The 1,153,433-nt window shown below is 42.8% G+C and overlaps 15 protein-coding genes, 1 long non-coding RNA gene and 1 pseudogene across 43 annotated transcripts; 10 read left to right on the forward strand and 7 right to left on the reverse strand.

Moving 5' to 3' along the window:
* The first annotated feature begins 50,104 nt into the window (after positions 1 to 50,104).
* On the forward strand, positions 50,105 to 264,296 carry CDK6 (cyclin dependent kinase 6). 3 transcript variants are annotated; one of them, XM_006114476.5, is made up of 8 exons: positions 50,105 to 50,599; positions 53,470 to 53,961; positions 106,769 to 106,904; positions 145,790 to 145,957; positions 200,658 to 200,767; positions 236,429 to 236,479; positions 244,347 to 244,482; positions 247,766 to 264,296. In XM_006114476.5, the coding sequence occupies exons 2-8, from the start codon at positions 53,729 to 53,731 to the stop codon at positions 247,910 to 247,912; spliced, it is 981 nt and encodes a 326-aa protein (XP_006114538.2). In that variant the 5' UTR covers positions 50,105 to 50,599; positions 53,470 to 53,728; the 3' UTR covers positions 247,913 to 264,296. The 3 variants fall into 3 exon arrangements, with proteins under 3 accessions (XP_006114538.2, XP_075778480.2, XP_075778481.2); XM_075922365.2 differs by lacking the exon at positions 50,105 to 50,599 and adding an exon at positions 50,976 to 51,126; XM_075922366.2 differs by lacking the exon at positions 50,105 to 50,599 and adding an exon at positions 52,122 to 52,251.
* Positions 140,219 to 141,493, reverse strand: LOC149525429 (uncharacterized; annotated as a pseudogene).
* Positions 264,297 to 269,804: 5,508 nt separating the features above from the next.
* On the forward strand, positions 269,805 to 302,806 carry FAM133B (family with sequence similarity 133 member B). 3 transcript variants are annotated; one of them, XM_075922370.2, is made up of 11 exons: positions 269,805 to 269,990; positions 277,523 to 277,620; positions 281,622 to 281,700; positions 283,106 to 283,180; positions 283,341 to 283,373; positions 283,813 to 283,881; positions 286,316 to 286,411; positions 291,690 to 291,737; positions 297,862 to 297,957; positions 299,802 to 299,853; positions 301,543 to 302,806. In XM_075922370.2, exons 1-11 carry the CDS (start codon positions 269,967 to 269,969, stop codon positions 301,545 to 301,547), a joined length of 675 nt encoding a protein of 224 aa, XP_075778485.1. In that variant the 5' UTR covers positions 269,805 to 269,966; the 3' UTR covers positions 301,548 to 302,806. The 3 variants fall into 3 exon arrangements, with proteins under 3 accessions (XP_075778485.1, XP_075778483.1, XP_075778482.1); XM_075922368.2 differs by having other exon boundaries at positions 299,802 to 299,843; XM_075922367.2 differs by having other exon boundaries at positions 269,807 to 269,990; positions 299,802 to 299,849.
* A 4,648-nt stretch (positions 302,807 to 307,454) lies between these two features.
* Positions 307,455 to 324,089, forward strand: CLXN (calaxin). 2 transcript variants are annotated; one of them, XM_006114473.3, is made up of 6 exons: positions 307,476 to 307,865; positions 311,694 to 311,849; positions 313,489 to 313,593; positions 320,930 to 321,081; positions 322,064 to 322,168; positions 323,676 to 324,089. In XM_006114473.3, the coding sequence occupies exons 1-6, from the start codon at positions 307,808 to 307,810 to the stop codon at positions 323,724 to 323,726; spliced, it is 627 nt and encodes a 208-aa protein (XP_006114535.1). In that variant the 5' UTR covers positions 307,476 to 307,807; the 3' UTR covers positions 323,727 to 324,089. The 2 variants fall into 2 exon arrangements, with proteins under 2 accessions (XP_006114536.1, XP_006114535.1); XM_006114474.3 differs by lacking the exon at positions 313,489 to 313,593 and having other exon boundaries at positions 307,455 to 307,865.
* On the reverse strand, positions 321,096 to 332,452 carry RBM48 (RNA binding motif protein 48). The gene is made up of 5 exons (XM_006114475.5): positions 332,260 to 332,452; positions 330,313 to 330,503; positions 329,878 to 330,023; positions 326,143 to 326,711; positions 321,096 to 324,218 (listed from the first exon to the last, which is right to left on the reverse strand). The coding sequence occupies exons 1-5, from the start codon at positions 332,368 to 332,370 to the stop codon at positions 324,132 to 324,134; spliced, it is 1,104 nt and encodes a 367-aa protein (XP_006114537.3). The 5' UTR covers positions 332,371 to 332,452; the 3' UTR covers positions 321,096 to 324,131.
* Positions 332,453 to 332,552: 100 nt separating this feature from the next.
* On the forward strand, positions 332,553 to 376,723 carry PEX1 (peroxisomal biogenesis factor 1). 9 transcript variants are annotated; one of them, XM_006114471.5, is made up of 25 exons: positions 332,560 to 332,864; positions 335,095 to 335,241; positions 337,011 to 337,094; positions 337,309 to 337,423; positions 337,506 to 338,272; positions 340,281 to 340,400; positions 343,427 to 343,550; positions 343,832 to 343,941; positions 345,047 to 345,150; positions 346,516 to 346,648; positions 350,890 to 350,986; positions 352,850 to 353,020; positions 354,923 to 354,969; positions 356,751 to 356,940; positions 357,175 to 357,341; positions 359,988 to 360,122; positions 363,952 to 364,016; positions 366,161 to 366,303; positions 366,376 to 366,479; positions 367,889 to 368,065; positions 369,449 to 369,493; positions 370,371 to 370,601; positions 373,871 to 374,068; positions 374,706 to 374,836; positions 376,423 to 376,723. In XM_006114471.5, the coding sequence occupies exons 1-25, from the start codon at positions 332,742 to 332,744 to the stop codon at positions 376,502 to 376,504; spliced, it is 3,810 nt and encodes a 1,269-aa protein (XP_006114533.3). In that variant the 5' UTR covers positions 332,560 to 332,741; the 3' UTR covers positions 376,505 to 376,723. The 9 variants fall into 9 exon arrangements, with proteins under 9 accessions (XP_075778487.2, XP_075778488.2, XP_006114533.3 ...); XM_006114469.5 differs by having other exon boundaries at positions 332,562 to 332,864; positions 335,098 to 335,241; positions 354,815 to 354,969; XM_006114468.5 differs by having other exon boundaries at positions 332,563 to 332,864; positions 354,815 to 354,969.
* A 5,816-nt stretch (positions 376,724 to 382,539) lies between these two features.
* On the forward strand, positions 382,540 to 421,362 carry LOC102452200 (1-aminocyclopropane-1-carboxylate synthase-like protein 1). The gene is made up of 14 exons (XM_075922376.2): positions 382,540 to 382,772; positions 387,139 to 387,198; positions 389,886 to 389,956; positions 392,622 to 392,691; positions 394,298 to 394,364; positions 397,575 to 397,672; positions 399,935 to 400,012; positions 404,493 to 404,593; positions 406,464 to 406,550; positions 407,866 to 407,911; positions 410,404 to 410,545; positions 410,655 to 410,797; positions 413,315 to 413,468; positions 419,206 to 421,362. Exons 1-14 carry the CDS (start codon positions 382,635 to 382,637, stop codon positions 419,424 to 419,426), a joined length of 1,476 nt encoding a protein of 491 aa, XP_075778491.2. The 5' UTR covers positions 382,540 to 382,634; the 3' UTR covers positions 419,427 to 421,362.
* Positions 421,363 to 425,998: 4,636 nt separating this feature from the next.
* Positions 425,999 to 452,428, forward strand: LOC102451949 (protein lifeguard 2). The gene is made up of 11 exons (XM_006114466.5): positions 425,999 to 427,101; positions 427,434 to 427,666; positions 430,955 to 431,152; positions 439,795 to 439,873; positions 444,203 to 444,256; positions 445,926 to 446,016; positions 448,554 to 448,591; positions 448,677 to 448,764; positions 449,984 to 450,073; positions 450,985 to 451,032; positions 452,152 to 452,428. The coding sequence occupies exons 1-11, from the start codon at positions 427,085 to 427,087 to the stop codon at positions 452,308 to 452,310; spliced, it is 1,095 nt and encodes a 364-aa protein (XP_006114528.3). The 5' UTR covers positions 425,999 to 427,084; the 3' UTR covers positions 452,311 to 452,428.
* Positions 452,429 to 455,659: 3,231 nt separating this feature from the next.
* GATAD1 (GATA zinc finger domain containing 1) lies at positions 455,660 to 461,271 on the reverse strand. The gene is made up of 5 exons (XM_075922378.2): positions 460,915 to 461,271; positions 460,542 to 460,667; positions 458,648 to 458,707; positions 457,071 to 457,254; positions 455,660 to 455,944 (listed from the first exon to the last, which is right to left on the reverse strand). The coding sequence occupies exons 1-5, from the start codon at positions 461,098 to 461,100 to the stop codon at positions 455,754 to 455,756; spliced, it is 747 nt and encodes a 248-aa protein (XP_075778493.1). The 5' UTR covers positions 461,101 to 461,271; the 3' UTR covers positions 455,660 to 455,753.
* An 11,162-nt stretch (positions 461,272 to 472,433) lies between these two features.
* Positions 472,434 to 580,464, reverse strand: ANKIB1 (ankyrin repeat and IBR domain containing 1). 4 transcript variants are annotated; one of them, XM_075922380.2, is made up of 20 exons: positions 580,166 to 580,464; positions 554,787 to 555,056; positions 541,739 to 542,039; positions 527,568 to 527,750; positions 524,327 to 524,444; positions 517,706 to 517,914; positions 512,138 to 512,226; positions 508,886 to 509,030; positions 506,650 to 506,816; positions 504,496 to 504,584; positions 501,947 to 502,077; positions 493,675 to 493,809; positions 492,899 to 492,985; positions 492,742 to 492,808; positions 491,589 to 491,734; positions 486,595 to 486,773; positions 483,402 to 483,453; positions 480,215 to 480,308; positions 477,709 to 477,842; positions 472,434 to 476,700 (listed from the first exon to the last, which is right to left on the reverse strand). In XM_075922380.2, the coding sequence occupies exons 2-20, from the start codon at positions 554,972 to 554,974 to the stop codon at positions 475,951 to 475,953; spliced, it is 3,264 nt and encodes a 1,087-aa protein (XP_075778495.1). In that variant the 5' UTR covers positions 554,975 to 555,056; positions 580,166 to 580,464; the 3' UTR covers positions 472,434 to 475,950. The 4 variants fall into 4 exon arrangements, with proteins under 4 accessions (XP_075778495.1, XP_075778496.1, XP_075778494.1 ...); XM_075922381.2 differs by having other exon boundaries at positions 477,799 to 477,842; positions 480,215 to 480,326; positions 580,166 to 580,463; XM_075922379.2 differs by having other exon boundaries at positions 480,215 to 480,326; positions 580,166 to 580,463.
* An 83-nt stretch (positions 580,465 to 580,547) lies between these two features.
* On the forward strand, positions 580,548 to 634,185 carry KRIT1 (KRIT1 ankyrin repeat containing). 5 transcript variants are annotated; one of them, XM_075922382.2, is made up of 19 exons: positions 580,548 to 580,668; positions 581,186 to 581,353; positions 597,545 to 597,643; positions 599,484 to 599,608; positions 601,449 to 601,608; positions 604,116 to 604,208; positions 606,500 to 606,629; positions 607,695 to 607,938; positions 608,432 to 608,547; positions 608,965 to 609,108; positions 611,385 to 611,541; positions 614,664 to 614,771; positions 618,040 to 618,196; positions 620,247 to 620,398; positions 623,127 to 623,293; positions 625,781 to 625,868; positions 627,800 to 628,006; positions 628,341 to 628,457; positions 631,609 to 634,185. In XM_075922382.2, the coding sequence occupies exons 4-19, from the start codon at positions 599,507 to 599,509 to the stop codon at positions 631,675 to 631,677; spliced, it is 2,211 nt and encodes a 736-aa protein (XP_075778497.1). In that variant the 5' UTR covers positions 580,548 to 580,668; positions 581,186 to 581,353; positions 597,545 to 597,643; positions 599,484 to 599,506; the 3' UTR covers positions 631,678 to 634,185. The 5 variants fall into 5 exon arrangements, with proteins under 5 accessions (XP_075778497.1, XP_075778498.1, XP_075778499.1 ...); XM_075922383.2 differs by having other exon boundaries at positions 581,186 to 581,349; XM_014569233.4 differs by having other exon boundaries at positions 580,640 to 580,760.
* A 4,346-nt stretch (positions 634,186 to 638,531) lies between these two features.
* On the forward strand, positions 638,532 to 661,163 carry LRRD1 (leucine rich repeats and death domain containing 1). Of its 2 annotated transcripts, XM_075922385.2 has the most exons (5): positions 638,532 to 640,864; positions 643,166 to 643,364; positions 656,950 to 657,111; positions 660,306 to 660,426; positions 660,659 to 661,163. In XM_075922385.2, exons 1-5 carry the CDS (start codon positions 638,555 to 638,557, stop codon positions 660,837 to 660,839), a joined length of 2,973 nt encoding a protein of 990 aa, XP_075778500.2. In that variant the 5' UTR covers positions 638,532 to 638,554; the 3' UTR covers positions 660,840 to 661,163. The 2 variants fall into 2 exon arrangements, 1 of the variants encoding a protein (XP_075778500.2); XR_012902051.2 differs by lacking the exons at positions 656,950 to 657,111; positions 660,306 to 660,426; positions 660,659 to 661,163 and adding an exon at positions 650,263 to 650,773 and having other exon boundaries at positions 643,166 to 649,792.
* A 6,355-nt stretch (positions 661,164 to 667,518) lies between these two features.
* Positions 667,519 to 672,353, reverse strand: LOC149525430 (uncharacterized). The gene has a single exon (XM_089776704.1). It carries the CDS (start codon positions 672,292 to 672,294, stop codon positions 670,750 to 670,752), a length of 1,545 nt encoding a protein of 514 aa, XP_089632830.1. The 5' UTR covers positions 672,295 to 672,353; the 3' UTR covers positions 667,519 to 670,749.
* On the reverse strand, positions 667,519 to 672,868 carry LOC149525431 (uncharacterized). The gene is made up of 2 exons (XR_016348967.1): positions 672,350 to 672,868; positions 667,519 to 669,881 (listed from the first exon to the last, which is right to left on the reverse strand). It is a non-coding gene; the product is annotated as an uncharacterized LOC149525431 (long non-coding RNA).
* A 2,023-nt stretch (positions 672,869 to 674,891) lies between these two features.
* Positions 674,892 to 711,235, forward strand: CYP51A1 (cytochrome P450 family 51 subfamily A member 1). Its single transcript, XM_075922395.2, has 10 exons — positions 674,892 to 675,129; positions 677,045 to 677,143; positions 680,790 to 680,966; positions 687,992 to 688,118; positions 692,224 to 692,398; positions 697,126 to 697,245; positions 699,223 to 699,418; positions 702,292 to 702,387; positions 707,265 to 707,433; positions 709,579 to 711,235. Exons 1-10 carry the CDS (start codon positions 674,971 to 674,973, stop codon positions 709,755 to 709,757), a joined length of 1,497 nt encoding a protein of 498 aa, XP_075778510.2. The 5' UTR covers positions 674,892 to 674,970; the 3' UTR covers positions 709,758 to 711,235.
* AKAP9 (A-kinase anchoring protein 9) lies at positions 710,236 to 891,379 on the reverse strand. Of its 7 annotated transcripts, none has more exons than XM_075922389.2 (51): positions 891,151 to 891,379; positions 867,091 to 867,345; positions 848,169 to 848,213; positions 836,651 to 836,704; positions 836,061 to 836,222; positions 831,589 to 831,744; positions 828,999 to 829,190; positions 825,417 to 827,855; positions 823,133 to 823,346; positions 814,120 to 814,199; positions 811,388 to 811,526; positions 810,506 to 810,603; positions 805,969 to 806,077; positions 805,303 to 805,501; positions 801,034 to 801,130; positions 800,172 to 800,264; positions 796,324 to 796,692; positions 789,723 to 789,947; positions 785,491 to 785,631; positions 784,952 to 785,055; positions 782,143 to 782,342; positions 781,468 to 781,694; positions 776,590 to 776,752; positions 769,027 to 769,239; positions 764,996 to 765,034; positions 763,498 to 763,730; positions 760,087 to 760,206; positions 756,843 to 757,019; positions 755,929 to 756,033; positions 754,555 to 754,707; positions 754,122 to 754,301; positions 751,069 to 752,157; positions 749,569 to 749,715; positions 748,706 to 749,212; positions 748,190 to 748,253; positions 745,135 to 745,256; positions 742,001 to 742,192; positions 739,264 to 739,452; positions 738,836 to 738,980; positions 737,376 to 737,595; positions 736,131 to 736,281; positions 732,938 to 733,600; positions 731,180 to 731,394; positions 729,449 to 729,557; positions 728,241 to 728,426; positions 727,025 to 727,225; positions 726,369 to 726,601; positions 722,575 to 722,660; positions 720,379 to 720,502; positions 718,925 to 719,064; positions 710,236 to 712,304 (listed from the first exon to the last, which is right to left on the reverse strand). In XM_075922389.2, the coding sequence occupies exons 1-51, from the start codon at positions 891,196 to 891,198 to the stop codon at positions 712,261 to 712,263; spliced, it is 11,856 nt and encodes a 3,951-aa protein (XP_075778504.2). In that variant the 5' UTR covers positions 891,199 to 891,379; the 3' UTR covers positions 710,236 to 712,260. The 7 variants fall into 7 exon arrangements, with proteins under 7 accessions (XP_075778504.2, XP_075778505.2, XP_075778503.2 ...); XM_075922390.2 differs by having other exon boundaries at positions 823,145 to 823,346; positions 828,999 to 829,196; positions 891,151 to 891,378; XM_075922388.2 differs by having other exon boundaries at positions 828,999 to 829,196; positions 891,151 to 891,378.
* A 14,021-nt stretch (positions 891,380 to 905,400) lies between these two features.
* On the forward strand, positions 905,401 to 916,524 carry MTERF1 (mitochondrial transcription termination factor 1). Its single transcript, XM_006114456.4, has 3 exons — positions 905,401 to 905,523; positions 911,716 to 911,808; positions 914,420 to 916,524. The coding sequence occupies exons 2-3, from the start codon at positions 911,806 to 911,808 to the stop codon at positions 915,617 to 915,619; spliced, it is 1,203 nt and encodes a 400-aa protein (XP_006114518.2). The 5' UTR covers positions 905,401 to 905,523; positions 911,716 to 911,805; the 3' UTR covers positions 915,620 to 916,524.
* Positions 916,525 to 1,153,433: the final 236,909 nt, after the last annotated feature.

Below are 1,153,433 nucleotides of genomic sequence, written 5' to 3' on the forward strand. Positions count from 1 at the left end.
ACATTGGTTCTGGAACTAGAGTTGTTGCCACACTTTCCACCTCTCTGCCCCCTCCCAATCTGAACTGGTTTCCATCATATACAGGTTTACAGTTTGTGCCAGCACTCAGAGGGAGCCTATTGTATATGGGCAAAAAGTATCATATTTGAAAAGTGCAGGAGTTTATATAACAAAATATTTTGCTATGTTGCAAAGACTTGATAGAGTGAATGAACATTGTACTAAAAAACCTCAAGAGAAACTTTTTTGCAGAAAAAAAGTCAGGGTAGACATGGAGTCACTAAAGAGGGAACTTCTTCATTGACTCCAATGTGTCAGTGAAAAAACAAATCCGTGATCTTATTTCTATTCAAAGGGACTAGAGAAGAGGGCAGGCAGAGAGTAGTGACAGTTAACTTCATCATTAATCTTTTTTTTTTTAATTACCATATAGAAGAGCTTGCTTTGCCATTGTGTTAGCAAGTTTACTCTTATTTCAGTGGAATCACAGAAATATTAAATTAGTATTAACAGAGTAGTGAGCCAGGCCTCTACAGTTGTTTATAACCTAGGTGCCACATACATTCCAAACAGTTGCCAGGGTTACTCCATATTTAATTAGTATTAAGAAAAGAGGGAGAAACCATGGTAGTAAAATCCCACACAACTTGCTGCTGTTTTTAGTTAAAATATGCACCATACAGTGGCAGGGACCTCCAGGAGTCCTTTTATTTTTTTGCCCTGGTAGTCTCTGCCATCTTCAAAGCAGGATGTGTTTCTTTCCAGAGCTCTGCAGCACTATTTCATGTACGTGTCCGGAACATCACAGGGTGCGCAGTTTCTAAAGTGTTTCCCCATTTTTCTGGACCATTAGTAAGGGTCAAAGCTCACAACTTAGTTCAGATTTCCCACATGACTCTTATTGGTCTCGCAGGCTTGCCCTAATTCTTATTTTTTTAAATAGAATTGAAATAAACTCTGTCCCCTAATTATTTAGATTGGATTGCTGAGAAATCCCACTTCTGTGCTCCTGCCACCTTGGTTGCACCTTCCAAGAAATGCTAAAAGCTTCCTCCTTGCCTCTGATTGAGATCCTCACCTATCACTAACTACAGCTTGCCTTTTCTTAATTAGATCCATAAGCCCACAAAAGAAAATGTTACAAACATTGTTCTTCCTTCCTAGAGGAAAATCATGTTCTTAGTGTGACTGGGTGTTGTCACAGAAGACTCCTTAGGGAAGCTTCCTGGGGTTGACAAAACCAATGACACTTGCCTTCTTGCTCTTTGGAATGTCTCACCACCCTGTCTGGGTGAGCCAAATCCCTGGTCTCTCCCAACCAAGGCACCAAGCTGATATCATTGCTGCTCCTCCCCCTCCCCCTCCCCGAAGCAGTACAGACACTGAAACTCCTCAGGTCCAAAGAACTGCAGCTTTGGGCCCAGCTCACCAGGATATTACTCCCCAAATGGGACCAGAACCCCAAATGAATTATTTCGGTAAGCTCCCTTTAACAATGAAAGGGGGATGTATGCACTGATTGCTCCCCCAGGTAATTATTTACACTGGGTCTGACAGTAAATAAAAGTGATTTTATTAAGTACAAGCAGTAGGATTGAAGTGGCTATAAGTGAGAACAGGCAGAGCAAAGTAGATTACAAACTTAAAATAACAGAAAACATTTAACTAATTCTAACACAAAACCTTACTACAAACTTATTACAAACTCACCCCGAAACTGTTTTTGTTCTAGCCAAGCCTTTAAACCAGGGAAATTCCTTCACCCTGGGGTCTTTGGATCATCCTCTTGGGTGTGTCACGCAAGACAAAACAAAGGCGCTGCTAAGCTTTCCATTGTTTTATGGATTCCATTTTAACATGGAATGTTACCTGGCCAGTCAGGGAGGTCACATGACTTCCTAGGACCAACCACTGCTAAGATTAAAAGGGGCTATTTACATATGATTGCCCAGACATTGAGGCATCCCAGCACTGGAAACATACTCGATGGATTTCATTTGCACATTTTAAAACCAAAAACCATTCCCTACTCCATATAAAACTTTACACACAAGAATAATACATATACCAAAATAAGATATACAGACCCAGCAGATGAAGACATTAAGAGTGATGGGTTACTGAGATAATTTGTCCCAAGCATCTTCAAGTTATGCATATTTGTGTCCATAAGTTCATTTCATAATGCATAAGTCTGCCACACTTGGGAGCTCTTCTTATTGTGTTGATAATTTAGCAGCCCCAGAATCAAGAAATGATTCCAGAGGGGAAACCTTGTCTTCTACATATATAAAAAAAAATTTTTCCTTTGGGAAGACAGAATGACGTTGTCACATCACTCTGTGTCCCGCCTGCCTTCTCCCCTGTCCTCCCTCCCCAGTACAGCAGTAGGCAAAATCCTCCACTTGAGCTGACTTCACTGCTTCTCCTCACTATTTGGAATTGGTATTTTAAACGAAGCCCCTACTTCCCTTCTTCCACCCCCACCCCACAGTGCTTTCAATGCCAAGAAGCATGGCACAGTAGCCAGCAGACCCCACGTTGCAGCTGCGACAGCCAATGGCAGGGGCTGTGGTGCTTGGGACAGCAGCTCAGGGATAGGCACTAGTAGTGGGACTTATGTGCCAGCAGCAGGCTCTTGAGGGCTCCCCTTCCACCAGACTCTTGGGGAGCCAGAGAGCTGTGCTTGACCATCCGGAGTCTGGCTGCCCCCACGGAGACTCACTCCTTCCCAGCAGCTGTACTTACTGTGGCTGCCAGAGCACCCCTGAACCATCTGGGGAAGCAGCCCCACTGACTTGTCTGCTCCTTCCCTTCGACTCCTGGCGGGTGGACAGGTGGGCAGCCCTGGGCTCTGCAGGCAGAGCTGGGAAAGTGAACAGCACAGGAGGGACCACATGGAGGAGAGGATGAGGCAGTGCCCCCCATACTGCTGCTTTTCCCATCTCAGCAGGCTGCAGTGCCCTGGAGTGCCACATGCAGACCGCACACTGTAGTAGTTCGAGTCCGCAGGAGGCCATGCAGACTCACGGTAAGCCCTGAGTCCGGACCCCCAAGGCCTGACGGCCGGCTGGCCAATTAGCCATTCTAGTGACCTGCCCTGGTTTAGGGCCAGGCAGCCAGTTAACAGTGAAACTGTAGTCTGGAGGGCTCCCCTATAGTTCTGGGGTCCAGGCCCTGCGTTAGGGCCAGTCAGCAAATTAACAGTTGAACCAGAGTCGAGCGAGCTGCACAACAGTTTGTGAGCCCAGGCCCTGGGTCAGGGCAAGGCAGAGAATGAATAGTCACACAATTTGAAAAGTCCAATGGTGCAGGCCTGTTCACAGGCTAAGCCAGGAGTCAGGCCTCCTTGCTAGTGGAGAGCCGACAAGCACAGGGGATTAGCCCCACAGGGGGAATCTGCCACCCAGGGAAAGCAGTGGCGGGGGGACGCAGACTCTCCCTACTCCACTGCATCCCAGCCCAGGGCCCTAGTAGTGGCGGTGCTGCAGCCACTGGATCGGCGGTGCTCCAGGCTGTAACGCACCATCCAGATCAATGGGTTAGCAGGGCTCCAAGCCCAGCGCGCTGCCCAACTGACCTCAGCCTCCATGTCCTCAGCTGACCCAAGGTCAGCTGTGCCTGGGCCACTTCCCTGTTCCCTCTGGGGGCCTACCTGGCTCAGAGGTCGCTCCTAGGAGTCTGCTATGGATGGCGGTGGTAGCAGCGTGTCCATAGGCTCAGGATCCAGGTCTGATAAAGGTCCAGGCAGTCCAGCCCACTCAACTGAGCCCAGCAGGCACTAGGGGGATCCGGGTCGAACTGTAGGTACCGGCAGCGGCTCCCGCTGGCGTGTCTCGGGATCCCGCTCCAGCCACAGTCAGGGTGGTCTAGGCCTCAGCTCAGGACCTGGTAGTGGCCCGGGTGGCCCAACCAGGTCATCCACTGGAGAGTGGCGCAGCAAGGCCCTCCAACGCTGGGGCTGGGGGAGAGCCTCTGCCCTGCTCGGTGGCAGAGCCCTGACTGAGCTGGGAGCTTCTCTTCTTATACCCCCAGCCCTAACTTCCTGTTTCCTGTGGGCGGGTCTGGGTGATTCTGGCACAGCCCACCACGGGGTTTTGAGAGGAGTTTCCTCCTCTGTGTCAGCGGGAGGCCACACTGACTCACTACATACTCCCTGTGTCCCGCTGCACCCCAGGCAGGGAGGGCAGGCACCCCTGTGCCTCTCTTATCCCTGCCCCCCTCGCCAGACTGCACAAACAGGCCCTAAGGCTGCCTTCCCGCCAGTCTCCTAGCAGTGCCCTCAGGCAGCCTCCCCTAGTCTCCTCATACTGCCCTCAGCCTCCTTCCAGCCCCACTCCAGCCTTCTTGCAGAGTCCTCAGTCAGTCCCCTTAACCTCAAGCAGCTTCCTCAGAGCCCCCCCCCCCCACACCCCTCTCAGTCAGCCACACAGCCCAGTCTCCCTCAACACACAGAGCTCCCCAGCCTCCTCAGAGTCCTCAAAACAAGAACGCACATTTCCCCAACCTCCCTCCTCACTTCTCCCCCACCCTAGAGCTCTGAAGGGGAACCGGGGCTGGCATGGTCTCGGCTCTGCCTAACAGCTGGGGAGGGGAGCAGGCCGGAGCTGCCATTTCTCTGTCCGGCCCTCTCTGGTGGCCCGGGGGAGAACCAGGGCAGGTTATCCCCAAAGGGGGGGGGGGGGTTGATGAGTGTAGCAAGGAGGAGACACAGCCCCCTTGTAAGAGTTAAACAATGTCTAATATGGTGGAGCATCCAGCAGAGAAACAAGTAAAACTAGGCAGGGTTGGAGAGTGCTGTTCATAATGAAGAAATTTGGGGCAGAGTTTTAAAGGGCAAAATGGGGCTGGCTGCACTTGGAGCTATATTGTAACTTTTACAATCTGTAAAAGAGGGAGCAAGTAGCCTTGCCAGTTGAGGAGCAGACCAGAGAACCAATTGTGACTTAGACACAATTTCATACCCTACTCCCTACCTGCTCTTGGGAGGAAATAAATTATTCCACTCACTTTTGCGCAGCTGTATCCTTCCCATTGAATGCCTGGCCAGTGAGTAGGAGGGTGAAAATAGTCTACTCCAGCTCCACACACTCTACAGGCACTTCCTCCGCTCTTGCTTGTAACTGGAAGTATTTAGCAAGTTGTCTCTGCTCTTTCTACTGCCGCTGAAGTCACAATCTGAGCAGGGCTCAGTAGGGAGGCTTTATTTCTCCGTCCGGCTGAACAAAGACTGACATCATAGCCCAGAGATTTTCAACCTTTTTAAATTTGTGGATGCCTAAAAATAATTGACTAGAGGAAATTTTATTGACTTTGGAAATTTTAGACATAGTCTATGGCTTCCCATGGATCCACAAGCTACCATTTCAAAAACATTGGTCCAGCTCACAGGGACTATTAAATTTGCTCCATTGATAAGTTAAAAAGAAGCTTTGCAACTGCAGGTGCTGCAGAGTCACATGTGAACTGAGACACAAACTGGGTATTTTTAGACATTCACAGTAATGATAATACAGACTAAGTTCAGGCTTCTGTATGCAAAATCTCACATATAGCAAAAATAACCTGTCAATTATCATTTATCTGATTTCCTGTTCCTGAATTATCAGCAAACTGGCTTTGATTTTTACAAATACATTGGTAATTCATAACTGAGAAATGAACAGGAGTTGGTTTTTTTGCTTTTGTGAACTGTTCACCGGTCATCACAGTGTATAACTGATCACCTAAGCCCCCAGTGTTGTTCCTACATCCTGACTGGCTAAGTGAAACTGTTTAAAACAGGAGACCAAACAGAAAACACTCTTGTTTGTGTATAAATATACTTGTTTGTATGTAACTAAGATTCATTTTATGAAAAATGGCCATTTTGCCCCTGCCCTCCAGCCACCTACAGAAAAAACTTGCACAATGGTCCTGAACAAGGGCACAAACACAGAGATCTTCAGAATTTTAACTTCTGTGCACAAACACTTTTGTGCAGTCTTCACCCACCTCTACTGATGTCCATATAACTACAAGAGGTTACAAACAAATACAAAAGGCTTATCCGCACTACCCTGTCAATGTCCCTTGCATCTGAATGGTTGGACCACCTCTAAAGAGTATAAGCACTGTTACATTTCCATGATGATTCAGTCCTTGAACTCTTCTACAAGACTGACAAGGCTGCCAATTAGAGTGTGGTAGTTTCTGTGATGTCCACTAGGCCCTTGCCAAGAACCCTTATTCATTTGGCCATTGAATACACATCAGACAAGTTTCTGTCAACATTTTGTCTGTGCTACAGTTAAACTGTGAACTAGAAGCTATTATCGTTCCAGAGAGTCACCTTATCTCCCAATCAACTAGTCTTTGTCATAGTAGAAAGCTGTTCTGGATATTCAACATATTCCAGTAAAATAAACTAAAAAACTGCTTTTGTGTATTTTAAAAATACATTTTATATATAATATAATAGTTTTGCTCCGATTCTTGATTTTTTTTTAGCCGTCATCTGTACATGTAGATAAAAATGGATAGACAAAAGCAAACCACTTATTAAATTCTATGACACCCTGACCCAGCTTGAAGAGTTTTCTGATCAACGGAGAGGAAATGTGCTTTGTTACTCATGATTTACTTAGCTCAGTTTAAACTGGGAAGTGGAGAAACTATTGTTTGCCAAGACAGAGAAGATGACTTATGTCAAATACATCATATTCATAAACAATCTAGCTTGTATCAGCTTTGCTTTAAATACTTTTACTTTGATGGTCCTAAGAGTGTCCTTGACTGCTACCTCTTTCCTTCCTCTGCCCATCAATGTAAAAGCTTCATAGGTTTCAAATGAAGTAGGTATGAACACTCCATACTGAAACAGTCTAGGGAGGGAGAAGGGGAAATGAGCCAAGCAGAGAGTGTTCTGTCAACCCTGCTCTTCTTGGAAAAGCAGCTGATTTAACATCTGCAACTGCTGCTAACAAACACTTAAACTGTCTCTTTACAGCTTGGTTTTACTGTATGGTCAAACCATGACTGCAAATATTTCTATTTAACTAATTCAAGCACAATCTGATATGGTTAGTTGTGTCACTTTATTGCTGTTTTATCACACAGCTCAGTCGGGTCTTCTTTGAGCAGGAGGTGCAGTCCCAGAAAATTGCCAAATCAGAACAATCATAATTATTTGATTTACTCAGTAAAGCAATCTAGCAATTTATGGAAGCTAATCACTACTGAGAAATTATTTATAAAACATCCGGTTGCCAAGGGATTCTTTCTGCTTTATTCATTGAGGTTCCCTAGTTCAAAATCAGCGTCATACCATTTTCCCATTTTAAAAAGCAAATATTACCTGCACAGAACAGCATATTTAAAATCCCATCCTGCCTGAGAATAATGTTTTTTTTTACTGATATTATACTATGGGCAAAACTGTGTCCTCCAATATATCTGTGCAGCTCTTACCAAAGTAAATAGGAAGGTGGCAGCATTTGAAGAACAGAGTTTTGTCTCCTTCTGATGTACATTTATAACTCTCATTAATATGTGTAACACACCTTAGTGGAGAAATGAGGGAAAATATTAGAATCATAGACTGGAAAACTCAAGTTTTTGAATTCATGGTTCATCTGAACAAGCAACCCTCCTTCCCTTGAAATTGGCCATGTCCACAGAAAATGTCTCTGTAACTGGATATTGCTGTTTTTGTACTTTCTGGCTGTCAGTGAAAATAGAGGCATATTTTTGTCGTGCATTTCAAATTTTGATCTGGGATTCATCACATAGTGGAAGTCACATTCTTCTGGGTTTCTGACCGGCTTCATTTACCCCCTAAGCTATGCTCAAGATTATTTTGCAGAAGATATTTTTATTTATTGCACTGAAGAAGGTGGGCTGCTCTCTGAAATCATCAGGGGGGAAAAAACCCACAGCTCAGAAACTCCTCTCATTTGCACTGATGTTAATCCAAGGCCACTCCTGTAACTTGCTTTTCTCTAACTATCACTTTCCAGATTTTAAGAGGTAAATCTGACCTGTGCTATACAAGGGTACAGGGTAGATCATAACAATAGTTCCTTCTGGCCTTAGAATCAATTAACCTATAAGGATTGAACCCTTGATCTCTGTCCTAGATTTCTTTTAGCTAGTGGCAGCAGCATGGAGTGACTATATGTTTCTCTCTACTGACATGGCAAGAGAACTAGGCCACTCACCTTTGCACCTGACACAAACAAACTGCTATATGGAAATGGCAACCATCTCATTAGGAGACACCTCCACCCTGAGGGCACTGGACAAGGCGATGTACCTTGTGCATCATGGGAAGAGAGAAGAAAGGCTACCAGTATCTCCCCAGAAAACACATTGTGGGCAAGGGAGGAGGGGCGGAATCTTTCACAAGGCCTATTGTGCTGGGGAGTGGGGTTGTGTGACAAAGAAAAGCTGCTGGAGCGGGGAGCAAGCATTTAATATCTACAGGCAGTCCCCGACTTACGCAGATCCGACTTATGTCGGATCCGCACTTACGAACGGGGCTTTTCTCGCCCTGGAGCTCACGGGCAGCGGATCGCCACCCGTGTCCTCCGGGGCGAGAAAAGCTTCTCCCGGTCTCCCTGGTCTGCTGGGGGGGTCCAGCAAAGCCGCTGGACCCCCCCCAGCAGACCAGGGACACCTGAGCAAAGCCACCCAGACGGGGGGAGTCCCGCTGCCTGGGCGGTTTTGCTCCTGTCCCCCTGGTCTGCTGGGGGGGTCCAGCAAAGCCACTGGACCCCCCCAGCAGACCAGGGACACCAGGCGGCGGCTTTGCTCTGGTGTCCCTGGTCTGCTGGGGGGATCCAGCGGCTTTCCTGGACCCCCCCCCAGCAGACCAGGGGGACAGGAGGAAAGCCTTGGAGCATGCCCGCAGCGGGACAGCCCGGGCGCGCTTGGGCTGTCCCGCTGCGGGCGTGCTCCAAGGCTTTGCTCTCCATCACCCTGGTCTGCTGGGGGGGGGGGGGTTGCAGCTAGTGCCCCCCCCCCCCAGCAGACCAGGATTTTCTTGCCTACCCCTGGGGTAGAGTAGCTGGGGGCACCGCTCCGGACCAACCCGGCAGCACCCCAGCTGCTCTGCCTCAGGCGTCCTGATTCAGCTGCTTCTGGTCAGTTTCAGCAGCGGCTGAATCAGGACGCCTGGGGCAGAGCAGCTGGGGTGCTGCTGGGTTGCTCCAGTACAGCCGAGGAGCCGCGCTACTGGAGCAACCCAGCAGCACCCCAGCTGCTCTGCCCCAGGTGTCCCCAAGTCAGCCGCTGCTGAAACTGACCAGCGGCTGACTACAGGAAGCCCCAGGCAGAGTTGCTCTGCCCCAGGATTCCTGGAATCAGCCGCTGATCAGTTTCAGCAGCAGCTGACTTTGGGACGCCTGGGTTTCTTAAGTTGAATCTGTATGTAAGTCAGAACTAGCATTCAGATTCAGCCGTGGTTGAAACTGATCAGTTTCAGCAGCGGCTGACGCCAGTTCCGACTTACATACAGATTCAACTTAAGAACAAACCTACAGTCCCTATCTTGTACGTAACCCGGGGACTGCCTGTATTAAACAATATTTAATTCCTGTTTGTCCAAGCCTCTTGAGGTTTCCTCATCACTAAATTAATACATTGCAATTGTAAGGCTCGTTTCCTGTATGCTTTTCAAACATTTGATTATGGAAAGGGTAGATTACTGCCTGCTCTCATTGTTTGAGGAGGCTGTGGGGAGTGTCTATGGCAGAAGAGTTTTTGTTTACATTTGTTAATATGGTTTGATGGACATATTGTAGTGATTTATTGGGGATATCTGATGGAATGAAACAAGATCACATGATCTAAAAATCCAACTTCTGAGCATCCAGAGAGCTCAAAGCAGCACCTGCCTTCCAGGGAACTGGTCACAGGCAGCACCATTCTCCAAAGGAACATTTTCTTTCAATCTCACCGCCCTAGTCTCTCTCAAACCAAACCCATCAGCAACCCAGCTGCTGAGAGAGGGGAAAACTCATTATCACCTAAACAAAAAATCAGGTCCCTTTCTGAGAGAACTTGCAGTCTAAACAAAGACAGTTCACAAACACAGGAGCTTCATGTATGGCTTAGGAGGAGTTGGGAATCAATGCAAAGTAACGTGGATAAATAGTATTGATAAACATATATTCTGTTAATTTTTCAGTTTTTATTTTCACTTTGGCTGCGTCTATACTGCACCGTAGGACGAAGTATGATACGCAATTTGAGCTATGCAAATTGTGTAGCTTATTTCTATCTTATTTCAAAATAGCTTATTTTGTAATTTGGCGCTGTCTACACAGCACCAAATTTTGAAAGAAATCGCTATTTTGAAATGTCCCTTACTTCTTGTGAAATGAGGTTTACAGGGACGTAGGACTAGCATACCCGTTATTTCAAAAGATATTTCAAAATAACAGGTGCACTGTTGAGACACCGAATAGCTATTTCAGGATACCGAAAGTGTCCCGAAATAGCACCGCAGTGTAGACATAGCCTTTGAGTTTAATATTTTGGTCTCTTCATACATCTATTCATTAACGCTCCTCTGTGATAGACAGGAAGGCTAGCGTTTGGCAGACTTTTGGAAGAAAGTGCTTTAAGGCAGACCGGGTGGGGATATGTCGGATGGGGTCAGTGTTCCAGGGGTATGAAGCTGTGTTGAAAAAAGCCTGGCAATGAGAATGGAAGAGGAAACGAAGGAGTTGTTTAATAGCATAAGTTACAGAGACAAAGGAGGGATTGGGCAGAGATGGAGGAGGTATAAGGGGAGATGAGACTACAGAGGTAGATAGAAGCTAGGCTATTTGTATTTGGTGTCCCAACGTTTAAAATTGATGTGGAAGGTCAGAAGCTATTGTTTGCTTATATATGCAACTCTAAGAAGGGACATTCATTTGGGACAAGAAAATCTGTCCATGCCTGCTCCTGCCTCAGTTTATTATTTTACCGTTCACGATAGGCATCACTCTGTGCCCGTCTGTATGTAGTGTACATGTCATGAGAATCAGAGACACTTGCAGTATGCTAGAGGAATCTGGTAGGGAACAGGTTGGTTTATCAATTGGAGATGCTGTTCCATGTGCAGTTATGCATACGCTTTAAAATCTGGCTATGATTTCAATCTGCTGCTTGTGAACAATGATCAGCCTAAGAATTTAGAATAAATATCTTCAAAACCTCAGCTGAACTTGAGAATACTATTAACAAAAGCATTGAACTTCCTGTTTGCCATTTGATAACCAGAACACCCCCAGACTGTGCTACTAATGCTAATGCTTCAGTACTCTAAAACAAGCATCTCAGATGGCCCAAGTTTGAAGCTATGTATCAGCTAGGCCCTACCATAGATCTCGTTATAACATGATGCCCACTAATGAATAGGGGACAACTTCATAACATCAAGGACCCATAAAAATACACTAACAATAATCCTATGGCTTATATTGCAGCTGTTGGGGTGAAGGGCAACAAAACCACTCATTAGAAGCGCCTTTCTGTATGGAGAATGAAGAAAGGAGAAAGAAACAAAATGTCTCCCAAGATGCTTGGATGCCTCCAAGGTATATTTTTCCACCTTTTGAAGAACTCGTATGAGCTTCACCAACTTCAATCCACCATCCATGGTGGAAAAGCTTGAAAGCTCATATTCCTTCCCCCCTCCCCCCTTTGGACTTTTTAATACTATTTACAGACTGGGATTGCACTTCCAAATTCATTCTGGTATACTCCTTCTCCCAACCCCCATGCACATTCATATAGGGCTGGCCATCTGGGCCAATGTCAGTTCAGCTTTCAAAAAATGGAGGAGAAAAGGAGGAGGTCTGTCACCATGGATCATCTGGACATATTTCCCCTAGTTAATTCTGTGACATTGTATTCCTCAGGCAATGATGGCACTTTGGTCTCTCCAAGTCTTTCCTTCTGGCTCACAGTTCAGTTTCCTAAGGACTGAAGCGTTTTACTGTGAAGACTGTGGGCATAATACAGGGACATATCATTGAAAATTAATGGCCTGCAATATCGAAGTAGAGGAAATAATGATCCTATCTGCAATTAAATGTTTCAAAAGATATGTTATAAGAAAGTCACATGAACACACCCTTAGCTTTTAACAAAAGATAGGACTATGCAGCACTTTAAGTTTCTCTGTTCATGATATGAGGCTGTCAATTTATTTTTTCAAAAGACATAGTCTGACTGTTAAGTGTAACTTCCTGTATCAAGGTATACTTGGCCCACACTGGGGACAAAAGGGTTAAGACAGCCCTTTTCATGGCAAAAGCTGTGCTTCCTTCACTCCTGTGGAGCATGCTCCAACTACTGCTGCAGCATAAAAGGGATTAGCCAAGCTCAGTCTGAGCTGACTGCCAAGGAGGAAGGAAGCTCCTGGCTGGCTCTGAGGAGCAGTTGGGATCCTGGACCATGGCAGCAGGAGATGCTGAGGTCCAGGCAGGTGCTCAAGTACCCGCTGACACCCCAGACAGATTGCAGTTGCTACTCAAGGAGCCCAAAGACTCCTTGGACAATCATTTTTGACCGGGGGGCCACTCCAAAAATTTGGTGCATGGTCAAGGACCACACTCTTCCATGATATTAATGGAGGAGATGCGGGGTCTGCGATGGAGGTTGGGTGCAGAAAGGGTACTGCGAAATTGTGCTAAGGGTAGTGCGCAAAGCCTCCCCCTCCCCCATCTCTGAGCTGCATGCGGGGGCAGGAAACGGGGAGCCTGCCCGAGTCTCCAGTTGAGCCACAGGCCAGATCTGGTACTTGGATCATGGATCAGATTAGCGGATCCAGCCTACTGGCCAACCCTTAGACTATCCAGTATGTCTGCAGCAGTTGTCATGTTTTAGGCAGATCTCTGCTGACTTAGTGGTGAACCAATTAAGGCCCTTGGCTGGGGCCCAGGAAAGCACTGAAGGCTCAGGTCTCCCTATCCTGACTACCCCCTTATGGGGCAGCTCACCAATCCACCTTTTCCTGGGCCTGGCCATTGGGTCACACTTCCCTGCAGACCCAGGAGTCCTACTGACTTGGGCCATTGGGCTGCACTTTTCTGCAGCCAAGGAGAGTCCTAGTGAGCTAATGATGGGACTACTGCCCTTGCTCCACCCTCAGGGTGACTGGGTGTACATGCCTCACGCCACTTCCTCACCAATATTTATCCAGAAGTCATAGTGCATCTGGAGACAGGGTAACTCCCTTCTCATGCCTGATATAAAAATGTGGCCTTTTAAAAATAAGATTGTGCCTGTAAATTTTTAGCCATGTACTCTTATCACCCTATCTCATGAACAGATTACAGTAGTCCCATCAGAAAGGAAGGACTTTAACATGTGGGGAAACTTCCGTTACTTGTGAAATAGAATTCCCAAATAGCCAACAGTGGCAAAAAGCCAGTGGCAGTATACTGTGGCAGTCAGCATATCTGTTACATTTGAAGTATTATATATATTACAGTGAATACTTATCTTGGTGACGTAAAGAAAGGTCATGTTTCTTTTCATTGTAAGTTTTTCATGAATACAGAAAAGTTCCATGTTTGAGCAAAATATTCATCTAGTGTTTTGACTCTATCCCCTTTGTTTTGTGGGCAGGAGAAACGCACATGGTCTTTCGGAATCACTAAAATCTATAGATATGTACAGAAAACAGATGTGCCCAGCAGCTAGCACAAATGTGAGGGAAAGGTTTTCAGACTTTCTCTATATAAATTCAAAAATTCTTCTGACTGCCATTGACTGGCTGTGTGTTATTGAAAAAAAAAAAACATTTAACTTAATCAGTTTGCATACTAATAATAGAATTTCCCTAGAGCACAGATTCATCATTGTGAGATTTTTAATAATTAATGTTTGTGAAGTGCTTTGAGATATTCAGGTGAATAGAGCTATTCAAATGAAAAGTACTACTGGATAAAATTTTCAGAAAAGCATAAATCACTCAAGAGCCTGAAGGGGAGATTTTCAAAAACAAAAATCGCCATTAGGCACCCATCTCTCAATGAAAGTCAATGGAGTTTAGGTACCTAAGTCCCATGAGTTAGGAGCTCCTAAGTTATTTGGTGCTCTTGAATATTTTATCCATCATTACTTATCAACTTAGCACAATGGGGAGGGAAAGTAAGAACCTACAAAATTCGTTGGTGATGTAAGGAAGCAGTCACCTCCCTTCTATACTGCCAGCCCCTATTGGAAATGCAATGCACAGTGCACATTCCTGGCCCTTAAACAAGGGTTGATCCTCTCACAATAGCATGGGCACATAGGCTATGTCTACACTCACAGCTCCTTGTGCAAGTATGGCCGTTCTTGTGCAAGAATCCGAGGAGCATCCACACTGCCGCATGCTCTTGCACAAGGAAATTTACAGTACGGCGTGGTAAGAGAGGGCTTCTCTCTTTTTACACTTTTTTAACAAGTGTAAGCCCTCTTGCACAGGAGCTCTTGCATAAGAGGGCAGTGTGGACGCTTGGCAGGGATTTCTTGAGCAAGAAAGCCCTATGGTTAAAATGTCCATCAGAGCTTTCTTGTGCAAGAGAGTGTCCACACTGCCATGAGTGCTCTTGTGCAAAAGCATAGCTCGCACGTGGCAGTGTGAATGTTTCCTTGTGCAAGACCTCTTGCACAAAAACCCTTGCGCAAGATGTTCTTGCGCAAGAAGCCGCCAGTGTAGACACAGCCATAGGGTGGTAATTCTAGCCCTATAGCTTGTATGAACAGCCTATCACAGGGAGAAGAAAATAGACATATCTAGTATCGGACACTGGGAGGGTGGGATGTGGAGAGCTCCTATGCGTGAACTATTCTCCTCCACCTAACCTGCAATTCACCACCGTGAAATATATTTTTTGCTTTTCTTTTGGCCTTCATTGGCTGACCTTCTTTGGCCTCCTCTAGATTAAGCAGGCCATTGCAAGGTCAGCATACACGGACTTCCAGGACGATCCAAAGAGTCATTGCTTCCTCTGACCTTAAAGTAGGAAAGACGGAAACAAGCAAATGACTCTTCTGGAAGGAAAGAGAAAGACAATACAGCTACTTGCAGAGACTCAGAGTAGGTATTTATTCCCTTGTGCCTGTCTCCCAGACTGAGCACTCAGGGAGTCCCAGCGTTCATTTTTTACAGGTAGAGTCTGATCCCCCCAGAGGTCAGAGGAAGTCTGGCTGCTGCTGCTATTGGAGAGCTAACACCTCTTTACAGCCCTGGGGCTGGCTCCTCCACCACCTCCCATCAGCAATAAACTGCTCATTTGTTCTGGGTAGGGTTGTTTGTTGAGATGGAAGAACATTGTTCTTACCAATACAAACTCTGATGTGTAATCTACCTTTTCACTGTTTTCTTTCCCATCACTGCCAATTATCAAAGAAATACTTGTTTGAAAGCCATCTTCTCATCGCTATTTTATTAACTGACTCCAGAGTCTTCTGGATGTGGGATCATTATTCACTACTACACTTGAAATGCGATAGTGGTTCAGCTCCAGCACTTCAATGTAGACACTACTTACGTGAACAAGAGAGTTTCTCCTCTCAGTGTAGGTAGAGTTTCTCTTCTCACTGCACGTCCCTGAGGGGTTGTAGGCTGGCCAACAGAAAAATTCTTCCCTCATCCTAGCCCTGTCTACACTGAAGGTTAGATCATCTTAACTGCTTTGCTCAGGGAGTGAGGACTATTTACACTCCTAAGTGACGTACCTGGGTTGATCTAATTTTTTCATGTAGTCCAGGCCTAATACTAGCATAAAATTGCTTTTGCCGGTGTTGTTTATTTTGCTAGGAGAACCACATAATCTATACCAGAAAAAGTGTTCTTTATAACAGCTTCATCTCCACTAGGAGGCTTGCTGGAAGAGATATACCAGCAAATGTTTTCTACTGTACCTGTGACCTAAGTCATTTCTGAACCATATTACAGGGGTTTGTTTTGTATTCTTAATCTTTCCCAGAGACAGAGATGACACAACTCTATTGATTTAATGGAGTTCAACCTGCTTTTGCCAGTGGTGAATTTGTCCCAATATTTTCATCTCTTTATCTAGTTCAACAATGCAATAAATTATTCTTTCCTGGCTTGACCTATGAATATACAAAATGGAAAACTGGAACTCCTCCCCACCCCCATGTTATCTTGGGCATATATTTAAATACTATTCTATATACAAAAGTAGAATATATTTTTCTTTGAAATAGTACTTCCAATGTAATAGACTAATGTTTCAAAACTGTATTTCTTTTTCCAGCAACAACCTGCCTTTGTGCCAACTTCTAAACACCCACCAATTTCATTTTTATAAAGCTTAATGAATACTTGGCCAAGATGCTGTAACTATTGGCTTCTACCTTTGAGCAGAAATGGAAAAAAGTAGACACTAGTTAAAATGGGGGGGAAAACGCACAGCAAATCCAATGTTGCATTTTGCATTTAATGTAAAGGGAGCCTTGTTTTCATGGTGTTGCAGTTTTCAGTATTTTTAATCTCAAAGTGGCTGATCAATTTAAGGTAAGTGGCAGACATTTGGCCTAGTTCCCAGGCTCTGCTTTCCTCAGAGAAAAGAAAGGATTCAGTCAGACACACAGACAACAGGCATCATCGGTGGCTCTGCTCTCACATTCCAAACATTTTAGCACAGATTAAGTTAGAATGGTTTTACTGTTTACTGAAATCTCCTAGGTGTTGCATTTTATCCCCCTCTGGTTGTGGTTATCCAGGTTGAGCTTCTCAGGTCAAGCCCTCCATGAGTAAAAATGGCTGGTAGAGCCTTGAAGGGAAATGCACAGCATAGGTCAGGACTTATTAAAATGCAATTTCACCAGCTTATTGCAAAGTGTAAGTCCCCAAACAACAGGTAATTTAGCACTGAACTTTTTCCTAAGGCTCACAGCTGAGCAAGAGCTGTTTTACATGCATTCCAGAGGAAAAAGCAGAGATAATCTGCTTAACAAGGACAAAACCTCAGCACTTCCTATGCCTCAAAATATCCAACAGATATGTGTTATTTTTAGCCCTTTTTTCTTTGCTACAATAAGTATAAACTATAATGTGTTAATAAATAAGTCAGATTTGGCTTATTATATAATTGCAAAAATCTCTATCCCCTTTAAAGGTAAGAAGATTTTATAATTACAAGATATTCATTTTATTAGAGACAGATTTTAAATACTTAGGCCTCACATCCTAGAAATGCTTATTTCCACAAGTAATTAAGCATGTGAATAGTTCCTTCCTGAGTATGTAGTTATCACTTGCACAGTTTTTGCAGGTGTGGGATCATAACCATAAGGGTAAGGATGAGAACACTTTAGGAGTGTTTTTTATTGGTAACTTTATAGTGGAAATGCCTTTTCCACTATAACATCTTTTTTCAGTCAATGATAGCTTTATTTAAAAGGGAACTTTCAGGCTGAAATATCATAAGAACATAAGAATGGCCATACTGGGTTAGACCAAAGGTCCATCCAGCCCAGTATCCTGTCTGCCGACAGTCGCCAATGCCAGGTGCCCCAGAGGGAGTGAACCGAACAGGTAATGATCAAGTGATCTCTCTCCTGCCATCCATCTCCACCCTCTGACAAACAGATCTCTCTCCTTACCCATCCTGGCTAATAGCCATTAATGGACCTAACCTCCATGAATTTATCTAGCTCTTTTTAAAACCCTGTTATAGTCCTAGCCTTCACAACCTCCTCAGGCAAGGAGTTCCACAGGTTGACTGTGCGCTGTGTGAATAAGAACTTCCTTTTATTTGTTTTAAATCTGCTGCCCATTAATATCCTGTGTCTATTTTCAGCCCAAACGTGAACTTATTTTGTTTTTCTGAGGTTTGATCCAATTCAGTTTGGCTGCTATTATATGAGCATGACTTAATTGGTGGTGATTTTTTAAAGATATTTGACACAGTTAATACCTCAACTCATAAAACATGTTTAAAAATTCAGTCATTCCACAATTTAGTTTTATGTTTTTAATAATATCTGGAGGCATAATGATCCAGATGTATAAATGAGGACACTCACATCTTTAATAGTTATATAAGTAACGGAACTGAAATAACCTCTCCTCAATGTTGCTAGAGGCGTAGCATCTCACAGAAGTACACCAAGAGACATTAACTTGGTGCATCTAGGTGCCAATGAGTTTCTTAGAAAACACCATACATTGATTACACTGTCAAATACATTTACTGGGGATCCTGTCTCTTCGATTCATCCTTTAAAAACTTGAAAATTAAATGGACAAGCTGATTTTCTAAACAAATGAGTTAAAAACAAAGAGCTACATGTATTACACTTGGCTAAGAGATAGAAAAAACGGTGTTGACGTGGTAACAATCTATAAATATTGAATGGGTGTCAAGGAGCAGGAGAGGAAAGGAATTTCTTATGGTGGTGTGATGGGAGTGTATAGACCACACACACCAATGGAGCAGAGAAGGGGTTAAAGATAGACCCCAGAAGGAGAAGCAGGAAGTAGACCAGCTGAACTCAATTGTAGCTGCTGCTATAAAAAGGCTTTGCTTTAGCAGACAAGGAGTGGGGTTTTGAGAGGAAGGAAATTCTCCTACAGAGCCTGGTTTGGTTTTGAGGGAAGGAAGTTCATCCCTGATGGAAAGGCTTCGTTCTCTGACAGCTGAAGGAGTCTGCAATATCTGGTTCAGAGGCTAGTACAGCATGTGAACAAAAGCTGCCTCTAGTCAGCAACTGTGGGTTGTCGTTGCAGTTGTATAGAGCAATCTGTCCCCCAGTCTTCCATTGGGATAAGGCTGCAAGTTAGACATACACTGTGGCTGCGTCTAGACTGGCAAGTTTTTCCGCAAAAGCAATTGCTTTTGGGGAAAAACTTGCCAGCTGTCTACACTGGCCACTTGAATTTGTGCAAGAACACTGACAATCTAATGTAAGATTGTCAGTGTTCTTCCGCAAATACTATGCTGCTCCCATTTGGGGAAAAAGCCCTCTTGCGCAAATGTATTTGCGCAAGAGGGCCAGTGTAGACAGCTAAAAACTGTTTTGTGCAAAAAAGTCCTGATGGCGAAAATGGTGATTGGGGCTTTCTGGCGCAAAACCGCATCTAGATTGGCACGGACATTTTTCCGCAAAAAGTGCTTTTGCACAAAAGTGTCCGTGCCAATCTAGACGCTCTTTTCCGCAAATGTTTTTAACGGAAAAACTTTTCCGTTAAAAGCATTTGTGGAAAATCATGCCAGTCTAGACATAGCCTGTGAGTGATGCTTTAAGGTAAAATAGCTGAATGTTATGAAAGATATGAGTGTGTTTGTACCTCCTCCAAATACCATACTCCTCTCTACATCAGCAGGTTGCTGCTTGCTATGAAAATAAGAACATAAGACTGGCCATACTGGGTCCAACCAAAGGTCCATCTAGCCCAGTATCCCGTCTGCCGACAGTGGCCAATGTCAAATGCCCCAGAGGGAGTGTACAGAACAGGTAATCATCAAGTGATCCCGCTGTTATCTGTTTGCAGACCCTGACAAACAGAGGCTAGGGACACCAATCCGACCCACGCTGGCTAATAGTATTGATGGACCTAACCTCCATGAATTTATCTAGTTCTTTTTTGAACCCTGGTAAATTCCTGGTCTTCACAACCTCCTCCGGCAAGGAGTTCATGTTGAATGCTGACCTTTCCTTCCAATGGGGATGATCTTCCACAGAGTAGGATCCCACCATCTCTCCCTAGAACTTTATCTTATCTTGTCTCCCCATCTTATCTATGATAAAGTGTCTAGACCCCCAATTAAGGTGGAGAAGGATTTAAGAGAGCCCCTAATGACAGGAGGTGGATCATGTTGACTCTTGGCAATAGCCTTGCTCCAGAGAAAGTTCTCAAAGACAGAAGGTATTCAGCTGTGTAGAGAAAGAATCATCTTCCTAAGAATCCCTGAGGAAAGAGCACAACCCATAAGGGGAAGGAAGTTGAGGAAGGGACCTGGTTTATAGCACTAAACAAGAAATCCTTCTTCACACATGTGAAACTAATGATATATTTTTAAAAAAAAATTCATTTTAACAAACTTCCTTATTTCCACACCCCACTGTTAGAGGGAATACTCTTGGTGGCAAGTCTGTTAAATGGCACCAACTGTCCTCAGTGTAGGTGAGAGAGTCAGTCAAGATGGTATTTTTTCAGGTGCTGCAGGTAAAGTCCTTTTCTGTTTCTCCTTAAGACAAATGTATGCAAAAAAGAGAAAAGTTCAATGGTTGGTAGATAAATGCAGCTTCTGTCCCTGATATTCACGGCTCAATTCTAGAAGATCACGGGCATAGCATATGGCATACAATCCAGTTTACCAATCCTAGACCCTGGTTGTACTCCCCTGGCTTTGGAAAATGTTTTGCTGGGTGATTCTTATTTTCCTTTGGCTAGTCTGTGAAAAAATGTGTGTGTGTGGGGGGGGGGGGGGGTTATTCTTGTAGGGGAATGGCCTATAGCTTGTCAGGCTAATCAAAGCAAAGGGTTGCAAGATTAGATTTGTCTTGTCTGACTACTCCAGGCTCCTATTAAACAGGAAGCAAAAGAGAGGTAGAATGAATAAAGTATGGGCAAACATTGACACATTTTGGGGTGGGAATAATAGAAACATTGGTCCTAATTTGCACTTTCAATAAAACCCCTTCACACTGATAAAGTGAGGTAGAGCGAAGCAAGCTGATTATGTTCACAGATGAGGAGTGTTTGGGACTGGAAATTATGCTGTCACCTTGCTCTTCTCCACTGATGATGAATGTCTTTCATGATGAGGCAAAAGAAGATGTGATGGTAAATTCAGAGACAGTCTTACAGGAATGCTAAGGGTGTAGTTGTATGTTGGTGTTTGCCCAAAAATAACTACAGCTGCTGCCTATAATCTTTTACTGCAGACAGTAGATAGCACTGCAGCAACACCTGTTCCCCCTCTCCACTTGCTGGTTGCTGTTCTTATGCACAGAACTGAAAGAAAATTAGCACCTGCTCCTTGCAGCTTGTAAGTGCCCGGCAACTACAGTTCTAACATTGCAGGTTTCAAGTTGGGACCGTCAGTAGGAACTTCCAGAGGAAATTTCTATGCTGCTGCACTCAATCTCTGTATCTGAGTCAGGAACTCAGATTAGGGGTGTGTCTAGACTACAGGGTTTTGTCGACAAAAGTGGACTTTTGTCGACAAAACTATACCTGCGTCCACACTACCGCTGAGTTCTGTCGACATAACGTCAACAGAACTCAGCAGTTTTGTCGACGCTGGTAAACCTCATTTTACGAGGCATAACGCCTTCTGTCGACAGAGTTTCTGTCGACAGAAGGTGTTATTGCATGTAAACTGTCCTTTGCGTCTACACTACCATGTCGACAAAGCAGCTTGCTTTGTCGACAGAACTCAATGTAGTCTAGACGCTCTTTGTCGACAGAAGCCTGTAGTCTAGACGTACCCTAAGTGTATATCATGACATATCTCCACCTGGTTGTTAATGCCAAAGGGGCATAGGGTGTTTAAAGTGAAATGTGTTTTAACAGTACACAAACAGGTAAAAAGTATCCATCTGCTTAACATATTATATTTGTAGCTACAGCCCCTTGAATAAAGTCAACAAAACAAACATTACATGATTGCTTTATTTTACTGAGTACAGGGATAACAACCCAAAGATCTTTATTTAATCCCCAGTTAGGTCATTTATTGTTATTTATTTCTCGGTGGAACATGATGATTAAAGAGGGGAGTTGCGTTTCTCATTATGTTAAAGTTGAGTCACTTTAAGGATTGTTGATTGCAAATATCTGACCTAATCCCACATATAAGCATATTAGGTGACTTTATCTTGATTTCATCCAATTTTTTCATTAGAGAACTCCTATGACAATTCCTTCTTCTGAAAGATTGGGAACAGCATGATAGTTCTAGGAGTCTGGATCTGAACCAATAAGGCAGAATGTCTCTAACATCTTTCACAAAGATTCTGCAACATTTCAATCTGATTCTTGGGGATTCCCTGTCTAAGGTGAATTGTACTGTGTGTATAAAGGGTGAAATCTATATCTATGTACTTGTTTAATAGACTAAAAATATTTTAACAACTGCATTCCTTCTCACAAAGCCTCTCTGATTGGTCTCAAATAATTATATCCATATTTAACTCTGTGCTTTGGAGCCCTGGTTCCTCTTACAGGCAGTTTTCCATTACATTTATTTTAAAGCTATAAAGCATGACATTTCTCATGTGCCAGGTTACAATGTACACTTTCACAGTGATCTATAAACTGTATAAATAAATCTGCTCATAGAAATATGAATTACTTTTTTAAAGTGTATTATGGACAATTTAAAAAAACTATCCTAGCAGAAGGAGTTTTGAGGATACAGTAAAATGGTTTCTCAAAGCCTCAGTCCATTAGAAAATAAATGAAACAGACTATGATATTTGTTAATTGACTTTCTAACCAAAGTGTTGAAAGAGCAATTATGGAATTAAAATGTCAACTCTGCACTGTTGTGACCACATTACACATTGCATCATGTTTTCTGTCTGGAACTAACAAGTTGAGAACTTAGTTTTGCACATTAATAGAAAAAAATAAACTTTATCTAACAGAAAAGAATCACAATTAATTGGCCAAAATTGTTTAATCTTTGCTGGATCTCATATTTGCCTGTTTTATCTCTTTAATAAAAAGTGTATTCGCTTTTTTTAAGGACAGTTATTTCAGTTTGAGAGTCTCTGGTTCAATGTGAACTTGCAGATACAGTAGTACTCACTTGTATAAAGATTGTATAATAATTTCATCTGGGGAATACAATTCTTATAAACAGTCTGGCGTAAGGGGTCCAACTCATTCTTTACAAATGTTACTCCCTATGAGTTACCCTACAGATTAATTTAGTCCACTGTGTCAAAAATAATCCTTGCTAAAATTCTTTTACGGGTCATTTTATTAATATTATGTACCTTGTATACATTTTAATCTTTAGGGTCATATTATAAGTCATCCTAACGCAGCTTCCAAACTGTGCTTAAATGTGTCTGTAATTCATTGTTTGTGTAGCCTATAGCATTTGGACAGTTAATTATTTGATATGTGAAGATAGTTTGGTGGTTAAAGGTTTAAATTCTGTCATTTTTGCTCCCAGTCACATTCAGAAGTCATTTTTAAAAATTTGCTCATTCATCTTTTAATACGTTCATTCAGTTCATTTGTCAAAAATGAACAGTGAGCACCGTATTCAATTTTTCATTGTAGCATACTAGATGCCTTACCCAGCTTCAGAATAGGGAGCTGGCAGTGTGAGGGGTGTAGGAGTCAAGGCAGGGCCTTGGGGATGTGGGAATCTCAGGGAAGGAAACTGGAAATGTGAGGGGTCAGGGTGGAGGGTCAAAGATGGGCTCAGGGCAGGGGGCTGAGGATGTGGGGTCTGTACAAGAATGAGGGTTGGAGGGTGAGGAGGAGCTCAGGACAGGGGGTTGGGGTACAAGAATCAGGGCAGGGGATTGGGAGGAGGGGGATCTTAGAGGAAAGGGTGGGGGGCTCAGGGCATGGGGTGGGGGTGGCTGCTGGCTTCTCCCTGGCTGGAGTGGTGGGCACTGCAAACCCTGCCTGCTGGCTTGTCCCCAGTGTGTGTGGGGGAGGAGGGAGCTGCGCACCCTGCCTGCCAGCTTGTCCCTGGGGGTCCAGACCAGGGAAGGTCTGGAATGTGAGGACCACAAAGGCTGGCCCTGCCGGCACTCCCCAGCCCTAGTCTGGGAGGCAGAGGTGAGGACCCACACAGGAGCCCGAGCGGAAGCCACATAGGTGGGGGTTCTGGGTGGCCTGGCGGTGCTGGATGGGCTCAGGCTGTAGCTCCTTCTGAGGGTGGTGAGACTTTCCCCCCATCCATGTGTGCCTTCTCCACCCCATCTGGCATGACCTTCTTTCCCCCCATCTGGAAGGGCCTTCCCCCTCCCATCTGGCAGGGTTTTTCTCCCACTTGCCCCGCATCCAGCGGGGTTTTTTCTCTCCCTAGCAGGCAGCATCCATCAGGGGTCTTCTCTCCCCACACCCCATTCTGACAGAGGCTGTCTCTCCCTCTCCCATCCAGCAGGGCCTTTTATCTCCCCACCTACCTGGTGCCTTTTCTTCTGCCCCCCCCCCCCTTCACTCTTCCCCCAATGTGGCAGGGCCTTCTCCCCTCGTCCCCCATCTGGCAGGGCTTTTTCTCCCTCTCCCCCACATCCAGCAGGGCTTTTTGTCCCTCTCCAGCCCCCATTCAGTGGTACTTTTTTTCCCCCCACCCATCTAGCAGGGGCCTTTTCTCCCCCGTCTGTCAGGAGCTCTCTCCCCCCCATCCCTCCATATACCCAATCACAGAAAGGCCAGCTCTTGAGTCACAGATGGTAGTGACCCCACTTTGTTTTTGCTAGGAAGCCAAGATGCACACCTGTACATCTTTTAGGTGTTGTAGGATTGCTAATAACCACAAGTGGTCAAGATAGCTTTTTTGCTTTCCACTCAAAAAGTTGTAACTTTATCATCATTGGACCCTTAACAACATTCTGAGATATTAATTCAAAACTGACTCAGAGGGAAGAGAGATACTTACTGAAATACCAGCCCTTCTTGAAATACTCTGTCTTGGAGTATTGTATGCGAGTACTATCTCAGCTTAGGGTTTGAAATCTGAGGTGACAAGCCTGGGATGAACACTGACATAAATAGAGTTGGACAACATTGTAAAGTTAATTTAATGTTTACACTGTTAATGTTTAATTTAATCTTAGCAGAGAACATTGGAGATATTGTGAGAGCACATTCATAGCAATCTAAGAGTGTACTTAATGAAGACTGAGGCCTCTATGGAGGACATTGTTGAAACTCAATGAGGAGAGAATCCCCAGACTGCATGAGTGGGAATTCTGAAAAAGTTTAAGTGCAAATAGAGATACTCCCACATTTCCTTAAAAAAAGAGGCTTTTCCTAACAACTTGAAGTCTGATTACATAATACCTTTTTTCAAAAAGGATCTAAGTATGATCTCAGGACTACAAGAGCAATAAGGCCTGGGTCCTCACCTCAGAGTTGGGAAAACTACAGAAAGTTCAAATAAATGTAATATAACCTGACAGAGTTTGGTGCATATAGGTACCTGGATTTCAAAGAGTTTTGATAAGAAATTAATAAGGGAGCCAAGTAACCACAGATGCCAAAGCAAAGTGCTGGCATGGATTTAAAAACTGGTTTTGGAATCATTTAACCAGACAGTAATCAACAGGTTCACAGAGCTATCAGTAGTAGGATGTGCCAGGTGTGAGCACTGGAAACAGTGTTGTTAAATATACCTAGGGTTAATGACTAGCAGGAAGTTGTGGAGATTTAATTGTTGCCATTGGTTGATGTGGGAGGGGAAAGAAAGTGGAAATTATGAAATATTCCAGGTGGAATTAACTACATTGCACAAGGTGTCAAGGGGTGCTCTACTCACATCTGAAGCACATCCTTGTAGCCACAGCTGGGGAGTAGCTCAGCCAATATGACACCCTTAACTACAGCTGTTCACTTTGTTTCTCTCTTTCTTTCAGGACTCAACGGTTCCCTACAGCTTCTTCCTCTGGCCAGATCATGGTAGTTTCCTGCTCCTCCCTGCAGTCCCTTTCTACTCTTGGCTACCTGGCTTTATGCAATACACACCTCTTCCTGTCCAGGTGAGCTTCAACTTTTAATTAATCATCATCGCTTCCTGGTTCCTCCTACAGAGACAGTCTAGTTGGTTAATTGGCCACCTTAACTCTTTTCAGTGCTAGGTCAAGGTTAACATCTCATCACAGCTGGTCTGTATTTGAAAAGGATTGACGTTCCAGGCAGCCGATGAAATTGAACTTGGACCTGTAAATAGTAAAGCATGTTTTCAAAAGTAATTTAAACATCTTGTATCTGCTGAGGAAATCTGAACTTAGTGTCCTCTGAGGGAAAGAACAACAACTTAGAAGCCACAACGAAGTACCTGCCCAGAGCACATCATCAGTTTAAATAAGCAGATAGGTTGCTTGGGTATAAGTGGATGCTATGGACTACAAATGTGAGTTAGGGCCCCATTGTACTAGGCACAACACAAACAAACCATGAAATGGTATTGTCATTGGCACAGTCTCACCTGGAGTAAAGTCTCCTGTTCTGACAGGCTCAATTCAAGGAAGATGAAGTGGAGAGTCTTTTTTTGTATGGCAACTTTGAAGGTTGACATCCAAGGTTATCATCCACTTATGGCGTTCAGGAAAGTTTAGTTTTTTGATATCTTGTAATGAATCAAATCTGAATGTGTGCACTTGGTGACTACAAAAAACCCTTTGACCCTAGATCTACTCCACTGCCAAATTACAAAGTCTTGACACAAACCGTGGAGGTGTCAGAGTTCTTCAAACAAAGGCCCTGATACTTGTTTATAATATAAAGTTAAATGTACAAAATACAATGGGTGCTGATGCTCCCCTATCATACAACAAAATATAACTTTTTACACAAGTACATAATAGAAAGTCTTAAAATATACAACTCAGCTGTTTCTTGATGTACAAAGAGCATCTATTAAATTTTGGGTGTGACTGTAAAGTAAAATATAAACAATCTTACTGTGCTATAGGACATATACTTTTATATGACCATATACACTAGTAGGAGAAGATATAAACTTGGGGGGATAAAAAGGTAGTGAATGTTGACAACAATTTAAGACTTGAATGTGACATTCATTTAACTCAGGGACACTTTTGCGCCTATACAATTAATAGTGAGCCACTCAGCAATGCAGGGAGGGGGTTGAAGTGAAAAGGTTCCCTTTCAATCTATATTTCATGGTTTTCTTTAAGAAGTTGTCCTCTCTTATTTTGTTTAAATCACGGTTTCTTACAGCAGTCATTGTGCTACCTCTCCTCTCACTGAACTGACAGGATGGGTTTCAAACTATCTCAGCAGGAGACAAACACTCTGGAAGCCAAGTGGTAGGATATCTTTGTAATTGTTTGACAATTTTGATGAGGACAAAAGTGCTCCTGCAGGTTAGGAAGATGGATTCAACTACTATGTGGCCAAAACCAGTCAATAAACAGTTTGTCAAATTCATCCCTGGGGTAAAGTTACTGACAGTGGTGGGATGAAAACGAGAGTGAATTTAACACCATATGTCTGACAAGCCTATGTTAAAGGAATATTGGCCTTCAAGGGTACCCACAACTCCCCTCTGGCTTAAGAATCATAAGAAGATTTAAGAATCATAGTTGCTCACCACTTTGGAAAATCAGGGCAATTGTATGTTTTTCAGTAACTTAGATGTAAGTTTTTCCACATCTTAGAATGCATTTTTGTAAATATTTTTGTTTCCTTTTAAGTTGAACACACATGGAAAGGATTTGTGGGTGCAAGAGACACTAAGCTGTATTTGTGGTGAGACAGATGTCTTGGCTACTGTGGGAGATTTTAAAACAAATGAGTAAAATAGTAACCTATTAATGAGGCCTCCACATGCATAGATATGCATTGAATATTCTGACCAAAAAAGGGTATCACATCAATAAATAAAGTTATCTCAAGTAACTGCATGCTCGCCAACAATCATGGCCAGTGGCAAAACCTATTTGCATGTCCTGAGCCAAATGTGCATTACTCAGTCTGACCCTGGACTCAAGTTCCATTCACGGGTTAGTCGTTTTATCAGAGCTTTTATTGTAAACATACATTTCAATGGTACTACATATTCTTCGGAATTCAGGGGAAACATTTACATCTGTTTAATAGCTATGCACAGTAGCAGATTGGTATTGGCATAATGAAGCAAGCATGGGAAAGAACAGGAATGGATAAGCTACAAGAATATCCCAGTCCCAAGGTAACTGCTCTTGATGAACATATGACTGAGGCTGTAGATTACTGTATATTGTAACTAAACTAAGACCACGTAGTTCAACCTTCCTTTCCAGAGAGCATTGCACACAGGAGAGTGTACATTAATTAAAGGGACACTGACATATGCTTTTTAGACTTTTTCTAGCATAATCTCTTAGAATTTTGAAAATTGCTTTTCCAAAGTAACCCAGTCCTCCTTTAGTAACAAGACAGAAGGAGAAACTCATTAATGCAGCATTTCTCAAACTGTGGGGGCCGTGAGCAACTTAGAGGGGGGTTGCAGCTGGATTCAGTTTCTCAGTTGTGAACCCTCTCTCCCGGGCCACAAAGAGCAGCAGGGTGGCGGAAGGCAGCCACCGGCAAGCCGTGTAGCGTGGCCAGGACCACGGGACTCCAGGAGTGCAGCTCAGCTGCAGCAGGAGGCAAGGCGGCAGGAGTGAGGCCGGCACAGGAGCGGACGCACGAGGGGCTGGCCGGGGCATGGTTGCCGGGCGACCGAACACTTCCCCAGTTGGGAGAGGGCGGGGTCCCTCAAGCAGCAGGCTGGGGGATTGGGTGGGGGCAGAGGACCTGGAGGTAAATAAGGGCACATGGGGGTCAGACATGGGAGAGGAGTGGAGGACGGAGGAGAGGAGAGAGAGAGAAGGAACCAAAAGGATACAGAGTGGAAAAGAGGCACAGAGGAGAAAGAGACAGGGGGAAGGATCCTGAAGGGGGGAGGGCGTTAAGGACAGTAAATGCGTTGAAGGAACCCCAGGAGGGCAAGGAGTCTGGTGAGAAGGGGGGGAAGAAGCAACCTAGGGCAGTGAGGATGGGAGGCGGTCACACAAATTCATTTAGCATTTTAGGGGGGGTCATGGTATCACAAAGTTTGAGAACCCCTGCATTAATGCATCTGCTTCCCTTCTTCTTTACTTTTCCAGACATCAAAATTATCACTGATTTCAACAGGAATGTGCATGATTCCTTAAACAGTACTTGTTAGATTACTGCTAATCCAGAGCCAGAAGAGGGAGCACAGAACAAAACATTTGTGTTTATTTAGATGCCAGCAGGGCTGTATTTTCTGTAATTGTTCCGCAACAGAATTGTATAAAGACATAAACATAGTGGCGCCTAAATAAGAATTGTGTTTTGGTGCTCATGTCCTGTTGTGAAGTATAATTTTTCATACAATATTATTAGCACCATGGGCCTACTCAAAAGCCCATTGACTTCACAGCCCTTTGGAGCAGGCCTATAGATACTATAATATGATGTTGCCATCATATAGATACTATAATATTATGTCACCATATCTCACCACCATATTTAATAGATTTCAGTAACTCTGTTCATCATAATCACACCTGTTGGCAGGGAACAAGAGGAATTTCTCCTCTATGTCCTTCGACACCCATACCTTTAACCCAGCCCCCAACACACACACACACATCCCACTAATGTCTAGTAAGAAGGCGTCTTTAGCTGTGCCTCATCTGTTCCTCCCACTCTTCTAGTTTTGGCTGCTTAGAGAAACTAGAAAGGATTCTCACAGCTGCTGTATATTTGCTCAGCAGTCCCTGCCTGCCTCACAAGTGTTGGGAGTATACTTATAATCAGTACATCTCTCATTCTCCCTAAAACCACAAAGAATAAGAAGAGCACCAGTCAGTTATTGGAGCTCCACAAGAGTTCAAAGATGCATAAAAGGCTCTAGAACCATAGGGTGCATCTAGACTACAGGCTTTTGTCGACAGAAGTTTTGTCGACAGATACTGTTGACGAAGCTTCTGTCAACAAAGAGCATCTAGACTACATTCAGTTCTGTCGACAAAGCAAGCCGATTTGTTGACATGACAGTGTAGACACAAAGGACAGTATAGATGCAATAACACCTTCTGTCAACAGAACTCTGTCAACAAAAGGCGTTATTCCTCGTAGAATGAGGTTTACAGCCATCGACAAAACTTCTGAGTTCTGTCGACATTATGTTGACAGAACTCAGCAGCAGTGTAAACACAGGTATAGTTTTGTCGACAAAACCCTGTAGCCTAGACACACCCATAGACAGATTATTAATTATCTAGGATAAGCCACCATTTCTTTCTTAAGAAAAATAAAAAGGGTTTTAGGGCCTAGGCCACTGAATTCAATAATCTTTTGAGCACACCATTAAATAGGACAGAAATGTTGATTAAGAAGGAAGGAGGAATGAATTGGATGGGGGCCTGAGAAATTAAGAATTAACCACCCTACGAGCTTTACTTATATCAGTCATGGTCTTAGGAAAGCTTTAGTCTCCTTTGCAGATGGTCTGATTAGAGCCAGGTAGGAAGTGCCTATGTTTTGATCCGTGATAAATGATTTACTAGAGATAAAATAAGAACCAACTTCAGTCTTTGTGCAAAATGCAAACTGAATTGAATCAAAGGCTTTATTTTTTATACAGGCTTGAACATTTTGTTTTGTTTTGTTAATTGTCACACTTACCTGGTTCCTGGTTTCATCAGAAAATGAAGAGACCAAACTACCACAAGAAAGGTGATTGTCGTAGATTTTCTGAACCAACTGAAAATATGAATGTGTAGAAATATTCGTCTCAAATTGTTTGGTTGATTTCCAGATCAAAGAGGCTCTCAAAGCTTCAGGTATGTGACCCGACTACCTGAAAAAATGGAGACTTGTCTGAACTGAACCTACAATATGAATCATCATCTGTCACTGGTACAGATGCCCAGAGAGAGCTATATTGTTTTGCAGCTTTAATTTTAAAAAATTGCAATTCACCAAATTATTATTCGTCTGCTCCTGAAATATTCTACCCATATTACTACCCATAGTTTGCCCAAGAAATCTCTAAACTGTGGAGGATCAGAAAGCAAACTTAGTCATAGCAGGGCAGTGTGGTAGTGGGACAGAGGGGATTGGAAGTGGGAAGTCCGGAGCAGGGGAAGCAGTTAAGTGTTGTTTCTTGCAAAAGGCTAAATCAAGCCCACAACATAAGAATGTCCCCACAACGTTCTCATTCACATGAATGATTGATATATGTTTAAAATGTAATATTAACTCTGTGTGCAAGTATGAATCATGATGCATTAATTATGTCAGTGCCTATAAACTATTTAACATCCAGCTCTTCTTTTATCAAAGAGGACAAACCGGCAGGAGGGAAAAAGAGTCAAGATGGTAACGGGAAATGGATGGCAGTTCCTCTATACTGCGAGTGAGTTGAGGATAAGTGAAGTCTCCTAGGGTATGTCTACAGAGCAAAGTTATTTTGAAATAACAGCCGTTATTTCGAAATAACTTTACTAGTATCTACACAAGCCAACCGCTATTTTGAAATTAAATTGAAATAGCGGAGGGCTTATTTCAAACTTGGTAAACCTCATTCCACGAGGAATAGCGCCTATTTTGAAATTCCTATTTAAAATCAGAGCTGTGTAGACATGGAATAGAGGCTATTTCGAAATAGAGGGGCCTCCAGCCCTTCCCAGGATTCCCTGCTGACCTCTCTCGCCCCAACCAGGAAAACTCCTCTCCTCCCTGCCTCCCCGGAGCCCTTAAAGGGGTAGAGTCTGTGCCAGCTCCAGGCCTGCCAGCCCAGAGCCAGTACTCGCTGCCCCTGACCCAGTGGCCCCAACATGAGCCAGCAAGCCAGTGCCAGCCAGCCCTCCACTGCTCCCCAGAACCAGTTTGCCAGCTCTCAGGAGCATGGCAGGGGCCGGAAAAGGCAGGCGCCTTCCTGGTCCAGTGCAGAGATCAGGGACCTCATTGAGGTTTGGGGGGATGCCTCTAATGTTCATGATCTCTGCACTAGACAGAGGAACGCGGCTATCTACAGCCGGATGGCTGCCAGCCTGGCCACTAAAGGCCACATCCGAACTCAGGAGCAGGTTCGGATGAAAATCAAGGAGCTGCAGCAGGTGTATGCCAGGGCCACAGGGGGCAGCTCCCAAACTGGAGCAGACCCAGATACCTGCCCCTATTTTGATGCAGTGGACCACATCCTGGGGGCTGGGCCTGTCCATGATATGGGCACGGAAGAGGAGGAGGGGGGCCAGGAGCCACAGGAGCCCAGAGGGAGTGTGCCATGCAGCCAGGACCCCCAAGTCATCACAGCAAGCCTGTCACTGGTATTGTCCGAGGCCGGGGAGACAAGATGTGAGTGCCATCACTGTCCCCTTATGCGGGGGCAGGAGGAAAGGGAGACCAGGGACTGCTCGCATGGGCCTTGCTGACCACGGATCACACAGCAACCTGTGCATGTGCAGTGCCACCCCTGGGCACATGGCCCAAGCTGGCTGCCACACAGGGGCCGTTGCCTGTTACCCACACGCATGTATGTATGAAGGCACATGACGTGCTCCTGATCCCGTGGTGGGACACTGCAAGAAACCCTCCCTCCACGAGCCCCCTCTACACAGAGGCAGGGGACATCTCCCCCCCCCACACACACACAGACCCACACCACATACAACAAAGGGACATGGATGCACTCCCGGGCCAGCTCCCACTCCCAGGGATAGCAGGACATCCCGAACATGCCATCTGTGCTAGCACATTGGCTCTGATGGTGTGGAGACTTGTCATCCTCGCCTTGCAGATGGGGGCTGGGCTTCACCCACTGTGTCCCCAGGGATAACTGCCCACTTCTCTTGTTCATCCACAGACGCACCAGCTGAGAGTGCAGGGTGCACTACCCCACCCAGGACATCCTCTCACACCCGGGCACTCTGCAGGCTGACCCAGGCCCAAGAGGATTACCAGCGGCAGCACCTGCGGATACTGCGAGGCCTGCATTGCACTGGGTGTATGAAGACCTGCAGCTCCGGCAGGAGAGCTGGCAGGAGCTGCTTGCCCAGGGCCGTGCCATCTGCAACCATCTGCAGACCCTGGTGCAGAGAGTGCTGCCACCTGCCGCCCCAGCCCCTGCTGTCTCCCCAGCTACTGCTCCTCCTCCCACTCTGCTCCCCTTCCCGCTTCTTCCTCTCCACTCTCCCCTCCCCCCGGGGACGCTGAGACCCCTGCACCCGCAGTGCTGGGAGACAGGTGGGCTGGCAAGACCCCCAACCCCAATCCTCCTCCTTCCTCCCCTTGCCTTCCCCTTCCAACTCCCTCCTCCCAGGTTTACCCCTCCCCTCTCTCGCCTTCTTTCCCCAGTCTCACCTGAGTTTGTTGCCCCCCCCCACTCCAGTTTTGTTCAATAAAGAGAGTTTGTTTTCTTGAACACGTGTCTTTATTGTACATCAGGAAGGGGGATTAGGGAGGGATAAGTGGAAGGACATGAGGGTGGAATGAGGCACAAGCCCCCAGTGGGGCACACCAGGCAGACTGTTAGTTCTCCTCAGGGTGGAAGCTCTACCACAGGGCCTCCTGGGTACGGACAGCCCCCCGATGGGCCTCCTGGCTGGCAGTCATGCAGGGATTTGTGTACAGGCCAGCCAAATGCTCAGCTTCTGACATCCAGCCTGGCAGGAAAGCCTCCCCCTTCCACTCACACAAATTGTGCAGCACACAGCACGCTGCCACCACATGCAGAATATTGCACTCAGAGAGGTCCAGGCGGGTGAGAAGGCATCTAAAATGGGCCTTCAGCTGGCCGAAGGCACCCTCGACCACAGTGCAGGCCCTGCTCAGCCTGCCATTAAATGCCTGTCGGAAGGGGTTGAGGTGTCCCGTGTATGGCTTCATGAGCCAGGGTTGTAGGGGATAGGCCACATCTCCCACCAGGCACACAGGCATGTCTACGTCCCTGACCCCAATGTGGCTGTCGGGGAAGAAAGTCCCGGCATGCAGCTTCTGGCACATGGAGGAGTTGCGATATACCCACACGTCGTGTGCTCTGCCAGACCAGCCCACATTGATATCCACAAAGTGGCTCCGGTGGTCAGATACAGCCTGAAGAATGACCGAGAAGTATCCCTTCTGGTTGATGTAGAGGGGGGCCTGGTGTTCTGGGGCATGGATGGGGATATGTATCCTGTTGGTTGCCCCCCCCCCCCCGCTGCAGTTGGGGAAGCCCAGGGCACCAAACCCCTCAATGACTACGTCGACATCAGCAAGGTGGATGACTCTGCAGAGCAGCACTCTATTGATGGCCTTGACCACCTGCACAGGGACACACAAAAGTGAGAGTCGCTGAGGTGCCAGGGTGGCTGAGAGTCCTCCTTCCCTGCCACTGCCCCATGCCCCCACTCCCAGGAGCAACCCCCCCCTGCAATCTTTGCCACCTCGGGCAGTCCTTAGTGCAGGCAGGACAGAACAACCCCCCCCCCCCCAGGGAGGGAGCTTGCACCCCCATTTTTCCCTAGGGCAGCCCATTCCCTCCTTGCACACCCCCCTGGCACAGTGTCTGGAGATTGCCATACCTGCATGAGCACTGCTCCAACGGTGGATCTCCCCACGCCAAACTGGTTCTCTGTGGGTCGGTAGCTATCCGACATGGAGAGCTCCAGATGGCCACACACTTCTGGAGGGGAATGGCGGGCCTCATGTGCATGTCCCATCCCTGCAGAGCAGGGGTGAGCCACTCCCAGAGCTCCAGGAAGGTGTCCTTCATCCTAAAGTTCTGGGTCCACTGTTGGTCTCCCCAGTGCTCCAGGATGATGTGGTCCCAGCAGTTGGTGCTGGTGTCCAGCCGCCAGATGCGCTGACGTCCAGGAACTGCAGCTACTCCTCCACATACCACAGCTTAGATACTGCAAATGTTAAGAATTTAGGAGTCAGTCTCTGTTGGGATGATTCACCAGAAATTGGGGGCTTGGTTTTGGAGGGGGGGATTGTTTGTTTTGTTTTAAATCTCATAGTCTGGCCGTGCAAAATCTTAGTTAACTGCTTCACTGCAATTACACATTGTCAGCCAAATTTGTAGTTCCATCCTTCAGATTCTTTCTTTAAGAATTGTTGATTGTATCCCACACACAACTCATACACACAAAGAAAGTATCTGCAAAATACAAGTTAATCTGTAGTGATTAAAGTATTTAGTGTCTCACAGATGGATATAATGAATTCGCAGACAGGATAATCTTTGGGGTAAAACACATGCTTGGGAGTGTGGAGAACTGGTTTCAACTCCTGATTCTGCCATGGATTCCCTATGCAACTTTGGACAAATTATCATGTAGCTTCCATTTCCATGTTGTCAAAACAGGAATAATACTGACCTCTTTCACAATGATGTTGTGAGACATCATAAATGGTTGTAAAATATTTTTAGTTCTGTTGATGGAAGGTGATACTGAAGTAATAGAATCCATGTATGTATCATTGCATGCTGGATTCTGTAAACACCAAATATCTGTCAATTGTGGGTATTTCAAAGGTTCTTAACACCATAGGATCGATGGGTGATACATTTGTGCATTTGGATGCCACTGAATTGTATGTAGGAAGTTGCATTGTTTTACCACCTTTATTCGACCTTTATGCAAACAGAAGAGTGTGCATTTTTCTTGCTCAGCATTAAGAAAAAATAGGTCTATCTTATTTTGCTGCTAATGATTTTGCCCATAAGGATGAGTAAATGGAATTATATTTGTAAAGCAAAAAACGAAAGCTACTGTAAATCAAGATCACATTTGATGCAAAGAAAATGTAAAAAACTACAAGGTGCCCCATATTCAGTATAGGGAAATATGGTCACTCTAATGCTAATTAGCTCCAGTTAACAATAATGGCTGCTTCATCCTTAATCTGATGTGCAGGGTACTGACAGCTTGTCCTGGTGAGTCAGAATTGCTGTGTAGTTGATAAAATATAACTATAGTTGTTGGTTTCATTCCCAAATATTTTCTATAAATGTTTAGATTAAAGAACTGATATAACTCTTCCCAGTTCTGAAATCTTGTCTGCTGCAGCACTGCATCATCATCTTCATTTGTTTTTGAATAATCAGCAGCAAGAATGATCTTGTGTGAAATGTGAGTGAAATCAGTCTGTCCTTCTCATTCTTTCAGATCGTCATTCTGGTGAATGCTCAGCAAACATTGGCACTTGGTCTCATGGAGACTCAGACCAAGACCTTCAAACATAGGGGCCTAAAGCTAAGTTATTAAATAAGAGGCTTGATTTTTAAAGTTGGGAGGACTAAGCAGCTCCCATTGAAGACTAGGAAACTCCACATCTCCAGGAACTGCTGAGCACCTTGCAGAATTCTGCTCCTTTGACATATCGAACCTAAATTCTCCACCAAAGATTCCTTTTGACTTTAGTGCACCAATGATGTGTCGTGCAGCAAAGTGATATATATGTTTTTGGTGACATCCGTGCTACAAGTACATTTCCCACTCTCTCCAGCAGTAAGGGAAAGGGAGCACGTATTTATCATTATCATACAGTACCCAAAATATGATGGCTGTCTATCGACAGGTATAAGAAGCCTACCCTTGGGAGCTGAGAAACATATTAGAGACATGATATGATAGCTTGGAGAGAAGATGATAGTAACAAGACAATAGGAAGCATTAGAGAATGAAGGATGGGGCAACATCAATAATACTATGCATTTATTCAACAAGGTTAATGCGTGTCATGGTGGACAATTATGTATATTTTAAGATAAATAAATAGATGATTTAATGGTATAATTTCTTGCAGGTATCATAGAAGAACAATTCTATTTCTTTTTCTTCTAGCCCTACTTAAAGAGGGAAGAAACTTCTCCCAGAGGATTCACCAAAATACTAAAAGGAATGTACCTAGTACACTTTAATTTGGTCCTGACTGTCTATTAGGGAATCGGAGTTCTTGTCCCACACATTCTTTTTGTAATATCCCGGACAAGTTTTGGACAAGTCACTTAGGGTGTGTCTAGACTACAGGGTTTTGTCAACAAAAGTTCACTTTTTTTGACAAAACTATATCTGCGTCTACACTACCTGCATCTACAGAACTATACGTGCGTCTACAGAACGCAGCAGTTTTATCGGCAGCGGTAAACCTCGTTTTACGAGGAATAACGCCTTTTTTGACAGAGTTGTCAAAAAAAAGGCATTATTGCATCCACACTGTGCTTTTTCAAAAGAGAGCGTCTACACTCTCTGTCGAAAAAGCGGCTTGCTTTTTTGACAGAACTGGTTGTAGTCTAGACGCTCTTTTTCAACAGAGGCTTTGTCGACAGTATCTGTTGACAAAGCATCTGTCGAAAAAAGCCTGTAGACGTACCCTTAGTCTCTGTGTCTTAATTACTCCATTACTAAATTGGGTTTAACAATGTTAACCCACCTTTGGTAGACAGTTTTATAATTCTGGATAAAACCACATTCCTTGACCCAAAAGTCTCCCTCCACCTTTAAATACGCTCAGAATGTAAGCAATCATTTTGTGGCTGTATTTTCATAAACTTCCAACTTTCTCTTTGTTTGTGGGCTTGCCCTGTATTCTTCATTAACTTTTTTGAGCAAATGGTGAGCTATCACACTGCCAACCAATGCAGGAAGGGGGCGTGTATTGGCAGAGGTTAGGAGCTTTTCTGATGCTGGAGGCAAATTCCATTGCTGTATAATCTAGAGGACCTTAAAGCAAGAAACATTTCTTTTAACTGATCCCAGCCTTGTGCAGTGTATTTAAAGCAGCAAAGAAGAGGGTGGCGTTTGGGCTCCTACTTTCCTAGGAAGCTTGATGTAAAAAAAGGAAGCTTCAAAGGGACAACATTTTCTATGGTACTTTATGGATTTTGTTTTTCCCTGAGCATGGTTTGATGGGGAAAGGATCTGCACAGTGGAGCATGTTACGGGGTTATTTATTTATTTATTTTATTTAGTCACTCCTTCTGCAGTTTGTGGTAGTAAAGAAGTGATAATGGTAACAATGAGTGTTTTGCCTTTCAATAAAACCTTTTCAAATAATTAGTTTCTGATAAGCATCATGCTGTAGGTATGGAAACTACCATGGCTGTACAATAAATGTAAGAACACCTGCCATTTATAACTTAACTGCAGTAAGGTTTTCTGAGGGGCAGGTGTTAAAGCAGTGCTGTTATTCATAACCGTTAAAAGCTTTCAAGGACTGTACTACCACATATTAAATTATTTCCTTGAAAGAATACTGGTCCAAATTTTCCTTCAAATGTGCCCATGTAAATTCTATTGGGCTCAATAGTTTTATTTAAATTAACAGTATTAAAGATGTGTTTAAAAGACGGTATCTCCAAACATTTCATTGCATTCGTTAATACAGTGCATTATTTGATATAAGGGTCTGAAACAACTGCCACAGACTTCAGTGTGAGCCGAATTAGTCTCTAAGCCCTGGTCTACACTAGTGAGTTATTTAAAAATATCTCCCCTTATTTGGAAATAACAAGCAGAGTATCCACACTACCAAACCCATTATTTTGAAAAAATAGGCTGGTTATTTCAAAATAAGAACTCCTGCTTTCTTTAGCCATGGTCTACACTACATAGTTATTTCAAAGTAAGTGGTACGTCCACATTACCCGAAATAACGGGCTGGTTATTTTGAAATCTGTACCCCTGCTTTCCTCGGGAAACAAGCTTATTCAAAATAGTTATTTGGGGAGTTATTATTTTGAATTTAGTTATTTTGAAATAATTTCCTAGCATAGACATGCTCTAAATGACAAAAAAAGTTATATGAAATATAGAAAAATGAATATATTGTAGTATTCAATCACAGAATCGGCAACATGGGGACAGAGAGAGTGCAGGACTTTAGCAATGGAGGGGGGGAAATGGGAAGTTTTCAGATGATATCTGAAGATAAATGAGACAGAGGTCAGGTTTCCAATAGACTAGGAAACTATTTTGAAAGTACTAAATTCAACTTAAGAAATCCCAATTTAACAAATTTGAACTAGCATGTCCTCACTATGGGAAAGCATCAAAATTAGTCTGAGGCAGGCTCCATTAATGTGGATTCACTACCTCAGACATATAGCCCCAGGAAGCACTCCAGGGAACCGGCACCAGAGCGTCCACACTAACATTATTTTGAAATGACTATTTTGTAATTAGCTTTATGCCTCGTGAAAAGTGGGAGTTCAGAATTGGAATTCCACAGCTCATTATTTTGAAGTAACGGGCTTGGTAATGTGGTTGCACTGCTTATAAATTCAAACTTGGGGGAATTATTTCAGCATAAGGTCCTAGTGTAGATCAGGGCAGATACAGATGCAGAGGAGAAGTCTCTCCAACACTGGAGATTCTGTGTGGAGGGATAGTCACACACGTTTTTGTTTAAGGTGATTTTTTTCTTTTTTTTTTTTTTTTTTTTGCTGATGATACCAATATTGGATGTCTCTATAAAGTAAATTAACTTCTTTCAAAGGTTTATCAGTCATTTATTAAATCTGATTACAATATAGTAATTTTACCTCTACTGGAGGAATTATATTCTTGGGTAATCTTTTTTTTTCTATTAATACAATCTCTTCCGTGTATTTCTACTTCTCGGTGGTGTTACCATAAATGCACATGTATATGTGTCTGAGCATGTACAAGCATATGGATTGGGGATCTTAAAATAAATAATGATTTTGTTCCACCGTTATAAATAACTTAAATATTCCACACTCACATAGAGACCTACACAATCTCTTCCATTGTTATATAGATATATTTTATTATAATCCTTTCAGAGATAGCTAAAATGGGGTACACAGAGGTTGTTACTTGCCTGAGATAACATGGTCAGTTAGCATCGGCACCAGAGCTACAATCTTGAGGTTCTGTTATTTAGTTCTTTGTACTATCCAACAGGCAGTATCCTTTACAAGTACTATTACAAGGAAGAGTGTCAGTGCTCCAGTCCTAAAAAAAATTAAATACCAGAATGCACCAGAATACTTAGAAAAGTGATAGAAACCAAAAAAGTGCCAGAACAGCATTATGGTGCTCAAAAGATGTCCCAGAATGGCATTACAGCACTATTAGAAAATCAGCATTTACCAACAATTACCATCATTCAATGTTACCTGAAATCCCACATTTATTTCCTATTCTTAGTTAATTCCTACTCTGTGGCATCTGTTGGGAAAGTATGGATTTTTTCATAACTACTATACATTGTTCATGGTGCATCTTTTATTGATAATGTAACTATCATATATCTATCGTAGTATTTGTCTGGAGCATCTTTAACAGTATCTCTTGATGACTGCCATTTCAAGCTCAGAACTGAGTCTTCTAAAACAGGGGCCATAGTGAGGGTGAAATATACTAATAGCCATTTATAATATATAATATACTGCTGACACATTAGATAATTGTAATTGGTATAAACTCTTCTGGTATGCTGTGGATAATAAATAGCTTAAATACTTATACCTGGAATGCCTTTAAAATGAGTTACTGCATGCTCAACATTTGTCTTTTTCAATTTGTTCTTATACTGTAGACTTGCATTATATTTGCTAAACAGCTAAAACATGTCACAGCCTTAGGGGGTATATTGCTCTTATCTCGATGAAAAGGAATTTATGGATGTAATTTGTATTGATCTTAATGGGAGTTACACATGTAAATCCATGTGCAATGAGATGAGGCTATACACCATGGAATGAAGACTAAAGCATTTTCATCTGGAAAAAGCAGACTACTTCTCAGAATGACCATCTTTTTGTTTTAGGCAATGGTCAATAAAAATTCATAGCTGATAATACCAGATATTATTTTGGAAACAGTATCAAAATACTTTTGTATGTACATTATGTGCAATATTCAGATTCCAACCAATAATTGACCAGAGGTAGTGGGTTCTAGTCCACTGCACTGAAATGTGGAGAGAAAACGTAACTTTGTTCACAACAAAAACAGCAACAAAGAAAGTAAGAAAGTAGATGACAGTGAAAAGGATATGAAGTTTAGAGCAATTTTTACAATAAATTAATAATCCCAAATGCCTTGAAAACTAGATGAAAACTAGGGTCTACTATGGATGTAATCATCCTTTGAGTGTTCTAAGATATTATTAGAATGAGTAGGATAAATATACTTGGATTTAGGGGCCTATTTGGGGGAAAAAGTAGTAGTGGCTCTCCCAGCTCCACTCCCCAACCAAGGTTTTCTCAGCTGAGATACCAAACTGAAACAGATTTTCATACTGTAACCATCCTTCTCCTTTCTTGCATAATTTGAACAGTGGTGAGGTAGCTAACAATGTTGGTACATAAAATTAGACCACAAAGTCAATGAATAGGGATAGCCCACATCTCAGAGCTGTTGTGTCAGGCTCTCTGTGAACTCAGATAGACATCACTGGATTGGTTACACCAGATTCACACTTTGAAATTTATCTTCACAATCATAAAAGCTGGCATTCTGTAGAGCATAAGATAGCAAATACCCCCCTTGCAGAAAAAAATTCCAGTTTGTCAAACTCCTGCAAACCAGTCCAGCTCAGCCCCTTCTTACTGAAGTTTATCTACTGACATGCAGAATTAAACTGATTTCATTGAATTAGGGTTTTTTTACATATACCAGAAAGATAGTGTCTTTGTAACTGTTGATGCTCTAATGAGAAAAGCATCTCTATATTAAATAGTTTATGTCTTTTTCTACTGCACCTCAGGAGTCTAGTTCACTGAGCTAGAATCCAGTAGCAATATGCATTCCTTCCTTAACACTAATCCAAAATAAATTCTGTTTGTTTTTTTTTCAGAGTAAAGACTTCTTGTGTTGTGATTAAATATTCATTGCTTTATGTTCTATAAGAATCATTTAGTTTATTATGTGGGCAGTAAAACATTTATGATGTCCTTTACCCATTCAATTTTTTGTTTTGGAATACTTGGGTTTATATATATATGATGGCATCGGAAAGTATATTTTTGTCACTAGGTCTACACTACAGCTTTTTCTGATTTTTTTTTCGGAAGTGGCTTTTCCAAAATTTGGCCCATCTACACTGAGCCAAATTTCAGAAAATCCCCCTCTTTCAGAAGATCCTTTCTTCCTCATAGAATGGCTTCTGAAAGAGTGCCTTTGCACTTCCACAAAAAAAAGTGGAAGAGCAAACGCATTCCCTGGACATGGCAGAGTTTTTCTGGGATACCGGTGGTTTCAAAATAACTGTGCTGTGTAGACATACCTTTAGTGATATTAATGAGGCTTTTAAATGAAAATTGTATTATGTGTGCATGCACCTTTCACAATGAATTGTGCCCACATGAGGGCAGTAGACAGCTGATGGGGGCAGCAATGAGGTTGGTTGATATAATTTTACTGCATTTTAATACTTGTTTCTTATAATTTTATCTTATAAATATACTGGCTTTTTCATTTTTCAAGTCATATAAAAACAAACTGAATTTTGCCCCTTGTAAGCTATTGTGAATGTATATTACCCAAAATTGTTGTTATGGAATAAAGCTTATAAAGAGACACATAGTAACTCATTGTCTATATGTAGGTAGCAATCTTGATCAAGCTCTTAATATGTATTATTTGAAAGTAATTAGCTTTACTAATGTGTAAAGATTCCATCCACTAAGGATTTTTTTTGTTATATATAAAATGACTTACAAGTGGTAAATTTCATTTTTTTTATTCAAATGATTATACGTGCACATATAGTGCATATGTGTCTTTGTACTTAGGATAGGAAATACGTATAGTACATTGATAACTAATTTCCATATAATAAAACTCTGTTTTAATGGGAATAACTAAATAGCAGATATTATATGCTCTATCTAGATACAGGAATCAATTCACCAACCAGTGAAATGCTGTTTCTTCTGAGTTTTGAGTTTCAGCAGCCCATAATATAATTGACTTTTTTCCTGGCATTTAAATGTTTAACATACTTTAAGCAAAGTTGTTTTTATTCCATGTACTTTTATTTATGACTTGATATCAGATAGTGTGACTGCTTGTGTTCCCAGTGCATTTAATGACCAAGCACTCATTGACTTCAGCAAGGCAGAATTATGATCCGAACATAATCTCATTTACTTTTTTTTGGCTAATCTTGTATACTGTGATAAATAAATTGTTCTAGTCTTACAAAGGGTAATCTTCGTGTGATTCTGGCTTCAACCAAACACTTAAAGTGAAGCCCCACTCTGAAAAGTGACCCTTAAAAATGGCACTGGGATTTCCATTACTGATGGCTGTCAAATCAAATCTGTTCAATTTATAAGTAAAAACAAAAATGGCTTTACTCACTGCCAGCCCTGCAAACTCATCTTATAATTGATTTAAAATTAGGTTATTTCTCATTTCCACATCACAAACAATAAGGCTTCTGCCACTGGAATTTAGCTGGCAATTCTGTTGATCATTCACAAGTGAGAATAGAATCCTGCTCCCCTTCTTATGTGGATGTGTTTACTCTATGAAGCCAACATGAGTAAAAAGTTGTAAAAAGTTATCTTAGTCAGTAAAAGTTCTTAGGTAGCCCTATTAGTTTGTAACTTTAAAAACAATGAGCAGTGCTGTGGCATCTTAGAGACTAATATATATATCATGAGCTTTTGTAGGTAAAACCCACTTCATCAGATGAGTTGGAGTGGAAATTACACTCATCTGATGTATATATAACAACAGAGTATATATAACAGCAAAAAGCAGTTACCTATCAATTGTAAGATCAGTATTAATAACACTAATTGAGTTAGACTGGATATGTCCTATTCATAGCTTTTGAAGTATAAATCAATGGCATGGGAAATTGAAATCAGCTAATATGAGTGTACCCACAAGGATCAAGTCTGTTGAATGTGCCATTTTTATAGTAAAATTTTCAAAATAGAACTGCCCTTTAAAAAAAAGAGTATGATACCACAGTATGTTTCATTATACAACCTCATGTCAAAAAATGTTTAGGATGCTGCATGTATAAATCAAATTGAGATATTTTTTCTGGAAGATTTCTTATCCGTAAGTTCAAACATATGAAGTGTTTTATAAGGCCTGGGGCATGTTGCACATACATATTTCAGAAGAAGGTATACAGGTCTATAAAAGAAGGAAAGAGAAACAGAACGGGGTTGGAGGAATCTTATCCATGACAATTATTAGCAATGAACACATGACACATCAGACAGTGATAATCACAAGATAAGAGAAAACTTTAAAATCTTAATAAAAGTGGATAAAATACAAGGCATTTTGTCCCCCTTACATCTTTTGTAATATGTTGCTGCATGTTTGGCTTCCTACATCATGGTCTAGTGCAGCAGTTCTAAAACTTTTTGGGCTCTGGAGCCCTTTACATGCGTAAAAATTTATGCGGCGCCCCAGCGGTCCACTGATTGTATATGTTGTACCTATCGATGTTTCCAGTTTGTCAAGCTCGCGGCGCCCCTGGAGATGTCTCGCGGAGCCTTAGGGCTCCACAGAGCACAGTTTGAGAAACACTGGTCTAGTGGATAAGGCATGGGACGGGAGTCAGGAGACCTAGCTTCTCTTCCAGTTTCTGTCACTGATCTACTGTGTGACGTCAGGCAAGTCTCTTCACTGCAGTGCCTGTTTCCCTTCCTATTTTTTGTCTGTCTTACCCATTCAGATTGCAAATTCTTTGACACAGAGTTTGTCTATTATTATATACTAGCCCAGTTAGGAACCGTTGGTGATACAAAAGACAAGTAACAATAAATAAGAAGTTATTCTCTCAGGGCATGTCCACACAGCAGGGCTAAAGTCGAATAAGCTACGCAACTTCAGCTACGTCAATTGCATAGCTTAAACTGAAATAGCTTAACTCGGCACTGTCTATACAGGAGAAAGCTGAAGGAAGAACACTCTTCTTTTGACTTCCCTTGCTCCTCGTGAAATGAGGATTACAGGAGTCAGACTAAGAAGTCTTCCAACTCGACATTCTTTCGAAATAAAGACTTGTAGTATAGACGCGCTCTTTGTTATTTGAGAATAACTCTAGTTATTCCAAAATAACGCTGCTGTGTAGACATGCCCTCAGAGAAAAACATCCGATTATCCTTGAATCATCCATCACAAATAGTAAGCAGATAATAAACAATGCAAAACAGCTCCTTTCAACAGCAAATAAGGTATTCTCCAAATCTCATCTGAAGAAAAGGATAAGAAGGATGGCTACGTCTACACTGGCCCCTTTTCCGGAAGGGGCATGTTAATTTCAGCTATCGTAGTAGGGAAATCCGCGGGGGATTTAAATATCCCCCGCGGCATTTAAATAAAAATGTCCGCCGCTTTTTTCCGGCTTTTAGAAAAGCCGGAAAAGAGCGTCTACACTGGCCCCGATCCTCCGGAAAAAGCGCCCTTTTCCGGAGGCTCTTATTCCTACTTTGAAGGAAGGAATAAGAGCCTCCGGAAAAGGGCGCTTTTTCCGGAGGATCGGGGCCAGTGTAGACGCTCTTTTCCGGCTTTTCTAAAAGCCGGAAAAAAGCGGCGGACATTTTTATTTAAATGCCGCGGGGGATATTTAAATCCCCCGCGGATTTCCCTACTATGATAGCTGAAATTAACATGCCCCTTCCGGAAAAGGGGCCAGTGTAGACGAGCCCGATATGTGTAATATATGTAGTCAAATGCATTCATTAAAAAGATCAGATTTTTACTAGAACAAGCATGTAGGCATGGACTTATTTGTAAACATGCTTTTCACAAGGCATATTTCCTGGCAACTCTTAGGATTTGTGATTACTAAATCATAAGAAAGCAAATATGGAAAAATATCTGTGCATTGAAAAACATAGTATCATATTGTGGTTCTTTCTGCTAGAAAAAAACAATAGTTCCACAGTAGAGTTTATTTCTTCAGTGATGGAAAAATACAATTTGCTAAATATAAAATTATCAACAGTAAACAGAGATGCTGATTCAAAGAAAAATAAAATAGAATCATTGTGAAATTGGCTTAAGATACCTTAAACATTGCCAATTATGCAGTGGTTACATATATTCTACATAGAACAGTATTTCATTATCACATGAGAACTTATTAAAATATTTTGTGGATATGTTTATAAGCAAGTGTATTTTTTCTGAAAATATGGATCAGAGGAGTTTTAGTGTTCTGGTTCACTAATTATGAATGATCATACTGATCATATAATTATGTAAAATAATTTCATACTTATTTCAAGTCTCAGCAATATATTTTGTCTAAAACCCCACATTTTTGCTTTATGTCTACACTTCATTTAAAAGTAGCTTTTAAATTGTTTGTTATTTGTTATACAACTTCCCACACAAATGTATAACGCAGTTACTATTAAATTAAGAATTTATTATGTGAGTTCAACATTATCTGTGATAAAGTACTGAGTTAGGGGATATCTGCATATATAATAATTTTAAACAGTAGGTGTTTTATTTACCAAACCTCTTTACACTTGCAAAAGGTTATGTTGCTCATGATTTTACAATTTGTGCTCATGTATTATAAAATCTGACTACCAAAAGATGCTGCAAATAAACATGATCTGTTGTACCACATCACTTGATATGGGGCTATTCTGGCAAAATAATAGTTTCTCAGCTATGTAAGGGGTTTTCTAAGTACTAATGCCTAACTACATGTTTAAAAACCATATCATATTAGTTAAAATAGAAGATGCAGACTAAACAAAACTAAACCAGTATGAAACGGTTTAAACAGAGAACCTTATTCTCCAAAACCCTCTATTCAAATGTGTACTTTTGAAGTGCAAGTTTCACTCTGATTTGAATGTGGACTTCTTGTAACACCAAGCTCTGGAATCCCCAATAAAATTTTAGCTGTTCCCTGAACCAGTTAAAACACCAAACAAGCCAATGTAGCTTTCTTTCTGAGAGTCTTAAACTATTCATAGCACTTCTATGGTATTGCATGATGCCAGATTATTCAAATAAACTGCTGTAAGAGCATATTAATTCCAGTAATTATTTGTCACCTATTGTCACATCATCAGCTTTTTCATTGCTTCCAGCAAAACCTTAGAGACCTCATTTATGAATGTGTTTTGTAGTCCTTAAAGCAGCACATATGATTTTGAAGTCTTAGTTTTAAGGTGATTTAATTATATTTTAATGTATATTGATTATCAATAAAATAAAAGAAAATTGCCCCCACTGACATATCTTTCCATATAAGTTGTTTTTCAGAAATAGGGTTTCACAAATAAAATATTCATGGATTAAAAGAAAAGTAAGATGTGGAGAAAGTTCTCTTTTTTTCTCTTTCCTTCCTTTTTAGGAGCACCCCACGAACTAATTTTTCAGTACAACAAAAACTTTGGTAATAATTTGAGTAGACTTAGTAACTACTCTTTGAATTTGTTTCTTAGCAACAATATTTAATGAACTTTCACTACACCAGTGCCCAAAAATGGATGCAGATGTGTTTGTAATATAAATTAATGAAGAGATTTAAAACTAAAAAAGGAATATGAAATGTATTGTTATCTGGATTATAAAGCTTCCTGATTTTGAGAGACGAACAATACATTTTTAAATATTTGAAATCAGAAACACTGAAATGTAAAATGTCTCATGAAAAAGGAAAAGCAGATATTTTAGTAATATTTTCAAAAGCAAAAAATTAAACAGGATTATTTTTATTTCTGGAAATATATGCTGTTTTGCTGGTTCGTAATTTTTCCACAAAGCATGTTATATGAAATTACTTTATAACTTTATATCTATTAACGATTTAAACCGTCAAATAATTTTGCAAATTTGGACAAGTAGTTGCTTTTTGTGCTGCAATTTGTTTTGCAATATTGTCCATTTTTACTTGACTATTTATATCAAAATATATTTTGAAATTCTTCCTGAAATCACTTAGTTTTTAGGCTCATGAAATCTATTTAACCTCACTTTAGAGATGTGTTTGTATCATGGGAAGACTTCACAGCAGGATTCAAGGTAACTCAAGCAGCTGGCCTTATAGGTGGAAAGTTATACACACACACAATTAAAAAGTACCCCATAGTACTTTCAAAATGCTCTCAAACATTCCTCAAAATCCTATAAAACCAAGTATAATATAGCAAATTCATAATTGTATAGTATGATATAGAGGGTTTATTGGCATCTATTTAGAAGAATGAGTAACATATATTATTCCTGGCTTCCCCACTCATTAGTATTGGACCATCATAAATTCATGCAGGCAAAACATGTATACTAAACAGAGCAACCAAATATATTCTCTATTAAGTATCTTTGTAGAGAAAGCTTTGAGGATGGGTTTTGTGATGTGCAAAACTTAGTAAGGTAAAATGTTAAAATTGCAAATTTGAACACAAAACTTGCATTGAAAATGGAAAACATAAGGGCTTAAAGTTATCCCACACTGCATGTGCTGAATATGAAGTTGTATATGTAACTGATTCAATGCCTCTCACAGGCAGTCTTTATCAATAAGATCCCAAGAAAAACCCAGCTGGAATTTAAAGCTACCTTTCCCATGTGGAATCCACTAAGTAAGACAAGAAGCAAATACTGCTGCCTGTCCATCCTCAAAAGTGAATACTGTTACAATCAGAGATGTTGATTATGCCCTATGTATATGAATCTGGTCCAAAGTTTTGAAGTTGGAAAGGAAAACAAAAATATTAGCGTGCAAAAACTTGAAATATTAAAAATATGGAAACAATAAGCCAAGGCAATGGGCATGCAGATGTGATGAGATATCAATGTTCATGTCTAGAATTATTTTTAGAAAAAGTATTAATATGCATGTATTTGAATTGTATTCAGATTATCTTATTTATATATGCTAAAGTTTTGACATTTTTAACTAACTTTTTGGGTGTATGTAGTTCTACCAATTTTTGTCACTTGCTTTAGCAAGCAATCTTCACTTTAATTTAACAAAAACATTTGGGAATTTCCAGTTTATTAATTTAATACACTACAGTAAGAACACAAATTTGGTTCCTGTAAAACTTGCAATGTATGCATGGACTTCTGCAAACTCTAGTGCACAGCACATAAAACTTTATTTGCAGAAAAGTACCAGTTATTTGGCACAAAATTCCATTTCTCCTCCCAAATGAAATCAGGGGTGTTATGTGCATTTTTTTTCTCAGTAGCTTCAGTCAGAGTGAGGCTTCTAAATGTTCAGAAACAAGGATGGAACCTTGAAATTTATTTGCCCTCGTTTTTGGAATGAGTGGTAGAACCAGCTCCATCGAGCCTGATTTCAGCTGACAGCTGAGAGGACATGTGAAGTTCGTTTAAAAAAAATAATTGTGTGAATGTCTTTCTGTACTGAAGTATTTTAATTATATAATATTATGTACACAAAACCATATGTGCTGAGATATTTTCAGGACATAAAATATATTAATGCATAGCAGTGTGTTCAATGTCAATAACTTCATCACAGGATGACATCTGCACTATCTCCATGAACTGAATGATAGTTGTACCGTTGTCTTTCCAGCTAGCCCATCCTCCATCTCCACAAAAAAAAAAAAAAAAAAAAAAAGTGAGCAATCTTGGGTTCCAACTGGTTTAAGCGCCACATGAACTGATTCTCATTAGTAACTGAATTCCATAATTGTCCTTGAGGTTCTGTCAAGAATTTGGTGGAATGGATCAGCTGGGAGGGGAATGAAGATCAAGAATCCCAGATGTGTTTCCCAATCCTGAGAGAGTAGTTTGGCATCTGTTTTCTGCATTCTTGTGCAGCAAATTCCAATATTTGTAGGAATCGGCTTTATACAAAGTGCTCCCGGCAGCACTAAGCGTTCATTTCCCCCTCTCCACTGTAAGCTCTTTGGGGGCAGGGACTGCTCTTTGTTTTTGTCTTGTCAAGGTCAAACACATTGTGATTGCTTAGCGAAATAATAATAAAGCCCGGGCCATGCTTCATTTAGTAATATTTATTATTGGGTGTCCGTACCGCTGTTGCCTATGGGGCCCTTTGAGGGGCTCCAGCAACATAAATAATTATTATTGTGCTTATAAAGCACCTAGCAGAACAGTACCCCAGTTATGACCGGGGGTCCTTTGGCGCTGCCTCAGAGCAAATAAGAATCCTCCGAAGGTTTTTGCTCCCTAATGATGTCTCTCGCTTTCCCCCCCGGGGTGCATGCCTCTGGCAGTTGCGCTAGCGGCGACCCTTGCGGTATGTGGCTGCCTTTGGCAGAGGCACATGAAGGATTTCATTGAGTGTGAAGACAGAGAGCAGAGACAGAAAGCAGAAGGAGGCGGCTGCAGCCTTTGTAGTCGGGGAGGAATGCGGAAATGTTAAAGCACTATGTCAAACTTTTTTGAAACGGGGTCAAGTCACATTCAGCCAGCGTGGGAAAGCAAGGGGAAAAAAAGTTGAGGGGGGGGGGGGGCTTGCGAGCTGTGCTGCCGCCGCTGTTCTCAGAGAGAGCAGGAGCCGAGCGAGGCTACAGAGAGAAGCAGCGGCAGAAGGCGGCGTGGAGGGCTGGTTTCCGAACCCCGCACACGGGGGAGCCCTGCAGGACTTTGATCCGCTGCAGCCTGGCAAACGCGGGACTTTGAGTCACGCTTTTTTTTTTTTTTTAATTTTTTTTTCCAAGCGGGAGGGGAGGAGGGAGGGTGGCGGGCCGAGGCTGATCTGAATTAAAGCTCCCTGGGCAGGAAGGTGCTGCAGGAGGATGCGAGGGGAAGGCAGCAGCAGTAGAGCCGAGGAGGCGCAGTTGCTACCTGTGTGGCCCGGGGTGCTACGGCAGAGACCTGCTGGAAGCATCATGTGAATATTTATTACCCGGTTCGGGTCTTGGCTCGCGGGAAGCGAATGGGAGGTTTGCCTCCAGGAAGGTGACCCCCCCCTCCTCCCCCAGCGGGAGATTATCTGGGGCTCGTGCGGCGATCGGAGCAGCGTGGAGCGGACCAGGTAATTTGGAAGTGGCCATGTGCTTCCTCTAGTCTAGTGTTACTGCCGAGTGCTCCGCAGGCCCCCTTCCCCGCTGGGTGGCTTGCGGCGAAGGGGGGCTTCTCTGCCTCAGGCGGCGTGATTGTGAATCTGGGGCTTTGTGGGGGGCCGGCCCCCCAAGATGTTCATCCCTGGCGGGAGGGGTGTAATTGCTGCCGCCCCCCCCCCTTCCTCGCCTGTGTGCGTTCTTAGTAGGGGATGGGGGCAGGGAACCGCCGTGCATGTTCCCTGGGCACGAGGCTGGGGGGGCTTCACGCCTGTTTTCGGGTGTTTCCGTGGGTGGCTCCCCCCACGCTTCTTGTGGGGACAGTCGCCTGTGCCGCCGCCGCATGCATCCGCATGCATCCCTATTGGGCTGGTCGGGGGGAGGGGGCTCTCTGCACGCCTTCTCCCTCGGGGGTGCTTTTGTCCGTCCTCCGGCCCCATCCCGCAGCGTCCTCGCTGGGGAATTCGTGCGAGGGGCTTGCCCGGGCTCGCAGTCCTAAAACGTATGTTTCCAGAGGGTGATTCTCGGCATTCAGGGCTGGTGGGGGGCTGGTTGCGGGATTCCCCCGCGCGCTGTCCGGGGGGGGTTGATGGTGTGCCCCGCGGGCTGTCTTAACGGGGAGACTGGTTGGGGGTTCCCCCGCGGGTTGTCCTGTTGGGGGCATTGGCTAAGGGGTGCCCCGCGGGCTGTCCTGATGGGGGGATTGGCTGGGGGTGCCCCGCGGGCTGTCTCGGTGGGGGGATTGGCTGGGGGTGCCCCGCGGGCTGTCCTGGTGGGGGGATTGGCTGGGGGTGCCCCGTGGGTTGTCCTGGTGGGGGGATTGGCTGGGGGTGCCCCGCGGGCTGTCTCGGTGGGGGGATTGGCTGGGGGGTGCCCCGCGGGCTGTCTCGGTGGGGGGATTGGCTGGGGGTGCCCCGCGGGCTGTCCCGGTGGGGGGATTGGCTGGGGGTGCCCCGCGGGCTGTCCTGGAGGGGGGATTGGCTGGGGGTGCCCCGCGGGCTGTCTCGGTGGGGGGATTGGCTGGGGGTGCCCCGCGGGCTGTCCCGGTGGGGGGATTGGCTGGGGGTGCCCCGCGGGCTGTCCCGGTGGGGGGATTGGCTGGGGGTGCCCCGCGGGCTGTCTCGGTGGGGGGATTGGCTGGGGGTGCCCCGCGGGCTGTCTCGGTGGGGGGATTGGCTGGGGGTGCCCCGCGGGCTGTCTCGGTGGGGGGATTGGCTGGGGGTGCCCCGCGGGCTGTCTCGGTGGGGGGATTGGCTGGGGGTGCCCCGCGGGCTGTCCTGGTGGGAGGGCTGGGTGGGGGCGTGCCCCGCGGGCTGTCTGGGGTGTCCGTAGGGGGATTCCCCCCGCGGGCAGTCCGGGGGTGGGCCGGGGGCTGCTCCTCCGGGGCACGGATTCTGCCTGGAGCAGCAGTTGCCGAGGCGAAGGGCCCCGCGGCGCAGCAGGAACAGCTCGGGCCCCGGCGCTTGGAGCCGGAGCCGCACTGCGAGGCCAGGCCCGGCCCCCCGACCTCACACGCGCGCGCCGTGGGAGGCTCGGAGCAGCCGCTCCGCCCGCGGCACGCAGCGGCCTGGCCGCGCGGCACCTTCCTGCCTTCGGCGGGTCAGGCAGCTGCTGCTCCGGAGCAGGGGTGAGCCCCTCCGCGGGGGCATTTCACCTGCTAGCCCCTCCCCGCACCCCTCCCCCTTCACTATCTTGCTAGCCCCTCCCCTGCACACCTCCCCATCACTAACCTGTTAGTCCCTCCCCCCTCCCTCCCCATCAGTAACCGGCTAGCCCCTTCCCTGACCTCCTCCCCACATCGCTAACCTCTCCCCTGCACTCTTCCCCAGACCCTACCACTAACCTGCTAGCCCCCGCCTACACTTCTTCCCATCCCCTCCCCTGCAGTCCTCCTCACTCCCACCACTAACCTGCTAGCCCCTCCCCTACACTCCTTGCCCTCTTCCCTGTACTGTTCCCCAGACCCCACCACTAACCTGCTAGCCCCACTTCTGCACTCCTCCCTCCTCCCCTGCTCTCCTCTCCATCACTAATCTGTTACCCCCACTCCTGGACTCCTCTTGACCCACCATTAGTGACTTGCTACCTCCTCACCTGCAGTTCTCCCCACCCCCATCACTGACCTGCTACTCCTGGACTCTTCTCAGACCCCCATGACCTGCTACCCCCTTACCTAGTCCCCTTCCGTTATTGACCTGCTAACCCTCCTGGGATTCTCACTTCCCTCCCCCCACCCTCCATATCATTGAGCTCCTACCCCCACACCTGGGGATCTACCCACTCCCATCAGTGACCTTCTCCCTTCTTCTCTGGACTCTTCCCTCTAGCCATCTCCAACACTGAACTGCTGCTCCCTTCCCTGGGACTCTCATCTCCTCTGCTATGACTCAGCCCATCCTCATCCTGCTACCCTCTTCTATAGGTCTCTGCTCAGCCAACCCACATCTCCGACATATTGTCCCCCCATTCCCAACACCGCACTGGTACCTCCTGCCTTGGGACTATGTCCCATTCCCCCATTCCAAACGCTGAGCGAGTACCACCCTTACTTGGCATTTACTTGCTACTCCTCCTCTCCCTTTGTACCAACCCTGTAACCATATAGTCCTTTTCATGCCTTGCAATCCTATAGCATTCCACTTGCTCCCATTTTCTGCATCATATTGCATCCTTCAAACATCCATCTCATCAAATAATATATGTCAGTCTGTTTTTCTCAATTATGTAACCATGTAAAGTAATTAGTGAATGGAAGGTGCAGCAGTTGCATGTGACAAACAGGGAGGATTGATGCTGAAGAGGCGATAACCCCAGCACTAATGAACTTTTGGGTTTTGTCCCTTAGATCTGATTTCCCAGACAATGATCCCAAAGATGATATGATAATTGCTGGTGACTGAAAAAGAGAAAGCACTTTGGGGACTGTACTGAAGCAACACAGGGAGCAGGAGGGAGAAATACTTGTGCCTGCTTCTCCAGCAGTGCTGGCTCTGCAAGCTGTGTGTGCGGTGCATTTTCAGCATAGCAGATTACTAGTCAGGAAACAGCCAGTTCAACAGCTGGACCTGAGACACTCCAGAGTCAAGAGAAGAAGCAGCACCAGCATGGACAAGGACAGCATGGGCCTGGCTGACCAGCAGTATGAATGTGTGGCTGAGATTGGTGAAGGAGCCTATGGGAAGGTGTTCAAGGCCCGAGACTTGAAGAATGGAGGTCGTTTTGTAGCCTTGAAGAGAGTGCGGGTGCAAACAAGTGAGGAGGGAATGCCACTCTCCACCATTCGTGAGGTGGCAGTACTGAGACACCTGGAGACCTTTGAGCACCCCAATGTGGTCAGGTGAGGCTCTAGAGTGGAACCTATGGTCAGCTGGGGTCCAGTTTTGTTACATGATAGAAGGGTGGATTTGGACACTAATTTGAGTAGATGGATGGAATGAGCAACTAAAATGATACATGGAAAGTGATGTCAAGATTTTAGTAGGCAAGCATGCCACCTACCTGATATCACCTCATCCTTTTTCTCTGCCACCCACAAACAGAAACCCATCTCCAGAAGCATAGGCATGTGACATAAGTGTTTGAGTAGATGCGCAAGGAGCCACAAATACCCTTTGAGCCCCACAGGCACAACAAGCAGGAATGAAAAGAGATAACTCTTTTGTCTTGGGTGTCCACTCAGCAGATTTTTGGCACCCCTATTCATTATGAAATTGGCAGTGGGTAATGTGATGATCCCTCCAACTTTAGATGCACAGGTGTGGGAAGTTGTGCAATTCTAGTTCAGTGTGTTAAGCAGAAGCAGGAAAAGTGACCACTTAGGACTTCATTGGAGGGAGAGGGGGACTTGTAACCACAGATACAGAAATACAGTTTACAAGCCCTGCTTCTGAAATATCAAGAAAGGTACAAGGATTTCCATGTTGTGACTAGAAATTCTCAATACCCAAGCCTAAAGTTATTGAACAAAGGCTGCTTTTGTTATAAGCCTTTATATCTTTATGTATTCAACATTGTGATTTATATGACATGTCACTTTTGAATGGCTTATTAATCCTTGTTGGTTGTGCCTAGGGATGCTGGAAAACTTAAGGAAACTTAGAGGGAATTTTGCTGGAAATATTGTAGGAATTTGCTGTGAACATTGTAGGAATTGCCCTCTACTGTGTAATTGCTTTATTAGCAAATGGTCATACATTGTAAACTTATTGCATGATTGCAGGGCTAAGCGAAATCAGCAGAGAGTTTTGGAAAGTTCTTTTGAGCTATTTCTTTTCAAAATATGTAGAATTCATTATTAATCATACATTATGAACTTTAGCAAATGGACATTTTATAGGGGGTTTACCTGTACATGAGGGTGTGATACTACACTGATCTGCACTTTAGGTGAGAATGAAATGTAAACAAATACATCTCCGATATTTATGCATAAGCTCAAATAGTGCAACATTAGACAGCAAAATGAAGACAGTTCATACTTTTGTGATGCCAGATCTCATATAGGCCTAGGAAGCAAAAGTACAAGATGAAGAATACGATGTCAGCTCTGAGATTGTTTTAGGGTCTGGAGTTGAGGTTCCATATTGAAACTGCAACAGGAGAATGGAAATTAGGGCAATTGTTTAAATACAAAGGTAAATAGATAAGCTGTCATTCTCTTTTCCAAATGTTTGTGGCAGTAGAGTCTTATTACTCCAAGGATTTGGTAGGCAAAGGATTTACGTTCTAAAAATAACTTAGAAAATAATGTCTTTTTTTAAAATGAGAGGAAGGCTTTCCCTTACTGTATGTCTTTTAGATCTCAACTGGACTCCAAGCAGACACCTCATTGAGATTAGTGTGTTGTAGACTGGAGTTTATATATTTGTTGTTTCTGTTGTTTGGATAGTGACAGTTTTTTTATGGCTATCTAGTAATACAGAGGACTAGAAACTTAGTATACATTTTTCAAATGTGGGTATTTAAAGTTGAACAGCATATCCATATGGTGCTTAAACAAGTGGCTTGCTTTAAAGGTACTCTGTGATTGCACACTGTTTCTGTTGTAGGATTTGGGTGTGGTCAGAACTTCTAAAATTCAGGCCTCTTATTTTGGTGCCTAGGTACAGATTTAGGTGCCTTATTTTAGCCACTCTCCATTTGCAACTTTTGATCTTTGTTTGTTTGTTTACTTGTTTGTTTGTTTTAAATGAAAGCCTAGATGGTATAGAAAAAATGAAAATCCTGGAGATGCTTAAATATAAGACATACCAGTGGCATTTTTGTCCCTGCTGGGGTCACTCCATATACACTCCATATCCAGAAAGAGGGTCAGTTCTTGAACCTTCTAATTTTCATAAACCCTTTAAAACACTTTTGTAAACACTTTAACACAGCAAAATCACAGAGAGCAAAATGTCTGAAAAAGAGGGTGCAAATACAGACTTGTTTTGTTCAGACTAAAATGCAGAGCAGCCTTTAGTTGGTGTTTTACAGATGTATCACAAGTGAAAATATTTATAATAAGATCAAATGAATAATGTATCACGTCCGAGCAACAAGTACTTAACCATGTACTTTTGAATATGTAGTTTTAATAGAAATGTATCTGGAAGAATGTTCCAGGACTTAATTACATTTTCTTGAAGCCTGCAGTGCTTGCTGCAACCAGCATTTCAGATGCCACAGGTTGGGTCATTATGTACTAGTGAGTTTGGCACCTTTACCGCACCTTCTTTCCATCTGTGGAAGTAAGAAATAAAAAGCAAGTTCACGCAGTAATTCTTCTGGAATGGAAGAAATTCTATTTAAAAGCATACCTTTATTTTCTTGGTATCTTTTGAGTAGGAGGAGATTAAAGTATTGTTCTGGAGTATTTGAAATAATTTCCTTTTAATGAAGACTAACTTGTTTGTATAGGAAGGAACAAATATTTAAATGTTTTGATTCCTTTACCAAACATAGTAGAGGATCTTATAATTTCTTGAGATTACAGGATTACTTTTTTGTATTATGTAAATATATCCAGAAAAGAAAATGTTGAATACTAAAATCTGCTGTTTCACTCCATTGACCTGTCTGCACGCAATTATGAAATGTATTTTGTTCATTACAAATGTTGAGTATCTGAGAAACCAGTCTAGAAATGAGAACCTTGTCAGTATTCATGAATAAGGTAGTGAAACATGCAGCATTTTCACACTAGGATAAAAACTGCATCATTATCAGATAACTAGAATAAAAAAATTAAAGTAGCATTTAAAGTCAAGTATCATAGTGAATGGGAAATTTCTCTTTTTCAAAATAAGTGATAAATGAAAGTATAACGCAGAAAAGGGTGTGCTGAGCAATGAAATGTGTGAGTCATGAATTGTTCAATAAAACTCATGATGGCTGTATGAATCAGAATATAGACAAACTTCCAATAATTGTGCCACACATGATCAATGCACCTGAACAAATTTGCTTCCATCTGCTCGCGTCAGACAGTATATATCAATACACCCACAAATGATACAACTTTCAGTGAACAATAGAACTTGCTTTGTCTTCTTCCTCTTCCTTTGGAAACCCCCGTCGGTCCAGTGATGCTGATGTGGTTTTAGTGTGCAGGAATGGCCAGGTCATGGTGCCCTGCACTGAATGGGATTTTTCTGGCTGTCCCCATGGAGTGGAGGATGAAAAATGATTGGGGCCTAGGATGACCAGGTGCATGGGATGTCCAGGTAGACCTTTTGCTACATGAATTCAGCTGTCACAGATCTCTGTGGAGCTGGATTGCAGAAATGACAAGAGGTACTGTAGACTCAGGGTTATCATAGTGCAGTGGTCACCAACCAGTAGATTGGGATCTACTGGTAGATTTTGGAGCCTCTCACAGGTAATCCTGACTGGTTTGGCCAAGAGGTTATCAAGTGCCAGCACTTCAGCTGCCCCTCCCCCCACTGCTGTGCATCTCCTGCCCTTTGCCTTGGAGCTGCCCCTCCCCCTTGGGAGCCTCCTGCTTTCTGTGCAGGGAAAGGGACGAGAGGAGGGGTGCTAATGTCAAGGTGTCCCCTCCCACTCTGTATCCTTTCTCTACACAGCAGAGGGGGGGCACAACAGGACTTGGGATGGAGTTTGCTGGTTGCTTTAGGGAGTGGTCCAGGGTCAGGACAGGGGTGAACTTGCCTTAGCCCCACTGCACCACCACCAACTCAAGAGCCACCTGAATAAGCAGTACCCTGCTGGAGCCTACATCCTGAACTCCTATACCAGTCATGAACCCCTTCTTGCACCCCAAGTCCCTGCCGCAGCCTTGCGTACCCCTGCGTCCAAATGCTATCTAAGAGCCTGTACCTAGAATCCCCTCCTGCATCCCAACTGCCTGTCCCAAGAGCAGCTCAGAGCCCCTCTCACACTCCAGATCCCTTAATCCAAGACCAGAGCCTGCTGCACCCCAACCCTCTGCCCACGCCTGATGAAAGTGAGTGAGGATGGGCAAGAGAGGATGGAGTGAGTAGGGGTGGGGTCTTGGAGAAGGGGCGGGAAGGAGGCAGGGCAAGGGCATTTACATTTGAGGTAGATCTTGGATTGAACTTATATTCAAAAAGCGATCTCATGCTCCAAAAGCTTGGAGACAACTGTCATAGTGGTTTGGATTTCTTCCCACAGCCCCTGAAAAACAGTTTATGCCCAAGCTACTTGGCATTGGGATGGTAAAGGTTTTAACCCGGTTGACAGAAATGTCACAATGGGCTACACTTTTAAATAACCATTAATAACATTACAACTTTTTCTAACCATGCTGTTTTTTGCTAATTCAGCTTCTGTTCACATTGTTTCAGTCCTGGCTCTCCTTCTCCATATTTCTATATTGCAGTGCTGAATTTGTGACATCACAATTGCTTCTACTCCAACAGATTGTGAATTTTATTCTGACTTCACTGCAGGATTAATCAGAAAGGGTATGTCTACACTACCCCGCTAGTTCGAACTAGCGGGGTGATGTAGGCATACCGCACTTGCAAATGAAGCCCGGGATTTGAATTTCCCGGGCTTCATTTGCATAAACTGGGTGCCGCCATTTTTAAATCCCGGCTGGTTCGAACCCCGTGCCGCGCGGCTACACGTGGCACGGGGTTCGAACCAGCCGGGATTTTAAAATGGTGGCACCCAGTTTATGCAAATGAAGCCCGGGAAATTCAAATCCCGGGCTTCATTTGCAAGTGCGGTATGCCTACATCACCCCGCTAGTTCGAACTAGCGGGTAGTGTAGACATACCCAAAGAGGAGCTAGGCTCAAAATGAGAAAGAGTTTGCTTGTGTAGAAAATGTTCTCTCTTTCACATTTGCCTAGGTATGAAAGTTCCTCTGAGTCAAGACATTTTATTCTATTTTATTAAAACTAAAGAAAGATCTATGTGAGCAAATTTTGTCATGCATTGCTTTTAAAAAAAAGTATTTTGTGTATTAATAGCAATTCATAGTATTACAATTAAGTTGTTCATCTAGCCCGCTGTTCAGATAGGAAGATGAAATGCTTCGTTAAAAGATGATATATATAGTAGTTAAATCTGGCACAAATTAGTCTAGCACTTATGTAACTTACTGCTGTTCTATTTGGGGGGGAAATGAAATATATGTAGACAAAGGACAGACTTTGCCAGGAATGAATGACATATTAGATTCAGGAAATTCCTGTGTGTAAAACTGGGAGTATTACTTGCTGTAATAGATTTGTAAAAAAAATCTTCTTATGATCACACTGTAAAATGCAGCTCTATATTGTATTCATTTTACATTTTTCCTGCTATTAATCAGTGACTAGTTTTAGTTAATCAGGCTTCATGCTAGAAATATGCATTCAAAGAAAGTGCTACAAGCGAGGGAATACTCAGATTCCAAATGTTTTCAAGACAAATATATTTAACAGTTTTAGCAGGATTATGAATGTTCAAGGTCCTCAAGCAAAGAGAACATACTCACAAAGCCCTATATTTTTGTTTCTTGGCACTTAACTTTCCCAGAACTCTGGCTTTTTAGTATTGTTGGGAGTTAACGGGTCTTAAGAGCTCCAGATAGACAAATCCTGATTAGAATTTGGTGATCTGAAATGTGCTCCTGCTGTTAAAAGAATTGTCAAAATTCTGGCACCTTTAGCTTGTATTTACTGAATGCCTCAATTGCCAGCCTAACAAGGGCATTCAGCACACAAATACAGAAAATCTCATTTCTCTCTTTTGTTAGTTTCCAAGACATGTAGCCCAGATAATTGACTCCAGCTCCTACATGATGGTTTAGCCAGTTGGAGGCATTACATTATTCAATGACCTCCCTGTAATATGGAGCCAGTCTATAGGAAACCAAATAAGTATCATTCCTTTACTCTATTTGTACAATTTGACAATGGTTTGGGGGCCTTTTAATATTGTCCCAAAGGATGTAAAATATCAGAAGACAATATTAACAATTTTGTAGGCTATGCTTTATAGAAAAAAGCCAATGTTTGCTTCACTCCCTGTAGACAAGCTCAACATTTCAGAGGTATTTAATAGTCTAATTCCTGTAGCATTACAGTGTAATAGGACCATATAAAAATAGAGCATACAGCCTAACAATAAAAATATAACTTGAGTTTTCAGTGTCAAGTACCCTCGTTTAGCCTGATTATTGGCAGCATTCAGAACAATAATTCCCTTTGCAGGGTGAATAAAATTTTGGTTTTGTGTTTTTAATTCAAATGTACAAGTGGAAAGGAAATTTTGAAATATAGACACTAATATTCATTTTTTACTTCCATGGATGTTAATATTGGTTGGTAATAAATTTTAAACGACAGTCTACTGAAGCCATTCAGAAGTTGCATCAAACACTTTGTGTTAAAGTGCAACAGTTTTATTTTAGGGGGCAGTAGTCTCCAGTGAATTCTGTTTCCTTCCTTCCTTGCTTTTACTGCCAAACTAATGTTATAACTTAAAGTGTGCAATATCACTCCTACAGGTCAACATCATTCAATCAATTTATTTTTTATAGAACTCTGTATGTGATGCATGACAAGCCACTAACAATACAGAGAGATAAAATAGTAAATATATATTGTCAGAATCTGAGATTCTCAGAAGGCAGAAAGGGCAAAGTAATGTGCAAAGATGGAGGAAAGTAAAAGGAAAGGAAACTGAGATTTAAGAGCAGTCATGGTAAAACTACAAGGTAAAACATGGTAAAATTGCACATTCGTTTCAATTAGAGAAGAATGGAAGTATGAAATAAGAGGGGGGAGAAAATCAGTGGGATTCAAACTAACACCAAGAAGATGGTTTGTAGTCAAGATTTGAAGGGAGGAAATCACTTGAAGAAAGGGAGAATGTCCCAGATTTATAGGGTGAGGTGAAAAAGTGAGCCTTACCAACGCTGGAAGATTATATGGAGATGGAGAGCTGAGAACAATACTGGAGAAAGGAAGGGTAATCAAATCAGAGAACCAGTGGCTGTAATGTTAGTGAACCACTAAATGAGATTTTGGAAATCAGAGTAATTTTGAATTGGATCTGCAGATGGCTAGGATTTGAAGAAGTCTGAAAAGGTGACTAAGGAGACTAAGTTCCTGAAATAAGAGAATAACTTGGTTCAATCAGTATGAAACGCCTGTAGTTCTGATAATAGGCACTTAAGGGAGATCACAAATGAGCATCTAGTCTACCTTTGAGCATCATGTGCTTACTAATAGATTAAGTAAGTGATGCTTGAATAAATATCCGTGAAAAGCAGGGCAATATAATGCTGAATGAGACGAAAGAGGTTGAAGATGAAATGGTAGTTCAAATCTTGGAAAATCCACTCGCAGAGTTGAATACAAGCTTTCTTAAGTGAATGTTATTAAAATCTTTTTATTGAAAGTTTCCAAGGAGAACAGCATAGTGTCGTATAACATTTTCCAATGTGAGGGGTATTTTTATCTTGCACTCTTCATATGGTGAGAATGTAAATGTTTATTGATTAACCAACACTAATATGTGTGCCATAAAAATACCATTACTCATGTCCCATCCATATGTTGTGTTAATTTGCTCTCTTATACATTCTATCCCTAGAAATGAAAAGGTAACTGTTGGCCTCAAAATTATTTTTGAAATCAGTCTCCGACCTAAATAGCAACCAGCTAGTTATGTCCAGGTGATCACTTCAGATACCAAAATGAAGATTTGTCTGAATTATACCAATTCACTATTGTCAGTGGAGTTACACTTAGGATATATATTGTGCCTATTGTGTCTTGAAAGTAGTTTGGAACAACCCATTTGTGAATGCTGTTATTTTTTTACATCACACTAGTTTAATACAAACAAGTAATTGGTTTGGTGGTGGTGGAGCATACTGAAAGGTAAACCCACCATGAATTCATTTTAATGATTTAACAGACACAAATTCTACATACAGATGAATCATTACAAGTTTAAATGAAGCTTGTTCTAAAAGTCCAAATTCAATATTACTCAGTCTAGAATGTTAAGTATTTTGACAAAGACAGGAAGTGAGAAACGGGTCTATGTATATTTTTTTAAATTTGCTGTGAAGTTTTAGCTAAATCTTTTAATATATCTAATTGACACTCTGGTCACTAGGATAAGTGACTCAAGGTATCTGTTGCTATTTAACACTTCTAGGGAATTCCCCCCCTTGCCCAAAATTAGCTAATTATATACTGGAAATTTCAATAGATTGTTCACAGTTTAAGTCAGCATATTTCTAGGCGCTGTCTGTGAATGTAATTCTTAGCTGTGCTGATGCTTTTGTTTCTCTTCATCTTTGGAGCCAGCACTGTACTGTAAGGATAGAATTCTATTGCTATTTTTTTCCACATTTGATGTGGTAGTTTGCATACAGCTGCAGAGTAGACAGTTACCTTTGAAAGGAACATTTGGCTGCTTTAGTTTGATTAGAGCAAACCACCTCAATCATTTCTAGACCAAGAGCGTTTTTATTTTAACTTGGCAGGAGGAGTTGGGAATGTACTGACTGTACTCAGATATGTGGGGGAGTGGTAAAGGGGATACACAACTGATGGCTGAAATGAAACAGCCTTAGTGAAATTTATTTACCCAAAAAGAAAATCCACATAAAGTTGTTGTTCCACAGGTTTTAGGTTACAATACAAAAAAGCATTTAAACTGAAGCCACTGATGATTCCATTTTAACTTCCATTTTTATGGCAATGAATTTTAAGCAGTCCTTGTGAAAGCTCCCACAAGAAACTGTTGGAAATACTGTAGCATGATAACAAAGTGTTTTAAAAGCTGGTTTACCATAAGCTTTGAACAAAAAGTTAATTGGAAAAATAAAATTCAGAACTTGGAAGATTTCTAGTCTTTTAATTCTTAAAAAATACTAAAAGCCATAACACCAAAATTGCAGTAGAAAAATGTAACTACGTAACAATAGGTTCTTTTCTTACTGGATACACACACTTTGTATGTGTCCCATCCCCTGCTCCTGCCACATGTTATGATGCAGTTATGTCATGTCAGAGCTAAAATATCCCTGCTTGTAGCATTAGTATAAGATCCCATCATTCTATCATACTTCTAACTTTGATACTAAACTTTCTCTTCCCCTAAAGTAAAGAACAACTGTAGTATATATTGTTTACAGTTGCAGAGATAAATTACATTCTTAAAATTAGACTAATCCCTAATTTTGTTTAAATTTTCCTCATTGATGACCAAATAATTCCCCCCAGATCAACCTTTGTAAAATTCTAGAATGTCAGTATGTGCTTCCTAAGAAAGTTTGATGGGTTGACAGGGCATATCCTCCAAAATTAGTACTGGATAGAGTCCTTCAGAATGTGCAGGATTTTGTGCATTTGTGCTCCCAAACTGAGGCTTGTTTGACCAAAAACTCTCCCTTCAACCAAAAGGTATAGGTTGGTCTCCCATGTCAGAAACAGGTGGATCTTGAGCCAGCTGAATGAGCATAGCTGGCAATATAATTTTCATCCTCCTGAGATAGGAGGGGAGATCCACTGGGAAAATGGATGGATTTTTACATATTTTTCAGCTAAACCAGAAATCCAGATATAAAATTTAGGATAGCATCTCAGCCAATGAAAATCATTTAAGTCCATTGTCTTCAGCAATTTACACAAGCTGAAGATTTTGTTAATATAATCATAAAGTCCTAGAAACTGGAGATGGAAAAGATGCAGGGTATTCTGTGGGCTGTTCCATGTCATATATTCCCTAGTACAGTGTCCAGTGAAATTTTACATGTCACAAATTATTGTATCCCCAATGCTTCCCTTGAGCAACTATTCTACAATATACTAGACACCACATCTGGAAGTTTTACCTGATATTCAGGCAACTTTTTCCCTTTCTTAATTTCACTCCATTATCCCCAACTTATACCCCCTTTTAACACTTTATTCTCCCATTTTAGTGTTTAGAGTAATCAAATTTTTGAAAACTTAGATTATCCTGCCTACTTCTTTAGATATATGTACTAGGCTGCGTTTTTAATCTTTATGTCAATCATTTTAGCACACTAATCATTTGATGCTTTTTACTGACCTTTTAAATTGGTTTACCTTTCTGGTAATGTGATGCCCTATATTGAAAGCTGTTTTCCAGGTACAGTCACTCTAGAGTCGCAATTTGCCTTCTTATTCTGTAAAGGAATATTTCTGTATTTGTAGTCTGGAATTGTGCTAGCCTTTGTTGTTCCATATCACGTTGCCATATCACACTGCAAGCATAGGTCTAATTTGTTGCTCACTAACATCTCCAGGTCTCTTTCAGCATTAGTGGTGTCTGGTTTTCTCCCTGACATTGAGTATCTTTGACTTCCATTATTCCTCCCTCTCCCCCCCCCCCCCTCCAACCCCAGCAGTAGCTTGTGTTTTTCCAAATTGAACATTCTTTGTTCTGTCATATTTCTAAACATTCTAGTTTCTTTTATGTTTATCATCCGTGACAGTATTTGCAACACCATAATTTGCCATCATCCACAAATGTGCTGTTTATCCCATCTTCCAGATTTCTAATAAAGACAGTCGCTGTGGTTTCTCACTAGAAACCTCCCATCAACTTGATATATTGTTGTTTATCATTACTCTTTGCATAAGACCTACCAGAAAGTTTTCAATCCATCTGTCTTTGTTTGAACTAATTATGAGCGTTAGATTTTTGCAAGAGCAAAGTTTGGTAAATGCCAAGGCTGAGATTTTCAATGGTGCTCAAAGGAGTTAATTTAAACATCTAACTTCCTTCAGCCCCTTTGAAAATTCTGGCCTAAATATATCTCATCCACCGTATTCCACTTATCCACTAACTTTGTAATTTAATTTTAAACAACAAGCCAGCTTATCTGGCTATGCTTATTACCATAGTTCATGTTCTTATATCTTCTAGATATAAGAACATGAAGTCTTTCTCTCTCTCACTCACTGCTTATTTATTCTATTAAGGTGGATTAAAATCTCTGTTAAGAATGTCAATAATACAGAAAGAATGCTTTATCGAGAAGTAAAAGATAAAGATAGAAATTATAGGAACTAGAGGTGGGACAAGTTAAGATCACAGAAATACATTTGTCAGGGCCAGATCATGACTTTCTAACACCCTAAGCTATGTCATGAGAAAGGACCCGTACTACAAAAAAAAAAAAGAATTTATTATTTTCATTGAAAGGACATTGAATTTATAAACACAAAAGGTTTATGCTCTCACAAGAAAACAAGAGGGGGAGTATATACATTTTGTATAATTTTTATATAAGTAAGAAAAATTATCCTTTTCATATGGGTAAGTGAAAAAACATTTGATTAATTTTGTTAGGGAAATATTAAGTGTATCCAGACTCTCTTAAAAAAAAGTACAATTTTTTCTGCTTTATATTTTTGTCTATATTTTTGTCTATATTTAGAGAGAATCTTCTTTTTCCCATATCTCATTTATTTATCAGCAGATTTTGATAAAATTTTAAATAATCAATTTTTTTGTTTTTTTAGAGGCCATGGCTCTGTGTGGCTCCCGGAAGCAGTGGTATGTCCCTCTCTAGCTGCTACATGTAGGGGAAGCCAAGGGGCTCCATATACTTCCCCCAGCCCAGGTTCTGCTCCTGCAGCTCTTATTGGCTGGGAAGCACATCCAGTGGTAGCTTGTGGGAACAGTGCCTGCAGATAGGGCAGTATACAGAGCTGCCTGCCAGCACCTCCACAGAGGAGCTGAAGGGGAATTACCACTGGTTCTGGAAGCTACTTACGGTGAGCACCATCCGGTGAGCACTTACGGTGACCTCTGAGTCCCCATCCCTGTATTGCAGCCCCCTACCTCAGATCTAATCCCTCTCCTGCCCTTCAAATCCCTCAATCCCAGCCTAGAACACCCTGCTGAGTCCCAAAGCCCTCATCCCAAGACCCATCCCATAATCTATATTCCCAGCTAGAGTCCTCACACACACATACACATCCCACCACACTGCAAGCCTCTGCTCCAGTCTGGAGCCCCCTCACAAATCCCTCATCCCCAGACCCACCTCAGAGCTCTCACCTCTTCCGACACCCTAGTCCCAATTTTGTGAGTATTCATGGCCCTCCAGTTTTCATTCCCTGATGTGGCCCTTGAGCCAAAAATTTTGCCCACCCCTGTAGGTTAATTAGCTCATGCACTGACTTTTAGGGAAAATAACAAGGAGTTGGACTATAAGATATCTGACCAAAATAAACACCATACATGTCTGTACGAAATTCAAAAAAGCTTAAAACCAAAGTAAGTGATTAGAATGACTAACAAGGACACTTTCATGAGCCATTTCTGAAGCATGGTGGAATGACAAAAATTGCAGTTGTGATATCTGATTGTAAATTGATGTTGTGATATCTGGCTATAACTTTACCGGAAGTGGAGCAGTAGCAATGTATCTTAAAGAATGTAATGAGATAAAATTGTGTGTGAAAAAGATAGTGCTGCAAAAATCTGTGGAGGGGAAGCCGAGAGATTTCAGGACCCCTGAGCAAGGTGGAGGAGGCTGTATCTGTGCTCCCAGAAGGAGAAGGGCCTCAGGTGGAAGGGGTAAGGCCAGAGGAGCCAGACCTCAGCACCGCCCAACTGAATCATGCCCCATCCTCCCGCTAACCTTTAGCACTGCCCAGAGCATGACACACAGGGCTCTGGCAGCAAATTAAAGGGCCCTGGGCTTTGGCAATGCAGTGGCCACAGTAGCAACTCCCTTTTCCTCTTCCCCTCCCCCCTTCTGTTGGTAGGCTTGAATCGGTGTAAAAATCCCAAATCATAAAAATACAAATATACTTATTTGGTTGTTTTGCCAGTCTCCAGATCAGGAAAAGGATACTGAGTGTGCAGTGATAGAAACTGAAGATACATCTGAGTCTAATAAAAACGTAAACATGGGTGACATCAACTATCAATATATAAACTGGACTAATAAAGAGTAAGATTTAAAGAAAAGAGTTCTTGACATAATAAATAGTTGCTCCTTGGAAAAGCTAGTTCTAGAGTACAGAAGAAGAGAGAATATTCTTGACAAAATCCTTCGTAACTCACAGGAGTTGGTTTAAAAAAATTGAACCATTAGGGAACAGTGGTCACAATATTATTAAATAATGTATCTTTCGAGAATGGGATTATACAAAAAAAATGAGCACAGTGATACTAAACTGCAGAAAGGAGAGGTTTAAAAAATGAAAAAAGTACTAAAAAAGGCCCCAAAGTCAAAATTGGGGAATTAAAATGCCTAGAGTTATCATGGCAGCTACTTAAGCATTTCATAACATAGTCACAGAAGGCATACATATCCTTAAAAAATTAAACAAGAAGACTCTATAAAAATATATGGCTAAATTGCATGGTTAAAGAGGTTGTTCAAGTCAAATAGGCATAATTTTAGAAATAGAAAGACAGCCCAAATGAGGCCGATGGGCAAGAGCATAAACTATGGCCAGTACAATGTCAGATGGAAATTCGAATGGCTAATATGGAACTTGAAGAAAACACAGACAAAGATATGAAACAAATATAAAAAATGTATTAAAGTATATCAGAAGCAGGAATCCCGTGACTGAATCTGTGGGCATGGTGGGCTGCTAGAAAGCAAAGGATTCAATCAAGGAGAAAAAGGATGTTACAGAGGACCCTATTTCTTTGCATCAGCCGTCAGAGAGGTTGCTGGATTATAACTACTCCTCTGCCATTACCTCATTTTTACTATCTGAAAAGAATAGAGTCCATATGATGTATGCACTTCTAACTCATGTGCTGTCTCTAGTTTATTCTTGTCATAAAAAGGTAGAAGAGTATATGGTGTGGGCAGAAGGGGAGGCTATAGATTAGTTTCCTTGCTTTTACTTCAAGACCCAAAACTTCAGTATTCAGCAATCATTTTCATAGAATCACAGAAATGTAGGGCTGGAATGGACCTAGAGAGATCATCCAGTCTACACTGAGGCAGGCCCAAGTATACTTAGATTATTCCTCATTGGTGCTTGTCTAACCATTTCTTTAAAATATCCAGTGATGGAGATTCCACAACCTTGCTTGGCTAACTTGCACCCAGGAATTTTAAAATGATGTGGCTGAGGACCTCACTAGATCACTAATGTAACTTCTCAGTTAGTCTCTGAACACTGGGGAAGTTCCAAAAGACTGGAATTAATGTAGTGCTAATATTTTAAAAAGGTAAATAGGATGACCCTGTTAATTATAATCCCGTCAGTTTGACATTGATCCTGGGCATGATAATGCAGCATTTGATGTGGGACTTGATTAATAAAGACTTAAAGAAGGGTTCTGTAATTAATGCCAATTGGTATAGGTTTATAGAAAATAAATCCTATCAGATTAACTTAATTTTTTGATAAAATTATAAGTTTGGTTGAAAAACTTAATAGTGTTGATGAATTATACATAAACTTTGCAAGGCATCTGACATGGTACTATACAACACTTGGATTAACAAACTAGAAAGATATAAAATTAATATGGCTCAGATTAAATGGATTAAAATGTAGCTAACTGATAGGTCTCAAAATTTAATTGTATTTAGGGAATCATCAGTGAGCAGATGTGTTTCTAGTGAAGTGTTACAGGGATCTTAGCACAATACTGTTTAACATTCCCGTGAAGAATCAGTCATGACCCTCACCAACCTGTGGCCAAAAGGCCTAATTTAATCTTTGTATACTTAAACAGGGAGATTTCAAGTAGGATTAGAGAGGCTATTTTATCTCTGTTTGGGGCCTGATGCAACCACTGCGGCTGGAATACCATTTCCAGTGCTGGTGCCCACAGTTCAAGAAGGATATTGATAAATTAGAGACTGTTCAGAGAAGAGCAATGAGAATGACTGATGGAATAGAAAACACATCTTATTGTGATAGATTCAGAGAGTTTATTCTGGTTTAACAAAGAGAATGTCCAGGGGTGACTTGATCACAGTTTGTAAGTATGCACATAGAAAACAAATATTTGGTAATGGACTCTTCAATCTAGCAGAGAAAAGTAACACTTCAATGGCTGGAAGCTCAAGCTAGACAAATTCAGACCTGAAATGAGGCAAACGTTTTTAACTGCAAAAGTGATTAACCATTTTGAACAGCTTGGCGAGGGTCGTGATTGATTCTCTACCAGCAATTTTTAAATCAAGATTGCCTGTTTTTCAAAAAGATACATTCCCAGAAATTATTTTGGGGAAGTTCTACAGCTGTGGTCACCAACCGGTCGATTGAGATCAACTGGTCGATTGCGAGGGCTCGACCAGTCGATCGCGAGGCATTTGGGGCCTCCTCCATTTCCCTCCACCCCCGAGAAGCCCCACTATCTACCTCCAGCGAAAATGGAGGTAGTGCCGGCAGGGTGGATGTAAGTTCTACAGTTGCGCACCACTTCTGGGGATTCAGGAAGAGCGCAGGCTGCTCCCCTCCCTCAGGTCTGTGGTGTGCTGGAACTTGCGGGATGGTGGGTCCCCAGAGGAGGCGTGGGCCGGGGCTTCCCTCCTCTGTGGGAAGGGGAATTAGCTCCGGAGGAGGTGTGCACAAGGGCTTCCCTACACTGTGGGAGGAGGAGTTGGCCCCGGAGGAGGCATGTGCAGGCGCTTTCCTGCTTCGTGGGAGGGGGGAGTTGGCCCCAGAGAAGGCGCGCACGGGGGCTTCCCTGCACTGCAGGAGGGGGACTTGGCCACGGAGGAGGCGTGTGCGGGGGCTTCCCTCCTCTGCAGGGGGAGGGAGGAGGAGTCCTGGGAGAAGGCTGGTGCAGGGGACTCCCTGCCCCACTGGCAATCTGTCCCCTGCTGCAGAACCCTGTCCCCTCCCCACCCCCGGCACCCTGTCCCCTGTACCCTGCTGCAGAACCCCATCCCCTGCCCCAGCACCCACTAGCACCCTTCCCCAGGAACATGTCCCCTGCTTCCACCAGCACAGTTGAGGCCACATTAGTGAGGCTTGGGGGGTTTTGGGAGGAGGGTTTTTTTTTTTTTTTTTTTTGCATCTCCCTTGTGTGGCCCCAACTGACTTTTCTGTGGGTCAGTGACCCCCTGACCGAAAACAGGTTCCCTGCCCTTCTCATAAATAAAGACAATGCAGAAACTTTTTGTTTTTGACATAGTATTTTATTTAAAAATGAAGCCTGGCCAACAAACCCCCAATTGGGGTCAAGCCCCCATCTGGCCGCAGCATTATAACACTCCAGCACCCTCCCAGACCCTAGATCTGAGCCTATCATACACTGGACCTCTGCCCTGAGCCCCTCACATACCCCAGCCCAAATTCTTTCACCCTCACAGCCACAAGCCTATGGCTTGCTTAGTACCGCAACCCTCCATCTGACCCCAACACTCCCCAGCCTGGAGCCCCTCCCCAAGCCAGCATCCCCTTCTCCACCTCCTTCTGCATCCAGATTTCCTCCCAGAGCTTGCACTTCCCACCCCTTCCCACACCCAGATCCCTCTCTCCCACCCCAGAGCCCACACTTCATGTCTCAACCCAGTGAGGGTACGGCTAGACTGCAGGAGTTTTTCCAGAAATTAAAATAGTAAAAGAACAAGTTAAAAATTACCTCGAAAAGTTAGATGACTTCAAGTCACCATGACCTGATTAAATGTATCCCTAGAGTACTCAAGTAGAAGATTGAGAAGATATCTCAGCCACAAGCTACTATCTTTAAAAAGTCATGGAAGACTTGAGAGATTCCAGAAGATGAAAAAGGGCAAATATAGTGCCCATCTATGAAAAGAGAAATAAGGACAACCCAGGAAACTACAGACCAGTAAGCTTAACTTCTGTATCTGGAAAGATAGTGGAGCAAATAATTAAGGAACCCATTTGCAAATATCTAGAAGATAATAAGGTGATAAGTAATAAGTCAATAAGGGTATGTCTACACTCCAGCGATAATTTGAATTAGCTTAATTCGAATTAGTTAATTCGAATTAAGCTAATTCGAAATAACACATCTACACACAAAAACTAATTCGAAATAGCGTTTTTCTAATTCGAAATAGCACATCCACATTGAGTGGACCTCGAATCGAAGGTGAGGCTGGCCGGAATCAGTGCCAAAAGGGAATCAGGGTCGGACTTAGTATGTGGGCTGCTGCCTCAGACTAGCCGAGGTCTGTGTTTAAAGGGATCCAACTCCCCATCCTGGACAGACAGTTCTCAGGTTTCTCTGCTTGCTGGTCTACCTCGCTGTGGAACAGCAAAGCATTTGTGTCTCAGAGTGCTCTGCTTGCCCTCACTTGGGGCACCATGGCACTCTGCAACATGGAACCAGCCCTGCCCCCGGGTACTCTGCTGCGTCTTGTGGACACGTTGCCGGCAGCCTGGCTGCACTGTCTGCAGGCTGCCATCTGGGAGGACCATCGAGGGGATGTCAGGATCCAGGGGGCCCTGCGGGAGAGCTTCCACCCTGAGGAGCGCTAACAGTTTCCCTGGTCTGCCCCACCGGGGGCTTGTGCCCCATTCCTCCCTCTCGTCCTTCCACTTACCCTTTCCTAACCCCCACTTCCTGATGTCAAATAAAAGACACGTATTTTCAGAAATAACTCTCTTTATTCAACACAACTGGGGAGGGGGAATGAAACTGTGGGGAGATGGGGGAAAGGAGCTGGGAGAGGGGAGGGGGAAAACTGGGAGGAGGGAGCTGGATGGAGGAAGCATGGGGAAGGGGAAGCTCAGGGATTGGGATGGGGGTCTCCCAGCACGGTGAGGGAGGGGACCTCGGTGTCCCCAAGGAGATGGGGTGGAGGGTGCAGAGGTTGAAGTGGGGGTGTGTGGAGATTGAGGAGGAGGGTGTGGAGGTTGAGAAGGAAGAGGTGGGAGGGGGGCAGGAGTGGAAGGAGAGACAGTTGGGGGGGCAGCAGGTGCAGGACAGGCACAGGCCACCATGCTCTGCAGCAGGGCCTGCAGGTGACAATTCCTTGCTCAGTCCTCCGCAAGCTGCTCCCAGCGGAACTGCAGGTTTTTCCGCATCCAGGCCTCAACGGTGTGGTGCAGGGCTTGCAGGGCCTCCAGGTGCTGGTCCCAGTACTCCTGCTGCATGGTGGTGGTCCAGAGCAGGCCTCAGGTGCAGGAGCATGTCCCGGGCAGGGTGGTGTGCCCTGCATGAGCAGCTGGTGCAGCTGTAGAGAAAGAAGAGAAGTGGCCAGTTCTCCCTGGGGACACAGTGGATGATGCCCAGCCCCCTGCCCCCCACCTCTCTCGGGCGACGTGAGGGCGACCGTGCCCTGCACCGTCAGAGCCACTGTGCTTGCTTGTATAGTGTGGCCTGGGCAGGTGGGAGATGTCCCCTGCCTCTGTGTAGATGTCCTGCTGTGTCCCGCCCCGGGTTCGGGAGCGTGTCAGGTCTCTTCACACATGTATGTGCCTATTGGGCCACGGCCCCTGGAGCTGGAGCCACCTGCCCAAGGGTGACATGGCACGTGCACAGGTGGCTGCGTGATCCGTGGGAGGCATGGCCCACGTGCATGGTCCCTGGTCTCCCTCCCCACCTTCTCCCCCAGGCAGGGGCCAGTGCTGGCACTTATCTGGTATGGCCTCCCTGGTTGACCCTGCTGACTCCAGTGCTGGAAGGCCCCTCTGCTGCGCCCGGGTCAGGGCCCTCCGGTCCCGGTTCGCTGCCTCCTGGGCTGGCGCGGACCGCCCCATCCCCCAGGAGTTGGTCGAGGGTGGGGAAGTAGGGGCAGGTGGCAGCCCCTGCTGCGGCGCTGCCCCTGGTGGCCCTGGCATACGCCTGCCGCAGCTCTTTGACTTTCAGGTGCACCTGCTCCTGGGTGCGCCTCTGCCCTTTCGGGCCATGGTGGCTACACAGCCCTTAATTCAAACTGCTTAATTCGAACTAGGCGTTACTCCTTGTAGAATGAGGTTTACCTAGTTCAAATTAAGCGCTCTGGTATTTTGAATTAAATTCAAAATAGCGGTTTGCATGTATAGCCACTATTAAAGTTAATTCGAACTAACAGCTGTTAGTTCAAATTAACTTTGTAGTGTAGACATACCCTAAGGTATGTTCAAAAGTTTCAGAGGGGAAGCTGTGTTAGTCTGTGACTGAAAATTTTTAAAAAAATAACAAATAGTCTTGCAGCACCTTAGAGACCAACAAAATTTGTAAATGATATCATGAGCTTTCATGGGCACAACCCACTTCATCTTGTCAAACCAGATTGATAGCTTCCTTTGATAGGGTAACAAGCCTTGTGGCTAAGGGGGAAGCAGCAGATGTGGTATACCTAGATTTTAGTAAAGCATATGATGCAGTCTCACATGACCTTCTTATAAATAAACTAGAGAAAAACAACCTAGACGGGGCTATTATAAGGTAGGTAGAAAACTGGTTGGATAGCCATTCCCAGAGAATAGTTATCAGTGGTTCACAGTCATTCAGGAAGGGTATATCTAGTGGGGTCCCACAGTTTTGGGACCAGTTCTTTTCAATATCTTCATCAAGGATTTGGCTAATGGTTTAGAGAGTACACTTATAATATTTGCATATAGTACCAAACTGGGAGGGATTGCAATGCTTTGCAGGATAGGGTTATAATTCAAAATGAGCCGAATAAACTTCAAAAACTGAAGCAAATTCAATAAGGCCAAAATGTGAAGTATTTCACTTAGGAAGGAGCAATCACTTGCACACAAAATGGGGAATGACTGTCTAGGAAGTTCTGCAAAAAGGGATCTAGGGGTCACAGTGGACCTTAAGATAAATATGAGTCAACATATGGTAGCTATTCCACAGTTCCTACCTCTCCTTTGCATTCTGGGTTATGCTTCCATTGTCCACTGGGACCAAAACAGTGCAGCATGTGGTTCTGTATACATGTCATCAGTGTCCCATAATGCACTCATCTCCTCCCTTCCCCCACTTGAAAGCAATGGCAAACAGTCTTTTTGTGCCCTTTCCCCCCTGGTTATCTGTGCAAATGCCAAAGTAGAGTAAGCATGAACCCAGCATAGAACACGTTCAGTAGCAAATTACTGTGGTAATTATATTAACCATCTTGCAGCTTATGCTGCAGTATGTCCAAAGTGTATCCAGAGCTCGCTGGAACGAGGAAGAATCTCGGGAAGTCAGGAAAATACTCTTCTGTGGGGCACTTGAGTTGAGCAATGGCAAATGCTGTTGAAATTGGATCTATTGACACCATGGAATGCTAGTTCTGGTGCTGTAAGACAAGCACAGATTGGTGGGACCACATAGTTATGCGGTTATGAGACGATCAGCAATGGCTGCAAAACTTTTGCATGCGTAAGTCCACTTTCACGGAAGTTTGCAAATTGCTTTCTTCTGCCCTGATACACCGCAATTCCAAAACGAGACCTGCTCGAACAGTGGAGAAGCGAGCAGCAATAGCACTGTACAAGCTTGCCACACCAGGCAGCTACCCATCAGTTGGGAATCAATTCAGGATGGGGAAATCTACAGTGAGGATTGCTGTGATCCTAGTAGCCAAGGCAATCAATACCCTTTTACTACAAAGGATAGTGACTTTGGGAAATGTGTAGAACATAGTGGAGGGCTTTACCACAATGGGGTTCCCTAATTGCATTTGGATAATAGAATGCACATCCCCATCTTGGCAGCCAACCACCTTGCCAAAGAGTACATAAGCTGCAATGAGTACTCCTCGATGGTGCTGCAGGCTCTGGTGGATCACAAAGGCTGTTTTACTGATATCAACATTGGATGGTCAAGAAAGCATCATAACATGCGCATCTTTAGGACCCCCTGTTTCTTTAGAAAGCTGCAAGTGGCACTTTCTTCTCAGACTGGAAAATTACCATTGGAGGCTTTGAAATGCCAATAGTGATCTTTGGAGACCCAGCCTGCCCTTATTCTCATGGCTCATGAAGCCACACACAAGCAGCCTGAATCACAGAAAGGAGCAGTTCAACTATAGGCTGAGCAAGTGCAGAATGGTGGAAGAATGTACGTTTGTATATTTTGGAGAGAAGGTTTCACCATTTATTGACTAGGTTAGATCTCAGCAAAAGCAGCATTCCCATTGTTGTGGCAGCCTGCTGTGTGTTCCATAATATCTGTGAAAGCAAGGGGGAAAGTTTTATGAGAGGGTGGGTGGCCAACGCACAACATCTAGCCAGTAATTATGAGCAGCCAGACACAGGGTAATAAGGAGAGCACAGTGTGGCTTTGAAAAACAGTTTTTTGTGAATGGCCAGACAGATGTGACAGTCATGAGTGTTGCTCTTAATGAGGTGCCCCCTGCATTAACTGTATTTGCCTGTAAACCCTGCAAACACCTTCCCCTTCAAAACAAGCCATAAAGAGATTGTTGTTGAGGAATTATGTATTTGTATTTAGAGGACACAGGAAAGCAGGGACAGAAAAGAAGTTCAGGGTGAGAGCTTTGGGGGAGTGGAGGGAAAGTGGCATATTACAATCCTCCTGTGCAATAATCACAGGTGCGAGGAGGACAGCCTTGTACTCTGGGACACATCTCTGAGGGTTAAGAGTGAGGCTAGCCTTGACACACCCCACCTCACCGCAGCATTCTAGGGCCTCTGGGACAGGAGGCTATGGAACTTGGTGAGGCAAGAATGTGGGTCTGCATGGGATGGAGAGGCTGCCTGTGCATGTGGCTGTCCTGAAAGTCCAGCATGCATGTCATCACTTCTCAAGACTCTCTTATGGATCTTCACTTCGTGTTTCCTACATGCTCTCCTATTCTCATGCTCCGCTTGCTTCTCCTGCAGCAGCATATTCCTCTACTCACTTAATTGCTCCCTGTAGGTGGATTGCATTTGCTCCTTGAACATGTCATCTCTAGTATGTTTTCACCTTCATATTTGTGCTAACCAGAGAGCTGGAGGAGCCAGAGGAGTGTGTGCGGCATGCATACTGGTGCACCTGCTGTAACAAAAAGTGAAGAGGTAATGGAGACAACACCAATAATGAGCATTAGGAGGATACAGGATGGGTTAAAAAGGATTACAAGGGAAAACAGGAATGGCAAGGACTTGCAGCCAGAGGAAGCAAGAGATAGACCAGAGAATCGCACTGTCACTAGGAAAAGGCAGGTCTACGTGATTGGGGACTCCTTATTGAGAAGAATAGATAGGCCTGTAACCAGAGCTGATCCAGAGAATAGAAGGGTGTGCTGTCTGCCAGGTGCTAAGGCACGGGATGTGGAACTGAGGTTGAAGAGAATTATTAAGGGAGCAGGAAGGAATCCATTGATCATCCTTCATGTAGGAACAAATGATACGGCTAGATTCTCGCTGGAACAAATTAAGGGAGACTATGCTTGGCTGGGGAGGACGCTCAAGGAAATTGAGGCTCAGGTGATCTTTAGTGGAATTCTGTCTGTTCCTAGAGAAGAGCAACTAAGATGTGCAGGATTATGATGATCAATAGATGGCTTAGGCAGTGGTGCTATAAGGAGGGCTTTGGGATGTATGGTCACTGGGGGTACGTCTAAACTACATGCCTCTGTCGGCAGAGGCATGTAGATTTGTTTGTTCAGCAAATGTAAATGAAGCCGCGATTTAAATGATTGCGGCTTCATTTACATTTACATGGCTGCCGCGCTGAGCCGACAAACAGCTGATCAGCTGTTTGTCGGCTCGCCGCTAGTCTGGACGTTCCCCCTGTCGACATCAAAGCCCTTTGTCGGCAGCCCCGGTAAACCTCATTCCACGAAGAATAACGGGGCTGCCGACAAAGGGCTTTGATGTCGATAGGGGGAACGTCCAGACTAGCGGCGAGCCGACAAACAGCTGATCAGCTGTTTGTCGGCTCAGCGCGGCAGCCATGTAAATGTAAATGAAGCTGCGATCATTTAAATCGCGGCTTCATTTGCCTTTGCTGATCTGTCTAATCTACATGCCTCTGCCGACAGAGGCATGTAGTCTAGACACAGCCTGGGAGGCATTTATGGACAGAGGACTGTTCTCTCGGGATGGACTTCACCTAAGTAGGGAGGGAAATAGACTTCTAGGATGGAGGCTGGCTCAACTGATTAAGAGAACTTTAAACTAGGAATTTGGGGGAGATGGTTGGGAGATGTCCAGGTAATCTCTACGCCGGATTTTAACACTGAGAGGGAGGAAAACGAAGTAAGAAAGGATATAGCTGGGGGTAGGAGAATGTACATGAAGAGGGGTAGGGTGGATACCAGTCTAATAGGACATATTGGAGGTGCAATGTCCGTGCCAAATTGGGTAAGGAATGTGAGTGAGGCCAAACAGCAAAAATTAAGATGTTTGTACACCAATGCGAGGAGCCTGGGTAACAAAATGGAGGAACTAGAGCTATTGGTCCAGGAAGTGAAACCAGATATTATAGGAATAACAGAAACATGGTGGAATACTAGGCATGACTGGAGTACAGGTATTGAAGGGTATGTGCTGTTTAGGAAAGACAGAAATAAGGGTAAAGGTGGTGGAGTCGCATTGTATATCAAAGATGAGGTAGATTGTAAAGAAATAAAAAGTGATGGAATGGAGAAGACAGAGTCTGTTTGGGCAAAAATCACATTGGGAAAGAAAACTATCAGATCCTCCCCTGGGATAGTGCTTGGGGTGTGTTACAGACCACCAGGATCCAATTTGGATATGGATAGAGACCTCTTTTGTGTTTTTAATGAAGTAAATACTCATGGAAACTGCGTAATCATGGGAGATTTCAAATTTCCAGATATAGACAGGAGAAGAAGTGCTAGTAATAGTAATAGGGCTCAGATTTTCCTAGATGTGATAGCTGATGAATTCCTTCATCAAGTAGTTACTGAACCAACAAGGGGGAATGCTATTTTAGATTTGGTGTTGGTTAGTAGCGAGGACATCATAGACGAAATGGTTGTAGGGGACAATCTTGGCTCGAGTGATCATGAGCTAATTCAGTTTAAATTAAATGGAAGGATAAACAAAAATAAATCTGAGACTAGGGTTTTTGATTTCAAAAGGGCTAACTTTAATAAATTAAGGAAATTAGTTAGGGAAGTTGATTGGACTAAAGAAATTATGGATCTTGAGGTGGAGGAGGCCTGGAATTATTTTAAGTTAAAGTTGCAGAAGCTGTCAGAAGCCTGTATCCCAAGAAAAGGGAAAAAATTTATAGGCAGGTGTGTTAGACCAAGCTGGATGAGCAAGCATCTCAGAGAGGTGATTAAGAAAAAGCAGAAAGCATATAAGGAGTGGAAAATGGGAGGGATCAGTAAAGAAAGCTACCTTATTGAGGTTAGAGCATGTAGGGACAAAGTGAGAGAGACTAAAAGTCAGGTAGAGTTGGACCTTGCAAAGAGAATTAAAGCCAACAGTAAAAGGTTTTATAGCCATATAAATAGGAAAAAAAACAAAAAAAGAAGAAGAAGGACCGCTAATTACTAAGGATGGAGTAGAGGTTAAGGATAATCTAGGAATGGCCCAATATCTAAACAAATACTTTGCTTCAGTCTTTAATGAGGCTAATGAAGAGCTTAGGGATAATGGTAACATAACAAATGGGACTAAGGATATGGAGGTAGATATTACCATATCCGAGGTAAAAGCCAAACTTGAACAGCTTAATGGGAGTAAATCGGGGGGCCCAGATAATCTTCATCCAAGAATATTAAAGGAACTGGCACATGAAATTGCAAGTCCATTAGCAACAATTTTTAATAAATCTCTAAACTCAGGGGTTGTACCATTTGACTGGAGAATTGCTAATATAGTTCCTATTTTTAAGAAAGGGAAAAAAAGCCCAGGTAACTATAGGCCTGTTAGTTTGACATCTGTAGTATGCAAGATCTTGGAAAAAATTTTGAAGGAGAAAGTAGTTAGAGACATTGAGGCTAATGGCAATTGGGACAAAGTACAACATGGTTTTACAAAAGGTAGATCGTGCCAAACCAACCTGATCTCATTTTTTGAGAAAGTAACAGATTTTTTAGATAAAGGAAATGCAGTGGATCTAATCTACCTCAACTTTAGTAAGGCATTTGATACAGTACCACATGGGGAATTATTGGTTACATTGAAAAAGATAGGAATTAATATGAAAGTTGAGAGGTGGATAAGCAACTGGTTAAAGGGGAGACTACAGCGGGTCATATTGAAAGGTGAACTGTCAGGTTGGAGGAAGGTTACTAGCGGAGTTCTTCAGGGATCAGTTTTGGGGCCAATTTTATTTAATCTTTTTATTGCTGACCTTGGCACCAAAAGTGGAAGTGTCCTGATAAAATTTGCGGATGACACAAAGTTGGGAGCTATTGCCAATTCAGAAAAGGATCGGGATATCATACAGGAAGATCTGGATGACCTTGTAAATTGGAGTGATAGCAATAGGATGAAATTTAATAGTGAGAAGTGTAACGTTATGCATTTAGGGATTAATAACAAGAATTTTAGTTATAAGCTGGGGACACATCAGTTGGAAGTAACGGAGGAGGAGAAGGACCTTGGAGTCCTGGTTGCTTATAGGATGACTATGAGCCGCCATTGTGACATGGCCATGAAAAAGTCTAATACGGTCTTGGGATATATTAGGCGAGGTATTTCTAGTAGGGATAAGGAGGTGTTAGTGCCATTATACAAGGCATTGGTGAGACCCCATTTGGAATACTGTGTACAGTTCTGGTCTCCCATGTTTAAGAAGGATGAATTCAAACTGGAACAGGTACAAAGAAGGGCCACTAGGATGATCCGAGGAATAGAAAACCTGTTTTATGAAAGGAGACTCAAGGAGCTTGGATTATTTACCTTATCCAAAAGAAGGCTGAGGGGGGACATGATTGCACTCTTTAAATATATTAGGGTATGTCTACACTACAAAGTTAATTCGAACTAACGTCCGTTAGTTTGAATTAACTTTGATAGGCACTACACTAGCAGAGCGCTTAGTTCGAACTAGGTAAACCTCATTGTACGAGGACTAAGCCTAGTTCGAACTTACTAGTTCGAATTAAGGGCTGTGTAGCCCCTTAATTCGAACTAGTGGGAGGCTAGCCCTCCCCAGCTTTCCCTGGTGGCCACTCTGGCCAACACCAGGGAAACTCTATTGCCCCCCTCCCGGCCCCGGAGCCCTTAAAGGGGCACGGGCTGGCTACGGTGCCCGTGCCAGGTGCAAGCCTGCCAGCACCCAGCCAGCAGACCCTGCACCTGGCATGGCTCGAGCCAGCCACCCGATGCCCCCCAGCCCTCCCCCTCTTCCCGGGACCAGGCTGGAGGCTCCCGGGAGCTTGCCCAGGACCGCAAGGGGTGGGCACCCGCCTGGTCCAGTGCAGACATCGTGGACCTCGTCCACGACCTCTGCACTAGGCACAGGAAAGCGGCCATCTAGGGCAGGAGAGCTGCCAGCCTGGCCACCCAGGAGCAGGTTTGCATGAAAATCAAGGTGGTCCACTAAGACCCCCAACCCTGAGCCCTGAGCTTACAATGGCCATCCTGGGTCAGACCAAAGGTCCATCTAGCCCAGTAGCCTGTCTGCCGACAGCGGCCAACTCTAGGGACCCTGGAGGGGATGGACCGAAGACAGTGACCAAGCAATTTGTCTCGTGCCATCCCTCTCCAGCCTTCCGCATACTTCGGGCAGGGACACCACTCCTATCCCCTGGCTAATACCACTCCATGGACCCAACCTCCATGACTTTATCTCACTTCTCTTTAAACTCTGTTCTAGTTGTAGCCTTCACAGCCTCCTGCAGCAAGGAGTTCCACAGGTTGACTCTTTGCTTTGTGAAGAAGAACTTTCTGTTATTAGTTTGAAGCCTGCAACCCATTCATTTCCTTTGGTGTCCTCTAGTCCTTCTATTATGGGAACTAATGAAGAACTTTTCTGTATGCACCCTCTCCACCCAACTCCTGCTTTTAGAGACCTCTATCCTGTCCCCCCTCTGTCTCCTCTTTTCTAAGCTGAAAAGTCCCAGTCTCTTTAGCCTCTCTTCATATGGGAGCTGTTCCAAACCCCTCATCATTGTAGTTGCCCTCCCCTCTCCCACCCTCTCTCTTTCCCTCTCCCACCTCCTTTTCTCAGTCTCCCCCAGTTTTGTTCAATAAAGAGAGATTCTATTTTTGAACACAATTGTCTTTTATTTTGTACATCAGGAAGGGGGGCTAGGGAGGGGTAAGTGGAAGGAGGTGAGGGAGGAATGGGGTATGAGTCCCCGATGGGGAGGACTGGGCTGGCTCTGTGGGCTTCTGGGGATGGAACCTCTCCTGCAGCCCCCCAATTGTCCCCTCTCCCCAGATGGCAGCCTGCGGCAAGTGCAGCCGGGCTGATGGCCGAGTGCTGTGATGTGCCCAGTGTGGGTACTCCGGGCAATCCAAGCCAGGACTGCTTTGCAAGCACGGCACCCCTGAGAACTGTCTGTCTGGGGTGGGGGTCGGGTCCCTTTAAGCACAGCCCTCGGCTAGCCTGATACGGCATCTCCACGTTCTAAGTCCTCATCTGATGCCCTGCCGGCACTGCTTCTGGCCATCCTTAACCCCGGTTCAGGGTCCACTCTGTGTGGACATGCTAGTTCGAATTAGCAAAACGCTAATTCGAACTAGTTTTTTAGTCTGGATGAGTTAGTTTGAATTAGCGCTGTAGTGTAGACATAGCCTTAGAGGGATAAATACCAGGGAGGGAGAGGAATTATTTAAGCTTAATACCAATGTGGACACAAGAACAAATGGATATAAGCTGGCTAGTAGGAAGTTTAGACTTGAGATTAGATGAAGGTTTCTAACCATTAGAAGAGTGAGGTTCTGGAACGGCCTTCCAAGGGAAGTAGTGGGGGCAAAAGATCTATCTGGTTTCAAGATTAAACTAGATGGGTTTATGAAGGGGATGGTTTGATGAGATAATATGATCTTGGTAACTAATTGACCATTTATTATCAGAGGTAAATAGGTCAATGGAGGGATGATAGGAGTTACTATAGAGAACTTTCTGGGTGTCTGGCTGGTGAGTCTTGCCCACATGCTCAGGGTTTAGCTGATCGCCATATTTGGGGTCGGGAAGGAATTTTCCTCCAGGGTAGATTGGCAGAGGCCCTGGAGGTTTTTCGCCTTCCTCTGTAGCATGGGGTACAGATCACAGCTGGAGGATTCTCTGTATCTTGGGGTCTTCAAAGTATTTGAAGGCTTCAATATCTGAGATATAGGTGAGAGGATTATTCTAGGAGGGAGTGGGTGAGATTCTGTGGCCTGCACTGTGCAGGGGGTCAGACTAGATGATCATAATGGTCCCTTCTGACCTTAAAGTCTATGAGTCTATGAGTCTATGAAGGGTAGACTTTACAGGAGATAAATAGTGGAGCATAAAACCTAATTCTTAGCATAGAGGAAGATCTGTCCAAAGACAATAGGGATGTGTTATGTATAAAGCCACAGTTATGCTTTTAAGGGCCCACTATGCAGAAGTTACACCTCAGAGTTCTTAGGGGAGCAGCTGGACTTGGTTTGGTGGCAAGCATGGTAAAGGAAAGACCAGGGCTTGCGATTGCAGGATGGAGGAGATCCAGGCATAGCAGCAAGGCAAGGCAGGGGCTCATATAGTGACCATGTATTTGGCATAACCATCCACCCCCATTTACCAGTGAGTGCAACTTTCCCTCACTGTAGGAACTTGGGTCGGGCAGGAAGGGAAGAGGGTCCGGGTATGGTGCCATGGCAGGGGCTCAAGCTGTGCTTTACTGAGGATGAGCAAATGGAGGTTTACTGCTGTGGTATCAGTTAATAGCTTCCCCCTGCTTCGTCCAGGTTGCCATGCACCATATCAGTCTTTTCCAAATCAGACAAAGTGATATGGAGCAGATGCTGACTGAATGCAGCCAGAAACCTGGACCTTATGCTGCAGTGCTTTGTGTTGCAATGATACTAGACTACTTACTGCTGGCTTGGCATGGAAAGGTGTCCTACGGTGGAGGACAGAATAAGAATGAAAGAGTTCCTCTATGAGAGCCTCATGGAGAGGTGCAGGAAGGATTCCTGCTCTATTTCAAGACATCTTAGCAAGCTGTTCTGGGGAGCCCCCTGCTACGTAGGCATAGTGGCCACCACATATCACACTCAATTGCCTTAACCCACTTGTATCATGATAAAAAATGTGAACTCCTCAAAAGTGCCCTCCTCAACATCAGGATTAAGCAGTGAGACATCGAGGGAGGAATGGATTGTTTACAAAGTTATTAAAAGGTCCTGGCTGTCAGTGAGCTCAGATGTCATGCTCACCTGTTCACCATTCTCTTCCTCTTTCTCATCCACCCTGTCCTCCAAAACACAAATCATCCAAAGCACAATACTTAGTGGTGATGAGAGACATCAGCTACCCAGATATCTGTTGGAAAAATAATACAGCAAGGCATTGATTAATTCTTTGAATATACTGGAGATATTTTTTTTTATTTCAGAAGGTGGAGAAAGCCACTGGAGTAGAGGCTATTCTAGTTTTGATTTTCACAGATAGGGAGGAACTGGTTGATAATTTGAAAGCAGAAGGCAGCTTAGGTGACAGTGATTGTGGAATGGTAGCCTTCATGATGCTAAAGAATGGTAAGATGGAGAACAGCAAAATAAAGACAGCAGATTTCAAAAAGACAGACTTTAGCAAACTCAGTGAATTGGTAGGTAAGATGCCATGGGAAGCAAGTCTAAAAGGAAAAAATAATTGAAGACAACTGGCAATTTTTCAAATAAACATTAATAAAGGCACAAGGTCAAATTGTCCAGCTGACCTGAACAAACTTTAGACACCAAAGGAACAGAATGAAATTCAATAAGGACAAATGCAAAGTACTTCACTTAGGAAGGAACATTCTGTTGAATACACCCCAAATGGGAAATGATTGCCTAGGAAGGAGTACTACAGAAAGGGATCTTGGGCTAATAGTGGACCACAAGCTAAATACTCCGAGTCAAGAGAGCATAATTCTGTTGCAAAAAAAGAACATAATTTGGGATGTATTAGCAGGAGTGTTGTAAACAAGATATGAAGTAATTCTACTTTACTCCATGCTGATGAGGCCTCAGCTGGGGTATAATGTCCAGCTCTTGGAGCCACATTTCAAGAAAGATTTGGACAAATTGGAAAAAGTTTAGAGAAGAAGAATAAATATGATTGATGGTCTAGAAAACATGACCTATGTGTGAAGACTGAAAATATTGAGTTTGTTAAATCTGCAAAAAAGAAGACTGAGAAGGGTCATGATAAGGGCTTTCAACTACCTAAGGGTATGTCTACACTAGCCCCCTAATTTGAACTAGGGAGGCTAATGTAGGCATTCGAAGTTGCAAATCAAGCCCAGGATTTAAATATCCCGTGCTTGATTTGCATCTTCCCGACTGGTCGCCATTTTTGAAATTTACAAGTCCGGACTAACTGCCCCTGTCTACGCGTGGCAGGGACCCAGTATTTCAAATTAAAGCCCTAAATTGAACTACCTGTTATTTCTCCTGCAAGGAGGTTTAACAGGTAGCTTGATTTAGGGCTTTAATTCGAAATACCGGGTCCCTGCCGCGTGTAGACGCAAGCAGTTAATCTGGACTTGTAAATTTTAAAAAATGGTGACCGGCCAGGAAGATGCAAATCAAGTGCGGGATATTTAAATCCCGGGCTTGCTTTACAACTTCGAATGCCTACATTAGCCTCCCTAGTTCAAACTAGGGGGCTAGTGTAGACATACCCTAAAAGGTTATCACAAAGAAGATGGAGGAAAATTGTTGTTGTTAACCTCTGATGATAGAACAAGAAGCAACGGGCTTAAATTGTAGCAAGGGAGGTTTAGGTTGGACATTAGGAAAGACTTCCTAACTATGACAGTGGTTAAGCACTGGAATAAATTATCTGGGGACGTTGTGGAGATTTTTAAGAGCAGGTTAGACAGACACCTGTCAGGAAGGGTGTAAATCAGGGGTGGGGAACTGGGGGCAGGATAGAGCCCACAGCTTGCCTGGATCCAGCCCCCAAGGCTTGGGGCTCTCCCCAGCATTGGGGAGCCCACGCTGATTCTTCAGCCCCTGCCACTCCACTGTGGGGCTGGAGCACACACAATATACTAGTCTGGGCCCCTCAGCCTCTGGTGTGTGAGGGGGAACGTGGGGAGTGTCTTTCTCCTCAGACTTTCTCAGGGGCCACATCAGTGAAGGGTTTTGTGGGGGTTTTGGTTTTGTTTTGTTTTGCTTCTCACTTGTGTGCAGCCTCTGACTTTTTTCTGTGAGCCTCCAATACAAAAAGGGTTCCCCACCCCTGGTGTGGATGGTGGCGCTTGGTCCTGCCAATTAGGGTTGCCAGGTGTCCGATATTCACGCTCTTTGTCTGGTAAAAAAAATCAGAGAATACTGGACATGTGTAATGTCCAGTATTCTTTGATTTTTCTGGCTGCACACTGGACGGAAGCCTGGCGTGGGTGGGGGGAGCAGCTGGAAGGCGGGGCCACGATCGGTGCTAGGAGCCTATGATAGCGCAGAAGCCTGGCAGGGATGGGGGGAGTGGCTGGGACTCCCCTGCCCCCACCAGGATTCTGCGCAATCACAGGCTCCTGGCGCTGATCGCAGCCTCACCTCCCAGCTGGGACTCCCAGGCTGGGAAGCGGGGCCGCGATCGCTGCTCTGGGCGCATCAGAAGCCTAGCGGGGGTGGAGGAAGTGGCTGGCAGTCCCAGCCAATGCCCCTGCCCCCCCTCGCTTCTGACGCTGGGAGACGGCGCCGCGATCGGTGCTGGGAGCCTGGGAGTCGCAGCTGGGAGGTGGGGCCACGATCGCCGGTCTGGGTCCATCAGAAGAGGTTGGGGGAGTGGCTGGGAGAGACAGTACTTATTATCCTGTGCTCCTTTTTTTTTTTTTTTTTTTTGCTTGACCAAAATACCCTGTGTACGGTATTTTTGGGGGGACCATCTGGCAACCCTACCTGCCATGGTGCAGGGGACTGGGCTAGATGACCTTCCAGTCCTATGATTCTGCTCTATGAAAGTGTACAAAGCCTTAAAGTTGTTTTACCAGGAGCCAATTTAGGAAATAAATGCTTGTGTCCCTTTGGGTATGTCTACACTACAAAGTTAGTTCGAACTAACGGACGTTAGTTCGAACTAACTTTCCTAGGCGCTACACTAGCGTTCCGTTAGTTCGAACTAGGTAAACCTCATTTTACGAGGACTAACGCCTAGTTCGAACTAGCTAGTTCGAACTAAGGGCTGTGTAGCCCTTTAGTTCGAACTAGTGGGAGGCTAGCCCTTCCCAGGTTCCCCCTGGTGGCCTCTCTGGGCACAACCAGGAAAACTCTTCTCCTCTCCCCCAGCCCCGGGCCCTTAAAGGGGTAGACTCTGGCCAGACGGCACTAGAGTCAGCCAGCCCTGCCAGGAGTCTCTGCCCCGAACCAGTGGCCCCACCATGAGCCAGGCGGCCAGTGCGAGTGACACGTCCCCTGCCCAGTCCCCCAGCACCCAGGGGCCAGCCAGGGGCCGTAGACGGCGGGCGGCCTCCTGGTCTAGTGCGGAGGTCATGGACCTCATTGAGGTTTGGGGGCAGGCCCCCAACGTCCATGATCTCCACACTAGGAGGAGGAATGCGGCCGTCTATGGGCGCATAGCAGCCGCCATGGCCACCAGGGGACACAGGCGCACCCAGGAGCAGGTGCGCATTAAAATTAAAAAGCTGCGCCAGGCGTACGCCAGGGCCACAAGAGGCGGCGCCATTGCAGGGGCTGCCACCTGCCCCTACTTCACTGCCCTCCACCAAGTCTTGGGGGGCAGGGCGGTCCGTGCCAGCCCGGGGGACATCGAGCCGGGACCAGAGGGCCCTGACCTGGGCACACCAGAAGGGTCACCGCCAGCAGCGTCGTCCATGGAGACCGTACCAGGTAAGTAGTTTGAATTAAGTAGTTCGGGGGGGAGGTGGGAGGGAGACCAGGGACCGCGCGCGTGGGCCATGCCCTCCATGGATCACGCAGACACCTGTGCACGTGCGAGCACGTGCCATGCCACCCTTGGGCAGGTGGCTCCAGCTGCGTGACACCCAGGGGCCATTGCCCAATAGACACATGCTTGTGCAAAGAGACGTGACATGCTCCCGACCCCGGGGCAGGACCTAGCAGGATGATTTCCCTTCACATGTCCCCTCTACACGGAGGCAGGGGACATCTCCCCTTCCCCCCCGCCGCCCCGGCCACACTATACATAGCACAGGGACATGGGTGCGGTCTTGGGGCAGCTCCCAGTCCCGGGGAGAACCAGACATCCTGACCATGGCCTCTGTACAAGCACAGCGGCTGTGATGGTGCAGGACATGGTCATGCTCACGTTGCGGAGTTGGGGAGGGGGCTGGGCATCATCCTCTGTGTTCCCAGGGAGAACTGACCCCTTCTCTTCTTTCTCTACAGCTGCACCAGCTGCTCGTGCAGGGCGCACCACCCCGCCCGGGACATGCTCCCGCACCCGCGGCCTGCTCCGGACTGCCAGCACGGAGCAGGAATACTGGGACCAGCACCTTGGGGCCCTGCAAGCCGTGCACCACACACTACGGTCGTGGATGCGGGAAGACCTGCAGGTCCGCCACGAGCTGCTGTCTGAGCTCCGAGGGCTGAGCACCAACCTGCAGCTCCTGCTGCAGAGCATGGTGCCCCGTGCTGATCCTGCACCAGCTGTCCCCCCAACTGCTGTCCCTCCTCCCACTCCTGCTCCCCCTCCCACCTCTCCCTCCTCAACCCCCACAACCTCTTCCTCAATGTCCACACCCCCCACCTCAACCTCCGCACCCTCCACCCCATCCCCCCGGGGACGCTGAGGCCCCCTCCCTCGCCGTACTGAGAGGCGGTCAGCCCGGCGAGACCCCCACCCCTGATCCTTCAGTTTCCCCACCCCCTCCTTTCCCTTGCTTCCCCCTTTCAGCTCCCTCCTCCCAGTTTTCCCCCTCCCCTCTCCCAGCCTCTCTCTTCCCCTCTCCCACCTCCTTTTCCCAGTTTCCCCGAGTTTTGTTAAATAAACAGAGTTTCTATTTTTGAACACACGTGTCCTTTATTTTGTACATCAATAAGAAGGGGGGCTAGGGAAGGGTAAGTGGAAGGAGGTGAGGGAGGAATGGGGCACGAGCCCCCGATGGGGAGGACTGGGCTGGCTCTGCGGGCTTCTGGGGGTGGAAGCTCTCCTGCAGCCCCCTGATTGCCCCCTCTCCCCAGATGGCAGCCTGCGGCAAGTGCAGCCAGTCTGATGGCCGAGTGCTGTGATGTGCCCAGTGTGGGTACTTCGGGCACTCCAAGCCAGGACTGGTTTGTAAGCGGGGAACCCCTGAGAACTGTCTGTCCAGGGTGGGGGTCGGGACCCTTTAAGCGCAGCCCTCGGCTAGCCTGAGACAGCATCTCCACACTCTACGTCCTCCTCTGATGCCCTGCCGGCACTGCTTCCGGCCATCCTTAAGCCCTGTTCAGAGTCCACTCAATGTGGACTTGCTAGTTCGAATTAGCAAAATGCTAATTCGAACTAGTTTTTAGTTCTAGACGCGTTAGTTCGAATTAGCTTAGTTCGAATTAACTAATTCGAACTAAGTTAGTTCGAACTAGCGCTGTAGTGTAGACGTACCCTTTAGTTCTTCCTTGACAACAGTTGTACATATGGTAAGAGATAGTATGCACAGAGTGATGAGGGAGAATGACTGAGCACAAGGAAAGCAAGATGTTTGGGAAGCAAAATTTGATTCTTTTTTTGAAGGAGTGTTGGGATCAATCATTGGCCCCAGAGAAAAGACCGGGAGTTTAAAAACAGAGAATCTTTGGGCCGAAGAAGTAGATTTTTGAAGACAGAAGACATGACAGAAGACAGCATGACAGAAGAACCTGCCCATTGTAGAGAGGAGAACAGAAAAAAATCTGGTATTTGTGTAGCACAGGAAATGGGTTGGAGAATAAAAAAATGTCAGAAATAGGAACCATTGTCAGACCTTGAAGACTGGAATTGAGGCTTTTTATTTGTATTCTAAGTAGACATAACGCCATTTGAAGTTTCTGAGAGGCCATTTCCAGATGGGGTAAGCATTTGTGGGAAAATAAAGCACATTTAGGATATTGTTATCAATTCATCTCACACAATTTTTTTTAAGGCAGCATTAATCCTGAAAATTTATAGGCAAACTTTTCCAGTCAAGCAGTATTCACTTCCATTCATCCATCCATATGTGCAACTACACTTTGTAAATGCAAATAGCTGTAAATCACCTTAAATACTTGCACACTCAAAAGTGTTACAATTTACACCCATTATTTTATTTCACTTTCATTCTTAAGCAGTTGAAATCCTCTTCTGAACCAAGTTATACTTTTGGCCTTCACAACATCCCCGGCAACAAGTTCAACATGTTGACTACCTTTTGTGAAGAAGTTCTCCCTTTTCGTTTGTTTTAAACCTGCTGCTTATTAACATCATTGGATGACTCCTGATTCTTGTGTTTTGTGAAGGACAATACTGCAAGGCTACGTCTTGATTTTTACGTCTTGACAATACTGCAAGGCTACACTGGCATGATTTTCTGGAAATGCTTTTAACGGAAAAGTTTTCCGTTAAAAGCATTTTTGGAAAAGTGCGTCTAGATTGGCAGGACGCTTTTCCGCAAAAGTACTTTTTGTGGAAAAGCGTCCGTGGCCAATCTAGATGCGCTTTTCCACAAAAAAGCCCCAATCGCCATTTTCGTGATTGGGGCTTTTTTTCGGAAAACAAATCTCTGCTGTCTACACTGGCCCTTTTGCGCAAAAGTTTTTCGGAAAAAGACTTTTGCCCAAATGGGAGCAGAATAGTTTTTCCGCAAAAGCACTGACAATCTTACATGAGATCGTCAGTGCTTTTGCGGAAATTCAAGCGACCAGTGTAGACAGCCGGCAAGTTTTTCTGCAAAAGCAGATGATTTTGTGGAAAAACTTGCCAGTCTAGACACAGCCCAAATGTATACACTGTAATACTGCAGTGCTATGACAGTGCTTCCTTATTCGCTTTCTCCACAGCATTTATGATTTTAAAGACCTCTTTCTTCCTTAGTCATCTATTTTCTAAGCTAACCAGTTACCTGTCTTTTTAGTCTCGCCTCCTATGGAAACTATGACATGACCCCTGTTCATTTTTGTTGCCTTCCTTAAATTCTTTTCAGGGTTGGAGCTAGTGGAACTTGTAGGATCAAGCTCTGTGATAGAAACTCTCTCCCTCTTCCAGTGCATGCTATCCTCCTTTATTTCAAATTCTTCCTCAAAACTCACTTCTCTGACGTCAGTTACTACAGCATGTCAGCTAATATGCTGTCACATTAACAAACAAACATTGTAAGTAGAAACATTCCTGGGATTTTCTAGCAGGTTTTGTGTTGCCTCTCTATGTAGGCTCTATACTCCTGAAGGCCGTGGTCACCAACCAGTAGATCGCGATCTACTGGTAGATCTCAGGAGCTCTAAGAGTAGCTCTTGAGCCCTCTCTGAACTACGCGCCTGCGCAGTACATTTACATTAGATTTCCTCATTTGAGGAGCAGCTACTCACTGAGCAACAACACAGGTGAGTAGCTGCGAGGAATGGTGGGAGCTGGGAGTTCGGGAGGGCTGAAACACCCCAGCAAACTGACTGTGGCTTTCAGCTGAGAGAGGCTGCCCCGCGCTCCAGCTGATCGCCAGCTCCTCCTCTGCGCCTGCCCACTAGAGCTTGGTGCACCCTGACTGAACGTCGTGGCCAGCTGGCCGGGCAGCCACTTCTCATCCCTCCAGCCCGGTGCCCTGCGCTCAGCCCAGGGAGGCTGCGTCTAGCTCCAGCTGTGTTGGAGCAAGCTTCCCAGGCTGAGGCAGGATCGCAGATGCCCATCTGATGGACTGTATACGACTAGCAATCTCAGACTACAACCCAGACTTCAAGACACTGGCAGATACTGTTCAGTCACAGGTGTCACACTGTGACTTTGTTATTGGAAGAAAAAATATATAATTATCAATACTTGATTTTAGGTGTACAAAATAACAGAGAACAAAATGTATAATTGTAAATGCTTCATTTTACATTTAAATAGCATGAATTAAAAACAGACCATTTATTTCATAACTATAAACATGTGATTTTAATTTTATATATTGCATAATTTAAAAATAAACTGTTTAACAGAGTGTATAAGGGCTGCGGATAACAAGTGATGGACAGGAGAATAGAGAGGATGGAGCTTCAAGGAAGGGGCGGAGCGGTAGATCTTCGCCTGTTCTGAGACTTAAAAAGTGATCTTGGGTGTAAAAAGGTTGGAGACTACTGCCTTAAGGTGAGGGCAGTGTCTACTACAGTGTCCTCTGGAGCACGGAGAACACTGTTTTAAGAAATAAGTAATAATAAACCAGTTACATGGAGAATTTACAATAAACCATGTAGTGTTTGCACTAAACTAAGTTATCAGCATCACCTACATTTCTGAAGGTGGTCATTTTTCCAGAGACTTCATCTGGTTTCATGTAATTGCTACTAGATAGTTCCGTCAAATTCATTATTACTCAAGTATCTTATATGTTTTGTTTCTTACTCTCAGCCACGTAAAGCTCTTAAAACTGGCTTAAGTGTTTTGCTGACTTGGGATTGAGGCTAATAATCCCAATTCAGCTTTCATTAATGTCAATGGAGGGTCTGCTATTGACTTCAAAGGGAGGTGGATCAGGCATTTTGTAGTTGTTGTTGGAAAATGGGAGGGAATTGGATTGTTGGGATTTAAGTGTGGCTATAAAATATGCAATTTGCCAAATACCCTGAAGCCACTCCCTATTCAACTTAAAGAAATAAAATAGCATTCTCTGTGTATTTAATTGTAATATATTGCCAATTATTTTTTATATTTAAAAATGAAATGTGCACCTTATTTGTTTTAATTACTTTCTCTTGCTGGTTTCACTCCCTTTTCCCTTGTAAAATGATATATCTTCTCTTGCTTTATCTGTATCTGCAGCTCCCTTTTTCTTTAGTCTCTCTCCTTCCTTTCTGAAAAATTCACAGACCTTGCCACCCAATATAATTTAGAATAACTTGAAAATTCAAAACAAGAGTTCCAGCAAACTTGTGACAGAAGAAGGGTAGCTTTATCTCCATCTCAGGGACTGGACTTGTAATTCAAAACACCATTGCATGCAAAATCTCTATATATTTTAGAGTGCATATGTCTGTTTGAGAGTCCATTTGTTCAAGAACTGATGACCAAATTTTGCATGCAGCTTCCTTTTATCCTAACTTAAAGCAACGTCAGGGTTTGGTTGTACCAGGAAAACAGGAAGTGGGACTGTTTTCCATAATATGGAAAGGGAGGGGGCTGATCAGAGGAGAGTGATACTGCAGAGTGACCACCATCAGAAAAGTGGCCAACTGAGGAACGGGCTCCACATAGCCAGCCACCGGAGTGAGTAAGTGGCCCCCCTACTCCAAAGTGTGCCAGACTAGGGGGAAGCCCCCCCACTATCCATGCCATTGTGGCTCCCCAGAACCACCTTTAGGGCTGGGCAGCACAACTCAGCCCCTACCCAGACTGCTCCCACCCAAGGAGAGCCCCCTCCAAGAGCGACTGGGGGGTGGGAACCATGGCCCATCCCCTCTCAGAGGAAATGCCCCCCCAGAGGAGAGGCTGGGAACCATGGCCTGGCCTTCCCAAGGAGTCCTACCCCCTCTGGACCGGCTGCTGTGCAGTGGGCCAGCTGCAGGCCAAGGGGGAGCAGCTGGAGGCCAGGGCTGTCCTAAGGAACCCTGCGGCTCCTTCCACCAGCTACAGGGGGGACAGGAAGAAGCTGAAGCCCTTTCCCTGACCCCCCCTCCCGGGCTGAAGGATGGGGAATGGCTGCTGGAGGCTGGGATTGACCTGTGGAGCCCTGTCCCTCTCTACTTCCCAACCAGTTGCAGGGTGGGGGAGCACTGGAGGCTCGGATTGGCCCACCAAGCACTGTCATTCCACCCCTGGAGAAGCTGGACAGTCCTGGCCCCCGGGGAGGAGTTGCAGATAAGGGAGCACAGCCCCACCCCCTGGGAGGAGTCGCTCTGGAGCAGCGCCACACTTTCCACCACAGGCAGTCCTGGTGAGTTCCCCCCAGGCTCTGAGCCTCTTGCCCTGCGTCCTGCACATTCCACCCCTGACCTGACTCCTGTATCCCCACCCTCGTCCTGAGGCCCTCCATCTCCCTTCCTCTGCTCTGAGCCCCCACTCTCTGCCCTGAGTTCCCCCCACACCAGTGCCATGTGCCCTCAGCTTCCCACCCTCCGCGCTCACTCTTGCACCCTCCACCCCCTGCTCTGAGTCTCCCAATCCTTCTCGTTCCCTGCCCTCACTCTTGCACCTCCATCCCCTTTTTATTCTAGCAAAAGACAGACAAATTGCAAGTACTGTCTACCAACAAGCTCTATCTAATGTTTGGAACACTGTCCTTTTATTAATACAAACTTTTTTCCCTTCATTTTTGAAAAATACAATCATTTAAATAAAGCACATACGTTTTCCTTCTATATTACAAACAAACCCAAAAGCCATTACTTCATTTAAAGACCCGAGTAATGCTGGATATATCTTCTAGTATTATATATGGGCTACGTCTACACTGGCCCCTTTTCCGGAAGGGGCATGTTAATTTCAGCTATCGTAGTAGGGAAATGCGCGGGGGATTTAAATATCCCCCGCGGCATTTAAATAAAAATGTCCGCTGCTTTTTTCCGGCTTTTAAAAAAGCCGGAAAAGAGCGTCTACACTGGCCCCAATCCTCCGGAAAAAGTGCCCTTTTCCGGAGGATCTTATTCCTACTTCAAAGAATAAGATCCTCCGGAAAAGGGCACTTTTTCCGGAGGATCGGGGCCAGTGTAGACGCTCTTTTCCGGCTTTTTTAAAAGCCGGAAAAAAGCGGCGGACATTTTTATTTAAATGCCGCGGGGGATATTTAAATCCCCCGCGCATTTCCCTACTACGACTCATGAAATTTACATGCCCCTTCCGGAAAAGGGGCCAGTGTAGACGAGCCCATGATGTTTCACAAATTACTAAGCATGATTATTTGATTTAAGCTAGGTTTATTGCCCATCCCTTGTAGGTGTTGCATTTTTTGTCTCACCTTTTTGACTAACTCATGAATATGTAATTATTATCAATTTTCAAAAATCAGGAGTAACTGACGATTTAAACTGCTCAGACTTCATTAAGATCTGGTTTTATCTCTCTTCATAATTTTTGAACAGATGGGAGATAAGCAGCTGTAGATATTGCAGATTTTCGCTGAAGCCTGAATATAAAATGTAAAGTAAAGTTCGCAGTTTGTAACACAACTGCTTGATTGTGCATCATAAATGAATAAAACCTGAAATGTATTTTGTCCTTCATCATGCTAGGCATAACTGGGATTCAAGGATAATCTCTGAGGGTATGTCTACACTACAACGTTAATTCGAACTAAGCTAATTCGAACTAACGGATCCAGACTAAAAAACTAGTTCGAATTAGCATTTTGCTAATTCGAACTAGCATGTCCAGACAGAGTGGACCCTGAACCGGGGTTAAGGATGGCCGGAAGCAGTGCCGGCAGGGCATCAGAGGAGGACTTAGAGCGTGGAGATGCTGTCTCAGGCTAGCCGAGGGCTGTGCTTAAAGGGTCCCGACCCCCACCCCGGACAGACAGTTCTCAGGGGTGCCCCGCTTGCAAAGCAGTCCTGTCTTGGAGTGCCCAGACTACCCACACTGGGCACATCACACCACTCAGCCATCAGACCGGCTGCACTTGCCGCAGGCTGCCATCTGGGGAGAGGGGGCAATTGGGGGGCTGCAGGAGAGGTTCCACCCCCAGAAGCCTGCAGAGCCAGCCCAGTCCTCCCCATCGGGGGCTCGTACCCCATTCCTCCCTCACCTCCTTCCACTTACACTTCTCTAGCCCCTCTTCTTGATGTACAAAATAAAGATAACGTGTCTTCCAAAATGGAATCTGTCTTTATTGAACAAAACTGGGGGAGACTGGGAAAAGGAGGTGGGAGAGGGGAAGAGAGATGGTGGGAGAGGGGAGGGCAACTACAATGATGAGGGGTTGGGAACAGGTCCCATATGAAGAGAGGCTAAAGAGACTGGGACTTTTCAGCTTAGAAAAGAGGAGACTGAGGGGGGACAGGATAGAGGTCTCTAAAAGCATGAGTGGGGTGGAGAGGGTGCATACAGAAAAATTCTTCATTAGTTCCCATAAAGAAGGACTAGAGGACGCCAAAGGAAAGGAATGGGTAGCAGGCTTCAATCTAGTAACAGAAAGTTGTTCTTCAGAAAGCAAAGAGTCAACCTGTGGAACTCCTTGCTGCAGGAGGCTGTGAAGGCTACAACTAGAACAGAGTTTAAAGGGAAGTGAGATCAAGTCATGGAGGCTGGGTCCAGGGAGTAGTATTAGCCAGGGGGTAGGAGTGGTGTCCCTGCCCAAGGTTTGTGGAAGGCTGGAGAGGGATGGCACGAGACAAATGGCTTGGTCACTGTCTTCGGTCCATCCCCTCCAGGGTCCCTAGAGTTGGCCGCTGTCGGCAGACAGGCTACTGGGCTAGATGGACCTTTGGTCTGACCCAGGACGGCCATTGTAAGCTCTGGGCCCAGGGTCAAAGTGTAGGATCTTATTCCTACTTCAAAGTAGGAATAAGATCCTCCAGAAAAGGGCGCTTTTTCCGGAGGATCGGGGCCAGTGTAGACGCTCTTTTCCGGCTTTTCTAAAAGCCGGAAAAAAGCGGCGGACATTTTTATTTAAATGCCGCGGGGGATATTTAAATCCCCCGCGGATTTCCCTATTGCGATCGCTGAAATTAACATGCCCCTTCCGGAAAAGGGGCCAGTGTAGACGTAGCCACCCTGAGTTCCTTTCATTTGAATTACGCAAAATCAGTCTTCAGACATAAAGTTGTATTTATATTTCAAGAAACTCAAAAGATGGAAAGCATGTAAAAAGGAATGTAACTCTCCCTGAGGAAAATACTGTCTTAAAAATTGAAAACATTTCATAAGAAGCACATATATTTCCAGTGAATCAGAGCATCTTTACTTTATGTGCTGAATGTGGGCCTCATGAATGCTCTCAGCACTGTTATTGCATAACAGTGAAACAGCATTTATTTGCTCTGATGAGAGTCTCCTCAGAGCCTTGGAGAGAGGTCAGACATCCATGCTGAGATTACTGGATCTGTCTGTGACTTTCCAACTGATGGTTTTGTTATACTACTGACTATGGGATCTAGCAGGGGTGAATGGAATCACTTCAAAGAGACTCTGCTTGTTTCTTTCAGGGTATGTCTACACTACAAAGTTAGTTCGAACTAACTTAGTTCGAATTAGTTAATTCGAACTAAGCTAGTTCGAACTAACGCGTCTAGAACTAAAAACTAGTTCGAACTAGCGTTTTGCTAGTTCGAACTAGCAAGTCCACATTGAGTGGACTCTGAACAGGGCTTAAGGATGGCCGGAAGCAGTGCCGGCAGGGCATAAAAGGAGGACTTAGAGCATGGAGATGCTGTCTCAGGCTAGCCGAGGGCTGCGCTTAAAGGGTCCCGACCCCCACCCCGGACACACAGTTCTAAGGGGTGCCCCGCTTGCAAAGAAGTTCTGGCTTGGAGTGCCCTGAGTGCCCACACTGGGCACATCACGCCACTCGGCCATCAGCCCAGCTGCACTTGCCGCTGGCTGCCATCTGGGGAGAGGGAGTAATTGGGGGGCTGCAGGAGAGCTTCCACCCCCAGAAGCCCGCAGAGCCAGCCCAGTCCTCCCCATCGGGGGCTCATACCCCATTCCTCCCTCACCTCCTTCCACTTACCCTTCCTTAGCCCCCCTTCTTATTGATGTACAAAATAAAGATAACGTTTCTTCCAACATTGACTCTGTCTTTATTGAAAAAAAACTGGGGGAGACTGGGAAAAGGAGGTGGGAGAGGGGAAGAGAAAGGCTGGGAGAGGGGAGGGCAACTAACATGATCAGGGGTTGGGAACAGGTCCCAGATGAAGAGAGGCTACAGAGACTGGGACTGTTCAGCTTAGAAAAGAGGAGACGGAGGGGGGACAGGATAGAGGTCTCTAAAAGCAGGGGTTGGGTGGAGAGGGTGCATTCAGAAAAGTTCTTCCTGAGTTCCCATCAAGAAGGACTAGAGGACACCAAAGGAAAGGAATGGGTAGCAGGCTTCAAACTAGTAAGAGAAAGTTGTTCTTGACAAAGCAAATAGTTAACCTGTGGAACTCCTTGCTGCAGGAGGCTGTGAAGGCTACAACTAGAACAGAGTTTAAAGGGAAGTGAGATAAAGTGATGGAGGTTGGGTCCATGGAGTCCTATTAGCCAGAGGGTAGGAGTGGTGTCCCTGGCCTCTGTTTGTGGAAGGCTGGAGAGGGATGGCACGAGACAAATGGCTTGGTCACTGTCTTCAGTCCATCCCCTCCAGGGTCCCTAGGGTTGGCCGCTGTTGGCAGACAGGCTACTGGGCTAGATGGACCTTTGGTCTGACCCAGTACGGCCATTGTAAGCTCAGGGCTCAGTGTCGGGGGTCTCAGTGGACCCCCTTGATTTTCATGCACACCTGGTCCTGGGTGGCCAGGCTGGCAGCTCTCCTGCCCTAGACAGCCACTTTCCTGTGCCTAGTGCGGAGATCGTGGACGAGGTCCACGATGTCCGCACTAGCCCAGGAAGGTGCCCGCCTCTTGCGGTCCAGGGCAAGCTCCCGGGAGCCGCCAGCCTGGTCCCGGCAAGAGGGGGTGGGCTGGGGGGCATCGGGTGGGTGGCTCTGTGCCGTGCCAGATGCAGGGTCTGCTAGCTGGGTGCTGGCAGGCTTGCACCTGGCACGGGCACCGTAGCCAGCCCGTGCCCCTTTAAGGGGTCCGGGGCCGGGAGGGGGGCATAGAGTTTCCCTGGTGTTGGCCAGAGTGGCCACCAGGGAAACCTGGGGAGGGCTAGCCTCCCACTAGTTCGAACTAAAGGGCTACACAGCCCTTAGTTCGAACTAGCTAGTTCGAACTAGGCGTTAGTCCTCGTAAAATGAGGTTTTCCTAGTTCGAACTAAGCGCTCCGCTAGTTCGATTCAAATTCGAACTAGCGGAGCGCTAGTGTAGCACCTATTAAAGTTAGTTCGAACTAACGTCCGTTAGTTCGAACTAACTTTGTAGTGTAGACATACCCTCCGAGAGTTTCTGGTGTATGAGGCATGGCAACCTCACAAGAGTTAATGTGTGTCTGTTGATGTGTATCTGAAGCCACTTTTGGAGACTGTGAGGTGCTATGAGCTACAATACCCACCTTCATGTATTGCCTTCCCTCAGACCTTGATGGTGTTCTTGCTAACTTAGTGTATGACTGGGAGTGGGTGCTTAATACAAAACATTTGGCTTAAAATCATCAACGTTGATAACTGCCTGGCAAAGAAATCTTGTATTCTAAGGAACTAATAAGCGCTATTATCACTCCCTAAGTTGACAAGCTAGCCTATTATGAAAATTGTTTGCAATTTTGAGATCCAACAAGAATTAGCTCTTCTATTGGGCCCTTAGAAACAATCCTCAGTGAAGGTGAACAAACAGCAGCCGATCTAGAAAGAACAGAATTGTGCAGTAAACAAGACAGAGGTGAAGAGTCCATCTTGTCAAACACTTTTTCTTTAAAGTTAAACTCAAACAGCTGAACCTTTTAGAGAACTCGTTGGCATAGTGGATTAATGCACTAGCCTTTTCATCTCTTGGGCACAAATCTTGGCTTATGTTGCCAGTGAAAATTAGTTTGGTGGTTTCTTCTTAGTTCCTACCAGACATTTGTCTACAACACAAAACCACCATGCAATTTGGCACCATAGGCAGTCTTTGCTCAAGAGAGGCCCAGAACAGGGGTGTTGCAGGTCAGGACTGAAGGCAGAGTTTTGTGTTGAAAGCTTGCCTCGTCTGCCCACTGTATCGGACTTTAGCCAGTGCTATTTACTTCACTTTCAAGAGCACTAATTTCTCTGTCTCTCATACATACACACTTTTAAAGAACAAAAAACATCGTTTTGTAAAAAGTAAGCATTTTAAAGAATTTTTCCAAATAAAAAAAGGAGGAACACTGAAAAAAAATTATAGCATAAACCTCAGCTTGCAGATCAGTGATCACCTTATTATCTTAATAGTCTCCTCTGCTTCTTAACTCTCATTATTAAGCGATCTGTAAGAAAGAACATTGGCCAAGTCCTCTTGAAATGCAGCTATAGGAACAGGAGATTCTACTGCCCCACGCCCATGCAGTGGCTCCTGCATAGCAGTTGTTTCTGATCTCAATACAACTGCTAATAAATGAGCGTCTTCAGGGTTGATAACTTGCTCCTTCATGTACATGAAACTGCATGACATTTGGACCTACCACATGTAAGTCAATATCTGATGGTGTGTTATTCTATTCTTTTGTGATCCAAACCTGGAAGAGCTACATGACTCTTATGACTGAGTGGTAAGAAAGGAGATCATTCCTACCTCTTTCTTCTCCTAAATGCAAGTTTTAAGGTGGAGCAGAAGAGTCAAGGGTAAAATTTCCAAAAGCAACTAAGTCCTATTTTCAAACATGACTTAGGTGCTTACTTCCAGTTGATTTGCAATGAAACTTGGGGTCTTAAGGCCCAAATTTTAAAAGTATTTAGGCACTTTTATGTGCAACACAGCAATGCCCATGTCTCATTTTCTAAAGGGATTTGGACATTTATGCAGTAAACTGCCATTGATAGTCATTTCGGATGTAAGCTTAAGTGTTCGTATTGAAGATGAGATGTAGTCTCCTAAATCAATGAGGCATTTCAATGCTGAGTGCGCAAACACCTAAATACTTTTAAAAGTCTGGGCCAAAGTGCCTAAGTTACTTTTGAAAATGGAACATAGCATAGCATTCTAAGGTCACTCGGGTTCCTTTAAAAATGTATAACAAAGATGAGATGTGGGAGACTGTGCATCTGGTAGCTTCCCTTCTTTTGTTTATGTAGTCTCCCCATCACTGGTTCCTATATCTAGTTCCTTTGGCCAAGGATACTGAACTTTCTGATGCAGAAACAGATTCAAAGCTATGGAGGAGATGGTTAGCATTTACTAAGGGAAGTGAACATCAAACACTGAGCCATAGCAACATGTAGGTGGGAATGGAAAAAAGGACTCATGTGAGAAAGTACGGTACTTCTGCTTCCTTACTTGCTCTGTGGGACATGGCTTTTGCACTGCACGCTGCTATAATTCTCCTGTCCAGCTGTATAATACTCTTCTTCACTCGTAAGGTCTTTTACAACCATAAGCTTGTTATATCTAATTCCAAAAGGAGATTGATGTCTGTTAGCAGAGTCATATTATAGTTAAAAAAAAGAAAGAGAGAAAACATGACATATTAAAATGTAGCTTTTATTCACAGAGGTGTACAGAAATTTGGTTATTTAAAAATATGTTAAAATACTTGTTTGGCATGAAGGGGTTCATTAAGAGTAAGCTTTTGTAAACAAATTATATACCATATTACAGAAGAAGAGAAGATCTAAGGCAAGGATACTCTATTTTGGAAGCCCCAGGGGCCACAATGATACAGCACATGCCGAGGACCACAACTTGTGTGGTTGCATATATTTGCAAATAGCTTCTTTCACACTGACAGGCAAGAATACAAAGATTAAGGCAAGACTACACAACACGCAGGCCCCATTTCAATCAGTTCTGTTGATATTAATAAAGTGCAGTATTTACCTTATTTCCACCCATATGACAGTACTTTTAATGAGCAACGACAGTCCAGGAATTTAACTACTAAAATGCATATCAACAGAAGACCATTATATTGACTACTTTTTTGTTTTGGCTCCCACCTGCATGCCCCGTGTAAACCCAAACTGCACCGCGGACCACAAACAAATGGGCTGTAGGCCGCATGTGGCCCACAGGCTGTGTGTTGAGTAGCCCTGATCTAAGGCTTCTGCTGATAGTTGGGATCAACGAGTGCTTGTCATTTTTTGGTCTCAGTTAAATACGAGGTGTTAGACTCCAAGAAGTAGCTTGAGTTAAATATAGTGAAATCATAAGTTATTTGTAGAGTTGCCAGGTATCCGGTTTTGAACCGGACAGTCTAGTATTTGAGCTTTCTGACTGGGAAACAAATTGAGAAAATACTGGACATAGCAATTGCTATGTCCGGTATTTTCTAATTAAGTTTTTATTATTATCATGAGTATCAGGACGTAGTTGCGTACTGCCTGGCTGGTAGACATGCTCAGACTGCGTGAGCGTGTCTACCAACCAGGCAGTACGCAACTACGCAGTAAAGAGGAGGGGGGTGAGGCCGGGGCCTAGGCGGGATGGAATCCCCAGGACTGGACTTGCCCATGCGCCCCACTGGGACCGTGCTCAGGATGGGCAGCACTCCAGGATCTGCATGCGCCCGGGCTAACCCCGCTCCCCAGCAGCCGGTTCCCCCCCTTACTTCCTCCCGGCCAGCCCTGCTCCCCCCATCCTCTCCCAGCCAGCCCTGCTTCCCGCCAGCCAGTTCCCTTTCTCTCTCCCTCTCCCCCCCGATATCCCCCAACCAGCCCCGCTGCCCTCTGACCCCCTCCCGGCCGGTCCCCACCCCCGACCCTCCCCAATCTGAGATCAAGTGTTTCTGGTATTTTTTTTAAACCATCTGGTAACCCTAGTTATTTGGGCTTCCTCGCACATTTGTCAATAAACCTCAATCATGGTACTCTTGGTATTCCAGTCTTGTAGTGGTCCTGTGTGAACAATATCAACCAAATTGTGTGAGGGGTTTTTGCTATGTGGACAAAGCTTTAGAAGCTGGGTTGAGGACACCACCAAACTCTTTCCATTTGTGACTTAGTCCAGATTTAGGAAGTCTCCAAAATGCATTCTGTTAACAGATCAGTCCTTACCTCCCCTCCTTCTTCTGAAGTGTTTCTCACACTTATGCATTTTTACCATGTATAAGCTAAGAATGAAGTGTTCCTGTAGCTATTTTTCCAAATAATGAGAATAATACCATAACATTAAATTGTATACTCTTTGGAGCAGGAACCTTTCTTATTGTTCTGTTTGTACAATGTGTAGTAGTGCAATGAGTGAGGCTCCTAAGCATTACTGCAAAATGTATCATATAAATAGTCCCTCAGATGCTTTTGCCACAATATGCTGTTCTTTCATCTTCCTTTCAGCTATGTTTTAGGTAGTGTGCCACTTTTGCTTCCATATATGCCTGACAGGAGAGCTTATTGTGTTTAAGGATTGTAACGACTTCAGAGGCAAGTTAACTCATCCATGCTCCAGTTTCATGCTGGTGATTCTGACCAAAATATCTACTGAAATATCATCACCAGTAGTTCTCAGTGCTTGTGAGATATTGGTTACACTTTCACAAAATAGTGGCCCCCACCAGAGGTTATACAGGCAAAAGAGAGTCCAGCAACAGAAACCATATTTGCACCAGTCAGAGCAGAAGCAGCAGTTGACATGACAAAACAGGTCTTCCCCTTTTTAAGCTCATATGTATGGGCTGCAGAATAAAGATGAATTAAGATTACACTTTCAAAGTTGGATCTTGTGGTAAAATGATAGGGAGATGTGAGAGTTTCCCTTCACCATATGGTGTATGTAATCTGTGATAAAGAGACTGCAAAACATTCTCTACTTTTCTGTTCTCAGAACAAATTACCTCTGGGAAAAAAAGACAAATATGTTGCTGTGTAGTGATACAGAAAATATCCACATAATAAAGACATTGAACGTAGAACTGTATGTGTGTTCATAGAGTTGGCTCTTTTGAAAAGCAAGTCCAGTATTTCAAAGTGTTCTGATTCAGATCTGCACATCAGTGCTTCAACCGTTTCCAGCCAACTTCTTGTTAAATACTTGCAGGACTTCCTGTGGCGGATCTTAGATTTAGGCACTGCAAATAATGTAAAGGTTTCTTTTATAAGTCCAATAGAAGGGCAAGGCTGGTGTTTACAAAGTATTCAGTATGGAAATCCTGTATTAATTTATCTGGATATACTCCACTGAGGTCTATAGACACAATGTAACCTTTTAAATAAAAGGTGGCTGCATGCTGCAGCCCTTGCCAGAGTTGCAGTAAAATCAGGAAAAAATAAGCAGGAAATGGCTAGAAGGAATTACAGTAGATGGCAGAGTTAATCCTAACCATAGAAGGCAACTGTTATGGAATAACATAAGGATGCTTTTCTCAAAGTGAATATAAAAGGCTATAATGTGTAAATGAGGTTATCCCATCAATAGGGGCGCTATCAAGCAAGAGGGTGTACCTCAGGCTAGCGATCTCCTTTCAGGAGCAATTAACATAGACAATATCAGATGTTATTTTTATAGCATGAAAGAATTAAGCTCTGCTTAAAATTATCTATTTAGGGAGCTTTTTAGTTTGCAGAGGTAACTATACCCTGTTTAGTAATAGATATGTAGCCTTGTTAGTCTGGTCTAGCTGAAACAAAAAACAGGACTATGTTTACTACCTTCAGACAAGGGGCGGAGGTGTAGGATTTTAGGCGTTTTTAATTAACTGTAAAGCACTTTGAGATTCTCAGTTGAAAGATAGCATAGAAGTGCAAGATATTAGCATTGTTATTACTCTGTACAGTGATTAATAGCCACACAGGGTTGTCCCTCATCTTAAACTTGTCAGAGTACCTATTAATTTGATCCTGGTACTGTAAATGTATGTTAAGTACAATTTGTAAAAATTAAACAGTGTTGGTATTTAATTTCCCTCTAAAGGAAGCTTATATAGTAATATACATTGCTTCTACATGGGACACAGTGAAATCCTGTTTAAAAACAAACTGAATTACAACCCTTCAGTGGTTGGAAGGGCAGTTTTGCCAATGTATTAAATACCTGGCAAAAAAAAGGTGTTTTAATTTTTTTAAGTAAATGTAAGCAAACGCAAAGGAATCATACTGTTGGAAATATTTTCCAGTGTTTATATTCAGATGTTCAGACCTGTCTGGCTCCTCTCTGTTTGCATGTGTTGGGGTTATAGGCAGTCCAGCTACATTCCACATTGATTCATATAAATATATTGCAGATTATTAACTTCCAGCCAAATACCAGGGAATTTGCTTTTCAGAATGTTTAGTGACTTTTCACAAAGCTTATTTACTATACAGAGGTATGCATCTTCTCTATATTGCCCCATTAAGGGAATTATAACAAGAATAATATTTGTTCAGGGCTTTTGCTATTATAGCCAATATTAGCCTCATAAATATGCATTCTCATGTTCAACCGATAAAAGTTTATTCATATAATTAATTAAATAAAAATAAAAATTTCATATGGAGAGGCAGAACCTCTCTCTGTTAAAATTGCACCAAACTTCTATCCTATAACCTATATAACTTTGTCTCAGAAAATTACTGAGAGTCTAAAAACTGCCATATTTGCAATGAAAACAAAATAGAATATTCCCTTAAAGAAAATTAATCAAAAGGATGTTTAAATAGTAGGTAATCTAAAAATCACTCTGATTTAAAATACTAACTTTTCTCTATTTCTTTGTTTTCTTCTAGCGTAGAACTACTTTTTACTTGTCCTTTGAATTTACCAGACAGTTCAAGCTCCTTGGAAACTCATGTGCTAGCCGTGTTTAATGTACATAGTTGTTATTTAGCAAAGCTATTAAGATTTTTGTTGTGGGTCTTTTGGTGCACAATTCTGATCTGGTGGATCTCAAAATAATTGTTTTGCCATCGTCTATCATTAAAACAGAATTGTGCATAAGGGGCAATATCCTTAGCTAGTATGAACAGTTGCTGTTCTGTTGACTTTAGCAGAGCTACGTTGATTTATACAAGCTAAGGATTTGACCCTATATATTTGTAAGAGAATATCTTCCTTCTGTAGATTAATTAGCTTAGAAAGCACACAATGATATTTCTGTAATGAACTCCTAATACAGTAAAACTCCAATAGTCCGGCATCCAATAGTCCGGCACTCCTGATAGTCCGGCATCAAAATGGCAAGAGCCTAGTGAGTGAGCTTCAGAAAAAAATGAGTCACAAGGTAACAGCGGCAGCAGCTGAACTGAGCAAAAGGGTAAAAAAGGCTTAAAAAAACTAAAATATTACAGTATACTGTATACAGTATGTAAAATAAAAAGGGTTAAGAACACTTTATATACAGTATATAATGTATTCAGTATCAGGTTGAAACATTTCTGTATATAAAACCAGTTTATAGTACCTCCTGATAGTCCGGCATATCTGATAATCCGGCATCACCTAGGTCCCATACGTTCCGGATTATCGGAAGTCTACTATAGTAATCATCCTTGCATTCCAGTGGTGGACGCGGGGTTTATGAGAGCTGTAGAACCAAGAGCTAATATCAGCTCTTCATATGTAAGTTTGGTTGTGAATAATCTCAGCAGTCCCATTATAAAGCTGATTTTGATCCACCTTCCAACTCATAAAGAACCCTTTTGCTCATTTTTAGGTTTAAGTCTTATTGCCAAGTAGAAGATTTTCTGAACATTTTGCTTAAATGAAATAGGAACGTCATGAAACCAAAAAAGAGGAGAAATTGTTACAAAATCTCTGATGTTGGTCTTTGATTTCCCCAAGAAAATCCTAATACACTACAAAATATTAAACAGATTTTTATGCTGACTCGTGCAATAGGCAGTTTTCAAGCACAATAATCATTTAAGAAATTGGCAGTATTTGAAAATGAGACGTGATCTTTTGTCATTAAAGCTGTTAGAGGGATATATATCGGGCATCATAGAGAGAATTTTCAGTGCTTATCTCTGAATTTCCCAGGACTAATTTTCAAAAGTGAAAGGAAATGAAACTCTAGGTTGTGATAAAATTATTCCTCATCAAAATGTGCCTTTGGCCAAAGACATCCATTTTCAAAATGAAATAGATAAGAAGCCAAGTTTAAAGTTACTAACCATAGACTGTATAGGTAATATTTATTAAAGCTGGGGCCAGACCTCTATGTGGTAAACCAGTAAGAGCATCCAAGAGAGAACACTGCCTCTCTTCAAATCTTTGCATTTAAGCCTACTGTAAATGGAGATAATAAAATAATAATAATAAATATTTTGAGATCTACAGATGAAAATAGGGTGAGAAAGCAGACGAATGTACATAAAAGAATACAGAAATGTTTCAAAATGAGAAAGGGGGAGTATCTTAGTAGCTGTATTTTGTATATAAAAGTTTTTTATAAACTCCATTTCCTGACTTTCTTTCCTGTTTTCAACAACAATCAGTGCAAAAATATTGTTTCAGTAGGCCAGTAGAGAAGGAGAATGTGATTCTAAACTGAGAGATAAATCATGTAATGGTGTTTGCTGGAGAGATGTGGGAAGAAATTAACAGGTGCATAAAAGCAGTCAGCATCTTTTTTTCTCAAAAAAAGTCAGAGCTTACTTATGTTCTCTTGAAGAAGAATGAAAAGGGAGCAAATGTGGGAGGAGGGAGAGAACATGTATGCACAATCAAATCATTTTCTGTATTCGGTTAATTGTAAATGTACCTTGATAAGAACTGATCATCTCCTCACCTAACTACTACTCTATGATCATGCTATGAGGTCATAATACTTGTGATTTCAGAATCAAACATGAAATTTGAATGTGATGTTACAAGTAGTTGATTAAATTATAAAGAGCTCAAAAGATAGTCATGGTTTGCGAAGTTCTTTCTTCACTCTCATGTTTTATTACAAATGAAAGCATACACGTGTGAGCTGCAAGGTTCTACTTCACTGGTTTTTATCAACTTATCTCTCCTTTACTTTTCTTCCTTTCAGGTTATTTGATGTATGCACAGTGTCACGAACAGATAGAGAGACCAAACTAACACTAGTGTTTGAACATGTTGATCAAGACTTGACCACTTACCTGGATAAAGTTCCGGAGCCTGGAGTGCCTACAGAAACTATAAAGGTACTAAAGAAGGATTTTTTTCTCTTAATAATTTTAGGAAATATTAATGTGTAAACACAAAGGGCTTAATCATAAGGATCTTACTCAGGCAAGCTATCTTTTGCTTCACTGGGAATTTGCATGAGTGAGGGCTGAGTAAAAGCTGAATAATCGCCTTACTAGAGCTTGAGTTCTAGTCCACTGAACTGTGGGCCAGTAACTGATTAATATTTGTGCTTGTTTTCCTTTGGTTTAAATTTTATGCCCCACCCACCCCTGCCAGTTCTCCCCCCACACCTTTCATTCTTCTGTTTCCCATTAATCCTCCCAGATCTGCATTTGCCATTGGAAGTTATCAAATACCTTCACTTACAGTAACATATCCCATCAGTCTTCCGCTATGGCAGATTATTCCTTAACTGTCCACTTCAGGGTTATTTTAACTGTTCTCTAAAGCATCCGTTAATGAGCATCAGAGACAGAACACTGGACTAGATGAATTGCAGTTGCGTGGTCTGTTATAACAAGGCCTACACTCTCCTATCATTTTTTTCTGGTTTTTTACCTTTATTTTTATTCTTTTTCACCTGTTTGTCTTTCCCGCCCACACATAATAGAAAGCTACATCTAGTGCTCAAGACAGAGGGCTTTCATTGATGGCTCTGTGTTCCAGAGACTCTTGTGTTCTTGCAGCTGAGCTCAGTGTCACTGGACAAAGCTTAGGTTGGCATATTGCTACCCTATACATGTGAATCACTCCAATGGCCAGCTGCACTTCAAACCACTGAAGGAGCAGGAATGGATGGTGAGTGACCTTCAAGGAGCTGCCTACTGCTTTATTCATGGCAGCCTGTTTGTGGTGAGAGGAATGGTCAGAGTGGCTCCAGTGTCATGTAATTTTCCCTTCCTGAGGGCCCTTTGTAGAAAGGCCTCTCGTCAAGTTAGGTAATACTGATTTAAATGTATTTACCACATAGCTTTTTTTCCCTCTGACTGGAGGGGCCATAGTAAAACTCCATATCAAGGACTATAGTTTGAATCTGATCAAAATATTCAAAAAGATTAATAGAAGCAAAGGGATTGATGTTACATTTTCCAAATGCATGGTTATGCCTGATAAGTGTTTTGCTTTCTTCTGCGATAAGAAACCACATTTGCTTCCAAGGAAAGTTAATCTTGCTTCTGTACTAGTGATTTTTGGAGGTGTATCATGTTGTCTTAACCTGGCAGGACTCCTAGGGAAATAAAGCGGCAGGGGATGAATTGGGGAAGTGGAGGAAAAGAAGAGAAAATCGCTTATATATATATATATATATATATATATATATATATATATATATATATATATATATATATATGCGATATATATATACAGAGAGAGAGAGAGAGAGAGAGAGAGAGAGAGAGAGTTAACATTGGCAGCCTAAGTGACTTTTCGGAGCTTGGGTCTGAAATCATACACTTCAGATAGAGATCATTTTACTTATCAAAGCTACAGAAAGTGTAACTTCAGGCAGTTCCAGAAGTTTTATTTTTGTAAGCAATCTTCTTGCATAAATATGTTAAATTAAAAAAAAATGAAAACAGCTGGATTCAGTCTCACCAGAGGATTGAAAGGTAGCTCACATATTATAATGATATCTTGTTCTAATGCTTTTAGGGTTCTACCCTTGGCTGAGATTTTCAAGGCTGTTGAAAGAATTTGTTCATTTAAGCCTCATTAAAATGTAATTAATTAATTAGTATTAATAGCAATTGAATACCTCAACACCCCTACTTGGCTTTAAAAACCTCACTGTTTAAAATAATATTTCATTTAATCATATAGTAATAATATTTAGTTGCATGTATATTAATTCGTACAATTGTTCAAGGCAAATGGAAAGAAACAATATTGACCAATAAAATTGTGTGCCATTTTTCCAAAACCCTGGTTCTAGAACCACATCTGTAAACATGAAATTCTGCTTAGGAATTAAGTTCTTGTGCGGGCAATTACTGGTGTTGTTTGTGGACCAATGTATGGTTCTGCACATTGTTTATGATTGCATCTCAGGTGATGGATCATGATTAGAGCTCCATGTTTGTCACAGAGGTAGCAGAAGTCACAGATTTCATGACTTCCTGTGATCTCTGTGAGTTCTGCAGCAGCCCATGTGGCTGACCCCAGGTCTGTCTAAGCAGCTAGTCCCGGGGATAGCTGTTCAGGTGACCCTAGGGACTACCAAACTAGCTACTGCTTGAGCAGCTCTGCCACTGGAGTGACCCCAGCCCCCAGGGTTCCCTCCCACCCACTCAGCTGCTGCTGTCATGGCTCTCCCTTCCAGTAGTGTATCTCCTCCAAGATTCAATCAGGTCTCATGGATAGGTTGCAGACTATGATTTTGTGTTACTTGCCCATGACCTGTCCATGATTTTAACTAAAAATACCCATGGTTAAATAATAGCCTTAATTATGATAAGCTGGTGCTATAAATAAAGCATATGAAGGAGAAAAGTCCAGCCATTTTAAAATGAGCAGGCTAAGAAGTACTCACCAGAGCTGCCAGGGTCCCTTTCAAATCAGGCGTTTCAGTTGAAAACCAGATGCCTAGTAACCCTGTTCACATGTTCTGGTCCTACTGTGCATAGCCTATAAAAACAATATCATTAGAAGATGGTTAGATGTCATTTCAGTTCTTGAGCTAATGTAAATCAGTAGAGCTCCACTGGCTTCATTAAAGAACTGCCAATTTATGCTAACAGGCTCTTAGCACAAATATCTTTTCCCCCAATTTGACTTTTTACACAAGTCAAATTATTAAATTATTAAAATCAGATGCTGCTTTGTACTTCATTCATTTTATACCAGAGTCAATTTAGAATATCCTCCTCACAACCACCAGTGTAATGTACAAATAGCCGGTACTGTTGGATCATCTGCTCTAGGTCTGTGTGTGGTCAGCATTGTATAAGAACATAAGAATGGCATAGGGACCATTTGAGCTGACCAAAGCAGTGGACACCTTGAGAGCTGAGTTTTGCTCTCTCCCTTATACTACAGTAAATTCCATAGTTGTTAGTAGAATTATAGTTTATTAGTTCCAGAATTTCTTTGAGAATTTCTTTGAACTTCACTTAAATATTTTGTTGTGGGTTTTATATTTACTGTGTCTTATGAAGTTTGGATATTTGTTACTAACTGTATAAAAGATAAGTAAAGCTACTGACGATGGGTTTTTTTTAAATGAGAAACATTTTAGGTATAAGGGACAGTAATGTTTTAAGGAAGGTGCCCTGGTCTCTAACAGATAATGTAGATGTAGTTTTATGATTCAGAAATACCTATTTTTTTAAGAATCTAGGCCTACAAGTCTAAAACCAATTTATTTTCACAATAGCATAGGCAATTAGGAGCCTATATCTCACTGAATGCTTGCTAAATGCCTGTCACTTTTTGAAAATGATCCCAGGACATCATGCCACAAATTCACTCTATCCCTGAAAACAAATACAATAATTGCTCCTTTCTGCGAGCAATAATTGTGACTTTCACTCTGTGTTAGTAGCAAATAATATATCACTTCTTAGTAAACTGAAATAAAGGTATAGCTTCTCAGAAAACAAGCCATTTTCTAAGTTGTGCTGTGAGTCATTAGCCATCTGCCACAGAATACGCATGTATTCTGATCATGTTTGAGATGTGGAGCAGATGTCGTACAATCACGTGATACTTGAAAACAAGGTGAGAAATTCCAGGAATAAATATACCACCATGATGATGAAATGGCTGTAAAAAGAAGAAAATAATCTTCAGTGTGGCCTGTATGTAACCACATTGTTAAAAGAGGCTCCTTAAAATGTGTAACTGCATAAATGAGCCCATTCAAATGTGCATGTTGTGTGACATAAATAAATGCTTGATTAGTTGAATTTCTAAAATTGTCCTCCTAATATTCTATAGTAAGGAAAAAAATGAAACCTTGGTACATAATAGGGCAACATAAAATGATTTATTATTTTATAGGACTACTTTACATTGAAAAGTTTATTCTTTTAAAATAAGGGCTGTTATGCCTCCTACAATGGTAAGTAGGCTGGATAGATGGAGAGAAAAGAAGCATGAGACACAAATTGCAGATTCTAGATACATTGTTAATAATATGCATTCTGAGTAGTGCATACAGGAGAGGTTCCCCTTAATGCTGGTATAGCTAACTCTTCCCCATAGTGTAGCAGTTCCTACAAACATGGAGGCAAAACCATGTCTACCTCTGTCACACCCAGACAGCTCCTCTGGAGCCGCTGATGCTGTCCATAGTGTGAGGTCTGCAGTCCACAGCTTGCCCTCCTTACACTGATGGCCAAATTTTAGCTATGCTGGGAAAAAATGACTCTCTCTACAGTGCCCAACACTGTTGTAACTAAGGGCTGCTCTTACCTCTCAGTTAAGGCATTTGTACTATTAGCACCACAATTTGGACCTAATTTTTTTCTCTGAGCCCTGCTATTAATTTTTAAGTACCATGGAGGAGACATACTATGAACCTTAATTATTTCCAAATTCAAATACACAGAAAATGGGGGAGAGGGGGAAATCTCTTATTTCATGTAGTGCCCTATTCCAGGCCTGCCCAGAACTCTAATCACTTCCAAACTAAGGAGCACATATAAATGTGCAGCACTCCAATAATTTTAAATCGGTTTCCATTATAGTGTGATGTAAAGTCATCCAAGTGCTTCACATTTTTAATGAGTTTTCCAGTTTGTAAAGGAGTCAAGAAACTTTCCAATATAGTGAATGAAGGCAACCCACCTGTATTAATAATTTGAGCTTCTAAATATAATGAATTAGTAAATGTTGTATAAAGATGTCTACGAAATAATCACAAAATAAAGATCTAAGTTAGCAGTTCTTTCACGCTCAAAGCTCCCACTGACTCTAGGAGAGAGCAACAAGTGTTTAAGGACTTGACACATCATCTTTTGTAGTCAGAGCGAGGATTTCTGTTGATTTTTAAGAGCACTATATTGGAGACCATAACTCATCTTTCTTCAGCGAAATGATGGGAATAAAGAAATTGAATAGATTCTCAATTACAGTCAAAGGCTAACAGCCTTTGGAAACTTCACCAGCTTCCTTCATTGATCCTGCTTTCTGGTGCATAATTACATAGCATTGTGAATATTTGAAATAAAATTAAAGTAAAAACAACCTACCAAAACAAGACACTTCATTGCACTTACCTCTCCCCATGGGGAGAGAATGAGAGAACAAACGATATGTGACACTTTGTGATATTGTCTTGGGTTTGATTTTCCATTTTTGGTGGTGAGGAAAGGCTGCTGAGAAGGTGGTTTGATGGTCAGGGTTTTGTTTGTCTGACTGTCTTTTTAACATATGTCATGACGTGAGCACTTAGCACCTTGAATATACAGTTATTTGTATAGCTTACAAATAAAAAGAATAAAATAAATACATATATTATTTTGGCTATATTATTAATTATACATTTTACCTTGGTTAAAGTCCTCATAGACTTAAAACTTTTCAGGACTCCTTAATAGTGAAGGATTAGTAGTATTCATCACTCTATCACTCTTTCTGCTAGAACTGAATTATAATTTAGGCACAGTAAAAGTGTAGTACTGCAAACTCAGGACAACAGATCCAGGACTGCATTAAATGAATGTAAATTCAGGATACCATCATTGATTTCAGTGAAGTTATTTCAGATTCATACTAATGTATATAAGAGCAGAAATTGGCCCATTAATTTAACTTGCATGTTTATTTTTGGTGCATTAGGAGAATATAGTTTAATTTCTGTTACCTCAGTGGAGCTGGAAACTATAAATATGATTCAGGAAAGCTTCTAGCTCTTAATGTTCTGAATGCCACTGAGAGATAGGTAAACACTACAGTGATTTAATAGAGATTACTTGTGAAACTGGGATTTTTGTTGCTGGTACCTCACTCTACTAATAGTTGCTGCAAGCACTTCAATGATTCAGTTTGAGAGGGAAAGAGAATGCCCATAATTTATCAGCATTCTAAATTTTTTTTACAAGCATAGGCATGCACACGGGGTGTGCCAGGTGTGCCCAGGCACACCCTAATGTCTCGGGCCAGCTTGCGGCTGCTGGAGGAGGAGAGGGATTTGTGACGGGGCGCTGCAGACCCTCACTTTAAATTCCACGCAGCCATCAACAGGGCACTGTGGGGCAGAGAGCGCATGAGCAGCGTGCTCAAACGCCGCACAAGAGGTGAGAGGGGAGACACCCGGGCGTGGTGTGATGTCATGGCCCGGGACTTCAAACTGTGCAGCCCAGCTCCAGAAGGAGCTTGGGCCTGACTACAAATGCTGGCCAGTCCGAGCCAATTTTGCGCCCGGCAGCACCGCCCTTTGTGCACCCAGGGGCACCCCCGCCCGGCCCAGCAGCACCGTGCGGCCCCCCTGGCCCGGCAGCATCGCGCAGCCCTGCTGAGGCACCCCAGGCATGCCCCTACCCGGCCCAGCAGCACCGCGCAACCCCCCCGCCCCGAGGCGCCCTGGGGACGCCCCTGCCTGACCCGACAGCACCGTGCAGCCCCCTCTGAGGTGCCCCAGAGGCGCCCTGCCCAGCCTGGCAGCACCACGCGGCGCCCCGGGGATGCCCGGTTAGGGCCTGGCTGGCCTATAGCTTGGGCCAGCTCTGACTCCAGCCCCAGGAACTGGAAGGCAGAAGCCAAAGGTAAGGGAAGGAAGGAAAGGGGAGGGGAGGCGAAGGGGGAAAAATAAGAGGAAGGGGTGGGAGAGGAAGGGGCTTGTGCTGAGGGGAGGGGGGCAGGTCAGGAGAAGAAAGGGGAAAGCACTAAGGGACAGGGTAGAGGAGAGGCAAATGCCAGAGGGCCAAGTGGAGACAATGAGGAAAAGGGCAGGAGAGGAGGTGTCAGTGGGAGGAGGGACAAGGTGATGCTGGGAGAGGAGAGAGTAAGGGCATTGGTGGTTAGAGGGGGGAGGGGGAGGTGCTGGGAGGCTTGAAAGGAGGAATGAGCATGAGAAAGGTGGAGATGAAGCAAGGCGTCTGTGAGGGCATACGGGCATGAGGGGAATGGGGGCAGAGGGTGGTGAGGGGTGGGCATCAGGGAAAAAGAGGACAAAGGGGGCAAGGGCAGTGAAAGAAGGGGGAGGCACCAGGAGGGTGCAGGGGTAAGGGAAGGTGCAGGTGCCAGGGGATTCTGGGGTGAAGCAGAAGGGCAGACACCTTCAGGGGAGGGACCAGCACCAGAGAAGAGAGGCAGGGCAGGTGTGTAGAGGGAGGTGTTAGGAGAGGGGATGAGGAGGGGTAGCTCACATGATCAGAGTGGGGCTACTGGAGGAGTAGATACAGGGGGAGTGAAGGGCTGGTGCAGGGGAGCAGGTCGCAGGTGGTCTGAGGGCAGTGAAAAGGGCAGGAGTCAAGACAGCAGAGGAGAGTGAGGGGTACGGGGGCAGAAGGCACCAGGGGAGCTGATAGGACAAGGGGAGGAGGCATGGCAGCAGAGGGAAAAGGTAGAGGTTTTTGAGATATTTATTAATAACTTGGGTGCCACAGTGGCACATGAAAACAAGCCACATGAACTCAGTACTGATGCACAACACAAAATTCATTCTGCTCATGGGAGGAAACTCTTAGAGGGAACACTTCCCCCAGCCTCTCTGCCTCCTCCACCTCTGAGTTAATGTCACACACATTGGAGTAATGCAACTGCAGGATAGTTGCATGAGGGGAGTTTGGGGGGAGGGCAAACTAATCCCTATTGGTAGGAGGATGGTTGGAAAAGTCGTTGGGGGGGGGAGGTCACATGACACCTTTTACTTCTGGTCATGTGTCTATCTTGCCAGGAGAGTATTACCTACAGAGGTGTGGCCAATGGGGGTCAGGAGGCGTGGTTAACAGGGTCAGGGGTGTGGCTAATGGGGGTCAAATTATATTTTTAAAAAATTCTTTGGGTGCACACCCTAATGAAATGTCCTGCACATGCCTATGCTTACAAGCTATTTATCTCATTGGTAAATTAAATCAGATTATGATAGACCCTTACATGGGTATGCAGTGAGGTGGTCATGCAAAGAACCATCTAACCCTGTCCCCCTTTAGTTTTTGTGTAGGGATGTGTGGAGTCTATTCACAGATGAAGTCCCTGCAGATGAGGGAGATCAAGAACTTCTCCCACGCACCCCCCAAAGGCATACATTATCCCAAAGGGAGTCTGATGGAGGGAGGAGGAGGCAGGCTGGCACATTGTGAGGAAGGAGCAATCTACTAAGAATTCCTCATAAACATGTTTATTCTCAGATGCTGCATAGTTCTGAGAGTTAAGTCAAGTCAAATAACAGAAATAGTGCTCCAGTCAGAACTACCCAAAACTGATGCAGCTTGAATTCTGAATATCAAATACTCACCAGCAAAAGATGATGAAAACAGCCAGAAATGACAACTTTGGTTTCCTGGTTGCTCCTGGGGGGAATCAGAGAGAGTATATATATATAAAGTGTAAGACAGAGAAATGTCATTGAGGGTAACAATTAGATCCCACAGGGTGTATGACACTGGCTGGAACTGGGAGCAAGGATCTGGAATGAAGTCTGTCCTTCCTCTTCCACATGCCATTCTGAGTTTGAGGCCTTGAGAAGGGTGTGGAGTTGTTGGTAACACTGGTTTCCTGCCAGGATTGTGGGGTGTTTCACCATTTCTCTGCTGATTCCAGAGTCCCGCCCACTGGCTAAAATTCAGCTGCATTTTCTCTTTCTCGACATCCAAATAACTTCGTCCGGCTGCTCCACCCCTCCATCTCCAAACAGGGACTCTAGCTCCTCTTCCTCATACAGTAAAACACTTCCTGTTTGTGGGTTTTGTTTTGTTTTTTTGTTATTTTACACAAAACCCAAACATGACTCTACAGGCCATTCTGGACGTATGGAATATACTGTTATAGAAGCAGGTTCTGCACTGATTTTCCAGGATCCAGCTGTGGTGCTACTTTTTTTTACAAGACCTAGAAATAATTGTAAGTAAATTAGATCACCTGGAAGATGCTAAATTAGAATTACGTCCATGCTTAGGTACAGTATTACCAATTCTTCACTATAGACAAAAGCACTAAATAGAAGAGCTTCCATCCTAAGAAGAGAACTGGGAGATTTGGGCAGGTGTTAGTGGTTTGACGCCTCAGAATAGCCAACAGTCTCTTAGGGAACACTAAGAAAAGACACTATTGTGCATGCATGCTTCCCTCGGACATAAGATACCACAAAAGCATCATATACCCAAAGCAGAACTTCTACTCAGCTCTCTCCCTCCACCACCATTTCACATATTTACAGAACTTCTTCCTTTATTTATCACCATGGTCTATAATCAACATACGGTTCATGTTACTAGTGTCTCAGGTTTCAAAGTGAAATAAATTGAGCTTTCTTCCACTTTGAGAATATCCCCTTTTTAAGAAGTCCAAACAAAGACGCACATTATTAGTAAGTTAGTAAGCAGCTGCCAGAAAACAGAAAATTAGGAATGGAGTCATGAGTGAAATAATGGAGATACTGTTTGGCGCTTAACTATTTGTGTGACAAGAAAACACTTCTGTAGAAAAGTGGCTGCTTATTCTGTAACTTTGGTAAAGGATATCTGGTTTTGTAATATTTAACACTTAGTACTTCAGACATAGTGAGTCAAACCTTTTTGTGGTGTAACCCTATTGGCCTGCTTAAGTTACACTGGGGTGAATATGGCCCTATACTATTAGCATTACCTAGTAAGCAGTCTTTCATTTGATTTCATATACTGAGTTTGCAATTTTAAAAGGGGCAAATTACATAGGCTCAAACTCTCAGACCTAAACCTGTCCTTAATTGTTGAGTTTAAAACCTTATTCAGAAACTCACGAATATCAATATTTTACATTTTATGACTTCCTGTCTTTAATATTAAAGCTACACAGCAATGCCATTTATGTCAGTGAATGAAACCCAATTTAAAGCAAGTCACAATATTTGAAAGGTGGATTTTGAAAGATGAATGCCAAATTTTATATAAAAGTTTGTATGGTTTCTTCCCCTCTTTCCTCCATAACTAGACACTAAAGAGCTTAGGCCCGGATTCACAAAGTAATTAAATATGTGTTTTACTTTCAGCACATGAGCAGTCCCAGATTTTAAATGAAGCCAAACTAAAAGGCGGCTCAAAAGCTGATGCTAATAACTAAAGCCCTGCAAATTTGTGGATATCTGCTTTATATCCACAGGTCTCTTCATTCATGGATGTGGATACAGATATCTGTGGCTCATTTTTGTAGATACAGATTCAGATACACATTTTGTATCCTTGCAGGGCTCTACTAATAACATCAAGCCAAATTCATCCCTGGTTAGCTTGCTGAAGTCAGTCGTGTTAATCCAGAAAAAGATTTAAACTATGGTGGCTACAGACCCTTACTAATCACATGCTTAATGTTAAGCACATGCTTAAATGCTTTACTGGATCAGAGAAATAGCTTCCCTTGAAATATATGTGGAAGCAGCATCAGTGGGTAAGTTCATACAGCAAAAGTTATGCATGAGCTAGCTTACCTGAATTAGCTTGACTCCTTGACTGGCTAACAGTAGCAGTGCAGACAGAAAAGTACAGGTGTCTAAGTAGGATATACATGCCCACCACAGACTCTGGGAACACATATGGCTTGTACTACCTGATCTGAAACTCATACCATGTGCTATCTTCAGTGCTGTTGCTACCTGCATTGGCTAGATTCAGACTAGCTCAAGTGGTCTTCTCACAGACCTGGTAGGTCTACACAGCAAAAGCTGTGCCTGGAGCAATCTCCTGAATAGACAGAAAAACGTGCTGTAGTTTGAGATGGTAAACTCTGTAATGTAATGGAAAAGGGCTTGAGAGAACCACAGCAACAAAAATATCATAACCCAATACTCACTTCATTTTTTAAAACACCATAATTTGATATCAGTTTTTTGAGCCACAATAATTAGTGAACTTTAAAATTCACAAACATAAAAAGCTCATTTCTTTTTAATTCAGGTACATTCATTAGAAGCTAGATAGTACTTTGTTACCAAGTGGTCCCATTTGAATCAGTGGGACTGTTTATGGACTAAATAGCTAAATTGTTTTCACAATCTGAGGCAAAATACATGAGACCTACAAACAGCAATGTGGGGAAAAAATAATTGCCTCTAGGTACTTGTAAAATGCCCCCCTTCTTTGTGTCATGCAACAGGAAACTGCCCACTGTAGCTTTAAATTGCCAAACATAATTGAGAAGTCATGTTAGCCATCCCTTTGGAGTGTTTCATATTCAAGCCAATAAATTCAGCCTCTGGGCAATCTGTCCTCTGTTTTAGGATATGATATTTATGTTGCATAACTGTGATTTAGGAATTTCAAGTCTCCAAAATGTTACAATATTATGAGCATGGAAATTCAGAGTCGTTTTCTCTTTACTTTCCCTCCAGGAAAAGGGACAGTATAACGGCAACGTCTGGTGGTTTTTTTTTACTCTAGTTTATGATTCAGTCTAAAATATTCTTTCATTTGAAATTAACTTCAAATATTCCTGTTCTGATAAGTACAATATATATTTTGTTAAAGAGTGATTTAGAGAGAAATTTTGACAGCAGTATACTCCTCCTTTAACGTTACAAAGGAAATACTTGTCTCCAAACCTAGACTCGGCAGTTTAATGGAAATTGTTCCAAAAGAATAGGTAGGATTTTACAAATGTAAAATTGATTTAATGAAAGAGTGTACAGATGTCTTTCATGTATTTTAAATTAAAAAAGTCTAATTTGAGATTCAAGAAAGTCAAAAGTGATCTTTGAGCCATATGCTTATCATTACAGTAGTATGTTGTATATAGCTTTGTCATTCATTGAGAAACAATACAGACTAAAAAAGGAAAAGACATTTAAAAGCATGTAGCTATGGGAAGAGAAACCATCTTCCAAATAATGTTTTATTGTCATCTTATCTTCTCCATTGCTATGTTAACACTATGATTAGACCATGTCCCATTCTTCTTTTCGTTTGTTCATGTAATTCCTATTGAAATGTATGGGCACAGGAAAAGGAGAATGGAGGCCAAACTGTGTGGGCTATAGTGAACCAAAACTGCAAAGGGATGCATAATTCAGGAAGATTAAAATAAAAATAAACCACAGTTTCTTTTGCTTGGTTTTTGGAGCAGAAAGTCACAAAACAAGCAGAAAGCATCGTTCATTACTTCAAGTGTGCAGTATGCTTGAGGGCTTTAATCTTCTTCCCAATAAGAGGAACTGTAAACCCTGTTCTCCAGTCCCAACACCATCCTGCATTAGGAGTGCAAGCCAAGGCCCTTAAGAAAGTATTGGAGAAGTAACCGTCTGCCTTATGTTTGCATTTTGTTTTTGTCCAAGCGTGGTGGAGGTAACCACAACATCCTAGTTAGTGGAGTCATGCTTCTTTGTGACAGAAAACCAAGAACAGTCCTCCAGTGAGAATAACAAAAACCTACCCCACGGTGATTGATGAGAATGTTGTACAAGTGAAATGAGCTGGAAAGTCATCATCTTGTCTTTTCCTTTGCCACAGGAAAAGCATAAGAGAGATTTCTTTTCTTCTGTTCCTGATAAGAAGTCTAATGAAGCATAAGGAGAGGTTACACAGCATGAAAATGTATTACACCCAGCTGCTTGCTAGCTTGCAAAGCTGCAGTAAATAATACTGTTACTATGTAATAAACAAAAGAAAACAGCAGTCATTCAGTAGTGAACCTTAGCCTCTTTCATTGTTTTGCTAAATATACAGGGTTTTTTTCCAGTTCATTGATTAGTATTTTGTAATAGTGCATAGTTCTATATTGTATGTCCCTCAATGATAATGTTTTGTTAGTTAATACAAGAGAAAAAAGTTTCACTTTTTTAAAACCTGATTCAGTCAAGCTCTTAGGCATGCACTTCAAGATATCTGCACCTCCGAAAGTTCTAGTCTCAGAACTCTTTCAAGAATTATTACATTACAGAAATATGATTAATAGCTAAGAAGAGCTGTCCTTCCCTCTGTTCTAATCATCTATATAAGTAACACCATAACTTTCTTGTCTATCACAAATTATTTCTGTGAGACGTAATGGTGTGTATTGGTCACTTGCAATATGGTTTGAAAAGGTATTTGTTCCGTTAAGGTTATTCCTCCACAATGAGGTAATGTATGCTATAGGGGTGTGCTTTAAAAGGCTCTAATATGTTGCACGTTAATTCATTTGTCTATATCTTGCTGTTGCACATTAAAGGTTTCCTAGTGCACTGTATTGTAGGGCTGCACTATGTTAAAGCATAGTAAGGAACCTTTAATGCTTACCAGCATGGTCAACATAAACCAATTAAAGCATAACATGTTATCGCGCTTTAAAAATCACACTTGTGTAGTGCACATTGCTATCCAATATAGACAAGCCCTGAGCAATGTATTCTACAGACCACCTTATTCCATAAGATACTGTTCAATTGCATTTTTCCCTTTTAATACACTGAATGGCTACGTCTAGACTGGTATGATTTTCCGGAAATGCTTTTAACGGAAAAGTTTTCCGTTAAAAGCATTTTCGGAAAAGAGCGTCTAGATTGGCACGGACACTTTAACGCAAAAGCACTTTTTGCGGAAAAGCGTCCGTGGCCAGTCTAGACGCGCTTTTGCGCAAAAAAGCCCCGATTGCCATTTTCGCGATCGGGGCTTTTTTGCGCAAAACAAATCTCAGCTGTCTACACTGGCCCTTTTGCGCAAAAGTTTTGCGCAAAAGGGACCTTTGCCCGAACGGGAGCAGCATAATATTTCCGCAAAAAGCACTGATTTCTTACAGTAGGAAGTCAGTGCTTTTGCGGAAATTCAAGTGGCCAGTGTAGACAGCTGGCAAGTTTTTCCGGAAAAGCGGCTGATTTTCCGGAAAAGCTGGCCAGTCTAGATACAGCCTACGTGTTTTCCATATAGGGTTGGATTTAGTTTTTGTTTTATTTCTTTGGTCAGGTCTGTGAAACATTTTGTCACAACCTTCTCCCCTCCCCACCATTACGTACTCCTCTCCTGTGCTGTTCCTCTCTTTTCCTCCTGACCCAGTGTTGATTGCTGTCCTTTGTGCTCACACTGTGCACTAATGCAAACGAACAGCACAATGGGGTAGTGCACTCTAGAAGGGTATGATATCCAAAGCACACAAACATGGTGTGCACTAATTGATTAATGTGGCACTGGAAAATCTAAAGTGCCACTTATTTCCAGTTCTTAAGTCCAGGGTTATTAAAGAAAACAAGGCTGAGCCACAGCTGATGTAAATTGGTGCCATTCTATTGACAATTGAAGGAGCTATTGGTCATCTGAACTGCTGAAAGCAACTGCAGAGCTGGGTGACAACAAGAGCACCTCAGGGACCGCTCTTGGAAGTACTTTCCTATAATGAAGATAGCCTTCCCTCTATGATACTTACAATGAGCATGCCACTCAAACCACACCATTGCCACGCATAGAGATACCAATACATGTGGCACCATGTGATGAGTCTTCAAATAGCTCAACTGCACCATCACCATAGGCCAGTGGATCTTGATCCATACTTGGGGCTGGCATCCTCCGTGCTGCTGCTCCCCTCCTCTTCATCACAGTCAGCATTAGCTTATGGCAAGCTCTTGAGTGGTGTTAACCTCTCAAGAGAGAGGTCTTGGAGTCATGGTGGATAGTTCTTTGAAAATATCCACTCAATGTGCAGCGGCAGTCAAAAAAGCAAACTGGATGTTGGGAATCATTTAAAAAGGGATAGAGAATAAGACAGAGAATATCTTATTGCCTCCATATAAATGCACAGTATGCCCATATCTTGAATATTGCATACAGATGTGGTCATCTTATCTCAAAAAAGATATTTTGGCATTGGAAGTGGTTCAGAAAAGGGCAACAAAAATTATTAGGGGTTTGGAATGGGTTCCATAAGAAGAGAGATTAAAAAGCCTGGGACTTTTCAGCTTAGAAAAGAGGAAACTAAGGGGGGAATATGATAAAGGTCTATACAATCATGACAGGTATGGAGAAAGTAAATAAGGAAAAGTATTTACTTGTTCTCCTAACATAAGAACTAGGGGTCACCAAATGAAATTAATAGGTAGTTGGTTCAAAACAAACAAAGTTTTTCTTCACATAGCACATAGTCAACCTGTGGAACTCCTTGCCAGAGGATGTTGTGAAGACCAGGACTTTAACAGGGTTCTAGAAGGACCTAGATAAATTCATGGAGGTTAGGTCCATCAATACTTATTAGCCAGGATGGGTAGGAATGGTATCCCTAGCATCTGTTTGTCAGATGCTGGGAATGGGTGACAGGAGAGGGATCACTTGATGATTATCTGTTTCTGTTCACTCTCTCTGGGGCATATGGCATTGGCCACTGTCAGAAGACAGGATACTGGGCTAGATGGTCTGATCCAGTATAGCTGTTCTTATGTAAGCTATCTGAGGTAGTGCCGGTGAGCAGAGAAGATCACATGGGACCAAGGGATTGAGGGTAAATATGATAGAGAGTATGACTATGAGCTGGGCATGGGGGGAGAGAAAGGGGAAGTAGAATGATCAAGGGGGAGGTGAAGAGAGCAGAAGCGAGTGCTGAAATGAAAAAGAGAAAGGCCCAGAACATGTAAGAGGTAGGAATGAGCAGCCTTTTTGGTCTCCTTTCCACCCCACAGGCAAACTCTGCTATGCTCGCCTTCCAAACCCCAGTAAAACCATCCCCAATTAATCCTCTTCTCTCTAGACAAGGAGCCCAGTTCTTCCACACTGAAAATCTGTTGCTCTGGATCTATCTATTTTTAATTAAACACAAACACTGGGGCAAACTCTTAACTATAGTAAATACATAGAGCAACTTAAACTCAAGCAGCTGAGCAGTTCAGAGGAACCGTTCTCATTTAATTTTAGTTAGATGAAATTGTACATCAAAAATAAAGTCTTTTTGACTATTTCTATTCTTCCAATAACTCTGAAAATCCTGAAAGTCCGTAGATTTAGAACACCCTCCTTGAAGGGATCCCAAAGATCACTGTCTTTTCCTCCTTCAACTGCTTTCCTTAATACCCATCATCACTACCACCATCATGATACTGTGCATACAGGAAATTCCTTTTGCATATGCTGTCCAGTTCACTGCTGTTGCACCATTATAACTGAATAAATATCAGCCCATCAAGATACTTCACAAACATAAACTAATTAATCTTCACAGTGTCCCTGTGAGGTAGGGAAGTATTGTCCCTAATCTTTAAATGGGGTAACCGAAGCAGAAAGAATTTAAGTGACTTTCCCAAAGCCAGGTGACTCTGAGTATACATAGTCCATGTTCCTCCATATAGCCACCTTAGCTGTTTTTTTTCATATGGTAGTACTGGGCATGGTATCATGCCCCTGTATTTCCAGCTATTTGGGAATTGGGAATTGTATTCCCAGCTACATTGGGCATTGGATTGGATCCATTGTACAGACATTGGGGGGCATGGTGATTCCACAGTATTCTTAGCCCTTTCTCATGTAGAAAGCAAACATGAATTAGATTCCAAAACTAAATCTTTCCCCTCTTGATGCAATTGTCACTTGACTATCAGGTGGGCCTATCTTCTGATGCTACATTCCTTATACTTCAAAAAATGCTAGCTTGGGTAACAAGCAATTTTTATCCTAATGATTCTAGCTATTAAGAGAGAATGTCTTTGGCTGGAATTTTCGAAGGAGCCCTAGGAGTTAGCTGTCTGAATCCCATTGATTTCATATAAGAGCTGAGTGCCTACATCCCTTAGGCTGCTTTTTAAATCCTACTATTTTTTAAATAGTAATTCCTATTTTGCAGAGAGCAGTTGGGGAATATCCTAGATTTAGCAAGATACTGATTTTCCAAAACTTGGAAATACAACAACAGGATCAGTCTACTCAACATTCTTGAATCTACCCAAAGATTCAACATTTTTTTAAAAAGTTTTGACTGGGGTTTTACCAGTGGATGTTGTGAAGACCAGGATTTTAACAGGATTTTAAAAAAAAGAGCTAGATAAATTCATGGCGGTTAGGTCCATCAATGGCTATGAGCCAGGATGGGTAGGAATGGTGCCCCTATTTTCTGTTAAAAGTTAGGAATGGGTGACAGGGGAGGGATCACTTGATGATATCCTGTTCTCTTCATTCCCTCTGGGGCTCCTGGCATTGGCCACTGTTGAAAGACAACATACTGGGTTAGATGCGCCTTTGATCTGACCCAGTATGGCCGTTCTTATGTTTTCAGTGCTGCTTAGAGAATAGGGGACCTGGGCATACAAATCCCCTTGGCTGTTCTGAAAATTTCAGGCTTTGCTTTTATTTCTCAGACTATAAACAAATGTCAATATTTGTATTGGTCTACTGTAAGCAGTTCCAATAAGGATTTCTGCAGAAAGGTAGGCAATGTTGCTGAGGTATTGATACGCCAATAGAAATAGTAATCTGTCATAAGTCTCTGATGTATTTAAATAATTTGAATGCTCCACTGCATCTGAATCAATGTGGTCTAAGTTGTTTGTAAGCTGTTATTTTGTGTTCTAAGATTTTAGCCTTAGTTCTGATCATATTTAAGTGAGAATGTAGACTCAACTAAAAGGATGTTCCAGATTACCTGTGGTGTCAACTTGAATTTGCAGCTCTAGAAGATACATTTATAGATTTACTTTATTTTTTTCTTTTTTGCAAACTTTACCTCCTGAGTCTGAAGCTCTTTGTAAAGCATTTTTCTTGGTGTATGTGCACTTCATTGTTTCAGCTTTCTAATCACTGACCAGCTGGCTTGTTAGTGAATAGAACTGTGGGCCCCTTGCCATGTTTCATGTGAGGTCTTGGCTGGGTGGCCAAGCAGGCAGCCTGCAGCCAGTGTCAAAGCAATTCAAGAGGTATTGGCACAGCAGTGTCCCCATTAATTTCTGCTTGTCACATGCTGTCATGCAAGTTACACCAGAGAGGAAATGACCGTTTTAAAAAAAAAATAAAAAGCACGCTTGTGGCACTTGGTCCCCTCCAGACGTTATCCCTGAGGTTAAACAAGTGGATACAATTAGCAGCTATCCACAGACAGATGGAGGAAAGGAGAAGGCTAGATCTGGGCCCCACAGCAACGTGTCTTTCCTGTTAGTGAGGAGTGTCAGCTATCAACGTGTGCCATATTTTAACCATTAAAGGGGGTTGACTAGGTAAAAAAGAGCAATTACACCATGCAGTATCAATAATCCCCTGGAAAATAACTGCAGGACTAAATGAGTTCAATGGGGGTGGGGGAAGGGAGTAGACTTCAGTTTGTGTGGCTCATGAGGTGTGTGAGTGTGTGTGGATGTGGTGAACTAACTTGTTAGCTGTTAATAACTAAATGTTTATAAATTCTGGCAGCAAATATGGTAGAGCTTGCACTGAACTCCTCTCTCTGTCCTTCTGAACTGGTTAAAATGACTTGGCTCTATCTCTTCTACTTGTCTAAGATGAGTGATCTCTGACGGCATCAACAAGTCTTTACCAAGCTTTGCCATGAGTGATGATATCCCTATGTTTTTTCCAGCCTAGAGCTTTGGGGAAAACATGGACAAAACTGTAGAAGAGGAAAGGGAAAAAGCCCTGGAGGAGAGAATAAATTATAAATTAAATATGCTAGATGTATCCAAAAAATTTTTTTAAAAGATTAAAAGTATTAAATCCTGCCGAGCCAGTGACAGAGCAGTGTGAGTACACGTTGTTCTCCAGGTTAGCCCAATGACAATCTGGTTCCCAGCACAGAAGGAATGAGAAGCCAGTTACATCAGTCATCAGACGTAGTTTTCTTTATTAGAGAACTGACCAGCATAGGCACCTGAACCAGTGTGAAAAACGAACCTCAAAACTTCACATAAAACTCTGCCCAACTCACCAAACTTCTCCTGGTTTCCTGTTGACTGGAATGGTGTCTGTGCCAGTCCAGACAGTGAAGCGGGGCTGATAAAAACAAAATGTAGGGCCCTTTTAAATGCTGTTTGTTTGGGTTCAGAAGTTGAAAAGACCAGTATTCATGTGTTGCTCTCCCCCTCCTGCTTCCCTGCCATGCCAGCTTTGTGTCCATACCTGGTATGTTTAGAGAACAAATGAGGGATATGGTGAATGGGGGTTTCTAGTTAAACAAAAGGGCTGCGTCTAGCCTGGCAAGTTTTTCTGCAAAAGCAATTGCTTTTGCGGAAAAACTTGCCAGTTGTCTACACTGGCCGCTTGAATTTCCGCAAGAACACTGACTTCCTACTGTCTGAAATCAGTGCTTCTTGTGTAAATGCTGTGCTGCTCCCATTCAGGCAAAAGCCCTCTTGCGCAAATGCTTTTGCGCAAGAGGGCCAGTGTAGACAACGCGGTATTGTTTTGCGCAAAAAAGCCCCGATGGCGAAAATGGCGATTGGGGCTTTCTTGCATAAAACCGTGTCTAGATTGGCACGGATGCTTTTCTGTAAAAAGTGCTTTTGCAGAAAAGCGTCCGTGCCAATCTAGACGCTCTTTTCCGCAAATGCTTTTAACAGAAAACTTTTCCATTAAAAGCATTTGCGGAAAATCATGCCAGTTTAGACGTAGCCAAGGATGAAACAACCTCAAACAGAGACATGAGAAAGGTAGCACAGCCTCCTAGTTTTATGAGGCGCTCAAGGCATTATCATATCAGTGAAACCCCTCATGATCCACCCCACGGGCTCTAGAGCATTTACAGGAATTTTTAAACTAAAGCCTGGAGGAAAGCCAATAGGTTTGAACGTACCTTAGCAGAGGATTTAGTAAAGAAGGTAGTCTATAATCTACGAAAGAGGTGAGCATAGGAGCTGATAAAGAGCAGACTGGAGCTGAAGAGAAACAGTCAAATGAAAATTATCCTTGGGACATGATAGCACCAAGGTACAAAATATACAGGGATGACAGAATATGTTGTGCTGTTGGAGGAGTGGCCCTGTACGTCAGGGGTGGCCAAACTGCGGTTTGCAAGTTGCATGAAATGCTTTTACAGTTACAACGCGATTCATGGAGCCCCCACCTCATCCCCATTCTTGCCTATCAGATTGGGGTGGAGGATGAGGAGCACAGGGCTTCTGCCCTGTGGCAGGGCAGCGATGGATGGGCTTTTGTCAGACATGACTAGTACCTGCTGAGAGCACAATGGCACAACTTAAAGGTTTACCCTCCCTGCAATAGCTTGAGTCGTGCCCTGCCAGGCATGCCCCTGCTCTTTCCCTCAGTGGCCTCTCCTTGCAGCTTCCAGGTGTTAGCTCTGTATGGAGAGGCAGCAACAAACATCTGGAAGCTGAAACCCCGAGCCCTGGAAGGTTCCCCTTGTGATGATGAAGCCCTAGCATGTGCCTCCTGTGGGTACTGGCAACACGTGAGGAGGGGACCAAGAAGCTATGTGTCCCCCCCAAAAAAAACACTTTGAGCAAGAGGGGCAAGGAGCTAGAGCCTTCAGGTGGCCTGGGAGACTATCAAGCGGGGTGGGGCTGGTGCCCACAGCAGGGTTGGCTCCCCTTTCATTCATTGGCAGTGGCGAGGGAAAGCAGAGCAATGCGGCTCCACTCCCCAGACTCCTGGGGAGTGGAGCCGCAGTGGGAAGCACAGCAACGCAGCCAGAGGAGCGAAGCCACGTTGCTCTGCTTCCTCCCACAGCTGCTTGTGAGTGTGGGGGGCCCAATCCCTGTTGCTGATGCCAGGTCTCCTTGCTAGTCCCCTGGGCTGCATTGGGAAAAGAGGTCAGGCCTTGGGGAAGGTGACTGAGACCAATGGTGGGGAACCTAAGGAACGGGCTTTTTTTCTAAACGGAGCTTTTTTGAAAAAAAACCCCAGCAGTCTAGACGCAGATCTGTTGAAAATAAACCCTTTTTTGACAGATCCTGTATTCCTCAAAAAACGAGGTTTAAAAGATCTGTCGAAAAAGGGTTTATGTTCAATAGATCCATGTTTAGACTGCCAGGGGTTTTTTCAAAAAAGCTCCGTTTTGGAAAAAAAGCGGCGGCCATGTTTATGCTAATGAAGCACAGAATATTTAAATCCCTGCTTCATTAGCAATTTCGACGTGCCTAATCTACATCTCTCTGTTGACAGAGAGGTGTAGTCTAGATATAGCCAACGAGTTGAGCATCCCCAAACCAGGAACTAATTGGTAATAGTGACCATACTATAATTACATTTAACATCCTTGTAGAGAGAAAATACCAAAGAAAATTGCCAGAATAACATTTAATTACAAAAAAGGAAAACCACAAAAATGAGAAAACTATTCCTTTTGTTTTAGTTTTTGTTGCAACTGTGCTTTCAAATTGGTTTTTAATTAAATTGCATTTTTGACACAGGATTACCTCAGTCATTTTGTGGAAGTTTTGATCCATTGCAATACCTGCCTATTTCAAACAGAGCGAAAAAGAGGAACGGGTCACCCCACTAATATAATAGTTATCAACAGCTGCCCAGGACATTGCTCTCTGTAAATATTATCTTGGCCGGCTCGAGATCATCACAGAGTTATGCAGAGTTTGCAGTGGGGGAACAATGTTAATAGGAGGCTTGACACCAGGTAGTAGAGGACCATCAAAGCAGCCATGATAGGATCCAGAAGTCCTAATGAAAAGTTTTGTTTGTTTATTTATTTAGGCCCAGATCTATAAATCCTCTAAGAGCTTTGCCTCTAGTAGGTTTTTCTACCAGGCACAAATGGTGGAAAGTTTTATGGGTGAGAAAAGCAGTTGCAAATTACAAAATTGCTTTTTCCCTACTGTAAAAATATCACAACCAGACCAGAGCTGGGAAGTAGCCACACATTTGAAACGAGGCTTACAACAAAAGGATCTGGGGTCGGCTGATCCCCGTCTAGACTACTGCACTATGCCGACAATCAGCTGATTGGCACAGCACGGCGGCCATTTTGATGTAAATGAAGCGGCGATTATTTAAATCGCCACTTCATTTCCCTTTGCCGAGTACACTTATCTACATGGCTCCATCGACGGAGCCATGTAGTCTTGACACAACCTTGGATTCCAGCCTTGTCTCCTTTTTCCAGTATAACCTAGAGAACAGGGTCCAGAGTGGTAGGAATTCCAGTTTTTGTGATGTTGGGATAGAAGGCAGGGCTATATTAAGATCAAGGAATACTAGGCATGCGCATAGGTCCCCAGCTCCTAGAATCCCATGAATATATCTGAGTGTAAACATCCATTTTAAGAAGAGTGAGTAGAGGAATACTAAGGGTCAATGCATGGGGCCTGTTCCCTTAATATCACTTCTATTGGTAAAGCCCCTATAGCCTGTCAAAGGTGGTAGCTAGGAAATAGTCCATATCTAGAGCAAAGGTCAGCACACCTTTCGCAGAGCTTATGCCATCAATGCTCCCTCACTCTGTACTGGATCTCAGCAGTGTAAATACTATCATCTCTCTTTCTCGAGATAAAACTAGACATCGCAATTGCTCTGTTTACACAGAGGGATTAGAATATACACATCTCTGCTTCAGTGGGTATGAATTGAGCTTAATTTATGAACAGGGTCATGACAAATGAAAGGAAAAACTGCTTCTCTGTATTGCTAGCTTTAAAACATGTATCATTGAACTTAACAAGAAACAGCAGAAAAAAAACAGATGTCAAGTTTTTTCTCTAAACTTGCACAGTAGTGAGTTATCTTCAACTATCAGATACACTTTCAGATTATTTAATGGGGCTAGCAAAATACTATTTTTATTAGAAGTAAGTTTTGGAGAGATTTTTAATTTCATCAATTAAAGGCTGCTGTAGCTAAAAGATATTGTAAAAAAATACTCCTAAAAACATAAGAATTACATAAATTCAGAATTTTTTACTTGATTCTCATTTTCAGTCACAGCATATCTATACTACGTGTCAGCAAAACGTACGTTGCTTTGGGATGTTAAAAAAACATAACCCCGAGCAGCGTAAGTTTTACCTGCATAACTGGTAGTGTGCACAGTGCTCTTTTGGCAGGAGAGCTTCTCATTGACGTGGTGTTATTATGTCTATGGGAAAGCTATCTTCAGTCAACATAAAGCGGTTACAGGAGTGATCTTACAGTGGCTCAGCTGCATCAATACAGCTGGGTGGCTGTAAGTTCACTAGTATAGATATGGCCTAAGTCTATTTTACACCAGTCTGGCAGCATAAATGAGAATTGGGACCACTGTGTGCACTTTTGTGAGCATAAAAGTGCAAGTCATTTCTGTAGTCTTGGTATTTCTGCATGTAAGTGACCAAATAGTCACAAATCAGGCATTTTGCACAGACAAGTGGTATTTGCATGCACTATTATGTATTAAATATGTATCCACAATTCTGAAAAATTTATTTCAAAGGTGTATTCAACAACATTGTGTTTAGGGTAAACATTTTGTTTACTCTTAATAATAAGCAAAATACTCTTTAAAATATTGTTTAAAGAATTTCATTGCTTAAGATGTTTTAATTTTATGAAATTATAAAGGTATTTTTTTTGTTATTTTGAAAACAAATTAAATGTAGATCAGTACCTTATGTGAATTTTTCAAGATAGCATTAACAAAATTGACTTTAATAGGATTGACTCTTCATTATGCATAATGTCTGGAAGATTTTTGAAGGATCAGGGCCAAATATTTTATCATGAAAATACCAACAAGACCCTCAATTTTAGCAATGCTTGTAGGTACGCACTTTGAAGGGCATTTTCAGGTGACTGTTAAAGCTTCTTTAATCCATATAGTTTCCTAAGCCAAAGTATTTGGTTCAAAATACACTTATTTTTTCCTGTTAAAAGAAGTTCAAAATAAAGTTATCAGAATATATTAAAAACTATAAAATAACATTCACTAAACTAAATAGTTTAACAACATCCTATGAAAAGGTTAATCATGTCTTGAGTGTGTACAGCTCAAAGAGAATTATTTATGTACTTTTAAATATGTTAAATGATGGATACATTTGTATTAATTATAAATCATTCACTCTCTGGATTTGGACATGCATGTGACATTCTAAATATTAACTTCTCGTCTACAGTGCAGGCTTCTTCTGCAAGAATGGCCCTTCTTGCGCAAAAACTTGCGGAGCATCTACACTGCATGCACGCTCTTGCACAAGTAAATTTACAGCAAGGCATCGGAACAGAGGGTTTTTTGCGCAAGAGTTATTCCTCTCCCCATGAGGAATAAGCCCTCTTGCGCAAGAGCTCAGTGGGGACGGGCAACCAGGGCTTCTTGCACAAGAAACTCTTATAGCTAAAATGGCCATTAGAGCTTTCTTGTGCAAGAGAGCATCCACACTGCCATAGACGTTCTTCCACAAAAGCACCTCTCTTGCGCAAAAGCATATGGCAGTGTGGACGTGCTCTTGCACAAGACCTTTTGCTCAAGAATTCTTGTGCAAAACAGTTCTTGCGCAAGAAGCCTGCAGTGTAGACATATCCTGAAAGTGAATAAACTTCCCCCTTCTTTGATGTTGGTATGTTATTAGCCTATCTCTGTGTATTTTTCTTTCCTTGCTATTTCTAAGCACAGCATTTGTATTCTATAGAAACAAACATTTTATTTAATATGATAAAACTTGTGTATTTAACTAAACCAGTAGGTCAGTGGTTCAAATACTAAGTACATTTTCATGGCCCACATAATGAAGTTCACTGCAAATTCTGTGCCCAATTTTGCCATCCTTCATCATCTCATGTAGCACTCTGGCTGTGGGAGTAGCCCCACTGAAATCAATAGGATGACCTGAAAGTAAAATAGTACCCAAAGTGAATAAGATGAATAATGAAGTAGTTTGTGGATAAAGCTGTAAGAGGTAAGATGATAAGATCCCCCTCCTCCTTTTGCATGACCCACACAAGGACTGATTAGAATGGCAGCCCTTCTGATTTACCTGAGTGGCACTCCTCACAAAGGGGCCGGGCAGGGGGACAGAAAGTAGATGAGGCCATGGCTATGCTTGCCTCTGGATGCTGGCCAGTGGAGTTTGCCAGCTATATGGAGAAGAGAATGTTACAGCCCTGAAAAAGGTGTAACAAATTACTCTATTCTTTACAGTGCCACCAGGAGTTCTGGGAAGCCCCTATTGTGGTTTCTAGGACAGTGTGAGGAAATTAACAAAATAAATGTATTGTTCTTAATAGAGAGTTACTAATCATTATCAATTCCTGTGGGATTCAGTGTAATAACATTAATCACGATGGGGTATTTTGCTATTCATGTAATTCCTCAGGAATGCCATTGTTGTTTTTGGCATTAATTAATGTTGACTGTGTGTTACAGTGTTACCTTAGAAGTGCTGTGACCATTCTGTTTAAAATAGAGCTGCAAGACCATGAAACCTTTCAGTTTTCATTCCAGCACATGTAATGATCATTATTGAACATTAAAGCAATTTCTTGTTTTACCTTCCTGCATTACCTTGTAGGATCTTTGGGGTCTACGTCTGCTCCTACTGAAATAAATGGGAGTTTTTCCATTGATTTGAGTGGGAAGCAGGATTAGTCCATCTGTTAAATTCTAACACTACTGACTCATTACATACCACTTTCTAAAACACTTCTCCTTTGCTTATGTTTGTGGTCCTCTCTCACGCAAACTTTCCTACAGGACACATTCAGCACCCGTATGCCAACATCTGATGTCAAAAACAGGAGTGCTCCATTTCTATGGTATATAAAAAATATGAAGGATTTCCATCCTTGTAATATAAAGAATATTGTGCAGATATATGGAATACTCCAGATAGGGGCAGAAGAAGCATTATTTGTTTCCTAAGGATTACAGTATTTTTCCATACTTGAAGCGCACAAGTGACAAAAGGAGTAAGCAGGGCTAATGGAAAAGCTTCTTGTCACAGTTCTGTGCCTTAGCCTCTCTCTACACATGAAAGAGTCCCTCTACTGTTGCCCTTCAGTGATAGGACCAAACTTATCAATGTGCTTCAGGAAGCTGTTGTTTCCATGTTAGGAACTCAAATTCTGAAGATAAAATCATATCATCTAGTTCACAGGAATCAGCTGTGGCTTCACTTTCTTAGGCTATGTCTACACTGCACAGTTATTTTGGAATAAGCTATTTTGGAATAGTTATTCCAAAATAGCTTTTTGCAAAACAGCATGTCTACACTGCAGGGAAGCCTCAAAATTAATCTGAGGCAGACTTCCCTAATGTAGATCTCGATTTAGAGCCCCAGGGGGAATAACTGAGAATGGCCCTGGTAAGAGGCTATTTCGAAATAACAGCAGTGGAGCATCTACACATGTCTTATTTCAAAATAGCTATTTTGGAATAAGTGTTATTCTTCATAGAATGAGGTTTACAGAAGTTGGGATAAGCCGTCGATTATTTTGAAATTATTTCAGAATAACAGAATTGCTGTATAGACGCTCGTATAGTTATTTTTGAATAACAGCCATTATTCCAAAATAACTTTGCTGTGTAGACACACCCTTAGATACCAGTTTCCTATTTTACAGGAAAACTTCACCCTATAAAATAAATAGCAGTGGTAGGTATACTGCCTCTATGGACATGGGATGTATTCTACTGCCTATCCTAGACTTCCCAAGGTGGTGCAGCTCCCTGCTACGTCTTACTATGGCTGTGCCTATATGGGAAAAATCTAACCCTTAGATCTTTAGTATATTAATTATTTTCTTTCTAAGATATGTAATTATGTCAGTACTATGTACTTTTTTTGTCAGTCTGCACCACAGCTATATTTAATTCAATTTAGGGAACAAGGCAGTTAACTAGGAAGATAGATTAACCGTGCATTCATGCACAATGGAGTATTTCTTAGGTGCAGTTCAGAGGCTACTGATTTAGGAGGCCTGTATATAACAAAAACCATTCATTATATTTCTCTATTGTGTATTTAGGGCAATGGTAAATAATGATAAAGAATGCTCTGCAGCACTGACCTATCCGGATTGCTTGGTAACCTGGGAGGGACTTGAACAAAGTGTGTTTTAATGCAGCCAAATCCAAGGTCATATACCTGGAAATGAAGAACACACGTCACACTTACAGGATGGCAAACTGTGTTTTGGAAACCTCAGAAAGGGACTTATAGGTGGATAACCAGATGAACCCAAGCTCCCAGTGTGACAGACAGGCTGTGAGAACTAATGTAAATCGTGGATGTATGAGCAGTGGGACATCAAGTAGAAGTAGGGAAGTTGTTTTACTGTGGTGCCGAGGAGTGGGACTCACCCCCGCAGCACCTCACACTGGTCACTTGAAGAATCAGATCTCCCGCCTCAGAGTGCCCTCTGCTGGTCGGTATCTCAGCCTTTCTTTCAAGTCTTTTGCCTGCTCAGCCCCATGTCCCTGCCTGCCCACAGTGCCCTTTCCTCCTAGTACTGCTCTCTATTAGTACCCCTGCACTCTGGGTCCTCTCATCCCAGGGAACCCCCAACTCCCTATGCCCACATTGCCTCAGTAACCCACTGCCAATCGTCATCTAGCTCCTGTCTCAGGGGCAAACTGCAGTCTGGAATGGCCACTCATCATTGGCAAGGGATGTGGACCTGCTGCCATCTTCCATCTTGGCTGTCTCCCTGCAACTCTAGTACCCTCACGCCCTGCAGCCAGGGAGTGAGGTCAGGACAGAGCTCCTCAGCTCTGCCTACTTTTCTCCAGTGCTACTGTGTCTCAGGAAGCCTCTAGCTTCCCTCCTAGCCAGGTCCCAACTGCTCCATAGCTGGAGCAAGAGTGTCCTCTCCTTCACTCCAGGAGCCCTTATTTATATAGCCCTCATCTGGGCCCTAATTGGCTGCTATATGCCTCAGCTGCTTGCTCCACAGCCCCAGCCCACCCCTAAGGTTGGACTTAACCCTCATAGGGCCAGTGCAGGGCAGATATCCCCTTACACAGGTGTATAGCATTAGGGAGACCATCACTGGAATTCTGTGTCCAGCTGAGATGGCCACGCTTCCAAAAAAATGTTGACAAATCGTAAAGGGTTCAGAAGAGAGCTACAAAATGATTGGAGGTCTGGAAAAACTGCTGTATAGGAATAGATGAAAGCAGCTTAATCTATGTAGTTTAGAAAAGAAAAGGCTAAGAGGTGAATTAATAATGCTCATTACATACATACCTGGAGAGAAAATTTATGATAGTAAAAGACTCTTGAACCAAATAGACAATAGAGCAAGATTCAGTGGCAGGAATCTGAAGCTGGACAAATTCAGTGTCGAAATAAAGTTCAAATTTTGAACAAAAAACAAAAAAACAGCACTTTGAACAGTAAGGGTAATTAGAACAGCCTATCTAGGGATATCATAAATTAGCTGTCGTTTTACATTCATACATCAAGATCGGATGTCTTTCCTAAAGATATGACCCAGCTAAACCAGAAGCTATAGACTCGGTACAGTAATTACTATAGCCTGTGTGATACAGGAGGTCACACCAGATAAGCATAATGTTTTTTTTTCTGGCTTTATAATCCATGATATTTAAGTAGAATTTACTATGCACTTTATATGATCAGCTTTCAGAGATGCTGCTGGGGCGGATGCCTTCTTGGCCAAGATGCAGAAGACTGACCCAGAGACATCCATATGTAAAAGCTTGGACTCCCACAGCTTGAACTAAAGACCCAAGAGTCCATAGCTGGGGGCGTATCAACTCATATCGTCTGCCAAATGACACCAAGAGGACTTGTAACACTCACTCTCCCATGAGCTACCCTAGCATACACAGAGTAGTACTAATGGATGCTATGTAACCCACACACCTACTGGGTGTGGGTCACTGTCCCATGTAGGGGCACTTAGACCACTTACAGAGAGAAAGAACGAGTATGCTGTACAACAGGGGTGGGCAATAATTTTTGGCCAGGGGCCCCTTCAAAAATTTTTGCAATGGCCCCAGGCTGCCCCGGAAGGGCTGGGGCCCAAAATGGAAGGGGTGGAGTCAGGATGCTTCCAGGCTTCCCCACCCACAGACCATGATTGGTCTGGGGTGGAGGAGTACCTTTGTCCCCCCCTTCCCACTAAATACCCATGCCCCTGGCAGGGCAGGAAGAGGCTTTGCACACTCCCCCATCCCCAGGCCTATTAGCAGGGCTCGACAAATAATGCAATCTACCCACCCGTGGTAAGTAGATTGCAACCCGGAAGAGACGGGTTCGGCGATCTGTGCATGCGCAGATCGCCGGACAGCGCAGCTGGCGAGCGGGGCTCACCGCGATTCGGTGAGCCCTACCTATTAGGACTTGGGGGCAGGGGAAGCGCACAAAGTTTCCTCCACCCTGCCGGGAGCACGTAGCACTTTGAAGTTCTGCGCACACCTGGCAGGACAAGAGGAGACTTCATGCATTCCCCTGTCCCCAACCTCCAATTGGCCTGAGGGCGGGAAGAGTGTGAGGCACTTCCAAGAACTGCGCACTCCTCACAGGCTGGGGGCAGGGTGGAGGAAGCTTCATGAGCTCCCCCACCCCCAAGCTCTGATTGGCCTGGGGGGGAGGAGTGTGTGAAGCCTTCTCCCACCCTGCAAGGAGTGCACGGCGCTCCTCACAGGGCAGGGGTAGGGTGGAAGACACTTTGCCTGCTCCTCCCTTCAAAGTGCTACGTGCTCCTGGTAGGGCAGAGGAAACTTTGTGCACTTCCCGCATCACCAGGCCCTAATTGGCCTGGGGTCAGGGGAGCGGCAGGGCCTCCCCAGGCTGGATCAACCCGCTTGGCAGGCTGGATTCGGCCTGTGCAGGGCCTTTTGCCCACCCCTGCTCTACAGCCTTATCTGAGAACCAACTGACTTTTACAGGCTTATGCACTAAGCTCCAGAGGTCTGGGGTTCAGTTCGGCCTGTTGGTGTTCCACTATACCTTCTGTGTATTATAGGAAAATTCATAATATTATATCATTATTTAAGAAATATTCGGCACTCTTTGGGCAAGACATGCAACCCTTATTCATGTTGGTAAACATCTACTCAGGCGAGTAGTCCAATATATATCAGCTGCCTGGTAAGGTTTGCCCAAATAGGTGCTTTATGAATTTAGTAGAAAAATCAGGTGTAAAATGCACTGCATATTGGAAAAATTGACTTTATTTTCAAAGTCTCATTGGTTGGTTTAAGTAATATTGATTTTCAGTGGAATATGCACACACAAAAAATTTCCTCCGTGATAATTGTTTCCATAGCAAATTTCAATTTTTTATCTCTCTCTGTTTCCACTATAGGCTCGTAAATAAATATTTACATTTTTCTGTATGAGGAAAGTGTAGTTTTTAACTTTGCCCCAAAATGGTTCAATCATTTTTGCTGAATCTTAAAATAAACAAACAAAAAACAATACCTGTGGGTATAGACCAAATATATAAATCCTAAATTGAATGGTAAAAATGTGGCAATTATGGTCATCCTCTGAAAACAGGAGGTTAGAGTGGAAATGTGTATGCAACCTTAACTTTAGCAAGCACCTTGGCAACTTCTGTAATATGATCCGATGGTGGTAGGAATTGCAAAAATGCGGTGACAGATACTACTATAGTCTGTTTGCAAGTACACAATATCCTAGGAAAGATGAATTTATATACATTCGATAGATAATTGTTTATTACCCATAATAACTCGTTCTCCCAAGCTATCTGTCAGCACAAGTATCACCCTACTGTCTGGCAAGGTAGAGATTATAAGACTTTTCAACAACCTTTTGAAAGATGTTTGAGCAGCAATGTAAAGTATGCTATGGCCAGATGCCACAGGAAAGGTTTGTGGGAAAAAATAAAACAACATGCTACAATCTACTCTTTGAAGATGACAAGGGACCTTTTGCAAGGAATGTACTTTCATGTGCTTTGTGTGAGGTCTAGTACAGGAGTTCTCAGCTTTTTTCTTTCTGAGGCTCAACAAGCTATAAAAACTCCACAGCTCATTTGTGCTACAACAACTGTTTTTCTGCATATAAAATCCAGGACCCATGGTGCCATAGGGAGACTGGTGAAGCTAAATTGCTCAGGCTTCAGCTTTAGCACCGGTTGATGGTTTGGGGACTCAGGTTTTAGCCCCATGCAGTGGGGCTTCAACTTTCTGCCCTGGATTTCTGCCCTAATGTCAGCTGCGTTTTGTGGACCCCTTGCAGCTTTCCAGGGAACCCTGGATCCCTAGCTGAGAACTACTAATCTAGTAGATTGTAGAATCCCGTAATCACTCAGGTAAGAGTAAGAATTGGTAGAATAATTAATTGTGAAAAATAATCATTTAAATTTCTTTCTGATTTTTACCTTGATTTGTATAAATCTATTCACTATTTAGTAATTATTTATGCAAACATATGCCAAACATATGCCAAATTATGAATTGTTCATAAAACACTTGATTCAGTACATGGTGTATGACTGCTGACATATGTCACATGGCATTGTTTCTGCTCCCTGATTGAATGACTGAAAATTTAGAAGCAAGACAATAACAAATACTGATTAGCAAATGCCACTTTACTGACATGGACTCCTTCTGCTCACAAATGAGTTCAGGTAATAACAATATCTATTCCCCAAAGAGCTGTGTAAATAAATTCTATTCATGCATGTTTGCAAACAACAAGGAGCACAGGTATAGGATAAACAAAGAGTTGATTAGAATAAAAACTAAACTGGAATAAAAAAACCCAGAAAATACCCTGTATGGACAAATCTTGCTTTAGTTAGAAGATGGACTGAAGTATATGATATTTTTTCCTTCTTTAATTCATGTCACACTGACACTATAATAATTATCCACCATTTTTAGACACTTACAGCTTCAGGAAAAAAATTCCCCTTTAATTTACACTTTACTTGTGAAGTTTTTGTAGAGGGAGGTAATTCAAAGACATTCATCCATTTCTGGGTTTTAAAACATTCTGATGTCTCCTTTTTTAGTCCAGACTAAAAGAAAAGCATCTGATGTTTGAAACAGCAGATATTGCCTATAACTAATACTTGCAGAGCAGAATTGTCTTTACTGGGTTTGAAGGAGCAATGCAAAAAAATGTATAGGTGTTTGAAAAATAATTTTTGGCATGCTCAGTGAATGTGTAATTAGTTTACACACCTGGAAAAATCTGGGGCATGTAGAAGTGCCAGAAAGAAGGATCCTTTAGCAACCATTTTTCATATCCACTAAATTCACTACATGTACCATATCTCTTGATATGGAACTGAAATAAAATTTAGATGACTTAGACAAAAAATATGTACGGGTATGTCTACACTACCCCCCTAGTTCGAACTAGGGGGGTAATGTATGCATACCAAACTTGCTAATGAAGCCCGGGATTTGAATTTCCCGGGCTTCATTAGCATAAAGCCGGCTCCGCCATTTTTAAAAGCCGGCTTGTTCGAACCCCGTGCCGCGCGGCTACACGCGGCACGGGCTAGATAGTTCGAACTATGTAGTTATTCTGAACTATCTGTACGCCTCGTGGAACTCGCAGCACGGGATTCGAATAAGCCAGCTTTTAAAAATGGCAGAGCCGGCTTTATGCTAATGAAGCCCGGGAAATTCAAATCCCGGGCTTCATTAGCAAGTTCGGTATGCATACATTACCCCCCTAGTTCGATCTAGGGGGGTAGTGTAGACATACCCTATGTGCTTAAAGTAACCATGTGCTATAGTGACAAGGAGTCGTTATAGACTAACATATGTATTGGAGCATAAGCTTTTGTGGGTAAAGACCTACTTCATCAGATGCATATAGTGGAAATATCCAGAGGCAGGTATAAATATGCAAGCCAGAATTAGGCTAGAGATAATAAGGTTAATTCAATCAGGGAGGATGAAGCCCACTTTTAGCAGCTGATCTGGAGGTGTGAATACCAAGAGAGGAGAAGCTGCTTTTGTAGTTAGCTAGTCATTCACAGTCTTTGTTTACTCCTGAGCTGATGGTGTCAAACTTGCACATGAACTGTAGCTCAGCAGTTTCTCTTTAAAGTCTGGTCTTGAAGCTTTTTTGCTGCACAATGGCTACCTTTAGATCTGCTATTGTGTGTCCAGGGAGACTGAAGTGTTCTACAGGATTTTGTATATCGCCATTCCTAATATCTGATTTGTGTCCATTTATTCTTTTATGTAGGGACTGTCCAGTTTGGCCGATGTATATAGCAGAGGGGCATTGTTGCCACATGATGGCGTATATTACATTGGTAGATGTGCAGGTGAATGAACCAGTGATGGTGTGGCTGATCTGGTTAGGTCCTGTGATGATGTTGCTGGTGTAGATATGTGGGCAGAGTTGGCACCAAGGTTTGTTGCATGGATTGGTTCCTGAGTTACTATGGTGTGATGTATAGTTGCTGGTGAGAATATGCTTCAGGTTGGCGGGTTGTCTGTGGGCGAGGACTGGCCTGCCTCCCAAGGCCTGTGAAAGTGAGGGATCATTGTCCAGGATGGGTTGTAGATCACCGATGATGTATTGGAGAGGTTTTAGCTGAGGACTGTAGGTGATGGCCAGTGGTGTACTGTTTGTTTCTTTCTTGGGCTTGTCCTGCAGCAGGAGGCTTCTGGGTACACGTCTGGCTCTGTTGATCTGTCTCCTTACTTCCTCGTGTGGGTATCATAGTTTCAAGAATGCTTGTTGAAGATCTTGTAGGTGTTGGTCTCTGTCTGAGGGGTTGGAGCAAATGTGGTTGTACCTCAGTGCTTGGCTGTAGACAATGAATTGCGTGGTGTGTCCGGGATGGAAGTTGGAGGCATGAATGTAGGCATAGAAGTCGGTAGGTTTTCGCTATAGGGTGGTGTTTTTGTGACCGTCAGTTATTTGCACCGTGGTGTCCAGGAAGTGGACCTCCCGTGTAGACTGGTCCAGGCTGAGATTGATGGTGGGGTGGAAGCTGTTGAAATCGTGGTGGAATTCTTCCAGAGTTTCCTTCCCATGGGTCCAGATGATAAAGATGTCATCTATGTAGCATAGGTAGAGAAGGGGAGTGAGTAGACGAGAGCTGAGGAAGCGTTGTTCTAGGTCAGCCATAAAAATGTTGGCATATTGTGGGGCCGTGCAGGTGCCCATAGCGGTGCCACTGGTCTGGAGGTATATATTGTCACCAAATCTGAAATAATTGTGTGTGAGGATAAAGTCACAGAGCTCAGCCACCAGTTGTGCTGTAGCATCATCAGGGATACTGTTCCTGACAGCTTGTATTCCATCTATGTGTGGGATGTTTGTGTAGAGAGCCTTTACATCCATGGTGGCTAGGATGGTGTTTTCTGGAAGATCACCAATGCATTGTAGTTTTCTCAGGAAATCAGTGGTGTCACGGAGATAGCTGGGAGTGCTGGTGGCATAGGGTCTGAGTAGAGAGTCCACATATCCAGACAGTTGTTCAGTGAGAGTGCCAATGCCCGAGATGATGGGGTGTCCAGGATTTCCAAGTTTGTAGATCTTTGGTAGTAGACAGAATAACCCTGCTCGGGGCTCTAAGCATATGTTGATTTGTTCCTGTGTTTGTGTAGGGAGTGTCCTTAGCAGATGGTGCAGTTTCTTAGTGTATTCTTCAGTGGGATCTGAGGGATGTGGTCTGCAGAATTTGGTATTGGAGAGTTTTCTGACAGCCTCCTTTTGGTAGTCAGACCTGTTCATGATGACAACAGCACTTCCTTTATCAGCCTCTTTGATTATAATGTCGGAGTAGTTTCTGAGGCTGTGGATGGCATTGCATTCTGCATGACTGAGGTTATGAAGCAAGCGATGCTGTTTTTCCACAATTTCTGCCTGTGCGCGTTGGTGGAAGCATTCTATGTATAGGTCCAGACTGTCATTTTGACCATCAGGAGGAGTCCATGTGGAGTTCTTCTTGTGCTGTTGATGGGAGGGAATCTGTGTGTCAGTGCACAGTTCAGTGTTGTGTTGAAAGTATTCTTTGAGTTGGAGACTGCGAAAGTATGCTTCCAGATCACCACAGAATGGTATTATGTTTGTGGGGGTGGTGGGGCAAGAAGAGAGTCCTCCAGATAGGACAGACTATTCTGCTGGGCTGAGCGTGTAGTTGGATAGATTAATGATATTGCTGGGTGAGTTAGGGGTACCACTGCTGTGGCCAGTATGGTTTTAGACAGCTTACAGTCCTTTTTCCTCTGTAGGGAAGTGAAGTGTATAATTTGAATTAATGGAGATTGCCTATCTCCTAGAGCTGGAAGGGCCCTTGAAAGGTCATCGAGTCCAGTCCCCTGCCTTCACAGCAGGACCAAGTACCATCCCTGACAAATATTTTTCCCTAATGGCCTCCGCAGGGATTGAATTCACAACCCTGGTTTTAATCAGGCAAATGCTCAAACCACTGAGCTATCCCTCCCCTCTATGTAGTTCTCCTGTCTTATTTTAGTAAAGTCCGTTTCTATGGAAGGCTGGTTTTTTATGAAAGTCTCCAGATTGGAGAGCTCTTTTTTGATGTTTTCCTGATTGCTGTACAGGATGCTGATCAAGTGGTTCCTCAGTTTCTTTGATAGTGTATGGCATAATCTCTCACTGTGGTCTATGCAGTATGTAGATAGCAATGGAGTTTTCACCTTTAGTCCATTGGGTATGATGTCCATCTGTTGGCATTTGGAGAGAAAGATGATATCTGTCTGTACTTGTGCAAATTTCTTCATGAGGGTGGTGGATTTCCACTCCGTATGGCTAAATGCAGTGCCTTGCATGGTGTCAAGTATCAGAGGCTGCTTCTCCTCTCTTGGTATTCACACCTCCAGATCAGCTGCTAGAAGTGGGCCTCATCCTCCCTGATTGAATTAACCTCGTTATCTCTAGCCTGATTCTGGCCTGCATATTTATACCTGCTTCTGGATATTTCCACTTGACTACATGCATCTGACAAAGCGGGTCTTTACCCACAAAAGCTTATGCTCCAATACATCTGTAGTCTATAAGATGCTACAGGACTCCTTGTCGCTTTTGAAGATCCAGACTAACACAGCTACCCCTCTGATACTTGATACCATGTGCTATAGTGCTTTGCTGGATCAGCTCCTAAACTCCTAGAAGATTGATCCAAAAGCCATTGGGCTCTGGATCAGGCTATACAAGCACAGTGACAGAATATAAAACTTATTGATTATAACATAGATGTGTACACAAAATCATAATCACATTTTCCCCACAATTCTTCAAGTACAAAGAGAAACTACACAAACAGAAGTAGATTCAGTAACCACAGAGCTTGGCACTATGGTGAGGCAGTGTACCGTAAGGGGGTGTGATTTCTAAAGCGCATTAATGTGTTGCATATTTATCAGTCTATGTAGACTCTTCTGGTGTGCACTAAAGCACTCTAATGTAATACTATTTCAAACAGTACAGCATTAAAGCGTTCCAGCAGTGTACCCAGACCAATTAATGCACAAATGTTAACATGATTTATCCCTCTGTGTAGACAAGCCTTTGGATACATTATTGTCAGAGGCTCAACACATCAACCAGAACCACATTCAACAAAAGGTCTCCATTTTACATTTAAAGTGTGATGCACATGCAGGCTAATGGTTGACAGGGAGCATGGTTGATTATGGTGCCCCCCCCCCCATATGTAATTCAAAATAAAAACAATACTATACCGTAAAATCTCTTTTTTTTGTGTGTGTGTGTGCCCCTGCTTTGCTGGTGCCCTAAGCACATGCTTAGTCTGCCTATTGGGTAATCCAGCCCTGGCAGGGAGTAAAGTTAAAGATGTTGTGGTCACCTTTTTTGTGCATGTAAGTTTACACTTGAAATATTCCTACAGAATTTAATATGGGTGAAACAAATACATGTGTACAGAAATTATTCTAAAAGCCTCTAGAATATACTGAAGATTAATCATTTTTAAATGGTTTATTAAATCATTCTAAAGGATTATGTCCCAACTATAGAGACTAAATCCCAGAATGCAGTGACACTAAAAAGGACTTAGGCATTATGACAGATAACCAATGATATATTAGTTTCCTGTGTGATGCTGTATCTAAGAGAGTGAATGGGATCTTTGATTATGTATGATCAGTGGAATGTCAAATAGGAGTAAGGAGATGGTTTTGCCCTTGCATACAGCATTAGTGAGACCATCACTGGAATACTGCACTCAGTTCCAGTATCCATACCTCCAAAAGGATGTTGAAAAATTGGAAGGGTCCAGAAAAGAGGTACAAGAATGATTTGAAGCCTGAAAAACCTAATGAATATCAATAAAAAAAGTTTCTTTTTGACAATAAAAATGTTATAAAAACTGTCATAAAAACCTTGTGATTTGTGTTACCTAGTGCAGGGGTGGTCAATGGGTGGACCACAGTCCAAATCCAGACCACCAGACACTTTTGAACAGGCCCCAAAATCTTTATATATAGTAATTATTATCGTTGTTATTATTATTTTTTATTATTTTCCCTTGCATCTGGACCTTGACTATATCTTCACCAACAAATTTGGACCTTAACAAAAAACAACTGATTACCCCTTCCATAGTGTGTAGCATCCTTAGTCATGGACCAGGATCCCACTGTGCCAGATGCTACGCAAACATAGAACAAAAGACAGCTCTTGACATATTTTGTAAATTTTATATAATAGAATGAATATAAAAAGAAAAGGTTGACAGTGCCAGTTAGCTAAGATTTAGTATTCTCATACAGAGCCCAATCCTGTGCCCAGGGGAGTTAGTGCTAAGGCTTTCAGTGACTTCAGCTGGACAGGACCAATCAAACCTTTATTTAATGGGCTTATTTCTCCTTCAGTTATGTATTAGGTGGCTTGAGTCTCCCTTCAGTTACGTATTAGGTGGCTTGCAGAATAGCTGCTTTGCCAGCTTTGACAGGACAATTTGCGCTTCAAGTTGTTTTGAAGATTTATGGACATACCCGTATATACGCGAGTATAAGCCGACCCGAATATAAGCCGAGGCACCTAATTTTACCACAAAGGACTGGGAAAAAATATTGACTCGAGTATAAGCCTAGGGTAGGAAATGAGGCAGCTACTGGTAAATGTAAAAAATGAAGATAGATACCAATAAAATTACATGAAGAGATTGTGTATTAATTAATGATCATCTAATAGATCTCACCGGACAATAAACTTTACAGGCAGGGTTTTACCTTTTAGGACAAATTCAGTGCAAGTGCTTAAGATTTCTTGGTAGGAGAAATAAATAAATAAATAATGTTAAATATTAGAAGATCACAACACAGTCCTCAAAGTCCTCCCGCCAATCCAATGAGCCCCTGAAGGGACCTTTCCCAGGCCAGAGCCCCTCTCGGCTGCTCCCCGAGCCTCCCTGCCAGCGGCCCCGGGGCGAGGCCGCTGGCTCCGAGCAGCACCTGCGGGCGCACCCGCAACCCAAGCGGCCGGCAGAGGCTCCGAGCGCCCCGCGCAGCAACGGCCCCCGACACACGGAGCCCAGCCCTCTCCCGGCAGCGCCCCCCGCCCCGAGCGCCTCGGTTACCGGGGCCGGAGCTCCGGGCTCACGCGGCTAGACCCGGCCGGCGGCAGAGACGCGCTGAGCCCGCCCGCCTCAGTTCTCGAGACGCTGACTCGAGTATAAGCTGAGGGGGGCATTTTTCAGCACAAAAAATGTGCTGAAAAACTCGGCTTATACTCGAGTATATACGGCACTTTTCTACCCGAAAGAATTTTGTTTTATAATTTCTTTAACATGTAATGATCAGTCTTTACACTTCTGCTTCTCAATGACAGATAATTTGTTTGTTCAAATAAATTCAACTAGAAACAATCATTACCTTGGTAAGTACACCTGTTCAAATCAGCTGTGTCAAGCAACATCCTTTCTGTTTTATGTTAATAGGCACTTTTGTCTCTTCTGCATATATTCAAGTCAATAGTTATGCAATTTGCAGGAATAAGACTTTGCTTATTTGCCAGCTTGTGTTGATAACTATTGTTTGTGTTTAGGACATGATGCTTCAGCTGTTGCGAGGGCTGGATTTTCTGCATTCACACAGAGTGGTGCACCGTGATCTGAAACCACAAAATATCCTCGTAACAAGCAGTGGGCAGATAAAATTAGCCGACTTTGGCCTTGCACGAATCTACAGTTTTCAGATGGCTCTTACCTCAGTGGTAAGTTTCAAAATGCTATTTTTATCCTCAGTAATATGCTCTATTTCCTATGTTAATATAGTCAGTAGTTCCAGAGAATTATAACTGTGCTTTATTACTGATTATTGGCTCTGAATTACATAAGGACTGATTAATGAGGCTGAGATATGTACTTGTCTTTTAAGCATAGAATGGTGTTCTGGGAGCTCCCAAGTTATAATTCTTGTTATATTGACTCTATATGTACATAGCTTTGGGCCAGCCAATTAGGATATGGTTTTCAAACATGCTAACGTTATTTAAGAAAACAAGTCCAATTGTTTTCTGTTGGTGCTCTAAAATCACATTGGTACTTTGAAAAATCCCATACTTAGGGTTGCTATTTTACATATGCATGCACGTGGATTGTACTTCTTACTCCCATACTTTTCAGTTGTGATAATTAGTGAGTGAGTGATTATTAATGTAGATTAAACTGAAGATTAAATGTGCTACTAGTTTGGTTTTGTGTTCTGCTTGTTAGACTTACTGGGTAGGAATGGTGTCCCTAACCTCTGTTTGTCAGGGGCTGGAAATGGATGACAGAAGAGGGATCACATGCTGATTATCTGTTTCTGTTCACTCACTCTGGGGCATCTGGCATTGGCCACTGTTGGCAGACAGGATACTGAACTAGACAAACCTTTGGTCTGACCCAGGATGGCCATTCTTATGTTTCCCTTTGCCATCCTGAGTGCTATATTTACCATGACAGTGTCACTTTTACTTAGGACAAGAAAGATAGGATTTATAAGGAAAGACATTGAAAGTAATATCCATTATATTTATGTATTTTACTTTAGAAATTAATCCATTGATAAAAAGTAATCTGTTGCTATTTTTGCCCCTTTTCAAGCCAAATGGCTAATCAAAGTGGATGTTCCAGTTAGGAATCGAAATCAGTGATTAGAAATTGGTGATTAGGTATTTCTTTTGTCCAGTTTTGTTTATGGACAAAGTCCTGCATCTGTGCATACTGAGGGAATCAAATAGCAGGAAATAGCTTTCTTTTGCTCATAGCATCAAAGTCTTTTTAGCCTGCACCTCAACTCAGAAAACCTATCTTAAGCTTTTTTTCCAGAGTCAGATATGCTTTTTTCAGCCTCTGCTTTGGGCTGTCTCTCCTACTCAGTCTGTTCTTACCTGTTCACGTTTTCTGTGTATCCTCTCCCACACTTCCTGTGCCCCCGCATGGTTAGATTACTCAGTTAAACCCTCCATCCAACAGTGCTAGTTTGTGGACAAACTCTTTTAGGTTTTAACAAAATACAGGACTATGTAGCACTTTAAAGACTAACAAGATGGTTTATTAGATGATGAGCTTTCATGGGCCAGACCCACTTCTTCAGATCAAATAGTGGAAGAAAATAGTCACAACCATATATACCAAAGGATACAATTAAAAAAAAGTGAACACATATGAAAAGGACAAATCACATTTCAGAACAGAAGGGAGATGCAGGGGGCGGGGGGGGGGGGAAGGAAGGTAAATGTCTGTGAGCTAATGGTATTACAGGTGATAATGGATATCACATATGAAAGTGGGTCTGGCCCACGAAAGCTCATCATCTAATAAACCATCTTGTTAGTCTTTAAAGTGCTACATAGTCCTGTATTTTGTTTCAGCTACAGCAGACTAACACGGCTACATTTCTATCACTCTGGGTATGTCTACACTACCCCGCTAGTTCGAACTAGCGGGGTAATGTATGCATACCGCACTTGCTAATGAAGCCCGGGATTTGAATTTCCCGGGCTTCATTAGCATAAGCGGGGAGCCGCCATTTTTAAATCCCCGCTGCTTCGAACCCCGTGTAGCGCGGCTACACGGGGCTCGAACTAGGTAGTTCGGACTAGGGTGCCTATTCCGAACTACCGGTACTCCTCGTTTCACGAGGAGTAACGGTAGTTCGGAATAGGACCCTAGTCCGAACTACCTAGTTCGAGCCCCGTGTAGCCGCGCTACACGGGGTTCGAAGCAGCGGGGATTTAAAAATGGCGGCTCCCCGCTTATGCTAATGAAGCCCGGGAAATTCAAATCCCGGGCTTCATTAGCAAGTGCGGTATGCATACATTACCCTCCTAGTTCGAACTAGGAGGGTAGTGTAGACATACCCTCTTTTAGGTTTTGTTTTAAGTGTGGCCTCCTCAACTGTCTCTTAGTACTACTGATTTAAATGGAGGAGGGAGATAGTTATGTTTGTCCCAGGATATGAGAAAGACAAGGCGGGTGAGGTAATATCTTTTATACCAGCTTCTGTTGGAGGGAGAGAGAAGCTTTTGAGCTTACACAAAAGCTCTTCTTCAGGACAGAGTTTGTTCAATGAAATATATTACTCTTCAGCCACCCAATCTCTCTTTAATAAGGGAGTCATTCACACATCAGTTTAAAGAGATTTTATTCAGCTGATAACAAGATATCACCTGGCTTGTAGCAATATAATTAGTTAACTGCAAGGGCCCTACCACATTTGTAAAGCATGACAGAATGCTCTGGTTTCCTGCTTCAGCATGAATGAAGACAGAAAATTATATCATCATGTTATTAAACAGGAGGAAGCGTCTTCTGCATTTCAGACATGTGCAGACTGGCAAGTCACTGTTTTGGGTTTTTTCATGAATGTTTCTTAAAGACTGATTCGAAGACAATAGTTATCTTGCCGCTGATTTCAGTGGGGACTGATTCTGGCTCTTGGAAGTATTAAAGAAAGGGGTGGCAGTGGGCAGAGGGTAAGAGGCTCTCCTTAAACTTGCATAACTGTTGATATGTCAGCAGCTCATTCAGTCACAGCCAGTGTTCTCTATAAGCTGTGAGCTTGTGTGGCTGCTCAGGAGAAATTCAGATGTCACCTGGCTGATTAGCAGAGTGCCCAACTAGGTTTTGTGTTTCTATAGGTGGTTCACATTCATACATGCCTTGGTGTGCATAAAATTTTATTCTGCACATGCATGAAAAAAGTCCATACATTGTATAAAAGAGCTTTTTCATCCAAGCTTATAGCAATATAGCTCATTCCCAGCAATATGCTGGTATAATGGTGTCCACACAAGGGCTTCTACTTGTATAATTATTTTGATAAATCTTATACTTAGCTAAAAGAGTGATACAGATACACCTTCTTAAGTGTAGGATTAGCCTAACGTAATTGAAAACACTGCTTAGCTCCAAGCATAGAGGCAGTTTAGTGCCTTTAAAATCACATTGGCTGGCATGCTGTAACCTAGTGGGGACCCTTGTTTATAACGTGACCATCTATCATGATTATAAACATCATTATCCTTGTCTAAACTATGTAATTAATGGTGTTTAATACACATTACTTAATATGAGTTAGCTAACATATTAGTCTAAATGATGGACTTTATCTGTGTTTTGGTGATGTAATGTGTCATTTGCTATCTATTAAAAAGGAGTAGTCCTGTGGCACCCTCGAGACTGACAAAAAATATATAGAGAATCATGAGCTTTCGTAGGTAAAACTGTTCACTGATTCCATCCACGGGGAGCCTCAGGAAGTGGCAGCCGCTTCCCACGACTCCCTTTGGCTGGAAATAGCGAACTTGAGCCAATGAGAGTAGCGAGGCTCCATGGCTATGGCACCTTTAGATGAATAAACCAGAGCAGCCTGTTAGCAGCTTTCTCAACGTGGGCCACTTTGAGAAACATTGTTCTAGCAGTGTGTCAGTTAATAAAATTCCTACACTGTAGGGCTGTGTCTAGACTGGCCAGTTTTTCCGGAAAATCAGCCACTTTTCCGGAAAAACTTGCCAGCTGTCTACACTGGCCGCTTGAATTTCTGCAAAAGCACTGACGATCTCATGTAAGATTGTCAGTGTTCTTGCGGAAATACTGTGCTGCTCCCATTCGGGCAAAAGTCCTTTTGCGCAAAACTTTTGCGCAAAAGGGCCAGTGTAGACAGCTCAGATTTGTTTTGCGCAAAAAAGCCCCGATGACGAAAATGGCGATCGGGGCTTTTTTGCGGAAAGGCACGTCTAGACTGGCACAGACGCTTTTCCGCAAAAAGTGCTTTTGCGGAAAAGCGTTCGTGCCAATCTAGACGCTCTGTTCCGAAAATGCTTTTAACGGAAAACTTTTTCGTTAAAAGCATTTCCGGAAAATCATGCCAGTCTAGACGTAGCCTAGGGGTATAGGTTAGCGTATCATTCCTGTCTCTGCATCCTATTGCTTTTATGTGATAAAGGTACATTTTAAGAGCTATCACTGATCCAGTGACATGAGATCTCTGCATCATTTCTTTCAACAGAGAGCTTACAGCAAGATAAGCTACAAGAAACATCTTTTGAGGTATCAGATCAGTCCCAAGATACATCCACATTCTTTAGTCACAAAGGAACTCTTTAGATAGGACAAAAAGAGCTCACCATGAAAGTAATCCAGTAAAAAGAACTGATCTAGCCCTAGTTCATTGGGTGCTGCAAATGAGTAACTTCAAAGCAGTTTTTCAGTGACAGCCAGTTATTTCCACAATGCTAAAGAATTCTTCTGGCAGGTCAGTCTCCTGGGCATCATGTTGTCTTTTAAAGAAGAAATCTCTTGATACTTCGTCCAGTAAATGAATAAAACTTTCAGGATAATGTGACACATGTTTAGGGGGCAGAATACTAGTCCCAGCTGTGGGCAAACTAAAAAGTGATAGAGATCAGAAATAATAGTAGTAGACAGAATAATTCCTGGGCTTTTCCTCAAATGGGGAAGAATGAATCAGCCTTTCAATTTCTCATGAAGTTGGATTGTCTGTCTGATGGTCTTGGCTCTTGGGAGCATTTTGAATAGGTTTTGTGATAATAAGAGATGCAGTGAGGGTTGAAGAGAGAAGAGAGGTTGATATGGTTATGTAATTTTAGAGTTAAATGGGTAAGTAAATGAGCTGTTGCTTTTCTCTGTGGTTCAGAAAAATGGGCACTAAATTCTAGTTTGGCAACACTTGCCCTAGACAGAGGAGCAGGTCCACAACTGAAAATGGTAAGGCTAAAGTATAAAGAAAGAATAGTCCATTTAGTGTTCAGAATTGTAAATACGTAAGATTGCCATAGATAAAGGAAATGTGTATTAAATTGCTGGGTATCAGAGAGCGAAGTGAGATGAGCACATATAATTGTGATCAGAGCGTCTTAGCTCATCCTACTGCATATGTCGAAATTTTAAATAATAATTTAACTCCAGAAAAATTAAGCCAAACTGGAAAGAGTTTAGTGTTTGTAAAACACTCATAGTAGCCTTTTGGAAAGCTTGTGGTTTAGATTAGATGTCAGAGCTGCTGACTTTTTTCCCTCCCTGAAATGAAAACAAAATTGTTCTATTTTGCTATTTTTCCTTTTATGAATCTTATTTTTATAATTGCTCAAAGTTTGAGAGGGCGGAATCAGTTTCTCTGTTAATACACTAAATTGTTTATACTGAGATCAGCTGAAGAGACTGAGAAATTTTTAAAACCCAACATTTTCAGATTATGCTAGCGTTTTATTTGAGTATTTCTTCAGGATAAAGATTTTTCCATCCATTTCCTGGCAGTCAGTTCAGCACAAATGGTTTACAAGTCACATCATGCAGCAACTTGGATTTCATTTTGTTGGTATAGTGGCAAGGGAGCATAAAATAATTTTCACTAACTGGGCTTACTTTGTAAAAATAAATATATAAATTAGTTACAGCAATAAAAACATTAACAAAAAAGATAGAAAAAACACCCTATTTCAAAGAAGAATGAGTGCTTCTCTGTTTTCTACCAGTGTTACACTGTAAGATGCTAACCATCTGGTTAGTAAATAATGTGGATGTAAGACAGTGGTGGGCAACCTGTGACCCAAGGGTGCATGCGGCCCATTGGCATTCTGTGTGTGGCTCATGAGACATTTTGTTTACTGTTGACCACATGCAGGGTTGCCAGATTCCACTGGTTTCCATCCAGGTTATTTTTTTCCTACCAGTATGACTAAAGTGACGCACACGTAAAACAAGGGCATGTGAAATGAGGTACACGCTGATTGCACACAACATTGACTATGAGAGCCATGCACTCCCTCTGCATCCAAAGAGTTAGTATGGTTCAGTGGGCACATCCTGCAAAAGTCTAGATACACAAGCACAGTTAGTAAAATTACCCTATCCTGAGAGACCATCTTGGTTAAAATAATCTTGCAGCCCAATGAGATGGAGGGCCACTCATTTGGCCCACCCACTAAATTAGGTTGCCCATCGCTCATTTAAGCCCTCATCACAACTAATATATGAGGGTATGTCTACACTACCACCCTAGTTCGAACTAGGGTGGTTAATGTAGTAATTCGAAGTTGCAAATGAAGCCCGGGATTTAAATATCCCGGGCTTCATTTGCATCTTGCCGGGCGCCGCCATTTTTAAATCCCAGTTAGTGCGGACTCCTTGCCCACAGAGAGAAGCAAAAGCTTATAGGTTAATGTTATAGACTACATGCGTCTCCCCCCCCTCACCAGTAAATATTTTAGCAGGCTGGCCAGAAGCCCGGCTCAGTCCAGCTTGCACTGGGTCTGGGACCTTTCCCTGTTGAGGCTCTTCATTTAAAGTGTATTAGGAGCCGGGTGGACAGGTAGGCCGGCTCAGTCCTGGCTTGCTCCAGGTCCAGGACCTACGCCTGCTGTGGCTCTGCATTTAAAGTGTATTAGGAACCAGGCGGGCAGGCAACCCGGCTCAGTTCCAGCTTACACACACACACACCGCCCCGAAGAGCTGCTGCCACCCCGCCCTGCTGCCTCTGTATCTGAGGCAGCAGTGCGGGGCAATAGGCAACCAGTCTGCAAGGGGAACTGGTTTTTAAACTGGTTTCCCTTGAGGACCAGCTCACGCCTGCCACCCCATTTTGATAGAGAGGCAGCAGTGCGGAGTGGCAGGGGGATCCTCAGGAGTGGGGCCGGAGCACACTGACATATGGGAGTAAGTAGGGTTGTAGATAGAGCCATCAGGGCAGGTGTCCTGGGTCTTGCACTTTGGGAGGACTTGGGAGTTACCAAGGGGCCTGGCACCAGAAGCAGGGGTCAGGTCTGTCCCTTCACTCACAAGCAGCAGCAGGAGTCACAGGAATCAGAGTGACCCAGACCCAGTCTGCTCAGTTGCATTTCATCACAGTGGTGGGAAGACGAGTGACTTGGCTCCTGCCTGTCCCTCCCCCAAGCGTCGCAGATGGGAGTTGTGCTTGAGGGAACACTGCAGGGCTGAGGCCAGATTGCTCCACTTTTTGCAACTACAGTGAGTGCAGGGAAGGGCCTGACCCCTGTTGTCGGTGCCAGGCCATGTCACTCGGAGGGAGACGCTTGAGAGAACGGGTGCAATAGGGACAGGCCCAGAAAAAGGTAGGCCAGGAATGGAACAGGGGTGGGCAGAAGCATGGAGGGGGCAGAGCAGGAGCTGGGCTTTTGAAAGGGGCAGGGCCTGAGGCAGGGGGGTGTCCTAGGCCCTGCACTCCCAAGGAGATGGCCCTCCTTACAGAGCTCTGTGTAGCTGAAAAGTTCGTCTCTTTCATCAACAGAAGTCAGTCCAATAAAAGACATCACCTCACTCATATATGATTTGCTTCTTCTAGTCTTTCCTGTGGTGAGAAAATACCTAGTCTTGAACTTAGATCTCCAGTTCTGTAGCTCATAGCACTTCCCTCCAGTATTCCCAGCTGGACCTCAAAAGGAAAATGAGTCATGCATGAATGTCCAGGAAATCAAAATATGTGCTATTGAATTCTAGAATGCTGCTAAAAGAATGTGTGTATCCTGGAATGCAGTATGATTGTAACTAGCTGCTTATCTAAAGTTTGTTGTTTTCAAAATCTGCGATAAATAACAGTCCTGTAAATTCAAGACTCTCAGTTTCACCCACAAGAAGGTTTTAACTTGTATCGTGTAGTTATTGTCTCAGAATTTCCAGAACTAAAAGGCTGAAATCACAGTGCCAGTTGGAAGGACGATCTGCTGTCTTTTGGAGAATATACTTTAAAACTGCACACAGTGGAGATTTTCTTTTTTCTTCATAGTACAGTATCTTCATCTTCAGCAATATGGTAATTTCCCAATTAACCTTAGTGGGATCCGTCCAAAGCAGATGGCTTTTTTTCTGATTTTCTTGCCATACAAAAATTAGTTCTACTTACTGCTTTCATTTTCAACTAGGGATGTGAAAGTTTAACCAGGTTACCAGCTAACTGGTAAGAATCACCAGAAACCGGTGATGCCTCTCGGTTCCAGTTAACCAGTAACCGATGGGGGCTGGAGTAGCTCCCTGTCACGGGCAGGAGACTGTTCCTACTCCACAGGGAGCCTGCCAAGCCGCAAGGGCTGATCTCGTCTTGAGCAGCCCCGGTCTGCAGTGGACACAGGCCGGGGCTGCTTCGGTGTTGATAGCAGTCTCTGTCTACAGGAAACCTGGGCCCACTGCAGACAGGACCTGCTCCAAGGGGACTGGGGAGCTGGAGACGGTGGCAGTCCCAATCCCCATGGGGGAGCTGGGTGCTGGAAGCTGGTGGCAGCCCCAGGTTGGAGTGGCCCCTACCCCGGATCCCACTTTAGTTAGTTAACCAGTTAGACATTAGGCTAACCTAATATTTAAGCAGTTATCTGATTAACTGGGATAATACAACCTTATCTTCAACATCTAAGAAGTTCACTCAAATACGGAGCATCCACTTTACAACCCTGCTATACCCTCTACAGATTAGGTAGAGGCACAGAGGCTGCACAAGGAACTCTCTCCCTGTCTCTCCTGGAGGGTGCGCTGAGCTGGCCCTGAATAGGCAGGTTGAAAAAAGGACACACTGGGAGGTGATGACCAAAAGAAGAGCTAATGGATCCACGCTCTCCCAGATTCAGTAGTCTAAAATCCCTGCAGAGGTTGCAAAATCTACTATGCTAGCATATTTAGTTGCCAATGGAGGCTCCTATGTTTAAACTGCAGTCTCACAGCTGGCCCACGTGCTGAAGGGTTAAGTTCCAAGGATGTTAAAAAGCCATTAATTAGGTAACCATGTAACTGCTGAAAATCAAAGCAGTTACACACTGTGGGCTCTGCAATATAAAGCTTATACTGCAGAGCCCACAACACAGCTGGCTCCCCAGGAGCAGGGCCGGCAGCCATTGTGTGTCACCAGCCCCAGTCCCAAGGAGATACCTGCACTTTGGACTCTGCAGTAGAAGCTTTATACTTCAGAGTCTGTAGCGTGGGGCAGCAGCCAGCTCCCCGGGAGCCTGCCGGCCCCACTCCTGGGGAGCCAGCTGCGGTGCTACCTCTGATACAAAGGAAGTAGTGTGGAGCAGCAGCTTGCTCCTCAGCAGCCAGTGCATGCTGGGAGCTGACTTTTAAGCTGGCTCCCTTCTCTGCTCCTGGCTCCCCGCCCTGCTTCCAGGGAGCTGGCTGCCACCCGGTGCTGTGAGCTCTGATACAGAGCCAGCAATGCTGGTGGCAGCCAGCTCCCCAGGAGCGGGGTTGGGAGCCTGTGTGTAATCGATACAGTAACCAATAAGTTCATGCTTATTTGTTTTATTATTACATCCCTACTCCCTATCCCTATAGAGTTCTCCACAAAAAGCCCTGTAATTCAGGTTTTGTCCAGTAAGAGTTAATTTTCATAGTGCAGATACAGGGCAGCTGAAGGAATCTGGAATGTGTTGCCCAGGGAGGTTCTTTCCATTGCATGCACTTGATAATGAGAAATATATTTAGTGATGTATCTCCACAGTCATCTTAAAAATAAAAATCATTTTCAGTGAGCAAAACTTCTGGCTGACATTTATTTATATATATATATATATATAGCTAGAATGAGTACATTCATGTTGGCTGTTGTGGATCATGTGGCTTGGATGTGTACACAAAAGATAATGAAAAGAGTTGATTGTTCAGGTCAGTGACAGTTTTATCTAAGGCTGATACAGTGATATATATAACACACTCTTACAAATATAAACAACTTTGTTAAAAGAATGTTATTTAGGTTGAACAGTCAAGCATGCAAGAACTAGGAAATATTAGAATAAAGGTTGCATTTGCTCATATGCATTGTGACAGTCTTCCCAAAATCAGACAGGAAGTGCCTACATTTTCAAATGGGACTAGAGATTTTGGGTGCCCAACTTGAGAACCTTAAAGAAGTTGAAATTTGGCAGAGGACTAATTATATATACAGAGACAGTGCAAGCAAGCAAGTAAACATGAGAGAAGACGTTATTATAAACTTGTAATTTCAGAAATAGGTCCTAAAGTTAGTTTCCTGAGTATGGTACATATTTAGGAACCTAATGTAAGTGGCCTGATTTTGAAAAGCAGCAGCAGCAGCTTTTCAAAACCCAGCAGCTCCCACTGAATTTTTAAAATCTAGGCCATAATCATTAAGTCTGTTACTGCTTTCGGATCATAAAGCTTGTGAGTATATTTGTGATTTTTTGAAATTTTTGTTGAGCATCTTTCTTTACCAAATACGTTTTCAGACAAAATAACTATCATATTTTTAATTACCTACCTCCCAAGTTCTCGGTTCAGGGCTCTATGCTTATGCTGACCATATGTCCTGATTTTTCCAGGACAGTTCCGAATTTAAATACTCTGTCCCAGTGCCCCATCAATGGGCAGAAGGAAGGCAGGGGATGGAGCAAGTCATGTGTGAGGGCACAGAGGAGTGTGAGGAGAACTCAGGCAAAGGGTGGTGAGGGGTGGGCACCAGGGAGAAAAGGGGAATGAGGGCAGGGGCAGTGAGAGAAGGAGGGAGGCACCAGGAAGGTGAAGGTGACAGAAGATAGTGGGGGTGAAGCAGAAGGATAGACACATGGAGGGGAGGGTTGGGCACCACAGGATAGAGGAGAGAGGTAGGGCAGGTGGGTAGAGGGAGTTGTTAGAGGGGATGGTGAGGGGTAGCTACAGATGATCAGAGTGAGACTAGAGGAGGAGTGGATAGAGGGGGGAAAAGAAGGGCTGGTACAGGGGAGGGGAGTGAGAAGGGCAGGAGCCAGGACAGCAGAGGAGGCTGAGGGGTGCAGGCCAGCAGACACCAAGGGAGCAGACGGGGTGAGGAGAGGGTGGGAGACATGGCAGCAGAGAGAAAAGAGAGAGGTTTATAAGATATTTATTAATAACTTGGGTGCCACAGTAGCGCACATCTGAACAAGCACACATAAATTCAGTACTGGTGCACAAGACCAAATTCACTCTGCTCACGGGAGGAAAATCTTAGAGAGAACACTTCCCCCAGCCTCTCCCCCCAACTTAATGCAATGCAAACTGGGTTAATGCAATTGCAGGCAAGTTGCATGGCAGGTCCTATGGGAGCCAAACCCATCCCTATTGGTGGGTGGATGGTGGGAGGAGTTCTTAGAGGGGTCACACGTAGGGTTACCAGGTAGACCCTGCCAATAAACCAGACATACTTGATCATGCTGGGGGGGGGGGGACTGGCCAAGAGGGGGATGGAGTTGGCCGGGAGGGGGGAGGGCGGGAAGCAGAGCTGGTGGGGGAGAGGTCCGGGGGCTGCGGGGCTATCCAGGAGGAAGGGGGGAGGGAAGCAGAGCTGGGAAGGTCCAGGGGCTGGCCGGGAGGAACGGGGGTGGGGCTGGGAGGAAGGGGGGCCAGGAAGCAGAGCTGGGAAGGGTTGGGGGTCACGGTGCTGGACGGGAGTAGGGGGGGTCTGGAGGAAGGGGGGCAGGAAGCGGAGCTGGTGGAGGGGAGTGTAGCCACTGACCGCAGCCGGAGTCCAAGGGGCCGCGCCCCTGGCAGGCACTCCCTCGAGTTGCTAGTAGTAGCCAGGCGGGAGGAGTGTCTGGGAGCCACTCCCCCTGCCCGGCTTCTGCATGCAGCCAGAGGCTCCCAGCGCCAATCGCAGCCCCGCCTCTCAGCTGGGAGCCTCTGGTTGCATGCAGAAGCCAGGCGGGGGGAGTGGCTGGGAGTCCCAGCCCCAGTCCCCATCCCCCAGCCCACCCTCCCCCTCTCCGGGCTTGTGCACGTGACCACAGGCTCCTAGCGCCAATTGTGGCCCTGCCTCCCAGTCACTCCCCCACCCGCGCCAGGCTTCCGTCCGGCGCCCAGCCGGGAATTCAGAAAATACCAGACATTGCACATGTCTGGTATTTTCTGAATTTTTCTACCGGACAGACGGTGCAAATACCGGACTGTCCGGTAGAAAACCGGACACCTGGCAACCCTAGCATACAACATCCTTTATTTCTGGTCATGTGTCCATCTTGACCTGAGGAGTACTACCTCCAGGGGTGGGACTTCTTATGGCAGGGGTGTGTGGCTAACATGTCCCTAATTTTAGTTCAGAAAATATGGTCACCATATCTATACTTCTATTCCATTACAGCTGATATCATCATCTAAGCATTGCAGAGAATGCAGCTCCGTGTTTTGATTCAGTTCCAGGTTTATCTTGAAATGTAAAAAGTCAGGTTTATCCTGAAAAAAAAGCCAGGTTTATCTTGAAATCTAAAAAGCCTTTCAGTTAGCCTTTCATAGGAAGTGAATTACTTGCTGTAAACAAGCAAACTGGCTCTATGTGAGAATATCTGCTATGTCAACAACATTGCTGCATGGAAGCTGAAACTAATGGGGGGTATGGACTATGATCATTGTGCTTCTCCAGGCTGACTTGGGTATGTTTGCGTTAGTGTGTTACTCCAGTGCAAACCTGTAGCATAGATGCACCACACTGGTCTGAGTGAGGTCCACTCTAGCTTAATGAGCTGCCCAGTGCACCTACGTTTGTGCAGAAAAGTATTTGGTATAAGCCTCAGACACTGTTCCAAAAGTAAATCTATAATGAAATATTCTTTTATTTCCTTCTCTGTTGTTTCCCTTCATTTTCTTTCATTTCCTGGCAAGTACATAAGATCAGAGATTTTTTTTTAATTGTAACTAATGGTACCAGGATTGATTTATGTTTTTTCACATTGTTGTTCTAACATGTAATCCTTGTTGAAAGAATGGGGATCTGCTTTAACCTGGCTGGAAAAGATATATGAACTCAGGTTATTGTAATTTTGCCTCTTTACTATAAAAAATAGCTCAGCTGCTCTGTGGCCTGTCTTTTTACTATATTATGAAACTGTTGTGCAGTGCAGGAAAACATTGTTTAAAACTGTTTTTATGTTGTTTTTGCTTTCCATCTAGCCTCAGGCATAAGGACTACTTTTTGAGGTGGTTGGGATTAGAGTTATAAAAGCAATATGATTGTTTGATATGCTTTCAAACTGCTATTCCAAAACTGTTCCCACATCATTTTATTTTCATTCCTAAAATATTAAAGTAACCCCTGCAGGAAGCACTCAGAGCCTCAGTTTGTGATCATGTTGTAGCTATTAAAGATATGCAGGGTTGGGCCTAGTTCTTACTTGGATGGGAGATAGCCAAAGTGTTACAGGAAGTGATGTAGGTGAGTCATTACATGGCATTTTTCTGTCTGAATCACTGCTACTTCCGAATTCCCACATGGTGCTAAGAGGCACCGTGCTGCTGCAGGTGATATCTATAGAGTGGGACATATTAAAATTGAAGCACTGGCACTCTTAATAGAGGAGGTAGCCCTAATTTTCCTGTAGGTCCTGGCCAAATTCCAGCTTCAGAATTTACTGAAATTGAAATTCCCTTCTGTAGTTTCAGTTGGAGTTTATGCTTAGGGTTAGGGTTATGCTTATTCATCTAAAGCTTATGCTTATTCATCTAAAGCTATAATGCAGCTGTGTAGTGTTGCTAGTGGAGAATGCTAACAACTTGCATTTAATGGAATCAATGCTTTCTAGGAACTGTTAGATTGGCTAGTCCATCTCTGTGTTAGTTCAAGGCTCTTGTTTATTCTATATTGTCTAATGTTGTTTTGTCTCATTTTACCTGCATATATGCCAAGCAACAAAGGTTTTGTAGATTCCACTGGGAGACTTTTCCAAAGCTTTATATATCTTGCTGTCAAAAAGTTTTCCTGATATGCAACGTATATTTTTCCCTTTCTTAATTTCATCCCATTTTCCCCCATTTATTGTGGTTGCTCATCTGCAAGGCTGAAAACATAGGCCAAGGGCCTTGCACATCTGGGTAATGTAACTGGTTTTATTTACACACATACATCAGTCCTGGAACAACCTTACAATCAAGACCCTTTTGCCTGAGTTTGCACATGCCACTCAGAGGTAGAATATCCAAGATCTGAACCAGAGGTTTTGATTTAACAGTTCATCACATTAGCAGTAGTTTAGTACAAGCATAGATAGCGGAGCCTGAGCTTGGAAAGAGCTATACTCTCATAACTTATAGGGGAAAAAATTGCTTGTTCCATTCCTCACAGATTGTCAGTTATATATACAGTGATGGCCTGAACAGGTTTTGTGGCATTAAAGCGAAGGGGCAGAAGCCTCTAAAAGCCACTGACATTGCACCTAATAAACCAAAGTAATTCTTACAAAAAATGTAACATGAATAAACCTAGAAGACCACCAGTTTCAGTATCTCCTTTGAACAGAAATGGTTCTCTGGTGCCATGGAGTCTTGACAATAGTCCCCACAGCGCACATTCTACTCTTATCTTACTAAAAAGCAAAAATGCATGTTTTCTGTAGTGACCAATGCAGGGTTTGTTTTAGTTTCATTTTCACTTTCACCATTAAGGGTGGAGTATGCCACTGGAATAATGCAGGAGCACTAGTGTTGGCAGGATGCATTTCTTTGTGAATAATGAGGCTTGAAATGGTCCAAACAAGCATTTGATTTTATTTATTTTTTGAAAATCCACCTTTTTATTGATTCATTATGGCATGAAGATTAGTCAGTAATTGCACCTTTGTGAATGAAATTTAACTTTTGAGTTTTACTTTCACAGAAATATTTGTAATATGACCCAGAGAGAGAGAGAACTTCTAGCAAAGAAACTATTTGATTCCCACTGTGTTCAGGGAAACAGGACTTTATGTGCCTATTTTTTATAAATAAATGGAATTGCATCCAAGACATACCTGACTCTGTCATCAAGACTCCACATATTGGCTAATTGCTCATATTGGAAGAGGTAACAATATTACAGGTTAAAGACTATTCTATTTTTAGAAGCTATAGTACATCCTTTGTCTGTATATACAGTTAACTGAGCCAAAGTACTGTATATCCCATTCAAGTAAAGTTGCAGGTAAGGCTAAGATTTAGTCACAGGTATGTTTAATAAAAGGTAGGGATAGATCACAGGCAATAAAAAAAAAGTCCTGTCCAGAATGTGATTTTTTTCTAAAAATACCCCTTTACTAAATTTTATTTCAAAGTCACGAAATCCATGATTTCTGTGATTCCCCCATGGAAAAACTTGCAATCTTAACTATAGGTTAAGTGTTTTTGATAGGTCGATGAATCTGGTAGACTCTTTGATATATTACTTCCTATGAAAAGAAGATATAAGCTTGAAAACAGTAAGATGCTGGCAGGTATCATATGTTTAGTGTACATTCAGGAAATATCTCAGAGCTTCAGTCAACTGAAAATTTCTGTAATGGTGTGACATCATCTAAATACCACTACAGTGCCATACTTCTTGAGAGGATGAGAAAACAATATAGCTATGCCCACTGAGTCGATGGATAGGTACCAAAATGCCTCACAGTCCTCCCATATGATCCTTCAAGATGGCTACAGTTTTGTCATATTAGTTAGTTATGTCTAACTAATCTCTAGTTAGAAATAACAAAGGGTATTCTAGGACTGCATCTTAAAATACCAACCGCATCATTCTGGAATAAGTGCTAATATTTATCTTGTCACTTTTACTGAATTCAAAGCTGATAAACTTCCTGGAAAAGATAAACCATCTATTTTCTTCATTTTGGAATGTTGACATGGGTACTTCCTAGGAGGAATTTTCTTTCTTGATTTGTTTCAGTGTGTGGCAGATCAGTAGTTTTTCAGGAAAAAAACAGGGCTTTCTGCGTGAAAAGCAATTCTCTCTCGCCTTTTTTGTAGTGCTTTTTATTCTTCAGTGCAGTTTAGCCCTCAAAGTGCTGATGATGGGGCATGACTTGAACTGTATATTAGAGCTGATCAAATATTTTCAATATATTTGAAATTTTTATAGGAAAAAAATTGGTGAAAAAAATGCACATTTTGACCAACTCTAGGTATTAGACAGAACATCACTATTTAATATAGTATAATATGTAAGGAAAAATAAAATTAATAGCTGTAGATAGAATTCTATTCTTTGCATAATATTCATGCATTAGATGATGTCAATGCAATTATGAAGATACGTACTTCTGTCACCACTGCTGTAATTTTAATGGCAATACCCAACTCCGGGGATTACGAGTAAAGGAGTTCTTTTGGAACCATATTTATTTGGAGATAAATTTGGTTGATTCTTTTTATGTGCTGTAGGGATGTAAATGGTTAACCAGTTAACTGGTAAGCATCACTTTTAACAGTTATTTAATCAGCTTAATGGATGAGGCTTACTGGTTCCAGTTAGCCAATGGGGACTGGAGCAGCTCCCCACCTGTCTTGGGCAGGGAGCTGCTCCAGCCCTAGGGACCCACCACAGGAAGGGACTACTCTGAACAACTGTCTGAAGCAGCCCCAGTGCATAGCAGGCCCTTTTCTGCTCCACCGCGGGTGGAGCAGCCCTTTTCTGCAGTGGGAAGGCTGCTCCACGGTCCTCCCACCCATCCCCTTTAATCGGTTAGCTGGTTAAACATGACGTTTAATCGGTTAACCAATTAAATGGGAGTTTACATCCCTATTTTGCAGTGTTTCATCTAGCATTTGAAAGGACAAAATCACATATATTAAAATCAGTTTTGAAATTAGGACGTTTGCAAGAAAATATAAATATCATGGCTTATAATTTAGGGTAAGGTTGGTCTAGATGTTGTGTTTACATTAAGAATAAATATAATTCTAAACATGCAGAGGGGATCAGAAGTAGATATGTATCTTTCTTAATGTAATGGCATTTTGGATTTGCTTTCATTTTGTTAACATATGTATATTCAGGCTTTGTAAATAGGTTTGCCAGATGGTTTCGACAAAAACACCGGACACACTTGACATTACATCACAATCTACATTACATCTTATTTAGAAAATTCTGGACATTTATATTTTCTCATTTATATTTTCTCAATTTGTTTCCCGAACAGAAAGTTCAAATACTGGACTGTCCGGTTCAAAACCAGACACCTGGCAACTCTATTTGTAAAATCAAAAACATCTTTGGAAGTATAACTGCTTTAAAGTCTATATGAACTTGGTTGTTGTTGCTTTAATTGCTATTGCAGCAACCATGAAGTCCAGATCCCTCAGCTGGTGTAAATCAGCATAGTTCCATTAGCTATGCCAGTTTACATAGACTGGGTGATCTGGCCACTTTGTGCTTCCATTACTTTTACTTCAGAAGTTGAAACTTGTAATTAAAGATTTCCTTTTTTCTTTTATTGTCTTCCATCTGTAGCTTTTTGAAAGAGTACTCTTGCTTTGAAATACAAGGGTCTTTTTAAGTTAATAGACTCATGACTGGCAAGTTTCAGTGCAGCTAAGACATGGTTAGTTTTAAGTAATTCATGACATTAAGGACTATCTGCACCTTATGTAATTTAATCACTAGAAGAATTAAATAAGGAGGGGCCTGTGCGCGGTATCAGTTCTTGTGGGAAAATATGCTTCAGTGACTTACTGGCACTGGTTTTGGAATGTGGTATTTAAAAGTACCTTTTTACAGTGGGAAAGAATTTGGTCAAGAATAAACAGTCTGACCTTGTTAAATGGACCAAAGTCTGTACATAACCTAGTTCCAGAAAACTAGTTTTTACCAGTTTGTGAGGGGAAAAAAAGTTGTAATAAATGCAACTAGACTTTATAGAGGGGAAAAAATCCTGGGTATGCTGTAAAGCCAAAAACGTTCCTATAAAATTACAGACTTTTTCTAGGTCACTGCAACTTGGCCATATGCTATAAAAATTATTTGTACTGTAATTTATGACACATTACAAGCGGTGTCATATGCAGTAGCCAGATGGACCCATGTCATTTTAGGAATGAGAAAACAAGTTTCAACATAAAAGCTATTTGTACTAAATACAAATTTAAATACAAATGGATTTACAATAAAAAGGAATTTATCTTGAAGGTTTTATTTTAATTACAAAACTCAGTATCCGCACCATTTTGTTCATGGAGAGTAGTTTGATTTACAAGCCTCCTTATTATGTACTCTGCTCATACAAAAATGGTTATGACAAGAGGGATAAGAATCAGAACCAAGTAAATTTTGTGGATTAATTTCCGGCTTTTAGAATTGACTGAAGATTTTGCTCAAAATTAATTGAAGCACAAATATTGAAGTTCAGGTATGAAATTGTAGCTCCAATGAAGTCTGGGATAAAACTCCCTAGAGTGGAGCCAAGGTTTCACCCCAGGTGTTCATGTGCTGGATGAACAATGTGGTCACCCTCTGTGGTCAGATATTCAACTTTTCTCTAGAGCAGGAGTCTACCAATAACAGCAATGACCTTCAGAAAAAAATATCCATGTTAATATCCAGTTCAAGAACTCTTACCACAGAATTCTTGCAGACACTTTACAACATACAGTCCCTCTTTTGTTTCCAGTGTTAAAACAACAGAGTCAAAGTAACACATTAAACATCCCAAGGCTTGCATGTAGTACATTTTTAATGCATAAATGAATGAAAGGTCCTACCATATCTCAAGAATATGAAGACACTCTCCTTCTTTCCGAAGAACACCCTGCATACATCTTTAAATCATAGTATTAGCTAGCTGAGATCCCGTAACTTAGAAATCTGAATGTTATGAAAATAAAATGTGTCTAGTAATTCTGATTACCAGTTTAACTATATAGAGGCAGCAGTGTTTCCCTCTGCTGAAAAATTAAATTCAACCCACAACTGTACATAAGAGATAGAAAAATAACTTTAGACAAAATCAATATATTAAAGAAAAATATGCTTGTAAGAGGTAAGTACAGGTTAAAAATTAAGGTACATGTTACTTTGTGTCTTGACAGGCTTAAATAAAGAAGCCGTTATAAGTCAGAAAAAGTGGAGCATGCTCCTCTAAATGTAAACATTGTTTTCTGATTTTAATAGGAGATGGAAACGTATGGGAGATGGAGAGCTTTGCCTGAGCTTCCTGAATTCTCTTTTCTTTCCCTTTACAACATTACCCAAATATTCACGTGGCAGAGATTTCTAGAGTTTCCACTCTTCTGTGATAGAATCTGTACATAGTACTTTGGATTCACTACCGCATTATTCTTTAGTTTAAAGCCATCAAGCCCACAGAGTTGCACTGACTGGCCTATAACTGAAGTCATGGCATGATTAATTAGACTCTACTGTAGTCCAGATTTATGCCCTAATAAAGCTTCAATTAGGGTTTGAAGCTTTATTAGTAACTCACATAAAAACAATAACAAAAACCTCAGTTTAATTTTTCTTCGTAAATTTAGCTATTTTTAGGGCTTCCTAACCCTCATTCCTGAATTCCAGTTTCTTCTCTCCAAGGAGCCATTCCCACCTTCCATGTATCCAGGGTGGCATTAACAAGATGCACCTGCCGCTATGACTCCAGGCCTTGCCTTGTTTAAGAAATTCTATTATTGTAAATAAAACTAGCAGAAAAAAGGAACGAAACTCACTTTGAACCTGATAAATGCATACTAAATAAAGGAAACTACTAAGTTAATGGAAAAATAGGCAAATACTAAGGCTGAACATTTAAATAACACGAAGTCAAACAGTGTAAATGCTGAGGTTCCAAGGGTGCTAAATCATCTGATTTGCATTTGCAGTATGCTTAGTGAATACTTTGAAAGGGACTCTGCCAACTTTAAAAATATCACACTCCTGTGAACGTGTTTTACCTATCATTGTTAGAGATAACACCTAAGATTATTCTAACTGACAGAGATTAGAAATACATTTTCCACTGTTATTTTAGTTCATTTATATTGTGCATTGTCAGTTTGACTGTTTCCCTTATTGTTTGTGCAAGCATTTCACACAGCAGGGAGTGAAAGAAAAGAATTGTTGTTTAAAATAGGAAGATGTGACTGTAGAACTATAAAAATTGGCAGGCAAACTCAAGGAATGGCAAAGTATCTGAAACTGATTATGATGCATGTTTAAAAATTAGATTTGAACTTGAGCGTGTGTGCACCTTCACTGACCTTATAAATAGTAGCAATAAATTGAATCACACATTTCTATTACAGGCAGTCCCCGACTTACGCGGATCCGACTTATGTCGGATCCGCACTTATGAACGGGACTTTTCTCGCTCACGGGGGGGAGCTTCTCCCGGTCTCCCTGGTCTGCTGGGGGGGGTCCAGCAAAGCCGCTGGACCCCCCCAGCAGACCAGGGCCACCCGAGCAAAGCCGCTGCCGCCTCGTTTGCCGCCCAGCAGACCAGGGGGACAGGAGCAAAGCCGCGGAGCACGCCCATAGCGGGACAGCCCGGGCGCGCTTGAGCTGTCCTCCTGCGGGCGTGCTCCGCGGCTTTGCTCTCCGTCTCCCTGGTCTGCAGGGAGACGGGGAGCAAAGCCTTGGAGCATGCCCGCAGCGGGACAGCCCAGGCGCACTAGGGCTGTCCCGCTGCGGGCATGCTCCGTGTCTTTGCTCCCTGTCTCCCTGGTCTGACCAGCAGACCAGGGAGATGGGGAGCAAAGCCTCGGAGCACGCCAGCAGTGGGACAGCCCAAGCTCGCCTGGACTGTCCCGCTGCCCGCGTGCTCTGCGGCTTTGCTCCAGGTCTCCCAGGTCAGCAGACCAGGGAGACGGAGCAAAGCCGTGGAGGACTTGGGCAGTCCCGCCACCCCCGTCTCCCTGGTTTGCTGGGGGGGGGGGGGTGCAGCTAGTGCTCCCCCCCCCCCCCCCCAGCAGACCAGGCTTTTCTTGCCTACCTCTGGGGTAGAGCAGCTGGGGGCTGCCGGGTTGGTCCAGCAGCGCCGCTCCGGACCAACCGGGCAGCACCCCAGTTGCTCTGCCCCAGGCATCCTGATTCAGCCGCTGCTGGTCAGTTTCAGCAGCGGCTGAATCAGGACGCCTGGGGCAGAGCAGCTGGGGTGCTGCTGGGTTGCTCCAGTAGCACGGAGGAGTCGTGCTACTGGAGCAACCCAGCAGCACCCCAGCTGCTCTGCCCCAGGCGTCCCCAAGTCAGCCGCTGCTGAAACTGACCAGCGGCTGACTACAGGAAGCCCGAGGCAGAGTTGCTCTGCCCCAGGCTTCCTGGAATCAGCCGCTGATCAGTTTCAGCAGCAGCTGACTTGGACGCCTGGGTTTCTTAAGTTGAATCTGTATGTAAGTCAGAACTGGCATCCAGATTCAGCCGCGGTTGAAACTGATCAGTTTCAGCAGCAGCTGACGCCAGTTCCGACTTACATACAGATTCAACTTAAGAACAAACCTACAGTCCCTATCTTGTACGTAACCCGGGGACTGCCTGTATATATTTTAGAGCATTTGTTTGTCTGACTGTCTGTCCATCCATCCGTCTGTTCATTCAAGAACTCTTCCTAAACAATGAGTAGTCCTGTGGCACCTTAGAGACTAACAAAAAAATTATATATATATATATATAGCATCATGAGCTTTTGTCCTCCTAACCAGTAAGAGCTGGGACCCCCAGATTTGGCATACAGCTTCCTCTTATTAAAACTTAAAGCAAGTTAAGTGTTGGTTGTGACAGGAAAATGGGATGTGCCGGAAATGGGATTGTGTCTCATAAAATCATACAGAAAAGAGACAGAATCACCTTTGGGACTGCCCCAGCCCTGAGCCTCCAACCTCTGTCCCCCCCCCCCCCCCGGCACACTATAGGGAGGATGGGGGAGGTGAGCTCTGCCTCCCACCCCCTGGAGTCCCCTTTAGGTAAGATGGGTAGGCTGAAGCTTCCCCCCAGTTCATACAGGAGCATTGCTGGCTGTTTCGCTTCATCAAAGAGCGAGGGAACGCGCACAGCTTGCTGCATTCCAGTCTGGCTGTGGAGAGCAGGAGCAGATGAATCTGGACCTTCCCTATCTGGGAGACATGCACCTCCCTCCCCCAGCTATGCCTGCTGGAGCTGCAGCAGCCATGGAGAGGTGCTTCTCATCTGGCCCCAACCTTCTGTGGTGAGAGGGGACTGGGGGTATTCCTCTCTCCCCAGAGCAGCCTACATACTGAATACCTCATACCCAGCCTCACCCGAAAACAATGATTTAAAGGAAGCATGTGCATTTTTATTTTATTTTTCAAAATCAAAAATTGTATTAAAAACTTGAGCAGCGCCATATAAATCTTCTAGTAGTAAATAAACAAGGAATAGAAAATATTTCATATTTTAAGGATAGTGACCCTGGAGATTAATTAATATTGATTTTGGAGGTCTATGTTTTACACTTTCAGAGGTTTTCTTTATTATTACATTGACACCGTGTTTTTAATTTAATTTAATTCAATTTAATTTAAATGTAATTTAATTTTAAAAAGCTAAAGGAAAAAAATGAAGATAATTTAAATTAAACAAACAAAATGTGAAACTAGATATCGCCGTGATCTGTGTACAATTAGCCTCCTGGGTTTATTTTCTGTTTAAATGTTAGTGCAGTCATATCTCCATGACAGAGAAGCATCTTGAGCGTTTGGTGAAAAGGTATCACATTCTATTTCCAATGGTATGAATTACTGTGAGGACATAGCAAAATGCAGGACAATGTAGCACTTTAAAGACTAACAAGATGGTTTATTAGATGATGAGCTTTCGTGGGCCAGACCCACTTCCTCAGATCAAATAGTGGAAGAAAATAGTCACAACCATATATACTAAAGGATACAATTTTAAAAAATGAACACATATGATAGGTTGCATTTCAGGCCAGAAGTCAGGTTGAGGGATGATCAGAAACCTTGTTGATTTTGACATGCAGAGCACTATACAGCACGGGTTCATTTGCCCATCAACTGTCCAGTCTAAGGCCTTGTCTACACTTACCTGCACCATCGACCTACTTCAACTACACAGAGTCGATGAAATCAACATACACACCACGGCATCTTGTGTGTAGACATTTCCAATATCTTGGTCCTGTCTTTCGCTGCTCTGATGAATGCCTGCTTTGGAACCTGTTAATAACTGAAATTGAAATGTTTTTTTTTTAAATGAATGGAGATGCCTATCTCCTAGAACAGGAAGGGACCTTGAAAGGTCATCGAGTTCAGTCCCCTGCCTTCACAACAGGACTAAGTACCATCCCTGACAGGATCATCAGACAGAACCTACAGACCAAACTGGCTGTTTTCCTACAGATTTTCATTCTCACTCCCTTCCTCACAGTCTTCAGAGGAGAGAAGACCCCCTGAGAGTTCCTGTTTGAAGTGTGCAGGTCTTCTTTGGTACTTAAAAACATCCACATGCAGTTATTCATGTTGCTTGTCACTTCCAGGGTGTTCTTCATGTAAATTACATATGGGCTATGTCTAGACTGCAGGCTTCTTTCGAAAGAGGCTCTTTCGAAAGCATCTTTCGAAAGAGCCTCTTTCGAAAGATCGCGTCTAGACTGCAGGCGGATCTTTCGAAAGAGAAATCCGCTTTTTCGAAAGAGAGCACCCAGCGAGTCTGGATGCTCTTTTTCGAAGACGGCCTCTTTACATTGAAGAACGCCTTCTTTCGAAAGAGGAACTTTCGAAAGAAGGCGTTCTTCCTCGTAAATTGAGGTTTACCGCCATCGAAAGAAAAGCCGCGTTCTTTCGAAATAATTTTGAAAGAACGCGGCTTGAGTCTGGACGCAGGGGAAGTTTTTTCGGGAAAAGGCTACTTTTCCCGAAAAAACCCCTGAGTCTGGACACGGCCTTAGAGTTCTTCATATGGGTGTTTGTGGTCATTACTGGGATGGTAAATGGAGAATTCTGGGATGATAGAAGGCATTTGGGATTGTGGGAGGAGCTGACAGAGTTATGTTCCTTGTTATTTAACAATAGCACACCCCATCCAGCAAATATTTTATTTTATTTTAGACAGTGGCACTGGTTAACGCACACACACCTTATTGCTTCCCTCTCTGAATCTTCCTCCTCCAACTCATTAGCTTCTTTAACTTCTATAATTATTGCTATTTAAAGGGACACTTACAAGCAGAGAAAATAGGATGGGAAGGGGAGTAAGGATAACATAGCCAAAATGAGAAACTGAGACCATATCTTCACTTCCTGGAAGATTAACACGGCGGCAGTCGATTTTCTGGAGTTCAATTTAGCGAGCCTAGTAAAGACTAGGGATGTTAAAATACAAGGGGGGGGGAGTTGTAAACATGTACCTGTTGAAATTTTTAACTCCCACCTCCCCCGTTCCCCTGCTGCTGTCTCTCTATCAGAGGCAGTAGCTCAGGGGGACAGGGAGCTCTGCAGGAGCCGACATGCCCGGGGAGACAGCTTAAAAGCCAACTCCCCTCCCACATCAGCTCCCCCACCCTGATACAGAGGCAGCAGTATGGGGCATGCGTGTAACTGTGAGGATTAATCAATGAGCCCAAGCTTATTAGTTAACTGTGTACACAAATGCTAAGGTGCTGTCAATGCTGGAACTCCTACTTGCCACGAGGAGTAAGGGAAGTTGATGGAAGCGTTTCCGCTGTAGAACTCCCACTATAAGGATGGCGCCGAAGCTTGACTTGAGGTACATTGACTCCAGCTACGTTTTTAATATAGCTGGAATTGCAGACCTTAAGCTGACCTTCGGCTGTAGTGTGGACCTGACCTGAGGGAGCATTAGAGGAAGGGGCAGTCATTGCTAGAAATGAGCAGAAGGAGAATGAGGCTCATACCCAATGCTATAACCCATCATTTTTGTAATGCCTCTTCTCTTTGGAGCTACACAGGCCAAGGAGCCCTTTCAGTTTACATTTTCTTCAAATTTCCATTTTGTTTTTTGGGCAGAAGATGCCCAAATATTTTTGGAGAGAGAGAAAGCGTGTATGTGTGAGTCAAATACACACATACACGTTTAATATGTTCAAGCTGTTTAATGTTCTACCGTGACATAGCTGAGATTCTTTCCCAGTGAATATATATAATATTATACCTGGGATTTGCAATTAATGTCACAAACGACATGCTTGTATTCTGCTCTCTGGTCAGGGTGTGCAATGCAGGGAATCATCCAGCTAAACATAAGCCATTTTTTAAAAGTAGCCAAAAGGTATTCAGGAAGCTGTAATCCCTGCCCACATCTATGCATCCCTGACTCATTTCATGAATTGCGTTCTCAAGTCGCCCCACACGAAAAATCTCTTTGGTGCTTTCCATATGAAGATCATTTGGTGCATGAAAAAAAATCAAAACCACAGTCCCTTCTAACATCAGTTTTGATCACTTGCAAACTTTACTTGATTATATAACCATATAATCACATAAAAGTGCTCCTCGAAGGCAGTGCTCCCTCCCTTGCCAGTGACAAGAATGTGAATCATTACAAAAAGTTCATGGTCTACAAGGAGAAATGGAAGTCTACTGTCCAAACTCAAGGGACAAAAGCGCGCCACTGCCATTATCAGGGAACCCAAGCGTGTCAGAGTCAAAGGCATTTCTAAGACTGTGGGCAGGATGGGCAAAGGTGTAGGCACAGGTATTTTGAGTCATGAAGGCTACAAGGGAGCTTGAATTAGAAGCCTTTTGTGTTCTGAAAGTAGAAGGAATGGCTCTGTGTCAATGAATTAGTTCATTGACTCTTATGAGGAAGCTGATGCCGTAGCTGCATGTAGATGAAAAGTTTCATCGTCCCAATTTATTACAGAATCTCTTTCACATATCAGAGTAGTTAATAAAAATCTACACGTGTATAGTAACTGCTGGTATTTGCCAACAGTGAGAGATGTTGGCATCCAGATAGAATGATGCTCCCTACACCCCCCTGATATTTTTTGGATTTTTTTCCCCCTTCCACTGCTTTTCACATGAGGCTTTCTAATTAAAGGGGAAAGTAAATTAATTACATGAATATTAAAAGGTTACTTTTCCATTATTACATTTGGTCACCAATTGTCTAAGGAAAAGGAATGCAGGCTGGAGGGCTGCCATGCCTCAGCTCCTTTCTGTTGAGGGCCACAAGCTGAAGCAGTGATTGTGTATGACAGATTCTGGGAACAATGAGCCTGCGCACAGATCATCCAGACGGAGCATGCTTTTTCCAAATTATACCAACAACAGGGTGGCCTACAGGCAAACAAAACAGTTAAACAATACATAATAAAGTTTTTATTTGGTATTTCCTGTGAGACTGTGCCAGTTGCCAGGGAGTGTACTGTATTTTTCTTCTGCTGTATTAATTGTTGACCACAGCTGGCAAAGAACCAAACTATCAGGGACAGATAAGGCAGGGGGTGGGGGGAAATGGCATCTGGACACTAAAGCCTCAAGAGTACTGGGGGGAAAAAAAAGCACAAAAAATTACAGCATATATCTGGAATTTTCCAACTAACGATGTGCGGATGTGGTAGCGCTAGGGAAAAAGAGCCAAACTGAGCCTGCTTTGTTCACCAAGAGAGGCCCCCCTGTAACATTCCTTTTAGCTGTGCATATTTTGGCTTCAGTTGTGCAGTTTTAACTATATACTGTGTATGGAGCAGATCAGTTGTTACTGCTTGGATCTAGGGATTTTGTTGCAAGAAATAAAATGCCATCTTTGGAATATGCACTATTGTATCTTGTGAGATGCTAGGGTATTGTCTATTTTTAGATTTTAAATTATATCTGTTCAATTTTGAGAGAGGAAAAATTACAGTTAATGCAAGCCATTACAGCAACAGCTGCAGTTAGGAGGCCCTCAGTAGCAGAGAATGCTCTCTTTTTTAACTCATCAATGAAATGAGAGTATTTACAGTTATCTAGTGTAGAAAAGAGCCCATGATCAACACTAACACTTGGGGTAAAAATAGGAGGTAGCACAAACAGGCCAATTTGGTAAAGCCTTCTGCTCTTATTTATCAGTCTGGTAATTAAGTTATTAACTCCTTTTTAAATAAGATTGTTTTAAACTCCTGATTTCTTCTTATGTGCATTGTGGGAATTATTTAATATTAGCCTCTAGCAAAGAAGATAAATATAATAGGCTAAGTTTTATGTTGCTACAGGTTGAACCTGTCTAGTTCAGCACTCTCTGGTCCAGCAACATCTGGGGTCCGGCATGATTGTAGCTAGCCTGATGTCTACTTATCATGGATATGTCCAAGGTTCCCACAATCTCATCAGTTTGTTTACAGCCACCAGTCCTGGCTCTCAGTGTTCTGTGCTGTTATTTACTCTAATTTACCCCTGAATGTCTTTTAAGAGCCCAGTAAGCAGTGGAAGTGTTGGTCATGCGGCTAGACAATATTGACCTCCCGTGATTTGCCAGATTCTCTGGTTCACCACCTGTCAGGTCCTGAAAGTATCTGACTAGAGAGGTTTAATTTGTACTTTTACAGATAGTGTGCTTGGGGGAAGGTAAGATAATATTTAATATTGCTACTAGTATCTACAAACTAGAACAAGAAAAACAGAATTAAAGTTGCTCTGGATGGCATGTATAGGATGTATAGAGAATAGTTTGTACTGCACCAAGCAATGGTTCTGATTTGTGTTTGCAATTTAAGAAGTCTCCATTGTCATTGATTGGGACGGGGTTACTGTTACTGACAATGTCTATAGTGTTACATCCCCACTTCTTGGGAAGGACACTTGCTCCACTTCTGTGATCAGTGGTCCCTAATAGCCACAGGACAACCTGGCCCTGCTGGCAAAACTGTTTTTAACGTTATTTTTTTTCCTTCTGTGAGCTATAAGATGTGGAGGTTTCCTTTCCAGTGTTTGGTTACAATATTTTACCATCTGTTGGAGATGGAAATCTAACAAACATAGCAGCTAAAAGCATGCATATTTTAAATATAATACACACAGAAAACTATGTTAAAAGATCATTATTAAGGATACAAAGTCAAGCATTCAAAACTTAGAAAGCACCCATGTGCACTGCATGAGACAGGGATCCTGTAAACAAAAAACAAAACATCATGTGATCTGGAACTAACGACTATCACATTATGCATATGCAGAAAAAGGAAGAATTAAAGTTACACAGAGAACCTTAATTCTGGCAATTTCTAACTTTAGAATACTTGACTTTTCAATTTTAATACTTTTCTTTTAATATAATTTTTGTGTGTAATTTCATAGTTTTTTTAATAAAGCAAACTGAAAAAAACCAAATTCCATTATGTCAACACCCATCCTGGACATCAACAGGGCTAGCATATTGAGATCCATAGCACAGTCCTCTGCCACTAAGCTGAGTAACTGAGAAGTGCAGTGAGCTGTCTGTCTTGCTATGGCCCAGCACTAGGGAGACAAGATAGAAAGGACAGGAGTGGAGGGTAATAGGCAGCTATATAAGAAAAAGCCTTGAATATCAGGACTGTGCCTATAAAACTGGGACACCTAGTCACCCTATCCAGCACTAGTGTGCTAGGCTCCCTCAACTTCTCTCTCACACTTGGGGGCTACGTCTACACTGGCCCCTTTTCCGGAAGGGGCATGTAAATTTCACTAGTCGTCGTAGGGAAATCCGCGGGGGATTTAAATATCCCCCGCGGCATTTAAATAAAAATGTCCGCCGCTTTTTTCCGGCTTTTAAAAAAGCCGGAAAAGAGCGTCTAGACTGGCCCCGATCCTCCGGAAAAAGTGCCCTTTTCCGGAGGGTCTTATTCCTACTTTGAAGTAGGAATAAGAGATCCTCCGGAAAAGAGCTTATTTTCCGGAGGATCGCGTCCAGACTGGCACTTTTCTCCGGCTTATCTACAAGCCGGAAAAAAGCGGCAGCCATGTTAATGCAAATGCCGCGGGGGATATTTAAATCCCCCGCGGATTTGCCTATTCCAAAGTGCTACATTTGCATCCCTATTACGGAATAGGGGCCAATGTAGACACAGCCTTGGTCTGTAGAGGTAGAGTGGAATGGGATGCATTCCCAGTGAGTTTTGCTTCTATTTGCTGACAGCAGAGGAATGGTGAAACTTAAGAAAATTGTGTGTCCCATTCCAGGCGCTGGAGGGGAATACGCTCCAGTGAGCACAGAGTCTTCTACCCATTCTCCCCCACCCCCCAACAACATTTGACCTCTTCTGCCACATCCCCACCAACACACTCCTATCCTTTCTCTTCACCACCAAGGTTCCTTCTCCCAGTTCCATTCTTTTTGCCTACCTAGTCCTTGTCTCCTTGCCCAGTCAGTCCCATTTCCCTCACCCTGACTCCTTGTCCAGCCTGTGTGTCTCTCTCTCACTGACCTCAAGTTGCACACTTTGCCCACATTCACTCTCTCCACGGGCCCCTAGTCCTAGTCATCCTTTTGGGTCCCATTCTCAGTCTGCCCCTGCCAACTTCCTGGCATCTTGCCCCAGTCTCCCCCCTTCCTTATTCTTTGTCAGTTGTCCTTATGCACCCTTGTTCCTCCTCTCTCTTCCCCTTGCCTCAAACTGGTTCCAAGTTTCAGTGCCATCTCTCAACCCCTGTCTCCTTCTTCCCGTGCCTTACAGTCCCAGGCTCCCCTCTCTTTGGCTGTGTCTAGACTATATCCCTCTATCAGCAGAGGGATGTAAACGAGGCACTTCGAAAGTGCAAATAAAGTGGGGATTGAAATAGCCCGTGCTTCATTTGCATAATTGCGTCATGGCACTCTTTCAAACAAGCACCATTTTGAAAGTAAAACTGCAGTCTAGACATGGTTCTTTCGAAAATGGCAGACTTTTTCGAAAGATCCTGTACTCCGAGGAGTTTTCAAAAGAACCACATCTAGACTGCGGTTTTACTTTCGAAATGGTGTTTGTTCGAAAGAGCGCCATGATGCGATTATGCAAATGAAGCACCGGATATTTAAATCCCTGCTTCATTTAAGTACCCTCTATGTCCTCCATCCGCACCTTCTCCTCTGTATTCAAATCAGGCAGCTTTGTCCTCCACACTTCCTAGGTGTCAGCAAGTAGGGCCAAGGAAACACTTCCTAGGTGTCAGCAAGGCAGTCTGTAACTTCAGGTGCAGGAAAAGTCCTTCCAAGTCGCCTGAAATCCCTGACTGGAACATACTCAATGAGGAGGGAACCTCAGAGACTTTTGTCTGTTAAACTCTAACTAGTCTCTGTTGGACATGTGCTAACTGCAGTTTTTCAAAGGCTTATAACTTGGCTGAATTTGGGCACATTTTAAACATGGTGGCAAAAGGCATATAATGGATATTGAATGCCAAGTCCCTGCTCCAAAGCACAGAGCAATAGATTTAAAAAAACAAAACAAAAAAATCACCAGAATTTTTCAACATGAGTAAAATGTATTTTGTCTTAGGGTCATTCTTAGGAATGGCTGAGCCACTTTGGTTGAAATTTTCCTTCATAAATATATTTAAAAAAAGAGCCCAGGGAAGGAAAAATTTCAGCCTGATTGGTTTAAGTTTGGCAAAGTTATAAGCAATGGAAAGTAGGGCCTTAAAATGAGAAGTGACACAACACCTTAATAATAGGCAGCTCCCAGACCCATTCATGATACAGACACATGCAGTACTGTCAATTCTAGACCTAGAACAGCAGATTGATGAGAGCGCACTATATGAAGAGACCATTCATCTCTCTCCAGATTGGCAGAGCGCAGTCTGCCCTCCTCCCTCTCTCCGATGCATGCCACATGCACTGGGCCTGATTCTCATTTTCACTGAGGAGCTCCTAACTGTTCTGTAAGTGTAGTAGGGCCTTAGGTGGCTGTACATGTAATTTGTTCACACTTTTGGCCCACTTGAGACTGCCAGCATGATGTAAAAAGGCTTTAGTGTAAATGAGAATCAGGCCTAGTGACTGGTGATAAGGGTTTTCAGTGTCAGGCCTCATGAAAATAAGTCTGATTACTTCAACAAAGTGCAGCATCAAGTCTGTAGATAGGAACATAGTATATTTTTAATCTATAAGTATTTTCAGTCTATCTGCAATTTCCATCTTTTCTCAAGGGAAACACATCTGCCATATACTTGCAACTTGTATAGCTATTATCCAACAAGAAGTATATGATATGATATAATATAATATAGTACTGGAAAACAGTCCAATTAGAGTAACCAGCCAGGTTTCATTTCCTATGGGTGTGCTCTGTTGCTGGCCAGATAGCCAACACTTTCAAAATTACTTTGAAAAATAATTGATTATGAATTGCTGACCATAGGAATTGTGAGTAATCTAGTGTATAATTGCTTTAAATGTAATTGATTATTAATAATATTACCTTTTGTACTACATGTGTGAACTACATATATATGGTATTCCTGGGAACTACACAAAGGCTACGTCTAGATTGCAAGCCTCTTTTGAAAGACGCTTTTTCAAAAGATATTTTCAAAAAAGTGCATCTAGACTACAACCAATACTTTTGAAAAAGCAAGCCGCTTTTTCGAAAGAGAGCACCCAAGCAGCCTGGATGCTCTCTTTCAAAAAAGCACAGTTTGCATTACATAGCACCTTTTTTCAAAAGACCACTTTCGAAAAAAGGCGTTCTTCCTTGTAAAATGAGGTTTTCCGCAGTCGAAAAAACTGCTACGTTCTTTCAATTTACTTTCAAAAGACTTCGGCAGCAGTCTAGACGCAGGGGAGGTTTTTTCAAAAAAAGGCCATTTTTTTTCGAAAAAACCCTGTAGTCTAGACACAACCTAACTGTTGAACATCACTGTTTCCAGACGTATTGCCAGGAAAGAGAGATTACTAAAAAATGTTTTCAGAAATATTCAATCATGGGATAATATCCTAGAATTATATTTTGTAGAAACATTGTAAGTCTTTACTATACCCACTTTCAAAGGAAATTATTACACTGCCAGTGTCATATTTAAAAGAAACCCAAAATGTCCCTACTTTTGTTACATCACACTTCAGTAACTTATTGAAAAGATTTGAAAATCAATTTTTTTCATTACTTATGCTGTTTCTTTGCTTTTTGTATCCTCTCAGCTGGACAATGATAATAGGCTCACTCATTTCACCCTTATTTCTATCCAATTTCAAGTAAATTTTATTTTCACCTGCATTGGCACAATGCTGCTAGGTTTTGATTGCAAATCCTATACAAACTATTTATTTATTGTTTAAAAATGCTTCCCCTTAGGGATTTAAAATAAAAATTGATGATTAAAAAAATCTGTTGAACCTAGATTTTTTAAAAGTTTGATTTCACAAAAGCTAATTTGGGGCCAAATTTAGCCTGACTTGGTCCTTTCAGCCTTGCTATTGACTCCGTGAAACATTTTTTTAAATCTCGTAATCATTGGTGGAGAGTTTTGAATGGCACCTACGTAACCTACCACACCACTAACAATACTACTTACAAAATTACAAAACTTAAATGTTTTAATTGTTTGAATTTGTACTTTGTTTTCTAATAGTAGTACTCCTTCACTGCAGACTATCAACATCCAATTAAAGGGCACTGTTTCTTAAATAGGACTATGCATTAAAAAAAAGTATATTTTGAAGTAAAAGTATATAGAATTTCTTTTCATAAAAATAATATTTAAAACTATAGGGAGAACTACAAGTTGATTTTCTCTAGTTGTGCATCCTTGGGACCTGAATGGTGCCGAACCAGAGAATTTGCCAGATCAGAGGAGATCAATATTTTCTAGCGCCATTATAACACTTCACTGCTTACTGGGCTCTTAGAAGACATTTAGAGGTAAATTAGAGCTTGTCAAGGCTGTTCCCCACTCTAGCACTCCAAGTGCAGAAGGTGGGGTTCCACTTGGTCCTGCCTTGAGGGTGGGGGGCTGGACTCGATGACCTCTTGAGGTCCCTTCTAGTCCTATTATTCTATGATTCTATGATTCTAAGAGACCTTAAAAATACCTTGCCTCTATAGTCTTCTACTTGAAAGCTCCCAAAAGTCACAGATTCCCTGGCCTTGGGAGGTAGCTGCCAACACCAAGTGAAACAAAAGAAAACCCATTTCTTCTTGAACCCAGGAAGAAAGCAGTTGGACTTCTCACAGAGCAATATCCCCAAGCTCTTTTACCACAAGAAAGTGAGGAAAAAAGAGAAAAAAAACTGCAGTCTCCGATAGCTGTTTTAGGCATGCCTACACAGGCCTCCTATTACCTCCCAGGACACAAGAATCAAATCATTGCCTTAAAAAAGTTGATTTTATTAACAAAACAAAATGATATATTTGATAAAGCATACTTGGTTGCTATGTGTTACAGAGCAACTGAAAAAAGAACAGATTAAAACACAGAGAAATTGTATTTCTGCAATACAGGCAGTCCCCGGGTTACATACAAGATAGGGAATATAGGTTTGTTCTTAAGTTGAATTTGTATGTAAGTCGGAACTGGCTCCAGATTCAGCCTCTTCTGAAACTGATCAGCGGCTGACTACAGGAAGCCCTAGGCAGAGTTGCTCTGCCCCCGGCTTCCTGGAATCAGCCGCTGATCAGTTTCAACAGCGGCTGAATCTGGACTCCTGGGACAGAACAGCTGGGGCACTGCCGAGTAGGTCCCCGCAGGACCAACCCAGCAGCACCCCAGCTGCTCTACCCCAGGCGTCCCGCAACAAAAGCCTGGTCTGCTGGGGGGGGGCGCACTAGCTGCACCCCTTCCCCCCCCCAGCACAGCAGGGAGACCCGAGCAAAGCCGCACAGGCGGTGGGACCCTGCTGCCCGTGCTGCTTTGCTCCTTTGCCCCGGAGCAAAGCCGCACAGGCGGCAGGGTCCCCCGCCTCTGCGGCTTTGCTCCTGTCTCCCTGCTGTGCACAGCACCAGCACAGCAGGGAGACAGGAGCAAAGCCGCACGGGCAGCGGGGTCCCGCCGCCTGTGCGGCTTTGCTCGGGTCTCCCTGCTGTGCTGGGGAGTCCCCCCCAGCACACCAGGGAGACCCGGAGCAGCTTTTCTCGCCCCGGAGGACACGGTGGCGAGACCGCTGCAATCTGGGCGGTCTCGCCGCCCGCGAGCTCTGGGGCGAGAAAAGCCCCGTTCGTAAGTGCGGATCCGACATAAGTCGGATCCGCATAAGTCGGGGACTGCCGGTACAGCTTAAAATACAGTGTGGGGGAGGGGCACATTGACAGCACAGAAGTTTAATCAAACAACAAAACAAAGAAAATAACCTGATCGTGACTAAATAGACATTTCCCTATCTACTTGCGATATGTGCTTCAAGGTCCAGTCCATTTCCATACCCAGTATTCTTTGTAGTCATGGTAGTTCTGCCTGGTTCAATTTATCTTCTCCCCCCAACTCCTGGCTTAAAACTCACACAAAAAAACCCAGCAGGCAGGTATATCTTCCCATTCAAATCTCAAGACCATCTCCCATTGGCTCCCCTGCCTTCCTGTCAACACCCTTTAGCTACCTGAGTTTAACTCTTTAGTTACCGAATGCTGGCCAGCACTCCCCGTACCCATCACAGAGCTAAATAACAGCACAGACCACTGAGAACCAGGACTGGTGGCTGTAAACAAACCTTATGGGACTACGGGAAACTTGGCCCCACCCGTGATAAGTGGACATTTGGCTAACTAACATCATCCGGACCATAGATGTTGTCAGCCAGACAGTGCTGGACTAGAGATGTTCAACTTACTAGGTATATTATATTGAGCTTTCAGGCTTGAAGCTGTCTCCCTTTATTCATCGAAAACTTTTGTTGAAGTCAGTAGGGGTATGTCTACACTACCCCGCTAGTTCGAACTAGCGGGGTAATGTAGGCATATCGCACTTGCAAATGAAGCCCGGGATTTGAATTTCCCGGGCTTCATTTGCATAAGTGGGGAGCCGCCATTTTTAAAACCCCGCTGGTTCGAGCCCCGTGCAGCGCGGCTACACAGGGCACGAACTAGGTAGTTCGAACTAGGCTTCCTAGTTCGAACTACCGTTACTCCTCGTGAAGTGCAGTATGCCTACATTACCCTCCTAGTTTGAACTAGGAGGGTAGTGTAGACATACCCTAGAATATTACAGGTGTGGCCCTGTACCCTGTAATCCTTTGTTCAGCATGATTTGATAACTTAGCCCTTTAAAATGTGCCATGTTTTGCCTCAGATGAGTAGGTGAGGTTACCTCTGTATTTGCAGTATTTCCTGTATTTATTTATATAGAGAATACTTAGGAAATACTCCAAATATTAAGGAATCTAAAGCTATTGGCAAGTTTTTAAGGGTAACTATTATACACAAAGCCTTACATCTTCAAAGACAAGATGATAAATTGACCCACAATGACTGCGAGCAGCAGGACCAACAGCCTCACCGGGCCCGTAGGCAAGGTGGGGGATGGATGCTGCTCCACATTCCTGGATGGGGCAAGGCCTCATGAAGAAGGGGTAGGGCTGGGGCTAGGCAGGCCTCAGAGCCATCAAGAGAATGCCACACCTCCCTCCCCACAATCCCTCAGTGCTGCCCAGATCACATTGCGTGGCTCTCTTACAGCAGATTAAAGGGCTCAGGGCTCCATCTGCCACAGAAGTGGTGGTGGTGGTTGCCCAGAGCTCCTGGCCTTTTTGTATCAGTTGTCCTCTTTGCTCCCCCACCTGTCAGCGGGCCTGATTGGGGAAGGTCAGTAGGGGATCTCACCCTTCCCACGAAAACACTCACACAAGGGAGTTCAGGGGAAGGAAACCATCATGAAGATCATTACATGGGGATTCCTCACTTTATCCCTCCTGTGTGGTACAGGCTATGGGACCAATCCCCCAGCCAATGGATCTCCTGGCATCTATGCAAATCTAAGGTCTGTTTATACAGGCACTCAATGTCTCTCTCCTTGCCCCTGTTTCTCACTATTGTATCTCCAGAAGAACTATGCAATCAAGGTCTGCCTGGCAGCAGCTGCTGTGAGAATGCCCCTTACAAAGGATTTCCATTCCCAGTCCAGTCTGGTGGAGACTTTTCATTACATGCATGGATCCTAATGCCATGGAGGGGCCTGACACTTCCACCTCTTTGGTTGACAGAGGAGCAAAAAGATCTTTGCTCAGAGGGTTTACTTCTGGGCACACACCTTTGTGAGAGAAACAGTACAGACAAACCTCCCACTCCTATTATCACCATTTTAGGGAAAGGCAAAAAGAGAGTTTAAATGATTTGCCAAAGCTCATACAGTAAATCCGTGGCAGAACTGGCATTAGAATCCAGACGTTCTTGGTTTTCCTACTGAAGCCTGTGAGACTAGACCAGATCCTAGGTATTAATTTCAATCTGATTTATTTTCCTCTTTCAGATAAGGAATATATTAAAAGATACACATTTTTAAAGGAGGCATTTTTTGGAAAGTAGGTGCAAAGGTGATATGCGGAGGCAGCAAGAGAGATTACAGAGTGCAGTCAGCGACCTCCTGATCTATATTTATCTTCTGTTTTCTGGCCAGAGAGGCAAAATGGTTGAATCTCAATTATATTCTAAGTTCTCCCTTTTAGCAGCTCGCTGTTGGTAATTCAGTATGTCATTCCTCTAGCAAGGAGACCCCATGAAGAGAGAGATTGCTGCCACACCATCTCTACTCCTTGGCTAGCCAGAGAAAAAACATTTCTGCCTAAATTGGAAGCTTCCCCCTCTCTTGGAGGCTCACTGCTCATGTTTCACAGCCTCTGAGCCTGTAAGCCCAAAACCATTGGCTACACTTGGAAACTTTCATTTTTTTAGCTCACAGAGCACAACTAAATTCAGCCTCAGTGATTGCTGGAAACACTTCACATCACCATGGTTCTGATACCAGGTTTGGAGCGTGTATTAAGCCACTGTTCCTGAGCTGCTACTGAAGTCAGAGTCTGTCAAACTATCGCCTTGACAGGGAGCTTGGATTCAAAGGAAAGGTATTTCCTTTGTAGGCTCCTAGCCACACAGTATCCAATGGGTTAACAAAGGAGTTACTTTGGAGGCAGAAGGTCATTGGCGGCAATAGCAAAGACTTCTAAAGCCTGCCATCAAGAGCCTCTCACCCTGCATTTCCCACCCAGGGGATTGTAAACATTGGCTCTCAGCCACGGAGTTCTACAAAACTTCTCTGTGCTTGCAGCATATACATTTATATTTTTTAATGGAGACCGAAACACAGCAAGTTATTTCTGCATGTCCAGAGAGAGTGTTCCTGTTCAAATGAAGCAGAGGGGGGAGGGGGAAAGTGAACCAGTACTCATTCTGGAATTTGAAAACATAGAGATATGCTTGTTTAGTGGTACTTCACATGTAACATAGCTGCTGTTCTCAGGCAAACTTTCTCAACTCAGAGGAATGTGTAGAATGCTGTCACTTAATCAGAACCTAGAAGGGTTTCTTTTCTTTGCCATTGGTTAGTAACTAGCAATATTGTTCTTATCTCTCTGTCCTTTAGCCTGATCCAGTACCCTGGGATATGAGAACTAGTAACATGAAAACACTGTTACCTTGAACATTCATGTTTTTAAAGTCTCTTAAATTCATAGCCCTTAAACTTGGAGAAGGTGTGGTTTTTTTTATAGATTTGAACAAGAAACTTTATCCACAAAACACCACTGTAAAACATGTATCTTCACAGGTAGAACATAAAAGTGTAATTACTTTGGATTGGATTCTTAAGCGGTCTAGATCTAGACTGACGCTTACCATCAGGCTAATGAAGAAATTAACTATGGCTAACTTATTCAAGAGATCTGATTTAATGAAAATAATACCAAAAAGTAATACGTATAAACTTCAAAGTTATATTGACAAATAGCTGTGGCTGAAAATCTGACCTTCTTTAAAATTGTTAAAGTCTGCTAAATTTTCAGCTTCTGCATATAGCATCTTTTGTTATTTACAACTGAGCTTTTCTATTAGGTGCTTTAACAATCTTGTGTGTTTTATGACTTGGGTTTTGTGAAAAGTGCCATCCTGAGAGCACAGGGGAGAGAGGTTATCTCCACAGAACAGGTGTAGCACAAGGTCCCTATCAGTAAGCTTCAGCCCACTTCTGAAGCTCCTTTCTCTGGAGGGGCAGGAATAGTTCAGTCTCAACAAAAATCTACTAGCCTGGGCCCCCTTAGGCTCTGGTGTGTGAGGAGGGGAATGTGGTCTCAGTTGGAGGCCACGTCAATAAGGGGTTTTTGGGTTGGGTTTTTTTGGGGTGGGAAGTCTTTTCACTTGTGTGCGGCCCCCGACTGATTCTTCTGTGGGTCAGCAGCCCCTGACCTATAAAAGATTCCCCACCCCTGCATTAAATCCTTGGCTCCTCTGCTCAAAGTGTGAGTATGGGTACTAGCTTATGTCAATGAGGGTTGGGGCTGCTTGCACTCATACTCTAAGGACTGGACTGAACAACCAAATGGTACTATTTATGTACATTAATACATATTTTTTTAGTAAACACATTTTTGTTTCTGTTATTCACATTACCTGAAAATAACACATTTGATTGTATTATTTGTAAAACAGGATATTTCAGGAAGTTTTACTTTGTTAATAACAATGTAAGGGTTTTGCTCACAAAAGCTTGTGAAACTATATATTTTTGTTAGTCTCTACGGTGCTATAGGACTTCTCACAGTGTTTAAAGTTACAGACCAAGATGGCTACCCCTCTGATACTTAGTTAATGTAAGAGTTAAGGGCTGCTGTTTGACTGCCACATCTCCAACAATTATCATTCATGTAATACTCCTCTTTGTGATGCAGCATTGTATCCATTAGGTTTTAAATAGAATCTGCTGGATTTAACTTTGGATTTACAGCAGCTTTACAGTGTTTATAGTCCTGTGATTTATGAAGCTGTAGTAGTTTAAAGAGCTTGATTCACCTCTTGTGGCCCACAGATGGGGGAGTTGAGGTCAGTTTGCATTGAGGTCAGCTGCACACCAAGGAGCAATTGCTACCATGGGCGGCAGGTTTGTATAATTTTTGGTGGGGCTCCATTAGCCATGCTCCCTGGCCCCTGTTAGCCATGCCCCCTGGCCCCTTCTCCCCCCTGTTAGCCATGCCTCTGGAGATAACATGCTTGGGACAAGATGGACACATGACCTGAAGTAAACGGTGTCATGTCACCCCTCTCTCAAAGGGCTTTTCCCACCATCCTCCTACCAACAGGGATTAGTTTGGCCCCCACAAAACCCCCCTCATGCAACTATCCTGCTGTTGCATTTACCCAATGTGTGTGACATTAACTCAGGGGCAGAGGGGCTGGGGGAAGTGTTCCCTCTAAGGCTACGTCTACACTTGCGGCTTCTTGTGCAAGTACAGCCGTTCTTACGCAAGAACCCACAGAGCATCCACACTGCCCGCCTGCTCTTGCACAAGGAAATTTACAGTACGGCGTTGTACGAGAGGGCATCTTGTGCAAGAGCTACGCTCTTTTCTAACAGGTGTAAGCTCTCTTGCGCAAGAGGGCAGTGTGGATGCTCAGCAGAGATTTCTTGTGCAAGAAGCCCCTATGGCTAAAATGGCCATCGGAGCTTTCTTGGGCCAGAGCGTCCACACTGCCATAGATGCTCTTGTGCAAAAGCACAGCTTGCACATGGCAGTGTGGACATGTTATTGTGCAAGACTTCTTGCACAAGAACTCCTGTGCAAGAAACCGCCAGTGTAGATATAGGCTAAGAGTTTCCCCCCCATGAGCAAAATAAATTTTGCGTTGTGCACTAGTACTGAGTTCATGGGGCTTGTTTGGATGTGCCACTGTGGCACCCAAGTTATTAATAAATATTTTATAAACCTTTACCTTTCTCTCTGCTGCCATGTCTCCTTCCCTTGTTCCATCAACTCCCCTGGTGCCAGCGGCCCCCCCCCAACTCCTCACCCTCCTCTGCTGTCCTGACTCCTGCCCTTCTCACTGCCCTCAGCCCTCCTGCAACCTGCCCTCCTCCACCATCCCTTCTCTCCCTCTTGTGCCCACTCCTCCATTAGCCCCGCTCTGATCATGTGAGCTACCCCTCAATCCCCTCTCCTAACACCTCCCTCTACAAACCTGCCCTGCCTCTCTCCTCTGGTGCTGGTCCCTCCCCTGCAGGTGTCTGCCCTTTTGCTTCACCCCCAGAATCTCCTGGCACTGGCACCTTCCCTTACTCCTGCACCCTCCTGGTGCCCCCCTCTTCCCTCACTGCCCCTGCCCCCTTTGCCCTCTTTTTCCCTGGTGCCCACCCCTTCACCATCCTCTGCCCCCGTTTCCCTCATGCCCCTGTGCCCTCACACATGCCTTGCTCCATCCCCACCTTTTTCATGCCCACCCCTCCTTTCAAGCCTCTCAACACCTCCCTCTCCCCCCTCTAACCACCAATGCCCTCACTCTCTCCTCTCCCAGCATCACCCTGTCCCCCCTCCCACTGACACCTCCTCTCCTGTCCTTTTCCTCATTGTCTCCACTTGGCCCCCTGGCATTTGCCTCTCCTCTACCCTGTCCCTTGGTGTTTTCCCCTTTCTTCTCCTGACCTCCCCCCCTCCCCTCAGCACAAGCCCCTTTCTCTCCCACCCCTTCCTCTTATTTTTCCCCCTTCCTTTCGCCTCCCCTTCCCTTCCCTCTCTTACCTTTGGCTTCTGCCTTCCGATTCCTGGTGCTGGATTCAGAGCTGGCCCAAGCTATAGGCCAGCCAGGCCCTAACCGGGTGCCCCCGAGGCACCGCGTGGTTCTGCCGGGCTGGGCGGGGGTGCCTCCGGGGCGCTTCAGGGGGGCTGCGCGGTGCTGCCGGGCCGGGCAGGGCCATTTCCCACTGACACCTCCCCTCCTTCCTTTTTCCTCATTGTCTACACTTGGCCCCCTGGCATTTGTCTCTCCTCTACCTTGTCCCTTTGGTGCCTTCCCCTTTCTTTCCCCTCTCCCCTCCTCCTCCACACAAGCCCCTTCCTCTCCCAGCCCTTCCCCTAGTTTTCTCCCTTCCCCTCCCCCTCCGCATAAGACTCTTCCTCTCCCAGCCCTCACCCTCCCGTACCTTCTGCCTTCCAGTTTGCAGGGCCGGAGTCTGCGCTCCGTCCCCAGACTCCAAACTCTCAATTCAGCCGCATGGCGCAACACAGCGCCCAGCAGTTTTAAAATCCCGGGCCGTGACATTACGTCATACCCGGGTGTCTCCCCGCCCACCGGTTTGAGCACACTGCGCATAGCAGCAGCAGCCAGCAAGGGGTATCTCAGTGAAGATTGAGCACGGCAGGGATGGGCCGGGGCCGGGGCCGGGAGAGAGACGCTTTAGGGCCTGGGTGGGAGGATGCATGCAGGGGGCGGGGCCCGCTCCAGCTCCAAATATTGGTGGAGCCTGGGCACCACGAGCCCATACAACTCGCCGCCCATGATTGCTACAAAGGGAGCTTCCAGGCCTTTTGACACTAGGCCTCCTTTGGGGCCTTATTGTAGTAGAGCAGGTTTAACTTTCAGCCATTGCTCCATAAAAGCACCGTTGGCTGAGGCTTCTCAGGGATGTGCTGTGCCTGCCCTTCCCGTGGCTGGTTTGACAAGTCACCTTACCCAGTCAGCGTTGCTTACTTTGGAGCCTGTGCTGACTTTTCCCAGATCCCCTCTATAATTTCAGCCCCACTGTGATATCCCTTCTAGGCAGACTTTCCACCACCAAGAACACAGAAACCGAGTTTCCATTAACAAGAAGCCAGGGGAACCTGAGAGTGAACAGAGCTCAAAGCGGTGACAGGAGGGATTTATAATTGACTGGCTGAAAATTTACCTTTCACTAACTAATCAAACTTCAGATTCCTTCTGAATATTAACTCACCTCAAGTATTTACTTTGTCTAGATCAGGGGTGGGCAAAGGGCACTCTGTGGGCTGAATCCAGCTGCCCTGCCGCTTCTCCACCCCCATGCCAATCAGGCCCTGGGTACGGGGAAGTGCACAAAGTCTCCTCAGGCCCGCAAGACTGTGGTGGCTAGAGAGACACGACGTCTGTTTTAAAACAGCCACACTTATCTCTAGCTTTTGCAGGCCTTTAGTGGGATGGGAGATTTGCGTGCTCCCCACCTCGAGGCCAATAAGGACCTGGGGGCAGAGAGCATGCAAAATCTCTCGCATCTTGTCCCTGCCCTGCCAGGGGCATGCAGCGGCTATAGAGATACGCTGGCTGTTTTAAAACTGCCGGAATGTCTCACTAGCCACTGCACAGCTAGATTGTCCTGGAGACGAGGAGCGCACACAAGGTCTCCTTCCTCTGGGTGCCTAGAGGGAACCACCAGCTGTTTTAAAACATCTGGCATTTCTCTCTAGCGGCAGGGGAGGGAAGGGAAGACTTCTCGTGCTCCCCTACCCCAGGCCAATCAGGGTGGGAGGAAGCACAAGAAATCTCCTGGCCCAGCCCCTTCCACCAAGGCCCCATCCCTTCCAGGGTGGCCCGGAGCCACTTCAAAAATTTCTGAAGTGGCCCCCTTTTAAAAATTATTGCCCACCCCTGGTCTAGATGAATATCTTAATTGTACACATCAGTGATGATTATTCATTTCTAAATTGGAATTTTAATTTAGAGCTTAGAAACATTTCACCTAAAGCTTTCATATTCATCATTTGGGAATATTATGACAATGTTTTTAAGTACAGATCAGATAAATGCATATTCAGGTGCATGATTAGGCACATTTAAATGCACGCATAGTTTGTACATTCACTCCCTTTAATTTCACATGCATATTAGATACCCAGTTGCATACCTATGTTTGAAATTCTGGCCAATATCTATCATCAAATAGCTAGTGTACGTAAATGAGCATTTGTATCTCTTTCCTGTTAAAAAGCTCTTAGTCATTATCTCTAAACACTGGACTATTACACTTTAATTACAATAATAGCTAAAACATATGTCTTGGATAATATCTTCACCAGCTTTTTTTCCTTTTATTTAGAATTCCAAGCTGTAATCCTTTGCTTTGACAAAAAGGACACACATCCATTCAGTTTTCTAACAAAAATGTGCATTCAGTATACTTTTTCACTTTCACAATGAAGTGCTAGTTCAAAACTAGTCAATAACATTACAGTAGTTAAATCTGACAAGATTTTCTAGCTGATTCTTTTTAAAAAAATAATGTTTTCAAAAGCCAAATTCTGGTGTTTATGTTCCATTTAAACCTGTTTTACTTTCACACACAATGATCTTAGAGGTCCTTTTAAAATATTTCTTATGTTAGCATTCACTTTGTTTTTGTCTTTAGAACAGAAATCTTGCTACCCCTGTTTCTACTTCTGAATGGGTTAAATAACTGAGTGTTTGAAAGGAAATTCAAGCCAGTTAGGATGTATTGTTAGTGACTAGAAATTTTTTGCAAGTCTGGAAATTTCAATATATTTTTTTAATTCTGTAATTTTTTTCTAACTGTCTTCCCTCCCTCCCCGCTTCCTTCTGTCTTTATTTTTCTGATTTTCTCTATAGTTTGCTGAAAATCATAGAATCATAGAATCATAGGACTGAAAGGGACCTCGAGAGGTCATTGAGTCCAGCCCCCCGCCCTCAAGGCAGGACCAAGCTCCGTCTACACCATCCCTGACAGATGTCTATCTAACCTGTTCTTAAATATCTCCAGAGAGGGAGATTCCACCACCTCCCTTGGCAATTTATTCCAATATTTGACCACCCTGACAGTTAGGAATTTTTTCCTAATGTCCAATCTAAACCTCACTTGCTGCACTTTAAGCCCATTACTCCTTGTCCTGTCCTCAGAAACCAAGAGGAACAAATTTTCTCCTTCCTCCTTGTGACACCCTTTTAGATATTTGAAAGTTCCCTGGTTGTATGAAAATTGAGTAGGATGAAGGATTGTGACAAATGTTGAGATTTTCCCTACTTAGCATCTATTAGGAATTGTATAACCAGCTGGGTGGGGTTAGACCATTTTTCCTTGGGACTCTTATGTTTTTGTGCATAATTTGCTACTGTTAGAGACTGTTAAAGGAGTAGTCTATGGTGCCCTTATGTTTTCCTCTGGATTTGTTTGTTCTTTTAAGAACCTAAATAAAACACAGTGCCTCAAGAAGTGGGAAGAATTTTTCTTTATTAACCAGACTCTGAGATATCTGTTAGTGATGGGGGGACGGATAGCTCAGTGGTTTGAACATTGGTCTCCTAAGCCCAGTGGTATGAGTTCAATTTTTGAGGGGGCCATGTAGGGATTTGGGGCAAATCTGTCAGAGATGGTACTTGGTCCTGCTGTAAGGGCAGGGGACTGGACTCAATGACCTTTTAAGGTCCCTTCCAGTTTTATGAGATGGCATTATCTCCATATAAAATAATAATAATAAAAAAGATGATGAATCATAGGTCCAGTATGAAGCAGAAAGATAAATGCCATGACTTAGACCCTCCATTCTGGGTGGGACAGACTCAGTACAAGATCAGAGTGGGTAAGACAGCAAGCTGGCTTTACGCCACCTTTATATTCCCATGATCCTTGGGCTGGTCATGGGCTGGCCCAAGGCCTATGAACTACTTATGCCTCCAAGGCGTTCCATCCATGGGGATGTCCCTGCCATGTCCCCTTTCTCAGTAGGGACAGTAGGACTCACTTTACATCCCCTTGATGGGAATAATCAGGGGACTCAATGTGACCTGCTTTCTGCTGTCAGAGACAGGCCTCAGGACCCAATGCTATGTCTTTGAAAATAAAGGTCCAGATCCTTTGTTGTCATACATATGTGGTTGATTTCAATGGAGACATAAGGATTTATTCCAGCTGAGGATCTGGACCCATACATGTATTTTAATACACTATATTATATAAAGCTACTACCCTACTTAGTACTTCCCTTTAATCTAATATTGTAGATACTATTTGTTCTTAGTACCCTTATTTGTGAAGATCAATGTCAGAGACTTATGCAGGACTATGTAGCACTTTAAAGACTAACAAGATGGTTTATTAGATGATGAGCTTTCGTGGGCCAGACCCACTTCCTCAGATCAAATAATGGAAGAAAATAGTCACAACCATATATACCAAAGGATACAATTTAAAAAAAATGAACACACATGAAAAGGACAAATCCCATTACAGAACAGAAGGGGGATGTGGGGGGGGGGGGAAGGAAGGTGAATGCCAGTGAGTTAATGATATTAGAGGTGGGGAAGGGGAAATGTCTGTGAGTAAATAGTATTAGAGGTGATAATTGGGGAAGCTATCTTTGTAATGTGTAAGATAGTTGGGGTCTTTAAGTCCAGTGTGGAGAGTGTCGAATTTTAGCATGAATGCCAGTTCAGAGGATTCCCTTTCAAGTGCAGATTTGAATGTCTTCTGAAGTAGGATGAAGGTTAGCAGGTCATTGAGACTGTGTCCTGCATCTTATGGTGTTTGTTTCCTTTTAAACTTGTATATTTTTCAGTTGTATGATTGGTTGCTAGGATTTTAATTGTCATCCATGTAATTATCTTGGTTATTGGGCTTGTGACCCTGTATCAGTGTTTGGATTTTAGATCAACTTTTGGTGGTAAAACATTTGGCTTTTCTTTAAAAACAGAAATAAGTAATGACTGTTGTTATTGTAGAGTACATCTGTGTCAATGTCATTATGTTATTTCAGTGTTAATCTGCTGTTGCAGCAGTATGGAGATGCTGACCACTTACAGTTCCAATTTACTATGGAAATTAGTGGAAGTAGTGTCACAGGCTTCCATGGGTTTTGGAAGGCACTAGATTAGGTGTATGTCCTATTGTAGATGCTGTTTCAAAATCTTTATTTTTTGTAAAGATAGACCACTAAGCAAGTAAGGTTTCATTCAGTGACTCAGAAACAAAGGAGCTAGGGCACTCTACTTTTGATATCCGTATAGAATTCAAAAGAATTCTTTGAATTGTGCTAAATGGAAAGAGATTTCCTTGAATGAGTTTTCAGGTGAATGCTGTATTCTAACCAATTGTTGCAGCATTACATCATATTCAGAGCTAGCTTTCTTTTCTAGTAGCAGTTCCAGACAACTGTCAAATCCACAAAAGACTTTTGAGGTGAAAGCCACTATGTCTAGTTAAAGTGCTTTCCGTTTGTATTTGTACACACACACACACACACACACACACACACACACACACACACACACACACACAACGGATGTACCTAGAAATATTCTACATCATCATACCAGGTACTGTGGTTCTTCCTAGAAATAAAACACAAAATTCTGATTAATTTTGTGTGTAAAGCATCAAAGCAAATAAATGTCTCCTTTATTCTCAGTTTATCTTTCAGTAGTTACTAATGTTTATTTCTTTATTTTGAAGACACAAATGTTATAATACAAAAAATCAGAGAACACATTGAATTAAGAACTTTGTAGTGAGTTGTACGTAAGAACAGCCATACTAGGTCGGACCAAAGGTCAGACCATTTAGCCCCATATCCTGTCTGCTGAGAGTGGCCAATACCAGATGCCCCTCCCCTGTCTCCCACTTTCAGAGAAACAGAGGTTGGTTAGGGACACCATTCCTGCCCATCCTGGTTAATAGTCATTGATGGACCTAACCTCCATGACTGTATCTAGCTCTTTTTTGAACCCTGTTAAAGTTCTAGCCTTCACCATATCCTTTGGCAAGGAGTTCCACAGGTTGCTTGTGCACTAGGTGAAGAAAAACTTCCTTTTGTTTGTTTTAAAACTGCTGCCTATTAATTTCATTTGGTGACCCCTAGCTCTTATATTGTGGGAATAAGTAAAGAACTTTTCCTTATTCACTTTTTCTACACCAGTCATGATTTTATAGACCTCTATCATATCCCCCCTTAATCTCCTCTTTTCTAAGATGAAAAGTCCTAGTCTTTTTAATCTCTCTTCATATGGGACCCCTTCCAAACCTCTAATCATTTTTGTTGCCCTTTTCTGAACCTTTTCCAATGCCGATATATCTTTTTTGAGATGAGGCGACCACATCTGTATGCAATACTCAAGATGTGGGCGTACCATGGTTTTATATAGTGGCAATAAGATATTTTCTGTGGATATGCCTACACAGCAAAGTTATTTTGAAATAACAGCCCTTATTTCTAAATAAATTTCATAGCGTCTACACAGCCAAACCGCTATTTCAAAATAAATTCGAAATAGCGGAGCACTTATTTAGAATTTGGTAAACCTCAAAATAGCTATTTTGAAATAAGTGCTGTGTAGACACTTATATCGAAATAGGAGGCCTCCAGCCTTCCCAGGGTGCCCTGGTGGCCACTCCAGCCTCAACCAAGAACACTCCTCTCCTTACCTCCATCCCAGGAGCCCTTAAAGCGGTAGACTCTGGCCACAGTGCCTGTGCCAACACCAAGCCTGCCAGCCCAGAGCCAGCAGTCACTGCCCCTAACCCAGTGGCCCCAAACCATGAGCCAGCAAGCCACTGGCAGCCAGCCCTCCACCTCTCCCCAGGAGCAGTCTGCCATCTCCCAGGAGCCTTCCTAATGACTAATTTAGATCCCATTATTTTACATATATAGCAGTATATGCTTTTCATTATGCATTCTTTGTATTTATCAACATTGAACTTCATTTGCCATTTTTTTTTGCCCAGTCACCAGTTTTATGAGAGCCCTTTGTAACTCTTCATAGTCTACTTTGGACTTAACTGTCTTGAGCAATTTTGCATCACCTTTGCCACCTTGCTGTTTACCCTTTTGTCCAGATACTATAATAATACTGTATGTTGAACAGCACTGGTTGCAGAACAGACCCCTCGGGGGTGCTACTATTTACCTCTTTTCCATTCTGAAAACTGACCATTTATTCCTACCCTTTGTTTCCTATCTTTTAGCTAGTTAGCAGTCCATGAGCAGATGTTCCCTCTTAGCCCATGACAGCTTACTTTGCTTTTGAGTCTTTGGTGAGGGTCCCTTCTCAGAGGCTTTCTGAATGTCTAAGTAGCCTATATTCACTGGATCACCGTCATCTGCAAGTTTATTGACTTCCCTCAAAGAATTCTAATAAATTGGTGAGGCATGATTTCCCTTTATTTGACTCGTTACCAACAAATTGTGTTCATCTGTGTGTCTGATAATTCTGTTCTTTACTACAGTTTCAGTCAATTTGCCTAAATACTGAAATTAGGTTTACCAACCTGTAATTGCTGGGACAGCCTCTGGAACATTTTTAAAAAATTAGTGTCCCATTAGCTATCCTCCAGTCATCTCATATAGAAACTGATTTCAATGATAAGTTATATTCCATAGGTAGCGATTACATAATTCCATATATGAGGGCGTTCAGAACTTTTGGGTGAATGCTATCTAGTCCTGGGGAATTATTGATGATTAACTGATCAGTTTGCTTCAAGACCTCCTTTTAATGACACATCAATAAGAAGTGGTTCCTTAGCTTCATAACCCAAAAAGTGTGGCTCAGATGTGGGAATCTCCTCACATCCTCTACAGCGAAGATCAATGCAAAGAATTAATTTAGTTTCTCCACAATGGCCTTATCTTTCTTGAGTGCTCCTTTGTAGCACCTTGATTGTCCAGTGACCATAGTGATTGTTTAGCAGGCTTCCTGCTTCTGATTTACTTTTTAAAAAATTGCTTTTAGTTTTTGAATCTTTGGTATTTGCTCTTCAAAATTTTTTTTGGCCTAATTCTACTGTAATTTACCTTCATATATGTTTAGAAATACTGAGGGGAAAAATCCACTTACACATTCCCGTCGGTGAAGTAAGAATTACAGCCAAGAGTTACACTAGGAAAGATCCATTTATCTGTTCTGGCTTCTATCTTTGATTCAGTATCACCCATGTCGTCCATCACAGTGCCAGGCAGGTTGGCCACGATTAATATAAATCTAGTGTCAGTAACAGTTCTGGGAATACTGTGTCACTAAAAGGCCTTTGCATAGAGTGGACCTCCTCTGCAAGTAACCTGGAATTTTGGATTCAGCAATAAATTTGTAAACTGGATTATCAACATCCTTCCTCTGAATTGTCATTTTTACTCCCTGATCTTTTAAATTCTGAATAGACACTCTTCATTACCCTTCGCCCTCTGTTTCAAAGCTCTGCAGAACTCTGTCCTTGCACATGTCTCAGCTCTACTTCTCCCATACTTTCACTTTCCTTCTTCCCCTTTCAGGAGTTAGAAACAAGATGCCTTTTTGATAGAATTGTGACTGTTAATTGCTTCTACAATATCATCAGGAAGCTTCTTTCATTTATTTTCATTTGGAGATCATTTGGTATTTGAACTAAAGGAATCAGTGGTCTGTAGCCATTGGAATCAGCTTTTCTCCTGGCTTGTCTGGTGAGTGGGGACAAAATTGTGAATTGGTATGATGGGGAAAGCATTTTTACTAGATCCCAACCTACAAATTACTCTGAGCCTCTTTGTTCTTGGATGAATGGATAATGTATTAGTTTCATGCTCTAGTCCACCTGAGTATCCAGTTTCTGTGAGAGGACAGCTGGATGCAATAGGACAAAAGCCATTTGACAGGGAAGGGCTTGAATTCAACAAGAGGAAAGGGAGAAGACTGGGTGAAATTACAGAGAATCAAAGGGAAGATGAGTAGGGGCTTGTCAGGTTAGAGAAAATGAGGGAGGTAAGAGTAAGTGGGAAGTGGCAAAGTGTAGCATTAGCCAGGAAATCAGTGTAAGTGTGGTACGGGAGTGCTGAGTGGAAGATGCAGGATAGAGATGGGCATATGGAGGGAAGGCAGAGCCAACAGAGAGGAATTGGAAGGTGACACTGGCAAATGGAAAGGACCTGAAAGATCCTTAAAGAGGAGCTGATGAAGCCAAACAGGCTGGAAAAGACGGGAGGCAGCTGAGGAAAGGAGCTTGTTAAATCAGAGGCCTAAAGTTCAACAGTATCACTTCTAAATCTCTTTCTTCAGTTGTGGTCCCAACACTCCACTTTAGTGGTCTCAGGTTTAAAGGGTTAAGTATAGTTTGAGCAACACAGAAAAATGTAGATGCATTTTTTTATGCTAAAAATGTTACTTTATCAAGCTGCAATGTCAACGGTCCCTCTCTCTCTGTATGATAGAGCACTTCTCACTGATTATGTGGCTTACTTTAGCACTAAGACAGAGCAGTGTTAAGAGGAAGTGATGAATTAGTTGTTCAGCTTACCATATCCTGTGTTCAGAATAATTTTCATTTCTACTTATCTGTAAATGTTAATGGAATGTCCACAAATATTTGCTTGGTTTCTATGGTGAGAGAGAGTGAGTGAAATTCGGTGTCAAAACCAAACTACATCATACTTTATTTCTTAAAAGAGGATCCCTGGGCATGCTAGGATTATCTGTGGTTGTTACTGATGTGCAAGTTGACATTTGATAAAAGGCAATCATTTTGAGATGCATATCTTGTAATTCAAACTTGCACTTTGCAAAGTCTGAGATGACTCGGACCCTTTTATATTTAGATGGTAAAGATCAGTTTATGAAAACGCATCCCAGGGCAATAAGTTTCCCTCTCAGTATGAAACACTAAGATATTTGTCAGAAATGAACTTTCATGCCTTTTTTACAGTGCATTTAATAGGGTTGCCAGGTGTCCGGTATTGGCCCAGACAGTCCGGTATTTGCAGCCTCTGTCTGGTTAAAAAAAAAAAACACAGAAAATACCGGACATTTTATATTTTCTGTTTTTCATGGATGGAAGGCTGCGTGGGACATTCTTCCCCTGCCGTGTCTGTCAGAGGCAGGGAGAGCGGGGAGTGTGGGGATTTAAAGGCGCAGTGACTTTTCTTTTTGTATGGCCATTTTTTGTTTTTTGTTTTGCTCAACAAGTTTGGTCCCCCCCCTCTTTTTTTTTCTCAATAACTTTGGTCCCTTTTTTTTTTTGCTCAACCAATTTTTTCCTCACCTTGTTCGGTATTTTTCGTGAAAGTATCTGGCAACCCTAGCATTTAATTATTTAAATTCACAAACTATTAAGAACCAGAGGCTTCCTTCTCTATAGGTAGCTAGATAGACAGACAGACTCACATACACATACTTGTGTGTGAGAGACACAGAGGGGAGCAAAGTTTCAGAGAAGTGGGCCAGGCATTGATCATGTGGCAGGAGCAGCTCCCATCCTGCATATTTTTCCAGTCCTCTTTAAATAGCAGCATCTCCTCTGAGTGTACAATTCACATTGGTTCTCTGCAATAAATTGAGGTGTGTGGCAAGCAGGAAGGGAGCAGCTGCTGTATGTGGCACACTTCCCTGGGAAAGGAACTACAGTTCAGGGGGAAATTGTCACGGAGGTTAGTGCTGGTCTGACCAGCTTTCAGTTCTTTACCCTGCCCCGTAGCAGAGTTCAGTCACAGTGAGGGAGCCAATGGAATGGGAAACATCCAGTTCTTCTTCAGGTGCTGGGTCCTTACTTGTATTCCACTCTTGATACACATGTGCTCCATCTGCCTGATACTTGAGAATTCTAGCAAGTAGTGTCCGGAGGTCTGCACCTGCTCCCTGCTCTACTCGTGCTCCATGCTGAGGGCATAAGGGATAGTGCAGTGCAGATTGACACATTTCCTGTTCCTTCTTATTGCTGCATGGCTTGGAAAGGGTTCCAAATCCAATTAGAGGAGGTCCAGGACTCTCACACAAGCTACTGGACAGCCTGCAGCTTACAGGATTTAGCTGAATAGCACTCTTAGTCAATGAAGCCATACTGACACCAGAATGAACTGTGTGGCACACCCCAATTACCTGTACCTCTACTATTAATGCTTTGTCCTGATAAAGAGAGCCAAATTGTTCTTTCATGCTGCCCAAACTCCATGCAAGTAGTCATGGACAGGTCCAGATAACAACCAGTACCGTAATAAGGGCTGGGCAAGTGAGGCACTCACCCCAGGTGCATCATAATCGGGGTATACAGACACACATACAAATAATAAGCTGCAAAAGTAAAGAGTGTGGTGTGTGCTAACCTAAGGAGAGGAGTGCATAATTAATATTTTGCCTGAGCACAAGAATGCCTAGTTACAACCCTGACAACAACACCCAAGAGCCATCTGGCTGGATAAGGAGGCCAAGAGTTTAGACTTTATAGAAGAAAGCTGTTTGCTCTCACCAGTCTCTAATTTATAATTTCCAACTTCCAGGCCCTCCTGGCAAAACATGATTTTTAAAAATTATTCTAAGTTCCTGGACTTCTAAAGAAAAGTTACTCCAAGAGGATAGGGTTAAAGTTTGAGCTTATGTTGTTGACGGCTGTTTAGTTGCAGGAACCCACATTCCCAACTGGGAGAAACTCTACTGCTCTGCCCTCTGCAGGGAGCTGCTGCTGTAGCTGAGGAACGTTTTCCTCCCCCAGCCAGGCAGCTCCATGCAGGAGTCCTGAGCCCCTGTCTGGGTGGATCTCATTAAGCAGCTGTGGGGCTGTGCTGCCACACAGCTGAGAGGGAACACTAGTTATGAAGGATAAATAATTTCCTTGTATTTTGGGGGAGGCACTTGGATTTCAAGTTCAGAATCTGTGAGATTTGGTCTTGTTTCTCCTATTGATCTTCAGTTCACACTGCTCCTCCTCTTCTGTAAGGCAATTCCCCCACCTCTGTTAACAAAAAAAAAAAAAAAAAAAAGTAGAAATTCATGACTCTAGAAATCTCCAAATTTTTTTAAAGTAATTTTTCTTATCCCATGGTTTTCTCCACAAAGACCCTGAGAGACTATATGTGCAGATCAAATATTGAAAAACACATTGATATCATTAAACAACATATTTAAAAAGGAACTCCACCTGATTCAGCATATTGCTTGAGCAGCCTTTATTAATGGTGTTCATAATGGCATCCTGACCTCAAATTAAAGTTCTCTTTCGTTGGAATGAACTTCTGAGGGAGAGTTACCTTCCCTTGTATTTAAATATATGTTAGAAAAACATCCCTAATTTGGTACCAAGCAATCAGAGCAAATGATTTACACTAATTACATTATCCCTTCTTCTCTTCCTGTGCCAGTTCACATGGTCATGTATCTTGAAGTCGAAATTGGCACAGCGCAGCTTTATTTTGCACTAAGTTACTGAACTGTTTCAAAAATAAATTTTATGAATAGAGATCAAAGTGTGTAAAAGAACTTTTAGCAAATATGGCCACTTGTGTAAATAGCCTTGAACTTCCCTCCTCTATCCATTCAACACCTCCAGGTGCTAGTAGGGAAGGTAATGATTGTAATAAATGTTGTAGTTGATTTTGTTTCAGCAGGCTCCAACCAGCAAATTCAGCTGATTGCTTACATTGTTATTTCTGTTTAGAGAACAATTATATTGTTGTTATTTAAAACTCACCCTTGTCATATGTTTCTGAGTACTTGTCTTTAAATTCAGCACCCGCCATTTTAAATAACAGGTATTCTAAAGCTATTTGTTTTATTTCACAATTATTTATTTTTCTCTATATTTTTTAACTTTTAATTCCATGAGGCTAGAGAAACTCTATACTTTCCAACACACGTATTTTTATATCTCAAAATTAATGAGGTAATTATGAGACCCTGGGTCCCTTTTTACAATATTGCCTCTAGCAAGGGGACCAACGTTCACATTGGTTCCCTGGGCAAGGTAGATGGGGCTGGCTCCATGCTCCCAGAAGGCATAGGGCCTCAAGCAGAAGGGGAAGGTCTTAGATCAGCCAGCCCTCAGCACCACCCAGAGCATACCACACCAGACCCCCCATAACCCTTAGAGTCACCCAGAGCACAGCAATTTAAAGGGCCTGGGAACCTAGCTGCCACCACTGCTGCAGTAGCAGCAGAAGCAGCCAGGAGCTTTGGGCCCTTTAGACTCACTGGACCCCGGGACAGTTACTCCCTTTTCTGACCTTCCTCCATTGGCAGGCCTGGTCTATAGTTTAAAACTACAACATGCTACCAATATAGTGTTCCTTTAGCTGAAGATCTTGTATCTTTAAGGCTGCATTCTAATTATCCCAAGATGTAGGAAAAGAATCAAGCGGTGATTCTGGTTTCTCTTTGTGGGCCCAATTTGCAGTGCTCACATGAGCCCCTACTACAGTGCAGTACCCATAAGACACATTCCCATGGACAGCTCCTGGAGGCTCTGACTTGTCTTCAGATTAGTAGATTTTGGGGAGAGATTTCAGGGAAATTTTAGGTCAGCAGAATACAGGCAGTCCCCGGGTTACATGGATCCAACTTACATCGGATCCCTACTTACAAACGGGGTGAGGCAACCCCGCGCTAGCTGCTTCCCCCCAGCAGACCAGGGAGACGCAAAGCTAGCACCCCCCAAACCCAGCAGACCAGGGAGACGCGGAGCGGCTTTTCTCAGCAGACACCTCAGCTTGAGAATAAAGGACTGAGGGAAGTGAGGTGTGGGAGAATAAAACTGAGCTCTGGAGAAATGTTTGGCTAGAGTTTCCCCTACAATATGTACCAGTTCTGACTTACATACAAATTCGACTTAAGAACAAACCTACAGTCCCTATCTTGTACGTAACCCGGGGACTGCCTGTATATTTAACCAGGTTGCAATTTGGTCAGTACACCATATTTAATATTCTTACTTCTGGAAATAATGCCATGGAAGGTTTAATTGCTGTGAGTTGGGCCTAGGTTTTTTATTTATCCTTTAAATGGGTGTACAGTGCCTTCAAATACCATTATTCAGAAGGAATAATCCCAACACTTATGGGAGCATCTGGATTTTCCTTACTGGACTTCTAAACAATGACCAAGCCCAACCATCCTGAGTGTGTGAGACCTTAAAGGCTTAAGGCAATCTGAGATACTGGGCAACCACACACACTAGTTGGTATTTCTGCAGTTGAATGGTTCTCCTAATAAGTTCCTTTTTGTTTTACAGGTTGTTACTCTGTGGTACAGAGCTCCAGAAGTTTTGCTTCAATCCAGCTATGCAACACCAGTTGATCTTTGGAGTGTTGGCTGCATATTTGCAGAAATGTTTCGCCGAAAGTAAGGAATATTGTTTTATAATCATTGTTTTTAATATGAAAATTGTGCAGAAATGTACATTGCTACATGTTGTAACAGTATGCAGTCCAAGATTGGAAGCATGTTTATTTACAGTTGGAACTCCAAAAGTCAATTATATATGGTTTTGGGACCGGCTGTGTTCAATATCTTCATCAACGATTTAGATATTGGTATAGAAAGTACGCTTATTAAGTTTGCAGATGATACCAATTTGGGAGGGATTACAACTAATCTGGAGGATAGGGTCATAATTCAAAATGACCTGGACAAATTGGAGAAATGGTCTGAGATAAATAGGATGAAGTTTATTAAAGACAAATGCAAAGTGCTCCACTTAGGAAGGAACAATCAGTTTCACACATACAGAATGGGAAGCGACGGTCTGAGAAGGAGTACGGCAGAAAGGGATCTAGGGGTTATAGTGGACCACAAGTTAAATATGAGTCAGCAGTGTGATGCTGTTGCAAAGAAAGCAACATGATTCTGGGATGTATTAACAGGTGTGTTGTGAGCAAGACATGAGAAGTCATTCTTCCACTCTACTCTGTGCTGGTTAGGCCTCAGTTGGAGTATTGTGTCCAGTTCTGGGCACCGCATTTCAAGAAAGATGTGGAAAAATTGGAGAGGGTCCAGAGAAGAGCAACGAGAATGATTAAAGGTCTAGAGAACATGACCTATGAGGGAAGGCTGAAGGAATTGGGTTTGTTTAGTTTAGAAAAGAGAAGATTGAAGGGGGACATGATAGCACTTTTCAGATATTTAAAAGGGTGTCATAAGGAGGAGGGAGAAAACTTGTTCATCTTGGCCTCTGAGGGTAGAACAAAAAGCAATGGGCTTAAACTGCAGCAAGGGAGGTTTAGGTTGGACATTAGGAAAAAGTTCCTAACTGTCAGGGTGGTCAAACACTGGAATAAATTGCCCAGGGAGGTTGTGGAATCCCCATATCTGGAGATATTTAAGAGTAGGTTAGATAAATGTCTATCAGGGATGGTCTAGACAGAATTTGGTCCTGCCATGAGGGCAGGGGACTAAACTCGATGACCTCTCGAGGTCCCTTCCAGTCCTAGTATTCTATGATTCTATGATTCTATATAACCCAGGGTGGTGACTTCCATTTTGGATTCTTTTTTCCTGAGGAGTCTCTTTTTAAAGCCCTTTTTAAAACTTGTGTTTTCTTTTACAAAGAGCATGTGTGAACACTGTAACAAAAACATAACACCTGAATCCAGATGAGTGAGCTATAGATAAGTAGGGCTCTAGGGTCTATTGATAAAGGTCTATATTGTAGGATTCTGGTAATAATTTGTTTTGAGGAAGGAAAGACATAGCCTTCAAAACTATCATTTTACTTCTGGAGTTTGTGCTTTTTGAGCACCAGATGTTTGCTTGTAGTCATCTCTTGGCATACTTGCGATCTGGAAAGTCACTGTAATGTCAGTTTCTAGAAACAGAGGTAGGAGTTTTTGAAGAATAAACTGTTTTGACAATGTCTAAGGTAATGTAGGCAGTAATACTTCAGTGTAGTCAGAAATAAGATATATTTTGGCTGACTCTGTTAGATGAACTATCAGTATTTTTTTCGTGTATTATACTTATCTGATATTATTATCCCATGTAATGCATTTTGGATGAAAACCAGAAACTACTGCATGAATTAGATAGTGTTCCTGTACAGTCTATTGCTGATGTGCCTACAGGAACTTCATGCACCATTTTGCAACAGATTCGGTGAAATAAAAAGGATGTACATTTTAAATAAATGAATATGAAAATCTAAAGGAAAATGACTCACCTTTTGGAGTTTAAAACTAGTAGTCAGGGTTTTTTTTTTTTACAAATTAAAAAGGTGTAACCACAGTACAATGGCCTCTAGAAACAATCATGCGATAATAACAAAACTTCTTGATGAAGATGAATTTGTGATAAATGAAGTTCAAAATGCTAGCTGAAGCTTTGCAAAAGGATTTTGGGATTTCACTGCTTATTAATGTCAGCATATGGAAAAATATTTGTTCTTGGGCTTATTGCCTAGTCAAATGGCCAGAGAAGACGTATTACACTCCACCCTCTCTGTGTGTGACTCATAAATGAGAATAGAAAAACGAGAGAAAAAGAGAATGTGAATTTTAGAAGTTACAGTTAAGTCCTCCATTTCAGCCTTTTATACATTAACTTTTATTCCATACAAGGCTCATAATGAGACTGGTTTTTCCAGGATTTCACTTGCAGAATTAAAAGTTTCATTTTTGCATTAAAAACGAGAGTACAACATGAAAAGCAACCAAACAGGGAACATTTTATAATTTGCTAAATAATCTTTTTGTCGACTATTTTACAGTACTGTCCTGGATGAGAAATACTGTCTTGTATAAACTCTATACAATTGCCTTGTGTGAATCCTATAAATTGAATTTTCAATGTTTATGACACAGTGAGTTTTTTATAACTCTTTCTCCAAATCCAAAAGTCTAACATGATAACTTGAATTAGAAACAATTGTGTAAATTCAGATATTGGACTAATGGTACAAAATGGTAGATTTTTAGTAGAAATAAGATTAGATTTGAAGCAGGAGTTTGATATAACCAGGCTTTCTTTTGTCCCTGCCAAAGAAAAAGAGGGTCACTTTGACATTCTCAGTCTTAAATCTGGGAGACAGTCAAAAACAGTGTATGTCAGGAACCTGCCAAGTGTATCTGTGCTATCTTGTTTATTGGTAACATTGTGACTTTCAGATAATGATATTTGAACATGCAGAAGTCCAACATACTAAGACTCTTAGTCATATTAAACGACAGCGAATAGCACTGAATCTCTTCTCTGTGGACTGTTGCATTGAGTTAATTATGCAACAACCTTTGTATGATATATGTTGTCTTTTTAACATCCTTAATAGATTGCAAAAGAGGATCTATTCTACTTTGAAGGTGATGGCAATAAACTCTCAAATTTTGCAAACTCCAAGCTTTCCAAAACATTCAATAAGTGAAGCAGCTATGTCTGCTGAAAAATAGTAGTGAGCTTAGGTCACCACCCGTCTGCTTTTCATCTGGCATTGACAGAGTAAGAGTCAGAGAGTTGTTTGTAGTTTTTCAAGTTTACCTGTTGATCCAGCAGTCCAGCCATCTATTTCCTTTTGCCAAATCACCAGAGATTTATTTTCCATTCCTTCCCCATTCTCCTTTACTTTCACTTGAAAATATTATTAAACGTCTATCATTTCTAATTGATGTTCTGATGTTGTGTCTTAACTTATCAAGATTTCATCTAATATCAATTTAAATTGGGTGGTGTCTTGTTCCCAGAATAATCTCAAAAAAGTCAAGGGGTTATTTGTAATACAAGATGTTACTCAGCATGAATAAGACTATCCCACTCCACTGATTTCATTGGATCTGTTCTGGGAATAAGATACAGAAGCAGGGCTATCAGAATCTGGCTTGTAATGGTTACGGCAGCCCAAGGTTGTTTGTGCTTGGATTAGCAAAAGTATAGGCCTCTTTTCAGATTTGTGTGAACAAAATATAATTATCTGCTGAATCAGCCTGAATTGTTGATCAGTAATGGAGGTTTTTTTGCAAGGCTCCATTGGCTCGGGTTCAAGGATATACACAAATTTTAGTGCTAGGCCTGGTGTAGGTGGTCCAAATTGCAATGTCAATTAGAAAACATTTTTTCGTCATTTCAGCTGAAATTATCCAAAATGTTGCCATGGTGGCAGAAGTGAGCATGTTTCTGTAAAGCCTATTGTCAACAATAAAGTATCATGTAGTGTAACGCTAGCAACAAAGTACCATGCACCTTAACCTCAACTCATCTTTATCAGTACAGTGCTTATTGCTATTTTAGAACAAGTGTTTCAGTGAAAGCGAAGAAGGTGGTTGAAGATTCTGTGGCCTAGATGACCTGCACTCAGTGCAGCGCCAAAGGGGAGGAGAGGACAGAGGTGTACCTGTAACACTCTTGGGCTACGTCCGCATTGTGGAGGTATTTCAGGATACTGGAAGTATCCTGACATAGCTATTCTGCATCTTTAAAGCAGCCCGTTATTTCAAAATAGATTTCGAAATAACAGGCACACTATTCCGGCATTCCTGTAACCGTAATTCCATGGGGTTTAAGGGACGTTTCAGAATAGCGCTTTATTTTAAAATACCTTTAAATAAGCTACGTGATTTGCATAGCACAAGATGTGTAGCTTATTTTGAGGTAAGGGTGCAGTGTAAACACACCCTTGCGGGGGAAATCATGACCCCATTGATCTTAATGGTAAAATTCACAGTAACTTCAGTGGGGCAGGATTTCACCATTTTGTGCCATGACATTTATTGGTGGTTGTTGTGTGCTGTGTTATGAGTTGTTCTTCACCGAGTTTCCTTATTACTTCTTCCTATGTACACCTGTTATGGATTAACTCCTGGCCCACTGAAGTCGGAATGGGTTGCACGGTTGGCTCAGTGAGGCCAGGATTTCATCTGATGCATGTTGGAAACAGAGGAGTGGGATGAGTGGAGTCCATGTTCCTTTTTTTCATTTTTGACATGTGTCAGTAGTAACATACCTGGAGTCCATTTTTCCATAAGGTCCCATTTCAGACTCATGCTGGCTCTTTTGTTAACTGCATTCCTGTGCTTGAGAATACCTGATCACTGATTCTTCCCCTCTCTTAATGGGCGCTGCACTGTAGATATGGTGCTACTCGAGTATTTCAGTTTATTTACAGGCTTCTTGTGTCTTTCTGCATAGTCACCTCTTCCTCTCTTTGAGGATCTTTATCCTAAAACATATCTTTCTATATGTCCAATTCTACTTGGACAGATTTCTAAAATGCCATCCTGAAGCAGAGAGAGAATAGGGCAATCAGATGCTTTTAAAAATTGTAAATATGAGAAAAGGTGAAAGGAATGGAGAGAGCAAGAATTGAAATGATAAAAGAAAATAAGGAAAAGGAAGACATCTCTGCGTGATTATTGAGGGGAGAGGATTTAAAAAAATGCAATATAGAGCAGCCCCCTAGATAAAAAATAGCCATGCAAAAGACATGTCTACAAATTTGGCTCATGACCATGAATTTCTCTGTAAAATGGCAGGCCCCTTACATGAGGTTTAGAAGAAAACTGTTTTATCATGCAACCAGTTTCAAACACAAAACACAAGATAATATGATTTCAAACTTTACAGAGATGTTTAAACCAGCGTACCTCCTGGACCAAGAGCACAAAAACACATTTAGCAAGTATTCACTTATCTGTTTGGTCTTAGTTAGTTGTTGAAGGCAAGAAAATTTAAAAACAAAACTTTGTTTAAAAAAAAATAAAGGTGGACAGTGCTGCCAATAGCTGTAATAGTGCCGCAGCTCAATTTGCAACCTTTAAAAGAAGGTACGATACAGTTTTGGCCTGAGTCAGTTTTTGCCATTTTTGGAAATTATCTTGCTTTGTTACAAGAATGATTTAAGTGTTAGTGCCATAAAAGATCACCACAGACCAGAACAACTGTATTGGGAGAAGGCTTCATCCCCTGGAAATATTCAGTCAGAATTCAGACTTCTATATTCTGCACTTTTTCTTCTTTATTTCTCTGCCATTCATGTGCATATGGATGTGTGGGAGGCTGATGGTTTTTCCAAACCAGACCTAATGAAACCAGATTTTTCTTCCTCCCCAGACAAGTGGCCAGTCTATCAGAGAGCTTTTTTTCCCCCAGAATTTCTACTGGACTCTCATTAGTAAGCTTGGCTGAAACCAAACCCTATAATTTAACCTTTTGATTTCTCAGTCTGACAGGATAACAGTGACATCTTAACTGAAGCCCTATTAGCAGACAAAGAAAAGGCAGAAGTGTGCACTGGTCCATGTTGTTCTAGTAGGTTAACAAACAGTGTATTCAGCTAAATCCTAAATCAGTGGCAAAACTCCTACTGACTCTCGGTGCAGGATATATCCACATTAATGAAGGGGCAGAATGGCAGTCTGAGTAATGCTGAGGGTTATCATGCAGAAAAAGAGGTAAGAAGTCTCACGACAATGACATTTTCATTCAATTAGACAGGCTCTTTATAAAATATATAATGCTGTTGTTTAGTTCACATTTTCCTACTAGGCTTTGCTGGCTGATATTTTCTCTCAAGTGTCTACAGTTGGGCTGATTGATAGCCGTTAGTCAAATCCAGTAACCGTATCAGCCTGTGGTTAGAGATAAGTGTTAAGAGTGTGCCTGGCCATTCAGTTGTGGTTTTCCTTCCAGCTTCCAATCATGCCAGACTTTCATTCAGAGGAATAGATGCTGTGGGTAAGGGAAACCGTTGATAAACCATAGAAACCAAAAACTGTCACTAACCATAGCAAAAAAACCAAAACAAAACAAAACCTGGCCTGGGGAAGGGGGGGAGGGGAGGGGGAGGCGGCAGGCGGGGACCACTAGAAACTATGTGAGTGCAGAGTTTATTTGGATTTTTAAACACAAGTATAATATTGTGGTGGCTAAAGTAATGATGATTTTTCAGTGAAAATAAGAAGACTCAAACAAAGTGCCCTCCTGATGTTCTCATTGTCAAGTAAATAGGAAAGAAAGGAAGGAAGGATGGTCTTAGAAGTCCCTTTTCCCCCAGATGCCCAGTCACCTGCTAAGAGTTACTATTTCTGTCCTTGAACAAAGGATGACCAGCAGCTGTTTTCCCGCTAGGTGCTTTTACTTTAAAGTGGGGGGGGTGTCAGAATGAAGGTGTGTCAGAATAAAGCCATGAAGGAGGAGATCTGATTTGCCATGAGCTAGAAAAGGTCAATGACCATGGCATAGGGAGCCAGAAGAGGAGGATGACCTAAGAAGCTGGTAGGTTGTCAGACATGATTGGGGACATCTTTCCCCCTTTCAAAGAAAGGCAACAATTTAGGATGGGACTGGGGACTCCCAAGGGATCATGGCCAAGAAGTACTCATTGATACCAGCTTTGAATACTGCACCTGCCATCTGCTTGAGCTGAGCAGATCTGGAAAGTTTCCTACTGATTTTTAGGAAGCAGAAAAGAAATAGTAGTCTGATTTCAAAATGGTCTAGCCTGACTGTCACTCTTTAAAAAAGTAATTGTCAGAGGGAAAAAAATCATTCCAGCCTGTGACAAAAATTAGTGGAGAAGGTGTAAACCCTCTCCCTGTCTACAAGATGTCTACCCCAGATTCAAATATTTGTATTTGTAATTAGTACATGAACATTAAAATGAGGGTGTGCTAGTGGAAGAGGAGTTTGGTGCTGAGAGTCAGGGATTCTGATCTGTATTTGATGCAGCTTGGGACAAGCGAAAGGCAATGAAGGTGCTTTGTAGTCCCCTGTATTCTGGTGCTAGGCGGCAACAAGTTCAGTGCCAGCATAAATCACAGCAGCCTGAAAACTGCTCTAATTTACACGTACCTGCAAATGGCTATAAGAACAGCTGGAGGGAAAAGATTCTTTGACTACACTTTTTTTTTTTTAAAGCTGCAGGACCTAGGTTAAGAGGAACAGTAGCAAGTTCTATGCCACCTGGGGATTCCCCTTATGAAAGTGATTTTCTGGTTACTTTGCTTTGCCAGAGCAGGGAAAATCTAACAGAGTGAGAGTCTAGAAACTGACACGATGTGCAGGAAGAAGACTAGAGCTGAGAGAACTATGGGCTGTTGTACTGCACTGCTTCTCTCTCCGAAACTAGACTAAAAAAAAGCTTTGCTATATATCTTTGGATGTTGGCTGAGGGAAGTCCTATAGGATTTGTGTTTGACCCTTAATAGAATAAAACATGTATATCTACTTTTCTGTTTTCCAAGAAACTTCCCACAAAATTTATTTAAATGCCAGATCCATAGTTAGGATCCTTTCCTGCTTCACACAAACACCCTTAAAAGAGGAGACTTTGGCTTATGTTGTTAAGTTTCCAGGGGCTTTTCATACTTGAGTGTCGGGTCAGAGAATTTGAACAGTTTTCATTGAATTTTCTATATTGAATTTTCCAGAAAAAGTATAATAATTTCCCACCATTCATCACCCATTAAAATATATGTTAAAGCTCAGAAATGTATAGAATAAATGTGTCTCCTCTTTGCTTTTTTTCCTTTGCAAAAGCTTTGAACTGGCAGCTCTCCATGTGTGTTCACCAAAGTTCTTAGATGTTCTTTATATTTAAAAAAATCAGGAAATCTGCATCCAGAGACATGGAAAACGAAACAGATCTGTATAGGACCAGAGGATGGCAGGACTTTGACAGCATTTAAAGACTGCTGAGCAAAACATAACAGATCTCTGAAACCTTTTACCACCCTGCACCAAGTAAATATGTGTCTGAGCCAAAAGAACTCAAAGTGCATGAGAAAGTAATGTGGACTTTGATGCTATGTAGATATTTATGGAAGTATCTTTTTCCATAGGCACTGCACTGTTGTTTTGATCAAGCTTCTCTCTAGAGTTTGGGACCTTTTTAACCACTGTGCTCATTCCAGTGGTAGAGCCAGTCTTGGACGTCAATATGTTTTTTACCTGATTAATAACTACAGTGTTTGGCCATTAGATATAAATCCATGAGAGGGGTTTATTTTTTATTGTTGGGAGGAGCAAAAAATACTTATTATTGCAGTCAGTAGAATATGATTCCCCATGCAGATCCTTTCACTAGCCCAAATCATTAAATCCATAGGCAGGGAGAAAATCTCTATAAGGATCTCAAGCAGTATTCCTCCCATATAGTCATGGCATGGACTGTTGCATAGAATACTATGCACAGAAACCTGGCAAACCCTTGAGAACCACAGGAGGCTGGGGCCATCCATGTGACACACCTACACCCCTCACTCAGCTACTGATCTCCCCCTCTTGCTGGCCAGTGTTTTCCTCCATCCCCTGCATAGACCATAGCTCCAATGTCCTTTGCAGGGTCCAAAGGATGGTGCTGTGTATGTGCACATACCCGCTTACACCCTCATACATATTTCATCCTCAGGTCATGATCCATGCATGAGACTCTTCTGCACGCGTACAGTTCATACTAGCTCAAGATATTACCTACTCTAAGCTAAAAATTAACAAATTGTTGGAAATGGCATTGTTCAAATCATGTTAAGAACAGTTCCATTTTTAAGAAAATTTAAAAGCTATAGTTAAAGATTTTTAGGTGTCTGTAAGCCTATTACAAATATTTCTGTAATGTCCTCAGGTAAATTGAACAATACTTCTAGGTCCAGTGTTTTAGGCTGTTTACGGTAGAAGACTGTGGTATATTTTTGTAAGGGTGATAACTCATGCAGTGCTTTCACTATCCTGTCTGTTTAGTAGTCAGCTTAGTCTAATAAAACATAATACTTGCAGCTGGCCTTCTGACCTGTTTAGAAAGCAAACTTGTTGAAATAATAGTTTGTCTTCAGTGCAAAGTGTCAGCTGTTGAAAGTCACTGAGGGCATTGTTTTTTGGCACTAAGGCAATGAAGCAAACAAAAAATCTTTTTATATATATATATATATATATATATATATATATATATATATATATATATGGCCTCTATTACCATAGTATCTGAGCCATTCATGACATCTCAGTGAAATAGGGCAGTGCTGTGATCCCATTTTACAGACGAGGGACTAAGACACACACACACAGGGTATGTCTACACTACAAAGTTAATTTGAACTAACGGACATTAGTTCGAATTAACTTTGATAGGCGCTACACTAGTGCTCCGCTAGTTTGAACTTAATTCGAACTAGCGGAGCGCTTAATTCGAACTAGGTAAACCTCATTTTACGAGGACTAAGCCTAGTTCGAATTTACTAGTTCGAATTAAGGGGTCTGTAGCTCCTTAATTCGAACTAGTGGGAGGATAGCCCCCCCCCCCCCCAGCTTTCCCTGGTGGCCACTCTGGCCAACACCAGGGAAACTCTATTGCCCCCCTCCCGGCCCCGGACCCCTTAAAGGGGCACGGGCTGGCTACGGTGCCCGTGCAAGCTGCAAGCCTGCCAGCACCCAGCCAGCAGACCCTGCACCTGGCACGGCTCGAGCCAGCCACCCGATGCCCCTCAGCCCTCTGCCTCTTCCCGGGACCAGGTTGGCGGCTCCCGGGAGCTTGCCCGGGACCGCAAGAGGCGGGCACCCGCCTGGTCTAGTGCGGACATCGTGAACCTCGTCCACGACCTCTGCACTAGGCACAGGAAAGTGGCCGTCTAGGGCAGGAGTGCTGCCAGCCTGGCCACCCAGGAGCAGGAGTGCATGAAAATCAAGGGGGTCCACTGAGACTCCCGACCCTGAGCCCTGAGCTTACAATGGCCGTACTGGGTCAGACCAAAGGTCCATCTAGCCCAGTAGCCTGTCTGCTGACAGTGGCCAACTCTAGGAACCCTGGAGGGGATGGACTGAAGACAGTGACCAAGCCATTTGTCTCGTGCTATCCCTCTCTAGCCTTCCACAAACTTTGGGCAGGGACACCACTTCTACCCCCTGGCTAATAGCACTCCATGGACCCAACCTCCATGACTTTATCTCACTTCTCTTTAAACTCTGTTCTAGTTGTAGCCTTCACAGCCTCCTGCAGCAAGGAGTTCCACAGGTTGACTATTTGCTTTGTGAAGAAGAACTTTCTGTTATTAGTTTGAAGCCTGCTACCCATTCCTTTCCTCTGGTGTCCTCTAGTCCTTCTATTATGGGAAGTAATGAAGAACTTTTCTTTATGCACCCTCTCCGCCCCACTCATGCTTTTATAGACCTCTATCCTATCCCCCCTCAGTCTCCTCTTTTCTAAACTGCAAAGTCCCAGTCTCTTTAGCCTCTCTTCATATGGGACCTGTTCCAAACCCCTGATCATTGTAGTTGCCCTCCCCTCTCCCAGCCTCTCTCTTCCCCTCTCCCACCTCCTTTTCCCAGTCTCTCCCAGTTTTGTTCAATAAAGAGAGATTCTATTTTTTAACACAATTGACCTTTATTTTGTACATCAGGAAGGGGGGCTAGGGAGGGGTAAGTGGAAGGAGGTGAGGGAGGAATGGGGTACGAGCCCCCGATGGGGAGGACTGGGCTGGCTCTGTGGGCTTCTGGGGGTGGAAGCTCTCCTGCAGCCCCCCAATTGCCCCCTCTCCCCAGATGGCAGCCTGCGGCAAGTGCAGCCGGTCTGATGGCCGAGTGCTGTGATGTGCCCAGTGTGGGTACTCCGGGCAATCCAAGCCAGGACTGCTTTGCAAGCGGGGCACCCCTGAGAACTGTCTGTCCGGGGTGGGGGTCAGGTCCCTTTAAGCACAGCCCTCGGCTAGCCTGACGCAGCAGCTCCACGCTCTAAGTCCTACTCTGATGCCCTGCCAGCACTGCTTCCGGCCATCCTTAACCCCAGTTCAGGGTCCACTCAATGTGGACATGCTAGTTCGAATTAGCAAAACGCTAATTCGAACTAGTTTTTTAGTCTGGATGCGTTAGTTCGAATTAGCTTAGTTAGAATTAACTAATTCGAACTAAGTTAGTTCGAATTAGCGCTGTAGTGTAGACATACCCACAGAGACTAAACCCTGAGATACACTAGGGAGTTATTTCAAAATAGCCCTGTTTAGGTCAAATTAATAAGTGGAGCGTCCGTACTACCAAGCCCATTATTTTGAAATAATGGGTTGGTTATTTCAAAATCTGTACTCTTGCTTTCCTCGGGGAATAATGCTAATTTCAAAGTAGTTATTTTGAAATAGCGTTAGTGTAGATGCTCCACTGCTGCTAATTCAAAATAACTGACCTCCAGAGGCCTCTCAGAGCTGCAGTTCTGACTGCTATGACCACACCTGGCATCTCCACTGCTCCCCTTCTCCTGTGGAGCTTAAAACTCCAGGCAGCAGGTGAAGGGCTTGTGCATTATGGCGAACTGTGAAAGCCCCGTGTGACACATCAACATCTGAGGAAGCCTAATCTGAACTAGCTACTCCGTGCCGCGTGTAGCCGCGCGGCACGGGGTCCGAACTGCCGGCATTTAAAAATGGCGCCGGCTGGCTTCATGCAAATGAAGCCCGGGCAATTCAAATCCCGGGCTTCATTTGCAAGTGCGGATGACTACATTACCCCCGCTAGTTCGAACTAGTGGGGTAGTGTAGACATACCCTTACTGACTGTGAGGTGCAGATACCATGGTGCAGAGCATTATATAAATAGTTCAGACAGAAATGTGTATGTTATGCTGTGAACCACAATGCCAAAAGTTAATAGAATTTTGCCATTGATTTACCAGGAGTAAGGACTGAGCTCATCCTATAATAGGATACTAGGAAGAAGGAGGGGAATAGAGCAAAATGGGGCCCAAAGTAATGAAACATACTACATCTCACCATTAAAATACAAGTGAAACAAACTACTTACTTTGTACTGCGGCATTTCTGTAAATACTGTATGTCTGAAGTGGAGATTGCATTACAACCATAGCTCTGTGAGCAGCAGCTGCATTAGGAATTCCTTCTACTAACTTTTTTTCCTTTTAAAATAAAATCTTACTTTTTTGTCTTTGTTTTGATCATGAAAAGGATAATTTAATAAGAAATCACTAATAGATTAATGTGTTTAATAATGGTAGAGCTTCCTGTATAAGACACCGAATAGTATAGTGCTGCCATGTGTCAGTGCATGTCTGTGTGAGTAATCCTGCCTGTGTAATGTGAGTAGCAGAATTAAACAACACTGGATAATTTATTATTTAGAACAAAATTAATCTACTTTAAATTCTAACAAGCCTTTGAAAACTATATCAGTTTTCAATATTATCATTGTTGTAAAAACTTTCCAACCTTTAATAAGCATCTTAATTCTGTCTGCAGGTGTTTATTAATTCACAGTAAGCCAGGACAGCTGCTACAAATTAAAAGAATATTTTTTTCTTGCCATCCATCTAATTCACTTTCATGTCTTTTGAGGTTCAGCCTCCACAGTTGGAGAAAAAGTATAAGTTGAAATTTCACCTCCACGCATGTAATAGTTTACTGTTTAGTGCTGAAAATATTTTCTGCTGCTTTTTTTGTCTGAATAGTTCTAATCCTCTGAAAGAATTCTTTTCTGATCAGCAGGTTTTTGTTACAGGCAGATTTTGGTTTTGTTTTGCTTAGCCTGTTTGCAAAACCATGAAGGAAACTTTGTGCAGTAGGTGCCACTGAAGATTACCCAAGACAAAGAGTTTTCAAAGTTCAGAAGATGTACCTATTGCCCTGTAGTAGCAGTCGTCGCCCACCTGATCACGTGGTGCTAATAATTGTGTTTCCTACCCATGTAATATTTTCTTTCAGAACAAATTCTTTTTCCCCAGAATTTGGCCCTTTTTAGAATGTGTAAAACTGTTTTCTTTCTACTTAATATATCCTTTCAAATTTGAGAATTTGAACTTTTTGCACTTACGTAAATGTCCTATTTCTTAGAACTCAAATTTTATCACCTGTACAAGTTGTAGGTTCCTACCCTACTCTGATTGCAAATGACAGGAGGATTTTCCTAACATTTTTTATAGTAGATCCTATGGTTCATTTGTTCCTAACACTGCCCAACTCCGGAATTTCCAAAAATGCCATGACATCATTTAAATCAAATTGATTTGCTCTGTTATATGATGTAATGTGTGGATAACCATTCCCAGAAAGTAGTTATCAATGCTTCACAGTCATGCAGGAAGGGCATAAGGAGTGGAGTTCCACAGAGATCAGTTCTGGGACTGGTTATGTTCAATATCTTCAACAGTGATTTAAATAATGGCATAAAGATTAGTCGTATAAAGTTTGCAGATGATACCAAAGTGGGAGGGGTTGAAAGTGCTGTTAAGTATAGGATGAAAATTCAGAATGATCTGGACAAACTGGAAAAATGGTCTAAGAAAACAGGATGAAATTAAATTAGGACAAACGCAAAGTACTCCATTTAGGAAGAAACAGTCCATTACAAAATGGGAAAGGGATCTAGGAAAAAGTATTGCGGAAAGGGATCTAAAGATAATAGTGGAGCACAAACTAATGTGAGTTAACCTTGTAACATTGTTGCAAAAAAGCAAACATCAATCTGAGATGCATTAGCAGTAGTGGTGTAAGCAAGATACAAGAAATAATTCTTCCTCTGTATTCTGCACTGATTAGGCCTAAACTAGACCATTTTATCTAATTCTGGGCCCCACATTTCAGGAAAGATATGGACAAATTGGAGAAGGTCCAGAGAAGAGCAATAAAATGACCAAAGGTCTAGAAAACATGACCTATGGGAAAAGATTGAAAGAATTGGGTTTGTTTAATCTGGAAAAGCAAAGACTGAAAGGGGATATCAGAACAGTTTTCAAGTATCTAGAAGGATATTACAAGGAGGAAGGTGAAAAAATATTCCCCTTAACTTCTGAGGATAGGACAGTAAGCAGAAAAGGAAAATATTATAAAACACCAATATGAGCAAGTAAAGAATACAGAAAGTTAAGTTAGTGTTTGCAGGAAGAATTAAATCATATGAGTTTAGTTAACCATTCAAACCTGAAACTGCTGGCTACTAAACGATAATTGTAATTTAAATCAGTGTTTGGAGAGAGATGGGGAAATGACACAGACATAGTTAATCACATTGTTGGGGAACACTTTTAGTGAAAAATAGGGAGTAAAGCCTAGAGATATTAAAAAACATGTTTGTGTAAACGTGTAACTGCTGAAATTTTTAGTGGGGAAAGGGTCAGGTGGGAGCCGGTGCTTACCTGATACCTCCTCCACCCCACTACCTCTATCAGATGTAGCAGTGTGTCGGGGCAGGCAGGTATGAGAGCCGGTGTTTGTGAGGAGCAGCTTAAAAGCCAGCTCCCCCGAACACCAGCTCCTGCCTGCCCTCCTACGCTGCTGCCACTCTGGGGGGGGGGGAGAGGAGCAGTTGGCATCACATGAAGCTAGCTTAAAAGCCAGCTCCCCATGAGCATTGGCTCCTGCCTCCCCACCCCCTTTGCTGCCCCTGATACAGAGGCAGCAAGGGAGGGGGTGCATGTAACCAATGGGAATAACTGATGAGCCCAGGCTTATTAGTTAATCAGGTAAACAAGCACATGCTAACATCCCTAGTCAAATTTTTACTTCTACTCCTGGCAGGAACCATTCCGTTTATTACCTTTTTCCTATTTTCCTAGGTCAATTGTTTATGTACTTCCAGATCTTGGTTCAAATGCTGGTGCAGTTTTCAAGATGCCACAGTGTTGTCATGCTTACTGCATTAAGATAACCACTCCAAAAGCCCTGGAAATAAATCTACAAATCTTTTGGAGAAGCAGATGTCAACAGATAAGAAAACAGTGACGTATGTTATTAGGGAATACGTGAAGGACATTCAATCTATCAAGGCTCTTCCATTTAAAAAAAATAAGAATGTTAAAAGATTAATGTTAAAGCAACTCTGCTTCGGGAACAGATGAAAACACTGTAGGTTAGTGAGTACTCTGAGTGCAAATAAATTCTGCACTCATTATTTTTTGTCAGACATACTCTTTCCGCACTTTGAAATACTGTCCTTTTTTTTCTTTCTGGCTTCACTACCCCAGAAACTTATAGGGCATGTGCCTGTGCCATTTGAAGTCAGTGGACAGGCTCATGCAACCTTCATTCAACTTTGAGGGCATCTGGAATTCTGAAGTATGATGCATTAGTGAAAAACACCAAGCACATTTTTTTAGCACCCAGGACAAATTCTTCTTTTGCCCACCCCAATGGCAAACTGAAAAAGATTTTTTTATTTCATTTAAAATCTCTCTTCTGCTCTTCACTGTATTTTTACTTACTAACTAAATCTAAATGGGAGAATATCATTAATTTGTTTGTAGCACTGTACATTGCACTTTCCTTTTTAGTAATGCTTCCTTTTTAAGTAGCCAATCAAATGAAACATATTTCCATTACTTCATCTCCACATTTCTCATGATTAATGCATTATTAACCTTTACAATTCCAGCCTTATTGAGGTGGCCAGCCTCTGTGTTCAAAATCATGCATCTAAAAGTTCATCATCTCTAGAAAGAGAGATGCCTTCCTGTAGCAGAAACTTGGCAAACCTTTCATAACTAGCCAATTAGCCCGTCATAAGATGGGACTTTCAGATCTCTCCTCCACGTCGGTCTTTTCTCCTGAGCCTCCGGTCTCTAGCTCCGTGTCTCTCTATCTCTCTCTCCTCCTTCTCCTACTGCCTCCCCTTCTCTCTCTCAGCTCTCCTCTGCATTCTGCCTCTCTCTCCGTCTCTCTCTTTCTCTTCTCTCCCTTCTGCCTCTCACTCTCCCTTTCTCTTCTCCTCCCCCTCCTGCCTCTCACTGTCCTCTGTCTCCATCGGGGATGCACACTCGTCCAGGTCCCCCTCCCCCAGTCTGTACATCACCACCCCACGCCCCTTCGCCTCCCGCCATGGTGCTCAGCTGACTTCTGCGCTGCTCAGCCGGGCCACCGCACAGGAGCAAGAAACACAAACGGCCTCTCTCTCTCTCTCTCTCTCAGCTTTCGTCTGCCTCCTGCCTCTCTCTCCGTCTCTCTCTCTTTCTCTTCTCCCCCTCCTGCCTCTCACTTTGGGTATGTTTACACTACAAAGTTAATTCGAACTAACACACGTTACTTCGAATTAACTTTGATAGGCGCTACACAGGCAAACCGCTAGTTCGAACTTAATTCGAACTAGCGGAGCGCTTAATTTGAACTAGGTAAACCTCATTGTACGAGGACTAACGCCTATTTCGAATTAAGTAGTTCGAATTAAGGGCTGTGTAGCCACTTAATTCAAACTAGTGGGAGCCTAGCCCTCCCCAGCTTTCCTTGCTGGCCACTCTGGGCACCACCAGGGAAACTCGTCTGCCCCCCTCCTGGTCCCGGAGCCCTTAAAGGGGCACGGTCTGGCTACTATGCCCGTACCAGGTACAAGCCTGCCAGCACCCAGCCAGCAGACCCTGCACCTGGCACGGCACGAACCAGCCACCCGCTGCCACCCAGCCCTCCGCCTCTTCCTGGGACCAGGCTGGCGGCTCCCGGGAGCCTGCCCAGGTCCGCAAGAGGCGGGCGCCCACCCGGTCTAGTGCGGAGATCGTGGACCTCATCCACGACCTCCGCACTAGGCACAGGAAAGTGGCCGTCTAGGGCAGGAGTGCTGCCAGCTTGGCCACCCAGGAGCAGGTTTGCATGAAAATCAGGGTGGTCCAGTGAGACCCCCGACCCTGAGCCCTGAGCTTACAATGGCCGTCCTGTGTTAGACCAAAGGTCCATCTAGCCCAGTAGCCTGTCTGCCGACAGCGGCCAGCACTAGGTACCCTGGAGGGGATGGACCGAAGACAGTGACCAAGCCATTTGTCTCTTGCCATCCATCTCCAGCCTTCCACAAACAGAGGCCAGGGACACCATTTCTACCCCCTGGCTAATAGCACTCCATGGACCCAAACTCCATGAATTTATCTAACTTCTCTTTAAACTCTGTTCTAGTTGTAGCCTTCACAGCCTCCTGCAGCAAGGAGTTCCACAGGTTGACTATTTGCTTTCTGAAGAACAACTTTCTGTTATTAGTTTGAAGCCTGCTACCCATTCATTTCATTTAGTGTCCACTAGTCCTTCTATTATGGGAACTAATGAAGAACCCTCTCCACACCACTCGTGCTTTTATAGACCTCTATCATATCCCTCCTCAGTCTCCTCTTTTCTAAGCTGAAAAGTCCCAGTCTCTTTTGCCTCTGTTTATATGGGACCTGTTCCAAACCCCTGATCATTTTAGTTGCCCTCCCCTCTCCCACCCTCTCTCTTCCCCTCTCCCACCTCCTTTTCCCAGTCTCCCCGAGTTTTGTTCAATAAAGAGAATTTCTATTTTTGAACACACGTGTCCTTTATTTTGTACATCAGGAGGGGGGGCTACGAATGGGTAAGTGGAAGGGGGTGAGGGAGGAATGGGGTACGAGCCCCCGATGGGGAGGACTGGGGTAGCTCTGCGGGCTCCTCGGGGTGGAAGCTCTTCTGCAGCCCCCTGATTGACCGCCTCCCCGGATGGCAGCTTGCGGCATGTGCAGCCGGGCTGATGGCTGAGTGCTGTGATGTGCCAAGTGTGGGCACTCAGGGCACTCCAAGCCAGGACTGCTTTGCAAGCGGGGAACCCCTGAGAACTGTCTGTCCGGGGTCGGGTCTCTTTAAGCACAGCCCTCGGCTAGCCTGAGACAGCAGCTCCACACTCTAAGTCCTAATCTGATGCTCTGCTGGCACTGCTTCCGGCCATCCTTAACCTCGGTTCAGGGTCCACTCAATGTGGACATGCTAGTTAGAATTAGCAAAGTGCTAATTCGAACTAGTTTTTAGGTCTAGATGCACTAGTTTGAATTAGCTTAGTTCGAATTAACTAATTCGAATTAAGTTAGTTCGAATTAGTGCTGGAGTGTAGACATACCCTCTGTGTTTCTCTTCTCCTCCTCCTGCTGCATCTCTCTCACTCTCTCTTGCTGTCCTCCGCCTCCTCCGTTCTCCTCTCTGTTTCCTCCACGTCCTCTGGGTCTGCTCCACTCTCCTCCTTTTGAATCCGGAGCCCTTTCCTGACATCAGAGATGCACGCTTGTCCAGACCCCCACCCCTTGACTATTCCCTTTGGGCAGCACTGTTGCCTCCCGTCGTGGCACTCGGCTGACCTCAGCGCCGCTCAGCCGCCATTTGGGGTCTGTGCTCCCCATGCAGCACCCCTGTGCTGCATGGGGAGTGGGGACCCCAAACGGCCGCTTGTGCTGCTTGCCTCCGCATGGCGGCCCAGCTGAGCAGTGCAGAGGTCAGCCGAACGCCACGGCAGGAGGCAACAGCACCCCCCAGAGGGAACAGCCAGCGTTTCAGTGTTACAGCGTCACAGACATTGGGCCACTATATATATGATGAAGCTCAAACCATGGAAACCTCACCTGATTTCTGGTTTGGTTGCCAATCAGTAGGATTTGCCTCTCTGTTTTCATGTCTGTTCTCATAAGTAATATGCTCCATCTCTACTTCAGCAGTCTTCTGGGGAGCTAATGGTCTCCAGACACGTTTCTTACAGTTTTGGATCTCTTCTGTGCTAGACTTTGTAGGTACAGTGCTCATCACTTCACTGATTTGACTCCTGGAATGTCACTGACTATCAAGCTAGCTCATTCCCCTACTATCATCCATTTTGGGGGTAGACATCCCTTCAGAACACAGAGAGAATCCTCAGGAACGTGTGCTGCCTTCCCAGTTCAGGCAGCATTCCTGTGGGCAATGGGACGAACAGCTTCCTTAGGCAGAGGGGAGGCTTTCCTCCATGCCCCAATGTCAGGGCATCAGGCAGAAGGGGTCGGACTGGGGCTAGACAGCCCCTAACACCACCTGAAGAGTGTCACACCTTTCACAGACAGTCGTCAGTGCTGACTGGAGTGTACCGCACAGCACTCTGAGAATGATTTAAAGGACCTGGGGCTCCAGCCACTGTCACTGCAATAGCAATCATCTCAGTGATGTAACATCTGATCTACACTGCTATAAATGGGATTGGACTCAGGCCCAGTGCTATTTCACTTGAAAGGACATATATTGTTAAAATATTTTGTGGTGTTGATGTTAATGATCCAACTGAGAAAGTCAAGGTGGCAGACTGGTGTCTCTCAAATGTAAGTTTGGCTGTCATGAGTGCTTAATTTGTAATGAAAGAAGTGTTGAGGCTTAAGCAATTAGGAGCCAGGGCTCAAGCAATTTTTTACATTAATAACTGAGCCAGCAAGCCCAGAGGTGCTGGGGTTATAAACTGCCAAACCTAGAGATACTGGGATTAAACCCTGGCTGTCACCCAGCATAAATCAACCCCATGTCAAAGTCCGCTTTTTTACTATATCTATGAGGAGGAGAATGTATATTCCTTAAAACACCTGTGTAACTTATGATCAAGCATAATCAATTGTAAATGAAGTTAGTCCTTTCCATGTTGTGTCTTGTACTCACCCACCCAGAGCTATTATTAAAGGGAGAGAAGAGGGAGAAGTACAAAATTCTTACGTTTAAAATGAGAACTCAGAATTACACAACAGCTGAGGCAAGTCACTTGTGACTGGAAGTGGGTAACTGTCCAGAGCATACAAAGCTTTCAGCTGTGGCCTGATTTCAGAATGTAGTTCCAATGCTACTTTGCAGTCATGTTACTGATCAGAGACTGCAAGATTTTTTCCTCTTTAAATTGTGTGTATTTTCCCTCGCACATGCCTGAGTTTCTCTTTTCACATCTGAAATATAAATGCCTTTCTGGGATTCATAGAAGATGGAGAAGGACCCACTGTACATGGCTGGAGAGAGACCCTTCTCTTCATGGCTCTCTGAGAGCCCAAGTACTTTTTAATCATTTCAGATAATTTTTTATTATGGCTTGGTATGATTTGTGTTTAAATTCTAAAATGAAAATATTTCATTCATAACAAACTACAGCTAAGCAGGCAAAAATGAGTGTTTTTCAGCTGCTCACATTTTTAGACTTGTAGCAATTCTCCAAAAGGGGCCATATTTTGGAGTTGAATGCACTCACCCTAAACACACACAAATCATATATTGTTTGGATAGATGAGGTACAATATGGAGCTGTCAAGAAGGGCTTTAAGTCTGTAGTGGGAAAAACAAAGATACCCAAAATGAGAGTGTGTCTTTTTTTTCACAGTCCCAGAAACACTGCAACATGACCAGAACTACAGTTTTTACTGTTTACTTTGATTTCAACACTATAATGCAGTGTTTAATGGTCAAAGTGACCAAATGACAATGTAGTAAAAGATTTGTATTGGTTTTACATGCACAAGAATAGTTTTGAGAAATTATTAAGCTGTTTAGCATATAGCAAAAATGAGATATCAACATTTTACAATATACTAACATCAAATGTTTTCACGTTGCATACCCTTAAATGTCAAAATATCTTATATGGTTGCCAACCTGCCAAGATTGTCCTGGACCTACCAGGAAGTAAAGATTAATCTTGAGTTAAAGATGATTTCCCACCAAAATTGGCAACTCTAAAAAAAATGATCATAATAGTTTTCAGTATTTTCAATTGAAATTTGTTAACTACATCAGTCTCACGCTGAAGGTTCTACATGAGTAGTAGGAGATTGCATGCCCAATTTGTCGTGAGTAGTGGGTAGACATAAATGTATGTGAATTCCTAATGCTTCTCCATTTGTAAGCTTTTGTACATATAATATTGTTTTTGTTCTGCCTGATAAAAAAAATTTAATTTGTAATTGCCCATTACATGAAATATTCTAGAAACTAACTTTTTAATTCAGTGACATTTATTTACAGGTTGGTATTAGTGTTAGATATGTTAATAGCTTCATGTTATGAATATGCAACAGCTTTCAGAGAAAGAAGTTATCTCACAAGAAGTTGTGAAGACAAAATGCACAAATCTTTATCTCTGCTGTGAAGAGGGAAGAGCATGTTACAATTCTTACCAACAATGTCATCTACAATACAACAAACTATCTGATCCTGAATCACAACCAGAGATGCTTATATACTGTGTTGCATATAGTATCAGATATACAAAAGTATCTACTGAAAATAGATATTGGTGAAGGACAAATGGAGAGATTTGTGAGAAGTGCACTTGATTCTAATGGGATATGTAGCTTCTTTAACCATGTCAAGAAATCTGTCATCAAAACATTTGCTCATCTTTCCAAGGAGACCAAATTTAAGCAGAAGCAATCACAGCAGCTATCAGCCAGAAATTGTTTTCTGCACAGCCCTGTCCTTAGCAAGATAGAGAGGTGATGGTTCAATGGCAACTGTTCTTAGTCACACATTTGAACTTGTGCCTACATCCCTTTTCCATGTTGAAGGAACGAACGAGAAGAACGGACAAAGATGAAGTAAGGCATCAGCTGGAAATTCATGGTGCCCAAATCCATACACTAAGAACATGCAATAAAGAAATCACAGTGTACGTAAGTGAGGGCACTGCTGTCACATAAATGATGGCTGGAGACAAATTCCAAACATTTGAGGAATTGAGTGCTAAGTTCTTGAGGCAGATCCTAAAAGGATTTGACAAGGCTAATTCTGCAATCAAAGTTTTTGACAGATATGGCAACAGTGACTCTGCGAGAACTGCAAAAAGACAGTGCCAAACAGAAACTAAGTTTGGATGCAAGAGATAGTAGTGACTAGTAGATGCTCTGTGCCTCAATGAAAAAGGTTTCTAAACAAGGCATCCAGCAAGCTATCACTTGTAAAATTCCTCTGTAAATACATGGCTTAACATTTACCTGACAGTGTAGGAGCACACCCAACACAAACATGCCTCTGTCCTGGAGCTTTTCCAGTGGTGAAATGAAAAAGTCTATCACCAAAAGACATACTGAAGAAGTCCAAGACTTATACTTTGTGCAAGAAGAAGAGGACACCAAGATACTTCTGAATACTGTATGTACTAGTATGGCCTTTGGGTCTCTAGGGCTATGTCTAGACTGCAGGCTTCTTTCGAAAGAGGCTCTTTCGAAAGCATCTTTCGAAAGAGCCTCTTTCGAAAGATCGCGTCTAGACTGCAGGCGGATCTTTCGAAAGAGAAATCCGCTTTTTTGAAAGAGAGCACCCAGCGAGTCTGGATGCTCTCTTTCGAAGACGGCCTCTTTACATTGAAGAACGCCTTCTTTCGAAAGAGGAGCTTTCGAAAGAAGGCGTTCTTCCTCGTGAAATGAGGTTTACCGCCATCGAAAGAAAAGCCGCGTTCTTTCGAAATAATTTCGAAAGAACGCGGCTTGAGTCTGGACGCAGGGGAAGTTGTTTCGGGAAAAGGTTACTTTTCCCGAAAAAACCCCTGAGTCTGGACACGGCCTAGATGTCAAAGGAATCATAGTAATTAGTTCACTTGATACAAATGTTAGATTCTTGTTCACTACTTTCCAAAAAAAAAACCCACCAATATATAGATAACATATGGACTGAAACAGGCACTATTACCAGCATGCAATTTTATGTACTCGTGCCTGTCTTCTGCCGTATACTTCCTGCTTTATGCACATTAACAGGATGTGACTCTGTGTCATCCCTATTTGGTATTGGGGAAAAAAATCTGTGCTTAATGTTGTCAAAACAAAGAGAGCTTACTGCTTCAGAGATCTTGCCAAAATGGGAGAGAGTGACAGACTAGCTGCAATTTCTGCAGCAAAGAAGTTGGCAGCAGTGCTATATGATGAGAGCGAGAAAGTAAAGGAGTTTCAGAGACCTGAATTGCTTGCCTCAATCTAGCCATCAAAAAGAACAAGTCACTGGCCAAACTCCCATCATATGAGAGGATGTTTTGAAGAGCTTGTCAAAAGAGCATTTTGGCAAACAAAGATTTGGATGTCTTCACATGTAACTAAAAATGTGTAATGGAAAAATGTGAACTATGAACTACACGCTGTAATCTTCAAGGACACAATGGCATGTGAGTTTCTACAGGACCATCAGGGTCTCCAGTGGAGGGGGCAAGAGAGGAGCAGCCTGATGGCCCTTAAATTGCCACCAAAACCCCAGATGGCGTGGGTGGGACAGTACTGAAGGGCTGGCTAGAGGAGGCTAGCCTCCAGTTCCGCCCCGTCCACTTGAGGTCCCGCCCCTTTCAGAAGTTCAGAACCAGCCCCCACCCTTGTCCAGAGTCAGACAATTCTATCGGTAGCCCTTAATACCATATTTGTGCCTGTCCCAACAGGGGTTGCTTCACAATCAACTGTCTCTAGAACAATCTTCTCTGAACAGACCTTTGTACATGCCAAGAAATCATAATGATGAATAACATGATGACAATTATGTTGACTAGAAATCTCACCAGCATTATTAAATTTGTTAGACCTTGAGAACATACTAATTACTGGGTTTTGTTTTACCCTTTGAGGAGTTGTTGTGATGCTTTGAGGTAAAAAAGAAATCCAATTTTCTGTCTTAAAATAATACATAGAGTCATTAAAACTAACTGAAACAAATGGAAATATTGCAAAGTGGTCATGTTAATGTGTTGATGGTATAATTGTTTAGCCCTGTTCCTATAGTAACAGCACCACTTGACAGCTCAACATCATAGATCATCTTAAAGTACATATAATAAGCTTTCAAATGATGTATAATGTGCATGCGTATAGGAAGGGTAAATTAATACCAAAAAAATCAATGGTGTCTGCCATTTGCCTATTTGTAACATGAAACGAAAAACCAACCTGTGACGGGGTGTATCTACCCCGCACTAGGGAGCAGGGACTTGCCCTGGCCCAGCTGGCCAAAAAGGCCCCACCCCCACAGCCCTGCTGGGCATGCTCCCAGGGAAAGCAGGGTATAAAAGCCCTGGGAGCCACTCAGTGTGGGCGGACCGCCAGAGGGGAAAGAACTCAGTCCGGAGCTCCTGAACAGCCCCAGCCGCCGCCGCCGCTCCCCGCAGGAGCAGCACCAGCAGCCACAGGCGCAGCAACAGCAGTTCCAGGAACAGCAGCCCCGGCAGCAGCAGCAGCCTCAGCCACAGCAGCAGCCTTTGCCACAGCCCCGGTGAGTGAGGCCGTCTGGGAGACTCCTACTCGACAAGCAACACCCCGAGAGCGGAGCAGCGTGCCGGGAGTGGTAGGAAGGAGCCCAGGGCGGAGGATTGTGCTCCAGGAGCTCAGCGCCCTTCAGCCGGCATCCCCGCCGAGCAGGCAGCGGAATCCTCCACTGCCAATAGGGCCCTGGGCTGGGACCCAGTGGAGTGGGAAGGCCCAAGTTCCCCTCCCTCCCCACCCCACAATAATCCAGCTCCCCAGCAGTCTGGGAGGCTTCCCCGTGGACTAGGCCTCTAGGCCATAGTGACTCTCAGAGAAGGGAATGTGTGTGTGACGAGGCCTGCAGGGCTATATATACCCTAATAGGGGGAACTGTGTTTGGGACTAGGTCTGCAGGGCCTTATATACCCTAATAGAGGGAACTGTACTTGTGGACTAGGCCCTCAGGGCCGTATATACCCTGCTAGAAGAAACTGTGTTTGGAACGAGGCCGGAAGGTTGTAGGTACCCTGGAAGAGGGACATTTGAAAGGAAATGGGTCTACAGGCCATATTTGCCCTGCAGAAAGCAGGCACGGATCCCAACTTTGGAGCTTCCAGATCGTCGAGGGGACCCACCCCTCGACACAACCATATAATGTTTCTAAATCACAATTTCTGTAGCTGGACAGATTGCCCAGGAGATGCAGGATATCTTGACAAATTGCTTCTTTCCTTGTCATATTATGCTTCTCACATACACATTAAAGTTCCTAAACCTGCCTCCACAACTGTACTAGGAAAATTAACTTCCCGAATCTGCAGTCCTACCCTCATGGACTGCATCTGTTGGGCTGTATCCCTTTCATTTCTCAGTCTCTCTCTCTCTTTCTCTCCTCTGGGTCATGTCACCTCCTCTGGACTCCCTCTTTTAAATCTTCTCCTAAAGTCTTCCACATCCCTCTTCTGACATCCCTTTACCCCATATCAGTTTTGAACTTGCTGATCTTCTTCCCAGCACTTTCTCATGTTGTGTCAGCAGCCCTTCTTTCCATGCCTGAGAACAGAGACCACCTTGGAAATGTACACTGTTCTATGTTCATTCTGCTCTTACAATTTTAGAGAGCACTTGTTTGACTTAACTCTTCAAAGCTTACATTCCACAAGTCAATTTTTGCCCGAAGAAATGTGAGTAGAGTTGCAGTATACTCGGTCAATAATTAGGAAACAATCTCCAAAGATTTTTGTAGAGACAAAGAAGATTGTGATAGGTACTCAACTATTCACCATGCTGTACTAACAATGACAGAATCCAGATAGCAGCCTGTGAAAGTTAATTCTCGTGCATCTCATGTTATCTGGCTGCTAGCCCAATTGTTGTAAGCAGTCATATAGTGCTGCCCTTGTGGCTTTGTCATGTGTTTGGATTAGAAATTGAATGCCTTGACTATTTTTTTTTTTCTCCTGGATAATATTTTCCACTTCTTATACATCTTTTTGTGCCTGTTTGAGTCAAAGGTTAATGCTGCAAAGTCAGAAATTGAGAAGTGATTTCCAATGGGATAAACTAGTTTAAATGCTTTGGCTCCTAATGCCTAGTACTCAAGATCAGTCATTGCAAACGAGTGTATAGAAATCTCCTTTGTTTTCTCTATGCAGGTGGTTTTATTGTTATTGTGAAAACAAGTATTTTCCTCAGGCCTATAAAGCAGTATAATCTAAAGTCTAGAAGCAATCCAGCCTGTATACACTTAGGCTGCATTTATCTTCTCTATGAGGCAATTTCATGACTTTCTGCTCACTCCTTGTAGAGAGGCTATGATATGTCTCTGGAGTTAGACCAGGGATGAATTTGGCCGCAGCAGATTTGCTTATGATCTGTTTACACTTCAGTTTTCACTGAGCGGCAGCTGATACAAAGAGCAGGATATACACAACAAAGCTCTCAACCTTTAGAAAGCAAGTATCCAGCTCATATGAATGAAGTGTTCAATGCAAGTGAACAATACGTGTGACTTTGTGAGCTCTGGAAAAGCAAACAAGAGCATACAGTTGGTGGATGGTGAAATCTTTCTTGTTAGTATACTGCAGTAAGGTGTTTGAGTTGGTACAGCATGACATTTTGATTAAAAAACTAGAACAATACCAAATTAATATGGCACACATCAAATGGATTAAAAACTGGTTTAGGTTTCAAAATGTAAGAGTTAACGGGGAATCATCACTTAGTGGGAGTGTTTCTAGTGAGGTCTTGCAGGGACTGGTTCTTTGCCCTACTCTATTTAATATTTGTTTATCAATGACCTGAGAAAAAACAAAATAATCATTGATGCAGTTTGCAGATGACACCAAAATTGGATGAATGGTAAATAATGAAGAGCATGTGTCACTGATTCAGATTATTTGGATCCCTTGGTAAACTGAGCACAAGCAAACTAATGCATTTTAATACAGTTAAAGGTAAATGTATGCATTTAGGAACAATGAATGTGTGTCTTACTTATACAATGGGAGACTCTATCCTGGGAAGCAATGACTGAAAAAGATTTGGGGGTTGTGGTGGACTAAGAGACGAACATGAGCTCCTAGTGAGATCGTGTGGCCAAAAGGGCTAACGTAGTCCTGGGATGCACAAACAAGGGAATCTTTACTAGGAGTAGAGAGGTTATTTTACCTCCATACTTGGTACTGGCGCAATCACTGCAGAACACTGTTTTCAGTCTGGTATCCACAGTTCAAGAGAGATATTAATACATTGGAGAGGGATCAGAGAATTGCCATAAGAAAAGGATTAGAAAACATGTCTTAAAGTGATAGACTCAAGGAGCAAAATCTATTTATCTTAACAAAGAGAAGGTGAAAGGCTGGCTTGATCTCAGTTTATAAGCATCATCAACACGGGGAACAAATATTTGATAATGGGCTCTTCAGTGTAACAGAGCAAGATATATCACAGTCCAATAGATGGAAATTGAAGTTAAAGAAATTCAGACTAGAAATAAGGTGTAAGATATTAACAATAAGGGTAATTATAATTGGAACAATATCAGTGGTGGTCCATCACTTACCGTTTTTAAGTCAAGATGGGCTAATTTTTTTTAATGTTATTAAAGATCTGCTTTAAGAAATGTTTCCGGGAAGTTCTATGTTACATAGATACACTAGCTGTTCCTACTGGTCCCTTGTGACCTGGGAAACTATGATCAGTTCCTTTCTGCCAGGGAAATATCAGTGTAAATATTTTTGATCTGTAAATACACATTACTCTTTTTGTATTTGTGTTGTTTTCCATTGTTAATTTGTGTCATAACTTCTATTTATATTTCTGTGTGCATTTACCTTTCTTTGGCTTGCTCTGTAAAGAAGGTAAATAGATTTGCCCTGAGAAAAAAGCCATATTGCAAACTCCTATCGCTCATATCCACTTAATAGGGCATCAGTGCATTCTGTACTTCTGGGCTAAATGCTGAATTGTTATTCAACTTTCACTCCATCCATGACTTCACTGGGAGTTTGGTCCACTGAGACTGAATCAAAACTCAGTGTGTCCTTCTCCTGTCCACATCGATGTGCTCAGGAGAGCCTTCTCCCACAGTAAAAACTTCCTCTGCACCCAGCAGAAGTCACTCCATGAGACTTTGTAGATTTCCAGCTCCAAAGAGTTGAAAAGGGAGTAAGGGAGCCACTGGGGATAATGTGCCAACCTCCCCTACAAAACAAAACTATAGGGCACTGCACAAGTTGAGAGATCCTGTGGCTGTGCCAATATAAACTTCTGCCTTGCCTGCTCTGTAGAACATGATCCCTCCCTCTGCCTTTTAGACATGTTCTCAAGTGGGTGGTCCCAGATCATTGCTCCTGCAGTAACCGGTGTCAGTGGGAGCTGGTAGGGTCCAGAGGGTGGGGAACAATGGGGGCAAGTGGCGCGCGCGCGCGCACACACACACACACACACACACCAAGTTTAATTTGTTTTACACAGATTATCTTCATATAAAAGAGAATGTATCCCTGAGATAAGGACTTTTAGATTCAGTTTATACATAATAAATAATCCTGGAGAGTGAGTCAACTGAAAGATACAAAAAGCAGGGGAGGAAGTTTGATTTTTCTTATGGCTGCTAGAGGACACTCCACATTCAACATTCTTGGGGATGCTGAAATCTACCTTTAAGAACAGAATTTAGAAATAATTGCTTGAGATGAGAGTTTCCATATAAGAGGCACTGGATTTGTACAATAGTCTGTGCTGACACACCACTACTACAGAGTAAATAGTGCTAAAATGTAAGATGGGTCTTCATGTGCGGGCAGATTGTATGAATATACTTCCCCAGTCATCCGGACAGGGAGTATTGAACCATCAGCCAAAATTCATCAAGCAAATTCATGCCACTGGTATTGCCCGGTGCTGGCACCCTGCTGACGTCATGACTCTGGGATGGATAAGGAAGTTGAACAAATAATTCTTCATTGTGGTGGAATATCAGAGTGTGCTGGAAGGTCACGTTGCACTCTATGGTTACACTCTCAAAAGAATTTAAATTCTTCCTTCAACTCTTACTAAATCCAAGGGAGCAGCAGCTATGGGAAAAGTCTTTCTTAAAAATCCCAGGAATCATACTTGTTTTGGCATGACACTGCCTAAGGTGATTCGAGAACAAGGCTCAATTTGCCAAGGTTTCACATTAACACAAGATTGAGAATACATTTTAAAACATTGGCTCTGCTTTATTTTTCCTTGAATGGAATGTTTTGAATGTGTATATGTCTCTAGCTTAAAGGGTCTGCTTTAGAATGCTTTAAGCCAGAAGAAAATCCTCAATGTACTGGAGGAGGCTGGCACACTGTTATTAGCCATTTCAAATGGTCACTGAAAAATTACCTGAAGTTGCCAAAATGACCTGATTTTTAGCCGTACCAAGGACCTGCTGCCTCCCCTAACTTCTGTGGAATTGTGGCTGCTCAAACCCTTCCAAAAATTAGGCCCATATCTGACAGCAGAATCAGTTGTTCATGTCTGTTTGGAGTCAAGCTCTCTTTTCCTCAGAAGTTGATATGGTGAAATGATGTAAAGACAGGAAGGAAAAAATGAGTATGTAATGTAAAGATCCAATGTAAACTCAAGCAATCTTATTTCAAGAGGCCAAAATTAATCAACGGCAGTGGCGTACAAGTGCAAAACAACATGTTCAGTTACTTATTGTCTATTTCACACCCTTTGTCCTAAATATGCACAGTGCTTCACAGGCAACAAAAAGGCAGTTTAAACTTAACGGCTGTGTCTAGACTGGCAAATTTTTCCGCAAAAGCAAATGCTTTTGCGGAAAAACTTGCCAGCTGTCTACACTGGCCGCTTGAATTTCCGCAAGAACTGACTTCTTACTGTCTGAAATCAGTGCTTCTTGCAGAAATACTATGCTGCTCCCCTTCAGGAAAAAGTCCTTTTGCACAAAGCTTTTGCGCAAAAGGGCCACTGTAGACAGCTCAGTTTTGTTTTGCGCAAAAAAGCCCTGATTGCGAAAATGGCAATCGGGGCTTTTTTGCGCAAAAGCACATCTAGATTGGCACAGACGCTTTTCCGCAAAAAGTGCTTTGGCGGAAAAGCATCTGTGCCAATCTAGACGCTCTTTTCTGCAAATGCTTTTAACGGAAAACTTTTCTGTTAAAAGCATTTGCGGAAAATCATGCCAGTCTACACGTAGTCAACTAGTACGGCTGCAGGAGTAACTAGGTTAGTTTTTTCTTTCAATAAACTGACTCAAAGCAGCTTAGTCTAAGCCAGAGGTGGGCAAAATCAGGCCCACGGGCTGGATATGGCCTGCCACGCATTTCTATCCGGCCCGCCCACCTGATTAACAGAGCATCCATAGTTACAGCTAGCAGTGTGTGTTCAGCTGTCCCTCCCCACACCTTGCTTCATCCTGCAGCATAGCTGCTCCCAGGAGTCTCCTGCTAGCTGTGCAGAGCAGAGGGATGGGGAGAGGTGAGAAGGGAGTGCTGAAGTCAGGGAGTCTCCAGCCCTTGTACCCCATCATTGCAGAACAAGGGTCCAGGAGAGGGTGACACACAGAGGAGTTACCCCCAATTTGAAGCATGGCTGGTGACTCAAGAAGAGTGCCTGTCTTAAGAGGCAGTTCATTGTTTCTAAGATTTCAGTGTTGCGCTCTCTCTCTGACACACACACATGCACTCCTCCGACTTATACCCCATTCTGCAGAGTGAGGGAGGGGGGAGACAGAGCAGGACAGCTTTCCCTCTCTTAAAGAGACAGCACGTGGCTTCTCAGAAATGTATCCATCAGCAGCTAGCACACACATTCTCTCTGTCACTGTCACTCACACCAAGTCTATGCCATAGGGTATGTCTACACTACAAAGTTAATTCGAACTAACAGCTGTTAGTTCGAATTAACTTTGATAGGCGCTACACATACAAACCGCTAGTTTGATCTTAATTCGAACTAGCGGAGCGCTTAATTCGAACTAGGTAAACCTCATTCTACGAGGACTAACGCCTAGTTCGAATTAAGCAGTTCGAATTAAGGGCTGTGTAGCCCTTTAGTTCGAACTAGTGGGAGCCTAGCCCTCCCCAGATTTCCCTGCTGGCCACTCTGGGCACCACCAGGGAAACTCGTCTGCCCCCCTCCCAGCCCCGGAGCCCTTAAAGGGGCACGGGCTGACTACGGTGCCTGTGCCAGGTGCAAGCCTGCCAGCACCCAGCCAACAGACCCTGCACCTGGCACGGCACGAACCAGCTACCCGCTGCCACCCAGCCCTCCGCCTCTTCCTGGGACCAGGCTGGCGGCTCCCAGGAACCTGCCCAGGTCCGCAAGAGGCGGACGCCTGCCTGGTCTAGTGCGGAGATCGTGGACCTCATCCACGACCTCCGCACTAGGCACAGGAAAGTGGCCGTCTAGGGCAGGATAGCTGCCAGCCTGGCCACCCGGGAGCAGGTTTGCATGAAAATCAAGGTGGTCCACTGAGACCCCCGACCCTGAGCCCTGAGCTTAGAATGTCTGTACTGGGTCAGACCAAAGGTCCATCTAGCCCAGTAGCCGGACAGTGGCCAACACTAGGGACCCTGGAGGGGATGGACCGAAACAATGACCAAGCCATTTGTCTCGTGCCATCCATCTCCAGCCTTCTACAAACAGAGGCCAGGGACACCATTTCTACCCCCTGGCTAATAGCACTCCATGGACCCAACCTCCATGACTTTATCTAACTTCTCTTTAAACTCTGTTCTAGTTCAAGCCTTCACAGCCTCCTGCAGCAAGGAGTTCCACAGGTTGACTATTTGCTTTGTGAAGAAGAACTTTCTGTTATTAGTTTGAAGCCTGCTACCCATTCATTTCATTTGGTGTCCTCTAGTCCTTCTATTATGGGAACTAATGAAGAACTTTTCTTTATGCACCCTCTCCACACCACTCATGCTTTTATAGACCTCTATCATATCCCCCCTCAGTTTCCTCTTTTCTAAGCTGAGAAGTCCCAGTCTCTTTAGCCTTTCTTCATATGGGACCTGTTCCAAACCCCTGATCATTTTAGTTGCCCTCCCTTCTCGCACCCTCTCTCTTCCCCTCTCCCACCTCCTTTTCCCAGTCTCCCCGAGTTTTGTTCAATAAAGAGAGATTCTATTTTTGAACACACGTTTTCTTTATTTTGTACATCAGGAATGGGGGCTAGGGAAGGGTAAGTGGAAGGAGGTGAGGGAGGAATGGGGTACGAGCCCCCAATGGGGAGGACTGGGCTGGCTCGGCAGGCTTCTCGGGGTGGAAGGTCTCCTGAAGCCCCTTGACTGACCCCCCCCCCCCCTCCGGATGGCAACCTGCGGCAAGTGCAGCTGGGCTGATGGCCGAGTGCTGTGATGTGCCCAGTGTGGGTACTCCGGGCAATCCAAGCCAGGACTGCTTTGCAAGCGGGGAACCCCTGAGAACTGTCTGTCCGGGGTGGGGGTCGGGTCCCTTTAAGCACAGCCCTCGGCTAGCCTGAGACAGCAGCTCCACGCTCTAAGTCCTAACCTGATGCCCTGCTGGCACTGCTTCCAGCCATCCTTAACCTCGGTTCAGGGTCCACTCAATGTGGACATGCTAGTTCGAATTAGCAAAATGCTAATTCGAACTAGTTTTTAGGTCTAGATGCACTAATTTGAATTAGCTTAGTTCGAATTCACTAATTCTAATTAAGTTAGTTCGAATTAGTGCTGTAGTGTAGACATACCCATACTGTCTCTGTGCTACACTCACACAGTCACTGTCACATACACACTGCCACGTACACTCTCCCAGTCTCTGTGTCACACACACTCAGTCTGTGTCACAAAGTCTGTCTCTCACACACAATGTCTCTTTTTCACATTCACACACTCTTTGTCTCTCTTTGAGGCCCCCAGCCTTATCCCTTACATCCGAGGCCCTGCCCTTTCTGGGAGGCTCAGAGCCAGCCCGTGACCACATACCAATATTCATGAAGTGCCACCTCCCCGTAAAAATTATTGCACACCCCTGGTCTAAGCTGATGTGACATCATGTGGAAACATGAGGAAAGTAGAATGCACATATGGTACATGAAAGATGACCTGCACATTTTACAGTCATTCCTTTACTATTCTTTTTCTGAGTGTTACAGTCTTCTTTTGGGACATGTATTTTGTGTGATCGTCATTTTAGAAGAGATAGGTTACCTTTCTTGGGTCCGTTTTGTATCTGAAAACGTAAAGTTAGACTGTGTAATTGAGCCAGAGCCCTAAAATGAATAGTGAATGAAGCTATATTGCTCCAGTGAGAGCTCTGAGAAGTATTGCACGTTAGGGTGGTACAATGTTTCCAGGAATTAACTCATAGGCAGGGAGAAACATGCCTTTTGAACAGTGCAGATTACTCCCATTGTTGTGCCTGTGGTTTGGGGAGGAGGATGGGTATGGCCAAGTGACCCTTTATCTCCCAGTGCAGATGGGAGAGTTCTTCTGTGTCAAACTAAAACCATGAAATGGTTAATATCTCACTGACTGGAGTGGCGGTACTGTGCTCAGAGAGAGAGAAGCAAAAGGCTGGACAAGTGAAGGGGAAGGAGAATTGGTCATGGGGAAAGCTCAGTCCCCAGGTGCTACTGAAGGCATCAGAATATGCACAGTTTAAGTCTGTTTCAGTTAAAATGCTACACTGTGTTATCTTGTGGAAACTGCCACTGTAACTTTATAATCTGCATTGCATTCTGGGAGTTAGACATTCTGAAGCAAGAGGCAACCTGGCTGTCAGCTGACACCACTAAAAACTCATTCCTTGCAGTCAGGGCCGGATTACGGCATGGGCTAGCCGGGCAGTTGCCCGGGGAACCAACCTATGGGGGGTGCCTGATGGCAGCTGTAAGGGGCACACAGTGCCCCTCATAACTGCCATCAGGTGCCACACGCCCAGCTCCCGGATCGCAGGCTGCAGCAGCTCCCAGCGGCCATCCTGCAGCGGCGGCCCGGGGCAGAGGCCGCGTTAATCCCCACAGCGCCAGCCAGCAGCGCCCTTCCCCCTCCCCGGCCACGGAGCCCTGCACAGCCAGGCTCAGCCCACCCCGAGAGGCCCTGGGCTGCACGGCAGCGGTGGTAGCCGGGCTGGGCTGAGCCGGGCATGTGTGTCCTGCCGCCGCCAGCTCCACGCGCCCTCCCCCATGTGCCGAGAGGGGGTGGGCCTGTGCATGCTCCCTCCCCCAACTTGGGGTGCAGTTAACCTGTCTGCCCAGGGCACCAGAATGGCTCGGTCCGGCCCTGCTTTCAGTGTCCCTACAGTATGCTTCTTTCACTAATCCTACTGTATCCCTCCATATAGTTGTGCTATGCTCCCTTACACAGCTACTAGTGGCCTGCTCACCACAGGAAGATGTGTAAATTCCTGGTAGGGTTGCCAGGTGTCCGGTATTCAACCGGACAGTCCGGTTTTTGCGCCCTCTGTCCAGTAAAAAAATTCAGAAAATACTGGACATGTACAATGTCCAGTATTTTCTGCTTTTCCAGCTGGGCACCCAACGGAAGCCTGGTGGGGGTGGGGAGAGTGGCTAGGGAGGCGTGGCTGCAATCAGCACTGGGAGCCCTCACCTCAGCTGGTTGCGTGCGGAAGCCTGGTGGGGGGGAAGTGGCTGGGGAGGTGTTAAGCATAGTTGTGGTGGTAGGGTTTTGGTTTTTTTCTCAACAAATTTTTAGCACGTGTTTGGTATTTTTTGGGAAACCATCTGGCAACCCTAATTCCTGGTGGACAGGACCCTAAATTATCAGGAATTTGCTTGTTTGTTTTAAATCTTTTTGGAATTTTAGGCATAAAAGTGGGTACAATATGGATCATACTTTTATTGTGCTGCCAAGACATGTGGCTAATATATATCATGCAAATGTTTGTTACATCTCTTACTGTACAGTCACTTGCACATTGTTTTTAGTAAATATACCATTACAGGTGGAAGGTATTTTGTATGTTAAAATATCAGAAGAACAAAAATTTAATTGTGTTTTAAAAGGACACAGATATAGATTACTTGTTTTCAGACTGAGTATTTTTTTAGTCACTGTTGTTTCTAACAAACCATAGAAGGCCAAGATTATTAATTTCTTTCCTAAATATACCTTTATTTATGCAGCAGAAGTTTTCCTCTGTTTCAAGGTAAATTCTGCACTGTTCTACATCCCACATTTTACAGATTCCTTTAAGCCCATTGTTTCCACTTGATTCCCAAAGCTCAGACATTCATTTTCAGTATAATACCCGAGGAATTTGAGTTCTAAAATATATCATTAGCAAATCATTCTTTTATTTTATTATAATGCATTGCATGACTCTTTCTCTAAAAAGCATTTTTTAATGTTGCTTCCATAAGGCGTATTTATTTATTCATCTACCAATGGCTTGATTTACTCTTAAGCTGATTTCTTTAAAAGGGATAGGAAATAAAGTTATTTTACTCATGTTAAAGGATGCAGTTACTTCTCAGAAGTAACGTGTGTGGGTGTGCTTGATCCTTTAACTCAAAGTCTTGTTACCAACCCAAGGAAAAACCTTGAATAGTGCAGTTACAGACTGAATAAAAACATTAAGGGGTAACAACTGAGCATTTGGCAAAAGAACAGGTTTTGGGGTGGAGGGGTTGGAAACTTTCAGTGACAAGTACAAGTTCACTTTAGTTAAAGAAATCTTACTGTATTTCTTTATTCTTCCAGGCCACTTTTTCGTGGAAATTCAGATGTTGATCAGCTAGGAAAAATCTTTGAGTAAGTACTAATTTGCAGCGTTATGTCAGTGTCTGTTTAGCTTGAAGATTTATTTGCCATGTTTTTATGGAGTAAAAGGATTGGAACAAAGTATTCTTATAACGTATTTCCTATTGCTGTTGCTCTGAAATATGATATTTCCATGTATTATATGTCAAAGAGGGAGGAGGAAGCTGCAGGGAATATAGTTTTATAGAAATAACAGTCATCACCAAGAAGACAATGATAGACTTCTGAAGGGTTTTTTCTAATTTGTTAAATGTCTTCCTCATGAACCATTCACACATTTTCTGAAAAGTTAGCGCATCCAAGAAAGAATTACCTTATAAAGCCAAATAAAGTTCCAATATTTTGTTCAGTTGTGAATTTTAAAAAAATGTGTAACCAGAATCCCTCAAAAATACTCATTATTCAGTGAGGGAAATGTTAATGTTGATCAACAGCTTCTGTGGAAAGGAGTATTTTAGCTGTACCGTATAGCCAATGAAGATGATTAAGAAATCATGTTTTGGTGTTAAAGACAGCTATGAAAACGTAAAGTTTCAAGGTTAAATGGAGGCTATTTTGGAGGGAGCATAATTTACTTTTATTTTAAAAGTATTTTATAATTGTGTTTCTTTGTACTGCTGTTCCTCTCAAACAAACTCTGAACTTTTAAAAGAAGCAATTACTCCCCTCCGAGTGTGTTTTTGAATAAAAATTCTCCATTTTAAAGTCATTGCTTCAGATAAGAGAGAAAAATATCACTTCCCTGATGTTGTAACTTAAATTATCTTCATAGTAAGGAATGTTTCTGATGTGGTCGCAGAACGTATCATGTAAATTGAAGCCCAATATAAATGTTTTATAATAATATTAAAGTGCTCCTGACCATCAGACAGGAATATGGCTGTTTCCGTACCTGCACTATATGGGTATGTCTAGACTGCACCCCTCTGCTGACAGAGGGATGCAGATTAGGCTGGGCGAAATTGCTAATGAAGCGGGGATTTAAATATCATTATATTCATTAGCATAAAGATGGCCGTGGCTTTTTTTCGGCACGGATCTTTGTCGGAGAAAAGCGGCAGTCTAAAGGCTGATCTATCGCTAAAGAAAGCCTTTTCCGATAGATCCCTTATGCCTCGTAAAACCTCTGTTGCTGTTCTCCCCTTTCTTATGAAGAGAGTTCCAGGGATCCAGCTGGAGGGAAAGACCAAGATGAAGAGAAGGAGGTGGGAAGTGGAGTGGGGGGGGGGGGTTACTGTCCCCCTTCTAGTCCTGCAGAAATTCCAGAGAGAAGATAATAAAGCTTCAAAGGAAAGTGCTCCAGTAGGTCAAATAATGAACTTGTTTTTCTAGTCAATTTTCCAGCTCTTAAATTGTCACAGATCCATTTCTGAAGATTTTCATAATTTAAAAGAAGTTTCCTAATTGCCAAATTGCAGGTCTTGATTTTTACTCAGTTGACTTCCCTTTCCTGTATACCATACCAGTGTATGTGACTCACGAGGGTGGTTAATTTGCCATGCCCATGAAGAGCCCTTCCTACACAATCCAAAAACAATTAGTCCTCCCCAGTTTGCTTTTTCAAGTTTTTGCAAAATTGTACCTTTGATTAGTTTATATTCTGCTCTATTAAATAAGGAGTGTTTTGATACCTACAGCATATTTTAATAACATAAAAGTATGATTGTGGGTTTTTTTAAAGATTCTACATTGTTTATGACATTTCAGGAAAAAGAAAACCCAAAACAAATAAATTGGAATAGGATTAAAAACATAGCAACCAACAGCAGCCTCTTCTAGTGAACTGTCTATCCTTCCCTACTGGGTGAGATTACCTGGATAGAAAAGAATTCAGCCATTAATCAGGAAGCAAAAATACAGTGCCAATTTTAGGGGAGAGAAGAAATTCTCTGTTACATACTGCACTTAAAAAGAAAATTTGCCTTGCCTCTTTTGTGTAATTATCCTTTAATATTTCAAATGCTTCTTACTTTTTTATGTCAGATAGTGTTTATTTTCTGTTTTCACAGCTGTAGACCCCCAACATTTAGGCATAGGCCAGGACTTTATAAAGGAACTGTTGCCTACTATAGTAGTGAGTCATTCTCTAGGCTAATTTGGATGGAAGTTTTTGGCCTACAATCTGGACTGACATTTTTTTAATAATTGGACCATGTTCTATTCTTGATCCATATGTGTAGCCTTCTTTTACATTAGTTGGTGTTTTCCACAAAGACTGAGAATGGATCTGTAGAAGTTAGAATCACAGAATACTAGAACTGGAAGGGCCTTGAGAGATCATCAAATCCAGTCCCCTGCCCACATGGCAGGACCAAGCACGGTTTAGGTCATCCCTGATAGATGTCTGTCTAACCTGCTCTTAAATATCTCCAGTGATGGAGATTCCACAACTTCCCTGAGCAATATATTCTAGTGTTTAACCACCTGACAGTTAGGACATTTTTCCTAATGTCCAACCTAAATGCTGCCCTTCTTTCCCATACCGACATCAATATACAGTATGCTCACAATTTAAGGCCATTATGCCGGGGGGTACTGAGCACACTCAACTCATGTTGTTGTCACTGAAAATGGAAAGTTATCAGCCTCCCACAGGGTCAGGTTTGCTCTTTGGATTCTACCATCATATATCAATATTTACTGTTATTGCTACTACTGTATTGTTGGTTTGGTGAGAGGGTAAAATAGCTTCCTCCAATATGCTCCAGAACTTTGGTCCCCCAAATGGTAATAAGGGCTTTCAGGCAGACACTGGTATATTAAACAATCTCCAAATGCTTTCTAGGACCTGTAAACATCCATCTGACAAAATTCAACTCCCATTTTTCTACTTTTTCCCCCCAATACTGCCCCTTATGCCTGGAACAGCCCCCCTTTCCTAGGCATCAGGCAGCCTCCTCACTTCTTGCCACTAACTTCCAACTGCTAGCATCCAATCTGGCCTGTTTGTGCTCTCGTGCCCAGTCCTAGTCTCCTTAAAAGAAAACTCAGAACTAACTAGACATATTTGAAAGACAACAAATATATATATTTAATTACCATTTAAAAACTCATATGTAAAGAAGATTAAGGGGGGACATGATAGCGGTTTTCAAATATCTAAAAGGGTGTCACAAGGAGGAAGGAGAAAATTTGTTCCTCTTGGTTTCTGAGGACAGGACAAGGAGTAATGGGCTTAAAGTGCAGCAGGGGAGGTTTAGATTGGACATTAGGAAAAAATTCCTAACTGTCAGGGTGGTCAAATATTGGAATAAATTGCCAAGGGAGGTGGTGGAATCTCCCTCTCTGGAGATATTTAAGAACAGGTTAGATAGACATCTGTCAGGGATGGTGTAGACGGAGCTTGATCCTGCCTTGAGGGTGGGGGGCTGGACTCGATGACCTCTCGAGGTCCCTTCCAGTCCTATTATTCTATGATTCTATGATTATTCTATGAACTCCTCCCCTTCTCACTGCACACTGTGTGTTGTATATCTGATGAGGATTTAAGTCTTGATCACTTGTGCACATAAGCTTATGTTCACATTAGTGTGTTCACTGGGTTCAATGGGACTGTGTACATATGTAATGATACTCTCATGGCTAAGAATTTGCAAGATCCTCAGGGAAGGATTTGTCATCCATCTTATAAGTAAAGCTCCCTGCATGTCCGTGGTCATCTAATAACAATTGAGTTTAACTTTTCATAGAGACCTGATTCTCTCTTCGGCAAGAGCTTAGCAGTCTTTGGATACTGCCAGGGGAAATAGCCACAAGATTTAAGTGGTGCTGCACTCCTGCCTGTGCTGTATTTTATTACATAACACTTTGTAGCAGTACTTTAATTACTGAGGGTCAAATTCTGCTCTCAGACTGGTAGAAATCTGGGATAATGCATTCACTTGAACGGAGTAACTCAGGGTTTATGAGTAAACAAGAGCAATGCTGGGTCCTATTTTTCCTTCTTTGTCTATTGCTAAGCACTATTTATAAAAAGAAAGGACAATGCTGCACCCTGGTGGCATTTCCAGTGAAAGCCCAAACTCTTTAAGGAGCTTTAGTTTTCACGTATTAGAGTTCTGAGTCTGTCCCCCTTTTCATTATAAATCTCAATTTTAAGATGTGTAGAATTGAACTGTAAAATTGACTCTGGCTAGAATTTGGTATGTAAAGTCTGGCTAATGGCTCTCTGTCAGCATTTCCATTACAAACCCTTATTTCACCACTTTATAGCTCTATCAGAAATATTAACTCCAGGCTGAAGCTTGGAATGTGCAGAGACATGATCCATAAAGAAAGGCTTGGGGATTTTTTTATACATTTAAAAGAAATGTGAACTATTCAGCTATTTTCATGTATCCATGTTTCTAGAAATTAGCATGCTCATTTCATAAACAGAAGCTTTGTGTCATTCAGAACAGAAGAAGAAATATTAGTTTTCCAAATATAGATAAAATCAGGCCTGCTGACGGAGGAGTGAAAGGGGGCAACTGCCAAGGGCCCAGCGATTCAGAAGACCCCAGGGTTCCTAGTTGCTGCTGCTGGAGCCCCAAATTGCTGCCAGAACCCTATATGGCGCACTCTGGGCGGCTCTGAGGGGTCTATGTCACCGCACTCTTCAGCTGACTGCCTCCAGCCTCACCCCTTCTACCTGAAGCCCCACCCCTTCCGGGAATATGGAGCCCCTCCCCATTCCACCTTGCAAGTTTGTTGGCCCCCCTGGATAAGATGAATACAAAACAAAATTACAGGTAAAATTTTCAAAAGCATCAGTGTGACTTGGGAGCCTAAGTACATTTAAATGCTTTTGAAAATATCCTAAAGCAGCTGAGTTATTTAATTATGGGAAATTAAATAACTTGTCCTGCTCTGTGAAGTTACACCCCATATTTTTCATAGAAATATTGTGAGAATATGAATATGGCATAACTTTAGACATGTTTTATGCAAGGTGGATCATGTAAGGTATCATTGGAAAAATTATGATATACTGAATGTGATTATCCATTGTGTATGCATGTATCATTTCTGTATCTAAAGTTAGGAATATGGACTATGTAACAATTATGTATTTGGGAGACCCCCTGTTCAGAAAATGGGCCATTAGCCTTGATGGGCCAAAAGGAAGAAACAACAAGACTAAAGATACTAATCTCTCTTCTTCCTGTACCTGTTACACTGCTAAGTCAGGTGGTCCTGTCACCTGATTCTAAACACCATTTTGGACTTCTTTCAGTTTTCCACTAAAAGGAGAAAGGGGGTCAAGTTTGGAAAGCAAAAGATTCCAGCCTTATGTAAATCTTATTTAAAGGGCGGGGATGATGGCAAATGGGACTCTACTCCATTGTCTATCTGCCCAAGAGGAAAGGCTGCTTAAGAGAAGACACTGAAGAGAAGGCAATGGGGGGAGTTCAGACTGAGACAGGGGCCCAGTCTGAAAAGAGAGATAATTGGAACTCTAAGTTATGGAAACTTTGTAACCTGCCTAAAATAACATGTAGGGTAAGAAATTACATTTTGTAACCTGTTTCTTGAGCGTATTAATCTTACTCTGCATATTTTGTTTCTTTTGCTCAGTCTGTTATGTCGTATTCCCTTAAAATCCACTCTTTCTAGTTAATACACTTGTTTTTTGTTTTCTAAAACCCAGTTTGTACAATTCATAATTTGGGAAGAGGCTGTGCATACCTTCTTCCACATTGAGGAATAGAGTGGATTTCACAATATATCTTCAGGTCTGCACTCTAAGTCTGTGTCTTCACTATGAGATTATTTCAAAATAAGTTATTTCAAATAATAACTCCCAAAATAACTATCTCGAAATAAGCTTATTCCTCTTCATAAGAAGGGGTTATTATTTGAAATAACAAGGTGAGCGTCCACGCTATCAAGCCTGTTATTTTGAAATAATGGGCTTGTTATTTCAAAAGTAACTCCCCAATGTAGACATGCCCTAAGGGCAGTGGACACCTGAGTACTGAGGTAAGTCCTTCAACCTGACACTTCCCAGAATTGATCTCAGTGTTCGTGTTTTTTAGGCAGGGTGAAGCCCAGCCTGTGTGTGTGCTAGAGGATGCTAAAGAGCCTGGCTTAGCAAGACAGGGTAAAAAGGTGTCCAGGCTGACAAAACAGGCAGGCTTGGAGGTACCCCAGTACAGCAGGTAGTATCTTAAATGGGGCAACCCATCGTATGGTCTTTACCTTAACGACTTTTGTCAGGATCATCATCCTAGGATTACTTACTGTAGACAGTAGGGCTAACCTGCTTGTTTGCCTATAGATATATAAATTTATTTTTCCTTTATGGTTTTGTTTATTAAAATACGTTGTGGTAGGTTTATATTGACAGTTTAGCTATAACACGTCTTGTATGTTAAGCTAAGGTAAAGTTAGTATTTTTGTCTGGGACCTTTCACCTAGACAGTACAGTTGGCTCACATATATTCGGGACCTTTCACCTAAACAGATAATGATAAGAGAGTAACTTTCCATGGAATAGGAGCTTTCAAAAATACCCTCAAACTGAGCAAGTACATTATTACTAAGAAAACGGTTGAAACCAGACCGAATAACTGGATAGGACAGAAATAATAAATGTGATAGACAAGCACAAAAGGCCCATGGTAACGAACTGATGCATATGATAATAAGTTGAGATCAGTGGTATATTGACCTATTGGAAAAAGACACTTCACCATTAGTAATGTGAGGAAATACAAAAAAGGAGAAAAGAAAACATCCGCTATTGAATATGCACCAAACATAACAACATCAGCTTAACAGATGATAAAAGTGGCATCCCAGCCTACAGGTGGTTGGAGAAGGAGATGTAGTCCGTGGGATGTCCCAGAATAATGGCCACTGGTGATGATGGGGAAGGTGCAGATGATAAGGAAGATGATGGCTAACACCTCGGGTTGTTCTAGACAAAATGGTGTGAATATATGGTATAGAAATATAGATGTACATTCCCTATTTATCTTATGAAATTGGGGTGTTTGTGACTGTGCTACATGTATTAATAAATTATATTTGCAAATATACAAGAGTTCCTATAGTGAGTGTTGCATCTGTGCACATCATGGTTCCTAACCACAGAATAATTGAATACTGGGCCTGATCCTGGGACAAAGGACCTCTCAATCCTAAAGGTGGTAACTGGAAATTCATAAGCAGTCTTAAATCTGGCAGAGTGAAGTGCTAGTGCATGCAGGGGCTGCTTATCTGGCCCTTGTGGTGCATGTGAAGTATAGTTTAGTATAGTATAGTATAGCATAGCATAGATTATTCTTTGATCCTGAATAATGCTGCTGCTTACATTAAGACTGAGCTACTCAACACGTGGCCCGCAGCCTGTTTGTGGCCCGTGGTGCAGTTTGGGCTTATGCAGGGCTCAACACACAGCCTGCAGGTGGGATCCTTTGAACATGGCCTCCACTGGGAACACGCTCCACAATGGCGAGTCAGTATAATGGTCTTCTGTTCATATGTGTTTTAATAATTAAATTTCTGGACTGTCATTGCTCATTAAAAATGCTATCAGATGGGTGGAAATCAGGTAAATATTGCATTTTATTAATATCAGCAGAAATTACTCAAATGGGGCCTGTGTGTTATGTAGTCTTGCCTTAATCTTTGTATTCATGCCTGTCGGTGTGAAAGAAGTTATTTGCATATATTTGCATGTACATGCAACCACGCTTAAGTTGTGGCTCTCCGTATGTGCTGTGAGTATCATTGTGGCCCCTGGGCTTCCAAAGTTGAGTAGCCCCACATTAAGAGAACAAATGGCAATCTCATGAAAACATGTGAAGCAGGATTTAGCATTTCATACAGTGGTTTCACCCCCAGGTAATCTGTATGCTTGTTCCTTACACAGCGTCATTGGGCTCCCGGAAGAAGAAGATTGGCCTAGTGATGTTGCCCTTCCAAGACATGCTTTCAATTCCAGACCCTCACAACCCATTGAAAATTTTGTACCAGACATCGATGAACTAGGCAAGGACTTACTTCATGTAGGTTTCCATTTTTTATTCTCCAAGCACATTTTCAATGACTGCATCTACTGCACATTGCAACATATCAAAAACAATGTTTTTAATTGAATAATATTAGTGGTGAGCCTGACTGATTCCATAGTCTGAACTGCCTTTCCTCCAAGGTACAGAAGCCCTGTCTACAGAAGAACTTGTACCAAAACTGCTGTGCACAGTGGGTAGGCCACATGTGTGGCGCATCTGTTCTGTGCAGTGCCAAGCCCAATAACTTGGGACCCTCATTTGTAGACTCGCCAATTATCTTCCGCCACAGGGGGCATGCATAAGCAGTGCAGGGGCTACTGCAGCAAAACAAAAATTCTTTTTCTCCTCAATCTCTCCTCTGGAGACATAAGTGAACAACAGGAGGTTGCACTGGCACCTAGTGGAGCTGAATTCAGGGGTGAACTGTGCCCTATATTCTCTGAACTACCATCCAAGTGGTATTGGGGGTGCAGGGAATTACAGAGCTAAAAGCTTGACTCACTACTCCTTGAGCTAAAGAGTCAAGCTTTGGAGCCGGGAGCTGTAACAGACTTGCACACACTGTGGGTTAGGCACTAAAGGGGATACAGAAACCATGCCATCCAGGGGTGAGATTGTCTACAAATGTTGGTGGCTCACTCTAGTGGATGTCATAAAACAAATAAATATGTTGGAAAGATTTGAATAAATAATTTATTTAAGTACTCATGATTGGTAACAACTAAGGGTACGTCTAGACTACATGCCTCTGTCGCCAGAGGCATGTAGATTAGGCTACCCGACAGAGTAAAATGAAGCGGCGATTTAAATAATCGCCGCTTCATTTAAATTTACATGGCTGCCGCGTTGAGCCGACAAACAGTTGATCAGCTGTTTGTCGGCTCAGCGCGATAGTCTGGACGCTCCCCTGCCGACATCAAAGGGAGTTGTCGACAACCCAGGTATGCCTCCTGGGATGAGGCATACCTGGGTTGTCGACAACTCCCTTTGATGTCGGCAGGGGAGCGTCCAGACTATCGCGCTGAGCCGACAAACAGCTGATCAGCTGTTTGTCGGCTCAACGCGGCAGCCATGTAAATTTAAATGAAGCGGCGATTATTTAAATCCCGCTTCATTTTACTCTGTCGGGTAGCCTAATCTACATGCCTCTGGCGACAGAAGCATGTAGTCTAGACGTACCCTAAGTTAACCTTCTATCCCCACACCTGCTAGCCTTTCATAGAAACCTATTGAAAATGCAGGGCCTATATAAGGTGATTAATAGCTATGAAATACTGGATTTTTCTGAACTTATTTTATTATAAGTGAGGCAGGCAGCACTGCCTACTATTAATACTTCATATTATAAGACTCTTTTTCAGTTGCTTATAACTTTGTCAGACTTCAGCAATTTGAGCAGAAGTTATTTTATGTGAGATGTCTGTCTGTCAAGCTGAACTGGGTTGTGGGTTTTTTTGTTTTTGTTTTTTTGAAAGTTTCAGCCAAAATGGTTCCATTATTTCCAGGAAAAAGGCTAAAGAAAAATATATGGGTTTGCAATGTTAAAAAATTCTGGAGATTTTTTTTTCTTTGAGATGCTCTAGCAGTCCGTGACTTGGAGCAGAGATTTTAAATTTGTCAGGGATGTTTGTGTCAGAGACGTTCCTTTTCCTATTCATGTAAAAATGTGTCCAAATTTGGTTAAGATATAAGCACTTGAAAAATCTCATTTCACACTTGCTCAGTAGGGACTTCTTTGAGTTCACTGGCTTAAGATTCCATCTGCCCTGGGTAGGCTGCATCCCCTTTCAGCTCCTAGTGCTGACAAGACTGTACATGCACCATCCCCTCTAAGTGACTGAGCATGTGCCACTCCAGGGCTAGAGAAAATGTGGGGCAGGCTGCTGTGGAGCAGGTTGGTCCTGATTCTAGGCACCTGAATTAAGATCTTCTCTCTCTTGTGCTCCCAGTGAAATCCCCATCCCTACCACTCCCAATCTGGTGCACAGACAGCATGGAGGAGGAAGCCACCTGACTTGATTGTACGAGGGACAAGAGTCAGACCTGGGAAATGGAAAGCAATAGATTGGAACATAGGAATGTAGACTAACTGGGACTGTGGCAGCGGTTTGGACAAGACTGGGCCTGGAGGAGCCTAAGCATGGGAAGGTTGCCTGTGCAACTTTAAAGACCAATGGGGACTGAATTAATTTCATGATCACATTTCCCCCCCCCCCCCCCCCCCCCCCCCGGGACCCATGCCTCATTCAGGGCACAGGATGGATGGGACTATACAGTATTCTGTTTTAGCCTCATGGTTCAATGTCTGGCCTCAGGCCTTATTTATTACGCCCTATTCAAACCTTGCTCTGGAAACAAGTTAATTTCTTTGTGGGTTTTTCTATAGCACTCATCACTAGAGTACTTGAGTGCTTCACAAACGTCAATTAATTTATCTTCACCTCCCTTGTGAAATGAGGAGCTGTTATCCCCCATTTTACAGATGGGAAATGGAGGCACAAAGAAATTAAAGTCAAAGTGTTCACTAATTCTGGTTACCCAATTTGACATATCTACAGCCTGATTTTTCAGAGTACTAAGCATTCTAAAACATTTTGTATATTCCAGTCAAGCACCCCAAAAAATGAAGAACACGCAGCTAGTGGCTGCCTGTGAAAAGTTTGGCTTAAGTAACTCGCCTACCATCACACAGGAAATCTGTGGCTGAGACTGGGATAGAATCCAGTTCTTCATGCATACACACAAGACTATCCTTTTTCTTCCTACAGTCCCCTGCCTCATTCACTACACACCTTCCCGCTTCTGCAGCGAATAAGCAGTGATCCTAGGGACAATAGACTCCTTCATAATCTGATGAATCTCCAGATCAGGTCCATCCTGTGCGCTGAATGAGGCAGGGGTCATGTAGAAAAAAAGTATATGATAATATAATTAATACTTTATTGTAATGCCTATAGACAAAGATACTGAATGAAGTTTGCACAGACAATCGTAATTCTGATATTTTCTAATGTTTGAGGACTTGACTTTGCAAACTTAGTATTTTTAATGTAGTTTTTGTTTGAAATAGTGATATAGTCTGACGCAGTTACCTGTGAAAATATGCAAGGTCCATGCAGCACTTGAACTAGCTCTAGATTTTCAGGCTATTATAGTTATAAATTAATATAATGACATTCATTCATTTGCATCTATATTATCTGCATTATTTATTATATCAGTCGGGAATTATACATGCAACCATTACACTAAAACCATCTTATTTTCTTCCTTTTAGAAATGTTTAGCGTTCAATCCCACCAAGAGAATATCTGCCTATGTAGCTCTGTCTCACCCTTATTTCCATGATCTGGAGAAATGCTCGGAGAATCTGGACTCCCATATGTCAACTAGCCAAAACTCCAATGAGGTGAATACATCATAAGGCTAACTGAAGCTGAACCTACAAGTTAACAAGATGTGTAGCTGACAGTGATCATTATCCCTAGCTGTTCAACTGAAGATCATTTTTGGAGATTTTACATGTCTGTCTGCTTCTTCAGGACAGTGATGTGCTCCAAGAAAACCAACCTAGTTTACTTTCATCAAAGCAATGCAAGAGTCAGGCCTTTTGCCTGCTCCTATTGCAGCTTTATGTGTGTGTGTATTTTGATTAACTACCTGGGAAAACTCCAGATGAAGAGAAGCTGCTGACCAGTTTGCTGCCATTTTATTCGTCTCATATTAAATGCTGCCGGTGTACCAGTCACTGCCAAAACATGATGCAGTCTCTCCCTCTAGCTGCTGAAGCCTGGTCTGGTATTTTTTTATTGTTATTTTGGGATCTCTTAAAGTGATATTTAAAAGAATGGCATTGAAATGTTGGATCTCTACAACCCACAAATAATTGGAAAAGTACATGAATGCATTTAGCTACTGTGAGTAACATACAAGGGCATGCTTTTCCAGTTGAAAACTTGGACAAATAATTTTATTTCTTCGTTACTGTCCATAAAAATGATGATGATGATAAACTGAACATTAACTAGATGAGTTTATGTGCATGTTGCAAAAAATAAGTTTAAAAAACCTCTAGGAATGTATTTTTTAAAGACTCTCTCTTCTCCACAAAAAAATCATTTGCTCATTTGGAATCAGTCAATGCAGTCTAACTTGTTTATTTCTTTCTCAAAACAATTGCAAGCACATGTTCATGATCTAGTACAGAATGTTATAATTGCAGCTCAATGAGGTAGATAGAGCTGATGAAAATCAAAATACTGTTTCCCATTGTAATATATACTTATTAGTAACCAAAAAGAAAAATTTTTCCTGTTTTACAAGCAGAGAATTATCTGATTACAATGAAGAACAACTTACTGCATACATGCTATATTAGACAGAATATATTGTGCTGCTTTACTTGTAACATACAACTTATACAACACAGTGCATGAACATTACTCATATTTCATTTACTAGCAGATTTTTTTCTGTTTAGAAATTCATGAGCTGCCCTCCTAAACCACCATGTGAGTATATTGGCACACCATTATTTCTCATGGTGTGAGCGGTAATGTGCCATAACTGAAAGTCAATGTAACTGAACAATTCATATAACTTTTTAGCAGTTATTTTAAATATAACATTACATTTTTATATTTAGTATTTTTGCCTTAACTAAAATATATTTTCATTATTTTTAAAAGAAACTTTTATTTTTTTAGGACTGTGCAGAAAAAAAAATATTTTAAATCCATAAAATAGAGGCTTTCCCTAACCTAAACTTCAGTGCTGTGCCTGAATGTAACTCAAGGGAAAACTTGGCCCAATGAGTTAACCCCTGCCATAAAAGCAGATTAGGCGCTACTGCAATATAGATAATATGGGTATATCAGCTACCATTGCTTACTCCTGCGATGGTTCTTCCGATGCTATCCTACTTTTCTTGCCTCTGTTTCATCTGTTCTATCTACTGAGCCAGCTTTCATATCCTCACTCACAGCACACTTGGCAGTGGCAGGTCCCTAGAGCCAAGCTGAGCAATATATATATTTCCAGCTAAGGCAAAAAAGCCTGTGGCTGTCTTCTGGGAAAGTTCCTTGGTTATGTGGCAGACTGGCTCCGTGGTAAACTTCACCATTAGCTCTAAGCTGTTTAGCACTTAGGCTGCTGCTAAGACAGTAAGTGGTGTTATTCTACCTTTTGTGAAGACTTTCCTTTCCTGTTCCACATCTAACAATGAGACGGGCTTAAATTATTTCTGCACGATGTAGGCCAAATTATTATAGGACCAGCTGCACATGTGCAGAAGCACCTGTTGGCCTGTGCTTTTCTGTGTGCCCAGAACGAGGCCTGTTTGAAAGAACTACAGCCTGAACAGGCAAGTTGTAAATTAGGTCTGACAAGAGTGTTAGGTCCAAGGCATGTGTTCACAGGGTCTGGACACTTGCACAGCACAAGGATTTTCCAAGGGGCTCAATGTGCCAAGCTAAAAGCCAGTGGTCAGCCAAGGCACCAGTCAGCTGGTTCTGGCTCTTCCTTGTTCCCTCTCCCTCAGTGTCTAGGCCCATGGATAGGTATCACTTGGTAGGTCTTGGCTTTACCTTGTTCCCTCTGATCTTAATTTCTGCAGCCCAGAGGGGACTGAGAGTGCCACTTGGCTGGTCTTGACATCCTTAGAAAAAAAATGGGCCACTGTGCAATTAAATGAACCACAATTACTATTAATAATTTTAAAACAGTTATTTCAAACAGAAAAAAAAACAGGCCAACCTTTCAAAATTAACCAATGGGGAAAAGCTACTGTCCAATTTAGCAATTTTTAAAACATTCCACATTTTATCTAGCACCAAACATACTTTTTAAGGACACTCAACTGGCATCACTCTCCAGCTGCTGCCAGAAGACTATTTCCTGGATACTGAAGCTCTGCAAGTGCTACAAATGGAAGGGAGGAATTAATTGTTTTTAAAATCATGCTAAAAAACTGATGTGCAGTAGTGCTAGCTATCACTTTGAAGAATGCAGTGTAGGAACAGAGCCCAGTACAATATATCTGTTCTGTTACACTCCATTTCATCTAAGCCCCATTCCCAAACCCTGTTGATGGAAAAAATAACCAGTGTACTCTTTTCCAGTGCTCCCAGGGTAACTTCTATTCCCCATTTCCTCTACAGATTGTGTGTATCCCTTGGGTACTACTGCTGCATGACTAGTGATAGGTGGGGATGTGGGAACTTGATTTCAAAAGGGAGGTGCCCACTTGCACAAGTCCCCTCCCTCCCTGATATCACCATAGCATAAATAGGGCCCTTGTATGTAGTCCTATTCAGCCTTGACTTTTGCCTAAGTGAGTGCTTGCAGAATTATTGAACAACACAAATTGATAAAGAACTATTCTATTTTTTTATTTATCTGGAGCACTCCCAGGCTGGATGTTCATTACAGAAGATGCTCAGAACTTCTGAGCAGTGGAAAGGAGCAATTCCCATCTACTGTCCAACGTTATAGTCATCTGGTGTTGTGTGTCATTATCGCCCCCACTAAGGCAAGGATAGTGTACTGACAGTGTATTTGCTTCTGTACTATGAAAGTGCTGCTTCCTCTACTGATTCTATATTGGCCTGTGTGGGTAGTAACAGGTCATTAGCAAATGCCAATAGTATATTAATAATCTGAAAGTTGTTGTGCATCTAAAAGCACCCCACACAGGGTATGCCAACCCAAAGGCAGATAGATTGGGGTTGATTCCAGTGGCCTTCCCTTTGCCTCTCCACTTCTTTCCCTCATCTTCCTCTGAACAAACAGATCCAGGAAAACTACTTGTTGCTATCTTCTCCCAAGCCTCCCCTACCCATAAACTGTGCCTGCCTCTATTTTCAACTTCCACACAACTCATCTTCCCTCACTACTACTATCAATAGTTGCTCTTTTGGCCCAGCGGTCAAGAAATGGATAATTAGATCGGACCTCCTCATGCACCTTCCACTTTACACCTCACTACACCGTGACTATATCTAGCTTGTGGATATCCCGCTACTTATCTTTAAGAACATTACAGTTGCTGCACCCTTTGAAAATCCAACCTTGTCTCCTGTTTGTGTCCCAAAATACACCCAACAAAACAGGATATCTGCCTTCACAAGGTTTTGAAAATTTGGTTCTACATGCATAGAGTCCTTTCACAGGACACATACAGAGGATACTTTGCTCAAGTATTTTCTATATGCTGGACACTATCTATATCCAGATCCTCAGGATCAATTTACACTTGAGTTGTCTATGTGAATAAGCAAGAAAATGTATATATCCTGTTACTCTGCACTGCTTATATACCAAGTGTCTCTGAGAAGCATGTTTTATTGTACAAGGGATAATTCCCTCAGCTGTTAGATACAGTGCCTATTTCAATATGTGGAATAAACAACAAATATGTCATTCCAGTCATGTAGCCAGCAAAGCAAGAGCACTTATCTGTCTCACAGCAGAAAACACATCAGATGAATCATAAATCACATGGTGTGGTTGAAAAGACCAGATAAATTAATTACGTTCCTAGTGTGAGTTGAATTTGAATAACGAAACAGATGTTTCTTCTGAGAATTCTGTCTGTCAGAACCATTTTGCTAATGTTTTTCTGATGTGATACTTTCAGGAATGGATGGATTTTTGCTAGGCCTATGATGCGAATTAGACCATATATACTGTAAGTTTGAATACTTCTCATTTCATATCTTTATCTGTGATTCAAAACTATTGTTTCTAGTAAAGCCATTTGCCCAAATCCCATGGACAGAGTGGTTACAGTGTTTCAGACCTGATCCTATAGCCCTTTTATAGGCAAAATTCCTGTATTTTTTATATAGCCTCCTTCGACTTCACTGAGACTTGTGCAGGTGTAATCAGGTCAGGAATTAGCCTTTAAGGAACTACATGCTCCCGTCTACTTATTTGCACAGGTTTTGCTTTGGTGCGAGCAGTCCTTTAGGTAGGAGGAGCAGGAGCCTGTGTGAAATTCACTGAGGTTCTATGCTGGCTTCCTCCAGCCCAGGTCCTATCAGAGTGTCCCTGGTAGCAGGAAATCTATGTAAGCAAATTGCAAAGACACAAGCCCCAGTCACTGTCCCTCTGTCAGGTGATCTGCAGCATGTCATTGACTGGGGAGAGAATATGGTTAGGGCAACTCCTACGTATCCCCCATGAACAAACCCCTATTGACCTCCAGTCAAAATTAAAGCTGCTGCCAAAAACTTTGAGATACTGCTACCTGCCTTCTAATAGATTATGCTTTTCTGGGGGGGTGGAGGGGAAGGGAACAGAGAGGGCTAGGCTGGCACAGGGAGATGCTGTTTGCACCTTCCTATACTATTGGGAATTAATATCTTGCTTTATGGTTTGAGACGATAGAGCATGAATTGGTCACAAGCTGGGAATCTAGCATATTTATTTCATTTCTACAAAACCTTCAGAATGTCCTTGTCAACATCAGCATCTCTGTCTGATGGTAACAAGATTTCACTCTTGATCTTATATATGTGGATGTTTATGTTTTGAAATCAGTGTTTTAGAAAAACTGTTCTACTAAACTGCAGTCTTTGGGGGGAACTTGAGAATGATGTTTTTTATATATATAGCTAATTAAATTTTCTATGCTGAAACATACTAAAAAATAAATATATAGAATGTTACCGTCTTCCTTTGTTAAGGGAAATATTTTTAGAAACAGCATCTCAAACACTGGGTATGATTTTGTTTTTTCACATGCATTTTTCACATCCAGCTACAGTGCAGAGTAAATTTTAGGCATGCAAAATTATGCCCACAACTTTAATTGCCTTAATATTTATTGACTTTATTTTGCGCTATTCATGCAGATAATTATCTTATTTCTGTGAGTTATTTTATTATATCTCAGTATACATTTTTCAAAGAAATAGTTGCAAATTGCTATTTAGTCCCATTAATCCAATTTCCATTTGTAGGTGTGATTCTACACCCAGATCCCAGTGCTTCACATTATTTAGGAGTTTTGCCATTGATTTAAAAGACAGCGAGTCAGGCCCTAAGACAGAAGATGACTCAAGGTGTATATATATATTAACAAACACACACCTTTGTCATGTATTGCTACTTACCTGTAGCTTAAAGCTTAGTATACATTATTATGCACAGCATACTAATATATGCATACTAAAAACAATAAACTAATCATAAAAACTTTAAGAAATTCTGTTCGATTAATTAAGTTCTTGAAGAAACCTGCTAAAGAAGTTTATTCCTTTATTTTTAAAAGTAACAAATGTTTATATGCCCGGAAGGTTGTATATATTTTTCATAAATGTAATTTCTTCTTTTAAACCAAAATAGCACAAGCATCAATCTAATACTGAATCAAACAGTATCCTAATCTCGAAATTGCCATGCAAGAACCTACATACCCCCTCACCTCTTTTTATATTCAATGGACGCTGACAGTGGTAAGCATCTGCTATGGTTGGACCCTTTGTTTTGCTGACGTAAGTGCCTGAGGCTTGGTCTACACTTAAAACTTAAGCTGATGTAGCTATAGTGTCAGAGTGTGAAAAAGCCACAGCTAAGTCACTGAAAAGATGCTTCTGTCAATCTAGTAATAGAGATGTTAGTCTGGTCTTGCTGAAACAAAAGATAGGACTATGCAGCACTTTAAAGACTAGCAAGATGGTTTATTAGGTGATGCGCTTTCGTGGGCCAGACCCACTTCCTCAAATCAAATTTACGAATGGGCCTCAACAAAGATGCTAATTATCTTACCCATTACAAAGATAGCTTCCCCAATTATCACCTCTAATATCATTATCTCATAGACATTAACTTTGCTCCCTTATCCCCCCTCTGTTCTAAAATCTGATTTGTCTATTTTATATGTGTTCACTTTTTTTGATTGTATCCCTTTGGTATATATGGTCATGCCAATTTTCTTCCACAATTTGATCTGAGGAAGTGGGTCTGGCCCATGAAAGCTCATCACCTAATAAACCATCTTGTTAGTCTTTAAAGTGCTGCATACTCCTGTCTTTTGTTTCTATCAATCTAGTTATTGTCACTTAGGGAAGTGGAGTTCTACCACAGTGGAAAAAGCCTTTATTTGCTATTAGTTGCTTCTATACTATGAGTCTTTGTCTACATTACAGGGTTTTTGCACAATAAGCCTTTTGTGGAAGAGATCTTCCGCAAAAACTTCTTGAGCAAAAGCACATTCTCATCTCAAAAGCACATCGCAAAAGTGATGTGCTTTTGCGCAAGAGAGCGTCCAGACTGCATGGATGCTCTTGCACAAGTTCTGATTGCCATTCACAGAATGGCCATCAGACCACCTGTGCTTTTTGTAATAGGCTCTTGTTGCACACACACCTTTTTGTGCAAGAACTCTTGAGCAAAACGGAGTTATGCCTCGTAGAAGGAGGTATACCTACACCACAAAAAGCCTTCTGTTCTGTCGATTGAGGTGTGGACACTCTGCCGGTTTTTGTGCAAAAACCTTGTAGTGTAGACATAACCTGAGGTTATAGCTATGCTGCTATAGCCCCCATAGTGGAGACATATCCTTAGCCTACTCTGAGAGAATTCAGTGGAAGAGTGGCTATTGATTTCAACAGCGGAAGGCTTAGTCCCATAAATGTGTCGACATAAAGTGCATGCAAATCATATTTATAGGTCTTTCAGTGAGGTATTTGAGACAATGTTATATATCAATAAAATTCTTGCAGTGGATTTTATTGCATATTTTGGACTAACAAAAGGACATTCCCATCCATCGTTAATAGTATTGTACAGCAAAGCTAATATAAAACACCATTTCTGCCTATCTCTCTCACTCATATCACTATTTTTTCCCCTTCAGATAAAATGTTTTATCGGTGTTAAAAAATACATGTGGAGCTTACTCCTGCCTTCCATAGACACACTGAAATCAATGGGACATTTTGGATGCTAAAGGAAGGCAGACATAGTCGCTTATATGGATTACATGATATTGATTATCATAGTGTAGATCTTTGTTTTTGAGAGGATGCTAGAGAAAAGATGTTGCCTGGCTTTAAAAATATGGTTTTAGTTAAAATGAAAGATGGGATTATAGGAAGCTTTTGGGGAAATTATGTTGGAGTAAGAGGAGTGTATTATACTTGAACCTGCAGAATTGATACATTCACAGAAATTTTATAGAGGAACTGAATGTAGATACAAAGTAATTCTAAATAGCATTTTAATACTGATTAGTAGGGCCCAACCGAATTCATAGCCAAGAAAAACACATCATAGACCACAAAATCTGATCATTTGTGTACTTTTACCCTTTATACTATACAGAATTAATGGGGAAATCAGTGTTTCTCGATCTAGGAGTCCTGGCTAGGAGGGGAGTTTCAAGGTTATTGTAGGGGAGACATACTATTTTCACCATTACCTCTGTGCTGCCTTCAAGATTGGATGGCTGGAGAGCAACAGCTGCTGGCCAGGCACCCAGCTCTGAATGAAGCAGCAAAGAAGTAAGGGTGGCAATACTTTAACCCCTGCTGATACAATAACCTTCTCCACAGGTCCTTTTGGGGTCAGAACCCCTACAATTACAACACTGAAATTTCAGGTTTAAATATCTGAAATCATTAAATTTACCATTTTAAAAATAATTTTCCATGAATTTGATAGAGCCCTACTGATTAGAAAACAATCCATATTGTTTCACTGAAAGGAAAAGGGAAAATAGGTAAAGTTATACCTGTGGTAAAGTCTTTACAGGTAAAGTAACTTTACAGGTAAAGTTACCCCTGTACGTCATTGTAACTCCCAGTATCAGTTTCAATAAAAAATGCAGAATGTACAGCACTGTGTGGAAGGAAATTCCTTTTATTACATACCAAAAGAAAACCAAATGGTGTTTGTTGCTGTTAAATGTTTCAGTGTACTAGGGTGCTTGATCATGCAAAGTGCTCTGAATGCTAGGCCTAGCCAGCAAAGCATGTGTTTATTGAATAGTCTATTGATTTCAATGGACAACCCAAGTGCTTGAGATTTAACACGTTTTGCTGGAATATGGCAGAGTACTCAGCACTTTGCAAGACTGAGCCTTTTCCACAACCCTCTGCACAGTGCAGAGCCTAGATATCACAGCAGGGCATGGGGCAGGAGGAAGAGGAGAAGAAATCTCCCACATGCCAAACATCAGGAGTGGAGCCTCTCTAGCTGGTATGTCAGCATAAGAACTAGAGTTGACTCTGGAAATTTAGTTGCCAAGCTGTCGGCAACATGAAATGAGGTTGTGTAGTGAGTAGGGGAGCCTGTGCAGTGTTCTTTGTAAGCTGAGCACTTGTGAGGCCATGCAGGAGAGATTCAAATGCCACCTAGCTGATTAGCAGAGTGCCCACATCTAGGTTTTTGTTTTTAATGGCAGTGGACATGTATCTGCCTTGGTGCACATAAAACATTCTGCACAAGGGTGGAAAAAATTAAAGGGAACATTGGTCCTGTGTCCAGAAGAGTGGGCAGAAACTGAGACAAAGGGCCCAATTTTGGTACCTGCACTAAGTCTGAGTAAATAGACTTTGCACAAGCAGGGAGGTGGGCGCAGTCAGTGATGTCAGGGAAGGCCCCCACTCCCCAGGCTGCAGAGCAGTCTCTTGGTGGTGGCATTTGCTGCATCTGCATAATCATAGATATCCCAGCTGACCTCACCTACTGTGTCTTGCCTAGGAGTCCTTGCAGCAGGCTCCTAACATCCTGCCTCCCCTTGTGCAGCAGAGCCAGAGGTGAAAGGAAGCTGGTACGGCGTAACAGTAAGAAACTGGATGAAGTAGCTTTTAGGGTATGTCGACATGGACAATGTTGAAGCGCTGCCATGGTTGTGGAGTCACAGCTCCAGCACTGGGAGAGAGCTCTCCCAGCACTGTAATAGATCCACCTCCGCAAGGGGAATAGATACCAGTGCAGGGAGCGTGGCTCGTAGCATTACTGGTCTACACTGCCATTTTACAGTACAGAAACTTGCATCACTCAGGGGGGTGGTTTTTTACACCCCTGAGCAAGGAACAGTGATGTAATGGTACGTCTACACTGTGGACTAAAGTCAAGTTAAGATATGCAACTTCAGCTACATTCATTGTGTAGCTAAAGTCAAAGTAGCTTAACTCAGCTTTAGCAACTGGCTACACAGCAGGAAGTCGAAGGAAGAACACTTTTCCTTCCACTTCCCTTGCTCCTCATGAAATGAGAGTTACAGAAGTTGGAGTTAATTTTGAAAATTATTTTAAAATAACGGGCTTGCTGTGTAGATGTGCACTCTGTTATTTCAAAATAACATGAGTAATTTTGAAATAAGCGTTCAGTGTAGACATCGCCTCAGTGACAATTTAGACAAGCTCTCTGTATCAAAGTCATGTAATGGGATCCATGAAATTAAGTGTGTTGGAATGGAGATGGGAAGTGGAGTAACAATACATCTGTACTGGTAAGAAATTTAAATTACTTTTAGCCCTGAGCAGAATTTGATTGGGTCTGTGGTCTGTCTGGATTTCCCTGACAAGGAGGTGAGGTGCTGACTTTGTCCCTCGACACACTGATTTGTAAAATAACATTTGCAGGATGAAATTCACAAAATATGTTTGTCCCCTTTGCTCTGTTTGGAGAAACTGCTAGGACTTTCATCTTGTATTAGATGATATTTGTTATTCATCAGTTGCACTCTGTATCTGACATGCTGCTACTTCAGTATTCAGAACTAGAGCACCTTACAAGCTAGAGTGGGTCGAACCATCTCAGCATCACCGTTGATGCAACAAAGGATGGTGTGTTGTTTTGCATGAGAATTTATAAGTGTCCCTGATTTGCAGGAACATCACTGATTTGTACCATGGTTTTTCCTTATTAGAAACCAGGGATTAGTGTAGTAAAACATTAAAGATTTTGAAGAGCTTTCTTTGTTCACACTATTTCTATTTTCAGCCACAATCTTCCTCCCTTTTCAATGACTGACTTGCCTTTATAATGTTGCTCTTTACTTCCATTTCAGAGAAACGTGTAAAATTCCTTAACATACAGATTGAACCTCTTTAATCTGGATTTCCCTAGTTTGGCAACACACAACTTGATCCTGTGAGTGCTCCAGGCCTGGATCCTGTGGGTGCTCCAAGCCTGGAGCACTCATAGGAAAAAAACTGGTGGCTTGGGGCCAGGAGTGTTGCTGGACTAGGGAAGCACATGCACAGCCACAGCAGCAGAGTCCTCACTGGACCACAGCTGGAGCAGCAGAGATGCAGCACTGTGGGTTGGAGCAGTAGAATGCCAGGGGAGCCAGCGGTTGGGACCAGAGGGGCAAGCATTGACCTTTCCTGGTTAGGCAAATTCCCTGGTTCAGGACCAGTCAGGTCCCTAGCAATGTTCATTCTACTCTTTTCCATCCACAGGTGGTTTTTCCATCTGGGGCAGAATAATTTTTATGCACACCGAAGCATGTGCAAATGTGTACCACCAGTAGCAATGCAAAACCTAGCTGTGGGCACTCTGCTAATCAGCTGGTGGCATTTGAATCTCTCCTGTGCGGCCACACAAGTGCACATCTTACAGGGAACACTGGTACCAAGTGTGCCAGACCAGGGATGTTCAACCTCTACTGATGTCACCAGCTGTAGGGTCAAATGTGCAATTCCTACTGAGTCAAAGTCCCACCAAAATAGAGCCCTTCCCTCTCCAAATAATTTCCAAATATAATACTGTATGCCACAAATGGCCAGCAGCAGTCTCTGTTCTACTCAGATTCTTTACAGCTCCCATCCCTGAGTGGCAGATCCCAAGAATAATCTTAATCCTCCTTTTTCCTCAGTTCCTGCAATACCTCTACATTTCTTTGCTCTGGTTTATACTTTCCACTATCAACCTTGGTAGGATGGGCCAAATAGCTTTCCAGTCAAGGGCCACCCCTTGCATCCAAGTTTAAACAGATGAAAGCCATACATGTACAGCTTCCTCCTGCCTGTATATTTTGACATAGATCTTGTCCTGTTCATATCGCCTCTGCCCCAGCCCCCCAGGGAAGAGCAAAGGTTCAATATCAAATGTACACTTTAAATGAGATACAGTGCCAAAAGAGGCTGCCTCCATCTGTTCACAGCGCATCAAAACCAGTCAGTTTCACACCCTGGCATTTACTCTGGTTGATGCTCCCAATTATATCATTTGTGCCCCACATCTCTTGCTGCTTAGATATGATACACAAGCAAGGAGTAGAAGATTGTAGGTCTGAATAGCCTGGATGAACTAACATGTATTAAATTAGCCAAAACTAGTAACTCTTGATTCAGCACCTAACTCACTAAATATAGATTGTTGAGCTTTTCAGTGGCTCCTTTGAATTGCTTTAAGGTGCCTTAATGCAGTAAATGGTGATTCTGCTATTGTAGAGCACCCTTCAATAGCTGTAGGGCTAGCTATACCAGCTTTACACCACTCTCCTTTCTGGACCAGACTAGGGATGAAGAGAGGGGGATTCTGGCCAGCAAAGTGACTCCTTGAGAGGTGCGGTTCACCAGTAAAAGTTACTGCAGTCTTGCGAGCTAGAGTGATCCATGGTGAACCAGAAATCAGGATCCAGAGAAAAACCACAAATTGATCAGCCCTGGAGAATATTAAAATTAAAACTCTGGGCCAGTGCGCCTCAACTTTTTTCCTTCTGAGATTCAAAATCCATACATGGTTTCTTGCAATGCTCCACCCCGTCCGACAACCCTTTGCAACTACACAGCAAAAAGCATGCTTGAGTTAAGGTGTTGGCAAGGGATTTCTAAGATTTGGTTGTATGAGATGACTCTAGGGGCTCCATGTCCGTAAGAAGGGGCAGAGTGATAATCTTCTGGTACGAGTCACCCCCCGGCCCAATGCTGGCTACACTGAAGTGAGGAGTTCCATTGTAATTTGAAGGCAGAGAAGAGCAGGGCATGAGCTACCTTTTGCTTTCCATGCTCAGGCGCCTAACAACTAGGTGATTTTGATGTTTCTTGAGTTGGTAGGGTCCCACGCCCTCCCGCCATTGCTGTCTTCTGCTTTGCACCATCAGCTGAGAAGTGCTGCTGTAGATTACTAATCAGAACCAGACTAAGTCAGCAATGACTAAAACTGTACCTATCTGACGCTCAGTTTACGTGTTAGAGGTCTCAGCCCCAATTCTAATAGACAGGTGTCTGTTTCACTAATGTCACCATTACAACTGACACTACTTATAGAATCATAGAACTGGAAGGAATCTGAGAGGTCATCAAGTCCAGTCCCCTGCCCTCATGGCAGGACCAAGCACTGTCTTAACACTTAACACCCTGGAGGTAAACTCAGTCGAGGTCAAAAACTGGATGCAGGATCAAGACACTGATCTACCCTCCCACTGGAACAATGATTGGGGGTGGGTGAAGATCATTGCTGCACTTGCAAGAAGGCTTGTGGACTCGATCCAGTTAGAACAGTACCTAAAAGTGGACATCAGTCTGTAGGGCAGTCAGGCAGGCGCCTTTCACAAGCATTACATTCACTTCTTTTTTAAATAAACAGAGAAACTATGCTTGAAGTTAAGATATGAAGGTGGCATTTCTTTTTCTCTTAACATGTTTTTTATAAAGAGACAGTATCACTTTGGCACTTAAGTCAACAGGGGGCACACACTGATTATTTCCTTTTTTGACTCTGATTCTTTATAAGTTCTTTTCAGATTGGTGTATTTATAGACCCTTTTGTTCCAGTTCATGTACAAGCTCTGTTTCTGACTTTGGGTTTAGGTGGGGTGTGTTTGTTTTTTATGCAATACTCAAATGACTTTGAACAGCTTTAAAAGCATGATGTCTTTGAATGTTCTAATAAATGAAAAATCATACCTTCCAAAATGATGTCTTATAAGTTGAAGTGTATACTATGGGAATGTTTCAATATTATTATTGTTTCTTAAAGCATCACAATTTGCTTTACTTTGTGTGTCTTTTAAAGTCTGTACAACATTATGTATATATCTTCAGTCTGAGGTTTCAATCCTTCATATACTTACACATGTGAGAACTTCATTTACTTCAGCAGTCCCATAAATGAGACTATTCAAATGAGTAAAGTGTTGCAGGATCAAACCTTTATGTAAATTGATTGTAATAATGAGGACACATGGTTAGTAACAGCACTCAGACACCAGCAAATACCGTTTGTGTTAATGTGGATACATTTATATCCAAGTTATTCAACATTAACATAAATTATTGCTTCTATAATTCATGTATATTATTTGTAACTGAAATACACTAGTCCTGTGAAAGTGTAGTTATCAGGAAAAAACAGTCTTGCTTTTTTATAGATTATTTGCATTTAGCATTCATTTTAGTTATTGAGGTAAAGTTAGTTTCATAAAGAGGCAAAATGTTAGGTGAATTGTACAGTTCCTAAGTAAGCTGCATATTGTACATTTGACTTTTGAAACTAGAAACTAAGTTTGTTCAGATGTAGTATCTTAAATGCCTAGAAAGGTTTGTTTCTTTGATTGATTGATTGATTGATTGATTGATTGCATATGTAAAGGAATAAACATTAATTACTTTGAAATTTTATTGTAGAGCTAAATGTACATATAGCATAATGTGTGGGGGGGAGGGAATCATGTGAAAGATTAAAATTAGAAATCATTACATAGCTGCCATTTTGGCTTTATTTTGTTTGCAATAGTTACAGTAGATACCAGTCAATAACAGAAACTTATATCAGTGCCTGAGTTTGCCTGGCTTCTCGTGGTTAAAATAAGTTTTTGCAATGATAAAATTGCTCTTATAGATTTCTGTGTGTTTCTGTAGAAAGACAAAACTACATAAGGTTTTTTAAATAAATAGAAATATGAAAGTAATAGGCTTAGAGACTGCTGTGGAAATACTATATGAAATAGGGTCTAGGTTTCAAAGTATTTAAAATGTGGACTTAATTCATTCCTGTATACTGAATACAGTTAAATTACGCCAGGGATGAATTTGCCCTCTTAAGTCTACAAATTTCAATGTCAGGCATCTCAGGTTTGTATAGCAATAATATAGTTTAGTAATTAAGCAAAGAAAGATATTACTTATGGTAGTGTGTGACCAGATACAATTAATCCTAATGACATATTAGTTTTCTCAAATTTTCTTTGGGTTATTTTTGATGCAAAGAATGAAAAGCAAGTGTCTTAGTGAAATAGGGATATGTAAAGGTAAGCACAATGTTGGTACGAAAGTTCCAAAAATAAAAAATTAGGCTTCAGTACTCCAGACATTTATGAACTCCGCAGAATAACTGAGATGACTCAGAATAACTGGGATGACTCATATATGTAAAGATAAGCATGTGTGTATATGACTGTAATAGGGTAATAGTTCTGAAATCTGCGAGATATGTGACTTTTAAAAAAGCCTTGTAAAAAATGATGGTTTTGGTGGTGGTTATTTTGAACAGTGGGCCAGATTCTGAATGCAGTTGCACTGATACAAATCCAGAATAACTCCATAGGTTTCAGTGGAGTCAAAAACATCAAAAGCCATTTCAAATTATTTTTACGTTCTTTGAATTACATCCACAATTGGTATAAATCAGCAGAGTTCTGTTGATTTCACTGGTGCTATCTCAAATTATAGGTGAGGAGCTGGTCCCTTCTATTCTGGATCAAGTCACTCAACGTAACATTCAGTATGACTTTATTTTACAAGGTAAAAAGTTACCTACGGTGCAAACTGTATTACCTAGACTTTATATCTATTCACAGGACATGATTTCACTGTGTCACTTCATACTTGAAATTCAGTCTGTTATTTTAATATCAGGGTACAAACAAGAAAGGTGCATGTATTACTGTTTCTTTTAAAGGTGTGTGATTATTTTTATTCAGGGTGCCTAAAAATTCCTGTTAAATGCTCTCTATGTGCTCCTCATTCAGCATAAAATATGTGAAACATGGTGCCTATATTATCTACAAATGTACAGAAAATTTACTAGTGATTTTTCTAATTGTCACTTCTTGTATTGGTTTTTCTAGTTAAATATGCATTACACCAAAGGGCTACAAAAAGAAAACTGTGGTATATAACACGTATTATTCCCTCACTGTGCCAGAAAACCTGCAGCGCCTTGTTTAGCTGCTAATGGCCCCATACGCAGTGGGAAAGCTCTGTTTCTACTATGCAGGATGGCTGGAAAGTGGTGCAGCCACACAGGGATTCTACAGCTTGTTCTGATTGTACTCTTGCTCCATGCCCAAAATGTCTCCCTATGCGGCTTTCTGTTCTAAGAATTCCCTGAGATAGGGCTATTTTATACTGACTTTAACTGAAGTTCCCTACAAAATATTCCCTTTCAAACATGCACCTTACCATATAACATATTCTTTAGCTTTTACAAATACAGGTTTATAAAGGTGGTCAAGTGCAAAAAGTAATCACCTGTCAATGGACATATTAAAGACAAAACTAAGGAACACTGAGGGTTTTAGATATTGTGTTATGTCAGAGTTACAGTCCTTTGGAATTGAATGTTTTGCTGCTGGCAGTGCTAGAAAAGCAAAGTTTTGTATTTATTGTCAGATGCTGAAGGTTCGATATGAAAAAAACCCAATATAATAAAACGTCACAGTGTCAAGTTATTTTCACTTGTGCACATACTATTTCAGAGTAAAAGAGCAAAAATGGTTTGTATATTTAAAACTGCTTTCCCAGAGTTTACTTCACTTTTGTGGCTATAATTTTCTTTTACCTAAAAATGTAAAATGAATACAAATGCTGTAAGGAATGTATATTAAAAACAGACATTTTGCAAGATTGATTTTTAGTTTTTATGTTTTGCAATTACTTTTCCTATGTAGCAAATATACAGTATAAAGTGAATACAGGCAGTCCCCGACTTACGCGGATCCGCGGGGGAAGCCAGCAGCGGGACAGCCCAGACGCCCCCGCGGCTGTCCCGCTGTCGGCGTCCTCAGAGGCTTTGCTCCCCGTCTCCCTGGTCTGCTGGTGACGGGGAGCAAAGCTGCGGAGGACCCAGGCGGCGGGACCGCGGTGCGTCTCGGTCCGCCGCCCGCGTCTTCCTGGTCTGCTGGGGTGGGGGGGGCCCAGCTAGTACGTCCCCCCCCCCAGCAGACTAGGCTTTTCTCCGGACGCCTGTGGCAGAGCAGCTGGGGCGCTGCCGGTTGGTCCCGCAGCGCCACTCTGGGCGCTACTGGAGCAACCCAGCAGCACCCCAGCTGCTCTGCCCCAGGCGTCCTGATTTAGCCGCTGCTGAAACTGACCAGCGCTGACTACAGGAAGCCCGAGGCAGAGTTGCTCTGCCCCGGGCTTCCTGGAATCAGCTGCTGATCAGTTTCAGCAGCAGCTGATTTGGGGACGCTTGGGGTTCTTAAGTTGATTCTGTATGTAAGTCAGAACTGGTGGTCAGTTTCAGCAGCGGCTGAATCTGGACGCCAGTTCCGACTTACATACAGATTCAACTTAAGAACAAACCTACAGTCCCTATCTTGTACGTAACCCGGGGACTGCCTGTATATATGTACAATTATATATCATTATATGGACAATTATTTACACAAACTCTTCCTACAAACTTCTAATTGTATTAATCACATTCCATCACTAATGCACTGCTTTATACTTTACTTAACATGAGTTCATAGGAATAATTTCATAATTTGGCTACTGTGGCTCTCAGTCCTTCTTTAAAAGATTTTTTTTCCCAATGTCACATGGCTCAATCCTGCAACACTTGGTAACGTAAGTAATGATCTTCCTAAGAATTCACAGCCCATACACATATAGTCTGTTGAAATCAATAGTACACCAGAGCAAGCAATGGTCATGAGAAACCAGTATCTTTAGTCACAGAAGTTTATAACTAGGGTGAAAATCACCTTCCCCTGCTCCAAGTCCAAGTAATAGTGGATGGGCAGAGGAGAATGAAATTCACACAAATACTATCTTCTGCTCCAAGTACATGGCCTTCAACTTTGCCCTCTCAATCTCATATATATATATATATATATATATATATATATAAAGAAAAACCTTATTGATATAGGATACTCCATTGCACATGCTCCTCCCCCTGAGGATAGGGTAAGAGAACAAACAAAACAAAACATGGCAAACATTAGTCACATTGCTTAACACACTACTGGGTTGTACTCAGGTACTATTGCCCGGAGCAGGGTGCACAAAGGCGAAAGTAAGCCCGTGTACTCCAGTGCAGCTCATCAATCAGCAAGAGTGGCGATCTGCCCCTCCTTTTCTGGCTCTCATCCTCCATAGAAGCCCAAATTACACACACACACACCATAACCTCCAGCACAACGTGGATGACTGGGGACAGAGAGGAGGGGCATGCCCCAGACTTGGTGGGCCCAACTCAAAATCCACAGCTCCAGGTGGTGTGGCCACAGTACACCCAGGCTCTAGCCTGGGAGCTCAGGAGGCCAGGCAGCATAGTCCTTGCCACCCTGGCTAGTCCCAGGGACCCAGCAGTTGAGCAGTATGGTCTCCACCATCCCAGCCTGCCTCAGAGATCCAGTGGCTAGGCAATGCAGTATCTGCACTCCCTGTCCCAAGTTCCTCTACACCCCCTGCCCTGACCTCCCATACCCCAACCTCCTGCCCTGACGCCTGCACTCCCACACCCTTGCTCTGAGCCCCCCATAGCTCCTAACCCCCCTGCCCTGACTCCAGCACATCCCCACAACTTAACCCCTGCCGATGCCTGCACACGCACCCATACATAAATCCCTTGCCTAGAGCTGACCAACACCCACACCCATCCCCAAAACCTGCCCTGCACCCACCCCACCCCCCGCACTCCATCCCACACTTCATTTCTAACAGGTACTATTGTATCATAACCTCCCACCAACTCCCTGCCTTGAGCTCCCCCAGGGGGGGTTGCAATACTACAGTACCCAGGAGTGACAAGAGGGGGCACAAGGGGCACATGCTCAAATCGCCATGGGCAGGATGGGCAAAGGGGTAGCAGCTGGCAAGGCCAGAGTATCTCACAGCCTGGGAGACTAGCCTGGGAGCCTGGCATCTGCAGCAGGGGTTGGGTCCCACCATATTCACCGACAATGGGGAAGGGGAAGTGGAGTGACTCAGCCCTAGCTCACTGTGCTCCTCTTGCTCCCAGTCGTGTCACTCTGGGGAGGGGGTAAGACTCCCTCCCCTCACTTCCGCACTCACTGGCAGGAAGTGTAGTGGCACAGCCAGGGAAGCAAAGCAAGCTGAGCCAGGTCATTCTGCTTCCATTGTTTTCATTACATACATGTAGTCATTATTTTCACTTTTGGCTGCCATGTGCTACAATGCTGCAGTGAAATGCTTGGGGTGTCTTTGGATGGGAGGAATGACACGATTATTACTAGCACACTTCATCATTGGTGCAGGTGCACCATTTCAGATCGGGGGGGGGGGGCGACCTGTGTGGACAGTGCCTTCAGTAGTGTTACTGAGCATGCTCAGTACAAGCCAAGCAGCAAAAGGGAGGGTGGGGGACTGACCCTGTCTGGTTTCCCAAATGCACCCATCACTTCTTTCCAGGGGCTACTAATGCACTTGAAAAACTAGTTTTTGGCAGGTAACTTAGCAACTACCTGACAGAAACACTGTATCTAATTCCTATATAAAAGAAGGAAAATTAAATATATATTAAATCCACTCAGCTCTAATACTAACATATTCTGACATCTTGTGCGAATCACTTAAGAGACACTGTTTAGACTTAAAATTTTAATGTAAAGTCTTACTTTGTTACTAACTCCAGAGAGAGAGAGAGAGAGAGAGAGAAACTGTCAGGATTCCTGGGCTCTATGTCAGTTATGGGAGGGAAGTGGGATCTAGTGAGTTACAGCAGAGGAAGATACATCTGGGTTCTCTAGAAAAATATCAGAATGACCATACTGGGTCAGACCAATGATACATTTAGCCCAGTATCCTGTCTTCCAACAGTGGCCAATGCCAGGTGTTTCAGAAGGAATGAACAGAAGTGGCAATCATCAAGTAATCATCTCCTGCCACCCATTCCCAGCTTCTGGCAAACAAGAGGCTAGGGACACCATCCCTGTCCATCCTGGCTTGTAACCCTTCCCTCCCAGCAGTTCTGGAGCATGCAAATCACATGATTTGTGCTCTGTCCCCAGTCCTCCCTCTCTCTCTGAGCTGGAATGCCATGAACAGCTGATTCATGGCATTCTAGCTCTGAAAAGGAGGGGGAGGAACAGTGGACCACAACTCCTCCGAAAATGCTGGGAGAGAGAAACAGGACATGAGAGCTCTGGTACCCCTCATGTGCAAGAGGCACAACAAGGGGAGGGGAAGAGCCATGGGGTCCGTGGGCTGCATGCAGCCCAAAGGCCACAGGTTGCTGACCACTGCTTTATATAGAAGCAATATGATATTTTCTGTTTTATCTATTTCCTTTCATTTGCCATTGTGGTGTATAATTCACCCACCTGTGTTAGATGACGCTGACATTCTTCACAATCTTCTCTAGTCTTGACAAAATTTAATAATTTTGTATTTTCTACAGATGTTGCTATCTCGTTCTTCACCTTCTTTCTCCAGCTACTGATAGGTATGTTCAACATTGCCACTTCTAATAAGGAAGTTTGGGAACATTATTTTAAAAATTGACCATTTTTCCTCATCTCAGTTTTCTGCCTCTTTGTCTTCATAGAGGATGGGGGTTCTTATCATGTGCTACCTAATGCCCATGGTAAAATCTCAGTGAAGACAAGATCATTTCTATTTTCTTATATATTAGTAGGTTGAGATAAATCCTAGGCTCTCCTTGGGTGTTTACTTCCACCTGATAATGCATTTGAAACCTACAAACTTACTTGTTTTCCTAAGCATTTTATCATGAGTTACCAAGTGTTAGTTAGCTAACTGTGGTAAGAAAACATTATTCCTAGCATAGATACACATGCTTATGTGAGCTCCTAATCCATGACAAAATTTAATCTTTCATGTCCTGATTTCTTAGCATATGCATTCACTAAAAATAGTGTATTTTTACACCAACCTCATGCCCCTGACTAGTTACATCAAGGACAAGTGCCTTGTCTCCACAGCAGAGACAACTACCTTGAGTCAGCTGTTTCAATATAAAAACATACTTTTTTAGTCACATTATCCTAGTTCCTTGCTAGCCTCTTGTCATTGTCAAGGACTTCTTGAAAGTCTTTATGTGACATTGCATATTTCTTCTTTAGCCACTATTTTTTAACCTATTCAAAGACTACTAAACTGGAGAAGTAGGCTTTTCTTCTGCAGAACTCATACTGATTTGTCCCTAGCAAAATGCAGGACAATGTAGCACTTTAAAGACTAACAAGATGGTTTATTAGATGATGAGCTTTCGTGGGCCAGACCCACTTCCTCAGATCAAATAGTGGAAGAAAGTAGTCACAACCATATATACCAAAGGATACAATTAAAAAAATGAACAAATATGAAAAGGACAAATCACATTGCAGAACAGAAGGGGGATGCGGAGGGGGGGGGGTGGGAAGGGGGAGGAAGGAAGGTTCTGCAATGTGATTTGTCCTTTTCATATTTGTTCATTTTTTTAATTGTATCCTTTGGTATATATGGTTGTGACTACTTTCTTCCACTATTTGATCTGAGGAAGTGGGTCTGGCCCACGAAAGCTCATCATCTAATAAACCATCTTGTTAGTCTTTAAAGTGCTACATTGTCCTGCATTTTGCTTCAACTACCCCAGACTAACACGGCTACATTTCTATCACTGATTTGTCCCTGTTACATCATATTCATCTAATTCTATTTTTAACCATTATTTAAGGCAGACTACCTATTACTTGCTGCGCTTTAATTCCCCTTAGTCTCTCCCTCCAATAAGCCAGCAGATGAAGAAATTGCTTATTTTGTTGGAAGCTCCGGCCCCTGCACTTTCTAAACTCTTGGATGAACAGTCTCCAGGCCCAGATTTGTTGCTCTTAACTGAATGTAAAGAATAAGGTTGTGCCGCTCCTCTTTTGACCTCTCACTGCCTGGTACTGCTTCAGCTTCATTACCTGGGCTGCGTAGGGGAGCGTGGCTTACTCTGGACCCCAACCCAGGCATGACCCGCGAAGGGCGACAGCATCCCTGCATTGGCTTTCTCGGCCTCAGCGGCTTTCCTCACTGGATCTGCTCATGGGACAAAGGCCTTGGCGACTGAAAGGCAGGGAAGGGTCCCCAATATGATGCCCCTAGCGGGCTGGCTGCGGCCCACAACGCCCCTAGGCACTGCCCAGCCGCAGGGCGGAGCCCCGCCTGACGAGGGCCGGGCCGAAGGCGGGCGGCGGGGCGCCAGCGCCGTGCGCCCTGTAGGTGGCGCCGTGCGCCCGCCGCTTGGGCCGCGGGAAGAGGGGCCGAGCTGGGCCTTGCCGCCTGTTCCGCTCAGTTCCTGGCCGGAGCGCGCGGCAGCCGAGGCGTCTGTGCGGCGCCGCCATGGGGAAGCGGGATAACCGGGTGGTGAGTGACGCGGCGCGCGGGCCGGGGCTGGCGGCAGGGCCGAGGGGAGGCCAGGCGGGGAAGCGCTGCTGCGTCCCGCGCCGCAGGCTGGGCCTGGCCCGGCTCCGGGAGACCTGGGTGTAGCGCTCGGCCCGGCCAGCAGCGCCGCAGCCGTGGGCAGGAGCGGGCTCGGTGAGTCCTGCTCTGCTCCAGGCGCCCCATCCCACTCCCCGTAGTGCTCTGGCGTGTCCCCGGGCGCCCCTCCATGCTGGTCTGCAGGAGGGGCTCTTGTTGCTGAATTGTTTGAAGAATATTTGTTCTATTACTTTCGGGGGCAGCCCCCCAGGCGCGCACAGTTCCCAGCTGGAAAGAGTAGGAGGGGCGGCCTTGTTCGTCTGTGACTGAAAAAACAGCGAATAGTCCTGCAGCACCTTAGAGGCTAACACAAATGTAGATGGTTTCACGAGCTTTCCTCAGCATCTGAAGAAGCGGGTTGTGCCCACCAAAGCTCATGATACCACCTACGTTCCTTGTTAGGCTCCAAGGTGCTGCAGGACTATTCGCTTTTTTTCCCCAGCATCAGCGTTGTCATTCATCTTAGAGGTGGTTCCTATCAGCATGAAAGCCTTGACTCTGTGTAAACTGGGTACCTGTGATGATGATAATTACAATATAATTCTGCCAAAAAGGTCTCCCATCAGTAGCAAGGGATTCTTGAGTAAGCCATATGGGCTGGCATGTTTCCCAGCAGAGTCAAAGACCTCTACTAACTGCTCATAAATACTATATTGTGCATCATGTATTCTTTCCAAACAGGGCAGCCATATAACCCATTAAATTTACTTGTATCATATATGAACCTTTCCTCTCCCAGTCAAATCCAGCAAAAATACTAATGTCTATAGTTTCTGTCTGATAACTGTTTTATGAAAAACTTAGGGTGCTGGCCAGTTGCTTGCAAAAAAAAATCCCTAGCAACATTATTTTATTATTGAGTGTGGTCTTTCAATGATTTATGGAACCAAAAAAAAAAAAAAACCCACAAGGTCTCTGGCCTAAACTATTGATTACATGCAGGTCCTTTTTTTCTGCACAGACCATTGAGGCTTTATTGTCTTCAGTTGGTTGTTCCCCAGAACTGGGGTCAACTAGGGATGTAAGCATCTCATCAACTAGTCGACTATCCAATAAGCAAAATCTTACCGGATAGTCAACTAGTCGCTTCCCCCCCTTGCTGCCTCTATCACAAAGAGGCAGCAAGGGTGGGGGGGGGGGAGTAGAGAGGATGATAGGGGGAGCCAGCTTAAAAGCTGGTTCCCTCAAGCTCCATGGGACGGGGCAGAAGCACAGTGGTGCTTTTTTGAAATGTAGAAGAACCCCAACAGGGGCTCTTGTACATTTCAAAGATTGCAATGCTGTGTGGAGTCAGGGGCCTCCTTGCTGGGGCTCTTGTACATTTCAGAGATGGAATGTGTGCTTGCCCTTATCACTAATTGAATAGTCAATAGAGATCCCATTGACTATTTGATTAGTTAGTTGATATTTAACATTCCTAGTGTCAATCTTCTCACGTATGATCTGATTGTAGGATTAGAGTTTGATTTTAGGTTGTCAATATCCCTGTCCTTCAGGACCTCCTTTTCCACTAGTCATCCACCATTAACTATTTATTAATATATTTATGCTTCACCATATATTTATTTCATTTAATGTTATTAAAATTTTATAACTAACAAGTTGTGATTAAAAATAAACCAAATCACGTTCTTTCATTTCAGCCTTTCCCTCTTCGTTGTTTGTATTTCAAATTTAGGCTGTAATCCTGCAAGCTATTCCCAAGTGTTCAGTGTCTTTAGAGGGGCTTTGTCTGAGCTTAGTGGTCTCCCTGCAAAGAACAATTGATATTATTCAGACCCTAGACTGCAAGGCCAGGTTTACAAAATTTTTGCCACTAATGTCAGTTAGGAATGTGATTTTTTTCCTCTGTATCAGTTTCATGCTAGCAAAAGCCCTGGAGCAGATGTAGTTTTTTATTGGCAAACAAATGTGCTTTTTTTGAGAGAGATTCCCTTCCCCTCCCTCAGAACTAGTATAAGCTGTATCAGAAAAAAGAACTGTTTTGCCAGTAGAGATGTGAATGTTTAACCAGTAAGCCTGATCCTTAACAGGTGAGGCTTACTGGTTAAAGTTAATTGGTGGGGCTGATGCAGCTCCCCACCTGCCAGGGGCATTGGACTGCTCCAGCACCGTGAGGGGCCTGTCATGGACAGGAGTTGCTCGGGTCATCCGGAGCAGCCCCTGTCCGGTGGTGGGCCCAGGCGCCCCTCAGGCAAGAGCTGCTCTGGGGTCCAGAGCAGTCTCTGAATGCTGCGGGGCTGAAACAGCCTCTTCCCATCCCCCCCTTTAATTGGTTAACTGATTAAGTGACATCTATAGTAGAAGTGTTTGCTGGTATAGCTGTGCAGACAAACTTTTCTAGTGTAGACTAGGACTGTTAGATGTTGTTTAGTTTAATAATCGTGTAACCACACCAAGACTTAGCAGTTACCTGGGGGCCATCAGATAATCATGTGTGGGGCTGGCAGCCAGCATGCTCCTGGCCCCACTCCCGAAGAACCCCCTACAGCCCTGTGCTGCTGCCTCTGGTTCAGAAGCAGCAATGGGGGGAGTGCATGTAGTCATTTGGATTAACTGATAAACCCAGGCTTATTGGTTAATTGTTTAAACATCTATACACTAACATCTCAAGTGTAGACAGGGCCTAAGGCAAGAGCCTTCTCTTTTTTGGGTGTGGATAAAGCACCATGTACACAAATTGTGCTATAGAAATGAAATTACAGAAATTACCACCCTTGTTTGTGTCAGGACAAGAGCACGTTGGGAAAGGCATCAAGCTTGGAGGGAAAGTGTAGAAGTCTGTGCCCATTAGGGCAGTGGGTCTTAAACTTTTTGGCACACAGCTCACCTTTCAGCTGACCACCAGCCAACCACCCATGATGACAAAATGCGTGCAGGAATGGGTGGAGTCTGGCTGGGAGGTTGGGTGCAGGAGCTGGCTGGGGGGCGGGGGTGCAGGAGCAGAGTGAGCAAAGGGTTTGGGTGGGAAGGTGCAAAGATGGGGTGGGGTCTGGGCTCATTTATTAACCTTCACAGTTGCATGCAAGCCCTTCCCCCGCATGCTGCTGCCTCTGTATCAGAGTTCTCTCCCTCCTCCCACCCCCTACCCCGCTGTGTGTAAAGCTGCTCTCTTTACTCATACTTTTATTGGTATTTGAGTCTGTATGTGTGTGTTCCGCCTCTCAAGACATTTTTAGCAGGTTTTATGTCCCTCAGGGGTCTTATATTTTTATATGTATTTGTGTTGTATTTAAAAAATTTTGTAAGCCGCCTTGAATATTTTAAATAGAGAGGCAGGTTACAAATATTTTAAATAAATAAATAATAAACATATAATCACTGATGTTTTCAGTGGCTACATATTTACCTATAAATGTGTTTTAACATCCCTAGTCGGATCGGAGATAGGGTACAGGTGCCGGGGTCTGGGCAGGAGGGATGGTGTAGGAGCAGGGTGGGGAGGTCTCAGCATGAAGGAGGTGCATGAGGGAGATGGGGAAGTGGGGTCTGGACATGAGGAAGAGGGGGGACATATACCTGGCATCCCCCTGTTCCCAGGCACTATTCTATACTGCTCCCATGAGCCATGATTCCAGGGAAAGCCTCCAGACAGTGGTTTCCTGCCCTGCCGTTTCCCCAGCTGGGCGGAGGGGGAACAGCAGCACATGGAGCAGCTTCCTGCCCCCACAAGCTGGATCCATCCTACGAAGCTCCCTGACCCTGGACCCTTCTGCCCCCTACATGGGGAAGCCAGTGTTGGTGCTTCAACCTCATGGGGGCAGTTGCGGGGCTGGAGTGCCAGACAGGCTTCCTGTTGTGGTGGGGGTAAGCCCTGAGTCCATGGCCCACCTACAAGATGGTCACAGATCATACTTTGAGAACCACTGCACTAGTGTAGTAGTTCTCAACTGGGATCCATGGCTTCTTGATGGGGGGTCACATGCACCTTCAGAGAGATGATGCCTGAGTCCTGCCACATGAGGCTCCCTGTGTTGTTGGTCCCTGAGCAGTTGCCCCAATCCCCTAACGCTGGTCCTAGCTTTTAAATGCAGAAAACAGTTGCTATGGCACAGGTGGGCTGGGGAGTTTTTATGGTATGTTGGAGGGGCCTCAGAAAGAACCAAGATTGAGAACTCCTGCATTCGAGAACATTCTTCTCCAAAATCTAGAATGCAACCCAAGATTCCTGAGTCTCACCATTCCTCTGCAGTTAGTGAGTGTCTGTCCTGCTATTGAAGTGTCTCCTCCTCTTCTAGTACTGGTCCACCTAAAGCTTGACAACTTACTATTTACTTATCGCTGTTATTTACTCAATTAGCTCAAGTGACAGAAAATCTAAAGGGTCCAGCCCAGCTGGAGAACCATGTGGGTTTCAGTATGATGCCATATGATAGACTGTCTAGGTTTTTGTTTGTATACTTAAAAAAAAACCTGTGTGGAATTAGACTCTTAAAGTGTAAAAAGTCATTATTGATTTTAGCAATGTCGAGCACCCAAAACTTAGGAAATTCCCTATGTATCCTTAATTTGGCCACTTCTTGCGTATGTATTAGGGATGTTAAATCCTGTTTAATTAGTTAATTGGTTAAACATTACGTGTAACCCATGAACTTATTAAATGGGAGGTGGATGGGGGGCCATTCTAGAATGGCCCCTGTACCACGGGTCGGAGCTGTTCCTGGCCCTGGGTTGGGAACCAGCAGCCTCCTCCTCAGCCCTTTCCCCGGCTGCTGCTTCCAGCCCCGTGCGAGGCTGCCAGCTCTCAACCCATGGTCCACTGGGGTTCCACAGCAGCCCACTGGGGTTCCACCTTACGGACTCCCTGTCTGCCCCGCACTCGTACGTGCCCCTCACACACTGGGTCACTGAAGCCCCACACTTCCTACTCCTCCCTCTCCCTCCCAGCACTTTCAGAGCGCCACTTAACACCTGATTCACGCTCCATCCCCTCTCCTTGCCTCTCCCTCCCAGAGCTTCAACAGCCACCAACAGTGCATGGAGGAGAGAGGTTAAAAGGGGAGCAGCAGGCTGCAGGGGGAGCTCCAGTAATGTTTTAGAGCAGGGATTGGCAGCCTTTTCAAACCAAAGAACCAAAGTCCATCAAAATTAAGAATAAGCGGTCAACAAAGAGCCCATTTGCATGGCTGAAAATATACAACTTCATATTATTGATCAGTGGTTCCCAATCTTTTTGATACTGGGGACCAGTAAACCCATTCACAAGCTTTTGGAGGACCGGTAACATATATTTGCATATTCATTAAGCAAATGATGAATATGCAAATAAATTGTTTCTGGTCCTCCTAAAGCCCCCAATGTCAACAGGAGCGGGCCCGGTCGACTGCCCTCGGTGGTTTCCCAACCCCATCCCCAAGGTATCTACTTCACCCCCATTTGGGACCGGTAAGGTTAGAAGGTCCCTCTCAGGCCTGGTGGGTGACTCGGCTCGTATAGGCCCTGGAGGTCGGGTGAGTAGCCCCATGTCATCTCCCCCAGTCACTCCTGCGTTCGTGGGTGAAACTATGAGTTGCACCCTGCCCCGGGGAGTGTCGCTGGCCCTACCTGTCCTGCGGGTTATTCAGCCCCCCCTCCTGGCCCCAATCCCTGGCGCCAGCTCCCCCAGCTGTATCTAGTGCTGGGCATTTTGCATCGGTGCGCACGCCGCCTGGCCTTCTCCCTGGGTTCTAGCACCTGCTGGATCTTGCCCCGTCACCTGGGAGCATGCCCGGCAGAGACGCTGCACTGGCGGGCTCTCTCCCAAGAATCATGCGTGAAAATTTTTCTGAGGACCGGTATTTTTTTTTCTAAGGATTGTTACTGGGCTGCGGACCACACTTTGGGAAATGCTGTTATTGATAATTGACATGATGATTAATAGCAGCATAAATGAAACATTGTACTCACAGACTTTAAATAATGGGACTTATGCTGCTGCATCTTTTCGTACATTTCTTTTAAGTTTACATCATAACTGGTCAAATTTAGGTTCATGCATGCATTAAAGCTACATGCTTTATGCTTTTTTAAAATTTTGAATTGTTCATTTTAATTTAAAAAGTTGCATGTATTTTGGGAATGACAGAAGAGCATGTTTGGTTACATACTGAGCCATAGGTTACAGACCCCTGTTCTAGAGATTAAAATATATGATTTAGTACTTAAATGCTGCTAAATCACCAAAGGATTTTTTGTTTGTACAGGCAGTCCCCGGGTTACGCGGATCCGACTTATGTCAGATCTGTACTTACGAATGGGGCTTTTCTCGCCCCAGAGGACGCAGGCGGCGGGACCGCCCAGAGACGCCGCGGTCCCGCCGCCCAAAAGCTGCTCCGCGTCTCCCTGGTCTGCTGGGGGGGGGAGAGGGCCTCTGGGCGGTCCCCCCGCCCGGGTCCTCCGCAGCTTTGCTCCGCGTCTCCCTGGTCTGCTGGAGGAGGCTAGCTCCACCCCCCCCCCCCCCCCAGCAGACCAGGGAGACGCGGAGCAAAGCTGCGGAGGACCCGGGCGGCGGGACCACCCAGACGCACCGCGGTCCCGCGGGATCCTCTGCGGCTTTGCTCCACGTCTCCCTGGAGTGCTGGGGGGGGGCAGCTAGTGTGCCCCCCCCCCCCCAGCAGACCAGGCTTTTCTCGGGACACCTGGGGTAGAGCAGCTGGGGTGCTGCCGGGTTGGTCTGCCAGGTTTCTTGCCTACCCCTGGGGTAGAGTAGCTGGGGGCACCGCTCCGGACCTACCCGGCAGCACCCCAGCTGCTCTGTCCCAGGCGTCCAGATTCAGCTGCTGTTCAAACTGATCAGCGGCTGATTCCAGGAAGCCCAGGGCAGAGCAACTCTGCCTCGGGCTTCCTGTAGTCAGCCGCTGGTCAGTTTCAGCAGCGGCTGAATCTTGACACCAGTTCCGACTTACATACAGATTCAACTTAAGAACAAACCTACAATCCCTATCTCATACGTAACCCGGGGACTGCCTGTTTACATATATTATGGTTTTAGTATTAACTACTACATATGGGACTTGTTTTTAATGTGGTAATATTGTCACTAATTTTTACTGTCGTGTGCCACCATCAATTTGTTTTTGGCCAAAGTGAGTTGAGTGCCAGACAGTACAAGACTAGAGATGTAAAGTATTATTACAGTGATATAACAGAACATTGCAGCCAGAAATCTCAGAGCACATTATAAAGGAACTACTAAGTATCACTAGGCTGCTGGATACGCCCTTGTTCCTTTTATGGATAAGTATGTAATTCTGAATTGGAAACGTGTTGTCTGCACCTTAGCTTGAATCATCTGCATCATCCTCTGGCTAAATGCCTTTTATCTTTAAGAAATATAGAATTAATTTCAGTATGCGAGAAAAATTGTATGTTTGGGGTTTTATTTGTTTTTGCGGTAAAATAATTCAGTTTATTTCTCACTTTGTTTTGTCATCTCCAAGGCTTATATGAATCCCATAGCAATGGCCAGATCACGAGGTCCTGCCCAATCCGCAGGGCCAACAATACAGGACTACCTGAATAGGCCACGGCCAACATGGTAAGCGTGAAAATATCTGATTGTGCCTTTTGCAAAACCATTTATTTCATGAAAGATACTATCTTGTTACGTGTCCTCCTTCCTAGGGATGTTAGTGGCTAGTCAGCTAACCATTTAACCGAGAAGCGGTTGTCTCCCCCCCCCCCCCCCCCCCCCCACAGTTGGAGCCAGCCTACCAGTCTGAGTTTTAAATGCAGACTACATGGGTGGGGGAGAGGCACAGGTTGTTGTGGTTAACTAGGACCATTAACCGATAAGCAACCATTTATTGGTTAAATGGTTAGCGGACTAGTTAACAGAGGCAGCAGTCTGAAGTGGCAGGCAGTTTCCTGGGAGTTGAGCTGGGTGCACACTGGCTGCTGGTCCCACCCCAGGGGGCATGGAGTAACCATGTAACCTCTAGGAAATGTAGCAATTACACGATTATTAAAATAACAGCTTTCTAACATCCTTACCCTTTCCCAGCATATACTGTGATATTTTATAAAGGGATTCCTAATGTCTGACCAAGGCATTTTTTCTAAATATCTGTCCTAATTGTATTTTATTTTTAATTGTGATAGTGCAAGGTGATGCTATTTCAACAACCATTTCTGAAAAGGAATATATTGATTCTTAGACATTTTTAGAAGCAGTTTCTCAGGTCATGTCAACATTATACATTTTGGTGAATTCAGCATACGTTGATGGAAAGTCTCCTCAGTTAATTTATTGTATGTGTACATGTGCATTTGGCTGCTTGCATCCCCACTGCAAATATTCATCATTCCTGCTTGTATTGATGCTCACTGTAGTGCAACACTCACAGATATCCCACTGTGTCGTCATCTGGTGCCTTGTTTTCTAAGACATTTTTGCTGCATATTGTGGGACAGAATTGAGTCACACAAGAATGACCTGGAGATAAGGGTCAAGTTCCCATCATGAACTTTCTCCAGTTCATAATGCCGTTCACATCCCTGGCACCATATAGGATATAGTAGATAGAATTGCAGAAATGGGTTCTGAACATCAGTGGGGCAAAAGATAGCACTGGGGATGTGAAAGTGTAAATGTGTACATAGTTAACTGATGAGCCTGGGCTCATTGGTTAAATTTCACAGCTACATGCAGCCCTCCCCTCCCCCACCTGTGTCTCTATCAGAGGCAGAAACATGGAGTGGGAGCTGATGGCAATGGGGAGCTGGCTTAATACAGAGGCAGTGGGGGGTGACAGCTCCATGGGAGATGCTTCCCCTCTCCCCCACATGTAAACATGTAACCACTGCATTTTTTCAGCGGTTACACATTTACTTAAATAAACACATTTTAACTAGGGATATAAAATTTTGATTAATTAGCTAATCTAATAGTTGATGCCATTTGCATTGATTGTTCAATTAGTCGATAAGGCCCTTCTGCCTTTGAAGTGTAGCAACAGCCTTAAGGCTGTTGCTACACTTCAAAGGCGAAAGCGGTGCAGGGAGCACAGGCCCAGCGGGGGACTCAAGCAGTCCCCCACTGGCCCTGTGCTCCCCATGGTGTTTCAAAGCTGCAGTGCCACATGGAGCCCGAGGTCAGCAGAGGTATCCCCAGCTGGCCCTGGGTTCTGTGCAGCACCTCTGCTTTGAAATGCCATGTGTAGCCCGGGGCCAGCTGGGGACTCCCAGCTAGCCCTGGGCTGCACGTGGCATTTCAAAGTGGCAGACCCCGAGTTCCACACGTGTTGCCTCTCTGAAGCCCCCTCTTTTCTCCCTCCCTCTTGTTGCCTCTTTCTGATAGAGACAGCGAGGGGGGCGAGCGACAGGTCGACTAGCATGTCTACTATCCAATAAGTATTTGCTTATTGGATAGTTGACTAGTCATTCACATCCCTGATTTTAACATCCATAGATAGCACCCATTTCCCTATTTTGACACAAGCCTTCTTTCGCTACAGAGAACATTAGTAGAAAGGGCTACTTTTCTTTGAGCATGCAAGTGCAGGTAAATCACCAAGGATGCTCTAGCAATATCATTATGGAAGTTGCTGGAAGAACACAGGACTGCAGAAAGCAGCATGTAGGCCGATTCTTTCCCAATAAGCCAAGCATTTTTGAAATGTCAGTAGTGATTCTGGAGGATCCTGTCTGTTCCTTGCTTCCTTGGGTCATGAAGCCATATGCTGTACTGCTTTATTGCACCAAGGAAAGATTCAGCTACCAGCTCATCAGGTGCAGAATGACAGTTGAATGTGCTTTTGCTAGATTGCCAGCATCCAATGTCCCTTTAGTGTTTACCTACAAGATGTGATCACAGTGAGAGAAGATTCCAGTGGTTATAGCTGTCTTGTGTGCTGCATAATATCTGTGAGGCAAAGGTGGAAAAGTTGTTTTGAGGATGGAAAGAGGGGGTGAAGTGCATGTATTGAGTTTGAACTGCCAGATATAAGGGCTATGAGCTCAGCATGGACCTATGCAGCTGACTGAGCTCTAAAATTAAGAACTTTGATGTAGTCGTGTGGACTGTACTCTTCTTGGCCTTGAAGTGTTGGGGGCTGTTAACAGTTGTTAGTGCTTAATATACTTTTGTGAATATTTTTAATGAATTTATGAATTAACTGGCGCTTGCTGTATATTTATAATTTATGACGCTGTTTTTCAAAGAACCTATGAGTTCTGTCATCCTGTAGAATTACACATAGCTGGTACTTTGTATAGCACTAGGTATTCTGCACTGTATATTATGAAGTAATAAAGATAAATTTATTTAAAAAAATAGACATTTTTTATTGAACTTTTTTGGTATGTAATAAAAAACACAATACAAATGTCTAAAATTAATGGAATCTCAAACTTTAAAATTAGAAAGGTAGAAAACATTCCTGTCCATTTAAGTCTACTTTCGCTTCACATATGCCATCTGTGGCTCTCACATGTCAGTGCATGTGAGGCCATGGCTGTCCTTACAGTTGTCCCCTAGCATGGAATGGTAGGAATGCATCCAAGGATACCACATGGAATTTTGGAGGGTGTAATGAGCTCCTCAATTGGAGTTCTTCATTGACTGGAAAGAGAGATGTGTATGTGAGGTTAACAAGCATCTACAGCATTTGTTTGCTGCCTGAGTGCACTTCCCTCTTCTTTTTCTGCAAAAACTCCTGAGCCTTTCTCCTGTTTGCTCTTTCCTTGTCCGTACTTTCTGAAGTATTTACTCTACAGTAGGGATGTGGGCTCATCAGTTAACCTTCATGGCTTTTGGGTTCTGTGACTCCTGGGCAAAGGAGTTCACAATAGTGATTGGAGTCATCACTATCAGGCATTGTGGAACAGCTGGCATTGATGGGGAACTGTTATAGTTAATATAAGTCACACAGCATCTACACTCCTGCTGTGTTGATGTCAGTTGTTCAACTATAAGTTAATGCCATTTGGGGCATCACCTCCTCATAAGAGAGTGTTTACATCTACCTGAGGCAAAATTGAGTGTAGACATGTGTAATAAAAGTCTGTGCAAGGTGGTGACTTACATCATTGTGACTTTGTACTGTAGACTGGGCCTAAGTATAGAAAAACTTGACACCTCTATTCTTTGTCATGGCTATCACCTGAATTGTGGAGGTAATTTTTAGTGTAAGTAATTTTATTAACAGTGTTACACATGAAAATAAATTTTTCTGGATACATTTTTAGAATTGAACTTTACCTTTCAGAATTGTCTTATTAAGAATTATACCATAACTTTAGCTGAGTTATTAAAATTATGTTGTGTTGAATTCATTTTATCTTATAATACAACAAATTCAAGTAAGATCGTACACAGGAATTTATTTGCAAGATTTAACCTTTAAATGTTATGTAAATTGTAGCATAACTCAAAGATAACTCCTTCTTTCTCCTTTCATGGGATATCCAGCTAAAGAGTAACTTGGATTACTGTCAGTGTTTTTCAGTGGAAATTTAAAAAAATCTTAATGATTGTTGGGATTTTTTAGGTGTCTGTATGTGTGTGTACATGTAAAATCTCTATATTTTTATATAAAGGGAAGAAGTGAAAGAACAACTAGAAAAGAAAAAGAAAGGCTCAAGGGCATTGGCTGAGTTTGAAGAAAAGATGAATGAGGTTTGTGATTTGATTTATTTTATGTTGGTAGATCATTTAAAAAAATGAGTGTGATCCTTTGTATTCTGCTGTCAATAGCAGGATGAAAGTGCACTGTGTTGTGTATCAGTGTGTGTGATTCTTCATGAGCTAACTTTTGTTATTAGAATATTTAAAGTTACAGAGCAAAAGTAATCTTTTCCTTTTCCTTGCTAATGCAGAATTGTTCTTTGCAGTATATATCGACAAGTATCATCCAGTCTAGTTTTGAAAAGGTGCCACCTGAATAGAATTTGAACTCTTGTAATATGCTAGGAGGCCACACGCTTCATAGCTTTTTTAGACTCAGTTTATTGCATATCCCAGGGTCTTCTTGCAGCCTTCTATTCTACTCCACATGTTTCTTGTGTACCACCCACCTACCCCCTCTTATTTCAGGGACTCCTTGTAACTCCTACTCAGTCTCCCCTTACCTGGATTCTATGCAGTCAGTCCCCCAGTCCTTCTTTTCTTGTATCAGATCCTCCATTGTCAACAATTCTATTTATTCTCCACCCACCCACCCTCAGGTTGGCCACACAAGTTTGCCCAGTCTCCGCTTTCCACCCTGGATTCTGTGTGCTCATTTTTTCACCTTCCCACCCTACCAGGGTCCTATTATTTTACACATATCAGAAGTTCTGCTAAACTCCTATTGCCCCATATCAGGTTCCCCATTTCCTCTGCCCAAGGGTTCTGTGCTTCCCCTCTTCCCCCACCTTCCCACCATACTAGGGTCTCCCATCCTCCTACACACCTGAGGGGCTGTATGCACATCTCTATTCCAACTCACCCATCGTTATTTGTCTGGGAGATACTTCAACATGTGGGAGTTATTGTTCTGTTGGAAGGTGATGGGTGTTGTCAGTCAATTATGTGAATGTTCCCATTTTTCCCTTTTCGTTTTTGGATTTTTCCCCTAGTTAATAGTGTTCTGGCCATTGTCATAGGACATTCCATAAGGGTTGCACACTGGAAGCATGGTGGTATAGAGGAGGAGGAGGAGGAGGAAGATTTCAATGACCCCCAGGTGTGTGCAGTGCAGTCGACTTACAGAAGCAGTATTGTGTGAATCTCTGCTCAATGTGAAACATTTTCATCACAGACTGTCCAGGTCTGAACCCAATATCTTTGACTAAAGAGACACTCATATTTGGTGGCACTTCATTTTTAAAAAGCAGATTACTTACGTTGCTACAGTGAACAATGTATGTACAGTTCTAAATGTAATGTTCAAATACAGATAGTCAGTTAAAATGTTCATATGTTTTTAAAACCTGCAAAAATAATACTTGTGTGGCTCTGTCACAGATGGACGATTTCAGAGGCTCCTGTTAACACCAAAAGTTTGAAAACTATGCCAATGGTCATGATTTCTGTTTTTCAGAATTGGAAGAAAGAACTAGAAAAACACCGGGAGAAATTATTAAGTGGAAGTGAGAGTTCCTCCAAAAAGAAGGAGGTAAATACCTTGAGTTGGATTTTTTTGGTATTACATTCTTGCCCTGAAACAGCCATCACCAAAGAACATAGGTCAAAATGTGAATTCAGAATTATTTTCCTTGTCCGTGACGTATGTCAAGAGATCATGATGCTATGTAACAAATTGTCTTTCTTTTTAGAAAAAGAAAAAGGAAAAGAAGAAATCAAATAGGGTGAGCAAAGTTTTCAGGTTTTTAAGTTTTACATGGCTTGAGTTCCTGAAAAGACAAAATAGGAGTGTAATTTGGAATTTTATGTAGATGTTTAAATAACTATGTTTGTGTTGCCTGTTATATGAGAGTGTTAGTTTAGTTTGTATTTGAGGAGGAAAGGAGAATCTTAACATTGTTTAAAAATAAAAAGGCCTTGCTGATTTAAAAATAGAGAATTTGGCCAGAGAATGCCATACATATGTTGTTTGAGGAAATATCACTCCTACAGATTAAATTAAGAAAATCTCCGCAGGCTAGACTCTTGGAACTAAGATCACTATAGAGAACATTTGCAAATGCAGAGACATTTGGGAGAGTATTTGGATGTTCTTTTAACTGTTTCTCAAACAGACAAAATGCTGCATCTCACAAGCTTTAATTTTTGTTGTGTTTGGTCAAGTTGTCTTCATCTTCCTCTTCTTCATCAAGCTCTGATTCTTCCAGCAGTTCATCTGATTCTGATGATGAGGTGAGAACTAACATACCAGAATTGTACTTTATATATTTTCAAAGAAAATATGCTAGTGTATAATTCTAGGATATGTTGGTGCCACTTACTTTGTTGTTCAGGTTTTATTAGGGTAGTGCATTCAAAAAGAAATGTATGATTCTTGTTTTAACATGGAATTAGTGGTTGTGGATTAGACAGCAGTTTAACAGAGGCCCCAATTCAGTAACTACTTATGCATCTACTTACTCTACACGCTATGAGCAGTCCTATATATTTCAGTGTGGCTGATCACCATGCATACATGTAAGCACATGTGTAAGTCTTTGCAGAACTGGAACCATATTTTTGTTGATTGATAGTAACCTTTCATGGCCATAGATCTCAGGAACTGTTAGATAATTTATCTATTAGTATCCTATTAATTATATCTGTAGGTTTTTGGTTTATCTTTGAGATCTGAAACTATAACTGTAGTTTTTAAAAGGGAGGTGAGTTAAAGACCTGGAATTTTTTCTATAGCCAAGATAATACATGATAAAACAAGCTTATTCAAATAATTTCTGGTCTCACAACTGCTTTTGTGTAAGAGATTAACATTTTGACCTATAACTTGTTGCAGACCCTCAATTCTAGTTAAATTCAAAGGGCGTTGAGAGCACTGAGCCCACTATCAAGTCCTTTAGCATTTGCATTTCACTTAGAGGGCTAGCAGAGATGTAGGCATGCTACAGAGGTAGCAAACCGGTGGAAGGAGTGGTTCTATTTATTGTGAAACAGTGGGTTATAAAGTAAGCCCCAAGGGGGCTTTTAAGTGATGCTTTGAAGAAAGAAAGTATACAGTTGGGAACAAAAAAGGCAAATGTTCAGAGCTGTCACAGGGAGAAAAAAGACTTGCCTCTTTCTTTACATGGAGGAAGGAAACTTCTAGTGCATCAAGAAGTATATAAAGGGACATCAGAGTAGTATATCTGTTCAATTAATAGAATTTTCTGTGCTACAAAATATATTTTATAAAAACATTAAAAGAACACTAATGAAATACTTATTTGTAAAAAGTAATTTTGGTTCATGATAACTTTTTAACACTGGTTTTTGCAGCATATAGGTTTAGGCTGCATCTACCTGAATTTTATTCAGATCTTTTTATGCATGGGCTTAGGAAGGTTATCCTCTTGAATACAAATAAGAACTTCAATATGAACTGAATTTATTTTGTGTGGCAGACTTATAAATTGGATTCACTGTGATTTTTATAGAGAATTGTATATTATTTGGCATTTCTTCAAAGAAAGATTAATTAATTTACCCACTAAATTAAAAATAAAACGCCAGGCACACCATTATTACATTGAAATAAAATCTTCATGGCATTTTAGGCTAGACAATTTTGAAGATGAAGAGTCAGGCCCTCAGATATACTCTGGAAAAAATAAATAAGGAAACTAGAAAAATTTGGATTTGTCATTAACATAAATTTTGAATAAATGTTGAAAAAATTATGAATACAGGCAGTCCCCGGGTTACGTCAGTCCGACTTAAGTCGGAACCCTAGTTACAAATGGGTGGGGGGGTCCCCTCTAGGCACTTCTCCCCAGCAGACCAGGGAGACGCGGAGCTAGCGCGCCCCCTCCCCCAGCAGACCAGGGAGATGCGGAGCGGCTTTTCTGGACGCGGGCAGCGGGACCGCTGAGACGCGCCACGGTCCCGCCGCCTGCATCCTCCGTGGCGAGAAAAGCCGCTCCGCATTTCCCTGGTCTGCTGGGGGGGCTCTGCTAGTGTGCCTCCACTCCTCCCCCCCCCCCCCCCAGCAGACCAGGCTTTTCTTGCTGACGCCTGGGGTAGAGCAGCTGGGGGGCTGCCGGGTTGGTCCCTGCAGCACCGAGGTGCGGTGCTGCGGGGACCTACCCGGCAGCGCCCCAGCTGCTCTGTCCCAGGCGTCCAGATTCAGCCACTTTTGAAACTGATCAGCGGCTGATTCCTGGAAGCCCGGGGCAGAGCAGCTCTGCCTCGGGCTTCCTGTAGTCAGCCGCTGGTCAGTTTCAGCAGCGGCTGACTTGGGAACACCTGGGGCAGAGAAGCTGGGGTGCTGCCGGGTTGGTCCAGTGGCGCCGAGGAACAGCGCTGAGGGACCAACTCAGCAGCACCCCAGCTGCTGTGCCCCAGGCGTGTCCGATTCAGCCGCTGCTGGTCAGTTTCAACAGCGGCTGAATCTGGACGCCAGTTCCGACTTACATACAAATTCAACTTAAGAATGAACCTACGGTCCCTATCTTGTACGTAACCCGGGGACTGCCTGTATCATCCACTCCAGTGGCCAGTCATCTCAGTGCTGTATTAAATAGAACATACTTACATATAGGACCTTATGTTTCTGTATTCTTCAGACTGAATATTCAGTTACAGCTTTACTGTGAATAAATACAAACTTTCTCTCTCAAACATTTATGGATAGGATAAGAAACAAGGGAAAAAAAGGAAAAAAAAGAAGTATCGTTCCTCACGGAAATCTTCTGAAAGCTCTACTTCTGATTCTGAATCAGGTGGCAAGGTAATATGGAATTATGTATTAGTGTTGTGAATATATTTTATTTATATTGTGAACATTTTAATATCTGATTTTGATTCTGCGTAGCTACATATTTATTTCTCTTGCAACATGCAATGCTACTTTATGGGAGCAAGCAGTGCTTGCAGCCTTCTGCTTCCATAGAACTGAAACTAGGTATCATTAGCCCTGTTTTAGCTCAGCACACTGGCTGAAAGGAATAATTTGAACTTTAGAGAGCAGGCTTGTCAATGATTCCAAACTATTATCACTAACTTTCAAATTATAAATGTGAATTCTGTCTTATTTCCTGCCCAAACAAGCTCAGTTTTAGTGTAAAATAAGTAACATCTATAAATTTCTTAATTCTTTATTGATGTGTTGTTTTCACCTGTAGTAGGTTTTTTTAATGAAGGTCTAACAGGAATACCAGTGTTCAAAATACTTCCCTACCAGATATCTGTAGGAAAAGTACTTTCCCTTCAAAAATCATTCACTCTGCAGCACAAATTGAGCCTTACATAAGTGCAGTTATGGGGATGCTTCCCTTTTCTTTGGTGTATTTGGAGTAGTTCTTACCCAGTTAATTAAACTTTCTGATATGCATTTTGGACTTTATCTTGAGTAAATTAGAAAATAATAATTACAGTAAAACTCCAATAGTCCGGCATCCAATTGTATGGCACTCCTGATAGTCCGGCATCAAAATGGCAAGAGCCTAGTGAGTGAGCTTCAGCAAAAAACAAGTCACAAAGCAGCAGCGGTGTCATCTGAACCAAGTGAAACCGAACGGGACTGAGTTAGTCTGCCACTGGCATTGTGTGACTTTGGATAGTGCTTGTTCTACAATAAAAAGCGTTAAACCAACACTTTATATACTGTCTGTCTGTCTGTCTCTATAGATATAAAAAACCATCTTATAGTACTTCCTGATAGTCTGGCATATCTGATAATCTGGCACCACCTAGGTCACAAAGGTTGCAGATTATCGGAAGTCTACTGTAAATTGTAAGGATCCTGTCATCTGTCTTCAATTCTTTACATTATAGCAGTTTTAGTAATTATATTTTTGGTGAAAAAACTGGTAATCTAAGAAGCCATTTATAAAAGCTCTGTGAGTCTCAGTCCTGTCTGTTTTTCTGAAAATAACCTCGCTTAGTGTATGTCGGGGTGGAAAACCTTTTTTGGGTTGGGGGCCACTGAGCCACAAAAAAATCAGTCAGGGGCTGCACACAAGTGAGAAGCAAAGTGAGAAGCCCCTGACTAAGAAGGAAAAAAAGGCACTCCCCACCTTCCCCTCACACACCAGAGCCTAGGGGGGCCCAGGCTACTAGATTTTGTATACTCCAGCCATGCTGGTGGGTGGTTGGAGCACCAGTGCAGGCTTCCCAATGCTGAGCCTCGGGCCGGATCCAGGCAAGCCAGGGGCCGCATCTGGCCTGAGGTTCTCCACCCCCCCCCCCCCCCCCGCACCCTCCTCGCAAGAAACTGAGGTTCCTGAGCTCTTATATAGTGCTTCTCATCCATAGATCTCTCATGATTAAATCATTCCTCACACACACACCATTTTTTTTTAAAGGGGGGGAATGGCAACATACTGTCTGGAAGCTTTCCATGCTGCAAAGGGGCACGAAGCCAGATAAGCATTCCCCCTCATGCCCAGACCCCCAGAACTCCAATCCCCCTCACTCACTCCCCTTCCCCCGCCAAGACCCTATCCCCCAGCCTGCTTCTGCGCCCTCCCCCCGGTCAGACACCTACTCCCACCCTGCTCCTGTATCCACTATTGCTCCTGCACCCTCCCTCCTGACCACACACCACACCCTCCCTTGCTCCTTCTCCCTCCATCTTTCCAAACACCCTATTCCCAGCCTACTTCTGCATTCCACTCCCTATATAGATCCTGCATCCCATCCCACTCGCTGGCAGCCTTTTCTTGTACACTGAACCCCTAATTTTTGTCTGTACCACAGAACCTAAGGGGGGGGGGGGCATAAAATCCACTAACTCCAGAAGCCCAGAAAAGTAAATCTGGCCTATGGGAAACCCTGAACCTCAGTCCTCCTTGTCCCTTCCCTTCACCCTGTGGGACTGGAGCGCTAGAGGAGTGAAGTGTCTCAGTTGGAGGCCACATCGGTGAAGGTTGGGGGTTTTTGGAGGCGTTTTTTTACTTCTCACTTGTATGGCCCCCAACTGATTTTTCTGTGGGTCAGTGTCCCCTATCCCAAAAAAGGTTGCAACCCCTGCCATAAATAAAAAAAACATTGAAATCTTTTGTGTTGGTCATAAATTAATATTTTACTTTATTTAAAATAAAGTTTTATAAACTAACATGAGAAAGTTAAAATGCTTAATCTGTTTAATAATTTAAATTAAAGCATTCTCCTTACCTGCAGCACTAGCATAATGTCTTGGGTGTAATTATGTAATTAATAGTGAGTTTCCATTAGCAACTGGTGGTCTAAAGAAAGGTTTTCATGGAGACCGCCCTGGGCTCCCTGCTGCTCCACAAGAGCCCACACCGTGTTACTCTAGTGTGGATAATGGACACACTCTTTGAGTCTTCCTCATCCAAGCAGTTGATGATTTTAACAGCGTGTTAAGATGCCACGTGAAACACTTGGTGCGTCTACAGAGAGGCAGGATGTATCGTCTCTACAGAGAGGGTTGTCATGACGTGTTTTTGAAGGGTGACTAAATGTTAACTGGATTTTCTTGGATAATGTCAACAGATTGCTCTGGGCTCAAGTCTACCTTAAAGCTTAAATTGGATCAAGCCCTTTGTAAGCAGATTGGGAAGTGGTCTCATTTGGCAATTATTATTAGGTATTATTTACATAATACAGGCATTGCCATCATGGTATTGACATATACATTTCTCAGTAGTTTTACATATGAAATAGCCCAGACCCATTGACCTCCGTGGGAAATGTAACTTTCAAGCAGAGGTGGTGAGGGTTAGTGACATGGCCTTCTCCACCCTTTAATTGTCATGGTTAGTTCAATATTGTCATTCTGGCTTGTGGAAATGGAGGACACTTGATAGTTTTGCAGTAACTTGAAAATATGCAGTTGCAGTATATCTCATTAGGGATGTAAATTCCTGTTAATTAGTTAACTGTAGGGCTGTCAAGCGATTAATCACACGCGCCTCCCTTTTGAAACACCGCGGTGGCGTTTCAACAGGGCAGCACTGCATGGAACCTGGGATGAGCTGGAATCCTCAGCTGACCTCAGGCTCCATGCAGTGCTGCCCCTTGGAAGCGCCGTGGCAGCGTTTCCAAGGAGTAGCACATTAGGAGCCTGGGATCAGCTGGAAACTCCAGCTGATCCCCAGCTCTGCTTGTGCTGCCCCTTTGAAGCACTTCAAAGGAGCAGCGCAGCATTAACGCCTGCAATTAACATGTTAAAAAATTAATGTGTTAATCCTGTCCTGCATTAATTGCAGCCGTTAATCCAGGTCAATTGACAGCCGTAGTTAATTGGTTAATGTTAAGTCACATTGGAACTGCTGCCAGTTTTCAGCGACCTCCAGAGCAGCCTCTGTTCACAGCAGGCTGGACTCCCCACAGAGAGAGGCTGCTTCAGAGACTGGTGCAGTCCCTGCCTATGGCACCCATGGGTCTCGAATCCTGGATCTCATCTTGAATCAAGGTTGGCCCCTTAGTGCTGCAGTGTCATGAGACACTAGGTCTGGGGCCTGGGTTAATGCAATTGCAGTATAGTTGCATGGCGGGGGAATGAAGGGGGGTTGTTCTGTGGGGCCCAAACCCATCCCAGTTTATAGAGAACAGTGGGAGGATTTGAGGGGTCAAGTGACACCCCTTTACAGGCAGTCCCCGAGTTACGCGGATCCGACTTATGTCGGATCCGCAGTTACGAACGAGGCTTTCTTGCCCCGGAGGATGGGAGCGGCGGGATGCCCAGATGCGCCGCGGTCCCGCCGCCCACATCCTCTGGGGCGAGAAAAGCTGCTCCGCGTCTCCCTGGTCTGCTGGGGGGGGAAGCCTCCCCCAGCACACCAGGGAGACAGGGAGCAAAGCCTCGGAGGATGCGGGCGGGACCGCGGCGCGTCTCGGCAGTCCCGCCACCCGTGTCTCCCTGGTCTGCTGGGGGGGGGGGGGAGCGCGCAGCTAGTGCGTGCCCCCCAGCCCCAGCAGACCAGGCTTTTCTCGCCGACGACGCCTGGTGTAGAGCAGCTGGGGCGCTGCCGGGTTGGTCCCGCAGCGCCGCTCCTCGGCGCTACTGGACCAACCCGGCAGCATCCCAGCTGCTCTGCCCCAGGCGTCCGCAAGTCAGCTGCTGCTGAAACTGACCAGCGGCTGACTACAGGAAGCCCGAGGCAGAGTTGCTCTGCCCCGGCTTCCTGGAATCAGCCGCTGATCAGTTTCAGCAGCGGCTGACTTGGGGACACCTGGGGTAGAGCAGCTGGGGTGCTGCCGGGTTGGTCCCCGCAGCGCTGAGGTGCGGCGCTGCGGGGACCTACCCGGCAGCGCCCCAGCTGCTCTGTCCCAGGTGTCCAAATTCAGCTGCTGTTGAAACTGATCAGTGGCTGATTCCAGGAAGCCCAGGGCAGAGCAACTCTGCCTCGGGCTTCCTGTAGTCAGCTGCTGGTCAGTTTCAGCAGCGGCTGAATCTGGACGTCAGTTCCGACTTACATACAAATTCAACTTAAGAACAAACCTACAGTCCCTATCTTGTACGTAACCCGGGGACTGCCTGTACTTCGTCATGTGTCTACCTTAACCCCGCAAATACTACCAGGAGTGGGACTTCCTGTGACAGGTAGGCAGGGCCTAAGGGTTCAGGGTGTGACTAATGTGACCCCATTTTTGGTTCAGAAAAAATGGTCACCATACTTTTATCTGTCCCATAGATTTCCGAAAGGACTCTCTTATCTCCCAATGCATGTCTACTCTGCAATGGTAGGGTGTTTTGTTTAAGGTTCTTAGGAAGAGCGTTCTTCACACAAATTATCTACAGGTTCTGCAGAGCAGCATTTTATTCCTTGATTCTCCACAGGCATATGAGAGAGAGCATTGTCTTTGCATACTGCAGAGCAAGGACCAAAATGGTGTATTTTATAAAATAATCACGTGAACTGCTAGATAAAATATCTCAGAGCAATTTGTTAGCATTCTAACCCAGAACAAACATATCAGCTTTGAAATGTAAGCCCTTTTATACAGTAAATGATTTCTGGTCAAGATTCTGTTGTAAGTCATATCATTCTGTGCTGAGACCATTATGTGAATTTTAATTATTTTCACCTTCTCTTTAGGACAGCACAAAAAAGAAAAAATCAAGGGAAGAACATGAAAGAGAAAAGGTAAAAGTAGATTTTTATTTTTCACGTTTCTCAAAACTGAATTTTATGCAAACATAGACAAAGGACCACATTTTTAGATAGAGACAAAAATGTTGTATGTATGGCAGTAACGAACCTATATTTGTACATCCGAGGCCAAATTTTTAAAGGTCCTCAGCTTCTATTTAAATAAATGCTGCCACTGGGAGCTGATGGCTGCTGAGCTGTAATGAAGATCTGGTCCCAGCTGATGAATGCAAAAATTGCTCGTTATGTTGAAATTTGCAGACTTATTCAAGCAAATAGGATTAATTCAAGGACAAATGACTGGCTTTCTGGTGGCCTTTCCTCTCTTTTTGTTGTTGTTGTTGTGTTTGTTTGTTGTGTTGTTTCTTATGTAAACCTTCTGCCAGGTGGAGCCAGAAACAGCAAAGGCCAGTTTCAATATCTAGGTATTCCTTTCCATCTATCCTACACAGAATTGACTCAAGCCTCCACCCAATAACCTGGAAAATTCACACCCCGCCCCCCGGTGCCTCTGAAAGGCAATGCTTCCCCACTTTGCAAGCACAGACTCTGAGCAAAGAAAATGTACTTTTAATAAAAGGGAGGAAATTAGTTTGGCATTAATTTTGGAAAACACAGAGTTCATAAACAAAAGTAATAGTCCCATCCCAAGTAGGTTGGGCAATATCCTTTTCCTCTCAGGTTCTTAAGTCCAGCAATCTAAATGTCCCTTTCACATGCTCAGCACTTCTCTGCACCCTACTCACAGTGACTGTTCTTGGTCAGAGCAGATCCAGAGTTCAGAGGTGCATCTGCAGAGTGCATCTCCCATCCTAAGTGGAGGGAGGTAAAGAGGCATCTTATTCACCCTGCTGGTTACTTGCCATCTGCCTGCTCAGTGCTTTCCCCTGCCGTCCCGTTGGCTGCTTGTTGCACCTCTCTGACGCTGCCCTTCTGGCTCTCACTCACTATCCACTGTCATCCACTTCTTGGCTCTGACTTTTACCCATCAGTGTCAAGTGATTTCAGCTTCCAGTGATTTCAAGTTAGCAAGCAGGGTAGAAGAAGCACAACTCCAACACAATTAGCATAACAAAAAGGGTGCCTAATGATGCCCATTTAGCTCTGTTCTTTGAACAGTTGGGAGGAACAGGTCAAACCAGACCAGGCAAGGGGAAGCTATTATAGCCTCCTGTCTAAAATAACCTTCCCTCACCCCTTACCTCTCAGAGAGCTGACTCCCTGCATTAGCAAAATTATTTCTGCTAACTGTGGGTCCTTTCATTTGGAACAATTTAAATTACAAATATTGGTAATGATATTTTAGCTATCCCTACATTTCATACAAATATATATAATATGTAGTATCTTGAACATTAGTGGGCAAAACCCACAGATGAGCAGAGGAAGTAGGTTTTACCCATAGAAGTATTGATTTGTGTGTGTGTGTGTGTGTGTGTGTGTGTGTGTGTGTGTGTGTGTGTGTGTAGTTAGTTAGTTAGTTAGTTTAGTTAGTCTCAAAGATTAGAGCCACAAGATTACTCATTTTTAAAGTTGCAGACTAACACGGTTCTCCCTCCGTATTCACATAGATACACATCCAGGGGTTTCTCTCCATTCCAACTAGCTGAAATAGAAGCATTCCTTCAGATCCTGCTTACATCTAATTTGTGATGAGGATTGTGAGTTCACCTTTTTAGCTCTGGCCACCAGAGAGGAGATGTCTGTCTTCTGGTATCTGGGTGTCAGCTCCCCAACACTACCAGCCCTTCAACCACTCAGCGCACTCCTCTGGGCTTATATTAGTCCTTCCTTCGTGGGTCAGGTTTACAGTAGGAGCACCTCAGTCTCCAAATTCCTTTGAATTGTTTCCCTGTGATATCCAGCCCTACCACTGACTACTTTGAGAATTTCTAGATCCTCTGCCACAAAGATAAAGCATACCCCAGTTTAACAACATTAGCATAAACTACTGCTTCTGTAAATGACACAGCACATGTGAGGACTTAAAATAAAACAGAATAAAGATTTAATGAGAAATGAGAGTGTGATGGAAATAAGTACTTAAAATACAAAACAAAATTATACACCACCACCCTGGCTCTACACTTATCAGTAGTTTTTGCCCTCCAAAGCACAGTACATTGGCTTCTCAAGAATTAGGATTCATGCATTTCTGTGTGTCAGGAGTTTACAGAGTGCCTTTTCCTACACTCTGTTATATTGAAAACAGATTTATTTCTAGTCACAGAAAGGGTGAACCCTTGCCTCATAGTTTCTTGTCTACCTTTTAAGTGGTTTTGATTGTTTCTCGTTGTCCCTAATGGTATTGACTCTACCACAATAGACTAGGGAGAGCTGATAATTCCTTTGTACTTGAGTGGATCAAGGAGAAACATAGGGACATGATTGTGTTAGCACAGGTGGCTAAAAGTCAGGCAGTGTAAACACTATTTACCATGACTTTTGCTGACACAAATCTCCCACTGGCTGTGTGCTACCAACAAAGTATAACAAATGACAAAGTTGTTGCTCAATCGCCAGTGTAAACTAAACCTAAGTTCTGCTCCACTGGGGGTATGTCTACACGATTCATAATCAATTAGCTGGTTAAATGTTCTGTTTAATCGGTTAACCACATAAATGGTTCTCCAGACATCTGAAGAAGTGGGTTGTGCCCTCAAAAGCTCATGATACCATCTACATCAGGCATGTCCAAAGTCCGGCCCGCGGGCCAAATGCGGCCCGCGGTCGGATTTAATACGGCCCCCCGCTTCTCCCGGCTCCCTGGTGCTTTTTTTAACTGGCGCGCTCAGCGCGCCGCTTCGGGCCGCCGCCGCCGCGGTCCCAAACCCTGCCCCTGCCCTCCGCTTTGGGGCTGAGAGTGCAGGGACAGCCCCGCTTCCTCCCCCTCTCCTGGCTCCCCGGCGCTCCTCTGACTGGCGCCGCTTCCGGCCGTGCCGCCGCCGTCTATGGCGGCCGCTGCGGTCCTAAAGTCCACCATGTAGGGCACGTCCGCAGCCCCGCTCCCCCGCTTGGCTACGGGTTCACCCTGCCCCCGGGCCGCCGTGAGGCCAGCATGCCCTGTGCTCTCCGCCCGCCTCTGACCCTGCAAGCCCTCTACCTTGGGGCTGAGAGTGCAGGGACGGACTCCGCAGCTGCTGAGATCAGGGACTGCCTTTGAACCAGACCTAGCCTATGTACTGCAGTCCAGATCTCAGTTTCACCCTTCACATTAGTGTAGGCAAGTTTTTTTTTCAATTGAGATGAATACATTGTAAAATCTCAGTTAATGTCAGTTGGTCTAAATCAGTTATAAATATATTTGGACACAACATGTATAGTTGGTGTTATGTCGTTTGCCGTTTGCAATAAACTTTGCATAAAATAGTTAATTTGCATTTAATTTTAATGGTTCAAAGAATGTCAGGCAAAATGGTCGGCCCTCACGCATGTTCACTTCATCAAATTTGGCCCTCTTTGAAAAAAGTTTGGACACCCCTGATCTACATGCTTTGTTAGTCTTTAAGGTGCTGTTAGACTATTTGTTGTTGTTTAAGTTTTTTTCATTTACATGGAGGTGGGCATGGTGTGGTAGACCCAGCCCCAACTCCCGCTGCAGGCAAGGGCTGTTCCGGCCAGGCCAAGCCAGTGTCAAGCAGGGGGCTGCACCAGCCCAGCCAGGCTGCCAGTTAAACGTGACTGTTAAGTGTCACCTGGTAAGGGCGATGCTAAGCCATTCACATTCCTTGTAGGGTGGTTAAACACCCATGAATGACAAAAGTTTTGTCAATCAAAATGCAGGTGAACACATACCTCAAATCCTTAGACTATACTTTCAGTATAAATGCATTATTCCTTAAATACATGATTAATACATTAATCTATAAATACATCTCTCAATGATTGAGTCTTGACAAATTATGAGCTTTCTGTAGATACCTTCCGTGTTACTCTTTATGGATAAATATCCTGTAAGATGTGTTTGCTGTAGTGGATTTGTCAGGTCTGAGGAGAGCTGTTTACAAAGAACCTAGGATCCTTTGCCAACAGGTCTCTGTGTTGCACTCACCACCAATCAGGCTTTGTGTGTACTACACAGCTTTTAGTAACACGGCTGTGTTGCTAAGTTGGGCTGTATAATTGCTGTTTGTCTGCACTTCTGCTGACAAAATACTTTCACCCACTAACGCAGGGTTCACATTATTGATAGGAAAGCACTTGTGCAGACAACTAGTCATTTACACTGCCACTTGCTAGTGCAAAATATTTGTCTTTTGCTGGGGCTGGAGCTTTTTTAAATGCCTGTGAAGGACAAAAATGTTGTCATTCAGTTTGGTTAGGCTTATGCTGCAACACATCTCCATTTTCTCTTATTTCAGTACCTGTCATCCCGGCTGTTTCACTTGCAGTACCATTTCTTCAGTACCTATAGAATCTACTCTATCTCCTTATTTCATTAGATGGAAGTAACCAACACTACTGAGTCTCTGAGCCACCATAGAGGAGTATAGAGAGCAAATGATCATCCTTTTCACTTCCTAGCCCTTAGCAAGGGATCTTCCTTTCCCCTTCCTGATTTGGAAGAGGTGGGTGAAAGGAGGAAGCTTTGCAAAATTCCATTTGTCTGACCCAGTGCAAATATAAATTTGGCCTGGACATGTATGACCAGTGTTATCAATTTCGGAAGGATCTAAACTTTTTATTTTTAAAATACATTTTTAAAACTTAATATTATAGCTGCAGGCTGGTATTGAACTGCTGCAGTTCGCAGTTGGGTCTCTGGGGGAATTGTACTTTTGGTAGTAGCACAAGCAGAAGAGCTTATTCTGTACAGTATACAGTAAAACTCTGATGGTCCGGCATCTGATGGTCCGGCACTCCTGATGGTCCGGCACCATCAGGAATCCGGAAGTGCTCCGGGCAGCCGGACCATTGGAGCTGCTCTGCCCCCAACTTTCCCGATTCAGCCGCTGCTAAAACTGACCAGCGGCTGAATCGGGGAAGCTGGGGGCAGAGCAGCTGGAGTGCTGCCAGGTAGGTCCTGTGGCGCTGCCCCTCGGGGCTGCGGGACCAACCGGGCAGCACCCCAGCTGTCCCCGATTCAGCTGCTGTTGAAACTGACCAGCGGTTGACTCCAGGAAGCCCGGGGCAGAGCAGCTCTGCCTCGGGCTTCCTGGAGTCAGCCATGGATCAGTTTCAACAGCGGCTGACTTGTGGACACCTGGGGCAGAGCAGCTGGGTGCTCCTGGGTTGGTCCAGTAGCGCCGAGGAGCGGCGCTGCCGGACCAACCTGACAGCACCCCAGCTGCTGTGCCCCAGGCGTCCCCAAGAGCAGCTGGGGTACTGCCAGGTTGGTCTCGCCGCGCCAAGGCAGAACTCCAGCTGCTCTGCTGTAGGCGTCCCCGATTCAGCCGCTGCTGAAACTGACCAGCAGCGGTTGAATCAGGGACGCCTGGGGCAGAGCCGGACTATCGGAAGGGGGGGGCTGTGAGGGGTCTGGGGCCAGACCCTTCATAGCTCCCCCTTCCGATAGTCCGGCATATTTGATAATCCGGCACCCCTTGGGTCCTAAAGGTGCCGGATTATCAGAAGTTTACTATACATACATATTTATTTAAATGTACTAAATAGTTTGCATCTCACTTTCATTTGAATTTGTGCAACATATTATATTTTAAATTATTATTATACTATATCATTTGTATTTTAAGTATTTTTAAATATATAGCAATATTTCCACTATCAGACCTTTTGTTGGTTTTTAAGTTTATATAAGTGTAGTAATTATGCAATGAAACTAAGCAGTATCAAAAAATTCATGTCTACTAGGAATCTCTTGAGGATTTTTAAAGGGTGGCATTGATTACTGCATTCAGTTTCTTGGTGCTGATGCATAATTATTTGAGTTGTTCAAAATGTGTTTTAATAACATCAAGAATATTTGGCATTTATATTCTAGATATACTTAATTATGCCTGTATGGGGGAGTGTAGAGGACTAAATAACTTCTTTTCTACCCCTCGTATCTATGATTACATAATTTAAATGAAACATTGAAGTTGCAATCTTTGTTGTATTATTTTGAAGGCTGTACTTTTCCAACAAACACAATGCTTATCTGTTTTATTTTGTGTAGGACAACAAAAGCCTTAGTAGGAAAAGGAAGAAAATTGATCGTACTAATGGACCTTTATCATCTGAATCCTTATCAGAATCAGATCCTACAGAGGAGGTTAGTATGAGAATATAACCTAGATTTCAAATTTTTAAAAAGTATATTTGGTAAATTAAATATGCATAAACGACACCAATCTTTTTAATAAGACTCTTGCAATTTGTTAGTTAGAACATTTTCCACTTAATGATTAATTTGAATTATTTTGTTAATATTACAACTGCTTCTGAATACCACAATATTCACTAGCATCCCATTATATGCTTGACATATTGATGGTTTATGGGATTGTCATTTCATTAGTGTGTGAAGAAAGATGGGGTATTTCCATCTCACTTCAACTGTTATTTACCACTGAACACTGATTACATTTACAATGTTTGTTTTTTAAATCAAGAGGTTCTATCTGACTTTAGACCCAGTACTAATATTGAGATCCTTTTCATCAGGGTGGATTCTTTTAAATCAACTACTTGTAGTAACTGATTTTAAATATGATTTATGTCAGCAAGCAGGAAACCTTGATTTTAATAGTTTTCACTATTTTGCTTTTGTACTTCCTATTTTCTTAGTTTTATTTTTGTTACTTGATGACCATTAAAACATGCTGATTTACACCTAATTTAGCCTTTACACTAAGGCTATATCTACATTACGAGTTTTTGCCAGAAGAGGCAATGCCAATGAAGTGCTGATTAGCATACTGTCACACTTTATTTGCATCCTCCGATGCCTTTTGCACAAGAGGTTTTTGCGCAAAAAGGCATCGGAGGAGATTATGCAAATGAAGTGTGACAATATGCTAATCAGCGCTTCATTGGCATATCCTCTTCTGGCAAAAACTCGTAGTGTAGACATAGCCTAAGTGTGGTGCCTCTTAGGATATACTATAGTGATACACATTTATTAAAGCAGTTATGTAGCTTACCTTTCATTTATTGGAATCTTAATTTTTACATTTTTATTATTATTAACAAAAATAGTGAATGAGGCACTTACTAGATAGATGTTGGTTAATATTGATTCTTTTAATCAAAACGTGTTTTGTACTTAAAACTGATGTATTAAACAATGGAAATATCAGTAGTTAGTGATTTGTTTCTGGACAATGTGCCCTTTATTATTGTAGAACTAGTAGATCTCATCCTCTCAATCTTAGCTTTTATTCAGAGCTTGGAAGAGGAGAGCAAGCTTTTTCAACTCCCAGCTGGTTTCTTAACTTTGAATCAACAGTTCTTTGAAATGAAATAAACTGAAAGGACAAAAATATTCTCTTTGCACTTGCAGAAGTGGCTACCACTGTCAAAAGCTGGTTTAGCATTTCAGGAAATTCTAGTTCCAGGTACTTAGTGATTTTCCTCCTGTTCAGTTAGTATGACTGTCTTTCAAACTTCAGCAGAAAGTGTGTACTGCTTAATAATAATATTTTTAATTTAAATAATTTTGATAGGTTATAGTAAGTTTAGTCCAAAATAGGTTGTCATAATTTCAGAAGTAAATTTCAAATTCAGTTTTTCAAAATATAAACCTGTATTTAATTTAAAATTTAAATTTTGATTTTATTTAAATTGTCGGTTTTATCTACCATGTTTTCCATATAGAATGTCAGACTATGCTTGCATCTACATGATAATTCCCTGCAATGCTATATCTTATAAGTAGAGAGACAATTGTTTCCTTGAAAGTACTCAGCACTTTTTATTTCCAACCCCATCAGTTACTGGGTAGAGTGATTTGCAGAAAATAGCACGGTTATGCCAATGTATTTCTTTACATTGTTATAACATTGTATGCTGTACCATTTTTTGCCGTCATGTTTTATAACCAAAGCTAAATCTTTTACTTACAAGGTATGTTTGAAAATATTGTTCTGCCATAAAATCTTATTAATTTTTTTTTAGGTACAAGCGAAAAAGAAAAAAAACAGTGAAGAAAGAGAGAAAGTAACAGCAAGTATCATTCTTATTATTAATTTAGAAAATGTATTAACTACATGAGAAATTAGCATGTACTTCTGTAGTGTTGGACAATACCCTTTACAAAGTTGAACATTTTATGGAAAACTCTACTCTCAAATACCCAATTGTAAATTAAGAATAACTCAATTTATTTCTGGAAGCTCCTTGGCTTTTACCTCAGTGCACCCGAGAACAGAATTTGGTGCTTTATTCAGGGCTATCCCTACTGATACACAAAACACCCCAAATGTCATGATGTCCTATGCAGCCATGTGCTGCATATGGGCTCCAGTGGCCCCAGACCTATCCTTCCCCCTCAACTCTCCTGCAGACCCTGCTCTGCTCACCAGGTGGCAGTGAGCAGCATGAGCGCAGGCTGGAGTTCTCAAAAGGAACACGGGGCAACCTGGCAGCTGGTGAGAAGCGATGGTTTACTCTTCAAAACACCACTTCTCTCTGACTGCCTGCACTATTACCCTCTGCTCCTCCTGAGTCCTTTGCCGCCACCTCCCCCTCCGCCCTTCCATTTCCACCCATACTTCCCACTCTCTCCCTGAGGCTGGAGGTGAGACTCCCTGGCTTGCCTTGCTCATGCTGCCTACTCTCCTGGACCAGACAGATCAGCCACCATTGCAGCAAGTGGTGTCTGGTCTGGGAGAGTTGGCAAATGCTGTGTCCTCAAAGCCTCTGCCCCTGCAGCTCTCCTCCCACAGATTGTCTGCTCCCCTCTCAGCAGGAGGGTTACCAATGCTGGGCTTTCTATTCTGCCTGACTAAAGATAAAAGGGTTGTCCTGTTAGCCTATGTGTTTCTGAATGTAGAGTATTAAATTTAGGTCCTAATCCTGCAGCCTTTCTTTGACTGTATAAGGGTTTTCACAATTGAGCTCTTACATTTTTTCAAATTAAACGAGGCATAAGTTGTGGAAACTGGAGCCTAATACAGCTTATTTTACTTTTTCTGGAATGGGGAAATATAACTAAAATGTGATTACATAGGGCTTCCTATCCAGTTCTTTCACAAATATGCAAAATGTCATTTGCATCTCAAGCCCCCATTTATCTTAATGATTTCTCAAAAATTCATCCAGTGTTTGTGTGACTTAAAAGATTGGGAAGCACAATAGAGACGATGGCTATTCCAGATCTCTTTCCAGATCAAAAAAGAACTAACTTTAAAAATAGTGATAGAAATGTAGCCATGTTAGTCTGGTGTAGCTGAAACAAAAAACAGGACTATGTAGCCTCTAATATCACCTCTAATATCATTAGCTCACAGATATTTACCTCGCCCCCCCCCCCCCCCATCCGCCTTCTGTTCTGAAATTTGATTTGTCCTTTTCATATGTGTTCATTTTTTTAATTGTATCCTTTGGTATATATGGTTGTGACAATTTTCTTCCACTATTTGATCTCAGGAAGTGGGTCGGGCCCACGAAAGCTCATCACCTAATAAACCATCTTGTTAGTCTTTAAAGTGCTACATAGTCCTGTTTTTTGTTTTAACTTTAAAAAATCATTCATAGTATTTTTATTATGTTTTATACGATATAACTATGGTAGTAATCTTATCTGAAATATTTTGGACAAGCACCCTTTCAAAGTTCTTATACCACTTCCTTAACTGACTTTTAATAGATGTGTTTTGGCTTATGAAGTAACTGACATTATTGAACTGTTTTAAAGGATAAAACAAAAAAGAGAAAGAAGCACAAGAAACATGGGAAAAAGAAGAAAAAGAAGACAGCTGGTTCAAGTTCAGATTCAGAATAACACTTAAAAATCAAACCTGTCCCTTCAACAAAAGTGCAATGACTAAAGGAAACTTCAACTGTGAAAATTATCACAAACGTTACCACACTGCATGAGTTTTCCTGTATTTTAGAACTATTACTAGACTTTCAGTAGCCAGCCAGGTGCCACTGTGCTCAAAAAGTCCATTATTGTTGCCTGCTGCTTAATACCCAGGGTACAGTTTTTTAAAAAAATTACAGTAGCCAGTGTTAATTTAAAATCATAAGAGAGGGTGGTCCAGCTAATCTGTTAAATATTAGGGAATAGAATGCAACCCCTTTTAGGTAATAAAAATAGTGTTTTAACAAGTTAATAATATAGCCTAATCTGCAGAAATAAAATAAATTCATCTTGAAGAGGAAAATAATGCAACAAGACTATTGATACTTGGTGACCACTAGTGCTGTTTATGAAATGGAAATAGAATAGTACCAATTTTAAGGGTTACTTTTGTAAAGGTATTTATGAAAATTTTGCCCTTTATTTTCTTTTGGAAGTGTTACCATTTTGGCTAGCTTAATTAGGGCAGTTTTGAGCCTTGCAAACTCTATTTTAACAGTACAACAGCTATATTTCCTACGGAGATCAGAACTGGTATCAGCAGGTTTTTCCTGAATAAACAATTCTGGGCCTCCAGCATGTACTACTTTAAGAGCAGTGACACTTTGCAGCATAACTTGACATCCAAAAATGTAAGACTTTACCTCCATTTCATTGAAATGATGCTGAATACTGTGCTATTAATATGCATTACATCTTTTAAATAATTTTGAGTTTAACTGAACATTTTTGACAAACACTGGTAGCTTTTTTCTTTTGCATTGCCATTGGAATATTTAGAATTATTTTGTATGTTTTGTACCATTTTTAAATAACATAGAGGTATTCAGTTGTAACTAGTGATTTTTTTTATGAATTATGTTCCAGGTGTGGAGTTCCATGTATGCATTTACTTTATTCTTAAAGTTCATTTGCTGTGATAAAATGCACACTTGATGAAAATATTTAGCATGTAAAAAGCAGGGTTTTGATATCTAACAGCTTCATATTGAAGCTGATTTTACTCTAAGCAACTTCAGTGGCAGGCCTGTTATGCAGATGTGTCTTGTTACATAAAACTACTGCCAGAATCTCAGTAAAAGATACTCTTTAAAAAGTTTGTCTTTGTATCTTTGTAATGTTGATGCATATTGACCTATTTTTCTTGCGCCTGCAGCTACTTCAATAACAAAAACAAAAGAAATTTGATAATTTAACAAAACGACCACAAAAATGAAAACTGTCCTTGGACTTCAGCTTTATACAAGTACATACTCTCATCTTCTCTCACTGTCTCAGTTGCTTGGTCTGCTGTTGCCTTTAAGGGATGTCCATGTTATTCTAAAATGTTCTGCTATAGAATCAACCAATAACCCGTGTCTCAATCCCATGAGTGCTAGTTACAAACTATCTTAACTACAATATTGAAGTGCAAAACAGTTTTCTGCTGCTTAAGAATGTTAGCACCTTTCTTAAACAATAATTTGCAAATCATAAACAGGAATTAAGAAGTGTAGTAATATTTTTGCTAGTCTTCAGTCAAATTGACTTCTATTTCAGGCAAGATCTTGGAAACATCCAAATTTTATTTTACAAAACTGACTTATTTACTACTAGATTAAAACTTGTTTAAATGGTTCTTGATGAATCCATCCGTGCTGCAGGTAGGTGAAATTGCTGCGTTTTAAGACCATTGCATTCTCATCATAGTTGTGAATAAATGTAAGACTTCCAGGCAGAATTAAATAATTTAAATCTGGTTTGATGCTTTGAAAAACTAATCTGAAAATTTATCCTATTGCAATTTTAGATTAAAATTTATAATTAACTAAATTATAAATGCTACCACTGGTAGGGAATCTTATTTGAATTTTATAAAACTGCTGTAGGCAAAACACAAAAAATAGAAAATGAAACACAAACACATGAGCAGGTATGTGAGTTTACTCACAAATAGTTCCATTTCTTTCACTGGAACTACCTAGGTGTTAAATTAAGCGTGCACATTAGTAGCAGGACTACTATGGCATATTTATTAAACATTTAGTGGTATGAAATCTTCACCATTTCAAAATCAAATTGCTTCAGTATTAACAATGAAAAAACATTATTTAGACTTTCAATATTTTAAAAGATTATATAGGTTGAACCTTTCTGGTCTAGAAACATCCGTGGTCCAACATAATTTTAGTTGGTCAGATGTCCATTTATAGATGTCCATTTATCCTAGGTGTGGCCAAGTTTACCACTGTCCCATAAACTTGCTAGACAATATTGACCTTCCATGGTTCAGAAGATTCTCTGGTTCAGCACCAGTTAGGTCCCAAGAGTGCCAGACTAGAGAAGGTACTGAACTTTTAGATCAGCTACTTTTTTAAAAAACAGGAGCCTTAAATTATGTTCCTATGGATGGGGTTTTCCAAAAGTGTGTAAGTGACTTAAGAGCACAGTTCACATTGATTGTAAACCCTGATACAAGTATATGGTCTAGTCAAAGCATTGTAGCTTTCTTAACTCATGTACATTCAGTAGACCACAATATGGGTGTTGCCAGCAAATGTAGCCACAGCTACATATAATATACAGGCAGTCCCCGGGTTACGTACAAGATAGGGACTGTAGGTTTGTTCTTAAGTTGAATTTGTATGTAAGTCGGAACTGGCGTCCAGATTCAGCCGCAGCTGAAACTGACCAGCGGCTGACTACAGGAAGCCCAAGGCAGAGTTGCTCTGCCCTGGGCTTCCTGGAATCAGCCGCTGATCAGTTTCAACAGCGGCTGAATTTGGACGCCTGGAACAGAGCATCTGGGGCGCTGTCGGGTAGGTCCCCGCAGCGCTGCAGGGACCAACCCGGCAGCACCCCAGCAGCTCTACCCCAGGCGTCCCCAAGTCAGCTGCTGCTGAAATAGATCAGCGGCTGATTCCAGGAAGCCCGAGGCAGAGCAACTCTGCCTCGGGCTTCCTGTAGTCAGCCACTGGTCAGTTTCAGCAGCGGCTGACTTGGGGACACCTGGGGCAGAGCAGCTGGGGTGCTGCTGGGTTGGTCCAGTAGCATCGAGGAGCAGCGCTGCGGGACCAACCTGGTAGCGCCGCAGCTGCTCTACCCCAGGCGTCGTCGGCGAGAAAAGCCTGGTCTGCTGGGGGGGGGGGAGGCCCACTAGCTGCGCCCCCCCCCAGCAGACCAGGGAGGCGGGACCGCCAAGACGCGCCGCGGTCCCGCCCGCATCCTCCACGGCTTTGCTCCGCGTCCCCCTGGTCTGCTGGGAGGGGCCTCCTCCCAGCAGACCAGGGAGATGGGGAGCAAAGCCTCGGAGGACGCCGGCAGTGGGACAGCTGCGGCGCGTCTGGGCTGTCCCGCTGCCCGCGTCCTCCGTGGCTTTGCTCCGCGTCTCCCTGGTCTGGTGGGGGCCTCTCCCCCCCAGCAGACTAGGGAGACACGGAACAGCTTTTCTTGCTCCAGAGGACGCGGGCGGCAGGACCGCAGCGCATCTGGGCGTCCCGCCACTCGCATCCTCTGGGGCGAGAAAAGACCCGTTTGTAACTGCAGATCCGACATAAGTCGGATCCGCGTAACTCGGGGACTGCCTGTACATATAATATGGATTATATGTATGTGCTTTTGTCTTCCAGTAAGACTGTTTAGGCCCTGGATTACTAGTGTTTTTCTGCACAGCTATTCATTTTGTGTGAAACTTCATATGAAAGTCTTGAAATTTCTAACATTTAGGAAACTAAAGAAAAATGTACAAAACATCCACTTTAGTAGTTTCACATAAGATGGGAAGAAGTACAGAACTAGCAATGTATGCATTTCAAGTGTTTTAATTTTTAAAATTATTTTGTACACCTCTTTTAAAGAGTCAGCTAGTTGAATGTCTTTACAGTATCCCCGAATGGCCACGCCAAAGGTCCTGTATGTAGAATTACTCAAAGGTGCCAAGATAAATATGGCCTGACTTTACAACTGCTGAATAACTGTGTCCATTGCATTGGGAGTTCTGAGTACACAGTACATTCCTTTAGGAAGATAAATTCATACTTAGCTTTTGAACCTATACTTTTGGATGAACCTATGGGTTTGGATGCTTAACTTTGTCAGGAAAAGTATTAATCATTTATGATTCTACACAACTCAAAAGTGTGACCCTGTGTGAATATTTAACACAAGGATATTGTACCGCTTTTTTAAAAAATGTTTGTCATGCAATGTTTGCTGTTGCTCAGAGTGACTAATGGGCAGGTCAAAGGTGACCAAAGGGCACTTAAACCGGACTCACAGCTGAGCCGCTTTAGCGCTGGTCTGGACTGCAGTAGATAATTTCTGAACAATAAGATGAAGAGTGCGAGCCCCACTTCCTGCCTCCTATTCACTGGTCATAAACAAAAGCTGCAGTCAAGCGTAGTTAATGGAGTTGGAGGCACTAACAGGTGCAAGCCTAGAACAAAACTTTTATACTCGTGGTCCCCAACACGGTGCCCGCAGGCGCCATGGCGCCCGCGGGGGCATTTCCATGCGCCCGCGGGGGCATTTCCATGCGCCCGCCAGGTGCTCGGGGCTGGCCTGGCCCCGGGCGCGCCGGCGCTAGGCGGGGGGAGCGCCGGCGCTAGGCGGGGGAAGCGCCGGCCCCGGGCGCGCGGCGCTAGGCGGGGGGAGCGCCGGCCCCGGGCGCGCGGCGCTAGGCGGGGGGAGCGCCGGCCCCGGGAGCGCGGCGCTGGGCGGGGCGCCCCCGGGCATGCGGCTATGGGGGGGGCCGCCCCTGGGCATGCGGCTATGGGGGGGGGGCCGCCCCTGGGGTGCAAGTGTCCCCGCCCCCTGGCGCCTGGCAACCTTGAAAGGTTGGGGACCACTGTTTTATACTATCTGACCCCTAGTGCCCAGAGATTTGCAACTCAGGCTACGTCTACACTGCAATGCTATTTTGGGATACGGGAAGCCTGTTATTTCGGATTTGCTATTCTGATATCCCTGTAAATCTAATTCCACAAGGAGTAAGGGACATTTCACAATAACGGGTTATTTCTAAATAATATGGGGAAATAAGCTATTTTGAAATAAGATGGAAATAAATGCAATTTGAGCCAATCTTATTTTGCCCTACCGTGCAGTGTAGACAACCCAACTGCAGGTACGGTTACCAGATTTAAAAAAAAAGGCACTTGATCTCAGATGGGGGCGGCCGGCAGGGGATTGGGGCTGGCCAGGAGGGGATTGGGGGGAGTGGGTGGGGCTGGCCAGGGGGGGGGGGGGCGAACAGCTGGCAGGAAGTGAGGCTGGCCAGGAGAGGGTTGCGGGGAGCAGGGCTGGCAATGGGAACTGACTGCTGGGAAGTAGGGCTGGCTGGGAGGGAGTCAGGGGGAGTGGGGCTGGCCTGGGAGCATGCAGATCCTGGGGTGCTGCCTATCCCATGTAGTGTCCTGGCAGGGTGCACAGGCGAGTCTGGCCCTGGGCATGCCATCCTGCCCCAGCCCAGCCCTGCCCTCCTCCTCTCTACTGTGTGAGTGTCTCTCCAGCCAGGCAGCATGCTACTCATGATGATGATAAAATTTAAGTAGAAAATACCGAACATTTATATGTCTGGTGTTTTCTCCATTTTTTTCTGGGACAGAAAGCTCAAATACCCGACTGTCCAGTTCAAAACCGGACACCTGGCAAGTTGCAACTCTAGGTCTGCAGGGGAATGAGCGAGTTTTACTTCCCCAGGTTAACAGCCTCTAAGCGGCACTTGCGGGCCGGGGAGCGGCTGCATTGCTGGGGGAGGGGTGGGGGGGCGGTTTCCCGGCAGGCCGGAGAGGCTGAGTAGGTGCCCGGCGGCTCAGCGGGAGTGGGCACGAGCCTGTGGTGGAGGAGCAGGGCCATGGAAGGGAGTCCCGCTCCCCACAAGAGGGCCCGTGCACACGGGAGCTGAGGAGGTGCGAACGGGGTTCCGAGGAGAAATGGCCCCACTCCCTTCCCGTACCTGGGCACGAATCCGTTGCTGGGCAACGACGCCTCATGAGTTTCCGCCCTGCAGCTAGAGGCCCCGGCTCTGGCTTTGTGATTGGCTGATCACCTGTGCTCTGTTGCCATGGTGACAGCGTGCGGCTCCTAGAAGGGGGGCGACAGCCGGCTTGAGAGCAGCATGAACAGGAAGAAGCTGCAGAAGCTCGCGGAGTCGCTGTGCCGGACGGCGAAGCACTGTGAGTGCCGGGGCGGCCCCAGGCCTGCTGCGTCCCGGGCTCCATCAGCGGTTCCCAGCCCCGCCCCAAGCAGGAACCACGTCCTCCCAGCCCCCTCTGCGCCAGGCATGTCCCTATCGCCCTCCCCCCTTTGGGCAGCCCCCTCGCCGCCCAGCACCGCCTCTGCACCCCCACCGTCCTCATGGATCCAGCCCCCTAAAGCCCAGCATGGCCCCAGGCATTCCTCTGCAGGCCCCATGGATCCAGCCCCCTAAAGCCCAGCATGGCCCCAGGCATTCCTCTGCAGGCCCCACGGATCCAGGCCCCTAAAGCCCAGCATGGCCCCAGGCATTCCTCTGCAGCCCCCACGGATCCAGCCCCCTAAAGCCCAGCATGGCCCCAGGCATTCCTCTGCAGCCCCCACGGATCCAGCCCCCTAAAGCCCAGCATGGCCCCAGGCATTCCTCTGCAGGCCCCATGGATCCAGCCCCCTAAAGCCCAGCATGGCCCCAGGCATTCCTCTGCAGCCCCCACGGATCCAGCCCCCTAAAGCCCAGCATGGCCCCAGGCATTCCTCTGCAGGCCCCAGGGATCCAGCCCCCTAAAGCCCAGCATGGCCCCAGGCATTCCTCTGCAGCCCCCACGGATCCAGCCCCCTAAAGCCCAGCATGGCCCCAGGCATTCCTCTGCAGGCCCCAGGGATCCAGCCCCCTAAAGCCCAGCATGGCCCCAGGCATTCCTCTGCAGCCCCCATGGATCCAGGCCCCTAAAGCCCAGCATGGCCCCAGGCATTCCTCTGCAGGCCCCACGGATCCAGCCCCCTAAAGCCCAGCATGGCCCCAGGCATTCCTCTGCAGCCCCCACGGATCCAGGCCCCTAAAGCCCAGCATGGCCCCAGGCATTCCTCTGCAGCCCCCACGGATCCAGCCCCCTAAAGCCCAGCATGGTCCCAGGCATTCCTCTGCAGCCCCCATGGATCCAGCCCCCTAAAGCCCAGCATGGCCCCAGGCATTCCTCTGCAGCCCCCATGGATCCAGCCCCCTAAAGCCCAGCATGGCCCCAGGCATTCCTCTGCAGCCCCCATGGATTCAGCCCCCTAGGCACCAAGAATTCCCCTTCAGCTTCCCCTCTCCCCATGGTACCAACCCCTCCAGATTTTACCTGCAGCTCTCCATTGTTGTGGAACTAGTGCGCTCATAATGCTTACAGCTCCTTTAGAAAACCCATGTGGGTTCCTTCACGAAGTCAGTCTTACTGTATCCCACTCACTTCATATGTGTCTAGCAGTACACAGTATGTTTTACATTCACTTTTATGTCCTCATTAAATTCTTGCACTGTTGTATGCCACTCAAAATTTTGGGCTCTGAAATTGAGATAATGAACATACCAGTCTGTATGTGTTGTGGTCATATATATGTGCAACAAAGCCTGATAAACAATGGAGTCATAACTAATTAGTTTGTAAAGGCCTTGTTAAAAGCTAATTGGGAATCTCTTCTAGGTTGAGAAGGAAGATGTCAGGCAGGGTTGGGCAAAAGGGCCTCCGGATGCGGCCCGCCAAAGGGGCAGGGTAGAGGAAGCTTCATGTGCTCTCCCGCCCCCAAGCTCTGATTGGTCTGGGAGCAGGGGAGCATGAGAAGCCTCCTCCCTCCCTGCAAGGAGAAGTGCCGAGAGCACTCCTTGCAGGGCGAGGGTAGGCAGAGGAAACTTTGCGTGCTCCTCCTGCCCCCAGGTCAATCAGGGCTTGGAGGTGGGGGAGCACGTGAAGTCTCCTCCCTCCCTGCCAGGAGCCCTCAGCACTTCAAAGTGCTACATGCTCCTGGCAGAGCAGAGGAAACTTTTTGCGCTTCTTCTGCCCCTAGGCCCTAATTGGCCTGGGCGTGAGGGAGTGTGTGAAGCCTCTTCCCACCCTGCCAGGGACATGGGTGCTTAGTGGGAAGGGGGGGGGACAAAGGGGCTCTCCCACCCCCAGACCAATCATTGTCTGTGGATGAGGAAGCCCAGATGCATCCTGGGCCCACTCCCTTCCATTTTAGGCTCTGCCCCTTCCAGTGCAACCCAGGCCAAAAATTATTGCCCATCCCTGATGTGAGATCTACTCTAGCCCCACAATGAAGTGAATATGGTCTTCAGTACAATTAAAATCATGAAGCTGTCATTTGTCACACATTATTATAATACTTAAGAGAAGGATGTGTAGCTGAGATTAATGAAAGGGCTAGAAGATGTTTATCTCTTCTTTAAAACTTATATTAAACTACATATGGACACAAGTTTTTAAAGAATATTAAATACAAGTGTCCTATTGTTTTCTTGTGATCCGAAGTCCATTTTCATGGGAATGGAAATGGCATTGGAGCTGAAAATTTGGTGGTTTAGTGATGCTGAAGAGACCAATGTCAAATATGGACTAGTTAAAAGAAATATGCACTGAAGTATTATCAATCCTGATTTTAAAATCCATTACCTGGCATTTCTCCAGCTTTATTAGTGCTATTTCTAATTAGGGCTGTCAAGCGATTAAAAATTTTAATCACGATTAATCACTCGATTAAAAAAATGTAATTGTGATTAATCATGCGATTAATTGCATGCAACTCACCTTTGAAATGCTGTGGTGGCATTTCAATGGGGCAGCGCTGCATGGAGCCAGGATCAGCTGGAGATCCTGCAGCGCTGCCCCTTGGAAGTGCCAGGGCAGTGTTTCCACGGGACAGCACAAGACGGAGCCCATGGCCAGCTGGAATCCCCAACTGACCCCAAGCTCCATGCAGAGCTGCCCCTTTGAAGTGCCATTTTGGTGCTTTAAAGGGGCAGCGCATTAGGAGCCGGGGATCAGCTGGGATCCCCAGCTCCATTTGCGCTGCCCCTTTGAAGTGTGGGAGCGGTACTTCAAAAAGGCAGCGCAACATTAACACTTGCAATTAACGCGTTAATTTTTTTAACACATTAGTCCTGTCCTCCATTAATCGCAGGTGTTAATGCAGGTCAATTGACAGCCCTATTTCTAATCCAATAGACTGAAACAGTAGTCTTGTCACTTCTTATCTTGACAGCATTACAGAATCCAAGACAGGAAGGCAATAAGTAGCGCACAGGTCAGACATGGTCACCAAACTTAACCCCTGGCAGGCTGTAAGGAGCCTTATTTTCCTGTCTAGGTATGGCTGTTTGCAGCTCCTGATGGCTGCTGTTCACCATTCCTGGCCAGTGGGAATTGCAGGAAACTAACCTTGGCAAACTGCATCTGACCCACAGGCCACTTGGGCTATGTCTACACTGCGCTGTTTTTGTGCAAGAAATATGCAAATGAGACTGTGTGGAATATCGCCGAGCCTCATTTGCATAATTAATGAGCAGCTGCTTTTTGGGCAAAAAAAGTGAAAAAATGGCTCTTGCACAAGAGGAGGGTTTTGCGCAAGAAGGAGCAGTGTAGCTGGCTCCTTTTTGCACAAAAGCCTCTTGCGCAAAAAGCGACCGCTCATTAATTATGCACATGAGGCTTGGTGATAGTCCATGCTTAGTCTCATTTGCATATTTCTTGTGCAAAACCAGCACAGTGTAGACATAGCCTGATACACCCTTGCTGTAAGACCTACGGAAAATTAATAAAATGATAGTATCCTCCTTTACAAGAGCTGAGTGTTAAACGTCTTTTTTTGGAAAGAAATAAGATCTTATGCCTCCTCAGAAAAGTGTTTCTTTCCATGAGAGTTATTTACTTCATGTTTTGATGCTGTTCTTAAACTTTGCTAAAGATTTATTACAGTATTAAGGTTGCTGCTTCTCCTTAGTTTTGCATGGGTCTTAGTATTATAACTTCAGTTATATCTTTATTTTATTTCAGTCAATAAAATTGAAGTGGAATGTCTAATAAAGCTCTTCCACACGCTGGTAGTTGAACCCAGTGATCGGCATGTTGTTATTGGCTTAGATCGTAACATGTTCAGAAACATTCTGCATGTCACATTTGGGATGACAGATGACATGATTATGGACAGAGGTGAGATTAATTGATTAATAAAGACTGTAATTTTTGTAAAAGACAGCTAGGGATAACAGTTTCCAAAATGGTCTGTGAAGCACATCCTAGTGATCCTTAGAGTGTTCCCAGTTCACATGTTGTTGACTCCTTGTTGTTCAGCAAGAGCATTGCAGTGAAGAACCTTCATGCCTATAAATGTATCTGGAAAAAGAGAAGGGGGAGCTGCATGTATGTTAATTAACATCCTCCCCAAACAAAACACTGCACTGTATATCCTGCATCCATGACAATGAGAAAACAGATGTTACACATATTAGTTACATTGCTTAATGCACTACTAATAGATCCTCTTGAGCAATGATACTGCGAGCAGATGACATGGAGGTGTTGCTGAGCCAAAATAGATTTTTTTCTTTCACTAAGAGATAGGAGTGAGGGAGAAGTATTAACATTCAAAAATGTGCTTCCTTCCCAAACCCATCGGGTGAAGGGGGGTGGTTTGGGACTGCACATGCAGGAATCCCTTAGGGCTCAGAAGAGGGTACTGAGAAAGTACTGCAAAACAGGGTCTGACTAATTCACACACACACAGGTCTGAGGGGAGATATGTGAAGTATTCCATCACTGAGTCTGATTTCCCCATGCTAGGAATATGGTAACATCATCATATGTACTGAATGAGACATTGGTCCTGAAAAAAAATAGTACAGGAACATGTAATTGAAGACTGTATCATAATGCATGCAAAACCTGTATGCAAGATTCCTGTGGTAGTGGATATTAACTGTTAAGGCTCATATGGGTTTCAACAGAATAGTTGATAAAGGGAACTTTTGCGATAGTGAAGCATATCAAAGCACACAAACATCATTAGCCAATATTTTCATATTTCAACTCAATGAAAGAAACTGTTGCCTTTTTTTCATAGAATCATAGAAATGAAGGATTGGCAGGAACCTAAGTAGACCATGTAGTTCAGACTCATGCCCTGAGGCCAGAATTAAGTATCATCTCCACTGACAAGTGTTTGACTAACATGTTCTTAAAAGCCTCTAATGACAGAGATTCTACAACCTCCTTAAGTAATTTGTCCCAGTGCTTAACTACCCTTACAGTTGTATTTCCCCTTAGTCTTCTTTTCTCCAGACTAAAAAACCCCAGCTTTTTCAGTCTTTCCTTATAGATCATGGTTTCTAGACCTTTAATCATTTTTATCTCCCCTGGACTGGCTTCAATTTGTCCACTTCTTTCCAGAATTTGGTGCTGATAACTGAACAGAGTACTCCAGGTGAGGCCTTTCTAGTGCTGAATAGAGAGGAAGAATTGCCACCTACAAGTTACTTACAACACTCCTGCTAATACAGTCCAGAATGTTTTCTTTTTTTGCTACAATTTTATTCTGTTGAATCTTCTTAGTTTGTATTTCACCATAACCTCCAGATCCTTTTCTGATGATCTCTTTCCTAGGCAATCATTTCCTCCTATATATTTGTGCAATTGATTATTCCTTCCTACCTCTTGTCCTTATTGAATTCCATTCTGTTTATTTCACACAATTTTTTAAATTTTGTCAAGGTCATTTTGAATTGTTTGGCTTTGCATTATCCCTCCCTAAGTATTATATTTTCAGCACATACAACTTTTCTTCTCTTTTCAGTGTTCCGTGCTTTTGACAAAGACAATGACAGCTGTATCAGTGTAACAGAATGGGTAGAAGGTTTATCAATATTTCTTCGAGGAACACTAGAAGAAAGAATAAAATGTAAGGTTTATGTGTATGTCAGTTTTTACTAATAATTCAATTTATGACTATTTAAATTAGGGATGTTAGATATAGATTATTTAAGTAATCGTGAAGCTGCAACAATTTTTAGCAGTTACATGGTTACTAAAATGTTCCCCGGGAGCGGGACTGGCAGCCAGTGCACTCCAGGCCCCACTCCTGGGAAATTCCCTGCTACCCTGCACTGCTGCCTCTGACACACGGGGTGCCAAGCAGAGCCAGTCTGTGAAGGGAGCTAGTTTAAAAATCCTCCCTGTCAAGGGGAGGCCCGAGCGCCCTGTGAACAGAGGCTGCTCCATGGGATGCCAAAGCAAAATCTGGCCACAGGGAACTTGGGCCCCCCATGGATGTGGTCTGCTGCTGCAAATCAACCCGTCTGCAGCAAGTCCGGGCTTGCCGTGGACAGAGGCTGCTCTGTTGGATACCAGAGCAGCCTCTATCCATGGCAGCAACTCCTGTTGGCGGGAGGCCCTAGCTCCCCATGAACAGAGACAGCTCTGGCATCCCTCCTGCAGAGGCAGCAGCACAGGTGAGGGGGGGACAGGCAGCTCCGTGGAGCTGGTGCTCATGGGGAGCCCGCTTTTAAGCCAGCTCCCCCCAAGCACTGGCTCCCACCTCTTCCCACTTGCTGCCTCTGATTCAGAGGAAGCAAGTAGGGAAGTGCATATAGTTGTTATAATTAATGATAAGCCCAGGCTTATCAGATAGTTGTTTAAACATCTATATGCTAACATCCCTAATTTAAACCTACTTTTTAAATGCAACTAATACAAATCATCTGCTGTTATAAAATTCAGGATAATTGGAAGGTTTTCCTTTTAACAATTTCATGCTAGTGGATTAAGTCCTTCAAAGCTCATTGCTATTGGAATTTTGTGTTTTCCATTTCTGTGCTTGTATTTGAGCATTCAGACCTTACAAAAGTCTTTATCAAGATAGTAAAACCAAGAGTTAAGACATTTTAAGGGCCAAACTGGGCCATGTGAAATGCTGTTCATGGAGCCTCACTGAGACTTAAGTGCAGAGAAGTCCAGAAGCCACATTGTCTTTTAGCCATACTGGTGAAAAAGTCAGCCTAAAATGATGAAATTGTTATTTTGAACCATAGCCTTTAATTTAATTTTAAAATCTCTTTTAGATCTCTTTAAAGAACTCTTTAAAATTTCTATACAGGCAGTCCCCGGGTTACATGGATCCGACTTACGTCAGATCCCTACATACGAACGGGGCTTTTCTCGCCGCGGAGGACGCGGGCGGCGGGACTGCCCAGATGCACCGTGGTCCCGCCACCCGTGTCCTCCACGGCGAGAAAAGCTGCTCCGCAGAGCAAAGCCGCAGAGGACGCGGGCGGCGGGACCGCAGTGCGTCTGGGCGGTCCTGCTGCCCGCGTCTCCCTGGTCTGCTGTGGGGGGGGGGGCGCCGCTAGTACGCACCCGACCCCCCCAGCAGACCAGGATTTTCTCGCTGCAGAGGACGCGGGCGGTCCTGCCGCCCGCATCCTCCGCGGCGAGAAAAGTCGCTCTGCGTCTCCCTGGTCTGCTGGGGGGCGCGCAGCTTTTCTCTCCAACGCCTGGGGTAGAGCAGCTGGGGGGTTGCCGGGTTGGTCCCACAGCGCCGAGGTGCGGCGCTACTGGACCAACCCATCAGCACCCCAGTTTCTCTGCCCCAGGCGTCCCCAAGTCAGCCGCTGCTGAAACTGATCAGTGGCTGACTACAGGAAGCCCGAGGCAGAGCTGCTCTGCCCCGGGCTTCCTGTAGTCAGCCACTGGTCAGTTTCAGCAGCGGCTGACTTGGGAACACCTGGGGCAGAGCAACTGGGGTGCTGCCGGATTGGTCCAGTAGCGCCGAGGAGCGGCACTGCGGGACCAACCCAGCATCACCCAGCTGCTCTGTCCCAGGCGTGTCCGATTCAGCCGCTGCTGGTCAGTTTCAACAGCGTCTGAATCTGGACACCAGTTCCGACTTACATACAAATTCAACGTAAGAACAAACCTACAGTCCCTAACTTGTACGTAACCCGGGGACTGCCTGTATTTATTTTAAGCAAAAGCAATTGCTTGGTCTGGTACAAGAGATGGAAATAAGCTGTCACCATCAACTCCCAACTCCATTTGATTTTTCTGGGTTCTTCAAAAGAGAGTTTGCAGAGTTCAAATTGCTGCTCAGCTGGGAACTATGCAGAGACCTACTTTGAACCAAATATATGACAGATGGAATTGACATTCTCCCATCAGCTCTATGTTGCAATACTTTGTTTTAGGATAGCATGAGATGAAAAGTGAGCCTGTAGGTTAAGTCAGTAGCCTAGTATGTGGAAAGTCTTTGCTCCAAATAAGGCAGAGTATCTAGTCATCTGCTATTTATAAAATTGAAGATAATGTGAGGTTTGGGTTTTTTTAGCAATTCAATGCCATTCGCTTTAATCCTAAGCTTTTTACCATTGGAATTTTGTGTTTTCCATCTAAATTGGGCACAGCTGGGAGTTGAATGTGGGCCTCCCAACTTCCAGGCCAGTGCCTAAGTGAAAGTAGGTTTTTCTTCCTCACTCCTAGCTTCCTCAGACTCAAACCTGGTCTAAAGATGTTAAGGATTGGATAATTGACTAATCAGAAAGTCAATGTATTTTGTATTCAATCAGTTGATAGGGCTCCTCCACCTTTGAAGTGTAGCAACAGCCCTAGGGTGGTGGTGTTTCAAAGCAGCAGAGCTGCATGGAGCCCAGGGTCAGCTGGTCCCAGGCTCCACACGGTACTGCTGCTTTGAAAGTCTGCAAGGAGCCTGGGGACATCCAAGCTGGCCCCAGGCTGCACGTGGCTTTTCAAAGGAGCAGCGCCACATGGAGCCTGGGGTCCTTTCTTCTCCCCAGCCCTTGCTGCCTCTATCTGATAGAGGTAGTAAGGAGGGTGGGGAAGTGAGTAGTTGACCAGTCCTTCACATCCCTAACCTGGACCCAAGAAACCTTCCTGCCAAACTTGTCATTGAAACATATGTTTCAACAAAACATAACAGCCATACTAGGTCATACTATCCAGCCCAATAGGCTGTTTTCCGACAGTGACCAGTGCCAGATGCCCAAGAGGGAATGAACAGAACAAGTAATCATCAGGTGATCCATCCACTGTTGCCCATTCCCAACTTCTGACAAACAGAAGCTAGAGACACCATCCCTGCCAGTCCTGGCCATTGATGGACCTCACATTTGGGAATCTCCTAACATCTTTAGCTGTGAAGACCAATAAAAAGATTTAACTTAGTTTTTCTGCATTGGCCCTATTGTCTTTGAGTGTTCCTTTAGCATCTCCATTGTCCAGTGGCTACACTGTCTGTTTAGTAGGATTCCTACTTCTGATATATTTAAAATAATTGCTATTATTTTTTGAGGCTTTGGCTAACTGTTCTTCAGATTCTTTTTGATCTTCCTAATTATGTTTTTACTCTTCATTTGCAAGAGTTTATGCTCCTTTCTGTTTTCCTCAATAAGATTTAATTTCCACTTTTTAAAGGCTGTCTTTTTGTTTTTCACTATTCCTTTACTTTGTTTAGCCATGATGGGACCTTTTTATTCTCTTACGTTTTTTAATTTGGGATATATACATTTAAGTTGAGCCTCTATTACGATGTCCTTAAAATGTTTCCATTCAACTTATAGCGATTTAACTTTTGGCACTGCACATTTTAATTTCTGTTTAACTTCCTTATTTTTTATGTAGTCCCCCTTTCTGAAATGAAATGCTAGTGTGTTTTCCCCACCACTGGGATGTTAAATATAATTATATTCTGGTCATCATTACCAAGCAGTCCAGTTATATTCACCTGTTGGACCAGATCCTCTGTTCTACTTAGGACTAAATCAAGAATTGCCTCTCCTCTTGTGGATTCCAGGACTAGCTGTTCCAAGCAGCAGTCACACTTCAACAGCAAAATGTTTCACTGAAAACATTTTTACCAGCTCAGGTGACAAATACAAGCAGGCTAAACCAGTTTGGAATAGTATCTACAAATAGGAGGGTTGGGTAGGTATTTTACTGTCAGCTTTTTCTTAACAGTGTAATTGGCAAGGAAAAGACCAGAAGGTTTTAGTCAGTCAGGATTGGTTTAGAGTCATTTATTCATTGTGGCTGGGCTTCACGTGGTTCAAAAGCCAAGATAAACTCAGAATCACTGGACAATTAAGGACAAATCTACTGCTAGAAGGGGCAATTGCAGGGGTGAGGGAGGAGGGCTGCTGTCAGTCTTCTTGATATCCATCTCTGGACTTTCAATCTGCAACTTTCAAACATGTTAGCTACTGAGTTTTAAAAATATACATTCTATCCTAGTCTAAACAAGGACTGTGACCCACAACATCTCCTTCCATACCTTCACAGATATGTTATGGCTCGGCTGCATTTGTGTCAGGCTTGTCCATTGAACCATTTTGTATTCAGCTATGCAGTGGCATCAGAGGCTCCACAAATTAATCCCCCCCCCCCCCCCACACACACACACAGTTCTAGAGACCGAGCCATATTGAAGCCCAACATGGAGCCAACCGGACTTCAACATAATTACAATGATGGCAACAAACGCTCTGGTAACACTTTATAGACTAACAAAACATGTAGATGGTCTCATGAGTTTTCGTTGGCACAGCCTACTTCTTCAGATGACCGGAGTTATGAGTTTGGGATATGAAAACTCAAAAGAAATAAGGGGGGGGGGGGAGGAGGAGAAAAAGAAAAAAGGAAGGAGGGAGTTTGAGACAGAGCATCATTAAGTATCTGGAGAATGGGTACTTAAACCTAAGCAGATAAAAATCTAAGTCAATAGATAGATTGCTAAGACAGGAAGGATACCACTCAGAGAGCTGTTAGCACCTTCAGTGGTTATTAAGTAGGTAGTGTCCTAGCCAGCCCATATCACGATTGAGTCCATTAGCATGTGAATTGAATTTGTGGATGAACTGGGATTCCAGTCCTTCCCTATGAATCTGGCTTGTGGAGCTGGCCTGTTATACGGAAACAGTACCAATATTTGTATCGTCATCCAGGACACCTATAAAAACTGCAATACCTGGTCACCTTATTCAAATGACTACTTTGAAATTAGATTAAGCTGAGTAAAACTACTTTGTGTGACAAGCTCTCTAGTGGCTGTCATCACAGTTTGTAACTGAAAAAGCAAAACTGTCTCTTCAGACTTAAGGGAAGAAAGACTGTCACAAAACTTGTTAAGTTCTATTTAAAAGATTAAGATGTTTGAAAGAGGGGAAATGGTTTTTCACCATAGTTTAAGTAATCTGCATACCCAAGGAGGAAAGGACAGAGATAAACAAAGAGGAAAGAAAATTTAAAAATACATAACATAAAAATAGCTGTTTCTGGCTTGTTTGGAGATTTTGTCTTAATCCTGCTTGGATTGGTGAAATTTAGACTGTTTAAGCATTGTGTACCTTTGAATATATAGTTTGACGCTGCCTATATTTGCATTGTGCATTGGGAAGGAATTTGTCTATTCCTTAAAGCCATCTGACTCCAAAGTTGGGGCATACCCTTAAAACAAAGGATAAAATCTTGCTTCTGTTGAAGTCAGTGGCAAAACACCTAGGCTATGTCTAAACTGGCGCGATCTTGTGCCAGAAATATGCACATGAGGCTAAGCGTGGACTATCACCAAGCCTCATTTGCATATCTAATGAGCTGCCATTTTGCAGAAGAGGCTCTTGCACCAGGAGCGTCTATACTGCGCCTTCTTGCGCAAGAAAAACCCTCTTGTGCAATGCCATTATTCCTGAAAATAATCAGCATAGTGGCATTGCGCAAGAGAGTTTTTCTTGCGCAAGAAGGGGCAGTGTATATGCTCCTTCTGGCTTAGCCTCATTTGCATATTTCTGGTGCAAGATCGCGCCAGTGTAGACATAGCCCTATTGACTTCAACCTAGCCAGGATTTTATTGACAGGCAGAAACATATTTTTCCTGTTGTGAAAGTTAGGTATATCACAAGACTCACTGAAAACAGTCATAAATTAGCAAAGAGGAAGCACTGACAAGTACTTTTATTGATTCATTAATATATATATTAAAAAGAGACTATTTTAGTATTTGGAGAATCCGTCTTTCCGTTTTCAAACAGATATAGCTCATCCTCAGATTTTCTAGCTCAGCTTCTGAACTGATTAGGGCTCATCCTAATGCAAGGGAAGATAGCAATACCTCTGGGCTGTGTCTAGACTGGCAAGTTTTTCCGGAAAATCCATCTGCTTTTCCGGAAAAACTTGCCAGCTGTCTACACTGGCCGCTTGAATTTCCGGAAAAGCACGGACGATCTCATGTAAAATCATCAGTGCTTTTCCGGAAAAACTATGCTGCTCACGTTTGGGCAAAAGTCTTTTTCCGAAAGACTTTTGCGCAAAAGGGCCAGTGTAGACAGCATAGAACTGTTTTCTGCAAAAAAGCCCCGATCGTGAAAAAGGCGATTGGGGCTTTTTTGCGGAAAACCGCGTCTAGATTGGCCACGGACGCTTTTCCGCAAAAAAGTGTTTTTGCGGAAAAGCATCCTGCCAATCTAGACGCACTTTTCTGAAAATGCTTTTAACGGAAAACTTTTCCGTTAAAAGCATTTTCAGAAATTCATGCCAGTGTAGATGTAGCCCAGTAGCATTGGCAATTGAGTCAGTTCTCTCCTATCTGCCTCTCACTCCGTTTCTTTCATATAGATGTCAATTTACAAATTGTTTGGAAACTCATTTTCACCACATATTATACATGTTTAGGGAATGGTAGGACAAAGAGTCTGAGTACTGTAGTAATCTTTTCCCCCTCTTCAAATAGGATGGCTTAGTGAGTGGGACCAGAGGTTCCTCTCACAGCGAGCAGGGGATGGGGAACCCTTGTGGTACCAACCCTGCACAGGATTTCCAGAGGTCTCTGAGCTGTGATCAACTGTAGAGTACAGAGGCTCAATCTTCCACCCAGTGGATTGGAGGAATATGGGGTATCCAGCTCCTGTGGAAGGGTAAAAGGCTCTGCTGCCAATTTGACATTATACTCTGCAGCACCGTTAGCCACTCACCCACACCTGCACCCCAAACTAAGGACCAAAACTTCACAATTTTTTACAGCCTTTCTTATCCAAATATCCACTCACTTTTGTAACTTTTACTTAAAATCTGTCACTTTCTGTGTATTGTATATTTGTGTTCAACCTCTATTATATATTTTAGCTGAAATGAAAGTATAAAATTGCCTTTACCTGTTATAACACATAGCTAACAAGCAACTGTAATGATCTGGGAAATGTTTGTATGCAATTAAATTACATTTATCTTTTGAAAAGATTGTTTTGAGGTCTACGATCTGAACGGTGATGGATACATTTCACGAGAGGAAATGTTTCATATGCTGAAGAATAGCCTGCTAAAACAGCCATCAGAAGAAGATCCCGATGAGGGAATTAAGGACTTGGTAGAAATAACACTGAAGAAAATGGCAAGTACCAAACATAAATAACCATTTATTTTATTTAAGGTGCACTTCTTTAATATCAATGAATTCATCTTCACAACAACCACAGGAGTTAAGCACCAGAGTGCCCAGGGGCAGCTCTGGCTCCATGTTACAGAGTGCTATGGTGTCCCGAGTGATGGCAACCAGAGCACGCAGAGACAAAATGCTTTGCTGTCCCTCATCGAGGTAGGCAAGCAAGCAGGGAAACCTGAGACCCGGCTGTCCAGGGGAGTCCCTTTAAGCACAGGCCTCAGATAGCCTCCAGCAGCAGCCACACAAAGTAGCTCCTGACCTGAGGCCCTGCCAGACCTGATTCCGGCAAGCCTTAAATGCGATTCAGCATCCACTCATTATGGACGTACTATTTTGAAATAGCAAAACGCTATTTGGAAATGCATTTTGTGTGTAGACGTGTTATTTCAAAATAACTTATTTCAAATTAACTATTTCAAAATAAGATCTTTTGAAATAACGCTATAGTGTAGACATACCCTAAGATATTAAGTGACTTGCACAGATTTTACAGGAGGTCTAAGAAAGAGCCAAAAATATAACCCCCAGTTCCCATGAATCCCACTTTAGTGACATAACAACAAAACCATCCTACCTTGCTCAGTTCATTACACTAATATATTTTCTCCTGATCACCTTAAGATACTTATTTTTAAATGTACCTTCCTTTCCTGTTACTATGGAGTCTTACTCCTCTGGGATTCTATGTTGGTCAACAAACTGCAGGACGGTTGGCCCACCCTACCCTTTATCAGGTGCAGGGTATGAAAACATACAGGTGCAAGCAAGGACCTTCCCCTCCCCCCCCAACGGAAACTGTTGGACAAATGAATCTGATCTTGTGTGCATGCCTACCAAGAGTGAAATTCAGCTCAACAATTACTTGAAGAGTATTTGATAGTGTAAGATAAGTAACTGTTTTTGACCAATAATGCTTATCCTCCTTTTCTAGGACTACGACCATGATGGCAAGCTCTCTTATACAGATTTTGAAAAAGCTGTAAGAGATGAAAATCTTCTCTTGGAAGCATTTGGACCATGTTTGCCAGACATGAAGGTATTAAATAATTCTTACATGTTAAAAAAAAAATAACTGAGGCGAGTACTGCCCTTCACCCTGATTATTGCCTCGCAGTTCTTTGAGAATTGCCAGTTCTCCAATTGTAAGATATTCATTTGCTCATGTTGGATTCATAGATTTCTATCATAGGAAGTCCTACAATGGGGTGCGCAATAAGCAGCCCCCGGGCTGGTCACAGTTCACCAGGATTAGCCCCTGGTGGACAGTCAGACATTTTGTTTACCTGGGCATCCACAGGCACAGCTGCTTACAGCTGCCCTTGGCCAGGATTCACCGTTCCTGATCAATAGGAGCTGCAGGAAGAGGCATGGGTTGGGCCACTGCTTCCTGCAGCTCCTGTTGGCTGGGAATGGTGAACTGCAGCCAATGGATGCTATGAGCATTTATGCATGTGGACACTTGGGTAAAAAAGTGTCTGGTGGCCCACTAGAGGTTAACCCTGATTAACTGCATCTTGTCTGTGGGCCACTTAATGCTTACCCCTGATCTAAACAAACACTTACTTGTAGATCCAGAACTTCCAGGATCCCCACCCAGGACAGCCAGCCAAGCAGACTGTCCTGTTGCAGAGGCTTATAGGAGCCTGGCTCCTCCACAATAACATATTCCCAGCCGGCAGCTCAGGGAAAGCTTGGATTCCATTTTGCACAGAACTTCAACATTTTGAAGTTTTATTGTCAAAACAAAACCAGCTTTTAAATTTTTGAAATCCATCATGAAAGAGGACTACTATTACTACTATTCTTGCCCAGCTGTAATATCTATTTTAATTTGAGAGATAAGGAAAAGTTTTGAAGATGAAATGACTTGCCTAATATCTTAAATTTGGTGAAAAAATTGGACTAAAAATCTAGGCCATCTAATGCCTACTCTGTTCTAGTTATTAAACTATGGTCCTACTGAAGATTCATGTCAACTGTTATATGCTAGCAACTTCTATGCTTTGTGTATTGTGCTCTAAAAGCTTGTCAGTTTTTTAAAAGGATTCAGTAGAAAAGAGCACTCTAGTCTGTATTAACCTGCAGTTCTAGCCCCAGAGGTTTGGATATGCTCTTTACTATTCTGTTGCAAAAAACAACAAAACAAGCATCTCATTATTTTTTTTTTTACTTTAGCTAAGGCAAGAAAGGATTCCCAATGCAGCTTTTTCTTTTAATTTTTAGATGTTCAAAAATCAGGATATTCTCATAAGTGGTATATCTAGTTATAACTACCCATCATGAGTCCTTTTGTTTCCAGAAGGAACCATCACTCTGAATGTTCTGACAAGTTCTTGGACACAAAAATTTACATTACATAAGTGTGAGGTTGCATAAGAGAAATTGGAAAGATATTTTCAAATTTTAAGTAATATGTTTACTCTTAACAAGCTGCAATTTAGCACTATTATTTTCTGAATACTTTTCACCCTTTTAAACTAGTTTAAATTATTTTACTTTATAATTATTTTGTCGTATTATGTTTGTTTGTTTTTTAAATATAGAACAGCATGGCATTTGAAATGCAGGCATTCCAAGAAACTGGTGATCTGTAACTCTGCAACTGGAAAACTACTGTAAAGGACTGTTTCTCGGCATCAATTTTCTTAAGACGGTAAAAATAGCAACAAGTCTGAACTCTATAATATACCTCAGCATTCCTTAACTTCAGTATACCTGCTAATGAAGAAATGAGTAAGAGGATTACAAGGACATTTGAAGGAGTTAATATTTTATACCTCATGAAATGCTATCTGTCTACTGAGGTACCAAAGTGCTACAAATTATAGACGCTGGTTTCACAAAATGTAAAAAAATACAAGATGTATAATCATGAATGTTTATGCTACTGCTTGAAAATACAATTTAATATTTCTTTACCTCTGACATTACAAAAATAAAAAATCCTTGAAATTACATCCTGTAAAGGCAGATAACACCAAAGATGCTACCAGTGGTATCTATATTCTTCTTCTCTGCTTTATCGGTGGCTTTGTTTGACTATCCTCTGGTTTTTCCCCAGATGTTTTTGGAACAGTAACTGATACCTAGTTTAAAAAGGAAAAAGTTCAAGCTCAATGCATTGTTATTATTCCTTCTTCTGTTACTTTTAGAATAAAAGGTCCCTGGATATGTATGTAACTTAGATATTTGAATTTTAGGATCAAAGTATAATATCTGTTCATTGCAATTGTATTATAAATTTTCCCCCGCATAAAGTGATAGATAACATTCTCTTACAAAAACAGTTTTTAATGCTTAGAATGAAATACTGGGGAAACAGTACAGCATCAACAAGAAAGTGAATCAGTGACAGTCAACTTGCTTTATTCATTTTGAATCAAGAGCTTGCATACAGCTACAGATCTACTGAAGTAATTCAGTCCACTTGTGAAGTGAAATGCTACTCTGTGTGAGAAGAAATATCAGTGGCTGGCCCTATACAGCCGCTAGTAAACTGCATTTTAAAAGTTGTATGTTCCAAGAGTGAATGCTTTATTCCTGGTTTCAAAATGCAAAAAGGCTGTTTGGAATAAAATGAACCCAAATATTTTGTCAAAAACATGAGTTTTTATGCCAGTCCCTTATAGTGTCCCCAAAGAAAAGTCAAAAAGCATTCATTAAGCTTTCATATGATGCAAGCTTATTTTTTAAGATATAGCCTCTGGATCTCTTTTAAATTATATTAATTGGAGAAAGACAGACCAAACTATCACTGCATTATTTACTCATGTATTTAGAAAAAGCAGTTCAAATTTAATATTTTTGCTTAACTTCAGAACTGCTGCTATCTTAAGCCATCTTACTTGTTTAACCCTTTTACTGTTTGAAAAAACAAAAATAATCGTGAGCCTCTCATTGCGATATAGCTGTGCAGGTAAAATATTTCATGTGGGGCAGTACACAATATCTATGAAGGAAGTATGAACAATTTTCAAATAACTGAAAGGCAAAGAAAAGGAAATTCTAATATAAGGCCTGTCAAGCGGGTCGATCTGCCGTTTCCCCCATCCCTAGGCCAATCAGGGCCTGGAGAGCATACAAAGTCTCCTCCCCTACCAGGGGCGGCACACGGTGCTTAGAGTCAACCACCTGGGTTGACTCTTAAGGTGCCCCTTTGATTAAAATGGCTTAATAAAGACGTCTGAAATCCAGATATGCTCTAGATCAAGGATGGGGAACCTCAAGCCCAGGGGCTGCATTCAGCCCCTCGCTTGCCTGGTTCTGTCCCCCAAAGCTCAGGGGCCTCCCCAGCCTGTGCTCCAACTTGCCCCCTACTAATCCACTGCAGGACTGGAGCACTCAAGATCTACTGAGCTAGGCTACCTATGCCCAGTTCTGGTGTGGGAGGAGAATGTGGGGAATGTCTTTCTTCTTCTCAGACGGGGGACACATCAATGAGGGTTTTTGGTTTGTTTGTTTTTAATTCTCATTTGTGTGCAGCCCCCAAATGATTCTACTTTGGGTCATTGGCACCCCAACCCAAAAAAGGTTCTCCACCCCCATATATTTCACCTGTCTTTGCAGTTAAGTATATGTAGAAAATGAATTAATATGAAAAATGAATAGCATCTTGATGTTACTTTTATTTCTAAAAATGGCAGAAAACCAAACCTATATCAAATGAAAATATTTCAACAGCACAAAGTTGGTGCAGCATCAAAATGATTCTGAAAATATTATGATTACAGAGATTTAAGAAAAACCAACCCTTTGGTAATTTTTTGACATTTGGCCTAGTCAGGAAAGGAGATAAGAACCTGTGACTGATTTCATTGGGCATTATGGATGCTCGCATCTCTCAGAATCAGGCCCCATTATTATTTCATCAAAATGCCAGAAAAATATCCAATGTATTGACATAAGTTACTTGATGGTCCCATATATGTTTTTAAATAATTTTTAATGAATATGTAACACACGTCTGAAAATCAAAATTAGGTGATTGATTTTTATTTTTAGAGTACATACCTTGTTAAGTTTATTTCGAATTAAACTTGCTGAAGTATTCAAGGAATCATCATCCATGTCTACTTTTGGTATTTCTGGTAGCCGTGGACCAATAATGATTTCACTACTATCTGAGTCTGTTCCAATGAAGGCAATTTGATTGCTTTGGTCTCTCTTTCTCTTTCGTTCTTGCAGTTGAGTTGTTCGGGGCATAAATCTCCCAATTCCATTATCAGAAGGAACTTTTCTTTGCAGCACAAGAGAAACCGGTGAGTTAGTACGCCCCCTTTCTTGTGCACTATTAGTCAAAGGTTTGCTTTGGCTATTGTATTCAGAAGTTTCAGCACTGTTATTGACATACTGAGGGAATGCCATTGCACTCTGAAAGTGATCTCCTGAAGGACATGCTGTATTTCTTGATGAAAATTCGCAAGATGGCTTATAAGGGTAAGGACAACGTGCAGAGGGATCCCAGTTACTAGTACTTGCATCAGCTGCACTGACTCCTAAGGTTTCTGGTTGAAAGCAACGTTCTAAGTTCTTTGAAGCAGTCTTTTTAGGTTCCTGTATCTTCTTTGCAATAAAAAGAACTTTAACACAAAAAGGGTAGATTGTTATATATAATGTAGAGAAGTATTAACAAATAAAACATTTATCTAGCGTAGCTGAACTACGGTCTGGATTTTATAGCCAGTTCCAGTCTAACCTCAAGTTTGATACTCATTTTTTAAGTTTTACCCTTCAAACTCTTTCAGGTGTGGCTTCTGCTTGAAACTGAATTATACTGGAAATTTTGAGCAAACATACTTCAGCAGTTTTTTCAAAGGAAAAAAAGCAAACAATTCATCATATTTGTTATATGGTGTGTTTTCATGTAATTAAAGACTGTATAATTAGGCCTGGCAAAATTCCATTTTATTACCATTTTGATGAATAATATTGGCTTATTTTTAGGGATGTAACAGCATAGACAATAATTAACTGATTAGCAAAAGCTTATAGATTAATGCTATAGACTGGATGCATTCACCCCCACAGTACATTTTTTAGCTGGCTGGCCAGCAGCCTGGCTCAGTCCTGGGTCCAGAATTTACTTCTCCTGCAGCTCTGCATTTGAGCTCAGATTTCCCCCCAGACAGGGGCTGCTGCCACCCCACACTGCTGCCTCTTTATCAGAGGCAGCAGCACAGGGTGACAGGCAGCTGGTCTGTGAGGAGAGCTGGTTTTTAAACTGGCTCCCCTCTCAGACCAGCTCCCGGCTGGTACCCCACACTGCCTGGCACCTTGATACAGATGCAGCAGTGCAGAGTGGCAGGGGACTCCTCGGGAGCGAGGCCAGAGTGCAGTGGCTGCTGGCCATGCCCCCAGAGACCACAGAATAGTGGACTAACAGATAAGAATTCATGTGGATACTCGACTATTCAGTTAACTGATATTTCATATCCCTAGTTATTTTTAAGCATTTTTATATCAATTTAAATTTTCACAAATTGCAAAATGGATTTTAAGCATATTTTGCAATTTTTATCAATTTAAATTTTAAGTTGCAAAAAATTATGGGAGGAGTCAGACAGTAATTATGTAAATAACAGATGTTGATATTCAAAAACTTAAAGCTTTAAAATCCTTACAAGACAAATTGTCAACATCACATATTGAAATACACACAGTAAATATCCTTAAACTCTAATAAGTTCTCATGCAGTGCTTTTCTTACTTTGCCTATCTGTACATTTTTGATCAACAATGGAAATAATTTTTGTGTACATGCTAAACTTGATGTTTACTGACATTTACTGATAAAAATATAATCCTTCCGAATCTACTTTAATACATTAGGTATAAAGAGGAAGCAAGCTTAGCTTTGGCATTTTCTGATAGCAGTTTTTAAGTACCTATATGGGTGTTATAAGCAGGAGTGAGAAACATTGTTCTCCTTGACCTCTGCTGATAGGACAAGCAGCAATGGGCTGCTTCTATTTCCTAAATGTCAGAGTGCTTAAACACGGGAATAAATTGCCTAAGAGGGTTGTAGGATCGCCATCATTGGAGATATTTAAGAGTGGGTTAGATAAACATCTATCAAGGATGATCTACATGGTGCTTGGTCCTGCCATGAGGCAGGGGACTGGACCTGATGACCTCTCAAGGTCTCTTCCAGTTCTAGTATTCTATGATTCCCCACAGGTGGATGGAGCCAGGACTGTGTACCCTGTCTCCCCAGGTGGCTGGGGCTGGAGCCAGGATATTGTGGGCCCCCACTATAGCTTCCCTTGGCCTGAAGCTGTGCACTGCTCCCTTCCTCCCATGGATGCAGCCAGAGCTGTGGACCCATCCTGCAGCCATTGTTGCAGCTGGGGCATGTGCCCCTCCAGGTCTGTGCAGACACCACATATAATCGGAGTATATAATAGCAATATATAAAACGTATGGAGCCTAAACTGTTTACAATATCTAAAAATGAGATTCTGTGGTATGCTTTTTGGAGATACAGCACAGAACTCACAGCCCGAAGGTAGAGGGAAGAGAGAGTAGCTGGTTAATGTGGCTTTATGCCTTTTCAATCTCAGCTGCTCATGAGGAATGGGGTGGAGGGACCTATCTAACTTACAGTAACTCTGGGGCTATCCTATGGGCTACAGTAGTGGTACTCGAAGTGTGGCCTGGGTTGAGGGCTCGGGGCTTGCCCCCTCCCTCAACAGTGGGGAGCCTGTGCTGGCAATCCAGTCCCCACTCCCCATGAGGTTGGAGTGCAGGCTTCCCACTGCAAAAGCAGAGGGGGAAGGAGCCTCAACGACTGCATCTGGCTTGCAGGGAAAGGAAGCACCTCCACAAGCTGCTGCTCCCCCTCTCTGGTTAGAGGAATGGCAAGGCAGGAAACTGCTTCCCTGCAGGCTTTTTCCGCTGCTCCCATTGGCTGGAATTACAGCCACTGGGAGCAGCAGGGGTGAGGGGGCCTGGGAGTAGCAGGAGGCACAAAGCCAGATGAGCGCCCCCTCATTTCCTTCATGCCCAGACCCTGCATCTCCATCCCTCTCACTCACCCTCCTCCCAGACCCTCCGCCCAATCCACCCCACTCCTGCACCCTCCATACTTCCCAGATGTCTCACCTCAGCCCACTCCTGAATTCAACCTCCCATCCAGACCCCATTCCTCCCCTCTCCTGCACTCATTTTGTCATGGGTATTTGACTGGTAGTCTGTGGAAAGGTCTGTGTTGAGTGGGGTGGGCCAAGAAGTTTGAGAACCACTGTCTGGAATCTCCACAGTGCTGCATGCTGCAGCCCCACCACTGACACATCCCACCCCCACTATGTCTGCATCACCAGTCCCTGCAACTGGGGGAATTCTACCTTTGGTGGATCCATGACCTTAGGGCCCATTTACCCTGCACAAGGATCAGAATGGGGCTAAGACTCTCACCTCATGTTTCTTAGCTATGCTTATGTTTCTGATAAATGAGATCACACACCTCATTATCAAGAAAAGAAACTAGGGAAACAAAAGCATTAAAACCTATCCTTTTGTTAATCCCCTATTTACTATTTGTTTTATATTTTTTGTGATCATTTAGAATCCATTGAACACTGAGAACTTCCCATTCTGCTCTTAAAATACTGAAAACACAGACACGCACACTTTGTAGAAAAGTAAATAGGAACAATTAACTATAAGAATAGGCATTTTTACTTTGCTAAAACATACCCACAACACAAGCGATACTTTAAACTTTCAAAAGGGTGTCCAATTACAAACCTCTATTACTTGTTGCTTTTGCTATATACTTTCTCCTGTCTTGCAACTTCTCCCTTGTTTCTTGGACTGTTTCAAATTCTGGAGCATAACACACATGAAGCAAACTACCAAAGAAACTCCGTTCATCCATTTTTCTCTTGGCTATCCTAAATGAAAGAAAATTGCATTAAAATGTTACATTAGTCCAATATTACCATAGCTTACATTTTAACAAACGTATCTGTGGATCACTGATATTCTCTTGATCTATGTTTGTAATAAACGTTTACATGACTACACTGTACAGAGAACACATCATTCTTGTATTTACCAAGCATATTTACGTGGAATAAATATTTTACCTGAATCTCAAGAAATTTACTTGAAAATATATTATATTAAGAAACCAAAGATTGAAGAAAATGGAAAGCATACAGATGTTATCTGTTGCAATACCTTGCACTCTGTAATTTTTGGAATTTGATAAGATAAACTTCTGTAAATTGTTCCGCTGGATACTCATCTAAAGCATTGTACTCCTCAATGGCACCATATAATGCAAACTGTTGCACTAATTCCTTCATGACACCCAAAGCAGGAACGCCTTGTATTAGCAAATAACGAGATTCTAAGTTGACAGTGTACACCTAAAAGAAATAAAAACATTTACATACATTTATCTTGCAATAAAACATTAAATACTATATTCAAGCAGCTCAAGTATTTTTCTTCTATTGACCTCTTAGAACTTTAGAAAATTTTAAACATTCCCCCTTGATTTCAAGCCTGGAATCTTTCAAAGAAAGTATTATAGGGACTCCCAACAAACAGAAATCTGTAAGAATTCTATGATCAGCAGGGACTTCCTCATCAGTGACTGGTTATAGAACTCAATCATTCTGATCCAAAAGCAGATGCCTACCATTTGAGTTAGGTTTATTTCCGATCTGATCCAGTAAAGAGCAATGCTATATAGTCTAGCCAGTACATTACATGTGCTTTTCAACAATGAACATGTTTGCAGGATTGGGCCCTGAAGCTTGTATGTATTGTATGCAACCTTTCAAGACAAGATAAGGGAATACATTTTTCAATTTATTTTCTACAATTCTATGATTCAACTGAATGCTGGTAGGCTTTCTGTAGCATGTAACAAGACATCTAAAATGAGGCCAAAATAGTGCAAGAAGAATTTTGAAATGTGAGATTTCTTTCAATATTAATGTTTCCTATAGTTTCATAATCGAACATTCCTTACATTAATGATTAACACTCCCAATATGGCCAGGTTTGTGTGGAGTGGGGGATGTTAAATGTGGCCGGAACAAACTGATGTTTGTTGTAATGAGAGACGCACATATGTTAATCAACACAACACAACAAATAGTCTGGTAGCACTTTAAACACTAACAAAAATGTAGATGGTATCATGAGCTTTTGTGGCCCACTTCTTCAGATGACTGGAGTGTTGGAAGTCCAGAACCAAGAATAAATAAGGCAAGGAGAGATGGGGGCGGGCAGGGAGGAAAAAAATTGGAGGGGAGGAAAAGAGGACATTGGGTACATACTTTTCAAAGGGATAGCAGAGCCAGTCTGAAACAGGAAACATTTAAAAAACAACAAATAGTCTATTAGCATCTTAAAGACTAAATAGTTAAAAGAGGCTGATAATCATTAGTTTGCACTATGAAAGGAAGAGTAGTGACACCAGATTCTACACAGACATCAAGAACCATTGACACCTCCCCATCACTCCTTCCTTTATTTATTCTTGGTTCTGGACTTCCAACACTCTGCTCATCTGAATAAGTGGGCTGTGCCCACAAAAGCTCATGATACCATCTACACGTTTTGTTAGTCTTTAAAGTGCTACCAGACTATTTGTTGTTAAGTTTTTCCTGTTACAGACTAACTCAGCTACCCCTCTGAAACTTTTAAATATGTTAATCAAATGGTTCCTAACTCATTGGTGGCAAGCTTTATATCGGTTTTTGCCAGAATGAAACCTCATTAGTTTCCAGGCAGCGCCAGGTAGGTGAGAGTGTGTGATGGGGTGATTTGCAATCCTGCACCATCCTATCACCCCTCCTCGCCCCAACAGGCTGCGGCCTTTGGATCACAATGCCACAAAACTGAACACAGAGCGTGCACCCACAGCCACTGGAGAGCAAGAGCCAGCCAGAGCCCCGCCCTGTGCCGTGCCCGGGACAGGGAGTGAATAACTCTGCCCCAGGCGCCGCAGCGTTCGGAGCAGGGTGACGCTCCCGCAGGGAGAACAGGAGGCGGCTAGAGCAGCCCGCAACCTGGCGCGTACCCGCGGGCGGGCGCGGGCATTTGAAGCCAGATGCTCGCCCAGGTGGCCCGTAGCCCGGGCTAACCAGTGCAGGCCCCGCACATTCCCACCTTCACTGCGCGGGGCCTGCGCCCCTCCCGGTACTTGGCGCGCGAGTCGCAGACGCCCTGCTGCGCGTGGTGTTTACAAAAGCCCCCAACTCCATCGCCAGGCGCCGCCATCTTCCCATCTCCCCCCGCGCGCGCCACGGCCAGGCAGCACCAGTAGCTCCCCGAAACAGCAGCCAGTCACAGAACCGGGGAGCGATTACGGCGCGCTCATTGGCTGCGGGCGGGGACGCGCAGGAGAGATTTGGGCTGACCAGACAGCACCTGCAGAATCCCTCGAGAGAACAGCCAATCAGAGAAAGCGGGCGAAGGGGGCACGCACGCTCATTGGCCTGTGGCGGGCCGTACCAATGTTGCTGGAGGGTAGGGGCCAGTACTGAGGGCTCGTGCTTCCTTCTCTCTGGCCACACGGGGTAACGCTCCCTGAGTGCGGAGCGGCCGCTCGATGCTGCCGGGGCGCGCCGCGGCTGGGTGCGGCCGGGGCGATGTGGGGCAGCGGCTACCCCGGAGGCGCGGGGGGCGCTGCTGTGACTGTCGCCTTCAGCGGCACCCGGGACTGCTTCCTGCACCTGCCGCCTGCGCTGGCCTCCCACCTTCGCCTGCAGCAGGTACTGGGGCGGGCCCCGGCTGGGCGGAGGGACCCTCGGAGCGGATCGTGGCAGAGCCCCGCCCCTCTCCCCACCAGCATGCGGGAGGGACTGGGAGGCGCCCCTCTAACTTTCATGGCTTCACCCCTCCTCGCCAGCATCCCCCTCAGGGCTACGGTGACATCGCTTCAGTCCCGCTCCGTTAGACCCCGCCCCCTGCCATCCTAACGCCAGGCCGTTCTCTCGCCGCTTCCCTCCCCCCAATGCCAGTGATGCAGTGACACCCCCTGCCAGATCTCCTCACATACCACCGATTACCCCACTGCCAGCGACATCCCATCACCAGCACTTCCTTATCGTGCTCCCCCTCCATGCACGCAATGCCAGTGGCGCCCCTCAGTGCTCGCCAGTGGCGCCCCTCAGTGCTCGCCAGTGGCGCCCCTCAGTGCTCGCCAGTGGCACCCCTCAGTGCTCGCCAGTGACGCCCCTCAGTGCTCGCCAGTGACGCCCCTCAGTGCTCGCCAGTGACAGCAACTCCTCTGATGCCAGCACTTTATCACACTCCCCTCACACCAGTGCCCTCTCAGCCAGTAATGCCTCCAAAGCCAGCAATGCCTCCAATACCACCATTTCCTCACAACAGCCCCTAATGCTAGCAAAACTACCAGCACCTCCTCACAACCCCTGAGGCCAGTGATGACTCTGATACTAGCCCCTTTGCATTGCTCCCTTTCCATGCCAGTTACACCCACGCTGCTTGCAGTGCCCCCAATGTTAACATCTCCTCACTATGTCCGCTAATGCTAGTGATGCCCCCAGTATTAGCATCTCTTCATGACACTCTCTGCAATACCAGTAATTCGTTACTACCACCAGCACCAACACACAATGTCCTCACAATGCCAGTAAGTTTTCATGGTGGCCCCAGTGCCAGTGATTCACTTTGAATCGACTGCCTCACAAGACCCCTGATCTAGAGGTGTAAAAAGTTAACCAATTAACTGATAAGCATTGCTTTACTGGCATGCTTATCAGTTAACCCGTTAATTGGTGTGGAGAGCAGCCAGCCGCCCACAGCACAGCTATGGCTGGTTGGAGCAGCCTCTCCACCTGCTGCAGGGTGTAGGAGTTAATTGCGGAAGAGTTTTGTACATGTAAGTTTAGGGGTGTGAGGCCTGCATTCTTACCCCTTCCCCCATATCTGATGAGCCAGAAGCATGTTTTTGGGAACATATGCCATTTAAGATAAGCATTGTTGCCAGTATAGCAAGAACGAGGGTAAAGGGCAAGAACGCATAAACAATCCTGTTTACTCTAATGCACTGATCACTTAAACAAGGCCAAAGAACAAGTAGAACAAAATCAGAACCAGATGGATAACTAACAGCCGAGCCCTACATCAGCAAGTAATGAATAACCCCTGGAAATTTCCATACTGCCAAACAAGGCAAGAAAACTGTATTTAAGACTGCTCCAAAGCACAGCAATTTGGACCTCACCGATGGGCTTTGGGTACCGGTGCCTCGGAAGCTGAGACAGTCTCTCACTTTGTCCGGCTAGCCAAAGGGACGTAAGATATGCCACTTTCTGTAGAGTTGTCTTCAACTCTAGTTGACTTGTCCAGTGAAACAAAACAAATGCAGTGTCATATATTTTTGATACATATACATGATACAACCCCTGCTTGTCTCCTTCCCCCAAAAAATTGTACCATGGAGTGTTATCCCTGATTCCTAATGATACACAATCTGCCTATACTCATCCAATTCCCTCCTAATATCCCCTTCTTTTACATTTTCCACACTCTTAACAATAACTTGATAGAATCTAAATTAATCTTTAAAACAATAAAGAGCCAAGAAGATGCATATATTGAGGTACCAAACGGGTTCGTAACCTTTTGTGTGTGTAAATCTCTACCTTCGTTACTTTATGTTTCTAGTATCCATCAAAGCAAGGCCCCAGTGATCAAATCAGAGATAGATAGGCAGATCTTTGCACCGGCATGGAGTGTCGTATTCAGATTTTCAATGATTCAGTGTATTACAGTGTATTTCTGTCTTACTTGTGCTAAGATGCTACATTATTTGTTAAAAGAAAGCATGGCAAATCCAGGAACAAACCGCATTTCTTCATTTTGTAATCAAATGTCAGGTTTTGTCTATACTGTTAATGAGAACAAGCAGTATTTGTGGACTATAATTTTATTTACATTGTTTTCTATTAATGTTATTTTGTTGTCTGAAATCAGCAGGGCCAAGCTGTGAAAATCTCCTTGGGTTACCAGCCTATATTTTTGAGTTGGATGGAAATTAGACATCGTAATCACCATGGTGAAAATATTGCTGAAATTAACAGACACCTAGCAGAGAAACTTGGCATTGCAGAAGGAGAACAGGTTTGGAATGCACTTTTTTTAAACAAAATTTCTGGAAGAAATAATGCTTTCATTTAGGTTCCAATTGTGCAGCCTGTTCCATGCAGGCAGACAGATCCCCACTGTCCTCACTGGGACTGAATGCAGCAATATTATTGATGCTGCTATTTCTTTTCACTTTGTATCTGTTGTGTTCACTATAGGACATCTATATCCTAAGCATACCACAACAGCTATGTTTTACTTCTGAGGGAATTGGGGAATTCTGCATTATTGAGCATCACAGAATTCAGATTCTTTAACCCATGCCTAAGCTTTCCCGCACAAAATCACAGGGAAGCAAAGGGAAGCTGCAAGAGTGTGGTCACATAACTGCATGGTATTTGGCACTGGGAGTAGTTGGTCTGGGGATGTCCATGGATGTAGTTTGGGGGAGGCATTGCTCCCCCAATGCTCCCCCAAACAGAAGCAAGGTATGGGGGGGGGAGTATGGAGGATATTTGCCACTGTGTTGGGGGCATTTCTGCTAGGAATGCGATTTAGGAATGTGAACAATTAGTCAACTGTCTGATAAATGATTATTGGATAGTCTACAGGCTAGTCATCTAATTGCTTCCTCCCACCTGGCTGCCTCTCTCAGAAAGAAGCAGCAAGGGGAGGAAGAGAAGGGGTTACTTCAAAGCAGCAGCACCACGTGGAGCGTGGGGCCAGACCCTGGGCTCCAGGCGGCAATGCTGCATGGAGACTGGGCCAGCTGGGGTGTCCCCAGGCTGCATGCAGCATTTCAAAGCAACAGCGTTGCATGGAGCCCGGGGTCACCGGGCGAATCCCCAGCTGACCCCAGGCTCCACACAGCACTTTAGCTTTTGAAGAGTAGCAACAGCTTAAGGGCTGTTGCTATACTTCAAAGGCAGAGGTGCCCTATCAACTAATCAAATAGTCGATGCAAAATATATCGAGCATTTGATTAGTCAATTCACTTGATATTTAACATCCCTAATGTGATTGCGTATCCAAGTACACAGTTAACTGATAAGCCTGGGCTCATCAGTTAACCCTCTTGGTCACATGCAGACCCCACCCCCACTGTATCAGTGGCAGTAGTGTGGGGATGGAGGGGCAGTCGGGAGTTGGTATGTGCAGGGAGCCGGCTTTCAAGCCTTCTCTCTTTCTCTCCCGCCCCTGCCCCCCCCCTCCCACACACACAGCTGCTTCCCACAGAGGCATCAGTGCAGGCTGGAGGAGAGGCAGGAGCCATTGCTTGCAGGGAGCTGACTTTTAAGCCCTACTCCCCACATTGCTGCCTCTGTATCTGAGGCAATAGCATGGCTGGGGGGACAGCTCCCGCCTTTCTCCTCCCATCCCTCCATAAACATGTATCCATTGAAAATTTCAGCAGTTACACGTTTACACAAATAAACGCGTTTTAACATCCCTAATTTCAGCAAGTGCAGAGCTACCTGGCTGATGGAGAGTTCAGTTGAGGCTGCTGACTCTGTAGTTGGATGCCACCTCCTGAGTCATAGTGCAGAATTTTAAAATGTGAGCAGAATTTTTCTGTTTTGGGACAGAATTTTTACTGTTTTGGTTCAGAATTCCTTCAGGAGTAATAGTGATACTTCAATTTTTGGTTAAGTGGTTTAGCTAATATAATTAAAACGGCAAGTAATCTTAATCATCCAAAGTGTACAGTGAATCGGACTTAATTCTTTCATGTTACTTAAATATTGAACATGTTCTTTATGTAAATATCAGAGGCTAAACATTTTTAATGTGTTGTTGTCTGCCAGATATTCCTTGAGCCATGCTCCCAAGCCGTATCCTGTCAGCAAGTAGAAGTGGAACCCCTCTCAGCAGATGATTGGGAAATACTGGTAATAACATTTTTAAATTGCTCTCATCTCTTTGTTACTCTCGATAAGTGTTTTTTTTTTCCCTCCCACAACCTGGTCCATGCATGGGTGTTGTATGTTGCTTGTATATTTGATTCAAATTTGATTTTATATAGGGATACATGGATTGTATCTTAAAACAAATGCAGGATGTAATTTGAAATATTTGATTCCTAATTTTGCAAAATTGTCTTAGGAGCTGCATGCTTCCTCTCTTGAAAGGCATCTTCTTGACCAGATTCGAATAGTATTTCCAAAAGCCATCTTCCCAGTGTGGGTTGAGCAGCATACTCATATTTACATTCAAATTGGTAAGTGATGGAGGCCTTTCATGCTACAGGGAACTTTTAGCACAGGTGGGTAAATGTATTGATTATTTTTGTTTAATTACAGGTACACTAAAGCCTCCTGCTCCTTATGGGAGGCTAGAACCTCATACACAACTTTTGGTATGCCCAAAAACACGCCAACTTGAAGAAAAAGCCACCAATTTGCCTTCCTCAAAAAATGACTTTTTACATGAAAGAGTTATTAAAAGTAACATGGATCAAGAAGAAATAATAAAGCAACCTTTTGCCAAAGAACCTCATTTAAATGCAGGTGTCATTGAACACTGTAAGCCAGATTCAAAAGAGATATATGGGTCAAGTGTCCTGCCAAACGTATGGAATTTTATCGGGAGCATTTTCTCTCGCTCTCCTGAGCAGAAACAGGAGAATTCCTGTGGTACAAGTGAAATAGGTGTGTTCAAAGATGAGTTATTAAACTTGATTCACATGGACTCTATTTTCAGAGTATGTCAGTTCCAGCCTCCTAGTGTACAGAGCACATCAGCCACATATACTTATCAGAAAAATGCTGTTCATGTTTTTCCATGGAACCTGCAGTTTATTGATTTAGATCCCAATATTAAAGTGACTTATGGGAAGATTAGTAAGCTTCGCTCCCCAAGGCAACGGCATCAAGAAGCAAAGCAGAATCTGCCATTTGAGAAGCAAAATCAAATGCCCAGCCCAGAAGACAGAAGACAGTCTGGCTTTAATATCAATCAAGAATCCAGTGAGAGCTATGTTGTGCAGATAGTATGGAATGGATTTGAAGACCTAGAGAGTGCCATAAAATATAACAGTGTGGAAGCCATGCATGTTGGAAGAGTCTGGGTTAGTCTGAACACAGTTGCTTTTGGGTTTTTTATTAAATAACTTTGGGGTTGCTTGATTCATATAAAATTGTAGAGCGTAAATTTTGTAAACAATTTTTAAAGTAAGGTAGATTAAAATAAAGTAGATAATATCAAGTTTAGCTGTTCTTTGCTAAGTTTTCCTGTTCTGGATTACTCACATCTAGCAGTAGTCCTCTGAAATGTACAGCATCTCCAGAGCTCTGTGGCAATTCTATAGCAAAAAATGAAAAAAATTCCCCAGCATTTTTTTAATGATTTTCTGTAATTTGTGAGCTATTTGTACTGAGAGCCTGAACAATCTACTGATAGCTGTAGTATTCCAGAGAACGTAACATGGATATTTTCAACATAGAACAAGGTATGTGGTTATATCAGATAATCGTGCCTCTCTGATGTGTTCGACCTTCAGCTTTCAACAGAATGGGAAGTGATGGTATCAGCTATCACAGCCTTGTACAATTGGTATGTGATTTTAATATTTTTTTAAAACTTTCATTAAAGAAATTATTTTTAAAAAGTTAGTTTAATACAAATTATTTTATGTTAATAAAAATTAATTCACAGTTAAGACACTGAAACCTTAATAGGACTTTCCAGCTGGATCTCAGGGTACATATATACTGCAGATGAACTAAAGAAAAACAGCTATGAATTTCAAAGCCCAGGACAGCTGATTTAGGCTCACAGTGCTCACACTGCATGACTAAAAATAGAGCCCGAAAGGGAATATCTGGATGTCTGTGGTGGTGTTTTTTGGCAAAATAGCACAAGCACTGAGAGCCCAAGTCAATTGAGATCAGTGCTGTGGGGTTTTGGTTTGGTTTTTGGCAGTGTTCCCACCAATTCATCATCCTTTTCAGTGAGAATGAGAATACCAGCCAATAGCAGACTCATTACAGCCATCTCTTGTAGACATCAGTTTTTTATGTCAGCTGAGACCCTCAAGTGCTACTTGCTAAAATGACTTACTGTACTGATTCTTGGTAACAATAGACTCCTCATTTGTGAGCTGTTTCAATTTAGGAAGTCTCTTAAATTATAATAGGGCTTAAGGGAAATATATTTTAAATAAAGGAGGGAAAATTGAATTTTATCACTGGCTTAGCCACTGGCCTCCTGCGTCACCTGGAGCTAGTCACTTCACCTTTCAGTACCTCAGTTTTCTAATCTTACCCACCTTTGAGGTCAATGGTTGAAAGTAGCTGTATAAGAGCTAAGTATTATTTATTTATTTATTTATGTATTTTATTTTGTTCTATGGGGAAAGCCCCACATTCTTACTGCTCAGATTCTTTTAGCATATTTGGAATCAAATACTAAATAGGATGTATTTAATTGTAATTTTAGGTGCACTACTGTTATATCTTAATTTACAAAAACATATGCAGACTTTTTAAAATGTTCAAAATTACTAGATCATTACATTTTCATTAGCTAAGTCAAATGACTTCAGCTGCAAGACTGCCTCTTTGTCTATGTATATAACACACATAAATCAACTATCAAATGCATTGCTGGTAAAACAAACAATATTGTATTTTAAAAAAGGAACTTTACCAAATGGCTATTAAAACTGAAGCATTTTTAGAATAGGCATAAACTTTTATAAGTTATATGGTATTACTATGTAGGCAGACTTTTCTTTTCCCCCTCGCTCTTTTTCTCACTTAATTGTTTGCTTCTAAAGATGTTAATGTATGTTAACAAGTTTTAACAACTATTTCCACAAAGAACAAAAGGGACAGTTAGGAGGAGGGAGAGTGAGAAAAGAGGATTTGAATACAACTAGCAATAGATACGTTTCTCCTTACATTCTTTGGCAAATTATAACTAATCAGGTCAAGCTGATGATCAGCTGTAATGGAAATGCTGTCATTGACGTATACACTTCCATGGAATGTAAAGCTACTTGTTGGAGATTTAACCAATTTTGCTGTGACCATATATTTTCTCTTTACCTTTTGTTTTAAATTTGTATATTCCAGATTCCAGATGGCTTGAGGAAGAGAATGCATATAGAAATGCATGCAACTGTCAGAATGAAATCTCTGGAATTGGTCCCTAAAACTCCAGCATCTCTTAGATTACAACCCCAAAGGAATTTAGTGAGTTGACATTCTTAGTATCATTCATTCATTTTGCATATGTTTAAGCAATAATTGTTGTTCTCTGGTTAAGGTTCATCAGTATTGTTTTGTTTTTTATTTGTAAGGTGATATTGTGGGAGCTTCAAATTGAATTAGACTAATATTTCAAGGATAGATTATTCCATGCAATTTCTTTTCAAGTAATTACATTTTTCTATTATTTAACGTCATATCTGAACCAGTGAGATACTTGTATCATCTACATAAATGAAACTTTATATAGTAATATTACTTCATACTTTCTTCCCAGGATTATAAATGCCAAGTAATTAAACCTCATAATACCTTTTTGTGTTTTGGAAGTATTACAGTACTCATTCTATAGTTTATTGAATACAGGGTTTTTTTTGGAGCAAAATGCAGGACAATGTAGCACTTTAAAGACTAACAAGATGGTTTATTAGATGATGAGCTTTCGTGGGCCAGACCCACTTCCTCAGATCAAATAGTGGAAGAAAGTATTTCATCTGAGGAAGTGGGTCTGGCCCACGAAAGCTCATCATCTAATAAACCATCTTGCTAGTCTTTAAAGTGCTACATTGTCCTGCATTTTGCTTCAACTACCCCAGACTAACACGGCTACATTTCTATCAGGGTTTTTTTTGTTTTATGAAAATACAGTGCTTTATCCAAGACCATACAGTGGTTGAGGAGTAGAACTTATAAGTATCCTTTAAACACTAGATCAATAGTATATAGTAGTAACAACTTCATCAAGTCACCAGACATTTTCAAATCACATGTGAAAATATGTCTTCTTTCATAGTTTCTCCTGCTTAACACGTCGGCATTTTCCATGTTCATAATGTTACTAGATATTTCTCATTATATGCAGGAGCCAGAGCACCTGGTGCTGGCTGTGTATTTTATAAATAAAATCATTCATTCTGTAAAGTGTAGGCTGACATTTTAAAATATTGCTCTATAGTATGAGGCAAATCCTGCAAATATATATGCTTGTGATGCCTGAGAAGTCACAGGTTATTCAGATATGTTGTCAAGGGTTTACATGGCCAAGTCCCAAAATTGTATTGTGAATGTTGTACATAATTACATAATGCTGTATTATAAAGTATTACACAGCAAGAATAATATAGTTCTCACTTCAGCTAAGGACACAAGCAACATTTTTTCCTTGACAAGGATCCACATAGATAGGAATACCATTAAAAATAAAAGTGAATTACAGAAGAAATATTGGACCAGATTCTCAGCTGGTGTGAATAAGTATAGTCAACTTTAAAAGGCAAAGAAACCCAATGTTGAGGTTGAAACTTCCTTCCTAAGACTTCTTTCAGAAGAAACTTTTAAGCTCTGCTAGCTAGCAATACCTAGGGAGAGTTGTTAAACAAGATAGCTAAGTCATATTAATACATTTTAATTTGATGGTTTAAGTTTCAACTCAGAATTATCTTTGATTCTTTTTCCTTCTGCCAGAAATTTAATAATTAAGTAAATATTTGAACCCTTCTGTCCTCCCTCAGCTGAGCCACACCTATTCTCATTGCAAACCTATGCCAACAAAAAATCTATTTACAGTAAAACTCCAGTGGTCCGGCATCCAATGGTCCAGCATCATCTGGAACCCAAAAGTGCTCCGGGCAGCCGGACAATTGGAGCTGCTCTGCCCCCAGCTTCTCCGATTCAGCTGCTGCTGAAACTGACCAGCGGCAGCTCTGCGCCTGGCTTCCCCGAGTCAGCCGCTGGTCAGTTTCAGCAGCGGCTGATTTGGGGACACCTGAGGCAGAGCAGCTGGGGTGCTGCCGGGTTGGTTCCGTAGCACCGCCCCTTGGGCTTCCCGGAGTCAGCCGCTGGTCAGTTTCAGCAGTGGCTGACTTGGAGACGCCTAGGGCAGAGCAGCTGGGGTGCTGCCGGGTTGGTCCCGCAGCGCAGAGGGGCTCATCCCCCCTACTCCACCCCAGACTCCTCATAGCCCCCCCCCTTCCGATAGTCCGGCATATCTGAAAATCCGGCACCCCCTAGGTCCTAAAGGTGCTGGATTATCAGAAGTTTACTGTAATGTCAACTCTCACTGTCCACCCACAGCTGCTCTTACACAAGGCAGATGTTTCTTCTCGGGGTTAGTTCATTATATACAGTATGTTTGTTTCGTTATTACAGTTGTGTAGTCATTTTTCACTTTAGTTGCTCCATACAGTACTATTCTGTAGTGGGCACAGACTTTTCATATGCATGTGGTGTTCTTTATCCACAAAGAGACTGAATTGTGTTTTGATTTTTACGATATTTTGAAATATACCACAGTTGAAAACTTATCAGTTTAACATATATTTTTTGTGTATAGTTGATTGCATGGTGTGTCTGAGTGGTTTGCTGAACTAAGTAGTAATTAAATGTGGCTTTTGTACCTATATGTAAAATAAATATTATGAAGGCAGTAAACCACATAAAATTATTTTATATTTCTTTAATCTTCTATACATTTAATATGCAATTTTCCCTTTCTTTTCTACTTCAGCTCAAGTGGTTTTAGTTCCCAAAGGAAGCAAAGACAAAGATTGAAAATTAGGTGAATAATATGATAGAAATCCTCTGAACAGAGCTTCCTCCCCAAAAAGATTTCCCTTGCCTTTGAGAAGAAGGATCCTCCAGTAGTTAAGGGTCTAACATGGAGTTCAGGAGTTACAGTTCTGATTCCCTGCTTTGCCTCAGATACTGTGTATGATCTTGGTTAAGTTATTTAATCTCTCTTTACCTGGTTTCCTGTCTGTGAAATGGGAATAATAGAACTTCCCTGCCTCCTAAGTATTTTGTGTGGATAAACAGATTCACAATTGTGCATCTTGGTGACAGTTGTATGTTTACCTAACATAGGTTGTTGGACCTAGGGTTATGAATGAACAATGCCATTAAAGCTTATAAGCTACCATTAGGAACAAATACCACCTGTGCTGAAGATTATAATTTTTAAGGGAATAGTCTTAATAAAATAATATTCCCATTGTTTTCATTTTCCTGTTTAGCATAAAGACATAAGTGAAGATGACATAAAATCTGCTTTTAGTTCATGGTTGCAGGATACCACTACTGTTGATGTTCCTTGGATAATGACAGACATGCACTACATACAACTAGATGTTAAAGAAGGTAAGGAAAATTATTTTCTCTGCTATGGCAACGTCTGTATTCACTCTGCATTATGACGTCTCTTTAGGCAACATTTTTAATGGTATTTGTGTACTGAAGAACAAAATAGATACTTTCTTCCATTTAAATGTTAGATGCAAGTTGGTTTTTAGCAGTGATCTTAGTTTAATTCATTTTAGATTATGTTTATTTTTTAAAAATATATTGCTGGATTCATCTTGTGCTGAAGAAAATAGAGTTAATTTGAAATCTTAATAGTTGTTCAGTGTATGTTTCCACAGGGATGGAAGAGTTTGTCGTTAGTGTAGTACATCCTTCTCCCACTGAAGAAAACAAAGCAGAGAATATTTTTATGTTGGGTCCTGGTTTGCTGCAGAAGACAAATATACAAGTAAATATCACATAGTATCAGGTATCAAGTAACTTAAATTCTGTTACGTTTGGTGAAAAATATAATTAACCGTATATCATATGTGTCTGATTCAATTATTAAATTAATTAATGTTGTAGTGCCTATGTTCATCGCTATATATGCACATCTCACATATTATTAGATAGCATGAGGCATTGATAAGATGTCACATAGTCCATGGTATTTTGGAACTAAATTCTGTAGCAATGTCCTGAATTCTGTAGTCTGGGTGTTTTCAAACTTTGGGTCATGGCTTGTAAGGGAAAGCCGCTAGCTGGCCGTGAGACACTTTGTTTATCTGAGTGTCCAAAGGTATAGCCAGAGGTAGTTCCGAGTGGCTGTGGTTCTCCATTCCTGACCAATGGGAGCTTCAGAAAGTTGTGGTCCTGCCCACGCCACTTTCCACAGTTTCCACTGGTTAGGAATAGTGTACCGCGGTCAATAGGAGCTGCGAGTGGCCATGGCTGAGGATGCTCACATCAGATGCCTGGACGGAAAGCAGCCCTCATCTGTCCCAGTTCAGACTATGCTCCCTCTCTACTGCTTCTGTGTCCTGGAGTCTCTCCCTCTCAGCACTTTCCCCCAGTCTCTTTGGGCAAGCATGCCCATTTGTAAACTACTTAAGACAAGATCTGAATCTCCAGTGTTAACATACCTCCACTGTTATTGGTCTTGAGCTATTTTTTCTATACAGATGCCATTGCACAATAGCAGCAGTGAAGAAAACTGTTCTGTTGCTCTGTGATCATGTTCACTAAAAGTAAAATAGAAGTTTGTCCTTATTACTACTGCCACAGACCCACATCATTACCAGAAGACTTTGCCCAAAATTAGTCATATTAGGCATACGTTAGCATTAGTATCCAAATGGCCCTTATACATTATTTGGATCACTGGGAGATAGTTACCCTTTTTAGCTAATTTAAATGAAGCTTTCATCTATCCCTTTTTATTAAAATGTGAGTCTTTCGTGCAAGTGTAGAAAATGTGTTGTTTTCTCTTCAAACAGATTCCAAAAAGCTGCAAATCAATTTTGCACTTTTCTTTTGTAAATATATATTTCACTTTTTATTTTTGTTTAAAGGTTCTTATACATCCGGTGTCTACAAAAACTGATGATGCCAGCACACAGTCTACTATTCATGATACTGTCCAGATCCTTCCTTTCTGCAAACTTAACAGTTTAGGGTGAGATATTTTGACAATATCAATTATGGGAAGAAAAAAGAGGATAAGAATTCAAAAAGAATGCTAGAAATATTAGAAGATACACAGATTCTGGAAAATTGAACCAGCTGTTAATAATTCTGGGAAAATGTGATCATAGATCTCTTTGAATTTAGGCTAACACAACAATTGGAACCTTACCATATAATCACTTACTTATTTACAACTTTTATTTTGCTCTTGTAAGTATCCTTATTGTAATCAATGGGATTACTGGCTCAACTGAAGTGATGCACTCTTTCCGCAGTCAGGGGCTTTCATAATATTAAGGGGCACTATACTGTTGAATTCTTTTTTGTAAATTGAAATCGAAGGGTATGTCTAGACTGCATCCCTCCGTCGGCAGAGGGATGCAGATTAGGCAGGTCGACATTGCAAATGAGTCAGGGATTTAAATATCCTGTGCCTAATTTGCATAAAAATGGCTGCCGCTTTTTGCCAACTCTGCACTTTGTTGGCAAAAAGCGGCAGTCTAGAGGGGGATCTGTGGAGAAAGAAAGCCTTTTTGAACAGATCCTGTAAACCTCCTTGCAGGAGGCATAAGGGATCTGTCGAAAAAGGCTTTCTTTCTCGACAGATCGCACTCTAGATTGCCGCTTTTTTCTGGCAAAGTGCTGAGTCGGCAAAACGCGGTGGCCATTTTTATGCAAATTAGGCACGGGATATTTAAATCCCTGCCTCATTTGCAATATCGACCTGCCTAATCTGTATCCCTCTGCCAACAGAGGGGGGCAGTCTAGACATACCCAAAAACTGATAGCCTGACTGTTTGTGAATGTTGAAGGTGTTCTGTCAGGTTAAAAGTGATTCACAGTTTAGGGAAGGAAATGAACAAAAAAGTAGCTTTGTGCCACTTTTGTGCTTCCCTAATTCTAGCCCAGCTCAAGGACCTTCAATGTTCCCAGGCTGCTCTGACTTATGTCAGTTTGTAGCTCTCTGTAGGCTATTACACCAGTTTTTAACAGCCAAAGTATTAGAATGCTCTGGCTGTTCCCTCTCCTGAATTACACTCTTGGACACGTCCCCTGTGCCTGGACACATTATAGGGAGAGGATTCATTCTGAGCTGTTACAGTGATTCTTCATGCATGATGGGGATATTCTGCAAGGGCTAGTTATGCCCCTTTAAGCCACTTCTGCAGTGTTTCCATGGCATCTAACCGACATGGGTCATCGTTTTTCTTGAACATTTGAAGCACCATGGGATATTTCAGTATGGAAAGCATGGCATTATAAATATAAGCAGTTTTTATTACCTAGATTAAATGTACTGAGATATCCCTAATTTGTCCAAAGTTTTATTTATTTGTTTTGCCTTACTTTGCAGAGGAGTGGATAAACTAGGAACGTCAGCCTTTGAGCACATAACCCACAGCCTCTTGGGGCGCCCTTTGTCCCAAAAGCTAGCAACCATAGCTGTGGGACTGCGCAGTGGAGCTATCCTACTAACAGGAGCAAAGGTGCATTTCTACAATTTTCTTTATCTGTATGCCAAAAATATATGAGTTTTCTTGCACTAAATTAATTTTAATACTCCAACTGGCATTGTAAACCTGTTTCTTTTTTGCTACCAAGAATCGGAGAATAGAGCTGAAAAAGAACTGTTGGATTAACTAGTCCACCTCCCTGCCAATGCAGGATCATTTCCTCTGTTACACTTTAGTGTTTTGTACCATCTGTGTTTTAAATATCGCTAATACTGGAGTTTCCATCATTTGCTTTGGAAGACTAGTCCACCCTGTGTTTATACCCTTCAAACACATGGGCTGTGTCTACACTGGCCCCTTCTTCGGAATAGCCATGCTAATTTAGAACTTTGGAATAGGGAAATCTGCGGGGGATTTAAATATCCCCCGCGGGATTTAAATAAACATGGCTGCCGCTTTTTTCCCGGCTTGGGGAAAAGCTGGAAAAAAGCGTCCAGACTGGCGGAATAGGGCTTTATTCCGGAGGATTGTGCCAGTCTGGACGCTTTTTTCCGGCTTTTCCCCAAGCCGGGAAAAAAGCAGCGGCCATGTTTATTTAAATCCCGCGGGGGATATTTAAATCCCCCGCGGATTTCCCTATTCCAAAGTTCTAAATTAGCATGGCTATTCCGAAGAAGGGGCCAGTGTAGACACAGCCATGTAGTTTAGGACTGTCGATTAATCATAGTTAATTTATGTGATTAATACAAAAAATTAATCACAGTGTTACTTAATAAATTTCAATTAGTATTCTATTATTTATTTTGGATGTTTTTCTACATTTTCAAATATAGTGATTTCTATTGCAACACAAAATATAGAATGTACAGTGCTCACTTAATATTTTTGTTACAGATATTTTTACTGTAAAAAATAGTACCTTTCAATTCACTTCTTGCCAGTACCGTAGTGCAAAGTCTTTATCATAAATATAAACTTAAATATCAACTTATAAATGTAGAAATTTTTTTTGTTACATAACTGCACTCAAAACCAAAACAATGTAAAGGTATTTATATGCCAGTTATGTTAAACGTTATATTCCCCTTCATGCTTTGGCCACTATTCTGGAGGCCATGCTTCCATGGTGATGATGCTCATTAAAAATAATGTGTTAATTAAATTTTTAAATATACTCCTTGGGGGAGAATTGTATGTCTTCTGTTTTATCTGCATTCTGCCATATACAGTAGACTTCTGATAATCCGGCAGCTTTTGGACCTAAGTGGTGCCGGATTATCAGATTTGCTGGAGAATCAGGAGTTCCGGTACAGCTGTACCGCTTAACAGCTGGCCAGGACACAATCTCCCTCCCTCTCCCCTCCCCTTTCCTCTTCGTGTCTCTCTCCTCTGTGCTGTAACCTGATCCTCCTCTCCCATCCCCTCCCCTCCCGTTTCCCCTTTGCTGAAGCAAAACGCTCTTCTCCATACTGTAACACTATCCCACTCCCCCTACCCCCCAAACCTTATGCTCCGTCTGGTTACAGCCAGCACGTGTGCTGAGCGGCAGGCTTTTTAATCAGCTGGTCAGGAGCACTTGACATTTTGATGTTGGAGTATTGGGGGTGCCGAACAGTTGGATGCCGGACTGTCGGAGTTTTACTGTATATTTTATGTGATAGTAGTCTCAGATGATGACCCAGCACATACTCATTTTAAGAACACTTTTGCAGCAGATTGACAAAGTGCAAAATGTGAGATTTCTAAAAATACCTATAACACTCAACTCAAGGTTTCAGAATCTGAAGTTCTGTTCAAAATACAGGCAGTCCCTGACTTACGCGGATCCGACTTATGTCGGATCCGCACTTACGAACGGGGCTTTTCTCGCCCCGGAGCTCACAGGCGGCGGGTCGCCACCCGTGTCCTCTGGGGCGAGAAAAGCTTCTCCCGGTCTCCCTGGTCTGCTGGGGGGGTCCAGCAAAGCCGCTGGACCCCCCCAGCAGACCAGGGACACCAGAGCAAAGCCGCCGCCTGGGCTAATGGTAATATGGTAACCAGGCGGCGGCTTTGCTCTGATGTCCCTGGTCTGCTGGGGGGGTCCAGCAGCTTTGCTGGACCCCCCCCCCCCCAGCAGACCAGGGGGACAGGAGCAAAGCCGCGGAGCACGCCTGCAGTGGGACAGCCCTGGCGTGCCTGGGCTGTCCCGCTGCAGGCGTGCTCCAAGGCTTTGCTCCCCGTCTCCCTGGTCTGCAGGGAGAAGGGGAGCAAAGCCTTGGAGCACTTCCGCAGCGGGACAGCCCGGGTGCGCTTGGGCTGTCCCACTGCGGGCATGCTCCGCGGCTTTGCTCTCCGTCACCCTGGTCTGACCAGCAGACCAGGGAGATGGGGAGCAAAGCCTCGGAGCATGCCAGAAGTGAGACAGCCACGGCGCACCTGGACTGTCCCACTGCCTGTGTGCTCTGCGGCTTTGCTCCGCGTCTCCCAGGTCAGCAGACCAGGGAGAGGGAGCAAAGCCGTGGAGTACTTGGGCAGTCCCGCCACCCCCGTCTCCCTGGTCTGCTGGGGGGGGGGGGTGCAGCTAGTGCCCCCCCCCCCAGCAGACCAGGCTTTTCTTGCCTACTCCTGGGGTAGAGCAGCTGGGGGCTGCCGGGTTGGTCCGGACCAACCCGGCAGCACCCCAGCAGCTCTGCCCCAGGCGTCTTGATTCAGCTGCTGCTGGTCAGTTTCAGCAGCGGCTGAATCAGGACGCCTGGGGCAGAGCAGCTGGGGTGCTGCTGGGTTGCTCCAGTAGCGCCGAGTAGCCGCGCTACTGGAGCAACCCAGCAGCACCCCAGCTGCTCTGCCCCAGGCATCCCCAAGTCAGCCGCTGCTGAAACTGGCCAGCGACTGACTACAGGAAGCCCGAGGCAGAGTTGCTCTGCCCCAGGCTTCCTGGAATCAGCCGCTGATCAGTTTCAGCAGCAGCTGACTTGGGGACGCCTGGGTTTCTTAAGTTGAATCTGTATGTAAGTCAGAAGTGGCATCCAGATTCAGCCATGGTTGAAACTGATCAGTTTCAGCAGCGGCTGACGCCAGTTCCGACTTACATACAGATTCAACTTAAGAACAAACCTACAGTCCCTATCATGTACGTAACCCGGGGACTGCCTGTAGAGGGATGAGGTGTTGACCATGCTTTCAAGTGTGTTTAAAAAAGCAACACTCCAGTGTGAAAACTACGAAACTGAATTACCAGAAAAGAAAATCAATCTTCCATTGGTGGCATCTGACTCAGATGACGAATTTGAACATGCATTGGTCCTCTCTGCTATGGATTGTTATCGAGCAGAACCTGTTAGCAGCATGGCCGCATGTCTTCTGGAATAGTATTTAAAGCATGAAGGGGCACATGAATCTTTAACGCATCTCGCACATGAAAATATTATTAAACCAACTATCACAGTGCCATGCAAACACCCATTCTCACTTTCAGATGACACTGTAAATAAGAAGAGGGCAGTATTATCTCCTGCAAATTATATCAAAACTTGTTTGAGGGATTAGCCAAATGAGAAGTAGGACTGAGTGGACTTGTAAGCTTTAAAGATTTGAATTTTTATTTTTTGTTCACAATTCTTAATGTCATAAATATGAGTTTCCTAATTCATAATTATTCTTTCTTTATTGGTTCAAACTTTCATGATGAACAGATTGCACTATAGTACTTGTATCAGAGTAATTTAAAAATGTTGTTCCTTTTATTTTTTATTTGTGATTACAAAATAAATACAAAGTGAGTACTGTGCATTTTGTATTCTGTTCTAATTAAAATCAATTTATTTGAACAATTAGAAAACATCCAAAATATTTAAATCAATGGTATTCTGTTTAAAAGCATAATTAATCCTGATTAATTTTTTTAAATCGTGGGATTAATTTCTGTTATTTTTTTAATTGATTGCCCTAATGTAGACATTTATGTCTCAATGTTATTTTAACATTTATTTTTAAATTATTTGAATTCCCCCCCCAAAATTTACTTACACATTTGCATAAAATCACTTCACACATTTGACTCTCAGTGACTTTTCCAGGTGAATTCTTTAATGGCAAACCCCAAGAGTTTTACCACTGATTTTAATGGGATCAGAGCTGGATACTACTAGTGAGAAGGAATGAAAATCATCTTAGGCACAACCAGCCAATTATTTAGCATCTATGTTTTCTGAGGAATAGTCCATAGACTGGAGAAAGAAGCAGTGTCTGTTATTCTGGATGTTATTTTAGAAGATTACTCAACATTTATTTTGTAGGGAAGTGGAAAGTCAACATTAGCAAAGGCCATCTGCAAAGAAGCATTTGGTAGACTTGATGCTCACGTGGAAGTAATTGATTGTAAGACTTTAAGAGGTATGGATATAATATTATTTCACTCAAACATTTATAAGGAAGCATACAAAAGGCTTATTTTATTATGTTCAAATTATCTGCTGTAAATCCTAGCTATTTATTTGGGCTAGTTAAGTGGCGCATTTGGAGTTAGTGGGGCCCTGTGCTCAGCTTCCCTTTTGTGGCCCCCCGGACCTAGCCAAAAAAAGAACATTCATTCTTCCCAACCTTCCCATTTTTCATTATTTTTTCTTCATCCTCCTTCCATATTATAAGTAATAAGAAGTAAATGAAAATAAAGTGAGGTGCCTTGATTGTTTTGTAGTCCAACATTTTTTACCACTGACCTCTTCAAAATTTCTGACGGTCTTGGTGGACAACTTAATGAACTTTCCAAATATTCTTTGTACCATTAGCTAACTATTGTAAAGTGCTTTGGATAAGAGTGATTTATAAAAATAACATAATCTCCATGGCTGCGGAAGACAGCTTCAGGCACCCCAGTGGCCCTGTGCTGGCTGGCCTGAAGGAGTGGGCAGAGACTCACATTTGCTCTACCTAAAAGTGAGGGGGGACACAGTTCCATAGGCCTCCTGAGCGCCCTGCCCCCTTCCTGCCCCAGGCTCTCCATAGGCCCCTCTCACCCTCGTCTGCGGGCAGCCACCACTAACCAGGTGGCAGCTAGCAGCACGAACGCTAAGGCTTCAGAGGAGCACTAGATAGCCACACAGCCAACGACTGGAGAGAAACAGCGATTTCCTGCTTCAAAGCACTGCTTTTCTCCAGCCAGTTGTATGCGGCTGCCTCGTGTTCCTCTAAAGGCTTCCAGCCCATGTTCGCACTACTTGCCACCTCCCGCCAGCTCTCCTGAAGCTGCAGCCTGCAGGGGAACCTTCTTGTTCTGCTGCCCCTCATACAACCCACTTTGCAGAGGGACTGGCCCTCCCACAGAGCAGCCTCTCCCTGCACGGGGGGTAGAGAGGGTACCAGACCCAGTGCTGGACTGCCCCTCCTTGGGGGCCCTGCATTGCTGGAGGGCCCATGCCAGAGCACAGTATGTTTCATTGTAAATCCACCCCTGGCTGCATGGCTTTTCTTTAAGGAGATGTTTTATATGTTTTTTGTAATGCATTTTGGTCCAGCAATAAGGACTTTTATAAATTAATCTTTGTTGACCAACATTCAGATTATTTTGTGGATTTAAAAGGATTTTATGTTGCATCTAAAGGGTAGGATGACAAATAGGGCTTTTGCTACCTTTCCACTGATCTTCTTTTCTCATAATCATGGGTCTTGTGTTCTAATTTATTCTAACTTGTATAAACTAAATATCCTGTTGTGTTGGATGGCTGTGTCTGACCATTACCCTTTTTGCCTCCAAAATTATCTCTATTCCAAGGGAGAAGATAAATAGTCATGGAAGGTCGCATAGACAGATGTGTATTCTTACCATCAAGGGAAATCTATAGCTGCCTATTTAGAGTCATTTTTATGCCTTTGCGTTGCCAGTGTAAAGACATAAATCAAACTTAGAGTTTTAATTTTTTCATGCTGTGTTTTGTTACTAAGGGTACGTCTAGACTACATTACTCTTTTGCCAGAGGGATATAAAGTAGACACTTCGAAATTGCAAATGAAGCCGGGATTTGAATTTCCCACGCTCGTTTTCATAATTGCATCATGGTGCTGTTTTGAAAAAGCGCTATTTTGAGTCTTTCGAAATAGCACTTTTTCAAAAGAGCACCATGATGCAATTATGCAAATGAAACACGGGAAATTCAAATTCCAGCTTCATTTGCAATTTCAAAGTGTCTAATTTACATCCCTCTGGCAAAAGAGTAATGTGTAATCTAGACGTACCCTAAGATATTATTTTTGTTTTAGGAAAAAGATTAGAAAATATACGAAAAAAAGTGGAGGAAGTTTTTATAGAGGCAGCCTGGAGACAGCCATCCATTCTTCTTATGGATGATCTTGATCACATTGTTGGAGTTCCATCTACACCAGAGCATGAGAACAGCCCTGAAGCAATTCAGAGCTATAGACTTGCACATGGTAATGCTATGCTAATATTTTCTGGCTATTTTTTCTCTGCTGCTTCTTGTGGATAAAAAGGTAATATGGTTCAGAATTTCTTATTTAGGTTGGACCTCTCTAGTCCAGCACTCTCGGGACCTAACTGGTCCCAGTTGAGGAATTTGGACCTGCTTTCTGGACCAGGGGAAGTAATTTCAGGCCATCCCCCCCCACTTCCTAGCTTTCCCCTGTGTGCCACCTCCCCTCCCCAGAGCTCAGGTGAGCTACATGACACCTTCCTCTCCTCCCCCCGCAGCCAAACTGAGCTGAACTCTTGCTCCTGCAGCCCAGCTGAACTGCACACCGGCTTCCTCCTCCTCCTTCTCCTCCTCCCCCTCTCCCCCCCGCAGTCCAGCTGAGCCCCACATTGGCTCCTGGCTCCCCCCTCACAGCCCAACTGAACCAGGCACCAGCTCTCTGGCCCCCACCCCTATGCAGGGCACCAGGACTGTCTAATCCTAGAACATCCGTGCATGGCCATGCTGGACTATGGATATTGCTGGACCAGAGAATCCTGGATTTTAGAGATGCAATCTGTACCTGAATCACAGCTGTCTGGACAGTTCTGTTTTCATCACCTCTGCTCCTAGATCATTTAGTATTTTATGTTATTTACACCGCAGATAAATTGCCACAGTTTACAAGTTCCAAATGAATTTTGAACCAGTATTAATATAGATTATTATGCACAAGTAATGTTTCTTTTAACTGAATGTTCTTATCTACTTGGTGTGCTTCGTTTTGTTGAGTTCCTCAGTTACTTTATTTAATTTTTTATAAACCATAGTTTTCAATTGAAGGACAATGCATCATCCATATAATTTTTTCCTCTAAAAGTTAATCCAACCTTAAATGGTTCCACATGAACGTTTCCAGTACAGGAGGCAGAAATCATATAATATGAAATTATCAACATCAATGTATTTTATTATTTTAACTATGTTAAATTCTGCTGCTGTTGTAGGATATAAGCTGTAGCAGCTCATCAGTTTTTTAAGCAGAGTCAGAGGGAAATTGCAGCGTTTTAAATTCAATCCCTTTTGAAGTTTCTGGAATTTTCATAGACATTAAATTTTCAAAACTGTGCACCCAAGTTACATGTACAAAAGGGGTACGGTAGTTATGTACAATTTGAATTTCTTAATACTTCATTTTTGTTTTATGAACAGAACCTTGACACACTGTTGTAAAAGTTAGCATAATCTGTCTTGCTTATACACTTTATTGTTTTTACAACACATGACATCTAGTGATCTGTCTAAATAGTTCAAAACTTCTTTTGATCCCAAACTCTTAGCATAATGGCTTGACACAGAAAACAGCTTAATGTGTTTTGTGTTATGATAAGTCATACAATAAATTACCTAAATAAAATATATAATATATATAATGATTTCAGTCTTTTTCTAACTATGCTAGAGAGTTGGAATTACAGCTTTCTGCATTTTATTCATTTGAGATATAGCAGCAAAATTCAAAGTAGAGAAAATCATCTCTAATATCACAGGATAGAAGATATCATCAGTGACTATACAAGTTTAGTCCTATGCAAAACATTTCTGACAGTATTTTCTTATTGGAGTAGATTGTGCCTTGAAAAATAAATGCATTTGTTTAGCCAACAAAAGTTCTATACTAGTTCTTCTATAAAAGTCAATGTAGTAGTAGAGGTTATATTTCCAGTACTGTAAAGATACTCAGCATTAAAAAATATGTGGAATTTATAATTTTTTATTACTTTATAACTCATGAAACAATGTCTTCTGTATCTAGTTTTGAAAGATGTGATAAAAGAAGTTATTTCCATGGGCAGTTTGATTGCATTAATTGCGACAAGCCAATCTGAACATACTCTGCATCCTTCTCTTGTTTCTGTTCAAGGAACTCATGTATTTCAATGCTTCAAACATATCCAGCCTCCAGATCAGGTAAATGCAATCACTGAATAACTTGATCAAAATGTTGGTTGTGACAAAAAGCAAAAAGGAGAGGATGCTGCTGAACTTCAGATAAAACCAAATCCACAACAATGCTAGTGGGAGATTTTCAGAATTCTTTTGTGATATAACTTTTCTATATACGTTAACAAGCTATTTTTAGTATTTCTGTAAAAAAGCACAGAAAGGTTTGCCTAGTGGCGAGTATGTCTTCTGTCCCCGAGATTAACAGATATTTCACTAAAATGTATATTTGTCCAAATTTTGTGGGGTTATAAAATATATAAAGGGAACTAATTTGTTTGTTTTAATTTTCAAATTCCTTAATTTAATATATACTTTTAATATAAAAAATGGGCTGTATTGAAACGGTACAAAGAAATGGCAACCAATGTATTCAGTATAGTGTTCCCTGTGGAAAAACAAGATGATTTGCTCTTTGTATTAGTATGTAACAGAATGCCCATAACACTTTGGAATAGTACACAAGTTTATGGTGCTTATTGTTCCTCTTTCATAAATGAGCCATTTAAAAATCAAGAATTGCATTCTGATCTCTAAGGGTGTGTCTAGACTACAGGGTTTTGTCGACAAAAGTGGACTTCTTTCGACAAAACTAAACCTGCGTCTACACTGCCGCTGAGTTCTGTCGACATAACGTTGACAGAACTCAGCAGTTTTGTCGATGGCTGTAAACCTCATTCTATGAGGAATAATGCCTTTTGTTGACAGAATTCTGTCGACAGAAGGCGTTATCGCATCTACACTGTCCTTTGCATCTACACTGTCATGTCGACAAAGCGGCTTGCTTTGTCGACAGAACTGGTTGTAGCCTAGATGCTCTTTGTCGACAGACGCTTTGTCGACAATATCTGTCGACAAAACTTCTGTCGACAAAAGCCTGTAGTCTAGACATACCCTAAGTGCTGACTTGTGGCAGAAGACAAGACTTCCTCTGAAAAACTGTGTTGTATACCAACTCTCTAATCTGAAATTACCCAGATTTGTTTTTTAACCAATGTTCAAATACTAATGAAAATGTCCAGTACAGACTTTATTTTACCTAGTAGTTGAGGACACTCAGGCCTGGTCTACACTATATGGAAAGGTCAAAGAAAGATATGCAGCTCCAGCTACATAAATTACGTAACTGGAGTTCATGTATCTTAAATCCCTGTCTACGCAGCAGGAGGTCAATGGGAGCAAATGCTCCCGTTGGCTTCCCTTACTGCTCACGAGGCGTAGTAGTAGTGGCGTCAACGGGGGCACCCTTTGAGTTTGATCTAGCAGGTCTATACTACACCTCCTAAATCCAACCTCCGAAGATCAACGATGGCAGTGTCGATCTTCCTTGTAGTATAGACTTGCCCTCAGTGCCTCTCAGGATCAGGTACTTTTTAAATGTGTGATTTGGTCTGTTCTTAAGATTTCTCATTCTTCGTTTCTGATTTGGAAATTATTCCAGAGCTTGGGAGGCAGATATAAGCAGGATAGAATGGAAAGATAGGTTTCCGAAGTAATCATTGCTAGGCATGAGATTACAGTGGTCAGTTAGTCATTTAAAATTGTATCTTAGAGAAAGTAAGATAAAAGAACAAGGGGTTTTTTTTATTTGTGTTAGTATTTTTTGTATACTAGCCACAAAACTGTTACACCAAATAAAAAGTTGATAATTGTTTTCATTATTTGAAACAATTGAGGCTTATAGCCTTAATATAATTCATATCTGTGTATAACGGCATCTAAATTTATTATGTATTTTTATTTTTCAGGAGCAAAGATGTGAATTACTGCGTGCCATAATAGAAAATAAATTGAGCTCCAATATAAATCGATTCTGTGATCTTGATCTCCAGCATATTGCAAAGGAAACAGAAGGATTTATAGCTAGAGATTTTACAATGCTAGTGGATCGTGCCATACACTCCTGTGTTTCTAATAAGGAAGCATGCAAAAAGGAAGGTATGTGATAGTCACCAAATCTCTAGTTTATGTTAGCTCTTCCATATGGTATATGTTTGTAATAATTCAAAAGAAATAAGTTATAGTAAAGGTATCTCTATAGTTTACATTTTAAATGTGTTTACCTGGTTTGTTGTCTTTGATATCATATGCATATATTCTTTTTTTTCACCATAAAGGTAAATACATTTTAACTGCAGTTTTGGTTTGTTTTTTGGTTTGTTTTTTCAACAGAATTGAATCTGTCAACCTTAGACTTTCAAAAAGTTTTAAAAGATTTTATTCCTTCATCTCTGAGAAATATTAACCTACACAAACCTAAAGACTTGGGCTGGGACAGGATTGGTGGCTTAAAGGATGTACAGCAAATACTCATGGATACCATCCAGTTACCTGCAAAGGTACCCTTTTCTTTTAAATCAGGAACAGATGATTCCGTACTTTACATACCATTGTGTTATAGGAATGCTGACTAAGGGCAGGTCTACCCTGTGGAAGTAAAGTTCACTTAAGTCAGTGTACCTTAGGTTGACTTTATGCAGTGTCTACACCATGCTGGGTCAACAGGAGAGTTTTTTTTATGACAGTAGTTTCTCCCATTGACTTACCCGAAGCGTCTCATTCTGGTGGAATACTGGAGTCGATGGGAGTGTGTTTGGTAGTCAGTTTAGTTGTTACGCACTCTAAATTGACCCTTGATGGCTTGATTGCCACAGTGTGAATTTACCCATAGTGGAGTTATACTCTAAGGCTGTGTCTAGACTGGCAAGTTTTTCCGTAAAATCATCTGCTTTTGCAGAAAAACTTGCTAGCTGTCTACACTGGCTGCTTGAATTTCCGGAAAAGCACTGATGATCTCATGTAAATCATCAGTGCTTTTCCGGAAATACTATGCTGCTCCCGTTTGGGCAAAAGTCTTTTTCTGAAAGACTTTTGCGCAAAAGGGCCAGTGTAGACAGCACAGTACTGTTTTCCGCAAAAAAGCCCTGATCGCAAAAAAGGCGATCGGGGCTTTTTTGCGGAAAACCGCGTCTAGATTGGCCACGAACGCTTTTCCGCAAAAAGTGCTTTTGCGGAAAAGCATCCTGCCAATCTAGACGTGCTTTTCCGAAAATGATTTTAACGGAAAACTTTTCCGTTAAAAGCATTTTCGGAAATTCATGCCAGTGTAGACATAGCCTAACAGCTTATTTTGTGGAACAGTTACTCTTAGATAAAAATAGACTCTTAAGGTAAAGAACTGACAGCCCTGGTAGAAGAGGGACTAAAACAGCTTTTAGCCATTTTAGCATCTCCCTTACCAGACTGAAGACTTGAAAGGCCTGCAACATAACATAGGCATCCAAGGAAAGCATCCAGGGAAGGGAGAGGGAGGGACAGGGTGCAGGACCTGCCCAGATTACTGCCAATGGGCCGTAGTACTGCCCAGAAGATCTCCAGTACTGCAGCCTTAACTTGGGCACATTCCTCACAATCCCACACTTATTTTCTACTCCAGGGATTGGGAGTTGGACCTCAAAGTACCATTATTACAGCTATCCTTTGCAATACCATAACCTTAGGACTCCTCACTTGGCTTGTTATAGAGCTATTAGTACCTTTTATGCCTCCCCTTAGCCCTTTTATTCAAAGTAAAGGTACCAGAGTAGGGATGGGAAACTTACCCTACATACAGCTTCTCAAATAAATTGTTGGGCACTTTTTTATAATAAGCTATTTTAATATAACCCAATGATTTAATTATACAGGCAGTCCCCGAGTTACGCGGATCCGACTTACGTCGGATCCGCAGTTACGAACGGGGCACTTCCTCTCCCTGGTCTCGAGCAGACCAGGGAGAGGAAGCAAAGCGGCGGCGGAACGCGCGGCCAGCTGACAGCCCAGACGCGTCTGGGCTGTCAGCTGGCCGCGCGCTCCGCTCTGCTCTCCCCCCCCCCCTGCAGACCAGGGGGAGGGGGAGCAGAGCGGAGCAGAGCAGAGCGGCGGAACGCGCGGCCAGCTGACAGCCCAGAGTCTGGGCTGTCAGCTGGCTGCGCGTTCCGCCGCTCTGCTCTGCTCTGCTCTGCTCCGCTCTGCTCTGCTCTGCTCTGCTCCCCCTCCCCCTGGTCTGCAGACCAGGGGGAGGGGGAGCAGAGCGGAGCACGCGGCCAGCTGACAGCCCAGACGCTTCTGGGCTGTCAGCTGGCCGCGCGTTCCGCCGCTCTGCTGTGCTCCGCTCTGCTCCCCCTCCCCCTGATCTGCAGGGGGGCGGGGAGCAGAGCGGAGCACGCGGCCAGCTGACAGCCCAGACGCGTCTGGGCTGTCAGCTGGCCGCGCGTTCCGCCGCTCTGCTCTACTCTGCTCCCCCTCCCCCTGGTCTGCAGACCTGGGGGACGGGGAGCAGAGCAGAGCAAAGCCGCGGAGCCCGAGGGCAGCAGGATAGCCACGGCGCGTCTGGGCTGTCCCGCTGCCCCCGTGCTCCGCGGCTTTGCTCCGGACGCCTGTGGTACAGCAGCTGGGGCGCTGCCGGTTGGTCCCGTAGCGCCGCTCTGGGTGCCACTGGACCAACCCAGCAGCACCCCAGCTGCTCTGCCCCAGGTGTCCCCTAGTCAGCAGCTGCTGAAAATGACCAGTGGCTGACTACAGGAAGCCCCTGCCCCGGGCTTCCTGGAATCAGTTGCTGATCAGTTTCAGCAGCAGCTGACTTGGGGATGCCTGGGGTTCTTAAGTTGAATCTGTATGTAAGTCAGAACTGGCGTCCAGATTCAGCCACTGTTGAAACTGATCAGTTTCAGCAGCGGCTGAATCTGGACGCCAGTTCCGACTTACATACAGAGTCAACTTAAGAACAAACCTACAGTCCCTATCTTGTACGTAACCCGGGGACTGCCTGTAATATGAATGATAGTATCAGTTGAAGTGAGCTCTTCTGGTGATAATGTGGATGAAATAATAATCCCACAAGAATGTCCATATAAACACTTATGGGAAGCCAGTTATAACTATGTTACCAGATAATTACTTATTTGAAAATACATATTACTCTTGATGACTTTCTGTATTTTCAGTATCCAGGATTATTTGCAAACTTGCCAATACGACAGAGAACAGGAATTTTGTTGTATGGCGCTCCTGGAACGGGAAAAACTCTGCTAGCAGGTGTAGTTGCCCGAGAGAGTGGAATGAATTTCATCAGCATCAAGGTAACAATGTTTTAATGATTTATTAGATATTTGTACTGATGCAAAAAATCTCAGTATAGTTACTCTGTGTGTGTGTGTGTGTGTGTGTGTGTGTGTGTGTGTGTGCGCGCGCGCACATGTATGTATTATATATGCAAACTCAAATGCTAAATACGAAACTACCATTTAAATGACATAGGGTTGTCAATCACAGTTAACTCATGATTAACTCAAAAAATTAATTTAGATTAATCACAGTTTTAATTGCATTGCTAAAAATAGAATACTAGTTGAAATGTATTTAATATTATGGATGTTTTTCTACATTTTCAGTTATAACACAGAATCAAAGTGTACACTGATCACTGTATATTCTTTTTATTACAAATATTTGAACTGTAAAAATGATCAAATTAATAGTATTTTTCAGTTTACGTCATAAAAATATTATAGTGCTATCACTCTATTGGGAAAGTGCAACTTACAAATATGGATTGTTAAATAACTGCACTCAAAAACAAAACAATATAAAACTTTAGCACTTATAATTCTGCTCAGTCCTACTTCATGTTCAGCCAGTCTCTAAGAGAAACAAGTTTGATTACATTTGAAGAAGATAATACTGCCAGTTTCTTATTTACAATGTCCCCTGAAAGTGAGAGAGTTTTTTACATGCCAGATATGATAAACATTAGTGTGCCCTTTTTGCTTCAGCCACCGTCCCAGAGGACATGCTTCCAGGATAATTATGCTCATTAAAAAGAATGGTTAATTAAATTTGTGACTGAATTCCTTGGGGTAAATTGTATGCCTCCTGCTCTGTATTTTACCTGCATTCTGTCATATATTTCATGTTATATCCGTGTCAGATGATAACCCAGCACATACTCATCTTAAGAACACTTTCATTGGAGATTTGACAAAACAAAAGATACCAATGTGAGATATCTAAAGACAGTTACAGCACTTGACCCAAGGTTTAAAAATATGAAGTGCCTTCTAAAATCTGAGGGACAAGGTATAGAAAATGTTTTCAGAAAGAGAAACATGGATGCAGAAACTGAAAAACCTGAACCAACAAAAAAAATCAACCTTCTGCTGGTGGCATCTGATTCAGACAGTGAAAATGAGCAAGCATTGGTCTGCATTGCTTGAAACATTGTAAAGCAGAACCCATTAGCAGCATGGATGTGTGTCCTCTGGAATGGTGGTTGAAGTGTGAAGGAATATACGAATCCTTAGTGCATCTGACATAAATATTTTGTGATGCTGGCTACAACAATGCAATGCAAACACCTGTTTTCACTTTCAGGTGACATTGTAAACAAGGAGCAGGCAGCATTATTTCCTGCAAATATAAACAAACTTTGAGTGAACAAGTAGAATTGAGTAGACTTATAGGCTCTAAAGTTTTCAATTGTTTTCTTTTTAAATGCAGTTATTGTTTGTACATAATCCTACATGTAAGTTCAACTTTAATGATAAAGAGATTGCACTAAAGAAATTGTAAATAAATATTAAAAAATACTATTTCTTTTGCTTTTTATAGTGCTGATATTTTTAATAAAAAATAAAGTGAGCATTGTACACTTTGTATTCTGTGATGTAATTGAAATAAAAATATTTTGAATGATAGAAAACATTCAAAATATTTCAATAAATTGTACTATTATTGTTTAAAAGTGCAATGAATTGCACAATTAACCGTGATTTATTTTTTTAAATCTCTTGACAGCCCTAAAATGAAGTAATTGTCACAATCCCAGAGAAATTATACATTTATTTTGTATGCTGTGGATACTTAGTCATTGGGCCAGAGTGAGAGAAAGAGAGAGAAAATGATGCTGTAGTCTAGAGATTGAGGGACTCCTCAGTTATGCGGGAGAGCAAGGGTCGAGTCCTCCTACTCCAGTCACTCTTCTGTCATTTATCCATAGTGGAATAGGTTCAACAGGAGAGACTGAAGTGTCCCTCACATAAAAGATCCCATAGCTAAGGCCCTACCAAATTCATGGCTATGAAAAAAGCAACATGGATCCTGAAATCTGGTCTTTTGTGTAATTTTACCCTATATTATACAGATTTTACAGAGGAGACCAGCATTTCTCAAATTTGGTGTCCTGACCCAAAAAGGAGTTGCAGGAGAGGGTCACAAAGTTATTTTAAGGAGGTTGTGGTATTTCCACCCTTATTTCTACACTGCATTCAGAGCTGGGTTGCTGAAGAGAGCAGCAGATTTTGGCCAGGCACCCAACTATGAAGGCAGCACCCCGTAAGCAACAACTCAGAAGTAAGGGTAGCAATACTATATGTGCTATGCCACTCTTATTTCTGCACTGCTGCCTGCAGTACTGGACAGCCCAAGAGTGGGGGCTGCTGACTCAGAGTCTAACTCTGAAGAAGTAAGGTAGCAATACCATATCTCATGATCCTTATTTCTGCACTGCTGCTGGCAGCTGCCTTCATAGCTGGGCTCCTGGCCGGCAGACACCACTCTGCAGCTGCCCAGTTCTGAAGGCAGCACGGCCAGCAGCCATACAGAAGTAAGGGCAGCAGTAAGGCAATCCCCCCCCTACAATAACCTTGCGATCCTTTTTTGGAGCAGGACTCCTACAATTGCAAAATGGTGAAATTTCAAATATAAATAACTGAAATCATGACATTTCTAATTTTTAAAATCCTATGGCTGTGAAATTGACCAAAATGGACCATGAAATGGTAGGGCCACTGCCATTTTGAATAGGAGCCTATCCAAAAGGCATGCTCAAAAGCCACCTACCAGATCAGGCCTTGCACACAGTATAGGCAGGAAAATGCCTATTTCTGTCTTCTGCCAGTTTGTGTATCAGTCTGAGGTTTACACAGAAGAATAGTGTCTAGGCACCAGTACATATGCTCTGAGGCAGAAACTTAGGCACAGAAGGAAAATTTATCTGAAAATGTAGGCACTGAGTTGCCAAGAGTTTTGACAAGAGTTTTGTGAATTGCATTGGAGTTAGAACTGGGAATTAGGCCCCTAAATCCATATCTTAGATGCCAAAGTACATTGATGAATCTAGCCCTGGCTGTCTAAGCACCAGTGATTGACTTAATGCAGTGGCCACATCATGGTATCTGAGAGTTTTGTTTTTAATTAATCACTATGTTTTAGAAAATTCTGTTGTTGTAGTCTTAATTTCCTTTTATTTATAAAAGGTTCTTAACTCATTCGGTAATGAAGCTGACCAGAATAGCTTAAGTGTACAGGCAGTCCCCAGGTTACGTACAAGATAGGGACTGTAGGTTTGTTCTTAAGTCGAATTTGTATGTAAGTCGGAACAGGTACATATTGTAGGGGAAACTCTAGCCAAACATTTCTCCAGAGCTCAGTTTTATTCTCCCACTCCTCACTTCCCTCAGTCCTTTATTCTCAAGCTGAGGTGTCTGCTGAGAAAAGCCGCTCCGCGTCTCCCTGGTCTGCTGGGGGGGGGGGGGAGGGCGCTAGCTTCGCATCTCCCTGGTCTGCTGGGGGGAAGCAGCTAGTGCGGGGTTGCCTCACCCTGTTTGTAAGTAGGGATCCGATGTAAGTCGGATCCATGTAACCCGGGGACTGCCTGTATCTTCAAAACACAGTCTGCAGATGTGTGATACTGTAACAAATTATCCTTTACATTATGAAAATTGTCAAGGAAATTGGCACTATGTGGCAGTTTATCTAGTTTTCTTGACTCACCTGGAAACCACTGCTTGCCCATTACATTGAAATTCTCTAGTTCTTACACAAAAAACCCACCTTGTTAATAAATTTCATAGTGATATGGAATTAAGTAAAGACACAACTCCTGAGCATTCTCATTTTGCTATTTTACAGGGACCAGAACTCCTCAGTAAATATATTGGAGCAAGTGAGCAAGCAATTCGAGATGTCTTTAACAGGTTGGTTCTCTAAGAATAAATGTTATTGTAAATAGATTCCACTTTCATTGCTGATGCTAAAAATAATTATTTGAATTTCCTGGGTCAGTAGTCTGGAGGAGCACTCAACAGGTCTTGATCAGTAGGTCTGAAATAGCCAGATCTGCTGAAGCCACATGTTAAAATCCTGGCAGGGCCAATTTAACCTTCATCCTTTGTGGGTTGATAATTGAGACTCTTGCAATTTCTGTTGGTGGCCTTCTGGTAAGACTTTACAAACTGAGACCCTACTTGCTTGTATTGTCAGTAAAGCTTCAGTAGTATTTTAACACCATAATTGTGAACTTAAGAAAGAAATAGACATAAGTACAAAATATTAATGGTAGTTAACTGGAAATCCTGTTCTTCAAAGCAGCTCATTTCCACAGGAAACTATAATAGTTCCTGCCTTCTATACTTAAAATTAAATCCTATATTTTAGGTTTTGTCTACATCGGGGTGCCAACCTACAGCCTGGGAGCTGAAGTCAGCCCACCAAAGCATTTCATAGGGCCCTCAGTCTACTTCAAAGCCATATAATAATGGTCAGTTCATTTGCGCTATTGTCATATTCACACAATTTTAGTTTATACAAAAGTGTAAATAGACAGTACTGCACATAGAAACAACTGATCTAAATACACACAAAACATGCTAGTCTTAAAATACAAATCAATACAGGTGACTTTAAGTCTTAATATCAGAGGGGTAGCCGTGTTAGTCTGAATCTGCAAAAGGGGTGAGGAGTCCTGTGGCACCTTGTAGACTAACCGAAGTGTTGGAGCATAAGCTTTCATGGGCAAAGACCCACTTCGACATGCATCTGACAAAGTGGGTCTTTGCCCACGAAAGCTTATGCTCCAACACTTCAGTTAGTCTATAAGGTGCCACAGGTCTCCTCGCCCCCTAAGTCTTAATACAATATGTAAAATCTGGCTAACTCAAGGTTGTGCTTAGGCTAACATGGCCCTCCCTGTGTAGTAAGGTTACGCACCACTGGTCTACATGAACACTGAATTTATGGCAAGCTGGAATGTAAATCTCCCCTCTCTACCACGCAATACAGGTTTATGTTCATGAACATTTAGACTTCTGCTTGCAGGGGTGTACATCTATCTCCACTAGTGGGCTAAGGTCTAAGACAGGGGTGTCCAAACTTTTTTCAAAGAGGGCCAGATTTGATTAAGTGAACATGCGTGAGGGCCGACCATTTTGCCTGACATTCTTTGAACCATTAAAATTAAATGCAAATTAACTATTTTATGCAAAGTTTATTGCAAACAGCATACTTTTCATTTCGTCACATGGATGACAAATCTAAACAGGTGTTAAATCACTCTGCCTTTCATATCTGAAGGCCAGATGAAAAAAAAAATCCAAGAAGCTGAAATATATGTCAGGAACATTGTAAAGTACATTACATATTATTGGTAATAAAGGTTGTCTGTCAACTTTTAAGTTCAAAAAATATGAACAGGAACATAACACCAAGTATACGTGTTGTGTCCAAATATATTTATAACTGATTTAGACCAACTGACATTAACTGAGATTTTACAATGTATTCATCTCAATACATATGGATTCGTTGGGGGCCATAAAAGATAGATATTGCCAAATTACCTGTGGGGCCGTATTTAAACCGGAACACGGGCCGCAATTGGCCCGCGGGCCGGACTTTGGACATGCCTGGTCTAAGAGTTTGTGCATAAACAGTTCATTAGAACATTTTAGTCTAGTCCTCTTTTAAACAGGATTAGATGAAAGTATATTAGAAGATTTTTAATACACATCAGCTGGGGCCACACAAACAGACTGTGGCAGAATATTGCAAGCTAGATTCACACAGCAGCGTGCTTTTAACTGTGTAGACAAGTTTTTAGTGTCTGTGTGAACCCTTCTGCTGCACACTAGGAATTCCCTACTGTGCTTTAGTCTACTACTTTTTCAAAATGGGGTAGATAAGCACTACAGAACTTTTAATGCATAGTAATAGGATGCACACTGGCATAGTTGGCTAGCACGGGGTAGATTTACACCCCAGATTGCTACAAATAAATGTTCTAAGGAAACATGTTCTTACAGACCATGGAGCACAAACATTTCATAATTGAATTTTGTTCCAGAGCACAGGCAGCCAAGCCCTGTATTGTTTTCTTTGATGAGTTTGATTCCATTGCCCCTCGCCGTGGTCATGATAATACTGGAGTGACAGACCGAGTGGTTAATCAACTGCTGACTCAGCTGGATGGAGTCGAAGGCTTACAAGGTAATAAGTTAGCAGTGTATTTTTTTTTTAAGCATGAGTTCATCACATTAATATTCTCTTACTTTTTCTAAGGAGTTTATGTATTGGCTGCTACTAGTCGTCCTGATTTGATTGACCCTGCTCTGTTGAGGCCAGGTCGACTGGATAAATGCCTGTATTGTCCCCCTCCTGATCAGGTAAAGAAACTATATATTGCACCATATATGTAATGAAAAAAAATCAGAATAGTGGTACAGATTCTCCACTGCCTGATACTTTGTGTAGTCATCTATACCTAAACAAAGTAGACTTCATTCACCATTGCATCACATCAGTTTTATCCTTGTGTAATGCCACTGATTTCTAAGGAGTGCATTGGTGTAACACGGGAGTAATACAAAATGAATCAGCTGCAATAAATGTAAAATGGGCATAAAACATGACCAGATCAGAATGTTGGCATTCTACACCTGCTCTGCATTGTGGTACTGACTATGCAATGTTCAAGCAGTGGAAAATCAGGACCAGTATTCTTAGATATTGTGTTTATAGAAAGAATGTGACTCTTCAGATTTTTGTAATTCCATATAGTAGACAACCAGATTAGATTTGATTTGACTGGTGGTATTTTTTTTCCCTCCAGATATTCTTCCATTGTTTTCCACAGATGTAGGACAAATCATGATCTTGCGAACAAAGCCCACATAAAAGGGGCTTTGCTTACAGGAAATACGTAGGAGCTGGGATTGGGGAGATTGAAATTTGTCCTTTTCATGTGCAAGCAGGGCCCAGGTCACCATTTTATGTGCTGTTGCAAGGCACGGTGAGGAAAAGCATACATGGACTTTAGCTTCCCCGTGCAAATTAGTGACCTGGTGGATTTGCTTATTTCATGAAACCATGGATGGTGTTCATTCCTACCTTTTACATCCCGTTTCCCAGAGCAGATAGGCAAGGAGTGTAGCTGTTTGAGTTCTCCATTACCTGGCCTCCATGCAGTGGAAACATATTTCCTCTGCATTTGTATCAGTATGTACATACATGGGAACTGATCCAACACTTATGGATGTAAATGGGAGGACTCGCAGTGACTTCAGTGGATTTTGGATCAGGCCAGCAAAGACTGCAGGATTTGTCCTTTTGATTGCCACTAATTATAAGGGAAAATATTCATTAGTGATTTACATGACAACCTTAACTGAAATCAATCCATTTCATTCCCACACGCACGATGAACATAATCCTATTCAGTGAGAACACAAACATTCCATCTGAATAATTGTAATTGTTAGTCCCACAGTACAAAAAAAAAGAGCCATTTGGGTCAAAAGGATCATATCCTTTGTCACGGCTCACTGGATATTTTGTTTGGCAGTATTTTTATTAGAATATTCAAGTGAAAGTCGTAATAACAAGCATATGCTTGTATTTGGAAATAGATTGTGCAGTACTTCCCTATATATACTATTTTCATTATACGAGTGTCCCCTTCCAAAACATACATTTCTGCAGAATAGTTCTCGCCAAAGGACTTGAAAGACTTGCTGTCAAAGCACTGAAGCAGGAAATGGATGACCTTTTCTTTTTCTTTTTCTTTTTTTTTTAGACTTCTCGTTTTGAAATCCTGAAAGCTCTCAGTCATTCTCTGCCTCTGGCAAATGATGTGGACTTTCAGCTTTTGGCAGCAAAAACAGAGCATTTCACAGGAGCTGACCTAAAAGCTTTACTGTATAATGCCCAGTTAGAGGCAATACATGCTAGCTTGGGTTCAAGTTTACCACAAGTAAGTGCACTGAGATTAAGAATATTTCCTTAATTACTGCATTGTGTTACAAATATATTTTAGAGAGATTAACTTGCCCAAATAGATTTCTGCTGCTTTTGGAAAAATTATATTTATATAAAATGTGACATTTTCCTATGATTTCTGTGATTTGTAATCTGACAGTTTAAAACTTATTTTATATTTGTAGTTTATTAAAATTGTAATACTTTTTCTGTGACAAAATTAAACTAAGGGTATGTCTATACTACAGTGTTATTTCGAAATAGCTTATTTTGAAATAATGCGTCTACACACAAAATGCATTTCGAAATAGTGTTTTGCTAGTTCTTATAATTGTATTATTGTATTATTATTGCCACGAGGCATAACGGAGCGGTCAACAAAGGGTTCCCTTGTTGACCGCAGCGTGTCCAGACTGCCTCGCTGTGCCGCCAAACAGCTGATCGGCACAGCGCGGTGGCCATTTTGATGTAAACGAAGCGGCGATTATTTAAATCGCCGCTTCACTTTCCTATGTCTAGTAAACTCATCAACATGGCTCTGTCAACGGAGCCATGTAGTCCAGACATACCCTAAGAGAACAGTACCCATGATTTTTTTGGTACCATCTGCATCTAAATTGGCAACTAAGATAACCTCAATACTGGGAAGATGTCATGTCTTTCTCTTATTGGCTCAGCGCCTACTAAGACAACATCAATGAGTACTTTAGTCATAGTGGACTTACCAGAGCAGCATATACCCTCAAGCATATCTGAAGAAGTGGTTTTGCCTAGGAAAGCTCATGATACTATATATATATATTTTTTTTTGTTAGTCTCTAAGGTGCTACACAACTGCATGTTGTTTTTAAAGTTGCGGACTAACATAGCTACTCCTCTGAGACTTTTAAGCATAAACCTTTGGTACTGACAACAGAATTGGGCCCCGCTCTTCAAAACTACCCGATACCACAGGAGTTCAGAATTATAAAGAATCTACTTGTTTTGCAGGCACTGGAGTCTCCCTTTTTAGTCAATACTGTGAAGTTCTCAGTACCACAACAAGCACTGTCACCAACGTGGGGCTTTTCCTTGGTGCCACTTGGCTCTCCAGCAACTTCAGTCTCCCCTTTTCACAGAGCAGGAATTTTCCTCTCATTCTAATAGTTTTATTCAGGACTCCCTGGCACTTTCAGCAAGAGGGGGGATTTGCATCAAAGATGGGCCTGTATTTCCCTGACTAGGTTCAAGCACAGGTGAATATCATACTGATGCCTTTTGGCCCTTTGAGTTGGCTATACTGTATCATCTGCAGTTTTCCCCTGACCCTTTTCTTTCTTACATGGAATACAAAGGGAGACATGCTCCTACTCCAGTTGCTCCTCTTTTGTTGTTTCAGGAACAAAAGTCCTTTGAGGAACAGGAGGCCAGGAGAGATAAAGAGGTTATTCCACAAATAAATATTTCTTCATTTTTCCCAGATGCCTCCCTCCCCAGCTGTAGCTGATGACTTCACATACTTCTAAGAGTTAATGGAGTTCATTATGGATTCCATCCAGATTTTCCTGGAAGAGTTCAGAGAGTCACAGCATGAGGTCTTGGACATCCTCCAATGGACTCCTTCTAGCTGAGTTGCCCTGCCCCTTGTTGGATCTTGCCAAATCCATTTATCAGACTCCTGCACAATTCCACCAAAATGCAAACAGGCCAATAACAGATATTATTTCCCCTCTAGTGACTCTGAATTTCTGTTCACTCATCTGACACTTAACTCTCTACTTGTGAATTCAGTGAACAAATGTGAAATGTACCACCAGGTGAAGGCCACACTATCTGATGAAGACCAAAAACACCTTGATCTTTTCAGCAGAAGGACTTACTCATCCACAATACTTAAATTTAGGATCAAGCTTTCATGACTAAATGCAGTCATTCAAAATATCACCTTTATTGAGTATCTGCTGGCTGATAAGTGTGACCAGTTTCCAGCTGTTATTAATGAGGCTCAGGTGTTAGCTGCACCCTTTTTAGATGCAGCCTACACAAAGCATTGCAATAAGACATTATATTGTCTCTCTAAATTATCACTCTTCTGTTTCCCACAGAAGCAAAAAGTTCCAGTTAACTCTGAAGAATTTTCTCTGCAAAATATTTAGAAATTTCCTCACATTAGAGGAGGGGTTGCTAGAATCAGCAATTAAGCAGAACCAACCCAAATTAAATTGTTTGTTAAACATTAATTTTAAATGAAATAGCAAATTATGTATGAATAAATTAAAGCCTCTGGCAATGGTTCACATTTCATTCTTGTTTTGTCCCAGGATATCGGTTCTAGTTCAGACAGTGACCTCAGTCTCTCTTCTATGGTTTTCTTAAACCATAGCAGTGGTTCAGATGATTCAGCAGGGGATGTAGAAGGAGGGCTGGAGCAGTCTCTTATTTCCCTAGAGATGTCTGAGTTGTTTCCTGAAGATTCAAGATCCAACATTTATCGTCTTTACTTTGGAAGCTCCTACGAATCAGAGCTAGGAAATGGAACTCCTTCAGAACTGGTAATTGTCTCTTTTTCCATAATTGACCCGTATTCTAATTTTTTTAGGGAAGACAATATAAAAATGTACAAATTAAAATATTTTGTGTTTGAAAACAGATACTGTGAATTTAAAAGACAGGGACAGTTTCAATGCTTTATCTCTCAAACCTTCTCATGCCATCTTCTCCCAAACCGAGAGAGAAAGGTTCACTGATAAAATATTATATTGATTTCTCTGCAGTTTGACAGAATCTTAGACCGGAATATTTTATAATGAAGTAAGCCATGTCTAACTTCGTTCTTTCTTTGTAAACTATGAGGGTTTTTTCTTCAAAATTTAACTGAGGCTGTATAGCACCGTATTACACACACGGAACCATTTAAATCAGCATACACTGCTGGAGAGCCAAGTTAATCAGAATGTTGAGACTGCCATCACCTTTAATGTGGCAGTTTCCAGTAAGCTATTCCAGAAGTGCACTACATTTGGTCAAAAAGGTTGCTTCTGTATAGTAAAAAAAAAAAATCTTAGCTGCAGTTTTTGATTGGAATTAAGAACAGAACTTCTGTAGTTTTATTGCTACCCCGTTAAACAAGTGATTCCTTTATCTCTTTATTTGTGTCAGACTCAGGATTTCACCATAATGGGATTTCACCAGACACGATAGGTAACTTTTTTGTTAATGCTGGTCCAATAGATGTCATATATCCAATGGTTTGTTCATTATGACTCACATGTCAGATACACATCAAAAAAGTTCAACTTGTGGTAAAAATCAAAGAACAGACGTTAAAAAAAAAAAGTGACTATATTTAAGAATGTATGTGATGCAGTGAACATATGAAAAAGTAAATTTAATTTTTTGAAAAGTATCATAGAGCTGGAAGAGTCCTCAGGAGGTCATCAAGTCCAGCCCCCTGCCCAAGGCAGGACCAATCCAAACTAAATCAATCCAGCTAGGGCTTTGTCAAGCCGAGATTTAAAAACCTCTAGGGATGGAGATTCCACCACCTCCCTAGGTAACCCATTCCAGTGCTTCACCACCCTCCTAGTGGAATCATTTTTCCTAATATCCAACCTAGACCTCTCCCACTGTAACTTGAGACCATTCATTGCTCCTTGTACTGCCATCCGTCACTACTGTGAACAGCCTTTGTCTATCCTCTTAGCAGCCTTCAACTTCCTGAAGGGAGGTTACAATCAAATCCCCCCTCACTCTTCTCTTCTGCAGACTAAACAAACCCTAATCCCTCAGCCTCTCCTCATAGGTCATGCACTCTAGCATCTCTAAAACTAAGTACAGTTTGTGAAATATGAAATGGATTTATAAAAATGTTTTAGATCCTGAAAAACTTTTTTTAGGCTAAGTACCTTGTACTGATAAAAATCTTATTTTTTTCTTGTCTTCAAATTGGCACCAGGTAATAGGGGTTTTCTAAAAATCTTATTAGCGGTCTTTGTATAGAAAAATATATATTAATCATTTTGAAGAAAGCTTGGTAATTTGAAATTTTTATTTGCCTAGTGAGATGTAACAGCCTGTTATCAGACTAAAACACTAACTGGCTAAATATTTTTCCTTTAAAATAATTTAGTGGCATAATAATTCAGGTAGCCACTTCTTCCCAAAAGGTTTAACTAGACTCTCAAGTGAGGCATAATTCTTTGGCAACTTCTTGCTTCCATTTATTGAGGGTCACATAAAATATAATTTTGTTACCACAGAAGTATAGATTGGACCTCCCATCTCTGGCACCCTCGGTTTCTGACCAGTCCCAGAAAAGGGGTTTTGCCAGCCACGGGGAGATCCCTCCTAGGATAGACCTGCCCCCGGCTAGGGCTCCAGCCCGGCCCCGCTGCTGCCTGCCCAGCCATGGCTCCCCAGACTGGTGATTTGCAACTGCCACTGGAGCTCCCCAGCTGCCACTGGGGCCAAAGCTCCCAGGTTGCTGCTGTTGGCCCCTGAGCTTGGTGGCTGGGGCTGGAGCTCCATGGCCACTGCCAGTCTCCCACTACCAATTGGCCACAGGGACCAGAAGTCCCTGTTACGCCACCTACCTCTCTGCATCCCCCAAAATGGGGCTTCTGGATGAGTTGCCATCCCCCCTTCCTCCTGCTGCTCCTGCGCCGCAGCCCAGCCTCCCTGTACCTTGCCAGACCAGAGTCCCAGTTAAGGGAGGTACAACCTGTAATAAAACAAAGCTTGGCCAGTAATAGTCAAATATTTTGTTTTCTATTTTTATTCTCAGTGAATACATTTATTTGGTATTTATTGAAATCTTAAACCCCTCAAAATAACTTTATTCAGTTTACCATGCTTCTTAGAAGCAAGTATTATATTACTTGCAGTAAAACCGCAAAATCTAGGGATAAGTTGCATCGGAGAAAATGAATATCAAGTATTTAGAACTAGTTTATAAATAAGTCAGCTAGATAGTAGAATACACTGCCAAATGCATCTATAGATTGCTGTTACTGGAGGTATCCAAAACAGGCTTGCCACATGTTTTAGAGATAATAAATTCAATTCTGTTATGATAGTAAGGAATGGGTTTACATAATACACTAGAGAACTCTTCCAATCCAAATGAATCCATTCCAGATTTTAGAAGAAGTTTTACCATGAGTGAGTGCAAATATTTTCCCAAAAGCAAAGAAAATCCTTTTTGTTTAATTTTCATTATGTCAAAGTTACAATAAGACTTTACCCTATTTCATTGTACCCTATTTTTTAAGGATCAGGTTAATATTCAAAGAACCTAGCTAAAGATTCTGGCTTGTTGGCTATGGAGCCCTCCTTCTCGGAGTATGCTAAAAAGAGTGACCACATTTCTAAATACCTAGCCTGCTTTTGGCACTTCTCTTTTGTATGGACTTGATGCGAAAACTTTTCCATTACAAAGAGAATCAATATTTTACTGTATCCCAATTCCACGGGAGAAGTCACATTTTTCCAATAACATGCAATATAAAATCTGACTAACAATAAAAAAGAAATTAATCTGTCATATGTGCAAGTGTTTCTCCCTTTCTCTACAGCTCCTCCAATTGAATGTATCACTAGTGTAAAAATACCATGGATCTTTAACTGTAGCCAAATTCCATCTACATAGTAATTTATTTAAAAAAAGCCCTTTTTGAGTTACATAGATTGATAATGTATCCCTTTCTCATATAGAGACCCACTCATCCAGATTAATTTTTTCCTAATGTCTCCCCCATCTTTTATTTTCTCTGTTTTAAATATTGATTAATAGTAACCTAGTGTTTTTTTCCTGTCACTCTAGAGCTCTCAGTGTTTGTCTGGACCAAACTCCATAACCCATGATTTAACTGGTATTACTCTGAGAGATATAGTATCATCACAACCCTCTGTGCTAAGAACCGCCTCACAAGAAGGTTTCCAAGAACTTAATCAGGAACAAATAGAGCAGCTCAGAGCTGAAATCAATGCAATCAAGGCCAACTACAGGAGCAAGAATGGGGTATGGCATTTTTTTCATATTGTTTAATCCTAACATTTTCCATTAATGTTCACCCCTTGTCTGAATTTTTTCCTGTTTATACTAGGGATGTGAATGTTTTTTACCAGTTCCTGTTAACCGGTAGAGGCTGGAACAGTTCCCTGCCCACTGCAGGCAGGGAGCTGCTCCAGCCCTTTGGTGCCCATTACAGGCAGGGGTTGTTCCAATCGGCCAGCTGAAGCTGCCCTTGTCTACAGCGGGGGGGGGCGGCGACATGACTGGTCCAGCTGAGCTGCAGTGGGTGTGGGGGAGGGCCACTCCAGCCCAGTGGAGCTGGAACTGCCTGCAATCAATTAAATGGGTTAAACATAATGTTTAGCCAGTTAAACAGGATTTTTCATTTATACATAATTTATACATTATTTCTGCAGTAATATTAAACTGAAACAGAATAAAGCTAATGTGTGAAGGTTGAAGATTCAATTTGACAAAATGCATTAACAGGTCAACAGCTTCATATACCTACATTATTCCTGTGTTTTTAATGTCTGGAGATAAGCTTAGAACTAATAATACATTTGAGATAAAAATCCTTTAGAATAATGCTGACATGTTGGAAAAGATCACAAAGCTATTGCTATTTATTTCTGTCTTCAAGGAGGATGTTGCCCCTAACCAATCAGGATTACCCAAGAAGACTTTAATTATTAGTCAGTCCCACTTAATGACTGCACTTGCAGACACAAGACCATCTATAAGTCAAGATGACTGGAAGAATTTGGTTGAACTGTAAGTAGTAAAATATGTTATTAAATTTGTAAACAGAGTTTTTTATTTTTAAATTTAATGCATGAACACTACATTTAGTTTAATATTTCAAGAGTTGTTTAATATCAGTGTTTTGTAAAATAACAGAATTATATTATAAATTATATAATCCCCACAGCACAGTTCATCATTAAATAAAATTGAATATGTATAAGGGGTTTAGCTTTTCAGTTATGTAGACTATTTTATCTTATGATTGATAGCAATAATGCACTTTAGTGATACATTTTAAATCAGCTACATAATTCCCACTATTGCTAAAGGAAGCTACCTATTTGCCTCAAGGGGACAACTGATACTTAGAAAATGAAAGCAATTATGTACATGATCCAAAAACCTCTGAAAACAATGGAATCACTCCCATTTTTATTAATGGGCTTTGGGTCAGACTCAATTTCTACTAAAAATATCTTCACTTCATTTATCCTTTTTTATGAATAAAAACACACTTCAGCACATTTCAGAAGCTCCATGTAATTACTCAGTTTTTGTTATACTCAGTTTTCTTAATCAGATTCCGAGTTACAGCTACATTGTACTCAATTACATTGCTTTCTATAGCACCAAGAAATTCTTAAATCCCTGAGATGGTGTGTTACATGAACAACGTGTTCAAATTTTTTGTTCATGAAAATATAAAAAAATCCCTCCAGTTATTTAACATTGAAGTGAATGCTAATGTTTCAAAATATTCAAGTAATATTTAAAATATTTTAAACCCATCCTGCATTTCTACCAGGCAAGCAGTGGTTTCAGCTGCTTGGTGTAGTAAGTCAAATATTTTGGGTTGGGTAGGGGTAGATTTTTGTTTCTGAATGTTTTGTTCTTTTGTGTTTAATAACTTTTTTAAATTGAGAGAAAATAGAGAAAAGGAGCAGTTGTTCTGAATCAAAAGTTCTTTAACAATTTAAAATGTTTTAATCTGCATTCACAATATTCACATCCATTGACATGGATATAATTGCCAACTCAAAACTAATTTCATAGTCACCTGCAAAAGCTGAAGCTGAAAGGAGAGTTGCGTGATCTTGTGGGGTATTTTTTTTTATGGTGGATCTAGGGGAGGAGGTGTTAAGACTTTGATCCTGGAGCTGACTATTTCAGTAGATTCTGGGTCACTGCTTTTCAGAATTTAAGATCATAAGAATTTCCTCTCACAGTGTGCTGGAAATTTTACATGCATTTCAAATGTCAATATCTGAAATCTGCTGATCTACCTGAGAATTCTGGGTAACATACATTTTGTCCTATTAATATTATATATTACAGGGTTGCTAATAAAGAGTAAAAGTGTCCCATCTTGCAGTAAAAGTCATAGAAAAGGACTTTATAGATAGATTCACATTAATTAAATAGTTCTGTGACCACTCATAATTTATTCTTAACATTGTGTGAAGAGGGCATTTTCTAAAATGTACAACTCTTGGCATTATTCATACAATCACACACAACTGGTTTGGTCTTCATTGTCACTGATGTGTAATTGATAAGGATTTTTAAAAGAATGATAGCAAGTAATATATGTTATTACTTATTTTTGTTTCTAGTTATGAGAATTTTCAGCATCCCAAGAAGAGGAAAGGGCAGAATGCAATTTTCAGACCAGGACAAAAAGTAACTTTAGCATAATAATTTTAATCACTAAATGTAATCACTAAATGTAGCTTTAAATTGTCAGATGTTTAAATTATAAAATCAGAATAAGATTTATATTCCTATGGGTTTATTACTGCAGTGAATAAAATACAGGCTTCTTTGAAATTAATTTTAAGTGCTATACATTTTTTTCACATTTTATTTTGCAAAAATGTCTTCCTACAAATTGGTATTAAAAATTTTGGGACAGTATTGATTACATTGTCTCTCACTGTTGCTCTGTCAATGACGTCCAGATTTTGAACTTACTGTGCAGTTTTTGGAAGGAACTGATGGTTTAATCAGATGTCTTCCTCACAACAAATGTATGTTGTTTTCTTCAATTGTATATTTGTAGAAAATGAAAACTAAATGGCATTTTAAGGTAGATTTATCAAAATTCGGTGTTCATTACAAGCATGGTATTTATTCAATTTATATGGATAAATGTAGTAACAAACAACACCGGAAACATACATATATTTTGAGCTATGTTATGGTCTTTTTAAATCTAAGGGTACGCCTAGACTGTGGAACTATTTTGGGATACCGGAAGTATCCCGAAATAGCAACGCCACATCTTTCAATCCGCCCGCCATTTCCTGAAATAATGGGTGTGCTATTCTAGCATCCTTGTAACCCTTGTTCCATAAGGGTTAAGGGATTTGTTGGAATAGTGTCTTATATTGAAATTTCAAAATAAGCTCTTTTGACCTAGACTCGGAATAAGGTACACAATTTGCATAGTGCAAATTGCATTGCTTATTTCGACAGAAGGGTGCTGTTTAGACGCACTCTAAGGGGGAAACATTCTGCAGGGGATGACCATTTAGAGAACTGGGATATTGACAAGCATCAGAATATAGTGAGTTAGTTCTAAAATGCTCTGTGGAGTCGTCATCACAGCCAGAGTATGTTGTTTTTAAATAGAATGTTGTATTTCAGTGTCAAATATTACACTGATAGTCTTAAAATGAAAGCAGTTCTGCATCGGGTTCCAAAACCCTTTCACTCTGCAAAATGAAATTAGAATTACATTCCATGGCTTGCAATAGTACACACTACTGCACTTCCTCCTCACTTTTTTTTATGAAGAAACTAGTAAATGTAATAATGGTATTTTACTTCTCCTTCCCTATTCCACACACACAAAAAAATCTCCAAGCAAGAGCTTAAGTAGACTATTACAGATATGCTGTACTAATTAGTGTAAAGATGGTAGAACCTTGGGGCTGCTGTGTGTAATACCACTCATCCAGAGGTCACTATTAACATTTAGCTAATATGAGATAATCTCTTCTTCACTAATTCTTCAATAATAACTAAACATTAACAGATGGAATGCAGCATGTCTACAGACTGTTTTATTCAGGTTTATTATCATGGTGTAAAGGGGACGTAAGAGACCCGTAGCCAGCCTGGGAATAATTCCCCTAGTTCAGACACTGCATACCTGTCATGGGTAAGGCTAAGATCTAATCACAAGTATTTTTAGAAAAGTCATGGACAAGTCACAGGCAATAAATAAGAAGTCACTGCCCTTGATCTGACCATGACTTTAATTAAAAATACCCCTAACTAAATCTTAGATGCTGGGGGCAGAGAACTTCCATGGACACTACTGCTCTGGGAGGGGGGCACTCCTCTTGGGTGGAGCACTCTGAGTGCTGCCACTGCTGGGGTGAGGCATCCCAGGGCCCAACACATGCCGCTGCTGCTGGGAGAGAAGGTGGCCCGTGGCTCTACCCATACTGCTTCTGTGGGGGAAGGGAAGTTTGTGGCCCCACCCATGCTGCTGCTGTTGAAGTCCAGGTCCCCACCAATGCTGCTGTTGGGAAGGGGGCGGGGGGAAGCAGCCCAGAGCTTTGTTGATGCTGTTGCTCTGGGTGGGGATCCGCCTGGAGCCCTGTCGATACTGCTGCTCTGGATGAGGATTGGCAGCCTCAGATCAGCTGCAGCTGTTACTCCAGACCAGGGGGCATCTGAAACCTACTTGGGCCTAGACACTGAAGTTGCCCTATGCAGGAGTCAGTTGGAGCCCTGCCATTGATGGTCCCTGATTGCTGCTCCGGGGCAATGCAAGCATTGACTAGTGCGATTTGTCCTGGGTTGCCCCAGCTGCTCAGGAAAGCCTTCTCACTAGCTGCAGCAGAAGTCACAGAATCCATGACTTTTGTGAAAGACTTGCAGAGTTAGTCATAGGCCCTATGCAAGCCTTCTCACAAGACCCAGCACATGGGGTATTACAGGAATAAACAGGGATAGAAGGGAAATCCCTATAGCATAAACCTCCATAGTGATTCTCAGCTGTTGTGGGTTGTGAAATTACTGACAGGCAATCCAAGTATGAGCTCATATTTTTTAAAGCATCTGTTCACTGTTCTACTTTTCTCCAGCAGACACACCAGTTCATGAACTTAAAACTGAAGCACAGATTTGTTCCTGTTCCACTTTATGGAGGTAAAATGGTGAACAAGATGGTAATTTTTGTAATGTGTCCAGATGGACTAGTCTGAGATCATGACACTAATTTCAAGTAAGCCACCAAGTCACTGAATAATAATGACATCATAATCTATATTTGAATCACTAAACTAAAGTTGACAGGGTCGGTGCCTCATTACCAATCCCTTATGGCACCCTGTGCCCCTGATGTGACATATGAAGCTGTGAATTAACATTTTTTCTAGGTGCTTATTATACTGAGTAAAAGGTTATCTTTTCAGACCTCTGTTGTCTGTCTTGTCAGCTGTAACTGAAATTTTCTCAATTGCCAATCTCTTTTACTAGGTGGTAGGTAAATAAAGGAACAAGAGCTAAATACAGACAAGGTTACATAGGTACAAGGTTTTGTTTTTTTTTCTTCCTGGAAGCAAAACAATAGTTAGGGAAATCTTGTTTTGTATTAGTCAGCAGAAGACTTCCTATATCAGGGGTTGGGAACCTCAGGCCCGGGGGCCGGATGCAGCCCCTGGGTTGCCTGGATCCGGCCTCAGAGGCTCAGTGCTCCCCCTCCTAGCATTGTGGAGCCCCCCTTCACTACTGAAGGACTGAAGCACACAAAATCTACTAGCCTGGACCACAATAGGCTCTGGTATGTGAGGAGAACGTGGAGAGTGTCTTTCTCCTCAGTCAGGGCCACATCAGTAAGGTTTTGGGGTTTGTTTGTTTTTTGGCTTCTCATTTGTGTGCAGTCCCCAACTAATTTTTCTGTGGGTCAGCAGCCTCCAACCCAAAAAGGTTTCCCACCCCTGTCCTACATGATCCCCCCCCCCCCCCCCAAAAAAAGAGAGACATAGAACCAAATCCTTAATAGAATTATTTGCCAGATGAACACTAATTTTTAGAGGAATGGATTCTTGGAGTGGTTTAGAATATTATTTGTTTTTTACAGAATATTGATGATTTTAGGAGTGAGGGAATCTGTCATTCAGCCCAGGATTATGTGGCCTTGAGTAGGGATGTTAAATTTAGATTAACTGGCTAACTGAATTGTCGATGCAATTTGCACTTACTATTCGATTAGTCGATAACAGCACTTCAAAGGCAAAAGCACTGCAGGAAGCATGGGCCAGTGGGGGACTCAGGCAGTCTCTCCCCCTTATGTTCACTCTGCATTGGTCAGGAAACCTTAGATGGATTTTAAGCTATTTGTGTTTTTCAATTCTACTGTTTTGGAGGTTAATCAAGGACAAGCACTGCTATGTGTAAGAGATCCATCCCATGTTGTGGTTATCTAATAGCAGCTAATCCCATGCTGCAGTTATATAATATTTTAGGAGGAGAGCATTCTAGGAAGAGTCACTGTACTTCCAAGTACTACGTAAATAATATGTAACTAATACAGCATGACCTTGTTAGAATAGTAGAGAATTACAACAAGTCTCTTTGGTGCATAATATTGTTTTATTAGCTGCAGCTGCTGAGAAAAGTTACCCTTAGACAACTGCGAGGATAGAATTTCTCTGGTACCCATTTGAATAGTGATATAAAAACACCACTATCCTGAGTGTTAAAAATGGATCAAATACATAGTGTTCTACAGTTAACAGAAGAAAGTTTCCTTACAAAAAAGAGGTAATTAAAAAAGAAGTTCAGAAGTAGTTGAAACCACTGATTAAAGTCCATCTTAGCATTCACTGAAATGCAGCAGCATGCAGCCCTTGTCTCATCACCTTAGCTCTGATGATACTACTACCACCATTCCTATGCTCCACGAAACACTGCCTGTGATCCAGCACTCCAAGCTTGCCGTGTATGTTATTGCGCAGAACAGAGAAACAAACACAAATCAAAGACAGTATTTCAAAGCCCCACTGGCACTGGTGAAACAGTCAACAACCAGTGCCAACATTAGCAGCAGAACACATTGCTAAAAATTTTAACTTAAAACCAACTTCTTGTAACCCTCTAATATGCATGAATTCTGATAAACCCACTGTGCATCTTCTATCACATTTAATTTTTGTTCCTGCACAGACAGTGACATTCCCCACACACATATCCTTCCATGGAACTATCTAGTCCCTCTCAGAATACAGATTTATTTGCTCAATCCCACTGACAGTGAAGCAGAGGGGGCAACTACACAAAGGCCCAGCAATTCTAAAGGGCCCAGGGCTCATGGTGGCCACTGCTACTGTGTCAGTGCCAAAACCACAGGCCCTTTAAATCACCACCAGAATACCATGTGGCATACTCCAGGAAGCAATAAGAGCTGGGAGGGAAGGTGGCATGGCACACTCCAACTGGTGCTGAGGGCTGGTACCCAAGGCCCTGCCACCCAGTGCTCCACCCCTTCCGGGAGCACAGTGGATCAGCTCCCTTCCCTGCTTGTGATGATGGGAAAATCCCTCCCTTTGGGGTTGTCAGTGTCTACACTGGGGCAGGCCCCCCCAGTCCAGCCCATGGGCTATCCCACTGGGCTCCTCAGGCCCAGAGCAGTCAGCCACTTTAAAGTGGCATGGAGCTAGCTGCTCCTTGTGGCACTCTGCCCCAGGTGCCAGGCTTCAGAGAAACCAGACAATGGGATCTGCCCCAGGTCACCATCCAAACCCTCTGCACCACCTCCTCGCCTCCCCAGGTCACAACTCTCTCCCAGACATTGCATTCCTTCCTATGTTCTCCTCCAGGCCAGAATCCTCTCCTGTGTCCATATCTCCTCCCTGACCAGATCGAAAGACAAAACTCCCTCATACTCTACTCTGCTCTCCCTTGCACCCCAGTCCTCTACCCCAAGTTCACTTCTGCACCCAACTGCCATCCCAGACCCCATACCCCATACCCCGTCTATAGAAATGAGTGGCCTCTTTAACACTTATCCAAATCTTGGGAGTGGCCCCCACCATCAAAAATTATTGCCCACCCCGGTCTACACTGAAGGGCTGCAGCCGTTGGAGTGTAGACAGACACCCCCTAATTCTTCCAGCACTGGGCTGCACTTCGTGCAGTACACCCATGTTATAGAAACGGAAAGCAACGCAAAGCTAAAGTAACTCCGTCCATTCTAATTCTGCTAAACCTGGATCAAGCGACTTGTGTTCCACGCCCACAGGTGAGACTCACAAAGGATTTTGTTCTTTCCAACCCGCCTGGGCGCAGCACCCTGGGGCAGGAAGCTCTGTCCTGGGAAGCTGGGTTAACGGTTCGGGAAGGCGGCGAGCACGTTTCCTATCACAGAGACATTCCTGGTGCCGCGGAGCTCATGTACATGACCGGTCCGAGGCCTGTGCGCCACCTCCCGGGGTAGCCGCTCGCAACCTGGGCGGGACACGCCTACGGGACCAGCTCAGGGCGCGGCAGAGACTGGCGGGTGGGTTCCGCGGCCCTGCGTGTCCCGGCTCCCGGGGGAGGCTCAGGGCCTGGCGCCCGGCGACGCGCAGCGACCCCTCAGCGGGCGCACGGCTGAGCCGCGGGAGAGCTCCGGGGCGCAGGCGCGCAGCGGAGGGGACGCAAAGCGGCAGCCCGGGCAGCAGCCTGTTGGCGAGGGGCGCGCTGGGCCGGCGCAGCCGCGCTGTGGGGCAGGGGCGGGGCGGTGTCTCCCTGTCAGCATCCCGGCTTCGCCGCCTCCCTGTGCCCGCCGCCTCCGTCCCCTCATCTTCGCGCGGTCAGCGGCGGGCGCAGGATGAGCGGCGGCGGCGATGGTTCGGCAGCGGCTCTCTCCGCTCGGGGCTGCCGCATCGCCGGCGCCGCCCCGGGCCTGCTGGACAAAGGCTTCGACCTGTACATCGCCGACCCCTTCGACCGGGACCGCAACCCGCGGGTGAGGGGACCGGCCGGGCAGAGCCCCGCTGCCGGGGGGCGCAGGTTGGGGGCGTCAGTCGCTGGAAGACGCAACCGGGGAGAGGGCGCAGGGGCCCGCGCCACGGGGATGGGCGCTGGGGGGGGATAACGCCCTGCCTGGAGACAGGAGAATAGCGGGGACTAGTGGGGAGGGGGCATGTGAGGGCACCGCATTTAGCAATTAAAATGTTGGTGGGAACATGAAGGGGCGGTGGGGATGCAGGGGCTGCTAGGCGATGGGTGCACAGCAGGCAGGGTTTGGAGGGGAACAGGAGGCGATATGAGAGCCCAGTTGCTCAGTGCACAGCTCCTTCTGTGCAGTAGCAGTTCCCTTCTCCAACTCACCGAGATTGAGACCTGACCTAGGCACCCAGGCTATGCTCACACTTGGAGGAGGGAGGTGACTTGCACAAAGAGCAGGGAGTTGAACAGATGGCTCCTGAATGCAAGGCTGGCATCTCTTTCCTGGGATACTGTAGGGTAACCTGGAGTAAAGGGGGAAAGAGATGCATTGTTGCTAATCCCTGTAGAGGATGCTGCTGCTGAGCCAGTCTGAGATGGTGGTTTAAACTGGTTTGTGCCGGTAGTACTAGATGACGCTAGTACTAGATGACGTTATTCCCTGACCTGAAATCACCCCAATAAGGAGGTGTTCCTGCCTTTCCCTTTGCTGCCTCGCTGCATTAGTGACTGAAGAACAAGAGCATATCTGCTGTACCATTGCACAAGGAAGCATTTCCCTGCCCCAGCAACCGATGTTGTGTATACTATGAAGTTATGTTCCTACAGGAAGCTCTGTACTGTGAGAGTACTCATTTGCTAGAGCACAATTGGATGCAGGCAAACAATTTCAACTCATTTGATCCCATTTCCAGAGGCTAGAGGTTTTTCTAGTATTTCTTGTTCAGACCAGAGTGAAATGTGTTATGTTTTGGCACAGTGTTGTCAGCCTCAATCAATCAAAAACAGTCTGTTAACTTAAAAAATCATGACAGCTTAAAAAATACAACATAGGGTTCTTCTTAATTGCTTCCTAGTTTTTGAGCCTTTCAGAGTAACATTTTCAAGCTTTTCTACACATCCAGGAGGACTAGAAACTTAGTTTAATTTTAAATGAAATTCAGAGTCTCATATAATCATGTGACTTCCAGAGTTGAGGCTTTAGGAAAAGCACTAAATATCCCAAGGCTCATGATAAAATTACCAGAGTTAACCTGTCACAGATAGGGATGTTAGATACCATGTAACTGAATAATCATGTAACCTCAAAAACTATTATCAGTTACACAGTTATTAGATAGTCCCCAAGGGCAGGGCTGGCAACCAGTGCGGGGGGCCAGAGTTGGAGGTGGAGGGGTGAGCCTAGGCCTGTTGCTGACAGAAGCTGCTCTGCAGTAGTCTCCCTTGCCACCATGGGAGGCAAGTTTGTATAATTTTTGGTGGTGCCCCATTAGCCACGTCCCCTGACTCCCGTTAGCCACGACTCTGGAGATAACACACTAAGAGCAAGATGGACACATGACCAGAAGTAAAAGATGTCATGTCACTTCTCTGGAAGGACTTTTCCCACCATCCTCCTACAAACGGGGACTAGTTTGGCCCCTATCAAACCCCCCTCATGCAACTATCCTGCAATTGCATTAACCCAATGTGTGCGACATTAACTCAGGGGCAGAGAGGCTGGGGGAAGTGTTCCCTCTAAAGCTATGTCTACACTCACGGCTTCTTGTGCAAGTACAGCTATTCTTGCTCAAGAACCCACAGAGCATCCACACTGCCCGCCTGCTCTTTCGCAAGGAAATTTACAGTACGGCGTGGTAAGAGAGGGCGTCTTGCGCAAGAGCTACGCTCTTTTCTAACTCTCTTGCACAAGAGGGCAGTGTGGCTGCTCAGCAGGGATTTCTTGTGCAAGAAACCCCTATGGCTAAAATGGCCATCGGAGCTTTCTTGGGCAAGAGAGCATCCACACTGCCATGGATGCTCTTGCGCAAAAGCACAGCTTGTACATGGCAGTGTGGACGTGTTCTTGCTCAAGACTTCCTGCACAAAAACCCTTGTGCAAGATGTCCTTGCGCAAGAAGCCGCCAGTGTAGACATAGCCTAAGAGTTTCCTCCCATGAGCAGAATGTGATGTGCACCAGTACTGAGTTCATGGGGCTTGTTTGGATGTGCCACTGTGGCACCCAAGTTATTAATAAATATTTTATAAACCTTTACCTTTTCTCTCTGCTGCCATGTCTCCTCCCCTTGCTCCATCAGCTCCCCTGGAGCCTGCTGCTCCCCCCCCCCCCACTCCTCACCCTCCTCTGCTGTCCTGACTCCTGCCCTTCTCACTGCCCTCAGCCCTCCTGCAACCTGCCCTCCTCCACCAGCCCTTCTTTCCCCCCTGTGCCCACTCCTCCAGAACCCCCACTCTGATCAGGTGAGCTACCCCTCCTCATCCCCTCTTCTAACACCTCCTTCTACACACCTGCCCTGCCTCTCTCCTGTGGTGCTGGTCCCTCCCCTGCAGGTGTCTGCCCTTCTATTTCAACCCCAGAATCCCATGGCACCTGCACCTTCCCTTAGCCCTGCACCCTCCTGGTGCCTCCCCCTTTCCCCTTACTACCCCTGCCCCCTTTGCCCTCTTTTTCCCTGATGCCTACCCCCTCACCACTCTCTGTCCCCATTCTCCTGATGCCCCTCTGTGCCCTTACACATGACTTGCTCCATCCCCACCTTTCTCATGCCCACCCCTTCTTTCAAGCCTTCTCCCAGCACCTACTCCTCCCTCCTCTAAACCCCAGTGCCCTTACCCTCTCCTCTCGCAGCATCACCCTGTACCCCCTCCCACTGACACCTCCCCTCCTGCACTTTTCCTCATTATCTTCACTTGGCCCCCTGGCATTTGTCTCTCCTCCAGGCTGTCCCTTGGTGCCTTCCTCTCCCACCCTCTCCCCCTCCACACAAGCCCCTTCCTCTCCCACCTCTTCCCCCTAGTTTTCCCCTTTATCCTGCCCTGCCCTACCTTCTGCCTTCCACTTTGTGGGGCCGGAGTCTGCGCTCCAGCCTCAGAAGTCCCCGGACGCCGAATCGGGAGCTAAGCCGTGTGGCACACTGCCGCACCGAACAGTTTTAAAGTCCTGGGCCATGACGTCACGTCACGCCCGGGGGTCTCCCCATTCACCTATATGCGCATGGCAGCAGCAGCAGCAGGCAGCACGCGCAGGCAAGGGGGAGCCGACTGAACGCTGCGCACGGCAGGGCCGGTCTGGGGCCGGGGGGGACTGGCAGGTGGGGGCCGGGGCCCACTCCAGGCAGGGCCAGTGGAGAGACCCAGCTCCAAATATTGCTGGAGCAGGGCCCCTGGCTCTGAATATTGCTGGAGCATGGGCACCACAAGCCAGTATAACTTGTCGCCCATGCTTGCTACCCCTCCCACTGCTGCTGCCTCATGGCTCTGCAGAGCCAGCACGGATGCACACAGAGTTGGCTTAAAAGCCAGCTCCCCATGGACACCAGCTTCTGCCTCTCCCACTCCTTGCTGTCTCTGATACAGAGGCAACAAAGGGGGGAGGGGGGGGAAATACGTGTAGTCAATAGGTTTAACTGATAAGCCCAGGCTTATCAGTTAATCATGTAGTCAACTAAATGTTGACATTCCTAGTCACTGGAACTTAGTCTACACTCAGGAGCGGCCCTAGACAAGCTGCCGGCAACTGGCGCCTTAGGCAAAACGCGCAATCAGCACCCCTGCCTCCAAACCCCTCAACGCCATTTAACTTTGGCGCCCTACGCAACCGCCTAGTTCGCCTCTATGGACAGGCCGCCACTGTCTACACTGCAGGGTTTTTGCGCAAGAAGCCTTTTTCAGAAGAGATCTTCCACAAAAACTTCTTGCGCAAAAGCGTGTCCACACCTCCAAGCACATTGCAAAAGCGATGTGCTTTTGCACAAGAGAGCGTCCACAATGCAAGGACAATTTTGCACAATAAATCTCTGATCTGTGCTTTTTCCAATAGGGTTTTCTTGCACAAAACCCCCTCCGGAGTGTCCACACTTGCCTTTTTGCACAAGAGCTGTAGAGCAAAAAGGAGTTATTCCTTGTGGGGAGAGGAATAACTCTACCAGCAAAAGCCCTCTATTCTGTCGATTTTCTTGAGCAAAAACACACTTGCGGTGTGAACGCTCTGCCAGGTTTTGCGCAAAAGCCTTGTGCAAAAAATCTCCCATACTGGCCTCTGACTAACAGGTCATATCCACTGATGAAGTAAATGTTTCAGACCCTTCTTATAAAGACAAAGTGAATCCAAAATGGATTTTTAAAGATGACTTCAGTTGTTTAATGTCTGTGATTTTTCTTTCAGGGCATTCTGAATTTGGGAACAAGTGAGAACAAACTTTGCTATGATTTAATACAGGAAAGAGTAAGTGGATTTGGAATTGTGGATTTTGAGTAATAAAATGGTATTGCAACTAACAATTGCATGTTAATAATGGTGTGTGAATTATTGAGAACAGATTAAATAATTCCTTTAGTGAATTGGTAGTTTTATGACAAACTTTTTTAAACATCCATGCTTTATATTTGCTACTTATCATCAGATACACTTAACAAAGTCATATAACAAAGAAAAGTGTGGCTCTGGCTAAAGGCAAAATAATTTTCCTATAAATTTTCCTAAGCAACTGTCAGCCGACGGTCAGGGCAGTGTGTGCGTGTATGTTATACACCCGAGACTTCAACTGCTGAGACCGGGGACCTTTGCAGCGGGCAACCTGGAGGAGGTTGACGGGCGCCCCAATTCTGCCAACCGACGGTCAGGGCAGTGAGTGGTGTGTGTGTGCTATACACCCGAGACTTCAACTGCTGAGACCGGGGTCCCTTGCAGCGGGCAACCTGGAGGAGGTTGACAGGCGCCCCAATAAGTTTACAGGGAGAGCTTATAACACCTGAGATTTTAGCTGCTAGGATACAGAAATCCCTTCACAGCGGACAGCCTGGGGAGGCTGAGAGGTGCCCCAATGGATCTGTCCCCTGGAAGCGACACGATCCAAAATGCCCAAGCTCTCCCTATATCTCTCTCTTATGACCGGCTGAAGTTCTTTTAAAATTGTGCTTGGTTCTGTTACAGCAACTGAAGGAGTCAGGTTAAAACTTAAACAGTTACTATTTTATTGTTACAGGGTAAACTTAGCTGTTAAATGCTACTGCTGTGTTACAGATAACACAGTCACTACAAAGGACAGGACAGAAAGTACACTAAGTCACTTATAGGTACCATGAAACCCTTTTGGTTCTCTGAGCTCTTATTAAATGCATGCAAAATAGACACCTAACAGGTATAATTCTCACCCCTGCGTTCCAGACTTGGCGTGGCCAGCATCTTTCTCTCAATCCCTCGGGAAGAAGTAGGGCGAGGTTGGGCGTCCCACAGACCTCGGGAGACAATCAATACCTGCCAGCAGGTGTAGATGATTGGAGCTCAAATGGGGTGGGCTACTAAACCCCTCTTTGTACCCCTTGGGTCAAGTAGGCTTCTTCCTGGTCTCAAGTGGCCAGTTAGGAAAAATGGCTTTGAACACCAAGTTTCCCACGAAGGGTGCAAAGCATAATTCACACCTGGGAAAATGCAGACAATGGGCACCTCTGGTATGTGATGGGCGAAGATTCCTCTCCTGGGACAGTGCAGGCGTGTCAATTACTAGTACTAGCCATCAGGACGGTGGGAGGCCCCGAGTCATCAGCTAGCCCATTTACTGTCTGGTTTCTGTTTATGGTAGAGTCAGGGACAGGCAGCAAACCTGCGTTCCCAGGGCATCAAAGGCTGACTGCCTTTCTCTTGCTCTCTGGGGGGGGGGGGGGGGGGAACAAGATGGGGTTCATGTCTGGCTACAGCAACATAATTCAGATTTTTAAAATAATATTCAATCCAAAGTGTTTTTTATGTTTAAATAGAAATAATTTAAAGTACTCTTCTCATTTAATCCAAAAATATTTTTTGGAAGTTATTGTGAAAGTGTACTTAGTAATTTCTATCATGTGGTTTGATTCTTCCTTGGTGGAGCCAACACTCTTACCTAGCATGGAAATCCTTCTTTTTGTTGGATTTATGTATTGATTTTAAACAAAACTATAAAGAAAAAAGTGAGTAATTTTGTGTATACCAGTCCACATGTCAGGCTGCACAGAGGCAATTTCTATTATATGAAAAATGACAATATAAAAATGGCACCTTTTTAAGTGAAAAAGAGACTTTTTTTAAGTTAATTAGCTCTGTTTAGCTAGCACAACTATGGAAGAATATACAAGATTTTATTTTGGGTCACTTATCAGTAAAATTAATCGCCAGTAGTAGGGCCATCTCCTCCCGTTTACACTTGTTTACCTCTACAAAAAGTCACTGAAATGCATGGATGCAGTTTGTTCTGCTGAATCTCTGTATATCTCAGGGTGAGTTGGCAGCCCTGATTATTTGGGAGATGAAATTTATTTTGTAATGACATGAGATCTGTGTAAATTTGAGTTGGAAGTAGTTGATCCAGAAAAAATGGAACTGTACATTGTCGTTTAGTCACTTTTCAAACTAGATCTCTTTTTAAACTAAGAAATATAACCCAGCTGCTTTGGCTATTTCTTACTGTACCTGGTAAAATTATTGGCTTCTTCCCCGCTGAGAAGGTAATTTAAATAAAATTAACTTTTAATTTTTAAAAAATGCTGCAACTTCTGTAAATAATAAAAAAAAAATTGTGGGAATTTTAGTGTGTCCTCAAACAGTAATTATAAAATCTGAGATTAGTACCGATATATTTTCATTCGACATTGTGTTGGATTTAACCCGGACAGAATAGTCCATAAATAATGTTTTACTGAACTGAAGAAATTGTTGATGTGCATCTTGCAAATAAAGGGATGGAAGTTTGAACTGGGAATATGGACATAACTTTTGAATATTAAGATATCTCCCCGTTGTTACTCAATGGTATTATGAAGTTACATAGATTGATATGTGGTTCAGTGGAACACAAGCTCACAGGTGAAAACATGTAAAAGACATACAGTAGAAAAACATCTTTCTTTCTTTATTATTTTATTTATTTATTTTAACAGCTCACAAGACCTGACATGAACTATTTGGAACCTCACCTTTTGCAATATTCTGATACACAAGGCATTGAAAGGTATGTAGTTAGTAAAATATTGTCTCCTTTTCACATTACATGTATTCAGTACTAATCAAGTGTTACTTGACAATTTGGTATGGTTTCATTTAATGTACAGGGGGTTATACTCAGTTAAATATTAGCTGCTTGTTCTCAAGATGTTTTTCTGTTTCCTGTTGGTTTTCAAGAATTACTTTTCTGTGTTTTTTTTTCAGCTCCCCGTGTTTTTAATCTACCCCCCCCCCCCTTCCCAAAAGCATGATACCTTGCATCTATGCAGGGGAGCATGCAGTAGCGTTCCTTTTACAGCTAACTCTGGCAGTCTACAATTACGCCAGAACTCTGTGCTCTTCAGAAACAGGATCAGGATGAATCCTGATACTGTAAAAGCATTTCACCCTAAGAATATAATTTTGATTTATTTAAATTTTACTGATGGGGGGGACGACGATTACACCGATTCTTGGGTTCTTTTCAAAACAAGGGCCCAACAGTGGAGTGGGTGCAAAGATGCCTCTGCTTTTTCTAGTTATTTTTTTCATACAGATAGCCTAGTTCTCAGGTGACCCTCTGAGCCAAATACAATAATCTTCAAAAGGACAAGAACCAGGGGCACCTGCTGTGGCTCACTGCTTCAGCCCTGTAGTGAGGGAATGGGGCTTAGCACTTTCTGCCCTGTGGTGTGGGAGGTCTCAGGCCTTCAGCTCCTGCTGAAGCCCCCAGCACCAGCATGTATGTGTCACAGGACTGAAGTCCAAAGCCCCAGCAGACACCTCCTGCAGGGCTGAAGCCCACAGACCAGCATTTCTCAACCCAGGGGCCACATACATCCCAATTAGCACACAGCTGGCAGGGGGTGGGGCTGGCTGAGTAGGAGAGAGCATAAAGCAGCCTGCAGAATGGCTCCTGCCAGCAGGGGGCTGATGAGTGCACAGGAGTTAGGAGAGTCTATCTTGGCAAGCTTTGGGGGAGTTCTGGGAAGGTTTGGGGGAGCACTGAGAGCAGAACCCCCAGGTTTTAGGTGAGGTTCTGCTCCTACCCCAACACCTTGGGTCCTGGCTGCCAGAACATGCCTGACATTCCACTTCTGGCCTGGTGGCGGGGGTTCTAGCTACACTGCAGGACTCACCTCCCAGCTGCCCAGTCCTGCACCCTGGATACCAAGGTTAAAGTCTACTGCAGCTGTTCGGCCCCACACAACAGGAGATGCTGGGGTCCAGGTCTGTTGCCCCCTGCCCAAAACTGCTTACCAAGATTGGGTCAACTGGCAGGTGCTGCAGTCTGAGTCTAGCTTCTGATGGCAAGGTTCAGCTGGCAGGGTCTGGTCCCGTGCTGGAGGATCTCTGGTCTGGCTGTCCAGCCCAGTAGAGTGGATCTAGATCCCAGCTGCCCAGCCCTGCACTCAGGACTCCACTTCTGGACCTGCTCTGTGAAGGGGTCTTTAGGCAGGAGGGGGCACAGAAGACTATGGGGTAGTTGAAAGGGTATGGTGAGTCTCAACCTGCAGCCCACATAACACTGTGGGCTGCATGTACGGTCCACAATGATAAATAGGTTGAGAACCACTGCTCTAGACCCCTGTTCCTGCTGGTCAGAAGCTTTTAGCCCCACCACCCTGCCACAGGCAGAAGCTCTAAGCCCCTCCTCCTCTCTCCACCTAGTCTGGTAGGCAGAGAATGAGGGAGACATGAGGTAACTTGTGATCCATACCTTCACTGTGTAAGAGCCGTGTCAGGCTTGAGAGCCATGGTTTGGCCATTCCTATCATAGTTTATCCATTTATTAGAATTCTGCACCAGGTAGTTTTAGTGCGATAGAATCTACCCAAAGCTACATAGGCTGCAGAAGCTACAGCTGCTGGTTGTCTTTCAAACCAGGCTGTTGAGGTTAGCCTTCTGCATGTCACCACTAAGGTTGTTAAATTGCGGTTATCTAACTAATTGTGTAGTTGATACAATTTGTATCGATTACACAACTAGTTGATAAAGACCTCTATGCAAAGCTGCAGTGGGGGGTAGCCCCAGGACCTGGCTCAAGCTGAGACTGAGCAGTCCCGGTTCGTGCAGACTCCAGGAGCCTTCTGCACCGTAGCTCTGCATTTTAAATATAGTAAGAGCCACTTGGCTCTTACTACATTTAAAATGCAGAGGTGCAGTGTCCCAGACCAGTGCGAGCCAGGACTGCTTGGTCCTGGCTACCAGAGCAGCCCTTGCGTGCAGCCAGCCCAGACCACCACAAACAGAGGTTGCTTGGCAGCAACACCCCCTATCTGCAGGGGGTCCAGCTCCCCACTGGAACCCCCATGAACAGGGGCTGCTGCCAGAGCAGACTCGTAGCAGCTTCCCCTATCCCCTCCCGCTGCCTCTGATAGAGGCAGCAGAGTGGGGCGGGTGGCACCACAGAGACAGTACTGTGGGGAACCAGCTTTTAAGCCAGCTCTCTCCAGCACTGGCTCTTAGAGGCAGCAAAGGAGGAGGGGAGTAAGTGAGTAGTCAATACTCTAGTCTACTACCTGCTTAGCTTTTGCTTATCTTCAGAGACTGGACTTAATGGAACCAAATTGGGATGTCATTCATGAGAATAAAATGGATTTGTCCTATTCAAGTTAAAGTCTATTCGATGTATTTTGGTATTTTTGTAAGAACAATTATGTAATGCCAAGTATTTTAATTTTGCATTTCAGCTTCAGAGAAGAAATTGCCAAATTTCTCACCGAGTATGCCAAAGCTCCAAAAGCACTGAATCCTGAGCATGTAAGAAATGAGTGCTTTATCTCTGTATCTTGCTTTTTTTTAGCTGTAGATATTTTCTGTACAGATTTGCTTATGTTTTAAAAGTATTATAAACGCATTTCCAGATGTCCTATCACATTTTAAATGTTCAGGATTGCATACAAAACATGAAAATAGTTACAAAGCCACTTAGTATGAAGAACTTTTGCTGTTGTTCTTTGGCCCTTAATTGATTTTAAATCCATGAAATGTACTGCCTATGTGATCCAGATTTATGCTAGAGAGAGGAGCTACAGTTTGGTTGTGAAGGGGTTAGGGAGTCATCAGGGACATCCTTAAGTTTTATTGAGCCCTATACCCAACAACAGCTGGGGGGGATATGATTTTTATATTCTTCAGCAACACACTACTGTATTAGTCTACAGGTCCTTAGTTTAAAATATTTAATAGAAGTCAGAAACTGACAGTATATACCTGGGGCTGGCAAATGCCTGTTAAATGGCTTCATTACCGCTTGAATGGATCTTTTACAAATCCAGTGGTCTGATAACAGGTCTGGTAGGCTTTTTCACTTTTAAGTTAAATAGATCCTCCCTGGCAGAAGCAAAGCCACAGAACAAGTCTAGGAAGAGATGGGTGGGTGGACATTAAGACTCAATGGTGCCCCATTTTCAGGTGCTCTAAGTAGCTGTGTATTCTGCTTCTGGGTAAGGAGGGCCCTAGGAGTTATATCTGTGTTCCTCCCTCCCACTTTACTGCCGTAGGAAAAACTATGTGTGGAGACAATGAATAGAGGAGAAGGGAAGTAGTTATTTCTCCCAAAATAATTTGAATAGGTTCCGAATGTAAAGTAATAGTTTGTGTACTTGTGTATAACAAAATTAGCACTACAGTTCTGACAGTGGTTGTTACAAAAACTCTCATTTACTTCACCTGGGAGTGGCATGTGCTCAATAACAAGATACAACTGATAAAAGCTTCATTTACTTCAGGACTCTGATATTATAGGCAATGGTATATCAAGACTTTCCTATCTGCCTCTGGATTGTAGGTGTGTAGCACACTTGAAACTTCTTGAAACTTCAGTTAATGTGCCCCCAGCTGCTGGGAGATAGAGGTGAAGATACAGAAAACTTTCTCATACCCACCACCACTCTTTATCTTGAACCTTTGGACTGTTGGAAAGGGGGCATTATTGCACATTTCAGGGGGAAAAAATCCTTCCCAAACTGTGGTTATATGTCTTTCCACTAAACCCAGTGTTAGGACTCAGTGCTGCCACTCATGTGTGATGTGCACGCAGGTTCAATTTAGAAGGCTGATTTTTTAACCAATAGGAGTGCATACCACCTTTTTATTAAAAATTATAAATAAATAAAACTATTATAAACTTGAAATGAATTAGCAGTAGCAGTGAAATGCATTAAAAAACTTTAACAGTAGCAGAATGATCAATTTGGATATTGTATAATGCACTAGTTTGCAAGTCAGACTCTTGCTTTACAACAGTGGTTGCTTTTTATAAAGTTCTGATCTTGAATATACTCTACTTTTCTAAGTATTGCCTTCTAAATAGTCACAAAGATGTTTGCAGTTCTGCTAATATAATTTTGTCTGCTTGTTTCAGATAGTTGTTATGAGTGGCTGTTGTGCTGTCTTTGCTACCCTTTCAACTGTATTATGTGATCCTGGAGGTAAGCTTAAAAGTAAATATTCTTAATGTGAAAGCATTATATATAGAGAGAAGTGTCATCCATAGTGGTCATAGCCTTTGTATTTATCTTATAAGTGATAAGACATCTATCCAAGGCTCTAGGTGCCCTGACATTAATTGCAAAAAATCCCCTCAGCATTAAAATAATCCTTCCAATAGGAATCCAACTAGCCACCTACAGAGATTCATTTTCACTGTTTCATTATTATAGGTAGCATATCCATAGTCCTCTCTAAAATCCATGTCAAAGATCTTTCAGTATGTCTGAAAAGTCACCAAATGTGGGCTCTTTTAGATAATGGGAGGGAGCAAATTCCAGAGTCTGAGCCCTCATAGTGAACACCCTGCCAGCCTCCTCCCATCTACTACAGTGAGCATGTCCCTTTTGATTGCTCTGCTGACCACAGCTGTGGCAATATGGCAAGGAGAGAGAGGGTATCCCTTAGGCAGGCACTTCCCGTTTGCTTGGCACAGCATCCTTGCTTTAAGTTAGGATAAAAGGGAGCTGGATACCATTTAGTAGAAGTTCTTGAACAAACAGACAGACATTTCTAAAATATCTGGATAGGTGAGGTTGGTCACTAGTTGATATGACAAACTGTTGGCAAATATATGGCACAAGAACAAGAAATTGCCCTGCTTTAAGTGGATCATTAGCAGATGGTTAATAATAAATGAGATGACATGAGAGAAAATAAGATGAACAGTTCAGTCATAGAAAATTATCAAAATAACCATATTTTAGAAAGATCTTGTGTATCTTAAAAATAATGTATTTGACCCACTGCTGTTTAAGGAGGCAAGGTAACAGTTAATAGGTTTTTTATAAATCAGTGATGCTTCACACTAAGAGATGCTGAGGACACAAGATACCATGAACATCTGATTGACTTATGTCATGTAATATGTACCAATCGCATTTTGGTACTAACAGATTAATAGAGATGCTTGCTAAACGGTACTTGCTAATGGCTACCTTCCTCAAATTCACGATCATTCACACAATACAATACAATAAGACATCGTGAGAAGTTGTGAAGATTCTTGAAAAGTTGTGTAATCCTAGAAATGTACAATTGGTCAAAGTCTGACAATGAAATGATGAAGATTTCCTAGTCAGAGTAATGTATGACAAGAATGTTTTTATCCTTGTTGATATTTTACTATTTCTGTTCATGGCTGCCTGGGATTAAGTTATTTTATGCTGTACTGAGGAGTCTGCTATATAAATAGGTATAAAAGATGTAAACTTTGCGGCCAAGCACTGTTGCTTAATGTTCTGAAATTGAAAATATAACATTCATACATTGTTAAAAGAAAATGCGGTATACAATTTAATCAAAATGGCGAGGGTTTCTTCTAGACTTTAGAATCATAGAGCTGGAAGAGGCCTCAGGAGGTCATCAAGTCCAGCCCCCTGCCCAAGGCAGGACCAATCCCAACTAAATCAACCCAGCCAAGGCTTTGTCAAGCTGAGACTTAAAAACCTCTAGGGATGGAGATTCCACCACCTACCTAGGTAACCCATTCCAATACTTCACCACCCTCCTAGTGAAATAGCTTTTCCTAATATCCAACCTAGACCTCTCCCACTGTATCTTGAGACCATTGCTCCTTGTTCTGCCATCCGTCACTACTGTGAACAGCCTTTCTCCATCCTCTTTGGAACCTCTCTTCAGAAAGTTGAAGGCTTCTATCAAATTTCCCCTCACTCTTCTCTTCTGCCGACTAAACAAACCCAAATCTCTCAATCTCTCCTCATAGATCATGCGCTGCAGCCCCCTAATCATTTTCCTCGCCATCCGCTAGAGCCTCTCCAATGCGTCCACATCCTTTCTGTAGTGGGGGGGCGCAGAACTGGACACAATATTCCACTTTGTTTACATGAATCACAACAACATTGACTGCAAATAATATAGATATACATTAAATAATGATATGGATATCATACTGGAAATACTGCAGTGCATACGAATAAGTAGGATGCAAGGAAGAGAAGTTCTGCTTAAACCATTGCAATGCCTAAACGAGGATGGAGAAAGTCAGGGGTGAATGCAAATCTTGCTGTCAAGCTTTTGGCCAGGTGTATATTTCAAATCAATGGCTGTAAAATTCTGAGTATTGAACATCATTACAGGAATAAAAGCTTAAATAGTAAGGGAGCATCATGGAAAAAGCTACCTTAAGAGAAGGAAAAGCAAGAGCATCCATTTGAAAAAGAAATGACATCTGGCAATATACAACTGGGTACCACAGTGAATAGTGCAGTATAAAAACCTATATACTGTGTAAAAGATCAAATAGGCATTATAACATGCAGGATGGTGGCAGCTCACTTGAATACAACAGAGAAGAAATAATTAAGATTCACAGCATTTACCTGAAGAAAAGATGGCCACAGTTTAACATGAACAAAATAGCAAATTAAGAAAACAGTAATCCATATGCTAGTTTTGATATTAAACATTAGGTCACTTTCAATTCATGCTTCATAAGTGGTTGTCAAAATAAATATTGAACTAAAAATGCAAAGAAAGCAAAATCTCTCAGCAAATGGATCTAATTGCTTTATGCTAGGTATCAGCAGTCTTTCACTTTAGATGGCAAAATAGATGGTGAGAGTAGATTGGATATACATGCGGTCCCCAGTATACCTCTCCCCTTTATCCATTGTTTCATGTATCATTCATTAATAGGGGAACATGTTTCAATTCACATTGGTCCCGACCCTCATATTTGTTGTAAAGCAAGTAAGTTGCAAACCTTTTGTGTTGCTTTTCTGTGGGTGCTTAGCAGTGCCCCACAGCACATCCCATCCTGCGGTGTGGGCCACCAATCACCTTCTTCCCCACCCTCCCAGAACCTCCTGCTCACCTCTGAACAGCTTCAGCAATGTGCAGGAGGCTCTGGGAGGGAAGAGAAGGTGGGGCAGGGTGCAGTTGGAGGAGGGGCATTGTCATTGGCGAGTGTGGGGATGTTGTGAACACTCCCCCCCCCCCCCCCCGCCCATTCCATTATTTCTTATATGGAAAAATTCTCCAATGTTTGGTGTTCGGTATCTGTAGCACTTTTCAAGAACACAACCCAGACATATGGCAGTGACCTGTAGATCTCAATTTTGTTAATATAGAGTAAAGTAATTGATAATGGTAATGTTTAATATTGCCTCTTATATGCATTTTTGGTTTAGATGGGTACCTTATTCCTACTCCATATTATGGTGGAATAAATTCGAAAACCTGGCTGTATGGTGGAATACAACCTGTCCATGTACCCTTGTATAGTGAGGTAAAACTTCACTTTATTAAAGACTGTATTCTATGTACGCACAAAAATGTGTTTAAGAATTTGAATGACAGCTTCACAGGGTGCATCAAAGCAAAAAAGGACCACAGATTAAAGCAGGCACAGACTCAAACCAGCCTGTCATCTTTTGATGCTTGGGGTAGTGTTGTAACCATGTTGGTTCAGGATATTCGAAAAAGTGGCTGAGGTCTTATCTTTTATTGAGCCAGCTTGTGTTGGTAAACCAGACAAACTTTTGAGCTTACACATAGTTCTTCCTCAGTTCTGGACTCTGTGTAAACTCAAAAGTTTATCTCTTTCACCAGCAGAACTTGGTCCAATAAAGGATACGACCTCACCCACTTAGTCTCCTCTTTAGAGGAAGACTGTTTTGTCCAGGTTGCAGCATATTGGCAGAATGGTGAGAGAAACTCTGCTCTTCAGCTATCTATTGTATCTGCTCTGTTTACATGCAGAAAAAGTTCGGAAGAACTGGCAGTCTGCCTTTCACAAGCATTACATTCATCTTATAACTTTTTTCTCTAGCCCTGGAATATGCATCTCTGTCTGTCAAAGTGTACATTTTAATTCATTTGGAAGATGAAAATAGCTTAACATTTAAAAACAAAATTATTGATATGTGGACAGGATTATTCTTGGTTATGAATTTGGATCTCGATCTTGGTTTTGTTCTTGTTAGCTTGTTTTTCCTCTTCCTTACTTACATCATTGTTTTTAAAAACTTGCTTTGCGTATCCTATTTTGCAGTTATATTTAGGGTAGGGGTCAGCAACCTTCAAAGAAGAGTCATCTTTTTGTTTTTGTCTTTGAGTGAAATCTATCAAGAGCTTTATCATATGCAAAGCTCCGGGCTGGTTCAGGAGATTGGGATGCAGGAAAGGGAGTGGACTCTGGGAGAGTTTGGGTGTAGGAGGAGGTTCTGACCTGGGGCAGGGAGTTGGGTGCAAGGCGGAGGCACTTACCACAAGTGACTCCCGGTTGTCAGTGCAGCCAAGCTCAAACAAGCTGCCTGCATGCTGTGGCCCATGCACTCCTGGAAGCAGCTGACTGCTGGCATGTGTTAGTGTGCCCCATGGGGAGATAGCATGCCTATGCTCACAAGCTCCACTTGAGCAGCTCTCCTTGCCAAGAACCAGCCAATTGGAGCCCGGAGGGCGGTGCTGGAGTTAGGGGGAAGGTGGACAGAGACATGCCAGCAGTCAGCTGCTTCTTTGAGTGGCATGAAAACACAGCATATAGGCAGCCTGTCTGAGCCCTTGCTGCACAGCTGAAGTTTGTTTTTTCAGAAATTCTTTGTTTTCTGGAAGGGGAAAGAAAAAGAGGGTAGCCAAAGAGCCACATGCAGCTCCAGAACTGCAGGTTGCTGATCCCTGGCTTAGCATATGTTTATGCTACAATTAGACAGTCACAAAGGTTCACTGCTCATCTGGCAGGACTGTTTCATTGAAGTGTGAGGGTTTGTGGTCAGGTTGCAGCCTAAACTCTAGGACCTTACATCTCGCAGTGTTTTGGAATCTGGGATGCATCTTAAATCTGAATGTTTACACAGTAGTTACACAGCCCCACAAGCCCGAGTCAGCAGGTATGGGTCAGCTTGGGGTTTATCCTTGGCATGTATGGCTATGTCTAAACTACATTCCTCTGTTGAAAAGGAATGTAAATGAGGCAAATCAAAAGTGCGAATGAAACGCAGATTTAAATATCCCATGCTTCATTTGCATATTCACGTCTGACTGCTTTTTTGAAACTGGGTTTTTCGAAAGGGAAAGCACAGTGTAGATGGGGTTCTTTCAAGGGGAAAAAACCCTTTTTTGAAAGAACCTGCACTCCTGAAAAAATGAGGAGTATGGGTTCTTTCGAAAAAGGTTTTTTTTTCGTAAGAACCCCATCTAGACTGCGCTTTAAATTTTGAAAAACCCTTTTTTGAAAAAGCGCTTGGATACGAATATGCAAATAAACCATGGGATATTTAAATCCGCACTTCATTTGCACTTTTGATTTGCCTCATTTACATTCCTCTTTCGACAGAGGAATGTAGTTTAGACATAGCCTCAGGGATCAGCAGTAACTGTTCAGATATTGCATTCTTCCAGAAATAACTTCTGCCAATAGTTATCAGATATATCCTGCTCTTCTTTAAAGCTCTCTTCCATTTAGAGGGGTTATTTCAAAAACTTCAACTACTATGATGTTTTATTATTTGGAAGCGATGGCTTAACTGTTTGTTGGTTTTGTCTTGCACAGGTGACTGATGAAGAAAGTCACCCTTTTCAATTAACAGTTGAAAAACTGGAGGCTGCCCTACAGAGAGCAAAAGAACAGGTAGGAATGATAAACTGCTCTCCAGCTGGGTGTGTGTTATCCAAGTAGTGTTAATAACTCAGTTTTGCCCAACATTAGAATGTTATTTTATCTGGCTTAACGCCCAATTGCTTGAAATCTTACAAAAGTCTAAATTCATTAACTATTACAGGCATGTGCACAACTCTGGCAACAAAAAAGATTTAAATTTCCCATATAAAGTAGACAATATAATAATACATTGAGTCTGCAGTGTACTACCTTGTACAGAATGAGTCTTAAAATGTGTGTTTTTTCTAGCTTAGTTTCTCATTCACTGGGCTTACAAATAGGGATGTAAATCATGTTTAATTGATTAACAGGGAAGGTGGGAGGGCCATTCCAGCTTGGCTGACCTGCAGCACCTTCCACTGTGGCCAGGCTGGAACACACATCCCCCTGCTGTGGACAGGGGCTACTCCAGCCAGGCTGGGGCACCCCTGCCCTCAGCAGGCCCCACAGGGCTGGAGCACCTTTAATGAGTGAGGTTTATCGGTTAATCATTCGCATCCCTACTTACAGAAGTTAGCAGTGATGTTGAGGCAATACCTTCAGGTCTTGAAGAACAAATACAATATAGCAAAATGTATTATTTGTCACATGTTTTGGGCCAAAATACAACATACCTTTTAAAACTATGTAGTGGAGAGAGTACTTTAGATCTAAATATCTGTGTTTTATTAAGTCCACAAACGTATAGAAAAAACATGAAGGCATTATTTATATTGAACCTGTTTGAAGTGTTCTGTTCAATCATCCAGAAGAGAGAACACAAGATAACTAGCAAATCTTGTTGCCAGAACTGAGATAGTAGCATTGTTAATACTGGATCTAAATCAGGAAAGTAGATTATTAGAAAGTCTGTTCTGTGTTTTCTAATTAACGTAGGGTGAAAAGTAAGATTTAATAAAAGGTAAAGGACATAATTGGAGTAGGGAGAAAAATGTGTTGAGTTTCAAAAAAGTATTGTAAATGAACAGAAAAACCTGCAAATAAAACTGCACTATGTTTATATCTATTTATAGCAGACTTGTTATAAACATATTTATAGTGTTAAACTACCTACTGGAAGGTGCTAGCTTGACTTCTATAAACATGAGACATTTACAGCAACACACCGACTTACGACCATCTGTACTTATGACCAATCTCCCATTAACCCCATTATAATATTTTCGACTTGAGAACCATGTACGTCAAGTTTTTCAAACAGCGTGTTTCTGACTTATGACCAAATCGAGATACAACCAGCTGTTCAGAACATAACTCGTTGATAAGTTGGGGACTGCCTGTATTTTGTCATTTTCAACACCTATGTGACGCTGTGGGCATGTTACAATTTAAGCTGGATAATTATTTTTTTAAAATTTGTGGTGAACCTAAAAAACACAGTCTCTGTTAATATTTTTGACTGTCTGCTTCCTAAAGTCATTTGCATTAATGAGCAGCAAGTCTCTGTCCCCATAAGACTTATTTTCCACAGCTAACTTTCTCTGTTTTAAGTGGCCACCAGTGAAAAGCATTTTTGGGCATAGAAATAAGTACACTTTCTCTTTATTTGTAAGTTGCAAGGAGAGCAGTTCCAGAACCTCCTGGCTGGGGCTGGGATTCAGCATGTAAGTGCAGTAGCACTGGATCCTAACAGAGACATTAGCTAACATCTCTGTGTTAACTGTTGACCACAGGTTTTGCTATATTAATATAGTCAGCTATCAATGTTTCTGCTGATATCATAATGTGAGCTGATTAGTAAAACTAAGGGATGACAGGGTGAATTTAAGAGGTTCTGTCACACTTAAATTGACAACATGATCCCTTAACAGTGACGTTCCAGCACATATATGTATCCTGGCTTTTATTTCTCAAATAAAATCTCAGTATTTTAAGAAACTCGTAAGTAATCCCTATGGTTGTTCTAGGACATGAAACTTCCTCTCTTTAAGGAGCACCATACTGGAAATATTCAGTTTGATGGTGCGATTGACTAAATATCAAGGGCTCTGTAGCAGCTTGATTGCAGTTTTATGCAACATCCTCTAATTAATCTTGTATTGCAATCTTGTTAAATCTTGAGTTTTACATTGATTACCCTTTAAAAATGGTACACTGAAGTATTATAATCTATAATGTCCTCCTTCCCACACACACAAATGGCTGTAAAAATCAAGACATGAATAGAACACTACTTTTTGTGTGGAAGGATACTGAGAGTGCACTGGAATCGTATACTTTGGAGAGAGAAGGAAAGTTTAGTTTGTTACAACAAGAATCTTTTCCTCTTTAGACAGCTAAGATTATAGGATTTGGCCGAAACTTAAACCAAAAAATCCCATAAAATCAGTTGAAAACTGTTAATGTTGTATCTTAAAGGCAGTTTTGATCTTGGATGTTCAAATTAGATTTGGAAAACTTACATTTAATGAACTTTAACATTTAGAGAGCTGGAACTTGGGCAATCGCAAGTTGGGGGCCTCCTATATAAGTTCATGAAATTCACCCTATTTCTCGATGTAAAGAGATAGATGCACAGACTCTTTGCCTCTCCCCCAGTAACAATTGTTTACACTGTGTTTATAGATAAACTAAAGCGATCTATTAAGTATAAAAAGGTAGGATTTAAGTGATAAGAAATAGCACACAGAACAATGTTGGTTACTAAACAAAATAAAACGGAGCATGCAAGCTTTATACACTAAGAAACTGGTTACATATAGTATCTTACCCTCAAAATTGTTCAAATAAACTTCTTTCAGAGACCGGAAAGCCTTTCTGCCTGGGTTCAATCCTTCCCTCAATTCAGTCTTAGATGTTCCAGGCAGTCATTTTGGGTGGGATCCCAGGGGAGAACTGATCAAGATTACCTCACTTCCCACACTTAAATGGGTTTTAGAAAAGGGAGAAATCATTTGCTGCTTTGTTTAAACTTTCCTACTGTTCCAGTGAGGGAAAAATACAGCATACAATATAAATCCCAGCATCAGGTGACAGGGCCATGCTTTGATGGGAGCCACCATAGCCCTTTCTCCCTGGCTTCCAGGGAAAACAAATCTATTCACAAATCATTGTTCTGAGTATTGGGCCATTAAGTTCCTTGAGTATTACTAATAGCCCTCACTTAGCATGATCACATCAGTAGCACAGGTTTATACTTCATAGTTCTATCTTCAAATACAGGAATGATACATGCATACGGATGGGATAATTATATTCAGTAGATTAGAACCATTCCAATAATATCTCACATGAAGTATCTTACATAGACATAGTTCTGTTATGTCATATTCCTAAGTATATTTGCATAAAGAATATTAAATACCCCATCACAAGAAATTCCTTAATTCCTTAATTCCGTAATAAATGGGTGAGAGAAATCCTCACCTGCGCCAGTTCTATGAAACTAAATGAGTTAAACTGAAAATAGAAGTGTGGTATAATTCCAAATTTATCCTCTACATCAGTTTATGGATGGCGACAATTTCTCTCATTGACATAGTGTTTCAATATAGCAATTTTTATTTCCTGCTTAATCACTGTAATAATTGGCTGTGCGCGCAATTTAAATTTTTTGTTGGATAGAGAATGTTAAATGTGTATGATAATTAGTACATATTGCATTAGTATACAATGGGTAAAGGGGTTTTGTGAGTGTCCCACTACATACAAATTTAAAAGTATAATATAAAAAGGGCATTTAAATTGTGCATTTCTACTGTACTTGCGAAACTGAATTTGTGTAAGATTCTTTTATCTCCACAGTATTTAAAGCCTTTTATAATGGGAGGAGGAAAAAATCTATAATCTCTGCAGAGTTCTATTTCAAATGTACTTTCCTTTAATATTGAACAAGATAGTTGGATATTAGTAATTATTTACTTCAGTGTTTAACTTTTCTAAGAACCTCTTAAGACACCAAAAACCTAAATTTCATATTACTTCTGCCTTACATGTTCTTAATTTTTAAGGCAGCAAGTGAAAAAATTACACTCAAACTGGTTGTGAGATATGAAGGTTCAAATTCTGCTCTGTGTTATCAGTGTATTATCTTTAGTAACACCGCTTGAATTCTATGGAGCGATTTTAGAAGTGTATATGAAAGCAGAATTTGGTACATGCTGCATTAGAGCCCAGCATTTATATTTATTTATATTTATATTTATATTTATATTTATATTTATATTTTATGGACCTATTACTAGCTCAATTTACATATGCCAGTAAACTATTTGCTATATTTCTGTGATGCTATTAACTAAAATGGTTGGGTAAACTAGAGAACAACTTGTGCAGCCAGAACTTCCAAATGTTTTTAGCGATTTATCATTAAGGAAGGAACATATATGGTCATTTGAAATCAAGTAATTTTTAATAACTTTTTATTGAAGGGGTAGCAATTTTATAGCCTCGCTAGTCATTTGTTTGACGTCATGTTGGCGTCTCCGACGATCAGTTTTTCTTTTTTCAGGGCATCCGAGTCAGAGCATTAATCCTGATCAACCCTCACAATCCGTTAGGGGACATTTACCCAGCACAGTTACTGAAAGAATGTCTAGAGTTTGCGCACAGGTTTGAGTCCTAGCGCTATTTGTTTGGGATTTAATTTCCATGATACAATATGCTAGTTATAAAAATTACCATTGGTAATCTTATTTTGTTTTATTGGGCATATGACCTGTGGGAGGGGCGGTTCCTTGTAGAGTTTATTATCCCATAGCTATCCTTTCTGGGGAAAACTATAAGCAAACTTACTTAAAATGGGTTCTAAGATGCTATTTCTGAATAAATAGCCCTATGCTGAGAGTTAGCTTTTTGTGCAACTAAACAAAAAGCTTTCTTGTATGCATAGCATTGTTTCTATGTTTCATGCATGTCAGAAAATGAAAATTGGTAATTATCAGTGTTTTTGGCAGCAAGAGTGTATAATATGAATTTGAAAAATTACCAAAATAACAGTGTAAAATTGGCATTGTGAAAAAGATATACAATTGGATAGGGAAGGTTCAAAGTATTAAGGCAGGGTTTCCCAACCTATGGGTCTGGACCCAAATATGGGTCACCACTACATTTCAAAAGGGTCGCCAGGTGTCTCCCCAGGTGGCTCTTAAGGAGCCATTCATACATTTTTTTTTAATTGCCCTGGGTCAACAAGTCTTCCTGAATTGTCAAAAAGGGTCCCCATCTGGAAAAGGTTGGGAACCGTTGTTTAAGGCATCCTCTCAATTGACATAGTTTAGGATTTATAAGTCAATTCACTCTTCCTCAGATAAGGAAGACCCCAAAAAAAGAGAATCTCCTCTCTTCTGCCTTTCATCTTCCTTTGGCTTGGAGTTCATAGTCTAAAATCTAACAATCTCCTGAAGCTTAGCTGGGGGAACATTTGCTACATTTAGCCTTTGCAATTTTGTCTGCATTCAAATTAATTCTAATGTCATTGGGAGTTTTGCCAAATAAGGACTGCAAAATTTGGCCTTATGCTATTAGTTTCTAGAACAACAGCAGATTTCTGATAATCTAAAGTATAATAGGTTGGTATGCATTGATCAGTTCATACAAAAAAATCATGTTTTTTAATTATTTTTATTTTTGGATCAAATTAACGTTAAAAAAATCTGTATAACTTCTGATGATCTAGTTTTCTTTACATGGAAACAATTGTGGCAATTAGAGTTCTCAGAATTCTAATAAATTGTCAAAGCTGAATACTGCAAATGTATATTTTTTGCAGCAGGACCCACAGACTTCAGGATGCAACACTCTTCTAAAGTTAGGAGTAAAACAACATTTTGGAAGGGAGAAAAGATTCCCTTGGCGGGAAAAGCCTCAAAGTTTCAAACAGAATAATTTTGAATTCTGAAACTGAATTTTCTTTAATTATAAAAAGAAAGGGTTCTTTTATACTGGAATACCTGCACTGCCATTGGTTCTATGTTTCTGAACAGACTCAATGCATGCTGGTGTCAAGTATAATCACACAATTTGCTGTGTATTTGTGCTTTAACTTTGGAACTGTAATAGGGAATCTATATTAAATAAAACTCACCATGAACTTATCTAACAGAACTGCACTCAGGTTCATGTTTTGTTGCAATAAGTTCTGCATGGCAAACTACAACGTATTGCTGCATTTGGTGTTTTAGTTTTTAAATAATTGGTTATGGGGTAGTTTATCCGTCCAACAGACACAATCTTGGCATTCAGACATACTTGCATTTACTTCTGCGGGGGAGTACAGATTATAATAAAAATTTAATTTTGGTAATATGTAAATGATTAAACTGAACCTTGTAATCTTAAATAAGAATTGACTTTTTGAGTAAAACTTCTTCTGGGGTGAGTATAATGACAAATAGAGAATATTGTGGTAATTTATACATGGACATTTGTTAAAGCTTTGACTTTTAAATACTTTAACATATTTATTTATTTTTATACATAGATATCAATTGCATGTAATATTAGATGAAATATATATGCTGTCTGTGTATGATGATACCACCTTCACCAGTGTTCTTAGCTTAGATTGGTAAGTGTTGTAGCTTTCTACTACTATAATGCCAAATAGAATGTATGCTATCTGTTCAGGTTTTTGGGTGGCTAATCTTTGTATCTGTACCTTTATAATGGAAACTGGTTAATTTTAATGCCTTATTATGAGTACCTTCAAGACAGATTATTTGCTTGCAACTAATGCAGATGCATCAGCATCATGGGCGATTGGTGAAGGTAGGGCTGGGGGAGGCAAGCCCCGAGTCTTACCTCCAGCCCCGCTCCTTCTGCTGCAGTCCCGCCCCCATGGGAGAGCACTGTGTGGCCCTGATCCTGGAGCATCGGGGAGGAAAGAGGGTGCATGTCACAGCCCCAGACTTGCCAGCCCTGGAGCAGGCATTCTGGGGGTGAAATGTGGGCGGGGCCATAGCTGGCGGTTTGGGAGGGCAACGCCCATGGTCAGCATGCTTATCAGGAATCAGGAGATGAGTTTTTCTTCCTATTTGCTTCATTTTCTCCAGCGGTGATTGTTGCCATACAAGCTTTTAAGTTTTTAATTTGAATGTTTATAATCCTTAATGGACTATTTCTGAGTTCTAATATGTCAGAAGTCCTGCAAGTTATTTACTGTATTACATCTCCCTTTGGAATTAGATATTTTGGAGATTTTGGGTTTCCTGGGGCATGTGAGGTATATTTCCTTAGAACAGAGAGGTAATTTGGCAACTTAAGCATTTTCCCAAAATACAGAATGTTCATTTTTGCTGAAATGCTCCTCATACAGTCGCAATTCTCCAGGTCAATGCAAATGTGCCTAGCGCAGTGAACATCTGGCTGTTCTCCTAAAAGACCTAGGAAAAATAGGGTAAGAGAAGTTTTTGAGTACAGAATGAAGTCTTAGGTAATTTTTTTAAGAGCCTTTTCTTTCTGTGCAAATTCATCCCAGTATTATAGGACAGAACGATACAATCATCAACCCTACCCTGAGTTGCTAATCAAGGTATGCAGTGAGCAGTGGATGGATTCCTCTGCTCTGCATTCTTCTTCTTTTGGAGACTGTGGCTCAATGGAGCCACATTGTGTCAGAACATGCCCTAAATAGGTCCCTTTCTCCATGTCAGTGAGTTGATATGCAGGGTCATCATGGAGCTTAGAACACGAAGTGCAGGAGGCATAAAGGGCCCCTTTCTGGATTTTGAGTCATTTATAGAAACACTTCAGCATTTTTGTAGCTACAAGATATAAATATTTTGCAGTAACGATCTCTTATTAATTATAATATTGAAAGTTATGTTAACACAAAGTAGTAGTTGCATCTGTAAAAGTTTTGTTCTGTTTTGCTCCCTCCCCAGTTTACCAGATCCAGAACGGACACATTTTATGTGGGGTTTTAGCAAGGTAGGTCTGGAATGTTTATTATATCTGAGTTTAATTTTCTCTCTAAAACAACTTAGAATATAACTATCATCTTTTAAAAGAACAGCTTACTGCCAGTTTGAACATTAGGACACAGTTTTGCCAGTTTACAATGAAAAATTAATGGAAAGTCTTTTTAGTGCTTGTGAAGAACAGCACGAGCACTTTGTCAACATTTTGCTAGTAGGAAAAATTGCAGAAAGTTAGTATTTTAGAGCACGTTGGGGAAGTTATATTTAACCTCCCTCCCAAGGATGTGCAGTCTACTTGTGGTATCTTTCATCTGTAGTTTTCCACCTCCTCTGTCTTCTAAAAGAGAAACCAAAGTAAGTTTGGGTCACTGACAACAGCATTGTTTAATAGATAAAGCATGGGATTATGGGGCAGGAACACTTGATTTATAATCCTTACTCTGTCACTGATCTGCTGGGTAACTTTAGTGAAACTACTTTATCTCTGTCTTAGTCTTCCCCATAGATGCTAGAACTAGAGATGCTGCTGCACCTCTTGCCTTGAACTAGTCTCCTTCACATACAGATTTACAGTTTGGTTCAATGGCTCTCAGCACACCCACTCTACAAATTGTTCCAGAACCCCAGTCCTCTTGATCTCTAAAATGAAGATAATAGTCATGAACAGGGCTAGACAAACCCTGGCGAGAGCCATTTGCCAGCCCCGCACTGCGCATGCACAAGATTAGCACTGCGCATGCGCGAAGCGCCGGCGAATGGGGCTCATGGCACAACCGGCTGAAATCTACTCGCCACAGGCGAGTAGATTCAGCAATTTGTTGAGCCCTGGTCATGAACATAAAAATTATTAATTGTTCATCTAGTTAGTGAAAATAGTAGTAGAGGCATTTAAGAATCCTATATGTCTTGGTACAGTTTCAGGGCTAGATGGGCTTATCACATTGGGATAAAATTAGCTAACATGAACACTTAGACATAGTTTGCCCTCATGGTTGGAAGTGCCCAGTATAGTCATATATATATATATATATATATATATATATATATATATATATATATATATATATCTTGTAGCAACAGGCCCTTCATTTTTAAAAAAATGTACGCATACTGAAAAAGCTACTGATCCAGTTCCATAAGAATGCTAGAAAATGTGTGTAATGATTAAATACTAAATTACTGAATAGCAAATTAAACAACAAAATGTGAAGGCTTTACTCTTCCCTCTTGCTTAATTTCTTGGAGATAGGATGCACTTTTCGAATAGGAACTTGTGGTACTTTTGATAGATGTAAAATATAGCATTTTAAAACATTTTTAGAACTCTGAATTCTTGTTTAAACACTCAAAATCAGCAAAAAAGTGCCAGCATCACAGTTGTACATGCAACTTTAACTCTCCCCACTTGGAAACACATTTGTGATAGTCCTTAATTACATGAACACATGTCATTTGTCAGACACAGTATAACATCATTCTGTAATTTTTCTACAACCTCAGACCAGTGATCTTCTATAATTACTGGGATCTGAGGCTCTGGATTTGACTAACTGCTGATAGTTAAGGCATGCAAAATATATTTAATTTGCAAAAATCCCATAAACTACATGGGGTTTTTACTGTGAAATTATATGAATCAGAAGTAACTGACCATAAAACAAAAAGTTCAAGTATCAAGGCACAATCATTTCAGATAATTGTGGAACTCCATAGCTTACCATTTACTCAAGTTTATTTTTGTGCAGAGATGCACAGTTCTGTGGGGAACAATGCAACAGTTGGTCTGTTAGTAAAAGGAGTTGTTAGTAGCTTCATGCTTCCAGCTGTAAACTCAGATTTATTTGGAGTTTTGTTGCAGGAGACAGTGAGGTAAAACTACTATATTGATTTCAATAGGAGCTTAACCTAAGAAGGAACTGTAGGGCTGGGTTCATAAGATTAAAAAAATAAACAAACATAACTTTTTCCATCAATACTTCACAAAGGTAGGTAAATATAATTATCCCTATCATTCAGGTGGGAAATCTGAAGCAGATTAAGTGAGGTGCTCTTTAGTGACAGATCTAAAAATAGGCCACAGAGACATGGGTTCTGTCTGCTGAACCATGTGGCTTTCCAGTTAGGTATGCAACACGTTTACATAAATATAGTAGGTACTGTTAGTTACGCACATTTGTAAGTGTTCATTAAGATAGGAACTACTATAAGCAAGATCATCCATGCCCATTTCCAGGACTGACAGGTCAAACTCATTTCTCCTCAGTACTTATCTTGCTGTCCTATATGCTGTAATTTGAGGACACTTACCACTATAGAATGCATCTCCTATGTGCATCAGAATGAGAACTGTTTCCCCTTTCCTTCTAATACATTATTATTATTTCCTAAAAAACTGGAAATGTGGCCCAATTGTAGTCTTTACGTATAGATGCAAGTGAAATTGCCATCTTCAAATGTACACTTGGATTTGGAAATAATTAGTTTTTCTTTTTGCCTTCCAAGGATTTTGGTATGTGTGGTATCAGAGTTGGAGTGTTATACACCAGAAGTCATGAAATTCGGAAAGCCGTGAATCAGCTGGCTGTTTTTCATGGGTGTCCTGGGCCTGTTCAATATGTTCTCAGCCAGTTTCTTAGTGATCGAGGTTAGCAAAACAAAAATATGGCAATTTTCATTGTTTGATGATTGTTGGAAATAAACCAGAACTGAAATATGACAATTCTTTTTTTTGTTTGTTTTTTGTTTTTTTAAAGATTGGCTGGATAATGTGTATTTTCCTACCAACAAAAAAAGACTTCGAGAAGCGCAGAATATTCTTGTGGATGGTCTCACAGAGATTGGAATACCTGTTTTCAAAAGTTCAGGAGGATTATATGTATGGGCAGATTTCAGGAAAGTATGTTGGAAACTTGGAGAGGATGGAAGCAATAGTTTAGAAAAAGTAATGCTGACAAAAGTTTGTGAAGGCTTGTGGAATTTTTAGAGAGATATTCCTGTCATCTTATCTTGTCTATTTTCTTTTCATATTAAAAATTATATTGCATTTTGGCAAGTGCAAAAAAGCCTAGCAGACAGCAGTTCAATTGAGTACATACTCTAAAAATAAGAACTAAAGGCAGTTTATTAAAATGTTCTATTAAATATAGAACACCTCCCTTTAGAAGACTTCATGTTCCAATAGATATGGTGCTGGACTAACAGCTGAGCCATGGGGGCTGGTCATTGCTGTGTCCTAGGGCAAGTTACATAATGTCTGTGCTTCCATTTACACATCAGTAAAATGATGACATTTGCTCACCTTTGAAAGTTTTAAAACAAACATCACTATATAAATTAATGCAGTGTAAGTCTCTCTGAAACACAACTAGAGCAGATTGGTGGAAAATTTTAGTCTACCACTGACTGTGCTATACCTGTCCCACAGATGGATATGTATCTCTAGCACTGCTAATAAACGGCATTGTCACATAAAATATTTAACTGGAGGAATCTGAATAACATTTATAACAAACAAGCCACAATATTTTGAGATGTGACTATTTATCGTGTTAGTTATGCTAGTGCCTGGGGCCAGCCAAGAACAGGCCCACTTGTGCTAGTCCAGGGGTGGACAATTTTTAAAAGGGAGCATGGCGGGCTCGATCTGGCCTTTGAAGGCTGTCTTGCCTACCCCTGTGCTAGTCACGGTACAAACATAAAATAAGAAACTGTCCCTAACCTGAAATGCAGACAATCTACATGACCAATGGGCTTAGCGGGAGATCAACATTGTGGAGATCAGTTCTGGGATTTTATTTAGCAAGCCTAGTAAGGACCCACTAAATCAAGCACTGAGGGCACCCCTATTGACTCTGGTACTCTGCCAGGTCACAAGGAGTAAGGGAAGACAATGGGAAAAATCCCTTTGTAACTGACACTGCAAAAATTCAACCTAAGGTATGTCAACTCTGTGAATGGCCAGGTCTACACTAAATCTACAGTTATGCTAAAGTGAAGAGTAGGGAAAGCGGAATAAACAATAGGATGGCAGCAAACTTCCTGTTCTGTGAATTTTGTGGTTTAAATATATTCAGTGAGGTTGTTAGGAATGGATTAATTGGATGGAACAACAAAGAGCCTGTCAGTGCAAAGGAGAGAGAGTTCATAGTGAGAATTTTAAAAAGCAGTCTGATATTTTGAGTGTCTTTGCCCAGTCCCTGGTTGAACTACTTTCTGCAGCTGCTTTGTATACTTCAGTTTTCTCTGAAGAGTTAACGCAGGCTCTGGTTTTAGTATTGCCCCTCGCACCACCTCCTTCCACATATAAATTCTTCTGACAGAGATTTAATGTGGCCCCGCTAACATTTAAGCTAGAGCCCACATGCTGCTTTCACTTAGGCTAGTAACTGAGGATTCAGGCTAAATCACTCAATTTCTAATTGTCGTCTTATGCCTTTCCACAATTCCCAGTGTTCCCAGAAGGATGGACAAGTTCATTCATAATTCACTGGGAAAGAATTAACAGAGCCGTTTAGTTTACTTCAATACAAAGAACCATAGGATATGACTGAAGTCCGAGTATTTGTAATTTGGGTATGGCTCTGCAGTCTCACTAATCTGGTTCTCAGATCCTGGTTCAAAGCACCTGAGTTACTTCTGCACTGAAGGCATACCCTGTTTGGCTCCTTCCTGCTGCAACTTTCTCAAAGGCCACATGGCTATATGGGAATACTGCCTGGGTACTTTTGCCATAGACTGGACAGTTCAGTATTTTCACCTCCTGTCCGGTAAAAAAAAAATGCAGAAAATACCGGACACCTAAAATGCCCGGTACCTTCTGATTTCCTCCCCCTCTCCCTCCCCCCGGCCAGGAGGCGAAAATCCCAGGCTGTCTGGCTCAATACAGAGGCAGCCTGGCAACCCTAGTGCTTACCAGGTTCTGCAGGGGACCTGTCTGGCCCCGGCAAGATGGCGGGCAGCTGCTGGCAGCCTGTTAAGGCCAAAAAGCCTCACCACGTGTTTTTTAAAGGGGTCATGCTGGGTTTTTTCTCTATTTTGGAGGGTGGGGAGAAGTTGGTTTTTTGTTTTGTTAACAACTCTTGGGGTCCTTTTTGTTTGGTATTTTTTCTGAAACCATCTGGTAACGCTACAGATAAGTCTGGCCTACATAGTATGAACACACAGAATGGACCTCACAAGCTTATGCAATATAATGGGCAAAGGAATTATTAACAAGCATTTGACTTGATTTTCTGAATTGCTGAGCCCTCAAAACTCTGAAAAGAAGTTGTTGGGAGCTGCAGGTGTTCAGTAATTCTGAACCTCAGATCTTTTTCTGCATTGGCCTTGATGTGGAGTATACTTTTTGTAGTAGTTCATTATTTTGAGGTTCTGTTCCAGTTTTCCTAAAGCAGTTTTTGTTTTTCCTCTTTAGTTCCTAAAATCACAGACATTTGAAGCGGAAATGGAGTTATGGTGGAAGTTCCTTGATGAAAAACTACTCATTAGTCCTGGGAAAGCCTTCTGCTGTTATGAGCCTGGATGGTTTAGAATGGTCTTCTCAGACTCTATAGATAACATTTACTTGGGTAAGTAGTGTGTTGCCTATTTTATAATAAAAGTATATTCCGATAAAAGCAAATAGCATTCTGGGAAGTTATCTGCAGGAGTTTTGGTAAGCAAGGCAAAAGTAGTAATTCTTCCACCTTACTTCACTCTGATAAGGTCTCAGCTGGTGTATTGTGTCCAGTTCTGGATGCCACATTTCAGAAAAGTTTGGAACAAATTGGGGAAAGTCAAGAAGAGAGCAACAAAAATTATTAAAAGTCTCTAGAAAACGACCAGTGAGGAAAGATTGAAAAAATAGGTTTGTTTCTTCTGGAAAATAGAACCCTGAGGTGGAGGGAGGAGATAACAGTTACAATGAGGTGGTAGTGGAAAAATTGTTCTTAGTAATCTCTGAGGTTAAGACAGGAGGCAATCGCATAAATTGCAGAAAAGGAGGCTTACAGTGAATATTAAGAAAAATGTCCTGTATTGGTAGTTAAGCACTGGAACAGACCCCTAGGGAGGTTGCAGAATTTCCATCACTGAAGGTTTTAAAGAACAGATTACACAAACATTCATCAGGAATGATCTAGATATTACTTCTGTCCTGAGTGCAAAGCACTGGACTGGATGATCTACTTAAGTCCCTTCTGGTCCTTCATTTTTATGATTCTATGGAATACTAGAAACAGAAGGGACCTTGAGAGGTCACCAAGTCCAGTCCCCTGCCCTCATGGCAGAACCAAGCACTATCTAGATCATCCCTGACAGTTGTTTGTCTAACATGCTCTTAGAGAGAGGTGTTACATCTCAAATGGTCTGTTCAAAATATTTGTGTCCTACATGACTTATAAAGACAAGAGGTTTGGGGCCATATTCAGACTGTGTAAAATAGTGCCAGTCAGTTAGGTTACATCTTCACTACAGCAGAAAGTCAACTTAAGCTACGCAACTCCAGCTATGTGAATAACCTAGCAGGAGTCGACATCTCTTAAGTCAAGAGATGTCTGTACTGCAGGTTTTGATGGAGAGTATATCACATGCCATGGTGCCTCATAAGGTGCATCCCCTATTTTCTTTCAATGAGTTTGTTGTACGGGTGATGACCCATAATGGACCATCAAATGGGCTAGGCAGTGCTGATGCCCATCTGTCTGGGGGTGTCACCCAGAAACACAGCACAATTTTGAAATACAGATATACTACATATGCATAGAATATAATCATCTCCTAATACAAAGCTGATACAAATGTAAACAAAATGGTGATACTTGGCAATTAATAATATTGCCACAGATATCTCACAGAGCATATCCAGTCAGACACCAGTGTTATGAAATTCCAAGGAATCAGCAATATCATGAAGTGTCTCTGATATTCCATACAGCAACACAGCGCATACTGTTGGTATATTTTATAATTAGATCTTACCAACCAGTTACAAGTGTGCATTCCTGGGGTATATATGAGCTTTATTATGGAGCTACTGACAGTCCCTTTAGGTTCTCTGGTGTATCTTGGAACACAGACAAACTGGAATTTGGTTTTAATAACCTTGTATTTTAAAAATCACTTAACATTAGGATCTTTCAATCACAAAGGGTTGGTCACTTACCCAAGGTTAGTAGATACTCCTGGTCTCACATAAAAAACAATGCTTTTAGCCTATCCTTCTGTAAATTAACTAAAGAGTTAGTAGCTGAGAGAAGAATGGAGAGTAGTTGAGACGTTAAAGCAGGTAAAATACATGACAGGTGAGACAATGTTTCTAAGTCCAAATGATAGATTTGATATTGATTTCTGCTAGTTTTCCATTAATCTCCCAGGGTTGCCCAAAATTTCTTTGGGGACCTTTGTCATGCATCTGGAATGCTCCCTGACAGCATTCAGATAGATCAGAGATGCAGAATCACTCCCAGAGTTCCAGTCTGACAAATGTTTTCAGCACAGTACAGTTCTTGCTTTGTTGACTAATTACGGACAAAGTTTATGGATTTTCCATTGTTGAATGTAAAGACCCATGCTTTGAAGTTAACATGTTTCCCCATTTACAGTTCTGAGGCTCAGACCCATTGAATAGGCCAGTCAATTACAGGCACATACATAATTCATTTAGTAACAGCAGTGGTTTTGAAAGTATGGGTTGTGACAGAGGTCACCTTGCTCAGCCTCCCAGGGACCATGGTGGCTCTGGTTAGCACTGCCAACCCAGGCCATTAGAAATCCCATAGCAGTGCTACCTGCCTAAAGCTGGGTTGTGTCCTGCTCTTTGAAAACCACTGAGCTAGTCCCAGTACATTCTGACACCACCCTGCACCCTAGAAGTGACCAGCAGCAGGTTCACCTTTTAGGCAGGGGGGCCCACAGGGCTCTGCACGATCCTCCCACCCCAATCGCCAGCTCCGCACTTCCCTTGGACAGGACTTGGCCAATGGGAGTTGGGGTGGTGGTGCCTGTGGACGAGAGGTGCATGGAACTGCCTGCATACCTCCACCTAGGAGTCAGACTTGCTGCTAGTCGCTTCTGTAGGGCAGTGTCATCTCTGATGCCAGGAGAGGCAGGAAGCCTGCATTAGCCCCTCTGCTGTGCTGCTACCAGGAGCCACTGGAGGTGAGCCCACATTCCAATCCCTTGCCCCAGCCCTAAGCCCCCAAAGCAGAGAGCCCCCCGCACCCAAAACCCCTTATCCCTGACCCCAGTCCAGAGCCTGAACCTCCCAGCCTTGACCCCTTGTGCACCTCAACCCCATGCCCTAGCCCAAAAACCCTTTGATATCCTGAGCCCCTCATTCCCACCCCATCCCACAACCCTCACCCTCGCAACACCCCCCTCCCAGCGCCCACACCCCAAACCCCACATCCCCAGCTCCGTTGGAACAGGGGCATCAATAATTGTCTTTAGGTGAGTTAAAGCTGTCCAGAAACAATGCTTCATTCATTTTCATGCAGTTTTACACATTAAGTAATTTAAAAGTTAATAGATTGTGATTAAAGGCTAAATACAGAGGTGGTAGCCACAGGAAACAGGCGAAGACAATAATATTAGCATTTCACTAGCTTTCATGTATTTAGAGCAAAGACATAGACTAAGTACACATAATAGGAAACACCCCCTTTTGTTCTACCTGAACAAGTGAATTGGTACAGTTAGCATTTCCTTGAGGTTGTGAGCTGAGCTGGCTGGCTGTCAGCGCCACAATTTAAATAAGAAAACTACTTTTCGTTATAAATATTTTTTTTAAATTGAGATGTTTTCTAAATATGATTTCTATTTCTGTTCTGAAGGAAAGCTTGTTTGACATGAAGATATGTAATGAGATTTATTGGGAGACTTTGGCATTAGTAAACCTATTATATGTTGGTTCATGTAAATTAAGGTCCTGATCCCGCAAACACTTAAGCACATGTATTGCTTTTTGCCTGTGAGTAATCTTCTGAAGTCCTTAATGTGACTGTTACGTAAATTTAAGCATATATTTACAGGATCAGAGCCTAACTTTGTCCTTCTAAGTTTGCATGATTAATAGCCAAATCCTGCCATCTCTTTTTCTCAGTCAAAACTCTCAGACAACTGGAGTAAGATCATCTCTGCACAGTAACAGGAACTCCTCTACAGACAACCCCCTAATCTGAAGCAAATTCTTTCACACATCACATCTCAGACATACTCATCCAGGAACTGCCCCTGCAATAAATCCAGTTGCCAACGCTGTCCACGCATCTATACAAGTGACTCCATTACAGGACCTAACCACATAAGCCACCACAGAGTCCCATACAACTGCACATCCTTTTCTAATGTGATGTACGCCATCAAGTGCCAGCAGTTCCCCTCTGCCATTATATTGGCTAAACTGGAAAGTCTTTACAACAAAGGATAAATGGACATAAGTTATATATCAGATATGGCACTTGTTAATGGATTTAAAAGTAGCCATTCATCTACAAAAGAATTTCACAAGCCTACTACAGAGAGTGAGGCTACGTCTATACTGTAGCCTTCTTGTGGAAAAGCATATGCAAATGAAGCGTGGCGTGGAATACTGCCATGCTTCATTTGCATAAGTAATCAGCGGGGGGGGGGGCAGGTTTGCACAAAATGGCGCCATCTACACTGCTCGTTTTTGTGCGAAAGCCTCTTGCACAAAAACAGCTGCTCATTACTTAGGCAAATGAAGCATGGTGATATTCCACACTGCACTTCATTTGCATATGCTTTTCCACAAGAAAGCTACAGGATAGACGTAGCCCTAGTGTGGAATTGACCTTCATATGCAAATGTGGCACTTTTTGGCTTAACTAAGACATTAACTGGCCCATTGTAAAACCAATTTTTCTTATATTTAACACATCATTGACATCAAACGCTAAATATGGGACACTTCTGCCCACCCATTTAACCTCATTAGCACCTGCACTAATGTTGACAGGTGTATTTTTCTCCCTTTTTTTCCCCCTGTAATTCTGATAGTTCTCCTTATTTCTCTGCTCAAGCTCATCTGAAGAAGTGGATTTTGCCCACAAAAGCTCATGATACTATATATATTTTTGTTAGTCTCTAATGTGCCACAGGACTGCTCATTGTTTTAAAGTTACAGACTAACACGGCTACCCCATTGAAACTAAATTGGTTGTAATTTTATACTGTAACTTCAGATAAGAATGCCCCATTCCTGTAATTCTTACATTGTTTTTTGTAATCTGTTTTAAAATAGGACACTCTTATTCTGAAATTAGTACGGACACAGACTTGCAGTGAAATAATTAGTTGTGTGAATTACAACTGAGTTTAGTGATTTCAGTTGCAGTTATTGGCATGTGGAAAAGCCCTGAGAAATGCAGGAGATAAATCTATGGATGTGAAATCTGTTGAATCTTTGCAGCTGGCCACGTCATCTTGTAAATTTTAAAAACCCTAATACTTTTGTTTTGTAAAAATAAGTTTTTCACAAAATGAAGTCAAATAGAAATGTTCTCTTGACTGTTTAAAAAAGTTCCCATGGAAGCAGCTATTACATACATTTTTTCCTGCAGAATTTGCAGCTCAAGGGCTGCACTATTTTGATTATGCATGAGAACCAACTTGAAAATTGGATGTAGCTTAAAAGTGAAAATAAAAAAGCCTCCTGAAATTGATCTATTTATCCAATCTGAGAAATGTAATGACCTTTTTGCTAGAAAAGTAATCCTGCATGATTAGTGAAAAAGTAATTTGGATTTTAAAAAAATCTTCTAACAATATAACATTTAAAAACAGCAGGTAGTCCTTAGCCCTTGTTAGAGACTAACAAAAATATATAGAATCATGAGCTATCATGGGTAAAACCGACTTCATCAGATGAACTGAATTGGAAATCAAGATAGATACTACTTCTGTATATATGTATGTGTATATATATATATAAATGATATATATATATATATGTTAATAAGGCTAATTAAGTGGGCTGAATGTGTCCTGCAAAATGCTTCACCCAGGTAATGTCTTTATTCAAGCCCAGGGTAACAGATTAAAATTAGTAGATTAATTCCAATTCTGCAGACTCTGTAATTGGTTAGTGAATTCCTTTGTAGAGGAATGGCTACTTTTAAATCTATGATTGAGTGACCTGGCAGGTTAAAATGTTCTCCTACAGGTTTCTGTGCTACCATTTCTGATGTCTGATTTCTGTCCATTTATCCTTTTATCATTGAGATATTTAAAGTATAGTTAAAGACACTTTCAACACCACTGTTTTCCTGGAGAAGAAACTGTATTGATGTGTCTTTCTTTTTGCAGGTATTCAGAGACTTGAGCAAATGCTGCAAACTGAAAATGATAAAGCGGTTGAAAACAAAAAATCTGCTGTAGAAGATGAGCTATCTAATTCAGAAAATGAACCTTCAATGATCCACACAAATACACCATTAGATGAAGTTTTAGAAGTATACTCAGATATGAAAAGAAATTGTCTATTAAAATCTTTTATGCAATTGGAGACTAAACAAAACATGATATAGCATGCATGTGTTCACTAAAATTATTACTTGGCTGTAATACTGTAGGACAGCCTGACTTTGCTGTAGCCTGTGGTTACTAATTTTCCAAACTAGACTGCTAGAATATTAGTAATCTGGCCCATATCCTGACTTTAGCCTCCGTTTTGCAAAGCACTAAATCCCACTTTTTAAGCATGCTCTTAAGTACCATTAAAGTCAGTGGGTCTTAAGCATGTATTAAATTCTTTGTTGATTAGGATGGGTTTGCCGATTCAGGCCTTAATGAATCTTGAACATTATTTTATATTAAGGAGTTATATTTATATTTTAATTAGAAGACTGAAAATGTTGAACTAGCTTATCCTTGTTGTCAAATTTTACTAAATGTATCAGTTGGCAGACAGACCTATATGTAAAATCTCAATGGGAACTTTTTAAAGACATTTAAAGCTCATGTATTGTAATATGCACATCAATGTAAATACTTGTGTGGGACATACTCAGGTTTTTTTTTTTGTTTTCTTTCAGATGTGTAAAAATGCTTCTTTGTATATTACAGTTGTCTTTTTTTTGTTGCAAAGACGTCTCTGGATCAGTTTTTCTTACAAAATATAAATACATTTAGAAGCATGTATAGTGTACATTCATTCAACAGGTAGATGTGTGTTGAACCAAAGTTCAGACCTATTTTGTAGATTTAATTCATTGCTTTATTTACTTTAGGAATGGGAAGGGGGAATTGCAATTGCAAAATCAGCAGTCTTCTCTTTTACAGAGAATCTCAGTAGGAAAAAAGAACATTTCCATAGCATTTAAAATCCCATTATTGGTGGTGATTGTTATATCACCCATATTTAGGCAACCTTAACTCTTTCCATTATATGATCTTTTCTTTTAGTTGCCTGTCCTCACATTGCTTTTTCCCCACTGATGGCCCACTCCTGCTCTGCATCGTCTTTCCCTCCCCCCACTCCTCTCCGGGTCCCACCACTCACTTGCTTCTTTTGCCCTTCTTCTCATTTGCCTTCACAGTCAGTAAAGAGTGGGAAAGCATAGCTCTCCCACTTTTAAAAGTGGGGGCATGGCTCCCTGACCTTCCTGTACCAGCGCCCATGGCTGGGATAGAGAGGCAGAACAACACTAAGTCCTAGATTCCGAGTTGTAACATTGCTGTGCTACCTATTAGCTGTGAATCCCACTAGCAAATATCTTTTCACTTTCTAGTGAGGGTCAACATGACAGAATTTGGCTTTGGGGCGTATGGGGGGAGTGGCTGCCTTTTAAAAATGGCAGACATTAAATTTTAAGAGCCATTAAAAACATTAAGTTTACAAGGTCAAACAGTAAAAAGTTAAATGTCAGAATGAAGACACCCCCAGCCTTAATGTAAACCCTTGCTTTGTGCATATGCACTATGGATACAGGTTTTATATGATCATATGCTACTTTTCCATAGGTCCGTGCCTCATTCAGTGCATAAGATGAATGGTACTTGCTGCATGGTTTCAACATTGGAGTACTTAACTTTGCATCTTTAATGGTAGGGGGTTTCATATAGTAGTAATATAACTAGGCTTGGAAGGTTTAGAATTTATAATTAAGTGCCAGTAACCGTCAATTTCATGGTATACACAAAAACCACTGAAAAAATGTTTCTATCAATAACTGAAGTTTATAGATGGGAAAAATGAGAAAAATGTTGCTTGAGAACTTAGCAGAGTTTGATTTAAGAATATTTATTTTATAAATTTTGATGTAATTATAACAGTTTGATGTCTTAACAGTTATAACGCTTTAACTTTTAGAGCTTCGACATCTACTTTTGTTTAAATTGTCTGATTGCCCAACTATTTAAAAACATGTAAAGTACTTAAAACTCATAATTTTGTACAACTGAAAATATGATCAACATTTTAAATGATTTAAAATAAATATTGATATCTGCTGAAATTGTTTTTTAAAAATTAATTCTGTCAATATATATATATATATATAAACAGTATAACTAAATATAATGTTGCAGATCAATTTTCAACAAATGATTCCTTCAAATCCTTCAGGATTGCAGTTTTAAACATTTTTAGCTAGGCAATAAATTAATTTACTTTTAATTTAAAGGAATACTTATGTCTTATTTAATTGGATAGGCTCTCCAAGAGCTCTCTAGTTGAATAGCTGAATTAAATTTCTCATTCATAGGTGTCACTAGTTTTTCATGCATATATTTGCCCAGCAGAGGGGTTTATTAATAATCTTCAAATCTCATAAGTTTGGAAGAGACCTCAGGAGGTCAAGTCCAACTCCCTAGTAAAAGCAGGACCAATCTTAACTAAATCATTCCCCCCAAAAAATCATCCCAGATAGGGCTAGGGATGGAGATTCCACCACTTCCCTAGATAACCCACTCCAATGCTTCACCACCCTCCTAGTGAAATAGTATTTCCTAATATCCAGTGTAGACTTCCCCACTGAAGCTTGAGACCATTGCTCCTTGTCCTGCTCTCTTGTCACCACTGAGAACAGCTTCTTTCCATCCTCTGTGGAATGCCCTCATTCAGGTAGTTGAAGGCTGCTATTAAATCCCCCCTCACTGTTTTTATCTGTAAACTAAATAAGCCCAAATCCCTCAGACTCGCCTCATAAGTCATGTGCTTCAGCCCCCTAATTTTGATGCCCTCTCCTGGACTCTCTCCAGGGTGTACATCCTTTCTGAAATAGGGGAGGGGGGGGGGCCAGAATTGCATGCAATACTCCAGATGTGGCCTCACCAATGCCAAATAAAGGGGAATAATCACTTCCCTATGTCTGCAAGCAATTCACTAAATCTTCCACTAAATAGAAATATAACATTTAAAAATATCAGGAAGGTAACGTATCCTGTATCATCCTGCGTTGCTAGGAGATGGGATAAATAACTTTTTTTAGAACCAACAGTCATCAGATGAACCTGGGGTAGCTGGTGTAAGATGTTTCCATTACATTTGCTTTCCCAGATACCCTAGTATATGACCAGAGACTTGGGAAATGACTTACTCAACTCTTCCCAAAGGTCTCTGCCATGACAATTAAATAGTTTGAAGGAGATAGTTCCCTTGGGAGCCTCTAGGATACACATTTCTCATTTTCAGGCTTGCTGTTTCTACAGTGGAATTTCCTCTATCTTGTAGCTTCAGGAGGTAAGGATTAGCCTTGCCTGACTAGACAAGGCATGATGAACTGCACCAGGTGCTTCAGAGGAAGGAGAACCCTATTGTATGCAAATGTGGTATATTTTTCCCACCCTATGTCTCCACCTGGTCTTTAATAGTTTGAGGTTAGGTCAGGGGTGGGCAATAATTTTTGGTTGGGGGCTATTCCAAGGTTTTGAAAAGTGGTCAAGGGCTGCACTTTCCTTGGAGGTGTGGGGTCTTGGATGGAGCAGAAGGGTACACAGGACTGGGGTGCAGGAGATGCTATGAGGTCTGAGAGGGAGTTTGGATGGGGGTTTGTGACCTGGGGCAAGAGATTTGGGTGAAAGGTCAGGCTGGAGGTATAGATTCAAGAGAGGATTCTGGCCTAGGGGAGGGGTGTAAAGGGGTACAAGATCTGGGAGGGAGTTTGTAACCTGGGCAGGGGGGTACAGAGGACTCGAATGGTGACCTGGGTGTAGGAGTTGGGTTGCAGGAGGGGCAGAGGTACCAGAGGCAGGCTCTGATTGGGAGGTGCTTACCTAAGCATCTCCTGGCCAGCAACCCTGCAGCACTCCCTAGGCAGGCTGGGTTCCCTGTCTGCTGCAGCCCCAGACTGTTTAAAACTACAGGTGGCTCCCAACTGCAGGAGGAGGAGGAGAGGCTTATGTAACTGCCACCAGGCAGATTTGAACCTGGGAGCTCTGGAGCTTCATGTAGGAACCACTACAGCTTGAGCTAAAAGCCACCTAGCTCTCTGCTTAGTCTGTAGAACTCACTTGTTCTTATCTCTTGCTGTAAGTGGTCTAAGCAGCACTACCTGGGAAAGTGAACCATACCCACTAGGTGTGGGGGCTACACTTGCATTGCCCTATCCCTCAGGCCAGTCTCTCAGCTACTATTGGCTGGTTGTTTTCAGCCAATAGCAGCTGAGAGATTGGCTGGGGTCAGTTCCTATTGGCCGGTTGTTTCCAGTGAATAGGAGTTAAGGATTGGGTTCAGAGTGATCACCCAAACCCTTCCCCTCCCTCCAGAGCACAGAGCCACATGGAGCAGCCTTGTGCTTTAATCACTGGCTGTTGCATGCCTGAGGGACTGGATATCCGTGGACTGGATCCATTGGCTTGGTGGACTGGATCCAGCCTGTCAGAGGTATTTTGGCCATCCCTGGGTTAGGTTAAGCCCTGAAGCATGAGTTTCAGTCACTCTTCCAAATTGATTCTAACAACTCTATGTATTATTGATATTATATAACTAGCCAAGCCCTTTATGAATCTTGTTTAATTCTTAGCCTTAATGTCTTCCTGTGGTAGTGACTTCTACAGTACAATCAGCATTGTTTCTTTGGCCCAGGTAGGGATCTTAAGGGCAGAAGTAGTTTGCTCTACAGTCTGTAACAACTGTTCAGCCTCCCCCACCTCACAGAGATAAAGACAAAAGGGTACATCCACAGAGGGATTTAGATGCCCAAATCCAAAATTTAGATCCTCCAAACCCTCACTCTAATTCTATAAGTGGTTAAGTCTGTCAGTGGACACCTACAAAGCCACCGAAGTCCTCATGCCACAAGTAACTTGCCATCAAACCAGCTATTGTCTGTCTTTCCTGTGGGACCTGATATAATAAGTGTTCTCAGAATCTGTCTTATCAGAATGGGTCCTGCACAAAATACAGTTGTGATGTTATTTTCTTGCATCATGTAACCCAGTTAGAGCACTGTGAAAACAGTTACCCTTGTGTCCACACACAATACACTACTGTAATAGTCTTTATACAAAGTATGCCAGATGACACCTATTATTTGTCATGATAAAATATGTGGCAATGTTGTATGTAAGGTTATGAGATTCCCCTGTATGGTAACTTCATTGGCAAACAGGTCTGTCTCAGAGGAATGTATATTCTATTTAATTTGCATTTAAGCAGTAAACAAAGTCCTCAAGCAAGAAGGGATACAATAGAAGTTCCAATGGGTGAGAAAACCAGCCAGGGATATTGTTTCCTAATGACTTTTTGTCTCCAGGCTCTCAACTGGAACTATTTTCCAAGAAAACTGACACTGTATAAAGAAAAAATGTGAGACAAAGACCCCCAAGGCTCCCACCTTCTTTCTGTCTCTCTCTGTTCATTGATTCACTACACCAGAAAGAACAAAGGAAGTAGCCATTGAATTAGAGAAGGAGTTCTGATCTAAAAAGCTTTGCTTTGAATTTAACATAGTTGGTTAAATTAGACACCAGTTACATTTTGGGGTTTTTTTTTCTTGTAACCATTTCTGACTTCTGTGCTTCATTACTTGTGCTCACTTAAAATTCATCTCTGTGTAGTTAATAAACCTGTTCTATTGTTTTGCCTAATCCAGGGGAACCGACAGACTGGCCAGGTCTCTGGCCAAGGTGGGGGAGTGGTTCTGTGTTCTTGGAAGTGGGGGGAATGGGGCAGCCAGCATTGGTTGGGGCTCTGGCCATCACTTCTTCAGCTATCTTGGCCCTTTGAAACTTCTGGGACCTGAGGCAATTGTCCCTTTACCACCACCCCTCCTGTTGGTGGGCCTGGTCTAATCCAGTGTGTTTGAATTGAAGTGTACTGTCCAGGAGAGAGCTGGGAAGTACAGGCATACATTTCTGGGGGGAAATCTAGGACTGAAGGGTGTGTTAGGGTCATTCTGCAGCATAACCAAAGATGGGAACAGCCACGGTGTGGCTGGCTGCAGCACATACACCGCTGGGAGTGACTTGCATGCTGGAGGCTGTTTGTGAGCCATTCAGACTAGGGATGTAAGTGATTAATCAACTATCAGCAAAACAGTTACCCAGCAAAGCAAAAGCTTATTGGATAGTTGATTAGTCCCTTGACTAGTCCCCCCCCCACCTCTATCAGAGCGGCAAAGGGATGGAGCAGGAGCTGGAGAGTTCTCCCCAGCACCGACTAGAAAGCAGGTTCCCCCTAGCACTGTCAGCACGGTAGTGATAGCGGGGACTGGGCACAAGCCAGGAATCGGCTGATTCCCAGTTCACACCCAGTCCCAGGGGCTGCGTCTCTGCTTTTTAAATGTAGTATGAGCCTGCTAGCCCTTAATATATTTACAAATCAGAAATACTGTGGGGGGTGCCCAGCGTGAGCTGGGACAGTTGATTCCAACTTTTAAAGTTTAAGGTTGGTGCACAGCGGGGGGACCCGGCGCAAGCCAGGAATCAGCTGGCCTAGCTCATGCCGGGTCCCCCTCACAGCGCTTTAGCTTTTTTAATGTAGTAAGAGCTAGTAGGCTCTTAATACATTTAAAAAGCAGAGCCGCAGTGGGGTTAGCTCCCGGCCCCACTTATGGACTAGCAGCTCCCCCATTTATCAACTAGTTGATGGAAAATGAAATGTAACATCCCTAGTTGAGATAGGAGAGGCTACAGCAGCAAAGCATTATAAAAGACCTCCCACTCTAGAGTGCAGGGGTGAGACAGCAACTCATTAGTCTGGATGGGTCACACTCATTCAGTTTAGGAGCCGTGGGTTCTACGTGCAGGATAGCTACAAGTTAGGCATTGCATTGCTGAGTCCAAGTCCCCAAAGCCTTGTGTGCAGCAGCCATGCAGCTGTGGTAGTCTTGGGACTTCTGTTCTACACACAAAGGGCCAGGAAGACACTCACCTCTTAATATTGGCTCCCTACTGAGCAGTGCAGTTATTGGTCAATGTCTTCATTTCCAAAGCTGCGCTCAAAAACAGTCCTGGCTTATCTGAGAGATCACCTTTGATCAGGACCACAATTTACTGCAACTGCTGCCTTTCGCTGAGCAACGGCATTGTAAACCAGTAGAGTTATGCTTGTAGCCAAGATAGATGGGTCTTTCACAGGAGTCTAACCGTATCTGTAGGACTCACTATCAGGTGAAATAAAAATGATTCTTAACCTTACTGAATCAAATGCAAAGGCCATCTTTTTACCCAACCTTTCCTATAAGAGTCCCCTCATTCTCTCCCATTCGTCTAAGTAAAACAAGCAACTCCAAATCCTGTCTCGAGTTGGCAGGGAAAGGTAAGAGAGCAAGTAGTGTCATCTTTTCCCCTCATGACTAGTGCTCATACAAGTATTTGGACAAGTCATTACCAACGTGGGTCAGATTTGGACTAGTGATTTAATGCTGCTTTTTTGTTGGTATTGTAGCTTTCACCTTGGTAACGACTAGCCACAGCCCAGATATCAGATATACAAACTTTGTACCTGAAGCTGATAGGAAACAAGGAAGTAACTGCTTTCACTTTTAATTTGGTGAATGCATTTTCAGCTTTTGCTGACTGCCTTTGCTAGTTTTATGTGCAAATTTCTCAAAAAAAGGGTCTTTTTAATATTATCTAATGTTGCAGCAATCTGAAAATTAAGCTACTTAGAAACAAAATTAAAGAAATTGGGTGCAGTGAAAAGACAATTATTAGCTCTATATGCTAGCGCAGTGTAGCTCCTTTTACTAGCTCAGTCTAGGTTTATCTTACACTCCAAACAAAATAGCACAGTGGTCTAATGATGAAGAAAAACAGGTAAGTGTAATAGTAATCTTTAATCCAACAACTGATAATCATGTTTCGTTGGGCTTCAGTTATGTAGTGCTGAAAATATAATTGACTGGAAAAACACTAATGATGTGATTATTTTACATGGATCTATTATACAGTTGTATAAAGTGATGTATTTTTCACATTAACTAATTACTGGTGAGTTCATAGTTGTGTTTGAGCCAAAGCTATTCCATCATAGAGATCTTGTTTTTTTAAAAAATATTAGATTAAGTAAGGGTTTCTGGGTCATGCACTAAGGTATTTTTAAATATTGTTGTTGTGAGGATAATGGCTACTAATAGTTCTTTCCCCAGCACTCTTCTAGGGGCAGAAAATACTCAAGAGAAGGAAAGAACAATGGAGGCGGAGGTCAAACATCGTTCATCAAGTCAAAACAAACAAAACATTGAAATGGCAAATGTAGATTTCCCGCCAGCCCGACACAACGAAAAAAGGCTTTCTAATAAGGAAGCCCAGAAGAGCAGTTCGGTGCTAAACCAGCACAATAACAATGATGAGTGGCAATGTCCAGATTGTTCACAGAAAGGTAAGTGAAATTGCTTAGAATGTTACTTTTCTGGCTGAATCCTTACTGATTGAAAGGATATTGGGCTTTTGTTCTTAATTGTTTCATAAAGTTCAGGGTTTACATACAGGAAATAAGGAATCCAAGTTCTGCTTACATTGTTGAGATTCTGATTCCCTTGCTTACACTGAATAGAATCAAAAGCTTCAGAGGGGTAGCCAAGTTAGTCTGTAACAGGAAAAACTTAAAAAACAACAAATAGTCTAGCAGCACCTTAAAGGCTAACAAAACATGTAGATGGTATCATGAGCTTTCATGGGCACAACACACTTCTTCAGATGACCAGACTATTAAAAGGTCCAGATCCAAGAATAAATAAGGGAAGAAGGGTGATGAGCCCTCCCCCCTCCTTTCTTTATTTATTCTTGGATCTGGACCTCCAACACTCCAGTCATCTGAAGAAGTGTGTTGTGCCCACGAAAGCTCATGATACCATCTACATGTTTTGTTACTCTATAAGGAGCTACTAGACTATTTGTTGTTTTTTAATTTTTTACTGAATAGAATGTTATTGCACGTGTGGTCCCACTTAATTTTTGATAGGATGGGTGAGTGGGTGAGAAATTTCTATGCCTGGGTTCACAAGTGCAGAGTAAACATTTTCAAGGTTATAAAGCAAATCTTAATTGGTTCCATAAAGCATGGAATTCAGTGTTTGCAAATGAGAGTAACACATGCAGCAACTTACAAGCATTTCATAGACTCTAAACACTAAATACATTAAGACTAATACCTATTTGGAACAAAACTAACATATAGGTGAGCTCATTTGTTTTCCATCAATGAGTTTTTCAGCTCTTAACTAATGTCTACTGTGTATGTCAGAACTGACACTTGGTTTACAGTCACTGCAGCCCACAGAGCTCCGAAGATCATCTGTGAAACTGAGGAGAATCTGGTGAGCTTGCCGACTGCTGCAGTTTAAGAAAGATCTGAGCAGCAGCAGAGGTAGCTCAAAGGAGAACCTAGCTCACCAAAGCTGTTGGCAGATGTATAGTCAGAAGACAGTGGCGCATTGGTTACCCTCAGTTTCTGCTTGGAAGGTTTTCTTTGCAACCGTGAGGTCAGGAGATTTTTTTTAATGAAAGCCTAGATTCTGCACAGTTTGATAGTACTTGTCCAGGAAAGATTCCTACTCCCTCCTGGACAAGTAGATTTTCAAACTATTTACATTTGTAAAATATTTGAATACGTGCAGATAGCACCCTCACTTCTGTTTAGAATGACCCATTCGTCCTGTTTTATTCTCTTCTTCCACTTCTTGGGCTTTTCTGCTTAGTCTGTGCCGGATGGGCAATAATTTTAGGCAGGGGGCCATGTCAGAAACTTTTTAAGTGGCCCTGGACTGCCCCGGAAGGAGCGGGGTCTTGGGCAGAAGGGGCGGGGCCAGGATACTTCCCTGCTTCCCTGCCCACAGACCCTGATTGGCCTGGGGGTGGTCGGAGCGTGTGAGGTCTTTTCCTCCTGCCCTCAGAGAGAACCGCCAGCTGTTCTGTACAGCTGGCAGTTCCTTGTAGGCACCCGCACTCCTAGCGGTGGGAGGAGACTTTACACTCTCCTCCTATCCCCAGGTCCCTCCACCCCCAGGTCAATCAGGGCTTGGGGGGAGGGGAGCACCCAGAGTCTTACGCTCCCTGCCTCTGCCCTGCAAAGGGGTGCCGCACATAGAGTCAGCCACTAGCTGAGCAGCAGCTGGTGTTTGACTCTAAGAACCGCATGCCCCTTGCAGTGTGGGAGGAGACTTCATGTGCTCCCTGCCCCTACCCTACAAGGGGGCGACGCGCTTAGAGACAATCGCCAGCTGCTTAGCTAGTGGTTGACTCTAAGCACCACGTGCCCCTTACGGGGTGGGGAAGGGGGAGAGGAGACTTTTGCCCACCCCTGGTCTATGCAGCGATTACACCTTTGTTACTCCCCTCTTGTAGGGGAATAATTTGTGAATGAGCTTGCCCCTAAACCAAATACTCCCACTATACAACTTTCTCCCTTTCTAGGGATGTTAAATATTGGTTAATTGAATAGTCAGTTAACCTCATATATTCTTATTGGTTGCTCAACTATTCTATAGATCCTGGGGGTGAGCCTGGCAGCCAGTGCACTCCAGCCCCATTCCTGTGGAGGCCCCTGACACTCTGTGCTGCTGCCTCTGTATCAGAAACTGGCCAGGCAGGATCTGGTCCACAAGGGAGCTAGTTTAACAACCAGCTCCCTTCGTGAACTGGCTGCCTGTCTCCTTGCACTGCTGCCTCTGATACAGAGGCAGCAACATGGGGTGACAGCAGCAGCCCCTGTCCGGGGCATGAGGGGGGGCCAAGGTCCAGGACCAAGCACAAGGCGGACCTGAACTAGGCTGCCTGTTCAACTGGCTCCTAATACAATTTAAATGCAGAGCCGCAGTGGGGGTAGGTCCCAGACTCAGCGTGAGCCAGGACTGAGCTGAGTTTCTGTCCACCCTGCTAAATAATTTATTGGTGGGAGGAGGGGATTAGTAATCTATAGCATTAACCTATAAGCATTTGCTAATCAATTAATTGACTATAATATTACATCCCTATCTCTTTCCCAAATCCACTTGTCAAGGCTAATGTAGGAAGAATGAAATCAATCTTTCCACAATCCATTGCGGTAGTATAGAAACTCGAGATGATCTTTTAGAAATCTCATCCTGCCCATTGGATCTGTGATTTTATTTCAACCAAATTCCTTCCTATGGCTTTGATACCACTCTTGGGAGTGCATGATCATAGCACTTCAAGATGAAATAATGCTTGATTTTTGAATGGCCAGCAGCAAGTCACTGCATGAACAAGCTGCTTCACTGGGATGCTGCAATCCTTTGCCACTTTATGTCAGATATGCATGTTCAGTGCGCCTATGCTCAAAAGCCTCCAGAAAAGAAATTATTCAGCCAGAGATGGCAGACTTCAAAATCCCGAACAGTTATCTGCATTTTCTTGTCACAAATTAGGATATTAGGACAGTTTCATCTGTGCAGTGTGTCATCTGACAGGCTGGTTTTGCCTCCAACACCAAACTATATTTCAGTGTCCTTTATGGGAAAAAGTGGAGGTAAATGTAATAATATTTTTTTTATTTAGTCACTGTAAATAATGGGTAAATCTTACTTGTAGTGTAACTCCATTGTGTTAAACCAAGGATGATTTTCTCCCAGTATCTGTCCATTGTTTGAATTGGAAATACATGTAGATTCCACTTGAATCTCCCCATCCTAAATTTTTGAAACTGCAGAAAGAAGACTGCAAGATATGAAGAAAAACCAACTATCTAATATTAACGCTAAAGAAGGAGAGCAGATGCGAGAGAGAGAGAGCCAGCATTCCCTAGCAGCCCCACCTAGCTACAATACAGATTCCCGGATGAGCAGTCCAAAGACAAAACCCCAACCTATAGGAGTCACATTGAAAAAATCAGATGATCTTCATGCAGGTAAGTGGGAGAATGCCTAAACACACCTTCCTGCCATGAGACATATCTGGGCTGTAGATCTGGGGGGCTCACACAAGGAAGGAGGTGGGACAGGTGGTTATTCTTGACAGTGGTTGTGCTATGGTTCACACCAGCACAACCACCTTCCAGCTTTAAAACTTGGTGTGTTTGCGCAGTTTTAATGAGGGTTTTCTAAAACGCATCCTCAGAACAGTATCGAAACAGAAGGGCAGAGTACCAGCAAAGTAGCTGTGTATGTGTCATTTGCCTCCCCTCCTAAGAAGCTTGGCTTTGGAGGAGGACTGAGGAAACTTCAGACATCAATTCGGCCAGGCACAAATGAGAATATGACACTAATATGTGTATCAGGCCAGGGAAGGGATCTAACAGAGGCAGTCTGTCCCATTTAAGGGACAGCTTACCCCTATTCCTTTAAGGGCAGGAGACAGGGAGCATCAAACAGCCTGCCTGCCTACTATGTTTCTAATATTTACTTCTGGTGCATCCTCTTCTGGGAGGACTGGGGAAAGCTTTTCCTTGGTCTGGATTTTGTCATCCTGCCTGCTTACACCAAGTGGGCATCTTCTCTATACCTCTGAGTACAATTGTGACAAGCCCTTAACCATCTGTACTAAGGATGTTAAACAGCGACTTACCGACTAATCAAATAGTCGATGCATTTTGCATTGATTATTCAACTAGTCGATACAGTGACTCCTCCTTTAGAGTGTAGCAACAGCTGATCCTGGGCTCCATACAGCACTGCCGCTTTGAAACACCGTGGGGAGCCTGACGCCAGGCTCCCTGTGGCATTTCAAAGCAGCAGCACCGTGTGCAGCACAGTGTCAGCAGGGGAGTCACCAGCTGATCCTGGGCACCACATGGTGCTGCTGTTTTGAAATGCTGCGTGCAGCCTGCGGACACCCCAGCTGGCCCCGGGCTGCACGCAGTATTTCAAAGCAGCAGCACTGCGTGGAACCCAGGGTCTGGCCCAAGGCTTCAAGCATCGCTGCTGCTTTGAAGTAACCCTTCTTCCCCTCCTTGCTGCCTCTTTCTGATAGTCGACTAGCATGCCAACTATCTGATAAGCATTTGCTTATCGGATAGTCAACTAGTCCTTCACATCCCTAATCTGTACATGGAGGCATAGCATGCAAGTCACAGGAGGTGATAGTACGGCACTGTGTGGTGCTGGTTATGTGTGAGCTGGAGTGCTGTGTCCAGTTTTGGTCACCAGTGTTCAGAAAGGATGTAGAGAAACTGGGCAGGATCCAGAGGTGAGTGATAAAGATGATCAGAGGAAATGGAACACAAGCCCTGTGAGCAAAGGCTAAAGGAACTGGGGATGTTTAGTTTGGAAAAGAAGAGATTAAGGGGGGAAATGATAGTAGCCTGCGAATACTTGAAAGAGTAAACAATATGGCTGTGTCTACATTGGCAAGATTTTACGCAAAAGCTTGCCACCTGTCTACACTGGCCACGAGTATTTGCACAAGAACACTGACGTTCTAATGTACGAAATCAGTGCTTCTTGCACAAATACTCTGACGCTCCCGCTCAAGGATAAGCCCTCTTGCACAAGTATTCTTGCACAAGAGGCCAGTGTAGACAGGCAACGTTAATTTCTTGCGCAAGAAAGCCCGATGGCTAAAATGGCCGTCGGAGCTTACTTGCGCAAGAGAGCGTCTACAGTGGCACGGATGCTTTTGCGCAAAAGCACATGCCAGTGTAGACGCTTTCTTGTGCAAATACTTTTAATGGAAAAACTCTTCCATTAAAAGTATTTGCACAAAATCATGCCAGTGTAGACGCAGCCTATGGGAAAAAGTTGTTCTGTCTTGTCATGGAGGGCAGGACAAGAGGCAATGGGTTCAAACAACAGCACAGCAGATGTAGATTAATTTTCAGGGGGAAAAAAATCCTACCTGTAAGAACAGAAGGATAATGAAACAGACTTTTCAAAAAAAGTCACTGGCTAGCCATCTATCTTGAACAGTTTACATACAACATCTTGGCAGGGAGTTAGACTAGATGACCTCTGCAAGCCTTTCTAACCCTATGGTTCTATGCTACTCCCTTCTTCTTCCATCTTAAAAACACTCAGGCTAGGGTCTGCACTACCATGTATGTCAGTATAATAACTTACAGTGATCAGGGATGTGAATAAGCCACCCCTCTGAGCAACATAAGTTACACTGATCTAAAATTTGGTGTGAACAATGCTCTGTCAGCACAAGAGTTTCTCCCAATGACATAGCTACTGCCCCTCATTAGAGGCGGATTAATTAAATCTTTCCCCATCACTAAGACTACAGTATAGAGTTTACAATGGAATAACAATTCAGTTATAGAATTAAAAATAATCTCCCTAAAGATGTAAGCATAAACATGGGTGAAGACATATGGGGAAATAAGGAGGAGAGGACAAAAAATAAGGTAATACAATAATGGTGTACCTGTCCTGAATATTTCCTGAGTATTTTTTTTAATGTTAATACTGCTTAGGGGAAAGATAATGATAATATACTGTATAGGCCAAACTAAAGACAAATGTTTCAAAGCAGGGCTTTAAAGAAGAGCTATTCCAGCTAGACCTTTAAGAAAAATTGATACTTTGTACTTGCACAGTGCTTTTCATCCAAAGATCACTAAGAACTTGAATCCAGCTTTTGTTCTTATTCTACCTCCGAATTTAATATAATATTTATAGTGTGGTATTTAATAAAGGGAAGCCTTTTCCTCTGCATTCCAGTCTGTGAAAGTAAATATTTCTAATATGTACTTGACAAAGATGGTAACGACAACTAAAATTGCAAACGCCGATTACTTTTATGAAAGATGTTGACACCTAGATTTTGCTCACCATAACAACTCAAATATATATGTATACATCATTTGTGTGTACAATCAGGTAGCCAGATGTCTAATTTTCAGTCAGACAGATGTTTAATCTGTTGTTTACTCAAATTTCAGGCACTGCGAAGTTTGGCTAAGTAAGGACTATATAGGATTTGGCAGTATTATACCAAATAGCAAGCCTAAGTAATTTAGTTTTCAGAATCATCCTAATTAAATTTGTATTAGAATTCTAAGGAATAAATATAACTATATTTAATTATTATTATTTACTACTACTACTTTTTAAAAGATCGAATATAATCTGTGTAAATCAGCTAATAGTTTCTAGTAAATCAGTAACCATAGATTGGAGATTTCTAATGAGCATGACCTTAGATCAAAGTCTTTGTTTTTTATATCTTGTACAATCTACCTTTGTGCACTGAATTCATAAAATAAAAAGGGCAAGCACAGCCAGTATTCATTACACACAATTACATTTCCATTTTAAGGTAAAAGACAAAGGGTAGCTTGCAAATCTCAAATGTCATTATACTACTCTCAGCAGTAATGGTTTTGTTACAAAACATCTGCAGGCCAGATATCTGCAAAATGCTACTTGTTTCCTGTTAAGCACAGTCTCAACACCCACTGAAATTAGTAAGAGCCGAATCCAAGTGAATCTCTTTATCTAAAAGAAGCAGGAAAATGCAACTGTCTGGTCAGTTAAGTCCTGTGGGAGGTGGTCTTGTACAAAGAGCGCTGAATTAGACTAAATTAGAATAAATGTATTCTTGCTTTAGGTTCCTCCCACAAGAGGAATAAAAAGGAAACAATGCACATGAGAAAATGCCTATTGGTCAACAGTGCTTTTACTGAGTTTGTATTCACAGGGATGTGAGGGGAAAACAAGTGAAATTACTTTCCCTCTGATATCAGTGAGGCCTCAACTGGAGAGCTGTATTCACTGAGATACAGACAGATTTCTGTCAGGACACATCTACACTAGGAAATTATTTCAAAATAACTGCATTTGAAATAACTCCCAAAATGACTATTTAGAAATAAGCTTATTCCCCGGGAAAGCAGGAATACAGATTTTGAAATAACTAGCCCCTTATTTCAAAATAACAAGCTTGGTAGTGTGGACACTCTGTTTGTTATTTCAAAATAGGGGCAGTTATTTTGAAATAGCACCTTAGTATAGACCAGGGCTCAGAGTGTTCTAACACAAATTATAAATAGTACAGGGACAGGTACACACGTGGAAAGAAATGGGCATGTTCAGACAGGAAGAAATATGGCTGCCAACAGGAAAGAAACATAAGAATCCTGGCCAGTCCTGCCATCCATAGTTTTAACAGCTTCAGCAAGGGCATGTCTGAGTTGGGTGTGGGAAAGAGCATCTACCTATCTCCTTTTTCCTGCCCGCCAGCACAACTGTGCTTCTAGGAATGTTTGCTTTAGGTAGCAAGGAAGAATTCACACACATACCCTTTAGAGCACATAATGTCTCCAGCCTTCTCCTGGTCTCTTTTGTGGCTAACAAGAGGCATAACCGTATTTTGGGCCAAGATAACTAAGGGAGCTGATTATGGACTGAACAGCAAAGTTAGACATAATATAAAAACAAAACAGAAAGCTATAAATAGGTGTGCATTTTAGAATGATATGAACCAATTGGAGAGAGTCCAGAGGAGAGCAACGATGATAAAATAATAAAATCAAAACAAAAAATGATAAAAACAAAACCTGACATGAGGAAAAAAATTTCAAAATGGGGCATGGCTAGATTCAAAAAAATAAGATGGAGATGGGTACGGAACCTGTTGACAGTTCGCACATATGTTAAGGGCTGTTGTAAAATCATCTTTCTTGTTCTCCATGTACACTGAAGATAGAGCAAGAAACAAAGTTCTTAATCTGCAGCAGTGGATTTTAGGGTATGTATTAGGAAAAGGAATAGGTAAGTGCAGAAATAGGCTTTCCAGGGAGGCTCTGGAATACTCATCACTGGAGGTTTATAAGAACAAACTGGCAAACACCTCTCAGGGATGGTCTAGGTATACTAGACCTTGCCTCAGCACAGGGGGCTGGACTTGAGGGTCTGGAGGTCCCTTCCAGTCCTATAGTTCTATGATACAGCAGCTATCAAGTAAGCACTGGCTAGGTCACCCGACATACTTATAATAAAACCCCACCCAGAGCTAAAACCACATACATGTCTGTGAATGCGCATGCATACATCTGCAAAAACACACTCACCCCTATCAGGGTATATATGGCCCAGATCATAGAATCATAGAACCATAGAGCTGGAAAAGACCTCAGAGGGTCATCAAGTCCAGCCCCCTCCTCTAGGCAGGACCAATCCCAACTAAATCAACCCAGCCAGGGCTTTGTCAAGCCGAGACTTAAACACCTCTAGGGAAGGAGACTCCACTAGTCCTGAAAGTAGGAATAAGAGATCCTCCGGAAAAGGGCTTTATTCCGGAGGATCACGCCAGTCTAGACGCTTTTTTCCGGCTTTTCCCCAAGCCGGAAAAAAAGCAGCGGACATGTTTATTTAAATCCCGCGGGGGATATTTAAATCTCCCACGGATTTCCCTATTCCAAAGTTGGAAATTAGCATGGCTATTTCGTAATAGGGGCCAGTCTAGACGTAGCCCTAGTGAAATAGTTTTTCCTAATATCCAACCTGGACCTCTTCTACCTCAACTAGAGACCATTGTTCCTTGTTCTGCAATTCATCACTACTAAGAACAGCCTCTCTCCATCCTCTTTGGAACCTTCCTTCAGGAAGTTGAAGGCTGCTATCAAATCCCCTCACTATTCGCTTCTGCAGACTAAACAGACCCAACTCCCTCAGCCTCTCCTCATAGGTCATATGCTCCAGCCCCCTAATCATTTTGGTTGCCCTCCACTGGACCCTCTCCAATGCGTCCACATCCTTTTTGTAGTGGGGGGCACAGAACTGGACACAATACTCCAGATGTGGCCTCACCAGAGCCGAATAAAGGGGAATAATGACATCTCTGGATCTGCTGCCAATGCTCCTCTTAATGCAACCTAATATGCCATTAGCCTTCTTGGCAACAAGGGCACACTGTTGACTCATATCCAGCTTCCCATCCACTGTAACCCTCAGGTCCTTTTCTGCAGAACTACTATTTAGCTGGTTGGTCCCCAGCCTGTAACAATGCTTGGGATTCTTCCATCCCAAGTGCAGGACTCTGTACTTGTCCTTGTTGAACCTCATCAGATTTCTTGTGGCCCAAACCTCCAATTTGTCTAAGTCACTCTGGACCCTATCTCTGCCCTCAAGCGTATCTACCTCTCCCCCTAGCTTAGTGTCATCTGCAAACTTGCTGAGGGTGCAATCCAGCCCCTCATCCAGGTCATTAATAAAGATATTGAACAAAACTGCTCCTAGAACTGAACCTTGGGGCACTCTGCTAGAAACAGACCACCATCCTGACATCGAGCCGTTGATCACTACTCGGCCTTCTAACCAGCTTTCTATCCATCTTACCGTCCATTTATCCAATCCACATGCCCTTAACTTGCTGGCAAGAATATTGTGGGAGACTGTATCAAAAGCCTTGCTAAAGTCAAGATATATCACATCCACTGACTTTCCCATGTCCACAGAGCCAGTTACCACATCATAGAAGCTAATCGGATTGGTGAGGCATGACTTGTCCTTTGTGAATCCATGCTGACTATTCCTAATCACTTTCCTCGCTTCCAAGTGCCTCAAAATAGATTCCTTAAGGAACCCTTCCATGATTTTTCCAGGAACTGAGGTAAGACTGACCGGCCTATAGTTCCCTGGATTGTCCTTCTTCCCTATTTTGAAGATGGGCACTTCATTTGCTTTTTTCCAATCATCCGGGATCTCTTCTGATCTCCACAACTTTTCAAAGATAATGGCCAAAGGCTCCTCAATTACATTTGCCAACTCCCTCAGTACCCTCAGATGCATTAAGTCCGGACCCATGGATTTGTGTACGTTTAGCTTTTCTAAATAGTTCCTAACCTGTTTACCCACCAAGGGCTGTCCATCTTCATCCCATCTTGCATCACTTAGCACATTAGTCCGGGAGCTGACCTTGTCCGTGAATACACAGGCAAAGAAAGCATTGAGTACTTCAGCTTTCCCCACATCAAGACTAGATGCCTAGTCTTCCCATAGTTCCTTCCATCAGGGTATATACGGCCTCCCTGGCCTAGTCCCAAAGTACAGTTCCCTCTATTAGTGTAAATATGGCCTCACAGGCCTGGTCCCGAAGTACTGTTCCCTCTATTAGGGTAAATATGGCCCTGCAGGCTTAGTCCCAAAGTACAATTCCCTCCATTAGGGTATATATGGCCTCATGGGTCTAACCACAAACACACTTCCCTCTCTCAGGGTTGCTATGGCCTAGTCCACAGGGAAGCCTCCCAGACTGCTGGGGAGCTGGCTTGTTGTGGGGTGGGGAGGGAGGGGGACCTGGGCCCTCCCGCTCCACCAGGTCCCAGCCCAGGGCCCTGTTGGCAGTGGAGGATTCCGTTGCCTGCTCGGCGGGGATGCCACTTTCAGTCAAGTTTTGGGCAGGGACAGCCCACAGGTAAGTGAAAACCATGGAGACCTGGGAGTTGGGTCGGAAATGGGAGTGTGTGTAGTCTACAAGAGCAGAGAAAAAGGAGGGACTAGGCAGAACTGGGAGGCAAAATCAAATCAGTATCCTAGATGCCTATATACAAATGCAAGAAGCATGGGTAATAAGCAGGAAGAACTAGAAGTCCTAATAAATAAACAGAACTATGACACTGTTGGTATCACAGAGACTTGGTGGGATAATACATACTAGTGGAATATTGGTATAGAAGGGTACAGCTTACTCAGGAAGGATAGGCGGGGTAAACAGAGAGGAGGTGTTGCCTTATATATTAAAAATGTACACACTTGGACTGAGGTGGGGATGGACTAGGAGACGTATTGAGAGTCTCTAGGTTTGGCTAAAAGGGGTAAAAACAAGGGTGATGTCATGCTAGGGGTCTACTACAGGCCACATGCTCGGGTAGAATAGGAGGATGAGGCTTTTTTTAAACAACGAAAACATCCAAAGCACAGGATTTGGTGGTGATGGGGGACTTCAACTATCCAGACATATGTTGGGAAACTAACACAGTGGGGCACAGACTATTCAATAAGTTCTTTGACTGAATTGAAGACAATTTTTTATTTCAGAAGATTGAAAAAGTTAGTAGGGGGGAAGCTGTTCTATATTTGATTTTAACAAGGGGGAGGAACTAGTTGAGAATTTGAAAGTGGAAGGCAGCTTGGGTGAAAGTAACCATGAAATCATAGACAACGAGTCTAAGAAATGGTAGAAGGGAGATCAGCAAAATAGAGATAATGAAAGAGTGTTAGAAGGAGGAGCGAGAAAAATTGTTCTCCTTGACCTCTCAGGATAGGACAAGAAGCAATGGGCTTAATCTGCAGAATGGGAGGTTTAAGTTGGACATTAGGAAAAACTTAACTGTCAGGCTGGGTAAACACTGGGATCAGTTGCCTAGGGAGGTTGTGGAATCTTCATCCCTGGAGGTATTTGAGAGCAGGTTGGATAGACATCTATCAGGGATGGTCTAGACTCTAGACAGTGCTTGGTCCTGCCGTGAGGGCAGGGGACTGGACTTGATGACCTCTCGAGGTCCCTTGCAGCTCCAGTGCTCTATGATTCTGTGAAGTTTTGCTCATAGATGTTATTTTAAATGTAAATGTCTTGTCTGAAACAACACTTCCTGTACTTTTTCTTCAGATTTTGTCTTGAAAGTGGACTGCTTTACAACACTTCTTTTGGCCATAACTATTGGTATAATCTCTGGATTGACTTATTGGTAAGTTCTCAGTGTTCTGTTTCACATTAAATTATACTCCTAGCAGTGTGTCTTAGTAGCATCAGTTCAGACTAATGTTGTCCAAAGGCTAGCTGGTGCCTATCCCTTACATGTGAGGAAACAGGAGAGGATGAAGACTTATGCTTATACAGCTGTGACTAGGTTCCTCACAATTGTGCTTCAGGGGCATTTGGAGGATTCCCAATGTGAGCAACTAGGCAGGAGGTGGGAAGTAGGCAAAGCTATGGCTCTGTCTCCCTAAGCACTGGTCAGTTAAGCTAGCTCAATGCATTGTTCTGTTGCATTCCATAAAGTGATCTCACAAAGTATTCCCTCCGGGTATGTCTTTCTTGCACCCTCTTTCGAGAGAGGGATGCAAATGAAGACATTTGAAATTGCAAATGAAGCCAGAATTTAAATATGCATATTTGCGTTATGGTGCTATTTTGAAATAACAGACACTGTTAAGACGGGGTTATTTCGAGAGAAAACCCTTCTCTCTCAATAACCCTTATTCCTCACACAATGAGATTTACCAGTTATTTTGAGAGAAGAGTTTTCTCGCGAAAGAACCACGTCTTAACAGCGTCTGTTATTTCGAAATAGCACCATAATGTGAATATGCAAATGAAGCGTGGCATATTTAAATCCTGGCTTCATTTGCAATTTCAAATGTCTTCATTTGCATCCCTCTCTCGAAAGAGGGTGCAAGTGTAGACATACCCTTCATCTCCCAGCAGTGCAGCAAAGGTGCTCTAACAGGAAAGAGGGGGTGTCTAATAGCAGAATTTCTACTGGAGGTTGTAGAAGGAAATCTGGGGGGCTTTGTATTACAGGTGCAGTTTTGCCTCGGTTATTGCAGTCAGCATCAGAAGTCCCATATTCTACTTCCTGTCTGAAGAGAGAGGTTGCATGAAGTGCAGGTTGATAGCCCTGATAGAGGAAGAGATTTGTGATCTGTAGACATATATGTCCTCCTTGCAAACATTGGGGCTGTGGAGGATTTTCTCTATCCAGATCCATTTTATGCAAGCAGCTCTTAAAGGATCAAGCAACAGAGCCAAGTGGCAAGACAAGGACAAAGAAGATGGATTAAAGTTCTAACTAGTCAAACTACAGGAGTTGTTATGGTGGGCATCTATTGGAAACCACCAAATCTCACCAAAGAACAGGACAAATAGGCATCTGCCTGTAATGTGTAGGAAGAAAAACTTTGTTATCATAGGTAACTTGGGGAGATGTTTGCTGACCATCTAATGCAGCCAGTAACAAACCTTTCTTAGAGCGTCTAAAAATAAGTTATTTCTTAACACAGAAAGCCCTTCAACTAATAGCATAATTCAGCACTGAACTAGGGTTGTTAAAATGGATATAAAATGATGAATTGGTTAAATGCTAGTGCTTAACCAATTAATCATTTTAACTTAGGGCATATTGCCAGACACACTCCCAGGCCCCACTGCAGCCATGGCTGTGGGGTCCCAGTGTGGCTGCGATGTCCCATTACCTGCCCCACTGTTCCCACTGTTGGTGCAGCCACAGCAGCTGACCACTGGCGGAGTTCCCTGAGAAGGGCTGGTTTACTGTTTAACATCCCTGTGCTGAATCTCATTCAATTAATAGCTAATTAGTGACCTGAAATTTAGCTGTTTCCTAGGTACCAATAATTATGCTTTGTTTACAATTATATTGTGCAATACACATATGGTACCATCTAGCCATACATATAATATGAACTTGAAAAGGACCAATTGTATCGACTACATGATTAGCCAAATAATTGCTCTTTAACATCTGTTACACAGGATTTTACATCCCTAATTAAGATTATGGCTATAATCAAATCTGATGCTTTAGGACTTCAGGGTTGCCTGTGGGAGTCAGGCAAGATGATCTCTTTTGATGCACAGTGGACTAGATATATTCTGGAAGAGTATTCCCCCACCTTCCTCCAAAGCATCAAAGGCTGGCCACAACTGGAAATGGAGAGAACTGGTACTCTGAGGTAGAACAGAATCCTCTCTCTAGAAGCCTGGCTGGTACAGGTTGAACCTCCCAAAACCAGGATTCTTTCATCCAGCAGCATCCATGATTTGGCAAGACCACAGATGCTCCTGACTGGGAACCCCAAGGGAAAGAGGACTGGTGGCTTAGAACCCAGCAGGGCTAAGGCTGGGGTTGGAGCTAGGACTGGTGCTGGAGTCCCAGTAGCACAGCAGGGGCCATGACAGCCCTACAGTAGCAGAGCTGGAGACATGGCAGCCCCAATCGTGGGGCCGGGGCATTCCAGGCTGCTGGGGTTGGGGAGCTGGTAGCAGGGGACTTCCTCTGGTCCAGTAAATTCTCTCTTTTGGAACTGATCTGGTCCTGAGGGGCTAGACCAGAGTGGTCCAACCAATAAGCTTACTCACACGTACAGGGTCATATTGATTACTAGCTTGGGGCTAGGAAGGAATTTTCCCCAAGTCAAACTGGCTAGGATTTTGGGAAGTATTTGCTTTCCTCTGCAGCCTGGGATATGGTTTGACTGCTGGGAACATCTGGCCATATTGTACCTCGTGTAATCAATTCCCTCTCTTTGCAGAGGCATTGGACATTGGTGGCATGTTAATCTCTCCTGCTGTCTCCCTGTGGCACATAGTTTAGTCTTTTTAGGACTGATATTTTTAGTCTCACTAAAATATTTTTAGTCTTTGGGCTTGATGCTGGGTGTCTGGCTGAAAAGGAATGTCCTGTCATATTCAGCTCTGTCTACAAGATCTTCTGGTCTCTTCTTGCTTTAAATTCTGGGGGTATGTCTACACTACCACCCTAGTTCAAACTAGGGTGGTAATGTCAACCGGAGTTGCAAATGAAGCCCGGGATTTGAATCCCGGGCTTCATTTGCATGTTGCCGGGCGCCGCCATTTTTAAATGTCTGCTAGTTCGGACTCCGTGCCCCGCGGCTACACGCGGCATGAACTAGGTAGTTCGGATTAGGCTTCCTATTCTGAACTACCGTTACTCCTCGTGGAATGCTAGTAATGGTAGTTCGGAATAGGAAGCCTAGTCTGAACTACCTAGTTCGTGCCGCGTGTAGCCGCGGGGCACGGAGTCCGAACTAGCAGACATTTAAAAATGGCGGCGCCCGGCAACATGCAAATGAAGCCCGGGAAATTCAAATCCCGGGCTTCATTTGCAACTCTGGTTGACTACATTACCACCCTAGTTCGAACTAGGGTGGTAGTGTAGACATACCCTATGAAACCCTCTGAAAATATAAATTTGTCTCTGAAGCACATTGGCTGAGAGCGAAGGTAACTTTGTGGCCAAAAAGTAGATAAAAAAGAGCAAGGAGTTAACAGGGAGAGCTGAGGCTGAAGGGGCAGTTGAATGTTAAGGCAAAAGTGGGCCAAGAAAGAGCATGTGACAGCTGCTATGTCCCACAGTGGCTTTGAACATGCTGCTTGATAGACAGCATTGTTTTGTATGATTATCTCAGTCTGCGGTGTCCAACCAGTTCTGAAGACCCACTGGTCATCCCCAAGTCCATCCCTAACTTGCCTCTTCTACATAGCCACAACACACAAGTTTCTGTTGTTAGGGAACACAACATCCCCTTGTCTAGTTCTTCCCTAATATGTGATTTACTACAGAGAAGGACCATGGCAGGCCTGTTGTATCTGGGACCTTCCATGGAGAATGGGGACAGGATATGGCATAAGTATGAACTTTTACCATGCATGTCTGTCGCTGCTCTATAACTCCATTTTGCTATTTAAATTCTTTGCTTTTTGCCTTGTCTCCTGTGCATTGTTGGTATGGACAGCGCCTCCTGTAAATTTAAGCCATGTGTGTGATCAGGATCACGTGAGGAGGTCCCAAAGAGGATGGAGAAAGGCTGTTCACAGTAGTGACAGATGGCAGAACAAGGCGCAATGGTCTCAAGTTACAGTGTGGGAGGTCTAGGTTGGATATTAGGAAAAACTATTTCACTAGGAGGATGGTGACGCACTGGAATGGGTTACCTAGGGAGTTGGTGGAATCTCCATCTCTAGAAGTTTTTAAGTCTCAGCTTGACAAACCCCTGGCTGGGTTGATTTAGTTTGGCTTGGTCCTGCCTTGGGCAGGCGGCTGGACTTGATGACCTTCTGAGGTCTCTTCCAGCTCTATGATTCTATGGTTCTATGAGGACAGCAATGTTAGATACAAATAAAGGGCCAGTTCCACTCAATTAAACTCCTAGGTTTAGATCAATGGTGAGGCACAAATATCCTGAGAATGGAAGCTGGCCCAGTGTAATTTGCAAAGCCATGTGATTTTGTGGCAACCATTTTTGTCTTTTACTAGGAATGTGTTTCAAGGATGTCAGCAGAAGAACATGTCATTTTGGATTACATTTCTGTAAGTAACCAGAAATCACTCACCAAGCCACTGTGTTTCATTAAATATCATGATCTGTGAGATTACTAACAATGCAAACAGGTATCCCTTCCCAGGTTGGGTGTGACCAGTGCTGTTGTCAGGTCTCTTGATAGCAAAAGGAGAAGGAACTGATCACTTTTTCCCCTGTTTTTTTAATCTCCCTTCCCATTTTCCTCCCACCCTCTCCTTTATGGAAGGCTCACTTCTAGGTTTCCATGTGAGTCTAGTGAATAGAAATGCACACCAATATGCTTCTTATGCCATAGTTTACATGTTTTAGGTTCCTGATGTCATTGTTTCATTTAGCGATGATTGTTCATTGCGCTTTACCAATGTAAGGACTGGGGCTGTATATACTAGCTTGGCACAGCAGCAGATTAGATGTAATGTTCTAGCCAGGCCATATTCTGTAGGGCTGGATGAATAATGCCTCCCCATGAGAGACTCCACCTAAAGCCGCGCATGAGCTTGCAAATTCAGTGGGACAGACCTGAGCTTGGGCTGCTTTTCCTCACCTTCGCCTAGGCCAGTGCACTCAGCCACACTAGGGAGTCTGTCAGTAGCTGGTGTGTAGGCACACGTATGCCATGTAGCACCAGCTTTGTGGGCTCACCTACCATATTGGAACTCAAAAGGTAGGCAGCTACACTGGCTTTATGTGGAGATCCTCTGGCCAATATATTCATCAACATTGTTCTGCTGCTCCCAACACAATAGCTCTGAAATGAAGTCTCCAGAAGAGGGCTGCCTGGGGAGGGAGGCTCATGTGGGCTTGAGCTTGGATGGTAGCCAAGTCTCTGTGGAAGCAACTTCCACACAGCTATTTATAGTACTCTAGCTCAAGCCCCCATTAGCACAAGGTTATCTACCAGCTGCCAAGCAGAGATACCCTTGGTGAGGAGGTAGAAATAGGAAATAGTCCTGTGTGGAGTGTACATACACACACACACAAATAGCAGGTGGCAGGGGGAAGGTGAGCGGATATTAAAAGAGAAATGTAAGAGGGAGAAAACAGAAAAGGGCAAGACACAAGTGATACAGTTAACACGTGTAAAACATATCACCTGGGTACTTACAGTTGTTGCTGATCAAAAAGTGTATAGACATAAATAAAAGCTACTGTTTTGAAAAAGTTGGTCCCAGCAACATTTTTGCAAGGGTCTGTATTTCTGCACAAATCTGTAGATTGAATGACACCTCAGCTCAGGCAAATCAGATGCAAACTATGCAAGTCATTTAAAGTACTGTACTTACAAACATATGATAATATTCTAAGAACAGGTCAATCCTGTGGTCAGGGACCAGAGCGTAGCTGGGGTTGATGTACCTTACATTTGATTTTTCTGGGGAATCCCCATAGCGGGAGGTCGATGGAGAAAGTGACTGAGACTCTAAGGAGTACCATAGTTGATGGCGGGGGGGAGGGAGGGACCCTCAGTGTTCAATTTAGGTCTCAGCTAGACCTGCTAAATCAAACTCAGTAAGTATAGACAGATCTAAAACAGCTACCTCTCTGATAATCGTTTTCTGATACAAATTTTACATCTGAATAACTTTTATGCTATTTTTTAAATAACAGAAATAGTAACAATTGTCATCACTATATTTAGCAGAAATATTAATTAGTGAAATTTTTTTACTTTTTTAGTCCAGCAAATTTTGCTCTACCATTAATAATTGCCTGCTGTGAGAACAACTGTAAAAAATTCCCACTGAACTTAATTTTACCATTGATGCTTGTAAGTATATTGTTGAAGTCTTTGTTTTCCCGATGGGCTCCTGGTGACATGGCTTTTGGGGGAGACTAGCCCCCAGCCCTTCCCTCCTCTTCTGCTCACCTCTCCCTCTCCCCTCTGCTTCTGTCCCCCATCTTCCTGCAGGAGCTCAGCACCCCTTACCCTGGCCCCAGACCGAAGTGGCTGGAGAGGCAGGTGCCAGTTCCAGTTCTCTGAGGTGCAGGGCAGAGTGGCTGCAGCACTCCCAGCCCTGGTGCTCCAGGAAGCATAGGTCCAGCACCCCCAGCCCCGGTGCACTGGGCAACCAGATGGCATGGTTGCAGCACCCTGCCAACCCCAGTGTGCTAGGCAGTGCAGTGTGAATGCTGTTCAGGCAGCACGACCCCAGTCTTTCCCTACTGGGGGGCAGGCCAACCCACCTCTGGGACAAGGTAGAGAATTGGAAGGAAATGTTAGGAGGAAGCTGGCTTTGGGGTGGGGCGGCACCAGACTGTTTGGGGAGACCCAGCACCCCCTGCCTCTAATACCCACTGCCAATGGCTTTCCCTATCATTTTCTTTAATGTATTTTAAGGAACTCAATGGGTCTTGTTCAGACACGCTAATAGGTAAATGTGAAAATTTCTCTGCACCAAAAAATGACTGCTCCAATCCTGGACCCGGACAGCACCATCTATTCTGCAGGATGCAAACTGCTGAACAACATGGAATTCCTGTAAATATAACAAGGACACATTGGCTACGTCCACCTCCTCCATGGACACAATGTCTAGACTACATCCCTCTTTTGAAAGAGGGATGTAAATAAGACAAATTGAAATTGCAAATGAAGCCAGGATTTGAATTTTTCGTGCTTCATTTGCATAATGGTGGCCACACGTTCTTTCGAAAATGGGTATTTCAAAAGTGAAACTGCTGGCTAGAAGTGGTTCTTTAAAAAAAACAACGACCCTTTTTCGAAAGATCCTGTACGCCTCAGGGTTTTTTTTCTTGAAAAAACCTCATCTAGATAGCGGTTTCCAGGGGCGGCCTGTGAGCCTAGGCAAACTAGACAGTTGCCTAGAGCGCCACCGGCCTGGGTGCCCGATGATGACATCACGGCCATTGACGGCCGAGCAGACGGGGGTGCCACCTAGGGTGCCAGCTGCCGCAGCCAGTTTCAGGCCGCTCCTGGTGGTTTCACTTTCAAAATGCCCATTTTCAAAAGAACATGCGGTCGCCATTATGCAAATGAAGCACAGGAAATTCAAATCTCGGCTTTATTTGCAATTTCGATCTGTCTAATTTACATCCCTCTTTTGAAAGAGGGATGTAGTCTAGACATTGTGTCTGTGGAGGAGGTAGAACTGAAAGATTGGAGGAGAGTCTGTATAACAATAAAAAAAATAATCTTAGCTCTTATTTAGATGTCTAGTCCCTGCTTTACAAAGGACAGTCTGATTTGCTCCTCCTCTGCAGCGCTCACTACCTATTTTGTAGTGTATCCTTTAATCACATGATGGAATAAATCCATCTCTTGCCTGGCATCCAGGAAAGCTGAAGAGAAGAAAGGATGAAAGCTATCATGATGGTCAGATCATTTAATTGTATCCTCCTCCCTCCCAAGTTTTTGTCTCTAGAGCATTCCTTCTTGTGCCTTCTTTTTTGTGTCTTCTTGTGTCTTGAGTATTCGTTCCTGTGTCCTTTTTGGAGGTCCAGAACCCTACATTTCCCTAAACTTTGAAATTCAAATTTGTAGCCATTATTTTCCTCAAATATGTAGGGTAATCAAGGTTCCAAAGGAAAAATAGGATATCCCACAGTGATGGTCCTCAATCCCCCCTCCAGCCTGAGGTTTTCCTACCCCTCCCATACTAGCAGCCAGTCCGACTCTCCCCTGCCCCTCAAGCCCGGCATCTGCCCACACAGGGCCAATCTGAGGCCGCCTTCTTCTCCCTGTGCACCAGCCCCGTCTAAGAACCCTCTACCACCCTGATGCCTGCCAGCATAGACTGATCTCCTGAGCTCTTCCTCCCATATGAGGGTGGTGTTGCTTCTCACCCGTCCTCCCACACATTCCTTTGCACCCCACCGGGGCCACATTTTTTGGCAAAACTGCATTTGTCCAGTTTGCTTTTGCCAACTGATGATCAGTTGGCAACAGCAAAAAGGCAAATGCCCAGTTTTGCCCCAAAAGTTGACTTAAAAAAGAGCCTGTCCCAGCTAAAATGGGATATATGGTCACTTTACATGTGTGCCTGTCAGAAAATGGCCTGCAGACTTATTAATTATTCCTCTTTCACTTTATTATGATGTAAGCATCAAGGCTGACTGTGGAATTGTCCAAACAGGTTAACAAACAAATAATAACACTTTAATGAAAGAGAATGGATCGGGAGCTGATTTCCTTAGGGATTTTCTATATGCTGTGTTTTTTTTACCCATCACCATCCTGACCATTTCTTTCAGTATTTCATCCTATTAATATAAGGAGCTGAAGTAAAAAATATGCATTATTTTACTAACGAAAGTGTTCGCTCTCTCTGTTTTGGATTTTTTTAGATCCTAGCTGAAAGCCTGCTGCTTGGAGCGATTACATCGTAAGTCTTTAAGAATTTTCTTTAATTGTAATAGATCCTCTTTGTGCCTTTAATTGAAATAATATGTGGTATTCTTGGATTTTAGCTTCTTTGCTGCCACGACATTAATGCAGGTTGGAGGAATAACAGCATCTGTGACTTTGGTGCTGTATTGGTTTGTTCTGAAGTCCAAGGTAAATATCATCTAATGAAATATTTTGCAAAAGTACACTTTGAAAAGTCAGTATTCGCATGAATTTACCAACAAAACTGCATCTACTTAAAAGTTTGTCATGTAGAGTTCTGGTGGTGTATTCTTTTACTCAGTAGCTTACCTCAAATACTGATTTTGTTTTTGGCCCTAGAGAAATTCATATTAAAAAAAATCAAAGTATTTGACTGACCTAAAACATGTGGGTCTAATTAACCTACCCTGTCCTATCCTCCCACAATATACACATTTATTTACCCACACATTTTGCTGCTCTAATCTCAGCAAAAGGTGATTGCTTGCAAAACCCAACTAAACTGGGCCTTTGGGTGCTGCAGCCATGCCATCCTGCTGCCCATTTATTTCAAAGGCTGCGTCTAGACTGACAAGTTTTTCCACAAAAGCAGCCGCTTTTGCGGAAAAACTTGCCAGCTGTCTACACTGGCCACTTTGAATTTGCACAGGAACACTGATGATCTAATGTAAGATTGTCAGTGTTCTTCCACAATTACAATGACTCTTCCGTTCGGGAAAAAGCCCTCCTGCGCAAATGCTTTTGTGCAAGAGGGCCAGTGTAGACAACTGAGAACCGTTTTGCGCAAAAAAGTCCCGATGGCGAAAATGGCGATCGGGGTTTTCTTGCACAAAACCGCGTCTAGATTGGCACGGACGCTTTTCTGCAAAAAGTGCTTTTGCGCAAAAGCATCCGTGCCAATCTAGACGCTCTCTTCCACAAATGCTTTTAATGGAAAAACTTTTCCATTAAAAGCATTTGAGGAAAATCATGCCAGTATAGACGTAGCCAAAGTGTTTTCCATTTGAAAATTCTATCATCCACATCTATCATCCATATCTAGAATTCTATCATCCACATCTAGAATCACTCACACAGGTACTAGTGAGTGCCAATGTGTGCGTATTAAGAGCTGGAGGCCAGGTAAAGGACCTATTTAAAATCAAGATGTGCAGTAACTTAGAAACCAATAAAACATATTTCAGGGATTTATTTAGTTTAAGCAAAGGCCAGGATATGGGCAGGAGCTTAAACCAGCCTTGGTAACTTCAGAATTTCATTATCACTACTGTATATAGTTGACTCAACCTTACTAATCACCATCCTTGGGGAACATGGTAGCATTTACAATCACAGATATCTTGGTTAATAGCAATTGAAGACAGCCTATTGTATTTGTTGTTCTCAGTGGAACATCATTCGTGCACCTGTGCCCTCCTGGATCGTGTTCTCAATGTTGATCATCTTTGGAAGTCTCTGTTGCTTTAACAAATCACCAGTAAGTAATTTATTATTTCTCACAAAGGCACACAGTGTCTTTCCAGTGATACAGTTCTTATAAACACAGTGGGTATATGCCTATAGAGCAGCTAGAGGTGTAATTTCCAGATTGGGTAGCTATACGTGTACTAACTCTGCTCATGCTAGAATCTAACAGTAGTAGTGTGGCCACAGCAGCTCAAGTACAGTCCATTGCACTCACCAGGCTGGGCACATACGTGGGTGGCTAGCCTGAGTGTCTGACAACAATTCTGCTACTTTTAGCTGTTACTGCAAGCAGAGTTAGAACATGTAGGCCTACCCATACTGGGAATTTTATCTTCCTGCTGCTGTGCAGATGTAGTCTATCTCATGGAATAGTACCAATAGCCCCATCTCTCACTACCTGAAAGTACATCAAAATTCCCACTGCAGAAAGGAATGCTGAACTATGCACTTCAGGAAGCAGGGCAACTGTGTAACAAATTGTACCCCTCTGAACTTTGTTTGGTTTAATCATCTGATCAGTAGATGTCTTCTATATGTTCTTCCTGTTTGATTCCTCTTTGAGTAGCAAAACCAAATGTGTTAACAGGTATCTATAGGCACTTACTGATCTGCCAGCCATGAAAGGTTGTACGTGTTTTGTTCATGTTCCCCAAATGAAAAATGGATTACTATGCAAAAGAGTCTTTCTGTTCCCCCGAGTAAGTTTAGTAACTGATATATTAAGCGTATTAATTGCCAGTTATGAATTAGCATTTGTTTTCAGATCAACTGCAGTTCTGCTAGGACTTTTTTTTTTACTATGCCAAACATGTCCTTTTTAAGGTTGCTATTGATTTAAATGCACTAAAGGCAGTAACTCTCTGCTAGTTTTCATTTTGCAATGATGGCGAACACAAGCATATTTCTTCACTTTTTTCTTAGACATTACAATTTGTTTATGGTTTGTTTGGGATGCTGAGCTCCGCAATTGTAAGTAGACTGTTTGTATAGCATTCTCTCTCTCTCTCTTTTTTACAGAATGTTACTATTTTCTTTTGGCCAAAATTTTAAAATGAGTTCTCATGTGAGGTTCCTCATTCCATAATTACGCACCTAAAAAGCTGTGGTCTGATATTTCAGAAGTGCTAATCCAAGTATACTCAGTTCCCATGAAAGGCAGTAGCTCTGCAGATGCTGAGCACCTCTATGAACCAGGCCCCTTTCCCTTTGGCCTGTTGTGGAGAAATGCAAAGTTTCTTCCCTAACAATCTTGTCTAGGCCATTTGGTGATGGGACTAATGAAATGCAGTGCTTGCTGCAATGGATGTATAATTTTGCTGTGGATAAGCAGCAGCAGTCTCATTAGTGGTAGTATGACTGCCTGAGCACCCTACTAGATTGTAATTGCCGAAACAAGGGATTTGGGGCATGTGACAGTGGGCTGTTCCCTGTGGTTGGTGTTACGAAGGCCCATGGAACACAAGAAGTTTGAAGGAGCTGCCCTAAGGACGGCAGGGGCTATAATAAAGTAATAGATGGACAAGAAAATATTTGTAAAATGCCTTTTTCTTAAAAGTTTTCCGAAGAGTGACAGCTTAAATTCTGCTCTACAGTCTTATAGGACTAGAGGTCCCACAGGCTATGTCTACACTGCACTCAACTCAATATAAGATACCCAATTTGCGCTATGTAAATTGCATACTTATTTCAAGTTTATTTTGAAATAGCACCAAATTTCAAAATAGCCTATCTACACAGCACCAAATTTTGAAATAAAGTGCTATTTCGAGACATCCCTTAATCCTCGTGGAATGAGGGTTATCGGGATGCTGAAATAGCACGCCCATTATTTCAAAAATATTTCAAAATAATGGGCGGCTTGTGACAAAACGGGGTTTGATGTGTAGACCTACCCTTAAGGAGAAATAAACCTTTGCAATTGTGATGTCCATAAATATTAACAAATGTACCTGAGACCATGCAACATGGTTATGGTCATAGAATGTTGCACAATAAGCTTAGTCCCAGATGAGGGCAAGCACTGTACTGAAACCGTGCATTTTGTAATAAAAGTTGTAATTGAGGTTTTTCCTTCCTTATTCTTGTAAGCATTTGATTAAGAAGATACAAATTAGGATCAAAAGAGAATCCACAAAGGAGCAAAAGCCCATGGATTATACCATCTCAGCACTGAAGATCTACACAGGCATTGTACTTTTTTTCTTCTTTATGCTGCAGTTAATGGAGCCTGTCAACTGTTTGGACTGAGATTGCTGCCCTTGCCTTTGAGGTTGGCTCTGAGTTATTGGCAGGGTTGAAATCCTTTCATATAGGCCATCTGATGACAGAGGCATGTAGACTAGGCTACCCGGCATAGGAAAATGAAGCAGCCATTTAAATAATCGCCGCTTCATTTAAATTTAAAAGGCTGCCACGCTGAGCGGGTCAGCTCAGTGCAGTAGTCTGGATGCTCCACGGTTGACATCAAAGGCATTTGTCGACCTCCCCGGTAAACCTCATCCCATGAGGCATACCGAGGAGGTTGACAAATGCCTTTGATGTCGACCGCCGAGCATCCAGACTACTGCGCTTAGCCAACCAACAGCTGATCCGCTCAGAGTGGCAGCCATTTAAATGAAGCAGCAATTTAAATAATTGCCGCTTCATTTTCCTATGCAGGGTAGCCTAATCTACATGCCTCTGTTTTCAGAGGCATGTAGTCTAGACATACCCATAGTGAGAGAAAGTACAGTAGGTACTGAGACTGACTTCTAGATTAAACTGTTTTTATCCATATAGGTCCCCTGCAGAAAGGGGACTAATTTAATGTGGGGATGCCCCCTCATGTATGAAACCCACATGGATTGACAATGATTGGGGGCTCAAGAATGAACATCATGGGGCAGGTGGGACCATTAGCTCTTGAGAGGATCACTTGGTGGTGGGTGGGTGGATGGGGGTGTTCCAACATTTGTGCAGACCCAGGAAATCAGAGGCTAGGGAGGTGATTGATTGAGATTAAATTCACTTGGTAGTTAATTAGAAGGTACTTTTGCAGCCCGCCCTGAAAATCCTTATTTGGGTACGGGACCACCTCATACAATACCTATACAAGGACTGGAGCTATGTCTACACTATTGTTGCATAAGATATGCAAATGAGCTGCAATGATATTCATCCCTGCACTTCATTTGCATACCTAATGAGCTGCCATTTTTGTGGAAGAGGCTTTTGCACAAGAAGGCGCTGCCTACACTGCTCTTTCTTGCGCAAAAAACCCCTTTTGCACAGGAGCCATTCTGCCGCTTATTTTCAGGAAGAACAGCTCCTGTGCAAGAGGGGGTTTTTGTGCAAGGAGCAGTATAGACAGCTCCTTGTGCAAAAGCCCCTGCCGCAAAAATGGGGCTCATTTGCATATCTGCACAGTGTAGACATAGCCATGGGCTGTGTCTAGACTGGCATGATTTTCCAGAAATACTTTACCTATTTCCCCAAAAGAGTGGCAAGTGCCTTTGCGCAAAATATTTGCTTTTGCGCAAAAGCATCCGTGGCCAGTTTAGACGCTATTTTGCGCAAGGAAGCCCTGATCACCATTTTAGCTATCGGGGCTTTTTTGGGCAAAACAGTTCTTCCCTGTCTACACTGGCCCTCTTAAGCAAGTATTCTTGCGCAAGAGGGCTTTTTCCCAAGCAGGAGTGGGAAAGTATTTGCGCAAGAAGCACTGGTTTTGTACATTACAAAGTCAGTGCTCTTGCGCAAATTCAAGCGGCTAGTGTAGACAGCTGGCAAGTTTTTGCACAAAAGCAACCGCTTTTGCGCAAAATCTTGCCAGTCTAGACGCACCCATGGGGTTTTGAGTGCAACTATAATTATATATATATATATATATATATATATTATATAAAAAAATAAAAAAAAAGCATGAGGGATCTGCAATCTCTGAACTGCCTAATATTTTTCTCCATGCTTTAAGCAGATTGTAAAGTACTTACCGTCTTTTAGCGAATATAACCCGCACCCGAATATACCCCACGGTTTTTGCAGTTTGAGTAAAAAAAATTTTGTATACCCTGCACACGAGTATAACCCGCAGGGTATACAAGACTTTTTTTCAAACTGTGCGGGGGGCTTCTATGGGTGGGGGAGAGGGTGAATTAGCCACCCTCCAGATGGAGGCTCACTCACCCCGCCTGGTTCCCATGTGGCTGCACAACCTCCAGGCAGGGGAATGAGTGCTCCCCACCCCTGCCTGTAGCTGCGCAGCTGCCAGCCTCCAGATGGGGAAGCACTCATCCTCCAGTTCCTGTGCAGTAGCGCGCCCCCCGCCCTGCGGCTGCGCAGCCCTTAGCCTCCGAGCAGGGGAGTGCTCATTTCCCGGTTCCTGCGCAGCTGCAGAAAAGGGCAGAGGGAGTGCTCCTGCACAGGAACCAGGGGATGAACACTTCCCCGCCTGGAGGCTGTGCAGCCGCAGAAAGGGGTGGGGAGGCATGCTCCTGTGCAGGAACTGGGAGATGAACACTTCCCCGCCCGGAGGCTGGTGGCTGCGCAGCGGGGAAAGGGGCGGGCGAGCATGCCGCTCACCACCAGGTGAATAAAATTTTTTTTGCATACCCCGCACCTGAGTATACCCTGCAGAGGGTGTGTGTGTGTGTGTGTGCGCGCGCGCGAACATAACCCGCAGGTTATATTCGCTAAAATACGGTAAGTGGGTAAAAACACTGCTATGAATTTATTAAATGTATTTACTGTTCAATGGAATAAATATACAAAAATCAGTACTTTTCAGAATCTAAGCTGCTGGTAAAGACTTTTAAATATTTATGTACAAAATAAGATTTATTGATGCTCAACTGTTTATCTTGATGTGTAAATGCTTTCTATTTCTTTGGTAACTGGTTTGGAATTGATCGAGCTAGTTTAACATAATTAAACTGTTTATCAGAAGTCTGTATTTTAGAACTTACCTTTTTGTTCCTTACGAACTACCTTCAATGAGTAACCTACTAAAATTCAGCAAAGAATTTAAAACCAACCCAAGGGCCTGATTTAGCAAACACACAAGGGGTGTCAACGTTTGCCTAAGTCAAGGCTCAAAGTTGTCTGCACTATGTAATGTTGCTCTGCTCAGCAGGGAAAGTGACAAAGTCGCAAAAACCACAGAATGCTAGTTCTTGAATCAGTCTCTCTCTCTCCCCTATGCAGTTTTAAAGAAACTCAATAACTGAATCCATTTTAAAAATTCAGTTCAGTACACTTGATATGATTTCACTAAAAACATGAATAAAAGTGTGTGTAGCATAGCCACATCAAAGACTAAAATGCATACCTTAGCTGTATGTTGTGCATGTAGTGATGGCTCTTAAAAATACTGCACATAGTGCTAGTCTTCCTTTGTAAGAGACAGTGGCAAGTTTAGAAGATTATAGGGCCAGTCAACTGAAATAAATCACTAACTCATGATAGTAGCAAGGAAAATACTATACTTGTAGTTCCTCATATTTGAGCAATGGTGGCAAAAAAGTGGCTTTAATTGGAGCAAAAAAGGGGAATGGAAGCATTAAATAAACATTTCTTTCCAAGTCAGATAATTAAAAAAAATAAACACCACCATAATACATGTGGTCAACCAGTTTATAGAAATAAAAAACTTCTTGTAATAGATGATAGAGGCTCAGAATACAGCCAGCATATGCTTAAAGAGTACTTAAGGACTATAAATTGTTGGTAACAGTTTCCTTGATGGAGATTGCAGGAGTAGGTCCAACATGAGTCCAGATATAGCCTTTTTCGGGTCTAGTAGGAACAGTAGGGAAGGGAGATGATCGAGATTTGAAATATTCTGAAGGTGCATGACAAACAAATTCTAAGTATTCCATTTTCCTTGGAAGATCTTCTTCTGGTCCTAAAACACAAAGTACCGGTAACACTTTCAGCTTTACACATTATATATCAAATGAACATAACACGGACAGCAGCCACGGTTTGAGAGCACTTCTTTTTCAATTAAAAACCTGCAATATGGTAAAAGCCTTTTTAAATGTGTTCCGTTCTGTGTACACGAGCGTTGAAGCAGTCTTCCACTAGTTAGTTATGAGTAGAGTTGAAAAAAAACTTATGTAGTGAATTTAGCTGCTGTCTATGCTTGAAATGCATATCCAGCTCATTTTTTTTCTCTCAAATATATTCATATTTGATGTTTGTAATAGGAACTGTCACACAGGGCTCCCCTCCATACCAATCCCTCCGTACACCCAAAGTGAGTTTCACCTAATGTGAGTCTTTTGTAAACCAAGGGGAGACTCTAGGCCTGTAGGGTAAGTTACCTACTTTTTCCAGCCATGACTAGACTCCCAGGCTAGACTCAGATAATTAAGTCCCCAAGCCCACAACAATTACACCTAGAGCCCTGCATAGATACAAATTTGTATCTGCTTATGCAGCTATAAATGGGTATCTGCTGATCTGCAGGACTCTTCTGTGGAGAACAGCAGCAGTTAAACAAGGTGGTGCTGCTGCTCCCAGGATCCAGCGCCCCATTCTCACAGTTCCTCCAAGCCATATGGCTGTATTGTCTCCAGCAGGACTGTGTCATTGCAGACCGGAGACCCAGTTTGGGGAGATACAGCCACATAGCTGGAAGGAGCTGACAGCGCAAGGCACTGGCTACTAGGAACAACAGCACCACATTTTTCTCATTTAGCTGCTGTGGTTCTTGGGAGTACAGCCCCGCAGATACAGATTTCTATCTATGGATATCTACATCAGCAAACAGAAATCTATATCTGGGCAGGCTCCAATTATGCCTATGATTATTTTCATGTACGTAAGTAAACCTACTCAACTCAAATAGGACTACTCCGTTTTATCTGTGGCTTGAGGATTTACAGGATCCAGGCCTAAAACTACATAAATGGCCAGAGAACAATAAAGCATTCTACAAATTACACCACAGATAGGTGCAGTCTATATAAGATGTTTTTGTACAAGTGTAGCCAAGTATACAAGTTATAAGTAGTCTTGGCACTTACCTATGATATAGGATGCAGGGTCAAAACAGTCTTTAGGACTGGCTACAGTAGGAATGAGCCATGTTAAAGCAGCACTCTTTTCACAGTATTGGTCCTGAATAAACCCCCTAATCTGAGCATAGTATGTTTTTCCATCATGCTCATCAACCACTGAAACAACATCTCCAATTTGATAGTACACTCCCTGGAAAAGATACAGATAATTACTTCCTTAAAAACCTGACTATACTAGCAACTACCTGGAACTTTCTTCAGCTCTCTTCAAGGATGCTTTAAATACCAAATTATCCCTCTCTAACACCATTTATTTATAAGCACAATGTTTAGATCTCATCTCCAGTCCTGAGAAGCTGCAGTCTTTTCCCAAGCGCTCCAACAAATCAGCCTTTCCAATCAAAGGGAAAGGGCTGCTGTAAAATAGAATAATTCTTCTCCCTTAGTATGGTCTGTGCAAAACCAACTACTCTCCCATGGCCTGAGTTAGTTTCTATTCTGCAGAAGTAGAATCACTGCCTCACTGACACCAGGGTACCAAGCTCAGGTCTTCAGAGCATCACAAGAGCCAGTCTATATGCTGTCTCGGGAGCTACATGTCATTCTAGAGCCAGAAGTCTTTGAGATAAATTATTTACTTCTGTTTTGATTTTTCCCCTTGGGGGAAAAAAGATGAACCATCTCACTTTAAAAAAAAAAACCACCATGTAATTTTTGAGCCCTTTCCCAGCTATAGACACTGCTACAGACTGAATGCCGCAAACATCCTATTAAAAAAGCATAAGTGAAAATATACCAGTGTTTCTTAAACTGTGTTCCGTGGCACAGCGGTGTGCCATGAGAAAGTTGGAGGTGTGCCATGGAGAACAGAGTTAAAAATGGCCACCCTTAAAGGGACCGCCTGCGATCCCCCCTGCTCCCCCTCAACAAAAAGTCCTTGGTGTTCCTCATTAAAAAAAAATATTGTTTGGTATTCTTCTGTCTTAAAAAGTTTAAGAAACACTGGAATATACATTTATTTTCACAGAGGTGATAGACACATCAGTATTTTGGTTCCTCAGAACATTTCTTGCTTTTTAAGTTTGGTTTATTTTTTTTTCAAACTTCTATAGTGTTCCCATGGACTGCAACAACATTTCTTGAAGCCAGAACTTCACAAAGAGAACCTCTTATACTTGGGATATTTCCTCTATTTAAAATAGGACCCATCACACTAAATTTGAACTACTGCTGAAAATAAATATTAACTTTTTGGTTCCCCCCAAAAATAGTGAAAGCTGACACTTTCATAAATTAACAAGTGTGTTTTTTTAAATGTTTTCAGTAAAAAACAGGTTCCCTTTATAAGAATTACACAATTTAAAGCGTAACTTCTAAAGATAAAGATTAAATCTTCTGAAGTCAACAATTTTCTATTATTAGGAGCAGCAATGTAACAATACTATACAACACAGTGATGTTTGGGATTCCTGTTTGTGACAGGAAGAAATATTTTTTGTAAATAAAGTCCCTTCTGTCTGTGATAATTTTTGAGTGTCTTGGAGGAATAGCAGCGTCTTCTTCTCTATATAAACAATACATACCTTATGAAAGATGGATTCTGCTGTAATTATTGTCGATACAGACTCAGGAGCCTTGATGGGCTAAAGAAACAACATTAAAAAAGGAGGAATTTTTTGTGGAAAAAAATTCATAAGAAAAATATCACTGCTGTCTACAAAAATAGGAAAGAAAATTATAGCAAATCTGAGATACTACAACAGAATTTTCACATAAAAAAAGAAAGGACAAGAAGTAAGTTTTCTAAATATTTACATTAAAAATTGCAGTGACACCACTGAAGTTATTTCTCTTTAAAACCTCGTTTTTTGAGATAAGACTGGTTATAAACTTGTACCACCAGTCTCAATGTTAAACATGAAAGTAGGGAAGAGGAGGAGAATGTGTAGGCCGCTTGAGAATTCAGTTCAGAGGAGGCGGCAGAACAACCCCTTATACAGATATGTGAGATTTGTTCACGCTGCTCAGGGGTAGAGACAATCCAAATCTGGGTACCTGACACTTCAACCATATCCTATCCTGACTAACGTGACTGCACAAATGGAGATGTAAAAGAAATAACAAGGAGGGCAAATGCAAGTTCTCAGAAATCAGGGTGGATTAAAATTCCCAGGCTCCACGTAGCGCTGCCGCTTTGAAATGCTACGGGGAGCTGACTCTGGGCTCCCTGCAGCATTTCAAAGCGGCAGCACTGCACAGAGTCCAGGGTCAGTGGGGGAGTGGCCCTGGGCTTCCCGCAGTACTGCTGCTTTAGGGCTGTCTAGACCACATGCTTCTTTTGGAAGAAGTTTTTCCAAAAGAGATCTTCCAAGTAAAGCTTATTTAGAAAGAGAGCATCCACACAGCAAGAGTGCAACAAAAAAGCAATGTGCTTTTTCGAAAGATAGTGTCCACATTTATTGGACGCTTTCCTGCATTTAAGTTGTAATTAGCAGGGCTCGACAAATAATTCAATCTATTCGCCAGTGGTGAGTAGATTGTAACCTGGAAGAGCCAGGTTCAGGCGATCCGCACATGCGCAGATCACTGGACAGCGTGGCTGGCGAGCGGGGCATGCCGCAGTTTGGCGAGCTCTGGTAATTAGTATGGACAGAGTGCCCACCAGGGCACCTGTGTTATTTCTTGGAGGCCTCTTCTTTCGAAAGAACTCCCTCTTATGCATCCACACACACCTTCTTCCAAAAAAGCTTTGGAAAAAGGCTTCTTCCGTTGTCGGAAAAATCCCTCCGTTCTTTCAATTTTCTGTCCCCCACTGGCCCCGTACTCCCCGCAGCACTTTTCCCTTTGAAGTGTACCAACAGCCTGGGGGCTGTTTCTACAAATCAAAGGCGGTAGTGTCCTAATCGAATAGTTACATCAACTATTTGATTAGTCAATTAATCGAAATGTAACATCCCTAGAGTTAACCTACTTTAGGGTGAGTTACTGCAAGGTCTACACTGTGTGGGGTTGACTGGAGAAACCTCTCCCCTCAATTTGATTTCTCTTACTCTTCTCTCAACGGTAGAGTACCAGGGTCTACTGCTGTAATGTAGATGTAGTCTCAGTCACAACTTTAGGCCAGGTCTACACCGCTGGAGAAAATTGATGCAAGATACGTAATTCCAACTACGAAAACTGAGTAGCTAGAGTCAAGGTGCCTGACGTCAATTTTCAGGGGCAGCCCCACAGTTGGAGGCTGATGGAGAAACTCTCCTGTGGCCTTCCCTTACTTTGTGCGGAGTCAAGGAGGGCACCCTCAGTGTTGGATTTATTGGGCCTTTACCAGACCCACTAAATACAGCCCCAGAAGATCAGTAGTGAGGATCCTCTGGCAAGTCTAGGGAAGCCCTTCAAGTGAAGTCTGTTCTACCGACACAAGGGGCCTTCGCCAGCCTAACTAGAACACACACAAGACACCAGGCAGGGCCCGCTTACGTTCTTTAACTTGAAAATGTGTCTTCTCCCTTTGCCTTTGGTAGAAACCTTCTTTTCGGCAGCCGGGGCGGATTTGTATTTTGTGTTCCTCAGCCGCGCCGACCGCCTGTGGATCTCCTGCTTGCTCTGCCACGGGAACAGCCAAGGGGGGAAGCAGGGAGGGGCGCGCACGTTACTTGTGGCCACAAGCCCAGGGAGCTCCGCGGGCCCGCGCCTCCCTCGCTGCTCCCGGGGCGGCCCCGCAGCCGCGCGCCCGGCAGCCCGAGGAGCGCGGCCACTGGCGCAGCAGCAGCGGGCTCCGCTCTCCGCCCGCCGGGGTGTCAGGCCCCGTGTAAGCCCCCAGGAGCCCCCACCGCTGGCCCGGCCGCCTGACCTGTTTGCCGCCGCCCCCGTTGCTGTGCTGGGCGGCGGCCGAGGTGGTGGCGAAGGGCCCGGGCCCGGGCGCCCCGGCGCGGCCCGTGCAGTTGTTGCAGAGGATCTCGCCCTGGCCGCCCTTCTTCCACATGGAGGAGGAGGTGCTGCGGCACACGCTGCACGTGGGCTTCAGCCCCAGCGGCATCCTCGGCGCCGGCCCGGGGCCCCGCGCGGCCCAGCCCCAGCGATCCCGGCCGGCCGAGCTGGGCCGCTCCTCCCGCGCCGGCTGGCGGCTGCTGCTGCTGCTGCTACTGCTGGGAGCAGCGGAGCGAGCCCTCTGCTGGCTGCGCACCCGGCTGCACGCAGGTGCCCGCCCCCGCCTCGGCCCCTCCCCGCGCCGCTGGCCCGCCCGGCCTGGCACCCAACCCTGCCGCCTTGCACGCCTCACTGCGCAGCCTAGCGCCTCTCCCCACCCTGCACAGTCCAGCCTGGCCCGGCTCCCTACCTCTCCTCTCCCTGCACTGCGCAGCCTGGCTCGTCACCCGCCAGGCCCGGCCCAGCGCCTCTCCCCACCCTGCACAGTCCAGCCTGGCCCGGCTCCCTACCCCTCCTCTCCCTGCACTGCGCAGCCTAGCGCCTCCCCCGCCAGGCCCGGCCCAGCGCCTCTCCCCACCCTGCACCCAGTCACATCACTGACTCTCTGTGCCTGGTCTTACCCTCAGCCTCAGTGTGGCTCTGCTCCTGCCCTCAGGCGCTGGCTCTGGCTTGGAGCTGGGGATGTGGGCAGGAGAGGAGCTGCACTGACTGTGGGTGTTGCTATGGGTCCCCCATTGCATATCAGTTGCGGCTCTGCCCCCAGCTTCAGCCTTTGCGGCTCCAGCCCTAGCCCCACTCCTAGTCTCGCCCCACACTGCAGCCCTAGTCTCAATCCTCTGACTCCTGGGCCACATCTCCCCCCCCCCCCCCCCCCCAGCGTTGGGCTCATTCCTAGCTCCAGGGCTTGTGGGGGACGCAGACAAGGATAAGTGGGGACACAACCTGTGTTCCCTCTACGCTGCACAGTTGGGCAGCTGTGCAGGAGCATATCCAGTGCCGTGCACTCGATAAGCAGAGCTGTGTACAACCGCATGTGGTCAGGCCACCCCCTCCTGCATTGCAGCCTTGTTGTTCCTGAACCTTCTCCAGGGATCCTCCTGCTGGCTGTGCAGAGAGAGAGAGAGAGAGAGAGAGAGAGTGTGTATGCTGATGTCAGGGTGTCCGCCTTCTGTCACCCCCTGTTCTCCCATCTCTACAGAGTAGGGGAGAAGGGACATCCTAGCTGAGGGCTCAAATCAGGGGAGAGGTGCTGTGGTCTGAGATCTGAATGAGCCTCTGGGCGGCAGGTCTCAGGTCAGAGCAGAAGAGCTTTCAGCGAGTGCCTTAAAGAGCCTGCTCACAGTCTCTCTCCAAAGCTTCCCCATCAGCCAGCACATACACAGTCACTGGTGTCATACACAGGCTTTTTCACACTCACCTCCCAACACACACTTGTATTATTGATATTACTTCTTGATACTTCCTGCACTTCACATGTATTTCTCTCTATATAACCATTTTTTCCCTGTGGGCCACCAAAATGACATCATCACGTCACAGTGTCCACAGACTGGCGTAGGTAGGCAAGGGCAGGTAAAGTCCCGCCCCGGCGCTGCCCCTTCTGCCCCAGGCCTGGTCCTTGGAGCCAAGCCCACCTGCTACCAGCCCAGCCCACTCTTGAGGCTGCGTGGAGAGCCAGGTCTGGAATGCCTCAGCTTGGCCTTCCACAGCCGCTGGGGGCAGAGCCAGGCCTGGCATGCTGCTGCTCTGGCCTGGCCTTCCCCAGCTGCCAGGAGTAGAGCCAGAAGTCATGTGGCCTCCGCAGGGAAGGGGGTTAAGGTTAATCCACGGCTGGGGCGTGAGAAAGGGCCTGGGATGGCATGGGTGGGAGAGGGAGAAAGGGCCCAGGCTGCTGCGGCTGGAGGTGGGGAAGAAAAAGGGGCACTGGTGGGAGGAGGGAGAAGGGGTCCGGGCTGGTGTGGCTGCAGCCCTGCCCTCTCTGGTGGCCAGGGGGAGAGCTGGGGTTGCCTACTTTCCACAAGACATGAGGGTTGGCAAGTGTAGTGAGCAGGGGGCCCCCTGGTTCTCTGTAATTATTCTTTTGAAGTGTGTTCTTTCCATGTGTTGATTGATCTGTGTATTTCATAGTTTTTATTTCTCTTACATTTACATGTAATTCTTTGAGTAGTGGGTTCTAAAATGCCTAACCTGTTCTTGCAGGAGTAGTTACCCTTCATCTTTCTCCGTATATAAAACTTTTTCCTTTGGGACAACAGAGTGTTACATCACTCTGTCCACAAGCACCACCCCCACCAACTAATCTTGTCCCTGCTGTGGCGAGGAAAGTTTGAAGGAGTTTGGGGAGGCAGAGGCAGGAGCTTTGGCCAGGAGCTTTGGCCAGGAGGGGAGCTCGCAAACGGGGAGGAGAGCCAGGGGCTCCCGCTGCAGCCTGTGAGGGTGGGGGAAGAAGCGAGGGAAGGAATTTGTAGTCCTGAGAGAGGCAGTGGCTTCAGAGCCAGAGCATGTGGGGGTCCCTGTGTGCATAGTCGGGCTGGAGCTACAGCAGAGCAGAGTCACAGCCATAGAGTGCCAGGGTCCCAGGATGTCAGGAACTTAACATGTGCAAAGAAAAATCAAAACACAAAAAAGCCCGAGAAGAGGAACAAAGTCTGTCTCAGGCTGCTGCCAAGGTCGGGGCAGTAGGGCCACAGGACAGGGTTTTCGTGGATTTTCCCTCAGATCCCCCTCCCTCTGCAGTCCCACTACACCCCTTTGGCTGCACCACCTCATGAGTCCATGTAGACAGGCATGGGACATGGAGGAGGGAGCAAGGAGTGGCTGGGGGGGCTGAAGAGACAGGGCAGAGCCCATGCAGGCACCAACACCAGCTTCCTGTGTGCGGGGGAGGGAAGAAAGCCCTGAGGCTCCCCACGTGCTGTCACTTATTTCCTGCTGCTTGGCAGGGCACTGAGGGTTTTGTGCAAAAACCCACGGAGCGTCCCCGCCTCAAGTGCATTTTTGCACAAGTAAATTTACACTGAAACGACAGAACAGAGGGCTTTTTGCAGTATAGGCATTCCTCATTCTACAAGGAATAACTCCTTTTTGCACAAGAGTGCTTGCACAAAAAGGTGTGCGTAGACAGGCAGCAGGGGGTTTTGTGCAAGAATTGGCCTCCACGAAAAAAACCAGGTGGTGTCTTGGCCACTCCATCCAAGTAAATCAGAACGCTATAGTTTCTATCTGCTGGAGCCCCCCCCCCCCCCCCCTTAGAGCTGCAGGCACCCTGGACAAGCCTTGTGGCCAGTTGTTTGTAGAGAGCAGGTGCCTTCACTGCACAGCTCTGCTTCAGCTGCAATGGCCAACCAGCAAGCTCTCCGAGAACCCCCCTCGTCCTTCCAGGGAGCAGCCACAGGGGGTCCCAGGACCCCCCAGGAGGACAAAAAGGCCTGCCCTGACCTGGAGAGGCCCAGAGATTGCGACCCTCCTCAAATTGTGGGGTGAGAGTTGCCACTCCAGGATCCCCGGGCCAAGCGCTGCAACGCGGAGATCTTCTCCTGCATGGCTATATCCCTGGCAAAGAGAGGTCACCCTGCCTGGACCACGGAGCAAGTCCGGGCAAAGGTGAAGGAGCTCTGTCGGGTACGTGAGGGCCACAGAACACAGGGCGCGCTCAGGAGCAGGATCCCACACCTGCCCCTATTACACGGAGCTCCACCACATCTTGGGGGGCGGGGAAACCTCTTCCTCCCCCACCATGATGGACTCTGGCCTGGACACACTGGTAGTCATCTGCCTGGAGGGCATCTCTGAGGAGGAGCTGGAGGGCCAGGCCCAGGCCCAGCCCCAGCCAGAGGAGGAGCAGGAGCCAGGGACCGTCATCCTGTCCCTCGAGCCAGTCCCCGCCAGCTAGGATGTCTCCCAGGCCTAGGGATCTTCAGGTGAGTTGGCACACACACACTCACAGAGCGGGGGAGGCGGGCGCACAGGGAGCGGAGGCCTAGGGTAGTTTGGGTTGCTCAGGCAGCACACAGTGCTGCAGTCTGTGCACGTGCAGCGGGCTGCTCCGAGCTCCTCTGCTACCCACTAGGGGATTCCACTGTGGCCACACACTTCCCTTGCCTGCCTGGATGTGCTGTGTGTGTGGGAGGGAAAGGGGGCAACACGGTCCTCTGGTCACATCGGGGCCCCTGTGACATAGGGAGTGCTGTGCAGGCTACACATGGCCTTGCACCCAGGACATCCCACTCCCATGGGCCGCGGGCTGGTGCAGTTGCCGCTCACAGAGGAGGGCACGGCTTCAGGGAATGTGTATGCAGGGATGACTAATGGCCTCTCCCTCTTGTGTGTTCTCCACAGCTGGGACAGAGGGCCAAGCCACATCACTGCCGCAGCCACCTGCCAGAGTCCGGGGACCCACAGACGAGCCAGGGTGCCCGAGGACCTCATGTGACAACATGTCGGCATCCTGCGCAACATCCACGACACCGTGTCGTGCAGGTTCAGTGTGGACCTGGAATGGCGGGAGCATGCATGGACCGAAATGATGGCGTGGTGTGACACTATGCCGCATTATGTCCCACACTGGGGAACACCCACCTGATGCCGCTGCTCCTGCCTCCCCCTCCCCCATGGCCATTTCCCATTTGTCTGCCCACCCTGCCATGCCTCTGATCCCTCCCTTACCGATGCTCATGCCTCCTCCCCAAATGATGCCTATGGCCCCTTCTCCTGCCAATCCTGACCCCGCTCTAGCTGTCCTTCCTGCTCACCCCAAAGAGGTCCCTGCACCCGAGGTAGCACAGCAACCTGCCCCACTACTCCTCCCAGTCCTGATCCCCCATCCCAGTCCAGACAGCCCCTCATCCCCCTGCCTACCTTCTCCTCATGTTCAATAAAGAGAGACTTTTTTTTTTCCCCAAAACCAAACAGGTGTGTTTATTGGGAGGTCAGGGAGGGGGTGAGAAGGGGAAGGGAGAAAGCGGAAAGACAGAACCCCTGTTGGGAAGGCCCTGGGGAGAGTTACTGGGGGCCTGAGAGAAACTCTCCCTCAGGGCCTCCCAGATGCGCACCCCCAACTGATGGGCCTGGCGGGTGGCAGCTGTCCAGGGCTGCTCAAACGCATGGCCCTCGAGGCCGGCATCTGCCCCCCCAACCCGGGAGGGAGGCCTCCCCCTTGTGCTCCACAAGATTGTGGGGCACACAGGACGCTCTCACCACCTCAGGGATATTGTGCTCCCTGACGTCCAGCCAGGAGAGGAGACAGTGGAAGCGTCCCTTGAGGTGCCCAAAGGCGCACTCCACCTGCATCTTCACTCGGTTGAGGCAGGCATTGAAATGGTCCTTGCTGGGATCGAGGTGGCCAGTGTATGGCTTCATCATCCAGGACATGAGTGGGTATGCTGCGTCCTCCACTATGCACACTGGCATGTTCTGGTCACCCACCGCAAAGTCCTGGCAGGGGAAAAAGGTGCCCACTTCCAGCTTGGCGCACAGGCTAGAATTCCTAAAAACTTGGGCATCGTGTGCCCTGCCCAACCACCCCCATGTAAATGGGGGTGGTCCACCCCCATGTAAATGGGGGTGGTCCACCAGAGCCTTCAGGACAACAGGAAAGTAGTCCTTTTGGTTGATGAACTGGGCTACTTGATGGTCCAGGGCCTAGATGGGGATATGCGTGCTGTCGATGGCTCCCCCGCAGCTTGGGAACCCCAGGGCAGCAAATCCAGCCATGGTTTCATCCAGGTCCTCAAGACGGACGACTCTGCACAGCAGCAGGGAGTTGATGGCCCTGACGACCTGCAGGAGACAAAGAAACACACAAAACAGAGAATGAGAGGGGTTGCATGAGACCTTGGGCGGTGCCCGTCACCTCCCATCCTCTGCCCTCCCAACCTCCCAGGAAGCACCCCCTATGAGTCCAAGTCCATGCCCCCCCCCCCCCAGCTACAGGGCTATGTGAGGGCGGGACAGTACAAGCCCCCGGGACCAGGGCTTTTCCCCCACCCCCAGTCCACTCCCTACAGTCCCCAGTTGCCCCTCTCCCAAGGGTCCCCTTTATCCAACACCCTCCCTCTCCCCCCCCCCCCCCCGTGGAGGGACTGCAGCCCGCAAGCTCCTTACCTGCATAAGTAGGGCCCCAAGAGTGGACTTCCCCACCCCAAACTGGTTGGTCGCTGACCAGTAGCTATCTGGGGTGGCCAGCTTCCAGAGAGTGATTGTGACCCGCTTCTGCAGGGGGATAGCAGGCCGCAGGTGGTGTTGCATCTCTGGAGGGTGTGTGAGAGCCAGGCACAGAACACAAGGAAGGTGGCCTTGTGCATGCGAAAATTCTGCAGCCACTGCTGATTGTCCCACCGCTCCATGATCAGCCGGTCCCACCAGTCCGAACTCGTCTCCAGCCTCCAGAACCTTCTGTGTATGCACCCAGCCGCAGCTATGCAGAGGGTGACGAGGAGGAATTCCGACTCCACGTCCAGCACAAACATGTAGGCAGGTGGAAGAAAGTGCTGCAGGAATTGCAGTATGGCCATGTGACGCCGTTGCCTACCCACGGGCAGTTCCGGCTCCATGGCACACAACAGAAAAAAGCTGTGGTGTTCCAAAAAAGAACAGGGTAACCACAGCAGGCACTGCTGACGCTTTGCTGTTCCTCAATGGCGGTCTGCAAGTCCGCAGAAACAGAGAAGTGGTTGTTCAGGGAGGTCCCTTTAAGCGCATGTCTCTGCAGGGCTCAGGCAACAGCACTTGAGAGCAACTGGTGACCTAAAGCCCAGCTAGATCTGGTTCTGGGTGGTTTTATAGGTGAGAGAGCGTCCAATGAGCATGGATGATCTCTTCTTGCGCAAGAAGCTTACAGTATAGACATAGCCTGAGTGAAGAGGGTGTGGTTTTGGCTGGGGAGGGGGGAGGTTGGAGCCCCAGCATGGCCCCAGCCTGCTCACTCACCAACCTGAGACCCCGCACCCCCACCCCTTCACTCACTGCCCTGTGGAGACCCCTGCACCACCTACCCCCTCACACACACCCTCTACTCAGACCCCACACTCCCAGCTCCTTCATACATCAACCAAAACCCTGTAGCCTACTCACTCCCTGCCCTGCTGAGACCCCGCACCTCCAGCCCACTCACTCGTACCCCCAAGTCAAAACCCCACTCTCCCAGCCCCATCACCACCCTGCTGAGACCTCGCACCACCAGCCCCTTCACGCAGCCCCTCCACAAAGACCCTGCACCTCCCCCTCACTCACCACCCTGCTGAAACCCCACCCGCAGCTCTCACCTCCAGCCCCCCACATGCCTCCTCCGCTGTGACCCTGCACCCTCAGCCCCCTCACTCACTGCCCTGACAAGACCCTGCACCCCCAGCCTCTCCACACCCTCTCTACTGAGACCCTGCATGCCCAGGCCACTCAAACCCCCAAACCAAGATCCCACATCCCAGCCCCCTCACTCACCACCCTGCTGAGACCTTGTACCACCAGCCCCCCTCACTCACCTTTTCTACTGAGACCCCACAGCCCCAGCCCAGTCCTACACCCTCCTCCTGTCCAGACACACACCCTCATGGAGTGGGCTGTGTGTGTGTGGGCGGGGGGGTTGGTGAGAGTAGCTCTCATGCTCTCTGGCTGCAAAAGCAGTGTGTGTTGACTGGTCTGTGTGTTTCATAATTATTTCTCTTACATTTAAATGTAATTCTTTGAGTAGTGAGTTCTAAAATACCAAACCTGTTCTTACTGGAGTAATTACCCCTCTTGTAACTTTTAAAAAGAATATATAGGCTTTTTTGTTTCTACTGGTGGTGGGCATCTATCCATACCTCATTGCACATAACATTTATTCTGCACATGGATTGAAAAAATTAGAGGGAACATTGGATGCAACCCTCAAAAGTTTGGGGACAACTGGTCTACAGGGATATGGTGTCACCTTGATTGCACTGACAAACTCTATGCCTCTCGTAGCCCTTCTCATCAGTCCTCACGCAGCCCAGTTAGCACACAGCTGCAGCCCATCTCAGCTATGTACTGAAGACTGGACTTGTGGCAGGGTCTGGGTTCTCAACTGCCTAGCACCGTGGGGTCCATGCTGCCCCTCCTCCCAGTGCATTGGGGTCGCTGGCCTACCCTGCCTAGTGGGCATGTGGGGTCAAGGCTGTTGGCCTTATCGGGGTCTGGGGCTGTCAGCCCCTTGGGGGTGGGAGTCCTGGGGTCTGCAGCAGTCAATTGGCCCTGCAGGGTTGGGAGTCCAGAGCTCCTGGCTAGCCCCACATGGTAGGAGTCTGGGCAGCCCTGTGGCAATGGTCCTCGGAAGCCATGCAGTGGGGTCCGGGGCAGTGTTCCCTCTAACATTTTCCATCTATGAGCAGAGTGAGTTTTGTCTTGTGCGCCAAAATTGAGGTCATGTGCGCTTGTTCGGATGTGTGCCACTGTGGCACCCGAGTTACACACCACCTGCCAACACAGCACTGTTCACATTGGTGCTTCTCCCAGACACTTTCCCATCATCGACATAACCTCCCTGAAAGGCAGAAACTGAGTACAGATGTTGATGGGAGAGGACTTTGTGATCGACTTAGCATATTTTCACCACACCCCCCCAAAGTGACACTGCTGCATCCATTGCAGCAGTGCCAATTTAGCCAGTAGTGTGGACTTGGCCCAAGTCTGTTTTCTTAGTACCATTTAATATGCGTGGGTGGCAGCCAGAATGTATTTCTCTGATCTAAAGGCAATCCCCGAGATCATTAAATCTGATGAGCATGCTAGCCAGCTCTCATTCAAGCTAAATAGAGGTAATTTAGCTCCTTTCTACAAGACTGCTTGGGGCATAGCTGTTTATATAAATAGCTACACCTCTGAAGAGGCTTTTGTTGTTGGCTAAATAGAATTAGTTTAAAAAACTCCATGTGAGGAGTAGAAACAAATAGCCAAAGTCAACAAACTGCAGAATAACCAACAACAACTTAGCAAAAAATTGTTTTTCAAACTGTTCGTTTTCATTGACCAAACAATTCACATGCATGGGCTAGAGCAGTGGTCTCCAATCTTTTAAAACACGAGCTCACTTTTTGAATTTAAGTGCAATCCAAGATCTACCTCAAACCCAGATACCCTGCCCTGCCTCTTTCCCACCCCTTCTCCGAGCCCCACCCCTGCTCACTCCATCCTCTCTCTCTTGCTCATCTCTTGCTTTCATCAGGCTGGGGCAGAGGGCTGGGGTGCTGGCTCGTCTTGGATTAAGGGATCTGGAGTGTGAGGGGCTCTGAGCTGCTCTTGAGACAGGCAGTTGGGATGTATGGGGGGTTCTAGGTGCAGGCTCTGGGTGGGTGTTTGGATGCAGAGGTGCTCGGGGTACAGGAGGGGGGTTCATGACTGGGGTAGGAGTTCAGGATGTGGGCTCCAAGCTGGGCACTATTTACCTCAGGTGGCTCCTGGTTGGTGGTGCAGTGGGGCTAAGGCAGGCTCACCCCTGCCCAGGCCCACTCCCTAAAGTAGTCAGCAAACTCCATCCCAAGTCCTGTTATGCTGCCCACTCTGCTTTGTGGAGAAAGGATACAGAGTGGGAGGGGGCATCTTGACATCAACACCCCTCCTGTCCTTCCCCTGCCCAGCCCAGAAAGTAGGAGGCTCCACAGGAGGAGGGGCAGCTCCAAGACAAGGGGTAGGAGGTGCACAACAGTGGGGGGAGGGGCAGCTGAAGTTGATAGCCTCTTGGGCAACCAGTCAGGATCACCTGTCAGAGGCTCCAAGATCTACCAGTAGATTCTGATCTCCTGGTTGGTGATCACTGGGCTAGAGCCATAAAAATCTTTCATGAGTAACTTGATCAACTCTATTAATTATTGGTTATAGAAAAGCAGCTGTGTCCATAAAGCCAAATTTTGTACATCACTATTTAGTTTCTGGGTCCAGGGAATGATTATGCCTTAGCACAATGCACCTGTAAAACCGAAATCTATTATCTTTTAGTATCTTGTGGTAGATACACAACTCATGGTGGGTGGAAGGCACCATTACTGCATGAATTCTGAAGAATATTTGCTTGCTTATCGACTCATTCACAGGGCTCTCACATACACTTTTTTTCAGCATGAACTTGGAAAAAGAACAGTGTATGGCAAAATATCTCAGGGTAAGGCTAAGGAAAACCACTTACAATTACATGGTGTAATATGAAACTCAGTAGAAGTGCAGTTATAAAAAAATAAAAAATCTGGAACTAAATTTACTTAAAATGGCATAATCCTACCAACAACTAACTTTAACACGAATGTAAAGGTGAGATGTAGCCTCAACTTATGAATACATAGGCATCTGAAGTAGCTTCAATTGAAGTACACTGTATCTTAGGGACTCCAGTTTTATGCCTTAAAGCATTTTCCTCTGGCATCACTGAATGCTAGGAATAAAGCAAGCACAGCAAGTCAAGCAGATTCAACCCTCTTCTTTTACTACAGGTTGGACCTCCCTGGTCTGGACCCTTGGGACCTGATTGGTCCTGGATGAGGGCTTTTGCCAGATCAGAGCAGGTCATTTCTGGCCCCCCTGCCACTGATCCCTCCCTCCCCTGCACACTTGCTGGTAATCCTGCTGAGCAGTCGCCACTGTTGTGGCTCCCGGGTCTGCCAGGAAGCCAAAGCATGGCTCCAGGCTCCACCGGGCAGCCATGTGCCAGGACTGCCAGCCCTACCGGCCAGCCGCGCTATTGTGCACTGGGCAGCCCTGACAGCAGTTCGCTATGGGCAGCTCGCTGCTCTTCGGCCCCTGCATGGCTCCCTGCTGCTAGCCCTCCACTGGGATTCTCTGATCCAGCAACATCTGGACCACGGATGTTGCTGGACCAGAGATTCCCAGTTCAGAGGGTTTCAACCTGTACAACATGTCCATTATTCTGAAACTGAAGGAGTCAGGGGCTGTGAAATGTCTCTCAGAGATGCACGGCTACTAGCCTCTTTGGCCCAGATCCTTCATAACTGGAATGGGAGTTAGGCACCTAACTACCTTTTGAAGATCTCAGCCTTTATTCTGAAAGTTTGCACCTCACAGGCAGTGGTACAAAAGGCAAAGCCCTGTCTAGATGGGAAAATAGCTAGTTTTTAAACTATTGTTCAGCCCTGGTGAGCACTAAACAACGTGGTAAAAAACACTGGCTACTTGCATCATGGGTACTAAAAGTCTTCCACCCTGGCCACCATCTGAGATCACTGTGGCAGGAAACCTAGTATGGAGGAAGAAGCCACCATAGGAAGACAATTAAGCAGAACATTGAGCTTGGACTAGAATGGGTTGCAAATAACTCAACATGCTGGTTATTTATATTCCTATTTAACCATTCACCCAAAAGGTCTAGTTAGAAGTTTAATTATTTGGAACCCTACTAGGAGTGGAATGTGTTCCTTAGATGGTAAAATTTGGGAGCTCAGGTACAAAAAGCAGGATGCAGCTTTTCACTTACAGAGGTAGTACAATAGTTATACTTTATTCAGTAGGATTCTCAGAGTTATGAGCCAACCACATACCTCATTTAGAATTGGACATATACAATCAGGCAGCAGCATAGACAAAATAAAAAAAAAAACCAGCACAATACTGTGTTAAACATCAACTACTGAAAAAAGAAAGCAGCATTTTCTTCTGCATAGTCAAATTTCAAAATTGTATTAAATGAATGGTCCGTTGCAAACCCACAACATTTTGTTCAGAGTTACAAGTTACAAACAACCTCCATTCCAGCAGTGTTTGTAATCTGAGGTTGTACCGTGTTTTGCTTTTGCATGCCTCTGAGTTATTCCCAGATCGTGGTACCTTTACTCCACAAGTTGTTCCACTGACTTCAACAGCACAAGTTGTGGTTTGCAACACTACTCAGTGCAATGAAAAGTATTGAGTAATCTGACCCTTAGGCTACGTCTACATTGCAAAGTTATTTCGGAATAAGCTATTAGAGAATAGTTATTCCAAAATAGCTTATTTAGAAATAGCATGTCCACCCTGCAGGGAAGCCTCAAAATTAGTCTGAGGCAGACTTCCCTAATGTAGACATGCTATCTCAATTTAGTGCCCCAGAAGGAATAACTTAGAAAGGCCCTGGTTAGGGGCTATTTTGAAATTGTGGAAGTGGAGTGTCTACACACGCTTTACTTTGAAATAGCTATTTTGGAATAGGCATTGTTCTTTGTAGAATGAGGTTTACAGAAGTTGGAATAAGCTGTCCATTATTTCAAAATAATGGAATTGCTGAATAGACACTCGCATAGTTATTTCGGAATAATGGCCATTATTCTGAAATAACTTTGCTGTGCAGACACACCCTTAGTGACTAACCAAATAACCAAATAAATTTATTCTGGATGGTTTTTCCCTGTTAATTTTTTAACCCCTAATAAAATATGGGGTATACTGTCATACCTGACCTTATATGGTCTGCAATTCCCATTTACAGTATAAAATGATATATTCATAGTCTAAGAACCAAACTAATCAAATTAAATTAAGGAGTTTGCTAAAATAAAGCCCAAGATGTAATGAGACAGAAGGGAAATAGTTTAAGTAATAAATGTTTAATCAAAGAATTTTACATATTATTAACAGCATTCTTTTGGCCAAACATCTACATTGTTGTAATATCCTACTGTATATAAAGTGGGAATGTATCAAGTATAGACTATGAAAGTGCAAATAACAATTCAAGGTTAGAGTAATTTTTTTACATTATAAAATTAATAGGTTTACAAAATAGGGTTGCCAAACTATTTCTGAACTGTCAAATGAATGACTTGGTGAATTTTAAAATAAGTACCAAGAAAATACAAATTTAATATGCTTGTTTTCATGCTTGGAATAGAGTAACATAGAAACAGTGGATATACTGCACAACCTAAACAAAGTACAGAAAAACCAGAACCCACAAACTTCACTATCTTCACAGAGCACTCTTACATATCTTACCGTAGCTTTGCAAAACACATCTCAATGCAATACACAATCTTTGTGAGACTCTTTCTATTCAGGAATTACAACTCAAGGACACTATGTGAGTCAAACATTTTTAAGTTTTAGACCAATTCATGACGACAGTTTTTAAAGATTTATTTTAGAGTATAGTATTTTGTAGCATAAAACATTTTAAAATAGATTTTTTCCAGAGATGACAAAGGGTTCAACATCAATGTTTTTGGAGAATGGGGCACCTAGAGATAAAGTTAGAAAATGTAATGGAATTATAGAGCATAGTAACAGCCTCAAACCATTTTCTCTGAAGACTGCTAAAGATTTTTGCGTGGCACTGGAGATAAAATATTCATATATAACTCCTTACTAATATGAACCCTGAGGCTACAAGGGTCCTAAAGAAGGATCTGAATGAAATATTTACCAAAACACTCACGGTAATCAATATATATATATATATCTATATCTTTGTTTGCCATCGTACTTGCCTATACACGCCCGGTAGTAAAAAACTTGTATATCAACAAATCTAACGGTCAAGCAAATCTTACAATGGAGTGTTGTGTACTGATTTTCCTTATATTATAATAAGATTTGACTATATGCAGATAAAACAGCACTTTCAACAATTTACTCTAGTTGTAATTACATACTGTATCTTTGTATCTCACCACTAACTGTAATTTTGATGCTTTTAAGCAAATCTATAACCAGTATTTTCTTCACAGTACAACAATTAGGGTCTTTTTTGTTTTGTTTTTCTACTAAACAGTAACCACACAGCAAGTGAATATTGTGCAATCGAAGAAATATCTAGCAATATTTGTTATTTATGCAAAAACACTGACTGAATGTTTAGTCATTGTTTACTCTAAAGGCAAGGCCATGGTTGGTTTTATGGAGGTCTTTGCAATTAAGAGCATAGTTACTCCAGAACAGACACTGAATCTGAATTACTTATTTAACTGTGGCAACTATCCATCTGGGTTACGGCAAAGGCACGGTAACATGTTGCACAGAATGTATTATTAAACTTTAATAATTGTGGGACTGGCAATAATATGAAAATTTCATATTTCTGTATTTTATAAAATGTTACCATTAAAATTAATTGCACCATTAGTGCATAAAATGCATTGTAAAATTATGAAAAAGAACTATGATTGCACTTCCATTAAAGTGTCTCAAATACAGCATAGCTGTTGCTAATAAACTGTATTTTAATATTTAAAACAACTGTTTAACAGCAGCATTAGGTTTAATTAACTTAAGGTACAGGCTACATTTAATTAAATGCAGTCACCATGGCAATAAATGCCATTTAATTTAGAGAAACAATGCTACCCAGTGGTATCTTTCACTAAGAATCATGGGATTACTTTCATACAGGCACACTGTGCACCTCTTGTATTGGGTATGAGTTAGTTAGCTATTCACAGCTTGGCACGTTTGGACTGTAAATAGACATGAAAAAAATCTTTGATTTTAATAAGAAAAAATACCAATTTCTTTGTTCATGGAGCAGTACTAAAAAGAGGCATTAAATACCTCAATTCACACTGCTAGTAAATAAGGAAAAAGTTATGGAACAGCAAACCTCCCCCCCCCAACTTACTAAATGTTATTTTGCTGAAAGAATGTTTTCTAAAAATGGAAAACACTATTTAAGGATATATAACGAAAATAATCAGTGTAAGCCTTTAATCCATACTTTCAAATTAAGGATCACCAACCTAAAGCTACTGCATTGTATTTGGAAAGTGGAGAACAACCACCTACTTCTTTCCTCTTCCTTGAGAGCAAAAAAGGCAAACACTACCTAATTAAATGCAAAGGATGTTCTTTGAAAGGTTCATATTATTAGTATAAAGAACTTCAATTTAAGGGAATGCCTATGTCTTTCATCATTATGTCAGTGGTTCACAAATGAGCAGTAAGTATGTGGATTGAAGTCCCCATAATGGTTTCTCCGCATACTGTACCATCTGTAACGGCCATCCATTTAAGCTCAAAAACTAGTTTTTGTTCATACCAAATGCACATGCTCAATCCAGTCACTTGAGGTCTGAGGAGTTTGACTTAAAACATCTTCTGAAGTATCCACACTGCTAGTAGCTTCCCCAGGACAGTCACCACTTGGTGGCACTCTATCCCCTGGAATGATGTTTTCTTCAGAAATACTTCCTTCTGTCTGGGTTCCTCTGCCTTCATTTCTGAGGGCATCCTCAAAAAGTGCATGCTCTTCCTGAGGCTCCAGTCCCACCTCTATAACATTTGGTTGTCCTCCTGACCCATCATCGATATTAGGTTGCTGTGAATCCTCATCAGTTTCTGTACTTGCTGAAGGAATTAGTGCGATACTTTGAGGGTTCATGTCATGGAACCAGGCCATAATATTTCCAAGCAGATTTTCATTAATATTGGGGTCCTGGCTACTTGAATCAGCATCACTAGATGTTGAGTATAATCCACTTGTATCACTGAAAGGGTGTGAACTAAGGCAATCAGCTGAAAATGGATCATTGCCTGCCCCTAGTCTCATCAAACTATCACCAAGTTCTAACAACTCAGAGCTGCTCAAAGCAGCTCTAGGGTTATCTATATTTACAGGAGCTGAGTCCAATCTTGTAGGCAAAGATGTACCTATTGCTCCTAAGGATGCCTCATTATTAAGGAAGTCTCTAGTTTCTTCATCAATAGCCATGCCAGATTCTTGCAAAGATAACTGAATAGCAAGCAGGATATTTGGATCATCTTCATCCAAAGAACTCAGAGCCTACGGAGATATACAAGATCACTTTCAAAATTCAGTAATTTTTGCTTTCATCACATTTTGGATTCAAAATTAATGCATGTTTTGTAGGGATGTAATCAGTTAACTGGTACGCATCACCCTTAACTGGCAGCCCAGATGGCCTGGAGCAGCCTCCCTCCCCATGTGGGCGGGGGGAGAAGGGATTGCTCCAGCCTGGTAGGGCTCCCCTGCCCATGGGATTATGGGTAAGCAGGTAACCAGCAGTGTTCCCTCTAAACTGCGTGGTAGCACAGCTTCCCAGGTGATTAATCAGCCCTGCCCAGTCAGTCAGCTCTGTGAATGAGCTCTGAGCCTCTGACTGGGCAGGGCTACTTAATCACATGTGAAGCTGTGCTGGCCTACATCTTAGAGGGAACACTGGTAACCAGTTCACTGATTAAACAGGATTTTACATCCCTAATGTATCACTGAATTTTGTTTAAAATGCCTGAAAAATTTATTCCAGTAAACTTTTAAAATCAATTCTAAATGTTGATTTATTCTTAATGATACATTTATAGTAACTTAACAAATGGTCTGGTAGCACTCTATAGACTAACAAAACATGGAAATGGTATCACGAGCTTTTGTGGGCACAGCCCACTTCTTCAGATGACTGGAGTTTTGAGTTTAGGATGTGCAGACCCAAAATAATGTGGGTCTGCACATCCTAAACTCAAAACTCCAGTCATCTGAAGAAGGGGCTGTGCCCACGAAAGCTCATGATGCCATCTACATGTTTTGTTAGTCTATAGAGTGCTACCAGACCATTTTTTTTAAGTTTAACCTGTACAGACTAACTCAGCTACCCCCTGAAGCTTCAGTAGCTGAACAGTACTTTGTAAATTCATATTTTCTTATCTGAGATTCCAGCCCTCTCCTCACCATAAACAGTAATGTAACAAATGTAGGATGCAGAAAAATATGATAAAGAAAAATATAGGAAGGGAAGCACAGCCAAGAAAATGGAAAGGAGACTAGGGAAGATACCTGAAGAGAATCCTGGTTTTCAGAGCGACTGACAGGGGTATAGTCATGAAGTGAAGAGCTGTGCAGAATACTCATAGAAGCTGAACTCACCATGGAGGTACCGTGTCTTCTGTTGCTACCACCCTCCTGAGTATCTGTTAAAATGATGTAAACAAAAACATTTAAGTACGAACATGAATATCTCTCTCCATTTTTATCAGCAGAACCTTCTGCCCTTCTTATTTATTTGGCTTCAAGTGTATGATCTTCCTCTCTTAATTTTGGCCCAAATCCTGTAATACAGAGCATAGCCCAAACAAATGACTGTGTGCTATAGCAAAGGGCTGATTCCTAATCGTCTAGTTAGGATATTTGCACAGCTGCTCCCATGGCACCAGCGAACCCCTCCTGAATATGGAAGGAAGGGGCAGGGAGAAGACAAGAGGAGCCTTGTAGCAAATGGTTCTTCTGATCTTGCTCCCTGCACAGCCCCCATGTTTTTTGTGGGGGCATACACATTATCCCCCACATCCAGCCCCAATGCATGTACAGTGGAAGAGTACCAGTTATATTGCTATGGCTGCACAGGATGGGATTGAATGAGCCCTTTCTGCTTGTTTGCTCCCTTACTTGCTTAAATAAGCAACATTCTTCCTTTATGGAAACAGGACACAGTCAGTAAAACAGGTCACTGGATAAGGTGGCAGAAGGGCTTGTAAAACTCACTCGTGCATTATGGAACACTTTAAAAACATTCTTTATAGAAACAAATCCTCTCTCTTTCCTTCTTTACACTTGTCCTTGTGAAAAGTGCGTCTGGGGAATGCCCTGGGCATAATAGAGTTCCCTGGATGCTGTAGAGCAGCCAGAATATTTTTGGTCACTTCCTCTCCGTCCCTATTGCCAGGACCTGGATTTGGCCTTTGGTGTTTATGTGCCTCCTTCCTAATTGTCAAAATCCATAAAAGTTAGCATTTTTCTTCCTCTATTCTTAGCCGCAGAGTGGCCCCTAGAATGTTGTGGCAATTGAGTATAATTTAGAGTAGCCACAAGGGTAAAAGGGCTTAAAAGGGCTCCTCTTCTGTTAGTTTAGAGCAGTGGTTCCCAAACTTTTCGGCATCACGGCCCCTTATTGATTTTTGAGAAACCTTCCCCCCCCCCCAAATAGCAGCAAAACTTGGGGTGGGATTGATGGGGGTGTGTGTGGGGCTGAATCGCCTCACGCTCGCCCCCCTGGAATTTCTTCATGCCCCCCAAGGGGGCACACCCCCCAGTTTGGGAACTCATGGTTTAGAGGTAAGCTAGGGGGAGAGGTAGATATGTTGGAGGGTAAGGATTGGGTCCAGAGTGACCTAGACAAGTTGGAGGATTGGGCCAAGAGAAAATCTGATGAGGTTCAACAAGGACAAGTGCAGAGTCCTGCACTTAGGACGGAAGAATCCCAAGCATTGTTACAGGCTGGGGACCGAATGACTAAATAGCAGTTCAGCAGAAAAGGTACTGGGGATAACACTGTATGAGAAGCTGGGTATGAGTTAAACATGCACCCCTGTAGTCAAGAAGGCTAATGGCATATTAGGATGCATTAGGAGGAGCACTACCAGCAGATTTAGAGAAGTCATTATTCCCCTTTATTCGGCACTGGTGAGGCCCCATCTGGAGTATTGCGTCCAGTTCTGCCCCCCCCCCCCCCCCTACAGAAAGGATGTGGACACATTGGAGAGGGTCCAGCGGAGGGCAACCAAAATGATTAGGGGGCTGGAGCACATGACCTATGAGGAAAGACTGAAGAATATGGGCTTATTTAGTCTGCAGAAGAGAAGAGTGAGGGGGGATTTGATAGCAGCCTTCAACTTCCTGAAGGGAGTTTCCAAAGAGGATGGAGAAAGGCTGTTCTCAGTAGTGATCGATGGCAGAACAAGGAGCAATGGTCTCAAGTTACAGTGGGGGAGGTCTAGGTTGGATATTAGGAAAAACTATTTCACTAGGAGAGTGGTGAAGCACTGGAATTGGTTACCTAGGGAGGTGGTGGAATCTCCATCCCTAGAGGTGTTTAAGTCTCGGCTTGACAAAGCCCTGGCTGGGTTGATTTAGTTGGGATTGGTTCTGCTTTGGGCAGGGGGCTGGACTTGATGACCTCCTGAGGTCTCTTCCATCTCTATGACTCTGTGGTTCTGTTGGTTGTGCTGAGTGTCTCCAAACATCCCAAACTGGCCCTGGGGAGCAGTCGCCGGCTGCCCTTACCCCCTGCCCTGAGCTCCCCGACACCTACAACTCCCTGGCCTGAATTTTGCACCCCAGCCCCTGCCTTGACTCCTGTACCTATCATCCCCATACCACTAGCCCCCTGGCCTGAGTCCCCACTTCTCCACGCCCCTGCCCTGACTTGTGTACCTCCCACAATCTCACCCTCCTGCCCTGAAAGACCCAAGCAATGACAGAGTAAATCTTCTAGTTTATTTATAAATTAAGGAATTAGAGACACCTATATATATTATATATTTTTAACTCCAAAGAAAGAACATACCTAGTGTGCTCTCACTAGGGTCTTCGGGGTCTGGAGTATTACTGAGCAGACTGTGCATGTCTCCACGTCGACGCTGTCTATGCCTCCTCCGATACTGAAATTCAGCATATTCCTGCATAAACCAAAGGTTACAAAATACAGGGGAACATGCAATAATATTTTTCTGCCATAACCAACTGTACATTTTCTTTTAAGAAAAATGTGTGATTTTATACATTTATTATAAAATCACCTGTTCCCAGAAAAATAAATTGCAGTTTACACATCATGCAAGAAATAAATTAAAAAAAAAAGTAGATAATCCTAAATGAACAAAATTATTAACTAGCCAAAAGCCCTTCCAGTCAAGTTGCAGAGATTTGAATACTTGCAATCTCCAAGTACTATTAATTTTGTTTACGAGTTTTAATACCAAATTTTAATTTTTCAGAAGTTCAACTGATTAAATATGAGCCTTCTCTTTATTTTTTTGCTTAACAGTAGACATCAAGGAGTTGCCTTCTCAGGCCTCTGATCCCACAATGCTTAAGCTTGTGCTTGTTTTCTAGGATTAGTAAAATTATGCATGTGCTTAAGGTGCTTTACTGACTTGGGGCCTAAATTTGCAAGGCTAACACAAACTCTGTGGCACAAAGTGGCTGGTTTATCCCCCTCTAAACATGGTAGATTTCATCATGCACAGTGATAAAAAAGGCATGCCATTGTATCTACTTATTTAACCATGTTGACATGTCAGGTTGGGTTTGGGCATCAGAGTAGGAACCATGAAGGTTTTCTAGAGTGCTTTATTTAAAAAATACACACAAATCTTGTTTTACTTGAACAGAGGTGGCAACAAACTGACTTAGGTACTATGTGCATTTTCTGACAAAGGGAGTTAAGGTACCACAGTCCTGCCTCCAAAAGAAGCTGTCTCCAGCCTCTGTCTCTCTCTAGGATTTACACCAATGTCAAAAAATCTAACTAGTTAAACACACTTTATAACTACAGCTGGTCCCCGATTTAGAAACGCATCGACGTACAACCAGCCTCCCATTAAGCGTGGCCCCGACTTACGAATGGCAAGCCGTGCTTACGAACAGCGTGGTTCCATTGAAATAAATGGGGTCCGACTTACGAACACACTGAGTTACAACCAAGTGCTTGGACTGTAACTTGTTCGTAAGTCGGGGACCAGATGTATTTCCCTCCTCAGCCCCTGCACTTTACACGTGGGAAACCTCTATTCCAAAGCTTCTTTTGTACTGTGTGGCCTGGGAAAGGTTGCCTGACCATTAAGCTTCCTTTCCTACAGTTGCTCTGCAACATAAAAAAAAACCCTCAGACAGATCCAAGAGCCTAGAGAGTTACTGCATGGCCTCTTCAATTCCTTATATTGAGAGTTTCACCCCAAGTGTTTACACATTACCAAGGGCATGCCATGAGCACTGTCACTACAACAGGATCAATGCTGGCAGATTCTTGCTCCTGTGTGAAGTTCCCCTGATTTGCAAGTTTCACTTATTCAAGTGCAAGATCAGGACCTTAATTTCCAGATTTTGAAACTGACTTAGTATTCTTTACACATACACCTGTTCCTCAAGGAAAGAGATCCATATTCTTTTATAAATTCACACGCAGCCCACAGGGATTGTGCATGATCAGAAATGAGTTCACAAAGTATAAAGATTTGAAAATCATGCCAGATTTTACATGAAATATAATTCTTTCTGTGTTTGCAATAAGATCACAGCTTTAATTTATGGCCTTTGTCATGATAATTGTTTCATATATTTGTGTTTCAGACATATATACACTCATACAGATATAATTTTGTTTCTGATTACTTAGAAATATTTTATATATTTTAGCAATTTAGATTTTAATTTTGTTGCATTGAAAAGTAGAGTTTTTATATACTGGCCTAAATATGGTGCTCTTTACCGAAAACATTCAAATTTTCTTTGTGGTAATAAGATCTGGTATACACAAATATTTTATTTTGGTGTCAGTAAAATACATAATTGTGCTCAAATAGTTTATCTAGAGAATTTAATGGAAAATATACGAAGAGGACAGTATTACTTTAGCTACAAAAACTCCTTTAGCACAGGTGGTTGCAAGTATCTTCAGCAGCTAAGGTACAAAGGATCCAACTTAAATCACAGCCAGTGCCATATCTGGGCTAATCAACTATAATCTAAAAATGACTATCATGATACTTATTGATTAACAGAAATGTTCCCTTTTCTAATCAGCCTTTTCTCCTATCCTGTTCCTCCTGGGCTGTTATAACATCAGATAGTTCAGTCTCACAAAACACTGAATTATTTAGGAACAAAGGAAGAACTGAAGGATGAAGCAAGCTGATTGCTCTATAAGAAGCAAGCTGTTTCACCCTCCCTCCCCCAACAGCATATTGTTAACCAGCAACAATAGGAAAGGAAATATATAGAAAATGGAGTTTTATGAGATATGGTAATTTTTCCAGTGTGCCTGCAAGTGACTAGCTCTTAAAAATGTCAACATTAGATTTCTCTTTTAATCTCATTTTGATTTAAACCTTCCCCCCCAAATATTTAATTAAGCTAAAGGAGAGAAAGGAAAATTATATATAATGCAATTATTGACAATCACATAAATGTTCTTCTGCCATGTATAAATGGTGAAATACTGATTTTAAAAATTGCATTTTGCTTTCTCTAACCCTGTCAATAGTAGTCCATCATGCATAAAACAGATATAATTTATGACAACTCCTATAATACTGTATCAGAAATTATCTCGTTTCCTTCATCCATTAATACTACTTCAACATTTAGAACAATTTTTTAAAAAACTTAAACAGAAAATTATCATCCAGTTTTAAAATATTTATTATAAAAATATTGCCACAAGTGTAGGCATGGTTTTGTTCAGACATGCTTGCCTTCCTCAGACTGGACAAAATACAATGCTAAAGAGTTGGTCTGACAACATATTTAAGAACTATCTTTTTGTAAGGCTCATTGTTTAGGTACAGTCCAGTTACCCATGCATATATTTCCTTCTATTGTGAAGCAAAGAAAATTGAAAGCTTAAATTGAGCCTTGCAAACCTTAATACAATTTGAAATAAAATCTGGATTCCCTCCATGCAAAACAGAATTACACCCTGGTACCTATAATATGCATAGCAACATTAAAAATATAAAAAAGAAACAGTTTACCTCAGGGGATGCAAATCCTAAATATTCCCAATCCCATGTTCCGCCAGCAAAACTATAAATTAAATCAGATACATCATGTTATTTATTGGCAGAATGAAGTATGAACAATGGCTCCCCCATCTATAACTGTAAACCATCTTTGAGGTGAATTTATCTGGTTAACACACGTATTTATAAAAATGTTTCAAAAGATTGTATGATTAAATTATTTAAATTCTGGATTTATAAAATTATTTTCAGTGATTATTTAAATAGTGTTTGGTGAGTGCCAAGTACTTATTTGCTAGTTTGGAGTATGGAGTGTGAAATGAAGCCACAAATGCTTAACTACTTATTAACAGTTCACAAAACTGAATGTGAATTATACTGTAAAAATAGTATCTACTATACTGATTAAACTGGGCAAGAATCATGACATCAAAATTGTGCTGAACTATTACAATGGCTTGGAGTATAAAGCAATTGAGTGGGTGAGTATATACTGTAATTATACTTATTAACTATTATTGGAATTCTCAACCTGGCATACTAGTGTAATTTAAAAAAAAATGAAGAGAGAATGATTTTTAGGTTTATATCCTTTCATGCCAAAAACAAGAAGAGAAATTCAGGGATAAAATATTATACACACACCAAACCTACCAGCAACTTCAAACAGTTTCAAATGTAAATAAAACAAAACACTGAGTAGCAAAAACATTGCTTCTCTAAATCAGTTCCACCAATCACATTATTCTACAAAGATCTTAATTCTATTAACAAGCTTCTTAGTTAGCTGACCAGAGAGCAATGGAAATATATACAGCGATTTGAGCTGGCATTCACGAGGTGCCCTAGGAGCGGGGAGGAGGGGGAGAGAGAGCAATAATTTTTTTGGGGGGGGGAGGAGGGGGCACTTCACCAATGTTGGCAGTGGTCACAGGCCCGCCCCAGAAGGGGCTCTTACCTTTAGGCACCGGGTGAGGGGAGAGATTTCGCATGCTCCTCTGTGGGGTGGAAGAGAATGGGAGGTCTCTTCCCCTTCTCTGACCTGATGGGCGCACAATGCCCAGAGGGAAATGCCAGCTGTTCTGAACAGCTGGTGGTTGTCTCTGGTGCCACACTTCCCCCTCTCCTCAGGTCTTGATTGGCCTGAGTGTGGGGACATGGCAGGAGCTGTGAATGAAATTATTTGGCTTTCTAGCTAAAGGAGGAAATCAATTGACTTTCCCATACATCAATTGACTTTCCCTAGTTCTCCTCTGCAGCTTCCTAAACTCCAGTGGTGTGTCACTGCCATGGTGTGGGCTCCATCTCCAGAGCTGATACTGCATAAGAATAACACAGCCATGCTGGGTCAGACCAAAGGTCTATCTAATGCAGTATCCTGTCTTCCAACAGTGTACAATGTTAGGTGCCCCAGAAGGAATGAATAAAAAAACAAAACAAAACAGGTAATCATCAAGTGATCCGTCCTCTGTCGCTCTTTCCTAGCTTCTGACAAACAAAAGCTAAGGCCACCATTCTTGTCCATCCTGGCTAATAGCAATTGATGGACTTATCCTCCATGAATTCATCTAGTTCTTTTTTAACCCCGTTATAGTCTTGGACCTCACAACATCCTCTGGCAAGGATTTCCATAGTTGACTATGAATTGTGTGAAGAAGTACAGTAGACTTCTAATAATCCGGCACCTTTGGGACCCAGGGGGTTCCGGATTATCGGATATGCCCAGCGGGAGGCTGTGACGGGTCTGCCGGAACCCGCACTGCGACCGGCGGAGGGTGGTGGTGGTGGTGTGTGTCAGTGGGGAACGGCGTGGCAAGGGGCAAACCTTCCACCGTTTTGCAAGGAGGTGAGGGAAGCCCCACGCAGCCGTCGGCAACTGACAGACCCAGCTGGCAAGCGGCGGGGCAGAGCAGCCGGGGTGCTGCTGGGTTGGTCCCACAGTGCCGCTCAGGTGAGGGGCGGCGCTGCAGGACCAATCCGGCAGCACCCCAGCTGCTCTGCCCTGCCGCTTTCCCAAGTCCGCCGCTGCTTGCAGGCAGGCGACAAACGGTAGTGACGGACTTGGGGAAGTGGCGGAGCAAAGCAGCTGGGGTGCTGCCGGGTTGGTCCTGCAGCGCCACCCCTCGCCTCTGCTTGCAGCCCCAGCTGGCCTGTAGTAGGCGGCTGCACAGAACTTCCCACGCCTCCCTGCAAAATGGTGGAGGGTTCGCCCCTTGCTGCCACTGTTCCCCGCCGACCCCCCCCCCACGCCCCGCCCCCGGCCAGATACAGTGTGTGTCCGGCAGACCCGTCACAGGGGTATAATTCCCTTTCCCGGCCTGTGAGCACGTGTGGGACTCACGGGAGCGCCAATTGTCCGGCTGGTTGGAGCACTTCTGGGTTCCAGTTGGTGCCGGACTATCAGGAGTGTCGGACCACTGGATGCCGGATAATTGGAGTTTTACTGTATTTCCTTTTGTTTGTTGATTTAAAAAATGGCTACCTATTAATTTAAATTTGCTGACCCCTAGTTCTTGTGTTATGTGAAGGAGTAAATAGATCTTCTTTATTCACTTTTTCCACTCCAAAAGTTCTCTACTATTCTCCCTTAGTTGCTCTTTTCCAAACTGAAACATCTAAGTCTTAGACTTCTCAGATGGTAGCCATTCCATACCCCTAATCCTTTTTGTTGGCAATGGAAAAAGTTCAGAAAAGAGCAAGATATCTTTTTTGAGATGAGGTGACCACGTCTGCATGCAGCATTCAAGATGTAGGAATATCATGGATTTATATAGAGGCAATAAGATATTCTCTGTCTTATAATATATCTAATTTCTTAATGATTCCTAACATTCTGACTGATTTTTTGTCTTCACCTATGTGGAAAGAGTTGGCTACCCTCCTCCCCAAAACTGGTGAAAATCCTGCCTGGCTCTGCCTTTAATGACAAATTAAAATTCAGCCAAGATTCCTCATTTTTTCAGTTGCAAAATGAGAAAGACACACTTGGCAATTTAGGGGAATTTCACATTGTGAAGTTTAAAGTGAACGGGTGTATTTTTGTGTGAATCAAATAAAGTAAGTGTTTGTTGAACCAGTTACCTACAACTACAAAATTCAGTCAGCTCTATTTGTCTTGATGTATATGTCAAACCAAACACTATTTTGCTTGATAGCTGTCACCTGAATATTTCTGGATTTGCACACTCTTTGTATGCCTAATTACCTGCGTCTTGGAGCTTCTGGTGAGTCTGCTGGGGCAACTCCACGGGCCACAGAGGCCAAGAACTCTTGCCTCTTCTGCTGCACAAGACATGCTGCACGGATTATTTTATGACGAGGAGTACGAAGATAAGGCCTGTTTACTTTCTGAGCAAGGTCTTCTGTGACCATTTCTAAGTCTGTCTGCAACAGAAAATAAAGTGTACCATGAAATGTTGCAACATTATAAATCAGTTACATGAAAAGCAGGCATAACTACTTTGTAAACATGCTATATTGAATAATTCATTTTCTCTGAAGATATGATCCTGACAGGATTCTATGCCTAGGGGTTAGCCCCTTAACAAGACACTGATGGAGTTCCCTCAGCCCGCAAAGAATTTTTACCACTGAAGGAAGAAGTGTGCTAAGACCGTGCCTATCATGCAGATCAATAATGTCTTAAGTGTTTTCTTCTACTCCCCATCTGTCTCTATCCAGCTCTTGTCTTTTTCTTAAATCGTAAGTTCTTTGGGTCAGGCTCTGTCTTTTGGCTCTATATTTGTACAGTGTGTAGCACGATGACGTCTTTGTCCTTAACTAGGGCTTTTAGGTGCTATGGAAATACTTATAAAGTTGTGAGGTAGAGTGAGCCAGGCCCTCCACAGGCTATTGCATGCCATCCATTGCTGGGTATAATAAATGGTGTCCTCTAATTCCTCGGTTCCCAACTTTTTTTTATATTGCGGACCAGCAAACTCATTCAAAAACATTTGGCAGACCGGCACCGAAACTTTTGCATATTCGTTATGGTAATTAATTTTAAGCAGTCACATCTTATTTTACATGGCATTCGTACGCACACAATACATGTCATTGTGTGGAAGATCAAAACCATATATTGTGAAACAGATGGCACGCTTTGCAGAACAGTTCTGGTTTTCACTAATTTTTGGAGAAGCCTCATTTTTATAAGAATAGAGAGCCAAACATTCCTCCAAGAATAGAAATATTCCTCTAGCTGGAATACTAATAAATTCACACCTTAGTGAAGATTCTTTGGGCTTCTTAAAGCTGCATGTGAAGATAATGCAAGATAACAGTGCTTTGGATTGTGGTAAATCTTGGCTTCTCTTTGACTGGGTGGTTAAGAGTTAATGATTTCTAAGTAATCCAGTTTGGGTAAAAGTTGTTCATGGTGATTCATATTAAGCAGCTTAAACCAGCACATTTACTTCAATTTAACTTACTTATGCACGAAGGTAAGTTTCAGCATATTTCAGTATTTTAAAAGGTATCTAGCTCAGGGTATATCAGGCAAATCAAAGGAGGGAAGACATGATGGTTAAGAAGAATTTGAAAAACTGTTGCACACACATTTTAAATCAATAAAATAGTTGCTAATATTTTGTTAAAGAGCATTCTCCAGTCCAAACCTTTTGCCTCAATTGCACCAGAATTAAAGAGCCAGTAGTTAACAAGTCTGACAGTGCTGCTGACACATTCTGCACATTCATATTTTCCAGCATTGGCATTACGGTCAAGAAACATTGCAAACGTTTTTGCCAGAAGAGAATGATTGAACAACTCTGCAAAGGAGAAGATGGGATGAAAGGAAAATCCCCCTCTGGTGGGAAACAACCATGACTTTGGCCTGGGGGTTTTTTTAAAAAAGAAAAGGAAAGGGAAACTTTTAAATGGTGTTTTGCTGAGGTGGCTGCCTGGAATGTGCTGCCTGAGCTTTGGCACTGGGGATGCCTGAGAAGTGCACCAAGCAGCTGGGCCATACTGGGGGAGAGTTAGTGGAGTTTCAAGCCCTGGATGTATTTTTTATAAATGGCAATGCAGCTGGAGCCTCCAAGGAGCCTGCCACCATCCGAGGAGGGAGGCAAAGGGATACAGCAGTCAGGGCAGGAGAAGTGGGGCTGTGGCCAAGGGCGGGGGGGGGGGGGAAGAAAGGGGGAACCAAACTGGGGAGAGGGTAGGCTGAAAGCAGTGCGGTGCAGACTCCAGCTTGGAGGGCTTTTCCTGCCTCGCCCCCTCAGCCGCTTGGATAGTGGTGACCCCTGTTCAGCCCCCGGCAACACCACCAGGGGGACCCCGAGCCAGCCCCCAGGGCTCAGTGGGGCCGGGCAATCCTGCTTAGGGTTGCCAGGTGTCCGGTACTCAGTCCAGTATTTTCGGCTCCTGTCCGGTAAAAAAATTCAGAGAATACCAGACACCTGAGATGTCCAGTATTTTCTGAATATTTCCCTGGTCAGGAGGTGAAAATGCCAGGCACCTGGCAACCCTACAAACACTCAGCACCTGGCCTCCCCCCCCTTCCAATCCTCCCTTGGCCCCCAACACCTCCAGCCCCCCGACCCCAGCCCCCATGCTTACCTGGTTCCCCAAGGCTGCCAGCCAAAAGACCTAGGGGAAGCAATGCTTTCCCTGGATATTAGTGCTCAACACCTCCCCTGTCCCTATCCCTGCACTCACTCTTAAAGGGAACATGCTGTTTTATTTTATTTTTTTAAGTCCTCCGCCCCCCCACAACAACTTTGGTCCCCTCCTTTTTTTCCCCCTTCAACAGAATTTTTTCCCGGTGTGTTTTTTTGGGGGGTGGGGGTGGGGGTGGGGTGTTTGGTACTTTGTTTCAACCATCTGGCAACCCTAGCCCTGCTGCTCCACCACACAGCTTGGCCACCCCTAGAGCAGCCCCACTCCCCCATGTGGCCCAGGCAGCCCTGGGATACCCTTGTCCCCCAGAAGAGCCCTGCTCCACCCATGCAGCCAGGGACCCTGGAGCAGCCCCTCTCTGCCAATGTGACCCAGCCATCCCTGGAGTAGCCCAGACCCCGGAGTAGCCCTGCTCCACCATGCGACCCTGCCTCAGCGTGCCCCCAGCTGTGGCACATGTGGCAGAACCCGCCACACACCCCGCTGGCTGAGCCATGTGGTTGGTGCGGAGCAGGAACTGGGACCACAGTAAGGCTGCCCCAGTAAGGGCTCATTAGCGGCTGGGGGCGTGGACCCAGCAGTGTGCCGCGACCCGGCAGGCAGGGGTTCACGGCCCATCACTGACCCTCGCTCGGACTGGCAATTGGGAACCGCTGCTCTAATTCCGTCTTGATGATTTCAGCAAAGACCATGGTTTGTTGAATAAAAGCTTTATTGTGACACAAACTTTCATTTGTCACATAATCCTCAAGGTCTGGGGGAGAAATATTTTTTTTAATGTTTATGCCTTGATTCCAATTTTTCTTTGAGACATATTTTTGATCATAGTTAACCATTTTGTATTATGTTATCATCTTAGGAACTCCACTTCTTCTGCAAACAAAGTGACCGACTAGATCAGTGGTGTCCAACATGCTAGCCTCTAGCTATTTGGCCAGTTCAGTGTGGATAGTTTGCTATAGTGAACTTGGACACCACGGGACTAGGTCATTTAGAGAGCACTACTTACACTCACAGAGAAAGGAAATGTGATGGTCAGTACAGGACTTGGTTTGCACTATACCCAAATCCAGTTCCCTCAGGAATCAAAATTATTTTAGAACTGAGGGAAATCTGCTCGTCTCAGCCTTATCCAGGAATGAGAATCCTGTTCATGATAGCTTCAGAAAAGCAGAATACAAGTAAGTAACTATTTTTTTTCTCATTAAGATGTTGCTTCCTCTTTAAAACTGAAATAAAATATTTTATTACAGATTAAACAATACTGCTAAAATTATTCTTCACTCCCTCCCTGATTTGGTTGTAGCCTTAAGACAGGGGTGTGCAATAATTTTTAATGGGGGACCACTCCAAGATTTTGGCAAATGCTCAAGGGCCACATTTTTACTGAGGAGATTTGGGGTCTTTGACAGAGGCGGGGTGCAGAAGGAAGCTTGGGGTAAGAGACTGGGGTGCAGTCTGGAGCTATGTCTAGACTGCAGAGCTTTTCTGGGATACCAGAGGTATCCAGGAAATGATATGCTGTGTCCAAGGAATGCATCCGCTTTTTTGGAACAACTTCCGAAAAAGCGGACGCGTTCTTTCACCATCCCTATAATCCTTGTTTTATGAGGAAGAAAGGATGTGCCTAAAGAGGAGATTTTCCCAAAATTTGGCGACGTGTAGACGGGCCAAATTTCAGAAAAGCCTCTTTTGAAAGAAAAGCAGAAAAAGATACGCAAATTGCAGTTTGCAATTTGCATATCTTTTTCCGACTTTTCTTTGCAGTATACACCTAGCCTGAAAGAGAGTTTGGGTGAAGGAGGGGGTTTTGATCTGAGGCAGAAGATTGAGGTGCAGAGTCCAGGAGGGAGTATGGGTGCAGGAGAGATTCTGGCCTGAGGGAGGGGCTCTAGGAGGGAGTGCATGGTCTGGGAGAGTGTTGTGACCTGGAGGAAAGGGGAGTTTGGGTGGTGGCCTGGGGCAGGTAGTTGGGGGGAAGGTAAGAGAGGAAGAGGGTGCCAAAGGCAGGCTCTAGCTGAAAGGCGCTTACGTAGGCGACTTCCAGTCAGCAGCCTTGCAGGAACCTGAAGGCTGCAGTCGCAAGCCACTTCACATGGCTCTGCTCTGGGAAGGTGAAGGAGTACGGGGGAGGGAAGGAGGTGTCATTAGCTTCGCTGCTGCCAGAAAGGATCTCAGCTGCTATTGGTCGGAAATTGGCCAATGGGAGCTGAGAGATTTTGCTGGGGGGCAGGCCAGAGCACAAAGCCTCCCTCTTCTCTCCCAGAATAGAGCTGCCACATTTAAAGCGGCTGCCTCTGCGCTGTGCTTAAGGGTACCAGCAAGGCAGCCATGGGCCGGATCCGGCCCACTGGCAGCCTTTTGCCCATCCCTGCCTTAAGATCTCTAAAGGCAAAATTCAAAATCACATAGACCCAATGAGTTTAATCAACAGTTGATTATACACATTTCTTTTCACCTCTGTTCTTTTAATCTAAATGTTAAGAATTTAATATAGCCAGAAAACTTGTGATATTGGATAACTAGCATTGCAAGACAAATTAGTTATGTCATAAAAGCAAAACACACTTATTTTACCTGCATAAGTTCAAATATTTCTTTCTTTGTGCTTTTAGGTTCCAAAAAGAAGCCATATGGATAAGAACACTTGAGAATGCGGCGAGTTTTTAGGAGCTCTTGTACTGCATCTTCAATGAAAGTGGTATCAGGACAGCCTCCTGCAGCTATACAGTAACACAAGCATTGTTATAATAAAACTTCTGAGGTCAGCAGATCTTTTTTAAGAGTTTCCCCCAAAAGAAGTACAAGTATGTGTCAATATAATATGAAAAATACTTGCCAAATATAATTTAGTCCATACTGTAAACACGTAAGAGGGTTATGGTTAAAAAAAAAAAAGAACAATGCATCACTAACTTCTCTTTTACTCAAGTGAGCTATTTCTTGTGTGCATTTGGAGTCTCATATTCTTATTCATAATAGAAGCTTTTACTACTTTTTATTCACACTAACATTTCATCTTGTAATAGCCTTTATGGGCTGAAACTATAAGATTGGTCACTAGGGCCAACTGGGCAAAACTGCTTGTAGGAGCCACCTGACCAGGTCTGAATTTCTACTCTTGCAGGTAATGATAGAGCAGGTGGTCTTCATACAGTTTCAAAACAGACACTTATGCCCATAATCCTGTAAATAACTCCTTGTGGGCAAAACCCTGCCTACATGCCGAGCTCTCTGGAGGATCAATGCTTTATTTCTTTATTATGGGTACACTTCTCTACAAATTAAGAAAATAAACTGATTCAGAGCAGATTAACAACATATAACAAGTTGTGCACTGTGCTGTGCACCGGTTGAATCAAATCACCTTTCCTCGTGCTAAAGGTGACCGCATTTCAGAAGTAAAGTGGTCCTTTCTCTCACATATTTTAAACAAATACATTGAATTAGGTGTGAAGGGCTGTTACAAATTAATACTGAAAGAGAATGGTGATCTCCTTAACAACAGAGGACTCAAACTCAAGTTAGCACCATATGAACCGAGGTCTGACAAAGGCTGAAAATTCAGATTCTGAAATGTGCAATAGCAGCAGACGTCTGAAATACCTCATTTCTTGCAAGCATCAATATAAAGAAAGAAAAATCTGAAGAACAAAATTGTTTTTAGTGTGAAAAGATTTGATTTCAAACCACCATTATCAATCAGTAGATACTAACAAACACTACTTACTTCCACTGAGAGCTCTACTCAATTGCTCCATCTTTTCTTTGGCAGTTTTTAGAAGGCGCTGTTCCAACTGAAAAAGGGACATAAAGAAAATTGAACAAATTCATCGAATTTCTAGATTAAAAAAGTGGAGAAAACTTAGAAACTCTTTGGGCCATACCTGATAGCTGAGCTCATGGTTCTTAAACCTCGTGTAATAGTGCATAAATCTATCAAGCTCTTGAAATCGTCTATGCTTCTTTTCAGCCTCAAAAATAAGAAACCAAATGTTAGACTTACATCATTTTAACACTCACCAGCAAATCAAAAGCATAATCAGCTATTTCAATGGGCAACATTAGACATTTATACACAAATACCACGGCAATAGATACTGCTCAGATAGAAAGGTACTGTAGGAAATCAGAAGTCTGACAGCCAGCCACCAGAACTAAGGAATTGAGCTTTTGTGCCTATAACTTAAGCAGAGGACCTCAAAATACATTGCAAAGATCAATTAAGCCAAATGACATTTCTCTGAGGCACAACAGGTAATTACAATACTGCTTTACACATTGCACAGAATGGTAACCAAAGTAGAGAAAGATGAAGTGACTTGCCCAGTGTCAATACTGTTGGCTAGTACCAGAACTGAGAACTTGTCTTTGTTCCCAGTTGTCTTTGTTCCCAGTCTAACATAAGCCAGATATTACTTTTTTTCCTGTTACCTCAATGTGGATATGTCTACACTACCACCCTAGCTCGAACTAGGGTGGTAGTGTAGACATACCCTGTGATATTTAGAGTTTTACTTCATTTTCATTCCATTGAAGACCCCGGATGGGGAAAATCAAAGTGTAATAAATTCTTCTGACTGTTACCAATTCAGAATCTTAGGCAAGACAGAAAATTATAGCCCAAGAGCTTTATTTTAACGAATACAGTTTAGTCTCCTACCTCCACGGTCATTTCCTTGGACTGTTCCTCTACATGCTGAATTATTTCATAGCGAGTACACCTGTAATAGCCTCCAGTAGAAGAGCTGTGCTTCTTCCATTCTTCTAGGCAAATCCAGCAAAAGTCATATTTGCACTTCAGAAGAAAAAGAAAACAAAACTAATGCCTGCACCCAATCATGATTTCCAGTAGTGCATCTTTATTCTGCCACTATCAACAGAAGTGACAGAATTCACAGGATTAGTACACTCCCCTACAGGTTTATATACCAAATGAAAACGCTCAAGATTCCTACTAGCAGACATCCTAAGATGCTGTTTAATGTTGTAATAGGTGCACAAAGATGGAGGCCACCGAAGTCTGTACCCTAGTCTTTGCACTTGAAGTGTTCGAGTCTCTGCAGGGCAGGCACAGATCTCTGCCCAGGTGAGGTGCAGGAAACACTTCTTAGGCTTTTTGCACCATGCTTAACGTCACATGGATGAACTAAGGGCACAAAAAGTAGCAGCGGCTCCGAAGAGAAAGGAAATCCTCCTATGCTGATAAAAGCAAAAGAAGACAGCACAGTGATTTTAAGTCTGTTTTGCCTCCTCTTCAAATATGCTCTGCAGCAGGGAGGTCACGGTCTGCCTGCCAGAAGTTAAAGAGGCAGATGAAAAACTGATGGTTCCTAAGAGATGGATCCACAAATCCCATGTATCTAATTGACAATTCTGGTCTGTCTCCAGGGCTCCATTGAGTAGAGACTCGCTATACTGATCTATGAACCTCATTATAAATAAGAAAGATGAGTGATCTTAATTGAGGCCAAGTCTACACTAGACTCAGAAGATTGGCTTAAGATATGCAGCTTTAGCTATGTAAATAATGTAGCTGGAATAGATATACCTTAAGCCAAGCTTGGCGCCAGCTCCACAGCGGGAGGTCAATGGGAGCTCCCACTGACTTCCCTTTCTCCTCATGAGGAGTAGAGTACTGGCGCTGACAAGAGGCGCCCCCAGCGCTGATTTAGTGGGTCCATACTAGACCCGCTAAACTGAACACCAGAAGATTGATCTCCAGCGTGGCAAGTGGAGAAGTGGTCTAAGGCTCAGACACTCAAAAGTATTTAGGCGCTTAACAGGTCTAAGGCCTATGAAACATGTTTCATAAGGTGTTTAAGTTGGTTAAAGGAACTCATTCAAAGAATGGTCAAGACATGCAAATTAATAATATTAACATTCTTAAATTCAAATTAAATCGTACGACTTTTCTTTGTTTATCAATATTTACTTATGTCTACCTTCTAGGAATTCATAGTCTAAAGTACAGTCTGGGGTTTAACATGAAAGTTAATACCTAAATTATAATAGAATTTCCATATTGCATTAAAAATTATAACACAAACAAGTTAAATCTAATCCCTTGGCAGTGTTTTGGCAAACTCCAATGATGCTGAATTCTCAATGTTGTTATGATATTGCAGAGACTGTGGTGGGTTGTAAGGTTGCCTCCTCTTGATGCTGTGTTGTGGGTTGATTATTCTTAGCTGCCTTGTTGCTTTTGCTTGCTTGTAGAGATAAAATGAACAGGCTTAACTAAGGTTAAGTCTACACCAGCACTTTACTTTGCTGTATTTCTGGTTCAGGGGTGTGAAAAAACATACCCCCCCCCCTCAAACAAGTTACAGCATTGTAAAGCGCTAGCGTGAACCAGGTTACAGTGCTGGGAGCTGCACTTTCAGCGGACTTAGCTATACCCTTCAAGGAGATGGTTTACCTAGAGTGCTGGAAGAGCTCTCTCCCAGTGCTCCTACCATGGCCACACTTTCACTTTAAAGTGCTGCCGAGGCTGGGCTTTAATTTTAGATGCATGGACAAAGCCCAAGCTGAGTGCTGAGAGCTGGAGAGTAAGTAAACAAATGTGTGTAAGAGTACATAAGGGCAGTATTGCCTCTAATTTTTCCCACACACGTGCTGAATGAATATTGATATGTACACCAGTATGGAAGTGATGTGCACTGGGACCAAGGGATTCAGAGTGTGGGAGGGGGCTCCAGGCTGGGGCACAGGGTTGGAGTATGGGGGGTGAGGGCTCTGGAATAAGGTCAGGGATGAGGAGTTTGGGGTGCAGGTTGCCCTGGGGCTGCAATAGGGAAAGATACTCCCTTTCTCCCCCCCCCCCCCCCCGCACACACTCACTCTCTCTCTCTCTCTCAGCAACAGAACCTGGGCTGGGGGAGAGAGGCACACCTCTTCCCACCATGGCAGCTCCAGGGCTGGGGCCATGGGAGAGACATATCTCCCTCAGTCATGGATCTGGGTTGGGGCAGGAGCGCCCCCTTATGTCACAGCATGTCTGGGGCTGACGGAGGGGAATCCCTCACTACAGCCCCAAGTGCCTGCACTGCACTTTATATGTTACTGCTCAGCTGTGCAGCTTAGAAAGAATTTAGCATAAAGGTATAAGCATAAGATAGTAATAAGAATGTTTGTTTCAGTTCAGATAAATTTATACACTTCTTTTTCGATGGCCTCACGGAAGGTGGAAGACAGACATCTTTCAGGGATATAGATGGATTTAAATATCAGCTGCTGTCACCTTCTGTTAGCTCCACATCTTTATTGGATTTTGCTGGTACCATCTTCAGCCTGTGAATATGCAATCTGCTACTGCATATGCATCAGAGTTATTTTTTTTCAGCTTAATGGGTGTATTGCTTTTTTTATATTGAAAGTTTTAACTCTCTCTTTTAATCAGTTGAAAGTTTTCACTCTCTCTTTCTGAGCTATCCCTTTAGACCCAGTGCTTAATAGGATCAGAAATTATGTTTCAAATAAGTCAAAATATTCCTACTTGAAATCGTCAGTTCTTTAAAATAGTCTTTTTAAATATAAAAGATTCTTAAAGAGAAATGGTCAAAGAAAGTATATTTTCTTCATACAATCCTTGGAAAGATTGTTCTTGTTTTTCTGAGCCTGATAAAGAGATGCTTAAGCACTGACAGATAACTAATTAATTTCCCAATTAACAGAAAAATACTTTCTATACTCAAGTGGCTTCTTTCATTAGTAACCAGTTATAGCATCACATTTCTTAGCTATATTTGTACATAAAACATCTTACTTTTCACATAAAGGTATCGGGCAGATATTATATGATAGTCTGTATTTAGATATTCAAGTCAAAATAAGTTTATAGCATCTTACGCATTTGAGGGACAACAAAGGTTTTCACCTTTGAGTGGAAACAGGAGTTAGAAGTAACCAGTATCTTCTATAAAATATTTCCCAACCATAAATGAATCTTCCTGGTTGCTTGCCTTTTGAGCAAATGGTTCCTAGATTTACAACCTACTATTTGTTGAACGTTCACAATTTGCAGTTAAAAGACTATTATCAAATACTCTAAACAAGGTTAAAACCCCAATAACTAACATTTCTATATATCTTCCAAAGGATATTGTAAAAAGAAAATAGTACAAAACAATAAACAAAATAGAAGCTACAAAGCTGCATACAAGAATCGGTTATGAATACATCTTCAGATAATAAATATGGTTTTACAGTTAAGGTGGTGTCATCCTCTTTGAAACTTTTTTCTTCTCACTGTTTGACAATATGAAGACATTTGCTAGGAATTTCGTTAGTTTGAACATTTCATTATAAAAGTAACCAAAAAACATATGCATGTGAGCTATCGTATTGTCTAAGCTTCTTGGGTATGAAAATGCTCTCCTAAAATTCATTAACAGTGAAGACAATTACATAATTACCTAAAATTATAATTGTTTTATTAATAACCTTTTGTGCATCAATACTGAGGCTCTCCCCTGTAATGTCCTTTACAAATGCTTCTCCACCTATTCTATACCAAGAAGAATGGCTGAATGGATATGGCAGGAATAATCCTGAACAGATTTAGAAAAGATAAGAAATAAATGAAATTCTCCAGACAGTCTGGTGAAAAAAAAAAACAAAAAAAAAACCAATGACTTATCAAAATCACAGTCCAAAACATTAAGGACACAATCCTCCACTCTGAGCTGTGTGTGTATATAATGGAGCATGCCCACTGCAGGGAGTCAGTTGTGACTTTCTAATACTTGACTGCTAGGCTCTGGCAGCAGGAAGACTAGTCTAACTTCCTTCAAAGGTTTAATGTCCATAACGGACCTTTACACTAGTGCAGTGGTCAGCAACCAGTAGATCAGGATTTACTGGTAGATCTTGGAACCTTTGACAGGTGCTCCTGAGAGGTTTGGCTGGGAGGCTGTCAATTGCTGGCACTTAGTCTGCTCCTCTCAGCACTGCCATGTTGCTTCTGCCCTCTGCCTTGGAGGTGCCCCTTGCCCTGGGAGCCTCCTGCTCGCTGTGCAGGGCACGGGAAGAAGAGGAAAGGGGGGGGTGCTGATGTCAGGGTGCTCCTCCCTCCACCCTGGACCCCATCTCCACAGAGAAGAGGGGGCAGGGATGGAGAGAATTTTCTGGCTGCTTTTGGAAGCGGTGCAGGGCCAGTGTCGGGATGAACCTGCCATAGCCCACCGCATCACCATCCAGAAGCCATCTGTGGTAAGCAGTGCCCATCTGGAGCCAGCATTTTGAACCCTGCCCCCGGTCCTGAACCCTTCCCTGCACCTCAAGCCCCTGTGCCCAGTTTGATAAAAGTGAGTGAGAATGGGAAAGGGCGGATGGAGTGAGCATGAACAGGGCCTCAGAGAAGGGGTGCGAAGGAGGTGGGCAAGGGTGTTAGGGTTTGAGGTAGATCCTGGACTGAACTTAAATTCAAAAAGTGATCTTATGCTTAAAAAGGTTGGAGACCACTGCACTAGTGGATGAACAGGTTTAAGGGAGCTCCACTCTACCACATGCCCCAACCCTGGAATACTGCTCATATAACCCTTCCCCCCTCGTCCAATATAAAGGTGAAGGGAAGTTGGCAGAGGAAGTAGCAAAGATGCCTCTATTAGCTTTCTATTACCTCGGTTCCTGGAAAAATCATGGAAGGGATCCTTAAGGAATCCATTTTGAGGCTCTTGGAAGCGAGGAAAGTGATTAGGAATAGTCAGCATGGATTCACAAAGGGCAAGTCGTGCCTGACCAATCTGATTAGCTTCTATGATGAGGTAACTGTCTCTGTGGACATGGGAAAATCAGTGGATGTGATATATCTTGACTTTTGCAAGGCTTTTGACATGGTCTCCCACAATATTCTTGCCAGCAAGTTAAGGGAATGTAGATTGGATGAATGGACGGTAAGATGGATAGAAACATGGCTAGAAAGTAGTGATCAATGGCTCGATGTCAGTATGGAGATCTGTTTCTAGCGGAGTGCCCCAAGGCTCAGTTCTAGGAGCAGTTTTGTTCAATATCTTTATTAATGACCTGGATGAGGGGATGGATTGCACCCTCAGCAAGTTTGCAGATGACACTAAGCTAGGGGGAGAGGTAGATACGCTCGAGGGCAGAGATTGGGTCCAGAGTGACTTAGACAAATTGGAGGATTGGGCCACAAGAAATCTGATGAGGTTCAACAAGGACAAGTGTAGAGTCCTGCACTTGGGACGGAAGAATCCCAAGCATTGTTACAGGTTGGGGACCAACCAGCTAAGTAGTAGTTCTGCAGAAAAGGACCTGGGGGTTACAGTGGATGAGAAGCTGGATATGAGTCAACAGTGTGCCCTTGTAGCCAAGAAGGCAAATGGCATATTTGGTTGCATTAAGAGGAGCATTGGCAGCAGATCCAGAGATGTCATTATTCCCCTTTATTCGGCTTTGGTGAGGCCACATCTGGAGTATTGTGTCCAGTCTGGGCCCTCCGCTACAAAAAGGATGTGGACGCATTGGAGAGGGTCCAGTGGAGGGCAGCCAAACTGATTAGGGGGCTGGAGCATATGACCTATGAGGAGAGGCTGAGGGTGTTGGGTCTGTTTAGTCTGCAGAAGCGAAGAGTGAGGGGGGATTTGATAGCAGCCTTCAACTTCCTGAAGGAAGGTTCCAAAGAGGATGGAGAAAGGCTGTTCTCAGTAGTGACAGATGGCAGAACAAGGAGCAATGGTCTCAAGTTGTAGTGGGAGAGGTCCAGGTTGGATATTAGGAAAAACTATTTCACTAGGAGAGTGGTGAAGCACTGGAATGGGTTACCTAGGGAAGTAGTGGAGTCTCGGCTTGACAAAGCCCTGGCCGGGTTGATTTAGTTGGGATTGGTCCTGACTAGAGCAGGGGGCTGGACTTGATGACCTTGTGAGATCTCTTCCAGCTCTATGGTTCTATGATTCTATGAGAGCTCCCCTACATAATGGGAGTTCAACAGCAGTTATCTCTGACCTTTTAAAAACTGTGCTTACAAGATATTATACATGAGCTCCTCAGCAGACTGGCGAATTTGTTATACAGGTTGCACCTCTATAAACTGGAACTCTCTGGTTCAGAAAAATCTGTGGTTCCTATGGATCAGATAATCTTGGTTCACGTGGGAGGTAGTGGTGGGAGCCCGTGCAATTTGGGGGGAGGGTGCACACAGCTCAGCTGGGCTGCAGGTTGAGGGGGCGCTCACAGGAGGGCCAGAAATGACCTCCTCTGATCCGGCAAAATCTCTGACGGTGCCGGATCAGGGAGATCCAACCCGCATATAGCAGGGGAAAGTTAAGAGGATTATGTAGTGGGTACAGCACAGACAGAAAAAGCCATAAGTGTGGTTTAGAGCTAGTCAGACTCCTGGGGGAAAAAAGGAGAGGGAGAGACAGAAGTTGTTTTCTAACCCAAGGTGTATTTTTATAGAAGTCAACTTACCTACACAAATAAGTTTGAAGACTTAGTAATGACAAATACCCCCTTCTTAATCTGAAATCATCCCATTACTAAATGGACATATTATCTATGCTTACTACTTTCACATAACCTATCCATTGAATAAAAACAAGTACTCTAACATTCTGCTTTTAATTCATTTGAAAACATGAGTTGTCTGATATGCATTATAATTTTACCTAAAGAAGCTTTGACATAAAAAATATTGCTTTACAAAACCTGTTTATTTTTGTGAAGTACAGGTTGAACCTCTCTAGTTCAGGACTCTCTGGTCTGGCAACATCTGTGGCCCAGCATGATTTTAATTAGCCAGATGTATACTTATAATGGGTGTAGCCAAGTTTCCTACAGTCTCAAAGTTTGTTTACAGCCACCAGTCCTGGCGCTCATTGTTCTGTGCTGTTATTTAGCTCTAGTTTACCCCTAAATGTCTTCTAAGGGCATGTCTACACGGCAGGACCAAACTCAAAATATGTTATGCAACTTGAGCTATGCTAATTTCATAGCTTAAGTTGAAAAAGCTTATTTCAAATTTGGGCATGTCTACACAACACTTATTTCGAGATAGCACACTCTTCCTCTGACTTCCCTTACTCCTCGTACAATGAGGGTTACAGGAGTCAGAGTAAGTAGTCCTCCAGCTCAACATTATTTTGACATTATGTCGAAATAACTGCATGTGTGTAGATGTTGACAATGTTATTTCAGAATAATATCCGTTATTCCGAAATAACGCTGCTGCGTAGACATAGCATAAGAGCCCAGTAAGCAGAGGAAGTGTCAGTAATGCTGTTAGACAGTGCTGACCTTCCATGGTTTGTCAAATTTTCTGCTTCCGCACTTATCAGGTCACGAGGGTGTTGGGCTAGAGAGGTTCAATCTATACTGAAAACTTGTATTTAATTTTCTGTCTACTATTATCCACCAAGTCTCTTTTGGCAGTACTGCTCTCCTGGTTTCTCATTCCCATTGTGTTTACATTTTTCCAAGTTGACCTTATTTTGATATTTTCAGCTCACCTTATCGCCCTTTGTATTATTTTTCTGTCTTTATTACAGTTTGCAATTCCACAAAATTTTGTATCTCCTGTGAATTAAATTTGCTGGTTCTTCTAGATGATCAATGAAGACTGGACCATGCAAAAATTTGCATAGCTTTTCTCTAAGCCTTTTCTCCTATTTTATTCTTTGTTTACTGCTCATTATTTATCTTTGTTTAATATCCTTCAACCCATGTAACCAGAGTTCACTACCAAGTCAAAATGGATATTGTAAATAAAATGTAATGAAACATTGAATATCAAATACTCTGCTAACATACATTAGAGCTTTCTCCCATCTGCCCATGCTGCAAATTGATTTAGAAGTTTCACTATATCCCATGCCTGAAATTTCGGAGGCTTTTTGTATTTGCATTTACAAAACAGCCATGTATATACAATTTGAGTTACACCGTACATCACAAAAATATAAACTTCTTCATACCTTTGCACACTGCATGTGGTTACAGCCCTCATTCTTCTGAATTGGAGATTTGCAGTTGGCGCATGGTTTGGAGTTAGTTAGTAACCACAAGCAGTTGGCAGCATCTTCATAAGCCTCACTAACTCCCACAACTTTGAAGAAAAAAAATGAAAAAAGTAGGGAAGTTAAGATTATGTTCATATCAATTTTTGTAAAAAGCAGGCTGAGAAGTCTGCATGTTTCTATAATTCTTGATAGTGCACATTAATTTCCTTATAAACCTATAGCTGTGACCAGTCAGACCAGAAACCTGCCACCACCTCGCCCTCTTTCACCAAGGTGGCGAACTCCTAGGTTTGGTCCAGCAGAAGGCCCTTCTTGAACTTGCTGATGGAATCCCACAAGTTGAAGTTGTACCTGCTTAGACAGGCCTGATGGTTAGACACTTTAAATTGCAAACTGGCTGTCAAATCAGTTTTCCTGCCAAACAAGTCCAGCCTCTTAGCATCATTATTTTTTGGTGTGATTCTCAACTGTCCCTTTCACTGATGACAGACATAACCAGGGAGCCCACTGGAGGGTGGATATACAGGTATTCAGATAGCTTTGTTGGGACAGAATTATGACGACCATATTTTCTGAACCAAAATTAGGGACATGTTAGCCATGCCTCATGCCACAAGAAATCCCACCTCTGGAAGTAGTACTCCAGGAGGTCAAGATGGACAGATGACCAAAGTAAAGAGCATCATGTGACCCCCCTCTAAGAATTCCTCTCACCATCCTTTACCAACAGGGATGGGTTTGGCCCCCTTAGTACCCTCCTTCCCCCATGCCACTACCCTGCAATTGCATTAACCCAAATCGCATTGCATTAACTCGTGGGGGGACAGGCTGGGGGAAGTGTTTCCTCTAAGATTTTCCACCCATGAGTGGAGTGAGTTTTGTCTTGTGCACCAGTATTAAGTCCATGTGAACTTGTTCAGATGTGCACTACTGTGGTACCCAAGTTATTAATAAATATCATATAAACCTCTCTCTTTTCTCTCTGCTGCCATTTCTCCTACCCTGCCCTTGCCCCATCTGCTCCCCTGGTGCCTACTGCCCCCCATCCTTCAAACTCCTCTGCTGTCCTGGCTCCTGCCCTTCTCATTCCCCTCAGCCCTTTGGGAACCAGTCCCTTTCCCCTGTACCAGCCCTTCTCTTCCCCCTGTGTCCATTCCTCCTCTAGCCCCACTCTGATCATCTGTAGCTACCTCTCCCTCATCCCCTCTCCTAAAACCTCCCTCTATCCATCTGCCCTGTTTCTCTCCTCTGGTGCCCATCCCTCCCCTTCATGTGTCTGGCCTTCTGCTTCACCTCCAGAATCCCCTAGAACTTGCACCTTCCCTTACCCCTGCACCTTCCTGGTGCTTTCCCCTTCCCTCACTGCCCCTGCCCTCTTTCTCCCTCATGCCCACCCCCTCACCACCCTCTGCCCCAGTTCTCCTCATGTCCCTCTGTGCCCTCACACATGACTTGCTCATCCCCTGTCTTCCTCATGCCCACTCCTCCTTTCAACCCCTCTTCTCCTGGCATCCACTCCTCCCCTCTCTTCTTCCTCCCTCTTGCCCCCATTGTCCCTCTCTTTTCCCAGCATCACCCTGTCCCCTCTCTTCTCCCACGCCCTCTGACACCTCAGCTTCCCCCACCCTGTCCCCTCATTGTCTCCTCATGACCCCCTGGCACTTGTTTCTCCTTCACCCTGTCCCTTGGTGCCTTCCCCTTTCTTCTCCTGCCCTGCTCCCCCGTCTCTCCCTTCAGAACAAGCCCCTCTCTTTCCCTGAAGTCTCTTTTGGCAGGTGTCCCCAAGTCAGCTGCTGTTGAAACTGACCAGTGGCTGATTCTGGTCAACCGCTGGTCAGTTTCAGCAGCGTCTGAATCGGGGACGCCTGGGGCAGGGCAGCTGGGGTGCTGCAGGGTTGGTCCTGTAGCGCCTGCCCCTTGGCGCTGCGGGACCAACCCGGCAGCACCCCAGCTGCCTGATTCAGCCGCTGCTGAAACTGACCAGCAGCGGCTGAGTAGGGGACGCCTGGGGCAAAACCGGACTATCGGAAGGGGAGGCGATGAGTGGTCTGGAGTGGCATTCCCCCACCCCAGACCCCTCATAGCCCCCCCTTCCAATAGTCCGGCATATCTGATAATCCGGCACCCCCTGGGTCCTAAAGGTCCTGGATTATGGGAAGTTTACTGTATTTACAAGGACACTGCTGCTCCTCTGACTTTATGGTAAATTTATTCAATTAGGATTTTTAAAAACATATATGGTTAAGGTAATTTTTCCCTATAATGTTACCCAAACCAAAACCCTAATCTATAGGGTTTGATTTAAGACATGAGCAAGGAAATTTAGATTTAAAGAAAGGGGAAAAGCAGAATTATAACATTTTTAACACCATTTTCATTAGGCTTTTTTTTACATAGCAAATTATTAAACCTGTTCCTCTCCTCTTTCACAGTGATTTCTTAATTACCATATAATTATAATTTAATGCTGTTAACCCTTCTCCCCCACCAAGACCCACTCTTACGTTCTTCTGGTTTCATTTCAGATATCTTCTGCAGCCAGTTCTTCCACGTCTGGCAGTCACAAGGCTCATGTGCTTCACCAAGACATTCCCTGAAAAATAAAGTCATAAATACAGTAGCTATTAGTTTAGATTAAATTCTACTTTGGTTCAATTAGAAAAATAAGCAAGGCATATTAAAGCTCTAATTAAGCCAGGAAGATAAAGAAACTTACTTAAAAAAAATCTTATATTTGCTCACAAGTCATGGCGGAGCTTCATGAAAATTAATGGGAGAATTAATTAAGATAGCAAAAAAAAGTGCTTTTTAATTATGATAGAGAATATCTCAAAAGCAGTTTGTATATTTTATGGGTTGACCAATAATTCATCTAGGCCCATGTAAGATGGCCATACAACTTTTGTACAGTGGGTGAAGTTGACCTCAGTACAGGTGGTCTATGACAGACTTTTATTTATTCATATGAAAGTAATATTCCAAAAGCCCCAATCAGCACTGAGGCCTCACAGTATTAGACATTGCATAAACGCATGGTAAGACAAAGTCCCTGCTCTAAAGATCTTTTTGACTAAGTATAAACTCTTAGTTTAAGTGAAGTTTACGTGGTGCCTAGGGCTGTTAGTAAGCCCTCAATGTCAGAGATAAATTTCACCCAGAATTACTTATGTCCACTGTTGATTATTAATGCTTAACAACAAGGTTAGGGCTTGAGTCAACCCCAACTGCTTTCACACTCCTTTCCCAGAATCCCTAAATAGAAAGTAGATGTTGGTTGAAATGATAGGACACACAAGGAGTTAACAGTGGGTCCCTCAAGTTTCTCCAACATTAGTCCTGCTAGTTTTCAGGACAGCAGTCAGTATACAGAAGCAGATTCATGGCTTCCAGATGGTGCTTGGGTGTAGACATGTCAACATGGATTCCAGAAATGTCATGATTCGCTCTTTTACTGGAAATACAGCAAAACAGCTTGAGACATCTGCTGTGAAATACATAAATAGTTTACAAATAGGATACATTTCCACATGGACATCTGCTGCATCAAAGACAATGCAAATTGTTTTTTGAGGCTCAAATGGTACACTACTTCTTGCAATGCAGTATCTAAGTTGAACGAATACTCATGATGGGGATAAGGAGGATCATAATAGGGAAAATGTGGGGGGAAAAAAGCTTAAAAAACCCAAAATCTTCTGAACCATCGTTTTCTCCCTGTACAACTGAAGTAGGCACAAAAGTTTCTCTACGTGAAAAGAGAACTGAAAAGCCTAGAGCTCCATGCAAGTTTGTGTCCAGCACAGCAATTAGTATACTCATGTAGATAGTGTTATACTCTTTGCTGCCCTAAAAGATACACTCACATTTATGTAGACAATGTAGCACTTTAAAGACTAACAAGATGGTTTATTAGATGATGAGCTTTCGTGGGCCAGACACACTTCCTCAGATCAAATAGTGGAAGAAAGTAGTCACAACCATATATACCAAAGGATACAATTAAAAAAAATGAACAAATATGAAAAGGACAAATCCCCCTTCTGTTCTGCAATGTGATTTGTCCTTTTCATATTTGTTCATTTTTTTTTAATTGTATCCTTTGGTATATATGGTTGTGACTACTTTCTTCCACTATTTGATCTGAGGAAGTGGGTCTGGCCCACGAAAGCTCACATCTAATAAACCATCTTGTTAGTCTTTAAAGTGCTACATGTCCTGCATTTTGCTTCAACTACCCCAGACTAACACGGCTACATTTCTATCACTATTTATGTAGACCAGAGAGAGGGAGGGATAATTATTTTTTGTACTTGAAGCTAGTTTAAGATGTAGCATAAGTTTTGCTATGGTTTTGTGAGTAATCAAGGTTCAGAAAGGAGGAATTTTGGAGTTTCAGAGTTCAAAGTTTTTGGGAAGTGGAATCCTTCTTAATTTTGGTGTCATGCCTAATGCAGATAATATGGCCCATACTCTACATTTTTTAATATTCAACACATGTATATATCAAAGTATATTCATGTCATACTGTACATCAATAATTTACTGCATCAACACATACGGCGTTTCCTTTTGCAGCATGTCAGCTGGCTGGAGGTTTTTCTTGATTTTTAGATTGGCAGCAGATATGTAGATGTACATAGTCATGCACAAATACTAACCAGCAGAAGAGATGCCCTTTTCCACAATCCACAGCAGGGGCTCTTAGTAATGGGAAATTAAGTGTGTCTGAACCCGCTGTATTTGATCCTTGTCTTGTTAGCCTGACTGCCCTTTCACAGCCTGGTATAGGACACCATTTAATAGCAGGATTATTTTCAACAAAGGCCTAAAAAGAAGAAAAAATGACAAGAAAATTATTTACCATTTGGGAATAAATTCTTATCACTGATACGAACTGTAACCTTTGATTACTTTCTGCTTCTGAGGAGCAAAGCCAAAGAGCATAAAGATAGTCTTGTACTTACATAGGTATGGTATTTTAAAACAAGACATTTAATCACTAGTGCAAAAACTCTTTCCTACAGCAATACACAAGATTCACACTAAGATCTGAGTACCTACACCTCATGCAAAATGCTTAATATGTACGTGTCTCCTCTTTTGAGAAAATATTTGCCATAAATACTCAAACACAAGCCTGTTCGTTTATAAACCGATCCCCAAACTTAGAGAAAAAAAAATGGTAAAAAAGTCACTTACCTGCTTATAAGCTGACTCCAGAATACAATGATGTGGGACTTTATAAACGGGCCAGTGACTTTTTACTACTTTTTCCTCTATAAGTTTGGGGAGGTTGGGTCCGAGACCACCGGAGTAAGAGCCATTTTAAAGGCAGAACTGCAGTGGTCTGGAACCCGGCACGAACTGGGACTGCTGTGTTCCAGCTTACACCATGTCCCCCGCTGCCACTCTGCCTTTTTAGAATCCGTTCATAAGCTGATCCCTGCTCTTCACAGTGGGAATAAAAAATTGGCTTATGAACACGTATATACAGTAGGGCATGGGTGGGCAATAATTTTTAAAAGGGGGACATCCTGGAAGGGGTGGGGGCAGGGGACTTCTTGTGCTCCCCTCCCCGCCCCCGATTGGCCTGGGGTAGGGAAGCACGAGAAGTCTTCCCTCTCCTTCCCCCACCCCGCCCCACCCCTAGAGAGAAACACCATCTATTTTAAAACAGCTGGCCGTTCCCTCTAGGCGCACAACAGGAGAAAGACCTCGTGCACTCCCCTTCCCCCCAGGCCTATCAGAGCCTGTGGGTGAGGGAGCACACGAAGTCTCCTTGGTGGGGGAGAGGGGACACACAGGACGCAAGAGACTTCGCGTGCTCCCTGCCCCCAGACCCGGATTGGCCTGGGGGCAGGGAGCACACAAAGTTCCCCCCGACCCCACCCATCCCCAAGTCACGCAGCATCTAGAGATAGATGCCAGATGTTTTAAAACTGCCAGCATGTGTCTCTAGCTGCCGTGCACTCATGCGGGGGCAAGGAGACTTCACATGCTCCCCCATCCCCAGACCTCAATTGGCCCGGGAGTGGGGGCCACAGGATGGATCCACTAGCTTGGCAGGTTGAATTCAGCCTGAAGGTAGCCCTTTGTCCACCCCTGTAGTAGGGGTTGGCACACTTGAAAGTTAATTAAGAAAAATATAGGGTTTAAATTTAAAATGGATTAATTGTTCCTCATCTCAATGTATGGACACATTCTGAAAGAATACCACCTTGTTTCAAATTTAAGAGGGCATTTCAAATTTAAGAGAACAAGTTATTTTAAGAATCCTCATTACAGGACAATAACCAGCCAAAAGTTAATTAAAAGGTTACTTTTTAATATACGTTCTGTAGCAATAGAGAAAATAAAACCAAATATGAACCAAATCAAGATTTTCCAACTTCTTCTCCTGTCTGAAGTATATAGGAAAGCATGGACTAGATCAAACTCTAGTGACGTGAACAGCATCTCTCAAGTATAGTAAAACTTTCCTAGAAATTTTGAATGGAAATAGGAACTCATCAAAATATATTCCCAGAAAAAACTCATTTTTATACTTTTTTTAATAATGTGACAAAAAATATTCTTGGAAGTTTAACATTCAAGTGTTGCGTGGACATTAATTTCATCAAACAATTTTACAAGAACTAAGAAAGATTATTGAATTGCCCAGCATGGAAGTGTATTTTCTATGCTTGAGGAAGAAATACTCCTTTTAAAAGAATGTTCTCAACAGCAGGCCAACTCCTGCATTACCATATGTAACCTACACACAGTTCAGATCTACAATATTAATTAAACTCTACTTAGATAAAGTGCAATCATATTTCACAAGAAGTTGCAGCTATAATTGGAATAATAAAGTCAGACACACTCTAATCACACAGGAATAGCTTGACAATTTACCTTAATGTCAAACAGTAGGTATCTTTTGTCCATCTCCCTGGAAACCACACTTTCTATGATCTCTACAGGAACAAGCTGAAAGCAATCATATGCTGGGCAAAAAATGTTGTGAGCCTCACCCTCCTGAATTTTCAGATTCAAAAACCTGCCAGAAATGTGTCAGAATTTGGAAATAAAAAATAAATAACTCAATAAATTGACGAAAATTAATGTTCTTTATACTAACTTAATAAAATACATACTTCCATTTACACTTCAATTTTTAAAACAAAAACTATGAATTGTCTCTGGGTTTTTATACTGAACGAGTACCTCAGATTTCAGGAGGCATTTGGTAAAAAAAAAAAAAAAAAAAAAAATAATGAAGAGCCCACAAGTGAGCAACTGCAAAAAACATTTGAATGTATACGCAGGTGTGCGTTTACATCTATATTCCATTTGCCAGAGTCCTCAAAACAATACTTTAGCAAAACATCTTCATTAAGTCCCCAAAAGATGTATATAATAGTACTTAATTTATGCATGAATTAGTTTGACAAGTAATTAATTTTTATAATAAATAGCAATGCTGGTTGTTCTTGTTAAAACACAGTTGAAACTTGATCTGAACAAACTGACAGTTAACCAGGCTAAATTAACTGCAAGTCCCAGCTTCTAGTATAGAACTTGTCTGCGATGCCTTGAGGTACTTTAAAGTGGAATGGCTACCTGTTTCTAACAACTATTAACTAGTACTTTAAATGAGACTGTACTTGTGTGATCGTAAAAAGATAGTAAATTGCAAAGATTGTTTAATTCTATTGTAACTTTTGGGAAATGGTCAAGGGCCGCACTCTTCTATGATATTAATGGAGGAGGTGTGGGTATGGGATAGAGATATTAGGTGCAAAAGGGAGTTTGGTGTAGGCGATTGGGGTGCAGGAGAGGGTATGAGTCTTGGAGTGAGTTTGGGTGAAGGAGGATATGAAGGAGAGGATTCTGATCCAGAGGAGAGATGTAGGAGAGGGACCAGGGTTTAGGTGAGAGTTATGACCACGGGTGCAGAGGGTTTAGATTGAGACATGGAGCAGGGAGTGGGAGTGAGGAAGGAAGTGGGGTGCCATGTGTAAGCTTTGGCTAGGGGGTGTTTACCTGCACTAGCATTCACAAACCATCATGAAACTTTTATGCAGCCTGTTGGCACATATCACAGTGCACAAGTGGCACCCAGAAGTGATATCCTAGATGGAATCCTTAGGACAAAGATAAATATCTGCAAAGGTTTGGGGAATTTGTCTGGAGTTGGCAAAGTAGACGAGTATAGCTTGGTCTCTGCGTGGTGCTTACTTGAAGTGGTCAGCATATCCAGCTCGCACAGGGGGCAGCTTGCAGAGTCCCTGCGGTTGCCCACAAGCTGGAGGGAACATGCCAGCCACTTCCTGGGAGCCAGACTTTTAAGAGCCTAATTAGTGGTATTCACTGGAACCACCAGGGTACCTTACCACTGGGTGTTCCAATCAAAAATTGGACACCTGCAAGCCTTCAGCTATACCCTGTGTAGAGCTGGTGAGGACAAAGGAAGAGTCAAACTGCTGGCTGAGGGACAGCTGAGGGCAGCAAGGAGTTGAGTAGGAGACTCCTAAAGTCCCTAGAATAGTGGAAAGGAACTCTGCACACTGTCTGTAGCGCTGGAAGTTCACAGTGGTGTGAAGTAGACCATTCATTTTAATAGAATGCCTAAAATGATTAAGAACTCCACCTTGAGATGTACAAAGCATTCAATAATAAGTCTGAGATTGAGAGCTTCTCCATTCAACTTTTTCAGAGATCCTTCCTGCCAATCTCAGTTATGTGTGCTTGGGGCATGCACAGAGTATGCCTGTTCCCAGCTCCCAGTATAGAATCCCAGCTCCCAGCAGCTCCCAGCATAGAACTTGTCTGTGATGCCTAGGGGTACTTTAGAGGAGTTCAGTGAGCCGTTCCCAGCTTAGATCTGATTCACTGTGGCTACAACTCTGTTGTGCCAACCCCTCTGATACCATTTTCAATGTGAAATCTAGTCTCTCCATCAAATGAGCTGCTTAACCTCATACCCAGAACAGTTTTGCCTGCCTAACTGTTCTGAGTGATTTCAGAGGGGTAGCCAAGTTAGTCTATACAGGATAAACTTAAAAAACAACAAAAAGTCTGGTAGCACTTTAAAGACTAACAAAACATGTACATGGTAACATGAGCTTTTGTGGGCACTTATGCTTTAAAATCCATGTTTTAAACAGTAATTCATATTTAAGGTTATGATGAGCTTAATTTTTTACAGAATACCACAAAGTGTTGCTTTGGAATTAGACCTGGAATTAGGTTGTATCACTTGAACTTTGCAATATAATTAAAGCACTACAAGCTCCTACTGTGAATGCACCGATAGTCCTACAAAGTTATCTTTATACCACTATCACTGCATCCACACTTGGGCTTTTACTAGTCTATGTGGGTATATCTACACTACCACCCTAGTTCGAACTAGGGTGGTAATGTAGGCAACTGGAGTTGCAAATGAAGCCCGGGATTTGAATTTCCCGGGCTTCATTTGCATATAGCCGGGCGCCGCCATTTTTAAATGTCCGCTAGTGCGGACTCTGTGCCGTGCGGCTACATGCGGCACGGACTAGGTAGTTCGGACTAGGCTTCCTATTCCTCGTGTAACGGTAGTTCAGAATAGGAAGCCTAGTCCGAACTACCTAGTCCGTGCCGCATGTAGCCGCACGGCACGGAGTCCGCACTAGCGGACATTTAAAAATGGCGGCGCCCGGCTATATGCAAATGAAGCCCGGGAAATTCAAATCCCGGGCTTCATTTGCAACTCTGGTTGCCTACATTACCACCCTAGTTCGAATTAGGGTGGTAGTGTAGACATACCCTTTCAGTCTAAGTCATACTCCTAACCAAAATAGTTATACTGTTAAAAATTAAGCATAGACCAATTCTCAGACAGTGAGATTCAACTCAGCAAAGCACTAAACATGCCATTAAATCAATCCCTTTTGGCAAAGAACTTAAGCAAAGAACTTCAGAACTATCAGGGTGAAAGCCATTGCTATGTACCCATAAGCCAGTTAATGGCAAAGAAGAACAATACGTATTAAAGTATTCCATATGATTTGTAATAACTACATCTCAATATTTGACATTGGCTACTTATTGGTTGTGATTACCCCCCTATTTAAAATGGAAAGTTAACTATTTTGCAAAATAATGCTAAATACATGTACTCACGCCTCCCAGCATGATCTGCAAAACTCGTGTCCACAAGGCATATCTACTGGGTCTTCAAATATAGAAATACTACACATACAAATGTCACACTGTAAATGAAGAAAAAACACAGATGATGAAGAAAAAAAAAAAAACTCCTCTGTGCCATTAGCAGAACTTATGAGAATTACATAATAAAATGCAAAATCAAACTATTGTTTATAAAAAAACCCCAATAAAACCACACCACACATTCCATGTACAAAGTAGGGAAAAACATCTTTCAGCAAGGAGAAAATGTTGCTTTAGGTTAGAAAAAAAAATTGAAATTGGAAAGGTACATACATGTCTTCATTTCAACACATCTCCCAACAAACATTTAGCAAATATTTTAGTACATCGCTCAACATTTTTTTAATTGACTTCTGGGATTTCCTCCACCTACATTCTTTAAGATGCTGAGCATTCTTAGCTCCCAATAAAGATGACAGTGGCCATCTCCTGCACCAGTAAAGGCAATGAGAGTTTTGTCACTGATTTCAATAGCAGGAGTAGGGCTTGGTAGATAAGGCAGTCATATGTCATAGGAGGTATTTTGTCCCACAAAGAATCAGCCCAAGACAGGATGCAGCAATTTAAATAAATGAGCTGGAGTTATGATTTTAATCACTTTACTTTTAAAAAAAAAAGTCAGGTTGAGGTTTAAGTGATTTGAAAATTCATACTTTTGCAATTTTAGATCAAAATATATAATCAGCTAAATTATAAAGGCTCCTGCCTTCTATGTTCTTACTACTAGGGTATATCATTTCAATTTCATGAAAATTGCTATAGGAAAAAAAAATTGAAAGAGACAGTTGCCTGTTCTGTAACTCTGTTCTTCATGTCCATCCCACAATAGGTGTGCATGCTTGCCATGTGTACCAGCACTGGAAAATTTTCCCCTAACAGTACCCATAGGGGAGCGCCTCTAGCGACCCTGGAGTGGTGCCTCTCTGATGCAGTATAAGCTGTGTGTGCTCTCCCACTCTCAGCTCTTTCTTGCCAGAGACTCCAACAGTAGGGAAGGAGGTGGAATGTGGCCTGGTCATGAGCAATAAGTCTTGAAGAACACCAGCTACAGAACAGGTAACTGTCTTTTCTTCTTCGAGTGCTTGCTCATGTCCGTTCCATAATAGGTAACTACCAGCAGTATCCATTTAGAGGTGGGTAGGAGCCATGAATGAGAAGACTGCAGGACCACTCTGCCAAATCCAGCATCATCCTTAGTTTGAGAGAGGATGGCGTAGTGTGCAGCAAAGATGTGCACTGATGACCATGTAGCTGCTGGACAGATGTCCTGGATAGGGATATGAGCCAGGAACACTGTTGCGGAAGCCTGTGCCCAGTCAAGTGAGTCTGCACAATTGGTCATAGCAAGCATGCCATTGAGGTCATAGCAAGCATGGATAGATGAAGTGATCTGGTTTGAAATTCTCTAGATAAGAGTCTGGCTGACCCTTCATGCACTTCTTTTTTTTTATTAAGTGGATTTCTGAAATGGCTTAGTTCTCTCCACATAAAAGGAGAAAGAATGAAAACACTTCTCCTCATTAGAAGATTAGGGTATGGAACAGAGAACTGGTAGGAAAATGTCCTGGCCCAAATGGAAGGCTGATATCAGTTTTGGCAGAAAGGCCAGAGCTAAATCTTGTCTTTACGGAAGATTGCATACAGTGGCTCCAAGGCCAAGACTCAAAATTCAAGAACTCTTCTAGCCTACATTATCGTCATGAGGAAGGCCACCTTCCAGGACAAATGCAACCAAGAGCATGTGGCCAGGGCTATAATGGGAGGCCTGTGAGCCTAGACAGCACCATGGCAGGACCGGGGATCTGACCTGGGGACAAAGATGACCCTTGAGGAACTTTCCTGTCATATTGTGGGAGAAGACCATGTGGTCCTGCACCAGAGGATGGAAGGCAAAAATGGCTGCCAGCTGCACTTTGAGGGAGGACTGTGCCAACACCTGGTCATTCAAAGAAAGCAGGTAATCTAGGATCGACTGGATTGAGGTTTTCATTGGAGAGATGCCATGTTCTGCCACCCAATGCGCCAACCTGTCCCAATTAGCCACAAAGCTTTGTCAGGTCAAGGGTTTCCTGCTCTTGGAGGAGGACCTGGCAAATGCCGTCTGAGCAAGCCTGTTCCTGTGGCTTCAGCCACACAGCATCCATACCATGAGGTGCAGAGATGCGAGGTTGGGGAGAAGGAGATGGCTGTGGTCCTAGGATAGCAGGTCTAGGCAGAGGTGGGATGCAGCCTCTCAACAGTCAGAGTTGCGTCCTAGAATGTTACAACACAGGGAGCTGAATCCACCGCCTCAGAAGCAGCCTGCAAGGCCACTCTGACTGACACTTTTCTCTCTTCCAGGAGAGCTTTGAACTCCTTCCAGGAATCCTCAGTGAATGCCTACCTGAACTTAGATATGGCCTGCCACATGTTAAAATTGCAGCAGCCAAGGAGAGATTGCTACCCACAATTGTAAACTGACCACGTAATAAATCTTCCGACCAAACGAGTCTAGTCTTTTGGAGTTTTGTCCTTGGGTACTGCCTCTGGTTGCACCTACCTCTCCTTTTGGTTAACTGCCTCCACCATCAGGGAAATTGTTGCAGCCGAGAAGCACGACTACCTCTACTCCCACCCCACACCAAAGTACTTCCTCTCAGACCTTTTGCAGAGGGGCAGGAAGGGTTCTGCTACTGAGCTGTGGTGATCTTTCTGATCCCTTCATGCAAGTGCAAGGTCACTCGAGCCAGTGCTGGGAAGCTCAATATATCAAACACCACGTCCATGGGGTCCTTAAGCTCCTCTGCCTGGGACCCCAGATTAGCTGCTACCTGCTTCAGAAGCTCTTGATGTGCCTTGGCATCCGCCTGTGGTACCAGGTGCAGGGGGCTTGCAAATGCCTCTTGCGGGTAGGCTGCAGTGGATGACAGTTCTACCACATCTGTTTCCTCTTCTTGTGGGGAAGACTGTTGGCTCGTTGGGGTGCTTTGGATCAGTGCTGGGCCTCTCACTAGGGCTCGCCCTTGGGTAAGGGGTAACCTGAGTTTGAAGGCCACTCTGCGATCCCTGAGGTCAGGCGCACTGGCTGGATAGGTTTGACTGAACCCCCATGGTTTCCCAGAAAACCTGGGCATTGGCCATTGCCCTTGCTGTGATCCCTTCAGTGGGGTATCACAGAGGGGAGTGATGCTGCCAGTGCCAGAGCTTGGCCCAGAGGCAGAAAATCCAGGTTGGTGACAGCCTCTGAGGTGTTTCCCTTGGTATTTGGGGATCCATTACGGAGAAGTCTCCAGGTGTCTGGTGAATGGCAAGAGGTGCAAGCTCAAGAGGCTTTGTCTGATGACCCTTTGTCTTGGGCCTATGAAGAGTACCAAGAACTGGCTGATCAGTGATGGAAGTCCAGCAATCAATCCTCCATTGGTACCAGGATCCGGAGTGGGACCTGGACTCCGAACAAGATCTATTGTCAAAAGACCTTCTCATCCATGACTAGTATTGAGAAGGGAACCAGTGTCAGCATGACAATGACTGATGGCATGGATGCATTGAGCAGTCTGGCCTCTGATTCTGGGGCTAGTGCCTACATTAGAAGTGTCTTGAGGCTAATGTCTCTTTCCTTCTTCATCCAAGGCTAAATGACTTCCAAATGTGGCACTTCTCACTAATATGCCCCTCACCCAAACAGTACGGACACCTATAGAGCACCATTAGTTACCTCTCTCCTATCCTTTCTTTCCTACCATTTAATCAGTTATTGATCCCTAAGAGGATCTTTTCTCTTATCCCATGACAGTTTACTTTGCTTAAGAGCCTTTGGTGACGGAGCTTGTCCAAGGCTTTCTGGAAATCTAAGTACACTGTATTCACTGAATCCCCCTTGTCCTCCTGCTTATTGACACTCCCCACCACCGCAAGAATTCTAGGAGACTAGTGAGGCATGATTTTCCTTTACAGAAACCATATTGACTTTTCTCAGTGAATTACATTCATCTATGTGACTGAACACTGTTCTTTACTATAGTTTTAACATATTTTCCTGATACTGAAGGGTACAGCCTGGTTGAAGAATTTCACATTATTGAACTTGTGGGAGTTCAATATACCAGAAGGCAATACTGGCTGCAGATATAGCTGTTCATTATTTAATATGTGGCTGTTCACTATCACTTTTGTGTTTGTCTCACAGTAAGGATGTTAATGAGGCCCAGGATTTATCTTTTTCTGCATAGATGAGCATTTTAATTGTGAAACATCTTAATAGAAAGCATTTCAGAATTTACATAAAGATGTACTCGTTTCTTTAGTTTTTTAAAAGATCGACTTCAGAAATCGAAGACTGTAAATCAAGTAAAGTAGTCCATATTTTATAATGGGCATGATCCTGCTTTTCCATTAAAAGACCCAAATACTAAAAAAAGGAAATATATATATTACATTACACATTTGTCACTTCATTTCATATGTGGTAATATTCCAGGAAAAGTCTACCAGCTCATAGGACAAAGGATGATTCAAACAACATCCCAAATAACGTTTTCTAGTATTTTAAAATTTGAGAAAAAAGGGTTGCCTGTAAACCAAATGAAATGTACTATTAACAGTTACAAAACTATGTATCTTTAAAAAATGCTTAGTTCACTGAACACAAATTTTTATAAAGTTACAGCTGTGGATTAATAAAAAGAGTTCTGTCTTCCAAAAGAGCATTACTGATTTTAATGAAAGATGCTTTTATATTTGAAATTTGTGATAGTCCTGTACACTGCTTAAAGTAGCCGCCACACAACAGAATTATTTATAATCTTACAGTACAGTAGTAGCCTGACATTTAAAATGCAAACAAAGAAAACTTTGTTTCCTAATGGAAAAATATATAAAGGGGGATTCAAAGCATTTAAAAAATCTTCAGGGAAATGGATACCATGAAAGTGAACATCTAGATAAAAAGTCTCAAAAGAAATGTTAAGCCATGCACTTGGTATGATTTTACCTTGTTAAATCAGAAGTTCTACATTATAATGGTGGCAGTCAAGCTAAAAACTATGTTCCTTGTTCCAGCCACATGCTCAACTTGTGTCATTATAAAACAAAGTGTTAAAATGAATCAGCACAAGGGGCCAGATGAGGTGACTTCATGTGTTCCTTTCCAATTCTACATTTTTGATTATATACACTACATTTTAGAAGTCCATGAAATGACACGAAAGACAGATAGAAAGACAAGCAGAGCTCTCTCATATGTCCTTTCCAAGGTTATTTTGCCAAGGGAAATGACAAGTAGCTTTTGCACTGTGTGGTGACGGTGGTGGGACAGGAAAGGAAATCAGTTCAATTTTCCAATTCATTTCAGTCCTTTTTGTATGACACAAAAACATACTTTAAAAACCAATTGCACAATGATTATAGAAGATTTTCTCACAAGTCGCAAAGCACTATATACCAGAACAACTTTTTAAAATAATATTTAGTACATTACTTTGTACCTTTAACTATTCACAAAGTAATAAGTAGAGAATCTTTCTTAAGAATCAAACATACCAGAATTGTCTCACTATCTTCTGGTGACAAGCTGATTTCATCAGGGGAGGTGACAGAAGAGCGAGTGGTGCGAGGAGTTCGTGGAGAGGGGAGTGTGTCCCAGGCATTATACCCACTTGGAGGTGGAGTTGGCATTTGAACACCTGAACGTTGGCAGCAGTTCTCTGGATTAGACATCCATGCTTCAAGTAATTTCTCTCTGTCCCAGTCTTCAATAAATATACAAACAAAAATTATTTCTCTAACCTATGATATGGATTTGTTTATATTTTATGATTGCATCATTAAAAAGTTATTTTACTCTTACATATTAGATGTGAATGTATCTTTAGAAATACTGGAGACTGCGGGTCTGAATGGACACCAATTTTACAGTACAGGTTGGACTTCCCTGATCTGGTACCCTCCGGACCTGATCGGTTGTGAAAGAGGAAGTTTGCCAGATGAAGGGAGGTCAATTCCTGCCTCTCTGCTGCTATCTTTCAGGCTCTCCCAGAGGGCTGTCAGCCTCCTTTCCAGGCCACCTTCCTTGGACACTGTGCGCTCTGTTCCTATGCTGCTAGTCCTGGCTGGTCTCCTGGATGCGAATCCCTCTGCTGTTGGACTCCCTGCCACTTCCCGCTCCCACTAGCTGGGGCTCTTCTGTACAGCAACATCTGTGGTGCTGCCAGAATGCAGATAGTGCCAGAGTCCCAGACCAGAAAGTTTCAATATGTATATATTTTGGGATAATATCCATGTACATTATTTACAACTAACATCACTGTTAGTATCTCCTATCTATTAACATGAACCATAAACTAAATGGAAACTTTCATTTTCATATGATAAAAGTTGACACAGATTTTTTTTTTTTTTTTTTTTTTTTTAAGAACCACATTTTTATTGACTCAAGTGTTAAAAGCGAAGGAAGAGGGAAACTTTCAAAACAACTGTTCATAGTATATATTATGAAAATATGAAAGCTATTATTACAAGCTGTCACTTCTTCATGTCTGTCTGATTCTGCATTTGTTGCACACCCAAATTTTTTACTTCACCAGGCATTTTTGGAAGCATAAACAATGCAGAACAGCCACTCAGATGCCATTCCTGCAAGCGCACATGCAGAGTAGTCACATTAGCTTTGATGAGACTGAGTATTCATGGGATTAGAGTTACTGATATGGGTAACAGGGATGTTAAATGATGGGTAATCAGCTAATCAAGTAGTTGATGGAATTTCCATCAACTACTTGATTAGTTGATAAAGGCGGAACTGCAGAGCCACAGCGGAGTTAGCTCCTAGCCTGGGAGCTAATCCCACTATGGCTCTGACTTTTAATTGTGTTAAGAGCTGTCAGGCTCTTAATACATTTAAAAGGCAGAGGTGCAGTAGGCGGGAGGGGACCAAGAGAGCCCGGACAGCTGATTCCCAGATTGCGCTGGTCCCCCGCTACTCCTTTGCCTCTCTTGCCCTCCCTCTCCCCCCAAAATGGTGCTGGGGGAACTGGCTTTTAAGCTCCCCCCCTCCCCAGCAGTGGCTCCGGCTCCTGCTCCCCTCCCCCTTGCTGCCTCTCTCTGGGAGAGACTGGGAGAAATTCTGGCCCTGTTGAAGTCATTGTGAAAACTCCTGTTGACTTCAGAATACGTTGCAGCTAGCCCGGATCAGCTGGCTCAGGCTGAAGGGCTATTTAAAGGGGGGGGGGGGAAGCTGTGTAGACATTTGGACTTGAGCTGAAGCCCGGCTATAGGACCCTGCCCTCTCATGAAATTCTATAGCTTAGGTGCCAGTCCAAGCCTTATCAGTTACCCAGCAATTTCACAGCCCTGCAGCCTGAGTTTTGCAAGTCCAAATCAGTTGACACAGGCCAATGGCGGGTGAATAACTGAAGTGTAAATATACTCAATGAGGCCAGAATTTCATGTATTGCTAGTAGTTCTCTTAAGGGGACTGTGGGTGGACAATGCCCCAAGTAACAATTCAGGAAGGAATTTGGAGTCAATGTGCCAATTTCCTATCTACTTCTCTTCTCGCTTAAGGCAAGAAATAATCTGCTTCTGGCCCCTATCTTCCCATTCTGTGCTGACTCAGCTCTTCTTGCCAATGAACGTATGTCTGGAGAGACAGAGAGAGAACTGTGGAGCCTACTTTGTTTCCTATGCACAGACTGGCAACAAAGAAGAAATTTAAAGATATTTAAAAAGAAATGTTCCCCTACAGATTTGTGTATGTTACCATTTCTGATGTCTGTTTTGTATCCATATATCCTTTGTGTCCGAGACTGTCCAGTATGGCCAATATACAAGGCAGAGGGGCATTGCTGGCAATTGACAGCATATATCAAATTAGAGGATGTGCGGGATTATGAGCCCCTGATATTGTGGCTTATGTAGTTATGTCCTGTCATGGTGTTGCTTGTATAGATATGTGGACAGAGTTTGGCAATAGGATTTGTTACAGGGGTAGGTTCCTAGGTGCATGTATCTGAGATGTGACATGTGGCTGCTGAAAAAGATTCACTTCAGATTGGGGGGGTTGTCTGGAGGCAAGGACTGGCCTATCTCCCAGGGCCTGTGAGAGTGAGGGATTGATTTACAGCATAGATTGTAGATTGACAGTGATGTGATGGCGAGGTTTAAGCTGGGGGCTGTAGATGATGACCGGTGATCTTCTGTTATTTTCCTTTGTGGGGCCTGTCTTGAAGTAGTTGATTTTTAGGTACTTGTCTGGCCTCCCTTCCCCAGGTGGGTATTTAATTTTTAAGAATGCATGATAAAGATCTTTCCAGTATGTCAGAGAACCAGATAGTGGCTCATCTTGTGATGACAACATGGGACTAGCTGCAGCATGGTCTTCTTTGGCAGAGGCAATCTAATTTCATGAGCAAATTAATAGGATGACATACATTTTAAAATTACCATCAATAGCTTTCAATGAGGCTAATCTGACATTTTGGCATCTACTGCAAAAAGCAGAGTTTCACCACCTATGTTAGAAGGAATTTGGCAACCAGCAAAATTCCTGTGGTCCAATCCATCACTCTGCCAACCAATTCCAAAAAAGGCTGAGAAGTTATACCAAGTCTCTTATGACAGAATCTCTTGTTTTCATTGTGAACCCTCAAACACATTCTGATTATAGCAGTATCACTTCAAAGAGCAAGGTGAAGTCTTCAACCTTTTACCCCTTATGCTGAAGAAGGGAAAAAGCTGGGTCTCTAGATATAAAAAGGTTTTCTTCAGCTTCTTTAAACACACATGTGGCAAATCATCAAGCAATGATGCCGGGTATTAGTTTCAACTGTGAGAAAAGAGGGGAATCTTTACTGAAAATATCCCAGAGAATTAGGGGAAGCTGACATCGGGTCTCAACAAGCAAGGGCAAATCAGAGGTAAGCATGCCCTTTAATCGTTTGATGTCCTTCCAACCTTTATGGTGGATGGACTATTTAATGCAAAAACTGATGAGGTGCTGGAAAAGATGAAGGACACACATTTTATGGCAACTATCTCCCTATTAACAGAACAACTGTGCAGGCATCACAGATAATACAACACACCCTTTTCTTCTTTGTCTTACTATAAGAAGAACTCTATGCAAGCTGGAAAACTTGTCTCTCACTAACATAAATTGGTCCAATAAAAGATATTACCTCATCCACCTTGTCGCTCTATAACCAGAGGCGGCGGCCATACCATCAGCACAGCAACACCAACAGCAAGTATTCTCTCAAACACAAGAAATGAAGGAAAGCCAGGACTGATGTCAAAGAATTTCTCCAACACATCCTCTTTGCCTAATATCAGGCTGCACATTTGACCTGTTAATCGAAAACTCTCAACAAATTTCAGAAAATCCTATCTTGTCTGTCCTTGTTTTACAAAGCTTAAGTTATTGCCTCACACACTTTGTGTCCCTAATATCCTGGGACCAACATAGCTACAACACTGCATATAATCATCATCTCAGACAGATGAGTTCTAGACACAGTAAAGAAAGATTATATTGTCCATTTCAAATCCCTTCCTCCATGTATTCCCACCTCCCTCCTTTCTGGAACACTTCCCATGAGAGATTAAGTAAAAGCTCTAATAGTTCCCACATGCTGTAAAGTAGTACAGTTAATATCTAGAGAGAAAAAAAGGGTTCTACTTCCATTATTTTCTGATTCCAAAAAAGAATGGAGGTTTCAAACTAATTTTAGATCTCAGAACTCTGAACAGATACATCAGAAAATTTCAGTTCAGAATACTATCCTTTGGATTTGATCATTCCCTCTATCTACTCTGGACTGGTTTGGGTGCTTTCAGTCTCACAGATGCATAGTTCCATATTCCCATAAGACCATCTCACTGCAAAGCTATGTTTTGGCCTTGACTCAGACAATTTCCAGTACAAAGTCTTAGTTTTTGGCCTCTTCACTACCCTCATGAATTTTTACCAAATGCCTGGCTTTGTTAGCAGCACATGAGAAGGCATAGTTTTTTTTGTCTTCCCTTACAAAATCAGATGCTGAATGTCCCCTCCAAAAAAGAATTAGGGAGAACCAGTCAAATGACCTGTTCTCTACTTCAAGCATTAGGGTTTTTCTTCTGATTCCTCCACACAGGATTACCTTCACTGGAGTGATACTTAACTCCAGAAAAGGAAAAGCTTTTTGAGGAGGTTACTGAGAATCGTCACTACTAGATAAATACCGTTTCTGCAGCTCTCTCAAAGGCATTATTAGGCCTAATGGCATACACACCATATGTGACTCCATATGCCAGTTTAAAAATGAGGCCATTACAAAAGTTGCTGTTATGCAACTTCACACCCTTTAGGGACTATATATGGAAAAATACTGTTGCAAAGAAAATGAATCTCTCTCTAATATGGTGGTTGAAGCCACAGAATATCCTCAAAGAAGTATTGTTCAATCACCTGCTCCTACATCAACAGTAACCACAGATGTGTTCAAGATCATTGCCTTGTACTGACCAGGCTTTTTCATTCAAGGTCTTTGGAATTAAAATTCCTATTAAACATAAACTTGCAAGAACTGAGTGTGATCCATCTGGCTCTCAAAGCATTTATTCTGCAGACACAAGATGAAGTAAGCAAGGTGGTCACAGATGTGTCTTCAGTATAAGATTTCAACAAAACAAAACTATCTTCTCAGGTATGCCAGGAGGTGGTAACGCTCTGGGACCGGTGTAGCCTATACAGTACTTACCCAATTGCTTTTCATGACATGGGCGAACACAAAAAGGATGTGGATCACCTGAGCTGAGATTCCTCACAGATGCACAAGTAGTTTCTAAAGGACTTGGTGACTCAAATAATTTTCTGTCTTTGGATGTTTTGGGAAATAGATCTGTTCTCCACTAGATTCAATATGAAATGTCCCCACTTTTGCAAGGGCAGGCTCAGAAAATGACAGACACAGATGCATTCATCCTAGATTGAAGAACAGGTCTTGTATTAGGGATGTGTACAGGTAACCGGTTAGCTGGTAAACGTCACCTGGTAAGGGTGGTGCTTACTGGATAACTGTTACCCAGTTCCCGGGAGCAGTCCCCTGCCCACAGCCTGCCATAGGCAGAGGGCTGCTCCAAACCTGCCAGGTCTGGGACCACCAGCTTCCGGCCTGCGTGGGCCAGGAGCCAGTAGCTTGGCGGGCTTGGAGCTCACCAACCTGGACCAAACTAAGAGTGTAAGGTCTTCTCTTGAGCTGTTTATTTAGTATATTGACACCTCTAAGGGTCAGGACATTTCTGCACAGTGCCTCTCTAGATGGATCAGAAGAACATCCTAGAGAAGCTTCACTCTCTCCCCCTGTTCCTTTTAGAGCCCATTCTCCTGGAGTGGTTACTACATCTCTAACACTCATTACAGGACTGGCCTTACCATGAGGCGAACTGAGGTGGACGGCTCAGGTGCCAGACTGTGTGTGTGTGGGGGAGGGGGGGGCGGAGGGGGGAGGGGGCGCGTCACAGGACCCAGAGCGCAGAAAATAGACTAACCAAAGTGTTGGAGCATAAGCTTTTGTGGGCAAAGACCCACTTCGTGAGATGCATGCATGATAAGGCTACCCCTCTGATACTGTTTAATTATGACTGCACTCTCTCCTTCCACTGTATGATACTGCTTGACAAACTATCCCAAGAGCAAGAATATACCTAAACAATACTTGAAAAAGAAACAAAAGTTACTTACTATAATCAGAATTTTTCAAGTTGGACTCTACATAGACATGCTCCCCACATGCCTTCTGTGCTCCTGAGGAGTGAGGGTCTACCCTTCAGTGTTACCTGCCATTCTATTTTAGTGACTGGAAGGAAGTGAGGTGGCAACTGGCACCATGTTCCCTTTATAGCCATACCCTGAGAATGCATTCAAAAACTGAGGGCTGGAGAGGGACAGGCCTGAGCATGTTACAAAAGGTTCCACAATCTGGTTGGTGCATCCAAGAGTGCGAACATGCAGAGTCCATCTCGACAATCTCTGGTTACAAGCAAGAAACTTTCATTTCCTGCCATATTTTGTTGTTAATTATTTTCTTTCTTTCAATTATAGCTAGGAAAAAGAGCTCATGAACATGATTTTTATTTTGCTGAAACAATTTCTAAAACTGTCCTTTGTTAGTTTTTGATTACCATGTGCCCGAAGCAGAGCTTCTGCAGTGAACAGAGGGGCTTGAAGCATGTCTGCAGATTCCACTATCAGCATATCCTTTAGCCGTCGCAGATCCTGAAGTCTTAGTCCCTCATATGGCTTTGAAAATAAAAATAAGACAACAGGTTAGCTCTTCAGAAGTAAAAGTTTTCCAATAAACCAATAACTTGTATTAAACTGGCAACAACCATTTAAATATTTCTACCTTCTAACAGTTATCCCAGACCACAGACAGAGGAACAACCCTCTTGATAGCTAATTTGCAGTATAAGGTATACCAAAAACTACCATGATCTTTCACTAGCTATAAATTTTTTAATTGCAAACTCAGATTTAATCATTAAAGGTGCCTAAGTCAAACATTAAAACAAAAGTGTCTCTTCAGAAGAATATGCATTTCAATCGGTACCAATGGAAAACAAGTTTTTGAAAGAGCAGACCTTGCGTGCGTGTGTGTGCGCACGCGCGCACTCATGAGTGAAATATGTTATTCAGAAACATCAATTGAAAGAATAAGTGAAACAGATAGAACATGCCAAACTGCTATAAAAATAATTGGTCCAGTTCAATCCTTTCTTTTTCTGTTGTGTTAAAGAATATTAAATGACAGAAACACTTGTAAAAGTTGTAGAGTCACAACTGATTCCCATCTTATTTAAAGGCAGAAAGCTTTTGTTCCGCCCCTAGCAATTAGAAACACTAATTCTCTCTCCCTGACCAAGTACTTCTTGCATCAAAGGTGCTGTACAGATCTCAGTGCAGGTCTACTGAACTGTATGAATAAGAATGCTGATTTCAAGGCACAGATAAAATGGCAGGATTGGTTAGGGTGGGGTGCAGGTACTGATGCACTCCCAGTTTTATTACATCTTCATCCTGGCAGGTTGCATGGGAAGTGTTACCATAACGCTAATTCATGGTTTTCCAAAGTTTATACTTTGCTTCTTTCTGGAAATGCTAACCTTCTCGTATGAGATGTGCAAAGGGATTTTAAGTTTCTGAATGGGTTGCTCAAAGATCTTCTCTCTCATTGGCTACGTCTACGTTGCAGGCTTCTTGCGCAAGAACTGTTTTGTGGAAGAGTTCTTGTGCAAAAGGTCTTCCACAAGAGCGCGTCCACACTGCTATGTGCTTTTGTGTAAGAGATGTGCTTTTGCACAAGGGCGTCCATGGCAGTGTGGACGTTCTCTTGTGCAAGAAAGCTCTGATGGCCATTTTAGCCATAGGGGTTTCTTGTGCAAGAAACTCATGTTGCCTGTCTACACTGCCTTTTTCTGGAAGAGCTCTTGTGCAAGAGGGCTTATTCTTCGTGGGGAGAGGAATAACTCTTCCGGAAGAAGCCCTGTTTTCCAACACTGTACTATAAATTTACTTGTGCAAGAACACGCGTACAGTGTAGACGCTCTGCAAGTTTTTGCGCAAGAACGGCTGTTCTCGTGCAAAAAGCCTGCAGTGTAGACGTAGCCATTGAGTTCTTCCTTGAGGAGACAGACCCAAAACCTGAGCCAGCATAGAGTTTCAGCCTAAGCAATTTCCCTAAACCCCTGGGTCTCTGTGCTGTGCACTTGTAGCCTGTGCTGAGAAAGCTTGCTTATCATCAGAGCCGAGTGCTTGTGGCACGAAATAAGCAAATCAATCTATTCCTAATCATCTACTCTGGTTATAGCACTGTGCCCCTGTGGCATACTCTGACTATTCCTGTTTTCAGTTACCCTGCCAGTTTCTGTGCTATGCACCTATTTCTAGAGCCCTCAGGAAATTAAAAGCAGACAAACAGTGGGAAAGGATTTTATTTTGGGAATTCTTGGCTCAATGAGCCTTAATTTGCAACCCACAATCTGTTCTGGAACTCTAATGTGGCAATGCCCATTTTCAAGGCAGTCTACTTGCATATATATTTTAGAGCCTTCCGAAAGGAAGTATGTAAGGAAGCTGTACCATGGGAATATGCTGATCAAATAATTCAATTTTTTTCTCTCACCTGTGTTTTTACCCTGGTCTCTCTTGGCAAAGCAATTTCCATGCCAATCAGGCTCTGCATATGCATTTTAAAGTATTTTGATAGTTAAAAGTAGGTCATGAAGCTACTTTTATATTAGAAACTCTCTGACCAAGGATAGCTGTTTTCACTGCAATCTGCTTATGTATGTGCATTTTGAAGTACTTTGAAAAATAAAATCCTGTCATTTTGGAAACGTGAGCCTAATTTACTCAAATTTACTGCATTAGCTGTATACAAGGTTTTTAACTAGCATACTAAATTGCAAGTTGATTTGGCAGCCTATACATTTTAGTGTTCTTTTGAAAAACTCCTGTGAAACTGGAATGATTTTGCAGCTTTGCATGTACAGTGTTATCCTGCTCTCATTAGTGATGGATGGGATCACACTACAATCAACTCATTTGCGAAGGGAAGAGAACTGAGGAAGGTATATCTTATTTAAACCACCCCAAGATTGCACCTTTTATCAGGGCCCCTTTTCTGATAATCTAAATTCAAGTTGATCTGGCTCTGCATGTGTCTTTTAGAGCACTTTATTAAAAAAGGAGGTCATGATTGGAAGGCAATCTTAAAATGGGAAACCCCTAAACAAAACAAAGTTAATTTACTCCAAAACCAAATTTCAATCTTATCCAAGTGTGCCTATGTATTCTACAGCACTTCTAAAAGTGGACATGAAAATTACATGCCTTTCTGCAAGACCTAGTGTGCACCAAGTACCACGCTCTAGAGCCAGAAAGAAAAATCAGTATCTTTTGAAATATTGAACTTTGCAGCTGCTTCTTGGTGGTATTCGTTAGTTTAGTGGAAATATGCCGTGGATCTTCATACTCCCCCTTCCCCCCCAATTTTTTTGGCAAAATATCGTAAAAAATTGAACATTTTAGAAGCTGATCATTTTTGGAAGGCTCTCTCCCGACTTAATGGACCAAATGACCCCAAATTTACACCACTAACTTTACCACTAGCCTTAATTTGGCACAGCAATTTTCCAAGACAACCTGCATTACGTGTGTAATTTGAAATACTGTGAACAGAAAGCTCTGTTCAATCTTAACAATGGAATTACTACTGCTCTTCCACAGTGTACTTAACTCTAAGCATGTAAGTCAATGAATCGAAAAACATGCCTAGAGTTAAGGTCATACTTTTTGCCTCTGTCACCATATATGCAGATTTATAAAACCACAAAGTAGACATAATTAAAAGTTTTACTTCACCTCTTTTTTGTCTAAAGCAGCATATTCAGCTTCAATGCTTTCAGCTTCCGGATCTCGTGAGAATACCATTTGAGATTCCAGATTGAGGGCCAAGTCTTTATGGTGCTGCTTCTCAGCACAGTCACAGGGAGTATCTTTATTTTCATTTTCTGCGAACAAGTCTCCACCATGTTTTACCAGAAGCTAAAAGCAAAAAAAAAAAAACCCAGTCACTGACTCAAAGATGCTGAACATTAACAAACAGAGATCAAATATGGACTAGTATGTAAAATGTATATACTGTCAAACAACCTTGCGTGATTGCAAGGGATTACAGAATAAATAACTTTATTTCTTAATTAAGAACGTAACATATACATTACAGAATGATTTCTATTCATTTTGACTGGCACCTGGACATCAAATGTATCTTGGCTAGCCAGCAGTACTGCAATTTATTTTTTAAATTAGCTAGCGATCATATCAGCAAGTGGCAAATAAGCCTCATAAATTTCTTGAAATTTTACAATGCTGATTTTGTAAAATGCTGGCCACAAATCAAATTGAGAGAACATTGATTAGCTTCAACATAGCGAAAAAAAAAATTTACCCTTCAAAACTGAAGAATGGTAATATTTACCTTGAGAAATCTAAGAGGTGGGAATGGAAACAAGATTACTCAGCTCTAGCCCTGCATGTGCTTTCTGCTCCTTTACACTCATTATCTTCCCTCCAAAAGCATCACCTGATTCCAACATCTTTTCAATGGGATACCTCGGTCACCAACTACGTTATCTCCCTCAGTCACTTCTTGAGCATGTTGCCAAAAAATGCACACCTCCACCTTCCTTCCTTGGATGCTTCCATGCACAAGTGAGCAGAGTAGGACAGGATAGCAGAGAGTGGCAAACAGAGGGAATACAAGCTGGTCTCCATACGGAAAGAGAAAGTTAAAGGACTGGAGCCAACTATCTGCACTGTGTTACATCAAAGAAAATGAAGACCTTCTGGATAGAACTCAGCATCTGGTACTGCAGGCACTGCATGCTGAAGAATCAGAGAGGGCAGTGCAGAGCAGGGTGGAAAATTGGCAGTATGACTTCCAGAAGAAGAAAGAGGAGAACTCATGTATCCACAGTGCAGACAGAGGCAAGAAACTATTTTTAGTCTTTCTGCACAGGTACTACTGTGCAGAATGGTTTGGAAGAGTTATCTGAGGAAAGGGGTCAGAAGAAGATCCCATGGAACAGAATGCAAGAGATGCATTGAGGAGAGTGGTGTTGGTGAGGAGAACAGAGTCATCCATCTGCTGTCCAGACTGGGAAACTCAAGCAGTGTACCGCTTGCCTGGAACTAGAATTCCAGATGTGACTGTCCGTCTGCCAAGGCTAATAGAGACATCGAACTGCTACCTCTTCCTACTTCTCCATGCAGCTACTGCCAAGAATGACCTTGGGTGGGTCACCTCAGGTTCTGGGAAAAGAATAAAGGAGTTTCAGGTGTAAGTTGTATTTTCATCCTTTTTTCCTGTTGAAGGAAGAGGCCCAGGTAGAGACTGTCAAATTGTGGAGGCATACGTGTAGTTGTACAGATGGTGTCTGAGACAGGACTTTGAATTCTTTGACCATGGGATTGCTAGAAAGAGATGGAATCCACCTAACAAAGAGAGAGAAGAGCATCTTCACAAGGAGGCTTGTTAACCTAGTGAGGAGGGCTTTAAAGTAGGTTCTCTAGGGGACTCTAACCTAAGTGGAGAAGGATATTGAGAGGAAAAAGAAGGAGGAGGGTGCAACGGGGAAGCCTCCTGATTAAAACTGAGAAAGTAGGGCAACTGGCTAGTTATCTTAGGTGCCTGTACACAAACACAAGAAGCCTTGGAAACAATCAGGAAGAACAGGAAGGCCTGACATAGTAAAAAGGAAGTAAGATGTGACTGAAATAACAAAAACTTGGTGGGATACCTTACATGACTGGAACACTGTCATGGAAGGGAATAAACTGTTCAGGAATGGCAGGCGGGGGGAGGGGAAGGTGTAGGAGTTGCTCTGTAAGTAATAGAGAAGTATAACTGCTCAGAGCTTCAGTATGAAACCAGAGAAAAGCCTGTTGAGAGTCTTTGGGTTAATATTAGATGCGAGAGCAAGAAGAATGATGTCAACAAGATTGATATAGAAGGGTACAGCTTGCTCTGGAAGGATGAATAAGCTAACTAGGGAGGGGATGTTGTGAAACGTATACATTTGGACGGAGGTAGAGATGGACATAGGAGACAGACTTGTTGAGAGTCTCTGGGTAAGGTTAAAAAGAGTACCAAACAGGGGTGAAATCATGGTAGGGGCCTATTATGGACCACCTAACCAGAAAGAAGAGATGAATGAAACTTTCTTTAAACAAAATAATCCAAATCACAGGACTTGGGTGGTGATGGGGGACTTCAACTATCGAGACATCTGTTGGGAAAATAACAGCAAGATACAAATTATCCAACAAGTTCTTGGAATGTATCGGTGACAATTTTTTTATTTCAGAAAGTAGAGAAAGCTACTGGGGGGAGGCTCTTCTAAATTTGATTTTAAGAAATGGGAACTGGTTGAGAATTTGAAAGTGGAAGGCAGCTTGGGTGAAAGTAATCATGAAATGATACACAATAAAGACAGCGGATTTCAAAAGACAGACTTTAGTAAACTCAGGGAACTGGTAGGTAAAGTTCCATGTAAAGCAAGATTAAGAGGAAAAACAACTGAAAACAGCTGGCACGTTTTCAAAGGGACATTACTAAGGGTGCATAGAAAAGATAGGAAGCATGGCAAGAGACCACCCTGGCTTAACCAGGAGATCTTGAATGATCTTACAATCAAAAAAGAGTTTTAAAAAAATGTAAACAAGATCGAGTTATAAAAGATGAATATAAGTGTAGTCTCCTTATTAAAAGGGCCTCTGACTGTTTCTGGGAGGATCCTTTGTGCTGCAATCTGGCCCTAGAGACAACAACTCCCATGAGCCCTTGAGGAAAACAGCAGGAAAGAGGCTCTGCATTTTGGGACAGAGGAGCCAGGCTACTGTGGAGGAGCCTTTATCCAGTCCAGGAACCGGTTTGTTGCAGCTAGAGCTTGGGACTGAGAGCATGTGGGGCTTGGATCTCGTAAGCTGTTTTAGGGGCTGCTGATTGACCTAGTGGGGAGAGACTCTGGCTATTCCTGTGGCTGAGAAGGGCTACAAAAACCAGCACACAGGAGGAGGCTGTGAGTAAATGGGCTCTTTGGGAAAGTGCTGCCTGGGACAGACCTCAAAGCTATAGACTAAGTCTGGGTCCAAAGAGAGGCAAAGTGAGCAGCCCAGTGAACCAGAGCTGCTGCCATTTGGTGGAGTTTGGTCCAGTGGCAGAGGGATTTTTCAACTGGCTGCTCAGCTTGGACTAACACACACAGGACCTGCACAGCGATGTCTCTATTCCAGCTGCAGACCTTCAAGCGAGCCCACAAAAGCAACTGGGACTCTGAATCCAGAGGAATGCACACTCTGGGGTGGGATAAATGGTGACAGTGCCAATTCCAGATAGTTTCTATTATTTCGGTGTACTTTGTAAATTTTATTCACTGTTAATCCGTTAAACCCTGTTTAAGTTGTTAAGTAAAGGTGTGTTAATTCTGTGTAATCAATTAGATATATATTATTTATAATTGTTGTCCTGGGGTTAGAGCCAGATTACTCCTGGAATAATTTTATTCCTGGATGCTCCCAAGGCACACCATTAAGTGTGTACAGAGCCAACCAGGTGGAGGCACCGCCATTGTATATTCTTAGGGGCAAAGGACTACAGCAAGGGGTGGACATGGAATCCCCAACTAAACATCACCGCCACTGGGGTACTCAGGATCTTCTTTTATGTTAAAAACGTCAGGCACCCAGCACACATGTGAGTAACCTAGGGAGGATAAAGGGGGTTACATAAGCAAATAACACAAAATTAGAAAGGTGAAGGCACAAAACAAGCTCAATCTAGAAACATAAAGGGTAACAAGAAAACATTCTACAAATATATTAGAAGCAAGAGGACGACCAAGGACAGGGTAAGTCCATTGTTCAATGAAAAGGGAAAAACGGTAACAGAAAATGTGGAAATGGCATTGGTGCTTAACAACTTCTTCATGTCAGTTCTCACCAAGTGGTGATGACTGGATGTCTAATATTGTGAATGCCAGTGAAAATGGGATAGGATGAAGTTCAATAAGGACAAATGCGTAGTACTCCATTTAGGGAGGAACAAACAGTTTTACACGTGCAAAATGGAAAGTGATTGGTAGGAAAGTGTGGGGCCCTTAGTGAATAGGGGAAGACAGCTAGTGACAGATGATATGGAAAAAGCTGAAGTACTCAGTGCTTTTTCCCCCCACAAAGTTAGCTCCCAAACTGGTGCACTAGGCAGCACAACATGGGGAGTAGGTGAGAAGCCCTCAGTAGTGAAAGAACAGGTTCAGGACTATTTAGAAAAGCTGGACATTCATAGCCATGGGACTGGATCTAAAGCATCCAAAGGTGCTTTGAGAGTTGGCTATGTGATTACAGATGCACTGGCCATTATATTTGAAAATGCTTGGAAATTGGGGGAGGTGACAGACTACTGGAAAAAAGCAAATGTCATGCCCATCTTCAAAAAGGAGGAGGATCCAGGAAACTACAGACCAATTAGCCTCACCTCAGTCCCTGGAAAAATCAAGGAGCAGCTACTCAAGGAATCAATTTTGAAACACTTGGTGAACAGGAAGGTAGTCAGGAACTGTCAACATGGATTCACCTATGGCAAGTTGTGCCTGACCAACCTGACTACCTTCTAAATTGAGGTAACTTGCTCTCTGGCTATGGGGAAAGTGATGGATGTGATATACCTTGACTTCAGTAAAGCTTTTGATATGGTCTCCCATAGTATTCTTACCAGCAACTAAAGAAGGATGAATGAACTATAAATTGGATAGAAAGCAGGCTAAATCACCGGGCTTAATGATTAGTGATTAATGGCTCAATGTTTAGTTGGCAGTTGATATCAAGCAGAATACCCCAGTCAGTCAGTCCTGGGGCTGGTTTTGTTCAACATCGTCATTAGTGAGCTGAATGATAGGTTGGTTTGCAGATGACATTAAGCTGTGGTGGAAGAGGTAGATACATTGGAGAGTAGGGATACTGTTCAGAGTAACCTAGACAAGTTGGAGAATTAGGCCAAAAGAATTTTGATTAGTTCTAATAAGAACAAGAGCAGAGTCTTACACTTAAGTCCCCCATGCACTGCTACAGGCTGGGGACCAACTGGCTAAGCAGCAGTTTGGCATAAAAGGGTTGTAGATTATAGAAGATGAGAACATGGATATTAGTCAACGGTGTGCCCTTTCTGCGAAGAAGGCTAATGGCATATTGGGCTGCATTAGAAGGAGTTTTGCCAGCAGATCGAGAGAAGAGATTATTCACCTCTGACTCTGATCAGGCCATATCTGGAGTACTGCATCCCCCACTACAGAAAAAATGTGCGCTAATTGGAGAGAGTCCAGCAGAGGGCAACAAAAGGGGCTAGGGCATATGATTTATGAGCAAAGGCTGAAGGAACTGTGCTTATTTAATCTGCAGAAGAGAAGAATGAGGAGGGATTTGATAGCAGCCTTCAATTACTTGAAAGGGAGATCCAAAATAATAAGCTGTTTGCAACAGTGGCAGAAAACAGACCAAGGAGCAATGGTCTCAAGTTGCAGTGGGGAAGATCTAGGTTGGATATTAGGAAAAACTACCTCACTAGGAGATTGGTGAAGCCCTGCAATGGGTTACCTAGGAAGGTGCTGGAATCTATATCGTTAGAGGTTTTAAAGCCAGGCTTTACATAGCCCTGGCTTTGTTAGTCCTTAAGGTGCTACTAGACTTTTTGTTGTTTTTTAAGTTTTTCCTGTTACAGATGAACTCTGCTACTCCTCTGAAACTTTTGAAATTATTTAGGTGGGGTTGGTCCTGCTTTGAGCAGGGGGTTGGACTAGTTGACCTCCTGAGGTCTCGTCCTACCCTAATCCTCTATGATTCTATGACCGAGCACTTAAGAGATCTGTGATAGAGTGCAGACAATGCGCTTTCAGTACTGAGGTTGAGGAGACAGGCTGCAGTGGCACTATTACTCATGAATTGTTAGACAATTATTTCTCTAACAGGCAACAGACTCTCCCTTGCCCCAGAAGTTCCCGTTAAATCAGGAAATAGCTACCCAGGTGTTTGCATACCAAAAAATGATCAGATACCGTTGATAAGACATTAAATAGAAGAGAACAGAGCATCTGAACTGGTATAGCACACCTCAATTCAGGCCATTTATGTAAGGATTAATAGAATATTACATACTGTGCCTCGTATGAACTGAGGATTGTGATACAATAGGCATCACAGAAATGTGGTGGGATGAGGTTAATCAATGGGACACAGTCATACGAGGGTAAAAAAAACGACTGAATAGGTCGTCCTTGTGGAGGAACGGCACTATATGTGAAAAAGTGTAGAATCAAATGAAGTAAAAATCTTAAATGAACCAAACTATACCACAGAATCTCTATCAATAGCAACTCCATGCTCTAATGATAAGAAATATACTACTAACCACCTGACCAGGATGACGATGGTGACTAAAATGCTCGGGGAGATTGGAGAGGCTATAAAAAAAAACCTCTATAACAATGGGGGATTTCAACTATCCCCACATTGACTGGGTACATGTTATCTTGGGAGAGGATGTGGAGATAGTTTCTTGACACCTTAAATGACTGCTTCTTTGAGCAGCTAGTCTCAAAATCCAGAGGAGAGGTTATTCTTGATTTAATCCTAAATAGAGCACTGGATCTGGTCCAAGAGGTGAATATAGCTGGACACCCTGGTAATAGTGACTATAACTAAATTTAACATCCCCGTGGCAAGGAAAATATCACAGCAGTCTACCCCCATGACATTTAATTTCAGAAAGGGGAACCACACACAATTGAGCATGTTAAACAGAAATTAACACATATAGTGCCAATAATTAAATCCATGTAAGCTGCATGGAAACTTTGTAAAGATTCATAATAGAGGCACAAGTGAAATGTATATACCACAATAAAAAAAACATAGTAAGAGAACGAAACAAGTGCCACCATGACTAAACAAAGTAAAAGCAGCAGTAAGAGGCAAAAAGGCATCCTTTAAAAAGTGGAAATTAAATCCTAAGGAGGGAAATTGAAAGTTGCATAAGCTCTGGCAATACTGTGGAAGTGCTAAATATTCTTTACTAATTTTCACATTAAACATCACAAATATTTCTGACAGGTTTATCTTTCAATTGCATTTCTGAAACACATTTTCCAGTTATTTTTAGTGTATCAGATTACATTGTCTGAAGCCTATGAATTAAGGTGGAGTTTGTAAAGCAAGTAGTACACTAGGTTTCTAAGGAAAAAAATTTGTATGTGCATCTTCCAGGTAGCCCATCCCTGTAGACAATGTATGGAACAATATTAATTTTTGACTCAGAAACCAGTCGCTGATGGGTACTAAACTGTATTTGTGATCTTCACAAGCTAGAGTTATTTGCTATGAAACATGAAAATGTAAAAATAAACCAAAACTCCACATTTTCTGAATTTTCTAGGATGCCATTTTCCATTATGGGGCGCTAGAAAATTTACCTGATATTGCTTGGGTCCTTAACTAAAATAAGTTTTGTTTTTCTTCATGTAAAACATTGCTTTGGAGTGGAGGTGGGGATGAGAGTTTCAGTATGCAGCCTTCCCAGAGAGAGAGGATACCCAGGCCCTCTCTCACCGCAGCAGCTTGGGGACAGGTGAGAAGCACCTGAACATTGCTGCTGCAGCTCTAGCAAGTACAGGTGGGAGTGGGGTTAATGTTCCCAGCTGGGGGACAGACAGACATACAAACTCTCTGAAATAGAATAATAGAACAATAGAACTGGATCAATTCCAGTCCACTGCCCTTACACCAGGGCCAAGCATTGTCAGATCATCCCTTACAGGTGTCTAACCTGCTCTTAAATATCTCCAGTGATGGAAATTCCACAACCTCCCTAGGCAATTTATTCCTGTGTTTAACCACCCTGATAGTTAGAAAGTTTTTCCTGATATCCAACCTAAACCTCCCTTGCTGCAATTTAAGCCCATAGCTTCTTGTCCTATCCTCAGAGGCCAAGGAGAACAATTTTTCTCCCTCTTCCTTATAACACTCTTTTAGATACTTGAAAACCACTATCATGTCCCCTCTCAGTCTTCTCTTTTCTAAACTAAACAAGCCCAGTTCTTTCAGTCTTCCCTCATAGATCATGTTTTCTAGACCTTTAATCATGATTGTTGCTCTTCTCTGGAACTTCTCCAATTTTTCCACAACTTTCTTCAAATGGTGTCCAGTTCTGTGCACTACATCAGGATGTGACTGTAAAGCATTTAAGTATAGGCTCAACTTTAATTACATGAGTAATTTCACTGTGATGAGACTTGCCATAAACTTAAAATTAAACGTAAGTTCAGGCGGTTTGCTGAATTGGGGCCAGAATGATTAACAGACTAAGGCAGGGATGTCACCGATACACTCCAAGATTTTGGTAAGTGGTCAAGGGCCGCACTTTTCTGTGGAGGGGATACAGGGTCTAAGGTGGAGGTTGGGTGCAGAACGGTGCACGGTGTAAGGGACTGGGGTACAGGAGATGGTGTGAGGTCTCAGAGGGTGTTTGGGTGGAGAAGGGGGTTGTGACCTGAGTCAAGGGATTGGGGTGTAAGGTCAGGGAGGGGGTGTGGGTACAGGAAAGGATTCTTGTCTGGGAAGGGGTGTAGGAGGAGGTACAGGTTCTGGGAAGGAGTTGTCACCTGGGGCAGAAGGGCAGGGGGTTTGGATGGTGACTTGGGGGAGGGAGCTGGGGTGGAGGAGGGGTTGGGATACCAGAGGTAGATGCTTGCTGGGAGGAGTTTACCTAATTGTCTCCTGGCCAGCAGCCCCAGCCCGCTTGAAAATACTGCTCCCTCCACGTGGCTCTCCAAACCGGATGCCCCAGTCTCTCAGGCCAAACGCTCAACTCCGATTGGCTGGCTGTTTCCAGCTAATAGAAACTGAGAGATTAGCTGAGGTCAGTTCTTATTGGCTGGTTGTTTCTGCCCAATAAGAGCTGAGGACTGGGTTGGGGGCAGGGAGATCATGCGAAACCTCCCCTTCCCTGCAGAACAGAGAAACGCAGGGATTGTGTTAAATGCGACATCTGCGTGTGCCTGAGGATCCTGGCAGGCTGGTCCATGGGCCAGATCCAGCCCCCGTGCCATATTTTGCCCAACCCTGGACTAAGGGCTGAGTCCCTGTTCAGAAAAAATTGATGGATGGTGACAATTGAGTAAGACAGAACTGGAAGCACAATCCATTAAGTTACAACTTCTCAGTCTGCTAATTGAATGTTATTCATTTTTGGATGGTATATAAGAAACTTAAAAAATATATTACACATTTCCAGGGAGCATTTTAAAGCATATCATCAGATCCCCTGTATTTCCAGCCCTCACTTGTTTCACAAGTTAATTGTAATCCTATTGATAACAGTAAATTAAAGATAGAGTCTAGAAGTGATCTAAATAATACAATGAAGAAAGATCAGCCACGTAAATGATCTTTGAGAAAGGTTGAGAAAGGAAGAGAAAGTATCTACTAGGGAAAAAGAAAGAACTAAGTACAAAAGGTCTAAAGCACAAAGTGGGAAGTAGGAAGCAAACAGGTAACACTAAAATGTCCAATAGGAAATAACAGATTCAGTTTCTCTCATTAACACTAGTCTATACGATGTATTTTATGTCTTCTCACACTCAAGAGGTATTATAAATTTATAAAATTAATGATTTTCACAGAAGTTTAAAACTCATGTTAAACTGGCACATCCATATTAATCTTAATTGTGTTACTGTACCAGCTACAGCATAATTCTTATTATTTAGTTCTATAGCTGAAAAACAGCTGGCCTCTAGCATGGCTTTGTTAAAAGGGAATGTTATATGAGTGAAGCCTTGTTAAATATCATGTGGCAGGTGGAGGAGAGCGAAGAATGAGGAAAAGTCTGGCATCATAGCAGCAAGCTCCCTGACATGTCTGGCCAAGGTGACAGGAAATAAGAATGCCACTTTCATGGAGAGGTGATTCAGGAATAGGACTCTTAAGCCCTACAATAATACAGTGATAATAAAAGCTACAATGTAAGGTGCTAATGGAGATATGACTCATCAGATTGCGTCCAGTCACTATCACAGACTAAGAGTGAGCATGAAGATTTTCTAATTTATATAGCTCTTTATACTGTGCCCATCTTTGAGGTATATGAGCAACCTCCAGAGCTATTTTAAGCAACACGGCTACACGTGTGTCAGTTACTCTTTGTTCTCTCATTCTCTTTCTCAAGGAAGGAGTGTATGAAATGGAGTATCTTGTTTTGGTATGGTCACAGATTTTTTTAATGTGTGTGCTATGTATCTGTTAGACATGACAAGGTTAATGAAAGGCACTTGGCACTTAGAACAAAGATGCTGATGATTGTGATGATTCCTGGGGCAGTTCATGCAAATCTCAGGCTGGCCCCCGAGAAAGACAAGCTTTAACCAAGCAAAACAATTTTCAAGAAATGAAATTTCATCATTGTATAAATTATAATTAAAAGCTCCAGCCAGGCTATCAACGTTTCCCATAGTAATATTCTTCCTATAATTGAATTCTGTTTAAATTTTATTTTTGGTGGATATTTTTCTTTATTTTTAATCCCATGCCTACTAGTTTGCTTTTGTTAAGGCATTGGTAAATGGAGATTACTTACCTGTAACTGGAAATTATTTGAGATGTATGGTCCCTATCTGTATGTGAGAACACGTGTGTCAGTCTGGAAATTCTTAACAAGCAGCATCCTTTGGTCTGCACATGAACAGTTGCTCTTCTCATGGTCCAGTGCAGCATTAGTGGCCGAAGCAGCCAGAAGTCACAGGCCCTTTTGAAATGCTGGGCCCTGGAGCAACTGCCCTCCATATCTCCTATTGGCAGGCCTGCATCTCATCCTTTATTTTTTTTACAAGACATTGGCGTATTCCTGTGCCATCTCTTAAAAATGTTTACTTATTTACTTGTACCATCCTCTCTAGTCAGGAATATGCTTATTTGGTTAGCTAATACTTAGTGTGTTGTCATTTTGTCTGTCTCAGTTGGCGCCAAACCAGGGAAGGAGACAGATATTCTTGCTCACTGCTGCCTGGCCACGTAGGTAGTGCCATGAACTGTAAAGGCCTGAAGCTGAGATGGAGCTGCTGGGACTACCAGCAACTGAATATGTGCTCAAACCTGAGGAGCTAGTTCTGGTGGGACTACTAGCGGCTGAATACCCAGATGAACCTGAGGAACTGAAGCTGGTGGGACTATCGGCTCCTGAATACCCAAGGAGTCTAATCTGGAACTTGGATATTAAGTAGGCCAGAGTTTTTAGTTGAGGAGACTGTGGCTTAAACAGAATGTTGTGAGAGGATCCCCACTACTTGTATCCAGACATGAACCCCATCTTGTTCCACCCTCTCCCCCCAGAAAGCAAGAGAAAGGCCGTCAGCCTTTGATGCCCTGGGAACGCAGGTGTGCTGCCTGTTCCTGACTCTACCATAAACAGAAACCAGACAGTAAATGGGCTAGCTGACGACCCGGGGCCTCCTGCCGCCCTGATGGCTAGTACAAGTAGTTGACACACCTGCACTGTCCCAGGAGAGGAATCTTCACCCATCACATACCAGAGGTGCCCATTGTCTGCATTTTCCCAGGTGTGAATTATGCTTTGCACCCTTCGTGGGAAACTTGGTGTTCAAAGCCATTTTTCCTAATTGGCCACTTGAGACCAGGAAGAAGCCTACGTGACCCAAGGGGTATAAAGAGGGGTTCAGTAGCCCACCCCATTTGAGCTCCAATCTACACCTGCTGGCAGGTATTGATTGTCTCCCGAGGTCTGTGGGACGCCCAACCTCACCCTACTTCTTCCCGAGGGATTGAGAGAAAGATGCTGGCCACGCCAAGTCTGGAACACAGGGGTGAGAAGGTATACCTGCTAGGTGTCTATTTTGCATGCATATAATAAGAGCTCAGAGAACCAAAAGGGTTTCATGGTACCTGTAAGTGACTTCTTAGTGTAATTTCTGTCCTATCCTTTGTAGTGGCTGTGTTATCTGTAACACAGCAGTAGCATTTAACAGCTAAGTTTACCCTGTAACAATAAAATAGTAACTGTTTAAGCTTTAACCTGACTCCTTCAGTTGCTGTAACAGAACCAAGCACAATTTAAAAAAACTTCAGCCGGGCATAAGGGACAGGTATAGGAAGAGCTTGGGCGTTTGGATTGTGTCACTCCCAGATTACAGATCCGTTGGGGCATCTCTCAGTCTTTCCTAGACTGCCCGCTGCAAAGGGATCCTATATTCTAGCAGCTAAAATCTGTGATGTAATAGGCTCTTCCTATAAACCCAGGGCGTCTGTCAGCCGCCTTCTGCGATGGGACCCCGGTCCTAGCAGTAAAGTCACGGACGTTAAACCTTTTTTTCAGTTGCTCTCGGTCGGTCGGTCGCTCTCGGTCGGTCCGTCGCGCACGCACACACACACACGCACACCCTGACCGTCGGCTGACACTACTGGGTTCTTGGGCTGGAATGCAGTAGAGATAAGTGGGCCTGCATTCCTCTACCCCTGACACCTCACCTCTAGAGTGTGAGGTCTCTGCATTATAGGCCATATGGCCAATGCTTGCCAGTGCTCTCCCAGACTGAGGAGCTGTGCGACAAACTGATCATCAGCGATCCCCCTATCTAAGGGCCCAGAGCTGCCTACCCTTGGGAGTTATCCCTATTACAAAGGCCAGGATGCTGTGCCTACTCTGTGGTCTCCTTTTTGCCAAACGGGGAAACTATCTACTACAATGGAAAAAAAATTCTGTATGTACTTTACAAAATCCACACCTCTGAGCAATATTGTTATATAGAACTTAACCCCCCATGTAGACAGCATTATATCAGTGGGCTGCCTCTCCTGGAGGTGGAGTTATTAAATCAAAGGGAGAGCTCTCTCCTGTAGGCGTGGAGCCATGGGGTACGTCTAGACTACAGGATTCTGTTGACAAAGCCTCTGTCAAAAAAGAGCGTTTAGACAACAGCCAGTTCTGTCGACAAAGCAAGCCACTTTTTCAACAGAGTCAAGACATTCTGTTTTGAAAAAGCAAAGTGTGGATGCAATAGCGCCTTTTTTCGACATAACTGTCAAAAAAAGGCATTATTCCTCGTAGAATGACGTTTACCGCCGTTGACAAAACCGCCGTGTTCTGTCAACTTACTGTCAACAGAACTCGGCGGTAGTGTAGATGCAGGTATAGTTTTGTCGATAAAACTATGGTGTCCAGCCAGTTCTGAAGCAGTAGCCACTATAGTGGCTATTGCTATAGTGAACTAGCCACACTCAACTGGCCAAATAGCCACATGTGTCTAACGTGATGGACACCATAGGCTTAGAGTATCTTCACCAGATGCACTAGAGGTGTAGTGTTCAACTGTCTTAAAAGTGCCTAGAAAAACTGGCCAATGCTATTCATTATTTTCACATATATTAGAGTTTGTTCTCATTGGTAAACTGTAGTTATGCTTGTACAAAGTGTAGAGTTCTCTCTTCAGTCAGTAGCTAGAGACTATGGGCTAAACATATATAAAGTATTCTTGAGGCAAGGGGTAACTAGTTAAAAACTCCTCCAGTCACAGCTGTTTCCCCATCTTAAGCAGGGTAAGCAAGCTTCTCAAATTTGTCTCAGGCTTTTATTTATTCTGTTTTTCTGTCATCTATTTCTCTAACATCAGTAATAATTACTTAAAATATTCTAAACTAATATAGTTCTTCCTCATATTTATGATTTATCTTATAAAGTTAACTTAAATATATGCAGGTTCATTTTCCTTTGATCTCTACTCAGTTTGTATGACTACCTGATAGGGTAGCGTTGGGTTTTTCAGATTTATAAATGTAACATTCTAAATGGACTTTTCCCCCCATTTTTGTAATTCTTAAGTTTGTATTAAAAATGTTTGTTTTCTCTAATCATCTTATCGAGCACACACATAAACACCACAATTCTGTGTTTGTATATATAATCTGTTTTTTACCTCTACACAGGTTTTCATCCCTGAGGCAGCAGCATAGTGCAAAGGTGTATTTTTTTTGTTATCAACAGCATCAATAGCTGCTCTTTCATATTCTCCTTGGTCAAGCTTTGCTCCTTTCCATTTTAGGATCATTTGTAGACAATCTGCTCTTCTGCTGTCATCTTCAGAGGGTCGTGCCAAGCGAGGATGGAGAGCTCCCTCCGCTATCATTATTTCAGGTCCCATACACAGCAAGTGCATAGATGTCTCATTATGCACATTTCGTTTATTGGGGTTTCCATCTCTAGCAAAAAGAAAAGTCCTATATGGAAAAATAAAGACAAATAATCAATATATAAGATAATGTATTCTTTTAATACATTAAGTTGAACAGAGAAGTTTCATTATGTCTGCTACTGTCTTCTAGTCAAGATTTTGATTTATCCAATTCAGTGATAAATGAAAATTATTTCAGAGGTGTGAACAGTGGGTTAGAATCTCAGGCTACGTCTACACTACAAGGAAAAGTCAGAAAAGAAATGCAATGTGCGTATCTTTTTCCGCTTTTCTTTCGAAAGAGGCTTTTCCAAAATTTGGCCCATCTACATGAAGCCAAATTTCAGAAAAAACTCCTCTTCGGCACATCCCTTCTTCCTCATATAATGAGGATTACAGGGACAGTGAAAGAATGCGTCTGCTTTTTCAGAAATTATTCTGAAAAAGTGGATGCATTCCTTGGACGCAGCATAGCTTTTCCAGGATACCAGAGGTATCCTGGAAAAGCTCTGTGATGTAGACATAGCCTCAGTTTCAAGTCATGCTGCTAAAATATGGAAGTAAAAAAAATACTATTAATCTTTCTCATTTGTGTGGTGCTTCTATTACCCTCTTTATTCTCTTTCAAAGAGCCCCCAAATTGCTTTAACCTTACCTTACATGGAAGAAGGCTGGATGTAACTCTCTCCAGAGTTCCTGCATCCAGTTCTGAATGCTCACTTGTAAGTAGTTCATTCGAGAGAGACTTAAGATGCATTTCTTCCCTGAAGGCACAATTACTCCCCCTCCCCCTGTCCCTCCCCCCCTCCCCGGTCCATTACTCTTGGAAATGAATACTTGTAATTGTCAAAATCAGCAGTAAACTCTAATTCTAGAAAAGCAATAAAATACAGGACAACCAAAACACCCCATGAATAGTGTATTTTACTTACAATGCATGAAAAATATCTGTGTAATAAACTGAACTGATACACCAAGAAACAGAAGATGATTCAGGAAATATATTCAAATTCAAATCTTAGCAGAATTTGTAAATATTCTGACACTGATCACTTCTATTTAACTATTTACTGTTTTAATGCCATTATATTTCATGATTTGCAAAAGCATGCTTACAGTTACAGACTTTTCCACCTTTAAAATGTAGCCAGTGTTAAAATCTTTTTTCTTATTTTTGCCCTCCAGGCATTAACTCATTGAAGATAAAATGTACCAATGATTTTATTTCTTCAAAGTATTTTATAAACATTTTAAAATTAAGATAGGAAAAATAACTATTAGAAGTGCAAGAACTGAGAAGAGTTTGTCTTCCACTATATATAAAGTATAAGTTACACTCAGAGGTTTAAGTAGTAACCCCTGAGGGATATGGGGAAGAAGTAGGGGCTGCCAGTCTGATACTCTCTTTTGGAAGCAAATGTGTGGGATGTAAATAAATGGGGAGTAGTCAGAGCCTGAGTTTTGTCTCAATGCAAAGTCTCATAACCCAGAGTCACTCCAGATGGGAAAATAATCTGCACCAGTGAAAAGATGCCATCTGCTTCCACTCTGAGGCAATTGGGAAAGCAACAGATTTTGATTACTGGAATCACAATTCGGTTCCTGCCTAGCTTCACCTTGCCCCCTACAAAGGCAGGATCATAAATTATGATGCAGTTTTGAGAGAAGAGAATTAGGGCACCATTACACCAGTACAATGGGGTCCTAACTTGAGTAGGCCTGTGTCTCTTCTGAAAAAAAAATTATCCTTAAAGGAGTTTAAGCAATTGTAGGAGGGAGAAAATAGGGTCTTTTGTAGGTAGCAGAGAGGAATCTGCAGGGTATTAAATTCAAGGTAAAAGAGGGATAAGTGCAGGGAATGGGGCTGGGGGACACAGAATCAAGGATTTTGTAGAGAGTTAAGCAGGGTGGATCAGCGAGGAGGAGACAGGAGATGACCAGGGAATTTGCATTCATTTGAAAAAGTCAGTTGTTGAGATACTCTCAAAACTGCTCTAACCCCAGACACTTGCAAAATTGGCAAAATTCACTGTCCATCCATATTCCAGTTGCTCCTTTGTTTAATGTGAAGTCTTTTGGACTCCTTCCTCACTCACCTCACAGCTTGTGAGAATCAAAAGAACCCAAAATAATGCTGAATTTGTAACCATATTTTGCAATCCTCACATATTTTGGATTGCTCACTGAAGGAACAATCAGTCTCACACATGCAGAATGGGAAGTGACTGTCTAGGGAGGATTACTGCAGAAAGGGATCTAGGGATCATAGTGACCACAGATTAAATATGAGTCAACAGTGTGACACTGTTGCAAAAAAAGCAAATATGATTGTGGGATGCATTAACAAGCGTGTTGTGAGCAAGACACAAGAAGTCATTCTTGCGCTCTACTCTGTGCTGATTAGGCCTCAGTAGGAGTACTGTGTCCAGTTCTGGGCACCACATTTCAAGAAAGATGTGGAGAAATTGGAGAAAATCCAGAGAAGAGCAACAAGAATGTTTAAAGGTCTAGAGCAGTGGTCCCCAACGTGGTGCCCACGGGCACCACGGCACCCACCGGACCATTTATGTGCGCCCACAGAGCAATCTGGGCTGGCCCCGCCCCTGGGCATGCGGCAGGTGCCAGCCTCGGGCGCATGGGCATCCCCTGCCCCAGGGTCACGGCGCATGCTAGTGCCGGCCCCATGCATGCGGCACCTGGGCGACCGCTGCCCGGGGTCGTGGCACATGCTGATGCCGATGCCGGCCCCGGGCGCGCAACACCTGGGCAGCTGCTGCCCGGGGTTGTGGCACATACCAGTGCCGGCCCCAGGCGCGTGTCACCTGGGCGGCCGCTGCCCGGGGTCGCGGCACATGCCGGTGCCAGCCCCGGGCGCGTGGCACCTGGGCAGCCCCTACCCAGGGTTGCAGCACATGCCGATGCCGGCTCCAGGCGTGCAGCGCATGCTTGGCTCGGGCCCCAGGCACGTGGCCCGTGAGCAGCCGCGCCCCCGTACGCGTGGCGCATGAGCGGCCCCATCTCCGTGGAACCAGGTGTACAGCTAGTTCGGATTAGAAGCCTAATCCGAACTAGCTAGTCCGTGCCACGTGTAGCCGCGCGGCACGGGGTCTCAACTAGCCGGCATTTAAAAATGGCGCCGGCTGGCTTCATGCAAATGAAGCCCGGGAAATTCAAATCCCGGGCTTCATTTGCAACTGCGGATGACTACATTACCCCCGCTAGTTCGAACTAGCAGGGTAGTGTAGACATACCCCCATTTCTCTAGGGGTGCCTCTACACTGCACCCTTACCTCGGAATAAGCTACACAAGTTGTGTAGCTTATTTCAAGCTAATCTTGACAAAGCGCAGTTCTGACAATCCCTTAACACCATGGTCACCAACCAGTAGATCGTGAGCTACCGGTAGATCTCAGGGGCTCTAAGAGTAGCTCTTGAGCACTCTCTGAACTGCGCACCTGCGCAGTACATTTACATTAGATTTCCTCATTTGAGGAGCAGCTACTTACTGAGCAACAACACAGGTGAGTAGCTGCAAGGAATGGTGGGAGCTGGGAGGTCGGGAGGGCTGAAACACCCCAGCCAGCTGACTGTGGCCTTCACAGCTGGAGCTAGGCGCAGCCTCCCTGGGCCGCATTCCCTCCGGACTGACCGCAGGGCAGCCAGGCTGGAGGGAAGAGAAGCCGCTGCCCGGCCAGCTGGCCATGGCAGTCAGCCAGGGTGCACCATGCTCCACGTGGGCTGGCTCAGAGGAGAAGCTGCTTGGCCTGCTGGCTGTGGCGTTCAGCCCAGAGGAGGCTGAACCACGCTCCAGCTGATTGGGCAGCTTCCCCTCTGCTCCTGCCCATGTGGAGCTTGGTGGCACCCTGGCTGAGCATCATGGCCAAGGAATAAGGTGGCTTCCACAAGAAGGGCTTTTTTTCTGACATTTGGTCCAGTGTAGACAGGCCAAATGTTGGAAAAACCTCTTCCTACAGAAGAATTTAAAAAAAAAAAAAAAAAAAAGCAGCAGTATAAGGATTGGGGATAGCAAGTGATGGAGAGGAGGAGGATAGAGAAGGTGGGGCTTCAAGGAAGGAGCGGGGCAGTAGATCTTGGCTTGGTCTGTCATTTAAAAAGTGATCTTGGGTGTAAAAAGGTTGGAGACCACTGCCTTAACCCTTTTGGAATGAGGGTTACAGGGATGCCAGAATAGCACACCCATTATTTCAAAATACATTTAGAAATAACGGGCACATTTAAAGATGTGGAATTGCTATTTCGGGATACTTCCACGCCTGAAATAGTATCACTGTCTAGATGTAGCCTTGGTAAAGTAAACTTCCTCCATGAGGGGAGTAGCTAACAGCTGTGGGAGCCTGTTTACACTGGCAGTTAACAGCACTGACTTGCTGGGCTGGGGGCGGGGTGTTTTTTCACACTCCTGAACGAGAAAGTTACAATACAGTAGACAAGTGTAGATAAACCCTGAAAAACAGGCAGGATACCTCTTATGATCTTTACTGGACTCACAAGGAGAGTAGGGGTGCATCTTCCCCCTAATACTACCTGAGTATATCTCTAGCTCAAGTGCACTGAGTGGGCGCACACGCACACACTCACCTACTCACTCACTCCCAGGCAGATGTATGTGTACAATCCCTTGAAAAAAAAAAAAAAATCAAGATTTCTTGGAAAGCAAGGTGAAAGAGAATGACGTTAATCATCTGTCCAGAGTGGATGTACCATACTACGCAATCATGCAATTACCTGAAATATCACAATCTGTATTTAGTAACAAATACATATGCTAATTTACCAAACTCACCTCTCATACATCTAATCATGATTCAAGTGTCCATTTATTAATTTGGGCAGCTTTTTCCTTGTCTGATGGGACACATTTAAGTCCTTGTTGGAGACAGCCTGTTTTCCATTTTGTTTTCCTGCTTTAAATACTTCTCCAAAAAGAAAGCCAAAAATGTAGAACAATAGCAATGAATCTCAGCATGTTAACAATGTCTTTAAACTGACCACCCAAGCAACAGTGGTCTCTTGAGCTGAAAAGTCCCTCCTTCCACTGAGCAGCTAGAAGCACTACCTATGTGATGATCCCATACAAATGGCCACTTACAGCAACATTTAGAGGAAAATATTTCCAAAGAACAAAGGAGAGCTTAGTGCCAAAACATTACTTATTGTCAATGGCAATTGTGTGTCTGATGCATTTTATGCCTTTGAATATCTACTCTCCCCATCCCTTAAAATTTCAAAATCAGATCCATGGTGATCCTACTCTCCCACTATTAGCTCTGGCTCCTTTTTTCCATGCATTCCCTCCTTACATCTGGAAACTTGTTTCCTAACCTAGCTGTGATTCCTCAAGCATCTCCTCCAAGTCCCTCCTTCTAACACACTTCTCACTCTTCTGGTTATCTAGAATGGTGAAGAATTTAAAATCAAACAGCAAACATGGAGCTAGAAAGAAGTCCTAACCTTCAAAATTCAGTCATACTTCTTTGTTAATTCTGACCTCCCCTGCACTGCCTTGAGTCCAAACATTGTCTATCTAGACTACAAGCTTTTCTTGGCAGAGACCTTGTATTAGATCTGCCTGTAATGTCATTTACCAGAGTATTGGACTTATATAAATAAGGATGAATTATACTAATGACACCAGCAGGCATTGCAGCTATTCTTCTCATTCCTCCTCTTCTTAAAAGTGACTACATATTACAGTACATGCTTTTATTTTCCTCTCTCCAGTGAAAGAATGAGTCGACATCTCTGTAGCTTGGTTGATCTCAGTTACTTTGGTAGGAGACTGTTTTGATAGCTAATAAACCAAATACCAAATATTTCATGAATCACCATTTTTTTAAATTTCATTTTATATGCAAAAGGTAGATCTTCAGATGAGACATAATTGGCAAAAGAATTTATAATGTTCTATCCAAACAGTTTTCAAGTTGGTCTGAGTTTTGGTTTTAAAATTGTTTATTTTTACTATATCTAGAACTTATTGCAACTTCAGCATAGCTATTTTAATTCCCTCTCATTATTGTATTCTTCACCCCATTTAAAAATAAATTTACCCACAATTTGTAAATGTCAGCCAAGACTAAAACTGAATTTATCTACAGTACGACAGTTTACTTCTAAAAGCGTTAGCTAGATGTTAAATAAATTTATCAGAAATTTGACTTAAGATCTGATGTCACCCAATATGAATCACCAAGTTACTCTCAACATAACTGGTCCCTGGTCCAAACTTCCCTGATGTAAGTGGATTTTACACTCTGCTCTGAGGAAAATTTGATGTTATTGGGCTTGAGTCTACTCAGTTACACCAGTTTTCTATCCTGTAATTCCATTAACTTCAGCAGAGTTATTTCCAATTTAAGAGCGCTCACAGCCTGAAGGGGTCCTCCATGGCCCCATTCCAGAGCTATTCAAAGAGCACTGGATCTGTGGCATCGTGACGTTATATAGAATCACTGTTATCAATGCCTTCACTGTTATCAATGCCTTACTGCAACTGATGTCAGAAGCAAGAATTCATCAAGTATTTATTATTAACACCAGTATACTCTCACTACTATGTCTGAGTTCTTTTTCTATGGCAATTTGTTTTCAAGCAATTGATGGCAATGATCTCCACAAATTGTCTTTTTTTTTGTTTTAAAGTAAGCTGAAAATATCATTTTGGTCTAAACAACACATCTCCTAATTACAAAGAACATCAGGATCCACGGATTACACTGATGAATCACCACTATTCATGGAACTCCGTACTCATATGTAGCATCTGCTAAAATGAATGCCCAATATGTTGTTTATCTCTTAAATGTATGAAACAATGTAGAAGTCTGTATTTTAGAGATGCCTACTAAAATTCTTTTTGAACTCACAAAATTATAAAAAAGGGCAATAAAAATACCTTTCTAAATTCACAGATTCTATTGATCTGTGTTCTCCATAAAAAACAACCAATTATTTAGTAAAGTAAAAAGAGATCTGTGAGCCCTATAGTTCAAAGGTGGATGGCTATGAACCTAGATATTGACAGACTGAGATTTAAATAAGTTAGCAGCTAATATGGCAGAAGTCATCTAAAAGAAAACAGAGGATGGTCACGGAAATTTTCAACTGGACACATTTCCACGCTAAAACAAGTTAAAATCTCCATAATTCGAGATGATACAAAAACTTAGGCAAAACCAGAAACATTTAATTCATGTCTGACTCAAAACAGGTAACACAAATAAAGACATTTGCAATCTATCAAGGAAAAAAATCCTCTCATGTTTCAAAGTTACCTAATGAAAATAACTCCAACACATGAATCTGTTTTTTTGTCCAAGTACTGAATGTTTTTTTCCCCCTGCCAGTTGTCACTAATCATGCCAGTTACCAAGAGCTCTTCTTATACCTTTTTCCCTCTCAATTTTACACATGAAGTATGTACCACAACATTTTGGAGAGGAAGGATGGTATAGGAGGGAATGGTCAACTTGTGGTTAAGGCAGTAAATGGCAGAGTAAAAGGCAGTAAATGGTTTTTACCAGGTCAAATCCTGGTTTTTACTTGTCTGGAAAAAAATGTTTTTTAAATTAAAGAGGCTTTTAAACTAGGACTATTTTGTTAATACACACCACATTACATTTCGTTTAATAGTTACAGCATGGGATAACAAAGCAGCTGATTTGGAGATTAATTTAGGAGGTGCATGAATAAAGAGTAAAGCTGTAATGGATGTAATATTAATTTATATAATTATAGTGCTGAACATCAGAATGTTTGGTTTGGTATTTTCTTAAGGAAGTTGCATGTCATGATTCATGTATATCAGTTTTCAATATTAAACTCACAAGATTTGATTACACCTTAGCCAGCACTGCTCACACTTCAAGTTCCTGATCCCCATCAGTTTGACAGAGGCTACTGTTTGAACATCAGTCTGTACAAATCCCTTCCTAACACATTACTCATACAAGCCCAGAAGTAGTAATCACCAAGACAGCTGGAAAAGGAATCAAGAGAAAAACATTTGAAATGGGTCTTTCTTCAACTCTCTCTCATCATTTCAAATCTGTAATGCTAAAATGCAGCAATACTTGCTAATACAGGCAGTCCCCGGGTTACGTATAAGATAGGGACTGTAGGTTTGTTCTTAAGTTGAATTTGTATGCAAGTCGGAACTGGTACATATTGTAGGGGAAACTCTAGCCAAACATTTCTCCAGAGCTCAGTTTTATTCTCCCACACCTCACTTCCCTCAGTCCTTTATTCTCAAGCTGAGGTGTCTGCTGAGAAAAGCCGCTCCGCGTCTCCCTGGCCTGCTGGGGAGGGGGGGCGCTAGCTTCGTGTCTCCCTGGTCTGCTGGGGGGAAGCAGCTAGTGCAGGGTTGCCTCACCCCGTTTGTAAGCAGGGATCTGATGTAACTCAGATCCATGTAACCCGGGGACTGCCTGTACAGTTTTACATGTATCATTCAGAAAGGGCCTAGTTCACTGAATGCTGCTCTTATGAAGTCAACTTGAGCCTCCACTTGAGACCTGGAGTGGCCTTAAATGAGTCAGTTGTTGATGTACAGGAACACCTGTATCTGCCACCCGTGCAGGAACGCAATATAGGACTGTCATATATTGGTGCACACTCGCCATGCTGTTGACTGGTTGAATGGGAGGACTCCTCAACACAAACCTGAGGTATTTTTTGGGGAAGCAGTTATTGATATATGAAAGTACATGGCCTTCAAGTCAAGAGTGGCATATCAGTCCCCTGGATCCAAAGAGACCATAAGGAACTGGAGTTTCTTCATGAATGTATTGAATTTACATAGCTCTAAACTGGACCTTAGCCCGCCCTTTTTTTTTGGGGGGGGGGGGGATTTATTAGTGCACCATCCTTTCACACACCTTCTACAGGGCTAGTTTCCAACCCAAAGAAGGCTTGGTCTGAGGATAGGTGTGGCCTCTTCCTGCTGTTCCTAATCCTCTTGCTTGAATCATCCTGTTGGTTTTGCAGATAAAACTGTAGACTGGGTTGTGGCCTGAAACGCCTGCTCTGTTTAGTGGGGATGTGTATGCTCAGGAACTTGGCCATCAACTCTTATAAACCGTGCAATCTCCTGTTAGTCTTTTCAGAGAACAGAATCAGGCCTTCAAAGGGTAAATCTTGAAAAGTGTGTTGGACTTTCCAAGGTAGTCCAGAGTAGGGATATGAAAGGTTAACTGGTAAGCCAGCCAATGGGAGCTGCCTGTTTGAACAACAGGCAGCCAAGAAGAACTACTCAGCTCAGTTATTCACTGAAACACATGGCCAGGCAAACAGGCAGGCTGGCAAATGTTTTAAGCTCTGCAATTCTTAGCTCTGCAGGAAGGCAGGCTGGTTTGGCTGCTGGCTGGTAAGTCTCCTGGCCACAGCCTGCCTCTAGCACCCCAACCCTCTGCTCCTCCTCCCCCAACATACCCAAAACTTCTGTCTCCCTCTTGCAGCAATACCCCCTCCCAGATCTGGCAACCCAATCTCCTGCCCCAGATTACAATCCTCTTCTACCTTATGTTCAGAAAAGGGGCAACATAAATAATTAGGGTATGGAATTTCTACCACGTGAAGAGAGATTAAGGAGACTGGGACTTTCCAGCTTAGAAGAGAGACGACTAAGGGGAAATACAATATAGATCTATAAAATCATGACCAATATAGAGAAAGTGAATAAGAAGAGTTATTTACTCTTTCCTATAATGCAAGAACTAGGGGGGGTCCACCAAATGAAATTAATAGGTAGCAGGTTTAAAACAAACAAAAGGAAGTACTTCTTCACACAATGCAGTCAACCTGTGGAACTCCTTGCAAGAGGATGTTATGAAGTCCAAGACTAACATAAAAAAAACAACCTAGATAAATTCAGAAAGAATAGGTCTATCAATGTCTATCAACCAGGATGGCTCGGGATAGTGTTTCTAGCCTCTGTTTGTCAGAAGCTGGGAATGGGTGACAGAGGATGGATCACTTGGTGATTACTTGGTCTGTTCATTCCCTCCAGGGCACCTGTCATTGGTCACTGTTGGAAGACAGGATACTGGGCTAGATGGACCTTTGTTCTGACCCAATATGGAGATTCTTATAATATATCAGGAGGACAATCTTAGATTATCTAAAGTAATATGTGTGTATGGAAGAGGGAGGAGAGATGAAGCCCTGAGACCCTTAAATAGCTGAAACTAATTACATTTAGGAGACAGAATGCAAGCTCTGAGTTGGGACTGTCTTTTTGTTATGTTTTGTACAGGACTCTTATCCACGACTTTGGCTTCTAGATGCTACCACCATAAAAATAAATTTTAAAAAACATTCTAGCTCTGCGACATTAAGCTATAGTTACGTAGACAGAATTGCAGAACCATCAAGAGCTCCAGAGTCAGGACTCTATATGTTTTAAAGCACTAAAGAAAGCAATTCAGTAAAAGCAATTCAGTGATAAACTTTGCAGGATCAACATTTCACTCAAAACTTATCCAACCTTCAACTTATCCAAAACCAGGGTTTGAATAATCAAAATATAGCTGGAGCAATATTTTTAATATTAAACTTTTTAAAGTAAACTTAGTGTTCAAAAAGAGGTCAGATAAGATATGCAATCCTTTTCACAATGCCAGAGTGACACTTTATTCAGTATTGCTGGAATGGATCTTGCTGCTCCAACAAGCCTTAGTATAAAACAGAGGTAGGAAACCTAAGTCTGGCCCCTGGCTTGCTCAGGGTCCTGGTGCTCCAGCCCCCACACCAGTCTCACAAAATCTACTATGTTTTTCTTTTTTGCTTCTTGCTTATGTGTGGCCCCCAACTGGTTGTGAGTTAGTGGCCCCTGACCCATAAAAGGTTCTCCACCCCTGGCATAAAGTGATTTATATATATATATATATATATATATATATATATATATATATATATATATATATATATATATATATATATATATATATATATATATATGAATTGAATAATATATCATAAAAGAGTAATATATATGAATTGTAGAATACCTATGATATTCCAGTTCCTTATTATAAGGTACACAAAAATACTCAATCTCTTCCCATACTGATCGTGATAATTTTTTTCATTGCTATATTCCTGGGGGAATTCTGCATTAGAAAATTAAAAATTTTGTGCACAATATTTTAGAATTCTACAAATTCTGTATATTTTACTTGTCAAAGTAATACAATATAATCACGCCAGTTTCAATTATATTGGTAATTTATTTCAAAACATTGATTGATATGTATGTCTGTAACAAAGACAACAAAAACGGTTACCCCAGGAGTAGGGAGGACATATCTAGGAGGTGCTGGTGCGGTTTTGCTGGATTCTGGAAGTGGCAGAATTGAGCCCCCCTCCCCATCCTAGACACCTACACACCTCTCCCTCAAAGCCCAGCTGCAAGTGCCGCTCTGCCCAGCTTCATTACTGAACCTCCAGGGATGCGGTGTGGCCCTACCCTTTCTCATCCTTTGTCAGAGCCAACATAGTCGGGCAAATGAGGATCAGTCCCAGAAGACAGAGTGCACAGGGCCACAAGGCCTCCCCATTCCTACCAAGCCAGGCATTCCAATCACTGTGGGGCTGTGGCCCACATTCTACCTCATTCATTCAGGGCATGCCGGTAACTACAACCCACCCACACCTCCTTCATATGTAGGCTGCTTGTTGGGAAGCTTGGCTCTGCCACGTCCAGCAGCCATTAGTGGTTGCCAGCAGATCTGCAGCACCAAGTGTGAGAGAGAAAAAAGGGATATTCTGCACAGAATATTAATTCTCTGCAAATTCTGCATTGCGCAGAGATGCAGAATTTTCTCAGGAGTAAATTACAGAATACTCTGTTGACCATCACACAAAATACAAAAATTCAAACTGTTTGAACATTATAAGAACATGTAAATGTATTTGCTCCATCTGCAGTAAAATTAGCTGATGCCCCTTGCAGAATGTATCAGGATAGCTTTACCTTTCTTAGATTATCATCTTTTTTGTGCAGTGAGGGTCTGGAAACTACAACCAACATTTAAGCAATGTTCACAACATCTGAACTGAGCTCCCTAAGAAAATAATAGATATGTGGCAAATACTGCAGCACACAGATCAGTTTCCTAAAGCAAAGAAACATCTTATACAAAAAGTTTTGAAGCCCAATTTGTTAATTCATAAAAATAAAAAGGAAGAAAGTACTTTGTTATGAAGACAGAAAGAGTTAGAAAAAAAACCCCGACTCTACTTTCTATGAAAAGGCTTACAAAAAAAAAAAAAAAAAAAAAAAAATCACAAAAGCTCTTGTTACACTGGTCATCATTAGTATAAAAAGTAATTGACAGCTGTACAAGTAACAAATGCAGCTTCAGAAGGAACGTATAAAGCACAAATTCACGATCAGAAATACCAGACGTTTTTAGATAAATGTGATAGAATATTGGATACAGAATTACAACGGACTACTAAAAATATCTTAGAAGTGTGTAGAAAACCCTTTAAAAAAAAAAAGATTGTGAAAAAAATCATCTCAGGAAGAAAGCTGTTTTTAATTCTAATACAATTTTATTCCTGAAATTAATGTAAGAAGAAACAAAACATTAAAGATCAATTAAAATAAACATTCCATAAGTTTAAAATGCAAGTTTTTTATTGCATATAAATTTGTCCCAAATATGTTCACCCGTAATTTACCCACAAGTAAGATTTATAAATCTATTTAAACTTCTTCCATTTGTTAGAGAAAGTATTAAATGTGATGTTAACACATGGTAATACTCACCCTAGTATTCGGTTCATTCCATGCCTAGCAGCATAATGTAATGGAGTATTGTGCTGATAAAGCTCCCCATAAGAAGTATTTGGATCGAGAGATTCTTTTAATTGAGGGTTGCTCTCATATATTTGGTAAGCCAGATTTTCATCTCCATTTATAAGTGCTTTGCGGAATTTAGTGGTTGTATTGCCCATGTTGTTATTCTAGTAAATGATGGCACTATTTTCCATTTTCTTTCAGACACTCTTTTTATGAATCCGCAGTATGTTTCACATCCTACCAAAAAAGAAAAAAATTATATAATCATTCCAAATGCTATTGTAAACCCTCTTTCTTAAAGAAGTTTGCCCAGATTTCATGGTACTGTAAATACACGTCTGAACAATTGCTTAAGACAGTAAATTCTATGCTGCATTATAAAAGTCCTGGTATGAATAGTTACAATTTTGTCTGAGTTTCTAATTTTGCAAAGATTAACTATTTCCCTGTTAAACTATAATGTATTTTCACACACACTGTGAACTTGGATTGTTCTATTAAATAGATATACACATATATAAACACACACTTCATTCTGGCACACACAACTCTGCAATAGAAAACAAAGACTTAGAATTGCAATATTTATAAGCTATTGCAAAGTTAACTCTTACTAAAATCAAAGCAAATTATTAAGGAACAAAATGAAGGGATGTTTCACAAGTATGCAAGACATTATGTAGGGCAGTAGAAGTTTACTCAAAGAAGAACATACCAAATGAGCCTGAATCACTTTGTTTGTGTAGCTATGTGTAATTAGCACATCTCTGGGGATTGAGCTAGTCAGCTGCAAGTCCTCCAGAGGAATGGAAGTTTTTTGGTGTCTTCTGTCACCATAATCCAGTTCCAGGTAGACCTTCCACCACCATTGAGGTCTTCAATATCTCTATTTTAAAGTATCAGTAAATACAGAATGCTTTTGTATGTTTGTTCTTCAGATCCAAATTACAAGTGCAAAGAAAACCCATACCAAGTCATTCAACTATGGCATGAAATGTGCTATGCATGGCTCTGATCATGTCTTTCATTTTACTTATGCTCTTCACAGTAAATTTTATGCTCTTTAAAAAAAAAAAAAAAAAGCTGCATTTATATTTAGACAACAATTTGTATAAACTTATAGCACGAACAAGATGTATTCTTCCCAGGATTCTCATTTTCATTTCTTATTTTGTATGTTACAAGAGCAAGGGAGGAAAAACAAACGTATTTTCAATAACTAACCCCTGAATAATAAAACATGTAGAAATTTGTATTCACACTTTGGGTACGTCTAGACTACAGGCTTTTGTCAACAGAAGTTTGTCCACAGATACTGTCAACAAAGCTTCTATCGACAAAGAGCATCTAGACTACATCCAGTTCTGTCGACAAAGCCGCTTTGTCAACATGACAGTTTAGACACAAAGGACAGTGAAGATGCAATAACGCCTTCTGTCGACAGAACTCTGTCAACAAAAAGCATTATTCCTCGTAGAATGAGGTTTACAGCCGTCGACAAAACTGCCGAGTTCTGTCGACGTTATGTCAACAGAACTCAGCGGCAGTGTAGACACAGGTATAGTTTTGTCAATAAAAGTGCACTTTTGTCGACAAAACCCTGTGGTCTAGACATACCCTGTGGATAAGTGGATTACTGTGAACATGTTAGATGAAGCATTTGCTTCTCTTTTGATATAACCATTTCAACTTCAATCATGAAAAAAATTATCAATTGGCAGTATATAAAAATTGATGTGTTTTTAAAAAAATTCTGATTCTGGAAGACTATTTTAAGTGAGTTTTCTAATGGGTTTTCTGAAACTTCAATTTTTCTGTTGAATTCCATTAATTTTGTTCTTAAATATTATTTCTATGACAGTAGTACACAAAGGCCACAATCAGGTTGGGTCCCATTGTGCTTAGAACTGACAAACATCAAGTTCCAAAGTGCTTCTGAAGGCCATCACACAGAGTAATGATCTATTTCTCCATTGCTATTTCCTTAAAAATATTTTAATGTTTTTAAGTGGCAGGGTTGTTATCCCTATGCCTAACCTTCAAGGCCAAGGTTTCTGTTTTGTCTCACACTTGCTCCATAGACCAATCCAGCACTGTTAAACCTGCGAGGAGGAAAAGGTGTCCCACTGACACAGAACCTGGGGATCATCAGAACATGCAAGCTGTCCCTTTACAACAAAGCATAGTCAACATACTGTGCAGCCTGAAGGATATGAACACCACCATTGCCAGGAGGCACTGAGATGGGTTGGCCATGGGCTTTGGATAGAGACTGATTCCACCAGAATAGCAATAAAATGGACACCTGAAGGCAATAAAAAATTAGGCCATCCAAAAACAAAATGGTGAAGAGCTGTGAAGCCAAGCTGAACAAACAAACAAACCGGGAAGTAGCTGGGAGAACACTGAAGGACTTGCCAGTAAGACAGAAATGGAGGTGGTTTGATGCTGCCCTAAATGCCAGAGGCATAATGGAACATAATGATGATCCAAAGAGCCCATGATCTAAAAGATTAGATGTGACAGATGGATGAGAAACAAAAAGCAGATCATGGTAGGGTGAAAAACACAGTGAAACAAATATATGATAAACAGATTCATAGACACTCAATAGTAGTGATTATAGCTCTCCACACACCTACCACAATTATCAGGCCATACTTTATGGCAGTGTTTCTTAAATTGTGTTCCGTGGGACACTGGTGTGCTGCGAGGCAATTGGAGGTGTGCACGGAGAACAACATAATTTAAAATGGCCACCCTTAAAGGGGCAGGAGACTCTTTTTGTTTAATAACTTTCCCCCAATCTTTTTTCCCCTCTCAATAACTCCCTTCCTCCCATCCTTCCCCCCCCCCCCCCCCCCAACCTTTTTTTTGGCTCAACAAGAAAGTCCTTGGTGTGCTTCATAAAAATTGCTTCCTCGGTCTTAAAAAGTTTAAGAAACACTGCTTTATAGTATGAATTATGGAAAAGATGAGTGTTAAGGAAGGATGTGACAGAGTTTAAAAGTAGGAGCATTCACGGTTACCTCATATTAGCAGGCACTCACAGGCTACTTCCACCTATTGAACCTTGTCACAGATTATAAGCAATCTGAATCGAAGTGTCATATCTTTGGGTTGGTCTCCTCTGTAATAGTTACCAGAAGTTAGCCCACACTAGGTTAGCTCAAGGGAGTGATTGCACTGAGAGGGAAAAACCCACTCACTTTACACAAAATGGTTTGATGAGCAAAGTGACTGGATTAAGGGGTGATGAGATGCTATAACTCACACTGCTGAAAACTCCCACAGTTGAGTCTCCATTGCATTATTAGTTCAAATATCAGCAGCACTTGGGCTTCAACCCACTTCCATGAAAGACAAGTTACTTCAAGTTTAAAGCAATACTTAACTCAAGCCAGAGATTATGGATGGATGGGAGTCCAAGATAGGGGCAAAACTTGATTTAACACCGTAGTGAAGATAAACTCATCATCACTTGCCTAAGCAGTGTGTAGCAAAACAGTATGATGTTCCTTAAGGGAATTACAGGCACTACTAGAATACAAACAAATAATAAGTATGACAATATATTTTATATAGAATCATAGAAATGTAGCTCTGGAAGGAATCCTGGGTCATCTAGTTCAGTCCTGTGCACTGAAGCAGGATTAAATATAATCTAGACCAGTGTTTCTTAAACTGTGTTCCGTGTCCCACTGGTATGCCATGAGGCAGTCGGAGGTGTGCCGTGGAGAACAGAATTCAAAATGGCCACCCTTAAAGGGGAAGGTGATTTTTTTTTTTGCACTTAAAAAATCCTTGGTGTTCCTCATAAAAAAGAAATCACTGTTTGGTGTTTCTCGGTCTTAAAAAGTTTAAGAAACACTGATCTAGACCATCCCTGACAGGTGTTTAGAGAGTTTAAAGAACCGTTTAGACAAAGAAAATGATTCCACAACCTCTCTAAATAACTTGTTCCAGAATTTAACTACCTTCACAATTAAGAAGCTTTTTCCTAATATCTAATTTACATCTCCCTTGCTGAAAATTACTTTGTGCCCTGTCTTCAATGATTAAAAGGAGAACAATTTGCCACGCTTTTCTTTGTAACAATTATGTACTTGAAGATTTATGACCCCTCCGTCTTCTCTTCTGCAGACTAAACGAATAATTGTTTTCAAATACTGTTTCATAGACTACTGTGTACACAACCAAATTACTGTTCATTATTTAAAAAAAAAAAAATCACAGAATTCTGATTGGCTAATGAGTATTATTCTGGGATTTTAGATTCTGTGTTAACATCAACAGTTAACTCCTGTTCACTAACATACTCAAAAATAGTTGTGTGTGTTAGATAAGGGCTTAAAGGAAGTCCACGAATAATACATACATAGATTCAGTAAAATTGGCTGTTCACAAACTACTGATAATGGACCTCATGACAAGTTGTATTATTCCACAAAAAACTTAAAAATGCTGCTGAACAACAGTCATACACTACAAAACTATGGCAGTGGAGCACTTAATGATAGAAAAGGGAAAGCTATTTGGCCACATGTTGCATTAATTCTTCTCCTTTCCCCCAGGAGCTAGGTGGATATAATAAGTCAGCCAACAAGGTAAATATTTCACTATGTTTTTCCTATTTTAACAACTGCGATGGTTGTCTCAGTAACTTTATGAGATAACAAATGGGAAAAATATGGTCCAACTGATTGTAAATGGGGGAAGAAGTCTGCAAGACAATCACTCTGATTCACACTTCTAAAAAGATTTAGAATCCTTAAGCTGAGGAAATACAGGACTTTGGTCTCAGCTACACAGGATATGTTATCTGTTTACAAATAAGAAATAAGAGGCGACAGAGGCAGCAGCACAGAAGGGTGGGATAGGTGGCACCACAGAGCTGGTCCTGGGAGGAACTGGCTTTTAAGCCGGTTTCCACCGGCACCGGCTTCTGCCTGCCGCCCTCCCACTGCCTCTGTAGGAGTCAGCAAGGGGGAGCAGGCAGGTTTGCGGGAGTAGATACACATGGGGAGCCTGCTTGAAAGCTAGCATCCTGTACATATGGACTCCAGCCTGCCCCCCTCACCCTCTACACTACTTTCTCTCCATCAGAGTCAGCAGTGCGAGCATGAGCAGGGGCAGATGGATCTGGTGCTCGTGGGACACCCACTCCCCACCCCCACTGTCAATTTAACCAATAAGTTTATCAATTAATCGTGTAGTTAACTACATGCTGACATCTCTATACCACACCACCATTTGGATGGATCTCAACTAGCTACATTACGGTATAAACCTAGCTGTACCTTGTCTCCGCTGAGATTTTACATCAAGTTGGTGATCTCATTGTATAAAACAACTATTTTTTGTAGTTGAAAAATACAATCCCCCCTGTCTCTCTGACTCCCCTTCCATCCTATGAATAAGTACTCATGAAAGGGTTAGGAGACTGGGAGAGTTCAAGCTCAAGTTGTCAAATCCAAAGTTTCCAAACCCTTGAAAAAAAGCAGCTGTTCCCTTTTACAAATCCCTTGTTCCTCAGAAGGGAGCTACTAGTTTTAATATCAAGCTTCACTTACATACACATCCAAACAAGCATGGAGAAGACTACAGACCATGTAATGGTGAAAAATTAACCCAACCCTATATGAATAATCAAAACACATGAACATATCACAAGGAAATAAAATGATTTTTAGTGTGTGCACTTTGTTAAGATGAATTATGCGTAATAGCAGTTCAAAAAGAGAGCTAATTAGTGGAGTGTTGAATTAATTATTTCCTTTCTTGTTACAATTTTATTTATTGAGATAGTCAATCTAGCAACTATATCTATGTTGATTATTTTGTCCATCCATACACTAATAACTCTCCTCAACCCCCACAAAAAGGTTTTAAAGTCCCCAAAATTTACTTGAAAACTGAGCCTGCCTGTGGTCCAGATACAAAATACCTATGCTGACATGCCTTTAACTAGTCTCGCTTCTTTTTGTTTACGTCCTATTCTTTGGTCTAAAGGAAACAGAACCTTACATAGGAACCTGATTTACACTGCACTGTTATTTCCGAAACAAAATGCTTCCATAAAGGTTGGATTTTTCTGTGGGATCTTTTCTGGTGTGAAAGATTAGCAGCAGTGAGATGGGAAATTTTGGGAAGAAAAGGCTAATATATAGAGTTAACTAGTAGCTACCATTATTTCAGCATTATTCTTATAGTAATTCTATTCCTTATGTGAATGAAGTGCAAAAAGTGATAACCCATCTTCGGCCAAATAAAAAAGGATAAGCAGTGAGATACTGCAAAATGCTAATATTGTACAGATGAGTACAATATATCACTTCATTACAAATGAAAAGAGCACTGAAATATACCAAGACCAGCAATTAATTCACCTCAGTAGTCCTTGAAGTAGTAATGGTTCTTCATCCAGAGGAAATTATTTTGAAGTGTAAATATTTTGGTTTAATATTTTACTCTAAAGAACAGGCAGTTAAATAAGAGAATAGAAGTAATAATTTTCCTGAATTTCTGCATGTGTGTATACAACATTCCCACCCATAATATTACACTCATTCCACTATTCCAGGCCATTAGAAAATTACATGTCATTTAGAGAGCAAAAGATTTCACAATGAAATCCAAGTTGCCAGCTACCTGATAATCTGTGAAAGCATGGTACTTTTGTTCAATTTTCAGAAACTTTTAGTTACTGTCACATGGAAGGATCTTTCTGAACAGCCTTTTATTAGCTCCAGCTGAACATTTTCAGGGTCAGCTTCTCTTTTATCAATTTAAACAGACTGATCTAATCTTAAACAAGATTATACGGCTGCAACTATTATAACCTTAGCGGTATTGCCTTACATTTTCTTCTACCTGAGCCTGGATGTGAAAATACCACTATGATTTTTACTGCAAAAAAGAAGTTTGACATTTTACTAGAGTAAGACAGACTTGGCAAAAAAATGTGCATGACGGTTCTGGCATTTTACACGTCAATATCGTAACCTTCAAAAAGAAATGAAAACTTCTTTAAATTATCTCCCAAATAACCTTCAATATAGGACAAAATTTAGTTAATAGACAATGCTCTTTACGCTGATGTAACTCAAAGCACTTTATAACATGAGCTAAATACATGCTTGTTGTATTAGCTCAACTGTACAGTAGCTCAAATCTGATTAATACTGCTCTTACCTACCAGTGCTACGCTATCCGTACTGGATATAAACCCAAGCCCCAATGAGAAATGTGAAAGAATATTTACCATCCTATGCTCAGAGGAAATAGGAAACTGTTAGCTATATTGGATATCTTCCATTCTTATATGCAGCATTGTTGTAGCCATGATGGTCCCAGGATGGGTGCTGTATATAGTGGTCAGAGGGTTATAGATGGGTGACACCTCTGGGGATAATGTTTTGTTTTTTGAATTTGCACTTAAAGTATGAAACAATGTTAAGTTGTGAGAGGTGGTGGAGTTTTTCTTTCATATAGCAAAATTAAGTATCTTCTACTATTGTAGTTATATCGGTCCAATACATTCACATAGCAAACACATCAATTTCAAGTTTTATCATTATCTTACATGGATATGTGGCCCCAAATATTTACATGGGATGCACCACCAGGAGAGCAACTCCAAAATAGACTTATGCTATTGCTCATTGTCAAAGTACTTCCTCAAAGCCTCTCTGATGCCTAATGCAGCCCTCTGGACCCCTCAGGAAGCCCTAGTATCTGGCAGCTCTCTGTAGCAAAATATTCTGTTTCAGTGATCACCCTAAGCAAATATTTCAGCACAAGAGTCAGATATTAAAAAAGTGCAGCACACGACTATGACCCTGGGGATATTATAATCAGTAAGGTCTAACTCACTACAGAGGCACATGCAGCATGCCTTTAATCTGCCAAAGGCACATTCGATTGCCATACTACATCTACTTCAGCCTATTGTTATAATGCTATACTGCTGTCCAAGGCTCTGTGTAAGGTTTCATGAGCCAAGGCTTTAAAGAGAAAGCCAGGTCTCCAAGGATGACCAAGGGCATTTTCACATCCCCACTGTAATCTTGTGGTCTGGAAAGAAAGTCCTTGCTTGCAACTTTCTGTACAAGCCAGTGTTCCTAAAGATGTAGACATCATGCACCTTTCTAGACCACCCTGCAGTTGTCTGAAATGCTCACCATACCCACAAGTGCCTGCAACAACATGGGAAAGTATCCTTTCCTATTAATGTACTCTGTTGCAAGATGGTCTGCTTCTACAATTAAAATGTGTATGACATCCATCTCCCTGCCACAGTCAGGGAATCCCAACTCTGCAAAGTCATCTATGATTTCATGTACAGTCCCCAGAGTCACAGTCCTCCACCATAGTAGAATGCAATTTATTACCTTGCCCACTTGCATTAATACAGCCCCAATGGTAAACTTCCCCATTCCAAACTACTGGTTGGTTACAAATCGGGAGTCTGAAGTCGCCAGCTTCCAAACTGCAGTTTCCACATACGTCTCAAGCGAGAGGTCAGTTCTCATTCTGGTGCCCTTGCACCGCAGGTCTGGGGTCAGCTCAGCACACAATTAATAGGAAGGTTGCTTTTATGCATCCTAAAGATTTGTAGCCACTGCTCTTCATCCCAAACCTGCATTACAATGTGATCTCACCAATCAGTGCTAGTCTTCCTTTTCTAAGTTGCTGCTGTCAATATCATACAGTATTTTGAGCACCTGCAAATCTTCCTCTGTCATTGTCCGCAAAGTTAACTGTGAAGTTATGCGTGATGTCCTCACAACACTTAACAGAGCATAGAAAAAAGTGCGGAATCCATTCCTTCTCACTGCAGAAACTGGAGTGCACAACAAAGAATGGCAGTTGAAAAGATGGCGCAAAAGAAAGATGAAAACCCATAGAGGTCTAGGACAGAAAGAAGTGCATGATGGGACAAACCCACGATCTGTTCCACCTTCCCACAATGCCTAGCAACAAAATGTGTCACCAGGTACTATAGAATAAATATCTACAGATCACTTTGTGGCACCTTGATCTACTCAAGTGGACCTAATTGCAATATCATGGCCTTTTATTAGGACCCATTTGGGATAGTGACTGCTGTCACCTCTTTTAGTACAGTTCCTAGAACAATACAGGGTGCAATGGGGTTGTCTGGATGTTAATAAAAGGTAATAAGTAATAGCATGCTTGCTTAGTACAAAAATTGTAAACACTCAGAACTTCAGTAAAACTAATTGTTTCTCAAACTGAGCAAAAGTCCTCCATAAGCCAAATGTAAAACTTCAGCCATTCTTCTGTAGAATAGTGTATAATGTTAGAATTCTTTTAAATTCTTTTATGTATTTTTCATTCCTGTCAAGACATACAAATGACTGAAGTGATTTTATTCAAAGGTAACCAGAAGAATTAACCTTTAAAACATAAAAGTCAAACCATGGAAAACTTCAGTCCAAAGGTGAATGTTTCAGAAAGTTAAGAAAATGTATAAACAGAGGATTATATGAAAGGTGCTGTGCATGCCTAACTAGAGCAGGGGCTACAGTACTAGACTCCAGACATAGTAATAATGATCATTGCACTGCACAAATGTAGCCGAACTTCAACTCAGAACCAATATGGATGAACATTTAAATAATTTTTAAGTTGATAGATGTGCATGTCTTAAAATATTTGAATCAATGTTATTTTTATTCAAATGGGATTTAAGACAGGAGAGAGGGCAAGGAACAAGAAGGAGGAGACCCGAGGACAAAGCAAGCATGATAGGATAATATGCCTCAGATACCATAATTTAACTGTGTAAGTAGGTGTTCTTTGAAAAGCTCTAGGGCAGGAAGGAGGAGAGAAGGAAAAGACAAGTGGGAAGGAAGAGACTCACTGATGTACCTTTATCTATAACCCCATCTAAACACTGACTGAATTTTTTTAAAGAAGGCAAGTACTGTCACTTTCAAACTCAGCATGCCAGAAAAGTGGCAGAATTTCAACTGAAATAATCATTTAACCATGAACAAAATACTTAAGACTATGCTGTAGGTAGCAATCCTACACTGGCAGAGAACTGGACTAGACCTAACAAATATTTTCCTGCTCTTATTTCTATTATTCTGATTAAACAGATACATTCTCAAAATTACTAATTTAACGTGTCAAAATGTGTGCTCACATTTGTTATTTTTCTACACAAACTGTATAATCACACACACACACACACACACACACACACACACACACACACACACACACACTTTATTGTCAAAGGACAACGGCCTCCTTTTGCTAGACAAATGCCAAATCAAAAGACAAGGCTTTTATTAAAAAACCCACTAAAGTATATATTTTCTGTTCCTTGAAAAATGAGTCAGTGACAGTGTTCCATTTCTATAAAAATGTTACAATACCTAATGACCAATGTACGCAAACTTTAATGCAGTGTTCTGTTTTCTGTAAAGTATTGCTAATGACCTTCAGCAATAAAATTGAGAAAACAGGGTGAAGAAAAATATCCATTACCATAAACTGAGTCCCAGTCTATCACATGGAACTCCATTAGGTCAACTCCTTAGTGCTCATCTGATGAATTTGCCCCAGATGTTTTCAGAACTGCATGACACTGAAAATAAGGAAGAGTTATATCAAAAGTAACTAGAGCACACAGAATTCAGTCTCTCCAAAACTGATTTATGCTTACATTTTTAAAGTTGGAGACTGTGTGGGCCAGTAGACCAATGGGAAAAACAGACTGACAGATTTACTTCTGGCTATAACGCCATCTAAACACTGATTAGAGTGACAAGCTGTACAAGCTGAAAGAAGTGTCGTTTCCCCAGTCCAGCCTCCTTAGACCACCTATTGATCAGTCAAAGCACACTGGTTTATAGTAACTACTCACCTTTGCTCTCAGTCTGGTGGGTATGTGTTTCAGGCCCAGCCAGTCACAAGGGCATTCAATATTGACACTTAGCCATTCAAAAAACACAGCAATTTCACGAAGAAAAATGTAGCATCAACCAGAATTCATAAGCTCTATAGACAGATTACATCCCCACTCGGGATGTAAAATCCCATTTAATTAGTTAACTGGTTAAACATTAACCGCCACTTCTGGAAGCTGCTGCCACTCCTACATATGACTGCCGTTTCCAGCCCTATGGGCGGGGGGAGCTGCTCCCCGGGTACAAGTCAACCTTTACTCAGTAAGCCTCACCAGTTAAGCTGACCAATTATCATCCCTACTCACCGTAACTCATTTCACAGTTTTAAATATATTAGATAGGAGCTATTTTCATTTTAAGTTTTTACTTTGAAATATAGGTTGGAGCTTCCTGATCCTCGGGACAAGTTTGCTGGACCAGGGGAGTCAGGCCTTGGGTTCTCTTGAGACTCCTCTCTTGGTCATCAGCCCTGACCAGTGCTCTGACCCCAGTTGCCAGCCACACTCCTGCTGCCAGCTTACTGGATGGGCTCCCTGATGCCAGGCCACTGGCCCTGCAAACTGCCAGCCGCTGGAGCCATCTAGTTCAAGGGCTCTCTGGTGTAGCAACATGATGTTGCTGGACCAGAGAGTCCCAGACCAGAGAGGATCAACCTGTACTACAGTTTAAAATGAAAATGAAATTAAGGCCTTAAATATGTAGGCTAGGCTGCATGGCATCCCATTTGTTTGCCCTCTGGACTTTTTGAACCCAAGTAAGGAAACCAATTAACTTCCAATTGCATGCTTTCATCTCTTTTTTTGTATTACTACGGTCACATCCACTTACACCAGATTTTTAAGCACTTAGTAGAAACTGCTGGCCAGTTTTTAAGGGTATTCAGGAAACTGAAGATGTAGACATGGGCATAGTGGTATTTTCAGAAGTGCCTACGTCCTTAGCTGCCAAAGGGGCTAGAAGTTTAGCACTTATAAAACCCCACTAAGGCACTTAAATACCTTTTAAAAATCTGGTCCAGTATCATTCTGCATCACAGTATGGTGCCTAACACACTGGGCTCCAGGTTCCAATGAGGGCTTTTACATGCTACTGCAATACAGTTTTTAAAAAATGTACAGAGGAGGAATGTTATTTCCCACTGATGTTAAGAAAAGTCCTATTAATTTTGTTGTTCATATCAGAGACACCAGTATCCCATGCATTCAAAAAACTGGCAGAACAAAAAATTCCCTCACATGAGTCTTCTTCAAAACAAGAAGGTTAAATAAAATGCAATTCCTCAAATTCATTTCAGGATGCTGTTTGCTTTTTTAAAAGCAAATATAAAACTAGAGTGTCAGAATATGCTTTGGTTGGAACTGAGTGAAGCTGGAGAGAATGTTCACATATTGTACAGTCTGGCTTTCTGGAAATCTGATTTAACACAGATAATTCATCCTCCCAAAGGCTTGCCCATTTTCCCCTTTATGTACAGTTTATCTGCACAATTGACTAAAAACAACAAAGAGTTCAACAACACTTTAAAGAGTAACGAATGTTACAGGGTGCTAGAAGATATACTCAGCGTTGCTCAGGCTCTTAATTCAATTACTTATTGTTTTTCTTCATTTAAATGATTGCCCTGGGGAGAGACTGGGAGTGAGGGGGTGAGTATGCAGACAGCCCCAGGGAGAGTCAACAACCCCAGCCCTCTTTCACCATAGCAGCCTGGCACCAGGTGAGACGTGCCTTGTCCATGGCTGCTGCAGCTCCAGCAGACACAGCTAGGGGAGGGGTGCATGTCCCTCTGCTGGGAGACAGATAGACCCACAAACTCTCTGAAATATATAGTAGATGGATGTCCATTTCTCCTCCCCTGCTGGCCCAGTGGAGTTATAGCTATCTTGGTCCCTATCTCTGGCCCCTTGTTGCCCCCCATAGTCATTCTGCAGTATAACTGTCCCTCCTACCAAACCCCTTCCTTTCCATTTTATGAGAAAAATTGCATTCCATGCATATCCCATTGTCTTGCACAACCAAACCCTGACCTTGATTTAAGTTAAGACAAATCGGCATAGCAAATTTGGTGGTGGAACCTCTAAAAACTGGGATTCTCAAGCCCAGGAACATCTCTGGACCTGCTAGACCATGGATGTTTCCAGACCAGAGTCCAGCTGGGGCTGGAAGCCCTGCCGGGGCCCATGGCTCCAGGGCCAGGAGTCCAGCCAGGGACAACAGCCCAGCCAGCTAACCACCATGCTCTCCCCATTCAAGTCAAATGGCTTCAGCTTTTTACACACTTGTAGAATGGCAAATATTATTATATGGATTTTCCAGACCTGATGAAGAGCTCTGTGTAAGCTCAATAGCTTGTCTTCTCTCACCAACACAAGTTAGTTCCAATAAAACTTCTCTCTTATCCACCTTGTGTCTTTAACATACTGGGACCAACACAGCTACAACAACACTGCATATTTTACAGACAGAAATACAGACCTAGGTTTCAAAGGATTACAATTATCAGTAAATATTGATTACTCCATACCCACACAAATGGATGAAAAATATTTCTATTAATAATTATAGAAATGTATATATTAGTAAGAAAAGTGCTGCTGGAAAGCATGAGATTTTAAGGATATTTACTTCACATATTTTGAGACGTGATGTTGACAATTTGTGCCTTAATGGTTATAAAGTTTTAACTTTTTGAATTTAAACATCTATTGTCATTAAATAATTTGTGTCTAATTCATCCCATAATTTTCTACAACTGTGAAAATTAAAATGCTTAAAAACATTAATATTATCTATCAACAACAACAAAAAATATTGCCAAGCTTAGATCTAATATGCTCCATGTGGCATTATCACTCCACTGAAGAAAATGAATGAATACTATACTCATTTAAAAATACCCAATTGCTCCGAAACCACTAATTCAAATCTATGTGGAATCTTCCAGCAAATCCTTAAAAACAAAGACTGAATATAGCTGTATCAAAGAGCATATGATGCATTTTACAGAAAGGGTGCATGCTAATATAGCTATACAAACATCTGAGCTCCAGCTAAAAGTTAAGGCAAACTAGCTTCATTGTTCAGGGGAGTGAAAACTCACATTCTTGAGACACATGTGGGTATGTCTACATGACAAAATACCATGCAGCAATGACATCAGAACCTGGGGACTATAGATCTGGTCTATTAGATTCACTGAAGAAGGGTTGGGGTTTTTGGGAGGGTTTTTTGGCGTGGTGGACAAATCTCTAGGTAAGCTGATATCAGTCGCCATATAGACACCATTATGTCAGTGGAGGAATTACAGGCAGTCCCCGGGTTACGTACAAGATAGGGACTGTAGGTTTGTTCTTAAGTTGAATCTGTATGTAGAGTTGGAACTGGCATCCAGATTCAGCCGCTGCTGAAACTGATCAGTTTCAACAGCGGCTGAATCTGGACGCCAGTTCCGACTTACATACAGATTCAACTTAAGAACCCCAGGCGTCCCCAAGTCAGCTGCTGCTGAAACTGATCAGCAGCTGATTCCAGGAAGCCCGGGGCAGAGCAACTCTGCCTCGGGCTTCCTGTAGTCAGCCGCTGGTCAGTTTCAGCAGAAGCTGACTTGGGGACGCCTGGGGCAGAGCAGCTCGGGTGCTGCTGGGTTGGTCCAGTAGCGCGGCCGCTCCTCAGCGCTACTGGACCAACCCAGCAGCACCCCAGCTGCTCTGACCCAGGCATCCTGATTCAGCCACTGCTGAAACTGATCAGCAGCGGCTGAATCAGGACTCCTGGGGCAGAGCAGCTGGGGTGCTGCCGGGTTGGTCCAGTAGCGCCAAGGAGTGGTGCTGCGGGACCAACCGGCAGCGCCCCACCTGCTCTACCACAGGCCCCGGGCTTTGCTCCACGTCTCCCTGGTCTGCTGGGAGGGGGGCACTAGCTGCTCCCAGATCAGCTGGAAGCGCCGCGGGTCCGGCCGGGTCCTCCGTGGCTTTGCTCAGCGTCTCCCTGGTCTGCAGCCCAGGGAGACGCTGAGCAAAGCCGCGCTTCCAGCTGATCTGGAAGCGGCCGCGGGTCTGGCACCCGGGTCCTCCGCCACTTTGCTCCCCGTCTCCCTGGTCTGCTGGCTCCCCCAGCAGACCAGGGAGATGGGGAGCAGCTTTTTTCGCCCCGGAGGAGGCGGGCGGCGGGACCAGGCGTCCCGCCCCTCCAGTCCTCCGGGGCGAGAAAATCCCCGTTCGTAACTGCGGATCCAACATAAGTCGGATCCACGTAACTTGGGGACTGCCTGTATTATTGTTACTTGTTATTTCCAAGTAACTTAATGATGATTAACCATCTGGTAAATAAATGTGAAAATACAGGATCTAGTATTTTGATGTTAAAGGTGACAAAGATTAAGAAATCTCAGAAAGCCTAAGGAATGGGCAAGATGGTCATTGTAACATCTGGCAAAACAGCTCCAGTTGAGGAATTTTCACCTCCCTGCCCACTCCCTTTTAAAAAAACCCAGAAAACCAAATTCAAGTAAAGCATGTAACCACATTACATTAAACTATCATCAGGAAATGCCAAAGTAAAGGTTGAACATGCAACTAAATTATATCTCCTTTTACATTTGCAATACAATGACATCTTTAATAACTGGTAAATCTTCAAGGCTTACCATAGTATTGTAACCAGCACTGCTGGAAGTTACTCTATTATACAAGTTGTTATAGCATGTAGCAAATTATGCAGCTCTTTTAATAAATAGCATTAGCATGCTAATTCTGTGTAAGTCTAGATTATCTCCACGTGACATCACAATTACATAGTGTTGGTCAAATAACGTCATACAGATTGTTTCTAAACAATGTGGCTCTATATATTCTGGTGTCAGAAATATGCTGTTATAACCATATTTCAAAATCTAAACTTTCATTTAAAAAAAGTTCTTAACCCTTATAGTAACAGAGAAAACCTCGAACAGATGAATAACGCTAACTGAAGTAGCAGCATCTCCCTGCATTAGCAGAAAGCATAAAACAATAGCTATAAGATGCGACTTGACCCACTTATCATGTACTCTTTGCAATTTAGCAGCTGTATAATTTGGCATCTGATCCCAGATGCCACGAATTTGCCATTAATTTTTGGTCACACTGCCCTTTCAGGACCTTCCTGTAGCTGCCTCTTAAGACGTGTCTACATTACTGCAATATCAGTGCTGAGGCGGTCGATCTTCTGACATTTGATTTAGTGGGTCTAGTGGGGACAACTGAGGGCGCCCCTGTTGACTCCGATACTCCTCATGACGGAACTTGATAGGAGAAACCATAGTGAGGATGGCGCCCTAGCTCCGCTTTAAGTATGTCAATTTCAGCTACGTTATTAACATAGCTGGAATTGTGAACCTTAAGCTGACCTTCCCCCATAGAGTAGACCTGTCCTTAAGTCTGCCACTAGCTTCATAAAGGAAAAACCAATTGGTTTAATGTAGGCTGTCCCTGCGCTCGCTGCAGCCAATGGTCACTCTGCAGTATGACGGTCCTTCCTATCAGCTCCCTCACTTTCCCTGTTATGGAAAACAACTGGATTCCAGGAACTTCCAAACCCTAACCTTACTTTAAGTTAGGAGAAAAGGAAGCTACCTACCAAATTTTGTGGTCCTAGCTCTTACTGTTTAGGAGGAGTCCTTGAACGAACAGACTCACAGATGAACAGGCATACCAACACACATTTCTAAAATATATAAACTTAATTTTAAAGATAAAATTTTATGGGCTGTCCTTGTGTCCATATTTCAGTCTTTTCACATGTTATCACTAAGTTGTTAACCTCAGAATGGCTTATGAGCTACATTTTTAATTGTCAACAGTAATTATACCTAGCAAAATCCAGGATACTTCAGCAAATTTACAAAAAAATAAGTGCTAGGTGAATAAAATGCACATTTTCTATAAGGAAAATGCACTATTTGACTACAATTTAAAAGCAGCCATTCCAAATGCTGTGGTTAATTTTGCCTTTGCATCAGAGTCTTTTTATTTCATTAAGACATATTGAGGAAGGCAGACATATCTAGTTGTCCCAATTCTAGAAGGGGTTTAAAAAGAGGCTCCATTTTGTTCCATTAGTTGTTTTAAATGCATTAACTTTAACCTGTTTATACTATATAAAATTCTCCACGTTCTCAATTACTGCCACATCTGATTCCCAATACACTAACACACATAAAACTGTACATTTTTATCAATGCACATTTGATATTTATATAAATCTTTGACAAAGTGACTGGCCCTTTTTAATGATGAAGATTAAGCCCCGATCTATAACACACTTAGCTCATCTCCCCCAATGGAGCAAACAATCAAAGCCACATGACAATCAGGTCATGTGGGTAAAATCATGCCTTCTAGGGTGGAGATAAACACAGAAGCCTCTCGAAAAAAAAAATCAGAAGAGACAAGACAGCTATCCTGGAGAGGCACATGACAAGAGGAAATCTGCCTGCAGCAAAGCCCAAGAACAAGGACTATAGATTCCCTTAAAGAAAAGGAAAGAAACAGACTGGGAAGCCCCAAAAGGAATGAGTTTGGGCCTAAAGGGACAAGAGGAAAATATAGTATAAAGACTTAACAAATTAGACTCCAAAAAGAAGGATATTACTTTATGGAGTCAAGACTGTGACTAAGTTATTGAAAGAATCAGGAAACTTAACATACGGTGCTATGGCATGAGAGCATGTGCTCTTGGATGGCATGTTCTCGCCACTGGTAGCAACAATGAGATGACCGGATACCCATACCATCAAGGAGCAATAATTGAACAGAAAAAGCAGACAGACAGACCCCTTCCACTGCTGTGAGATATTCACCCTTCCCAGCCACTCCTTGTGGGAAGGGGAGAAAAGATTTGGGAAGGGGGAGTGCCATGGTTCATGTGCAATGTCTGGTATTTCCTGGTTTTCCGACTGGGTGCTGGATGGAAGCCTGGCGGGGGCAGGAGGAGTGACTGGGAGGCGGGGTGCAATTGGCCCTGGGAGCCCTGGTTGCATGTGAGGAGGAGAAGAAGGAGGGGCAGCCCAGTCCATGCTCCTGCATGCTGGTCAAGTGCGTGGTGGAGCCACAGCTGGACTGACTAGCGTGGGACAAGAGCACCCTGAGATCTGCACAGCCCGGGTCAGTCCTGCTCCCCGCAGGCTGATTTGCTCCCCTGCCCCCTCCTAGCCAGCCATTGGTTGATTCTCCCCGACTTCTCCTCCCGGTCTTCCCCCGGCCAGCCCCGCTTCCACTGGCTAGTTCTCCCCTCGTCCTCCTCCTGAGCTCCCTTCGGCCAGCTCTGCCCCAGCTCGCTCCCTCCCTCCCCCGCTATACTGCGGCCAGCCCCGTCCCACCCGACCCTCCCCCCCACAACCAGCCCTGCTTCCCGTCGGCCCCCCCATCTCCCTCAGCCAGCCCCGTTAGCTCTGTTTTCCTCCCCCTCTCCTCCCGGCCAGCACCACTCCCCTCCCAGCCGGTATTTTTTTTAATGACTAGCTGGTAACCCTGTCCCTAAATGGGGGATGCAAAAACAAATTGAATCAAGGGATCTGAAAGGCCAGTTAAACACTTGCAACAAGAACCGTACTGCCATCAGTTTTAGAAAGTGCAATCTTTCCGGAAAGAATTAGATCAGTGGTCACCAACCAATAGATCAGGCTCTGCCAGTAGATCTTGGAGCCTCTGACAGGTGAACCTGATTGGTTTGGCCAAGAGGCTATCAACTGCAGCACTTGAGCTGCCCCTTCCTGCACTGCTGCACCCTTCTGCTCTTTGCATTGGAGCTGTCTTCCCCACCCCCATTTGCTGTGCAGAGCAGGGAAGGAAGGGGGGGGCTGATGTCAGGATGCCCCCCTCTCCCACCCTGTAGTCCAGGGCTTCTTAACACGTGGCAGCCGCATGCGGCCCACAGCCTGTTTGTTTGCGGCCAGCAGTGCAGTTTGGGTTTACATGGGGCTCAACATGCGGCCTGCAGGTGGGATCCTTTGAATACGGCCTCCGCTGGGAACACTCTCCACAACAGCAAGGCATCTCCTAGGCAGTGAGAGCACTGAAAGACACAAGCAGATGAGCTGGCTGGAACAGACAGGTACAGAGTTTCTAGCTTCCAAAGAGGAGGTACTGGGAGCACCAGGGCATTGTGGGAAGTGCTTTGTATTCATGCCCATCAGTGTGAAAGAAGCTATTTGCATATATTTGCATGTATATGCAACCACACTTAAGTTGCGGGCCCTCGGCATGTGCTGTGAATATTATTGTGACCCCTGGAGCTTCCAAAGTTGAGCAGACCTGCTGTAGTCTCTCTACAGAATGGAGGAGGGCACAGCAGGGTTTGGGATGGAGGGAGTTTGCTGGCTGCTTTTGAGAGTGGTGCAGGGCCAGGGCAGGGGTGAGCCTGTCCTAGCCCCACTACACGACCTGTGCTAAGCAGTGTCCGGCTGGAACCTGCATCCTGAACCCCTGTCCCAGTCATTAACCCCCTCCTGTACCCCAAGTCCCCAGGCTCAGCTCAGAGTCCTTCACACTCCAAATCCCTTAACCCAAGACCAGAGCCTGTACCCTAACCCTCTGCCTGATGAAAGGGAGGAAGGATAGGGGAGAGGGAGAGGTTGGAGTGAGCAGGGGCAGGACCTTGGAGAAGGAACACAAAGGAGGCAGGGCAAGGGTATTTGGGTTTGAGGTAGATCTTGGATTGCACTTAAACTCAAAAGAGTGATCTCATGCTTAAAAAAATCCAACTAAGTCCACTCATGGAAGTCAACACACTGTTTTAAAAAAATACATTTTAAACCTAATTTACAATAGTTAAAACACATGGTTATACACTAATATAATACATCTTCAAATGACTAATCATAAAATGTGTAGTGTAAAAGCACAAACTCATAGTTGTAAGGATATCCCTACATCAGTCTCATAATTCAGTTCAAGTCTGCATCTCAGTCCTGATACAAGTATAAGTGGGGCTCCATAAGATTAATGGTTTCTTTTAACCACCAAAATGCATAATATTTACATACAAACATCACAGTAATATTATAATGTCATTAGCAAAGGTCTGTCCTTCCTGTCAATATAGGATCAATTATAAATTACAAGTGAACTCTACAACTGATCAGCTGTTGTTTTACAACAGATAAGCTGAGGTAGATGCTCAAAGAGATTACTAAGAAATAGGCATTAATCAAAAGATGCGTCTGTTACAGCACATAACCCATTTTCAGTTGTTACTTTATTTTCTTACCGTAATAATCCTTCAACAATCTAACCTTTCAGAAGTTTTTAAATTTAGATCTTTAGTCAATGCAAAATGAAATAAGTAGCCTTGTATGGTAATCTTAAGTACTGTTATAGTTTAACACACTTACAGGAAAAAATTCAGTGTTGAGATCGAATGTTTAGAATTAAAGGAAAGGAAAATTACTAGTTTGTCTAGAGATATTCTGATATGGTTTTATTCAGGGGAGGCTATATTTAGTTTACATATAATATTTTAAATATCCATTATTTTAAAAAGAAACTTTTCAAAGTTAATTCCAAATTATAAAAGCATTAAAATAAAAATAAATTTGGTGGAAGAAAAAGATAAAGATCCCACCTTTTGACATTGGCTCAAGTTGTTTTCCTGACTGGTTAACTATTTTTTGTTTTAATCTTTTTGTGATATAGTTCACACCCAACTCAAGGTCTATAACAGGGATCAAGGGAATTATGAAGTGAGAAAGGAAAGCATTGTTAGAGAGGACTGGGGACAGATGGGCAGAAATTTAAGCTAAAAACGGGAACTTAGAAAGTCATGATATTAACAAGATGTATGTCACTTGCAAGCTAAGTGCAAGAGGTGTATTTATCCCTTCTTCCTCATGCCCACATTTTGTCTTATTTGACTGAAAGTATGTTAGGGCTGAGACACAGCTTATGTGGCTAATGCATTCTGCACATTTAGAATTTTTACACGTTAACAACGTAAAGCAAAAAAAATATGAAGTTTGCTTCTTTGACTCTACAATGACAGACTCATACACTCAAAGAGAATAGGAAACAAAGAACGATCATGCCACTAGCTTCGTTTGAAATAAAAATAGTTACTGAATAAATCTAGTAATTTATTAAAGTTTCCGAAAAGAATGCATAGGGTCTTAGTATTTACTGCCTTTTAAAGTCTTGCAACATTAATGATACTTATTGACAGTTAAAAAATAACAAACACTCTGCCAGAGAAGTGTAGCCAGATCCCATACAATTTTAAGAACATTTTAGAGACCATCAGGTAGGCATGTTAGATACTGTGTAATTGAATTGTCATGTAACCACATGAATTTTTAGTGGTTATATGATTATTTGAAAGTCCGTGGGGGCAGGGCCAGTAGCCAGTGCAGTGCAGTCCAGCTCCTCTCCCAGGGAGTCCCCTACTACTCCGTGCTGTTGTCTCTCCCTCAGAGGCAACAGCGTGAGGTGGCAGGCAGAAACTGGTTTAAAAACCAGCTTTGCTCACAGACCGGCTGCGTGCCACCCTGTGAGGCTGCCTTTGCTACAGATGCAGCAGCACAGGGTAGCAGCAGCCCCTGTCCGTGGTATGAGCTTTTCATGGTATGAGGGGTATGAGTTCTTCATGGACAAAGGCTGCTCTGCAGGATGTGGAGCAGCCTCTGTCCACAGGAAGCTCGGACACCCCATCTCCCCTCCGCAGACAGTATGTGATGTAGTGGGGATTGTGTTTGCTATGTTTGCTTTGTTATGTTGTGATTGCTACTGTTTTATGCTGTTCTGTTGTAACCTTGTGTGTGTGTGCCTCAGTTTCCCTGGGTACTGCACTGGTACTTGGCTGGGGATGGGAATGTCAGGTGTGGCTCTCACTGAGGGGGATGCTGCCCCATTTTAGCAGTACACAATAGGTCAAACTGTCTTGTAACCTGAGCCTAGGTGGAAGATTCAATAGGTGACACCTTTTGAAGCTAGACAAAGGAGGAGGAGGAGGAGGAGGGGCAGCCTGCAGGGTTGGGACTGGCTGCGGAATGTGGGAGACCTCTTGGCTGGTTGAGGATGCAGAGAGGGTCCTCCTCTCCCCAATTTGGATTGTACTAACTGCTTCTGGTTCCTGTGATAAGTTCATGCTGCGCTGTACCCCTGTCAACGAATAAACCTTCTCTTCTACTTGCTGGCTGAGAATGGCATCTGGCTATGCAAGGGGATGCAGGGCTTGGTGACTCCCCCACACTCTGGGACATAGGGGCTGCTGCCGCAGAGCAACCTCTACCTGCAGTGGACCCAGGCTCACCACAGACAGAGGCAGAAGGGGGGTGGAGGGGGGCAGTGTATATAGTTGATAGAATTAACCGATAAGCCTAGGCTTACTGGTTAATCATTTACTTGACTATATGCTAACATCCTTACTATCAGACAGCATTCAGACATTTGTAACACTAATAATGTTTTATTGTTTTGTGTCAGTCTGAACATTACCTAAGAACAGCCTCATGGAGAAATTTCAAAACATATTTATCTTTCTTTGTTCTATTATCATTGTTGTATAATATATTACAGATTTAAATCATTGTCTACTTATTCTCCACTTGAATTCATGGCCCTCGATTTCACAGAGCTAATCAGTCCCTTAACAGTAGAAGCATGTGCAGTCTAGAAAGAATTACAAGGGTACAGCAAATCTATACTGACTTTAGCATAGAACACCTGAAACAGTGAGGGACCCAAAAAAAGGGGTGGGGGGCGAGGACAACAAGTAAAGATAAATGCCAGTGTCCAAATCAACTGTCCAACAATCAAACTTACCAAATCCCCAACACCACGCACATACTGCTGTACTACTGACCAGGTCATTAATTGTCCGGAGAAGAAGAGAAAACAGTGCTGCTGCAGATAATTATTTGGATATATAATAAGGAAGGGCAGAGTAAATCAAGCACTGTTAAACTGCTTCACATACTAAAGAGCAAATAGAAAGAAATACAGACAAGACAGAGAATTACACTAGTTTCTAAATCTTTTTTAAGTCTCCCCATTAAATAATGGCTAACACCTAAAGGAAGGTTATCTAGTCTGAGTAAATCTTTCCTTTTTTTTTTGGTTTGCTGTGTCAATAAAGAAAGAAATCATGTGAGTGTGCGCACACAGCATTTTACAGGCAAAACAAATGACAAAACCATTGTCACAAGTAACTGATGACTAAAGGTCCTAAATTTGCTATTTTTGTTTACAATACTTACATTCTTTTTACAGTACATTATAATTATTGGTAGTCTTTCTGGAGGGTTTAAACTGTAATTCTGACCCCATTAGTGAATATGGTATTAATAGTCTTTATTCATGATACACTATATACAAGATGGCAACAAACAACATAATGAATAAATCCTCTTTTACATGTTACTGCTGTATTCTAAAGATTTTAATTTACAACTAAGTATAAAGCACATACTCAAGACACTAATTTCAATTTACAACCGAGTAAGCTATTTAAAGCAACAACATTAACTTCCTAAATTCCAACTCCTTCACACATCATAGGTGTGAGAACAAATTGTTCCAGTACAGGAGCACAGAAAGGCTTGGAGCAAGATTCCAGAAGACTCTGCTACAGGGTCTCCTCCTCTTCTCATGCTGCTTGGTCTTTCCATGCTCAGAAAGTCCTGCTTTGAATTATGCTGCCTCACTCTCTCTTGATAAGGTCAAGTGGTATACATGAACCCCAAATGAACAGTCTATGTAAGTCCCTACATTTTTGGTTAGAAAATATTTCTTGTTTACAGGTAGCAATATCTTCTTTCAGAGAAAGAACACGTACCACTTTTTCCTCAAACACCTAAAAGAGACTAAAGTCCTCAGAGCAATGTACTAACTACTGTTTAAAAAAAAACACACCCAAAGGAAAACCAATACATATACTTAGAAGAGGATCTCAGTAGTTTTACTTTGCTAATCTGCACAGTCAATAATTCTGGGGGTGGGGGGAGGGAGGTAAAGGGAGGGAGGTCTCACTCTAGTGCCTACATGGATATCTGCTAAGGCCAGTGGTGTTCTGCATGGATGCAGGGATCCATTCACTTACATTCAGTTGCAGCATCTTATTTCAAATGTAAAGTGAACAATGTGCATTTTGTGGTTATGTATCCTTGGTTGGAGGGAAGGGTTGGGGAGGAAGAGGACTCAGCAAACATCAATTAGTATGGTTCTACTTATTTTTTAAAAATGTAAATGCAAATTAAGGGATCCTTCAAGCACTTATACCTGTAAAATTACTCATGATCAGGGCTAAATTTTGTAATGGGAAAAAAAAATTCCCAACTGAAACTCTGACTGCTCAGTTTCAGCTTAGAGTGGTTGTTTATAATGATCCTGAAAAGAGGGTTAGATGAGAAGGATCACAACTATAATTATAGCTACACAAGCCTCCTACACACTCTCTTCTTATACCTCTTTTGTAAAAGTTTCCTAAAAATCTTCTTGAAGTCAATGCAAATATTTGTTTTTAAACAAAGGAACTGATACTGGGGTCTGGCGATTCAAGTTTCTTACAGTTCTGTGGGTACAACAAAACTACCATTTATATTTCAATTAGCGGCCTCAAAAGAATTCACAGGACTCAGAAAAACTGCAATTGATAAGTTATACCTACATAAATCATTCAACAGAGGAAATACTGAACATTTCCCAGTTCTTTACCTAAGTAGTTTCTAAGTAAATAATCCACCACATACTGCCAACCTTTCACTGTCTCATGAATTACAAGTGACTACAACTTGCAGAGGGATCACAAAGGGAAGTGCAATTGATTCATCAGAAGCAACACATTTTGATGGATGCATATATTATATAATGCTCGTACCATACACTGTCACACAAGAAACATCTCAGCTGTTTAAGGCATGAGCCTCCTACTATTAAGACTACGCCAAAATAATTTACATTAGGTTCTTCAAAATAGGGCTTGTGTCAGACCAGTAATTAGCAAGACTCGTGATCCTTGGTCCTAGAGAATGATGTTTAATAAGCAGCGCACTAAATGTATCCTATGTATAGGAGCACATACTGCCTTTCCGATCTCTTGTTTTGGTGGCAGCAAAGAGAGACATCCCTAGAGCCACCTTCGCTTTTCCCTGCACTGGTCTCCTCGGCAAATCTCCGCTGTCCTGCTGCATTCAGCATTTGGCTCCAGTTAGATGCCCCACCTACGGGGATGCCAAGGGCTGCAGACATGCGGAGGAGGCTGCTGGTATCTGTCTGCCGTGCCTTTGCTTCCCCCCTCCCACCCCAGCCGATTGCACCATTGCCCGGCCCGAGAGGGGATGGAGTCCCCGCGCCCCCCAAGGAGCCCAGCAGTAGTCGGGCGGTGCTGAGGCCGCGCCTGAGGAGACACACCCCCGGCACGGGGGTCACTCACCAGCTCTCTAAAGAGTCTCTCCCCGCCGCTTCTTCTCCCCGCATCCAGCGCGCCTCCATCGGCCCCCCCGCCCGGAGCCTCCGAGTGAAGCGCTGGCCGCGCCCGGGGCTCGCCGCAGCGGGGAGCGGGGTCTGGCCGGAGACGGCGGCGGGAGCTCGATCGCTGCCCTTTGTTTGGCGGCGGGGCTCGCTGGCCCCAACGCGGATCCCTCTCCCCTCGGGCTGGGCCCCCCTGGCGGCGCCTCACGCCCCGGCCCGGCCTGCAGCCCAGTCCCCCTCCGCTCGTGGCCAGCGGCGGCAACAACAGCAGCAGCAGCAGCCGCTCAGGCCGGCGACCCGGAAATTCATTGGCAGCAGCCGGGCCCAGCGGCGCCCGGCCGGGAAGCAAATCTGCCGGCTCAGTGGGCGGGAGCGGGGCGGGGAGGCTCGGGCTATGCGCGAGCGGGGGCGGGCCCGGAGCCGCGCTGGAGGATGAGTCCCGGGAGGAGGCTCCAGACCCCGCGGGTAAGAGAGCGGGGCGGACGGAGCCAAGGTTAGGCCGGGGCCACCCCCAGGCGCCGCCCTTCAGCGGCTGAACATGCCGCGCAGCCGCCCAGGTTAGCTAACGGGGAGCCGGCCTGGGGAGAGGGAGCCGGAGCTCGCCCTATTGTGGCCCCGGCCCGGCCGCAGCCAGCGCGCACCAGCTGCTGTAGCTGCTTTGAGGAAGGGCGGAGATCAACAGGCCAGAAAAAAGTTTGAGGGGCCGGCTCCCAGTCCCAGCCCGAGCCGCTCTTGCGTGCTCCTGTCAGCGCCTCTGCCTTCCGGGCTGGGGGAGAGGTTTCCGCCCCACCCACAAAGCCTCTTCCCCGGGACTGCTGTGGCAGAGGGCTAGCTAGAGCATCGCTTCGCCCGAGGGAGGTCGGCAGGGCTTGGGGCGGGGCGCTCGGTGAGTCTCTGCCCGGGAAGGTGAGGGGATGGAGTTTGCTGTCTCGCAGTGGCGATCGCCCGTCTCAGTGCTGCGCAAAGTTAAATTTTCTTTCAGCCCGAAGACCTCACTCGCTTGTGGCAGACGCCAGACGCTACCGGTGCTGTGTGTTATAGAGACCGACGCTGACTTGCCAGTCTCCTGAGCGCTCCCGCAGTGCTGGCAGAGCCCTTACTCACGTGTGTCGCGCCATTATCTCCGGGGGGGCTGCTCTGACCTCAGTAGGTACGACTGCTTCGCTCAGTGTATGTAGATCTCACCTTTTGCGCGCAGCGGTTAGTTAATAATCTCTGGTTAACCCCTGGGGGAGTGTGTGCAGTACCCAGGGCTAAAAGAGGAGGAAGTGATGTATTCTGTTCCCATCTCCGATTCTCAGAAATGATAGGTTTGTTGATTGATAGCAAAGATAATGAAGAATATATGTAGTTGCTTGTACCCAAAAAGAGGCCTAACTCCATTGTGAATATAAACAAAAGACATTTCTCTGACCAAAGAAGGATGTGTGTGTGTTAAAAATTACATGTTTGAGGCTAAAACCTAGAAGTAAGCCTTGAGAGGAAGCTAGTTAGAATAATATATGTACCTTTTCCTCCACCTAGTAGTTGCATCTCACTAGAAGCCAGCTGCTCTGTTGTGAACATTGATTCTTTTTCCTCTTTTGGGAGACCACTAAGGCAAAAATGTTACTACTTTTACATTGTTAAAAAATTGTGAATGGTGCATTGCTTATTTCAATGGTCCCCAAACTTTTCGAGGTCACACCTTACTGCTGCTTTCCTCCCTTCACCACTTCTAGGACTGAGAGCATGGCCCAGGCTGGGGGAAGAGGGATGTGGACAGCGGTAAGGTGACCAAGGTGGAGGCCCCCAATGTTGGGGCCAGCAGTCAGGGCCAGGAGTGGAGCTGGATGGAGCTCTTTCTTGCTCCCCATGGGGGCTGGCCTGGGCCTCAACCGCATGTCCCACAGTTTAAGGACCTCTGCCTTACTACATGATTAATTTTTTTTTTACCTGTAATGTGTGGTAAGCTGTGTTTGGAAACTAAATTAGTATTGTATATCCAGAGCAATCCCATCTTCAAGACAGCTGCCCCAGTCCCTGTGCTTTTGGGGAGAGGGGGACGTGGCAGCCACTCCAGCCATCTTATGGACAAGATGGTCCCCCATATTGATGGGCACCTACAGGGCTTAGAGCAGTGTGAGGGATTGCCTGGCAGGGTTGGTGAGGTATGGCAGCAGTGATCAGTTCCCCCTCCCCCACCACAATCACCATAGTAGTAGGAAGTCTTGGAAAGTGGAGCAACATAGGAAGTCTTGGAAAGTGGAGCAACATACACAGAAGCCTGCACTACTCCACCACCATTTCTGAACTGGGTTGCTCTGCTTCACTATGACAACAAGAAGCAGAGTGCCCCAGCCTCCAAACTCTCCAAACTCAGCATTGCTCAGGGGACCAGAGTGCTCTGCTTCCCACCACTGAAGTGAAGTGGAACAACCTGGCTGGGAAATGGGAGCAGGCTGCTGTGTATGTTGCTCCACTTCTCAGGCTCCCACCACCATGGTGAGTGCAGAGGGATGACCCCTACTGCTACCCAATGCTAGCCCTCCTCTCCCCTTCCCCTTTCCCCCCACCCCCCAGTAATCCCTTAGGTCGCATAGCTCTGAAGAGAAGACTTCAGGGAAGAGGTACAAGGGAGGTGGGAAGAGGCAGGGTTGAGTGGAGCAGGGTTGGGGCTTTGGAAAGGGTAGAATGGGGATGGGGTGGGGGCAGAGCAGGGGCAGGAAGGGGTGAGGCCTGGGGCAAGAGAGGTTGCCTTGGCCTCACATCTCCCACGGGATAGCCCTGTCCACCTAGCTTAGGGGTGGACAATAATTTTAGACCAGGGGGTGCTTCACTAATTTTTGAAGTTGCCCCAGGACACTTCTGTGCTCCCCCTCCCACAGACTCTGATTGGCCTGGGGTGGGGGAGCATGTGGAGTTTTGCCCCCTGCCCTCTGCAGAGAGAACTATCAGCTGTTATCTGAACAGCTGGCAGTTCCCTTTAGGTACCCACCCCCTTGCAGGGTAGCAGGAGGCTTTGTACCCTCTCTTCCCCCAGGACAATCAGGACCTGGGGATGGGAGGAGCATGCAAAGTCTCTCGCTCCCTGCCCCTGCCCTGCAAAGGGTGCATGGCACTTGCAAAGCAGGGGCAGGGAGTGAGAGACTTCACATGCCCCTTCTGCCCCCAGACCCTGATTGGCCTACGGGTGAGGGAGTGGCAGGGCTTCTGTGGGCTGGATCCATCTGCTTGAAGGGCTGGATTTGGCCCATGGAGGCTCCTTTGCCCACCCCAGACCTAGCTCCCTTTTGTTGGCAATATGTGTCCTCACCTGGAGCAATTTGAGTGGCTGTCAGTGTGGGGCATTGTGGGGCACTGACAGCCAGAGCCCCGCTACCCAGCTGCAGGTATCAGCCCTGGGCAAAGGTGATCATGCGCCACACACACCCCTCGGCATTGATGTGTTGATTTGGGTGCCAGGAGCAGTTAGTGGGGTGCAATAAATCAGTAAGGGGGAAGTGACTCTGACACTGTGCCATGCACAGCTAGTAGTCTTAACTGACTGGGGAGGACAGGACTTCCTCTTCCCCTGCAAGGAGCAGTTAGAACGGGGTCAGACCCACCCCCAGAAAATTATCTGGCTACAGGCAACACCACAGCCTGCTTTCTGGCTTCACTGTTCTTCATCTGTGGAGGGAAGGAGTTACTGTACAGGAAGCTTCTCCTTCATCTGCCAGACACCTGTGTATCTGAACCCACCTTTTAGCCAGATTGTCCCACCAAGCATCAACCACTGCACTAAGAAAACCCCCACTAATGCCCTTGAACCTAAACCCACACCCCAACAAGCCTCACCCACTGCATCTGGAGCACCCCTGCACCAGATCTCCTGCTAATCCTAACCTCCCTGCATCTGGACTCCACCCCTGAACCTAGATCACCCATGCATTCAAATCCCCACTCATAGATCCCCACTAGATTACCCATGCATTCAAATCCCCACCCTCCCTGCACCTGGACCACTCTGACAAGGCCCCCCTCCCCCCCTCAGACTCCCACCCCAATGAGTCCTACAAAGCCAGCACCTGGACCAACAGCTTCCCAAGTCAGCATGTGGGGCCCCACTGCTGAGCCTTCCCCACCCAACCCCTACCTTTTGAACCCCAAAAATCTTCATTTGGACCCCTCATGCAGAATCCTAGTGTGTCTTCATTTTGAAAACCCCAAATCCTGAATTGAGAGAGCCACCTAAGTCTCCTTCCCCCTTCTCCCCCCTCAATAAGTCGCTGTTCATCCAGATCTCCCTTGCACTTGGACCCCCTTACTATGCTGTTGGCACCCAGATAGAACCCTATCACCCCAAACTTGAATCTCCTAAGCTCCTCCAAACTTGTATGCTGCTGAGTTGAGCCTACCTGCCTACATCTAGTGTGCTTGGCATGGTGAAGCAAAGCCTGGGGTGTTTCTGAGACCTTACCATCCCCTCTCTTTCTCAGCTATCTATTTGTACCCTGGACTCCTTAACTCCATTCATCTGAAGAAATGGGTTGTGCCCACTAAAGCTCATGTTATCATCTACATTTTTTGTTAGTCTCTAAAGTGCTGCAGAACTATTCATTGTTTAAGTTTTTTCAGTTATGGACTATTACGGCTACTCCTCTGAGACTGGTTATAGATTGTTGTAATAAGTCATACATCCAATTTGTCTCCTCAGTCCATGATTGTTTTAGAGTCTTGCAAAGTTATGAATTTAGACTCTCAGGCTCATTTTTTGAAAGCATTAGGCGATTTGATTTGAGAATGAGGACTGGGAAGTTAGATCTAGAACAATTGTTTTGTGAAAAGTGTTTATTCACAGGTGAAGTGGTGTTTTTATTTTTTATCACTTTCTTGTGAGTTCATTTGAGAACATAGTGATGGTCCAGTTTTACCCACCTAATTGCCATAGGGGCATTTAGTGCATTGGGCAAGGTAAAGTATATGTTGTGATAGGCAAGTACAGAACCCAGCAATCTTGAAAGCTTTATTGTGGTTGGTGTTGATCATTCTAGCAGTGGAGATATGTCTGCAGGGTTTGCATCTGTTGTTCTGACTCTGGTGATGCTTTGAATTGGTGTGTCCCGGTCTGTGGGGACCTTGCTTCTGATGATGAGATTGGCATGATTTGGGAGTTATTTGAAGCTCAGAAGAGAGGGTTCAGAAAAGATTTCTTTCAGTTTGTGGTCCCCGTCAAATATGGGCTGTAATTGTGTGCAGTGAAAACCGGGGCATGCTCTCATAGGGGAGTTATTTTCATATTTAAGCAGGTTTTTTTCAAGGTATTTGGGTGGTCTGTTTTATGATGAAATCTACTTCTCTGATGGAGTGTCCTTGTTTGATGAGGGCAGTTGTGTGTTACAGGGCGTGTACTCGATTTTCTCCTTGATGTACATTCTGTGGTATCAGAGTGCCTGACTGTATGTAACAGATTTCTTGGTGTGTTTGGGATGGTTATTGGATCTGTGAAGATAATGTATCTTCTTGTATACTAGGGGGCTGTGCCCCCTGCTCACTACACTGGCAACCCCCCTGTCTCTGGAGGTAGGCACCCCCAGCTCTCCTTCCAGCCACCAGGGAGGGCAGGGGCCAGATCTGGGGCTGTTCCAGCCTCTCAGTCCCCACTCCTCCCAACCGTCAGGGAGGGCCAGGGTCACGCCAGCCCCGGCCTCTTGGCCTGGCCCTTCCCGCAGCACCAGACACTCACACCCCTCCCCCTGGCATCTCTCCCCCCCCCCCCCCCGCAGCGCTGGCCTCGCATCCCCCTATCCTCCCAGAGGAGGGCCAAGGCCACGCCAGCCCCCATCTCTTGGCCCTCTCTGGCCGCCTGAGATGGGCTGACGCTGCACCAGTCCCAGTCTCTGGGCCATATCTCCTCAGCTGCTGGAGAGGGGAGGGCCAGGCTGGCCTGGGGCAGTAGCGCGGCAGCTCCAGCTCTCCACATGGGCCCTGGAGAGGGCCACACTGAGAGTAGGTGGTACTTGGTTCCTGCAGATGCACTTCACTCTATCATCCTGCAGGAAAATGAGAAAGAGCGAGAGCTAGCTAGCTGTAGATTCCATTGTTGAAGCTAATAGTGGCATTATCTTACTGAATGGCTAGTGTGGGAGAATTGCAGAGAGAGTTTAATGCAGTGGTTCCCAATCTGTGGTCCGGGGTCCGTGATGGTTCTGTAGGGGGTCTGTGGAAAGTTTAGGAAAGAAAGAAAATAAGGATCAGACCCACTGAGAGACTGGGACTTTCTGCCAGGCGATTCTCACATGGGGCTTGCTATTTGCAACAGGCTGCATGCATGCTGCCTCCTGCCCTAGGGATGGGATCTTGATACCCTAAGAGGCACCATTCATCATCCTGCTACACTCCAGCCCTCCCCTGCCCCCAGTGGCCCTGTGTGACCAATCCTTTCTTTTTTCTTTTCCTCTCCTTCTGCCCCCCCCCCTCCCACCCCGGTCTCTGTGCCTGGCCAAAGACGGAGTGCCGGGGCAGAAGTTGCCTTTTGTCACAACAGCCCCCTCGCTGTATCCTCTGTGGATGGGCAGGGGCTAAGGAAGCAGCATGGACCAAGAGATGTGCTGGCTCCTGCTTCCTGGTACTGTACTTCTGTTGCAGAGTCTGTAAAATTTTAACATTGAAAAGGGGTCTGGATGCTCAAAAAGGTTGGGAACCACTAGCTTAATAGATGGTTGTGATTGTTGAAGTTGTGAGGGAAGTCTGTGAGGAAGTTAAATCTTCTGTCCCTTCTTTCCTCACCTCCAGCCCATGATTGGAGGGGGGGAGGCTTACAGGCCATTTCAACTTGAATTATGTCCCTTGAAATATGTTATGCTAAACCAGGGATCGGCAACCTTTTCAAACCAAAGAGCCAAACTACATCAAAACTCAGAACAAGTGGTCAGCAAAAAGTCGTATAGAATGTCCATTTGCATGACTAAAAATATATGGCTTCATATTATTGATAATTAGAACATAAGAACGGCTGTACTGGGTCAGACCAAAGGTCCATCTAGCCCAGTATCCTGTCTACCGACAGTGGCCACCACCAGGTGCCCCAGAGAGGGTGGACCGAAGACTACAATCAAGCAATTTGTCTCCTGCCATCCCTCTCCAGCCTCTGACAGACAGAGGCCAAGGACACCATTTTATCCCCTGGCTAATAGCCTTTTATGGACCTAACCTCCATGAAATTATCTAGCTTCTCTTTAAACTCTATTATAGTCCTAGCCTTCACAGCCTCCTCTGGCAAGGAGTTCCACAGGTTGACTACACGCTATGTGAAGAAGAACTTTCTTTATTAGTTTTAAACCTGCTCCCCATTAATTTCATTTGGTGTCCTCTAGTTCTTCTATTTAGGGAACTAATAAATAACTTTTCTTTATCGGCCCTCTCCACACCACTCATGATTTTATAGACCTCTATCATATCCCCCCCCAGTCTCCTCTTTTCTAAACTGAAAAGTCCCAGTTGCTTTAACCTCTCCTCATATAGGATCCGTTCCAAACCCCTAATCATTTTAGTTGCCCTTTTCTGAACCCTTTCCAAGGCCAAAATATCTTTTTTGAGGTGAGGAGACCACATCTGTACACAGTATTCAAGATGTGGGTGTACCATAGTTTTATACAGGGGCAGTAAGATATTCTGGGCCTTATTTTCTATCCCTTTCCTAATAATTCCTAGCATCCTATTTGCCTTTTTGACCGCCGCTGCACACTGTGTGGAAGTTTTCAGAGAACTGTCCACGATAACTCCAAGATCTCTTTCCTGATTTGTCGTAGCCAAATTAGCCCCCATCATACTGTACGTATAGTTGGGGTTATTTTTTCCGATGTGCATTACTTTATACTTATCCACATTAAATTTCATTTGCCATTTTGTTGCCCAATCACTCAGTTTGGTGAGATCTTTTTGGAGTCCCTCACAGTCTGCTTCTGTCTTGACTATCCTAAACAGTTTGGTATCATACGCAAACTTTACTACCTCACTGCTTACCTCTTTCTCCAGATCATTTATGAATACAGGCAGTCCCAGAGTTACGCGGATCCAACCTATGTTGGATCCGCAGTTACGAACGGGGCCGTCTCCCTGGTCTCCAGCAGACCAGGGAGAGGAAGCAAAGCGGCGGAGCACGCGGGCAGCGGACAGCCCAGACGCATCTGGGCTGTCCGCTGCCCGCGTGCTCCTTGGCTTTGCTCTGCTTTGCTCCCCCTCTCCCTGGTCTGCAGACTAGGGGGACGGGGAGCAAAGCGGCGGAACACGCGGGCAGTGGACAGCCCAGAGGGGGAGCAAAGCAGAGCAAAGCCGCGGAGCCCGAGGGCAGTAGGACAGCCACGGGGCATCTGGGCTGTCCCGCTGCCCCCGTGCTCCGCGGCTTTGCTCCGGACGCCTGTGGTACAGCAGCTGGGGCGCTGCCGGTTGGTCCCGTAGCGCTGCTCTGGGCGCTACTGGACCAACCCAGCAGCACCCCAGCTGCTCTGCCCCAGGCGTCCCCAAGTCAGCCGCTGCTGAAACTGACCAGCGGCTGACTGCAGGAAGGCTCTGCCCCGGGCTTCCTGGAATCAGCCGCTGATCAGTTTCAGCAGCAGCTGACTTTGGGATGCCTGGGGTTCTTAAGTTGAATCTGTATGTAAGTCAGAACTGGCGTCCAGATTCAGCCGCTGTTGAAACTGATCAGTTTCAGCAGTGGCTGAATCTGGACGCCAGTTCCGACTTACATACAGATTCAACTTAAGAACAAACCTACAGTCCGTATCTTGCACGTAACCCGGGGACTGCCTGTAAGTTGAAAAGGATTGGTCCCAGGACTGACCCTTGGGGGACACCACTAGTTACCCCTCTCCAATCTGAAAATTTACCATTTATTCCTACCCTTTGTTTCCTGTCTTTTAACCAGTTCTCAATCCAAGAAAGGACCTTCCCTCTTATCCCATGGCCATGTAATTTACACAAGAGCCTTTGGTGAGGGACCTTGTCAAAGGCTTTATGAAAATCCAAGTATACTATATCTACTAGATCCCCCTTGTCTGCATGTTTGTTAACCCCTTCAAAGAACTCTAACAGATTAGTAGGACAGGATTTCCCTTTACAGAAACCATGTTGACTTTTGTCCAACAAATTATGTTCTTCTACATGCTTCACAATTTTATTCTTTACTATTGTTTCGACTAATTTGCACAGTACTGAAGTTAGACTTACCAGTCTGTAATTGCCAGGATCGCCTCTACAGCCCTTTTTAAATATTGGTGTCACGTTGGCTACTTTCCAGTCGTTAGGTACGGAAGCCAATTTAAAGGATAGGTTACAAACCACAGATAATAGCTCAGCAATTTCCCATTTGAGTTCTTTTAGAACCCTTGGATGAATGCCATCCGGTCCCGGAGATTTGTTAACATTAAGTTTCTCTATTTGTTCCAAAACCTCCTCTAATGACACTTCAATCCGGGACAGTTCCTCAGATTCATCACCCACAAAGGACGGTGCAGATTCAGGAATCTCCCCAACGTCCTCAGCCGTGAAGACTGAAGCAAAGAAATAATTTAGTTTCTCCGCAATGGCTTTATCGTCCTTGATTGCTCCTTTTATAGCTCAATCATCTAGGGGACCCACAGGTTTTTTAGCAGGCTTCCTGCTTCTAATGTACTTAAAAAACATTTTGTTATTTCTTTGAGTTTTTGGCTAGCTGTTCCTCAAAATCTTGTTTTGCTTTTCTTATTACATTTTTACACTTGATTTGACAGTGTTTACGTTCTTTTCTATTTATCTCACTAGGATTGGACTTCCACTTCTTAGAAGATACCTTTTGTCCCTCACTGCTTCTTTTACATTGTGGTTAAGCCATGGTGACTCTTTTTTAGGTCTCTTGCTATGTTTTTTAATTTGGGGTATACATTTAAGTTGGGCCTCTATTATGGTGTCTTTAAAAAGTTCCCATGCAGCTTTCTGGGATTTGGCTCTAGTCACTGTGCCTTTTAATTTCTGTTTAACAAACCTCCTCATTTTTGCGTAATTCCCCTTTTTGAAATTAAATGCCAGGGTGGTGGACTGCTGAGGTGTTCTTCCCACCACAGGAATGTTGAATGTTATTATATTATGGTCACTATTCCCAAGCGGTCCTGTAACGGTTATATCCTGGACCTGATCCTGCGCTCCACTCAGGACTAAATTGAGAATTGCCTCTCCCCTTGTGGGTTCCTGCACCAGCTGCTCCAAGAAGCAGTCATTTAAGCCATTGAGAAATTTTATCTCTGCTTCTCTTCCTGAGGTGACATGTATCCAGTCAATATGGGGGTAATTAAAATCCCCCATTATTACAGAGTTCTTTATTTTGGTAGCCTCTCTAATCTCCCTTAGCATTTCAATGTCAGTATCGCTGTCCTGGTCAGGTGGTCGGTAATATATCCCAACTGCTAATTTCTTATTATTGGAGCATGGAATTACTATCCATAGCGATTCTATTGAACATGTTGATTCACTTAATATTTTTATTTCATTTGATTCTACATTATCTTTCACATACAGTGCCACTCTGCCACCCACCCGGCCTGCTCTATCCTTTCTATATATTTTATATCCCAGTATGATTGTGTCCCACAGATTTTCCTCATTCCACCAAGTTTCAGTGATGCCTATTATGTCAATCTCCTCATTTAATACGAGGTACTCTAGTTCACCCATCTTATTAGTCAGACTCCTAACATTTGCGTACAAGCACTTTAAAAATTTGCCACTGCTTATTTGTCTGCCTTTCCCTGATGCATTGGATTCCTTTGTATGCGGTTGTTTGTCTGCTTTGGCCCATGGTTTGCCCTCTCCCCTCCTCTCTTTCTGACTATCTTAGAGAATCTCTATCAATGGATTCTCCTCCAAGAGAAGTCTCCCTCCGATTTACGTGTATCTCCGCACCAATCGGCTTTCCCCCATCTCTTAGTTTAAAAACTGCTCTACGGCCTTTTTAATGTTTAGTGCCAGCAGTCTGGTTCCACCCTGGTTTAGGTGGAGCCCATCCTTCCTGTATAGGCTCCCCCTCTCCCAAAAGTGTCCCCAGTTCCTAATAAATCTAAACCCCTCTTCCGTACACCATCGTCTCATCCACGCATTGAGACGCTGAAGCTCTGCCTGCCTACCTGGCCCTGCGCATGGTACTGGAAGCATTTCCGAGAATGCCACCATAGAGGTCCTGGATTTCAGTCTGTTTCCTTGCAGCCTAAATTTGACCTCCAGGACATCTCTCCTACCCTTCCCTATGTCATTGGTACCCACATGTACCACGACCACCGGCTCCTCCGCAGCACTACACATAAGTCTGTCTAGATGCCTCGAGAGATCCGCAACCTTCACGCCAGGCAGTCAAGTGACCATACGGTTCTCCCGGTCATCACAAACCCAACTACCTATGTTTCTAATGATCGAATCACCCACTACTAACACCTGCCTCTTCCTAACTGGCATTCCCTCCCCCTCAGAGGTATCCTCAGTGCGAGAGGATACCACAACATCCTCTGGGAGGAGGGTCCCAACTACGGGATGGTTTCCATCTGCTCCCATTGAATGCTCTGTTCCCTTGAGACTTTCATCCTCCTTAAGAGCACTGGGGCTCTCAGACTGGAGGTGGGACAGTACTACAGTTTCCTGGAAAGTCTCATCAACATAGCTCTCTACCTCCCTTAGCTCCTCCAGTTCAGCCACCCTCGCCTCCAAAGTCCGAACTCGGTCTCTGAGGGTCAGGAGCTCCTTGCAACGGGTGCACACATACGCCACCCACCCACAGGGCAGGTAATCATACATGTTACACTCGACACAATAAACAGGATAGCCCCCACTCTGCTGCTGGGCTTCTGTCTCCATTTTTCTAATGAATAAGTTTAAGTATAAACTGGGATTCTTTTTAAACCTCTGGAATATAGATTATTTAAGAGTTATGTATTAAAGAAGGTCAGAAGTCACTAGTGCCCTCCAACCTCCCTCTCCAAACTCTCCTGTTAACTGTTTCTGGTCGCTGAGTCACAGGCTTATATAGCTCTGGTAGCCCCTCCCCCTGACTGAGGCTCAGCCAATTAACATAATGATTAATGATAGCATAAATTAAACATTGTGCTCACAGATTTTATTTAATGGAACTTCTGCTGCTGCATCTTTTTGTACATTTCTTTGAAGTTTACATCATAACTGGTCAAATCCAGCTTCCTGCACATATTCAGACTGTCTTCAGTCAATCTTATGGCAGGAGGCTGGGATGGGGTATATGAGGGTCTCAGAGCAGGGGATGTGGGTGTATGATGGATTCAGGGCACAAGGTTAGAGTGCGTGAGGGTGCAGAAGTGTTACGGAAGGGAACAGGGATGTGGGGGTACAGAAGTTTGGGAATGTGGGGGTAGATGTATGATGGGCCAGGTTGGGGTATGTGCAAGTACAGCAGTGTTATGGCAAGGAACTGAGGATGTGGAGGTGCGGGAGTCTAGGAATGTAGCAGTATGAGGGCTCAGGGCAGGGTGTTCGGGTTTATTATGGACTAAGGATTGGGGGTGTAGGAGTGTTATGATGCTACAGCCAGATGGGGATTGGGCCCCAATTGGGCACTTGTTGGCCAAGCTCCATTTTCAAAGAAAGTGAAATATTATGTCCATCACAAAAAGATTAAACATTGTCTTTATTTATGGCAGGAGTGGGGAACCCCTTTTGAGTTGGGGGCCACTGACCCACAGAAAAATTAGTTGGGGACCACATAAGTGAGAAGCAAAAGACAAACACGCACACACCCTCCAACCCTCTCTGATGTGACTCTCAACTGAAACCTCACTCCCTTGGTGCTTGAGCCCCATGGTGGGGGGAGCGGCAGAGAGGACTGAGGGTCAAGACCTCTGGCCAGATTTATTCTTTTGGGGTTCCAGGGTTAGTGGATTTTGTGGGATCCCCCCCCATGGCTCTTGAGTGGGGCCAAAATGAGGAGTTAAGTGTGCAGGGCAGAGCTGCCAGTGAATGGGATAGGGATGGGGGTGCAGAATCTAGGAAGGAGGTAGGGTGTAGGAAAGGGTGAGCGGGTGAGGTCTGGGTGGAAGGTAGTGGGCAGGAGCCGGCTGGGAGTAGGGTATCTGGCCGAGGGAAGGGAGTAGGAGAGGCCAGGGGGCATGAGCGGGCTGAGGGAAGGGTGTCTCGCAAGGGGCAAGAATGGAATGAGGCAGGGTGTCTGGCAGGGGGCAGGCTTTCTGGCTGGGGGGCAGGAGTAGGCTGGGGGCAGGCTCTCTGGCCAGAGGGGTGCAGGGTCTGTGCATGAGGGTTGTGGGGCACTTATTTGTTTTCATGCCGCATGTAACAAGCTTCCTGCTACTTCCATTTGGCCAGGCAGGATTCGCAGGGGAAGCCTGCAGGAAGTATTTCCCGGGGAAAGAAAATGACAGCGCATGGAGCCAGTCTTGATCCTGGGGGCAGGAAAAAAAAGGGCGGCGCACTGAGCCATTTTGTTCTCCGCATGCAGACAGGCTCAGGGCTTTCTTTCCCCTCCTCCCTCTTGCAGGAAGCTGATGCTGGCATTTTAGTCTTGCAGGGGGGGACGGGACGGGGGGAGATAAGGCTGTAGTGCCAGCGCTGGCTCCCTCCCGCAGGGGAATCTGGGGAGAGGCTGCGTTGGGATTCCAGAAGAGCCATATCTGGCTCCCTAGTGAGCCATATCTGGCTCCCAAGCCATAAGTTGCTGACCCCTGTGCTAAACTATCTTCTCTGCCTTGATTTAGCTGTGACACTTGGAATGCCTTTCCCCAATCTGAAGAAGAGTTCCATTTAGGCTCAGAGGCTTGTGTCTCTAATGAACAGAAGTAGGTCCAATAAAAGATGTTACTTCATCCATCTTGTATGTCTAATATCCTGGGGCAAACACAGCTATGCCAACTCTGCATAAAAGCTGGTTTAGCACTTAAACTCTGGTTAGAAGGGCATAGCCAGGGACTTTCCCCAGTTCAGTGAACATAACTTTTTTTTAAAATTGACAGCGGATATGTACTGCTTAATATTACAGTCTTAATTTACATTATTTTAATGGATTATAGTAAGTGTAGGACTTAACATAGGTTATCAAAGATTCAAATTTAATTTTAAATAGGTTCATTAAAAAAATAAACCTGTATTTAATGTAAGTAAAAATCCAATTTAAAATTTAAAAAATTAATAATTTTAAATCCACTTTTATCCATCCTGCTAGAAAAGCAATTTAAATCCAACCTTTAGGAAGTACTTGGGATAGAATGCTTACCATTAACTCCTATTTGGCATTGGTTAGGCAAATGAAATGCTATGACTAAGAATACAATTTTGCCATGGAGGTCACAGATGCAGTGACTTTAATGCATCTTCATGACTACTTCGGCTTCATCTTCAGTCATGCAGGCGAGCACTGGGGCTCCCGGCTGTTAACTTCACCTTCTTCAGGTGGCAGAACTGTAGGCTGTCAGGCACCAGTCTGCACCAGGGCTCAAGGTTCAGCCCTTCAAACCTCCAGCAATAAGTCCCCATGCCCCAACGGATATTAATTTTTGCTTAATGACACAGGCTGCCCATGACTTTTACAAAAAGTAATTATGATAAAATCTTAACTTTAGCTATAACTTCTGCTAAACTCTGTTCATTTTATTGCTACTTGATCAGTCAAGATCACCAGTCAGAGGCTCCAAGTTCTACCAGTTGATCCTGATCTACTGGCAGGAGTCAGCGTGGGGTCAGAGACGGTGTTTGGTTGGAGGAGGGGGTTGTGACCTAGATCAGGAGATTGGGGTGTAGGGTCAGAGAAGGGTGGGTGCAGGAGAGGATTCTGGCCTGGGGAAGGGGTGCAGGACAGGTCTGGGAGGGAGTTGGGGCAGGGGTGCAGAGGGTTTGGAGGGTAACCTGGGGAAGGGAGTTGAGGTACAGGAGGAGTTGGGGTGCTAGATGCAGGCACTGGCTGGGAGGAGTTTATCTAAGTGTCTCCTGGCCAGCAGGCTGCAGCACCCGCAAGGCAGACTGGGCTCCCTGCCTGCTGCAGCCCCAGTCCACCGGAAAATGCAGCCTCCTCCCTCCACATGGTTCTCAAGTTAGTTTGGGGGAAGAGGCTTGCATTGCCCCTGTCACTCAGGCCAATCTCTCAGCTCCGATTGGCTGGCTGTTTCCAGTCAATAGGAGCTGAGAGATTGGTTGAGGTCAGTTCTTATTGGCCAGTTGTTTCTGGCCAATAGAAGCTGAGGATCAGGCTGGAGGTGGAGAGATCACACAAAGCCTCTGTCTCCCTGCACAGTAGAGACACAGGGACTGGGTTTTAAGGCGGGCCGGATCTGGTGGCTTGGTGGGCTGAATCTAGCCCCTGGGCCGCATTTTACCCCGGTCTGGTCTATCAGAAGCAGCAGAAGGGATGGAGGAGAAGCTGCTGCAAAGCAGCCTCTGTCCGTGGCAGGCCGAGCCCCTGTCCATGGGGGTCCCAACAGGGAGCTGGGCCCCTTGAAGACATGGGCTGCTACTACCAAGCAGCCTCTGTTCATGGTGGCCTGGGCTGTCTGTTTAAATTTAAATTTTACTAAATTTAAAATGCAGAGCCACAGCACAGGTGGCTGGCTCCCAGAGCCTGCATGACCCAGGACTGCTGAGTCCCAGCTAGAGCCGGCTCCTGAAGCTACCCCACTGTGGCTCTGCAGAGTGGTGCTTATTGACTAATCATATTGAACCTCATTCCTCGCTATCCCATCCCTCTCCCTGTGGACCTGGGACACCAGAGGAGTAAGGTGTCTCAGTTGGGGGCCAGATGAGTGAGGGTTGGGGGTTTTGGGAGGAGTGTTTTTACTACTTGTGTAGTACCAGCTGATTTTTCTGTGGGTCAGTGGCCCCCAACCCAAAAAAGGTTCCTTGCCTCTGCCATAAGTAAAGAAAACATTAAAACCTTTTGTGTTGGTCATAAATTAATATTTTACTTAGTTTATCAAACTTCATTTTAAATAAACACAAAGTTAAAACACTTAATCTGTTTAATAATTTAAATTATATCATTCTCCTTAGCTGCAGCACTAGCAAAATGGCTCAAGCGTAATTATGTAATTAACAGTGAGTTTCCATTAGCAACTGGTGGTCCACGGAAAAGTTTACGTTGAGCCAGGTGGTTCACAGGACAAAAAGTTTGAGAACTACTGAAATAGAGGCACCCCCATTTCTTTCCCCCCTTCTCCCTCCTCCGAGTTAATGCTCATCTACATTGGCAGAGGACAGTGCAAGAAGTTCTTAGAGGGGTCACACAACATCCTTTACTTCCAGTCATATGTCCCTCTTAACCCTGGAAGGTACTACCTCCAGGGATGGAACTTTGTGACAGATAGGCAGGGCCTAAGGGATCAAGTGTGTGGCTAATGAGGCTGGGGGCATTGCTACTGTGTCCCTATTTTTGGTTCAGAAAATATGGTCACTGTACACATCCCCAACCTCCTGCCCTATCCTGGTAAAAGTGAGTGAGGATGGGGGAGGGAGTAAGCAGGATGGGGCCTCACAGAAAGGGTGGGGAAGGAGAGGGGGCAAAAATGTCTGGGTTTGAGGTAGATCTTGGATTGCACTTAAATTCAAAAAGTGATTTTGTGCTTAAAAAGGTTGGAGACCACTTTGGTAGAGCAGTTAGCATAGTGGGGCTTGAGGCTTGATTGGGTTCAGATACTACTCTAATACAAACCAATATTTAAAGACTTCTCTCCCATTCAGGCCTGTACGCAAGGGAGAGGTGCAAAGAGTGTGAACATATCCCTTCATGGTCAACCATAGGGCCAATTCTGGCTGACCTAGGGAAAGCAGGGAGGTGCACTGCCTCAGCCTCCCTCCCCTGTGCTCTGGCCAACTTGAGAAGGCTAGTGCTGATTTCCCTCCCGCCCTTCCTCACCCAGGAGTAAGGGCTGGGCTGGGCCACAGGGGGTTGGGCAGCCACCAGCCCCTCCCACAGCTTCCACCTCCCTCGCCCCCCCCCCCGAAATTCCTTCATACAGGCGTGCCATTCCTAGTGTTGATATCTTGAAGTTGACAAAACAATAAATACAAGAATAGCATACTAAGTCAGATCAATGGTCTATCTAGCCCAGTAGCCTCTTTTCTGACCGCGGCCAATGTTAGAAGCTTCAGAGAGAATGAACAGAGGAGGACAATTATCAAGTGATTCATTCCCTGTTCTCCACTCCCAGCTTCTGGAAATTAGGACACCCAGAGCACAGGTTACATCCATGACCAGGCTGGCTAACTGATGGACCTTTCCTCTGTGAACTTAACTAGTTCTGAAATTGTTATAATGAAAACATTCTTAATCACAGTCTTGTTCATAACATTTCACATTTAATTAGAATTCTTTTTCCTTTGCATTTTTCAGTTTGTTACTCTGGTGAAATATACTGGATTGAGCGCATGGAAAACAGAAGTCCTCCTTTTATCCTCTGAAGAGGTGCAGCAGCACTGCAAACTATAAATGGTAATGTTAAAAATTTCCATTTTGTGGAAAGACAAATTGACATATAATGTATACCGATGAAAGGATTTTCAGCTGTTGGTCCGGGAAAAGATTATCTGACATGAGTCAGAGACTATCTTCTTTCTGAATAGTAAAGTATAGAGCTAGTTACCTACTGGAGGGTTTTTTTTATTTAATTTTGTTGAAAGATTTTGGGATTATAGGGGAATGCAGCTATAATCTACTTTAATACAAAGAAGAGTAATCACAGCTTTGAGATCCAGAATTGAGATTCTAGAATTGCTTACCTTTTTGGCGAATTACAAAATACAGTAGAACCTCACAAGTTATGAACACTAGAGTTACAATCTTACCAGTCAATTGCATACCTCATTTGGAACTGGAAGTATGCAGTCAGAAAGCAACAGAGACAAAAAAAAAAAGTACTTTATTATATTTGCTTGTGTTAAATGTAAAATGTACTGCAAAAATAATGGTAAAGTTTAAAAAGAAGATTTGATGAGCAAAAAACTATTTCTGTTCTAGTTTCATTTAAATAAGATAGTTGGAAGCAGCATTTTTATTCTACATAATAAAGTTTCAAAGGTGTATTAAGTCAGTGTTCAGTTGTAAACTTCTGAAAGAATAGTATTTTGTTCAGTGATGCAAACAACTGCTATTCCCGTGGTGTTCAGAACTGAATGGCTCTACTGTATGGAGAATGCGAGCTCGTTGAAAGAGGTGCAATCATCATCTTTACATTACAAATAGTCTTAGCAGAATTTTATTTTTATTTTTTATACATTTTTATTTTTTTATAATTTCAATGGATAATATTGATGTTTGTTTTAAAGTTTTTCATTATTGATTTTACATTTTTCACGTTTGTGCAAAATTACAGGTTTTATCCATTTAAGCTTTCAGTTGGAAATCTGACTTTTTTTTAATAAGATACTGATATTCAAAGAGTCGGCTTTACAACCATTGCAACAGCAATTGTCAATGTCACATGTCAAATTATAAACTAAATATTTTAAAATTAAATTCAAATAAGTTCTCAAACAACTTTTATTTCTCAAACAACTTTTATTTCTTTGCCTATCTGTAAATTTCACTTTTTATTTTTAATGTAATATTTTTTCAACATTTACTGTTGACATTGACATTTACTGACACTTATCCAAAAAAATCCAGTCCTTTCAAGCTCAATTATTAAAATATTAGAGAACAGGTTTACTCCTATTCATTCTGTACAGTATGGGGGGATTTTACTGATAAATTCTCTTAACGAGGGGGAGGGATAGCTCAGTGGTTTGAGCATTGGCCTGCTAAACCCAGGGTTGTGAGTTCAATCCTTGTGTGGGCCATTTAGGGGTCTGGGACATATGTGTCAGGGATGGTACTTGGTTCTGCCATAAGGGCAGGCGACTGGACTTGATGATCTCTCAAGGTCCATTCCACTTCTACAAGATTGGTATATCTCTGTGTTTTATGTTATAGTGTATAAAAAGGAAAATGAATTATCATATCCATTAAATGAATTACCGGTATAACAATTGTTTAAGTACACCTGGCCGTCCATACTCGGGGTATTCTTAGTCAGGGAGTGATTGTAGTTGAGTAGAAAGCAGTTCTGCCCTCTGGTCCAGAAAATTCTGTGATTTCATGTACTGTGTTTGGGTTGTCAGCTTAAAGATGTTCAGGTGTAATTTCTCCAGACGGTAAAAAAGATTATTAATGTATTTTAAATGGAAAACATTGGTTAATACAGTTATTTATGCTAGCATGCGATATCATGTTTGTTTTTTTATCTTGTTTCCTCAATTTAACCTTTGATTTCTGTTTATTTCATTATCTCTAGTAATAAATGAAAAAGAATAAACCATGGGAAACCCAGAAAACATAGGAGATGCATATGTTGCTGTGATTCGTCCAAAGAATACTGCTAGTCTGAATTCTCGGGAATATCGAGCTAAATCATACGAAGTATAAACATTTTTTTAAAACTTACTTTGATTAGCCTACAGTTTAGATATATACTGTCTGAGCAGTCTTAGCTACTATGGCAATGGAAACTATCTGAGTGTCCCACTGTTTCCCTTATCTATTTATCCTCAGAAAAGCCTTTCTGACATAGGGAAGTGTAATTATCCCTGTTTTGCAGAGTGGGGAGCTAAGGAACAGGGAGCTGAAGCTGTGTCTTAGGCTAGTGTACTAACACAACAAATACTGAAACAATTTTTAATGTGTTATGTTACAGTTTAAACAAATGCCATAATCACAGTATATACTGCAAAAGTTCAGGTTAAATGCTTCTAAGTTTCTGAAGTGATTTTTTTTTTTAAATTACATTTTCTTTGTGCTAAAAATCAATATAACCTCTAGGGATGTAAAATCCTAATCTGTCAGTTAACCAGTGAAATGTTAGGTTAACCTAACATTTTACTGGTTAACGGACTAAGTGGGATCATGGATGGGGGACTGCTCCAGCCCGGCTGGCTGGCTGCCAGCTCCTAGCTCCAGCCCCAGCCATCAGCTGTGCAGGGCAAGCTGTCAGGGCCAGCTCCTTGCCCTAGCCATGGGGGGCAGACCACAGGCAGGCATGGGGGCTGCTCCCAGGGAACCAGTTAATTGTTTCCAGGTAAGCATCATCCCTACTTAGCATAGCATGTTGGCAGGAACACGTCAAACAGTTGCTGTTTTATGACAAACTCTGTCATACATGGGCAAGTGTTAACAAAGTCAGATCTTTAAGGGTGAGATCCAGTCCCACACCAGGTTCCATTTTGGTAGAGCTCTGTGCTGTGTGGAACTTAATAGAAAATTGAGATCTTGGCTTTTCCCATTTCTGTGTCTTTGGGTGTCAAGTGAGTATGACCTTCTAGAACATGCTGTTTTCTTTGCAGTACTATTTGAATTTTGGTACTGCTTTTACAATTTACTACCTAGGATCAATTTGTGAATTTACACCTTTTATAATTCCTATTTTATAAATAAAAAGCCTTGTGTATAATGACTTTGTACTTAGATTATTTTATATTAAAGGATTTCAAGTTATAAAAATCAAACATTCATCATACCGTTAATGGAATAATTTGTGCCAAATGAAATACATTCCAGCTTCTGCAATATGAGAAATACTAAAAATATAAAAAGGAATACTTTATGTAAATGATTAGTTGTAGAAAAACTTAAACAAAAAACAGGACTATGTAACACTTAAACCGTCTTGTTAGTCTTTTATTAGGTGATGAGCTTTCGTGGGAAAGACCCACTTCATCAGATCAAATAGTGGAAGAAAATTGGCACAACCATATATACCAAAGGATACAATCAAAAAATGAACACATATGATTTGTCCTTTTCATATGTGTTCATTTTTTTGATTGTATCCTTTGGTATATATGGTTGTGCCAATTTTCTTCCACTATTTGATCTGAGGAAGTGGGTCTGGCCCACGAAAGCTCATCACCTAATAAAAGACTAACACGATGGTTTAAGTGTTACATAGTCTGTTGTAGCTGAAACAAAAAACAGAACTAACACGGCTACATTTCTATCTCTATTGTAGAAAAACCTCTGTGTCATCATTGTTCATGGTGGTTGTGAAGTCTGCAGTAAAATGTCATACAGAACTTGGCCATCCATGAGTTTGAAGACCTGAAAAGTGGGGTGAAAATACATTCAGAATTTTCCTTTGTTATGTAGGGAGTTCAGCATATAGCACTATAGCTGGTTAAAAATAAAAACTTGCTAGTCTATTTGAGAAAATAAAACTAATATTTCTGTAATGCTTAAAATATTGTTTAATTTTATTATTTGCAAGATTTTGTTGCTTGAAGTTCCCATTGAAGGACAAAAGAAAAAGAGGAAGAAAGTTTTGTTGGAAACTAAACTTCAGGGAAGCTGTGAGATAACCCAGAGCATCTTGGATTATGTAGTAGAAACCACCAAACCAATTTCACCAGCTAATCAAGGTATCAAAGGTAAGAATTGTCTTTCTTCATTTGGCATTGATGTCTCTCTAATAATTGTATTACTCAAAATAGGCTAGTTTAAAGGAATTAATAAACCAATATGTTTTAAAAACCAACCTCTGTTTTAAGTTCTGCAGATAGAAACAAGCAACTGAGCCCTCAGGGCGTCCTTTATTTTCCTTTTTTCTTCTATATGTCTCTTTTAAAAAAATCAAAAACTAAATCGTAGGTGAGACCTTATGTGCCTATACCTGTCCAAAATGAGTTTTATAGATAACCTTTAAAATACTTGGAAAAACTAGATTGCAATGCACACAACCTTAATCATGTTTTTAAAAAATTATGTTTAAAAAAAGGCTTTAGAGATGTTCCAGGAAATTCTGCAATAGATAGTTCTGAATAACTGACAAATTAGTCAAAGTTATAATAAAACACCTGGAAGACTGTGATATGATAGTATCTAGCTTGCTAGTGTTTGCAAAGGAAATTTGTGCCTCGCTTGTCTGATAGTAAAATAAAGGAAAGGTAATCATTTGACATAGTTTATTTAGACTGCATGAAGGTCTTTGACAAGTTCCCTTTCAAGAAGCTAGTAGAGGAACCTAGTAATTCTGGGATAAGAGATAAAGTATTGTCATGGATCAAAGTCTGTCTGATAAGAAATGAAGAGTTAAGAATACATAATCCATTTTCATCAGTGCAAAAGCTTAATTGCAGAGTTCCTCAGGGTTCTGTATTATGATAATTGTTTAATATACCAGGCTTACACTTAAAAGTTTTTTTGGTATAGCCCCAGCCCAGGCAAAATATGGCCCACAGGCTGGATCTGGCCCGCAGAAGCCGGCTCCATGCTTGCTTCGCCCCACCCACATGCCACTCAGAAAATTTCTCTTTAAAACTGTGAACCTGGAGCAGGAGGGGAAGGGGGAGCTTCAGGCTCTGGTTCCAGCCCCAGGACAATCTCATTGGCCGGTTTCTAGCCAGAAACTGGCCAATGGGAGCTGCCTGTTTGAATAACAGGCAACCACAAAGCACCTTGCCCCCTCCCCTCCAGGGCTCGTAGTTATTAACACATGCACATGGCCCTGCAGCCTGTGTGGGGGTCTGGCAGGCAGGGAGGCTGCTTCAGGAATGTGCTGGGCTGCTGGCCTGGACCCAGGTAAGTCTCCTGGCCAGACCCTACCTCTGACACTCCAGCCCCTCCCTCCTCCATGTCTCTGCCTCCCACTCCTGTCCCCCTACTCCACATACCCAAACCCTCAGGCCATATCCCCTCCCAGACCCTGCACCCCCATCCCTTGTCCCAGATCCCAACCCAAACTCCTGTACTCCAATCTCCTGAACCCCCTCCTGTACCCCAATTCCCTGCTCTAGGTCACAACCCAACCCCCTGCACCCTAGTCCAGAACCCCAGGTAACAACCGCTTCCTTCACCCAAGCTCATTCCCAGACCCCATACTCCCTCCTGCACCCCAAACTCCTGTCTGCTCCCAACCTCCATCCAAGACCCTGCACTTCCTCCATTAATATTATGGAAAAGTGCAGCCCTCAACAACTTTACAAATTCTTGGGGTGGCCCCCCCATCAAATATTATTGCCTACCACTGTCATGGCCAGTTTGAGTGAGGATGTGTGTGTTTGGGGGAGGAGGAGAGTATGACCCAGGCAAAAAAAGCTTTTGCCGATATAGCTCATTTTGTGTACTGAAATGGTATAAATTAAACTGGTAAAAGCACTTTTCTCCTGTGTACGTCTGCACAAAGGAGATTTTTGCTGGTGAAGTTATACCATAGCCATGTAACTTTTAACAATCTATAAAATAGTAAATAGTGAATAGAGGTAATAGAAGTAAATAGTGAAGTAGCAACAATTTGTAGCTGGCACAAAATACCATGAGGAATTTAAGAGGATTTTATCAAGCTAGTTGAATGGATAACATAATGAAACCTAAATTCAACATTAATAAATATCAAGTAAAGCGTGGTGGAAATTTGAACTATTTATACACTTTACAGAGTTCTAAGTTAACAATATGGATTTGGGGGAAAAAACTTGCACATCACAGTGCACGTTGATGAAAACTTCGCTAAATAAGGTAAAAAAGGAAAATCAGATGTTAGGTTGCACAAAAGTGGAATGGAGAATAATATGGAAAATGGTGGTTCACCATCATGTGGAAGATTATGTGCATTGCTGCATATCCCATTTTAAAAGTATTTTACAGATTTTAGAGGCGCTTTAGAAAAGGGTAATGATAATAATTAGGCTCATAGAAAAAACTCCTATAAAGAGAAATTGAAAAGAATGGTAATTCTTTACCTGTTACCAATCTGTGTATGTGTGCTGAGCTGCACATATGTTCATGCAGCCACTCAGGGTTATTCAGATATAATTTGCATCCTCAATTTTCAGAAAATATTATTTTGTTTTCTGGGAATCAGAAAGACTCAAGCTGCCAACCATTTGTCAATATGGCCATCCTGCACTCAGGTGACTTCCTTTGTTTTAACATGTAGGAAAGCGAGTAGTGTTAATGAAGAAATTTCCTCTTGATGGAGAGAAGGTGGGAAGGGAAGCCTCGCTTTTCATTGTTCCAACAGTTGTCAAAGGTAATGTTAAAACATAATTCCTGAGTTTGTGGGTATTTTAAAGAAAGTTATGCCCTTGTTTCCTAAAGAATTTACATAAATATTTTATATAAATGCTAACTGCTCTGATATTTATATTTGGGTTTAGAAGAATTATATTGAGGCTGCTAAAGGTCCATAATTATCTGTTTTGTCAGATGTCTAAGACGAGAGGTAGAAGGAGAATATAGTTAGTCAAAGTTCAGAGTTTAAAAATGAGAATTTAAAAAAAAGGTTCAATTTTTAGAGAACAAATGCAATATTTTGTTAACATTCTTATCTTATTTTCAATACATTTCATAATAGTTAATTTTGGTATTATGAAACAAGAAAAAAGTTGTTTATTACAAAGACTACTGTATTTATACTAGTAAACCTAAAAAAGGACCTTTTCCAGCTTTATTTTCTCAGAGAACAGTCCTTACTTAAATGAATAGACATTCTTGACTGAGTAAGGAAAACTGAGTAAGTCTTTAAAGGCAAAATATATTTCATATATGCACAGGTGTGATTACCTGCTCTTTTCTGGTTACTCGTTATAGCTAGTCCTCAGTCATAGTGATCCAAATTGTTACTTATTTTTTTTTAATAAGTTAAAACCTTCATACATAAAAGGACATATAGCCATGGATCTAGAGGTACTGACAACCAAAAGAAAAAACAAAATTAAAATATGGAGAAATATGTATGATATAATAGGATATGTGAAATAGAGCTCTGGGATCACTAATAGTCGTTGAATGTAGCCATCATGTCAGTCGTGGCATCCAACATGGATCTACATAGGTTTTCCTTAAAATTCCTTCCCCTCTCAAATCCAAGGATCCTTATTCATCATTACCTTGGCTCCATTTGTCTCAAGTACCAGGCCAAAAAGGTGGACATTTCTACCCCCAGTTCTTTAATATCCTCTTCAAAACCAGAGTAATAGGATACCTAATAAGAGACTAAAATAAATGAAAAATATTATGGAATTTTGTTGTGTTTTACTGGGCAAACATGTTCACTTGCTATTTATGATATGCTTTGGAAGTGAAAGTTGGCAAATAAACACCTTTCAATCCATGTTCCCTCTAATCTTTTCCATCTATGTGTAAAATACATTTTTACGTGCATCAAGATATTTGTGAATGTGCACCACCAAAAGAAATAAAAACTTAGCTGTTGGTAGTTGGGCAGCATTTGAATCTCTCCTAAGCGGCTGCACAAACTCACAGCTTAAAGGGAACACTGCTTTCAATCATAAGGTCTTCATCAAAGTTAATGGGTTATTTTTTCAACAGTGTATACAGATTTTTTCAGTAATTTAGAAAAGTAATCTCACAATGGTCTTATAGTAACAGAACATTTTATAATTCATTTAGGGCAACTTTATTGGATTGAATTTTGTTACATAAGAATTTGTGTAATTTATGAGAAGCAAGATGAGTGGAAAAAATACTTCTGTTGGTGAGAGAGAGAAACTTTAGAAGTTAGTCCAATAAAAAGTATTACCTCTCTCACTTTGTCTCTGTACTGTTCAGGGATCAACACCACATATATAATTGGTATCAGTTACTGTTTGGGAAAACTGATCTCCTAATAAGGATATTAAAATTAGATTAATCAACTAATTGAATAGTTGATCTAGTTTTTATTGACTAGTCGATAAGGGTGCCTTTGAAATATATCAAGAGTCCTGCTGGCTCTTGCTACATTTCAAAGGTGGAAGTGCCGTGGGGAGCACAGCCAGCAGGGGACTCAAGCAGTGGCCTGGTGGCCCCACGCTCCTTGTTTTTGAAATGTACAAGAGCCCTACAAGCAGGGAGAGTGGGATCAATGGGGGACTGTTTGAGTCCCCCGCTAACCCCACGCTCCCAGTGGTGCTTTGCTTTTAAAATGTACAAGAGCCCTCCTGGGACTCTTGTACATTTCAGAAGCAGGGACCATGAGGCCAGTGGGGGACTGTTTGAGTCTCCAGCTTGCCCCAGGGTCCCAGCAGCACTTCTGCATTTGAAATGTAGCAGTCACCAGTTCCCCACTGTGCCCCACCCCTTTTCCCCATAGAGATGGTGCTGGGGGGAACCAGTTTTTAAGCTGTCTCCCTCCAGCACCAGATCCTGCTCCCTCCCCTTGCTGCCTCTCTCTGATAGACTAGTTGCTTACATCCCTATCTCCTATAGCCTAGAAATACAATTTCAGCCAGAAGAGATGATATTCTGTAACTGCAAATGAGGAAAACAAGGATTTGTATTGCTGTTGAAGAGTTTTCTGTGTTTCTCTTTTCTTTTTAGATAATACAAAATACACATACAGTCCTGGATGCCCAGTTTTCTACTGTTTACAGGACATCATGAGGGTCTGCAGCGAATCCAGCACTCATTTTGCTACACTTACTGCTAGAATGTTAATAGCCTTGGATAAGTAAGAAATGCCATTAGTAGAAATACATAAAGTAGAAAATAGACAAGGAAATCAGCAAATATGAAAAATTAGATCTGTTTTACTGCTTTCTTGTGATCTCTGAGAAGGAAATAATGGTGGTATCGCATGTTTTCTAAAGCCAGGTTTACACTGGTGGAGAAAATGGATGCAGGTTACGCAACTTCTGCTACATGAATTGTGTAGCTGGAGTAGCTGTAACTTGCATTGATTTTTCTGGGATGGTCCCACAATGGAGAATCTCCCATTTACTTCCCTTATTCCTTGCAACTGCAAGAGTTCTGCGATTGATGGGGGCACCTTAGGCATTTGATTTATCGGGTCCTTACCAGACCCACTAACTTGGGTGCTGGAAGATTGACCTCTGGAACGTCAATGTTCGTGGAAGTGTAAATCTGTCCTGAGTAAAAAAAAAATTTTTTTAAAAGAACAAGCAAATCTTGAGGATTGACTGATAATTCTTCTACCAGATAATTATGAGAGAAACATGGTTATACTATTTAAATCTCGAGATTCCCAAATTTATGATACTTACATCTTAATGATTAACTAATAACATTTTCCATAAATGTTTTCCCTATAAAGATTTCAACCCCAACTTGTGTATTGCAGTATGTGAGAACCCACACAAAATATGACTTACCTCCAGAAAGCCCCCAAAACCCACAACTGAATGACAACTGATTAACTGAATGACAACATAAATCAGCAATTAAATGCCAACGCAGTCTTCTGACGATAGTAAATGCTTGCTTTAAGCAGTGCTCCACAATGCACATGAGGGTGGCAAAATTTTATAATAGCAAGGGGAGTGTATGAATGTCCCTATGGTTTCTCCCCCGCTTAACCTAAACAAGGGGCATATTCCTCCTCCTGTGTCATTAAAAGCACATTAGAGTTAGAGGAGCAACTCATAACAGAATTGGGTTCTGATTCTGTAGCCTCTTCATGCACGCAACAATTTTTGACTTCCCAAAAAGTGTCTAAAGAATTAGTACTTTATTTATCTTCAGAACAGTAGTGTGCCTTTTCTATTCTGTTCTGCAGGTGGTTAGATGAACGACATACACATTCTCATTCAATCCCAGCTCTATTCAGACCATCTCCTCTTGAGAGGATTAAAACGAACGTCACAAATCCTGCATATGCTATTGAACCTGGGCAGACAGAGAGCTCTCTACACATGGGATATACTGCATTAGAAATAAAGAGTAAAATGTTGGCACTGGAGAAAGCAGATACATGTATCTACAACCCTTTGTTCGGGTCAGATCTTCAATATACAAACAGGGTAAGCGTCCTGTAGTATGAACTATATTTCTGTTGTGAAAGGGATTTGATAATCATATATTGAATCTTAACTGAGGTTTTCTCAGTGCACACTTGTAGCCCAATTTAATTTTCCAATATGCATATTTGAAAAACTTTCCCTCTAACAGCAAGAAGTTACAGTGTTTACATTTATCAGAGGGGTGTCCGTGTTAGTCTGAATCTGCATAAACAACAAGAAGTCCTATGGCACCTTATAGACTAACAGATTTATTGGAGCATAAGCTTTCATGGGCAAAGACCCACTTCATCACATGCATCTGACAAAGTGGGTTTTGCCCATGAAAGCTTATGCTCTAATAAATCTGTTAGTCTATAAGGTTCCACAGGACTTCTCTCTGTGTTTACGTTGGTTCCAGTGGAGCATACAAGTCTATTATGATTTGTTTTATTCAAGTCTCAATGAAAAGTTTTTCAGAGTTTTTTTCCTTTTTAATATTATGTTTCCTTCTTAGGTTGATAAAGTGGTTATAAATCCGTATTTTGGTCTTGGAGCTCCAGACTATTCAAAGATTCAGATTCCAAAACGAGAGAAGTGGCAACGCAGCATGAGCAGTGTCATGGAAGACAAGTATTGTGTTACATTTATACAATTGTTTTATATTATGTATTCATATTATAATAGTGTCAAAAGCCCCATTCATGCATTCGGGACTGAACAAAGATTTATATAAAAAGCAGTCCCCAGAATGCCTGCAGCAGAACACTACCAATTGATGAAACAAAGAAATGTGAAGTGGAATGGGGGGAAAGTTGGAAGATGAAGCGACACTAAAATGAGTATTTCTTAGCATGAGCAATATTAGTTGTGGCTAGCCATCTGTCATACCTAAGTTCTAATTGTATAAACATTGACTCATTTTAGCTGGTTGTGCTTTGTACACATCATTAGATACCCATAAGTTGCATCATTTTTATGTTTATTTGTGTTTGATTGTTGAGATAAAAGTGAGTTGCATCTTTTTTATATTTTGCTTTTCATTGCTAGAGAGCGCCAATGGGTAGATGATTTTCCTCTTCATCGCAGTGCTTGTGAAGGAGACTCAGAATTACTGAGTCGCCTTCTTGATGACAACTTTTCAGTCAACCAGCTAGATAGTGACCATTGGGCACCTATTCATTATGCATGCTGGTGAGTATTTTTGCCAGACAAATGTATTTCTGGTATTTATGTTTGAAAACCTCTACCACTAAGAACTTGTATGATTTAATATACAGTTTGAACCTCTAGTCCAGTACCCTTGGGACCTGACTGGTGCCTAATCATAGGAGGTCAATATTGTCTAGCTGCATTAACAAAATTTTCACTGTTTACCGGGCTCTTAGAAGATATTTAAGAGTAAATTAGAGCTAAATCACAGCACAGAACATTGAGAACCAGGACTGGTGGCCATAAACAAACTTTATGGGACCATGGGAAATTTGGCCACAGGATAACTTCATCTTTGACTAAAAGGTTTAGAAGTGGAGATCTAATGAGACATGAACCTAAATCAGCTTAATGCTAGTATTCTTGTACTTCTGGAACATTTGATGCTATCCCCTATCAGAGACAGTGTACTGGACTAGATGGACCATGGGATCTGATCTAGAATACCAGTTTCTATTTTTAATTTGATTAAAAGAATACCAGCAACTGAAAGTTAGCCAAAAATGTAGATGTTAAAACAAATGTCACAGACCCTCAAACCAATAGAAATGTTTCAATATTTTTCTGAAATTTCAGTGAAAATATTTTTGTTAATCTGTAATTATTCTTATGTAAATATTACAGTACTGAGAATTTGAAAGTGAAATTGACATTTGAACAAATGTGAAATTGACTTCATTGATTTTAGACTATGCTTAGGCAAATACAGATAGTTAACCACATAAATGATGCAAAGTAAACTGGATTTCATGTGTGGAAACCTTAGGATGTGGTATAGAAGTGAGGAGCATAATTATTATTATACAACTGTTTGATTATTCTATTTTCAAAGTAAAAGGTAAAGAGCAAGAACTTTAATTACTATGTTCCTTCATTTTTATTATTTCAGTGTTTACTTTTGGCTCTATGTATTGTTTTTTGTAGTATGTCTTATAGTTGTAACCTGGCCACTATACATAACATTACACCAGAAGTTTCATTATAACCCTTGATGCTTCCCTTCTGAAAATATGTCCTTTGGATATTTATCTTTACATGTTTTCTTAGCCAAGAAGTGAATTTTTTGAGGAAATGAGGAAAATTTAGCTATGGTTTGAATTACTGAAGAGTGAAAGAAATTGCACTTCTTTTAAAGAATTCTAAAATGTTTTAGCTCATTAAAAATTCAAATAGTTCAAATCTGTTTTCCACTAAACTGCACATGAGGAGTTAGTTTATCCAGAAAAGGGGAATTTTATTCTGTACAAATGCAATTGAACTACAGTTGTTAAAAGACAGCTCTGTTCTTTGTATCATAGAAATATAGACCCTGAAAAGACTCAACATTCCCCATGCTGAGGCAGGATACAAGTTTACCTAGACCATATCTGACTGGTATTTTGTCCTAAAAAAAATCTCAATGACCGGGATTCCATGAACTCACTTAGACGCCTATTTCAGTACTTTACTATCTTCATATTTAGAAAGGTTTTCCTAATATCTAAACTAAATCTCCTTTGCTGCAAACTAAGTTGATTACTTCTTGTTCTATCTTCAGTGGACATGGAGAACAATTGATCACTGTTCTCTTTGTAACATCCCTGAAAATGTTTAAAGACAGAGTAGAACAGAGCAGCTACTTCCAGAATCACACACATGACACTCCTATTAATGCATCCCAGAATGATATTTTACCTTTTTCACAGCAATCATATTGTTGGCTCATATTAAATTTGTGATTCACTATAGTCTCTAGATCCTTTTTTGCAATAGTACTGCTTAGTTACTTTTTCCTCATTTTTTGCATTTGGTATTTCCTTCCTATATGTAATTTTCATTTGTCTTCATTAAATTTCATCTGTTAATTTCAGACCAGTTCTCCTATTTATTAAGATCATTTTGATATAACCCTATCCTCCAAAGTGTTTGCAATTTCTCCTGGTAATGGTGTCTTCTGCAAATTTTATAAGCATACTTTCCGCTCCATTATTAAAGTAATTTAATGAAATTCTTGAATGGTATTGGACCCACAACAGAACTCTTTAGATACTAGATACTTCCTCACAATTTGGGATCAATATATTGATACTCTTGTATTATGATTATTCAACCAGTTTCGCACCCATATTGTAGTGATTTCATCCAGATCACATTTTTCTATTCTAAATATGACTTATGTCCAAAACATTCAGGAATATCTCTGAAAGCCCTTGAAATAAGATTTTTTTTTTATCTTGCGTTCTTTGTTGTGTCTATTCTGCTTTTAATTTCTCTTCTAGGTATGGAAAAGTTGAAGCTACTCGAATGTTGCTAGAGAAAGGGAAATGTAATCCAAACCTATTGAATGGACAACTTAGTTCTCCTCTTCATTTTGCTGCTGGAGGAGGACATGCTGAAATTGTGCAAATTCTTCTAAACCATCCTGAAATTGACAGAGTAAGATAACTTTGTAACTGGAATTATAGTCTTAACTGTAGTTGCAGCACATACTTAAAATATCTCTCATATATTGTAAGTCTCCAGTTCCCAAGGTAAAAAACAAAGAAATGCAGTTTCATTTCTTGATTGTCTCATTAAATTAAAAAGGACATACATTATAAACTAAGGATGTAAAATCCTGTTTAATCAAACATTATGTTTAACTGAGTAACTGGGATCCCATGGGTGGAGGGCTCAATTGTACTGGTGCAACCCCCAACCTGTGGTGCGGTGCGGACAGGGGGCTACTCCAGCGCGGCTGGGCCTGCTACACCACGGGCTGCTCAGGCCTGTCTGAGCCCGATGTGGGCGGGGGCTGCTCAGGCCAAGTCTACCACGCTGTGCCATGGGTTGAGACTTCTCAGGCTGAGCCAGGCCTGTGGCTCTACAGGTGGGGACTGCTCCAGCCCAGATGAGTTGAAGCACCTGCAGCGTGGTGGGCCCAGCCAGATTGGAGCATCCACAGCCTGCAGCGTGGTGTGGTGGGCCCCTTTGTCAACTGGATTTTAACTGAATTTTACTAGAGATTTTAGTATAAGCCCTCACTATCTTTTTGTAAAGTTCCTAGTCATTATCAAGAAATAAATTCCTCAGCTTCTGGAGTTTGCTAAAACTGCACTTTTTTGTTACTTTTCTACTTAATGGTCTTTTTTATTATTATTGTTGCTATAGTATCATTATGCTCCTAGAAGGAGCTTCTTTCTTCTAGGTCAGTGTTTCTTAAAGTGTGTTCTGCAGCACACCGGTGTGCCTCGAGGCAGTTGCAGGTGTGCTGTGGAGAGAATAGAATTCAAAATGGCTGCCCTTAAAGGGACAAGCCTTCTGTTTGTTTTTTTTGCTCAACAGCTTTTCCCTGGGGCTCTTTTTTTCTTAACAAAAAAAATCCTTGCTGTTCCCCGTATTTAAAAACAAAAATTGTTGGTGTTCCTCGGTCTTAAAGTTTAAGAAACACTGTTCTAGGTGCTCTCGTAGACCCTTAGAGACCGTGCCTGCCTCCCAAAAAAGACAATGAGTAGTTAAGACAAGTAGAGCAGGAGAAGTCCATGTCTAAAGTGGTAACACTTTTATAAAAGATGTATGGTGTTAGTTCCTTTCTTCAGCGTGCAAATGGTAGAGAGAGGAAAGCAATCAAATTCTGCACAATTTTTGTATATATATGTTGTATATCCAGGTTGAACCTCTGTGGTCCAGGATTCTCTGGTTCGGCAACATCTGTGGACGGACAGCACCATGGATGTTGCTGGACCAACGAGTTGCAGCCGCAGAAGTTGCTAGCAGCTGGCAGCCCGTAGGGCCGGTGGTCTGGCGGTAGAGCGCCCAGCCTGTGGCTGGAGGTAGGGAGCCCTGCCAGCTGGGGCCGCAGAGCCCTGCTGTGGCTGGAGTGAGACCTGCCCAGATGGAGCCCCATCCGCCAGAGTGAGACCGGCATCCTGGAGAGGATCCCCAGCTGAGCCCAGCAGGTGGGCTGCAGGAAGCGGCCAGACGGAAGTCCCAGGAGAGCCCAATGCCTGACCTCCCCTAGTCTAGCGAAGTCCCTTGTGTGGAATAAAGTAAAAGGTTCGGGAATGTGGCTAGTCCCAGGGAGGCACAGAAACAGGCAAACTATTACTAAATCTCTTTTAAACTTTTATTAAAGGGCTTCTATGTATCTATTAGTATTTTATCAATTTCTTACATACGTAGGCACCAAATAATTATTAGAATCACCAATAAGCAAAATGCAATACAATAAAGAAAATTCCTTGAGGTTTCTCTAAATCCCAATAGTTGTTAACAAGGGACTAGGGATTATTAACAGTTACATTTACTTATAAGACTAATCATTTATCTAAAACTCTTAACACCACTACTTAACAATACCTCTAAACAATTTCAGATAATACTTATATTTAACAGACACACAAACTACAACAACAACATATTTGGTATATGTTATGTTTGGTATATGTTACGCTCTACAGGATCTCATTTGGTTCGGTGAGCGGGAGGTGGCTCTCGGGTGATTAGTCATCAGACCTGGCTCGTATTCTGCCTTTCAATGTTTATTCAGGATTCCTCAATTTGATACAGGAGGGGAAGATGTTTTATAGAGAAAGCTTTTGCGCGCTTTTTCTGATAGGCTAACAGACAGGGTCTACTAGCCTAAGTGACAGGAGTAAGGGGGTGAGATGGTTTCCAGTTTTTCCTTTTCTGCCTTATCAGGCATGGCACAGTCAGCACAAACTTTACATGAACTTTTCAGGTCTGGTTTTTGTTCCTGTTCTTCGCTGATCTTTGTTACATAGTGTAAGGGTTTTTCATCAAGGGGAAGTTGACCTTTTGCTCGAATGGCAATACGCGCGAGAGGCCTGGCCAGCAAAGAGCCTGCTTTCACACCTTGTTCGGGACTGCTCGGGTCTCAGGGGTGCCACACCAGAGAGGTCCAATCTGTACATACTATGTCCAATAACAAACGTACATAGTGTGATAATATACAGGTGGAAAATACACACTAGGACTGAAGTTTTAACATTATAGAAGCAAAGTTATAAGTCCATCTAGTGGAGCAGTAGTTTTTGCTATTGGTTATATAAATTTATTGATAATACATAAGTTGTATGAGAACTACAAACTCCCTTCTCCAGCACTGTCACCACAACAGAAGATTTATGACTATGTATTTTACTTCTTATGTAGAGTATATGTCAGAATGCACCATAATACAAAATTAGAATGCTAACATTATATTTTTTAAATTGAGTCAAATTGGTTCTTCAGTGATAAATGACTGACAGCACTGACTAGAATAAGTCATAGTTTTTTCATACAGCTATGCCAATACTCCTCACTTTTGGCCTGCAAACACATTTGCTCATTTTATACTAGTGTTTTCCTGGGAAGAGGCTACTGGAAACAGACAAAATAAACAGAAAAGTACAATTAATTAAAACTGTTTAAACAATCACATTTTTGAACTCTGAACAAGGTATGATTTAAATATTATAGAAAATCCCAGATATTTTAATTATCTAAACTTATTAACATTTATCATTGTAGATTGAAAACTATATTTATTCAGGTATTTCTGTTAATATTTGTAGCACATTACTGATCAACAAAGAAGATCCCCGTTGAATGTCTGTGAAGAGAGCAAACAAAATGATTGGGAAGAAACAGCAAAACTCCTAAAGGAAGCCATAAATAAACCTGTATGTGTTTACTTTTTAAACAGTTTAATGGTCATTTTTTTAAAGTCTTAGAAAATGTATACAGAGTAGAAATCCAAGGCAAGTGATAGGTCCATATATAGCAATGACAGTCAACAGGGTGTGAACCAGAAAAAGCATGTCACTTTGAATGTTTGTTCCTTGTACGTGGCTGTAGAACCATACGTACACTTTTAAAAAGTAGTCCTTTGATTTGTAGAAGTATTAAATACTACAAATTCTACTGCCTCTACTGGGCATTCTGTCAGTTTCATTTTGTATGTATACTAATGTTTATATATTGATACAGTATGCTGATGTTATTTAAAAGCAAATTTTCATTTATTGAAGAAGGAACTGATCCCTGTCATTGTGCCATATAAAGCAGTTGTTCTAAGCTCTTAACATAATAGGTGGTGTTGCCTTTTAATATAATCAGATACATCATAGTATCATAGAATACTAGAACTGGAAGGGGCCATGAGAGGTCATCAAATTCAGTCCCCTGTCCTCATGTCAGGACCAAGCACTTGCCAGATCCCTGACAGATGTTTATTTAACCTGCTCTTAAATATCTCCAATGATGGAAATTCCACTACTTTCCTAGGCAATTTGTTCCAGTACTTAACCACACTGACTGTTAGGAAGATTTTCCTAATGTCCAACCTAAACCTCCCTTGCTACAATTTAAGCCCATTGTTTCTTGTGCTATCATTAGAAGTTAAGGAGAATTTTTTTTTTCCTTTTCCTTGTAACACACTTTTTAAGTACTTGAAAGCTGCTATCATGTTCCCTCTGTGTTTTCTTTTTTCAAACTAAACAAACCCAGTTCTTTCAGTTTTCCCTCATAGCTCATGTTTTTGTTGTTCTTCTCTGGACCTTTTCAGTTCTCCACATCTTTTCTGAACTGGACACGATACTCCAGTTAAGGTTCAGTTAGCACAGAGTAGAGCAGAAGAATTACTTCTCATGTCTTGCTCGTAACACTCCTGTTAATGCATCCTAGACTGATCTTTGCTTTTTTTGCAGCAGTATCATGCTGTTGACTCATATTTAGCTTGTGATCCCCTATGACTCCTAGATCCCTTTCTACAATACTTCTTCCCAGCCAGTCATTTCCCATTTTGCATGTATGAAACTGATTGTTCCTCCTTAAGTGGCGTACTTTGCATTTGTCCTTATTGAATTTAATCCTATTTACCTCAGACCATTTCTCCAATTTGTCCAAATAATTTTGAATTATGACCCTATCCTCCAAAGCACTTGCAACCCTTCCCAGCTTGGTACCATCTGCAAACTTTATAAGCACACTCTCTATGACATTATCTGTATCAGTGGTTCTCAAACTGTTCTACAGGCTCTCTTTGGGAAAGCTCTAGTAGGTCTGTTCCGTTTTGCTTATCTAAAGGTTCTGTAGCCACGGAGTCTTGCGGCTCCCGTTGGCTCCAGTTTGCCACCACTTCCTGCGTCCCCCGTGGCTAGAAAAAGCAAACCAGAACCAAAGTGGGCCATAATTGTTTTTCCCCCTTCTCTGAGCAATGAGCCTACCCTGTCCTTTAGATAAACAAAGTGGCACAGACCCACTAGCAGCTTTTCCGAAGTGGGCCCAAAGAACAGTTGGAGAACCACTGACCTAAATCTTTGATGAAGATAATCAGCAGAACTGGTCCAAAAACTGGTTCCTTTGGAACCACACTTGTTGTGCTCTTACAACATGACTGTGAATCATTGATAACTAGTCTGAGAACCACCAACCAGTTACCAGTGCCACAAGTTTATAGTAGCTCCATCTATGCTGTATTTCCCTAGTTTATTGATAAGAAGGTGATGCAGGACTGTATCAAAAGCTTTACTAAAGTCTAGGTGTACCAAGTCTACTGCTTTCCCCATGATCCATACTTCCTATCTTTCTATGCAGTGGAACAGTGTGTTCTTGCACCCTTAATGTCCCTTTGAAAAATTGCCAACTGTCTTCAATTGTTTTTCCTCTTAGTCTTGCCTTCTTATCTTACCTATCGGCTCCTTAAGTTTGCTAAAGTCTGCCTTCTTGGAAATCCCTTGTCTTTATTTTGCTGTTCTTCCTTCTGTCATTCCTTAAAATTATGAACCCTCTCATTTCATGATCACTTTCTTCCATTTTCAAATTCTCAGCCAGTCTCTATTTGTTAAAATCAAATATAGAACAGCTTCTTCCCCCGCCCTCCCGTAGTTTCTCCCCTTTCTGAAGTAAAAAATTGTCTCTAGTATATTCCAAGAACGTGTTTGATGATATGTGCCCTGCTGTGTTATTTTCCTAAAAGATATAGTAAAACTACATGTTTGATCATTGAATTTACCACAGTAGAAGTGGGAGCAAGTGCTATACAGTAAGATTGTAAAATGTTTTCCATTCTAACCTCATTTTCAGTCCATCATAATTTTCCAAGACATTCACTTTTCTGCGTAAAAGTTTCTTTTATGGGGAAAGACTGAGCAGAGGGGAGATGATAAAATACAGTGCTATTATAATAAATGTTTGCAACTTTTTTTAAACAGCTAAACCATTGAAACAACTGGTGATAGATTTTTAAGCCCTTAGTTCAGGTTGATACTGAAGCACATGAATAGTTGCACTGACTTCAGTGGGATTATTTATTTTACGGCATACATAAAATTAATCGCAGGCTTAAAGCATAACTGTAGTGAGACCTGTTCTGTACCACAATCCATTGAATTTAATGAGAGTTTTGAATAAAAAATAGTGGTAGTGCCTAAAGGTCTCAAGTATGATGAGGGCCACTTTGTAGTAGGACATGTAATAAATTAAGATCATTGCCCTAAAGACTTTATGGACTGAAAGATAAAACTTAAAGGGTGAGTGAAACAAATTAGAGGGTGCAGGGAGGAAAAGGTAACAATACGATGTTTTAATATAAGCTAATTGTATAAATACTTCAAGGTCAATCAGTAGTAGTAATCATAGAATGTGTGTGGCAAGGTATATGTAGGCGCTTAGCCCCAGATTTTTGAAGGTGTTTATGCTTTGTTCTGCTTTGGGGACAACTTAAGAACGTAGAGGAGAGAAAATGCTTTATAAGTCTCAGAGACCCCACAGATTGGTAGAGAGTATTCTGATCCAAGATAAATATATTTTCTCAAAATGTAAATGCTGCTAAATTGAATTAAAAATTGATATGTGTAGAAATGAAAGCACTAGAGAAGCAGGATTTTAACTTATGATTAATTTGTCTCTAATTTACTTTAATGGTATTTTAATATATTTTTGCCATAGTATGAAAAGGTACGGATTTATCGAATGGATGGGTCATATCGTTCTGTTGAATTGAAACATGGAAACAATACTACTGTACAGCAGATAATGGAAGGAATGCGTCTATCTCAAGAAACACAGCAGTACTTTACTATTTGGATTTGTTCTGAGAACCTTAGTAAGTAATAAGAGAACTTCCAAAATTGTTGTGGTTATTGTTTTTTTCTTTTTGTGTGTGCGTGTTTTGTTTGGGTATTTTTACATTTATTTTTGTAAATGTCTTGCTAAATTTAAAAAGGAATGAGCAAGTCTGGTAGAGCAAACAATAAATTTGCCAGCTTTCTTTTGTCATACATATTGTCCCTTCATTTTCTTCATTGCTGAGCTATTCTTGAGACCTTTAAAATACTAATAAGAATTTTACTCACTGTAGTGCAGAGAAGTAGTTGCCGAAAAAACTAGATATGACTAGGTAGATAGTGAGTTGGTTGTTAGATGAGACTTTGAACCTGGGGAGTGTTGAGGTACTGGGTTTGGGGAAGGGGAATTCTGTGGCTTTTTTAACACCTGGAAAAAAATCTTTAAAAACACACTTTTTTCATTAGCTTAGATATGGTGTATGTTATCCTTGATCATGTACATGATCTTTCAGTTTACTGACAGGGTTTGTGGGGTTGCCTGTTTGACATCAAGTATCTCTTGTAGCGTTCTTTTTGGTCTTATGTTGAAGCCTTGAACTTCTTCATCAGAGGACCTCTCCACAAGTATCACTTTCATCCACAATTTTTTCCATGCTCTCTTTAAAGTTATAGTCTTGACAGCAGATCAGGCCCATGCAACATTGAAGACTGCATCTTTAATGCTGTACCCTAGCTGAAACTCTTGGATTGTTCCTTCAAAGATGAGCAGCTTCCTCATAAAATCCCTTCTATAAATTACTTTTAGGTTTTGAATAATTTCCTGATCCATTGGTTAAATAAATGAGGTGACTTTGCTGGCAGGAAGACAGTGAAAATATTGCCAGACTGAAGCTCTGCTTCAGAAGGGTGAGCTTGACAGTTATCTAAAACAAGAATAACACTTCTGTCTTTTGACACTCCCAAGTTCTTTCAGGTGGTCTGTCACAGCAGGAGCAAAGATATGGTGGAACTGGTATAAAAATATGCCCTTGTCCATCTATACATTAGGCTGTGCCTTGTACTCCACTAGCAGATGGGCAGTACCCTTGAATGCTCTTAGCTGCTTGAATTTTGAAACCATTAGCAACTTGATTTTGTGTGTGCCAGCAGCATTTTCACATGTAAGCAGTTTTCTTGTTAGCTTTTTATTATGACATGTTATGATGCTTTTTAACTGTAAAGGGTTTTGAATGTGGGAAGGATAAATCAGTGGCAGTAGTGGGAGAAGTTTCTGAATGGGCAGTAGCTGTGCAGAAGCCAGAGAAGTGAGAGTGGTGTGGTAAAGAGCTAAAGACAGTATGGAGATCATGAGGGAAATCAAGATAGGCATATGGGTTGCCTGACTGTACTTGCAGCTGTGTGCAGGTTGGCATAAGGATCTAGAACTGTAGATCTGCCTCCATAGTAGTAGGGAAGTAAGAAAAACTGCACGGTTGCAAAATGTTGGGATCATGTTGCTTCACGGACCACAGAAAGGGCACAGTGTCTATCCTGGAACAATTGCAGTCTATAAAATGGCAAATATGTTTCTAAAACAAACCAAAGGTATAATTTCCTTTCAAGACCTGAGTTCTGGGTTCTGTATTTCTCTTAAAATAATTGATGCAATCATTAAAACCTTATAGTTAATGTAGTTCCATTCCCTGAATTAGCTATTTGTGTTTCACAGGCTTTGTAGAAGTGATTTGGTGTCTTGGCCCAATCCTGCAGTCCTTACCAGAGCCCTTGATTTGTAGTTTTAAGGTCCACCCATTTGTTTCATTACATACTTTCAATTTTTAAAGTTACTTTTTTTTTTAAAAGAATTTCAGTTAATTTTTAAGAAGCTGAACATAATTCAAGCATGCATTTACTGAATTACTGATGTGGCCACTGCTGTGATTTTTGCAACCTTTTTGCAACCTTTATACATGGTAGTTAAAAAGGAAACATTGTTTTGCTTGAGATAAGTGAATTCTTAGTTCAGACATTTTAATATAGCATTAATTTGTGCATGTATTGCTTGATTTCCCTGTTTATTATTTTAAACAAAAAGCTGTTCTTTTCCAGGCCTCCAGCTGAAGCCATATCATAAACCATTGCAGCATGTTCGGGACTGGCCCGAAATACTCACTGAATTGACAAACTTGGATCCTCACAGGGAAACTCCACAGCTTTTCCTGAGGAGGGATGTGAGACTTCCTTTGGAGATTGAAAAAAAGGTCTGCATTAGAAGTGCTTATATCAAATACAGGTGCAGAAAGAGAAACCTTTGTCATCCACTGGCAATATGTTAATTAAAATATTGATCTGGTTTAGAACTTGAATACATATTGGGATCTCCTTCCCATCTAACCAATAAGAAGGAGGGAAATTGCAACCTTTAGATTTAAACATGTTACTCTTATACATGCTAATATTTTCTAATGGTCAGTTAAAGTGATTTGATCTTCTCCCTATGTGCATATAGGGCCTAATCCAACTCCCACTTAGGATAAAGGAAAGAGTCCTGTTAACTTTGTTAGTTAGATCAAGCCTCTGACATACATCTGACAAAGTGAGTCTTTGCCCACAAAAGCTTATGCTCCAATAAATCTGTTAGTCTATAACCGTGGTCACCAACCAGTAGATCATGAGCTACCGGTAGATCTCAGGGGCTCTAGGAGTAGCTCTTGAGCCCTCTCTGAACTGCGCACCTGCGCAGTACATTTACATTAGATTTCCTCATTTAAGGAGCAGCTACTCACTGAGCAACAACACAGGTGAGTAGCTGCGAGGAATGGTGGGAGCTGGGAGGTCAGGAGGACTGAAACACCCCAGCCAGCTGACTGTGGCTTTCACAGCTGGAGCTAGGCACAGCCTCTCTGGGCTGAGCGCGGGGCAGCCGGGCTGGAGGGAAGAGAAGCAGCTGCCCGGCCAGCTGGCCATGGCGCTCAGCCAGGGTGCACCACACTCCACATGGGCTGGCGCAGAGGAGAAGCTGCCTGGCCAGCTGGCTGTGGCGTTCAGCCCAGAGGAGGCTGAACCGCGCTCCAGCTGATTGGGCGGCTTCCCCTCTGCGCCTGCCCACGGGGAGCTTGGTGGCACCCTGGCTGAGCGCCATGGCCAGCTGGCCGGGCAGCCTCTTCTCTTTGCTCCAGCCCGGCTGCCCTGCGCTCAGTCCGGAGGGAGTGCGGGTCGGAGGCTTCCCTCCGTGGCTGATGTAGGGAACTCCCTGCCCCCAACCTTGTTCCCTCTCCTCTGCCCCAAACTTGTCCCCTGCCCTCCTGGCTCCCTGTTCCCTCTCCCTAGCCCCCCCGGCCCCGCTGCAGAAACCTGCCCCCCCTTGCAGAAACTTGTCCCCCAGCACCCTGCCCCCGCTGCAGAAACCAGTTCCTTCTGGCACCCTGTCTCCTACTACAGAAACCTGTCCCCCTGCTCTCCTCTGCAGAAACCTGTCACCCCCAGCACCCTGTCCCCTGCCGCAGAAACCTGTGCTGGCACCCTGCCCCCTCTCCCCTGCCCCCACTGGCACCCTGTTCCCTGCTCCAGAACCCACTAGCACTCCTCCCCAGTAATGTGTCCCCTGCTCCCAAATGACTTTTCTATGGGTCAGTGACAGGCAGGTTCCCTGCCATTCTCATAAATAAAGGCAATGCAGAAACTTTTTGTGTTTAACATAGTATTCTATTTAAAAATGAAGCCTGGCCAACAAACCCCCAATTGGGGCCAAGCCCCCATCTGGCCACAACCACTCCTGCACTCCCCCTTCCCCAGACCCTAGATCTGAGCCTATCAAACACTGGAACCTCATGCTCTCAGCCCCTCACATACCCCAACCCAAATTCCTGCATCCTCACATCCGCAAGCCTGTGGCTTATTTAGTATCCCAACACTGCCCAGCCTGGAGCCCCCTCCCCGAGCCAGTGTCCCCTTCTCCACCTCCTCCTGCATCCAGATTTCCTCCCAAAGCTTGCACCTCTCACCCCTTCCCACACCCAAATCCCTCATTCCCACCCCAGAGCCTACACATCCTGTCTCAACACAGCAAGGGTCCAGCTAGACTGCAGGAGTTTTTCAGGATTCTGGAGATATCCCAGAAAAACTCTTCTGCATCCAGGGTTGCGTTTGTTCTTCTGCTTTTTTAGTGGAAGAGCAAACAGGCTCTTTTGGTCACCCCTATATTCCTCTTTCCACAAGGAATAAGGTGGCTTCCAAAAGAAGGATTTTTTTTTCTGACATTTGGTCCAGTGTACACACGCCAAATGTTGGAAAAACCTCTTCCTACGGAATAATAATAAAAAAAATAAATAAGCAGCAGTATAAGGATTGGGGATAGCAAGTGATGGAGAGGAGGCGAATAGAGAGGGCAGGGCTTCAAGGAAGGGGCGGGGCGGTAGATCTTGGCTTGGTCTGTCATTTAAAAAGTGATCTTGGGTGTAAAAAGGTTGGAGACCACTGGTCTATAAGGTGCCACAGGACTTCTCGTTGTTTATGTAGATAAAGCCTGTAATTCCTGTTGTTAATCATGGGACAGGACAATTGTAGAATAAAACTCATATTTTACAACTCCTGGCTCCACCTTCTCCTCCAAGCGTATTGCACCCTTGCTCCTACCCTCCCCCACAGAGTCTCCTGAGTGCCATGAAAAAGCTGATTGCAGTGGGCAGGAGGCGTGGGGAAGGAAGAGGAGGCACTGATCAGTGGGGCTGCTGGTGGGAAAAAGATACTGGAGATGACAGAGGAGGCACCTGATGGGGACCGCTGACAAATTACTGTAGCTATTTGGCAATGTACATTGGTAAACTGTGGCTCCTTCTCAGGCTCAGGTTGTTTTAGACTAATTAAATGCACATTTCAATTAAGCAGGATCGTATCTTTGTCTCCTATGGAATCAGCGAAAAGTTCTACGTAATTTGTAAAAGGAAAATGAGTTTAACCAAAATGTTTAAAACTTATATTTTTAAACAGATTGAGGATCCACTGGCTATTCTCATACTGTTTGACGAAGCCAGATATAATTTGCTAAAAGGCTTCTATACTTCACCTGATGCTAAACTGATCACACTGGCAAGTCTTTTGCTGCAAATAGTCTATGGAAATTATGAGAGTAAGAAACACAAACAAGGTTTCCTAAAGTGAGTATTTAAACTGAGATTTTGTTTTTAGTATGACTTTTTTTTTTTTTTTCAAACAAGTCCTAAACTGTTTCAGCTATGTCCAGGTAAACTGCAGGTGTGTTGTATTAACTAGAAATGAAATGATGAAATTGCACAGCAGCCATTTTTATTTTAATGAAGCAGGGATTATTTAAATCCCTGTTTCATTGACTATGCCGAGTAAACTATTTTACATGGCTTCGTTGACGGAGCCATGTAGTCTAGATGTACCCCAAGAGTATGGTGTACCTATCTGTGGACACCCCAGTTCCATTACCTGTCCTCCATGACCTGCTCACTATGGACCATGGGCTCCTTCTCCACCCAGATCTCTAGTCCCTCCACCTCATGGCTTGGAAACTTCATGGTTAAATCCTATGGAGCTGCTGTTCTCTGAACCAAAAAGGAAAGTCCTACTTGGCAGCATGAAACTGTCCACAAGGGCCACTTACCTGGATAAGTGGAAAAGGTTCACTTGTTGGTGTGTGCAACAACACACACCTCTATTCTAAATGCCTATACTAATCATTACAGAGTACCTCTTACACCTAAAACAACAAGATCTGGCAGCATCTTCTGTTGTTTTTCCACCCTGCTGCCATCTTGGCAGAGTGTCTGGATGCTTTGTATTTGCTAACCCCATGGTGGTACACTTTCGCAAGTGGACTCCAGATTAGGCTGGCAATTCCTGATTGGGTCCTAATCATGATCCTCTCCAAAATCATGGGGGCCTCATTCAAACCCCTAGTGACTTGCTCCCTTCTCTATCAATTGTGGAAGGTAGCCTTTCTGTTTGCCATTACCTCGGCAAGGAAAGTGTCTGAGTTGAAGGCCCTCACATCCAATCGACCATACAGTCTTATATATCTTATCCTTGCGGTTTAGGCCTCACCCAGCTTTTCTGCCCAAGTTTGGGTCACATTTTCATACAAGCCAAGACATATTTCTTTCCTTTGTCTACCCTAACCCTAATTCCAGTAACCATGAGCAGAGACTGCACTCTCTAGATGTTCAGTGGGCACTGGCCTTCTAAAGAGAGCTCACTAAGCTAGTTCTGTAAATCAAACCAACTATTTATAGTGATGGCAGACCAGATGAAAGTTCTTCCAGTATCATTGTAAAGAATATCTTCCTGGATCACATCTTGCATCCATTCGTGCTGGGCTGGCAAAGATCCCAGCCCCGGCAATCACAGCACATTCTACAAGGATACTGGCCTCAGTGATGGCATTCCTAGCCCAGGTCCCAATATAAGAACTCTGCAGAGCAGCGAGTTAGTCCTCAGTACATACATTTACATAGTCCAGTATGTCAGAGAGGATGCAGGTTTTGGCAGAGCAGTGCGCCAATCTGCTATTCCATAACTCTGACCTCACTCTGTCTGGGTAAGGCTTTGGAGTCATCTAGCTGGAATCGATATGAACAGTCAGTGGAAGAAGAAAAAACAGTTTCCTTCTCATAACTGTTGTTCTTTGAGATGTCTTGCTTATATTCATTTCAGAACCACTCACCTTCCCCTCTGTTGGAGTAACCAGCAAGAAGGAAGTGAGGAAACACTGTAGGTACGTCTAGACTACATGCCTCTGTCGCCAGAGGCATGTAGATTAGGCTACCAGACATAGGAAAATGAAGCGGCGATTTAAATAATCTCCGCTTCATTTAAATTTACATGGCTGCCGCGCTGAGCCGACAAACAGCTGATCAGCTGTTTGTCGGCTCAGCGCGGCAGCCATGTAAATTTAAATGAAGCGGAGATTATTTAAATCGCCGCTTCATTTTCCTATGTCTGGTAGCCTAATCTACATGCCTCTGGCGACAGAGGCATGTAGTCTAGACGTACCCTGTGTCAACAGGGTTGTAGAGTGATATAGAGGTTCTATTCCAGGGAGGCCTCACAACTGACTCAGTGGATGCTCAGGATGTGAATGGGTAACCAGTTACCCAGTAAGCATCTTCTTAACCAGTTATGGGTAAGCATCTCCCAGTAATCTGGCAGCTCTGGCGGGGTACCAGTTCCATCCAAGGGGATCCCACTTAATCAGTTAACCAGTTAAATATAACATTTAACTGGTTAACTGATTAAATGGGATTTTACATCCCAAATGGGTGCTGCTAAGGAGAAAACTTTCCAAAAACTGTGCACGCAACATGTGCACATTTAATTGGAATGGACATGGGCAACATACCTCAAAGAACAACAGTTAGGAGAAAGTGGGTAACTGTTCTGCAGAGTCAACTAGCTGCACACAACCTAAGGATTAATCTTGATCAGTGGGAAACCTTGGCTGCCTCTTTTCAGCTGCTGAGATGACAAGAAAGCAGCTTGAATTGGGACTGACAATCTATGCTAATAATTAATAGTTAAAGGTATTAGTATTGCCATACTGGAAGATACTGCCTTCTGTCCTGTACTTTGCTCATTGATGGAAGGAAAACTAGGTAATATTTTCACTTTTTTCCTTTCAGTGAAGAAAATCTTAAATCTATAGTACCCATCACCAAACTAAAAAGTAAGGCTCCTCACTGGACAAATAGAATACTTCATGAATACAAGGTAAGAACATTTTGGAAATCCTTCTTTAAATGGTTAGGGTCTCTACCACTATTTTAAATGGTTAGTTATTGTTTCTTCCATTTTCTGTTATTGTTATGCATTTCTAAAAATAGTAATATATAGCCAGAAACGTAGGAAAGCTAAAAATTGATAGTGAACCATTCTTTTTACAGATTCAGTAGTCCATTTTTTATATTCAACTATTTGGTGTCCGGGAGGTGGGCGGGCATTAGCCCGCCCACATCTAAAGGACCTCCCCCCAGGCTGCAGGGAGAGTCCACAGAACCTGGAAAAAACCAACTAATTACTGGGGACAAATAATGAAAAAACAGGTACGGGTGTGAGGGTCAAAGGGTTAAAATGAGGGAACCGGATGGGGATACCAAGCAGAGAACCCCGGACTGCGCCCACTGCCCCCTGAAGGTCTCGAGAGAGCCAGCGGACGCTGCCCATTAGAATTCTGCCCGGATACGTGAGCGGATGCAGCAACGGAAATAGGCTCCACAATCGCAGGCCCCTCCCCTGGCCAACCTCTTCTCCCTGGTTTTGTAGATTGCCCATTTGGACATAGCCAGGAGGAGATTGACCAGGAGGTCCCATGACTTTGTGGGGCCACGGATGGGATGTGTGTAAATTAACAAGTGGGGGGGAAAAGTGCAGCCAGAACCTCAACAGGAGGTTCTGGAGGAGCCGAAAGAGGGGCTGTATCCTGGCGCACTCGATGTAGATGTGTGCCAGGGTCTCCCTCACACCATAGAAGAGGCACGTTTCGGAGGTGGAGGTGAACCGTGCCAAGTACACACCCGTGCTCACCGTGCCTTGCAGGATTCTCCATCAGATGACCCCGGTGGGCCGTGGATTTTTTATATTCAAGTAAAATATAATGTAACTTGAAAAACATATTTTAATACTGAGCTGTTTTTAACATTCTGATAATAAAATTAAAAGTTGGTTTGTCAGTAAATTGAGTTGTTGAAGTCATAATCTGGGTGGTTGTTTTTATTTTTATTTTTTATTTTGATGACAGCCAGCTAACTGTCTCCTTTGGTATATATGGTTGTGACTATTTTCTTCCACTATTTTATCTGAGGAAGTGGGTCTGGCCCACGAAAGCTCATCATCTAATAAACCATCTTGTTAGTCTTTAAAGTGCTACATAGTCCTGTATTTTGTTTCAGCCAGCTAACTGTACCTAAAGGGACACTGTCAATTCAGTTTAGGCATGAAGTATAAGTCAGAAGAGTGTTAAGTTTATGAAACCTAATAGAAATGTTGTCATCACTTTTTTGTAAACAGTTCTGAAATTCCGACATATTAAGATCGGTTGTCATGTGTTTATCTGAATGATCATTTAATTTTACCAAAGTCAATTGATAGCCAACTCCAGGTGGCCATCTGGAATTCAGATTCCACAAAGTAAAACAAATCAGTCTTTTGATGACTCACTCAAAAGGTATAGTCAGTGTTAGGTCACTGATCAGGCCAAGCTTTTGAATTAAGACAAGGAAGATCATTACTCATTTTTTCTCCCTGTTCACCCAGAACTGCACCCAAAAAAGCCAGTCCTTTTTACCTTCCCTACGAGGCCCTATTGGATTCCCAGCTCTTCTCGTTACTGGAGGACCAATTCTCATTGGTTCCACTAGCAGCTAATCGAAGGCGACCTCTCTACACACTCTTAGGTCTGAACTCACTCAAAGGGAACATTTTTGGGTGCAGTTAACAAGAGTTGTAGGGCTCCAGCAGGGAGCATCAAATGCCTGATGCATTCCATCACAGTGCTATTAAGCTGTTAGTGGCATTAGATGTGACATCTTAGATGACTGCCAGGAAAAGCCCTTTAAGAAAACCAGCTACCACTTTACTCTATTTGAGGAATGTGCATTGTTAATACAGTTTCTTGTGTAATTTATTTGCTCTTCTATTTCTAGAGTCTCAGCACTAGTGAAGGCGTGAGTAAAGAGATGCATCACCTGCAACGCATGTTCTTGCAGAACTGCTGGGAAATTCCTACCTATGGAGCTGCTTTTTTCACAGGACAAGTATTCACCAAGGCGAGTTCAAGCAGTCATAAAGTTATCAGAGTGTACGTTGGAGTAAATGTAAAAGGACTGCATCTCTTAAATATGGAAACCAAGGTGAGGGTTAGCAGTTTTTACTAGCAATTTACATAGAAGTTAAGAGCACGTGGAGATTACTAGATGCTGGTGATTTACTTTGTCTGGTATTGAAGTAAAATCTTGTATGCCTTTACAATCAATATGTCAAGTTTAAAATCTCTTTAAAATATTGGAATTTCAGCTTCAAATTCTTAGTATTGGAAATCCTAATATTGGCAGGTAATCATTTAGAATTCAGTGTTGTGTATGCTGTACCCTTAAACTGGATACCAGAACCTTATTTAGACAAAGTGGAGAAAGTTCTCAATATAGTTCAGAAAGTATTCTCAACATTTTGTACTTTTCACTGCAGGGTTTGCTCATCAGTCTAAAGTATGGTTGCTTTATGTGGCAATTAGGAGATGCAGATACCTGTTTTCAAATCCATAGTCTGGAAAACAAGATGAGCTTTATAGTGCATACCAAACAGGTAAGCATTGAAAAAATGTAGTCAAATACTGCAATTCTATTAGAATTATTTGAGGGAGTAAACAAACATGGGCAAAAGTGATTCAGTGCATGCAGGGTACTTGAATGTTCAGAAAGCCTTTGACAAGTTCCCTCATCAATGGCTCGCATGTCAAGTAAGCCAACATGCTTGGTGCAGGTCACAACAGAAAAAATGCCAAACTAAGGACAGACTGATAAAAAGAACACAGCAATCACACCCAAAACTGGTGGTTATTATAACATTAGAGTTCATTAAGTCAGCAACAAAAATGAACTGCTGTATCTTCATGTGGATTAACAAGAAGCCAAAATCCAGCCCCTATCACCACTTGATCTGATCTTTATGATGAGAGATTACTGTAAACCATATAAAAAAATCAGCCACTCCCTCAAGTCAAAATATATACTTTAAATCTTACCAAATACCACACTTATAAACAATGCTTTAGTAATTAAAAAGCTAATGGTTTATTAATAAAAATAAGAGAGTTATTAATGGTGAAAGGAATAATATATTTCAAGTAACATCGTAGTCTATAAATGAGGATCATAGCAGTGAAGGTAAATCTGCTATCTTGTAATAAATCTCTCTAGTTCACTCATTAGATTGATGACCCACTAGTCCATTGTCTGAAGCACTCCTTTATTAGAAATCATGTGCAAAGATGTGCAGGAATGAAGACAAAGAAGTGATGTCACAGTCTCCTTTTATACTTTAGGCCAAATGCATGGAAAATTACAAGCAAAAGATCAAGTCTTAGATCGCATGTCCTTATATGCTTTGCAGTGGATGCCTCATGATTCAGACTCAGTGATCTCTGAAACGTCTCCAGGAGTGGATCAGTGGGCAAGCTGATTGTCTTTAACAGGCCATTAAGCAGGCTGACTAGTCTAGATTTTAAAGTCTAGTCTAGATTTTAACAAGGTTAAAAAAAGAGAGAGATTCATGGAAGTTAGGTCCATCAGTGGCTATTAGCCAGGATGGATAGGCATGGTATCCCTAGCCTTTGTTTCTCGGAGGGTGACTGACAGGAGAGGGCTCACATGAGGATTACCTGTTATGATTCCTTCCTCTTGGGCATCTGGTATTGGCCACTGTCGGCAGACAGGATACTGGGCTAGATTGACCTTTGGTCTGATCCAGTATGGTCGTTCTTATGTTCTTATTTGTAACCCTTCGGCCGGTACCAGGCGGCAACCAGAAGGGCTGGGTTCAATGTCTGGGGGGGCCCTTCAACAAGGTGACTAAAACTGGCTCGAGCTCCCACCCAGTAAACTGGGAAAATTCCAACCTACCCGCTGGGTGCCTTTAGAGGCAATTGTTCCTCTCTCGCAAGCACAGTCAGAAACAGAAACAGTCTGTTTAATCACAGTAGATGAACATCAACCCACAAGACCACACAAACAATGAAAAACCCATAACACGAACAACCTGTGAGTAAGGTACCATCCCCAGGGTCTGCAGAGTGAAGTCTTTTTTCCTAGAGGTCTTTAGTCCAACCCCACTGCAAACACCCCCACTTATAGCTCTGTCCAGTCAGTGCCGACCCAGACGCATCACCCTCATGACTTCCCCCTTGGAGCCTGATGTGATGCCACTGTGTTGCCCTGGTTGTCCGCTAGTTGTTCCCACCACCTGCTCCGCTGGCCATCTGCCACCGCTCCTACTGGTCGCTCCTGCCAGCCACTGCGCTGGCCACCTGCCACCGCTCCCGCCAGCCGCTCCACTGGCTGCCTGCCACCACTCCTACTGGCCACCCTGGGCAGCCGCTCCACTGGCTTCAATGGGTCTGGCTCCAGACCAAACCAGTGACTTTAGCTCTTAGTGATTTCAACTGTTTAGACGCCACCTAGGCTGGCAAAAGATTCCAGCTTCCACTGGACTAGCAAAAAGACTCCTCATGGAGAGTCTGCTTTAGGTCTGTCCTTAAAACAAGGGGGAAAGAGGCAGGTTGAACCAGTCTTACAGCTCACACTTGGCAAGCATGAGCAGGCTGGGTCAAGCCCTTTCCCCTCAGCCCTGTATACTGAACTCTGGAAGGGGGAGCTTGTTCATCTGAGACCTCTTCCAATGGTGTCGCTCCTGCAAGCACTAGTGTCATATTTTACAGTTCCCACATTGATTGGTAGCATGACTCGTGACCCCCCACAACAGCCCAAATTAGTTACAATACATCACATTCCATTCCAACACTGATCCTCCATCAGCCCAGGCTGAATTGGATTTACATACTCACACCTCGGATTCCTTCCCCCTCTTAGCATGAGCTGTATTTACATATCAACAGATAACAGTTAATTATCTTGCAGAGCTAAACAATTTGAGTGAGCACACCCACTCCCAGGGCAACTCTCTCCTTTTAGCTAGCTGATAGCAAGCAGTGGTTTAGCCCCTGCTTACATACATATGTTAAAATCAAATCTGTCGAGGCATCACTCAAGAAACATGTTTGATATACAAAAACACAGCAGATATTCATAACTTCATCTACAAAGATGATAGTATGGATTTAAATGGACAGTAATACAGGTTGAGCCCCTCTAGTCCAGCAGTCTCTGATCTGGAAACATCTGTGAGCTGGCATGATTTTAGTAGGCCAGATGAAAAGAGCTAAAGTAAAGGAGACTTAATTGATTTTCATTTCACTGAGAGAAATAGTGGAAAATGAACATAATTTCTAAAACTCAATTTTAATAATCTAAAACGGGGTGGGACCCTTTTTTGGGTTGGGGGCTGCTGACCCACAGAAAAATCTGTCGGTCAGCTGCACACAAGTGAGAAGCAAAAATTAAAAAAAAAAAAAAAAAAAAAGCCTCACTGATGTGGCCCATGACTGAGAAGTAGAAAGACACTTGCCACGTTCCCTTCGCGTCCAGAGCTGTGGGGGGCCCAGACTAGTAGATGTTGTGTGCTCCAGCTCTGTAGTGAGGCAGTAGGAGGCTGGAATGCCAGCACAGGATCCCCAATGCTGCGAGGAGCCCCCAGGCCTGAGGTTCCCCACCCTTGATCTAAAATGTTAGCAACAGAGGTGAATAAATGTGTTTACTCTATATTTAAGTAGGCTTTGGAGATTATATGTGTTAACTGGAAAATCCTGATACAACTTTTTCATTTTTTCCCCTATATGTAGGCAGGTCTTGTCATAAAACTGCTGATGAAATTAAATAGCCAGCTAATGTCTTCTGAACGAAATGAATGACAGCAATGGACAGTGGTTATGTAACTGTGTTTTAATTAAACAGAAATCACAATTTTCATGGAAAAAGAAGCCTTTCATGTGCATGAAAGTTTCTCAGAATTAAATATGTTGTGAAATGTGTATAGACTTTGTACAGAAGCTGCATGGGTTATTTTTTTAAAAGTATGTAACATATCTATTTTTATAAAGAGATTTTCTTCCATATAAGCTATTCTAATTTTTTAACTAAGCCACAAGAACAAAGATATTGAGATGAAAAGGGGATATACTAAATAAATAAAGTTTGTGCTTGTTCTTAACTGATTATGGAGGATTCAGAGTGCCTTAAACCAATTCCTAATGTATCTGTTTATTAATCTATAGGTTGAACCTCTCTAGTCCGGCATCCTTGGGACTTGACTAGTGCCAAACCATAGGAGGTCAATATTGTCTAGCTGCATTAACAAAATTTTCATTGTTTACTGCTTATTGGGCTCTTAGACATTGAGGGGTAAATTAGAGCTAAATAACAGCACAGAACACTGAGAGCCAGGACTAGTGGCTATAAACAAACATAATGGGATCGTGGGAAATTTGGCCATACCCAGAATAAGTGGTCTCAGGGGTATCCGTGTTATCTGTAACTTTAAAAACAAGTAGTCCTCCAGCACCTTAGAGACTAACAAAAATGTAAATAGTATCATTTCATGAGCAAAATCACTTCTTCAGATGAGCATGAAAAGTAGATATCTGGCTAACTAAAATTATGATGGACCAGAGTGTGTCGGACTAGAGAGGTTCAATCTGTCCAATTAACATTTAATAGGCAACCTGCTCTCTAAAGGGATGCAAAAGTGTTCCCAGATATATTTAGTAAAGTTCTGCTCCACCTCAATTAGACTACCAAAGGGTCCCATGTGATCCTGTCAGTTTCAGTGTTCTTCATTTGATGGTCAGTACATTTTATAGTGAAGACTTTATTTCGGCTTCAAATAAAATATTTATCTTTTGTACAAGTATTATTTTAGAATATCTCTACATTTTTATCTATAAAAATGCTTGTACTAGAGATGTAATAGTGTATCTGGTTAAACAGTTAACCAATAAGCAGATGATTATCGGTTAATGTTACCAGCTACACACAAACACCACCATCCCGGGCTCTGCATTTGAAGTATTTTGGGAGCCTGCATACAGGCAGATTGCTTCAGTCCTGGCTTGTGCAGAGTCCCAGCTACTCCCACTGTGGCTCTGCATTTAAAGTATTTTGGGAGCTGACCTACCTGCCTACCAGCTCCAAAATATTTTAAATGTAGATCTGCAGTGGGGGTAGCTTCCAGGACTTGGAATGAGCCAGGACTGAGCCAGCCTGATCACATGGTGGCTCCCAAACTCCTTTAAATGCGGAACCACTTATCGGGTAATAGTGTAACCAACAAAAATTTTGTCAGCTACATAGTTACTGGATTACACACTTCCTAACATCCCTAGTTTGTACAATACTTCCCTTATATTAAAGCTTCAGAGGAGTAGCCGAGTTAGTCTGTAACTGGAAAAACTTAAAAAACAATTAATGGTCTTAGCACCTTAAAGTTACCTTCAATATAAGACATTTATATTACGTTTAATTACTGGATTGCAACCAAGGTGGTTGAATTGATTTAAATCAAGGCAATTTAAATCACCAAAAACAATTGTTGATTTAAATCAAGTTAAGAAAGAGAGAGAGAGAAAAGAAATAAGACTATGCTTAAAATGCCCTTAATTTTGGAGTAAGCCCAAATTTTGGACCACCTTTGAAGCTGTCAAAATCTGTCCTAAACAACCAAATGTACATTTGCTTATCAGATACATATTTTAATCTGCCTGTTGCATATTAATTAGGTTTATTTTAATGAACAGTATGGTATGAACATTTTAAATCATTACATGGAGTATGAAATATTTTATACCATGAACTACTACCCTGTTGTACTAACCCCTGAACTTTCAAGGCAGTGCTGTAGGGTTTTAACTGCAGCTCCCTCTGAATTCAATGGGAACTATATGGCTAAAAACATTCAGTATTTTATAGTAAAGTTAAATATTCATATTTGCCTCTAAAATGAGTTATACAATTAAATGCCAGGCACTGTAGCACTTTGCAGTACTTTCATCTTTGCATTCAAAATCTAAAATCCAAAACCAGTACATTTTAACAAATTATAAAGTACTAGCTGGGAAGTTTTTAAAAATGCATGCAGGAAAAAAATCTGCTATAGAATTTTCTTTAAAGTCATATCTGTGCTACGTGAGCTTCATTGGCATGCAGATACTTGTAAATCTTCCTAGATTGTTTGTATTGTCTTTTATCAGAAGTGAATAGTACAGCAGATGCTAAATTAATTCATAACTATCACTTGATTTTAATATCAGAATATACTTTTTTATAACAGGCACTTGTTAGAAACTAGAAGTATGTGATGTTACAAATTGTATATACAAATTAATGTCAAGTTGCATATTTAACAATAAAATGAATAAACTTCACTGATATATATTATTTATTACTATCAAATAAATTACTTGTTTGCAAAAATGTACAAGTTTACTACCTTTTAAATATACCAGCTAATATGAAATGTGCATTTTAAAATAAATATTGGGCAACTTAACCCAACATACACTATTTCTCATATTCGGAAGTACTTTGGGAGCCTCCCTCTGGTCATTTGTAGTACAGTGTAATTCAGAGTTTCTCAAACTGTGGGTCGTGACCACCCAGGGGGGCCCGCAAGCAACTTAGAGGGGGGTCGCAGCTGGATTCGATTTTTCCCTTGTGATCCCTCTGCCCCGGGCCGAGAAGAGCAGATGGGCGGCAGAAGGCAGCCGCGGGCAGGCCACACAGCGTGGCCGGGGCCATGGGAATCCAGGAGTGCGGCTCAGCTGCAGGAGGAGGCAAGGCAGCAGGAGAGTGAGGCTGGTGCCAGCGCAGGAGCTGGCGTGCAAGAGGCCGGCCAGGGCACAGTTGCCGGGCAACCAAACACTTCCCCAGCTGGGAGAGGGTGGGGTTCCTCAGGCAGTGGACTGGGGGATTGGGTCAGGAAAGAGGATCCAGAGGTAAATAAGGGCACGTGGATTCAGAGGAGAGACAGGAGTGGAATGGAGGGGAGAGGAGAGGAGAGAAGGAACGAACCAAAGGGATGCGGAGAGAAAAAGAGGCACAGAGGAGAGAGAGACGGGGGAAGGAGCCTGCAGGGGGAAGGGCATTGAGGGCTGCAAATGCCTTGAAGGAACCCCAGGAGGGCAAGGAGTCTGGTGAGAAGGGGGGAGAGGAAGCGACCCAGGGAAGTGGGGGTGGAGGGGTCACAAATTCATTTAACATTTTAGGGGGTCGCGGTATCACACAGTTTGAGAACCTCTGGTGTAATTTATACAAACAGAGTATATGACTAGTATGCTGTTTCCTATCATAGACTCGTAGGATTGGAAAGGATCCTATATTACACAGGATGTTTGGACCCAACCAACCATTACATGAGAATATCCAGTATCTTACAGACTGGAAAAAAAAATGTAACAGAAAATTCAGTGTTCAGATCATCAATATAAACCATTGATATTTGTGTGCTATACAATACCATTTGTTGTCTAGACCTAATACAATAGGCATTAGTGCTAATATTCACACTTTCACAGTAGGCAGACACGGTGTTATTGGAAAGACAGTGGGCTATTTCTACATTTCCTTACTTTCAAATGAGTGGTGTGGGCAAGGAGGGTGCAAGTCAGGTCACAGGTGCTGCCCCCAATCAGTGGAGGCCCAAAACTCCTCCAGGCCCCAGGCAGGAAGAGCTAGCTCTTCCAGCCTGGCTGGAATGGGAGATTACAGCTCCTTCAGCCCTGGAGCTGCTGGGGGACATCCAGCTTCTGCAGACTAAGACTTACAGGAGTGGAGATCCAGCTACAGAGGAGAAATCCAGGTCCACTGGCACCAGGCAGAACCAGCATCTCCAGCCAATGGGGCACAAAGTTCAAAAGTGGCCACATGTAAATCTTGTGCCCATCCCTGTTCCACATTAAATCTGTGTAGGAGCTGTTCTATAACGCAACCTAATGCCTAGACCAATTTGCATTAAAGTCAGTGGGAGGTTTTCCAATCTATTTAAATGGGATTTGGATCTGGCCCAATTATACATGAGCAACAGAAAACCACCAATTTATCATGCTGATCATGTTCTGCAAGTTACGTGAACTGTTTCTGGTTGGTTGCTGTCATGTGGTCAGTTCCAGTAAGGTCACATGTAATGCTGAAATAAGATGGGATGGTTATTTCAGTAAAGGATAACATACTAAAAATTAATATTCCAAGCACAATTTTACCTCACTTTTTAATTCCTAAATTGAACCATAGCCAGCCACAACTTTTTTTTCCATTAGGGTAATGAGTTTTCTGTGCATTAGGAGCCTCTGCACTGTTTATATTGTGTAATTTACAACTGCGGTTACGGTTGTTTATATTAACAACCATATGGAATTGTTTATATTAACTTATAGAGTTGAAGGCTATGTAAGTTATAATTACAGAGTTGTAAACAAAGCAATACTCATGGGAAAAATCCTGGGCTGGGAACTTTCATCAGTGTTGTGAAACATTTTAAATGCTCTGTCAAACCCACAATAATTTCAAGTTCTTTATTAGCATTTTTCTGCTCATCTGCTGTGAGCACTCACACAAGAGTGTTCTCCTAAGAGAGAAGTTAGTAATGCAACATTTTAGGGGGAAATGGACAAAACGTCTGTGAATTTCACTTTTTTCCAACTAGTCGCACAAGGAAGTGGTGTTGAAGAAAGAGGATGCCAGTGGAATTGAAAAAGGAAATACTCCCAATTGCAGCAGCTTCTCTTCCATGTTGTACTTCATTGTCACTCGGTAAAGGCCTGACTCCTGTTTGTGCTCAGAGAGCCCCCAAGGCTCTGCCTTTGCTCCACGCTTCAGTTCAGCAGGGGGTAGCGACTGGGGGGCGGCGCTCTCCCAAGGTATCGGCGCTCTCTCCGCAAAGCGGCGGGCGCCGCAACGGGTGTCGAAAGGTGCATTCCCGAAGCCTGCAAAGTCGCCATAAAAAGGTGGCTGGTTTTGGTTGGGGGCGGAGGGTGGGCGGTTAATACCCGCCTCGCCCCCCAGCGGCTCAGGTTCACAGGAGAGGGATGCCCAGCCCTGCCCCCCTCCCCGGCCGCAATTCAGAGCCGCTGACCGCATGCGTGAGATTCCGTCCGCGCGGCACCAGCGTGCCCGTCGTCATGGCAACTTGATTCCGCGTCTGAGCTGTCGCCTCCGGAGGTAGGTGTGTCCCCTGATGCGCCCCCCCCCCCTTCCGCCGCTCAACTCTCCCCGCCCCCCCGTGATTCATCTAGCAACTGCACTTATGGGAGTTTTGACTTATGGGAGGAAAATGTGGCCAAATTATTTTTTTTTAAAGCAATTTGTTGTCATCAGTAATTAGTTATATTTAAATGTTCCCACAGCTAGATTCACAAAGGGATTTTGGACTGGGTGCACAAAGGGACTGAGGGATTGCGATGCTGAGTAAGGATGTTAAATATCGAGTAATTTACTAGTCTGATAGTGGAATTTCCATCGACTACTTGACTAGTTGATAGGCACGTCTGCATTCCTCCTTTGAAATGTACAAGAGGAGGGGGCTCTTGTACATTTCAAAGGGGGAATACAGAACTCCAGCTGGAAGTTTATGTGTATTTCAAAGAGGAAGAGCCTACATGGAGCCTGGGGCCAGCGGGGGACTTAGAGTCGCCTGCTGACCCTGGGCTCCATGCTGCACTGCTGCTTTGAAATGCTACGCAAAGCCCGCTCTGCATGGCATTTCCCCAGAACCCAGGGTCAGCTGGGAACTCCTCAGCTGACCCCAGGCTCTGCATGATTTGAAATGCTGGAACCCAGGATCAGCTGGGGAGTCCCTAGCTGCATTTCAAAAGGGCAGCACCGCATAGAGCCTGCAATCATCTTCCTTCTCTTTGCTGCCTCTATCTCCTCTTTGCTGCCTCTATCTGATAGTGGCAGCAGGGGGGAGGGGAATCTACTAGTGAACTAGTCGACTAGCCCTTAACATTCTTAATGCTGAGTATTGCAACACCTTGGCTGTGTCTCCATTGGCATCCCTTTCCGGAAAAGGGATGCTAATGAGACACTTCGGAATTGCAAATGCCGCAGGGGATTTAAATATCCCCCGCGGCATTTGCATGAACATGGCTGCTGCTTTTTTCCGGCTCAGGGTTTGCCGGAGAAAAGCGCCAGTCTAGACGGGATCTTGCGGAAAATAAGCCCTTGAAAGTAGGAATAAGGGATCTTCAGGAAAAGGGCTTATTTTCCACAAGATCCTGTCTAGACTGGCGCTTTTCTCCGGCAAAACCCCGAGCCGGAAAAAAGCGGCAGCCATGTTCATGCAAATGCCGTGGGGGATATTTAAATCCCCTGCGGCATTTGCAATTCCGAAGTGTCTCATTAGCATCCCTTTTCCGGAAAGGGGTGCTAATGTAGACACAGCCCTTATGTTTATGTGCCTAGGAAATCACAGGAACAGCATGCAATACACAATGCCTGAGTTAGGTACCTAGGTTCCTATCTATACAGAAGGGGAGAGAATGCACTTTAGACAGCAATCCACAAAAGCCAGCATTCTAGGCTGGGCATCTCCTAAACACCAATGGGTGATGTGACAATAGAGGTGCATCCTTAGCTTCTCTCATGAAGTTAGGCATATAAATCCATAAATCCACAAACAGGATTATTATGAAACTGTTATACTCATTAGTTCTATCTTCTAATGTTAAGCAGCATGTTGTGTCATATAGTTTCTACACTTATTTTTTCGGTTTCTGAAAAGATACAGGAAAGGAACTAATGAACATCCATCCCACAATGTCTGAAAATGAATCAACTATCAGGAAGGAAAAGGAGGAAGATGAAGTCACAGCTGACCTAAATACTGACAGACTGTACAAAATTCCTCAAGAGGTTTCTGAAAGCAATGCTAGGAAAGATTCATTACAATCAACAGAGAATCTTGAAATAGCTGGAAAATCATCGACAAGGTCTCTTGAAAAGAAAGATGAACTCCTAGTTGGCCTAAATACTGAAGGACTGAATGAAATTCCACATGAAGTTACTGAAGGAGACACTAGTAAAGATATTTTACAATCATTGGAGAGTCCTCAAAAGATTGAAGAATTACCTACGAGTAAGTCACATGAAAAAGAAGATGATGAAAACACAGCTGATCATATGGATGATGAAATGATGGAACTCCCCCAAGAAGTTTTTGAAACAAATACCAAAAGAGACACATTACAGTCAATGGAAAACTTTGAACTAGCTGAAGTATCTTCAACAAGTGTATTGCCTGAAAAAAAGAGTGCTGAATTCCCAACTGAACTAAATGTTGAAGGGCTGATGGAAATCCCTCCAAAGATTTTGGAAAGAGATGTGGAAAAAGAAACATTACACTCATTAGAAAATCTTGAAGCGTTTCAAAAATTATCAACAAGTGTGCTACAGAAAACAAGGGAAGATGAAATCATAACTGACCTAAATGCTGAAGAAGTAAATCAAATCTTTCAAGAAGACGTTGAAGGAGATGCCAAAAGAGATCAGTTGCAATCAGTAGAGAATCCTGAAATAACTGAAAAGGTATTAACAAATATATTACTTGAGGTAAAATCTGATGAATTTATGGTTAAACTAAATGCTAAAGGACTAAGGGAAATCCCTCAAGAAGTTTTTGAAATACAAACTGTAAAATATTTGCATTTAAACAACAATGAAATCAAAACTTTACATAAAAATCTAGGTAATCTGACAAGCCTGGAAATATTGTCCATTGAAGGCAATGGATTGATAGCATTGCCACCTGAAATTTCTCTTCTTCAGAAACTGAGAGTTTTGAACATCAGTCACAACCAGTTAGCATGTCTTCCTAAAGAGTTATCAAATCTTGAAAATATTAAGCAGCTTTTTGTCAGTCATAATAAAATTGATGAATTGCCAGCTGATTTGGAAGGCCTTGAAACCTTAGAAATTTTAGATCTTGCTGCGAATAATCTAAAAACACTGCCAGAAACCATGGTTTGCATGAAAAAATTGAATGTACTCAACCTTGATTTCAATCACCTCTTAATATTCCCAAAAGTTCTCTGTTATCTTCCAAACCTAATCAAACTCAGCATTTCGAGGAACCTGATTCAGAGTTTACCTAAGGACATTAAAAAGCTCAGGAGACTACAAGCCCTTTCAATGAATCACAACAAAATTATATTCCTGCCTGTGCAGCTTTTTCAACTGGGAAAACTACAAAAACTCAGGCTGGATGATAACAAGCTGGAAGTTCTTTCAGACAAAGTTGAAAATTTGCAAGAACTTAGAGTTCTTAGTCTTGCCAACAATTTATTCAGAAACATTACAGAGAATCTTTGCAATTGCACAATGCTGGAATGTCTTGTTCTTCATGGCAATCAGATAACACAACTTCCTAGTAGGATGCACAGACTTAAACATTTAAGGGAACTTTGCATAAGTAGAAATCAAATGGATAACCTAAATGAACAGATATCGCATATTCAAGACCTCTCCATTATAGAAGCTTCTGGAAATGCATTAACGTGCATTCCTGTTGAAATTAAAAATTGCATGCAGATAACTAAAGTCGACTTGAGCAATAACAAACTTTCTCAGTTTCCAGTTGGATTGTGTGCACTGGTTGCTCTTAAAATCTTAAACCTCAGTGGAAACTATATTTCAGAAATAGTACCTGACATTTCTTTTATTGAAAACTTGGAGCATCTAGAATTAAGTAGAAATAAATTGTCCTCTTTTTCTGAACACTTGTGCAGACTTACAAAACTAATTTACTTGGATTTAAGTGAAAATGAAATAATTAGCGTCCCCCCAAAAGTATCTAATATGAAGTTTCTCCAGGTACTTCTATTATACCACAACAAATTTGTCTCATTTCCCAGAGAACTGTGTGCTTTAAGGTGTTTACAGACACTTGATCTTTCAGATAATCAAATGCAGAGCATTCCCTCAGATATTTGTAATCTGCAAGTGATCAAAGATTTAAATTTATCAAACAATCAGTTATTATCTTTTCCCTCTGAAATATGTCATCTTTCATCACTGGAGAAACTCAAGTTGTGCCAAATAAATGGGTTGAAGGTAAGAGAACATTGTTTTCTTTAGGAAAAAAAATCTTAGTTGTCATACAAATTGCAGTGCTGAAAAATTAATACAGTAAAACTCCAACAGTCCGGCATTCAGTTGTCTGGCACTCCTGATAGTCCGGCATCAACTGGAACCCGGGACTTCTCAGGTCAGCTGCTCTCACAGCTGTGCCACTGTGAGCTGCATGCACGCTCATGACCCGCGCTGTTCCGCTCACGGTCCCCAGCGCACACTGCATCCAGCCTGCACATGCTAGCAGCCAGCCACCAAGCACAGGCAGCTGCTTCGGGACCCGAATATAAGGTTGGGGGAGAAAGAGGGATTGGGTGACAGCAGGGAAGGGAGGGTTGGCTCTGGGGAAGGGAAGGGAAGGGAAGCGGAGGGGGATTGGGTTGCGCACGGCGTCCCGGCCAGCTCATTGAAAAGCTGGCCACTCAGCGCACGTGCCCCAGCACCTGGAGGGAGACACGTGGCTGTACCAGCGGCTCCGGGACCCGAGCATAAGAGGTGGGGATGGGGGATTGGGTTGGGAGTATGGCCCCTTATAATACTTCCTGGTACTCTGGCATATCCCATAATCCGACACCACCTAGGTCCCAAAGGTGCCAGATTATTGGAAGTGTACTATAGTAGAATTTCTTTTAGGGGCTGAAAGTGTTGTAATGCACCTACAGTTAATAAAAACAGAAACAGTTAGGCTTTGTCTACACTATGACTTTTGCCGCAAGAGGCAATGCAAATCAAGCACAGATTAGCATTTTCCTTCGCTTCATTTGCATACTCTCTTTCATTCCGTTTTTGTGCAAGAGGTTTTTACACAAAAACAGGCAGTGTGGCCGTGGCCATTTTGCGCAAAACCCCTTTTTCCGCAATATCCTTATGCCTCTCTGAGACAGACATAAGGATCTTGTGGAAAAAGGGGATTTTCAATGAAATTTAATTAGAAAGATTAGGTCTGATTCTGACCTCACATTTTTGGAACTTAGGAATTTCTGGGTTTTTCACTTTAATAAAAAAAATCAGCTTGATCAGCAATAGTCTAATTATATTCTGCTTGGGCTGTACCTGCAGTGTGGACCAATGAGTCTCCTATCCTGATGAATATTGACAAGCAAAATGATCAATATGCAAATCATCCCACCTCCAGGAAATTCTATCTCAAAGGAACAAAACCTTACAATTTCTATTCTGTGTACTGACATAGGATTTTGACAACCACATTATCACTGCAGTCTCACATCAGGACAGATAGTTACACGGAATATTTTACTTAAAATAGAGAAAATTGCTTCAGACTTCTAAAATCTAATTTCCTGGACTGCTTATTTATTTTGTGCTAAGAGCAGAACAAAGAAATTTGCCACTAAAAATCTGTCTACCTCCTCTCCAGAATAAAATAATAGAAGAGAAGTTGTCATGGAGAAAAGTGAGCACTGTAATAATACCACCAATAAAAATTGAAACAAACACTACAATTATTTCTGAAGCAAGCCCATCCTTCTCATAAGTCATTTATAAACTTAAATAATTATCTGCTGAAAGGCTGCTGGAGCTTACTCATAAAAGAATATTGGATATTTTAAACTTTCTTGCAACAAAAACTTGCTGAGCCAGCATTTCAAAATCTGATTTTTACAAGGCTCTCCTTTCTTTTGTAGAAGTGTGTATATGACTTCTGTCCTTCACTTGCAGGGTAAATGGACTTAGAGATCTAACAGATCTGTTCCATCTTCAATTAGTATGGTAATATGATTCACTGTACTTTACTGAGAGCAATTAGCTGTGCCAAAGAAAAAAGAAAAGGAAAACTCATTCTATTTGAGTGCCCCTTTGACTGTTGTAGAAAGAATAGCAAAGAAGAGAAGTAAATGTTTCCTTTCATACTGACTGCAAAACAAAGGAGAAAAAATGTGATTGTTAGTTTCTTCAAAATCACTTCTCTAGTTACATTTATTAACCAAATTGTTAATCACAGGAATCCCCCTTGCATGCAGTTAGTTCCAACAATGCAGACGCGATACCATAATATAATTGTTATAATTATTGATAGAAATATTTTTTCTTGTATGTAGAGAAAATTCTGCTGCAGATTCTATGCATATCATCAGAATTCTTATTGGAAAACAAATCAATATCCATCAGAATGGAAGACTATGAATTTTTATTGGTGGAATTGAGTTACAGAATATATTTTTATAAGTAGGAAAAATTACTTTTTCAGCTTTTTATGCAAGAAAATATTGTCATTTACCAAATAAATGAGTAAATGTAGTAATTATTTTATCTATTTCCCAGTTAACTAAACTTCCAGAGGACCTGCCTAAACTGACTTGCCTCAGAGAGCTGGATATATCGCACAATGCATTAAAAGAAATTCCAGAAGGGATAGGAGAACTGAAACACTTGGTCATCTTAACTGCAAATAATAATTACATTAGTAAGCTTCCCAAATCTGTTTCATCACTGAGTGATCTACAGCAACTTAATCTGAGTGGTATGTATCAGGTGCCCTATCCCATAGTAAAAAGGCATGCAAAAACATATTGAGCCAGTGAAATCTATAAATATACTAGTTAAATGAACAGGTTGAAAGACAGAGGAAAATACAGCTTCCCATTCTTCATGTATGCTACAGTATATTTTGTGTCTTCATATTATAGGATCTCTCAGTCATTTACAGCTGACTTTTTTTTCTTGGTGGGAGGAATTCCTATTACATGGTGGATAATATTACTTTATAAACTGAGCTGTCTGCTTTTATACTGAGAGTATAATATTTTGTGGGGAAAAATGTTTACTCGAGACTCATTTGTTCTTGTGATCTGTGATCTGATATATGTGCCCACTCATCTTCATGGGCACATATATTTTTGCAGTAAAATGTCTTATGTCCCTACACTTTAGTCTATGCATCTGGAACACCTTTCTCTTGCCCAACACCCAGGCAATCCATGACTTGAGGGATTAACTTCTCCTCAAGTTAGGTGCAGGGCCTGAGATGGTAAGGATGCTCAAAGGTGACTAGTTCTTCTACACAAAATAGCTGAGAGATAAAGAAGGCTTTCCTTTTAATCTAGTGGTTATGGAATTCAACCTGAGCTGTGGGAGACTGCCAGTTAAAGTCCTTGCTCTGCCTAATTTAGGCTTTATAGATAACAATGTTGTTCCTATGATTTTCTTGACACCTAAAAGTTTAGTGTCACAACATCTAACAATCCTTTTGTGGATTCAGGACTGAGTTTCTGGAAGCAACGGATAGGACCTCTTGGCTGTTTGGGAAGCATTGCTTCTGTTGTTGATTGAAATTCTCAGCATTTCCCTTGAAGGCAAGTGCTAATAGCAACTATTTTAAGATCTCATCTCAAGAAGTCACCTTCTAAAGTTGTCAGTCTCACTAATTATTGACCTGCCCACTGTCTTCTATTCATGGAAACACTGACTGAGATAGTAAGGGGGCATTGATGGCGGTGGCCAGAGTCCTCAGATTTCCTAATTTATAGTCAGTCAAGTTCTGAGCTTGTGTCTAGCACAGATACTCAGATGCTAGTGATCTCCTCCTAAAAGTAAAAAAGGAGGCTACATCTACACTGGCCACAATTTCCGGAAAAGGGATGCAAACAGGTAAGTCAGGATAGGGAAATCCGTGGGGGATTTAAATATCCCCCGCGGATTTAAATAAACATGTCCACCGCTTTTTTTCTGGCTTGGGGAAAAGCCGGAAAAAAAGCGTCGAGACTGGCGTGATCCTCCGGAATAAAGCCCTTTTCCGGAGGATCTCTTATTCCTACTTTGATGGCAAGTGCAGCCAGGCTGATTGCTGAGTGCTGTGATGTGCCGAGTGTGGGCATTCAGGGCACTTCAAGCCAGGACTGCTTTGCTGTCCCTCATGGAGTTAGACAAGCGAGCGGGGAACCCCTGAGAACTGTCTGTCTGGGGTGGGGGTCGAGTCCCTTTAAGCACAGCCCTCAGCTAGCCTGAGACGACAGCTCCACGCTCTAAGCCCTAATCTGATGCCCTGCCGGCACTGCTTCTGGCCAGCCTTAACCTTGGTTCAGGGTCCACTCAATGTGGACATTCTAGTTCGAATTAGCAAAATGCTAATTCGAACTAGTTTTTAGGTCTAGATGCACTAGTTCGAATTAGCTTAGTTCGAATTAACTAATTCGAATTAAGTTAGTTCGAATTAGTACTGTAGTGTAGACATACCCTAGCAGATTAGTAAGACATGATTTTCCTTAACAGAATCCATGTTGACTTTTCCCCCCAAAATTATGTTCATCTATGTATCTGATGATTCTATTCTTAACAATAGTTTCAACTAATTTGCTTGATACTGATGTTACACTTACCGGTTTGTAATTGGATCACTTCTAGAGCCCTTTTTAAATATTGGTGACACATTCGCTATCTTCTAGTCATTAGGTAGAGAAGCTGATTTAAAGGATAGGTTACAAATCACAATTAATTTCACATTTCACAATTAATTTCACAATTTCACATTTAAGTTCTTTCAGAACTCTTGGGTGAATGCCATCTGGTCCTGGTGACTTGTTACTGTTAAGTTTATCAAATTGTTCCAGAACCTCCTCTAATGACACTTCAATCTGGGATAGGTCCTCAGATTTGTCATCTAAAAAGAATGGCTAAGGTTTGGGAATCTCCCTAACATCCTCAGCCGTGAAGACCAAAACAAAGAATTAATTTGGTTTCTCCACAATGATCTTATTATCTTTGAGTGCTCCTTTTTCATCTTAATCGTCCGGTGGCCCAACTGGTCACTTAGCAGTCTTTCTGCTTCTGATGTTCTTAAAACATTTTGCTATTGCTTTTTGAGTTTTTGGATAGCTGTTCTTCAAACTCCTTTTTGGCTTTCCTTATTATATTATTATACTTAATTTGATAGCGATTATTCTCCTTTCTATTTTCCTCATTGGGATTTAACTTCCACTTTTTAAACAAAGCTTTTTTATCTCTTGCTGCTTTTTTTACTTGGTTGTTAAGATATGGTGGCACTTTTTTGGTTCTCTTACTTTTTTTTTAATTTGGGGTATACATTTAAGTTGGGCCTCTATTATGGTGTCTTTGAAAAGTCTCCATGGAGCTTGCAGGGATTTAATTTTTGGCATTGAATCTTTTAATTTCTGTTTAAGTAACCTCCTCATTTTTTAGGAGGTTAGTTAAACATTCCCCTTTCTGAAATTAAATGTCACAATGTGGGGTTACTGAGGTGTTTTTCCCACCACACAGATGCTACATTTTATTACATTATGATCACTATATCTAAGTGGTCCAATTATATTTACCTCTTGGACAAAATCCTGTGCTCCACTTAGGACTAAATAAAAAATTGCCTCTCCTCTTGCATGTTCCAGACCAGCTGCTCCAAGAAACAGTCATTTAAGATGTCAAGAAAGTATTAGAATCTAGGCTGCTCCTTGTTGCTCAGTTAGCAGATGTTGACAAAATCAGTCCTTTCCATCTGCACCTGGTGAGATTATTGTAATAGGCTCATTTAGTGGTGGGCCTTCTCTGAAGTTTTCCATAAAATGTATCACCTAAAAACTAGCTACTGTAATGTGATCTGTGGTACAACCTAAAACCCTAGGAAAGCTGAAGCTAATGAAAACTGTGCCTGCACAAATGTAAGTAGAGTGTGTCAGAGAAAATAAGCAGATTTTGTTTTATTTATCTCTACTAAAGATAGTATACAAAGCATCAAACTTGTATTTCTGATATCTGTGTTAAAGCTCCTGAACTGAAACCTCAAGATTTGACACTATCTTGCTTTATTATCTCCTGAATGTTCTAAAGACTTAAATGGTGTTTGTATGTATTTTTTTCTGTCTTTATATAGGAATTAGATACAGTGCCCCATCAGCTAATTCCGAAATTATTATATACAAAAAACCCTAGAGTTTTAAGGTGCTTTAGTAGCCCCTGGAATCACAGTTAACATTGTCCCCCACTCCTAAAGTCTGAAATGGCAACCCGGTGAGCCAGGAGTGGCCAAAGGTTGTAGAAGGGCTTAGGGCTGTGACAGGATGCAGCCCCCATGTGACCTGGCAAAGCCCACCTTGAGCTACAGGTAGAGTGCCAGGCACCACAAGCTGCAGCAGCAGAACAGAAGTAAGGGTGATAATACACCATATAGTATGCAAGCCTTACTTCTGCACTGCTGCTGGCAGTGGTGTTGTCTTCAGAACTGGGCACCTGGCAGAAGCCACCAGAGGTGATTGGTGAGGGCAACTCTATGGGAGCACCCACCATGTGCCCCCTTCAGCCTGGACAAGGGCCAGAACAACCCACGTCTGCCTCCAGCCCCTCCTCTCCCGCCCTTGCTCTGCCTTTTCCCTGTCCCTTCTTGCCCCTGCTCTGCCCCACCCTGCCTCTTCCTCTGGCTGCGTCCAGTGAGTGTAGGGGCTGTCCCAACCCTCCTGCAGAGCAACGTGGGACTAGAGCAGTGTGAGTTAGAGCTGCCTTGCTTTCCTGGCCGTGATACTGCTGATGAGTGTGTGGGGAGGGGGCATGGACTCTTACTGCCAGCGCTGGCCCTCCAGCCCCACTAGTCTCCCCACTGGCTGTTGGCTGGACTTTCAGGGACCGGTGCTGCTGCCCCCTGCAGTCACAGCCAGTGCTGCAGCAGGGAAAGTGCAGCAAGCTTTGCTGTACTTTCCCTGCTGCAGTGCTGTCAGTGAATGTCACTGGCCCTCCGATCTCACCTCACTAGTTCTCCCACCAGCTGCTGGCATGTCCCTCCCCTCTGGGGGTGCGTGCATGTGACGCTTATGCACTCCTACATGTTGTGTCTGGCAGTCATTGCTATGAGACTGCCCTGTCAGTGCTTAATTTATGCAATCGCTGAACCCTGGCACCTTTTTCAATACAAAGTAAACAGTAGAGGGAGGTATTGAGGCCTGAAGATGATGAGGGGATAAGGAGCCCAGGGATCCTGCAGGGGCCAGGGATATAGAGGAGTACTAAAATACAAGTTCACCAAGAGTGCCATTTTCCCTAACACTTGCTAGCCAACCTCAGGCCCCTCACCTGGAGGAGACTGGAGTGGCCCCTGTTAGTCACCTAACATCCTATATAATGAATGGGGAGAGATAGGCACATGATAATACAATCCGCTAAGTGAACACTCCAGGCAGGTTGCTGCCTAACCTAGCCAATGGGAGATGCCAAAAAAAGGTGTGTGTGCTAACACCCACCCCTCTCTCAGACTGAGGTGTCTAAATCCAATCTGCAGGCAGAAACATATGTGATCCACAGTTGGAACCATTTTCCTGGAGTCAGGCATCTGTGGTACTCACAGTATTGTGGGAATAACTGAAGTTCAGTGTCTGCCTCACTCCACTTCGTAGCTAGGAAAGCAATGATAGCCCTTTGGGGGCCCTAAACAGAAATATTCCTCCCAACACATATTAATTAATAGGGGCTCCCCGGAAGTGTGTTGGCCCCTTGGTACTTGTTTAGTCTGCTTATGACTAGTGCCAGCTCTGAGAGCATGTCAGTGGCCCACTTTATAACTTTTAAGACCAGTGGCTGTAGTACTCACCTGGGATGAGGGAGATCCAGTTCAATTCCACTCTCTCTGCCATACGGGAGAAACTAGAAAGGATCTGAATAGGTTTCTCCCTCCTCTCAGGAGAGTTGCTTTAACATTCTGATGTGAAGGGGGCCAAATGTCGGAAAAGCCTCTTCTGACAAAAGAATCGGAAAAAGCTACACAAAATGCGGAGGACACTCAAAGAGGAGTAAGAGTTATTTTGAGGAAAGGGTTTTATCTCAAAATAACCCCATTTTTTCTCTCAAAATAGCGTTATTTCGCAATAGCGCCATAACGTGATTATGCAAATGAAGTGTGGGATATTTAAATCCCCACTTCATTTGCAATTTCGGGTGTCTGCATTTGCATTCCTCGAGAGAGAGAGAGGAATGAAGTGTAGACATACCCTAACTGAACAAAACTTAAAAAAATAACAAATGGTCCTGCAGTACCTTAGGGTATATCTACATATCAAAGTTAATTCAAAATAACAGCCATTATTTCGAATTAAGTTTCCTAGCGTCTACACAGCCAAACCACGATTTTGAAATAAATTCGAAATAGCAGAGCGCTTATTTTGAATTTGGTATACCTCATTCCATGAGGAATAATGCCAAATTCAAAATAGCTAAATCGAAATAAGCGCTGTGTAGATGCTTATTTCAAAATAGGGGGCCTCTAGCCCTTCCCAGGGTGCCCTGGTGGCCACTCTGGGCACAACCAGGAAAACTCTTCTGCTCCCTCCACCAGCCCCGGAGCCCTTAAAATGGTAGACTCTGGCCACAGTGCCTGTGTCAGCTGCAAGCCTGCCAGCACAGAGCCAGCAGTCTGTGCATCTGGCCCAGCATAAGCCAGCAAACCAGTGGTACCCAGCCCTTCACCGCTCTCCAGGAGCAGGCCGGCAGCTCCCAGGTGCCTGCAAGGGCCACAAAAAGTGGACCTCATTGAGGTTTGGGGGGAGGACTCCAATGTCCACGATCTCCACACTAGACACAGGAACGTGGCTGTCTACAGGCAGATGGCTGGCAGCCTAGCCACTAAAGGCCACATGCACACCCAGGAGCAGGTGCACATGAAAATCAAGGAGCTGCCGCAGGCCTATGCCAGGGCCTCAGGGGGCAGCTCCCAACCAGGGGCTGACCTGGACTCTTGTCCCTATTACGATGCCCTGGACTACATCCTGGGGGGTCAGACATTCTGTATTACCCAGGTGGTCATCAACCCTGGGGCAGAGGACCCTGCCCGTGACACCCAGGAGTAGGACGTCCAGGAGCTGCAGGAGCCTGGAGGGAGCATGCCCTGCATGAAGGACCCCTGAGCCATCCCAGCAAGCCTGTTCCCGGAGTCATCCGAGGCTGGGGAGGCCTCGACATGTGAGTGACATCATTGTCTCCTTATGCAGGGCGGGGGGGGGGGGGTGAGAAGAAGAGGGAAACCAGAGACTGCGCCCATGGGCCTTGCTGACCACGGAGCACACAGCAACCTATGCATGTGGCATGCCACCCTGGGCATGTGGCCCCGGCTGGCTGCCACCCAGGGGTCCTGGCCTGTTACCCACATGCATGTATGTATGATGACACATGACATGCTCCTGACCCCGGGGAGGAACACTGCACGATGCCCTCCCTCCACAAGCCCCCTCTATGCAGAGGCAGGGCACATCTCCCTTACCCCCTCCCCACACACACACTATATACAGCACAGGGGCCAGCTCACGCTCCAGGGATAGCAGGACATGACGGTTCAGACACCTGCCATCCTCGCTGTGCAGAGGGGAGCTGGGCTCTACCCACTGTGTCCCCAGGGAGAACTGACCACTTCTCGTGTTTCTCCACAAATGTAGCAGCTGCGAGTGCAGGGTGCACCACACCGCCCAGAACATCTTCCTGCACCCGGGCCTTCAGCAGGCTGACCCGGAACCAGGAGGAGTACTAGCGGCAGCACCAGGAGCTCCTGCGAAGGCAGGTCTGCTGCCAGGAGCACTGGGTGCAGGAAGACCTGCAGCTACGGTGGGAGAGCTTGCGGGAGCTTCTTGACCAGGGGCATGCTATCCGTGACCACCTGCAGACCCTTGTGCAGAGACTGCTGCCTCCTGCCACTCTAGCCCTGCGACTGCCCCAGCTATCACTCCTCCTCCCACTCCTGCTCCCCCTCCTGCTTCTTCCTCCCCCCCCCCCACGCACCCCACCCTGCGTACCCACTCACCACCTGGGGATGCTGAGGCCCCCCGCACCTGAAGTACTGGGAGACAGGTGGATCAGCAAGATCCTCAACCCTGAGCTTCTCCTCCCCTTGCCTCCCCCTACCAGCTCCCTCCTCCCGGGTTTCCCCTCCTCTCTCCCACCTTCATTCCTCCCTCACCCCAGTTATGGTCAATAAAGAGAGTTTGTTTTTGGCAACACACATGTTTTTATTGTGTATCAGGAAGGGGGTTTGGGAGAGGAAAGTGGAAGGATGTGAGCATGAAATGAGGCACAAGCCCCCAGTGGGGCACACCAGGGAGACTTTAGTCCTCCTCCGGGTTGAAGCTCTCCTGCAGGGCCTCCCGGATATGGACAGCCCCCCGATGGGCCTCCCTGCTGGCAGCCATGTGGGAGTGCGTGTAGAGGCCAGCCAAGTGGTCGGCCTCTGCCATCCAGGCTGACAGGAAAGCTTCCCCCTTCTGCTCACACAAATTATGTAGCACACAACATGCTGTCACCATGTGCAGAATATTCCACTCAGAGAGCTCCAGGCGGGTGAGGAGGCATCAAAATCGGGCCATCAGCCAGCCGAAGGCACCCTCTACCGCAATGCGGGCCCTGCCGAGATTGGGATTAAAGGCCTGTCAGGAGGGGTTGAGGTGTCCCGTATAGGGCTTCATGAGCCAGGCTTGTAGTGGGTAAGCTGCATCCCCCATTAGGCACACAGGCATGTCCATGTCCCCGACCCTGATGTGGTGGTCAGGAAAGAAAGTCCCGGCGTGCAGCCTCTGGCACATGGAGGAGTTGCAGTGCACCCGCACGTTGTGTGCTTTGCCGGACCAGCCCACGTTTATGTCCAAGAACTGGCCATGGTGGTCAGACACGGCCTGCAGGATGACCAAGAAGTATCCCTTCTGGTTGATGTAGAGGGAGGCCTGGTGGTCCGGGGCACGGATGGGGATGTGTGTCCAGTTGATTGCCCCCCCCCCCGCAGTTGGGGAAGCCCAGGGTGCCAAACCCCTTGATCACCATATCCAAGTTGGGGAGGCGGATGACTCTGCGAAGCAGCACTCTATTGGTGGACTTGACCACCTGCACAGGGACACACAAAACCGAGAGTCACTGGGGTGCCAGGGTGGCTGAGGGTGCTCCTTCCCCGCCACTGCCTCACGCCCCCAATCCCAGGAGCAACCCTCCCCCCCCCGCAATCCTGGCCGCCACGGGCAGTGTGTAGTGCCGCTGGGACAGACCAAACCCTCCCAGGGAGGGGACTTCCACCACTCCCCCTCTTTTCCCTAGGGCAGCCCATCCCCTCCTTGCACCCCCCCCCCCCCAGCACAGTGGCCAGAGATTGCCATACCTGCATGAGCACTGCTCCGACGGTGGATCTCCCCATGCCGAACTGGTTCGCCACGGATCGGTAGCTATCCGCTGTGGAGAGCTTCCAGAGGGCAATGGCCACACGCTTATGGAGGGGAATGGCAGGCCTCGTGTGCGTGTCCCGTCGCCGCAGAGCAGGGGTGAGCCACTCACAGAGCTCGAGGAAGGTGTCCTTCATCCTGAAGTTCTGGGTCCATTGTTGGTCTCCCCAGCACTCCAGAACGATGTGGTCCCACCAGTCGTTGTTGGTGTCCAGACGCCAGATGCGGTGGGGCACACTGGCGACTGGGTGCTGCTGCTTCTCCTCCCTGGTCCCCAGGTGGGTCGGGAAAAGGGCCTGGGGGTTGGACTGCAGCAGATGATGCCAGGCAGTCTCCAACAATTGGAGCCAGGCTTGTAGCAATGCATCCAAAATGAGCACCAGAGTGCCCAGGGGAGGCTCTGGCTCCATGATGCCAAGTGCTGTGATGTTCTGAGTCAGGGCAACCAAAGCAGGCAGAGAGAAAAATGCTTTGCTGTCCCTCAGCGAGGTAGGCAAGCAAGCAGGGAAAGCTGAGAACTGGCTGTCCAGGGGGGGTCCCTTTAAGCACAAGCCTCAGACAGCCTCAGGCAGCGGCCACACAAAGCAACTACTGACCTGATGCCCTACTGGAACTGGTTTCAGCTGCCCTTAAATGTGATTCAGCATCCCAATCAGTGTGGACGTGCTATTTCAAAATAGCAAAATACTATTTCGAAATGCATTTTGTGTGTAGACACATTATTTCGAAATAACTTATTTCAAATTAACTATTTCAAAATAAGATATTTCGAAATAACGGTAGTGTAGACATACCCTTAGAAAATAACAAACAATGTAGTTGGTATCATGAGTTTTTGTGAGTGCAACCCTCTGCTGCAGGACCATTTATAAAATGGGCACCACCACCCCTTCTAGATGGATTTTGAATGGGTCCTCATTCGGTGAGAGTCCTCAGAGGGTGCCTACCAGATTAGGTGCCTCATGCAACTTAAGTGGCCAAATGCCTGTCATTCCACAGTTTGGCTATGTCTACACTGCAAGGTTTTGGTGGAAGAAGTCTTTTGTGGAAGAGTTCTTAAGCAAAAACTTCTTGCGCAAAAACACCTCCACACCTCAAAGTGCATTGAAAAAGTGATGTGCTTTTGCGTGAGAGAGCAGCCTGACTGCATGGACGCTCTTGTGCAAGAAAGCTCTGATTGCCATTAACAGAATGGCCATCAGAACACAGGTGCTTTTTTTCCTCTGGAGCGTCCACACTTGCCTTTTGGTGCAATAGCTGTAGTGCAAAAGGGAGTTATGTCTCGTAGACAGAGGTTTATCTACACCGACAAAAGTAGGTAAACCACTGTTCTACCGTTTTACTGCTGATTTACCTACGCAAAAGCGCATTTGAGGTGTGGACGCTTTGCTGGTTTTTGTGCAAAAACTGTCATTTTTGTCCAAAAACCTTGCAAGGGTAGACGTAGCCTTTGTGAATGACTTGAGAGTTTAGGTGGTAAATAGGGATCTGCATGCCCTAGGGGGAGGGAGCAGTACATGTGCTTCAGGGTCTAAAAATCAGGCACTAAGGGAACTTTTACAGCAGAAAGTTAGGCACTGAGTGAGTTTAGACATCTACACGTTTTGGCTGCAGGAGTTTTTTGGATCACAGTGGTGCTGTACACAAGGACTTAGGTGCCTGAGTTGCTTTGAGGATTCCATCCTTAGTTCCTCCACTTTGATTCATTACGTCTAGCTTTCTTAGCCTACTGGCTATGCTGTATGTAAAACACAACTTTTTTTTCTGTGATTGGTGTGGGAGTGGGCTAAATTATGTATAGTGTGATTAGAATATGGGGTGATTCTGAGGAGTATTATTGTGGTGTGCAAATATATTTATAAGTTGTAGAAGCTGCTTGTTATATAATAGACATTATTTTATTTGCTGTTGTGGTTAACTTTTATAAAAGCTATCAGAATAACATGGTAGTTTTGTATAAATCTATGTAAAAGGTGAAAGATTTATACAATCTGAAGAGAAACCAGAATATAACAAAATAGTATTAATTAAATAACTAGTTATTAGAAAAATATTTAAGGATATTCAGCCAGATACTCTTTATTAGTTTGCTTGTATGTGCAACTTATTGTTTTGATGCTTTAATTGAATTTTTATTATAACATGGGACTATTGGTTCTTCTGTGTTATATTTGCTCACACTTGCAATGGGAGCAAATGTCTCAGTCATTAGACTGAGGCATTTCTTGAGAAACTCCACCATCAAGTGCAGCAAAGAGAGGACTCAAAAAGATTCAGGATCCACATATCTTCATAATTAAATTTTTATTTATTTTCTTTTGTTTCATAGTTCAGTGTTCAGATTAAATTTTCCTTAAATAAAACAATTATCAGTTCATAAATGTAGAATATTTTGTCATTTTTGTTAGTGTGACGCATTCATAAAAAGACATTTTATCTTAAAATCAGATAAGAACATAAGAACATAAGAACGGCCGTACTGGGTCAGACCAAAGGTCCTTCTAGCCCAGTATCCTGTCTGCCGACAGTGGCCAGCACCAGGTGCCCCAGAGAGGGTGGACCGAAGACAATAATCAAGCGATTTGTCTCCTGCCATCTCTCTCCAGCCTCTGACAAACAGAGGCCAAGGACACCATTTTATCCCCTGGCTAGTAGCCTTTTATGGACCTAACCTCCATGAAATTATCTAGCTTCTCTTTAAACTCTATTATAGTCCTAGCCTTCACAGCCTCCTCTGGCAAGGAGTTCCACAGGTTGACTACACGCTGTGTGAAGAAGAACTTTCTTTTATTAGTTTTAAACCTGCTCCCCATTAATGTCATTTGGTGTCCTCTAGTTCTTCTATTTAGGGAACTAATAAATAACTTTTCTTTATCGGCCCTCTCCGCACCACTCATGATTTTATAGACCTCTATCATATCCCCCCTCAGTCTCCTCTTTTCTAAACTGAAAAGTCCCAGTCGCTTTAACCTCTCCTCATATGGGACCCGTTCCAAACCCCTAATCATTTTAGTTGCCCTTTTCTGAACCTTTTCCAAGGCCAAAATATCTTTTTTGAGGTGAGGAGACCACAGCTGTACACAGTATTCAAGATGTGGGCGTACCATAGTTTTATACAGGGGCAGTAAAATATTCTGGGTCTTATTTTCTATCCTTTTCCTAATAATTCCTAGCATCCTATTTGCCTTTTTGACCGCCGCTGCACACTGCGTGGAAGTTCTCAGAGAACTGTCCACGATAACTCCAAGATCTCTTTCCTGATTTGTCGTAGCCAAATTAGCCCCCATCATACTGTACGTATAGTTGGGGTTATTTTTCCAGATATGCATTACTTTACACTTATCCACATTAAATTTCATTTGCCATTTTGTTGCCCAATCACTCAGTTTGGTGAGATCTTCTTGGAGTCCCTCACACTCTGCTTCTGTCTTGACTATCCTAAACAGTTTTGTATCATCTGCAAAGTTTAGTACCTCACTGCTTACCCCTTTCTCCAGATCATTTTATGAATAAGTTGAAAAGGATTGGTCCCAGGACTGACCCTTGGGGGAACACCACTAGTTACCCCTTTCCAATCTGAAAATTTACCATTTATTCCTACCCTTTGTTTCTTGTCTTTTAACCAGTTCTCAATCCAAGAAAGGACCTTCCCTCTTATCCCATGGCCATGTAATTTACACAAGAGCCTTTGGTAAGGGACCTTGTCAAAGGCTTTCTGAAAATCCAAGTATACTATATCTACTGGATCCCCTTTATCCGCATGTTTGATATAACCCCTTCAAAGAACTCTAATAGATCAGTAAAACAGGATTTCCCTTTACAGAAACCATGTTGACTTTTGTCCAACAAATTATGTTGTTCTACATGCTTCACAATTTTATTCTTTACTATTGTTTCAGATGACAGTCCAGCTGAGAGTTAAGTTCTATTAAAGCAAAACCTTAGTTAGTGTTCTACTACTTCTGAAATATTCTATTTCAGATATTCTGAAAGGATATAACATAAGTTTTTATTATTATATACTTGAAAAGAAGCCAACCCCAATTTATCTTTCTGTTCAACACAAAACATTCCTGCAGTGTGGGAATGTAAAGGAATGTGGCAGTTTGCTTTGAGGTTCTCTACCCAAGTGTCCTAACTGACTTGGAATGAAAGTGGTGCCTCACTATCTGCCCATCCACTGTGCTTTACAGTCAGCAAGGGCTGCTAGAAGTCCTGAGTTGGAAGTTATTGAAATGTTCCTTGATTAGCATTATCAGAATTTTCCTTTTACTTACACCAAATGTAACTCAGGAGTAACCAATTCAAAGTTTCCCTCTTTCATTGCTCTGAACATGTTACTCTTCAAGTCTCTTCTCTGGCACACCCTACCCTTCTACGCTGAGTTCAGTTTCTTCACTTCACTCTCAAGGGCCTGCTCAACTTCTCTCCTATTTGCTTTTCTGCTTTCATTTTTGTTCCCCTCTATACCTCATTTCAAACTTCCTGTATCCTTTATATTATTCACACTTGTCTTCACTCCTCATCTTCCATTAGAGCAATCTCCTTTTTCTTACACTTCTACTAATTAATCTGCATCTCTTCCTTCAGTCTCTACTAAAGACACACTTCTTCCATAAGTGCTACAGATGGCTTCTGTAAGAATCCAACTCTAGTGCAAACTTTTACAGGCATCGGATATATTATTTGTGTCTGGACCTTTGTAGTTTTTCCTGTACTGTGAACCTGGTCCAAAGCCTACTAATGCCAATGGAAAGATTCCCTATTTTGCAGACATCCTGAGGAAGGGACTCTGTGCATGGCTGAATTTATTATCAGAACCAACACATAATAACTTTAAAGGGATTTAATTGAGTTGGTATTCATGTATTGAAATTCTTTAGATTAATAGAATACAAATATAATTAACTATTTGTATTTTGTCAGGAAATCAGTTAATATGTTTGCCAAGTGATCTCCATCATCTTCAGTCACTGAAGGACATCAATTTTGATGAAAATCCTCTGATCAGACCTCCACAGGAAGTCTGTAAAGGAAAACAACTATATACCATTGTACGTTACCTGGAGAGTGCTGATGAAAGAGATGGTATGTTAAGAATAGAGTGTAATATGTTAATATTAGAGTGTAATATCCTGGAAAACATACCATTCAAGTATTAAAGATCTCTCTCACACACATTTTTATAAAAACTTTAGAGTGCAATTCTCTGTCTGTGAATCTATCTATCTGTGTGTCTGTTTGTTCAAGAACTCCTAAATCGTAAGAGCTAGGACTACCAAATTTGGTATGCAGCTTCCTCATACTTTAACTTAAACCAGTGTCAGGGTTTGGTTGTGCCCAGGAAATGGGAAGTGCCAGGAATGGGACTGTTTTCCATGCAAAGGGAGGGGGCAAAGAGAAGAGGAATGTGAAAAAGAGGGGTACAGAGAGGAGGGATGTGATACTGAGAGTAGCCACTGGAGCAGCTGCAGCACCAAGAGAGTGGCCAGCAGGGTTGGGGCTACACCATACTGCCTGCCTCCAGACATGGTAAGCAGTCCTCCTTCTCCAAACCTGGAGCCTGTCCCCTTCCTGTGGAGAGCCTGCAAGCGTGGTGGGGGGGGCGCTGGAGGAAGGGTCAGTCTTGGTGCTATGTGTCTCTAAGTCAGGGATGTTTCTCTAAGTCCAGGATGGGGAAACTATGGCCTGTGGGCTGGATCTGGCCCCTGGCTTGCCTTGATCTGACCCGCTAAGGGTCATCTCCCCCCACGCCACAGCAGGATGAGCCGGTGCTAGTGCTCCAGCCTCACAGTGAGTTTCCAAGCCTCGCCATCCCTCTCCTCAGTATAGCCAGGAGCACAAGTGCCAACTTCTCACTGCAGGGGAAGCAGTGGGAATGTGGCACTAAAGCCCCTACATGGCCAACCCCTGATGGGAGGGGGAAGTGTCTCTGCATGCTGCAGTTCCCCTCCCCTCTGGCAGGGGGAACAGCAGTGTAGGGAAGCACTTGTCTGCAGGTTCCACTCCAGTCATTCTCATTGGCTGGGAATTGCAGCTAATGGGAGCAGCAGGGAGAAGGTGCCTGCAAGTGCAAGGCAGTGAGAAGTCACCTAGGCCCCTCCCTGGGAGCTGCGCCAGGTAAACATCCCAATCCCCTTCCCCCTCCTGCACCCTACCTCCCTCCTAGACCCCTCAACCACATTCTGCACCCTTCCTGCCACTCAGACCCTGCACCCCACTCCGCTTCTGCACCCTACCTCCCGCCCAGACCTTGCATCCCCAGACCACGCCTGTACCCTACCTCTGCCTAGACCCCACACCCCAACACCCAGCTTGCTCCCCGGTAGTACCCTCCCACACAATGAACCCCTCACTTTTAGCCCTACCCCAGATCCTAGAGAGGGCCTAAAAATCTATTAGTTCCAGTGTGATATTATTGGATTTAATATGAACATGTAGATTATTATTACACCCACTGTTTTGTGTTTGCTCCAAATTGTGTGCAAAGTGGGCCTAGTGAGGTGTTTATTCAAAGCATATGCTTTGCTGAGTCTGTTTATGCTATTCATATGCCTGTATGATTTTTGTATGTGAAGTTATGAATGTTGGCTATGTAATGATATTTCAAGTACTTGCTTCTGGGAGACAGCAACAGGCATTGCCCACCTATTATTAAGTTTCGCTACTGAGTGAATAGCCGTATTTGATTGGCAATGGACCTTAAATGTTGCCAATAAACATCTGAAGAATTTTGCAGTCAAGCAGGTATCCTATGGCCCTTTGCTTAAAAAGGACATAGACAAGTGACTTACTCATATGACAATCTCCATCTTGGGAGGTACTTTCACATAGCAAGAACAATGGTATTCCCTCCACACGGGCAAGGATATAAAAAGGGCTCCAGAAGTTCTTCCATCTGTGTCTTCACTCCAGCTCTTCACTTCAGAAGTCTCTTTGCTATGAACAAAGGACCCGGAAGGACTGCTGGCCCATCCTAATAAAGGAGGCACTCCACACTCTGTTAAGATAGCAGTTTATTCCATCTCTGCTAAGAGCCTGCACCAGGAACTTTCTCATTGGTATATGTAATGCAATTCCTTTGAGCAATTCTACTCCCAACCTTTCATTTCTTTCTTTTAATAAACTTTTAGATTTTAAAGGATTGGCACAGCATGCTCTTTTGGATAAGTTCTAAGGTATAAATTGACCTGGGAATGTAGCTGGTCCTTTAGGTCTGGAAGACCCTGTCCTGGTTTTCATTACCTCTCATCTGTGTAAGATGTAGTACTGGTTGTAGCATAGGTAAAGCTGGAATGTTTGAGGGAATTGCTTGAGGCAGCTGACGTGTTCTTTGTGGCTGGTTATATATGTCTTATAGCAGTGTTTCTTAATCTTTTTAAGACCGAGGAATACCGAACATTAATTTTTTTAATGAGGAACACCAAGGATTTTTTGTTGAAAAAAAAAAAGGAAAGAAAAATGGCCAGGGGGAAATTATCGGGGAAAATAGGGTCAGGGGACAGTTATTGAGCGCAAAAAAAAAAGAAAAAAAAAAGGCACCTGCCCCTTTAAGGACAGCCATTTTGAATTCTGTTGTTCTCCACGGCAGATCAGTGTGCCAAAGAACACAGTTTAAGAAACATTGCCTTATAGTGATGAAGGATTCCCCCCTCCCCCCGTCTTGAGCTGTAAGAAGCTGTTTCTAAGCAATTTATTCCAATGATCCATCATATTATACCCAGGTCCCCAGAAGAAGGAGTACCTAGGCACTGTTCCCTCCCACCCCCATGCAAGGCTGTAGTGTTAGCAGAACCCTGGTTCCCCAAATTGTGTGAGGTTAGTGTCTCCCCGCCCCTGCTCCTCAGTTGGGAGCCATGTCAGTGAGGGTTTTTTTGTTGTTGTTTTTGCTCCTCACACATGTGTGGCCCCTGACTGATTTTTCTGAGAGTCAGTAGCCCTGACCCAGAAAAGATCCCTCATCCTGCTCTAAGTCATTCTTTGTATGAGACACATCTTAGTCTTCTTCTCCTCCCTAATCAGAGTGCTGTGTGTTTTTCATCTCCTCCCCTGCCAAGTTGTCAGCTCTGTGCCATGATCACAATACTGTGCCTGTGCTGTACCCAAAAACTGCCAAATTTCGGTCCCTCAAAGTTTCACTGCTGTATGTCTTTGCAGTAACTGGAGTCTTCTAGATTCCACAATTGAAAAAAAAGATAAATAGTTACATTAATGGTGAATGTTAGATACATTATATCAGTTTCATTTGATAAAGTATAACACTTGTAATTGTTTATATTTAGGGAAAATTTTGCAGAAGATATTAAAGATAATTGCTGGGAATGTTTCCTTTGAAAATTTTGAATTTTTCTGCCAGAAACTTCAATGTAATAACGCTGAAATTAAATTACTTGAAAATAACAGGTCAGTTACAAATACAAAATAGTCTTATTCTTAATGTAATTTAGTTTTTGTTACTATTTTTATGTCATGTAATAATTGTGATAATGATATAATCAAGTATTAATTACTATCAAAATGTTTTGTATAGCATATACGGTATAATATACCTATAGTTCATTTTGAGAAACTTTTATTTAAGCCTTTGAGTTTCTCAAACATCTGTTCAGTAGCATTTTCATTTTTTTCTGTTTAGGTCTCTTGTATTGGAAGAGAAAATCCTTCAGGCACTGGAGAGTTGGAAACGTGAAAACCAAGCTCTAACTCCTGCTGAAATGATAGAACAGTTGATCAGAATACTAACAATGACAGGCATGCATTATCTGACCAACAAAGTGAAAGCTTTAAAAATCTATGCACAGTCAGTAAAATTCTAATAGCAGATGAACAAAAAATCATTTTTATTTATGAACAAACTGAAATATTGTGATATTTGTTTCTGAGAATATTGCTCTGAATGTGCCATAAATTGAGAGACTAAAAGGTTAATCTCTTATTAGAAGTTGGTTTGTAATTCTGTACATCTTTTCAACATGTGCTGAGTCCAAAACCTTCCCCACAAACATTCAAAACGTCAATTACTTCTTTTTCTTGATTTCTGGAGTGGTAAAGAAGTATTTTTAATATGCTAAAAATACATTACCTGCTTGCAAGTGCCCGTAAGATATGAAATCAATAAAGTAATTAATTTACCTAAAACTGATTAATCAAACGGACTTTATTGTTTTTATACTAGAAGATTTACCTGGTGTTTCTTGGGTCCTCAACTCAAAAAAGTTTTGTTTTTCCTTCCTTTAAATCATTGCTCTGCAGTGGGGCAGAGGAAGAAGCTGGCTACCCCAGGGAGAGAAAACAACCTTAGCCCTCTTTCGTTGCAGCAGCTTAGGGCCTGGTGAGAAATGCCTGTTCATGGCTGCTGCAGCTTCAGCGGACATGTGAGAGGAGAAGTGCATGCTGGGAGACAGACAGACACACAAACAGACAATGTTTCTGAAATATATAGTAGAATCGGTCCTTTTTGCAACCCTTCCCCCTGCTGGCCCAATGGTGTTATAGCTGTGCTGGTCCCCATTTCTGGCCCTTTCAGCCCTCCTGTGGTCATTCTGCAGTATAAGTCCCTTGTACCAGACCCCTCCTTTTCCATTTTATGAGAAACAATGAAATTTCACTCACATCCCATTATCTTGGCACAACCAAATCCTGACTTTCCTTCAAGTTATGACAAGAGGAAGCTGCATATCAAATTTGGCTGTCCTAGCTATAACAGGGCCTGCCTCACAGAGCCTCTCCTCCCCACTTGGGCTAGACCCTGTTATGCTTTTCAGTTCTCTTTCCCCTTGTTCCCAAGAGTCCACATCCCCAGGACGGGTTAGAGTTCATCCCCAGTCCAACAACAATCCCCCGGGAGTTGCCACTCGTCATCACCCGGGGTCTCTGGTTTGATATTCTGGGTGCCCTCCGCTTCCCGGCGTCCCCTGAGGACTGTCAGGAATCTGTCAGGGAGAGGACAACCCACTATGCCAGCCAGTGCTTACCATCCGCCTCCCCTTGGGACTGGCTGGCCTCCTTTTAAACTCCCCCGCTTCAGAGGCGGCACCCGGGGACATGTCACTTGCGCTGCCTCCCCCAGCCCACCTCTCTGCAGGGTCTTAAGGCCACCACTGCGTGGGGCTGGTAGAGCATAGGTGCCGCCAGTCTGTATCCGACCCGCTGCGGCCCCTCGCCCCGGGTCCTAGGGCTGCTGGCTTGCTAGCACGTAGATGCCGCAAGTTTGGCACAGCACGGCATAGCCAAGCTGGCGCGGCCCCTGCCCAGGATCCTAGGGCTGCCAGCTCGCGGGGCCATTAGTGCGCAGGCGCCGCAAGTCTGGCGTGGCCCGGTGTGTCCAAGCCAGCACAGGCTCCACCCGGGATCTGGGATGAAGGGGGGCACTCCCCGGCATACTGTGGTAAGCAACCCGCTGTCACACTAGCTCTTACTGGTTAGGAGGAAGTCTTGAACATATGGACTCAGGGATGGACAGACAGACAGATGCACATTTCTAAAAATATAATAAGATCACACATTTAACTTCATGAATAATTATATACTTTTCAGTTTTTCTGTCATTTTCAATAGGTTTTTCAGGACAATTTTAGAAGGCATATGTGGTTATATACTTTTTCACTTGTTTAAAGTCTGGTAATGTCAGGGGACGGGAAAAAGGGGAAACCAAATAAAACAGGTTTGTCTGGAAGTGTCATACCCATACACTGGTATTGGAATCAAGCAGAGGTGAAAGTAACTTGAATTTCTTACGGGTATTGTCTTATCACAATCCCCCGCCTTTAGGGGAGAGCGTAGGGCAGAGCGTGGGGAATATGTGATATGATTGTACCTGTAAGAAATTTAAGTTACTTTCACCTCTGCTTGATTCCCATACCTATGTATGGTATGAAAAACTTTACTTTTTTTTGACAGACAACTTAGCAGTTAGCTGACAGGAGCACTGTATCTGATTTCTATATAAAAGAAAATTAAGTAAATATTAGATCCACTCAGCTCTAACACTAACATATTCTGACATCTTGTGGCAAGTCACTGAAGGGACCATTGGTTAGCCTTAACATTTTTATGTATATTCTTACTTTGTTACTAACTCTGTGGAGAGAGGCAGATCCCATTAGGACTCCTGGGCTCTATCTCAGTTCTGAAAGGAGAGTGGGGGTCTAGTGGGTTACAGCAAGGGGGCAGATACATTTCAGCTCTATATAAGATCATCAGAATGGCCATACTTGGTCAGACTAAAGGTCCTTCTAGCCCAGTAACCTGAATTCCAGTAGTGCCAATACCAAGTACTTCAGAAGGAATAAACAGAATACCATCCCCTGTTGCCCATTCTGTTAAACAGAAGCTAGGGACACCATCCCTGCCCATTCTGGCCAGTAACCACTGATGGACCTAACTTCCTTGAAATTATTTTGTTCTTATTAGAACCCTGTTATTGTTTAGGCCTTTCCACCATCTCCTGGCAAAGAGTCCCACAAGTTGATTGTGAAAAAATAATGTATTTTGTTTTAAATCTGTTGCCTATAAATGTAATTGGGTCAGCTTCTTGTGTTATGTTAGTGAAGGAATGAATAATATGTTTATTCTTCTGTTTTTCCACACCGTTCATGATTTTCTAGCATACAGATTTTCTAACATATCCCCCCACCATTTAGTCATCCCCCACCCTTTAGCCATTTCTTTTCCAAGCTTAAAAGTCTCAGTTTTGTTAATCCCTCCTCATAATGAAGTTGTTCCTCACCCCTAATCATTTCTGTTGCCCTTTCTGTACCCTTTTCCAATACAACATATCTTTTTTTAGATGGGGTGACCAGATCTGCATGCAGTATTCAATATGTGGGCATACAATGATTTTATTTAGAGTCAATATGGTATTTTGTTTTATTAGCTATTCCTTTCCTAATGATTCCCAATATTTTGTTAACATTTTAACTTTTAGATTGCTGCTGTACATCAAACAGATGTTTTCAGGGAACTATCCAGAATCATCTCAAGATCTCTTTATTGAGTGGTAATAGCTATTTTATCATTTTTGTATCTATAGTTAGGATTATAGTTTTCCATGTGCATTACTTTGCACTTGTCAACACTAAATTATATCTGCTCTTTTGTTGCCCAATCACCCAGTTTTGTGAAATCCTTTGTAACTATTTGCAGTCAACTATGGATTCTCCATTCACTCCTTTTCCAAGAACACTTAGGCTATGTTCACATTGCGCTCTTTTGTGCAATAACATATGCAAATGAGGTGAGGTGATGAATATTGCCACACCTCATTTGCATACTTAATGAGCCACCATTTTTGTGCAACGGGCTTTTGCAAAAGAAGGAGCAGTCAACACTGCTCCGTCTTGCGCAAAACCCCCTCTTGCACAAGAGCCATTCTGTCGTTTATTTTCAGGCAGAATGGCTCTTGTGCAAGAGGGGGGCTCATTAAGTATGCAAATGAGGCACGGCAATTGTTTGCATATGTTATTGTGCAAGAGAGTGCAACATAGACGTAGCCTTATAAGTTTAACTCAGTTTAGATCGAGACCAACCAAGTGTGAGGCATGCACATTGCAAGCACTTTCCCCTTACTCTCTTAGCATCTGGGGAACAAGATGAAAAGTAAGCTGCGTCCTGGGACGCAGGACGGCTGCCCTCCTACCCAGGGCCAGACTAAGGGGTGGGCTAGCTGGGCAGCTGCCCAGGATGCCAACCTACGGGGGGCGCCCAGCTCCTGGCGGGCTGCAGCGGCTGCCTGGGGCAGGGGCCATGTTAACCCCTGCAGCACCGGCCAGCAGTGCCCTTCCCCCCGTGGCTGCAGAGCCCTGCACAGCCAGGTGCAGCCTGCCCCGGGCGGCCCCGGGCTGTGTGCCGTCGGTGGTGGCCGGGCCAACTGGGCAGCGCATGCACTGTGCGTCTGCCCATGTGCCCTGGGGGTGGGCCCGTGCATGTGTCGTGTGCCTGGAGGCGGGTCCGTGTGCCAGGGGCAGCGCCGTGCGCCTGGGACCCGGTGCGCAAAAATGGCTCGGGCCGGCCCTGCCCCTACCCTCCCAAAATGGCACCCTTGCTGGCTCCCTCTTTTTATAACAAACCAAGGCAAAGCTGCAAGCAGCTCCAATTCTGTTGCATTTAAGAACTGCCTCTGGAGTCAGGGCATGGGCTTTAAGCAGACCTCAAGTATGAAATCCAGGGGTTCCAATTTTAAGGGGGGGGCAATCCCCTTAACTCCCCATAGCACAGTCATGTGCACGGGGTGTGCCGGGTGTGCCCAGGCACACCCTAATGTTTCAAGGGGCTGCCCTGGTGCGCTGGGGAACAGACACTGCGCAGGGTTTGCCACGCATGAATCGCTAAAACCGGCGGATCTTAGGACCCCACGGAAACAGGTGGCAGGGAGCAGAATCATCACCCCACCTCCCCAGCAAGCGAGGTAAGTTTAAACCCTGGACGGGAAGGCAGGGGGTGTACCCGCCCCCGGGCAGGGGATGGAAGCAGCGTGGCTAGGCCGGGGGTCGGCTCGGCTCGGCTCGGCTCAGAAGCAACACAGCTGGGGTGTGTGTGTGTCGGGGCAGCGCGGCTGGGCTCAGGGCAGCGGGGGCCCGGGGTCAGGGCCGGGGTTGGGAGCAGTGTGGCTGGGCGCGAGGTCGGCGCAACTGGGCTCGGGGCAGAGGGGCCTGCACCGGGTCCGACTCATAGGATTGCCAGGTGTCCGGTTTGCCAGGGAAGGGGTCAGGGGCAGCACGGCTGGGCTCGGGGCAGAGGGGCCCGGGGTCAGGGGCAGCACGGCTGGGCTCGGGGCAGACGGGCCCGGGGGCAGGGGCAGCACGGCCGGGATCGGGGCAGAGGGGCCCGGGGGCAGGGGCAGCACGGCTGGGCTCAGGGCGGGGAGGATCCGGGCCGGTGGCAGCGCAGCTGGCCTGGCCCGGCCCGGGGTCTGGGGCAACAGGGCTGGCCCGACCTGGTATCGGGGGCAGCGTGGCTGGGTCAGGGAGGGAAGGGGTCGGGGGCAGCACGGCTGGTCCGGGGGGGGGGGTATCGGGGGCAGCATGGCTGGCCCCCGCCCCCCCCAGAGCTGCTTCCCATCCCCCCTAACTTCCAGCCCCCCTCTTCCCTGCCAACCCCGCGTTCCTCAACCTCCCCCCCCCCCCCCCCAGGTCTGCTTCCTGCACCTCCTTCCTCCTCGCCCCCCCCCCCCCTTCCTGGCCAGCCCTGCAGCCCCTGAACCCACGCCAGCTCTGCTTCCCACCCCCCCTTCCACATGGCCAGCCCCCCCTCCACTAGAGGCTCCCATTGCCGATTGCGCCCCACCTTCCAGTCATTCCTCCCGCCACCACCAGGCTTCAGTCTGGCGCCCAGCCGGAAAACCAGGAAATACCAGACATTGCACGTGTCTGGTATTTTCTGGATTTTTTTTTTTTACCAGACAGAAGGCCCAAAAACCGGACTGTCCGGTAGAAAACCGGACACCTGGCAATCCTATGAGTCGGACCCGGTGCAGGCACCAAGTGATGGTGAGATTGCTGGAACTTTGGGAACCAGAGACTGCGGGATGGGGGTTTGTGGCCCAAAAGGGGGCTGAGAAACCTAAGAGACAGAGGAGGGGGAGCACCAGTCAGGGTGACCCTAGAACTCTGTTACAGACCAGGTGGCAGCTGCTGGAGGAGGGGAGAAAATAGGGGGAAAGGGTCGGAGAGGAAGGGGCTTGTACTGAGGGGAGGGGGGCAGTCAAGAGAAGAAAGGGGAAGGCACCAAGAGACAGAGTGGAGGAGAGAGACAAATGCCAGGGGGCCAAGTGGAGACAACGAGGAAAAGGGCAGGAGGGGAGGTGTCAGTGAGAGGGGGGACAGGATGATGCTAGGAGAGAAGAGGTGAAGGGCTTTGGGGAGCTAGAGGGGAAAGGGGAGGTGCTGGGAGAAGGCTTGAAAGAAGGAGTGGGCGTGAGGAAGGCAGGGATGGAGCAAGGCATGTGTGAGGGCACAGGAGAATGAGGGGAACGGGGGCAGAGGGTGTTGAGGGGGTGGGCATCAGGGAAAAAGGGGGCAGGGGCAGTGAGGGAAGGGGGAGGCACCAGGAGGGTGCAGGGGTAAGGGAAGGTGCAGGTGCCAGGGGATTCTGAGGGTGAAGCAGAAGGGAAGACACCTTCAGGGGAGGGACCAGCATCAGAGGAGAGAGGCAGGGCAGGTGTGTAGAGCGAGGTGTTAGGAGAGGGGATGAGGAGGGGTAGCTCACATGATCAGAGTAGGGCTACTGGAGGAGTGGGTGGGGGGGGAGGAGAGAAGGGTTGGTGGTGGGGGGCAGGTCTCAGGAAGGCTGAGAGCAGTGAGAAGGGCAGGAGTCAGGACAGCAGAGGCGGGTAAGGGGTTGGGGCGGGGGTGCAGCAGCCACCAGGGGAGCTGATGGAGCAAGGGGAGGAGATAGGGTAGCAAAAGGAAAGGGTAGAGGTTTATAATGTCAGGGACGTTAACCCGGATGGCCTCCGTTCGTTGTCTGACCGCAAAGAGACAGGCAACACCAGCAAGATCCAATCACAAGCTCTTTATTGAATAGTGCGCACTACAATAGAGAGCGGCCCGTCTCCCAAGGGAACCAGCCCTGATTTCAGTAACAAGTAAGATTATATAGACAGTTCCGTCGCGTCATAAAACATTTGCCCAAGCATCTCAGCCCCCCCTTAATTAATTTGAAGCTTCTAGTGTTAATGCGTATACTTCACGGCCTTAAGCAATTCATAATGCGTCAACAGCTGTCTTATCAGCCTAGAAGGCAAGTACCAAACAACAAGGAGACAGGGAGTTAAAACAAACAGAGGGCAGAGACAGTTGGTTAAGATCAGGGTGAGAACAGAAACAGGGAGTTACCTTATCAGTTCTCAAACGAGCTGTTCTCATCACAGGTGCAGCCTTTCACTTACTTTATTTTGCAACTTAAGCAAGTACGTAGGGATTGCCCCTTGCTTGAGCCATATTTCTAGTTCTGTTCTGTTCAGGAACTACCCAGAAACCTTTGTTAACCTCTTCCCTTGATCTGTCTTAACATAACTGCACTAGGCCCAATTCTCTAGGGCCTAACAGTCCCCCCTTTGTCCCTAGAGTACCACGAAGGGACTCTTGGGACATATTGCAACAATTACTATTTGACGGAGCACATCTTAGTGCCCATCTAACATCCACAACAGATTATGGCATAAAAAATTACCAAGCTACAAATAATAATAACAGCACTACGAAGTAAGTTATGGAGCCAACCACCTATATTTGGAAACCAGCTAAACAGGTCGCTCCACCAGGAATCCCTTTTTTTCCTCCATGGTCCTTTGCTACTTGCATAAGATGGTTTGCTCTGTCCCAAGTAGCATTATAAACATCAGGAATATACACACAACACTCTTGCCCAATTAAGGCACATGTTCTTCCTTGAGAGGCCAACAGAATATCCAACACCAAGCGATTTTGAAGAACCATCTGCCTTATTTTCTTCTGTTCAGTTGCCAAGTCCATTAAGGCATTGGCAGTGGCATTTGCCATTATCTCTAAGACCCTTTGGAGTCTCATTATTCCTTCTCCTAATCGATAAGTGGCCCTTCCACAGGCAAAGGGAAACCCTGCACAAGCGCCTGTCTAATCGTTCACAGCCCGCTAAGTAAGAGGACGAGTTTTCTCAACATCTGTCTTAGCGTCTCTTACATTTCTAATCTTTCCACTGGGAAGATGGGGGCGGTAAACTACAGGTGGCTCTAGCTAGGCCAAGTAGCAGGATCTGCTCCATGAGGGAGGAAGAATTAAATATACCTTGTTACCACACATCCAATATACTCTAAACAAGGGTCGGCTCCACAGACTCCATCTCACTGGTCCGATGGGTAGGGTTGAACCATTTGGATAAGAGCATAAACAGAGAGACTTGTTGCTAGGTCCAGGAGAGCACCGAGTACAGTTTAAAGAGGAACAATTATAATGGGTGTGTGTGAAGGAAGGTATGCAGGACGATATATTTACTTTCATCCACTTAGGGATCAGAGAGTCAGCTGTACCATTGATAATTTGGTATTTATCCCCAATTAGAGTATAAGCAGACCCAACATGGGAAATATTATGGTACCATGTGCACTGACTGATTCTAACAAGCATACCAGAATCCGTGGATGACCTTTTTAATAGGCACCAATGTCCGGGTTTTTTCCATACATTCAGGAATCTTCTATTTTTAATCCTAGTCTTTTCTCAAGTAATGTTTAGATTTCCTGAGGAATCCTTCCAAGATGGGGCTTATGTCATGTTCATCGCACTAAGGGGAATGGGAACTATTAGCAACCCTCTTTGACTATCCACTGGGACTAGGGAACACACCCAACATGACGTATTATGTAATTCTGGCATTCGAGCTTTCAGCTCATGTGCAAGACGAATAAAGGTGTTAGAGCTGTTAGTTTCTACAGCCTTTACATCCTATACTACCAAAAGAGAAAAATAACAAATAATAAACACAGTAAAAACATAAGAACTCAGGCCAGGAAACGAGGCCATCCTTCTGGTAAAGGACACCACTACTCTAAGGTTTCCCCAGTCGAAGTCGAAGCTTCAGGTCGCCCAAAGGGGTAGCAGTCCATTTGCCCTGGGCGCAGATGTCGTCTGCTTCTGGTTCACCCGGTTCGCGGTGGGGTGAACGTGCGTGGCTCCCTTGAAGTCCGACGCCGTCTGCTTCTGGGGAACCCTTTACCTGGTCAGGTTCCCTAGCGTTGCTCCTCTTGACCCTGGTATGATGGATCCAAGTGGGAAGCTCTTTTACCCAGATGGCAGTGGGGCTCACCAGAAGAGTTTCAAAAGGTCCCAACCACTGAGGCCGAAGCGGAGTCTTCTTGTATGCTTTTACCCACACAGGATCACCTGGTAAAATAGAATGAACAGCTTCCCACAATGGTAAGGATTGGGATTGTGCAGAATACTGCTGCAGTGTCACTAGATGTCGCTGCAACTTCTTGACATAAACTCCTGTTTCATTTGTTAAGTCAGTGTCCTTAGGAATCGAAATTAAAGGAGCAAAAGTTGGGGGTACATGTCCAAACAGAATTTCATAAGGTGCTAATCTAGTCCTAGCATTCGGAGTTGTTCGAATGATATAGAGAGCTAGAGGGAGGACTTTAGTCCATTTCAAACTAAGTTCTTGACATAGCTTTGTCAGGAGATTTTTCAAAGTTCTATTCATACGCTCCACCTGGCCCGAACTCTGAGGATGCCAGGGAGCGTGAAAGGCCCATTTTGTCCCTACTGCGTCAGTGAGCTCTTTACAAATCCGTGCTGTGAAATGAGTACTTTGATCAGAGTCAATTATTTCAGGAGGGCCAAACCGTGGCATGACCTCATTAAGTAATACCTTGCATACTGTAGTTGCAGTAGCTCGGGTGGTGGGAAATGCTTCCACCCATCCAGTGAGCTGGTCTATTATAACTAACAAATGCCGTTTTCCTTCAGAGGGAGGTAAATCTGTAAAATCAATCTGAACATGCTGCATAGGTCTATGAGCCCAACTACGCCCTCCAGGCGGTGCTTGCTTGATTACACCTTTTGGGTTGCATTGCTGGCACAGGGAACATTTTTCCACTACTCTCTTGGCCACTTCATGAAGCCCCGGAGAAACAAACTGTCTTAAGATGATTTGGGCTATCTTATTTGCCCTTAAATGAGTGTTTTTATGAACTTGTTGTACCACTTCACTCTGGTGACTTTTAGGTAACATAAACCGACCACTACACTCCTAAATTCTTAACGAGTTGGGCTGAGCTCCCCATTTCTCCCAGATTGCCTTTTCAGTATCCGGGGCTTGCTGTTGCCAAGTTTCTAGAGGGGAACATAGATCTAATTGAGTTCCTTGTAAAGCGGCTGCCTTTGCAGCCCCATCAGCAAAACGATTTCCTACCGACACAGGATCAGTCTGTTTAGTGTGAGCCCTGCAGTGAATAACTGCAATTTCTTCAGGGATTTGAATAGCTTGCAGTAGTTCAGCTATCTCTTTTCCATGAGCAATCTGTGATCCCGAAGAAGTAATAAATCCTCTCTCCTTCCTTCTTTCTCTTTCTCTCTTTTCTTCCCTCCCATTGTACACTCGTGTTGCAATGCTCACTACTTCAGGCAAACTCTTCCCTTGCATCCCGTCTGGGTGTTCTCTAAACCTTTTTGCAATATCCTCTGCACACTGTGCCATAAAAACCATCTTTATCATTTCCTTGCCAGAGTCTGAGTCAGGATCCAGATTGCTATGTTTCCTAATTTCAGTAGTCAATCGTGTACAAAAGTCAGAGGGGTGCTCATTAGGGAATTGGACACATGCGGTAACCTTGCTCCAATTGGGGGTAACTTCTCCCGCTGCCTTCAGTCCGTGCAAAATAGCCTGTCGATAACGGGCTAAACTAAGCTTGCCCCCATCCACATTCGGATCCCAGTTGGGCTCAGCAGCAGTGGGCATGGTTCCCCAATTCTGAGCCTCGTGATATGTCCTAGCCTTTTCCTTAACCTTTTGCCTCTCATCCTCGGTGAGGAGAGTATCCAACAATTGATTTACATCAGTCCAAGTTGGCAAGTGGGTGGAAAAGATAGTACGAAACGTTCTTTCAACCACCTCCGGGTTATCCCGGAGTCGTGGCATGGAGCGCTGCCAATTTAACAAATCAGCTGTTGTAAACGGGGTATGGATGTACACCATCGTAGCTGATCCATTACTCTGGGGAACCGGGTAAGCTCGTAAAGGAGCCAGCTGCGACTCCTGGGACCCCGGTAACTTCCTAAAAGCTGTTATAAAGCTCCCAGATGGCTCATCCATGGCTAGGGAAGCCATCGCAAGATCATTTTTCTGCTCCTGTGTTGCTACTTGCTCAGCCTCCTCATGTAATCTTGGGCTCTGCCTCCGTGGTACTCCCGTAGGAAAGTACTCATCGTCTTCTGATTGGGTTCCCGGGGCATAGGGCCGGGGAAGTTTAACAGATCTTTCTTCACAAACGGCCTGCAGGGCCATCTCTTTTTCCTTTGGCTTATAATTGAACCATACAAATAGATACGCCATTTGTCCGGGTCTAAGATTGACCAATATGTCTCTCAAGGCATTCATCTTTTCTACGGAGAAAGTTCCGCAGTCTGGCCAATCATTATCCGGGGACAAATGGGCAGTGAGTGAAGGCCATTGAATTTGACATAAATTCCTCATTTTAGATTTAGCTAAACCGGTTGTTCCAGAGATACCCTTCCAATCTCTGAGTACCAGGGACAACGGGGCGTCCCCCGGGCATTTACTGCCACCCTGTCCCATTTCCCACGGTTAAGGGACTCTAACCCCAACCTCTAAATACCGAGCGCTCACTTACCTCTCCAGGGACTCTAACCCCGAAGACTCCAGGGACTCTAACCCCAAAGACCTGGATCCTACACAAGGGGTAGGTCGACGTTGCTGGATTTCTACGAGCTCCGGCTGGTTCGCAGGACACGCCTTATCGCCGAAGCAGAGATCAGGCCACCTGGCAAGGCTCCTCAAAACCAGAGGATGCGCGCTGCGTTGCTTCGGGGTCCGATCCTCTGCACCGGAGAGTCAGACAGGTCCCATCTGGGTCGCCAAATTTGTCAGGGACTTTAACCCGGACGGCCTCCGTTCGTTGTCTGACCGCAAAGAGACAGGCAACACCAGCAAGATCCAATCACAAGCTCTTTATTGAATAGTGCGCACTACAATAGAGAGCGGCCCGTCTCCCAAGGGAACCAGCCCTGATTTCAGTAACAAGTAAGATTATATAGACAGTTCCGTCGCGTCATAAAACATTTGCCCAAGCATCTCAGCCCCCCCTTAATTAATTTGAAGCTTCTAGTGTTAATGCGTATACTTCACGGCCTTAAGCAATTCATAATGCATCAACAGCTGTCTTATCAGCCTAGAAGGCAAGTACCAAACAACAAGGAGACAGGGAGTTAAAACAAACAGAGGGCAGAGACAGTTGGTTAAGATCAGGGTGAGAACAGAAACAGGGAGTTACCTTATCAGTTCTCAAACGAGCTGTTCTCATCACAGGTGCAGCCTTTCACTTACTTTATTTTGCAACTTAAGCAAGTACGTAGGGATTGCCCCTTGCTTGAGCCATATTTCTAGTTCTGTTCTGTTCAGGAACTACCCAGAAACCTTTGTTAACCTCTTCCCTTGATCTGTCTTAACATAACTGCACTAGGCCCAATTCTCTAGGGCCTAACAATAATATACTTATTAATAACTTGGGTGCCACAGTGGCACATCCAAACAAGCCACCAACTCAGTACTGGTGCACAACACAATTTATTGTGCTCATGGGAGGAAACTCTTAGAGGGGACACTTCCCCCAGTCTCTCCACCCCCCCCCCCCCCCCCCCGAGTTAATGTCACACACATTGGGTTAAAGGAATTGTAGGATAGTTGTATGGGGGGGAGGGGTGGGTTGGTGAGGGCCAAACTAATCCCCATTGGTAAGAGGATGGTGGGAAAAGTCCTGGGGGGGGGGGGGTGTCACATGACACCTTTTATTGCTGGTCATGTGTCCATATTGCCCCAAAAGTATTACTTCCAGAGGCGTGGCTAATGGAGGGTCAAAGAGTACATTTTAAAGAAATTCTTTGGGTGCACACTCTAATGAAATGTGCTGTGCACACCTATGATTGCCAAGGGAACTTTCTGGGTGTCTGGCTGGTGAGTCTTGCCCACATGCTCAGGGTTTAGCTGATCGCCATATTTGGGGTCAGGAAGGAATTTTCCTCCAGGGTAGATTGGCAGAGGCCCTGGAGGTTTTTCGCCTTCCTCTGTAGCATTGGGCACAGATCACAGCTGAAGGACTCTCTGCATGTTGGGGCCTTCAAAGTATTTGAAGGCTTCAATATCTGAGACATAGGTGAGAGGATTATTCTAAGAGGGGTGGGCGAGATTCTGTGGCCTGCACTGTGCAGGGGGTCAGACTAGATGATCATAATGGTCCCTTCTGACCTTAAAGTCTATGAGTCTATGAGATTGTGGAACTGCTCAGGTTGTAGATGGCTCACAAACTGTGAGTTTGAAACACCTTCTCTAGAAAGCAAAGATAGGTGAGATAATAGCTTTTATTGGACGAGCTAAAGTTATTATGATAGACAAGCTTTTGCACTTGCATAGAGCTCTTCTTCACATATGTAAGCTTGAGTGTCTCTTGCCCCAACACATGTTAGTCCAATAATAGTATTACCTCATACACTTTCTAATATTCTGCACCCAACATGGCTGCACCAACACTGCAAACGTACCCTAATCTCTGGCATTTTTATACAGCCTATGTGGAGATCGAGGTCCTTTTTCTGTGCCCTCTCCCTCCACATCCTCTTCCAGCACACTCATCTGCAATCCAGCAAGCTGCCTATGGGGACACAAGGGTATTCCTAACTGCTGTCAATCCTCCTCCGTGGAGCATGGCAGGAGGCTTGCCAGACCCCCAGCGCACAGAGGCACATCCCAGACACTGTGCGATCCCAGCGGCCAGGTTGCAAAGCTTGCTAGGGACAGCTGTCCGCACGGCTCGTGGGGCTGTCTCTCAATCTCTCTGAACGGGGTGAGTGCGACAGGAGGCGGCGCCTAGAAGACCGCTAACACGCCAGAGGCAGCTGGCCACCACAAGCGGCAGTGTTGGCAGGCAATGGGTCATTACTCCATTGACATCATTTACACCACGCCCGGAGCGCGGAAGGACACGAGGGCTACAGGTCGCAGAACCAGCCGAGGCAGCGCACAGCTGCCGATTGGCTCCCGCTGCCTGCCGACCCCCCAGCCGACCCCCGCAGCACGCGCTCAGCCCCAGCGCCGATTGGTTCGGAACACTGCAATCGTCACATAGGCAGAGATCAGCCCAGCGCCCGGAGGCGTGGCTAGTCGGGGCCCCGCCCCGCGCTGCTGGAGAGCCGTTGGCGCTGCAGTTACGAGTAACCGGTCACTCGGCAGCTGCGGGAGATGCTGGGCGTGCTGGAGATCTGCGGGTCCCTGCTGGGGCGGGTGACCGAGGACAGCCCCCTCTCCATACTGCTGGCTGCCTCCGCCTTCGTGCTGAGCCTGGGATACCTGCTGCAGCTGGGCTCCCGGCTCCGGCGCCAGCCGCCGCCTGGCGAGGGGGTAGGTCGCGGCGCGGAGGAGAGGGGGTGGCGGCTGCGATGGCGAGACCGGGGGGAGAGGCGCGCGCGTGTGTATATGTGTGTGTGTGTGGGGGGGGGTGTCCGCGGGGACCCCGGCTGCAGGAGGGGCGCTGTCCCGGAGCGGGGATGATGAGGGAGGAGGGGGCGCCCCGCACGCTGGGGACTGGGCGGCAGAGGAGGGGGGCGCCGTGTTGCCTGGCCCGGTTAGACCCGCCGCGGCAGGGGGTGGTGGGAGAGGCGCCTGCCGCCCTCCGAGCTCTCCGCCCCACCGAGCCCTGCGGTGCCACCGCCTATGGCTGCAACGCTACGCGCAGCGCTTTCTGGCTGGAGAAAGCTCCGCGTGTCCCCTGGGGCGGTGCTGCTGCCCCCCAGAAGAGCTGGCGGAGCCCCACAGAACGGGGGAGGGTTTGCCGCGGATTACTTGAGTTTGTTTCTAGAAAGGGCATCAAGCCAAGCTCCACTCCCCCTCCCCCGCCCGCCCCAGCAGAGCCAAGGGACGGGGCCCTGCCCTAGCTATTGAACAAAATAAAGGTTTCGTTGTTTCCCTGGTAGGGCTTCGTTTTTGGAACAGGCTCTTTGCAGTGCACAAGGTGCACATTCCTGCAGGTTGCTCCCATGGTTGGGGGTGTACGTGTGTAAAATTGAGGCAGGTTTGAAAGTTTATTACAGAGGAGTTTTGGTTTTGTTGAATGGACCTGGTGTGACTCCTGTCCATCAGGGCAGGGAAGTGGTGGGGTGAGGGGTGGGTAAGCCGGGCAAGGGCAGCTGCCTGGGGCGCCAACCGATGGAGGGGTGCCTGATGGCAGCTGTAAGGGGCGCACGTTGCCCCTTACAGCTGCCATCAGGCGCCCAGCTCCCGGCAGGCTGCAGTGGCCGCCCGGGGCAGGGTCTACGTTAACCCCTGCAGTGTCCTTCCCCCCCCACAGCCGTGGGGCTCTGCATGGCTAGGTGTGGCCTGCTCACACGCCCTGGAGGCATACTCACGCATGCTGTGCACCTGGAGGCGGGCCCGCGCACCTCTGGGGCAGGCTTGCACATGTGCCTGGGGTGGGGCCGCCCGCCTAAGGCCCGGGGCACAAAAATGGCTCAGGCAGTCCCTGGGTGGGGTGCAGGAGTCAGGGCAAGGTGTTGGCGATGTGGGGAGCTCAGGGCAGGGGGCTGAAGGTACGGGGGGTGCTGGAGTCAGGATGGGGGTGAGGAGGGACGGGGTGGGGAGCTCAGGGCAGGGTTTAGGGAAGGTGCATGAGTCAGAATAGGCAATTGGGAGCTGTAAGGAGGCTCAGGGCAGGGGGTGGGGGCAGCAGCATGGCCTCCCAGCAGGCTTCTCCCTGGGGCTAGGGCACTTGCTGCCCCCCGTGGTCATTCTGGGGTATAACTGTCCTTGTGCTTGCTGCCTCCCATGGTCATTGGGAGGTATAACTGTTGTTGGTATCACACCTCTCTTTTTGTTTGATAAGAAAGTCCCATTCCATACACATCCCATTGTCCTAGCACAACCAAACCTTCATCTTGCTTTAATTCTCTACATGAGGGAGCTGCATACCAAATTTGGTGATTTTTAGCTGTTCTTGTTTAGGAGTTCTTGAACAAATGGACTCATGAATCGACAGATGCATCCGTGCAAGCCAGGGGAATGCATCGGGCTCCCTCTCCCCGGCCTTAGGTTCCTCACCTCTGCTTTAGATCTTTGGTTTATAACAATTACTTATCCCAAAGCTGTAGGTGCCATAACATGAGTAAAGTTATGATCATTTAACCATATATGTTCTTAGACAATGTAAGTAGTTTAATTTTAATATTTTATTGTTCGTTATGTGAATAAGTCAGCAGTCCTAATGCTGTATTTAATTATTTTCACAGGCAATTTAAATGTTTAACTGAATATTCTCTTGCAGAAATACCCGCCTTACATTTCATCTACTATCCCTTTTCTTGGACATGCAGTTGCATTTGGAAAAAGTCCTATTGAATTTTTAGAAAATGCCTATGAAAAGGTAAGTCTTTGCCAAATCAATGGGTGAGTGTACTTAGGATATTCTTATTCTGCTACCTTCTGTATTTCCAGAATTTATTTAGAACATTCTGAATCACCATGGAATGACATGTTTACACTTTATCTTCGAGACCAGCTGTGGCCAACCCAAGGTTTGCGAGCTACATACGGCTCTTCCCTCCTCCCCCACCCCTATTCCTGTTCTGTGGCTCTGCTTCCTCAGAGAGAATCTAGTTACTTTAAAAGTGTAAAAGCCTGCCATATCTATTAGAACACTGAGCCTGTGTAAGAGCCATTCAAGTGGTAATGAAGCCATTTAACAAGTATTTACCAACCCCAAATATACAGTCAGTTTCTGAATTTATTAGGAAAAATTTAAACAACAAATAGACTAGTAGCACCGTAAAGACTAACAAAACATATAGATGGTATCATGAGCTTTCATGGGCACAACTCACTTCTTCAGATGACTGGAGTATTAGAAGTACAAATCCAAGAATAAATAAGAGAAGGGGGGAATGGGAAAGGAGGGTGGGGGAGAAGAGAAAAGGAGGGGGAAAGAAAAAAGAGATACAGACAGTGAGTAGAGACTGTCCAGTTTAGCCAGTATACATGGCAGTGGGACATTGCTGGCATTTGATGGCATAGATCACATTAGTGGATATGCAGTTAAATGAGCCTGGAAAATGACCCCTCACTCTCAGAGGCCTTGGGGGAAAGGCCAATCCTCGCCTACAGACAACACCCTAACCTCAAACAAGTTCTTTCCAGTAACCACACAACACACCTTCAGGGCCGTCCTTAGGCATACACGGAGTACGCTGTCGCGTAGGACACCACACTTTCTGGGGCACCACTCTGCTGGCCCGGCATGGAGGGGAAGCATATGCATGCGCCCTGCACTGGAGCCAGTAGGGGCACTGCTGGCACGTACGGCCCCGCCAGAAGACCCCACCGGGCCGAGGGACTCTGGCGAGGAGGCTGGCAAGCTGATCCCTGCTGGAGAAGGGGAGCTGTCAGCCCGGGCGGCAGCGTTGGGAGGAGCCGGGGCTGCGCTGGGGGCGGCGTCACGCGTGGAGAGCTGGAGGGGGCGGGGTCATGTGCGGCGCCCTTTTTAAAAATAGCCAAGCCGCGGCTCGGCAGGAGACGCGCTGAGTGAGACGCGCAGGAGCAGAGCCTCGCTAGGACGGGACCGGCTGTGTTGTGATGGGCCGGGGCTGTGAGCGCGGAGCGGCCTAGCTCTGGCTCCAGCACGTGGTCTGGAGCCCGGGCTGTGGGGACTTGTGGGGCCCGATCGCAGCAGACTCCAGCCTTGCAAACGGGAAGACAGAAGGTAGGCGAGTCTGAGGCTGAACTGGAGAGGCTTGTGCTGATGGGAGAGGGGCAGGTCAGGAGGAGAAGAAAGGGGAAGGCACCAAGGGATAGGGGTGCAGGAGAGACAAATGGGGGGGGGGAGCAAGTGCAGACAATGAGGGAAAGGGCAGGAGGGGAGGTGTCAGTGGGAGGGGGACAGGGTGATGCTGGGAGAGGAGGGGGAAGGGCTGGGAGAAGGCTTGAAAGAAGGGGTGGGCATAAAAAAATTCATGTTGCCTGTCTACACTGGCCTCTTGCGCAAGAACAGTTGCACGAGGGCTTATTCCTGAGCGGGAGCATCAGAGTCCTATTTGATTGCAGAACCCCCAAGTATCCTCCTTCACCTCACACTCTTCAATCTATCTCCACCCCAGAGCCCATATTCCTGGCTGCAGACTTAACAACCTTGCACCCTAATCCTCTATCCAAGCCCTAAATTGTTCATCTCTCCTCCTCCACGCCCCGAGCATTCACCATTCATTCCGTCACCCCAACCTTATTATAAAGGTGACATGTAATGCATCATCTCCATATTGCTGCATATAACAAAATTCATTCCACTCAGGGGTAGGAAAAATTAGAAGAAATACTGATCACAAGGCATGTTTTGTACAAAGATCATTACAGTAGCAGAACCAGAACCATGAGTATATTCTGTCACAGAAGTGCACCTGGTATCTGTGGCAATTATTAACCGTTTCCTTCTTGGGAAAACTTCCACCGTTTGTATCTCTACCAAATGTTGTAATGTTGATTTTGAAACATTTGTTGAATATGTATCTCGTAACTATTCTAGATTTGTCATGTTTGGTACCATTGCAGTCATGGGTTGAGCTGGGTATATTTATTACATTTCCAATTACACTGTATTATCACAATTTCCACCAATTGAAGGATTGAGAGCTGCAGGGGCATTGGTAGGGAGCTGACACTATTGAAATTAAGATTCCGTAGATTTTTTTTTTTATGAATAAAAAGACATATCCCTTACCTTGCTGTCATTAGCTTGTGAATGGAATTCAACATGCTCCCAGGCTATGGCTAAAACAGCATCACATCCCTGGATTTCACTTGTGGATCTGACCCTGATTCAAAGAAGCTTACATATAACTGAGGGAAGCCTGCCTGTTGATTGACTAGTTATCCAGGGAGCTATTTGAATTACTTACCTTCCCATTTGTGGTACTACACAGGCTCTCTGTCTCTTCCTTGCGGATAATCTTGCATTTTGTTAAGAGATCAGGGTTTGACTGGGCTATTACACTGATTATTTGAAGAATTTGAGTGTCCTTTGTAAACTGAATAATTGTATGTTAAGTGCACCAAGATTTTTTTACTAGCCCTGGGGAAAAAAGAAATGATACTTATCTTGTACTTGTAGTGTCTGAACTACATTAGAACACTTAATGGTCTAAGTCTCTGGCTTGCAATACTTAGACTTTCTGGAATCTCAGGATTGACTTGTGGTAGTTTGATTTCATGCTTGTGAAATGGACAAACTGAATAATAGGTACTTCATGAGGATTTTGTCAAAGAAAACTTTAAAAGTAGAGATGGTTATGTTTTTATTGGAAAGTACTGGTTCGTTAAACCCAAACATTCTCATGAAAGTGATTTTTGCTTTGAAATTTCAACAAATCATAGGCAGGGTTCTGCTGGTACCCTGCCAGCTTATCTGGCAGTGGCCTGGGCAACCTTGCTATATGGTCTTCAGTGGGCTAGCAACCCAAGCTTGTAAGGTCCATGGCCCTGGTGCAGCCTTGCTATGACATGACTTCCAGCCTATCTGTCCTGGGGATGGGAACTAAATATGCTGAGAGATTTGGCTAGAGCTTGGGCTCTCAGAACTTAGTCCTATCTTTCCCATTATGTGTAAGCCCCCACATGTATAAAAATGGAAAATGACTTGTTAGACACAATGAGGTGAAGTGAGAAGGAAAAACAAATCCTTTATATATAATCTTGGATGTTACCTCCCAAATATATTTGGGAACATCAGATTTAAGTTTGATTTAAGGTGTTATGTCCTGTTAAGTGGTTTCTAGTCGCTTCTTGTTAGAGCAGGGGTTTGTGCTTATTTTTTTGGTCATACTTCTCCCTTCTTGCCTCATCTTCTTCCACGGTGTTGGGCAGTGCATCATTTGGCTGCTTTCCCACTCAAAGGTGACTGCTTTTCAGTAGTATTGTGATCATGTGATTTGAAGCAAAATTTGAAAGGTTCTACATAAGGATAACATTTTTATAGCTTCCCAAATTCTCATTATTTGAAACTAACTGGTTCTTTTTCCCCTCAGTATGGGCCTGTGTTTAGTTTCACTATGGTGGGAAAGACATTTACATACCTACTGGGTAGTGATGCCGCAGCTCTAATGTTCAACAGTAAAAATGAAGACCTGAATGCAGAGGATGTATACTCTCGACTGACCACACCAGTTTTTGGCAAGGGAGTTGCTTATGATGTGCCTAACCCGGTATGTATTTTTGAGTATAAAGTCAATTAATTATCTAGAGTGCAGATCAAATCCTGGCAAGGTTACCATGATTTGTTTGGCCTATATTATGGGGATTGACGATATCAGTGGTTTGCCAGTATGCTTTCTGATTTTGATTGGTAGGCGTAGGATGATCAAAGACAATACATTTAGGCTCTGGTGTATTGTACAGTACTTATACCACAATAGAAAATTAGCAGCTTAGCCTTATATGTTTTCCTTCCTCTTTTAAGCTTATATGCACTGAGTGCTGCAGGCCTCACTGACAGTTTACTTTTAACCTTTAGCCTCACTCTTTTCCATCGTGCTTCAGAGTGAAATTTTTCTACCAAGGGTACTTATACATGTGAGGTGGTACCACCTCTTTAAGATATTCCCATAGTCCCTCTCTCTAGGACCAGATCTAAGGATGTGTCTAGACTACAGGTTTTTGTTGATAAAAGTAGGTTTTTGTCAATAAAACTATACCTGCGTCTACACTACCACCGAGTTCTGTCGACAGCGGTAAACCTCATTCTACGAGGAATAACGCCTTTTGTCGACAGAGTTCTGTCGACAGAAGGCGTTACTGCATCTACACCGTTCTTTGCGTCTACACGGTCATGTCGACAAAGCGACTTGCTTTGTCGACCGAACTGGATGTAGTCTAGATGCTCTTTGTCAACAGAGGCTTTGTCGACAGTATTTGTCGACAAAGCCTCTGTTGACAAAAGCCTGTAGTCTAGACGTAGCCAAAGTGCTAGTGGGTTTTCTACAAAAACTTGTACTTCTGCCCTCACCAGCAGGTGGTATTGAGCCTCCTCACTAGAGCAGACAACAGCATAACCCCTCTCCTTTACCTTCAGAGGTGAAAGTGGACCAATATGGTGTGGTGCAGCTCACCAGTAAGAATTGACCGATAGACCAGCCAGATAGACCAGGGAGCTTAAAAGCACATGTGGGTTGAATGGTACTGTTCAGTAATGACTGACAGGTCAATCCAGAAAAGGAGAGTATGCCAAGTTATTACAGATATCTCTTAAGAAAAATAGTTTATTTTTCTGTAATCCTAATTTTCAACCATAGCAGGCCACTTGGAATAAAACTGAGGCATGCTGGTGGACATTAGAGAATATGCTTGGACTCACCACACATGAATATTCATGTACATTTGAAACAACAACAACAATACAGAACCATAACAATACAAGTTTTACCATTACATTTGATGGCTTTTAAATAAAAGTTTTACTATTACAGTTGATGACATTTGAATAATACAAATATTAATGATATCATTACTAAGGCTAATACATAGGTGTAACCTGCTCATTCATTATACATCCTTCATAATTGTGCATAAACAAACCATTTCATACAAATAGCAAACAATTCTGTAACAATCTCTAATATATAGACAGATGGGTGAGGTAGTATGTTTTACTGGACTAACTTCTGTTGATAAATGAGACAAGCTTTCAGTATTACTTAAGAGCTCTTTTTCAGATCTTGTGTAAGCTTGTCTTTCATCAACAGAAGTTGGTTCAATGAAATAACCAGTCTTATCTCATTAATATCTCGGACCCACCCTGAATATAAAAGTACTTTCCATTATGTGTAAGACTATCAGTTACCGTGGCTGGATTTAGTTTGGCATGAAAAAACTAGAATGAATATTGCATTGCAAGTTAAAGTTGATCCAGTCTGATGGTGAAAAGTGCTGTTCTATGGATAGCAAAAATTTTTTTTTGAAGGAGAGAATATTCCAGTTAAACACCAGAATAAGTTGCCTAGGGAGGCTATGGGATCTCCATCTCTGAAGATACTTAAGAGCAGGTTGAATAGACATCTATCAGGTGTGGTCTAGATGGAACTGGGTCCTGCCGTGAGTGCTGGGGACTGGACTCGATGACCTCTCAAAGTCCCTTCCAGTTCTAGAGTTCTATGATTCTATAATTCTGATTATGGATGTTGCTAGGATATAAATTCAAGACTTTATATTTCCCACAGTGCAGAGTGGATTGCCCAGTGTCCACAATGCTAATAGGAGGCTTGCTCAGAGATTAAAGGGAGAATATGATTTTTTTATATAGCATCTGAAGTTTTTGTTCATTTGTCTTATTGTCACATTCGTTAGGCCCATTGCTGTTTCTGCCCATCATTTCTCTTTTCTGTTTCTCTCCTTTTTCCTGGACTTTTGGAAAAGTCTATGCTCTTTTCTCTGTAAAAATTCCCATCTCATTCCATCCATTAAAATGATCATTGGTTAAGATAATTTAATGGTGTCAGTGAAGTATCATTTTAAGTGGGTATTCAAGCCAGATTAATAAAATACAGCCTCCCTGTGTTAGGGAGCAAGACCACAGAGAGCCCTGTTTTGTTTTTCAGCATTCTGTAGAGGGCAGCAGTTCTATGGTTACTTGTACTAGTGGTGCAAGCTACTAATGCTCCCAGCATTTCTTAATGTCTCGGAGGTCTGTCTGGGGGGCTGTGGTCTAACCTCCTTCCACATTGCAGTTGCAGTGCAGGGCTGCAGTAAGAAACATGTACGTTTCAAAAAACTCTTAATTGCTTAGTAATTACTGGCATACAGATCCCAACCTTCTTGGTGGTCTCCAGATACCATATGTTTCTTGCTTTCAAAGGAAATGCACCACCTATGCACTATGTCAGGGCTACTCAACTTTGGAAGCCCCGGGGGCCACGATGATACTCTCAGCACATGCCGAGGGCCGCAATTTAAGTGTAGTTGCATGTACATGCATATTATATATGCAGATAGCTTCTTTCACACTGATGGGCACGAATACAAAGTTTAAGGCAAGACTACATAACACACAGGCCCCATTTAAGTCATTTTTGCTGATATTAATAAAATGCAATATTTACCTGATTTCCACCCATATGACAGCACTTCTAATGAGCAATGACAGTTAAGGAATTTTACTACTAAAACGCATGTCAACAGACGACCATTATATTGACTTGCCATTATGGAGCATGTTCCCAGTGGAGGCCATGTTCAAAGGATCTCACCCGCGGGTTGCGAGCTGAGCCCTGTGGAAGCCCAAACTACACCGCAAACAAACGGGCCACATGTGACCCCTGGGCTGCGTGTTGAGTAACCCTGCACTATGTGAAGCATTGCTGCAATTCTTGGAAATTGATAGTCTTAGTATGTTGTGCTGTTCCTCAGCAAAACTATGTTTATGTACTCAGTGGGTAACTGGGCTGAATATATAAGCTTAATACAATACTAAGCTTATCTTCTGTCCCTTTCTACATTAAGCCATGGAATTTGACTCCAGTGTGTGAATTAACTGCCATATACAGTAAACTTCCGATAATCCGGCACCTTTAGGACCCAGGGGTGCTGGATTATCAAATATGCCGGACTATCAGAAGCGAGGGCTAGGAGGGGTCTGGGGTGGAGTGGGGGGAATGCGCCCCTCAGTGCTGTGGGACCAATCCGGCAGCACCCCAGCTGCTCTGCCCCAGATTTCCCCAAGTCAGCTACAGCTGAAACTTCCCCAAGTCAGCTACAGCTGAAACTTCCCCAAGTCAGCTGCTGCTGAAACTGTGGTCAGTTTCAGTAGCGGCTGACTTGGGAAAGTCTGGGGCAGAGCAGCTGGGGTGCTGCCGGATTGGTCCCGCAGCGCCGAGGGGTGGTGCTACAGGACCAACCCGGCAGCACCCCAGCTGCTCTGCCCCGGGCCTCCTCAAGTCAGCCGCTGGTCAGTTTCAGCAGTGGCTGAATCGGGGAAGCTGGGGGCAGAGCAGCTCCAATTGTCCAGCTGCCCGGAGCACTTTCGGGTTCCAGATGGTGCTGGACCATTGGATGCTGGACCTCTGGTGTTGTACTGTATGCTCTATCCAATGAGATACTCCAATTTTTGGTATGCTCTATCCAATGAGATACTCCATTCACCAATGAGCTAGTTCATATTTGTAATGACTATAGTTATTTAATTGGGCTAATTATATTTTGCTTTGGAAACTACATGATGCTATAAACATTGTAGTTTAACTATATCTAAATACATAAAGAGCACACACTGTTTGCAAAAAATTGGGCAGATGATCCTTAAAACTGGTAATTATTTTAATATAAGGGTTCTCCAACTTCATTGCATGTAGCTCACTTCTGACAACAAGAATTACTACACAACCTCAAGAGGGAGTACTGAAGCCTGAGTCCAACAGCCAAGGATAGGAGAGCCAAAGCCTGAAACATACTGCTGTGGGAAATCAAAGCTGAAGCACAAGGGCTTCAACAGTATGTGGGGACCCTGTAACTTGAGGGCCACCACCCAGGACCCCAGCAAGTCTAATGCAAGCCTTGGTGACCCCTTTAAAATGAGGTTGAGGCTAGGAATGTTAGTGTATAGTCATTTAAACTATTAACCTATAAGCCTGTGTTTAATCCAGTTAATCCAAACAGCTACATGCATTTCTCTACCCCCCGCTGCCTCTGTATCGGAGGCAGCAATGGGGGCAGGAGGCAGGAGCAGTTGCCTGTGCAATTGGCTTGTAAGCCGGCTCCCAGTGAGCACCAGATTTCATGGACCCACCTGCCCCCCATCCCTGCACTGCTTCCTCTGATAGAGGCAGCAGTGTGCAGGGTGAGGGGGGCAGGCGGGAAGCAAGAAGCCAGCTTTTAATCCAGTTCCCCATGTGTATTGGCTCCCACGGAGCTGCCTGCCCCATGCGCTGCTGCCTCTCTTGAAAGTGTGGGGAGCCCTTGTAGGGAGCCCTTGTAGATCAGCTTCCGCTTATCACCCTGTGCTGCTGCCTCTGATACAGAGGCAGCAGGGCAGGGTGGCAGGGGACTCCCTGGGAGTGGGGCTGGAAGTGCACTGGCTGTTGGCTCCACCCCCCAGGGACCATTGAATAATCACATAACTGCTAAGATTTGCTGTGGTTACACAGTTATTAAACATTTAATATCTAACATTCCTAGTTGAGGCTACCTTGGGATTCTTAGATTCACCAAGCCAGCAACTAAACAGCTTCTACAATATCTTCCTGGTTACCCAGAAACCAAAACCACAGTTCCCTTAAAGCAGTGGTTCTCAAACATTTTGGCCTGTGGTCCACTTGGCTAAATTAAAACCTTTCCATGGACTACCAGTTGCTAATGGAAACTCGCTGTTAATGACATAATTATGCCCAAGCCATTTTGCTAGTGCGGTGCCTAGGAAGAACAGTTTAATTTAACCAGTAAGAAAGGAAATATTAATTTTAAATTATTAAATAGATTAAGTGCTTTAATTTTCTCATGTTAATTTATCAAACTTCATTTTAAATAAAGTAAAATATTAATTTATGTCCAACACACAAGGTTCCCATGTTTTCTTTGTTTATGGAAGGGCTGGGGAACCTTTTTTGGGTCGGGGGCCACTGACCCACAGAAAAATCAGTCGGGGACCACACAAGCGAGAAGCTAAAAACAACCCTTCCAAAAAAAAAAAACAAACCAACCCTCACTGTTGTGGCCCCCCCAATTGAAATACTTCACTCTGGCACTTGAGCCTCACTAGGGGAGGGGGAGGGAATACTGAGATTCAGGGCTTCCCATAGGCCAGATTTACTCTTCTGGGGTTCCAAGATTAGTGGATTTTGTGGACCCACCTAGGCTCTGGGGCTAGGGGCAAAAACGGGGAGCTCAGTGTGTAGGACAGAGGTGTAGGATCAAGGTAGGGTGCAGTAAGGAGTGAGGATGCGAGATCTGGATGGGAGGTAGAATTCAAGGGCAGGCAGTGAGTAGGCCAGAGGGAGGGAGGGAGAGCAAGGATATACAGGCAGGCTGGGGGGTAGGGTGTCTGGCCAGGTGTGTGGGAGCTGCATCAAGCTGGGAGTAGAGTATCTGGCCGGGGGCAGGGTGCAGGAGCAAGCTATGGGTGCGCAGGTCTAGGTGTGTGTGTGAGGGGGTTGGGAATGGGGGGGGTCTAAGCATGAGGCGGTGGGGGGCCCTTATTGGCCTTTGCGTTCTGCACTGCTTCCAGGCAAGACCTCCTACTGCTCCCATTTGCAGGATTCCAGCGAATAGGAGCAGCGGGGATAGCCTTCAGGCATGCTGCTGTTCCCCCAGCTGGGGAAGGGGGGCTTCTTCCCAATGAGCCAAATTGTGCAGCAAGGCTCAGGACTTCCCCTCCACCCCCCAGTGGGAAGCTGAAGCTGGCACTCCACCCTCACTGGGATGAAGGACAGGCTCTCTGCTGCGAGGGAAAGAAGGGGGCTGAGGTCGAGCCACAGTTCTGCACACTGCAGTTTGAGAATCATTGCCTTAAAGCAATCCAGTCTTGGGCTCCCTTCCAAACAACCAGGTCAAATATGATGAAGATTATTGAAAATTTTGTTCATCATACATAAGGTTCTGCCATCAGTCAATAGGTCAATACTTTGTCAGAACTTATTCAGCTATACATTTACAGCCAATTCATATTAAGTAAACGTCTGAGGGAATTCTACACCAAAAAGTTAAAAATTTTGCACACAATATTGTAGCTATAAATTTCTGCACAAAATAAGACAATATAGTCAGATCAGTTTGAATTATTTTGGTAATTTATTTCAAAATAAGTCTCAACAAGCATATCTGTAATAATACAGACGACAACAAAGCTTCATAAAATGTTTTTAACAAATAAATTTCTCACTAGGCATATAAATACAGAGTATTTGTAAGAGAGATGCAACTCCGTAACAGTAGTATTGTAGTTTGGATGTTGTTAAGCAAGTATTCTTGCTTGAAACCAAAGCAGCTAAACTCATGGTATTTCAGCTTTATAGCTTAGGTTTTAAAAATTATTTTGGAACTTTTAAAGAGTATTTAGTATATTTTTGAATCCTACTCTTGATTTTGTTTTACTTCAGTTTCCAGAAGGTTCTCCATGTCTATAATGACTTCTCTACTTTTCTATTACTGTCTTTTCTGTTTCAGTACCACTTGCAATATGCTGTCAGTGACTAAGCAATAATGATGTACCTCATGTTATATACCTCTAATATTTTAACTCTTACAGGTGTTTTTGGAACAAAAGAAAATGCTGAAAACTGGGCTGAATATAGCCCAGTTTAAACAACACGTACCTATAATTGAAAAAGAAACACAGGAGTACTTCAAATCCTGGGGAGAAAGTGGAGAGAGAAGTAAGCATGATGAGATACTTTGTGTTTTGGAAAGTTACCGTGAAGAGAATGGCATGAGAAGTAGCCAAAATTAGCTTCACATGGCAGTATTTTGATACATGATCTACTTGAACATTTTTAATAGAAAGAAAATACAGACAGAATGTATTAAATGTTCCATGCTCAAAAGAACGAAGTACAAAACATGTTCTTTGTCTAATTAAAATTCAGAAGAGAATGAAGCCACTCACAAACTTAGTAGGAAGTGTAAAGAGTTAATTTACTCCTGGCTTTGTAGTCTCTTCCTATTTGTCCCCAACCTAATAGTTCAGGCTACATTAGGATAGTTTTGCCAGGGTTAGGTTATTTGTGCCTAATATCTTCGCTAACCAGCAACTCATGATTTCAAAATATTATTCCCTTATTCCAGAATCAAAATCAATGGCTCATATCCTTTAAGTTAAGGAAGTACAGATGGTCTATTTCTTTAAAAACAGTCTGACTTAAGCAAAGTTAGATTAAAATCCAAAAAAAATAGACCTCTACCTGTCCATTATATTGGTGAGTATTTATTCCCAAATTTCATTGACTTGGATAGGGCTTACACCATCATGAGTATTTTACTCCTGGGGCAATTCTGCATCACTATACAATAAGAATATAATAGTGTAGTTGATTAACTGATCAGTGAGCAAAAGCTTATAGGTTAATGCTATAGACTATACACACATTTCCCCCCGCCCCCCCATGCCATTAAAGTTTTGAGCAGGCAGGTCAGTAGCCTGGGTCAGTCCTGGCTTACGAGAGGTCCAGGACCTACTCCTGCTGTAACTGCACTTAAAGGCTATGTCTAGACTGCAAGCCTCTTTCGAAAGAGGCTTTTTCGAAAGATACTTTCGAAAAAGCCTCTTTTTCGAAAAAGAGTGTCTAGACTGTAAGCAGAACTTTTGAAAAAGCACCCGCTTTTTCGAAAGAAAGCAGCGAGTGAGTCTGGATGCTCTCTTTCTAAAAAGCCCTGTTGGCATTCAAGAACGCGTTTTTTTGAAAGAGCACTTTCGAAAAAAGGCGTTCTTCCTTGTGAAATGAGGTTTACTGCCGTCAAAAGAAAAGCCGCGTTCTTTCAATTTAATTTCGAAAGAACGCGGCTGCAGTCTAGATGCAGGTGAATTTTTTTTGAAAAAAGGCTACTTTTTTCAAAAAAAACCCTGAGTCTGGACACAGCCAAAGTGAATTAGGAGCCAGGTGGGCAAGCAGCCTGGCTCAGTTCCTGTATCAGAGGAAGCATTGCAGGGCGACAAGCATCTGGCCCATAAGGGGAGCTGGTTTTTAAACTGGCTCCCCTTGTGGACCACCTCCGGCCGGTCACCCCATGTTGCTGCCTCTGTATCAGAGGCAATAACATGGAATGTCAGGGGGCCCTTTGATAGCAGGGCCAGACTGCACTGGCTGCTGTCCCCACCCCTGGGGACTATAGAATAGTCGAGTAACCCAAGGGTTCTCAAACTTTGTGATACCAAGGCCTCCCTCTAAGTTGTTTGTGACCCCCTGAGGAGTTGGGACTCATAGTTTGAGAAATGCGGGAGTAACCTATAAGAATTCATGAAGTTAATTCATTATTTAATTAACCAATATTTAATATTCCTACTATACAATGCAGAATTGATGGTCAGTGCTGAATTTCATTTGTTGCTGGCTACCACTAAGGACTGCTGGAGCCTGCAGAATCTGGTTTGCAAATAGAGGATATTGCCGGGGCGGGGGAGCTGGAGGTTGTCCAGCAGCTCCAGTTCCCAGCGTGTTCTGAAGGAAGAAAGCAGCATACAGACAAATCTGGGACCCAACTTAAGGATGTTTCTCCCTCTAGATCCCTGCGCTCTGGGGATTATAGGGAGTGTGGGTTTCTGGGCCAGGGAGTGCCCTTTGGCTGGGCTTGTGAGGCATCGAAGTGCATGTGTCAAACAGGCTTCTCCAGCATCTACCAAATAGTCCCTTTCAGTACATTCTCACACTGCTTGAGCACCCCCAGCTTTCTTTCTCCCAGCAGTGCCTTCTGTTCGGGAGCTTCTGTGTGGTAACCCTATAGGGGCAGGTAGAACAAACTAGAGTCTACTAACAGACCAGAGGAGTGGAGATTTTCCATGCGATGTGGCTATGTGACACACCCAGACTGAGGCACCCAGCAAAAGCATAAGAGGAACAAGATTGTCATAACGGTTTCTTTAACTCTCCACTCCTGGTGGAATCTCATTAGTTGTCTGTATTGGTACAGAGATACTTGCTGATGGGTATTCAGAAGCAAATTATCAAAATAATTGAAACTGATGTGATTATGTTGTGCTATTATGACAAATATATGAAGAATTTTAATTTTTTTTGGTGCAGAATTCCCCCAGAAGTAGCATGTAAATGAATAAGATTTGCACAGTTAGGCCCACAGAACATACTATGATTGACTGAATTACTTGGGTTTCTAGAATGATTTATTTGTAAAGCTTTGTCAGATTTATTAATATAATATTTAATTGCCACCTACCTCTTTTTTTCTGAGAAGTAACTTCCCCCCCCCCAATAACTATTATTGACACTTGTTTTTGTATTCTTTCCAAATAAATCAGCTTTCCTCAAACCTAAGTAAGCTTTTCCACCTTTCCTTGTTTGTATATGGGAGTAGCTCAATGTCTTGCTTTTGTAGCCTTTGATTTTGTTATTGTCAAATAAGCTGTCAGTCTCTTTCTCTTTTCTACAGGCCATGATGGACTGTCAGTATGGTCCAGTCCACCACAAAAGTGGTGGATTAAGGAACAACAGATAAAAAGATAACTAAGCTTGATTTATAAGACACAACAGTGATTAACATAGGGTACATCTACAAAGCGGCACTATTTCAGGATAACATAATTTGTTATCCCGAAATAGCATTCTGCATGTATTAAAGGCATGTATTTCAAAATACATTTGAAATAATGGGTTTCTTATTCCGGCTTTCTGTAAACCTCGTTGCACGAGAATTAAGGAGATGCTAGAATAGTGATTTATTTCAAAATTAGCACTGTATAGACCACCAAATATTGAAATTAGCTATTTCAAAATAAGCTACCTAATTTGCATAGCTCAAATTGCATAGCTTATTTTGAAGCATGAGCTACTGTGTAGACGTACCCATATATACCAGTTCCCCAAATGTAAAGTAATAGTAAAAGGCGTTTCTGTAGCCCCTTAACCTCAACTGCCCATAAATTCAGTCTCTTGCATTCATTCTTAGTGAACCAGCTGCCATTCCCTTCCTCTTTGCTGTTTTCCCTATCCTCACTAGTAAATGAGTCTGTATTTTAAAACCCCCAGACTCCTACCCCTTTTCTCAGCATATTTTGTCACATAATGTGACAGCCATATGTTTTTCTCCCTCTCTAATAGAGCAAATCGGATATCCTCAAATATCTTACTCTTTCCTGTCTACTGCAGATAGGGCATTGTGCAGAGTAGGCATTGAGTTTAACTTTCTGATCTGAGAATTAGTGTTCCAGGAGTAGCATCTTGGTACTGTTTTCTATCTGAAACCTGATCACATCATTCATTTTCACCCTCTATTCAGAGTTCTGATCAGGGATCCTAGTACAACATAGCCCTAATCTCCACTCGAAAAATTTATCTTGGAAATACTTTAAAATATTTTCCCTCTCTTGGTTGATGTGCATCTTACGTTCCTCTTCCCCCCCACCCCAAAGTGCTCCAAATCAACTTTGTGAGGTGGTGGCATGCAAGTTCAACTATTATAGTTACTTCTGCATTTTATAGGAGTATATAATGATCAAGTGCCCATTTGGGCACATCTCACTTGCACAAACGGGCTGACAGCTGCCTCAGCTAGTGAATATCCTTTAGTTTTCTACTGTGCTTTCTTTTTCTCTCCCAGATAATCTGTTCTGGAAGTATCTTCTCCCCATTGTCCCAAAACAGGGATCCATTTGTGGAAAAACTCTTTCAGAAACACTTGGAAAATATTTTAAATTCTCTGTATTTAGTTAATTCCTTTTTTGGCCAGAAGTGAAAGTAGTGGCCCGTAAAATTCGACATCATTTCTCCAAAATATGTGCTGACTTACTTTTCCTTTTCTCCCTTTATTCAGACTTGTTTGAAGCACTTTCAGAGCTCATTATTTTGACAGCAAGCCACTGTTTACATGGAAAGGAGATCAGAAGCTTACTCAGTGAGAAGGTGGCACAACTGTATGCTGATCTGGATGGAGGATTTACTCATGCAGCTTGGCTTTTGCCAGGTTGGCTACCTTTACCTAGCTTCAGGTAACAAAGATAAATTAAATAAGATGTATTTAAGAAATGATACTTGTTTTCAGCTCTTAGAATATGTGTTAAATAAATGTGAATTTTAAATAAAAATGGAATGCAAGGATATTTCCTGTAGGGGAGTTGATCACAGTACTGTTCATTTTGTACCCTCAACTAGAAATTAGGAAGACTGTTGCTTTTAATTGACATCTAAAAGCATAAGAATTGTAGAATGCCTAAAAGCATAACACATACTGAATATCTAAATGTTATTTTGACAAATACCAAGTACAGTAAACTTCTGATAATCAGGCACCTTTAGGACCCAGAGGGTGCCGGATTATCAGATATGCTGGACTATCAGAAGAGGAGGTTATGAGGGGTCTGGGGTGGGGTGGGGGGGATGCCACCCCAGACCCCTCATAGCCCTCCTTCCCATAGTCCGGCTCTGCCCCAGATGTCCCTGATTCAGTCGCTGCTGGTCAGTTTCAGCAGCGGCTGATTTGGGGACGCCTGCAGCAGAGCAGCCGGAGTGCTGCCGGGTTGGTCCGGTAGTGCTGACCCTGCGAGACCAACCCGGCAGCACCCCAGCTGCTCTTGGGGACACCTGGGGCAGAGCAGCTGGGGTGCTGCTGGGTTGGTCCCGCAGCGCCTCTCCTCAGTGCTACTGGACCAACCCAGCAGCCCTGCAGCTGCTCTGTTTCAGGTGTCCCCAAGTCAGCTGCTGCTGAAACTGATCAGGGGCTGACTCCAGGAAGCCCGAGGCAGAGATGCTCTGCCTCGGGCTTCCCGGAGTCAGCTGCTGATCAGTTTCAGCAGCCGCTGAATCAGGACGCCTGGGGCAGAGAAGTTGGGAGGCTGCCGGATTGGTCCCACAGTGCCGAGGAGCGGCGCTACTGGACCAATCCGGCAGCTGGAGTCAGCTGCTGATCAGTATCATCAGTGGCTGGATCGGGGACAACTGGGGTGCTGCCGGGTTGGTCCTGCAGCCCCGAGGGGCAGCGCAACGGGATATACCCGGAGGCACTCCAGCTGCTCTGCCTCCAGCTTCCCCGATTCAGCTGCTGGTCAGTTTTGGCAGCGGCTGAATCGGGGAAGCTGGGGGCAGAGCAGCTCCAATGGTCCGGCTGCCCGGAGCACTTCCAGGTTCCTGATGGTGCCGGACCATCGGAGTTTTACTGTACCCTAAATTGGAGCCAAAGCATTAAGAATGTAGATTTGGGAGTTTCCAAACATGTTAATTTGACATAACCGAACTGCCTAAATTTAGAAGATGTAATTAAATATACACTGATTTAGTTCAAAGTAGTTTTTGAAGCTTTGTTTGTTTTCACAAAGCAAATAACTTTCATGTAAGATATTAATTATATTGGGTCTGATCCTTCAAGTTCTGCATAAGCATATGGGTTTGCATCAGGTCTTAAATTCTTACCTATTAAAACTTTAGAATTAAAGTGGCTACCACAAATAATTAACATGATACAACAAAAGTTTTGTTATCTGACATGTTGGGAGAGTGGTGGTGGGGGTGTGTTAGTCAGTCAAATATTCTGTTTATTTAAGAGTTCCAACTGAGGCAGTGGTACAGACCCAGGTCTGGGACCAGAAATCAGAGGTTCAGAGTGCAGGAAGGGGATCCGGAATGGGGCAGGGGATTGTTATAGGAGATGACGGCTCTGGCTGGGGGTCAGGGATGAGGGGTTTAGAGTACAGGAAGGGGTTTCAGGATGGGGCCAAGGGGTTTGGCATACAGGAGGAGATATGAGGTTCAGGAGGGAGTGTGGGGGTGTGTGTATGGGGGGATGGGTCAGACCTGGAATTTGTATGTGGGAGGGGTTTGAGTGCTTCATCTGGACAACATATCTTGGGCAGCTCCCAGAGAGTGGCATCAGCCTTCCCCCGCCCCCCTCCCCCTTGGGTCCTCAGTACTATCAGGGACTGATCTTGCTGGTGCAATCTAGGGATATTAAAATGTTTAATTAAGGAACTGTAACAGCTGAAATTTTCATTGGTTACATAGTTACATGTGAGGTGGCATTCGGCTCCCACCTGTTCCTCCTGGAGCCCTCCGCTGTTGCCTCAGATACAGAGGGAGAAGTGCAGGGCAGCAGGCAGCTCCCTGGAAAGTAGTGCGTGTCGGGTGCCTGCATGTAACCATGAAGGTCAACTGATATCACAGTTAACACTTTCACCATCTCTAGTGTTACCCATCTCATCCTTCTGTCCTGGGGGAGGAATGTGTGGTACTAGCCACAGTGGTGTTGCCAAACTGGATGTGTCAGCCTCTATCCCTGAGGACTATAAAGTGTTCTAGGATGTTTAGGGTGGAAGCTGCAGCCCTGGAAATACCCACCAAGGAGATTTGGGACATGCTGCACAAGGTTCTTGACATCCATCACTCCTATATCTCCTTTGATGTATGCATTTTGTTCTTCCTGGATAGGACTAAATCCTTCCAAATTTTGCCCAGATTAATCCTGGTCTATGCTGAGGGACTTAAAAGGCCAGGCCATATCTCACAGAGAATATCAGTCTGGTTTGTTCAGTGTATCTGGACATGTTTACAGTTAGTTTATCTGTAGCCACCCAACAAGGTGCAAGCACACTCCAGTTGGGCCCATACTGTCAATATGGCGTTGCTGCCGAACTTCCCCATTCAGACTTTTCAAGGAAGCAACCTTAAACCTCAGTGCACGCTTTTGTTGATAATTTCTATAGTCTGCTCCTTGACCATGGTTTTGGTTAGTTTATGAAATATGTTCACGAGATCAAATAACCAATGTCATTCATGTTTATTGCTCTAAGTCAATAATGTAAAGAGAAGAAGTTTTCTATACCATGGCTGGGCAATAAGTGCCAAATGCACATTCCCGGCCAAAGGGAGCTGCGGGAAGTGGTGTCCCAGTCCACACTTCTTTCCACAGTTCCCATTGGCCAGAAATGGAGATTTGCAGCCAATGGGAGCTGCAAATGGCCACACTTGCATATGCGCAAGTAATTAGAGTGGGCCGCTTACTGCCCACCCCGTTATGTTATCTGTCCCTGGGAAGTCATCTTGTGCAGTGATATAACATGCTCCTTATGTGGAAAATGTGCTCACAGAGTTAGATATTTCCGATGGCAGTATTTGTATGATAATTTACAGGTTACATATATCTTTTACACATCACTAAGGGTATGTCTACACTGCATGGGTATTTCAGGATATTAGAGGCATCCTGAAATAGCTACCCCGCGTTTACACAAGCCACCCGTTATTTCAAAATATTTTTCGAAATAATGGGCGTGCTATTTTATCCCGGTAAACCTCATTGCACGAGGGATAAGGGATGGCTCAAAATAGCAAATTATTTTGAAATTTGGTGCTGTGTAGATGTGCCAAATTTCAAAAAAAGCTACTTCAAAATAGTCGAGATAAGATACGCAATTTGCGTATATTATTTCGAGTTTAGGGTGCTGTGTTGTAGATGCACCATAAAATCCAACCCATTAATTTGCTCCAATTCCTAACCTGTTTTATTTCTTTTCTTTTGTTTTGATACAGTAATTCCTCATTTAACACTATAGATATAGTCCAGAAAATGATCGTGTTAAGTGAAAACATGTTATGCGGAGTCAATTTTCCCATTGAAAATAATGGAAAAGGTTGGGGTTGCGTTTCAAGCAGTGGTGTCTGTTGGGACCGGGACATAAGGTTGGGGGAGAAAGGGAACTGGATTACAGCAAGGAGGGGAAGTGTTTGGCTCTGGGGAAGGGAAAGGGGAGGAGAGGAGAGGGGAGGGGGATTGAGTTAGGAGTATGCCCCTATGACAGGTCTGCTGGAACCCGCACTGCGTCCGGCGAGGGGGGGGGTCTCCGGGGAACAGGCGTGGCAAGCGGTGAACCCTCCGCCGCTTTGCAGGGAGGCAGGTGAAACCCCGCACGGCTGCCGGCAATGGGCCGGCTGGGGAAATTGTGTTATTCCGGGGACGGTCGTGTAATTTAAAAAAATGTTTTCACAATAGCACGATTTTTTTTTAAGGAACATGTTAAGCAGGCATGTGTTAAATGAGGAATTACTGTACTAGCATTCCTGGTACCGGTCCATGAAGGTGCTTCCCTAAATTCCACTAAGCCATGGAAATAATATAATTTGATTTTTGACAAGTTTTTATCTGCTTATGCCAAATGCTTGCTTGAGGAAAATGCAAGCTCAGGTATTGCACAATACTTAGCTTAAATGAACAGGGTCATCAGAGAGATCAGTTTTGGCTACATCACTTTTGCGATATTTGTGCTCATTTGCAGAGTGAGTTGAGGCATCTCATAACAGCTGTCTCGAGCCCATCTTCTTTAGCTCGATGGAGCCTGAACAAATCTTCCAAGTTGTATCTTCCTTTGTGGATCTGGTGTGCACATAGTACTATCATGTATGCCTTATCCACACCCTCATCTTGGAATTCCTTCATGCAAGTGTGCCTATCAGATCACATATCTATTTGCTCTGGACTGGTTCTGCTCCTTAAAATGGTATATAAGTTTACTATGAACTGGTTAATTATAATTGGATAGTAAATGACTGACATGTCATTTGAAATATTACTTTTAAAGAGTAGTGAAAACTGTAAGTATTTTTATTTTAACAATCTTTTGGATTTTTAATGATTATTTGCAAAGAAAAATTCTGCACATTTGATAAGTATTTACAGCCTTTTGTGTGTTTGTTTTTATACAGATTCTAATAAAAATGCTTTGAATTACAGGCGTAGAGACAGAGCACATAGAGAAATAAAGAACATTTTCTATAAAGTAATCCAAAAACGCAGGCAGTCTGGGGAGAGGGAGGATGACATGCTCCAAACATTGATGGATGTTACCTATAAGTAAGTGAAATTGTTGAATGCTTGCCGTTCAGAAGTGTAAAGAGGAACAGCTTAGTATTTTAATAGCAGAGGCTTCATTTATCAAAATTTTTCCAAGTCCTTGCATTATTTTCATCACCCATTCCATCCTTCTCATATCTATTCTTTGGGATTTGTCTTTCTCTCCTTTTATGCAACTTTCTCTAGGTTTTTGGGGAGAACACCTCTTTCCATGCCATTGTGATGAGGATGTGTGGAATTTAAGCCTTTTTACTACCTCCCTCTAGCGGCTGAAGGATTTCAAAAGCTTCAGGGGGTAGCTGAGTTAGTCTATACAGGATAAACTTAAAAAACAACAAATAGTCTGGTAGTACATTAAAGACTAACAAAACATGTAGATGGTATCATGAGCTTTTGTGGGCACAGCCCACTTCTTCAGATGACCAGAGTGTTGGACGTCCAACACTGGTCATCTGAAGAAGTGGGCTGTGCCCACGAAAGCTCATGATACCATCTACATGTTTTGTTAGTCTTTAAAGTACTACCAGACTATTTGAAGGTTTTCAGTTTGAATAGGTGCAGACTGTGTGAAGCATCAGAACTGTCGATTTCTTAAAATCAAGATTTGATTTTAAAATAGACAGAAAAATCAGACTAAAATAAAATAAAAGTTTTGCATAACATATTCCATCTGAATACAGTGCAATGCTAAGGGAGGTTGGCTTCCTTATCTTAATTATAGAGAAGATGTTTCATGGCTAAAAAACAAATCCCTTCCCTCCTATCATAGGCAGCCTGAAAGCCTTGTTTTCCATGTCACTCAGCCTACTTACTGATTCTTAGGATAAGGAACTCTAATTCCTCTAGATGAAGTCACCTCAACCTTTCCATAATGCAAATTTGACCAGGGGTCTCTTCCAGAGATGATATGCCACAGTTGGTTTGGTGATCCCGAAGCCAGTAACGTTGTCTTCTAGTCATCTCTGGAAAGCTCCCCAGTCATCTTCTCTTTAAGAGCCCTCTTGAGAGTTCAATTTCTGAATATTAGTCAAAGGGATTTTTTAAAAATTAGCATTTCCATTACGTGCTGCTGCAGTTAGTACCCCTGCTGCATTAAGGATGTTAAATTTAGATGAATGGACGCTTGCTATGTTTCAAAGGTGGAAGCACCGCAGGGTGCATGGGGCCAGTGGAGGACTCAAGCAGTCCCCCTGTACGCTCCCTGCGCTCCCTTTTTTTGAAATGTATTGCTTTGAGTCCTCCACTGGCCCCATGCGCCCTGCTACATTTTAAAGGCAGAAGAGCTGCCAGTTCCCTGCTGCACCTCTGCCCCTCTGCACAGACACAGTGATGGGGGCAACCAGCTTTTGAGCCTGCTCCCCTGCCCCCTTGCTGCCTTTCTTTGAGAGAGGCTCCAAGGGGGGAGGGTGGGCTGCGACTATTTGACTCAACTGTCTGATAAGCATATGCTTATTGGATAGTCGACTACTCGCTAACATCCCTGCGCTGCATGCCTCCAATTTCTCTGTTGCCCTCAAATAGCTTTTGAAACCTTTCAGCAGTTTCTCTTACTGTGAAATATATATTGATAGTTCTCACACCTCTGTTCTCTATAGAAAGAGAAAAAAACCTGTTCATTGATGAGTCAATAAAAAAATAGATATTAGACTTCAGTGTGGACTTCCCAGGTTCATTACTAGCTATGTTTTAAGTTTAGATCCAAAAGTTTGGAGGTAATTTGTTACAGATGCTTAGCCAAGTTTTGGAGGCTTTCCAGCAGCTGTCAGAGAACTATTGCTTTTCTGTATTATGGCAACCCTTCTCTCTAGCTCCTTGCTATGTCATCTCTCTTCTTTCCTCTGAATCTGCTGCTCCTCTTAACTGGAGGGAAGGGGAAAAACACTTAATGTAAATGTAACTACGATCAAATACTTAACATGGTGTATGACATTCTATCTGGATATCTAAAGCTTGAATGTATTTATTTTCTTAATCTAGGGATAGCCGTCCGTTGACAGATGATGAGATTGCAGGAATGCTTATTGGGTTGTTGTTAGCAGGCCAGCATACATCTTCTACCACCAGTGCTTGGCTTGGCTTTTTTTTAGCAAGAGACAAATCGATACAGGAACAATGCTATGCAGAACAGAAAGCAGTTGGTGGAGAAGACTTGAAGCCTCTAAATTATGAGCAGGTGTGTGTTACATAACTCTTCCATGCTACCTTTAAATTTTTGCAAATTAATTTATAAAAGTGTTTAAGCTGTTAATTAAATACTCTTGCAATTACAGCATCTCTGCCAAAAATATGTTAATGCTCATGTCTTTGAGCTTGTAGCAGAGAGGAAGCTGTTTTAGTCTATATCTGCAAAAACCTTGCAAGGAGTCCTGTTGCACCCTAAAAACTAGCAGATTTATTTGAGCATAAGCTTTTGTTAGCAAAAACTCTCACTTTGTTAGATGCATAGAGTGGAAATTAGATATTTGTGTCCTTTTCTTCTTTTGTGTGCAGCTTGTAGTTCAGTCTCTACACAAAAGAAGAAATGGATAAAAAGCAGACCTCAAGAACAGTAACATACAAAAAACAGCGAACACGTGGACACTCAGTAACAGATTGAAAAGTGGCCATCCTTCAACTAAAAAAATCTTCAAAAACAGACTTCAAGGAGAAAGTGCAGAGCTGCAATTCATTTGTAAACTTAACACTATTAATCTGGCTCGGAGGGTTAGCTGTGTAAGTCTGTAACTAAAAAAATCTTAAAACACAACAATGGTCCTGTAGCACCTTAGAGACTAACCAAAATACTATTTATATATCATAAGCTTTTGTGGGCACTACCCACTTCTTCAGATGACAAACATCTGAAGAAGTGGGTTGTGGTCACAAAAGTTCATGATGCTATTTTTGTGTTTTGGTAAGTCTCTAAGGTTTTTGCGGAAGAAGCTACGTATTTGCATATCTTCTTCCGATTCTTTTTGCATAAGACGTTTTGCCATTGTGTAGCCCTGTGTAGACGAGGCCAAATGTCAGAAAAAACCCCTCTTTCACAAGACCCTGTAAACAATGATTTATGAGGAAAAGGGGTCTTGCAAAAGAGGTGTTTTTCTCCAACATTTGGCCCCGTCTATATGGGGCCAAATAGAGGCAAAACCTCTTCCACAAAAAGAATCGGAAGAAGATATGCAAATGCGAGCGTGATTTATATAGCTTCTTCCGCCAAAAAAAGGCAGTGTAGCTGTAACTTAAGGTGCTACGAGACCATTGTTGTGTTAAGTTTTTTCACTATTAATCTGAGTTTGAATAGGGACTGAGACTGGGTGGCTCACTATAAAATCAATTTTTCCTCTTTTTATATTCACACCTCCTCATCAACTTGTAAGGAGTGGGCCACATCCACCCTAACCCAATAGGCATTGTTAGCATTGATCTTCCACTTGATAAGGTAACTCCTTTCCTTTCATATGCTAGTATATTTATGTCTTGCCTCTAATTTCTACTCCATGTATCTGACAGTGTTTTTTTGCCTACAAAAAGCTTGTGCCCAAATAAATCTATTACTCCTTAAGGTGCCACAGGACTCCTTGTTATCTTTGAACTCGGAGAATGAAAACAAGTTTTGGTGGTAATTTGTAATATCACAGACTAGATAGTGGAATCTTTTATTAAAATTAATTAAATGAAGAGCAGGAACGGTATCTAGTGAAGGATATATTTGGAATTATGTATTTAAAATAGGAGCATGAGTTTCCAGATGTAAAGACACTGCTTCATGAATGTTAAATATTCTTAAATCCATAAGAAAATGGATAAAGTTTACTGTACAGGCAGTCCCCCGGGTTACATCAATCCGTCTTAAGACGGATCCCTAGTTACGAATGGGGAGGGAGAGGAGCGCAGCTAGTGCGGGGTGCCTCCCCCACTGTTGCTGCTTCCCGCCCCCCCAGCAGACCAGGGAGACACGGAGCGGCTTTTCTTGCCGCGGAGGACGCGGGCGGCGGGACGGCCGAGACGCGCTGTGGTCCCGCTGCCCATGTCCTTCGTGGAGAGAAAAGCCGCTCCGCATCTCCCTGGTCTGTTAGCGCTATGAGACCAACCTGGCAGCACCCCAACTGCTCTGCTCCCAGCTTCCCCGATTCAGCTGCTGGTCAGTTTCAGCAGCAGGTGAATGGGGGATGCCTGTCTGGCTGCCCCAGCACTTCTGGGTTCCTGATGGTGCCGGACCATCAGGAGTCCCGGAGCATTGGATGCCGGACTAATGGAGTTTTACTGTATCTTGTTAGCGTCACGTGAAATTAACAAGTCCCTTCCAGCCTGGCAGAGGTGAAGCTGAAAAATTACCCAGTGGTGTGGGTGGGCAAGAACGGGGAGAAGCAGGACAGAAAGGAAGAGGGGATAAGCCCCAACCCCACAACGTGGCTGGAGCGGAGCAGGGTAAGCCCCAAGGGGATGGGTCTGGTTGCAAAGTAGGTGAGTGGACAATGAGGACCCACCTGTGGCTAAACTCCTGTTCCCAACACAGAATTTTTCTTTAAAATTGATCCTGTGGATAAATTCTCTCACACACCTCACAGGAAGGGATTTCCATTTTCTGCTCAGCAGAATACAACAGCTTTGATTGTATCAATATTTCACTGTGCTCTGCAATGACTATTGATTACACTTAATACCCATTTCACTGAACCATCTGTAGCAAATTCTATTTGGAACAGTAATATGCATTGAATAAACTTTTTTTAGTTATAAAAAACCAAAGATTCTGACTATTAAATGAATAACTGGGATCTTTCAGGTACCCCAAAAGGAAGATTTGGATATAGCATGAAACACTGAAACTTATGATCAATTTTTAATTAAAATATCAACCAAAAAACCTTCATATCAAAACAGTATGTTTTTTTTCTTAGAATAAGGAAGTTGTATGAGAATCAGGGTCTTTTCCACCTAACTCCAGCTCTCCCCCGCCCCCCTCAAAATATGTACCAGTTCCGACTTACATACAAATTTAACTTAAGAACAAACCTACTGTCCCTATCTTGTTCGTAACCCGGGGACTGCCTGTATTTGCAGCTGAAGGATCTGAACATGCTGGACCGCTGTCTAAAAGAAACTTTAAGGCTGAGACCTCCTATTATGACCATGATGAGAATGGCCAGAACTCCCCAGGTGAGCATGTTTGTTGACTCTATCTTGATCAGTGCTGTGACTAATGTAAATTAATTGTAACTCTGTAGTAGATAGGGAATGACACGGTCAGGCTACATTTACACCGCAACATTTTTTTGCGCAAAAACTCATGGAGTGTCCTCACTTCAAGCGCATTTGCGCAAGTAAATTTACAGTGACTCAACAGAACAGAGAGGATTTTTGTGGTATAGGGACTCCTCTTTCTACGATGAATAACTCCTTTTTGCACAAGAGCTCTGTGTGGATGGGAAACGGGTTTTTTTGCACAAAAACAGCCTATCGAAGCACAGCTGTCCTAGTGTCCATTCTGTTAATGGCAATCAGAGGTTTATTGTGAGCTAGTGTCCATGCAGTCTGGATGTTCTCTTGAGCAAAAGTGCATTGCTTTTCCGATGCGGTTTTGCGTTGTGGATGTGCTCTTGTGCAAAAAGTTTTTGCAGAAGATCTCTTCCACAAAAGGCTTCTTGCGCAAGAATCCTGCAATGTAGACATAGCCTCATAAAGGATACAATCCAAACTAGGTTTGCAATTTAGCAGATGTGCCACCAACAATGAGATTAATAAATTGTGTCTAGAGCTACACAGTTTGCAAGATTAATTAACAGAGAATAGGAGGACTGGAATATGATGGTTTGAGCTTATTTCTCTCAGACCAGGGAAAATGCAGAGTTTAGGAGAGAAGTAGTGGTATTTTGTATCTCCACAAATCACTGATCTGTGGGTCTGTTATGCACTTTCCTTGTCAGGACATAAAGGTCAGGATTTCCCCTGGCCTTGACACTTGTGAACATGATGTAATGTTTTTTTGTACTATGTTATTTGTCAGTAAACGAATCTTGCTTCCTCCTGAAGGGCCTTCTCTCTCTTATGTTAATACTTGTTCCTTTGTACTTTTTGGAAAACACATTGCTATTTAATATCTAGTGTGAAATTTCATCTCGTCTCATTGTCTTAGTTTGATTTGCAGTTGTTTCTTAACTGTTAGTACTTTACTCTCCTTACCTGATACTCATCACATATGCCTCAACATAGGTTGAGCACTGATTTCAGCTGACTTGTAAATGAGATCCTATATGACACTTGATATTAAGCAGTCTGATTCTCTCCTTTTATTTCCCTTTGAGCATAAACAACAATTTAAAAAAATCTCGCTACATTAGGGACCATGTACACAGTTAACCAATGAGTCTGGGCTCATCAGTTACATGCTGGCTCCTGGTATGAGCATCGTATGCATTGGCTCCTGGGGAGTCCAGGTGGGAGTCGGTATGTGCAGGGAGCCACTTTCCGCTCTATGCTTCTGCCACCATAGGAGAAGCAGCAGGGCGGAGGAGGGCAGGCTGGAGCATGTTTGTGTGGGGAGCCAGCTTTTAAGGCTACTTAAGTACATTCATTTTAATATCTCTACTCTAGAGTGAGTGAGTGAGTGAGTGAGTGAGTGAGTGAGTGAGTGAGAGAGACACACTGATGTTGGTTTGGAATATGGACTGGATTTTGGTCAATAAATATTCTTAACTGCTGTTTTATGATATACACCAGTGGTCTCCAACCTTTTTACACCCAAGATCACTTTAAATGACAGAAGCATCCAACATCTACTGCCCCGCCCCCTCTCTTCTCCTCCTCTCCATCACTTGCTATCCCCAACCCTTAAACTGCTGCTTTTTTTTCTCCCTCAATTCTTCTGTAGGAAGAGGTTTTTCCAACATTTGGCCTGTCTAGACTGGACCAAATGTCAGAAAAAACCCTTCTTTTGGAAGCCTCCTTATTCCTTGTGGAAAGAGGAATATAGTGGTGACCGAAAGAGCATGTTTGCTCTTCCACTAAAAGAAGTGGAAGAACAAACACATACCTGGATGCAGAAGAGTTTTTCTGGGATATCTCTAAAATCCTGAAAAACTCCCACAGTCTAGCCGTACCCTTGCTGGGTTGAGACAGGATGTGTAGGCTCTGGGGTGGGATTTGGGTGTGGGAAGGGGTGAGAGGTGCAAGCTCTGCGAGGAAATCTGGATGCAGGAGGAGGTGGAGAAGGGAACGCTGGCTCGGGGAGGGGGCTCCAGGCCAGGCAATGTTGGGGTCAGATGTAGGGTTGGGGTACTAAGCAAGCCACAGGCTTGTGGATATGAGAGTTCAGACATTTGGGTTGGGGTATGTGAGTGGCTCAGGGCAGGGGGGTTCCAGTGTATGATAGGATCACATGTAGGGTCTGGGGAAAAGAGGAGTGCAGGAGTGTTCTGATGCTGTGGCCAGATGGGGGCTTGTTGGCCAGGCTTCATTTTTAAATAAAATACTGTGTCAAACACACAAAGTTTCTGCATTGTCTTTATTTCTGAGAAGGGCAGGGAACCTGTTTTGAGTCAGGGGTCACTGACCCACAGAAAAGTCAGTTGGGACCACACAAGTGAGATGTAAAAAAAAATCTCCTCCAAACACCCCCCAGGCCTCACTAATGTGGCCCTAACTGTGCTGGTGGGAGCAGGGGACATGGTGTTAGTGGGTGCTGGGGCAGGGGACAGGGTGCCAGTGGGGACAGAGTTCTGCAGCTGGGGGTTGGGGAGAGGAAACAGGGTGCCAGGAGGGCAGGGAGCCAGTGGGGGCAGAGAGTCCCCTGCACCAGCCTCCTCCCAGGATTTCGTGCCCCGCCCCCCAAGAGGAGGAAAGCGCTGTTGCACGCCTCCTCTGGGCCCGACTCCCCCCTCCCGCAGAGAAGTGAAGTAGTAGTGCGCGCGCCTCTGGACTCACCTGGTAAGTTCCTGGCACGCCACAGACTTGGGGCAATGAAGCAGCCACGCATTTACAGAATCCCCGGAAGTGACGCGCAGCTTCCGTCCACCCTGCGGGAAGCTACCACTACCTCTATTGTGCTCGAGGTAGGTAGTGGGGCTTCTTGGGGGTGGGGGGAAATGAGGGGCCCGGAATGCCTCGTGATCGACCAGTTGATGGCCATCAACTGATTGGTGACTAGGGATGTAGATGATTAACTTGGAATTTTTACTGTTTGTGGTGGTTGGATGCTCACTTGAATGCCCTTAATTGCATTGCAGCTAAGTTTTGTGTATGCATAGCGTGTGTGGGTATTAAGAGGTGTAGTTCCGTTGGAAGCTCTGTATCAGGGGTGAACAAATCAAGCTGGTGAATGCAGATATATCACTATGTATAACATTTTTAGGGGAAAAATTGATACTTTCCTTAGAGCCTCTTACTATTTTTAGTTCAACACTAGATGGAACTGTAACAGGTTCATTTACTCTCAAAATACCTTGTTCCTTCAAGGAAAGGATACTTTTTCTGTTACATAAGACACTGTTCTGTTTCTTTTTGGTATGTATGCATGAGAAACTAACATTTTCTCTGTACAAACTTCTCCTTTTGTCTTGATCATTTACAGATATTTTTCAAGGTTCAGGCTACTGTGTTTGATTGGATAACCAATATTGCTGCTAATACAACTGACAATTTTTCTTAATCTTGTCTTTCCCTAGTTAATTAAAAAAACATTCCACATAAAGATACTACAGAACGTTTGTGAGTAAGAAACCTCTTCAGTAGGTGGGTCTTTGTGCTCCCTTTCTGTGTCAGCATCTGCTCAGCATTTGCTCATGTGACACGTATAGTATAGCAAGGGTCACAGTCTCATATTTGGAAGGGAGCCAGCACAGTAGTAGTGTCAGCATTTTACCTCAATTTGCATCTTTCCAGATTTTGTCTTCAGTCAGTGAGGGCTGAGTGAAACAATTTAAAGATGAGTAAACTGTAGTAGTAATAATAATAATAAACTACTACTGTGGGGCATAATTACTAAGAGGGCTCTGAAAATTTGCAAAATGATTTGAAACACGTAAAGGGTGGCAGTGCTACTTTTCATTCGTACTTTGTTTTTTTATTTTTTTTACTTCTTTCAATTTTGATAGTTTCGTTTTATAGCCTGCAGTTTTTGATGGATGGTTCTTAGTATATTAGCCAGTTGATCACATACTTTAATTGTCTCACTGTAAATGCTACACTGTGCTGGCAGTTCACGTTTTGTCTTTAAATTTACTTAACAGCTACATTTCAGTACTATATTCTAAATACATTTGCGGTACTTAAGATGCTAGTTTGGGAGCAAAGTATTCTGGAAAGTATATTCACTGTGGCATAGTGACTAATATGAAACACGTTTTCACAAACTGGAAAGTTATACTTTTTTTTAAATACTTCATTGTGATGGGGAAATGGCTCACTCAGTTATGTTGCTAACATACACTATCTGAATATGGCATCTTGCATAGTTAGGAACATAGGATCTCTTTGATCATTGAGTCCTCTGCTACTGCAGACAACCTAATCTGTACTACTATTCATAAATTTATCAAGCTGCATCTTTAAACTAGTTAAGTGGTTTGCTCCTCCAACTCATATTGAAAAGCCATTTTCAAACCGCATTCATCTGATAGTTAGAAATCATCTTCCAATTTCCAGATTAAATTTATTTAGGGCCAGTTTATACTCATTTATTTTATGCCAGTATTGTCCTTTATAAATACACCAAGGGTAAATAACTATTTATAACTGTTTTCAGCCTTTATTTTGCCAAAGTAAACAAGCCAGGCTCTTCTAGTCTCTCTCGTACGTTTTCCATTCCCAGTATCTTTGTAATAGCTCTTCTCTACACTTATTTCAACTGAATTAATCTTTCTTGACCATTGGTGATGAGATTTGAACATAATATTCCAAATGAGTTAGGTTTTATTGTTCAGCTAAACAAATTTCTTCTATAAGCCAAGTTGAGGATGCCACTTTGGAGAACTTTTGTAGGAGGGAAAACAGAGAATTGCTTTTTGTAACAGTATTTCCCCCTCCCCTCCCTTTTATAGACTGTTGCCGGCTTTACTGTTCCTCCTGGCCATCAGGTTTGTGTATCTCCCACTGTTAATCACAGACTTAAGGATTCTTGGATAGAAAGCTTAGAATTCAAACCTGACCGTTACCTCCAAGATAACCCTGCAGCTGGAGAGAAGTTTGCATATGTGCCATTTGGTGCTGGTAAGTCTAATGATAAGAGTAAGGAATTGCACAAAGTCTCTGATAACATAGCTGCATATTAGTAATTTAAATATCTGTTACCCCAGTGCTACTTTTACTCTTAAACTAAAGGCAATTTTGTCAGTTTGAAATCTAGTCCAGTTAAAGTATTTTCTGGTACAACACTGGAGTCCTTGTCACTTCATGTGGTTTTATGTTGACACTGTCTAAAGTTTTGAGTTTCTATCTCTTGTTGCTTTGAAAGAGTCTCTCAAATGGGAGACTTATCAGACAAGGAAAAAAAAGTGAAACTGACAATAAATGTGCAGCTTAATGCATAAAGTAAGCAGTATTTGTCTTCTATTTCAATTAATATAATTTTACTTGTTGCTTTGGAATAATAAGGACTCTTTAGACAGGAATGACTTTCAAGTTGTTCCCTTATTGTCAAGGGAAAAAACTACACCGTGTTCACTGAAGAATTAATTCTTATGACAACAATAACTAAATCATTGCACATAACATTCAACAAAGGAAAGTTTTATGGCTGACCTGGGAACAACTTTTGAATGTATGTGTTCTCCCTTAATGCCGAATTAATTCAGCTTTTTGCCAAGAAACTAGAGCAGATTCTGTTCTGTAAATGAGTAGGAATGTTAAAATGTATTTAACTGTATAACTGCTGAAAATGTCAGTGGTTACATGCAAGGCAGTAGTCCACTCCTGGGGAGCTGGTGCACATGGTGAGCTGATGGTGACTCCCACCTGCTGCTCCCCCTGATGCAGAGGCAGCAGTGGAGGGGAGCAGGTGGGTTCCCAGAATCTGGCTTTTAAACTGGCTGCCCACAAATACTAGGAGCCTGCATGTAACCAGGCTCATTGGTTAACCATGTACATGGTTACATTTTCACATTCCTAGTAGATAATTAGATATTTGCAGCTGTGAAAGTTGGATTGCATTTAAAGTTTGATATCAAAACAATGCTTTAATAGTTAAGTGCAAACACGGACATCAGTAGGAATTAAGCATGTACATTATGTTTAAGTGATTTGCTGAAGTGGTGCCATAATGACATTTGTTTAAACATAATGAAAGAAACTAGTGTACAGGCAGTCCCCGACTTACGTGGATCCAACTTATGTCGGATCCCTAGATACGAACGGGGTGAGGCAACTCCCGCACATGCGCAGCAGCATTCCCGGGGCTCGCTCACCTGGGTCCTAGGATCCTCCTCCTCCTCGGGCCGGCTCCGACTGGGGTCCCGCAGAACTGCCGGGCAGAGGAAAAGTGCCTCCCCACGCCCGCTGCCCCCCTCCCCCTGCAACAGGCTGCCGAACAGACAAAAGCAGCCTCTCTGCCCCTCCTCCCCGCGCAGCAGCGTCCCCGGGGCTCGCTCACCTGGGTCCTAGAATCCACCTCCTCCTCCTCTTCGGCCGGCTCCAACTGGCCTCTGCCTGCAGCAGCTGGCCACAGGGACAGGGATCCCGCAGAGCTGCCGGGCAGAGGAAAAGTGCCTCCCCACGCCCGCTGCCCCCCCCCCCCCCCCCCCGCGGCCTCGCATCCTGCACGCCTCCCCCCTCCCCCCCTGCCAGCAACAGGCTGCCCCCTCCCCTGAGCAACAGGCTGCGAACAGCAGACAAAAGCAGCCTCTCCGCCCCTCCTCCCCCTATACATGCTGGGCTCCCTGGGCAAACAAAGACTCCACCAAAACAAACAAAGTGCTGGCCTCATTGTGTTAGCAAAAAAAGGACCCTCCTCCTAGAACCCTGGGTGGTGTGTGGAAATAAAGCTATTAGCTCAAAGCATGGTGCAGAGCTGTTTGGTATTTGATGAGTTACTCCTTTAGTCCTGAGTTTGTCACAGGGACAGAAATAGATGTGAAATCTTCTGAACAGGGGAACAGACAGCAAAACAAACATTAGAGGGGAGTTAACCTTTCCCTATGCTATCCAAAACTAAAAAAAATGTTTGGCTAGAGTTTCCCCTACAATATGTACCAGTTCCGACTTACATACAAATTCAACTTAAGAACAAACCTACAGTCCCTATCTTGTACGTAACCCGGGGACTGCCTGTATATTTAAAGCAAATTCTTAAAGTAGTATTTTAGTTCAAGGTGCATTATGAAGTGCAATAACTATTACCCTCTGTGGGTTTTCCTCTAGGCCGTCATCGTTGCATTGGAGAAAACTTTGCTTACGTTCAGATTAAGACTATTTGGTCTACTTTGCTTCGTTTATATGAATTTGATCTCATCAATGGATATTTTCCTACTGTCAACTATACAACCATGATTCACACGCCTGATAAGCCAGTTATCAGATACAAGAAGCGATCATGCTAATTTTGAGATGATTTCTGTATTTAAATTGTGAAAATTACTGTTTCTTAAATAAGTTATGATAAAATTAAATAATTAATAGAAAAGCTGGTTCATTGGATCCAAATGTTGTGTTATGAAAGTTGTTACTAGAACCATAAAATGTGAAATTGTACATTGCAAATACTGTACATTCTAACTTAAAATATTATAAAAATACTGTCTTTTCTACTTGTGTAACAATTTTAAGGTGGATGTTGCATATTGATAAAGGTGAACCTAACTGTTTTGTCAAATCTTAGGACAGCTGAGAATTTAATACTTTTTTATAAGTTTAAATTGTAATTGTGAACAATTTGGAACATGCTCACTTTGCAGCCTTGTATGTGCTTGCAGAAGTGAACACATTTTATATAATGAATTATTCAGCATTTTAATGAATGAGCCAAAAATTGCCATGGCTTTAATTTTTAAAATACTGAAAACGTTAAGATTTTTCTTGTGTGACAGGTGCTTAGGGTGCTCATCTCAAGGCAATTTTGAAGGGTCTGGATTTTCAGAGAATACCTAGCTAACCAGACTTTGAAAATTAGTTCTATTTTAAAATTGGGTACCCAAAATAATTAGTCACACCTGGAAGTGTTTGTTTCAGTGCAGAGATTGGCAGTAAAACCTTACAAAGCCTGACTTAGAGTGAACAGAACAAGCCAGCTGTGTATCCCTGTCTCTTTAATTGTGTTCATTGTGTAGTAAAGAAAGTGAATAAAATAACTAGTGTACTACTATATTAAGTATAGTAGGATTTCTAGTGCTTACAAGACATAGGGAAGTATAGGTATTGTATAGCAGTACTGTATAATTTTTTAGACATCTGGGCTATGTCTAGACTGGCATGATTTTCTGGAAATGCATTTTCGGAAAAGAGCGTCTAGATTGGCACGGATACTTTTCTGCAAAAGCACTTTTTGCGGAAAAGCATCCGTGGCCAATCTAGACGCGTTTTTGCAGAAAAAGGCCCTGATCGCCATTTTCGCTATTGGGGCTTTTTTGCTCAAAACAAATCTCAGCGTCTACACTGGCCCTTTTGCGCAAAAGGGACTTTTGCCCGAATGGGAGCAACATAGTATTTCCGCAAAAAGCACTGATTTCTTACAGTAGGAAGTCAGTGCTTTTGCGAAAATTCAAGCGGCCAGTGTAGACAGCTGGCACGTTTTTCTGGAAAAACTGGCCAGTCTAGGCACAGCCCTGCTGTTTGGGGTATACAAAAATATCTGCTGCTGCTCTTTACTATTAAATCTTGGCAGTGTGGGCCAAGACTTGATGCTGTCCAAAAAGAGGCACAGTTAGTTAAGGTTCTTCTCCCAAACAGGTCAGTGCTTGTCTAGCTCTCTTCACATGGAAATGGGTAACTTATTTCAGGACTGTTAAATGTTATACTTGTGTGGAGGAAAGTACCTTTAATTGAGACTTGCAGAAATTTGTCATTAAAATTTCTAAACTTTGTGAAATAGTTTCCTTTGCTCACAACACTATCCAGACTTTCAGAAAAATATAGAATATGGGCTCTTAACTGACTACTTTAAAACTTCCTTTTTAATAAATGATGGATAAATAGGATCAGGCTGGCTCTAGTTCATAACACTGCTGTTACATAACAAAACTTTGGGGCCACAACAAATTGAAAAATCTCATGAACTAGCACATCCCCATTTAAAATGCTAATATAAAATGAAGCCCTTATCTAGCAAGCTGTTGCCTTCAGAAACTCCACTTGCCTAGAGGCAGAATAAAATTAATGCCCAATTATCATTTATTAAACATCATGCTAATTTGGGCTTCTTCCCCAGGCAGCAGCTCTCTGGTAGTTACCATGAATTCTCGTCTTGCCTACCCTTGAAACTGAAACCAACAAGAAAGGTAGTGAGTGTTTGGGGGGTTTTTTTTTGGCAAGAGTTAGGGTATAGTTACCCTTTAATAGTGTGCAGAAGAAATGGTTCTTTTCATAAAATAACCTGAAACAATAGTTAAAAGGATGAAGTCATCTTTATTTCAGTACTTTGACAAAATACCCTTAAAATCCAAAACTTCTACCATTACAAAAATAGGTCTCTACAAGTGATCTATTCTGTCTGCACTGCCAGTAGCAAATATATTAAGATAGAGTTGAGTATCTTCAGTAGCCTTGTCAGAAAAAGTGCAGTGCACTTTGAGCTACACCTCGAGCAATCAAATACACAAGTTTCATCTCCTTGCATGGCATGAGATAAATACACACTTTTTTATAACTTAATCATTTAAATTAGCATTCCACAAATATACACTTAATTTAATAATTGAGTGAACACAAAGTGCCTATATACAGAAATTCCAGTCTGTGGTGGTGTCAGCAAGAGAACTGTGTACAATTGTACAGCTGTGTTCATGTTGGTCCCACAATGTACACATTATACAAAAGCACAGAAAGAGCACAGATTTACAAAAAGGCAGTTCATTCATCATTACCAGAGATGGAGGAGTTGAAAGGCTATTATCTTCTAACACCAGAGTGCAAATTAGTGTAGGAAGCAGAACCTGTAAGATTAAAAAACATCTTAAAGTGCTTGGAGAAACTGGATGTTTATTTTAGTCAGCATTAGCTATCTGATATTTCTACAAGATGCTTCAGATGACCTGTGCAGATTATACTATAGAGGAAAAGATATTCTTGTTTCTAAGCTGTTTTGTTAAAATGGTTTGACTCCTTATCAAACTGGATGGCATGATTTTCTGCAAATGCTTTTCACGGAAAAGTTTTCCGTGAAAAGCATTTGCGGAAAAGAGCGTCTAGGTTGGCACGGATGCTTTTCCGCAAAAGCACTTTTTGCAGAAAAGCATCTGTGCCAATCTAGATGCACTTTTCCGCAAAAAAGCCCCGATTGCCATTTTTGCAATCGGGGCTTTTTTGCGCAAAACAAATCTGAGCTGTCTACACTGGCCCTTTTGTGCAAAAGCTTTGCGCAAAATGGACTTTTGCCCAAAGGGGAGCAGCCTAGTGTTTCCACAAGAAGCACTGATTTCAGATAGTAGGAAGTCAGTGTTCTTGTGGAAATTCAAGTGGCCATTGTAGACAGCTGGCAAGTTTTTCCGCAAAAGCAGCTGCTTTTGTGGAAAAACTTGCCAGTCTAGACACAGCCACTTTATAGAGTCCCACAGATATCTTTGGATGCAAAGATTTGTGGCTCATTTTTGTGGATACAAATATAAATTTTGTATCTAGACCCCAGCATAGGCATCCACGTATGTAGATGTGGATACCATTTTGAATCTGCACACAGGTCTATAGCTTTGGGTCACTGGATATTACTGAGAGAAGTTTTGGATCTGAATAGAAATACCTTGTGCTAACAGGACCTCCCCCAGCCAGCCAGTTCTCAGATTTCCCTGCTTGCTTGCCTCACTGAAGGACAGCAAAGCATTTTTGTCTCTGCTCTGTGACACGGGTGGGACGTGGAATGGACATGAGCAACACATCTTGAAGAACAATAGTTAACTTATCTACCTGGATGAGCCTTTTTCAGAAGGCATGATAAAAATGCTGCACTCTGTCATTCAGCGATTGTCAGCATCAGAATAGGGCACCTAAGCCCAACAACACAAAGGCTGATTAAACAGGTGGAATCTTGATACAAAAGAGCTTAAAAAGCCATTCCACTATTTTTCTTAAACATTCTTAGTAAGATGTTGATTAAAATCTTGCTGCAGACTTATGACACAGCCCCAGTAAAGCATAGTGGGCTGGCTGTAAAAGTATGAATAGAGGACCACGTAGCTGCTCTGCAAATGTCTACAATAGGGACGTGCCCCAAAGGCGGTTGACAAGGCCTGGGCTCCCGACCTGTGCTCTTATAACAGGCCCTAATGCAGGAGGTGATCCATTTGGACAAGCACTGTGCTGACACAGGCAAGCCCTTCATTCTTTCTGCTATAGAAATAAAGAGCTGTGGTGATCTCCTAAACTCTCTTGTCCTATCAATATAAAACACTAGTGCCCTCACATCCAGGGACTGCTCTGTTTGGGGCAGAAAACTGGACATGAGCAAATGGAAGATAGATATCCTGTGACATGAAAATATATGATCACCTTGGGAAGAAACGACAGGTGAAGTCTAAGTCTAACCCTGTCCTTAAAAAATACTTCTAAGGGGGCTTAGAAGTGAGGGCCCTCAGTTCAGATACCCTCCTGGCTGACGTGATGGTCACTAAAAAAAACTTGGAAGCGTGATAAGTGCTTCAAGGAGCAGGTAGCTATGGGCTCAAAAGGCGGACTCATGAGCCTCGTGAGGACCGAGTTAAGGTCCCAGGGGGTAACGGTTGCCTCACATGCGGATACAGTCTGTCTACCCCCTTGAGGAAGCATTTAACCATAGGATGCACGAAAACTGAGGTACCCCCTTCCCCCACATGGAAGGCTGTTATAGCAGCTAGGTGAACTTGCAATGTTGATTTTGACAAGCCCTGTAAGTGGAGGTGTAGAAGATAGTCTGGAATAGGGGCTCCATGAGGATCTACCCCTGTGGTGCTCGCCCAATGGGAAAAACATCTTCATTTGGCCTCATAAGTCGCCCTAGTCAAGGGCTTCCTGCTCTCTATCAGAACTTTTCTCACCCCCTCCGAACACATACTCTCCTGCCCCTCTAGCCATGAAGATTCCAAGCTGCCAGGTGGAGGGAAGGAATGTTTGGGTGGCACAGCCTCCTCTCTTCTAGGTCCTTAGATATCAGGTCCGGAAACAGCAGCAGTATGAGGGGTGCTTCTACTGCCAAGTCCAGGAGCATGGAATAGTAGTGTTGAAGCGGCCACGCTGAGGGTATCAGTCATTGCTATCAGGATGACTGATGCTTCCCACCTCCTGACCAGCAGGAGAACTCCATGTGTCAGGGAAAATGGGGAGAACGCATACAGGAGATCCTTGGGCCACTGCAGCACCATGGCATTTCCTATTGACTCCTTCCCCAGGCCCAGGAACGAGCAATAGCTCAGGCACTTGTAGTTCTTCTGGGAGGTGAACAGGTCGAGGAGGGGATGTCCCCATCTCTGGAAGATGGTCTGTACGATACCCTCCCTGATAGACTATTTGTGAGTTCTGGATGATCTGCTGAGCTTGTCTGCCAGCACGTTTAGATTCCCAGAGAGGTAGGAGACCTCCAGGTGAATATGGTGTGCTATGCACAGGTCCCACAGCTGGAGGGCTTCCTCGCACAGGGGAGAGGAGCAAGCTCCACCCTGTTTGTTGATACAATGCATAGCTGTGTGGTGTCTGTCAATACCAACACCACCTTGCCCTCCAACTGGGGCAGGAAAGCCAGACAGACCAGTCTGACTGCCCTGAGTTCCTTGACATTTATGTGTAACCAGTATTTGCTTGGTGACCACATACATACCTTGGGTCCTGAGGTTTGCTAGATGGGCTCCCCATCCAGCATCCGATGCATCCATTACTAGTCGTGCTGATGGGATCTGCCTGGTGAACAGAACTCCATAACACACCACGTCTTCCTGGAGCCACCAATTTAGCGAATGGAGAACAGCTTCTGGAATCATAAGGAGCTCGTCCAAGGGCACACGGGTCGAGTGTGCCTGAGGTTAGCCACTCTTGGAGGTGCTGTAAATGTAGTCTGGAATGCTGGACCACGCAGGTACATGTTGCCATATGGCCCAAAAGTCTCATACAGGTGTGGGCTGTTGTGAGCGGTGATGCTCTGATGGTCATGAACCTGGCTCTTGGGAGGGACTCCCTCGCTATTGTGGCATCCAAGTGCACCCCGATGAAGGCCAACTTTTGTGTGGGGGTAAGCGTGGATTTCTTCTCATTTATGAGGAGACCAAGCTTGTCAAATAGGTCCTTTATAAATTCTATGTGAGCCATGACCTGACCCTTGGATGATCCCCTGATCAGCCAATCGTTTAGACAGGGGAAGACTTGAATTCTGTGATGCCAGAGGAATGCAGCCACAGCCACCATGCATTTGGTGAATACACTCGGGGTGGTAGAGAGATCAAAGGGTAGGACCGTGAACTTAAAGTGACTGTCGCCACCCAGGAATTGAAGAAATTTCCTGTGAGCCAATATAATAGAAATGTGGAAATATGTGTCCTTCAAGTCAAGGGCAGCGTACCAGCCTTCTTTTTCTAGGGATAGGATGATAGAGGCTAGGGTCACCATTCTGAACCTAACGTTCCTCACAAAGGAGTTCAGATTCCTTAGATCTAGAATGGGGCGAAGCTCCCCCCCCCCCTTGGATTTGGGAATTAGGAAATATCTTGAGTAGAACCCCTTGCCCAGAAACTCTACAGCCCCCAATGCCAGTTAGGCTGACACCTCTTTCTCTAGGAGAATCGTGTGAGAGGGGTCCCTGAAGAGGGATGGGGGGGTATATGTGGGTGGGACAGGAAAGGGATGATACATCCCTTTTCTACCAGGTCTAGCACCAGCAATCCGAAGTAATTTTGTGCCAGGCCTGGGAGAAATGGGAGAGCCGGAACCCAAAGAGTAGAATTAAAGTGGAGGCTGGGACGCAGTCCTTGAGTGTACCTTCAAAAGGATGCCTTAGGCTGCTGGTTAGGGTCTGGGTGGATCCTCTTTCTGGATCTGATCTGGATCTTCTACGTCTATTCCTGTTCATATTGTTGTTGAAATTTCACCCTCTCCTTCTACCTTGATCAGATTTAAAGGTCTGTTGGAATGGTCTCTGGGAAGTCCTAGTTGGCAAGGGCCTACGTTGTGGAGCCGGGGTGTGGATCCTCAGAGATTTGAGGGTAGCCCTAGATTCTTTGAGGCTATGTAAGTGTGAGTCAGATTGGCTATATGCAGCAGAAGCCTCCCCATTGCGTAGGCCTTTCTGCCCAACAAGTCAAGCTTTTTGGGCTCCCGTCTCTTAGGCTTGGGTCCTGGAGGACCCTGTCTCTTCTTCTGCCCTGCTGCTTGGACCACCAACGAGCCCGGGACTGGGTGGTAGTAGAGATGTTCGTGTTCCGACTGAGGTACAAAATATCACCTCCCCATGACGTAATGTCTTTGCCAACCTGGACACTGTCTTATTCAGCAGTAATGCCACCTTGGCCAGAGTATCTGCTGTCAAGATGTCTACCATAGGGTCCAGGTCCTTTGTTACCTCCTCCACCTGCACCTTCAAGTTCGTCGCCTGTCGACGAAGTAGATCTTGGTGTACCCTAGCATCCATAACTGGCATTGAAGGCGCTGGATCAGCCAGGGCCTCGTCCGGTGAGGATGAGGAGGATTCCCCTTGAGGGGGGAGCACCTGCTGGGGCTCTACTGCTGTCGGTGGTGGGGCTGGAGGAGCCATCTGTTGGCATACAGCCAGTCCAGCCACCTCACCCTAGCGCTGAGGGACCATGTCCAAAGCTGGCGGCCTGGTTAGGGGGGTGGCAGAAGGAGTACCCCTGGAGTGTGAGGTCACTGATGAGTACTTAGCTTGTGGTGGCCTCTGGGCTTGGTGGTATGCCCAGGGGTCCAGAAGGGCTATTGTTGCGGTGGCCACTGTTGCAAGTGGGGCTGGGAAGGCATCGAACTGTAATGGCGTGACCAGTAGGGTGACTGGTATCGGTGTTGAGATCTTGACCCCGCTGAAGACCCTTCTGAGTGCACCGACTCCGTTTCCGACTCCGATGAGTATTCGGAAGCCGACCATGACGATGCCAAAGACTGTGCCAGGGAACAGTGGGAAGACGTGTGCCTTGCCATCGCTGCAGGCTTCCCCTTAGGATGTGGTATTGGCCCGTTGTGGCGGTGCTGGGGGCAGCATCGTTGGCAGTTCATGGGCGAACGTCTGTTGGGTTGTGGGCCCTGACATCCCCACCATCATTGGTGCTGCAGTCAACAGGCCCGCCATCGGTGCCCAAGTAGGAGCAGCTCCCGGTGCCGGTAAGGGCGGTACTGGTTGAAGTGTCGGCAAGAGATACACCGGTAGTACCATCTGCAATGCCGATATCATCTGCGGTGCCAGTGTTATACATGGCACAGGTGCTGGTATTGGTGGAAGGGTTGGTGCCGCTATCAGGGCCAGAGTCTGTACCACAGATGCTGGTACCGCTAGTGTCGGTACCCTAGGGCCTGATACCATAGCCATTGCTGTAGGAAGGTGTGGCACCATAAGGGGAGTTGAAATTGGGCCCAACATTGGTGTCGGTAATGAGCTCGGGGTTACCCGTGGCTGCTCAGATGGCACGGTTGTTTCTGGTACCTGTAAGGGGGACTGCCAACTGTCCTCCCCAGCCTGTGTCAGTCCTGATGCTCTATTAGCTCCCGTGCAACATCGAAGGCCTTCGGCATCAGTGGTTGGAGGATCTCCTCGATCTCAGTTTCAGACGTGAGGCCTCCTGTATGCTTCGTGCTCAACCAGTGCCGTTTACGTGTCTTGGGAATGTCATGTTGGGAGGTGTCAGCCTGGTGTTAATCCTTGTGGTGCACCTGCAGGCCATGTCGTGCCGGTGACCTTCCCCTGTACTTCTTCAAATGCACCAGCAATTAGGATCGGTGCCTTGATGTTGTTGGTCTCACTGGCACCATTTGCCTCGGTGCCCCCGATACCTCTCTAATGGATGCCGGTGCGCTGTGAGCACCCGGTGCCGCTTCCGGCACTGGCAGTTGTAAAGCCGACTCCATTAAGAGGAGCTTCAAGCAGGAATCACGTTCCTGCTTTGCCCTTGGTTTGAAGTTCCTACAGATAGGGCAGCTATCAGTGCGGTGCCCTTCCCCCAGACACTTCAGACAAGCGTCGCGAGGATCACCACAGGGCATCAGCTTCAAATACTTTACACACGGTGCAGCTGTGTGGCCCTGGCATTACCTCCGCAATAGGGAGATAAGTGGAGAGAGAAAAACTTCTCTAACAAACACGACCTTCATTATTTACAACTATAAACAATTACTATCTACAAGCTAGCTAACACTCAGGGAAGAACACAATGAGATGAGCGCTCCAGCTACTGTCACAGGCGATAAAAAGGAATTGAAGGGGTGGAGGACCAGCAGGGGAATATACGCACCAGTATACTTGGCTCCCTGGCTGGCCCAATGGGTACTGCTAAGGGAAAAAGCTCCGGAGTCCGTGCACATGGCATGTGCACCTAACCTAACCCAACCAGAATGGACATGAGCAAGCATTCGAAGAAGAGGAAAGTTTGATATTTACCTGACTGCACGCTTCCAAGTCGCCTCTGTAGTGCCTCCAGTCGATTGATATAGTCTGTTAAAGCTCTATCAGGATCATAATTATGCAGCTGAGGACATGCAAGGGAAGCTGGGCTTAAATCAGCATGGGTGCCGTGGTACCTAGTGAAAGACAAATAATGAGATGTAGGTTTCAGAAATTGAAGTTACTGTTCTGGAATACAGTTTCCAAAGGAGAATGTAGCAGCAGTGTTACCAATATTAAGTATATAGATGCACTGAATTTTAGAAAAATCACAGTTATCTACTGAAGGCACTTTGCTGACCCTCATCCTGACTCCCCGTTTTCTTCAGCACACTCCATCTTTTCGACCACCTAACTCACTCTCTACCCCCTCCAAACACCACCCAATCTGACTTCCCCTCCCCCTCAAGATACATCTACACTACAAAAAAGACCCATGTGAGTTAGTTGCAGAGGCCAGTCTAGGGACTCAGAGCCTGGTGCTAAAAACAGCAGTATCAATGTTCCTGGTTGGGCTCTGAAATCTGGCCAAGGTGCGTGTGTTCTAGAAGCTGAGCGGGAATGCTGACATTGCTATATTTAGTGCTGTAGTGCAAGCCCTGTGAGTTGGAGTCTTTGGAGCTGGGCTCTGAGACTTGTGGCTGTGGGTGTTTTTTCTTTAGTGTAGATGTACCCTCAGATGCTTAACGTCCCTGCTTCTCCCAAGATTCCTGTGGCATTTTTCTGAGGCAAAAGGCACAAGCGAGACTCTTATTGAGCCTGCATTAAACACGCAGAAGTAGCAGTACTTTCAAGTACCTTTATATAAAAATTTCTTCTAAGAAAAAGCAGCATGTTGAAGTAGTTCTATATGGTTTTAGTTCTTTGTAGTTTCCAGTGTCTATACAGAAAACTAAAACTAGGTCAAATACTTTTCCATGTAACCAACTGCTGTAGTTTCCATAGGCTATGAGATTACAAATGACAGGAGTCCAGTTGTACTGTAGGGGGAGAGGATGTGTCCATTGCACTAGGTGAAAATACATCCCAGAGAACTGCTGAAGCCTGATTTTTAGAAGTGCTTAGGATCCACAACTCTATCTGATGTCAAGAAAGGCCTCCAGTTACTTTGAAATATCTTCCCTCTGGGGAGAAATACTGGCTCCAATGACTTCAACAGTGCTAAGATTTCACTGCAGTGTCTCAGTGGTAATACTCTGACTGGACAGATGAACGCTTGCATGAAAAGTTAGAAGCATTTACATAATTTTGAAGCAAAGCCTTTGGCTTATGTATGGACACTTGATGGCTTCTGAAAAACATCGTAAGGATGGAAACTGCAAGGTTAGGCCTTGAACAGAAAATACATAGTATAAAATGCATCAAAACATGGAATTTCCACACTCCTAACATGCATTCATGTTAACTACAGAAATAAACTTTTCAAATGAATAATTATTTAACAAACTTACCTATGTTGAGAATTTACAGGAGATCTGAGAGACTCTAGATCTGATCTGGATCTATCAGAAGAATGTCTGTGTTCTCCATAGAGCTCCAGACCACCAGCTAATGAATCGGGCCTTAGCTCATTACCTAAAATAACTACAAGTGTTAGTTATAAAAATATAAACTTGTAAAAATCAGACATTTTGTATACGGACAGATCTCTCAGGTGCACTCTTTGTTTTATATCTGGTGAAGTGAGATTTAAAAAAAAAAAACAGCTAAAGTGCAGCTAGCATTGCCTACCATGCTGACCAATATTGTCTTACTGGTTACTTGTATTTCTTCCTATGTCTACATCAATCTGTTGTCCCTTGTGTTGCAATCAGAGTGTAAGCTCTTTTGGGGAAGGGACTGTCTTTTAGTTCTAGTGACGAGGAGTCCTGTGGCACCTTATAGACTAACTGAAGTTTAGGAGCATAAGCTTTCGTGGGCAAAGACCCACTTTGTCAGATGCATGGCCATGCATCTGACGAAGTGGGTCTTTGTCCACAAAAGCTTATGGTCCTACACTTCAGTTAGTCTATAAGGTGCCACAGGACTCCTCGTCGCTTTTGCAGATTCAGACTAACACGGTTACCCCTCTGATCTTTTAGTTCTGTGTTTGTACAGAACCTTTGTCCCTCACTGGGGCGCCTAGGCACTGCAGCAAACCAGATAATAAAACCAATTGCCACTGTTCAATCATCTGTTTTGACACCTAATCTGAAACTAGGCCACAGAATAGTTCAGAAATAAATACATGTGTACCCACAAACGACTCATCTTAAACTTCTCAAAGGAAGACTCAAACAGCTGTAACAGCTCTTCCATTCCAGGGGAGGTTTAGATTGGACATTAGGAAAAAATTCCTAACTGTCAGGGTGGTCAAATATTGGAATAAATTGCCAAGGGAGGTGGTGGAATCTCCCTCTCTGGAGATATTTAAGAACAGGTTAGATAGACATCTGTCAGGGATGGTGTAGACGGAGCTTGGTCCTGCCTTGAGGGCGGGGGGCTGGACTCGATGACCTCTTGAGGTCCCTTCCAGTCCTATTATTCTATGATTCTATGATTTAGCACAAATAATTTTTGTAAAATGAAAATGTTATGTTCTACCAAAAGCCTTCCCAGTACATGGATATAGGTTACTTCCCCTCCATTGCATTCAGGTATAGTAGTTGCAACTTTCCACTTCTCAGGATCTTGGTGTTACTAAGATCCATTCAAAACTTCCTTTGAGGCACTCTCAAAAATAGCTACTTTATCTGTACAAATTAACCATGAATATTGGGTGGAGATACACAACCAGGACTGGGAGCTTTTTTGCAGAAAAACAGTTTTTAGTCAGCAAAGTTAGATTTTCTTCTCTTCTCCATGGGCTGGAGGTACTGTATTCTGCCTAGAAGTAACCTTCACGTAAACCTGCCACTTGCCTGAGTTGCATTGATTAATTTAGAACTATAAATCTTTGAGTGATGGCTCATACTGATTCCAGTTAGGTGCGTGTGCCTGCAGCATGCACAGTCATCAGAAATTTTTTCCCTTAGCATCACCTGTTGCTGTGGAATCTCCTGGAGAGACACCTCCATGGCACTCAATATATGCCTTGCGAACTTGGTATCTCCTCAGTTTCTTCTTACTGCCAACAATGGGCATTGGACCTGTGGTTCTTGCTTTGCAAGTTCTCTTCATTTTCTTAGCTTTCAGCTGAATTGTAGTCTTACCATTAGTTTTAGAGAGAGGAGTTTAGTAGTTGCTAGAGTTAGCTGTTGAGAGTGGAGGGTCTCCTCTCCATTCTGATGACTTATTTCACCCTTCTCAGAGATGGGGGAAGGCTCTCTGATATCAGAGAACACTGCAGCAGACACAGAAAAATCTCACCTTTCACAGGCTGCCTTTTGCCTAAGAGGAAGCTGCGATGTTTTAAAAAAACGACACTGATTTGCATCTGACAAGAAGAAAGATACAAGAGTGTTCAGCCGAACGTCTGTGCTCAGTGGAATGCAGTGGACTGCTGAAGGGGTGACCAGAAACGTGAGAGAAACAGGGCTAGCTAATGAAATGAAGGGGAAGGAGCAACCTACTGCTTCCAGAATAGGGAGGTTGACCTAAAATGTTTACTCAGCATTTGTGTAATTCATAGATGGTGCTTCTTCAAACATTGCCAGTCAGTGATTTACCTGTGTTCTGACTAAAGCCATCTCTGTTGACACTTATTAAATTAGAACTGGTAACTCGGTGCCACCGACGAACCAGGAACTTCATTCTGTATTTAGAATAAAGACAAATATTTTGAGTCAGACAAATATTTACTTTTTTTAATATCAAGCTTATAATTTTCTAGGGGGTACAATAGTCCACACAGCAGCCAACTAAGTATGAAAATAGACTTTTAAAGCCTAAAGAACCTGTATTTAACAAATACAATTTACCTAAGAAAAGGTATGGGCCATATTCTACCTGCAGTTGTACCCATACAATTCTAATGATCTAAGTGAAATGTTGCATTTGTTCTAGATGTCTACATTATTTAGCATTAACATTTTAAAATATAAGTCACAGCAAATAACTGCAAAAAGTTCAGTCCCAGTGCAGAAAAAAGGTCCATGATAGCAGTGGTATATTCTAAAGGAAGAGCTGCAGTGACTCACTATCTTGCAAACACTTTCACTCATACTTAATGTGAGGCATGTGAATAATACAAGTTTGGGGGACTATTCATGTGCCTAAAGCATGCATGTATTTTCAGGATTGAGGCCTCACAAAGAATTTAAAAAGCAGACGTGGCCGCAATATTTACTGCTTATCCACACAACATCCTCTGTTCATTATATCCAAAAAGCTTAATTTTAGCAATTTGATTTCTTAGACACAATTCCATTGTATGGATTACAATGCCTGTGTTTTAAGAGATTTTTACTTTTAAAGAACAGTAGATCACAGAAAAGAAACAATGATACATTTATAAAATACATACTCTGGAGACGTCACCAGGGATTCATTAGTAATCTTTAAAGCTTATCATCATAGCTCATAAATTCTGATGTGACTGGATTCCAACACAGAGCCAAGTCTGCTTTGATTTACAGTGGTGCTGCAGAATGTCTTAAATAGCTTTCATTACCAGGGCTCTACCTTACCAGTGCTCAGTGTAATTCTGCCTTCTGTTTAAGGTGCATATATTCATGGCTACAACAACTTATAATTTAGAGTGCATCACAAATAATGCTGGATTACACTAGATATTTAATTTGATAAAATAGAAGACCCTCTGTGAATTGTAGGATGAATGTCAAATAGTTGTGGCTGAATCATGGAAAAGGAATAATGGACCTTTATTGTGGTAACTTGGAAAAGGGAATACTTTAGGCAGGGGAAGGCTGTGCCTCTCCAAACAGCCCTTATGGCCCCACCTGCACTCTACCCACAGGAAAGGACCCAGCCAGTGGTCTGCCTTGGCTGGGCCAGGCAGGCTGAGGCTGGCTCGCCTGTCCCTTTAGGGATCTGGGGAAGCTGGCACTGGGCTGCGCTATCTGTCTGGTGCTCAGAACTAGCTGCCCAGAGCCCTTGGGCTGTGGGCAAGGTTCCCTCTAAGCCAGTGGTCTCCAACATTTTTACACCCAAGATCACTTTTTAAATGACAGAAGAAGCCAAGATTTACCACCCCGCCCCTTCCTTGAAGCCCCACCCTCTCTATTCTCCTCCTCTCCATCACTTGCTATCCCCAACCCTTATACTGCTGCTTTTTTTTTCCAATTCTTCTATAGGAAGAAGTTTTTCCAAAATTTGGCCTGCCTAGATTGGACCAAATGTCAGAAAAACCCCTTCTTTTGGAACCCCCGTTATTCCTCATGGAAAGAGGAATATAGGGGTGACCGAAAGATCATGTTTGCTCTTCCACTAAAAGAAGTGGAAGAACAAACGCATCCCTGGATGCAGAAGAGTTTTTCTGGGATATCTCTAAAATCCTGAAAAGCTCCTGTAGTCTAGCCATACCCTCGCTGGGTTGAGACAGGATGTGTAGGCTCCGGGGTGGGAATGAGGGATTTGGGTGTGGGAAGGGGTGAGAGGTGCAAGCTCTGGGAGGAAATCTGGATGCAGGAGGAGGTGGAGAAGGGAACGCTGGCTCGGGGAAGGGGCTCCAGGCCAGGCAATGTTGGGGTTAGATGTAGGGTTGGGGTACTAAGCAAGTCACAGGCTTGTGGATGTGAGAGTTCAGGCATTTGGGTTGGGGTATGTGAGGGGCCAAGGGCAGGGGGTTCCAGTGTATGATAGGCTCACATGTAGGGTCTGGGGAAAAGAGGAGTGCAGGAGTGTTCTGATGCTGTGGCCAGATGGGGGCTTGTTGGCCAGGCTTCATTTTTAAATAAAATACTGTGTCAAACACACAAAGTTTCTGCATTGTCTTTATTTCTGAGAAGGGCCAGAGTTCTACAGCTGAGGACAGAATGCCACTGGGAACAGGTTTCTGAGGCTAGGGAGAGGGAACAGGGGAGTGGGGAGAGGAGGCTGGGGAGAGGGAACAGGGAGGCAGTGGGCGCAGAGAGTCTCCTGCACCTGCCTCCTCGCAGGATTCTCTGCCCTCCTCCCCCGAGGGAAGCCAGCGGCGCAGCCTAACTCCTGTGCATGCCTGCCCCGGGGCCAAACCCCCCTCACGCGGCACAGCCAAACCCCCGTGTGTGCCTGCCCTGGGGACAAACCCCCCTCCTGCGGTGCAGCCAAACCCCCATGTGTGCCTGCCCTGGGGACAAACCCCCCTTCTGCGGTGCAGCCAAACCCCTTTGTGCGCCTGCCCCGGGGCCAACCCCCGCGGCGCAGGGAAAACCCTGCGCTCGACTCACCCCTCCTGCGGCTCAGGAAAGCCGCCACACTCTTCCTCCAGGGCTGACGCCCCCTCCTGCAGCATGCCCAGCACGCCACAGAGCTGTGGGAGGGGAGCAGCCAGGGCACTTCCGGAACCCCCGGAAGTGGCGCGAAGCTGGAGGCAGGACTTCTGTCTACCCCACGGGAAGCTGGCACTAGGTAGGTAGGGGGCTTCTCGGGTGGGGGGGAAAAAGGGAGGGAGGGTGGGGGGGCACCGAATGCCTCGCAATCGACTGGTTGAGGCCTCGCGATCGACCGGTTGTTGACCACAGCTCTAAGCTGTGTGATTGCTTAATTAAGCAGCTGCTTAATGAACTCTGCCCAGCCAGGGGCTCAGGGCTCTGCCCACAGAGCTGCCTGGCTGGGGGAGAGGTAATTCTCTCTCAGGGACAGCAGCAGCTGCCTGCTGAGGACAGAGCAGTGGTAGGGAGGGGATGTGCTACCATGCTGCTTAGAGGGAACCTTGGCTGGGGGCGCTGCAGCCATGCTGCTCAGAGCACCAGGACTGAGGGTATGCCTGGCTGCTCAGAGCATCAGGACTGGGGGGGGAGGGTGCTGCAGCTGTGTTACCCAGTGCAGAGGCTGTGCCACCTGGCGTGCTGGTGTCGGGGCTGTGGTGGAGGTGCTTTGGGCTCCTACAAGAGAGAAGGCGTAAGAGGAGGGGGGCAAAAGTGGGTGGGAGGTGAGGGATGGGGCCCCAGGCACAAGGGAGGGATTGGGGTTATAAATCTGAATTTAGCATCAAAATTGCAGTAGAAGCTAATATTATAGACTCATAGACTTTAAGGTCAGAAGGGACCATTTTGATCATCTAGTCTGACCCCCTGCACAATGCAGGCCACAGAATCTCACCCACCCACTGCTAGAATAATCCTCTCACCTATATCTCAGATATTAAAGTCCTTGAAACGATGGTTCAAAGACCCCAAGATGCAGAGAATCCTCCGGCTAGTGACCTGTGCCCCATGCTACAGAGGAAGGCAAAAAACCTCCCGGGCCAATATTGTGGGATCTGTAATTTTTGCAATAATGCAAATAATTAGGACCTAAATAAATCATATGCTAAACTGCATGTTCACGTTCGGTTAACCTGTAACTTCCTGTGATTTACCTTGAAATTGCAATGGACACTCTGACCAGAGAGCGAAATCTGGTAAAACCCTTTGAACGATGTGTAATAATTTCTAGGTCGGCATATGAAGGCTGCCCACCCATTCTTGCAATGAGGGCCAGGGTGGCTTCTTCACATTCCTGGAATCCACCTACTAAGAGCAGTAAGTATTTTTTCTGATATATGAGAGCTTTCCGAAAGCTCTCTGCTCTCAGGAATTTTCCATAAATTATCTAGATGACAAGAAACAAAGAGAACACAGTAAGTAAAGCATTCAGAGGACTGTTAAAAGTCCAAGAATTTTGACATCATTACTGCTAAAGTTAATCTGTGATTATTCACCTTTTGTTGCCATGGAGGAGCCTGCACTAAATGCTAATGGTCTTTGAATACCAGCTCCATAATGCAGGGCTGCTTTGAGATGCAATAAAATACGTAACTTACAGAAGAGGGGCAGGTGTATTTGTGTGTCTTGCCCCATGGCAAGTTATAATGGAGTTCTGTGTCTCTAAGACCAATCCTCTTAAAACTGAATCATAATGATGTTCCCCAGTTAGTCTGATGAGAACAATGGTAAAGGCAATGAAAAATATGCTCAATTCTAAACAAGGCAGCCCACTGTGCTCAGACAGTGCAGTTAGTTACAAACTTCTTACCTTTAAAACAGCGTTTTCAGAATTTGATCCCAAATCTCTCAGGAAAGCTTCACTCCTTAGTTCTGCTCTCAGTTTGGACAGCTCTGCATCAGCTTGTTTCAAAGATTTCTGTAGCAACAGCTTTTCTCTGTTCCAAATCTCTCTCTCAGAGGCACTGAGTGTATCGATATTAGCTCCATCGTCCAGTGAGCATCTAGAAGACTGGAGAGGGACCAAACCCTATTTTTAATAACACATTTTCTTATGTCATTTTTTCATTGATTCTGTAGTGTGCTCATCACGTTACTAGAGTGGTCTGAGGAGAATCTTGGGCTCTCACACTTTAAGATAATAGGGAACCGGGAGCACTGTGAGATGATGGTATTAGCTTCCAAGGAAAAGTATACTCATTGCATTTGTCCCAAGAACAAGCACAAACAGCTGGTTTATAGTAGCTTTATAGTCTTAAACACCTTGAATCTGTTAGCTCCTAAGGTGGATGATGGGATATAACCCAGCTGAAGAGCTATAAGGGACTAACAGGAGAAATGGCAGTGAACTGTGCAAAGGTGGATGAAAATACGAAGTGCCTCTCTATGGGGAAAAGAGAGCTTACCGTAGCACCCTGATCACAGACAGTTAGAGGGCAGGAAAAGCAACAATTCACATCTTCTTGCTGGGAGTGGAGGTGGGGGAAAAAATTGATCACTCCTCATCCCCTCCTCTTAGACTGCCAGCCCACTGAGTACAGAAAAGGACTTTTGTATGTCCTGCCTAGGGATGTTAAATATCCATTAACTGAATAGCTGAGTAACCTCATGACCCGGTGCAAGCCAGAACTGAGCCTGCCTGCCTGGCTGTTAATACACTTGAAATGCAGAGCTGAAACGGGGGTAAATCCCAGACCCAGTGTGAGCCAGGACTGAGCCGGATTGCCTGCCCGCTCTGCTCCTAATACGCTTTAAATGCAGAGCTGCAGCAGCGGTAGGTCCCAGATCCATTGTAAGCCAGAACTGAGCCGGGCTGCTGGCCAACCTGTTAAAAATGTACTGGCAGGGAGAGGGAAATGCGTGTAGTGTATAGCTTTAACCTATACGCTTTTTGCTTATCGGTTAATCGACTACACTATTACATCCCCAGTCCTGTCCCATGTTTTCACTTTTCAGATGTGAAAACAGGGAGGTACTTTTGAATTTATAAACATTTGTTTATGGTAATGCCTAAAGAAGATACATACATTGTCTCCACAAGGTCCTCTCTGTCGGTATCTTCTGAGTTCCTCTTCCAGTTTCATGACCACATTCCTCATATTGTTCTTTTCCTCACTTAGTCTGCTGACAAGCCCTAACAGTTCTGCATTTTGTCTCAACAGTCCTTCAGTTAGTGAGCTAGAGGGGATCCCAGGGGGCAACACTAACTTCACCTAGAAAGAAAAAATCTTGCATGAAATCAAATTGCTATGATGCCTACCATATTATAGATTACATTTTTTGAGGATGACAGCAGTGCTTTGTTACTTTGAAAAATCTAAAAAGTATATTATTAATCTAAACAATAGGTGAGTTAATACACAGGTACAGTGACTTTTTATTGTATGTTACACACTGCATATTATACCAGAACATTTCAACACAAACTAATTTAATTATAATAATGTGAAATGTTTATTTGTATTATGTTCACGTTTATTTCTAAAAATTCAAAGAGCAGTAATTCTGAGCTATTTTTAAAATAGATGCTTCACACCGATGTTGGCTTTATGGTTGAACTCAGTCAAGAATGGGGGCTAACAGACTTGCCAGGCCCCTGGGCAAGGTGGAGGAGCTCCAAACTCCTGGAAGGACCTCCTCTTCGCCAGCTCTCAGAGTCATCTGGAGCATGGAATGCAGTGCTCTGGTTGAGATTTAAAGAGCCCAGGGTTCCAGCTGCCACTGGAATAGAGGTGGCAGCAGTCATGAACCTCAGGCACTTTTGAATAGCAACTGCCCCCTTTGTGCACCCTCCCCCCATCACTGGCAGAGCTGGTAAAGAACCAAATATTGCCCAGTTATTGTTCTTTGTGCCAGCCTGCCTCATTTCATGGTTTGAACATTCACAAATCACATGCATGCTTTCCTGACACATTTCTCTTGGTAAAGACAACATAGTTTATGTGTCGTAACAGCCTGATATAGTAAATATTAAACACCGATTGTTCACACCCAAGAAATAATGACTAAAGTTTTTCTACAGTAGCTTGCTGCTATATAAGTTACTTTAAGTAATTTTGAGTATTTTTCCTAAAGAAAATGCTAGGAAATGTGAAATTTACGTCAAATTGTAACTCCCTGTCAAAATAGGTAAAAAGGAAAGGATTTAAAGCACTCTTTGCCTATGTTAAATAAGCAGAGTCTAGAGTTGATTTTTCACTGAATAAGTTTACCAAAAGTGATTATATGTTCTTACCTCTTCTAACTGGGACAATCCAGGTAATGTTCCCAACAATAAAAGAGCATCTTCAATATTGTTCTGTACCCCAATAAAGTTGTCATCATCTGCTGTTTCAAACTGTAACCTGAAATGAAAATAGCAAGTATTTATAGTGTATGCAGCATAATACAACATAACTAAGGTGAAGTACTCAGTTTTATAAAGCACTAGATTTCTGCATTTCTGAAGGAATAAGGAAAGTGATTGTAATTTCAAAAGGAGACATCGCTATGATGAATCCAATTTGCACAAAGTATAACTGTATTTTTCTGGTTCTTGAACTTTTTTAGCAAACAATGTATTTGTTTTTCTGTAGACACTTATCATAAATACATGCCCTATGGAATGTTATCAAACTCCTTTGGACTAGGAGTGTCTTTACCTGAAAAATGGCCAGATTCCAAAGGGTTCCCATTTAAGCATCTAACTTAAACTGGCCAGAGTTTAAAGAGTACTTGGCACTAAGCAGCTACTGTTGTTTGGAAGGGGAGTTTCACAGCGCTGAAAACATTTGGGCTTTTGGACTAAATTCTTAAACCATTGTGACCAATTGTATTTGAGACATTTTCAGAAGCACAGAATATGTTCAAAGTATTGCACTTCACATTAATTTCTGTTAAGTCAGTGTAACAACAGAATCAAAAACTGATTCACACTGGGCTTTCACGAAGCAAGTGGCAGAAATTAAGTTCCCTTTTACATGGTAGCAGCCAATAAAAGAAGGTGCAGAATGTCAATCTGAATGAGTATTTTGCACAATTTATAATTCACTATTTACAGGATCTATGCCAAGCCTTTTTTCATTATATCACTGTTCAAAGCATTACTGAATAAAATAATTACTAAATTCTTGTAGGGGTTTTCCATGTACATCAAGCTCAAGTAACTTTCCCCCCATCCTTGCACAAAAAGCCAACTTTTTTTGCCTGAATTAATAATAGATTACAAGAATTGTTAATATTTAGGGCTGTATTCACTACTTTGGGATCCAGTTTCGTGCTGGTGTAATTTGCCTAAAGTTACACCACAAACAACTAGATTAGCACAAGAATGAAATTCTGATTCAAGTGTCAAGATATTACAATTAGTTCTCTGCTACTGGTTGGACCTCTATAGTTTGGACTTCCATCATCCGCAACATCTCTGGTTTGCAATCCCAGTGGCTGATTCTGGGCTGGAGCACTAACAGGGAAAATCTGGGCCCCACATTCAGCAACTCCTCCCCCACCCCCTCCTAGCTCCTGGACCTAGCTCCTGGACCACCATTTGTGGCACTCAAGTCCAGGGATAGAGGGGGAGGACCAGGGGACGGAGGCGGAGGACCAGGGGACGGAGGCAGAGGACCAGGGGACAGAGATGGAGGACCAGGATGGAAGGAACACTCAGAGGAAGAGGTAGGATGGCCATGGAGCCCCATGGCAGGGACCAGTGATGCAGCCCCACAGCTGGTAGCATCAGAGCGGCTGGCATTGACCAAGTGTGGGATTGGTGGGGGTGCTCTGGGGAGGAGGCAGGGTGGCTGTGGAGCCCTGTAGCCAGTGGGGAGAGTTGGGAAGGGCTCTTCAGCTAGCAGCAGCAGAGGGGGCAGGGGCCTCCTCTGGTCTGGCAAATTCCCTGGTTCAGGACTGGTTGTCAGGTCCTGAGGGTGCTGGTCCAGGAAGGTACAACTTATACAAGCAAAAACATGTAGCTGAAGATGCATCTAACCTGCTGGCGGCTTTGTGTGCCAACTGTTTCAGCTTTGAAGATACATTTTGGAGCTTCTGTCTGACAGTCTCCAGAATTTTACTTCCATCACCTAGATCACCTTCTCCTTTCACTTCAGTCAGTGTGGGATAGGTTGATTCATTCATTTCAGCTCCTTCCATTTTCTGCTGTAGAACCCAATTTCTTGTTCTCTCATTGGATGTATCCCAACTAGTCTGCATATGTATATATAAAAGTGTAAATGGTACGTGTATTTCAGTGGAAAAACACTGTAAAATGTAACCAGTTCTAGGTCAAATTACAGACAATTAAGTGCATGTTGTATCAAATTCTACACTGAATTATACCCAGTGCAACCCTGTTTACATGAATGAGGTTATATGTGGTGTGTGTCAGGGTAATCCTCATACCTCCTGGGTGTCGTTCACTGTCCCACATAAGCAAGGATTGAACAAAGCCATGAACTGGCTAGGCAGTTATATTCAACACCCAAATGACATCAAAAGCTAAGTATCAGACACTTATAAAAGCTTCACAGCCCACTCTATTAGTCTCATTTAGCACAGGTTGGGCTTTCCGTCCCCATCTACCTTTTTTTTCTGCTATTTATTTGGAACCTGGATCCCTTAAACTCTATTCATCTGAAGAAGTGGGTTGTGCCCATGAAAGCTCATGATATCTACATTTTTGTTAGTCTTTAAGGCTATGTCTACACTGCACGCTTATTTTGAAATAACAGAGTGCGCATCTAAACAGCAAGCACATTATTTCAAAATAATTGAGAAATAATGGGCTTCTTACTCGGACTTCTGTAACCCTCATTACACGAGAAGTAAGGGAAGTTAACTTCCTGCCGTGTATACAGTGCCAAAAGCTGAGTTAAGCTACTTTGACTTCAGCTACACAATTAACATAGCTGACCTTGCGTAGCTTAAGTCAACTTTAGCCTGCAATACAGACATACCCTAAGGTGCTGCAGGACCATTCATTGTTTTTTAAGTTGTCCCACATAGTGACACTTAGACCACTTACAGAAAGATAAGAATGCATTTGCTCTACAGCCTTAACTAAGAGCTAGCTGGCTTGATCACTCAAGTTATAGACACTCATGCACTGAGCTCCAGAGGTCCCAGGTTCAATTCCACCTGTTGGTGTCACATCAACACAGAGATTTTGTCCGTTCTTCCTCACTTTTAGAACATGTGTGATATTTCCCACACACACTCCTAAACACAGGGCAAACATTTTATTTTATGTGGGGTTATACACCTCTTCCAAAAAAATTGCCCACATACATCATGAAAAAATGGTGTTTTCGGTGGGCACTGTATTCCTACTGAATAGGAATAATTTGTTGAACAGGTGGGGTGCTGGGACTCGTGCATGGTCTGCTTGACAATGTATATATGTATGTGGACCTACATTCAGGCTTTGCTTACTTCTCCAGGTGCCACTCAGTTACCTCCCTCAGTGATTTCAATTGCATGTGATATATGGAGGGGTGTGTCTAGAGCTTTCTGGAGAAGGCAAAATTAGAGTGGTCTAATGCTCCTGTCCATGGTTTTGGCAGCCATACTGTGCACCAGCAGCCAGGCTTTAGCAAACAGACTCTCAAAGTGTGAGTTAAAAGTGGCAAATGAATCCAATGACGTTGCTTCTCAATTTTACTGCCCATCTAATCAAACTAGAGATTTCAGAGCACAGTGGCACCTTTAGAATTCATCTCAGTGTTACACATTCTTCTAAGCGCTACTGTACCTCATTGAGATTCGGGCACATTGCTTTTTCAGCATCTTTTTCCTCTCTTTTCTGTTCTCTTTTCTGTAGCTCCTGTATTATTTCCTGTAACTTCCTTGCCTCATGTTGTAGTTTATGAACCTGTTGTCTCTTCTCTCCAAGCTGCCCATGAAGATCTTCCACTTTGGACTCAAGTTCATGTACTTTCTTCTGTGCTAATATGGCAGCATCCTGTTCTGTCTGTATTGTCTTCTTCTGAATCTGCCTCTCCTTTTCCATCTGTTGCTTCAATTGCACAGACTCCAGTTTATACCTTTCCATCTCACTGACTAGCTCCACTATACGGTCATGTTTTTCATCCATTTGTTTTTGTAAATCTTTAAGTAACTCTTCAGTTCTGGGTGTGCCATCTTGCCCCTTATCTTCAACACGCTGAAGCTGAGCACACAGTTCTTTCTCCCTTTCCAGGGCACTACTCATTTCGAGAACTCGAACTTTCTCTGATTCAAGGAGCACCTGAAGCTCAGAACTACGGGCTTGTTCTTGTGACAGCTGGGCTGCATTCAGAACTTCCTGGGATTCAATTTTCTGTTGCAGTTCATTGGACAGCTGTTTCTCTTGTTCCAAAAGTCTATTTAATTGTAAATTCTTTTGGTTTTGATCCTCAAGAGAAAATTTCAAATCCTTTCACATAAGAAAATAAAAGAAAATGCTCAGTTATATGCATTTAAAATATGTCATTTTGCTAAGTATTTAAATGAAGACAATTTGCTTTAGCACCATGAATCAGATTTGTTTGTTTTTAAATGTATGAGAGAATGAATTTTTAACCAATTTAAGACAAACAATGCCTACAATAGCCTATAGTTTTCTTAAGATTACCACACCCTTCAGTGTGAAAACCCTGGCTATATATATAGCTAGTTACTTTTACTTCCTAAACGGTGAAGGCAGATTTTCATGTCAGGTATGCATAACTGTCTACTTGTCACAACAGGGGGCCATAGGGATAACATGAACATTTTATTTAGACACATTTCTTTTAAGATTTACAATATTTTAAATGTCATATCACTAAAACTTTGTCACTGGTTTTGTAAACATTATGAAAGTGATTCTTATTTTGGCCTGATATTTTGATTACAAAGCAAATGTTAAATAATACAGAGGGCTGAATTCTGCCATACCCAGTGCATTGAGAGACAACAGGGATGCTGGGAAATGTATTCTCTGCTGCAGGAGCTAGTTAGGTTAGGAAGCCATATGGTAGGCCCGGTATGTGTCTGTGCGTGCGTGTGTGCACGCATGTGCAGTGAACATTCTAGGCAGATGTGGCAGGAGGGATGCCAACTTTCTGAGTGCACAAAACTGAACACTCTTGACCTGACCTCTCTCTGTGGTCCTGCCTCCTACTCATTCCATATCCCTCGCCATTGCTTGCTCTCTCCCACCCTCTCAATTTGGGGCAGAGATTTGGGGTGTGTGTGGGGGAGTGTGGGCTCTGGAATGGGGCTGGAGATGAGGTGTTTTGGGTGGAGGAGAGGACTCCAGGTTGTGGGGTGGGGATGAGGGTTCAGAGTATGGGAGGAGGTTTTGTGTTGGAGCCAGAAGTTGAGGTGTGACACAGGGTATGGGCTATGAGTGTGGGCTCCTGCGTGGGGCCAGAAATGAGGGGTTAGGGTGCAGAAGGGGGCTCAGGGCTGGAGGTAGGGGTAAAGTCAGGTGTGTAAGAACACTCAGGGCTTGGTCAGGGGTTTATGGTGTTGGAGGGGATAGGAGGTGCAGGCTCCAGGCAGAGCTTACTTCAGGCGGCTCCTGGAAGTGTCCTTTTGGTTCCTAAGTGCAAAAGTGGCTATGGAGCTCCATGTGCTGCCCTTGGCTGCAGGTACCACCCAATGGGATCAGTGGAGCCAGTGCTCAGGGCAGTGCCTGAGTTATGGGGAGGGGCACTGTGTAAAGTCCCCCAGCCGTCCCTACACCTAAGACAGGAGTGGGAAATAATTTTTGATGGGGGACCACTCCAAGAGTTTGGAAAGTGGTTGAGAGCCACAATCTTTCATGATATTAATGGAGACGGTGCGGGGTCTGGAATAGAGGTTAGGTGCAGAAGGGAACAGTTGTGACCTGGGGCACTGAAGTACGGTGCAGAGGTTGGATAGTGACCTAGGGCAAGGAATTGGGGTTTAAGAGGGGGTGCAGGGAATTGGGTTGTGAGCTAGGGCAGGAGGGGACTGTGATCTGGGGCAGTGAATTGGGGTGCTGGATCCAGGAGGAGATATGGGTTCAGGAGGGGGGCAGAGGATTTGGGGGGCAGAGTGCTAGAGAAGGAAGAAGCTGGGGTGCCAGAGGCAGCCTCCGGCCAGGAGACTTACCAACCAGCAGCCTGTTCCTGAATCAGCCTCCCTGCCTGTCCTGTCCCCTGCACAGGCTTCAGCCATGTGCTCTGTGAATAACTAGGAGCCCCTTGTGCTCCATTATTGAAACAGGCAGCTCCCATTGGCCAGAAGCTAGCCAATAGGATTGTGCTGGGGCTGGGAACAGCTCCTAAAGCTTCTCCCTCCAAGCTCACTTTTTAAAGTGAAACCGCCCTGCAGTCACATTTCTGAGCAGCGTGTGGGCGGGGCGAGGCAAACGGGGAGCCAGCCCAGGACTCCCCGCAGCGTCTGCAAGCTGGATCCAGTGGCTTGGAGGGCCAGATCAGGCCCATGGGCCGTATTTTGCCCAGGCCTGATCTAAGAGCTGGAAGGACATGCCAGCTGCTTCCAGGAGTCATGCGGAACCAGCTGCTGCTACCAACAAGACTTTTAGCAGTCTAGTCAGTTGGGGCGACTGGAGCTGCTAGGGTCCCTTTTCAACCAGAGTTCTAGCTGAAAACTGGATACCTGGCAACCATATGCGGGAGCTGCAGCTGTTGCCTTGTCAGCCAACACATCTCTTTGAGCAAATGGCATAATATGGGTGGCTCCTTTCCTACTGATATCTTAAAAACCACGGGCGTGATAAAATAAGCCAGAAATCCAATAAACACTTCCAGTAATGTCAATGGACTTTGGATCAGATCCTTTCTGCCTCGCTGCTTGTATGGGAAAGATTCTAGAATAGCCTCTTCCAACTTCAGTGATTATACTGCAGCAGCAGAGGGGAGAATCTATCCCATATATTGCACAGTACTTTTTTTAATGTTAAGGATAATTTGAGAACAAAGATATGGTACCTCAAGTTCTTCTCGTCCTCTTTCTTCACTGCGTTCCATTTTAGCTTTTTCCTTTTCCAAAGCCCACTGAAGCTCTCTTGATTTTTTCTGTTCATTTGCCATTGTATCTTTTAACTTATCTAGTTCTGCTGCTTTTTCTTTAACCTCAGTCCTAACAAAGACACATAGGCTATCTTTAGGATTATTGTTTTATCAAAAATCCACAAACTACATGAGGAAAACAGAATTTAACATTAACACAGAGAACTGCTTTTTAAATCAGTCTCAGAGGGGTAGCCATGTTTCTCTGTATATGCAAAAACAACTAGGAGTTCCATAGCACCTTAAAGATTAACAGATTTATTAGGACATAAGCTTTTGTGGGTAAAATGCACTTCATCAGATGAATTGGAATGGAGTTTACAGAGGCGTAGGTATATGTAAGGACAACAAAAGTACCCTTTTTAAGAACATAAGAATGGCCATATCAAAAGTCTATCTGGCCCAGTATCCTGACTGCCAACAGTGGCCAATACCAGATGTCCCAAAGGGAGGGAACACAACAGGTAATCATCACGTGATCCCTCTCCTGTCATCCATTTCCAGACAAACAGAGACAAACATTCCTACCCATCTTGGCTAATAGCCATTGATGAACCTAACCTCCATGAATCTATCTAGCTCTTTTTGAACCATGTTAAAAGTCCTACTCTTCACAGTTATGTTCTTATGTTTAAGAGGCACATTTGCAAAGTTAGTAAAGGGAAACTGTGAAATTTATTTCCTGAGCAGGATTTCAAATTCTCTAACCCTGTCATCTCTGCAGCTGAGCCACAAGGAAGAGTGATTCACATAAGCTACATAGAACTGAACATAACATTTACCACAAACTATTCATATCTTTCTTTCATGTCAATCTCAACATAAACTGTTTTTTCTTGCCACTGTGTCAAAAAGTTAATAAAATATTTACAGTTTTGTATATATTGGTTGAAAGTAAGTACAGAAATCTCAAATATCTCTCTTTGGATTGGGAAAATATTTCAGAGTAAACTACAAGTAAAGCTTAAAAACCAAAGCTTTCCTTGTTTCCATAGGCTCACAATTGGAAAAATGGGCTATTTTTTCCAGAACAATGTTTTTACAGCAATCTTAAATGCTAATAGTAACAATTTTCTTAATAAAATTAATATGGTAATAAATGGCAATACAAGAACAAACATGTACAACTCTAATGCAAGAAAGGTCAGCTACTGAAAGCCATACCTGATAGTCTCTAAGTCTTTTAAGTGCTTGTGCTGGGCTTTAAGAGTTGTTTCAAGTTCTAGTTTAGCTCGGGCACGTTCATTCTTCAGTTCTGAAACCATAATTCTCTCAGAATTCAGCTGTTCTTGAAGTTCAGCCGCTCTGTCCTTCATGCTACGGAGTTCCACTTGCATCTCCAGTATCTGAGACTGCTTCTGCTCCATGTTGTACTCCAGCATTTCTAGAGATAACAACATTAATATGGAACTTACCCAAGCCACATTCTAAAAATAATTTTACTTCTTTGGGCTAAAATTTGCCCCGTGCATAGAACCATTACAATTACTTTTGCTCCACATAAGCTTTCAAAATGATGTCTAGGCCCTGTGCAAGCCCTGTGTATAAGAGTGAATTTTAATCTTTGTGAAGATCACTTAAAACAAATATTTGTTTAGAAGGATTGGATGCACAATTATTTCAAATTCTTATATTCAACTGTTGGCTCCTACATGCCTTTAAGCTTGCAAGACCTAAACAGTGTCCAGTTACTGTCCTTGAAAAGGGGCTCAATAAAATGATTGTAGTCCATTAACATTTCAAGAATTATAGCTACATATAAATATATGCATTCTCTGGAAATACATAAAAAGACTCATATTATTGATAATAAAATTAGAGAAACTACACTTTCTGGTATCACACAATACAGTGAAATATAGAAAACGTATTTGTCATGCAGCACAGAAAAATAATAGTACTACATCTAGTCTTTGAACATTTGTCTCTGTCATGTCTGTACATGACAATCTGAATAATTATCAATGACTACCCATCTTAAAGAGATATTCTTAAAGCTCTTAGAGCTAAACAACTAAAGTACAGGCTTAGAAAAAATCCTGAAGATGCAAAATTTGGGTTCATTTTCAAAATCATTCCGCATCTCTTTAAATTAGATAGTGGTAAGAGTTTGTAAACAGAAAGGTTAATTTAATTTCAAAAGGTATATTGGTCAGATAAAATTGAAAGTTTGGAATCCTGAAAATGGCAATGCAGAATGAAATATACCTATACTTCATTTTCAAGCATATTTTTAAAACACACATGCACAGGTATATATGCATACTAGGGATTTAAGGGAGTAGTTGACTAGTTGACTACTTGATAAACCTATGCGGGGAGAGAGGAGGTAGAGCCACAGTGGTCCCAAAGCCAGCTCGTGCTGGGACTTTTCAGGCGCAGCTTGCGCCGGCCCCAGGAGTTAACCCGCTGCCGCTCTGCATTTTAAATGTAGTAAAAGCTCGGTGGGCTGCCTGCATGCCTGGTTCCTACTACATTTAAACTGCAGAGTGACAGCGGAGGGTAGTGAACATTCCCTTTTACCATTGAATCAAGTAATCAATAGAAATTCCACCAACTTCTCGATTAGCTAATTAATTGCAAATTAAGATACCTAATGCATACAATATTACAACATAAAGTACCTTGACTTTTTGGATCAATCTCTTGTTCTCTCTTTGGATTAATTTTTCTATTGTTCATCTGAGCATGCAGTACTTGAATTTCCATTAGCAAACTTCTTCTATCTGCATTCTGAATGAAATCCATAGCCACTCTTTGGTTAATAACCTGTTAGTGTTACACATTTAAAAGTAAAACTCCAGAAAGTCATATCTAAGCAACAAACTTCTTAAACGTTCTATAGAAGTATATGATAATTTTACTTCCATATTGCCAAGTAGCTACAGTCCTTATAATAATTAAAGTATTTTTCCAATAATCGGCAATTAATGCAACACTTAATAAAGGAAACTGTTGGTCTGTAATGCTTTCCTACTTTATTTGTACATCAAAGATTAAAATTTAACATATACATAAATATACTTTGAACTCAACTAGTATTTTGCATCACCTGTTCTTGAAGTCTGTGCTCTAATTGGTTCATCAATACCACTGCATCCTTCGTACCTAGCTCTGCAAGTTCTGTTTGAAATGCTGCTAGAAGAACATCTTGTTCTGTTAGAAATACTTGCTGAACAGCATGCAGGAGTTCACCTCGCCAATCTGGGACAGTCTCAGGAGATTCACAGTTTGCATAAATCTATAATGAGATAGAAGTGACTATGCATTTAACAGATCTGTAAGTATACCTATTATGTTAAATAATAATTTTATGTGGGTAGTCAGTGAAACGCTAAGCTTCTTTCATTTCAGATATACAGACACAATTTGTATCTGTGCATATTGAGATTTGTGTCCACATATGTACTTACTGGATACATGCAATTCTTCTCTTTGTATGAATAAATGCTATTTTCTGCATGCAAACTGACATTTGCATTTTTCACAGAGGCAATTTAGATCCCTACTTTAGAAAATTTGGCCCCATGTAGAAAAATTTTGTTTTATATCGTATCAGATTTTCCTTTTAGTTGTATAGCTTTGGAATGGATGGAACCCTATTCGCTGATTACCACAGCACTATGTGGTCCTGCACCACATTACTGTGTGTATACTATACTAATGGTTTTTATGGAGCAGAGTTAATCTTGGTAACATTTTGTAGTGATACTGTGCTAGATTCATTGACTTGTTCCTCTCCTTTTGTGCCCTTTAGGCAGTGCAACAGGAAAGAAAACTACCCACGGATCTGAAACAGGGAATTAACTTTGCGTAAGGACCCTCAGATGGCATAGGGCTTGTCTACCGTAGCCAGTCCCTGCTGCCCTAAGCACAGAAGATGCATTGGGGATGAACTCCAGCTGGCCCCACAGCTGGCAGACAATCCCTTGCAAGCCACTAACACCTGAGGTGGAGAAAGGCAGAAAATCAAGGAACAGCAACTACAGATCCTCAGCTGCAGAAAACAGACTAGTCTGTTATTTTCTATGGCCTGATTCTGACACTCTTAGCCATACTGGTAATATCTTACGCCGTATCCAGATTGATTGAAATCACTGAGCATAGTTGTATTCATGGTAAGCAAGAGTGGCAGAATTCATGCACTACTTTTCATTTGACTTCAGTTTACAAAAAATCTGCAAAAAAGCAATTAATCCGTTGCTCTGAAAGCATGTAAAATAGGGCCCAATGATCTGTCCCACATAACATCTTTCAGAACAGTCTAACTTCTAGAAACGTTCATAAAGGTAGGTTTAATATGCTGGGCCTCCCAGGGATACTGTATTATTAAAAGGTGAATTTCAATAATGATTTTTTTAGTTTTGTTTTAATCTTGCAGGACTATGTTTTTTAATCTTGCAGTAAATTATGTGATATATATTTAGATGCTGATAAACACCACAGTATCTTTTTTTTACAAAATGTAAGTCAGGAACAGAGGGAAAAGGGTACTTTGAAATATTTTTACAGTGTTTATAAACTTCTTCTTAAGAGCCAAATTTCCACATGGGCACCCATGCTGGGGCACAAACAAGCATTATAAAGCACTAGAACATGAAATAAAATAAATGAAATAAAAAATAAAGTTTATCTTATAAGGATAAACTTTTTTCCTGTTAGTGGAACTATATATTGGAATATTCCAACATTAAAAATGAACATCTCCCATATCCAGCATGAGAAATGACAACACTGGGCAAAAACACAATGCAGAGGCAATATGCTCATCTGACTGGAAGAACAACTGTAAGGTTCAAGTGCATTATATTAAAATTCCCAAGTTCTATTAGTAAAAATAAACTATTAGTTATATCTGGCCCAATCATGTTAGGTCAGGGGTGGACAATCATTTTTAATGGGAGGTCATTCCAAAATTTTGGCAAGCGATCAAGGGCCACACTTATGTACGGGATGTGGGGTCTGAGAGGGAGTTTGGGTGAAGGAGGGACTAGTGATCTGAGGCAGGGGCTCGTGTTGCAGTGTTCAGGAGAGGTAAGAGTACAGGAGAGAATTCTGGCTTGGGGGATGTGCTCTAGGAGTGGGTGCAGGGTTGGGGGGGGGTTGTTACCCAGAAGAAGGGGGTGCAGAGGGATTGGGTTGTGACCTGGGCAGGGGAATGGGGTGCAGGGTCAGGGAAGGGGTAAGGATGTAGGAGAGGAGAGGGGGGTACAGGATCTGGGAGCAAGTTGTGACCTGGGAGAAGGGAGGAAAGGGGTCCAGAAGGTTTGGGTGGTGGTCTGGGGCAGATAGTTGGGGTGAAAAAGGGGGTGAGGTGCCAGAGGCAGGCTCTGGCTGGGAGGCACTTACCTAGGTGGCTCCCAGCCAGCAGCCCTGCAGGAATCTGAGGCAGGCTGTCTGTCTCTCTGCTGAAGTCTCAGTCAGCTAGCTGCTTCACGTGGGTCTGCTCTGGGCATGGGGGGGGGGGGGGGGAAGGGGGCAGGGCGGGGGAGAGGCTTCACATGCTGACCCTGCCCCCAGCAAAATTTCTCAGCTCCTATTGGCAAGAAACTGGCCAGTGGGAGCTGAGAGATTTTACTGAGGAAGTGAGGGCAGCATGCCAACCCTTCCTCCTCTCTCCCCAGCATCTAGAGCAGAATGCAGTTGGCCATTTAAAGAGTGAGCTGCTCTCTGCCTAAGGGTTCCGGAGAGGCAGCTATGGTGGATCTGGTGGCTTGGCTATTATTCACACACCTCTAGTTTCAAATGCTGTTGTATAAATTATTTTGTCCCATGCAAAGTTTTTATACCTCAGTTTCCCTATGCAGTTGCATTTGTCTACTTAAATCCTTCAGTGATGAAATGGTGCTCAGAAAACATTTCCTTTCCTCAAGCCACAATTCTGGCCCTTGTTTAAGAGACATTATATCCCTTTCACTGTCAGGAAATTCTGTGAGAGATAGCACTTGTACACCTTCCTGATGCACTGCTCTCAGCAAACCCTGTAACAATAACAGGAAAAAAAATTGTAAGTACTGAGTGATAGTCATAACAGTGATCTTGGCTGAGGCACAGTAGAATCTGCCATCAGAAAAAAAGAGGCTGGTTATGCAAGGAAAAGCAATGTCTACTTACCAACTTACCCACGAATCTATCCCTGCAACAAACCCCATTGCTAATTCTGTCCACATATCTATACAAGTGATGCCATTACAGGACCTAAGCACATAAGCCACACCATCAACTTGCATATCCACTAACGTGATATAGGCCAGCAAGTCCCAGCAATGCCCTTTGCTATGTATATTGGCCAAACTGGACAGTCTCTACATCAAAGGATAAATGGACACAAATCAGACATCAGGAAAGGTAACATACATAAACCTGTAGGGGAACATTTAACCTCCCTGGACATTCAGTAATTAATTTAAAAGTAGCCATCCTGCTACAAAAGAATTTCAAAACCCAAATACAAAGGGACACAGCTGAATTGGGGTTCATTTGTAAATTCAGTACAATCAACTTATGTTTAAATAAGAATTCTAACTGCCACTTCCACTTAGCATCCCCTCTCCCCCCAGAAACAAATACTGAAGCAGCCACTGAAGTTCATTACAAAAAAAAAAAAAAAAAAAAAAAAATCTATTACATTAGTTCTGCAAATTTGAACTGAGTTCTCGACAGAAACTTATATTTTTAAAAAGTAAGTCTTGGAAATTTTCCATTCAAATTTTGTGTTATGCTTTTGAAGTTTGTATACAGGCTAGGACTAGCCCATTTGGGAACATATTCTTCTTTATAATTATTAGAAAGGGAAATAGCATATTTTCATTTGACAAAACTGTTTATGTAGTGCTGGCTTTTGCTAGTAGCCAATATATACATAGCGGTGATAATTAAAAATCATAGAATGGAATCATAGAACACTAGAACTGGAAGGGACTTCGAGATCATCGAGTCCAGTTCCCTGCCCTCATGGAAGGACCCAGTAACATCTAGACCATCCCAGACAGATGTCTATCTAACCTGCTCTTAAATATCTCCAGAGATGGAAATTCCACAACCTCTCTAGGCAACTTATTCCAGTGTTTAACCACCCTGAAAGTTAGGAAGTTTTTCCTAATGTCCAACCTAAACCTACCTTGCTGCAGTTTAAGCCCATTGCTTCTTGTCCTATCCTCAGAAGCTAAGGAGAACAATTTTTCTCCCCCCTCCTTGTGACACCGTTTTAGATACCTGAAAACCGCTATCATGTCCCTTCTCAGTCTTCTCCTTTCCAAACTAAACAAGCCCAATTCTTTCAGTCTTCCTTCATAGGTCATATTCTCTAGACCTTTAATAATTCTTGTTGCTCTTCTCTGGATCTTCTCTAATTTCTCCACATCTTTCTTGAAACGTGGTGCCCAGAACTGGACACAATACTCCAATTGAGGCCTAATCAGCACAGAGTAGAGCGGAAGAATGACGTCTCGTGTCTTGCTGACAACACACCTGTTAACGCAGCCCAGAATCATGTTTGCTTTTTTTTGCTACTGCATCACAACTGTTGATTCATTTAGCTTATGGTCCACTGTGACCACTAGATCCCTTTCTGCCGTACTCCTTCCTAGACAATCGCTTCCCATTCTGTATGTGTGAGACCGATGGTTCCTTCCTAAGGCTATGTCTAGACTGCAAGCCTCTTTCGAAAGAGGCTCTTTCGAAAGATACTTTCGAAAGAGCCTCTTTCGAAAGAGAGCGTCTAGACTGCATGTTGAACTTTCAAAAAAGCGGCTTGCTTTTTCGAAAGAAAGCATCCAGTGAGTCTGGATGCTCTCTTTCGAAGAAGCCCTATTTACATTCAAGAACGCCTTCTTTCGAAAGAGGAACTTTCGAAAGAAGGCGTTCTTCCTCGTAAATTGAGGTTTACCGCCATCGAAAGAAAAGCCGCGTTCTTTCGATTTAATTTTGAAAGAACGCGGCTGCAGTCTAGACGCAGGTGAGGTTTTTTCGAAAAAAGGCTACTTTTTTCGAAAAAACCCCTGAGTCTGGACACAGCCTAAGTGAAATACTTTCCATTTGTCCTTATTAAACTTCATCCTATTTACCTCAGACCATTTCTCCAGTTTGTCCAGATCATTTTGTATTATGACACTCTCCTCCAAAGCAGTTGCAACCCCTCCCAGCTTAGTATCATCTGCAAAGTTAAAAAGCGTACTCTCTTATGCCAATATCTAAATAATTGATGAAGATATTAAACAGAACTGGTTCCAAAACAGACCCCTGCGGAACCCCACTTGTTATGCCTTTCCAGCAGGATTGTGAACAGTTACTTACTTTCTGAGAATGGTTATCTAGCCAGTTATGCACCACCTTATAGTAGCCCCCTCTAAGTTGTATTTGCCTAGTTTATTGATATGAATATCATGCAAGACCATATCAAATGCCTTACTAAAGTCTAGTTATACCACATCCACTGCTTCTCCCTAATCTACAAGACCTGTCATCCTATCAAAGAAAGCTATCAGATGTAGCTAGCTGTATCAGATGATAGAAAGCTATCAAATATAATTAAATAATTTTTAAAATATCTGCTATTTACAGGGCTCTTCCACTTTCCCCAGAAGAGAAGGCTGCAGATCTGTGCTTTAGTTTAGACAGTATTAAGGAGCTTTAAAATAATTTTGTTTTGAAAAAAAAAATTACATCACCGTGGTGTAGCCAGAAGGGCCCACTTGGTGAGCTCTGGCTTCAAGTGGGTGGGCAAGAATGGGAAGCAGGGGGGAATGGGACAGGAGGGGAGGAGAAAACCCTGATCCCAGAGCAGGGTAAGCCCCAGTGTCGCTGTACCACTCCCTGGCTGGCTCGCTGGGTGCACTGGGGCAGGCCTAGATGCAAAGTGGGTGGCCACAGCCCACTCAGGCTCAGCCATGGCTATACTCCTGTTACATTAGCTCCAATTTACCTTTATTTTCTTTGGAAGCAGATCTGTTGAAGTTTCATCTTCTTCTCCTATTCCTTCTGATACTGTGTCAGATCCCTGGCTCTGGGTAAGATAAATTCCTTGACTCCAGTCCGAACTAGAATCTAAAATAAAAGGAAAAACACTAAAGTTGAATTACTGTGAACTGTTTACATGACAGATAACAAAAAAGGTCACATGGTTGCAAAACATCAAAATTTTTTGTTTTGTCTTCTAAGCCTGGTTTCCTTTTTTGTGGATAAGTGTAAGCAATGCACATTGGAAAAAATAACCCCTACTATACATACAATATAATGGAGGATAATTTTGCTACAACTAATCAGGAAAGAGATCTTGGAGTTATCGTGGATAGTTCTCTGAAAATGTCCACGCAATGTGCAGTGGCAGCCAAAAAAGCAAATAGGATGCTAGGAATTATTAAAAAAGGGATAGAAAATAAGACGAAGAATATCTTACTGCCCCTATATAAAACTATAGTACGCCCACATCTTGAATACTGCGTACAGATGTGGTCTCCTCACCTCAAACAAGATATTTTGGCATTAGAAAAGGTTCAGAAAAGAGCAACTAAAATGATTAGGGGTTTGGAACAGGTCCTATATGAGAGGCTAAAGAGAGTGGGACTTTTAAGTGTAGAAAAGAGAAGACTGAGGGGGGATATGATAGAGGTATATAAAATCATGAGTAATGTGGAGAGGGTGAATAAAGAAAAGTTATGTACTTGTTCCCATAATATAAGAACTAGAGGACACCAAATGAAATTAATGGGTAGCAGGTTTAAAACTAATAAAAGAAAGTTCTTCTTCACAAAGTGCACAGTCAACCCACATGGAACTCCTTGCCAAAGGGGGCTATGAGGGCTAGGACTATGACAGAGTTTAAAGAGAAGCTAGATAATTTTATGAAGGTTAGGTCTATAAAAGGCTATTAGCCAGGGGATAGAAATGGTGTCCCTGGCCTCTGTTTGTCAAAGGCTGGAGAAGGATGGCAGGAGACAAATTGCTTGATCATTGTCTTCGGTCCACCCTCTCTGGGGCACCAGGCACTGGCCACTGTCGGCAGACAGGATACTGGGCTAGATGGACCTTTGGTCTGAGCCAGTATAGCCATTCTTACGTCCTTTTAGAACACAGCAGCAAAGAAAATAATTTAAAATTCAGGGAGACAGAACCAACACATTTATCTGAACACTACATGATCCTTTGCCAACTGACCCTTCTCAGTGTCTATAGTCTGTGCCTCCTGTAAAAGTTGAATCTATTTCTGATTGCTACTATAGAACAGAGTGTTTTAATTTTTGTGGTAAAAATGTGATGGGCTTCACTCACTCTGGTTGGTATACACATTCAGCTCTGCAGTCATGGAAAGAGGAGCATGTGATAAGTATTACAATGGGAAGGAGACAGTGGTATTGCCACTCATGCACCCTGAGAGATTTTGCCAGAGAACCGCAGCTTTAAATACCATCCAGGTCTCAGGAGTTGCCCTGGAGAGATGCTGAAAACAGTTAAAGAAAGGATAGAGGAACTCCATCTGAAGAGAAGGAACCAGCTTCCAATTTCTATCCTCAAGGCAACTAATATCCTCACTGGCACACATATTTTTGTCCTAGAGTAATTAAGAGTCACATAATATATAACGCTCTTTGCCTTTCCCAGATGTGACAGCATTTGTTTACTAAGGGATTTTCACTGCTGCTCCTGTTACAATTCCTTTTGTTACTGCAGGTTGGCTTTTGCTTTGCTTCTTGGGCTACCGTTCAGAAAGGAAGCTATTCCTTTAATACAGAAGGTTGTCAGGAAAACAGGGGATGAAGATCACAATGCTACTTAAAAATGGGGTTTGAATTGGCTCTAGTTTTCATTACAGACATTTGATATACTTAAGGGAAGATCATGGATAAAGAAAAGAGGAAGATACCACTTTTATAGGAGGCAAAAACTAAGGAATTTGGGGAAGGGATTACAGGCAGTCCCCGGGTTACGTACAAGATAGAGACTGTAGGTTTGTTCTGAAGTTGAATCTGTATGTAAGTCGGAACTGGCGTCCAGATTCAGCCGCTGCTGAAACTGATCAGTTTCAACAGCGGCTGAATCTGGACGCCAGTTCTGACTTACATACAGATTCAACTTAAGAACCCCAGGCATCCCCAAGTCAGCTGCTGCTGAAACTGATCAGCGGCTGATTCCAGGAAGCCCGGGGCAGGGGCTTCCTGTAGTCAGCCACTGGTCAGTTTCAGCAGCTGCTGACTTGGGGACACCTGGGGCAGAGCAGTTGGGGTGCTGCTGGGTTGGTCCAGTGGCGCCCAGAGCGGCGCTACGGGACCAACCAGCAGCGCCCCAGCTGCTGTATCACAGGCGTCCGGAGCAAAGCCGCGGAGCACGCGGGCAGCGGGACAGCCCAGACGCGCCGTGGCTGTCCTGCTGCCCTCGGGCTCCGTGGCTTTGCTCTGCTTTGCTCCCCGTCCCCCTGGTCTGCAGACCAGGGGGACGGGGAGCAAAGCAGAGCAAAGTGGCAGAACACGCGGCCAGCCGTCTGTCAGCTGCCCGCATGCTCCACGGCTTTGCTTCCTCTCCCTGGTCTGCTGGAGACCAGGGAGAGGGAGGGCCCCGTTCGTAACTGCGGATCCGACATAAGTCGGATCCGTGTAACTCGGGGACTGCCTGTATATGATGGGATTACATGTTGCTTATGCTGGGGTTTCTTTCTGAATGTTAAACTCTTTGCTGTGCTGTTGTATGTTGAAAATGGAGGAGAAAAGCATCAAGTAAGTACCTGTTGTTTCTTTAATAAAATCATGATATTGGTCCAAGATCACTGTAGAAAAGTCCTAATTAAGAAGAAATACCTGCAAGATTGATATTTTACCTTTTCAGAAGAACTGTAATTTCCATTGTGCTAGGACTAAAGTAATGCACAGCTACTTTTGGTTTTTATCATACAAGCAGAATAAAAATAAAGTCTATGAAAAATACCCAAATTTAATTTATAATACTATTCTGAGAAATATTATGGCTATAAAACAATAGTTTCTTACCACTAGAACATCCATCTCTGGCCTGATAGGATCCTGAGTGCGGTAACCCAGAAATTGGGATGGCCTATATTTGTAAAAGAAAACATTTAAAATTATAAAACCCCACAACATGACAAAATAAGGGTTCAGATTAATCATAACAAAGTAGCTTATCAGAGTCACGTGGGAGACTCCCTCCCAGTGCCTTGGCAACATAGAAACTCTCAAAAAGGGACAGAAATAAGAAGGTTCATGGGCTGACATTTCTGCTTCACAAGTCTATAGAACTGGCTGGACCCAAGGAGGGCAGCCGGTTGCTCTAGCCTAAGGGATGATAGAGGTAGGGAGGGATCTAGAAACTGTCCCTTGGGTGAAGCAACTCAACACAGCTGCAAAAACCGTAGAATGTCTTAATGGCACAAATTGGCTTTCATGATTAAGAGGACTAAAAATAGGAACCCTATTTAATAGTAGCATGAACCACAAAATTCTTGATAATATACAGAATGGAAGAATATATAAAAATACAATATATACCTCTTTAGCTCTCAAAGTTTCTATGACTTCTTTCAAAGCATTACATTCATCTGTTAATACTTGAACTGCAACAAACTGCTCTCTCTTCAATGCTTCTGATTCAGAAATATGTCTGGTTTCCATGTCCATGATTTCAGCAGCATGGAGTTCTTGCATTTGTTCAATTCTCTCAGTGAACTCTCTTATGATTTCTGCAACCTCCTCTGATGAAATTTCATTTTGTAAATCATTTTGAATTTCAGCATTTTTAACAGCAACCTGTAAAGTCTGGTTGGAGCTACTGATTTGCATAGTCTTATCAGTCTGAGATGATGAACTTTTTCTGGTAAAACTAGCGTCTTCTTTGGTAGAAACACTATCTGGTTTGTCAACATCCTTTATGTCTTCAAGTTCTACTATTTTCGCTTCCTTTCTCATATAATCTGCAAGCTTCTTTTCTGCTTCAAATAGGTTGTCTTTGACTCGGTGAAGCTCTTCTTGAAGATGTGTCATACTTGTCTCTCTCACCTATAGAAATAACACATTTGAAGCCCAGATAGCCAAATACTTTTAAACCACCAAGTTTAGTGTTTTAAATGCTCTATACAATGAAGAGTCACAGTTATTATTTTTCATCTTGTTTAAACAGATTACGTTTATTAGATGATAACACAAAGTTACTATCTCAAGAAATAGACTAGATCATGTAAATTGATACAATTCTCTTGAAATCACTATGTTTATACCGTTTGCATCAATTAAAGATCTTGTCTCGCATCATGTCATTTTCATAAATATATGAACATTGTGTACTGTACAGTCATTTTTACTGAATGTGTTTCAGTGGAAGAAATAAAACAATTATGGAACGACCCAGTTCTTACCATTAATTCCTCTTGAAGTTTTTCTGACTTTTCTCTGTAACTACTCAGCTCTTCTTTGGCAGCAGCTGATTCAGCTTTGATTTTTTCTAATTCACGTTCAGCAATGAGTACGTTTCCTTCTTGACCTTGAGTTAGCTCTGTGACTACCTACATGTCAAAATATAAGCAATGGTAGATAAAACAGCTATTACAATGGCATCAAAATACTAATAGTGATGGCCCCTCCATCCCACGCCACAATAACTAAAGATGAGACAAATCATGTGAAGAAACGTCAAGTGTCTTGAATAAGTAGTGTTGCGACCAACCTAACCTCTCAGTCTTATGTTTCAAAAGGCCACTTTTTCTAGATTAACTGAGATCCCCAAACTCCAGAAAAATAAAACGACTGCATGGAAAACAATAAGCTTCTGGAAAATGAAGTCTGCTAAACATCATACAGTTTTAAAGAGAAATTTTTGACCTTAATTCAACAACATGTGCACAAAAGGTTTTAGCACCTGGGGTCTAGCCAGTGTTCCCTCTAACCTGCCCAGCAGCACAGCTTCACAGGTGATTAATCAGCCCCACCCAGTCAGAGACTCAAGGCTCCGTGCACAGAACTGCTGCTATGCAGTTTAGAGGGAACACTGGTCTAGGCCCTACATTACGTGATATCTGTGAACTTCAGACTTTCACCAGCAAAGCTGAGGTTTTCATTAAATTGCTAAGCACAGAACATACAGTCTCTGCCTTGGAAAATAGAAGACAACACTAAACTTTGATTCAGAGGGTCAAAATCACAGGTGACATAACTGGTGATCGATGGAGGGCAGCATGAAAATAAATTAGTATAAATTAAATATTAAAGAGATATAAAGTCAGTGTCATTGTGGAAAGCACCCAAAGGAGGGTACAAAAAAGGTACAGGCAGTCCCTGAGTTACGCGGATCCAGCCGCTCTTGCGCAAAAATTTGCTGCCTGTCTACACTGGCCGTGTGTTCTTGTGCAAGTACACTAACGTTCTCATGTATGAAATCAGGGCTTCTTGCGCAAGAACTACGATGCTCCCACTCAGGAATAAGCCCTTTTGAGCAACTATTCTTGCGGAAGAGGCCAGTGTAGATAGGCTACGTGAATTTCTTGAGCAAGAAAGCCCTATGGCTAAAATGGCCATCGGCACTTTCTTGGACAAGAGAGTGTCCACACTGCCATAGTTATTAGGAGAAAATATGTGGATGAAGATATGGATATGTACAAAGAACAATGTGGATCAACTTTGCAATGCAACATTCTACAAGACTTTCTCTCTGTCTTTTAGTATAAGGTGAAATTTTTGTTCTATTTGTAACTCAGAGGTGCATATATATCTAGCACAGCTCTTACTGAATCTGTTCATGCAGTAACAGAATATTAATGCCTTTAGTTTTACTAAAAATGTGTGCACCTACGACAGTTCCCATAAAAATAACTAATTCTTAGGCAAAGTGAGCAAAAGATCATATGACATACAATTTTTACCTCAGATATTTGCACCTCTTCCTGTTTAGGGGCCTTTTTAATCTCCTCTTTGTGCTTTTCCTCAATGTCTTCTAGTAACTGCTGAAGTTCTAATAGTCTGTGTTCTTTTTTTATAACCTCCTTCTGTGCAATTTCTGCATTTTCTTTTTCTAGCTCCAGTTTACTATGCATTCTCTCCAGCTCATTTTCCATCTCTGAAAGTTTCTCTGTTAATATTGATAATTTTGATTCTGTCTCTCCTTTAGCTAAGTGTTTTTGATTCTCTGTTTGTGTACTTTTATTTGCTTCTTCATTTGAAAATGCCTTAGTTCTTTGCCTGAGTTTATTTTGCTCCTGAACTGCATTCAACTGGACTTGGCTCACAAGAGCAGCAGCAACCTTTTCCTGAAGTAGCTCTTCAAGTTCCAGTATTTTATTTCTAAGTATTTGTGTTTCAACCTTGGCTTGCTCTTTCAAGTCCTTCATTTGGTTATAACACTGGCACAACTCTGAATCCTTCTCTTTAATAGCTGCCTGAAGTTGCTGCAGGTTTATCTGCATGTTGCTTATGGTGACCTTTGTATTTTCTTCCATAGATGTAAGCTGGATTTTATTTTCTAGTAGCATTGGAGTCTTTTCATTCAGGGCTTCTTCCAGTTTTTCACTTTTGTCTTTGCTTCTGTCCCCTACTTCTGCCTTGTCACTTTCCATCAGTAAATGCTTATATTTTTCTGATACTTGCTCATGCTCCCTCTTTAAGATATCTAGTTCTTTCTTCAAATGGTTCATTTTTAATTTAGTTTCTTCAAGCTCATTCTTTGTAAGGGATGCTTTTACATTATCATCTTCCATTTTCTTCTCCAAAGCTTCTTTTTCTGCCAATACTGTATCAAACTGCTGTTTCAGACTGTCAGCATCCTCCTGAATGGAAGTAACATCTACAGGTACTTTTTGTTCAATATTTGCCAACTCCTGCTGAAGTTTTTCAATTACTTCATTCAGCTGTTCAATTTCTTCTTCATGGTTTTTCTTCACACGCTCTTGATCACTTTTTAGGCATTCTACCTGGGCTTCAAGTTCTCTTATATGCTCATTTTTTTCTTCAATAACCTAGAAAGTCAATGAAAGGAATATAAAATATGTAACTAAAAAACAACCAGACTATGCTTTCTCCTGGATTTTCTGGGAGCTGTTTGTTTACTCATTCCCCCCAACATCTTGTACAAGAAATCCTGCACAAAAAAAATGAATTCAATCACACATGAATATTGAATGCAATGCTATTCAGTGAAATAAACTGAAAGTTGGTGAAAGATCACAAATAAAATTATTTTAAAAACAAAAAACACTAAGGGTAAGTCTAAACTACATGCCTCTGTCGGCAGAGGCATGTAGATTTGTTTGTTCAGCAAAGGTAAATGAAGCCGCGATTTAAATGATCGCGGCTTCATTTACATTTACATGGCTGCCGCGCTGAGCCGACAAACAGCTGATCAGCTGTTTGTCGGCTCGCCGCTAGTCTGGACATTCCCCCTGTCGATATCAAAGCCCTTTGTCGGCAGCCCCGGTAAACCTCATTCCACGAGGAATAACGGGGCTGCCGACAAAGGGCTTTGATGTCGACAGGGGGAACATCCAGACTTGCGGCGAGCCGACAAACAGCTGATCAGCTGTTTGTCGGCTCAGCGCGGCAGCCATGTAAATGTAAATGAAGCTGCGATCATTTAAATCGCGGCTTCATTTGCCTTTGCTGATCTGTCTAATCTACATGCCTCTGCCGACAGAGGTATGTAGTCTAGACACAGCCTAAGAGGAGGAAGAGGTCTAGAAGAGTATTGAAGAGACTGACCTAAAGTATTGGTTCCCAAATTTTTTAGCAAGGTGATCCAACAACTGCATTTTGCCTAATTTTGTGACATGTACAGGCATGGGAAAGGGAGGGCAAAAATGTGGGAAATAAGGAGTATGGAGGATGTTTCACCACACCTAAGGTTTTGCACCCTGTATTAGGGTCCCAGATGCCAGCCCATGCCAGGAGGTCCTGCTGCTATCTGGAGTCCTGGCTGCTGGGCCCCATCAGCTCTGCTGTAGGCCCTGGGGCCCTGACCCTATGCCCTGCACCCTACAGCTGCCTCCACTCTGGCATCAATCTGGGGCAGCGAGGGGCACAGATAGAGTAAGGTGGGAGGGGGTGTCTTAGCACCCCCTACCCTAAAAATTGTTCCAGTGACACTGAGAGGGGGCACACAAAATCATAGGCTAGCAACCTTCTTCTCCACTACCATCTCCTCCTCCTCACCCCACTGGGAGAACACTGGCCACCTGTAGTAGCACTTCTACTAATACTGACTTGAGAAACCCCAAGGAGGAGCGGGGGTCTGCCTCATACTCACCCTCTAGCAGGGGGTGCTGGCAGCCACTGTACCAAACTAGAAACCCTGTAAATAATGGAAACCATTTCAAGCCAGGGGATGTGTCCCTCGTTTTAACACATATGGCCCTGAGCCTGGTTTCCTACTCCAGGCATTGCAATTTGCAGCACCACTCTAGTTTGACCTAGCCACCCTTTCATCACGTCAGAGGGACGACTGGGCAAAATCTGAGTGAGTGACAATGCAATCTGGTGCAGGATTTACTCTGCCATTCCATTCCACTCTGCTGCAGAGTAAGTACAGGGTGAGGGGCATCCTCCTAGAACCTTTCTGTGACCCATTGGCAGGTCTCAATCCATTGTTTGGGACATATTGAACTAAGGTCTAGTAGTCTTTTATACTTACGTCTTGCACCAAGGAGAGAAGGGAATTATTTAACATGCTAGAGAATATAATGAAGAGTGATGTCATGAAATTAAGGAAGAGATAATATACACTGAATCTGACCAGGGCTTCTGTTTTTTGAAATTTTAATTTTAATGTATTTTTCTTAACAGAATGATGATTCCACAAAAAGAAGTGAGAAATAGTCATTAGTTTTGAAGGTTAGAGCATTGTATTCTATTAATGACTAAGTATACGTGCTCTTTAAAATCTATGCATATAAATTAGGATATTGCAAAAGATTTGACAATAACGTACTTTGTTGTCTGTTGTACTTTCAAGTTGCTGTTGCATGGTTGTTATTTGCTCATTAAGATGATCTATTTCCTGTTCCTTTTCCTGCATGATCCGAGCAAGTTTCCCTGCTACTAGACAATGATCCTTTATGGATGCATCTTCAGATTTCTGGATCACTAGTCCCAATCTTTCCATTTCATCCTACCAAATTAAAAAAAAAGAATCCATAAGATGTGATGCAATATGTATCCTTTTCTGAGTATCTTCAATTAATAGATTCTGACAGATGATCATATGAAATAAAGAATGGCTATATGAAATTTTTAGTATTTTGTAACCTGAACAGTATAACACTTGAGACATCAAATACGAATTAATGGTCTTGGTTTACCCCAGAATGAATTTATTCAGGTAAACAGAAATGAAGCTACAATCTTGTCTGTCTAATAACTACCTTAAATAATTTATTCTCTTGATCAAGTTCTTGAAGGCGTGTAGTGGATTCCTTTCTCTGAATCTCTAATTGCATATGCAATTGCTGAACTTCTTCATTTTTGTTCTCTAGCTCTTCTCGAAACTGCTCCAGTTGTTCTTCAAGGTTTGTGATCTGTACATCCAAAATGTGGATCAAAGGGGTTAACAGCCACATTTTTTAAAAAACAGACACATTAAAAAAACACATATATATGGCATCAATTTTGTTCATGTTACAACAACAGCATTTTACTCAAATGAGATTTGTGTTCACCAATATACTGGCCATGTTGATTGTAAAGATACATTTGATTCTTAAGACTGAATGGATTAGGAAGCAGAGAACTGGAAGTCGCCCAGGTCGCTCATTCATTCTCTGAAGGCCTGTAAGCTATTTGTATGCAAAACCACTGATATCAGCCAATCACTATGACAGTTCCAGTTAGGGAGAGCTGCAGGATTGGGCTCATTTAAATTTACCAATTCTAACCTCACAGTGGCTTTAGATTCTCAAAAAACTGTCATTTTAAGACTGCTTACATGAGTTTCTTTTATTGCTGCCTTCAGCAGCCTTTTAAAAATTGTGTGTGTGTGTCTGTGTCTGTGTCTCTGTGTCCCTGTCTCTGTGTCCCTGTCCAGGACAGGCATAAGAATCTTACGCAAAATGGTGTTTTTTTTTTTTAAGCAGAAAACCCCTTCCATCCACACTGCTTCTTTTTGCGCAAAAAGAAACAGCAGAAAATATGCTAATGAGATAGAGACTTACGCTAATGTGTCCCTCATTAGCATATTTTCTGCCAGAAGAACTGGCAGTGAAAATGTAGCCTTAATGTGTGCAGATTAGTGCCGTAGTAGGGCACCTTACTAACCAACCCTAACATCCTCGTAAAGGTTCAGCATGGCATATTTTCCCCATTGCAAAGGAAAAGCAATGGAAATCTAAAAATCAAGCCCAAACCTGGTTTTCCTTCATAAAAAACTGGTGTTTTGCAATACTGCCAATCTGCAGCTAACCAAATATAAAGTCATAACAAGATTTTCTCCACAAGTATACACAACAGCTTCACTAGAACCTAGATTGGAAAACCATTCAACTAAAAAGTACTACCAAATGAATAAACACTACCACTTCCAAAAACACTTTAGGTGGCCCTTGGGAGAACCTATTCCAATAATTACTAGGCATAAGCCTGACAGCTTGTGAGAGTTATGGAGATCACTGTCCAGTATGGTCTTGCTACAGATTGTATAAACAGTGAACTGGAGTTTACTGCATGGAGCTAGGTGTAACGCAAAAATTACCAATAAATAATTCATATTAAAAGTAAACCTAAACATTTTAGAGATACTGTACCTCTTTTTCCTTTCTGTCCACAGCTTCTTTTTCAGCCTGCAATTGTTCTTCAAGGGGCAATTCTCCCTTCACAGTGGCAACTCCACACTGCTTTCTTTCCTTCACCTTTAAAAAAGGTAATATTATATACAATTACTTCAGCTTTCATTTATTTATTACTAGAAGACTTAGTTGGTGTTGTTTGGGTCCTTAACTCAATTAACTTCTGTTTTTCTTTATTTAAATCATTGCTCTGGGGTGGGGCTGGGAATGAGGGTTCAGTACGCAGGCTGCTCCAGGGTAAAAGGACTACCCAAGCCCTCTCTCACCCAGGCACAGCCAAAGCCAAGAAAGGACTGCACGTCCCCCAGCAAGGACAGGGACAGGGACAGGGACAGGGACAGGGACAGGGACAGGTTCATCTGTCCCCTACACTCCTCAGTCAGATTGAGGAACGGATCAAGCTGTATGCACTTTCCCCTTGCTCTCTGATGAAGGGGAAGAGCCAGCAATGATCCTCTTTGAATGGGGGACGGGGAGGTTCAGCCCACCTTCCCTAAAAGGTGCCTGAGGGGTGAGAAGGCTCAGGGCTAGGGCAGTCCCAGATGGCAGGAAGTACCCCCAGGCAGCCCCTTTCACTTGTCTGGTAATTCTGTCTCTTTTTTGTAGAGTTTTATGCAGCCCCGGATAAATGGGGTGAGGGAGCTTCAGCCCTCCTCTCACGCACAATCAAACCCTTACCTTGCTTTAAGTTATGATAAGAGCAGGCTGCATACTAAATTTGGTGATTCTAGCTCTTACCATTTAGGACTTCTCGAACAAATGGACAGACTTGCTTGCTTGCTCACAAACACTTTCAAATATATATTAGATTAATTGCCTTGTTCTTAGGCAAATGAAGAATAGGAAATACATGGAACTTTTATACACAATACCTTTTGCAAATTGTCTGCACTGATAATTAAGGCTTGTTCTAATTCTCTTATTCTGCACTCCAGTTTCTCAATTTCTTCATTCCGTTCTTGTATATCTCTCTGAAGTTGCTCTTTAGAGAGCAAAAGCTCACTGCATTTGTCTGTTTTTTCTTGTAGATGGTTTGTTAACTGTTCAACCTGGTGGATGACAAGGTAAGAATAGTGATTACTCTCTAGCACACTGGAATGTGTTTCTAGCATTAGTAGAACACTGATTTTTGAGGAGAAAAAACTCCTTTGATGATGTGCAAAGTTAGAATTTTGTATTTCCAAATTCAATAAATACAAATTATGCCTCTGGTAAATTTTATGTGATGGCATTTGCTATTCCCTACAACTCATTTTGTCTTTCTGAAGGCCCTCAGACTCCCTACTGAGCAAAGACATATACCACGGTATTCCTGTGCAGCCCATCAGTGGGAAAGGGATCTCTCAAAAATCCAAGGAAGAAGTGCCTTGATCCTGGAAAACAAATTCAATTCTGGCAGTCCTGCTATTCTTCAAGTCCTATAAAATATTTGTGCCAAAAGCCCTTGAACTAAAATAATTTGTGAAAGAAGAAATGGTAAAATAATCATGTTGTTATGGGAGCAGAATTAAAGTTGTCTGGGTAACCCTAATTATGCATTTCTATACTTCAAAATTTTTTAGCTTTAGAGTATTAGTTTTATAACTACTCTACCTTCATTGACGTCTTTTACATTCAAGTCAGTTAATACAGCGTTACCTTAACTCTAGATTAACAAGAAACTTTGTTTCTGCATGAGTTTTTAAATAGAATTTGGAGATGGCTAGATAGTCAGCAAAAGTAAAAAAGGATACAGATTATATGGTCCCACTTCCTGCACTGCAAAACATCTTTTAGATAAAGTATTCTGAATCTCCTGAAGTTTGAGACATTTGAGGCTTAGAAGCACCGTATTAAGGGAGTAACTGAAGTATTCAACATTGGAAGTAATTAAGACACAAGTAAAGATTTCAGCAGAGGTATGGCTAAGGGAAACAAAATTGTGGCATTGCTATAGAGGTGATGTGGACAGAATTACAGATTTGGAAACTGTGAGAGCATCAAAACATTGGCCTTAGGCACAAAGATAAGGTCCGAGTTAAACTGAGTGATAGAAAGAGATGGGATAAACACAGCTTTTCATTCAATAAGTCAATTTCAGTATCTAAAGTATTTAGAAATTATGATTTATCCTACAGCTAATGGAATCAAGACAATTTGACAGATGGAAGATAGATCAATAGGTAGGATGTCAAGTGTTTTACTGAAGTCTGAGGCAACAAGTTAGACATCACAGAGGGAGAAGATCAAAGGAAAAGAAACATGAGTCTGAGACCAAGTATAAAGATACTCCATTGTGAAAGAACTAATAACATCAAACAACAGAAAGTAAAAACAGAGCAGTTATTGTAAAATGCAAGCAAAGAGAAGGATACTGCTTCTTGCTCAAGGCACTTACATATAATAAAACAATGTTTTATAACTGCTAGTGAAAAGAATACAGAGATGTCAGCTATAGCAAGAGACAGAAAAATACTTTGTTAAACCTTTAATGAGTACGACGATCATGTAACAGAGGCATTTCTCTTCATTATCTTTATGCAGTTATTTGAAAGTTCACATAATATTCTTACATATACCACTATGTAACTAAAACAGCAAGTCTAATAATGTATTTACATTATGTTATGTTTTTATCTCTTAGTCTTTCACATTCAGTAATAGGATTTTTCATCGAAACCTCAGGGCCTTACAAATCATGACATTTTTGAACAATACATTAGCAGGTTATTTGCTATTCCATGTGTATCTAACTGAAAAATAATAACTGCTGGGATGCCAGTTAGAGGCTATTAGCCAGCTATTAGTTGGGTTGCCAACTTTTTAATTGCACAGAATCAAACACCTGTCTCATCCTTCCCTAAGGCCTTGCTCTGCCTCTTCTGAGGCTCTGTCCTTGCCACAACCCTTCTCAGAGGCTCCACTCCCACACACTCCATCCTCCCACTCTTTGCTCGTTCTCCCCTACTCTCACTTTCATTGGGCTAGGGCTTGAGGTGTGGGAGAGGGTGAGGGCTGCCACTGAAGGTGTGAGTTCTGGGATGGGGCTGAAGATGAAGGATTTGGGGTTCAGGAAGGTAAGCAGTACTGAGACTCGAGGAGAGCATTTGGGTGTGGGGAGAGGCTCAGAGATGGGGTCTAGGATGGGCCCAGGTCTGAGGCATGGGTGTGGGATATGGGAGGGAGTTAGGGGGAAGGAGGGAGTGTAGAATGAAGGATCTAAGAGATAGTTTGGGTGTGGAAGGGAGGCTCCGAGCTGGGGCAGGGGATTGTGGTGCAGGCTCTGCATGTAGGAGAAGGTTCTGACCTGGGGCAGGGGATTGGGGTGCGGAAGAGGGATTAAGGCACAGGCTCCATCCAGATGGTGCTTACTTCAGATGGCTCTCAGTGGGCAGCACAGAAGAACTAAGGCAGACTCCCTGCTTGTTCTGGCTCTGCATGGCTCCTGGAAGCAGCTGGCATGTCCAACTCCTAGGCAGAGTTGGCTAGGGGGCTCTGGACTGCACACAACCACAGGCGCTGCCCCCGCAGCCCCCTTTTGGCCATGGAGGTAGGGGCAGTGGGCATAGCTTCCCTGATTGCCTCCCCATCCTAGGGGCCTCAGGGATATGGCAGCCACTTCCAGGAGCTGCACAGAGCCAGGGATACACTGGACTTTTAACAGCCCAGTCAGCAGTGCTGACTGGAGCCAACAGGATTCCTTTCTGACCGGGAGTTCAGGTTGAAAACCACATGCCTGACAACCCTAGCTATTAGTGACCATCTTTTGTGTGAATGTAGGTGCACTTGCAGTGGTTTCTTCACAATAAATAGTTTCAACATGTGGGACATGTTCCAATGTAATAACCTAGACAAACTGGCAAATAGATTTCATGTTTCCATTAATGCTTAAGAAGTTTGATCTATCTTCATTAGCTGTTCCAGACAGGTCTATTACTGTGATATCTACATTCTGCATTATTCTGCTGTTTCAAATAACACTTTCAGTCTTTATCAATATGGATTTATCTTTTTGCTTTGCACAAGATGCAGATTATGTACTTTATAAAGTTTAAAAAGTATTTTTACAGCATGTCTGTCATTTGCTTTTGTCACACACACTCATTAAGCACAGCTGATAATACTTCAAAATGTTACCTCTCTGGTTTGGTGTTCATTGATAGGTTGAAACCTTTGTGGAGTCTTAAGCTGTTGCTCTAGTTTCTGTATCTCTTGTTGGAACACATCTCTTTCATGTTCTCTATCAATTGCCTGTTCCTGAAATTTAATTATGGCAATGTTATTAGGACAAACATTATTAGAAATAAAACATATTTAAATTATGCATATATAATTTAATTTCTGCAATCTTTGAGTGTTTTAAATATGTCAGTTTCATTTGGCAGCATGATCCCTTTTTTATTTTATTAAATCCTTTCACTTATTGGCCAGCCACTGTAATTCACATTTTTCTTTTTGATCAGTGAAAAAAACCAATATAAGATATTGTATTCCCTCTGGATCCGATACTACTTTGTGACACTGATCAAAGTATGTTATTTCTTCTGTAACGGTCAGCAACATACCTTTCATTTCGATATTTCTAACTTTCCTTTTCCTTTCATATATTTAATACAAATGTACTGAAATGCTGAAATCTGAATACTAATATACTAATACTAATCTGAATAGTTTATTCGCACCAAGTACCAAAACCAGATTTAAAAAATGAATAGATTAGCTGAATTTTGCATAACAAATTTGTTTTGGTTAAATCAAATTGTTTGAGATACATTTTGTGACATTGTTGATATAATTTCTAAATATTCATATATTAAATGCTGCAACAGTAGTAACAACGGGGGCTGTAGCACTCCCCACGACTGTCAATTTATAAAAGTTTGTCTGCTAAATGAAAAGTCAAGATACAGCAGCAAAGAACATTTCTTTTCTGTTGTTTTTAAATACCACATTAGCACAATAATATGGGTCTTCAATTTTCACAAAAGTCAAATATAGTGAGATATAACATTAATGTCTATGAATTGCAGTTTATTCTATTCTACTGCAGAATTCTAATGCATTTTATAAAGAGTTTATTTGCATTCTGGCCAAGTGTTATGTTGCTCTTAAACTCACATTGTTGGTCAACAAAAATTGTGATAAATCCATCACTATATATATAGTGATGGATTTATCACATGTTAATTTTGAACCTAACAAGAGAAAAAAACACTAATTTTAATTAGAACATCAATATCAGAACAACACAAAATGAAATAATGCAAATTCATCTAAGTGTTAAAATATTTCTAGACAGTCCTTCCAGTTCACACTATTTGGTAGAAAATAATGCGGAGGTGGCATCACAAAATATTCTAGCTGTTATATTAATTACAGATGAAATTCATCCCTCCCTACACATAACTGGAGAAACTGGGCTTGTGCAGAGAAATACTAGTTACAGGGTGGAATTCATCAATCTCCACCCACAAACTGGTGTAGGACTTCAGTGGAGCTCCTCCAGCTGCTTTTCCAGCCACAGGCTATGATGACATCCATTGCTACTCTGTATCCCCTGTGCACTGATTTTGACACTGGACCAATACTGTTGCAGATCCTGTAGCATGCAGACTTCCTGGCTTAGCTTTACCATAGAGCTGAAGTGATCTGAAAGGCTCCATGTTAATCCATTGTATCCCAGTGAATTTCATCTAGTACGAATGAACTTCACTCCGCAAGCTATACATTACCAGTGGCAGAACCTCACAGTTAACTTTTAAAGAATTTTTTGATGCATAATTCTTTGCAGGAGACTTCTTGCCAATTCAGAATCTGTAGACTACTACCACACCTACTCTGTTCATGCAAAAACTGCATGAACTATTGAAGAAAGGGTGTAATACAAGCTGTAGAAGAGTCTGAACATAAGCTTGCAGGGACAGGGAGCACTCCAGTGGGAGCCTGGTGGTTGGGGAAGGTCAGGATCGGTGAATAGAAGGAAGGGTACAACTGTAAACAGGGAAAGATCATAGTATGTGGATGCTGAGTGGTCAGGTAGGCTGTGCAACCCAGCAGAAGGGAAGGGTTCACCTGCACCTGCTGTAGGGAGAGGAGGCAGATGGAATGGGAATCCAGCAAAGTGCTGCTGGAGAGCGACCAGAAAAACTTACATGTAGTCCAAAGCATTACAAGGATGAGATTTTTAAAAGAGCCTAAGAAAACTCATCTCCCACTCCCCTGAAGTTCAATGGGAGTGGGATATTTAACTCTTCTGAGTCTTTTAAAATGACCACACCGCACTTAAAGTTGGGTGAATGTTGACTGAGCTTGCAGAGGGGGAAGGCAGCTGAGCATTACGGCAGGGTCCTGTAGACACATTCAATTCAGAAACTGACAGTACATATCCAGGATTGGCAAATACCAGTGAAGTGGCTTCATTACCACTTAGATGGCTCTTTCACAGGTTCAGTGTTCTGCTAATAGGTCTGGCAGGGTTTTGTTTTTTTCCCACTTTTAACTTAACTAGATCCCTCCAGAGCAGTGGTTCCCAACCTTTTTCAGATGGGGACCCATTTTGACAATTCAGGAAGACTTGGTGACCCAGGGCAATTCAAAAAAATGTGTAAATGGCTCCGTAAGAGCCACCTGGGGAGACACCTGGCGAGACACCTGGCAACCCTTTTGAAATGTAATGCCAACCCATATTTGGGTCCCGACCCATAGGTTGGGAAACCCTGCTCCAGAGAAAGGAGAGCCACAGAACATGTCTTGGAAAAGGTGGGTGGGTGGACATTAAGACTCAGTAGTGCCCCAAATTTTCAGGTGCCCTACAAAACTGTGTATGGGTAAGGATGGCCGTGAGTATGGCAGGGAGCCAACACCATCCCTCTTCTGTTCTTATAGCCCACCTTAACCCTCTTACGAGGGGGGCAGATGGTAAGTTCAAAGCCACTGTTTGACTGGGGGGGGACCTGGATGGAAAATGAATGGGAGCTGGTGGAAGCCCCAGAGAATGATTTGAATAATATGGATTTTCCTGCACTGTACACTTTATCCAGTGGATAGTTCCAGGCATCTATGTAATAAACTTGTGATCTGATAACAGTCCTTACTAAGTGTCTTCTAACCTTCTTTTGGTAGACCCAGGCAATCTCATCCTGTTTTTTTATAAAATGGAAAACACAGTATACCTTGCCATACACAAAGCCAATTCTAAATATTTTTCTTACTCATTTTAGAGATTTTTAGATTTGTAAGTTTAGAAATATTAAAAACAACATTATTTAAAAACATTAAGCTTTCCAACTAAATCATACTCCAAAATACACTGGGAATATTCTAAAAGTAGAGATCACAATTTGACACAATTTGACATTTAAAGCACTATGTTAATGACATCTCTAGACCTGACACCACTTTGGGAGTCCAGTGATATCTGTTTTTTTTCATTTTAGCTTAAAGTATAAGAAGTAGCATTTCTCGCAGTTGAGAGAAGTCTTTTCACCTATTTCTCCTACCTGAAAACATTAACAAACATTTTCCGTCTTCTTCTTTCTTAATACTTACATCTAGAAATTTTCTTGTTTTCTCAAGCTGCTTCTCCAAAGCCTGGTTTTGCTGTCTTAGATCCATTAATTCTGCATTTCTCTCTTGCTCTAGCTCCATAAACCGGTTGACCTGCTCCTCCAAATCTGTTTCCAGGGCCTTCACTTGTTTCTGGAGATCATCGTACTCTTTTTCAGCTTGACGTTGTACTTCTATTTTTTCCTTCATTAGCTTTTCTGTCTCCTCCAGCAATTCTGTTTTTAAATAAATGAACCATATTGCTTTTAGATATGCATAATTAATTATATTATCACTACAAAACCACTCCCCAAGATTGCATATCCATGCTATATCCAAATAAAGGATGTGAACAGGTTTGGGTTTTATTAATTTTTAAAAAAATGTGGTATTTTCTATGAAAAAAAAATCACTATACACAAAATCCATAGGAAATCTCAGCTGAAATAGCAAAAATGATATAATGTTCTTTACAAGATTATTAATAACACAACTTTATCATGTCACTTTATTGTCCAAGTTTTATATTAATCTAAAGATGTTTGCTCAAAAGGTACAATATAGGAAATTCCTCAGCTGTAATCAGAACTGATGCAAAATGCAAGGCTTCATAACAAGACATGGAAAACCCAATCATCTTCTCATCCTGTAGCAATAAGATTAATACATTCCAATTTGTTTTCACATGATGCATATACAACATGTGAAGGGAATACTGCAGAACTTATCCTGGTGAGGTGAGATAGATAGCGAGGGAAATTACTTACTTGTAATTGAAATTTTCAGAAAGCAGTGGCCTATACAGATCCCCAGTTTTTGGTTTTGTATCCTCAGGAGAGGACCAGAAAACATTTAAAATAAAACTCAGAAATGCTCTTATGAGACATTAAAGGCATGTACTTCAAGAAGTCTTATTACCTAACCTTAGCGACCCCTTCAACTAAGACCCAAGACTAGGGATCTATAAAGTGCAATTATCTTTGCAGAATCTTCACAAACATGATTGATATTTAGGTTTATTAAAATAAAACCACTGGATAAATACAATTTTCATTTGCCACACAATAGAGATCCTTTGGATACCATCATCTTACATGGATTTAATCAATTCTTGTTTTGTTGGGTAAGCATTACATGTCAATACAAAACAATATCCAGCAAAATCATCATGTTAATTATATTTACAAGTTAACAGCAATCAAAAGGCTATTAAACCCTCTTCCAATACAGCATGAAATCTGACATTTCATAGGTGAATAAGATGATGATTATTAATGAATCTGCTTATCAAATCTGTGCTAATACACTGTGCTTAGGAATTAAAAGAAATTTTGTTATTAAAAAGAAAAATTGTGAGTATGAAATATAACAAAGCTAAAGGCCAGTAAGAATTAAGAGTAATGTCAGTAAGCTAAAAGCTCAAAAGTTCTTGATTAATAAATGTCAGTAAGTGTAAGTCTGCCACCCAATTAAAGATCAGCCATGCAATATACAAACACACCTGCTTGTGAAGCTGCATCGACTGCAGCATCTACTATGCCTAGGAGAACAGAAAAAAAAACAACAAAAAACAAGAAGCAAAGTAATTCACATGCCAGCTACAGTTTTCTCATGACTTGATAATGTAAGACAAACTAAAACTGAAGACAGAATGCTATGTTTAAAGATATAGTTGTTGAGATAGCTTAAGGAATATGCTTGGTTATTCTGAGAAGTATGACACAGATGTGTATTTTTCATCCACAAGTTTAAAGTGCACATGTAAAAGGCCTTATATTTTCAAGTGTTTTTGTAATGTACACAAAACAACCAAAATTGTATACAAGGATTCCTTTATTCAGCACAAGAACGAACAGATTACTATTAAACAACTGTTCATTACATAAACATGGATACCTGAGATAGCAAATATGCAACGGGATTATAATCTATAATTTAACAGTAACACTTTAACGAAGTTTTGCATAAACATGGAAAAAAATCTTGAAGATAATTTACTATTCCAATTATCAACCCCAGGTATTAAATAAAATGCTAACATTTCACATTACATTTCCTGAGTAGGAAAGATCAAGATAGGACTGTTTAAATACTATTGCCTTAACTTTTTCTCCTCAGCAAATATTAATTCACAGACATTTAGTTCCTTGTTGAAGGAAGAATTAAAAAATGCATTTGCTTTATGAAGTTAAACATTTGTTGAGTAAACAGCTAGCTAGTTTAAGTTAGCTGGGAGGTTTCTTTCTATGTGCTATTTAGAAGAGTCCCTTCACTGTCAAAAGATATTTAAGAGTAGGGGGTCTTTATATGTATTTGTGTTAATCTACACTTTCCATTTTAGATATGGATGTCTTTATTTTCTCTGTTGCCTTGTTCATACCATACTGTATTGAAATTCCAAGGTGTACTGAGTGATACAGGCTGACCATAAAGGTTGGTCAAATTGGTTTGGTCTTCTATTCAAATGCAAATATCCTAAACCAGTGTTTCTCAAAGTGGTCCATGAAACCACTGTCAAAAACCTGCTAGCGGGCCGCTCCACTGTGTTTATTTACCAGATCTGCAGCTACAAAGCCTTGCAGCCCTCATTGGCTCCAGTTTGCCATTTGCAACCAAGGGGAGCTGTGGGATGTGCCATGGGCCAAGTTGCCGTTTCCCTTGGCTCCCCTTGACTGCAAATGGCAAACTGAAGCCAATGGGATCTGTGAAGCTCCATGGCTGTGGAGCCAGTAAATAAACACACTGCAGTGGCCAGTTAGCAGGTTTCACAGAGTGGTTTCGCAGACCACTTTGAGAAACACTGTCCTAGACAATAAGACCGCTCCTATCCAGAAGAATAATTGGGCAGAGAGAGGAAAGAAGGGGAAGGGCCTGACTGTTTAGCAATGAAATCATCTGGTAGAACTCTGTGGTCCACCTGTTGAGGCTGACTAGGGAGTCACTTGACAGAGGACTGGAAAGTTTTGAAGAGCAGGAACTGTTCTATGTGCTCTCTTTAGCCATTTTCACCAGCTTAAGATGAGCGGAGCTGCTGAAAGAGAGAGTTGAGGGCCATCTACCTCAGCTCAGCAAAGATCCCAAAGGAAGGGTGAGCCAAAGTGAAGGAAAACACCTACAGTAGAGCCTCAGAGTTACGAGCACCAAGTTGCAAACTGGAACCAGAGAACTCATACGGAACTGGATATATGCCAGCAGGCAGCAGCAGAGACCACCACCAATAAAAAAAAGAGCAAATACAGTAAAATGTAAACTAATAAAAAAATAAAGGGAAAGTTGTTTAAAAAACTTTGACCAGATAAGAAAATTAATACGGTTAAAAGCAGCATTCTACTTCTGCATCATATGACGTAAACAGCCAGTTGTAAAGTTTTGAAAGAACAACCAAAACCATAATATTTGTGTTCAAAGTTACAACTATTTCAGAATTACAAGGAATCTCCATCTCCGAGGTGTTTATAACTCTGAGATTCTACTGTATAGGGTTATTTTGTATGGATCTGTATATTTCTTTTGTGAATAAGTTCAGAACAACAACGTGTTAAAATTTGTGTAAAGTGCGTGCATGCATTATATGCTACAATAACCACATTTCCCCTGAAAGAGTCAAACTGCAACTGAGAAGGCTCACTGTTTTGATAGGATTTTGGTGAGTCCGTGTTTAAGCTACAGGGTGGAGTCTGAAGAGCTAACACTGGTTCCAGGTGATAGGCATTTGGACCCTGCAGTCAGCTCTCTGAAGGAAGCATTAGGCGATGGTCTACATTCCGAGAGTGTATATAGGAACCCCTAGACTGGGAAAGCTCCAGAGCTCTGTTCAAACTATTGAGGCTTAAAACACTGGGGGATCCAGGTGCTGGGTTTCCCCTTAATAAAGTCTGGCATGCCACCTTGCAGAAGGAGCTTATCTGTTACATTCTTTGTTAAGGCCAGGTCTACACTAGAGAAACTCTCCTAACTTTCCTTATTCCTCACAACTCTGTGGAATGCCAGGGTGGACAGGCTTGTGAGGAAGTGGGGAGTTTTGGAGATTCAAAGGAGGGCTGAATGCAGATGGGCACTCAGTGCCCCAGGATATTATTGTTTAAATGTGACCAGGGGAGAGGGAGTTTGTTGCTGCAGAGAACAGCTCAGAACTGGAGCCCCAGTGACTGGTGCCCTGCTGACCAGCTGATCCTGCTCAGAGGTCACAAGTGGTTCTGGCCAGATGAGAGACAATGGGCCGCAGAGGGGAGACCTCAGTGACTGACCCAGTTGGTTTCAGCAAGGGGAAAATATTGGATGGAGGAGAGGAGAAACAGAACAGAGAGGGGCCTGGGCGACCCTGACTACCTGCAGAGAAGACAATCGACAGGAGAGGAGCTGTTGCTGTGGGATATTGGCGACTCTTCTGGAAGACCTTCTTCTGATATTGATAGAGGGCAAAGCAGGCAGAGCTCACCTAGATCCAGGGGAGACCCAGACGTGCTGGGCTCGGGAAGCCAGGCTTACAGGCCTGAGAGATCCTTTGCTGTGTTCAAAGCTCAGTAAACCCTCCTGTTTTGTGCTCGCTGAGAGTCAGTCTGGTCTGGAAAACAGGGCTGCACTATTCCCTCTGTAAGTGGAGGCCCCGGGGGTCCAGAGGGAGTGGATCTCCCAGAGGGGCTCACGGTGGAGGCAGATGTGCTGAAGGCCTGAGAGGCACCGTCTCAGAGGCAGAGGGGCGGACCCCCCAGGTGAAAGTGGGCACCCCAAAAGAGAGTTGCTGCACTGGAGTTGACTCCCTGAGAAAGGGTCATCACACTGCCACTGTTCTGGAGTGGGCTCCCCGAGAAGGGGCTGCTGCACTGAAAAAGGGGGAGTCCTGCCTGGAGACATAGGGGCCAAGTGTGGGCATGACCTGTAATCTGTGGCAGGGCTCCATTAGCATTTGATTTAGCTGGTCCTTACTAGACCCACTAAATCAAACCCTGGAAGATCCATCTCTGGAGTGTTGATCTCTTGGTACATATAGACAAGCTCTAACAGTGAGTCTATGAAAAAGGAGTTTGGTGAGATAAGGATACACCTTCCTCAGTGTTTAATTGCATGTGAACTTGTGCGACTACTTCAATTATGTGTGCTTAAGTAGAGTTTCTTGAGGAAACAGTGGTAAAAGACCTGATTGTACTAAGAAGGACACATATAGGCCAGCATTTTTAAAGTTGGGTGTCTAAAGTTACCAGATAAGAACAAATTTGGTCACGTAAATAAAAGTGGCTTAATAAAAATAAAAATAAATTTTTTTAGAAGTGCTGAGCAATGACAGCTTTTACTGACTTTATTGGCAGCCATGGCTGCTCACACTTGTGAAAATTAGACTGTTTTTGTTTAGTTGCCTAAATATGAATCTTGGTGCTCAAATTAGGCACCAACAAATAAAACTGTTGGCCTTATTACGTTGTCCTATGCATATTACTAAAAAAGAAAAAAGTTAGTCATGATTTCTGAAAATTGACTAAAGATGAAGTAAGAAATATGAAAGAACTTCATAGAAAAATTGCATAGAATACATACGTTGCTCTATTGGTCCTGCATCTGCTTTCATGGCATCCTTCTGTCTGGAGAGTAGCTCCTTTTCTTCCTGGATCTGCTGTTGTTCAGCTTCTAGTTCCTGCAATTTGTTACCTGTACACAGTAGCTCTTGCTCAAGATGGTCTATTATATCTATTTTTTCCTGGACTTGTTTTTCCAGAAATGCTTTTTCATCTGCATAACCATCAATGAGGCCTGTTGAGCAGAAATATTAGGTTCATTTAGTATGGCAACTTTTGAACTGCAATTTCAGTACTATGGCAAAATTTCAAGAATTTGAGGCAACATAAAACATAAAGAAACCTAATGGTCAGGTTAGGACAATGTTACAGTAACTACAATCTTACTGTGACAATTGTTGGGTACCAACAACGTGTTCTGTGCACTATGGAACACTGTACAGACAAGTTCCCCTAACTTGGTTTACAGTGCTAAAATCTAGTCCTGAAAAGCCTTTTTCATGTGAGTAAATTCCTACTAGTCTTCCAATGAAGCGAATGAGACTAGAGCACATTCTTCTTGATAAGGAAAGCATTCACCTGTTCCTCTTTCAAATTCTTCATCAAAACATACTTTTGTCATTCCTATCAGCCCTAAACCATCTTTTGAGGCAACATTCTTATATAATTGCATATGTGGGCACTAAGTAAGGAATCTTACTACTGGTAGAATACCTTCCAATAAATATACTCTGTGTCTGATTGGTAATTTTCTTTCTTTAGGCTTGATCTTTCAAAATCTTGCTCATGTAAATAATCTAAGGAGAGATTTAGAAAAAGTAGTGGTGGATGTCTGTTACACAAGCAGTTGGGAGGGCACTCTCAGTGGATAGGAACAGTATAGAAAAATACATAATTATCAGAGAGGAAAAAGATAAGGATTCATGGAATAGAAAACTTTGAAGCATGGATAGGTAAGTATCAAAGTTTATTGTATTTTCATGAGAAGACTCCTTGTTCCTTGTTGTTAATGCCATTTAAGGGAACAGAGAGAGTTCAGTAAACAATTCTTTATTAATTCTTCCATTACGTTCTTTATATAGAGAATAAGTCACAAGCCTAAAAACCAGGGCTACTCAACACAAGTCCCGTGGGCCGTATGTGGCCCGCGATGCGGTTTGGATTTACGTGCGGCCTGCGGGTGGCAGCCAAACTAAAAAGGCAGTCAATATAATGGTCTTCTGTTGACATGCATTTTAGTAGTAAAATTCCTGGACTGTCATTGCTCATTAAAAGTGCTGTCATATGGGTAGAAATTGGGTAAATATTGCATTTTATAAATATCAGCAGAAATGACTTAAATGGGGCCTGTGTTGTGTAGTCTTGACTTAATCTTTGTATTCATGCCAGTCAGTGTGAAAGAAGCTATTTGCATATATTTGTATATATATTTGCATGTATATGCAATCATACTTAAGTACAGCCCTCAGCATGTGCTGTGAGTATCATTGTGGTCCCCAGGGCTTCCATAGTTGAGTAAAATATTAACAGTTTGCATATGTCTCATGATGTTGAGATGAATAATTTCTTGTTCATTCACTGTAGTTAGTTCTGGATTCACAGTTCAATAGAACTTAATCTTGAAACCTCTAACAAAAATCATGCATGCCTTTATTTTAAACTTCTACAATAGCAGTCTCTCACACTGGTTTATTTAATGCAGAGGTTCGCAACAGCCGGTCTGTGGACTGCTGCCGGTCCGCAATCCACTGGCTGCCGGGCCAATGGGAGCTGTGGGGGACAGTGCCTGCCAGAGAGTGGACAACATCAGAGATCCACCTGTTCCTCCCCACAACAAATGAGAGCTGCCCCAGGTAAGCACCCTCCACCCCAATCACCTGCTCAAGTCCCAAGTCCCCTCCACCACCCTGACTCAATCCCATACACCAATCCTGAGCTCCCCCTTGAACCTTAACTTCTGCCCAGACGTCAAACCTCTACCCCAATCTCTTGCCCTGAACCTGCACTCCAAAATCCTTAGCCCCAGCTTGAGCCCACCCTGCATGCTAACCCCTCATCTCGAGCCTGCATTCCAAGCCAGAGCCCTCATCCCCCAACTCTGAGTGCCTTTCCACACACCAAACCCCTCAGCCCATTCCCCAACACAGATTGTCAATGTGCAGAATTAATGTTTTATGTACAATATGGAGATGATGTGTCGCACATCATCTCCATATTGGCACACATAACAAAATTCAATTCACACATGGACACAGAAAATTAGAGGGAATACCTCCTCTGTCATAGCCCCTCTTAAACATCTCTCTTCTAAGATTAACACTCTCAGTCTTTAATTTTAATTTGTATGGAAGCTGTTCCATACCCCTAAATATTTTTGTTGCCTTTTTTTGTACAAATTCCAAATTCTAACATCTCTTTTTTGAGATGAGGCAGCTAGAACTGTGTGAAATATTTAAAAAGTCTCAGAGGGGCAGCTGTGTTGGTCTGTAAGGGCATGTCTACACAGCAGGGCTAAAGCTGAAATAAGCTACGCAACTTCAGCTACGTCAATTGCATAGCTTAAGTCAAAATAGCTTACTTCGGCTTTTGGCTCCATCTACACAGCAGGAAGTCTGAGGAAGAGCACTCTATCTCTGACTTCCCTTATTCCTTGTAAAGTGAGGGTTACAGGAGTCAGAGTAAGAAGTCCACCCACTCAACATTATTTTCACATTGTAGAAAAAACTGCTTGTAGTGTAGACACTATGTTATTAATAACGTCAGTTATTCCAAAATAACACTGCTGTGTACACGTACCCTAACTTTAAAAACAACAAATAGTCCTGTGGCACCTTAGAGACTAACAAAAATATATTTAGTATCATGAGCTTTCATGGGTAAAACCCACTTGATCAAATGAGCTGGAGTGGAAAACCAACTCATACGGTTTTACCCATGAAAGTTCATGATACTATATATTTTTGTTAATCTCTAAGGTACCACAGGACTATTTGTTGTTTTGCAATATTTAAGGCAACTATCAACACTAAATTTCATCTGCCATTTTGTTGTCCAGACACCCAGTTTTGTGAGATCCTTTTGTAACTCTTTTGCAGTCTGCTTTGGTCTTAACTATCTTGACTAATTTTGTATCATCTGTAAACACTACAAAATGCTTTTTCCACTTCTCCAGAATATTTCTGAATGTATGGAATAGCATTAGTCTCAGGACAGATCAATGGGGAAACAGGAGATCTACCACTTTTCACAGCACGAGAGACCATTTATTTCTACTGTTTGTTTTGTATTTTTCAACCAATTACCATGAGAAGACCTTCTTTCTTATCCCAGGACCACTTTGCTGAAGAACCTTCAGTGAGGGACCTTGTCAAAGACTTCCTGAAAGTTCAAATATACTATACCGATCACCCTTGTTCACATGCTTGTTGCTACCCCAGGTTGGCCCTCCCTTGTCCAGCACCCTCGGGACCTGACCCGTCCCGAATGAAGGAATTTCCAGATCAGAAGAGGTCCCCTGTTACCAGTCTCACAGGAGACTCCCTGTTCCTGGGAATGGCTCTGCTCTGCCCCACAGCCACAGGGCTCCAGCCTGAAGGGCTTGGACTTGGGCTCCAGCCCACTGGGGCTCTCTGGGGACATAGCTTCCCAGACACCGCAGCACCGCTTCTCCCCCGCTCAACTGGGAATCCCCAGGGACGGGGCTTGTTGGTCCCACTATTCAGGGCTCCCTGGGGTCAGGGCTCCCAGCTGGTTCGCACTCCCAAGTGCTGGGGCTCTCTGATCCAGCAAAATCCTCGTCCTGCTAGACCACAGATGTTGCCAGACCAGAGAGTCCCAGATTTCGAAGGTTCAACCTGTAGTAGATTGATGAGGCATGCCTTCCCTTTACTAGGCTGACACTTCCACAACGTATTGTGTATATCTATGCATCTCATAATTCTGCTCTAGACTATCGTTTTAACTAATGTGACTGGTACTGAAGTTAGGTCTGTAATTGCCAGTTTTTAAACCAGAATATTCCACTTATAATTTTTTAAAATTAACTCCAAATCTGTGAATTGACATAGGAACCACAGAATTAGACTAGGATGCATATATACAAACTATTATCTCTTAATGAAACCTGGGGATCTTATATAAAGATTTATGTTACATACTACCATAATACTGGTAAGGAGCTCCTTGTAAGCTCAAAGGCTTGGCTCTCTCACCAGTAGAAGCTGGTCCAATAAAAGATATTATATCAGGCACCTTTTCCACTAGTAAATCAGGGAACATCTAGATAGCAGGGTAAAAGTCAAATTGAGCTACATCAATTATGTAGCTGAAGTCAAAATAGCTTAATTAAGCTTTTGGAGCTGTCTATACAGCAGGAAGTGGCAGGAAGAACACCCTTCTTTTAACTTCCCTTACTCCTTGTGAAATGAGGATTACAGGAGTCAGAGTAAGAAATCCTCCAGATTGCCATTATTTCAAAATAATGGCTTGTTATGTAGATACACTCTGTGTTATTTCGGAATAATGTTAGTTATTCCAAAATAACAATGCTGTGTAGACATGCCCGCAGAGACCAACTTAGAAAAGCCATTAAGCAAAAACTCATGGTTGGATCTGGGTTAAATAGCTGAGAAGAACAGATTTTTCTTTTAATTTAATTGTTTTCCATGTCTTTTAGTTATTATTTATTTTATTTTATAATTTTAGTTTGGAAATCCAGCATTTCTTTTTTACCTTCAAATTATTTTCTGCTATAGAACTGTATAGTGTCTAAAATAAGAAGGAAGTTCTCTATGAAACGAGCACTGACAAAACTCAATGGATCGACAAGCATGTTTCATCTCAGAAAAGACTGAATATCTACCACTGTCACTCTCCTGGGACTTACCTATAACATAATATATGTTAGCTTATCAGAGAGCACTACATCCCTCAACCTAATAAGCAGAAAGAAAGATTTTACATCAAATTCTTGCTGCACTTTGTGTTTTGTTTTAAGTGAGTATTACTTGAAAATTTGCTAATTCTAGAGTTTCACACAAAAAAATGAAAAATGTAAACAGGTTTGATTAATTAATCGAGTGTATTAAAATACCAGTGTCCACTCACACGGGGAAGTTTGCTCCCACTGCAGTGTCAGACATACCCTACAGATGCAACATAGAGTTAAGCTGGCTTCTCTGCATCTCTAATGCCATCACTAGTAATAAAGGCGAATTCTGCCCTTAGTTACATCTTTGCAAACCCATTATCTTCAAATCAGCTTCTCAGTGACAACTGTGCAATTACCATTTGTAAGTCTGAATAGATGGAACTGGTTGGACCATAATAATATAAATGTGTTATTACTAGGCTAAATGGACCTATGATTTGACCCAGTATGGTCATTCTTACGTTCTTAATCCTTAAACATTTCATTTTACTCAAAGTTACTGTTTACATTTAGTTTGCAGTGGTCTTTAGCCTGATCCATAATCTATACTTTATTCAAAACAAAGAAGTAAACCCCCAAATATATAAGACAGATTCTTGTAGATCACAGTCTATAATTGGGCTATATAAAGACAGCATTTACAGAATTTGGTTTTCTTAACTGAGGCTACTTTTAAAGAGCCTCACAACTTTAACATTTTAGTAAGATCAATTTCTAATGGTAGGAACTGCCTGTGTGCATCTTTTCCCCCTTGTGTGACTGTATTAAGAAATTAAGATTTTAAGGGAACTTGCACTCTGTATTTCCTTTTTAAAATAACTCTACTATTGAAATATATTTGATATATGCTGTTCTCATTATATTGTACTGAAAGAACAGGTGACTTTGCAAAAATAGCAGTAGTTTCCATTAAGAATCAATTGTCACAGCAGGTTTCAGAGGTTTAACCTCTCATGATATAGCATAAATATAGACCAACTCCAACCTTGCGGGATCACATAAGCAGATCATTTTATGTAGGATAACTATATTTATTCTAATAATTATATAGTAATTGGAAAACACAGAAGTCATTAAAGCTAATTTAGATTAAAATAATCATTTACAGGACCTGTGAAATATGCTAGTCAGTTCTGAATTCACTATCAAGGTCTCAGAATACATAATTCCAGGACATCACAAACAATATAAACCTTTATAGGTTCATTAAAACTGGTTTATTGTGAGTCAGGTAAATTGCTTCCCTCACAACCCAGGAACTGCTTCCTGCAGCATTCCTAAAACAAGTCACCAAACTTCATGGGAGCTACAAAGAGTTTTTGTAGCCCAATCAGTGAAAAGCACGCATTACATATTTGTGTGTGTGGCTTAATTTTCAGAGTTCCCTTTTAGATTAATAGATTTCTGATTAAAATATTTTAAGATGAGAAGGGATTATCACGATCACCTAGTTTAGGTTGTACTAATGTAAAATTTAAAAATGGCTGGCCTGCGGGATAATTGCATGGCCACACATTGGAATCAGAGTTCAAACATTCAGTCTCTTGCTTTCTCAGGTCACTAGGGGCTAAGAACGCTAAGGGAACAGAGTATTTCATGTTGGCAAGGAAAAACCATGGGTTGGGGGAAGGGATAGAAAAGAAATACGTATATGGGTGAACTATGAGGATCCCTTCAAATTGAAAAGTTACTATTGTCTCCTTAACCTTCTTGACAATGCATTAAGTTGGTTTATATGCCTTTTCTTCCTTTCTTTCTCTGTCTCTCCTTATGTATCACACTACAGCTGTGTCTTTGTTTCATTTATTTCCAGTCTTCTAACTTTCAATTGTTTTCCTTTTCTCTTTAGTTGTACTTCCTACCTCCACTGTTGAAAAAAAAGGGATAACTCAGCCAAAATGATCCAACATTTGATATGTTCTAAAATTTCCAAGCCAAATAAGTAGATCTAATTTGCAAAGTACAGTAAACTTCCGATAATCCGGCACCTTTAGGACCCAGGGGGTGCCAGATTATCAGATATGCCGGACTATCGGAAGACATGTCTATGAGTGGTCTGGGATGGGGTGGGGGGTGGAGGAATGACCTCTCATAGCCCCCCCCCTTCCAATAGTCCGGCTCTGCCCCAGGCGTCCCCGATTCAGCCGCTGCTGTTCAGTTTCAGCAGCGGCTGAATCGGAGACGCCTGCGGCAGAACAGCTGGGGTGCTGCCAGGTTGGTCCCGTAGCACCGCCCCTCGGCACTGCGGGACTAACCCAACAGCACTCCAGCTGCTCTGCCCCAGGCGTCCCCAAGAGCAGCTGGGGTGCTGCCGGGTTGGTCTCGCAGCCCTGAAGGGCAGAGCTACGGGACCAACCCGGCAGCACCCCAGCTGCTCTGCCCCAGCTTCCCCAATTCAGCTGCTGGTCAGTTTCAGCAGCGACTGAATTGGGGAAGCCGGGCGCAGAGCAGCTCCAATTCTCCGGCTGCCCGGAGGACTTCCGGGTTCCTGAGGAATGCCGGATCAATGGAGTTTTACTGTAGTTAGCTACTTAAAGTAGATTTCTAAATAAATAAGAAATAAATTATAGCTACAACATTTAGCCGTATGCTATAGAAAGTGAATGAATGTGTCTATGTTTTCAAATTCAGCAACTATCAATGGGAAATGCTTACCCTCCATTTTGCTGAGCTCCAATGCCATCTGCTCTCTGACTCTGACCTCTTCACTGAGTCGCTCTTGCAATTCTTCCTGGCATTTGAAAAACTCAGTGGCCTCCTGCTGCTTTCTGAATGATTCCCGCAGGAGTTCTGTCTGTGTTGCTTTAGCATGTTCTAGCTACAGCAGGAGAAAGTTGCAAATATTAGATATCAATACGAATTTTAAATAAAAACACTTATCTTACAGTTATGTCTACAAGCAAAGAAAACCTTCAGCTGGCCCCTATCAGTCAATTCGGGCTCAGATTCTGAGGCTGTTTCATTGCTGTGCAAATTTCTGGGCTTGACTGTAGACTGGGCTCTATGATCCTGTGAAGCTGAAAGATCCCAGAACTCAGGCTCCAACCCAAAGCAGGAAGTCTACACAGCAATGAAACTTCCCCACAGCTCAAGCACTGTGCATCTGGGTAGGATGGCACTGGCCAGCTGCAGGATTTTCTTTGCTCTGAAGACATATCCTCTGTCTTTCATGTAAAAGTATTAACATCAATTGATGTTAGATCAGATTCTTAATACATATGCACAGACATACTGCAATATGACGTCCCAATAAGAAGACTAACGTTCAGTGCAGTGTACAGTATGAGTCACATGGCAAAATCCATATCTGTGTGTTCAAAGTTGAAACTTCCTGCTTTGTGTCAGTTTATACCAGACTCGCTTTTATTTAAATAGAATGGGTTTTGCATTTAAAACATGTAGGAGTGTACTGCCACTAATCACATTCTTAGTATGCTTAAGAAGCATCACACAAAATCTATAGGATTTCTCTACAAATTTTTATATCAGCAGCATTCCTTTTTTCTTCCATACACATAGGTAAGTAGACACTCTAGGAAAATGTGAACTTTAAATATTAAATTTTCCAATTAAAGAGGCAGTAAAGCAATGTTTGTTTACACCATCCCTTATGAACACTGTAAAGGCTTTTTAATGTATACCTTTTTATGGTCCTCAAATTACAGAATGACACAATAAATGTTTGCTTAACTTTAGAAAAGTAAAGAATTCACACCCTTGTTTTCATATTCTAAGTACTGGCAGATATTTGTAAGAAGAGTCACTTCTGTGTTTTGCAAGTCTGTTCTGTAAAATGGAGACTACTTCATCAAATCCTTCAAAATTAAGGCCTGTTAATTTTTCACTAACTACAGTTAGACTAATTAGTACAATTAAGGATAGTACAACTTAGCTCAGACTAAATTGTTTTACTAAAACTCAAACCGAAGGCTTTACATTCTTTGAAAAATAAGTTGGGAATATTTTATAACAATTTCACACCAACCTACCTCTTAGCAATAAAAATGGCTGTTCGGAATTAGACTTTTGACTAGAAAACATCAAAATCACTATTATTTCCTCTTTTAATGCTAATGAATTTATACTAGTCTTAGAAAATAATGCAAGGCGTTTAAAAGGGTGCATGCTTCTATAAACTGTATTGACTTTTAAAGGGACATCATCTATTTGAAAATTCAAAAATAAATTTAAAAGGAGGGATACGTACTGCAAGGACTCACAAATCTCCCTACTAAATATTTATGGGTTTAAAGCATTTTTAAACTATTTTAAGTTTTTATATCCTATATTGCTATATGAAAAACCATGCAAACCAAATGGGAAACTAAATAACAAACTTGCTATACAGAGTAAACAGTGAATTTGACTTAGGGCTTGTTTATAAGAAGACAGTCAGGAAATCCAAATTAACTAATTTCCAAGCTGAATTAAATTAAACTGAAATAAAGCCACTTTAATTCTGAATGAGAATGTCAAAACAGGGATTTACTGTAGCTTAACAGATCAAATTTTAATTCATACATTTAGGTAATTTGGATTTCTTTCCTAGTATAGACAAGCCCGTAAAGTGCTATCAAAGGTACACATTAAAACTGAAAAATAAAATGATTTTTCCTCTCTAATCCCTTTAAATAATGAAGAAGTTAAGTGTTACTGGTAATAAGCATAGGGAAAAAATCAGACAGAAATGTGTTTTTTAAGTTGACAATATCCTTTTCATAAATTACTAGAATTAAACTATTTAAAATTTACTAGCACTATTAATTTTAAGCCATGTATATTACAGGGTAGCAAATGAAAATTGCATGAGTGGTATTACTTCATTACACTACATTTACACATTACATACCCAAAAGAACCAAATCCAATCTCTTTGTTACTAGTATAAATAATAAGCACTACTAAACTAAATTCGTAAGAATACAGGAAATCCTCTACCTTTGTATTTTTCCTAAAAGAAACTTAGCACCCAATACAGTTGCAGTTTGTAGCCCTACTCATTTTATAATTAACACTTATCACTGCCTGTTAAAATCATTAATTTAAAATATGGACAGTGATACATGAGCAAAAACAATGGAGTCTATCTTCGAGAGATATATGTTTAACTTTTTTCCATACACACTTTCTTTTAGTTGCAAAGATTAAAAGGTTCAAATTTCTTCAATTATATCATACTTACTGAATATGGAGGTGTAGGCAAAGAGATTTTAGAGACAACTTTTAATATATGATCATTTTTTTTGTGCCTGTAGTGAAAAATTGAAGTATTTACAACTACAGAGTTATTTTCATCCAAGTGTTCAGTGAAAGGAAAAGGATTTGGTAAAGGTACATGAGATTCAACTTCATAAATATCTTCTTCTTGGCCTTCTGTATGCAAGCTATTAAATAAGTTAGATGCCCAGTATGTGCGGTAAGAATCCATTCCAAAAGATGTTGCTGTTGCTCTTTTCTCCTCCTTTATTTTGCACTAGCTATCTGAGTTGTAGATATTAGCAATAAAGCATCTTACACTTTTTACACTAAGGAAAGGGCATAGTAGTGCTAGCAACAGTGTTGGAACAATCAGGAAAGTCCAGGTAATTGTCAATCAATAAAAAGAATCAACATTTGCAGAAACTTCTTCTCTCTAATATTTTTCACATTAAAGTGCAATCTGAATCCTTCAGAAACATAAAAATGGTAACAGGAGGGAGGTAATTACCAGATACAGAAAGTATACTTTCACAATCAGAGCACGTAGACTGGAGCAAGCAAGAAATCAGAGCAGAACCTGGCAGCAACTGTCTATACTTTTAATCTCCACTGGAACATCAACAAGAAATTTACTTATGAAGATATTTGCCTTTATTCTTGTTCGTTGAGTTAATCCAACAGGAGGAGCTATTTTGAACTCAGTTAATAAACTAATGTGCCCTCTCACTCACTAAAAGTTTCCTTTCAACCTCTTCCCTGATTAAGAGTTCAGGACAGAGGGAGTGGCTTAATTAGGTATACTGGCAGGTGGAATCTGAACGAATACGCCCATTTATGAAGCTTGCACAACAGGATTCAAATTCCACATCAGAGCTCAGAAAGCATGTGTTCAAACAAGTTTAAAATAGCACTTTCAAGATTATGACAGGTTTCTACCACAACTCTAAAAAAAGTTAATTTTAAAAAGTATGCCTGTTTGTATGCCTAGTACAATTAATAAACGAAATGACTTAAATACCTGCTTTGTGTGCAATTATTTTATTTTGATGTTATTTTCTCAGATTGATTATGTTGACCATGTCATGTTATTTCTATTATTCAACTTTTCAAACTCTTTTCTTTTGGGCTGCCATTGAAGGTAAACTAACTGAATTACTTTTTCATACATGGAATATTTAATAAACTATTAAGAAACTTCTTGCAACATTAAAAAAACAACAACCCCACGACTCCTCTTTTTGTTAGCAATTGCATATATCTAAACTGGCAGACATCAGAGATCACATCTTCCCGTATACTTGTTACTCCAAAGTAGAGAAAACTTTCTGGTGAGTAGTTGGGAAATGGTACCACAATTTATATTAGATAGTGAAGAAAAATGTGTAAATAATGCATATACTCAGAGATCTCATTATAGGGATACGACTATTTTATATCACTTCAAATTCTTATGATTTTGAAATTAATATGTAACTGCAAATAAATGCATTAATCCTGTTTTCAATTTACATTCTTAGTTTAATTACGTGAAATTTTAGTTTCATTTAATCATATACATTATTTTCTATATATGAACCCTTTTTGTAGCACAGAACTTTCCAGTATAGAAAACACGAGAATAGCTTGGGAAAATTATACAACCCATCACATTTTGCATAGGAAAGGAAAGATATAATGACAAACACTCTTAACGGTATAAGTTTGCCTTCATGAAAAACTGTGATGCAATAATTTTCATCCCAATTTTAAAAAACAAAACAGATATAACATTCATAGCTAAATGATGTCAGGAATGGCATGCATGGCACAGAAACCCATATATTTATCTTCTGAAACTTGGAATTGACATCAACATATCCTTGTTTGCCATTATATAGCTATTATATAGCTATACAGAAAAGGCTGTGTTTCAGGTAGAGTACACAACCCTAGCAGCATGTAAGGAATGTGTGGAATAAGTCAAGAAATAGACTTGTAAATTCAAATGATTAGAATGCAACTTTAAAAGCTATGCAAGGGAAAACTTTCGATACCTGGAGCCCTTCCACAAAAACATGGTATTAATGCTGTAAACATATACACATGTGAATAACTTTACCCACAAGCAGTCTTATTCAATTCAAAGGGACTATTCTAATATGTAAAATTATCCTATGTAAAACTGCTTGCAGGATCAGGGCTCTAAGAAAAATACAAAAATAGTCTCCTTTCCTTATGGATATAGAGTCTGCATCTAAACAAAGAGTATATTAATTAAAAAAAAAAAAACTAAACCAAACCAAAGAGAGGTCTACTGCTGCAAACTCAAATCATATAACAATTAGATAACTCTACCTGATTGCTGGTTTCATTGATGGCTTCCAGAAGTTTTTCAACGGCTGCCTGAAGCCGAGAACTAATATTTAGAATTAATTCTTCATTATCAGGATCTAGCTCTGCTCCAACAAAACCACTCTCTGTGAGATCTTGACTTAGCTGAAGTCCTTCCTCTGTTACTCCTGACCACCTGCTAGTTGCCTCATCTCCCAGATTAGTACCATGATATGAGGAAGAGGGCTCTTCTGCAATAACAATAATGTTTATAAATGGATTAATAGTATTTAAAACGAAAATATTATATATATATGAATTATGATTACAGAGACAAATAATAAAATAATTATAAAATATTTTTACTATTAAAGCAGGATGCAAAAAAAATACATGAATAAGGTGCAGTGCAAGTTAATACTCCGGAGGGAGGGAATTATGCACTCCTGGGTGGGGGGGAACAGAATTCCTATGGCCCACATTTTTCTGTGCCTTTTGCTCAGATAAATGCAAGAAAAATATTTTGTCAGAGGACACATGTCTCTTCCCCAGCAGTCTAGGCAGTGTGTCTTTTCCTGGGTGCCTAGAGTAGCCTGAGAGACATGGGAGAAAGGCTGGGAATGTGGGGGGATTAAGTTGGACGGAGATTGCTGTAAGGATTTGATAGCGTGTATAAGGATTTGAAAGAGTAAACATCACCTCCATGAAATTCATTCATTGTATTTAGTGACTGCTCTGCCTCCATGTCCCTCAGATCAATTTTAGAAAGAGGGCTTTTTCCAGATCTCTTCAGTAATCCAAGAACATGATGACCAATTGTTTCTTCTACAGCTACAGTTGTCTTCACAACCTCTAACAGAATCTTTAGGAGTCTGTCATTTGCCTTCTGTAGAGAATGCCTGTACATATAGATGAAATAGAAGTTAATAATTTATCAAATTAATAAGTTTTTCCTCTCACATACTATGTTTGCATTTTATGGACCAAATCCTGGTCCTACTGAACACTATGAAATTTTGCTATTGATACAATGGTACTAGGATTTGGTTTTAAGATAAAAAAGTACATAAGTAATGTAAATGCTACATTAGCATATCTATATCAGTCCATAGTCAATTACATATTGTTATATCAAATAACTATAGAATGCAACAATTTTTGTCAGCATTTCCATTATAAGTCCTTTCTCCTTATTAGGTTTCATATATATATATATATATATATATATATATATATATATATATATATATATATATATATATATATATATATATGTTGGTCAGTTAATCTCTGTGGAATATGTAGTAAAGACTATATGGAGAGTGTGCCTAGTGAAAACAATGCAGAATTTTCCAACCTGAGTATTTGTGTCTAGATACATGGACTCTTTAGGATGCTTCTAGTATTTAAAACTGTTTCTTAATCGCCTAGTCATAGTACACTGATTCAACAGTGATTTGAGCTTCAGACAAAGTACTTTTGGCTAATATTACCAAAAAAAGATAAAGCATGCATTTTGTCCTTTGCAGAGCAGAGCAGTATTAAAGTAGAATTGGTATTAGTTTTGTGCCAAGTTCTTGACAAAATCCATAATGTAACTTCACCCCTGTTCAGTAAAAATGATAAAACTTCAGTCTCTTCACAAGCATTACTTGTTACCATTTAATAAAAGCAGAATTTGTCTTCTCCTGAACTGTCTTTCTTCCCTACCCATTGAAACAGACACTGAAGGACCAAATGCAAACACATGTTAAAAAAAATCCTGCTTCATGTGAAATTGCACACCAGAAAGCTGATATACCATAACCACAAATGGTTCATTGACAATAAAATAAGGATTAATGGAAGCTACTTTGAATATCTACTACCTACTCTGAAAGAGGAAGAATACAGTACTTTTGGATGAACAGTATGAGACCCAACAGCTGAAGTGCAGATGTATTAATTGGCGAATCACTTTATCAATGGGAGGTGGATATACACCAGCCTTTCTAAAACCCTTAAGTAAATTTACCAGGCACTTCATGCAAACTCACTGGTAAAGATGAACAGCCTAACTCAACCCTTTTCTCACCCCACTTGATGTAGCGTCCTTTATATGTAGGTCTGTCCCTTAAACCTGGGTCAGCCTCCTCTGTTGCAATCTTCACTTTTCACAGTGCCCTTGTTGCTTATCATATAAGTAGGAGCAGGAGATAAGACAAGTATGATAACCGTTTTCAGGTATCTAAAAGGGTCATGAGGAGGAGGGAGAAAACTTGGCCTCTGAGGATAGAACAAGAAGCAATGGGCTTAAACTTCAGCAAGGTTGGACATTAGGAAAAAGTTCCTAACTGTCAGGGTATTTGAACACTGGAATAAATTGCCCAGGGAGGTTGTGGAATCTCCATCTCTGGAGATATTTAAGAGTAGGTTAGATAAATGTCTATTAGGGATGGTTTAGACAGTACTTGGTCCTGCAATGGGGGCAGGGGACTGGACTCGATGACCTCTCGAGGTCCCTTCCAGTCCTAGTATTCTATGATTCTAAGCATTGTGCAGTTCCATGAGCACAAGGCTAACCAGAAGGAGACTTTTAAAGTATAGTGCTGCTTTAAAAAATGAGTCTGTAAAAAATGACATTTTGAGACACCATGCATGTCACAAACCACAGATTTCCTTGCCAAATTTCTTAGTTTACAAGTAAACATTGTTTTCTACTGTTCCCTCAAAAATAACCCTTCAAAAACAAGTCAGACTGGGTCTTTTCCCTTTTAACTTATCCATGTGTGTGTTGTCAGCAGTGCTAGAGTTAAAAACAGTCACCATCTATTTTTGTCATTAACTTGAACAGTTATGACTCAGAACACACAGAAGGAATGAGTGAAATCCTAACCTCCCTGAAGTCAATGGGAGCTTTGCCAATCATGTCATTGGAGCCAGCATTTTACCCAAGGAGTACACATGCAAAGTATAGTAGGTAACATTTTTATAATCACTTTAAAAAGCAGAACTATACAAATTATTCAAGGTCATGCCTATAGTTTGAGTCTCTAAGAGTAGTGGATTGCAAACTTTTTAAATTTGTGGACTCTAAAAATTTTTTGAGAAAAAAATCTTAGATATAGTATAGAGACCATGGGGGAGGGGAAGGGGGTCCATGGACCACAGATTGAAAGCCACGGTCTTTCACATTAGAGATGTGAAATCCCATTTAAATGCTTGATTCAACTATTTGGAATAAATAGCCTCAGAATATTATTTTCAAGATCATTTTTTTAAAAAACCCAATTTTATTATACAGCCATTCAAATAAAACAAAAAAGTGATGAATTATTATTAGCTTTATTCCAAAAGCATCCACGTTTGGCTTCTATATTGACCTATTACATATTTTTATTGCATATAACTGATACATTTGGGAATTATCTGCTTTACAAAACTAAATATAATTCTTTGATTGCACTTATAGAAGCTTATAGCACTTTGAATTAAAGAAAGTCTGGACTTAAGTACAAGCCCTGAATACCTTTCTTTTGAAAGACTATCCGAAGGTATTTCTTCAGTCTTTCTGTCTCCATCTTCATCCTCAAAGGTGTACTCTTTTGATTTAATTTGGCTTTCATTTTCATTCTGGGTAAATATTTGCAAAGGCAGAGAGGACAAAAAAGACAAAAATCCTGTCATGTTGGAATCAACATCATATTCTGATACATGGTTACATTACAAAATTAAAACTTTTATGCAAAAATTACATGTTGTTCGAAATAAAACAATTATCCCTTGAGATGAAATTGCTAGTATCCAGGAAAGATAAAAATACGAAACCATTAATGTTTAGATGAAAAAAACCATGACAGATCCAAGCCAGAGCCTTTTAAAATGAAGTTTGTTATACTAAAGAAACAGTTTGGGGGTTCTCTGTTGAAAGTTGTTACAGCAACATTAAAAGATAGGCAGCTAAACTCCACCTCCTCATTATTTAACCAACCCAAAAGGCAGCAGACAAAAGAAATCTTACTTCATTTACATACCATGGCTCCTAAGGTAGCCAAAGTCCATATTTACCTGTGTTTGCGTACTGTTGTTGCATAGCTCACAATGCAGCTTCTCTCTTCCGGGTACAGGATGTTGCTTTAACAATTCTAGTTCCTTTAAAAGCATTCTCTCTCTCTCTGTAACCAAGTTATCATTCTCCACAGAGACACTCTAAAAATGAAATGTCATAAGGACATAAAGGTAGAAGGAAAGCAGTAACATTAGGGAGGTTTGTAATCTTCTGGTGTTAGTGATTCCTGGCATTTCCAATACTCTATAATACTATATAATATAATATATAATATTAATATTAATATAATATACAGTGTGCCAGATAGACTACACAGATAATATGTCTTTTTCATAAAAGATCTTCACAAAGGTGAAACTATAATATACCAAACTGATTGCAGTTCAGGGTAAAATCAGGAAGGGAGATTTCTAATAATCAGGGGAATGAGACTCTGGAACAGCCTGCCAATAAGGGTCAGGAACAAACAAACTAGTTTTAGGGAGCTTGATAAAGTTTATGAACAGGATGGAATGGGTTGCCCACTGGAGACTGGACTTTATTGTTGGGATATGTAAAAATTAATAGTGGTCTGGGATGACTGTACATCAGTGGGCAAGGGGCCTAGTCAGAATAGGCATTGCCATTGCCCTTTAAACATGTTTTTTCCTTTTGTCCTGGCAGCCTTGGAAGATGGTTGCACTGAACAGTGTCTTGTTTTGTCTTCGCACTTGTCTGTAAAAACATTTTCAGGGTCAAAGTGCTTTCCCCCTCCCTATAAGCTGCTGATTAAGACAGTATATAATGCTCATTCAGCTAACAACCAGTAAACAACAAACAGGGGGCGGGTATAATTGTATTAATCTCCTACTTATTAACATTCATTGTGTCAGAGTTAACATTACTAAATTAGGTTTTAGGGAAAGTAGTGATAGACGTGTAAATTAACATACTAAAATAGATAAAAGGGTGAGATTAGCACCAGGTTGTTGCCACTCGGACATTGTATTGAATGTCTGCTGTAAACATGCGTGGGCAACAAAACAGTTCCTTTTACCCCATCCGCTCCTGGGTCGCCTGTTTCTTCTCTAACATTTATGACCCTTCCAGTGCTATGGTCCAAAATTAGAGGAACTAGAAGTATTACTGATTCAATAATTACTGATGTTAGAATTAAAATATCTCATGACAAAGACATCCTTTGCATTAAAACAGAGGAGCTAATGAACTAAATCTCACACATACTCTCTCCTCCCACTGTTAGAAGTTCCAGCTATGTATATATGTGAGTCTAAGGAAACAGAAGAGGCAATGAAGAGTAGAGGAAGACATAGATATGTTAGAGGAACAATTCTAGGATAATGGGTGGGAAGAGGTCCAGAAACAGGCTAACAGGATAAGCAGGCCTGCCCATACACCTGTGGAGCTGAAAAGAGGAGAAGCAGGCTTACTGGCCATCTACAACCACAATAATTAGCAACAGAAGATCACTGTTACACTTTGACACTTATACATACCCTGCTGCAGAGAGAATGAAGACAGAGCAAAACATAGTATGGGAGGAGGAGAAGGGGTCAGGTGGAACCTTGTAAGCACAGTGGAGCACAACTGAAAAACTTTATGGTTCTCCTTTCACTATTTTCTCATATATTTCTATAATATTGCATTGTTGAGATGACATCAAACACCTATGCATGTACTGTCAATGTAATATGTGAGTCTGGGAACGTATGACTAGACGGACTCCTTTAAGTTTTGTCCTCTTGATCTGGTAAGAGATAAAATCTTTAAGAACAATTTGAAAGCTATCTGATTTTTGAGACTCTGATAATTAAGAGAAGTTCCTTTAACATAGCTTTTATGGAGATTGTATGAATTTGGACATGGATTCTAATATGGCTACATTTTAGAAATGCAAAATATATAAATAAACATTGAGGATGTTAACATGTACTCATGTACATGATTAACCAATAAGCCTGGGCTCATCAGTTAACCCGCATGGTTACACGCACCCGCATCCCGAGTGGAGGCGGGAGCCAATGCACATGGGGAGCCGACTTCTAGACTGGCTCCCCACGCATGCCAGCTCCCACAGAGCCACCTACCCTACCCCTTGCTGCCTCCCACAGAAGCACCAGTTCCTGCCTGTCCCCCTGCATGTAAATGTACAACTTCTAAAAAATTTGGTGGTTACACATTTACAAAAATAAATACTTGTTAACAGCACTAATATACATACATGCTTGCCTCTCCTGCTAAACTAATTTGTACTTTACAAAGGCAAGCACCCTACAGCCCAATGGAACAAGTAAGACATCTTCTGGCTGCTGGGAAGCACAACAGACACAGTTCACTCTTGCTCCTAATGGAACATATTAAAAAACAATAAATAGTCTTGTAGCACCTTAGAGACTAACAAAAAAATGCAGATGGTATCATGAGCACAACCCACTTCTTCAGATGAATGGAGTAAGGGGTTCAGGGTACAAATAGCAGAGAAAGGGAGGGGATGGGGAGGAAAGTACCAGCAATGCCCCCCTGCTATGTATATTGGCCAATCTGGACAGTCTCCATGACAAAGGATTAATGGACACAAATCAGGTGTTCAAAATGGTAACACAGAGAAACCACTGGGGGAACATTTTAACTTGCCTGGGCGCTCACTAATGCACTCACCAATGGATCTAAAAGTGATTATACTATTACAAAGCAATTTCAAAAGCCAACTGGAAAGAGAAGCTGCAGAACTTGGCTTCCTTTACAAGTTTGACACCTGTAATTAAGGTTTGAAAAAAGACCTGACCTGGATGGGCTGCTACATTCCACACTCTAATGACATAAACAGTTAAGCACTGGGTACTTACAGCCTGCTCTATTAGCCTCAGTTAGCACAGACACTGTAACTGACATTTCCCCCCTATTTTTCTCCTTTTTTCCTCTCCACCCCCTCTTTCTCTGCTATTTATTTGTATCCTGGACCACTTACTCCATTCATCAGAAGAAGAGGGTTGTGCCCACAAAAGCTCATGATACCATCCACATTTTTGTTAAAATGTGCTCTATAAGGTGCTGCAGAACTATTTGTTGTTTTTTAAGTGTTTCAGTTACAGACTAACGTGGTTACCCCTCTGAGACTCCTAATGGAACAGTTCACTCTTGCTCTTTCTTCTCTAGGGAGTATTAACTCTTCTCCCCACCAGTGCATGAAAGCTTCTAGCAGCTTCAACAGCACTAGACACAATCAGGCAGACCACAGAGTCTCTGGGTAGTCTTCTAATTTCACCTAAGACTCGGGTGGAAGCAGCACAATATGCAGTGGAAGAGCAGTGTGATCTGCCTTTCCACACCAGAAGACAGGACATCCGGCTTGAAATAAAAAGGAGCATGAGGGAAGAAATATGGCATTACAGACACTCACTGGGATCACTCCTGGAATACCCAAACTTCACAGATGATTCAAGTTTGGACTGTGAACAGTCAGTCTGGGGACCACTGTGACAATGTCAGCAGTGAGGACAGGGCACTAAAAGGATCAATGGAGTGCTTCTCCACCAACAATTTTTTAACACGCTTCAAAAAAACAAAACAAAAACCTAGACAGATTCATGAAGGTTAGGTCCATCAATGGCTATTATCCAGGATAGGTAGAAATGGTGTCCTTAGCCTCTCTTTGTCTGGGAACGGGTGACAGGATCATGTGATGATTACCTGTTGTGATCCCTCCCTCTGGAGCATGTGGTATTGGCCATTGTCAGCAGACAGGATATTGGGATAGATGAACCTTTGGTCTGATCGAGTATGGCCATTCTTATATTCTTATGTAACAATCAGAGAGTGGGGACAATTAATGATAATCCTTTGGGACTACACTTAGGGCTCAACTAGACTACACTAGAGTGTCAAAAGTGTATATGCAAATTCCCACTAAATTTGCATAACCTCTTTCGACACTCTAGCGTAGTCTAGATGAGCCCTTAGTCTGAGGGAAATTGGTTAATGGAAGCTGGTACCAGAGCCCTCCTACCCTCGACTTGGCTATGGTAGGCTTCACTATACAGCCAGTGATAGGAGATCAGGCTGTTAAATGTTTTCCCAGAAATAATAAGATGGTTGAACTGCTGAAGGCTCCAACCAAAACTAGTCCATGACACGTTAGGGCTCATTGTGGTAAGAATATATGTTTTAAAGCCAAGATCAGTTGTTAATCCACTCTTCTGCTCCTGCAATATTGTCCCAGGCCCCACATTACCTCAGCCAACTGAACTTTAAGTCTTTGAAGCTCTGCTAGGAGTTGTTCTTGATTTTCTTTTTGCCGTTCCATTTGCTGCATATGGCCCCGTTTCAATAATTCTGTTGCCTGCTGATGTTCCTGATATTGTCGTACAAGTTCCTGCCGCATGTCTTCCAAACGCTCTTCATATAGCAACAGCTGACCTGAAGTTTCTGTATAGGATGTTGCCATCTCATGACAAGGCTGTAACAGTTGAATTGTTATTAACATTTTATATGAAGGTACATGTATGAAATGGTTACATAATTTTCCAAAAAGATTCTCACAAATCAAAACATCTATCATCCAAAGGATCAACTTGTTGCCTCCTTGTAGGAAGGCCAAATGCTAAAGAATCACATACTCCCAAAGGGGTTGTTTTCACTACAAGGAAGATCAGTGCTGCCACAGTCAGTCTTCTGGAGTTCAATTTAGCAGATCTAGTAAAGATCTGGTAAATCTAATTCAGAGGACACCCTTTTTGGCACCAGTCCTCCTGCTCCCCCCAAAGAGTAAGGAAAACTGGCAGGAGTGTTTGCTCCCACTGACCTTCCACTGCGGAAGCTCGAATTAAGACACGTCGACTTAATTCAACTCAATTAAGACGCATATCTTAATTCAACAATCCCCTATAGGTTAGACCTGGCCTAAGAGTCAATAAACATATGTAACTAGCCAATTAGCCCATCATAAAACGGGATTTTCAAGTCTCTCCTCCATGTCAGTCTTCTCTCCTGAGCCTCCAGTCTCTCTCTCTCTCTCTGTCTCTCTCTTTCTCTTCTCCTCCCCTCCTGCCTCTCACCTGGGGGACCGCGGAGCCCAAATGGTCTTTTGGGCTCCGTGCTCCCCGTGCTGCATGGGGAGCGTGGAGCCCAAACGGTCGCTTGCGCCACTTGCTCCCATGTGGCAGCCTGGCTGAGCAGCGCAGAAGTCAGCTGAGTGCCATGGCAGGCGGCAAAAAGGGGCGGGGCATGAATGTTCACGACCCGGGGGCAGGGCCCGGAGCCACTGTCATGCCACACATCACCGCCCCACCCCCCCTTCCCGTCCCGCCGTGGCACTCAGCTGACTTCTGCGCCATTCAGCCGGGTCGCCAAGGGGAAACAAGAGGCCGTTTGGGCCCCACATTTCCCATGCAGCCCGGGCCACCCATCCAGAAGGAACAGCTAACATTTCAGCAACAGCGCCGCCCAGAGGGAACAGCCAGCATTTCAGCGTTACAGACTCAGAGACATTGGGCTACTATATATATGATGATGTGATGATCCAAAACAAAGAAAAATATTACTTTTGTTTAATATTTTGGGGTTGATGAGAGAATACAGGAACTTCAGACATGTAATTCTATCTAAGTAGTATTAATGTCCATGCCCTTATCTCCAACCTTCCCCATTGCAATCCCCTGCATTCTGGCTTTACACTTTTAACTTCCTCTTCTCAAATCTATCAAAAATGCTACCACTGATCACTTTCCTTAGACTAAATCTCATATATTCTTCTCTACAGTCTCTTCCTGGTAGGTGCCTTAAAAACAATGGTATTGGTTATTCACAGGTGGGTCTCTCTCATTGTCTCCTATTGAAGCTCTTCTATTTTGTAAAAATAATTTTACTGGAGTAGAGACTAGGATCCAGAAATCACCTCTTCCTAGTGACAATACTAAGGATTCATCATCACTCTCTGAATGTACTGTATTTTACACAAAGTGCAACATATTCAACAGAAGAGACAGAGAGACCCATTACAGAATAACTAATAGCTTAGTGGTTAGGGCATTCACCAGGAATAAGGGAGACCTAGGTTTGAAGTCTTTGCTGAACATCAGTGATTTGAATTTGGGTCTTCCACATGAATGCCCTTGCCCTATTAGGAACCTCCTCCTTCATTTTGTGAGTGATGCCTTTGTAAATATAGCCCTTCAGTTTCTTTACTTTTATTTAAAAACACAGATGCCAGATATATTAAAACCAAATATTTAATTTAGAACAAAAATGGTTTGTTTGATGCAATAACATTTTTCTCATTTTTCCATTCACTGAAAATTCTAATAAATTTAGGTTTCTAGTTGACCCAAAGCAATTTTTTCCTCAATTTTTGGAACTGCCAGCAACCCAAAACATCAATTAGTTGTACATCTCTAACTTTTAACTCTTCAGGACAGGGTTCTAATGTTTTGTTTCTCCTACGGGATAGTGCTGTTTACAGTGATAAATTAGTATTTGAAAAGGTATATTCTATGTTCAAGTGGCAACAACAAACATTAGAATATAGATAATGCTTCCACCATGCACTCATAAAAAGAGTTGATAGTGCATATTTCGTGTTATTTAAAAATATATATGGAACAGTGTACTTTACATTTCCAATTGTCTTTAGAACACCATGTTTGTAAAAATATGAATTTTAGAAGTGCTTTTCTGAAAATACATATCTTTACAAGTACAATATATAACATAAATTTGTTTTCAAACTTTAAGCACCGTACAGACACTAACATTTCACATAATCACAAAACACAGCTTCTAAAGAACAAACTCATTATTAGATCTGAATCCAGTTTAGTGCTGTAAGATAGCATGTAACTGAATAGTCATTTAACCACATCAAATTTTAGCGGTTACATGGCTATTCGATAGTCCCCAGGGGCAAGGCTGGCAGTCAGTGTGCTCTCAGGCCCACTCTGGGGGAGCCCCCTCCTAGCTCACACTGCTGCCTCTGTATCAGAAGCAGTAGTGTGGGGTGGCAGCACAGAGCCGGTCTGCAAGGGGATTCAATTTAAAAACCAGACTCCTGCACAGACCAGCTCTGCTTACCGCCCTGCATTGCTGCCTCTGATACATAGGCAGCAGCATGGGATAGCAGCAGCCCCTGTCAAAGAAGGGTCCGCAGCGGGGTCTGCTTCATGGCAGTAGCCCTGTCTTTGGAAGCTCAGACCATTTACGGACAGGGGCTGCTGTTGCGGACTGAGGCTGCTCCATGGAATGTCTTTCATAGAGGCAACAGAAGTGCTGGTTGAGGGGGCAGGCAGCACCACGGAGCTGGTGCTGGGGGGAACTTCCAGCAACCCAACACATCAATGAGCTGTAAAGTGGACAACATACTTGCATGCTGCCATGTAGCCCATCAGGCACAAAGACCCTCTTGCCATGATTAGGGGGAATGAAATGATTCCGAGTCCAGTGTGATCCAGTAAGGGTTGGAATCTTCCATGCCACAGAAATGCTCTTGTGCAGGTGGAGTCAAGCACTGCTCCAGTGAACTCTATCTTGTATACCAGAATGAGCGCTGTCTTTTTGTCATTTACTAGCAGGCTCATTGATCTGCATGTGGCCTGCATCATCATGACATCCCTTTGGACTTGTACCTGGAGCAGGCTTTCAACAAGCCAGTGTCAGTGGTACCGTCTTAATCATGGGCATCACAGTTAACCCTTATGACTCCAAGGCAATTAGCCAGTGGCCTGGTACTCCTGGGGTTCAGTGTTTGGGACAGAGCTGCCAATGAGTGGGATGAGGGTGCAGGATTTGGGATATAGGAAGGGGTGAGAGGTGCAAGGTCTGCTTAGGAGGTAAGGTGTCTTGCTGGGAGGAGAGTGCAGGAGCAGGCTGAGACTATGGCCAGGGGGAGGGTGCAGGAGTGGACTGGGGGTAGGTGTGTGGCCAGTGGGAGAGTGCAGGACTAGTCTGGGGATAGGGTGTCTGGCTAGGAGGAGGGTGCAGGAGCAGGCTGAGGGTATGGGGTCTTGGTGTGTGTGTGTGTGTGTGTGAGGTGGGTGGGGTTCAAGGTCTGGGCATGAGGAGAAGGGGGCCACTTACCTCTCTTCATCCCTCTGTTGCTCCCAGGCACCATGTAAATTGGCCTCCTGCTGCTCCCATTGACAGGAATCCAGCCAATAGGAACAGCGGGGAAAGCCTCCAGACAGCGCATCTATTCACTGCTGTTCCCCCAGCCGGGAAGGGGAGCAGCACTGCACAGAGCCGCTTCTTCTCCACGAGCCAGGTGGCACAGCGAGTCTTGACACTTTCTCTCCTCCCCAGCAGGAAGCTGGCACTGGTGCTCCAACTTTGCAGGGGGCACAAGGCTGCAGCACCAGCGCAGGCTCCACACTGTGGGGGGAGAAGGGAGCATGCAGGGAGGTTGAGCTCAAGCTGAGAATCACTTTCAAGGTGTCTGCTGACCGCACTTTGAAAACTACTGGTGTAGAGGTATTCATGCCTCTAATTGGCACAAAGTATATTCATACAGCCCCTTTTGAAATAGGGAACAGGAAAGAGGAGGCTTGCTGCAGGGCATTAATAATCTTTGACACTCCTTCATGGAGTCATGCCATTCTAGCAGGTGATATGGAGCAGAGGATGTCAAACAGGGAGTCCAATGGCTCCTCTAGCCCCTCTGCCTAGAGCCCCAGGTTGGAGGCAATCCTCTTCAACAGCTCCTGATGAGCCTTGGCATCATCTTGGGAAACTGGATGAAGGGGAGCCATGATGACTTCATCTGGAAATGATGAGCGAAATCAACACCATGAGGTCTACGACTTCACCTAATGGTCAAGAAGGCTGTTCCCCTGGATCTTCCTGGGCAAGAGAGATGTTTTCGTCTGGAGTCTCTGCTTCAAGAGGAGGTTGAGATGCTAAGGTTAATAAGCTATCTGAGGCCTCCATCAATGACTGTGTGGGCTGCAATGGTTGGATGAAACCCCAGTGGTTCCAGGAGTACCAGGCCACTGGCTAATTGCCTTGGGGTCATAAGGGTCAACTGCGATGCCCATGATGAAGACGGTACCACTGACCCTGGGGATTTTTCTGCTGACAGTGACTGCTGCTTGGTGCTGGTGTTGGATGTGGTTTGGGCACTGTCAAGCGACCAGGAATGGGTGGACTGGTGACCTTTCTCTGTGTAGTGCCAACCAGTATGTCCCAACATAGACCTGACCTACGTATAAAAGGCAGAGGCGCAGCAGTCCAGGACCCAGCACAAGCTGGGGCTGCTCAGTCCCAGTTTCTGCTGGGTCCCAGACCAAACCCCGCCGTGGCTCTGCCTTTTAAACGTGGTAAGATCAGGGCTGCCTGCATGCCCGGCTCCTACTACATTTAAACTGCAGAGCCACAGCGGGGGTAGTTCTTGAACCCCGCCTCCCCTTATTGACTAACTGTGTAGTCGATACAAATTGTATTGACTACAAGATTAGTCAATTCCCCACTTCTTAACATCCTTATACTGGTGCATGTGGTGAGCAGACATTCCTATATAGAATGGATACAAGCAAGCACTCAAAGAAGAACTAGGCTAAGTTCTACTGGTTCCTTTCTGCAGAGAATAGATGAAAGGGTTATTTATTTGAAATGCAAAAATTAGATTAATTATAATTCCATTTATATAATTCTTTGCAATTAGAAAATCATTGTCAGACACATTTATTTGTTCCTGTCTCTTATTCCCTAATATATGGCATTCAGAGGACTCATTATTTCTCACTGATCCATGGTGCTGACCGTCCCCTAAAATTGAATCTGGCAAGCTCCCAGATGTACAAGTATTACCTGTTTCCATTTTGGAAAGAAGAACATATAACTTTGATCAAAATTAATTAAAAAATTATAAACAAAATCAAAAACAAAAGTTTTAATATCTTATTCCATGTTTAAGTTTCTTAAAAGTGGATTATGTACAGAACATTTTAAATTTTGCTACATTTATTTCGGTTTACTCCTGGATATATACTTCCTCTGTCTCCATGATACCAAAAGGAAGTAGACTTGGGTGGTTTTGCTATTTAAGCAGATAAAGGGAGATAATCTGAGGAGGCTGTAAAAGATTAGCACCCTCTTGTACTGTGTGTAGCTTCACTCTACAGAGAATCCATATGTGGCAGCCTACCATGAGTGAACGTAACATGGGCCGTCACCTTTGTGGAAAGGAATGAGTTGAGCAAACTATCTTTGTCACCTTGCTACAGTAGCCTCTGTAGATATAACAGGGTAAAAATGTCCCCATCTCACTTCATAAATTGACAAATGTCTAGCGAGTAGGAATGGTTGCTAGCCTTTGAACATAACTCTCCTCCCCTACAGATTATGAAAAATAAGACATTTTAGCTATCGCTTCTTTTCCTTCAGATCATTTCCCCTATATATAAAGGAGGATAAGGTGGGTTAAAATAATATATTTATACAATTGTATCCCCTTTACATAAGTTTCATGTGTTAGTGATAAAATGTATTTATTAGCATTAAAATAATTTTAAAAATTAAGTTTATTTTTTACTGTTGATGCCATTCTTTCTTTTTGGAATTTCACAAGTTTTGACCATGAAAATGGATTAGTCATTTTCAGTATGTTCAGTTTTATGTTCCACTTCTCATGCATTAGTGTAGTGCCGCAATATTTGGATTGAAATCCCACACACAAGCTGCTATATAAAATATGAATTTTCACGGAATTAAAATAAGCCATAACATTTCTGTTAAAATTAACTCTTTTCCATTTAAATTTTAAATACCCATTTGTTTAGATCTAAATTACATAGTAATACTGTGGAAAAAAGCATACAATTTTCTAAGGTGGATGTCACTATACTTACTGTAAGCTCTTTGCCTTGGGACAAAAGTTTTACTGGAAATCCCATTTCACACTTGCTCTGTTCTAGTATGTAAACAGGCTTAACTCTTGATTCAAGTTGTTCTTCAAGAGAAAAAATCTCACTGGACTCTTCATTCAGCTCCTTACTAAGTGGTTTCGACTCTTCTGCATGTTTAATTTCTACTTTCTTCTCCTTAATCAGATAGCTGTCTAATTCATCATCAGTGAATTTTTTCCTACTTTCAAAATGTTTTTCCTTTTGATGAACAATTTGTGTTTGTGCTACTGATAGTTCTGATTCTTCCTTTTGTCTAGCCATTCTTGCCAGTTCAGTCTGTTGGGCAAATGCTACACTCATTGACACAATAACCTGAAAATTTAAAAACAATCTTTAGTAGTTCATACATAGCTGCAGCATCTACCATTACAGAAGAAAACTAGTTGCTACTTATCAATAATATGAATGAATAAAATCAATTTTACATGGAAATAAATATATTAAAAGGCATAAAAAAGCAATGCAGTTAGCAAATAATATTTGTATTTCAATAAGATATCCTAATGTGAGAAATATTATTGGGAATACAACTATATAGTGCTTCATAAAAAAAATAAATCAGTCTATAGTATTTAACTCCCATCACCTGAATTCCAACAGTTGACTATAAACCATATGAAAAGTTATTACTTTATTAGTTCTATATCAGAGGGGTAGCCATGTTAGTATGAATCTGCAAAAGCTGCGAGGAGTCCTGTGGCGCCTTATAGACTAACTGAAGTGTAGGAGCATAAGCTTTCGTGGGCAAAGACCCACTTGCATCTGACAAAGTGGGTCTTTGCCCATGAAAGCTTATGCTCCTACACTTCAGTTAGTCTATAAGATACCACAGGACTCCTCGCAGCTTTATTAGTTCTATGTTTATCTTCTATTAATCTCTCAGTGCGATTCCCCTCCGTGTTTTTTTCTATTTATGTTACACCTCATAATGAAAGGAGATGGATAATATTTTTCACTATAACCTTCAAATTCTTATGAAGAGTACAAGAACAGAAAATAAATTCTGCAATGATGAGAGATATTTCTTTTCAGCTGACATAATGGAGATTGTATAAAGAACTTAAATGGAACATTTCTCATTTTACAGAAAGCTAGTTTACCTAGTTGAGGTCTAGAAAAATATCTTGCAAATGTAACAACAGGTTTTGAAAAAAGCAGCAAGACATTCAAACCTCTCCTCCTTCTTGATTATCATAAATCATTTCTAATGGTGAAGATAAGACAGTTTGGCTGAATGATCCAGACACTTGAAGGATACGAGGACTGATAGTGTGTCTGACATATGCATCTTACTACTTTCTACAAAACCTTTTGTTATAGTTGCAGATATTTTCCTAGACATTAACTGGGTAAAAAGGCTTTCTGTAAAATGTGACGTCCCATTTTAAGTTCTTTATACAATTTCCAATACAGTCCTCATTCTCAAGGAAACTTGCACAACACTTTCAAAAAACAAACCTGGGAGTTTAAATTCATAAGTCTGCTAGACATCAAAACTCATGGACTAAAGAGAGACATTGATTTATGGCTTAGTACTACAACCTGTGATCTGCTAACACCCTCTTTTTGTCATCAGACTGGTGAGGTACCGTATTTTCCGGCGTATAGGGCGACTGGGCGTATAAGACGACCCCCTATCTTTTTAATTAAAAGATAGGGTTTCATCTTATACCCCAGCGCCCCTCCGCCTCCTTTGCTCCCGGTGTCCCTGGTCTGCTGGAGATGGTCCCCAGCAGACCAGAGGCACCGGGAGCAAAGCCGCCAGGAGCGCCTGGGCTCCCCCCCCCGCCGGAGCCCCTCCGCGGCTTTGAAAGCCTCGGGGGAAGCCGGCGGGGGGGCATCCCAGGCGCGCATAGGCTCCCCCCCCTCCGGAGCCCCTCCGCGGCTTTGAAAGCCTCGGGGGAAGCCGGCGGGGGGCATCCCAGGCGCGCATAGGCTCCCCCCCCGCCGGAGCCCCTCCGCGGCTTTGAAAGCCTCGGGGGAAGCCGGCGGCGGGGCATCCCAGGCGCGCATGGGCTGCCCCCCCGCCGAGCCCCTCCGCGGCTTTGAAAGCCTCGGGGGAAACGGCCGGGGGGGCATCCCAGGCGCGCATGGGCTGCCCCCCCGCCGGTTTCCCCCGAGGCTTTCAAAGCCGCGGAGGGGCTCCGGCGGGGGGGCAGCCCATGCGCGCCTGGGATGCCCCGCCGCCAAAGCCGCGGAGGGGCTCCGGCGGGCGGGCAGCCCATGCGCGCCTGGGATGCCCTGCCGCTGGCTTCCCCCAGGCTTTCAAAGCCGCGGAGGGGCTCCGGCGGCGGGGCATCCGGCGTACAGCCACGACCCCCGATTTTTGGGGGATGTTTTTTAACTTCAGAGGTCATCTTGTATGCCGGAATATACGGTATTTATGGGTCATTGTATCCTGAATATATATATGTGAGGGTTAGCCCTGTTAGTCTATATCTGCAAAAACAATAGAGTCCTCTAAGGAACTATTCAAGGTACATACAACAAGGAGTTCTATGACACCTTAAAGACTATTTAGGCATAAGCTTTCGTGGACAAAAACCTACTTTGTCAGAATGAAGCATCTGGACTGGTCTTTGCCCATGAAAGGCTATGCCCAAATAAATCTGTTAGTATTTAAGGTGCCACAAGACTCCTCTTTTTATCCTGAATGGTCCATTAGAATATGCTCTAACTACTTATACTAAGAGCCCTACGGGGATACAAACATTTCCACATCCAATCTGCATGGGTGATAATTATTTGTATCTCACCTGGGATCTGCATTCCAACTTTGACTAATAATTGCATCCACACAGCACCCTTACCCTATCTCAATGTGAGAGCCCTGCCCAAAGCGTTTAATTTGTAATGAAAGAAATACTGGGGCTTAGCCTTGGCAAGCCCCACTACACATTGAGCACTGCAGCTGGAGCCGTAGCCTCCCTGCATGTGTGAGCTGACAGACTCAAAGGAGTAAGTCGGTGCCGAGGCTTACGTCCTGTGAAGCCAAGGAGTGTTGGGGCTTAGCCTTGTATGGTAAACAATATAACCGGATCCATAACCATGGATTTGTAGTGTTCTACTTATGCTGAACAATCTGCTCCGCCTTTCCTTTAGCTGTGATACTTGGAGTATCTTTCGCAGACCTGAAGAAGAGAGCTTATTTCTCTTCTACCAACAGAAGTTGGTCCAATAAAAGATATTACTTTATCCACCTATCTCTCTAATGACAATACAATCATTTAGTCCACAAGGGAAAAATGTATACACATTGCATAAATACATACACATAGAAATGTAAATCTGTTTTCTTTTTTCATAAAGTAAAAAATAATAAAAATGGAACAAACCAGGTAAGCAGCCCAACCCTTCTAAATTTAGCTAAGCTTCCAATCAACTGTAATCAGATACTCCTTTAAAAAATTGGATTAGACTGATTAAGTTGCTCTTTTCCTTTACAGAGAAGATTTTGAAAGGGCTATACAGAGGATTTTAGGGGAAAGATCCCTGGAAGATGGGTATTGGTTAAGAAAATAAAAGATTTAACTAGCATATCCTATGGGAATGAATGAGAAAAGAAAAATAAAGCAGATTAGTATGGGCCTTCTTATTACATTTAGCTTGTGTCAAAAGCACAGTCTTCCCTACATGCTTTGAAATATTCTTTAAAGTTCAGATTCAGAATAATTTCATGAACATAAATACAACTATAGTAATATATTTCTTTTTTAATTTTATGAATAGTAACAAACAGTAAATAAAACCACATTATACATGTTTAAAAAGTTGTTACTACAAAGATATACCTTAGCTATTTCTTCTTCTAATCTTTCTTGGTACTGTTTGTCCAACAGCTGAATAACGTCATTGTCACCTTTTGATTCCATTTCGCTAGGAAACTGTAAGAAAACAAATATGAAATATTAATTCATGCTTTCTTGCTTTTACTTTCTCAATTCTACAAATTTTAGCAAGGATACTGAATCTTCTTACCCTTTTTGTCCCTTAAGGTTACCCATAAATTGGTTGAAGTAATCTTGGTCAATGGAAAAAAAAAGAGTTGGGGAATGGAATTTCCCTCACTGGCTCCAAAATGATTAAGCAGTGGTTCAGTTTTCCACCACTGTTTACACCCGCAGATGCACAGAAACCAGGTAAGAACAGAAGGAATATGACTATGTCATAGAGTCTTACAAATAAGCCTGAAAGACAGTACTACCAATACCAAAAGTTCAAAAATTATGAGTCTGGTGTCAACAAAATATTAAGAGTGGATTGTGGTTTTTTTTATTTGCCATCTGCTTTTTGAGTCTTTAAAAATTGTATTTCCAGCTTTCTTCTGCAACTAGGGACGATAAAAACTTTTTTTTAAATGAAAGAAACCTAAGATTATCGCTCATCATAATTTTATGACACACATATTTGCTTTGCTAAATTTTTATAAAAATCAGATTTTCTTTTGTTTCTTGAGTATGGGCTGAACTCATGTTTATATTTCACTGCCAAATATATGATATAACTATTGAGATTATCATCATTATTACTCCAAAACATTATTCCCATATTTCAATGATGTATTGCTGATGTGTAACTATTTATATTCCAAATTACTTAAATAATGCTGAAAACACATAGTATTATTGTTAGGCAAGTTGAATTATACAGTACCTCTATTAACCTCTCTGGACGTTGTTGATAAAAACTTTCAGTTTGTGTCATTTTTTGCATGACATCTTTAGAGTTTTGCTGTGACTCTGCAGATATACTAAAATATAAAAGAAAGATTGAAAAAAGTTAAAATGAATATCTGGTAATATTCATTTCCAAATACCTGCAGCTGATTATATAAGGAAAAATTAGTAAAAACTAGTGACATAGAACATGTATTTTACTTGACAAAATTTATGTAGTACTCTTTAATAGTAGAATGCAAAATGATGGTTAATATTTACTATTTGTATTGCAGTAATACTCAAATGCCCATTGAGTAACAGCCCCATAGATAAAAATATGGTATAAACACAAAGCTTAACAGAACCTATGTAACTTACAGTTATGCATGTTAGTTACTGCAAAATTTGACAATATAAGTTTAAACATAAAAGTTGGGATTTTCGAAATACACTTAAGTGACTTAGGAACACAAAGCAAGTCACAAAATTCTTATCATATACATACAGTAATCAAATTTCAAAGATTTCTACAGTAAAAGCTGTTATCCGACATTCAATTAACTAGAAAACTCAATTATCTGCCATTCCTGATATCTCCCAATACAAATCTTCATTCTAGTAACCAGGACTAGTATATTGTTTAGCCCATTATGCATTTGCTGATTCTGCATTGTATTTTTATGCAAAAGAAGCAGAAGACAAGTAAGCAAGCTGAAATTAGCAACTAACTAAAAAAACAGGTTCCATGGTGTGTCATAGGGTCATTACAGATTCAGACTAATCTCCTATACCTTCTACATTTATAATGATAATCAATGTTGATAATGATGACCCTGAGGCACTACAAGATCCATAAGTGCCTTCTGAATCATAGAAGAAAGATAAAATTATGTTCAGTACAATTCTAATGTTAAGAGTATTTTTAAGTGACCTGGGTATACATCATGTGTTACCCATCATGGTCTGTAGTGTCAAAAATAACCTATTGTATAGAAAATGTAACCTGTATATACCTAAGAAACTAACCATTCTGCAGTGCAGTTCTTCTGCTGGATTAGTGAGTACCTGTATACTATATATTTTATACTGTATTCATTTTATTATATTCTAATTATTTGAAAATGGTATTCCATTAGTAAAGTTTAACCCTCAGTTAACCAGAATACTCAAGTAATGGTACTGCCCTCCACCATACACCCAACATGTCAGATAACAGAGCTTTTACTGTATATGTTTGAGACATATTATCAGTTCTACCAGTATCTTCAATTACAAGTATAAAGAAGCTTACACAAACTGACGGAATCTTTCAAAACAAGATGTTTTTAAAGTATGACTACTTTGTATATACTGTTTTATTGAGAGTTAAATGTTACCAATGAAATGCCATTTTCAAAGTATAAGGTGTTCTACAGGGATCCATACTAGACCAATCCTATTCAACATATTCATAAATGATCTGGAGAAAGAGGTAAACAGTAAGGTGGCAAAATTTGCAGAGGATACTGAACTGCTGAAGATAGTTAAGTCCAAAACAGACTGTAACAAGTTTCAAAAGGATCTCACAAAAGTAGGTGACTAAGCAACAAAATGGTAAATGAATTTTAATGTTGATGCAAAGTAATACATATTAGAAAACATAATCCCAAGTATATGTACAAAATGATGAGCTCTAAATTAGCTATTATCACTAAAGAGAGAGATCTTGGAGTCACTGTGGATAGTTATCTGAAAACATTCACTCAATGTGCAGCAGCAGTCAAAAAAGCAAATGGAATGTTAGGAATCATTAAAAAAGTGATAAAGAATAAGATAGAGAATATATTATTGTTTTTGTATAAATCCATGATGCACCCACATCTTGAATACTGCATACAGATGTGGTTGCCTTATCTCAAAAAAGATATCTTAGTATTGGGAAAAGTTCAGAAAAGGGCAACAAAAATTATTAGAACTGCTATACGAAGAGAGATTAAAAAGACTGGAATTTTTTAACTTAGAAAAGAAGAAATGAAGGGAACAAATGAAGGGAACAAAGGGGTATATGACAGAGGTCTATAAAATCATGACTGTTGTGAAGAAAGTAAATAAGGAAAAGTTATTTACTTGCTTCCATAATACAAGAACTAGGAGTAATCAAATTAAATTAATAGGTAGCAGGTTTAAAACAAACAAAAGGAAGTTTTTCTTTACGCAAAGTACAATCAACCTGTGGAACTCCTTCCCAGAAGATGTTGTGAAGATCAGGACTTTAACAGAGTTCAAAACAGAACTAGATACATTCATGAAGGATAAGTCCATCAATGGTTATTAGCCAGGATGAGTAGGAATGGTGCCTCTAGCCGCTGTTTGGGAATGGGTAACAGGAGTAGGATGACTTGATGATTACCCGTTCTGTTCATTCCCTCTGGGACACCTGGCAATAGCCACTTTAAGTAGACAGGATACTGGGTTACATGAACTTTTGGTCTAATCAAATATGGCCGCTCTTATGTTCTTAGATAGCTCTATATAGTCTACCCATGTTGAGTTAAATCTCCCATTGTTGGCAGCAAGTTGATACAAGGAAATTCAAAGCTCTGGTTACACTCTTAGGCGAGATGTTACAAAAGGTCAACGTTTGAACCAGACTATACAAATATTAAGATTTGTGGCTTTCACAAATCCTTCCTCTAATACTCCCTTTTTTGCTGTCATGAGATAAAAGAGTGACTGGCTAAAGACAAGTTAAAATGTGAAAAGTGAACGAAATAAGATATTAAGTTTCTTTACTGCTAGGTTTATGATCTTCTGACTTTTAAAAAGTATACAAATTTGCAAATTTACTTTCCTCAGCAGCATATTTTATGTAAAACTATATCTTCAGTAAGATAACTTTGAAATAGGAAGGAATCCAAAATACTTGATAACTTTCTGAAAGTAGCAACAATTCAGTATGTTAGGTATAGAAAGGTCTTGATTATTTTAAGGACTCTTATTAAAATTTTATTCTGGTATCCTTATAAAGACGTCAGATAATTAACTCATTCTAAACTATACTGTGTGGTGTTCCTCAGTCTGAGGATTCACTGAGTTCAACTAGAACTATTAAAGAAATAACTCAAATTTCTCAATAATGATCCACAGCTTGTTCCATTAATTATTTACCATGATGTGATAGAAAATATAACTGGTGAAAAGATCCTTCCTAACTCCTAGCAAGGAAGTAATTAATTCTCTGCTTGGCTCTTAAAAAAATTACAAGTGAATTAACAAAGTAAGGAAGGGGACTGAACAACACTCCTGCCCCCAGAATCTATGAGACCTATAGGGAGGTGGAGGTCCACATTTGGTTCCTAGAAGGCAAAGTGATACCCAAGCAAGAGGCTTTTTTCCATTAAATTCTATATGTATGTGAAAACCTTTGGTTTCCTTCTAACTTGAATGATGCTCAAGAATACAGAGGCGAACGAACAGGACACTGTATCATTTAAAGTGTTTATTTTAAAAAGAATGTATGCTCATGAGTATTGTTAAATATTTAACTGCACAAGTTAACTTGAATTAAATCAGCAGATTGACAAGTAAACACAATGATCAAGTGGTGATGTGACAAACCCCTCCCAATTGCTTTATGAAATGGACTTATGGACATAAATATACATAACTCAAAGGTGCTTTGAGCAAATTATGTCGTGCAACCTATCAATCTTCACGTCATAATCCGCTGGTTCTGTTTATTTTATTTTTATGTGGATTTTATTAAAATCTGCATTATCTGTACTGACCTCGACAAGTTATTATCCTTTATTATATCCTTTATGCATTTTAGTTTGTGTCACCTGTTACAGGGCAAAGTCACAGACGACCCCTTGGGGGGGGCAGGGGTGCTTCCTGGAGTGATGACACGACCACTGCCACTTGACTTCCCCTCCTACTGGACCAAATCTACTGGTTTCTCCCAACCAAGGCACCATGCTGAGATCACTGTCCCCCTCCCCCGAGAAACACTTGTGAAATAGTGAATTTAGGATGCAATAATTTCAGAGTTATGAGACACTGTTCCGTCACTTAGTTCCTTCTGGTTATATCATTTCTTTGTAAAATACCTGATTTTTTGAAAAAAGTGCTGAGTAAATAAATGTTCATATTATTTGTTATTTTTCATATTCAGATGTTGTTAAATATCAAGCTTTGCATGCATCAGCTTTTTAAAAACACTAATGTTTACATACAAAGTTCAGTATAAACTCTATAGAAACGGAGGATAAAGGTCATGGGATACCTGAAATGTTCAGGAGATTGTGTGACATCCTGAAGTCTATTCTGTAAATGAACAATCTCTGTAGTGTATCTCTCTTCAGTTTCTTTCAACTGCTGCTGGAAATAGGACCGGAGGTGCTCAATTTCTTGTGCATGTTGTCCTTCAAGTTGTGTTTTAAGTTTCTCCATCTCTTCCCAACGAGATGCTCTAACCATAAGATCTATATGTAGTTTAAAGGGGACAAATCAATTAACAATTATGCTAATAAACAGAAGTTCTCTCTGAAACAGTAAAACGATGACTAGTAATAACATCAAACGTCACATAAAAATTAAGGTAATTAATTTAATTGTGATACCAGAACAATCCTATTTTCTATAAATAACAATCTCACAAAATACTACAAGAACTCATTCTCATTATTAGTGGTAATATTAACAATCCCTTTAATAGCTAAAACTCCAAAAATAACACTGAACAAAGTTCTATAGCTCATCAGTTCAATTTCTAAACAATATTCCAGAGATTTATAGAAACAAAAAGCACATGAATCAGATAGATTCCTCCCTACTTATGATGTTTAACTCATCTTTTCTATAAACCAATTTAGAATTAAAGCAGTTTGTTAATCTTTATAGCTGTAGAAATATGAATGAATAAATAGGAAATGCATATACATCTCTTTACCAATAAGCTCTTGTGAAGGGGTTTGAAAGCCTTCTATTTTCATTTGAAGACAGCTGCTTTCTTCATTTCTACACTCCAGTTCAACACATGATATCTGTGGCTCTTCAATCTAGGGAAAGTATAATAAAAATAAATGACAATAGTTTAAGCAATATTTAAATCAAGATCAGAAACTGTAACTGTCCTGAAAGCATAATAGACACTAATGTTTTACTTGTACCCAAACTACCATTTATATAAAATACATTCGCATGCCTGCACATTTTGCAAACTATTTCTAAAAGCAACTGTTGAATATATCATATTTAATCTTTTAATATGCAACATATATATAGTCTGTACTATCAATTTTTCTGCTGATGACAGATCAGTAAGAAAAATGATTATTTCATCAAACTCTCTGAAATACATAGTAAATGGCTGTACCAGTGGGGTTACAGCTGTCCTGGTCCCCATCTCTGACTCCTGGTCAGTCTGGCTGAAATGGCAAGCAACAGCTTTCTCTCTGTGAGAGAGTCTTATGTCTGTTTTGTGTGCATTGATTCTTTGGCGAAGTGTCTGAGAAGTGTGTCCAATGTACATAGCAGACGGACACTTTAGGCACATGATGGCATAAATTATATTTCTGGATGAACAGGAATATGTGTTCTTGATCTTGTAATAGGCATAGTTAGGTCCAATAATGGTGTCAGCAGATATTTACTCTAACAGAAAGAGAGGGGTCTTTGCTATAGAATAACTGGGGGCGGGGGGGTGGCAGCAAGGAGTCAGAGATGGGGACCAGGACAACTATAACCCCACTGGTACAGCCATTTATTATTCATTTCAGAGAATTTGTCTGTTGGTCTGACAATCTGTCTGTCATCCTGCCATGGAACATGTGTCCCTACCCCAGCTGTGCCTACTGCAGCAGCCATGGCCAGGTGCTTCTCACCTGGCCCCAAACTGCTACCGTGGAAAAGCTGCATATGTACCACCTGTAGAAAGATTTGAACCTGGGACCTTAGTGTAGGAGCCTATAGCTTAAGCTACAAAGCCAGCTAGTTCTCAGCTTAGGCTGTAGACCTCCCTTATTCTTATCTCTGGGTATGTCTAAACTACATGGCTCTGTCGACAGAGCCATGTAGATTAGTTTACTCGAAAAAGGGAAATGAAGCAGCGATTTAAATAATCGCCGTTTCATTTAAATCAAAATGGCAGCCGCTCCGTGCCGATCAGCTGATTATCGGCACAGTGCGACAGTCTAGATGGGGATCTGCCGACCCCAGAACCCTTCGTTGGCAGATCCTGTATGTCTCAGGATCTGGGGTTGGCAGATCCCCATCTAGACTGCTGCATTGTGCCGACAATCAGCTGATCGGCACAGCACGGTGGCCATTTTGATTTAAATGAAGCAGAAATTATTTAAATCGCAGCTTCATTTCCCTTTGCCATCCTAACTAATCTACATGGCTCTGTCGACGGAGCCATGTAGTTTAGACACACCCTTTCACTGTAATTGGTCTAAGTGCCACTACATGGGACAGTAAACCACACCCACTAAAAGGGTGTGTCTAGACTGCATCTCTCTGCCAACAGAGAAATGCAGATTAGGCACATCAAAACTGCTAATGAAGTGAGGATTTAAATATCCCACACTTCATTAGCATAAAAATGGCCGCCGCTTTCTTCGGCACAGAGCTTTGTCGGAGAAAAGCAGCAGTCTAGAGGCTGATCTTTCGAAAAATAAAGCCTTTTTCAAAAGATCCTGTAAACCTCATTTCACGAGAGATAAGGGATCTTTCGAAAAAGGCTTTATTTTTCGAAAGAACAGCCTCTAGACTGCTGCTTTTCTCTGACAAAGCGCCGTGCTGAAAAAAAGGAGCAGCTATTTTTATGCTAATGAAGCGCAGGATATTTAAATCCCTGCTTCATTAGCAATTTTGATACGTCTAATTTACATCCCTTTTCCGAAAAAAGGGATGTAGTTTAGATGTACCCTAGGTGTGTGGGTTATACATACTGAACTCCTAGTCCCCACACGCACCCCAGAACAATTATTTAAATGAAGAAAAACAAAATTTATGTGAATTAAGGATGCAAACAATGCTGGGTAAATTTAATAACCTTATATTTACATGACAGAGTACTGTGTCATTTGCCCACAGACTGTTAAGTTCTATAGCATCCAGTACAGATATGGAGGGCAGGCCCTCTGCAAAGATGATCTTCTTGGTCCCAGGGTAATAGATGGCATATTGCTAGTTACATTTCAATTCATCCTCTTGTAACAGATCCATCAAGTTGAATTCATAGTGTTTTTTATAAATGTTTCATGTCTCTCCCACCTGCTTCTCAAGTCATGCATGCAAAAAAATCCCCTTAGAATGAGTTCAGAAATTTATTTTATATTGAAAGTTCATACTCTGTTTATTTACCTATAAAACATTAACATGTACACAATGCAGATAAAAGAGGTTCAAGTTATCTTAAGGAAGAAGAAATACTTTACTTCTGGTCAAATTAACCACAGACTATTCCTTTTACCCTTTAAAAAAATACAGGACATCTCTTTATGAGATTATTTGAAGATTTTCCTCTCAGAATTTTCAATTGAAGGCTACTGAATTTGTTCACAGGCAACAGTGAAAGAAACTTAATTAGATTTTTTTTTTTAATTTAGTTGATGTATTATGAAATAAAATCAATCTCCTAACCTGTATTCTAAATAGATTGGGCCAATGCACAGCCAATATGATGTATGCAGTCTTTGGGTGCTTCTCTCTTTTAGATGAATATTTTTCACTGAATCATGAGTTGAATTTGTACAAATAAATAAAAAAACAGCAGAATATTTGATAGGTGATGCTTTAAAATTATCCATGTAATTTTACATTATGTAATTGTTCAACTTTATACATCTATCTGTGTCCATCACAACTGTAAAAAGCAAACAGCATCACCCTAAAAAGTGACAATGTTCAAAGTACAGTGGATTCTGCTTAATAGGAACCCCATTAATAAAAACTTTTTGTTCATGGAATCATGAAACCAATACCATACAATGACTATAAAGTAAATTGCCTAGACACTGGTAACAGACATGTCGGCTAATGCCAACTTTTTGTGGAAAGCCTTAACTGTAGACATTTTTGTGGGGCTGCAGTGAGGGACAGAAGCAATGGGGCATGCAGAACCCAGGCCTGAGATTAGGTGCTGATGGCATGGCAGAAGGAGGGAGCAGGGCTACATGAAGGGCTACAAAGCACTTGTGTTCCCCATGCTTTCCAGATTGCATCCTGCCCTAGGGGACGGGGTCCAGCATATTTCAGAGCCCCCACCTCCTGTGGAAATCCCCAGTCACAAGTATGTTTGCAGGACTGTAGCCAATGAAGCTGGCACTGGGACATTTGAAGCCTGGAACCCTGGTGCCAGGGGAAGATAGTGCCTGGAGAGTACTGGAAAGGTACATTGAATCTCAGAGCTTACTTCTCTGGCTGTGGATTGCAAAACGCCACTCTTATTGACAATCGCAGGTTAAGGGCCAATTTTGACCATCTGATGAAGAGTTCTTAATAAGCAGAATCTACTGTATACACTAAAAACGGCTCCACTATTAATCAAGACTAAACTATATTTTTCTCAAATTTCTTGGTATTACACTTAGCTAAGTACTCATTTTAGAAACCACATGCATGAAATTAATTAAACAATAACACATTAATTATACGCCATAAATTGTATTGAAACTACTTAACTCAGGAAGGACAGTTAAACAATACATTAATTTCCAAAAAAAAATGTAAAAAGATAACATAAAACCTAACGTTTTGTGGCTCCATAGTTGACAGCGAGACATGATTAGAAATGGGGATATTTGAAGCTGAACCTATATTCACTTCCATGAGCACTATTTTGGATTTGGTAGCTTTCTTGATACGGACATATTAGAATGGAAGAACAATGAATACCAAAGCAAGTTCACCAAGGAATGCCAGTACATGGCTGATGATAATAGATAGGCCAAAATATTTCATAGTGAGATTAATATTGCTGGTGATGGACAAAGTGAAAATTCAGCCAAGCCATCTTAAGGAACAAGCAAGAGATTAATTCAGGTGGCACTCAATCTGCAAGGAAGCCATGTCCCCCTGGGATTTGTCAGTGTGATAAAGATATCTTGTAAAATCACTCTGAAATATTATAGGAAAGTTGGTGCAACTTTTTTCATCAAGAATACTGAGTTTTATACGATATAAAACATGACATTTAATAGAGTTTTCCATTTAATTCTGAAAAGTTCATTTTCCCTTCTTTGACCCAGCTATTACACAAGCATTAAATAGTATTTTATATAAGGCTTTAATCCTGCAAAAACTTGCATATGTGCTTCATTTTATGCATGAATAAATGGGCTATGTGATGTTTATGTGCACAAACTTAAATACTGGAGTGTTTGCAGAATTGGGAATTAATAAACAAAGAATAGATGGAATCCACAACAAGTATCTGTCTTGCATAGCTACTTTATAATTATATGGAAATATGAATAGTTTACCTTTTTACAATCCTTCATAAACTGTGAATGAAGTACTATCAGCCTGTTGTATTCTTCCATTATCTTGCTCAGAAGAGCTTGCATACTTTCTTGCAAGGCTAAATTACAAACAAGAGATTGTGACATTTCCATTAAATTCACAATTACTGCACCATGATACACTGTATTTTTAATTAATCAAACTGCTCACAAGTTCTTAACCGAAGAAGATTAATACCTGTTATACTACTCCATTATTGTAAGTGGGAGAGCAGCTATGCAAGTTTTTATGAACTTAGTATGCATGTGTTTGTTCATAATTTATGGTAGACCTGCTTAGCTTCTCGTGTTGTATGAGGAGGAAAATCAACCTTCTCACATTAGCTATTTGAAACTTCCACTATAGTAAGCACTGAACAGTGAGCACTGCATAAAATAAGAGTGATTCAGACTACTCAGACCTCTTGAAAGGTGATTAATTAGTGATGAAAATAAACAACTGAATCATATACAGAAATAAAAAAAGTGTATATAAAAGCTGTTGAGCTGACATATTAATATTGATGTCAGACCAGTGGTCCCCAAACTTTGGAGCATGCTTCCTGAGGAGTGCAGTGGGGCCCAGACCAGCTCTGACCTTGGGGTGAGGAGTGAGTGCCACCATGCTCCTAGCTCTGCTCCAGCCCTATCCACAGTTGCAGCTGTAGCGCTAGCTCTTCTACCAACTGCCTCAGCCATAGCTCCACCCCTGGCCACCAGCCCAGCTGCGACTGCACTCCTAGCCCAGGGGGCATGGACACATTGTATTACTGGTAAGGACAAGAGGAAAATCTGGACACTATTTCCTTAATTTATTAATACCAGTATATTAATATCATGTTGTCAGCAATATCTAAAAGTTACCTTGAGCTTGAATTCTGTGAGTTGGTAATTCTATGTTGGGTACCTTTCTCTCAACAAGAGGAGCATGGTACACATCTTGTTTGCCAGCACTAACTTCAATAGGAGTTGAGTGTTGTTCACACTGAACACTGTACAGAACCTATATGACAATTAAAAAAGAAACATAAGCATAGAAGATTAGGGTTGGAAGAGACTTCAGCATGTCATCTAGTCCAACCCCTGCTCATAGCAGGACCAATCCCAACTAAATCATTCCAGCAAGGGCTTTGTCAAGCTGGGCCTTAAAAACCTCTAAGGATGAAGATTTTAACCCCCCCCTCCCCCAGGTAATCCATTTCCAGTGCTTCACCATCCACCTACTGTGGGGCTACTCAACTTTGGAAGCCCCGGGAGCCATAACGATACTCCCCAGCACATGCTGGGGGTCACAACTTAAGTGAGGTTGCATATACATGCAAATATATGCAAATAGCTTCTTTCACACTGACGGGCATGAATACAAATCACTTCCCACAATGCCCCAGTGCTCCTCGCACCTCCTCCCTGGGGGCTAGAAACACTGACACCCTATATCGGTCTGTTCCAGCCAGCCTGTCCACTTGCATCTTTCAATGCTCACACCGCCTGAGAGATGCCTCGCTGTTGTGGAGTGTGTTTCCAGAGGAGGCTATGTTCAAAGGATCCCACCCACGGGCCACGTGTTGAGCCCCATGTAAACCCAAACCACACTGCGGGTTGCAGACAAACGGGCCGCAGGCCGCATGCAGCCCACAGGCCTCATGTTGAGAAGCCCTGACCTACTGAAATATTTATTTCTAATATCCATCCTAAGCCTCATGAACTGCAACTTGAGACTATTCCTCCTCGTTCTGTAATCTGCCAACACTGAGAATAACTTAGCTCCATCCTCTTTGGAATCCTCCTTTAGGTAGCTGAAGGCTATTGTCAAATCCCTCTTCATTCTTTTCTTTTGCAGACTAAATAATTCCAGTTCCCTCAGCCTCTCCTAGTAAGAGTGCCCTAATAATTTTTGTCGCCTTTCGCTGGACTCTCCAATTTGTCCACATTTGCTAAATGTAGTTTAGGCTACAACCAATAATTTATGATTTTATCAAAGACAACAGGCAGAGGAAACAGAATAGAAAAATAGCATCCATAAAGCACTATCATTTGGGTGTTGGAATTCACACCTCCAGATCAGCTGCTAGAAGTGGGCCTCATCCTCCTTGATTGGATCCACCTGGTCATCTCCAGCCTGATCCTGGCCTGCATATTTATTCCTGCCTCTGGAAATTTCCACTACATGCATCTGACGAAGTGGGTCTTTGCCCACGAAAGCTTATGCTCCTACACTTCAGTTAGTCTATAAGGTGCCACAGGACTCCTCGTCGCTTTTATCATTTGGGTAGTAACTTCCATGGAAATAGTTTTATACATCTGTTTGCAAAGTTTTCAGATGATAAATTACACAACATTTTACATTAAAAAAACATTGGAATGTGAGGAGGAGGATGGTTCAGAAAAAATATTGCCTTAGCATTGAAACTGACACGGTCAAGTCCTTTAGGTCTTATAGAATTAGCCTTATTCTGTTGCGGCTCACAGGTCAATGCATATTGCATCATACGTACTTTCGCTCTTACTTCCTGCTCCTTTGTTGGTGAAAAGTATCCTATATTGTAGAAATATATAAGAATCCTACAAAAAACGTTTCTGAAATGTTTGAAGAGGCCATTATCCAATCTATTCTCAATAATACATCAGGCAGGCAAAAACAAAGACATGAAATACATGTAAATACAAATAAAGAGACTGATTAAAGTTTATTGGTGCTAAACTGCCCAGGATGTATGGCATTTTAACATTGAGATGTTATAGCACCTGAAAGCATAGTTATACTCTGAAAAAAGTGACTGCACAAATAGCATTTCAGGGTTCCTTGTTTACTGACTCACTGATTTTTAAAATAAATATATTCAACCTACAAATAGGATAACTTCTCTTAAATGCTAGCTGTAGAATCTCAACTTGGACACTTAATGTGAAGCTGTGTTCTTTTGACTTTAACAGATCTAATATTAAAGAATCTGCAGTTGCAATTCAGTCAACAGTCTTCTTGGGCTACGTCTACACTGGCCCCTTCTCCGGAAGAGGCATGCTAATTTTGAACTTTGGAATAGGGAAATCCGCGGGGGATTTAAATATCCCCCGCGGGATTTAAATAAACATGGCCGCCGCTTTTTTTCCGGCTCGGGGAAAAGCGCGTCTAGACTGGCGCGATCCTCCGGAATAAAGCCCTTTTCCAGAGGATCTCTTATTCCTACTTCCGGAATACTGGCCAGAAGTTATGGGCTTGACGGGGAAATTACTGAGTAAAGCATTTTGGCTTATGCTTTGCAGGAAGTCAAACTAATTAATCGTAACAGTCCCTTCAGGCATTGAAAGCTATGAACTATGAATTTTGGCCATTTATAGCAGTTTACAGAAAGGTGGCAAGATTTCACAAGCACCAGACATAGAACACAGGAAAATGTCAGGAGCTGAAGAAATACATTAAGAAAGGAAAACTGTTCTGATTCTCAAACTGAATGATTACTATAAGAGGAAAAAGCTCTGATGAAAGTTTATTAAAGGTGGTGAGAAGAACTATAAAGAAATAATTTAATCAGTATATAAACAGTTCTTAATTTTCAAAATTCTCATATAAAAATGCGTATTTGGTGAAGTATTACCTGTGTGAGACTAACACATTCCTCAGACACTGCCTTGCTTAGCTTTTCTATAAGCATCAGTGTAGATTTGTCTTCATCACCTATTAATACAGATTAATATTATTAACTTATTTATTATAGCATGAATTGGGTGTCGCACTCTACTCAAACAGACAAGAAGGCACAACCCTAACAAGTTCACAATCTAAGGACAAACAAACAATAAGACAGAAATTGGGTGAATGAATAAGGAGATGGCTGGATAAAAATCAATGATTTATAAAATCAAAGATATCAGATTTTGTAAAATTGAAATTGGATTTTTTAAATCATCAGTAAAATACGAAATTTCTCATTTAAAAATAAGTTACAATTAAATCTTATCACAAACATGCTACACCTACAGTATTATAAAATGAATTAATTGCTCTAGTCTGTCCAACCTAGCATCCCGCTCTTGCTTCATAAAAGTTCTGGATTTTCAATTTCTGTTTCTCAGCACACTAATATATACAGAAGACAAACACAGGCTGGATAGGATTGTTTTTGTTCTGTGCTTATGTGGTGGTGGGCCTGGGCTAAGCATGGCAGAGGAGTTGGTTAAGACATTGTCTAGTAGACAGAAAGACAATATATAGGAAACGATGGAGTCAGCATAGAAAGGAAAAGCGGAGTGGAGTGGAAGAAAAAGGGAAGACATTATTCAGCACAGACACTGCTTCCTATATTCCCCCGCACTTTTGCCACAGAAAAACTGTCATGGCTTTTGGGTGTAAGAGACCCCATCTGAGAATATTTTGAAGAAATTAATTCCCTGGGTAAAAAAGGAAAATCCGTCAAGTGTAAGTGCAAGAATACATTTTGAGGGCCTACTTGTAAGAATGAACAGTCAAAAGGAAAATTGCTTATTGGGAGAAAATGATGTGGCTGAAGATATGGATACGGCTGAAGATCAATGTGGATCAACTTTGTAATGCAACATTCTACAAGACTCTCTCTATGCCTTTTAATATAAATATGATTTAAGAAGTAAATTCCTAAGCTGTTTGCTATGTTGGATGTTAAAAAAAAAGTTTAGCTTAGCAAATCCTTATGGCTTGTCTAATAAGTTAACTAGGGGTGCATCTACACTGCACCGTTATTTTGAGATAACAAACGTTGTTTTGAAATAACAATGCGAGTGTCCAGGACCTGGATGAAGCCAGCCTGACCACAGAGCTGTTCCAGGAGACCCGAGGACATCTCCCAGGCATTGTACGAGGCTGGGGAAAGAACATTGTGTGAGTGCCATCATCTTCCCATCATGCAGGGGATGGGGGAGGGGGAGAACTAGGTGCTCCATGCGTGGCCCTTGATCGCCACAGATCACGCAGCAACCTGTGCATTTGGGAGCATGTGCCATGCCGCTCCTCGACACGTGGCCCCAGAAGGCTGCGACACATGAACCTTGGGCTATTGGCCACAGGGTATCTGGAGAGACCTGCCATGCTCCTGACCCCAGAGTGGGACACCCTCCCTCCACAAGCCCCCTCCCTCCACAAGCCACCTCTAGAAGGAGGCAGGCGACATTCTCTCTCCCCCACACACACTGATCACTTCTACACATGGGCATGGCCACAGCCTTAGGGCAGCCCACAGCCCCGGGACATCGGGGCCACTGGCCATAGTGCACATGGTCTGGCTCCAAGCACATCGGCTGCGACAGCACTGAGAACTGTCGCTCTCAGCTTGCAGAGGCGGGGGCTGGGCTTTAGGCATGTGTTCCCTGGGATGACTGACCATCTTTCTTTGTTCTCCAAAGCCGGACCAGTTGTGAGTGGAGGGTGGCCCATACCACCTGGGACATCTCCCTGCAGCTGAGTCATCCGCAGTAGTGAACATCCAATGGATGAATACCAGCAACAGCACCTGGCAGCATTGCGAGCCCTGAACAGGACCATCGACAACTGGGTGGAGGAGGACCTGCAGCTACAGTGGAAGAGCTGGCGGGAGCTGCTTGCAGAGGGCCATTCCCTGTGCAGTGATGTGCACATCATGCTGTCTTCTCCCTCTCGAGCTCTCTCTCCTCCTCCCACTCCCTTTCCCCCTCCCACTTCTCCCTCCACACCCTCTCCACTGCCTTGTGGATGCCAAGGCCCCTGTTCCCACAGCGGTGGGATCCACAGAGGCCGGCGCCACTCCCAGATCAAGCCCTGAACCTCTCCTCCGCCTTCCAGTTCCTTCCTCCAAGGTTTTCACTACCCCCCTCCTTCCACTCTCTTCGTGCGGGGCTTGAACAACCTGCAGATTTTACAGGCTAAGTATTTAACACTTTAAGCAGCTATCGTGAGGGTCTCCCTTAGGCATGAACTTAGCGCATACTGCGCAAGCCTTAAAGCCTTGCGGCCCTGGCATTCCTCACCCCCAAAGGGGAGAAGGAAAACAAAGAACTCGCTAACTATCTAACTAATTAAAACTATTTATAACTATTTACAAACACTAACACTAAGAGAAACGGAAACCATTAACTACTCTGAGAGAGAGACATGCTCCAACGGGCGGTAAGAAGGAACTGAGGAGGGGAGCGCTGGCAAGGGTACTTATGCTCTGCTATTGCGGCACCACTCCAGGGGGCGCCCTGCCAGTGCTACAGGTACTGCTAGGGAAAACGCTCCAGAGACAAGGTGCACCCGGTGCACACACCTGATTCGAAAGGACATGAGCAACCACTCAAAGAAGAAAGTGCTGCATGACTTGCAGCAAAAGCTCCAAGAGCTGAAGACTGCCAGGAGGGAGCTCTTTCTCCATAGCAGAGAGTGCTGTGGAGGGCAACCAAAATGATTAGGGGGCTGGAGCATATGACTTATGAGGAGAGGCTGAGGGATTTGGGTCTGTTTAGTCTGCAGAAGTAAAGAGTGAGGGGGGATTTGATAGCAGCCTTCAACTTCCTGAAGGGAGGTTCCAAAGAGGATGAAGAGAGGCTGTTCTCAGTAGTGACAGATGGCAGAACAAGGAGCAATGGTCTCAAGTTGTGGTGAGAGAGGTCCAGGTTGGATATTAGGAAAAACTATTTCACTAGGAGGGTAGTGAAGCACTGGAACGGGTTATCTAAGGAAGTAGTGGAGTCTCCATCCCTAGAAGTGTTTAAGTCTCGGCTTGACAAAGCCCTGGCCGGGTTGATTTAGTTGGGATTGGTCCTGCGTAGAGCAGGAGGCTGGACTTGATGACCTTCTGAGGTCTCTTCCAGCTCTATGGTTCTATGATTCTATGATTCTGAGTCAGGGCAACTAGAGCAAGAAGAGAAAGTGCTTTGCTGTCCCTCAGAGAGGTAGGCAAACAAGCAGGGAAACCTCAGAAACAGCTGTCCGGGGGGTCCCTCTAAACACACGCCTCAGATAGCCTCAAGCAGCAGCCACACAAGGTAACTACTGACCTGATGCCCTGCCTGCACTGGTTCCGGGTGGCCTTAAATGTAATTCAGCATCCAAACAGTGTGAAAGCGCTATTTCGAAACGCATTTTGTGTGTAGATGCGCTATTTCTAAATAAGCTATTTTGGAATATCTCTTGTGGAATACCTTATTCCAAAATAGCAGTGCTGTTTAGACATAGCCTGAGTGTTGTGAGGACTAATCTGTTAAAGTTAATAAAATTTGAAAAATTTGAAAAAAGCGTTTAAGGACAGCAGTCAGCCAGCAACTCTGGAGACTGCTGCAATTGCAAATGTGAAACATTTATATAACATTTAAGATATAGTTTAATGAAATATAAGAGCTAGTGTGTTTCTGTGTATAATTTAGTTCTTATCATTGCCAATGTACTGGTGCTGCATCTGCAGCTTGACACAGGTAATGAGTATTATGCACTATTTCCTAAATTAATAAAAATCATGTTATGTAAAAAAATTGCACAAAATATACCCTTCTAGATATTGTAAAATTCTGTACAGAGCTGTAAATTAACAAATGTTAGTGATCAGATTTGCACAATTGTTTGAAGAAATATGTAGTATCAGTGGGAAACTTGATTTAAACATTTTTTTGTGTGTGACTTAAATTGCCTTGTTTTAAATCAATCCAACCTGGAAAGGAGATGCTACTAATTTTGTAGATTAGCATCAGTTCTTCTAGGTATTTGTTCCTAGCTTAGATGTAAAATAATTGGTTAATCAGTTAACTGGTTAAATATAAGGTCAACCAAGTGGGGTTCCGCAGGAGTCTGTTTTGGGACTGGTTCTGTTCAATATCTCCATCAACGATTTAGATATCGGCATAGAGAGTATGCTTATTAAGTTTGCAGATGATACCAAGCTTGGAGGGGTTGCAACCGCTTTGGAGGATAGGGTCATAATTCAAAATGATCTGGACAAATTAAAGAAATGTTCTGAAGTAAACAGGATGAAGTTTAATAAGGACAAATGCAAAGTGCTCCACTTTGGAAGGAACAATCAGTTTCACACATACAGAATGGGAAGCGACTGTCTAGGAAGGAGTACGACAGAAAGGGATCTAGGGGTTATAGTGGGCTAATTATGAGTCAACAGTGTGACGCTGTTTCAAAAAAAGCAAACATGATTCTAGGATGCATTAACAGGTTTGTTGTAAGCAAGACACGAGAAGTTATTCTTCTGCTCTACTCTGCGCTTATTAGGCCTCAATTGGAGTATTGTGTCCAGTTCTGGGCACCACATTTCAAGAAAGATGTGGAGAAATTGGAGAAGATCCAGAGAAGAGCAACAAGAATGATTAAAGGTCTAGAGAACATGACCTATGAAGGAAGACTAAAAGAATTGGGCTTGTTTGGAAATGAGAAGATTGAGAGGGGACATGATAGCAGTTTTCAGGTATCTAAAAGGGTGTCACAAGAAGGAGAGAGAAATCTTGTTCTATCCTCAGAGGCCAGGAAGAACAAGAAGCAGTGGGCTTAAACTGCAGCAAGGGAGGTTTAGGTTGGACATTAGGAAAAAGTTCCTAACTGTCAGGGTGGTCAAACACGGGAATAAATTGCCCAGGGAGGTTGTGGAATCTCCATCTCTGGAGATATTTAAGAGTAGGTTAGATAAATGTCTATCAGGGATGGTCTAGACAGTACTGGGTCCTGCCATGAGGGCAGGGGACTGGACTCGATGACCTGTCAAGGTCCCTTCCAGTCCTCGTATTCTATGATTATGTTTAACCAGTTAACTAAGTGGGATCTGGACTAGGGACTGCTTTAGCCCAGCAACAGCAGCCCGTTAGGGCTGGCTGCTATCTCCCTGCCCCATACTGGGATTGGGGTTGAGCCTGGGGCTGGCCCTGGCCCTTTTGTCTCCCAGCCCCCCCAGCAGCTACTGTCTGAGGTGGGTCCAGGCTCCCTGTGGACAGGAGCTGCTCTGGATGAGAGCAGTCCCTGTCCACGGAGGCCCCCCTTCAGGGCTGGAGAAGCAACTTGCCTGCCAAAGGCAGGGAGCTGCTCCAGCGCCCAACCAGTTACCAGTTACTTGGAACCAGTAAGCATTACCCAGTTAGGGGTTAACCTTTCACATCTGGTTAACCTTTCACATCTCTAGTCCCTAGGTGGCCCACTTCAGGTATGCATATGCCCCATGAGCCCACAATGAAAGACTTTTGGTATTAGTTTCCATTTGGTTCACACATGCACCCTTGCTATCCTCATGCCCCTTACTAAGGGAGGTGTCAGATGAACTAACCTCAATTCCTTCTCTATAACAAGTCTAATGGAAAGAAGATTCCAAAAAAGAAGGGAAGGAGTGCAGTAGTGTAGCCCCACAGGACAAAAAATTAAAAGGTCTCCAATTATTATACAAGTATGAACCTTCTTTAAGTAATGTCTCTATGGGCGTGCCGAATCACTTTAACCACTATAAGTGATTCCTGAGCTATAGTCCTTAAAGAAGATGGTTACTGAAGAGCCCAGTGTGAGGCTGTTTGTAGAAAGCAGTAGCAAAGGCAGTGTCTGCCCTAGAGGGAGTATTAGGGTATAGATTTTAGAGAAAATGAGAGCCAAAGATCCTGTGGCAGATCTGCAGATTTCTGCAATGTGTGCAGTTAAAAACAAGACAATGGAAGTAGACTGCAATCTAGTGGAATGGGCCTAGGAGGGAGCTGAATCTTAGCAGCTTCTTAACAGGCAAGTGTCCAGCTGGAAAGCCACTTGAACAGTCTCTAGGTTGAAACAGCAGCCCTTTTAATTCTGTCCACATAAGAGACAAATAATCTTGGAGAGACTCTACGCAGTTTTCAAATTATAGCATATACTTCCTTAGAGGGAGGTGTAAGCTGAGTATTTTTTTAAAAAGAGTTCTGGTTATGAGCCCCAGGAGCTTGAAGCTTGTGCAAAAGTAGGTACAGGACTTCCTGTCCCAGCAGACGTTCATGAGATGTCTCTGAAAAAAGACAAGGAAACAGCAGATGAATAGTCATGAGCCCAGTGTTATTACCACCAAAACCATCTGACACAAGTAATCTGTTCCAATGAGGTAAAAAAATATGAATGATCTCAAAAAGATGAGAGCAGGGAAGGGAAAGACAGTATGATGCAGCTGTAGATCCAGATAATGGGATTTTTCATGGCCCTCAATGAAAGTAGAGTATCAGAATTAATCCTTAATTGACAAAGATGACTAGGCTTGTGATAGTCATGGTTGCTGATGTTTTTCCCTTCTAGATCCTAAGTTTTTCGTGAAACATTCAGAAGGTCTATAGTAAATTGGAAAGTGAGATTTTTGAGCTGTGTGTGACCTGCTGAATCTCCTATTATTTGCAAGTGCATAAATCCTTAGTGAGTAGAGAAAAGTTCTTAAATCCTTTCAGGAATGCAAGGATTCATGCAGGGTTTCACTGGATAGCCTAGAGGTTCCTAATGATTATAGCCAAGAGGCATGTCATATGACAACTGCTGTAGAGAGGGGTGGGCTGCTGGTATCAGCTGCATCAAGAGAAGCCTGAAAAGAAGCTCTTTGCATAAGCTGACTGGTCCCCAACCTTTAAGCCAGTGGTCCCCAACCTTTCGGGGACGCTGGGTGCCCGGGGGCGGGGCCGCTCATGTGCCGCACGTCCGGGGGCGGGGCTGCTCACGTGCCGAGCGTCCAGGGGGCCGGGCCACTCACGTGCCGCGCGTCTGGGGGGCGGGGACGCTCACGTGCCGTGCGTCCGGGGGCGCACATAAATGCCCCGGCGGGCGCCACGTTGGGGACCACTGCTTTAAGCAATGGCAGACTGAGTTGCTCTTTGTGTTCTTTAGGCAAATGTTCAATAAAGCAATTATTTGAATTTGAATAATTTATGTGGTTGTATTTTGCAACAAGCCAGTGGTAGTTGGCAATCCTGAATTTGTGGGGGTAAATGAATAACTCTTACAACCCAAAACATCTTTGGTCCATGATTCTGCCATTCTGTGGCCTATTATGCTCATTCCCCACCCACAAATAAAAAGTGTGTGAACAGAAATTCTGAGCTTCTACCAGGGACATAATTTTTATCTGCCCTCTTACAAGTTGGAGGTATGGTGGCCAAACTTTGCCAAATCATCTTGGACAGTGGAAGTGAAGTCTTATTTATAAGCATGGCTACCTGGATGGAGGAAGCAGTTTGTAGGAGGGCCAAGAGTCTATACTGGATCTCCTGTATTTCTTCCGAGGATATATGATGTGTCAGTATGGGGTCTTATAATTTATTCAAGTTATTCATGTTTGATTGGAGGCATAGAGAACTGACTGCCTCATCAGGAGAGGAGGATGAGATATTTATCTGATCGTCAGTAATTTTCTCATGATATTCAAAGGATTCCTCCTGCAGCAGAGAATGAAGCAAAGGAATGGGAGGGACAGGAAATGTTTACTTTTGATGGTCAGCATGGGGGCTGCTGGATGCTCTGGAAAACTGCTATTGATAAGCAGCACAGGGATATCAGTATGGCCACTGAGGGGGTCCAGAAGAGAAGGGAGGAGATACCCAAGATAGGTCATACCAAGAAATATGTATGTTTCTCAAGCCTGTTTGCATCCTGGCTTCTCCTCTGAACAGAAGCAGCCTCACTAGGCACTCTGTCTCAGGCCCATGCAACTGAGAAGGAAATGAGGGCAGTTCATCAATACTTCCCTATATATCCTCCAGATGGGGCATGGGGATAGTAAGGGTGCATGTGCAGATCAAATAGGCACTGCTACCAAGTCTCCAAAGGTGCCTGGGACACATGCTTACCTGAACAGGAACATGCATAAGCACATTATTCAGAGAACATCACATAATGTTGTCTTAATATACATGTCAACTAAATTTAGTCAGCATGGCAGAAATGGATCCTTAAAAGGGACTTAAATATGACTCAGAATATCATTAAGTTCAGGAAGTTCATAACATACAGGGGGAAACATGTGAGAAGGCACAGAAGTGATTAACAAATGAGCTGTCAATGGAGAGTGGAGAAGCCATGGGAAGAGAGAGCAACATGAAGTGGAACACACTCAGATAAGAAGTGAGGGTCAGAGTTTTGCAGAGTTTTGGAAGCAGTGATAAAAAAGCTTGAAGAGTGGATGAGGAACCAGTGGAGGGATTCAAGAAGGGAAATGACAGACAGACAAAACAAAGGTAGTGTGTTACTGCATTTAACTGATATGATTATAATACAGGATACTAATCTAAACATTTTGAATGTAATCCTCTAAAATTATTACCCTAAGAAAAATAGCAAAAAAAATAAAATAAAATAAAATAAAATAAAATAAAATAAAATAAAATAAAATAAAATAGAAAACTATCAATACAATTAGTTGGTATTCAAAAATCACAAAAATCAATAATAAAAGTGGTGACTTATGTTAGTCTTTTAAAAATTATGTTGAATAGTAATCTATAGTATGTACTATATAATGGGCTTCTTTAAACTTTACAATAATTTGAGTTAGAACATTTAAATATAAAAAAAGGAAATATTTGATGGAAGACACTATTTTGTTAGGCAACTAAAAATTTTTTTTCTCCAACTTTTCTGCTCACGTGCTCTCTTTTAAATAAATATTTTTACAAAGAGAACGTCTATCATTTTCAACAATATACCAGATTGTTGACCTTTCAAGGTCTCGAGCTCCTGTTGATGCATTTTCTTAAGCTCATTCATCTCTTGTGCATGTCTGCAGATGAGCTCCTCTTTAAGGCTGCAGAGTGCATTCTCTTTTTCAGCTTTCAAGTACTCACGGACCTGGTCCACATGAGCTGAATAAACCAGAGAGAGACAAATACGCTGGGCCTCCATCTGTAGCCGTAAATCAGCCTTTGAATAGAAATACGCATAATAAAAAGAGTTAAAAATAAGGAAGGAAGAAAGCCCCAACTTTCTGTATTTTATTACATCTGCTAAATTTAGACAATATTTTTAAGCATCCCTACATGACACCTTAACATGATATTAATATTTAAATATTTGTTAACTATAATTTAGTTGTTATTTACAGTCATAAACCAAATCTGTAGAATAATTAAGAGATTTCCTAAGTTTAAAATAAATCTGCATATTTTTGCTTTAATAAATCAGTAATGTGTAGTCCTGTGGTATTTTAGAGACTAACAAAAATATGTCTAGTATCATGAACTTTTGTGAGAAAAACCCATTTCTTCAGGTGAGATGATCTTGAGACAAAACCTCATGGGCAAAACCCACTTCTTCAGATGAGCTGATCTTGATGGTCTCAAGATCATTTCATCTGAAGAAGTGGGTTTTGCCCATGAAATCTCATGATACTAGACATATATTTTTGTTAGTCTCTAAGGTGCAACTGCACTACTAATTTTTTTAAAGTTGTTTTTAAAGTTATAGACTAACATGGGCACCCCGAGACTTTTAAATCAGTAATGGACAGCATACTTACAAACTATATTTTCTTAAATTCAGTGGCATGACAGTTTTCAAGAAAATTTTCAGAGGAATAACAAGTCAATTCAGGTAATCTGGAGAGAAGTTTGGAGTGGAAGCACAGTCCCAAATTTATTCCTTGAGTGGATTAAAGAGCTGAATTCTTAGTCACACTATCCCTTCACAAAGGATGCAAATAGCAGATCAAGCTGTGTGCTTGATTGGAAAGGCAACAAAGAAATGGCATCAATTCTCAAGACAATGAGATAGTCAGAGCCCTGTTTATCATTTACATATCAAATTATATTTTGTAAATGTTGACACCTTAGTTATTTCTCTTGTTACTTCAAGCCTCATTTTATTTTTCTTCTCTATTTTTTCTACATTAGCACACAGTGTACTAAATTTAGTGTTGTATTCTATGATCCATGTCTTTGGCTAATGTGAGACACATATGTCAATTCAGGACGTCAAATCTGATATCTACTTTGCTAATGGCAGCTATGTAGATTGTTTTAAAACTGACAAGAAATACATGTGACAATCTAAAAAAGCCTGGTACAGGACAAAGTCTAAGGTATTGGAGTCTATGAAATATCTAACTATGGGTATTTTCTACAATATTTATTTTATCATTGTCTGTAGAATTAAGATGCTTGTCTCTGTATAACTATCTGTTTGCACCCACAAGTTAGCAGAGATATAACTATTTGTATTTATATCTGCAATTCACCAAGCACGCAAAAATGCAGACATAACTGCATCTGTAGAAACGGATGTTAGGTGGAGGCCCAACTGACTTGATTTTAATATCTTCTGAGACTTTATTCACCTTCCATGTCTCCATTTCTCATCCAGAAAAAATAAATTTAGAAAACATTAATGTAGTGGTAGTTGTTAAAGGTTCTACATTTTGTTTGTTAAGTTTAGTGAACATAAGCAGTGAGAAAGTACAGTGGATTGCCTGCATTCCTTCCTATTTTTAGTAAGAGTGGTTATACTGGAGAACGGGAAAACAAGGTAGAAGTGTCTTGGAAAAAATAATCAACTTTGACCTGACCTCTCCAACACAAATCTAGAATCATTAGAACTTTTATTTTCTTTGAATAAGATAGGATGTTACAACTGTATTGAAGACATAATACAATTATTAGGTTTTTCTTCATAATATTTTAACTGATAGAAAATAATTTACCAAAACTGAAAGTTTAATTTAAGGGTTTTTTTTTATGTTTTCACTACACTTAATATTTTTGAATAATTCATACTTCTAGTAAAAAGGAACCCCTTCACACACACAACAATTCTTGAACATACAGCTATGAAACAGATCACTCCTATGACCGCCCCTCTTAACCACTAATCAACATATCTATAACAAACAACAACCCAGAAACAAAAATCACATTTAAGATAAACACTAACTTTCACTATTTTGTACAGATGTTCTCCTAGTAACTTCCTTTACTATATAGGTTTCTATGAACATACCTGTTCAGATTTTAATATATCCAGCTGTTGTTGAAGCTGACCATTTTCATGCTGTGTAATGGCTAGTAGCGAAGTTTCTCCTGCTACTTTGTCAGTCATCTGGTGCAAATGATTCAATAGTGATTGCTGCTCTGGATTCAACTTTTGCTGAATTTCCTTCTCTGTTACAAGATGATCTGCATCTTTACACAAACTCAGATTATCTTCTCTTACTTTTATTTTCTCATTAAGTTCACTGCTGGGACCAAATATTAGATTTTTAGTTTCAGAAACTGGGATAGCATCTGTTTTAGCTTTTTCTTTGGAATGTTTTATCTTCTGTTCAAAAATGTTAACATTTTTTGGCTGATTGTGGCTGATGAGTTCTAGTTCTTTACATTTTGCTAGAACTTGGTCTTTCTCTTGTTTTAAAGATTTAACTTCTTCACTTAACAGACAAATTTCACCATGTTTTAACTTTAATTGTTCAGAAAGATCTGAAAGTCTCAAGGACAATTCCACTTTCTCACGCTGGGCTACCTCAAGCTTTTCCATAAGTTCTGTAGTATCTTTCTCAATAACTTCTCCTATTTCAAAAGTGTCTGCTCTGCATATTTTGTCTTCTTTAGAGCCTTCAAGGACTGTACTTTTAGTTTTTAATAGGTCTTGTTTATAGCTTTGTAAATGTTGAAGTTCTTCAGTTAGAGCTTTCAGCTTGGTTTTATATTCAGCTTCCTCTTTGTTTTTGCTCTCTTCTAAATCACCTTTTGCCTTTAGAAGACAAGCATATTCTTTCTGCAGCTCTTGATAGCTAGCTTCAAATTTTTTCTCAGCAAATGAAAAAATATTCCTTTGCCTTTCAATTTCTGCTTTGAGTTCAATGTCTTGTTTTATAAGCTGCTTGTTTTCAGCCGTTAGCTTTTCTATTCTTTTTTGCATGTCAAGATCTTCTGACTTGGAACTAACATGGCCTGTGAAAATCAATTTGTTTTCTGAATTTACTGAAATGTGTTTTAATTTCTCCTCTAGAGCTCTATTTTCATCTTTAAGAATGTTATTTTGTGTCTCAAGCGTTGTACATTTTTTTTGAAGGCTATCTTCTTTCTCTTTCAATTGTTTCTCCAACAATTCAGTTTTAAGTTGCAACTCTTGAACTTCTTGTTCAAATGTACCCTTTTCTTTTTCTTCTTGCCTAAGTACATCAATCTCCTTTTGGAGTTCCTGTATTTGAAGAGTCATTTCTTCCGATTTAGAATTTACAACAGATTGCTGAAAATCTTTCAACTTTGAAATCTCTAATATCAGCTGACTTTGCTTCGTTATTAAACTGTCCTTTTCAAATTGCATGGCTTCTATCTTTTGACTCATTTCATTCTGTACCCCTTCTAATAGCTGTTTATGGTGTGTGGCCAAGTTATCTTTAAGGTTTTCAATGCTTGTTCTGTGCTCTCGTTGTAAGTCTTCTCTAAGTTTGGACAGTTCCTCTTCATGACTAAAGAGAAGCTGTGTCCTCAGTCTCTCTAATTCAGCTTCTTGAGATTCAGCCATCCTGTCCAGAACTTCATCCTTCTCTCTTTCTAGCATTTCAAGTTTTATTTTATAATTTGTGACTTCTGCCTCATGTTTTAATTCTAACTCTTTCCTGAGCTCAAATGCAGAAGCAAGCTGAGCTTTCAGATCTTCAATAATAACCTGGTATTTATTGGCTTCATTTAATTGGCATTCTTTGTCCACTATAGTTTTTTTGGCTCTCTGAATCTGCTCGCTTGCAAAGGTCAATTCTTGAAAAAGATCTTCAATTTGTGTTTGTTGGCGAGACTTGTCTGCTGAAATTTCTTCCAGTTGTTGTGACAAATCTTGCTTTATTTTTTCCTTCTGATAATTAGCATCTTGCAGTTTCACAGTCAATTCATTAATTGCAATATTCATTAAATGTACCTGGTCTTCATTAATATTATCATGTGAACAGGGATTTAAATTTTTCTCCAGCTCTATTTTCTGCTGGGCAAGAAGTTCTTCAATTTTTAACGCATGCTGCTTAGTCAACTCTTGCTTCATTTGTACAATCTGCTGACCATATAGTTCATCTAATTCTGCCTGAAGTTGTGCCAGTTTCCTTTGTGTTTCTAATTCCATTCTTTGTACGACATCAGTTTCAAATTGGCTGTCTTTATGGTATCGCTTCTGTAATTCTTCCACGGTGCCCATTAACTGTTTGATTTCATCAGAACATTGTCTTTCTTTTTGTTTGCAGTTGGCCAGTTCTAGTCTCAGATTATTTGCTTCTTGATTTGTTTGTACAACATGTTCTTTTAATTCCTGGAGTGATTTATTGGCATCTGATAATTTTTCCTTCATCTGAAATGCATTTTTTTCTTCTTTTGTTATTTTTGCTTTCAGCTCTCCTATTAGTGATTCTTTCTCTTGTAGTTTTCTATTAGAATCTTCTCCGTATTTTGCCTTTAAAAAAAACAAAAACAGACCACACTTTAACATTTGTCATCTCAATATCTGAATGTTTTAAAACTTTGAATATTACACTTAAAATTGCTTCTTTAAAAGCATCATGTCACACTCTAATTATTTTTAAAGTTAGATTTAAAACATATGCTATTCATTTTTAATAATTTTCTCTGCATTAGGAATAAATTATGTTTCAAAATCATTTCATGTTTTGGCGTGCTACACTTACATTTCAAAAGTGTTTGGTTTAGCTGAAAGCAATTCTTTAGTTTCCTATGCAAACTACATTTCTTCAGAAATTAAAGGTTATAAAGGAAAATATTCACAAGAATGAAATTTAAAATACGGGGGGAAGATCTGACAGTTACATTTAACATTTTGCGTATCACTTGTTGGGACTGATTCACCAGCCACTGAAGGCAATGGGACGTTTTTCCATGGACTATAGTGGACATCGTATCAGACTGCATCAAAGGTACATTAATTTTCATACTGTAAACACTATGCCATTTGAAAATGATATTGAATACAACATGTACATCAATAAGCCAAATATGCACTCTTGTAATCGATGGATTACAAATGTTTTTAGAACACTCAAGAGATTTTGGTTGGAGATCCTTTAAAGGGAATTGAATTTTGTAGATGATCTGAGATGATTTCCATGAAGGACATTACACAAACACAAAAAATATATCATAAAGCATAAAAGTACTTCCTGTTTATGACAAAAGAGTTGTTCAAATAATTTTTTTTTGTATTTTCTTTCAAAGTCATAGATGTTTAACATAAATATGCTAATTCTACCTTTCTCATTCACTTGTTACAAGTATTTCTGTTGTAATTGTAAGTTTATTTGGAAATTTTTCCTAGAGTCTAAAAACAAGACCTAGACAATTCAGCTAGTACTTACTTCTAAACTCTGCATGCAATATACAAATCCAAGTAACAGTCTGTCTTAAAGAGACAACACATTCTCTCTATAAAATGAAAATAGGAAGCTAATATTTACACCTCCTGTAGTAAGGAGTTGCACACACATATTTGGTTTTATATTTTATAATTAACTTCAAATGAAATATAATCAGGAAAACAACATCAAAATCAATAGAAAACTTATTCATCTAGTAAGAAACCTACCATTTCATAGACTGTGAGTCTGTCTTGCAGAAGTGTAATTTGTGCTTCAAATTCTTCATTCTTTTTTTTGTAATTCTTCAATAGATATTCTTGTTCTTCTAGCTGTTGCTGATGTATAAGGATCTGTTGTTTGGCTTGCAGTAAATCTGCAGCTGTACTACTATGGCTGGTATTTCTTAAGGCTTCACTTGCCTGTAGCTTCCACACAGAAAAAAAAAAACATACGCAGGTCAGAGTTTCCTAGACCAGCAATCCTCCCACTTGCTCCAATTTATACGTATGCAGAGAAGGACTTGAAATTTGTTCGTGACATTATCTTCTTTTTTAGTTGCAGTGTAATGATGTTCATTGTGTTAGAGTAGCTGGCAAATTATTTTTCATGCTCAGTATTACACTGCTGCTTCTTCCCCCCACGCTCATCAAGGGAAGATCTTGCATGATTGCTAGGGATGCAACATTGGGCCCAGAAGGGACGGGGAATGTCAGAATACTTCTGTGGCAAGTTGACTGCTTTTCCATTGGCTGGGAATGGATGATCTGGCTAGCTAATTGGCTTGTGTGCCCTCACCCCACATTTATACTCTCTCCTGGGCTTCTCAATAGCCTCTTGTTCCTGTTAGCTACCCTGTCCTCCCTTTCACCCCTTAGTTGTAGTGTAGGAGATGTGTTTTTTCGGATGCTTCAGATGCCACTGATCATGAGGGAATTTTTTCTATTGGATCAAATTTCCTATTTCTAGTGGTTTTTCCCACTTTTTTCACAGCATCATGGAGTCACAGCTGTAATATGACTAAGTATGAAATAGACTTTAAATCTTAATATTAGGAAAAGAAAGACAGTTTAATCTGTCACAACATGTAACCAGAACAGATAAAGGTTAAAAGAACCAGCTCCCCCTGATAAATGAGATCCAGGTTTCTGCTGGTAGACCTTGTGCTTATAGGAGAAAGGAAGACCTGAAAGATTTGCAGATTAAGGTTCCCTCCTGGTAATCTCTGCCCCTTCACTCAGGGGGATGCAGAGAAGATTTAGAAGTGAATTGTGTTGTAGAGGTAGGTGTGAAATACTGATTATATGGCGGGAGTACTGTAATTCTGCATTGCAACCAGTTAGCTGGTATATGAAAGTGATGAGTAGGCATAATGTGCCTCTTCTCTGTGTAAAATTAATACCACTGCATCCTGCTGCCTAAATCCATATATCTATGGTTCATTCACGGGCATATCTCATAATATGTTTCATGGACAACTAGCACAGGGCAGCAGTAATATTAGGAAGTCACTCTGAAGTGATAATATGCCTTATTCCTGCAATTGTTAATTGTCAGAAATCAGTATGTGAAATACTGTAGATTCACAATGCCATGCTCAAAGCTTGTGAAAGTTACTTCTGAGCATTCAACAGCCCCCCCCCCTCCCCCAGCAGACCAGGCTTTTCTCCGGACGCCTGTGATAGAGCAGCTGGGGCGCTGCCAGTTGGTCCCACAGCGCCGCTCTGGGCGCTACTGGACCAACCTGGCAGCACCCCAGCTGCTCTGCCCCAGGCGTCCTGATTCAGCCGCTGTTGGTCAGTTTCAGCAGCGGCTGAATCAGGACGCCTGGGGCAGAACAGCTGGGGTGCTGCTGGGTTGGTCCAGTAGCGCCGAGGAGCGGCGCTACTGGAGCAACCCAGCAGCACCCCAGCTGCTCTGCCCCAGGCGTCCCCAAGTCAGCAGCTGCTGAAACTGACCAGCGCTGACTACAGGAAACCCAAGGCAGAGTTGCTCTGCCCCGGGCTTCCTGGAATCAGCTGCTGATCAGTTTCAGCAGCAGCTGACTTGGGGACGCCTGGGGTTCTTAAGTTGAATCTGTATGTAAGTTGGAACTGGCGTCCAGATTCAGCCTGTTGAAACTGATCAGCGGCTGATTCCAGGAAACCCGGGGCAGAGCAACTCTGCCTCCGGCTTCCTGTAGTCAGCCGCTGGTCAGTTTCAGCAGTGGCTGAATCTGGACGCCAGTTCCGACTTACATACAGATTCAACTTAAGAACAAACCTACAGTCCCTCTCTTGTACGTAACCCGGGGACTGCCTGTATAAAAATATGGCACAAAAAGGAACAGTGGAATAATCTTCAACCCTATCAGAGAAAACAGGAGTGAGACTATACCACCAATAAGACTCTAGGGTGAAATCCTGAATCTAATCAAGTCAATGGGTATTTTGCCATTGATTTCAAAGATGCCAGGATTTCACCCCTCATCTTTTGCGAAAAGCTATTATAGGTAAGTTTTCCTTTCTATGGCAATTGCCATTAAAAAGCAAGTTTTTACCAACATTTGCAATCACAAAATAGAAGTGAAACTGTATTTATTTCCAAATGTATCATAAGAAATGAGCGCAATATTCCAAATACTACAATGTGATAACTACTGGCAAATACTGACTCTTTTAATCACTGTACATGCCTACTTTTGGGTCTAAATCTTCAAAAATGTACATAAAAAAACACTGATTTTGTTTCTAAATGAAATACTACTTCATAGAATGTGCTATCCAAATTGACCCTCTTTTTCATCAAACCTTAGGAAATATTGTTAACAAAAACACTTACATGCTGAAACTGAATTTGCAATTTCTGGCTTTGTTCAGTAAGCTCTAAAAATTCCCTCAGTGTTTCATCTTTTTCTTTCCGTGCTTGCTGTAGATTAGTAGTGAGCTGTGTGATGATATCATCTCTTTGTTTGATAGCAGCCTCAAATTCTTGAAGCTATGGAAGATTAAGTTTAAACAATTAGTGCAAGTCAAAATATTTTCAAAAACTATACTCAATCATTCTCACAAAATGGGAGTTTAACAAAGTAAAGTATTTCATGCATGACATCTCTGCTCAAAAGTGCTTACCTTATTATGCATTAGTATTTTAGCAATAACTTTTGTACCAAAAGAATTTAAATCTATCCAGAGGATATTCTTCATTAAGTCATTTTGATACAATTTCCAGAACCCCACATAAGGTACCTAACTAAAGAATGTAATCTGGACTTTATATTGACAATATATTGCATCTTGATTAAATTTATAAGAGTTAGAATCTGACACTAAGTTAAACTAGATGTTCCCTAACATTCCTTGACATCAGTGTGGAATGTACAATAAATTGGGATTTCACAAGATAATGGAAAAATTAGATTAAACATTCAAGACTCATACGTGGTATATAGCAGAGAAAAGCTTTGATGGACACTTATAATAACGAAAGGAAAAAAGGACAAAAGTACTGTTGATGGAAATAAATTTCTTCAGAAGTGTTATAAGTACCTTTCATATTTTGTAATTCATGATCTGTACAATTCAGGTATTACTAACTGGCATCGGGGCCCCCAATATGGGAGGAGGGAGAGGGGAAGCTGCCCCAGGGCCTAGCAATTTAAATGGGGCCAGGGATTCCAGCTGCCACTGCCATGGTAGACCTGGGCCCTTTAAATCATTGCTAGAGCCCTGGGTGGTACAGGGGTAGTCCCCAGAGAGGCTAGTCTCCAGCCCCATCTCTTCTGCCAGAGATCCCTTTCCTTCTGCCGGTTGAAACAAGCCTCCCCATACACACACACACACACACACACACACCCTAGGGGGTTGGCAATTCTATTGGCAGCCCTGAATGGCATCAAGTTAAATTTCTTGTGGTTTACTTGACAATTAATTGATTTATTTCAACTCTTCTTTTTACACATGGCAGAAGCCTTAAAATGTACAGTCTCTCAGTTGATACACATGCTCCTTAAATCGTTAATCTGTTCATGTATTATAGTGTAAATTTAATGTTATAGTCTCTTCTAAAGAATAAAAAGCAACTACATTTCATGAAAGCAGACAGTCAATCCACTGACTTCAATGGCTTTGCAGCCACTTACATCATTGGTAAACTGATTATAGCATCTACCAGTTGTAAGAAAACCAGAGCACAAACAGCAGCCATTTTGTTTCCCGGATTGACTGAACTTTAAAATTATTTTTGACAAAAGAAAATCAAAATGAAGTAGTAAATTCTGGCTTTTGTTTAGTTTAAATTTAGAAAATTAACATTAAAGAGTCTATAGTAGTGTCTACATGGAATTTTCTTATAATGCTAGAATTAGGGTTGCCAGGTATCCAGTGTTGGCCCGGACATTTGCGGCTTCTGTCCGGTAAAAACAACAGAAAATACTGCACATGTAAAATGGCCAGTATTTTCTGTTTTTGTCGGACAGAAGACCGCTTGGGACATTCTTCCCCTGCCATATCTGGTGGGAGCAGGGAGAACGTGGGGATTTAAAGGCGCCGTGACTCTACTTTTTGGTGCGATTTTCTTTTCTTTTTTTTCCCCTCAACAACTTTGGTTCCCGTTTTTTTTTTTTGGCTCAACAACTTTGGTCTCCATATTTTGTTTTGGTTTTTTTGTTCAACCAATTTTTTTCCCTGCCGTGTTCGGTATTTTTTGTGAAACTATCTGGCAACCCTAGCTAGACATTCACCTGTGTGCATTAAAACAAAGGTTTAGTAATACAGGTTGGACCTCCCTCATCTGGCACCCTCGAGACCTGACCAGTCCCAAACAAGGGTATTTGCTGGACTAAAGAGGTCCCTTACAACATGGCCCTTGCTGCGCTGCTGCCCCCAGCAAGGGCCCCATTGCTGCCTGCCCAGCCTTGGCTCCCCGGGCTGGAGCTCCACAGATAGGGCCAGAGCTCCCTAGCTGCTGTTCAAACTGGAGCTCAGCACCTGGGGTCAGAGCTCCTTAGCTGCCATTGTTGGCCCAGAGCTCCGCGACTGGGACCAGAGCTCCCTGGCTGCTGCTGCTGGCCCCCAAGCTACACAGACAGAGCTCTGTGGCCGCTGCCAGCCCCCCATGCCCCTTACTGCTCGGCCACGGGGCCAGGACGCCCTGCTGTGTCAGCTGCCCCTCTGTGCCCTCCTCCTCCAACATGGGGTCCTGACTGAATTGCTCCCCCTGCCCTCCCGCAACTCCTGTCCCATGGCCTGGCATCCCTATACTTGGGCTCTATGGTCCAGGAACATCCGTGGTCTGGATGTTGCCAGACCAGAGAGTTCCAGTTAAGTGAGGTACAACCCTTACATGATGCTTTTGTATTTTTCTCACATTTTAACTGAGGTTTAACCCATAGTTAAATGAGATGTTATTTAGTGCTGGTAGTTAAGCAAGTGTTTTTGTTTATGTTTTTAAACACATAAACTTCCTCTCTTCTTTTCATATAATCCTTGACCACAGACTACTTTGAAAAAAATAATCTGCTGAATCTACTAAGGGCCTGAGCTTGCAAAGCGCTAAGGGTCCTCAAATCTCATGCTGATAGCTCTAAAACAGGTTTTTACTTCTCTTTTTTACACCTGCATTTTTCTGGATAATGCAATTGCTGAACAACCATCTTAATACAAAAATAGGCATCCAGTGGGCAGTTATATATACCGTCCTTTGCACATATATATGCCCAGTAAGTATGCTCAGCAAAATTAAAACATTCTTAAGGACGCTCAACACTATTATCCAATCTATTTTAAAAATATGTTTTTATTTATTCAGTTTGTTTTTTCTTGAATAGTAAAATACATGACTGGGAGCTGAAATTAGAACAGACACAAATACATTCCACTTGACTGAAGGTTAGGAAAATAAAAGGTTCTTAGGGGAGTTAAGGAAAATATCTGTTTTTCAATTAAGACATAATGCACACTATAAAGCTACCATAAATATAATTTAGTGTGACTGAAAAATATTCATAAACAGTATTGTGCTACAAACTTTTAAGGATTTCACATAAAAAGGACATCTTAAAATCCAAACAAATCAGAGTTAAGACTGTCTTATAAACTTAAAATTTATATATGTTCATTATCTTTTTTTTTTTCACTGAAAGGTACAGTGTTGGCAGTTGCCAAAAACTAAACAGAAATTATAACTCTTATAAAATCCATCAAGCACAAATGGCACCAGATACAATAAACAGAAAATAAGTATGAATTATAATTAATCAGTACTATGTGAGATAAGTGGTCTTTCAAATCATTCATATGAAATGAATGACTGAACAGTGGAAACTTATCTCATTTTTAAAATTACAGGTAATGCTACTTAGAAAGATCTCTACATTTCACCAGAAAATTACCTATTCCTTTTCACAGATGTGCTAAAATAAAATAAAATAAAATCTTAAACAAAAAAATCCCACAGGAATGAATACAATTAAGATGATTAATTTAAAACATTTTTGTAAACCATGATTCAACAACAGAATGCTATCTACAGTGGAAAACAAGGCAAAACATACGAACACACATGCAGTATTCAAATCAACAAAAGGTCAACTAAAAGAGACAAATGTGAAATGAAATATAGACCATGAAAAATACAAGTATACATTAAATTTCAGCAATGGTCCAAAATCAGTGTGATGTATGCTAAAAAACAAACAAACAAACCATAATTACTTTAACAGGGGTACCACCTGCTTACATCAGGGCAGAATTTGATGTAATGTTCCCAATATTACAGGGATTGTTAAAACAGAGGCTCAGGTTTTAATGTAAGAAACATCTCGTTTAACCCTAAATTGAGAAAAGGTTCTTAGAATATGTTCACCCAGTTGGCTTGTCTGTCTGTCTATAAACACAGACAGACAAATGACCTCCTGGGTTAGTAACTACCTCAGGAATCTCACTTCTTTGATAGGTGGAACTTAATACTCTAGTCTACTTGGTCTCTGAGGAGCAAGGAGAAATGCCATTGGACAATTAAATAGGAAGAATTAGAGTTTGTCTTGAGGAAGCCCATGTATCCACTTTCCCAACCAGCACTGCAATACCTAAGCATAGAGTAAAAATGTCCAGAGAGTAAAAATAAAGGGGAAACATGCTGGAACTTCCTTTCAAATAAAGATGATACATCCTGATGAAAACTCATTCTCTCTGGAACTAAACAAAATTCTGTATTCCACATTCTCTGACTCTCTTTAAGCATAAACACTTCCAGGTGATACTCGACATTTTGTGTGTAACCAAAAGGCAGTCAGCAACACAAGGTAATTATACCTGTTGCAATCCTTCCGTACCATATGCTGCCCTCATTTCTTCAATTTCTCTGTTTAGCTCTTCAATCTCTTGTTGTTTTCCAGCCAATTCGTTCTCCAGTCGTGTCTGAGAGTGCTGCATTTCATGTTCAGAATAAGTCTCTCCAACTCCAAATTCTTCTTCCTAGATCAATCCAAGTTCCTTAACAACCCAACACTCATGTATTTCCTCAAAGTGAGCAGAGTCAAATTTTGAATTCTCTAATACCACATTAGAACATTGAAATACAACACAGCATTTAGGAGCTTATTGCCATGGTAACCTGCTTTATTGGCGTAATTTATAAGCTAAGAGCACTGATACATAACACTTCTGTATTAAGGCTAGGCTTTATGCTAGAAAGAGTAATTTTTTTAACAAGTTTAAGAGGCAACATTAAGTATATTAAGATGTCATGAAACAATAGCAGAGCTAGGTAACAGAGCATAGCACTGAATAGAATTTTTGTTAGTAAGCTAGGTAGTTTTGTTTGACCAAAATATTACTATACAAATTGCTTATGGTTTTTAGTACTCAACATTAGTAATACGGTATAATTTATAATACTATACCCTGATTAAGTCTGCTGATATAGCTGTTCTTGACATAAAACTGCAACCATTTACCTGTATAAAGACAATTTCTAGACACATTATAATTTAAGACATAACATTACATTCTAGCTTCCTTTTATTTGAAATGTACTTGATTATTTTTGTAGACAAAACCTTGTGATCAAAGAACAATGACTTCACAGTTAGCATATACTATTCCAGAATTTGATTGCTTTGCACAATTCAGATATACCAAATTGCATCAAAAGTACCAACGGCTAATATTTTGTAATTTAGAGCTACTCAGGTTAATTAAACTGGGCTGATATCTTTATGATATAAACTGCATTAGAATTCTGATAAACAAAAAACAAGGAAATTCAGATTTAAAGATAATTACAATGCTTCATGTTTTAAATGTTATAATATTATCAGTAACAGAACATAGTCTGAGCAGAATGAATAAATAATACATTTTAAACACAAATTATTTTGACTACACAAATTCAAAAATGATGAAGAAAGTAGAGTACCTTCAATTACTAAACTCCTTTTCTCGTCTTTTTTTAAGGTGAGCTCTTCATAAGTTGCTGTTACTAAAGATTACTTATGAGAGTCACTATATTGTGTTTTTATAATCTGAAGTAATTTTTTACACTGAAACATTTCTTCCTTTTCACTTACCTTCTGCTGTTGCAGAGTGCAGCATCTATGAGAATTTTGGCTCTAGAGGCCACATAAGTTAAGTGCAACCCCAAACCAATAATTACAGAGAGAAATAAACACGAAAATAAACAGAACTTTTACTCAGTAGGTCCTTTGACAAATGTATAAAATGGTGAAACAAAAACCAGCCACATTCTTCTCAGAGTTCTCTCTACATAAGAATCTGAACTAGGAGTGAGGATTTTGGAGAAGGGGAGCTATGGCATACTTATAGGACTTCAGATCCACCCAATGTCATCACTGTTGCATTAAAATAAAAATACAGTATACTGTATGGACAGAGACCTGCAAATCAGTAAATCAGTTCTAGATCTGCGGGTCTAGATCTGCAGATGTGGATGCCCGAAGCTCATTTTTTGGATACAGATGAGGATACAAATTTTGTATCTAGAACTCTGCAAATCTGCGGCTATCTGCATATATATCCATGGATATCCACATCTGCAGATATGAATGTGAACATCCGCACCTCATTTGTACAGATACAGATGTGGATACAAATTTACTATCAGTGCAGGGCTCTATGTATGGAAATTTCCCGAGGATTTGTCTAGGGCAGGGCTTATTTACAGTATGAGGGCATCACATTTGTACAAATCCTAAAGTCTACAAATATTGAAGTACACTAGCATGCAAAGGAATCAAAGTTTGATCCCATGTTTGACTAAAACAGTGGCTCTTCAAAAATAAGAAAGCCTCACTTTGGTAGACACTCAGGCCTGGTCTACACTAGACAAGGAAGGTCGGCTTAAGGTACACAACACCAGCTACGTAAAATGTGTAGCTAGAGTTGGCTTACTTTAAGCCTTGGCAGCGTCAGCTTCTCGTACTTCTCACAAAAGGAGTAGTACCAGATGCCAGCAGGAGCTGCCCTCAGCATTCAATTCACAAGTGTATACTAGACAAGCTAAATAAAATGCTAGAAGATCGACTTCCAGAGTGTCAATCTTCCAGTAAGTATAGATGTGCCCTCAGAAAGCTGCTGACACACTTTGGGGGGAGTCAAACTCAGACCTCCTCTACAATAAGTAGGGTCACAAAACAGTAAAAATCAGGAGATCCTAATAAACTCTACCCTGATATGTGAGCAGCAAGTACTCTGCAGCACAACAGACAATACATTTACATTAGACCAGATTTGGGCTTTTGATCACATAATAATAATAAATAATAATAATAATAGGAATAAAACATTAATGTAAACAAAATGCTACTTTTCTTCTTCTATTTATTCTAATTTTTATGGGCTCTTAATTGATTAATATTTTCTCCTTTGGCATGTGAAAAGCGTCTCCTTGCAGGTGATGCTTAACATTTTTATTAAATTTTACCTGGTACAGTAAACTTCCAATAACCTTTAGGACCTGGGGGTGCCGGATTATCAGATATGCCAGACTATCAGAAGGGGGGGGGCTATGAGGGATCTGGGGTGGGATGGGAGGGATAGGCGGGCAGCGCTGCAGGACCAACCCGGCAGCACCCCAGCTGCTTTGCCCCACACGTCCCCAAGTCAGCTGCTGCTGAAACTGACCAGCGGCTGACTCGGCCAATTGTCTGACTGCCTGGAGCACTTTCAGGTTCCAGGTGGTGCCGGACTATCAGGAGTGCCGGACCACTGGATGCCGGACAACTGGAGTTTTACTGTATTTCAAAGTATAGACTGAGCACAATGAAGTATAGAAGCTAGAGAGATCTGGCGGGTTCCAAATTGGCGGAATTTTACACACAGAAGGGTATTGCTTATAGGAAAGTTGGCAGATGATTGCAGGAATGTGAAAACACTGATTTTGAAGTATCTTATTTTAAAATATATCTGATATAGAGGTAACAGCGCAGGCCAGCAGGAGGGATCCGCCTTCCCCAACCCCTGCATGTAACATGATTACATAATTAAATGCATTTTAACATTCCTATCTTATATACTAGAATATGTGGGGTGTGCCCTTGATTTAAGTGTACGTCATTTTGATAACACCAGTAAGAAAAAAAGATACATGAATGGACACCAGCGGAATCTGGCAACCCTGCATATGGTGAACAATAAATAAAATGTCTTGTGGGCCACACATAGATCCCCAAAGGCCTGCCTACACAGAGCTCCACGCACACACACACACACACACACACACACACTCTATTATTATTGATTTGGAATCTTAAAATTTAATATTTACTTTTAAAGTTGTGTAGTACATCTTTAAGTCTGAAATGTTCTTAAATCACACTAATATGCCAAAGTACTATACCATATAATAAATGAAATCATTCATCTTTGGAGATCCTGGAAGTAATGTGTACCAAGAGCACAGTTTTTACCTTAGTTCTGCATTTTTCTGTTTTCATTATTAGCTTAATATTGCCACAAAAATATTCCCAAACATAAAATCTTTTAAATTGCTTATAATGTATTGTGTAAAGGCAAACGTGCTTTAATTTATACTTTATTTTATGTTGTTTCAGCAAACACAATGTATATTTAAGTAAAAGCAGACTGAAATACCACAAAACTAACCAAGCAGCGCCACTGAAAATAATACAGTGATTCATGACTACAGCTACCAGGGGACAACACTAATTTTTTCAGCCATTACACTTTATAGCTATCTCCATCAAGCTCAATGAAGAAGATTTAAGATCCTATAGACCTCAGAACCCCTGACATGCTACCTCATAAACTGTAGCATCCATTAGTCTTCTAGCTGGCACTATTTCAAAGCTATTAAAAAGATTTGTTTATAAATTAAAAATTACTCACCAATATAATTATCAAGTTTACATGCATTGGCTATGTAGGACAAATTTTAGTACAGGCAGTCCCCGGGTTACGTACAAGATAGGGACTGTAGGTTTGTTCTTAAGTTGAATCTGTATGTAAGTCGGAACTGGCGTCCAGATTCAGCCGCTGCTGAAACTGATCAGTTTCAACAGCGGCTGAATCTGGACGCCAGTTCTGACTTATATACGGATTCAACTTAAGAACCCCAGGCATCCCCAAGTCAGCTGCTGCTGAAACTGATCAGCGGCTGATTCCAGGAAGCCCGGGGCAGGGGCTTCCTGTAGTCAGCCACTGGTCAGTTTCAGCAGCGGCTGACTTGGGGACGCCTGGGGCAGAGCAGCTGGGGTGCTGCTGGGTTGCTCCAGTAGCGCCGCCGCTCCTCGGCGCTACTGGACCAACCCAGCAGCACCCAAGCTGCTCTGCCCCAGGCGTCCTGATTAAGCCGCTGCTGAATCTGACCAGCAGTGGCTGAATCAGGACGCCTGGGGCAGAACAGCTGGGGTGCTGCCCGGTTGGTCCAGTAGCGCCCAGAACGGCGCTACGGGACCAACTGGCAGCGCCCCAGCTGCTGTACCACAGGTGTCCGGAGCAAAGCCACGGAGCACGGGGGCAGCGGGACAGCCCAGACGCGCCGTGGCTGTCCTGCTGCCCTCGGGCTCCGTGGCTTTGCTCTGCTTTGCTCCCCGTCCCCCTGGTCTGCAGACCAGGGGGACGGGGAGCAAAGCAGAGCCAAGCCGGGGAGGACGCGGCCAGCTGACAGACCAGGGGGATGGGGGGTAGGGGGGCAAAGCAGAGCCAAGCCGCGGAGTGCCCGGCCAGCTGACAGCCCAGAGGCGTCTGGGCTGTCAGCTGATCGCGCGCTCCGCGGCTTGGCTCTGCTTTGTCCCCCCCCCGTCCCCCTGGTCTGCAGACCGGGGGGGAGGGGGCAAAGCAGAGCAAAGCAGAGCCAAGCCGCGGAGCGCGCGATCAGCTGACAGCCCAGACGCTGTCAGCTGGCCGGGCGCTCTGCGGCTTGGCTCTGCTTTGCCCTCCCCACCGCCGTCCCCCTGGTCTGCAGACCAGGGCGACTGGGGGGGGGGGGGGGGGCAAAGCAGAGCCAATCCTCGGAGCTCGTGGGCAGCAGACAAGGCTGTCCGCTGCCCACGTGTTCCGTCGCTTTGCTTCCTCTCCCTGGTCTGCTGGAGACCAGGGAGAGGAACGGCCCCGTTCGTAACTGCGGATCCGACATAAGTCGGATCCGCATAACTCGGGGACTGCCTGTATATAAAGATTCACATCCATATTATTAACTGACAAGGAACTTTCAGGTCAGAAAACAAAACAAAACAAAGAACCCTTTATCTATCTATATATTTTGGAAATGTACATCTATCTATCCATCTGTACGTCTGTTTGTTCAAGAACTCCTCAATGGTAAGAGGTAGAACCACCAAATTTGGCATACAGCTTCCTCTTATCATAGCTTAATGAAAGGTCAGGGATTGGTCAGAGACTTTAACAGGGATTTTTAAAATATAGCGTAATGGCAGTGTTACTTATTTTTCCATGATACAGTAATGTGCATTAGAAAAAATTCCTCATTATAAGGTTAAATACTACCATTTACAATGTAATTAGTTTTTCCAATAATAAGCATTTTCTTCATCTTCCTCAACAGAAATTAACAATAGTCCTTAGGATTTGAAAAAAAAAGTTTTAGCTACTGCCTTTTAGTACTTCTTGTACAAGTATGAAATCCAGGTTCATATTTAGACACAGCAGAAAGCTTGATCAGGAAAGATAAAAACCAATGTTTGCTATTGGGAAAAGCCAAACATTCCTTTAGTCTTGAATTTCAACTGTAACTCTGACTATATTACTAATCATCACCACTGTTTAATTCTAAAGGCCACCTAAAGTCTCACTTTTGCTTAACATAAGTAATTTGTTACAAACAGCATAGTCTGTATATTTCCAGTTTTGATTTGGTTTTCATGTCCACAACTGTGAATTTGTACATGAGACTGAAGAAAAGAGAAGATTTCATTTATAATAATAAAATTGCTGCAAGACAAGAGTGCTGATATCCACAGTTACTGTTCCCCCAACTTTGCTTAGGAAACTGTACTCTATCATTAGACAGAGCAAATATGAGCAATGTTTCTCAAAGAGGGATATATTTATTTGTCACTGGACTTTATCCAGATCCCCCGGAGAATAAGCAAACAAACAAGAACCATATTGCTAACTTTGCCAACTATAATAAATGAAACAACTTTTAAATTATACTAGTTACAAAATATTCCAGTTGAAAGCCTGACCACTACTTTTTTAGCATTATTTCTGACTAAAAAGTTTAAATAACATTTTTTAAAAATGATACAGAGCCTCTTTAAATAATGAGTAAAAGGAGGGGAAACAAAGAACAAGATTAGTACAGTAAACTTCCAATAATCCGGCACCTTTAGGACCCAGGAGGTGCCGGATTATCAGATATGCCGGACTATTGGAAGGGGGGACTATGAGGAGTCTGGGGTGGGGGGATCCCACCCCAGATCCCTCATAGCCCCCCCTTCCAAAAGTCTGGCTCTGCCCCAGGCATCCCCGATTCAGCTGCTGCTGGTCAGTTTCAGCAGCGGAATTGGGGACACCTGGGGCAGAGCAGCTGGGGTGCTGCCAGGTTGGTCCCATAGCGCCGCTCCATGCCATGCGCCCATGGTTCCTACAGACTTCAAATTAAATTGTGGATATTTAGTATGACTAACCATCAAATGGTACATACAGTTTTGTCCACTCTATATTACAATTCACATAATTTCGTCTCAAAATTCTCAATGTTACAAATGGCTGCAGTTATTCATTAAAGTAAACAAAAAAATTATCACAAGTGTTAATATGACTGAACTGAACACGTGCTTTATAACAACTCCTTTCCATTCCTCCGACACCTGTATACTTACTCGCTAATTTCACTGCAGTGACAAACTTCATTGAATTTTAGCAATTAAAAGGAATGTACTGAAAAAGCTGCACAATTTGTTTCTTAACATACATGGCTCAATTTTGCAAGCCAACTGCCATAGGAGCTGCATGTACAAATTTCTCACTGCTTATTTATGTTCTAGAATAGAATTATTACTTCATGAAAAAAGGAAAGGGGTCGCTCTGACAGGAAAGAGAACAAGGATGAGCTCATATATTTTTTCCATTTTTGGTTTTCAAAGAGATTGAAAAAAAATGAGATTTTTTTAAAATTAGAGTTCAGAATGAGACCTAGTTATAATTCTACAATTAGTCTTCTGTGATCTTGACATTTAAAATATTGCTATTAAAAATCACTTATCTTAATTGTAGACACCAAAGGAGAACCTTTTGAATATCAAAACAGAAACTGACCCACAAGATTGTAGATGGGAAACTCTTCAGCTCCGGGCTTCTCTTCACCTATATTTTTACAGTTGTGGTGGATAATCTGGGGCCCATTAGGGCTCTGTGTGTGGGCCATAAAACATTTTGTTTATACTTGCCCGTGCACAGAGTTACCATTCTGTCAGTTTTGTCCATGTTGTTTTTTTCCTACCAGTATTACTGAGGTGACACGCACATAAAGCAAGGGCACATGAAGTGAGGTGCATGCTGATTGCACACAACATTGACTGCGACAGCCATATACTCCCTCTGCAGCCAATCAAAGTGCTGCTACAGTTCAATCACCACTCACTGCAAATTCTAGGTATGCAAGCACAGTTAGCAAAACTACCCTATTCCGGGAGACCATCTTGGTTATGAAAATCTTGAGATGAATGAGAGCATCTCATGCAACCCATTGATGTTGCTCAATGATGCTACCATGGTCTAAATATTAAATACTAATTAATCTATGCTCATCCATAATTATCACGAGATATTACATCAATGTCCTTCAGGTACTCTTTGTTGATCTCTCAGGACTCGCCTGTTTTCTTGGGATTTTTGCTCTTACTTTCTGTAACTGCTGCTTCCTACATCAGACTAGAGGTTTTGATTATACTTTGTATAGCGCTCAGTTGTGCCTATGTCAGAGCATATCATACCACTCCAGGCTTCTGAAGCATCAAAGGCTGGCTCTTCATATAAGGAGAGTGTGGTGCAAATACCTCACTGTGGAATACGTTCTAAATATATAAATACCACAGTAAAGTCAACAATATGCACAAAATTGTACAGGTTGGACTGTCATGGTCCAACACTCTCGGGACCTGACCAGTCCTAGATAAGGAAGTTTTCCAGACTGGGGGAGGTCTGGGAATGGGGAGTGCCAGCGTCCCCATTGAGCTCCTCTCTCCTGACACCTAGCACCACTGCCCGTAGCCCCGTAACTGTGTCGGCCCTGCAGGCTCTGTGGCCCCACAAGCTCCGGCAGCCCCTTAAGAGGTAGTGCAATGTTTCTAAGATTTGGGTGCTTGTGCATTCTCTCTCTCTCTCACACACACATAATTCCAACCCCCATATACTATCTCTGCAGAGTTGGGGAGAGGAGAGACAGATCAGGACAGCTTTCCCTGTCTTAAAGAGACAGCACATGGCTTCTCAAACTTACTCAACAGCCACCAGCACACACACATTCTTTGTCACTGTCACACACACCCAGTCTGTGTCATGCTGTCTCTGTGTGTGCGGGCACACAGTCACTGTCTCACACTAAGGATGTTAAATTTTGATTAGTTGATTAATCTAATAGTCAAAGTAATTTGCATCAACTATTTGATAAGTTGAAAAAGGCCCCTCCACCTTTGAAATGCAGCAAGAGCCTGCTGGCTCTGGTTACATTTCAAAGATGGAAGCACTGCAGGGAGCTCAAACAGTCTCCCTGCTCCCTGCTTTTGAAATGTACAAGAGCCCTCCCAGAGCTCTTATACATTTCAAAAGCAAAGCACTGCAGGAACGTGAGGCCAGCAGGGGACTGAGTCCCCTGCTCCTGAAGCTTTGCTTTTCAAATGTATAAGAGCCCCTAGCTTGCCCCAGGTTCTCCACAGTGCTTCTGCTTTTGAAATGTAGCAAGGGCAAAGCAGAAGTGCCACCAGTTCCCCGCTGTGCCCCTGTATCTTATTCCCACAGAGAAGGTGCTGAAGGGAACCAGCTTTTAAGCTGGCTCCCCCCAGCATCAGATCTTGCTCCTCCCTGGGCTGCCTCTCTGACAGATAGTTAACTAGTTGTCTAGTCGCTTACATCCCTACCTCACATACTACTGCACACACTCTCCCAGTCTCTTTGCCACATTCTCTTAATCTCTGTGCCACACACACTCAATCTGTGTCACTAAATCTGTTTCACACACAAAGTGTCTTTCTTTCACTCTCACACAATCTCTTTCTCTGTAGCACTCATCCCTGCACTAAGGGCTTGCCTTCACTCCAAATTTAATCTGATTTATAACTCAAGTACAGCCACCAACTACACACAAAATCCCTTACCTGGAATGTGGTTGTGCTTTTTACTTGAATTGTCTGGCCTAGCAGGAGATATAAGCTAAAGCCTATGTTATCTAGCAAAACTACTCTACAGTGTGGATTCAGGCTAGCGCCACTAACTGCTGGTAGTCCTCCAATGCCTTCCCAAAACTCCCTCTGGATACCAGAAAAGATGGATAAGTTCTCCCACAAATCACTGAGAAAGAATTCACAGAGTGGCTCAACTTGCTGCAGTGCAAAGAGCTATGGGATGTACCCCTAGAAGTGTTAGGTGCCATACACATGGGAGTGCAGCATCCTTTGAGTGTTATATCACAGTATGGTTTCTTTACTTCAAGCTAAGATAACTCAAGAAATAACTCAAGTGAAGATAACTTGAGTTAATGCTGAAGTGAAGATACCCCCTACCTGTATGTTCCTCATTTTCTGTGTACCCAACTTGAGATTCTTGATTTGATTTGCAGAAGTGCTGTGCACTCATGGCTGCAAACTGAAGTCAGTGGGAATAGAGCAATAAATATACCAACTGCTATATAAAGCTAAGTACACTGAAAAAAATTAGTTTGTAATCCTGTCAGACTGAGCACCTTAAAGTAAAAAATGTTCACTGATTTCCTCTCTATGTACTTATCTGTAAAATGGGAATAACAAAAGCCCCTCACGTAACACCAATGTTGTTAAAACAAGTTAATTAATGTTTGTAAAGCACTCTGATATAGTGTTGAGCACATGGAACAGCCCAGGAGGAATTTAATAATTGCATTCAGTGCAGGCATTGAATTATGTGCAATAAATAATACAATAATGTACTGAACAATGAAGATAAAAAAATATTGAATAGCTGCTGATTTAATGTGCACAGAATGAGGCAGGGATCCTGGGAAAAAGAGAGCATGTAGTTAAAAACTATCGCATCTCTTGGGAGAAAGAGTTTGGGGGAAGGGATGCAATGTGGGAGCAGGGCAGGAAGAGTCAGAGCTTGGGGGAAGGGGTGGAGTAGTGTGGGGCTGAGCAGAGTCCAGAAGAGACCGAAGGGGAAAGGGGCATGAGAGAGAGGGGAGAGTGTCCCCGCACTCCCCTAGGAATGGCACTGCCTGTGTAGCTAATTTGTTGAATCAAATTCTTGTTCTCAAATGAACAATATTATAATCTTTCTACTTGTGCTAACTCAGAAAATAAGAGCTGGAAAATTGTTGGGGATTGGCAACAGTAATGTTACAAGGCTCACCATAAATACAAAGTAACACGTTCAATTATAAACTATAGCAACTGATTAAAGAAGCTACCATAGTGTTTGAGGAATCTCAAGACATAAAGTTAGTAGCATATTGACAAGAAGGCAATTAATAACAATGATCTGAGGGTCTAACTCTGCTCTCAATGGCAAGATGACAGTGCAAACAGTGTCAAACTTTTTCAAGGTATTTCTTTCTCTACTTAACTAATTTTCTGTACAAGTAGTTTCCATTTTACTAACAAGTTAAAAATAATCACTCATTTTGGGACTTAATTCTTCACAGAAAATCAACATAGGGAAATAGTTGCATGACCAGAACTTTGAACAGTGCCATTAAAGTACAGTTGTAGTGAAGAAATCATTACAGGCAGTCCCCGAGTTACGTGGATCCGACTTATGTCGGATCCGCACTTACGAACGGGGCTTTTCTCGCCCTGGAACTCGCGGGCGGCGGGACCACCCAGACGCGCAGTGGTCCCGCCACCGCGTCCTCCGGGGCGAGAAAAGCTGCTCCGGGTGTCCCTGGTCTGCTGGGGGGATCCCCAGCAGACCAGGGACACCCCGAGCAAAGCCACAGAGGCGGCGGGGTCCCGCGCCTCCAAGGCTTTGCTCCGGAGCAAAGCCGCAGAGGCGCGGGACCCCGCCGCCTCTGCGGCTTTGCTCCGGGTGTCCCTGGTCTGCTCGGGGTGTCCCTGGTCTACTGGGAGGGGTCCCCAGCAGACCAGGGACACCCCGAGCAAAGCCTCCGCAGCTTTGCTCCGGGTTTCCCTGGTCTGCTCGGGGGGGGGGGGGGCGCAGCTAGTTCACCTCCCCCACCCCCAGCACACCAGGCTTTTGTTGTGGATGCCTGGGGTAGAGCAGCTGGGGTGCTGCCGTGTTGCTCCTGGGGGGACCTATCCGGCAGCGCCCCAGCTGTTCTGTCCCAGGCTCCAGATTCAGCCGCTGTTGAAACTGATCAGTGGCTGATTCCAGGAAGCTGGGGGCAGAGCAACTCTGCCTCGGGCTTCCTGTAGTCAGCCCCTGGTCAGTTTCAGCAGCAGCGGCTGAATCTGGAGCCAGTTCCGAGTTACGTACAAATTCAACTTAACAACAAACCTATAGTCCCTATCTTGTACGTAACCCGGGGACTGCCTGTACATTGATTTACAAACCTATTACATTATTAGGTATATCATTTATGCTGTTATTTATTTGGCATGCTGATGGCTTACTTGAAGCAGCTAAAAAAAAGTTATATTTTCATGTTATTTATAACATTTTCAAACTAATATTTCCTTTATCTCTTTTTGTAATCAAACAAAATATTTTAAACAATCATACACTGTTTAAATGTGACATTAAAAATTTCAAATGTTATTTTATTCTTACCTCAGAACTATAATCATCTGCTGTAGTAGAAATTTCACTGTCTGGCTAAAATAGGAGAAAAATAAAAATAGTTACAATGGTAAGCAACTACAAAACATTAAACATAATTTCTATCTAATTTTGTGCATTTTAACAGTAGCTAAAGCCACCTGATGAAGTATATATAGTTACAATACTCCTGTTATTCATTAAAATCTAAAAAACCCACTCCTAGTTTTCTAAGGCCTTGTCTATATATATAGTTTTATCAGCAAATGCTCCTAGTGGAGATTAAGAATATAAAATCCCATTTAATTGGTTAACTGGTTAAACATGATGTTAAATCAGTTAACTGCTTACAGGGTGTGTGTGGGAGCGGTTTCCAGGCTGCAGCGCCTCTGCCTCTCCACCTCCCTGTTCACATGCAAAGCTGAGCAGCCCCTGCCTGCAACACACCTGGGCCTCCCATGGACAGGGGCTGCTCTGGATGTCAGGAGAGGCCCCTGTCTGTGATAGTCCCAGACCTGCTGTAGGGGCTGACCAGGTGACCAGGGCAGCCCCTGCATGAGATACGACCAGGCCTGCTTCAGACATAGCCTGCTTCAGTCCAACGTGCTCAGGCTCGTCACAGATAGTGGCTGCTCTAGACGGCTGCTCCAGTCCCCTCCAATTAACCAGAAAACTATAAGCATCATACTTTAAGGGTGATGCTTACTAGATAACTTTTCACATCCCTAGTGGAGATGCAGGTTACATAGGCAAAAGAGTGATTTTGCTAATATAGCCAATATCAGTCTCCTTGCAAAAAATAAGCTAACAGGCAGAAGTGATATTACTATACATGGAAATGTTTGTAATCTTGCCCTGCCCTCAGATATGATTATGCAAAGCAGTGAACAACTTTCATTTCCACTGAAGTTAATTGTTTACACTTAAGGTCAAGTACCTAGGCTCTTATCCAGCAATCGGATCCACATGCATTCAAACAATTACAGAAATAAGGCCTCGGTTCTAAAATATGTCCAATGAATGATCTGATTTATTACCAGATGTGGTTATTAATTCAATACAAAGCATCAGTTTAAGTTTCTATCTAAAGGGTTATTTGTGTAACAAAACTTCAGAGGTATTCACATGAAACCAATGCATGGCCTGTTAAAAAATATTACTCAACTTTCCCAAAAGCTAAATGATGAAAGGGTATACTTTAAAACTTAATTCAATTCCGACAAAAATGGTGGAAGGTATATATCTTGGCACATATCCAACATTCTTAAGTCAATTAGAGTCTTTCCATTTATTTAAGTCAATTAGGGTATGTCTACACTACCCCGCTAGTTCGAACTAGGGGGGTAATGTAGGCATACCGCACTTGCAAATGAAGCCCGGGATTTGAATTTCCCGGGCTTCATTTGCATAAGCGGGGAGCCGCCATTTTTAAAACCCCGCTGGTTCGAACCCCGTGCAGCGCAGCTACACGGGGCTCGAACTAGGTAGTTCGGACTAGGCTTCCTATTCCTATTCCGAACTACCTGGAACGAGGTGTACCGGTAGTTCGGAATAGGAAACCTAGTCCGAACTACCTAGTTTGAGCCCCGTATAGCCGCGCTGCACAGGGTTCGAACCAGCGGGGTTTTAAAAATGGCGGCTCCCCGCTTATGCAAATGAAGCCCAGGAAATTCAAATCCCGGGCTTCATTTGCAAGTGCGGTATGCCTACATTACCCCGCTAGTTCGAACTAGGAGGGTAGTGTAGACATACCCTTAGAGTCTTTCCATGGAGCAAGCCATGTTAGTTCATTCATTAATTACTATCAGAGAGATCTTCAAAGGCACAAATAATAGTTAGATGCCTAATTTCCATTGACTCTGAATGATGAAGTATTCTTTTGAAAATCTCCTTGAATGCCTATAGAACCCTTCTGTTTTTTGCTATTCAAATGCCATGATTTCTATAATTTTCAAAATGTAAATAAAATATGTAACTTCACATGGAAATAAAATTCAAAATAGTTATATTTAAAGGGTAAAAAAACTTTTATTTAAATATGAAGAATTATACATAGAGTCCAAGAACAGAAAGGACCACAGGCCATGTTTTAGAATCTGTTAATGCATGACTAAAAATTACTCACTCACTTGGCACCTACTAAAAAGAAGTTACTCACCTTGTGCAGTAACAATAGCTCTTCGAGATGTGTGTCCCTGTGAGTGCTTCACTCAGGTGTCAGTGTGTCCTTGTGCTAGCGATCAGAGATTTTTAGCCTAGCAGTGCCTTTCCATGCTGCACAAGTGCAGTAGCCATCTCATGCTGTCTTCATCCCTTAGCTAGGCGCACAGCATGGGTCCACCTCTGTTCCTTTTCTACTGGAAATCCTATCATGGACTCCAAAGTAAAGGGGAGAAAGGAAGGGTAGTGGAGTACCCACAGGGACACACATCTCAAAGAACTATTGTTAGTGCACAAGGTAAGTAACTTCTTCTCCTTCGAGTGGTGGTCCTGTAGGTGCTTCACTCAGGTGGCTAAAAAGCAGTACCCATGGTGAGGAGGTGGGTATTTGGAGTCATCTACTGGAAGAGGCAAGGATGGCATCGCCCACAGAGGCGGTAGGTAATGGTCCTTGCTGTAACGTGTAGTGTTGTGCAAAGGTATGTGAGGAAGACCGTGTAGCTGCTCTGCAAATGTTGACCAGGGGGACATTATGCAGAAAGGCAGCCGACATGGTCATCTCTCAGGTGGAATGTTCGGTGACTGTCTGCAGTGAAACTTTATTTTGGAGCCTGTAGCAGGTATTTCTGCAATTTGATATCCACCTGGATATGCATTGTGAGGAAATGGCTGTTCCCTTGCCGGGATGGATTTAGATATAAAAAGTCTATTAGATTTTCTAAAAGGTTTAGTTCCATCTATGTAAAAAGCGAGTGCCCTTCTTGCATTAAGGGTACATAATATCATTTCTCTTGAGCAGTCATGTGGGTTAGGGTAATAAGTGGATAGGAAAATGGGTTCATTAACGTGGAAATCAGAAATGACTTTTGGTAAAAATTTAGAACGTGGTCTGAGACTAATCTTATCACTGGTGAAAAGCAAACAGGTGGAAGCACCAGGAGGGTTGTGATTTCACCTATGCGTCACATGGATGTGATTACAACAAGAAAAGACACTTTCATGGCCATGTGCTGCATTGAGGCCATCACTAATGTCTCAAAGAGTGGTCCTGTCAGTGAGTCCAGCACGAGATTGAGATTCCATGGTGGAACAAGTGGGTGTATATGTGGACGTGCTTTGGATAGACCAGTTAAGAACTGTATGGTAATCGGATGAGCAAACACCAAGACATTGTTTACCAGTTCGTGAAAGATCGTGATGGTTGAGAGATGAACTCTTATGAAACTGATGGAGAGTCCTGCGTCGCAGAGGTCTATTAAGTATTCCAGCACGATACATATTCGGGCAATATGTGCTTTTAGATGGTGCTGATTGCACCATTTCTGAAACCACTTTCATTTGTTTTGATAGGTGTACCTCATAGAAGGATGATGACTGCAGCGGAGGATCTGTTTTACTCTGAGAGCAAGTTTGTCATTCTGAAACCATGAAGAAACTAGGTGGAGAGCTTCAGAGCCTGAGGATTTGGGTGACACATTCATCCATTGTGTTGGGTTAGGTACTGAGGACTGACTGGAAAGGGAATGGGATTGGCAATCGATAGGTAATGGAGGTAAGGAAACCAATCCTGTCTCGGCCGGTATGGAGCTATCAGCATGACCTTCACTTGGTCTGCTCAGATCTTGTGGATTACCCTGGAAACCAGGGGAATTGGGGGGAATGCGTATGACAGAGGGCCCATCCATGGTATGGTGAAAGAGTCTCCCACCGAGTGCTTGCCCTGGCCTGCTCTCAAACAGAAGTGGTGACATTTGTGGTTGATTTTTATAGCAAAAAGATCTATGACCAGAAACCCCCACTGTCTGAATATGGGCAGGATGATTTTGAGGCTGAACTCCCACTCATGTTGTTCAGAAAAATGTCTGCTCAATTTGTCTGCCATGGTATTTTGTTGGCCTGGTACATACATTGCCATTGGTGTGATGCTGTTCTTCATGCATCAGTTCCAAAACTTGATTGCCTTGGCACATAGTAAGCATGATCAAGTATTCCCCTGTGTATTGATGTAATACATACATGGAGTGTTGTCCGTGAGGACCCGTATAATATGGCCATGGATAAGTAGTAAATGGAGAGAGGTGTTGCAGACTGCCCTGACTTCCAAAATATTGATATGCAGTCTCTCACCTCTTGATGCGACTATCTGCCCTGGACCATATGATGTTCACAGTGAATGCCCTAGCCCAGAAGGGAAGTGTCTGTAGTATTACCCATGAGGGATCTTGTCGGTGGAAGGGTACTCTGGAAAGGAGATTGCGAGGACAGGTCCACCACCGCAGTGACGTCAGCACCAACGCCGTAGGTGTAACTCGTTTGGCAAGGCTGTACTGATAGGAGATATACACTTCTGCCAGCCAGGCCTGTAGACACTTCGTATGTAGTCTCACGAGAGGTACCATGAAAGTAGTGGCTGCCATGTGGCCTAGGGCCTGAAGACATGTGTGAAGAGTTATCACTGGGACTTAGAGAACTTTGTCTATTATGATGCATGAGGTCTGAAAGCAGTTTAGAGGAAAAAGGCTCTGGCCACGGTAGCGTCTGGTAGTGCCCCAATAAATTCTACTCTCTGGATGGGATCCAGAGATTTCTGTATGTTTATCAGAACACCCAGAGGCAGGAGAAAACATCTCAGGTAGTATCTGTCATGATTATTGTATGTTGTCAAGAAATCCCCTTGATTAGACAGTTGTCTAGGCACAGGAATATGATAACAGCCTGCTTTCTGAGGAAGGCCATCACTATGGCCAGAGTTTTGGGAAAAATAGGTGGTGCTGGTGATAGCCTGAAGGGGAGGACATGGTATTGCTAATGTTCTTTGCCAACCATAAACCAGAGGAATGCTTTGTGGGCAGGGTGTATTGTTATATGAAAATATGCGTGTTGGAAGTCCAGGGCTGAAAATCAGTTTCCCCTCACCCAGTGCCAGAATGATAGTTCCTAAGGTCACCACCCTGAACTTGTTGTTGTGGACAAACTTGTTGAGTCTCCTGAGAGCTAAAATGGGTCTCCATCCCTTGTCTTTTTGGAAGTAAGGAAATAGTTGGAATAGAGCTCTCTTCTGTTAAATTTGGATGGAACTCGCTTTATGGCCCCTAGGCTGAGTAGTTTTTGAGACTCTGCTTGTAGAAGAGGCTCAAGAAGAGGGATGGGGAAGGAGGGTGGTTAAGGAGTATAGACGTAAAAGGGATAGTTTAGCCAGTTCTTATGTTCTGAAGGACTCATTGGTCCATAGTGAGAGCCCACTGGTGGTAAAAGGGGTCAATCGATGGAAAGTGTGGATAATGTACACTGAATCTGCATGGTAGTCACTCAGGCCCTTGACCACACCTTCAAATTTGCTGTTTAGGTGCCACCAATTGAGGGGCGGACAATGGGTATCTTGAGATCTTCTGTTGGGCCATTATTTCAATCTGTTATCAAAAGGCCTCTGATGTTGTCTTTGGCAGGAGGTAAACCTTGACCTCTGGTATCTCTTTCTCTTATTGGGCAGCGAGTACATTCCGAGTGTTCGGAAGGTTGTGCATGAATCTTTCATTGAGTGGAGTACTTCATCAATGCTGGCTGCAAAAAGCTGACTTCTATTGAATAGCAGATCTTCTACTTTGGTTTGTAGTTTCCTGGTGACACTGGATGATTGCAGCTATGAGGTGAGGCGCATGACAACTGCTGTTGTGGTTGATCTGGCTGCCGTGTCTGTTACATCCATAGATGCTTGAAGTGCCATTTGGGCGATGAATTGGACATCCTTCTTAATGGACTGCAGCTGTTGTCTCTTTTGTTCAAAGAGGTCATGTAGCAACTTTTGCAACCTGGTATAGTTGGCATAGGTCTAATTGGCAAGAAGTGCTGTATGGTTGGAAATTCTAAACTGGAGGATAGATGAAAAATAGATTTTTCTTCCAAAAAGGTTGAGTCTTTTATGTTCTTTGTCTTGGGGTGTAGACTTGAATTGTGACTGTCTGAAGCGATGACAGACAGAATCTACCACCAGAGAGTTCAGCTGGTAGTGGGAGAAAAGAAAATCCATCTTCTTAGCCAGGACAAAGTACTTTACTATTGGCCCTATGATATGTGCTGTTTTTCTTGTACCTCTTGTGGGAGTATGTCTTTTGACTGTGCTACTCTTTTAAACAATTCCTGAAATTGCTTCACATCATCAGCAGAGCGAGAGGAGGAGAAAGGAAACACAGCCTCGTTGGGCCACGAAGAGGACTGCAGAGGTGGAAACTGTCTGTCGGAGTCAGACTGAAGTAAGTCATCTTCCTCTGCAGGACCTCTCTGAATTGTGACTGAAGGTGATGGCAGGGGATGGATTGGAAAAGATTAAGCAGTTTGTGGAGGAGACTTTGCTGTTATGTGTGTTGAGGTGGCCACAGTCGATTCTCAATATCAGTGCCAATATGATGCCAATTGTGATATTGGCCCCATGATTCCCTGGGTGGCCACTGTCATTGGTATTGTTGAGGTGGATAAGTCCATGGGGGACTGAACCAAGGGTATTGTAGATGGTGGTAAGGTGGTCAGTGCCTGTTTGAACGCCAGGAGCTGACTGAGCCAGTTGGTGATGAGTGCTGGAAAGAGAAACAGCTCCCATGTCTGGTGCCAGGCCCAGTGCCTAGGAAGGATAGGGAAGAGTAGAATGAAATATTCTCAGAATGCTGGTTCAGGCTAGATTCCTCAAGTTTCAAAGAATGCAGAGGTGTCTTATCTGTCAGAACCGGTGAAGAAGGCATTGATGGTTGTGATGTTTGGTGCTGGGGTCCTGTTGTTCTGTGGGGTCTCGGCTTTGGTGCTTGCGGTGCTGGAGCATGCTTTGGTGCTAATGTGCACTGGGACTCTGAAGGTTGTGACAGTGCTGGCGGGACTGTTGGCACCAGGGGAAGCAGCATGTCCACCTTCGTCAGTGCCGGTGCCACTAGTGTAGAGGTGGTACTCTTTCTCTTAGGTTCCTACTTGGAGCCTTTCATTGGTGCCGTTTTCCATTTTTTCATGGTGCTGAAGGTAGACAGCACTGGGGAGCATGCGACGTGCAAGGTTGATGGCATAGCCGGTAAGGACCGTTCCGGGGAGGCTGGGGACTTACGAGAGTTTCGTACGGGCAATGAATTAGCCCTTTTCCTTGGAGTTATAGGTGCCAAAGGAGCAGTTGTCTTTGTTTTTGACAGTTGAAGAGATTTCTGCCACAACAAATTTTGAAGACTCAACTCCTGGTCTTTCCTGACCCTGACCGTCATACTCTGACAGTGTGGGCATTTCTGCGTCACATGGCCTTCACCAAGGCACTTTATACATGAGGCATGCCCGTCTGAAGCAGGCACTGAATCTCTGCATGAGGCACATTTTTTAAAATCAGGAGAACCTGGCACACTGGTAAATTAGGAAGAACTAGGAGAAAGGGGAAAAATGGCAAGTAACGTTATTTTTTAAGAAAAAGGAAAGGAGAACTAACCAATGACTACAAATACTAAAACCTATGAACAAACTAACTAATTTTTAAAGATTTTTCCAGTGAGGAGAGCACTGCTCGAGAGTCCGTCTTCTGCCAAAGACAGTAGAGAAGGAACTGAGGAGGACCCGTGCCGTGTGCCCAACTAACAGATGAAGACAGTGCAAGATAGCTACTGTGCATGTGTGGTGTGGGAAGGAAGTGTAAAAATCACTGATTGATGGTGCAAGGACACACCAATACTTGAGTGGAGCACACACAGGGACACCACTTGAAGGAGAACATTCCGAGTAAGTTCAATTTATGATAATACTGTCCTGAGACCAGACTAATTTAGCAAGGTTTCCATTGTGGAGTTTCCAATGGACAACTATTTTAGAAGGTGGGATTTATATTCTGAGGAATAACTAAAGGGTCTGGTAATGAAAACTACTTGAAGATGGAAGTGTGCCTGAATTCTGAGCAATATGCCTTCTTAGCTTCCCATAGTAGTTGTGCTACCAGAGAATGTGCAGACAGCCACTGAACCAGACACCTACTGGGTGGTGTTCCATAATGCCAAAGGAAAACATCCTAAACAAATGCTGATCCAGTCAACATTAACCTTGGCACTGAAACCACATGGAATTACTGGAAGGAAGAAGGGATGTGGCAAAGAACTAGTGTTGCCTCAGCCACGAGTATGTAAGTTAAAGTAGACCATCCTGGCGCCTTTAATTTTTTCCCCATCTTTTTGAGATATAAATTTTAACAATTTAGCCTGCCATTTAAAAAAATCATTACCAGGGGGCATCCAGCATTGAAAACACAGCTACTGCGGGCTCCCTGCATTGCCAAAGGGCCCCAGATACCTGGGAGCAAGATATGAAGGAGGCAGCAGTCCAGGTCTTGTACAACAGAGAGCTCCTTCCAGGACTCCAGTGAGGAAGATAAGCTCCAGTACTGCTGAACTGTTTTTGCCTGGAGATGACTCCCAAACATCTGTCTGGTGAGGGAAAGAGCAGGGCTGTAAGAACAGAACTGAGGTCAACTCCTTGGACGGCCACATGGACAGTAACACTTGATCCCTGAAGGTGCACGGTGAGGCAAGGTCGAGTAGGCAGACAGAGCCAAGACTCTTGTCCAGAACTGGAAGGAGGAAGAGGACGAGATCCCATCCTGGGTCAGACCAATGGTCTATCTAGTCCAATATCCTGTCTTCTGACAGTGGTCAATGCTAGATGCTTCAGAAGGAATGAAAAGAACCAGGCAATTAATAAGTGACCCATCCCCTATCATCCAGTCCCAGCATCTGGCAGTCAGAAGTTGACATAGCTAGAGCATCCCTGACCATTCTGGTTAATTGCCACTGAAGGACTTGTCTTCAATTATCTTATCTAATAGGGATGTTAGATAATGTGTAATTGATAATCATTTAACCACATCAAATTTTAGCTGTTACATGACTATTCAATAGTCCCCAGGGGTGGGAGCAGAAGACAGTGCTCTCCCAGCTCCACTTCTGGGGAGCCCCCTGCCACCTCATGCTGCTGTGTCTGTATCAGAGGCAGCAGCACAGAGTGGCAGGCAGGAGGCAGTCCACGAAGAGAGTTGGTTTGGCTCCTGCCACCTGCCCCTGTCTGCAGGGGGAGGGGGAGCTGAGCTCTGTGGGAGGTAGCAGAGGGGGAAGAGGAGGACAGCTGGCTCCACGAGGGCCAATATGCATGGGGAGCTTCCTGCGTGTATCAGCTCCCACCTGCTCCCCTTGCCCTCCATGCTGCTGATTCTCTATCAGAGGCAACAGCACAAGTGTGAAGGGTAACAGGAGCCGATGCTCATGGGCAGCTGGCTTAAAAGCTGCCTCCCTACAGGCATCAGCTCCCCTCCCCGCTGTCTAATACAGAGGGAGCAAGAGTGGGGGAGTGTATGTAGTCAACAGAATTAACCAATAAGCCCAGGCTTATCAGCTAATTGTTTAGTCGATTACACATTGAAATCCCTATTATTTAATTATTTATTGAATCCGATTATAGTTTTGGCCTTCACAACATCTCCTGCCAATGAGTTCCACAGGTTGATTGTGCATTGTGAGATGAAGTTCTTCCTCTTGTTTGTTTTAAACCTGCTGCATTTTAATAATCATTCAGCAATGGAGTGGCCTCTCCCATGGTAAGGGACTTGGCTTCCTTCTTGCAGCCCTGGCCAGTAGTCACTGCTCTGCTCTGCCACAACCATAGACTTTCCCACGTGTATCATCAGCCCAGCAGCCACTCAAGAAGTTCTCTGCAGCTGGGGTTGCCAGGTGTCTGGTTTTTGCCCAGACAGTTCGGTATTTTGGCCTTCCATCTGGTAAAAATAAACAGAGAATACCAGATATGTAAAATGTATTTTCTGTTTTCCTCAGACGGGTGGCCGGCAGCGTCTGCGAGGGCAGGGGGAATGAGGTAATTTAAAGGTGCAGCGGCCTTTTTTTTCCTCGAAAAGATGGCTGGCGGCATCTGCAAGGGTGGGGGGAGTGAGGAGCGCAGTAATTTAAAGGCACAGTGGCCTTTTTTTTGTTGTTGTTCAACCAATTTTTCCCTGCCTGTTCAGGATTTTGTGTGAAGATATTTGGCAACCCTATCTGCAGGCCCACTGTTGGGGGAATGAGGAAGCTCACCCCTGCCTGGGGACAGGACCACAAACAATGGAGAGCTCACTCTCATCCTCCTTGCAGTCCGGATTGAGGGTTTGCACATCAGGACCTCAGCCTTTGCTGCATGTTACACCTCAGGGATTGGTTGTCTCTATCCCTGAAGCAATGCATGGAGTCCTCTGAGGCCCCGCTCTTTTACCAGCTAGCAGTGCTGGGGGTCTCTATTCTGTTCTGGCAGGACTGCAGCCTTCCCTCTTCCTTGCTTCTGAGGGAATGGGTGTTGCCAGCCCTGCAGCAGCTCAGTGAGCCCTCTGCAACTCAGCTGTCATGATCCTGTTCCTTCATCCCATGACAGCAGGGGTGCAGAGGGTTTCCTGTGTTGCTGCAGAACTGGCGACACCCATTCCTGCAAGGGTGAATGGGAGGGGTTGCACTCCTGCTTATTTTTACTGACTTTTTTTTCCACTGATTTCAGCATTAGCTAAAATGACACTTAATTTGTCGGTTTATACCAAATCCTGCCAAGCTTATTACAGATCGTAAGTGGTAATCAGCAGGTGTGAGAATGTCTGAGCCTTGAAGTTGTTGATTTACACCCACTTATACATAATATGTGAATCTTTGACACCAAAGTATGACTGAATGGAAGAGTTAACCACGAAATTCAAATACAGAGGATAACAATATGTTCTAAATGCTGATTGGCTCCTGGGACACATACACAAAAGACTAAACTACAGTATACAGTAAATCTATATAAATGTTGTTATGTAAATGATGCTCTTCCTACCGCTGCAGTGGACAGTCATGGATCTTATTTATTTGCTGATTTCCAAATCAACAGGATTAATCTTTATTAGACAATTTGGTCTGATATTAGAGTTCTGAATACAATGTCTCCAGTACAATCAGAAGATTTGACTTTTTATTCTTAAAAAAAACCACAATTGTGAGAAATCCTGCGTGGGTTCTCCCTCTCAGTTTCAATGTGCAGTAACAGCAGATAATTTCTTAATTTGTTTGGCTCTGTCCCACTCTTTCTTAAGACAGAATGTAAGCATCCATTGATCCAGTGAATTTGAAGGGAACTATGACATACAATCTGAGAGATTCTCTGTTGACTGAGACCACATAGACCGTAATGATGATCAGGACTCAATACAGCATGAAAACAGCCTTTTCATTTTACTCCTTTCAGATTGATTTAGGAAGGCTTACAACTGACATTTGGCACCAGCAGCGACAAAGAGATAACCTCCTATTTTTGACTCAGTAACAAAAAATGTCTCAGATTAACTGAATCTAAAATAGAAAAAATATCACATTGAACCTCTATGGTTCAATTTTACTTTTCCCTGTATAATATACATTCCGTTTCTCCCCAACTTTTATTTCTAGAATGTTCACTCCCAGAAAAGACTAATAAAACAACATCTTTGATGTGTTTTCAATGTGTTTATGTCACTGATATTATATGGCAATAATGGTGATTATGCTTTTGGATTACACATCCTTACATATCCTAACAGCTCTGCGCTGTTGTTTCTGAGTTGCTAACTGAAGATACAACATGTTCTCTCATCCACCTGGGTAGACTATTGTAGATGTGCAATTTGTTTAAAGTTTTCAATTTCTCTTGTGGTTTACATTCTAGATCTAAATGTAGTGTGAGGGAATTCAGAGAGAGTGAGTGAGGGGGAATAGATACACTTAATATTCTCTAAATTTAAAGCCAAATCATCCTGATTTCAAAAAAATCCCATCAAGAAAATAACAAGCACCAGGAGTAATGCAGGCAGAAGCCCAGCAACAGAGTGGGAGCTATCCCAGTTTATTGTACCTAATGTAGCATGTACCTATGGGCAGATGGTGCATGTGTGCATTTGGTGCAAGGAGCCTCAGAGAAAAATGTACAGGCTTTGAAGATCAGAGTGGATGAACTGAGGTGCTAAGGGAGACACATAGATATAGATGAGACTTTTTGGAACACAGTAGAATGGTCCCACTTCTTTGTTGAGGAGGATGAAAGGGCTAAGGGAAGGAGAACATCCAATTGGGGCAGAGGGAAATGCTCCCATAGTTGGGACCTTCCTTCCAGAGGATGTTATGGTATCCTCTCATACTGAAGATACTAGAATGGGGGAGGAAACACCATTTATTAGGAAGAGACAGGTATTAGTAGGGCTCGCTGAACCGCAGTGAGCCCTGCTCGCCAGCCGCACTGTCCAGCGATCTGCGCATGCGCAGATGGTTGTGCGCATGAGCAGATCGCCCGAACCCGGCTCTTCTGGGTTACAATCTACTCACCACGAGCGAGTAGAATGTATTATTTGTCAAGCCCCGGGTATTAGTAATGGGGGATTCAATCATTAGAAACATAGACTGGGGAGTTTGCGATAACTGGGGGAAACCACATGGTGATTCAAAATGATTGTACTTTAAGTCCTTCTTTTACACATTTTTCCTTCTTTTATTTCTAAGGGAAAAAGCTTTCCAGCTTTTCCTCCTAATAATTTATTTGATCACCAATAAATCTGATTGTTATTGTCAGAGTCATCATCATGCTAATACATATGCCAAGTCATTTTGTGGATGACTTGGCATATAGGACAACCGATAAGAGAAACAGGTAGATTGTGCATACAAACATTTATCAACTAAAAGAACTTTACAATCCCTTAAAAAGACTGTTAAGGCCCAAAGGCTTGAGAGCACTTACAAATTGTACGTGTTCTTGAGATTATGCCAGAGTTCTACCCAACCATCTCCACTCTGAGCTCCCAAAGGCCCAATTCTAGTCACTTGTTCATGACTGCATAGGCAATTGGATCACATGATCTCAGATTCTTGGAAACCGATGTAACTCGGCCTGAGTTCCTTTCAGGTAGCACCAGCTGGACTTAATTGAACCTGCTGCATTTTTTCTGACATGCCACAGATTTAGAAAGGGAAAATAATGGTATAAATGAACACACAAAAATTAAAAACAGAGAAAAAAGCCCCAGAACGATAGTGTTTTTCTTCTGTTCTTGGGATAATGTGAAGAAGTTCATGGATTTAGAGAAAAAGTAGTGGCAGATAAATCTTGTTAACATTTCATCTATAATAAAACAGATTCCCAAGTCAACAGAACTACTTTTAAAAGGGATCATTCTTATGTCTCAAAAGAAAAGAGATGATGCTCCCAATGGCCCTGATTAAATTCCAAACAAATTCATGGATTCTAAGGCAGAAGAGGTCATTGTGGTCATCTAGTCTGATCTCCTCTACAACACAGGCCATAGAATTTCCCCAAAATAATTCCTAAACATATCTTTTAGAAAAACATCCCATCTTGATTTTAAAATTTGTCAGTGATACAGAATCCATCACAATCTTGGTAAAGTGTCTATCACTATAGTGCATGTTTTCTAATCCATTTAATCATTCTTGTGTCTCTTCTTTGACCCCTCTCCAATTTATCAACATCTTTCTTGAATTGTGGGCACAAAAACTGGACACAGTTTTCTTGTAATGATAGCACCAATACCAAATACAGAGTTAAAAAAAACCTCTGCTCCTACTCAAGATACCCCTTTGAATGCATTTTTCTTTGCCTGCCAGACCGATACAATATGCTTAACATTTCAGGGCTCTCCCTGTTACCAGCAAGTGTTTATTTAGTAGATATATTATTTATTTTGAAGGTATAACATACACCTTGAATTGCATTTTCTCTTATTAATACTGAAAAGTTAAGCTGCCTCTAACTTGACATCATGTATTTTGAAAATTTAACTAGCAAAACTGAATTTTTTTACGTCAGAAGTAACTGAACTTAAAAATGAAACCTGAACTACCTAACAAGATGCTGCAGATCTCAGGTACTAACCTTGTAAGAGTTAGAGAATGGTATGGAAATAAAATGTGCAAAATCAGGATAAATTTTGGCATGGACTGAAGCTGAAATTCTTTGATCTATTCTTAAGACATCTTACTAAGCACTCACTTGCCTTGAGAAAGTACAATCAGGAACTACTGATCCAACTTTATTTTGATTTCATTTATTTAAATCAAAGGGGCTTGCTGTATAATTTAGGTCCAAAATGCTGTCAGGTATGTGAGGCTGATCTTGGAAGAGATCAGCTTTTTAAAGTTTTTTTTTAAAACAATCTAGTACAAACAAATTACTAACCTACAGAGCAAATCATTGCCTTTGTGAGACAGGCAACTAGAGAGAAAGGAATTTAAAACAAACATAGGGCAGGCCCAGAGATTTAAATTATACGGTATACAAGAAATCCCTCTCCAGATCTCTCACTTTCCAAGTGGGGGAGTACAACTTTTCTCAGATAAAAAAATAGCAAGCAACTATGGTGTTAGGGCATAACAGATGAAGTTCAGAAGAGTGATATAATAATAGGAAAAGAAAGATTACTATTTCTTAATAGTTACTATAATGAAAGCTATAGTAATATTCAGGACTCTACCAAAAACAGACACAACTCTCCCCTCTTGTCACTATTCTTAAACGGACTCCTACATAACACTGTGAAGAGAAATGCCTGCCAGACTGTTACCAGCTTCTTTCAGGGGAACCATGATAACATGATTAAGGAATATTAATGATATCTGTGCCTTTCAAAAACCACAGTCTTCTTCAAGTAAAAGGTTCTGATGAGTTTTCCTAGTACATTTTGCTAATTAGAGGGATTAGATACCCTTTTAACCCTGAAAGAAAAAGGGAATTGGATATCTTGTGAAATTCTCCCGGGAAAAGAGCAAGAAAGCCCATAAATTGAAGTAGCCAACAAGACGGCAAATGTTAAACCATAAAGAAAACAAAATGATCCTAGTAAAATTCAAGAAAGGGAACGAAACATTTCAATCCTTTGAATAGATTCCCTCCAATCTAAGAAAAGGAACCCATACAGTAAAGAAAGAGAAACACTGATTCCACCTGCTTAGGTCCGCATCAAGAACTAGGGTTATTTCAGGACTCTATTTTTAAACTGGAGATTATAGTTCCACTTCATGATAGGAAAACTCAAATAAGAAAAATCACAGAAAGCTATGCTTTATTTTATCTATAACAATACTAGAAAGGAGTCCAGTCATGTCACAAAAATGTTATGTACACCAACTACTAAATATATTTTGTCGCACAAAAGCAAAAAACAAAGACATATTCTACTACAAAGATGAGGTAAGAAAGAACTGGAAATTCAGCTAGAAAATAATCCCTTGTAATGCTTCAAGTAATCTTGCCTTAGATCTTTATAGGATGTTGTGACATGACAGTAATGTTAGGTGAAAGAGTAGACAGCTCTTAGAAAATGCCTTGTAAATCCCAGTTGGAGAGATTAACCTGAACCCAGCTATTACTTTGGGCTGCACCTCCATCTGAGCATACTCTAGTCTGATTATCATAATATAGAAGTTTGTCTATCCATACACTTACAGCACTAAACAGTATGGAATACATAAAAAGCTATTTTGGCTTTTTAGCTCCTTCACCGATACTATATTGAAAGATCAAAGTTGGAAGATAAAGGTGAACTTCCAAATCAGTTCTCATTTAGCTTAACTAACATGGTCCTAATTGAAACTAAATGTAATGCAGCAAAAAAAGTTCTACATTTAACAGCAACTTCATTAAGATGAAACTCAGTGGTCTTTGGGGAAAAAACTACATATAAATAATTAGCAAGATTCAGATTATTAATTAATAGTGACAATATCTTATAAATTTTAGTTACAACCACCTCAAAAATTTTCAAAAACTTTAATATAAAGTTTGTTGCTGTTGTTTTTAACTTTTTAAATTAATTTTAGGCTCTATCCCATTCAGGACAAATGTGAATTAGAAGAATACTTGCATCAGTGATAGTAGCAGCTACAAAACTAATGTAGAACATATATTCAGAACATTAGAACGTAGAACATATATTCAGAACATTCAGAGCCACAAGAATTTGATTAGGTAGGTTTTTCTGTACTACTATATATGTGTAGATACTGCTCTTATTATTCCAACAGTTAATCTTTCCCTTTCCTCCCTGCATAATAGCCCCCTATCCCATTATTTCCTCCCACCCACCTCCATCAAGTTACCTGCCTCTTTCCTTTTTCCTATAATAAAATCAATCAAAGGAGAGACAGACTAGTCCAATATTATACCTCTTTCCTTCTTTTTCTTTCCTTTCTGTCACAATAAGAGAAGTCTCCTAAGTTGTTTCTCAAAACTAGTTTTTCTTGCCCTGACAGCTTCCTTCAGGACCCCTTCCTGAAGGAGGATGCAGCTTGTGATCCTCCAGTGGAAATACAGTTTACTGAATGGAGCAAACAGTTCAATTGTGTTACTAGTAGGAGTGGTTCTGAACACAGGAAACTGGGAATACAACATCAAAATTGAAATTTATAGATTACATTACTGTTCAACTTGCAAGAAGCCTCTGAAATATCTAGTTCATGAGTACAACTGCATTTTAGGGGATTCAACAAAAGCTAACAAAATAAAGAAGACAATTTTGGCCATGCTAAGCTTCTAAATCAGGGCTGGGCAAGATGTGGCCCTGGGCACTTTGTTCCTGGAGTTGTGTACCTTAAGCCGACCTGCCTGGTCTACTATAGATCAGGCCACCAAGTTTAAGGTCAGAAGGGACTCTTTTAAATGTCTATCTGTATATCAGAGGCCTTTAAATTTCACCCAGTTGACACAGTGTTGAGCCCTATCAATAAATTATGTTTGACTAAAGCCTTCCTTGGAGAAAGGCATCCAGATCTGATCTAAAGACATCAAACATTAGAGAATGTACCCAGGGCAGTTGGCTCATCCCCATTACTGTTAAAAATTGTGCATTATTTCCAGTTTAAATTTGTCCGGCTTCAGCTTTTAGCCATTGCTTCTTGTTTTACCATTCTCCTCTACATTAAAAAGCCCTTTGATACCCAAGAAGGTACTTACAGACACTATTCAAGTCGCCACTCAGTCTTATTTTTTATAATCTTTAAACAGATTGAGCCTTTTAAGTGTTTCATTTTAAATTATTTACTCCAACAGAATTGCTGTGGCTCTTTTCTGCACCCTCTGCAAGTTTTGAACATCCTTTTTAAAAAGTGGACACGAGAACTGTATTCAGTATACTAGTATCTGTCTCATCAATGCTGTAGGAGATTAAATTGCGTTCCTATTAATGCTTAGTAATTCTCCATCTATACATCCAAATATCACATTAGCCCCTTGTACCACAGCATCAACTGCGAGCTCATGTTGAGTTGTTCATTCACTATTGCTCCTAGATCCTTTTAATAATCAATGCTTTAGGATACAGTCTCCTATTTTGTGGGCATGGCTTGCATTCCTTGTTTCTAGATGTAAATCAATAGTACTGAATTTTGTCATGGGAACTCTTATCCAATCAGAACTGAACTGAGACTGCCAATCCATTTCACACTGATCATATTATGACCTTTAGCGAGTAAGCATTTTGAGTTACTAATGACCATAGTTATATTATCCCTGAACCATCCAATTCCTCCTCCTCATTAGTGTTTTCAAAATAAATTCAGAGTCACCATTAACCAGCAAAAGTCAAATTACTTTATGAATACCAGAAAAATGCTTAGTTTTTCGTTTGTTCTCTTTACCACTAACCACAACTGGACTTATCTAAAACTATAACAATGCAATATCAGTGACATACACAGCTGTGAGGATGGTACGTACAATCTGTATTATTGATAAGAAAGTCCTTGTACAGAAGCCAGCCCCAGATCAGCAGCATGGAGATGCAACCCTGGTTGCCCCAATACCCATTCAGTTTTGGACCAACAATCGGAGGAGCAATGGGGCCAAAACTGAGTAACTGATATTGTGGCTGGGTGCACAGAGTCACTCAGGTTTGTCCCCGGAGCCTGTTCATGATGTGGGGATGGTGGGATCAAAACTGAGTGGAGTTGCAATCCGACACATGAGGGTCACAGAGTCACTCAGACTCAGGTTGCAGAGACAAACCTATGTGGCACTGCTACCCACCCTGCATTAGGCCAGTGTTCCTCAAATGCAACCACCAGGGACTTTTCTTGTGGCCACAGCCCCCTGGGCTGTGATGGGGGAGAGGGCAAAGTAGTACTCCCGTCCCATTGCTCCTGCATGCACTGCTTTGGTGTTGGTTGTTGGGGTTACTAGCAGGGACTAGTCCTTGCCCTACTCTGGAGTGACTTGGGGCACAACACTGTAGAAGCAAGCAGCCAGTGAGATCTGCACCTTCCCAGGGGCAGTCGGACTAGGGTTGCCAGTTGACCGGTTTTGAACCGGACAGTCCAGTATTTGAGCTTTCTGTTCAGGAAACAAATTGAGAAAAAACAAATGAGAGAATATAAATGTCCGGTATTTTCTAAATAAGATGTAATGTAGATTGTGATGTAATGTCAAGTGTGTCCAGTATTTTTGTTGAAACCATCTAGCAACCCTAGGTCGGACTCAGACTTTGAGCTTTAGCCCTGCAATTTAGCAGGCTCTACACATGAGGCTTCAGGCTACAGTCCTGGCTCTGGCTGCACAACAGCAGGCCTCAGCTTTGGGCTCCATCCCTGGGCCTTGCCCTCCAATTACGAGACAATAGGCTCGGGAGCAGGGCTCCAGGCTCCAGCCCTCTGCTGCCTCCTCTCATCCCCTAGCCCATCTTTAAGTAGAAAATTATGTAATTGCTTAAGACCTGATGAACACTTACTTCAATGGTATAAATCTGGTCATGTTTAATAATTTCTCCACCACGTAAAGTTCTCATTATAGCAAAGTCGGCAGTAGCTGTTGCTCCTCTTTGACTGCTGTGTGTGGATGTCTCATCACCCTGTGACGGGTCAATATCAGGACCATCTTGTACCGATTCTTCATCTTTGGTGTTTGATGCCTTTTTCTTTTTTTTCTGCTTCTTGGATGCATTTTGCCCATCAGATTGTGCTTTCCGTTGCCTAAATTGGGCAAGCTGCACATAAAGAGAAAATCCTGTTAAGGTGAAAGTTTTCTTCTTTATTACTAATGACACCAATTATGAGAGCTTATGGACTGTTCTACATAAACCTTCTACTAATCTCTGAAGAAAACAAATCTGAGGTTAATGCTGCATATTCCAAATACCATTCAATACAATTTAATATAAACTTTAAAATAATGTTTTAAATGCACACTATGTAATTAGCATAATGAGAATTTAAAATAGATCTTTGCAGGTTTTATATCAGTAATTACTCACTTATTGGATAGCTATCAAGAAATTAAAAGATTCAAAGTTAAACATAAAGCACAAGTCAATAAAATAATCTTTGATCTCATTTTCTTAGGAAAACTTACATTTTTCTAGTTTTATAATAATTACCTTACATCCCATGAGACTATGGAACTCATTCTATCTGCTTTGAAACAACAGTGGAAGACTAACCGTTTTAATACCAAATAAGTAACACTGCACGCTTCAGAAAAAGTTAGTTTTAGAAATCAAGAAAATCAGACAAAGCCACTAACAAACCATAAAAGAAAGTAAAATACATCTTTAGGAAATAGTCTAACCAAAAAAAAAAGCAAATTACAAGATACTCTACCTTGTAGCAAAACATGATGATAAATAGTCACTGGTGATCCAGACACAGCACATTGAAAAACCAATTAGAATGTAAGCTATTCAAATACTGTAAGACACTGCTTTTTGCAGAGATTATCACTTTTAATCAGATATAATGGTTTACATGTGAAATCCATTTAGAATATATTTTTCTTAACTGGTACAGAATTTCAATTCAAGAAAAAATAATAAACCTGTTTTTTCCAAAAGTAAAAACAAAATGTAATGGACATCAAAATGCTATCCATCCTCACTTTTTATTATCCCATCTAAAAAGTCCAAAATGAATGAGTGCTGCAAATCATTTTACTTTATCAAACATGTACCTTTACAATAACAACATTTAAATAAAGTCCTAGACCTTCATATCTATTTTATATTCTTTAATACCCAAGTATGAGGCATTTTAATAAACCCACTGTTGATTTGGAAAAACATTCTATCAAATAATAAAAGAATATTGCAATTTTTGCTCATGATATTCACCAATCTAGAGAGCCAGGCTTCCATTCAAGCTCGTTGTCAACACTCAAGTGGGTCAATTAGGATTTCCAGTTTGGCAAAGATTTTGTTCCTGGTCTGTATTCTGTGACAGTGCACGCTGTCACTTCTGTGTTTTCTAATTGTCTTTCAACCTCAAGATTGCTGAGAAAGCCATAAATTAAGCATAGATGCTACATGCAAATGAACTAAGATTTCTTCCATAGCTAATACTTTTGTATCACTGCAAGAAAATATTTTCTTATTTCTCCAGCACAATCCTGCAGCCTCTTGTCCATTCTAGACTGACAATGTGGCATTCTCCCGCTGTGCTCAGATGGACCATGAGATTTGCTGAGCCAAAAATGCTCACCTACGTATTTAGCATTTTCCTCCACTCTGTCTTCATTATCTCCTTAATTAGTTTACATATTTAACAAGGCTTTTTATAATTTAAAAATAAATGCAACTTTTTAGTATTTCAGAACATCTGCAGAAGAGTAAGTACTTCTGTATTTTCACACTAAAGACAGAGGAATAAGAAATAGGATCCATTGTAGACTTATCTTCTTAATAGAGGGAAGATACTAATTCTCCAGCTCTTCATGAGCAATGTAAGCACGTAGTCGACAAGCACAGTGTTTCTCAACCTTTTTTTTTATAAAGTACCCCTTTTTCAAAAAAAAAAAAAATTGTAAGTACCTACAGTTTTCAGACACACACAATTTTTCTCTACCATTGCAACAAATTTGTTTAAACAACTTATTCATAGCTGGGTGGGTGATGAAATTTGTGGGTGTAAAAAGTACAAAAATAATAAAACGCTGTAAAACTTAAAACAAAAATTCAGTTTTCTCCAAATTTCAGTTGTGTTGACGTACCCCTCAGACTTCTCTCAAGTACACATAAAACAGATATCAGGGTCTTTCACAGAGAGAAAACGGTTACTTGCCATTTTAACCAGACTGACCATTCTCTCAATGACCTTAAAATATGCATATTGCTTCAAAGAGATTTTAATTCCAGACTTCAAAAAGAAGCCTCAGAACTGTCATTCATGATTAAATTTGACACTTTACTTATGGGCCTTAACAAAGATGCTAATTATCTCACCCATTACAAAGACAGCTTCCCCAATTATCACCCCTAATATCTGTATCTCACAGACACTAACCTTCCCCTCTCACCCCCCTCTGTTCTAAAATCTGATTTGTCAATTTTATGTGTGTTCACTTTTTTTTGATTGTATCACTTTGGTATATATGGTCGTGCCAATTTTCTTCCTCAAATTGATCTGAGGAAGTAGGTCTGGCCCACGAAAGCTCATCACCTAATAAATCATCTTGTTAGAACTATGCAGCACTTTAAAAACTGTCTTTTGTTTCAGCTAGACCAGACTAACACACCTTCCCTTATCAACTAATCATGTCGTTGAGAGAATTTTTATTGACTACACAATTAGCCAATTACCCGCCTCTTAACATCCTTACTCCTCACAATACTAATACATTTTCTGAGGGCTTGTCTACACAGCATGACAATGTGTACCAAAGGGGTTTGATTTGTAAAACATTCTAATTGACCTATTAAGACCCTGCTGAGGAGCTAAAATGGCAACTAGTTTTCATTAACATAGTTCTGTTTGAGACTTCATTTAAGCTCAACAAAACAGCTAACATCATTCTTGTCATAAGAATAACACCAAGTATTTTTAAATGTAACACTGGTACAAGTCGAAGGTTGTATCCTTCAGAAGTAACCAGTGAGAATTTTTTAAGAGAGCTAGACAGTGTCAGATATCAAGCATTCTCTTCCGAAACTTGATCCCAGCTTTAGGTAATGCAAAAGCATATCTTGCAAGTCTAACACTGTCTGTGCAGCTAAAGTTGCTACAAGAAAATGTAATTACAAGTTTCCTGGAAAACACACACACACTGATTCTAAAGTATGTCATCAACTCTACAAGGGATGAAACCTTACATAATAGATAAGAGGTAAATACAGCTTCATCCAGTGCAACTATATTCGGGTATGTCTACACCACCCTAGTTCAAACTAGGGTGGTTAATGTAGGCAACCGGAGTTGCAAATGAAGCCCGGGATTTGAATTTCCCGGCCTTCATTTGCATATTGCCGGGTGCCGCCATTTTTAAATGTCCGCTAGTTCGGACTCCGTGCCCGCGGCTACACGCGGCACGAACTAGGTAGTTCAGATTAGGCTTCCTATTCCGAAATACCGGTACACCTCGTTCCACACAAAGTTCTCTGGTTTGCCTCCTCTTGGATGCTGCCCCATATATCATACCGAATACAGTGACCATCTTGGTATCCATAATACTCCCATACTACAATAATCTGTTTAAATAGGGTTGATGTCCCTAGCTTCTGTTTGCCAGAAGCTGGGAATGGGTGTTGGGGGATGGATCGCTTGATGATTACCTGCTTTGTTCATTCACTCTGGGGGATGTGGCACTGTCCACAGTTGGAAGACAGGATACTGGGGTAGATGGACATTTGGTCTGACCCAGTATGGCTGTTCTTATGGTAGACAAGAATTTGGGAAAAAGTCTGTTTTTGTTTCTTCCACATTGTAGGTGAAACAGATTAGTGTCTTTTGAATAGCATAATTACTCACATGTCTGGTCATAGTTATGGCTATCTTGATGGAAAATTTGTAGTACTAAAAAGTATATACCTAGGAACAAACAAGATTTTTATTTTTATGGGGCAGTACATCGTGCTCATACCATAATAGCCACAATTAGGGTGTTGTTTTAGACGTGTTGAGCACCAGCAACTTCTGCTTATCATGGCAGATCTGGACTTGTTTTATCAGAGTGTGAAGGGGTAATAGGCAAACATAATTGAGAATCTAATTGTTAAATCATAAATTGAGTTTTTGTACTATATACGTGTATGATGATTCTTTTGTCCTGTTATCCATATAGTTCTTATTTCATGAACTTGCCAGATATTGTCTTGGGCCTGATATGTGGTAAAGATTGGTGTGGCGAAAGTAAATAAGGAAATCTTATTTACTTGTTCCCATAACTCACCAATCATGTTTTTATAAACCTCTATCATATCCCCCCTTAGTCGACTTTTGTAATCTGAAAAGTCCCAGCCTTATTAATCTCTCCTCATATAACAGCCATTCCATGCCCCTTATCATTTTTATTGCCCTTTTCTGAACTTTTCCAGTGCCAAGATTTTTTTGTTGTGATTATTTACCAGCAGTATGAGTAGGGAGGTAAGATTGTAGCCATTTAAACAGGTAACTGATAAGCATAAATTTATTGATTACCCAAATGGTTAACACGCGGCTCCCAGTGTGCACCAACTCCCAGTGTGCTGTATCACGGTATTTCTACACTGCAACACTATTTCGAAATAGCTAGCGCAATTCTGAAATAATTAGTCTGTGTCTACACAGCAGGCAGTTATTTTGAAATAGTGTCAAAGTACGGTCAAGCTAAAGGACTTCTTGCTCTGACTGCTGTAACCCTCATTGTACGAAGAATAAGGAACATTGGAGGAAGAGTGCTCTATTTCGAAATAAGTGCTGTGTAGACGCTCCCTATTTTGAAATAAGCTATTTTGAAACAGGATACATAATTGACATAGCTCAATTTGTGTAGCTTATTTCGAGTTAAGCCCTGCAGTGTAGATGCACGCTCAGCAAATTGTGTATCTTATTTCGATTCTATTTCAAAATAGCTTATTTTGAAATTTGGTGCATCTACACAGCGCCAAATTTCAAAATAACATGCTATTTCAAGACATCCCTTAACCCTCATGGAACATGGGTTACAGGGATGCCGAAATAGCATGCCTGTTATTTCGAAAAATATTTTGAAATAACATTCAGCTTATTAAGATGCAGGGTAGCTATTTCAGAATACCTCTGGTATCCCGAAATAGCTGTGCCGTGTAGTACATATAAAGATTGGTGTGGCGAAAGTAAATAAGGAAATGTTATTTATTTGTTCTCATAACTATCCAATCATGTACAGCAGGCATGTCAAACAGGCCTCTGGCGGGCCACATTCAATCCAATCAAAATTTTTTTGGCCCGCCACTACATTTTATGAAAGAATAAAGTGGGGCCACTGGCCGCTCAGAGCACATGGCCAAGTGCAGATCCCAGCCGTCCGGGCCGCTCTGCGCATGACACACGGTATGTGTTCACGGCCAGCCAGGCCACTCGGCACCGCAGTGATGGCTCACGGCTGGCCGGGCTGCTCAGGTTAAATGAGAAGGTTAGTTAAACAGAAATTAAAAGGTAGAGTGACTAAACTTTTCAGTGGTCCCCAACCTTTTGGGGCTGCCGGGCGCCCGGGGACAGGGCCGCTCACACGCCGGACACCCAGGGGCGGGCCCACACATGCGCCCAGGGGAAGGTCCGCACACATGCCTGGGGGCGGGACCACCCATACGCTGCGTCTCCGGAACTGGCACCACCCATGCGCCACACTCCTAGGGCTGGCGCTGCAACTATGCTGCACGCCCAGAGGTGGGGCCGCTCATACGCAGTGCGCCCGGGGCCGCAACAGCCCATGTCCCGTGCACCTGGGGGCGGGGCCACCACCGCCCATGCACTGTGTGCCCGGAGCTGGTGCCTGTGTCATGTGCCCAGAAGCCAGTGGCAGGGCCGCCCATGTGCTGCGCGCCTGGGGCCGGCGCCTCCCATATGCCACGCACCCGGGTTGGCGCCGCCCATATGTTGCAAGTCCAGGGTCAGCACAGCCCTCGCGCCGCTCACTAAGGAGCAGAGCCGCCCATGTGCTGCGCGCCCGGGGCCAGTGCCGCCCCTGTGCCACGCGCCTGGGCTGGCACTGCCCTTACGCCGCACGCTTGGGGCTGGCACAGACTTCGCGCCACGCACCCACAGGTGGGGCTGCCTAACCACCGCGCGCCCAGGGCCGGCACTAACCATGTGCTGTGCACCCGGGGCCAGCGCCGCCCATGTGCCCAGGGGCTGGCACCGCCTATGCACCGCGCGCCCGGGGGTGGGGCTGGCTTCGATCACTCGGCGGGCACACAAATGGCCTGGTGGGTGACCTGGCGCCTGCGTGCACCATGTTGGGGACCACTGGACTAAAGTAAAATACCTGCAAGCTGCATGGAAACTTTTCAAAGACACCATAATAGAGGCCCAAATTAAAAAACACTGTAGAAGAACTAAATAAGAGCCACCGTGGCTTAACAACCTTGTAAAAGAATCAGAGAGAGATAAAAAGGCATCTTTTAAGAAGTGGAAGTCAAATCCTAGTGATGTAAATAGAAAGGAACATAAACACTGCCAAATTAAGTGTAAAAATGTAATAAGAAAAGCCAAAAAGGAGTTTGAAGAACATCTAGCCAAAAACTCAAAAGGTAATAACAAAATGTTTTTTAAGTACATCAGAAGCAGGAAGCCTGCTAAACAACCAGTGGGGCCGCTGGACGACTGAGATACAAAAGGAGCATTTAAAGACGATAAAGTCATTGCGGAGAAACTAAATGAATTCTTTGATTCAGTCTTCACAGCTGAGGATGTTAGAGAGATTCCCAAACCTGACCTGTCTTTGCAGGACACAGATTAAAGTGTCATAGGAGGAGGTTTTGGAATTAATTAATAAACTTAACAGTAGCAAGTCACCGGAACCAGATGGCATTCACCCAAGAGTTCTGAAAGAACTCAAATGTGAAATTGCGGAACTATTAACTATGGTTTGTAATCTATCCTTTAAATCAGCATCTGTACCCAATGACTGGAAGATAGCTAATGTAAAACCAATATTTAAAAAGGGCTCTAGAGGCTATCCTGGCAATTACAGACTGGTAAATCCATCTGGGGGGAGGGATAGCTCGGTCTGCTAAACCCAGGATTGTGAGTTCAATCCTTGCGGAGGCCATTTAGCAATTTGGAGCAAAAATTTGTCAGGGATAGTACTTGGTCCTGCTGTGAAAGCAGGGGACTGGACTCAATAACCTTTCAAGGTCCCTTCCAGTTCTAGGAGATAGGCAATCTCCATTAATTTTACAATTTAACATCAGTACTGGGCAAATTAGTTGAAACAATAGTAAAGAATAAAATTGTCAGACACATAGAAGAACATAATTTGTTGGGCAAAAGTCAGCATGGTTTCTGTAAAGGGAAATCATGTCTTACTAATCTATTAGAGTTCTTTGAAGGGGTGGACACGGGGGATCCAGTACATATAGTGTACTTAGATTTCCAGAAAGCCTTTGACAAGGTCCCTCATCAAAGGCTCTTATGTAAATTAAGTTGTCATGGGATAAGCGGGAAGATCCTTTCATGGACTAAGAACTGGTTAAACGACAGAAAACAAAGGGTAGGAATAAATGGTAAATTTTCAGAATGCAGGGACGTAACTAGTGGTGTTCCTCAAAAGTCAGTCCTAGGACCAATCCTATTCAATTTATTCATAAATGATCTGGAGAAAGGGGTAAAGAGTGAGGTGGCAAAGTTTGCAGTCGACACTAAACTGCTCAAGGTAGTTAAGACCAAAGCAGACTGTGAAGAACTTCAAAAAGATCTCACAAAACTAAGTGATTGGGCAACAAAATGGCAAATGAAATTTAATGTGGATAAATGTAAAGTAATGCACATTGGAAAAAATAACCCCAACTATACATACAATATGATGGGGGCTAATTTAGCTATAACTAATCAGGAAAGAGATCCTGGAGTCATCGTGAATAGTTCTCTGAAGACGTCCAGGCAGTGTGCAGCGGCAGTCAAAAAAGCAAACAGGATGTTAGGAATAATAAAAAAAGGGATAGAGAATAAGGCAGAGAATATTTTATTGCCCTTATATAAATCCATGGTACGCCCACATCTTGAATACTGTGTATAGATGTGGTCTCCTCATCTCAAAAAAGATATACTAGCATTAGAAAAGGTTCTGAGAAGGGCAACTAAAATGATTAGGGGTTTGGAACGGGTCCCATATGAGGAGAGATTAAAGAGACTGGGACTTTTCAGCTTGGAAAAGAGGAGACTAAGGGGGGGGGGATATGATAGAGGTATATAAAATCATAAGTGGTGTGGAGAAAGTGAATAAGGAAAAGTTATTTACTTGTTCCTATAATATAAGAACTGGTGGCCACCAAATGAAGTTAATGGGCAGCAGGTTTAAAACAAATAAAAGGAAGTTCTTCTTCACACAGTGGATAGTCAATCTGTGGAACTCCTTGCCTGAGGAGGTTGTGAAGGCTAGGACTATAACAAGGTTTAAAAGAGAACTAGATAAATTCATGGAGGTTAAGTCCATTAATGGCTATTAGCCAGTTTGGGTACAGAATGGTGTCCCTAGTTTCTATTTGTCAGAGGGTGGAGATGGATGGCAGGAGAGAGATCGCTTGATCATTATCTGTTAGGTTCACTCCCTCTGGGACACCTGGCATTGGCCACTGTCGGTAGACAGGATACTGGGCAGGATGAACCTTTGGTCTGACCCAGTATAGCAATTCTTATGTTATTAATTTTTTACTTGTCTAAACAAAGTGTGACATACACTATGTTCTAGAAAAAGCTATAATATCAGATTACGATACTGTATTTACACTTAAAGACTACACAGCTGATTACTATATTTAATTGAACTTATTTCTCATGCAGAAAAATGAGGCCAGTTCAATGGCTAATTAGACTCTTAAGCACATAGAGACCCATCCTCTTATTTATATGCAAAAACCATGTACAAATTCACACAATACTGTATATACAACAACAGTACATTGAAGAAGAGGGTTCATGTTGAAATCAAGGTTTACAAAAGCTATTTAAAGAAACACCACAAAATTATCAGCAAATTAAAGACCTCAATTTTTTCCAGTCTGATTAATTTTAGTGGAAAAAATCAGGTTCTGTTTAAAAGTTTCCAATTCCATAAGGTAACATTAAATTGATGGTAGTAAAACTGCAAATTAACTCATGCACAGATTTTTAAAAATTAAGTACACAGGGATGTATTTTAATGCTTTTGCTTAAACATGTTTACTCCTATAAACATTATTTTGAAATATAATAGTCATGAAACCTTCAGATATCAGACTATAGATCTAGCAGATATCATTGAAAGCTTTTCAGAAGAGTTAACATTTGATGTTTAGCTAATGAAGTTTAAATTACCATATAAACATGTTTTAGTTTATTCAGAAACATACAAAAACCATAGTCTGCACCCATCTGTGTTTGCCACTTACAAGCCAATTATAAAAATGTGAACATATGCAAGTGCAACAACAGTTGCAAGGATCTTCTCAGAGTACTTGTCAATCAAATTACTGATAAAACACAAAGGAAGGGACCCATTTCTTTTACACAGACTTTTTTTTCCTGCTTGCCTGGACTCTGGAGTTTTTACAAATTGTCTGAGAGTTGACGGTTTTTCTAAATCTAATCTTAAGATATCAACCACAGAAAATATCAAGTTACAATAAGGAAAAAGGCAGGCTTCTCTTATTGTCTCAATCTATACATACATTTCCAACAATAAATAGTCTGCATTTAGAGATTAAAAGAAATTGGAGTATGATATGGTTATTGCCATTCAGCAAAATGTCTACAAGAAAGGCTGGTTTTATATACAAAATGACTGTGCCTGAACTCCAATATTTTCATATTATCTGCTCTAATGCTGGCCAAAACAGGATGTGTAAACTAAGGAGATTAAACCTATCATGCAGATGCTCAGCACTGACAAATCCCGTAGGTATCACTGGGAAAGGAGAATGCTCACTGCCTCTCTAGAATAGGCAGCAGAGCTGACAGACTCTGTGGCACAAGCTGGCAGGCAGCCTGCGCAGCCCCACCTCCCACACCAGGCCAGCCCCTGGGAGAAGCCAGTGGATGACCTGCACCGACTGCTCCCCATGGTGCTTCTGCTTTTGAAAGTGCAGGGCCCTTGCTACATTTCAAAGGCAGAAGCACTGCCAGTTCCCTGCCACACCCCTGCCCCCCCTCATGTATATATGTATTATGAAACATTCTTTAATTGCATAACCCCATACCATTTTTTCAATAAGACTCCCGCCTCATGAAGTGCAACTAGATTCATGGTACCCAAGGAATAAAGTTGAAGTTAGTAGTGAATGAGGCTTTTCATAGGATCCTTGTCTCTCTTGCTCTAAAAGTTGGAAGGTACATAAAGAATGGAGACAGGTGAATACCACAAAGGAAAAGTGAGTCCTAACCTTACCTCTGTCACAGTTAACCTGTGTGATACTGATCAAGACACTAAAACCACAATTCTGGCAGGCAATCTCTTACTATTTGTTCCTCATTTTCTAGGTGCTCTGCTTGAGATACCTGCAGGCCTGATTTGCTGTTGTGAGTGCTCAGTATTTTTGCACAAGGCATTAATGGAAGCTGTGATGCTCAGTAGCCCGGGAGGAATGAACCCAGAGTTCAGTCTCAGGATATCGTGAATTCTAATCATGACTCCGCCTGTGGTTTCAGGTAAGAGTCTTTGGGGGTTTTCCCCCCCATTTGCATAAAAAGGGTAATAATACTCTAATTTCGGTGTGTACATAAACTGATTAATATTTGTGATGCACTCATATATTACACTGATGAGTGCTCTAGAAAAGACTCTGAGGAAATGAATAATTCTGTATTTATTGGAGGCTTTGGTCAGTGAGTTCTCTACCTTATATATCGAACACACTGAATAATGAGGATAAAAATAATGAGTAGCCAGTCTCATGCCCTGAGCACAATCTAGTCTGTGCAAGAACTGACATATGGGTCCTTTGGAAAAATATCATTAAATCATGTACTTAAAGACATGTTTTAATAATATTTTTTCACAATTCATTTTCATAAACCAGACAGAATTATAGTTGCAAGGACAACCTTATTTTGGCATTTCCTAACTTTCATGTGCTTGACTTTGGAACTTATTTTTTTTATGCCGTAGAATGTTTTTAGACTCATAAGGTGGATTCTGCAAGTCTCGCTCATTATAGGTACACAGACCACACTCACCGGAGACCACTTTCATCACCACTGAGCTTTATTATATTATTCTAGCAGGCCATTGCCTGCAATACTCTTTATTTATTTATAGTCTCTGTCATCTCCACTTCCTACTTTTGGGTGTGGAAAAGCAATTACTGCAGCAGCAACCTGATCTGCCTTCCTTTAGACACTTTCCTACTACACACATTTATCTATTGCCAGCTGCTGGGATTGCTCCTTTCTCGTTAGTCCTTCAGTTTTGGCTCCACTTGTTAACTAATCTTCTATTTAGGTCTCTGTTAACCTATACTGGTGGGCATTTGAGTAAAAGGTTACTAAGTCAACTCCTGACTCAGAACTTCTGTCACATGGATTAAATAGTTTTAAAATGACTAACGTGTTTTAGAATGGCAATATAAAGTAATGGCTGAGGATATTATTCTCAATCTAAAAGCTATTCAGAAAATGTTCTAGCAGTGGTAATTATAGCTGATTAGCTTAGCTTTATTTGATATCAACAAAAAAAGATGAATTTCTAAGGTTTCCAATTTGCACATTCACCCAGCGTTGCTCAGGTCCTTAAGGAGGGACTCAGGGAAGGCAGCTGAGGGTGTGTGAGGGGTGCAAGAATCAGGACTGGGAGATGAGATGGGGCTCTGGACAGGGGACTACATGTGACTCTATGTGTAGGGGGGTGAGTAAGGCAGCCAATCCAACCACCAAGCATTTGTACCAAGGCTGCTTGCTATTCCCTTCTGTACTTGTCAGGGAGCAAAAGGAAAGTGCACAGCTTGTCTGCTCTCTGCACTCCCCAGCCAGAATGAGGAATGCAGCAAACTGTGCTTTTTCCCCGAGCTCCCTGATGAAGGGATACAGCCATCAATGTCTCCAATGACTCTGGTGGGGGAAGCAGCTTCAGCCTCCCAGCCCTACCTAAAGGGTGCCTAAGGGGGTGGAAGGTTCAGGCAGTCCCAGAGGGAGGCACCCCCAGCCATCCCCTTTCACCTGCCTGGTGATACTTGTCTCTTTTCCATATGGTTTTATGGGACGCCTCTCATTCCAGAAACATCCCATTTTCTTGGCAAAACCAAACTCTTAGGCTATGTTTACATTGCGCTCTATTGCGCAAGAACATATGCAAATAAGACAGCAATGAATATCACTGTGCCTCATTTGCATACTTAATGAGCCATCATTTTTGCGCAAGGGGCTTTTGTGCAAGGAGCAGTCTACACTGCTCCTTCTTGTGCAAAAACCCCCTCTTGAGCAAGAGCCATTCTGCTTGAAAATAAGTAGCAGAATGGCTCTTGCGCACGAGGGGTTTTTTGTGTATTTTCTTGCCCAAGAGAGTGCAATGTAGATGTAGCCTTATATTTCTTTAAGTTATGATAAGAGGAAGTAGCATAGCAAATTTGGTAGTTCTAATTCTTACAGTTTAGATCTTGAATTGACAAACTCTCTCAAATATATAGTAGATTCTAAATTTCAGCATGTAGCAAAACTTCACAAGTGACCACCACTACTTTTCTTATTTGTATTTTTTAAATCATTAATGAGATTACAAACCTAAGATTCATTGCAGGTAAAAAAAATCATTAGGTGAGTACCATCATGGTCTGAGAACAAAAAACTCAACACAGAGCTTAATAGCAGCAATGTATTACCTTCCAAAATAATAATACATAGTATTTACATTACCTATAATTAGAAAAGGATTACATAAGGAGCCCTAGAAAAGCAATACTGATAAAAATCAGTAGTTGCTGCTATTATATTTGGGGGGGGGGGGGGGAGGGAAGAAGACTGTGAAATACTTATTTCACCTTCCATTGAAAATACAAATTCTATCATTCTAGGCTTTACTTGGGTCCATATGCAAAGTGAACTAAATAGGTTTCATCTTTTACATGTCAAGCTCTTCTTAAAACATTTGTGTACCAAATGAATTAGTCTGCAATGGTATATATGGCACGCCTTCATAAGGCATACCATGTAGGTCCCAATCCCACAAAACATTATGCATGAGTAATTAACTTTAATGGGTCTATTTATATGAATCAGATTATTCTCTAGCAGGATTGAGCCCACAGACCCTAAAGAGCTTAAGCAGTGTTTGTGTAAAGATGTCTGATAAAGGTGAAATATTATTTGATAGTAGTTTGAATGCACTATTATTACTCTATAGTTCATCATGTGGCCTGTTTAATAAGGGAGGCCATTTGCCTTAGAATCATTAAAGTGCATTTTTATGGAACTAGTGTCTGACTGGATTACAAAGGAGTTATTTATCCAAGTAATGATTGTGATTTGAACTTTGTGGCTAAATTCCCTCTATCAACAGGGAAATAGAACACCTTCTCTAAAACTAAAAGGGATACTTATAACTTGAAAAAAATCAAATTCCTACATAAATATTTTTGATTCATCTGTGTTACAAGTAACCTGCAAGATTGTGACAGACTATTTACGCCCAATAAATTTACACTGTAAATTTGGTAGTACTTCATGTACAATTAATTTATTTTGTTTGTTGATGATGCAAAGAACGAAGACAACAGTAACAGTAGCAGCAGAATGTTGAATCTCAAGAGGCAGCAAGTAAAATGCAGTTGTATGAACAGAAAAAAAAAGGGAAAGCAGAGAACAGAGTGACGAAGGTATGTTTGAGAGCATAATAATCAGAGTTAACTAGATGAGTCCTTATTAACAGGGCAGCACAGCCCCTCTCTTCCCCCATTTTTTTAAGAAACTTCTTTGAAAACATCAGGTCATCTGAAAACATCAGGCCATCTACCTCAAAGAGTAGGCAAACAGAAAATATGAAATACTTAAAATGATTCAACAAGAAAAGTGGACATGAAAGTGTCCCTTTAGACTTGCATAAAGAAAGATATGGAGAAAAGAAAAATAATGACTTATGGGTGTGATAACCAGACTACAAAATATGTGAAAGTGAAAACATTTAAAATGCATGCACACACACATCCCATTGTCTTGATAAATGATATAGACTGCCCTACTTTAGACTGACAGCAGTTAGTATAGCAAAAAGTTAGAAGCAACATTTACCCATTGGACCTATCTTGCATTCCTTCTTTAGACAAAATTCCAACTGAAGCTATTAAAATCAATGGGAGTTTTGTCTAATCTGATAGTGCTGAATAAGTCCCTGGTCCTATATCATAACCGTAAATCATGTGCTTTTCCTTTGTTGTCACACACAGACAGACTCAGGAGTGATCATTAGCAGGAATAGGTGATGCAGTATAATCAGCACATGGAAAAACTAAGCCAGGGTTGAGTGAGGAGATTTTGTCTTCCTTACTGGTTTGTAACTTTGGACCCTCCCGCACAAAAAACCAACAAAATACTAGTTTAGTTTATACAGCATCTGGTTCTTCTGTACATCACAGTCTAATCATTTTCCTCATAATCCAAACTAGATTTCAGAGATTTAAAAATATTTTCAGACTAACATGCACAGTATTGCCAACCATAAGCAATGAAAAATCATGAGCTTTTTAAAAACAAATATTTGGGGAGTCTTTTGGCTCTTGTTTCTGAGACTTCAAAGGAAGTAGTTTAATGTTTCAAGATTTTCTTTGTAACCATGTAAAACAGAAATGTACTCTTTCTTAAAAAAAAAAAAAAAAAAAAAAAAAAAAAGAAAAACTGAGATACATCCCTAGTGATAACAGGAGAAAGCGACTAGTTGACTACCCGATAAGCAATGCACAGTATTGCCAACCATAAGCAAATGCTTATCAGCTAGTCATGTAGGAACTCGACTAGTCACTTCCCCCACCCTTGCTGCCTCTCTCAGTTGCTATGTCTAGTCTACACCTCTGTCGACACCTCTGTAGACAGAGATGTAGATTAGGCATGTCGAAATTGCTAATGAAGCAGGGGTTTAAATATGCCGTGCTTTCATTAGCATAAACATGACCTCCGCTTTTCTCCCCGAAATGGCGCTTTCGAAAAAACGGCAGTCTAGACGCGGATCTGTCGAAAATAAGCCATTTTTCTACAGATCCTGTATTCCACAAAGTTTATAGGATGTCGAAAAATGGTTTATTTTCGACAGATCCGTGTCTAGACTGCCATTTTTTCAAAAAAGCTCCATTAAAAAAAGTGGTGGCCATGTTTATGCTAATGAAATGCAGGATATTTAAACCCCTGCTTCATTAGCAATTTCGACGTGCCTAATCTACATCTCTGTAGAAAGAGAGGTGCAGTCTAGACACAGCCAGAAAGAGGCAGCAAGGGGGAGGGAGCAGAAGGTGGGGAGAGTCAGATTAAAAGCCAGTACCCCCCTGCAGCAACTCCATGGGGGGCAGTAAGAAATGACACGTGCAGGGATTGAAACAGTCCTGTTCGCATGGTCCCGAATGCTGCTCTTCTCCTTTGAAATGTACAAGAGCTGCAGGCAGAAAGCACAGAGGAGAACACGCACCAGTGTCGACTGCTTCGTTTCCCAGTGGCATGAGTTCCCGCTCCCTCTCTCTTTGAAACGAACAAGAGCCATCACACACGGCTCTTGTACATTTCAAAGGGAGAGGTACAGCAGGCTAGCAAGTACCCTCCTTATCAACTAATTGATTAGTCGATGTGATTTCCATTGACTATTCGATTAACTGATTGACATTTAATATCCCTAGTTATCACCTGACTAGCAGTTGGGGCTTTAAGGAAAACACAAATATCACAAGAGTCATAAAACTGAGCTAGCAATACTGTAAATGATGCAGTTTGAAGTGCTGTACACACAAAACTGTAAATTACATCATCTTTGTAATAATTATTTTCTCTCAAATCCTTTTGAAGATCCACCATTACTTCTTTCAAATATTTTTTTATGGCTAGATAGCTCATGCCTCTTGTTCCACTGCTGTGGTTTGATTTATTTTGTTTAAATTACAGAGTAATTATTTTTTGTAATCTTAGGTAGACCTCAAGATCCAGCTATGTGTTTTTAACAGCTGGGAGATCATCATCATAGGTCTAAGAAAACTACTGAAACAACAAATGAAGAGGAAGAAATATATAATTTTGGTCTTACAAGAAAGAAAGCTGTTTGGAGATTTTCAAGTAAGTTTGTGTATATTTCAGGCCCTTAAACAGTTCCAGGAAAGATGAAGCATCATCAGATCACCCATGTACTATTTTTTCCCCCCATCATATGAAGGAGAAGCAGGAAACATTTGCCCAATTCCTCTACCCCACTAGAATACTCTAAAATGCTAAACAAGGATTTCTGGGGAACATTAAAGACTAACGAATTTATTTGGGCATAAGCTTTTTAGAACATTCTATATAGAACTCCCTGCCTCTGTTAATTTCCACTTCAATTCATCTGATTAAGTGGGTTTTACCTGCATAAACCTTATGCCCAAATACATTTGTTAGTTTTTCGAAGTGTCACAGGACTCCCTGTTGTTTTTGCAAATAAAGACGAACTAGGCTATCCCTTTGAGGCTAAACTGTTAGTTGAAAACTTTTAGAAAACATGGTTTATGAATCTTCAGGTAACAGTGTTCATTCACTTTGCGCCACAATGGGACCAACTCATTACATGAGTCTCCCCCATGCTGCAGCAACTACTTACTCTTGTGACAATATTCATTTATTCTGTTTCCTTGAAATCCTGAGTCCTCACTCTCCCACTTCTACAGCAGCACAACTATGACTCAGCTGAAAACACTTATTGATGAAAACTTCTGATTATTTTCTAACAGTAGGAGTGTTTAGGATAATTTTTGCATCATGGTCTCCAAGTGCTGATGCTCTAGGCCCTAGACCTCACTTCCAAGCCCCTTCTCATTCCTTTTCCCTTCCACCCACCACCGCTTGCACCCAGCACAAGCCTGCAGACTCCCTTTCTGTGCAGGTTAGGAGCCAGCAGCACCCTACCCATGCCCCCTCAACCCATTTAATGTTTAACCAGTTAACTAATTAAATGGGATTTTACATCCCTTGTAAGATGGCAATAGGGGAGGAGGGCGAAGGAAAATAATTAAGAGAGAAGGAGGATTCCAGTGAGTGGAACTACAGGACTTCAGTACAATTGCAACTTCTCTTGGACATCAAATAATGTGTGGAAGCCACCTGAAAGAGCGTGCTGAAGTATCAAGTAAAGTTAGTTTTTCATTTTGGAAACATTTGTATACCATTATATGGAAACAATTTTTTATTAAGGAGGAAACACTAAAGCTTTAATTTAAAAAAAATGCATAAAGGCTTAACACAGAAGTTCCAGGTTTTTTTAAATTTAATTTTTTAATAGCATAGATGTTGAGGCAGAAATTTCGTGGATCATTTTCCTGCTCATCTCAGGAAGCTGGCACTTCATCTTGACAGATACCATATTTGCACATCGTGTGTCAAACCTGTACACACAATCAATTCTAAATGCCAAAATGCATAACTTTCATTTTGTCCCTTTTTAAAAGAATATTAGCTTTTTGCTGCTAGTTTCATTTCATTACTTCTCTTCCTTCTTTGCTCCTCTCCACTCTCAGCTCTGCTGTACCCTTTCTCCCCCTCCCCCCATGTATTAAAAATATTATCCCCACAAAGGAGCAGCCAATCATTGCACATTGGCAGTTCTCACACCCCCTCGGTCAAAATCAATTTTTACCCACACACATTCATAAATCAACACACTATACTCAACCCATAACTCAATTCTCCATATCTTCCCACTTATTTAGATTAGGGATGAACAAGAAAGGATGGACAGGCAGGCGCCATTTGAGAAAGAAGAGAATGAACAAAGAACAGGAATTCTGATGGATCAGAGTAAGGAAACAATTCCGTGGCACAAGAGAAGGGAGCCCAGGAGCTATCTAGATGTTCAAAAGAAAGGAAGCAGGAATAGGTTCTTTCAAGGAAGTGTCTCTCTTCCAGCCTTTATTCTTTTCCTCCAATGCTTCCTCAAACACCTTCTCTTCTGGGCCCCAGTCACCTGTCAATGATCCTTCTGAACAGTTTGCTTTTCTGTCCTGTTGAACCCACACTTACGCACTCCCTCCTCCTCCTTACTCCAATACATCATCAGGAGTCTCCCTTTTAGTTTCTCAGAAAAACCCCTCCACACATGTCAAATGTATTGGTAACCCATAGTAAATTTCTCATCCTAGCTATGAAGACCTGACCACTTTGTCATCTCCATGCCTTTTCTTTCTTTTTGTTTTGAAGTGTGAAATGAGAGAGAAAAAACACGATGTTTACCATAAGCAATGCCTTTTGTTATATGAGAAATTGTATGTTAAAAAAATGACTTGAGATGCACATTTACTAAGAAGAATTATACAAAAAAATTCTTATCAATGTTTTGTTCGAGTTACTGGAAGCAGCCGGAAACAAAATGAACAATCTGCACCTGAAAGCAAAACAAGATGTTAGTAAGATCAGCTCTTAAATTAAACCTAAAATTTAGCTTAAAAAAAAAAAAAAAAAAAAAAAGACTCACCACACGCTTAATAAATTGCAGGAAGTTTCAGTTACCCTAAAGAAAAAATAAAGTAGTATTTGTTAATTATGAAAGTCTACCTCTAAACAATTTGTTTCAAGCTAAGTTCTTTTTTATAGATAAACACTTACCTGATGAATTGTGGAATTGAATCTTTCCACACTTCTGTCAAATCAGTTTTTTTAAGGAACTGGAACAACCTGTAACTTTGTTCTAAGAAATCAGAATTTCCCAACACAGTAAGTTCAGATAGCTGAAGTAAAATTTATCTTGTGCATCACCAATCTGTAGAGACACAAAACTACATGGTCCCACAGTACCAAGCAATATCATTGTACATGTTTGGATACGTTTACTCCACTACAAAATTTAAAATTCTGCAAATTTTGTTAATAAATAAAATGTAGAGGCTGCAGCATGGTAGTGGGGAGCACAGAGCACTGACTACACAGAGGCAGAACACTCTGTGCCCTCCCTTCCCACAGAATGGACACAATGGTAACTTTGCACTTGCCCTTCAGATAGCAAGGACCAGGAGTGTCCCAGAAACACCCTGCTCTCCTTGCCAAGCACACTAGATGCAGGCAGGCAGGCAGACTCAGACCAACATGATTGAAGAATGGAGGGGCTTAGTGTAGGAAAATCCAGATGTGGAATGATGGGATTCTATCTAGGACAATATGGGTGCAAGAGACTTGGGGGGCTTTCTAGGTGTGAGGGAGTGCTAGATAAACAAGAGCTTGTTTTGTGGGGTAAGACATCTTGGTGCAGACACAATGGGATGTTGCAGGGAGGTCCAGGTGAAGGTGGCTGGGGCTCAACAATGGGGTGTGGGTGTAGAGAGCACAGAAAGGGGGTCCAGGCTCTGGCTTGGTGGGATGTGAGTCCCAATGCTGGCTTAGTGGGGTTCAGTGGGATGGAAGTCAGTCTAGAGCAGGTGGTGTGGGGGCAGGGAGGGCCTTATTGCAGTGGAAGTCTGGGTGTAGGGACAGAGTACAGATACAGGGAGGAGGGAGAATCTGAGTGCAAGGGGGCTCCAGATGCAGAGGGCAAAGCTAGTTGGGTTGTAGGTTCTGGGAGGAAGGTTACCGGGAGAGGAACTGGTGCAGATTGCCCCACCACGCCACACTGAGTATGAGATGGGTCCAGATGCACATGGGTTATGTGGCTGGAGGTCATCTCCCTATACAGTAATCTCTCCCTTCACAGCTAAGGATCGAAAGGGTCAAGAAGCATCAGGGTGTGGAACACTTTCCTCTTCAGAAAGATGAATGCTGGAATTTTTTTCCCCAGTTGGAAAGATTAGAATCAGAGAGGTAGAAATTAGGGATGTTAACTATCGGTTAATTGAATAGTTAATTAACCTTATGAAATTCTTATCGGTTAGTCAACTATTCTATAGTTCCCGGGGGTTGGGCTGGCAGCCAGTGTGCTCTGGTCCCACTCCCAGGGAGGCTTCTGCCACTCTGCACTGCTACCTCTGTATCAGAGGCAGCAGCACAGGATGCCAGGCGGAAGCTGGTCCACAAGGGGAGCTGGCTGCCTGTCGCTCTGTGCTGCTGCCTGGTGAGCCAGAACTGAGTCAGGCTGCCCGCCCACTCAGCTCCCAATACACTTCAAATGCAGAGCTGCAGCAGGGGTAGATCCTGGGCTCATCGCAAGCCAGTACTGAGCTGGGTTGCTAGACCAGCCTGCTAAAAAATTTACTGGTGCAGGGTGGGGGAGCGAAATGTGTGTAGTCTATAGCATTAACCTATAAGCTTGTGTTTATCAGTTAATTGACTACACTATTACATCCCTAGTGCAAATGACAATAATTATCCTTGGTGACCCAGTCTACCCATTGATCCTGTGACTCATGATGCCATATATGGGCAGCCTAGACCACAGTAAAGAGCAGTTCAATTACAGGCTGAGCAAGTGTAGAATGGTGGTTGAATGTGGTTTTGGGCATTTAAAGGAAAGGTATGGGAGTCTGACTATATTAGATCTCAGCAAATGCAACATTCCCTTTGTGGTGGCAGTCTCCATAACATTTGTGCGAGCAAGAGGGAAAGTTATCTGGTGTGAGGGTTGAAGCAGAATGCCTAGCCAGAGATTTTGAACAGCCAGACACAAGGGCGGTAAGGAGAGCACAGAGGGGGGCAGTGCAAATCAGAGAGGCTTTGAAAAAGTTTTATGAATGGACAGTTTTAAGACTCATGCATGTTGCTCTCAACAAGATGCCGCTGCATTCAGTGTATTTACAGGAAAACAGCCCCTGCAATACAAGCAATGAAGAGACTTGTTCATAAACTACACACTTTTATTCAGGGAACACAGAAAAGAATGAAAAAGAGTCCCTGGTGGAACCCTGTGTCTGGACAGCCTTTTGCTTTGTGATGCCCTGGAGGTTGAGTGTGAGGCTTCCCTTGAATTTCCCTCACCTCTTCGTGTCCTAGAGCCCCTGGGGGAGCAGGCTTCAGAACTGGGAGGGAAAAGGAGGGAAAGTTGGTCTTGAAGAGATGGGGCAGGAGAGCCTGTCCATGTACGCATCTTGGAAAGCCTAGATGCAGTCCATTACAGATGTCAGGGAGGACAAGCAGTCTTCTGGTGCTTCAGTTATAGTTCCCTGCATGCTCTCCTTTCCTGACACTCCACTCGCATCTCCTCCAGTAACATATTTCCCCACTCTTTGTGCTGGCAATGCCAGACAATTTACTGCTGGCTTGGTGTGTAAAGGTGCCCACCGTGTAGTATTGAATAAGGCAGGCCTCCCCAGAAACCTTGTGAGAAGGATCAAAGAGTACTTCTATGAGAGTTTCATGGAGATTTGCAAGGAGGATTCCATTGTGCTGTCTCCAAGACACATTAACAAGCTGTTCCGGGCTCTGTTCCAGGCTCTTGCATTGCGTGGCGCACTCTATGCCTACACATCACACTCAACTGCATGAATCTACTTGTAGGAAGGAAAAAATTGTGAACTCACCAGAAGTGCCTTTCCTGGGATCAGTACCCAACTGAGGCACCATGAGAGGAAGGGATTGTCTCCAAGGTTATAAAAAGTTCTTGGCTATTGCCACTTGCCTGCTGACCCTCCTCCTCCACAATGCCACCCTGATTAGTGTCTTGGGAGGATTCCACAGTCTGGCTTGGGAAGCTAGACTTATGATCAAATGCAACAGCTTGTAGAAGTGGCATGTTTACAGCAATGCTCCAGACTATCCATTTGCCTCCTTTGTCTTTTTGGTAGGATTGCTTCAACTCCTTTATTTTCACACGACACTGCTGGGCATCCCTGGTGTATACTTTCTCCTCATTGGACTTTGTGATCCTCACATATATATCTGCATTTCGTTTACTGGTTTACAGCTTCATGAGAACAGATTCCTCTTCCTACATGCTGATGAGGTCCAAGATCTCCTTCACACTTCATGCTGGTGCTTGTCTGAGCCCCTGGGAATAGGAGCTCCTGGAACTAGAACTCATGGAAGTCATGGCCAGGTATACTGCCTGCTCTGAGATGTGCTCGCCATGCTGTCCACACAGGAAATAAATTCAAAGTTTCCTGGGGATTCTCCTGTTCACCTGGAAAGCAGTCTAGCCACAAGTTCTGGCCAGTGTGGTCACAGTGAGGCACTGTGGGATGTCTACCAGAAGCCAAGAACATTGATTTTTGCAACTCTGTGTCTACTGTACCGTAAAGTTGATCGTGCAAGGTTGAATTTAGCGTTATTCCTCATGAAAAGCAGGAGTATCAAAATAGACTTTAGCATCCCTTAAAGTTGATGGAATGGGCTTGGTAGTATGAACTCACTGTTTAAAAAAAAATCAGCCTTATGCAGCTAAATTCGACCTAAATGCCCAGTGTAAGCCAGTTCTGAGAGGTAGTTTCATTATTGTAAGATAAAGAGTTTTACAGAACTTCACACTCACAGAAGCATCTATGAAACTTTAGACATTTATCACTTAAAGTAGTTGTGTGTTCAGAGCATTTAAACAGTGTAATTCACCTACAGTACTGAAGGCTGATGAGCAAATATATAGCAAAAAGGTTACTATACAATTACACTGCAACCTTCATGTCTGAAGACAGTCATAAGTAACAAGAAAAGCAACTAAAAATCCTCTAACACACCTCAGCACTTAGTTTACAACTATTTATATAGCTACAGCATGTAAAATTCAGAGGAATGTTTAAGGGATGTAAGATATCAAGTCTTTAAGTAAGCACCTACAGAAGGGCTCCTTTAGTTTTCACCCATAGAGGACTAGAAGGTGGTGTAGGTTACATTAACCCTTCAAGTGAAGTCAAGGAAAGGACAGAACTAAACAAAGCCACAGGAAACAATCAAAGGGAGAAGAAAGGAGAGGCAGAGAAAAGATACTTCCCCTGCCCGGCAAGGGGATGGGCATCCAGAGGTGATGAAAGGGTGAAAGATAAGAGGCCCCATCCTGCCCTAAGCCTCTCTTGAACCCCCAACCCTCACTCTTGCATTGCCTTCTCTCACTCCTTCCTGCACGACCTCCCGCCACATCCCCAAGGCTCTGCCCTGAGTCCTGCACATTCTACACCACCATCTGATTATGGGAACAATTTGGGAAATAAGCATTAGACACACTGCATTGTAATGTTATTTTCTAGTATTAGACACAACATGATGTTCTTAAAATGAAAAAAAGTTATTTCCATGAATTTGTACATTGCTTTAAAATCCCAAGTAGCAAATTGTGCATCAGGTTAACTGTATGTTGTAAACTTCGTTTCCCTTATCCCCAAATACCTTTTTGGGGAACTGAAGAAGTATTTCACCCCGACCACTGAAGCTATACAGATTCACAAACGACACCAACACACGTACCGAGTTTCACTCGGGAGAAATACCATTGGCTTTCAATGTGTAACTGCTGGCACTTGTGGCACTTGCAAGACATGCGCTGTCCACTCACAGCTGTCACAAGCCAATCACACAGGGAGAGTAAAAGAGAACCTGCTCTGGAGCCCACTGCTATCAAACATAGCCCAGCCCCCGCAAATACCCCCAGGCTGCCCGCGCGCTCGTTAGCAGGGAAACACACTAGATACAGGTGGGAATAAAACTGGTGAAAGAGTCACCCCTGCTCCTCGGGGTGTGCTCCCTCCAGGCTACTTGGGAGACTGGCTTCGCCCAGGGGCCCCTCCCCGCCCCCACAGCACCGTCCCGCCCCTCAGCGCCCCTACTCCCCACCGCGCCCCTCTCCCTCCCCCGGCCGCCACAGCCCCCGCGCCTACCTTGGCTTTCCCGGCCTCCAGTTTCTTCCGCCGCTCCTCGTCCTCCATGGCCCCTGCGCAGAGAACAGAGCGTCACCGGCCCGCCCCGCTACAGCGCCAGGAGCCTCCGTGGCGGACCCACCGGCGCCGCCATCTTCAGCTCCACGTAACCACGCGCGGCCGGGGAAAGTGACGTCCGCGTCGCCGCCGCCGCCGCCTCCCCGCCCAGCCCCGCTGCTCCTGGCAGGTGCGGCCGAGAGCCCCGCCCCCCTTCGGGCCGCCCTGATAACGGGAGCCGTGGCAGGACAGGGGGGCGTGACGCTCCTGACCTCCCCCTTCGAGACTCCTGCCCTCCCTGGGACCCCCCCATGCCCCGCCCCCCATCTGCAGGCATCCACCCCCGAGACGCCTGCCCCCTCCCCAGGCACTGACAGGCCGGGACCCCGACCCTCGCGCCCACTGACGGGGGCCGATCTCCCCCCTCTCCTCTAAGAGACACGGACACCTTCCCCTCCCCACTCACTCGCCTGGGAGAGGACTGCGAACCCGCTCCCTATGACACACTGCCCTTCCCCCAACACACTGGCGCTGGGGGATGCCTATTGTCATTTTAAAAATGTAAAGTACATTTTTTATTCGGACTAAGTGTTTGCAAACTGAATGCTGCTACAGTATTTATTTTTGCAATATTGTTTTTCCAAATGTTACCTTTAAAAAGAGGAACGTTTCCTTGTTACCTATTCCTGAAGTTGATTCAATGATGGGAACATGTTACATTGCAAATTGTCTATCCCCCCCCCCCCCCCCCCCCGCCCGCCTTCTATATGCCATATGCGGTGTTTGTCCCGGAAATCCTAAGAATCAAGTCGGCACGGTATTTGTGCATTATGCACCATGCAAAGGTGATGCCTATATTTGTAAGAGTAGGCTCCATGTCTGCTGTTCATATCATGTATATTTCATGCATCAGCCGTTTTAATAGGTTTTGTTTGGTAAAGAATCACTAGGGGGCTGTTCTGTTGGCTCCTATGCTCACCAACCCCCTCTCTCTGGGAGTAGGCAGCCCTGACTCCCTCTGCCACAGTTGGCTTCCCAGCTGTGTGAGCCTCAGCTGGCCTGGGGGCAGAAAGGAGGCAGCCTCTGTGAGCCCGGCTGGCTCTTGGTTTGGAGACCAGGCTCAGCATGGGGTGGTGCTGGCCACGGGGTGAGGGACCGGTTGCTTTTGGCTGAGGGAGGGGGAAGGGAAACACATGTGTGCAGATCTGGAAAGCTAGATCCTGCGCGGAGACTCTGGTCTTCCCTCCCCCCCATGCTGCAGGAAGCCAGCGCTGGTGCTCCAATCTTGCAGGGGGCTGAGCTGGTGAGTGAGGGGGCTGGGTGGAGGGGTAGAAGCAAGGAAGCCACCAGCAGGGTGAGCGGGGAGCTTGCCACATCCTGCCGCTGTGGACCATGTTGTCCACAGGACTCCTTCCGCTTCAGCTCTGCCTACCCCCTGCCCCCAGCCTGTTGACGCTGACATGATCATGTCATGTTGTTGTACCATAGGACATTATATATATATATATATATATATATATATATATATATATATATATATATATAAAGAGAGATTATTTTATTGGTTATGGTAATGAAACATTAGGGCACATCAGTACCTGGTCACTCAAGATTAAGCAGTATGCTGTGATTAGTTAATACAGGTTGTACCCTCCTGGTCTTGCACCTCCAGGAACTGACTGGTCACAAACCAGGGAATTTACCAGATGAGAGAGGTCAATGCCAGCCTTTCTACCCAGGCCCGGCCAAAGAATTTGCTGATCCCAAGGTGGCATGCAGTGGTTGGCTGTGCTGCGCAACAGGGCAGCTGCCAGCCAGGGCAGCAAGCAAGCGTCCGGACACTGGGTAACATGAGGCCCTGAAGGTGCCCCACTTCCAGCACAATCCCATTGGCTGGTTTCTGGCCAAAAACCAACCAATGGGAACTGCTTGTTGGAATATTGGGCAGCCAAGAAGAACCACGACCCCTCTCCGCTGCTCTGTTATTCATGAAGCACATGGCCAAGCAAGCAGGCAGGCTGGTTGGGAAATGTTTTAAGCTCTGCAAGCAGGCAGGCTGGTTTGCATGCTGCCTGGTAAGTCTTCTGGCCACAGCACAAGACGCGGATCGGTCGACAAGGGAAGCCTTTGTTGACTGCTGCCATATGCCTCGTGAAACGTGGTTTACAGGAGCAGTCAACAAAGGCTTCCCATTGTCGACCGATCCGCGTCTTGACTCGCACGCTGTATCGACAATCAGTTGAGCCAGCACAACACGGTGGCCATTTTTATTTTAATGAACCCGGGGATATTTAAATCCCCACTTAATTGACTATATCGGGTAGACTATTTTACATGCCTCTGTCGGCAGAGGCATGTAATCTAGACGTACCCTAATAGTAGACATTTTTTTTTAATCAACCATGCAAACAAAGTTTCACTGACTTCTGTGGGAACTGCATTGAAGTAAAAATGGATTTATTGTTCATAGTACTCCTCCTTATTGCACAGGTGTCTGGAGTGATTGTTTACAGCATAGTTAAACATGCAGAACTGAAATATTTAATATTTTTAAAAGGGATCAGCAAGATATAAGTGGAATGCCTTGTTGAAAGAGGTTTTAGCTATTACTTTGAATCAATATAAGAGTTTCATGTGTGCTGTATTCTTAAATAGTTCCCTTACAATTTAAGAATCAATAAGATCTTTTTCGTTGATAGGAACATCAGTACACTCTGCATCCTCTCTTTGTACTCTTAAGCAATAGAATCTAATTAGATGCTACTGCATACAATAGAGAATTTCCTGAAGTGATAATTGATACTCAGAGACAGAGACAATACACAGCAGTTGCTTTTGAAGATGTAGTTGTGCAAATCAGTTGCATTATTTGATTTTATAGGATATGTTCTGAGAAAACTACTGAAGCCAATAACATTCTTGTAAATAATATAGAAATCAGACATTGTCTGGGATATGATTAAATAAAAAAGCCGTTCTGAATGACATTGTTTATAGAAATAGTTTGACACATATGTGTATGAGAGAGAGAGAGAGACATCTTGTCCATGTTTTTTTTTCCTCTACAGAAAAATATGTATATTTTAGGAATAAGATTTGTTTGGTAAATGTGATTTTCAATTCTAAAATAAATTATAGAATGATTTCTCCTGCAAAAATAATTCCTTCAGTACTGAATATGTGTTTTGATAAATTAAATTAAAATATAGAAAATAGTGTTCTTCCTCATGCAGTAAAATAGCAGCAGTTTCAACATTAAATATTTTTAAACATCCTGTTTGGTGATAAATTCTATCCTACTGCCAATTCTGGGTACTGAACATTCTTTTAAAATTATATATTTTATTTACAATTCAGAAATGTAAACAAGCTTTTATGAAAACACATGTACAAATACAAGTTGATAAGGTAGGAGTGGGCAATAATTTTTGACAGGGGGCCACTCCACGATTTTGGAAAGTGGCCAAGGGATGCACTCTTCCATGATATTAATGAAGGAGATGCGGGGTGTGGGATGGAGGTTAGGTGCAGAGGGGAGCTTGGGGTAAGGAATTGGGTGCAGGAGGGAGACTGGAGTTTGGGAGGGACTTTGCGTGAAGGAAGCGGTTGTGACCTAGGGCGGGGACTGGAGTGCAGAGGTTTGGGATGTGACCTAGGGCAGAAGGGACAAAAAACAGGACTACGTAGCACTTTAAAGACTAACAAGATGGTTTATTTAAAGACTAACAAGATGGACCCACGAAAGCTCATCACCTAATAAACCATCTTGTTAGACTTTAAAGTGCTACATAGTCCTGTTTTTGTTTCAGCTAGACCAGACTAACACGGCTACATTTCTATTAGGTTAGAAGGGGATTGTGATCTGGGACAGGAGATTGGGGTGCCAGATCTGGGAGGAGGTATAGGTGCAAGAGGGGGACAGAGGGTTTGGGTATGTTGAGTGGGGAGGTAGGGAGGGACAGGGGTGCAAGAGGCAGGCTGTGGCCAGAGGACTTACCAGCCAGCACGCAAACCAGCCTGCTTGCTTACAGAGCTTAAAACATTTCCCAACCAGCCTGCCTGCTTCGCTGGCCATGTGATTCATGAATAACAGAGCAGCGGAGAGGGGGTGTGGTTCTTCTTGGCTGCCTGTTATTCCAACAAGCAGCTCCCATTGGTTGGTTGTTGGCCAGAAACCAGCAAATGGGATTGTGCTGGGAGTGAGGTGGCTCCTGGACCTTCCCCCTTCCCTTCTAGTTTTAAAACAGACAAAATCCGGCAGCCTTGTTTCTGCAAGGCGCATGGGCCTGTGGGGCAAGCAGGAGAGCCTGCCTGGGGGTCCCTGCTGCCTCCACAGGCTGGATCCGGTGGCTTGGTGGGCCAGATCCGAACCAGGGGTTGTATTTTGACCAGGCCTGTTATAGATACTCAAATTCACATTACATACACACTGAATTATGTCCTGACGTTTAGCCAATAAGGAAAGGAATCGCAAATGTCTTCATAATATCCTTTCTTAGCAGCTGATGTATGGAACAACGAAATATAAATTTTCTGAACTTTAATCTGTGGAAAAGATATGTTATGGCTGTTGGAGGCAAAGGAGGAGCAAGGGGAGAGTTAAAATGGTGGTTGTTCTTTCTCACCTATAAACGTTATTTGGTTCCCTAAACTGTTCGAGTGTTGTCTGTTAACTCCCCATCCCTTCCCTGAGTGAGTGCAGAAGAATGTCTGAGGTAAACAGCAGGAGTAAACAGCAATGCAACAGGGAGTGCACACGGCCCCAAGAGGCCCAGACTCAGAGGCTGCATGTGGCTGATCCTTGAAGGAGAGAGGGACAGAGACAGAGACAGAGACACAGTGGTTGTGGACCATCAAGTGGATTCTCCCAGAACGCCCTCTGCTCGGATCGCCTGGCCAGCGGACCAGCTTAGGAGTCAACTTGGGAAGATCAAAGAATATGAACTGCCTTCTGCTCGCCTTATCATCCTGCCTGGGTCTGTAAGTGTGATTGAATGTATGAGTGAGATTCCCCTCCCTTCCCAGTTTTAGTTGAATAAAAAATCCTTTACACTCCCACGTGGTGACCCCATCTCCTTAGTGTTTAAAGCAGTTGCAATCCACATCCCCTTGCAACAATGGCAGCTAATAAATGAGATAAAACAAATTAAGGATGCCAATGTTAAAGTCAATTAAATATTATTTTATACAGGTTGAGTCTGTAAAAGATGGGCATAGCCTATATACACATCTCAATGATCATTAAATTTAGAGCATTACAAGTTTTCATAAGAGAGTTTACTTGGCATTTTTAATAGCACAACATCATAGTAGGTAATTAGTTTATTCATCTGCTTATTCTTTGGAGTTCAAACTTCCCAGTCTCTCCTGTGAGGAGAGACCTAGACCCTGATTGTCACAAGGGGACAATGGAGTAAAAAACTAAATCAAGAAAATATTGAAGTAAAGATATAATCAGAAAAAAGTTTGTGAACAGAGGCTGTTAACAGGGACTTTGGAGAGGGAGTTCTCCAGATAAAGGAGGAAGCTAATACAGGACCCTTGAGGGAAGTGGCTGTCTGTAGTGTGTGTTTGGGGTTTTCTTGCTGTGTGCTGAGCTTGTGTTTGGCTGTTCAGGGTTGGTTTTTTTTTTCTAGCCGCCTCCTCCTCCATGGAGTGTGTGCTGTGGCTAGCAGATGGGTGGCTGGCAGAGCCGTGCCAGGTGCAGGGTCTGCTAGCTGGGTGCTGGCAGGCTTGCACCTGGCACGGGCATTGTAGCCAGCCCGTGCTGGGGCCGGGAGGGGGGCAATAGTTTTCCTGGTGTTGGCGAGAGTGGCCACTAGGGAAAGCTGGGGAGGGCTAGCCTCCCACTAGTTTGAATTAAGGGGCTACACACCCCTTAATTCGAACTAGTAAGTTCGAACTAGGCTTAGTCCTCGTAGAATGAGGTTTACCTAGTTCGAACTAAGCACTCCGCTAGTTCGAATTAAGTTCGAACTAGCGGAGCGCTAGTGTAGTGCCTATCAAAGTTAAGTCGAACTAACGTCCGTTAGTTCGAATTAACTTTGTAGTGTAGACATACCCTTAGAAGATATTTAAAAGCCCCTAAAGTCCTATCATTCACCCATTAAGTCACTTAATAAGAGCTCACAGGTCTAATTTTCTTCTGGCATACCAGTTTCACACCTGCATTACGTCAGTGGTTTCAGTTGATTAACTCCTATTGCTACCAGTGTGAGATGAAAATTAGACCCACAAACAGTACGCACTCTGGCAATGACAATTGGACATTTTTTTTAAAGGAATAACCTATAATTCTACATTTTCTCCAAACTTTGGAAGCCAATGCTAACAGTGGGGTATGGAGTTGTAGGAGAGCATTTAATTAAATTCCAAGCAATATTTTTAGTTATATTAAATTCCCATTTCATAAATTCATATGTGGCCAGATGACTTTGGGGTGCAGCTTTGTTGGCCATTTAAGGTATGAGTATTTGAGCTACAAGTAATATCTATCTGTTTTGTGAGGGTGACTAATACTGGTTCACCTGAGGTGCTCCTTGATTAAGGAGCCCCAAAGCCATGAGAATTTAAACATTTTGGTTAATTTTCTAATCTCCACAGAACTCACATACCATAAACAAGTATGTTTTTAATTTTAAACATTAGCATAAATACAATTATAAATGGCCGAAGCCACAACATTAAGTTTTGGATCTGAAATACCTCAAAATATGAGGGAATGGCATTTTTGCTTGGCCTCAACTCTGCATACAGTACAATTGTTTACACTTGGAAATCAATGTTTATAACTACTGCACGGCATTAACTCTGAATAGCAAGGATTGCTCTAGGATTTGAGTGGCTCTGTCCAAAGCAACATCACCAGTCCTATTCAGGTTCTTCTCCACTTACGTCAAAGTCCTTCCACTTTTCTATTGCAGTTAAACCCTTCCTCTGAGCTGCCTCCTGCTGTCTCTTGCCTTCCTTTTTTTCCCATTCGCTTAGTTGTGAGACTTTGCCTGGTTCCTCTGATAATGCCTTATTAAGGAAGGGGGCAAGCTAGAAGATAGAACCAAAACACCTCTTTCTAGCTAGGGACCTGGAGAGGGTAGTTAGGGAATTCAACCTCTGGCACCATGTGATGAAGTCAGAGTGAGATGGGTCAGAGTGAGATGGGTAACCGGAACTGAGGATGATGCTCATGTTAACAGATTAGGTCCCTGGAACTTTAGGGACCTAAACAGATGCATATATCACTTAAGCCTAAAGCTAAGGAGCTCAGATACTACTGAGCTCTGAGATATCTACACGTGAGAAGTGATAGTGTCCAAAACATTATTTGATCAGGACCGCCTTCTTCCACTGACACCGGTAGAAGTTTACAATTAAATTTCAAAAGGAGCATATGAAGAGAAAATTAAAAAGACTGGGACTCTTCAGCTTAGAAGAGAGAACAGGATAGGGCTAGTAGTATTTAGCTGTCATAGTGCCATAAATGCCTATTACTCGTCTCCACTTTGATAAGAATAAGAAGAGAAGTGCAAAGAATGAAGGGTTAACTTGATGAATACCTCACCTCAGACCTTGCCACAGTCTGCTACAACAGTGTTGCTCCCTATGTAGCCCTTTACCATCAGCTTTGCAGCTGAGGTGAACTTTGCTTTATCTGGGAATGCTGTGTGCTGCTCTGTCACCATGGTTGCCACAGGAAAGTGTTTTAGGCAATACTGTAAACATCTTGTGTAGACACCTATTCCCCTACTCCCGGTCTTTGCTGAAATACAGTTTCTGTTAAGAGATATTTCTGCATGGTATTCTGAGGGTGCCCTTCAAAGGCAAGCAGCAACAAAATGCAGTTGCAGAAAAGTAGTTGTTAGTGGTAAAGTTTCAGGTAGGGAGCTGAGAGAATGGAACAAGGAGCAGTGTTTGGGGATTTAAAGAAACAAGACAGAATGGAAAGTTTTCTTATGAATCCCGCTGAAAGGAAAAAGTTACAAAGTAGGCTTAGGCCCAGGTCCATAAAGTTATTTAGGCTCCCACCTTTAAAACAGTGGAAGCTAGGAGACTAAATATCTTTGAGGATCTGGGCCTTAATAACTATTATAGAGGTTGCTCAAGGTGTAATGTAGATATACTCATTGTTTTGTTTACCTACTTCTTGCTTTTAAAAATTAAATAGAAAAGCATCTCTCCCTATGAAGCATAATGTCACTAGGGGAAAAAATGTTTGGAAGAACAGCTTTAAAAAAGTATAGATTTTTGTATTTTAATTGAAGGCCTTGTAAGTTATTCAAGTTCATGTGACCTATACACAATGAAAACACTGTATAGGTCCATCCATTGTAGGTCTACTTTAATTAATAAATACTAATCTGTAAAACTAAATTTTGCCAAGTCCTTTTATAAAGTGCTCCAAAATGCATCAGAATACGTATACACCACATGCAAACCTAATCAAAAAATAATCACACTTACACATTTGCGTGCTATATATATGCACAGTCACAAAGTCAAATATAACAAGCATGTTTGATACACGCCTCAAATATGCACCAGCCAAAACATACTAAAGTATTTTACTTATATTTTGAACATGCAACATGCTTATCTCTGATTGTAAAGCTATTAATCACTGACTGAGGCAAATGGAATGAAGCACAGGCCTCTTGTAATAGTGCAGTAATACATACCCCCTAAAGTAGAGTGGTGTTGTTTTCTGGATCCTGGAGTTGTGCAGCTTATAGTTTGACAGATTGTAAACTCTACATATCTTTTTTTGGACATATTTGATTATTATGCCTCATCTTTTCATCAAAGAGACAAATATTGTCACTTCTTTTATATGAATACTGTAGCTGAAAAGAAGATCAAGATCCCCTGCAATGTAGCAAGTTTGGTAAAATGAATAATTTATTCTCAAGTATAGTATATCAGGGAGGTAATTTAAGTAAGTCCACAACTAATGCAGATAATTAATTAAGTGACTCTGAAACACCTGATTGATATTTCCTGATTAAGTTATGTACAAGAGTTCAATTTGTATCTCAGATCAGTTATGGAATATATAAAATATTATAGTATACTTACATTTCACTGTATGTCTGAAGTGTACACAATTGTCCCCGCTTACTTTAAATATTCAGAATAAGATTCTTTTATGTTTAATGTAAATGTAGGTATAATATTGCTGAAAAGGCAATATTGTCTTCGTCCTTTTGTATTTTTTCTCTATGATCATTATTCATTTTAAGTGGAATATAAAACTTTGGTTTTAGTATGACACCTTTATAACCTTTATCTCAAAACCTGTGATTCCCAATAATTTGGGGGGAATGTACCAGTTTATAAGAATAAATACTTGCCAGTGTAATCTGCCTCCCTCCAAATGTTTGTGGACCTTGCTTAACAGCAGATTAAAGTGCCCATACTAGAATTGAGAAGCAAGACTAGCCTTAGACCAAATGACACCCCTGGCAAGTAAAATCATTGGTGGTCCCATCTCCATTTGTTAAGCTTCTGAGTACCATTTCAAGATTCCATGAGATTGTATAAACATTCAGAACATTCTAGGAGGTTAATGGAAAAATTAGGGTGACCAGGCATCCTGGTTTTTAAAGGGACAGTACTATATTTAAGCCCTTTTGCAAGTGTTGGGAGTTTTTCTTTAAAACATAGAAAATATGGGACAATTTGTCTCTCTCTTCAAAAGTAGTGGCAGGTCCTGCTGGCCAGATCCCTGCTTGCCAGTGGTGAGTAGGGGGTCCAGTGGGTGGTGATAGAGGTGGGCATGGAAGGCTGGTGGCATGTCAAAGCTGCAGCACATGGGTCCCACTTTTCCCATGCTGCACCAATGTAGCCCCTGCTGCATGTCCACCCTTAGGCAGCAGGGCCCCACCCAGTCCCCCATTTCTGATAGGCACTGACTGTGCACTGTGAGCAGCAGTGGCTGCTGAGTGTGAGCAGGAGCCAGATGACAGCCAATTACTTGCTGTCTCTGCTGCCCACCCATCAGTCCTTTTCATGCTCCCCTTCTTGCTGTCCTTTCCCTACTGCTCCTCCATATTTCCCCCCCTCCCCAGTGGAGTGCATCCCTTCTTAGTGACCCTGCATGCTCCCATGTGTTGCCTTGGGAAGAGAAGGATCGAGGTACCAGGACAGGTGGGTCTGTCTTGAGGGCCCACTCTGGCTGGAGAATGGAGGCCAGAGAGGGTTGTGTCGGTCAGTCACCCTGCAGTTTGAGAGAGGTGTACAGGAATGTGTGTGTGTCCTTCTCCCCATGTGAACCCTAAAGCTTTGAAGATAAATACAAAGAATCCAGCTACACATTATTTGTGTTTAACAGGGACTCAGTCAACTTGATACTAATTTGACCGTTTGTATTGCACAGTTCTGTCTGACTGCCATTTAACTAGCCTGAATACGAGTAATTTTACTAGATGTCCCATACTCAACATAGGGAAATACAAATAGACAAACTTCTCAGATACTTTGCCAAAGAATCAATGCACACAAATCAGACATCAGACAGTTTCACAAAGAAAAAAGTTTTTTGTCATTTCAACCAGACTGGGCATTGTCTCAATGACCTAACTACATGCATCCTGCTTCAGAGACTTTAACACCAGAATACAACGGGAAACCTCAGAACTGTCATTCATGTTAAATTTGACACTTTACGAATGCATCTTAACAGAGATGCTAACTACCTTACCCATTACAAAGATAGCTTCCCCAATTATCACCCCTAATATCATTATCTCATAGACACTGGGTGGGTGATGAAATTTTTGGGTGTAAAAAGTACAAACATAATAAAATGCTGTAAAACTTAAAACAAAAATTCAGTTTTCTCCAAATTTCAGTTGTGTTGATGTACCCCTCAGACTTCTCTCGAATACACATAAAACAGACATCAGGGTCTTTCACAGAGAGAAAACGGATGCTTTCCATTTTAACCAGACTGACCATTCTCTCAGTGACCTTAAAACATGCATATTGCTTCAAAGAGATTTTAATTCCAGACTTCAAAAAGAAGCCTCAGAACTGTCATTCATGCTTAAATTTGACACTTTACTTATGGGCCTTAACAAAGATGCTAATTATCTCACCCATTACAAAGACAGCTTCCCCAATTATCACCCCTAATATCTGTATCTCACAGACACTAACCTTCCCCTCTCACTACTTGTCCTCCCACCCCTCTGTTCTAAAATATGATTTGTCAATTTTATGTGTTCTCTTTTTTTGATTGTATCCCTTTGGTATATATGGTCATGCCAATTTTCTTCAACAATTTGATTTGAGGAAGTAGGTCTGGCCCACGAAAGTTCATCCCCTAATAAATCATCTTGTTAGTCTTTAAAGTGCTGCATAGTCCTGTCTTTTGTTTCAGTAAGACTAGACTAACACGACTACATCTCTATTACTATAGGGAAATATGGACACTCTAGAAAAATGGATCCACATATGGAATAACTGAAACATTTTACTTCTATTTTCCTTTGTGTTGCTACCCAGAAAAGCAGCATTCTGGGCCCGACACCTCCCAAGCCCACCCCCAAGAACGGTCATTTACCCTTAAATCCAGCTCCAGTGAGAAGAGAAATTACGTCACCTAGAATTCGTACCCATGGCAGTGAAATCCAGAAAAGCTAGAATTCCTGAACAGTGACTCTTAGGGTACATCTACATTGCACGCTTATTTTGAAATAGCATGTCTACACTACAGGGAAGTCTCAAAATTAGTCTGAGGCAGGCTTCCCTAATGCAAATGCACTACCTCGAATTAAAGCCCCAGGAAGCACTAAGGAGAAATTACTTAGAATGGCCCTGGTGAGGAGCTATTTCAAAATAGTAGCAGTGGAGCATCCACACATACCCTATCAAAATAGCTATTTAGAAAGAGAAGTTATTCCTTGTGGAATGAGGTTTACAGAAGTTGGAATAAGCCATCCATTATTTCAATGTTATTTCAAAATATTGGAATTGCTGTATAGATGCTTGCATTGTAGACGCATGGCTGTTGTTCTGAAATAACGGTACAGTGTAGATGCACCCTTAGTAAATTTTGTAGGTGCTGAAATGGAGAAGACTGTCATGTGTCAGACTGTCCGAAAATATATCAGAGAATAGAATTACTTTCATTATGAGAATTAGTCGGTCCTAAAGCAGTGCATTCTATGGAGAGCTCTGTTTTTTTCAGAATTAAATTATTACATGTAAAGGATAAGGCTTTACATGCCATCCTCTATTAGTCCAATAGGAACTGGTAGGTATTTGGTTAAGAATCCAAAGCTTAACTTAGGTACTTAGGGAATGGGTCAGAGAAGAAGTGAGTGGATCAGTGGCCAAGCAGTGTGGGTATTCATCAGTCATTTTCCCCATATGGACCTCTCAGGCTACTGCAGTCCTGAGGGGGAAACAGCAGCTATAGACAGCTGCCCATATGTACCAAGGTTAGTTATCTGGGTAGGCACTGGGGTCAAGATTAATCCTAATAAACTGCTACACTTTACTGCTCTGATAAAAAATTGACACATTGGATCTATCTTTATGCTAAAATTAAATAATAAAATACCTTTATTTTAGCTGAATTTGTTTTTAAAAATTGGTACTCAATGTGAATGTGTTGACAACAATGCACTGGGTTGCCATCCAGGATGATCGCAAGCCCATAAAATTGGACAGTGTATTGTGTTTGAGCACCCTTATAGGTTTCCTGGGAAAGCTACCTCAAAAAATAACAATCCTGGAAAACCCCGGTCATGTGGCAATCTTAATAAATAATGTAAGAGACATAAGAACATAAGACTGGCCATACTGGGTCAGAGCAAAGCTCCATCTAGCCCAGTATCCTGTATTCCAACAGTAACTAATGCCAGGTGCTTCAGAGGGAATGAACAAAACAGGTAATCATTGAGTGATCCCTCCCTGTCACCTATTTCTAGCTTCTCGCAAACAGATGGCCATTCCTACCCATCCTAATAGCTGTTGATGAATCTAGTTTCCATGAATTTCATTTCCATGAATTTATCTAGATCTTTTTTTAATCCTGTTAAAGTCCTGGTCTTCACAATATCCTCTGGCAAGGAGTTCCACAGGTTGACTCTGTGTTATGTGAAGAAATTCTTCCTTTTGTTTATTTTAAACCTTCTACCTGTTAATTTCATTTGGGAACAGGTAAATAACTTTTCCTTATTTACTTTCTTCACACCAGTCATGATTTTGAAAACCTCTACTATATCCTTCCAAAATGTTAGAATCCTCACCCATCCATTTAATGAAACTATTACTCCGGGAAGCAATGTGATGGTGCTATATGAAGATCAATGGCAATGTCTCTGCTCCATATTTCACATGCATTTTTAAGACTCACTTGGATACGATTCAGATATCTGTCATTGTGAAGGTTGTTAGTCCACTTTCTTTTGTACACTCTCCATAAAAACATCGAGAACCAAAATCAGACTCAAATAAATGTATGGAACCCTTCTGAAAGCAACAGAGTTGCAAGCTGCATCTGCTTACACTGCCTTTAATTTTAAGTCTATATTTATGAAGGATATTTTTGTTGTATATACTAATTGACCAATTAGGACACTGCCATTAAGATCTCTCTGTTTTCTGAGATACCTCTAATTATATGACAGAAAGCCTGTATAAGGATCAAGTCTAAATATGCTTTATAAACAAGTAGTCTTCCATTTTCTTATAAAACCTAAAATTAATGAATAATCAACACAATTTATTTACATGTAGTTGTAACATGTCTTAGTAATAGCCCACATATGTTTTAAGTAAAAAGGGTTCAAGAGTTCCTTTAAAACAACTAGAGTTCTGTGGCACCTTAGAGACTAAAAGATTTATTTGGGCATAAGCTTTTGTGAGTAAAACCCACTTTGTGAATCTGACAAAGTGGATTTTACCCTTGAAAGCTTAAGTCCAACTTAAATCCATTACTCCTAGAGCGGCCACAGAACTTCTTGTTGTTTTTGCAGATACACACAAAAACGGCTATCCCTCTGAGAGTTCCTTAAGACATTGATCCTCAGGATAAAAAAATTAAGTTGTAAACGGCTGCATTCACAATGAATCCTGCGTGGATGATTCCCTCCTCCATACCGCTTCAGAAATTACATGGTTATGTTATCTTGTACTGCCACCTCCTGGTGCAGCAATTCACTTTAACTAAAGTGAGTGAAAACAGGGATCTGGTAGGTGGCAGCACTAAAACGAAAACCAAATCCTTTTAAATATGAAGTGTTATTCTTTACTAGCTTTGACTGTTGTTCTCTCCTTGTTAGCTTTCAACTTTAACCTGCGATGAGGAAGAAAGCTCCGAACCGCAGCGGCATGGTAAGTTCTATGTTTTAGTCTGACAACACCGGTTCCTAAGGAAAGATGCAGGGTTTTTTTTCAGTCTTACAGAACGAAAAACACCATACATCTTGGCTATAGCGCTTTTCATGTGACTGCTATTAGTATGCAAATTGCAAAGCTGAAACAAGAAATATAGGGAAACTGCTGTGAAATTATTTAATTAAAAGAAGATAGCTAGTATGCACTGAAAGCACAAGGTATTTAAAAATGAAAATATTTGCTTTGTCCAGTAGGAATAGTTAGGAAAACTAAAGGGAAGTCAAAGTGGTCTTACGGGCGAGCAATTTGAGGATTGATTCTGTTATGCTGAATGCCACCAAGAGGGTTTAGATCAATTATATATTAACTTTGTCCTTCTAATAGGGTTTCTAAAGATACTCAACTGTACTCATTAGTCTGAATTTTTGCTTGAAATTTGACTAGATCTTGTGTGTATTGGCAAAGATCTCATGCTGAGCAATGTGAAATAAGTATCCCAATGGATGATGCTTAGTTAGGGGACGTTGAAGGGAGAGGGAGAATTATTGCTTAGAATGTTTTTAAAAAGAAATGAGCTGTGCAATGGTATGTCCCTTGTTGTTTTGGAAGAAAGTTCTTCTTCTCTTATCATACGAGTCAGGGCAGACAAAATGCATGTTTTTAGGGACAGGAAATATTTTAAAAAGGCATAATCTATAAAAGGGGCACTTGTTAGCAGCTGTTTCCAGGTCCAGGATCTTTGATTGCAAGTCCTTCAGGACAGAAACTGCCTCTTAGACTGTGCAGCACACTGGATCCCTGCTGCTGACTGGCACAGCTGAGTAGTATTGTACTAAAACTATAATTCAGTAAATTTGTACTAGGCATAACATACTCCTCTTTAATAAAGTGGTATTGTGATTGAGCATCCCTTGTAAAATAAACTTTGCTGTAATTATTATTACATTTTAATTCCTGAAATTAAATCACATTTCATATGCACTTACTATACATTTCTGTTTCTAAATTGGATCAATTATTTGGTGCTGCAAGACATAACCAATTTTAATAAATTATGTATCACAGGATAAAAATTAAAGCTGTTTCTTGGTAAGTTGATCTTCAACACATAGCTGCTTAGCCCTTGTGGATGGGATCATAGGATGATAGGGTTAGAAGAGGCTGCAAGGGTTAGCTAATGTAACCCCTTACCAAGATGTAGGATTTGTTGTGTCTAAACCCTCCAAGACAGATGGTTATCCATCCTCCTTTTGAAAATCTCAAATGAAGAATTCACAGGGGTAGTGGTGTTAGTCTGTTTGTTTCAGCAAAACTACAAGGAAACCAGTGGCACTTTAAAGACTAATACACTTATTAGGACATAGGGCATAAGCTTTTGTGGAATACAACTCATGAATCCTTGTTGTTTTTCCAATGAAGAAGCAGTCTGTTCCATTGTTCTATTGTCTTCCATTCAGGAAGTTTCTCCTGAGATTTAATCTAAATCTGCTATGCTGTAGTTTGAATCCATTGTTTCTTGTCCTGCACTTCTCTGGCAAGAAATTTTCTTCTTTTTGTTCTTTTTTTAAATTTTTTTATGGCAACTTTTCAAGTATTTGAAGACTGCTATCGTGTCCTCCCTTAATCTCCCCTTTCCAGTCTAAACATACCCAATTTCAGCTTTTGCTAATATGGCTTTTTTCCCATCCCTTTTATCATATTTGTTACTCGTCTCTGGCTCTTTTCCAGTTTCTTTACATTCTTTCTATACAGAGTTGATGAAAATTGGACAGAGTACTCCAGTTGAGGGCTAACCAGCACTGAGTAAAGTGGTACTATCGGGTCCCATGACTTGCATGCTGTGCCTCTATTAATGCAACCAAAACTTTTTAAACAGCATTAAATTACTGACTTATGTTGAGGTTGTGATTCACATACAACTCCCAGGCTACGTCTATACTACAAGGTTTTTGTGCAAAAACCCGCGGAGCATCTACACCTCAAGCGCATTTTTGCGCAAGAAAATCTACAGTCAATTGACAGAACAGAGGGCTTTTTGCAGTGTAGGTATGCCTCCTTCTATGAGGCATAACTCCTTTTTGTGCTACAGCTCTTGCACAAAAAGGCATGTATGGACACTCCGCAGGGGTTTCTTGCAAAAAAAGAGCCTATCCGAAAAAGCACAGGCGCTCTGATGGCCATTCTGTGAATGGCAATCAGAACTTTCTTGTGCAAGAGCATCCATGCAGTGTGGACGCTCTCTTGCGCAAAAGCACATTGCAAAAGCGATGCGCTTTGAGGTGTGAACGTGCTTTTGCATAAGAAGTTTTTGCGCAGGAACTCTTCCGCAAAAGATTTCTTGAGCAAAAACCTTAGCCCCAGAATCTTCTCAGTAGTTCTGCTGTCAACCCAGGAATTCCCCCCCCCTTCTGTATTTGTGCATTTGGTTTTTCTTCACTAAGTGTAGCTTTTTATATTTGTCTTTGTTAAATTTCATTTTGTTGTCTATAGCTGAATTTATCAAGATCCCTTTGAATTTTAATTCTGTCCTACACAGTGTTTGCAATCCTCTCTCTCCCACCCCCCCAGCCTTATGTCCCACCCAAGTTTGATGTGATCAGTTATTTTTAAATTGTATCAAAATGATAGCCAGCACAATTAGGTACCTGCACAATACATTTTTATCCCATCAGTACTTGGTAGTTCAATTTTAAGTAATAGGTATTTGCTGAGTGGCATCCTAAAAACGCCATACTAAGATACAGTAATAGAAATGTAGCCGCGTTAGTCTGGTGTAGCTGAAGCAAAATGCAGGACTATGTAGCACTTTAAAGACTAACGAGATGGTTTATTAGATGATGAGCTTTCGTGGGCCAGACCCACTTCCTCAGATCAAATAGTGGAAGAAAATAGTCACAACCATATATACCAAAGGATACAATTTAAAAAAATGAACACATGTGAAAAGGACAAATCACATTTCAGAACAGAAGGGGGATGCGGGGGGGGGGGAAGGAAGGAAGGTAAGTGTCTGTGAGTTAATGATATTAGAGGTGGGGAAAGTTAGATGTCTGTGAGCTAATGGTATTAGAGGTGATAATTGGGGAGGCTATCCTGGTAATGGGTAAGATAGTTGGGGTCTTTGTTCAATCCGCCCCCCCCCCCCCGGAGAGTGTCGAATTTTAACATGAATGACAGTTCAGAGGATTCCCTTTCAAGTGCAGATGTAAAAGGTCTTTGTAGAAGAACGCAGGTGGTGAAGTCGTTGAGAGTGTCCTTTCTGGTTGAAATGGCAAGAAATAGTTTTTTCTTTGTGATCTTGTCTGATATCTGTTTTGTGGGCATTAATCCTTTGGCGAAGTGTCTGAGACGTTTGTCCAATGAACATAGCAGACGGACACTTTCGGCACATGATAGCATAAATTATATTTCTGGAATACTATGTACATTGGACAAACGTCTCAGACACTTCGCTATGTCTCAACGACTTCACCACCTGCATTCTTCTACAAAGACCTTTTATATCTGCACTTGAAAGGGAATCCTCTGAACTGTCATTCATGTTAAAATTCGACACTCTCCGGGGGTGCGGATTGAAAAAGACCCCAACTATCTTACCCATTACCAGGATAGCTTCCCCAATTATCACCTCTAATACCATTAGCTCACAGACATCTAACTTTCCCCACCTCTAATATCATTAACTCACAGACACTTACCTTCCTTCCTTCCCCCCCCCCCCCGCATCCCCCTTCTGTTCTGAAATGTGATTTGTCCTTTTCATATGTGTTCATTTTTTTTAAATTGTATCCTTTTGGTATATATGGTTGTGACTATTTTCTTCCACTATTTGATCTGAGGAAGTGGGTCTGGCCCATGAAAGCTCATCATCTAATAAACCATCTTGTTAGTCTTTAAAGTGCTACATAGTCCTGCATTTTGCTTCATACTAAGATACAGATTGCCAAATCTTGTTTCATTGCATCAGCTGATCAGAACATGGATAAGGAATGTATTTCTCCACAGGTTCAGTGGGTCTGGACATGGATGAGAATAAGTCGTGGCTGCCCTCCTTTTAAGTGACAGATATTCTCTGGTGCTACCATATTGGATTTTGATACACGCATGGTCTGATATGCTGTGGCAAATTCTCTATCCCTGAAAATGATCTTTTGATAGTTAACTGCTAGGGGAACACTGTCTGTTATATGTTCTGGGGTTTGGTGGATTGCTACATGGTTGAAAAATACAGGCTATAATAGAATATTTATTTTTATTTATAGCACAATTGCTGAAAGAACTACAAATAAATCTGTTAGCCTGAAAATTTTACTTGTAAATACATTTTACTAATAAATAAAATTTTATTATATTCCTTTGTTGCAGAGGTGTGTGGAGATTGTTATCCATTGGAGGTCATCCTTATGACTTTCCTTCCAAGATAATTTCTCTCAGTTAAATGAGAAATGTAATCATTAGTTACAGTTCTGTATCTGATCTTCATTCACTGCTATAATAATATTGGAATATAGAAGTGACAGAGCCTCTAATGAATTTTTAATGGAAAATTTCTCAATAGAACAGAAAGATTCTCATCAACATTTATCTAAGGAACTCTGGGATTTGGCTACCGTACTATTGTCCAAATGAACAAGAAAACATTTTATAGCAGACTCAGATTCAAAGTGCACCTGTATTTCACATGTTGGTAGAAACATGGGGTCTGATCTCAGGCCCACTAAAGTCAGGGGAAAAACTCCATTTGAGTCCAATAGACTTTGGGTCTGATTCTTAAAGCTATATTCTGTTGTTACTGTAAACTTATTATGTATTAATGTGGGTTTCTTATAAAACCGATTTTATGAACCATATTATAGCCTGGCCTGTGTGTTGGCACACACAAGTAAGAAGGAATAAAAAATCTTGTAGCATGACTATGAGCACATTCCAAGAGCCACTACATCGTGATATATTCTAAGGTGAGAAGAGGTCACTGTGATTATCTAGTCTTACCTTTTGTACAATACAGCCACAGAACTTCCCCAAAATAATTCCTAGAGCATGTATTTTAGAGAAAAACAAGCCAAGCTTGATTTAAAAATTCAGTGATGGGGAATCCATCTTGACCCTTTGTAAATTATTCCAATGGTTAATGACTTTCATTGAAAATGTACACCTTATTTCCAGTCTGAATGTATCTAGTTTCAAATTCCACCCATTTGTTACCTGTGTAGATAATTATGGACTATAATCAATACCTTTTACCCTTCTCTTTTTTAAGATAAATAGATTAAGTTTTTGAATCCATCACTATAAAGCATGTTTTCTAATTGTCTAATCATTTCTGAATCTTGCTGCTGGCAAGATTTAGGGTAGGGCCAGCGAGAGGTGTGTGCATTCTGTTCCCCCACACATGGCCCCATGCTTTGTTATTGGCCCTGCCTGTTCGTTAATATCCCTATCAGGTATCTGAGTAAACTTGTAACTGCTGGAAATTTTAGAGGTTACATATTTACACGAGGGGTGGCAAGTAGGAGCAGGTGTGAGCTGGTGCTCGTGGGGAGCTGGCTTAAAAGCCAGCTCCATGTGAACACTGGTGCCTGCCTGCCTCCTCTCCCCCATTGCCTCTGTATCAGAGGCAGCAAGGTGGGGGCGGGAGGGGAAGAGCATGTAGTCACTAGGATTAACCGATAAGCCCAGGGTTATTGGTTAATTGTATAATCAACTGTACGTTGACATCCCTACCGTCTGTCCTACTTGAGGTGCACCCTGAAGGTGCCAGCTTTGCATGGCAGGCCGCGGGGCTCCCTGCCTGTGGGAAAAGAGGTAGAGGCTGCTGCAGGTGCCAGTGGTGAGGGTGTCCCAGGAGCTCTCTGCTACTGAAGGAGCAGCTGGTGCAATCCCGCACGAGCAGAGTTGGAGCCCCGGAACCGGTGTGTGGCATCCCAGGCCACAGCGCATCATTTGAACTAGGCCCCACAAATAATCAGCCCTGGCTACAGGGCTACTCCACAGGCAACAAAACAGTTCATTGCCCCTTGTGTGGGCCCAGACTATAATGTGATGATCTTGTTCCATGTAACAGAGGCTCACAAGCTACTGCTTGAGCTAGTGACTTCATATTTACTGTTGTTTTAAGGACTGACTTGGATTGTTAATTTATGTAACTTTGTCTGACCGTTTGATTTACATTTTTTCTTCCTACTGCAGTGAGTGGAAAAGGATTGCGACCTAGGTAAAGAGAAATACCAATAGGTTGTTTGCACACACTCAAGGTTTAATGCTGAGCCACTACAATTAATGGTGAGTCATGCTAGAGTCTAAATTCGTTTTTATATGTTTAACTATATTAGATTCAGATATCAAAACCACTATTTATGGCAGTTTAAATTAAAACCACCTTGATGCCATCTAAGAAGGAATAAATGGACGGACAAAATCAAAAGGGGAAGAGAAAGAGAAGTGAAATAGTGAAAAGAGAAAGGAAAGAAGGGGGAAGAGTGAAATTTTTTTGCTAAGAAAGTTTTGGACCAAATTGTTAAAGTACAGGATGAAAAGTAAGTACTATACTGCTGGAGTCTTTTCATAGCTATCCTTTAATTTGTTGTATGGCCTTAAACAAATCCATCATCCAGTTTGTACATCAGATGACTCAGATATAAAACTGATGTAAAAATACTTATCTCACAGCAGTGTGGTGAGGCATAATTTCTTTTTAGAGCTTTTTGAGTGTTCAGTAAAAGACATTGGGTAAGTATACAAAGTATTACTGTTTTATTATTGCTTTCTGGTACTCTGCTTTTGAGTTTTTATGATCTCCTCTGATCATCTTAGTAATCTTTTAAAACTCAGATAAGCAATTATGGAGGCGTGGGTAGCTATGAAATGAAGAGTTTTCTTTAAAAGGTGGTTACCTTCAATAGGTTCTATGACCTTCACTTTGTTTTTAAAAGAGGTTTAGGACCAGTTACGGCCCAAAATATGGCAAGTTATATACATACATACATTTAAGGTCCCTTTAAAAAGTTCTGCTGCTGCTACAAAGGAGTATTTGAGAGCTCCTCTCAGATGACCGACTGTGGTGGGGGGTGGGGCTTTTGGAGGAGTTAAAAAGAGGAAGTCCAGCTGCATAAATCTTGATTTGATGCCCCTGAATTAGTGAAGGAGGCATTTGAGCTAGCAGAGGATTGGAAAACTCTAACCGTCTCCAAAACAGGTATGTGGAGGAACGAGCAATGTTTAGGCTACTGTGATGTGTGTGGGAGGGAAGTAGGTTATGGCTGTTTTGACAGCTGCTTGAATCCAGCCACCCAGGCTCTGATCTTTCCTAGGGCTGCCTCAGCACTTCTCTTGTCCTTGTTAGAACAGCCCTTTGAAAGACATCTGCCTTTCCATAATTGGCAGCAATGGTGCAATAGGGAACACTGACAGAGGCCCGTGGGCTGCTCTCAGAGCTGGGTGAAAGGATTAAGGGGGTGGCATTAGTGCTTCTCCTGCCTACTCACACTGTTAAAATAGGACCTTAGGTGCAAGGTTCTTCTCTTTTTCCTTTTGCTTAGTTGTCTCTAGGGATATGTCTAGACTGCATCTGTCCACAGAGGGATGCAGATTAGGCAGGTCAACATTGCAAATGAGGCAGGGATTTAAATATCCTGTGCCTAATTTGCATGAAAATGGCCACTGTGTTTTGCTGACTCAGCACTTTGTTGGCAAAAAGTGGCAATCTAGAGCGGGATCTGTTAAGAAAAAGCCTTTTTCAACAGATCCCTTATGCCTCCTGCAAGGGTCACAAAATCTACTAGCCTCAACCCCCTCGAATGATCAATACAGCTCTGTTTTTTGGTAATGTTCCCCATTGCATTGTGATGCCAAAGATTTTTCTTTCCTGCATTTGAAATGCTTGTTCCTTCCAGTGTCTGAAGCTCTGACCTTTGCAATGACATCTGAAACGGAGCCCTCGGGGTTCCTTCTTGACAGCCAGAAGTGTCTGGGGAACTCCTAACTGCCCTGAGAGGGTGAGAGGGAAAAAAATACGGTAGATCAACCCAGAACGCAATATGAATTTAACCAGAATACACACAGGGATTGGAGAACTGTGCCATGAAGTACAGTTGCAGATGTTGGCAATCATGAAAGGAGACAGAGTTGAATGTTATAAGATATCAATGTTATGAAAACTTTTTTTGCTGAATATTTGCCATGAGTGAGGTTCTCACTCCTGTGCGTACTTCTTCTGTGTTGAATAAAGGGACCCCAGGAGTGTAAAAGGACCCCAGATCCACCTGGGAGAAGAGCTCCTTTGGAACAAAAGCTGAAGGAGACAGCTGTAGACTGTCCTCCAAGGACCCTTCTCAAACCCATGGATAAGGCATTGTCCTGGGGAAATCGCAGTGGCAGGGAGAGGAGTGCTGAGGCATGCGGGAAATTCTGAGCAGTACTGCTGCCCAGGGAGTCTACCATAATGCAAACAGACCTTCAGGGCTTCCTGAGTTATGACAGAAGGGGAGGACACTTTCAGCAGAGTAGAACACCACAGCAGTCCAGAACTAGGGCAAAGGTGGTTTAAAGCTATCCTAGCCTCCCATCTGAGCTGCCTGTGCCATGCTCAAGAGATGGAAGCCTGAATTTTACTCCTTTAATATAATTGAACATTTTATTCTGGTTTCATGGTACTAACCCTGTACACTTCTGTGTGCCTCCCTCCAGAATTTTAAATGAACGAATTTTAGACAGAATATTGAATTTGCTAATTTTTAAAGGGGGAGGGCTTAGCCATATCTTTTAACCGAATAGTTAGATTTTCCTACTTGGGCAGGTTATGTTTTTATTTTTAAGTTATAACAATTTAAAAAACAAATATTCTTCATTCAGAGTTGAATAATTGTGCATTATGGCTGTGTTTTTCTTCCTTCAGATGATAAACAGTGGATATACTGTATTGCAGAGATACTTGCAGTTGCTGATCCCTATGGCAGCCAGGGGGCTATTACAGACGAAAAACTCACTACTTTTCAATATGAATTATTTCTGGCTGACTAGATTTTCAGCAGAGATTCTGTTCAGACCAGTGTCTTTTAGGCACTTCTGTCTGAAGTTAGAGAGTGCTGCTGCAGAGTCCTACCAGGAGAATGGCAGCCTAATAAACAAACTGGCATGCATGGGAGTGGATGTTAAAATGGTGAGAAGGAGACAACCTGGAGTTCTGAAGAAGATGATTACAAATGAAGAGGACCTCGAACAATTTCTGCAAAGCAAAGGGGCTACTAATGAAATCATTGCCAGCATCATCTCACGTTATCCACGAGCCATCACACGCTCCTACGAGTCTCTTGAAAAACGTTGGGAACTTTGGAGAAGTATTTTGATGACTGACTTGGAAATTGTAAATATTCTGGCACGTTCCCCTGAGTCCTTCTTTCGTTCCTGTAATAACATCAATATGGAGAAAAATATTACATTCTTCAGTTCTCTTGGGCTAACCTCTAAAGACCTTTGCAATATCTTGACCAGAGCACCACGGGCATTTTCTAACAGAGTGGAGTTGAACATTCAGATGGCTGACCTCCTGCATGAGATCTGTTTATCTTTAGGTGGTAAAAACCCAAATGATTTTGTGAAGCATGTAATTTCTAAAAATGTCTTAATTCTCCTGCGGAGCAGCAAGCAAGTGAAAGCAAACGTTGAGTTCCTGCAATCCTCTTTCCATCTGAGCAATGAGGAATTACTATCTCTGCTACATGGCTGTGGAGCTGACATTTTGGACTTATCTAATGAATATATTAAAAAAAACTTAACAATTGCTAAAGAGAAACTGTTATCTCTTGGGTGCACTGAAAGAGAGGTGGATAGATTATTTATTAGATATCCACGAGTGCTCTTCCTTTCATCCAAGAAGTTCAGTGATAAAATAGATTGCCTCTTGCAAGCAAATATTCACATGAAACAAATAGCTGAAACTTCTTGGGTTCTGGATGTAAGTATCAGTACTATAACAGACAGAATCAAGGAACTGCAAAAAGCTAGCTATGACTTCAACACTTATGGAATTGGTGTCCTTGCTTTCAGTAAAAAAAGATTTGAAGCTAAACTGGAAAAATTACATAGTGCACGGTGATTAATCAAGAGGACACAATCCTGTGAAAATACTGTCACACCTTGAAATTTTAAAAACTTGAAAAAAATGTCCTGTTTCATTATTCTGAAACATATTTCAAAATAATTGGTAATTACTTAGCACTGCTTGCTAAGGATAAGTTAAAAATTCAGCTATCACTAGTGGGGTGCTATGGGGTGACCAGGAGTGCTGTTTGGTGTCTTGCTTACCAACTGTGAAGGTAGTAGATATCAGATATTGAAGTGGGACTGTTCAGAGAGGACTCCAGTTGGAGGAGCAATTAGAGATATGTAGAATAATGAATGGTATAGAGAAGATAAGTCAGGTATACCATTTGCCCTTTCTTCCATACAAGAGCAAGAGATGATTCATACCTTTGATTCTGGAACTGGCATAGCACGGGCAAACCATTGCATCCTTTTGGAACCCCATTGAAGTTCTTGCAGGAGCCCCTTGTTAAAGTGGGATATTCTATTATTTCTTTACATTGCTTCATCTCATCATGCATAGGTATGCTCTAAGGAGCCTTTGTCCTTGAGAAATGCATTGAAAGGTCCACAGATAAGGGTTGGCATAGGTGTATTCTATATTATAGCATATCCCCCTGTAAGCCTATAAAAATCTAAGAATATGAAGAGCTGACTTAAATCTAACTGGCTTAAATCTGATAGACACCCTGAGAAGAGAAGTTTCCTTTACAGCAATTGGTAAAGTAATGTAACATTAAAGCCTAATGATTGGATAACAGATGATTCATTAAATGATACAGATTTGTCTCGGATGAGGACAAATGCACTTGGCATGCGCAAATCATAGATACTTTAAGGAGAGAGCTCCTAAATGCAGAAAGAGAATGTGGCATTATTTCTTGAAACATAATACAGACTCCTTTTGATTTTTAAGAACGGGTAATTCTCTTTATTTCAAGTGCATAAAGACATATTTTCCCCACATAATTATACAGTCTAAGGGTTTATAAATATTTACATATGTATGCTTCTATGTTTCTTACCCCGTGATCACATTTCTAATGCTTTTGCTTTAACTAGCTGTAAACATCTATTTTTTTCACTCTCTCCATTGCAGGAAGAGGGTGAGGTGTAAGGGCTGGTCTACACTGCCGCTTAACTGTGCTGTAATTTTCTTGCTCAGGAGTGTGAAATCCCACCCACCAAGCACAACAGGTTACAGCACTATAAAGTGCCTGTCTTGTTGACAGGCTCCCAGTGCTGTTAGCTACTCCCCTCGCAGAGGTGGTCTACTTATACCATGCTGTAAGAGGACTTTCGCAGCATCTGTGGCATGACCATACTGTCACGTTAAACTCAGCATTGTAGACAAAGCCAAACATCCTGGATTCTAAGTAGTGATGTGAATGGATAACCGGTCAACTGGTTATCCAATAAGCATCACCCTTACTGGATGACACTTACCAAGTACCGATTAACCAGTACCCAGGAATAGCCTCCCACCCATAGCCCACTAGGGGTAGAGGGCTACTCCAGCCCCAGAGAGGTCAAGAGCTAGCTCCCCTGCATAGAAGGGGGCTGGAAGGGCCACCCCACATGTGGGGGAGGCCAGGAACAGGAGCTGGCCATCTGTGCATGGGAGGGTCAGGAGTGGGAGCCAACCCTGTTATGCATCGGGCTGCTGGCTCCTGCTGCCAGCCCCTCCATGTGGGGGTGAGGTGTGGAATCACTTAACCCGTTAAACCTAAAGTTTAACTGGTTAATTGATAAACTAGGATGTTACAATCTGGTTAACTGGGATAGCTCAGTGGTTTGAGTATTGGCTTGCTAAACCCAGGGTTGTGAGCTCAATCCTTGAGGGGGCCATTTAGGGATCTGGGGCAAATCTGTCAGGGAAGGTACTTGGTCCTGCCGTGAGGGAAGGAGACTATACTCAGTGACCTCTTAAGGTACCTTCCAGCTCTGAGAGAGGTGTATATATACATTAAATATGAAGTGTAAGCAAAATTCTGGTAGGTATCTGCTTGAGTTTGGGGACTTAAATTTGATCTTGAATTCTCAGAGTCCTGGGAAATGTACATTTTATCTGAGTATAGGTTTAAATGTTTACAAGAGAAGTATTGCTTACTGATGTAGATTTTCCACAGAGAATATGCTCAGACCTGTGTCTTCTAGGCATTTCTGTCTGAAGATAGTGCTGTTGTAGAGTCATGTCAGGAACGGATGTCAATAAGGCAACAGACCAGAGCTCCGAACATTAAGATTACTTCTAGTTAAATTATCAAAGCTTATTTATTTTTCTGCTGTGTTTCTACAGTTATTCCTCCCTTGTTGGGAATTATGATAGGTGCTCATAGGGCCAGGTGTCCTAGTGGTTAGCACATCCAACTTCTGCCTTGCTGCCCCTCCGTCAGGATGGATGTGGCTGTACTGCAATAGGACTTCCATGGTTGGCCTGCTCCAGTGGATTCCAGCCTGAGTCCAAACATCTACATTGCAATTAAATAGCCTCTTAGCCCAAGTCAAGCAAGCATGAGTCAGCTGGAATGGGCCAGCTGTGCAGTCTTTTAGTTGCAGTGTAGAGATATGCTAAGAGGGTATTGTAAGGGGACCCAAACCCTCTCCTCAGCTGGTCCCCGCCTACGTCCCCATAGGAAGCAATGTTATCAGGGTCCTTTTTGCAGCTAATCCAAGTTTGCTTCCCTGCGCTACTTTCTATCAATAGGTCCCTTAAGTTTAGAGCCATAGGCAGGAGTGGCCCAAGGCCGGCTGCAGCAGCTGGCGCCCCAGGCAGAACGCGCGATTGGCGCCCCCGCCTGCATGGCTGTCAATGGCGTGATGTAATCATTGGGCACCCCGTGACATCATCATCGGGCGCCCCGTTGAAGGCAGTGCCCTAGGCAACCACCGAGTTGGCCTATACTCACGGGCCGCCCCTAGCCATAGGGCATGTCTAGACTGCATCCCTCTGTCAGCAAAGGGATGCAGATTAGGCAGGTCGACATTGCAAAGGAGGCAGGGAGTTAAATATCCCGTGCCTAATTTGCATAAAAATGGCCGCTGCGTTTTGCCAACTCAGCACAGTGTTGGCAAAAAGCGGCAGTCTAGAGCGAGATCTGTTGAGAAAGAAAGCCTTTTTCGACAGATCCCTTATGCCTCCTGCAAGGAGGTTTACAGGATCTGTTGAAAAAGGCTTTCTTTCTCCACAGATCCCCCTCTAGACTGCTGCTTTTTGCCAACAAAGTGCTGAGTCGGCAAAACGTGGTGGCCATTTTTATGCAAAGAATATTTAACTCCCTGCCTCATTTGCAATGTCGACCTGCCTAATCTGCATCCCTCTGCCGACAGAGGGATGCAGTCTAGACATATCCCTAGTATCCGACCAGTTCTGAAGCAGTACTGCTATAGCCAAGTACCTACTCTCAACTGGCCAAAAGCCACATGTGGCTAGTGGTTTGCTTGTTTGACACCACAGGTTTAAAGCATGGCCCCTGTACTCCCAACAAGTTAGCTGCTCAACAAAAAAGGAATTTAAAGGAGCATGGCCCTGCTGGACCTATGAGTTCTCAAAGACATTGAGAAGGCATTGGGGGCCTTACCTGGTCTGTATTCCTCTCTCAGGCTCAACTTGTTGGCTGTTTCCTAGGGAAAGGTTCCTCTCTCCAGTCTGTCCACCAGCCTTTGCCTATGCTTCTGATTTACCTCTTCCTCCAGTCAAGACATGCTTGGCAGACTGAAGGGAGTAGGTGGGAAGAGGCGCTTCTGATCTCAATATTGCCTTTCAACCCCTTCAGGCCAAGCATGGGGTTCTCCCTCAGTTCCTGAGTTGTGGTAGTGGGGAGCTAAACCAGATCTCCTCTGTTTCTTGAAAAGAAATTGGCTTTTTTCTTTTCTTTGCTTGCATGATGGAATGCAGTTTCAATAAGAGGTACCACTGAGTGATGTGCAGGGTGTGGTCTTTCATGAGGTTCATCCATTGGAGTGGTGCATGGTCTGATACTAGGCAGAAGGGCTGTCCCCATGAGTAATGTTGCAGGGCATCAACAGCTCATTCTACTGCCAGTGACTCTTTCTTGATGACTGAGTTTATCACCTCCCAGGGAACAAATTTCTACTGAGAGAGGATGGGATGCTCTTCTCCTCTGAATTCTTGAGACAGTACTGCCCCGAGTCTGGTGTTGTGGGCATCATTCAGTACAATAATTGTCACTGATGCTGGATGGTGAGCTGCTGGGACAAATGGTTCTTCTGCAACCAGTGAGTCACTCAAAGAAATTATCCAAAGAAGCAGGGTTCTGGAAGATCTATAATTTGTGAGAGGGGGTGGTGGTGGCTAGGGAAGGCATTGCAGGGAGTCTTACTCCTCTGTGGTTCCCTCACAAGCTCAAACTTGTGTCTGGTTTTCAGGAGAGGGGTTCATCTTTCCTGTAGCTGTCCACCGCTCTTTGCCTGGACTTATCAGTTCCCTTTTAACTCGCTCGTCCAGTTGGCGCATGCTCTGCAAGCCTGGTGGGGGTGGGGCCACTTGAGCCCAGTAGTGCCTTTTTAATCCCTTTGGACCCAGTTTGGAATTTGTATATCTCACCATAAGAATAATAAAACTTTAGGTCCAGATCCTTTTGAGCATAATGGGAGAATTTCACCATGAAAAATACAGGATTGGATCCCTGCTTTCATCTTGTTTTGGTCCTGGCATCTGTTTTGCTCAAAACAGTTACGATTGGAAGTTAAGCCCTAGTATAGATTTAGGGAGTCAGAACTTGTAAGTTAGTCCTTAGCTCCTTCCTTTAAGGGACAGGTGATAAACATATGCAGCAAAATGTGTTGTCATTCCTCTGAAAGAAACACATTATCTGTTGTTAAAAATCAAAGGTAATCTCTCTTTGCTGAACAGTGGGGGAGGGGAAGAGTTAGAGGGGGCAGTTGCTCTGGGGCCCAGTGACTCATAAAGGCCCATGGTTCTTGACCTCCCCCTACCCTGCTACCACAGGAGTTCTGGTAGTTGGAGACCTGGGCCCAATAAATTGCTGCTATAGTGCCATGTGGTGCATTCTGGGAAGCTTTAAGGGCTGGCTGAGGTGGGCACAGTATGCTCTGCACAGTACTGAGGGCTGCCTCAGCCCCGCCCCTTCCACCCAGGCTCTGCCCCATGCTCACCTTGTCCAGGGCCCCAGCAAGTCTGTTGGCCCCTCTGCTGTACCGTGTATTGTTGCCCTAGGTGGGCACCCCACAAATTGTAACTTTATTTCTGTTGATGTTATTTTCAGTGATGGGGTTTAGAAAACAAAGTTCTTGCAGATCAGCAAGGCAGGCATAAATATTTGGGAAATTTCAGTAGCTTTTATGCCATGCATTTGTTTTTCATTACTGTTAACTTGATAAAACATACAACATATTAAGTTGGCATAGGCCATGCTTTTAAAATGTGTCAAATAATGATTTTAATGGCTCTAATATCAACTTTAAATTAATGCTGGAAAACAGGTACTACAAAATGTCAAACTGTATTTGTATTTCTTGGGTCAAATATAATTTAAAGTAAATATTGCTCTCATATTGAATCTCTTTGCCAATGAAAGAACTAGGGTTTCTAGGTGTCTGGTTTTCTCCTGGATACTCCGGTATTTATGGCACCTGTCCAGTAAAAAAACCAGAAAATACTGGACACACAAAATGTCCAGTATTTTCTGTTTTTCTCAGACGAAAGGCTGGTGGGGACATTCTTCCCCTGCTGTGTCTGGTGGGGAGTGTGGGTATTTAAAGGTCCAGTGACTTTTTTTTTTTTTTGCTCAACAACTTTGGTCCCCCGTTTTGTTTTTGTTTTGCTCAACCAATTTTTTTCCATGCCATGTTTGGGATGTTTTTTGTGAAAGTATCTGGCAATAGTAGGAACTGTTACACATTTACAGAGAACAAAAATTGGAATGAGACATGGTAAAACAGCTATTATTTCCTTTGCCAATCTAAAATAAAATAACAAATTATTAGGACAATAAGCTGTCAGCCGATGGTCAGGGCAGTGTGTATGTGCTATACACCCAGGACTTCAACTGCTGGGACCGGAATCCCTTGCAGCGGGCAACCTGGAGGAGGTTGACGGGCACCCAATGAGTTTACAGGGAGAGCTTATAATACCTTAGATTTCAGCTGCTAGAATTCATAATTCCTTCACAGCGGGCAGCCTTAGGGAAAGACTGAAAGGTGCCCCAGTGGATCTGCCACCTGGGAGTGACACAAATCCAAACGCCCAAGCTCTCCCTATATCTGTCCCTTAAGACCGGCTGAAGTTCTTTTAAATTGTGCCTGGTTCTGTTACAGCAACTGAAGGAGTCAGGTTAAAGCTTAAACAGTTACAGGTTTATTGAGGAAGCTTATAAATCATATGATTGCAATGGCTATTGTTCTATTTCTTAACTGCTGGCAAATATATATGTGTGTATATGTGCATATGTGTATCTATCTATCTATCTAGATCTTTAAAAAAAATGGTTACAAAGAAAATAAAGATAGAAAATAGAGAATAATGGTACCAAATGACAGCTTAATCTTTAAAAAGCTCTATTCTATGCATGCACTAAAACAAAAGGACACATACGGGTACAATTTTTACCCCCTTCTGCGTCGCTCGGTCCCAGTGTGTCAGGCCAGGATCGGTCCCTCAATTCCTCGGAAAGACGAAAATACGAGGTGGGCATCCCCGTGGAACCTCGGGAGGTCAAAACACCTAACCCGACCAGCAGGTAGAGGGTAGATTGACACTCAAAAGTGAGTGCGCTGCTGTACCCACCTTTATACCCAGTGGGTCACGTATTTCTCTTTCTTATCTGTGATGCCAAATGGTGCTGGTCTGTCTTTTGTGAGACCAGTTCTTACAAGGGAGTTGTGAACTTAATTTACACTTGTAAGAGAGAGTAGAGAGGATTAAATGGGAAGTACTGGGCATTCTTTTTTTCTCAGTGGGAAATTCTTCTCCCAGGGACTATGTGTGTTCGAATCAACATGGGTGCCAGCCGGGCACTTCTTGCAGCCTCGAGCTCAGTTTATTGCCTTAATCGTTACTCAGAGTCAGAGAACACTCGCATATCCTGATCTCGCATCAAAGCAGATCAAAGCTTAATGGCTATGATGATTTTTGTATTGTTCCTTCTCTGCCCTGTATACAGACATCTCAGAGGGCAAGCAAGATTGGTTTGACCGGGGGGGGGGGGGGGTCGGTCTGGCATCATGAGCTCAAACTCATCCTCTAAATCAGGGGTCTCCAAACTACGGCCCGGGGGCCGGATGCGGCCCGCGAGGCCCTCTCATCCGGCCCGTGGAGACCTTTTTGGATTCAAAGGCAGAAGAAGTGAGATTGTTTCAAAACCCATTTGAAGCAGATGTGGCCAGTTGCCCAGATGAACTGCAGCTGGAAGTCATTGAGTTGCAAGCAAATGACCTCCTTAGGGACAAGTTCAAAATAGGACTGGTGGGTTTTTACCAGTTTTTGCCCAAGGAAGACTTTCCTAATGTCAAAACTTTTGCATCAAGGTACCTTTCAATCTTTGGAACAACATACCTGTGTGAACAAACATTTTCAAGAATGAAATACGTGAAGAACAATTTGAGAACAAACTTGTCCGATGATAATCTCAGGTCACTGTTGATGTTAGGGACAACAAATCTAAAGCCAGAAATGTCTGCTATTTTGGCATCCAGGAAACAATTTCACCATTCACACTAATACAGGTGTTCATGTGTAGTGTATGAATGTGTTATTAAATAATAACTGAATAAAATAATATTAAATACATAATTAAAAACAACATCCATGTTTTGATTGTTTTTTATTTGGACCTCAAGTGTGTAGTCAGCCCCCGAACTGCTGTTTGATAGTTAATGCGGCCCTCGGGCTGAAAAGTTTGGAGACCCCTGCTCTAAATGAATAAAACAGCATAAGTCCTTGATTGAGGTGTTGCCACTACTGCCATCGAACAAGCAGTGCCATAGAACTAGGTCTTCAAGAAATGTTTGAATGAATTAGGTTACTCCAGTGTCATGGAAAATGTATTGCCCAGTCAAAGATTCCTCTGAAAAATCATATCTCAGTGCCAAGATGATGCCGGCGCCTCCTAAATAATGACATTATGCTCCTATTTATCCAAATGGCCTGGAGGATGTACAACTCTTTTGGATAACTGGGTATCTGGATAAGTAGAAATGGTCTTTTGAGCCACAGTTTCACAGGTATAGTGGCTTCCTGTAGCATCTGTTAGGGCAAAGCAACATCTTTCTAAGGATTAGCTTTAGAGAATAATTAAGAAGTTATTAGTAGGTAATTAATGAACAGAGGACACAGGGGAGACGTACTGTAAATGTGAATGATTAGTCCTTTTGGATAATGGAATTTGAATAAACAGGACTGTATTGTATATCCTAGAGTATATGGGTAGGTCCAAGTACAAAGAGGCACACATTCTTGAATTTCTGAAAAAAGAGTAATATATTAAAGGATAGGAACCATCTCTATAGAGGCCTGATGTGTGTCTAGAGCAAGTATGGAAACATCCTTGCAAGTAAGGATACACAAAGAACAAGTTAAAAATCACTTAGGAAAGTTAGATGTCAGCAAGTCACCAGGTCCTGATGAAATGCATCCCAGGATACTCAAGGAGCTGATAGAGGAGGTATCTGAGCCTTTAGCTATGATTTTTGAAAAATCATGGCAGACAGGGGAGATTCCAGAAGACTGGAAAAGGGCAAATCTTGTGCCCATCTATAAAAAGGGGAATAAGAACAACCCAGGAAACTACAGACCGGTCAGTTTAACGTCTGTCCCAGGGAAGATAATGGAGCAGGTAATTAAGGAAATCATATGCAAACACTTGGAAGGTAATAAAGTGATAGGGAATAGCCAGCATGGGTTTGTGAAGAACAAGTCATGCCAAACTAATCTGATAGCTTTCTTTGATAGGATAACGAGCCTTGTGGATAAGGGAGAAGCGGTGGATGTCATATACCTAGACTTTAGTAAGGCATTTGATACGGTCTCGCATGATATTCTTATTGATAAACTAGGCAAATATAACTTAGATAGGGCCACGATAAGGTGGGTGCATAATTGGCTGGATAACCGTAGTCAGAGAGTTGTTGTTAATGGTTCTAAATCCTGCTGGAAAGGGATAACAAGTGGAGTTCCTCAAGGGTCTGTTTTGGGACCCGTACTGTTCAATATCTTCATCAATGATGTAGATATCGGGATAGAGAGTACGCTTATTAAGTTTGCAGATGATACCAAACTGGGTGGGGTTGCAACTTCTTTGGAGGATAGGGACATAATTCAAAATGACCTTAGCAAGTTAGAGAAATGGTCAGAGGTAAACAGGATGAGGTTTAATAAAGAGAAATGCAAAGTGCTCCACTTAGGAAGGAACAATCAGTTCCATACATACAAGATGGGAAGCGACTGTCTAGGAAGGAGCATGGCGGAAAGGGATCTAGGGGTCATAGTGGACCACAAGTTGAATATGAGTCAACAGTGTGATGCTGTTGCAAAAAAAGCAAATATGATTCTAGCTTGTATCAACAGGTGTGTTGTAAGCAAAACTCGTGAAGTCATTCTGCCGCTCTACTCTGCACTAGTTAGGCCTTAGCTAGAGTACTGTGTCCAGTTCTGGGCGCCACATTTCAAGAAAGATGTGGAGAAATTGGAAAGGGTACAGAGAAGAGCGACAAGAATGATTAAAGGTCTAGAGAACATGACCTATGAAGCCAGGCTTCATGAACTGGGCTTGTTTAGTTTGGAAAAAAGAAGATGAAGGGGGGACATGATAGCGGTTTTCAAATATCTAAAAGGGTGTCACAAGGAGGAAGGAGAAAATTTGTTCCTCTTGGTTTCTGAGGACAGGACAAGGAGTAATGGGCTTAAAGTGCAGCAGGGGAGGTTTAGATTGGACATTAGGAAAAAATTCCTAACTGTCAGGGTGGTCAAATATTGGAATAAATTGCCAAGGGAGGTGGTGGAATCTCCCTCTCTGGAGATATTTAAGAACAGGTTAGATAGACATCTGTCAGGGATGGTGTAGACAGAGCTTGGTCCTGCCTTGAGGGCGGGGGGCTGGACTCGATGACCTCTTGAGGTCCCTTTTAGTCCTATTATTCTATGATTCTATGATCCTCCTTCCCTCAGATAGCATCTATACTTTTTTTGGGGTGAAGTAGGAAGGGCTGATGTTGGCCTTCATTCTTTGTTGTATCAAACTCTACGGTCGATGTTATGCAGAGATCTAGCAGTTGGACCTTTGAGGAAACATAATCACCAAAAATCCAAACATTTTTACAGTGCTAGATGGTGTAAACTTGGGTTCAGTTAGAGACAAGTATGACCTCAAAATTTCACCAGGGTCTCCGTGCATGGAGAGCATGCAGCTGAAAACTGTTTAATTACTTGTGACGGTCCCTTTGAATTGGGTTGTGAATGTGAATATGCATAACTCGAAGACACTTTAGAAAAAATACCTCATGTAACCTATCAATTTTAATGTTACAATCTGCTTAATCTGTATATCCTATTTTTATGAATGTATCATTCTTGTATGTGAAGTTAGAAATAGGAATCTATTTATAGTTTTAAATGTGTCCATGAGGACCATTAGTCATATGTCAGGTACTTAATGATTCCATACTCAAAACAATACCTTGTGAATGGCCTTGTTTGTCCTGTAAGCCCAAACTGCAATTGGTGTTAGACATGTGACCATGCCATCTGGTACTGGAATCCATTTTGAACCTGGTGTTTTTTCTTGGGAAGGGGAGATGCCAAACTAAGGAAGTTAAGAGGCAGGTAATCCACTAATCGTGTAGTCGATACATTTTTTAGAGGCAGCAGCACAATGGGGACAGGGGCAGGTGGCACCACAGAGACAGCTCCTCCCAGCTCTGGCTCCCCCTAGCTGATACAGAGGCAGCAAGGTAGGGGGGCGGGAGTAGTCGAGTAATCTACTTGAAAGTAATGTCGAGTAAAATTGAGTAATGGCTTTGGAAGCTGTTTGGCACACCATAAGAGGATACATTTAAAAAAAAAAATATTCTAGACCCAAATCAGAGTAAAAGAACAACTCTGATTTGAAGCTTCTATAATAAGAACAACTGTTTAGGGTAAGAATTTGCATGTAACACATTTCTTAGTGGATTAGAACTAGCTATGAGTTTTCTATTTATTTTAATTCAGTAACTTATTGTAAGCTAACCGTTTTCACTTGCAACCACTTAAATTCTACCTTTTTATACTTAATAAAAAACTTCTTTTTATGATCAAGCCCAGTATTAATAATAATCACCTGTCAGGAGAGAGGAGAGAAACCACTATGCATATCTCTCTAAGACAGATAAGATGGATTTGTGAGTTTTTGATCCCTTTTGGGAGTTGGCTTTCTGGGCTGAGCCTTAGAACTGAGTCCTGCCAGAGCTGGAGTGATTCAGTGTCTCCATTGCTGTAGGGGGAGGGGAATGACAAATGGTTACCCCAACTTTGTGCCTTGTCTGGGGAAACCGGAGGATCTGGTACAGCAGGACAGCGTGTTGGGGAGCCCCAGAGAGCAAGAAGGTGGGTGGCATGATCAGCACACTCGGGAACAAGTCCAAAGGGACTTCTGTGTTTGCTCCCCATCACATTATTTAGTTAATCCTGTGATCAGAAGGTTCCTAGGTTGCTTTATGCTTTTGAAATTAGAGTGCACTTAGCCCAGGAACCATGCCTATTTAAATATTATTCCAGTTCTTGACGTTAAAGTTCATGGGGCTCCCAATGAATCAGGCGCTTAGGTTTTATGGAGGGATAATCAGGGTCATATATACCCTTGCTTGTCTGTGGGCCTAGGAAGAGGAGGCTGCCAATGTGGTGAGCATGTACTGTCCCAGAAAACTTTGCACAAAAGTTTGCAGCCATTGCTCCAACATCGATGCTTTCCTGGGACATAGGACTCCACCAGCCAGAAGGCTCCAGGAGTGCTATGTCATGAGACACAGGTAGAGAGAGAGTCTTCGGCACAGATGATTCTCTGAGAAAGTGCATACATGCATGTATGTCCTAAATCCACTAAAAACAGCAAGGCAAGCCTAACTTGACGGTTGGACAAAGCAACTATTCTCCACCTTTGCCGACAGACTAATGTGGTGAGGACACAGTCACTGGTTTTAGAAGTTGCAGATAGAGTACCGAACTTCTACAAGCAAACAAACTAGGGAGCAACTGCCTTAACTCGGAAAACAACTAGAGTTTTGAAGGAAGCCACAAATGAAATCTAAAACCTACAGCTCAGCACTATTTGTAAACTCATTAATTAAAACTACTGAAGAAGGAGAACTCAGTGAATGCCATGACAGAGCTTCCTGAGGTAAGACAACATCGTAGAAAGATCTATAGAAGCCACAGAAAATGCCAGTGCCCTGCTCTCTTGGAGAACCCCTGTATTGATCACCATCACACAGGAAATGATTAAGAAGTGTTGGAAACTGGAATGGAACTTGGGGAAAGGACTCATGTTCCACTGCAAACGCCTCAGAAGGCTGAAAATCTGAGAGGTAGGGGAATTCCACATGTCTCATGCTGCAAAATTGAGACCCAATAATGGAAATTCTGTGAGTGGTATCTTTATGAAGAATGTTAATTATTAATAATCCTTTTTGAGATGATGGAAGGAGCCTAGTAGAGACTCTGCTGAGAGCCTTACAATGGTTCTCTTGTGTGCTATTTCACAGCAAAGCAAAAAAACCGGTAAAACTATATTTGCCTCATTTTGAAAAGGATGTAAAATTGCTTGAGACTTTACTGCCCTGAAACATTTATTTTGGTGTGTGCCTTATGCACCTTGAAATTACTTGTTTTAAAAAATGTTTCACTTGGAAGGAACACAGGACAGGATGAGAACTGCCACCAGCTGGAGTTAGCTCATAGCTATACAAAGATTCCCTCACTATTATTTTACCTTCTTAAAGTTTGCTGCTGACAGATGTAATAAAGTTGTGAAGTCTGGACAGCTTCCCAGGGAGAGAAGGAATCTTTAGCTCAGAGCACTGGCTCTGAACTCAGCCTGAATAGAATAGTGCTGAAGGTAGGAGGAGTGACAATGCTAATATTTTATAGTACCCAAACGTGTTTCACAAAAGACATGACCCACGTTCCAAAGAGCTTACAACCCACACTGTACACATGATATGAATTAAGAGGATGAAAAATAGGGATGAGGAGGTAAAGGGGTAATAATCTGATAATACATTTACTGATTTTAAAGGATTTATACATCTTGGCAGTCCCTTAGGTTTCTTTATCATGACTATAGAAAGTTAGGTAAAGATGAAAAATAGTGAATATTATTGGTTTATTTAGTGTAGACACTGTGGAAGAAGTGGTTTCTTGGGAGTGATCTGAATTAAGAAAGTAGCATCTTGGTGGAGCAGTGTAGTGAGGGCATGCACATGTAGGATGGAGAAAGGCACTTAAATATTTGTGGGATGGAGTGTTGAGGCTGATAACAATGGGGGTGCAAGGCAATAGGATTGGGCAAAGCAGGTGGAAGTGAGAGGATTGGCGGCCTGAGGAAGAAAAGGGGAGTGCTGAGGGAAGCGTCTCTGTCCTAATCAGATAACTGTAGCAGGCTGATGAAATGCTATACCCAGAGTTTCATTGTATTACAGGAAAGATCAGAATACTGACCTATGTGTTTTTATTATTAATGCTTTACTGAACCACAAGCCATTTTGAAAAGAGAATTGATGCCCCATCGAAGAGCACTGGTATAAATCTAGCCCAGGTGCAAGTGGATGTAGCTCCATTGACCTTACTGGCACAATATGAGTAAGTAAGTGTGTTGAATTTGGCTCCACACACATAAGTAAACACAACTGTAAAATTTTATATAGCAACTAAGTATAATTTTAAAATTACTGTAAAGTATTTTTTAAATCTTCTTGAACATAAATATTTTCTGGGGATCTTAAAAACAATAGAACATATCTTATTGGCTCTCTAAGCCCGGCTCTCCTTTATAAGTTTTAGTTTATGGTTTTAATCTGTTTCACACATTTCATGCTTCTCTGCACTCCCTCACTTGTGTAAACCACCAGACTACACCCACGATCACTTTTAAGAAAATTCCTTGAGAGGTCGTTTCTGCAGTTTGGCTCTGCTTTTCCTCAGGGGAAGCAAGTTCTTTCCCTGTCTTCCTGCTTTCTGAATAGATCCCCTAGACTCAGCTTTCTTCCTGGCTCCTAGATTGTTTTCTTGAAAAGAAATGACAGTTCTTGTGTCAGTCTTAAATACAGATTCCTTTTTCATATACATAGAAAAGATTAGGAAAATTCACAACTTTAATTCCATAGCATCCCAGATTACCTTCCCTTTGTTCTTTTACAACGGGAAAAGTGTGTGTGTGTGTGTGTGTGAAATATTTCCACTTCTAATACTATTAAATCATGCCTCAGTAGATTGTGATGTTAAAGTTTCTTGACTAAAATGCTTCCTTAACCAAGTATCTAAGTCTTGAGTTAGCACTTTAAATGATATCTAGGATGTCAATTCAATCACACACTCATTGTTACCTGAGAGCCATCTCAGAGGATCAGGAAGCAGGAAGGGTAAGTCTGAATTATTATGCTTGTTTTGAAAGATACTAGGCCAAATTCTTTAGGAATTCTTCTGCCATAGGCAACCTCAGTATAAGAGAAAATCCATGTATCCTCGGAGAACATCCCCAGTGACAAAGCAACCATTTTTGCTCTTCCCCATGAACTGCAGGATGCACTGGCTTGGATGCACCCTTTCCCACTCCATCTGCAGAGAAGTATTCTAAGCACAGTTCGGCTAAGCCCAAGCTCCTGGGTCCCAATATGTAAAAGCTTTAGTCTTCCATCCAACATAGGAGCACTTCCATCCAACTTGCTGTAACTGATCTGGCCATTGTTTGATCTAGACCAGTGTGTTTCTTTTACAGAAGCCAGCACATACTTTAATTCAGAATGCTATTCTTTAAACTATCCTGTAGAATGTAATCTCTTCTATAGATTGGTTTAAACACTATGTAGAAAGGTTCTCCTTTTGTATTAGATTCTGTAGGGCTTTTTCATAAGTCTATATTCATACTTTTTTAAAGGGGGAGGGATAGCTCAGTGGCTTGAGCATTGACTTGCTAAACCCAGGGTTGTGAGTTCAATCCTTGAGGAGGGGCATTTAGGGAGATGGGGCAAATCTGTCAGGGATGGTGCTTGGTCCTGCCATGATTGGACTCAATGACCTCTCAAGGTCCCTTCCAGTTTTATGAGAGAGGTATGCCTCTCTATATTAAATGTGGGAAACAAAGCTATTTCAAACCAAAGTATGCATTCTAATAGATTTAATATATGAGGGGTATTAAATGTTAATATCAATCTTTAGGTCAGTCCAGTGGCCTGACATTACTTTATTTCTAAGGCAGTAAGAAAACTGCAGGCAGAGATTTTGTTGTGGCAGCAGCAACTGTCAGCACTCTCTGAAACTTTTTCATACTTGCCACAAATATGAGTGGTACTGCAAACCCATGTAACTGGCTCAAATTTCACTTGGGCAACCCTCTGTCTTGTTCGAAAATCTTTGTGTGTAGTGTTGTGACCTGATGCATGGGTATACAGTGCAAATCCCACTGAGATTTGACACAGCCTCCCCTCCATCATGATCCAGTGAGGGGGAATGGTGGAGGTAGACAAGGAGGAGTACAGTGCCAGGGACTCATGCTGGTCAAGATCAGGAGTCTCATCCGGCTTGCTGCTCTGGGCTGAGCACCACAGCCTGCACTTGGCCCTTCTGGTATAGCCAGTGGTGCCAAGAGACTTGCTGGACTCTTGGGTAAGGCAGGATGGAGCCCGGCTCTATGACCCTGGAAGGGTTGGTGACTTGGGTGTGAGGGCCATAGATGGGGCTAGCCCTTCCTCCCCAGACAGCCCTCTGCATGGCCTGAAGTGTGCTCCATGGGGCTCTGGTGGCAATTTAAACGGTGTGGGGCTGTGACTGCTGCTGCTGCTGCTGCTGCTGCAGCAATGGTGGTGGCTGGAAGCCTTAGGCCCTTTTGAATTGCCAGGCCTTGGGGCAGTTGCCCTCTTTGCCTCCCCCATTGGCAGGCATTGCTCGCCAAAGCAGCCTCTATATTGAGCAACCTTGAGGACTTTGCCTTCAGTAGCCACTTGACTGCACCCTAGCTGGGTTTGGAAGTCCCTGTCAAATGGAGACAGGCAGGGACTCGGGTTTGTGCCTCCTGCATGGTGCAAGTCTGGGACAGAAGAGCCTCAGTGGTGTCAGCCTTTCACGGGGACAACAGGAGCTGGCTATAGGATGCGAGGCTGGAGCTGGCTATAGGGTGCAGATGCTCATTTCCCCCTGCTGCCCTGACGTCTGGAAGGAGTCCAACCCCCCTCAAAGGGTAAGGAACCCAGCTAACGATGAGACAGTCAGTTAGAAACCTACGAATTTAGGTTGTCATGCTCCCTAGCTTACCACACACACACACACACTTGCACCACCACATCCATGTCCTGATGCCCATGTCTACTCTGCTATCCCTTACATCTCTGCCTTGAGAGAATCTCTATGTATATCTACCCAGCACAATGGAAGGCAAGTTTCAGCGATCTGATCCCATGTGCCAGATTGAATTGACTTGCACCAAAACTTTAATTAGCTATGGATGCAGTTTCTTTGGTCTGCATGTGTGTGGTGGTGGTGGTGGTGGTGATTAAATCTCAACTTTTTAAATGTTTTTTTTAATCAGCTTTATTTTTGAAATCAAGAATTGCAAATGATGCTGGGACTTCCTTGGGCTGGGAGCATGATAAAGCTGATGGTTTCCAGTCTCTTAATAGATGTAGGTGGGAGAAAAGGGATTAGTGCAATTCATAACACACAATTTTTGTATTACTTTATGAGCTTACTGTCAGCTTAGCAGGAGAGGGCCATGAGAATATAGTATAAAATTTCTATTACTCCAGTGTGAGGGAGTGGCTGGAGACCAAGAACCTCCATTACTCAATTGCTTTCCATTACTCCCTGCTCTCCTGGGTCACCACCTCTCATTGTGTGTAACCATATTCTGTATTCTCTGGGCCCCTTTCTAGTGGTTCTCAGGCAGTTTCTCTAGCTCTGCCTGGAGCTCTGTGTTTAAGTAATCTCAATCCTGGTATGGGGCTGTATCCCCAGGTCTTTCCTTTTTCCTGGGGCCCTCCTCCGGCTCAGATCTCACCTACTCCCTGCAGCCAGCCAGGAGCTCCTTCAGTGCTCCCCCAGTCCCTACTTACAAATTGTTCTTAGCTCAGTCCAAGCAGCTAGTCAGGACCCTCTTGCTCCCCAGTCCCTGACCCCACTTAGCTGTTGTTTTGCTGCAATTCCTTCAGTCAACTAGGAATGCCGTCCTTCTCCTCCAGCTCCTAGTAGCAACTCAGCTCAACAAGTCTTACCAACTCTCCCTTCTCTGTTTTGCCACTCCTTTTTATATGTGCCTCCTGGGCCCTGATTGGTTGCTCCCCATGCAGTCACTGTAGCCTGCTTGGAGGACCTCTCTACTGCTCCCTTCCTGGGATGGGAGTGGTAGAGCCTTGAGGTCTCCAGCAGGGAGCCATTGGGTTCAGTTGATCCCATCACATTCAAATAAAGAAAACTCTGCTGTATGTGATTATGGTTTTGTCAGATGTAAAGGGCCATAGGAAAAATAATACCACAGGTTAAATAACAAGGCATAGCTTGTATTTGAACTTGGCTGTGGTGAATTAAAATGAATTCCCTAAGTCCCTTCGCTCAGAATAGCTTTACATTTTGTAGCATTTTCCAACCCTTTTGCTCCATCCGGGTCATGAGTGATTAATTTTGTTGACTTAATCTCAGCCTAACATTTTTACTGCCAAACTTTCCAATTTTGAATGGCATAATCTCATTTTCAATTATTAAAATTTGTAGTTCACCTTCACAGAAAAAATGCTGTTTTTTATTTTGCATTTTAAAAACACATTTTCTGTCCGTTCAAACTGAAGCAGCAATATATGCTCCTCAGAAACTGGGACCATTTTTATGTTGTGGCATTCATATCAACCATTGATGTCTCCGTGGTTCCTTTTTTGTCCTTAGTTTATTATTTTATAATTAAATAAGTCTGCAAGCAATGTTAGTCTTATCTTCAATAAGGGTGGATAGCAAAGAATCAATAAGAATGGCTGAGGTTTAATATTGTGAGCAACAGTACAGATCCTTATTGTATATGCTATGCTCATTTGTATGCTGAACCCTTCCTGATGTTAATGAAAGTTCAGTACACAGGATGGGCCAGTTCAGTAGAGATGTGCAGTGCAGATAAGGGCTCTATAGCCTAGCTTGGAGTGAAGAACTCTGCCCATAATGTATCATTTTGACAGGTCGAGTATAACTTTATACTAGACCAACTGAGGAATTTATACCTAAACATTTACAGAAACCTAAATGTAATCTGTTATAAGAGAATATCATAGGTTATTGTGGGTATGAGTTTAGGCATGAGCTGTGGGCTCAATGTAGTTTTTCCAGTTTATCTTTTTGGTCAGGGTGCATTATTCTCAGCGTAGGGTACGGCTAAACTACAGGTTTTTGTCGGAAAAAGATACGCAAAATGCGCTGTGCATTTTGCGTACCTTTTTCTGATTTGTTTGTCAGAAAAGGCTTTTCCGAAATGTGCCCTGTCTAGACTGGGCCAAATGTCAGAAAAAAACTCTCTTTTGGAAGCCCCCTTCTTCCTCATAGAATGAGGAATGCAGGGGCTTCCGAAAGAGTGCTTTTGGTCTTCCGTAAAAAAAGGTGGAAGGGCAAACACGTTCCCTCGACATGGCAGAGTCGTAGTGTAGTCAAACCCCTTGTCATGAATGTTTGGTTGAACCACTCAGTGGTTCCTTTCTCTTGAGGATGATAGGGTTTAGTTCTGCTCTTTGACATTCCCAACAGTTTCCAGAGCTGGAAAAGGACATTGTTTTCAAAATTTCTCCTCCTGGCCTGCATGTATCCTTTTAGGGATGTCATAGTGTCAGACAAACTATTTCTATATCACCTTGACTATAGTAGATGCCTGCTGGTTGTGAGTAGGGTATGCCTGAGTGATCTGGGTAATGTGGTCATTGACTAAAAGCATATTCTCAGTGATCTCCCCCGGACTGGTTCCAGGTTGAGAAAGCTGAGGCACATAAGCTCCAAGGGCCTACTCGTATGGATTAAGGTAGTGGAGCTTGGCCTTCAGATATGCCTTTCTTATTTAGTCAGCACCTTCTGCAGCCCCAGCAACTTACTCCAAAAAAAAAAAAAAAAAAAAAAAAAAAAAAAAACCAAGCTAGATTTTATTCTGCTTCAGATATTATCAAACTAGTCAGTGAGGCTTGAACTGTAGAACTTTATTATTTATTGGGAAGATGTAGGATACAGAAAATAACAGTCTGACTTAGCAAGGCTGTCAAGTGAGAACACATTTTTTCCCTGTAGTTTTGTGGGCCAGTTAGAATCTGTTATGATACAATAAGGGTGATTTGTTGTTGTGTGCATCAGGGCATTGTTACCCGGAAAGCTTAGGTATTTTTAAAGGTAAAGATCAAACATCAGCAAACAGGCAATTTATCAATAGTCCCACCCTAACCCTAGAAGAGAAGAAGATAGGATAGTTCCACACACATAAGATCATATGTTACATTCATAATCGGCAATTGATGCTAGATGTCCGTGACCTGCAACCTTGCGGCTAATGTAAAGCCTTAAGGGAGGACAAACGGAGCGTTCCCTCGATGAATGTCCGATGCCGGTTCCGATGTGGATACCGCAACCGAGTCCTCGCCTCCTGCAGGCTGATGCTTGGTGGAGTACTGGATCCTGTCCAAGTTTCCCGTAAGCGAGACAATTTATAAGTCCCAAAGTCTTAGTGGTAATGGAAAAGGCGCTTCCCTTATTCCAAGTAATGTCACTAGAAATGGGTAATCTTGTCAGACTGCAGGCTGGAACCTTGGCCTCCTCAGGGTAGACGATGACACGGGAATGATGAACCATAGACGCACACGCAGGACATGAGGGGAGCCAAAGAACACAAGTGTTCCTTGACAAGGGCTTATAAACACTTCAAGGTGGGAAAACACTGAGGGAAAGGGGTGCAGAGAACTAGAGCCAGGTGCATAAGGAATTGAGTGCCATGTGCAAAAGATGGATGCGCACGCAGGCAAATGGGGCGGTGTGCACAGTCTTTGGGGCTGAGTGCACAGGTTTAGTGCTGAGTGCACAGCCTTCCTTTACCTGATTTTTGGTGGGAAAGTTGCTCTGAGGGAAAGAGAACTCCTCAGACTCCATTTTGTATTTTATGTATTATGCCCAGGCAACAGTTCCCCTCCTTGAACATGTTACATACCATCACTCCAAAGTTTACAGTTGCAATTACAACATAATACAAAATAAGTACCCAACATGGTAACATTATTAACAGTATCAAGCTGTTTCCTTCTCTAATACAGAAGTATTCCTAGCATTGTGATTTTCATACTTAGCCATTTTACACATAACCATAGTCAGTGCAGTCACGTATATCAGGACACAAAAATGTAACGCAAAACTAATGATCATGGGGTAACTAATTAGCGGTGACATCTCGTTAAAAAAGAAAATACATCCCACCAATGGTGTACAGGTACATCTATATTTGCGTTTATATTTAGATTCGTCTTTGCATTCTTTCTATCTTCACTGATTTTGTCAACAGTGTGGTGTATAATTATCCCAGTCCTATTTCCTAATTCATTTATTTCCTTTACTAGACCAATAAGCTCGGTGTGATGGAACAAAGATTTCATAGCGTTTAAGTTAGGACCAATTGCTACAGGCTTGATATTTCTTATCATATGCAAATTAATAGTATATTGCTCCTCTGATGGTTCGGACAAGGTCACCTCTATATCACATCCTTGTATGTGAAATACCTTACATAAACATAGGTTGGAAGTACCTAGATTCATTACTTTATAATATGTATTTACCATAAAATGGGAGCACAAACTCCGAATGCATATACACCCGTCTGCTATCTGAACCACGACAGAATGGTTGTCGTTATCACTAGAGGGATGCAGGTCGTAGTGACACTTTCCAAAATCAGGATTAAAACAGATGTGATCATACTCCCATAACCCGGTGGTGCATGTGTATCCAAGACTGACCTGCTTCACACATGCCTGTAGGTTTACAGTTCTCAGTGTAGAATCCTCTTCCTTTACATATGCCCATAATCTATCTGGCAACGGAAGCAGCAAGGAATGGTTTACAAACATCCCAATAGGTATAATAGGATATATGTATTCCTTAAGCGCCTCTCGCATCATAAGGATGGACATTTGTTCTTCCTTCAAATCATATTTGGTGTGAATTACCGACCTCCATTCAGGATTATTTCTTTCAAACTCGTTCAAATGAGGCTGAAGTAATTTTGAAAGTTCAACAGGTACCTTTCCACTAGCACTGTCATGCAAGATGTCCTTGGCGATATCTATCAGAATTGTTTGAGCTTGGATACAAGCTAGAGCGAGTGACACATTGCTCTGTATATTATCCATGGTCTGTAAGAGAAGTAAATTATCCGCTTCTTGAATGGCAATCCATAATGGTAGCAGCCTAGTAATATCCAACTGCAGCTTATCCACAGCTAGCAGTGCATCTTGTATGGGATGTGTTTAATCATCTATTCCACCCATTCAACATAGGGATAACAGGATTGACAATCTGGATTGACTTTGCTGGTAGTAATTTGCATAGGCTCAGCTATCATTTTTACAGACTATTTCGGTTCTATCATCATCGTTTTAGCAATGTCCCTTTTAATTACGTATGGGCCTATAATAGTGACAGTAGGTGATTGAGCTACCGTGATTTTTAATTGGTATACCACTTCGTATGGTCCCCTAACAATCCAGATGCCTGAAGCTTCTGCTTTCACTTCAACGTCACCATGGTATCCATAGCCGACCATATTCCTCCTGTTTTCTCACTTGCAATATATCAACTCATGGTGGGTGCTGGATTGGGCTGTTTGTCCATGCATTCCACAATGAATTTGGTGAGATCTTCTGACCATTAGGGCTATAAATAACTACTGGCACTTTTTTCCATGCCTGTTGCCATATTGACTATTTGAATGGAGATGTTCATAGGTCCGAGCTTTATGACTGTGGGACTTAGTATGTCCATAAACACACATTTGGTTTGGTCCCATTTACTGATAAGCGGTATACAATTAACAAGACACCTTATTGGTCGTTTCTCTGTGCATCCAACTTGCTCTATGTCTACTCCTCAGTCACGTCTTCCATGGGGGTTAAGATCCATATCGAACCAGTTGAGTGTTCTCAAGATGATTTTCTTAGACTGCTTAGTAGATGCAAAAGTTAGTTCTGGATACCCTGATCTTTCATCCATGACTTTAAAGTAACACTTTCCCTCTGCCATAAATGCATACATGATTAGGTCCTGTGATTTAAATTGTTCTAGATGTATCTTCCCCTGTCTTCTGGTGATCATGGAGGAAGTTTTTGGGATGTTCCATTCACTTAATGGCTTATCAATAGCTGTACACCTCCAATAGTCATTTTCCAGGAACAACAGACTCCATGTCATCTGGATACAATATAAGATCAAGAGTATAACAGTGTCCATGTTGTTCTGTAAAGAAAAAGAAGAAAACAAACATTAGCTAACTGACTTCAGTTACATCTTTCAAAGGGTTATGAGGAGGATCTTGTCGATGTCCAGGCTTCCACTTCTTTAACTGGGAACTATGAAAACATTTTTTTAGTTTTTGCTTTCCTGTTGCTATTTCTATCTGGTATACAGTAAGTCCTGCTTTACCAATAATGAAACAGGATCCCATCCACGTTGAGCTGAGGGGATGATGTTTCTCACTGATATACCGATATAATACTTGGTCTCCTATTTCCCATTCTTTCATGCACAGTTGACTTCCTAATGGTTGGTCCATTTTCTTCATATTTTTCTTTAAATTCAACGCTACGTTGTATTGTATGGACAATACGGCTGTAAGGATCTTCTGAATATAGATATCTGTCATCATCCTGGGTTGAAATTCATCGGGTGGTACCCCTCCTTGTATCCACCATAACTCTGGTTTCTGCATAGACCTTCCCAGTAACGCCTCATGGGGTGAATAACCATTTGCAGTTATGGTTGAGCGGATAGCCATAAGTATCAGTGGGATGCGTTCGTCCCATCTCTTCCCTGATGAATCAATCACCTTTCTTAGTGCTGTTTTTAGCATCTGGTTTGATCTTTCAACTAACCCTGATGATTGAGGGTGTCTGGCTATGTGGAATCGTTGTTTGATCCCTAAGGCTATGCATAAGTGTTTCACAACGTCACTGGTGAAATGAGTGCCTTGGTCGCTATCTATTTCATGGGGCAACCCAAACCTGGCGAATACCTCGTTCAATAGCACTCTGGTGGTGGTCTTTGCCGTGCAGTTTCGTGTGTGGGTATTGCCTCGATCCACTTAGTAAATGGATCTACTATTACTAAGTAGTATGAATTGCCCTTTGCTGTTTTTGGAAGTGGACCGATTAAGTCGATTTGCAATCGATACCAAGGTCCATGGATTGGTTGATGACGGATTGGCTTACAGTGGCGGTCCATTTTTGGTTGTTTTTCGCACGAGTTAAACAGTTCTGAATAAAGTGCTCTACGTCGGATTGCATATTAGGCCACCAAGCCACTGTGGATAATCGATCCATAGTCTTTTCACACCCAAAATGCCCTTGATTATGGGAGAGAGCGAGTAGTTCTTGCCTAAGGACAGTTGGTAACACTATCACTGGGACGTCGTCTGTCTCTTGTCTTTGTGTCATTATTATTCCACCAGGATGGACAAATATCCCACGATCCCTATATTTCCCTTTCTTTGCTAGAGTTATCTCTCTATCCATCGTCTGCATTTTCACCAGGTCCATAGTAACACTCGCATCCTGATGATCTTTAGGTTGTTTGACTTCATGTACCACTTCCTCTGTCCTCATTTCGCAGGCTCGATCCAGAGGTAATGAAGCTGAGGTCTTTGCTAGCTGATCCACCTCATTATTAAATTTGGATATTTCCACTTGGTTTTTGTGGTGTGCTTTCACCTTAAATACATAGGTTTTCCCTTTATGCATCTTGGCTACGTTCCATACATAATTTAGCAACAATGCATGGGCTACCGGCTTATTATTAGTTGTGTACATCCCTCTCTCTTTCCAGATGATCATCCAATCTACTAGTGCTCTGAGGACCCACTCTGAATCAGTACACACAGTGATGTCCATGCCAGGATCGCTGTTTTCTAAGGCTAGTATCACGTCTACAATTTCTGCGGTCTGTGCAGACATAGTCTTGATGGGTCTCAAAATTTCTTTTCTGGATTGGACATGTAGGGCTGTAGCTCCAGTCACTAATTTTCCTTCTCTCTGATAATAACTCCTGTCCACCACCCATATATGTTCTGGGGCATTCTTCCGGACGAGATCATAACCTTCTAGTAGAATGAAAGGAGACATCACTTCCAGAGGCCGGACATCGGGGATAGAACACTCATGATCTTCCTGTTCTGAGCCGTTTACTGGTTGACATAATATTGCAGGGACGATACTTGGCGTGTTAGTATGTTCGACCACAATCGGATGGTTCATTAATGTCAAGGTCCATTGGACGAGGTGAGGGTGGCTTACTCGACCATTATTTGCATGCCCAGAAATAATGTACCTTCCTGGGGAATGACATGTCTTCAAAACAATAGGTGCCATCCCTATAAGGTACTCCCAGTGGTTTAGGGACTAGACCAAGGCAAGTACTTCCTTTTCACAGGTGGAACATCGCTGCTCTGTCTCTGACAACGTTCTGGAACCATAGGCCACAGGTCTAATGGAAGTTCCTCGTTTCTGCATAAGGACCGCTCCAATCCCATCTTTATTGGTGGACAACTGCATGTAGAACTCTTTAGATGAATTGGGATAAGCTAGAGCTGAGGCTTCCATTAACGCCTGTTTTAGTTGCTTGAACACCTCTTGGTGAACTGAGGTCCATTGCCATGGTTGATTCTTTTTAAGCAGTGTATATAGGGGCTTTGCTTTGGCTCCAAAGTTCTCAATAAAGTCTCTACTGAACCCAAGGAGCCCTAAAAATATCCGTAATGAGTGGACGTTCGTCGGTGCGGGAAGACTGGCTATCATCTTGATCCTCTCATGGTGTGGTTTCCTTCCTTTTTCTCCTAGCTCCACCCCCAAGTAAGTAACCTTTCGCTGGACCAACTGGGCCTTGGATGGATTAATTAAGAATCCTGCTTCTTTCAAGAGTCTCAACACCTCTTCTAACACTTCCAAATGTTTCTCACGATTGGTGGTTGTAATCAAGATGTCATCTACATAACTAACAATGTGCTCTGCAAATTTACTGTTCTTCCATAGATTAGACACGATCTTATGGAAAATAGTGGATGCATTATAAAAACCTTGGGGCACCCTTGTAAATGCGTACTGCTGATCTTGATAAATAAAGGCAAATTTGTACCATGATTCTGGAGTCATTGGAATCGAAAAGAAGGCATTACTGATATTTCTAACTGAAAACCACCTTGCCTCACTTGCAATTTGCGCTGTTATTTCAGGGTATTTTGCTACTACGGGAGTTAACCTTGGTGTTACCTTATTCAATTCCCTAAAATCAATGGTGAGTCTCCAGGGTTTCCCATCGGCTTTCCGCACCGACCACATGGGAGAGTTTCAAGGGCTTTCACACTTTACTATGATCCCTTGAGCCAACAAGGCCTGAATTGTGTCTTTTACTCTCTCATTTGCTTCTTTGGGAAATTTATATTGGTGCACTGGCCTAGGGTCCAGTCCAGATACCTTGACTGATGTTTTCACTTTCCCACAACTTAATTTATGTGGTGTAAACACCTCTTGATGTTGATCAATAATAGTCCGTATGGATGGTTCCCAAGTGGGCATTGGAAAACTGTGGCAGGCTTTTATCGATCCTAATTGATGGGTAGGAGATATCGTTGTTCCCACATCATTACTTTCACTAGTTCTGTACATGCAATGATTGGGTAAATCCACAATTAATCCAAATTTTTGTATCAAATCCATGCCCGTAATTCCTGTGCAGTTCAGTTCCTGTATTCCAATAGCATTGGTAATTTGTAACGATCCCAGCTGACAAATGACTCCAGTGATGAACGGTACTAAAGATGTCTTGCCGTTATAACAAAATACAGGACTATGTAGCACTTCTCTTGCCGTTATAAGATTGCAATGTCTGGATGTAATCTCCGGGTACGCTCTTCATATTAGGTAATTGCTTGGTGCATATGAGACTGGTGAAGGCCCCTGTGCCCACCAATGCTCGTTGTTTAAAACTCCCAAACTTCCCTTTGTAGGTGATGTCTACTGTTGGTCTTCCATAGAGGTCAAATGTAATTGGAATAATCTGTTCCATCTCTTGGGGCTGGGAAGCTTGGCACCTTCAGTATTGAGCTTCCTGGTTCCCACGGTCTGGGTTCCCACAACCTTGGTTCCCACGACCTTCAAAATGGCTGCCCTCTTGTACATCCTAAGATGGCGATTCCGTACAGCAAGATGGCGCAGTACATTCCGCAACTACCGCACAAGATGGCATCTCTCCATTTGCCTTAGCATCTGCTTTAGTCTTTCCTTCCCAGTATATTAATTCAGTAAAGATGGAATCAGTGTTTAGGGCTTTTACCTTATCCCAAGGTAAGTATTTTGAAAGCCTCTGTGCCAGGACTTTCCTTGTTGCAAAGATTTCATCCCTTTTTCCCCACAACATATGAGAAGGTTTCTCAAAATTTCTTTTCTCTTGCTTTCCAGATGGAATCCCTCCTTGCAGGGCAGATACCTTTTTAACCTCTGCTCCTGCTAGTTGCTGCAAATTATAAATTTATCTTATTTGATCTTTTAAGAGAGAAAGCGGAGTGCTGGTATGATCATATACCCCCAATGCCAGTTTTAAACTAGGAAGCAGACCTAAGCTGGGGTATGTCTACACTACCCCGCTAGTTCGAACTAGCGGGGTAATGTATGCATACCGAACTTGCTAATGAAGCCCGGGATTTGAATTTCCCGGGCTTCATTAGCATAAAGCCGGCACCACCATTTTTAAAAGCCGGCTAGTGCGAACCCCGTGCCGCGCGGCTACACGCGGCACGGGCTAGATAGTTCGAACTAGGTAGCCATTCCGAACTATCTGTACTCCTCGTGGAATGGATAGTTCGGAATGGCTACGTAGTTCGAACTATCTAGCCCGTGCCGCGTGTAGCCGCACAGCACGGGGTTCGCACTAGCCGGCTTTTAAAAATGGCGGCGCCGGCTTTACGCTAACGAAGCCCGGGAAATTCAAATCCCGGGCTTCATTAGCAAGTTCGGTATGCATACATTACCCCGCTAGTTCGAACTAGCGGGGTAGTGTAGACATACCCTTGTTTCTCACCACATCCTGCCATGGTCGCCAAATTGTTACCCGGAGAGCTGAGGTAAACAATTGCTGTGCTGTGGGCTATGCAATTTAATTAAAGCCTAAGGTGCCCACCCACAGAATCCAGATTCGGCCTGGTATCCTGTAATTTAGGGCCAAACCATGTATTTTATAAGGTAAAGATCAAACATCAGCAAACAACAGGCAATTTATCAACAGTCCCACCCTAACCCTAGAAGAGAAGAAGATAGGATAGTCCCACATACATAAGGTCATACGTTACATTCACAAGCGGCAATTGATGCTAGATGTCCGTGACCTGCAACCTTGCAGCTAATGTAAAGCCTTAAGGTAGGACAAATGGAGCGTTCCCTCGATGGATGTCCACTGCCGGTTCTGATGTGGATATCACAACCGAGTCCTCGCCTCCTGCGGGCTGACGCTTGGTGGAGTACTGGATCCTGTCCAAGTATCCTGTAAGCGAGACGATTTATAAGTCCCAAAGTCTTAGTGGTAACGGAAAAGGCGCTTCCCTTATTCCAAGTAATGTCACTAGAAATGGGTAATCTTGTCAGACTGCAGGCTGGAACCTTGGCCTCCTCAGGGTAGACGATGACACAGGGGAATGATGAACCATAGACGCACACGCAGGACATGAGGGGAGCCAAAGAACACGAGTGTTCCTTGACAAGGGCTTGTAAACACTTCAAGGTGGGAAAACACTGAGGGAAAGGGGTGCAGAGAACTAGAGCGGGGTGCATAAGGAATTGAGTGCCATGTGCAAAAGATGGATGCGCCCGCAGGCAAATGGGGCGGTGTGCACAGTCTTTGGGGCTGAGTGCACAGGTTTAGTGCTGAGTGCACAGCCTTCCTTTACCTGATTTTTGGCGGGAAAGTTGCTCTGAGGGAAAGAGAACTCCTCAGACTCCATTTTGTATTTTATGTATTATGCCCAGGCAACAGAATAATACTGCAGATATCCTCTGCTCCAGTATCTCCAGTAGGCATCTGTTTCAGCCTGGATCACCTGTGGTGTAGCCCTCTGGACAAGTCACATCAGATGTTGAAGCTTCAATCCCTTCCATGGTATTCAAAGTACCAAAATAAACAGAACATCCTCCAGCCCTTGGGGGCTCAACTCACAGTTCTTCCTGGATTTCACTTCAGTTCCCTGCTTCTTATAGGCCCTATCTCATGGATCCCCATGAAAACCTATCCTGCTCCCTGTGGCTCTCCTCCATTGCCTGGTCCCTTTCTGGAACTTCAGCCTCAGTGCTACCTGTCTAGACAAACAGTCCTTATTCCACAGGGTCATCACAGGAGTTACCTCTACTCTTGTGGCTCAGTTTGCTAGCGCTGAACTGCTGGGATTTCCATTGCAAGAGAATCTAGGTAGCCCTTCCCCTGCCTAGTCGTAAGCCCCAGGTGTCCAGTGATCGTCCTTAGCTCTTTCCCGTCTGGCTGGGAGGCAGTTGTCCCACAAGCTGGATCATGTTTCTGATTGGGATTTTTCCGCTCCTGTAACAGGTGATGAGGAAAAGCCACCACACTGTTTAAGAAGTCATTCAGTGAAGGAATTAAAACTTCTCTCCACCCTACTCTGTTTCCCAGACTACATACCAAATCACAACAGAAAGATTAGTCACACATAGAAATTACTCCAGCAAGGCATTCCAACTACTATTGCCAATTTTGGTTGGATATATTCCTAGAGATTTAATCACATGACTTAATCTTTAATTAAAGATTAATCTTTAATTGAGAGACTCTAGGCCAAAGCTAGAGGGCAGGCAACCCTATCTCCAACAAAAAGTGTATTCTTTCTTGACACTACAGTTTCTATTGGCCAACTAAATTTGGAACAAACCTCAGTGTTGGTAAAATGCATTTTAGAGCACATGCTGGCAAGTGGAGAAAGCAGAAAGATAGAATTTCCATACTTTGAATTCAACGTTTCAAGAAATATTTTGTAACTACATATTACAAAGAAGGTAAACAGCACAGGGAAGAAAGTAGAAGGAAAACTAACAAGAAGAAATAATTATTGCTATGAAAATGTTGGCGTATATACATTCTCTTTTTATGCCAGTGCTAAACAGGCCCCTTAAGAAGATAATAAAGGTCTCTTGAGCCTCACAGACTTTTTGTTGCTTTCACAGGCAGATCTTCTGTAATATTTCTTTTGTTCGAATTAAAACTCGTGCTCCAGTTGCCCGTATAGAAATCTTTTCAGCCACTTATTTTTATTCGGGCATAGTCACTTGGAACGAAAGTAGGAAAAACATTTAAAAAAAAGCTATTTTTGCAAAGGGTTGTGTCTTCTTTTCTATATCCCCATTCCACAATCACAAAACAACTACCAGAATAAAACGAATGTATATAAAAATAGGTCTATCATTGGAGGGATATAAAATATGAATGCAATTTTTCTTGATAGTTTTTAGCAGGTTCATATTGTAACTGCTAAATAAGTGAATGTATTAATACAATTTCTGACAGTTTTTATGATAGGACAGTATTAAAATGCACATTAGCACTAGAAGCAAAGATGATACATCTCTGGAATTAATCATATTCAGAGTAAGCAATTGAGTCCATCAATGCAATAGGTTGCCTGTTGATGTAAAACACAACTTAGACCTATCATTTAAATACTTGAATGCCAGCATATGCTTTTTATAATGATATATACGTAGGATTCAGGAGCGTCTCTCAGATTTAATTACAATTTTTTTCCTTAATGGCATTAGTTTTATCATTGATATCAGACTATATGAAACCGATATAATTTATCCAACTTTCACTATTTGTACAACTATTCATCTTTTTTTCAGTTGTGGATGCTGTTTATCTGCAACAAGACTCTGGTTATTGCAATGGCATGCAGCAGTGAGAGAGTTTGACTGAAAACTGGCAGGTTCTGGGTATTGCATGCAGACACACAGTATTGTGACCATAGCAGGGAGCTGACAGCTGGCAGGGGGAATGAAAGAGAAAACACATACACAGCACTCAGATCAGGGTGGGGAGTTGTGATGTGTATGGCACATCGAATGACCAGAGACACACAGCACAAGAACATGGAGTCAAGTCTTGTGCACACCTCAGGGACAGAGCTCTTCAGGTAGCTAGTACCTCACTCTATTCAACCATGACTGTTTTATAAGATGGACGTCTGTAAAAGCTATTCAGAGGTTGAGTAGAATCCAGAAGTTGTAGCTTTGTAAGAATCAAGTCTGTATACTTTTTGAGCTAGCTTAACAGACACATGGTATTTTTGTCCCCTTCACTTAGCAGTTCAATGTAAGTGCCTTCATTCGTCAGCTTCTGGAATTAAGTCTTTGCTTCTTCCAATATATTTTCAATGTATATTCTTCTGATTGATCCAAATGTACGTTCGCTTGCTAGACAAAGATCTACTGGTGTAGTAGCAGATACCTGAACAGTATTCTTTTATAACCCCAGTGGATTCAACAGTAGACTTACAAGAGACAGATCATGGTGATAGCAAAGAGATGATTTAAGTCAGGGGCAAGGCATAGAATTTCCAGTGATATCCATGTCTAAGGAAAGGCTAAACCTTGGCGCACAGATATCTGAGTAAACAGGAAATGTTTAGTTAGATACAATCAGTTTATTTCCTTTATTTTTTTGGTCCCTTGTGCAGCACAAGGTATCTCTCCCCATACACTGTAATTTTTAAACTGAATCCCAGGGAAGTAATTCTCTGTGCTTTTAATATACTCTTTTTTGTTGCTCTGTAGCAACCAAGTATGCTTTACCAAGTAGGTATTTTTTGTTTTGTTAGTAAATTCACCTTTTTTTAAGGCTCTGATCTGAGTCATATGTCCTAGAAGGCAGGAGGTTCTATGTGCGCATACCTGAGACTAAAAGGTCAGCTATTAGGAATTACAGTTTGTTTTCAAACTCTCTCCTGGAGGAGGGTTAAAGAGCTTTGGGGTACCCCACAGAAATAAATTCCCAAGTATGTCTTCCTGGATTGTCAAAGTGGTTTTTGCATTTGAATGGTGGCAGTGTACCACCCAAGCTCAGGGAATCTGTGATCTCAGGGAGTTTTTAAGCAGAAGCCTTTAGTGGCAGAGTATTTTAAAGTCTCTTGTGAGCCTTCATCTTCTGCACTTGGAATGCCAGAGTGGGGAACAGCCTTGACAGCCACATTTTAGATTATTGTTATTATTTAATATTTATAAAATGGTAGCATGCTCAGGTCAGTCTGAATATGAGAACCATTCTGATAGGTGATTCCAAATAGAAGTAAGAATGGCTGCCTAAGCGAACACTAAGAATGAAATCCTGGCCCCACTGGAGTCAATCTGAATTTTGCCATTGGCTTCAGTAGTGGCCAGGGTTTCACCTTACAAAACAATACATAGTTTATACATATGTGCTATTTTAATTTTGTTTTGCATTACATACATAATACCACATTTCCCCAGTGTACAAGTGCAGACCCTGGTTAGCCCACTTGTGCCTTTATTTACTTTCCGCCACCCTTTCCCCCAAGCGGGTACAAGAGTCTGACCCATGCCAAGTCTCCTCGTCTTAGTCCTCCTCTTTTGTGGGCCAGCCTGACCCAAATGTGCCCAGGGTTTCTCACACCACCTCCGGCAGCGGGGAGAGGGGGGTCCAGGCCCACCCTCACTCATGGACCCCAGCCCAGGGCCCTAAGGATGCAGACCTGTTTAGGTCCAATCCGGCTGGTGGGGCTTCCCGCCGAAACGCGCCAGCCCATGGGCTATAATGCCCTGCTCTGGGCTGCTTCCTCCCTCTTTGCCTGGTCCATTGACCGGACCATGCTAGGAGGCCTGCCTTGCCCCGTCCCTTCTGGGTCTCGCTGGGGGTGCCTCGGGGAGTCCTTCGGGAGGTGCGACCCCACGGTGCCTCCACCCCTCCTCTGGTCTGGCCCCCTGCTCCCTGTGAATGCTGGCTCCTTTTGAATCTTGGCACCCTGGCAGGGCCAGGACATTTCAGTGCTTCCCTGCTCACAGCCCCCTAATTGCTCTGAGGGTGGGGGAGTGCATGTGGTCTTTGCCCCTCTGCCCCTCCAGAGAGAACCACCAGCTGCTCTGAACAGCTGGCAGTTCCCTCTTGGTGCCCCTACCGATGGCCATGGGAGCAGACTTCGCATACTTCCTCTGTCCCCCTTCTCCAGGCCAATCAGGCTAAGTCTCCTCCTGCCCTGCCCCTGTCCTGCAAAGAGTGCACAGTGCTTAGAAGTGCCTCGCCTGTTGCAGGGTGGAAGGAGACTTTGTGCACTCGCCCCACCCCAGGCCAATCAGATCCTGGGGGCGGGAGATTGTGAAAAGTCTCTCGCTCCCTGCCCTCAGGCACATAGCACTTAGAATCAGCTCCCAGGGTTGACTCTAAGCACCATGCACTCCCTGGTCCCTAGGCCCTCACTGACCTGGCGAAGTGGGAGCAGCAGGGCTTCCGTGGACCGGATCAACCCACTTGGTGGGCCAGATCCAGCCCACAGAGGCTCATTCACCCACCCCTGACCTATAAGGACCTGAGAGAGTCAAACCATCACAGCTTCAGAAAAAGATAATCATGCCCCTCAAATCTATCAGAATTCTTTGAAAATGTCAACAAAATAGTGTCTGAAAGAGAAAGAAGTGATACGATTTATTTGGATTTTTAGATGCCTTTTATGCTGTCCCAAACCAGAAATAAGAAAACAAAAACATAGGGTGAGAGGTAAAGTACTGCTGTGCTATGTTAGTACAGGCAGTCCCCGACTTACACGGATCTGACTTATGTCGGATCCGCACTTACGAACGGGGCTTTCTCGCCCCGGAGCTCGCAGGCAGCGGGACCGCCCAGAGTGCAGTGGTCCTGCCACCTCGACCTCCCGGGCGAGAAAAGCTGCTCCGGGTGCCCCTGGTCTGCCACAGCAAAGCCTCAGAGGCGCGGGACTCCTCCGCCTCCCCGGCTTTGCTCCGGGTGTCCCTGGTCTGCTGGGGACCGTCTCCAGCAGACTAGGGACACCCGGAGCAAAGCCGCAGCGGCGGCGGGGTCCCGTGCCTCTGAGGCTTTGCCAGAGCAAAGCCTCAGAGGCACGGCACCCCGCCGCCGCTGCGGCTTTGCTCCCTGTGTCCCTGGTCTGCTGGGGGGGCGCAGCTAGTGCGCCCCCCCCCCCAGCAGACCAGGCTTTTGTTGTGGACTCTGGGGTAGAGCAGCTGGGGTGCTGCCGGGTTGGTCCTGCAGGGACCTACCTGGCAGCCCAGCTGTTCTGTCCCAGGCTCGAGATTCAGCCGCTGTTGAAACTGATCAGTGGCTGATTCCAGGAAGCTGGGGGCAGAGCAATTCTGCCTCCAGCTTCCTGTAGTCAGCCCCTGGTCAGTTTCAGCAGCAGCGGCTGAATCTGGAGCCAGTTCCGACTTACATACAAATTCAACTTAAGAACAAACCTATAGTCCCTATCTTGTACGTAACCCGGGAACTGCCTGTAGTATAAAGATAGTAACTAAGGGTATGTCTACACTACCCTCCTAGTTCGAACTAGGAGGGTAATGTAGGCATACCGCACTTGCAAATGAAGCCCGGGATTTGAATTTCCCGGGCTTCATTTGCATAAGCGGGGCGCCGCCATTTTTAAAACCCCGCTCGTTCGAACCCCGTGCAGCGCGGCTACACGGGGCACGAACTAGGTAGTTCGAACTAGGAAGCCTAGTTCGAACTACCTAGTTCGTGCCCCGTGTAGCCGCGCTGCACGGGGTTCGAACGAGCGGGGTTTTAAAAATGGCGGCGCCCCGCTTATGCAAATGAAGCCCGGGAACTTCAAATCCCGGGCTTCATTTGCAAGTGCGGTATGCCTACATTACCCCGCTAGTTCGAACTAGCTGGGTAGTGTAGACATACCCTGATGTGTTACAAACTCAGAAGTCAGGTGTATGGGGGTAAGGGGAAGACAGGCTCACATACATCAAGCATGTATTGGCAAATAGTGACAATAGATTTATCTGTTGTTCTATTTCACTGATGATTCTGCTGAGCAAGAAAATAAATGATTATAGAATGCTTAACTGAAAAGTTTTAATTTGTATGAGGCTGATATGACATAGATAAACTATGTGTTTTCATTCACTGAGACGTTAACACACACTTCTCAAACCTTTTTCTGGTTTTAGCCCACCCTCACATCATTTTGGATCTGAGTCAGACCCAAATTTGGTCACGACATTTTCTTGATTCAGATATGACCAGTATTTCAAAACAAAAGTTTGCTCTTGAGAGATATATATATATATACCAAATGCAGTGGAATCCTGTATAAATAATTAATCTCAGTGATTTCTACCATTTGGGGTAAGATTTTTAGAAAAAATAGTTTGGGAGATTCCAGTGCAATGGAATCCACACCTGCATCCTAACTTGATTCAGTAAAAGAATCAGTAGAACTGTACCTTAAAACATAATTTAACTTAATCCAGACTTAAATCCCATGATTGCATTGACTAATTTTTATATGTTCACTTTTAGAAATGAACATTATGATATTTTGGTAATGTTTCATTAGATTATTCTTCACACACGCCCGGTAACTGGATGCACCAATATGATTGTATGAATCTTGGTTTAGTTTGGGGGGTTTTGAATTTTGAACTTCAAAACCCAGAATGAAACATCTGAAATGGTTGAGTTTCACCTGTATTCTATAGTTTCCAACCAAACAACTTGTTCCAGATTCTTTTGAAAGTTGATCTACTTCCACTCCCCGCATGGATTGACTAAAACATTCTCAGACTCTGGTCTCAGTTTTAGGTTTGGAACAAAACCCAAGACAAAGCAAGTTTCTCTTGGTTTAACATTTTACTTTGCCAGTTTAACAAAATGTCAAGTGGTTCATACTAAAAAGAAGGCTTATGCATCAGCAAATTACAGCTGGATTTTCCAGCATCAGGAAATATTGTTTATCTTTGTTTGCAAATAATGATGACTGCCCTATGAATAAAAATGAGGAAGGATACAAAGGAAAAGTTCAAAAATATAAACTTGCACATTTACTGCAGCTTCCTGTTTTAAGTGCTTAATGCCTATTAATTCAGATGCCATATATTCCCTTTCTTCTTTATGATTATTTTGACTTCACCAGTTTAAGAAAAACATTCTGAGAAAATCAGTCTTTGTTTGTGTGTATGACTTCTTAATGAACTCACTAATTCCAGTCTCTTTTGAGTCCTTTCATGCTGATAACTTCTTTTCAACAAAAATTATTTAATGACTTTTGTGTCTGAAAATTTGCTTTGTTGATTTTACTCTCTCCCCCCTGCCCCGCCCCCCATAAAGAGAAGCCATATTTAAAACAGACGAATACCTAACTGTTTGTGTAACATTGATTTAACTGGGAGCTTGCCATAAGGACTGAGAGCAAATCATGTTGTCCCTCATCTTACTTGGCCCAACAGAGGAATAGGGGTAGTTATTCCCTGACACATTTACTGCCCTATGATCATTTGAGGAAGGGCTGCTGAGGCTGAAGCTGCAGGAGAAGATAGCAGGGATGATTCATGCAATACTGTACACAGGTGGAACCTCTCTAATCCGGCACCCTCAGGACCTGACTGGTGCCAAACCAGAGAATTTGCTGAACCACAGGAGATCAATATTGTCTAGTAGCATTACCAACACTTCCACTGCTTACTGTGCTCTTAGAAGACATTTAGGGGTAAATTAGAGCTAGATAGCGACACAGAAAAATGAGAGCCAGGACTGGTAGCTGTGAACAAACTTTATGGAATTCTGGGAAACTTGTCCACACCCTGGGACATCTGGCTAACTATAATCATGCTGTACCACAGATGTTGCCAGACCAGAGAGTGCCAGACTAGAGAGGTTCAACCTGTACTCTCTTGTGTGTGCAAGTGAGTTCAGGAAGTAGCAAAGGGAAAATGAGGAATAGGAGGAGACTTGACTCCTATCCCTCCACCTCCGCCTTATTTATTAGCCAGACAAACTGACAGGCACAGGCCAGGAGACAAGCTTGAAGAATACACTGATCACCATAGGGGTTAGAAGAGAATTTATTTCCCCCATACATAGAGTTTTTTTATTTATTTGTTTACACGCCACTTTGGACTGGCAAGCAAAGGTCACTGCAATAGGCAAGATCCTGTACTCGGGCATATTAATGTTATGATGTTGTTCCTAATTAATGTTTGATTGTGCCCTAAAATGTGCCAGGTGCTTCACAAATACATAAGACAACATAATTCCTCCTTGCCTTAAAGAATTTATATTCTAAAAGTCCTTATTCCTGCAATTATGCACCAGCTCTGTTTTTCACACCGTAGGTAGCACTGAAGATGCATATAGTGTGAGGTCAAGCACAGCAAGAATATTTCTTTTTATTCTTTTGGGTGTTTATAGATTTTTTTAAAAAATAATTGTGTCACTTTGGCATTGCCTATTTTTGCTTACATTGTTTTTATTAGTCTTTGCTTTTTAGTTACTTCTCCCATGGCCATTTGTCCTTTCATTTCTGGTTCATTTCTAACCTTTATTCAAAGTTCAGTATTTTCCCCATCATTATTACGAAGTTCCGGACCCTTTACAATTTTCTATTTTTAAAGGTAAAACAAAACATACAAACAAAAATTAATAACAATAAATAAAATTAAGGGTGTCCTAACTCTGTGGGGGCCTGATCCTGTTAGCCTTAGTCCGATGAGTTATTCATAGACAGTCATCCTATTGACTTACATTGTACTTCTTGATTCCATGAGTTTATGGAATCAAAACCTGGGTTACGAAGATTGAAAGACAAAATACACTTCAGCTTTCAATATGAAAGGCATTTTCTTTTTTGAACACATTTCCAAAGACTAAATGGTTGATAGTCATATGAAGTTACTAGACTAAATTATTTTCTGGTGTAACTTCATGGAAGCCAATATTTACTAACACCAGCAATGAATTTGGGGCACTGTTTTGAGGTTCCAGTTTCATTCCACTGAGTTGTAAATTGCTGTGGTCTCACTTAAGCAAATATGAAAAGACTAATTATTTTAAACTAAATGTATATTGTTGTATTCAAGGGGTATTCATTGCTCTACTAACTTTTCTGTGACTATTTATTTTAAAACCTCTAAGCAGAAGAAGCAAGCCATGCCATATACCGCACTTGGAAATGCATAAATAAGCATAGTAATGAGCAAACCCAAAGTGATTTAGTGCAGATCACCTCATATACATATATGCACATTTGCATTTTAAACACTGCTATGTTGTCTGCAAGCTTGGGAGCGAAATTCTGTGAGCAATCACAGTACACTCGGGATAGTACTTTAGAAAAGCTATTACAGTATATGACCCTACAACGCTCATTCAGTGGATGCATTTTCCTGTGTGGAACAGTTATTCATGTTATTACTATCACAGTAAAGCCTAGAGGCCCCTGCCAAGATTAGGGCCATATTATGTTAGACATGATACAAACACATGGCAAGGGAAAATTCATCCTGAAGAAGTTATTTTAATCTATATAGCCAAGGGAGACAAAGAGTGGAAGGAGAAATAGGCAAAGAGATGATGTGACTTAAGGTTACACAGCATGTTAATGACTAAGCCAAGGCCAGAAAGCAGGTTCGTTCACTTTGGATACGTCTACACTATGCACTTATTTCAGAATAAGCTATAGGAATAGTGATAGAATGTAGCCGTGTTAGTCTGGTGTAGCTGAAACAAAATACAGGACTATGTAGCACTTTAAAGACTAACGAGATGGTTTATTAGGTGATGAGCTTTCGTGGGCCAGACCCACTTCCTCAGATCAAATAGTGGAAGAAAATAGTCACAACCATATATACCAAAGGATACAATTAAAAAAAATGAACACATATGAAAAGGACAAATCAAATTTCAGAACAGAAGGGGGATGGGGCGGGGGGAAGGTAAATGTCTGTGAGCTAATGATATTAGAGGTGATAATTGGAGAAGCTATCTTTGTAATGGGTAAGGTAATTAGATTCCTTATTCAGACTCAGGCGTAAAGTGTCGTATTTAAGCATGAATAACAGTTCAGAGGATTCTCTTTCAAGTGCAGTCTTAAAAGGCTTTTGAAGCAGGATGCAGGTAATTAAGTCGTTGAGACAATGTCCTTTCTGGTTGAAATGGCAAGAAACTGTTTTTTCTTTGTGAGCATTGATCCTTTGGCGAAGTGTCCGTCTGTTATGTACATTGGACAAACGTCTCAGACACTTCGCCAAAGGATCAATGCCCACAAAACAGATATTAGACAGGATCACAAAGAAAAAACAGTTTCTTGCCATTTCAACCAGAAAGGACGTCGTCTCAACGACTTAATTACCTGCATCCTGCTTCAAAGAGCAGAGGCGGCGTGTGGAACAGGCGGTGCAGAGACAAAGGCGGGCTGGGGCTGCGCTGTCTACACACACCCTATTTCTAAATAACTATTTTGAAATAGGCGCTGTTCCTCGTGAAATGAGGGTTTATTATTCCAGAATAAGAAACCCTTTATTTTGAAATAATTTTGAAATAACGGGATTGCTATGTAGACACTTACCTTGTTATTTCAAAATAATGTGAGTAGTGTAGACATGCCCTCACAGTCCAGTACCTCACCACCTTACAAGCTGCCTGCCTTATTCATGTCAGTAAAGGGCTTCCAAAGCTTAACTTTTATACATCTGGAACAATAAGACCATCTATGGAATATTATTTTAAATACCTTAATCTAACCTTACACCTTTTTGTTTAAAATTTATGGTTTTGGTACCTTAAGTTCCACAATAACCATTTGAGTTTCCATCCATTACACACAGCATGAGTGTCCACTACATGGAGAGCTTATTCAAACTTAAGCCAGCATCTGAAGCATCCCTCAGAAACATTCCTCTAATTTGCTGGCTCTGCCAGCCCTGTTGGGTTCAATAGCATACTGATGGATTAAACCACAGCCTCAAATAATTGAAACCATTCCCAGGCTACCTAAAAAATAGTCATCCTCTCAGACTTGCTAAAGTACCGTTCCACTTCAAGTAAAAATGCAGCAAAAACAGTGTCACGTTACTTTGACAGAAGGCTTTGGCATTTTTACTGACAGAGTCTAAAGCATGTGGTTATGAAGTGAAATACTCATAAAAATTCACTGAGGAAAATCAATTGCATAAATACCAGTAATTGTTACAGTGCCTCCAATGCTGTAGCTATGTGGCATAGTAATTCTTATCATTGCTCTGTTTTACTCTCATAGCAAATAAAAATCTCAGATGCTTATTCAGAAATTTATATCCTTCTAGGGGCAATTTTAATATTTGTTACACTAAAGTGTTAAAAGTACATCATACTAACTATGGGCTAGATCATGTCCCAGGGTTTTGCACACTGAGGGAGTTCCCCTGCTTTCATATCTTTGGGACAGTGTGGGAATGCATGCACCCCCTCCACAGCCCCATTCCTCTTTTGCCAAACCCCACAGAGGATGCTTCAGAAGGCAGTTGGGACCTCTGTGTAAGAACGGATGGAAACTGGCTAGGGTGGGAATATGGAATTTTTTGGGAGTCACCAGGTGGTCAATGAGTTGGGACACGTCATCTCCCTTATGCCCCATAGAGGTTCCCTGGTAAAACAATACAGCCCCTAGCCCCTTTTGTGGAGGGCATCCTCCTCTAGGGGGAGGAGTTCTGGAAGGAAAAATCATAACCAGGGTTATCGAACTGTGAAGCCATGGAACAAGTAGCGAGGGCACTGAGCTGGTACAGATGCAAAAGAACTGTGTGAAAGGCTGAGTCACAGAGATCCCCTCAAGACTGTCACTTAATGTGCTGAAATATGTCTGAGCCTGTCTCCCTTCCCTTTGGGGTACCCCACCACCCTGTCTTTCTGGGCCAGAAGTTCTGATCTCCCCCAGCAAAGGCACAGAGTTAGAATCACAGTCACAGCAAAGCAACATAGACACAGAGAGCATCTCAGCTCTGGGAAGGCTCAGTCACAAGGACTTGACACCGCACACAGGAGCACAGTCCCAATGAGTCCAGAACCCCACAAATCTATCTTACTCTGCATCAAAATTTTACACAGAGCAAACTCATATGTTGTTCACTCCTTTATCAATAAAAGAGAAATATGTGTAGTTGTTATCCCCCCATTACATGTATGTACACTGAGTTTATTAATAAACAAAAGTGATTGTATTAAATATAAGAAGTAGGATAAGCAAGTGATAACAGACAGATCAAAGTAAGTTACTAAGCAAAATAAAACAGAACCTTCCAGCTAAGCTTAATATTCTAAAAAAATTGTTACAGGTAATTTCTTACCCTAACAGAAGTTTTAATCAGCTAAGAGCCTCCTAGTTTTGTACACATTTCAACCATAAGGTGGCATCATATCATATCATTTGCAAGAATACCATTACTGTCCCCCTTCCACGGAAAAGATTGATGTCTTACAAAATACAAAGGTAGGCTTTCTGAGTGTGATAGATGCAGTGAATCATTATTAATGAAATATGTTCAAATATTGAGAGAGTGTTTTTCTCTAGCTGCTCTTACTTGCTGACATATTGGATACACACAATTCTTTCATTGATTGGGGTCTTTAATCAAAATAATATGAACTTTATCTAGCCTCCTACCAAAACATTTACTATTATAAAATGCTCTTTCAGTTCTCAAATATTATGCCTTTCAGGGACTATATTTAATAAAGAGGCAAAATTATTTTCTTTTACAATGATTGGTTGCAGCCAGATGGGACTGCATAGGGTAGTGCTCAAACCTCTCCCAGCGGAACACTGACGTCAAATTCCAAAGGCCACATTTTATTTATTTTACACTTTTGCAGTCTTACTGAAGCCAATAGAGATTGGAGAAATATTTTAACTGAAACTTTTTGACAACAACAACAACAAAATAAAGATTTTGGTGATACCAAAACATTATGTGAATTTATGTCAATTTTGCTAATTTTTTTTATTTGGAAGAAACCTAATTCCTTCCATACTCTCAAACTAATAAAATAAACATGATTCATTTTGACATTTTGAAGTGAAATTAATTTTGATTTGAAACAACTTTTCCTTTTGAAATGTCTTTTACTTTTATTTTACAAAACTGATGTACAAATGCTCAAAATCAAAACACTTCATTTTGGGTTGAACTAAATGTTTTGTTTGACCCAAACATTTTTTTAAACTTTTTCATTTGCTAAAAAGTTTGAAAAAGTTAATTTTTGCTTTGAACCAAAACAATTCCTCCCTTGTAATTTTAGAATTACAAGCAAATCAAAATATCCATATTTATTCAGTACTATGGGCCCAGCTGAATGAGAGTAGAATTTTTATATTTCATATACCTGGTGAAATTTTGCACTGAAATTCTGACACCTAGCAAGAAGACTATTGCAAGACATTTCATTAACCTAAAGAGCTCAGGGACTTACATAACAAGCCAGGTAGGAACTTTAGTTATTTTTTTTAAATAAATTTTTAGTACTTCGTATGTAGAAGGGTAGTGGTTTAGCAGACTTAGGCTACATCTACACAGCAGTGTTCTTCTGGAAAAAAAGAGCACATCTACACAGCAAGCCATTATTTCAAAGCAATGTCCAGCTGGAGGACTTCTTACTCTGACTCCTGTAACTCTCATTTCACAAGGAGTAAAGGAAGTCGAAGGAAGAGTGCTCTTCCTTGACTTCCTGTTGTGTAGACAGTGAGAAAAGCCAAATTAAGCTATTTCAACTTTAGCTACTCAATTGATGAAATTGGGTATCTTAATTCTACTTTTGCCCTGCTGTGTAGATGTGCCCTTAGATACTGAAATTCTCCAATAATGCACATACCAAGTTCATCATAGGCTGTGCTGCAAACTTCCCTGCAGTACACTTAACTCTGATGAAGAGGACTGTGTCAACAAAAAAATCACGTTTTTGTCCATTCATAATTTGTAACTGACCCAATTAGGGTCAGTTACAGTGGTGCTTTATGTGATGTGGACATTTGTCCACTATGAACTGCACTGAGACCATCAAACAGGGTAATAAATTCCAATCACTACTGTCGTGTGCTGGATTTCATCAGAACCACCCTGCGCATGAAAGGTCTATGATAAAAAAAAATCCTGTACTCCAACAGCTCTCAAGCTTGATTCATGTATCACATTCTTAAGAAAATAGTTGTGATGTAAACTAGTCACATCGAGCTCATGTACCAGGAGTGGTACACATAATACAGGATAGGAATTAGGCCAGGAATTAATTCAGGGAAGTCCTATCGCCTGTGTTATTATCTAGTCTGAATTTCTGAATCACAATGGTCCCTGCTGGCTTTATAACTTCCTACACCAGTCTCTTACACTTAAAACAATCAATTCCCTTCAGCCATAGACCTACAAGGCCTATAAACCTAAGGACTTGCAATATGTTTTGCTGAGCACACAGGGTTACTTCCTAGTGAAAAAAACAGTCTGCAGTCCCAAAACATTGATTTTCATCAATGCAGATCCTTCAGGTGATAAGAACTATTTGTGATGAAATCATGTATAGCATTGTTTGTTTTGAATAGAAACCTGTTTGAGAATTATATCTGAAAAAGAAATGAGTTAAGCAGTTTTATCCTGGTCACACAAGTATCACTACATTTGCATTGCATAAAAAATGCAGCTTAGTTTAAGTTGGTGAGCAAACAAGTGTCCATGTGGCGTGATGGCTAGTGTACACATGTAAGGCCAACTTTCGCTAGCAGTAATCATGCAAACCCATTGCATATAACCCATAGTCTGATTTGTAAATCTGTGTTTAAAGGTGTGATTTATAAATGATTTCACTCGATAGAGAATACTATCGAAGGCAACATTCTAGTACATGGTCATTTATACTGCAATGTGAAGCACTAACTCTTCAGCAAGTAAAGGTATGTAAGCTAGTATCAGACAGACTGTTTGTGAGTAGATTTAATCAATATGGGGATGTGAAACGTGAGTAAAGTTCTATAAACTGGTCTTATAAACAGGATTTTATGTGAAGCTTCTGGTCAGGAGAGCCCTGGGCATGGGATAGTTTGCGGGTTAGAGATTGTAGATGAGGAATGGGAGCACTGTGAGGCTACGTCTACACTGTGCCTTCTTCCGCAAAAGCTTATGCAAGTGAAGTGCAGAGTGGAATATTGCCATACTTTATTTGCATAATTAATTAGCAGCCGCTTTTGTGCAAGAGGCTTTTGTGCAAAAAGGAGCTGTGTAGACTGCTTCTTTTTGCGCAAAAACCCCCTCTTGCACAAGAGCCATTCCTCCTGAAAAAATTAGGAAGAACGGCTCTTGCGCAAGAGGGGTTTTTTGCGCAAAAAGGAGCTGTCTACACAGCTCCCTTTTGCGCAAAAGTGGCTGCTAATTAATTATGCGAATGAACTGTGGCGATATTTCACTCTGCATTTCATTTGCATATGTTTTTGCGGAAGAAGGCTACAGTGTAGACGTAGTATATAAAAGAGCTGTATAATGGGCACTTGCACGTGCCTGTTTTCAGTATGACTGATTCTAGTCAGAGCTATTAGACTTTCATAAGTAACAATTTGACCTACACTTTTTTAAGATTAATATCTTCTGCTGCATAATAATTTATTTTTCTAGTCTGCTATTTTAGACATTGTTAGCCAGTTGACACTGAAGCATACCACTAGCAAAGGGCATTTCATACCTTAACCAAAAGAAGGCTGAGGGGAGACATGATTGCTCTCTTTAAATATATTTTAAAGGCGGGAGAGGAATTATTTAAGCTCAATATCAATGTGGACACAAGAACAAATGGATATAAACTGGCTATCAGGAAGTTTAGACTTGAAGTTAGATGAAGGTTTCTAACCATTAGAGGAGTAAAGTTCTGGAACAGCCTTCCAAGAGAAGTAGTGGGGGCAAAAGACCTATTTGGCTTTAAGATTAAGCTAGATGGGTTTATGAAGGGGATGGTTTGATGGGATAACATGATCTTGGCAACTAATTGACCTTTCACTATTGGTGGTAAATAGGCCAATGGTGGGATGATAGGAGTTACTACAGAGAACTTTTTCCTGGGTGTCTGGCTGGTGAGTCTTGCCCACATGCTCAGGGTTCAGCTGATCACCATATTTGGGGTCAGGAAGGAATTTTCCTCCAGGGTAGATTGGCTGAGGCCCTGGATGTTTTTTGCCTTCCTCTGTAGCATGGGAGACGGATCACTTGCTGGAGGATTCTCTGCATCTTGGGGTCTTTAAACCATCATTTGAGGACTTCAATATCTGAGATATAGGTGAGAGGATTATTCCAGGAGTGGGTGGGTGAGATTCTGTGGCCTGCATTGTGCAGGGGATCAGACTATATGATCATAATGGTACCTTCTGACCTTAAAGCCTATGGGTACGTCTACACTACAACGTTAATTCGAACTAACGGATCTAGACTAAAAAACTAGTTCGAATTAGCGTTTTGCTAATTCGAACTAGCATGTCCACACAGAGTGGACCCTGAACCACGCTTAAGGATGGCCGGAAACAGTGCCAGCAGGGCATCAGAGGAGGACTTAGAGCGTGGAGATGCTGTCTCAGGCTAGCCGAGGGCTGCGCTTAAAGGGTCCCGACCCCCACCCCGGACAGACAGTTCTCAGGGGTGCCCCGCTTGCAAAGCAGTCCTGGCTTGGAGTGCCTGGAGTACCCACACTGGGCACATCACAGCACTCAGCCATCAGACCGGCTGCACTTGCCGCAGGCTACCATCTGGGGAGAGGGGACTATCGGGGGGCTGCAGGAGAGGTTCCACCCCAAAAGCCCGCAGAGTCAGCCCAGTCCTCCCCATCAGGGGCGTGTACCCCATTCCTCCCTCACCTCCTTCCACTTATCCTTCCCTAGCCCCTTTTCTTGATGTACAAAATAAAGGACAATTGTGTTCAAAAATGGAATCTGTCTTTATTGAACAAAACTGGGGGAGACTGGGAAAAGGAGGTGGGAGAGGAGAAGAGAGAGGCTGGGAGAGGGGAGGGCAACTACAATGATCAGGGGTTGGAAACAGGTCCCATGTGAAGAGAGGCTAAAGAGACTGGGACTTCTCATCTTAGAAAAGAGGAGACAAGGGGGGACAGGATAGAGGTCTCTAAAAGCAGGAGTTCGGTGGAGAGGGTGCATAAAGAAAAGTTCTTCATTAGTTCCCATAAAGAAGGACTAGAGGACACCAAAGGAAAGGAATGGGTAGCAGGCTTCAAACTAATAACAGAAAGTTGTACTTCACAAAGCAAAGAGTCAACCTGTGGAACTCCTTGCTGCAGGAGGCTGTGAAGGCTACAACTAGAACAGAGTTTAAAGGGAAGTGAGATCAAGTCATGGAGGTTGGGTCCATGGAGTGGTATTAGCCAGGGGGTAGGAGTGGTGTCCCTGCCCAAGGTTTGTGGAAGGCTGGAGAGGGATGGCACGAGACAAATGGCTTGGTCACTGTCTTCGGTCCATCCCCTCCAGGGTCCCTAGGGTTGGCCGCTGTCGGCAGACAGGCTACTGGGCTAGATGGACCTTTGGTCTGACCCAGGACGGCCATTGTAAGCTCAGGGCTCAGGGTCGGGGGTCTCACTGGACCCCCTTCATTTTCATGCACACCTGCTCCTGGGTGGCCAGGCTGGCAGCTCTCCTGCCCTAGCTGGCCACCTTCCTGTGCCTAGTGTGGAGGTCGTGGACGAGGTCCACGATGTCCGCACTAGCCCAGGCGGGTGCCCGCCTCTTGCGGTACCGGGCAAGCTCCCGGGAGCCACCAGCCTGGTCCCGGGAAGAGGGGGAAGGCTGGGGGGCATCGGGTGGGTGGCTCGAGCCGTGCCAGGTGCAGGGTCTGCTAGCTGGGTGCTGGCAGGCTTGCACCTGGCATGGGCACTGTAGCCAGCCCGTGCCTCTTTAAGGGGTCCGGGGCCGGGAGGGGGCAGACGAGTTTCCCTGGTGTTGGCCAGAGTGGCCACCAGGGAAACCTGGGGAGGGCTAGCCTCCCACTAGTTCGAATTAAGGGGCTACACAGCCCTTAATTCGAACTAGTAAGTTCGAACTAGGCTTAATCCTCGTGGAATGAGGATTACCTAGTTCGAACTAAGTGCTCCGTTAGTTCGAATTAAATTCGAACTAACGGAGTGCTAGTGTAGTGCCTATGAAAGTTAGTTCGAACTAACGTCCGTTAGTTCGAACTAACTTTGTAGTGTAGACATACCCTTAGAGTCTATAATGCATAAACTCAATCCTCTTCTCTGGTACAGGAGGCTGCAAAATGCACCTCCTGTGTTAGAAAGAGATTTTGCATCTAAATGAGGATTCCCCTTCAGGTGAGTAACTTTAAATAGAAGATGAGACTTCATAAAGCTATGTCAGATGAGGCTTCCTGTGATTGTTTTGTCTCAACCCACCCCCTAAGAGTCTTGCTCCTCCTGCATCATCAGTATCACCCACCTTGGGGCTTCATTGGCTAGCTCTGGGTATGCAGGCACATCGGTTTGTGATTTTTCTGCCATTGATGTATACCAGGACTGAGCCAAACCTCACAAATAGACAAATCACACAAACAGACAAACTCTCTGCAATATATAAGAGAATAGCTGTCCTTTTCTCCATTCCTGGCCTTTGCTGCCACCTTGTGGTCATTCTGCACTATATTTGTCCCTCCTGTCAGACCCCCCACCTTTCCATTTTATGAGAAACAATCAGATTCCAGGCACATCCCATTGTCCTGGCACAACCAAACCCTGGCTTTGCTTTACATTAGTATAAGAGAAAGCTGTATACCAAATTTGGTGGTCCTAGCTCTTACCATTTAAGAGAAGTTCTTGAAGAAATGGACTCACAGATGGATGGATAGACAGAGAGACAGATATTTCATAAATACATAGTAAGAAGAAGATACAGAAGATAGAGAAACCATGTTGAACCAATACCAAATTGGACTTTTCCCCACTGATTTTTTGGAAGGATGTTTGCTCAGCTAATAACATTCTGGGATGTATAGAAAGAAAACAGTTAATGGAAATGCCTGTAAACATTTATTTGGAATTTTGCTTCATTGAACATAGAAGACATCTGTCCAATGTTACATTTTTTTTCTAAGGTGACATCAGAAAAAAAAACCGTGTAACACAAAGAAAAAAAAACAATCTGCAAAAGCTTCCTTGCAATGTGGTCTTTCTTCTGGTAACCAAGTGACATTGATACACAGCTGAAGATTTGTTGACCTACACATAAGAATGAAACTAGACTGTGAGAAATGTAATTCCCAGAAGATAGATTTTTTCCCCCTATTAGATGCAGCTAGTGGGAACAATATAATGACTGGAAGGATCTGCAGACTTCTGTATAATGTTAGGGAATGTCATGTTGTGAAAGGGCATATGTTCTCTACATCAACACACCTTAATCTTCTCAGATTTTCACAAAGAAGTCATATTAATCAAATCTGCTTTCAGCGATATAAAAAGTGTTGTCTGAATGGTTCATAGCTTACAAAGGAATTGAATAGAGAAGAAAACCTTGGATAGAAAGAAGGCTAGACATGTAATAATCTAGTGTTTTCAGTATCTCAGTTTGTGGTCTTCAATAGCTATGTCAATTATGCATCAGAGAGCTCTCCACCTACCCCATACTGTCTATGGAGTCAAGTCAGACCAGTGAGCCATCTGCCACTACCTTGTAATAAAACGAACAAAAAAACCCAAAGTAAACCTAAACACCCACCACGACACAGGCTATTATGGGGTTAGATCAGGGTGGGCAAAGGGCCCTCTATAAGCCAGATCCAGCCTGCCAAGCCAGTGGATCTGGTCCATGGCCGTCCTGCCACTGTCCCAGCCCCAGGCCAATCAAGCGTGCATGGTGGCTGGAGAGACACACCATCTGTTTTAAAACAGCCAGTATTGATTTCAAGATGCCGTGGTCCTTTGGTGGGTGGGTGTGAGCTTTGTGTGCTGCCCGCCCCAAGGCCAATCTCCCCTGTGTGCTGTCCCTGCCCTTCCAGAGGCATGTGCTCTTGTGAAGGTTAGGAGACTTTGCGAACTCCCCCATCCCCAGGACCTGACTGGCCTGTGGTCAGTGAGGGTATGTCTACACTACAAAGTTAATTCGAACTAACAGACGTTAGTTCGAATTAACTTTCATAGGCGCTACACATGCAAAACGCTCGTTTCAAACTTAATTCGAACTAGCAGAGCGCTTAATTCGAACTAGGTAAACCTCATTCTACGAGGACTAACGCCAAGTTCGAATTAACTAGTTCAAATTAAGGGCTGTGTAGCCCCTTAATTCGAACTAGTGGGAGGCTAGCCCTCCCTTGCTTTCCCTGGTGGCCACTCTGGCCAACACCAGGGAAACTCTTCTGCCCTCCTCCCAGCCTCGGAGCCCTTAAAGGGGCACGGGCTGGCTATGGTGCCCGAGCCAAGGCGCAAGCCTGCCAGCACCCAGCCCAGCAGACCCTGCACCTGGCACGGCTCGAGCCGGCCACCCGTTGCCACCCAACCCGCCCCCTCTTCCCGGGACCAGGCTGGCGGCTCCCGGGAGCCTGCCCAGGTCCGCAAGAGGCAGGTGCCCGCCTGGTCTAGTGCGGACATCGTGGACCTCATCCACAACCTCTGCACTAGGCACAGGAAAGTGGCCATCTAGGGCAGGAGAGCTGCCAGCCTGGCCACCCAAGAGCAGGTTGGCATGAAAATCAAGGTGGTCCACTGAGACCCCCGACCCTGAGCCCTGAGCTTAGAATGGCCGTACTGGGTCAGACCAAAGGACCATCTAGCCCAGTAGCCTGTCTGCCGACAGCAGCCAACACTAGGTACCCTGGAGGGGATGGACCGAAGACAATGACCAAGCCATTTGTCTCGTGCCATCCATCTCCAGCCTTCCACAAACAGAGGCCAGGGACACCATTCTTACCCCCTGGCTAATAGCACTCCATGGTCCCAACCTCCATGACTTGATCTCACTACTCTTTAAACTCTGTTCTAGTTGTAGCCTTCACAGCCTCCTGCAGCAAGGAGTTCCACAGGTTGACTATTTGCTTTGTGAAGAAGAACTTTCTGTTGTTAGTTTGAAGCCTGCTACCCATTCCTTTCCTCTGGTGTCCTTTAGTCCTTCTTTTATGGGAACTAATGAAGAACTTTTCTTTATGCACCCTCTCCACACCACTCGTGCTTTTATAGACCTTTATCATATCCCCCCTCAGTCTCCTCTTTTCTAAGCTGAGAAGTCCCAGTCTCTTTAGCCTCTCTTCATATGGGACCTGTTCCAAACCCCTGATCATGTTAGTTGCCCTCCCCTCTCTCACCCTCTCTCTTCCCTTCTCCCACCTTCTTTTCCCAATCTTCCCGAGTTTTGTTCAATAAAGAGAGTTTCTATTTTTGAACACACGTGTTCTTTATTTTGCACATCAGGAAGGGAGGCTAGGGAGGGGTAAGTGGAAGGAGGTGGGGGAGGAATGGGGTACGAGCCCCCGATGGGGAGGACTGGGCTGGCTCTGCGGGCTCCTCGGGGTGGAAACTCTCCTGAAGCCCCTTGATTGACCCCCCCTGCAGATGGCAGCCTGCGGCAAGTGCAGCCGGGCTGATGGCCGAGTGCTGTGATGTGCCAAGTGTGGGCACTCAGGGCACTCCAAGCCAGGACTGCTTTGCAAGCAGGGAACCCCTGAGAACTGTCTGTCTGGGGTGGGGGTCGGGTCCCTTTAAGCACAGCCCTCGGCTAGCCTGAGACAGCATCTCCACGCTCTAAGTCCTAATCTGATGCTCTGCCGGCACTGCTTCCGGCCATCCTTAACCTCGGTTCAGGGTCCACTCTATGTGGACATGCTAGTTCGAATTAGCAAAACGCTAATTCGAACTAGTTTTTTAAGTCTAGATGCGCTAATTTGAATGAGCTTAGTTCGAATTAAGTAATTCGAACTAAATTAGTTCAAATTTGTGCTGTAGTGTAGACATACCCTGAGAGTGCACGAGGTCTCCTTCTGCTGTTTTAAAACTGCTGGCATTTCCCTCTAGGGAGGGGAGGGCTAGGGAGGAAGGGGGAAGACTTTTTGTGCTCCCCCACCCCAGGCCAATCAAGGTGGGGGAGACCACAAGAAGTCTCCTGGACATGTCCCTTCCAAAGTCCCACCCTTTCCCACACCCCTTTTAAAAATGGGCCCCCTTTAAAAATTATTGCCCTGGCTGGGTTAGATTTTCTGTGGCCCTTGAACTGGTACAGTGCCTTTCCACCCTTCGTGGGTAGTCCATATAGGGGCCAGGTGCAATTGCAAGCCTGTGCTCAGGGTGTACAAAATTGTTTTATTCTTATTTCCGGAGGGAAATCTGTTGCCCCATATGGGGAGGAGATAAGTTGGCAGGAGTCAGGACCATGGCTTCAGTCCCTACATACCAACCAGTGCGGGGGGGGAGGGAGGGAGGAGGTAACTGGTATGTAATACAGGGCAGAAGGTACTCCATAAAGGGGTGTAGTGGATGTGCTCTCCATGCATTTTATGGAGCTCTGGGACACATTGTATCTTCCTGATACAATAGCTCACTGGGATGATTATGTTCAATACTGTGCCTTAAAAGCACTGTAACCTGTTATTGTATTATCAGTAGCCCTCAGTAAAACATGCAACATTTTCTAAGCTGTTTCCATATTTCTAATTAATGTTTAATATTTGCTGCTGATATTTTGTATGGTACTTTATGGAACACAGACATGGACCTAGAATTTAATTTCCTAAGCCCCCAGTCTTTCTCCTGTAACTCTTCTGGCAATATGGTGGCAGAGACAAGGGCTTGGTCCTTATTTAATTGGATTCTCTTCAGTTTTGGCTCAAGCCCCTACCCAGTAATCTGGGAACCTATAACCCTCTGGGATCATTTACTAGGCAAATTTGTACCTACTCGAGCACAGAGATATAAATAAATGAACATTGGGGGTAGGCGAGATAAGGGAAAGAAAAGGCTGAACTAGGACAATTTAAAATTTTACACATTCTATTACCGTTTACCTCGTGATGCATAAGTCACAGTGCCAGACAAAGTGAACCCTGAATGGCTGATGTAATTTGTTACCTCTTGCTCTCAGTTTGTGGGTCTCCAACTTCCTCTCTCACGGCTTGTACTTTCAGGAACCCAAGAAAATTAGGATCTCTGTTTTGTAAGTAGCTCTGGGGCTCGACCAGCAGTCCTGCTATAGTGATTTCAGCAGCTAGCACAGGGAGTCACTGCTTTCACACAGATGATTTCCTCTGCTCTCACTCTGCTGCTCATCTGCTGGAAGCTGTGGCCTGTGGGTAAATCCAACTGCCGTTTTGCTGTTCTCTGTTCTCACTCTGCTTTGCTCTGCCTGCTGGGCACTGGGGCTAGGTTCAACCACTGCCACTTTTTTTCTGGTGCTTAGGTGACCAGAACTGCTTTTGGGTTTTGACCTGTTTGCTGCTGGCTAGACAGCTGGAAACGCTAGTGATCACTACCTACATAAGGCAATTACAGCCACATAGGGCAACAAAGGTTTAAGGAGTTCAGCCAGCCTTCTCCCCAATCCTGCCACACTTGAAAGAGATGCACAGACTGGGGAAGGAGTTAAAAGGGAGTAGAAAAGTTCATTTGGTGGCAGTCCAGCAACTCATTGCTCCCCAGGAAAGATAGGATCTCTCCCCGCTACATCTATCCAATGATTCTTTCTGAGGGAAGGTAGGACCTGCTTCAGATCTACTCTCAGAAGGAGGTATTTCCTCCTCTCTCTCATCTTAACTCAGTTTATGTTAATTCCCCTTGTTTCAAGGGAGAGACTTTGGACTGACCTGGCCAGAAGGCCCAGTCACAGGAAGACATAGCTGCTGCCCAGAGAGAGCTGCCAGGCCAAGCATGCCTATAAGGAGGTACCCAGTGGTGAGCTTATCCCCTTCCCATCTCCTTGCCACTGACTGCAAACTTTGGTCAACAGTGAGGTGGTAGGAAGTGGCCCAGGGAGGACAGCCTTACAGTACTCCTGTGTGTCAGACCTTTGATAGTGCTCTTACAGCCGTGGGCCAGAGCCCGGTGAAGTGGGAAGGCCTGGGCTCTCCTACCAAATGCTCCTCCCATGGGTTGAAAGACCACAGCTCAGACACAAGAAGCACCATGTGGCCCCTTTTTAAATGTATTAACTAGCACATCAGCAGGTGGAAGATTACCACTGGTATGTAGTATGTTCAGAGGAGGGATTTGAAAGGTGAGAGGGTTGCTTGTTACAATGGAATGAAGAGAGCACTTCTTTCCATACAAAACTTATCTACACATTGAATGTGACTTTTTGTAGACCGATTACATTTAGTTTAAGAAAAAGTGTCAACAACCCTAAAGAGCAGTCCATTTAAAACTTGGGATAACATATCTACTGAACACATTTAATTCTGCCTGGACTCTGGAGAAAATCTAATAATAACCAAGACAACATTAGATTCCAACAACAAAATTACAGTCATAAAACTGTCACGAGAAAGGATTAAATCTCTACTATTATAGTCCCTGCCCTCAGAGTAGTCTTCTCTGGAGTAAGTGAATTTCTCCCTTGCTTGCAGATGTCATTTTGTATTTGTTCATGCTGTATTTGGAAAGGACAGTAATGTAAGAAACAATAAATGTTGTTTGCATTACTGTATTTTACGGTACTGTCTTCAAATGGGTTCAGTGGCAGCTCTTCGTATAATGAATATCTGTTAGCCAATGCTGGCTTTTTAATGGCAACCACCCTGTGCTATTTGAGATCAGTAGTATTTCCTTACATTTAGACTAGGAAATACAGAAATGGCAAACTTCTTAGAAGAACTGAGCTACAGGAGGCTTGTAGTTGCTCAGCACATCTCTAGATCAGTCCCTATCATTATCTCACCTATTACAGTACAGTAGCTGTTGGTAAATGGTAACTACTGTAAGTATCACAAACCATTCCAGACTCTTCAGGCAATATCCCGTGAATCTGCAGTTCTTTTGTCGGATAAAAAATGATTGATTCCAGTACAGAGAGAAATGCATTTTAGGGCTCTGAACTCAACTCTGAGGACAAAGTCTTATTTTTCTTTAGATAAACTCCTGATGTGCAGGTAGTTGTTTTAGTTAAAGCATTCTTGGCTTTGCAGCAATCACACAGAAGTAATTCACTTTTGGGATACAGAGTGACTCTGACAGAAGTAGTTTTTTTTCCCTGCCTACCAGACTCAAGATGAGAAACATGACAGCTTTCTATTAGAGTAATAAAACAGTTAGCAGAGGAACTTGCAGTTTGGATTGACTTCTGGGGCTTGACATGACAGTTTCCCTTCCACCACAGACTAGTGCCAATAACAATAGGGCGACTTCTGATTCAGTGACTTCTCTCCTCAATCTTGAAGGCCAAGCAGTAGCATGGGGAGGGAGGGAAAACTCCAGGGCCTGGGCTCCTACCCACTATAGGCCACATCTACACTAGAAAAGTATTTCAAAACTACCAAATTTGATGTAATAACTCCTGATTTAACAAAATCAAGCCAGCATATCCACACTACGGGGAAGCCTTGAAATTAGTCCAAGGCAGGCTCCATTACTGTGGATCACTACCTCAGACCTAGAGCCCCAGAAAGCTCTGGGGAGTAATTAGTTCAAATTACTCTGAGGAGTAATTATTTTGAAGTAGCGGCACTGGCCCACCCACACTACCATTATTTCAAAATAACTATTTCAGAATTAGCTGTACACCTGATGAAAAGCAGGAGTACAGATTTCGAGTTCCGCGGCCTGTTATTTTGAAATAATGTCCTTGGTACTGTGGACCCTCCACTTATAAATTCTACCTTGGGAGGTTATTTTGAAATAAAGTCCTAGTGTAGACCAGAGCTAAGAGGCTACTTCTGCAGGGTAGGGAACAATCTCTTCCTCAAAGTTTGCTCCTGTTACTGGAAGTGTGCATCTGCCTTCGCAGAGAAGATGGAGGATACTAAGTGAAAGTATCTTAGTTTTTGTACTTAATATGTTACTTTTACAATAGGCTCCTGTTTGATGCTGATGTGGCTTTTCAGCAGCTGAAGTTTGAGAATTACTGAACTAAACCTTTTCAGGTCTCCCTTTTTTAATGCATTGCCAGCTTATGTCTCTTGCCCTGCCAGTCCCTAAGCCAAGAAGATCCTTTTTTTTCTCTCCCTGACACTCTCCTGTAATACCCCTGCTCCTTCTCTCTTGTCTCAAACAGAACTCTGAATTTCAAGTTGATTTTTTCTCTCTTTTCTTGTCCTCTGATCCAGCAGGCTAATCTATTTTGGGTGATACCGTATTTGGGTGTTTTATACTCTTTGGCTCAACCAGAACAAGAACCAAGGTCTTTCTGGCTCCTGGCTCGTTCATATAACTACTAAATGACGTGGCATCCTTGGTTCATGTTTTCCCTGCCTTCTGTAACCGAGAAAAATAGCACTATAATACACTTCCCTAAACTCTTTAAAATACTGTGTTTTGAATGATTGATTGGTTCTTCCTTTTTGTCACAGGTTGCCCAAGCTGTAAATAGGGACGTAAAAGGACTGTAAGCCAGTCAAATGATTGAATATTGAAAAGATGTGCTAATGCAGTTTGTTTGGTATGTTCTGAACGATTAAAAACAATTTCTGAAAGAAAGATTGCACTGGAATTTGAAAATCATAGTAAAAAACCATGCAGTCCAGAGGAGGCACTTGTAAGAAGTGAGATAATTAAATATGGGAACTAGAACTTTTTGAGAAATGTTTTTTTCCATGGTGAAAAATTTTTGATTTGTAGATGAAAAACTGAAAACCAAAAGTTTTTGGGCCAACCCCCAAAATTGTTGACTGAAATCTTTCAGCTGAAAAATGATAAATGTTGATTAGGATAATGCTGGTGAGATACTGCAGAAATGTTTGATACCATCATGTTCTCGTCTCTTTGGGCTGGGCTTTCTTGTTAGACTGTATGTTCCATAATGCACCACACCACTGTGTACTATGAGAGAATTTGCTGGGGAAGCGGACCTATGAAGGAGAATGAGGGCAAAAGATATCTGAATTATTACTTCCACTAGGTACCTTGTTAGCATTTCCAAACCAAAGTATTTCTGTTTTTGACTGAATTTTGTTTATTTTTAAAATGAAAAATTATCCCCCCCCCATAGGAATTAGATACTTTTGATGGAAAAGGTATAAGAGTACCCTCAGGTCTCCATGAATGATCAATAGTGCAGACGTTTGACACCTTCAGAATGCCTGCACCAGATTAATGGTACATTCCAAAATGTCCTAGAAAAAGTTAAATCTCTGCTGCATGCCCAGATGACCACTTGAAAATTCTACATATTAGTTTCTCTGTGCATCAGTTTCCTATCTCTAAAACAGGAATGATACTACTTCCCACCTTTCAAGTGTACTGTGATGACACATGGGACACTCAGATGACATGATGTGTGCGCTACAGAAATTTAGAGCTAAATTACTCCACAGCTATTTTAAAACATTGGGATCACATAGTCTAAATAAGCTCTGTAGGCCTATTTTTTTATCCTATGTCTGGGATGTCTTTGAACAACCAAGGTATTATCAGTTTCAGAGGGGTAGCCATGTAAGTTTGTTTCAGCAAAAACAATGAGTCCTCCTATGGGCACTTTAAAGACTAGCAAATTTATTTGGACATAAGCTTTTGTGAACTGGAATCCACTTAATCAGATACAGATATTGTACAGATTTTATTTTTTCTATATTCTCCATTTGCTTGCAACTGAGACTTCAAATATGTCATTCTCAAAAGGCTCTCTGTACTTCCCAGCAACTGAAATGGTTTGAATTCCAATAATATTAAATCACAATTTGAAATTTATTATATCATTCAACTCCTAATTAAATGCTGATTTCCTGATTTACTAATCTGTAATGTGAAGGAGGCTGTGTTGGGCATAGGGCAGTGTGAGAAAAGACATGGAGACAAGAGATGGTGAATAAGATAAAGGATTAATGGAGGCAGAAGCCATTAGCAGAGTGTATAGTGCCTAATCAGGGGTACCAGATGGAATATGGGCTGGCAAACAGTACTACTGAGAACCCAGAACCTCAGAATGAAGAACTTAAACTTGATGAAAAATAAAACAGGAAGTTAGTGAGGGTATCTCAGGGTTATGGGAGTACAGATGAATGATTTTAGATGTAGTATTTTACAATTTATAGTCTGATTTAGGAGCTGATTATTTATTTATAGATGACAGAAAACTTCCTCTCTTCCTGTGGTCAGCCAGCCCACACTAATGTCCTGACATCCTATGCAAATTATTGGGATCGCTTGTTGGTGAATATTAAATAATTGCCCTTATCATTGAAGAGAGTAATCACATACAAATTAAGCCTCTGTAAATGCAATCTTGCTTATTAGGGATTTTAGTATTTTGCTGGGAATATATTGCTTAACTGTTGGAAAAACTGCACAGTATATGTTCTGTATTATCAGTATTATAAAAGTTGAGTTTGACATGAATTCTAGCATTACCAATAATCCTATATAAAGCATTCCCCAGGAACTAATCTCTTGCCAGTTCCTGTTTATATAAATAGAGCAACCATAATGAATTAATAAAAATACAAGAGCTTCAGAAGGGTAGCCAAGTTAGTCTGTAACTGGAAACAATTAAAAAACAACGAATAGTCTAGCGACACCTTAAAGACAAACAAACTTGTAGATGGTATCATGAGCTTTCACGGGCACAACCCAGGAAGTTGGCTGGGTTGAACTTCTTGGGTTGTGCCCACGAAAGCTCATGATACTCTCTACATGTTTGTTTGGCTTTAAGCTGCTGCTAGACTATTTGTTGTTTTTTAATTTTTTCAAAATACAATGCAATTCTTGATGAGCTATCTAGCTAATGAAACACATACTGCCGATAGTTTCTTTAAAGTACTATTACTAGCACATAAATATACTGCCTTTGCACAATGGCTCAAATGTTCAAAAGTGGCCTCTAATTTTGGGTTTCCAACTTTAGTTACAAAGAGCCTGATTTCCAGAAGCGTTGAGTACCCAGTCACTGTGTACTACAGGTATTCATTCAACAATGCAGAAAACCAGGCCCCAATAGCTCAGGTTAGGGCTCAAACCATTGAGCTACCCTAATTAGATGGGGAAGCATTGAATTCCTGATTTAGCAATCTCATTGTGTTTTCATGGCCTATTCCATAGGTTCCCTGTGGTTAGTTCAGAGGGGCAATATGGCATCTTCATGCCTACCAGAGAAGGCTCCAGGAGTAAGTAACTCTATGGTAAATGGAGAGCCGGCTTTCCCAATGCTATGACCCCTCTCTCACCAGCAGGAGCCCCCTGTGCAGGCAGTGAATGAGGGGAAGGAGTATGTGGCTGGGGAATTCCTGTGCTCTAGCTATTGGCCAGATGTTACAGGGCCTGCAGGGGCCATGAGAGCTGAGGTGCAAACTAGGGCAACTCTGAGGGACACCCTAATCTGCTCTTTATGCCCCAGTCAAAGGATGTAGAAGCTATCTCCCTTTGGTCCCTGTGCTGTGACCTGCACTAGAACATGAATTAATCAGATTCTAAGGGAGGCTGTCTGTATTAACAGTAGTTCTATATTTCAAAATAACAGAATGTGCATCTACCCAGCAAGCCAGTTATTTCAAAATAATTTCAAAATAATGGGCTTCTTATTCCGACTTCTGTAATTCTCATTTCACGAGGAGTAAGGGAAGTCGAAGGAAGAGTGTTCTTCCTTCAACTCCCTGCAGTGTAGACAGCGCCAAAAATCGAGTTAAGCTACTTTGACTTCAGCTACTCAGTTAACATAGCTGAAGTTGTGTATCTTAATTCAACTTTGTCCCGTAGTGTAGACATACCCTTAGGGACTTGAGAAGCTCCTTCTGGGAGCATGCATGGCCTAATGTTTCTTCTGGATTTTTTCATTAAAATCCAGCAGGATGGCTGTAAAATGGTGCGGTCCCTATTAGATACCAATTGGTGTTGGCATTGGTGCCATCTACATTTCACTATTGACACTGTTTTCCTCTGGAACGAACCAGGAGTTAAGTATTTGTAGAATGGAATGGGAGACAGACTCAGAAGCTTAGGAAAAAATTGCAGAGTGATATGTAAGAAATGAAATGAGGGAGTGGTTAGGATTAAGCTTGCCTCATGTCCTGAGTTTTCCAGATTATTGCTTTTTAAGGCAGCGCAGCTGTACCTGGAAATCTGGAAGTCTTGCTAGCACATTCAAAATCCCCGTTGGTCAGTCACACTCCTGCTGGCTCCCCAGTCCCTAGTAGCAGTAGTGGAGCAGCGGTGTCTCCACAGAGGCAACACTGGCTTTGGAATGTCCAGGAGCGCTAGGAATAGGGTGGCTCAGGAGCAATGAGCAGGACAGAGAACTCGGGGCCAGCAGTGCCCAATCACCATTGCACAGGTACTGATTCTGGGGGTTTCTGTCGGGTGGAAGCTGGGTGGATCCAGCTGGTGCTGCATCCTGTTTGGTGAGGCTGGTGACTGAGAAGTCCTGGAGAAGGAGCCTGTGCATACTGGTGCCCTTGCCTGAGGTAGGATGGGACGACAGTGGCCTAGTGGTGGTATCAGTGGTGTATGTGGTGGAGTGGGGGGAGGCCTTTGTACCACAAGAGCGTGGATGTCCTGGGTTGTTGTTTTTTTGGACCTCAGAGGTAGGAACCTTACTAGAGAGGGATATGGGCCCTGAGCCAGAAGATGTAAGAGAAAACAATTGGAGCAGTGGATCAAGCAAATAGCCTAAAAAGTATGAGGTATGAAGCAAGACATGCGGAGGCTCAAGGCCTGCTGAAGTATACTTCAGAGCTGAAAGCAGCTCCATCATTAACACTAATGATTAGCTACAAGCAGCACCTAATGAGGTTCGGCATGGGAAAAATCACTTCCAGGATCTCCTCTTTCTCACCTGAGGGAAGGATTGGGTGCAGCAGGCAGGTGCTGTTACTACCACCTGCACTCAATGTATGTTGCAGTGAGACCTACACTTCCCTTTCATCCCCTCTTCTCCCACTGGAGATATTCCACAGAGATTTCAACAACCTACACCCCACCATCAACCTCAGCCTGGACCATTCTACACGAGAGATCCACTTCCTGGACACCCCAGTACAAATCAACAATGGAAAATTAGACACCACTCTCTACAGAAAACCCACCGACTCATACAGTTACCTACATGCTTCCAACTCCCATCCAGAACACACCACACGATCCATCGTCTATAGCCTAGCCCTTCGATACAACCGCATCTGCTCTAATCCCACTGACAGAGACCAGAAGCTTCAGGATCTCTACCAAGCATTTATAAACCTCAACTACCCACCCAGAGAAATAAAAAAGCAAATTGAAAGAGCCAGACGAATACCTAGAAACCATCTACTTCAAGACAGACCCAAGAAAGCCAACAATAGAACACCACTTGTCATCACCTACAACCCCCAATTTAAACCTGTCCAACACATTACCAATAAACTACAGCCTATACTGGAACAGTATACCATACTCCAAGAGGCTCTGGGAGACAGACCCATAGTCTCCTATAGACAACCACCTAACCTCAAGATGATTCTTACCAACCACCACAGGACATACCACACTAATACCAACCCTGGTACCTTCCCTTGCAACAAACCCCGTTGCCAGCTTTGTCCACATATTCATTCTGCTGATACCATTATTGGACCTAACCAAGGGTATGTCTACTCTACCCCGCTAGTTCGAACTAGCGGGGTAATGTAGGCATACTGCACTTGCAAATGAAGCCCGGGATTTGAATTTCCCGGGCTTCATTTACATAAGCCAGGCGCCGCGATTTTTAAATCCCGGCTAGTTTGAACCCCGTGCCGCGCGGTTACATGCGGCATGGGGTAGCTAGTTCGGATTAGGTTTCCTAATCTGAACTAGCTGTACTCCTCATTCCACGAGGAGTACAGCTAGTTCGGATTAGAAGCCTAATCTGAACTAGCTACTCTGTGCCGCGTGTAGCCGCGCGGCACGGGGTTCGAACTAGCCGGGATCTAAAAATGGCGGCGCCCGGCTTATGCAAATGAAGCCCGGGAAATTCAAATCCCGGGCTTCATTTGCAAGTGCGGTATGCCTACATTACCCTCCTAGTTCGAATTAGGAGGGTAGTGTAGACATACCCCTAGTGAGTTATAAGATCAAGAACACATATTCCTGTGCATCCAGAAATATAATTTATGCTATCATGTGCCGAAAGTGTCCGTCGGCTATGTACATTGGACAAACATCTCAGACACTTCGCCAAAGGATTAATGCCCACAAAACAGATATCAGACAAGATCACAAAGAAAAAACAGTTTCTTGCCATTTTAACCAGAAAGGACACTCTCTCAATGACTTAACCACCTGCATTCTGCTACAAAGACCTTTTACATCTGCACTTGAAAGGGAATCCTCTGAGCTGTCATTCATGTTAAAATTCGACACTCTCCGAGAAGGAATGAACAAACACTCAAATTATCTTACCCATTACCAAGATAGCTTCCCCAATTATCACCTCTAATACCATTAGCTCACAAACATCCCACTCTCCCCACCTCTAATATCATCAATTCACAGACACTTACCTTCCTTTTCCCCACCCCTGCATCCCCCTCCTGTTCTGAAATGTGATTTGTCCTTTTCATATGTGTTCATTTTTTTTAATTGTATCCTTTGGTATATATGGTTGTGACTATTTTCTTCCACTATTTGATCTGAGGCAGTGGGTCTGGCCCACGAAAGCTCATCATCTAATAAACCATCTTGTTAGTCTTTAAAGTGCTACATTGTCCTGCATTTTGCTCCCTTTTCCAAGTAACTTACCCTAAATTAGCATCTCTTCCTTTTCCTTCTTTCATCCTTCTGCTGCCGACACCTCTCTTCGTCTCTTACTCTCCCAAGGCTTCCCAATTAGCTCATGCCCTTTCCTTTTTCGGTGTAATTCTCATTCCTTTTCTCATTCTCCATCCTTTGGTAAACAGGGGGTCAGGATTATAAGTGGATAAGGATAAGTTGTGCACACCTCTCAACTCCACCCTGTATGTCATTTGTAAAATCAAAACCAGTTGTTTTCAAACGGAGTAACATGCATGCTTCACTATAATGAAGTCCAGTTTCAGGCTTCAGCTCTTTTTGCTGAAGGTTTCTTTAAAATAGATATTAGTTTTTATACAAAGGGGAAAAGTATATAATATTTTCACTCATCTGTAACCCCAAAATGAATATAGAGATTTTTCTCAAACTTTAAATAAATACTAAGTACAGGAAGGGCCTAACCATGGAGAAAGTCAACTTAAATGGTGATTAAATGTAAGTCTGTGAACAGCGTGTTTATAAAAAGGATTGTTTTGATATCTTAACCATGGCATAGCACATGGGCAACTGTATAAAAGTGGTTCTTTACTTAACATTATTAAAGTTTAGTTGCCAAATGCTTACCTAATCCTCTAGGAACATCTTGCAAGGACATAATATAGTCATGGATGTAAAATGGCAAGCTTCCAAAAGGAAATATGTGATAGCAAGAAACAAAGGCCAGGTCTACACTAGGGGAGAATGTCAACCTAAGATATGCAAAACCAACTACGAAAATAGCGTAGTTGGAGTCAATGTACCTTAGGTCAAATTTCACTTACTGCTCGTGACCCAGTGGAGTACTGGATTTAGTGAGACTTTACTAGACCTACTAAATTGAACCCCAAGAGATCAATCTCTGTATCATTAATCTCCCAGTAAGGGGAGACAAGCCCTAAAAATAGAGTGTCAAACTCAATTCTCGTATAACATCACTGACTTCAGTAGGCTTTCTCTAAGAACAAATTTGCCCTAGTAACTTTTCCAAGGACCATTGGAATCCATTTAATTTCTTTCACAAGTGCCAGGGTGGTTTCATCAGAATTTGTTGTAAAAAGCATTGGTGTTATAAAAACATTTAAATTCCTAATTAATAATGAAAAGACAACATTATAATGGATTTAGTTTTATGCTGCAAATTACAAAACAACTGCTTAGGCTGTTAATTACAAGTTAAAAAGGAAAGGAAAATTTTCACTCTTGAAAGTGCTGAACGAATTTGTGTACCAGATGGCTTTATCATTGAGTGCTATGAAATTGTTACTAAACACAAATGCCGTGAGGAAAAGGGCACTCCGCAAAAACAATTGAGAATACATGAATTATACAATGGAGCTCCAGAGAATTTTTTTTTCAAAAGTTATTCTTAGTTTTCCAAAACAATCGGGATCTGCCCATTCAAGTGATAAAGCTGGGGTTTTTACTTATGGTTTCATGTCAGAAGAATGGAGATTTGGAGCTCAGTGTGAGAGGGCATTTGCCTAGCACTGGCCCTTTCAGAGGTGTGGAGGTGGCCCTTTAAGAGGTGGAGTAGTGGAGCTGTGAAGCCAGCAACGGAAGCAGGAATGAGCCAATTAGGGCCCATTTACTTGAGGACAGTATAAATAAAGGCTCCTAGAGGGGCAGAGAGAGACTAATTTTTGCTCTACCTGGGGAGCAGGAGGGACCTAGTTGCCAGGGAAGCTAGAGGCTTCCTGACTTAGAGCAGGGCTGGGGAAAGGCAGGGAGAGCTGGGGAAGTTCTGGCCAGGCAAGCTCCCAGGCTGCAGGGCCTAAAGTAAGGTCTGAGAATACTAGGGCTGCAGAGGTGGCAGCTAGGGTAGGCAAAGGCAGGAGGTTCACCCCCCCTTGCCAATGAAGAGTGGCCATTTCAGATTGCAGTTTGCCCCTGAGGTAAGGGGCTAGATGAAGACTGGCAGTGGGTCACTGAGGCAAGGTGGGTATAGGGAGTTTGGGGTAACCAGTCAAGGAGGACCCCAGAGTGTGGGGGCCCTGTGATAGGGCAGTACCCAGGTGGGGGGAATGCCACAGTCTGGGAGAGCTCTAGGTGCTAATACAGAGAGGTAGAGGAAAACAGGTAACGGCAGACATGACACCAGCCAGAAGGGGCTGCACCAGGCCTGAAAAGCTAATTCCCCCAAGTGACCTAAAGGAGGCGCCCATGGTGGTGAGTCCCCAGCCTGTTACACTCAGCAATGTCCTTCTTTTTGTTTAAAATTAGTCCTAGAACAGAAATTAATGTCACAATAGCTTGTGCATTTTATCTGATAAAGGGTAGTAGTTTTCAAAGGGCCTCTTAAACTGAACTGGTTATTAATGCATATGACTTAAAAGCATGGACCAGCTATTATGTGCACAAAATAGGTAACAGAAAATACAGATTTTTGAAAGAAAATACAGATTTTTGAACAAGCAAATGTAGGGAACCCTACAAAATGTTGGGCACAAATTAGGAGGAGGCCTCTGAAAAGTTTGAACAAAAATATTCCTGAGTCAGAGTGACAAAGAAGTATAGATAGGGTTGTAGTAAGATAAGGACTGAAACATAAACCTATGTATCACACGCTGGGTCTGAGGCCTGAGGCCCAGACAGCAATGGTCAAGACTTTGCTAATATAAAAGGGTATGTCTACACTACAATGTTAGTTCAAACTAAGGGACGTTAGTTCGAACTAACATTCATAGCCGCCACACTAGCGCTCCGCTAGTTCGAATTTGAATTGAACTAGCGGAGCGCTTAGTTCGAACTAGGAAAACCTCATTTTACGAGGATTAAGCCTAGTTCGAACTAGCTAGTTCAAATTAAGGGGTGTGTAGCCTCTTAATTCGAACTAGTGGGAGGCTAGCCCTCCCCAGGTTTCCCTGGTGGCCACTCTGGCCTACACCAGGGAAACTCTATGCCCCCCCTCCCGGCCCCGGACCCCTTAAAGGGGCACGGACTGGCTACGGTGCCCGTGCCAGGTGCAAGCCTGCCAGCACCCAGCCAGCAGACCCTGCACCTGGCACGGCACAGAGCCACCCACCCGATGTCCCCCAGCCCACCCCCTCTTCCCGGGACCAGGCTGGCGGCTCCCGGGAGCTTGCCCGGGACCGCAAGAGGCGGGCAGCTTCCTGGGCTAGTGTGGACATCGTGGACCTCGTCCACGATCTCCGCACTAGGCACAGGAAAGTGGCCGTCTACGGCAGGAGAGCTGCCAGCCTGGCCACCCAGGAGCAGGTTGGCATGAAAATCAAGGGGGTCCACCGAGACCCCCGACCCTGAGCCCTGAGCTTACAATGGCCGTCCTGGGTCAGACCAAAGGTCCATCTAGCCCAGTAGCCTGTCTGCCGACAGCGGCCAACCCTAGGGACCCTGGAGGGGATGGACCGAAGACAGTGACCAAGCCATTTGTCTCGTGCCATCCCTCTCCAGCCTTCCACAAACTTTGGGCAGGGACACCACTCCTACCCCCTGGCTAAGACTACTCCATGGACCCAACCTCCATGACTTGATCTCACTTCCCTTTAAACTCTGTTCTAGTTGTAGCCTTCAGAGCCTCCTGCAGCAAGGAGTTCCACAGGTTAACTATTTGCTTTGTCAAGAACAACTTTCTCTTACTAGTCCCCGCTCCATCTCCTCTTTTCTAAGCTGAACAGTCCCAGTCTCTGTAGCCTCTCTTCATCTGGGACCTGTTCCCAACCCCTGATCATGTTAGTTGCCCTCCCCTCTCCCAGCCTTTCTCTTCCTCTCTCCCACCTCCTTTTCCCAGTCTCCCCCAGTTTTGTTCAATAAAGACAGAGTCAATGTTGGAAGAAACGTTATCTTTATTTTGTACATCAATAAGAAGGGGGGATAGGGAAGGGTAAGTGGAAGGAGGTGAGGGAGGAATGGGGTACGAGTCCCCGATGGGGAGGACTGGGCTGGCTCTGTGGGCTTCTGGGGGTGGAAGCTCTCCTGCAGCCCCCCGATTGCCCCCTCTCCCCAGATGGCAGCCTGCGGCAAGTGCAGCCGGGCTGATGGCCGAGTGGTGTGATGTGCCCAGTGTGGGTACTCTGGGCAATCCAAGCCAGTACTGCTTTGCAAGCGGGGCACCCCTTAGAACTGTCTGTCTGGGGTGGGGGTCGGGACCCTTTAAGCGCAGCCCTCGGCTAGCCTGAGACAGCATCTCCACGCTCTAAGTCCTCCTCTGATGCCCTGCCGGCATTGCTTCCGGCCATCCTTAAGCCCTGTTCAGGGTCCACTCAGTTAGTTCGAATTAGCGCTGTAGTGTAGACATACCCAAACAGAGTTAAGCTGTGAGCAACAGGCAAGTCCTGCTCACGGAAGTTGGCAAGAACACGGTTGATATTACAGAAACACTCACACCTAAAAGGTACTAGGCACAGACCATAAATATATTCCAGATGGGTCATAACAAAACACCTCATGAAGAAACAGCTTAGTACCAACACACACCCCACAGGTAATAAGAACATACCAACCCAGGTTCAGGACAAGATCGAAACTGACATCATGTTAGATAGTGACTGAACCCCCATGTACCAGGCAATGTACATGGGGTGGCAACCTAATATATCAGGAATGATGTATAACTTGTTTGTTTGTATAAAAGTGTAACCCAAAGAGTTGACCTTGTCCAGCTGAGGAGACAGTGGCACTGACTGAGCTATGTCCACTGTCAGGGGGTACATATGTATAGTGGTTTTGTAGAATCTACTGACAACTATTACCGTGCTTCATTTGACAATAAACCTGGCCAGGCACCTTCGATCCTTATCTGGTTTTGTGGTCTTTGGGGGCTCCCTCAGGCTATGTCTACAGTACAGATAAGATCGAAGCAGCCACAGTCAATCTTCCAGGGTTTGAATTAGCGTGTGCGCGCACACACACACATACACGCGCGCAGCACTAATAAGACACAGTAACACAGGTATGACATTTTGCAGTATAGCTTCTCACACATGGATTAAACAAGTGGTCACCAACCAGTATATCGGGATCTACTGGTAGATCTTGGAGCCACTGACAAGTGATCCTAACTGGTTTGGGCAAGAGGCTATCAAGTACTGCACTTCAACTGCCCCTCCCCCCACAGCTGTGCATCTCCTGCCCTTCTTACAGCTTGCCTCCCCTCCCCCAGGAGCCTCCCGCTTGCTGTGCAGAGCAGGGTAGGGAGAGGAGGGGGCATTGATGTCAGGGTGCCCCTCTCCCACTCTGTATTCTGTCTCTACAAAATGGAGCGGGGGGCACAATAACAGGGCTGCACCACCACCCAGGAGCCACCTGGGGTAAGCAGTGCCCAGCTGGAGCCAGCTCCGAATCCCTGCCCCAGTCATGAATCCCCTTTTGCATCCTAAGTCTCTGCCCTAGCCCTGAGCCCCCTGGACCCAAACTCCCTCACAGATCCTGTACCTTGAACCCCCTCCAGCATCCCAATCCCCTGCCCCAGGCTCAGCTCAGAGCCCCTCTCACCCTCTAAATCCCTTAGCCCAAGACCAGAGGCTGTGCCCCAACCCTCTGCCCCGTCTGGTGAAAGGAATGGAGGATGTGGGGAGAGAGGGAAGGAAGATGGAGTGAGCAGGGGTGGGGCCTCAGAGAAGGGGCACAAAGGAGGCGGGGCTAGGGTATTTGTCTTGAGGTAGATCCTGGATTGCACTTAAATTCAAAAAGTGATCTTGTGCTTAAAAAGGTTGGAGACTACTGCTTTAAAGGCTAGAGTTTAATCCCAAAACCCAAATTTATTTTGGGAACTCACTCTGCACAACCATGCTGTTCCAAGTCAGCACCTCTCTTGTGTATTAAAACCCTTAGCAATTTTAGAATTCAAATGATTTATGTCAATTGTTTTGGGTGGCAACAAATTACAACTTCACTCAGCAAGAAGACATTTCCTGTTACTATCTCTTAAAGCCTGCCTGCAGCATTCAATATCAACTGCTGGCATCACACAGCCTGGAAGGTGACCACTGGAATGTGTGAGAAGAGATTAGAATGATTTTTAACGTGTGTTTTCATTAAATAAACTCTAGTCTGTGCTGCACTAAGTATGTCATTTATGTTATTTTTTCCAAAGGCAGTTTTGTCTTATCTGATGTTGAAACTCTTCCATATAGTTTTGAACACCAAAGCATAAAAAAGAGAAATCAGTTGGAAATTTGTCCATGTCTACCTCTGTACTTGACATTTGTTCACTGATAAAGTACAGCTAAATATTGACTTTTTGGTTAAGTTCAGATTAGCTGTCTGGTCTGTGAACATTGATTTTAAACCATTATCTTTTCTGCATTCAAAAGCCCTGGGCTCTGTCCCAAAAAAATAAAAATAAAAAGTGGGAAAGAATGGAATGGAAGAAAAAAAAATTAATAAAGATGACATTGGTTAGATGAAGATTTTTACGGGACAAAATTAAAATTGTTCTTCACCTTTGATTTTTTTAAATGTACATTTCACAATTTTTCATTCTAAAAAGTCCTTCATATCGGACTCATTTCAAGAAAATGCAAACAATATTACCATTATTCTTCTTTCCATAATACACCAAATTGGAAAAGGTACAAAAGATTGTTTTATTAGTGATTAATTAAATAGAAAATAGTGCATAAAGTAAGCAGTCTGAAAGGTGTTGTTCTGTGATACTGCTAACTTATGTTCAGATACCAGTTTCCCATTCTAATCTAGAAGACTTTTTTGAGCATGTTAACATAGGAATGGATTAATGAAAAATGTCTGATATAATTATTTGGAATTTCAAAAAACCTTTAACAAAGTCCCCCCAGGAGTCCATTAGGGAAACTAAATAGTCATTGGATGAGAGGTAAACTATTGTTATGGATATGAATCTGGCTAAGAGAGAGAAATGAAAGAGTAGAAATGAATGATATGTTTTCACTTTGGCAAAAGATTGCTAGTTGTGTGCCCCAAGGATGTGCACTAGAGAGATGGCACAGAGAGTGCAAAGACAGACAGCATGGTGATTGAGCTGTTATAGCTGGTCGATGTCCTTTGGGTGTCTAGGGTTACTAGATGATTTCAAAAAAATATCGGACACACTTGATCTCAGATGTGGGGGCGGCTGGGGGCCGGCCGGGAGGAGGTCTGGGGAGACGTGTGTGTGTGGGGGGAACGGCTGGCGGGAAGCAGGGCTATCCGGGAGGGGATTGGGGGAGCAGGGCTGGTTGGGGGGAACCGACCGGCGGAGGGCAGGGCTTGCTGGGAGGGGGTCGGGGGGAGCAGGGCTGGCTGGGGGAGATCGGGGGAAGGAACCAGTTGGAGAGAAGCAGGGCTGGCCGGGAGGGGGTTGGGGGGAGCGGGGCTGGCAAGGGCGCATACAGATCCCGGGTGCTGCCCATCCCATTCACTGTCCCAGCGAGGTGTACAGGGGATTCCATCCCATCCCAGTCCCTGCCCCTCTCCTCTCTACTGCGTAGTTGCATACCACCTGGCTGGTAGATACGCTCACGCTCATGACGATAATAAAGCTTAATTAGAAAATACCGGACATTTATATGTCCGGTATTTTCTCAATTTTTTTCCTGGACAGAAAGCTTAAATACCAGACTATCCAGTTCAAAACCGGATACCTGGCAACCCTATGGATGTCATCCCACAAACTTCTGTAAGAGCTTGCTACACACTGTGGGTATGTCTACACTACCCCCCTAGTTCGAACTAGGGGGGTAATGTATGCATACCGAACTTGCTAATGAAGCCCGGGATTTGAATTTCCCAGGCTTCATTAGCATAAAGCCGGCGCCGCCATTTTTAAAAGCCGGCTAGTGCGAACCCCGTGCCGCGCGGCTACACATGGCATGGACTAGATAGTTCGGATTAGGCTTCCTAATCCAAACTATCTGTACACCTCACTGTGGGGGGAGGGGCAGTTGAAGTGCTGCATTTGATTGCCTCTTGCCCAAAACAGTCAGGATCATTTGTCAGTGGCTCCAAGATCTACCAGTAGATCCCGATTTACTGGTTGGTGACCACTGCTTTAAAGTTATGCAAACATTTCATTTTTCAAACTCATCATGTATGCTCCTTCTACAAATACTGCAGTTCATTCCATTTTTTGTGTGCTGGGTAGATTTTTTCCATTAAAGATCAGTTAATGGTAGAATACCAGGGATTAATTTAATCTGGTAGCTGGGAATTCGAAGGCATTGATTTCTTCCCAGCTGTTGCCATTTACTACTTTTGGGATCAACTGGCCTGATTTTCAGAAGAAATGATCCCACAGCTCCACAGCAATCACTGGGCCTTGTACTGAAAATATTTGTTGGGGCAGAGAAAGAAAAATACAAACTTTTAGAGGAAGCCTCCTCAGCGGTAATGGATACTGCCACCCTAGTGCTGGGGAAGTTCGTATTCCTGTTGCACTCTCCACTTTATGTTTGACATGTGGGGAGAAATGGAATGTGGATTGCTGCTCAGAAACCTGTAATTTTGGGATACTACAGTTTTTTTTTCTGGTAAAGACTCTTGCCTGGATGAGGTTAGTTGGTAGTATAAAGGTTTACTATAGCGGAATTTTTCAAACATGGGTCATGGAGCCTCCAGAGTAAGCTGTTGGTGGGCCCTCACTATTTTGTTTTCTTAATGTGTCCACAGCCACAGAGCCTCACAGCTCCCCTGTGCTGGAAATGGCAAACCTGCAGCCAATAGGAGCTGTAAGGCTCCCTGGTTACGGACACGTTCAGTAAAAAAAGTGGCCCCACAACCAAAGTTTGAAACATACCGTGCCATGGAAATGTCAGATCCAATTATTGATCAAAACAAAAACGAACGAATCCTATGAATTGTGTGTGTTTAAGCTGAAATATGATGGCTCATAGTGGATTAAAAGTGAAATATGAGTCAACAGTGTAACATTGTTGCAAAAATAAAGCAAACATTATTTTGGGAGCAGGACAAGTATTGTAAGCAAGACATAATAATTGTTATACTCTACTCCTTGCTGATTGGGTATTAGTTGGAGTATTTTGTCCAGTTCAGGGGGCCATATTTCAAGAAAGATGTGGATAAATTGGAGAATGTCCAGAGAAGTGCAACAAAAATAATTAAAGGTCTAGAAAACATGACCTGTGAGGGAAGATTGCAAAAAACTGGATTTATTTAGCCTGGAGAAGAGAAGTCTGAGAGGGATGTAATAATTTTCTGTAAAAGATTTTTATGAGGAAGGAAAATATTCTCCTTTACCTCTGATGATAGGACAAGAAGCAACGGGCTTAAATTGCAGCAAGGGTGGTTTAGGATGTACTTTAGGAAAACTTCCTGACAGGGTGGTTAAGCACTGGAATAAATGGCTTAGGGAGGTTGTGGAATCTCTATCATTGGAGGTTTTTAAGGCTATGTCTAGACTGCAGGCTTCTTTCGAAAGAGGCTCTTTCGAAAGCATCTTTCGAAAGAGCCTCTTTCGAAAGATCGCGTCTAGACTGCAGGCGGATCTTTCGAAAGAGAAATCCGCTTTTTCGAAAGAGAGCACCCAGCGAGTCTGGATGCTCTCTTTCGAAGACGGCCTCTTTACATTGAAGAACGCCTTCTTTCGAAAGAGGAACTTTCGAAAGAAGGCGTTCTTCCTCGTGAAATGAGGTTTACCGCCATCGAAAGAAAAGCCGCGTTCTTTCGAAATAATTTCGAAAGAACACGGCTTGAGTCTGGACGCAGGGGAAGTTTTTTCGGGAAAAGGCTACTTTTCCCGAAAAAACCCCTGAGTCTGGACACGGCCTAAGAGAGGTTAGGCAACATCTGTCAGTGGTGGCCTAGATAATACCTAGACCTGCCATGAGTGCAGGAAAATAAACTAGAAGACCTCTTAAAATACCTTCCAGTCCTATGAGTCTATGAAAATGAATTCCAGAGATTCTTAAGAATTTACAAGTTGGCATTCTGATGGACAAGAAATTCCTTTAAATGAAAAGAAAGCACTGTATTTAGGGCCTCAGTGATGGTCTAGCCAGGGCAGGGGGCTGAGACAGTGATGGTTGAATATGCTCTTTCTGGACATTTTGGACAAAGGGTATCATTAAGGTTCTAGGGTCCTCAGATATTTATGTTACTGTTTGTTTCTGAGCAATTTACTGAATTTAAGCATAGCCAAAGGACTTTTCCTAGAAGAAATAATCATTTAATTTTTGAATTGTGGGCATTTTAATTTGCTCTGCTTTTTACCCTTTGCCTACAAGAAGGACCCAGTCAGACTGTGGATTCACAAATTTGACTCCAACTAGAGATGTATTGGGTTTGCAGTGAACTTAAAAGATCTGGAAAAGAGGCCAGAGAGGAATAATCCAGTGCAATACAGGGTAAAATATGAAACAGGAAGTGGATAGAGTGAAAAGCAAATACAGAGAGAGGGACAATTGACTTGTAAGCAAGGTAAGAGAAAAGTTCTAATAAAGTACCCATTTATTTATTGTTGTTATGTAAAATATATAATCTTATCTGTTTGGTTCAGCATCGTACTTGGATTCAAGGGGAGGATATAATAAATCAATATTAAAAGATAACCTATTGTTAGGATTTTTTCAAGTGAATCATCCTTAAGATTCCTCAAGCCCATAGGTTTTAATTAAAAGACTAAAGGTACAGAAACTTAAAAAAGGTTTTGTGAAACCTTTGAAACCAAAACAATAGGTTGCACAGGTCACCCATGTCCAGACAAAATATTTCTGCTGCAATTGATGTCTCAGATAAAAGGTGAATAATTGCTGGCTCACTGTAATCAGCACTTCCTGACTGTAATTATAAGTGACATTAACATTCTGCTTGCCCCGAGGGAATCATTTGTTAAATTTAACAGTGAATGAGCACCCTGTTCACCTTGTTATTTGGGGAAAACTTCCCTGTGAGGTTGGCAGTCATACTGTGTGCCTATATAGGAGAAGGAGATAGGCTAGCTTGAGGAAACATGAATTCTTCCTAGCTCTCTGTTCTGGTGAAGCTCATGTGTACAGTGAATGGTACACTAATACTAAGCTGAAGTGGAGTATCTAGTCTCAGACTACTAGAGTTGTTTTTTTCAGTATAAACTGATCCTATGAAGGGAGCCAGATGGTGGTTGGCCTATGAGAAAAAGTGAGGCTCCTCAGGACCCCATTTTGGCTGGCATCAGTAAAACATCATGGGTATGTCTAGACTACATGGCTCTGTCGACGGAGCCATGTAGATGAGTTTACTAGACATAGGAAAATGAAGCGGCAATTTAAATAATCGCCACTTCATTTACATCAAAATGGCCATCACGCTGTGCTGATCAGCTGTTTGGCAGCACAGCGGGGCAGTCTGGATGCACCGTGGTTGACAAGGGAAGCCTTTGTCGACCGCTCCGGTAAACCTCATTTCACGAGGCATACCGGAGCAGTCAGACCAGGCTTTCTGACAGCAGTGAACCAAAAAGCTTGCCTGATGCATCTGTAGAGTTGTGGTTACTTCTTCCAAGGGCACTATTTAGTGGAGTTGCAATGTATGGAAAATTTTAAAGGATTCTTAGGCCAGAAGTTTTGACTGTTAGCTGAAAAGTTGGTAGTCTGAGGCAACTCAAGGGCATTGGCAAACTGCTTTTAGGGCCTAGATGTAATGGTGCTTGAAGTGGCAGAAATATTTATGTGCAATGGACACACTTCAAAAGTTGTCATGGCCCTTTGATTGATTAGCTGTTTCTGTCCTGCTTTTAATTCTATAAAATATTATTTATACAATCTGCTACATGAATAAAAGAAATGAAAGATTTTTTCCTGGTATTCCATAAGTGTTTCATAGATTTTAAGGCCAAGAGGGATCATAAAATCATCTAGTCTGATGTAAGGATGTTAAATATCTGTTAATTTACTAGTAGAGTAGTTGATGGAATTTCCTAATAGACTAGTCGATAGGCACTTCTGCATTCCTCCTTTGAAATGTACAAAAGGGCTCTTGTACATTTCAAAGGAGGAATGTGGAACTCTGTGTGCCAGCTTTGAAATGTACAAGAGTCCCCAGCGGGGGCTCTTGTACATTTCAAAGCAGAAGCGCCCTCATGGAACCTGGGGTTAGCAGGAGAGTCAGAGTCCCCCATTGACCCCGGGCTCCATGCTGTGCTGCTGCCCCTTTGAAATACCATGTGGAGCCCAGGGTCAGCTGATCCTGGGCTCTGTGAGGCATTTCTGCGGAACCCAGGATCAACTGGCACTTCCCCAAAACCTGGGGTAAGCTGGGAACTCCCCAACTGATCCTGGGTTCCGCGGAAATGCCGCATGTAGAGCTGGGATCAGCTGTGTGGCACTGCCCCTTTGAACACTGCCTCGGCGTTTCAAAACGGCGGCACCACACAGCTGAGCCCGGGATAAGCTGTGCAGTGCTGCTGCTTTGAAGTACCTTCTCTTCTCCACCCCCCCGTGCTGCCTCTATCTGATGGCAGCAAGGTGGTGCTGGTGGTGGGGAAATCAACTAGTCGACTAGTTGACTTGTCCTTAACATCCTTAGTCTGATGTCCAGTATGACACAGCATGAAGAATTTTACTCAGTTATTCCAGTATTGAGACCAGTAACTTGTGTTTGACTAGAGCATATCTTCCAGAAAGGCACCAAATCATGATTTCAAGACTTAAAGAGATGAAAAAAGCATCACTTTCCTTGGAATTTGTTCCACTTGCTAATCATGCATTCTTAAAATAATTGTGCCTTGTTTGAAATTTTAATTTGTCTGGCTTTAAGCTCCAGCCATTGGTTCCTTTTATGCATTTTTCTGCTGGCTAAGGAATGCTTTATTGCTCAAATATCATTAATTTTATTTAGCATTAATTAATTATCATTAATTTTTCAGGATAGATGTAAATATAGTAGCATAATCATACAGGTCGAAACAGATGGTTTAACATGTATTCTTTGTCACATCCTGTGCTTATTTGAAAAATGAAATGAAAGGCCCTTTGTGAATGTATCAAACATATAAGTGTGATTTGAGGTTGCACTAATTTTTGGGTACAACATGTTAAACTAAGGAATAGAAGCCTAAACATTTCATATCTTTTTTGTTTTAACCTTAACATGGAAGTAATTCATACCATATAAATGCATGGACATTTGTGTGTGTGTGTGTGTGTGTGTGTGTGTGTGTGTGTGTGTGTGTGTGTGTGTGTGTGTGTATGAGAGAGAGAGAGAGAGAGAATTCTTTTTTGGGGGGGATGAAATAAAATAATCTCTACAGTACTTATCACTAAAAAGAATAATTGTATGGAATGTCTGCTTTTTGGCTTGTACTTGTGTGCTGCAGATGAATTACTGTGCTACATTACAATAAGCAGAAGTGTTTCTGGGTGACAACACAAACAAAGCAACCTGCAGATAGCATGAAATTCCATGTCAGCTCATCATGCTTATCATTAGGCATTGCAGATGATAATGGATGATCAATCATTGATATGTAGTTATGCTGGTATAACAGAAAATGGTAGTAAAATGCGTTTCTTGAAAGTGTTTTATATTGCATGACATTGGCTCCCAGACTGTGTATGCATGTTTTGTATTATTTGTTGAATTAGAGCCAGTTAGGAAATATAGAAAAAAAGACATGATAAATTTCATTTTGACAGATGATGTCTTTTCCTTTGTTCAGACACCATCAATTAGGAAACACAGGGAGTTTTCATCATTGCCACACAGGACTCAACGAATTAATGTAAACAATTTGTGGAAACTGTACTATTGCTCTCTGAGAACTGTCTTGCTTCTTCTCTAATTTTACACATTTTCAAGGGCTTTTATGAATATTTACACCTGGCAAAAGAACTTTTTTCCTTACTTAGTTTTATCTCAGAACACATTTTTTGTTCACTGATATGTTTTTCTAAAAATTGTAATCTTCAGTGCTGTTTTTTTAATGGCCCAATGTCATATGAGTGGCTAAATCAAAGGGAGGAAATAAAATATATTTCACATTAGAGGTCTTATAAAAATCCAGTAGTTTGCTGTACAGGCAGTCCCCGGGTTACATGGATCCGACTTACATCGGATCCCTACTTACAAACGGGTTGAGGCAACCCCGCACTAGCTGCTTCCCCCCAGCAGACCAGGGAGACACGAAGCTAGCGCCCCCTCCCCCAGCAGGCCAGGGAGACGCAGAGCGGCTTTTCACAGCAGACACCTCAGCTTGAGAATAAAGGACTGAGGGAAGTGAGGTGTGGGAGAATAAAACTGAGCTCTGGAGAAATGTTTGGCTAGAGTTTCCCCTACAATATGTACCAGTTCCGACTTACATACAAATTCAACTTAAGAACAAACCTACAGTCCCTATCTTGTACGTAACCCGGGGACTGCCTGTATTTGATAGTAAAGCTGGTTGAGTAGTGAGGAAACTTATTTGTGAACATTACATGGATTCTAAACATTTTTTGCTTTAATTGTGTTTACAACTCATTTTAATTCACTGTGAATGTTTGTTGAGTGAAGTTTTAGTCAAACTGATATTGGAAAAATATGTTTGAGGAACATAATTATGGGGTATGTAGTTGAAAGTAATCCAGTAACAAAACATAATTCATGTTGGGATGAAACAAGCTAATTTTGGCAGAAGTAGAAGTAATTTATAAATTAGGTTAGGCCACCCAAAAATAGATTTGTAAAAATTATTTGTTGAATAACTGCAGCTAATGAATACATTCTAAAGAGTCATGAGCAATCTGTAATGAGAGGCCTACATTATCCGTGAATTGTTTGCATAGCTCTATTTGGGTGACTCTGTTGCTTTGAAGAGAGCTCAACCTGAACTAAAACATCAGATACAAACAGATACTACCAATAAGCCTAACTTGTAATGAGTCCTTTCCTCCACAGTGGACCATATCAAAGCCATGGATCCACATATCCAAGATTTTAAGAGAACTTCAGATCTGAATCAGAATTTTGTGGCCTGTGATGGTCTCCATTAGCAAATCCATGTTATTTACACTTCTTGTTCCTTTCAATACTCAAGAATGATATTAAGAGAGCGACAAAACAAGAAGGAACAAAAGTAAGGTATCCACAAGAAAGTGTAGAGTATGTGCGTCTCCTTTATAGCAGGTTGCATGTAAACAATATCTGCAGCTCCCTCTCCAGCATGGAGATGGATTTCTCTTCATTTTAAGATATAGTATGCAGTAACTAGATTATAATGGCATTTTATGTTACAAATATAAGTTTGTCCCTCTACAAAAATAGCTGAATGTGGGATTTTTTACAAATAGCATACAGGTAATTAAATTAATGAGGAAACTTGAAAAAAATAAAGAAGTCAATGTCTCCCCCCACCTCCCTATCCAATCTGGGTACTTTTTAAGCAGACCATCTCAGAGTCACTACAGGTATTTGTACCCCTAAACAAAGAAGGAAGCATGAAGACAAGAAAAAATCAGTACAATGAAATGGGCAAGACCCAAGAGGTTACTCAAGTCAAAGAATCATAGAACTGGAAGGAATCTTAAGAAGCTTTCATGGCAGGAAGAAGCACCATCTAGATCATCCCTGACAGGTGTTTGTCTAACCCGCTCTTAAAAATCTCCACTGATGGAGATTCTCACAACTTCCTTAGACAATTTATTAGAGTGCTTAACCACCCTGACAAAGTTTTTCTTAATGTCCACTCTCCCTTGCTGCAATTTAAGCCAATTGCTTCCTGTTGTATCATCGGAGGCTGAAGAAAATATTTTTACTCCATCCTCCTTGTAATAACCTTTTAGGTACTTGAAAACTAATATCATATCCCTTCACTTTTCCAGACTAAACATATCCGATTCTTTCAATTATCTCTTTTCCAGACTAAACATACCCAATTCTTCCACTTTTCCCTCATATATCATGTTGCTAGACCTTTAATCATTTTTGTTGCTCTTCTCTGGACCTTCTCTAGTTTGTCTACATCTTTCCTGAAATGTGGCACACAGAGCTGGACACAATACTCCAGCTAAGGCCTAATCAGTGCAGAGTAGATTGGAAGAAATACTTCTTGTGTCTTGCTTACAATGCTCCTGTTAATACATCCCCAAATTATGTTTCCTTTTTTTCCAAGTGTCACATTGTTGACTCATATTAGTTTGTTGTCCATTATGACCCCTAGAACCTTTCTGCAGTCCTTCCTACACAGTCATTTCCCATTTTGTATGTGTGCAACTGATTATTGCTTCCCAAGTTGAGAACTTAGCATTTGTCCTTATTGAATTTCATCTTATTTACCTCAGACTATTTCTCCAGTTTGTCCAGGTCATTTTGAATTATAATTCTACCCTTCAAAGCACTTGAAACCCCTCCCAGCTTGGTATCAGCTGCAAACTTCATAATTTAAGAAACTATCCTTTAGAAAATGGAAATCTGGTCCAAGGCAGTCCAATGGAAAAGAGCATACATGATGAGAGCCATGTGTAGATACAAACATCTACCTGCAGATACATGGACAGAAATTGGTATCCACTAATCTGTAGGGCTCTACTCCCAGGACATACCACAGCCAAAGGAAAGGCTTCCTAGAGTCAGTGCCCCATACCAGCAGCTCTTCTGAGCCATGTGGCTGTACTGACCCCAGCCCAGGCACCAGTGGGGTTATATGACCCCCAGGATATGTGGCTGGCGGCAGGGCTGGTGGTGGTAGAGCCACACGGCTGAGAGGAACTTGTGGTGCAGGGAGCTGGCTCCTGGGAGGAGTGGCACCATGTTCCTCTCCTTTGGCTGCAGGAGAGGTTGCATACTGGGTGCACACTGAGAGATTAGCAGATTAGCAGGTATTGATTTCTTTCTGCAGATATCTGCATCCACACATAGAAATTTTTGTTTGCACAGGGCTCTATATGTAATGGCACAAATTGTCAAGTGGAGATTAATATAGTTATGTCTTTCAGGGTCGTAAAAAAATCCACCGCCCTGACAGATGTAGCTGTGACAACCCCTAACCCTAGTGTAGACAGTGCTAGGTCAGTGGAAGAATTCTTCCTTTGACCTACTTCCTGCCGCTTGGGGAGATGGATTGCTTGCATCAGTAGGACAATCCTTCCCATCGGTGTGGGTAGTGTCTACACAAACTGTGTCATTGCAGCATTTTAAGTGTAGACAAAGCACAAAATCCTCATTGTCATTGAGGAGAGATTATTAAAACCTCTGCTCAGTGTGTAATAGTGGTCAAATAACCCCAAAATATTAAGTTATGTCAATATCTGGAAAGAAAAGAACAGTGAAAAAAATCCTAACCCCCTCATATACATTAATGATAGATCCTCATGTGTTCAATTCTGGTCACCCTGACTCAAAAAAGTCATAGCATAAATAGAAGGGGGTCAGAGGCAAGAGATCACAATTATTAGCAGCTGGGCAATATCTTCATTTAAACAGAGAGTGAAAAAACCAGGACTATTTAGAGAGGAAGCAGTAGGACTAAGTAGGATTCTGTACGACTAGAACCCATGTTTAGAGCACCTAGGGCAGTTCAGAATTTACCTATCCCATATTACTTCTTAGAAGGCTATGAAGAGCCATATTCAAAGAATGCTGCAGAGACAGAGTGAAAACACCCTGTGGGTCTCTGATTGGCTCATGCCCACTAATTAATCTAGGAGACTGCTTCAGAAAGTTGTTTGGTCAATTGTGCAGACTTTTGGCTTGCCATTGCTGTGGACCTAGTCTCCAGCCATTGCTTGTTGACCATTGCTCCATGACCACCCATTGACTCCATAGCACTAGCCCTGTAGTAACTAGTAGGCCTAACTGCCTATGCCCCAGTCTCGGATAGCCTGGACTGTTTAGCCAGGAAACAGATAGATGCACACAAAAATGAATGATAAAAAGATGGCATACCAGGCATTCAAACCACGATAATAATGGGGCATTCAATAAAACTGAAAGCTAGCAAATTGAAAACATTTAAAGGAAATACTTCTATACCAACAAAACACACCTGCAAAACTTTCTGCCACTAGAAATAATTGACGATAAGAAAACAGAATAATTTTTAAAAGTAAAAGACATTTCTGTGCCTAATGTGAATATTCACAATTACATTACTTGTGATTAAAAGTCAATTAGGTTTATAAATTCTTATGCTTTATGGCATAAGCCAGCTATTAGCAGATGGTGTTTAGTAAGTAACTTCCTCTATGTCCAGGTTATTCATCATTGTCCATTACAGCTATGATTTTGGAAGGAATGTAAGGGAATTAGGCATGCAGCTCCTGTGGATTAGCAATGGGAGTTGTTCTGCTTTGCAAACCTCCCCCTAAAGATTTTTGCACTTTGCATCTGGTATTGGTAACTGTCAGAGACAGGATACTCGGTGACGTGAACCACTGGTCTGATCTGTCATGACAATCCTATTCCTATTATGTATATGGGAAAAAAAAGTTTGGCAGCTTTAGACCTGGAGTGTGTGTCTGTGTTGAACCCTTGAGATAACATCTGAGAGGGGAATCAATGCATTAATGTCAGTGAGGTTTGGAATTATACATTCTCCTTTCAAGACTGGGGTCATGCTGACAGATCAATGGGGAAGGAAGGTGACAAATGCATAATGAGAAAGAGAGCCAACACAGGGGAGTCCTCCAACATGCAGAGGCCTTGTGCAGATGCATGCTTGGCACAAACCTAAGACCATTCCTGTATTAAAAGTTAACCTGAGAATTCTGTTCTTGTCATCAAATCAGCATGGTGCGTAGTTCATTATTCTAACTGATGGGGGCCAGGAGTCTCTAAGCAAGGAGAAACAATGCCAATTGATGCTGAACTCATACAAGCCTCAAATTAAAAAAAATGGATTGAGCTTTTGGAAAACTTGCGGACATCTGAAACCACAAGCAACAATTCTCAAATTCCATTGAGTCTGACATACTGGACAAAGCTCTTGAAAATATAGTGTAGGGATTAGGGGACAATCCCGCATTGGCAGCAGGGTGGACAAGATGATCTAATAGTTTTTTTCCATCCTTAATTTCTGTGATCCTATGAACCCCAGTTGCAAGTAAATTCAAAGGTAATACTGAAACACCATCCTCAACTTGCTCTTTGTGTTCGGCAACACTGCTTACTCATCCTGTTCTGAGATCTCTGCAGTACAGAGGCACCACCGGCTGAGTTAAGTGCATCATTAACTCTTATTTCAATCTAGCCCCCCATATTATTGGAACACTTTTTAATGATTTCATTCCCTACAAATCTTTTTATCAGATTCGTATTAAAAAAATTAAAAGAGGAAAGAAGCCCATCATGCGTGCAGGTCAGTTTAAAAAGAATTTCATCTGAGCCAATCCTTTGTTTATGTTCTTTTAACATTTATGTAACATGGACTTTTAGAATAACAATTTTTTGGTTAATTAGTGGAAATTATCAGGTAATGTTTAAAATCCTTGCTATTTCTACTCAGTGGGAGTCAGTATGGTCTAATAAATGAACATTGGGGTATTTTGTAGAAAAGTGGGGGTTCGATTTGATATGTAGCAATTTTTGGGGTACTGTTATGTGAACATTTTTTGTCAACCCTATGCGCATTATCTGATAATACACATACACATATAGGTAGATGTTAAAACAGAAAGACTCATGCAATAAGATACAAATGCCTGTAACTCTTTGCAACTCTAACAAGCACAGGCATCACACTAATGATGAGATTTGGGCCAAAACCCACTAGCAATATTTTCAAGACACTAGATATGTACTGTTTTCATTTTTAGTGGAAATAGGTCTGGATAATCCTTTTCCATATCATACTGGTAGTTCAGTGCTGTGTAATATGTCTGAAAACACAAGCTGTGACCAACATTACACAAAGTCCCATTTTCAAGCCAAAGGTTCCATTTCGGACATTGTTCATATTTGGGACATCGTTTTAACTTCATGCAAAAGAAAAGTTTCTTCCACTTCATTAAAATCACTAATCCATTTGGTTCTAGAGCGTTAGTCAGATCCAGACAGAAAAAGAGGCCAAGCCAAGAACTGTGTCTATGTTTTTAAGAATGTATTCTTTACCAAATTTATTGCACACAACATCCTGAATCTTAGACCAAAAATTACTGATAATTAGATAGGAACAAATAACATGTTCTAAATTTCTGATCTGGCCACATTCTTCCTGACCTGTATGGTGGCTCCCACAAAAATGTGGAGTATTTGTCAAGACATGCCACACAGTTACTGGAGTTATTTTCTGCTGTAAATATAGGAGAAAGCTGTAGCATCTCTGATACCCCTCAATGGTCACTGTTGGTAGATGATATTTTAAATAGAAAACTGTGGGTGTAGTTGTGATTTTGTTAAGACTTTCTGTACGGCTGAGCTGTTAATCTTTGACATTATAATTCTTGTAGCAATCCATGGTACGAGTTCTTGTCCGCTCTGTAGCTGAGTACATGGAATAAGAAATGCTGGTGGGAATGGGTGTGTTATTCTGATAATACATTTTCATATATTATCTTGCATTGCATTCATGCAAAAAAATCTCAGACTGACTAATTTGTTTTTTTACGTGTGTGCTCTGGTGTAGCCTGATGTATTTGGAAACAATTCTCTATGAAAAGTTCTATGAACATTACTTATGTTTATACCAATAATGAGTGGTCCTGATATAGCAAAACCCATTTTCTCAGATGAGCTGGAGTGGAAAAAATGGGAACCCAGAATTTATAACAGAAAAAGAAGGGGAAGAGAGAAAAAAAGTCTGTCAATTGTAGTGCCGGTGCTAATGAGGCTCATTAGCTCCAGCACTACAATTGACAGATTTCCTTTTTTTGTTAGTCTCTAAGGTGCCACAGGACTACTCATTTTTAAAGCTTTCCCTCTGAAAGTTTATGTTCAGACCAAGACATGTTGGCACCTTATCATGCCAAGAAATACAATTAACAGTTCAGTAATATGGGCCAGATGCTCCAATTCACTGTGCAGGGAGGAGGGGAACAAAGGATAATTCAAGTGTGGTAGGAATAGCTAGAGAGATAGAATACTTGCTAAATTTGCTGTTCAAACAAATGTATTCTCATAATCCCTTATTATCTTCCCCAATTTAAGGATGTGGATGCTGAGAACTTGTCCCCACGCACTTGTTATTTTTTTAAACTAACAGAGCTGCACTAACAAAGTTGCCTACTGCAGCTGCATCAGTTTAACTAGACCTGTGCAAAAAACAAATTACCCCTTCCAAATAACCATCTCACCAAATCCCCCTCCAGTATATACAGACTCTGAGAGTACCCTACACAGCATGCTTATTTTAAAATAAGGTATTTCAGAATTTTTATCCAAAATAGCTTATTTCGAAATAGCGCGTCTGTACACAAAAAAATACATTGAAATAGAGGGAGAGACGGTGTGTGAGCAGCAGTCGCACCTGCAGCTGGCAGCACTATTCCGGGGAGTGGGTTCTGCCTTGAACGTACAGGCATGCCTGTGTGTGGTGTGCAGCACTCCTCTGTGTGTGTGTGTGTGTATGTGTGTGTGGTTATGTCCCCGGCCTCCTTTTAATGGTGGCTTCTGGAGGGAGGGTCTCCCACCTGGGTGTCTGAAGCATAGCTGGCCTCCCCAGGCCCTGTGAGCAACAGCCCAGGGGTGCTGTGGTGCAACCTCCTGGGGCTGCACGTGCATTTAGGGTTACCAGGTAGGTTTAGAAAAAATACCGGACACACTTGATAGGGAAGGGACAGCGCGGCTGGCTGCGGGAGATGGGTGGGGCTGGGGGGCGAGGCTGGTGGGTTGGGGCAGCGCGGCTGGCCCGGGAAGATGGGGAAGGGTTGGGGGCAGCGTGGCTGGCCCGGGGAGATCGGGAGGAGGAGAACCAGCCGGCAGGAAGCAGGGGTGACCAGGAGGGGGTTGGGAGCAGCTGAGCTGGTCGGGAAGGGTCGGAGTACATGAAGGCGGGACTAACCTGGCCACGTGCAGATCCCGAGGCGCTGTCAGTCCCACACACAGTCCGGAGAAGCGTGAGTGAGTCCGGCTGCGGCTCCACCACACGCTCAGGAGCAGGGACAGGGCATCTCCTCTTCCCCGAGGCATCAGACGCAGCCAGGGCTCCCAGTGCCAATCGCGCCCTGCCTCCCAGCCACTCCCCCAGTCCCCGCTAGGCTTCCGTATGGCGCCCAGCCAGAAATCCAGGAAATACTGGACATTGCACATGTCTGGTATTTTCTGGATTTTTTTACCCGACAGAGGGCCCAAAAATTGAAGAAAACCAGACACCTGGTGATCCTACGTGCATCCATGTGCACAGACTGCAGCATGATTCCTAGGCCAAGAAGGCCACAAGAGGAGCACACCCAGCCCTTTGCTGCCTGTGTCAGGTGCTTGAGATTACTCACCTGATGATCCTTCCCCAGCCTTGGAGGATGACTGGGACACATCCAGGCAGTGAGGAACCAGCTCCAGTGTCACTGAGGTCATGGTGCTGGCCACATCGGGGTTTTCCTCTTCCTCCTCCTCTGTACGACTGGCTCTGCCCCCTGGGTGGGTGATGACACCCGCAAGGTGTGGTGCAGCTCCAGATAAATAGGGGCAGGAGTGGGGTTCTGCCCAGGGGCAGGAGCTGTGCTTCCTCACCTTGGAATAGGCCTGGTGTAGCTCCTTCACTTTCATCCGGCCCTGCCCCTGGGTCCAGATGTGGCCCTTTGTGGCCAGGCTATCGGCCATGCAGCAGTAGATATCATCATTGTGTCATCTGGTATGGAGATCCTGGAGGTTTTCTTCCTTGCCCCACGCCTCAGTGAGGCTAGGATCTCTGCCCCAGACCAGGACAGCATGCGCCTCTTGCAGCACCTGGCAGGCTCCTGGGAGCCATCAGACTGCTCCCTAGGAGTGGGGGATGGGTCTTGCGGGGGCTTGAGGGTCACTCATGCTGGCGCTTGGAGTGGTTGTGGCAGCAGCAGAGTGGCTGGAAACTGTCAGGGCCAGCTTCCTGCCACATGCCTGTTCTCCTGTGGCTGCAGCTTTAAAGGCTGCAGAGGAAGAGGAACTATAGAGTCCTGATGAGTGTGGCCAGAGTGGCCAGCAGAGCAGTTGGGGGATTTCCTGCAGGTCCCTTATTTCGAAATAACTCCAGCTGCCTCGATCCACACACACCCTATTTCGAAATGGGCGTCATTCCTTGTGGCATGAGGTTTACAGATTTTGAAATAAGCTCTCTGTTATTTCAAAATTATTTCAAAATAGTGGAATTGCTGTGCATATGCTCGCATGGTTATTTCAAAATAACTGTGCTGCGTAGATGCACTCCAAGGTAGAGAAGTGAAGTGACTTGGCTCAAATTGCACAGAAGAAAGTGGTAGGGAGTAGGAACATGTTTGGGATTTAGGACTTCCTTCCACAGGCCCTGCTCCTGGACACCCTGTTTCAAGGAGTAAAAAGCCAGTAACTTGCAGAAGTGGAATTGGAGCTGTTCATATTCCTTCCCTCTCCTGGAGTCCATAAACACTTTCCCATGTGATAGGTGTGCATATGGAATTCTGAAGGCTTTTAAGGGAAAATGTGCAGAGCCCTGAGTGGATACAAAATCTGTATCTGCATCCGCATCTGCATATGCATAAATGAACTGTGGATATCTGCACTGTGATATAAAGCAGATATCTGAGGATTTGAAGAGCTCCAAAAATGTGTGGAACACTGTTAGAGGGGACTCACTCTGCATTGCATAACCTTCTCCACTAGCAGTTGGTGGATTAGCATGCCTCTCCAAAGGGATTTGCTGCTCAAATTCAGAACATTACCAGTGTGTGGATGTGCCCTACCTGTAGACAGGACTGTTACTCATGTAACAAACTTGGCAGCTATCAAACAACATCAGTATGTATCCCCAAGACACTGAGACCACTGACAGAGAGAATGAAATTGGCTTTTCAGCCTTACCTAAGACCCAGTTGGTGTTTAGTTCATGTTGTAAAGATACGTGACTTTACCCCTAGAAATCATAGGTTCTAATCTCCCTGTTGCTCTACACGTGCATATACCATAATCATAAAGAGTGATGGTGCTATTGATCCCAATGCTTTGAGGTAGTTAGTAGTCATGATGGGAAGCTGAGGGTACTATGAGCAATACTAGTAAAGGAGGTGGGGAACAATTAGGCAAAACTCACTTTGCTGTAGATATCTGTGATCAATAAAGATGGAATCAAATTTTCCCAGAGATCCTTGGGCTCCAGGTAACCACAAGATCAGATTGTGCACTTTGTCATTTCTACACCTCTATGGTGCCAGTCCATGTTTGCAGAGGGTAAGAAAACTTTTATCCTTCTGTTGTTTTTTGCCTATGGGAGCTGGAAGGATTTTGTTTATAAATTGCCTCATGAGCAAAGCAGAAGACTAGGCCAGGCTTCACTTCTGTGTTAGTGCCATAAAAAGTAGGAGTGGCTGTGCCATGGTGGCCTCTAGGCTAAACATTCCAGGGAGAAAGTGCTAAGTGAAACAATGGTTACCGGCTGTGCTGATTAACTGCTGCGAGAATTGATGGTTCCTGGGCTGAGTCCTGCGATGGTGAGTTTTAGCCAAAGTTAATTTTCACAGTAACTGTTCAGTTGCTAAAAAATGTGAAGAAAATTTTGTCAAGCCATTAATGATAGCCATGCTAGTAAATGCCACAATGTCACCACTAAGTGTGTTGTAGGAGTGGTTTTTTATTGCTTGCATTGAGAGTCTTTGCATGCAAAGCTGTGTTGGCACTCCACTTGGTCACAAGCAGCTTAATAAGATTCAGATGGTGCTGCACAAATAGTCATAGAATATACAGTTCTCTTTGGGAATGCAAGAACAGTTCCCATTTTTGGCACAACATAATAAGCCAGAAACCCCAGATCTCTTTTCTGATGTTGGTTTTAATTCACATCTACATTGTAATTACACAGGAAATCTAAATTAAATGGTATGTAGCAGAAAAAGGTGCTTTTTCTTGTTCAAAAACATTTCACTGTTCAATTGATGAGCTGGGCAATACTGAAAATACACATAAATGGCACCGGCTGCATCAGACTGACTCTATACAACTACATACAATCTTACAATTCTCTGTGGCACCCTTCAAGTAAAATCTAATTGCTAGAAGGTAAAATTGGCACAGAAATGCTCAACATTCCTGAGAGAATCATATGTAAAACAATATTAAACAAAACAAATAGCAGGTAAATCTGGATTATAGTGGTCCTGCTAGCCAATGCTGCTAACCCCCATTTCAACTAGGAATGAAGTCCAAAGCTGGAAAATCATAAAGGCAAGGTAATACTTTAGTCATAATAATTTTATATATTTCTGGTAATGGAAAAGCAGTTGTTTTCTGTAAGTCTCAATATATGACCAATAATACAGCTAAACCTGTATTCAGAATAATCTAAATCACTGTTTGCCAATTGTTAGGCTACCCAATATTTATATCTACCTCTTTGGTTTGGAAAGTCATACAAAAAGAAAATGTTGTTTATCTAAAACTTTGATTATCCAAAGGTATAAATTGTCCCCAAAATAGTCAGATAATCAGTATTTACCACTGATATGTGCTAATGGATAAAAAAGTGACTGTATAAAAATGACACCTTCTTACTCAGTGGAGATGATCCTTGGGCATCCATGCTATATCTTCTTGTGTACTAATGGTTCTTATCTGTCTCTTTTGACTATCCAGTCTTTAAGTGTTTGTAGACTATTTGTTTTTCTTGCTCCATTCCAGCTCGGCTTTGCCCTTAATATCTTTATATCCACTGCCTCTTGGCCCCCTCCCCATTTTTTCCTTCTCCCCCCCCCTCCTTTTCCCCTATTTATTTTAGTTCTGGACATCCAATACTCTGGTCATCTGAAGAAGTGGGCTGTGCCCACGAAAGCTCATGATACCATCTACATGTTTTGTTAGTCTTTAAAGTGCTACCAGACTATTGGTTGTTTTTTAAGTTTATCCTGTACACACTAACTCGGCTACCCCCCGAAGCTGAGAAAAACGTGTTTTCAGTGTTGGAAGCCAGCAGAGTCAACAAAGCTACAGAACACTAACTGGATTTTATCTTAAACAGCATTGTCAGTTATGTTCCGATTGCCAGGTCTTTATTATCCAATCAAAACATCACTTTTTCAGGGTTTTTCTCTAATGCCCATTTCCAGGTCTCAGTGCTTACCGATGATAGTCAGATGTGGACTCAAACTAAAAACTGTGGCTACGTTAACCAAAAGGGTAGGGCCCTTTGTTCTCTCGTATCCTTATCAGCCCATCTCCACAATGGATACTTACTTTCTTCCTTCCCTGCCTGGCAAAATGGATTCTTGTCTTCCTCTCTCTCTTGCCTCCTTCATCTTTCAGCCAAGTTAGACAGCGGATCCCAGCCTACCAAGTGGCTGGCTAGCACTATTCACCTGCTTCTCTGACTCACTGCTGCATTTGGACTCCCTCTGATGACAAATGCTGGACCCTGAGAAGGCTTACCTTAACTACCCCCAACTAGTTATGATGCAAGAGGCAGACTTATTTGTTTTTCAGATACAAGTGAGAGTTTGCACCACTGGGAGCAATAACAATAATCTTTTGCCTAGTAAACTGAGTAGATTTGATTCAGAAGTCACTGAAAAAATAAACAGAATTGCCATGAAATGGCATTGTTACAGAGTCACTAATAACTGCACTTTAAATCATTAAATAAAGGCAGAGCAGCACAATTATTTGAAATCAGTTCCATGCTACAGTATTATTATATTGTCATGCTAGCAGCGTTGTAAATTAAAGTTCTTTATTTTCAATAACTTATGGCTACCCATAAGTTATATATAAAATACTCACTGGGATGACAAAATGCTCAACCCAAAGATGATATTTTTCCCATCTCTAATTCTCACTAAATTTGAGTTAGCCATTTGGAGATATCTGAACATTAACAACTGAGTCCAATAGTCCCTATGTAAGGTTATTCCACCATTGAAGATGTATTATGTCCCAAATTTTCATTCCATTTCCTCCTTTTTCTTCCTATGGGTGAGATACAGAGTTTATCTGTGGAAGTGGCAGTGAGATCAGTTGCTGAAGTCCCAGGATTCTTCTCGAAACATGGAGTTCCTTAAATCCTCAGCACCTCCACACAGCCATTAACATCTCCATCGTTTGCCAATGTCCCTGGCTCCAGGCAGCACCGCTGCTAGAACTAACTGTCAAGAACTTAGTCAGATGCTACTCAACTCAGTCCTATAGCTCAAGTCCCTTTCTGCTCTGTGTGTGTTAGAGGGTTGGAGGGATGTGAGGGGAGTGCAAAGTGAGAATACTAACTTACGCTAGTTTTCTTTGTGTATTTACGGTTGAGAGCTAGCTTAGAAGCTCAGCTGTCCCTCCAGACCTCCAGATATCAGACAAAATCACAAAGAGAAAACAGTTTCTTGCCACTTTAACCAGAAAGGACACTCTCTAAATGACTTAGCCACCTGCATTCTGCTACAAAGACCTTTTACATCTGCACTTGAAAGGGAATCCTCTGAACTATCATTCATGTTAAAATTCGACACTTGCCAACAAGGACTTAACAAGAATTTGAACTATCTCACCCATTACCAAGACAGTTTCCCCAATTATCACCTGTAATACCATTAACTCACAAGCATCCCACTCTCCCTACCTTTAATATCATCAATTCACAGACACTTACCTTCCTTCCTCCCCCTCCCCCCCCCCCCCCCCCCCGCATCCCCCTTCTGTTCTGCAATGTGATTTGTCCTTTTCATATTTGTTCATTTTTTTAATTGTATCCTTTGGTATATATGGTTGTGACTACTTTCTTCCACTATTTGATCTGAGGAAGTGGGTCTGGCCCACGAAAGCTCATCATCTAATAAACCATCTTGTTAGTCTTTAAAGTGCTACATTGTCCTGCATTCTGCTTCAACTACCCCAGACTAACACGGCTACATTTCTATCACTTTCCTCCAGACCTGACATTTTCAACCTGCATCAAAACTGCAGATGTCAGTCTCTAAAGAAATGGAGAATATGAGAGTATGCTATGAAGCTGGCACTCTCTGCTGAGTGCTGTTACTGAGTGCTCATGGAGAGAGAAGATAGCAATAAGCCCTGTGTTTTATCACTACTTTAGAACATGTTCAGATGCTTTATTTGTGTCCAGCTTACTAAAAATGACTTCTTAGGAAAACATCATAGTTGGCATGAATTGGGTCTCACCCAGCTTTTGGCATGCAGATATATTTCCACTAAGTAGGTTGTTTTACTCCAAGTCTGAGTTTGGCCTTTCATTTTTAAAGATGCTTTTGACATATTGAAAAATATTTTCATATAATGAAAAGTTATAAAGAGTTATAAGATGCTGCTTATATATTGGATACAGTATTTTACTAGATTTTTAAAGGATACAGCAAGTTGCAAAGTTCCAGGATGTAAATATGAGAAAGTTAGAAATCCAATTCTGCCTTCCTCTCTACTGCTGAGCAATGCTTGATTTTTCTGGTGACAGAATTTTTCATTATTACTGCCAACAAAGAATGTTGTTGTGTTTAGTTCTATTTAATTTAGTTTGCTTGCCTAAGGTTCTTATGTAAGGTATTGAAAGAGTGCCAAGCACTGTAGTATCTCGGTGCTAAACTATAGTAAAAGAGAGCGCAGAATGTGTAATTAGAGTGGGTCCACTCTCGCCTTCCTACAACTGTCATTTTTAAAATTTTACTTTAGAATTATCTGGGTAACACCATTTGAGTTCAAGGAACTTTTGAGTTACTTGTCAGCTGTAGAAGGACTCAGGGGTCAGTTCTTTCTAATCTACAACCAGACAATAGAACCCAATGTGCCTGTGTGCATGCAGTCTTGCTTGCATGCCTGCCCCCGTGGAAGTTTTATATCTCTAAACACACATACACACACACTGATGGAACTCTGATTTCTGTGGAAGTTTTATCAGGCTTATAGTGGCCAATCATGATTTCACTAATTTGATTTGCAAAAATGCCAGTTAGCAACAACAAAATTGGGGTTGGGCCTAAAATAATCCAGAATTTAAAACTGTTAATAACTTGGGTTAATTGTCTTGAAAGTAAGCCATTTTGCAGGCAAAATTAGTATCCTAAGCTACAGATCTATAAGAATGTAAAATAGGGCTTTATAAAGGAAACTGTTTAACCTTAACTGTGGAGCAGCCAAAGTGTCTCCGGGGGAAAATCCTGAATATGCAGGAGATGGTCCCAAATGACCTGTTTTATTGTGTCTCTAATTTGTAGTAATCGATTCACCATTGAATAAAACCATCCAACAGCAAATTCTTGTTAGTTTCACTTTATATGTTAGGTCAAATTTATCATGCGGCTCTAATGCTGACCTCCTACTGTGTTTTGCACAGCAAGTTGAACCAGGATGTTAATTTTGGCTTAAGAGTTGTGGCATGGTGCAGGGGGATGCCACACTGAGGCTTTGCATTGATGAATACTCTGGCACAGGTCAGTCGGCCAACATATAGGCTGAAACATATAGATGTTAAAGACTACAATTTTTTAGCTGGCATTTTATTTATATTGTCAGTCAATGCTGATAATAAAAACTTGGCCAAAATGTCATTCCAGTTTCCATGAAATTATTTCATTTTGAAGCTATGCTTCATTAAAGGCTATTTTGCTATTAGCATTAAGATTCTCTGCATATATAAATTGATTCTGGCTTCAGGTTGGTCACAGACAATTAAATAAGATTCAGATGGCATACAAGCTATCAGAGGGATATAAAATTCTTCAGACATGCAATAACAGCTCCTGTTCCTGGCACACCATAATATCAGCAAACTCCAGTTCCGCCTTCTGTTTACTGTAGATGGTTTTGATTCACAGCTAAATTGAAATTACACAGGAAATCAAAATATTCAAACTTAAAGGTATGTGACAGAGAGTCTCTTTCACTCTTCCAAGAGCATTTTATAAATCAGAGGAATGAAAGAGTTTTGCAGCTGTGTATAACACATTAAAAATTCCAGAGAAAGAAAAATATATGGTAGGGAAAAAAAGCCAAAATATGAGTGGGGGGGGGGGGGGGGGGGGAAGAGAGAGAGAGAGAGAGAGTAATTTCTATTGAAGACTCCAATACAGAAAATAAGTGCATGTAGTTTAAAGAAACATAACTGAACATATTTTGATTACATACTATTTAAGTCATTCTGAAAAAGCAGGAGTAAAACAACAGTAGGTGGAACTCTTCACATTTAATCATTATTCATAACTCTATTGAAACTTTTTTGGAATTTCTACATACAAATGCAGTTTCTATTTCCTAAAGTTATGCATTAGCGCTATAGATTTCCATGTTGATGTGTGTGTGTGTGTGGGGGAGAGAAATGTCAGGACACATGTGTATGTATAGAAACATGCAAAGTGAAAATAAAAAATTAGGTTCTTAGGAATATACACACTGCACACTGTTTTGCAATCTGCAGAGGATGTGATTCTTTTGGTTTGAATTAGGGATGTAATAGTGTAGCTGATTAACCAATTAACCGATAAGCAAAAGTTTATCGGTTAATGCTATAGATCAGCGGTTCTCAAACGTTTTGGGCTCCAGAGCCCTTTACATACGTAAAAATTTATGCAGAGCCCCAGCGGTCCACTGATTGTATGTGTTGTCTCTATCGATGTTTCCAGTTTGTCAACCTCATGGAGCCCCTGGAGATGGCTTGCGGACACTGGGGCTCCACAGAGCACAGTTTGAGAAACACTGCTACAGACTACAAGCATTCCCCCCCCACACACATAAGTAAATTTTTTAGCAGGCTGGCCCGCAGCCCAGCTCAGTCCCAGCTTGCGCTGGGTCAAGGTCTGGGACCTATCCCTCCTGCAGCTCTGCATTTAAAGTGTATTAAGAGTTGGGCAGGCAGGCAGCCTGGCTCAGTTCTGGATTGTGCTGGGTCGGGGACCTACCCCCTCTGTGGCACTGCATTTAAAGTGTATTAGGAGCTAAGCGAGGAGGCATCCCATCTCTGTTCTGGCTCACACTGGGTCTGGGAGCTTAGACCCTTCCGGACAAGGGCTGATGGCACTGCACACTGCTGCCTCTGATACAGGCAACAGGCAGCTGGTGCATGAGGGGTGCTGTTTTTTAAACTGGCTCCTCTCACGGACCAGCTCCTGCCTTGCACCCCATGGTGTTGCCTCTGATACAGAAGCAGTAGCATGGAGTAGCAGGGGGCTCCATGGGAGTGGGTGCATCGATTGCTGGTCCCACCCTGCGGACTATAGAATAGTTGAGTGACCGATAAGAATTCTGTTCAATTAACCAGTATTTAACATCTCTAGTTTGAATATCTGAAATGTTGACAACAGTGGACATTGGCCCAACTTTACTATTTATTATCATATTTTGTTTAGTTTGCTCAGTGTTATTAGCAAATGGTTCCAGCGTACCCCCATCCCTTCATTCTCAAGGGTATTTGAAAACTTAAAATATCTGAATATCTTTTGTGTGAAATTTAGATAGCAGGCAGAATGATAAAAGCTCCAACAACAACTAAACTAAACAAATACATGCTGGCAGAAAGTAAGTGTTCTCTCAACTCTATTGTTTGGATCATCATGACTGCAAACAAATTATTTGCTTATAAATATGTGTATGCTGTAAAAAGATTTTACAAAAGCAGGCTACCCTCTAACTAAACTCACTCTTTCTGCAGTTAGGAAATGCTCAGTGTCCTAATTTCTGAGCGGTTCTCAAACTCACTAATTAATTCTACAACTCATATTCAGTAATTACCGTTATCATATTTTTTAAACAGCAAAAGGGTTTAAATTCCACTGAAACCTGGCTTTTTCCTCTCTGTCTCTCTCCAAACAGGGAAAAGCTGTTGAATAAGCACAATTTATTTCTTATCTTTCAGGAGCTCAGGCTGGTTCACTGTATAAGCTGAAAGATTTAATTCATCTTGTTCATTAAAATTCAAATAATTATAAAGCTACAGATGTTAACGTCTCTGTTATTACAATACAGCTGCCAAATAGAGACCACTACACCAGCTGGGACAGTTGAAACCCCATCTTTGGTGGTCAGACAATTTGAACTGTTTTGAAGACATTTTAATCAATACGTCTGAAAAATCTCTTTTATGAAATTATTATTGTGAGTAATTGATTTTATATATGCTTTTTGCAAGTCTCAAAATATTTAACAGGGTTATATACTACAGCCGTTTAGGGATCAAGTCAAATGTTTTTATGTGTGAGTCTTACACTCTGTTAGGGTATGCCTATACAGTGGTGCTAGCTTGAAATAAGCTATGTGCCTTATTTCAAGTTTATTTCGAGATAGTCTATTTTGAAATTTGACACTGTCTACAGAGTACCAAATTTCAAAATAGACTACTATTCCGACAAGTCCCTAAATCCTTATAGAACGAGGTTTACCAGGACATTGGAATAGTGAGCCTGTTATTTCGATTACATTTAGAAATAATGGGCGTGCTGTCAAGATGTGGAAAATGCTATTTCAGGATATCGGAAGTATCCTGAAATAGTGCTTCAATATAGACGTACTAAGTACTAGGCAGAATTCGGCATAGAAAGGAACATACACTTAGGGCATGAATCTGTGATGCTTCTGGGAGAGCTCAAGTGAATAATACTCACAGTAAAGCAGGATGGAAAAAGTGGGCCTCTGACATCTGCTGATACATTTTCAGTTTCTTCTTTTCATTCTATTTAAACCCCTTTGAAACATCTTTTCTAGCCACTTACCCTTCTTTACATTACTCAAGGTTCATACTTTTCCAGGAAAAAGCACAGAAAAGGTCAGGTGTAGAATTACATGGCTTGTAGTTGCCTATGTCAAAAATGAAATGTGTTCACAAAGGAATTGGCTTAATAGCACCTACTATGGTTGCCAGTCAAGAACATTCTGACTGAGCACTAATTTCTAGTCACAAAATGAATGTCTGTCCTATGGGAGACTCCCATTAAGTTCAGTAGGCTTTGAAAACCCCTATAGGCATTTCAACACACAGGGAATGCAATCTCGGCTGATTTTTTTAAAACAATAAAACACTTTTGCTTTAGATACATGCCAGAAAACAGACCCAAGTACTTTGAAGACTTTACAAGCAAGTATGAAACAGTAAGACAAAGGAAGAGCTTGTATTTTTAACATTGTCAGTCTTGCTCCTTTTATGAGCACCACATTCACCTTGCCATTAGCACTGAAAAAGAAAATGTCACTGGCCACTTCCTGTCACATTGTTCCATACAGGCGTGTTCCATTTCAGTAACATGTGTTGTCTAGTACGATATTTTTGGTGGTGGTAAGGAATGAATCTTTAAAATGTTTTTTTTGGACAAAAGTGGTCGTGGTTTGCAGAGAGGGCAACAGAATTCCTGGGCCCTTGGGCAATGTGGGGGGAGGGGGGTCAGGCTGAGGGCCCCCAGAAGCAGTGGAGCTATTGATTGGTATACTTGGCTGAAAGGGAACCAGTCTACAGGGACATACCCATACCTGCTTCTATTATCAGGGTTTGTGTCAGCCCCTTTAGGAGATATAAAACCAACTAGAGTATGGGTGCAAATAAACAGGGTATTAATTCAACAGTTCCAAACAAGGTAAATGAAAGATAAACCAAAGGATTAAGAACATAGAGATAATAAGGACCCCCACAACTAAAGGTAAGTAACAAGAAGTGGTGTGCTGACTGTGATACCGGTGAGTTCCTTCTCCCCAGGATGGGACTCAGGTAAGGAAATGGAAGATTAGGGAATCTCTCCCATGTCCTGCAGCTTGAGGACCCTCCCTGTGATGAAACAAAACTTAAAAAACAACAAATAGCCTGGTAGCACCTTAAAGACAACAAAACATGTAGATGTTATCATGAGCTTTTGTGGGCACAGCCCACTTCTTCAGCTGACTGGAGTGGATTCTGTCCCCAGGTAGTATCAGAGGTGAAGAGTGATCAGGCAGTGTTTGCTCTGCTCTGGTGTTGGTTGGCTCACTCTCCCTCCTTGTGTTTTCGGGAGAGTGTGTATGTCTTCAGGAAGGGTGCTACTGGTGACACACCCCTTTCTCCCTTTTTCGCTCCCTCCCCCTGTTAGTGGGTCTGGTGGTTTGCCAATCTTAAATGGTTCCCCTTTGGTCAGAAATGCTAGTAATGCTGCTAGAGAAAAATAGCATTGTCTGATTCCAGAATCAGGAACACTAAGGCTGTGTCTACACTGACATGAATTTCCGGGACTGCTTAAAACGGAATACTATTCCGTTTTCAGTTTTTCGGAAAAGGAGCGTCTACATTGGCAGGCTGCTTTTCCGGAAAAGCCTTTTTTCCAGAAAAGCATCTGTGGCTAATGTAGCCGCGCTTTTCCGGAAAAGAGCCCCGATCGGCATTTCCGCGATCGGGGCTTTTTTCCGGAAAAGACTACCGGGCTGTCTACACTGGCCCTTTTCCGGAACGGTGTTCCAGAATAAGGACTTTTGCCCGAGCAGGAGCAGACTAGTTTTTCCGGAAAAGCGGCTGATTTTGTACAGTAGAGCGTCATTGCTTTTCAAGGGCCAGTGTAGATAGCTCGCAACTTATTCTGGAAAAGCGGCTGCTTTTCCGAAATAAGTGGCCCAGTCTAGACATAGCCTAAGAGAAACTTTGCTGTGTTAATTAACAGCTGAAGGGATCTATTCTTAGCACATGGGTATAACCCCAATTAAAGTGCATAAGTGCCTAAGGAAAGAATATTCTGGCAATAAAATCAGAAATTTTTAGTGTCACCTTTGTGCCACCCCTAAATTAATAGTTCTCCCTCAACCCTTTATAGTAAGTGATTAGGAAGGGTTAAATAAGCATGATTGCCATGAAAATGTATTAGGCATTAATGTTTTCTACTTACTTTTCTTCTGCTGTATTGAATGCCCTTGCGATAGAAAAGAAAGACCAAACATCAAAAGTACCTTTTAACTTCACAATTCTTTCTAAAATTCTTTAAACTTATAGGCTATACTGCCAGCTTTCAAACTTCAAAGCATGCAGAGCGATCATGGTCAGATTGAAAAATTATTTCTTACACTTTAATAAAATATGTATGTGAATTGTATGACCTGCCAAATTATTTGTGTTAATGTAACACTGTAACATTAATTACACACTTTAATTTTTTTCTCTGTTGCTTCTTTACTAGTAAATACCATACAAGTGCTAAAATTTGCTTTGGAACATATTGTACATTTCACTAATGCTTAAATTGTTTTTGGATTGAATTGTTGTTGGGATGATAACACTTCTTTTTCTGTGGAATTTGGAAGCAGGGAGGTAACTGAGGGCTGTCGTCTTTAACTCAGAGGAATAATGATGGATCTCTTTCCAACTCCAACAATTTTATAATACTTATATGTGTGGCATACATGGTATTAATTATTCCACATATACCTACTGCAAATGAATCATGAAACATTGGGGCAGTGTCTACTCTGGGCCACTTATTCCAGAAAAGCAGCCGCTTTTCCAGAATAAGCTGCGAGCTGTCTACACTGGCCCTTGATTTCCGGAAAAGCAACGACGCTCTACTGTACAAAATCAGCCGCTATTCCGGAAAAACTATTCTGCTCCTGCTCGGACATAAGTCCTTATTCCGGAACACTGTTCTGGAAAAGGGCCAGTGTAGACAGCCCGGTAGTGTTTTCCGGAAAAAAGCCCCGATCGCGGAAATGGCGATCGGGGCTCTTTTCCAGAAAAGCGCGTCTACATTGGCCACAGACGCTTTTCCGGAAAAGGGCTTTTCCGGAAAAGCAGCCTGCCAATGTAGACGCTCCTTTTCCGGAAAAACTGAAAACAGAATAGTATTCCGTTTTAAGCAGTTCTGGAAATTCATGCCAGTGTAGACACAGCCTGTTTCTAGCTAGGATACTGGATCAGATGGCTGTTCCTATATTCATAGATATAGTACACATACTAACATATAGCAATATATTGAGATTTACAGCAGCGACCTGAGACTATATATTATTCATATAAGCATCTAATCCTTGATAATATGTTCTAAATTATTTGCTCGAACAATGTTATGTTGCAGTGAGTTCCATGGTTCAATTATAAACAATCTAAAAAGAAAGTCTGGGCCTTTATTTAGATTTCAGAATGAGAATTAGGAAACGCGGATTCTATTCTCAGCTGTAGCACATACTTGATGAATTATCTTGTTGAATCATTTCACTTCCCTGTTTTTCAGTCTCCCCATCTACAAAATAGAGACTTCATTCATCAGTGTTTGTAAAATGCTTTGAGATTGTCTGATGTAAGGTGCTATAGAAGTGCAAAAGTATTATTTTAATAATAATACTTTTAATAAGTATTTGCTTTTATCTGTTTTCATTATTTTGCCTTTTAAAATCCCCCAACTGCTTTTTTGTTCTTGAGTTGTGGCCTAAGATAAATTATGGGAACAGGTAAATAAGAGAGTCCATTTTTCTTGTCTATACAATGCATTATGCTACATACATCTATTGTATTTCCCCTAACTTTTCCTATCTAAGTAGTCCTAGTTGTGTTAGTGTTCTAAAGCGCTTGCCTGAGTAGTATTTCACAGCTGGGGTTATATTTTTATTTAAATTTATATTTGTGTGTCAGTGTCAAATAGATTACAGTTACACTTTGTTCTCTTTGCATTCCTAAAATTGTCTTCATTTATAAAATAAATTCAGTGAATAGCGTCAGATTAACAGGCTACAAAGTTCTCTAGTGGCTGAATAGGTGTAGCATGGGCAGTGATCCCTTTCCAACACTGCATGTGAACATCAGCCCTGTCCTGGGTGTACCACCTTCAATAGCAGGAAGGTCTCTAGATTGCTCCACACACACTCAGACTCTTGGCCTGTCTTCTGAGGCTGCTCAGTAATGCTACCTGAGTGCTAATTTTGTTGGTGTTTGACTCAAGGCCATTTGTCCATTAGAAAATGTACTTGAACCACAAACTCATTTCACAAAACTGCAACAAGCATATGGGAATGACTTCTACTCGGCTCTGATATGGGGTGGATTTCAGGCAGTACCTTAAATATGAAATGATCCAGGGTTTACTGCTAAATTTTTGAGCTATCCAACCCTTTCTAATAGCAGTGTTTGGAACATAGATCCCATCAATTGGTACTAGACCAAGACTGCAATGTACTGTTCACCTAAAGCATGTCTACACAGGAGGACTAAACTCGAAATAAACTACGCAACTTGAGCTACGCTAATTGCATAGCTTAAGTCAAAAAAGCTTATTTTGACTTTTGGCATTGTCTACACAGCAGTTATTTCAAGATAGAGCACTCTTCTCCCAACTTCCCTTACTCCTCATACAATGAGGGTTACAGGAGTAGCAGTAAGAAGTCCTCCAGCTTGACATTATTTTGACATTATGTCGAAATAACTGCTTATGTGTAGATGTGGACTATGTTATTTTTGAATAATGTGAGTTATTCCAAAAATAAAGCTGCTGTGTAGAAATAGCCCTACTGCCTATGAAGCTGGAGCTTGTCATATTCAAAATTCTAGCCTGCTGATGAATTTCAGAACCTTTGTGGGGTCCAAGTAAATGGTGCTGAATGCTGATGCCAGGACTTGAGCTTGTTTAAAATGGATTCAGATTGCTACAGCATCCAGAGGGAGACATAATTAGGACTAGCCTAAACAGTTCACATAAAATATCATTCAGCATGCACTGTCACCCAAATCACAAATGAATCAAGCCTGAAGCTTTTTTTCAGGTTTAAACACTGCTTTGTTTAATATTTTCTTACACTTTAATACTGCTTGCAGTTCTCTGGGACTAAAAGAACTACCAAATTTCTACAGGTGTTTATGTGGGCTTAGTACCCTGAAGAAAGTCAGGAAACACTGGAAGTCCCGGGAGAACTTTTTGTTATGAGATTTCCACCTAATTTCTAGAAACTTTTGGCAAAGTTTCTATGATCATTGGGTAAATGTCCAGGTTTTAGGATGCTTGTCTGAAAACAACTGAACTGCCAAAGTTTTGCAGGTTCATTAATTACAATTCCCAGATAAAGTAACTCCATTCATTGCCAATTGTACTTTGGAGACACCTGGCACCTTCAGTGGCCATATACTTTTCACAGGTCTGAATTTGACTGTAGCCTATTAGGCAGCATCAACTAACATGGTTAGGACCACCACTAACATGAAATACTTTGTTTTAAATGATTATTTCAAATAATATCTGTGGGATTTTGGGAGCACTAAGTCCAGGGTCGGGATACTAGAAATCCTGTGTTCTAATCCTAGTTCTGCCATTGATTTTCTGCATGGCCTTGGGTAAGTCATGTTAGCTTCCTGCCTCAGTTTCCCTATTAGCAACATAGGAAATGATAATGTTCGTTTGGTATAGTCCATTTTTGTACAGGTGGATCCTCCCTGGTCCTGTACTTCCGGTTCAGAGTTACAGAGTTTCCTGGACCAGGGGAGGTCAAGACTCCCCTACCCACAGCTGGCCCTACAGCCCTGGTGGGGCTGTGCTCCCAGACTGTGCTTGCCCTGGCCAGGGCTGCTCTTCTGGTTGCGCTGGCCCAGGTCGGGGCTGTGCTCTTGCTCCTTGCTGTCTGGTGCTCGAAATGCCAATTTGAGCTGTGCTCCCATTGCGTTGGCTCCACTGCCGCTGGGGCTGCACTCCCCACCACTAGGGATGTTAAGAAGCTTGTAATTTGTTAATTGTTTAGTCAACAAAAAATGTATTGGCTACACGATTCATCAATAGGGGTATGTCTACACTACCCCCTTAGTTCGAACTAGGGGGGTTAATGTAGTCATACGGAGTTGCAAATGAAGCCCGGGATTTGAATTTCCCGGGCTTCATTTGCATGATCCCGGCCGGCGCCATTTTTAATTGCCGGCTAGTTCGGACCCCGTGCCGCGCGGCTACACGCAGCACGAACTAGCTAGTTCAGATTAGGCTTCCTAATCCGAACTAGCTGTATGCCTCATGGAACGAGGTACAGCTAGTTCGGATTAGGAAGCCTAATCCGAACTAGCTAGTTTGTGCCGCGTGTAGCCGTGCGGCACGCAGTCCGAACTAGCCGGCATTTAAAAATGGCGCCGGCCGGGATTATGCAAATGAAGCCCAGGAAATTCAAATCCCAGGCTTCATTTGCAACTCCGTATGACTACATTAACCCCCCTAGTTCGAACTAGGGGGGTAGTGTAGACATACCCTAAGAGTTTGCATTGCAAGCACTCAGTCCTGGCTTGAGCAGGTCCCAGCAACTACTCCCTCTGCAGCTCTGCATTAGAAGGCCTTTAAGAGCCACACACAGGCAGACAGCCTCAGTTCTGGCTTGTGCCGGGTCCCAACAAATACCTCCTCTGTGGCTCTGCATTAGAAGACCATTAGGAGACCATTAGAAGCTGCATTAGAAGTGCATCAGGTAGGGAGGATAAGGCATCAGAGCAGGGGATGGAGTGTGGTGGGGTAAGAGGTTGTTTGTAGTTGATTGTGTTAACCAATAAGCATCCGCTTATCAGTTAATCATTTAATTGACTACACTATTACATTCCTACCCTCTACCAAACCAGCCCTAGAACCTGTACAGACAGGGCTCTATGGTCCAGCAGTATCCACGGTCCTGCCGAATTTTAGAGGTTCAACCTGTACAGTGCTTTGATTGTGTAATTATTAATGTTTTTAAGCCTCCTGCTCCTGTCCAAGAGCCTTTAGGCATGGAAAGTCTGCTAGATTTGGAAGAGGATTGTGGCATTAGGTACCTACAATGTTAGTTCCACCGGGGCACTTTTAGATGGTGAGAACAATTTAAAAAGTGACTATTGCCGATTCATGAGAGGAGTAATGAGGACAGATGTTATTCAGCACATTCCATTAGTGGCCTTCATTAGCACGGCTTTTGTACAGCCATTAACCGGCAGAACCTGTGGGCCTGGTGGTAGCGAAAACATCACCGCTCTCCCTGGGAGTGAGTATTACTGAAATGCAAGGGGTCAGGCTATTGCCAAGGTATGCAGCTTGCACTTCCTGAACCATTAGGGTAAATTTGACCCATGCTATCTACTAGATAATTGCTATTTTGATGTTCTCTTTGTTCCCGTGTAACTACCAAAAATGTCCTTTTCCCTTTTCACTTTTCATTATCAGAATCTCCTTGAAACCATGACTTTACATACTAACAACTGATAAACCCAATGAATAAAAAAACCCCATATTTTATTTACTTAATTTCACTTTTCCAAACCTCTTATTTGCTTTTTAAAAATATATTTTGTCAGCAGCAGATTAAATATCAAAGATTAATAATATTAATACACTGATAAAATGATATTATGTTTCTTGCTACAGAAAAGTAGAGCACTAGGTCCAAATTCTCAAAGACATGTAGGCTCCCTACTTTCAACAGATGTTAGGGAGACTAATTACCTTTGTGAGTTTGGGCCTCAGTATCTAGGTAACAGCTGTGCTAATTTTCACATATATCAAGTATTGTCCCACAGTGGATAGGGACTGATCTGATAGTCAGAGAACCCAGGTTCTACTTCCTGTCAATGGCAGAACTAATAGGTGGGAGTGTAGGGGACTGCCACTTCCAGAAGCCATTTGGCATCTGTGTGGCACCTTTTCAGCATGCTATCCAGTTGACAAAAAGTGTCCAACATGAATTTTCACACAGAGCTGGAGAATGAGGTCACCCTTCACTCCCTGAGCAACAGTTACTCCTATCCTATGAGGTTGGACCTGCCTCCCAATGCTACACATCGTGACCTAGTGCAAAGGTCACAATTCACTCAGATCTGACCCAGTTGCCCCTCTATCATGATGGAGGACTGGTTGGACCACCTGAATATAACAGGTTGAATTGCCCAGAACCTTGGAATAGCATTAGTCAAATGAGTGACAGCTACGCAAGCAGTCCTAGAGCTAAAAGCACACAAATAGGGCCAAAATACAAGAAAAGCAGAAATATGGCATATCGAGTGGGAAACAGGGGAAATAAAACAAAATCTAAAAAAGGAAATGAATTTAACATTTCTGACAGAGGTAATTGGCAGGAGCAGCAAGGCCTGCCTCAGACGGCGAAAAGAGCTCTATAATATGACCATCTCAAGTCTCCACCTAAAACCTTATCTACTCCCCAATTTTAGGAACTTAAAATTTAAAATCTTTCTGGTCATCTTTTCAGGTGTTTCTTCCCAAGTACACAGGAATCCTTGGGAACATGGAACCACAAGTTTTATCTACAAAACCAAGATAAACTATATTCAAATTTATAAAATGAAATGACCAAAACCCAAGAGAGATATGGTGTATAAGAGATATGGTCAACCCTACAGTCCCAGTTATGTGTTGTCTAATCTTTGGGCACCCGAAGCTCCTGTCACACAGTCACCACTCAGTAAGTTTCATTTATGAGTGCAAATTGTCTCAGATGTGGTGAAATGAGTGTCAGGAGGTGACTTTCCTCAGCCAATCTGCTAAATTTTAGCAAAATCTAAACCATCTTTGATCCCTGGCTATAAGGTTTGGTGATTATGCAAAGCCAGTTCCACTAGGTCTTCTACTGTTGATCCTGGCTTTATGAATTTAGTGTTACCAGGATTGCTACTGCCAGGTCCTGGAAACTGAACTCCACCTGCAGCATGGTATGATTCTACAAAGTCAACTTTGCTCCTATGAGGTCTGGTCTCATGAAGTCAGCTCCAGACAGGGTTCTTGGTTGAGTCTATGTTTTCTTCTATAGAGTCCTCACTTCTTTTCTTGAATTTGTGCTCATTATCTGCACAGTCTACTATATACCTCTCAGATTAGGGTGACCCACTTTCATAAGCGGCGAGGAGTCCTGTGGCACCTTATAGACTAACCGAAGTTAGTCTATAAGGTGCCACAGACTCCTCGCCACTTTTGCAGATTCAGACTAACACGGCTACCCCTCTGATACTTGATACCACTTTCATAAATACATTATATGCACCAATTCATATAACTTCCAAAATCAACACAAACCAAGCAAACTGCAATGGGACAAAATTATAATGTACATAAATGAAACTGCCTGCAGTAGTTAACTTGTCCCCCTTTCTCTTATCAGAAGATCAGAGAGAGATTCTTTTTCTTTTAAGCCCTTTAGGTCTGGGGCACATAGGAAGTAAAACAGCATGGCTTATGAAAAATAAAAGCCCTGTATGTGTCTGTGTGCACACACCCATATACAGTTTATAAGTAGTACTCAATGTCTACAATGGACAAGTAGCAAAGCTGAATTAGAGATGAGAAAAAATGTCTGTATAAGAAGATAAAACTGGTCAGATAAAAAGCATTGAATATAAATGAACATGTAAAACTGGCAGTTCAACCTTGCTGAGGACAGGTGTCAGCACTGGGCAATTTTCCTAATGCAGGAAAGAAGGTAGAGATGAGTGTGGGGTGGTGGTGGTTGTGGGTGAGGAGAAATGGGAAAGATCTGTATATATAAAATAAGCAAAACCCAGTCCAAACCTTATTGAAACTGAGGTTTTTGCTAATCCCAAGCTTTACCTTTCCCAAATTCATAAAAGGATGCCAGTTTCAGATGCATATGGGTCAGATTCACAGCTGTCATGAAGTGGAATAGCTTCAGTGACTTCATTTTCATACCCGTTTATCCCAGCTAAGGATCTGGCCAAAACTCACAATGGTGACTTGTCAAATCTTGGAAATGAAAATAGACCCTGATGAAAAGTCAGGGGTCTTTGCAGTTAACAAGATTCATGATTTAAGCTTTTGATTAAACAGAAAAAGATGGATAAAAGTGCTTCTTTGTCCACAGCAGCAAAGTGCACCGGCCTCGCTAATTGCATGCAAGCTGGACAGAGTGATATATACTCACTGGACATTTCTTTTTCTGTGTAAGAGTCTGAGCACTTAAACAAGGAACACATTTTTCTTGTCAAATTCTGAAAATTCAACACCTCCATGTTACTCCCACAAACCCTAGTATTTATGTTTCCCATTAAAAAAATAAGCTGTTCAGGGTCTCAGACATTTTAGACAATCCCCTTCCCTTAGTTACCATTGCCCAGCACTCGTAACTCAACCTCTTTCTTGGCCCACTGGGTTTTACTGGCTTTCAGGCATGCAAGCATCTAAGCTTCATATATTGGAGAAGTGAAATCTTACTTCCAATCAGTTCTTGCATATAATCCATTTTTTATTAGATTGAAGTGTTCTTACAGTGACCTGCCTCGCAGAAGCCAGATACTGCAAGATACTGAGTGGCCTAAATTCCCAATGAAATAAATCTATGGAAAATAGTAGTGCTCAGCACTTTGCAGGAGGTATTCAGCATTGGGCGTTATGTGACCATGAAGAGATAATGAGGATTCAACCTTAATTAATGGGCAATGTGTCAGTTTTAAGGCTACTGTAGCCTTGCAAGCATTGTAATCTGTAATACAGGCAGTCCCCGGGTTACATACAAGATAGGGACTATAGATTTGTTCTTAAGTTGAATTTGTATGTAAGTCGGAACTGGCTCCAGATTCAGCCGCTGCTGAAACTGATCAGCGGCTGACTACAGGAAGCCCTAGGCAGAGTTGCTCTGCCCCCGGCTTTCTGGAATCAGCCGCTGATCAGTTTCAGCAGCGGCTGAATCTGGACTCCTGGGACAGAACAGCTGGGGCGCTGCCAGGTAGGTCCACGCAGGACCAACCCGGCAGCACCCCAGCTGCTCTACCCCAGGCGTCCCGCAACAAAAGCCTGGTCTGCTGGGGGTGGGGGGCGCACTAGCTGCGCCCCCCTCCCCGCCTAGCAGACCAGGGAGACCCAAGCAAAGCCACGGAGGCGCAGAGGCCCCGCCGCCTCTGCGGCTTTGCTCCTGTCTCCCTGCTGTGCTGGGGGAGTCCCCCCCAGCACAGCAGGGAGACCCGAGCAAAGCCGCACAGGCGGCGGGACCCCGCTGCCCGTGCGGCTTTGCTCCTTTGCCCGGGAGCAAAGCCGCACAGGCGGCGGGAGTCCCCCCCAGCACACCAGGGAGACCCGGAGCAGCTTTTCTCGCCCCGGAGGACGCGGTGGTGGGACTGCTGCGCTCTGGGCGGTCCCGCCGCTCGCGAGCTCCGGGGCGAGAAAAGCCCCGTTCGTAAGTGCGGATCCGACGTAAGTCAGATCCGCGTAAGTCGGGGACTGCCTGTACAATTGAAACAGAGCAAAACAATGTACTGTAGACCTTTTTCTTGCTTCTTTCTGATAGAACCATCTATATGTTCCTTTTGGATCTTTTAAATCCTAAGGGATAAATGATAAAAAAAAAATATTCAATGAAACCATGAATAGCCAATAAGACTGTCATATTTCATTAGCGACATCTGAGAAATAGTATATTAACATACAAAATAACGTAATTGTTTCCAAATTCAATGGGAGAAAAAGTATTGTAACCAAAATAGAAATTAGTCAGAATCTCCAGTACTACATGTCTGGGTTAAAAATAGAAATTAAAATGATATGTTTTAAATTCAAGATAAATATTCCTACTTTATGAATGCTATTAAAATGTATCCCTTCTGGAAAAATTGAACCAGATCTAACAACTGGCTTTTTTGCACTCTCTAAATCTTTTTGTTAAAATGACCCGTGTGTCATCATTTTTTACCTCCATGCAGTAATTAACCACTCTGCAAGTCACCACAAGTAAACCAGAAATGAATCACACAGACAAAAAAAATAAAATAATAATAATACTGTAGCATTAATAGGGTTTAATCCAAGGTAAGCAAACATACTCAGCTACCCTCTTATGCTTGTCAAGCACAAATGTCATGAAATTTTCAGCAGCTTCTCATGTCCTACATTACAATTTTGGTTGCAGAAGCTTCAAAGCCAGAATCAAACGGAAAGACTAAAATGAAGAGAACTGCCCTTGAACACACCTTAAATAGTTTACATGTGTTATCCATTCAAAGGAAAGCAGTATTTGCTGGCTTGCATGTGAAACTTTTTCCAGTGCCTTGCATAAAATGATGAAAAATATGCAAATAAGATTAAGCATCATGCAGTGCACTTAGTCATATCTTGTAATATCTTGAGGGTGGAAGAAATACGAGGAATGAAGTCATCCAGTTTTCCCTTAGTTTTTTGTTAACCACCAGTATGTCTACATCCAGAGAAACAAGGTGGGTGAGGCAATATCTTTTATTGGGCCAACTTCTGTGGATGAGAGACAAAAGCTGGCCCAATAAAAGATGTTATCTCGCCAATCCTAGAATCCTAGAGCTGGAAGAGACTTCAGGAGGCCATCAAGCCCAGACCCCCGTCCAAAGCTGGATCAACCCTAACTAAATCATCTCAGAAAGGACTTTGTCAAGCTGGAACTTAAAAACCTCTAGGAATGGAGATGTTACCACCTCTCTAGGTAATCCATTCCAAAACTTCACAATCCTACTGAAATAGGTTTTTCTAATATCCAACCTAGACCTCCCCCACTGTAACTTGAGACCATTGCTCCTTGTTCTGCCATCCGTTACTACTGAGAATAGCCTCTCTCCAACCTCTTTGGAACCCCACTTCAGGTAGTTAAAGGCTGCTATCAAATCCCCCTCACTCTTCTCTTTTGCAGACTAAATAAGCTCAAATCCCTCAGCCTCTACTCATAGATCATGTGCTCCAGCCCCCTAATAATTTTGGTTACCCTCCGCTGAACCCTCTCCAATGGGTCCACATCCTTCCTGTAATGGGTTTAAAAAAATTATTGCACAGTTCTATATAAGCTCTTATTCAAGTCTTGGGTAATTAGTACAATAACTTTTTGTCCCAGAAACTGAACATTATACAGTATTTGCTAGCATTCTTTGGAAGAAAGAAAAGCCACTCCGTGTGGGGCAAGGGATATGGGCCATTGTTTGTTTGGCAATTACAGAGATCTAAATTTTCCACTTTTGAAAAGAAAGGGAAATAAGATGTAGGAAAGAATTGCAGAACTAGATGAAAAGAGAGCACATATGAGAGTCTCTCTCATTTTTGTTTTCTTTTTCCTTTCCCCTTTCTTCTCCCTCACATCATTTCTCATTCCTGTCCTTGCCCCTTTGATCCATCTTCCTTTCTTAAAACCCTTCCTTTTACTCTCCCTCCTCATCTTTCCTCCTTCTAGGTTTCCATTATATTTCCTTAGCTTTATTCCCCTCTTTCTTCAACAGAAGGCTACTGTTGAATTTAAGTGTTCCTGTCGCCTGTCTTACTGCTATTGCTTGTCTTTTAACCAGTATTCATACTTAGCTGGAACTTGCTGGAGGGCGTGCAGTCTGTGACGGCAAGTCGTGCTTCAGCACACTTGTCCATTCAGTATAGCAGGATTAAGGGCAAGAAGCAAAGGGGAAATACAGCCTCTCGAGTTATGAACGAGTTACGGATCAAACCCTTGGCTGTAACTCGATCTGTTCGTAACTTGGACCCCACTGAGTTACATAGCGACCGCGCTGTTTATAAGCATGGGTCGCGTTCATAACTCGGGGACTGCTTTTACGACCACTCCATGGGAGCTTTGGTCGTAAATGTGAACGGTCGTAACTCGACCGTTTGCAACTTGGGGACAGACTGTACAGCAGTGGGAACAATAAATGAGTCAGTGGCCTGAATTGATCTAGAGACAATGGTTGAGAGCTCGTGCTGCATCGCTTAAGTGCAGTACAGAATTTACAGTCCAGCTGTGCCGGGAACTATGGCAGCTATAAGCTACCTGTGTGCCTGCCCAATTCTGCATTGTTCTGTGTTCCCCAGTTCTGTGTGAGTTATAGCAGCCTGTTTTCAGATGCCCTGTGGGATTCTGCATTGTGTACTGTGGCTTCAATCACTGATAGGCCCTTGTTGATCCCCAGCCTCCCCCCGGCTCATCCCTATAACAGGATTTGGAAAAGAGGTCTTGGAAGGCAGATCCCTACTCCAAGGTTTTTTAATTTGCCCTCTGATCCTGAATTTAGGTCTGGGAAAAGTAAATCTTGCTAGTCTACTAGGAATCAAGGCCGATAACCTCCTTTTACATACCCAGTCTGATTGCAAGACGTTAATAGCAAACATGAACTGAGGGGCATGTAATATTTATAAAAAAACTAGAAGACATGCCTGGCATTGTCTGGTTCCTTCAGAGCAGGGAGCTAGTGGTATAGTGGATACAGGAATCAGGGCAGGGAATTGGGTATGTGGGGCGTGGGGGACAGGGCAGGAGACCAGGAGTAGGGAGGGGTAAGGAGGGACTCATGTATTTCTCTCTTCCCTGGCTGGCAGGGCCTTTCCCCCCTCCCAAGCCACCAGGGGCCTTCTGTCTCTTCTTCAGCCTCTAGGGGCCTTCTGACTCCCCCAGCCCACACAACTGCCAGGGGCTTTCTGCCTCCCCTCTCAGCCCCCAGGGGCCTTCTGCTTCCCCTCCCAGCTGCCCAGGGCCTTCTGTCCTGCCCCTCAGCCTCCCTAGCTGCTAGGGGCCTTCTGTTTCCCCCCAAGGCTGCTCCTCCTGGCCAGCAGGGACCTTCTGCCTCCTCCAGTCACCAGGGGTCTTCTGCATCCTCCCCACACCTTCTGTGTCCCCTCCCCATTTGCCAGGGGCCTTCCTCCCTCCAAAGGCCGGGGCTGGGGGGCTGGGGGGCTGGGGGGCTGGGGGGCAGGAGGAAAGGGTTTGGGGCAGGAGGGTTACTTACCTGGTTTGGTGGCAGGCAAGATGGTGGAGCCCCAGTCCTGCTGGTCACTCTCTTGGTGGTGCAACTGCCTCTACTGGTTTCTTTGCAGTATATCTCTCCCCTGTGCTCACTGTCCCCATTGGCCACTGTTAGTATCATGTCCCTCCTCTCTGTATCCCTGCTTTTCACATCCCTGCTCTCTCTTCCCCCTCCTTTCCATGTAATGGAAAACAGTCCCATTTCAAGGATTTCCTGTTTTCCTGGCACAAACCCTAACTTTCATTTGAGTTAAGATAAGAGGAAGTTGAATACCAAAATTTGGTGGGCCTAACTCTTACGGAGGAGTTCTTGAATAAACAGACTCACAGATGGCTAGACGAACATTTCTAAAATGTATAGCTAGATAAACATAACTCCTTCATTCTCCACAGAAAGCAACAACCTCTCTCACGGCTCAGCAGGGTGGTATAGTCTCTATAGAGCTTTATTTTCCAGCATTGCTAGTCTGTCTTTGCTGCACAGATGACTTTATGAAACTAGTTCTCACTGTTGCTTTTCTACCCTTGCTGCCCCAATGCCTTCAGTTCTTTTTCAGTTCTAAAAGTCAAGGAACAGCCAGCAGAAAAACAAAAGGAAGGGTTTTTTGTCTTATAGCTTAAAACAATTGTTTCAGTTAGTCCTCAGCAACAACCTCAACCATCAATTTTTTTTGTTAATTCTTTTCATCCACATTTTTGCACACATGTTCTATAGGAAATGGTTCTGTCTGTGACTCACCCAGAGATACTGCATGACCTTCTGTTATGGTGAATACTCTTTGTACTGTGTCCATGATACATACTGAATCATGCTGAGAAGGTCAAGTAAACAGTGTAACTTATGGTGATGACAGCACCCAAACTTTCTCATAAAATTCCCATGCATCTTTGATACTGGGAGTAGCTTATAAATATTTTACCACTAATTTGCAGTAATTTGCAGCTAACATGAGGTAAAAACCAGAACCAAAGTTTGGGGAGGGTGCAAAGATTCACTCAAATGAAGCATGGAGCAGTTCCAATTCCCTTCACCCACCATGGATTTTAATGTTTCCAATCTTGAAATTTCTCCTGATCTCCCAATAAATGATTTCATTACAGATAAATTATTGGCATAACTAGCATAGATTAGCATAGGCAACCCTTCCCACCTTCCAGTGTCTGCCTGATATCCATAAGCTATAGGATAAAGAAAAAAAGTGTATTAGAACAATTTGTTTAAAAATGCAGCAAGAAGCTATGTTTTGTGACTTGCGTAATCATAGCATAGCTATTAGCCACTGGCTCATCTTGTAGCCTTCATAGAATCATAGAATATTAGGGTTGGAAGAGACCTCAGGATGTCATATAGTCGAGTGGTTCCCAACCTTTTTTATACTGCAGACTGGCAAACCCATTCACACACTTTTGGTGGACTAGTAACATTTCATATACATATGTGTATATTCATTATACAAATATGCAGATAAAATGTTACCAGTCTGCCAAAAGCCTCTGCCCCCAGAGCCACCGCGAACAGCCTGCTTCAGCTCTGGCAGTCTCCACGTGGTGGGCACTGGAGCTGAAGCTGGCTGTTTGCAGCAGCCCTGTAGCTCTCACAGATCATTCACCCACCTCCCCCTGCTCCCCAGTGCCAGCCTTACCCCATGTATCATCCCCACTACTTGCACCACCCCCACAATCCCCCAGTGCTAGCTCCCCACCCCAAACACCCCAGCACTCCCCAGTATTAGCCCACCACTTCTTAGAGCTCCCCAGTTCTAGCCTTGACCCCAGAGGCCCCCAGTATTAGCTTCATGCTCAGAACCTCCCAGTGCCCGCCTCCTGACTCTTAGCGACTCTCACCCTCAGAGCCCCCAGCACTAGTGCTGCCCCCAGAAGACTAGTGCCTGCTCCACTCCCCTCACTTAGCCCTGATCTGCCTTCCAGCCATCAGCTGAGTGCTTCTGTCCGGGTTGTGGCTCCATGTAGCCCTCCTGCTGTGCAGCGAACCACTCTTCTGCATCCAGGAGGAGACCCTGTCCCTTCCCGGTGCTGGTTTGCTGAGAGGTGGGGCAGGACACACCTCTCCCAACAGCTGTGATGGGAGGGAAGGTGCTGGGTGGTGTACCCCAACCCCGGCCCCCAGAGCTGCTGCGGCCCAGTAGCCAGCAGTTTGCAGACTGGCACAGGTCCACAGACTGGAATTGGGAACCGCTGATCTAGTCCAACCCCCTGCTCAAACAGGACCAACTCCAACTAAATCATGCAAGCCAGGGGTATGTCAAGCTTGGCCTTAGAAACTCTAAGAATAGAGATTCTATCACCTTGCTAGGTAACCCATTCTAGTGCTTCACCACCCTCCTAGTGAAACAGCTTTTCCTACTATCCAACCTAGATCTTCCCTACTGCAGCTTGAAACCAGCTTGCTTGTTCTGTCATCTGCCACCACTGAGACCTCTCTCTTTGGAATCCACCTACAGGTAGTGGAAGAGTGCTATTAAATCTTCTCTTCTGCAGACTAAATAAGTCCAATTCCCTCAGCCTCTCCTTGTAAGTCATGTGCCACATCAATGTTTCTGGGATTGTTGCCACTGTCAACAATGTCAGTCAAGAAATGAAAGACTCTTGGATTCCCAGACAACCACTGATAGAAAGAGAAAACAATAGGATAGTTAAAAACACCATACTGGGAGCTTAATATAAACATACACAAAGAATGGAAGCAGCTTAGAAAATGGAAAACTGGTTGGGGTATGTGTGTCATTTCTTGGCTCTAGAGTGCTAGCTTTGTTTTCTGTGAGTCAAGCATATAAACTGGGCATATACTAAATTATTTTTCCTATGAATATTTACTCATGTGAAAATAGAATTAATCTCATCTGTATTCATGCTTCTTTTTGTGTTCACTGTTCACAGATATTCTAGCCAATTGCTTTACTGTAAAGAAATGTGCCTGAAAATTGTGAACTGTTATTTTTTAAGATTTACATTGTAGCAATGCCTGAGAGCCACAACCAGATTGGGATCCTATTTTGCTACACTCTGTATAAACATATAGTAAATGAGAGTGCCCGCCCTTACGAGCTTATTGTTTAAAAAACATGTGATGGCTGGATGAGACAAACAAGCAAGCCGGTGTGTGGTGTGCTGCAGTGAGGGAGATGGGGTAACAGCTATAATAGACTGTGCGCACTTCTTCCACAGTCTCTTGTAGTGATCACAGCTCCCCGGCTGTGTCTACACTGGCATCCCTTCCGGAAAAGGGATGCTAATGTAGCACTTTGGAATAGGCAAATCCGCGGGGGATTTAAATATCACCCGCGGTATTTGCATTAAGATGGCTGCCGCTTTTTTCATTGATTTATGTGCCCAGCTGATACAGCTCACATATCCAATACTTGCAATGAATGGCTTGTAAACAATCTGAAAGCTAGGAATTATTTGCATAAATTATTTGGTGAATCATTTTTAATAATGAATATATTTTTAAAAACCTGATGGTAGAGAATTTCTGACTTGACAGATGCTACATTCTTTAAATAGAGGATTTCTTAGGCTATGTCTGCTCAGATCTAACATTTTGTATTTTGAGATGTATCAAAATCGGTATTAAAATAAATGACATGTTTGCAATCCAGTAAGAACTGATGGTTGTTAAAGTTGGCTTTGGATCTGTATCCTATAGGCAGCCTTTTTAACCTGATGCATATCAGTAGGTCAGCCATTTAAGATCACCGATAACACCTAACTTTCCGCATAACATGCTTAGTCAGAGCTGACATCCCATTGTGTATTTTGAGTGATTTTTTTCAGAACCCAGGGAGAATTTATCTTCCCTTTGAAATGTTTGATTACATTCCAAGCACATTCAGCATTTGAAGCAGTAATTTGAGACTATTCACCGTAAATACATGGTCTAGAAGGAAATCATAATGTTGGGAATTTTTACTTTTATATGACAGAGAAACAAAAGCCAGTGAGAGAGAGTGATGGGGAATCTGCCCCTCACTGACCCTCCAAGGGTTAAAACCAGTCTAGGGAGGCTGAGTGGTAGGCAGCCACAGGTGAGGCTGCAGAGAATTAAGGGCCAGCGGGGGCTGTATAAATAAGGGCTCCTGGAGTAGAGGAAAGTTCTCACTCTTTCTTTAGCTGTAGAACAGGAGGGACCTGGTTTCCAAGGAAGCTGCAAAAGCTTCCTGAGATGGAGTAGTGCTGGGGAAAGGCAGGCAGAGCTGGGTAGCTCTGTCCTAACCTCATTCCCAAGCTGCAGGGCCTGAGGGTACTAAGGCTGCAAGGAGGCAGCCAGAGCAGGAGAAGGCAGCAGGTCCATACCCCCTTTCCTATGATGAGCGCCATTTAAGACTGCAGTTTGCCCCTGAGATAAGGGGCTAGATGATGGTTGGCAATAGGATCGCTGAGTCAAGGTGGGTATAGAGGGTTCCCTGAGTGGGAGGACCCCAGAGCATGGGGGCACTGTGGCAGGGCACCACAGTCTGGGAGGGAGGTGGATCTGGTAGGGAGCTGGGTCCTAATGTAAGGTGGCAGAACCATTAATACATAAACAGGTAATAGTAGGTGAGACACCAGCTGGAAGGGGAGGGGTGTGTTCCTGTGCTGAGCGAAGCTAATTCCTGAGTGACCAGCAAGAGTGCCATGGTGGTGAGTTGCACCATATTATAAAGCGATTAGAGAGCATATCCAATTTCTTAAACATGGGTCCCATAGGTTGTGATGAAGGTGTCAGAACAAGTCTTGAGCAGAATAGTAAAACTGCAAGGAAATACACTGTATCATAGAGGTTTCCCATGTCTGCATCTGAGATGCTTTAATTTCACTTTGGTCTCTAAAACATCCTGCTCTACCAGATGCAAAACAGGCAAAGATACAGAAGCATCAGCAGCATGTGGGTGAACTTACACTATGACTTTTTAAGCCTTTTATAAAACAAATCTCAGACATCATATTAATATTAATAAGGTGAGTTAATCACTGTTAATGACAGAGATTAACCGAGTCATAGTCTGCAGCTTTTGTCCCGATACTAACAGTGTCCAAGCTTATCATTCTGTTTACAATATCGTATCTTTACTTGGTGCAATGAATGGCTGATTTGGTCCTATTCACAGCAGTAAAATGTTTCAGGATTTCATCTTTCAAGATGGCATGAATTGCTTTTACAAACCATGGCTCTGAGCCTTTTGAGATATTGTAGGAAGTAAATTCTATTAATTTCTTCTTGCAGCAGTAAAAGAAATGTTATGTCTGTTGAAGTATTTCTACATTTGTGTACCAGTTCAGGAAAACAGTAAGATTATTAACAGACTTCCCTCTCCCCCTTTAGCTAAGGGTCACAGCATGACCTCAGTTGATATAGCAGTGTAAATTTGGGACATCTTTAATTGAAAATTGAATCTGGCCCAAAATTTGTTGTGATGGCAATTTTTTTGGTTGCAAAATTGCATATAAAAGAGCTAGATGTATCTGAGAACACAAAGTAATTGTACTATGTAGAATGGTCACATCAATTCAAAGAGCTCTTATGCCTGCTTGTGATGGGATGTACAGGCCCTTTGACATCCTCTGATGGAGGTCTTGCACTCCTACCACATATGACCCTAGAAAAGGAGCAGTGAAGTTGAGTCCTTCAGACCTGCCTAGAAAGGCTGCAAGGAAGCAACTAATCAGAGTGCAACAGGCTCAGTTATAAGGAGGTGCAGGGCCTGAGCTGGCTGGGACCAGAAGAGGTCAAAAGGGCTGGAAGGCTGTGAAACTTTACACTTAAAGAGGTCTGTGGAGAGACCCCGCTCAAACAGGAAACAGTTTGAGAACCTACTTCAAGCTACCTGAGAGGAAAGTAGCCCAGGGAAACAGGAGTAACCATTAAGGAAGAGCAACATGTGGGTGCTGTCTATAGGGTCCCTGGATTGGGAAATAGAGTAGAAAGAGATAATACTCTGTATTAAAAGCCAAGAAAAGGGTTGAGAATTTTAACAGGTCCAGAAAATGACCTGGATGAAGAGCTCGGACAACAAAGAACAACTAAAGCAAGTCAAAAAGTCTCAAAGGAGAAAGTCCTGGGGGCAGTGCTCTGTATCAGGGCAGGCATGGACTTAAAGCTAGACAAGAAGAGGCTAACATCTGAGCCTAGAGATAGGACTACAGATATTAACAAGGGCCCTGGTAGAACTCTCCACCTCTGCAAAAGGGGTTATCCCTCTATTAATTGAATGATTAAGCCACTAAAGAACCTCTTGATACAGGGAACAGCCAACAGGGACTACGGGGAGCAGAGAAAGGAAAGAGTGCAGGATTGCACCCTGCCAAGAGGAGGTGCTCAGGTGAGGCGAGTGCATACTGTCACACTGCTCCAATCTATTAAAAATATAGCACTATAGAATAGGGGTAACCAAACTTACCATCCAAGCCACATATGACAATCTTCCAAAGTTCGGGTGCTGGGGCACAACTGCTAGGGCTCAGGATTTAAGCCCTGTGGGAGGCCCACACCTCATTGGTTTGAAGTCCTAAGACCCCTCTCCCTGCTTGGCAGAGACCCCATCCCACTATCCTGCCGCAAGGCAGAGGTCCTGAGCTACCTCCTGGTAGGTGGAGAACGGAGTGGAGGTGAGGCCCCATGTGAGCCCCCACAACTTGTAATTTTTAACTGTAAAAGAGCCGCATGTAAGCTCATAAGCCAACCTGCATATAGAATAGAATAGGAAAAAACATCAAGGCATATTAGAACAGAAACAAGCTCACCTTGCTTTATTGTGCCAGTAAAATGAGCACAATTCTTCCTGTTTTAAAGTGTTTTGTATATCGTAATTTTATTTTCTTATCCCAAAACTCCTCCTTCATATCCTATTTAATGTCTAATTCCTGGTCCCATTGGAGAGAATGGTAAATTTCCATGGGATTTGTGGTTGCTCAGAACCTCTGAAAAAAAGTCAAGCCACAAATTGCTATTTTAAACAAACGGAATAATTAGAGAGGAAAATGTGTCAAAGAGAGAGATGGATCGTAACGACTAAAGCAGTCTATGTAGCACATTAGGACAACTAACAGTTTAGCACAATGACAACAGACATAGGAAAGTTTCAAGGAGGCTCTCGGGATCCACATCAAAGCCAGATAGAATTTGTATTCTGGGAGGCGTACTGCCATTGTCTGGAGTCTCCCTGAAGTGAACATTTAAACACATTATTTCATAACAGCTGGGGAAATCACTCAGGAGAGCTGCTGTGTTTGAAGCAAACTTGAGCTGAGATTTCAATGCATCCAGTAAGAACCTCTAAATAGAAGTAGGAGATCAATACATCTTCCTTAACAGTGTAGTGAGAGGTGAGAGAGTTTTTTCACCACATGGATGTGTAGTCAGCCGAGGGCTCTGATTCCAGGAGATTCCTTAGGACTTCCTATTGCTATGTCTGCTTGTTCTTTGTACTGCGGAGATAAGTACTTGAATGTTTTCTATAACTTAAGTTTTAGTCTAGTTACATATTTTTATCTTCGATTTTTCATATATATCTTTCTATTTGTAATTTTTAAATAACTTGTACATCGTGGGCAATTTTTAAAAGGAAAGGAAACCCAGGTTTGCACATTGAATGAGTCTGCAATTGTGTGTCTAATTTGCATGTGTAATTTTCTCAATCTGCATCCGATGGCCAACTAGACATTTATCTAGTCACGAGGTATTAGGAATAAGAATACGTGCAAACAATTATGGGAATTTCATACTCAAATTAGGCATACAATTGGACACACATTTTACAATGGCCTTAGGCCCTCCTGTCAGCTCAACCTGCCAGCTAAGATAGGGTTCACATCCCTGTGGATGAACTGCTGTCCCAGCGGTGTAGTCACCAGGGTCATCTGGGGAGGCCACACCATGTAAGTGCCATCACTGTTCCCTTCCCGGGGGGAGTGGGCATGGGGAGGGAGACCAGGGACCGCATGCGTGGGCCTTGCTTACCATAGATCACACAGCAACCTCTGTATGTGCGAGCATGTGCCATGCCACCCCTGGGCAGGTGGCTCCAGCTGAGTGCCACACAGGGGCCATGGCCTGATAGCCACATGCGTGTGTGAAGAGACCTGACATGCTCCTGACCCCAGGGCGGGGCACAGCAGGATGCCCTCCCTTCACAAACCCCCTCTGCACAGAGGCAGAGGACATCTTCCCCCCCACCTTGGCCGCACTATACATAGCACAGGGGCATGGGTGTGGTCTCGGGGCAGCTCTCACTCCCGGGGTTAGCTGGACATTCCGACCATGGCCTCTGTGCAAGCACATCGGCTCTGATGGTGCAGGGCACGGTCATCCTCACCTCACAGAGGGGGGCTGGGCTTCACCCACTGTGTCGCCAGGGAGAAGTGACCACTTCTCTTCTTTCTCCACAGCTGCACCAGCTGCGCATGCAGGGTGCACCACCCTGCCCAGGACATCCTCCCACACCCGAGGGCTCAGCAGGTCCACCGCAACACTGCAGGGGTACCGAGACCAGCACCTGATTCAGTGCGGCATGGCTACTGCAGCCCAAAGCTTGCCCAGGGTTGTTCCATCTGTGCCCATCTGCAGACCCTGGTGCAGAGCATGCTGCCTCGTGCCGCTCCAGCTCCTGCAGCCTCCCCAGCTCCCGCTCCTCCACCCACTCCTTCTCCCTCTCTTCCCTCTCCCCTCTCCCTCCTCAGTCTCTACAATCCTCCTCCTCAATCTCTACACCCCCACCTCAACCTCCATTCTCCCCATCCTCCTGAGGAAGCTGAGGTCCCCACACCTACCATGCTGGGAGAAGGTTGGCCTGGCCAACCTTCCGACCTAAATGGCGAGACTCCCACCCTGAGCCCTGAGCTTCCCCTCCCCCTTCTTCCCCTTGCTTCCCCCTTCCAGCTCCCTCCTCCCAGGTTTCCCCCTCCCCTCTTCTGTCCTCTCTTCTCCCCTCTCCCACCTCCTTTCCCCAGTCTCCCCAGAGCTTCATACCCCCACAGTTTTGTTAAATAAACAGAGTTTATATTTTTGAAAATAGGTGTATTTTATTTGACATCAGGAAAGGGGGCTAGGGAGGCGTAAGTGGAAGGACGTGACGGAGGAATGAGGCACAAGCCCCCAGTGGGGCAGACCAGGGAGGCTCTTAATGCTCCTCAGGGTGGAAGCTCTCCCGCGGAGCCTCCTGGATACTGATAGCCCCTGGATGGACCTCCCGGATGGCAGCATGCAGAAAGTAGGAACGACGCATCCATGAGAAGCACCAGAGTTCCCCGAGGCAGCTCTGACTCCATGTTGCAGAGTGCTGTGGTGTCCTGAGTGGGGCAACCAGAGCATGCAGAGATAAAATGCTTTGCTGTCCCTCATCGAGGCAGACAAGCAAGCAGGGAAACCTGAGAACCGGCTGTCCGGGGGTCCCTTTAAGCACAGACCTCAGATAGCCTCAGGCAGCAGCCCCACACAGTAAGTCCTGACCTGGTGCCCTTCTGGAACTGGTTCTGGCCAGCCTTAAATGCAATTCAGAGTCCACTCAGAGTGGATGTGCTATTTCAAAATAGCTTTTTGTATGTAGATGCGTTATTTCGAAATAAGCGATTTCAAAATAACTATTTTGAAATATCACTGTAGTGTAGACATACCTGTCAGAAATAAAGAGCTGCACCAGCATCTCTGTCCTCTACTCTGTGATTACAAAGCTAGCCTGGTGCTCTATGCTGTTTTTTTTCTGGTAGCTGAGAAAGAGAAGCTTGTCCACTGCCCCAGGCTGAGCCCTCTGACCTGCCCTTTCCCTTTTAAAAACATCTTCCCCAAGACTGGGATAACTCATAGATTCAGTGCGAAAGCTATCTTCTAACCTCTTCTTGCCTGATGCAGGATGGCTACACACTGTCATATCATCTTTATTTAGCAAAGCACATAGCACATGTGTAACAAAACACATGTGTTCAAGTCCCTATGGCTTTAACAGTTAAACATGTGGGATGGACTTTAGCATGTGTGAAAGTGCTATACTCTAGGTAGGCTATGTCTACACTGGCAGCTTCTTGTGGAAGAACAATCGTTCTTCCGCAAAAACTTGCTGGTTGTCTACACTGTATGAGCGTTCTTTCAGAAGTAAATTTACAGTACAGTAGAGTCCCGATTATCCGACCTAAATGGGACCGACAGGTGGTCGGATTACCGAAAATGTCAGATAATAGGGAGTACAGGGAGGAAGGGGTAGCTGCTGGCGCTGCTTGGTCCCCATCCATGCCTGGCCCCTTCCCACCCTGCAGCTCCTGGGCGTGGGCCGGGAGAATGGCTCTGTGCCCAGGAGCTGCAGGGAGGGAAGGAGCCAGGTAGGGATGGGGACCAAGCGATGCCGGCAGGAGGCTCTGACCTGCGGGAGGCTGCTGGAGCCTCTTCAGCTGGGGAGGCTGCATGCGGCATAGCAGCACAGGGCGGCTGGCCTTGGGGGCTGCATACTCGCGCTGCGCTCGGCTGACAATGGTCTGTGGCTATGTCAGATAAAGCGGAATGTTGGATTACCGAAGGTATAATCCGGATTCTACTGATAGTGTTGTAAAACAGGGCTTCTTCTGGAAGAGTTATTCCTCTCCCCACGAGGAACAAGCCCTCTTGCGCAAGAGCTCTTCCACAAGAGGGCAGGGTAGACAGGCAACATGAATTTCTTGCGCAAGAAGCCCCTATGGTTAAAATGGCCATCAGAGCTTTCTTGCGGAAGAGAGTGTCTACACTGACATGGATGCTCCTGCGCAAAAGCACATCTCTTGTGCAAAAGCACATGGCAGTGTAGACACTCTCTTGTGGAAGAGTTTTTGCACAAGAACTCTTCCGCAAAAGAGTTCTTGCACAAGAAGCTGCCAGTGTAGACGTAGCCTAGAGGTCGGTTTCTGCCACTGATTTCAGTAGGAGCAAAGCTCCTGTTGTAGTTGTAGATGAAAATTATGATCATATGTGAATATGCTTATTTGAGCACAAGTAGATGTATTTGCAGAAATTAAAGCTCTCCAATCACTTGGGAAAAAGCTGTTTTAATGTTTGTGGGAAAGTATTCCAAATCAGCAGATATGTTCACAAATATTATTTCTAGTCTTTGTCCATCTCTAGAGAACACTTGATTATTCCAATGGAGAGATGATGCAAATGGATATAGAGCACTGCAGGAAGCCTGGAAGTTGGTGAGAACTAATACAAAAAGATATGCATTTTGCAAAAAAAAAAAAAAAAAAAAAAAAGTTAAAATGTATTCCATTTGCTTCTTTCAAATGAGAGCAAATTATTTTCTGTGGGGCAAGACAGTGACCAGAAAAATAGAAGGAATGGTAAAGAAAAGGAAAAAATATATAAGCTCTCTGAGGGCAAACATGCATTTTCACAAATCCTCCTCACAAAGTGAAGTAGTTTAGTGGAACTTCATCAAATGCCACATACTTTTCTATTTACCTTGGAATGCTAATATTTTTGTGCATAGTAAAACCTTGCACTTTCTTGAAAATGTCATTCAGAAAAAAAATCCTTATTCCCCTGTTTGGCAGAATCTCTTTGACGTCTCCTCTCCTCTCCTGTCATGCGTTTGTCTGTGTGAGGATAAATGCGCTGCAACTGGAAAAGGGAGATAAATAGCATAAGGAGAAATCATTAAAAACCTCAGTGCTTGAGCAGCGCATTCTTGGAAATGCACAAATCATAAAACCTGACCAGGCCTGAAAAATAAAAATCCCTCAAATAATATAGGATCCCCATGGACCATTTTTAATGCCTCTTCCACAAGCACACAGCATTAAAAGATTGAAAACTCTTTTCACTTCTTTCCATGCAGGCTGAAAAACCATATGACATACTCCCCATGCATTTATAACAATATAATGCAGAATAATGGATTTTTCCTTCTTGGGCCTGGGCACAGATCAGAACTTGTCTCTGCAAAAATACAAAAAAGAGAGAGAAAAAATAGGGAGAAACCACATTATAATCAAAGCCTAAATATCCTTCCCTCCCCTCTTCTGACAGATACCATGTAGGCAGGGTGAAAAGGAAACTTCATGTCTCTAACTGCTGCCCTAAAATGGTGAACTCTAGTATATCCTGAACTATAAGTTCCTTAAAGGCAGGGACAGTGTCTCCTCTTTTCTGTGAGCAGGATGGGAACACTATGTGTCAAAGCTCCTCAAAGTGAATGGTTCATTGGGCTGATTTGATTGCGGCATTTCAGTTTCATGAAGCCAGCCTCATCTCTGACTGCCTTTGAGTGCCCTAATGGATGAGGTACCCGAGTTGAAGTTGGATGAACTGCAGGTGGCCTTTCATCGTGAAATTGGGCAAGACTTGAACGTTCACCCTTCAAGACTGTTGTCATGTGCCTTAACCACTTTTCTCGAAAAACCCAAATAATTATCAGCTCTTTGGCCACTTAGGACTGTACCCTACTAACCGTTATCTGCTTTATTTTGGCCTACTAAAATGATATTCGCTTGGTTTTAGAAGCTTATTATTTTATCTTTGTTTTCCTTTATATAGATGTAAATATGCTGACTTGTATTCAATCTATGATCCACTATAACCTCCAAATCCTTGCCATCTAGCCTGTTGCTCATTTTGTAGTTGTGCTTTTTAAATTTTCCTGGTTAAGTATAGCACTTTCATCTTATTGATTTCATACCAATTTTCTGTCAAGGTAGTTTTGAACTCAAATCCAGTCCTTTAATGTGTTTGCAACCCCACCCAGCCCCCAACCTCAGCTTGGTGTTATCTGCAAATTTTATAATAATAGCCTCCTCTCCATTAACTAAGTCATTAAAGAAAACATTGAACAGTACCACATCTAGAACAGATCCACTTTGGGATCCCAGGCTCTCTCTTTTTGACAGTGAACCATTGATAACCCTTCTTTGAGTGGGGATTTTCAGCTATTTTTGCACCCATTTTACAGTAATTAATCAGACAATATACTTGTAGTTTGCCTATCAGAATGTCATGTTAGGACTATTTAAGAAGCCTTACTGAAATCAAGATATTTCATGTCTATAGCTTCTATCCCATCCACTAAGCCAAAGAAGGAAATCTAGTTGGTTTTGACAGATCTTAGAATCCTATTATTCTCAAGGTGCTTACAAATTCATTGTTTAATATAATTTGTTCCAGTATCTTTCCAGGGAATAAAGTTAGCTTGACTGATCTACAATTCCCCAGGTCCTTTTTGTTCCCCCTTTTAAAGATGACTAGTATGTTTACCATTCTCTCATCCTCTGGGACCTTCCCTATCTTCTGTGAGCTCTCAGAGAAAACTCCAGTAGTTCCTTAAGTACCCTAAGGTGAATTTCATCAGACCCTTCCAATTTGAATATGTCTAACTTATATAAATATTCTTCAATGTAGTCTTTCCCTATATTACTTATTTTCCTTTTCCTGGTTGTTCATATCAAGTGTATTAAGCATCTGTTCACAATTTACCTTTTTAATGATGACCAAAGCAGCTTTCTTGATGTCATCCATTTTTAGCTCTCCTACTCTATTAAGCAGGAGACCTAGACTTTCCTTCATCTTTCTGTTGCTTCTTATCTATTTGTGAAACCTCTTCTTTTTGTTTTTTATGTCCTTCATTAGGTGTAACTCATTAGCCTTTGTGATTTTTTTTGTCCTTATGGACTTGTGCTATTCTTTTGTATTCATCCTTAGTAGTTTGTCCATATTCTATGCTTTGTAGGATTCCTTTTTGATTTTCTAGTATAGATTGAACCTGTCTAATCTAACACTCTCTGGTCCAGCAACATCCATGGTTTGGTATGATTTTAGTTAGCTGGATGTCCACTAATCATGGGTGTGGCTACGTTTCCTGAAGTCCCATAAAGTTTGTTTACAACCATCAGTCCTGACTCTCAGTCTTCTGTGTTATTTACATCTAAATTTACCCCAAATGTCTTCTAAGAGCCCAGTAAGCTGTGGAAGTGTTGATAATGCTGTTAGACACTTACTGATGTCCTGTGGTTTGGCAAATTTTCTGGTTCAGCACTGGTCCTGAGGGTGCCAGACTACAGAAGGTCAACTTGTAATTAAAGTACTTCTGATGGATCCATATTGACCTCTCACTATTTTGCCAAGCTTTCCAGTGCATTGGCTAATTTGCTTTTGCACTTCAATACTGTCTCTTTAGGGAACTACTGTGCCTCTCCAGAACTTTTAGATTTTTTTCCCATGGGATCTTACCTACCAATTCTCTGAGTTTGTTAATGTACTTTTTTGAAGTCTGTGGTCCTGCTGCTGCTGCTCTCACTCCTTTCTTTCTTTAGAATAATGAAATGTATCACTTTATGATCATTTTCACTCATGTTGCCTTCAACTTTCAGATTCATGACCAATGCCTCCTTCTTAGTCCAAATCAAGTCTGAAATGGCTCACTGTTCCCTAGTTATTTTCTCCATCTTCTGAAACAAAGTTTATTCTCAATCCCTTTCAAAAACGTATTGGTTATTTTGTGTTTCGCTAAACTCCTTTTCCAATAAGTGTTTTTCACTTTGTCAGAGTACAGACTAGTCTATGGTCTGGCTGAAATCCCCTTAGAATAGGGTATGGCAAAGCAGATGGTTGCCCCAGGATCTGGTGAGTCTAAAGGACCTGGGGTTCCCAGCTGCAACTACAAAGCAGCAGCCAGAGCCCTGGAACCTTTAAATATCTGAGGGCTGTGGGGGGCATGGTGCATTCTGAGCATCACTGAGGGCTGTTGGGAATCTGACATGCACGCTCACTGCCCCAGGTTGGCTCCTTCTGAGTGCACAGAGCTGCCCCCTGTAATATAACAGGTGTTCTGGGGCAGCAGGGCTATTTACAGCCCAAGACTGGAATCCCCCTCAATAAGGCACCAAACCAGTCACATCGAGCACTTCAACTGCCAATCTAGCCAGCAAGAAGTCTCATAAACAATCCCCTTTGACACCCAGCTTTATCTGTGTGACATCCAACTCCACAGGTGAGAGGTTATTAAAAACCAATCTCATCAACTCCAAACAGGTTCTCCCAGTCCAAAGGACCAGCCACATTCCCAGGTCAGATTACGCCTTAGGGTATGTCTAGACTTCATCCCTCTGTCAGCAGAGGGATGCAGATTAGCCAGGTCAACATTGCAAATGAGGCAGGGATTTAAATATCCCATGCCTAATTTGCATAAAAATAGCTGCTGCGTTTTGCCGACTCAGCACTTTGTTGGCAAAAAATGGCAGTCTAGAGGGGGAACTTTTGAGAAAGAAAGCCTTTTTCGACAGATCCTGTAAACCTCCTTTCAGGGTTTCAGAGAAAAAGGCTTTCTTTCTCAACAGATTCCCCCTCTAGACTACCACTTTTTGAGGACAAAGTGCTGAGTTGTCAAAATGTGGTGTCCATTTTATGCAAATTAGGCACGGGATATTTAAATCCCTGCCTCATTTGCAATGTCGACCTGCCTAAAATGCATCCCTCTGCCGACAGAAGGATCCAATCTAGACATACCCTTGGATCTTACCCAAATGAGCATGCTGTGGCAATCCTAAAATGTGAAGGTTTATTAATACAAAGAAAGAAAAGGTTGAGAGTAAGATTGTTAAAGAAAGCACATTACATACATCAATCACTAAGTTCTTGATGCAGGCTTTTAGCAGAGACATAATAAACTGCTGGCTTAATGGTCTCTGAAGTACATCCTATGTGGTCCTTCAGCCACTTTTCAGTCCACATGGCAGTGTTTCTACCCAAACCAATGTTTTCATTGTGTAAATAAGAGTGTGAGATGCTTAATCAAATCCAAATATTTAACAGTTTCCATCTTTTATCTACTTGCTTTATTTTATTTAAATAAAAAAGCAGTGATGTCACTTTCTGAGGGAGAACACTAATACATGTGTGCCCACATACATTATTCATTGCACCATATTTCTTGATCTTCTTTCTTCGTTCTCATCAGTTCCACAAATACCAGGAGGTGGTTAATAATTTTGCTCCATGGTGCTGGAAGCTCAGTTCTCTTGCACCGCTATCTATGCTGATCATACACTTTTGGACTTTCTCAAGTTTCCTTTGAGACACTAACAGACTTTTTCAAATCAATGATTCCCAAGTAAAGTATGTTCCCTTTCTGAATACTTGAAGGATAAAGTGTAGCATTGTTTATTTAAGGGCTGTCAAATATTCCTCTTAAACTGGAGGTGAAGAGGATGGTGTATTGATTTGCTGATTGATCACTAATCTGTCAGCAAATTGCTTTCAGACAGAGTAGGGGAATTATTCTTCCTCAGGTTACAGGAAATGTAAAACTGTGCTCAAGTCTAAATAGCATTGACCAGTATTTTGTATGTTTCTCCTTAAGTAATGTTGTAAAGAATATTAAGGTACTTCACATTTTAACTTGATTGGGGCTCAAATCTAAGATACAAAAAATCTTCCCTGCCCCCCCAACCTTGCTTATCCACCTAGCTGAAAACTTGATTTGATCCTGAACATTGTAGCCCCTGTAGACCTCAGAGAGCTAGACTAAATTGGTTAAAAAATCCTGCCAAAAATAGAATATTGTAAATGTTATGAAGTGTGATGGGGTGGATAAACACTTACTGCATAAACAACTCTGAGAAGCCCCATCAAAGCAGGCCAGCTGGACATTCTGCAGTTGGAGAAGAGGCTTAAAAAGAAGCCTCTTCAGCATAGCAGGGTGGCAGGCAGAGGGAAACTGACCTTCAGTCTCTGCTAGGTTGTGTCTAGACTACAGGGTTTTGTCGACAAAAGTGGACTTTTGTCGACAAAACTAAACCTGCGTCTACACTACCACTGAGTTCTGTCGACATAACGTCGACAGAACTCAGCAGTTTGTCGACGCTGGTAAACCTCATTTTACGAGGAATAATGCCTTTTGTCGACAGAGTTCTGTCGACAGAAGGCATTATTGCATCTACACCATCCTTTGCATCCACACTGTTATGTCGACAAAGCAGCTTGCTTTGTCGACAGGACTGAATGTAGTCTAGATGCTCTTTGTCGACAGAAGCTTTGTCGACAGTATCTGTCGACAAAGCTTCTGTCGACAAAACCCTGTAGTCTAGACGTACCCCCATAGAGAAGTTATGTCTCTCTCACATTGTCTCTCTAAGCATGCCTGTAGCATACAGTGCAGTGGTTAATGTGTACTTGATATCTTCAAGGTTGCTTTCAACTGAGATGCAGGTTTACTCTTTATAACTGACATTGTTTTATGCTGGACAGAGAGAACAATCTGGTGGAACAACTCTTATAATGCAGCCTAATGTTTTGTTGCTGTAAGCATTAAGAACTTTCTGAGCCTTGCTTGGGTTTTTCTTGCAAGCAAATGGCAGCCTGCTCTTGTCCAGACACCTATTATTCATTACAATAAACTCATTCCTTGTCTAATCAAAAGCTCTAATCGTTTTGGCCATGGGACCACACATAGGCTACGTCTACACTGGCATGAATTTCCGAAAATGCTTTTAATGGAAAAGTTTTCTGTTACAAGCATTTTCAGAAAAGCGCATCTAGATTGGCAAGATGCTTTTCCGCAAAAGCACTTTTTGCAGAAAAGCGTCCGTGGCCAATCTAGATGCGGTTTTCCGCAAAAAAGCCCCGATCACCATTTTCGCGATCGGGGCTTTTTTGCGGAAAACAGTACTATGCTGTCTACACTGGCTCTTTTGGGCAAAAGTCTTTTGGAAAAAGACTTTTGCCCAAACGGGAGCAGCATAGTTTTTCCGGAAAAGCACTGATGATTTTACATGAGATCGTCAGTGCTTTTCCGGAAATTCAAGTGGCCAGTGTAGACAGCTGGCAAGTTTTTCCGGAAAAGCTGCTGATTTTCCAGAAAAACTTGCCAGTCTAGACACAGCCATAGTGTATCTGATAAGTCCTTAGCTAGCAGACTTATAATACAAATCTCAAGGACTTTTTCTTTACTTACAATTAAATATAATCTGTGGCTTGAAGATAAACACTCTGTTTTGACAATGATTTGAGGAGGTTTTATCAGCATTTTATGCACCTGTAGGGTTACACCTAAAGCATGACTTCATTAAAATTAACCATGGTTACGTGAACAATATGAAATGGTGGTAGGTGTAAACAAGAAAGACGCTACTAGGCAGGAGATTTAAATTCGTTTTAGAAAGGATGAGCTCATTCTATCTGACATTTCCAGCTGTGCAAACAGCAGTACTGAGTAAGCTGTAGTTAACTTTACTAATACATAGAGATTAGAACACAGAGCCTGTGCTACATATAAATGATGCCTGTGTTTAATGAAGTACTTGAATTCACAGAGGAAAGAAAGCAACTACATTGGTGACACTAGGTATTTTCCCCAGCAGTTGTGACATGAAATTGGATTCCCTGTGCATTCCAGACATTAATTCTTTTGGTTGCCAGTGGCTTCTATCTTCCACAGTTTTATCAGACCAGTAAGAAAGATAACATAGGTCACCACATGAATCATTATCCTGAAACAGTGAACACTAACATTCCAGTGGCATGTCTTAGTTTAACCAAAAAATACTCATATTGTAACCTTAATACACAACAAAGATGACTGTAAAAATTACTTAGACAAGTTTAGATGTCTTCAAGTTGACTGGATGTGATTAAGTATGTCCTAGAATACTGAAGGAGCTGACTGAGGAGATACCTGAGCCATTGGTGAATATTTTTGAAAACTCAGGGAAGACAGGAGAGAATCCAGAGGACTGGAAGAGGGCAAATATAGTGCTAATCTATAAAAAGGGGAATAAGGACAACTCAGGGAATTACAGACCAGTCAGTTTAACTTCAGTACCTGGAAAAGAAATGAAGCAAATAATCAATACATTTACTTGAAAGTTAATAAGGTGATAAGTAACAGTGAGAATGGATTGTCAAAAACAATTCTTGTCAAACCAATTTAACTGCTTATTTTTTGGACAAATTAACAAGCATAATGGATAGGGAGAAGTGGTAGTTGTGGTATAACTTGCCTTTGGTAAGGCTTTTGATTTTGTCTCGCATAAACGTTTCATAAACAAACTAGGGAAATACAACTAAGATTGAGTTACTATATGATGGGTGCACAACTGGTTGAGAAACCATTTCCAGACAGCAATTATCATAGGTGCACAATCAAGTTAGAAGGATACATTGGGAAGAGGGTCATAAAGAGTCTAATTCTAGGTCCAGTTCTGTTCAATATCTTCATTGGTGATTTATAAAATAACATAGGGTATGTCTACACTACCCTCCTAGTTCGAACTAGGAGGGTATTGTATGCATACCACACTTGCAAATGAAGCCTGGGATTTGAATTTCCCGGGCTTCATTTGCATAAGCGGGGAGCCGCCATTTTTAAATCCCCGCTGGTTCGAACCCCGTGCAGCGCGGCTACACGGGGCTCGAACTAGGTAGTTCGGACTAGGTTCCTATTCCGAACTACCGTTACTCCTCGTGAAATGAGGTGTACCGGTAGTTCGAACTAGGAAGCCTAGTTCGAACTGCCTAGTTCGAGCCCCGTGTAGCCGCGCTGCACGGAGTTCGAACGAGCGGGGTTTTAAAAATGGCGGTGCCCCGCTTATGCAAATGAAGCCCGGGAAATTCAAATCCCGGGCTTCATTTGCAAGTGCGGTATGCCTACATTACCCCGCTAGTTCGAACTAGCGGGGTAGTGTAGACATACCCATAGAGAGTACATTTATAAAGTTTGCCGAGATACCAAGTCAGGAGTCGTTGCAAATGCTATGGATAGGGGTGGGCAATAATTTTTTGCAGGGGGCCATTTAAAATTTTTTTGAAGTGGCCCTGGGCCACACTAGAAGGAGCGGGGCCTCAAAAGGAAGGGGTGGGGCCAGGATGCTTTGGGCTTACCCACCCATAGACCATGATTAGTCTGGGGTTGGGGGAGCCCCTTTGCCCTCTTTCCCCTCCCCTTTCCCACTAAACACCCATGCCCCTGGTGTTGGGAAGAGACTTCCTGTGCTCTCCCACCCACAAGCCAATCAGGGCCTGAAGGTGGGGGAACACATGAAGCCTCTTCCCACTCTGACAGGAGTGCAAGGCACTTCTAAGTGCCGCATGCTCCTCGCAGAGTGGTGGCAGGGCGGAGGAAACTTTGTGCACTTCCCCCTGCCGCAAGGCCCTAATTAGATCTAGCCCACAGAGGCCCTTTTGCCCACTCCTGGCTTTGGAGGATGGGTTTAAAATTCAAAATGGTCTGGATACATTGTAGAAATAATCTGAAGTACACAGAATGAAATAAGGGCAAATACAAAATATTTCACTGAGGAAGGAACAATCAATTATATGCATATAAAATGCAAAATGACTGCCTAGGAAGGAGTAATGTGGAAAGGGATTTGAGGGTTATAGTAGATCGTAAGTTAAATGTGAGTAATGAGTGTAACACTATTGCAAAAAAAAAGTGAATCATTCTGGGGTTCATCAACTGGAGTGTTGTAAGCATGACATAAAAAGTAATTCTTCTCTACTCTGCTTTGATAAGGTCTCAGCTAGAGTATTATATCCAGTTCTGGGTGCCACATTTCAGAACACGTGGACAAACTGGAAAAAGTCCCGAGTAGAATAACAAAAATGATTAAAGGTTTAGAAAATATGACCTATAAGGGAAGAGTGAAAAAAATAGGGTTTGTTTGGCTTGGAGAAAAAAAGACAGAGAGGTCATGATAATTGTTTTCAAGTACTTAAAGTTGTTACAAGGAGGATGGAGAGAAAACAATGTTTTTGTTAATCTCTGGGGGCATGTCTACACTGCAATGTTTTTCTGGAAAAATGGTCATTTTTCCAGAAAAACTATACTTGAGTCCACACTGCTATTGCACTCTTTTGACAGAAAGTCAAAAGAATCAAGGGGTTTTTCTGACTGTGGTAAACCTCTTTCTACTAGGAAGAAGTCTTTTTCCAAAAAGCTTTTTTGGAGAAAGGCATGTGTGGATGCAGAAGAAGGTTTTCTTTCAAAAGAAGAGGCCTCCAGGAAATAACACAGGTGCCCTGGTGGTCACTCAGTCCATACTAATCACAACTTAAATGCGAGATAGTATCCATTCAACATGGACACTATCTTTCGAAAAAGCTCATCACTTTCTCGTTGCACTTTTGCTGTGTGGACGCTCTTTCAAAAAAAAAATTTCGGGAAGATCTTTTCCGGAAAAGCTTCTTCGGAAAGCAGCTTGCAGTCTAGACCTAGCCTGAGGGTAGGACAAGAAGTAATGGCCATAAATTGTAGGAAGGGTGGATTAGATTGGACATTACAAAAAAACCTTCTTAAGTGTTAGGGTGCTTAGGCATTGAAATAAATTGCTCAGGGATATTGTAGAATCTCAGTCATTTGGAAGCTTTAAAAAGCAGATTAGATAGGGATGGTCTACTTAGTCCATCCTTGTGAGTTCAGGGGACTGAAATAGATGAACTATTGAGGTTCTTCCATTCCTACACTTCTATGAGTCTCTCTTAATTGGTTTGCAGCAACTTCTAAGCAGACTCTGGAGATTCAGTTTACTGCGTGTCAGGGTCCATGGGTCTTAAACCCCAGTCCACAGAGATCTTTGAAGCCAACATGTTCAAGCCCTTATTCAGTGACCTGTTAGCAATCACCAGAACTCAAAGTTCAACTCTAACAAAGGCCTCCAGTCCTGGGATCTGACTGGTGGTACTCCAGGGGTCCTTACTGGTTCCATGTGAAGGAATCACAGCAGGGGTGGCCATGCCTAATTGTTACAATCTGGCAGCTGGAACTGGAGTTGGGATCAAAGCCAGAGTCAGGAGTTAAACCAAGGATTTGAAGCTGGAATTAGTGATGGGGTAGGACATAGGAGTGGGGACAGGAAATCAGGAGACAGGACAGGAACTGGCTGGGAGGCACAGTTTAAGAGTGAAGCAAATAGGCAATGTTTGTAGTATCAGCCATGCGGCTTCCCCCCCCCCAATGTGCGCCCCCCCCAAACAGCCCTCGGCTCCTCCAGCCCCAGCTCCCCTTTGCTCAGTGGGTCAGTGATTCAAAATGGCGCCCAAGATTGCAGCCGTCGACGGGAGCCTGATATGGCCAAAAAGCGTAAGCTTGCTTGCTCCTTAAAGGGGCAGCCTCCTTTTTTTTCCCCTTGACAATCCTGGTGCGGCTCATCGCATTTTTTCTGCCGCTGTTTCGGCTCTCTTTGTTAAATGGGTTGGCCACCCCTGAACTAGAGCTTTACTAGCCTCCTTCTTCGTTGGTGCAGGTGCGCTGCTGGGTGGTGGCCATGGGTCTGAATACTACCTGTGGGCCTGGATTTGAGACCCACAATTCCTGCTTCTAAGTAAGCTAAACAGAGGAACAGGAAATCATCCATACAGCTGGGCTTCTCCTGCTTAGGACTACATCCCTTGTGCTACTGTAACCCACGCTCCTTCTGAGTGTGATGTACTGTCCCATCTAGTGGCACCGAGACCTCTTACAGACACCAGCCGTGGTGTCTAACATGTTAGCCCCACTAACTATATTTGACTATTTGGCCAATGGTGTGTGGCTAGTTGGTTTGAACAGTGTGGCTAGTTCGCTATAGCAGTAGATAATAAAGTGGCTACTGCTTCAGAACTGGTTGTACACCATGGATACTTCCTCATTTTTTGAGGAAGAATGGCTCTTGTGCAAGAGGGTTTTTTTTTTTTTGCACAAAATGGCTCTTTTTTGAGCCATCTACATGGCTCTTTTTTGCGCAAAAGCCTCTTGTGCAAAAACGGCTGCTCATTGATTAAGCAAATGAAGCACAGCAATATTCCATGCTGAGTTTCATTTGCATATGCTTTTCCATAAGAAGGCTACAGTGTAGACGTAGCCCTGATGTTCCACAAAAGGCTTACAACAGAATAGAAATACAGTCTATTTCAGTTACAGTGACAGATGTTAGAACAAACATAAAAAAGAAATACCCATTTCTCACTTGAAAACTCTCGAAACTAAAGATTGGAATAGCAGACATGAAGCCTGCCATTTCACATATTTTCCTTTCCCCACATGCTCTTCAAGACTAGTTAATTCACCCAACTGTAACTATACTGTACCAACATAGAGAGCTAACTTTTGTGCTCTGAAAGTACACTTTGTGAAAAGATCTCCCTGTCCTCAATTTCAGTCTCCCTCTTGCTACTCTTTTCCATCAAACAACTCTCCTCCACACACACCTCCCGCAGCTAGAGATGGGAAGAACTTTGGAACTTCTGCCAGTTCTGTGCTGTGGAAGCAGTAGGGGAATGTTACACATATGGCCAGGCCTCCTCTCTTCATCCTTAGTAGCTGAATACTTTGTGTCCATTAAAAGCTGTGCTTCCACTAACCTCTGTGGCCTTGTCTAGATCCAGACACAGATCTTTCAGTTTTTGGTAGAAACCAACTTGCTAGCACACCACCTAATCCTCCTCGTCCTGAGTCATTATTTTCAGACAAAAGTTAGGTAGTAAATTTACTATTGGCTCCTACCGTATCTCCTTTCTTTGCTACTTATTTTGGACTAAGTTACTTTAAACAAATAGGAGAAATAATATCTGAATGCAAATCCATATCTCAGGATTTAGTCTAATATTCTTAGTCTCTGAGCCTCTTGAAACTTAATTTAAAAATCAATCCTTTATGTAGCAGTCCTCATTCCCATCCCAAAATTACACCTAGTAAAGGTAGATAATGGGGAAGGTACACTCTTGACAGTTTTGCTATACCTTGAAACATTATACATTTAACTTATATTATTTCATAGCCCTGCTGGAGTAGAAATGGGAGATTTATATGATGGTAAATGAGGTTTTCTAGCTTCCCAAAAAGACTCATACTTGGTGATATCCAGGAAGGGCAATTTTCTATAAAATTATTACACATTTTCTAAAAAAAAAACACTGAAAGTTTTGGTTCTCTTTTATGTGACTCATACAGCATATACAGAATACATAATCATTTTGGATAATGTTGGGCTTTGCTTGGTTTGCATCTGGTGAAACAAAAAGTGAGTCTGATTCAGGAGTGAGAAAAACAGTGCTGAAATATTCCTGTAGGTTTTTGGCCAGCCTTTGCAGACATGTGGAAAAGTTTATCTATATAGGTATATCTGTAGGGCCTATGGGAGACAGCAATTCAGGCCTCAACTAGTCAGGTAAATATGAAGGGTCTAGGGATTGGCCTTCCTGAGATCTCCAGAGCTTCAGTAGGTTCACATGGTAAATTTGTTTTTTTCTTTTTCTTGTTGGGGCAACATAGTCCACTTCCTCAATCCTTTGTAAGACCTCATAAGCTTTTTCTCAGTGCTGAGCAGTAATAGTAAGACCTGGCCTCCTTGGTGGAAAAACTGTTTCAGAAGCCTTTTAATTAAAATATAGGATCCAAATTTGTTGAGCCCATTCCAGATTCTTTTGAGCAAACCATGACATGCTGTCTAGTCATTCACAGTTCTGCATAATATATTGCAGTATGTTTTCAGAGAAGAAAGGATGTTCTTTACATGTTTCTGTCCACAAATGGAGAATTCCATGTAATGACTCAGAAGGAGAAAAACACATTGAAGCTTGCTGCACTTCTCATACAGCAAACAACAGGTATGGCAGTAGTTGGTCCCAAATTTCAGGACCTCCAAAATGGTTGCTCTTTTCTCCATAGAAAACAGTTTCCTGGGATAGGGTGCAGCAAGCAGTGAAGTCTCCCATACAGTGTGGCAAGATAAAGATGTATTCACAGGTCCCTCACTTTTGCACAGTCACTACATATTTTAATAGTGTAGTGTGTGCAGCTGTCTGGAATGCCATGCTTCCCTCCACAGTATAGGAGCTCAAAATTGTTTCCTGTTTTGTTTCCTAGCTCGCAGGAATCGTAATTTAGCCCTGGGATGTATTCAGTGTAAAAGGGGGTAATGTGCAAATAGAATAGTTGGATAACAGTCAAAGTCTGCTGGAAACCTTGTTAGAAATAAAAATTGGAGCCCCCTTCTAAGCACAGTGGGTCTTCAGATCCCTGGTTGCTAAATTGTTGAAGAGATGAAGTGAGCAACTCTTTGCTGGATAAACCTGTTTAATAAGGATTATAATATATAAAGTGATTCACTCAATTGGGCATATCTGCCAGCACTGCATGTGTTCACTCCATGTCTGTTAACTATTTTTAGCTGTAGAAGATGTATGTACTGTGTGCAGATAGTGAGATTTTAATAGCTTTTTGTTTTAAAAACTTCCTCCTGCACTCCCACGCAAAAGATCTCTTCCTCCTTGACCCCATCCAGATTTCTTCCCCTGAATCCTCTCCCACAGATCTTTTTTCCTCATTTCATTTAGCTGTCTCCACAGCCTTCATTTCTACACCATTTAAGCCACCTTCTTTCTTCCAGTTTTATTCTCCTCCTCTCCACAGCTTCTCTCTCCACAAATTTTCCTCCCCTCCCTCAGGTATCCTCTCCTCTGTCCCCACAAGGTGCTCTCATCCTCTCCCTTTTCCAGGATTGAGGCTGGCTTGGGTGGTAAACCTGAAGAGCTATTTTCCTGTTGAGACCAGGGTAACTCAAGACTGATAGGCTAATCCGTCTGTCTATGTTTTATAACATATTCAACTCCATGGTATCTGAGGGTCTGTTCTCCATCAGCACTGGCAAGCCTGCCACTGCTGCAGAGCTGATTTAGTACCTGTCAGCTGATCACAAACAACAGCCAGAGGATGCAGGGCACAGATGGGTGCCAGAAAGCACTGCAGGGTGAGAAAATGTCCCTGGGGTTTTACTGAAACCCAGCTGAAATCTCCTTTTCAGTAAAACCAGCTGGGACACTGTCCCAGTTTAAAGGATGAATTCTAATCCACGTACACAAGGATGTCTGGATGCCTTCCTATGTCTGCTCAGAACAGATTTTAGGAAAGAGATACAGAGCCATTGTTTGCCAGGCATTTATGTGGGTGTACTCTTGGGGACAAGAATAAGGAGCCTGATGCTCTATGAGAGGCTCATGAAAGAGACAGTGAGGGCTCGTGTGTCACTGCTACATTTTCCCCTCTGGCAAGACAGAGCATTGCATTAGAGTTCACCTGGACTGGTGGCGTGACCAGTCAGTCCCTCTTGCCCAAGTTTTGCTGGGGTGTATGGGTTTTCTCTGTACTTCTAGCAGGTCAACTGGTTCTGATGTCCAGGTGGGTTTGGAAATTTCCTAATTTCTTAGGACACTCCAGGGGGTTGGTAGTGTTATCCAAACACTGAAGGGCATCCCACTTTTAACCTTCAGTGAACTCAAGGTGAAGCCCAGTTAATTTAGGCACACACACGTTTTCCTAGTTCCTAAGGGTCCAGAAAAAAGGCACCTACCCATACCCAGTTTCTAGGGTTCAGGCAGGGGCAGCAGGTTTATATAATTTTTGGTGGTGCCCAGAATGGGTCCAAGTCCTGTCTCCTGGCTAAGGCTGTGGCAGGGAGTTTGGGTGCACGGCGAATGCAGGCTCTGGGAGGAAATTTGGGTGTGGGAGGAGGTTTGGGACATGGTCTCTGCATTGGGGCAGAGTTTTGGAGTGCGGGGGAAGGTGGGGGCCACGCCGGGGAGTTTGTGGTGCTTCAGGCAGGCTGTCTCAAGTTTTGGGGACCAGAGAGGAGGGAGGATTTCCCCCCAGCCCTCTCCCCTCTAACCAGACTGAGCTCTGGGGAAGAAGTCCCCTCTTCACCCACTCCTGGCACAACACTTCAAGTCCCTTGCAGGGCTGCGGCTCAGGAGATCCAGCCAGGATAAGCCCCTTCCACTTGGAGTCACCTGTCAAGAGAGAGCTACTGTGCACCTCCTCCCCACTTCCCTCCACAGGTGCAGCAACTGCCCCAGCCTTCCCTCTCTGCTGCTCCCATGTAGCTGGCCACAGCAGTGGCCAGCGAGGGAGCACAGTGCAGAGCTGCAGAGGGAAGCCACCTGCTGCCCAGGGCAGGTGGGGATGCTCAGGGGAGGTGCATGGTGATGTCAGGAGGGGCCAGGAGATGCTCGGGGAGGTATGTGGAAATGCCAGATGAGACAGGGGAGAGACCCAGAATCTGGACACCACTGGCCCATACAGCTCACTGCCTCTGGACTCAGGGCCATCCTTTCCCAGTTCCTAAGGCTCAGGGCATAACCTTCTGTAGCTTTTGGGGCCTTTTACCAGTGAAAGAACCTTACACAGTAATATTCTCAACCTATATTTGTTTACAGTTTCCAAAAAAGAGCATCCAGGCCAAACCAACAATGTTCAGCACTCACAGTAAGTCAGATAAACTTTTCCTGGCCAGTCAGGATAAGATTATCCAGGACTCCTCCAGGTTCTGCATGATATATCTGACCGGATACTGAGGTCCGGCAGCTCTGGGGCTGTATCCTAGAGTCAGGTTCCAAAGAACTTACTTTGGACCACAGTTTCTATATTTAAACTTGAGTCCTGCTTAGCTATACCGTAACCAATTATTTAACTACAAAACACTATTTTTTTTTACCAGACCTAGCCAAGTACAAACCAGTTCTTTAACTAATCATACCTGAATCATAGCTGAATTAAATCTTGCAAAACTAGTTATGCAACAGGCAGAAATAAGCAAAGAACCAGACAGACCATACAGATAAACAACAGACAAGTAGGGCCCATAATGCAAAACAGTAAAGAAATACAGATTTCACAGTCATGACTGATAAAATATCCCCCGCAGGATTTAAATAAACATGGCTGCCGCTTTTTTTCTGGCTTGGGGAAAAGCCGGAAAAGAGCGTCCAGACTGGCACGATCCTCCGGAATAAAGCCCTATTCCGGAGGATCGCGCCAGTCTGGATGCTCTTTTCCTGCTTTTCCCCAAGCTGGAAAAAAAGCAGCAGCCATGTTTATTTAAATCCCGCGGGGGATATTTAAATCCCCCGCGCATTTCCCTATTCCAAAGTTCTAAATTAGCATGGCTATTCCGAAGAAGGGGCCAGTGTAGACGTAGCCATAATGTTTACACTCATTTTGCATCAGAGTAAATCACTATAGGAGGCAATGGTGAATAGAGCTTGTTAATTTCAATTACATTACTTCAATTAAGTTAATTAAGTTACTGATTTATACCAGAATCAGCCTCCCCCACCCCCTTCTCTTTAACAGTGATCAGAAAGCAACAGCCCATTTCATCTAGAGGTAAAAATCTAAGACCTGGATTCAGGAAAGAATTTAAGCCCATGCTTTACTTTCAGCACTGACTTCAGTGAAACTTAAGCACATGTTTAAAGTTCATCATGTGCTCAAGTACTTTCTTCAGTAGGGGTGATTTTCTGAATGAAGGTCTAAGAGAAAATAATTGACTCTAATGGACTTGCAAATAGGCCATAGAGAAGAGGATTGTTAATGCTTTCAGGCTCAGAGATGACTAATGTTTCAATATCTCTCTGCTAAAATGAGATATGAAAGCCTCTTACTGAAGTGTTAAATCAAATCATATCAATTTTATGTCATTATAGCTAATGAAAGTATCTTTGGGCATGGCTCTTTGCTCAAGACAGGAAGTGGAACAGTTAGGTTACTCTGGAAATGAAAACTTTCCTCCTCATGGACATTAAAGGTTAGAAGAGGCTATTATGATCATCTAGTTTGACCTCCTATATATTGCAGGCCAAAGAACCTCAGCCACCAATAGACCATTATGGCAATAGACCCTAACCTTTGCCTCAGTTAGACTATGTCTAGACTACAGGGTTTTTTTGATCAAAAGTGGCTTTTTTTCGAAAAAACTTCACTTGCGTCTAGACTGCTGTTGTGTTCTTTCGAAATTAAATTGAAAGAACATGGCCTTTTTTTTTGACAGTGGTAAACCTGCTTTTATGAGGAAGAACGCCTTTTTTCTAAAGAGCTCTTTTGAAAAAAGGTGTTCTTGAATGCAAACAGGGCTTTTTCGAAAGAGAGCGTCCAGATTGCCTGGGTGCTCTCTTTCAAAAGTCTTGTGGCTGTCTAGATGATCTCTTTCAAAAGAGGCTTGTAGTCTAGACGTACCCTTGATGATGTTCGTCCATCGTGTTCGAAGAGGACCTTGACATCTAACGAGTTGTGGGCTGTCCACGGTGTGTCCGCAGATGGCTGATAAGGCCAATGCGGGCACGAAATGTTCTGCCACATGTCGGGCAGACATGTGTAGGCACCACTGTTGCAGCGTTTGCAACTCTGGCTTTACGGAGTGCTTGCTTCTCTTGTGCTATGGTTGTCCTTCTGGCTTCAGATGTTTGACAGCCTTGGTGGATCAGCATGCGCCATGTCGATCGATCTTGTGCCAGGGTCTCCCAGGAGGTGGTGTCGATATCCAGGGACTTGAGAGAGGCTTTAAGCGTGTCTTTGTATCGCTTCTTTTGTCCCCCATGCGATCGCTTTCCTTGAGACAGCTCACCATAGAAGAGCTGTTTAGGGATGCGATGGTCTGGCATCCTTGCAACATGGCCAGCCCAGCGTGTCTGGGCTTTCATCAGCAGGGTGTGAACTGACGGCAGGCCTGCTCTAAAAAGGACTTCTGTGTCTGGCACCTTGTCCTGCCACCGGATCCTCAGAAGTCTGCGGAGGCAAATCGTGTGGAAGTGGTTCAGTTGCCTAGAGTGCCTCCTGTATACAGTCCAAGTCTCACTGGCATACATCAGGGTAGTTAACACTACTGCTCGATAGACTTTAAGCTTTGTAACAAGGCTTATTCCATGGCGGTCCCACACTTTGGTCAGCAGTCTGCCGAATGCAGAGCTTGCCTTGGCGATTCTGCAGTTGACCTTGATGTCAATTGTCACTGCGCGGGAGAGGGTGCTGCCAAGGTATGTAAATTGGTCCACTGCTTGCAGCTTTTGTCCCTTCACTGTGATAGTGGGCTCTTGATGTTGGGCTTTCAGAGCTGACTGGTGCATCACTTCAGTTTTCTTTATGTTGATGAGAAGTCCGAAGTTGTCGCATGCTCCTGCGAATTTGTCCATGCTGGCTTGCATTTCCTGCTCTGATCCAGCATTCAGGGTGCAGTCGTCAGCAAAAAGGAAGTCTCGTAACACAGTCTCCTTTATCTTGGTGACAGCCTGGAGTCTTCGCAGGTGGAACAGTTTCCCATCAGTCCTGTATCTCAGGCTGACTCCCAAGGAACTGTTCTGAAAGGTGTCTGACAGCATGGCTGAAAACATTATGCTGAACAGGGTTGGTGCCAGCACGCACCCTTGCTTGACGCCGTTTGTGACGGGAAAGGCCTCTGAAGCTTCTCTGTCGTCCAGAACACGAGCCGTCATGCCATCGTGGAACTGACGTACCATCAGGATGAATCTATCAGGGCACCCAAACTTTGACATGATGCGACACAGACCTTCGCGACTGACAGTGTCAAAAGCCTTGGTGAGATCCACAAAGATGGTGTACAGTTCACGATTCTGCTCTTGGCACTTCTCTTGGAGCTGTCGGGCTGCGAAGATCATATCCACAGTGCCACGCTCTTTGCGGAAGTCGCACTGTGTCTCGGATAATAGACCCTGTTCCAGGTGGTCAATCAGGCGATTCAACAACACTTGTGCAAGGATCTTGCCTGCGATGGAGAGCAGTGATATTCCTCTAGGATTATCGCAGACTTGTTGATTTCCTTTCCTCTTGTAGAGGTGTACAATGGACATGTCTTTCAGTTCCAGAGGAATAGATCCTTGATTCCAGAAGGACTGGAACAGCTGAGTGAGTTTGTCGACAAGCACTGCACCACCACCCTTATAGACTTCCACTGGGATCGCGTCAGATCCTGGGGCCTTACCGCTGGACAACTGGCTGATGGCCTGTAAGGTTTCAGTCTCTGATGGTGAGACATCCAGGCTGTGGTTGATATCCGCCTGGGGCATTCTATCAATCGCCTCGTTATTGATGGAGGATGGACGGTTCAGTACGGATTGGAAGTGCTCAGCCAAACGCTGTAGAATCAGAGTCTTCTCAGTAATGAGAGTTACACCATCTGAGTCCAGTAGAGGGGAGCTCCCTGAGGGCTGAAGTCCCAAAGGGCTTCACAGAACCGTTTGGCATTGTTTCTGTCAGCAAACTTCTGGATTTCATCTGCTTTAGCACTCAACCAGGAGTCCTGCATCTTGCGAAGCTTGCTCTGTACGATCCTGCGAATGAAAAGGCATTTTTCTTAGCTGTTGATGACGGGTCATTCTGATGAGCACGGTGAAGGCGATACTTTTCAGCAAGTAGGACCTTAATCTCTTCATCGTTCTCATCAAGCCAGTCCTGCTGTTTCCTGTGTAAGGGTCCAAGAACCTTTATTGCAGAAGAGTGCACAATATCCCGGAAGCGTTCCCAGTCCTTCTCAGCATTTTCCTCTAATTGCAGCTCTGAAAGTTGGTTGTCAAGATCTTCTTCCAGTGAAGCTGCTGTGTTGGGGTTCTTCAGTTTACTGACGTTGATCTTTTTCATCACAGCTTTGTTTCCCTGCGGACGTCTCTTTAGCTTGATATGAAGGCTTAATTTGGAGATGATAAGTCTGTGGTCAGTCCAACAGTCAGCACTCGGCATGGCCTTGGTCACCCTTACATCCTGTCTGTCTTTCCTCCGCACAATGACATAATCAATGAGGTGCCAGTGCTTAGAGCGTGGGTGCATCCAGGATGTCTTTTTGCGAGTGGGCAGGCGGAAGATGGTATTAGTGATGATCAAATCATGAGCCGCACATGTCTTCAGTAGTAGTAGGCCATTGCTGTTACATTTACCGATTCCATTTTTCCAATGACGCCATCCCAGGCAGAGTGATCAGATCCTATTCTCGCATTGAAATCGCCAAGTAGAATCAGCCTGTTGGTGCGCTTCACGGATAAGAGTAGGGCATCGAGATCTTCATAAAACTTGTCCTTTACTTCATCTGGATTCGTCATTGTGGGTGCGTAGGCGCTGATCAGTGATCCACTTTCCTCTCGGTAGTGGAAGATGCAGTGTCATGAGTCGATCGTTCACGCCCTTGGGAAGACTGGCAAGTTTGCGGACAAGATGATTCTTAACCGCAAAGCCAACTCCAGATTCACGACGTTCGTCACTGCTGCGTCCACACCAGAAGAATGTTTAACCGCCTCCTATTTCTGTGAGCTGACCTTCGTTGGCTAGACGAGTTTCACACAGGGCCGCAATATCAATGTTAAATCTTGTGAGCTCTCTAGCGACCAGGGCTGTTCTTCTTTCTGGTCGATCTGCTGAGGGGTTGTCTTGAAGCGTGCGTACATTCTATGTGCCAATAGTGAGTGGTGTCACCTTGCGTTTTGTTTGAAGTTTTATTGTTCGACTGGAATCCCCTCCAGCCGCGGTAAGCTGGCCAGGGTTCTGTGAAGCAAATAATGTTTAGGGCACCTTTTCTACCCCCTTCCTCTTGCTACGGAGGTGAGCAGTGCGATCCTAAAGAGGGCTGCTCAGTCACTCAGGTAGATGCCGAATCCAGCTGTTGCTTCGGCCAGCAAGAAGACGACCATTAGACCTGAGCCGCCTGTGTGCAGGTCCGCGGCTACAGCTCCCAGTGTATCCATACCTGCTGCTTCGTCGCTCGCCCGTCGCCACAGGACTTTGAGGTTTACGGATGTTAGGGGATGTCAGATGTCAAGACTTGCGCGTGAATTGGATTAAAGTGAGGGAGAGGTGCGCATAATCAGCCTCACTCTCTCTTCCCAGATTCCATCTTGCTCCAATGGCAGGACTAAAGTCAAGATGGTTGGAGATGGGCTGGGCACAGTGGTTGACCAGGGCATGTTTTGTGTCTTGTTGTGCTCTTAGTGTACCACATCGCTTACAGAAACCACCTTCATGACCGTTGGTCCTATTCTAGATCTATTCTAGATCTATTCTAGATCTCATCCGCTCAATCCACCGGAGTCTGTCTTCACATGCACAGGATAGACAAGTCCCTATCTCACCGAAGGTCAATGACCTGACGGCTACTCTCAACCTGGTTTGGCCAGCCTGTTGAAGCTGTTGCCCGGGGTGTGGCCGCTGCGCATGCTACAGCTACTAGGAGCCACAGGTGAGAGCTGGACGAGTTGCCCTGAAAAGGCACAACATGCCCCTACACCAGAGGTGCTACCCCTCCCTGAACACCCCATACACCCCAGACGTACCCTTACTGACGTCCTCAAATCATGGTTTAAAGACTGCTCTTTTTGCAAGGCTGTTCCAAAACAATTCTCCTGCTAGGGATATTATATTTTCTGATGAACTCTATAATGCAGGTCCCCCAATCAATAATGAGCCTCTAAGTGTTGTAGTCCCTGGGAAAAAACTTGAAATTGTTCATTGAGTTGTTAAGAACTGTAACACTGCAGAATTAGAACTGAACACTGAGATTCCATGAACCAGACCCATAGAAGTACTGGTGAGAAAAGTATTTGCACAGCTTCTGTTTTGTTGGTAATACTGTCAATAAAGTGGGATGAAAATCCACACAATTAAAAATGGCAACCTAACCACATTTTCCCAACAAGTACTAAACCCAGGAATTTTAGTTAAAAAAAAAATTAATGATACTCATCCTACAGCCTTGTTGCTGCTAATGGGGGGGAGAAGCAGCCTCAAAAGGCAATTTCAAGATGTTGATTTAATTAGAGCAGTTAACCTTAAACACTGGTTTATGATCTGTAAGTGCTGTGCAGATCAGTTTCCAGAACAAGACAGAGAATCCTGTCTCCAAACCTCAAGCAGCAGTAATAAATATAATTACGTTATGATGTCTTAGCATCATAATTACTTTATGAATCCTCAAAAATGGTGCACTCAAATTCTTTGTGAAGGTAAGTGGAAGGCAATAGATGTCAGCTATTATGTTCATGAAAATATATAGTAGAATCATTTTTTGAAATGAGCCAAAGCCAGAATCTTTTCTCTTGAATTTTCTTATAGTTCAGAAATATGGAGCCAGAATCTGAAGCAGCCATAGATTTGGTTTTGAAACCCCAAAGTGTAATTGGTAAGATATTGCAGACGCAAAATCACTTTTTCTTCCCCCATAAAGAGATGGGACTATACTGAAATCTTTTATGAAACACCCAACCTCTCCTGACCTTTGGTGCTTCAATTAAAATGGACACTGGATTTGAATTACCCCTGATTTTACCGAATGAAAATTAATTCAGTGAGGTTTCACAAAAAACGTTCTTGGCTTTTTGAGATAAATTTAATTAATATAGATTTGATTTAAAGATTTCATCCTTACCTGGTCTTAACTTACTGCAATAGATAATGTCCAGAAATGTATACTAAAATGCTTACATCAGATATATCAATAGCTAGGCTGACACATTAAAACAAACAAACCAAAACAAGCAACTTTACTTCCACCACAGACATGAGATGGGGCCTCAGAAGTTCTTACACCATGACCATTTTAACATCTCTTATTGGCCTTCCATATTATACACAAGTGATTTGGCAGAAAGGAAAGGTCATATTATTTATTTAGGAGGCATCATCTCTGGAGTCAAGGATCAAAGTAGACAATTCTACTAATTCAGCAGGTGTGTTCCAGTAATTGGGTATTACGTACCTTTGAGAATTCTGAAACCAACTGGATCCATACAATTGGTACTCTATTCCAAAAGAGGCAGAAGGGCACCCTGACCTTTATTTGAAAGATGGCTATGACCTGGCAATGATATAGGAATTATTTGGCTGGTATAGCTTATTCCATTCAGGAAACTGACTTAAGCTGTAGTGGTAAACCAGCTATTTTGCAAGTATAATTTACCACTTACTAGCGATACCAGCAACCACTTCAATCATAGACAAAACCTCAATTAAAACTTCAAAGAGCAAAACAGGGATCTCATAGGCCAGCCTCGGTACTACCCCGGGACTCTCATGCAAGATGGACATGCTCAATGGATTTATGAGTGCAGTGGGAGACTTCCTACAGTTCAGGTCGGATACGACCAATACAGATATACTACTTCCCTGAGCATCCCTCTGCTCTTACTGAAACAAGTGCTTACTATAAAATGATTGGGCTAACAACAGTTTTCCAGCCAGATATTAGTGATATAGCCAAAGATAAGCTGATTGACTCAGGTTTCTCTGTTCTTTTTTCAGCAACATTGACGACTAATAAAGAGATGTTTTAGGCTGTGTTTACACTAGCCCTTTTGTCTGTATAACTTATGTTGTTTAGGAGTGTGGAAAAACATGCTTCTTAGCAACGTAAGTTACATCAACAGAAACTAGCTACCACCTCTTCTTGGAAATTGTTTAATTATGTTGATGGGAGAGCTCTCTACCTGAGGCTATGTCTACACTGCCATTTTTTTCTGGTAGAAGATATGCAAATTGAAATGAAATTTGCTCTCTCATTTGCATATCTTTTGTTGATCCTTTTTGCAGAAGAGGTTTTGCTGCTCAAAACTCTCGTGTAGATGGGGCCCTTTGTCGGAAAAAACCTCTTTTTTTTGCAAGATCCTGTACATCTAATTTTTTTGAGGAATAAGGGATCTTGTGAAAAGGGTTTTTTTTTTCCCACAAATGGCCCCGTCTACACAGGGCTTTTTAGTGGCAAAACCTCTTCCACAAAAAGGATCCACAGAAGATATGCCAATTAGAGCATGATTTGCATATCTTCTGCTGAAAAAAATGACAGTGTAGACATAGCCTGAGAAAGTGGCTACATGTACAATGTTGCAGTGGCACAGCTGTATTGGTATAGCGGTGCCACTGTAAACTTGCTAGTGAAGACAAATAGCCATGATCATCTTATGAAAGAGCAGAGATACAGTGAAATCTGTCTCTTAAGGGGCCAATACAAAATGTGTTGAGCAGTGATGATCATCTAATAGAGGTGGAGCATAACTGTACCAAGAACACAGGGTGAGTCATTGGTGGAAATGCCTAAGGAGTTTGCATAATGCAGATGGAAAGTAATAACTAATGCTATTTAGAATACATAGTGTCTTTCCTATCTATCTAGTATTCTCTGAAGGGTGGCTAAAGAGAAAGGGGTTGCTAAAGGGATGGTGTCAAATTAAAAATAACACTTCCTGATACAAATGTTTTAGTGCTTTGAGGCCAGAACTGTCTTTTTTTATTATGTGTGACGTATGTACAGTATCTAACATGCGGGGACCCTAGTCCCTCTCCACTGCAGAGTTCTAGGTGCTCCCAGGGTAATAGTGCAAATATGCTCCTGCTGCAAGTGATACCCGAGGTCACTATAATTGCAAGAAATTAGATAAAAGTATTTTTCTTTATTTGTGGGTTGTTTATTTTGTGAAATGGGCAGCAATACTGTGTGAACATCACAAAGTATCTAAACAGAGGATAGCAACAAAATGATACTGAATGAGCAAAACCAAGGATTCATTATGCATGACTTTGTAATACAATTATGGCATAAAGTCAATATGTTTTAATAATAATGTTATGTGTCATATGGTGGGGATACCTGCTATACAAAATAAAAAAGCAGCCTTAAGTGATATGGAGCAAGAAAACCTTTCTTCTTATAACCACAGATGAGTAAAAAATTTAGCACAAGAAACCTGTTGGTACATGGAGAGAAAATTAACAAAGGTACAATACCATGAAAAGAAATGAACAGATAAAATAATCACAGTTTGTATATAATGACTCCATTCCACTGAGGTTGCAGACGGGGGAGGGAGGAGGGGTAAATGGATAGTTCCTCCACTCCTATCTGATCTGAGGAAGTGGGTCTGGCCCACGAAAGCTCATCATCTAATAAACCATCTTGTTAGTCTTTAAAGTGCTACATTGTCCTGCATTTTTCTTCAGCTACCCCAGACTAACACGGCTACATTTCTATCACTATTCCACTCCTATCACTCTCTCTTAGAAGAGCCAACATTATTTTAAAGTAATAAATGAGGCAAATTCCCTAGAAACAGTGCACATTATCACCCAATAAATAGGATTCATTTAGATTTTAACATATTACAGCATCTACAATCTGTGCCATTTGTTTTGTCCACACAAAATTAACTTAGATCAAGTTAATTTTCACCCTCTGAGAATTATTTAATCTTTTCAGTGTTTTCACCATGAAGTGAAAGATTTTATTATTTTATTTTTCTACTCTTGCCAAAGAAGCATATATAAGAACAGAGATACCGGGTAAGACAAAGGTCCAGCTAATTCACTATTCTGTCTTCTTTAAGGTGGCCAATGCCACGTGTCCCAGAGGGAATGCACAGAATAGGTAATCACAGAGTGACCCATCTCCGGTCACCAGCTAAAGACAAACAGAGGCTAGGGACACCATCCCTAGCCATCCTGGCTAATAACCATTGATGGACTTTTCCTCCATGAATTTATCTAGCTCTTTTTTTTGTAAGCCTGTTATAGTTTTGGCCTTCTCAATGTCCTCAGGTAAGCAGTTCCACAGGCTGACCATGAGTTGTGTGTAATTCTTCCTTTTGTTTGTTTTAAACCTGCTATCTATAAATTTCATTTGTTGACCCCTAGTTCTTGTTTTGTGGGAAGGTGTAAATAACTTTTCTTTACTCACTTTCTTCACACCAGTCATGATTTTATAGACCTCTATCATATCCCCCTTTAGTTCTTTTTTCTAATCTCCAAAGTCCCAGTTTTATTAATCTCTCCTCCTATGGCGCTAGTTCCATACCCCTAATAATTTTTGATGCCTCTTTCTGAACGTTTTCCAATACCAAGCTATCTTTTTTTAGATGAGACCACCACATTTGTACCTAGTATTCAAATGTGGGTGTCCCATGGATTTATAGAGGCGCAATAAGAAATTATCTGTCTTGTATTCTATCCCTTTCTTAATAATTCCCAACATTCCGTTTGCTTTTTTTGACTGCTGCTGCCCATTGAGTGTTGGTTTTCAGAGAACTGTCACCAATGACTTCAAGATTTCTTGAGTGCGAACAGCTAATTTAGTTCTCATTTGATAGATATTTTTGGGATTGTGTTTTCCAATATGCATTACTTTGCATTTATGAACATTGAATTTCATCTGCTACTTTGTTGACCAGCTACCAGTGATCAACTTTCTCAAATGGATGCTATTTTACCCATTTTGGGAAATTTGGAGTTAGCAATCAAGCCATCAAAATGATACAGATTCTTTAGGACACTTTACAAGCTTCAGCATTCCACATTTCTGAAAGTTGGCTAATAACTGGGTAATTGACTTTTCCCCCCCCCCCATTCTCCAGACTGTCAAAAGAGTTTAGATCAGTCTGTCCTTTTCCTCTTTGGAGCAGACCACTAAACCTCTTTCAGAGGCATTTCACTCCTTGGAGTTGATTTCACTTGTTTGAGTTTATTAATCCAGTGGGTCTTTCTATAATAAACACTGGTAACTAGCTCTCATAAACCACTTTACACCTCTAGTATTCCAAGTGCTTTACACATGAGGTAAGTAGTCTGGCTTTATATTTGTAGGAACTGTTTCACAGAGGTGAAGTGACTAAAGTCACAACCAGGAATCGAAGGCAAGTCTAGAGGTAAAATGTAACAAATAAGCATAGCCCAGAGTAAAATGGGAGTTGTTAAGGCAGTGGTGTCTCAGGAAGAGCAACAGCACATTCCAGGACTCACTGGAGTATTAATAGGAGTAATTTATGATACTTATTTTCATGGTTAGCCAGAGGTGGATTAGGGGTTTGTAGGGCCCTGGGACAGAGCAAGTGGGGATCCCTTCCACCTGAGGTTCCCCCCTCTTGCCTCCAGCATTCCTTCCAGGGAGCTGGGTTGGAGTGTGGGAGCTTCCCCCATTCTCCCGCAGGAGAGCCAGGGGGAGCAGGATTGAGAAGAGGGGTGCCCATTTTTCTGATGCTCTCCAAAAGGTGGAGGCCCCTAGGCATGGCCCATTGACTAATCTTCCACTGGGTTTAGTAATCCCTTCTTCTCTCCTTTTTCTCCATGCGACTGACCAGCAGATCAGAGCAAGAGAGTGCCTAATGGATATGGAGAGCCAAATATTGTCCTAGCCACACCCCTTCATTCACAGTTAGGCCCAGAGAGAAGCATCTATAGCTGTGAATCTAGGGAGATAATCTAGTCCTTTGTGAATACAACTGACTTCAATGTTCAGTGGATGCAAGATTGTCATAGCTGTATTTCAGTGCTTTTGGGGGAGGGGGGAGCGGAAGGTGCCGGTACTCCAGGGGAAAAGTTGTTGAGCTCTGACTGGAGGTGCTGGTACTATGTCTGGAGGTACTGGTACTGAGTACCAGGCAGTACCATCACACAAAAAAAAGCACTGGCTGTACTGGTCTCAGGATATTAGCAAGACCTGATGGGTGAGACAAACTCTTTTACTGGACTAATGTCTAGTGGCGAGAGAGACGAGCTTCTAGGCTTACACAGAGCATTTTTTCCAGGTATGGGAAATGTATTTGGCGTGTCTGTCTACACAGCAATATAAGCTGGGGTTCCTGCATGGGCTTAAGCTTACCCCCCACCCCCTTGCATTCACACACCAGTTGTGTTAACCTGGGGCAGGGCTAATCTTATCATTCCTGGTGTTCTATGCAGCTCGAGCATAAGCCTACATCTTACAGGGAACACTGCTGAGCACCTGCACCCCATTCATGTGTGTGTTGCCGTCTGCAGGGGAGGGTGCTGTGCTCAGGGCTGTGTGGCCATTGGGGCAGGAATAGGGGAAAGTGGGCCCAGTGGGAGGAAGGGAGCAGGGAGGTAGCAGAGGAAAATGTGGGAGGAGCCAAGTGGGGAGCAGAGTGAGCTTTGGGCCAGAGGTGGAGCAGGGGATGGCTATATATCCAGTTGGAAGTGGGTGGTAGTTTTCCTTTCTGGTGGAAAGGAAACAGCTAGTGAGTGGCAGCTGAACACAGCCTATGAGTATATCAGGATGGGATGAAGCTGTCTCCCGGAGCCAGCACCGGCACTGCCCATGCCTTGCTGTCTTATCCCAGTGGTGACCCTAGAAATGTGCAGCCTATATAGCTACATAGGCCGTGTATGCCTAAGGATGGCCCTGAACTGGGGCTCAGCCCGAGGGTACTAGGATCCTGAATGGTGTGAGCTCATATTAAGCTGGGACCTGAGGTATGAGCCATATTGCTTTCCTAAGTGCTTGTGGCCTCAGCAGGATTTGGGTCCCAGAAGTCCTCTCAAGGTATCCCAGAATTCCCTGGGTAACTTTCTTAGGCCTTTCTGTGCTGACAATCTGTGGTGCAGTCTATTGCACTCTGTTGCAAATGCAAAGCACACCTCCCTTTGCAGCGCCTTAGTCAGTAACCCAGCAGCCGCCCTACAAAGGAAGGGAATGGCACAGCTCCCCGCTCAGCCCACAGCTAAGGGAGGAAGACTCTAAGCACCCTGGATGCTCCCACACTGCAGGGCAGCTGTATGGTAAAATGCAACCCCAGGGCTCCACTTTCTGACCCCCCCGCATCCTCCCTGGGGTTGTGTCCGGGGCACCCATGCATCCTGCACTGTCCAGGCAGCAAGAGGCAGCCAGCCCCCAAATGTCCCTCCTATGGGGTTGGTTCCAGTTCCCTGTTGCTCCTGTACAGAACTTCTCCAAAGCAGGGAGCTACGCTGACAGGCAGGAGGCTGCCAGGATGTTGGGAGTTATCCCTCCCCAGACTGTGCTGAGCCAGGAGCTCTGATGCCTCCCCTTTCTGCAGGGCAATGCATGGTCCCCATTTCACTCTCTGGTTTTTGCTCCCAGGCCACTCCTTGCCTTGCCTTGGGGCTGCATGTGCAGAAGTGCCTGGACTGTGTGCACCGTGAGGAGAATTCGTAGGAGCTATCCCCAAAGCTCCCGCACAGCCTCCAGTAGGTCTCTTGGTCCTGTGTCCCAGGGTGTGGCATTGGCATAAGGGTTTCCCAGGCAGCTACTGGAGCACACTGTAGCCCGAGCACTGGGGTTGCATTTTACCGCTTCACAGTCAGGCTGGGGTGTATATATGTTCTGCCTCTAAAACTGCATTTTACATCAAATTTCAAAACTGACAAACATAAACTAACACCTGAGCAAAAGTATCTTCACTGAACATCCAATTTTTAAAAACAATTATGAATTGCAAAGTTTCTTTTTAGTAGTTTGACAGTCCTGGAGGAGGTTGTGAAGGCCAGGACTATATCAGGGTTTATAAGAGAACTAGATACATTCATGGAAGTTAGGTCAATTAATGGCTATTAGCCAGTCTGGGTAAGGAATGGTGTCTTCTGTTTGTCAGAGGGTGGAGATGGATGGCAGGAGAGAGATCGCTTGATCATTACCTATTTGGTTCACTGCCTCTGGGACACCTGGCATTAGCCACTGTCAGCAGACAGGATACCGGGCTGGATGGGCCTTTGGTCTGACACAGTATGGCCATTCTTATGTTCTTATGATGCCCTACTTAGCTGATGGAGAGGTCAGATATAGAGAGATCACTCTGTGAAAAGTGGTCACACATAGGGCAGATGTTGGTTTTTGTCTTTATTGTTTTTCTGTGTGGATTCATTCAAGAGCAGTGATTGGTTTCATCCACATAATTGCTACTGGGACATTTGTTATGATAGGCATGTGTGGGACCTCCAGATCATGAAAGGTGTGTTGTGAGTGGTATCGATCTCTGCTGCTATCATTATATGTCTACAGGTTTTGCATCTGGTTTTCTGGCAGGGTTGGGTGGCACTCTGCTGGTGTGCCTTTGCAAGTGGTGAGCTTGGAGAGATTGGGGGGTGGGGTTTGTTTGAAAGCCAGAATAGTAGGTTCAAGATGGATTCCTTTCAGGTTGGGTTTCCCATCAAGTATGTTTCTCCTTGGAACATACTCCATGGCATCCGTATATACAGTAATAGATTTCTTGGTATGTTTAGCATGGTTACTGGATCTGTGAAGATAGTGCGGTGATTCATGGATGTCTTGTTTCACACGACTATATACATTTTTTAAATGTATTATAAATTCATATTGGCACTTACACACACACACACACACACACACTCACTTGAAAAAACATTCAAGCTTCCCACTGCCTACCGATGAACTACCTGCCCCCCACAAAAGATCCCTTCCTTATTTTGAATCAAACCCACAAACTTTCAGTACTAAATAAAGTCCTGATACTGCAAGCAGATCTGTGTGGATCGAGTCAAAACTATATAAGTTGTAATAGGAAGGCAGTCTCAGACCCAAAGAGTTTATAATCCAATGGACAAAAAAAGATGGGCATGCTGGGAAACCCAGAGAGAGAAATAATTTAGGCCCCAATTCAGCAAATCACTTACATGTACATTATGTTTGGGATTTCACTCATAAGGCCATTTTTAACTTTCATTTCTTTGTTAACAATTTCACACAGTGTATCAGTCTCCATCCCTGCTGTGCTGATCTACAACTGTCTTCTCTTGCTCTTTATAAATCTCTTTCCGTCTCTGCTTTCAAAATGTTATCTTAACTAGGATTAATAAAGATATACTGGGGACTGTCTTATCTCTTATAGGAATTATGTTTATAATATAAAAGCTTTAATCTTGGAAGAAAGATGAAGGTGAAAAGGGAGCTAGACAGAAATTAAAATGTAGGATAATGGGGGAAGGAGATGAGGACAGGCTAGTGGTGGACACAGGTGGGCTGGAACCAAAACCTTAGATCCTAACACCTCTGAACTTTGGGAACATTCAAATTCAGATCAAAACTTTTTTGTCTGGTCCCACCTCTCTTTGTGAATTAGGGATGGATAAGCTAGTTCTGATAAAAGAACCACTCTGATGCTTTTTTTTTAATTCAAAAGAGTTCAGTTTTAGCTTTTAAATTAACTTCTGAGCAGCCTTCCCACATCTTGCGTTCAGAGAGGAGAGGATAAGGAAATATCAAAATACAACATGAAAGACCAGCCTGCCCAATGTGAATGAGGACACACTGAAAATCTCATGGGGGAAATTGATCGTCTGAGATTTCCAGAGCAAAGAGGTCTGGATATGTTACAGATAAATAAGTGAAGCGTTAGGCAATTGTCCAACTCAAACCACAGCACCTAGGTTCACCCACCTGTATTGTTTAGTTCTAATATTTATTCTAGGGGTGTAAGTGGGTTCTTATACTTTATAACCTTATGCCTATGGTGGCCTCCCCATGTTCAAGAAGCTGTTTGCCATCACAAAAGCTAATGATCTTATTAATGAGACTTTGGGGGTGGCCACCGCCTGCGTCATCTGACTTTTTCTTTCTGGTGTGACTTTTTTGCATCCCCTCCAGTTAGGCTTCAGCACAGCTCAAAGACAATTATTATAGATGAACTCTTTATGTGTCTGGAGAGAGGCTGGATGTCCATGCCAAATCTGTTGGGCTTCTGGTTGCCTTTGATATTGTTCATCATTAGGACTTGATAATTTGTCCATGAAACCCGGCAAGAGTGGATGGGTTACTTTAACCTGGGCTTGTTCCATCCTCTCACAATCGGTTTGGGAAGGGCAGCTATATATTCTTTCCTAACGCTTACCTGTAAAACCTGTCAGAGTCAATTGTTCTGGTAGAGCATTGCTGGGAGTTATGGGAGGTTACTATTAAGAATGAAAAAATCTAATCTTGTGAAGGTCTTTGAATCTGAATGGAGACCTTTATTTGGACTCAGTGCTCACTGAGGATGCAAGGCAGAATGCAGAGCAATGGGATGATGGGCTTGTGATGGCCTGTGCTGCATTCTATGACAGCTGAAGATTTTCAGGATGCATTACTTCATCCCTCAATATTATAAATTGCTGTAATCAAGAGCAGAGGTCATGTGGCAGGGGTCACCATCACCAGATTTGAGTCCTATAGGATAGAGCACAGTTTCCTAGCCAGCAGCCAATGGAAGTGAATGATTTTTCCACTATATGTGTGCTATATTTTTCCCTGTGTATGTGTGTTAATATTTGTTTCTTTCTCTGTGAAAGAAAGAAAGAAAGAAAGAAAGAAAGAAAGAAAGAAAGAAAGAAAGAAAGAAAGAAAGAAAGAAAGAAAGAAAGAAAGAAAGAAAGAAAGAAAGAAAGAAAGAAAGAAAGAAAGAAAGAAAGAAAGAAAGAAAGAGAAAGAAAGAAAGAGATTCCTCACAAATTCTGTTCTGTGAAGAAAATAGGTTAGTCTTGCTTTGGTTGCATTGCTTGCATAGTTGCTAGTCTAATCTTTGTCATAACATATTTTTAAAATGTGTGGCAAACTGGATCATAGGTAGAAATATTGTATTTTGGTTACAGAGAAAAAAACTGGCATAGCTTTAAAGGCACAGATTTCATAACACCACATGTGCAAAACATTAAAATAATTATGCTGCGCACATCAGTAACAGACAGAGTGAACAATGAATATTAAAAACACATTCCTAAAGCTGGCCTAGTGGCTTGGCAGCAATGTTTTGCATAGAAGACCTGTGCTGGAGTCCAAATGAAGGGGCTTTTGCTTCCAGACTTGTCAGGGTTTGGCAGTAGTTGAAGTGAAGCTTTTTGGTAAAGGGTGAGAAGGGGTGGAGAAGAAATTGGACAGGCATTCCAGCTGTTGCTGTTCCATTTTCCTTACTGGCAGAACCACAGATTGGTTTTAGAAGGTATTCATTGATGAAATTTGGCTTCATCCACTAGTGGCTTCAGTTGAAATCTGTACCAGTGCCAGGGTAAAGAGGAGTCAGGATGAGTATAGAAGAAAAACAACACAGAAAACAAATGGCAATGATGTGAACACCCAGCCCATGTCTATTGTGAGAATATGAAAATTCTCTGTCAAGTCAGATGTCCTGAAATATATGCTCCTGGGCAAGATGGGGGAGGATAAGCATCCACATGCATGTGCATACAGACAGGATCTTGTGGCTCCTACAGAATGATGATACATATACTTTCAATGAGAGCCTATGCAACATATTAAAGAATTAATATAGGATTGAGTAGTGGAATATCCATTTATCAAAACACTCTGTGCCTAATATTAAGCCATCTCAAAATGATGGCTTCCATTTTCATGAAGATTCCAGCCCAGGATGATTCTGATATATTTTCTTCAAGCAAAAGAACATGATATAAGAAGCTACATAAAAAGGAGTTATTTTCATTTTACAAAGCAAAACAAAACAAATAAACAAAAACCCAGGAAAATTGCCATGAAATGCCCAGAAGTCAAAGACAGTAGACTTCTGATAATCTGGCACCCTTGGGACCCAGGTGGTGCCGGATTATCAGAAATGCCAGACTATCAGGAGGTACTCTGGCAGGGGCGGGTCTCGTCGGAGGTGAAGCGGGGGAGGGGGCGGAGGTGTGCCAAACCCTCCCTCCTGCTGCAGGGAGGCAAAGCCTGTGAGTGGCGGAAGGGGAGAGGCGGCGAGAGGCAGGCAGCCGCATTCAGGACATTCTAATCAGTTACACTTACTCTGGCTGGATCCACAGCCGACAGGCTGTCAATCTACCTTTCCTCTCTACTGTCTGGCGGGGGGAGGGGGAGAGGCGGTGGGAATGGGTAGATCCGCAGGTGAATGGCTGCTGCTGAAACTCACAAGAGATCATCTCTAACCCCCTCCAGGCAGTAGAGAGGAAAGGTAGATTGACAGCCTGTCGGCTGTGGATCCAGCCGGAGTAAGTGTAACTGATTAGAACGTCCTGAATGCGGCTGCCTGCCTCTCGCCACCTCTCCCCTTCCGCCGCTCGCAGGCTTTGCCTCCCTGCAGCAAGAGGGAGGGTTTGGCACACCCCTGCCTCCTCCCCCGCCGACCCCTACCTTCCCCTGCCCCCCCCCTCCAGGCAGTAGAGAGGAAAGGTAGATTGACAGCCTGTTGGCTGTGGATCCAGCCGGAGTAAGTGTAACTGATTAGAACGTCCTGAATGCGGCTGCCTGCCTCTCGCCACCTCTCCCCTTCCGCCGCTCGCAGGCTTTGCCTCCCTGCAGCAAGAGGGAGGGTTTGGCACACCCCCGCCTCCTCCCCCGCCGACCCCTACCTTCCCCTGCCCCCCCTCCTCCAGACAGTAGAGAGGAAAGGTAGATTGACAGCCTGTCGGCTGTGGATCCAGCCGCAGATAATCAATTACACTAACAACTTGAAGCAGCTGCCGGAGCACTTCCGGGTTGCAGTTGGTGCCGGCCCATCAGGCGTACCGGACCACTGGATGCCGGACTACCGGAGTTTTACTGTACCTTCCACAAGAGTGTGTGTGGCGCAAGAGATAATAACACACAGTCACTTCCTAAAAATGGGAGAAGGTCAGAGTACTCCAACAGTTAATCTAGGGGCTTCTGGCATATGACTACAGCTGTGAAAGTAATGCTCAGGATTGTGTTAGAAACCATAGCTCAATGAATATAGAACACTTGGTCTCAGGGCTCGAGTGGTAATAATTTAACAAGGAAATTCTCTTTCCCTTTGGCCCTCCCCTCAATATATTTGACTCCTTCTTTAAGTCAGCTATTTTAGTAACCAGCACCATTTTCTTTACTTGTTCCTCATTTTGAGCCTTATCTGCCTGTTGTTTAAATATCATTGTAAACATACTTTTAGATCCTTGTTAGAACAAAGTTACAGTTGGTAGACAAAGAGAATCTTGCTCTTTCATGATGACCAAAACGTGCTACAATAATCTCACTATTGCATATTCACACTTCACTCCCACTGTCAGCAGAGCTTTTCCACACTTTTGGTGCTCTTGTGTTGACAGTAGAAGCAGTGCATTGTGAGAAGCTATTACAAAAACTGTGTGCTGAGCTTGCTGCAGCACTGCAGCCCATGGACACCAAAGTGAGTGCTGCTCTCTTAGGCTGTGTCTAGCCTACAAAGAAAAGTCAGAAAAAGATATGCAAATTGTGAACTGAAAGCCTCTTTCAAAATATCCCCTCTTCCTTGTAGAACAAGGTTTACAGGGATGCCGAAAAAAAGGGGCCACTTTTCTGAATTTTTTTTTCTTCAAAAAAGCAGACGCGTTCCTTCCTTTTCTGGTATCCCAGAAAAACTCTGCAATCTAGATGTATCCTTAATGGAAAAACTTATGATTATCACATTGTGGAAGCTGGTGACTTGTGGTGGCGAATCAGGCCAGATCTGGAAATTTGACCATTGGAGCTGTGTTAATACAAGTGTGCAGGGTCATTGATCACATCCTGCTGCAAAGGACTGTGACTCTTGGCAACGTGCATGAAATGGTGATAACTTTGCAGAAATGGGTTTCCTTAACAATGGAGGGGCAATAGATTGCACACACATGCCCATTTTGGCACCAGACCACCCTACCACAGATTATCTCAATAAGGAATACTTCTGGATGGTGTTGCAGGTGGTTATGGATCACCATCTCACTGACATTAAATCATGCTAGTCTGGGATGATGCATGTTGCATGCTTCTTCAGGAACACAGGCATGTAGAGCCAACCATAAGCATGGACTTTCCTTCCAGACCAGAAAATTTCAGGGGGTGCATATGTTGAAATTCCCATAGTGATCTTTGGAGACCCAGTGTATTCTTTATTCTCATGGCTCATGAAGTCTTACCCAGGAAACCTGGACAGCAGTAAGGGAGTGCTTCAACAATAGGCTGAGTAGGTGCATGATGACTGGCAAATGTGTTTTTGATAGACTAAAGCTGGTGAGCTGGTGTTGCCTTTATGGCAGGTTAGACCTCAGTGAGGAACATATTCCCATGGTAATAGCCATCTGTTGTATATTGCATAATATTTGTGAATCGAAGATGAAAGGTTTGTTGAGGGGCTGAGTGGTGTGGCAGATTGGTTGGCTGCTCATTTTGAGCAGCCTGACACCAAAGCTATTAGAGGGTCACAATGGAGGAAATTCAAATTAAGGTGGCTTTGAGACAACATTTTGAGAATGAGAACCAATAATGTGTGTGCATGAGTATGTGTAATGACAGCAATCTGTCATGCTTCATTAAATTGTGTTTTGTTAGGAAACACTTGTGACGATTTGTGGACTAGATTTAAACAAATGATTATACTGAGTACATATGTTGTACTGTTAGGTGCTATCACAATTTGTGAGAGAGGTAACTAGTATAGTCCCACAGGACTCTGTACTGGGACCAATTCTATTCAGCATATTGATCTGGAGAATGGAGTAAACAGTAAGGTGGCAAAATTTCCAGATGATTCTAAACTGCTCAAGATAGTGAAGTCCAAAGCAAAGCTTCAATAGGATCTCACAAAATTAGGTGACTAGCAACGAAATTACAGATGAATTTTAATATTGATAAATGCAAAGTAATGCATATTGCAAACATAATCCCAATTATATGTATAAAATGATGGGGACTAATTTAGGGTATGTCTACACTAGCCACCCTAGTTTGAACTAGGGTGGCTAATGTAGTCATTCAAACTTGCAAATGAAGCCTGGGATTAAAATATCCCGGGCTTTATTTGTATGTTTCCGGGCAGGCGCCATTTTTAAATGCCCGGTAGTTCGAACTACCTGCCCACGGCTACACGCGGCACGGGGTAGGTAGTTCGAATTAAAGCTCCTGCAATGAGGAGTAACGGTAGTTTGAATTAGGAGCTTTAATTCGAACTACCTAGCCCATGCCGCGTGTAGCCGCGAGCAGGTTGTTCGAACTACTGAGCATTTAAAAATGGCGGCGCCCGGGAACATGCACATAAGCCTGGGATATTTTAATCCCGGGCTTCATTTGCAAGTTCAAATGACTACGGGTATGTCTACACTACCACCCTAGTTCGAACTAGGGTGGTAATGTAGGCAACCAGAGTTGCAAATGAAGCCTGGGATTTGAATTTCCCGGGTTTCATTTGCATCTTGCTGGGCGCCGCCATTTTTAAATGTCCGCTAGTGCGGACTCCGTGCCACGCGGCTACATGCGGCACGGACTAGATAGTTCAGACTAGGCTTCCTATTCTGAACTACCGTTACTCCTTGTGAAAGGCAAGATGCAAATGAAGCCCGGGAAATTCAAATCCCGGGCTTCATTTGCAACTCCGGTTGCCTACATTACCACCCTAGTTCGAACTAGGGTGGTAGTGTAGACATACCCTACATTAGCCACCCTAGTTTGAACTAGGGTGGCAGTGTAGACATACCCTTATATATAAATCTATAGCATATCCACATTTTGAATACTGGGTGCAAATGTGGTTGACTCATCTAAAAAAAAGATATCTTGGCATTGGAAATTTTTTTTAAAAGACAACAAAATGATTAAGGGTTTGAACAGCTGTCACGAGGAAAGATTAATAAGGTTGGGATTTTTCATCTTAGAAAGAGGAGACTAAGGAGAAATATGATAGAGATCTATAAAATCATGACTGGTAAAGAAAAGTTATTTACTTGTTCCAAAAACTCAGGAACACAAAATGAAATTAATAGGTAGCAGATTTAAAACAAACAAAAGGAAGTATTTCTTCACACAAGACAGAGTCAGCCCGTGGAACTCCTTCCCAGAGGATGTTGTGAAAACCAGGACTTTAAAGGCATGTCTACACAGCAGGGCTAAAGCCGAAATAAACTACACAACTTGAGCTATGTCAATTGCGTATCTTAAATCGAAAAAACGTATTTTTGGCTTTTGGTGCTGTCTACACACAGGCAATCCAAGAAAGAGCACTCTTCCTCCAACTTCCCTTGCTCTTGTACAATGAGAATTACAGGAGTCAGAGTAAGAAGTCCTCCAGCTTGCCATTATTTTAACAATATGTCAGAATAACTGCTTGTAGTGTAGACACGGACTATGTTATTCCAAAATAATGCTGCTGTGTAGACATAGCCTATCTGGGTTAAAAAAATAACTAAATACATTCATGGAGGTTAGGTCCATCAATGGCTATTAGCCAGGATGGGTAGGAATGGTATCCCTAGCCTCTATTTATCAGAAGCGGGAAAAGCAGGGGAGGGATTACTTGATGATTATCTGTTCTGTTCATTCCCTCTGGGGCACCTGGCATTGGCCACTTTTAGAAGACAGGATACTAGGCTAGATGGGCCTTTGGTTTGACCCAGTATGGCCGTTCTTATGTTCTTAATGTCACAATATTACCGAACCTGACAGTATTTCATGATAACTATTTTTTCATCGTTCAGTAAAATGAGAATAATTATCTGGTGCTCTTTTGTTTTCTTTTCTTTGGCAATGCATTTTTTCTAGATGAATGAACAAAACTGCAGCTTATTTTAGCCTGACGGTTTAATACCCTCTAAAACCAATTAAAATAGTCAGAAAGTGCTCCAATATAATGAACATTAGGAATAGTTGTTTGGACTTTGGGTAAGCCATCCAGTAACTTTCCTGTTAACTGGTCATCTGTGGCTGTGCATATATAAAGTCCTTGCTTTGAAGGAAAGGGATATGTTGGCATGTGTTACTCAATAGGCTCACAAAGGGTCTCTCTGCATTTAGTGTGCGAGTCAATGTTCTAATGCCTTGTATTTGGGTATGCCTGATGGACCAAGGAGGCATAGATGCTGGTCATCCAATGTAGGGGGTGGAAAGTAGCTTCATGTGATATTCCCCCCATAGGTCTGGCAGGTCCAATGGGAGAGTAAGCACTGAGCCACATTATATAATGTCTAGTCACAGAGCTTTCACTTGAACTCTTCTACTACTGGTCGGAATGGAAACCCAGGAGACCACAAAAGAGTGGGTAATCCTGGTTTGCAGGAGCAGGGCAAAGGTCAGAAGGACTCTGGGCAGTGGGTTTAAACAGGAATAGTTAGTGGTACTCTTAACCAGGGCATCTGGAATGCTCCACACAGTCATATTCTTCTTAGGAGTTTTGCTTAACGCCTAACTTTACTGAGCATAAACTGAAACAATAAAGCCAATGGGAAGCATGCACACTTGCAATAATAGCTATATCAGGCCAGACATCGTATACTAAGAATGTATAATTGCAATAAATGATACATTAAAATGAACAGTCATATCTCTGGAGACACTGTTATAGGTTCAGCTGTATCAAATACTGTTTCTTTAGGGAAGGAAAGGAAAAACAAGCAGGTTAGCAGTGACATCTGTGCACAGTATATGACTTTGTCAGAATAATGTGCTAGTGTTTATGGATCAGCAAATGCTACAATGTCAGTGGGTCTGTCTCCATTTTCATTAATAGTATTACAAAAATAGTTGCAACACAGAAGACATTTTCAATTAAAATAAAATGTCTAAGATGTTGGTAACAGAGCTACATGAAGAAAAGGCTTTAAAAAAGAATTCTAAGGAAGTTGTGTCTCTTTCAGCATAACTCATTTCTTTGTAAGGTTGGATAATGAAATGTAGATATCTTCAATTGCTGCATAACCTTGAAACCACATTTAAGATAGGAGAGATGCATGCTAGCACTGCCTAATATCTCTGATTACAATTCTATACAACATTTTGTGTTAGTCTTAAGATATGAACAATTCCCTTCCTCAACTGTGAGATTTAAAGTTATTAAACCCTGTTGGGAATAGGTGTATAATACAATATATGAATCATTTACATATCTACTTAAAAATCTTCCAGTTCATGAAATCATATCAAAATGCTGTATCTATCATATACATCTTCATTGATGCACTGAGAGATATAGGGTTTGATTCAGATCTCACAGTTGTTTCACATGGTGGTACAATACCATTGACTTCAATGGAATTACAGGCAGTCCCCGGGTTACGTACAAGATAGGGCCTGTAGGTTTGTTCTTAAGTTGAATTTGATGTAAGTCGGAACTGGCTTCCAGATTCAGTCGCTGCTGAAACTGACCAGCGGCTGACTACAGGAAGCCTGAGGCAGAGTTGCTCTACCCTGGGCTGCCTGGAATCAGCCGCTGATCAGTTTCAACAGCAGCTGAATCTGGACGCCTAGGACAGAGCAGCTGGGGTGCTGCTGGGTAGGTCCCCGCAGGGGCGGCGCTGCGGGGACCAACCGGGCAGCACCCCAGCTGCTCTGCCCCAGGTGTCCCCAAGTCAGCCACTGCTTAAACTGATCAGTGGCTGACTACAGGAAGCCCGAGGCAGAGTTGCTCTGCCCTGGGTTTCCTGGAATCAGCTGCTGATCAGTTTCAGCAGCAGCTGACTTGGGGACACCTGGGGCAGAGCAGCTGGGGTGCTGCCCGGTTGGTCCCTGCAGCGCCGAGGAGCGGCGCTGCAGGACCAACCCAGCAGCCCCAGCTGCTCTACCCCAGGCGAGAAAAGCCTGGTCTGCTGGGGGGCTCACTAGCTGCACCCCCCAGCAGACCAGGGAATCCCGGACGGTGGGACTGCGGAGATGCGCCACGGTCCCGCCTGCATCCTCCCCAGCTTTGCTCCGTGTCTCCCTGGTCTGCTGGGGGGTCTCCAGGAAGACGAGGAGCAAAGCCGCGGAGGGGCTCGGGCAGCGGGGCAGCCCAGGCGCTTCTGGGCTGTCCCGCTGCCGGCTTCCCCTGAGGCTTTGCAAAGCCGCAGAGGAGCTCGGGGAGCCGGGCAGCCGAGGCACGCCTGGGCTGTCCCGCTGCCGGCTTCCCCCGAGGCTTTGCAAAGCCGCGGAGGGGCTCGGGCAGCCGGGCAGCCCAGGCACGCCTGGGCTGTCCCGCTGCCGGCTTTCCCCGAGGCTTTGCAAAGCCGCGGAGGGGCTCAGGCAGCCAGGCAGCCCAGGCACGCCTGGGCTGTCCCGCAGCCCCAGCCCCTCCGCGGCTTTGCAAAGCCTCGGGGGAGCCGGCAGCGGGACAGCCCAGGCGCGCCTGGGCTGCCCCGCTGCCCGAGCCCCTCCGCGGCTTTGCTCCACGTCTTCCTCTTCTGCAGACCAGGGAGACGCGGAACAGCTTTTCTCGCCCCGGAGTACATGGGCGGCGGGACCGCGAGGTCCCACAGTCCGTGTTCTCGGGGGCGAGAAAAGCCCTGTTCGTAACTGTGGATCCGACATAAGTCTGATCCGCGTAAGTCGGGGATTGCCTGTACTCAAGTTATACCATTCTCAGAGGGGTAGCTGTGTTAGTCTGTAACTTTAAAAATGAGTAGTTCTGTGGTACCTTAGAGACGAACAAAAATATATATAGTGTATATAGTATCAAGTTATACCAGTGTGAGATCAGAATCAAGCTCACAGAGTAGCTGAGATAAAGGGTAACTTTAGAATTTGGAATTTTTTTAGTTGGCTTCTTGGAGCTCTTTTGTTTTAGAACATCTCACATTTTGCAGATTATCTTTAGTGAAAAGAAACAGGGACTAGTGAGAGAATTTCTAAACTATAAATAAATAACCTGCCATCTGAAAATTCAATTTGTTCATGAGGTGAAGGAAAGAATCCTATCATTAGTCAGTCAGATGGAATACATGCAAACCGAAGCATACAGCAGGGAAGAAAAAAAGAACCTAATGCACTCATACAATGGTTGCTTACAGTTCAATTCATGTGCCCTCAGTATAGTATCAACATGACTATTATTTATGACCGTGGAATGTCTGGAGAACAAAACAATGGGATATAGCAAAAGTCTGACACTGCTGGGAAAAAGAAAACAGGACCAATAATGATTTTACATTGTGATGTTAAAGTTGTTGAGATGCTAATAATGTAAGGAATGCTTTGAGCTGCAAAAGCATCCAGAAGAAAATATTCACACAAACACAGTATGCACAGTATTATTTCACCCAGTGACCACCTTGCCAGACTATGTGTTTTGATATCTTAGGGTTTGTCTACACTACAGAGAAGATCGATCTGGCCAAGCGCTTCCTGGCTCAGCCAGTCCAGCCCATGGCCATCTTTCTATAGCCAATCTAGCCCGGGGATTCACAGCTACTGGCAGCCTCTCCTCCTGACAGCCCTCCTACTGCTGGGGTCCCAGCGAATCCCATTACCAGCTACTGGGACTCTCTGGCCAGCAACATCCATGGTCCTTGCTGGTGCAACCTGTACTTCGACTCTAGCTATGTAATTAACATAGCCGGAGTTGTGTATCTTCAGTTGACTTTCCCCTTTAATGTACATCCGGCATAAATGTTGAAAAATTATAGCTAAGAAATTAAAAGGATGGTGGAGTCCCTAAAAAAACCCTTGTAACTGCAAAAATATAAATATGTTTGGAGAAGTAAAATTCCCCCTAGTAAATTGCAGTAGTTTACTATTGTAAAAGAAATTCTGATTGGTTTTTGCTGCTGCACTTCATTGCTTTCCTCTCACTGAAAATTGTCTTTATAAAATGGAAATATTGCTTTGTTTCATGCCTCCAAAATGCAACATTCACCTGTCAGTGAACATTAGCACAAGAGAGAAAAGACAGTGGTGACAGTTAAAGAAAAGACAAATCAAATTTAAACAGCTACATCCTAAGAATCATTATTATTATTTGATATATATATATCACAGAGGTGCTGTGTGTTGTAAAATCACAGATGAAGAAATGGACCCTGTTTTTAAATTCTTACAATCTAAGAATTAAAGAAGTTTACATTGGACAGAGAGCCTAAAATAAGGATCACATTCAAAAATCAAACAAAAATTACTCTGAGCTGATATGATGCTTCTATCTTAATCTCAATTCTGGCAGTACATGCCCAGAGAAGAATTGTAAAGACTTCCCTCAGAAAATGGAGGAGGGGGTCTTAAAGGTGCTATCAATACAAGAGCATAGTTTCTTTATAAGACATCTTTAAGAAACTAAGACTGGTCTGGAAAGAATCAAGCCATATACCACAGGGTTTGAATTCTTTATTGCAATCATAGTTCCAAGTCAGTTGGCAAATCAGGGGATAATAAATCCCGGTTGGGCAACATAGGGAATGCTAGTGTGGTGGAAAGACAATTTTTCATGTTAGACAAAAATCTAATGGGAACGTGTCATGCCATAAATATAGACAAAGCCGGTATGATTATTAAATAATATACAGACAGAAAGAGGCTTACCATAGCTGTCTAAAAGAAAGTTTACTGACCAAAGAGGGAAAAGTAATAAACCAACCCAAACACACAGGCTACGTCTAGACTGGCATGATTTTCTGGAAATGTTTTTAATGGAAAAGTTTTCCGTTAAAATCATTTTCGGAACAGAGCGTCTAGATTGTCACGGACGCTTTTCCGCAAAAGCACTTTTTGCAGAAAAGCGTCCGTGGCCAATCTAGACGCGCTTTTGCGCAAAAAAAGCCCCGATCGCCATTTTCGCGATCGGGGCTTTTTTGCGCAAAACAAATCTCAACTGTTTACACTGGCCCTTTTGTGCAAAAGTTTTGCACAAAAGGGACTTTTGCCTGAATGGGAGCAGCATAGTATTTCCGCAAAAAGCACTGATTTCTTACAGTAGGAAGTCAGTGCTTTTGTGGAAATTCAAGCGGCCAGTGTAGACAGCTGGCAAGTTCTTCCAGAAGAGCGGCTAATTTTCTTGAAAAACTGGCCAGTCTAGACACAGCCACATTGAAATGTGAGGGCTAAAACTAATGGTAAAAAAGAAGTAAGAATTGTAGCACCAAAAATAATGACAGAACCCCTTGAGCAGGTGGGCAAGAAAGTGCAAATATTGGGCCATTTACTTGACCAAATAGCACTGGGCCAGTGTGGGAACACGTTGACTGTGTAAAAAGGCGCCACAGTTGCTGCTATGGAGAGTTCAGTGCTAACCACAGTATTTTAGGCTGAGGGTGTAAAGTCTCCACTCTTCCTCCACCCCATCCCCAACTTCAAATGAATCTGACTTTTGCTATAGATATGGCAGATCTAAACATTTGGTACAGATTCTCTGGGATATACCCCAAACTCATGTTATGTGAAGTGTTTGAGTGTCAGAAGCTGGAAGTGAACAAAAGGGGATTGGTGACTGAAAAATTACCCTGTTCTATTCCTTCTCTCCAAGGCATCTGGCACTGCGCACTGTCAGAAGAGAGGATATTGGGCTGCTTGTGACCCCGTAAGGCCATTCTTACGTTCTTACAAGATCCTTCCGGCTTTCTCCCCACTTCAAACTAACCTTCTGCATGAAATTACAAGCACAGCTTAAGTTGACTATGATGGACATAGAAAAGGTTGATTTCAGGCTAGGTTTAAAGGGGATCAACATGAGCTGCTACATTGAAAAGCCACTTTTCTTGTGGTCCCGTGCATGGAATTTAGGCATCCATTTTAAAAAACTTAAGTTCATAATCCTTCTGAAATGGTATTTTCCTGAAATAAAGTGTCCCAGAGAGATGCAAAGTACAGGCACTCCCCGGGTTACGTACAAGATAGGGACTGTAGGTTTGTTCTTAAGTTGAATCTGTATGTAAGTCGGAACTGGCGTCCAGATTCAGCCGCTGCTGAAACTGACCGCCAGTTCTGACTTACATACAGAATCAACTTAAGAACCCCAGGCGTCCCCAAGTCAGCTGCTGCTGAAACTGATCAGCAGCTGATTCCAGGAAGCCCGGGGCAGAGCAACTCTGCCTCGGGCTTCCTGTAGTCAGCGCTGGTCAGTTTCAGCAGAAGCTGACTTGGGGACGCCTGGGGCAGAGCAGCTGGGGTGCTGCTGGGTTGCTCCAGTAGCGCCGCTCCTCGGTGCTACTGGACCAACCCAGCAGCACCCCATCTGCTCTGCCCCAGGCGTCCCGATTCAGCAGCTGCTGAAACTGACCAGCAGCGGCTGAATCAGGACCTGGGGCAGAGCAGATGGGGTGCTGCCGGGTTGGTCCAGTAGTGCCCAGAGCGGCGCTGCAGGACCAATCGGCAGCGCCCCAGCTGCTCTGCCCCAGGGTCCAAAACAAAAGCCTGGTCTGCTGGGGGGGGGGGCACACTAGCTGCGCCCCCCCCCCCCAGCAGACCAGGGACACGGGGAGCAGAGCCACAGCGGCAGCGGGGTGCCGCGCCTCTGAGGCTTTGCTCTGGCAAAGCCTCAGAGGCGCGGGACCCCGCCGAGGCTGCAGCTTCAGTCCCGGTGCCTGTGGTCTGCTGGGGACGGTCCCCAGCAGACCAGGGGCACCGGAGCAGCTTACGAACGGGGCTTTCTCGCCCCGGAGCTCGCAGGTAGCAATCCGCCACCTCGACCTCCGGGGCGAGAAAGCCCCATTTGTAAGTGCAGATCCGACATAAGTCGGATCCGCGTAAGTCGGGAACTGCCTGTAGCGATATAAGTGACTAGTCAACTATCCGATAAGCAAAGCTTATTGCATAGTTGACTAGTTCCTCAACTAGTCGCTTCCCCGCCCTTTGCTGTTACTACCAGAGGCAGGAAGAGGGGGAGCAGGAGCTGGTTTCCCCCAGCGCCATCTCCATGGGGGACAGGGGAGGCAGGGTGTAGCAGGGACCTGACCATGTAATTAGTGTGCATGTGTCTATACGTAATGTTCAAAAGAGGTAACTGTAATATAGCTACTGTTCTGTAGGTTCTCCCTAACTGCAACAATGCCCTGTCCCATGAGGTTTTGTTTTTCTCTTGGCCAGCATGCAACGTCTCCTGGAAAGACCAACCAACTGCATCAAGAGTGTACAGAATGCGTAGCACCTCTGCTCTTCCTAGCAAATTATTGTATAGAGGAGGTGCTGGAGGATGCTGAGCTGGGTGTGAAGAAGTCTCAGGTTGGATCCAGATGAAAGGGTCTCACCTGGGCCAGTCTGAAGCTACTCAGCTACATTCTATCCTTATGGCTTTCACATAGCAAGAGTGCAGCATAGCATCAAAACATAGCAACACATTCCTCAGTAAAGGGCAATATTTCTCACTATCTTTTTGTCTGGGAGTCAGATTTCAGATTCAGGGGTCCTGCTGAGTGCTGCGTCAGAGATGATGACATTAATTAACCTGCCAGTCTACATATCATGTCACTCTGTGTGCCTGCCTGTTGAGATGGCAGTTGATTAGTCTGTCAGTCATCCCTGCATGGCACCTGAAATGATTCCATGGTTTATTGTGGTATTTTAGTATTATATTTTAGTATTATATTTTGCAGTAATAGTTTTTAAAATAATCCTTATTTTTTGCTGGTTTTGTTCATTTCTCTTTCCTCATTCTTGCATAATCCTTGTTTTCTTGTTTCCCCTCCATGTCTTGAGCTTTCTCCTCTTTCTCTTCCTCAGCTCAATTTCCCTTCTAGTTTACTAACTCAGTCTTTTCTTCTTTCATTTCTCTCTCTCTCTACACCAGTCTTGTTCTCTTCAGCCAGTCCATGTCTTCCTGTTATCATGCTCAAGTGGAGTGAAGAGGGAAGGGCAAAAACCACATTTCTTCTGTCTCTTCCATTGCACCACTACCTTCTTAGAGGAGGGGGCTCAGATTTTCAGTACTGTTTGAGAGCCAATTTGCAAAAAAAAAAAAAAAAAAAAATCTGTAACTGGCCATGAGCCTTCTCCAAAACTACCATAACCACTAATGAGGCAAAAGTAAGTAGTAATAATGTGAGTTTTGTGTTGAGTTGGTTTCACCTCAAGGGTCTAACTCCTTGTTACAGTATGACAGCTTTGCATCACACAAGGCAGCTTAATTAGCTACCTGGGAGTTCTCCCTGCTGGGGCCATGAGAACCTGGCTTCTCACCTAGGAGACTCCAAACAGGCATCATAGGCCATGATCACCCTGCTGTTTCCATGTGGCTGAATGGGAAGGGGTTCCCAGCTGCATCCTGGTTGGGTGGGTGGAGGGTTCCAGAGGAAGTCCTAGTATGGGAACTGTGGAAAACCACTGACAGAGCACTCAGAGGACTCTGACTTAGGCCAGGGGCTGAAATGGCCCCAGTCTGGGTAGTCTAAGATTCATGGTGCACCAAAGTGACAAAATGACCCCCCTTCTTCACCTTGGGGCAAGCACAACTTGGCCAGACCACAGAACTGGGGCCAAGTTATACCTTTGTCAGGAAATAGGTGCAAGTGGGTTAAATGGCAACCTAAGGGGAAAAGGTACGTGATTGTGAGAACACATTTCTCACACTGACTGCATCTCTTGTTCATAGGATATTTCTGTATGAATTCGGCTCTTAGAGACCAGGAGTGGAGACATAAAAAGAGCTATTCAGTGTCTCTGGTTACAGAGATAAGTAAAAGAGTCATTGGCATTAACTCTGTAGTAATAGCAGCAATAAGTACTGGGTATGATTTAAATCTCTGGATAGTGATACTGGGATGCCAGAATATTTATCAACCCATTAGGAGAGGCTGTGCCGAGCTGATAAGATGACTACAACTGATGAAGTCCACCTGAAGACTCTGATGATGCTGGGATAGATTTGCAGCCATCAGCTGCGGATAGCAGGGAGTGCTGTGCTTGTGAGAAGCATGCACTGTTCATCAGGAAAATTATATAATCTACTGCCTGGGGCAAGCCCATGGAATCTTTAATACACAGAGTTGGTGAAGATCCTTATATATAAGCTCCTCACTGATTGGGAGCCGATCACAGAGTGGCCTGATGAGCAACAATTTCATTGAGTTGGAGGCAAAGAGGAGGGAGGTGGGGGCAGATAGGAGAAGGAATCAGTTTCAAGAGTGATTAATTCATGGGCCTCTTTTTAGGCTTCTACCATATCAAACAGAGCCAGACTTGCGATGACTCTATGCTTGGAAGATGAAATCACCCAATTTATATCACTTAGAACCTTTTACTGTCATCAAATCAAAAGCAGGTTCAGCCATTTTCATTGGAACTAAAGCAGGAACACTTTTTTTTTTTTTTTTTTTTGCTATAAGCAGCATGAATACAGAAGATTTTACATTCCCTTTCTTATTTATAGTTTTCACCTATATTGTACCTCAGAGAAGATTGGTTCCTCATGCTCTACTTTTAAGTTGAGAAGACTGAGTGCCTTTCTTTATTTGACCCTTTAATAGTTGTGAAAAGATTTTATAATTTGCCTTGTGCCACTTATCAGCTTCATAGTTAAAAAGCAGAAGTAAACTTGGAGCATTCTAATAATTTGTCTTGCTTCCTTGTACTTATTCTGAGAAAATTATTATTAAATCCTACTTGAAGATAGAAACTGTCATGGATTGAGGTCAGAGTCAGGTAGTGCCCAAAGGCAAGTGGTCTGCGTGACAGGATCCCCAGGGTGCAGTGTGGAATAGCTGAGCCCCCCTGAGCTCTCTCCAATGTGGGCTACCTCTCACCATGCCTTGCTAGTGAACAGCAGCAACCCCTCCAGGTGTTGTTATCACTCAGCACAATCACACCTGGAAACCCTACACCCTGCTCGATTGAGTGAATTCTCCCAGAGCCACTCATAAATCATACAGAGAAAGGCACTAAAGCCAAATCCCCCGGTCCCCAACACTATACCTCAGAAATATACCATCTAATTTATTAATTGGTTCACTATTTCATCAGTGGAGAGTGAATATACAAGTACTTCCAAAGTCTGATCAGATTTACCACACGTATCACATAACCTGACGTGGTAAAGATAAACAGTAAAACAAATGTATTGACTATAAAAGATGGAACTAACAATACAACTAACTATTGCTAAGCTGACAAATAATATATTAAGCAATACTAACAAGCCCAGTAACAATCACGATGCACAGACACAAAACAACATGTATGCTCCATATTCGTACACCCTTTCGTGATTCGGTGGGTGGGAGGTGGCCTTGGGTGATCAACCCCTCAGCCAGGCTGGACGATACGTGCCTTCTATTTTTTGATACGGAACCTCCCCGAGCTTAGGGCTCAGGGTACTTTATACTATAATTTTGACATCTGGTGCCATATTAGGGTTCAGCTTTAGTTGATACTATGATTTGATATCCAGTACCATATTAGGGTTCCTTCCTGTTTGATATGACGTCTGCCTCAAGGCATTGTGGTCAGTGCCTGATGCAGACATGACTAGCACACGTGAAAGCTAGCTATGTTTTTTCTTTCCCTGTTCCAGGTGCTTGTTAACTGGTGTATTATGACAGCTCATTTCCCTTATTCCTATCTTGTCCTGTTTTTAGTGCTCGTTAACCTAACTTTTTTCCCTACTCTTATCTTCCTGGCCCGGGTGTTTGCCAAGTTCAGTTCCATTCACTGAGAACTGTGCTGAGCACCTGAGGGAATTCAAGCTCGGTCTCTGGATCCGCCTCAGCAGCCTGTGTTTTTCTTGTGAGGGGCTTTTGTGTGGCAGCATGGGCAATAGACGCGAGGCTGTGGTCAAAAGGACCTGCTACATGACAGTTACCAAAAGCAAATATATTTTAAAAACTTTGTCTGTCTGTTTGTGTGTCCATCCATCTGTCTGTGAATCCTTTTATTCAAGAACTCCTCCTGAACGGTAAGAGCTAGGACCAACAAATTGATTGTGCCAAGACAATGGGATGTGCTTGGAATTTGAAAATGGAAAGGGAGGAGTCTGGTAGTTGGAACAGTTTATACTGTAGAATGACTGCAGTGGGGCAGCAACAGGCCAGAGATGGGGACCAGAATAGCTACATCCCCACTGGGCCAGCCATGATCATGACGAAGCTTGGTAGAATATTACCCAGTGTGACTAACAGCCTGTGATGGATAGAAGTACTAGCCAGCACGTGGTGACTAAAGGGTTAAACTTAGGTAGTTAAGGTGTATTGGCAGAGAGCCAGGAAAGCCAATGAGAAAGACTGTTGAAATTTAAATTGAATATAGATGCCTGGCTGCTGTTCCTTTGTGTAAGTTCTAAGTTAGCAGCTGGAGGAAGCAAGATGAAGTAATCAAACGGAATTACCATACCTACAAGAAAAAGTGGATATGGGAATGGACTGGGCCTTGAAGTAGGGATCAATATGGATTGTGAGTAGAAAGGGAAATGTATGTTTAATCAGTATCAGGGTAGTTTTCTTTATTTTACTGTTTGGTTAAATTTCTCTGTGTGAAATCCATGTGTCTTACATTCACCATATCTAAACTACAGCCCAAAGAGACTGTGTTTCTTTGTGTTTTGACCTGTTTTTTTCTTATTTTCTCTGTAACACCTAGCAACCAAGTATGCATTAGCAAGTAAACCTTTTTGTTTTGTTAATAAAATCACCTTTTTTAAGGCAGCGATTTGATTCTTGTGTCCTGGAAGATAATAGGAGGTCTCTGTGTGTGCCTGCGTAGCCTGAGAGGTCAGCTATCAGAGACAGTTTGTTTTCTGTGTTTTTTGTTTCTTTTTTCAAGCTCTCTTGTGGAAAAAGAGCGTGGGAGTAGCCCTTGGGAAGAAGTTCCAATGTTTCTTTCTGGTTTTCAGGGTTTTACTTAATTCACATGATGATGGCAGCCTCTCTCCCAAGGCCAGGGAATCTGTAACCTTGGGGAGTTTTTTTAAGCAGAAGCCTATAGAGGCAAAGTATTGAAGATCTCTTGCAGCCCCCAACCTTCTTCACTCAGGGTATGTCTAGACTACATGTCTCCGTCAACGGAGCCATGTAGATTTGCTTATTGGGCAAAGGGAAATGAAGCGGCGATTTAAATAATTTAAAAAATTTAAATGGCTGCCATGCTGAGCCGACAAACAGCTGATCAGGGGTGGTCTACAAAGGGCTTTGATGTCGACCGCGGAGCATCCAGACTAGCACACTGAGCCGACAAATAGCTGTTTGTCGGCTCAGCGCAGCAGACATTTACATTTAAATGAAGCGGCGATTATTTAAATCGCAGCTTCATTTCCCTTTGCCTACAACCCTAATCTACATGGCTCCGTCGATGGAGCCATGTAGTCTAGACACAGCCTCAGAGTGCCAGAGTGAGGAACAGCCTTAACACAGCCTTTCATTCTCTTGTCCACAGTGTTTGGAATTCACCGGACAGAGGGTCAGAGGAATTAGATGGAGCTCACACACCCTCTTGCTGCTCCAAGCTTCACAGTGGGAGATGCTGAAAAATTAATCAACTGACTCACAGTAAGAACAACCCTCTCTCACCGTAGCCAATTGGGGCCAGGTGAGAAGTGCCTGTTTATGGCCACTGTAGTTGCAGGGGGCACAGTCAGGGGAAAGGCGCATGTTCTGAGGCTGGGGGACAAACAGACACACAGACTATGTTTCTGAAAGATATAATAGATGTCTGCCCCTTGGTTGTCCTCTCTCCCCAGGGCAAGCTGCACACTGAACCCCTCATCCCCAGGCCCACCCCAGAGAGAACGATGATTTAAATGAAGAAAAGCAAAACTTATTTGAGTTAAGGACATGAACAATAACAGGTAAATCTTCTAGTAAGATGTAAACATGCAGTCTAAGTGTTCAACTCTATGAGACCAGGCAATGACTATATCAAGCAGTTTTCCTCGTGCTCCTGGATGTTGCAGTCCATTGTACACAGATTTCACCCTGGAAATCTGGACCAGTCCCCTCAGTTCAAATCTTTAGTCTTCTCAGGCTACGTCTGCACTTCCAGGTTATTTTGAAATAAGTTATTCTGAAATAGTAACTCCAAAAAGAACTATTTCAAAATAAGCTTATTCCTCTTCACGAGCAGGTGTTGTTATTTTGAAATAACAAGCTCATTATTTCTAAACAACAGGCTTGGGAGTATAGACACTCCGCTTGTTATTTCAAAATAACTCCCCAGTGTAGACATGCCCTCAGTGTCCCAGGTGCTGGCAGCTTAAGTAGGTGAAGAAGAAAGGCAAAGCATGGGTCACTGTGTTTAGTTTTTATACCCTTTGTCCAAAGGTACAAGTTGAAGTATGTTTGGTGGGCATTGCTGAGCAATTCCCCTGATGTGATTTCATGCAGGTAAGTCATTGCATTGTAGCTCCCCTGCTGGACAATGCTAGTAATGTCTGTTGAACAGCACCCACCCTGGTGTTGGTTACCTCCCTTGTTGTTGTCTCTGGAAAGCTAGTATCTGGGTGCCTCCCAAATCCACAGCATATTTTAGTGACAACCATACAATACATTCTTATAACTTTGTAGCTTCATATGCATTAAGGATACACATATTTAGATAGAGAAATGACTTTAAGCAGATAATAACCTCTCCCCAGATACATTACAAGGCTTGCTTTATATGTAATGCCACAATTACATACAGGTGTGGTATATGGGAATTACAGTTGCTTCCCCAAGGTATAGAATGCAACAGTCTATATTTTTGTAGCGTGTGTGTGTGTGAGAGAGAGAGAACGAAAGAGAAGAGAGAGAGTGTAACCAAATGGATATGAATTATAGAGAGCTGAATAGGAGTTAATGAGCCAGCTGGACATTTTCAACAAGAAACAGCAACAACATATTGAAGGCATATGGTGATTTCACCACACTATGAATGAAGACATCCAGCGTCAGACCAACTAGACTCCAATATCTTCCCAAGTGATTCAGTGCTGGCTCAGGTGGCTTGGCCATCTGCTCCGTAAGTCAGGGTCCATACCAGCTTGTCAGCTTCATTCATTCGATCAACAAAAGCCAGGTGAAGACCTTGTGGACAGTCTCAGACATGCAGGAAGGATGTTGTTGCTTCTGACTTTGTCCTCTTCAGCCTTAATTTTGGACAGGCTACAACACTAATAATAGATGGGGCTCAGGTGATCTGAAGTGTGCATACTGTACTCCACAAGTAGGAGAATGAACGAATGAGTAGGAATAGAATTGTATTCCTTAAATACATAAATAAAATATTTTAAAGTATAAATAACCCCTCCTGGAATATTTTCAATCCCCATTTCCTCACTGGCCTACTCCATGAGATTCAGAAAATGGAAAAGAATAAAAATTAACAGAAACAAAAGAGAAACCGAATCAGCCTGTTTTTATTGCCCAACTTGAAGGAATTTCAAAAAAGTGAACCAACAGCACAAACAGATCAAATTAAATTGTTTTGTAAACCTCTTCCTGATTCAATCATCTAAAATATTAACACAAATAATTATGTTTTCAATATATGATTTTTAACTGGACAGTGTCCTTTTAACACTTATAAAATATATAATGCCATTTATTTGCTTATTTTTATAAACAAAATTCTCAATGCTCCAAATTTCCTTTAAATTAGAGAGTGATCAAACAAAAGAACATGACTTGCCAGCTGATGACTCTTTCTATATAGGAGTCATTGTGCACTACTGAAAGAACCATGCTCTGGGCCTAATGTTTATCTAACTTGGGCAGTTGCTGTGCATACTGTGAAGAGTATTAACTCTTACTGTACTTGCTCTCTGTGTTAGCTACTCCAAATGTCAAAGCAAGAAAATATTGTTTCTAAATAAATTCCTCTTCATTCTTCTTCTCCAAATGCAGACTGTTAGGAATCAATAGTGAAGTGAGATGTTTTCTTTGGAGCTCATATTCATATCTACTGCAGCTGGAGATAAAATATTAAATAGCATATACTCCCTGAAACATTAGTACTGAATCCACAGATAATGCATTTTGCTGTAGGCTGTTTTTCAACTGTTGTTTTCACTGCCCACTCACAGACTGTGCTTTTCTGTAATTAAGTATCTCTGTTTAGGATTATAGCACAAACACAGTGGCCCAAAAGGTTTGGAATATACTTAGCTGTGCCAGCAATACAGGCCCTTGAGGCAACAAACCCTCTGTCGCAAACAGAAAAAAAAAAAGACAGCCACATAGCTGTCTAGACTCACTGGCTGCTTCAATGAGAAAATCGTAATTCTGCAAGATCTTTAAACTGAAATACTCACTTGCTGCACGTTACTTGTCAACCGACAAAAGAACTAATAACAATTTCTATAATTTCAAAAGTGTCCGGGGAGGGCGCACCTCTAAAAATCTGGCTCCTTTATTTATCTATGGACAAACCTACACGATAGTCTTTATGCTACATCGGCACAGCTGCATCAGTGCAGCTGCGATGCTGTAGTGCATCCGGTGGAGATGTGCTATGCTGATGGAAGAGCATCTCCCATTGGCATAATTATGCCAACTCAGCAAGAATCTATATTGGTGGGAGAGTATCTCCAGGCGAATACAGCACCAGTGTGGACAGCCTAAAACTTTCATTTCTCAGAGAGGGAGGCTTTTTCAAACCCCTGAGAAATATAAGTTAACCAGTAGCATAGGCTGGCTCTAAAAAGGGACTTATATAGCCCATTGCCAAAAACTCTCTAATGCATTTACCCTCAGAACCTTCCCTTTGGGAAGTAATCAGGTACTATCCCATTAGGCAGAGAGGGAACTGAGGGTGAGTGATTCACACAGGTCTCACAGGAAATTTTTGTGTGAAGCAGGGAATGGAAGAAGTGATATCCCAAATCTCTGGCTGGTTCCCTGACCCCCGGGACATCCTTTCTCCCTGTAAGGTGTCTCACGTTGGGTACCTAAAAAGTGGAGGCATTCCAAATGACTGATCCCCTTATGAAAGACAAGCCTTAAAAATAGTCTTTAATCGAGGGGTGGCTAATGGTTGGTCTTTGTATGGGCGTGCATGGTGACAGCTTGCATGGAGTCTCCTCTCTCACCCCCTTCCACAGCTCATGCAAGATAAGCCTGCTTCCTATATGTACCTCTCTCCCCACACACAAGTGCCCCATCACCCAAACAAGCACACAGACACAGAGGGATGACATACAGGGCAAACAGCCTTCATTAATCAAAGGCTGCAGCCTGACAAGTCCTCCTAAGCAATGAGGGATGACATTCATTCCTGCGCAGAGATCTGAACAAGCCCTCTTTTAAAGCCAAAGGGACACATAAGACTGTAGTAGGGCTTAAATTACTTTGTTGGGAGAGGCTTATTTTACCCATAATCAGTGTTCTTCTAATAGCATTATTATCAGATACTTTTTATTTGAGACAAATTATTGATTTCAATGGAAATTAGATTCCTAACTTCCTTAGGTTATTCTGTAAATCCCACAAGCTACTTTTCTTACCTTTGGACACCTAAATACCCTTAGAAATCTGTCTCTCTGGGTATGTCTAGACTACATGGCTCCGTCGACGGAGCCATGTAGATCTGTTGTTTTGGCAAAGGCAAATGAAGCCGCGATTTAAATGATCGCGGCTTCATTTACATTTACATGGCTGCCGCGCTGAGCCGATGAACAGCTGATCAGCTGTTTGTCCGCTCAGCGCGCTAGTCTGGACGCTCCCCTGCCGACATCAAAGCCCTTTGTCGGCAGCCCCGGTAAACCTCATCCCACGAGGAATAATGGGGCTGCCAACAAAGGGCTTTGATGTTGGCGCGGGAGCGTCCAGACTAGCACGCTGAGCGGACAAACAGCTGATCAGCTGTTTGTCGGCTCAGCGCGGCAGCCATGTAAATTTAAATGAAGCCACGATCATTTAAATCGCAGCTTCATTTGCCTTTGCCTACAACCCTAATCTACATAGCTCCATCGATGGAGCCATGTAGTCTAGACACAGCCTAAATGTCTAATTGTACCCCACTGCAAAATGGGAATAATCAAACCTCCCTACAGAAGCTTTGGAAACTCTAGATAGTTATTGATTATTTATTCTGTAGCACCTTAGTGAGCTGTAAAATCAAGCTGTTTCTTGCACTGTGAGGCAGGGTTTGCCATACTAGGGTATATATAAGTACTCAGGAGGTGGTCTACACATTAGTTAGCTTTAGTTGTGAAAAATATTCCCATGATAGAGTGGAAGACTAGATCCTATAAATGTCTTGGTGGCTAGAATAGCTGTTCTATCACAGGGAACATAAATAAGAGGAACCTCTAAGAGTGTACTTACACAGCAGGGCTTAACTCAAAATAAGGTACGCAAATTGAGCTACGTCAATTGTGTAGCTTATTTCAAAATAGAGCATGTATACAGCACTTATTTGGAAATAGAGCACTCTTCCTCTGACTTCCCTTATTCCTCATACAATGAGGGTTACAGGAATCAGTAAGAAGTCCTCCAGCTTGACAGTATTTTAACACTATTTTGAAATAACTGCCTGCAGTGAAGACGCGGACTAAGTTGTTTTGAAATAATGCTAGGTATTTCGAAATAATGTTGCTATGTAGACGTGCCCTAAGGGAATCATCTTTGATCTTTACCTGGATATCTTTGAGGAAAGATGTAGGAAGCTGCAGATGGAGAGCCTTGTTTTAAAGGCTTCAACACGTATTTAGGCACCAAAACCAAGAGGCCAGATCTTTAAAAAGAGTGCAACATGTGCCACTTTAGGAGCTGATAGATGCTGAGATTTATGGAAAATTGAGCACTTGTCCCCTAAATGGTAAATAATTCATATGCTCATCTGGCTTCAGTTCTGGAGGCTGAGCACCTCAAAATCTGAATGCGTACTCTTTCAGTAACTTGACCCAGGGGCAAAGGTGCCCTTTGGGACTGGTCCCTAATCACTACTTTCCTGAACCAGAACTGTAACTAGTGGGGGACATAGCTTACATTTCAGCTGCTGAGAATCTATGCCATTATGCTATATCAAGCCAATGTCCTTTATGTTAATGTTCTGCTTGTATAAGCAGCCTGCTCTTATGCTGTAAAATAACCTTTAATGGCTATGAGGACAGAAATAAATGTTACACAATCAAAGAAAACAAAATCATTAAACATCATTGAAACAGTTTACCTTCTCAGTGCCAAAGGCTGAAAATTTTCTCAAGTATTGGAGTGCTTTAACAATTTGAAATCATATTATAATCCCCTAGTTCAGAATCCTTATAATTTATACAGTTTAATGTCTAGAATCAAGTTACAGTGCTCCAGACTTTTTTTTCAATTCTGTCAGACTGAGTCTAGGATAATCAGAATATTTTAAATGCTAAAATGTGTTAAACACATTAAAATATTGCAAGAGTTTTTATGTTCTTTAGCTAGGGTTAGTCACTCAGTATTTTAAGCTGACAGATCAATATGTAAAGTAATAACGCTATAATAACTCAGAAAACAGAAATCATCTCAGATTTTGATAAAAGCTATTGTGCTTTTCTCTCTGCATGACTATGCCAGTTAATCAACCTACGGGATGCAGCAAAATTATATATCACTGTAAATACAGGGGAATTTTTTCAAAGGCACATATTGCAATCATTAGGAACCTAATTGTCATTTGTGCCTTTCAAAATGTTCCCCAAATGTGTCAGGAAAATATCTATCCAAAGAGCATCTAGTATTAATATACCTCCTGATATATAGGCTCCTCTTATGACAATTATTTATTACTACTATTATTATTACTACTAATTATTATTACTACTAGTAATAATTCATATTATTATTTGTATTGCAGTAGTGCAGTTATAGACTAGGACCCCCAGAGTATGTCTACACTACAGCACTAATTCGAACTAACTTAATTCGAATTAGTTAATTCGAACTAAGCTAATTCGAATTAGTGCATCTAGACCTAAAAACTAATTCGAATTAGCGTTTTGCTAATTCAGAATAGCATGTCCACATTGAGTGGACCCTGGACCGAAGTTTAGGCTGGCCGGAATCAGTGCACGCAGGGCATCAGGATAGGACTTAGAGTCTGGAGCTGCTGCCTCAGGCTAGCCGAGGGCTGTGCTTAAAGGGACCCGACCCCCATCCCGGACAGACAGTTCTCAGGGTTCCCCGCTTCCTTGTCTACCTCGTTGAGGGACAGCAAAGCAGTCCTGACTTGGAGTGCCCTGAGTGCCCACACTCAGCACATCACAGCACTCGGCCGTCAGCCCACAGACTGCCATCCGGGGGGGGGTGTCAATCAGGGGGCTTTCAGGATCCAGGAGGCCCTGCAGGAGAGCTTCCACCCCGAGGAGCCCACAGAGCCATCCCAGTTCTCCCCATCGGGGGCTCGTGCCTCATTCCTCCCTCACCTCCTTCCACTTACCCCTCCCTAGCTCCCCTTCCTGATGTAAAAAATAAAGGACACGTGTTCAAAAATAGAAACTCTCTTTATTTAACAAAACTGGGGGGGGGGGGAGATTAACGTCTGGGGAGACTGAGAAAAGGAGGTGGGAGAGGGGAAGAGAGAGGGTGGAAGAGGGGTGGGGGAAACCTGGGAGGAGGGAGCTGGAAGGGGAAGCCAGAGGAAGAAGGAGGAGGGGAAGTATAAAACTATGGTACGCTATAGCTTCAGTACGGTGTACAGATTTGGTCTCCTCACCTCAAAAAAGATATTTTGGCCTTGGAAGGGGTTCAGAAAAGGGCAACTATAATGATTAGGGGTTTGGCACAGGTCCCATATGAAGAGAGGCTAAAGAAACTGGGACTTTTCAGCTTAGAAAAGAGGAGACTGAAGGGGGATATGATAAAGGTCTATAAAATCATGAGTAGTGTGGAGAGGGGTGAATAAAGAAAAGTTCTTCATTAGTTCCCATAAAAGAAGGACTAGAGGACACCAAATGAAATGAATGGGTAGCAGGCTTCAAACTAATAAAAGAAAGTTCTTCTTCACACAGCACATAGTCAACCTGTGGAACCCCTTGCCACAGCAGGCTGTGAAGGCTAGAACTAGAACAGAGTTTAAAGAGAAGTTAGATAAATTCATGGAGGTTGGGTCCATGGAATGCTATTAGTCAGGGGGTAGGAATGGTGTACCTGGCCTCTGTTTGTGGAAGGCTGGAGATGGATGGCACGAGACAAATCACTTGGTCATTTTCTTCGGTCCATCCCCTCCGGGGTACCTGGTGTTGGCCGCTGTCGGCAGACAGACTACTGGGCTAGATGGACCTTTGGTCTGACCCAGTATGGCCATTCTTATGTTCTAAAGCTCAGGGCTCAGGGTTGGAGGTCTCACTGGACCAACTTGATTTTCATACAAACCTGCTCCTGGGTTTGCATGTGGCCTTTGGTGGCCAGGCTGGCAGCTATCCTGCCCTAGACAGCCACATTCCTGTGCCTAGTGCAAAGATTGTGGACCTTAAAGGCCTCCCCCCAAACCTGGATGAGGTCCACGATCTCCGCCCTAGACCAGGAGGGCACCCGTCTCTTGCAGCCCCGGCCAGGCTCCTGGGAGTCACCAGCCTGGTCCTGGGAAGAGGTGGAGGGCTGGGTGGCAGAGAGTGGCTGGCTCATGCCGTGCCAGGTGCAGGGTCTGCTGGCTGGGTGCTGGCAGGCTTGCACCTGGCACAAGCACTGTAGCCAGACCATGTCCCTTTAAGGGCTCCAGGCCGGGAGGGGGCAGACGAGTTTCCCTGGTGGCGCCCAGAGTGGCCACCAGAGCAAGCTGGGGAGGGCTAGCCTCCCACTAGTTCGAATTAAGTGGCAACACAGCCCTTAATTCGAACTAGTTAATTCGAACTAGGAGTTAGTCCTCGTAGAATGAGGTTTATCTAGTTTGAATTAAGCGCACCGCTAGGTTGATTTAAATTCGAACTAGCGGTTTGTATGTGTAGCCCCTATTAAAGTTAATTCAAACTAACGGCTGTTAGTTCGAATTAACTTTGTAGTGTAGACATACCCGCATTGTGCTAGTTGCTATACAACAAAAAGTTGGTCCTGACTTTATCAGGCATCAACAAAGAAAATGGAGGTGCAGGTTGGACCTCCCTGGTCTGGCACCCTTGGCACTGATCCCAAATGAGGGGATTTGCCGGACCAGGGAAGGTTCCCTGCCTTTGCCCTCCCAGGTGCCAGCTGCTTCTGGTTCGTTCCCAGACCCACTGCCCTCTGGCTCGGGCTCCGGCCTCAGCCCCCTTGCCTCTGGCCAGAGAGCTCCGGCTGCTGCCGCCCTACTGCTGGCCATCATGGGCACTGCTGCCACCGGGGCTAGAGCTCCAAGGCTGCTGCCATCCCTGCTGCCATTGGGCCAGAGCTCCCCAACCACCGGTGCCAGAGCTTCACATACATACCCTGCCACAGGGCTCCCAAATCTCTGCCCCCTCCCCCTGCCATGCTCTGAGCCCTGCTATCAGACCTTCCAGTCCCTGGGTTCTGTGGTCCAGGAACATCTGTGGTTCTGCCAGACCATGGATGTTGCAGGACCAGAGAGACCCGGTTTAGAGAGGTTCAATTTATATTCTCCTAAATTCCACCCACAACTCAAGTGCTGCTGCACATAAGACACAAAAATAAGATGTTGCTCTTAATAGTTTGTGCGTATTTTCATAATCTTTCTTGCATGCTTTGTTCTAGAAGTGAAATATTTCACAATGTTTATTTTTAAATGACCATCATTGGGCTTCTGAGTCAATCCTGAATCAGAGATTTGAAATGTATTATTATCTTTCCAACCCACAGTGAACTACTCCTGCCTCAAATGCTTTAGATAAAAGCTGGTTATGGCAATGTGTTTGGAAGGTTAACAGAGCTAAGAAACGAATTCCAATGTCAGATAACATCCACGGATGACACTCTACCACTACCTCTTTCTCTGTTTTATTTCAAGGGGGTTCCGGCTTGAGCGCCCACACCAATCACATTGCAAAAGATGGTTACTCAGACAACCTGGTTCCAAATCAGTAATGAGCTTTAAAGTCAAAACCAAGAGCTTATCTGTGAAAATGATATTATTGTATGCGTTTTACAGGATGAACTAAGGTTTTGTCTACATTGGCAATTGAGAGACAAAGCTTTTGTGGTTCACTGGTGCTTAACCCCCCCCCCCCCCCACCCCCCAGTCCCTGAATGACAAAAGCTTTGCTGCCATGAGCGCTAGTGTAAACAGTGCTTTGGTGGCAGGAGTGCTCTCCTGCCAACAAAGCAAATGCCACTCTTGGGAATGAAAGTTTTTTGTCGGCACCGACAAATAGCATTTGCACTGCCCATCTTTTAGTGACACAGCTGTGTCGCTAAAAGCTCTGTGGTGTAGACAAAGCCTTAGTCCCAAATTCAGAACAGTCCTTTTAGCTAAGTGGAATTTTTCACTTACTAGCACCCCATACCTCCAATATGCTGGATAAAAAATCTTTTACAGTAGTTAGCATGAACATGCTTTCATGATACCACAATATCAGTTGATGTTTTGAGTTTTGTTCTCTCCCATGGATTCTTCATAAAGTTGCTTCATCTTCCCAGGAACTTACATCACATAGCATTCTGCCTACAATTTGTCTTGTGACATTTCATTTTCCTAAAATTGTCGCATGATGTTTGTCTGTAGACATTTAATTGTCCCCTGTTATACATGTGCAGCCCAGAGTTTCAGTGCATGTGTAATATTGGGTATGAATAACCATGACCAAATCTCTATGAATAAAAGTTAACACATTTTTTGCATTACAAAATATCCCACCATGAGATCCCACTGGAAGCAGATGTTCACAGTGAAAAACATGCAGCAAGCTGATGTGGATCCATTGCTAAAATCCCTTCTAAAAGTCAACATCTTGCAGGCCAAATTCTGCTCAGACATCGTCAGGCAACTCCAAAGTCCTTTGCTAAGATTTTTTTAAAATGTCAAATATCTGTATTTTCATGGTTTACAAATCATATATACATTCATTGATTTCCATTGGCTTGCTAGGGAAATGCTGAGAAAAGAATTTGGTGTGCAGCGATGGTGTTTGAATGAATGGAACATATGTAAAGAATTATTGAATTTATTCTTTTTTTCCTGCGAAAAATAAAGATAGTATCCAGCTAATGTCAGTCTTCGCTGAACATTCTCATTAATATTTTATCAGAACAATCTGAAGATCTATATCTTGTTAAGCAATATATGAACATTGTTATTGAGTTATTCCAACTTGTGTTAAGCACGGTTTTGTTGGTGCACGACAGCTGCCTAATCTGTTTACAGAGTTAGGCTGCACCAGGTGAGTTAGACATGACAGCTCCTATTGGGCAGATTAGAATGTCTAACATTAGGTCATTCATTAAATGGAAAGAGTCCCTGCGAATGCAGAGAAGAACAGGGCCACAAAAAGCACTGTAATCCCATGCCTCAGGCTGATGAAGGCTGAGCTAGTACCTCAGCTGCTCAGTTAACCACTTCAGGCTTTTAGAATTTACCTTCAACAAAAGAGCTATTTGCTGTGTTCTGCTGATACAAACAACACTCAGCAAAGGGCAATTGCCTGCTCTGTCTGATAGGAAAAAGAAAAGTTTTATTCCCCGGCTGCAGGTTCACAGATCTCACACAGGCATGTGCGAAGTTGACAAAAAGTCAGTACAGGTGGAACCTCTCTGGTCTGGCACCCTCAGGATCTGACTTGTGCCGAACCAGAGAATTTGCCAAACCATGGGACATCAGTATTGTCTAGCTTCCACTGCTTACTGGACTCTAAGGGTGCATCTGCACAGTAGGGCTTAACTTGATATAAGCGTCAATTGCATAGCTTATTTCAAATTATTTTATTTCAAAATTGGGAGCATCTACACAGCTGTTATTTTGAAATAGAGCAGTTTTCTTCCAATTTCCCTTATTCCTCGTATAATGAGGTTACAGGAATCAGAGTAAGAAGTCCTCCAGCTTGACAATATTTTGACATTATTTCAAAATGACTGCCTGCTGTGCAGACACTAAGGGTGTGTTTAGATTACATTCCTCTTTCGAAAGAGGAATGCAAATGAGGGAAATAAAAAATGCAAATGAAGTGCTGATTTGCAAATCTCATGCTTCATTTGCATAATCTCTTCCGATCGCTTTTTCAGAAGAGATTTTTTTTCAGAAAAAAAAAAGCAGTCTAGACAGGGTTCTTTCTAAAAAAAAAAAAATCCCCCAGGTTTTTGAAAGAACCCTGTAAACCTCATTTTTTCAGAAATAAGGGTTCTTTCAAAAAAGGGGTTTTTTTTAAAGAACCCCATCTAGACTGCTTTTTTCCCCAAAAAATCTCTTCCGAAAAAGCGATCAGAAGAGATTATGCAAATGAAGCATGAGATTTGTAAATCAGCGCTTCATTTGCTTTTTCAATTTCCCTCATTTGAATTCTTGTTTGGAAAGAGGAATATAGTCTAGACACACCCTAAGATATTTCAAAATAACACTAGTTATTTTGAAATAATGTTGCTGTGTAGACGTACCCTAAGAAAACATTTAGGAGCAAATTAGAGCTAAATAACAGCACAGAACACTGAGCCAGGAGTGGTGGCTGTAAACAAATTTTATGGGACCATGGGAAACTTGGCCACACCCTTGAAAAGTGGACATCCAGCTAACTAACATAATGCCAAACTATGGATGTTGCCAGATCAAAGACAGCTATCCTAAAAGCTTCAGGGGGTAGCGGGGAGGCGACAGAACATCTCCCCCCCCCACTTCCCTTCTCCTATTTATTTTGAGTTTCATTATCCTCTAATCATAACTCTGGTCATCTGAAGAAGTGGGTTGTGCCCACAAAAGCTCATGATACCATCTACATGTTTTGTTAGTCTCTAAAGTGCTACCAGGCCATTTGCTAGCTGTACTAAAGAGACTCAACCTGGTAATGAAATGGAAAAATGAGAACAATTTGAATAGTTCTCCCTGTGTGTAAGGTCCAGGGAGATGGGAGCATAGTAGAAGGGACAGTGTGCACTTTTCCAGTCTCCTTGATGTCTCAGTTCTGCTGACCCACACAGAGAAATGTGGATCTCCAAATACAAATCATATTCACTGGTAGTTGCCTGGTGGATCACAATGTCCAAGAAAATGTCAGTTATCTTGCCTCTAGTTCCCTTTACTGTCCCGATCTCATTTGGACGTATAGCACCATTGTCAGTACCAGTCTGAATTGCTCATTGTCATAGAGTACAGAATTATAGTTGGAACTAGATCACGAACTTTTTCTCAACCATTTGCAAGTCACAGTACAGACCATACTATATGGAATTCTCATTGTTTTCCATCCAGCCTCTCTATTGACTTGAAAATCACCAAGAAAGATTTGTAACATTTCTGCATTAATTACCCTACCCACATTTCTTCCCCTGCCACTAATTCACTTTGCTTTTAATTTTGGATCTTTAAAATATTTGCCTGCTTTTTTCCTTTGGAATCTTTAAATGCTTAAATAGGACTTGTAACAGAGATTTAAATACTAAAATAGATAGGTGCTTAATTGCACATCACTGTAATAATGTCCAAATATATGGATTATACTGTGATACAAATATGTTGCAAGAGGCTGAACCCAAGAAATAAAAAAGTGTATTTTGTTTGTTTGTTGCATTTTAATGAATAACTGACATTTCTATTTCTCTTGTGTTAATTACTTAATTTATATAGTCCTAAAAAACCAGGAAAAACAATACGTAGATAACGTAACAGGAAAATTAAATATAAACGAAGTACAGTTTTTTCATGAATGAAGAAATTTGGTAATCAGAAGGGCAATTAGGAATTCCCTTGAAGGTTTTTCAAACAAGAAATATTTGTCTGTTATTTTATGAATTAGATTTTAGACATAATGAAAACAAATCTTCCGAAGATACTAGAAAAATGTTACATTTTGTTTCAAATCCAGCATTTTTTTTTTGTCGCATGTGTTTATAAAGTCTTTACCTTTAAAGGGGTTATATAATGGTGATATAGTCATGGGTGACAGGTACTGTCCTATTGCAACCTGGGTCCCTGCCAGCTCTTTAAATAGATCTCTGCTAGTTTTTGCCACAGCTTAGCCAGCTCTTGCCAGAGGTATACACTGGGGTGCACCCACGTACTTTTACCTCTGGATGTAGTACTTCATACTATCATGGAAAAGTTTATATGAGGTTTGAAAAACACTTTATAAACATGGGTGAATTAAGCCTGACTGCACCTCTGTGCGATAGAGAGATAGTATTGGCCCAATTTTACAGCTGGATAACCTGAAACTTACACAGAGATATAAACTGAATTGCCAAGGCCACAGAGAAAGTCATCAGCAGAGCCCACAATACAGCCTAGGACTTAAAAGAGCCAGGCCCTGCAATGAATACTAGACAATGTTCCTGTCATTGCTACAGTATTAATTTCACTATTCATTCTCTCTTTACTTGCTAGTGTGATAAAGGAATTCCAGTGAAACCTTTTTATGCTCTTCCATAAACCCCTTTTTGAGTATCCCATGTGTCCTGGTGGCAATCCATGCATTTTTAACCCTACCTCTTATGCTGATCACTTCTTTTATTTGGGTCCTTGACTCTAAAGTGGGTGTGTGGAAGCAAGCGAAGTCACACAATTATGTAACATGACTAGCCACTGGTATAATCATTAATACAGAGGGGTGGCTACAGTACATTACTTGTTCCTGCCTGCAATACTTCAACTGGAACAATGCCACACATCCATATTGAAGATAAGGGTAGTCCCATTACACACATAGTTAGCCATGGCTTTTGGACTGACAAGTTGCTAATGTGGTCTCAGTTGGGTGCCCTTCCTCTGTATCAATATACCACAAGCAGTTCTAATTTCAGTTCAGTTCTCAGTCTTTCTGATCTTAATGACTGTTGTATCACTTTGCCTATTTCAGCATCAGTCCTCTCAGGTCAGCCCAAAGCCTGATTGGCAGACTCACACTGAGGACACTTCAGATGCACTGATGCATGTCATCCTTGGGGCCTAGGTCCCTACATGAAAATCGTTTTGAAAAGGCTTGGTTTTCCTTAACTCCAAATTATGACTCCTTCCCCCAGGGTTGATTGTTCGAGGAGGATCTGTACCACAGGCACTGTTTTATGGATGGCAATTGTTAATGTATAAAACAAAGACACTTCTTTACATTTGAGTAACAGGCAGTATCACATGCTTGTTTCTAATGATTATAAAAGGAATGGCTTAGGTTAAAAATAAATCCAATAGGCACTGTTGTAAAACTTACAAGACTATGACAGAGAGTCTGTTGTTACACAATCTGACACAGATTCACGAGTCGTGGGATTAAATCTTCATAATCAAAGGCAAAGAAAACCCCAAAACAAACCCCACAGCAAGAAACTGGTTTTTCATGATGCTTTTGCAACAGGCAATCTGATTTAGAAATGAAACTTTTGAGGACAGACTAAATTTGTTCAGTTTTAAGTTCTCCCTCCTACACCCACGTTTAGGAAGCCCTGTTCATTAAATTGCACTCATAGGCTTTCCATACTGAAGGGCCAGGGAACACCAGTGCCAAAATGATGTATCTGTCTAAATGAATGCATTCCTTTTCTTAGGATTCACTAAACCCTGAAACCACTCTCTGTAGATTGTGTTGCTCAAGCTAGAAATCCTGTCATGCCAAAAAAATGGAAGAAATAAGCTCCCCACACCAGAAGTTTTTACCTTTAAAGAAACTTTCCAAAATAAAAGTGAAAAATACATAGTATCTAGGGCAGTCATCACATTGACAACATGTCCTTACCAGTTTTGATTAGTAATATAATTTATGTGACACAGCTGGGAGAGTGGGTTTCAAACTGAGCCCAGAAGTGGAAGGAAGGAATCCTATGTTCTAGACCCAGTGTTGCCTCTAACTTACATCTATGAATTTGTCTCTTAGCGCAAAATTTTCAAAGGTGGGAAATTAAAGTTTGATTTTTTTTGGCACCCAACTGGGCCTTTAATATCTTTGTGCTCCATTTTCTTCTTCTGTAAAATGGGTATAATAAATTCACACACATCACAGAGATGCTGGAAGGCTTAATTGATAAATATACAGGACTTTATGGGTATGTCTACACTACAGTGTTATTTCGAAATATCTTATTTCAAAATAGTTATTTTGAAATAACGTGTCTACACACAAAATACATTTTGAAATAGCATTTTGCTATTTTGAAATAGCACGTCCACACTGAGTGGACTCTGAATCGCATTTAAGGCCGGCCGGAACCAGTTCCAGCAGGGCACCAGGTCAGGACTTACTGTGTGGGGCTGCTGCCTGAAGCTATCTGAGGTCTGTGCTTAAAGGGACCCCCTGGACAGCCAGTTCTCAGGTTTCCCTGCTTGCTTGTCTACCTTGATGAGGGACAGCAAAGCATTTTGTCTCTGTATGCTCTGGTTGCCCTCACTCGGGACACCACAGCACTGCAACATGGAGCCAGAGCTGCCCCTGGGCACTCTGGTGCTTCTCTTGGATGTGTTTTGCAAGCCTGGCTGCACTTTCTGCAGGCTGCCATCCGGGAGGTCCAATCTGGGGGCTGTCAGTATCCAGGAGGCCCTGTGGGAAAGCTTCCACCCTGAGGAGCACTAAGAGCCTCCCTGGTCTGCCTCACTGGGGGCTTGTGCCTCATTCCTCCCTCATGTCCTTCCACTTACCCCTCCCAAAGCCCTCTTCCTGATGTCAAATAAAATATATGTATTTTCATGAACACAAACTCTCTTTATTTAACAAAACTGGGGGGGGGGAGAGAATGAAACTCTGGTGAGACTGGAGAAAGGAGGCAGGAGAGGGGAGAAGAGAGGATGGGAGAAGGCAGGGGGAAACCTGGGAGGAGGGAGCTGGAAGGAGAAAGCAAGGGGAAGAAGGGAGAGGGGAAGCTCAGGGTTCAGGGTTGGGGGGGTCTCACTAGACCAACTTGATTTTCATGCAAACCTGATCCTGGGTTCAGATGTGGCCTTTGGTGGCCAGGCTGGCAGCTATTCTGCCATAGATGGCCACGTTCCTTTGTCTAGTGCGGAGATCATGGACATTGGGGGCATTCCCTCCAAACCCGAATAAGGTCCATGATCTCCAGCCTGGACCAGGAAGGTGCCTGCCTTCTCCGGGCCCTGGCAGACCCTGGGAGCTGGCAGACTGCTCCTGGGGAGCGGTGGAGGGCTGGCTGCCAGTGGCTTGCTGGTTCGTGTTTTGGGGCCACTGAGTCAGGGGCAGTGGGTGCTGGCTCTGGGCTGACAGGCTTGGTGCTGGCACAGGCACTGTGTCCAGAGTCTGCCCCTTTAAGGGCTCTGGGGAGGGAGAGAGGGAGAGAAGTGTTCCTGGTTGACACTGGAGTGGTCACCAGGGCACCCTGGGAAGGCTGGAGGCCCCCTATTTCGAAATAAGTGTTTACACAGCTATTTCGAATTTGGCATTATTCCTCATAGAATGAGGTTTATTAAATTCGAAATAAGCGCTCTGCTATTTCAAATATATTTTAAAATAGCAATTTGGCTGAGTAGATGCTGGGAAAGTTATTTTGAAATAAGGGCTGTTATTTCGAAATAACTTTGCTGTGTAGACATACCCATTATGATCCTTACAAGAAAAGGGCTATAGAATTGTGGAGTATTATCACTCACAATTATTCTGGTCATTGAAGAATAATTAGCATAGAATTTCATTTGAAAAACTGATTTTGCTAGGTATGAGCAAGTATGGTCAGATTTAGTCTTTAACACTAGCTATATGGTGTGAAACTGTGCAATCCCAAGAAGAGCCTAGGGTAGGAAGTGTGACTTGGAGTCACAGTTCCTCTCTGCCCTCCCAACCTTGTTTCCAGGAAAAGAAACTTGTTGTAGCCCTATGCTGGGTGCAGATTACTTCCCTTGCTTATGCTTGTTCAGCTCTGTTCCCAGCCTGGCATGTTGCATGAAGGCAAAGTCATCTACTCTTTGCCCTGCATTCCTTCTCCCTCCTCCCCCATGATCCTGGCTTGTAGGACTGAATACATGAGGGTAATTCTGATATGGACACTCAGAAGGGAGGGGGGAAGTCTTATTCTTCTTTTCACCCCTGATCTGCCACATAGGAAGACACTATTTATGCCTTGAAAAAGCTTACAATCTAATTATGCATCACTCGTTTTCTGCTAACACCTACAGACTGCTGGGCTCTATCCACACAAACAAGACAAATCCCTCAACTGAAGAGTTAACAATCCAAGTCACTGCCTTTCCTGACTCAAATGGGTCTTTTTACAGTGAGAGAACTAATGCATGACAGCTCTTGCCCTGTGCTGACATAAGGCAATCCTGTGTTTTAGGTAAGGCACCTAGGCTGGCTCAGCACTGTCTCACCATCCCCAAGGCTGGCTTTCTTAATTTCCTTTATGGTAAAGCTACAGAGTCTTGTGCTCACTATATTTTTACAGTGAGATAGCTACTGCACATTAGTTATCCTGCTATGACAAGCACACCTGTTCTGTCAGTGAAGATACAACTTTCGGGCCTAATGGTCCAATACTTGTTTGTCTTGGTGTCCTAGCAGTTCTTCCCACTCTAGCAGCAGTATCAGTATTATGGGAAGCTGACTAGAAGTGAGGAACTAAAGAGGAGGTATGTATCTAAGGCCATGTCTACACGAGGAAACTATTTCAAAATAAATTCGACAATAACTACTGATTTTACAAAATCAAAATAACGCGCCCCCCACTACGGGGAAGCCTCAAAATTAGTCTGAAGCAGGCTCCCTTAATGTAGATATGCTACCTTGACTTAAAGCCCCAGGAAGCACAGGGAAGTAATTAGTTTGAATTACCCCGGGAAGTAGTAATTTCAAAATAGTATCACTGAAGTGTCCACACTAACGCTATTTCAAAATAACTATTTTGAAATTAGTTTTATTCCCCGAGAAAAGGGGGAGTACATATTTTGAAATAAGTGGCCTGTTATCGCAAAATAATGGGCTTGGTGGTGTGGACGCTTATAACTTCAAACTAAGGGGGGTTATTAAAGCCCTAGTGTAGAAAATTGCTAAAGCAAACCAGTATCAACAAGATCAATTGTTTCTTTTTCTTTTACACTTTAAATAGTTTCTGGTTCTGCTATCCAGCTTCTTTGATTGAACTCTATCTCAGTAGCCTGCAAAAAGCCCTCAAATTTAAATGGGTATTTATTACAGTGCAATTTAGATGCTAGTGTCTCTTCTTCCTTATCATACTGTGGAATTGAATTTCATTTTGGAGAGGTTAAAATAAATATGGCTCTGTGATTTTGGGGCTGTGGGAGCAGAAACTGAAGGACTTTATGGAAAATGAATTCTTATTTTATAATTAAAAATGTTGCCACCTGTGTGCCCTAGCCATGACATGTGAGTACTGTGGGGCACAGTTCAGCATTCCTTCTGCACCCAAAACTATGGGGCTATGTCTAGACTGGCATGATTTTCCGGAAATGCTTTTAACGGAAAAGTTTTCCGTTAAAAGCATTTTCAGAACAGAGCGTCTAGATTGGCACGGATGCTTTTCCACAAAAGCACTTTTTGCGGAAAAGCGTCTGTGCCAATCTAGATGCGCTTTTGCGCAAAAAAGCCCCGATCGCCATTTTAGCCATCGGGGCTTTTTTGTGGAAAACAAATCTGAGCTGTCTTCACTGGCCCTTTTGTGCAAAAGTTTTGCGCAAAAGGACTTTTGCCCGAACGGGAGCAGCATAGTATTTCTGCAAGAGCACTGACAATCTTACAGGAGATCATCAGTGCTTTTGCGGAAATTCAAGCGGCCAGTGTAGACAGCTGGCAAGTTTTTCTGGAAAAGCGGCTGATTTTCCGGAAAAACTGGCCAGTCTAGACACAGCCCCGGTGTTTTGGGCATGCAGATAGGCAGGATCAGTCCCTCAGAGCTCAGGCAGGGGAGCAAAGGGCTGTGAATAACATCTGTACTTGTTCTTGTTTTCCATATCATGGGTACCAGTGTGGCGCTGGAGAGAACCAGCCCTCAGGAGTTATTCCCCCTCCAAGTGAGGTTCTGCTGGGTTTGATTTCCAAAAAGATGAATGATAATCATTTGCGTGATAATCAGCTCAATCTTGTTCAAACCTCCCAAAGACATCAGTAGATGTAGGATGGGGAGTGGCATTTGCAAATCTTTTTGAACGACACATTGCAATATAAATTACCAACAATATATTGTAGGTCCTGAACCTCAATACCTTCCATCTCAAACAGCAATAATGTGACCATCAACATGCAGATGAACCCACATATAGATATTTTATAAAGTATTATTATTATTATTATATTACATTTTATCATCACTTTTTCTCAAGCAAAGCTGCTTCCTTTTTGTGATATTTAAACTACATTAATCTCTATGTATTGAAAGAATTCCATGTCCTGTGTGGTTTATCTCTAATTCATAAAACTGTAATTACTATATCTGTTTAGCATATAAGATATGGAACAAGTATGGCAGGAAAACTAGACATACAGCTTTTGTGGCAATGAAGTATAATTATACCTTCCATACTCCTCAGTGATGCCGGGGCAATTCCAAATTTGGAAAGATCATTGCTTCCGCTAGACCACAAGAGTCTAGACAATTAGGAATAGGAACAGAGGCATCCCGGGATGCATGAGGCATTCTGTAACCATGTCATTTATTTCTGTTTAAAGAAACCAAAGTCTACACTAGCACCAAAGATGGAAGCTGCAAAGGGGAGGCAAAGCAGCTTATTCAACTGAGGAAAAAGTGTTCTCTTTAGAGTTAAGATAGCTGTATTTATTTGTAAGGATATCAGATAAGAGTCAGGAGGTAATTAAGAAGCCCAGGAAGGATGGTCCTGTGGTTAAGGTATTAGACTAGGAACTGAGTGCTAGGTTCAGTTACCAGCTCTGCTTTGAATCCCCTAATCTTATTTAAGAGACTTAGGGCCAGATTTTAAAAGGAATTTAGGCAGCTAAAGATTTAGCTAGGCACTGCTGGAATTTTTAAAAGCACCTAGGTGCCTAATTACCATAACACCAAGGTACCTATGTGTATCTTTATGCAGCTAAACATCCTTAATCTCGCTGTGCTTCACTTTACCATATGTAAATTGGGGATAATACTTCTCTGTTTCTCCCATCCATTGCCTGTCTGGTCTGTTTAAATTACAAACTCTATGTGCAGGGATTGTTTTATACTGTGTGTATGTGCACACAGTGGGTCAACTGTCCTATTTGGGGGCTCTAGGCATGGCTATACTGCTACTAATAATGCTTCCTGATTATACAATTTATGGCAACTGAGGCCAAACTGCTGCCTACATTCTGTAACAAGTGCGGCCTCCAGATCCCTGCTTTAATGTAATGGAATCTTCCCAAATATAAGTGACAATATGTTTTGCCATATTTATCCTTCATTTGGAAGATGGATGTTCCTAGACTTCCATGTTGTTTTCTCTAATTCCTCAGACTGACCTGCAATTCGTTCTTTGTAATATGGAGACCCCCAACTAATCTCTCACTTCACTTTAATCAGAAGCAGCAAAACAGCTTTGTGAAGGGATTATTTAATTAATGTATTTATTTTTGAGCAATGACCCTCTCATTCCCAGAAGCCTGGAGTGAGAAATATCCCTTGTTCATACACACGGTACTCCAAATATTTCTGCATTTCAAAGTAAATGCTTTTGTTCACCTGAGTGTTTAACTATGTCAACGTGCCCTCATTATCAAATTTAATTGAGTAATTCTCCAAGGTAATATGCCTGTGCACACATCATACAGACACATTTGTAGATGCATCTTTAGCCTCCAGTAGTTATGGAAACCCTCTAACACATCCAGTAATTTAGAGAACAAATAGTGTGTATCTGAGAGAGAGAGAACTCAAGAAAGAGTGAGCAAACAAGCACAGATGCCTACAATAATATATCAGGACAATACATTAAGTTATATGTTTTATCCTTTCAGAATAATGGGACGAAGCGCCTGCTTCTCCATCAAGAGAAAAGCACAGAACATGCCTTACCCTTACACAGATACAAGAGGACTTTTTATGAACTATCTCTACTTCAAAGAACGTTAGCTGAGAACTGCAGAGTGCCACTCACTGTTTCTCATGGTCCCTTTGCACATCATCTGAAGCTGTGATCCTACAGGCACTCATCTGCTAAGCAGAGTCAGGTGAACACTTGGGGAGGAGACTCCGGAGATGAGGTAGGTGCAATGGAAAGAGTGTTGCCTCTGAATATCCAGTGAACCAACAGCCAGTGTTAGAGGACACTGTGCTGTTTTTTAAATGAAACATATAAGAACTAACTTGTAGTCATTAAGAATCTAGTACAAAATCCATTGCAGACAATGGAAAAATTCCCATTAAGCTCAGTGGTCTTTAATTCAGGGTCCAAAATAATGACAATTTTTATAAGAGAAAGATATTAACTAAAGCTGTCCAGACCAAATTCTAAGTTACATAATTACTTTTTGGCTTTCCATAGTCCTCCTGTATTTTGTGTGGATTTGTATTCTGTATTACAGCTGGGTGAAAAGTGCAATTTTTCTGTATGAATTTCTGTTTGAGAGAATCTCATTTCTCATTGTAATCTATTTAATCTGTGGCGGTATATTTCTATGACTCCTATCACCTGGTTAGCTAGATGCTGAATATTTACTTATTTAGATTCTGGGCATGTCTGCACTGCATCACTATTTCAAAATAACTAGTGCTATTCCGAAATAACTTAGTCTGTGTCTACACATCAGGCAGTTATTTCAAAATAGTGTTAAAATACTGTCAAGCTAGAATATTTCTTACTCCAACTCCTGTAATCCTCATTGAACGAGGAGTAAGGCAAGTCAGAGGAAGAGTGCTCTATTTCAAAATAAGTGCTGGATAGACGCTCCCAATTTTGAAATAAGCTACGCAACTGATGTAGCTCGAATTACGCAGCTTATTTTGAGTTAAGCCCTGCAGTGAAGGCGCACTCTAAGGGTATGTCTAGACTACAAGCCGCTTTCAAAAGAGATCGTCTAGATTGCCAGAAGAGTTTCGAAAAAGCAATCTGCTTTTTCGGAAGAGATCACCCAGGTTTCAAAAAACCCCTGTTTACGTTTAAGAACGTCTTTCTTCGAAAGGAAAAACAGGACTATGTAGCACTTTAAAGACTAACAAGATGGTTTATTAGGTGATGAGCTTTCGTGGGCCAGTCCCACTTCCTCAGATCAAATTGTGGAAGAAAATTGGCACGACCATATATACCAAAGGATACAATCAAAAAAGGTGAACACATATGAAAAGGACAAATCAAATTTCAGAACAGAGGGGGAATGAGAGGGAAAGGTAAATGTCTGTGAGCTAATGATATTAGAGGTGATAATTGGGGAAGCTATCTTTGTAATGGGTAAGATAATTAGCATCTTTGTTGAGACCTCAGTGTAAAGTTTCAAATTTAAGCATGAATGACAGTTCAGAGGATTCGCTTTCAAGTCTTGTGTTAAAATGTCTTTGAAGCAGACATTATGGCTTGAACAATATCATTATGCCTCAAGGCCTCGTGACTAAAGCTGGCTCCCTTGGAACACCAGGTATCGAAGGCACTACTCCACATGAGTGGCATTGGAGTCTGGAAAAAAAAAAGAACCCAGACATCTGCTAGTACTAAGAAATAGACATAAATGTGGGAGGTCCCAACCAATATTCCCACTGATATTTTCCATCCATGTGTAGATATTTCCATCAATGTGCAGAATACATTTTTATGTGCACCAAGGCATGTGTGAATGTGTACAACCAGCAGAAACAAAAACCTGTCTATGGGCGCTCTGCTAATCAGCTGGGTGACATTTGAATCTCTCTTGGGTGAGCGCACAAGTGCACAGCTTACATGGAATACTGGTCTTAACAGAGATTCAGGGGCAATGCCCAGGGGATAACTCTGCCTTTCCAAAGCCACTGTAACAGGTAATGGCAAGAACAAAGACTTTATCCCATCTCTACTGATCAGATAACGTGACTTTGCATGGAGCCTATTGCTATTCATTGTCTTCTCAACTTGACCCTAAAACCATTGGTACACTTCACACAAAGCAAATGAAAGCTAATTATAATTAATAATATATAGTGTTTTAAGAAAAAGCGCAGGTGCCCCAATAGTATAAACTGACATAGTTCCAGTGTCTTCTGCATGGTTAATATTGATTTACTCAGTCTGAGTGTCTGTGAAATTTAGTCACTTGAGCTACAGCTACTACAGGAAACTGATTTCAAGAGAATTATAATACAATCAAGGCTCTCTATGACACTTTAATTGCTATTTTGGTCTCTTTGATGTGGGTAGATATGCCTGGATAACTATCCTGCTAGATGGAAAGTAAACATACTCATCCATTAAAAGATCTGTTCCAGGTGACAGATTATTTGAGGTAACCGGATTTGTAGTTAACATTTCATCAATATTTCAAGCTGTTTCTCTGTCAGGATGGAAAATATTTCCCCCTTTGAGGAACTAGAACTGTTTGGTGTGTCCTGTACAGCAGACACAACAAGGCGGTGATGTTTGTGCTTCCATTTTCAACTCCGATTGTGCTAGGAGATTGAGTAGAATAATGCCCTGGGTGCTGGGATTTGTTTTAATTCTGATTAGTAATCCATTCATCATCACTTTTACGTTTTGTGTAGCATACGAAACAGGTCAATGAAATACAGTTTTGTTTATAGACATCCAGAAAAGTAGAAATAGTCCCATACCAAAATCCTGCATTCAAGTGTCCCTATATGTTTCAGGTATTTGAAATCCAAACCCAGATCTATATTTGAGTTTTGTAAATAGCCCCTTTCTTTGTAGGTTGAAATGAAATCCTGGTCCAAACATTCCTGATCACTGACTGGGCTTATTTGAAATTGATTTCTAGTTCTAAATCTTGTGCTTTGGGTCCATCTCTATAATAAAGAAAATGCTCTTAATCCTTAACATCGTTAATCCTTAACATCGTTAATCAGCAGAATGAGCATAGCATATGGGACCTGTTTCAAATATTACTGTAGCTAGAATTCCACAGTAAATGTTATAACAGTGTGAAACTTAAAGTTGGCAAATAGTAAAATGGCACAACAGTAATACTGAACATTTTAGAACAAATTAGTGCAGAGTAGAGGGAGGCAAATTATTTGTAGTAAACAATTAGTTAGCTTACCCTTATTTTCTGCATACAAGTTGTCTAGAAACACCATTTGTTATTTTCTACAAGCATATTTGACACCATGGAATGTTCACCAAGTGTTCACTGAGAGTGGCTGGGGCCCTGAGCTGTTTAAATTGTTGCCAGAGCACTGGGTGTTGCAGTCTAGAGGCTCTAAGAGCTAGCTGGGGAGGGGGTATAGCATCGCTGCTCCTTCCATCTGAGGCACCGCCCCTTCTTGGAGCATGGAGCTTCCCACCACACACACATAGCCCAAGCAACCAGCAAATCTGTCATATCCCCCGAAATACTGTGAAAAGACTGAGGAATGATGACTGGGACTGGCTAGATCAGAACAGTAGGACAGAACAAGGAATCAGGAGTAAGAAAGAGACAGGAATGGAGCAGGTTGTAGCAGAAGGGCTCATGCTTGTGGGGAATGGATAGAAGGGTCTGCCGACTAGAGCACACTTCCCTCCAAAGCCAGGAATAGAGCCCTAGATTCCTGAGTCTCATCATTGCTCTGCTGCCAGCAAATACCTGGGAAGCCCACAGGAAAAGTGTCGCATTCCCTTCTGGCGCTAGTCCACAAAGAAGATGACAACTTGGTGTTGCAGTCAGCCACTCCATTAGCTTATGTAGCAGGAGTCTATGTGAACTGAAGTTTCCTGTTAGTGCTGCATAGAGAATCATATAATCATAGAATACTAGAACTGGAAGGGACCTCAAGAGGTCATCGAGTCCATTCCCCTGCCCTCACAGCAGGATCCAGCACCATCTAGACCATCCCTGATAGATGTCTATCTAACCTGCTCTTAAATATCTCCACAACTTCCCTAGGCAATTGAGTGTTTAACCACCCTCACACTTAGGAAGTTGTTCTTAATGTCTAACCTAAACCTCCCTTACTGCAGTTTAAGCCCATTGCTGCTAGTCTTATCATCAGAGGCCAAGGAGAACAATTTTTCTCCCTCCTCCTAGTGACACCCTTTTAGATACTTAAAAACTGCTATCATGTCCCCTCTCAGTCTTCTCCTTTCCAAACTAAACAAGCCCAATTCTTTCAATCTTCAATGATTTGCGCAAGAGGGCTTTTGCCCGAACGGGAGCAGTATAGTATTTCCGCAAGAAGCACTGATTTCTTACAGTAGGAAGTCAGTGTTCTTGCGGAAATTCAAGTGGCCAGTGTAGACAGCTGGCAAGTTTTTCCGCAAAAGCAGCTGATTTTGTGGAAAAACTTGCCATTCTAGACACAGCTGCATAGAATAACCATGGAATTCTTTTACCAAGCCCATAGTTTCTCTTTGAGCTACAGCATGTATTGTAGATAGACATTCAATCTTGATTTAAAGGCTTCAAGTGGGAGAGAATCCATGGAAAGTTGTTCCAATGGTTAATTACACTCACTGATAAAACTTACCTTTTTTTAGTCTTATGCTTTCCTTTTTTTTCTTGAAAGAGATTTGAAAAGAGAACCTCACATATGAGGACCTCATCAGGCTTGTCCTATGTTGTTCACTAGTATTTTATTCTATAACCCTTCTTGTTTTCTCACCAACTCAAAAATGAGCTACAGCATTAGAGGAATCCCCCACACAGAGACAAAAACTCTTGTCTTCCCACTTTATGTGGTAATAAATGAAAGATAATGTCTTACTACAGAATGGCACGCACAAGCGGTTCCCGTACTGGGAAAAAAGGAATTTCAAACAGAGCCGGGGACATATTCTATTCTATACAGGTTATTCTATAGTGTCCATTATAATGGCATATGAGCACCTTTCAGAGTGGAAACACACAATAAGGCTTATAGTAAAATTAAGTTTCCTCTTCACTTTTCACAAGAGTGGAAATATAAGCAAGCCTTTTAATTGACAGGCAAGTGCTAAGAGGTTAGGAGCAGCTTTGTGGGAAAGCATGGACAAAGACGTTCCTTTTGCATTTGAACCTGAGAGTGGTGAGGTTTGTGATCACTTAGGCTACATCTACACTGCTGCACTATTTCGGGAGACCGGAGGTATCCTGAAATAGCTATCCCACATCTTAACAGCTGTCATTTCTAAATATAATGGGCTCACTAGTCCAACATCCCTGTAAACCTCATTCCACGAGGAATAAGGAACGTTTCGGAATTGCGGGTTATTTCAGAATTTGGCACTGTACAGACAGTGCCAAATTACAAAATAAGCGATTTTGAAATTGACTCAAAATAAGCTACACTATTTGCATAGTTCAAATTGCGTAGCTTATTTTGAGCCATGGGTGCAGTGTACATGCACCCTTACTGTCTTCAGTAAAGAATTCCATTATATTTGGTGAGCCACTGAGAAAGTTCTATTTCCTGAATACATGGGCATCTCCCCCGAGGAAGACAGTTCCACTATTCTAGAGGAGCACAGTATGAGAATAATGTAGGTCCTAGAGAGTGAAGCAGACTTCTAGGCAACTTGGGCCCAATCCCAGTGAAAACAAGGCTACTGCAGAGTAGTTATGCAAAGTCAGTTGTTCGACCAAAGGCATGTTCGGTCAAGCATTTATCTCTCATCTGTCATTGGGACTGCCAGCAATAACAACTAGCCTGACTTGTATATTTTAACAACTGTTTTATATTACCAAAAGGTTCACTCCATTCATACCATAAGATACCTTTCTGCTAAATGTGTGTTCACAACTTTAAATCATTAAGTTATTGAAAAACATCTCCTGTTTAAGAAAGGAATGATGCAGCAAATGGGTCTTTGGGGCCAGGAACTAATCAAACTTCAGACAGTGGGGCTTTTAGCTTTGACAGGCATATTTGGATGACACAATAATAGAAATAATACATGTAACAGTAATAATCTTAAAAGTTTTTAATATGATGTATTTAAAATACAAAATGAAGATACTCTGCTGCTAGTACTGTATCTATATCTATCTACATGGAGGTAATATTCATATAATGAATTGTGGAATCCTCTGAGAAACTGCAGAACCAGGTGATGAACGAATATATACCCTACATGTGAATGTTAATGTGATTATGTGCAGAGCTCGATGATAAACAGAGGAGTAAAAGGCAAAAGCCTATAGCTTTCTTTACACAATAAAAAGTAAATAGAACAACATTTCTCTTAAATACTCAAACCATTCCAAAGCTTTCCCATTGGGCATAACATATGCTCCTGCCCCCATGGTAGAAGAACAGTCAAATGGATAATCCTCTCCAATTTAAAATTTATTAATGTTTAATGTTTATTGATATTTATCTTATAGGAGTTCAGATCCAATGAGGATCATCCCTAAGTGCCCCAAATTGGCATAATTCCTCAGTAATAATAGGAAGTTGGTACCCTACATTATGGGCATCAATATTTTTCACTCAGAGCAGTTGTCATGTGTCCTAGAGTTGGCATCTTTTCAAATGTGGACGCCAATACAATGATAGTGACTTATACATATTTATAAGTGGCCAGGAATTTGGGGTTGTAAAACCTTTAAAATTATAGGTATCTGAGTTGTAAGAGTTGTAAAGAACATTTTTTTCTCTTTTACTGTCTTGGAAATAAATTTATTCAGGGTATGTCTACACTACCCCGCTAGTTCGAACTAGCGGGGTAATGTAGGCATACCGCAATTGCAAATGAAGCCCGGGATTTGAATTTCCCGGGCTTCATTTGCATAAGCGGGGCGCCACCATTTTTAAATCCCCGCTGGTTCGAACCCCGTGCCGCGCGGCTACACCCGGCACGAACAAGGTAGTTCGAACTAGGCTTCCTAGTTCGAACTACCGTTACTCCTCGTGGAATGAGGAGTAACGGTAGTTCGAACTAGGAAGCCTAGTTCGAACTACTTAGTGTAGCCACGCGGCACGGGGTTCGAACCAGCAGGGATTTAAAAATGGCGGCGTCCCGCTTATGCAAATGAAGCCCGGGAAATTCAAATCCCGGGCTTCATTTGCAATTGCGGTATGCCTACGCGACGAGGAGTCCTCGTCGCTTTTGCAGATTCAGACTAACACGGCTACCCCTCTGATTTCGAAATAGGAGGGTAGTGTAGACATACCCTTAGTCTTTTTACAACGCCCCTTCCACTAATCTCTCAAGAAATAAATATTTTAGCACAGAATACTGTTGAAGTCCCAGCAACAATCTTGGATTTGCTGTAAATATACTTCACAAAGCATACACTTTAGCAAGTTTAAACATCAGTTTCTCATGTACTTAATGTATTTGCAAATATAGAGAATGGAGGGATGCATTAAAAAATCAGGACTGTCCTGGAAGTTTTTGGAGGTGACCATATCATGGTTCAGGTCGACTTCACCTGTATTCACCTTTGGGTGCCTTACTTGGGCCAAAATATTTAGTCTTCTGTCTGGTGAGAGCCCAGATCATGTGTCTTTGGTGGGGGTAAGACAGATGCATTGCGCTCAATTGTGATAAGCTAGTCTCATGCATGCCCCAGACCACCATCCAAGGTGGAAATAGGATTGTGCACTTTAGCCATAGACACTGAACCTCCTCATGAAACCTTTCTGCAGACCCCCTTATTTCTTACCTACAATAATGCCAAGGTGAGATTGCTGAGTAGCACACCTGTTCCTGCTGATTTTGAGGCTAATAGCTACCATTAGCTGACACAGTAGGAAAGACTCCATGGTGAGTTTTACATTGCCCTGCAAACCCTCTCATTGTTCATTGTGTTCCTCATACCCCATGACTCCCACACTTGCTATTTGTTTCTCTTCTATCTTACACCAGTTTTACATCAGAGTGATTCTATTGAAGCCAATGGAATTACAATGACATAAAACTAGAGTAACACAGGGAGAATTAGACCCTGAGTCTTGAGAATAATTTAAAGGGAGCTATACCGCTTTCACATTCACACTACCTTACAAATGTGAACTAAAATAAGTCATTTTAATGGTTGGCTAATGCAGCAGAAAATACTGTAGCTAGAGACTTGCCGTAAGTGACTAAGATTGTATGCTTACCCATATATCTGAAATAGCTTCACCAAATAACCCCAGAACAGTCTTTCCTCTATTACTTTCCCTCAGAATGGTCTTGCTTGATTTAAAGACAATAAAGACTATAGACTCACACTATGAGGGGTTGTTCCAGATCTGAATCTTTATAGAATTCAATAGGATTTTTATAGGACATTTTTATAAGGGTGAAGGTGAAGCAGTTACTGTGTTAATGATCCTTGCTGAGTTTGATGATGAAAAAGAACTGACTGGTAAGCTGATGCAAAAGATTGGGACATCTTGAAAGTCTTCCTTAGCCTCTTCCAAGGTAGCAGCTTGAGTCTCTTCTACAGGACTTTAATAGCACTGGGGTGTTTCCTCTTCTGTCTTTTATCAGTCCTTTTTACTATTGCTATGAATGTTGGATCACTGGTGTCATATAGTTTTCACTTATCCAGATATGGGCCCACGCTGCAAAATGTAGATCTAAAATTCAAAGCCTAAAAAGTCTTGAGAGGAGTCAGTTGGGTTTTTGGTCCAAGACATTAAGGGGCTATGGTGTTTTGTAGACAGTAAATCTATGGGTATGCACACACATATGTGTACATACATATTCACACGTCCACCCATGAGATACCAATTTAATACTATTTTGAGGTGATTTGCTTTTTTTTTTTTTTTTTTTTTTTGTGTGTCATCTAGGCTTAGTGTCCAATTCCGTTCTCCTTCTCAAAGTCTGTGGGAGCAGGATTCTAGGTTTTAGTTCTGGTACATTTTTGTATTCATCCTATTAAACTTTCAACCCAAGTTCTTGCTTACTGTTGTTTGTTGCCCCCTTTCAATGGCAAATATGCCTCCTTGCTGACACATGTCCCCTTTGAAATGTGACTCATGAGCAATCAGGAAGAAAAAAAAAGGGGAGGGGAGGGGGAGCCATCCTGCAGATGTGTTGCTTAGGAAGCTCCCAACATGAGCTGCACAAAATAGCAAGTCCAAACTGGTAAGAAGAGAACTAGCCTTTCCCCAAAGACCACCATTGTCATTACAGTCATGTAAATCAATATGATGAAAGAAAAACAATCACTTATTTCCAGATGCCCATAGTAAGCCTCCTTACTGTAAATTAGAGCTGGAGCCAAGTGTGTGGAAATCTCCTACAATTTGGGCCACAGTTCCAAGAAAAGGCTCTATACTGTGACTTTGTTTTCATCACAGCATTTTGTTAAGTCCCTTCTTTTTGCCACAAAACCATTTTCTTTACAATAGGCTTGTTATTCAGCTAGGAAAAAATAAGAAAAACGTGCTCTAAATGACTTGAATTATTACCTTTAATTACCATTTGCTCACCATGCTATGTCAGATAGAAAGATTTCTATATTAAAATGAATGCTTTTGAAAAATACATCAAGCACATTTCTGTAACTTGTCCTGCTAGTGAATACCAGTACTAATCCTACCACAGTAGCAACAGAGGTCTGTCCAGAATTTCAATAGCAGTCACTCTCTGGATCTAAATTATGAGTCTTTTGTGAAATATTATGGGTGTCTCCTCTGTTGTCTTTTATTTAATAATAATGAATAGTAAAAGTGCATTTTTCGTTTGAGTGTTAGTTTTTCTCAATACATTATTTTATGACCTTTGTCGTTATTAATTCAGATTTTAGAGCTGGCTAACCATTGATAAACATGCAAGATTTTTCAGGAATATTATTAAATTAAATATTCACAGATTTTTTTTTTCTGCCATGCACCCAGGCTACCACAAATTCTTTGCTTTGGCATTTAAATTCTAATGAGTCACCAGTACAATTCTCATTATTCTTTTATGTAAAGTTAGCATGCAAATGGGTCAAATGTATTCATAAGAGCCAAACAGATGAGATATACTACTTGGAAAATCCAGGACACGTTTTTTCACAGTGTTTTGTATTTGTAGTCAGTTTTTTAAGTGCTCTTGAAAGTCTGACACTATTAGCTTGTTCCAGGCATACAGCTGTGCTAGTGTCTCCATATAGCTCTGCAAATGTACCCAATCCTGCCTTGCAACACCCTGCTGTTCAGTCCTGAGCATTTCCTTTTACTACTAATTGTGCTGAACTGTTCCAAATGGAATGGAAGTTTCACATTGCCCATTATGACCTAGAATCTGCTTCTTATTGTTGTGGCAACATTTCCAGCTCACAGAATTCCACTAGAACCTGAGCCACAATCACTTGGCTCAGCCGCATGCGTGAGCCAAAGCAGCTAAACCAATTTGCCCCCCTCTTTTTTTTTCAAAGATATAATACTTCACCAATGAATTGGTTTCAAACTGATTTTCTGCTCTTTTTAAACTGTCACCCAGCCTGGCAGCTTATGATTTGCACCACACAGACAGAATTGAAGGAAATTTGGCATTAAAATATCATTATGGAGCTGATGTAAATCCACAAAAAGCAAACAAATTCACAGATAAAGCTGAAGCAGTCTTTATCAATGGCTCTTCAGGCTAGGGTGTGATCTCACCTTCATTTTTTAGCCCATTCTGGGTCTCTTCATTAAACAGAGAGATGCACTCCATGGCACAATCAGAAGCATCCACTGATTAAGTGTATGCTGCAATTAGCAGCCCCAGAGGGGAATCGTAAAGGGAGGCCAGACCCCTCAGAAGCACTCTTTGAAGCTGTACAGGGCTCTAGGGGGTTTCTGGGAGCCTATCTGCTGTTCTGAAGAAGGGAGTTGTATATTAGGTGACTCTCATTTACCATCCCACAATGGAACTTGAGGGTTAGGATAGGGAGGGGAAATGAGCTTTTCATTTTCATGGCCTGTAGCTGTGGAACACAGTACAAGTTTCTGCTACTTTCTTTGCTGCTGTTTCTGCTGAATAGAGTCCCTTGTACTTTCTAATTCTTTAGGATTCGTGTTGTTGGGTTTTTTGAAAATAGCAACGAAGTATCATCTGAAATTATCTAAAATATTACTTTTGTTTTGCTTGTCTTTCACCAAAAATGACATGAAGAATACACAGCAAGCACATCATTTGTTTGGAGAAGCAATCGGTGGTGATATTTTGTATCCAAAAATGAAACTGTACTCCCAGCCATAGGTTTCTAGGGCAGCACAGCATACACAACTGTGTTTAACTCTGTTAGCTTTCATTATTTAGCATTCACACCAGATCAGGAACATTAAAACTTTTGGAGTTAGCTTATGGAAAGCTAAATACAATTGCCAAAATTTTCAAACTTTGGATACTTAATAAAAGGAATCTAAATCCAGCCTTATGGAAATGTCTATTACCCAGAAGAAACTGGTGGCCGTCTAAACCCAGACATTTAATAGGATTCAGTAAAAGCTGCCCTAAACACTATAGAACTTGCAGTGAATTATAATTTTTGTGTTTTCTTTTCAACAACCCTATCTTAATATCAGGCATATAATTCTTTGTTCAGTACTGCAGGATAGCTCTACAAACCTATCAAAAGTCTATGATTTTCTGTTAAATTCTAAAGGACTTGTCCATAAGGGCATATTTAGGCTCTTGGACAAATGGTGTTTGTTTCCATAGGTGCTAAGCACACTCAGTTCCTTCTGAGATTACTAAAAAGAGCCCAATCCATCTCTGTTTGAAGGTTTTTTCATTGAATTCTTGAGTTGTATTGGGTGCCTAAATATATATGTAAACATATAGGATCTTTCAAAAAAGCCTGCTGTTTTTGAAAGAACCGCATCTAGACCACGGTTTTACTTTCGAAGTGGTGCTTTTTTGAAAGAGCGCCATGACGTGATTATGCAAATGAAGCGTGGGATGTTTAAATCCCCACTTCATTTGTAATTTCGACATGTATAATTTACATCCCTCTGTCGAAAGAGGGATATAGTCTAGACACAGCCTAACTGTCCTTGTTTGAAAATTTTAGCCACAAAAACTGAGGATATAATGTGGTTGGAGCTGCAGCTATACCTGTTACATGATGCATCATATGCAGGATTTAGAGAGATTTAAAAAATAATTAGAAGTGTTACCTGTGGTTGCTAATAACGTCAAGACAGGTGGAACCTGTATTTTACCGTAATGTCTACAATCTGCATTAGTATCTCGGTTATATCTTGTAGTCTACATTAGGGATCTGCTCCTGGAGCTAGCCACTGTGGGGAATATTCACATGAGTAAATGCTGAAGGACAAGGTCCTATCTGTTAATATCTTTTATGCCCTTTATTGAATATTATCACTGTATTTGTCTGATAGCTGAACATCAATTATAGTCTGTATTATCTTAGAGCATGTGTATTGTCATTGTCTGTTGGATTGGACTGTTCTACAATGTCTTTAGAACTGAGATAATTATTCACTCAGAACAATTTGGTATGATGAATATGAGTATTTTTTTTCTGAATAAATGATTCGTGGATAATTTAGTCCCAGTATTCATTGGCTTGATCACATAATATTCCTCAAATAGTTACTATAATAATTTTCAGGAAGTAATTTATTGGATGATTTTCACTTCCACCCATTGTCAGATTTTTGCATTGCTGTCAGTCATCAAATTAGCAAATAACTTATCAGCTTTTCTTTATTCAGTCAGCTCTAGCTTTCTTTTATTTATTACAAGAAAAGGGAGAATAAAGAGGAAAACATTATAAATAGCAGAAAAAGTAATGCCACTGTTTCTTCCTATGTTTATATAGTAAACTATGTATTGTAGTGAAAGGAATGTGTTATCCTTTCTAAGCCTATCATTCTATGATTCTAAAAAAACTTATTTGTACTATAGTAAAATCTCCAGGTGTGCTTTGCTAGAATGAATATGCTCAGTCTTGAAGAATGAGACCTCAAAAACTGTACCCCAGGCATGCAATAATGGCCAAGCCAGTTTACTGCTTCATCAGATAAGAGTCACAAAGAAAACTAAAGACTTTCATATGAAATTGATAAAACATTTTAATACATATGTCTACATATTTTACAAGCTGTAGGAGTTTAAAGTTGGTTTAAGCTGTGTCACTAAAATAATTCAGCTGTAAAGCTTAGAACAGAGGTATCTGTAAGAGCCATGAAACTCCTCTGTGTTTTATAGCACTATTTACAATGAACATTATATTTACAGCTTTTCCTTTGACTACACATGAAAATGATATTCAACAGAAGCAGGTAAAACAAAACCTTTAGTCTTTGGCTCTCCTGGTTCCAAGAGAGTTGGGGAAAAAATATGACTTAGCCTGAACAAAGCCTCAAAGGAGACATGGAATCCTAGCTAATGATATCCTGTAATCGGATCCCAAGTGGACACTGACAGCTGTTCTCAGAGCCCTAATGAACCGTGCACATTTACAGATCACTGATTACCAGAACCTGATACTGGTGAGCACAGAAAAGTCCTAACACTATTGGAAGTAGCTTTGGTGGTGTTAAATAACAGATCTGTTATCATACGATTACCTCTCTGTAAAATTCCCATTTTTCTTCATTATTTTGCTCCTTTCTTAGGGACAAAAAGAGGAAGACTTGTCATCTTTGACACACACTTGCAGCTTTAACTCTTTCAAAGTTTCTTTGTCAGACAAATGGATTTTCCCATATGACCCTCTAAGTCTGTGCTGTGAACAGCTATCTCATGGAATGAATGGTACAGGAAGCTATTGCAGTTGCACTGTTACACTAACAAGAGGCGCAGAAAAACAAGGCATACTTGCACCCAGAGGTCATTTGCTTATTAACTTACGCATCGCTGCATTTTCTGGTTATCTGGTCATAAGGTCCCTTCAGAGGAAAAATTTGAGCTCTTAAGAAGTGGAGTCCAGGAAAATAACAGTACTAGGCAGGCAGACAGTGTCAGTTTTCATTGGTCCATGTATTTTATTAAGAATAGGAGTAGCACAACCAATTATATTAGTCCCTACTATGACTCGACAAAATCCCTTTCTTCCTTTCATGCTGAAAGCACAATCCCTTTTCTTCTCTTTCGCAGGGAGTGCCATCTCCCCACTGTAAGCACCAGCTTTCTTCTGGGCCATCTTCTTTTTAACAGTTAACATCACATGAAAGAATCTAATACTTCATATTAGTTTTATTTCTTGAACTCACACTGCTGAAAATAAATAAATCTGTTATATTTGTATTTACTCAACTGAACTCCTATAATACCCTGATCTATTGTCCCAGAAGGTTCAGCTGCTCAAATGACTTCTATCCATGCGTAAATCTACTGGGAGAGGAAGAGTGGAGATGGAGAGTTAAGCTGCAAGGAAGCAGCTGATACCCTGGGGGAAAGAAGAGTTTCAAATGCTCCCTGGACTGATGGAGCAAACTGTGATTATCAGAGGACTATCCCAGCTACAATTGTTATATAGTGTAAAAATAATATTCAACAACAATTATTTTGATATTTCACTTTGAAACCCCTTAAATGCAAAAAAGGATTTTGTGTTCCTGAGAAGAGGAGCTTTACTCCACCATGTGATATACCCATTAAAGTGTTGGGATCTAGCCTTTGTAGCTCTCTTGTAGAAATCATGCACTGGGCAACATCTGTGTTTCTCCTAGCTCTACCAGATGTTGTGGTGTTCTCACTAGAGAAAATACAGTACTGTACTCAACAATTATGAATACAAAGAGGATTTTTACTGAAGTGACTGATGCAGACAAGGCAAGGCAAGGCAAGGCAAGGCAAGGCAAGGCAAGGCAAAGCAAGGATCTCCCGGATCCTCTCTTTGGCTCTCTTGGTTCTTCTCTGAGGTCTTAGTCCTGTGCTCACTGAAGTCAATAACAAAGTTTCCATTTGGCTCAGATTATTCTGGATCAGGCACTAAACAAACATAGGCAATGCTACTTAATGTCATCTCCCAAGGCTTCCCAAGTTTTGATTTGATCTAACAGTCATGAAGCTGAGTCACAGGGCAGAGCAAGATTTAGCCCCAAGCAAAGAATACAAAATTTATGTGGATTACAAAACCAATAAACAGTGTAAGCCTTATTTTTTAAATAACAGTGACAGAGAACATTAAGTATAGATGCATGACATTTGGAATAGAAGTCATGATTTTTCCTATATATAAAAATGTGTCCAGTGGTTCCAATTATTTACACACTTACTGGACATGTCCTTCTGCAATATTGTACTTTGATTGTTAGATATCAGTACCTCCTGTGAAAGTAATTTGAAACTAAAGAGACAGCTTATAATGGCCATAAAATTGATTTAGCTTCTGGTTTTGGAAGAAGAGAACTTGGTTGTAAACCTTCAGAGTTGGCTTTATTTTGGCTGAAACTTTTATTGGTGTTGTAGCAACCATATGATTTCAAATGCAGAAATAAAAGAGCTGCAAAGTATCATGTTAGTAAGTGAAAACAAGAAAGTGACATGTTCAGTGTATCCAATCAATAACACATTCTTTCTCACCAGGTCTAAAACAGGCTTCTGTCCCTTAGGGCAAAACTCTACTCTTGCTGTAAGCAGGCATATGGAGAAGGAGCAGCATGAAACCAGCTTTTCAGATGGTTCCTTTGCTATCCTGCTGGTTCAGGGGTTGGGAAGCCATGCTTTTTATTATGCCAAAGGGGAGAAGACTACACACGGACACAGACACACACACAAAGACCTTATATCTGCTACAGGGTTCAGTGCGATGCCTGGTCCTGTCCCCAGATAAACAAATCCTCTCCCCTTTGAGCCATGGTACACCACAGGTCATAGTAGCTAAAATTTCTTCTTAGTACACCAAGTAGAAACAGAAGAAGCATGTCCTGCTCTGGTCTGGTGTGGATATGCTGAACGTTCTCTTAGCAGCCTTCTCCTTTCCTGATATGACTGTCCAATAGAGACTGGGGTGAACCTTTGAAAACAAATAGCTCATTTTAGTTTATTGTATAGTAAGGGTCAGATCCAAGGTATATCTTTAGGTTGTTAGGAGCCTGACTGAATAAAAAATTCTAGTCTTGATGCCACACCATCAACTGGAAATCCAGTCAGTTTTTTAAAAGGGTGAATTCAAGTAGTTCCAAGGGTTGACTCAGAACTCCTCACCTGATTTTAAGGGGAAAGATTACATTATATATTATGCTAGAGCACATTAAAATGCTTTAAGATAGTTAAATAGATGATTTTAAAACTATAATACAAGACGTGAGAGTAGGGAAATATAAGAAATGGTATAATAACCAAGATAGGCTTGACAATAAACTGATGTCTAATGGGCCTGATAGTAGTTTTGGGATAATCTAAAGCCATGAAATTAAATGACTGCTTTATCTCAGGTTGTAAGATTTAGTAATATTTTACAATTAATAGTATGAAATGAACAACTTAACTACTAATAGACATCAGCATATTTGAAAATGTAGAAAAACTTCAAAAATATTTAATAAACTTCAATTGTAATTTTACTGTTTAACATTGTGGTTAATCATGATTAATTTTTAATTAATTTTTGAGTTAATCATGTAAGTTAACTGCGATTAATCAACAGTCCTAAATAAAATATAATTACTAGAACTGCAATTAATACTTCTTACGTATACAAAATGCCTATTTGCCATTGAGTAATCTCTATATTCTTTCAGTAACATATATTTAATAGAACAATGAGAAGTTCTGTGGCACCTTATAGACTAACAGATTTATTGGAGCATAAGCTTTCATGGGCAAAGACCTACTTCGTCAGATGCATGTAGTGGAAATTCCAGAGGCAGATATAAATATACAGGCATAAGAAAAGAGTTCCAGTCAAGAGTAAGGCTAGAGATAACGAGGTCAATTCAGTCAGGGAGGATGAGGCTCACTTCTAGCATCTGGTGTGGAGGTATGAACACCAAGAGAGGAGAAACTGCTTTTGTAGTTAGCTAGCCATTCACAGTCTTTGTTTAATCCTAAAATGATAGTATCAAATTTGTAGATGAATCATAGCTCTGCAGTTTCTCTTTGAAGTCTGTTCTTGAAGTTTTTTGTTGCAGAATTGCTACTTTTAAATCTGCTACTCCTTGTTCTTGCAGATTCAGACTAACATGGCTACCCCTCTGATATTTATTTAATAGTTAATACGTGATTTTATTTTTTCGCAAAATGTAAGAACTACAGATTATCTGTAAAATGCAAAGTCTGCATTTTTCTGTGTCAACAGATTTCTAGCATACCCGTGGAAGAGTAAATTTAAACAATGGATCAAGCATGGTATATGTGTAACCAATACTTTTTTCTGCAAAGAGTATGGTGGGGTTTATATACAATCTATAAAGAGAGATAAGACAGCTGTAGCACTGCACCAGTTGGTAAATGGCGGTATAGCCTTTTCCAAAGCATTTAACCCACCATGCTATGTGTTTTCAGATCACATCTGGACTGGACCTGGGAATTTGTAACGGCGTTTTCTAGGCTGCTGTGGATTACACATAACTTAGTCTTTGACCACTGATCAACATGCAGTATCCGTGGTGATGTAAATACCATATCATGCCATAAAGACTAAGCGAATCATGATGCCCTTCTATAGCCTTCTTCTGTACACAGTTTCTTTAAGATTTGGATTCAAAATCTTTAGGAAAGATTATGCAAGAAGAAATATGGCAAAGGAGATTTGCAGCAGCCATCAGTTATATTAATAGCAACATCATCAATGCTTTTAAGTGTGTGTAGGGAGGTTACTCATTTCCTGGATATGTACCTTACATGCAGACTCCCACATGCTTCAGACCAGTCATTTGTGCAGCCGAAGACTTATTTTGCTGTTCTCTGCCTCTAACCAACAGTTAGACTTAGAAAATCATCCAGGTCTAGGCTATGCCTGAGACATTTTGCTCCTGCTCTTTAACTTTTTAGCTTCTGGTGCTCATTGGCTTCCAATGGTGTCTTCCTAATAAGGCATGGCCATAACAATCACCTGTGTGTGCGTGTGCGCGTGCGTGTGCATGCGTGTGCGCTCACATGCATGTGGGTGGTTCCTCCTCAAAGCCTGATTCACAGAGAACAAAGTCAGTTAGAAGAACCCCAATCGGAGAGCTTTATCCTGCAACATCCTGATCAAATCTTTATCAAATTAGAGTTAATACCATTGTTGGTGCACGATATGTGCCTCTTCTTGGAGCAGGGAGATGCTAATATACTTCCTCTGTTACCATTCCTTTGAAGACATCCCCCTGGAGAGCAATCCGTATACTAGTTCAAACTGCACTCTCCAGGGAACAACAGACAAAGAAAGGGTTTTGAATGAATAACCTGGTATTAAATTGGCTCAGGGCCTTCTTCATGAGCCAGCAAACAAATAGCACTCCTAGATTATGGAGGGTCCCAATTCTTAAAGTAGATTTATGATTAGTGGTTGCTTGTACAGACAGTCCCCGAGTTACGCAGATCCAACTTACGTCGGATCCGCAGTTACGAACAGGGCCCGTCTCCCTGGTCTCCAGCAGACCAGGGAGAGGAAGCAAAGTGGCGGAGCACGCGGGCAGTGGACAGCCCAGATGCGTCTGGGCTGTCCGCTTCCCGCGTGCTCCGCGGCTTTGCTCTGCTTTGCTCCCCATCTCCCTGGTCTGCAGACCAGGGGGACGGGGAGCAAAGCGGCGGAACACGGGGGCAGCAGACAGCCCAGACGTGCTCCTCGGCGCTACTCGGCGCTACCGGACAGCTCCTCGGCACTACTGGACCAACCCAGCAGCACCCAAGCTGCTCTGCCCCAGGAGTCCTGATTCAGCCGCTGCTGAAACTGACCAGCAGTGGCTGAATCAGGATGCCTGGGGCAGAGCAGCTGGGGTGCTGCCGGGTTGGTCCAGTAGCGCCCAGAGCGGCGCTACGGGACCAACCGGCAGCGCCCCAGCTGCTGTACCACAGGCGTCCGGAGCAAAGTCGCAGAGCACGGGGGCAGCGGGACAGCCCAGACGCGTCTGGGCTGTCCGCTGCCCGCATGTTCCGTGGCTTTGCTCCCCGTCCCCCTGGTCTGCAGACCAGGGAGACGGAGAGCAAAGCAGAGCAAAGCTGCGGAGCACGCGGACAGCCTGTCCCGCTGCACCCGTGCTCCGCGGCTTTGCTCCGGACGCCTGTGGTACAGCAGCTGGGGCGCTGCCAGTTGGTCCCGTAGCGCCGCTCTGGGTGCTACTGGACCAACCCGGCAGCACCCCAGCTGCTCTGCCCCAGGCATCTGCAAGTCAGCCGCTGCTGAAACTGACCAGTGGCTGACTACAGGAAGCCCCTGCCCCAGGCTTCCTGGAATCAGCCGCTGATCAGTTTCAGCAGCAGCTGACTTGGGGATTCCTGGGGTTCTTAAGTTGAATCTGTATGTAAGTCAGAACTGGCGTCCAGATTCAGCCGCTGTTGAAACTGATCAGTTTCAGCAGCGGCTGAATCTGGACACCAGTTCCGACTTACATACAGATTCAACTTAAGAACAAACCTACAGTCCCTATCTTGTACGTAACCCGGGGACTGCCTGTACTGAGGTAACCGGTAACCACAATACTTATTCCAACCCTTAATCTGCCCTTACATGTGGGTTGGAAGGACTGTGCCTGCCAGAACCTACGTGAAGGTTGGGTTTAATTCTGGTAAGCTTATTATCACACATCTGTGTTCTTTTATTGTTTTTATTATAATTTCCCTGTAATGTGTTTACCTTAGTTATAAAATAGGCTTGCATGATGTTCTGTGGCCAAGATGGCAATCAGCACATTTCCTTGAGGCAGTTCTGTGACATTTCACCACCTATACACATCCCTAGGAATCCAGCCTTCCTTCATTCACTGGTACTTCACATGCCAAATAATGCAGATGGTTCCACATATATTTTCTTGGAACAAGGCGGGAGGAGGGGAGAAAACTTTAATTTCTGCTGCTGTCTCCTTTGGCTCCTCTCCTCATGGCACCTTTGCTTGGTGAGGGAAAGGTATCCCCTCACAACAATTTAGACTGAAAGGCTCTGGACATTTCAGAGTGACTTGAGACTGTGGAAATGGTACTGTTGTTGACTTATTTATTTTGCTTCTTGGTAGGCTTTGTGTATTGTTAGTGCCCTGACACTGACTACTACTCATGCAGCAGACATTCTTTCAGAATCTTTTCTTTCCTGAATCTATTCTTTTCTCTTTTTTCCACCTTCCTTTGTGTAAAGGGTATGTACTGGCTTTGTGGAATCCCTGTAGCAAGTTGTGAATGATGTATGAACTGAAACATCTTTGCCTGGTACACAGTAGGAATACAAAAGTGCTGTGCAATCTCTGCTGTGCTATACTTTTTCTGTATATACAGATATACAGTGTTCATCTCATATTCATTTTGACAAGTCCTTCAAGTCCAGCATCTTGGGGACAGAGTGACTTGTGTGTAAGCCTACCACTGTCCTGTCCTGGAATATATATTGGAATGATTACTGGGTGTAATTGTTCTGTGTACCGGTGAAGGTATGAGAGCTGTTTCTTTTAGCTCTAGCTAATATGCCAGCCTTTTTAAAGCTGAAGGTATTGAGTTTAAATTCAATACAGCATGTATATATTTGGATCATCTCTAGGGTTTCTGTTTGTTACAAGCTGTTTTTCAGATACCTCTGGTCTACAGTAGGGAATAAGTTCAAATTAAGATACGCAACATCAGTTACATTAATTGCGTAGCTTAAGTCAAAGTATGTTAACTCAAATTTTGGCGCTATCCACACTGTGGGAAGTCGAAGGGACCACACTCTCCCTTGGACATCCCTTACTCCTCATGGAAGCAGGACTACTGGCATCAATGGGAGCATCCTCTCCGTTCAAACTAGCATGTCTTCTCTAGACCTGCTAATTCGAACCCCAGAATATCAACTGAGACTGCTTCAATCTTATCTGACATGGCCACAGGGACTTGAACCCGGGACACTGAGTTACTTGTTTTGAACATGTGGACAAGCTCTTCCTTAACGGTGGTGAATACTTGATATTCCCTGTTTACCACCTCTGTCTCCTTTAATGGACTCAGTCCTTTCTTTTTCCATTGGGCATGGACCTTTGAATGATTTTTTTATCCAGTGCAGCAAAAACTCATGCTGTCTATGTATGGAAGAAGCACAGGATGTGAAATAGAAATCCAAGAGCAGACTGGAGAGAAGAATTTTAATAACTACAACATTCATGTTCCTTCTGAGATACCTATTGTTAACTTGCAGAGGCTTTAGACTTTTGATTTCCTATGCACTGTATCTGAAAGGGACTCCCCTGTGCTCAAATATTTCTTCAAGACAAGTGCCACTAAAGGAACTCTTATTTGATATCCACCAATTATTCTGAGAGGTCCTCCTATAGTAGAATTGAAGACTCTCTTCCTTCCCGTATGTTTCCATAGAATATTATTAATAGATTGGACTTGCTACTGTTTGATAATGAGTCTCTGAAGAGATTGCATACTGTAAGCTCAGAATTGTACATTTATTCTGATGGTGGATGAGTAATGTTATTGTCACACTTTCCTTTCTATCCTCGGTACTCAGTTCTTGAACCTGGCACACAGCATGTAATAATCAATATATCTCTCTACTCATGTGTGGGCAAATGAAGTTGATTCCAGAAACTATAAACATATTGTAAAAATAGATCAGTTTATTGCAACTTCAGTTTGATTAAGCTGACCCGAGCTATCTTTCTGGACATGCTTAGTATAATTTTTGTTTTAACTGGGGAGGCTGACCACTGCCCTGCCCCAATATTTCTTTGAGTCTGTAGGTATGTCTACACTAGCCACCCTAGTTCGAACTAGGGTGGCTAATGTAGTCATTCAATCTTGCAATTGAAGCCCGGGATTAAAATATCCCGGGCTTTATTTGCATGTTCCCGGGCGCCGCCATTTTTAAGTGCCCGGTAGTTCGAACCCCCTACCCGCGGCTACATGTGACACGGGCTAGGTAGTTTGAATTAAAGCTCCTAATTTGAACTACCGTTACTCCTCCTACAATGAGAAGTAACGGTAGTTCAAATTAAGAGCTTTAATTTGAACTACCTAGGCCGTGCCACATGTAGCCGCGGGCAGGGGGTTCGAACTACCGGGCACTTAAAAATGGCGGCGCCTGGGAACATGCAAATAAAGCCCGGGATATTTTAATCCCGGGCTTCATTTGCAAGTTCGAATTACAACATTAGCTACCCTAGTTCGAACTAGGGTGGCAGTGTAGACATAACCGTGTGTGATGTTGGTATAAAACTGCATTGCTCAGGAGTGTGGAAAATCCACACCTCTCAGTGATGTAGTTATACCAGCCTAACCCATGGAGCAGACAGCACTATGTCAGTGGTGAGGGCTTGTCCTGTCAGCATCTGTATTGCTTCTCAGGAAGGTGGAGTGTCTATACTGATGGGAGAATCTCTCCCGTTGCTGTAGGTAATGTCTTCACTAAGTGCTACAGTGGCGCAGTTGCACCGGTGTGGTGCTGTCAGTGGAGACAAGCCCTGAGTCTTCTGCTTACCTAAGCGGCTGATGTATACGCTGTCTTTCTGAGGCTAGCAAATATAGTAGTTTCTTGCTGGTAACAGAATGTGTGTAACAGAATGTGTGTCCTAAATAGAACGTCTCGCCTTCTCTTAGGTAACGGCTTTAGCTTGGTGTTGGACTGGCCCCTGCTTGGAAAGCAGGGGGTATATAAAGAGATGTGAAAAATGAGTCAGCAATTGTGGTCAGATGGTCCAGACATCATGGTGGTAGGTGGCAGCTGATAACAACAGGATGAGTTAAGAAAGGAAGAAAAGCGAAGGCAGATATAAGGAGGCTTACAAAGCTGATGCTGCAGGAGGCTCTACTAATGGTGGCATGTGTACAAGTGACCTTGGGGCAAATGGGCCAAATAAAGGTCATTTTATGAGTGCAGCAAGAGAGTAGATTTTTTCCCAAAAAACCTTAAGAAATCTGTGATGATCTATACACTGTGAAATGCTGTCAAAGTACTCATGCCTTTGTCCCCATTTAAAATATGATCAGCCTCACAGAAGGAGGCTAAAAGGGTGTTGAGAGAATTCTGTGCCCACCACATAATAACAATATCTGGGCCTGTCCCTCAGTGGTGTCATTAGTACACCCCTCTGGAAGCACATTGCAGCAAAGGACTTGCAAAGCAATTATTTCACAGGGAATCTTCTTTTTCCACCCTTACATATCCATCTTGGATTTAAAAGTTGTTGCTGGCCCTCCATTTTTAGTATCCGGGTATGTCTACACTACAAAGTTAATTCGAACTAACAGACGTTAGTTCGAATTAACTTTGAAAGGTGCTACACATGCAAAACACTAGTTTGAACTTAATTCGAACTAGCGGAGCGCTTAATTTGAACTAGGTAAACCTCATTCCACGAGGACTAACGCCTAGTTCGAATTAAGTAGTTTGAATTAAGGGCTGTGTAGCCACTTAATTCGATCTAGTGGGAGGCTAGCCCTCCCCAGCTTTCCCTGGTGGCAACTCTGGGCACCACCAGGGAAACTCTTCTGCCCCCCTCCCGGCCCAGAGCCCTTAAAGGGGCACGGTCTGGCTACAGTGCCCGTGCCAGGTGCAAGCCTGCCAGCACCCACCCAGCATACCCTGCACCTGGCACGGCACGAGCCAGCCACCCACTGCCACCCAGCCCTCTGCCTCTTCCCGGGACCAGGCTGGCGGCTCCCGGGAGCCTGCCCAGGGCCGCAAGATGTGGGCGCCCGCCTGGTCTAGTGCAGACATCGTGGACCTCATCGAGGTTTGCGGAGAAGCCTCCAACGTCCCCGACCTCCACACTAGGCACAGGAAAGTGGCCATCTAGGGCAGGATACCTGCCAGCCTGGCCACCCAGGAGCAGGTTTGCATGAAAATCAAGGTGGTCGAGTGAGACCCTGACCCTGAGCCCTGAGCTTAGAACATAAAAACAGAAGAATGGCCGTACTGGGTCAGACCAAAGGTCCATCTAGCCCAGTAGTCTGTCTGCCCACACTAGTTACCCTGGAGGGGATGGACCGAAGACAATGACCAAGCCATTTGTCTCGTGCCATCCATCTCCAGCCTTCCACAAACAGAGGCCAGGGACACCATTTCCACCCCCTGGCTAATACCTCTCCATGGACCCAACCTCCATGACTTTATCTCACTTCTCTTTAAACTCTGTTCTAGTTCTAGCCTTCACAGCCTCCTGCAGCAAGGAGTTCCACAGGTTGACTATTTGCTTTCTGAAGCAGAACTTTCTGTTGTTAGTTTGAAGCCTGCTACCCATTCATTTCAGCTGGTGTCCTCTAATCCTTCTATTATGAGAACTAATGAAGAACTTTTCTTTATGCACCCTCTCCACACCACTCATGCTTTTATAGACCTCTATCATATCCCACCTCAGTCTCCTCTTTTCTAAGCTGAAGAGTCCCAGTCTCTTTAACCTCTCTTCATATGTGACCTGTTCCAAACCCCTGATCATTTTAGTTGCCCTCCCTTCTCCCACCTTCTCTCTTCTCCTCTCCCACCTCCTTTTCCCAGTCTTCCTGAGTTTTGTTCAATAAAAAGAGTTTCTATTTTTGAACACACGTGTCCTTTATTTTGTACATCAGGAAGGGAGGCTAGGGAGGGGTAAGTGGAAGGAAGTGAGGGAGGAATGGGGTACGAGCCCCGATGGGGAGGACTGGGCTGGCTCTGCAGGCTCCTCGGGGTGGAAGCTCTCCTGCAGCCCCCCGAGTGCCGCCCCCCGGATGGCAGCCTGCGGCAAGTGTAGCCGGGCTGATGGCCGAGTGCTGTGATGTGCCAAGTGTGGGCACTCAGGGCACTCCAAGACAGGACTGCTTTGCAAGCGGCGAACCCCTGAGAACTGTCTGTCCGGGATGGGGGTCGGGTCTCTTTAAGCACAGCCCTCGGCTAGCCTGAGACAGCAGCTCCACGCTCTAAGTCCTAACCTGATGCCCTGCCAGCACTGCTTCCGGCCATCCTTAACCTTGGTTCAGGGTCCACTCAATGTGGACATGCTAGTTCAAATTAGCAAAATGCTAATTCGAACTAGTTTTTAGGTCTAGATGCGTTAGTTCGAATTAGCTTAGTTCGAATTAACTAATTCGAATTAAGTTAGTTCGAATTATTGCTGTAGTGTAGACATACCCTCCTTCTTGTTGCCAGATTTGCCAAATAAGGGAAGAGGTAAGGCCATGTGATAGGCTATTCTGCCTAGAGACAGGAGACTATAAAAGAATGTCTCGCCCTTCTTGCTGTGCTGTCCATTCGAGTGCCCATTGTCAATCAGCACTGCAAGCACTCACCTCACATTCCATCGAGTATCAGATTAGCATCCATATACTTCCATTTAGGATGACACAAGTATAGAAAGACTTGGAAGGAGAGGATCAGCCTACTTGAAGATCAGCTTACCTGTGTTCCATCTGAAGATCCATCCCGGTGTATCCTGGTGTCCTAGCTGATTGCTGTCTGTGGTATCCTGTGTTCCTGTCTCCATGCCTGTGTCTGTGTGATTCACACCTGAGAACATGGTGAGGTGTTAAGCCTTTTGTTATACTTTTTCCCCACTGTGTGCATAAGTTTTGGGTTCTGAATCTTAAGATTAAGAGAAGGTTTAACTTCTATTAGTTTAATGACGAGTGGTTTGTTTTTATATGTTTACTAGTTTAGGGATCCTTGTTTTCCAAGAAAAACTAATTGTGTTTGCACTTACCTGTGTGTTGGTTTTCTAGAAGTCAGACCAATGGTAGATATAGGAGGGAGGGTGCAAACCTGTGTCTTCTATGTTATCTGATCTAGTTTAACATGAAAAGTGAACAATATGGGAGACTGCATTTGATTAACCATCTATTGATGTTGCCCTATCCCCTAGGCCAATCTGGAACCTAACCCACCTACCTACCTACCAGGCATCCCTTATCTTGCCAGCTGCTTCATGCTGTCCAAGTTTTCCTTCCTGGGCAAGGTCATTGGGCAACCCATCTTCATTAGCATCTTGTTTCTGCCCATATCCTGTACCCCTAACAGAGACCTGAGAACTATTTGTGGCACAGAGACAGTTCTGTTTGCACTGCTATATGAAAGCATCCCATATTTATCTTCTCACAGCCATGGTCCTATCTGTTGCATAAGCACAGCCAACCACTGCAAGAGCCACCTTTGCTCTGCTTTCATAAGTTAGCTCAGGGGTTCTCACAACAAACTTTGGGGGTGGCCTCAGATTGCAACCAACTCTCACTGGTGGCCGCCCTGACATTTTTTCCTAGAATGCTCAATTAACTTTAGGAAAAACAATTAAATATGCACAGACACACATGCAAATCATTGTAATTTGTATTTGCAGGGGTTTTTGGCAGACTCAGTAATAAAAATAATGCTGCCTATTTCTTTGCCCCCTCCCGCTATCCAGGACTTAACGGGTATGTCTAGACTACGTGGCTCTGTTGACGAAGCCATGTAGATGAGTTTACTAGACATAGGAAAATGAAGTGGTGATTTAAATAATCGCTGCTTCACTTACATAAAAATGGCCACTGCACTGTGCTGATCAGCTGTTTGGCGGCACAGCGGGGCAGTCTGGACGCGCCGCAGTCGACAAAGGAAGCCTTTGTCGACTGCTCCGGTAAACCTCATTTCATGAGGCATAACGGAGTGGTCGACAAAAGCTTCCCTTGTCGACCGCGGCGTGTCCAGGCTGCCCTGCTGTGCCGCCAAACAGCTGATCGGCACAGTGCAGCGGCCATTTTGATGTAAGTGAAGCAGCGATTATTTAAATCGCCGCTTTATTTTCCTATGTCTAGTAAACTCATCTACATGGCTCCGTCGACGGAGCCATGTAGTCTAGACATACCCAACGTGTCCTAGGGCTTGCTGTGAAGAGTGCTATTTGTATATCATATATATAGTAGCCCAGTGTCTGAGAGTCTGTAATGCCAAAATGCTGGCTTTTCCCTCTGGGGGGCGCTGTTGCCTGAAATGCTGGCTCTTCCCTCTGGACAGTCCATTGTGCATGGGGAGTGCGGCGCAGAAGTCAGCCGAGTGCCACGGTGGGAAGCGAAGGGGAGCGAGGCAGTGACGTGAGGCATGGCAGCGGCTCCAAGCCCCGCCCCCTGGCCATGAACGTCACCGCCCTGCCCCCCTTCAGTGGTGCTTGGCTGACTTCTGCACCACTCAGCCGGGCCGCTGCATGGGAGCAAGTGGCGCAAGCGACCATTTGGCCTCCACAGTCTCCATACAGCACGGGGAGTGCGGAGCCCAAACAGCTCTTTGGGCTCTGCGGTCCCCCGAGTGAGAGGCAGGAGGGAAAGGAGAAGAGAAAGAGAGAGACAGAGAGAGAGGCAGGAGGCAGAGGAGAGCTGGGGAGGAAGTAGGAGAGGAGAAGAGAGAGAGAGAGAGTGAGAGAGAGACCTGAGGCTCAGGAGAGAAGATCGACGTGGAGGAGAGACCTGAAAATCCTGGCTAGTTTGTTAATAACACAGCACACTTAGTAGCTACCTGGGAGGCTATGAAAAGTGATAAGGGATCTTAACAAACATACACATAGCACTTTTCACAGATAACTAGTAAGTCTGCTATGAAAAGTGAAACTTTTCTCAGCAATTCCCAGAACCCCTTATGTGCTGAAGGGGGGAGCAGTGGCCAAAACTGGTGGTGGGATAGATCCAGGTCTAGGGGAGGCAGCAGAATCCAGGAGTTATGGGGAGGGGACGGAACCTGGATACAGGGCCATAGGAGACAGTAGGGCAGGCATGTCGAAAGTCCGGCCCGTGGGCCAATTGCGGCCCGTGTTCCGGTTTAATATGGCCCCCCAGGTAATTTGGCAATATCTATCTTTTATGGCCCCCAACGAATCCATATGTATTGAGATGAATACATTGTAAAATCTCAGTTAATGTCAGTTGGTCTAAATCAGTTATAAATATATTTGGACACAACATGTATACTTGGTGTTATGCTCCTGTTCATATTTTTTGAACTTAAAAGTTGACAGACAACCTTTATTACCAATAATATGTAATGTACTTTACAATGTTCCTGACATATTTCAGCTTCCTGGATTTTTTTTTCATCTGGCCTTCAGATATGAAAGGCAGAGTGATTTAACACCTGTTTAGATTTGTCATCCATGTGACGAAATGAAAAGTATGCCGTTTGCAATAAACTTTGCATAAAATAGTTAATTTGTGTTTAATTTTAATGGTTCAAAGAATGTCAGGCAAAATGGTCGGCCCTCACACATGTTCACTTCATCAAATCTGGCCCTCTTTGAAAAAAGTTTGGACACCCCTGCAGTAGGGGTCAGAGGTGATGTGGGTGGGTGATGAGCCTATTGCCACATGGCCAGAGCTAGGGACTGGTGTCAGCTGCCATGCAGCCAAGACAGGCTCAGTGCACAGGAGACGGGAACTGAGGATGGGAACTGTGTGGCTGGAGCCAGGAGTCAGAGCCTGCTGCTGCACAGCCAGTGCTATGGATCAGCTCTTGGAGCTGCACCCAGGGCAGTGCCTGCTGCTGCATGGCCACAGTGTGAAGCTGGGTGCTGGAGCCCACGGCTGAATGGCTAAAGTCAGGAGTCAGAGTCTGTCGCTGTGTGACTGGAGCCAGCCCTCACTGCTCCAGGGCCAAGGCATAGTACCTGAAGCCAGTGCCTGCCAATGCATGGCTAAAGCCCAGGAACAGAGCTGTGGGACAGCAGATCAGCACCAGGGGCTGGTGCCACACAGCTGGAGCCTGGGGCCAGCACTTGCCATCACATGTCCAGAACTAGGGGCCAGAGACCCACTGAAGCTCTGTGGCTGTAGCAGCACCTGCTGCCCCTTGCCAAAACTATGGGTTGGCACCTGAAGTCTGGCAGTTGGAGCTCTCTGCCATGCGGCTAGGTCTGGGTTGGTGCCACTGCACAGCCAGAGCAGGACTGGAGCCAGGGGCCAGTACCTGACACCACACAGGGGCTGGAGGCTGAAGTCCTGCAGCTGGAGGCCAGGGCTACATGTCTGGAGCTGGTGGGGGGTCAGTACCTGCTGCCCTGTGGTCAGAGCCTGTGGGGCTGTGTAGACAGGTTCTTGAACTCCCATGACTGGAGACTGCTGATCAAGCTCCCTTTCCCCCTAGTTTGGGTCAAGAACTCTTGCTCCTGTGGGTTGTGCCCCACCTCTCCTCAGAGGTGGTGCAAGGCGGTGTATCCAGGAGCAATAAGAAGGCAGGGGGACGACCAATGCTTTGCCACTTCTTTGCCACGGGTGGCTGTTGTGGCAGTACTAAAAGCCAGTTGTGGTCACATGCAGCCAAGGCGGCCAATTTCAGAAACATTGGATTAAATCATAGTCTCTTTCCTGTCAACAGATGTCCACCTACCTAGCTAATGTTCCAGTTCTCAGTGCTTACTAGCTGCTTTAAGTCATGAGAGACAAGGATAGTCCTTTTTTTCCTGGTTCTGCCACAAAATGTTCTGTGCCTCAGTTTCCCTTCTGCTAAATAATAATAATACTTAGCTACTTCACAGGGATGTTATGACATTCATATCCATGTACAAAGTTCTAGGGATGTTTGGAAGAGTGATCCTATATAAATTCAAGGTATTATGAAACAGGTAAAGAGCTGGGCTGCATTTGTAACAAGGTGTTTTTGTTAAACGGCTTTGCATTGCACAGCCTAAGTTCCCATACTGTGATTTCCAGAGAGTTGTTGGTCAGACAATGTTGCTTAAGTCTGTTTCCAAATGCTGAATCATTTAAAAAGATACACAAATTATAAACAATAGATGTAGTTCCCGGGTGTCTAGACTACAGGGTTTTTTCAAAATAAGTGGCCTTTTTTCAAAAATACTACACCTGCGTCTAGAAGACTGCCGCCACGTTCTGTCGACAATAAATCGTTTTATGAGGAAGAACACCTTTTTTGACAGATCTGTTGAAAAAAGGTGTGTGTGGACGCAGGGAGCCAGTTCTGTCGAAAAAAGAAAAAGGCCTCCAGAAAGAAGCCCTGGTGGACAGTCTAGCCTTCACATATAGAGCACCTCTGTGGTTCCTGACCGTAGCCTCTTAAAGGCACAGGCACCCAGACAGGCCTTGCTGTCAGGAAGCTACCCAGAGCACCCGAGCCAGCTGTGCTAGCCAAGTCCCAGCCTCAAGGCCCCCCTGGCCCTTCCTGGGACAGAGAGGAGGACCCACCCAGGGGCACCAAAAGTCGGGCACCAGCCTGGTCAGGGCCAGAAATTAAAAACCTGCTGGAATGCGCAAATCTATCCGCGCATGGCCCAGGGACTGGCCAAGAAAGGGCATCACCCCTGCACCATGGATCAAGTGAGGGCCAAGGTAAAAGAGCTGCGGCAGGGATATGCCAAGGCTTGGGACCAGAGCTCCCACTCTGGGGCAGCCCCACAGAGCTGCCCTTACTACCAGGAATTGGAGCAAATCCTGGACGGTGGGGAAGCCCAGACTCCACTGTGTGTGGTGGAGTCTGGGTTACCCCACCACGTCATGGACCAACCCCTGAGGGAGGACGACTAAGCGGGAGAGATGCACCTGAAGGAGGAGGAGGAGGAGGAAGAAGAGGCAGCAGGGACCCTCTCCCAGGAGCCGGTCCTCCAGACCCCAGATGCCTCCCAGGCATCCATGGACATCGGGGAGGGAACATCAGGTGAGTGCTTTGAGGGGTCACCACACATGGGCGGGTTGGCAGTGTGGGGGGCCTGTTAGTCCCATTGCCACTGTGCGGCCCCTGTGAGGCTTTCAAACCGCTGCCCAACTCACACGCGGTGTCACATGTAACACCTCTGAGTCTCCTGTCCAAAGAAGAGCCCCTGACAGCCACAGCATGCCCTTGGGAACAGCGGGGGTGCACACAGAAATTTATTGTCTCCTCTTCTTTTCCTCCACAGCCGGACCTTCTACCCAACAGGGGAGCACCACACCCACCCCACCACCATCCCGGACCCATGACACCCTCAGGCACTGGCGTGTCTACACGGACCTGCTGAGGGAGCACATAGTGGCCCTGCAGGACCTCAACAGGACCCTCCAGCAGAAGACAGATGCAGAAGCTGAGTGGCGCAACAGTCTACTGGATGAGCTGGTCCAGCAACACACTGTCATCTGTGCCACAATGTGGGAGGTCCTCACCTTGCCTGCTCCCGTCACAGGCACCACTCCTCTTGCTCCTCCAGCCTCCCTTCCACGTCAGCCCGTCCTGCTCCTCCAGCCCCTCCTTCCCCCCAGCTCCTCCTGAGCCCTCACAGGCCCAACAGCTGTCCCCCGTCCTCCCCCGCCCAGACCAGGACTGGCTTTCGCTCCACCTGATCCCAAGGCCGTAGCGGTGCCAGGATGCAGGAAGGTGGCAGGACCCTGTGATCAGGGAAGCAGCGGCCTAATTGAGCTCCCTCCCCACTCCAGGTTTTCAATCTCCTACCACTCCAGTTAAAGGACATTTCAGTTATGTTACAAAATCTTTATTTTTGAGTGACAGATTTACTTTGTTTATAAACAGTTGAACAGTAACAAAAGAAAGGTGTTTTATACACAGTTAGCACTTGTTCTGTACTGCTAGCGTTTCTGTAAACAGAAATTTGTTTTTATTAAAGAAAACTGGGTCTGTCTGTCTTCTTAATGGGAAGAGGGTGAGGAGGAAAAGGTAGGGGTGGGCCAGGCCAAACACCCCACGGGGGAGAGTTAGTGGGCTCCTTCTGAGAATCTCTCCCTCAGGGCCTCTCGGATTTGGACACCAGTCTGGTGAGCCATGGCAGCTATCCGGGGCTGCTGAAATTGCCTCTCCTCGCCATCAGCACCTGTCCCCCACCCCGGCAGGAAGGCCTCCCCTTTCCTCTCCACCAGGTTATGGAGGGCACAACATGCGGCCACCACCTCCGGGATGTGGCATTCGCCCATCTCCAGGCGTGCGAGAAGGCAACAGAACCTCCTTTTCAGCCGGCCAAAGGCACATTCCACCTGGATGTGAGCCTGGCTAAGATGCGTGTTGAAAAGCTCCTTGCTCGCATCCAGGTGGCCAGTGTAGGGCTTCATGAGCCACGGCCATTGTGCACACTGGCAACTGCACACCCCCGAGTGCGAGGTGCCACTGGGGGAAAAAATGGTCCTGCCTGCAACCTGCAGTACAGGTAGGAGTTGCGGAATATGCGGGCATCATGTGCCCGCCCTGACCAAATGTCCCCGGTGGTCAACCAGGGCTTGCAGCACCATGGAATAGTAGCCCTTCCTGTTTATAAACTGGGTTGCTCAATGGGGTGGTGCATGGATTGGGATGTGTGTCCCATCGAGGGCTCTTCCAGAGTTTGGGAGGCCAAGGGCGGCAAACCCAGCAATGATGTTGTCCAGGTCCCCGAGACAGATGAGCCTCTTCAGCAGCTCCAAATTGATGGCCCTCACCACCTGAAGCATGAGACAAATAGACAGAAACCAAGGACAGCTTACCTAAGAGCTTGGGGGCGAGAACCCTCCCCCCCTCCCAACCCAGCCCTCCACTTGTCAGGACGCCCCCTCCTCCCCCGCATCAGTGCAGGGGTGGCCGAGGAGCGGCCTCTAAGTGCCACTCCATCCCCCACTCCCTCTTGCCCTTGCCTGGCAGTCCCCCTTTCTCAACCCTCCCACTCAGCAGGGCCTGTCCCCCCGAAAGTGACTGACCTCCATCAAAACAGCCCCGATGGTAGACCTCCCCACGCTAAACTGGTGTCCCAGAGAATGGTAGCTGTCGGGGGTGGCCGACTTTCACAGGGCGATTGTGACCCGCTTCTGCAGGTGGATGGCGGGCCGCAGGTGGGTGTCCTGGTTGCCAGAGCAGGGGCGAGCCAGGCACACAGCTCCAGGAATGTGGCCTTCCACATCCGGAAGTTGTGGAGCCAGTGGTCATCATCCCAGAGCTGCATTACGAGCCGGTCCCACCAGTCCGAACTCATCTCGTGCTTCCAAATCTGCCTGTCCCCAAAAAAGTTTGGGGGCAAGAACAGAGCTCCTGCATCACGGAGGAAGGTCTCCTCAGTGCAGTTCAGGTCCATATGGGGGAGGAGATTCGTGACAGAGTCATGTAGATACAGCAGAAGCTGCAATATGGCAGCATGGGGCCATTGCCTGCCCAGGGACAGCTCAGGATCCATGGCCAAAAACATGGTGAAAAGCAGAAAAAACACCTGCAAATACACTGCTGTGGTGTCCGAGGAAGCAGGACAACCAGAGCATGAATTGCAGCAACTTTGCTTTCCCTCTAGAAGGTAGGCAAGCCAGAAGCAGGAGCAGAGCAACAGCTGTCCAGGGGGATCCCTTTAAGTACGCATCTCTGCAAAGGGCATGCAGCAGCACCTGGAAATAAAGGCTACCTCCACGCCCTGCCAGAAGCATTTCCGGGTGCCTTTTTTTTTGAAAGAGCATCCAGCAGTCTGGACGCTCTTTTTCGAAAAAAGTGGATTGATTTTTCGATCCACTTAATGCAATCTAGATGCTCTTTTTTGACAGAGGCTTTTTTGAAAGATACTTTCAAAAAAGCCTCTATCGAAAAGGTGTGCAGTCTGGATATAGCCCCATAGAATAGTTATATTCAGTCACATATGGAAGCCTGGTACCCGTAAGATCATTTCTCGGTTAAGATGTAGTTCATTACTGTGAAAAAAGTTTGAGAATCCCTGGTTTATATGAAAGACCCATATCAGATTTACTGTGCTTCATCATGTTATTAATTACTGTAGTTTTTTGCATTACATGTTTTCCCCCTCCCCACAATCCTCCTACACCCCTCCTCCTCCAAATATTAACTGAAGAATAATTGATCCAACAAGGGGGATGAAAACAGACTTCATTGAAATGATGTGCTAGAGGAGATGTGGATATAGATACAAGACCCTCTAGGTATGTCTGCATTGGAAACTTATAAGTATTCTATCAATGAGGGTGTCACTACCAATCCCTAACCACGTTCACTTTATTGTCTTAAACAACTCCATTATACACATTTTAGACATGTCTCCTAGCTGTAGGAAAACAAAACATTGTTGCTGCGGTGAGAAAATGATCAAATAGAATTCTTAATAAAGTCATATTAGTGCAATAAATCAGCTTCAACCATAAAAAGCATGTAAAAGTAGAACACTTTGAGGCCAAATTTAGGGTTATTTTATAGTATTTCTGATACAGCTGCAGTCAAGCTTTTCTGTGTGCATTAGGCTTATTAGAACATTCTTGACAGTGGATCATACAGCATAATTGGAGTTTTCTTCTTTCTAAGAATACAATTACCACAGCAAAAAAGTGTACTTTTACACCCTACAATAGGGTGCACTTGGCTACAGTACTTGGTGTCGTAAAATATTTCCTACCATCAGCCTTCAGTGATTACTTAAAGATATTTACTTTAGCACATGGCATATAAAACATTAAAAGCATTTTGAAAATCCCTCAGTTTTTCAACTTCTGAAGGATTATTAACTTCAAAGTCTGAAGAAATGTCGGCCTTCTATGTGTGGAAATGCCAGCAGCCTTTGCATATCCCCACCACAGTACCAAGCAACCCCCAGCAGAGAGGAACGATTACTGCCTCGGTGGCGTGAGGATGGCTTTTGATCTCCTAACATATTGGAAATTACTTAAAGGTAAGCCATCTGCTAGCTGAGGAACAAAAATAGATTACATCACACCCTGGCCAGAAAGATTGTGTTAAATCCTGTGTATCAAGGCTTTTAATAATTCTATATTAACTCAGCTAATAGGATTAGGTACACATTTTCCTTAGGCTTATTTCACCAACTATTAACAAAAAAAAAAAAAAAACTTTTTTCTGTGATGATCTGTAAAATTCCGGAGTGTTCCACTGAGAATAAAAAGAGTTATTTCAAGAATGAGGAATTTCTTCAGATCACAATTGCTCTCCAAAGGCACTTACAGTAGGAGTGCACTTTCAGGGTGGTGCATGGGGAGTGACAAGCACTAAACCCCTTTATTGTTAATACATTAGTGTTAACCATTAATGGTGGATTGCTCTGCTATAACAATGTTGCAGATATGATATACAGTAAGAGATGTCTAAACAGAACATTCCAGAAACTGACAAAAACTGGCTTTTTATGGAGGTGGCCTACTAATAAAAGTAGGGCAGAACCATCATTTCTATGCTTAGGATGAGCTTTAGTTGTTGTCTCTCAAGATTGTCTATTGCTTCATAACGATGAACTCTTCTCCAGGCTTTATTGTTTCTTACCACAATAGAAGAGGAAAAAATGCACACATTCCTGACAAGATGAGCATATAATAACGGTAAATAGTTTATGTGACACTTGCCCCGCCTTTCGATTGCTGAGTAAATTATGAATGAACAAATTCCCCCTGCTATTTGACCAGCTTTAAGGATGACTGAAAACATTTGTCAAATAAATAATTCATTATTTGTTTCTGTTAGTCAGCAAATAATTTATTTGTGAATAATATATTTACACTGCTTAACCAGGATTGTGCTTCATTACTAAAATGTCTTCCTCATTGTTTGTCTGACAAGTATTCATTTAATTAATTATGGTTCCCAGTTAGAGTTTAGCAAACATAAATATGGTGAATAATATCTTCATACACGAGCAGATCTATTGATTTCAGCAGGACTATTGCAGAGTAAAGTACTACTCAGCATAAGTGAGAGTGATATAGTCTGTCCTACATTAGCAGCAAATCAGACTAATGAGTCAGAGTGTATATTTTCTGAATGATGCAAAATTAAGATTCAAGGTCACCAGGATTCCAGTCCAGAAAAACACTGAGGCATGAGCTTAATTTTAAGCATGAGTAGTTTCACTGCCTTAGAGTCAATGGGATTACATATGTGCTTAAAGTTAAGCATGTACCTCAGGATACGAGGAACCATCACCAGTGTCTGAAGAGGAGTTGGAGTTTGCTGGTTTGCAGTTCAATGGCAGTCCTAATAAGATGACGGCAAAACATTTATTTTTTTGTACAAAATAAATCATTTCCCTTTTTGGCTTCAAAGGCACCATTGTGCAGATATTGGGAAATGCCACAGAGAAGAGAGGTGCTAAGCACGAGACTCTATTACAAAAACAATTCATTCAGAATCATATTTCTAAATGTTGGAAGGCTAGTCTTTCAGGGAGGTCAACTTACCAGTACTAAAGAGGTCTCCTGGCCAGGGAAAAAGAAAGGCTTTGTGTTTAGGCTAATTGGAAATATGATGGGCTAACATAGCCCAAGCTGGTTGGAAATACATCAAGATACATCTTTAATGACCAAAGCACACACAACCTGCTTTTCAGGGCAAAGTTTTCATGAGCAAATCCAAATACTGCACAAATAGCCATTATATTCAGCTTATATTGTTTCTATTTATATGTCGATGAATGCCTGCTGACTAGGTTCAGTGGAAGTGGGGGGGTAGGAGAACTCCATCTCACCACTTAAGATGCCATCACTTGGCTAGACAATGATACACATGCCAAATAAATATTTTTGGAGAACATGTAAATCTTAGACAGTTGCAGAACAAGGGTTACCACAATTCTATCTGTACTCTAACCTGCAATGATCTTGCCCTGAGATGTCCATTCAGTCCCTGGCTTTTCTCTTGCGAAACTGTCAGCGGAGGCAATTTGCAAACACAAAAGGAACTAAGTTCATTGAATAAATTGCTGCCTCTAAAAAGTTCCTCTACCTTTAATTGGTAACTGTCTGACTTAGATTTAACCAACAAACTAGAGGTGAAAGGATACTAATTTCTAAATTGAGCCAAATGGTTTCATCATCCTTCATTACATACCAAGTTACATGAGGGAAAGCACCTTTTCCATTGGGTGAAAAAACCTGGGTGAATGTCTACACAACAGCATGTCTACACATTTACTTAAGTCTGCATGCCTAGTCAGGCATGAAGGGTCCAGTTCAACTCTCATCGAAGTCAGTGGGAGTTGGATTGAGTCTTCTTATAGCATACTTATTTAGATATGGATTTAGGGCCTAACTGTGCAACTCTTACAGACTTATGTGAACACATTGAAATCTATGACATGATTCATGTGAATAAGTGATCACTAACAAGAACCGGTGTTGCATGATCAGAATACTTGAATGAAATTCAATATTCCATATCATAATGACACATTGATATCACCATTTATATCAGTCTTCAGCAGTTATGTTGATCTGGTATTTATGTAACCACTACTGGAAGTGTATATGACCTTCTGACTAGAATAAGCCCAAAGCCATATCACTTACTAAGTCACTGATTGAGCAGATGCTATTCTACGTTTGACTGAATGGACCAGAATTACAACTAAGACATCAGTACCTCCAGGACTGACAAGGAATTCTCTGGGACACATGCCAGCTTGACTGGTGAAAAACTGAATGCTAATATTGAGGAAGGTCTTCATTCAAATTTAAATGTCTCAATTTTGCTACATTCAGAAGCTAGTTGCAAGACATATAGATTTAAAATGCCTTTTTATAATAAATTAGCTTTTCTTTTAGAGTTGTTTGTTGAATTGCCCCTTTCAGCTGCTTCTTATCTTTGTCACAGTTGACAAGCTTGAATTAGACAATGGCAGGCTTTTAGTGCCACAGACTACGGAATGAAAAATATTCCCGCAAGATTTTTGAGAGAGACAAGGTTGGCAGGCTTTGTTATTTGTTCTAATTCTTCAAGGAAGGAAATAATACTTTTTAACATAAATATTATTAATTGTATGTATCTACAGTTTTCTCTCACGACAAAAAGCTCATAAAATCTGTAACTAAGAGTATTTACTAGTCTATTATTCTTTAAATTATGCAAAATGCTTGATTTTTCTCATTTTAATTTGTTTTTCTTCACAAAACAACATAGCTAGGGTCAAGCCCTGCAGTATGGCTTTTTTGAGACCCTCCTCATTCAAAACTCCCACTGATTTCAATTGATATTATGATTGAGGAAAGACTACAAGATTTGGATCCTAGTCAATACATGTTGCTAAAATTTACTTAAATCAGAGGCATTGTTCTGTTTTCCTTCAGCAACAGATATCACCTATAGACAGTCATCCAGTTTAAACTTTCTAAACTTGGCCTGATTCTCCAGGATTCTGAGCCACCACCTTTGATGAGTTTATGAGGGAGTGGAGGGTACTTCAAATCTCACAAAAAATACTGGACACCTAGTGGCATCAAGCCCTAAATGGATATATCTAGAGGAGGCACAAGTCTTTGCAAAATTATTAGAATTCTAGGAAATGTGATTATTTTTACATGGATTGAAAAGTAACACTCTCAGTGGCATTTGCCACATTGTGGATATGGAGAGTGTTAAACTTCATTTGGCTGATTGGTTTCACTTAATTAACCCTCATGTTCCTCTTTTCTGAGATTTTAGCATGGGATACCCTAAATCTCTAAACTTTTAAGAAACGAGCAGTGGTATTTTTTTCATCTTTCTTTTGCAACTAAATGTATGTAGCTATATAAATCATATTGATACAACTCACCACATCTAAGCAATTAGCAAACTACCAACCATATTTCCAGATTTGAATGACTAGCTGCATCTTTGTATCACTCATAGCTTATAGATGGATATGTCAGTGTTTACCACTATACATTCTGTTGCTTCGGTGTGGTTTTCTTTACTGCCTGAGACAAAGCTGCATACAAACTGTTGACGCTCCCATGGCTTTTGACCTCACCAAGCTTTGTTAGAGCATCTTATCTTTACACAATACCCACAAGCATGTATAGGACACTAGAATCAGTGTACCAGAAATTCACTGCAGTCTTGAGTCACAGTGCCATAGGCTAAGAAGATGTGACACATATTTCCATATCAAAACAGTACAAACCTTTCTTTCCCCTCTTCACCGATGCATAACATCCCAAAAGGCAAGAATGGCCTTCAGCTAACACAGATCAATTTTCTTTCAGCTTCAATCACCATTTAATTACTGTTGACTTCTTTAACCTTTTTCACTTCCTTTATAGATTAAGTTCCTTTATACTCTATTGCCATTTATTTTTTCTGTGACATAATCAAACTTGAAATGATATGATAAAATTTCACATTTTTCTTCTTTCTTTCTGCTCTTTATGTTCAATTTACTTCAAAAACCAAATTATTTCTTGAAGGAGAATAGTATTTTTTAATGAATTGACTTTTAACTTTATCATCCTACAGTATCTGCACAACATTTGCTTTAACCAAGTAATTGCTCAGATGACTGGATGGTTTGCTGGATAAAAGGACTAACTTTTCACCTTTTGGCTCTTTGGTTGAAACAACAACATACCAATATACTTTGGATGCAATGAATTTTGTTGACTCGGCACAGTCTCCAGCAACCAGTACACATGTCAGTGCCTCTGCTAAACCTGACCCCAGATAAAATTCAGTACAATTAAAATTTGTCATTAGAAGAAAGCTTTGCTCGGTGCACGTGGAAAATGAATCATCACTGTGCGTGACTGTAAAGAAATCTGGACAATCTTTAGAGCACCTTCCCCCCCAAACAAAGAGGCTATTGACTTGTTGCCATTTATTTCTTATACTGGATTCAGTATAGATACATCACAGATAACCCATTGATACCACTGGGGTTGTGCAGAGTGTAAATCAGAGTAGACTATGACACATTATGACTATTAAATCATTGTACTCCCTTTCACTGGAAAAACAGGGCACCTTTTTTTTTTGGAGACAACAAAAGATATGATACCATGCAACTGACTATTAATCAGTGTACAGCTAACTAATGTGTGTCACATGTGGCTACGGCTACACTATGACTTTTGCCACAAGAGGCAATGCAAATGAAGTGCAGATTAGCATTTTCCCATGCTTCATTTGCATACTCTCTTTCGTTCCATTTTGTGCAAAAACAGGTAGTGTGGCTGTGGCCGTTTTGCTCAAAACCCCTTTTTCTGCAAGGTCTTTATGCCTCTCCGGCATAATCAATGTACAGATAACAAATATATGTCACACGTGGCACACTCTGCCTGTTTTTGCACAAAAACCCCTAGTGGAAAAATGGAACGAAAGAGAGTATGCAAATGAAGTGCAGGAAAACGCTAATCCATGCTTCATTTGCATTGCCTTTTGCAGCAAAAGTCTTAGTATAGTCGTAGCTCCCATTGTGTTACCATTCCTGTTACTCTTGTCTTCCTTTCCTCTCTGTTATATTTCACACCCTCCTGTCCCATATGTCCCTGTTTTGGCCCTTTCCTGTAAATTACATCTCACACCCCAGAGTCCTGGCACAAGTTATCCTCATGAAGTAGTTTGTGTGACTGCGGCCTTAGATTATAAGCGGGGGAAGGGAAGGTCTTAGCTTCAGCGCTGTAGAGTAACCAGCACAAATGGGTAAATTGGTGGTCTTGGCCATAAATAATAATTATCTGTAATAAGCTGTTTGCACCCCTAGCACCCTCTTTGCTTGTTTGATATAAGCATCTATTTTTTATATATTTATTCTTATATGTCACAGTTCACCCAGAGAGAATGAGTTACAAATGTCTCAAAACAGTAGATTGGAAAGAGGGAAAAAAGAGAATACTGGAAATTGTTTGAAATTGGAGAATGCTTGGATTCAAGGTATTCTTTAGTCACCACACATAAATATGAATCATTATAAAAACAGCTTTGTTTCATGGGATCTCATCTTTATAGTCCAGCCAAACCATTTTTCTTTTTCCCTGTTGTCGCCTTTGTGTAGTACATATTTACTCTTCTCTCTGTATATATCAGACTTGTATGAATTAGGTCATTCTTGACAGCTAAACAGGATACAGAAAAGTGCAAGCTTTTATTTATTTTTGCCACATAATTCTTCTCTGCTTTTATGGGTAGTTATTAAACAATTAAATCTCATTTTATGTTAATTATATATTACAGCACAGCAGTAGGTAGAAATTAATTTACTGGAGAAATATATTTCATTTTTGGCTCAGTTCTATTGAAGTAGCCACATTGGAGAAAACATTCTTAAATGAACCATGTGGAAGGCAGAGCTCAGAGTATAAAAACAAATGAAAAAAATAATCCATTTCAATTGCTTTACTATGATGTGGAGAACCACATCAATTAAAGATGAAAAAGCCTCTCTAGTTCATCTTGTCCTTTCTTCCTGACAGAGCAGAATCCTTCCTGGTGGTATATTTCCTTGTGCTTTTTCAGTCTAGCTTTAAACATCTCAGGTGATGTGGTTTCTACTTAATTTATATATGCCTAGTGATGGGGACCTGATCTTCTTCAGTTATTTGTAAAACACCGTGCACAGCAATGTTATTAAATTGTTAGGCCATGATTTTCAAATGCCTCAATTCAGGCACCTAGACAAAATATAGATGTCTAAATATGGTTTAGGTGCCTCACTTTAAACTCCCAGGTTCAAAAGTTCTGTTATTAATATATAGAAATAACTGCATCTAATAGTAACTATTGCAGATTTATATTCAATTGCAGTGAGTCATTTATTTTACTCAGTCTTAATTGAGTTGTTGTATATATATTCTGAATATCCTGTGGGCTTGTCTACAACTGTAAACAGAGCAATAAATTAAAACAACTGCCCATTTCCTACCAGTATTTGCATGCAGCTTAAAACCATATGGAAAGGACATTTATTGTCTGGCTATTGAAGAAACACTTTTAGGGCATGTCTACACAGCAGTGTTATTTCAAAGTAGCTAGTGTTATTCCAAAAGAACAAAGTGAGCATCTACACAGCAAGCCCGTTATTTCAAAATAATTTCAAAATAACGGGCATCTCATTTCAAAATCTGTAGCCCTCATTTTACAAGGAATAACACCTATTCCGAAATAGCTCTTTGGAATAGGGCATATGAAGAAAGGGCAGCCAGAGTTATTTCAAAATAAGGGGCCCCCAGGAAATCCCACATGTGCCCTGCTGGCTGCTCTGTCCACACTCATCAGAATTCTATAGCTTCCTTTCCCTTGCAGCCCTTAAAGCAGGTATAAGGGAGAGAGCTTGTGGCATGAATCAGGCCCTGCTCGCATCGGGTCACACAGCAGGACCCTGCACAGCCTTCTCTGCTGTCATAGCTGAGCCCACCGCTCCAGCCGAGCCCCCCCCCACCCCCCACAGCAGCTAGCACTGTCTCAGGCAGCTCCCAGGACCCTGCCCTGGGATGGAAGAGATGTGTGCCTTCCTGGTTTGGTGTGGAGATCTTGGATCTCATTGAAGTCTGGGGAGAGGAGGCAAACCTCCAGGATCTCTGCACTGGACTCAGCAATGTGGACGTGTGGCGGGCTCCCCAGCCCTGCCCTCTTCCCCCCTAGGTCTGGTCCATTTCAATGCAGGCCTAGTGGCTTAGTCTTTAAAATGCAGGCCCGCAGCCTAGTCCTTTCAAACACAGGCCCAGCGGCCTAGTCCACAGTCAAAGCAGGCCCTGAGGCCTAGTCCATGCTCTGGGTGGATGGGGTAGGGGGGTCTGGGCCCTCCCTCTCCACCAGACCCCAACCCAGGCCCCTATTAGTTGTGGGTGGTTCCCACCACTGGCTTGGCAGGGAGTTCTCCCTGAAACGCGCACAGCCCACTGGGGGTGTTCCCTGCCCCTTGCCCTGGGTTGCTTCCTACCCCAGCCCTGTGGCCGATGGAGACCCCACCTGCAGGCACTGGGCTGGCGGTGGCCGTGATGTTGGCAGGTCCAACATATGGGGCAGCAGCAAAGGGGTTGTCCACTGCAGCGGGGCGGGCGGCCCCCCCCTGGGGTCGATGTTGTGGGCGCACTCAACCTGGGGACAGTAGCAGCAAGGGCGGTGGTCCCAGCAGCTCTTGCTCCAGCAACAGGTCCGGCTGTGGCTCTGGAGGTTGGGCAGGAGCTCCCCCCCCTCCCCAGAGGCCAGCCCCAACTGAGCAGCCCGGCAGCCTTTTATACCAGGGCTGCACTGCGAGCATGCCCAGCAGGGCTGCGGGGGAGGGGCATATTCCACCCAATCGGCGGGCTCCACCTCCCTGTTCAGTGCGGGGCAGGCCAGCTCCGTCACAGGACGTCTATGGCTGAATGGCTGAGAGTCTGGCCACCAAGGTGCGCATGAAAGTAAAAGAACTCAGGCAGGCCTACGCCAAAGCCAGGGAACACAGCTCCCACTTCAGGGCAGCACTACAAGCCTACCTATATTATACACAACTCCACCACATCCTGAAGGGCAGGTCAGTCCTTTCCCCTCTCCCCCCATTGTGGACTAAGGCTGGAGACATCCATTGTCACCCTCCCAGGGGGCGGAGCTGGAGCTGGAGCTGGAGCTGGAGCTGGAGCTGGAGCTGGAGCTGGAGCTGGAGCTGGACAAGGGCAGCACTAGCTCCATGCCTGCCAGCCAGGATTTGTACTCGCCCTGCAGCTTGTACCCCCTTCTCAGGATGTCTCCTGGGCATCATCCAAGGCTAGGGAAGTCCCCTCAGGTGAGTGTCATTACTTTCCCTAGACACACATGGGTGGAGGTGGTGGATGAGAGAGGCAGCTGTGTGCTCCTCACTTAGCATTTTTGGCCTGGGGATAGCACAGCAGCCTGTGCATGTGGAGTGCCAGGCGGGGGCGCACAGCACCAGGAGGCAGCAACAGAGGACCCTTGTGCTCTGGCTCACAGTGTATCTGGAGAGATCTGCCTCACTCCCAACACCAGAGTGAGACACCCTCCCACCACAAGACACCACCTGGAAGGAGGCTGGGGACATGGAGATACAGATACACACACACACACACACACACACACACACACACACACACACACACGTGCACAGCACATGGATATCCTACACTCTGCTCCCTGGCCCCTTCCACAGAAGGGTCTCATGAGGGTCTCACATTGCTGGAGGGCAGGGGTAATCTACTCACACAGCTCCAGAAAGGTGTCCTTTCGCATGCAGAAATTCTGGAGCCACTGCGGGTGGCCCACCACTCCAGGACAATCTGGTCCCACCATTCAGAGCTGTTGTCCAGTTGCCAGAAGTAGTGGTGCACGATGTGCAAAGCCCTGCAGGGACATGGGGCAAGTCGGGGTTGCTCCTGGTGTGCGTGGAGAGAGGGGTTGGGGACCTCCCGAGGGCCCTGAAACCCTGTGATTCTCTGTTTGTTTGTTTCCTTCTACAGGTGGTGAGGGCCATCAACACCGTCCTGCACAGAACACTGAGAACCAGGATTGGTGGCTATAAACAAACCTTATAGGACCATGGAAACTTGGCCACACCCATGATAAACAGACATCCAACTAATGAAAATCATGCCAAACCACAGATGTTGCCAAATCAGAGTGTGCCAGACCAGAAAGGTTCAAATTATATCACAATTTCTAACAATTACATTCTATATAATATTTTAAGATCTTCCACAGTGAAGATTTTAATAGTAAATAAGTAAAATACAATTAATTGAAGCTACAAATAATTAAACAAAATGCCACATATCAGCTAATGCAAATAAATGGATCTTTTTGTCTTAATATAGCTCATAAAGCTAGCAAAAGTTCTAAAAACATGAGCAAATTCAAGAAGGATTAGTACAAAGTCTAAATGTGCCTGCTTAATCTCTGCATGATGCATTCAATTCTCTGCTATTAGAGCAGGCACTTAGTTGAGTGTAATTGGATGTTAAATGCAATTTATATCATAGCTACTAATATTTATAGCATAAGTGATGTGAAGGGATTTTATTTGACATCTGCAACATACATTGCTTATTTTAAACTGTCACTAACTGAGCAATGCCTGAGCATCCAAATCCATTTACAAATTAACCTTCTCTAGCCCAGGCATTTGAGCAATGATATCTGAATACTATATGGGAGACATTTTCAAAGGCACTCAAGGGAGCTGAAAGCCTAACTCCCAGTGACTTTCCATGGGAAGTGGGAGACTAACTGCTCTTTGTGCCTTTGAATATCTCCCCCATTTTCATAACACTATTAAAAACACCAGCACATTCTTCAATGCTGTCATTTTTACAGGAGATATGTTGCAAAGGAATTCCAAATAACTACAGGAATGAACCATAACAAAATAGCAGTGGCAGTGTGTAGGCAAAATTAACTTAAGTGGAGTCTTTGTGACTTCCCTGCATGTAGGGCCAG

The sequence above is a fragment of the Pelodiscus sinensis genome, chromosome 2 (genome assembly GCF_052426305.1).
Source record: "Pelodiscus sinensis isolate ZL-2025 chromosome 2, ASM5242630v1, whole genome shotgun sequence".
Taxonomy (NCBI): Eukaryota; Metazoa; Chordata; order Testudines; family Trionychidae; genus Pelodiscus; species Pelodiscus sinensis.

Bases quoted from the DNA above. Each gene is read 5' to 3' on its own strand.
- CYP51A1 (XM_075922395.2), top strand. From the start codon at position 674,971: ATGCTGGGCGTGCTGGAGATCTGCGGGTCCCTGCTGGGGCGGGTGACC. The intron at 699,419-702,291 runs GTGTGTGTTACA...CTGTATTTGCAG, and splicing joins AGCCTCTAAATTATGAGCAG to CTGAAGGATCTGAACATGCT. The intron at 707,434-709,578 runs GTAAGTCTAATG...GTTTTCCTCTAG, and splicing joins ATATGTGCCATTTGGTGCTG to GCCGTCATCGTTGCATTGGA.
- LOC102451949 (XM_006114466.5), top strand. The intron at 427,667-430,954 runs GTAAGTGAAATT...TTGAAACTGCAG, and splicing joins TCCAGATTGTTCACAGAAAG to AAAGAAGACTGCAAGATATG. The intron at 446,017-448,553 runs GTAAGTATATTG...GGATTTTTTTAG, and splicing joins TAATTTTACCATTGATGCTT to ATCCTAGCTGAAAGCCTGCT.
- LOC102452200 (XM_075922376.2), top strand. From the start codon at position 382,635: ATGAGCGGCGGCGGCGATGGTTCGGCAGCGGCTCTCTCCGCTCGGGGC. The intron at 387,199-389,885 runs GTAAGTGGATTT...TTATTTTAACAG, and splicing joins ATGATTTAATACAGGAAAGA to CTCACAAGACCTGACATGAA. The intron at 389,957-392,621 runs GTATGTAGTTAG...TTTGCATTTCAG, and splicing joins GATACACAAGGCATTGAAAG to CTTCAGAGAAGAAATTGCCA.
- FAM133B (XM_075922367.2), top strand. From the start codon at position 269,967: ATGGGGAAGCGGGATAACCGGGTG. The intron at 281,701-283,105 runs GTTTGTGATTTG...TCTGTTTTTCAG, and splicing joins TTGAAGAAAAGATGAATGAG to AATTGGAAGAAAGAACTAGA. The intron at 291,738-297,861 runs GTAAAAGTAGAT...TATTTTGTGTAG, and splicing joins AAGAACATGAAAGAGAAAAG to GACAACAAAAGCCTTAGTAG.
- CLXN (XM_006114473.3), top strand. From the start codon at position 307,808: ATGAACAGGAAGAAGCTGCAGAAGCTCGCGGAGTCGCTGTGCCGGACG. The intron at 313,594-320,929 runs GTAAGGTTTATG...TCTTTTGAAAAG, and splicing joins ACTAGAAGAAAGAATAAAAT to ATTGTTTTGAGGTCTACGAT. The intron at 321,082-322,063 runs GCAAGTACCAAA...CTCCTTTTCTAG, and splicing joins AAATAACACTGAAGAAAATG to GACTACGACCATGATGGCAA.
- CDK6 (XM_006114476.5), top strand. From the start codon at position 53,729: ATGGACAAGGACAGCATGGGCCTGGCTGACCAGCAGTATGAATGTGTG. The intron at 106,905-145,789 runs GTACTAAAGAAG...GTTTGTGTTTAG, and splicing joins TGCCTACAGAAACTATAAAG to GACATGATGCTTCAGCTGTT. The intron at 200,768-236,428 runs GTAAGGAATATT...TTATTCTTCCAG, and splicing joins GCAGAAATGTTTCGCCGAAA to GCCACTTTTTCGTGGAAATT.
- RBM48 (XM_006114475.5), bottom strand. From the start codon at position 332,370: ATGGCGGCGCCTGGCGATGGAGTTGGGGGCTTTTGTAAACACCACGCG. The intron at 330,504-332,259 runs GTGGGAATGTGC...TATTTCTTTTAG, and splicing joins GCAGGCCCCGCGCAGTGAAG to GTGTACACTGTCAACTTAGA. The intron at 326,712-329,877 runs GTTTGTAATTGG...TTTGTGTTAAAG, and splicing joins AAAAGCAACAAGTAATAGAG to TTCTTTTTATTGCAAAGAAG.
- GATAD1 (XM_075922378.2), bottom strand. From the start codon at position 461,100: ATGCCGCTGGGGCTGAAGCCCACGTGCAGCGTGTGCCGCAGCACCTCC. The intron at 460,668-460,914 runs GTCAGGCGGCCG...TTCCCGTGGCAG, and splicing joins ACGGGGGCGGCGGCAAACAG to AGCAAGCAGGAGATCCACAG. The intron at 457,255-458,647 runs GTATGTATTGTT...TATCTTTTCCAG, and splicing joins CAGAATCCATCTTTCATAAG to GGAGTGTACTATCAAATTGG.
- LRRD1 (XM_075922385.2), top strand. From the start codon at position 638,555: ATGAACATCCATCCCACAATGTCTGAAAATGAATCAACTATCAGGAAG. The intron at 657,112-660,305 runs GTATGTTAAGAA...GTTTATATTTAG, and splicing joins GAGTGCTGATGAAAGAGATG to GGAAAATTTTGCAGAAGATA. The intron at 660,427-660,658 runs GTCAGTTACAAA...TTTTCTGTTTAG, and splicing joins AAATTACTTGAAAATAACAG to GTCTCTTGTATTGGAAGAGA.
- AKAP9 (XM_075922388.2), bottom strand. From the start codon at position 891,198: ATGGAGGACGAGGAGCGGCGGAAGAAACTGGAGGCCGGGAAAGCCAAG. The intron at 749,716-751,068 runs GTAAAAATTGTA...TTTGACATGTAG, and splicing joins AAGAGGTGCAAATATCTGAG to GTAGTCACAGAGCTAACTCA. The intron at 729,558-731,179 runs GTTAGATGCATC...TTTTCATTTCAG, and splicing joins GCACACAAAGCCGCCAGCAG to GTTACAGTTTGAAACAGCAG.
- ANKIB1 (XM_075922379.2), bottom strand. From the start codon at position 554,974: ATGGGCAATACAACCACTAAATTCCGCAAAGCACTTATAAATGGAGAT. The intron at 509,031-512,137 runs GTGAGTACATGT...CATTTCTGGCAG, and splicing joins TGCAGATCATGCTGGGAGGC to GTTTTTGAATCTGAAAATTC. The intron at 486,774-491,588 runs GTAAAATAAGTG...TTTCTGTTGCAG, and splicing joins AAATATTTGAACTTATGCAG to ACAGACTTAGAAATGGTCAC.
- PEX1 (XM_006114468.5), top strand. From the start codon at position 332,742: ATGTGGGGCAGCGGCTACCCCGGAGGCGCGGGGGGCGCTGCTGTGACT. The intron at 332,865-335,094 runs GTACTGGGGCGG...GTCTGAAATCAG, and splicing joins CCCACCTTCGCCTGCAGCAG to CAGGGCCAAGCTGTGAAAAT. The intron at 364,017-366,160 runs GTTGGTTCTCTA...ATTTTGTTCCAG, and splicing joins ATTCGAGATGTCTTTAACAG to AGCACAGGCAGCCAAGCCCT.
- KRIT1 (XM_075922382.2), top strand. From the start codon at position 599,507: ATGGGAAACCCAGAAAACATAGGAGATGCATATGTTGCTGTGATTCGT. The intron at 601,609-604,115 runs GTAAGAATTGTC...TTTAACATGTAG, and splicing joins AGCTAATCAAGGTATCAAAG to GAAAGCGAGTAGTGTTAATG. The intron at 607,939-608,431 runs GTAAGCGTCCTG...TTTCCTTCTTAG, and splicing joins ATCTTCAATATACAAACAGG to GTTGATAAAGTGGTTATAAA.
- LOC149525430 (XM_089776704.1), bottom strand. From the start codon at position 672,294: ATGGGACAGGGTGGCAGTAAATGCCCGGGGGACGCCCCGTTGTCCCTG.